The sequence below is a fragment of the Lampetra planeri genome, chromosome 49, assembly GCF_965212315.1.
Source record: "Lampetra planeri chromosome 49, kcLamPlan1.2.h2, whole genome shotgun sequence".
In the NCBI taxonomy this organism is placed as follows: domain Eukaryota; kingdom Metazoa; phylum Chordata; class Hyperoartia; order Petromyzontiformes; family Petromyzontidae; genus Lampetra; species Lampetra planeri.
Genome location: NC_136155.1, coordinates 4552945 through 5691222, shown reverse-complemented (window position 1 = coordinate 5691222; position 1138278 = coordinate 4552945). Strand labels below are relative to the sequence as shown.

The following is a 1138278-nucleotide window of genomic DNA, read 5'->3' as shown; positions in this document are numbered from 1 at the left end:
GAGAGTGCGTGGAGGGGAGTAGAGTGAGGTGAGAGGGGCGAGGTGGGAGAGTGCGTGGAGGGGAGTAGAGTGAGGTGAGAGGGGCGAGGCAGGAGAGTGCGTGGAGGGGAGTAGAGTGAGATGAGCGGGGAGAGGTAGGAGAGTGCGTGGAGGGGAGTAGAGTGAGGTGAGAGGGGCGAGGTGGGAGAGTGCGTGGAGGGGAGTAGAGTGAGGTGAGAGGGGCGAGGCAGGAGAGTGCGTGGAGGGGAGTAGAGTGAGATGAGCGGGGAGAGGTAGGAGAGTGCGTGGAGGGGAGTAGAGTGAGATGAGCGGGGAGAGGTAGGAGAGTGCGTGGAGGGGAGTAGAGTGAGGTGAGAGGGGCGAGGTAGGAGAGTGCGTGGAAGGGAGTAGAGTGAGATGAGAGGGGAGAGGCAGGAGAGTGCGTGGAGGGGAGTAGAGTGAGATGAGAGGGGAGAGGTAGGAGAGTGCGTGGAGGGGAGTAGAGTGAGATGAGCGGGGAGAGGTAGGAGAGTGCGTGGAGGGGAGTAGAGTGAGATGAGAGGGGAGAGGTAGGAGAGTGCGTGGAGGGGAGTAGAGTGAGGTGAGAGGGGCGAGGTGGGAGAGTGCGTGGAGGGGAGTAGAGTGAGGGGAGTGGAGCGAGACGAGAGGGTGGAGGATGTTGAAGGCGGACGAAGCGTGCGATGTTGACATCGGTGTGTGACCTGGATTGGGAGCCAGCTGGAGGGACCGGAGTCGTATTAGGGGAAGACATATAGCAGCAGCAGCAGCTATGGGGGCAGCCTGCAGGGCTGAGAGTTGCCCGTGGTCGAGCGAGTGTGTGATCAAGGCACCGACGATGCCGAGTTGCACACGACGCTGTGCTACGTGGGTGCAATGCAGAGGTTAACGTAAAGGCGCAGCCGTGCAACTACTTTGCTTGCACCGCTGTTGGCGGTAAGGGCCTCTACTAGAAATAAAAAAAACAGTTCCAGGGAACCCCTCGAGAGGACATTTGGCCTACTCTTCCATTCTGGCCCGACGTCTGGGAAGAGTTGGAAGCACAACGCACCATTGGTTGGTTCGACCGTTGCGATCGGGGGAGGCGGGAGGGGGGATAGAATCGAACCATGCGACCTCCGGTGACCGATGAGCTCCCCCCGCCGTGACGGCACCCCAGGCAGGCGCTATTGGCATTGGCGTCACCGTCTCAACGTGAAAATCGCCGTGTGTGCGTTTCACTCAATAACCTCTGTGCCGCAAGAACAACTAAAAAAGGTACGGCTGATGGATGTCGGAGGTGACGATTGAGAATGTAAGGCAACGTGGGGCCGTCAGGCGTGCGTTCAGAGGCAGCTGGGATGTGCGAGGTGTTTCGCGGATGAAGGCGAGGGGTCGTGCGGAGTTGAGATATTTGGGAAGAGAACTGGGGCCCCGGGATCAATGACGGAGATGCTTTTCGTGTTTTTTTTTTTTACGAGCCAGGTCTCCCTCCAACAGAGAGGCGTCTTTGTCCCAACGACTTCTTGCGTTGTCTCAGAACAAGGGGATTGCAATCTATCCGCGGGACGCTTTTTTTTGCCAGGACAATATTGAGATGGGTGACGTATGGTCAAACAACTGCACATGCCCGACGTGGGGAGGCATTCAGCCGTTACAAAACGGCCCATTGCTATCGTCCGCATGGAGGTCGTTCTCGGAAAGGATTGAGGAGTGACCGGATTGTCAGTCGGCTGAGTTTGTCACACGCACACAGTTCGGGCGAGTTGGATGCTGCGCAAATGCAGAATAGATCCCCTGTGCAGCGGTTGCGTGCATCCTGTGGAGGTGGGGGGTGGGGTGGATGAGGACCCGCAACAGATTGCTAATTGCATCGTAATTCGCTTGCGCAGGTCCCCGTTTCCACCGGGAGTTGATGCTCATGACAGAGGGAGAGGAATATTCATCGGCTCGCCACTCCATGCGAACTTCTCGCCTCCGCGCGCGTCCTCCGCCAACGAAAAGTCACTCCGCGCGCCGCGCGATGCAAACTGCCAAGCGATGTTGGAAGGCCGGGACTAATTTTGGACCACTCCGATTTTCTGTCAAGTGACTTATTTTTATTCTCTCGCTCTCTCTCCGCACGTGTCACGTGTCTCGTAACACCTTGCCGTATTATTCTTTGTCGCAGTCGGAGAAAAGGCTTATTAATTCGGACGCGTGAAACGCTTTGTCGGGCGCGTGCGCGCGCACGTGCAGATGCCGGTGTGCGCGAGTGCGAGTGCCGCTAAAAGTATCCTCGAGTCAGTTTTTAAATAGACTCGGTGGGCTGCGGGAGGGGCGGGGAGGGGGAGCGTGTTTTTTTTTAAGAATGGATACCAGAGGTCGCAACCGGGTACCCGATACCCGTACCTTACCCGATACCCGGCTACCAGTACCCGGCCGGGTACAGGTACCCGTTTGCGACGCTGGTGCGGCCGGGTACGGGTAGGGCGTGAGTCAACGATGAGTAACCATTTGTCATTCATGTAGGGTAGGGTAGGGTACGGGTAGCGTACGGGTACCCATACCCGGCCGGGTACGGGTACGGGTACCAGTTTGTGACCCTGGTGCGGCCGTGTACGGGTACGGGTAAGGAATCAAAACCCGTTTGCGACCTCTGATGGATACTGAACAAAGGTTGAACAACCCACCTTGTCCTACGTTCTCGATGGCCGTACTTTTTGTTGTTGTTGTTGTTGCGGTGTAGAGGTCATTGAGTGAAACGTACGTACGGCGAAATCAACATCGGGACGGTGATGCCCATGTCGCCACGGCGGTGTGACGGTCAGCGGGCATGGGACTTGCATTGTACTTTCCACCTTTTCCCAGACGTCGGGCCAACATGAAAGAGTAGGCCAAACGTCCTCTCGATGGGGTTCTCTGGAACTGTTTTATTTATTTATTTATAGTGGAGGTCCTTCCCGACAGCAGTGGTGCAAGCAAAGTCATTGCATGTCACTTTCATACTCACAGGCCCTTCGGATTACACCCGTTGGGTTGCACTCCCTCGTCGAGGAGGCCGCTCTTCTTCGCCTTTTCTACAGTTACATGCTTATTTTTCACGTGAACATCATGCTAATCTATCACATTAACATCATGCTAATCTCTCACATTAACATCATGCTAATCTCTCACATCAACATCATGCCAATTTCTCACATTAACATCATGCTAATCTCTCACATTAACATCATGCCAATTTCTCACATTAACATCATGCTAATTTCTCACATTAACATCATGCTAATTTTTCACGTGAACATCATGCTAATTTCTCACATTAACATTATGCTAATTTCTCACATTGACATCATGCTAATCTCTCACATTAACATCATGCTAATTTCTCACGTGAACATCATGCTAATCTCTCACATTAACATCATGCTAATCTCTCACATTAACATCATGCTAATTTCTCACATTAACATCATGCTAATCTCTCACATTAACATAGCCACTTCCGTGCCCTCTAATTTCTCACACTTACATCATGCTAATCCCTCACATGAACATAGCCACTTCCGTGCCCTCTAGTTTCTCACATGAACATCATGCTAATCCCTCACATTAACATAGCCATTTCCGTGCCCTCTAATCTCTCACTTTAACATCACGCTAATCCCTCACATTAACATAGCCACTTCCGTGCCCTCTAATTTCTCACATTAACATCGTGCTAATCTCTCACATTAACATAGCCACTTCCGTGCCCTCGTCAAGGAGGCCGCTCTCCTATCTTACAGTTACATAATAATCTCTCACATTAACATCACTAGCCCCGGCCACTTCTTTATAACCCCTGAGCTACACCCATTTCAAACCTTTTAAAACAGTCTGCCTCAGCAGCAGACCATGCTTTCTCACCTGATGATGGACGCTTGTGTTACGCCCGAAACGTCGTGATTTATTTTATTTTATACCTACGTGACATTACCAAAAGAACCAAAGAGTATGGATTCCTGCAGTCACGAAAGCTTCAAATCAAGAAAGCAATTGCATGGCTGGGCCTTTACCTCAACCACTTATTGTACCCACACAGCACATACCACATTATTTTGTGCAACTGTGAACCGTCAACTGACTCACGCGTGATGCTCTTATGAAGAAGGACACTTTCCCACACGTCAGCGCTGACTCGGTGAGTATTTTAGCTCAGCATCATCATCATCATCACCTTTGTTCCACCGGGTAAACACAAGGGTGGCCTGTGTCAAAACAATGCTTAGTTTGACACCTATTGTCATTGTGCCACGTGCATTATTCAACCCAGTCATTCCGACAAAGAGAAAAACAATCGGATGCTTACTCAGCTTGGTTTTCACGGTGTGGCTTTGGCTCGGACCGGCAAAATTCCCGGAGGAAAACCACTCGTACCGCGACCGTTTTACGCTCAGCACGGCTCGGATGTGTCAATGGAAGAAGGGTCGCGAATTTCTTAAAGGGTTCTCATCTCGTAAAAGTCTACGAATCACTCAATGAACTGTGAATGACTCTTGAAATATTATCACGCAGCATAATACATCTAACGTTGAAGAGACACAGAGAGAGAGAGAGAGGGCATCTTTAGTGTTGCAAATCCCCCTATCAATTTCTAATTATTTTAACATTGAATCTCCACCCACGTGTGCGGCCGCGACAAGATCCGCCGAGCGCCCAGAGCGATCCATTGAGCTGCGGCATTTTAACGAACGCGTGCCAGGTGCGTCCCGCAGAGTGTGTCCTTAATGCACGGTCCCTGCGTCTGGATTAGCAGTCGCCGTCCAAACAATGATCCGACACGTTCGTAGCGGCACAACACGACGTCCAAATTTTGGGAGGGGGCAGCGCTGTCTGCTCGGCGAGACAGATCTGGGAATTGGTGACCACCGTGCACAACCGGGTGCTATAGGCTGCGGGGCGACACGGCGAGCGGCAGAGGGCTTTGCAGCAACATGATTTGTTCACGGGGGCTTCCATGCTGCCACGTCTGCTTCCTTATGTGTTCCCCAGCCCGCACTGACTGGCATGCTGAAGTTACGGTCAAATGACCCCCCCCATGACCTACACGCTGTTTGTGTCTACATTGTTTTTCTTCCCCCGCACCTACGATCAGCACAGTTGGCTACGTACGGTGCGAAGGAAGTTCAGCATGCACACAGACATACAGTGTGGCCTTCCTTCGGTCGTGGAGCCTCAGCCAGCAGTTGGTTGAGAATGAGGAGGGCGGGGAAGTGGGATCCGTGGTCAGGTAATGAAATCAGGTCGCGGGGTTCATAGTGCAGTGCGCTAACCACTTCGCCACCGCAGCGGATACAAAATCGCTGCACGAGCGAGAGGCACTGCCGTCAGCCATGGTCAATCCACTGCTGGATGGAGGCCTCCCAGAGCCACCGCGAATCCTGCGATGTTGACACATCTATCTGGCACCTGCACACGAACTGATTTAATCGCTCCATCTCCTCGGTGGATATCCTCTCCGGAAGCTTGAAAGGTACATTTTCATATCCAGCAATTATTTTCGTCGGGATCTGACGGACGGTATCACGCATTAAATCCCCGCATGGCATCGTTACACTATGCTGCGTGTAATGTCGCCCGTAATTCGCATGCATAAATCGGCGTCACAAACACAAATCTAAACGAAGCCCGAGGACAGACTTGACCATAACCTGGAGCATCGCCTTTAACCTATGACGACGACGGTTAAAGCCTCACGAGACACACACCGGGAGTGACCCTCCACTAATGCAGATTTTAGTGCATGATACAGATGCATTCATCGCAAATAATTGCTCTAAATCAGCCAAATTCACCACCACTGCATGCATAGGCTGCGTGCCTATATATATAGCGCAATCAAGGAAGCCTTACAAGGGACAGTTTCACACATGCATAGGCAATGTATTGGTGCATTAGGGCATGATCCCTTGTGCCCTGTACGTGCAGTTCCAACGAGGGCAGATTGGAATAATAGCACAGAGACATGGGTCTGTCTCCGTGTAATGGCGTAAGTATTCAGGGCTTTGCAAGCCGGGGTCATTGTGTATGTGTATGTATGTATATGTATGTATGTAGAATTTCTTTCGCACCGTACGTACGTGCGGGGGAAGGACAACAAACTAAGCACCAAAAGCAGTTCTAAAGGAATGAGTTTTCAACCTAGATTTAAAAGTGCACAGCTCCACTGGCTTACAAATATCGGAAGGAAGAGCGTTCCAGACGGCCGCAGAAGCGCATCTGAAAGCGCGCGATGCGGTGACCATCTTTGTTCGATGGACAGCGAAATGCTGCAACGAGGATCACCGGCGTTCGCACGATGGTTTATGCTCCTTGGCAAGATCAGCAAGGTATTGTTGTTAATTTGTAGCAGGATGTTTGTGTGTAATGAACATATTCAGTGTACTGCAACGTTGTGCATCCGGATACTCATCGTACGTGTGTTGTCATTCATGCCTTACATTTTCATTGCTCATGCGGTGAAACACCAAACTCTTCATAACCGCGACACCCATTATCTGTGGCCTGTAATTGATCTGTGCGACTTACTTTATTTTACCTGTGTGATTTTTCTTTTGTTTGCGGATAAGAGGATAAGAGTCCCGCGGCTAATGAATCCCCGTATCCCCTTTTTGTGTTGCGCATGGCTGAACGTCACACAGCAAAATTGAGCCAGGCCCTTCCGCCTGCAGTGGTGTGAGCAAGAAATTGCAGGGCTGCGCCTTTACCTCTATTATTCCCTAACCACTCCCCCAGCCCCCCCCCCCCCCCCCCCCGCATCAATGCGGGAAAAGAGGAGATTCAGTCGAGGCTTTTCATTCAGTCTCGAGACTTGGCAAGGGTTCTCAGGTATAGAGTGAAATATAAATTCGCAGCCCTGTGATTGCTTGCTCACTACAACGCTGGCCGAAGTGCCTCCACTCGAGGAAGCTGTAGACTTCCCCTGCTAGAGGGTACGGTGGGCTGCTCGTCCACACTGGTCAGGCACAGTGGGAGAGATTGGAGTATCCCACGGTTGACCCCGCCAGAGGCGACCTGCCGATTGCCTAACTGTGACGTCAACCCCATTCACGCATTCACACTGCCGGGTGGCAAGAGGCGTAGGGAGATTTAATAAGTTCGCACCGTCATCTTCAACCCGTTGCAAAGGACAGCGAGCTAACCACCACGCTTGTTTACCCGCCGTGTGCCAGTACACGTGAAAACAATGGGCATGTGAACACGTCACATGGAGGCATAATTGAGCTGTCTCCAGCTCTGACATGGAGGCATATCTCTCAAAGGGAGCAGTCACTTCAAGGGGAGATGTCAATGATTTAAAAGTGGTGTGAGCTGGGACACCGCAAAGGTGGCTTGTTCGCCCATCATTGAATAATTGCCGCAGAGCAATTAACCGAGCACTCGGCTTACCCCGCACATGTTTTTTCGTTTCATCAATGCAGGGTTCGTCTCGATTATGAACTGAGCGAATATGTTTAACAGTTAGGGGCACTGTCGTAAACAAAATGGCATTTTAATGACCCAGGCAATTATGGCCAAAAATAGAAATGGTGACTGTGTTCTAATTCTGTCGATTTGCTCTTTTCGCCATCATTAAGATTAACGCGGGGTTTTTTTTGGTGGGAATTGTTATTAATGTATGAATTTTAAAATTGAGATTTAATGTTTTAAATATTTTTTTTGTTTAAACTCAAAAAGCCAACACACGTCTGAATAGTTGTTTCCTGCCTGGGTCCCAGAAAATGGTCGCAAAAACGATTATGGCAGCTGATGAGCGCGAACCATGGATTCGTTTCCCACTCAACGTTTGCCGAAAACACCGCTAGATTGGCGCGGAGTAGGAATTATTGGCATGAGAGACGCCTATCCATAATAATCCTATATAGTTGTATACTATTGGTCCATCCTCCGAACAGGCGTAGAGGGATGCAGCGAGGATAATATGAGGCGAGATGGATGTGGCGTGCCAGCGTAATTTGCGGAACAGAATTTCGGACCTTCCCCGATTAAATTAAGCACTGGCTTAACCCAAATAGTGCTGCCGAGTGTAGGATTCATATTCTTGGTTCTTTCGGTAAAGTCACGTAGAAGGGAAACAATAAAATAATAAAAATGTAAAACAATACAATTCTCACGACGTTTCGACTGCAACACAAGCAATCATCATCAGGTGTGAAATCCACGGCAAGAAAATGTGAAAAAAGTGGCGGTTTTTTTCCTAACTTCAGCACCACGGACAGCGATTTGGCAGTTGTTCAGATGGACGAGTCCATCTATGTTCGGAACAGAGGAGGGGGGAGAGGAAGAGAATGGAATCATTATAATTCTTATCGTGCGCTCATCTCGCCGAGCCAGGCAGCAGCAGCAGCTTCATCAGCAGCGCGGAAGGATGGCCCAGAGACCATCGTTGTGTCCGGTTCAGGGGCCACTCATCAGCAGGAAGCGCGGCACGGCCCGTCGCTGGGTTATCGTCACGTTATGGCCACGTTGGCCGCAGGGTGGTGGTGGTTGGCGATGGCACACGGACGGACCCTGCGCCGGTACAAAACCTATTGGGCATGCACTCTTACCTAAACTAAACATCATGTTTTTGTTGTATCAGGTAAGGCCCACTAAGCTACTGTATGTAGCTATTTTACTGGTAGGAACCTCCTGGTTACACCAGCATCCAAAAATGGGAGGGGTGGGGCTGGGTGGAGAGGGGAGGGTGGGGAGGGGACGGTGGGGAGGGGCTGGGTGGGGAGGGTGGGGCTGGGTGGGGGGTTGGAGGGGTGGGGCTGGGTGGGGAGGGTGGGGCTGGGTGGGGGGTGGGAGGGGTGGGGCTGGGTGGGGAGGGGCTGGTCACCCCGTAGTGCGCTTATGAAACTCAACGTTTAACCTACTCATGCTGGCTTGTGCCCGCCCTCACAGTCGGGCATATTTGCGGAATACACCACGCCGCCATTGACCCTGGCCATTGACCGAGCAACCCAACGTTCCTATCAGCTCCCTCCGCAGGAATGTGTTTTCAAAAGCGACCCGGCCACAAATGATAGCTCAACTAAGTGGCTTATCACGTGGAAGTGTATCGCAGCCAAATAGTCTACGCGCACGTTTATAAATGTGGAGGGACAAATCGGAGGACCCGGAGAAACATCCATGCGACCACGGGGAGAGAACTCCAAATGTACAGGCGTCAGGGTCGGGATCGAACCCACGACCTCCTCCATACATCTCGCCGCCGCGCGATGTTATCTCGTCGATGCATGGTAGTTCGATGGCAGGAAGACGGTGGCGATGAGGAAGTGGTTCCTAATGTCTTGGTGGGTGGAACATTCCTCACGCCACTGTGATACCATCGACGAGTCCCGAGATGTAGCATTTACGGGTTTTACATGGGCAGAGTTCTGAGTGATGGCGAAAAACCGCGGATAAGTGCTGGGTTGTCCGATATGGTTTGCACGTGATGGATTACAGTAATTGCCAAGTGTGCTTTATGTTCTGTAATATTTTCTTTTCCACGTGCGCCTACAACCGCCGCGCGGCCGCGTTACACGCCCTTTCGTTTTCCTGAATTATTTCGGCGTACGTGGGGCCCAGATGGGGTTTTAAACTCCGAGAATTTCGCCGGCCTGCGGGCGCCTTCTTCTAACTCCTGCGGAGCGCTTCTCAACGCTTCATGCCTCATCCCCACTGACGTTCCTTTCTTCCACCCCACCACCCGCCAACTAGTGCAGATACTACTGACTCTATTGTGTGTATGGTGTGTAGGCATTGATGCCGACAAAATAAATGTCTTCATATATACGTTGGGGGGAGTCGACAATTTTTGGAACCCTGTTAGATCAACTTCTTTACCCCAACATCCTGGGGGGAGGGGGGTGGGGGGGGGATCCACGTTCTATAACTTTTTGATTCAGGCCTTCTGAAAGGCCCTCATAATTTAGTTGAAGGACAAACGGACAAACAAAACACCGTGCTTTTATAATAATAGAATGTACAACCGAGGGAGACGGGGTGGTCCAGCGACCGGGGGTGTTGGGTATATTTGAAGTGCATGTACAGTAATTATTTTGTGTCATTCCACTGCTGGATGAGGGCCTCCTCAATCTGTGGGGATCAGATGGAGGGCAATTTGATCATACTTCACCACACTGGTCAGCCTGGGTTGGTTAAGGTGGGGGAGCATAGGGGATGGAGTGCAGTACAGTACAATGATGCGTTTAACACGTAGGCTTTCGCGACCAATATAATTCATAATCAACGTTTTTTGGGTTTAGATCGCGTTATTTATAAATGTGTCGTAACCCTCCACCACCCGACACGGCCAATCAGTAAAAAAGTGTCACGTTGACAAAAGACAAATAGTTCACTGCTTTAGCCCACCGGTGTGTTGAAGCGTGAAACCACAACATTTACAATTTGAGTACGACGTTTCGCCCGATGATGCTGGATGCAATTACCAGCGAAACGTCGTACTCAAATTGTAAATGCTGTGGTTTCACGCTTCAACACACCGGTGGGCTAAAGCAGTGAACTATTTGTCTTTTGTCAACGTGACACTTTTTTACTGAGTGGCCGTGTCGGGTGGTGGAGGGTTACGACACATTTATAAATAACGCGATTTAAACCCAAAAAACGTTGATTATGATGATGATGCGTGTTGCTGTGGTGACATCTGCTACCCAGCCCATCACAAAGCTGTTTCATGGATGGCGGTCACCCATCCAAGGCCTCTCCAGGCTCAGGCCTGCTCCGTTTCTGCGAGCTGGATGAGATCAGCTCCATTGCGGGTGAGCTGGCCACAGGAAGTGTTTACTGTGGTGCAGTAATTTATGTGAGTGTAGAGGTAATCAAAGTGAAAATGGATGAATGCATGAAGAGAAATTTCGATTTAAAGCTTTCGTGACTGCAGGGATTCATCTTCTTGGTTCTTTCGGTAAAGTCACGTAGAAGGGAAGTAATAAAATAATAAAAATAAAACATAATTATTTTATTATGTTTTATAAAACATAATTATTTTATTATGTTTTATTTTTATTATTTTATTACTTCCCTTCTACGTGACTTTACCGAAAGAACCAAGAAGATGCATTAAGAGAATCAGGGGTTAAAGGATTCGCTGGATAGTGTAGTTGGGGTTATTGTATTGGCTAGTATGTTTATGGTTAGATCTATGATAAGGATCTAATTGGCAAGTATAGATAGTGTTATGGGTAGAGCTATGGTTAGGCTCTGATTGGATTGCAGGTTTATGAGTAGAGCTATGATTAAACTCTGATTGACTAATGCGGTTCGGGTTAGGGGTAGGGTTATGATGAGGCTCGTATTGGCTCGTGTGGCGAGTGATAGGGACGTGATGGGGGTCTTATTGGCTCGTCTGGTGTGGATTATTGGTAGAGCTATTATAATTATCAAACGAGTATGACAAGTGTTAGGGTTAGATCAATGATTCAGTTTTCATTTGTTAGTAGGTGTATGACTATAGCCACGATTAGGCTCTGATTGCCTGGTGTGGTACATCACTTAATAGTGTTGCCCATGCCCTTAGTACCAATCACAAACTTTTCTCAAGTGACCCACTCTTCCACTTTCGTTTGTTTTCACGAGGAATGAAATAAATAGCGTTTGTGAATGGCTAAAGCAAACTGTTGCGTGTGTGTGTGTGTGTGGTTTATTTGCCCATGATTACACTTGAACGCGTAAAGAACAAAGTATGTAACACACACGGCACAGCAGTCGCACGAGCAGCTTCGACTACATCGGTGGAGCCAGCAGCTCCCAATATCGCGGATCGAGGTTGCGCTGAGAGATTCGTCCCCGCCATGGGAATGTGGAATTTTTCCGCCACTGGCCGAGGGCTGTACCACCTCAACGTCCGAGCAGCAAATCCCTTTAGCCTCGACAAAACGACACGACGGGAGAGGGGAGGGAGGGATAATGCCATGGATCGATTAAGCAACTCCATCTCGATTCGTCAAACTCACCGTTAAAGGAAAGAAGAACAAAAAGGAAATAACACTGGGGCAAGTGTATGTCAAAATCCATAAAGAAGGCACCCCGCTACGACCCATCGTGTCGACGATAAACTCTCCGACGTACAAACTAGCCCGTTTTCTATCAGATACTCTGCTCCCCTTCACAGGCAAGACCTCTTCGGCAGTACTCAACTCAACCCAATTAGTCTCTATGGTTAAGGACATGGTGCTATCTTCTGATGACATCCTCGTCAGCTTTGATGTAGTATCTTTGTTTACCAAAGTCCCAGTACCGGACACCCTAACAATAATTGAGGACTTAGTCCAACATGGATTGAATTCTGATGTACCTGCGCTGGTTAGGCATTGCCTCACCAACACCTATTTTACCTGGAATGGCACCTTCTACAAACAGAATGAGGGTACCCCAATGGACTCCCCCTTGTCACCAGTTATAGCCAACATGTTCATGGAAAAGTTTGAATCAGACGCCATCCAGACATCCACCCTGCGTCCTTCCCTGTGGAAGAGATATGTGGATGACACTTTCGTCATCTGGCCACATGGCCTCCCAGCATTGAACCACTTCTTGGACCACATCAATTCTAGACACCCATCTATCAGATTCACCATGGAAGTGGAGAAAGACGGTAAACTACCATTCTTGGATATTCTGTTTAAGAGGAGGCTTGACGGATCCTTGGGACATTCTGTCTACAGGAAAGCCACCCACACAAATTCCTACTTGAAACCGGATTCCCACCACCACCCATCTCAAAAGAATTCTCTCATCAAAACGCTATACCACAGAGCCCATGGCATTTCTGACCAACACCACCTGACTGATGAATTAAGACATGTACATCGGGCCCTCAGGATGAACGGATACTCTGACCGCACTATCCGCCAAGCTGTCTCTCCCACCACACAGAAACAACCACATGAAACTCTGACCAAAACTATCACGTTACCATACATAGCAGGCGTGACCAAAAAGATCTCCAAAATTCTAAACAAACATAAGATCCAAGTCCGATTCAGTACAGTGCATAAAATCCGTGATCTGATTCCATCTGTGAAGGATGTCGTTCCTGACTTACAGTATCCTGGAGTCTACAAATTGAGTTGCATTTGTGGTGATTGCTACATTGGAGAAACAAAACGTCATGTTGCTGATCGTGTCCGCGAGCACAAGTCAGATCTGAAACACGGCAGAACTGATTCTTCGGCCGTTGCCGATCATTGCTACAACTCGGCGGGCTCTCATGAAATTGTCTTTTCCGAGACCAAGGTTCTCTGCAAACCTCCGGGCTACCATCAAAGGTTTGTACACGAAGCCATACAAATATACAAACACAGACATAATTTCAACCGTGATGATGGGTACAAACTCAGTAATCACTGGAAAGATGTTATTAACCACGCAAAAAAGACTTAATTACACTTTTTGGACCATCTTATCTGACAGGCACTATTTTAATTTACTTCACCGAGTGTTAACATCCACAGTGTTTAACAGTAATCTCTTCATTGTTCTTTGATCACCGCTCGCCACGTTTCCATTCATTGTGTTGAGCACTACGTGATTTCTTTGATCACCGCTCCTCCTCCCTCCCGATACGTTTCCATTCATTGGCTACCACAGCCTGATAAGCTCTCCCCCCCCTCTCCACCTCCCTTCAACTTGCTTATAAGGGATTACATCTTGAATCATTGCTTCACTTGATGCAGCTAATTCGGCTGTGACGGTCCCACCTGATGACGGAGACTTGTGTTGCCTCCGAAACGTCGTGAATTTTATTTTGTTTTGTTTTATTTTACTTTCATTAATTTTAATGTTTTTACCTACGTGACTTTACCGAAAAAACCTGAGAATAAGTGTATGTCAGTTGGAAGGGCTGTGACACGCGGAAGCGACTAATGATGGAACGCGAGCCAAGGGAGAGAGAGAGCCACACTGAGAGTGGGAGAAAGGAGCCGGGGGCGTGGGTGACGGAGAAATTAGAGGCGGGGGATAATGCGCGCATTTTTAATCTGCAAGCGATCACGAGACATCGGGCAGCGTCTTCATGCTGCGTGTGTTTGACATTGATGATGCTGATTATTATAATTAATGAGCCTGCTCGGTTCTTGTTAAATCAATTTGTGGCACGAGAATAGACACGTACAGGCCGTTTTTTGTCAATCCACTGCTGGATGAGGGCCTCCACTATCTGTGCTGATCCGATGGGGTTGGGTGGGGATGTTATTTGGCCATAATTCACCACGCTGCTCAGCGTGGGTTGGTTAAGGTGGGGAGCATAGATACTAAGCTAACACTAGACTACGTTTATTTTACCAGGTAAGGCCCACTTAGCTACATAGGTATTTTTTTCAGAAGCGACCTCGTCACAAATTATAGATCAACGAAGCTGCTTATCCTCATGTATAAATTTATAGGAGACAATTACTCAATACACACGTCGATTCTAAATGTGGAGGGGGGAATCCACAAGGACCCGGAGAAAAATGCATGTGACCACGGAGAGAGAGAGACACCGCAAACTCCAAATATACAGCAGGCGTCAGGGTCGGGATCGAACCCACGAGCTCCTGCATACCAGGCGAGGTAGTTAAGATATCCTAGCCACCGTGATGCTGATGATGAGAGAGAGACACACCAACTCCAAAGATACAGCAGGCGTCAGGATCGGGATTGAACCCACGTGCTCCTGCATACCGGGCGAGGCAGTTGGGTTAGATCGCGTAAATATATAAATGTGCCGTTACAACCCGCCACCACCCGACACAGCCAACTAGTAAGGTTTGTCACGTAAACAGAACGTGGCCAATTCGTCACGAGTACAGCACACCGGTGTTTTGGAGAGCAAAGCCACAACATTTACAATCTGAGTACGACGTTTCGCCAGTAATTACAACTAGCTTCATCAGGCGGACAGCCACGTTTGTGGAGAAATCCTCCTCCTGTTTCGTTCCTTAAATAGAGGCGTAGATGTGATGACGTCACTTGTGAGCCCTTCACGTGCGAGGGGGGGGATTAATCAATGCATATGAATGACAATGGGTTTCCATTGCCGGTTGAGTTATTCATATGGTAATCAACGTACATTATGCATGCACATGAGACATGCACATTGGGTACCTCCTGTCGTTTGTGTGTACTAAAATAGCAGTATCTGTTATTGTATGCGCACAGGTAATCCCCATTCAAGTGTGGTGATCTGTATAGGTATGCATTTAAACAATGTATTATTTTATTATTCGCTTCCAAGCAGCACTAAGTCTGTCGATGTCCAAACGGTTATAATTTCTCTCAATTTTGATGGATTCTCTAATTTGTCTTGGCCAGTAGTAGCTAGTTTTGCACAGAACTTCAACATTATCAAAATCAATTGAGTGTCATTGTTGGCACGCGTGTTCTGCAACAGTTGTAATTGGGAGTATTTAATATTCCTTTGGTGTTCTTTTCGTCTCGTGCTAATCATTCGTCCTCTCTGCCCAGCATATGAATGTGTCGTTAAACCCAGCCACCACCCGACACAGCCGATTAGTAAGGTTTGTCACGTGAACAAAACGTGTCAGTTAGCGACGACTTCAGCACACTGATGTAAACCCACAACATTTACAATTGAGTACGACGTTTCGCTGGTGATTACAACCAGCTTCTTCAGGCGATGTGCTGAAGTAATAGCTAATTGGCTCGTGTTGTTTACGAGACAAACCTAAATAATTGGCTGTTTCGGGTGGTGGCGGGGTTTAACGACACATTTATATGTACGCGATCAAACCCAAAACGCTTTAGTATGAATAACATTGGACGCTAAAGCCTACGTTTTAAATTTTATTCAAATTATCATCATAATATAAATACTGTGTAACAATTTATTTTTTTGGTCCCTGGGTAGTAAGTGTTATTTTCTAATTGCGTATGCCTCAAAAGTACAGAAAATGGCTATTATTCCCCACAAACTTTGCTTTTGTGACCAGGACAGAGATATTTTTAAATGTACCTATTTTCAATGAGAAATCCAGATAGATTCAGTAAGCTTGGAGTAACTTCTAGAACTTTCCAGTAAAATAAATAGTATAAATACAGGGGCCTTAAGCCCACCAGTTCAGTTTAGTTCCAGCTGCCTGAGTGAATACAAATCTGCATTTACCTGAGAGGGCATCAAGAGGCTGCAAAGGCATCCGGCAGACGCATTTTGCGATGTCTGCGGCCAATTTATCAAGACAAGAATGAAAAAGTACTCTGTGGAAGCATCTGCTAAGATGTGTGAGGCCGACAAGGCATATTTCGGCATGCCTGTCGGGGATCAAGACAAACCCTGGAGACCTCATTTCACCTGTGAGCAATGCAACAAAAACTCTGGAACGTAAGATGGACAATTGTGGCTCGGAATTTTATGTTATAAAATTTGTTAAAAAATGTTTAATTGTAAAATAATTTTAAAATGTTTTACAACTTTCAATGTTATTGAAAAAATATATATAATATATGAAAAATGTTGCGAGAATCTCTTACTCATTAGTCATGGGTGAAATAAATGTATTTTTGTAGTATTTGACAGAGGAGAAAAGAGAGCCATGAAGCTCACTATCCCAATAATTTGTCGGGAACCCACTGACCACTCAAGCAACTGCTACTTCTGCGTGGTGGACCCTTCCAAACGTCGGACTGGCAAGAATGCACCTGCCATCACGTGTCCGGACCTTCCTTCATTCATCACCCCGGTGCCACACTGCCATGAGCTCCCATACCCACTCCTCCGGAGAGAGAGCAGTCGTCTTTAGAAGCGAGCAGCAAGTCAGAGAGCGAGGAAGACGTTGTAGATCCAAATGACAATTTCAGAGGTGGAGCTGAGGAGAGAAACTCATACTACCCCAACCAAAAATACCTCAACGACTTGATCAGAGATCTTGGTCTCACAAGTCCAATACCGAGCTTTTGACATCTAGGCTCAGGCAGTGGAACTTGTTGGATAAAAGTGCGCAAGTTGCAGATCATAGGAAGCGTCACCAACCTTTTTGCAGCTTCTTCACCCGTCAAGATGGGCTCTGCTTCTGCCACAATGTGACCAGTCTGTTCGATGCTATCGGAATCGCCTGTAACCAGAATGAGTGGCGCCTCTTCATTGACAGCTCATCCAGGAGCCTCAAAGCCGTGCTGCTCCATAATGGTAACAAGTACCCGTCTCTTCCCCTGGCTCACTCGGTGCACCTCAAAGAGGATTACAACAGCATCAAGACCTTGCTGGACGCCTTGAAGTATGATGAGTACGGCTGGGAGGTCATCGGAGAATTCTAAATGGTGTTATTCTGATGGGTCTCCAAGGCGGTTTTACCAAGTTACCCTGCTATCTACGGCTTTGGACAGTAGGGACACCAAGGCGCACTACCACAGGCGGGACTGGCCACAGCGGACCGAGTTCTCTGTGGAGAGGAAAAACGTCAAGTGGGAGCCACTGGTGGACCCCCGGGAAGGTGCTGATGCCACCACTGCACATCAAATTGGGCCTCATGAAACAATTTGTCAGAGCTGTAGATAAGGAGTCGGCATCCTTTAAGTACCTTCAAGACTTCTTCCCTAAGTTGTCTGAGGCAAAGGTCAAAGCCGGTGTCTTCGTCGGACCACAGAGAAAGCGCCTTGGGACAGCTTTGTCACAAGGGTTCAGAGCTTCCTGGACAATCACAGGGTCGAGAACTATGTGGAGCTGGTTGAGACTCTGGTGAAGAACTACGGCACAATGGGCTGTAGGATGTCCCTCAAAGTCCATATCCTTGATGCTCATCTTGATAGATTCAAGCAGAACATGGGAGCGTACTCGGAGGAGCAAGGCAAGCGCTTCCACCAGGATATACTGGACTTTGAATGCCGCTACCAAGGACAGCATAACGAGAACATGATGGGAGACTACATTTAGGGGCTTATTTGTGAAAGTGATTTACAGTATAATCGTAAATGTAAAAAAACTACTCATTTCTAAATATTTTGTAGTCATTTTGTATTACTTTACTATGAATACATGTACATTTTTATTCATTTGTAGTTTTTTTCTACTTTATGTGAACAAAATGACACAAATTCACACGTTTTCTAATAAAAAAAATAGTACATTTCTAAATATCACTGTCCTGGTCACAAAAGCAAAGTTTGTGGGGAACAATAGATATTTTCTATACTTTTTAGGCATAAGCAATTACAAAATAACACTCACTACCCAGGGACAAAAATTGTGTTACATAGTGTGTAGTGGATTTACTCAGGAGGATGCCGCTGCATTGCGATGCGAATACCAATTCCAATGCTCAGTGACGTGTGGCAGGACACCGGAGTGTCAGGAGAAAGCCCACCACGCGCACAAAGAAGGCACGACACTCAAAGCTCCGCACAGATGGATTCATCAATTGTCTTTTTGCACCACCTGGACACCTCGCAGTATTCACAGGCAGTCACCCATCCAGCTGCTAACCGGGCGCACGCAGGGCTCAGCTTGCGAGATGCGACGCGCATACGTAGAGCGATTCGATCGGATGACTGTTGATTGTTTTGGATTAGACACGTGGTTGCAGAGCACAATTAGACACTCTGACCCTTTGTCAATTTAATTGAGTCATAGTCACGCATCTTACTAATCCGAAGAGCACCCTGACCACCAGAACAGGTGTGATACACAGGTCCATACTGTATTGTAAGTTGAATATATTGTTAACCCAGCTCATATATACACACACACGAAGGGTGACACATTTATGGATACCCCACTGATCTCCAATGACCCTCGTTGTGGCCTTTGCAACAGGTGATTGAATGCTGTGTTGTAAAAGCGATGGACTCCGTATCTTACGGAGGAACAGCGAAGGGCGTATTGCACGATGCATCAGCAGAGCATTACAAGATTTTATAGGGTGTTGATATTGGTGGAAGGCGCGTGGAGACATTGAATTAACATGCAGTTTTCTCCAAATGTATTTTTAGTTGCGTATCTATAAATGTATCACTGCATACACGTCGTGCTTTTCGCAGTCGGGGCTGAAACCACGTCTTCTTCCGTATGTGGCTGATGTAGACGCAAAGCGACAACTACAATTTCACATTCAGGTGGTCAAGTCAGATAACTGTATTAGGAGCAGTGTTTTGCGCTGCGATGTCTCCTTAGAATTTGTGGATCGGGGGCATTGCATCGTTGTTATGTTGTGCTACGGTCTTTTCTGGATGACCACAGTCGCACACTCCTGGAGAGTTTGTTTTAATGTTCCACGCGTGCGTCGGGAAGGTTTCCCCGCATTTGCAAATGGTTTGTGCGGTGAATGCGGGCTTGGGGTTGGACCACGGCCTTCACGAATGCCGCGACGGCCGCGTAGAAGTACGTAGAGCAGTCTCCTTGTTATAATAATAGGGGTTTTCCCCTTTTTTTCTGGAAACAAAACTGAAACCTTTTTAGAAGGATTCATGTCTGCATTAACCACAATACCTGCAGTCAAATGCAAACAAAAACACACTATGATAATATATGCATTACACTGGTCAACAAAAAAAAAAATTCTGGCCTGGACTTTTGCAGCTGTTTTAGACTAATTTGAGGGTGCTGATTCCAAATCTGACCTTAGATTTGCTCTATCACATCTCATTTTTATGCTATCGGCATACCCCATTTTCATTGATTTTACCCGAAATTAACTCTGTCACTTATGATTGCAAGTTGTTGCGAGTCAGTGATTGCTTTAGTGTTAAAATATGGTGCTGTAATTTTAGGATAGTGTGTTTATAATATCATTTTATGTAGATATCCACATTTATTTAATATTTTTCTCCTGCAGTTTTTATTGAAAATGCAATATTTGATATCTCAAACTGATGCCAGATTTGGAATCAGCACCCCAAAATTACTTTAAAACCGTTGGAATACCTTATGCCAGAAACAGTGTGTTGACCAGTGTTATCCTTGAAACTGATTGGTGCACACCAAGGGATTGCTTTCTTTCAAGGATAATGCATATATTATCATGGTGTGTTTTTTATTTGCATTTGACTGCAGGTATTGTGGTTAATGCAGACATGAATCCTTGTAAAAAGGTTACAGTTTTGTTTCCAGAAAAAAGGGGAAAACCCTATTATTATATTTTGGTACTGGCAAAGGAGGTCCAATGATGTACAGTCTCTTTTTTGTTTGTGACTTTTAGTTGAACGTGTATCGCAGCGTTAATTCAATTGTTGTTAGTCGTTTCAGTCTTCCAACACGTGGCATTTTAGTGTAAATCTACTTTGGTCCGTGGGTTTCATTTAGTCGTGAATAAAATTAACAACGCCGTTTATATATTTTTTTTGGTTTCACAGTTGTGTGATGTGAACTGTTTCTGTGCCGGTGTTTAAGAATTTATTCTGCAAATTTTTAATGACCTCACGAAAGCCAGGGGACCGACGGCCTCCATTAAAATACCCGACGGGTTGTCTCGGCTGGACCGAGATTACGAATAGAATATTTAAACCGCTGATTAAATTAGCACTCGGTTTTATTGGGTCATTTTACGACGCGAATTCACACTCACGCGGACGTTAAGGCGGTCGAATATGAAAGTTTATACAGCCTTTGATTGAGCATAGCTGATGGTGATGATGATGATGGGAAACAAAACGTAATGGCTCTCAATGTGCCCGATCTCAGAAGCTAAGTGGATTTGAGCCTGGATGAGTGTATTCTTAGGTTTTTTCGGTTCCACCTGAAGACGGAAGCTTGTGTTGCCTCCGAAACGTCGTGATTTTAATTTTACTTTTATTTTACTTTTATTAATTTTATGTTTTTCCATTCTGCGTGACTTTACCGAAAAAACCTAAGAATATGAATCCTTGCAGTCACGAAAGCTTCAAATCTAGAACCTGGATGAGTGCTTTGGATGGGTGACCACCACGTTTTATAAAACACGCTGCTGCGACGCTACGTAGGAAAGGAACGGCGCGACAACATCCATTGTTGTACTGCACTTGCATGCTCCCACGTAGTGGTTCTTAACCTTTACTGCACGTATAATGTATAAAAAATACATCGGTATGAAACAAAGTAGTTGTACTTATGTGCCCATGCTTGCTTTGTGTTTCGTTGATTTGCCTTCTAAAAAAATCCGTCCGTGTCTCGCACCCCCAGAAAGGGAATCTCGCACACCCCAGGGGGGGGGGGTGCAGCCCGCGTGAAGAAGAACCATTGCTCCCACGTCTGCGTTCTGGTCTGGCTTTCACAAACACCCACGGACCAGCAATGTGTGATAGTATTGTCACATAAGTGCCACTATCTGCAACAGTGTGGGGTAGGGGGGCATCCAGCAGTGGATAAACAAGAGCCTGCACATGTACAGCCAAGTCGGATACGTACGCACAAATAAACAACAACACAGTTGGCGAAGTGTGCTGAGAATAATGTAGCTGTAGCTGCTGGAACATAAGTTTTCCGAATGGCGTGAGTAGCAGATTTCTTTTTTACTCGTTTCAAGTTTAATTGTTGCGTGTTCTCTGGTCAACGTTTAGAATCAGAATATTCATTTAGACTGGAGGAAGCCGATGAGGTTTGAAGTTCATTTTCACAAATGTACAATTTATCCAGCAGAAGAACTGACTTGGAAGAATACGTTGAGAACGTCACCTTCAGAATGTTCCATATACAGTGCAGTGCTTGGTTGGGAATTATTTGTGATTTTATAGATAAATAACATTATTCTTCCAAGTCAGATGCACTGCCTTTTGGCGTCCTCTGGTCTTCTGGTCAAACACCGTTTTGAGACGAGGCTCAAAAGAAAGCTGTCTCTGGTGTCGACCAATCAGTTTCAAAGACAATGCATATATTTTCTTGGTTCTTTCGGTAAAGTCACGCAGAATGGAAATACTAAAATAATAAAAATAAAACATAATAAAATAATTCTCACGACGTTTCGGCCACAACCCAAGCAGCCGTCCTCAGGTGGAGAACAGGTCTGTCGAGAAGACAGAGTCTGTTTTATTTTTATTATTTTATTATTTTCATTCTACGTGACTTTACCGAAAGAACCAAGAAGATGAATCCCTGCAGTCACGAAAGCTTTAAATCGAAATTTAATGCATATATTATCAGAGTATGTTTTTCTTTGCATTCTGACCACAAGTGTTGTGGTTAATGCAGACATGATTCCTCGTAAAAGGTTTCAGCTTGGTGTTGTAACATCTTAACACAGCTGTTTTGTTGCCAGAAAAAAGAAGAAAACCTATTCTCAACATTTAACCTACAGGGTATGTGGGATGAAATGTAAATATTTTGAACCTCTTTCGCACCGTACGTAGCCAACTGTGCTAATCGGGAGGTGCGGGCGGGCAGGACAACAAACTAAACGCGAGGCTGAGTTTTCAATTTAGAGAAACACAGCCGTGGTGTGGTTGTTAGTTCGATCTCCCGGTGCGTCAATAAAAAAAAGTGGGAAATTATCTTTAATCGCTCCCGCATCTGTCCCAGCCAGCAGTATAAATGGGTACACCACAGCCGCTGTGTGTTCCGCGACGTTTGGCCTGCGTGCGAGAGTAGGCCGAAGCACCCTCCCAAACGAGGGATCTTTAGAACTCTTTGTCGAGGCTCTTCCGCCAGGACTGACGTGAGCAAGCGATTGCAGGGCTGTGCCTTCAACATTTGCTCGGCACGGGGAGGAAATGAAATCTGGAATTGGCTGTTGGGCTGATCCATTGAAGACAATTTACGCTGCCCTTCGTATATTTACAGACATCTGCATCATCAAAGAGGGTCACCACCACCACCACAGTCAACGGGAGGAGGTAAGTCCATTGTAGGTAAGCAGTCTAACAGGCAGGCGGGCAATTCATTGTAACACGTAGGCTTTCGCCACCATTATTATCTAAAATAAAGTGGTTTCCCGGTTAGATCGCTTAAATATAAATGTGTCGTTAAACCTGCTAACACCCGACACAGTCGATGAGTAAAGTTTGTCACGTAAACAAACAAGTGCCAATTAGCTACTGCTTCAGCACCCCACGTGTGTGTTGGTTGAGCAAACCCCACAACATTTAGATTTCGAGTACTCGAATTCATGGCTACAGGAAACGTTTTCTTGCGCATCGACTTTCATTTTACAGCCTGCAATTGAAGTGTTGGGTGCCCCTTGAAATTGGCATGGGAGACGGGTGGTGGTGGTGGTTGTTGTTGTTTCGATGTAAAGCTTTCGTGACTGCAGGGATTCATCTTCTTGGTTCTTTCGGTAAAGTCACGTAGAATGGAAATAATAAATTAATTCAGGCGCTGTCTTTCTGACAGACCTGTTCTTCACCTGAGGACGGCTGCTTGCGTTGTGGCCGGAACGTCGTGAGAATTATCTTATAATGTTTTATTTTTATTATTTTATTATTTCCATTCTACGTGACTTTACCGAAAGAACCAAGAAGTTGTTGTTGTTTAGCTGCGCTGTGCTGACCCTGTGCGTGTGCAAACGGTTCATGAAAGGTTTCGTTGTGTTTACTGGCAGAGTGGTCTATAAATGATAAGGCCTACTCTTTGGCTCTTTCGGTAAAGTCACGTAGGTATGACTTTAAAACTAAAAATGTATTTTATACTTACGAGACTTTACCGAAAGAACCAAAGAGTATGGATTCCTGCAGTCACGAAAGTTCTAAGTCAAGATCAAAATGTTACAGCCCTGAAATTGCTTATTAATTCAACTGACTGCTGTATAGATGGGAGGGGGGTAGTATCATCTGGAGGGAGTTCCAGAGAGCTTTAGGCCTTCTCTTCCAATGCCGGCCAGATGGTGTGAAAGAGGTGAGAATATCTCCACTTTACCCCACCACACAGGACCTGCTGTACCCACCCATCTGTATAATCGCTGCGATGACGCACTACCAGAAGGACGTGGGGCCACACTTTTATTTTTTAAAACACGTAGGATTTCGCGAGCAATATTAATCAAGAATGATAATGCAGTCGGTGAATTTTATTTCCAATATTTTTTGTCCGTCATTCTCTGTCGCTTTTTATCCCGATTGTGCCACTGCAGAGCAGCGTAAACCTTCCGTGTTGGAGAATGCTGCCATGGAAAGTGGCTCTCACAGAGCTACCCCCTTAGATTCCCTCCATCAAGTGACCTCTGGTTCTCCACAGTAGTGGGCAGCATTTTCCCTCCCACGCAGGCATTTGAGAGGAGCCGTGTTCATCGCATGACCAGTCAAAACCGGCGTTTCAATTCTCGGGAGCTTAACGGTGGCCTCGTGTAGTCCTCCGTGACCCGGCGCTGAGAACCATCAACTCACTGCACTTGAAAACCTGAATTCAACCCCCACCCGCCCTCGGCGCCCGAACGTGGTGTAGACGGAGGAGTTAATCGCTGCTTTGCGGGACTTCTACTGACGATGACTTAAATTGGCACGTGGTTGGTATTTTGTTCTGAAGATTTGTGGTTACGTGCACTTCCTCCCCTCAATCCATTTCCACCCTTTTAAAGAACCTCTACGTCCCCCCCCCTCCTGCTGGCAGTCCCTGCGTGAGATGGGCAGTGAGCCCCGGGCCTTCTCCCCTTTACAGAACCCGGGATGACCGAGTTCTGTCTTCGGTCCGCTAAATTTCTGCTCTCCCTTCCCTGATGACGGTTCGTGATTCATTTTTTAATTTTTTTTATCGAGCTCTTGTCAGATAAAAAATAAAAACAGCTCTGACCTACGAGCCGCTTGGCCACGTTCACAGGAGGTGAATTTGCTTAAGCATAGAGAAAGCGGAACCTCGATAAAAGCCCTCGCCAGTGCATAAATTACTCCATAATGCAAGCTTGTGTGGATGAAAATAAAAAAATAAATCCTGCACGTGCATAAATACATATTTACTATGTTTTAATTTATTTAACCGGGGCATCCTTAATAAGGGGAGTATTCAGTTGCCATGAACAACCAGAGTAAATTGACAGCTCACTGAGTGTGCTATACACACACACATGTAATTAATGTGTTTTTGCTGCTGCTGCTGCTGATTATAATTGTGCAGATGAATTGCAGCAAGCCGGAATGATTTCCTTCCCGTGGAACACAAAAAATATATAACGGACGGAAAACAGTGTGGTGAGCGATGCACTGAAATTTTGTTGTGGAAATTATGTTGCATTAATAATAATATGAATACTAATTAATTACCCAGGAAAGACTCATTGAGTCTCAACATTATTTTGAGGAGGGTCCCTGGCCCGTTAGCATGTTTGATCAAATACCATGAATGTGTTTTATATACATACACACAGTTGCTGAGCACACATGCTCAAATGCATAACAGCGTCCGACAGCCAGCAACAAACGACACTATCGCTGTTGTAATAGGTAAGCGTTGATGCATTTTTTGGCCAACGCTCTTGGTTTGATGTGAGAGGAGGGGAAATCGGACGAGTAGCCGGATAAAACATGCCGCCATGAAGGGGTGGCGACTCCACGCCCGCCGTGACTTGGTAGCATCTCGCAGTCGCTACAGCACCTGGCAAGCGCATTGACAGTCATCCTCCCCCGGCACCTCCGATTAACACGGTTGGCTTCGTACGGTGCGAAATAAGATCAACATACATCCTCCTTAGGCGCAGATTTCTAATGAGTAACTCACGAGTCCATGTTAGGGGCTGATAGGCAATGCGCAGGCCTGCAATTGCCTGCTCACGGGACCGCTGGCAGAAGGGCCTCGGCTATAGGGAGTTTTGGAGAGTGACCCTTTAGAGCCGGGGTCCCCAACCCCAGGGCCACGGACTGGTACCGGTCCGTGGCCTGTTAGGAATCGGGCCGCACAGCAGGAGGTGAGCGGTGGGTCCGCGCGTGGGCCGCCCATTATTTTATTATTTACTTATTGCCCGCACTGCGCACTTGTCTCAGTCACAGTGTTGGTCAGCCCACAAGCTGCTAACCCCTAGTAGCCAGAATGAGTAAAAAAAACAAACGTCGCTGGAGAGCTTCTTTGAGAAGGGGGAAAGACACAATGATGACCCCCCCCCTCCTCCTCCTGGTCCGTGAAAAAAATGTCTTCCACGAAACCAATCCCTGGTGCCAAAAAGGTTGGGGACCGCTTTTTGAGAGAATCCTTTGGCCCAATATTCCACGCTGACCAGATGTGCTTGACACAAGTGAACCATTTACACTATGAGATCTCTTTTACCAGTGGCAAAATATAGTAGTAGGTTTTTACCCTTTTAAACTGGTACACAACTGACACCTTTATTCAAGGTTTGAGTTGTATGCCTTCTGGTGTCATCTGGTCCAACACCAATGGGGACTAGGCTCTAAAGAAAGCCGTCTCGGGTGTGGACCAATCAACTTCAAGGACAGTGCATATTATTATTATCATTATCAGAGTTGCTTCTTTTTGTTTGCTTTTTTGACTACTTGTGTTGTGGTTATTGCAAACATGATGCCTTGAATAAAGGTGTCAGTTTTGTACCAGTTTAAAAAGGTAAAAACCTACTACCACACGTGAACCACACAATACGTTGCTGATCGCGTCATAAACCGTCACACGGGGCCACCCCCGGTCAGCATCGCAGAAGCTTTGGGCTCAGCCATCGAACGAAGCCGGTCACTGCATCGCGTGCTGTCGGACGCGCTTCTGCGGCCGTCTGGAAAACGCTCTCCCGATATTCGGATGCCACTGGAGCTGCGCATTTTTTAAAATTCAGATTGAAAGCTCATTAATTTTTCAGAACTGCTTTTTTGCGTCACCTCCGATGAGCACGATTGGCTACGTACGGTGCAAAAGAAGTTCAACATGCATACATATATGTTGTGGAAGAGAGGGATGGGAGTAACCCGCTCTTCGTGTCACCACACGCGCCCGATCGACGATCTGTTTGCACCCCTTGAGTAGACCGCCGGGTGGACGGGAATCGTAAGGGTGTGGGAGTGGGGGCGTTAATAAACTTATTCCATTGTTTCAACGGCCTCGCCAGGGAGATGGATGCAATCGAACCTGTGACATGTGGATTTAGAGTCTATCGTGCAGTGGGCGAATCACAGCGGCATAGAATAACAATGCATTCATGAACGATGGATTTTAAGCAGGAAAGCCTTCTTAATTTTGATGCTCATTTTTCAGTAGTGTCTTGCTATATTGGAATGCTTGGTCGGTTCTATTAATGAGATATTGTCCGCAAAATCCCCATTTTACAATAAGTACATCTGTGGGGGCGGAAAAATAGTTCCAATAGCTCATTGGATTCCTCCCAGTAAATAGAAATATTCTGAATCTGGTTTTGATAAATGCAGGCAAGCGATGATGTGATAATAAAAGCAACGCATTTTTTTCATTCTGTTTGTTTTGTTTAAACATCCCAGTTGTGATCCAGTCCATACTTGCAGATGTGCATCAGTGACTTCGCCGCTGCACGGCGTGCGCTGATTCTCGTCCGTGTAGAATGTTTAATGCTCAAGGTCGCCCGTGATGGCTGGGGCAAAGCCATACGCTGTCTCGTAACGGAACTCAAACTGTGACTGATTACACGGACAGCTATCAAGCTCTTAGCGGTTTGGTTAATAACCGTAAATGATACGGAGATGCCCTTTAATTTGCCGCGTGGCATCCGCATCTCGGCGCGACCAGCGATTCGGAATGAGGCAAATGGATGTTGGTTATTGTCAAGATTTCCTCCTTTGGTGGAGGAAGTCGCCCACTGCAGAGGTATAATTTCCCGTGCGAGTTTTTCGCAATTATTTTGATGCAATAATCATTGTGCGCAGATGGGCAAAAGGGTTATTGCACACCTTACTGAGCACGTGCCCATTCTTTTTTTTTGCTTAACAAACGTGGGCTCGTCTCGTCTGGCAATGCGGGATTTTTTTTTACTTGCTTTCATGATTACAGTAATTAGCGGTGCGCCTGCATTGCCGGAGCGGTGGGTGAGTGGATGAGTGGATGGCACGGACTGAATGCGTAGGGCCCCCGCTTCAATCGGAAAACAAGATAAGTCTTCAAAGGAGGCTCTGCACTTATCTCCCTCCCTTTCTTAGAGTTCTCGCTCATCCCACACTCGTAGAAACAAAGCACTTAACTTTTATTTAGTTTTTTGTTTTACGCACACGTAATTATTTTTCCCCTCCCCGTGATTTATGAAAGAGCTCAACCAGTGCGGGCATGTTGAGACCATACACTGTGCATGTAAACGTGTGTGTGTGTAGTTTGGTAGGTCACCAGTTCATTTCCCAGTGCTCGCTCACCCATGCACTTAAAATAATTGGGTATCGACTGTCCTTCTGCTCACCACTCTATGGTGAATGATGTGAGCCAGGGTAAGCCCCCCCGCACCTCCCCGTCACCTGCTCGGGCCAAGAGATTCATCTTCTCGTCCAACAAGCCACGGCGGCAGGCGTGAGCGTCACCCCACAGACTTTCGGGTTAAGGCAACGGGCCAGATGGTGTCGCTGTTGTGGGATTGTGAAACGGTTGAGAGCCATCCCCACCCTTTGTTTAGAAGCTGCCCCGGGTGGAAGTGGTAACAGCTTAGACCGCTGTGCTGTCACGTGGGAGGTGAGGGCTCGTCACTCTGCGTGGCTCAGTTCGCGTAACGCTTTGACGCGGAATGCGATGCAGGCATTTCTCCATGAACGCTGGCTGTGTTTATTGAATTGTTTACCGAATGGGGTGCGCATCTACCCGTAAACAGAATGCACGCCCTTCCCCCCCCCCCCCCCCCAGAAATGTCCGTCGTCTGTTGTTGTGGGTTTTTTTTAGCACGATAAATTGGTAACCTTTTTTAAACAGAATTGCTTCGTTTATTTTTCTACGCAGCAACTTGCAGTCGTTATTTTTTTTTGCTGGATCGCGCCGTGGTGTCATGGTGAGCCCACTTGGGCTTGCAATGCAGAGGTGGGCAGTTTCGATTGCATGCACAGTATGTTGAACTTCTTTCGCACCGCACGTAACCAACCCTGCTAATCGATTCGTTCTCCAAGCGTGGCGGTTGTAACAATGTTGGAAGTTTCCTAGCACCGTCCCACTCGCCTGTCTCCTCCACCCAGCAGTATAAATCGGTTCACCACAGCAGTGACACGTGCAGGCAATTGCAGGGCTGCACCTTTAGACTTTAAACTTTACACTTTAAGTTAACGGCGCCATTGGAGGTAAAAAAATAAATCTCTGCAGCCTAATAGTGTGTGTGTGTGTGTATACTGCTCTAGTGATGGAAATATGCTGGTAAATATATATTATATGCGAGGAAACAGCCTGGTTTCTGTATCAAAGCTCGGCACAGGCAATGCTTTTATGTTGAGAGCAGGACTCTATAACAACTACTACTTGCCTGTACCACCTCAGAGTGGCAAATGCTAGCAATTATTTTTCAAGAGCATTTCATTTGCCAATTGCGAATGTGCATGGTAGCAATTGCAGCATTGTAGCAGCTTCGTGATAAAATCGGGTGGTTTCATAGACATCGCCACGGTAAAACGAAACATCTGCAGAATATGAAGATGAATATAAATTGCGTGTGAACTTTAACGTCACGCACCTGGGGGGGGGGGGGGGGGTGGTCAGACATTTGTGACGATGTGTGACGAGGGGGGTTGGGAATGTGACGTCACATCAAAATGCGCAACTTTTAATAAATATAGACAACACGTTCTACTTAATGAAATAGACTTTTTAATAAATGTTTTCTCATACAACAGCGGCACATTAAATACGCACTACAATGACAATAGTTTAAAGCGATTTGAAGCACGTTTTTTTTTTATTTTATTTGGGGGTGGGGAGCAGAGCTTTGTGACGTCATATTTGGGAGGGGGTCTGACTTTTTGTGACGCCGCGTGACGAAGGGGGCGGGGGGGTCAAAAATCGTCAAAAATCGCGTGACGTCATTTATGGACGGCCCCTAATGAGGTTGAGGTGCCAAAGCTTGTGGGTGCGTGTGGGTGTGGGCTGGATAAGACAAAACAAAACTTCAAATCTACAACGGATAAGACAACTTCGGGCAGAAGCTCGGCACGGTGAAAGTCGACGGAGAAACGCTCTAGCTCCTCAATGGACACATCCCCACGCCACATATCTCGTCGTCATGCTAAAGAAGAGATTACGTTTGGTGGACATTGCGAAGCCATTGCAACTTCAAACGCCTGGATCGCTGGCAATTGAATCTGGGGAGAGGGGAGGAGGGGGTTAAAAATATCTGTAAAAAAAATATGTTTTTTTTACTGTTCAAAATATTGGCACATTGCATCCCACGCGTCTGTCGCTTAGGTATTTATACAGCGGCGCGTTTGAAGGCAAAGTATAAACACTTCAAAAGCACGCGAGGTGTACATGCAGAAAAAAAAATCAATTCTGAGCTAATATTTGTTTTTGGATAAGTAGTGCATGCATGCAAGTCTAATTAGTATGATTTGAATCCGCTCTCGAAGATAATACGAACACTGTATTTTCATAAAGTTTTTCTTAATATTGTATTTCTATTTAAAGCTTTCGTGACTGCAGGGATTCATAAACTTGGTTCTTTCGGTAAAGTCACGTAGAAGGGACATAATAAAATAATAAAAATAAAACAATCAAATTATCACGACGTTTCGATTGCAACACAAGCAATCATCATCAGGTGTGAAAACCACAACAAGAAAAATTGATGATTTTATTATGTTTTATTTTTATTATTTCATTATTTCCCTTCTACGTGACTTTTCCGAAAGCACCAAGAATATTGTATTTCTAATTACTTTTGGTACCGAGTCTTAAGCTTTTTTTCCCAGCAGGGTCCTGTTATTTTCACGGTTTGCCTACGTACGGTGTGAAAGAAGTTCTACGTACATAAAACGTTTTAAGAATGTGTTCTTTACATGGGGGAGGAAACCGGAGCACGTGGACAAACAGTTACACTCGTTATTGCATTTCCGAGGACAAATCGTTTCCTTTGTAACATTTCTGCAGAATGTTCATCGATAAGCACCCAATTACGCAACAACCGCGTAGAGCCCTCGACCTTGAATACACACTCGTAACAATTCACGCCGTACTTGTGCATCGTGTGTGTGTGTATAGCCCTCCGATTATCACGGTTGGCTACGTGCGGTGCGAAAGAAGTTCAACAATGCACGCACAGTCGAAAGCTCATCATCAACTCGTGTGTCGGTTCACCCATCTGGCTGCGTAATTGAACAAACGCCGTTGCCCAAACGGCGGCCGGCGATAGAATCATTCTCCGTGTTTCGAAAAGGATAAATAAAAGCGACGGCATACGGAGAGAATGAAACGGTTACGAGACTTTTGACTTTTAAACAACTTTTATTGCCGCCAGCAGCAAAAGCACTACAGGCGATTTCGATATGAAATACACAAAGTCACCAGCAAACAAATGAAAATTAACACTACAAATCCACGCGCTGTGGCGCTAAAAACACTGCGCACAACACGAAAGAAAAGTCACGTGGTGGTTGTGGTGGTCATCGCGCACGCCACGGTGACGAGCGAGCGCTTCAGAAGGTGAACACGAGGGTGCCGTCCACGCTGGTACAGAGAGGGGCTTGTCTGGCTCCCCAGCGTTCGAAGAAGACGCGCACATCACCGACATGTGTGTGGTACGCGTGCTCCAGCCGAAGCCGCGCCTTGAGCAGGCCCCTGAACACTGGAAGCACAGAGCAGCCGTCAGTGTCACCTTCCAGCATCCTTTTTCTCGTTCTGCACACCGCCATCTACGAGAGAGAGAGAGAGAACGATCGGCTCGCTTTGCGTGGTGCCGTCACGCGGGGGATGTCTCCTCCTTTAGAATGAGCAGCCCCCTCCGTCAGGCGGCAAAGTGAGCGACAATCGCTCTCCGATCATTTCCACCCTCCCACCCCTACAACCCCACCCGAGGGAGGATGTGATGGCTGCTGACGGGAGTCGCCACCACCACCACTACTCCCCACCCGCTCCCCCCCTTCTCGGAGACCGGCGAGCAGAAAACCAACAGCTCCATTTGATGACGAGTCGAGTGAGACGCCGCACGTGCCGGACAGCTGACGGGAGCGACGCTGGCAGCTGACGCGGTGGTACGATGGTTCGTGGTGGGGTGGCGGGCGGATGGTGGGCCACTGGGAAAGTCTGAGGGGGTGGGGGGGGTATGGGAGGGGAGCTAGGCAGGGGAGATTGAGGTTCTTGGGTGTGCAGTAGTGAAGCTGGTGGTAGTCGGGTTACTGCCTTACTAATTGGCTGTGTCGGGTGGTGGCGGGTTTAACGACACATTTGCATATTTACGCGATCTAACCCCCCCAAAAAAACCTGTTATGGAGGGTTACCACGTGTCCGCTTTTTTTAAAAGCGATCGTCTTCTTGTTCAGGTGTCTGTCGTGGCGGTCAGTAAGCCTCCCCGTGATATTAAAGAGTGATTTGTCTTTCGTGTGATTTAACGCAACCCAGTGTTTTCATTTCAGCTGGAAAAGTCTGAAATACTGTTCTGGGAAATGTTGAACTTCCTGTTGTGTTCACCGCCCCCCCCCCCCCTCACAAGCTCTACAAGTTACGCATATATGAATATGTGGATATATGAATCGGCAAACTCTAGTGGTAGTGCCTTGCGCCAAAAAATCCAGCCGAGCGGCGTTCCGTAAAAAAAAAACATCGAGTGAGAACACGAAGCTCTGAATGCGCCACTCAAGACAACCCATTTGCACGAAGTTCCTTCCCCTCTTCTGCCAGAGTTGAGATATTCCACTTCCCACGATGTGTCCTCGTGATATTTCTTTATTTCCACACCCTCCAGAGGTGGCAACCTTTAAGTGGAGGCGGGCGGGCGTGGGGGGGGGACGGCGGTTGATGGATTTGGTGACGGCGTCTGTAAACCTCGGAGGCAAATGCCGCACGCTCTTCTCTCGCCGCATTCCTCGCACGATGTGCGCACCCGGCTCCCGACTCTGACGAATTGAGGAGTTGCAGGCGCTTGCTTAGGCTCGCAGTGGTGTTTTTTTCTATCCGAGGAGGCGAGGGGGGGGGGCTACACCGCACGTGGCTGTCTGTGTGGTGTTTGCGTGTATGGACTTCTTTCCCACCGTACTAATCGGAGGACAACGAACTAAACGCAAAAAGCAGTTCTAAAGAAATGAGTTTTCAATCTATATGAGTATGTGGGGTTTTCTGTGAGTCTATCGGTCTCTGTGTGACTCTGTGGGTGTCTCTGAGCCTGTGGATCTCTATGTATTTACGTTGAAATAATTTCACAGCGTACCTAGCCAACCGTGCACGGGGAAGGACGGCATGTGTGCATGCTGCGATCCCGCACTGCGGGAGGCGGCGGGTGAGTGTTGCTGGATCGTCGCAACAAATGTTCGGCGTCGAGGATGATGATGAGGAGGAGGAGCCGTACCCAAGCTCGACAGGAGAAGGTGGTCCAGCAAATTGCGTGGCTTACACGTGTACGGGATGGTGTTGCCACCCCGCCTGGGCGTGCGCGTTTTCTCCGGGCACTCCGGTTTTCCTCCCCACATGTAAACCACTCCATGAAATGTCTGAAAGCATCTTAATATACAGAGGCTTGCAAAGCTTGGGCAATCGTCGGCGGCGGCTCGGCGCATGGCTTGCTGCCTTCTCGCTCGTCCGTGGTTCCTCCTCGCACCTCCGAGGTAATTCTCTCGAATTGCAGAGGTGAGTGAAGTAAAACTCACAATGGTATTCATCAGTGTGCCGAGCAGTGCATCGGCACACCCCTTGGTTTCCGGATATTAGGTTCGTGACATTGTTCCGTTCTTTGAGTCCATGGCTTCAGATCTCCCTGGTTTGACGCTTGTGTAGAATTCATATTAGTAAATACGTTCGATTTTGTAGCGCACCCCAAAAACGTTGCGCAGAGAGTCGCTCGAACAATTTCGAGGCACGGAATCAACGGTGCAAATCTCGCCGGATCCTCACACTTTTGCATGCCCATCGGTGTAAGTGGCAGCGTCGATGAGCAATGTGTCTCCATGTAGCTGTCTCTCCATGTTTAAACAAAAAAATAGCAGTATTAAATCATACCTAATGGGACTCTTTTTTTTGTTTGTGCCAGTATCAAGATGATGGAAAAAAAGGCCTTACTCTTTTCTGGCAAGCATACAGGCAGTACGCCTTTTGGCGTCATCTGGTCCAACACCAATGGAGACTGGGCTCTAAGAAAAGCTGTCTCGGGTGTGGACCAATCAACTTCAAGGACAGTGGATATCATTATCAGAGTTGTTTCTTTTTGTTTGCATTTAGACTGCTTGTGTTGTGGTTATTGCAAACATGATCCCTTATATAAAGGTGTCAGTTTTTGTACCAGTTGAAAGGGTAAAAACCTATTACTATATTTTGCCACTGGTAAAGGAGATGTCTCATAGTGTAAATGCTTAACCCGAGCTCTCAATACTTTGATAGTGCACTGTTTTTGAGTTGTACGCCTTTTAGCGTCATCTGGTCCAACACCAATGGAGACTAGGCTCTAAGAAAGCGGTCTCGGGTGTGAACCAATCAACTTCAAGGACAGTGCATATCATTATCATTATCAGAGTTGTTTCTTTTTGTTTGCATTTTGACTGCTTGTGTTGTAGTTATTGCAAGCATGATGCCTTGTATAAAGGTGTCAGTTTTTGTAAAAGTTGAAAGGGTAAAAACCTATTACTATATTTTGCCACTGGTAAAGGAGATGTCTCATAGCATACAGGCAGTGTTAAGATGTTCAAACACAAAATAGACACCCTTATTTACAAGACCTCAAATCTGCATTAACCACACATGCAAACAAACATGCTTTGATAATAATGAATGTATTGTACCTTGCATCTGACTGGCCTACTCCTTGTAATAGGTGTCTATTTAGTGTTTGAACATCTTAACACGTCCTGTTATCTTGCAGGAAGCGTTAAAGCCTATTATTTTGTTTTCATCGGGATTGATTCACAATGGATTTTTTTGTTGGGTCAGTTAGCGTAAATACAAATAAAATCAATCGTGATTCATAATATTGCTCGCGAAATCCTACGTGTTTAAAAAAAATTCAAGTTTGGCCCCACGTCCTTCTGGTAGTGGGTAATCGCAGCGATTATATAGATGGGTGGGTACAGAAGGTCCTGTGTGGTGGGGTAACGTGGAGATATTCTCACCTCTTTTACACCATCTGGCCGGCATTGGAAGAGAAGGCCTAAAGCTCTCTGGAACTCCCTCCAGATGATACCACCCCCCTCCCATCTATACAGCAGTCAGTTGAATTAATAAGCAATTTCAGGGCTGTAACATTTTGATCTTGACTTATAACTTTCGTGACTGCAGGAATTCATACTCTTTGGTTCTTTGAGTAAAGTCACGCAGATAGGAAAAATAATAACAATAAAATAATAAAAATAAAGTGAATAAAAAATAATACAAATATCACGACGTTTCGATCGCAACACAAGCAATCGTTATTATTTGTTCTATCTACGTGACTTTACCGACAGAACCATAGAATACCTTTTGATATTTTACAATTCACCGCGATATGCTTCAGGAGAGGTCCTGAATGTACTCAGCCTCCTTCGAACTGAAGTGGCCGACGCTGACAGGCGAGTCCGCTCTGAGTGTTTCGCGTCGATTCTTATTCATCTCGCCGGCCAAAACTCGTTCATATATTTATTTATTTCCAACGGTGGGCGGGGCACCGCGCTGGGGTGGCCCTCGGTGTCAAAGGTGAGGCCCCCCCCCCGCCCCCCCCCCAAGCCCCCCCCCCCCCGCGCGCGCCTCGGAATCTCGTGACTCACCGTTTCAAACAATAAAAATTCCCCCACAGCCTCGCACCGTGGACGTGGGGAGCTATCTGAGCATGTGTCATCGTGATGACGAATTGCGATCCCCGATTTTCTTGATAACAATTATGATAATAATATCACGATGTGTGGGTGGGTGGGTGGTGGGGGAGCGGTGATGTGGCTGTTTAGCGCACTGCGCTACGAACCCGCCGACTCGAGATCGATTCCTGCTCATGGCCAAGGACACCAGCAGCGATTATTTGAACCGGTCATGGGCCTCGTGTTGGTCGACTCGGCCTCAAATGAGAACCTGGTGTGGTGTATAAACATCGCCACTGGGGAGACAAAGGCGGCTGGGTGTGGTGTTGGCCACCCACCCTCTCGTGTGCCGTGACTCACTAACAGCACTTGCCCTAACAGTCTAAGAAAGGCTACATGGGCAATTTTTGTATTTATGTCAAGGGTGGCCCAAAATTCAGGACACACAGGGTTGTTATATTTATTTTAACAACTGTTCAAACTGACTTGCATTGACATGAATGTATACACGAATTATCTTTGAAAATGAATATCGGACTTTAAAAATGTAATAAATTACAGGAGCAATCTGTGAATATTCATCACTAACGTATTGTTTCAGTTCATTCATGGTTCCTCGTCGAGTTTTATAAACTACGTATTTGAGGTGACCCCACCGCAAGAAGAATAAAAATAGATATACTGATAATATATAAAATATAAATGTAAATAATAAGAAACATTTTAAATACTGGTGTTTGAATACGCGAAATAAATCCGTGTCCTGACTTTTTTGGCCACCCCATATTCAGCATAATTCATGCAAGAGATGTTAACGACCTCGCCTGGTAAACAGGTCGTGGGTTCGGACCCGATCCTGACGCTTATATAAACATTTGGAGTTTGCGTGTCTCTCTTCCCCCACGATCGCATAGATTTTTCTCAGGGTCCGCCGGTGGGTTTTCCCTCCACATTTATAACCGACACGCGTTCAGAGTATTTGGCTGCTATGAATGTCCACGTGATGACACACCACTTCGTTGAGCTATCATTTGCGGCCAGGTCGCTTCTGAAAAAGACGCTACAAAGCTCAGTGGACCATACCGGCTAAAATAAATAAATAAAAAGTGGGGGAAAAAATGCATTTCAAAACGCCGTAGGATTTGTAACGTGCACACATTTCGCATGGAGGTGTGAGAATGAATAAACATTTCCACACTTGAAACGCGGCCCCTCTGCACAGCATCGCTCGCTCTCTGAAGCGAGGGAACACCTCGGAGACGAGAGGAGGAACCGCAGACGAGCGAGAAAGGCAGCCGGTGCCAAATGTCGCCGCACTCAAGCCCCGCGGTCCTCTATGTATCAAGGTGTTATCGTATTTGTGTCCTATTAGCCAATTTGTGGCTTTTAAATGTGGCAGGAAACCGGAGCGCCCGGAAAAAACCGATGCGTTCGAGGGGGACAAAACGCAATCCGATGCAAATGTAACAGGTGGAGTCCACGTTTACTGTGCCGCCGTCTCCTGGCAAGGGAGGATCACGGTTCGGCGAATCACACAACATCTGTTGGTGTGTGGGTCACACCGATGTTGTGTGATCCAGACAGATGTTGTGTGGGTCACACCGATGTTGTGTGATCCAGACAGATGTTGTGTGGGTCACACCGATGTTGTGTGATCCAGACAGATGTTGTGTGGGTCACACCGATGTTGTGTGATCCAGACAGATGTTGTGTGATCTAGACAGATGTTGTGTTGATCCACACAACATCTGTGTGGATCACACCACATCTGTGTGTGGATCACACAACATCTGTGTGGATCACACAACATTTGTGTGATCCACACAACATCTGTGTGATTCACACACCATCTGTGTGATCCCCACAACATCTGTGTGATTCACACAACATCTGTGTCGTTCATACAACATCTGTGTGATCCACACAACATCTGTGTGATCCACACAACATCGGTGTCGTTCATACAACATCTGTGTGATCCCCACAACATCTGTGTGGATCACACAACATCTGTGTGATCCACACACTATCTGTGTGATCCCCACAACATCTGTGTGGATCACACAACATCTGTGTGGATCACACAACATCTGTGTGATCCACACAACATATGTGTGATCCACACAACATCTGTGTGATCCACACACCATCTGTGTGATGCCCACAACATCTGTGTAGATCACTCATCTGTGTGTGATCCACACAACATCTGTGTGATCCACACAACATATGTGTGATTCACACAACATCTGTGTGATCCACACAATATCTGTGTGTGATCCACACAACATCTGTGTGTGATCCACACAACATCTGTGTGATCCACACAACATCTGTGTCGTTCACACAACATCTGTGTGATTCACACAACATCTGTGTGATCCCCACAACATCTGTGTGATCCACACAACATTTGTGTCGTTCACACAACATCTGTGTGATCCACACAACATCTGTGTCGTTCACACAACATCTGTGTGATCCACACAACATCTGTGTCGTTCACACAACATCTGTGTGATCCACACAACATCTTTGTGATCCACACACCATCTGTGTGATCCACACAACGTCTGTGTGATCCCCACAACATCTGTGTGGATCACACAACATCTGTGTGATCCCCACAATATCTGTGTGATCCACACAACATCTGTGTGATCCACACAACATCAGTGTGATTCACACAACATCTGTGTGGATCACACAACATATGTGTGACCCACCAACCCTTGCCTCCCCAACTGCTGGATTTACAGGCACGCGTAGCCACCAGGCGCTCGGCAGTCCCACTGCGGTGGGTTTATGGGCCGTCCATAAATGACGTCACGCACCTAGGGGAGGGGGGGTCAGACATTTGTGACGATGTGTGACGAGGGGGGGGGGGGTGAAAAATGTGACGTCACGTCAAAATTCGCAACTTTAAATAAAAATAGACAACACGTTTTACTTCATTAAATTTACTTTTTAATAAATGTGTTCTCCTATAACATCAGAGTGCAGCGCCACATTAAATACGCACTACAATGACAATAGTTGTAAGCGATTTGAAGCATGTTTTTGGGGGGGTGGGCAGAGCTTTCTGACGTCATGTTTGAGGGGGGGTCTGACTTTTTGTGACGCCGTGCGACGAAGGTGGGGGGGGGGTTAAAAATCGTCCAAAACCGCGTGACGTCCCTTACGCGATTGAGCCGTCTCGCTCTCTCACGCGTCTTTTCGAGTTGTACAAAGCGTGTGCTGCTGCTGCTGTTATTATTTGCGCAGTGCTGTTGTTTTAAAACAACCCCCCCCCCAAAAAAAAAAAACCTAACAAATTTCCCTCTCCGTTTCAAGAGCGATTAGACCCTGCTTAGGATAGCGCCACGACCATTACGCCAACACATAACGCATTCCGCAACCCCTCGGGGGAACCGACGGGTGACTTGCCGAAAGTGTGCGCCGTCCCTTTTTGAAGCATGGAGCGCTCTCGTTGTGCCCACGGTGCACGGGGGCCGCGGACTTAATGAGTTTCTCGCGGCAAATAATTGTGTGTGCGCGCGCCTTAATGAACAAACAGACAATGTCCAAGGGAATTCCAATTCTCTCCCCCCCCCCCCACTGGGGATGCTCCCACATTTCCTGGTGGTTTAGTTACAAAAAATGTATGTTATTTACAATTGTGTTTTCGCAACTGCTCCCGTGCAGTGTCTTATATTTTATTTATTTATTTTGGCATTCCTGAAAATAAAAGTGTCCTTGATGTCCATTTTCATTTACCGTGCAATAGCTTGTATAATTTAACGCGATTTCTCATCTGTGGAACGCAACCATGCCCCCCCCCCCTTACTCACCATATGTTTCCCAATTCTGTGTTCAACGGAGTGATTCAAGCCTCCTTTCATGATCGCCCGCACGCATTATAGATTTTGAACGTACGTATTCCTGTCCCATTAATTACCTCCTCGTGCCTTGTTCATGCGTTTTTTTAAATCTCTCTCTCCTTTTTTGTTGGCATACTTCAATGGATCCCTTTTTGTGTGCCCGTATCCGTTCCTCACAAGCCGACGGCACGGCTTTATGTATTTTGTTGTTGCTGTTGTTGATCAATGCTCCCGCGAGAATTAAATTCCTCGGCGATGTGATTCGCGACTCGTTCCTTACCTGCATATCGCAACGCCCCCCCCTCTCCCCCACCTCTCCCCCTGCATGCATCTCGAACATTGCGTTTGCGCAGCGGATTCGTTTGTAGATCGAATAAAACAACAACCGATGAAACGAAAGTGTGCACGGACGATATGTGCACGTTTTTTTTATTACTTCTATTTAAATTTCGATTTAAAGCTTTCGTGACTGCAGGGATTCATCTTCTTGGTTCTTTCGGTAAAGTCACGTAGAATGGAAATAATAAAATGATAAAAATAAAACAATCAAATAATTCTCACGACGTTTCGGCCACAACGCAAGCAGCCGTCCTCAGACCTGTTCTTCACCTGAGGATGGCTGCTTGCGTTGTGGCCGAAACGTCGTGAGAATTATTTTATTATGTTTTATTTTTATTATTTTATTATTTCCATTCTACGTGACTTTACCGAAAGAACCAAGAAGATACTTCTATTTACTCTTTCTTTGACGCATCCCGGTCCAACGTCGCCCGATACGCACCGTGTAGCAACAGCGGAAAAAGTGTCCACGGAACCGCGCAGATAGAACCACGGCGACGAAAAGGCAGGAGTGTGACGAGTGAGTGAAATAAGATGACATTTCATGCGAGCGGAAAAACATCGCAGGCCCCCGCCCCATCCCTCGTCCGCTCCCTGATGGAAATAAATGCGCGTAGCGCGCGCTTCCGTCGTAATGAATGCAAAATATGTACAAAATGAAACTATTACATGCTTACTTTGCCTCTAATCTTCCGTCCCATCTGTTCGCCCGTACGTGGGGCAGTTTTTGTTTAATACAAATACGTTTTTGGAGGTCATTGTCGAAGAAGGCCCGTTTGCGTGTCACCTCCTCTTCGGCTCACTTCGAGTGATATAATTTATGTTGTTGTTGTTGTTGTTATTGTTGCAATGTGCCTCTCTTTTTTTAATAACCCGTGTCGGATGTGTACAATAGATCTCGTTTAAGACTGGCCTGTAAAAAAAAAACACGCAACTAGAGGTCACCTACGTGAAGGATTTGATGGGTTGCTGTGCTCCACCTTTAAATAATAATAATTTCATCACAACGTGGCGGGCAAATTTCGATTTAAAGCTTTCGTGACCGCAGGGATTCATCTTCTTGGTTCTTTCGGTAAAGTCACGTAGAAGGGAAGTAATAAAATAATAAAAATAAAACATAATAAAATAATTCTCACGACGTTTCGGCCACAAAATGCAAGCAGCCGGCGGGTAATGCTATCACGTGGTTGGGTTTTTTTCTCTCGCGATGGTGTTTAACTGGCTCCTTATCGTGATCTTTATCGGGTGCTCTTCTGCCCAATGTCCGACGTTTCGCCGGCACCTTCTTTTTATCTTGTTTCATTGCTCTTCCTGAAGAAGATCCCCTCACCCTACCCCCACCTCCTCGTACCCCAGCATGTGGAGCGAAACGTCGGACATCGTGCCGAACAACACGTGACACAACCCAAAAACACGTTGGAGAACAAAGGGAAACACATCTTCGGTGGTTGAGAATCTCTACTGAATCTGTTTTAAAGTGTTGACTTGATGATGATAATAATTATTTACACCCCTTTGTCAATATGCTGATGGGTGAAGGTCTTGCTAGAATCAGAATCTTTATTTCGACTGGAGGAATCCGATGAGCTATTAAGCTATTTTTCACAAATGTCCAATGTGCGTTTGTCATCACGGATCGCTGCACCGTACGTCATCATGCTGACCTGTGCAGGTTGGTGAAAGTGGGGGGAGCAGAGTAGGGGGGGGGGGGATAAAATTGATAACTTTCCTGAAGAAGCTACCAGCACATGGAATGAAACGTCGGGGTATCGTGCCGAGCAACATACGTCACAACCCACGTGCAAAATCCATACAGCACGATCGTTTAGACCTTCGTCGTTTGCTAGTGTATTTGCTATCGTCACAAACTTGGTGTAATGTGAGGATATATCCGGGTTGCTTATGGATCACACCTCGTTACGATGATTGGCTCTGCCGGTCCTGGCCCATAGCCAATGGGGGGAAGTCTAGGACGTAATGGCAAGGTGACATCTGTAAGTAGAGGATTGGATCTGCTGGCTTTTAGCCACAGCCAATGGGGGACGAGTCAGGGGTGCGGTCATGGTAACGTACGATGGAGTCTAGAAGATTCCATAGAGGTTAACCAGGATTGGTGGAAAGGTACCACGTGACTCGGGTATTAAAAGGCGTGGAGACGGACAACACGTGGTCAGATCTGGAACGAACGGAGGGTGAGGCCACGCTGGAGCGGGGTCCAGGCTGCCATGTGGCCGCGCGTGTCTCTCTCTCGCCCTCTCACGCTGTCTGTCAGCAGCGTCAAGGAGTAAGATAGGAGTGTTGTGAACGAAAGACAAATAACGACCGGATTCCAGAAGTCGCTTCGACGACCTTTTATTACATTAGCATACAGCCACAGTGGTGACGCTATACATATACCCTTGGTGTGGTATGTCTTGGGATATGTCGCATCACGCTCATGAACAATTCCATCTTCAAAGTTGGAGGTACAAATTGAAAACGTGAGTCTGTTGCGCGATACGGGCTCTGCTGCAGTGTGCATGGAATCCAGAAGAAGTAGACACGACTTATTTCTACATTGTGCTTCATATATACAGTGTGAGACAACACAGAGACACACACAACATAGACACGCAGAGAACACAACATAGACACACATAGTCTCTGTGTGTCTATGTTGTGTGTCTCTCCCTGTGTGTCTCTGTGTTGTCTGTGTGTCTCCGTGTCTGTGTTTTATCTCTCTCTCAAATTTAGTTCTACCTGATGACGATTGCTTGTGTTGCAATCGAAACGTCGTATTCTATTATTTAATTTATTTTCTTCCTACGTGACTTTACCGAAATAACCAAAGAGTAATTCACGCAGTCACGAAAGCTTTAAATCAAGTTTATATACAGTGTCTATATAACATGGCAGGGGGAAATTGCCTGGTCATGCAATGATGCTTTCTACTATTTCAAGTCTTCACAGGAGTGCTGAAACGATGTTCCATCATCAGCCATGGTCGATCCACTGCTGGATAAAATCATCCAGCAGTGACATCTTTCGCACGAGCCTGTGATGCAACAATCCACCTAGCACTTGTAAGCACGCTGAATCGATCACTCCATCTACTCGGTGGGCGTCCATTCGGGTGCGTTCCTATCCCTTGGCTACCACTGCGTTGCTATTCGTCACCATCGGGCCTTTCATTCCTTCTCGCCATGACGTGTCCTGTACGAGCCCGCTTATACTGGTAGGAACCTCCTGGTTACACCAGCCCACAGGGGATTATTGTGTCCGTCCGTCCGTCGTGCAGAGAGGGGCTGGGTGGGGAGGGAGGGGCTGGGTGGGAAGGGGAGGGTGGGGAGGGGCTGGGTGGGGAGGGGCTGGGTGGGGAGGGTGGGGCTGGGTGGGGGGTGGGAGGGGTGGGGCTGGGTGGGGAGGGGCTGGTTACCCCGTGGTGCCCTTATAAAACTCAACGTTTAACCTACTCACGCCGGCTTGTACCCGCCCTCACAGTCGGGCATATTTGCGGAATACACCACGCCGCCGTTGACCCTGGCCATTGACCGAGCAACCCAACGTTCCTACCAGCTCCCTCCGCAGGAATGTGTTTTTGCCAAACAGTTCAAATGGTGCCGTTTTTTTAAACCTGCGTGTGTTCTCTAATCCACGCTTTCCTCGTTCCGTCTCTCTCAAGAGGTTTTCCAAACGTGCTCCTTTTGGATATGTTTCGCAATGTTGATTTTGCTCTAACTTATTTGTTGCACGAATGACCATGAACCGTGGAGTATGACATGGATGGACATTGGTTAATTGTCTACAGAAAGTTCACCAAACATTTGAAGTTATCTGTCAGCGGGATACAACTATAAATAACTTCAGAGAATGTATATCTAGGGAAGCGATTGCAGACGGACCAGGATAAAAAAAAATCATCTAAAAAAATGAGCTTGGCGTGTTCTTGAAAACTTAAGTTTAATAATGAAATCCAGCCATAACATACGCAAGCGTGGGAGTTTCTCCTGCTACTCCCTGTCTCGTCCCACGTGAAAGCAAAAACGCTCCTCAATAGAATTGGACAAATCTCCCACATGCTGCAGCAGCAGCAGCAGCGCCCTCCTCCAAAGAGATTCTGTGACGCTTTCGTCGACAGAGTCACGGAGTATTACAGAACTTTATTATGCCTGGACGCAGCCAGCCGAGGTGTGGTGATGTTTCGCACACTAGACTTGCAATCAAGAGATCGTCGGATGGAATCATTCTCCCGGCATGGCAGTTTAAACAATAGTACAAATCTTGAATTGAGGCTTTCGTGACAGCAGGAATTCATACTCTTTGGTTCTTTCGGTAAAGTCACATAGATCGAAAATAAAAACAATAGATCACGACGTTTCGATCGCAACAACAAGCGATCGTCTTCAGGTGAAAAAAACCAGACTGCTGTGGACGAGGCATTAGTGCAAGTTTCACCCCCCTCCCTTCCCTGTCCGCAGCGCAATGTGAATATATGAATACAGTATGTTCACCACACTGAGTCGATTGGCAGGCCGCGTGTGGTGGGGTAAAGTCGGATTAAAGTCTACCTTTTCAAAGACTTTAAAAAACACAAGTAGGCCCGAATTCCACGGAGACATCCTTGTCGCGGCCCTCCTGCCAGCAGGGACACGAAGGAATTTCAGGGAAGCACCTTAACCTCGTTCAACCACTAACCAATATACCTACGCGTGTGTACATTTTGCAATTACACGTGCAGTGTTGTGTCTGTTAGAGAGAGTAAGAACATTGGTATTTGGCCAAACATCCTCCAATGCTGAAAATGTACCTCCCGAAATGACTCAACTGGGGGGGTGAGCAACTTTGGGCCCTCCTGAAAAAGAGCCATGAAACTCGTCGAGGCTGAATAAAGGAATAGAATAAGACCCAGGAAAGCCTTCCATCTCAGCCCTATGGGACACTGTGTGTAGGGTTCAACAGTGCCCGCATAGACCTGGACATTGGGATGCAGCGTCAGAATGGATTGTGTGTTCCACCAAATTAATATTTACCTCACTCATATATTTATGACCGTCCCTAAAGATACAGAATATGAGGTTGTTGTGTGTGTGTGTGTGCTCTCCGTCCGCCTCGCATGGGTGGTTTGGGGGCCATGGAGAATATCCTGTAGCAGGATATATTGTCCAGTCTCCATTTTCTATCCACGGGAGCCCATGCAATATTTATTAAAATCCGGAGATATTTATGGCGGCTGGATCCATGGTGATGCACACACATCGCATTTACCGGGCAAAGTCCAGCGTGGTCAGCAGCTTCCATCGCAGGAGACATTTTTTAAGCCACTCGGGCAAAAGGGGAAAACAATTCCTCCCAGGTCAACGATATTGTTGACGTTTTAGTGAGATTAATTAGTGGCCTTTGAAGTCCAAGCGTGAACATTAATGGGCCCCTCCCCTCGATGTTGTCTCCATAATGCAACGGGGATATTTGGCGTTTGTAGAATTTGAGAGCGGTGTGAAATTGCCACTCGTGCCTGCAGTGCCGGATTAAGCTAGTGCGGAGCCTGGAGCAAATGCTATAAAGGGGCCCTAACTAAAAAAACACGTAAATATTAAACCACAATTTTTTTAGCTTGCATCGCAAAGTAATTGTACGGGTAAATTGTTTTTATTTGCTATACAGCCAGCAGAAAATACGACAAATCGCTAACCTTAAACACCCAGTCGTTCAAAAAAGCTGAAGGCATTATAGTACTCCAGTAATAAAGCAAGTGCAGAATCACTGAACCGGAATTGATAGCTTGAAAGCATTTAGCGCGGGGCCCTTGAAAGTGCGGGGCCCGTAGAATACGTTGCTACTTGTGCTACTGAGATAATCCGGCACTGCGTGCCTCCATCGCATCGGCCGCTGACCGTGCTGTGAGTGCCGACAGTGAGTGCGGAGATGCAGTTCGATTCGTTCGATCGTCCCCGTCGCGGGCAGAGTTAGAAGCGGGTTGCGGAAGCTTGTCACCCCCCCACCACCCCCTGCCCCACCACTCGCTATTGTCGACACAAGAGAATGCAGCGTACGAAAAATAAACGTGACACTTTGGGGCCGTCCATAAATGACGCACCTAGGGGGGGGGGGGTCAGACATTTGTGACGATGTGTGATGAGGTGGGGGGGTTGAGAAATGTGACGTCACATCAAAATGCGCACATTTAAATAAATATAGAATTGTTATAACAACACTAATTGTTATAACGACACTCCTACAACATCGGAGTGCAGCGCCACATTAAATACGCACTACAATGACAAAAGTTTAAAGCGATTTGAAGCATGTTTTATTTTCAAAATGGAAATATGGTTTGGGGGGGGGGGCAGAGCTTTGTGACGTCATATTTGAGGGGGGGGGGGCTGACTTTTTGTGACGCCGTGTGACGAGGGGTAGGGAGGACAAAAATCGTCCAAAACCGCGTGACGTCATTTATGGACGGCCCCTTTGTACGCCACATGCGATGAGGTTGAAGCGGAGGTAACACTCCTCACCTCCTTCACGTGAAAGAGTAGGCCAAGGTCTATTCGGGGTGGGGGGGGGGGCAATTCCCTTGCTGCACCTTTACCCTTTGATGACGATTAACAGGCTTCCGTTGACTCCAATAATGCAACGGAATAATCATTGTTGAAACAACGAGTGGGGCCGTGAAATTGTCGAATATCTCGTCAAAAAAAGCGTTGTGCGTTGTATATGGCACGGCATGTTTTATTTAACGCCGTTCCATTTAGCGATCCATTTTAACTCCCATCTCACCACTTCGGCCGTCACTCGTCACTGATGCCCGTGCCGTGGCCGGGAAATTAAACCGGGGTCACAGAGTTCACAGCACAGGGCACCACCCATTGTATCACACCCCCCCCTCCCCCCCCGATGCATTACGTCTAGGGCAGGGGTCGGCAACCTACGGCTCCGGAGCCGCATGCGGCTCTTTACGGGCTGCTTCTTGACGATATGTACGTATGTACATAGATGCATTGCGGCTCTTGAAATACTGAATTTTGTACCGAATTGAAAAGAAATGGCTCTTCTTGTTGTTTTGGTTGCCGACCCCTGGTCTAGGGAAAGTTGTAGCCCTGCAATTTATTGCTCACACCAATGCTGGCGGAGGTATTTTAAACTACTCTGCCATGCTGGCAAGAGGTCTTGGAAGAGGTGACTGTGCCCACACTTGACCCCACCACACCCAGGCCTACCTGCTTTGTCAACTAACTGCGGAATACCAATTTTGCTCGTGACAAACTGAGCTGAACTTTCTCCTCGGAGCCTTGCGTGCGACTGGCCGTAGCTGTGTAGGCGTCCAGTTTGCACTTAGTCACATATTCACTTTAAGATGTTTTTTGTTCATGTTTTTGTTTTTTGTTTGTTGCGGTTGCACCCGATTCAAGAGCCGAATGGCTCACAGGGCTATACCTAATAAATGAACTTGAACTTGAGATTGACAGAAGAGTGCGAGTGTGCATGTGGGACCGCCACTGGGATTATGATCTCACTGTATTATAATTATGATCCCACGGGGTTATAATCCCAGCCTGGGTGTGGACTCTTTCTCTCGCTCTCTCTCTGGGTTTCCCCCGGAAGGAAGAGACGCGACCTGACATGAGCAAAGCCTTTTTGCGGAAGTGGGACGATGGAGCATTTTCTCCGCAAGTCGTGCCAGAGATATCGGGGATGATTTCCCAAATGTCAATTAAGGCATTAGCGCCAGTCTCTCTGTTAAACGGGGTCACGATAACCCTTGTATCGTCGATCCAATGTGAGTGAAATTTGTAATCCATGGTTATGTTTCCATTATGGACCTGCCCTAAGAAAATCTGGCAAAGTGATCGAAAGGGGTGTTCCAAAACACTTGTCGATACATATCCGAAAGGTAACGGAGTAAGCCTTTTCGGCCGATGCGATGACATCACGCGGGCGATGCGTGCGAGCCCTCGATCGCTTCACCGCGTGGCGCGTCGCCTCTCGCGGTGTCGTCACAACTCACGCTCCCGATTACGTCACTACGGGTGACGTCATCGCCGTAGCCAATTAAAAACTCTCCGTAGGGCGGGAGGCAAACGCGGTGCTGGAAAGGGTTACAAAGAATGCATCGCGTGTGCGTGATTATTGTTATTACGAGGCTTTTTGCCCGTCCAAGGATGGGCGTATTGCAGTAAATCTGAAACTTTCAAGCGAAAAGCAGACCGTGACGTGATATATGCATTGCATCAATTCGTGTGCAATTTGTAAGGCCGTGGGGACACAGACATATTGTTCATCATGGCGTCCTTTTTACTTCTAGGGGCCGTCCATAAATGACGTCACGCGATTTGGGACGATTTTTGACCCCCCCCCCCCGTCGTCACACGGCGTTACAAAAAGTCAGACCCACCTCAAATATGACGTCACAAAGCTCTGCCCCCCCCCACCCAAAAAATATAAAACATGCTTCAAATCGCTTTAAACTATTCTCATTGTAGTGAGTATTTATTGTGGCGCTGCACTCTGATGCTGTAGGAGAAAACATTTATAAAAAAAAGTATATTTAATTAAGTAGAACGTGTTGTCTATATTTATTTAAAGTTGCGCATTTTGATGTGACGTCACATTTCTTAACCCCCCCCCCCCCGTCACACATCGTCACAAATGTCTTACCCCCCCCTAGGTGCGTGACGTCATTTATGGACGACACCCTATGTCTCAACAGCATTACGGAGATCACGTGACGTGAGGGTTCTGCCTTTGTAGTGAGGGTTGTAAGTTGACGTTGAGAAGGGGGGAGGAGGCGCCTCGCCCCCCCATGTGGAGTGACGTCAGCCGCTAATTAATATTAATAGCGGAAGTTGTCCATTTACAGGACGTCACCTCTTCATGATTATTAATGAGGGGGGCTGTTCGATGTGGAGTGACGTCACCTGTTCATGATTATTAATGAGGGGCGGGTCCACGTGGAGTGACGTCACGCGCGTTACACACAGACATTCTTGTGTAAATTTGGCAGTACATTTTCATCCTCGTTTGTTGGCACGGCGTTGCTACTGCCACGGGAAGCGATGACTGTGTGTAACTTATCCACCTTGTTGAGCTGCTATCCCCCCACCCTTCCCCCATCCATGATCGTGAGGTGCCTTATAAACTACACAAATGATGAGCGTTGCCCCAGCGGAGCATAACAATCAACGCCGTCATTGCCCCCCCCCCATCTCACTCGCGTAACGACCCAGTAAAAGCTCGTAAACTCTGCCGAAATTCGACGAGATACGAGGCGCGGCGTGCGATGTCCAGGACAAGGGCATTTCCCCACCCTCCTCGCTCCCCGATGTCTCCATTGGGATGTCACTGTTGATGAATATTTATGCGCGCGGAATAAAAACCGTGGGGGGAGCGCATGGAGCAATGGTTAGGGGACCTGCGCTGTGAGTTAAACTCTTAGGGCCAAGTGCTGTCCGTGAGTCGCTAATGAAAAAATGGAATGGCACATTAGGATGAGGAGGAGGTGGTGGCGGAGGTGGTGTTGTCAGGAACATGCAGAGCGTGCCTTTGTCTCCCCAATTCTGATGCATTGGGACGCGGCACTCGTTAGATGGTTAAGTCAATTTAGCGGAAACCCAGAAGACGTTCTGTTACTTTCTACTGACATTAACCATGCGCACAATGACCTTAACAGGCTGTTGGGGCAAGGGCTGTTAGCGAGCATCTATGAAGGCCGGTAGAGGGTGCGTGGCCAGCATCACGCCCGGCCGCATTTGTCTCCCCAATGGCGACGTGTACACACTGCACCAGGTACCCATTTGAGGCCGAGTCGACCTAGGTGAGGCCCAGGACCGGTTCAGATAATCGTCACTGGCGTTGGCCGTGAGCGGGAATCGAACTTGGGTGGTGCAGTGCGCTAACCGCGACACTACCGCTCCCAACGTTCCGTGGACACAGACAAAGATCCCCCATATAGCCTGTAACAGACTGTAGGGGCAAGTGCACTGCACACACACAGAGAGACGAGTCGTGGAGGCGGGACATTTCACTTTTGGCAGCGGTGCAAATTGCCAAAGTGGGCGAGTGAAACCGAGTTAAAGGGAATGAGGAGGAGGACCCCGAGCAGAAACAGAACTCCTTTGGCGCATTAGGGGCCGTCCATAAATGACGTCAAGCAATTTTGGACGATTTTGACCCCCCCCCCCCCTCGTCACACGGCGTCACAAAAAGTCAGAATCCCCCCCCCCAAAAAAAAAAACCATGCTTCAAATCGCTTTAAACTATTGTCATCGTATTAAACAGTCTATTTAATTAAGTAGAACGTGTCGTCTATATTTATTTAAAGTTGCGCACTTTGATGTGACGTAACATTTATTAACCCCCCCCCCTCGTCACACATCGTCACAAATGTCTGACCCTCCCCCCCCCCCCCTCTAGGTACGTGACGTCATTTATGGACGGCCCCTTATTTGAAACCCGCACGCTGTGTGACTTGGACGTGACGTTCTGGGGCAGTGCCCCCCCTCCCTCCCTTGCGCCCCCCTTTGTCTCCCTGGAGCTGCTGTTTACACAACTTCACCGGGTACTCATTTGAGGCCGAGTCAACCTAGGGGAGGCCCAGGACCGGTTGAGATCATCGTCACTTGTGTTGGGCACTACCGACACAAAGACAAAGATCCCCCTATAGCTTTCACAGTCTGTTGGGGCAAGTGCTGTTAGCGAGTACACACACACAGACAAAGATCCCCCTATAGCTTTCACAGCCTGTTGGGGCAAGTGCTGTTAGCGAGTACACACACACAGACAAAGATCCCCCTATAGCTTTCACAGTCTGTTGGGGCAAGTGCTATTAGGCAATACATACACACAGACAAAGACAAATATCCCTCTATAGCTTTCACAGTCTGTTGGGGCAAGTGCTGTTAGCGAGTACACACAGACAAAGATCCCCCTATAGCTTTCACAGCCTGTTGGGGCAAGTGCTATTAGGGAGTACATACACACAGACAAAGACAAAGATCCCTCTATAGCGTTCACAGCCTGTTGGGGCAAGTGCTGTTAGGGAGTACATACACACAGACAAAGACAAAGATCTCCCTATAGCTTTTACAGCCTGTTGGGGCAAGTGCTGTTAGCGAGTACACACACACAAAGACAAAGATCCCCCTATAGCTTTTACAGCCACTTGGGGCAAGTGCTGTTAGGAAGTACACACACACAAACTAAGACATAATTCCCCGTATAGCCTGTAACATGCTGTTGGGGCAAGTGCTGCTTGCGAGTGTACCTATCACACACAGACACGCGCACACACACCCCTACACACACACACTCGAATGCACACGTGTGCACACACCGATACACAAGCGCACACTATCTCACCAGAAAAAAAAAATCACAATTTCACCCCTCCAACTTCAAAGCTGCTCATGCCGATGCCATCTCGCCGCGTGGTGTGAATGAACTCGCTGGAGCCACTCAGTCTCCGGAAGATAAAAAGCCGCTGTGGTGGCGTTTCTCTCTCCCTATCCCCTGCTCAACTTCTCTCTCTCTCTCACTCACCCGAAGGCCATACGCCGTGAGTGGCGTAGATCTGGGGAGATCTGTCCGATGTCCCGCTGTGCCTCGTGCGGCAAGGTCAGGATCGGAATCAGAATATGTATCGATGCTGGAGGAATCCGATGAGCTCTAAGGCTCTTTTACACAGATGTCCAGTCGGGGCGGGTAAGAATGTTACAACAACAAACGGGACAAAGGCACGACGGCAGTGCAAAGTACAAGAAAGGTAAACAAATCACTCAAACACACACAAATACAACTAAACCATCACCACCTTAGCAGGCAAAAAACTCACTGAGGTATGAACTTATTTTTAAGAAGCGACCAGGTCACAAATGATTGCGCGACAAAGTTGCTAACCATTTGGACATTTATAGCAGCAAAATAATCTCCATGCATGTCTTGATTTCAAGCTTTCGTGACTGCAGGAATCCTTACTCTAAATATGGCAAAGTAAAAACCGTGTTCCTTTATTTGACACAGACGACCCCCTGCATTCCACGCCCCACGTGAAACATGCATTGAGTCTTTCGGTAAAGTCGCGTAGTTAGAAATAAAATAGTTGTATGTGTTAAAAATAATTGTATTTTATTTCATTTCTAACTACGTGACTTTACCGAAAGACTCAATGCATGTTTCACGTGGGGCGCGGAATGCGGGGGTCGTTTGTGTCAAAAAAAGGAACACCGTTTTTACTTGGCCTTATTTAGCCATGCTGAAATGTATTGATATAGAAGGATACAGCATCTAAAGTGGATCCTAAGAGTGACCAGCATAGCAGTAAAAAAAAAGTTGCACGAAATTAATCTCCCCATACCGATTCATAACACGCTCATTGTAACCTGCCTAAGTTACGTGTCGACCGTTCTAAAAAACAGATAGACCTGTAAAGTTTGCCATTGAGATATGAAGTCCATATCTCGTCTTTTCAAATTGTCGTGTTTGTTTCGTCGTGCAATTGAGCCGTAATATTGAGCGCGGTCGCTACATCCTATCTCGCGTTGCGTCCTCGGACATCAAGAGGAATTTAAAAAGCGGAGAGGCTTTTACAACAGAAAAGTTTTGGGTTCTCAAATCCCTGGTGGGGAGAAATAAAAAATTGACACGTTTTAACTTTCTGCGAACAGAGAAATTCCAAAACTGGAGTTGTGTTAAAAGTTTGCAATGACTCTCGCAGGGCTCGTGAACGGTGTGCAGGACGATGTCTTCTTTCCCTTCTTGTGAATTAGCTCCCAAATCTCCGAATCAGAATCTCTATTTAGACCGAAGAAATCCGAAGAGTTATGAAGCTTTTTTTAAATCTTAACAGATGTCCCCCAACAGGGGCGGGTCAGAGAAGCGACGACAAGAAACAACACAACACACACGATAGAAGCGCAAAGTATATCGGCGGTCTAATCCCTTCCCCATGACGCGATGTTTACCTGCCATTCCTGCGAACTCGACCGACAGAGTGGCGTAGCGTTGATCATCGTTCCTCACAGCAAGGAGGACCAGGGTTCGTATCCTGACCCGAGCGCCTCCTCTAAGCGGAGGTTGTCATCTCTCCAACCGGATCTCTCTCTCTCTAGCTCAGGGTGGCACTCCCTACAGACCCTTGCCCGCAACTACAGGTAAGTGCACACGGTGGTGTGTGCTATGTATTTCCGACGCTACACTCGTAAGCATAAAAAAGACAAAATTTTCTACAATGAGAAAAAAATATGTATAAACTACAGTATATCGAAAGTAAAAAAAATAGTTAACAAAAACTTAACCAAATTGTGGCCTGCTAGTTGGTGATATCACCATAGCGACCCGCGAGGAGCAAGCACGTGGGCATGGCGAGGCACCGACGCGCGCACGTGTGGCCCCGCGTCCTGCAACACCTTGTGAGCTCGCACTTAGAAGATTGCAATTTCGCCGGCAGGGAGCAGATCCCCCGCTCTACCACCGCCACCACCCCGTCGCCGAATCTGTGCGCAAAGCGGCGATGTTTTTTGCTGGAGACTGTTTGTCATGCCTTAATTGAAAGAGCGTGTTTACTGTAATCCTGATTTATCGATTCATCTGGAAATTAAACTCCCCTACGCCCCGTAAACATTATCATTACGCAGCCCCTTCCCACAATGCAATGGGTGGTAGGTAACGGTCGTGGGAGTTGAGCTGGCGATAAATAATGAAACATTTTTATTTTTTTGCGGAAACTTGGGATGTACATTTATTTTCGTTTCCTTACAAAATATAAAACCCGAGTGAGCGTTGTTGCGAGTGGAAGTGGAGCTGTTATCACCCTCTGCTGTGAACCAGGCAATCTGAATTTTATTTCCAGCTACGGATAACATCAGTGGCGAGCGGTGTCTGAACCGTCCTGGGCCTCCCCAAGGTCCACTCGGCGTTGAGTGGGTACCTTGTGTTGTGTGTTAACGTCAGTACCGAGGCGACAACACTCTCATTTGTGTGCTGTAACGGCTATTTTAAAATCATAATAAAGGTAGAAGGGAAGTAATAAAATAATAAAAATAAAATAAAACATAATAAAATGAAACAATTCTCACGACGTTTCGGCCACAACGCAAGCAGCCGTCCTCAGGTGAAGAATGAGACACTTCAAGCTAGGAACTTACATATAAGCTGGGTTGGGGGTGGTAGAAGAGCGCCTTAACAAAAAGAATGTGCATATCAAGATGAGTTTAGCATATACATGGGAAATGCGCAGGGGGCGGGGGGGCTTCAAAGTCATACCATGCCCACGCACTATGCAGGATCAAGAGCACCAAGGGGGGTGCAGGGATTAGCATTAACAAAGGAAAGGAATGCCAATGATATGTAGCTGCAGTAACTAAACAACACCGTAGAAAACTAAGGTATAAACTACATACAAAGACTAAAATATCTTCCTGCATAGTTCGTGGGCATAATATGACTTTGAAGCCCCCCCCGCCCCCTGCGCATTTCCCATGTATATGCTAAACTCATCTTGATATGCACATTCTTTTTGTTAAGGCGCTCTTCTACCACCCCCAACCCAGCTTATATGTAAGTTCCTAGCTTGAAGTGTCTCATTCTTCACCTGAGGACGGCTGCTTGCGTTGTGGCCGAAACGTCGTGAGAATTGTTTCATTTTATTATGTTTTATTTTATTTTTATTATTTGATTACTTCCCTTCTACGTGACTTTACCGAAAAAACCAAGAAGATGAATCCCTGCAGTCACGAAAGCTTTAAATCGAAACATAATAAAGGTCTTTGGGTTGGATCTCGTAAATATAAATGTGTCGAAACCCTCCACCACCCGACACAGCCAATTAGTAATGGATTTGTCACGTAAACAACGCACCAATTAGTTACTACTTCAGCCCACCGGTGTGTTGGAGAGTAAATCCACAACATTTACAATTTGAGTAGTACGACGTTTCGCTGGTAATTACATCCAGCATCATCGGGCGATTTGCCAGAATAGTGTTGGGAGTGGAAGTGTAGCGCCTGATCATACTGGATGTAATTACCAGCGAAACGTCGTACTCAAATTGTAAATGTTGTGGATTTCAAGTTTATTTATTAGGTATAGCCCCCTGTGAGTCATTCGGCTCTTGAATCGAGTGCAACCGCATTAAAAAATGAACAAGAAAACATCTTAAAGTGAATATGTGACTAAGTGCAAACAGAAAATGCAGGGGAAAAAACAGCGAAAATTCCAGAAAAAAGCACCGTACACCAACGCTGTGTGCAAAAATACCAGTGGGATGGAAGTCAAACAACAACAACCACAAGACAACTTAGATTAAAGCCATCATTCCAACGCCGTATTACAACAAATAAACATTGCCAAACCAAAAAACTTTTCGAAATCACCAAAATAAAGCCATAAAAGCAATGTAACAGTGATCATAGGAACTGTGACCGAATTTTCAAAATAAACGACATAAACAACATGTACCACCAAACCCTGCAGCCATAGCTGGCTGCATGAGTCACTCCACAACATCAGGAGCATCAGTCGGAGTATCAAATTTTTCAATGCACCTTTAAGATCAGCACACTAAATCAAAACACAGATCATACTTTGCAGCGGTCATCCGGAGCGAAACATTTTATTTTATTTTAGGCCACTGAATAGCAGTGGCAGCTAGGGGTGGACAACTCTAGAGCATTCTAGATTTTACTGGAGCGGTTACACCTGATGACGGAGGCATGTGTTGCTTCCGAAACGTCGTGATTTAATTTATTTTAATTTTTTACCTACGTGACTTTACCGAAAAAAACAAAGAGTATGTATCCTCTAGAGCAGTTTTATTCACCAACACACCGGTGGGTTGAAATAGTAATTAACTGGCGCGTTGTTTACGTGACAACCCCTTACTAATTGGCTGTCAGGCGGTGAAGGGTTTCGACACATTTATACTTACGCGATCTAACCCAAACATATTTTTTTAAGAATAATATTGGTCGCGAAAGCCTGCGCGTTAAACTGCAATTTTAAAACGTTGCTTTTTGTAAATGTCCAACATTATATTCTGATTGTGCTATCACGTCACCTTCAATTAAGTAAACATTGAGTGCAGAACCAATTTCATGCTGTTGGTTTTATTTGCAGTCATTGGCGACTGGACTGAAACCGTCGCAACACCTGAACATCGGGTTTAATCACAGACTGGTTTCTATTCCTGGGGGGTCTGTGGTGCCAACTCTGCGCTCTGATCTTTGAGTCACCCAGACACCTCCGTGATATCCTTAATCGGCGCTCATTAACAGCACTTGCTCCAAGTGGTGGCACATAACACGGTATAATTTGAATTCACTGATTTTGTTTTGGGTTATATATGTACATGGCTGAAATAGCTTTCAGCCACCTTCACACATTTAAGGACAATTTATGTCATGGGAATAGTGAAAAATCTAAGTAGTAGCCTTGCGATTAAAGCCATTAGCAGATTTCATCATGGACTGTGAAGTGAATTATTTATTCTGCAAATGAAAACAAACGGTTTTGCGATTAATTTAGGCGAAAAGCAACGTGATTAGGGATTAATGTGTGGATATCACGAGAGAGGGATGCAGACATCGCCGGCTAAACCCGAGCTTGCCCCGCAGTAATTGAAGCAACGGGCACGTTTCTCAAATCCATCCGCAGCTGGATAGATGGATGCACCACATTTAGTCGATTGGAAGGTCACGCTTTGGGGTGAAGTGTGGGTAACTCTCACCTCTTCCCATGACGTGTGGCAACCATGGAAGAGTAGGCCGACATACCTCCGGAGAAGGGGGTTTTCTCGAGTTCTCTCCTTCACTGGGGGAAGATGTTAACTACCCCACCTGGTATACAGGAGGTCGTGGGTTCTATCCCGACCCAGACGCCTGCTGTATATTTGGAGTTTGCGTGTCTCTCTCTCATCATCATCACGGTGGCTAGGAGATGTTAACTACCTCGCCTGGTATACAGGAGGTCGTGGGTTTTATCCCGACCCTGACGCCTTCTGTATATTTGGAGTTTGCGTGTCTCTCTCTCATCATCATCACGGTGGCTAGGAGATGTTAACTACCTCGCCTGGTATACAGGCGGTCGTGGGTTCTATCCCGACCCAGACGCCTGCTGTATATTTGGAGTTTGCGTGTCTCTCTCTCATCATCATCACGGTGGCTAGGAGATGTTAACTACCCCACCTGGTATACAGGAGGTCGTGGGTTCTATCCCGACCCAGACGCCTGCTGTATATTTGGAGGTTGCGTGTCTCTCTCTCATCATCATCACGGTGGCTAGGAGATGTTAACTACCTCGCCTGGTATACAGGCGGTCGTGGGTTCTATCCCGACCCAGACGCCTGCTGTATATTTGGAGTTTGCGTGTCTCTCTCTCATCATCATCACGGTGGCTAGGAGATGTTAACTACCCCAACTGGTATACAGGAGGTCGTGGGTTCTATCCCGACCCAGACGCCTGCTGTATATTTGGAGGTTGCGTGTCTCTCTTTCATCATCATCACGGTGGCTAGGAGATGTTAACTACCTCGCCTGGTATACAGGAGGTCGTGGGCTCGATCCCGACCCTGACGCCTGCTGTATATTTGGAGTTTGCGTGTCTCTCTTTCATCATCATCACGGTGGCTAGGAGATGTTAACTACCCCACCTGGTATACAGGAGGTCGTGGGCTCGATCCCGACCCTGACGCCTGCTGTATATTTGGAGTTTGCGTGTCTCTCTCTCTCATCATCATCACGGTGCCTAGGAGATGTTAACTACCTCGCCTGGTATACAGGAGGTCGTGGGTTCGATCCCGACCCTGACGCCTGCTGTATATTTGGAGTTTGCGTGTCTCTCTCTCTCATAATCATCACGGTGGCTAGGAGATGTTAACTACCTCGCCTGGTATACAGGAGGTCGTGGGTTCTATCCCGACCCTGACGCCTTCTGCTCTATATTTGGAGTTTGCGTGTCTCTCTAAGTAACCGCGTGGATATCTTTTTTTCTCCGAGTCCTCCGGGGTTTTCCCCTCCACATTTAGAATCATGCGTGTCGAGAAGATTTGGCTCCAGCTATAGATGTCCACGTGATAAGCTACTTCGTTGAGCTATCATTTGTCACAATGTCGCTTCTGAAAAAGAAATGTACAGCTCAGCGGGCCTTACCTGGTAAAATAAAAATAGCTTAGTTTTCGTTTCAGCAGTGGCGTTGAACAAGAGCATTGCAGGACCGCACCATTTACATTTACACTCGCTGCGAGATCACCGGCCACTTTCTGCTGGCTTCCAAAAGGTGATCAGAATTCAATGAACGTTTCAAACTGCACCTGTGTGCATCTTCCCCGAGCTCCGGTGGATAGGGAAGAGAGAGGGAGAAAAAAAATGGAGGCGCAAAAAAAAAATCATCGGAGTGGTTCAGCCTCGAGGAGGAGCAGGTCAGGGCGTGAAGGGTGCGGGGGAAATGGCAAGCATAACGCCAGGTCAGCATTCATTATAGCGCGGCTGTCAAAAGGCATGTCAAACTTTATCAGCGGACCCACCGAGCGAGAAATGAAGACACGAAGCATCTCGCGGGCGTAGAAATTAATGCAAAGCAGCAGCAGCAGCAAAAAAACGGGAGCTTCGCTGATAACCACCGAGGTATTAACCGCGGAAATTTGCCGAGTCGAGCGCAATTGGGGGGGGGGGCGGGAGGGGTTGGTGGTAAATGCGCGTGTGCGTGTGTGTAGCGGTGTTGGTGGCCTGCACTTTGTGTTATCGCCACACAAGCTCAGTTGCCGGACTCGTCTGTTATAATTGCTCACCGGGTCGTGAAGCAATTAGGGACGAAAGAAACATCCAGTTTTGTCCTTGAAGGCATTTGTTTCGGATCGCTCCACTGCTTTGAGAGCACGCGTGCGTGCGACGAAGCGGTCTTCCTCCAGCGGAATTAAAAGTAAATAAATGTTTGATACATTTTCGTAAATCCTCGTTCTACATGCCCCGCATTTATTTCTTTTCTTTTCTGCGAATTTAGAATCGGTGGGGCCTCGTGCATCGAGTGAAATCACCACCTGTATGCAGCGTGAAATTGATAGATTGGTTTATTAATGTGATTGACAGTTTAACTTAATAAAAACATTTCATTACGCCTATGTTGTGCAAATGAGTCGCAGGCCTTTTGTTGAAATGCTAACCCGTGCAGTCCACGTAACATATGCTCCCTTAACCGTAATCCCCAGGCATGGCCTATGCGCATGGGCCATTTATTTAATTGGTTGCAGAGGAAAAAAAATATTGACCGGTCTATTTAATTGGACACATTGGGAAATCTGCCCAACAATTTGTTTAATTCTTTATTTATACACACACCATACAATGCAGGTGAGTGATGCATTGCTATAAGCTTTTCCGTATTGCAGTTATTATTATTATCAATAACTGAAAATCCGTCATGTCGTGTCCGATGACCTCAATATTACCACGGTAAGTTTATTTCGGATGAGGCTTCCTTGCCTCGGCAAAAACATTTCGCCAAAGCTCTAGCGCAGAACTAAGCTTCTCATCAATCTTTTTTTGTCAATTGGCCGAGTTTTCCAGGAGAGACACCGATGTCTGGGCTCATCTTGTATAACAGCTGCACGTGCCAATTAGGTTTGGCCAGTCACACCTGCTACTGCTGCTGTAGCCCATCTCGCAGTGTGTCAGTAGAGCAAATGGAATACACTCACGAAGCCGTGGTGCAAATCGTCGGCCGCATTCGTCGCCAATTCGATTCGATCGCCCGAAGCGGCAGTTTCTTGAATCACCACCGCCTCTCTTCACCCAGCTGCGTGACCGAGTTCGCCAGTTGGTTGATCAGTAGGGCAAAGTGTGGGTACTGCCCCATTTTCTTCCGAGATGCTGTGGCGAGCATGGAAGAGTAGGCGAAAATACCCTCTGGCTGAGGCTCTCGACAACTCCCCGTAGTTATGAAACCCCTAACGCGAGGTAGTGTGGGATATCATGGGACCTCCTTTGCCAGTACCAAAATATACTAATAGGGTTTTTCCCCTTTTTTCTGGCAACAAAACTGACACCTTTTGCAAGGAATCATGCTTACATTAACCACAATACTTGCAGTCAAATGCAAACAACAACAAAATTCTCTGATAATGTATGCATTGTCTTTGAAACTGATTGGTCCACACCAGAGACAGCTTTCTTTAGAGCCTAGTCTCATATGGTGTTCGACCAGATGACCCCAAAAGGCGTGTGGGATAGTCGAGCAATTGGTGTGGCCGCATTTTCACCTCGTTGTGTTAACAACGGCCGTACGGGGAAACGCGATTTTGGGGACTGTGCCATTTAATTTCTCCGCGCCGATAAAAGGTCAGCGGCGTTCCTGCTAATGTCGGGCCGCGTGATTTAAGGAACTCGTTTCTCATAGCCCCTTTGCCAGCTCGAGTGAAAAGTTTTGGGAGCTGCCGTGTTTTGTCTTGACATTGCACAGAAAACACAAACGCGCGTGCGCACACACGCACGTTTAAATGTGACGCTCACTGCACGGGTTTCCACGGTTGCGCCGTACATTACCCCGTGATGTTGTCTTCTTCGGGGGATGTGTACCCCGTTGTTGCTCGGCACGATGTCCGACGTTTTGCTCCACGTGACGGGAGAGTCTTCTTCCAGGAAGCTTGTTTCTGCCGCGCGAAACGTCGGACATCGTGCCAAGCAACTCGCGCCATCGCCAAAAAAACACTTCTGAAAATGCCGTTTATGTCGAAGTGCGCGTGCTCGCTTGTTAAGGCTGTATTTTTTATGTTTCTCCATGCTTTTTTTTGACCAGTCGGAATCTGGGTGCGGTTGCGATGAAACGATGAGATGCGGAGTGCATGCCGATGTTCTTTTCTTCTTGGTTCTTTCGGTAAAGTCACGTAGAAGGGAAATAATAAAATAATGAAAAGAAAACATCATAAAATAATTCTCACGACGTTTCGGCCACAACGCAAGCAGCCGTCCTCAGACGCTGTCTCCCCGATAGACCTGGTCTTCACCTGAGGACGGCTGCTTGCGTTGTGGCCGAAACGTCGTGAGAATTATTTTATTATGTTTTATTTTTATTATTTTATTATTTCCCTTCTACGATACTTTAAGGAAAGAACCAAGAAGATGAATCTCTGCAGTCACGAAAGCTTCACATCGAAATGCATGCCGATGCTTTATTATTTTACCGTCGTGGGAGGAAGGTGTGAGTGTGTAAGACGTTGCGTTGTTGGTTACGGATATAAAACAAAATATTCTCTTGCATCTACAAAATTCTGAAAATTCAAGCAACGAAGAGAGTTGCCTTACGAAACTTTTTGCTCTTAACGCCACAAAACTTTTTATATTTGTGTGTGTGTCTGACCGAGTGGAAAAGTCAGTCGTGTAAAAAAAAAACGACTATACGCGATATACAACACCAAATGCATTATTTATGACAGTCGACTTCAATGTGATCTCTTTCATAACGACATTGGCAATTAGCAAGCATCCCAGACAGAGGGCCTGAGCCCAGAAACTGATCACTTGTAATGTCCATTAACCTAATAAGGACACTCTGTAATTGCAAACTATTCCACGAGGAATCGCAGTCATTCTTTTATCTTTGCTCGAATGGCAAGATTCCCTTGAAACTAACGACCGGGTTCTGTTTGATGATGCCCAGAATCTAAGAGATGTGATGCTAATTCAGTTGCTAAAAGGCACACAGATTAAGTGGTTGTCCTGTTTTGTTCTTTATTCCCCCCCCCCACCCTTTGACATTTTAACCGTGCGTGAGCACTCCATGGGGGTAGGGATGTTGCAACGAGTTTATTTTAAATTATTTAAAACAATTATCATTTATTTTAAACAATACTAAAATCAGGCGTGGATTCTGATTTTCTGAACTTTTATTTTTATATTTCAAACTGATCCAAAAGCCGGTAATGTCACTGACACGAGGTCACGTCCTTACGTTTTTCCCGTCAAAAATTCTGTCACGTGACGTCGATATTGTTAGCAGTGTAGACACGTGAATACCAAACATGACGTGAGCAACCATTTGCTCGTGCCTCTGCTGGCGGAAAAAACCTCCGCTCGAGAATAGTTCTAGAGAGCATTTGGTCTACTCTGCCACGTTCATCAGACGTCGTGTCGGAAGAGGTGGGAGTGCCCACGCTTTACCCCACCACGCACAACCTGGAGTGTACCCATATAACACATTCCTGCGGAGGGAGCTGGTAGGAACGTTGGGTTGCTCGGTCAATGGCCAGGGTCAACGGCGGCGTGGTGTATTCCGCAAACATGGCCGACTGCGAGGGCGGGCACAAGCCGGCCTGAGTAGGTTAAACGTGAGTTTTATAAGGGCACCACCGGGTGACCAGCCCCTCCCCACCCAGCCCCACCCCTCCCTACCCAGCCCCTCCCCACCCTCCCCACCCAGCCCCTCCCCACCTTCCTCTCTCCACCCAGCCCCACCCCTCTCATTTTTGGATGCACGACGGACGGACGGACACAATAATCCCCTGTGGGCTGGTGGAACCAGGTGGCTCCTACCAGTATAATCCAGATTGAACCGGCGACCTTTGCAATGGAAATCCAGTGTGCTGCCCATTAAAACCACTGTGACGGCATCCTTATCAATGGAATGAAAATGTTTCAAAAATTTCTAAAATAAATATTTAAATTTGTTGAAAAAAAAATTATACTAAAAAAATCCCAGAATTCAATATGTTAAAATCCGAAACCCATTCCTACTACATCGCTGTGTCAAAGTCTTGACGTTGAATAACTTAAACATGAGACACACTAGACGGGCGTTAAAAAAAACGTTTCATAACCAGGTCGGAACTGACTGAGACAATGTATCCCTCTTTGCGAGAGTCATCTGGGACTATAACCTTGTGATTTTCACGGAGTATCTGGAATCGCTTTGCCCTGGTGGAGCGTAATAGAAATATTTAGGGTCAATTTCCACTTCAGCACATGAAAGGCATTGTCATTTTCGCCTAGAAAAAAAAGATACATCTGCAACAGGTCACCATGCCAGATTATCAACAGGTGGCACTCGATTAAAAAAGAGAAGCTTCCTGCAAGAGGCACACTGAACAACGCGACTCTTGATGATGCTGCTGGGCAAGCTGGCGCACTGCGCCATAAATCCGTTTGGGCCACGTTCAATTTCCACTCTGAAGCCAGTGATGCTAGTTCAGTTGAATGATATCCAAACTGGCCCTGGCCTTTGCACTGACCTCTCCACCAAGTTCGCACTCACTCACTTCACCAGCGTGGTGAAGTGTGGTGCTTGTTATTTTTTTATGAAGGTGTGAGTGGTGGTGCAGTGGTTAGTGCAGTGTTACGAGTTTGATTCCTGGCTTTGGCTGACATCAGCGGTGAATGTACATCTGGACGTCTCGGTTGCAAGTCCAGCATGCTCGCCATTACATCTTGGTAGCATCCCGAGCGCATGGTTAGAAAAAAAAATATATACAGCAGCATAATTGTTTCAATGACTGCTGATGAGACACTTTATATTGAAACCGGCCCAGAGTTTGCTGATGCAGTATTTGAATCAATGCTGCTGCAATGAGGCGTACCCAGAAGGCCGTGCGGCTGATAGGTTGTGTAATAATACTTCACATTTTTCTCGCGTGGAGAGACGCGTTGTCTGCTTATTTACATTCCTCCACAAATACGCTCATGATTATTTAGTGTCGACGACTTTGCATCGATTCCGTGTGCACCGCGCCTCGCGCACAGACAGCAGCCACTGGAGAGGCTGCTGCACTCACCACGCGAGAATCCATAACGCAAAACAAATAGCTCCACGAATCGTATCTCATCGTCAACCGAATCGTGCCAACTCATCAAATCCCGCGCGCTTGCGGGCACAACCGTGTGGGAATGTCTGCCGTAGCAATGAGCCGTTGAGCTTCCTCGCAGGCGTTCAATTGGCATTCTGCGCTTTTTTGCGACCTCGAATATTGGCGGTGGTGGCGGCGGCAGTTTGGGCCATCTCGCGCGCACTTCAGACGAGGGGGCCCGCTGACCTATCCGAGGTGGAATGCGCATGCCGAGAGTGTGTGTGTGTATATGTGTGTGTGTGGGGAGCGTAGGTGCTCGCTAACAGTACCTGGTGCGGTGTGTAAACATTGCCACTAGGGAGACAAAGGCGGTTGGGCGTGGTGCTGGCCACCCAACCCCCTCGTGTACCGTTCTGGCCTTCATAGGTGCTCGCTAACAGCACTTGCCCCTACAGTCTGTTAAGGCTATACGGGGGATCTTTGTGCTCGTGTATGTATGTGTGTGTGGAGCGATAGTGTAGCGGTTAGCGCGCTGCGCTATGAACCCGGCGACACGGGTTCGATTCCCGCTCAGTGCCAACATCAGTGACGATTATCTAAACCGGTCCCGGGCCTCCCCTAGGTCGACTCAGCCTCAAATGAGTATCTGTGCGGTGTGTAAACATTGCCACTAGGGAGACAAAGGCGGTCGGGCGTGGTGCTGGCCACCCACCCCCTCGTGTACCGTTCCGGCCTTCATAGGTGCTCGCTAACAGCACTTGCCCCTATAGTCTGTTAAGGCTATACAGGGGATATTTGTCTTTGTGCTCGCTAACAGCACTTGCCCCTACAGTCTGTTAAGGCTATACGGAGGATCTTTGTCTATGTGCGCATCGCACGTGTGCAAAATCCCACCGAGGTTTGTTTTTAATTTAGTTTGGTAAACACGCAACTTGTAATTGCTCCAAAACCATTATAATTAGATCAAACAGAGGGGTTTTTGGGGGGGGGGGGCGGGGGCAGATTCTTTTGGATTTTAAATGGATATGTGCAGAGTGTATACTTCGTTTTTTTATTTTCGGGGCTGAGATGACATTTTTTTTGCATTTAAAGAAATGTCTTATTCAATCCTTATTCACAAACGCCTTATTTTTATATTTTACGTCTCGCTAATAAGGGGTACACATGGGAAATTATATATATATACACGTGTTTGTCAATAATCGCAAAAGCATGTGCTTATGTGCCAGATGCCCATTGAATGATTGTTATTACCTACAAAGGCAGGAAATGCACCCAAGAGGTTGACCACTGCGCAGAATAAATCATGAGAGCGGTTCTTCGTGTGCTGGAGAGAGAAGGCGGTTGGCATCGCAGGGTCAGTGAAGAATGGTGCTAGCATGAAACACTTTCATCCAGCGGTGGATGGATGATGGATGATGATGTTGATGAGCTAAAACGGAACATTACGACAACCGTTTCTTTATGCCACTGCTGACAGAAGGGCATTCACGAGAGGAAGTTCAACCCCTCTACAGGGTATTTGGCCTACTCTTCCCACGCCTTGCAAACCTCTTGGAAACAAGGCGAGATTGCCCACAATTCAACCCACTACTTGCGAACTGTGTAAACATCGCCACTGTGGAGACAAAGGCGGTCGGGCGTGGTGCTGGCCACCCATCTCCTCGTGTACCGTTCCGGCCTTCATAGGTGCTCGCTAACAGCACTTGCCCCTACAGTCTGTTAAGGCTATATGGCTATATGGCTGCAGAGTTTGGTAGTACATGTTGTTGACGTCGTTTATTGTGAAAATTCGGTCGCAGTTCCTATGACCACTGTTTCATTGCTTTTATGGCTTTATTTTGGTGATTTTCGAAAAGTTTTTTGGTTTGGCCATGTTTGTTTGTTGTAGTACAGAGTTAGACTGATGGCCTTAATCTAAGTTGTCTTGTGGTTGTTGTTGTTTGACTTGCATCCCACTGGGATATTTGCACAGGGTTGAGTACGGTGATTTTTTTCTGCAATATTTTGTTGTCTTTTCTTGGATTTTCTGTTTGCACATAGTCACTTTAAGATGTTTTCTTGTTCATGTTTTTGTTTTTTGTTTGTTGCGGTTGCACCCGATTCAAGAGCCGAATGGCTCACAGGACTATACCTAATAAATGAACTTTGAACTCGCCGATCGACTCGCTGTAGTGAACCCGCCTGGGCGGACAGAGGCAGGAGAGATTCAAGAAAAGCTGCAACCAAGTTTCAACTGCTGTGCCGGGAGATGGAGTTGAATCGGTGATCGTTGGATTGCAAGTCCAGTGCGCTCAACACGACGCACCATTGTCGTTGATGATGATGCCAAAACACATGTCTGTTCATCCTAAAAAAAAGATATAAAACTATTCCTAATGAAATTACTCACAAGGCCAGTTTACTTGCTTCATACAAACCTCCCAGTGCTTCATAAAGCGCAGTATTAAACACCCAGCTTACACAAAATGTGTCTGGTAATGAGTTAGGAGTTAATTAAGTACTAATTTTGCAACCACGGGAGCAGCCTTTAATTGCGCATCAAACTTGACACGGGGAAAATTTCAACCTCGCGGAAAATTTGCATTCCGATGTGGTCTTGCCACCGGAATGGGCTCTCATTTAAGTGGCTTTGAATTTGCACGCATAAAAAAAACAATAATTGTCTTGCATTTAGATAATAGCGTGTGCAGTTTAGATTTAAATATTTAAATGAAATTTCCATGGAGATGAAATGTAAAAAAAGAAAAAAACGAACGTGCAATTTTTTTTCTTTCTGGCACTTAAGACAATTGCAAAGAAATTACAATTTAAGAATGCCATAATCATAATTATAATCATGAACCATTTTAGCTCCCAAGAGTATTCTCTTTTTTAAACAGATAATTATCATACAGAGTATCAACATTTCCAGTCACATCTCCCTTCAGAATTATCGAAGAAGCATATCGACCAAATTTAGGATTTCCTGGCATATGCAGTGCCACCAAGACCCATAATCATATTCATCCCAATCCACATTTACAATATTACCTCGTGCCTTGACCTCTGCCCTCCTAGCAGTGACATCAGCCCTAACCCCGCGAAACCTCATGCCCTCATCGGGGACCTCATCCAATGACCTGCACCAGCATGCCCTTGCCTGTGCACCTTTTCGCAGATTAATCATTACATCCTGGTGTGTTCCATTCGTCCAAGAATCGGTGACTAGAATAACAAGAGCAGACATCTATTTTGTCGAATTTGGTAATAAAAAAAACGCAACATGTCAAGTGCCGCAATGCATAAATAATGTTATTAAGCTGTCCTTAAAGAGCCGTATGCAGCACCGGGACAACAGATTGCACACCCCTGCCCATGGTAAACTGGACATCCATGGTAAAATGGACTTCCATGGTAAACTGTACTTCCATGGTAAACTGGACATCCATGGTAAAATGGACTTCCATGGTAAACTGGACTTCCATGGTAAAATTGACTTCCATGGTAAAAATGGACTTCCATGATAAAACGGACTTCCATGGTAAAATGGACTTCCATGGTCAAATCGACTTCCATGGTAAAATGGACTTTCATGGTAAAAATGGACTTCCATGGTAAAATGGACTTCCATGGTAAAATGGATTTCCATGGTCAAATCGACTTCCATGGTAAACTCGACTTCCATGGTCAAATCGACTTCCATGGTAAAATGGACTTCCACGGTAAAATGAAGCATATCGACCAAATTTCGGATTTCCTGGCATATGCAGTGCCACCAAGACCCATAATCATATTCATCCCAATCCACATTTACAATATTACCTCGTGCCTTGACCTCTGCCCCCCTAGCAGTGACATCAGCCCCAACCCGGCGAAACCTCATGCCCTCATCGGGGACCTCATCCAATGACCTGCACCAGCATGCCCTTGCCTGTGCACCTTTTCGCAGATTAATCATTACATCCTGGTGTGTTCTATTCGTCCAAGTGCCGCAATGCATATGTACCGGGCGTATGTGACGCAGGAGAAGTTGATGGAGGCAACACGTATTTATTACAATTAAATTCAGTACAGCAGAGTAACGACTCTAACACTCGAAGAGGTATCGGCCTCTTCACTATTAGAGGAAGTGTTCCCCAGATAACGCTCCCCGTTAACTCCCTACTTCCCTCTATCCCAGACCTTCCCCAAATGTAGGCTAGCTAGCCTGGCCCAGCTTCGGTGCAGGTTCTGACCCTCAGCCACACGAGTCTGACCCTTACCCACTGGCTCGCCCTGCTCGGCTGTTACAAGAACAGCGAGTCAGGGTAGTTCCAAGTCTAGCAAGCTGGCCTTCAGTCTTCACTGGCTCTTCATCTTGATCTGTACCCAACGACTGCCATGAGCTCTCTCGCTCTCCGCCTTATATACCAACATGCCCTCGAGGGGCGGGGCTGTGTGGGATCCCAGCCTCCCCTCCACACAGCCCCCCAGGGTGGTAACCGTTTGCGGACGTGGATGTAGACACCCCAGTGTAACTGCCCGTTTCTCCCCATTATGTAACACCTCAACACATACATAACGTTATTAAGCTGTCCTTAAAGAGCCGTATGCAACTCCGGAACCGCAGATTGCACATCCCTGCCCATGGAAAACTGTTCTTCCATGGTAAACTGAACTTCCATGGTCAAATGGACTTCCATGGTAAACTCGACTTCCATGGTAAAATGGACTTCCATGGTAAACTCGACTTCCATGGTAAAATGGACTTCCATGGTAAACTCGACTTACATGGTAAAATGGACTTCCATGGTAAAACGGACTTCCATGGTAAAATGGATTTCCATGGTAATCTCGACTTCCATGGTAAAATGGACTTCCATGGTTAAATGGATTTCCATGGTAAACTCGACTTCCATGGTAAAATGGACTTCCATGGTAAAATGGACTTCCATGGTAAAAATTCACTCCCATGATAAACTGGACTTCCATGACTTCAGTGGTCAAAATTTCCTCCCATAGATTAGTCTTTGTGGAATCGCCGCTGCTGTGCACGCTGCTAATTATTTACTCTAAACGTTCACGTGCCCATGATGTTCAGTTGAAACTACACGGAGCTGACACTGCTGGATGAAGGTACCGTGACGCCGTCCACTTATCACACTTCACCACGCTGGTGAGTGCGGGTTGGTCAAGGCAGCGAGCATAGACGTCGGAGAAAATAAGTGCAGTACAATAATGCATTGTGCTGAACTGCCAAAGCCGATATTTTTACTCGCGGGAGTAGAACCCTGCCAAGCTCAGCGCTGCGACCTCTGAGTCACCAAGCATTTTAGAGTGAGGACCACGTTCGTAAAATCATTAAGACAAAGATCCCCCGTATAGCCTTAACAGACTACGAGGGCAAGCGCTGTTAGCGAGTATCAGCTAAGAAAGCCGGCACGGCACACGAAAGGGTTCGGTGACCAGCACCACGCCCGGCCGCCTTTGTCTCACAACGCTCCATGTACAGTACTAATTTATGGCTGAGTCGACCTAGAGGAGGCCCAGGACCGGGTCACATAATAGTCGTGTAAAAGCATCACACACACACACATATCCGTGTGCACACAGAAGGGTCCACACCCCCCCCTCTCCTTTACCTGAGCTCGGGGTCCCTTGCGGACAATGTTGGTGAAACCGGTAAATTTTTGTCCCGGTCGTAAAAACCCCCCACAATCCCTGCTGCCCTGCAATTCTCTTTTTTGCGCTCCAGCACAGAGCAAAGGCGGAGAGAAAGATGGGTCGGCCGACTTGCCTATTCAATCTTCCCGCACAATGCTGCCTCGTTCAATCTGGCTGGCCTATTAATTACTTTCACTCTTTATTCCCTACATGCGCCGTAAATAGCAAGGTGTGCCTTTCACGCGCTGGTCCGGGGCTCGCGGATCTTAAGAAATGCTTTCCGAAGGGTTTATTACAAGGACAAAGAGAGTCGTGAGCGCGTACAGCGAGCGCCGTTGCGAGCTTGTTATTGAGACTCGCCCACGGGTCGTGTGCTCCAACGTGCGATCTGCTTTGTCGTCAAGTGCCGCTCACGCGGCAAACTCTGCGTTATTAACCAAAGCGTGTGATCTTACTTCGCGTTTGCACACTTAACGAAGCGAGGAGACTTTGCATCGCCACATTGTGTGCGGTTTAATTGCCACCGCGGCTTACGATGGTTGTTTATTCGAGTTTTTTTTTGCGTGTTTATTTTGTCTTGTGGGAAACTCGACTTCCATGTAAACTCGACTTTCATGGTAAAATGGACTGCCATGGTCAAATGGACTTTCATGGTAAAAATTGACTGCCATGGTTCAAATTGACTTCCATGGTAAAATGGACTTCCATTGTAAAATGGACTGCCATTGTCAAATGGACTTCCATGGTAAAAATGGACTGCCATGGTTCAAATGGACTTCCATGGTAAAAATGGACTGCCATGGTTCAAATGGACTTCCATGGTAAAAATGGACTTCGATGGTAAAATGGACTTCCATGGTTAACTCGATCCAGAGGTCAATAGTCTCGATTCTCACTCCCCTGGTATAATCGTCTTCATCGCCGCAGTTAGTCAATCGGGCAGGTCGCGAGTGACGGGGTCAATTGTGGGTAATACCGCCTCTTCCAAGCCTCTGGTCAGTGTTGTAGTGTAGGCCGAACGCAATCGAGAAGGGCCATCTCAAACTTCCTCGAGTGGAAGGCCCCTACACCAACGGTGGTGTGAGCGGTGCAATTTCAGGCCTGCTCCATTTAACTTTACACTAGTGTAATGCGGGCGTAAGCGACCTTCCGGATGTGACGTCACGGGGGGTGGAGTCATGTGACGTGGGGGGAAGGTTCGGGGCTTTAAGCGGGTAAACCGGAAGGGGAAGTCAGTCGGGGTATGAGCGGAAAAGAGTGAGGCCACGCGGGCAAGTGTGGAGAGGGGGGGCGCCGACGGCCATCGGGAGCCAACCCCGAAGATAAGAGGAAGCTGCGGAGTGGTGTGCAGCTGCAGAGGAGACAGCCAGGAGGGCTGCGTGTTAGAGGCAGCGGTGTGGCTGCCAGGAGGAGCTGCGGAGAGAGAGAGAGAGGGGGCTGCTTGTTAGAGGCAGCGGTGTGGCTGCCAGGAGGAGCTGCGGAGAGAGAGAGAGAGAGCAAGAAGCTGTCAGAGCTGCGGAGGGAGAAGAGCAGCAGCGAGTACAGCCAAGGGGGGCTGTGTGAGAGAAACAGCAGCGGAGCTGCTGTTGTGGATCGGGCCGACATTGGGGTCAGCACCGTGGAGAAGCTACAGAGTAAAGACAGCCGTGTGGGTGTACAGCACGAACCGAATAATAAAGGACACTGAGCCAGACATCGTGGTCCAGTCGTTTATTACACTGGTGTCGGAAGTGCAACGGCATGTCGAAACAAGTGAGGAAGAAAGTTAATCCGGCGCCTGCATCGGCTTCTTCGTCCGACGACGACGAACTCCCTCCAACCACGGATCCTGTTGGGGTGGTGGAGGAGAGCCCGGCTGAGGCGACCACGGGAACGGGAGTGGAGGATGTTGGAGCGGTGGCGGGTCCGTCGACATCATCAGACGCGGATCAACGATGGCAAGCGATGGCGGTACAACTGGAGGCACTTAAGGACGTCCTGGCGCATCTATGCCATCTCGTCGCGCCAGGGACGATGGATGATGCAAGTGGTGCTCCGCGGGCCGCCACGTTGCCTGTCCTGCCGCCGCCATTGCCCACGCGGCAAGAGGCCGCCATTTTGCGCGCTCCGTGGCGCCAAACCGCCATCTTGGCCACGCCGCGGGCCGACGCCATTTTGAATTTGCCATCGCAACCACCACCATTGGAAGACGGCGGGAAGAGGAGTCGGAGTCGCCACCTTACAACGGTTAAAGAATTTTCCGTCGGTGGGGACTGGAGCGCGTTCGCCTGCCGCTTCTTGGCGGCGGTACGCACAGCAAGATGGACCGATGCGGAGGCCTTGGAGGTGTTGCCGACTCTCCTGGACGACGAATCTGTCCGATTCTTCCGTTCCATAACGACCGATAAGAAGGCAACTTTACGTGGTGTTTTTCAAGAAATGGCCGATGCTTATGAGCCACCAGATGATGCGCATCGGCGATTCGCTCAACGACAACGAGCACCAGAGGAGTCGCCCGTGGCGTTCAGGGGTGCGGTGCTGGAGCTGGCCATGGCAGCTTATCCTGAGACGCCACAGGACCTGCTCGAGCCTCTCATATTAGGGAAAATGTTGGAGCTGTCTCGGGATCTAGGGATCCCCATGCCTGTGTGTGGGCATGAGAAGCTAACTTCCCGGACGGCTGCTAAGTGTCTCGATGTGCAATTCAACCTCCGTCGCTGGAAACAAGTGACGGCGTGGACGGGGGGGCCCGTCAAAGAAGGGGATGCGCTGGGGTGGAACCCTGCGCAGGCCGTCTATGTTCCGGATGACCGGGGCCCTCAACAACTGACGGCCGCCTCCGCTCCATGGACGGGACGCGGCGGGCCGAGACCGCGCGCGGTGCTACCAGAACGGGGCCATCAGGAGGCGAGGCCTGCGCTTCGGCGCAACGAGGCCGAATGTTTCCGCTGCGGGCGTAGGGGCCACTACGCCAGAGACTGCTGGGCCCGCTTCCCGGCTCCGCCGCAGCAGGAGGCCTCGGCACCGGTCAAGTCGGCTAAAGATCCTCCGAAACAGGCATGTCGGCACGCACCAGACACTCGGCAAGGCTTTCCACCTCACCCACCACCTGTGTTGCGCGATCCTATTGTTGTTGTTAAAGAAAGGCCATCGACGGGGCCTTGTCATTCAGTTACGCAGTGGCGCAAATTGGCACGGAGAGTTGTCGCGGCCGCTACGGGTTCGTCCACTGTACCGGGGTCCATACAAGGTGTGGACGTGCGCATTTTGGTCGACTCGGGGGCGTCTGCGACTATTATATCGGATGTCATTTTCCATCTGTTGGGCATTCCGTCGGGGGCTGTGCGTCCGGTTTATGGGTCGTGCGTCGCTGCGAACGGGGGTAGCATGGGTATCGTGGGTCAGGTGGATGCTAAGATATCTATTGGGGATGTGTCGGCCTCGGGTGTTGTGTTGATATCGAGATCTTTGGCGGTTCCTTGTTTGTTAGGCACCGATTTTTTGGCTAAGATGCCCATTTTGATCAAAATCAATGAGAATTGTATTGAACTGCCGGGGGGCCGTCAAATCTCGTTTCTGCCGTCGCCCTGGGGGCGACCTGCTTCGGCCGTACAAGTGCAGGCGCTGTCCGTCGCATCTGTGGACATCCCACCTGGTACACAGATGCTTATACCCTTGCGGTATCGGAAGCCCCTGCCTGATCGGCTAGGAGCAGTAGGGGTCTTGTTGTCACCGTCCGCCACGATAACAACCGGGTTGGCGTTAGTGGGGGCACAGACCATCGTCCGGCCGGATCAATTACCGTTTTTACAGGTGCTTAATGCGGGGGGAGAAAACGTCCGTGTCCCGGCCGGTACGGTTGTGGCACATGCCACTACGGCGTTTGCGACCCATGATTGTCCACATAGCCGGGGAGTTGTTGCTGGGGTTTCCGAGCCAAGGAGTTCGGATGATCGTTGGGTTGCTCATTTATGTGACGAAAATTCTTCCCTGTCCATGGAGCAACGTGGTGCGCTGCGTAAATTGTTGTTGGCATATTCCGATGTGTTCAGCTCCGATGATTTGGATTTGGGCCGCACTTCCTTGCTTTACCATCACATTGAGACGGGCGATGCTGCCCCTATTCGATTAAATTCGCATCGGATGAGTCCTGCGGAGCGAGGACACGTACGGGGGGCAGTGGAAGACATGTTGGCTGCGGACATTATATCGCCATCTAACAGCCCATGGGGCGCTCCAGTCGTCTTGGTTAAGAAGAAGGATGGCAAATTGCGATTTTGTGTTGATTTCCGCAAATTGAATAAGATATCGGTGGCAGATGCGTACCCCCTGCCGCGTATGGATGACTCCCTCGACGCATTGTCGGGGGCTAAGTTCTTTTCCACACTGGACCTCTCTTCGGGATTTTGGCAGCTTCCCCTTGACGAGTCCTCACGGGAGAAAACCGCATTCCGTACGCCGCAGGGGTTATTTCAATTCAACTGTCTCCCGATGGGATTGAATGCGGCCCCTGCTACATTTCAAAGATTGATGGAGCTCGTTTTGACGGGGTTGCAGTGGGAGACATGTCTTATATATTTGGACGATATCATTGTCTTCAGCCGCACATTCGATGAACATTTGACGCGGCTGGAGACAGTGTTCACGAGGATGCGTTCTGCCAAATTGAAATTCAAACCAAAGAAATGTCACCTACTGCAACGGTCCGTCCGCTATTTGGGGCACATTGTGAGCGCTGAGGGAGTGTCCACGGATCCGGAAAAGACGGCGTGCGTCCGGGATTGGCCGACTCCGGCCACCGTGGGGGATGTTCGGCGGTTTTTGGGATTTGCCTCGTATTACCGAAGATTCGTGCCGGGTTTTGCGACGATTGCGAGGCCTTTGCATCTCCTTACGGGTAAAGGACGGAAGTTTGTTTGGGGACAGCCGGAGGAGGCGGCCTTTCGGAGTCTGCGTGATCTATTGGCCACGGCCCCAACATTGGATTATCCCGATTTCGATCACCCATTCATTCTTGATACGGACGCGAGTGACACAGGTATTGGGGCGGTGTTATCACAGTCTAAAGGGGGTGTAGAGCGTGTCGTGGCGTATGGTAGCCGAGTCTTGTCTCCTGCGGAAACCCGCTACTGTGTCACTCGCAGAGAACTATTGGCGGTTGTTTTTTTCCTACGGCAATTTCGACCATACCTCTACGGTCGTTCTTTTATTGTGCGTACGGATCATGCGGCCTTGCAATATGCCCTTAAAATTGACCAGCCATCCGGACAGTTGGCACGTTGGTTGGACACGCTACAGGAATTTTCCTTCCAAATTCAACTTCGGAAGGGAGTGCGCCATGCGAACGCTGACGCACTTTCCAGATTACCGCGGCGCGCCCCTTGTAAATGTGAGTCGGGGACGCATAGGTGTTCGCCGATTCCAAACCCCCCTCAGCCGCTCACGTTGGCCGTCGAGAAGTCGGACACTCCGATGGAACCGGGACCGGCTGACGGGGTTTTGAATCTGCCGCGGTCTGTCTGGATCCGGGAACAGATGATGGATGAGTCATTGGTGTCCTTGCGGAAGCGGTCTGCTAAGGACAATGGGAGTCCGAGTACGGCTGTGGGGCCGCAAACCGCTCTCCGAGATGGTCTGCTTATGTGGCGGGAGGGGTTCCAGGAACGTTGGCGCCTGGTGGTACCAACGTCCTTGCGGTTCGAGTTGATTAGAACCCTCCATTGTGACACTCTCTTACATTTAGGGGTGCAGAAGACCTTGTTGACGTTGCAACGTCATTATTTTTGGCACGGCATGGCGACAGATGTCGTAGGGCACGTGCGCGCGTGCCCTGCGTGTGCACAACGTAAGCCGCCGAAACATCCTTACGTGCCGCCTCTCCAGTCGATTCAGGTGTCTCGAGTCAATGAATTGGTGGCACTGGACATATTGGGACCTTTTCCATCATCGGCGAGGGGTAATAAATATTTGCTGGTAGGGGTTGAGTACCTCTCCCGTTGGCCGATGGCCTGGCCGTTGCCCGATCAGTCGGCCGCGGCCATTACCGACGCCTTTTTGTTTGGGTATATTATGGATAAGGGGGCGCCTGAGAGACTCCTCACGGACCAGGGCAGGAATTTCTCTTCTAAATTATTGGCGGAAGTGTGCGCGGGCCTTGGGACTAAGAAAGTACGGACATCCCCATACCATCCGCAGACGGATGGTATGGTTGAACGGCTGAACAGGACATTGTCTGCCATGCTTTGCCATACCGTGAGTGAACAACAATCAGATTGGGATCTGCACATCCCCGGGGTGCTTTCGGCGTACAGGATGACGCCTCATGCGGCTACAGGATATTCGCCGTTTTACCTTATGTATGGTCGGGAAAACGTGCCGCCGGTGGATGTGCAATTGGGAACTGGGGTGAAGGGACCTCGGAAACCACTTCCTGAATACATTCAGGACACGGTTCGCCGAGTCACGGAGGCGCGGGAGAATGCCCGCGTGGCTACGGCCAAAGCCCAGGCCCGGAACGAGCGATATGCGCGACGGTCTGAGGGGGAGTGCCCTTGGAAGGTTGGGGACCTAGCCTGGCTTCATTGTCCACAGGTACGTCCGGGGACCTCGCCGAAATTGCACAAACCCTGGCATGGTCCCGTACGCCTCATTGCGGTTCCCAACCCACAGTCAGCACGCGTCCAGATTGGGTCTCGTCGCTGGGTTGTGCATACGTCGCGCTTGAAACCATATGTTGCTCCCTTACATGATGCGTCATCCCCCAATGTTGCCTTGCCGGGGTCTGTTGCTGCTGACTCTCCCCTGCCTGCGTCCATTGATCTTGCTAGAGAGCCTGTCGTACCTGTTCCAGACAGGCCGGCCGTGACATTGCGGGGGACGAGGGGCCCTGCTCGGAGGACGCCTGCCAGGTCTGCGGGACCTTCGAGCCCTGCAGCCCTTCCGACCCAGCTGCGGGCACGGTCACAGGACAAGCCCAAGACTAACTCTTTAGAGACACGGGACGGCGGTGGACTTCCAGCTGCGACAGGGGGATTACCCCCTGTCGTTCCTCGACTTTCATCGCGTTCCCGTTCTGCGAGTGGGCCGCCGACCGTCCGGGACGGGCCGGCGACCCGCACACGTTCCAAATCGCTTACGTTTCGTTGATTGTTGTTGTCTTGTTATTTTTTTCTTACAGTTGTATTTATTGCATGCTTTTTGTACGTTCGTTGATGTTAATTGCGTTGTTGTTGTTGTTCTTGCTGTTACATTGTATGCTTAGTGTCCTTTAGGGGGGGAAGCTCGGTTCGCCGCATTACGATTTGCTATTGGTCAGCCGAGGTCGGCTGGGATTTTTCTACGGGGGAGGGTGGTGTAATGCGGGCGTAAGCGACCTTCCGGATGTGACGTCACGGGGGGTGGAGTCATGTGACGTGGGGGGAAGGTTCGGGGCTTTAAGCGGGTAAACCGGAAGGGGAAGTCAGTCGGGGTATGAGCGGAAAAGAGTGAGGCCACGCGGGCAAGTGTGGAGAGGGGGGGCGCCGACGGCCATCGGGAGCCAACCCCGAAGATAAGAGGAAGCTGCGGAGTGGTGTGCAGCTGCAGAGGAGACAGCCAGGAGGGCTGCGTGTTAGAGGCAGCGGTGTGGCTGCCAGGAGGAGCTGCGGAGAGAGAGAGAGAGGGGGCTGCTTGTTAGAGGCAGCGGTGTGGCTGCCAGGAGGAGCTGCGGAGAGAGAGAGAGAGAGCAAGAAGCTGTCAGAGCTGCGGAGGGAGAAGAGCAGCAGCGAGTACAGCCAAGGGGGGCTGTGTGAGAGAAACAGCAGCGGAGCTGCTGTTGTGGATCGGGCCGACATTGGGGTCAGCACCGTGGAGAAGCTACAGAGTAAAGACAGCCGTGTGGGTGTACAGCACGAACCGAATAATAAAGGACACTGAGCCAGACATCGTGGTCCAGTCGTTTATTACACTAGCATGAGTGCTTTGTTTGGAACGTTGGCATTTATAGTTTTGAGGAAATACATGTTATATTTAAAGCTTACTTTTACAGCATCCAATAAAGTTGTTGTCTATAATCCAGTCCAGTAAATAACCAGACACACACGCGAAACAAGTGCCCTCCATAAAGCCGATAACAGACTTCAGGGGCTACTGCCATTATCAAGCACCTATTAATACCATGCCCGGCTGCTTTCGTCTTCACGGTGCTCATGTATTTCATATCTACCACACCCGGTACTCGTTTAAAAGCTGAGTCGATCCAGGAGATGCAGGTACCCGTTCAGATGACTTGCCACTCAAATTAGCCATAGCGACGAATCAAACCTGGATCCGTTTAACACGTAGGCTTTCGCGACCAATATTATTCATAATCAACATTTTTGGGTTTAGATCGCGTTATTTATAAATGTGTCGTAACCCTCCACCACCCGACACGGCCAATCAGTAAAATTTCTGGCGAATTGCCCGATGATGCTGGATGCAATTACCTGCGAAACGTCGTACTCAAAAATTGAAAATGTTGTGGTTTCACGCTTCAACACACCGGTGGGCTAAAGCAGTGAACTATTTGTCTTTTGTCAACGTGACACTTTTTTACTGATTGGCCGTGTCGGGTGGTGGAGGGTTACGACACATTTATAAATAACGCGATCTAAACCCAAAAATGTTGATTATGAACAAACCTGGATCGTCTGCTTTAGGGTGCAGTATATTGCACCACCTGTACACACATATACATGATTCAAATAAGCAATCTACTTAATATCATTGGGACCAAAATGCAAATATTTTTTTAATATTATCTACTCATTCTTGGGCTCATTATATGCAGCGCATTTAGTTTATTGCATCATCAAATAAAAGACAAATAAAGCGATACAAAATAACATTTTCATCATCTGATGGGATACTGTTTTGATTTAGTTTTTGCTGCTCTGGGTTGTGCTTATCTGAGAGCTGAGACCCAGCATTGAAGCGGTGAAGTTGTTCTTCAGAAGTAAGCATCAGTCTGTCGCCACGTTAAAATACGATTCGTGGCAAAGTTCAGCTCCATTGGTGGTCCTCAACGTATTGATGTACATTCCACGTTGCTATGCCAGGGTTGATTCCATCAAAAACATTGCTTTTCACAAAACAAGTCTTTCTTTAGTCCACCTTTTGGGAATGATGGGCTGAACTGATCTCCCCAACTAGAATCAAAGTCAACTACTGTTTTATAGTGAATCTAGTACTCTTGCCACAATGCCACCAGACAGACAAATGTGAGTGCAATTTAAGCATAGCCTCGATTTACCGTATTGTTATAAGTGTTATTGCAGCTTCATTCGGCAATGCATTTCACTTGTATTTACACCCTCTTGAGAATAAAACATATATATATGCTATCAGCTCTCTGCTATTCTAATTTGCAGTTGTGCAAGCAAGGGTACATCTATCGTGAATTACAATACATCTGCCATTCAGTGGTAAAGTCTGAAAGAAACAGAGGGAGGCCCGATTCACCAAAAGATGTTTACTGCAGTGGCACTTGCATGGCTTACAGAATTATTAACTTTCTTGCTCAAATACGCTTGCATATGTTAAAGCATTTGTAAGTATAGACTCGGATCTGTGTCTCCACGTGTGATATTTTATATGTTTAATCCATTAGCCCATTGGTTTTCCAGACCAATAATATCAAAGCAGCATTTAAGTAATCAAACTCTGGACTGGCTTTGACCTTCTGGCTCTTATCACCTGTCATGCAATGTGATACATCAGTACACGCACAGCGGTGTTCACTAGCCTTCCATTTTGCTGCGAAGGTGCAGAAATATTAACGTATACCTTTAATTATCATTATCGCATCGAAGCGTGCATGAAACAACGTTCACACTGTGAGGGAGAGAATAAAAGTCAACGTATAGAAAAGCATTATATTGTTGTTGTTTTTTTTTACGTGCATTTGAAGAATGGGTCTTAAACCGCCAATGACTAAATAGGCCCTCTGAGGTTTTCCGGCCACGAGTGATGCATTGCGCGATGGGGAATTCACTACTCCGCAAATGAATGAGGCCTCGCTCGCAAGATGGCCGGTCCCTGTGCTTATTTTTTTGTCGTTTTAAGCGCGCGGTTTTTTTTTAATTTCGAGAAGATTTTTTTCTTTTGTTCCACGCGAGTTCGCGGGCCAAGCGCGAGCCGCGGGGGGGGGGGGGAGCGAATGAGACGGATAATAAGGTCACCGTTCATCACGTCTCATCGGAAAGCGCTGTGTTTTAATTTTCATTGAAAATTACAAGTGTTCCCGACGTGAAAATCAATGGACGTACAGAAAGAGGCCCTCCGAGCCATGACTTCTGGGGTCACGTGAATGCCCCCTGTGAGGGTTGTTGCCGTGTTTGGATGGATATTTTATTTTGCTGGCCAGCGATCGCGTTCACTTCATCATTCCCGCCTCTCCACTCTGACGTAGCGGAGTGATCCGAGCAAGACGAATGTGCTCCCATACACTGCATACGCAGCTGTAGTTAGTACTGTTATTACTATTGTTACTATTATGATTGTTTATCCGGGAAAGCCTCATTGACACTCATAACTATATTTCTGGAGGGTCTTGCCAAGTTTTTTGCAGTAGGGGGCAATTGAGTAATTGACAGATACATTTTCAGCGGTGGGATGGTTTGGCCAATGCCAGCCACATTGGTTTTTTTTTAGCTATGAGAGGGAACCAGTGAATTCGGAGGAAACCCATGCAGAACAGGTGGAAGGACATCCGCCGTGGCTGACCATTGCTATAACGCTGTGGGCTCTCATGATATTGTTTTTTCCGAGACCAAGGTGCTCTCCAAACCTTCTGGCGACCATCAAAGGTTTGTTCATGAAGCCATCCAGATATATAAACATATACATAGCTTCAACCGGGAAGATGGATACATATTGAGCAATCATTGGAAGGATGTTATTAACCAGGTAAAACCATAACTGCTGTTGGCCTGCCTTCATATCCACATCTCCAGTTACCTAACCCTCGCACTCCCAGCCCCGCCCACTTCCCCACCCCGGCATTTTTTGCCGTGCTTGTGTCTAACTTGTAGCCTCCACTCCCCCTACCGCACACCCCCACCCTCCCTGTCTCTCCTCCCTGGCTCCCCCCCCCCTTCTCTTGCCTATATGGCCTCTTGTTGCAGCAGCCCCTTTTGCCCACTTCAGCAATTGTTTCTTGCTGCGGTTGTCCCACCTGATGACGGACGCTTGCGCAACGTCGTGATTTAATTTATTTTATACCTACGTGACTTTACCGAAAGAACCAAAGACTATAGGACGTACAAACTGCACACAGAAAATCCACTGAGTTGGGATTCTTGCATAGGCCCTTCTTCCTGCGAGACATACGTTTAACCACTGGCACCTCAAGGTTTTGCTTACCCAATGACGTTGGTACTCAATACGGTTGTAATAACCCATTAATCGTCAGTCTGAACAAGATTATATCACGAAGATCACCATCCATGGTCAATCTACCGCTGGACGAAGGCCTCCACAAGTCGTCAGCATCTTTCATGAAAAATAAGCTGGCTCGGGCAGGACACATCACCACTCGAACGTATGATTGCCAGTGGTCTAGAGAAAGTATGATGTGGGAGCCAAGGAATGCATAACATTCCAGAGGCCGTGCGCTGAGGAGATGGAGCAATTACATCGGTCCGTGTGGAGGCGCTCGGTGGATTACACTATGTAACATTTTTTGTTCTTGGGTAGTAAGTGTTATTTCGTAATTGCTTATGCCTAAAAAGTATTGAAAACGGCTATTATTCCCCACAAACTTTGCTTTTGTAACCAGGACAATGATATTTAGAAATGTACATATTTTCAATGAGAAAACGGGCGAATTTGTGTCTTTTCGTTCACATGAAGTCAGAAAAAAAACAACATATGAATCAAAATGAACATATATTTATACTAAAGTAATACATAAATGACTACAAAAGATTTAGAAGTGAGTAGTTTTTTCGAGATTTACAATTATACTTTAAATCACTTTCACGAATCAGCCCCCAAATGTAGTCTCCCATCATGTTCTCGTTATACTGTCCTTGGTAGCGGCGTTCAAAGTTAGAAAATAACACTTACAACCCAGGAACAATAAATAAATACATATTTGCTCCACAGTGTTATCACAACACCGGATCGTGACAGATGGCAGTGGCTTGGGGAAGCCCTCACCCAGCAGTGGATTGCCCACGGCTCGCGCTCATGATGATGGGAACAAACGTGTTGAGAGAATTAACGACTGAACGAGGATAAAAATGCCTAACGATATCATCAGAGGCGATTACATGACTATGCCAGTAGATAAGGGGGAGCAGCGATTGGGAGGGTGATCAGAAAGTTCGTTGCTGGAGAGAGGATCTGAAAGAGATCAGAATCTATATCAGAGATCGCAACACCACCACCAACAACAACACCACCAACAACACCAACAACACCACCAACACCACCAACAACACCAACACCACCACCAACACCACCACCAACACCACCACCACCATCAACACCACCACCAACAACACCACCACCAACAACACCAACAACACCAACACCACCACCAACACCAACACGACCACCACCACCTACACCATGAAAATAATGAACTTTTTTTTCGTCAAAAGGTACTTCAGCTACAGCTGCCATGATGACATTAAGGCTCTCAAGCCGCCGAATACCGAAGGCAATTCGAATTGCCTTCGGTATTCGGTGGCTTTGGAAATAGGCGGCGGCGTACGATGAAATTGAGCGACTTTTAAACGAGCTGAACAAAAAAAAAGGACCCAGGCTGCGTCATCGTAAATGGGAGCATCAGTGCGGAAGAAGCTCGAAATGAGCGGTGGTGAGAGGACGAGTGGCGAGTTTGGCATTGGAGTGAAGAATGAGAGAAACGAGGCTTTGTTCGATTGCCCAGCCATGAAGGACATCAAGATAATGAAAACAAACCTTTTTTCGAATAGGAAGGAATCTCTGAAATGCGTGTGTGAGAAGCCCATATAATTCAATTATAAATGATATTGACTTTGAGTCTAATGGACAAACCTCACATTGTTGAAGACATCTGTCCAACTGATTCAACGCAGGAAGCGATCATTTGGCGTAGATAATTACAGGGGGAAAAACCAGAGGATTTGTTGAAGTAAAAAAAAATCTGGGTCAGGATGTAGCCGATTTCAGATCAACCCTTTAAGCAACGATTTCGAACGCATGGAGCAGAATTATTATTCAATGGATGTTTTAATAATGAATCGACTGACAGAGCAAAGGTTAAAGATTGTTTTGGTTATGCTGCATCACCAGTTGGGGTGCACAAGCACAAATAACAAAAGCAAAACTCGGCACATTCCTCGGTAGCACCGTGGCCTTAAAAACAGACAAGACAAATACAATTAGCTATGGTTCAGACGATGGTCCCATTGCATCGCACATGAAACGATTGCCAAAACTGTCACCGATTATGTACGTTTCCTTTTTAAGACCACAACATTATTGAATTGATGGTAATGGTTATTCCATTGAATGTGGTGGGGGGGAAGCTAAAAAACAAGTTGAGAAAATGATCTGACACCACAAAAAAGGGAGAAATTTGAAAAGAAAAGCGAGATGTGAAGCCGAGGACTGAACACATAACACGGCAAAACGATTATTAAAGAATTAAAAAGGCATCGTAGCAAGCAATGAGTGAATGAAAGCAGCAAAATTGAAAGTTGATGATTGGTGATGAACAAATGGTTAAGCTTTTGAGGAAAGATGGAATACTCTTTTATTTATTTATTTATAATTTAGTCATTACACTTGTTTACCCAGGAAAGCCTCACTTGAGTGTCGAGTTTTTTTTCAGCCGGGTCCTGCCAAGTCTTTTTTTGCGCAGTAGCCGCGGGAATGATTTGCCCTGTACGAATCCCAGTTGTGTAAATTTTGCGGACAAGTTTTCAAACGTGCCAAATGTGGGCCATGACGCTGGCACGCAGAGGCCCACCCCTTGCAAATGGCATCACGGGATCTTCAACATCCGCTGTGATTGAGGCAGCGTTTCTTTTTTTGACGGTTACTACACCCAAATAACAATTCGTGATAGAGATACACAAAAACAAAACATTCGAGGAGGATAAATTTTGATTTAAAGCTTTCGTGACTGCAGGGATTCATATTCTTGGTTCTTTCGGTAAAGTCACGTAGAAGGGAAATAATACAATAATATAAATATAAAACAATAAACATTCTCACGACGTTTCGACTGCAACACCAGCAATCATCATCAGGTGTGAAATCCACATGAGGCTATTCACATATACTAACACAGAGACAATTTCAACCTAGCAGATGGATTCTGGCTTAGCAATCATTGGAAGGATTTGATAAACCATTTCGGGTCTTAATTGATTGTGTTCACGCTTACGGTGACTTTCAGACCGCATTCCATTTTCTGCTCCCACCTCCTCTTTTTCGAACATAGATGGACTCGTCCATCTGGCCAACTGCCAAATCGCTGTCTATGGTGCTGACGTCAGAAAAAACCGCCACTTAAAAAAAAAATTCTGTGGATTTCACACCTGATGATGATTGCTTGTGTTGCAGTCGAAACGTCGTAATAATTGTTATTGTTTTATATTTATATTATTTTATTATTTCCCTTCTACGTGACTTTACCGAAAGAACCAAGAATATTAGAGGAGGAATATTCTGACGATCTGTGTCGTCAAAAATAGATAGTTTTTCCTCGCTTCATGCACATTCAGTTTGTATGATTTTGCTTATAAGCGGCAAACCTATTCCCCAAATTTTGCTATTTGCGATTTGAATTCACTCGTATGCGGCTACGTGGCCGGACGTGGAAAACATGTTGTGTACTGTATGCGAGTATACTCAGCAGGCTTTCTCGTGCAGTTTCGTTGCATGCACCCATTTTGTTGGAATGCATCTCCTACCGCATAATGCGACGGAAACGTGTATCTCAGGGCTCAAAACATATTTTCCGATGAAGAAGAGAAACCAATCTTGATTTGAAGCTTTCGTGACTGCAGGAATCCATACTCTTTGGTTCTGTCGGTAAAGTCACGTAGGTATAAAAATAATAGATCACGACGTTTCGATCTCAACGCAAGCAATCGTCATCAGGTGGGACAACCACAGCAAGAAACAACTGCTGAAGTAGGCGAAGAGATCTGCCGTGGGGTGGAGAGAGAAGGGTGGGGGGGAAGAAAGCGACATCTCTTCAGAAAGTTGAGACCCCGATCAGGTGAGCCGTCTTGTCTCGTAGTCTGTTAAAAGCTCTAATAGTTGCGTGGAAACCCTCCCCATAGAGGCAGTTGAACAATGGCTCGCTTGAAGAAGCAAAGACTGCCCCACGCGGCATGAGAATAAGAAAACTCCTGGACAAGATGGCATTACTGTGAAAATCATCAAAGAAGTAGAGATACATTTACGAAGCGTTCACACAGAAATGAGACACCTCGATTGTGGAATGATGGCTCCAATCATTCTTCTATTCAAAAAGGGCGAATCTACTGATATAAATAATTGCAGAGCCATTATCGCGTGAAGAATGGGGGCCACTTCCCGAAACGTTGCCTATTATATACTTGTATTGCGTTTAAGGCCACAGTGTTATTGACGAATGTGAGCTTTCATTTTCCAGCGGCTCTGTTATTCCACGCGTGTATAAATCGTGCACGAAGGTCATTGGGGGACGGGATAATGAAAGATTTTGAGGCCAAACGGTCACATGAGCAAGCTCGCTTTAGGGATACCATCGCCCAAATAAACACTGTCAATATGATTCTGGTCCAGGATTAATGAATATCAAATGCCATTGTGCTGAGCCTTCATAGGACAATGAAAAGGGCATTCGACTCTGTGAAAAAAATCGATTCAAGCATTCACAATTTCACAACCCATGACCCAAATTAAATAAATGTGTAGAAATATGAAGATAATTTTTTTTTTACGAATATGGTTTGAAAAAAAAACCCCATCTACGTTTGAGATTGCACGAGGAAAGAAATAAAATATAACAAGATGAATCGAACAAGGAGACACGCTCTCACAACATTTATTCACGGTGAATTTAGATTGTTTTTAGAGTAAAACTCGAGTTGACAAATAAAGGCGTAACCACGAAGGGAGCAACTATGAAACGTCTCTAGTTAGTTGATAACATGTTCATGATAACAAGTCGTGGAAATGAACTGCAAAAAATTATTGAAGAACTTAATCAACAAAAAGAGTGGCTGTGCAGTTGGGCTCGAGCAAATACGAGGAAACCAAAAGTTAGCTGAAGATATCCGTTGGAAGGATACAACTCGAAGACACACTGCACATCTGTGAAAAAGAGCTTCATAGCTCATCGGATTCCTCCGGTATAAATAAAGATTCTGATTCTGAAGGCGAACTGGGAGCAATATTGACACGTACGCTTTCGCGACCACTATTATTCATCATAAAGGTTTTTTTGGGGGGTTATATCGCGTAAGTATACATGTGATGACGTCACCTTGCTCTATTTAAAACCGGAAGCAGGTAGATCTCTTCACAATTATAGCAAAATTGCCCGATGATGCTGGATGTAGCTAACAGCAAAACGTCCTACTCAAATTGTAAATGTTGTGGTGGGGTGAAGTAGCAACTAATTGGTACGTTTTATTTACGTGACAAACTTTACTAATTGGCCGTGTCGGGTGGTGGCGGGTTAACGACACATTTACGCTGACGCGATCAAACCCAAAACACCGTTATCATGGGAGCAAGATTAGCAAGCAAATACGTGGACCAGACGAGGTTGGAGTGATTGTGAAAGAACGCAACTTAACACGATGAAAAGCGACATAAGCAGTTGTCCCCGTCGAAGACGCCTTAACACACGCCGAAAGAGCGCACGACGAAGCATTGCCGAGGCGCACACTTGAGAGTCCACCGAGAGACAGAAAAAATTAACCCGTAAAAACAAAGTTTTTCACTATAAATCCTTTATATGCGTGGCGGCTAAAGTCATCTTGTCCTCTGGCTTGAGATGGCTGCCACCTATGGGTCAGATGATTGCCTGCCACCATTAAGCAATTGGTAATTAAATATAATTTATTTTTTCCTAAAAAGTGTACAATTTTGGAAAAAAAATTTCACGAAAATAAATTGTCACGCAAAACGAGTCTGTGTGCAAAATGTCAGCTCGATTGGATCACGGGAAATGGGTTTAAAAACGACCGAAAGATTTGCACGGTCGTAAGCGCGCAAGCAAGCAAGCAAGTGAACTTAATATAAATGATTTTAAAAAGGGGAACGCCTCGATCGGAGAGCGTCCTCCGGTTTTAGAGGCGTCGTGTTGACCGGTGAGAAAAAGCGAATGGACTTGGCCAAGACGCGTCACTAGAAGGGACGATGGCCCCGCGGGGTCGAGGTTGGCAACGGAGTTGCAGCTAAAGGAGAACGGGGGGGGGGGGGGTGCACGTGCTAGAGAGGACGTCGGACATGAAGGTGGAGTGATGAGATTAGCTCGTGCACCACTGGGGCTAGATTTGAATGTTGCGTTTCGTAACCATGCTCATTTGAGCAGATTGACACGGTGATTGTTTAAACTTCAGAGCTACAGTGTCACCTTTTTAATGCGGCGATTTAACAGGAGATTGCGCTTTCACTGCTTTCTCCCGTTGTCTGGAATTCCATCCCTGAATTCCATCCCTATGACCATCCACAAGACTGAGAACCTTGCCCTATCCAAGTTCAGGCTCTAGACTTTCTCCTCTACTGCTTATGACTGGTCGCTCCCGATGAAGTCTTCTCCATGAACACATTTCCCGTTTTTTTTGTTCTACACCAGAGATGCAATCCCAATAATTACGCAACGCGTTGGACCAACATCGGCACACGGTTCAAAACATTGGACCGCCGTTGGCCCAGCGTCCCACCGTTTACTGCGATGGCATTTCAGCCTGCAAACCTGTCACTGCTGAGCAAAGGGCCTCTCCCATCTGCTTCAATTTTTTCCTTGGTTCACGTGTTTCCTGTTCCAGGAGTGGCGGCTTCGTACGTGCAGCGTACTCGTTGCATGAGCGCCACGGTGGGGAGATGTTAACTACCTCGCCTGCTATACAGAAAGTCGTGGGTTCGATCTTGACGCTTGCATATTTGTAGTTTGCGTGTTCTCCCCGCGGTCGCGTGGATTTTTCTCCAGGCCCTCCGGGTTTTCCCTGCACATTTAGAAACATGGTGCGTTTAGAGAGTATTTGGCTGATATAAAATTCCACATGATAAGCCACTTTGAGCGATTGTTTGTGACCCAGGTCTCTTCAGAGAAAAATCTAAATGTCTCAGTGGGCCTTACCTGGTAAAATAAAAACATATATAGTGTATTGTTTAATTTAGCATTATATTATTCCTAATAATAAAGGTTTTTGGGTTAGATCGCGTAAGTAGAAATGTGTCGTAACCCTCCACCACGTAAACAACGCGCTAAGTAGTTGCTCCTTCAGCCCACTGGTGTGTTGGAGAGCAATGCAACACCACACATGTGGCCTGAAGTAGTAACTAATTTTCGCGTTGTTCACGTGACAAACCTTACCGGCTGTTTCCGGTGGTGTAGGCTCACGACACATTTACACGATCTAACCCGCAAAAACACCTTTATTGCGAACAATATTGGTCACTATAGCCTACTGCGTGATGAACTCAGCATTATATCGCACGGCGAAAACCAACGCTCCCGGCCCACGGCAGGGCAAACAATCGTTACCCGTGACCGGTTCGTCCGATGAACGGGCACCATCGCGGTTCGGCGCAAAGCGCTCGCCTTCAATCTGCGCGAGGAGGACGAGAAATCGTCGCCTTGCGCTCCAGCTGACAGGCTGGGCCACTGGACTCGTCGGTGGCTCATCTTGCCTCCGTGCGGCAAAGGTGAATAACCCGGCGCAGAGGGGGCTCACACTGCTTGGGCTCCACACTCTCCCCACACCGCCACCGTCACCCCTGCCGTCCTCTCCGTGACAGCCAGCCATCCACTCGGGCGGGCGGGCAGGCAGGCGGGCGGGGGGTGGGAATTGCTTGCGTGAGTGATTATTTCCAGGGTCCTTGTTTGGTGACGGCAAAGCGGGGCGCCCATAAATCCCAGGCAGCCATCCGGCACCCACTCAAAGTCAAGGTGTTCACATCAGCTGCCTAAATAAACCCAGCACCAGCTCTCCCGAGTGCTCGTAAAAAAAAGACAAAGATAAAGGGTCCCCCCACACAACCACCCTCTCTCTCCCCTCCCTCCCTCCCTCATCCGTGTGCAGCCTGCACAGTCTGTTGGGGGCAAGTGTTGCCGGCGAGGATCGGTGGTGGCCGAAACGGTGCACGAGGTGGTGGCATGGCCAGGCACCACGCTTGGCCGCCTCTTTGTCTCCCACGCGCTGGTGTTTACACACCGCACCAGCAGGTATTCGTTTAAGGCTGAGTTAACCTAGGGGAGGTACAGCACTTGGTTTGAGGCAATCCCCGCTGATGTCAGATTTGGCTGGGAATCTGGCCCTGGTGTCCGGGTTTCCGTACGCAGTGCGCCAACTGCTGTACCACCATTCCAACCACAACAACAACAACAGCTTCGATTTGCCACGAACTGAACGATGTGACATGACCAGAGTACTTGTGCCAGGCTAGGTCCACTTTAATGCCTTGTGAAGTGTGGAAGGCTCTCTACTGGCAGGAGGTCACGGGACAGTATCAGGTGCCATGGGTTGACTGACTAAGATGACTGGCAGACGCACCACCTTCGCCCCCTACTGCGCAAACTTGCCTCATTTTATACGCCCGGCGCTCCGCTCGTTGTTGTGAGCGTCGCTCCTTCTGCCCTCCGTTGTTGCTGCAGGGCGACTGCCTCCAACTGCCCAGCAGCGTCCTTCACGAGCCTCCTCCACAGAGGCTGACCTTGACACCGCCGGTACCGGTCATCGGCAAGTCCACATCGTTCCAGATCCTCCCATAAGGCAGCAACGCATCCCTCCTGAGTAGCGCACCGTGCACGCTTTCCCGTCAGACTGCCGTCACGCTGTGTTGCAGTGGTGTAAAACATCTGCAGTGTGGCCAGCGTCGCTTGCACAGCTGATGTAAATATAATTAAGATGCGCAGCGCACACTTTCTAAGGCCCAACAGACGCTGTCTCCACCCATATGCGCAAGCAACTCCCCTCCTATTCATGCAAGTTAATTCAATTAACCCTTGCTAACCCCGACAATAAATAGGCATGCCACAGGGAGCAGGATCATTATTATTATTCTACTCATAAGGAGCTTTAAAGTATAATCCATTTGGGTAAAGTTAGTGGAACAAATCAGCTGTGTGCGAAGTCGTATACTGTATCTGCATGTCTCCGAGTTAAATTAATTGGACAAAGTAAACACAGTGCTGTGTTCTGTTTATGTTACGGTTATTTTCATCTCCTTTGATATTGTAGCTGTTTGATTACGCCCGCGCGCGCGCGCGTGTGTGTGTGTGCTTGCTTATCATTTTTGATCCATTTCAATGCCGGCTTGGCGTCAATTTTAATTTGTTTTTCGGATGCATTTGCGGCAATAACTCGCCCAGCTCCTCTCGCCCATCTACTCCCGCCGCCCTTGAGTCTACATCCACGGGATGGCTTCGCTTGTCTTTAGTTTTCGTTGTTAAAAGGGGGTTTTCTTCTGAAAGATATCCCGCGACTTGACTTCAATAACGAACGGCGCCCATAAAAGATCCCTCCTTACGGCGTCTTAGCCTTTTGTGCTCCGTTTATCTCCTTCTCATTTCCGTCCACATCTTATCTTTTTACCTTTATATATAGAATTTTTTTTAGATTGAGAGCGCTCATTGATTTCTCAAGTCATGATCTCCCGTCGTCACATTCGCTCTCTCCCCCTCGCCGTATCCCCTTGCCCATCATTTGATGCCTATTTGCCGGGGTTGGCATTCCCCTCGGAGGTGAAAAATCGAATTAGGACAGTGGCTAACTCGATCATCTCAACCTCGGGCGGAATGGGTTGGGCAGCCGTAACCGAATTATCACCAAGAAGTGATGCAAAGTCATTATATGCATATATATACAGTCGCAAACTCGATTTAAATAGAAGTGCGGTACAAGTCAAGCCCATCCAAGTAACAACCCTCTTTGCACCTCCGATTAGCACGGTTGGTTACATACGGTGCTAAAGAAGTTCATCATACATTCATACACCCTCTCTGTGTGGCTCTTGCACTTGCCACGGGGCTTCTTAAGTGTTTTGTTTGCTTTGGAGAGAGGTGCGTTGGGAGGGCTGATGCCGAAAGCCCATCAATGATAGGTGTAGGGTACATGACGTGCCCCAACATGTGCAGCCCATGTGTATGCCCAGCCCTTCCTAGCGTATGACCCAGCCCTTCCTAGCGTATGACCCAGCCCTTCCTAGCGTATGACCCAGCCCTTCCTAGCGTATCACCCAGCCCTTCCTCGCGTACGGCCCAGCCCTTCCTAGCGTATGACCCAGCCCTTCCTAGCGTATGACCCAGCCCTTCCTAGCGTACGGCCAGCCCTTCCTAGTGTATGACCCAGCCCTTCCTAGTGTATGACCCAGCCCTTCCTAGTGTATGACCCAGCCCTTCCTAGCGTATGGCCCAGCCCTTCCTAGCGTATGGCCCAGCCCTTCCTCGCTAGCTCGCTCGCCTGCCCGCACGATGTCCACCGGTGCGCACGCGCGCGTGGGGATGAACGAGGAGGCGCAAATATGTGCGCCCCTTCCCCCCCGCCCCCGTTCATATTTTATTAACATTTGCTTCGTCACCCTCCATCAAGTGTCCTCTTGAGTGTAAAACCAAAATAAACGTGCAGCTCTGAAATTGCCTGCTAGCACCACTACTGCTTGTAAAGGGGCCAGCACTAGAGGGAGCTGAAGAGAGCCTCTCTGGAGGGTGTTTGGCCTGCTATTCCACTCTGGCCAGACGTAACGAAATAGGTGATAGTACCCACACTTTTACCCCACTACCACGTGACCTAACTGTGGCGCACTCATTGTATACTGCGGCTAGGCACTGCGGATTCCACTTCCATCTGGCCTTAATCTAAGTTGTCTTGTGGTTGTTGTTGTTTGACTTGCATCCCACTGGGATGTTTGCACACAGTGTTGGTGTACGGTGCTTTTTCTGCAATATTTTGCTGTCTTTTCTTAGATTTTCTGTTTGCACATAGTCACTTTGAGATGTTTTCTTGTTCATGTTTTAGTTTTTTTGTTTGTTGCGGTTGCACCCGATTCAAGAGCCGAATGGCTCACAGGGCTATACCTAATAAATGAAAACTTGAAAAACTTGAATCTGGGACCACGTGCCCATAGTAGCCCAAATACCTGCGGATCCGTAATTAGACTCCTCGGCCACCTCAAGAGCCACCACCAAACCTGATGGACGTCATCCTCGAACCCCGAGGGACTGCCGATGACGACGACGACTGGTGGATATAATTTCAGGGGTGAGGGGTTTAAGAAACATGCTCTTTGCTTCGACTGCCCCACCAGGAGATTGAGAAACACCGAGTGCCTCTGGATTGCAAGTCCAATGTGCCAACCCCGTGACACCGCTGTAGAGAACCCCTTGAGTAGAAGTCATTGCAACAACAACAACAAAAACAGTTTGGATATAGACGCGCGAAACGTGGAATGGTTGTGCTATCAAGCCGATGTCCCTGGGCTGTTTTTTTTTACCGTGCGAGAAACAGCAAGATTCCTGTTAGCAAATAAATATATTTTTAAAAAAAAGGCAATCTTGCCGTCCTGCAATTGGGCCAATAAAATAACAACACTACTTTGTGTGTTTTTAATTTTGTTTTGGCTCGCGAAAACTCTGCGCTCCGCAGTGTTCAAGTTAAAGCCATGAACTTCGGGCTTTTGTTCGTATTCCTGGAGCAGGTTGTGGTTGTGGTGGTGGAGGCGGTGGCTCTAAAACCCGCAAATGGCCAGACTGCGAACAAATGGGCCGTCGGTGATCCGGTGATGTCTACATACAACCTTTGGCTGCCCTCACTGCATGCTCCTTCCGTAGTAATTCGTCTTGCCTATGGTTTAGTGAATAGCAACTTGAGGATCAATATCCAACTTTGAAAGGCACGCGACTGCTTCGGGTGATGCCGAATGAATTGCAGCTGGTGCCGACGCCTCCGTTGAATTTGCAAACTTGGCAGTGGTCGTTCTCAACGTGCTCTGTATGTGTGTACGCGTGTTGAACGTCTTTCGCATTGTACGTCACCAACGTGCTGATCGGAGGTGCGGGGGAAGGACAACAAACTAAACACAAAAAATCAGTTCAAAATAAATTAGTTTTCAATCCAGCTTTAAAAGTGCTTAGCTCCAGTGGCTTCCTAATATCGGAAGGAAGGGCGTTCCAGATGGCCACAGAAGCACATCGGAAAGCGTGATGCAGTGTGTGAGTACACGGGTCTCTGCGTAATGGGTCTATGGGGTTCTGTACTATTATATGGGTCTCTAATGTACGTTGAACTTCTTTCGCACTGTTCCTAGCCAACCGTGTTAATCGGAGGTGTGGAGTAAGGGCAATAAACTAAACACAAAAAGCAGTTCTAACGAAATTAATTTTAATTCTAGACTTAACAGTGCATAGCTCCAGTGGCTTCCTCATATCGGACGGAACAGCGTTCCAGACGGCCGCGGAAAGCGCGCATCTCAAAGCTCGCGATGCAGTGAGACCATCTTTGTTCGATGGCTCGCCAAAAAGCTGCCTTTACGAGGGCCTCCACCGTCACAAATTCGAGACATCCTTCGATTCGCCACTCACGTCTGACGCGATGGGTCACGTGCAATGGCGGAGCCAGTAGTTTTTAGGAAAGGGGGGCAACCCCTCCAGCAATGAAAAATGATAGGAGTTGTTAGTAAGTAAGGACTTGTTCCTTGTTTTTTTTTCGACGCGTGTGCGGCGATGGCACAGCCATCAATCGAGGGTCGAATTCGAACCGTGTGTGATCGGCATCGCGCTCGCTGAAGGTGTTTGCCTTCAGGGATGTCGTGGACTGTATACGCAACTGCGCACAATTCTGAGTCACTTATAACTGCTTTTCCGTTACTTATTGCCAATTATGGATTCAGACTATTGTCATATTATCTCATAAAGTCCCTGGCACGTAATAATATGCTACACAGTGGCAGTGGGGATCGTAAAAAGACGATTTATTACTAATAAACCCCAATGATCCGATCGAAATTAGGGATTTCGATCGAATCATAGGGAAGGGGGGGGGCACGTGCCACCTCCACCCCCCCCCCCGTTTGGGTCATGTTGCTCCGCCGTTTTGGGGGAAAAAGGTCCTGCACGAGGTGGTTTCGTGGTAATTAAAATGGATATTGCAAGGGCCAGACTGTGCACTGAAGTAATCTTGCATCAAGCTCATAGGACAGCTCACTCGATCACGTGGAAGGCTGTGTTGGTCTTTTGCTTCAGTCACGTTTGTACCTGCTGGGGAAATTAATTTAAGTGGAATATTGCCTGGATATCATCTAGGTCAGGGGTCGGCAACCAAAATAACAAGAAGAGCCATTTCTTTCCAATTCGGTACAAAATTCAGTATTTCAAGAGCCGCAATGCATCTGAGTACATACTGTACATACGTACATATCGTCAAGAAGCAGCCCGCAAAGAGCCGCATGCGGCTCCGGAGCCGTAGGTTGCCGACCCCTGATCTAGGTGGTTCTGGGCTTAACTAACTCGTGCTAAGTTCTCACCAGGTTTTTTTGTTTAGATTTTTTTAAATTGACTGGTTGAAAATGCATGATTAAAATATGTCCACGTAAGATCCGAAAATTGTCAGTTCTATCTGATGCTAATTTGGCACTGGTCCCATATGACAGCAGTGAGTCAATTCGCAGCTGATGACATTTCTTTGATTTGGTGATTGACATAGTACAAGTTGTGGCTTTTACCGAATGCCCGGATTGCACCCGACCTCGACATATCTCAAGCTAAACTGGGGTTGAGTCTGTGTAGTGCTTTGATGAGCGACCACCACGCGTAGCAGGTGCTGTGGACTTTGGGGCTTACAGCGTGGGCAGTAGAGGGCAGTTTCGCAAAATTCACTCCCAGTAATCCACTCTCACCAGAGGCAATTGTCATATAACTCCGACAACCTACGCATGGACTGACACAAGTGTTGTCCATCTATATGATTAGTTAATGAATGACAATGGTTCTTATGCATTGTGAACCTGTAACTGTATTGTCAATATTGGGCAGCAATTGAGAACAAATCATTATTTTCAGATGTTTTAAATTGCATATCCCAACATTACAAGATATGAATACACCACAGACACCTATAATAGCAAAATGCTTTAAAACTTCTATCACCTCCACGGTAACACCGGGAAAAAACTCAAATTTATGCCAAACCTCTCTCGATGATTTATGTTAATGGTTTATTGCATCTTAAATGGTTACATGCAATGGCCATTAATAGCAGGAAAGCCTGCCATGCAGTGCCGAGGTTAGGGGTTTAGAACTGGGCGGACGATGATTTATGAAAAATGCAGGGACTTGCAAAAATGCCTGTTTCAGCAGCGCAATCTGGGATTCTAGATTTGAAGCTTATATAAATAATAAAATTATAGAACTAATAATAGAAATTAAATAATAAATCACGACGTTTCGGGCGCAACACAAGCGTCCGTCATCAGGTGGGACAACCACAGCAAGAAACAAATTCTGAAGTGGGCAAAAGAGCTGCTGTAACAAGGGGCTATATAGGTGTAATAAAGAACTCGGACGCTTCTCTCTGACTCCGTGTCCTTTATTTGGGTTCTCAGCTTTTCCCTCACGGCACTCCCCTAGAGACCCTCTGCTTGCAGCCCCAGGCTGCTGTCACTATTGCAGCCTCCTTCCTCTCCTTGCAGACCCGCTGCTGAACTCTGTGGGCAGCTCTCGCTGCCGAACTCCCCTTGCAGACCCGCTGCTGTTTGCAGCCTCCTCGCTGCTCCGGGGTCGGTCACCGTTGGCCGACGGTGCCGAACCTCGTTCTCTGCGTATGTGGCGATCTCGCCACTCACCCCTTCTCCGCCCTGCGTGGCCTCACTCTTTCCCAGTCTCCAATCACTCCCCCTCCTCTTCCGGTTTCTCCCCTTATAGACCTGAGCGTCTGCCATTTCGTCGAACACACCTCGCAGTGTTTTCTTCTTCGAGGCCTTTATAGAGCGAAAGAATCTAACCGACTCGTCATCGAGAAGGGTCGGCAGAACTTCTAATGCCTCCGCGTCAGTCCACCTCACCGAGCGCACCGCCGCCAAAAATCTGCAGGCGAATGCACTCCAATCGCCCCCGATGGAGAATTCTTTGACAGTTGTTAAGTGACGACTGCGACTTCTTGGCGCGCTCTCTTCAGCCGATGACTCTTCTGGTGGCATGTTCAACATGGCGTCGCAATGTGGTGTAGACAAGATGGTGGCGTTTCGCCGCGGAGGGCGCATATTGGCGGCTTCCCGCCTTTCTTCGCCAGCCACGCCCAAGATGGCATCTTCGTGCCGCGTGGCTGATGGCGTTGACAGCGAAGGCAAAGCGGAGTCCTGCGGCCCACCAACGTCTCCTCCCGACGCCGTCTTCGACGTGACGAGATCGCACAACTGCGCCACCACGTTTTTCAGCGCCTCGAGTTGCTCCGCCATCTGACTCCATCTGAAATCCGCGTCCTTCGGTGCAGAAGGGTCCGCCGACGCGGCGACATCTTGGACCCCCGGACCCGCACTTGTCCCAGCACGCATCTCCTCCTCCATCGGAGTCAGGTCCACCGCTGGAGGAAGGTCGTCGTCATCGGAAGATGAAGCAGATGCTGGAGACGGAACATTCTTTTTCCTCAGTTGTTTTGCCATGCCGTTACACTTCCGACACCAGTGTAATAAAGAACTCGGACGCTTCTCTCTGACTCCGTGTCCTTTATTTGGGTTCTCAGCTTTTCCCTCATGGCACTCCCCTAGAGACCCTCTGCTTGCAGCCCCAGGCTGCTGTCACTATTACAGCCTTCTTCCTCTCCTTGCAGACCCGCTGCTGAACTCTGTAGGCAGCTCTTGCTGCCGAACTCCCCTTGCAGACCCGCTGCTGTTTGCAGCCTCCTCGCTGCTCCGGGGTCGGTCACCATTGGCCGACGGTGCCGAACCTCGTTCTCTGCGTATGTGGCGATCTCGCCACTCACCCCTTCTCCGCCCTGCGTGGCCTCACTCTTTCGCAGTCTCCAATCACTCCCCCTCCTCTTCCGGTTTCTCCCCTTATAGACCTGAACCCTCTCCCCCATGTGACGTAACTCCTCCCCTCATGACGTCACTTCCGGAAGGTCGTTTACGCCCGCATTACACCACCCTCCCCCGTAGAGAAAATCCAGCCGACCTCGGCTGAACAACAACTCCAACAAGTAATGCGAGTGAAAAAGACCGAATACGTTAAAGGACACGAAGCATACAACAACAATACAGAACAAGAACACAACACAAAAGTTAACGAAATGTGAGGGATTTCGAGCGAGTGCGGGTCGCCGGGCCGTCCCGGACGTCGGCGGCCCTCCCGCCGAGCGGGAACGTGGCAGGGTTTTGAGAGCGACAGGATAAAGTTCGTCTGTCGCTATTGGAGGCCTGCCACCGTCCCGGTCCCGTATTCCTGACGGCCCAGCGTCAGAGGTGTCCCGCAATCGCGTCCGCGGCGGGGTAGGAAGGGCTGCAGGTCTCGGAGATTCCGCAGCCGTGGTAGGCACCCCCCCGAGCGGAGCCTCCTCCCTCCTGCGGCGTCACGGCCGGCTTGTCTGTAAAGGGTACGACAGGCGCTCTTGCAAGGTCAGCAGGCACAGGCAAGGGCGAGTCGGCAGCAACAAACCCCGGCAAGGCAACCTCAGGAAATGACACATCAGGTCGAGGGGCCACGTATGGTTTCAACCGAGATGTGTGTATGAACCAACGCCGAGATCCAACCCGAACACGCGCCGACTGTGGGTTGGGAACCTCGATGAGGCGAACCGGCCCTTGCCATGGTTTATGTAATTTAGGAGAGGTACCTGGCCGCACCTGTGGGCAATGGAGCCAGGCCAGGTCCCCCGTTTTCCAGGGGCACTCCCCCATTGAACGTCGAGCACACCGCTCGTTCCGGGCCTGGGCTTTGGCCGTAGCCATGCGGGCCCCTTCCCGCACCTCAGTGACACGGCGAACGTTGTCCTGAATATAATCAGGAAGAGGCTTAGCAGGTCCCCTCGCTCCGGTTCCCAACTGCACATTAATTGGCGGCACGTTTTCACGACCGTACATAAGAAAAAACGGCGAATATCCAGTAGCCGCGTGCGGCGTCATCCGATACGCCGAAAGCACCTCAGGGATATGCAAATCCCAATCTGATTGTTTTTCACTGACCGTGTGACACAGCATGGCGGACAGGGTCCGATTTAGCCATTCAACCATACCATCCGTTTGTGGGTGGTAGGGGGATGTCCGTATCTTCTTAGTTCCGAGAGCCGCACACACTTCCCCCAGCAATTTTGGAGAGAAATTTCGGCCCTGATCCGTGAGAAGCCTCTCCGGCGCCCCCTTGTCCATAACGTACCCAAATAGAAAGGCGTCTGTAATGGACGCCGCTGGCTGGTCGGGCAAGGGCCAAGCCATTGGCCAGCGGGAGAGGTACTCCACGCCTACTAGCAAATACTTATTTCCCCTAGCGGATGGCGGAAAGGGTCCAAAAATATCTAACACCACCAATTCATTAACTCAAGATACCTGAATAGATTGTATCGGCGGCACATATGGATGTTTAGGTGGCTTCCGGCGGGCACAATCGGGACACGCGCGAACGTGACCGATGACATCTGTCGTCATGCCGTGCCAATAGTAATCTCGCAGCAGCGTCAATAGGGTCTTCTGCACCCCCAGATGTAAAAGTGTGTCGCAATGCAGAGTCCTAATCAATTCGTACCGCAATGATGCCGGTACAACAAGACGCCAGCGTTCCTGTATCCCTTCCCTCCACATCAGCAATCCATCACGGAGAGCGGTTTCCGGCACACCCCCCGCACCGAGTCTCCCACTTGCCTTCACAGGTCGCTTACGTAACGTCACCAAGGAATCGTCCAACATTTGTTCCCGAATCCACACAGACCTCGGGAGACGCAAAATCCCATCAGCCGGTCCCCCATCAACCGGTCCCGGCTCAAGCGGAGCTTCAGGCACTTCAACTGCCAGCGCGACAGGCTGAGGGGGGTGCTGAATCGGTCCACACCTATGCGTCCCCGACGCACACGTGCAAGGGGATCGCTGCGGCAACCTGGAAAGCGCGTCCGCATTAGCGTGACGCACACCCTTCCGATGGTGAATTTGGAAGGAAAATTCTTGCAGCGTGTCCAACCACCGCGCCAACTGGCCAGATGGTTGGTCCATCTTAAGAGCATACTGCAAGGCCGCATGATCCGTGCGAACAATAAACGACCGACCGTACAGATACGGTCGAAATTGGCGGAGAAAAAAAACAATAGCCAAAAGTTCCCTGCGAGTGACGCAGTAGCGGGTTTCAGCGGGAGACAAAACCCGACTACCATATGCCACCACGCGTTCCACACCACCTTTTGACTGAGACAACACCGCCCCAATGCCAGTGTCACTCGCATCCGTATCCAGAATGAAGGGATGTTCAAAATCCGGATAATCCAACGTCGGTGCTGTAGCCAATAGATCGCGCAGGCTTCGAAACGCCGCCTCCTCTGGCGGTCCCCAAGCAAATTTGTGTCCTTTTCCCGTAAGGAGATGCAAAGGCCTCGCGATCGTAGCAAAATTTGGAACAAACCTCCGATAATATGAGGCGAACCCCAAAAACCGACGCACATCCCCCACCGTGGCCGGGGTTGGCCAGTCACGGACGCACGCTGTTTTTTCCGGATCCGTGGCCACCCCGTCCGCACTAACAATGTGCCCCAAGTATCGTACGGAGTGTTGTAGTAGGTGACATTTTTTTGCCTTGAATTTCAAATTAGCAGAACGCATCCTGGTGAATACAGCCTCCAACCGCAGTAAATGCTCGTCAAATGTGCGGCTGAAGACGATAATATCGTCTAAATATATCAGACATGTCTCCCACTGCAACCCCGTTAATACCAACTCCATCAACCTCTGAAAGTGGCAGGGGCCGCATTCAACCCCATCGGAAGACAGTTGAATTGGAATAACCCCTGCGGCGTACGGAAAGCAGTCTTCTCCCATGAAGACTCGTCAAGGGGAAGCTGCCAAAAGCCCGAAGAGAGATCTAGCGTTGAAAAGAACTTCGCCCCCGACAAGGCATCGAGAGAATCGTCCATACGCGGCAGGGGGTACGCATCAGCTACCGATACTTTATTTAATTTACGAAAATCTACACAAAATCGCAATTTGCCGTCCTTCTTCTTAACCAAAACAACAGGCGCGCCCCATGGGCTGTTATCCACTGCCCCTCGAACATGCTCAGCCGGACTCATCCGATGCGAGTTTAACCGAATAGGGGCAGCGTCCCCTGTGTCGATATGATGATAAAGCAACGAGGTGCGTCCCAAGTCCAAATCGTCAGAGCTAAACACATCAGAATAACTCGATAATAATTTACGAATCGCACAACGTTGTTCGCCGGAAAGGGCAGAATTCTCCCCACACAATTCAGCGATCCAGCGATCATCTGCAGCTCCAGGGTGTGAAACACCTCCAACAACACCCCGGCTGGACAGATCATCATGAGCCGTAAACGCCGTAGTGGCATGTGCCACAACGGTACCGGCCGGCACACACACGCTTTCGGTACTCGCATTAAGCACCTGCAAAAACGGCTGCTGATCTGGCCGGACAATAGTTTGCGCCCCAACCAGCGCCGAACCGCCTGTAATAGTGGCGGACGGCGACAACAAAACCCCAATAGCTCCTTGCCGACCAGGCACCGGCTTCCGACAGATACTTCGGACAACACCTGCACCTGGGCGACAGGAGCAGGTCGCCCCCAGGGCGATGGTAGAAATGCAATTTTACGGCCCTCCGGTAATTCAATGCAGCTTTCATTGATTCGAATTAGAATGGGCATTTTGGCCAGAAAATCAGTTCCCAACAAACAAGAAACCGCAAGGGACCTCGAAATTAACACAATTCCCGAGGCCGACACTCCCCCGATAGATATGTTAGCGTCCACCTGGCCCACAATGCCCATGCTACCCCCGTTCGCAGCGACGCAGGAAGCGTAAGCCGGACTCACGTCCCCTGGTGGGATGTTCAAAAGATGGAATATTACATCCGAAATAATGGTCGCGGACGCACCGGAATCCACCAAAATACGTACGTCCACCCCTTGGATTAACCCAGGTACAGTGGACGAACCGGTAGCGGCCGCAACAACCCGCCGAGCCAACTTGCGCCACTGTGTTACCGAGCGACAAGGCGCAGTCAATGGCCTCCCGTAATGAACAACACCCGGATCGCATGACAACGGTGATGAGTGAGGTGTCAAGCCTTGCCGGGTGTCTGGTGCGCACCGACTTGCCTGTGCTGGAGAATCCTTCCTTGGAGCGTCCGCTATCGAGGCCTCCTGCTGGGGCGGACCAGGAACGCGGGCCCAGCAGTCCCTGGCATAATGGCCCTTACGCCCACAGCGGAAACAATCGATGTCGTTGCGGCGCGCGGCGGGCACCCCGTCCCGACGCGGCCGTATCGGCGGCGCAGCCCGCGGCCCCGGCCCACCGCGGGCCGGCCACGGAGCAGAGGCGGCTGACAGCTCCTGCGGGCTGCTCTCGTCAGGCACGTACACTGCCTTCTTGGGGTCCCACCCCAAGGCTCCCCCCTCGACGATGGGCCCACCCGTCCACGCCGTAACTTGTTTCCAGCGGCGAAGGCTAAACTGAGCGTCCAGACATTTAGCTGCAGCCCGGGATGTGAGCTTCTCATGACCACACACCGGCATAGGAATGCCGAGATCCCGGGACAACTCCAGCATCTTCCCCAGGATGAGAGGTTCCAGAAGGTCAGGCTCCGTGCCGGGTAAGCGGCCATAGCCAGCTCCAGCACCGCGCCCCTATATGCAACCGGTGACTCCTCGGGTGCTCGTTGTCGTTGAACAAACCGGCGATGGGCATCATCCGGCGGCTCGTAAGCGTCTGCCATTTCGTCGAACACACCTCGCAGTGTTTTCTTCTTCGAGGCCTTTATAGAGCGAAAGAATCTAACCGACTCGTCATCGAGAAGGGTCGGCAGAACTTCTAATGCCTCCGCGTCAGTCCACCTCGCCGAGCGCACCGCCGCCAAAAATCTGCAGGCGAACGCACTCCAATCGCCCCCGATGGAGAATTCTTTGACAGTTGTTAAGTGACGACTGCGACTTCTTGGCGCGCTCTCTTCAGCCGATGACTCTTCTGGTGGCATGTTCAACATGGCGTCGCAACGTGGTGTAGACAAGATGGCGGCGTTTCGCCGCGGAGGGCGCAAAATGGCGGCTTCCCGCCTTTCTTCGCCAGCCACGCCCAAGATGGCGTCTTCGTGCTGCGTGGCTGATGGCGTTGACAGCGAAGGCAAAGCGGAGTCCTGCGGCCCACCAACGTCTCCTCCCGACGCCGTCTTCGGCGTGACGAGATCGCACAACTGCGCCACCACGTTTTTCAGTGCCTCGAGTTGCTCCGCCATCTGACTCCATCTGAAATCCGCGTCCTTCGGTGCAGAAGGGTCCGCCGACGCGGCGACATCTTGGACCCCCGGACCCGCACTTGTCCCAGCACGCATCTCCTCCTCCTCCTCCATCGGAGTCAGGTCCACCACTGGAGGAAGGTCGTCGTCGTCGAAAGATGAAGCAGATGCTGGAGACGGAACATTATTTTTCCTCAGTTGTTTTGCCATGCCGTTACACTTCCGACACCAGTGTAATAAAGAACTCGGACGCTTCTCTCTGACTCCGTGTCCTTTATTTGGGTTCTCAGCTTTTCCCTCACGGCACTCCCCTAGAGACCCTCTGCTTGCAGCCCCAGGCTGCTGTCACTATTGCAGCCTCCTTCCTCTCCTTGCAGACCCGCTGCTGAACTCTGTGGGCAGCTCTCGCTGCCGAACTCCCCTTGCAGACCCGCTGCTGTTTGCAGCCTCCTCGCTGCTCCGGGGTCGGTCACCATTGGCCGACGGTGCCGAACTCGTTCTCTGCGTATGTGGCGATCTCGCCACTCACCCCTTCTCCGCCCTGCGTGGCCTCACTCTTTCCCAGTCTCCAATCACTCCCCCTCCTCTTCCGGTTTCTCCCCTTATAGACCTGAACCCTCTCCCCCACGTGACGTAACTCCTCCCCTCATGACGTCACATCCGGAAGGTCGTTTACGCCCGCATTACATAGGTAAGAGACGGGGGAGGAGCCAGGGAGGAGAGATAGAGGAGGGGGGGGGGGAAGTGGGCAGGGCTGGGAGTGGGAGGAGGAAGACACTGGAGATGCGGATATGAAGGGGGCTTTTGGCTGAGTTTAGGGGGGGGGCTGAGTTTAAGGGGGTTTTGGCTGAGTTTAGGGGGGCACTCTGGGATGTTGTCGCAGTGTAACGTTTCGCGGTGGAACAGTTAGCGGTGGAACACCTTACAGTGAGCAAAATGTCTGTTTCAGAAACGCTATCCGGGGTGCTGCCGCGGTGTAAGGGTCAGCACGCTGGACTTAACGATTTCGAGGTCATCGGCTCGTGTCTGTACTTCGAGCATCTTTCGCACCCTGTGTATCCAACCGTGCTAATCGGAGGTGGGGGAGGGCAGCAAACTACGGGTCTCTGTGTGAGTCAATGGGCCACTGTGTGACTACTGTATGTATGTCGGTATGCTGAACTTCGTTCACACCGTACGTTGCCGACGGTGCTATTCGGAGCACTTGTTTGATAGTGAGGACATCCTCGAGATGGCCTTTGTATGTCTTGAACCATTTTTTGAGTTTTTTTTTTAAAATAATCATTAGACGTGGTTAATCTACTGCTGGATGAATAATGAACCTAAGAGTGTGATTTGTAATGCGAACAATATTTTGCACACATCATAAATAACCGGAGCCAAGCTTCGAGTTACTTGACATCCAGGCAAAAGACGGGAGGCCTTTAAGAAAGAGCTGGAGCTTTGTAAGTGTCTCTGAAAAGCCCGTGTACGTATGCATGTATGTTGAACTTCTTTCACACCCTATGTTGCCAACCGTGTTAATCGGAGGTGCCGGGGAACGCCAACAAACTAAATACAAAAAAATAAGTTCTAGAGAAATGGGTTTTAAATCTAGATTTACAAGTGCACAGCTCCAGTGGCTTCCTAATATCTGAAGGCAGAGCGTTCCAGACGGCCGCAGAAAGCGCCGCGCGATGCGGTGACCGTGTTTGTTCGATGGCGAGCCAAAAGCCGCTGCGAGAACGACCGGAGTTTGCGCGATGGTTTACGCTCCTTGCCGAGACCAGCAAGGTACCGTGTGGTTCATTTGTGGCGAGCACTTAATGAGTGTGAAAAGTTCCATCGGACCATCAGCTGTCGTATAAATGGGCACGTGTGGTGGGGTCAAAGGTGAGCATTCCCTCACCTTCTGAGACGTCTGGGTCAGCACTGGAAGGGCTCTTTAGAGGTCAATCTTCACTGGAGGCCCTTCCACCAACAGACGCGTCAGCGAGCAGTTTCGGGGGCTGCACATTTAACGCCCTAATGCTACGCGGCGGCAATTGTTGACAGCGCTGGTCAATGTGGTGCATACGCTGCACACTTAAATTCCGCGCGTTTAGCGATGTGAATTGAAAGATGAATTAACCTAATTTAGCACGCTCCACCTATGTGGGCCTCGCAGTCTGAAAAGTGAAGGCTTCATTGCAGACGCTGCCGTTCTGCCAACTCACTGCAATTAACAAGGACGCATACGTTGGGGGGATGGGGGGGAGGTGGGTCGTTGTGCCATAATGCAATTTTATTTTATTTCATTATATTTATTTTTTTCTCTCCACGGGCAATTAATATCGATCGGTTACACGCAAGGCCATTTCAAATTCTCGAAATGGGTTTGAATTCCCCGTGTGCCCGCGAGCGCTGGATGGTAACGGAACGCGGAGGTAAATGACCTACAGGGCGGATATATACACCGCGTCCCCCTGTCGCACCCCCCCCCCCGTCCTCTCTAACTAAATACACTAGTGCATGAATAGAGATAGACGAAAATCCCCTCTTTAGCCTTGATTGCTGTTTGAGGAAAGGGCCGTTTGCAAAATTGCACTTTGGGGTTCCTTCGCACTGTGCGGGTTCGCTTTGTGCGATTTCTTGCTGCGTATATGCGGCTAACCTTTCTACTCCCCCTCCCCCCACAATTCGCTCTGCGTGGTTTCAATTCACTCTAATGCGCGGCTATGCGGTCGGACGTGGAACAACACTGCGTGGGCTACTCGGCACGCAGCTGCCTCGTGCACTGCGCTGTGGGTTCGGTGGCCTGTGCGGTCCATGCTACGCGATTTTGCTTTGTTGGCCCCTTTTGTTTCTTTGGAATGCATCTACCGCTACAGATCGTCTTCGTCTCACTATGGCCGAGCCGATTTAGAGGAGGGACAGGTCAAGTTCGGATACGTAATGCCCTTAGTCTTGTTACCGTGACGAGGTATTAAGCACGGGTCAAATGGATTTCAGGATACAAAGACAAAGATTCCTCCATATAGCCTTAACAGACTGTTGGGGCAAATGCTGTTAGCGAGCACCTATGAAGGCCGACACGGCACACGAGGGGGAGATTGGTCAGCACCACGCCCGCCGTCTTTGTCTCTCCATTGGCGAGAGACAGAGGCACCAGGCACAAAACTCATTTGAGGCTGCGTCGACCTAAGGGGAGGCCCAGAACCGGTTCAGATAATAATTTGCTCGTGCTGGCCCTGAGCAGGTGTCGAACTCGGGTGGCCAGGTTGGTAAACAAGCGCGCGCATGCAATAAAACATAGCCAGGAATTGGCCCATCCCGTGGATTGGACAGGACTGCACCACGGGACTAATGTGTAGAAATCCACATCTCATACATCAGCACGTGATCTGAGGGAGCCCCCCCCACCCCCCATCGTTGGCTCGTTATTTATTTATTTACTTACGGGGGCTTTAAATCATCGTGGCAATTGTTACACGCGCCGCAAATGAAACGCGTGCACAAAGTTGGAAGTGTGAGAGAGACGGGGCGGGGGTGGGGGGGGGCAAGAACCCACCGCGCATTGTAAAAGCGAATTCATTTTTTTTTTCTTGAAAGCCAACGTACGGAAAGCTTTTGAGCTGACCTTCCGAGTTCTAAAGAGGGCTGTGCATTACTCCTGCTGAGATTGAACTCTGACATTTAACCGTGTAAGGCATCCAAAATCCATTACACAAAGGTCTCCAGTTTCGGCCGGTGGCATTGAACCTTGTCGCTCGTCGGGTTTTTTTTTTCCACTTTTTTTTTCCGCCTTGTTCATTTAACGCTCGATTTTTTCTCTCTCTTTTGTTGTTGTGTTTTGTGTCTGTGGTTTCTCTCCCACCCCTCCCCTCCCTCCCCTATCTCCCCCTCCCTCCCTCCCCTCCCCCCTCTCCCCGAGGTTGAAGGGGTTCAGGAGTTTGACAAAATCCCCTTCCCAAATGTACACAGCCCTCGGGCGTCTATCGATAACCTCTTGTGCGCTTGAGCAGCCAAGGCGACGTTGCGCGTCATACATGCGGCGAACTTCTTTCGCGCCGTACGTAGCCGGCCGTGCTAATCGGAGTCGCTATCGTCGGAGCAGTTGTTTGACAGCGAGGGCATCTGTAGATGACATCTGCACGTCATAGACCATTTTATTTTGCAGGTTTTTCCATCGTCATTAGACATACATGGCCAATCTACTGCTGGACGAAATCATTAAACCGAGAATGCGATTAGAGACGCGGACGGATATTTTTGTTCACGCGCATCACGAATGACCGCGACTCGGAGGCACGCAGCCACGCTCAGTGTTGCGTGAAAGCCTGAACAGAGGCGGGGGATGTCCGTACGCATGTTGACCTTTCGCACCGCGCGTAGCCTACCGTGCCAAACGGAGGTGCGTCGTTGCCACGTCTCCGACGATCCGCTCCCCTCGGCCCGCGTGCACCTTGTTGTCTGTCAGCGGCGCCGTTTGGCAAGGGCCGCAGGTGGCCGCATCAACGGAGGAAGGGCCCGCGCAGACATACAGACACACAGACAGACACACAGACAGCCATTCAGAGAGTCAAACAGACAGACACATAGAGAGAGACACAGACACACAGACAGCCATTCAGACAGACAAACAGACAGACACATAGACAGACATACAGACACACAGACAGCCATTCAGAGAGACAAACAGACAGACACATAGAGAGACACACAGACACACATAGAAACACACAGACACAGACACTCATACAGCCATTCAGACAGACATACAGACAAACAGACAGACACATAGAGAGACACACAGACAGGTATACAGACATACATACAGACAGACATATAGAGAGACACACAGACAGGCATACAGACACATAGACAGACACACAGACAGACATACAGAGAGCCATTCAGACAGACATAGAGACACACAGACACATATAAAGACACACAGACAGGCATACAGACATACATACATACAGACAGACATATAGAGAGACACATAGAGAGACACACAGACAGACATACACACATACAGACATACATACAGCCAGACATATAGAGAGACACACAGACAGACACATAGAGAGACACACAGACAGAGATACAGACAGACACACAGACATACATATAGACAGACAAACAAACACACAGACATACATATAGACAGACAAACAAAAACACAGACAGACACAGAGAGACACACACACCAGCAGACAGACACATAAAGAGACACACAGACAGAGACACAAATGCTTGCACGGGGCGTGTGCAGTCAGTGCAGTACTTCGATATTCGAGTACCTTTACCTCACCATCATCCATCCACTGCTGGTTGAAGGCCTCCCATGCCGGCCCCACTTCTCGCTGGTCCTCCGATACCAATCTCCTTCTCTTTACAGCTTAGCGACTGCTCTCTTTATTTCTTCTCTGCGGTGGTCAACCTCTTTCGGTGCATTCTCTCCTTTGTAGCTAAAGCACAATAATTCATTGGACATCTGGTGCATGAGCGTGTGTGTGTCTTTTGTTGTTGTTGTTGTGATTATTGACAAACACCCAGCGGCATCAATGGATACTGCGCCGTTACACGAACGGCCGTGGCGCTCTCGAGCTCCGTCTAGTGGAGGCCCTTCCACCAGCAGTGGCATGAGCAAGCAATTGCAGGGCTGCGCTTTGATAATTTGAACTACCCGTACATTTGGAAGTGTCTTGTATTATTTATATATATTTTTTATGTAGAAAACGTTCAAGCTTTAACATATGCGTGCGTGTTACAACGTGAACATGCCGCCCTTAACGCGCACGATCTCGTCACATCTCGGAGGCTCAGCGGCGTTGAACGCGGACAGCGCTCGGGATGGGCGACGTCCACCGTCCATGGAAGTCAGGCGCGGTCGGCTTTGTGGGCGACAGAGGGCCGTGCAGAGATGTGTCTGCAGCGAAATACAACGTGCACTGAACCCAGCATGGTGAGGTATGGTCAGATATGTATATGTACTAGCTTTACTACCCGGCTTCGCCCGGGACTTGGATTCACCACGCCCGGCCGCCTTTGTCTCCCCAGTGGCGATGTTCACACAGCGCACCAGTTACTCGTTTGAGGCTGAGTCGACCTAGGAGAGGCCCAGGACCGGTTCAAATAATCGTCACCGGTGGTAGGCGGTGAGCGGGTTCGCCGGGTTCGTAGCGCGGCGCGCTACTCGATACACTACAATGCGTTACGCTTCCACATGCGCGGGTCACGTGACAGATTTGACGTCACAGCTCACTTGCCGTGCAAAAAATATGCATTCTTGAGCCCCCCCCCCCCAAAAAAAAAATTCTAAAGTGTATTTTTATAATGTTTGCATGGTGTACAATCTGGAAAGTACCCACATGACAAATTTCAAGTTTGTTGCATGTCGGGAAGTACGCTAAACATTTTGAACAGACACACATATTCACAACTTTGCCTTTTATATATATGGAGATGTCTCTTGTGGGCACACAGGGTGCGGACCGGGGGGGGGGGGCTCGTACAGCAGTGGATTGACAAAAGACGTCCTGAGTGCACACGCAGGAACCTATATTCACAGGTTGCATGTCGACAAAGACCTGATGATGCAGCCGGTGATAAGAAGGACACGGTCACTGACAGCAGGACATATTTGAAAGTGTGTTCTTTGGAAAAATGTAAGGAACCGAAAAGCGAGGAAGCCCTAACGGAGAGTGGCTCGATAATCGACGAGATTGGAGCCAGAACAATGTGGCGCTACGTGGGCATGTTGGCACAAGGCAGAGGAGAGTGGAAATAAATGACCAAAGGCGCAGTGGACGCTTACCACACGGATCGTGTGGTGATGACGACGGTGATGTGAACGGTAAGAGAAGCTAAAGGTGCAGCTCTGCAATTGCCTTCTCGTTCGTTCGTGGAATTGCAAAATCGTACCACCGGCTGAGCGTTCAAATCAAATACGGACTCCCAAAGACGCTTCGCGGCACAAACGGGAAATACAAAAAAGCAGCAGCAACGGAAATCGTGGACGCGAATACAAAGATGACGGCGAAACCCACGCTCGCGCAGGCGTCTTGCCGCGTGCGCTATTAAGTGTGTTTTGTTCAGCAGGGCATTACGCTGATAAACAGAAGAAAAAAAAAAATTTTTAGACGTTTGACCGATCGTTCTAAATTGGTCATAAGTTTTTTTGTCAGTCTACCACGCTGGCTTCGTGTGAGAGATTGGGACCGTGCTCTGGGATGTCACTTTAGTGCACCCACTGCCCATGCTGACGTGGCGGGGAAGCTAAATACGTTGAACTTCTTTCACACCGTACGTAGCCACTCATCGGAGGTGCGGAAATGGCTGGCTCAGAGCTAGACATTTGTACCATACGTAATTGTATATTCTTATGTTGTGATAACTTTGAGATTTTTTGTTTCCATAACATTTATTGATTTGTTTATTTTTTCTTATTTTTGTTTTACCGTTTAACTTACTTTAATTGCTATGAATAGGATTCAGCGCCTAATGTGATTATGCATTTAATCATTGTAAAACGTTGTGAGATGCAATTACCCTGAATGATGTTGTGTAGAACTGAAATTATTATGCGTGCTACTTTATTATATTTTAATAATGCATTGTTGTGTTTGTAAATTCGAAGTGTAAATTACGTCCTGTTGCCATCTTATCAGAGAACCCCATTCGGAAACGAGATGTGCATCTCAAAGTTTGAACACCAGTTCAGTGAGGAAAAATAGAAACGAAACGAATTCCAAGCATGAAGTCCGATTCACAGATTTTATTAAAGGCCAGTCCAGTCCCATCACCACCATCTGGTTGCTCAACCACAACACTCGCACCAACCACCTTGACACCGCAAACCACCAAGTCTAGTTGAAGCGTGACGATACCGTGAGTTTTTACTTTTAAGATACATGTGACTCTACTCATACGTAATTATTCACACGCCTATTTGACAAATGGTCATCGGAAATAATTTTTTTAATTCTCATAAGTACCCACGGTGTAAACTCCTTATTATCCTCGCAATTTGTATGACCTCTCTATGTGCTACGATACCGTGAGCATAACTTTCTGATACCTGTAATTATTAATACGTAATTATTCAGACAACTATTTGACAAACGTTGATTGGAATTTTTTTATTTTTTTATTCTCATAATTCCCCACGGTGTAAACTCTTTACTATGCTCGCAATTTTCCTGGCCTCTCTATGTGCTATGAAGTTGGGCCAGAACCCGAAATGTCACGTGTACATTTTAGTTTTCTTCCTTAGAAAGCCAAAGATTTCTTGTCGAAAACGTCAATAAATGTTCCATTAGCTTCCGACCAAAATTAGAGAGGCGTTCTCCGGCTTGGGTTTTTCACGCGCCCTGCTGTGTCGCCCTGCGATGTCTTTTTCGGGTGTTGCCGCGCGTCGTTTAGCACGTCTGATGATTTCGCTCCACGCCTTCCAGTTCCCGGAGAAGCTCCCGGCGTGCGTGGAGCGACACGTCAGGACGTAGTGCCAGACGACACGCGGCATGACCTGAAAACGACATCGGGGAGAGCTCTTAAGAGAGAGGCATGAAGGGGAGGTGTCCGTCAGACACCCTTGAAGATTGTGGTGCATTCACCAAATTACCAGCGCCTTACGGCTCCGAGACTAGAAGTCACTGCTACAATCTTGTCCCTTGAGGACATATTTTCGAGCACAATAGCAATAAATGGGCGCTCGCTCGGGTTGTTAAGCCTGGCCTCTCATCCTCTTAACGTGCAAAACACTGCACGCCACATTTCACAAGAGTAAAACATTTTTCTTTTTTGCACGGCGTATTTGGAGTCTGTAGAGGGGAAAATATGCTCTGGATCAAATTCAGAGTCTGTAGACTACACTGCAAGCTCCACACATAGTAGTAATACTCTTTGGGTATTTCGGTAAAGTCACGTAGGTAGAAAAATAAAATAAACAATAATATTTCTCGACGTTTCGATCGCAACACAAGCGATCTTCCTCAGGCGGAAAAAAATTAGAATAATGATGATATCAATAAATAATGAAATGTATTTCCCCAGGATAGATTAAATTGAGCTTCAAGAGGGTCCTGCTCTGGGATGTTTGGCCAATGTCATTAATACGTGTTCGGCTACGTGTGGGAAGACACTGGCGTACAGTACCTGGAGAAAGCCTTACCATGTGGCACAGAAACTTCACAACTAATTTATTTTTATTTTTACCAGACAAAGCCCACTGAGCTAAGTAGCTCTTTTTTCAGAAGCGACCTGGCCACAAATGACGGCTCAACGAAAGTGGCTTATCGCGTGGACATTCATATCAGCAGACAAGCAACTCTAAAGATCCCATCGCTGTGCTGTCATCTTCTGGTACCACCTCGCGTCCCACGTCTACAGCACCTGGTTAGTCTTCGACGGGCAGTCTGCCGTCCAAGAACTAACCAGACTCAACCTTGCTGAGCTACTGAGATTTGCTGCGTTTCAGGATGATGTGGTTGTAGGCGGCCCTCTCGTAAATGTAAAACTCGTTTCGCTTTTTAACTTTTAATTTTGAACAAAAAATTGCAAAAAACTTGCACAAATTAAGTTAGTAAATGGGACGGACGCGACCCTGCACTTACTTTCTCACGTCGCTCCTGGCAGTAGAGTCTCCACCTGCATCTCTACAGAGTCCCTGTAGAATATATATATGTTTGGCCTGCTCTTCAACATCAGCCAGACATTTTGCAAGAGTCCCGGAGGACCCACACTTCACCCATCACACGTGACCTGCTGATCGACTAACTGTGGTGTTGTTATGCATTTAAAGCTTTCGTGACTGCAGGGATTCATCTTCTTGGTTCTTTCGGTAAAGTCACGTAGAAGGGAAATAATAAATAATAAAAATAAAACATAATAAAATATTCTATTATTTTATATTATTATGTTTTATGTTTATTCTTTTATTATTTCATAATAAAATATTCTATTATTTTATATTATTATGTTTTATTATTATTTTATTATTTCCCTTCTTCGTGACTTTACCGAAAGAACCAAGAAGATGTGGTGTTGTTATGCATTTACACTGCCGGGGCGGATAGAGGTGGCAGGGGAGGATTTTAGAAAGCTGCCTTAGTCGTTGCAACTGCCACACCGGGAGATCGAACCGAACTGGCGACCTCTGGATCACAACTTCGGTTGCGTTGACCGTTACACCAACCATGGCAGCAACATCCCAAGTAAAGCTACCGCTTGAGTTAGTGCCTAACAGAGCTTGAGCACGTGGACTTAGTGACCGATTGCATCATGTATGCTGAACTTTTTTCGCACCGTACGTAGACACCCACGCTAATCGGAGGTGCGGGGGAAGGATGACAAACAGCGAGGATCGTCTCAGTGTGGAATACTTCGATGATTCTCTGCTCGTGCGTTCTGGATGTGGGTTACGTTACAGGGACGAGACATACCCTGGATCAATAGTGGTACATTTTGTGGTTTTAAAGGTGATTTTTCATTTAATCTTTTTAATTCTACTTCTTCTTCATAAAACCGAGCCAAAGTCTGTCGCTGACTTGAAACCTGTTTCTGAAAACATGCGCTTTTAATTATACTTTTTTAAAGAAATACATTTTGAATGGTGAAACTCACCAGTGGCTAAACCAAAAATGTGATTTGCGCATGAATAATTAAAGGTAATGAAATATTAAGCGTGGTTCATTCAGGTGCCATCAATTCGCAGCACTTGCTGGGTACAGCTTGTCTGTGCCGATGCCACGCGTCTCATTGCATTCATGTTTAGCTGGGAATTTCATATATATTCACGTGCATTATCACCCTTTGTGTATGAGGTTATCCAGCAACGCACGCCTACGGGACAGGAGAAGATAACGCAATTTCTGTCAATGAGCACTTTTAATTTTTGCTCTGTGATGCATCTGTCTGTCTGTGATGTGCTGCAACAACTTGAAGCAAGCCAGGCATAAAAAAAGGACATCCTAATTGCTCCTGGTAATCTCTGTGGTGCATCGCGTTATTTGCCAAGTGATGGGCAAAAGCACCACATCGCCCCGTGAGTTTGTGTCCCGTTGGGGCTCATTTTTGTTTCAAACCGCAGGCTTGCTCAGCACAAAGACAAAGATCCCACAAAATATAGCCTTTAACGGATCGTTTAGGGCAAGTGCCGTTCACGAGCGCCTATTAAGATCGGTCACGGCACACGATGGGGTGGGTGTGGCCAAGGCCGTACCCGGCCGTATTTGTTTCCCCAGTGGGAATGTTTACGCACCCACACCAGGATACCCGTTTGAGGCTGAGTCGACCTACGGGATTCCCGGCACCCGTTTAAACATTTGCCTCTCTGACTACGCTGGAGTCGTGGTCGCTAACCCGCCGCTCCCCTCGCGCAGGACACACACAAAAGACAAAGATCCCCCATATAGCCTTTACCAGACTGTTGGGGCAAGTGCTGTTAGCGAGCACCAATGGAGGGCAGAACGGCACACAACGGGGGGTGGGGGGACAGCAACCACAGTGGTCGATGTTTTGCACACCGCGCCAGAAACTCAATTGAGGCCGAGTCGACCTAGGGGAGGCCCAGGACCGGTTCAGATAATCGTCACCGATGTTGGCCCGTGAGCGGGAATCGAACTCAGGGTTCGCACCGGATTTGTAGCGCAGCGGCCACAAGCGAGGCACCACTGCTCCCCACACACGCACGAACACTGACACACACAGAAACCCACACACACACGCGAACACTTACACACACACACGGTAACCCACGCGCAGAAAACACACCGTGGACACACGGGAATATGGTCACTAATAGCCCAAACCTGCATACATCAGCAGACGCGTTCTGCAAACACGTCCTTCGTGAAGAATGTCCCTGTGCATGTGATTCACGGATTTTAAACCAATTAAAATGCATTAATACTGAGTAAGTACGCAGCTGTATACACAGACGGACATCGGAGGTGAACGCGTGCGTGTTTCTGAAGCATTACGTCGTGGCCATCTAAATGCTCCAATTTATTTACTCTTTGAGGATTCGGCTGTGGTGGAGCGGTGTGCACGCTGGACTTGAAACACGGAGGATTCTGGTTACATTCGATCTCCAGGAGCGGCAGTTGAAACGATGTGCAAAGTGCGTTCAATGCCTCCTTGCCTCCATCCACACAGCAGTGTGCGTGGGTACACAACAGTTCGTCGATCAGCAAGACGCATGTGGTGGGTTAAAGTGTGGGTTACTCTCACCGCCTCCAATGGCCAGTGTGGAAAAGTAGACCAATTACACTCTCATGAGGCTGCATTGAGCTCTTTCTGGTGGGTAATGTCACGTTGTCACTTTGCCACGTTCAGCTCTTCAACTAAGCCACGTTATAATTATTTTGTGTTTAATGTATTAGAGAATTTGTGCCCAACTAGGTTTCAAGTTTCAAGTTTTCAAGTTTCATTTATTAGGTAAAGCCCTGTGAGCCATTCGGCTCTTGAATCGGGTGCAACCGCAACAAACAAAAAAACAAAAACATGAACAAGAAAACATCTTAAAGTGACTATGTGCAAACAGAAAATCCAAGAAAAGACAGCAAAATATTCCAGAAAAAGCACCGTACACCAACACTGTGTAGGACCCATCACCATAAAAAGAAATCATCCTTGCCTGTAAGATCTTTAGTTCCCCAGCATTGACGCAGGCGAGCCTGACTCTGCTCATGGGACGATATATGTCAAAACCAGTCCAGAGGTTGCTTATCTTGAACGAAATGCTGCTGGGATCATGCACTCCCTACGGCTGATAGCTTGTGTCAAAAAAATATTTTTATTATTTTCACGTGGAAAGAGAGACACATTGTCTGCTTATGTATTTTGTGGTTTATAATCGGTGATGGTGGATAGTGCAAAGAAGGACACCTGTTAAAACAAAGTAAAGGTGCAGCCTTGCTGTTGTTTGTTAAACACCACTGCTGGTGGAAGGGCCTCCACTAGAGGGAGCTCTAGATCAGTGCTACTCACAAATTTTCGGACGGGGAGGTGGGGGGTGGCCCTTTCGCCCATAAGACATCATCAGTGTCAGGGCCCCCACAAACGCATTGTCGGGTGGCCGCATGTCAGAGGCCCGCAACCAAAGGCTACTAGGGGCCTGACAGTGGCTCGCGATCCTTGCATTGAAGAACACTGCTTACTATCGTCACTCAACAGGGTTTACTATTGCATATTTATTCTATATTTCTTGCACATGACGACGTTGACCAATTTGTCTTATAGCCCCGCCCACCACCCCCACGTTCCATTCCCTGGTTACCACATTCAGATAAGCCCCTCCCCCCTTAACTTGTATTTAAGGGCTGGTCTTTTGTATTTTTCCTCACTTGATGCAGTAATTTTATCTGTGACGGTCCCACCTGATGACGGAGACTTGTGTTGCCTCTGAAACGTCGTGATTTATTATTTTATTTTATTTCCATTATTACTTTTATTAACTTTTAATTTTAATTTTTTACCTACGTGGCTTTACCGAAAAAAACCTAAGAGTATGAATTTACTATTGCATGTTGGGCAGCCGTCTTGGAAGAGGCTGGCATGGCCACGCACTTTGTCTCACTGCACGCGACCTTACCCATCGACGAACCCTGATGGGTGGATAGAGATGGCATATGGCGAGGGGTGTTAACGGATTAACCTGCAAACTCTGGATTTGCACGACACCGGCTTGCTTCACTTAACCACGACACTTCGGCAGCATTCCAAAACAATGTAATTTGTAACACATGCTAAAATGTTACGGTGTATGAATGCAAAGCGTTCACTATCATTGGAATAAGGTAGGAGGCAGTGCAGCAAGTAGGTTCAATTCATATTTTCTTTCTCCCCTGGAAATCTGATTTGCACCGATTTCTGGATACGTCGTGTTTATCCAGAAAAGCCTCGACCGTCACGTTCAGTACGGTCTCACACTTAGGATGTTTTGCCATTTCCAATGCAGAGTGGCATATGTAAGAATATTAAACAAAAGCCCAGTTTTAGCAAATCGTTCCAACACAAATGAAGGCTTTTGCTGCGTAAAAAACACGACGACGCTGTCCAAAAAAACGAACAGCTGAATAAGTAACGCGACATTATGCTGTGAAGAGAATTGGGAAAAAAGTATGTTACAAACAGTGAAGCTGTATTATTAATAGCCGATGGTATTTTAATTACCGTCACATTATTGTGGAGGGTAATTATTGGAGCCCGAGGCACATCGGAGGCCCCAGAGCCGGGCTTTCTCTAGCAGCTGTGGAACTGGCTGAGACCCAACCTCCAACTTGTGTGCCACGCAAAAAGAAAAAGATTAATGATTATTTTTCAGAAAAGTAATTGTCCATTAAATTACATTACGCATGTTTTGAATTGTTTGGTATCGTATTTTTGTCTGCTATTTTTTCAGGCTTATATTTCAAAGTCCAATTTAAATATCAGCGCGGTATTTCTAATAAAAAAAAAAATAGTTTACTGTGTGAATGTTATAACTTCACTGGCGAGTTGTGTGAATCGCTACAGGCTCGGCGTTTACATGGTGAGGTGCCACCCCTAAGTTCAGTTTCAGTTTAGTTTTCTTGAACCAGGTGAGATCTCAAAGGGAATGGTGCAGGTGCCATGACTCGACTTCGATACGATGTAAAGTCCACGATATCCGTATCGTCCCTTTTGCAAAATACAGCTATTTCGTGATTATCCATAGCCCATTGTGTTTTTTTCCACAAACAGTTTCTTTCCCGACGAAACAGTTACATAATTACATGTGCAATCTTCTTAGTTCTTTCAGTAAAGTCGCGTAGAAGGTAAATAATAAAATAATAAAATAAAACATTATAAAATAATTCTCACGACGTTTCGGCCACAACGCAAGCAGCCATCCTCAGGTGAAGACCAGGTGTGTCGGGAAGACAGCGTCTGAATGAAACACCCCAGGCTTGGAGCGTATATTTAAGCTGGGTTGGAAGGGGAAGAGCGCCTTGACAAAACAATTTGCATATCAAGAAGAATTTAGCATATTTATGGGAAATGCAGATATGGGATTAGTACTACTTGTGAAATGCGTAGGAGGTGGGCGGGGGGTTTCAAAGTCATACATGTGCAATGTTTAAACGTTGTAAATAAATAGCTGTTATGAAATTAATTTGTTCCCGTGCACTGCAAACATTTATTTCGGAGTAACTGATGGCATAGCAATTCAAATTGTATATTCTGTGGGTTTACTCTCTAATCTACCGGTGTGCGGAACTAGTAACGATTTTTAATCTATTGTTTACATGACAAACCGTACTAATTGGCTGTGTCGGGTTTCAGGACACGTTTATATTTACGCGATCTAACCCAAAAAACTATATGATGAGCAATTCTATGATGCCATAATTTTCGTTAATTACGTGTCATGGTTTTTTATTTTAAAAATATAAATGTTGTAACTGACGTCAAGTATTTGCGTTGCACGGATTGTGACGTCGCGATTATTGGCCGGCTTACCCGAAGGCTGTTTGGTAACGTTACGTAAATCATCGCGCAGTGCGATTTGACAAAGTGCAGCATCGCGAATTTTTATTTTTTATTTTGCATGCAACTCGAGCTTAGCTGTGACCGCTACTCTCGCTCGCGAGGGTCTCGCATCATCCGGGACGCGTTGTCCCATTGTAAATAATACACGAGCGAGAGCATTGTTTGGATTCTAAGTGGATTTAAGCAAAGCCCTGAATAATACAATTAGAAAATAATGGCACGAAGAGGTGGACTCGATGGAATTTAAGATGCCAGACATGGCCAGTTTCGCTCAAGGGCTGTTAAGCATTGGCAACATTTCTCTGCCAAGTAATTTTGGAAACTTATTCTTGGGGGCCAAGTCCCAATTTGTTTTGATTAGCAGAAGAACAACAGATTGCACGGGAATGTAGTGTGTTGCATTTTTAATGATTTGAGGTCGCATTAATATGTATGCGTCTATTAAAAGATGCATTTCTCGAAATATCTCTCTTTTGATCAATAACACCCCCCCCCATCTCCGCCCCCTTGCAAATGCGTAATTAAATTAATGAAGTATCTTTATCCGTTCGTTCGTTTCTCAATCCGCTTCTCCTGGTGAGGATCGCAGCGGCAGCGTGTAGAGTAGTGGCGGTCCAGACCTCCCTTTCCCTGGCGACAGACTCCAGCACTACACTACTATACACTACACTATACACTACTATACACTACATTATACACTACTATACACTACACTATACACTACCACACACTACACTATACACTACTATACACTACACTATACACTACCATACACGACACTATACACTACTATACACTATTATACACTACACTATACACTACACTATACATTACTATACACTACACTATACACTACTATACACTACACTAATACACTACACTATAAACTACACTATACACTACACCATACACTATTATACACTACACTATACACTACTACACTATACACTACTATACACTACACTATACACTACTATACACGACAACACTATACATACACTACGATACACTGCACTACACACTACTATACATGACTACACTATACACTACTATACAGTACTATACACTACTACACTATATACTACATTATACACCGCTATGCGCTATACACTACTACACTACTATACACTACACTATACACTACTATACACAGACTTTAGCACTTCCTGGGAAATTTCCAGGCGTTCCCAGGCCAGCCGAGTGGCATCGTCCCACCGCAAAATACACCCGTCCTAGCAAAAAATATAGTATGTTAAATTTTAACTTGCATAGTAAAGTAATTGTATTTTTTCTTTTTCTATACAGCCAGATAATACGACAAATCGCTAACCTTAAACACCAAGTCGTTCATAAAAGTTGAAGGTAGTATAGTACTATAGTAATAGAGCAAGTGCATAATCACTGAACCGGAATTGATAGCTTGAAAGCATTTAGCGCGGGGCCCTTGAAAGTGCGGGGCCCGTAGCTACTACATATATGTAGCTACTTGTGCTACTAGGATAATCCGGCATTCCCTGCTGGTTACGTGAATGTTTGTTTATTCTAACATTTAATCCATTCAGGCATTTGAACTGGAGTTGCAACTCAAGGTTTATATGCGATTTGGGTTGAAACTATAATCATCACAATTGTAATGCTGCAGTGGTCTCACAGTTTGCAGACGAGATTTGCAGTCTAGAAGTCATCGGTTAGATGCCCCCAGCAGTTGAAGTATTGGGCAAGTTTGCTAAAGTCCCCCCCAACGTGTGTCCACTCAGCAGTATTAATGGGAACGCCACAATCGGTCGATCGGCAGGTCGCAAATGGTGGGGTAAAGTGTGATGATTCCCACCTCTGCCCAAGACGTCTGGACAATGGGGGAGAGTAGACCAAAATCACTCCCTAGAGGGGCATTCTGGAGCTCCCCCTAGTGGAGGCCCTTCCACGAGTGGTGGCGTTAACAAGCAATTGCAGGGCTGCACCTTTACCATTGCCATCTCAACTATCATAATGTTAAACTGGCTTGGTTGTTTGACTGAACTTTCTCAAACTCCCGCAAAAGTTATATTTCTTATTTCCTTTTATCATCACTACACATAACTCTTGACGGGTCTGGGTTCGATGCTAAATTAGTTTGTATTGACTCTTCTATCTTCACGCACATTTGTTACCGGATATGAATTCGGAACCTGTCATCTCCATGCGGCTGTCGAGACGAAACGCATTTTTCTGCTCCGATGCCACATCCCCACGTTGTGTTGGCACAATAGATTGTGATATGATATGGAAAAACCCATAACGCATTCATCACTAACACCGCGGCCTTTAAATGCAAGATATATAATAAGTAAGTACATTTTTAAATCACGAGTGTGAAATCTTCATGTATCATGAGCTCTCTTTAACAGTTCTGTCTCTCACGTTCTATTGAACTGGCTCAATGTCTGTAAAGAATCTGGAACATCCAGCGACAGTAAGTTCCAGGCCTCTGGACCGGTGAGTCAGTGAGTGGGTGGATGAATAGGTGAGTGAGTGGGTGGATGAGTTCAAGTTCAAGTTCATTTATTAGGTATGGCCCTGTGAGCCATTCGGCTATTGAATCGGGTGCAACCGCAACAAACAAAAAACAAAACATGAACAAGAAAACATCTTATAGTGACAATGTGCAAACAGAAAATCCAAGAAAAGACAGCAAAATATTGCAGAAAAATCACCGTACACCAACACTGTGTGCAAATATCCCAGTAGGTGAGTGAGTGGGTGGTTGAGTAGGTGAGTGAGTGGGTGGATGAGTAGGTGAGTGAATTAGTGGTTGAGTAGGTGAGTGAGTGAGTGGTTGAGTGGGAGAGTGAGTGGGTAGGTGAGTTCCAAGCCGGTGGACAGCTGAGTCGGTAAGTGGGTGTATGAGTAGGTGAGTGAGTGGGTGGTTGAGTAGGTGAGTGAGTGGTTGAGTAGGTGACTGAGTGGGTAGGTGAGTTCCAAGCCGGTGGACAGCTGAATCGGTAAGTGGGTGTATGAGTAGGTGAGTGAGTGGGTGGTTGAGTAGGTGAGTGAGTGGTTGAGTAGGTGACTGAGTGGGTAGGTGAGTTCCAAGTCGGTGGACAGCTGAGTCGGTAAGTGGGTGAATGAGTGGGTGAGTGAGTGGGTGGTTGAGTAGGTGAGTGAGTGAGTGAGTGGTTGAGTAGGTGACTGAGTGGGTAGGTGAGTTCCAAGCCGGTGAACAGCTGAGTCGGTAAGTGGGTGAATGAGTGGGTGAGTGAGTGGGTGGTTGAGTAGGTGAGTGAGTGGTTGAGTAGGTGACTGAGTGGGTAGGTGAGTTCCAAGTCGGTGGACAGCTAAGTCGGTAAGTGGGTGAATGAGTGGGTGAGTGAGTGGGTGGTTGAGTAGGTGAGTGAGTGAGTGGTTGAGTAGGTGACTGAGTGGGTAGGTGAGTTCCAAGCCGGTGGACAGCTGAATCGGTAAGTGGGTGTATGAGTAGGTGAGTGAGTGGGTGGTTGAGTAGGTGAGTGAGTGGTTGAGTAGTTGACTGAGTGGGTAGGTGAGTTCCAAGTCGGTGGACAGCTGAGTCGGTAAGTGGGTGAATGAGTGGGTGAGTGAGTGGGTGGTTGAGTAGGTGAGTGAGTGAGTGAGTGGTTGAGTAGGTGAGTGAGTGGGTAGGTGAGTTCCAAGCCGGTGGACAGTTGAGTCGGTAAGTGGGTGTATGAGTAGGTGAGTGAGTGGGTGGTTGAGTAGGTGAGTGAGTGGTTGAGTAGGTGACTGAGTAGGTAGGTGAGTTCCAAGTCGGTGGACAGCTAAGTCGGTAAGTGGGTGAATGAGTGGGTGAGTGAGTGGGTGGTTGAGTAGGTGAGTGAGTGAGTGAGTGGTTGAGTAGGTGACTGAGTGGGTAGGTGAGTTCCAAGCCGGTGGACAGCTGAATCGGTAAGTGGGTGTATGAGTAGGTGAGTGAGTGGGTGGTTGAGTAGGTGAGTGAGTGGTTGAGTAGGTGACTGAGTGGGTAGGTGAGTTCCAAGTCGGTGGACAGCTGAGTCGGTAAGTGGGTGAATGAGTGGGTGAGTGAGTGGGTGGTTGAGTAGGTGAGTGAGTGAGTGAGTGGTTGAGTAGGTGAGTGAGTGGGTAGGTGAGTTCCAAGCCGGTGGACAGCTGAGTCGGTAAGTGGGTGAATGAGTGGGTGAGTGAGTGGGTGGTTGAGTAGGTGAGTGAGTGGTTGAGTAGGTGACTGAGTGGGTAGGTGAGTTCCAAGTCGGTGGACAGCTGAGTCGGTAAGTGGGTGTTTGAGTAGGTGAGAAGGTGAGTGAGCAGGTAGGTGAGTTCCAGGCCGGTGGACCGCTGACAGCAAAGCTCTGAGGTCCAAATCTCGTTGTCTGAGTGTGCGCGGAATGATCAGGTCACAAGCCTGAGCTGATCATTCAGCACACATATTTATTTTTGTTTATGTCCTATGAAAAAGGGCCATTGCCGGAAAACATCGCCGAAAATATTCAACATTATTTAAGGCCACTGGTGTAGCTGACAAATGTGTTGGGTTATTTTCTTAATTGCGTTTGTGCACCACTGTCAACGCAGCAGCAGCACCTGATACATTGGTTAATCAGTTGAACACGTAGCATAGGCTTTCGCGACCAATATTATTCTTAATGGAGGATTTTTTGGGTTAGATTGCGTAAGTATAAATGTGTCGTTAAACCCGCCACCGCTAGATACAGCCAAATATTAAGGTTTGTCATTTAAACAAAACATCCTGCGCTCGTAACGAACTGACAAATTTTATTTACGTGACAAACCTTAGAACTTGACTGTGGCGGGTTTAACGACACATTTATATTTACGCGATCTCACCCCAAAAAAAAAAAAACTCAATTTTATCTAAATTGGTTATGGTTAATGATGGTGTGCTTTAAAGGTGGTTGAGTCTGCGTGTCGATGAGACGTTCCCTTTGTATGAGAACTCTGCACGGATGTTCTCTTGGGCGCGTTCTCTCCTTCAGCTGCCACTCTACCACCACCGCCGCGCACCATCCGTGTCTCGATGTGTCTTGCTCAAGCCCACTTGACGTTTAACGCGTCAAAAGTATGTCTCCCCCTGGCCTATGTTCTTTCATCCACTTGTTCATCTTTCTGACGCTCTGAAATCATTCCAAGGTCACGTGTGCTTCTTCATGCGCTTTTCAGCTTTTACACTTTTTTTAGGGGCAACGTGGATATTTCCCATCCGTATTTTTTGTTATCGCATTCTGCGTACGAAATAATCCTATAACATCGCGTGAGTAAAATGTGTGGACAATTCCCTTTCCCGGAAAGGCTCCCAGCGCATCCCGTCACATTTGTCAGTCTACCTGAGTGTTTGATTGACACTCGTGTGGGAATTGACGTTTTGATTATGGGTCTGTCTTGGCAAGTCGCATGTTCAGAATTTCACTGCTGTCAATTGGAGTAGAGTATTTGCAGCGGTCGTGCTATATGTATGTTGAACTTCTTTCGCACCGTACGTAACCAACCGTGCTAATGCAGAGGTGCAGAGGAAGGACAACAAACTCGACACAACAAGCAGTTTCAAAGAAATGAGTTTCCAAACTCGATTTGGAGGCGCAAAGCTCCAGTGGCTTCCTAATATCGGAAGGAAGAGCGTTCCAGGCGGCCGAAGAGACCCATCCGATTGGCAGATGTACTTGTTTTTTGATGGAAAGCGCACAGCCTGGGCATATGCGTCACGTGTTCCTCTTGTCACCTTACTGTAGTACACCAATACATTTTGACTTAACACTTTCGTGACTGCAGGAATTCATATTCTTTGGTTCTTTCGGTAAAGTCACGTAGGTAGAAAAATAAATAAAATACAAATAAAAACTACGACTCGATCACAACACAAGGGATCTGAATTACTTTACCGAAGAAAACCAAAGAATACTACACCGTTACAATCAGCTGATTGCGCCACACTCACAAATAAATACTGGCGAAGGATACACAGGACAGGGATGGTCGTGACAGGCATTGGCCGTTGCCTTGCCGAAGACTTATCTCACGAATGTCGGTTTAACCACGTAATAAATGGCACTTTGCATAATGCACACCTGCGGCACGGGCAAAATAAATCCGGATTGTTGATAAGCAACTCAATTTAATTATCGCCTCGTATGGAAGGAGGGGTGGGCAGGCAAGCGAACGGCTGATGAGTGCGGCGTTTCTGAGCTTTCACGGAGCTCTGCTGGAGTCGTGCTGCTAGAAGCTGGGCATTTTAAGCCTGGTAGGAACCCACTGGTTCCACCAGCCCGCAGGGGATTATTGTGTCCGTCCGTCCATCGTGCAGGGAGGGGCTGGGTGGGGAGAGAGGGGCTGGGTGAGGAGGGGAGGGTGGGGAGGGGCTGGTTGGGGAGGGTGGGGCTGGGTGAGGAGGGGCTGGGTGGGGAGGGGCTGGGTGGGGACGGTGGGGAGGGGCTGGGTGGGGAGGGTGGGGCTGGGTGTGGGGTGGGAGGGGTGGGGCTGGGTGGGGACGGGCTGGTCACCCCGTGGTGCCCTTATGCAACTCAACGTTTAACCTACTCACGCCGGCTTGTGCCCGCCCTCACAGTCGGGCATATATGCGAAATACACCACGCTGCCGTTGACCCTGGCCATTGACCGAGCAACCCAACGTTCCTACCAGCTCCCTCCGCAGGAATGTGTTAAGCCTGGTAGATGTCACCCCCCCCAACCCACCCGCCCACCCATCTCTACCACCTCCACTCCTCACTAGCGATTTGATGAATTGTTAAGAATCGGGTGCTGTGATTTTATTTGATGATCGACTTGACACTCGCAGCAAGTGATTCACAATTGATTGTTTGCGTGAGCACGCCACACATTACTTGCCCAGTTGTATACCTAGCAGAGGTGTGGACTCGAGTCATGTGACTTGGACTCGAGTCAGACTCGAGTCATGAATTTGATGACTTGCGACTCGACTTGGACTTGCATAACAATGACTTTGTCCCACCTATGAGATGTGGACTCGAGTCATGTGACTTGGACTCGAGTCAGACTCGAGTCATGAATTTGATGACTTGCGACTCGACTTGGAGTTGCATAACAATGACTTTGTCCCACCTCTGATACCTAGTGTGGGCAAAGTGACACGTTCACAGTTACATTTTGCCCCCAACTGTATTCACACGAGTCCGTGCTACATCTTGGAGTCCATCGGCTGGAGTGGCTGGGAAAGTGAATGGGGCTGGCTGCAGTGCTGGATTAAGCTAGTGCAAGGCCTGCAGCATATCTTAACACATTCCTGCGGAGGGAGCTGGTAGGAACGTTGGGTTGCTCGGTCAATGGCCAGGGTCAATGGCGGCGTGGTGTATTCCGCAAATATGGCCGACTGTGAGGGCGGGCACAAGCCGGCGCGAGTAGGTTAAACGTTGAGTTTCATAAGGGCACCACGGGGTGACCAGCCCCTCCCCACCCAGCCCCACCCCTCCCTCAGCCGCACCCTCCCCACCCTCCCCACCCTCCCCTCTCCACTCAGCCCCACCCCTCCCATTTTTGTATGCACGACGGACGGACAAAATAATCCCCTGTGGGCTGGTGTAAACAGGAGGTTCCCAACAGTATAAAGGGGCCCTAAATTAAAAAAATACATCAATATTAAAACACGTTTTTTTACTTGCATAGTAAAGTTATTGCATTGTTTCAATTGCTATACAGCCAGATAATACGACAAATCGCTAACCTTAAACACCCAGTCGTTCATAAAAGTTGAAGGCGGTATAGTACTGTAGTAATAGAGCAAGTGCAGAGTAACTGAACCGGAATTGATAGCTTGAACGCATTTAGCGCGGGGCCCTTGAAAGTGCGGGGCCCGTAGCATGTGCAGCTACGAGGCTAATCCGGCACTGGGTGGCTGTGCGGCTGATGAGTTGGTGGGTGGGTGTAACTGGGTCCGTCAATGCAGCTGCACTGGAGCTGCGCCGCGAAGTGGCTGGTCATTGGGCCTGCTATGATTTAGCCACCCCACCAGCGAGTTTGACGATGATTTTTATGTTTTTAATGTTAAGTTCACTATTTCAATTTAATAAAAAAAAACATTCGGTCCCATTTCTACCGTCCCGTTAAATATTGTTTCTCATTTGATTACGTCTCCTTCGGACGGGTTTCCACCGTTAACCTAAGTGGAATATTTGCATGTAATTTGCATAGCTAAATGCGTTGTTTATTAGCGCAGGCAGCATTCTATGTGTGTGTCTCGTGAGTGTGAATATAAATTTTAATTTATGAATCGATACATTGTTACATGCCTGCTGGAGTTATAGTGCTGTGGTGTTGACTGTCTGGTTTCTAATTTAAATCCGGTTAATTTCAGTCTAACCTGGCATAGGAATTCTAGATTTGAAGCTTTCGTGACTGCAAGGATTCATATTCTTAAGTTTTTTTTTTCGGTAAAGTCACGTAGGTAAAACATAAAAATTAATAAAAGTAAAATAAAATAAACTACACTTATTTGACCAATCTTATTTGACAGACAACTATTACAGGTTTACCATGTTTTTCCTTTTCACACTATTGTTAGGTAGGCCAGGTTGAGTCACAAACCGTACCTCTCCATAACAAAGGCTCACCCTCTTAAGCCTCACCTTACCATATGAATAAAGAGTGTGCTGCACTTGCCCCTTCCCCCCTCTCCAACCATTATATAAACGGAGTGGTAGCTCTTGTAATCTCTCATTTACTTGATACAGCTGTCGTGGCTGTGACGGTTCCACCTGAAGACGGAGGCTTGTGTTGCCTCCGAAACGTCGTGATTTTTATTTTATTTTACTTTGATTAATTTTAATGTTTTACCTACGTGACTTTACCGAAAAAAAACCTAAGAATATGGCATAGGAATGTGGTTTTTTCAACACTGGTTCAGGACCACCAATTAAAATGAGCATCTCTGCCAAATGGGTACAGTGTATGAGCAGCGATACACTTGTGGATTTGACTTTTACCACGATCTAAATTGCAAACGGATATATCAGTCGAGGCACATGGAGCTTAATTACAACGGCTTTTATACGGTGTTTAATTAAACATGTCTGGTTAATCGTCAGTTATTTCCACGATCAATTAATTACCACTCTCTTTGGCCTCGAGTAAAAGTGGCAGATACAGAAAACGCTTCCCTAATCCCAGGTGTTTATACATTTTTTATGAATAATTTACATTCCTTTGTCAAGTCACTGCTGAATGAAGAAGGCCTTGCCATGCTAAGTTGGTCATGGGGGATTGTTTGACCATACTTCACCACGCTGCTCAGTGTAGGTTGGTACAGGGATTGGGGGTCCCAGAACCAGTTCAGATGTTACCAGCCAGTGGGGTGAGCTGCGAGGTCCGGATTCGAACTCGGGTCTGCTGTGTCCGGAGCACAGATCGCTGACTGCTGTGGCCACCGCTACATTGTGCCCATCATTGTTGACGTTAATTTGTGACCCAGAGGCAATTTATATTGCGCCGATCACTCCACCACCATATCGGGTGGGGAAAACATTTCAAAGCTGCTGAATGCATATGGCTGTTGTTACCTTGCATTTATTTATGAATGGGCTGACACAATCACACTAGTTGACAATGAGTCTCATGCGCAGCAGCTCAAGACTTGTGATGTCTGACGGCAATATCATTGAATCAATAATGAAGCAACCACTGGCAGATCATTTAAACATGAATGTCGCTCAAGGTCCCTCCTCCAGAAAGGAATTGAGCCACATTGATGATTTACGCGTGTCAGATTGTTGAATGTTTTATTTTCAGAGATGCAGCGTATACAATAAAAGACTGACAATTGCATTGTAATAGCAATGCTTTGTTGTTGATAAACACGAGGGCAGGGCTCGGCGCTCGAATTAACAACAAGAAGAACCAATTTTTTCGAATTCGGTAAATTAAAAAAAACTTCAATATTTCAAGAACCGCAATGCACTGTGGTGGTGAACACGTGACGGGCGAGTCCCTCAATAAATAACGTCACGAGGCCGGTCCTTGAAGATCGGCATGCCGCTCCAGAGGCGCGGGTTTTGCCGACCCATACACTCGGGTGTCTCCAATGGCGGAGCCAGGATTTTCAGGTAGGGGGGGGGGCAACCCCTCCAGCAATGAGAAATGATAGAGGAGTTGTTAGTAAGTGAGGACTTGTCCCTTGCTTTTGATTCGACGCGTGTGCGGCGATGGCGCAGCCATCGATCGAGGGTCGAATTCGAACCGCGTTGTGTGATCGGCATCGCGCTCGCTGAAGGTGTTTGCCTTCAGGGATGTCGTGGACTGTATACGCAACTGCGCACAATTTTGTGAGTCACTTATAACTGCTTTGCCGTTAGTTATTGCCAATTATCGACTCGGACTATTGTCTTATCATCTCATAGAGTCCCTGGCACATAATAATATGCTACACAGTGGCAGTGGGGGTCGCAAAATGCCGATTTATTACTAACTTGCTTTACTACCCAGCCGCCTTTGTCCCCCCAGTGGCGATGTTCACACACCACACCAATTACTCATTTGAGGCCGAGCCGACCTATGGGAGGCCCAGGACCGGTTCAGATAATCGTCACCGGTGGCGGCCGTGAGCGAGTCCATAGGTACACATACACGCGCTTGCTGCACACACACACAACTTTCAGGGTGCGTACGGCAGTAAACGACTGAAATAATAAACCAACACTGTGCGAAGAACGCCTGAGACCTGCAACACATTTGTATTTCACTTTACCCGCGGAGGGTTGGGGTGCGTGACATGAGCAGGCACACTGCGTTACGCTTCCGCATACGGGTCACATGACAGATGTGACGTCACAGCTCACTTGCCGTGCAAAATATATGCATTATTGCGGCCTCCCCCCACACACAAAAAATACAAAAGTCTATTTTTATCATTTTTGTATGGTGTAGTCTGGAAAGTACCCACATGGCAAATTTCAAGTTTGTTGCATCTCGAGAAGTACGCTCAACAGACACACATATTCACAAATTTATCTTTTATATATAGATTCCCTTTTATATATATATAAATAAACCCCAAAAACCCCAATGATCCGATCGAAATTAGGGATTTCGATCGAATCATAGGGGGGGCACGTGCCACCTCCCCCCCCCCCACTGGCTCCGCCAGTGGGTGTCTCGGAGCGCTTTACATTGGCGTCTCACCTCAACACAATTTCAAAGGGCACCCCCAGTAGCAGCCATCCCTGTGGGTGCAAGATGCCTCATCGCCTGGCCTGCAAATGGACATGAGTCTTCCACCATGCATGATCGGCATTGTGTAATTATATACAACACAAAAATGCAAGCAGTGGCGAGATGTTAACTACCTCGCCTGGTATACAGGAGGGTCGTGGGTTTGATCCCCACCGTAATGCCTGCTGTATATTTGGAGTTTGCCTGACTCTCTCCCTGTGGTCGTATGGATTTTTCTCTGGGTCCTCCGGCACATTTAGAAATGACACGCGTTCGGAGTGATTGACCGCTGTAAATGTCCACGTGATTACCCACTTCATTGGGCTATCATTTGTGATAGCCAGATCGCTTCTGAAAAAGAGCTATATAGCTCAGTGAGGCTATATGAAATAAAAAAGTTTAATAGTTTATTAATATTAACGTGCGCTTTTATCTCTGAAAAGAATGGGGATTAAAACACATTTAGAACTTTCAGTAACGATAATTTTCCGCCAAAACGGGATTCAGTCGGCAATTAATCACAGAATGTTTGTTTAGGCTGGAGCCTTGAAGCGCCCTTTTTATGATTTTATTTAACTCACTCTGTCTGTTGTTGTCGTTGTTGTATCCTCAAATATTTTAACTCAATTTTAACCCACTTCCCAATGTGGTATCGACTGCAAACTTGGTAAACTTATGTCATACTGATGACAATACTATATTCTATCATAAAAAATAAAATAACATTTTACCATAATTTTTATGTTATGTTTCGGCTTGGGTCTAATTGTCCACGCTCAACTGACGTTGGCTGTAATTGGCCACGGTCCCTTACGTTATGGCATGCTTCGGGACCACTTCATGGAGTCATGGAGTTCTGCCATTACTCGTACGGTACATTTCATTAAAGCGTGTTTTTAATAAATGTTACTTATTTTTCTATTTGGCTGATATAAGCGATGAAGAACGTGGCAGGGAGTGGTACCCATCTTGGACACGCTGAGAGAACGGGTTGACTCAAGTGGTTCAGGGAATATGTCTCGTTATGGTTCGGGGCGAGGGGATCGTGTTGCCCATCTCAGTCGAGTTGAAAGAAAGTTGATTACAGGCCACGCGCATAGGGGCCGTTCATAAATGACGTCACGCGCCTAGGGGGGGGGGGGTCAGACATTTGTGACGATGTGTGACGAGCGGTGGGGGGGTTTGAGAAATGTGACGTCACATCAAAATGCGCAACTTTAAATAAATATAGACAAAACGTTCTACTTAATTAAATAGACTTTTTAATCAATGTTTTTTCTTACAACATCAGAGTGCAGCGCCACATTAAATACGCACTACAACGACAATAGTTTAAAGAGATTTGAAGCATGTTTTTTTTGGGGGGGCGGGGCAGAGCTTTGTGACGTCATATTTGCGGGGGGGTCTGACTTTTGGTGACGTCGTGTGACAAAGGGGGGGGGGGCAAAAGTCCTCTAAAATCGCGTGACGTCATTTATGGACGACCCCATATCCACCACAGCTCGGCATAGGTAACTGATGTCACGCCTCACCAGTGTCCGAAACGTGCCGGTGTGTACGTACGTACGTTTGTACGTTTAACTTCTTTCGCACCGTACGTAGCCAACCGCGCGAATCGGATTACCGTGGACGAGCGTGTGGCCGGACCAGGACACGTCGTAAGAAGAGAGGACGACCACATCGGGGAGCAAAGGAAGGACACGCACGCGGAAGCACCCGAGGCAAGGCCTTGAGAAAAGGTGGTTCTAAGAGGTGGGCCGGGCTAGGAAGGAATGTGGAGTGGACGTGGAGCTGAGGGTCCGGGGGACCGGAAAAAAGTGGAGAACGATCGAGTCGGGTGGAAGGCAGCCCCTCCCCACGTGACAAAAAAAAATCAGGAAAAAAGAGTAACGGATAATGTACAACACCAACAACGCATCTCTTTTGTTCTTTAATGGCGCAGTGTGTTCATGGCAATGGCCAGAGCGGTGGGGTTTTTTGTTGTTGCACATTATTTGTGCTTATCGCCAGAGCAGCACACGCACGAGGCAGCACACCGATATGCCGTGCGCACCGCCCACCCCACCCACTCCTTTTCCCCGCACCTCCAAACGCAGCACGCGCCGGTTAACAATTGTGTCGCGAAATTTCGATTTAAAGCTTTTCGTGACTGCAGGAATTCATCTTATTGGTTCTTTCGGTAAAGTCACGTAGAAGGGAAATAATAAGATAATACAAATAAAACATAATAAAATACAATTGTCAGTGAGAATACAATTCTCAGTGAAAATAAAACATAATAAAATACCATTCTCAGTGAGAATTGTATTTTATTATGTTGTAATTTTATTATTTCCCTTCTACGTGACTTTACCGAAAGAACCAAGAAGATGAATTGTGTCGCGTTCTTCGAGGTGGGTGTCTCCAATCACTCTCGCTCCGTGTGCTACCCGGGCTCCGTTGCCATATCTGACACGGGCAGACAGTGCAGATGTCCTCGTCATCATCTCTCCGCCTCCTCCTCCTGCCTCCTCGTTAATATTTAAAATCGTGTTTACATTTAATTGCGAACAAAGTAATTGGCAAGTCGCGATTTACACGCATTCGTGACTGCAAACGCTGCATTTCTCCCCCCCCTTATGAAATGGAAGCACATTTCTTCAGACGCGTGTCTGTGTTTAAATATTGGGGGGGGGGGGGCGGAGCGGTGGCGCAGTGGTTAGCCCGCTGCGCTCTGAACTCGCCGATCCGAGTTCGATTCCCGCTCACGACCACCAACCCCTACGACAATTATCGGAACCTGTCATGGGCCTCCCCTGGGTCGACTCAGCCTTAAAATGCGTACCTGGTGTAATGTGGTAACGCGAGCATTGGGGAGACAAAGACGACCGTGCTTTGTGCTGGCAACACACCCCGTCTTCCATAGGTGCTCGCGAACAACACTCGCCTTTTGACGTCATCTGGTCCAACACCATGTGAGACTAGGCTCTAAGGAAAGCTGTCTCGGGTGTGGACCAATCAACTTCAAGGACAGTGCATACATTATCAGAGTTATGTTTTTTGTTTGCATTATGACTGCAGGTATTGTGGTCTATGCAAACATGACTCCTCGTAAAAAAGGTGTCAGTTTTGTTGCCAGATTAAAGGGTAAAAAAACAATTATCATATTTTTTACTGGCAAATGAGGTACCAATGGTGTAAATGCTTACCCCGAGCTCTCATACTCTGATGGTGCATTGTCTTTGAGTTGTGCGCCTTTTGGCGTCATCTGGTCCAACACCATGTGAGACTAGGCTCTAAGGAAAGCTGTCTCGGGTGTGGACCAATCAACTTCAAGGACAGTGCATACATTATCAGAGTTATGTTTTTGGTTTGAATTATGACTGCAGGTATTGTGGTCTATGCAAACATGACTCCTCGTAAAAAAGGTGTCAGTTTTGTTGCCAGATAGAAGGGTAAAAAACAAATTATCATATTTTTTACTGGCAAATGAGGTACCAATGTTGTAAATGCTTACCCCGAGCTCTCATACTCTGATGGTGCATTGTCTTTGAGTTGTGCGCCTTTTGGCGTCATCTGGTCCAACACCATGTGAGACTAGGCTCTGAGAAAAGCTGTCTTGGGTGTAGACCAATCAACTTCAAGGACAGTGCATACATTATCAGAGTTATGTTTTTGTTTGCATTATGACTGCAGGTATTGTGGTCTATGCAAACATGACTCCTTGTTAAAAAAAGGTATCAGTTTTGTTGCCAGATAAAAGGGTGAAAAAACAATTATCACTTGCCCCAAGAGTCTGTTAAAGGCGACACGGGGGAATCGTCGTCTCCGTTGCAGATACCGCCTGTGTGCATCTATACACGTTTTAAACCGGGAATGAAAAGGTGGAAAACACGTGACATTAATGGCACAATTTATATCGGCGTCCAGCGGTGTCAGGGCCGCCACTTCCCCGGTGTAGACGGGGGTAGGGGTGGGGAGGGGAGAGAAAAGGTGACTTCAATCCATCCTTATTACCACGCGTGCCCCACAAACGTCTGGCCAAGTTAAGCAGCGCGCCCAACCCGTGCCACCGTGATGAACGCCCGCGGCCTTGGGGCGCTGGCAGCGAGGTGATTTACGCTCGGCTCAAAGGGAAGCCGTGCCTCCTGTGAGAAAACCAGCGACCGATTGGTTCAACTGACACTCGACCTCTGAATGAGAGGAAACAAAACTAATTCAAGACATTCGCCAATGACACCGTGGCATAAAAAAAAAATACATAAATATACAATAGGCGACGTTTTAGGTAATGACCCTTGACCATCGTACACAAATGAGAAAGGGTCGTAGCCAAAACATTTATGTTTTTTTTAAGGCCACAGTGTTATTGACAAATGTGTTGTTTCGATTTAAAGCTTTCGTGACTGCAGGGATGCATCTTCTTGGTTCTTTTGGTAAAGTCACATAGAAGGGAAGTAATAAAATAATACAAATAAAACATAATAAAATAATTCTCACGACGTTTCGGCCACAACGCAAGCAGCCGTCCTCAGGTGAAGAACAGGTCTGTCGGGGAGACAGCGTCTGAATGAAACAGACCTGTTCTTCACCTGAGGACGGCTGCTTGCGTTGTGTCCGAAACGTCGTGAGAATTATTTTATTATGTTTTATTTTTATTATTTTATTACTTCCCTTCTACGTGACTACCGAAAGAACCAAGAAAATGTGTTGTTGTTGTTGTTAGTTGTGGTTGTGCACCGCTTCGAAGTCAACACCGCGAACGCAGTGGCAGCGGCGTCACCAGAGAGTTCCTCTCGATCAGGATCCGTGTATTTGGCGGGGGGATGATGCAGGTGTCATCTTTTGATGGAACTGCTTTCGCTGGGGCGGGGCACGACCTTTCGTCTTCAACGTGGGCCCGCAAGGAGATTAAACGATTCAACAATTCAGCCTCATTTCGGCCACTTAAAAAAAAACATGTATTTTACCAAGACGGAAGAGGTGGTTTCTGCGTGTGTGTGTGTGTGGGGTAAAGAAGCTTGAGAGAGGTGGGGTTATTTTTGCCGCTGGTGCGCGCGATGATATTTTGCTGTCTTTTCTTGGATTTTCTGTTTGCACTCAGTCACATATTCACTTTAAGATGTTTTTTTGTTCATGTTTTTGTTTTTTGTTTGTTGCGGTTGCACCCGATTCAAGAGCCGAATGGCTCACAGGGCTATACCTAATAATTGAAACTTGAAAACTTGAGTTATTTTTTTTCTTCCCGTGTCGTTTTTAAAAGTCGGACGCAGCCGTTGTGGTCGATGCGGCAATGTGACGAGAGCTGGGGATTAAAGCAACGAGTGAAGGAACAGACGTTGACGATGTCAGGAAATGTCTCTTGACAAGAAATGCATTAACTGCATCGCCGCACGATATGCATCACCCATCTGAACGCATTTTAATGGAATGGCTCGAATGTGCGTACCAACCCGGCCGGGTGTTTGAAAAGTCAACGTCGTTAATGGGAAAAAGAACGTCATGTGCCATCCTTTTATCCGCCCACTGCTAGATCACTAAATTGAAATTGGTGCTTGTTCACCAGATGTCGTTGGGAAGCACACTCCATGTAATGTTAAGGCCCCTTGCTAATGCAGTACCATTTGTTTAACAAGCACTGATGAAACTGAGAAGTTTGAAACCGGTCCAGAGTTTGCTTGTTGAAACCAATGCTGTGTGATAATATATTGGGCTAGAAAGCCAATGGGCTTGTGTTTTTTTTGTTCATTATCTTTGTGGAAACAAAAACAATAAAGTTCGGCTCGTGTTTTTATTAACCAATACTGCTGCACGGAAATGCATAATGAGTTTGTGTACTTCATTTCTAATGTGGTTGGTTATCTCATTAATGTCTCATTTATGTTGTTTAAAAATAAATTTCTCATTTGTAAAAAATGTGTTCACGCCATTAGTCTAAATACAACATTACCATGAACTTTACATACAATTTGCATGCATTGAGAAATAATGACACATTATTCTACGCATGTATCCCGAGTGGTGGCGTTTATAAATATTAATCAATGACTCAATGCATCGTTACACCCCTAAAAATATGTATTTTGCATAGAAGACAAACACTGGACACAGACCATCATTATCAATCTTGACCAATCCACTGCTGGATGAAGACGTCCACCAAGCCATCGCCATCTGGCACACGGAGCGATCCATTTCAGCCCCTGCAAACATTATGAAGCGACAACGAGTCGAGATTTTGTTTTGTATTGTCGTTGTAAATGTTTTATTCCCTCATTAGCATTCCTCTGAAGAACGCCTCCGCCGGGGAGTAAATATGCAGCTCCGCAAACGGATGTCTCGCAGACTCCCCCCCCCCCCCCTTATCGGTTAGTGTCCATGTCTCGCAACGACAACGGGCGCTCGCTTAGGCCACAGGAGTGTTGATTTATTGCGCTTTGGCGAGGCAAGTCCTACTTGGGCACTCGGGGAGGGAAGGGGGGGGGCACCTGCGTGTGAAATGCTGAGACGCTGGACTTTTGTTTATGCCCCCCAGACCCAACGGTCCTCTGCTGACTCCGTGGAAAGCAAAAATGCCGCCAAGGCTGGGGTGATGCATTGCAGGGCGCGATGCGATTTTGGACTTTTGTTTGGAGCCTCGAGAAAACAAGCCGCTTTCTCGGAATGCCGGGAAAAAAATTGAATGGGACCGCCATGGGCGTACTGCGGGGACGGGGAAACGGAGGCGTTGATATATTTAAAGATGTTGTGCAAGTTTAAAACTACTTTCACGGTTTCGGGGAGACCTTGCCGTGCCACGTCGGTTTAGCGCGCTGGACTTTGCAATCCAGAGGTCGCTGGCGAGTGCGTGTTGTGGTGTGGTGGTCTTAAGTGTGGGTATGCTCTCCATCTCTTCCAAGACGTTTTGCCAGCAGGGAGGAGTAGGCCACATACCTCCTTAAAAGAGCCCCTCCTCCTAGGCAGAAGACCCCTCTCAGCAGCAGTGGCAAGACCAAGCAGTTTTTTCAACTCAGGATTTCAAATCCAGCGCTCTAAGCATCGCAAGCGAGGCAGCGTTCCATAATGAATGAAATTAATAATGAATTCATCGCTCTTGATTATTAATTGAATAATGCATTCGGTCTTAAGTTGCTGAGAAACGGGCTAATAGCCATAGGGGAGGTCCAGGGGGCACTGCCCATCACCGTGTCCCCCCTCTTACTTGCCTTGCCCTCTCCCGCCCCACCGGGATCTAATTAAGCAGGCGCCCTGGTTAATTAGATGGCCCATTCCTTCCCTCTCAGCCGGCTTTGGAGCTGTCACGTAAAATCATTGCGTTGGGGGGCACCTCGAGGTCGCAGACCAAGGAGAAGGGGAAACTCAAAAGTCGGATGATGGGAGGCTTCCTAGGGGCAACGCGTGGGAGTGGGGTGACCCCTGTCAAGTGTCGACTGTGCAGCAGCAGAAGCAGCAACAACGACAGTTGCCTTATCTGGCAGAAGGAAAGGAAAATCAATTGATGGTACCTTTGTGATGGCATTGATTATGCGTGTCGAATTTCTTTCGCACCGTACGTAGCCAGACGTGCTAATCGCAGGTGCAGGGACAGGACAACGAAACCGGCATTTGACCTCGTGACTTTCATTGTCATTTAAAATTTTGACTTTAAACTTTCGTGACTGCAGGAATTCACATTCTTTGGTTCTGTCGGTAAAGTCACGTAGATAGAAACAAAATTTAAGAAAACCAAAAAACTCGCGACGTTTCGATCGCAACACAGGTGTTCGTCATCAGGTGAGAGAGAGAAAACTACTGAGACAAGGTCTTATATAGGCCTGAGATGGGTGGGTACAGCCTCAAGGTAAGAGGGCGAGGCTAGAGATGGTCTGCCTGAGGCTGTGTAAGTGTATATTGAATGGTGAGATAGCGTGTCAATGCACCAGCTTAGAATGCCGCAGCATCGGTGACTGAGCGAAGAGGACATCCAGCCCGTCGATACAAAGACATCCAACGCAACTCAGAGAGTCAGCTAAAATCGCAGGAGGGATGGAAACATCACAGCAGGTTAAGACTTTACCTGGTTAATCACGTCCTTCCAATGATTACTCAATTTGTACCCACCTTCTCGGTTGAAGTTGTGTCTGTGTTTATATATCTGGATGGATTCATGAACAAATCTCTGATGATAGCCGGTAGGTTTGCAGAGTACCTTCGTCTTGGAAAAATCAATGTCGTGTGAGCCCACAGCGTTGAAACAATGATCAGCCACGGCAGAGGAATTGGTCCTACCGTGCTCCAGATCTGCTTTGTCTTCACGAACACGGTCCGCGACATGCCGTTTCGAGAGACGTGTCCTGTCTCTCTTCATTTCAACTTCCTGGATCGAAATTATAGCAGGTGGGGAGGGGGGGCGGCGAGGGGGTTGGGGGGGGTGAGCAGGGGTTCATGAAGGGGGGGGGGCACTGCCCCATAGTGTCACGATCGTCACGTCCAAGTCACACAGCGTGCGGGTTTCAAATAATGCGTCAGCGGAGTTCTGTTTCTGCTCTGGGTCCTCCTCCTCATTCCCTTCAGCTCGGTCTCACTCGCCCACTTTGGCAATTTGCACCGCTGCCAAAAGTGAAATGTCCCGCCTCCACAACTCGTTTGTATGTGTGTGCAGTGTGTGTCCACACACACTGCACTTGCCCCTATTGTCTGTTACAGGCTATACGGGGGGTCTTTGTATTTGTGTCCACGTAACGTTGGGAGCGGTAGTGTCGCGGTTAGCTCACTGCGCTACGAACCCGACGCCACCCAAGTTCAATTCCCGCTCACGGCCAACGCCAGTGACGATTCTCTGAACCGGTCCTGAGCCTCCCCTAGGTCGACTCAGCCTCAAATGAGTACCTGGTGCGGTGTGTACACGTCGCCACTGGAAAGACAAAGGAGGTCGGGTGTAGTGCTGGCCACTCACTCCCTCGTGTGCCGTGCCGGCCTTCATAGGTGCTCGCTAACAGCACTTGCCCCGACAGTCTGTTAAGGCTCCACGGGGGATCTTCGTCTTTGCTTGTCCGCGGAACACGAAGATGACACCGAGCCAAGGCACTTTGAGACTCCGTGACACACACACAAAAAATGCAGACTTGCGCAACACCAACAATGCGACAAAGCAAGAATAATTGGACGCAATCGTTTATCGCCAGCAGCTAAAATGCAACGAATGGCCTTGTGAGTGTGCCTCAACATTTCGCGGCGTGGGAGTATATCTCAACAAACCCCCCCCCCCCACCCTAAACTCACGGCGCAATCATTCACAATGAACGTTTAAGCGGCGTCTGATGGACTATTTGCGTGACTCCTCGCGGCGAATGAGCTGTCTCATCCGCCGCATCTGTAACGGAACGTATCGTAACGTGGATTGCATTCCACCGCCGTTAATTATTAATTTGTTAAGCGTCTCGGCGGTGATTGCGAGACGTGGGGAAATATATTCGCGGTTTGTCGCGTCGTGTTTCATTATTGGACGCGTCATTTGGGTGAGTCGAAAACGTTGACGCGTCTCGGGAAAAGCCGTCGTCGCTCCGTCTCTTTCCTAAGACGTCCTCTTGGGGCAAGTTCCCTCACTTTGTTTGCTCTGACCACTGGTCACCGGCTCCCTCCTAGCGCCGTATCCATCAAGGTGACGACACTAACCTTCGGTGCGTTCTCCAATTCCACGTCTTTCTCTCTCTCTCTTTTTGTTGTTACGATCAGAGGAAACAAGAAGATGCTCGGTGTAGTCGGCACTTTGCTTCGTTCATCATTTAGTTTTTTTATGCTTTGCTTCATGTAAACCCCCTTCACCCCCTTTTTAAATGAAATATTTCACAATAGATTTCACGCTTTCCTCTCCTTACCCCTTCCATCTCTCTCTACCCCCTCTCTCTACCCACCCCCCCCCCTTTCTCTCTACCCCCTCTCTCCCTACTCAATGTCTATGTTCCCCCTATGTTTTCTATGTAATATTTGTAAAAAAAAAAATACCCTCTCTCTGGGTGCCCTGTCGTTCCGAGCGTGCGCTTTTGGTTCGTGCACATTTCAGCTTTTAATCCATTCCCTTTGTCACTCGACACGTCCCTGTGCCATATGCATCGTCAAACAATGTAAGCCAATTTTAGTTGCATAACGTCATTTGCATTTCCCACGCCCTCCTCTAACTTGTGTATGTTTGCGACAAATCCATAGATCGATTGTGTTTGCAACGGAGTGTGTGTGTGTGTCAGCATGTGACAAATTTCGAAAATGTCCATGCGTCTTCCTTGGATTGACTTTTCCTTAAATATGTTCGTGGTGCAGTGCGTAAACATCGGCACTGGGGAGACACAGGCGGCCGGGCGTGGTGCTTGCCACACCACCTTCTCGTCTGCCACGTTAGCCTTAATTGGTGATCGCAAACAAGCCTTGCCTCACAGTCTGCTGAAGGCTCTATGGGGGATTCTAGATTTGAAGCTTTCGTGACTGTAAGGATTCATATTCTTAGGTTTTTTCAGTAAAGTCACGTAGGTAAAAAAATGTAAATTAATAAAAGTAAAATAAAACAAAATAAAAATAAAAAATCACGACGTTGCTTCCGAAACGTCGTGATTTTTTATTTTGTTTTATTTTACTTTTATTAATTTTTTTTTACCTACGTGACTTTACCGAAAAAATCTATGGGGGATTTTTGTGTCAGCCACGAGACGATTCGGACCACACGACATTTCCCGTTTGGTTAATAGGGGTGTAGTAAGACATTAGGCGATGACGCTGGGATGATATGGAAAAGGTTTGCCTTTTTCGGTGGCACACAAACGTATGCAGCAGCATCACAGCACCAGGCACACCGCTTTTGACAACTTCATTGTTACAGCTGCCACTGTCACGACTGATCTGTCTCGGAAAAAAAAAAAAGACACGTCCGTCAATAGCACTTGTGGCCTTAAAAGTAAATTAATATAATACGTGACGTTTCAGGCAATGTCCCTTCTTAGATAGGGCATGAATAGAGAGGCCAGATCTGTCAACCTCGCTGGCCTCTCAATTTTCGTGCTATGCAAAAGGGTCCCAAAACGTCGCCCACTGTACACGTGTTTCCTGTAAACGCTGACACAGTATTGTTATTGACGAATGTGTCAAGTTGTTGATGTTATTATATTTGCTTGTGCAGCACTGCCAATCCAAGCAGCAGGAGCAGCAGCATCGCCACCAATGCATTTGTCCCGGAGGCTCCAAAACATCCAACGGTCTGCAGGGCGATGTAGCACAAGTTGCTGCTGCACACAGGTGCATTCGAAATCGTCATTATACTTCACGTGTCAACAATGATCGCTAATTGGAAGCGCACAGCGACGATGATGATGATGATGATTAAGGGATGCATCTGCGTTCACTAATGTGTGCCAGCTCACTGTGGCGCTCAGACTCGATGAGTGTATCTCCGGAAGGCAACGAGGTTTATTAAAAAATAAAAATTACCGTTGAGGAAAATGCGCGTCGTATTCATAACATCTCCAGCATGCAAGCAAACAAACAAAGCGAAACGAAACAAACGGGACTTCCGCGGCAATCCGTCGTATCATGCATCTCGTTTAGACACACGATTACTGGCGGTGGGGGGCGGTGGGGGGGGGGGGGAAGAATTACGGAGTCAAAAAACGGAGGCACGCGCAAAGAAGCTTGGAGAGAAGCACGCTTGCGGTTACGTGCATAGACATGAATAGGAACACGTGGATGAGAGAAGGCGCGCAGGGTCGTCACTTCATTACAGCTGTTGAGGAACGCTGTGTTTTGTCGCCGGAAAGGAGGGCAGCCGATGGTACCGGAATAATGACCGAGTGACAGACAGGGAATACAATTGGGTCTTCGAGGATGTGCACCAAAGGTACGAAGCAAAATGTAAATCTGTTTCACTTGCAGTGGGGCCAGGTGGATTACTACGTGGCGGGATCGTGAGAGGTGGCGGCAGCTTGGGAGGCCTTCGATGAGCAGTGGATCGAGCATGGCTGATGACGATGAATAGAAAGGAACGTTAATTCCAATACCGCAGCTATCAGAGTGCAAACTCAACCTGGGAGCGGTTATCGTTTAAACTAATTTGCATATTCGGAAATTAAACGCTGGAGCTTTATATCATCCGGCACTATGTCACGGAGCTTGCGGTGCAAGGACAACAGACTATGAAGAAGAAAAACGCAGTTCTAAAGAAATTAGTTTTCAATCCAGATGTTAAAGTGCATAGCTCCAGCGGCTTCCTAATATTGAAAGGGAGAACGTTCCAGAGGGCCGCGGAAGCCCAGCGCAAAGCACGCGATGTAGTGACCGTCTCATCATTGGAACCTCATTTGCCAGTAGAAAAATATGATAATTGTTTTTTTAACCTTTTATCTGGCAACAAAACTGACACCGTTTTTACAAGGAGTCATGTTTGCATTGACCACAATACCTGCAGTCGGAATGCAAACAAAAAACACAACTCTGATAATGTATGCACTGTCCTTGAAGTTGATTGGTCCACACCCGAGACAGCGTTCTTTAGAGCCTAGTCACATATGGTGTTGGACCAGATGACGCCAATAGGCCTTTTAGCGTCATCTGTAAAAAAAATTAACCCTTAAAAACAAAGTTTTTCACTATAAATCCTTTATATGCGTGGCATCGGGGCGGCTAGAGTCCTCTCGTCCTCTGGCTTGAGATGGCTGCCACCTATGGGTCAAATGATTGTCTGGCAGCATTAAACAATTGGTAATTAAATATTTACATTTTTTTCCCTAAGCAGTGTAAAATTTTGGAAAATATTTTTCACGAAAATGCATTGTCACGCACAACGAGTCTGTGTGCAAAATGTCAGCTCGATTGGATCAATGGAAGTGGGTTAAAAAACGACCGAAAGATTTGCACGGTCCTAAGCAAGCAAGTGAACTTAATATAAAGGATTTAAAAAAGGTGTCAGTTTTGTTGCCAGATAAAAGGGTAAAAATACAATTAGTGACCGTCTTTGTTTGATGGCTAGCCAAAGGCCGCTGCGAGGATCAACAAACACAAGATCCAGGTCTGATTTAACGCAGTACGTAAAATTCGTGATCTGATCCCATCTGTGAAGGACAAGATTCCTGACATGCAATATCACGGCGTCTACAAACTAAGCTGTATCTGTGGTAGCAGTTATATTTGTGGAAACGAAGCAACATGTCTCGGACCATGTTCGTGAGCATGAGGCAGATTTGAAACACGGTAGGACCAATACTTCTGCCGTGGCTGATCATTACACGAAATTGATTTCTCTAAGACGATGGTACTTTACAAGCCGATTGGTTATCAACAAAGATTGTTCATGAAGCCTTCCATATATACAGACACAGACACAATTTCAACTGAGAGGAAGGTTATAGACTCAGCAATCATTGGAAAGATGTCATCAACCACTTTGGGTCATGACTTGATTTGTGTTTTCTTGTCAACCTCCACCATCAGCAGTGTGGGTATGTGGAGCGAGGTGCAATGATTGCCTGGCGGCCCTTTGATTGGTGTAGACCCGCTGCGTTGGCGTTGTTTTTTCTCCTACATTTACATTAGCTGCCCCGCCCATGCTGCTGACACACTTGGGCTACGCCCATCTCTAAACCTTTATAAACAGTTTGCCTTTAGAGGCTAACCCCCCTTTTCCTGATGACGACCGCTTGTGTTGCAATCGAAACATCGTGGTTTTTGTTTGTTATTTGTATTTTATTACTGAAAGAACCAGAATAAGTCTACATTATACTGGTAGGAACCTCCTGGTTACACCAGCCCACAGGGGATTATTGTGTCCGTCCGTCCGTCGTGCAGGGAGGGGCTGGGTGGGGAGGGAGGGGCTGGGTGGGGAGGGAGGGGCTGGGTGGAGAGGGGAGGGTGGGGAGGGGCTGGGTGGGGAGGCTGGGGCTGGGTGGGGAGGGTGGGGAGGGGCTAGGTGGGGAGGGTGGGGAGGGGCTGGGTGGGGAGGGAGGGTGGGGAGGGGCTGGGTGGGGAAGGTGGGGCTGGGTGGGGGATTGGAGGGGTGGGGTTGAGTGGGGAGGGGCTGGTCACCCCGTGGTGCCCTTATAAAACTCAACGTTTCACCTACTCACGCCGGCTTGTGCCCGCACTCACAGTCGGCCATATTTGCGGAATACACCACGCCGCCGTTGACCCTGGCCATTGACCGAGCAACCCAACGTTCCTACCATAACCATTGTTACAGTCTACATTATAGACTGCCAGTAAACTCACCGAGGTTAAGAACCAGGCTACAGTCTACATAAGTGTGTTTTTTATTAACTTTATTTATATTATTATTCTATCTATGTGACTTTACCGAAAGAACCAAAGAATATCGGGTAGCACTGCTCATTGGGCAGTGTACCAACCACTACATCGCCGCTCCAGCCCAGCAAAATTAAGGAAAACGTCATTCCGCGAGAGGCTTGATGGTTGGGAATCATTTTACCCACAAGGCTTGCTCATCCCATAAAAAAAAAAACTTCGATTTTATTTTTTTTTACCGGGTAAAGCCCACTGAATTATATAGCTCTATTTCAGAAGCGACCTGGCCACAAATTATGGCTCAACGAAATGGCTTATCGTGTCGAAATTTACAGCAGCTAAATACTCAGAACGCACGTCGATTCTAAATGTGGAGGGAAATAGCTGTAAGACCCGAAGAAAAATCCGCGCGACCACGTGGAGAGAGACGCGGAAACTCCAAATATACAGACGTCACGGGTCGGGATCGAACCCACGACCTCCTGCATACCAACATCATCATCGTCATTAGGCGTGATCTATCCCACAGGCTGGCAGAGGTCGCAAACGGGTTTTGATTCTTTACCCGTACCCGGCCGCACCAGGGTCGCAAACGGGTACCCGTACCCGGCCGTACCCGGGTATCGGGTACCTGATTGCGACCTCTAGGATGAAGCCATGTTGCAGGCGCGGGTGGGTTGATTCTAGGAACTTGAATTGTGAGAAGAGACAAGACGTTGGGAAATGAGTGACAAACGGTTACTCACCGGTGACTCACGGCCTACCCGTACCCGTACCCGGCCGCACCAGGGTCGCAAACGGGTACCCGTACCCGGCTGGGTACAGGTACCCGGGTATCGGGTAGGGTACGGGTATCGGGTACCCGGTTGCGACCTCTGCAGGCTGGACGAAGAGGGCACGGCTCACCAAGTCGTCGCTGTCTCTCGGCGTCTTGCGATACGGCCACGTGTCGAGCTGCGGTGGCGTGGGCCGATTTCACCACTTCGCCTGTCACGGTGGCCACGTTCAATTTCCATGGTGGCGTCAGTGTTCGTGGTTGTCAGCCGTGGTTCTATCCACTGCTGGATGAAGGCCTCGAAAGGGCTGTAAGCACGGGTCTTGCGATGTAATGACGCGTCTGGTTCCTACGCGCCAGCGAATCCCATTGCTCCATCTCCGCAGAGGACGTGACACTGCTACTCGTGTTGTTCGTTTCGATCACCGGCCATCATCGCTTCCGATGACGTGTCCTGCCCAAAGCCCACTTATACTTTTCCTAACAGTCGATAATATGTCCTCAGCCTGGGTGCATTCTCTACATTCTCTACATTATCTTACTGTCTCCCAGTGTAATTCGAAGCGTGATTCTTTGCATACTTTTTTACTGTGTTTAAGTGAATTTCGCATTCATCTTTATGCGCATTGTTAGGTTGTTTTTTTACGTTATCGAGTTCAAACATTCCATACGAAATCGAACAATCGCAATTTACCAGGCAAGGTGCACTTGGCTCTTAGCTCTTTTCAGAGGCAACACGGCCACAGATGACAGCTCATCGAAGTGGCTTAGAACAGGTATCACCAAGGTCTGGGATGGAACCCAGGGCTTAGAACAGGCGTCACCAAGGTCTGGGATGGAACCCAGGGCTTAGAACAGGCGTCACCAAGGTCTGGGATGGAACCCAGGGCTTAGAACAGGCGTCACCAAGGTCTGGGATGGAACCCAGGGCTTAGAACAGGCGTCACCAAGGTCTGGGATGGAACCCAGGACCTCCTGCGTGTCAGGGGAGGAAGATGACATCTTCTCTCCACCGCAGCATCGCCCCATACACATTTAACCTATCGTTTGCCTCTATACTTAATTTTGATCCCGGGCCGCCTTCAATAAACGCCCTAGGCATACACGAATGTACGGTACCCACATCTTGTTAATCGGAATGTATTTCAGCCTGGGAACCCCACCTCAAAGCTCCCTGGTGTGAAGTTTATCTATTTTTTTTTTGCTGGTGTCATTGCACGGTGTGCTGAGGCTTGAAACACTACATTTCTAAAGGGTATCAGCAGGGAGAAATTGAAAATCATCTATTCACCCTTAACTTGGCCACATATTGATTCGCACAAGCGTGTTTACAGCGCATGTCTATCTACGGCTTAAGCTGGTCGGGTGGCTCCGTTTTTTTTTACTGATTCGGAATCTGAAGTTTCTGAATTCAAAAATTTCCCCATGGGGGTTTCTGAGCAGTTCTGGGCCATTCCCATTGGGTCCCCTCCCACTCCTCTTCCACCTCCCTCCTCCTCCTTATTCCTCCACCCCTCCCTTTCACCTCTCTTTGTGGCCACAGGGAGTGCAGTCGCCGACTCGTATCCACTCAAATCTCTCTGGGCGCTCTGTGTATTCGATGAAGAAAGGCCATTGCCAAAAAAAACACATTGCCTTTTTCACGAACAAAAAAAATGCCTTTCAAGGCCGCAGTGTTATTGACGGATATGTGATTGTTGTTGTTTGTTTGTTGTTTGTTCTTGTGCACCACTGCCAATGAAGTATCACCAAAACAACGTGGTGTAATGTTTTTCACGCGTGTGTGTGTATATATATCTGCGTTATTTTGTGAGTTCATGCGGCCTCTTTGCCTTAGTCCATTGAGACGTGTGAGCATCTCCTTCACCGATACGGGTGGGGTAAAGTATGGGGGTACTATTCTTAGGTTTTTTCGGTAAAGTCACATACGTAAAAAAAATTAAATGAATACAAGTAAAATAAAATAAAAATAAAAAATCGTTTCGGAGGCAACACAAGCTTCCGTCTTCAGGTGGAACCGTCACAGCCCAACAGCTGTATCAAGTAAGTTAATTTTAATTTTTTTTACCTACGTGACTTTACCGATAAAACCTAAGAATATGAATCCTTGCAGTCACGAAAGCTTCAAATCTAGAATGATGGGGGTACTGCCCCCACATTTTTCAAGACGTATGACCGGCGTTGAAAAGTATTCCACCAAGCGCCCTGTTTGCAGGGCACCTCTAGAGCTCCCTCCAATGCAGATTGCAGGGCTGCACCTTTGCCTTGTTCATAGTCACTCCCACGGTTGATAGAGAGAAGGAAGAAAAACCAGTTCACATTCAGTGGGAAGTCAACGACAGCGGTCGTCCTGCGAGGATAGACTGGACCCTTTGCCTTACGAATGCGCTTTGCTTTAAAAAAAAAAATATCAGTCTTTATTGAGCAGGTTTAGATCATTAAATCCGGCGAACTTGCAGCTATTGAACCTGCTACGGCTGGAATAAGACGCATGGGGCTCGAACCAGGATCTCGGCGGTGCTAGCTCAGTTCCCCTGTGGCATGAAAATGTATCGACACTTTTTGAATCACGGCACACCGTAGAGAATCCCTTTTGCTGTTAACGTCCACCGCAAACAACCATGAATCCCGCTAGGAGCTGTGCTTTCATTGCGTCTAATCCTGGTTTGTTTGCAAACTGCAGTGTTGGCCTGCCCTTATCCACCAGGGCTTTTGCTCCCGGCCGATATGCAGATGCCCAAGATTCGCGGCGGTTTTGGTATTTCCAGCCACTGCAATTATTTTATTTGCTGCCAGCCACTACGGAAAAGCATCAGCACATACACAGCTCCGTGTGAACATCTAAGGGAGCAAGTAAATAAATAAGTAAAGCACAAAACCAGGGTCCTACCAAATGGCATTCCATCTGCAGGGAGGACAGGGGGAATACTTGATGAATTAGCTGACCTTCAGGCAGGACATTGTGGGCCCAGCTGTGTGAATGTCAGAACAGGACATGCGCCACTTTGCAAGTTTTATTGCAGTCAAAAAAGGTGATTTGCTGGCACATGTTGTGGCGCACAGTCCAGGCCGATCTGTCCCCAGAGCTGCTAGGGAGTGGCTGGTATTTTATAGGTGCCTTCCGTGTAACGTGCGCCCATGCCTGTGGTACACGCGGCGAAAATCCCTTCATCCAAGCACCGATTTCCCAATACTCGTAGTATATGGGCACCACGGTGGCGATGTTAACTACCTCGTCTGGTGTACAGGAGGTCGTGGGTTCGATCCCGGCCCTGACGCCTGCTGCTGTATATTTGGAGTTTACGCGTTCTCTCCCGTGGTTGTGTGGATTTTCTCCAGGTCCTCTGGTTTTTCCCTCCACATTTTTATAAACATGCGTTAAGGAGTATTTGGCTGCTGTGAATTTTCACACGATGATAAGCCATTTCGTTGAACTGATATTTGTGGCCAGGTCGCTTCTGAAAAAATAAATAGATAGCTCAATGGGGCTTACCTGGTAAAAAATAAAAAAACAATCGAGAAAAAATTATAATAGTATGAAAAAATCTTGTGGGCAAATGTTTTCCCAACCATCAAGCCACTTCCGGAATGACGTTTTCCTTCATCCTACTGGGTTGGAGAGGTGCTGCAGTGTTTGTTACACTGCACTATGAACCCTGATAACCGAGTTCAATCCTCGCATTGGATTTTGGTTAGGCATCGAAGAAAGACGGTCACCTGGTAAAATAAAAAAAGTTCATCTTATAAAAAAATATATATACCTCTGTATTTACGCAAGCAATACCCTGTTTAGGCATCAAAATTATCTACGGGCTATCGACTGGATCGTCGTTACCGTGTAGGTTTTGAGCGTTGCACTGAGATTTTTTTTTTTGCAACCGCGTGTTTTTCGTTGCGGAGTCCAACGTTCCACTCCGCGCGCAGGGGGCCTCTTCAGGTGCCGAATATTCAGTTATTTATCCGGTGCAGTTCAGCACGCCGAAGAAGCCACCCCCACAGCATGTGGAGCGAAACGTTGGACATCGTACAAACAACGGTGCGGTACAGCACAACCGCGAAGAGAAAAAAAAAATCCTACGCAGTCGTATTTATTGTTGAGTGTATGTGGGAGACTTGGAAGGGGATTTGTTCTCAATACAATTTCGCCGTAATACTTTAGTGCAGTACAAATATATGTATGGATCACCGTTGCAACATTTACGAACAAACAGAAATCTCTCTCTTGTGACGACCGCAGAGTGGTGAGACGGTGCTTTGGAAAATCGCAAATGAGCCTTGTGCCCCGTGGTCATTTGAGGTCTCTGTATGGGGCAAATGCACCTCGTAATGGCAGCACGATGCCTGCGCGATATAGCTTCATATTTATGTCGGAGTGAAACAGCATTTCCTTGGAAGCCCCATGTGGCTACATAGCTTTGTGTGTATAGGTAGCGCACGAAAAAAAACGTGAAGGCAAAAGCACAGCCGTGCAAATTCCTTGCTCTCACGCCGGCGCTTGTGGAAGGTAGCTCTGTAGAGCGACTCTAGAGGGTATTTGGCCTACTCTTCCACCCTTGTCAGATGTCTTGGATGAGGTCGGGGTGCCAACACTTTCCCCCACAGTAGGCAACTCGCCGACTTTCTGATTTATGCGTTTATTTGGATGAGTGGACGGATGTTTAGGTGGATATAATGAAAATTACGCCATTTATTTGTACTGCCACGCAGGGAGATCGAAATAGACATTTGGATTGTAAGTAGTGTGCAAACCGTTACAACACAGCAGTATGTAGTATGCAGCAAATTCAATCAATTTCGCAGACTAGAATATGATTATTAAATGAAAAATTATCTGAAAAAAAATTCTGCCAAGTGTGTTATTGGCATCGTGTGATGGCATGTAGAAATACATTTCCATTGGGAACTCCTGCGGTGTGTAGTGCGTTTGCCCTGTGTTTGAGGATTTCCACATATGTCATCACAGGACTATGTCTGAACTCACTACTGTAAAACAGGCCTTTTCATCCAAACTACGAGCCCACCTTTTATACGCCTTCCCTGGCAGCGTTCATCGCACGTCGGCCAAACTGAAATTTAAAATTCTCACCGCTGGAATAAGACAAATTACGTGACAAATCAAATTTAATATGACGGACGAATGTAATGCTAGTCATCCAGCCCCTCCAATAAATATGACTTTGATGGACATGTTATAGAGTGAACTGTGGTTGCTCGGATAGACAAGTGTTGGGTGCAACCCGCCAATGATGTCAGGGGTTCATGGATCAGTTCCTGAAGTCATCACAATGCCAAGTGTGTGGCCTTACCCAAGTGCACAGTCTGCTTAAGCATGAAAGGTTATAGCATTCACAGGGGTGGGCCATTGCATATCAAGCCCAAACAACGCAAACACCAATTTTGAAATGCCTACGGGGTGAAGATGAAGGTGCAGCAGTGACTTGCTCACTCCATATATTTTGTGGAAAGGCCTCCCACTCGAGGTAGCTTCTAGAAGGCCTCAGTAAAGGGTATTTATTTGTCAAGTAATCTCAATTAATTTTTCAGTAGAATGTGGCACAAATCTGCCACCCAAAGCGCCATGAAATCATTAAACGTAAAAAAAATTCTATAGATTTTAAACATAAATGAAAGCAACTTGTGGCTGTGAGTTAGTTGCATTGGTGAGAGTACCAGAACATTACCCCACCACGTGCAACCTTCTGGTCGACGAAACCACGGAGTCTCCGTTTTGTAATGCTGTTGCGAATAACTGCTGAAGAGTTTCACGAAGCTGGCCCATTGCTACTTCATCCGGCAGTTCACCAGCATCGGCTTGAGCAAGCGTGACCCTACTGATGGAACACTGTGCATCGAAAACTCGTCCAGATTATGCTTTGCATGAAACTAATACTGCTGAAATTATGCACTGCCAGAAGGCCTCGTGGCTTTGCAGTTGATGGGAAGTGTAAAACATATATTCATTCATATTTACGTGGAGAGACACATTTTTCAATGAGATATATTTTCTGCTTATTTGTGTTGTCAAATCATTTCAACCGCAATACAGGGACACCAAACCGGCGATCCGCTTGGATTGGATTGTAATTCCACTTTTGCGAACCGTCACGCCGCAGCAACTACGGTGGTTGTCGAACAACTTGTTTCGTGTAAAACTTCAATGAACCAGATGGCCCTTAACAACTATGAGATAATCTAGCTTTGAAGTTTTCGTGACTGCAGGGATACATACTCTTTGGTTATTTCGGTAAAGTCACGTAGAAGGGAAATAATAAAATAATAAAAATAAATTACATAATAAAATACAATTCTGACGACGTTTCGGCCACAATGCGTAGTTGTGGCCGAAATACGTTGTGGCCGAAACGTCGTGAGAATTGTTTTTTATTATGTTTGTGGGTTCGATATTGGCCAGCGCCTGTATCTCTGGAGTTTGCATGTTCTCCCCGCAGTCGCGTGGATTTCTCTCCTTGTCTTCCGTTTTTTTCCCTCCACATTGAGAATCAACACGCGTTTAGAGTCTTTGGCCGCGATACATTTCGACATGATGATAAGCCAGTTCGTTGAGCTATCATTTGTGGCCAGGTTGCTTCTTGAAAAAAGAAAGCTGTAGAGCTCAGTGGGCCTTACCTAATAAAATAATAATAATATATATCCAGTGCTGTGTGACAACTTTAAGAGGGTTTATCATCTTTGTTCTGCCACTAGAGGCACAGTATAAAAATGGGATTACATTTTGTTAACATGCGTAAAAAACACGAGTAAATAATTAAAGGTACCTTAAGTTGAATTGCTCGCTGAGGACGAGGAGCGTACGAGCGATTTGTAGACCCCACCACCTTGCATCAGCGGCACGCGTGCTCCTAGCTCAAGCGGGCCCGTTGGTGGCGGTCGTTGTTGTACCTCGAAGAAGTGACAAGGATTGTGAATAAGCGACACATTCAGAGCGCCTACGTGTTTTTTCTTTTCGCCTGGAGAATAAAACCAATAGTAAAACGTGCCCCCTTCCCCAACCCCCCCCCCCCCCCTCACGGCCTGGTCTGGCAGAATGGGGCTGGCACCCTTGGTGAAACGTGAAGTCTGTAATGTGTGAGATTTCACCCAGTCCCTCTCCTCCATCCACCCCCACCCCCTTCCCCAGCATTACACGAGGAATATTAAATATTACAGGTGAATCGCTCTCTCTCTCTCTCTCTGCCAGAATCGCTGCTTATTAATTTATGGCGTGGTTTTCACATTTCTGCAGCTGTGTGTTGTTTTTCGGAGCCTATCGTAAGTCTCTCTCTCTCTCTCCCCGTGCATCAGTCGTTTGTCAGATCTAAGTGTGTCGCGCGTTTGCAAGTAATCTGCCGGCGATGCTTAGCGATCATCTGACACTTTCTTTCATCCCCAAACGCCCCTCTCCCCACCCTCGCTGCTTTTTTTTCTCCATAGCTTGACATATTTCGAACACTTCACAATGACAGTGGTGTTTCCAAAATGTACGTTGGCTCTCCGCTGTGTGTCTTCGGGGTTGTGCCGCGCGGTGTCCGGCATGATATATGCGTGATGTTATCGCTCCACTTCTTGGGAATTTATTCAGGATTCTCAATTGAATTGAGAGTGTTCCTGAATTTGAGCCGCACTTTCAATTGCGTTCTTGAAGAAGCTTCTTCAAATCTTTACCACCGCGTAGGTTTTGCGATTGCGCCAAACAACTCTCCGATGTATGCACGTTTGCATGTTGAAGTTATTTTGCTCGTCATGGCGTCCGACGTTTCGTTGCACCATGCTGGGAGCTTCTTCAGGAAACATTTTTTTTCTAGAATGGGTTCTACCGTGTAGGTTTTTCGCGCTTGTGGCGTGTTGCCTTGCGATGTGTTGTCGGGACGTACCGCGCGTCGTTTAGCACATCTGGCGATTCCGCTCCACGTTTTTCAGCTCCTGCAGAAGCTCCCAGCACGTGGAAAGGAACGTCGGCCACCATGGCACAACCGTGAAAAAATCCTACGCAGTGCAAAATATTTTTCGATTTAAAGCTTTCGTGACTACAGGGATTCATATTCTTGGTTCTTTTGGTAAAGTCACGTAGAAGGGAAATAAAAAAATAAAATAAATGTTTTAATAAAAATATAACATTATGTTGAATTTTTATTATTTTATTATTTCCCTTCTACGTGACTTTACCGAAAGAACCAAGACTATAGTGCAAAAGATGTGCGTTTATTTTACGGGTTGAGTCTTCCACGGTATAAACTTATTTCCGGCAGATGTTGGCACTGTTATAGTGCAGGCTTCTCGGGGTTAGCGATTGGCGGACCGAGAATTTGTCCCACCTTAGCGGATTAACTTATCACGCGAGGTGCGCACCTATAAATGTGTGAGTGTGCACATTAATATTTTAATTTCGGGTCACAGATGTTGTGCGCGGTTAATTTAGCCACTATAAATCGGATGAATTAAACTCCACCTATTTAATTACCAAAGTTAATTAGGAGCCCGAGTTTCTAGGGTGCTATTTCCTTGGCAAAGATGAAGAGAGGATACTAAATTAACTTGAACCAGATGTAGTGGTAATTGTGTATAATTTAGGATAATAAAACGGATTGAAATTAAACAAAACAAATTCACGTTGCACATAAACGCACTGTTGTTCATATTTACTTAATAAAACAGGGTAATGTAATACTGATACTTCTAAAACTTAAATTCGTAATGCCCTTTATTCAGGAAATCTGACTCTTCTCACAAGGGTTCTGCTGCATTTGATTGTTTGGCCCATTCCATTCATCCGTGTTCGGTTTCATGTGCGAGAGAAGCGGTGAACTGAGGCATAGAAGCGAGTAACACTCGAAGCTCCACACGGATAGATTCAAGGATCCATTGCTAAATTGTAATATCCTTGTCACCCCGAAGGCCAAGCTGACGACACCTTGTGTTCGCAGGCAGCCTCCCATCCAATTACTATCCAGGCTCAACTGAGCTTAGCCTAAGAGATCTCGAGAACCCGGGAACATTGCCAGTGATTTGGTTGCAAGTCACCCGGTGCCGCGTCGTGGCTCGGCAAACACGAGATATACAAACACAGAGGGCTTCCACCGGAACGGCGAATCGGATTCTTCTTTGTCAGCGTGCGCCGCGTCATTTTTTATTACACGCTTTCATTTAACTCACTCTGTCTGTCGTTGTTGTCGTTGTCGTTGTTGTATCCTCAAATCTTGTAACTCAATTTGAACCCACTTCCCAATGTGGTATCGACCGCAAACTTGGTATACTTATGTCATACTGATGACAATACTATATTCTATCATTTAAAATAAAATAACATTTGTACCATCATTTTTATGTTATGTTTCGGCTTGGGTCTAATTGTCCACGCTCAACTGACGTTGGCTGTAATTGGCCACGCTCCCTTACGTTCTGGCAAGCTTCGGGGCCACTTCCTGGAGTCGTGGAGTTCTGCCATTACTAGTACATATAATAAAAGCGTGTTTAAAAAAAATGTTTTTTTCAATATTGCTTATTTTGCAAATTCGCGTCCCGGTAAAATTGTTGCGGGGGAGGGGAGGGGGCGGGGCAGATTTGCACAAATGCCCCTGAGGAAGGAGGCCAATGGGGAGAGGCAGGAAAGGGGATGGATCAGGAAAGCTCTTGGATTTTAGTTTTTGAACGAACTCGCTCATAGGGGGGAGAACTGCACGAAAAAGTAAAAACGACGACAAATAAATGAGCTCGTAATATCACCGAAATGCTATTTGTATATTTAACTCGCGGTAATAAGGACGTTAAGCGAACAATTTATAACAAGCCATTTAGGTTCCATTGAATCCAAAATAAAGGAAATAATCCACCATTAGTGGTGCTTTTAAACGGACGCAGTTTTAATTTAGGGAAATCCCAAGGGCTTGGTTTCCCATGAAATGCAATCGCCCTAAAATGGACAGTTTTAAAGGGGGGCGAGGGAGGGCTTTTTCACTCTTTTAATGAGCAACGATTTAACAACGCAACCTTCAGTAGGAATGCCCGAAGCCTTTACCGATCGGCCAGTGGGCACTCTGCCGCAGCCATCGCCGTGAGTAGATACCCATGCACCATCGCCGTGAGTAGATACCCATGGCTGTGACGCTCCCACCTGATGACGGAGACTAGTGTTGCCTCCGAAACGTCGTGATTTTTATTTTATTTTTATTAATTTTAATTTCATTTTTTACCTACGTGACTTTACCGAAAGAACTAAGAGTATAGATACCCATGCCCGCCTTTCGTTGATTCGCTCTCAGCTTCATCCCTCCTCCTCCATCAATGCGTGCCTTGCTGCAAGTCGGTCCACTCACCGAGAGAGGCACTACGAACCACAGACGAGCGGAAAAGGCAAGCAAAGGGCAGCCAAGCGGTGAGCCGATGCCAAATTCTACCCCTCCCCCCACACACACCCGCCTCCCCCCTCCCCGCATCGCCCCTCCCTCCCCCGTCCAAGCTCTGTGGTCCTCTATGCATGTGGCAGGGAAACCACGCGTGTGAGAGGACAACACTTTTTCTCATGCAGAAGGGGCAGGTGGGAGTCCACATTTGTGGTACCGCCTTCTCTTAGCAAGCCAGGGTACAGCGCCTCAATGCCCGCAGGGAGGGGGCCTCACAACAATTGTGTGGTCCACCAACCCCTGTGCTGGATTACCGGCCATGTGCATAGCCACCACCATCCTCAGATTCTCTCCCATCTGCTCCCCAAAAGCTTGCTCAGCTCTGCCTTTAATTTCCCCAGATCACGGACGGGGGAAAACAGCAGAATGGGTTCTTTTTTTTGTGCACTAACCCTCATATTTATGAATTCTGCTGGCTCTGTTGTGTCGCTATAGAGCGTCAATAAAAAATAAAAATATAAAAATTTGCAAATTGGCACCGGACTCCGGAGCGCGTGGCAATATTCTGCAAAGCAGCCGCGTGTGTGCACGTGCATGTGTTTGTGCGTGTGCACGTGCATGTGCGTGTGTGTGTGTGCATGTGCGCGTGTGTGCATGTGCGTGTGTGCATGTGCGCGTGTGTGCGTGCGCGTGTGTGCATGTGCGTCTGTGCATGTGTGTGTGTGCATGTGTGCGTGTGTGCATGTGTGTGTGTGTGTGCGGTCGGGCGTGGTGCTGGCTACCCACCCCCCTCGTGTGCCGTGCCGGCCTTCATAGGTGCCCGTTAACAGCACTTGTCCCAAAAGTATGTTAGGCTATTTGGGGATCTTTGTCTTTGTGTGCGTACGTACGCACGTGCGCGCGCGCGAGAGAATTCAGTGCCGGTGTGAATTCCCACCCCCAGGGAAGGAAAGCACGACCCGCGTCTGTAACGATGCGAGCGATACGCTGCGCTTGGGGATTGCGCATCTTGGCGAACGAGTAATGAATAGGCGACTGCATAAGTACGCGGATAGCGACGGTGGTTTCAGCTGGAACGCGCGAGCACGAGGAGTCAACGTGGATTTCCCCAAAAAACAAATGTGCGAATCTTCTTGGTTCTTTCGGTAAAGTCACGTAGAAGGGAAGTAATAAAATAATAAAAATGAAACATAATAAAATAATAATATAATAATGTTTTATTTTTATTATTTTATTACTTCCCTTCTACGTGACTTTACCGAAAGAGCCAAGAAGATGAATCCCTGCAGTCACGAAAGCTTTAAATCGAAATTTATATGTGCAAATGTCTCGTCGCGATTTAAAAACGTAATTTTTTTTATGTGGTCACACCGGTGGATGTTGGAGATCGCTTGCCCATGTTGTTGTTGTTGTTGTCAGGCGACTGTGGGGCTCACTGAGCCGTTGATGGATGACCCAGTGGGGGGGGGGACACATGGGACCAGTCGTGCGCCTGCGTCATCGTCGTCGTCAACTGACGACCGCGCGACGTTGGACACCCGGGAACGCCAAAGATGACGTTGCAGTGTGGCACCCGCAGCTGTGGGTGCTCGTGCCCTGCTGAGGAGCGGGCAAAACTGTCGGGGGCATCTCAGGAAGGGCCTCCAACAAGAATTTGACAGAAAACAGAACTATTGCAACTTTGTCCCTGTTCGAATTTTATCGAGTAACCAAAAGTAACTCCAACAGTTGCATAACCATCTCGTTCATGTTATCTTTGACTATAGATTACTTTACCTCCCTCCACTCCCTCCTCCACTGGCTTCCCTCCATCACCAGCAGGGCCAGCTCCAACATCTCCTGCCTCCACTCCCTCCTCCACTCGCTTCCCTCCATCACCAGCAGTGCCGGCTACAAGATCTCCTTCCTCCACTCCCTCCTCCACTGGCTAACCACCATCACCAGCAGGGCCAGCAACAAGATCTCCTGCCTCCACTCCCTCCTCCACTGGCTAACCACCATCACCAGCAGTGCCGGCTACAAGATCTCCTGCCTCCACTCCCTCCTCCACTGGCTTCCCACCATCACCAGCAGGGCCAGCAACAAGATATCCTGCCTCCACTCCCTCCTCCACTGGCTAACCACCATCACCAGCAGTGCCGGCTACAAGATCTCCTTCCTCCACTCCCTCCTCCACTGGCTAACCACCATCACCAGCAGTGCCGGCTACAAGATCTCCTGCTGCCTGTGCCACTGCGCCTCTACCTTCACTTTTCCACTGCACCTCTCTCCGCTGCTGTCACGCTACACTAAAGCTCACGCTGGAACTCTCAGCAGCACGACTCACAACCTCCTCTCTACACAGAGGACCGAAAAACCACCACAGACAGGCATCGTTTCTCCGTAGCAACACCCACACATCTGGAACAGAGCCATCATCGTCCCGCTGCTACTGCACTTTTGCAGCAGCAGCAGCAGCAGCATTCAATTGACACCGACTTCTAAGTGACACTTAAAGGCCCCAACCTACTCTCTCGCCTGGCTTTCCAGAGATGCTGATCTTGGCTCCACATTTCAGAGTCACGGTCTTTTATGTCTGTGGGATATTGTGCGCATCTTTCAACTGGGGAAGGCTTCCGTCTCGATCAGCATTTTGATGTCCGTGAGATTGAGGTTTTCCTCTTCCCCAAGCACCTCCCAGTGTTCCCTCCATCACCGTCCCCTGCAGCCGATCACCATTCACTCCGTGGTCACGTATTCATGGTATTTTTGTTTCCTGTACTTGATCTCAACTTCCTAGTCTCGGTTCTTTGTCTGTGCCTATTTTATCCAGGGTTTTCTTATTCATTTCACGTTCATAACACATTTCAATAATTCTCCTGAAGGCTTTCAATTTCGAGGGCATTGTTTACGATTTGTCCTCCTTGTTCAAAGTCCGTATTCACATTTGCTCATCAACTATTGAATATAACTTCACTGTTAATTAAGATGTCTGTAATTTGACATGCTTATTCAATTATGTAAATGCGTAATATTTCACCACTATTATTATAATATAATCTCGATGGCGAGATGTTAACTACCTCGCCTGATATACAGGATGTCGTGGGTTTGATCCCGATCCTGACCCTGTTCTATTGCATGTTTTCCCTGCGGTTGTGTGGATTTTTCTCCGGGTGCTCTGGTTTTTCCCTCCACATTTAGAATCAACACGCGTTTCGAGCATTTGGCTGCTCTAAATGCCCACGAGATAAGCCAATTATTTGAGCTATGATTTGTGGCCGGGTGGCTTCTGAATAAGAGATATATAGCTCAGCGGGACCTTACCTGGTAAAATAATAATATCGATATTTGGTTTTATAGTATGAGCAAACCATGTGGGCAAAATGTTTCTCAACCATCAAGTCACTTGTGGAATAACGCTTTCCTTCATTCTACTGGGTTGGAGTGGCGGTGAAGTGTTTGATACACTGCGCTATAAACCCTGATACCTGAGTTCGATATCCAGCTGTGACGACCAAGTTAAATCTGAAACTTCATGGGTCGCCCCCCATCCCCCTACACCAACCCGCACCAATCTGTGTGGTGAAGCATGGTCAAACAACCCTCATGGCAAACATGGTGTTGGGAGTCCATCAGTATTGGCTCGGCAAAGGGCTCTACAGTACATTGCAATTATTTAACCGACTGGTTTCATTGTAACTGTGTTGAACTTAGCCAACGCCATGAGCGAACCATAAGGAAGAGCCACGCGAGTTGCAACGCATGGTGGTGGCAAGAGTGGTCACAGCTGAAGCTTTGGAGGATCAAAGGGTGTTGACCGCCGTCTGCCGTGACGTGCAACGCCGCGGGTGACGCCGGTGCCGAGCCGAACGTGAGCGAGGGGGGATTTGAGAGCGGCTGAAAGGCTCCCCCTAGATATTACGACAAATATACGATGGGACCGATATCGCATCCATATGCAAAAGGCGTCTCGGAGACACGCCGTGGTCGTGACGACAATATGTAATGAGGGTGGAGTAAGAATCGTAGGTACACACCCGAATGCGCTGCGTGTGTGCGTGTGTGTGCATAATAGACAAATGTGGAATACGGTCCTGGGCCACATTAATCCCGATGTGCCATGACTAATTTAATAGGCACTCACTATCAGCGCTTGCCCCAATAGTCTCTGCAGCTAAGCAGGGTCTTTTGTCATTGTGCTGTCTTGCGTTGGAGACACTGCACTCTTGCACATTGTTCGGGAGGGCCATTCCAATCATGAGAGCGACAGACGCTTTTAGGGAAAGCAATGTGCACGGCGCATTTCACGCAAATGGGGTTATAGCATTGGACGGAGAATCTCACGATGAGAAATGTTCAATTATATTTCTCTGTAATTGTTTTAACCACAAGTCCACCCTGGCCTGGATGTGCTCTCGGCAGAGTGTCCATGAGGATCTCTCGCAGAGCAGTGGCCATCCCTTCGTGCATTCGAGAATGGCCCACGGAAGCGGACATCACAGAGGTACCTCTGAGGTCTCTTTCTTCAAGTGGCTTCCGATCGACGGCAGTGCGATAACATTTCTCGCCCACCCCAATACGTAGAGTCACGCTTCTCACGTGACGGCCAACTCAGTGTTTGAATTACCAGAGTTGGAATTTATCCAAATTCAGAACCGAATTAAATGTCATGGCTTTAATTTTGGAGTCAGTGGTGACACGTGATGATAAAAATTATATATAACATAGGCACCATTTTGTTATTAATTTGTAAATGCTCTTGCACAGTAGGTTTGTGCTGCGGAACGCTAAATAACCCATTTATCCTGCTGGTGGTGGCTGTGCACGCTTGCAGTTCAGAACTGTAGAGGTAAGGGCTGGTGGATCGTACAAATGTTCCAAAACTCCCGTCCCGTGGGTGTTGAGGAGCCTGGTTTTGCCAGGCAAATGCAGTCAGGGAAATGTGGACTCCATCTGCTCCGTCTGTATGGAATCGAGTGTTTCCCCCTTCCATGCATTTGTTGTCTCCGGGTGCTGCAGTTTCCTCCCACATGTAAACGCCGATTGGTCGATAGTATCTTCATATAAAGAGAATCACAGAGCTTCGGTAATTGTTGGCACCAGCTCATCGTTTGGTTGCCTTTCTGTTTGTCTGTGGTTCCCCGTGCCTCTGAGCGGACTCTCTCCCTACGAGAGTGAGTGGATACTGTCTTGATTTGAAGCTTTCGTGACTGCAGGAATCCACACTCTCTGGTTATTTCGGTAAAGACGCGGAGATTGAAAAAATAACAAAAGAAAACACGACGTCTTGGGCACAATACAAGCGTCCGTCTTCAGGTGATTTCTGACCCGAAGACAAATTTCTCACCTGAAGACGGACGTTTGTGTTGCGACCGAAACGTCGTGTTTTCTTTGTTTTATCTACGTGACTTTACCGAAAGAACCAGAGCGTTTGAGTGAATACTGTTCGTCACATTACAAGTTGAAATTATTATTTCCATTTCTATTTCATAATTGTAATTCCACAGCTGTGGGATCACAAACCGTACCGTGTTCTAACTGAGATGTAAATATTCCCCAGATGTGCATTACAGACGGGTGATTCCCATCCTAATGATTCCTATATTGTAATCTAGACGTCATTGTTAGAATCGAATGCGATTCCGAGAGATGTGGCTGCGGGGGTGCGGGGAGGGGGTGTGATACATTGCACATAATCAATAACCGATAGAAATGATGGTTCGGATTCAACTCCTTTGGTTCCAACCGGCCAGAGTTTGTTTTGCGTGTGCACGTGTGTGTGTGTGTATATATCGCAAGAGTGTCCAAGAATAGACACGGAGAGAGCAGGGCAGATTGACGAAGGCTAGGGTTTTAATGTACCTGGCCACACATAAATATATCGGTGGCAACAAATATAATGGAAATGCGCTCCGTGGGAGAAGACATAAACATTGTCCATGTGCGTGGATGCGTTCCAATGAGCATATATCATGCCGTCTTTATTTTAAGATGTTTACAGTCGCACACATGTAACATGTGGCTTGCGCTCTTGCGTTCGTGTAACTATGGAGGTAAATAACAGTGAAATGAAGTGAAACAATTATTCCGTTTCCTTCCACGGCATAAATTTAAATAAGCAATTCAACGATCAGCATGGAAATATGACATCGGTTTGCATGCTATGGGGATGTTTGCAGTTTTTAAGTTTCCCAAAACAAAGACATTGGGCATTAGAAACACAGCGGGTGTCACTTGTCGAATTACCATGGGAATAAATAGCACAAACATTCTAGATTTTCACAAACATGATGATTTCTACATTTAACGATTATACCCCACCCCAAACACACACACAATTACAAATCATCACAATTGTTCCTAAGACAACAACAAAACACCGCAACGTCTACAGAACCCAATAATCAACCTTATTTCAAAGTGACTAGTTACCAAACACGGCGATGAACGCTCGCGGTAAGTTCGGAGCTTCCTGTCACGGAATTGAAAGTGGGAATGATCAATTGAAAGAAAAAGTTCAATCCCTGCGGTTGGCCAAATCTTGAGCGCTATCGATTGCCGCTGCTCGCAGTCCGGGTATTAGCCGCGGTAAGCAAGAATTGCCCGCAGCACTATCCCCGGCACGCGATAAATACCGCACGCCTCGCGCCTTTCTGCAGTGCTTGTGATTATGTCGCCCAAACCTCCTGCTCACGTCCCTCTACCCTCCCTCCCCGCGCCTTTTTCTCCGGAGAAGAGTCGATGAGCGAGCGGCCTGCTCTACGAAGCTGGCTACGGGCCCGCGCAGTCACTTGTTGACCGCGTGCCATCGCTCCACTGCCGTGGGAAAACCGTTCGGCTGTAATTGAAGAGGCCCTCTACCTTCTCTCTCTCTGTCTCTGTCTCGCTCGCTCTCTCCCCTCGCTTCAGTTCTATATTTGCGGACGATGACCATGGGGCTCGGGATAGGTTTGATGCGTTATGATGGTGGTGGTGGGGGGTGGTCCCCCTTTGTTGATTCGCTACGCCACCCCTCCATCGTGACTTCACATTTTCCTTCTACGACCTCGTCCTTCCCATTCCCTTCTCTCTAACCCCCTCTTGAGCTTTCCGTTTGGGACGTGGTGGGGTGTGGATAGGGCTGTTTTGTCACAAGCTCGCCTACCCACCCCGTTGGCTGTCTACTTCGACCCTGTTCTGTTGTTGAAAAGCTTAAATCATTATTATTGGTATTGTTTAAGGTTTAATGGGGCTGTTCATACTTTTTTGGAGATCCCATCCTTGCATTTTCAATTTCTGCACTTGACTAATTTTTGCCACCACCCATGCGTTGTTATTTAACTTTCATCTGCTACGAGAAAGAGCCATTTCCCAAAAGTTTCGTCCCTTATATAGATGTATATTTTTCCCTCCTCTTAGGGCATTTCCATTGACGAATGTGTTCCCGGTGATGCGTCACAACTTATTTTTGCTTTGCCATCTTGGGTTTTTGTCAGTCCCGGCTTTTGAATGTTGATGTCGCAATTGTACAGCAAAGTTAAAATGAAAACGGAAGAAAACACGTTTTAATTCTGCCTCATATCTGCCAGTACTACACACAGGGCTCCTTTAACATCTCAGACTCTTCGATCTGGAGTCTCCCTGCAGTTTGATACAATTTGCTTGTGTATCACGTTCTTCACGCATAGCAAACGAGAGCGCTTTTACAATTCACACACAAAAAAAAGATCTCTGGCATTAATAATACAAACCCAGTTGGCCTTGCAGTACGACACAAAGGATAAGCTAAATGCAAACAAATGTGAGTTTTTTTTATTCAGCCTAAAATATTCGACTTAGTCTACATTCCTAACGCGACTTGGAAACGGAGTTGCAAGGGCGGAGGGGAAGCATAACAATTATGCCCCCCCCCCCCGACCTTCCCTTCCCTATTTTAATTCCCCCGCGTTAATCCGGCGCTCACGATGCCAACGCAACCGGAGCGCGACTTTGAGGCCTCGTTGTTTGTGCCGCATTGGCACGTGGTGGTGGTGGTGGTGGTGGCGGTGGTGGTGGTGGCGGTGGTGGTGGTGGCGGTGGTGGCGGTGGTGGTGGTATAGGCGGTGGTGGTGGTGGTGGCGGTGGTGGCGGTGGTTTAGGCGGTGGTGGTGGTGGCGGTGGTGGCGGTGGCGGTGGTGGCGGTGGTTTAGGCGGTGGTGGTGGTGGCGGTGGTGGCGGTGGTGGCGGTGGTGGTGGTTTAGGCGGTGGTGGTGGTGGCGGTGGTGGCGGTGGTGGTGGTTTAGGCGGTGGTGGTGGTGGTGGCGGCGGTGGCGGTGGTGGCGGTGGTGTTAGCGGTGGTGGCGGTGGTGGCGGTGTGGGGGTAGCGCGCGGCTCGAACCCGGCATGGCTGGTAAATAGCGGCACGAGGCTACTGAGCCCGGCCGAGAGGGCGTGGTGACGTGTGGTAGCCACCACCGCATCCACAGTCCCCGCTGCATTGACAAGATCCGATTGGATTTGGGGGTGTCGTCCTTCCCCCTCGCACCTCCGACGAACACGGTTGGCTTACGCACGGTGGCGAAAGAGGTTCAACATGCGTAGATCGGGCGATCAATTAAGGGCGCAGTTTGTACTCCCTCGCATCGTATTGTTTGTTTACAGAAAAAATACGGATCGTGCTTTTTATCCGCTGCAACGTGCCCTCGCATTCACATCTTAAAAAAAAAATCCCGATTGCGATACCAGCATCACGTCATGAGATAAAGCGTCTGTTCGGATCTCCCGCTGCGCAGTGCAAACCTTTTGGCGTTGAGAACGGCCCACGCAAGCGGATACTGCCAGAGCCTCCCTGTTGAGATGCCTTCTACCGTGCGGACCACACAGTCGCGGGCAGAACCTTCACACTCGCTGTGCATATGAGAGTAATATTCGTCGAACGAAGGTCAAACCAATCCAGAATTTGTACTTCTCAGAGAGTGAATTCAGCCAAATAAAGTATAGAACAGTATTTTATTTGACGGTGTTTTTGTGTGCATGCATGCAGTCTTTGCTGTGCCGGCTGAGACCATCAAGCTCACTTACACACGTGGGAACCCAGATCGATCGTAGGAACCCGAAAACCTGCTTCGGAACCTAGAAATCCCAGCGGTGCCCGATCAGCGCTCTGACCTCTGAGCCACCTTTGCCACCTTTCGGCTCGCATTGACAACCCACGCCCACCATCCCTAGGAGTGGAGAGACTGACCCCGGTGACCTCTTGCGTTGGCTCGCCATCGCGTAAAGAAGGCCTGGCAGTAAATTTGCAAGTGTGGGATGTTCGGTGTCCCGGACAATTTAACCGACACTCGCGCTAAATAATGAACCACCCTCGGCAGCAACCTGATAAAACAAAGTGCTGCTGAAATTAACACCCCTTGCTTGCACGGCGAAGCGCAGTGTTGCCACGAAGCACAATCTTAATATGAAAATAGTCCAGCCAATTATTTTAAAAATGTTCAAAGATTACTTTGTGGTGAGGTCGTTGCTGTTGTTGTGATCAAATTGTTGCGATAGCTGCATTTAAGTACCTTTACATTTTTAAGGGCGCATATACATTTCAGTGAACATTGAGCGCGCAAATGATATATATGTAATAAACCTCTTGGAGACGGCTTGTGGAATCGGTCCTTTTATTTCACTTCTTCAGTTCACAAACACTCCCCGTCGCTGGCAGGCAACGGGAAGCGGGCAGACAACCCACAAGAGATGCACCGCCACGTGGCACCCGGAGCCCCGCTCGCGCGTGACCCCTCTCTCTCTTCGTTCTGTGTCTAACCACGTGTCTGACCACGTGTCTCTGATCTCTCCCCTTATTTAACGCCTGGGTCACGTGGTATACTCCAGCCAATCCTTAATAGCCTGCGCCGAATGTCCCAGATTCCCCATCAACTCCCGGGACCACGCCCCTTACTTGTCTTCCCATTGGCTGAGGCCAAGACCAGCAGAACCAATCACCCTAGCTGACATCCCGTGATCACGCCGAGGCCATGCTCCCAGGCTTTCCCCCCATTGGCTGTAAAGCGGGACCGGCAGAGCCGATCACCACATGAGCCGGACATAGGCTCTAATTACTTATACAAGGCAAAGGTGCAGCCCTCGCAATGGCTTCCTCCTGTGACTGCTGGCAGACGGAGCTCCACTGGAGAGAGCCCCCTCCAGAGGGGTATTCTGTGGACTCTTTCATACTTCACCGAAACAGGTACTCACCCTTTACCCCACCACACGCAACTTTTTTCCAATGATTGGACATCTTTCCAATGATTGCTGAGTCTATAACATTCCTCTCGGTTGAAAGTGCGTCTGTGTCTGTAAATATGGATTGCTTCATGAACGAATCTTTGTTGATAGCCAGTAGGCTTGCAAAGTACCATCGTCTTAGAGAAATAAATTTCGTGTGAGCCAGCAACATTAAAATAATGATCAGCCACGGCAGAAGTATTGGTCCTACCGTGTTTCAACTCTGCCTTATGCTCACGAACATGGTCCGAGATATGTCGCTTAGTTTCCCCAATGTAACTGCTGCTGTAGATACAGCTTAGTTTGTAGACGCCGGGATATTGCATGTCAGGAATCTTGCCCTTCACAGATGGGATCAGATCACAAATTGTATGTACTGTGTTAAATCACACCTGGATCTAGTGTTTGTTCATGATTTGGGAAATCGTTTTGGTTACCCCTGCTATGTATGGCAGGGTGATGGTTTTGATTAGATCCTCAGATGGCGCCTTCCTCATGGTTGGGGTGATGGCTTTACAGATTGTGTAGTCAGAATATCCATTCGCCTTGAGAGCTTGGTGTATGTGTTTGAGTTCACTGGTCAGGTGTTCATGGTCGGAGATACATTGAGCTCTATGGTGTAGCGTTTTGATGAGGGAATTCTTCTGGGATGGATGATGGTGGCAATCAGGTTTTAGGTAGGCGTCAGTATGGGTTACTTTCCCGGAGACAGAATGGCTCATTGAGCCATCTAGTCTATTTTTGATTAGGACCTCCAAGAAGGTAGCTTGCCATCCTTTTCTACCTCCATGGTGAATTTGATGGCTGGGTGAATGGAATTGATGTGGTTGAGGAATTGGTTTAGAGCCGGTCGGCCATGTTGCCAGATGGCAAATGTGTCATCCACGTAGCTCTTCCACAAGGACGGGCATTGAGTGGATGCCTGGATGGCGTCCATCTCAAAATTTTCCATGAAAATGTTGGCTACAACCAGAGATAAGCAAGAACCCATTGTGGCGTCTTCAGTTTGTACATCAGGATTCAATTCTTGTTGGACCAAATCTTCAATGACTGAAATGGTATCGGGCACAGGAACTTTGGTGAACAAAGAAACTACATCGAAACTCATAATCAGTGAGATGTCTTTAATTGACGATACCAGGTGAGCTGAGTTAAGTACAGAATAGGTGGTCTTACCAGTGAATGGCTGTAAGGTCTCAGACAGATATCGGGCCAGTTTGTAGGTGGGTGAGCCAATGGTGGAGACGATGGGACGAAGGGGTGTACCTTCTTTATGGATTTTTGGTAAGCCATATAATCTGGGTGGTTTAGCAGGAGAAGGTTTTAAGGAAAACCGTTTGTTCTGTTAAATTAATGAAGCTGAATCAGTGATGTTACCGTTCGTTTTTTTAACGAGCCTGTGGGATCTCCTTTAATGGTTGTGTAGTTACCATCATTAAGTAGGTCCTGCATTTTGTTGTTGTATACGGGTTTGTCCATGATGACCGTGGCATAGCCCTTGTCGCCGATAGGATGACGATATCATCCCTCTTTTTCAATTGAGATCACTGAAAACGCTCATCCTTACTGATGTTGCTGACTGGTATCTTAGCGCTTTTGAGGGTTGCAGCGATTTCAGATCTTGTCACGTCTGCAGCGATGTGTCCCAAACATTTAAGAGCTGCGAAGTTTAACCTTTTAGCTAAAACCGACTTTAGACCATCGGAAATTTGGCTATTACTCAGATTAATAACAACCTTGTCAATGTCTAACTTTTTAACGTGTGGGTCTGGTTCCTTCTTGGAAAGGAGGTTGAACTGACTAATAGCCCAAGAATAATCCGCGCCAGGTGGGTCGCGGCGTTTATGTGCGCGGTGGGACGGAGTCGCCAAAAATAAATAAATAAATTACAATTTTGACTTCCGTTTATTCGGGACACTAGGGTCCTGCCATAAGGTTCATTTTTACATATATACTTTATCTATTTTTCGTATTTTTTTAAAGTGATCTGCTTAACTTTCCTATACTTTGCACCCCAATTGTTTATTTTTTTTGCATTGTTTGTTATTGTAACTTGCTGACCCACCCCAGCTGGGAGACATCTGTGAGAAAACAGCTTTATAGCTCATCGGATTCCTCCCCCAGTCTAAATAAAAATTCTGGAAGCCAATTCGAGTGTCGTCTGCGGTTCATAACGCGATGCGGCATCGCACAACAATGTGCCCGCAGGCGTGTTGACAATTTTTCTTGTTGGTTGCGTCTTGAAGGAAACAGCCGGGGCTTCTGCGTGCAGATGGTGTTTTCACGCTTCATATTCTTCTCCGCGGAGATGATGGCGAGACCATCTGCACACCGAGAGCACTCCGCGTAGCTTCGGGGTCCGCCAAACTAACCGCAGAGACGGGGCGGGATGAGCCCATCATCATTTTCCGCAGATCGCTCCGTGGTGGCGTCAATCCTGGGCCACGAAATAAAAACGCCGGGCAGACTTCAGGTCACAGTTGTGGCCCCGGGCGCTGGGCCTAAGCAAAGCAAGCCAAAGGTATAGTGGCCCAAGTGGGTCAAGGGGGTCCACAGATTCGTGCCAAATTTGGATGCAGTCGTTAATTGTTCGCTCGAATTATTCAAATCCGACACTCTCCGTAAAGGCTGGGAAAACTGATTGCACCAGGAGGAAGTGTGCAGGCTGGTGTGAGCACACCTTTTGCGTGTCGTACAATGTCAGGTTAAATTTAAATCCTAATAAGTGTAAAATAATTGGCAATGGTGGAGCCAAGCCGCCTCTCTCTTCTCTCGTCTCACTACATCTCACCGTGTCTAGATATAGATGTCTCTTCTAACATCTCATGAGGATTTTATGAATTGAAAAAGGCTGGCCCTCCAGAAGTAGTTTCTGCTTCGGGCCCCAAATTGGGTTCATGCCAGCCCTATCTATAGTGTTCATAATGAGGGCAAGTTGTCCTCTCTATAATCGTCAACATTAATTACACTTCGTATTGTGACACTGTTAAGGGATACATAGAACTGCATTCTAATTGATTCACTTAACCGTGCAGATTTAATGAATTCGCCTCATAGGCGAGTGTTCACAATTTTTGTATCATTAATAATCTCCAATGCTCTAACCTTGCGTCCATGAGGGCAAGGTTCTTTTACACTCGCGGGATTAATAATCTCTGCCCAAGCAGTGCTGAAATCTTGTGGAGTTTGCATGTTCTCCCCGTGGCCACTTGTATTTATCTCCGGGTCCGCCGGTTTTTTTTACCCCACATTTAGAATCAACGTGCATTTTAGCAATGCATTCCGTACGGGAGCATAATTTAACAACGAAGCCACACCTCTCATTTGATCGACATGCACTCTCTTTGCGCCAACATCATCACGTGTTGCTCACAGCTCGGGAGCAGAGGTCCGATGTAACGTCAGCGATCATGTGATGTCACCACGTGCACCGTGTGCGCCACGGTGGTGAGATGTTAACTACCTCGCCTGGTGTACAGGAGGTCGTGGGTTCGATCCCGACCCTGAAGCCTGCTGTATATTTGGAGTTTGCGGTGTCTCTCTCTCTCATCATCATCACGGTGGCTAGGAGATGTTAACTACCTCGCCTGGTGTACAGGAGGTCGTGGGTTCGATCCCGACCCTGAAGCCTGCTGTATATTTGGAGTTTGCGGTGTCTCTCTCTCTCATCATCATCACGGTGGCTAGGAGATGTTAACTACCTCGCCTGGTGTACAGGAGGTCGTGGGTTCGATCCCGACCCTGAAGCCTGCTGTATATTTGGAGTTTGCGGTGTCTCTCTCTCTCATCATCATCACGGTGGCTAGGAGATGTTAACTACCTCGCCTGGTATACAGGAGGTCGTGGGTTCGATCGCAAGCCTGACACCTGCTGTATACTTGGAGTCTGCAGGTCTCTCTCCCCATGGTCGCGACGATTTGTCTCTGGGTCCTCCAGTTTTTCCCTCCACCTATTAGACTCAATATGCGTTTAGAGTATTTGACTGCTATAAATGTCCACGTGATATAAGCCACTTCGTTGAGCTATAATCTGTGGCCAGGTCCCTTCTGAATTTTTTTTAACTAGATACAGCTCAGTAGGGGCTTACCTGGTACAAATAAAAAAAATTGTTTGCAGTCTTGCATTGAAATGTTCCCCAATCTCCCAGTGGATATGGGGAGCTTGTTCTTCAAAGGAGAAGGAGAGTGGCAAGCTGGTGAGTGGGGGGAGGGGGATGCTGAAGAATGCTGCAGAATGCAGATGCAAAAATGTTGCTGACAAGAAACACTGCGTGGGTGGAGGCTGGCGAAAATGGGCCCCGCTGGAGCATGGCAGCAGACGGCGCAGCCGAAGGGGTTAACGCCGGCTCGGGGTTTCATTTCGGCATCTTGCAAATCGCGATCTGTGTACACAATGCGGATGCCGTGCATAATACAGAAAAGTCGGTGAAATGGTTCGAATGCGGCTACGTGTGTCGTCGGCGCTGCGTGGAAACCGGCATCGTTATTCATTGAAGAGAGTGCTTTTGGCCAGTAAAGTAAAATATGTATTATCACGTTTGGACTCCTGATTAGTGTAGCACATGGCACCAATTATCATCTGTCGCTAAATGCGTCCGCCATTCCGGCTATCGCAGAGAAATGCGAATGCGAGCTCAACGTGACATCTTTGGATATTGTTTGTAAATGAGAGCACAAAGGCGCGATCATCAAACACTCGCACAGACGCAAGGCAGAGGGAGGTGGTGGTGGTGGTGGCGGTGGTGCTCGCGTGGAATTACACTGAGAGACGGAAATAGAAACCCACGGATTAGAGAATCCGAATCTTAATTTAGACTGCAGGATGAATACCATGAGCTATGAAGCTATTTTTCTGTTTTTAAACAACCAGATATCCAGTATGGGCGGGTATGCTAAAAGCTTTATTTTTAACAGTTCGGTGAACATATTGTTGGTTCTTTCGGGAAAAGTCACGTAGAAGGGAAATAATAAAATAATAAAAATTTTAATTTTAATTCTCACGACGTTTCGATTGCAACACAAGCAATCATCATCAGGTGTGAAAACCACAGCAATTTTTTTTTAGAAAAAAGTGGCGTTTTTTTCTTAACGTTTTCAGTTCAGGAACAGTCGGTGGACTTGGGCAGGACACGTCATCACTAGAAGGGATGACTGCCGATGGGAAATACTGTGTACGTATGTTGTACGTATGTTGTAAGTATCTTTAAACAAATTGGCATGTTTTGTTTACGTGGAAAACCTTACTAATTGGCTGTGTCGGGTGGTGGCGGGTTTAACGACACATTTATGTTTGCGCAGTCTAACCCAACAACCTCTGTTGTGGAGGTTGTAAGTATGAATGTTGAACTTCTTTCGCACCGTACGTAGCCAAACGTGCCAGTCGGAGTGGTGCAGCGAAGGAGTCGCAGCCAAGATATGGAACGCGTCTGAGAGGACCTCTACAAGGGAGACGGGAGCAGTGAATGGGGCTCGCGTGTGCAGGTGCCGTGTGGATTCCTACGTCGCGTCACGACAAAATGGCGAATGTCTCGTGGGAGGCCTTCATCCAGCGGTAGATTGATCGTCGGTCGTGATAATGGCTGAACTGCTTCGAGGTGCGAGTGTGAGATATCGTCTCGAGTTCAGTGCCATGTAAAAAATGCTAAATAATAGTTGTTGTTATTATTTGAGAAACGTGAGTTAGCATGAGGTCTATTTATGCGGCGCTCTCATGCGGACAGTCAACATGGATGGTGGCAACATCGCAATGGGCTCTAATCAGTGAAGTCTACTTCCTGCCATCCGTCGTGCCTGTCCTTGAGAGAAGAGAGGTGACTCTTTGGAAAACTCTTTGGTTCTTTCGGTAAAGTCACGTAGGTGAAAAAAATAAAAAAAATCACTTTTTATTAATTTGTATCTTTATTTTTTAATTTTTTCACCTACGTGACTTTACCGATAGAACCAAAGATTATGGATCCTTGCAGTCACGAAAACTTCAAATCTAGAATGACTCTTTGGCAACTTCCATTCTCCCCTCCCCCTCTGCTGTACGTGTGTCGTATAAAGAAGGAAAATATTCATCCAACATCTTGAGCAACGTGTTTTGGCAGACGTCCATTCGAGCACAAAAATAAAAGAATCGGGGCATTTATTTATTTCATTGTCAATCCTACAAAGGGGCCCAGTTTGTTATGCTGTAGGTAAGGCATTTAGCAATTCACACCATCCCGTTGTGATTGAATCAATTGTTACGATTCAAATTCGTGAATTGTCTCGTTTGACATTGTGGCTAATGTAGGGGCGGCCTCTTATGGCTGCAGGGATTGCACGAAAAGCCATTGCACGATTCGGTGTGATCATCAAGAACGTAAAGGGTTGATATTAAATTGCTGAATGAATTAATTATTGCAACTCCACTGTAGGTCCATATATGTAATTATTTACTTGCATTATAAATGTTTATGAATGGGTCCCAACCACTGGAATGTGGAGTTTTGACCAACACTTACTTGGGCATTGGACGCTTTGGAATTTTATTTAAATTGTCATGGTGGTGAGGAGTGGTGGTGCAGTGGTTCACACACCGTGTTGTGGTCCCAGCGACTTAAATTGTTTCCAGCCACGTATAACATCAGTAGCCTGTGGCATCTGAACCTATTCTGGGTTTCCTCTCCGTGACTCTAAAAAACAGCGTGCCATGTTGTGGTGCGTAAACATCAGTAACAAAAAATTCAACGGCAGCCAGACTGAATGTTGGCCAATACAGCCACTCGTTTACCATTCAGCGATATCAGCTTTAAACGCTGCTCGGAATCAGTCGTTGCTCCTACAAGTTCGTAAGATTAAAAGTGACAATGTCTTTTGTCATTTTTACGATTGGTCCAATTGAACCAGGTTTCTGCTGAGAGCAACTCAAGACAATGACTTTACCGAAAGACCCCAAGAATATGAATTCCTGCAGTCACAAAAACCTTTAAGTCAAAATTCAATGGAAGACACTCATTCACTCACCCGCATCGTCGCCGTTGAGTGGACGAAACGGATCTGAGGAATAACCTCCCGGTCGTTGTTATCAGGTTGTACCGCGCGTTGTTCGGCACCACGTCCGACGTTTCGACCCGCGTGCTGAGAGCTTCTTCAGGAACTGAACCGAGCAGCCGTCTGCTTCCGGCGCTGATGGATGCTGACGCCAATTGGCCAATTGGGCTCAATGGTTTGACGTTGGCCGGCTGACGTTGCTTTGCTTCGTCTGGGAGGGAACTAGATAACTTGTAAGTAAGCATCATCAAGGCAGCTGTGGACGAAGCTGAACGTCTATAACGGTGCCGAAACAAGACACAGCACGGCTCGTAAAGACATCGCAGAGCTGTGCAGCACAAACGCGCAAAATACCCCACGCAGTGAAGAAGACTATACCATTGTATAGAAACTAAACATATATAAAAAATATACTGGTAGGAACCTCCTGGTTACACCAGCCCACAGGGGATTATTGTGTCCGTCCGTCGTGCAGGGAGGAGCTGGGTGGGGAGGGAGGGGCTGGGTGGGGAGGGGAGGGTGGGGCTGGGTGGGAGGTGGGAGGGGTGGGGCTGGGTGGGGAGGGGCTGGTCACCCCGTGGTGCCCTTATAAAACTCAACGTTTAACCTAATCACGCTGGCTTGTGCCTGCCCTCACAGTCGGGCATATTTGCAGAATACACCACGCCGCCGTTGACCCTGGCCATTGACCGAGCAACCCAACGTTCCTACCAGCTCCCTCCGCAGGAATGTGTTATATCACTAACACCAGGGAAAACCCACTGAGCTATGTAGCTCTTTTTTCAGAAGGGACCCTGCCACAAATGATAGTTCAACAAAGTGGCTTATCACGTGGAAACGTACAGCAGACAAATACTCTAAAGGTACGTTTTGTAAATGTGGAGGGGAAAAAAACTCGGGACCCGGACAAATATCCACACGGTCACAGGGAGAACCTGCAAATTCTAAATATCCAGCAGACGTCAGGGTCGGGATTGAACCCACGACCTCCTGTATACCAGGCGAGGTAGTTAACATCTCACCACCGTGTTGTATACCTAGCTACCATGGTGTAGATTTTACGTACATATAGGAATAATAACAAAACCATAGCTCTTTTTCCCCCCAGCTCTAACTTAGTGAAAGTATTGCACATTTCAAGCTCAATTAAAATCTCACCGCTTTGCCAAGCTGTGACGGAAGTTGTGTGGGATTAATGTGGAGCAGACACCACACGGCCTCCCAGTGGGGGAACGCTGCGATGCTGACACAAGGAGACAATTCCCCATTACAGTCACACACGCGTCTGATTAAAACTTTTGCTGCCCCATGAGCATGTGGCATCAGCCGGCAAAGGTGGCTCATAAATGTCACTTTCACGGTGTGCCTGTTATTACTATTGATATAGAAAGAAAAAAATAACGCCCGTGTGCAGTTAACCGTGCGCAAGCGGAACAATTCTGTTCTTTTGATTAAATAATTACACTGTGCAACGCAATTTTTGTCCCTGGGTAGTAAGTGTTATGTTTTAATTGCTTATGCCTAAAAAGTTAAGAAAATGACTATTATTCCCCACAAACTTTGCTTCTGTGACCAGGACTTTATGTGTAGGAAAGACACAAATGCACACGTTTTCTCATTGAAAATAGGCCAATTTAAAATATCACTGTCCTGGTCACAAAAGCAAAGTTTGTGGGGAATAATATCCATTTTCTGTACTTTTAGGGTATAAGCAATTAGGAAATAACACTTACTAACCAAGGACAAACATTTTTTTGTTACAAAGTGTAATCATCTGCAGTTGTCTCTCTGCTTCTGTTTTTGATCTTCCACGAAGCTCATGGTCCACCCTAAATCGCACCCACACAAACCATGGCAAATGCGGATACCTGAAGCACAAAAGAAAAATACATCTAGAAAAAAAAACCTCTCCAGGAGTTTGCGACTGTGGTCATCCAGAACAGACCGCACACAACGCTTAACGACGCAATGCCCCCATCCACAAATACGAAGGGTAGACGTCACAGCGACACGCGCACTCCGCTGGCTCCTGACGTGGTCGTCTGGCTTGACCACGTCAATGTGAAATTGTCTATTGTTGCTCTCCATCTACATCAGCAGCCGTACGAAAGAAGAGGAAGAAGAAGGGGAAGAATTTTAATTGAATGATTATCATCTGCCGTTGTCAATACACTTCTGGATGAGCCCCATCGCTGACTGTTTATGCGATTCTAGATTTGAAGCTTTCGTGATTGCAAGGATTCATGTTCTTAGGTTTTTTCAGTAAAGTCACGTAGGTAAAAAATTTCAATTAATATAAGTAAAATAAAAATAAAAGAAAAATCACGACGTTTCGGAGGCAACACAAGCTTCCGTCTTCAGGTGGAACCGTCACAGCACGATAGCTGTATCAAGTAAGAGAAATTCCAAGAAAACAGTCCTTGTATATATACTGGTTGAGGGTGGGAGGAGCCAAGGTAGGCCCTGAAAGCTTGTGTTGCCTCCGAAACGTCGTGATTTTAGTTTTATTTTTATTTTACTTTAATTAATTTACATTTTTTGCCTACGTGACTTTACCGAAAAAACCTAAGAATATGTTTATGCGATGTCGCAATCCACATGCTGCTTGTGGATGATCTGATAGCATCGCTACATATCCGCTTTGGTCGCCATTCCATCGCCAGTCTTGTCCATCAGCCATCATCACGACGGGACATCTATGAAAACTTCTGGACATCTGTGGAAAAAAACTTGATAGCTCATTGTCCCCCAGTATAAATACATATTCTGATTCTGCTTCAATGTGCCCTGCCCAAGTGAACGTATTTTTCCTTCACTGTTACATTTTTGTTTATTATGAAGCCACTGGAGCAATTCACGTTTCAATCTAAAATTCGAAACCAATTTATTTCGAATAGCTGTTTGTGTTTAGTTTGTTATCCTTTCCCACGCACCCCCCAGTCTAGCACTGTTGGCTACATCACGATGTCTGCCTCTGTCATTTGATCTGCAGTGAACGTTGTTCCCCTTGCTGTCTCAGGCGTGCATCTGATCTCTCCACGCATCTCTGATCACCCGTCAGCCTTTCCTCCTTTCTCCTCGTGTCTGTGTCTCCGATCTTGCAGTCATACGGCAATCCGCAATGGTTGAGGGATAAAAACGTGCCCGTCGACCAAAGGAACTCCAGCATGATCTTCTCTTCGTTTCGTGATGTTCATCGCACACATTGTAAACCCCGTCACAGAATTGATAATGACGTTATTCAAATGTGGTCCCTTATTATTGTGTACATGCATCGTGGCAGTTTGTTTAGAAACAAAAAACATACCTTAATGTCATGCATTTTTAATTGGCTGCAAGAGCACTCCGTGTAATACAGCGTCTATATAAAAAAAATCTGCCAATGCTATATTTCCTGTGACTCGTTAATCGATGTCATATCGTACTGCTTTGGTTGTACAATACGTTCTTAGACCGATCGTGATGAAATCAGCTAATATTGGGAAAAAAAATACTTCAAAGTACAAGCTTTGCTCGGCAGTTGAATACTCCCGCAAATTCTATTCTACCCGTTGTTGCTAATTATCTAACGGTGAACCCACGGTGTGTTTCGCTTTTAAGGAACAGTGTTGCATTGACGTGGAAAGTGCTCTGGGCGCGTCCACTTGTGTTTTTTGTTTTAAGAGAATTCCACCCATGGATTAGCATTCTTGCTTTGATAATCCTTTTAACACGAGGAGCACGTGCCGTGATTTAACGGGAATAATGGATGATGTATGTGGGCCTGTTCGGCTGTTATGCTACCAGGCGTGGTGGCGTTTCAGAATAGCTGATTGCAGAGGTTCACAGTTCAAGCCTTGTGGCCGTCCTGGTTAATCCTTTCGAGTGGTCTAACAATTGTTAGATATTTTTTACGAAAAAAAATCCGTAGCATGTCGGTTATCTCAGCCAATATTGTGGTTCGTAAATGATTTTTGGCTTGGGCTACATAATGATCTGACCATGTTTGTTCCATTAACACCCTCTACCACCCAACATAGCCAAACAATTTAAATTGATTAAATTAGCTTTCTCAAACTTTGATTTTCTTGCTCTAAACCATTGTCTCTCCTCCGGCCACTGTGGTCCGGAATTCCACACTGCTCCCTCCCTGTCCCCTCGTTTGCCCGCCTCCCCAGTCCTCTCTCTGCCCAGGGCCCTCCCTCCTCTCTCTATTTAAGGCCTCGGCATATATTCCTTGTCCTTCTGTTTGCCTTTGTGTGTGTGTCTCTCTGTAGTGGGGAGTGGTAGTGTAGCGGTTAGCGCGCTGCGCCATAAACCCGGCGACACGGGTTCGATTCCCGCTCACGGCCAACACCAGTGACGATTATCTGAACCGGTCCCAGGCCCTCCCCTAGGTCGACCCAGCCTAAAACGAGTACCCGGTGCGGTGTGTAAACATTGCCACTAGGGAGACAAAGGCGGTTGGGCGTGGTGCTGGCCACCCACCCCCTCGTGTGCCGTTCTGGCCTTCATAGGTGCTCGCTAACAGCACTTGCCCCTACAGTCTGTTAAGGCTATAATGGGGGATCTTTGTCTCTCTGCATGTGTGTCTGCCGATGCTGTTTCCGTGTCTGTGTTTTATCATTCATTCTTACCTGATGATGGTTGCTTGTGTTGCAATCGAAACGTCGCATTCTATTATTATTATATTCTATTTTCTACGTGACTTTACCGAAATAACCAAAGAGTAACTCCTGCAGTCACGAAAGCTTCGAATCTAGTTTACAGCCAAACAAGTTTAACACGTAGGCTTTCGCGAGCAATATCATCCATAATGTCCACGTGTTTCAGTGTTCAGTGTTCAACAACGCGCTAATTTTCGATTTAAAGCTTTCGTGACTGCAGGGATTCATCGTCTTGGTTCTTTCGGTAAAGTCACGTAGAAGGAAAATAATAAAATAATAAAAATAAAACATAATAAAATAATTCTCACGACGTTTCGGCCACAACGCAAGCAGCCATCTTCAGGTGGAGAACAGGTCTGTCAAGTAGACAGAGTCTGTCGTGAGAATTATTTTATTATGTTTTCTTTTTATTATTTTATTATTTTCCTGCTACGTGACTTTACCAAAAGAACCAAGACGATGAACGCGCTAATTATTATTTTTTTCAGTTCGTTCCGGTAAGTTGAAAAACATTTCTCACAACCAAATGTGGCAATTCAATTAATCAAATCTACTATAATTAAGATATTTGACTTGGATAATCCCTTGAGGTTGTCAATTGACACACACATAGTAACACCTAACGACGTGTATACAAACGCTTGAAATCGATAAATTATACATCGATTAAACAGACGTGGAGAACACTTCCAGTCGGACGCTTCGCCATGGAATTGGAGCTTAAAAATCAATCGTCTCGTGTGTATGCAGGTGCTGGATGGATTGTGGCAGAGTGTGAGAGAGCTGGTGACGGCATGGAGCGCCACGGTGGTGAGATGTTAACTGCCTCGCCTGGTATGCAGGGGGTTCCTGGGTTTGATCCTGACCCTGATGCCTGTTTTATATTTAGAATTTGAAGTGTCTCTATCCCCGTGGTCGCGTGGATGTTTCTCCGGGTCCTCCGGTTTTTATCCCTCCACATTTAGAACAATTTGTTTAAAGTCTTTGGCTGCTGTAAACTTCCACGTGAAAAAGCCACTTTGTTGAGCTATCATTTGTGGCCAGGTCGCTTCCGAAAAATGGCTATGCGTCTCAGTGGGCCTTTATCTGGTAAAATAAACATTTAGTTGAGCAAATAATTTTTGTATGTATGTTGAATTTCTTTCGCACCGTAACGTTGCCAACGTGCTAGAGGCCCTCATCCAGCAGTGGATAGATCATGGTCGACGACGCATGGCGACGAACGTGGCACCGACAGTGCAACCAGAGAATAGGACCGCAACGGTGGTGGTGATTGTGACGACGATTGAAAACGAATGGGGTGGTGGCATGTGGCGGCAAGCGTGAAACCCTTAACACCGGGTGCCTGACAATTGCTCGGCGCTAGAGACTCAGCAGTACTCTGTGAATGTTGACAGCGCTACCACTGATTAAGTAACAGCAGCTTCACAGAAGCGTTTGGAGTGATGGCAAGGCGGTTAGTTTTCATTTTGTATTTTTTTTTTGCTATCCCCTTTTGTCTATCATTTCTCTCCTATTTTCGCACAACAAACACGGTCGTCTCCAATTAAATGTGGTGCCAGACGAGGATTATAGATCAGGCTGCTCATAATGGGTCTTCTGTGTCATATATATTGTCAAGAGCCTGGTTAATGAGAACAGATTGTCTGCTTCGCTGATGCTGCAGAATCACTGGCGAAATGCAGGGGCATCATTCACACCAGGGACATTGACTACAGTTGGCCACGCAATAACAATCGAACGGGAACACTAAACATTTAAAATATCGTGCCGAATTTTTTTTCTGCAAAAAATATATTACTTAAAGAGCAGTGGGAGTTGGCTAAATAACCCAGTGGCCTGGAGTCCAGGGGTGCTTTCAGTGGGCAGAATGCTCTGCCGTGGCACTACGAGATATAAGTTAGCCCCTCTTGGACGTTGTGTGTTCGGAGAGGGCTTTTTTAAAATAGCGGAGAAAACTGCACAGCTCCTGTCACGATGTGCTCTGGGCTAACAGCTCATTCAATAGGAATGTGCCCCCAGAGTCTTTTCGAGCGCTCCGCCCATTGAACGTACCGGAAAGGGAGTACAATACTTTTCAGGTTATTATTTCCCACGCGCGACAAATTCACGAGCCTGTAATTACAAGTTTGGGCCACATTGTCCCAATTTTCCAAGCAAATTAGGCACCCCCTATGATTCAATCGATGCTAAAAGCATAACTTGGAAAACAAAACAGTAAACATTCCCTCTGGAGCGTACGACCTGCTGAGATGTATGGTTCAGATACATCGATCGTGAGCTACAAAAGGCGCAACCCGAAAAGTGTTAAAAGTATGGGGAATTGCTTCCTTGCAAGTCGACTTCTAAACAGGAACGCGTGGAATAAGACGACGTATGCAGGATAAATATATAATTGTGCTTGGTTTATATTCTTGGTTCTTTCGGTAATGTCACGTAGAAGGGAAAAATAAAAATAAAACAATACAATTCTCACGACGCTACTATTCCAACACAAGAAATCATCATCAGGTGTGAAGACCACAGCAAGAAAATTTGAAAAAAGTGGCGGTTTTTTCTTAACATCAGCACCACGGACAGCAACTGGCGGTTGATCGGACGGACAAGTCCATATATGCTCGGAACGGAGGCGGGGGGAGAGAAAAAGAATGGAATGCGGTTTGAAAGTCACCGTAAGCGTGAACACAATCAATTAAGACCCGAAATGGTTTGTCACATCCTTCCAATGATTGCTAAGCCAGAATCCATCTTCTCGGTTGAAATTGTCTTTGTGTTTGTATATGTGCTGTGGTTTTCACACCTGATGATGATTGCTTGTGTTGCAATCGAAACGTAGTGAGAATTTAATTGTTTTATTCTATTTCATTATTTCCCTTCTACGTGACTTTACCGAAAGAACCAAGAATATGAATCCCTGCAGTCACGAACGCTTTAAATAGGAAATGTGCTTGGTTTGTTGTCCTTCCCCCACACCTTGATTAGCACGGTCGGCTACGTATAGTGTGAAAGAAGTTCAACATATGGACATTGAAACCGTTAACAATTTAAGCAGCCTTGGGCAGGACAGACACATCGCTAAAAGAGATTTAGAGCCGATGGTCAAGAATAATAGAAGAGTGGCAGCCAAGGCATGGAACGCAGTCCAGGACACGGCAGAACAATGATGAATGATCCGCGGGCGCGGGGTTGCAGTAGAGCGGGCGGCAGTGGATGGCAAAATATGCTGACGAAGTTAAATAATTTCCACAACAGTGCGAACAAACACCAAACAACCAGACGCGTCGCGCCTGCTAAGAATGTGCGGCGAGCGCTCACGCGTGGCGATTTGTCAATAGACTCTGGCTGAGACCTCTCATCCGTGGCTAATACTTAAGCGTTATCTCGTCAATGAGTGAACACGGTGAGGATGTGGAGTGCCAAATCGATACGCCCGTGGAATTTTTTTTCGGTTTCGCCACTAATTTGGCCACGTTTTTTTTTGGGGGGGGGGGCGAGGGGGCAGGCGGGCAGGTGGGGGGTAAGAAAGTCCCGACACGCTTTGGTGAAGGATTGTCCGGCAGCTTCGAGAGTCGAGGCACTCGGTAATTTAAGGAAAGGATTTCCAATCTCACTTCGCAGTGGAACTGCTGGTGGGATTGGGTTGGGGGGGGGGGTCGGTAATAACGGTGAGTTGCGCAATTACCGAGAGAGATATTGATGAATGCGGTACTGCCACGGTGTGATGCTGAGCACACCGCATGCCGGAATACGGGCAGTTTCATTACATCTCCGTGAGCGGCAGTCCAAACAACGGTGCAATCTCTCCACCCCCACTCTGCCTCTGTGCAACCAGCCGAATGAATGGGCACCACCACCATCACAAACGCAGTTAGTCGGAAGGCAGGTTACGCGTGGTGGGGTAAAGTGTGAGTATTCCCACCTCTTGCAAGATCGGCGTGGAAGTGTAGGCCACGTGCTCTCTGTAGGGCCTCTCTAGAGCTAGCTCGAGTGGAGGACCCTTCTGTCGGCAGTGATGTGAACAAGCAATTGCAGGGCTGCACCTTTACCTGTATTATGATACGTAAACGTCGAACTGGTTGTTTTTTTGTCGATTTGAAGTTTTCGTGACTGCAAGGATTCATACTCTTTGTTTTTATTTGGTTCATGCCAAGGGACACCGAGCACGTGAGTCGTCAATGCGTTTTATATTTTGCCGATGAGAGCTTGCTGATTAAGCTGGCACGGTGCTATGAATCCAGTCACCCAAGTTCCATTTTCAACCAACATTGAGATGGCAGAGTGATGTATGAACCCATCCTGAGCCTACCCCCCCGCCCACCTCCCCCCGCCTTCAGAAGCCCACACTGACCAGCATGGTGAAGTATGGTCAAACAACCTTCGTGACCAACATGGCACGGGGAAGGCCTTTATCCAGCGGTGGATTGAGATGGGGCCATAATTGTATATATATATTAAAAATAAATAACAATACGCTCTTTGGTTATTTCGGTAAAGTCACGTAGATAGAAAAATAACTAATAGATCACGACTTTTCGATCGCAACACAAGCAATCGTCTTCAGGTGAACCAATACAACAGGCGGGCTGCTGAGGCAAGAAGGAATGTAGCGAGAGAGTTACAGCAACCAAAGGTTATATAGGTTTGAGATGGGCACAACCCAAGGGTAAGTGGGCTGGGCTAGAGATGGAATTTGCAAGTAAATGTAAGATCGCAGAGCCAGGCATACCTCGGCTAATCCGAAGACGTTTGCTTGTGTTGCGATCGAAACGTCGTGATCTATTTGTTATTTTTCTACCCACGTGACTTTACCGAAAGAACCAAAGAGTATGAATTCCTGCAGTCACGAAAGCTTAAAATCAAGATTAAATAACAATATGTGTATAGATGCAGGTAGATTGAAATGGTGCCGTGCAAGGAAGATATCCCCCCCCCCCGCTGATTTACAATGACCCACTCTTTCTTTATTTTGAGCAGCTGATTGGATCCCGTGGAAGCGATGGTCCCCAAAGCCTACAGAGAGTATTGAGATAAACAAAATTAAACAAAAAAGCAGTTGCGAAGAGATATATGCAAGAAAATTGGATCAAAATTGAAAAATTATATTGTTTTAATGACGACGAGAATTAGAAGTATGCTGTGTTATGTGTGCAGGTCTGGGATTTAAAAGTGCTTATGGATGGACAATGAGTGAAATAAATATATTACGGGTAGTAGCAGGGTACACAATAAGAAAATTAACGATAATAATTAGAAAAAAGCTAATTTAGATGTCTCGGACATGTAATGGGACAATTTGAGACTGAATATAATTGTTGGAAGGGGAAAATTATGGAGACAAAAAGCCAGGGCAGACGGGCGAATAACGTTACATAAGCAACTGAAACAATGATATGCATCTGGGAGAGAGAGCATATCGTGCAAAGTTCTTGAGCAACATCATTGACAGAGTTACACGGGAGCACGAGATCGCCAACATGTTTGAGAAAGGACATGGTGGCATCATTGGAACCTCATTTGCCAGTAGCAAAATATGATAATTGGTTTTTTACCCTTTTATCTGGCAACAAAACTGACACCTTTTTTTACAAGGAGTCATGTTTGCATTGACCACAATACCTGCAGTCGGATGAGACTAGGCTCTAAGAAAAGCTGTCTCGGGTGTGGACCAATCAATTTCAATGACAGTGCATTCATTATCAGAGTTGTGTTTTTGTTTGCATTCCGACTGCAGGTATTGTGGTCAATGCAAACATGACTCCTTGTAAAAAAAAAGTGTCAGTTTTGTTGCCAGATAAAAGGGTAAACAACCAATTTGACATGGTGGCATGTTGAGAGAGACAGTGACATTGGTAGGAGATGCGTAGAAACTCTGAAAATAAAACGTACTTTTATCTATATTTTCTCTCTCCTTTTTTAGTGGTGTATCCATAAATGGATCGAGCTGCATAATAAGCATCTATTCCCAACATCGGGCTGAGTTTGGGTGTGCGTGCGTGCGAGCGACTTATGCATCGCCTCTGCAGCACACTCACTGCCGTCCGGAAAATGGTTTTAGCCATCGCATCTGGTGATGTTGACAAAAATGAACAAGATTGTGCGTCGACCGAACTTGAATGTGTGTGCGCAAGTGAGAGCATGAAAGAAAGCCTCACTGAGTCGAGAGATTCATGTTTTCAGAAGCATCCTGCTGATCAGTGCTGGATTAAGCTAGTGCGGGGCCTGTAGCATATGTTATAAAGGGGGCCCCAAAATAATAAAAACACAAATATTAAAACACAAATGTTTAACTTGCATAGTAAAGTAACTGTATTTTTTCATTTGCTATACAGCTAGATAATACGACATTATCGCCAACCTTAAACACCCAGTCGTTCATAAAAGTTGAAGGCGGTATGGTACTATAGTAATAGAGCAAGTGCAGAATCACTGAACCGAAATTGATATCTTGAAAGCATTTAGCGCGGGGCCCTTGAAAGTGCGGGGCCCGTAGCTACTACACATGTAGCAACTGTTGCTACTGGGATAATCCCGCACTGCGGCTGATCCCAACACTGACGCCTGTATATTTGGAGTTGGCATGCCTTGCATGCTTCTCTCTCTCTTCCTGTGGTCACGTGGATTTTTTCTCCGGGTCCTCCGGTTTTTCCCTCCACGTTTAGAATCAACACCCGTTTCGAGTATTTGGCCGCTATGCATTTGCACAAAGGCCACTTCATGTTCTTGGTTCTTTCGGTAAAGTCACGTGACTTTACCGAAAGAACCAAGAAGATTAATCCCTGCAGTCACGAAAGCTTTAAATCGAAAAAGGCCACTTCGTTGAGTTATCATTTGTGGGCAAGTCTCTTCTGAAAAAGAGCCGTATAGCTCAGTGGGCCTTACCTGGTAAAATAAAACGTTAAGGTTTCGATTAAACACTGGTATGATTGACCAATGCTAATTAATGGGGGTTCGGCTCTCCGATGTGGTTTTCGGGATGCTACCGCGTGTTGTTCGGCACGATGTCGGACGTTTCGCTCCACGTTCTGGAAACTCCTTAAGCTCTTTTCTTTTTTAGGAACCGGATGCTCGCAGCACGTGGCGCCAAACGTGGGACGTCGGTGCCGACCGGCTGGCGGTACACCCAGGGAAACGCACCTGGGCGCTCTACGGCCACACCCGCGAATGTGCGCAGTGCTTCACGACTTCGTGCGAGAAGAATCCGGAGTGCACGGACACATTTCTGGCCGCGCCCACAACACCTGGAAAGCACTGGTGGGTCACCACCCAAACCAAGTGCTAACCGGGCTCAGTATTGCCTAATTCTAGATTTGAAGCTTTCGTGACTGCAAGGATTCATACTGTTAGGTTTTTTCGGTAAAGTCACGTAGGTAAAAAATACAATTAAAATCAAAAGTTAATAAAAGTAATAATGGAAATAAAAAATAAAAAGTAATAATGGAAAAACTTTAATTTTATTTTTTACCTACGTGACTTTACCGAAAAAAACCTAACAGTATCAGTATTGCCTGCTTCGCTTCTGAGAATGTGACAGTTTTTGTCGGCAAAGTTCGGGGTGGATGTTTGTCGTTAGCGAGAGAACCGCCTTTTCGTAAACGTGATCGTGAGATCGAACGAAAAATCCGACTCGGTGTAAATCGCAAATATAAATAAATAATCGTGTAAATACAATTAAAAAACGCGAGTTACGGAACCCGAGCACTCACAAACACGACGGCAATAGAAATACCTTTTAATAAATGTGTAATCCAACATTTAAAACTCTTGTCATTACATTTTGACTTTCACAGTTATAAATTAAGCATAGAGTGGGCTGCGTGGGTTCAACTTCGCTGTTAGCTGTGCGAATCCTTCAAAACCGTCATCCCAGTCTTCAACAAAATGAAAAATAAACCAACCTCCCCACCCTCCCCCCCCCCAGAAATAACGAAACACTTAAAATTTACAACGATGATTAATTCCGAAAGATTTGTTAAGTCCATATTTAACTTCAATTGTCGACTTGGTCTTGCCTTGTTCACAGAGTCGGTGAATTCACAAGAGTCCACGGCGCGTCTTTGATTATAAAATGTCGTCACCACGTCTTGCACTGGGTCAAAGTTAAACCCAAAATCCCTCCCCTCACCCTGCTGCCTCTGCCCATCATCCATCGTGCTCATGCAAGGCGCATCTCCTGGGTCGCAACTCGAGACAAACACAACCCCATGACAGGTCCCACTCTGGCAATAACGTAAAGGCAGGGGACACCTTCGTGCATTGTTTTTCTCCAACGACAATGAAAATAAAAAAAATAAAAAAAAAAGAAGATCCCCCTATCCACCGCTCGCATGGACAACAGTTTCGCTTTTGTCTACAAGAGCGCATTACTTAACTTCACCCGCGCATTTGATCGCTGAAAATTAAGACATTTTTGAATCCGTATTTCGCTTCCATCGATATTCTAACGCTTGGTCGAATCATCGTTGATGTTACATATATATATATATTTTTTTCCCGTCATCAAAAAACTCGCGCGGAACTAAATGTACGGTCGTTTCAGCCTCCGTTTTGGCTCCATTCAATAAATACAACTTACATTACCATGGACACAAGCAGCGATTGCACTTAGGAGCCACCTCGACCAATCGCGATCATACCCTCAACATTTGCCGATAAAAGGCATTTGCTGTCTCAAATGGTATGGCAACATCTAATAGATTTACAAACGAATGTGATGTTTCTTTCTGGTGCTGTTGATAAGTGTGCATGTTCGTTTGTGCGCGCTAGCGTGGTATGGGGCGGTACTGAAGCGGTTGGTGCACTGTGCCATGAAGACGATTATATGAACCAATCCTGGGCCTCCCCTAGGTTGACTTGGCCTCAAATAAGTACCTGGTGCGATTTATAAAACATCGCCATTGGGGAGACAAAGGCGGTTGGGTATGGTTGGGGGCCACCCGCCCCTTGCTGTGCCGTGCCGGCCTTCATAGGTGCTCACTAACAGCACTTGCCCCAACAATCTGTTAAGGCTATACGGGGGATCTCTGTCTTTGTGCGCAAGTGTGTTTGCGTGCGTGTTCACGAGAGTCGGCCAAAAAGTTCTGAGAACAAGATCATTTGAACAATCCACTTTTGTTTGGGTCATCGTTTAAGGCCCTATCACCGATGTAACTACCGTACGTCAATATCAATATTAATGTACAGCCCTTTGACAATCGAACCCTGAATGAAGACTTTCCCCTACGTCTGTGCATGTCACGAGGGGGGGGTTTGACCATAGCTCAACGGCAATGTCTCCGGGCAGTGCACGTTGGTGTGAGCGAGGGGAGAATACACGTGGTCACGTACGAGTGCAGCACAACAATTGGATTTCGCTGCGATGCCGTCTGCAGCCCTCAAATCAGAGCCCCGTGCGCTTGCGTTGGCCGCATTATCAAGCACCGTCCAGACAAAATCATGCTTCGTTGTCGAGATCTGATGTTTAATTTGACCAGAGGTAATAATAATTGATTGTTATAATTAGTATTCTTGATCATCTTGATTATTAACCATTAACGTGTTTTCCAGATTAAGACGCATTTTATTTTCGCCCCCACCTCTGTGCTACAGCAAAAGTTGGGGTTGCATCTTTTCATTTTGGTCGGGGTACGTGGGTGTGTGTGTGTGTGTGCGTGGGTGTGTGTGTGTGCGTGGGTGGGTGTGTGCGTGGGTGTGTGTGTGTGTGTGCGTGGGTGTGTGTGTGTGCGTGGGTGTGTGTGTGTGGGTGTGTGTGCGTGTGTGTGTGTGTGCGTGGGTGTGTGTATGTGTGTGTGCGTGGGTGTGTGTGCGTGGGTGTGTGTGTGCGTGGGTGTGCGTGGGTGTGTGTGTGCATGGGTGTGTGTGTGGGTGGGTGTGTGTGCGTGTGTGTGTGTGCGTGGGTGTGTGTATGTGTGTGTGCGTGGGTGTGTGTGCGTGGGTGTGTGTGTGCGTGTGCGTGGGTGTGTGTGCGCGTGGGTGTGTGTGTGCGCATGGGTGTGTGTGTGTGTGCGTGTGACCACATCTAACAAAGCCAGCCGGGCGTGGTGCTGGCCACCCACCCCCTCGTGCGCTGTGCCAGCCTTCATAGGTGCTCGCTAACAGCAGTTGCTCTCAAGGTCAGTTACAGGCTATACGGGGGATCTTTGTCTTTTTGTCCTTGAACAGATCTCTAGGAGCCTAATGAAATACCAGCAAAAAGTTTTGGGTGCGTTTTACTCTGCTGGGCGTCTTATAATCTGGATAACACGATTTTTTGTGTGTGAATGTTAAAACAAATTTCAATGAAAATCATTAGGGGTGCATTTCTGGGTGATCTGCTCGTGGAACATGAACACGATGTATATGCAATATCTTGTTCTCAAAAACGTTTCCGACGGCGCTTCAAAACGCATTCACGTCGTGTGTTTTGATCCGCGCGCGAGCGCATATTTGCATCGTTCGACTTTTATAGACAGATATACATATATGTTCATTTCTTTATCCTCATCTTCTAATTTCTTCTCTTTCATTCCTCCTCTCTCTCTCTCTCGCTCGCTCGTTCTCTCTCTCTCGCTCGTTCTCTCTTAAAATTCCCTCGTCGACGGAAACGAAAACTCGCCGCGACGGACGACTACGTGCAGAGCTTTGTCCTTTCCGTCTCGGGCATGAGCAGCACCGCCGAATCGAACGCGTCCAGCGCCTGGTTGAGCCGCGCCACCTCCGTGCCGTTGAGACGCACGCGGTGGCGCAGGAGGCACCCGAAGAGGTCGTAGGGCGGGTGGCGCGTCGCCGGCGCCAGCCAGTTCACGCGAGCCCGCAGCTCGGACAGCGCCAGCATCTGCTGCTGGTGCTGCTGCTGCTGCTGGGTTTGGGCGGTGGTGGCGGCGGTGCCGGGGCCTCCCTGCGCCTGCACCTGGGCGGAGCGCAGCACAGTGGAGCGCAGCAGCTCCGCGTTGAAGGGCAGCCGGTAGCCGAACACTTGCACCGACGTGATCTTCATGAAGCCGCGGCGTGGCGGCGGCGGCGGCGGGTGGCGGCTGGGACTTGGCCGGAGGGTCGGACGTGTCGGCCGATTCGCTGCTCTCCGTACGGTTGTTGGTCAGGAGCGCACCTGACTTTGGGTTGCAAAGACGGGAGGGAGTGGAGGGGTGGGGGAGTGAGGGGAGGGAGGGAGTGGAGGGGTGGGGCAGGGAGGGAGTGGAGGGAGGGGAGGGAGCGGAGGGAGTAAAGGGAGGAAGTGGAGGGAGTGGAGGGAGGGAGTGGAGGGGAGGGAGGGGAGGGAGGGGAGGGAGGGGAGGGAGGGGAGGGAGGGGAGGGAGGGAGTGGATGGAGGGAGGGAGTGGAAGGAGAGAGTGGAGGGAGGGAGTGGAGGGAGGGAGGGAAGTTTGTGAGACGTTTTACGGTGACTATGGTGACGACCCCAGTTCAATTCCCACGCACGGCCAACGTCACCAGTGGCGATTTTCTGAACCGGTCCTGCGCCTCCCCTAGATCAACTCAGCCTCAAGTGAGTACCTGGTGTAAACATTGCCACCAGTGAGACAAACGTGGCCGAGCGTGGTGCTGGCCAACCACCCCCCCCCCTCCGTGTGCCGTGCTGTCCTTTATAGATGCTAGCTGACGGCACTTGCTCCAAAAGTCTGTTGCAAGGGAGATTTTGGTTATCTTTGGTATATTGATTGTTCCGGATGCAGTTGCAATAAACCATCGCCATAGGCCACGTTGTGTGACAGTAAATATATTGGTTGGCACGAGTAAGTCCGTGGGGGTGGGGAGCATGGGAACGAGAGAAGAGGGAAATCATTTGTGCAGTTTTTACAATGTTTGTAATGAGCAGGTAAGTAGAACGAGTTTTGTTGAAGCGGACGGAGTGGGGTCAGATGGCATGGGGTGAGCTTGGGCCATGGAGCCAACAAGGGGAGATGGCACTCCACAACACGGCACAGCAAAACAAACTCGTCTTCTGAAATGCCACGCGTCGTCCCGCTGCCGTGCAACGCTGCCGCTGCTGTTCCTGCTGGTCCCGTTTCCATCTGCTGCTCATGACGAACGCACGTACGTTGAACTTCTTTCGCGCCGTGCGTAGCCAAGCAGCGCTATTTGGAGGTCCGGCGAAGGACAACAAGATGTGGGGAAGGATGCTGTTTACACTGTGGCTGCTATTTTCCAGCTGATGTTGCTACTCTCTTTTTTTATGATCAGTGGAAACAAGAAGATGCTCGGTGTAGTCGGCACTTTGCTTCGTTCATTTCGTAATTTTTTTTCTTTTATAACTTTGCTTCATGTAACCCCTTACTTCTCGCTCACTCTCTCGCTCGCTCTCTCGCTCACTCTCTCGCTCACTCGCTCGCTCACTCTCTCGCTCGCTTTCTCTCGCTCTCTCGCTCACTCTCTCGCTCACTCTCTCGCTCACTCTCTCGCTCGCTTTCTCTCGCTCTCTCGCTCACTCTCTCGCTCACTCTCTCGCTCGCTCTCTCGCTCGCTCTCTCGCTCGCTCTCTCGCTCGCTCTCTCGCTCGCTCTCTCGCTCACTCTCTCGTTCACTCTCTCGCTCACTCTCTCGCTCGCTCTCTCGCTCACTCTCTCGTTCACTCTCTCGCTCACTCTCTCGCTCGCTCTCTCGCTCGCTCTCTCGCTCACTCTCTCGTTCACTCTCTCGCTCGCTTTCTCGCTCTCTCGCTCGCTCGCTCTCTTTCTCGCTCTCTCGCTCGCTCGCTCGCTCTCTCGCTCGCTCGCTCACTCTCTCGCTCACTCCTTCGCTCGCTCTCTCGCTCACTCTCTCGCTCACTCTCTCGCTCGCTCTCTCGCTCACTCTCTCGCTCACTCTCTCGCTCGCTCTCTCGCTCACTCTCTCGCTCACTCTCTCGTTCTGCACGCAGCCCTTCTCTCTCTGACGCTCCGTCGTGACCCTTTCCCATTCCGATGACGTACGTGTACTAAAATAAAATAACTTCATCGCCAGGGCTTCAGATCAGAAGATCCACCGAGGCTCCCACGAGGTCAGTTTGGCACCGGCTATCGTAGAGTGCGATCACGTCGCTACACTTCTCCGCGGTGAGTACAATGTCTTAAAAACAAACGGCGATAACGCCTCTCAAAATAAAATGAACGCTGAGCCGCTTACGCGTTCCGAGCTTCAGCGGTGAACGTGACACCCACCCTGCAGCTTGGAGACGTTTCAGAGCGGGAATGGGCGACCTGGTCTGGTCCCTCTATCCCATCTGATCTCGCTCCCCATCCCACCACCGCACAACGCGAACCCTTCGCACTACGTAACACAATGCAACGATGAGTGTTATTTATAGTTTAATTTTGAGTTGAGCGAGGACCCTTGTCCTTGCCTGTGGCATTGTGGCGGTTCGCCAGCGCTTGATTCCGACAGGCCCGGCTCAGCCGATGAGACGCTGTGTGCCGGAACTGGTCCTAATTTTGCCTGCGCTCAATCAGCAGCAGTGCTGCTGAAATCATGGACTCCGATGGGTCGTGCAAGAAATGTTTTTATTTTACGACGGATGGATGTATGAAGGGGACAAATTGGCAGCTTATCCGCTTTCATACTTCAGAGTTATTTAACCATAGCCTGGAAAGGACAGCCGAGGTGGCTTCTCCCTTGCCTTCCTCAGCAATGTTTTTAGATGACACCAACACCAGATGCGGTGTATTGCCATCCCCAGGACGCCTGTTTGCACCACTGCTGCTGTTTATGCTGCTGCTGCTGATATATTTTTTGGTATTAATGATGCTTCCGCTGCTGATGCTGCGTTGCAGTTTCTAAAACCAACGCTGATTCCGTTGGCGCTGCCCATGCTGTTATTAATGCCGCTCGCGCGCCATTGTCCTGCATGCCCAATTGTGGCAAGGAACACTCGTGCACAAACAATATAACAATTACATTGCGCATAGGCCTCGGTCAATCCACTGCTGGCATGAGTGCCTGCCTATGCAGTGTCGCTCACGGCCGATGTTTGACCATACCTCACCGCGCTTACCAGAGCAGGTTGGTGAAGAGCGGTGGGGCCCAGGACCGGTTCAGATGTGACTCTCCCTCAAAACGGTAATATTTCCTGTCTAGTGTGATGATTCATGGGATCTAAAACATTTTGAAAGTTGCGAATGCTTCGTGGAAAGGTAGAAATCTGTGCTGAGCGCCATCGGTGAGTCGTGATGAACACGTGATGAACACGCGCAATGACGAGCACGTGTATGGAAGTAGTGGTCAAGTATAGGGAGGAGATCCCCTTCAAATACCATGTTCCAGATCGCTACTCCTACGTGAAAAGGGGGACAGTGAGCCCAATCGCCCTCCCCTTACCCCGTGGGTACCTAGCATCGGGCTTGTCGTCCACAGAATATCTGTAGCCCTTTTCCCTATCGCTCGTGCTTGTTCAATAAAAATAAAATACATACAAAAAATTAGTAGAGTTTTTCAAGTAATCCAATAAAAATTTAAACGTCAAAGGGAATCGCTAATAAAATGAGCTTCGCGCTATTGGTGCTCACCTCCTGTTTACAGCCCTGCAAAGCCAGTGGTGGAAATGTCACATTGCTGTGGTGAGCGTGGGTTTCGCCATAGCACAAGTACTGTTGACCTCCACAACGTTACATTCCGATGAGGTGCGTCGAGCCGTAGACACCATCCGAACGGGATCGGAAGAACGCCTAACGATATACACGTATGTACACAAACGTCATCGGAATGGAAAAAGCTTGATTTAAAGCTTTCGTGACTGCAGGAATTCGTACTCTTTGGGTCTTTCGGTAAAGCCACGTATATAGAAAAATAATAGATCACGACGTTTCGATCGCAACACAGGCAATCGTCTTCAGGTGATTGCCTGTGTTGCGATCGAAACGTCGTGATCTATTCATTTTCTATCTACGTGACTTTACCGAAAGACCCAAAGAGAGTGGAAAAAGCGTTGACCAGGGCGGCCGCGGGGTGCTCTAAACCGCGAACCTCTACAACAAGCGGCGACCGCGCCACCGATCGTCCGCGTCGCCGGCATGGAACGAGCTCCGCTCTACCATCGGCGCCAGCTCAGACTGCCCCGGGGGCGCGCACGCGACCACTGTCCCCCTTACCTTCAGGCCTCCCCTGCTGCGCATGTAAATGTGCACCGTCTCGAAGAAGGACTTGTAGCGGTTGCCCAGGCTCAGCGTCCAGTTGTGGCACTGCACGACGGTGCCCGGTGGCGGGAAGGTACCGGCGGCGCCCGAGCCCGTCGCTGGCCCGGCCTCCGGGTGCCGCACCTTCTCCCATCCCGGGTAGCCGTCCCTCCCGGCCGGCAGCTGCCAGCTCTCCGAGTGGCTGCCGCCGAAGGGGTTCACCGAGACGGTGAGCAGCGGCTCCCCGCGCGCCGCGCTGCCGCCCGTTCCGTTTGCTCCGCCGCCGCCCCCGCCGCCGCTGTTGCCGCCTCCGCCCGAACGGCTGGCGCCCGTCTTCGCGTGGCAGACGTGCAGGCTGATACCCAGCAGCATGTGCAGCGAGGTGGGGCGGTGGCGGTTGCTGCGCAGGCTGATGAGCATGCGGCGGCGGTAGAGCGGGTCGAACCACGAGTCGAGGTGCAGCTCGTTGCTCACGAAGGCGGCGTCCGGGACGACGAGGCGGTGGTCTCGTTTCTGCAGGAGGTACTTGAGCTCCAAGTCCTGCGGAGGTGCGTCGGAGAGTGTCGGTGAGGGTTTAACATCACGCGAACTCCGGTCATTCTCGCAGCAGCAGCGGCCGTTGGCTCGGACATCGAACAGTGACGGTCACCGCATCGCGCGGCACTTTCTGATGCGCTTCTGCGGCCGTCTAGAATGCTCTTCCTTCTGATATTGGGAGGGTAAAAGAACTATGCAATTTTAAGTCATCTATATTGAGAACTTATTTCTTTAGAACTGCTTGTTCTAGTTTGTTTTCCTTCCCCCGCACCTTCGATTAGCACGGTTGGCTATGTATGGTGCAAAGAAGTTCAACATACATATATGGGTTGTTTTAGAGGGTTCTAAATGGGTGCAGCATGGGCTGGAGAAGAGATGGACTGATGTGGTACAGGAGGATGTGGAGCTGAGTGGACTTGCCGATGACTGGTACCAGCGGTGTCAAGATCATCCTCTATGGAGGAGGCTCATGAAGGACGCTACTGGGCAGTTGGAGGCAGTCGCGCTCCAACAAAAGCGGATGGCAGAGGAGCGATGCTCACAACAGCGAGCGGAGCACCGGGTGCCATGACCTCCTGTCAGCGAGCCTTTTAACACTTCACGTGGCCTTGGAGTGCACATGGTCTGGCACAAGCGCTGCGGTGACGTAACTCCCACCTAGTGGGAATGGTGGATGCTGTTGTTGGGTGGAGTAATTGGTGGCTGGCCTGAGACCATCAATTCACTCTCTCCAGTTGAGGACTCGGTTTAATCACGGGCGGAGGAAAGGCAGTCTCAAATTACACTAATAGCTGATTTACATAAACTTCACAGCATTATAAAGTTGCACTTGACTTGTCCGTCAAAAACGAGTTCATTAATACTCTTTGGTTAATTCGGTAAAGCACGAAACAGCTGCAGTCACAAAAACTTCAAATCTCGATTGAGTTCATTAATATTGATGTATGGAACCTGTGGAACAATTGTTTTACCAGTGGAAGCATCATTGTGATTATTACTGTGGCGATAATACGACAAGCCTGATGGGTCGGTGGGAGGCAGAGCGGTTCAAAATCAGTAGTTTGCAAGTTCAAATCCTATTTGGGGGTTAACTCATCCCATCATTCTGCCGGGGTCAAAAAATGAGTACCGCCAGGCAGGGAAGTCAACAGTGGTCGTCCTATGGGTAGATCCATCCACACCATAGCAATGTAGAATTTCCACCACTGGGCTGCGAGGAGAGATGAAGGACCATTAATGGGATTGAGCACAGGGAGAAGGAGGGACAGAGAGAGAAGAGAGAAGATTGAGAACGAATAGGACGAGAGGTGGAGACATGGAAGGAGATGAGAGAGGTGAGATGATGAGTTGGGGCAGGGCTTTGGAGGAAATCTAAAGACGAGTGTCAGGCATTTGCAATGACAGCGGTGCATACTCTTAGTTTTTTCGGTGAAGTCACGTCGGTAAAAAAAGAAATTAAAATTAATAAAAATGAAAGGATAAAAATCACGACGTTTCGGAGGCAACACAAGCTTCCGTCTTCAGGTGAAACCGTCACAGCAAAATATTTGTATGGTTTCACCTGAAGACGGAAGCTTGTGTTGCCTCCGAAACGTCGTGATTTTTATCCTTTTATTTTTATTAATTTTTATTTCATTTTTTACCTACGTGACTTCACCGAAAAAACTAAGAGTGTGAATCCTTGCAGTCACGAAAGCTTCAAGGTAGCGGTGCAGTCAACGAGAAGCCAGCGGAGTCGAAGGAGCAGGAGAGGCGAAGTGTGAGAATTAAAGAGGAGGAGGGGGGGGCGGTGGGGCCCATTGACCGACTCTCCCACGCCATTCGTGGGGAGAGCGGCACACGCTTCAAAACCAGCAAGCGCCACCATCCCGCCGCGATCTACCTGGTTGTGCCGCTGGGTTGGACGGCAAGGTGTGGGCGTCTGGGTGAGTGGTTGGACCAAACCAAAAAAAAAGTGACAACCATATTGCAGCCTCCGCCTTGGGGATGCTGTATACGGTTGGAGAGGCTCATCCCCCCATCCAACACACCCCCAACAGTCCCCAGGAATTTGAGAACTCGAGTGTGATTAATTACCCACACGATGCGCCAGTGCCTGCTATTTAAATTTAGGTCAACGTGTCCCCGCTCCCGGAGGCGACTGTGGATTCATTATTAGTGGGATGCGGTGGGTTTGGGGGGTGGGGGGTTTTGTCCGAAAGCTACGTTCCAAAGCGCAAATAAAATCACGTTGAAAAATGTTTTTTTTATCTACGAACATATTGGCTTCCTTAGTCTGCGAGCTCAGGTCAGATATTTCACTTTTCGGTACCACCTGAGGTAGCATAACCTTCGTGGTCCCAATTGCCCTATGTGTCCAATGACGGTGAATTATGCGAAAGCATTTAAAACGAGCGGGCCCAGCAAGTAATTAACTGTTATCTATCTATATAAAAGGGAAATTTGTGAATATGTGTGTCTGTTCGAAATGTTTAGCGTACTTCCCAACATGCAACAAACTTGAAATTTGTCATGTGAGTAGCTTGCAGACTGTACACAATGCAAAACATATAAAAATAGACTTTTGTATTTTTTGGGGGGGGGGCGGGGGCGCAATAATGATTATTTTGCACGGCAAGTGAGCGTTGACGTCACATCTGTGATGTCACCCGCACGCGGCAGCGTCATGCAGTGTGCCTGCTGACGTCACGCATCCCCCCCCCACCCTCCGCGTAGGCTGTGTATTCAAATCCAAGACAACAATCCAAGTCTCGGGTGAAGCCGGGTCGTAAAGCTAGTTAGCCATATACGTACATCGGTACGACTAAAGTTGTTTTTGCCAACTAAAATAGCACCAATTTCTGCTCTGACCTATGGGCTACACGGATGCCCGACGTTACCCACCAGCCACCCGTTCAGGTAGTTCTCTGCGGCGAGTAAAACGATGCCTTTAAAAACAACGGCGCTATGCCACTTGCTCCTTGCGAGACTCGGCGGTGAACGGGACCCCCACCCTGCATACGTGCAGCGTCCGAGAGGGTGCTACTGGTTAAGGTCCCACCACCCTCGTGGCAATGGGGCCCTGTCAATGCCGACCAAGGATATTAACAAATGCATACCCCCTGTGTACGATAGATAGAGAATCATGAAATACTCAATTAAAAATAAATGTATGTGCTCGTGATTCAAACGTCAAAATGCATGTCTAAGAAAAGACGATTTATTGTGAATTCAAATGTTACACCAACACTGAGGCTATTGTTTTTTTTTTATTTTACCAGGTAAGGCCCACTGAGCTGTATAGCTCGTGTTCAGAAGCGACCTGGCCACAAATGATAGCTCAACGAAGTGTCTTACCACGTGGACATCTATAGCAGCCACATACTCTAAACGGATGTCTCTAAATGTGGAGGGAAAAACCTGAGGAGCCGGAGAAAAATCCACATGACCACGGGGAGAACGTGCAGACTCCAAATACACAGGCGTCAGGGTCGGGATCGAACCCACAACCTCCTGTATACCAGGCGAGGGAGATAACATCTCACCACCGAGATGTTAACTCAGGGTAATACAATAAATGAGATGGAACAATACACAGATTCCACATGCGAGTCGGTACCATTGAGACAAAAAAAATAACAATTTGCTTATTGAAACATTTATCCAAAATCGTGTCAATTCATCAAATTGTATAAAGTACAAGAGGCAATAACTTAATGGGATTGTATTCCACTCTTAATCAATGACCCACGATTCCACGAGATCAAACATTGATTTTGTTGCAACATATTTTTCCATTAATTCTGTTTTGACTCACTGCCTTACAATAATCATAACGAGATTACCGTACTTAGGAAAGAAGGGCATAGCAAATGTAACTGATTATACCCTCGACTGTCATCTGAGAGCCATTAAAAGGGAAGCACCCCTTTCCTATCAAGAGACGCGTTTGCCTCGGGGGAGAAATGATCGGTTGGGCTCGTAGGAGTGACACACACATATATATGCATGTGCAAGGCGTGAAGACTTGAGTTGAGCAGCTTCAACACAAAGCCATCCATGCGTTCACCATTCTGTGCCGCACGTTCACAGCGGGGCCGTTTGATGACACACCACCTGCAGGCATCAGGCCTCTTATTCTGATGCAACAATTTTGTCAAATTAAATCGCCATCATCCCATTGATGTGCGTGACGCATTGATACTGTAGGGGTGCGGGGGTGGCGTTCCTTGGGGGGGAGGGAGTGGAATTCCCTTGGGGGGGGGTGGAATTCCCTTGGGGGGTGTGGGGTTCCCTTCCACAGACTAAAGGCCAGAAGCATGTTGATGACCCACGTTTGTTTGCGGGGAGATGTAAAATGCACAAGAAGTGTGATGGTGGTGTTGCTGGCTCTTTGAGGGACCCCCCCCACTCCACCACATTTCGATATATAAACTCCTCGTGAGAGAAGAGATCTTGACAAGCGAAAGGGACATAGCGAGAAGACAGAATAAGAGAGATAGCAGGCGAGGCAGACGTGCAGTGAAATTGACAGATACGTAGTCAAGAGACTAATACAGATGATGCAAGATACAGAAAAATAGGGATCAGGAGGGATTATCCTTTGAATGTTATTTATTCATTTTTCTAAATCTCGATAATAATTACACAGCAGCTAATTTTTCGCTCGCCCCTATTTCTTTCCATTCATAAATCCTGGGCTCCCTTGAGCTATTGGGCGCTCTTAAGAACGACTGCTCGGTTTGCTGTTGCCTAGCGCCAATCTGCGCGCGCCTGGCAAAGCACTTCCTCGGAATGAAACCACGTCGACAGAAACTGAAGTACGTACGTCAGATTCTGACGTACGTATGTCAGTTTCTCTTCCGATTCCGTTCCGATGATGGACACGTACGTCAACGCCGATGACGTACGCGTCCACCGTCAAAGCTAAAACCGGGAGGAAAAGCCAACGTGTTACACCGGGAGAAAAAAAAAAAACTACAATTAAATAACTTTGTCGGTACCGAGGCTCCCACGAGGCCATGCGGGAGGGCGTGTGCCACGGTTTGGCCGCCAGCTATCGTAGAGCGGCGGTCGTGTCGCTACATTGTCTCTGCTTTGAGGACAATGTCTTTAAAAACAGCGGCGCTATGCCTCTCCCAATAAACCTAACGCCGGGCCGCTTGCGCATTCCGATATTCAACGGTGAACTGGACACCGCACCCAGCAGCTTGCAGACGTCTCTGGAAGGGTTAAAAACACACACACACAAGCGTGGGCGTGGAACGAGCTGCCTTGCGCAGATGGCGCTCGGCATTTTGCCCTCGGGCTGCAGAATCCTAGTCGCATCCCTTCAACCATCTGCGCGGCAAATGACATTTACACAGATCCTACGTTGCCCCTAATCCGCCCGTGAACACTGGTTCATCGTCCGGATTATTTGGGGGGGGGGGGGGTGAAAGAAACAACAACAACAACAACGATCGACCAAGCACCTGCTAATGAACGCAACCCGCCCCCCCCCCCCCCCCCGCTGTTGGTGGGGTGGGACGCTCCTAGCTCCTAATCAAACCCGACACACGTCAGCTGTGGACAGGTGCGTTCACACTGAATAGGACGTTGGTGGGGGGAGCACTTGTTGGAAGCGCGCAGACGTGGCCGCGGCTAAGGATCCACGAGCAATGTAGGCCGTTAGGGGGATGACGTCCGCGGAAGGGAGATCAAGCGGAGCCGCCGATATCCTGGGCTCGAGGCTACGGTATCCGCTAGATGTGTTGCAATGCACCCTTGTTGTACTCTGTTCGATGGCTGACACGTGCATTAAACAGCTATCGATGTTGGGGCGCCTCAGTGCCGAGGCGTTCTCTCCCTGGTCTCATATGCAGGAGAGTCGTGGGTTCGATCCCCGTGGTGGTCGTGTGGAGTTATCTCGGGGTCTCTCCGGTTTTTGCCCTCCACATTTAGAATCAACATGCGTTTAGAGTAAAACGGCCGCGACACATTTCCACACGATTAAAAGCCACTTCGTTGAGCTATCATTTGTGATCGCCAGTCAGGCCGCTTCTGAAAAAGAGCTACACAGCTCAGCGGGGCCTAACCTGGTTGGTAGAAAAAAAAAAGTTCATAACATAAACATTACGCACGTAAACAAAAAAGTGATTCGTGTTTACGAATGTGCCGTCGCACCTGCAGGTCGAGGTCCGACTCGAAGTCGATGAACAGCTCCGTCTCGTCCGGCCGCGCCGCCTGAGGCCTACACGTCCCGTCGGGCGCCAGCGTGTAGCCGGCGCCGCACCCGCCGCACCGCGTCGCGTTGCCGCGGTCACACGACGTGCAGCGAGTGCCGGGTCCCGTCCGGCACGGAAGCGGACGCTGGCACACGGCGGGGCCCGGCGAGCCGGCGGGACACACGCACACGCCGGACTCCTCAGAGAAACGGCCGCCACTTCCGCCGGAGCTGCCGGAGCCGCCGCCGGAGCCGCCGCTGGTGCCGCCGCTGGCTCCATGGCCCGAGCAGTAGAGGAGAGATTGGACTCGCTCCAGCCACACGGACAGCGGCCTGCCAGGCAGGGTAAGGGGCGGGTGAGAGTTGAATGCCTCGATGTGGTGTCTCAGGTGTGAAGCTGCTAAACGGGTCCTTTCACCCGCGCCTCCGAGTAGCACCGTTGGCTACGTACGGTACGAAATAAGTTCGACGTGGGTACGTAAAACACCAAACCGTTTTTATTTCACCAGCTAAGGCCCACTGAGCTAAGCAGCTCTTTTCCAGAAGCGACCTGGCCACAAATCAAAGTTGCTTATCACGTGGGAATTTATAGCAGTCAAACACTCTAAACCAGGGGCGGTTTCTTCATTAGGGCGATTGGGCGACGCACCACCAATGTCATTCAACCACAGAGTCACGCTAGCCGTCTCTGTGCCTCTGGATATAGTCCAATCAGCGTCATGTCACGTTCTGTGGAGTACCGCCTCTTTTTGGGTGATTTCACTCCGGCTGAGAATCGCCCCGAGTGGCCCCATAGACTTACATTCAAAGATATTTTTTTTCGAACGGGGGGCGCTGCAATGCATTCTCTATGGCTTCCGGGAGGGCTCGCACTAACGTGCTTACGTCATCATACGTAAGCACGTTTCATCCAACAATATAATTTGTCGCCACCTAGTGGAATCTTTAATAAAATAAACTTGAGTGGATTGTATATTAATAGTGAGTATAGAAACAAACAAGATGTATTGTAAGAGTCACTTTATTTTTAATTAATATTAAAGAAGTGAAGTTGCCTTTACATGCTTAAGCTGTTAATTTATCCATTGCATGGGTGGACCTTATCCTTATCAATCATCCAGACATTTGCCCCCCCTGAGAGATTTTGCAGGAGCCGCCACTGCTCTAAACGCTATGTTGAATCTAAATGTGGAGAAAAAAACCACGCGACCACGGGGAGGACATGAAAACTCGAAACATACAGCAGGCGTCAGGGTCAGGATCGAACCCACGACCTCCTGTATACCAGGCGAGGTAGTTAACATCTCGCCAATGTGGTGCACACAGTGCACGTGCGCGTGATGACATTACATGACCGGTGACGTTACCTTGGTCCTCTGCTCCTGAGAGGCGTGGCTCTCATTTGATTGACATGTTTTCGTAATGCTTGTGTATCTTTAGTTTCATTCATTTAAGATTGCTCGCCAATTTGTTTAAATACGCGAAGGCTCCTGACGAAGCAAAAAAGAAACAGGTGCTCTCTAGCACTGAAAAAAATAATTACTCGAAATAAAAATACACATTGGCTCTGTAACAACGTGATTAACTAACGTTCTTTGAAATATAACAATGAGCATACAATTTGGTATTACCATTCAGGTTAATTACAGTAGTGAATACAATTTAGCATGCCGTTTAGTTAGTCCTAACATTGCATTCTAAGTACATCACACACTTAAAACCAATTTAGAATTATTCAGGCTAAGAGCACATTATTGTTTTATTATCTGGAAGGTTTTATCCGGTGGGGTGACTCGGTGGCAGAGCGAGCGAATTGCAATTGGAAGGTTGGGAGTTCAAATCCTGGTTGGTGGGGGTTGACTTAGCCCATCATCCCTCAATGGTCGATAAAATAAATATAATTTTCCGTGGTAGTTAACAGTGGTTGTCCCTAAGTATAGACTCTACCCCACCATAGCAATGTGGAATTTCCACCACTTGCTCAGGGCTGTATATAGGAGATGAAAATTGTCGCAGTGCTCACTTGAACAGGAAACATTCTTTGACTCTGTTTGACCTCAAAGGATTTTCTGCACTGGATTTTCCTGTCCACCTGTTTTTCACAAATAATGATCGCGCCCCACCAGTGTGATATAATGCAGCCTATAATTTGATCCCAGTTACGCAGTTTGTCTGGCAGAACAAAAAAAAGCTAAATTCGCAAACGTAAGATTCCGAGGTCAAATTCCGGTCGGAGTTCGACTCACGAGACCATCATTCTCTCCAGGATCGATAAAATAATTACAACTTTGAAAAAAAGTCGACAACGACCATAGCCGTCCGATCGCGTTTGCAGCCTGTAGTACTGTGTGTCGTTTGACACGTTGTCCGACGTTTCGCTCCACGTGCCGGGAGCTTCTCGGGGAACCGACTCGGGGGAAGCTCCGAGCACGGGGCAGCGAAATGTCGAGCGAGTTCCCGGGCAGAAACGTTAACCGTCACCGACCTCTCGGCCGGCATCTGCACGGTGGGGTTGCTGTCGCAGGTGCGGCTCAGCGAGTAAATCCGTCGCGCCGTGCGCTCCGCCCTGGCGCGGACGCCGGCCGCGTAGACACGGACGCGGCCGTACTGCAGCTGCAGGTCCCGCTCCGACGCCCACAGTTGGTAGAGCTCGGAGCGCGAGAGGAAGCGGCCCGAAGGGAGGCGGCGCACAAACGCCCGGAACTCCTCTGCGAGACAGCAAGAGAGGGAGGGGAGGGAGGGAGGGGGGGAGGGAGGGAGGGAGGGAGGGGGGGAGGGAGGGGGGGGAGGGAGGGAGGGAGGGGAGGGAGGGGAGGGGGAGAGGGGAGGAAGGGAGGGAGGGGAGGGGAGGGGGGGAGGGAGGGAGGGAGGGAGGGAGGGGAGGGAGGGAGGGGGGGGAGGGAGGGAGGGGGGGGAGGGAGGGGGGGAGGGAGGGAGGGGGGGGAGGGAGGGAGGGGGGGAGGGAGGGGGAGGAGAGAGGGAGGGAGGGGAGGGAGGGAGGGAGGGGAGGGAGGGGGGGAGGGAGGGAGGGGGGGGAGGGAGGGGGGGAGGGAGGGGGGGAGGGAGGGAGGGGGGGGAGGGGGGGGAGGAGAGAGGGAGGGAGGGGAGGGAGGGAGGGAGGGAGGGAGGGAGGGGAGGGGGGAGGGAGGGGAGGGAGTGGTGGAAAGAGGCTTTGATTAGGTTTTAATTACAATTAAGTTACGCGTTGATGGATTCTGTCCAATTACTAGAAATGTTTTTTAATTGGGGCGTTCCTGTGAAAACAATGTGTAAATCACGGGGCGCGATGCCAGGGAGTGGCCGTTATAAGAGGTCTCGTTTATATTTTTTAAAAAGCATCCGTCATTCAGAAATCTTTCAGAATCAGATGAGACACTCAGGAGGGGCGGGCCAGAAAGTTACAACAACAAACAGTACAAAAAAATGCAACAAACAATGCAATGTATTTCAAAATAAAATCAATATTGATTAGCATAGGGTAAAAGCACAGGTTGCAGGCTTCCAATAGCGTGCTCACACCACCACGACTGTTGGAAGAGCCCCTACTCGCGGCAACTCAAGAGAGACCTCCCCCGCCCCCCTGGAGTGTATTTTGCCTACTCCTCCACCAACTGCAGCTGCAGACAAACTTAAGAGAGGTGAGAGGGGCCGAGGGCCACACTTTACCCCACCGCATGTGAACTGCCGATCGACTAAACTGTGGCGCACCGATTTAGAAGGCTTGGATTTTAACAAACGTGCACCATCGTTTTTGTTGCCACGCCGGGAGATCGAATCGAACCGGCGTCCTCGGGATTTCCAACTCCGGCGCGCTTCACCATCACCCGACGGCATCACCCGGCGAAGCACAGAACGCGGCAATAACGTGGTAATGGCAGACAGAGAGGTTGATGGGGGCTTAATATGATTCGGGGGATCCGAAAGCCACACATCTTGGCGCGTGTCGTTAATTGAAAGACACCGCTGAGTGATGGGCTCATTTCTCTTCTGACACTCGAGCCAAACTGAAGAGAACATTTTTGGGGAGCCGTACTTGCCATTTGAATTAGGTTACTATTTGGCGGAGGTCAGTAAAAGTCCCCTGTATGAGAGAGGGGGGGGGGGAGCAGATATTAAAAAAAACTCAATTACCACTGCCATCAGTCCTCAATGTAATTCTGGGCACGTAAATATTTAGCAGGCCGTTTCAAAGGCTGTCGCGCAGACTCGGCAAGTGAATTTGAGGATGTGGCAAAACTGCGATGGTTCGTTCATCTCCGTTCACTGTTACTTAGACGGCTAGCAGTGGTGCACGTTCCTTGCACTGGCAGCAGGGCTCATCAAATGCCACTAAGTACTCTCTCCTGGAGCCCGAGACCTCTCAATCACGTGACTGCTCTTCATTATTCGCCTTAATTATTTTTGAAAGGGGAAGTGACACATTAACCAAATGTTTCGCTCGCCAGCTATGGCAAATTATGGCAGGCGTTACTCGAGAGGAAATTCTTCTTGCGGTAGACCACAGAGGCCATTAAAGTGTGGGTGCCAGGCTCAGAGGATCTAAAGGCGCCTTCGGAAGCATGGAAAATTAAATCTTATTGCCCCGCCACCCACAACCCCGCCCATCGGTTCCTGAGACTCCTCGCCAATCTGCCGCCGCTGCAGCCGCTGCATGATTTGGCGCCGGCGTGTAACTCCTGCAACTCGGGCCACTCAGAGACATTATTACATTTATTAGCAACGAGACACCTGGGCAATTTCCACGGGCATCGCGGGGATACACGGACACGTTGGTGAGTTATTGGACACTACCAATTTCCTAACGGCATCTTGACCCCTCCAAAGAACGGAGGGGAAAGACGGGCTCGGGAAATGTGCCCGAGTTAATTTCATTTAAAGCTGCACAGTCTCGAAGATTGAATGACCGACCGGGCGCTGAATGGCCATGCGTGATAATGCCATTGATATTCCGCGGCGGCGGCGCTCTGCAAGGCAAACATCGAAGCGTCAGTGGGAAAGGATAAGTCACAAGTGCGGCACTTTCCGCAAATGCAATTTGCTTTCATTGCCGCCCACTCTTTTTCGTCTCAGAGCGTTGATTAATCATCTGAATTGTTCTACATGGGAAAAAAATAAATAGAATGAATAACGGTAACACTCGGTGCGAGCGTGCGTGCTCGCGCGCCGCAAGATCGCGATGGAATGAATTTTGACATCACGGTAAATATGCAACAAAATAAAACGTGTATTTTTTGTTTGTTTTACTTGGCCGTTTAAGAAAACGTGATTCTTGAGCTAACAGTACTGCTACAAACGTTGAATTATTGCCAGGAACAAGGAAATCGTACGACAAAATAATCGCTGAGGCCTTGGTTTCCCATAAGTCTCGTGAAACGGGGCAACACAATTAATTAACTCTTTCCAGAGGACATCGATTCTACCTCCCGGCGTGGCAGCTGAAACAGGTCAAAGGTTATTGAAGCCCTTTCACCCAGTCAACCCAGCAGCGTAAATGGGTTCAACCCGGACAGTCGGTCGGCAGGTCGCATGTGACGTCTGGCTTGTGTGGACACGTAGGCCAATTACCCTCTGAAGGGGCTCTCTCGAACTCCCTTCTGCCAGCAGTGGCATGAGGATGCAATTGAAGGGCTGGTTATACAGGAGGTCAAGGGTTCAATCCCAATCCTGTATATTTGGAGTTTGCATGTTCTCCCTGTGATCATGTGGATTTTTTTCTGGGTCCTCCAGATTTTCTCTCCATATTTAGAAACATGCGTTTGGAATATTTGGTTGCTATAAATGTCCACATGATAAGCCACTTCGTTGAGTTTGTGGCCATGTCACTACTGAAAAAGAGCTATATAGCTCAGTAGGCCTTACCTGGAAAAATAAAAAAATGTTGCATAGTTTCACAATTTACCGTTATCATAACTGTTCAAACGAAGGCGATTTGAAGTAATACAGAGTCATATTAAGTTTACAAACCAAAATGCATAGTGAATGAATGTGCAGCCCTTGGTCAATGCACTATTGGACGAATGCTTCCACACGCTGTGTCAGTTGTAGGGATGTCTGATCATGCTTCACCAGGCTGGTCAGTGCGAGTTGGTGAAGTTGGTGAAACCAGTAATGGTTAAAATATCGCGAGACACTGATTTTAGCCACGATCAGGAATTGCATTTCAGGTCGTCAGGTTCACGGTGCAGCGTGCTAACCACTGTGCCACTGCTCCATGCCGGCACAGTTTATTGAATACAAATGATCAGAATACAAATAATTTATTTATTGAGAGAAGAATGGAACGAGGCAACAATATGGACAACTGGGCCTTTGAGATAGAGGCTGTATGTCAAACTCGGGTAATATATTTGCTCAAAGAGATTTACACAGGGATATCTCGCTTTCTGTCCCGTATATATATGAGGAAGCTGTATTGGTGTTTGAAATAAAAAATGAAAAATATCAATATCAACTGGCTCTTATCACAGCGGTTGTTTATTTGGCACTGATAAAAAAAAAATGGTCCACATAAAAAATGTGCGTCTCATCTCTTGCATATCCAACGGCTTTATATTTTCACTCAATATGGTTTTTTTGGTCAATGTATCAATTCTTTTTTTAACCGTGCATAACGATCTTGGCGATGAATCACTTGGAGATGCTAATCATTCAATATTGAAGAAGAAGAAGAACCCACGCCAAATGTGCATTTTTTTTTTTACTCGTATCTTGATCTCGATATTGCATTTACTTGCCGTTCAGGGTTCCGCCAAAGAATTGTGGCCAGCGGCCCTCTAGGCAGGCGGGGCCTGTGATGACTCAGACATTTCACTGCCACGAATGTCAACGGCTCCGTTTTCACCAACTCCGACCGCCACTGCACCTCATTGCATTTTTCATTACGAGTTTAATCGCCTCTTATATTGGCCGTGCGGGTGGCGCCGCAATTGGCTCACGCTGCAGACTCTTCATTCCGAGGGTTGCCAGTTAAAATCTCGCGTCGGAGGTTTTGGCCCGGCCCTATCATCTCTTCAAGGGTCAGGAAAACTTGTGTCGCTTTGTGGAACGTTAACGTTGGAGAGGTTTTTTTTCTAGTAATAGGTTTTTACCCTTCCAACTGGGACAAAAACTGACACCTTTATACAAGGGATCATGTTTACAATAACCACAACACAAGCAGTCAAAATGCAAAAAAAAAGAAACAACTATGATAATGATATGTATAAAGGTGTCAGTTTTTGTAGCAGTTGGAAGGGTAAAAACCTATTACTATATTTTGCCACTGGTAAAGGAGGTCTCATAGTGTAAAGGTTTTTTTCTGTCATAAGACAATTTTTTTGCACTGTGCCCAATGGTCTTTTGAGCATTAGACACCACTTTCATTCAATGGATTTAAAGCAAAATATGTATGTGTGTGTGTGTTTATATATACTGTAATACGGGGAGTGGTGGTGTAGCGGTTGGAGCGCTGAGCTACGAACCCGACGACCTGAGTTCGATTCCTGCTCATGGCCAACACCAGTGACGATTATCTGAACCGATCTTGGGCCTCCCCTAGGTCAAATTCAGCCTCAACTGAGTATCTGGTGCAATGTGTAAACATCGTGTAAACATCGCCACTGGGGAGACAAAGGTGGGTGTGGTGCTGGCCATCCACCCCCTCGTGTGCCGTGCCGGCCTTCATAGGTGCTCATTAACAGCACTTGCCCCAACAGTCTTTTAAAGGTTATACCGGGGATCTTTGTTTTAAATACAGTAATGTATTTATTGTGTTAATAGATGCTCCCATGGTGTAACGGTCAGAGCGCTGGCACGACAGTTGAAACATCTATCAAGTCAAAACGTTGTTTCTTTAAAGGCACATTTTTTAAAACAAGGGGCCGGTAATACATGATCATTCTTCAATATTAGTGTAAAACCATTGAATTGCAATAATAATTAGGTGAACCTTCAACCACGCATTTGGTTACAAATGTGTTCACCACAGTTAGTCGATTGGTCGTATCACGTTCGGTGGGCTAAAGTGTGGATACTCTCACCTCTTCCAAGATGTCTGACAAGCATGAAAAAGTCTTCGGTAGTGGAGGCCATTATACCAGCAGTGGCCCGAACAAGCAATTGAGGTGCTGTACCTTTCCCATACATTACATATTTTTGGTTAAATATATACTGGTATCCCTAAGCGATGGGTAAAACTTCTAATGAAGGCTTAGCCTCACCTTAGAAATACAATGCGATACCATAAAGCGCGTCCATACATTTTCAAAATTATTCCTTCAGCTGCGTTGCGTGCAATTCAAACGGAACTGCTTCCGTGAGCCCTGCACAGCATCGCACCCAACATACCAAACGCTACAGCCATCACATCGCCAATATGCAGTAAAATGAAATTGCTGCTGCTTTGCCCACTTCATTTGCTGAAATCTCCCAGGGTGGCCACGGGGACCGGCAGATGTTTTTTTTTTGTCGGTCATTTGATCAAATTGCCAATAGTTCTTAGTTCCATTGGGATCCCGTGAGAATTCTTAGTTCTGGCCCTTTCCGTGAAAGTTTATTGAACCCAGCGGGGACTTAGCACATTGTCCCGCAACGTTGTCCCTTTTTTTTTTGCTGAAATTATGATTAAGTCGCCTCCTGCGCGGTGGTTAGCGAAACAGACAACGGGGTAAACGTTGCGGTGGCCGAGAGCGGGCAAGCAGTTCAATAGCTAGGTTAGAAACTGGTCTCCCGCAAACAAAAGAAAAAAAGCTTAATTTCACCATTGAAAAAGAAAATACATTTCAGACGCAATACTGTACATTCAATTGGCACCGCTCAATGAGCGACAGATGAACAAGGTGTCCCTTTTTATTTTTGAGATCCAATTCACTGCGGGCACACAAGACGGTGTGGCAGGACCCGGCTGCCAATTTCACCCGTTTGCTCCGAGGGCTCCTTGGAGCTGATGAGAGCCTGGTAGAGTAACAATGCCGCAATTTTTCGCGATCGGTTTGCGCGTCGGTTTGACCTGGCTGCGCTTGGGACATGGTCAACGCTCACTAGGCGCTCAAAGTAGTCGTTGGTGAGGTCATTTCACGCCACCCGCCGCTGGCATTCAATTCTGTCGCTGGTAAGTGCCCGTCGTCGCGTCCTGAGAATTGACACGAAGGTAATTTACCACGGATGTCACGATGTGATGCTGTCCTTTTTTTTTTTACGGACAGAATGTAAATAAGGCTCACATGTTTTAAGTGCTTATTCAGAGCGGGGCACAAGAGAGTGGAGGGATAAAGTGTGTGCGATGGGTAGTTTACAGGCGACATTTTACGATGTTTTGGCTCAAAAATACTGCGGAATTCTAAAATGCGTCGTCATCAACAGCCATTATCCATGCACTGCTGGATGAATGATTTCCCACTCAACTGCAATTCTGCATCGTGTGGCAATAGATGATGTCCACTTGCAATGCGCAACACAGAAATTGCTTGCTCTCGAAGAGACAACTACTCACGAGGCACAAATAATCACAGACATCGCCTCCGCAATGAGCGGTGAATGCTCAGATTCTGAATCTTTATTTAGACTCTATGTATGTTGAACTTCTTTTGCACCGTACGAAGCCAACCGTGCTAATCGGATGTGCGGGGAAGGACCACAAACTAAACACAAAAAGCAGTTTGAAACACATGAATTTTCAATCTAGATTTAAAAGGGCATAGCTCCAGTGGCTTCCTAAGGAAGAGCGTTCCAGACGGCCGCAGTAGCGCATCTGAAAGCACTCGATGCGGTGACCATCTTTGTTCGATGGCAAGCCAAAAGCTGTCACGTGATGGTTTATGCTCCTTGAGAAATCTGATGACCTACGAAGCTCTTTATCACAGATGTCCAGGAGCTATCCCCCCCCCCCCACACCCCCCCCACGCCCCACGCCCCCACACGCCACACCTCTACGCCCCACACCCCCACACCGCGTGCCCTGCACCTCTGTGCATGCCCCACACGCCCACACCCCTACAACCCCGTGCCCCACACCCCCACACCCCGCGCCCCACACCCCACACCCAACACCCCCGCACCGCCTCGCCCCCAGCACCCACCAGAGTTCTCGAACGCCTCGTAGGCCGCCGACCACTTCTGGCGAAGGCGTCGCAGGGTGTCTCGCAGGGCGCGCACGTCGGCCTCGGGGCAGTTGCACTCTGGGAAGGCGGCGTGGCAGCGGCACGAGCAGGCGGCGCCGCGGCACTCGAACCAGCCCTGCCCGTCGCACAGCACGTGGCCCAGCGCCGCGCGCACGAAGCGCTCGCGCAGGTAGGCCGGCAGGATGCTCTGCATGCCTGCGCGGGGCGGTGGGCGGTGGGGTCAACGTCGGTGGCGTTTTGGCAGTCGCTTCGGAAACAATAAATTAGTTAATGCCTCGGTGGGCTTTGCCTGTGCGGGATGGGGACGGTTTGGTTTTTAATCGTGTGTTTTTTGGGTGATTTGTTCGCATTTGCTGTGCTTTGGGGCTCCTGTCGTGTTTTTGTATTGATTGTTGTAACGTTCTTACCCGCCCCGAACGGACATCTGTGAAAAAGAGCTTTAGAGCTCGTCGGATTCCTCCAGTATGAGTAAATTTTCTGATTCTGATTTTGGGTGGTTCAACCGTTGTGCGTGTACGTGCGCATGTTGGACTTCTTTCGCACCATACGTAGCCAACCGTGCTAATCGGAGGTGCGAGTTAAAGCCCTGCTCTGGGTGACACCTGAAAAATGCATAGATTGTCCACAGTGCGATGGAAAGGGCACTGCATGACACAGACGCATGATTCGGTGTTTGTTCACTGGCTGATTGCATCGCGGTCGGCTTGCCCAGATGAAATGTGGCCCCAAAATGAAATAATAACAATTTGTATTCATAAAGGTGGAAAACAGTTAACAACAACCACGTGAAGAAGAAGTGAGAAAGACGTTTGAGAATAACTAAAGAGAGAAAAACATTTTAACCAGATACGCTTTCAGTCTAAATATGGGTGCAGCATCGAAATATCTTGCTCGTGCCACTGCTGGCAGAAGGGCCCCCTTCTTCAAGAGGGAGCTCTCGGGAGCCTCTCTAGAACGGCCGTTCTCAACCCATGGGTTGCGGGCCCCTGACTTTCAGGCTGCGGCATGGACACGGTGCAGGGCGAATATTGACTGTTGCGCGGGGAGACATGGGCGCCGCTTTGCGGCGGTAAACGCACGAATGCAAGGCAACTCGCCAATAGCGATTTTTTTTTAAGCACCATGATCCCATCTTGACGTATGATATCGTTTCGTACGGTATCGTGAAAATTGATATCCCGGCCACCTTCCCCCCACCCCACTTAGTGTTGGGCGAAGTGGAGGAAGAGGGGGCGGCCGTAGAGGTGTCGTTATTTATTATTCATCGAACGCCTTTGGAAACGGCGCGGTTCAATTTTGCCACGATCAGCTGCTTTATAATGAGGTCCCGTTCGATGGTTAGCGCCGCTGAGTTACAGCCCTGCCATGTGGTGCTGTGCACGGGATGCTTGCCTCCCGTGAGCCACGGGCAGAGAGTTTCCCCACTTGAATCTCAGACGTTGCCAATTTGCTCGTTCTGCCCAGTGTGGGCCTTCCCAAAAGGGGTGGCCAGGTACAAGACATTATGCAGAAATGTTCTCCCTTTAGACAAAATCCGAGCCACATTGCTTGATATTTTGGCCGTCTCTCCCACAACGTGCAATTTATGAGATGCCGGTTGCTGCAAATGTCGCATTTTGAGATCTATTAAAACTATAACTTTCATTTTATTTTACCAGATAAGGCCCACTGAGCTATATAGCTCTTTTTCTAAAGCGACCTGGTCACAAATGACAGCTCAATGAAGTGGCTTTTCACGTGGAAATACATAGTAGCCAAATGCTCTAAAAGCACGTTTCTAAATGCGGAGGGGAAAACCAAAGGATGCGGAGAAAAAATCCACGCGACCACAGGTAGATCATGCGTCAGGGTCGGAATCAAACTCCTGTATACAAGGCAAAGTAGTTAACACCTCGCCACCATGGCATCAGATCAGTATTGAGGTGATGCCCTGCCAGTTTCTGCTCACGCCACTCTTGGCAGAAGGGCCTCCACTAGCTACAGCCATTGGTTGGCCTACTCTTTCACACTGGCCAGACATTGTGGATGAGGTGGGGGTGCCCACCCTTTATCCCTACCACAGACGACCTGCCAATTCGACTGACTGTGTTGCGCCCCGTTTATACTGCGGCTGGTTGCACAGAGACAGCCAGAAGCATTTATAAGAAGCTTACGCTATTGCCTCAACCGCCGCGGTGAAAGATCGAATGAAACCGACGACCTATGAATTGCAAGTCGAGTGCGTGTTCGCCAGTACACCACGTCATCATGAGATCAATAGAACGTCCGTAATTTCATAAATGCAGCGAGTACGTGTGAAAAACAACGAATGAGTGGTTTTGAATTTTCAATCCGTCATTTCGAAGAGTGGCGGCAGTGTCAGCGTCAAGACTGTTTTGGTTAATGTGCCTGTCAAAGCCATTACGATGGCACAATTCATGGCAAAAGCTGGCAGTAAAACAAATAGGATACAAAAAAAAAGAAGAAACCAATTGAGCGATAAATATTTAATGATGTCTAAAACGGTCCACTCCTCAACTTCCTGCCGTAATGATGGCTTAATTTTTTTCTTTTGCGTTAGCAGATGTGCCGAATCACCCTGGGGAAGGTGCTTATACATGCAGGACAAGTGCTGTGCTGACGTGCAAAAGACACTGGCTTTATCAGCATTGTGCACAGAATTTCCGTTTTTTTAATTCTATTTATTGCATTTTATTGTATTATTTAGTGTATTTCGCCACAGCTCTTAAAGAGACTTCACCACTGCTGCTGCTGCCACCGCCAGACAAGCAGCTCGCGAAAAGCCCGCCCACGCGACCGCACACGCCTGCGCTGGGTGCATTAACCTATTCAGGTTTCACGGAGCACTCCTGTAGGTGTCATAAATATGCCAGATTAAGTAAATTAATGACTGGGAGTTGTGAAAACTCAATCAGCTGGATCGGAAACACACGTGGCCCGGGCCGTGCAAATGTGCTCTGGCCGAGCCCGAGAGTACTAAAGTCTTTAAAGTATGTTATTTATCTACATTTTAAAAGTATAGCGGGTTTTCAATGAAGCAGCTGGTCACTGGTGAAGGTCGTGAATGAGAGTGTCTGTTCGCAGCCACATATATTGTATCGTTATATATTTTTGTTTAAATCCAGAGGTCTTTGGTTTCGATTCGACCTCGCGGGCGGCAGTTTAAGTAATGGGGCGAGTTTCTTAATTCCTACCCCTCTCGCCTCTTTCCGGCCAGCAGTCGAAAGAGATGCACCGCAGTTAGACCATCGACAGGCCCCGTGTCGGTGGAGTAAAGGGTGGTTAACTCCCACCTCCTTCAAGACGCCTGGCCAGCGTGAAAGAGTAGGCCAAGTAACTCACTAGAGACTCTCTCGTGGAGGGCCCTTTCACCAGCGGCGGGGGTGGAAAAGCAAAAGCAGGACAGCATCGCGACCTCTTCAATGAAAATAAAAAAAATTCAATCTTGGCTTTCCGCGTAATTTTAAACTTAGAAATATCCGGACAGTTAGGCAGTAAATGAGCTGGATTTTTGTAAAATATATATTCCCGTTCCGAATTCACGTAAGGGATTTGTGGATTGCCCTCACCGTAATGACTATTCTGGCAAAACAATCTGTTTTGGGGGGGGGGGGTTGGGCAGCAATTTATTCCAAATGCTCTGAAGGCCCTCCGGAATTGCGAACAATAATGGAATGAGAGCAAGTGAGCAAGCGAGGGTTTGGAAGCAATACACCTTGAGATAGGAACACGGGACAGCGGATATTTTGCTCAGCAGACCTTCACGAGGGTTATACGATAACATAAATAATAGCGGCGCAATGTAACCGCAATCTTTACTCCCTAATAATAGTGGTGCTTTGTGCCAGGAAAGCAGATTTGTTAGCTTTGTGTAAAAACTAGCTTTTGCTACATATATCGGTTCAGGGATGCAACGTTTGCGCCTTGTGCCAATAGCTTAACGCGATGGCTTTTGCCAATAACGTGCGGCCACACGGCAGCAAGCCTGAAGCCTGACCACACTGATGAGACCCGTGAAGGTCAAAACCAGCCCAGAGTTCGCCTGCTTAAATACAACGCTGCTGCGGAAACACTTTGTCCAAAACGCCGATGGACTGGATTTTGTTTTATGTGGAGAAGCAGACTTTTTCGTGTCTGGTAATCAAGTCTTCGTAAACCGACTGAGTGCTGTACGTCCGCACATATACATGCATACATACATGCATGCATAAAAAGTAAAGTTTCTACACCGCTATTATCCAGCAGGATTTGTCTAGGCGAGCAAACAGAGTCTCATCAACAGAGCCAGGCTTGTTAAACAAATGCTGCTGGCTTGCTGGATGTTATCGGATATGCAAGAGCTCTCCATCCAATTGTTGGGGCTATGTTCAACACAACAATACAAACATATCGTGGGTTTGTTTATTTATAGTTGTTTCCAGATTCATGGTTTAACAACAGGCACAAACGTAACATGATTCCTGGATGGAGCACTCACCTAGCAGCTGTAACTTGTTCTCCGGCGTCTGGATGAGAACCGAACTGACCAGGTCCAGGTTTTCGTAGGAACTGCATCCGAGGGGACCCTTCCTCGTCTCAATCACCTGCGGGCAGAGCAGCGGCGGTCAAAGTCAATCCACCCCTCCCCAAACCCCGTCTTTACTACCGCTTTCCATCAAAGTCAACGACAGGAACACAACGTGAACCACATACATCCGTACGCTGGCCCCACATTACAAGATCCCTTCCCTGCTGCGGGCTGTTTGGTCAGCTCGGCGGTCATCAAAGCTTCCACCGGGGAGGTAAAAAGCCCCAGTGGTCAGTGTCCTCATTAGGTCTGAGCCAGGGGGTCTGCAACAAAATTACGCAAGGGGAGCCAATTTTGTTTTCCAATCCGGTAAAAAAAACACACAAAAAAAAAACCTAAGCATTTAAAAAGCCGCAAATGCACGTGAATAGGAGATGGCGGTCCTTAACGAAGAGGGCAATGTGGACAACAGCTGGAGGTGTAATGAGTTGAGAGAAGGTCCTTGATGAATAACGCCACGAAGCAGTGCTGATCGGAGCCGCGTGTTGCCGAGGCCCGGTCTGAGCAGTTGTCATCGGGGTCAGCGGTTGAAGTCTGGCAGTCAGTGGAGCAGCCGTGGCACTATGCATTAGCCGACCTTGGCACGAGATGTTGCCCCAGTTTAGCGCAAGGGTACCCGGATTCGTGGAAACTATAGGGGTGCGCCAGCTAATAATAAACCCATCAAGACAGTTGACATCAATAGCAAATGTATATCTCTTGATTTGAAGCTTTCGTGACTGCAGGAATCGATACTCTTTTGTTATTTCGGTAAAGTCACGTGGGTAGAAAAATAAAATAAAAAATAATATCACTTATATTTTATATATATTTTATTTACAAATAAATTTTTTCTACCTACGTGAACCAAAGAGTATGGATTCCTGCAGTCACGAAAGCTTCAAATCAAGACCTCTATCTTTTGATCCACATTTCCCTAACCTTCCTATATTTGTATCTCTGCCTATTGCTCCTCTATCATCGAGGAGCTTCTGCATTGAAAGGGGTTGCAAGGTGCCGAACAAAAAGGTCTGCTTTGGGCCCCGAACGAGCCAGCACCAACTAACTTACTAACTTTATTTATTTTATTTTCCCAGGCAAGGTGCACTGAGCTACATAGCTCTTTTTTGCAGGAAGCAACATGGCCATCTCAAATGATATCTCAACGAAGTGGCTCATTATCGCGTTCACATTTATAGCAGTCAAATATTCTAAACGCCTGTTTCTAAATGTGGAGGGAAACAACGGAAGACCCAGAGAAAAATCCGCTCGACCACGGAGAGAACATGCAAACCTCCAAACATACAAGCGCTGGGGTCAGGATCCAACCCACGACCTCCTGTATACCAAGCAAGGTAGTTATCTCGCCATGGCAATCAGTGATGTCAGTGAGCAATGCTCTGGGACATTACCATTGCCAATAAATTGTGTTATGAAGTGGATGTCACACACCCTAATGGCTTTGTTCGAAAGACAAAGGCTGTTAGTATGCACGTCAATACCCTCTGGTACAAGAGAACCTTCAGCCAGCGTTGGCATGAGCGAGCAATTGCAGGGCTACGCCGTTACCTATTTTACCTTTAACTTAGCGGGAGGGTTTTGAAACGGGTCAGCCCAAGCCTGGGAATTGGTATTTAAGAGCCCTCTTTTCTCACCGGTGAACATTACTCGATTTCATTTGTCTGATGGGGCCCAGCTGGGCATTGTGGTGAATTCGAACGGGGCCAATTTCAAATCTGTTTCTCCCCACGTGCCCGTGGCGAAACTGAAGAGCCTCGCTCTGACCGTTGCGGGGACATGATGGGGGTGTGGGGGGGGGGGACGCTTTCAAAGCGTAACCCCTCCAGTTGTCACCGCCGCCGCCGCTGCTGCTGCGTTTTGAGCCACGGGAGGCAGCAGAAAAAAAACACCGCGGGAGCTTCGCGTGTGATACCGCACCGGTATCGGCGCGCGAGCGACGAACAGCGAAACGCTCCGCACGTTTAGCCCAAAAACACAGCCCTCAAAAGGAAACGAAGCAACGCGGTCGTGAAAGTGTAGTTTCGTTACGCGCACAATCGTGATACGCCTTGTGATTCCTCGTGGGGCGTGCTGGCACACCGCTACGGTTACCAGCAGATGTTCGGGGTTCATCCTCGAGTCCCAGACAGTGTTGCGACAGAGTAAAAACAGTGTGATTCCAAATAGCTTGCTGTATGCAAGTATGTATGTTGAACTTCTTTCGCACCGTACATAGCCAACTGTGCTAATCGGAGATGCGGGGGGGGGGGTAAGAACAACAAACCAAATACAAAAATCACTTCTAAAAAAATTATATTTCATTTATATCAGCGTGCATTCGTGATGGGCAAGCAAGAGAGACTTGCTTGCTTACGCCACTGCTGCCAGAAGGGCCTCCTCTTCAGGGTATTTTGGCCTCGTCTTCCACTCCACGGAAGAGGTGGGATTACCCACAGTTTACCCCACCCACCCACCCACTCACCGCACGAGACTTGCCGATCGGCTGCCTCTGGCGGTACCCATTTATACCTCTGGCCGGACGGAGGCGGTTTAGGGTATTTACGAAAATTGCCGATTTTTTCTACTGTCACGCGGGGAGGCGGAGTCAAACCGGTGGCCTCTGGATTACAAGTCCAGCGCGCTAACCAATGCAACCGTGGCTGCATCTCGACGTGCCGTAGAAGCTGCACACAAGCGAAAAGCAATGCCCCACAGACGAAAGCCATTACCGCATTACGAAGCCTCTCTTTGACGAAAAAAAATGTCCGTAATAATGTGTGCTTGGGAAGCAATATATTCCCTTAATTGAGAAACTGGTCTGTAGTGCGTGCCACTGCGGAGCGTGCCACGACACCTTTTTAATTAAATACGGAAGCTTAACCCTTCCGCTGATGGCATTATCATCATCGTCATCATCTTCCAGCACTTGCATGATGGTCATGAACTTTTCAAAGAGGGCGATCAACGATCGTGTATATTTTGTGTCTGCATTTGTTTGTGTTTGTCTATTCGTCGAAATAGCTATTTTAGAAGGAAAAAAAGAGGTCTGTGGGAAGCTATTCGTTGCGCTTTTAGGTGCGCGTGCGCGCACACGAGAGCGCGCGTGTGCGCAACCGCGCTAGCGAAACTGTGGGCGACATGGTTAGCGCTCCCTGCAGCGGTTTCTTGAGTGTACTTTGCCAGACTGCGAGAAGATTAATAACAGGGCCAATACACTAGGAGAGGAAAAAAAAATCTAATCAAATAAAAATTAACGGCAGGACATAAATTAAGAGGGTATCATAAAATGGTGGTAATTTCATATGTTGTGCTCAAAATGCACAATTATTGGTCAGCTGGGGAAAGTAATATCATATTTATCAATGCAAATGTTCAGCATTTCATATTCTCGATGGCAAATTAATCCTTCCAAATGGGCAGACTGCTTACTGCAAAAACGTCAAGTACCGAACGATATGTGAACATTCTCTCGGAAACCTTACATCGGGCAAATGTATTGGACCTCTTTAATGCGTAACTGTGTTTATATATACACGTTATAGCCGAGCGATAGCACGTTTTGTCGCTTGTTGCAGAAGTTGGTGGTTTTTTGAGCCCGGCAGCCAACTCTAGGTAAATACTTGGGGGGCGTTTTCACCGTAAAATACTCCGCGCTGTCTGCTTAAGCAGTGGCCGTTAGAGATCCCGTGATGTCGTTCTAAGCCATTAGAACCCAGGCGCCACAGGGTCCCAATTTTCCCCAACGTGAAAGTTTAACTGCTAATCAAATTGATTTGGTAAAAAAATTACAAAGCAACATTGGCAGGCTGTACTCACCTGTGAAACATGCGACTAGGCGTACACGTGTTTGCTTATTTATTTCACTAGTTATATATTTTTTCGATTTAAAGCTTTCGTGACTGCAGGGTTCTTTTGGTAAAGTCACGTAGAAGAGAAATAATAAAATAATATAAATAAAACATAATAAAATACAATTCTCACGACGTTTCGGCCACAATGCAAGCAGCCGTCCTCAGGTGAAGAACAGGGCTGTCGGAAAGACAGCGTCCGACAGCCCTGTCCTTCGGACGCTTTGCCGAAAGAACCAGGAAGATAGTTATTTTTGTGCAACAATGACATGAAAGATGATTTGGTGTTACGTATAATATAGTTTCGTGTCTAACTACAACCCATACGTAACTGAGAGGAGTTCGATCCCGACACTGACGCCTGTATATTTGGAGTTTGCACGTTCTCCCCGTGTTCGCATGGAATTTTTTCTCCGGGTTATCCGGTTTTGACCTCCACATTTAGAACATGAGTTTCGACCATTTAGATTATTTTGCTACTATAAATGGCCATAATGGTGAGCCACTTTGTTGAGCTATCATATGTAGCCAGGTCGCTTTTGAACAATAAGTTCATACCTCAGTGGGCTTTGTCTGGTAGGATGGAGATGGTTTAATGTTTTATTGGTGTGTGTTTGGGTGATTTGTTTACCTTTCTTGTACTTTGCACGACTTCCATGCGTTTGTACAGTTTGTTGTTGTAACATTCTTACCCACCCCGACTGAAAATCTGTGAAAAAGAGCTTTATAGCTCATCGGATTCCTTCAGTATAAATAAATATTCTTGATTCCAGACGAACACATGGCAGCTCACCAGGATCGATGTAAACGAGCCTGACTCTGCTGACGTGACACCGAACATCAAAACCGTTCAATCATTTTGTTTGTGCTGAACCAAACGCTGCTAAGATTATGTACTCCCAGAAGGCGGTGTGGCTGATGGGACGTGTAGCCATACTTCTATGGATGAATTTCACTCCTCATCTTCCCCACGACGATGCTCATGATTATCTCGCAAAAGCAATCGACTCCGCGATAACTTTGCGCTATGAGAATGGCGGCGATACTGAGTGTCCGAACATTTGACGACTGATTATAAAATTCCCGGTTTTTGTTGTTGTTGTTGTTGTAAACTCCCGCGTAAGTTAAGCCGGAGTATTTACTGCAAATGACGCAGTGGAGGAAGAACGGTAGCTACAGAAGGTTAACGGTAATTGAATTTGATATTGATCGATCGACTTTATTTCACCAGGTGAGAATAAATTGAGACCAGGAGTCTCTTTAGCAAAGGGTGGCCGGGGTCAAAGACGCGATGACAACACCGGCGGCGGCACGCACGCGGAGTTCTGATCCTAAACACACAGAGCTGAGGGATCTACGGCGAGAAGTTTCCGATTGCCTTCCTTCAGTAGACACCGAGGATTGTCAGAGCAAACAAAGGATGAACAAGTCGTGCCAGACACAAACCGTGGTATGTGAAGACGAATGTTCAGTGCGAATACGCGCAATTTTTTTTTTAAGATCACATTGTTAAAATTAACTTTGTATTTTTCTTATATAAAATTTTGATTTGTGGACGCTTGCTGCTGTGTCTGTCTGCTGGCCGAGTGACCCTTGAAGAAGAGTCGTATAGCTCCATGGGTTATTCACGAGGGCAATTAACTTCCGATTCTGATGTCGCGTGCGTCAGGATGCCACCGGTGCATCGCGAGCCCGGTTGGCGCACCGGGCTCGCGATGCACAGTTCGCTGGTTTTAAATTCCCCCTCCACCCCCTGTGGTCCACCTCGCAGTGTCAATAGAATACCGCGGTCGGTTGCGTTGTGGCGGGGCGAAGTGCGGGTAGCACCCACCTCTTCCAAGACGTCTGGCCAGCGTGGAAGAGTAGGCCAATATACCTTTGAGTGGATGCTTTTCCGCTAGCAGTGGCGCAAGCAAGAAAATGCAGAGCTGCAACTTTACTATAAAAACATTTTTTACCAGCAAATTACGAGCGCAACACTTTCCAAAATAGGGTGCAAATTTCGATCAGGAGAAGATAGAGATGCGACAAGACACAATCGCGCTCAATCTTGCCGAGTAGATCATATTCGGTGTCGTAAAATAATGGACGTTAACTGCGGAGCGGACGCCGGATTATCCGAAGTCACACAGCATCACGGGTGACAGCCCTCGGTGGGAGGGTCGCTCATTCTCCTCTGCTGCCTCCATAGCCTGAAACTTTCATCCTCCAGCCCTCCGTGCTGTCTGCTCCCTGCCCCTGTTCAAGTCCCATTCTGTGGAGGCATTCCTCTTTATAACTCAGCAAATGATTGACTGCCTTTACGTATATAGAAAAATAATAATAATAAAAAAGTGAATAAAAAATGAATAAACATAAAATAAAAAATAATAAACCAAACACTTTAATGTAGACTGTAGCCTGGTTCTTAATCGGAGCGAGTGTACTGGCAGCCAATAGTGTAGACTGTAGCAATGGTTATTAAGCTGGGTGAGTGTACTGGCAGTCTATAATGTAGATTGTAGCCTGATTCTTGACCTCGGTGAGCATACTGGCAGTCTATAATGTAGACTGTAGCCTTGTTTTTTAAGCTTGGTGAGCGTATTTGCATTCTATAATGTAGACTGTAGCAATGGTTCTTAACCTGAGTGAGCGTACTGGCAGTCTATAATGTAGACTTATTATTGGTTCTTTCGGTAAAAAAAATACAATAAAAAAGATACAAAGGTGTCACTGATCCTTCTCTTCACTATTCCACATGGACCTGCATGGTCAAACAACTTTCACTACCAGTGCAGATTGGGGGGAGGTATTCATCCAGCAGTGAGAATCCAAGAGACCGGGATGGATGGTCTCTTGCAAATGAGACCATCCTAGTGTCTTCAGTTCTTACCTGGTGAAACAAGTATCTGTGAAACTTCAATCGCCTGCTGGATTGACAAAGAGCCATAAATAAATAAATGCCATTATTGTTCCTGTCCCAGCATTTTGAGATGCACTCAAATTTCGACACAATATGAATCCAAACTGTGATGTATTATCTAAATCGGGTGTGAACTCGCGGTATCATATAGAGGAAATCTTAGGCTCATCTTAAATTTCAAGGGTAAATGTTCACTAAAGGTTTATGATTAATGCTCCGGTGAATCAGCAGAAGCCTCAGGATCATTAAAATGCCACAGAATATGGAACAACATATCATTAGGATTTAAAGTGTAGATCATTTATTCCGGAAGACTTTGAGATTTGTATGCCACATGTTCAGTTCTTGGCAACTCAGGTCCAATGTTAATCCAAAGGATTTACACTTGGGAAAAAATACAGCTAAATTTATCGCTTTGGCACATTCCTGTCGGCAACAGCGATTATTAAACAGCTCATTAAAAGTTAATACACACGGCATTGACTGCATGAAATTGAGTGCAAATGCCAGTGTGTGCGAACGCTGGGTTGGATCAATCCGTGAATTTCTGTCGGATTGTTGACGCAACGCAATTGATTTCACTTGCACGGTAAATATTAATACCGAGAACGTGCATCGTCTGCAATTCGTAGCGTGCCCGTCTCACTGTTGCCACACGGAATGAATTTGATCACGTGCCATAATTTAAAGGGAAAGTGGTAATTTGGCCGCCTTTATTAGGCCATTTGTTTTTCTTACAGGACATTTAGCACTTTACAAGTTTGTAAACTTTTATTGCCCCGCGTGTCATTACCATTCACGCGGGAATTATGGGAAGACAACGTGGAATGTGTGCATATTATTCCCACTGGAGATGCTCAACAATCTTGGCCCGGGTTAATGTTCTTGGAGACGCGATGGGATACCCCGCCCCCCCCCCCCCCCCTCTAATTATTTAGAGCGGGGAAATTGCGCAAATTGGAATATTGAGCCGACAGACCACTTGTGCATATCAAGCAATGCAGAGACTCGCAGCGACATGGATTTTCTCGCTGTCGATGGGCAATCAACGGCGCATCTGCTTTTTGTCGGAGTACTGTTACTTTTGATAAATTGACGGGGGTTATTATCGGGAACAAATGCCACATTTATAAGATGACTTCATTGCTCAGGGGGAATGACAGCACGGGGGAGATTAAGTTAGGGCGGTGGAGGGGGGGGTGTGTGTCTTGCTCAGACTGCACTGGGCTAAAATATCTGTGAAAGCCTATGTCCGAATTGGCAATGCTCTCCAGACAAGGATGAAGAACGACGTCAAGGGTCAAAATACGGAACGAAAATGCCAACGATGAAAACAATCGCCATTGAATTGCCACCCTTGACACGGAAGGATCTGCACGTTTTGAAAATGTGCCCATTTGTGAAGATTTTATAAGAATAACACATTTAGCTATCATGGAAGAGTAGGCCAAAAACTCTCCATCCGGGCTCTCCAGAGCTCCCTCTAGTGTTAAACACTTCTGCCAGCAGTGGCACGCGCAGGCAATTGCAGGGCTACACCTCTACCCTTTTAAAAATAATTATAAAATAACACTGGATCATAGTCTGTAAATGACCATAAAACCAACCACAACAGAACAATCAGTGCATGCCAGTTTTGTTGAGCTGGTGGCATGAATAAGGACGAGAGCTTTTGTGCACGCAACAACACATCTTTGTGCGTGCGTTGTACAATCTAAACAACGATGCAAAGGAATAAAATCGCCAGCATCACAATCATTATCATCATCAGTGCCCAGCCAGAGGGCACATAGGCTGCTTTTCAATGCGTGCAACCCGCTTCTGCCAGACACTTTGTTCCGGTGGCTTCCTCTCGGCGCCCTCTCCCTGGAGAGACGACCGGCGCTTGCTCGTGACCTAAACGTGCAGCCCTGGCGCGAGCCATATGGGCTGAGGCGATGCCACCGACCCAAACCCGCATTTTGCGTGAGACGTAAGTAAGCGGACAGGCGACTGGGCCTTTGCGACCGTCAAGCCCATCTGCCCGTCGGCTTGCCAGCGGATGAAAGGAACGCTTGGTGTATTCGCGGCCGTGCGACTTAATGGGCAGGGGCGTTCTTCCTGCCCATCCCTCGGCAGCCTCCGCTTTCCATTAGGCGCGTGAACGCTGCTCCGTGCCGCCCTGCGCCAACGGCTCTCCGCACGATAAGCAAAAATCTGTTCGCGTCAGGCTGCCCGTTTTCCTCGGAGCCCAACAAAAGCCAAAGTTAACTATGTCGCAGTGCTTTGCGCGATGTACATTTTGTTCACCTTCTACTCGTACATTCACGTTCGCTTGCACGCGCACGGATTCTGGCATGGCGCGATGGTTTGAGCACTCGAGTCGCGACACAGAGGTCGCCGGCGCGATGGATCCTTCCGACGCGGCAGTTTGAAACAATGGTCCAGGTTTTTCGAGTCCCCCCGCCTATATCCGTGTGCCCACCGTTACCAGTGGCTTCACCGCGGTTCGTCGTTCGGCACGGCAGGTCGCGTGCCATGGGGGTAGCCCCACCGCTTGCAGAATGTTTCGCCAGCGTGGATGGGTAGGACAAAACCCTCTTGTGGGGCTCTCTAGAGCTTTCTTGAGTAGGGGTCCCTTCTGCCAGCAGAACACGCGATTGTTGGGCTGGAGATTTACAAATTAATTTGCTTGGACGGGCTGCCCACATTGTTACATGTTGATCATGTTAGAGTGATGCGCAGCCGTCTCAAGAGATACAGCAGCATTAATTATATTGTAAAATGCTTTGTTTATCCAGGAAAGTCCCGTGAGGACTGGAAAATTATTTTAAAAAAATAAGAAGACTCCTGCTTATAATTTCATGGGCATTTTTGTAATACGTATTTTTGTATGTACACATATACGATCTGGGATGAATCTGTAGAGCCTGGAGAAAAGCCAAGTGTACAAGCGGATAACCACTTATCTACTGGCACATCAGAGCTGAGCTAGCAACGAGGCCCTCAAATAGGGTGGTTTTCCACTGGCCAGAACCAAAACGTGAAACCTTGGCCTCGTGAGCAAGCAAGGCCAGGGTTAGTCATCCTCGCAGCAGGGGCTGTTGGCTAGGGGAGCTGCGGTGGAGAGATGTTAACTACCTCGCCTGGTATGCAGGAGGTCGTGCGTTCCATCCCGACCCTGACGCCTGTATATTTAGAGTTTGCATGTTCTCCCCGTGGTCGTGTGGATTTTTCTCCGGATCCTCCGGTTTTTCCCTCCACATTTCGAATTGATTTAGCTGCTATAAATTTTCACGTGATAATCCATTTTGTTGAGCGATCGTTTGTGGCCAGGTCGCTTCTGAAAAATAGCTGTATAGCTCTGTGGGCCTAACCTGGCAAAAAGTAGAACAAAGACAGTCACTGCGACGTTTGCTTTCAGATGCGCTTCTGTGGCCGTCTGGAACGCTCTTCCTTCCGATGTTGGGAAGCCGCTGGAGCCATGCACTTTTAAATCATCATTAAGATTGACAAACTCGTTTCTTTAGAACTGCTTCTTGTGTTTAGTTTGTGGTCCTTTCCCCGCACCTCCGATTAGCACGGTTGGCTATGTGCAGTGCAAAAGAAATTCAATAAGGTGCCACTCAGTTGTACCGTGGGAAAGAGGTAATAATACCTCCACTCCACCCAACCTACTCTGGTCGTTAAAGAGGGGCTCCACTGTACGTATGCTGAACTTTTTTCGCACCGTACCGTAGACAGCCATAGTAACCGAAGTTTGTACCCGCACGCCGTTTGGCGCAACGTCAAATATTCTGGGTGACTTGAAGAAGCTCGGCGGCAGGTGGAGCGAAACGTCACAACACCGGCAGCCGAAACCAACACTCGTCGCGACCCACAAACACAGCGGACAGCTTCAAGCAAAGGATGTTTGAGAACGTGGGCTAGCAAGCACTGGGCTGATGCGTTTGTGTACATGGGATTATAGCTTTCTCTCTATATGTATATATATATTTACCGTGTCCTTCCTCAAAGATGATGGCAATCATCGCCTTCCATTTAGCTCTGTCCATGATATTATTCACGAAAACTATTTTTTTTATTTTACCAAGTAAAGCCCACTGAGCTATACAGCTCTTTTTCAGAAGCGATCTGACCACAAATGATATCTCAACGAAGTGGCTTATCACGTGGAAATTTATAGCAGCCAAATACTCTAAACGCATGCTTCTAAATGTGAAAAACTGGAGGATCATGAGAAAAATCCACGCGACCACGGGGAGAGACATGCAGACTCCATTGATACAGGCGTCGAGGTCGGGATTCAACCAACGACCTCCTGTAAACCAGGCGAGGTAGTTAACATCTCGCGCCCCAGTTGCATCCAACCGTTCAAGTTGCCTCGGTAACTTAACTCACTGTCAGCATCTTGTACTTAAAATGTTTGTTGTCTCACCGAAGCATCATTGACATGCTAATCTCTCACAATACAATAGCCACTTCGGCAGCCTCAGGGAGACCATCTCTAGCCCTGAACTCTTACCCTGAGGCTGTACCCACCCATCTTAGGCCTATATAAGACCTTGTTTCAGTAGCTTTCTCTCTCTCACCTGTAGAAGATTACCTGTGTTGCGATCGAAACATTTTGATCTATTATTTTTCTATCTACGTGACTTTACCGAAAGACCCAAAGAGTATTATCACACTAGCTTACTCATCAGCGTGCACACGTTCTCACTCCATTGTGATGCAGATGCATATGATAATAACGATAATAAATTATGATTTGAGTGATATTGGTTGAAAGCCCTACCACACCATGTCAACCATGAATGTGTGGATTGGTGAATATTACAGGAAATACAGGCACAAACACTGTATTACAGCCAGTAGCACTAGCTATTTATGGAAACATCTACACGGGCTTTCGAAAATATGAAAAGGCACTGCTGCCATATACTGCCCCTGAAAAGGTATTTTAATGGCACGAAAAATATCCCGAAGCAATATGATGCCAATTTGCTCGTTAAATTCCTTGAGATTATAGCCAGATGAGAGGTCATTGAGACTATACGTCTCTCTGTCAAGGCAGACCTGGGATACGCACATACATACAAGGAAAAACATCAATTGCTCTACAACAACATTAAGTGCAAGATATCAGAAATACACCTTTAAAAACATCAAGGTATTTCACAGACGATGGGACAAAAAACACGAAATACAAAGCAACTATGCGCTGTTTGTAGACCGGATGAGGATAACGAAACGATAACAAGAATTTGCACTCCCATTTTCTAAGAAATGTATCCAATTTGTTACCAAAAGACCAGCTGTTAGGCAACACATGCATTGAGATGATTTACATTATTTTGGTGCAATAAATGTCCAAATGACGGGCCACTTTGTTGAGCTATCATTTGTGGCCAGGTCGTTTCTGAAAAATAAGTGAACACCTCAGTGGGCTTTGCCTGGTAGGATGGGGGTAGTTTAGTTTAATTTGTTTGAGTTTGTGTGATTTCATTACCTTCCTCGTACTTTGCACTACTATAATGTTTTTGTACTGCTTGTTGCAACGTTCTTACCCCGTCCCCCCACTAGACATCTGTGAAAAAGAACGTTGTAGCTCATCGGATTCCTCCTGGATAAATACATAATTCAAATTCTGATTCTGAATACACATGGGGGCATAGAGGATGCGGAGGGAGGGATGAATGGAGCGATAGAGGAAGGGAGCAGAAAGGGTTGCAATGTCAGAGATGAGCTCCTGATGAACGGTAACAGACAAAGCAATTTTTGGGGGCCCCAAGTGAGCCAGCTTGTTTGAGGCTTCCCGATGGCCCATGAGCAACGCATGCCATCAGCGTTACACGCACGCCGCCTTTCCCCAACTCCATCAAGCACTCCGCTCGTATTACCACAACTGTAATCGCAGGGACGGGATAGCAGAACACTCTAATGTAATGCAATCGCAATTCAACACAATTGGGAATTATAAAGTGCCCGAATACAACATTATCACAATGTCAAAGGAAATGACAAGGGTGGAAATGCTACTTGTCATTCTGCACTCCACGCAGCACTTTCTGCCGGCACGGATAAAAGGGGTTACCGGTAAGACTAGGGGAGGTTTATAAGCAGGTAAGGAGGTTTATGAGAAGGTTGGGGATGCTGCCACGGTTGCAGTGGCAAAGCCGCTGGACTTGCGATCCAGAGGTCACCGGTTAGTTTCGACCTCCCTCAACGCGGCAGTTCAAACGATGGTGGGAAGACTGCAGACATCGCAGCTGTCGCGGTTTTAACCTGAAGACGGGCGCTTGTGTTGCGTTCGAAACGTGATTTATTTTATTTTCTTGGATCTTTCGGCAAAATCACGTAGAAGGGAAATAATAAAATAATAAAAATGAAACGTAATAAAATTCTCACGACGTTTCGGCCACAACGCAAGCAGCCGTCCTCAACTGAAGAACAGAGCTGTCGAATAGACAGCGTCCTAATGAACACCGCTAAGCTTGGCAGAGCGCCTTGACAAAGGAGTTTACATATCATAGAGCGCCTTGACAAAGGAGTTTACATATCATAGAGCGCCTTGACAAAGGAGTTTACATATCATAAAGCGCCTTGACAAAGGAGTTTACATATCATAGAGCGCCTTGACAAAGGAGTTTACATATCATAAAGCGCCTTGACAAAGGAGTTTACATATCATAGAGCGCCTTGACAAAGGAGTTTACATATCATAAAGCGCCTTGACAAAGGAGTTTACATATCATAGAGCGCCTTGACAAAGGAGTTTACATATCATAGAGCGCCTTGACAAAGGAGTTTACATATCATAGAGCGCCTTGACAAAGGAGTTTACATATCATAAAGCGCCTTGACAAAGGAGTTTACATATCATAGAGCGCCTTGACAAAGGAGTTTACATATCATAAAGCGCCTTGACAAAGGAGTTTACATATCATAGAGCGCCTTGACAAAGGAGTTTACATATCATAAAGCGCCTTGACAAAGGAGTTTACATATCATAGAGCGCCTTGACAAAGGAGTTTACATATCATAAAGCGCCTTGACAAAGGAGTTTACATATCATAGAGCGCCTTGACAAAGGAGTTTACATATCATAGAGCGCCTTGACAAAGGAGTTTACATATCATAGAGCGCCTTGACAAAGGAGTTTACATATCATAGAGCGCCTTGACAAAGGAGTTTACATATCATAGAGCGCCTTGACAAAGGAGTTTACATATCATAGAGCGCCTTGACAAAGGAGTTTACATATCATAGAGCGCCTTGACAAAGGAGTTTACATATCATAGAGCGCCTTGACAAAGGAGTTTACATATCATAGAGCGCCTTGACAAAGGAGTTTACATATCATAGAGCGCCTTGACAAAGGAGTTTACATATCATAGAGCGCCTTGACAAAGGAGTTTACATATCATAGAGCGCCTTGACAAAGGAGTTTACATATCATATGTAAACTCCTTTGTCAAGGCTCTCTGCTCCTCCCAGCCAGCTTAAAATACGCTGCCAAGCTTAGCGGTGTTCATTAGAACGCTGCCTTTCCAACAGCCCTGTTCTTCACCTGAGGACGGCTGCTTGTTGTGGCCGAAACGTCGTGAGAATTGTATTGTTTTATTTTTATTATCTTATCATTTCCCTCCTACGTGACTTTACCGAAAGATCCAAGAATATGAATCCAAGCAGTCACGAAAGCTTTAAATCGATATTTTATTTATTTTCTACCCACGTGACTTTACCGAAAGAACCAAAGAGTATGGATTCCCACTTCTGCGTCTGTCCTGTCCACCCAGAAGTAGACATGAGCATGAAACAGTCTGACTAGTTGGTCGTGTGTGGTGGGGTTAAAATTGTGCATTCTCCCACCTGTTGACAGATGTCTCGTTAGTTTGGAACTTGGAAGACAAGGCCAACTAAATATCCTCTAGGGAGGGGGACTCTGTAAGGGATCCCTACAGTGTGTGAAGGCCCTTCCCACCAGCAGTGACACCAGCACATAATTGCAGGGCTGCGCCCCTATCCTTTGTCTGGAAAAGCTCATCAAGTGAAAACGGTAATGCAATATGATGAAATTCATTAAGAGGCTGCGTTGGCAGTGCATGGGAATGAATATCAACCCCAACCCTCTTCATTCATCGTCAACGCTGCTGAACAACGGGAGAAACGCAACGATAGCCCGACGTGTTGGGCAACAGCCCTTCTTCAGGAAGGCCACTGATGGTAGGGGACGCCGACTGGCGCACGGTTTCCCGGGGTTGTGCCGCGTCTGGTCGGGCACGACGACTGACGTTACGCACCCCCGCCTCCTGCTGCGCGGGAGCTGCTTTGGAAAGTGAATTATCCCGTAAATGAAGCTCCCCAGCGGCGCGTGGAGTGAAACGTTGGACATCGTGCCGAACGACGACCCGAGAGCGCATCGGCGAGCACGGCGGTGAAAGGCGACGCGGCGGCTGAGATGATGCTTCACGGCGGCTGCCTGGGAAACTTTGAGGTTGACAAATGGACAGTTTGTTACTCATTATCTGTTAATGGAAAAACTGATCATTTATCAACTTGTAATTTTTCAAGGCGCCGCAGTGTAAAGATTTGTCCTCAGAGATTTCCGTTGTGAATTTAAGGGCATTTTGATGATGATGATGATAAAGTGTGCTCCCCATATACATGCTCATCTATCTCTCTGCCTTCTCCCCTCTCTGCTCTAAATAATGACCTTTTGCGAGCAGCTTGAGTTTCATACATATTTCTCAGTTATAAGGCAATATATAATGGAGCTGGCGAAACATCCCGAATGTAGAGACACAGAGCTTGGAAAATGGTTAGCGCTGGTTCTGGCCGTTGGACAGCAAGCTCACTATATTTCACAATTCGGTGCGACGTTTCACTTGGTAGCTACAACCGGTATCATTTAAGGCCCAGCACTGAAGGATATTTTCACAATTTTGGCTACTGCTTGATAATGGTGGTTGTTACAAGCAGCGAAACGTCGAACCCATGTAAATGTTGTGAAATTACTCTCCAACACACTCGTGGTGCTGCCGAAGCAGTAGTGAATTGGTGTGTTTTTTCACGTGCCAACAACATTAATTGGCTGTGTCGGGTGGAGGAGAGTGGACAGCACAAATCTTATTGATGCTATCCGACCCAAAAATCAATGACGAATCATTAAATTGGTCGTGAAAGCCTTCTATGTATTAAACAGCAATGCTGTCAATTCCATTGGAAAACGTTTCACGGAGCACCTACGTAATGGGTAACGGGTATTTATTTACATCTGCAATCGTTACGTTCGTCATTTCATCACGGGAAATGAAACATTAAAAGTGAGATAGATAAATCAACATCAAAATGTAACATCATTTCTTTTGAACGGAAACCAAATGAAACTTTTTTTTTTAAGTGAGCCGCGATAATCACGATGCGGCGGTGACGGCGACATTTCTCAACAACAACAGCAAAAAACGGACGGTGCCACCCTCGTGGACCTAACCACGCAGCTCTCATCGGTGGCGTCGCGCCCTCGTCTCTCGCGCGTGGCGTCCGGCTTTCCCGAGCAGCACGGCCACGCACGCAGCCCCCCACCCCCCGGCCCTCCGGCGCTCCCAGCCACCACCGCCGCCGCCACCGCCGCCGCGTTCGACTCACGTTGATGTGCCCCGTGGAGATCTGCATCTCGTGCAGGCGGCGGACCGTGGTATCGCGGTCGATGAAGTAGGCGGCCGTGAGCTGGTGCAGCAGCTCCTGCGTCTGTGTCGCGTTCTCCACCTGCTTGTCCACCTTCCCCCGGTCCACGTACACGGTCAGCGCCTCCTCCCCTGCGCCATGCCGACAGCGCCGAGGTTAGCTCTCCCGCCCGCCCGCTCACTCGCCCGCCCGCTCACTCGCCCGTCCGCCCATCCGCCCGCCCACTCACTCAATAGCGCTTGTTCAAAGCCCATCATCACAAATGTTGTACGGTACTGCCCTACAAAGGGACAAATAATGGGTACAAATGTAAAACATAGGTTGAATGGGAAAAATGTGTAGCCTTTTAGTATCGCTTTGCCGCTGATGTCAGCCATGCCAAGGAATCGAACTCAGCGATGAGATGAGCTCTTGCACAGGAGCAAGATGCATTGTGGGATCATTGTGCGACCCCAGAAAAAGTGCACACGAGGGGTTGCACTCCTCACTGGCATCTCCTGGTCGTCTCACGACCCAAGCCTACAACACCTGGCAAGTCCTGGTGGTGGTCACCCACACACGTGGTAAACTATCTTAATGCGCTTAGTTTCGGATATCTGACAAAGTCGTTTAATGTACATTTGACCCGACAAAACCTGAAAAATCCAACACCTGCCCTCGCAAAAGCCTCTTTTGCCACTTTTGCAAACCGGTTTGATGTAATGACATTTGGGAAAAATCCGAAAACGCTAACACATCGAAACAATGCTTCATTTTCATTTCTGATTTAGACAAAAAAATAATATGCTTATTTATCATTATTACCACAAAATAAGAATATCGTCACTCGACTATTGGAAGGAGGCTTCCTTCCCCATGCTGTGTCAGTAATGGGAGCTTGTTTGACCACACTTCACCAGACTGGTCAGTTGAGTTGGATAACTGTGGTCGCGGGATAAACCAGGTCCAATTCAAGCACCACTTGCCACTGTGGCGGGATTCAAATTACCTCGCCTTGTTTACAGGAGGTTGTGGGTTCGATCCTTTCAGTTTTCATTTTCATGTATTTGGTATAGCCCTGTGAGCCATTCGGCTCTTGAATCGGATGCAACCGCAACAAACAAAAAACAAAAACATGAACAAGAAAACATCTTCAAGTGACTACGTAACTATGCGCAAACAGAAAAATCCAAGAAAAAACGCCGATATATCTGGAATTTGCATGTTCTCCCCGTGGCCGCGTGGATTCTTCTTCGAGGGACCTCCAGTTTTTCCCTCCACATAATCAAGATGTTTGCTGGAGTATTTGGCTACTCATACATTTGCAAATGATAAGCCACTTCGTTGAGCTATCACGTGTGGCCAGGTCGCTTCTGAGAATTATATAGCTCAGTGGGCCTTGCCTGGTAAGGTAAAAAATTGTTTTAGTTTCATGTTAGCCATGTGCCGGTATCAAACCCAAGTCAGCACATTTCATAACACGGTGAAACTATCCACTACCCCACCTCTTCCCGTGCAGACAACATGTAATGCAAAATACACTTCCCAAAGCTGCAATCCACCTAAAGTGTGGCAGATGAGAGCCAAATCTTGAAATTTAAAAACACGATTAAAGCCTCGGCAGTGTCTTCACAGCGGCAATCGCTTTGGCCGTACAATTCATTTGCTGAGCAAAACACCGAAAAGCCTCATGACCCAGATAGAAAAGTATATAACAGCGGATTGGCTTCTCTGAATGCAAACAATGGAACGGGGGAGCACTTATTGGTGCGCCGTCTGAGACATCACACTCGGAAAATATGTGCCCGTAGCCTGTATTTATTGTACGCTCACAATTTTCCGAAGCACACACTGCTCTGTTGAAATCTTTTTTTTATCATTTCCCATCGAGATGCACGCAGCAGCTGACGTCAGGAGCCAACCGTGGCGTCGACTCTGCCCGCCACCTTGATGGTGACAGCCAAGCCAAAGGGGGCAGTGCTGCCCACTGATTAATAACACTGGTCAACACACATTTTCTGGCATAAGGTATTCCAACGGTTTCAATGTAATTTTGGGGTGCTGATTCCAAATCTGGCATCAGTTTTTGTCTATCACATCAGGTTTTTGAGATATCATATATTGCATTTTCAATAAAAACTGCAGAAGAAAAATATTTCATAAATGTGGATATCTACATAAAATGATATTATAAACACACTATCCTAAAAATACAGCACCATATTTTAACACTAAAGCAGTCACTGACTCGCAATAACTTGCAATCATAAGTGACAGAGTTAATTTCGGGTAAAATCAATGAAAACGGGGTATGCTGATAGCATAAAAATGAGATGTGATAGGGCAAATCTGAGATGAGATTTGGAATCAGCACCCCGAAATTAGTCCAAAACAGCTGCAAAATCCAGGCCAGAAAAAAAAGTTTTTTTTGTTGACCAGTGTAATTCAATGTTACAAAAATTATCGTTTAATTTTTGTCCCTGGGTAGTACGTGTTATTTTTTAATTGATTATGTCTCAAAAGTAGAGAAAATGGTTATTATTCCCCACAAACTTTGCTTCTGTGACCAGGACACAAAAGCAAAGTTAATAATCCACTCCATTAATAACACTGTGTGACACATTTATTTATATTTTGTCCCTGGGTAGTAAGTATTATTTCCTAATTGGTTATGCCTCAAAAGTAGAGAAAATGGCTATTATTCCCCACAAACTTTGCTTTTGTGACCAGGAGATTGATATTTTGAAATTGACCTATTTTCAATGAGAAAACGTGGTGTGCATTTGCGTCTTTCGTTCACGTAAAGTCCTGGTCACAAAAGCAAAGTTTGTGGGGAATAATAGCCATTTTCTATACTTTTTACGTATAAGCAATAAAAAAAATAACACTTAGTACCCGGGAACAAAAATTGTGTTACATAGTGTATAATTATATAATTCAAGATTTGAAGTTTTCGTGACTGCAAGGATCCATACTCTTCGGTTCTTTCGGTAAAGTCACGTAGGTAAAAAAAAAAGATACGAATATAAATAAAGAATAAAAATAACTAAATTAAATCACGACGTTTCGGGAGCAACACAAGCGTCCGTCATCAGGTGGGGACAACCACAGCGAAAACAGTTGCTGAAGTATGCCAAAGAGATGACTCTGACAAGGGATTATAGAGCTGATGGGGTGGGGGGGGAAAGAGAGGTCAGGGTGAGGGTGAGTGCTCTGCAAGCCGTCTGGATACCACCAAAGATTTGTCCATGAAGCCATCCAGATATACAAACATAGGCGTAATTTCAACCGAGAAGATGGATTCAAATTGAGCAATCATTGGAAGGATGTTATTAACCAAGTTAAACATTAGCTACCTTATAGTTTATATTCATATCCACATCTCCAGTCTTTTACTCCCAGCCCTGCTCACTCCCATAACTTGGAAATTTGCCATGCAGTGTTTCAAGCCTGCAGAGTTCTCTCCCCCCCCAACCAACGTGTCACAGCAGTAGGTCGAGCTTTAGGATCAGCCTTTCCGCCAGAGGTCGCAAACGGGTTTTGATTCCTTACCTGTACCCGTACCCGGCCGCACCAGGGTCGCAAACGGGTACCCGTACCCAGCAGGGTACGGGTAGCCGGGTATCGGGTAGGGTACGGGTATCGGGTACCCGGTTGCGACCTCTGGTCTGGCGCAGAGGTCGCAAACGGGTTTTGATACCTTACCCGTACCCGGCCGCACCAGGGTCGCAAATGGGTACCCATACCCGGCCGGGTACGGGTACTCGTTCCCTACCCGTACCCTACCCGAAATGAGTGACAAACGGTTACTCACCAGTGACTCACGGCCTACCCCTACCCGGCCGCACCAGGGTTGCAAACGGGTACCCGTACCCGGCCGGGTACGGGTAGCCGGGTATCGGGTAGGGTACGGGTATCGGGTACCCGGTTGTGACCTCTGCTTTCCGCTCCTCTCTAGCCCACGCCCTGCCCCCACACTCACCCTGTCCTCTCCCCACCTCAGCTCTATGATCCCTTGTCAGAGTCATCTCTTTGGCATACTTCAGCAACTGTTTTCGCTGTGGTTGTCCCCACCTGATGACGGGCACTTGTGTTGCGCCCGAAACGTCGTGATTTAATTTAGTTATTTCTATTTTATTCTTTATTTTTATTCGTATTTTTATTTTATTTTCACCTACGTGACTTTACCGAAAGAACCAAAGAGTCATTATATAATTATCAATGAGCAATCGCTTTACCAGTGCCAGGCCAGAAATTTAAGCAGAAGTTAAAACGGACCAAAAGCTTCGGGGGGCCCCGAGTTGTGTGTACGTTGAACGTCTTTCACGGCCGTACGTAGCCAACCATGCAAATCGGACTTGTGCGGGTAAGAAGTACAACAAACAAAACACACAAAAAGAAAGTTCCTACCCTGGATCATTTCCTCCCATTACATCCCGTTCCCCACTGCTATTCACGTGTAACTCAGCGCTCCGGAACACTTGTTTACATCACGGTGAGATTGTTTACACCACTGTGAACTTGTTTACACCACGGTGAGATTGTTTACATCACGGTGAGATTGTTTACATCACGGGCGCGTTGCTAACGCAGGGTGTTGTTGTTGTCGTCGTTGTTGCCATTGTCGTCACGCATGCAGGGATCGACGGGTGAACGGAATATCAACTCAAATTGTTGTTATTCTTTGGTTCTTTTGGTAAATTCACGTAGATAGAAGAAATAATAAAAATAAAAACCACAAATAAAAACCACGACGTTTCGATCGCAACACAAGCGATCGAAACGTCGTGGTTTTTATTTTTTATTATTGATTTGAAGCTTTCGTGACTGCAGGAATCCATACTCTCTGGTTCTTTCGGTAAAGTCACGTAGGTAGAAAAAAAAAAAGGAAACACGACGTTTCGGTCGCAACACAATCGTCCGTCTTCAGGTGAGAAAATGATCTGCTGTTGTGGCTTTATATAGGCACGGGAGGGGGAAAGGGTGGGGAGGAGTTGTTGTCGAGTCGTGGCTGCAGGAGTTAACGGGGGAGAGGGGGGGAGAGTTTGTGGCCTGCAGGGACGAGTGAGGCTGGAGAAATTAGCATGTCAATGAGCTTGAATTAGTAACCGGTCACTACAACGACACGGGTGGGTGAGTGAAAATCACAGCAGTTAAACCTTGACGTGGTTTATCACGTCCTTCCAATGATTGCTCAATCTGAATCCATCTTCTCGATTAAAGTTTTGTCTGTGTTTGTATATCTGGATGGCTTCATAAACACATCTCTGATGGTAGGGTTTGCAGAGCACTTTGGTCTCGGAAAAAGCAATGTCACGTGTGCCCACAGCGTTGAAACAGTGATCCGCCAATGCCGAGGTGTTGGTTCTGCCCTGTTTCAAATCCGCTTTGTGTTCGCGAACCCGGTCTGAGACATGTCGCTTCGTTTCACCAATGTAACTGCTGCCGCAGACACAAGTCAGCTGATGCTGGCACACACAATGGCCTGCGTTTGCGAATTGCATCACGGGATCTTTAACGTCCGCTGTGTATCAGCAGGCGTATGCTTTTGCATTAAGGCAGTCCCCCTCCTTAACCTCCTTCCATTCCTCTCTTAAGGCTCACCTCTTCTCTATTGCCCATTCTCCTCCTCTTCCCTCCCCTCACCCCTCCACTCCTTCGCATCCCTACCCTACCCTTTCGTGATCCTTATGTACCCCTCTATCACCATCATTCATTCCTAAATCCTTGTCGCATTGCCCCTGCCATCTAATTCATCCCATTCCGTCACCGTTTTGTAAGCTTTATCAAGCGCTTTGGAGTGAATGCGGTTAACATAAACATACATTACATTAGATTACACCGAGGTATAACCGGGGTGGCCGTTAATTTCGAACCGTGAATCTCTGCAACAAGCACTCCCGCTGCGCCATGCCACCGCCCCTAAGTAAGCTCATTAACGTGGACAGGCCAACTGCTGCAGTAACGTGCCATCTTCATGTTGTCTGCATCTCCCATCTCATCTCGACGCACATCTACATGCCTTAGCTCCGTCTTCTGCCGGCAAAACCACTGCAGGCAAAACCACTGCAGGTGATCCATAATTTCAGCTTCAGAAGCGGCGGGGTTTTACCGCCACGGATTTTAATGGCCGGTTGGTTGGCCCGAAATAATCGTGGGCCTGGGTGGCGTTTTTGCTGGGAGCGCTTGACTCACGATGGGAAGGATCCGGAAGTTAAAACTCTGATTGGCTGTCGCCTCGCCCAACCAATTCCCCCTCCCCAGCCCAAGGTCGGCTACAAAGAGTTCCGGTTGAACACGTACTAGTTAGGGCTTTCGCGACCAATATTGTTCATAATCAAAGTTTTTGTTGGGTTAGATCGGGTAAATATAGATGTGTCATGAACACAATTCTGCCCAAATCGCCTGATGATGCTTGGTTGTAGTCATCAGCGAAACGTCGTACACAAATTGTAAATGGTGTGGACCTACAGTACTTTCCAACACACCGGGTGTGCTGAAGTAATAACGAATTGTTACGTTTTTTTGTTTTCACGTGGCAAACCTTACTAAATAGCTGTGTGGCATGGTGGTGGGGTGGGTTAACGACACATTTATATTTACGCCATCAAACCCCCCCCCCCCCAAAAAAAAAAAACGTCTATTAGGAAAGGGAGCCACTTTGGAGAGATTGTGATTGTTCTCAAGATAGACTGGTCACCGCCATGAGAATGTGGAATTTCAATCACTGGCTTCGAAGCACCAATGAGAGACAAGTGCCAGCAGATTGCACACTTCTGCTTTTGAATGAGAGCATGTGTACAATTTGGCCGATCGACTGTTTCCACAACGCACTTGTCCCAATAACAAAACGAATCCTGAGAAAACACACCACCCTCTCGTGTGCACGGGTCCTTGCCGGCTACTCTGGTCTCCTCCCGCACAAAGCCAAACACTCATTAATGTAATTGGCCAAACATCCCAATATAGGACCTTTTCAGAAAAAAAAAGTCTTAAATCCGAGTGAGACCTTCATGGGTAATCCGGTACCAATGCTCCTATCGGGCATGACCCTAAAACAAATGAGAGAGCTATGCAGCGCAGCGCAACCACCATAACCTGCTCAAGTAGATAATAATTGCCGCTGGTATTTATGATTTCAAATCAATGATTGTATGCATTTTCTCGGTTGCGAAATATACATTTGGGATTGAGGCATCAATTCAAATTATCAACGTACGCTCTAATGGAACTCTGTGAGAGAAATGATGTCATTGAATTTATTTTTTAAAAAAAGGTAACCAAATAAATCGATAAACACTGTACGTACACTTGGCTCCGCAAATGCACTTGGTATTGGCAGGCCTCACCACAGAGGTAGGATGGGATAATGGCAGGGACCCACACTCACAATGGCAAAGCCCTGTCCGTTTTTCGAGAAGAAGTGATTTATAATGACACGTTGTCTGACGTTGGACTACAGTCATCACAAAATACAAACCGGGAGTTTCAGCATTCATGGACAAAAAACGGATGCAACAAATACGAGATAATATTCAGATATGAATGATGTGAACACGAAAAAACGAGTGAATCTAACATAACATTTCAAGTTAATCTCTCCCATCGCTATCTTTGCTGCCCCCCCCCCCGACACATCCCACTACTTCCCTGTCTCTTGACTACATCTCTCTAATTTCATGACGTAGCAGGCTCATCTTTGTCTCTCGTTTCTAATCTCACTACATCTCTCTCCCTTGACGACATCTCAGATTTCACTCCACTTCTGTCTCATCCGCATCTCTCTTCTCTCATCTCAAATTTAGTTTCCTCTCTCTCATCTTTACACTTCTCCATCAAGTTGTCAGTGTCCCTTTTACCATTTCAATTCGGGGATTATAAATTGAAAGTGGGGGGGGGGGGGGGGTAGCCACAGAAAATTATTTCTGCGTCTGGCCCCCACAGGACAGCAGAGACCACTGGTCGCTACAGTTTGATTCACGTTTGTTTCTTTTTTTTTGTGTTCGATGAGCATCACAGATTTCTAACAGGAACTCGACATCTTATGGGACTTCACACTCGGGGTCAAGTGCTTGCTACTGCCACCGTCACTGCAAAGTTTTCATTGTTTTCCAATCACGAGCGGTGAGCAATGACCCGATTAGCATTCATACAAACATCGCTCGGGTAAATACGGATAGACAGACCGAGGGGGTGTTTATCCGAATGGGAATTATTCACGTGGAAAATTGTGCTTTTTATCAGTCCGTAAACGCAAGGGGTATAACGATGCATCAATCTGCCGATTAACATCGATTTGTACGTCGAGCGGTGGTACAGCGGTTAGCGTGTTGCACTACGAACCCCGGCCGCCTGGGTTTGATATGGAATCTCACTGGTCCTGGGCGCCCCCCCACCCCCCCACCCTCTATCACCAACCTGCACTGACCAGTGTGATGAATTATGGTCAAACTATTTCAATGACCAACGCAGGATGGGAGGCCTCCATCCGGTATTTTATTGACTGATGGCTGTAAATATTTTTTTTTTATATATAGAAGCAATAGCAATGATAATAATACTACAGATGTAAAACAGTTAGGGTGGGAGAAAACACGTGACCCGAGACCTTCCTCTTAAACGGACAACACAGTGAGGTGAGATGTAAAAATCCCCTTCTGCACGTACGTACGTTGAACCTCTTTCGCACCGCACGTAGCCAATCGTGCCAATCGGAGGTGCGGGGGGAAAGACCTCTTGAGCAAACACACCTCACGGCCACTTCCTCTCTTGCTGGCAAATCCCTGCCGGCTGTTAAACAATTGACATGGCCGAGCCGTAGGTGCGTTTTCCACTCGTCGCGGGAGGGTTCACAGTTCGAAGCCGGCAGGCCGTCCCGATCAATACCGCAACAATACTGCGTGCCGTCTGTTTCGCAGTGGATGTCAAAGATCCAGTGACGTCAATCGCAAGGAGGAGGCCATTGTGTGCCGGCGTCATGGTTCATATTTTGCCCAATTTTTTTTTTATTTCCCCGCAGATGACTCAGTTAGGATTATACATGGCAATCCTCGGCCCCCAACTGCGAAAACCTGGCATGACCACCAGCCACCCCATCCCCCTTAGCGAAAAATATTCACGGGCAGTTTATATAAGACCACTCTTCAAGTCTCATCGTCACTACCGTCTGGCTTTTGGACTGCCGCTGGGTCTCTGATCTCTGGGTTGCCACTCCAGTCAATGTCTCAGTCGCGGTAACATTCCCTCCTCCATCCTGCCCACATGTCCAATCCATCACGACGTCTTCTTATTCCTGATGAAATATGCAGCAATTCTCCTGCCTTGCTCTGTTGTGAACTTCCAAGTTGCTTACCCTCTCCAACCATGACATTCTTATCTCAGCTGACAGACGTAACTGATATATTGCATGCCCGTGACCCTTCTCTTTGGAGGCGAGCATTGGTGGACGACACAGAGATGAGTGAAACCCCCAAACCAGCTGGGCTGTGAGGTGACACCAAGAGTAAAGGTGCAGTCCTGCAATTGCTTTGCCCACGCCACTGCTGGTTGAAGGGCCTCCACTAGAGGGAGCTTTAGAGAGCCACTCCAGTCTTCCATCCTGGCCAGATATCTTGGATGAGGTGAAGGTACCTGAACTTAATCGCACCACACGTGACTTGCCAATCACCGAAATGTGGTGGCCCCATTTAAACCGCTGGGTGGACAGAGTCAGGTTGAAATAATGAAGTTGCACCACCATTGCACCTGCCACGCCAGGAGACAGAACCGGCAACTTTTGGATTGCAAGCCCAGCGTGCAAACTATCACCACAAGGTAGCATCCCCATGGCTATAATAAGTTGATTTAATTAATCTGCGTTGAGCTTTCAGTGCCATCGCCTCGTACCTGTGGGTTTCTCTCAGCACTTTGCATTACTCCCACGAGACAAATGCTCATTCATAAAAAAAATAATGCGGGTGTCCATTGCAGTCTTTAAATTCAGTGAGGCTTTCCTAGGCACATTCTCCTCATCATCAAAGTGCATGGTCAATCCACTGCTGGATGAAGGCTTCCCATAGCCGCCGCCACCTTTTACGATCCTGCGATGTAACGGTCCACGTAGCGCCCGCACACAACCAGATTTCGTCGCTCCATCTCGTCAGCGTACGTCCGGCCGGTCGCAATCATTATTTTAGAAAATTATCGATAGAACAAAACCAGAGGGGGTGGTGGACCCATGACCACATTCACATATTTTACTATCTCTGTCCAGAGCCAATGCTCAGATGACCTAGATGGGACCCAGGCCAAATCGACTTCAATGGGCACAATTCACGTGTTGGCAGAGGGCCAATTAAACCTGGCAGAGGCAGATGGCCATTAGTCCTGCCAGGCTTGAAGGAGGTTGCATTTCAAAAACACACACAAACAGCTCTTATCTCGTGGCGTATACCTGCCTGTGCTGCCTGCCCTGGGCAGAGCGAGCTGAGATTGAAGCTTCGTTAATGAGAGGACCCATACACACGGTGGCCCAAAAGTCAGGACACATAGGGTTATTTAATGTATTTTAACAGTGGCATGAAAAAATAATCATTATTGTTCATTCTCTAAGTTCATATTATATCGCTTATCATTTTTTTCTATTTTTCCATCTTCCTTTTCAGACGACGTTTAAAAGTGCCAATGCAATTGGCTGAAGACGAACGAGTGCAATTGTTTTTTTTATGGATCAGAACCAGAATCTTTATCCGTACCGGTGGAAATCCGATGCTAACGACGGCAGTGCTAAAGACGGTGAAGGAGGCAGTGATTGCGGTTGAAATGTAAAGCAAGGGGCGGGGGGGGGGGGTGGGAGAGCGAATGGGAAGGAGATGGATGAGCGGGAGTGGGAAGAACGCACTCGTACTGAGGGTGGTGGGTGTGATGAGAAATGGGAGGTGACGAGCTTGTAAGGAGGGTGGGGGGGTGGGGGGGAGTGCGGTGAGGTTAGAAGATTGACGTCGAGGTGCGATCGGCGGATGCGTCGAGCTCACGCCGCGAAGGGAAAAGTTGGGCCAGATGAGCACCTCCGACTAGCAGCTCTGATGAGCACGGTTGGCTACGTATGGTGCGAAAAAAGTTCAATATGCATTCTCACATATACCAATGCCCCGGCGCTCAAAACTGATCTGGAACTTTGCCCTTTGATACCGAGAAGGGGGGGGGGGGGCGGTGAAGCCGTTACCTCCGAGCGTGGCGGAGAGCAGGACGTGCGTGCCGTAGCGCCGGATGAGCCCGTCGGTGAGCTGCTGCGCCGACGGCCGGCGGCCGAGCCGGCGCAGCGTCTGCAGGAACTCTGGGGCGAGGCCCACGTTGGCGCCCAGACCCTCCTGCCGGCCGATCGCCACGTTGTTCACCCTCCATCGCGCAAACTCCCTGCATGTGACGGACGCGCACGCACAAACGCATGTGGGTCACCGTACTCAGCTGTTAACGACTGATTTTTGTGGTTATTTTTTTGTAAATCCCCCGTGCCCCCTCTGTCCAGCCAGCGGTATAAAAAGGTACCACCACCGGCAGTCGATCGGAAAGTCGAAATGCCATAACGCCTTTCCTCTGTGGGGCACTGTTTTTTGCTTGTGTGCAGCATCTACGGTACGTCGAGATGCAGCCACGGTTGCATTGGTTAGCGCGCTGGACTTGCAATCCAGAGGCCGCCGGTTCGATTTCGCCTCCACGCGTGACAGTCGAAACAATCGGCAATTTTCGTAAATACACCAAACCTCCTCCATCCGGCCAGAGGTATAAATGGGTACCGCCAGAGGCAGTCGATCGGCAAGTCTTGTGCGGTGAGTGGGTGGGTGGGGTAAACTGTGGGTAATCCCACCTCTTCCGTGGAGTGGAAGATGAGGCCAAAATACCCTGAAAAGGAGGCCAACAAAGCTTCCTTAGTGGAGGCCCGTCTGGCAGCAGTGGCGTTAGCAAGCAAGTCTGGGCACTTGTTATCGCACACTCTTGTGAGTCCGGTCCATCACAAATTCGTGTTGATCTCAATTGAAACTCATTTCTTCTAAACTGAAAACTAATTTCTTTTGAATTGCTTTTTTGTGTTTGGTTTGTTGTCCTTCACCCCACCTCCGATAAGCATCGTTGGCTACGTACGGTGTGAAATAAATTCAACATACATACGGGATCTGCACGTACAGCAGAGATCCACGATATGGCCTGCTGCAGGTATGGCCACGTGTGCATACACGAATACAAAGACTCTGGCCGCAAGTACTGTTGGCGAGCACCTATGAATGCCAGCATAGCACACGAGGGGGTGGGTGGCCAGCACCACCTCCGGCTGCCTTTGTCTCCCCGGTACTGATGTTTAACATATCACACTGGGTACTCGCTTAAAATGACAAAATATTGAGAAAGCAACCTACAACATATTAACTTTGAATATTTCGTAAAAATGTGCTTTTTTTATTGTATTGATACAATCTGGCATACATGCAAATACGTTTTAGGTTCATGATTTTTTGCTCACAGAGATAATGGTCCCGTTTAGCCAGTTGCCCATCTATCTTGCGAGGGAGATCAGTGGCACAAGGACACAGCATCAGTAACAACATCAACAAAAAATAAAGACAAAAAACGTTAATATTGCAGAGCACAAGTACAGGATCCTTAGGGAATAGTGCACAAGTAACAAACGAGGTCTTTGAATATACATACAAATAAAGTCCACAAAATATATAAAATTAAACGGATATTAGGAAGCCACTGGAGCTCTACACTTCTAAATCGAGATTGGAAACTCATTTCTTTTTAGTTTAGTTTGTTCTCCTTCCACCGCACCTCCGATCAGCACGGTTGGCTAAGTACAGTGCGAAAGAAGTTCATCGTACGCACAGTTACATACGTTACCAATCGACCAAAGTCAGATGCCCTTTTATAGGCACTCCATTAATGACTGCAGTTCTCATGGCCGTCGCAGGGAGAGAGACGTGAATCCGAATGGGCAATCACTTCCCACACACCACCAACTGCACTTTGTTGATCAAAATAAAAAAATCCATGCACACTCTATTCCACTCTTTTAAGCCTCAAGGGAATCTTGGATTTTTTTTTTCTCTCTCTCTTCGTCTTTGACCACCCCGTTACCCTCTTTTGCTAATAGCGGGTCTGGCAATTTCAATCTCAGCGGAGAATCCCACGCTGCGCCGGAATGACATTTACCATTGACAGGCCTGTCTGTATAAACCCTCCAAGTGGAATTGATGGATTTGTCCTCCCCCAATTAGTGCCGGTCCACTAAGGGCCGGATTAAAACCGTCCAAACTCATTTCCCTTGTGTCCCCAACAGCTGTCAGCGAAAGGACACCTACGTCCCATTAGACCGAACGGGAGTTGAACCCGGGTACAAAAGGTTGAGGAGGCTAAGGCCACAAAAACGGATTGCATCTCCCCGCGTCTGTTCATTTTTAATTTACTGTAGCCGCAGGCCCCTGGCCGCGGGATGGGTCGGCGGTGGAATATCCACGGGCTCGTGCGAGAGGAGGCGGTGATCTCGGCTGCGAGTGCTCGATACAAGGCAGCCGCTCGCGACGGCTTGGGACGTTCCTCCAGTTGCTCGCGTGATCTTCGATAAGTTGCATTCAATCCGAATTGTAGGAATCCGAACCGTGATTCTGCCGCGACTTGGTCAACTCGCAGCGACACGCGGGTCTTAATACACCGGTTGTGAAGACATTTGTTTCTTCATTTTCTTAAACAAATTCACGTTATCTGTAGTAGTAGTGGTATTTATGGTGCTTGCATCTTAACTAACACTTGTATTCTGCTGGATGCGTCGCACCAATCGCTTCCCCCTGCCACAACTTTGTGGCGCTGGCTGCGTGGCACGCTCTCCGCTGTTTTGCTTTTGCGTAAGATGATATTTTTTTTTATTGCGATTTTGTAGAATCTACAATTTTTCGTGATTTAAAAATGCGCAAACAGAGTTCAAGAGTGACCATGTGGTGTACACCTTAACCTCGTAGATGATGCGTGGATGACGGCGATCGCGATTCAGTTTAATATACAGTATACAAGATCCCCAACCGATTAAATGAGTACATCCTTGAGAGCGAAACTTAAAATCAGACCATTGCTGTGCGGCTCTGCGCCGTGTTTCCATGCGGTACACCGTGTCGTTCGGCACGGTGTCCGACGTTTCTCTCCGCGTGCTAGGAGCTTCTGCAGTGACTTAATTATCCACGTGCTGGGAGCTTCTCCAACTGAAGCAACTCATCGTAGGTCGCACCTCCGATTAGCACGGGTTGACTACGTACGGTGCGAAAGAAGTTCAACATGATACAGGCGGGAGACACATCCCAAGGCGTGCTACACGGCTGCCTCGTTATGCCACGCGCATTTCTGCCTTCTCTCAAATTAGCCGGTAGATATATGTACGTGTATATATTGTTGTGAACGTGTGGCTGAATTGATTCAGTTCCTAATGAAGCTCGAAGCACGTGGGGCTAAACGTCGGACATCGTGGCGAGCAACACGCGGTAGCAACCCGGAAACACAGATGCGAGAGCGAGGCATGAAATCACACCGCACACGCGACCACAAACGGAGTTTACCTACACTCACGGAGAAAAACCCACACGACCACGGGGAGAGAGACACACAAACTCCAAACGTACAGGCACCGTCAGGGTCGGGATTGAACCCAAGACCTCCTGCACACCAGGCGGGGTAGTTATCATCTCGCCAGCGTGAGCGCTTTTGTCGGAAGCGCGCTGGCGCTTAGCTAAACCCTTCCGGCGTGCGAGGACTCGTGTCGATAAGAGAGCGGAGGCCCACCCCCCCCCCCCCCTCCACATCTCCGGGAGCTTACGGCCGTTAGCGTCACGCGTGGATCGCACGCCCTTGAGACAACGGAACGCTGGGAAAGCGAATGTTACATCCCCGCGAGAGGAAAATAACGGAGTGGGGCCCTTCCCCCTAGGGGATCCGGAGCCACTACTCCATGACACCTGCATGGCCCCTGAAACAATAATGACGATGGCTTTATCGCACGAGATAAAAAAAAAATGTAAACGTAAATGCTTTCATAAATTATGAAAAGCAAAAAAAAAAATTGGTCATAACTTTGACCCCAACGCTAATGACTTTAAAAATGGGGGTCGAGCAGCTAATTAGTGTTTAATTGCATGGCTCATACCTCTAACGGTAATGGATTCTCTGCTTGCCTTGGCAATTGAGCCTATCTGTAATTGCATTAAAAGTTAAAAACACACCTCTCCTATTCAATGTGCGACGATTTACTTGTAAGTGAATTGCCCTTCGATGGCTTTTGATGCTAGATTGCTGACGTTAATTTAATCAATGTTTTTTTTTTAAACACCCTCACCCCCACCTCTTCCCTCCAGATATAAGTTAATGGTATTGGGAAAATTTAAAAAATTAACACGATGCCATCCTTGATGTCAACTTAAAGAGCACCTTTAAAACAATCTGTATTATTCTACCCATATTAATGCGCTTAAAAAAATAACTTCATTTTCTTGTATGCTAAGAAGCGGGAAACATTATAAAAGCATTCGACGTTGAAGATGTGACACACTGAGGCGCGTGCAACGCCACAATACTAATAGTCGGGGCAGCAAGTGTGTTTAAGGCCTTTTTAAACGTAAGTGCATGAGATAATTACATTTTTGCAGTGTGCTTTGACGTACCGAAATTAATTGCTTGTCTGTGTATATTGAGCCAAACAGCCATGCATTAGTTATGTGTCTGCACAGCTAATGCCATCAAAGTGCACCCCTTGATTATAGAAGGAGAAGCATTTTCTCCAGAGCACGACCGTGGAATGGCAGTGCTGTTTTTTTGTTCTCTCTCGTCGCCTCCTTCCAATGTTAAACACGACACTCTGACATTAATGTACAATGTCGTACGTGTAAAAACTTATCAATGTTGTGAAATGCTAATGTTATTATCGAAGGCACTTAACCGAGCAAAAGGGGAGGGTTTTATCAATTTGCGGTGACGCAATGTGTGTGGGAGCGGGTCGTGTGGTGGTTATGTATGTGCGTTGAAGTTCTTTCGCACCGTACGTAGCCAATCGTTTTAAATAAATGAGTTTAGATGGATGTATGTATGCTGTGCTACAAACCCAGCGACCCGAGTTCAATTCCCGCTCGCGGCCAACACCAGTGACGATTATCTGAACCGGTACTGGGCCTCCCTTAGGTCGACTCAGCCTCAAATGAGTACCCGGTGCGGTGTGTAGTAAACATCGTCACTCAGGCGTGGTGCTGGCAACCAACCCCCTCGTGTGACGTGCCGGCATTCATAGGTGCTACTCCGCTAACAGAACTTGCCCCAACAGTCTGCAAAGGCTGTATGAGGAACCTTTGTATGTGAGTATCCTACGAGCCTTGAGCGCTGTGCATCTCCATCGCGGGTGCTCAGCAAGCAATGAGAAAATCCACATTGCCTATGACGGGGGCACCAGTCTTGCATATAAAACTGTTAGAACGTTTGGTGATCGCGCAATTCTTATTGTGCAAGGCTATCTCACGAATGCAGGGTGCTATGTTTCCCAGACTGTCGTAGCCTGCAGTAGTTACACGGTACGTGACGATGTAGCTACATTGAGCTTTGCAAAAATTTGGTAATTTTTCAAACTGGGAAAATTTGGATCTTGGCACTTTTGTAATAACATCACGGAGGATATTTGACTTCTACCGTGAAGCAGACAGCGCGTTTGCGTTTTTTTCTTTCTCATTTTATTCATACATCCGCAGTATAAGATATTGGCCGTCTACAAGGTTAACTTACTGCCACGACAAAACGGTACTAGCTTTACTGACCCTGCAGGAGAGAAGGATGGGGTAAGTCGACCCAGCGGGCCAACATGTGAACCCTCAGCCTTCACATTGGCGAGCCGGGCAATGTACGTTCGCGCCTTGAACTTCTTTGGCACCATACAGTCGCCAACCGCGCAAATCCGGACTCGCTCGTTCTGGGGAGCGTGTAAATGCGACGCTGGTGTGAGCACCCTCCCACGGGTGAGGAGCAAGGGGGGTTTTGGGCGGTGATTGCAGTTGCCAGCAAGCTGCGGCCTTGAGCTCGCGATGAAACTCTAAATCGTGCCTCGCACGAAAACATCGATTCGTGTCTCTCGTCGTTTGACGCAAGCAAAAAAAAAAATCTGCCTGCAGAAAAAAAATCATCTTTCTCCAGCCCTAATCCCCGACGAATCGATCGAAGCTTGCATTTTTTTTGCTGAATATCTCCGCGACGGAATTGAATTCTTTACCGCCCACACCGGTTTTTTGTTGTGCGTGTGTTTTCCTCGCCGAAGCCGTGGCTGGCCTACCCAGGCGCAAGATGGTAAACGACGCATTTGCGGTGGCGGCGCAACGTGAACGCGGCGGAAATTCGCCTGCAACAAAGCAGCGCCGTTTAGTTTTAACTCGGCTCACTCCTAAGTTGTTTTGCTTTTCCTTGACGATGAACGCCAGCATTCCAAAACGGCGTCCATTGCCTTCAAAATATTGAATGGGGCAAAAGCAGGCGTACGTGTTTATTTATCTATCTATCTAAATGGGACTATTTTGATGTTGATTTTCATTGCAAGTTCAGGGCGAATAATGCCTTTACTCATGAAATGAAACTTCAGAGAAGGCTTCGATCCATAAAGCAATGAGACGATAACATTATGAATAGTTTGGAGAAAAATAAAACCTTCAAAATATCAATGATGAACCAAATATTACATAAAGCAGCGGCTTCCAAACACCCGTCTTATCTTGCTCTTTACAGCATTGTCAAGCTTGCAAATATGCGCACTTAAAGATATCTTTATAACACTAGCCGCTTTGAAAAACACCACCTATCTGGACCGCCACATGCCATCCAAACCTCCCCCCCCCTTTGAGAAGACCAATTCGGATGATTTCATTGCAGAGAGACGCACCTCTGTGGCCGTGTTAACTCGTTAACGTCCCCACAGCAAACGGTGAAGAAATGTTCAAATTTCGCGTCAACAGCAGAGTGCTGATCGAGACGTCGCATCAGCCTGGGAGTTGTTCGGAAGACGTGCGCCGTCTGTGCGGCGTGACAATATTGGCTCTGCAATTCGCACAAGGGCCCAGGCATTTTGAGAATGAATGGAGTTTGGGGGGGGGGGGAGGAATTCCAAGAAAATCCGATGACCGATAACTTTTCAAGCACGTCAGTAGCACCGAAGCCGACGTCCGATTGCTCTTTTGACACGTTATAGACGTTCTGGGTAACGGAACGTACGCATGTTCATGACATCATCCAGGATATTAGAATAAATAAGTGCGCTTTGGCAGAAAGCATCCCTAAACAAAAAAAAAACTACGGACTATTATTATCACAGACTGGTGGGAGATTGATGGGGATGCCTTCAACAAGCAAACATGGCTGACGATGATTACGATGCCAGAAGTCGGCTTTCTTTGGGCGAATCTGGGTCCACGGTAGCTGGTATCCGATGGATCGGGCACCGTGATGGCGCAGTTCAGGTTTGCAACGAAGGGTGGTCGCATGGCACCGTACGCTTAACGGTGCTGTATTGCACCGCGTGGCTGAACGGCCAAGATCTTTCGGTTGTATTTTAGTGTCTCTGTACGTCATCTCGCGTTTTGTCTTGTCCACACGCAATCGTGATCAACGTACACGCAGAATTCAACACGTATGGCTCAGAGCGCGAAAAGACGGGAGAGAAGTTAAGTGCTCATGGGCCAGTGTGCATTCCTCACATATTAATGACAGATTAAGTGTTTCACGATGAAGAACAGTGGCACAGTGCTTGGCACACTCCGCTGTGAACCCGGTGACCCGAGTTAGAATCCTGGCTATGGATAACATCGGTGGCCAGGGATATCTGAACTCGCCAGCGGCATCTCGATCAATTGGTCAATCGCCGTCCTTCATTCAACTGGGTGGAAGCCAATTTAAATAATCTATTTTGCAAAGGAGATCTTACAACTTTAATTAGGCCAACGTGTGTGTGTCGTTTATTATTATTATTTTTTTTACCGAGCACGTGGCCTCTGCGACACCTTGCATCTGACATTCAATAATTTACGAATGACCCTACGGACGCTGTCTTAATGTCTTGATATTCATCAGATAGCACGCTTCCAGCAATCCCCTGAAACATAAACACGCGGGACGCAGTGGCGGAAGCACGGGTCAATGCACCAAGCTATGAACCCGGCATCCGACGGTGATGAGATGTTATCTTCCTTGCCTGGTATGAGAGGAGGTTGGTGGTTCGATCCCGACTCCGATGCCTGTTCTATATTTGGAGTTTGAATGTTCTCCCTGTGGTAGGGTGGATTTTTTTTCTCCGGGTCCTCCGGGTTTTCCCTCCACATTTAGAGACATGCATTGAGATTATGAGATTACTTCGGTGCTATAAATCTCCAAATGGTGGGCCACTTTGTTTGTTGAGCTATCATTTGTGACCAGATCGCCTCTGAAAAATAAGTTAATACCTCAGTGGGCTTTAAATGTGTATGGGTGGTTTGTTGACCTTTCATGAACTTTGCACTACCATCATGTTTTCCTGCTTGTTGTTGTAACGTCCATACCCGCCCTTACTGGACATCTGTGAAAACGAGCTTCATAGCTCATCGGATTCCTCCAGTATGAATAAATATTCTGATTCTGATCCCGACTTCAATTTCCGTCCATAATTGATGTCACCATTGGCGAGCAACGTCTGAAAACCGGTTCCCCCACCTTGCGCTTTCACCAAACCCCAACTAACAAGCGTGGTGAAGTATGGTCATACAAGCCCCCGTGACCGACGGGGCCGTAGGGAGGCCTTCATCCAGCAGCGGATTGACAAAGAGCCACACACGAACACGTTCACTTCGAAAAAGAAGAAAAACTAGGCACCGTGTGCCCAAGTCACGTGCCGCTATTCATTACGCGGCAAATAACTTGCAGAGATTACGCTGCAAAAGTTGAAAGTCTCAAAACCTTGCAATTACATTTTGTGGAAATTTAATAGTGAAATGTTGCCCCTCAAATTCAGCTGCGCCCTTATCGGCGTAAGTGCAAGTCTTAGTTGGCGATACGTGTCGCTTCCAGCCCCTACCCCCCATCACCATCCCTCCATGCGTCCCGTGCCTTGCCAAGATCTGCACGCTGGTGGCGCGAGGTCACGGCATTGACCCCTTGAATGTAAAACAATGATAATAATAATAATAAGAAACAACAACCATCATTCACAGCGGTACATCAAGGCACAGCCAGATTAAGACCTCCTGCTCCCCCCATAGCCGTGGCGGTCTGTCATGGGGCACCCGCGTTGGCTAGGAGATGTTAACTACCTCGCCCGGTGTACAGGAGGTCGTGGGTTCGATCCTGACCCTGACGCCTGCTGTATATTTAGAGTTTGCATGTTCTCCCCGTGGCCGCATGGATTTTTTCTCTGGGTCCTCTGGTTTTTCCCTCCACATTAAGAAACAAGCGCTTAAGAGTATTTGCCTCCCGTGAATTTCCACACGATAAGCCACTTCGTTGCGCTATCATTCGTGGGGCCAAGTCGCGTCCATCGTCGAAGCCCCGGGATGCCGCGTTGCCCACCTGTGTATGCGGTAGCGGGTGGTGAAACCCTGGCGGTAGCAGTCGCTGAAGTAGGAATATTCCGGAGCGTGGTGGAACGGCCCTCTCTCGGCCAGGAGCCATGACAGAGGCTCTGTGCCGCCACCTCTCAACTGCTGCTGCTGCTGCTGCTGTTGCGACACCTGCTGCAGCTGCTTTGGCTGCTGCTGCTGCTGTTGCTGCTGAGAAAGGGAATGCAAAATTCTGGAGGCTGGGCCAGGTCCGATGGCCTGCGAGGGCAAGGCCAGCCAGGGCTCAGCGATCCAGGGCCCCAGCAGCAGCCAGCAGAGGAGGTCAAACGGACGCCGGCGCATCCTTCCCGACGGCGACCGCGCGCCTTCATTCTCGCACCATCGTCCCTGCACGCGTCACGACAACAACGACGACTACGATGACGACGACGGTGACGACGACAGACTACGTTAGTAACGCGCCCGTGACGTAAACAAGCGTACCGGAGCGCGTAATTACATGCAAAGAACAGTAGGGAACGGGAGAGAACTATGAAGGGTAGGAACTGCTTTTTGTGTTTAGTTTGTTGTCCTTCCCCCGCACCTCCGATTATCACGGTTGGCTACATAGGGTGCTAAATAAGTTCAACATACATACATATATAAGTAAGGAATACACTCATCCATTCGCTCACCCACTCAGTCACCCACTGACGCACTCACCCACTCACCCACCCACCCACATTCTCACTCATCCAACAACAACAGCTTAAATTTACGATGCACTCGTGACATGCCGAACATCTCAGAGAGCAAATAATGTCTTGAAGAGGAACGGGAGAGTTGAACAAGGAAAACAGAGAACGGAAGCTATTACAATTATTTGTATTTTAGCAGGTAAGGCCCACTGAGCTATACTCTTTGGTTCTTTCGGTAAAGTCACGTAGGTAGAAATGAAATAAAATAAATCACGACGTTTCGAACGCAAGCTTTCGTCTTCAGGCGAGACAGTGAGATGCCCTTGATTAGAGTAACCAAGTGAGCTGAGTTAAGTACTGCTGAGGTAGCCTTGCGCGTGAATGGATGCAAGGTCTCAGACAGAAATCGGGCCAGTTTGTAGGCAGGTTGAGTTGATGGTGGAAACGATGGGCCGAAGTGGAGTCCCTTCTTTATGGATTTTTGGAAGACCATAGAATCTGGGTGGTCTAGCAGCTGAAGGTTTTCGGGAGAAAGAGTCGAACTAGTGATAATATTGTTGGTTTTTGTAGCCAGGCGATTGGCAGGATCTTTGTTTATTTGAGCTATATAGCTGTTTTTCAGTAGCGACCTGGCCACAAAAGAAAGCTCAACGAAATGGCTTATCATCACGTGGAAATGTATAGCGGCCAAATACTCTAAATGCACTTTTCTAAATGTGGAGAGAAAAACCGGATGACCCAGAGAAAAAAAATCCACGCGACCGCGGGGAGAGACACACGCAAACTACAAAATATACAGCAGGCTTCAGGGTCGGGATCGATCCCACGACCTCCTGCACATCAAGCAAAGGAGGTAACATCTCGTGATGAAGGGGGCGGGGAGCACGGCTTTTAGTTTTTTGGGAGAGACTTGAAAGCACATAGAAAGAGGGGGGGGGGGCGACTGGGTGGGAGTCATCCATGAGGCTAAAACAGCAGACACCGCCGGTCGACCAGTGGATCTTGGGAGCAAGGACAAGTCCATAGCACATGGTTCGGTGCAACATTCGGAGAATACTGTAACATTATTTTCTGAAAAAATATATTTTTTTGGGGCCTATGGAATATTCAACAAAGGCACAACCATCTCATTTCCTGTGCAGTTGTGCAGAGTCCCAGGGTCACTGGCAGGTGAGAATAGCAAAATGGGTTCTCAAATAAATATATAAGAAGAACAGGCAAAGCCGTTCCCTTCAGCAACGTGCAGCAACCTAAATCTCGGCGACGGGAAAGGCGATGGGAATCTGTGACTCAAGATTGCATTTTTTGCGCGATTGTTGCTGCTTATATCTTTGTTAACTCAAGCATAAAGTTCCCTGTTTCACCGCAGTCACGTGAAGCCGCCACGGCGCAATGGTCAGCCACACCGGGCCTGCGATCCAGAGGTCGCCCGGTTCGATTCAATCTCCCAAAAGGCGCGGCAGTTTCCTAACTCCCACCACCTCGGTCGACCCAGCAGCGTGAATGGATGCAGCGCGGTCGGTCAGTCGGTCGGTCGGCCGCGTGCGGAGGGCTAAAGTGTGGGTAACTCCCACCTCTTCCCAGCGTGGAAGAGTAGGCCAATAACAAAAAACAAATCTCCTCTAGAGAGGGCACCTCTGTAGGGGATCCCTACAGTGCGACGGCCCCTTTCCGCCGCAGTTGCGTGAAACGAGCAATTGCAGGGCTGCACCTTTCACCGCAATTGCTGTTCGTTTCCCTTTTGGCAAAGATGTGAGCGTCCAAATCTCCGCAACGGAAAAAGAGATGGGAATGCGACCTGAGATTGCATTTTCGCGCGACCGCTGCTGCTCATTTCTTCCAACGATCACCTTCAAGGATAAAGTCCCCCCGTGTTGGTCACCACTTTGAGTTCTGCAGCGGTCGCGTGTTGCTTGTGTTTTAGCCACCGTCTTATCCTGGCTCCAAGTCGAGACCAGGTCAACTCCGCGTGTAAATTTATCTGATTGGAATGAGCCGAGTCAATCGGCTCGTGTGTTCTTTTAAGGAGCGGGTTTAAAAAAATAAAAAATCCACAGTATTACAAGATTCAAAATGTTATCGATTGGTTCCAGATACCGTACGACCATGTCATTAATCGCACAACGTTTTGATGAATGCGTCTTTTAATTTTAGAACATTTTATACCTTCTGTGCTCATGAAAAAAAAATGACTTGAATATTTTACTTGAGTATCTTATACCGCATTTACAATGCCTGAAATGTAATACAGTGCTCTGGCGGTGCAATATTAGTTGCTTGCGTCTGTTAATTTTGTAACGCTTTCTCCAGATATGATGCATTGCTGTGAGTGGAGTGGTGACGCACCATCGTGTAAGCACAGCGACCTAAGTTCGATTTCCAGCCCAGGCTAACACCAGTTGCGAGTCATATCTAGAAATAACGACGGACCAGCATGGCGAAGTATGGTCAAACAATCCCCACGACCAACACGGTGTGCGTAGGTAGGCCTGCATCCAGCAGCGGAACAAGAAATACATTTTGACAAATGCGCGTGACTAATCCAAAGGCGCCCGAACTTTTGTCGTCGTTGTTATTACAGGCTCACAATACCCAAAACCCCAAGCAGGCAGTGACAAAAACAGTGCCACTGAAAGCGGAAATAGATTATCATTATTATTGAGCAAAGTCGCAAGAACTTGGGAGAAGAGACGATGGGAGGGAATTTCAACGTTGAGCGGCGCGAGGGAAGAAGCGGAGAGAGAGGGGGGAGCAGTGCGGTGGTCGAACACCGTGCGGATGACATGATCACGGTAGAACACTTTGACTCTCAGTAAGGTAACAGTCAACAAGTGAAGCACGCATGCTGAACTTCTTTCGCGCCGTACGTAGCCAACCGTGCTCATCGAAGGTGCTGGTAGCTACACCACCCCAATGTCTGCCAACCAAGCCATAGCAGGGCCATGCTAACGGTCGTTGTTGCAGAATACCACAATGAGGATGCATCGACTGTCTACGCTCGTGTGTGTGTGGATCACGTGTGTGCGGATCACGTGTGTCTGTGTGTGTGGATCACGTGTGTGTCTGTGTGTGGACCACGTGTGTGTGTGTGGATCACGTGCGTTGAGAAGTCATGTACCGTGCTACGAACCCGGCGGCCCAAGTTCAATTCCCTGCCACGGCTACCATCGGTGCCCTTCTTCTGTCGTCCGGCTGATGTAGATGCAGAGCATCAACCACAAATTCACATTCCGGTGGTCAAGCCGGACAACCGTGTCAAGAGCAGTGGATGTGTATCGCCTTTGTGTTTGTGGATCGGGCATTGCGTCGTTACACGTGGTACGGTCTGCTCTGGATGCCCACAGTAGCACACTTGAGAGTTTTTAATTTCCAATTTGTGCATCACGTATAGCATCGGTGGTGATTATTGGAAACATGTCCTGGGCTTCCCCGAGGTCGAAACATCCTAAAATGAATAGCTGGTGTGGTGTGTAAGCATCTGCAGTGGTGGGACAATGATCGCCGGGCATGGTTTATTTATGTTCGTCGAACTTCTTTCGCACCGTACGTAGCCAACTGTGCTAATCGGTGGTGCTTGGCCACCACGCCCCGTTCCGCACCTGCGGGTACGGTGGTTGCACGCAGTGCGGATGACACGAAACATTCAACGGCGCACAGACTGACTGTGGGCAACAGCCCCCTAAACTGCGTCGCACGAGTGAGGAACGCTCCTGTGATTGCGAGAGGGATGGGCAGCGCGCAGCAGGGTAGCAGCGCGTCTCCCACGACGGGTGTGGCCGCTCGCAGTAATTGAGGAATGATTGCTTGCGATTGTTTTCAAAATTGTCCGTCAGTCTTCTTACGCGCTCTGCGTTCTTGCATTTATCGGCACACCAATCTTTTTTCAGTTTGTTGCCCTTCACCCCCCCCCCACCGCACTCTCCGATTAGCACGGCTGGTTAGGTGCGGTGCGAAAGAAGTTCAACGTCGGCACGTTCATCTCGCCCTCCCCGCCCCAAAATCGACAATGCCCATTTGAATGTTAACCACCGGCAGCATACAAGCACATCATTACCTCCACTCCAATGTGCAATGAGTGTGGATGACAGTGTTCTCCCCCCATGTCCTCTTAGTAAAACGGTACACATCACGTGCGTGGCTAGAGTATCCCCGGATTATTATGAAGAGCAGCCCTGCTTCATAATGCAATGAAACGTCGCGCTGTGCGCTGGCGGTCAAACGAAACAAAAGTCGCGAACGAGATTCATTGCTAAGCGCAACCTGTCATCCAAAATATCATTGCTTCCTACGTCATTTTGAAACCTCTGAAAAGATGTTAACTCCCTCGCCTGGTATACAGGAGGTCGTGGGATTTTTTCCGACCCTGACTCCTGCTGTATATTTGTAGTTTCCAGTTTCTCCCCCGTGGTCGCGTGGATTTCTCTCCAGGCACTCAGGTTTTTCCCGTCCCCATTTAGAAATATGCGTTCATATTAATTGGCTGCTGCTAAACATTTCCACGTGACAAGCCACTTCGTTGAGCTATCCTTCTTGGGTAGGTCACTTCTGAAAATTAAATTTTTGAAGTCTTCCAAAAATAATAGCAAGGGTTTTATTTTATACTCCCCCCACTCCTCCTCCCTGCCACCCCCCCCCCCCCCAAAGGGTAGTGTATAGTTAAACGCGGCAAGATATATCCATCTTGAAAATGTGGGAAAATTGGCTTTGTCTCATTAACATTTCGAGAGTAATATAACTGCGATGCACCTCAATTACACCGCGTAAATATTTCATTGGCACAACTTTATTACGACAGCGATAAAACATTCATGTGGAACAAAACGTCGTACAAACTAGGGGAGTAACGATGCATCAATTAACATCAATTAATGAGCTTGTGGTGCAGTGCACTGAAGGAGGACTGCTGCTGAAAACCTATCATTATATTAGGAAGCCACTGGAGCTATGCACGAGATTGGAAACTCATTTATTTAGAACTGCTTTTTGTGTTTAGTTTCTTCTACTTCTCCCCGCACCTCCGATGAGCATGGTAGGCTACGTTTCTGCGTGAAATAAGTTCAACATGCAAACATACATGATGGTTGGCACGCTGGACCTGTGATTCATAGGTGGCCGGGTTCGATCTCCAGGCACGCACGGCAGTCGAAACAATGTCCACGAGTTAATTCGAGATTTGAAGTTAGTCCACTACAGTAATGTTGCTGTGGCTGTTCCACCTGATGACGGAAGCCTGTGTTGCCTCCGAAACGTCTTCCATTTCCATCCACGTGACTTTACCGAAAGAACTAAAAGAGTAAATACTCTTTAGTCACGTAGGTAATAAATAAATAAAAAACAAATGATAGAAATAATAGAAATAATAATAGAAATAAAATAAAAAATCACTAATATTTTATTTCTATTATTATTTATATTATTATGCATCAATATTATTATTTATTTATTACCTTAGTGACTTTACCGAAAAAACCTAGGAGTAAGAATCCTTGCAGAGTAAATGTCCACGAGTCTCACATTTCAACCCACCTACAAATGGCCACAACCACAGTGAGCTGCCCGGTAGATCGTATGTGGTGGGGTAAAGAGTGGGTACCATCACCTCCTCCAAGCTGTCTGGGCAGCGTGCAAGAGTAGGTCTCAACACTCCCTCGAGTTGAGGCCCTTCAACCAGCAATGACGTCGAACAAGAAATTGCAGGGCTGCGCCTTCAGCCCCTTACACTACAACTGCACCTTCACAGGCATTGAGTCGTGTATGCTGTGTCAGAATGGATGTTTTGACAATTTATATATTTTGTATATAATGGGTTCGCGTGACCCCCTGCAGTCAATTGGAAGGTGGTTGCAGTTTCTGAAAGGAATTGCTGAAAAAAATATGCCGTGCAACAGCATGGGCACCCGCTACAAGTATACACGCATGTTTAATGAGCAGTAGACTCTTAAAACCATCTTCACAAAATGTACTTCAATCCCCACTGATTACACGCCCGCAAAAAAAGATGGCAAGCCGAGAAAGCTATAGAATCAACCGATTCGAACGGCTCGAAGCGCGCGTGCAACACCCGAAGCGAATTCAGAACCCTAACAAACATATTTACGGCCAGTGTTTACGCAATCAATTCCCTGCGTCCGAGGTGTGCATTACCAGAGCGCGGAGACGAGACAGCGGCACCTAATGAATGCTGAATTAGCAGGTGGTAGGACGACGGCGTTGCGGCGTGTGTCTGGCATCGAAATTAGCCTCGGCGCTCATCGCTGTGGCGGTCAGGCTAAGGTGCCCTTTTTTTCGGGGGGGGGGTGGATCGCGACGTTTGGAAAATCCCGTGATTGTGTTTTTCTTCTGAGCAACAGCTAAATGTCAATTAGCTCCCTTTGGGCCAGATGTTGCTTATCTGTGAGCAACAGAGATAGCGCCTGTGACCTCGAATTGCGAGTCCCTTGTTAGTATGTATCTATAGTACGCCGCGATTGCACGCTTATTTATTTATTCGTGGAATTGCCTCGAAATCCCATCGTTTGAAAATGAGATCCAAAGGCGCTGCATTAGCATCCGTTGCACGGGGCTTAATTTGCAATGCATTGCTTATGGGTACCAATTGGTTGTTCAGGCTGCTGATGAAGTACTCAGCCCCTCTAGGTGGTAAGTTGGCCTACTCTTCCACGCTGGCCGGACATCTCGGAAGAGATGGGAGTACCCACGCTTGACCCCACCACACGCGCCCTGCCAATTGACGAACCGTAAAATGCTTGCGGACACAGTAAAAAAAAAAATTTGTTCAGAAATTGAATTATTTTCATTTTTGTGCTACGCATTGCGTGGCCAAATTAAGCTGAGCTGCATTACTTGTGACCTTTTCAGTTTTTAGCCATTTTATAAATGCTGATTTTTTTTACCATTTTACAAAAACGATAGGTCGTTCAAGGGGGAAGCCATGTCGAGTAAGGTCAGCAAAGTTGGAGCTCTCTGTGAGATGTTTTTTTTATAATAAAGCAAACAATAAAGTATTGGCTAATGTTTATGGGTGGCCGTAAATGTATCATCCATTTTTTTTCTATGAATACAGACGTCAGTTTGAACTAGGTTGATAAAGCTACTCGCAGCCTCACACACTTGATTGTGTAAAGATTGTATCGAATGTGTCTCATCCCTCTAATCCCCCACGTGGCCCCCCATGGCATTACCAAAAAACAACGTCGTATAGAGGTTCAAGAAAGTCCCAGGTGTTCGACACAATTTCAGCTGTGGTCGTTTCGAAAGTGCTCCTGAAGATCACTCAAGATATCCAGTAAAAAAGAAAGAAAGCGAATAACAAAAATCTTTCCTGCATTTCAGTCACACGGTCTATTTACAATTCTACCATAAGTCATGTACGGGCCTTTGTTAATCCAATGCTGGATAAAGGCCTCCCCAGGCCATCACCTTCACTCATGATTCCTCAATACAGCAATGCACCTCGCCTCCCATTCCTTGGATGCCACTCCGCGTTGTTATTCCTGAACGGCCAACGTCTAATTGTTGCACTTTTGATGAATTCATTTTTTTACGAAATAAATGGAGAAAACCCTGAAGAGCGCACAAAGAAGCGCAGAGAGGTGGCACGCGACACTTGCACCGAGAGACGGGAACAAGGAACGCAAGTCAGAGACGCCGCGTTGACGGTTCCACTTGGGCAGGACACGTTGCTAGAGGAGGCCCGTCGAGGATGATGGCAGAGTGTCAGCCAAAAGACGCAACGAAAAACACGTGCCCGACAGGACGTCCACTGCGGAGATGGAGCGGCGAAATCGGCCCGCGTGCAGGAGCGAGAGGTGGACTATGGCTGCGTCGCGAAACCGTGGGAACGTTTGCAACGGATTTGGATAGGCCCTTCATCCAGGAGTGGTTAGATTACGTCCGCTATTTCTAACTGTGAGATGTCTTGTCGGACACGTGGAGTATTTTTGGAGTGCCCGTGAGTGTTAAAGTTGCCTCTGTGAGCTGCAGCGCTGCTCGTTATTTTCGCAGCTATGGGTATCTGTGAATGTGATAATTACCGAGTGCCGCATCGCACTATAACACTAACTTTAACAGTGGTTTTCATCTCCAACTCAGTGTCTCCGAAATGAAAACAAGTGGGTCTTATATTTTAACATGGAAATAGTGAAATCACTACGCAAGCAAAGTAATACATTGGGCAAACACCCGTAATTTTCCCAAAAAATAGTGTTGTACATTTTATGACTATCCTTACAACCAGAAGATGTTAATTATGGTTAACCATTTCTCAATACATTAAATAATAATAATGCCGATTTATTCGTACAGGTAAGCACCAATGAGTCTCAAGACTTGTTGAGCAGCAGGAGGGTTCTGCACTGCGATGTTTGGCCAGTTTTCACGAGTGAGCGTTTGGCATGTGGCAAGAAACCAGAACGCCGGGAGAAAAGACACACACACAAGTGAAGAGGTGACAGATTTGATAATTCGATTGTTGTACTGCTATCTCCTGACCTTTCATCAGCCATTTGTTAAGTAATAACTTGGGAAATTGTGGATAAATGTAGCATGACATTTTTTCGTGGGCGTGAAATAATACATTTCAGGAATTTGTCAATCCACTGCTCTGAAGAAGACCTCAAATTTCGATTTAAAGCTTTCGTGACTGCAGGGATTCATATTCTTTGTTCTTTCGGTAAAGTCACATAGAAGGGAAATAATAAAATAATAAAAATAAAACATGATATAATAAAATTCTCACGACGTTCCGGCCACTGCGCAAGCAACCGTCCTCAGGTGAAGAAACAGCTGTCAGAAAGACAGCGTCTTAATTTTATTATATTATCTTTAATTTGTATTATTTTATTATTTCCCTTCTTCGTGCGGGTTGATCAAAAGGGGTAAGGAGGATCCCAAGGCTGGATTAGATATTATCCGCCACCCGTACGAGCCATGGCCAGGGAGTTGAGTGCGACCTCATAACGAGTACACACAAATTGTGGGCCACAAATGAATAACGACACCTCGCTGATCTCGTCATGGATTGTAAACCATCGTCACGCGAACTCCGGTCATCACCTCACAGCAGCGGTGGCTTTTGGCTCGCCATCGAACGAAGACGGTGGTCACCGCATCGCGCGACGCTTTCAGATGCGCTTCTGCGGCCGTCTGGAACGCTCTTCCTTGCGATATTAGGAAGCCACTGGAGCGATGCACTTTGAAATCATCTCGATTGAAAACGAATTTCTTCACAACTGATTTTTGTGTTTAGTTTGTTGTCCTTCCTCCACGACGCAGATGAGCATGGTTGTCTATGTACGGTGCGAAAGAAGTTCAACAAACATGCATGCATCTCTGGTGAACCGGTTCATGACACAGTGTGCTCCATATCCAGTGTGGTTATATAATAATATTGTGCTTCACATGACTTTTAAATGGGTATATTTTCTGCTCGGCGAGGACACATTAATATTTGAACACTTAATTTATTTTCTATTAATGAAAAAAAATCAATGCTATATTCAATTTGAGAAAATCAATTGGGATCACTCTAATTGTATCGCGTGTTCATAAAATTGAGAGAGTTAGTGTCAGTGCTGATGCTGCATCTATTGTAGGCGCTGTCACCTTACATTTCAGTTTCTCAAGCTCACAGTTTCTCTGCAGTAGAGCTTTAAATATGATTAAATGCTTAATTTATACTTTGGAATGCCCTTAGGATAAACCTCCGAGTGTATTTCAAAACTAATTTCCCGCTGAATTATTTGCATGCTTTGGCGGTGATTCTGTCACTGCCTTGCTAACTTGATGTCACCAGCTGCTGTCCATTCACCAAACGCGTACTGTTCGGCACACTATTCCCTGGTATTCAATAAATATCCATTGCTTCACGATTCGCAGATGGCAGTGAGGCAGGAATCGCTGAGCTGTCACTGCGGTTGTCTCCGTTAAATGATTTATTTTCACCACTTTCCGAAAGATAAACCTGAAATTGATAAAGATGCATTTATTTGTATTTGCTTATCCCTGTTGCACTTTTGGCTGTCGAGTTGTAAGCACGAACAAAGGTGAAAACATCTCTGGATAAATTACTATTGTTGTGACAATGATGAAAAAACATGGAAAAAAAATTGCCTAAAACATCCTGACATTTAATTGATACCGCAGCCGCGTAACGTGGTCGAGCAAAGGCAAATTAAAATAATAATTATATTAAGATGGAAAATAAAGAGGCTGTGAAATAAAGAGGCTGTTAGGTAATCTGAGAATTATCTACAATTATTATAATTATTGTAATGAAATACAAAGGAGGCCGGGCATTCGGTAACAAGGGCGAGTTAATGCACAGCTCATCATTACTATGAGCGGAACCGATTTCTTGAGGCCACCGCAACTTGGATTGCCACGAGGCGGAAGAACTATTCATACCAGCGACACCTTTGGTCTATCCACTGCTGGATGAAGGCCCCCCAAAGCCACCGGGCATCGCTGGCAGTCCTGCGATGCAACGATGTGTCTCGGTCCTGCACTCCAGCCGAATCTCATGGTTCAATCTCTGCAGCGGAAGTTCTCCGGGTTGCGTTTCCCTACCCTGGCCGCCACCCCATTGTCAATCTCGACACATTGGCCATTGTCCCCTATCGAGACATTTCATACCCACGTCATTTATAACCCCCCCCCCCCCTCGTAACTTGCGCATTGCTCTCTCATCAACGCCCTCCTCTTCCTATCTCCTGTGGCGCTTCCAAAGAACGCACCTCGCCGCATCGCGCAATTTTCGGCATTTCTTCATCATTGTGGTGCGTGATTTTGATCCAGATGTGGCACACGTAAACGAACACCCGGATAAATCGAGAATGGTGAGAGATTATTTGATATTTAAAAAGAACAATTCGCGAATCTTACCCAGCCAGCCATGAAGAAAATCATCTCCCTTTCAAACGAAATCTACGAACAATACGGCGAAATTAACCTCGCCAATTGCGCTTTGTGAAGAACAACTTGAGGTAATGTGGTCCCATAAACTACGGCTGTGCATTCCTCGTACGAGCCATTGCATCAAGCAGCCGCCGAGAGAAAGCATCTGCATTCGTGTCGTTAGGGTTAGCGGTTCAATTTGGCTTCAAAACGCCTCCATAATGAGGGTTATAATCGTCTGAGCCTGCAAACGCATTACAATGACATTTTTTTCTCCCTCCAATTAAAAAGACACAACGGTGGTACAGGCCGGTACATCCCGTTTAAAAATCAAACGCACCACCACCACCACCACCGTCGCCTCTCCGGCTATCTCGCTCCAATCACGGTGACATTTATTTTTCGCTCAAAGCGCCACACGTGACAAAGCGGCGCCGTTCCCGAAAAAGCAACCCCGCTTCGAATCGACCGCCCGCCCCCACGGATAATTTCGCGTGGCCGTCCACCGGAGTTGACGACGTGTCTGCCGGGGGGGGGGGGTCGCATCGGTTGTGCCGCCCCGAGTCTGTATGTACGTTGGACTTCTTTGGCACCGTACGTAGCCAATGGTGCTAATCGGAGGTGCGGGGGGAAGAACAGAGCTGAACACAAAAATCAGTTCCGAAGAATGAAATGCGGCAGCCGTTTCTTCCTCCCTGTTTTTTTAACCAAGTAAAGCCTCCAACTGAGCTATTGGCGTGATGATCCAAATGGCTTATGTCATCATCGTCATCGTCATCATCATCACACGTAGCAATGTATTGCAGCAGCCAAATCATCTAACGCATGTTTTCTAAATGTGGAGGGGTGGGTAAACCCAGAGAAAAATTAACGCGACTCCCATGGGAGGCAGGCGATGAAGGGAACACGCAGGCTCCATTAATAGAGCAGGCATCGGCAGGGTCTGGGAACAAACCCACGACTTCCTGCATACCAGGCGAGGGAGATGACATCTCGTCGCCACGACGGCAAAAGCTCCTTTAGCGAATCTCTTCCCCGAACGTTTTGAGTCATTTCGACAATGCAAGCTATTTGGCCGACAAGTCGGGCAACCGTGTCAGTGGCACCGGTGGCATGAGTGCCGTGTCAGTGGCACCAGTGGCATGAGTGCCGTGTCAGTGGCACCGGAGTGTGGACCGATGGGGGGAGCTGTGCTCAGAGAGGGCAAACCACGCTTTCATGTTTATTATGGCGGGATGGTTTACGCACGCTTTTTGCTCACAGTTCATTCTCTTAACAGTTTACCATTCACTTCAGAACACGCCAGGCTTACAAGGCCCGCGCGGCTCGCTCGATGGGTAGGGCAGGGCCCGGTTCTCTTGACGGGTAGGGCAGGGCCCAGTTCGCTTGACGGGTAGGACAGGGCCTGGTTCACTTGATGGGTAGGGCAGGGCCCGGTTCGCTTGACGGGTAGGACAGGGCCCGGTTCACTTGATGGGTAGGGCAGGGCCCGGTTCACTTGACGGGTAGGACAGGGCCTGGTTCACTTGACGGGTAGGACAGGGCCTGGTTCACTTGATGGGTAGGACAGGGCCCAGTTCACTTGACAGGTAGGGCAGGGCCTGGTTCACTTGACGGGTAGGACAGGGCCTGGTTCACTTGATGGGTAGGACAGGGCCCGGTTCGCTTGACGGGTAGGGCAGGGCCTGGTTCACTTGATGGGTAGGGCAGGGCCCGGTTCGCTTGACGGGCAGGACAGGGCCCGGTTCGCTTGATGGGTAGGGCAGGGCCTGGTTCACTTGATGGGTAGGGCAGGGCCTGGTTCACTTGATGGGTAGGACAGGGCCTGGTTCACTTGATGGATAGGACAGGGCCCGGTTTACTTGACGGGTAGGGCAGGGCCTGGTTCACTTTATGGGTAGGGCAGGGCCTGGTTCACTTGACGGGTAGGACAGGGCCCGGTTCGCTTGACGGGTAGGGCAGGGCCTGGTTCACTTGATGGGTAGGGCAGGGCCTGGTTCACTTGATGGGTAGGGCAGGGCCTGGTTCACTTGATGGGTAGGACAGGGCCTGGTTCACTTGATGGGTAGGGCAGGGCCCGGTTCGCTTGACGGGTAGGGCAGGGCCCGGTTCGCTTAACGGGTAGGGCAGGGCCCAGTTCTCTTGACGGGTAGGGCAGGGCCCGGCTCGCTTGATGGGTAGGGCAGGGCCTGGTTCACTTGACGGGTAGGGCAGGGCCCAGTTCACTCGACGGGTAGGGCAGGGCCCAGTTCACTCAACGGGTAGGGCAGGGCCCGGTTCGCTTGACGGGTAGGGCAGGGCCCGGTTCGCTTGACGGGTAGGGCAGGGCCCGGTTTGCTCGACGGGTAGGGCAGGGCCCGGTTCGCTCGACGGGTAGGACAGGGCCCGGTTTGCTTGACGGGTAGGGCAGGGCCCGGTTCGCTCGACGGGTAGGGCAGGGCCCGGTTCGCTCGACAGGTAGGTCAGGGCCCGGTTCGCTTGACGGGTAGGGCAGGGCCCGTTTCGCTCGACGGATAGGGCAGGGCTCGGTTCGCTCGACGGGTAGGGCAGGGCCCAGTTCACTCGACGGGTAGGGCAGGGCCCGGTTCGCTCGACGGGTAGGGCAGGGCCCGGTTCGCTCGACGGGTAGGACAGGGCCCGGTTCGCTTGACGGGTAGGACAGGGCCCGGCTCGCTTGGCGGGTAGGGCAGGGCCCAGTTCGCTCGACGGGTAGGGCAGGGCCCGGTTTGCTTGACTGGTAGGGCAGGGCCCAGTTAGCTCAACTGGTAGGTTAGGGCCTGGCTCGGTCGATGACACCGCTATCGAGGCTACGTGAAAACGGAGCCACTGCCACCAATGGGAAGGGCTCTCGCACAGTATAAATGTTACATTTCATTCTGGCGTTCCAGCTGACTGCGTCAGATTTGCAAGTGATTGATGACCACATGGCAGACTCCACTCCCGTTGGTGGAACGGAATGTACGTGGAACTTCTTTCGCACCGTACGTAGCCAACCGTGCTCAACGGAGAGGCGCGTGACCATTTTTGCACCGCACTGGCAAGTTGTGGTGCTGGGGAAGACTGAGGTTGGGAGAGGTTGCGAGTCGCCAGTGTGTATGAGTGGTGCCCTCCCCAGCGGTAGTACAGCGGTTAGCGCGCTGTGCTACGAACCCAGCGACCCAGTTCGGTCCCCGCTCACGGCCACCAACACCACCAGCGACGTTTATGTGAACCGGTCCTGGGTCTTTCCGAGGTCGACTCAGCCTCAAATGAGTACCTGGTGCAGTGTGTAAACATCGCCACAAAGGAGACGGAGGCGGCCGGGCGTGGTACGAACCACCCACACCCTCGTGTGCTGTGTCGGCCTTCATAGGTACTCGCTAACAGCACTTACCCCAACAGCCAGCCCTCCCCAGTTGTCTCAGTCAATCAACCCACAGCACGGGGTCTGTCCGGGTGACCTCCCGTCAGCGAGCCTTCTGCACTCCACGGCGATAGCCTCGGCGGCCTGGCATAAGCGCGCGGTGGTAATGCCACCGCCACTTAGTGGCGAATGGTGGCTGTCGTTGTTGTTGTTATTGGTGGTGCCCTCCCCCCATGCACAATGTGTATCTCATTCTAAACTCAACCCAAGCAAGTGCAGGGCCCTGACAGTTATGGGTCGTATGTCCACTGGATGTTTGCTGAGCCCAGCCAGGACCAAACCACAATGCTCTGGCCTCACAAGATGCTTGAATCTTGCCCGGAGCCAAGCTGTGCCAGGGGCGGAGTTAATCGTTTTTTTTATCATAGGTTGCGTGCAATGTCAGCAAATGCGGATTGGGTCCTGCAGTGGAAAAAAACAACCTGACTGCTTCCTTTGTCGCACTGGGCTGTCTCGGCACGGAAACGGGTCTGTTGTACAGTGCAAAAGATCTATAAGCGACCACGATGAGCATATTCATATCTCCAGGTGCCCCATGCGTAGTACAGTTTGTTGCAGAGCAGGTCCAAGCATCCATTACGCCAGCGATGAGGTCCCCACACTGCCCAGCTTCAGGTCTCTCCCGCTGCTCGTCACAATAATTGAGTTGAATCGCGTAAATATAAATATGCCATTAAACTCACCACGAATCTGGCTGTCGCCTGATGATGCGAGTTGTAATTACTGGCGAAACGTCGTACTCAGATTGTAAATGCTGTGGCTTGGCTCTCCAACACACCGGTGTGCTGTACTAGTGACGAATTGGCACGTTCTGTTTACGTGACAAACTGTGTCAGGTGGTGGCGGGTTTAACAACAGATTTATATATTTACGCGATCTGACCTATATTACGGAGCACAGCATAGTTGTACCGGATATAAGGGTCAATACGGCTCTTTAATTGAGCAAGGTAGTGTGGCGGTTGAATGCAGCACGGCTTGGATGAAACAGTCGGCCTTGCTAGACCGGGTCCTCGACGTGCGAGGAGGAATCAATGGGAGGAGTTCACGGATACAGTAAAACCACGGCAGCGGTGACAGAAGAGTGATAAGGAGGCGACTGACCGCCAGTTGGCGTGTGGCCAGAGTGAACGGCGAGTGCTGGATCATCGACGAGCCTCACTGCCTTTACGTCGAATCCTATCAAGCGCGGCCTACGACTGGACGAAAATTCCAGCGAGAGCGCGTTGTGGGATGCTGTTGGCATGAAAGACGCCGTATAAGATGCAAGTATTATGATTACTATCTACCTGGAGGTGGAGGGGTGGGTTCGCTGAGAGCCCCCCAGGCAGGCAGCTGCGTGAGCTTCTAGCCCCCAGCATCATTGTTGCTGGAGAATAGAGGGAGCCGGCTGACACTGGACAGTTAAAATGTGAATGATTGTGTGTGTATGTATGTTGAACTTCGTTTGCACCATACTTAGCGAACCACGCTAATCGGGGGGGGGGGGGGGGCGGGGGGGGAAGGACAACAAACTAAACACGAAAATAAGTTCTCAAGAAATAAGTTTTTTCAATCTGGTTTTCAAAGTGCATAACTCCAGTGGCTTCCGAATATCGGAAGGTAATGGCGCAGCCATGCAACTGCTTTTGCTCACGTCACTCCTGACAGAAGGCCCTCCCCGCTAGAGTGCGCTCTTATGAGACCCCCTCCAAATGATATCTGGGCCTAATCTTCCAAGCTGGGCAGACATCTCCCACACTTTACTGCACCACGCACGAGCTGCCGAGCAATTGCATTCATGCTTGTGCACATCTATACCGCTGTGTGAACAGGGATGGAGGCATTTGATCGAACCTGCGACCTCTGCAGCCATGCTAACCTCCGATGAGCGTAGTTGTATGTACGTGCGTTGTTGCTAATCGGAGGTGATAACCAGTTGGCTACGTACGGTGCGAAAGAAGTTCAACATACATACACACAAGTCGAGTGGCCACTAACCACGAGAGCATGGCAGCATCCACACACTGCCCAGTGGCCATTACCGGTCACTAAATATTATCTTGGTTCAATCTTGATTAATTTCAACCGAGAAGATGGATGCAAAATTTAGCAATCTTTGGAAGGACGTTGATCAACCAGGTAAAGTGTTTACTGTTGTGTTAGCCGACTCTCTGAGTTGCATTACAATTCAAAAATTTGTTAAGTTTTATGTCTAAGCTTCCTTGTCACATTCTTGGTTCTTTCGGTAAAGTCACGTAGAAGGGAAATAATAAAATAAGATAAATATAAACAATAAAAAATTCTCACGACGTTTCGACTGCAACACAAGCAATCATCATCAGGTGTGAAATCTACAGCAAGAACATTTGAATAAATAGCTGTGGGGGTTGTCTTTTTTCAAATTTTCTTGCTGTCGAATTCACACCTGATGATGATTGCTTGTGTTGCAGTCGAAACGTCGTATTATTTCCCTTCTACGTGACTTTACCGAAAGAACCAAGAATATGAATCCCTGCAGTCACGAAAGCTTTAAATCAAAACTTCCTTGTTACATTTATTTTCTCTCTCTCACCCAACCCTTCTTTGAATTGTATCCCCACCCTCTCGCCCCTTTACGGCCTCCCCCCCTCCCCCTCGATATAATGCCTCGTCACAGAGGCAAGTTTCTCTCTTTCACCTGAGGACGATCGCTTGTTGTTGCGATCGAAACGTGGTGACCTAATATGTATTTATTTTCCTATCTATGTGACTTTACCGAAAGAACCTAAGGGTATTATCTTGGTTGTGGAGCTAGTATGTCCTGTTCACGTTCATGGGCAAGGAACTACTCTGTAGCTAAAGACAATACCACGGATATTTCAGTTCTGCAGATTTTCGAACGCGAACACAATTCTCTCAAAAGCAAACGGGCAGACAACGTGGAGTTCCACTAAGTATAATTGCAACGGCTTCCCCAAGGCCATTCTTCAACAAGCATAGATGTTTTTAATCAAATTCCGTTTTCTGTATCGATGTTTGGTGGTTGAGTGGTTTGCTTGTTTATTTGCTTAGGCAATGTCTGCCAGCGAGAAACCTTTCATGTGTCAATCCAAAACGTCTCCTGTCAACTTCGTGTCTTCAGCTAGACTACGTCGCCTCTCCGTCTGCCCAAAGTGATTTTAAGTTAAAGCATTTCTCTACGTGCCTCTTTGCACACTCTGTGCACTTTGTTACATTGCCTTTACGAATGTCCACGTTTCGTGCGCATTTGTATTTTTCGCAAACCGAGGCCTATATTGAAAACAAGAATTAAAACATCGCACACAAAAATGTCATGGCACCAAATTCTCTCGGCCAGATCTATGGCAAGACAGGATTTCAGTGTCGATGACATGGGCAGTGAGTTTTTTCGATCAATTCGTGCAACGTTTTGTCTGGGCCCCTTACCAATTAGGCGGTGACCTGTCCACTCAAACGCAGAGTCGGTGGCGATGAGCGTAGCTCAGTTGAAACACAGCCGCGGTTTAGGAAATTGCCAGCATGGGATATGCATTGCGGGGGATACAAAACCTCAACATCGCGTGCACATACCTACGTCGGAAGTGCGTGAAGAGTTTCCATCAGATAGGTTGATATGTCGTGCATGTTTGTCTGAATGTGTTTTAACCCATAATCAGTCGACCCGTGGCACCTGGGTCTGCCCCGTGACCTCCTGCCAGCGGGCGTTCGACACTTCACGTGGCTTCAAGGTGCACATGGCCTGGCACAAGCGTCGTGGTGACGTCACCGTCACTTAGTGGCGAATGGCGGTTGTTGTTGTTGTTACCCATATAGACAGGTTGATGGAGTCAATGATGCCTAAAGTTCAGCTGCGTCGCTTGAATAAGTAACTGTGGGGTTGTTCTTGCTTCTACGCCAATAGCACACGTGGGAACTAACCTAATGCAAGTGTTTTGGGCGCAACGTGAAACACACTTTTAAATATGTTGATGGTAATCGTGACAACTGTAATGGTGTTAGGTTGCCGATGGGACTATGTTTCCAGCAGAGGGCAGTACAGCAGAAGCTGTTGTTATACCGTACTATGCCACCCGGTCATTGAACCAGGATCTCAACTTGATGTTAAATTATAACATGTCGTGATTGAGCGTTCGCTGAGACGGAAGTTCGGATGCTAGAGAACCATGACTGGTATACGTGATGGGCGATAGGAGATTCAGAAGAGTTTAAAGTCTGCTCTTAAGAGCGCTGGTTGTCATGGCAGAAACCAGATTGGACAGGCAGGCTCTTCTCGACCATGTTGTTGTTGTTGTTTTCCTCGCACTTTCTGTCTATAGGTGTTGTTGTGTCGCTACTCTTCGCGGCCAACGTGGGGTCTAACGAGATGATGGGCCCAGCCTGGCCACCAATGACTGCGTGAACATTCCCATCGCAGGAAATGTTGTTTTTCCACGTAATCCGGTGGACAAGTCCTACTCTTAGAAATTAAAAGAGCGTTTGGCTTACCTGTCAACCCCTTATCAGTGTCTACCTTATTACAGGCCAATTCAGACCTTATTGGTCACCACGTGCCCTTATAAACCTCAACGTTCATCATACAAAGTCCAATCACAAGGGAGAAACACAAACAACGAGGCCCGTATTGAAACGACCATACGCCGTACGGACCTGGAAACTCAATTTCCCTGTATAAGCATACGGGGTAAACCGTATGGGTTGACAGGTATGAGTTGGACTACTCAAGCGACAAACAATCTCACAGCAGTGTGTGTGGGACAGCGTGCCCTCCACCCCCCCCCCCCCCCATAATGTGCAAACTATAAGGAAAAAAAAAGTGCCACCTGCATGATTTATTTGGACGAAGCCCTGTCAAAAAATTACATCAATCTCTTCCACGCCCTTTCTCTATCACTTGGGGCAGCACTGCTTTGCGAGATTCGTAAATTGATTCTTCCTCTAATTGCACAACACCGATCGCGCTCTTGCAATAATTGGGAGAGGGGGGTGGGGGGGGAGAAAAGACCAAAAAAACGTTTCGCAAAAAAACGTTTAGTACGGCCTGTTCACTGATTGATGGCACGTGGACTTGCTCTAAATTTGGCAAATATATTGAGAGGCACAGCTGGTCATCATTGCCTTTGCCGATGGGCAATGAGTAACCTTTAGGCTAATCGCCGAACGCAAGATTGAGGATTTCTGCCTGTTGGAGCGGGCGAAGGGATACCTGGGTATCGTTCGCTGCGCACACACTTTCTCAGCGGTGAGAGTGGAAATATCATCTTGAATGAAATATGCACTTCTAATGAGAAGCATATTATGCTGTGTTGGAGCCAGCTGGGGTAATTACTGATTGAGGGGACCGGGCGTATGGAAAAACTTGCGTCAAGCGGATCCTATTTGCATCGCGTCTGGGCAATTGCATGCATGGGCAAGTGATAATGACAGTCATTCATTCTCATCATCGCTATGCCAATTGTAGCCTCGTGGCAGTCTGGCTAAGGAGGTCCACTCGACCATACGTCGTTTGAGCATCCGCGTGCTCGCGGAGAGAAATGTTGTCATTACTGTTTTCGAATTATTAAGAATGTACACTTATTTTTAATATTGTAGTCAATTTGAAATAAATAACAAGATTATTGCAAAATATAATTTTTTTGTTATTAATTCCACGATTAAATAGTGACTCGATATAACCAAGACTGAATGTCGTGGTGTTTTTAAAATCATTGCGGATTTGACCGTTTTCAATAACTTGCATCATTATGATGAATTGCACAGTTCGTGAGTGGCAAAATTAACACCCGAGGTTTGGGTTGGCAGAGGCCAGGATTTTTCATCGAGGAGAAGGCGAAGGGAGGAAAAATGGAGTTCTGGCCACTGATTGCAATCATTGCCACTGAGGCTCCCTTCATTCCGAGCCCCAAGGGGCTGGTCTTGGTCATTTCCTTCCCGTTAACACTTTGCCGGGAACAGTTTGGAAGCTCGCCCATTGCGCAGATCCCTCACGGCCAATCGCTTTTGGGCGCCGTTGAAGTTGCGGCGAATGTGGCACAGTGCACGATAGACAGATGACCTTTGGCACCAGGGTTATGGCCCCAAAGTAAGAGACTTGGAAGTCTCTTTTTCAGGTGAGATCTAATTAGTGGGGGCGACTTTTAACTGAAAGTAATAATTAATTAATACGTGTTGAACTTCTTTCGCACCGTATGTAGCAAACCGTTCTTATCGGAGGTATACAGCTCTTTTTCAGAAGTGACCTGGCCACAACTGATAGCTCAACGAAGTGGCTTATCACGTGGAAATTGACAGCAGCCAAATACTCTAAATGCACGTTGATTTTTAATTTGGAGGCAAATACTGGAGGACCCGGATAAAATTACACGCAACCACGGCAAGAACGTGCAAACTCTAAATATACAGGCGTCAGGTGCGGGATTGAACACACGACCTCCTGTATACCAGGCGAGAGAGTAAACATCTCGCCACCGTGGCACCCGTACGTTGTTCAAGGAAAGATTTTCCATGAAAGTCAAGAAGAAAATGCAAAAAAATCTAATAAAACGATACAGGAGCAGCAGCTAACGAACTAAATACATGAGTAAACAAAAACAGATTCTAAACGTAAACTAACACACGGAAAATGTTCAGTAAATGTGAGAAAATGCAATAAATTACGAATCGAATAAATACATGCAATTTAGAAATGAAATCCAGAAAGCACTTAAAAAAGAAAGATAATTTAAATTTAAATGAGGTAGCAATTTAAGTTTCAGTTGTTATTGCAAAACGAATGGTACATTAAAATCATGTGCATTCATTTCACCCGAGTAGCTTCATTGTCAGACCTTTCTTTCCTATAGTGTGTAGTTATTTTAACTCATATCTACCTCGAAACACAGGCTGATGTCCCACTTTTGGTTAAACGTGCTGTGAGGTTCCTTTCGGCAGGTGGAGCGAAACGTCAGACATCGTGTTGAACAACATGCAGTACAACGCAAGAACGCATCGGAGAACTGCATATCTGTCACCGCAGGGGTTTCCACTGAAATTCCTCCTGAGCAGCCATATACTGCAGATTTTACAAGGCATTTGACTCACTACAGGCATTTTAACTGTCATACGACAAACACGTTTGGCTACGTACGGTGAAAATGAAGTTACACATACATCCAATCTCGTAACAGAGTGTGGGAAAGTGCGCCCCCTCGCGATTAAAGTGGCACTTGCAGGACCTTTCGGATGAAGTCCTGTTAGTTAAAATCTCTTCCGTGTCCTTTTTCTACCACACAGGGCAGCACTTCTCTGCTAGAATTCCAAATAGATTGTTAGTCTTAAAACACAACACCAATATCGCTATTGCAACGGACAGACATTTGGAGCGGGGCGGCGGCAGGGTGGAAGAGCAAAACATATATTTCGCAAAAGTTTATTACGGTCTGTTCGCCAATGGACGGCATGCGGATTTCAATGAATTTGGCAACTATATTGGACCCTTTGACCGGCCTTCACAAAATGGTGAGCCTGGCTGGATGGCAGGAGGAGAGAGGAACTGGAGATGGCACTAACAGCACAACCACAAAAAACACACAGCTAGCATAATGCCAAATCTTGACACTCATGCACTCCCATCTCGCATTTGCAGGTTCATTCTGACGAATTGCTTGCTTCTTTGATACTGTGAGACACATTGGGCTTCCTATGCTAATGGCAGTGCAGGTCAGGAATTCGATAAACAAGCTTTAAATAATTGCTTGCAGTCGCAAGCAATTCCTCAACTAATCTTGCTTCAGATTTTAAACTGGGCAAACGTGCAATGTTACCAAAGTACTGAAGCACACTCAAGCAAGTTGAACGCTGATAACGGATATTACTATTTCTGGTATTTCTCAGCAGACAATTATTTAGTCATACATTCTAATCTCTTTCACGTAAATGTGTATTAAAAATATTTTTGCAATGCATCATGCATTTACCCTTCACACGGTGTACTTGTATTTGCATTGCATATCAAACATCGCTATCATTTCCAAAATATAGCAATGCAGCAGTAATAAATGCTAACTCCTATCTTGCTTCAACGGCGGACGCGTGCGAAGAGTTAATGAGCAACGGTGAAGCGTTGTTGGGTGCAGACACCGCTATAATTAATGTGTAGGGCTGTACAATTGCGTGAAGCTAACGGACAAACCCTGTACGCCTCTTACCATTAACATTTTCACATCCTACCCTAGCTCACGTTGCCTTCCAGCACATTTTTTATTTTCCGCGCAGATGACACAAGGGTAGGCTGCGTCAAGAAAAAGGTTAATCGCTTGCAAAGCTGCAATTTCTTTGCACCGACGTGATTAATTTTCAGAGTGTTTGTAAATGCAGCGCCCTTATCAATTACTTCATATGCAATTGTCAACTTTGATTCACCGTCAGTTTAATTTTTTGTTAAATGCCAGTAATAATTAGTTTTGTGTATTTATTGTCGTGATATACTTTTTTAAAGAAATTTATTCCAGAGAAAAACGTAATAAAATGGGATTAAGGTTATCGTGACATTTGCTTTTTAATGTATGCATTGACCTTTTGTGCTGCCTTACCTGCCACCCCTTTTTGCCCATCCGCCCACCCAACCCGCACCGTCGCCACCGCCAGGTTCGCCCCACCCGACAACAGCAGTGACTCCTAAACTACTAAACTATTTCTATTTTTTTTACTTTGATAGTGCATTGTCTTTGAGCTGTACGCCTTTTGGCGTCCTCTGGTCGAGCACCAATTGGGTCGAGGCTCAAAAGAAAGCCGTCCCTTGGTGTGGACCAATCAGTTTCAAGGACAATGCATATATTATCATAGTGTTTTTTTTTGTTTCCATTTGACTGCAGGTATTGTGGTTAATGCAGACATGAATCCTTGTGAAAAGGTTTCAGTTTTGTTGCCAGAAAAAAGGGGAAAACCCTATTATTATTATTATATATTTTTTTTGTATACAAGGGAAGGCCCACTGAGCTATGTAGCTCTTTGCAGAAGCGACCTGGGCCACAATTGATCGCTCAACGAAGTCGCTGAACATCATGTGGACATTTACAGCAGCCAAATACTCTAAATGCACGTTGATTTTAAACGTGGAGGCAAACACCGGAAAACCCGGAGAAAAGTCCACGTAACCACGAGGAGAACACACAAACTCCAAATACACAGGCGTCAGGGTTGGGATCGAACCCACGACCTCATGCATACCAGGCGAGGGAGTTAACATCTCGGCAGGATCTGTTTGCGAGCGTGGTGCAGGCCTGTGACAGACCGCTGAGGTTGCATAAAAAAACATAAATCTGACAAAGCATCCCCATTTATCCCGCGTTTAATAACATCCTGCGCCATTTGTTATCGCGTTTGTCCGAGTGCAGGGCTGCCAAATTTATAAAGCGTTTAGAAAATAAATAATGGGTACCAACCCCCCCACAACTCCTGAAAAAAGAAACCCACATTGGATAACATAAAACACAGCACGACAGTAACAATGAATAAATCATACCCCCCTGTCCAAGCGGTCGTTCAAAGTAGGTGCATACACCCGGCAATTAGGAATAATTCCAATGCTGCTTTTGAGCGTTTCGAGGAAACCAGCAAAGCCGCAGCAACAATTTCACCGCGCGCAAAGCCGCAGATCCCACTGGGTCTACCCCGTATCTACATTCGGGATGATATCCAAAAATCAAATCCCAGCAGGCCGAGCGGGTGGTTTTTGTGCGATCAGGGACAGCGGTGGCCAAGGGGAGAGGCGTGTGATTGACTGTAGGTGGCCTGTACGGAGGTGCGGGTGGAGGATGGATGAGTTCTTTTGGGGTTGGGAATCGGTGGTGGAGCGGTTAGCGAGCCACGCTACGAACCCGGCGACCCGAGTTTGATTCCCGGTCGTGGCCAACGCCAGTGACGATTATTTGAACCGGTCATGGGCCTCCACTTTGTCGACTCAGCCTCTTATGAGCACCTGGAGTGGTGTGTAAACATCGTCACTGGTGACAAAGGCATGGTGCTGGCCACCCACCCCAGCATGTGCCGTGCAGGCCTTCATAGGTGCTCGCTAACAGCACTTGCCCCAACGGTCTGTTAAGACTACACGGGGGATCTTTGTCTTTTTTGTCTTTGTATGCTGGAATTGGTAATGGAGGCAAGTCTATCCTCGCATTGTATTAAAAACATGATAAATGTTACGTGTATAATTACAATAATCTAATTGTAAATTCTACTGCGTAGGTTATCGCGGTTGTGCCGTGTTGCTCTCAGATATGTTCACGGGTTGTACCGCATGCTGAACACACGTGCGGTACAACCCGAAAACACAAACATCTACTGATAAATAGGGGATAAATATAGTGTGTGTTTCCTGGATTTGGCTAAGTATAAATGCATGCGTGTGAAAGAATGTTCTGCAACTCGTCAAATCGTCTGCTGGACGAAGGCCTTCGCACACTGTGTCGGTCAATGGAGTTGTTTGACCATACTTCACCGCCTGGGTCTGTGCGGGTTGGTGAAAAGTGTTCGCCAGGAGGAGTACAGATAACACTTCCCATTGATGTTAGCCACTTTATTTTAGCCACTGCACTACCGCTCCCTCTGAAATATTTACGTAAAATGCTGTGTGTGTGGACATGTATGTATACATCCTGCGTGCGTGTACCGTCGATACCATGTTATCCTGTCTGTGTATAATGTGACAGGTGGATCATTTATGGTGGAGTAAAGTGTGCGTAACAACAGCTTCCTCCAATTCGCCTGTTCAACGTGCAAGAGGGTTAGGATGAAAGTGTCCCCCTAAACCTCACTTGTTATCAGCAGACCCAGAGATTCAATAGTATAAGCAACTGACACACCTTTGCCTGCACGGGGCAAGTCCTTCATGTCTGCGTGCGAGGCTATGCAATGCGTGCATTGCAGCTATGACCCCCTTTTTCACATTCGGCAAAAGTGGATGAAACCACACTCAACAATATTGCAGCCTTCTGCTTGGGGAGCTGACCCAACGATGGATTGGTCAATCAGCCTGGGAAAGCACACGTGTGTTGCGTGTGTACGTGTGTTTAGTGGGGAGGCGGGAGTGTAGCGTTAGCGCACCGCGCTACGAACCCGGCGGTCCCTGGTTCGATGCCCGCTCACGGCCAAAATCAGTGACCATTAACTGAACCGGTCCTGGGCCTCCCCTAGGTCGACTCAGCCTCAAATGAGTACCAGATACGGTGCGGAAACATCACCACTGGGAAGACAAAGGCGGCCGGGCGTGGTGCTGGCCACCCACCCCCTAGTGTGCTGTGCCCGCTAACAGCACTTGCTCCTCCGGTCTGCTAAGGCTACACGGGGGATCTTTGTCTGTGTGTATGGTGACCCAGCGGGGAGTGGTGGTGACGTGATTAGGGCACTGCGCTATAAGCCCGGCAATCCGAGTTCGATTCCCGCTGGTGACCCAACAGCAGCGGTGTTCGCGTCTGGACTGGTCCTCGGCCTCCCCTAGGTCGACTCGGCCTCAAATGTGTACCGAGTGTCGAAATATCATGACCTGGTAAACAAATGTTGCTGGCCACACCACCTCCTTTGCGCATCGCACCGTGCTTGAACAGGCGTTCGCTAGCGGCACTTACCCCAACAGCCCGTGTCGGCTATACGGGAGATCTTTGTCTGGCGCGGTCACCCACCCGCCCTGGTCTATGCACCACCCCCCAGTTTCGTCTTCTCGGCACCTTCACCACCCCTGCCCAAAGTGCCTGTCAGTTCGCAGCCTCGGGGTTTGTGCGTTGCGTGCGGATGCGTGCGAGTGTGCATGTTGCGCGGGGAGCGGTGGTGGAGCGGTTAGCGCGCTGCGCTACGAACCCGCCGGCCCGAATTCGATTCCCGCTCACGAACAACGCCAGTGACGATTATCCGAAGCGGTCCTGGGCCTCCCTGAGGTCGGACTCAGCCTCGAATGAGTTCCTGGTGCGGTATGTAAGCATCGCCACTGGGAAGACAAAGACGGCAGGGCGTGGTGCAGGTCACCCAACCCCTCGTGTGCCGTTCTGGCCTTCATAGGTGCTCGCTAATAGCACTTGCCCCAACAGTCTGCTATGCCTATACGGGGATCTTTGTCTTTGTGTGTACGTGTGTGTGTGTGTACGTGTGTGTGTACGTGTGCGTGTGTACGTGTGTGTGAAGATGTGTGCATGTACGTGTGTGTATGTGTGTGTGTGTACGTGTGTGTGCGTGTACGTGTGTGTGTGTGTACGTGTGTGTATGTGTGCGTGCGTTCGTGCGCAGGCAGCCCAATCGCCACTCCATGTTGACAAGCCAGACCAGCCCTCTGACTGCGACCGCTGCAACTTCTGTTTGGGACAAATTGCTTTCAGGATTGCACCGGGGTCAGTTCACGACCCGCAGAGTAACCCTGTGTATTTACCCCACTTGTTTCATTATTTTCTTACTGCCGTAGCTCGTTCTTTCCACCGCCCCCCCCCCTCTCCTCCCCCCCTTGTTACTTATCGCCCTGGTGGCACCGCGGCGTGAAATGTTGCAGAGCCGCTGCATCTGGTGTCCCCGTCTTTGCGCTCTCACGGAGCCCGATTAGAGCGAACGACGCCCGTCGATTCCATCGAGGTCCATCACGGCGATTTGCACTCCCGACGCCGGCTCGCCCACGGGTTTTTGGATCGTGCCGGGAGCAGGCGTCCGACGTTTCGCTCCACGTGCCGGGAGATTCGTTTCGGGCAATTGTCCAAATTCAGAACTGTGCTACGCCGAGGGAGCCGCGCGGAGCAGCCACGAACAGCCATGCTGTAGACATCCGCACAATTACGCTGCATGTGCTCTCACGAAGTCTAGTTCGATGTGTTATGATTACAGTATAACACGGAAGCCTAATTAAATGTACATGAAATCTGAAATGTTAAATTATACTTGTCAACCCGTGTGTTAATCGACTGCTGGATCGCGGCCCTCCCAATGCCATGCTGGCCACGTACGGTCGGGTAACTCCCAGGTGTGGTTTAGGAAAGGGGTCACCAATGATAAAATGTATACATCACTCTCAACTGATTTTATCCGTATCCCGGAGTTAAGCTTAGCTCGCCGGGTTCATCGCGCAGTGTGCTACTGCACAAATTATCATCATCATCATCATCTTCACCCACGTTCATTACACTGTTGGGATGAAGGCCTCCTCCCTACGAGATGCGATGCTCCAACCAGCACCTGCACATTAACTTCACAAATACCGTGACGCGGGTAAACAGCTGTCGTGTGCAAAGTGTATATGATAACGGCAATAATGGTAGTAATCGTGTTAATGCCATTTATGAATACAGGAAAGTCTCACTGCGACTAAAGTCTACTTTTCAGGAGGGCTCTGTTGAGATATTTAACTTACATTGTGCATTGTATACTCCGACGGTACTAAAGTGCTACACACATCCATGGACTGTGTCTGAAGAGTAAAGTGTTGCGTACGACAATAGAAAAACAGGGGCGGTGTAGGTGTCAGGGTTATCGCGCAGTGCACTATGAGTGTAGCAACCCGAGTTTGTTTCCCAGCCAGGGCTAACATCAGTAATTTCCCAGTCTTGCACACGGTATATGATGCCGACTGTACAGTAGTACCCAACAGTATAGCATACTGCACATGTGAAATAGGTTTGCCGCGGCTTAATTAAAATGTCCTTCTATTATAGACACATTAACGCCATCACGATTGTACCCAAATTCACAGCTTCTTGGTGATAACACTCGCTCCCGCCCACTGAATCTAAAAGCGAGTCTGTCAACATTTGGGTTATTAACACACATCGCAAGCGTGAGAATTCTACACCGGCACCTCATTTGGCAATTTTTTTTTAAACGTCAAAAGTAATTTCCTGCTCAAATGAGCATGAGGCGGTGGTCATCTCCCGTCGGCAGTCCTGAGCCAGTCGTGGACATTCCACACATCTATGGCGAGGGTGAATCTCTCCACAGGACAACCGCTGTTTTATCGACCCCGCAGGGATGATGGGCCGAGTCAACCCCCCAAGCAAGGTTCGAACTCACAACCTTCTGATCGCGAGCCGCTCGCACGGATCGCTGAGCCAACATGTAAATAGTGAGCGGGTCAAATTGACATTTTGAAGGTATCAAGGTGATCCTTAAGTGAACCAAAGCCACGGAATTTAATGGGTGGTTGGAAATAAGGATTTGGTTGGTGAGTGAATGGTGTATGTATGTGGGCGGGGGGGGGGCGGATGTTAATAATTTAGGTTATAAATTGCGTGCTCAGATATTCGTTATAAGGTCAAACGGGCAATATAAAGCGTGGAAAAGAGCACTTACTAAAGCCTACCGTGACACCCCTGATGGATCGTTGATAGGTAGAGGGGCGACAGACTGACGGCTGAGGCTACACCCCGAACCTGATGGTTCTCTGCACCCTAAACCCGACACGTTGGGGAATAGAGGGCCCCTCAATTGCGGCCACTTGATGATTTGCAGTCGAGGAGCTGCGATTGAAAGTCCTCCACGTGTGCTGCTGCTGCGCACAGTCGCGGTGGCGAGACCGAGGCGGCTTGAGGATGGACGCAGGATTTAGGGTGAGAGCCACGGCACGGAGCAGGGGGGACCGGTCCAATCGGATTGCCAGGGTATTGGAGTGTGGAGTGTGGAACGGCTTGTGTGTGTGTGTGCTTGCGCGTGGGTGAGTGTGTGTGTGTGGGGAGCGGTGGTGTAGCGGTTAGCGCGCTGCGCTATGAACCTGGAGGTGCTCGCTAACAGCACTTGCCCCTACAGTCTGTTAAGGCTATATGGGGGATCTGTGTCTTTGTGAGTGAGTGAGTGGGTGTGTGGATGGAAAGGTGTACGTGTGTCGAGGTGCTGGCCACCCGCCCCCTCGTGTGCCATGCCGGCACTTGCATTGACAGTCCCCTAAGGCCATACAATGGATCGTTATCTTTACCTTGTTGTTGTGTGTCATGCGCCACGCCGGCCTTCATAGGTGCTGCTCGCTAAGAGCTACACACGAAGCTCTGGGCCAAGAAGACCCACAGCTTCCTATGGAGCGATAGGCCAGGTAGCTTCCACACAGCGTTACTCAGCCGATGAAAAGATAATACCACTCAACTGATTTCTGCTGTCAAACTTGGAACTAGTCTAAGCACCACACGCGAACGTGTCCCCTCTCCACAACTGCCCCATCACTTGTGGGGAGTTGAAGGGGTGAAGTGGTTTGACGACACAAAAATACCCGGGCAAGTGCTACACAAACACACGTGCACATACACACTGACGTCTTCTCTTTGCCCATATGGGGGGGGGGGGTAAACGGTCCAGGGCTATTGTGGCACAGCAGGATGTGGAGTTGATTCGACTTTCCGATGATTGGTATCAAGATATCTGCCTGTGGTGGAGGAGGCTGCTCGGCAATTGGAGGCAGTCGCCCTCCAACGTCGACGGAGGGGGGAGGAGCGACGCTCACAACAACGAGCGCCGGGCGGCTAAAACGCAGCAGTTTGGCAGCACAGGTGGTGCATCTGCCACTCCAGTCATCTAAGTCAATGCATAACACCTGGTTCTGTCCCTTGACCTCCTGCCAGTGGTCCTTCAATACTTCACGTGGCCTCAAGGTGCACCGAGCCTGGCACAAGCCCCACGGTGACATCACCGTGAATTAATGAATGTTGTTGTTGCATAATTGTGTGTGTGTGTGCGTCGGTGGAGCAGTGGTGTAGCAGTTGATGCACTGAGTTCGATCCAGGCCAAGACCAAGATCAGTGTTAATTATCTGAATCCGTCCTGATCCTCTCCTAGATCGACTCAACCTCAAACGAGTGCCGAAGACGGTGCATAAATATCTGCACTGGGGAGACAAAGGTGGCCGGTCATAGTACAGCAGTGGCCTCACACCACTGTCTCGTGCATGAGTCAAAAACATTCTGGCCTTCAGAGCAAAAGAGGAATAGCATAGGCAACGTTTCGGGCGACGGGTCTTCTTCATAGCACATCGAGAGGTCAGAGAGGTGGAGTGAACAATCGTGTGAGTCTGCACTCTAAACACCTGGTTACAGAAAACAAGAGAAACCGTTTTAAGAATGTTTAGAGATTTGCCTGTGTGGGTGTGTCGGTGTGTGGGTGTGTTGGTGTGTGTGTTGGTGGGTCATGTAGCCCGCATGCCCAGCCACCGCATGCCTAAACAGCTTTTGTTCGGCCGGATCGAGGGGGCTAAACGGGCGCGGCACGGGCTAGAGAAGAGATGGAGTGATGTGGTACAGGAGGACGTGGAGCTGAGTGGACTTGCGATGACTGGTACCAGCGGTGTCAAGATCGGCCTCTGTGGAGGAGGCTCGTGAATGACGCTACTGGGCAGTTGGAGGCAGTCGCCCTCCAACAACAACGGAGGGCGGAGGAGCGACGCTCACAACAACGAGCGGAGCGCCGGGTGGCTAAAGCACAGCAAGTTGGTACAGTAGGGGGCACAGGTGGTGCATCAGCCAGTCATCTCGGTCATCTCGGTCAGTCGACCAGTGGCACCTGGGTCTGCCCCGTGACCTCCTGCCGGCGGGCGTTCGACACTTCACGTGGCCTCAAGGTGCACATGGCCTGGCACAAGCGTCGTGGTGACGTCACCGCCACTTAGTGGCGAATGGCGGTTGTTGTTGTTGTGTTGGTGTGTGGGTGTGTGGGTGTGTGGGTGGGTGTGCGGGTGTGTGGGTGGGTGTGTGGGTAGGTGTGCGGGTGTGTGGGTGGGTGTGTGGGTGTGTGGGTGGGTGCTGCGGGTGTGTGTGTGGGTGTGTGGGTGGGTGTGTGGGTGGGTGTGGGTGGGTGTGCGGGTGTGTGTGTGGGTGTATGGGTGGGTGTGCGGGTGTGTGTGTGGGTGGGTGTGTCGGTGTGTGGGTGGGTGTGTGTGTGGGTGTGTGGGTGGGTGGGTGTGTGTGTCGGGGTGTGCGTGGGTGGGTGTGCGGGTATGTGGGTGAATGTGTGGATGTGTGGGTGTGTCAGTGTGCGGGTGGGTTTGTGGTGGGTGTGCTCGGAGCAATCCGAAGACGGTGACGTGGTTAACAAAGTACAACTCGGGGCTGGGAGGCAGACGAGAACACTGACACGTGTGGCACGGATAGCCCAAGGGGACCTAAGTCACACGCTGGCTGTAAACCCCGATGCAACGATGACCCCAGTGCGTGCCTTTGGAATGCCGGGGGGGGTGGGGGATGGGGGTCTTAGAAGAGGATTAACGTGAAGTGATCAGCGAGCGCCTAGCGGCAGCCCAAACAACTCCCTTAGGTGATGGCCATGAAATGTGGCATAGCAAGCAGCTCGGGCGTTTAAATCGGTTCCACACCTGAGCCGTCATTTGAGCAAACCACATTTGCCGAGCGCATCTTTGAAGAGCAGGATCTGTCTGTCTCTCTTGCTACCCGAGTCTTTAGAGTGTGTATTAATCAGCTGATTTGGTATTTCTGCTGCAGCTCCTTTTTGCGTTGTCAGTGGTGCATGAAGACCAATTGACAAAGAACTGAACGCAATTACATCGCTGCCTTACAAATTAAAGAAAATAAACATGCAGGCGGCGATATTTAGGGCAATGACAATTCTTAATTGCACCTATGAGTGAGAACCATTTATGTGCGATAAAGACGGGCAATTACAAGAACCGGCGCATTTTATATATATATTTTTTCATTTCATGACAATGACACGAACGAACGTGCCGAGTCGTATTTATGTATTAGTCAGTGCGATCGCACGGTCGAGCGGTAGCCCATTCGCCGCTCGTTCCAGAGGTTGGTGGTTCGAAAACCAGCGGCCGCCCTGATTAACACTGAGGGTGCGTTCAACGTTAATAAAATAAATAAATGACTACGCGCCACTTGCGTCACAGAGGACATTAAACACCACGTGGTGTCATTCGCAATGCTTTGCCGCTGTGTGCCGGTGTCATTGTCAACGTTTTTTTAAATATTATTCCGCAAATTACTGTAATCATTTTGAATATGCTGCACGGTGCATATGAATCATGCGCCTCCCCCCCCACTACCGCAATGATAACAATATCGTTGTGATAAAATAGGGAGCCCGATTGCGCAACTGCCCCGCAACCAGTTGCAGAAACGTCCAAGTGCCGGTATAGTCGCGCAACTGATCGCTCGGGCGTAGACCGAGCGATCAGTTGCGGGACTTTGGCCAACGCACACTCCAATTTGTGTAAAGTCTGCTCTGTGTAAATGTCCTCACGAAAGCCCCATTTTACGTCAGTCTACTGCTGGATGAGCACCTCCAAGCCACGCATGTGCTTCAGTGCGTGTTGGTGAAAGCCAGGGGAGCATAGCCATCGGAGCATAGTACAGTACAACAATGCATTGTGTTGCACTGCCCCCTGCTGGCCAACTCGTAGCATCGCAGCAGCAGAATCCTACAACAACTTTGCTATGCATGGCTGTCTCCCATCTCAGCAGCACAGCAGGTTCAACCCAATTAGCTTATAACACACTGCCTTAATCAAAATATATGTCATGGGTGACATTTCAGGAAATGGTTCGTCTTCATGCCACATCTTTTGGCGAATGTATCGAGTTGTTATTTATATGCATTCCTTAATCCCCCCCCCAGCCCCCCTTCGCACGTGAAGGGCTCACAAGTGACGTCATCACATCTACGGCTCTATTTAACTAACGAAACAGGAGGAGGATTTCTCCACAAACCTGGCTGTCCGCCTGATGATGCTGGTTGTAATTACTGGCGAAACGTCGTACTCAGGTTGTAAATGTTGTGGATTTGCTTTCCAACACACCGGTGTTGCTGTACTGGTAACGAATTGGCACGTTCTGTTCACGTGACAACCCTTACTAATTGGCTGTGTTGGGTGGTGGCGGGTTTAACGACACATTTATATATTTACGCGATCTAACCCTATAAAACTGCATTGTGGGTGATATTGGTCGCAAAAGCCGACAGCGTGTTAAAACGTATCGAGTTGCGTGTGTTAACTTTAGGAATTTGGCAAGTTTAGTTACATGGAGGCTGGCACGTAATGGCCTACCTCTTGGTAAGTAGGCAATGTCCGCACTGAAGCAGACTAGAGGTAAGATACACCAAGGCAGTAAAATATAATCTGAGCGGTCCCTGGATTCGAAACCGCCGAAGCTCTTTTTAACAAGCAGCAAACAGCGTTAGACGCATGGCCCCGTGCAATCGTCCCCGAGTGTGACGCTGCAGTTCATGGAGAGCAATGACCAGTACCGTAACTCAACTGTTGTATGCATTGTATCTCAAGGGAATGGGGAACGCGTCAATGTGGGGGGGGGGGGTCAGCCACGGGAGAGGCGGAGCGAAGGAATCGGATCGCTGGGTGAATTATTACATCGCAATCATCAGAAGAATCAATCAGAATATTCATTCGTAGTGGAGAAATCCGATGAGCTATGAAGCTCTTCTTCCTAGAGACGTCTACTAGAATGGTGAGATGCGGCGGTGGCGACGGCTTGGGAAGACCTCCATCCAGCAGTAGATTGGCCATGGCTGCTGCTGATGAAGATGCGCATCTTAACCTTTCGTGACAAATCTAATATCCTATCGACGTGGTTCTCGTTCAATATCTGCGTCTCTGTGCCCTTGGTCTCTGACACTTGGAGGTGTCTCGTGCCCCGCGTGCTCACGCGATTGTGAAATCCAGCAATTATAACCGACGGTGCAATAATCGCATGCAGAAATATAAAATTAATAATTCACAACCCCTTTGTCAACCCAACGCCGCGTGAAGGCCTCCTTCACGCTGCGTCGGTCGTACTGCCTGTTCGAGCATACTTCACCACGCTGGTCTATATGGATCGGTGAAAGATGTGGGGGGGGTAGGTGGTTGTAACTTGATCAGGGGGTTGAGAGGCAACATCGGCGAACTGATGTTAGCCGTGGCTGGGAATTGAACTCGGCTCACTGGGTTTTCATAGTGCAGTGCACGCGAACCACTGCGCCACCGCTCCAAACAACAACGCCTTTTTTCTTCTTGGTTATTTCGGTAAAGTCACGTAGAATGGAAATAATAAAATAATAAAAATGAAACATAATAAAATAATTTTCACGACGTTTCGGCCACAACGCAAGTAGCCGTCCTCAGGTGGAGAACAGATCTGTCGAGGAGACAGAGTCTGAATGACAAGCCCCAGGCTTTGAGTGACTATTTAAGCTGGGTTGGAGGGGCGAAGAGCGCCTTGACAAAATAATTTGCATATCAAGAGGAATTTAGCATATTTTGGGAAATGCAGATATGCGATTAGTACTACTTGTGAAATGCGTAGGAGGTTTGGCGGGGGGTTTAAAGTCATTATGCCCGTGCATTATGCAGGATTAGCAGCATCAAAGGGAGGGGATAGGGGTAGCATTAATAAAGGGAAGGAGTGTTAATAGTATGTAGCTGCAGTAACTAAACCACCACGTAAACAACTAAAGTATAAATTACATAGTATCATCAGTATACTAAATATACTCTACAATAACAACGCCTTTGCCGCTTGCTCCAAGCGAGATGCCTCGTGCACAGTTCCTCCTTGTTATTCTTAGGTTTTTTCGGTAAAGGCGCATGATTCATATGCACCGTGCAGCATATTCAAAATGATTACAGTAATTTGCGGAATAATCTTAAAAAAAAAATTAAATTAATAAAAGTAAAATAAAAAAAAGCTTGTGTTGCCTCCGAAACGTCGTGATTTTTATTATATTTTTTATTTTACTTTTATTAATTTAAATGTTTTACCTACGTGACTTTACCGACAAAACCTACGAATATGAATACTTGCATTCACGAAAGCTTCAAATCTAGAATTCCTCCTTGTTGTCGTCTCTTCTTGTCGACGAGAGGCGGCGCATCGCGTGGCGGTGAGCGCTGTCCACGCGAGCACTCCCCCCCCCCCCCCCCACGGCGTTTCACTTACACTGTGCAGAAGGCAACGCGTGTGCACGTGTGTGCGCATATTATATGAGAGATGTATGCAAAGCGATAATTCGCGAAGGCGGTGGCGCATTTGGTGAGCGCATCCGGGCTGCGATTCCAAAGAACACAGGATGAGATGTTACTATCCTTTGTGCAAGTACTTCCAAGAGTTCATGAACAGTCAGCCTGGTGAAATTTGGGGAGCGCATCGTCAGTAGTGAACCTTTGGTTCCTAGGGTGTTTCGGCCTTTCATACTATACACCCTCCCCAAAGGCGGCCAGCGACAGGGTGATCAATCCTACGCTTGCGTCCCATTCCCAATTAGTCATAGGAGTTGCCTTGTTGTTGATAGCCAACATCCGAGTATAATTCTTGGCCACGGCTACTCACATCGGTGGCGATCGATATCTAAAGCGGTACTGGCCAACAGCAACCTCCTCCTCCTCCCCAATGCCATTTAGTGGTGAAGTATGGTCAAACAACAACTCCCCTCCACGACCGATACGATGTGGCGGGGGGAGAGGTGGGGGGCAAGGGTGGGGGAGCGGCTTCACGCAAGGGTTATACAGTATTTATCAAGGACTGTCAGACCCGAATGATCAACGTAGTTTCAAGTGTTATCAAAGAGCCCACAGTAAATTGCCTATCGGGCTGTAAATAGACCGGCAGCTATCAGGCGGCGAACTGCAAACACGGCCCCAACTTGCTCGGTGGATGCTCACTGTGGTGTGCGCATACACAGTACGTGATTTACTAAATATTAAATTAGACTTGCCGCACTAACTACGAAACGTGCTGAGCCTTCTCCGTCAGGTGATTACCGTGACCGACAGAGAGGTCCGTGTGTGTAAGTGTCCGCGTGTTTCGTCAAGGCGGAGTCGACCTAGAGGAGACCCATGACCGGTTCGCATATTCACCGCTGATGTAAGCCGTGGTTGGGTGTCGAACTGAGGTGGCCTAGGCAGTGTGGAGACAAAGAGAGCCCTGCGTGGTGCTAGTCACACACCACACCGTCGTGTTTATTGCTGGCATCAGTAGGCGCTCGTTAGGAGCATTTGCCCGAACAATTTATACGGCGCGAGTGGGATCTCTGTTCCGTGTTTAATTCTGGGGAGCGGTGGCGCAATGGTTTGCGTACTGCGCTACGAACTCGGCTGTGTGCATGGTCCGTGATATCGGAAGAGTTTCTGAACCACTCATTGGTCGACTCAGCCTAAAACGACTCCTGTGCCTGGTACGGTCTACACTACAACTATCAGCGCCGAGAAGACAAAGGCGACTCAGTCGTGTGCCGTAATCGCCTTGGTAGGTGCTCGCAAACAACACAACACCCTGCCCCAACGCTTTATATATAGGATATACGCGTGGCACACATACATGCATGTATACACAGAGAGGAGCGGTCACACAGTGGTAAGCGCACTGCGCTATGAACCTGGATGCTTTCAAATCGGCCCCGGCGGCTAATATCAGTAGCCCTTGGCACTCCCCCGCCCCACCATCCGTTTCACCCAACCCGCACTCACCACTGTGGTGAAATATGATGAAGCAACCACCGCTAGCGACACGGCGTGGGGAGAGGCCTTCATCCAGCAGTGGATAGGGAAAAGGGGGTTTAGGAAATGAGTCTCCCTGTTAGTCATCTGTATTATGCCATTGAGGGAGTCGAGAGTAAGTTCTGTCACCGATTAATGGGTTGCGTTAATTAGGCATTTCAACATAACTAAAAAAAACAAGCATTCTACGCAGACATGAATATTATCTCATTGTACATCCTGACATGTTTAAATATCACCGCCAAATGTAACATAATACATAAGACTCACTGGGTCTTATGACTTTTTTTTTCAGGAGGGTTCTGCTCCTACATTGGGATGGTTTGGTCAATTACATGTACGAGCGTTCGGGCTCGCCGCGTGAGAGGAAATCCGCGTAACCCGGAGAAAACCTCACGCATACCAGGAGGACTGCTGTGGTGCCGTCCCAAATCTCTACCACCAACCCTCGCTGAACAAAGGGCCGAATCGCAGAAGCTCCGTCTGCAATTAAACCCCTGGGTAACCTCTAATAACCAAAGTACCGCATAGGGCTGTAAAAAAACGTGTCTTTGGAATGCACGGGGGAAGGCAACGGCCATAAGGTGGTAAGGTTCTGTAAGCAGTCAATTGTTATCAGCGATCACGAGATAGCGACAGGGTCCATCAGGTAGAGAGGCGCGGGACGGGAGGGCGAGGGCGTGATATGGAGGTGAACAGCCGTAGAGAAGTGGCGGATTTGTGGGGTGTGGGTGGTGGTAGTGGTTGGTAGCCGGGTCGTACCATAAATCACACAGTACAAGCAGTTCAGGGGGTGGCGTGGTGGCGCAGTGGTTAGCGCAGTGCGCTTTCAAACCCGCTGACCCCGGTTCAATTCCCCTGGCACGGGTGACATCAGTCATTGGTGAGTGGTATCTGGACCGGGTCATGGATCCACCACATCTCTGACCAACACTAGCGTAGTTCAATAACCCCCAAGACCCGTAATATCGTTCGAAGGGGAAGGGGGTGTCCTTCATCCAGCAGTGGATAGAGAAAGGGTCTGTACAAGTACAAACCAATAGAGACGTACACACAATGAGAAGGGTTTCTGTAGGGTGGGGATGAATGATGTGTGAAAAACAATCACGTTTGCCCCACGCCTTAAAGGCCAAAGTGAATGCAATTTAGTGCGCGTATCTGTGCGTAAAAGGTACGGCCGATGTGTACGTTGGCTTTCCGTTCACAATGTGTTCATTATTCGCGGCGTTATAGTGAGCGCCTATCCGCGCGCCCACGACGTCCCTATCATTGCGTGAATACAAAACCTGAAAGCGGTCGCCCATGTGGAGGGGTGTCATAGGCTCTGGGGGGGTGGGGGGGGCAACGGACGGATGGAGCGATGGGACGATGTTACGCATGCACGGGAAGGGTTTGTTAGCCGATGGTTGTGTGGTGCGTATCTGTGTGAAGGTGATCGGTATGCGAATTAGCGAGTTGATGGGAAGGCGAAGGGTGGCGAAAAATCCGCAGCCTCTCGCACAAAAAAATGTATCCACGAACCTCCATCCTCCTTACGCGTCCCCCGTCGCAGCACATGATATGACCCACGAAGATTACCCAACGCTGGTGTGTGAACATCGGCTGTACGACACATGGCTCTGTCGCTCGCCACCCACACTCACTTACCCACACACAACGTAGCCCTCCCCCCAACCCCTCTCTGATCTCCCTGCAGTGGCACGAACCACTGTCATATCTTGTGGCACCGCAAAGTCGTGATTTCCATAGGCGGCTCTCAGTGTGCACACGCACACACACATAAAGATCCCCCGTGTAGCCTGAACAGACTGTAGGGGCAAGTGCTGTTAGCGAACACCTATGAAGGCCGTCACGGCACACGAGGGGGTGGGTGGCCAACACCACGCCCGGCCGCCTTTGTCTCCCTAGTGACGATGTTTACACATCGCACCAGGTACTCATTTGAGGCTGAGTCGACCTAGGGGAGGCCCGGGACCGGTTCAGATAATCGTCACTGGGTGTTGGCCGTGAGCGGGAATCGAACTCGGCTCGTTGGGTTCATAGCGCAGCGCGCTAACCGCTACACTACCGCTCCCCAACACACACACACGCACACACGGACGCACACACATCCCCCCGTACAGCCTTCACAGACTGTTAGGGCAAGTGCTGATAGAGAACCACATTAAAGCAAGTACAGGGCACGAGTGGACGGGGGAATTGGTGTGGATAGCACCATGCCCGTCCGCCTTTGTCTCCCCCGTGCTGAAGTGCACACATCGCAACAAGACACGCACCGTCACCACAGACTGGGCCGTCTCGTATACCACCAGAGCCACATTGTTCGCTATAAATCACTCGAGCAGAGCGCTCACTACCCGTGCAACCAAGCCCAACATCGTATGCGTGCTACATACATACACGTGTAGGTATACGTGCCTACTTACCTACCCTACCTGCGATCACTACCTGGATACGACGCACACCTGGGCATATGTCCCAATTAAACCGAGGGCGTCACTGCTGAGACACGAGTGCACGTGTATCCCATTGCAAGGGAGACCAGAGGAAATAGCCCCCCACACTACTACTACTTGCACCGCGGTGCGAAGGTTTTTCGCAACATTCAACGCCACGCGTGCTTCGTGCCACATCCCGTTCGGTTCCTGCGATCGGGGTAGCTGATTGTGTGGAGGGAATGGGTCGAACGAACGATTGGCAACGTTGGGTTAAATCTGACAATCGTGGACACATAACTCCCATGGAATGAATGAATACATTTAACAAAAACAATTTAGCGTGGAGTGTTAATAAAAGGCATCCAAACACCAAGCTTGTCCTCCCAACCCCTCGGCTCCCCAAACATTTCCCTTCCCCAAAAGATTGCACGCGTGGAAATTCGCAGCGCCAGCCACTTACTTATTGCGCTCCGATCGCGCTCCTCTGTCCGCTTCTCGCTTGTCCGCGTATTTCACTCAGGGCGCATTCTCCCTCTCTTCCTCCTCTGTCTCGTGGCGGATTGTGGAGGCAGTCGCCGGCGTTATTGTGAAGGATTCAAACGGAACGAGAAGCCGTCGAGAGAGAGAGAGAGAGGCTGAAGGGGCCGGGCGAGAGAGTGGCGAGCGAGCGAGCGAGCGTAGCGGAGTGACTGGGCGAGCGAGACGCCGCTAGCGAGAGCCCTCTTCTGACTCCTCGGGCGGGTTAGATGTGTCCTCGAGAAAACGCTTGCGGGCAGCACGGCCACGAATCTGTGCGCTCCTCCTCTTCCTCCACCACCAACACCAACCCAGCAAATAAACGCGCCGCTGGCAAATAATTAACTCCCGCACATGAAGTCTGACGTTTCGCGGCTTCCCCTCTCCGGACGAAAACTCCGTCGTCTGGTCAAAGAGCCCACGCGTGGTGCTTCCTCTTCTTCGGCGTCCACGACCTCCTCCTCCTCCGTCGCTTGTAGCCAAGACTCGACCGGTGTCGCTCCCGGGTCCCCAGAGATATGGGGCATCGACTCGGCGTGTAGATTACGTTGGCTTTTACCCCTCCACCTCTCTCTCTCTCCTGTTGTCTCTTTATCTCAAATCTTCGTGGTGGGGGGGGGGGTCACACAACGTAGTGGCCGCCACCTACGAGGAAGCCCTCACTTGGCTCGATGGTCCGCCGCGGTGTGCACGTTGCGATGAAATGTGCAGTCTCTCCCGCAGACGGGGGGAGGACGCACGGGGAGAGAGCGAGAGAGAGAGAGCGCACGAGAGAGAGAGAGAGCGAGAGAGCGTGAAGGTGTTGGAGTGGGGTGGGGATAAAGGACGAGGATGGGGTGGTGGTGCTGATGGGGTGGTGGTGGTGGAGGAGGAGGAGGAGGAGCAGGCAGATACGACTGATGGGGTAATTAATTCACCAATTACGCCGGTTTGCGAGATGTACCTGCCTAAAAGAGGTGTCCCATTGTAGCAACCAAACCTACAAAAATACAATTATGTCAAAGAAATGCAATAATACCACCACTCCCAACTATGCATCGTCGTAAGACATCTTCAACACTTCACCTCCTCCAAAACACAAAAAGCAATCCCCTTTTCCATTCCGCGTTCGTCCTCCGTACAGCCTCCTGCCCCCTTCTCGCCGACTTGCAATCACCACTGCCGTACGAGCCGCGCCACTGCGAGCGAATGGGAGAGGCGAGGAAGCGTCGCTTTAAGAGCGCTCCCTCATTCCCCACTCCCTCTCTCTCTCCTCCCTTACCCCTCTCTGTGTGTGCTCTCCTCTCTCTCCCTTGCCCCCCCCCCCTGTGTGTGCGCGTGTGCGCTCTCCTCTCTCTCTCCACCACGCTCCTCTATAGCAGAACAACACCCCCCCCAAACACCCTCCTCCTCCTCTGCTCACACCTCCCCCTCCCGCCCGCCTCCATCACCTCCGCTCTGTGCGCACTATTCCTCCCTCTCCCCTTCATCGCTACTGCTGCTGCTGCCGCCGCTGCTGTAGCCTCATCTGGCACGGCTGGGCAGCTATAATGGCCGCAAAGCCGCGGCTCCTGTCCGTGCCGTTCCCATTCGTGTTCTCATCATCGGCAGCTGCTCCATCATCGTCGCTCGCGCTCATCCTCCTCATCCTCCTGCACCCCGCGTTGTCATCTGCGTCCGTGGCGCACTCCGGCTGTCGGACACACACGGTGACCGTGTCCACGCTGCCGGTTTTGCGTGAGAGCGAAGTGGCCTTTCACGGTCTCTCCTCGAGCTCGTCCTCGTCTGCCGCCGAGTCCAAGCTGCTGTTGTCCATCAGGCACGACCTCCCCGGAGAACTGGCCATCGCGGACGACCTGGAGAACACTGAGCTGCCTTACTTCGTGCTCGGTACGTGAGTTGTTATCTTCTTCGTCTGTCTGTGTGTGTGAGTGAGTGAGAGACGCATGTTTGGCAGGTAGCTTCCACCAGTGTCCCCCCCCCCTCCCCACATCCTTGTCTCACCACTCACGGTCGCTCAACCTCGCCACTTGTACCGCGAGGGTGGCCCAGGAGATGGCGCTCCGGGCATGGATCGTTGCAATCCATCTGTGCGGCGCGCGCGACGCGCTCTTGGAAGACGCGCACCTCGGCTCAACGCAAGCCGTGCTTGCTCTGCCCAAAGTCAACGTCGCTTCTCCTGTGGCTACGAGAGGGCCAGGAGGTGGTGCTACCCCCAGTGGATTATTGAATGCATCTGTGCGGAGTTTTGTGCGTTTGAGCCAGTTTCCTTCGACGTCAAAATTAATCGGCCAAACATCTCGATTCGTAGCAAGGACCCCTCCCCTAAGATGAGTCCTGAGACTCAAGCTTACCCGTGTAAAGAAACATCGTTGTATTTGTGACATTGCCATGATGAATACCATTGCTTTATATTGCGCTGCCTGCACTACGTGAACGACACACACTGCTGCACTTACCAACAGGGAATTATTAATACAGACGAACATCGCACTGTATTTATATGGATGCATTATATTGCTGCCCCCATTGTTTCGAGATCGGAGCCGACTAAGCGCGCCTAATCCATTGCTCTGTAATCAAAGTCGACGCTATAAGTCGAGAGCTACCCTCGTGTATGATTACAATAGTGTGTGCATTGGACAGTCCTGCCAGATGTATTCGTGTCAACGGCATTACGCGTGATATCCCCTATTGAGCATGTGCACACGCCGATGAATAACAGCGCGTTTGCAATACACAACGTTTGATAATATGTACCCCAAAGCGTTTATTATGGCAAATCCTACAGTCCATTATATTGCATACTGTCTACGTGCATTGCAAACGTTGTTAGCAGCAGCAGCCTTAGAAGCCGACCATATAGGGCCTTGTAGGCCACACGACAACAGTACTGGTGGATGCACGCACAGCATCAACAATAGACATCCTCAACGTCATCATCATCATCATCCCCATTGTTCTGCTGTGCAAGAAGGCCGCCTCTGTCATTTGACGATGCGCTCCTTTAAACGTGCGTTCTCTGATTGCCAACGTGTCGTTTGATTGAATCGCTTGCGCATAAGCCGAGATTTTGTATGTGTATATACCTATATGCGTATACTGTACAGTACTGCACATGTGCATTAGCCTGTTGGGTTTTTTTCAATTACAGTAGGCTGTTTTATTATTATGATTTGGAGTATTATGTTTTTAGTTTGTTCGCCCACTGATAATAATCTGGGCAAGCAATGAACAATCCTCAGAGCCAATGTGCTGATAATTGCATTTCTGTTGCTGTGTTTTCAATATCTGTGTGTAATTATACGTGTAGGGTTGTGTGCCGTGTTACAGGACTGCATGTGTGTGTAAATACATATATTGTACGGGTATACACAATGCAATATAATTGGTGTGGCTATGTGTACAGTACTGCGCATTCAATATATTTCTGTACAGTAAGAATAACAACGAAGGACAGGTTCGTTGAGCCTCATGATGGTCCTTGCATTGGATAATTTGGCCAACTAATTGGATAAGTAACTCAATAATAAAGTAATATAACCGTGTATTGCGCATAATGTGTCGTCGGCCGTTGGCCTTCTGCATACATTCAGCAGCATTGCCACGATGCAAGGAAACTCTGGACCGGTTTTGACATGCATTGTTCTCATCAGCAAAGTCAAGCTTGCCTGAATGATGCATGTTTACACGTAATGCTAATGCCCTATACAGTATACATATGCAAGTGTATGTTTACAGGGAATCCTCTACTTACGAACGAGTTCGTTTCCAGAGGCCTGTTCGTAAGTCGATTTTTGTTCGTAAGTCCAACTTGACTCCTGTTTATTCCAAAGATGTTTTACGTCATGTGTACTAAATACTCAAACTTGTATAATCTCCTGTAGATGCCACTGGTTCTTCTTAATACCACCCTCAACACTTTCACCGCTATTGCGCTTCTGAGACACGATGGGGGTTGCTCGTAAGTAGAGGAGGCTCTGTACATAACATTGGCACTGGGCAAACATCCCAATGGAGGACCCTCATGAAAACGAGTCTTGAGACTCAACTTGGGTGGAAGGCTGCAGCGATTGCCAATATATTATAGTACAGCAATGGATTCTTGACTCCATCTGTGCGTGTTACTTCCTCATTCGCACGAGTCTTTTCCAAGTACGACGTCGTTTGGTTTCCTCCGGCAAGCCAAACGTTCATCAGTGGAATTCGACGATTCTCGTCAAGGAATATTGAGACTCGGTGAGGCTCGCTCTCCTGGGTGAATATTCAGCATGATTATTTCTACGTTTATGCTTGCGTATGCGTTTCCATGGGTAAGCAGATTTTCGTTGAGCAAATGAAGCAGCATCATATTGTAGCCCCCCCCCCCCACTTGGTCGTCCGATGGATGTCAACCTATGTCGTATACAACACAGAGCCTGCCTCCCTCTTGACAACACACCCAAAGAGGTGACACTAATGGGAAAATGCCCTCCCCACTTGTAAACACTGGGCCGTGAGAATCTGGAGCGATGCTAATGGCATGCGTTTAAAAAAAAAATCTTAAGGTCACACGCATCAAGCTCATCGTCGTCCGCGTCATTGCCGGGGCTCGCACTGTGTAATGTGTCTGCCGAATTAAGTACCTCTGATGTCACGTGCCGGGGCCGTGCCATGCCGAACCAGCCCGGGTGTGGTTTTATATTTTTTTCCACCGCAGAAGCCGAGCCGAGCCGAGCCGTGCCGCTGACATCACACCCAACGGGGCGAGTCGAGACGCGCGTAGATGACGTGGGAGCGACGATCTCTCAGTGTTGCTGACTTGACGGTGTCACGGCAGCGTTAAAATCGGTTGACCCCGGACACTTGGCCCTGCTAGGTTCCCGAGGTAGATGCAGATGTCGGGATTGCATATCACGGTTTGGTTCTGGCTCGGCTTGGCAAATACCCGGTGGAAAAACGACTCAGATGTGCGAGTGGAGAAAGGATTGAAATGCTATTTGTGGTGGTGATGATAAAACTGAGGGCAGATATTCGAGGTTGGGTGTCAACTTTGCTGCAATTAACAGAAGGAAGAGACACTGAGGTACAATAAAGGCTGCCACAGCAGATCTATCAGCCCCCTACCCTGCAGACTGGGGGAGGGGGTGGGGATGAAACTTTGGCCACCAACTCGGGGCATGTGGCTCAGCGGTAGAGCACACAGCTCGCAATCAGAAAGTTGCTAGTTCACATCACAACAGGGGGATTGACTCAGCCCATCATTCTGTTGGGGTCGATAAATTATGTACCGCTTTGTGGGGCAGTCAACAGTGGTTGTCCTATGGAGTGACTCTCCCCCAATGTAGGAATGTGGAATTTCCGCAACTGGCCCAGGGCTATAAACGAGAGATGAGTATCACATCATTGCCAATTTGAGCAGGAAATAACTGACGTTTGTGACTTAAGAGTGTAGTTGTCGATTCATCAATTAATTTCGTTTCTTAAGCGCACATGTGTAAGATTCACATTTTTTATTTCTTGTATGTTGTATCTAATGGATTATTTTGCTATTGAAGCCACTTGTGGCCACTGCATGTTAAACATGTGAAAAATATTATCAATACTGTCACGTCTAATTTCGTGAATCGTGATATATTTGTTAGTTTTTTTTCCAGCCAGCCATACATTTTTAAATGAATTACCGTGACAGAATTGTGGCATAATCGTGGCTGACGATGATTACTGTAGCTTACTGGTTAAGTTAAACAAAGCGTCACTCAGTTGGCAGACATTGTAATTGAGTTGGAAAGACACTTGAGAGTTTTTCACATCAGTAACGTGGATTTATTTTCCGATACTAGCAACGATTCTTGTGCTCATAAACTATCAGTGCATATCAGTGAATGAGTACTACAAATTACTAAAACTATTAAATACAAATATTTTACCAGTTTAAGGCCCCACTGAGCTATTTTCTCTTTTCAGAAGCAATCTGGCCACAAATGATAGCTCAACGAAGTGGCTTATCATCATGTGGAAGTTTATAGCAGCCGAATACGCTAAACGCTTGTTTCTAAATGTGGAGGGGAAAAGCAGAGGACCCAGAAAAAAATCCACGCGACCACGGGGGAAAACACGCAAACTCCAAATATACAGCAGCAGGCGTCAGGGTCGGGATCGAACCCACGACCTCCTGTATACCAGGCGAGGTAGTTAACATCACTTTTCCTAATAGCCTGTTAAGGCTTAGGGGGCTTTTTGTCTTTTTTATTTGTATATTGTAATCACCAGCTTTGACATGGACCAGAATCGAGCACCCTCACAAAGGAGCAAAGCTGAATTTGTACAAAGAAGCGTGGAGACATTTTTATTAATAACACCAAGAGACAGAAAGACGAGCACATGGTTTATGAAAGAAAACACACAGAGAGATAATATTGATTGTTAAAGTAAGTGAGCTTGATAGACGGGTTGGCGGACAATGAAAACAACGGTTGATCAGGATCAGAATCTGTATTTATCCTGGAGAAATCTGATGAGCAATGAAGCTCTTTTTCACAGATGTCCACTCGGGGCAGGTCTCTCCACACCACCACCGTCTCTTGCGGTTGTCCTGCGATGATAAGAGTCCATCTCACTCCCACAGCCTTTCATCTCCGCGGTGGTCACGTTTCATGTTTAACTTTATTTTTTTTTTAATCCAGAAAAGATACCAGGATGGTCTCATTCATCCAAGTTGTGTATAGGTAATGGCCGCTGCTGGTGACAGTTTCAATAATTTTTAGAGTGCTTAACCCAGCTTATAAAAGAGGCAGTTTCCATTTGTGTCTACTGTATTGTGTATATTCTGTCAGCATTTTCCCAACAACTTGCCATGGCTAAAAGTGGAACCTTTATAATTTTATAAGCACTTGTGCTAATAGCACTTGTTAACAACAGTTTGTCAAGGGTAAAAGGATGCTCTTTGGCTTCGCTTTTATTTTCATGCAATTAATCTATTTACGTCGTTATGTTCTCGTGCTCACATAATTTGCCACAGCAGTCGCCTAAATGAAGTGTCTGTTTATTAAAATGTGTTGTTATTTACATGTGGAGTACCCATCATGCAGTGGCGTCGATGGGGGTGCTGCCGTGTGGTGAAGGTCAGCGTACTGGACGAGCAATTCAGAGGTCGCTGGTTCGATTCGATCTCCCGGACGCGGAACTTAAAACGGTGGCGCAAGTTCCTACAATTATTTCGCCGACACCTCTGTCCACCCAGCAGCATAGATGGGTACAACGCAGTCGATCAGAAGGTCGCGTTTGGCGAGTTCAAGTGTGGGTCTTCTCACCAAGTGTGTGCAGTGTAACAGCGTAGTCCAAGTACTTGGGTTAGATCGCGTGAATAGAAATGTGTCGTTAAACCCGCTACCACCCAACACAGCCAATTAGTAAGGTTTGTCACGTAAACAAAACATGCCAATTAGTTGGTATTCTTTGATTCTTTCGGTAAAGTCACGTAGATATAAAAACATAATAAAAATGTTTTTAGTATTATTTTTTCTATCTTATGTGACTTTACTGAAAGAAGCAAATCATATGAATTCCTGCAGTCACGAAAGTTTTAAGTCAAAATTTGATTAGTTACTAGTTCAGCAACACCGGCGTGTTGGAGAGTATACCAGCAACATTTACAATTCGAGGACGACGTTTCGCCGGTAATTACAACAAGCATCATCAGGCGACAGCCAATTCGAGGACGACGTTTCCGTGACAAGCCTTACTAATTGGCCGTGTCGGGTGGTGGCAGATTTAACGACGCATTTATATTCATGCGTTCTAACCCCCCCCCCCTCCCAAAAAAAAAAAACCTCATGGATATTGGACGCAAAAGCCTCCTACGACGATGTGTTAAAACCAGAGGGGTTCTCGCTTTAGTGATGGCCAGCAATGAGCAAGCTAATTGCAGGGCTGTGCCTTTACCTTTTACTGTGATTCTTACACGCCATGAATGGCAGAGTGCAGCACAGTTACAGTCTATTCAAAAGAAGACGGCAGTCGCTGCCAACACTTTTCATCCACGCCGATCTTCCCCCCCCCCCCCTTTCCGAACGTGTAATTGCGTGTGCCTGTGTGCGCGTGCGTGGCCACGGCAGACACGCAGAGGCATTAAACGACTACATTCTCACTGCCCGCCCACGCATCCAAAATGATTTTTGGCATGGCCCGGTGCATTGCAGCAGTATTTATGACGCCTGGGTTTTTTTTTTATTATGGCTCTGCGCCTGATTCATGCCATGTCCCTGAGTCTCTCCACATCGACTCCGCTCAACACGACGATTCCCAAAGCGACTCAGTCTTAACGCTGTAATGTGGTGTAATTTAACTGACGAATGGCAAGCGAATGAAATGGTAAAATATATATATATCTAAAATATTGCACGTTACGGCTAGACCTACTGAGAGTTGATGATGTACGATTTTATGTTTTTGGGCCCATCCAACGCTGCATAAACTGTATTTCACGTCGATTCCCAAAAATGCAAGCTGAGTAATGGTGCCGTAGTCAGACGTTGGAGAATCGAATCCGGAATCGGTGCCACCGTTCTCTCACCGACCAATTACCCTGGGATCACGCGAGGCGGGGGATGAGTGGAAGAGACCCCGGCAACATCCTTCACCCATCATCATCATCCGGTGGATCGCACATTGGTAAGCAGTCATTTCTGATAGTTGGAACAAAAGTCAATATTCGCCTGCCAAACACGGAGAAGCGTGGCACTCTGCATCATCGCCGCGTTTTTTTTCTTCCGTTGCTGACAATTACAACGAGGGTATCGATTGGAATTGGCATGAAAGAAAGAAAAAGACGGATGCTTGCATAATTTCTGATCGCGCTTTTGGAGGCGATGCTGAGCGAGGCATGCAGATGGCAGATGATGAAGAAGACTCTGCCCTGCACCTCACCACCTCACGTGGGCTAATTAATGACGAGGCTTGTAAATGCTAGTCTGTCGATTCTAATAGTTAATACTTGAGTACATTTTTTTCCCAAATCCCTTTTTTTAAATCCTTTATATTAAGTTCACTTGCTTGCTTGCTTGCGCGCTTACGACCGTGCAAATCTTTCGGTCGTTTTTTAACCCACTTCCCGTGATCCAATCGAGCTGATATATTTTTCCTAAACACAGAAAATTAAAAAAAAACAACAAAAATGTACAATATAAACAATCATACAACAACTGAAAACCTTATAATCCTTATATACGACTTTCCTTATATTTAATTTAAAATACCAATGTGATAAAAATGAAACTCTTACTCAAGAAAAACATAAATGAATAATAAAATAAAACCGATGCCACGCATATAAAGGATTTATAGTGAAAAACTTGGTTTTTACGTGTTAATTTTTTAAATATATAAATTCACATTTGGGGATGTAATGCACTTGCTGTCCACCTTCTGGCAAGAGGAACCTCTTGCGATACTCTTTCTTTGCCCACATCGGGCCCATCTGGGATGCTGCCATGGTTAGCTCACTGGGAATTGCAATCCAAAGGTCACTGGGTCGAATTCGAGCGAACGGCACGCGGCAGTGGAAATAATGGCAACGCTTCTTGAAATCCCCGTCCGCATCTGTCCACCCAGCAGTACGGATGGGCGACAACCGTGGTCTCTGTAAGTCAGTGGACAGGTCGCGTGTGGCTGTGCAAAGCTTGGGTTACTCCCGGACCTCTTCCAAAACGCACCTCGCCAGGTTTTGGAAGAGCAGGCCAAAAAATACCCCCGAGGAACTCCGCCTTCTCGAACTCCCCTTCTGTCGGCAGCGGTGTAGGCAAGCAATTGTAGGACTGCACCTTCGCCACTTCAAGGCCCCGTCCAATATGATTGCATTATTAACTGGGAAGTGTCGAGCGAGGCCAAGCGAGCGAGCGATACGTGTTGACTGACTGGCAATTCGTGGTTCAATTCTGTCACGTGCGCTGTTTGCCGGAGCAGTAACAACCTCATTTATTGACAAGCGCAAGCAGTTTGAACGAAGCTGGGTTGCTGCGGGAGTCTTAAGAGCGCCACGTGCAGTGGAAAGTGATGCGGTCTCAGCCCTGCCGACAATGGGCAGAAGACGTTGCTTATTGTCTCGCATGGATGAATGACACTCGGGGCGGTTCAATTGCTACTCTTTGGTTATTTCGGTAAAGTCACGTATAAAGATAAAATAATACATTAAATACTAGCATACGACGTTTCGATTGCAACACAAGCAATCATCATCAGGTGTAAATGAAATAGAAACACAAATCTAGTATACTTAGAAATGTAATGTAATACAACAGAGAGTCGGATAACATAACAGTCAACACCCTACCTGGTTGATTACGTTCTTCCTGAGAATGCTAAATTTGAGAGAGAGATAAAACACAGAACCAGAGACATATAGACAGACATACAAGCAGACAAATTAAGTTTGGTTCAATTGCTTATTATCGGAGCCCCGCGGTGCACGGGATGTTAACTACCTCGCCTGGTATACAAGAAGTCGCGGGTTTGATCCCGACCCTGACACCTGTATATATTTGGGGTTTGTGTGTTCTCCGAGTGTTTGCGTGGATTATTCTCCGTTTTTCTCCCCCTCCACATTTCGAATCAACATCACGCGTTTCGGGCATTTTGCTGCTATAAATGTCCACGCGTTAAGCCACTTCCGTGAAGATATAATTTGTGATTGCCAGGTCGCTTCTGAAACAAAAAAGCTATGTTGCTCAGTGGACCTTACCTTGTAAAAGTAAAAGCAAATATTGTTGAAGTAGTTTAGATTCCCGTAAACATAATAGATGATGTCGTGCGGTTTTGCGAGTCGCATGCTTAGCCACAGCAGCAGCAGCAGCGACAGCTGCAGCCGTTTCCGTGATAATGGGACCATTTCCTATTTTGTGGGATTTACACCGTTCGTTGATTAAAAAAGTGAATTGGTGTCAAAGGCGCATTATAGGGTTGCGAAGCCTGCACATCTTGGGTCTCGTGGTCTGCGTCCCGAGTTGCCCCCGGGGTCGAAATGGTTTTCGTTCGCAGTGAGTTCAATGTTCTCAGCTCGGTAAATAATAATTGCACAATGCACCCCCGCCGCTGTCCACCACCCCCGCCACACTTTCCCATCATAAATAGTTGTTTGCATTTGATTCAGATATACACAGTGCATCGTGTACAAAGGTAAAGAGGTTAAGGTGCAGCCCCGCAGTAGCTTGCTCACGCCACTGTCGCTGGAAGGGCCCCCACAAGAGGGAGTTCTAAAGTGCCTCTCTAAAGGGTATTTGGCCTACGCTGAGCAGACGCATTGGAAGAGGTGGGGGTGTAACCAACACTTTGTCGCACCACACACGACTTGCCAATTGACTGTGGTGTACCCATCACGCAAACTCCGGTCAACTCGCAGCGGCGGCTTTTTCACTGACCATCGCACCGCGCGCTTTCAGATGCCCTTCTGCGGCCGTCTGGAACGCTCTTCCTTCCGATATAAAGAAGCCACCGGAGCTATGCACTTTCAAATCATCTAAAATGAAAACTCATTTCTCTAGAATGCTTTTTGTGGTTAGTTTGTTGTCTTTCCCCCGCACCTCCGATTTAGCACGGTTGGCTTCGTACGGTGCGAAAGAAGTTCAACATACATACTTGCCACCGATCTTACCCGCGTGCGGAAATCGAATTCGGGTCGCTGGGTTCATAGCGCAGTGCGCTCATCGATTGTGCCAACAGCTCCACCACCCGTCCCCCCACCCCCAGTTTTTTTACTACGCACAATTCCTGTGTCTACCACCTGTACGGGGGGAGTGGTGGTGGGGAGGGGGGGGGCTCTTCATCGCCGTAGGTAGAATCTCCGGGATAGGTTTCACGTTTCACACCCGCTCTGCTCAATTTCCGTGCGGCACAATGATGCTGCTGCTGTCAGCGCGGCGTTTCATTAGCGGAGCTAAGTTTGGAGCCACTGTTGGTGGCACAAAATATCAAATAATTATGCCAAGAATAAAAATGATAATTAGTATTTTCAGCTCCCTACCACGTTGAGAAAGGTGCGTCGATTTGCGGTTGTGGTTGTTTGATGGCCTGATTTCCCCGATGTGGATTAATGCCGCGTCGGTATGCGTCCGCATTTTTCAGTTGCTGTGTGGAAACAGTGGAAGGAAGCGGTCAGTCATAGACACCCCTCCAATTTACACAGACATCCATCGAGATCCAATGACTCGCACAGAGATCCATAGAGATCCATGAGAGGAGAGCAACAGATTTTACGGACACAATAGACTCAACACAAAGAACAAAGGACCCACATAGAGACCAAAACAGACTCGCAAAGAGATTCATAGTGGGATACTTATTGTTTGATAGCCTGATTTTTTTTATTGCGGATTAAAATAGCCGGTTTACAAGTGACCACATGTCAAGCCGATGTACAGGGGGAGAAAAAGGGGGGGGGCATTTTAGTTGTTTTTAAATGAAAGAAGCAGTCGGTCATAGAGACCACGCAGATTTACGTAGAAGTCCATCGACTCACACAGAGGTGAACAGGAGACTCACGCAAAGACGCCCTGAGACCTGCATAGACGCCCATTGGCTCACACTCGGATACGTGCGCCCTTTTCCAAAGTCAAAAGATGCCACGTGGCAGTTGCTTTGAAGAAAATGTTTTACCTTGAGGTATTACTAAAAAGGCTGAAAGAGCTTTAAACGCCGCGGATCGTGCTTGTCTCGAGCATTCTACTTAGAAGCTTCACGAACGAGCTCGGAAGAAGAAAAAAAAATCAATTACCCTTTGCGCGGTTTAATTGGTGAGATACATGTTAGCGCTGATGGTTCATCTATCCTGCCGCCTTTCACAGCCGCGGTATCAATTACACCGTGGATCATTATTGACTTGATGATGGCATGGGCCCCTCCCCTCAAGTTGCGCGGATGAGGAACTACGAACTTTGATCGGGTGGTCGCGTTGCTTACGCAAAGCGTAGCCGATTTGCCCCCGGATTCTGGCACGATGTGATTGTGATAACGATGGTGACCGATGCTCAAGGATAATGATGTAGCGGCCGCCGTGCAATTGGCGCGCGTCTAAAGAAGTGTTCACTGATTTGGTGGAGCGGTGAAATGAGTCCGTGTTGCAAGGAGCTAGAGACGTGGGCTGTTGCGTCACGGGGTCTTGAGGTGTGGCGGCTTAGGGAAACCTTCATCCAGCAGTGGATTGAGATTAGCTTCTAGCGATGTACCAGTGAGCGGCTGTAACTGAACGTCTTATTTGAGCACCGTTTCTCTCGTTCAAAATATGAGCGTGCTTTTATTTCCGGGTTTCATCATCCTCACTGCCAGGCGTGATCGATCCACTGCTGGATTGAAGGCCTCCACAAGCGGACGTCATCTCTCGCTACCCTGCGGTGCAATAATCCCCCCCCCCCGCCATCCTGCACACGAACCGATTCCATCACTCCATCTACCTGCAGGACGTGCTCTCAGATGCGTTCCATGCCTTGGCAGCTGCCCCATCGTTATTCTTGACCATCAGCCATCACCGCTTCTCGTGGGGTAACCCTGCCTAAGCCTACATTACTTACTTCCCATCGCGGTTTGAAGGATGCCATTAACCTGCATGTGTTATTCAATCCGTGTTGTTCACTTTTCTGTCCGCCAATGTAAATCCGTGCATGGCCGCGTGCATTTCGCGACATTATTCATATGTTTACGTTTTGTCGTTTTTATATGTACACAGTGTTGCTCTTCATCGCAGGAGCACTGGACAATTTATTTTTCTCATTTCCCTTTAAATGACAACACCCAGGTAGCTTCGTGGTTTTATACTCGCGAACGCAGGTGTGGGCAAGGTTACTGGTCTATTTGATCGCTCGGCTGGAGTCGGTTAACTGCCGTGCAAGGTGCAGCGGCGAGGAAAAGAGTCCGGTTTTAAAGCAAGATGGACAGCTGCCTCCTGTGGTGTCACACGGCAGCCCTTTCGGGAGATGTGTGTTTCACGCAAAACACGAGAGCCTTTTGAAAGCCACTCAGACTCTGGTTTCCAGAAGAAGTGCATTGCAGTCCCCTCGTCTGAGGTCACCGTCTAAATAAATTACCGGCCGACCGGCAGCATTGATACAGAGATAGGCCATTGTACACCAGCTTCGCCGTTGTGAGGACTCATCAATTGAGCATCAGTGCTCACCGCTGCCGAGTCTGCTCATGGGAACCATCCGCGTGGAGTCTCCACTTCCACACGATGTTGCTATGGGTTCAGCGCAATGCCAAAATTAGACTTTAACAAGCCGTGATGCACTGTATTGTTTCTACAATACATACATTTTAATTATATATTTATGAAACCTGAAATGTCAATTGGTTGTCCCCGATCTTTCCTTTTTGTGTCACCGTTGCTAAGCACAGGCCCAAATTCCCAAAACGCTTAACTCACCCGGAAAACAAAACAGATTATCTTGCAGGTGTAATGGACAAGAGTGACTTGAGCAAGGTTATTATTGTAAGAGCTTGGGTGGGTTGGGGGAAAGAGATGATGGGAAGGCATTCAAAAGTGGAGCAGCGTGAGAGAAGCAGCAGAAAGAGAAGTGATGTGACCCGAAGTGCGGTGAGTGAGCGGGCGCGTGAGCGAGTGAGTGAATAGGCGAGAGAGTGAATGAATAGGCGAGCGAGTGTGAATGGGTGAGGGGGGGTGTTCATGGAGGAGGCTCGTGAGGGACGCTGCTGGGCAGTTGGAAGCAGTCGTCCCCCAACAATGTGTGCAGGTTGGCACAGCCATCACGGTCAAACCATGGCACCTGGGTCTGCCCCGTGACCTCCTGCCAGCGGGCCTTCGATGGCTTCACGTGGCCTCGACGTGCACCTAGCCTGGCGCGGGTGCCGCTGTGACGTCGCGCCACTTATTGGCGAACAGCGGGTGTTGTTGATGTTGTTGGGGGGGGGGTCGGTGAGTGGGAATGGGTGAGTTAGTGAGTGAGTGGGTTAAGTGGCTGGGTGAGTGTGTCGCCGTGGCCTTGCAGTGTGGTGGATGAGACGAAAACAGTCGAAGTGTCTGAAAGAACGAATCCTCAACACAGGTGGATTTGCCTTCAGACAATTTAGTCACGTGATATTATTAATACAGCAGAAGCCTGATATAAGCACACCGAACGTTAAGCATAGTCCTGATATAAGCAATACATGTTTACAGTTCACTGGTGGGGGGAGGCAAAGGGCAACTTCTGATACAAGGACACGACTTCTGATATAAGCACAGCCGGCCTTGCTCTCAATGAGCGTGCTTATATCCAGATTATATTGCAATATATGCCGAAGGAAAGCAAAAATCGCGAAAAAATGTGCTCAGGCTCATCCGGATCTCAGAAGCTAAGCAAGGTTGATGACTGGTCGAGTACATGGATGGAAGACTCCTTGGGAATAGCAGGGGTTTGTATCGCTCAGTGGCCAGAAGATGTGAATAGAGGAATGGATTTGAAAAAAAAAGTATTGTGGTAAGCACACAAGCCCTGGTACAACCCGCTGATGGTTTCTAGGGAGGGGTGACAGGGAAACCGAAAACATGCGGAGGAGAGGAATGGATTCTTGAATCTCCGTGTTATGAGGCTTTTAGTGTTATCCAATCAGATGCCTGGACTTTTTTCCACACTCAGCCAAACACTCATGAATGGAATTGGCCAAATGTCCCAATGCAGGATCCTTCTCAAAGACAAACATCGAGACCCAGTGAGGCTTCCCATGATGTCACTCTGCTATAATGACAGTACTACCTACAGAATAGTGTTGCCAAATGCATACTTGTTTAATTGAAAGCATTAACATCTTGTCGTTATGAAACGTGTATTTACCACCATTCACTTAAGAAGCCAAATGCTTACGAAGATAATTGCCCAAACGTCCTAATGTGTCAGAACCCTCTTGAAAATGAGTCTTAGAGTCGAAGTGAGACTTGGATGGCAGGCTGTCTGGCAATACCATGTGTTACAGGCTCATGCCGAGAGGCTGCCTGAAAGTGTCAGTGCAGCAGCGCATTACCACCCTCACATGCACGGCTGCCCTCCTTTCCTCCCACTTACCGGAGCCCCTCCGAGATGGAAGTATATCATTCTCGCAAAGGGAAATTAAGACTCAGCGAAGCTCTGCTGGGTAAATAATTTCCGTATTTATCTGTACGTTTCATCTCGCGAACACACACACGCACGTATGCATACGCGCACACACCAGAATCGGCGAGACCTTCCTGGATGACGGCAAGGGACGTTGGACGCGCGTCAAACGCGGGCAGCCGCGTTTTCACCTGCAGGTGGTCGCCAGCTGCCACGTGATGTATCGAGTCGCAATACGGGGGTGAGAGAATTCCCCAGAAAGCCGTGGATCATTTCGTTTTATTGCCCCCCTCTCCCCCCACCCCCGACGCTCCCCACGCCCCCCCCCCACGCCTCTCGCCAGCGGTGCTACCAGGGAATGCGAAGGCCGAGAGGAGCGGGCGAGGTGAGATGGCGACCACTGCCTCCGTAAAAATTCTTGACCCCCAGCTGCCCCCTTCGCACGCCCCCGGTGGAATTTTGTTGGTTGCGGTGTTCGTGCCCCACGTCCCAGAGCACCTCCGCCAGCTGCGCGCTTTGTAGCGGTCGGACGCGAAGTGTGCTGACGGGCGGGCTGGCGGGCGTGTGGGCGGCAGAGTTGAGTAATCCATCTGTAGAACCAGGTAAGGGTGGTCTTGTCAACGGAGAACTTGAGAACTTGCGCTGAGAAAAGACTCGTGGCAATGCGGACAAAGTTGTGAAATTACACAACGCCCACCGAAGAATTATTAGGAACCGTGGCGTCGGATGAAATAACATTTACGGAAAACTATTTTAAAATATATATATATCTCGGATGTCGCAAACGTTTAATTTGAAACAAAGTAAAGAAATGTTTAAAATTTTTAAAGAAGAAAATGCCATCGGAGGTCATTTGGATGCTGCCACAGTGGTGTAATCATTAGCGCACGAGACTTCCAGGTCACCAGTTAAATTCCATCTACCGTTGCGACAGTTGTGCTCGTTTATTAAATTCCCCCACCACTGTCCACCCGGCAGTATAAATGGTTACATCGCAGTTGTACGTGTGTATGTTGAGCCTTTTTTTTTTGCAATGTACGTATCCAACCGTTCTAATCGGAGGTGCGGGGGAAGGACAACAAACTAAGCACAAAAAGCATTTCAAAAGAAATTAGTTTTCCATCTTGATTTAAAAGTACAGAACACCAGTGGCCTCCGAATGTCGGAAGAGCGTTCCAGACGGCCGCAGAAGCGCACCTGCAAGCGCGCGATGAAGTGACCGTCTTTGTTGAAAGACAGTCGCTCATTGGGTCGGCCGAGTGTGCAATGGAGCAAAGTGTGTGTACTCCAACCTCTTCAAAGACATTTGGCCAGGGTGGAAAAGTCGTCCCAACACGGACCAGAGCAGTGGTTGTTAACCTTTACAGCAGCCTTGCACACTCCTTTGGTTCTTGAACCATACAACTTTTTTTTTGTTTAACACATAGGGCTTTCGCGACCAATATTATTCATAATCAACGTTTTTGGGTTTAGATCGCGTTATTTATAAATGTGTCGTAACCCTCCACCACCCGACACGGCCAATCAGTAAAAAAGTGTCACGTTGACAAAAGAAAAACAGAGCTAAAGCAGTGAACTATTTGTCTTTTGTCAACGTGGCACTTTTTTACTGATTGGCCGTGTCGGGTGGTGGAGGGTTACGACACATTTATGAATAACGCGATCTAAACCCAAAAACGTTGATTATGAACTTTTTTATAATGTTAATGAATATAAAGGTTTGATGAAACAAGTAGTTGTACTTATGTGCCCGTGCTTAATTTGTATTTCAATTATTTACCTTCTAAAAAAATCTGGCATGTCTCGTACCCCCAGAAAGGGCATCTCGCACTCCCAGGGGGTGCAGTGGGCACCCCAGGTTAAGACCCACTGCTCTAGATGGCCTCTGTTGATCTCCCTTCAGACGAAACCCTTCCATCAGCAGTGACGTGTGCCAATGCAATTGCAGGGCTGCACCTTTACCTTTTAGGAGTCGATTCTCAGAAGCGATGACGTAAACATTGTCCAAACTTGATTGGGAGCTTTCGTGACTGCAGGAATTACTTTTGGGTTCTTTCGGTAAAGTCACGTAGAAAGAAAACAAATTAAATAATAGAATACGACGTTGTGTGCAAAGTTGAGTCCGTGAGCCCTTTCTATAAACTGCGGGAGGAAAAAGCGAAATGAGACGCAAGTGCAATTTTGTTCCATGGGAATGGAGCGTCGCTGTGGACAGAACAGGGTGGCAGGAGACACGATTACTGGTGTGCTGGGGGGGGGGCTAGGATACGTTGTGCTCTCGCGTGAGTGTCGTCAAGAGACTGAAAAACATTTGTATTTAGAGCAGAGTTCTGATTATACATTCCTTCACCCGCAATGCTGCACGGCAACGTGTAATGAGGTGTGCAACGCGTAATGAGTTGTGCGGGTGAGTTTTAGTTAAAGATTTCAACAAGCCGAGCCTGGCGGCACATTGTCGTCTGGGCGGTCGTTGCATGTCGATGACGTTCCTGTAGCACCAGGGAGCGAACTTTGGAGAAACTCCACACCTCATCAACATCATTATCATCATCCTAACGTCTCTGTATGCATGCATGTTGACCTTACGTCTGCATGCATGCAGAACTTCTTTCGCATTGTAGCCAACAGTGCTAATCGGAGGTGCCAGGGTGTGCCGTAATTGTAGCGGGCCACACCAGACGCCCACGCGAACCACATCTGGCCCACAGGCCACCGGGGGACGACCCACTGCTTTAAGAAAGGTGCATACGTGGGCGATCAGTTTGGACGACTCGCTTTCTTGCAACTGAAATCGCTGTCTCGGCAGCCACTCGACCGGTTGCTCAGAGTAGAGACAAAACTCGACTTTCGGTGAAATCTGCTCGGCGATTTGTAGCGACTCGTTCCATCGCGTGCCGTACATTTGCTAGCGCGTGATTGGTCGTTACAATCGTGAATGTACATATACACATTTCGATTTAAAGCTTTCGTGACTGCAGGGATTCATCTTCTTGGTTCTTTCGGTAAAGTCACGTAGAAGGGAAATAATAAAATAATACAAATAAAACATAATAAAATATTTAAAATATTTTATTTTATTACGTTTTATTTTTATTATTTTATTACTTCCCTTCTACGTGACTTTACCGAAAGAACCAAGAAGATACATATACACAGTTATACACGCTGTCGTAATTCATAACATACATACTAGGTATAACATATTTGCACAGTATGCGTGCCGTCGTAATTTCCTGTTGAAGAGATGCGGTAGAGTCACGAGGATTTCACCAAGAATGACGACGGCAATGGTGATCATAAGAGAATGCGTTTTAATTGCTCGTTTTGCCTTTCGAGACCACTGTGGGTAATTTGCGAGGCCGCCGCTGCCACCCTCGTTTGAAAGAAGTCACAGCGGCAAAAAAGGCGAGTCACTGCAATTACCGGGAAGAAAAAAAAACACGCATACACTTCTATGATCATTTCATGACAATTATAATTTATTTGTCCAGGAGAGCCACCCTGAAGTCTTCGGACTCTTTTTCAGTAGGGTCCTGCCACCGAGTTTATTTTATATTTTAAGATGTTTTCAGCCACTTTATGATGAGCGTTTAGTACACAAGTGGGGAGGAGACCGGAGCACCCGGAGAAAACCCACGGGCTAGGGGACACCGCTCTACCCCCCCCGTACAGATGGAAACAGATGGCAATTAGTCCACGCACTGCACTGCCTTCTCATAGCGAACCAGGAGAATGGCACCTCCTCCACACCCACAGGAAGGGAGTTTCACAACACTTGTGCGGTGATCTACCAACCCTCGCTGCCTCCACAGCAGTGACGTGCGGTGAGGTCAATGGCTGGTGAGGCACTGGCTAGTGTCAGAGCCAGATTCACACATCGAGGGGGGCGTGGCCTCACTGAGGGGGCGTGTTAGACACGTCCCCCTCAGTGAGGCAGATGTGATAGCTGCCTCCCCTGGTGCTTTTTAATAGCAGTTTCATGAGACCAGCGAGCCTAAATATCATTATACACATACGTGAAATAAGTTACCTGGAGTATGGAAGGCGAGGACATTAAATGAAGGGGTCTACAAGCATTACATTGGTGACATACCGAGATAGTAACAGGCACATGCTTATTGCCCGCGCTCCATCCAGTTACGGAGGGGTTGCGCAATCAGAGGGGAGGCTGAGCTCGTCGCTGCCTCACCTCTCGTCTCTTCCTGTATTTGCAGCGGAGCTCCGCATATTTGGCGATTTTTACTACAAAAATGATTGGAATCGTACAGAAATGGCATTTATAACACAGATCAGTAGAAACATCTTCATATTTATTAGATTTTTTTTCCTTCACTTTTCGTAACAGCTATTTTCATTGGAGCATGACAGGTGAGGCTCTGCCTCCCCTGCCTCCCTTGACCGCACGTCCCTGCTCCACAGCGCTGAATTACAGGCAGCCACGTGCAGCAAACTAAAAAACTCAACTAGTTTTTATTTTACCAGGCAAGGCCCACCGAGCTATGGCCCACCGAGCTATGACGCTCTTTTTCAGAAGCGACCTGGCCACGAATGATAACTCAACTGGTTGCTCGGATGTGGACAAAGCGGCTGCGGGCGATTTGGCTGCGCCAGCGACCACCCCGAGTGTGGTGGTGCCAACTTCGACCGCCGACTTTCAAACCGAGTCATTATGTATCCCGCCCTCTCCCCCCACTGGCGGTCTTGCCGTCCATGGCAGGCAGCCCAGTCTCTTTTCATTCACGTGTAGTGTACCAATTCACAAACGCTAGTAGGAGGTACTCTCTTTTATTCCGGCCTTCACAGCCTTTAGAGGATAACCACCTAACGGGTCAGGACAGCCACCACGCTGCCAGATCCACAGCTTGAAGAGGGTGAAGATCCCGACGACAGCAGCACGACAAGTTCCACTCCAGTTTACAGCAGCCCCGATTGTAATTCGGAGCTCGCCTTTTATTCTGCCCAGCGTTGCCAGGCTCCGCCCTCAGCCCCGCACCCCTCTGGATCCCCCAGAAGGCTCCGTGCCTTGTCCACAGGTCCAACTGGTAGAACGGGCTGCTACCCCTAATTCCATTGTCTACCAATCTCCCAGCGGCACGCGCCCCAGTGACTCATTTCACGTCACTACACGCGCACGGACAGCTATTGGTTGGTTGACTGGACGGTACGGGAATCGAGGGGGGTGGGGGAGGGGTAAACATTGCATCCGTCTGTTAATTTGCACACTTGGAAAAGCTGGACTGTGATGAGGTCACGAGGACCCGAGTTAATAACCACCGTCACGCTCGATGATGCATTTATAATGAGGTCAACATAATCACGGTCTGCTTCAAAGAAACAAACTAAAACTAATAAATTTTTGTTATTTTACCAGGTAAGACACACTGACCTATTTCGCTCCTTTTCAGAAGTGACCTGGCCACAAATGATAGCTCAACGAAGTGGCTTATCACGTGGGAATGTCTCGCAGCCAAATACTCTAAACGCACGTTTCAAAATGTGGAGGGGCAAACAAGTATAACCCATAAAAACAAAGTTTTTCACTATAAATCCTTTATATACGTGGCGGCTAGAGTCCTCTCGTCCTCTGGCTTGAGATGGCTGCCACCTATGGGTCAGAAGATTGTCTGGCAGCATTAAACAATTGGTAATTAAATATTTTTTTTTTCCATAAACAGTGTAAAATTTTGGACATTTTTTTTTCACGAAAATGCATTGTCACGCACAACGAGTCTGTGTGCAAAATGTCAGCTCGATTGGATCACGGGAAGTGGGTTAAAAAACGACCGAAAGATTTGCACGGTCCTAAGCAAGCAAGCGAACTTAATATAAAGGATTTAAAAAACAGAGAACCTGGAGAAAAAATCCATGCGACCATCACGGGGAGAACTTTCAAACTCCAAATATACAGGCGTCGGGGTTGGGATCGAATCCACAATCTCCTGTGTACACAAACAGATGGTGTACTTCGTATTGCTACACGTACACGGCAGGAAGATAATCAGGGTATAGATGGATAATTCCGCGTGCGTCGCTTGTTACGGTAATGGGTGGATCGCTTAAGCATTCGCTAATTGAAATAACAAATCAAACGATTACTCGTATGAAATAAGTGAGACAATTGAAGAGATCGGTGACATTAAATGTGGTCAAACTCCCCATCTGATTTGACGTGCGAGTGCTAGGATTACATCCTGTTATCTGGTTATCCGCAGACATGATCCATCCACTGGTGGGTGAAGGCATCGTCCGCAAGCCGTCACCATTTTCCATTGACTCTCGATGCAACTAGATTTGAAGTTTTCGTGACTGCAAGGATCCATACTCTTTGGTTCTTTCGCTAAAGTCACGCAGGTATAAAATGAATTAAATCACGACGTTTCTGGCGCAACATAATTGTTTCTTGCTGTGGTTGTCCCCACCTGATGAAGGACGCTTGCGTTGCGCCTGAACCGTCGTGATTTTATTTATTTTATCCCTACGTGACTTTATCGAAAGAACCAAAGGGTATGTTTCGATTCAAAGCTTTCGTGACTGCATGGATTTATATTCTTGGTTCTTTCGATAAAGTCACGTAGAAGGGAAATAATAAAAATAAAATATAATAAGATATCAATTCTCACGACGTTTCGGCCACAACGCAAGCAGCCATCCTCAGGTGAAGAACAGGGCTGTCAGAAAGACAGCGTCCTCATTAGGACGCTGTCTTTCATTAAGCCGCTGTCTTCCCGACAGCCCTGTTCTTCACCTGAGGACGGCTGCTTGCGTTGTGGTCGAAACGTCGTGAGAATTTAATCTTATTGTTTTATTTTTATTACTTCATTATTTTTTCCCTTCTACGTGACTTTACCGAAAGAACCAATCATTCAAAGGGTATGTCTCGATGCAACGTTTGCCGTCCGCGCAGTGAGCTGGATTCACCGCTTCTGTCTCCAGGAGCGTTGCCGGCCTTTTGGCTGCCATTCCGTTCCTTGGCCTCAGCCGTCATCCCTGACGAGTGGCGTGCCCCTCCAAAAACCCTCGCGCTTTCCTTGAGAGTCGAAAGATTGTGCAGAGAACACCCAGGAGTTGTGCGCGTTTGGAATCTCGCGCCTTTGTTTAGTAGCGTGCCTCTGGATTGCAAGGCGAGTGTTGGGAACCGTCGCACCCCACGGCAGCCTCGCGCGCGCACTGATATGTCAGCTTATAGACTGGAGGACATTCAGCGTAAACATTAAGTGGCGAAGTGTATTGAGATAAGGGGCCTTCCATTAATGACGTCACGCACCTAGGGGGGGGGGGGTCAGACATTTGTGACGATGTGTGACAAGGGGGGGGGGGGGGTTTGAGAAATGTGACACATAAAAATGCGCAACTTTAAATAAGTATAGACAACACGTTCTACTTAATTAAATAGACTTTTTGATAAATGTTCTCTCCTACAACATCAGAGTGCAGCGCCACATTAAATACTCACTACAATGACAATAGCTTAAAGCGATTTGAAGCATATTTTATTTTTTTTGGGGGGTAGGGGGGGGCAGAGCTTTGTGACGTCATATTTGAGGGGGGGGTCTGACTTTTTGTGACGCCGTGTGACAATGGGGGGGGGGGGGTCAAAAATCGTCAAAAATCGCGTGACGTCATTACGGACGGCCCCTAATGAAAAAAAATATCAATGTCGATATAAACTATATTGTCAATCATCATCATTTCTTGATCTCATTATGTACGAAAAAAAGAATGATCCGGCCAATATAATAAAGGTGATGAAGTTAGTTGACACCCCCCCGCCTCCCCAAGATAACCATGTCTCTAATCCATGACCTTAACACGCAATAAAATTCCCGCCACTTCTCCAAGCACCGCCATTTAATATGAAAATTCCCCTCCCGTTACGAAAAGTGAAAGCCATTTAAATGTAGATAGCTCCTTTTGTAGCACGGCTGCATTTTTAAATATGTGCCTCTCTAAAAGTAGATACAATTATGGAAATGGCGTGGGGCATAAAAAGAAAAAAAAGATAAATGAATGAAATAAAGTTGCAAAAAGCACCGTCATTGCCTAACCTGTATTGGAGTAATGACAGCTGCTGAAACATCCACTAAGCCATGGATGAGTGGCCCGACCAAAACCAATTACGTGTATTCGTCATGCTGTGGGGTAAGGGAAACCCGGAGAGAGAGAGAGTCTGTCTAAATGTCGGCAAGTCAAACGCAAGTTGGGAAGCGTATGAGTAGATTTTTTTTTAGGTAATGTAAGATAAATCTGCCATTTTCACGTTGCGATAAAGTTAATGTGATGTTGTTTTGTTATATTTTGCAACAGCAATGATTCGGTATACGCGTTGCACGCATTATTTATTTATTATTACTATTATTATTTCGCCTCCCATTGTATGTGTTAAGTTAACCCCCCCCCCCCCTCCGACAAAATATACACAAATACGACAACAACAAAAAATAAACGGTGCGTGGAAGGCAGATTGCATTGTGAAGAAAAGTGTTTGCGTGCATTTCACATGCACGACTGATGTTGCTGCACCCCAGTGCATTTTAATGACAAAGCCACACACACAAACAGCACAGGAGTGTGTTAAACGAGCTTACATTTGTAGTGGGTTCTAATCAGGCGCACACCAAGACTGGTGGCAACACGTTTGATTCTCTAACACAGCCAACGCTTTTCAAAGTTCCAAGGTTAACTATGCACATTGCGAGCGACTGTGTACATTACAGGTTAACTACGTAAGGTGGTGGCCACCGTTCCTCACCACCTAACCACGTGAACGGAATCCCTATACGGTTGAATCAGAACAGCCTACACGCCGTCGTGTCGTCGCGTAAGGAGACCGAAGAAGACGACTTCTTTCCCGGGTTGAACAGCCACGCTCCCTCTCGGGGGTCGGCTTATATCTCCGCCCCTGGTCACGCCCCCTTCTCGATCCTTCGCGGAGAGTCTGGGTCCACATCACGTGGCCCGCTCATCCCCTTCTGGTGGCACACGTGCCCCCTTGTCCGGTCACGTGCTCTCGCGGGTTCACCCAGACTGTCATGTCCCCCGACCCGACCTCCGTGACATCTTTCCTCTTGTGAGCCCTTGTGTATAGTACAACCACTGTCGCCATAGAACGGCCCATTTACTGTGGTCACCGATGGTCAGTCACCTCCTTATCACTCTTCTCTCACTGCTACAGCTACTACCACTAGCATATTTTGATTTAAAGCTTTCGTGACTGCAGGGATTCATCTTCTTGGTTCTTTCGGTAAAGTCACGTAGAATGGAAATAATAAAATAATAATGATTCGGTATATTATTATATTATATTGTTTTATATTATATTATTATATTATTTTATTATGTTTTATTTTTCTTTATTTTATTATTTCCATTATACCACTAGCATGTTTACTTTTCCCACAGACGGTGTTCGTTGATGTGTCCATTCACATCGTGGACTGTTTCGTATCAACCACACTGTGTTCACCCACCGCCGCACTGCAGGTTACTCACCCACTGACTCACGCACGCACGCACTCACTCACCCACTCACTCACAAGCTCATTCACCCATCCGCTGATGCACTCACCTATTCACACACGCACACACTCACCCGCTCATGCACTCACCCACTCACGCTCACACTCGCCTACTCATTCACTCAACCACTCACACACTCACCCACGCATACACCCACTCACCACACTGCAGGTCACTCAACCAACTCATTCATGCACGCACACACTCACCCACTCACAAGCTCATTCACTCATCCGCTGATTCACTCACCCATTCACACACGCACACATTCACCCGCTCACCTACTCACTCACACACTCATCCACCCACTCGCCACACTGTAGGTCTCCACACTTCTATTTTCACTTCTTTCCTTGCACTACCGCACTTTGCAATTCCCCCCCGTCCTCGTTTTTTCTTGTCGCCAAGTTCTTTTAAATAACCTCGCTCAGTTCAAGACGTGTGCTTAAGATTATCCATTACACCTTCAGGAGTGCTTCTTGTTCCTGGCTGCTTGGCATTTTGCAACCCTGTTGTATGTGTGCTCAACAACCCCAATTTAAGAAAAAAAACATTCACGAGTGTGTATATTTTTTTTGTTTCTACTTTGAACCCGTCCGTCCTAAACTTGAAAGTCGCGAGGCTGGAAGAGCCTCCCCTTAATTAGAGGCTTTGCCAAACAATTTCATGGGAATGCCACTCCCCGGCAAAAGCGGTTTGGTATTTTGTTGTGGGATTTCGACGGTGATGAAGTGGGGTGCCCGGCGGATCACTGTAGATTTCGTCAAGAGCTAATACGTCTGGATTTGGTTACACAGTGTCACGGAGATTGCGTTGCCGGCTGAGACGTTCTCACCCGCAATTAGGCAGTTACCCATTTCACGCCGATACTGTGAATTTGGCTATTGTGCAGGAGACAGGTGGATTACCAACACACCGCAGATGGTAACGGTTTGGGGTAGGCCTTCATCCAGCAGTGGATTGACCTTGGCTAATGGTGATGATTGAGGTTGCTGTCGTGTAATGAATGGTAAGCTCTGGAGAGCACCTTACACTTTTCCCCCACAATACTTGACCTGCGGGTTAATTAACCGTGGTTTGCGCCCATTTATGTTAATAGTTAGACAGATAGACTGAACAATTTTTTGTTTTTACCAGGTAAGGCCCACTAAGCTTCATCGCTCTTTTTCAGAATCGACCTGGCCACAAATGATAGCTCAACGAAGTGGCTTATCATGCGGGAATTTATAGCAACCAAATACTCATAACGCTTGTTGCTATATGTGGAGGGGAAAACCAGAGGACCTGGAGAAAAATCCACGCGATCACAGGGAAAACATTCAGACTCCATTTATACAGGCGTCAAGGTCGGGATCGAACAGGCGTCAAGGTCGGGATCGAACAGACGACCTCCTGTACACTAGGCAAGGTAGGTAACATCCCTCCACCACGGCGCCATGCGATGCAGGAGGAATTAAACCATTTGCCCGAATGTTTCAACTGGGATTAAACCGGTTACCTTTGGCAGGTTCCGGTGGGCTACCCGTTGCACCGTTGTGCGAGAGCAGCCCTCACCCCTTGCGTGTACGCGGTAAAAGTAATTGGGCCGCTGCCTGGGAATATACCGAAGGCGCGTGTCATGTGCGAGCGCGTCAGCTGGGGACACTTTGTGACGCATTCTGGAACCCGGCTCATCCTCCGCATCCCTTGGGTCGCCCCCGCAAGACGCACGTAAGCCGGCTAGGATCAACAACGGTGGCGGCAGCGGCAATCTTATCCCCCTCCCTCTGCGATCTCCATGGAGATTCCGTGAGAGTGCCGTGTCAGCAGGTTTCAAAATGGCAGAGGCAGTTCACTTCATCGATGAATTTCTCACCAGTTGCTGGTAGACTGCATGTCGGTGACGCGTGACTACGAGGAGGCAGAGCCCACAGCGAGAGGCATACTGCACAGTGCCGAATTATCCTAGGAGCAAAAGTATCACGTGCTACGGGCCCAGCACTTTCAAGGGCCCCGCGCTAAATGCTTTCAAGCTCTCCATTCCGGTTAATTTATTCTGCGCTTGCTCTATTACTATAGTACTATACCGCCTTCAACTTTTATGAACGACTGAGAGTTTAAGGTTAGCGATTTGTCGTATTATCTGGCTGTATAGCAAGTAAAACAAATACTATGCAAGTAAAAAAATTGTGTTTTAATATTTGTGTGTTTTTTTTTTAGGGCCCCTTCATAGCATATGCTACAGGCCCCACACTAGCTTATTCCGGCTCTGGATGTTGTTGCGTCAGCATCCCGGCTGAAACAAAGCCCTGCTCAGCTGATGCACATCTACCGGCATTCTAATTTCACGAATGCTGATGTGAGAGGATTAATAGTACGCGCAATACGGGATTTATACATGGCAAAAGGCACGATTGTGACCACAGGCTTGGATCATCCCAGCATGCCTTGCATGTCACATGACATCATTATCATCAGTCTTGGTCAATCTACTGCTGGATTAAGGCCTCCCCATGCTCCCACCATCTCTCACAATCCGGCGAAATTATAACACCCACCTAGCGCCCACACTGGTGCCGACCGATCGCCACACTGCGCGTGGAACGCACACACGGCCTTCTTGTTTTAACCCACCAGCTCTGGTCAAACTTTGCGGCCCATGTTACATTAGGCGGCAGGAAGAAAACGAGTCAACAGTATATCGTTAGCGAGCAAGTTTTGTTGTGTTGAATCGCGCAAATGTAAATGTGCCGTGCACCCACCTCCACCTGGATACGGCCAATTAGTTCGGTTTTTCACGTGAACAAAACGTGCCAATTTGTTTCCGCTACAGCACACCGGTGTGCGTTAAAGGGCACCGTGTGACGACCCGTGCTAATTGGCCATGTCAGGTGGAGGTGAGTGTACGACACATTCACATTCACGCGATCCAACCCAACAAAACTTTTGCCATGAAATAATATTCCTCGCGAAGAGCGCACGTGTTCAACTGATCGTCGGTTTCATCCGTAGCCTCGTGCATGCTGCTGCCTTGTGCCCGCATCGCTGCACGTGGCCCAGCCCACTGCCATCGCCCCGGGAATGCATTTTTTTTTGCATGGCCTAAGGGGTGGCAATAAACTAATTCTAACGCTTTCCGTAAACGATGACAAACTCATCGGACGGGAAATGGAGACGTGCAAATTGGCTCACGGAGTGCTTTGTGGGATCGTTTGAGGCGAGGTATTTTTAACGCTTTCCAAGTGCTCGGGGCGAAAGCACGCGGGCATCGGCTCTCCCTGTCCGTACGTCCGTCTGTCTGTCTGCCGCGATGGCTCTCTTCCTAAAGGTGATCCACTGTGAAAGGAATACAATACGCAATCGTTCACATTTAATACGAAACTCCTTCCGACGTCAAACGCACGCTTGAAAGCCTTACGGAATGCAAGCATACGCAACGCCTGTCCTATTATTGCGGTAGACGTGAATTTTATCCCTTTACATCCAAAACGAAGCTTGCTAAAAATATGCCCTAGCAGGTCGAGTGGGAATGGTGTTAACTCTGAAGAAGAAAAAAAAGTGTCCGTGTTATATGTCTGTAGCAGCACGATTTGACTCGAAGTGGGGCTGGAACCTTAATAACGAGGGGGCTCGCGGGAATATCAGAGGCTCAGGCTGTCCCCCTCCACCCACTGACACGACGGGGCCGTGATCCACCAACCCCTGCCTTCAGAATGCTGCGGTACAGCCGTGAGCCACCAAAGTTCCCCCTCGCCTTAACATGCCTTTGGGGCAAGTGCTGTTCGCGAGTAGCAGCTATGAAGGCCGGCACAGCACACGTGGGGGGGGCGTTGGTCATCACCACAGCTGCCGGTCGCCTTTGTCTCCCTCGTGGCGATGTTTACACATCGCACCGGGTACTCATTTGAGGCCGAGTCGACATCGGGGAGGCACGGGACTGGTTCAGATAATCATCGCTGGTGTTGGTGGCCGTGAGCGGGAATGTAACTGGGGTGGCCGGGTTCTGTGGCGCAGCGCGCCAACCGCTGCACCACCGCTCCCCACACGTGAGCGGTGGTGAGTTCACACCACGCGCACGTACACGCGCACGTACACACGCACGTGCACGTACACACGCATGCGGCAGTATTTGACGTCTGCGCTCGGACGGAGAGTGAGGGCGCGAGTCAGGCTTGTGAGATGGTCCGCCATCACGTGTGATTAGGAGCAATGACTGAATGATTAAGACCCTCCTCTTTAATTCAGTTCACGTGAAATGTGTGACAGGCTGTCAGGAATGCTTTGCAAACGCAGGACTGACATTTGGCTGTGATACGCACTCCCTTCGGATCGTCTTTCAAAGTTATACTTACACACTCCATTAGATTGGTGAGTGACATTCTCACAGAATTACATGTAAGGTTCTTACATTTCTCTGTGTGTGGTTTTTAGGTTTTGTTGGACTACAAAAGTGAAGGTTATATGTAATGTATATTATGGAGAGGTTTCCGATTTATTTTTTTCTGTTTCAGAATTTTTCTGGCCCTATTTTATTTTCGTATTTCCAGATTGACGTTCGTAAATTTCAGCAAACTTTCACCCGTTTACGCAGTACATTTATTCCCCTTTCACATTCACAAATGTTAAGAATCCTATGAACACTTCCTCGGCAGTGTTTTTTTTTTGCATGAGACCCCAGTTACCGGCTGCAATTTGGCATCGTGTGCCTACATCAAATAACAAGCTCAGCGCCTGACTTGCCTTGTCCTCTTCCCAGTGGTTCCTCCCCATGCCTCTGAGTCGTTGTCCTCTTTCTTCGAGAGTGAGCGAATACAGGGACTCCTCTACTTACGAACTAGTTAGGTTCTAGAGGTCTGTTCATCAGTCGATTTGATCATAAGTCCGATTTTGCTCCTGTCGATTCCAAACGTGTTCTACAGCGTGAACTCTAAATCACGGGGAGTGGCTTTAAAAGTTGTATAATCTGTAGATGTAGATGCCACTTGTTTTTCAAGTTCTGCAGATGTAGATGCCACCACCGCCATCTATTGCGCGGCGGTTGTTTGTATCTCTGAAAGTTTGTAAGTCGAATGTTCGTAAGTAAAGGAGTCCCTGTACGTTGCGCGTTTGTAGCCGGTCCGCCCTGTTCTCTCTCCTCCCGTCATTAATCATTTTGAGGGGGGCGGGGGGGGGAAGATCGGATAAATAGACAATAACAACGATAACAATAATACATTTTATTAAATTTTATTATTTTTTATTTTTATTTAATTTTCTATGTACGTGACTTTACATAAATAACCAAGAATAACAGTAATAAAGTTCGGAGACGATGAGTAGACTCCAGGTTGTGTTTTGTCCTCCGAAGAAGTTGGCGACTCGACAACTACTGAACACCAGGGGGGTTTGTGAAACGGCAGAACATTTTTCAGGAGTTCACTTCAGAAGGGCAATTATGTATCTGCGGCTGAATTCCTCGGTCCAAATTCCGCCAAAATCTAAACTGGCGAGGGTGTGTTTCGTACTCTGTGCACGGGGGGCTCTGGGTCCAATCCCACATCACCATTTCCCTTCTCTTATAATCATAAGAAACTCACCTGGCGCTGCGTAGCAACTAGCAGAGTGCACAATTATACGTGCGATTAATCACAGGCGGAGCTCACACCGGCTACACGCTACAAGTTGCAATTATTATTGCAGAGAAAAAAAACTTGTGACATCAAAGCCTCGACACGTCTCGCGCTCATCTCAACACACGTGCCACACGTGTTAGCCGCTCTGCTGAAATTGCACTCTGTCCAACATCCTGGTATGATGTGCATTCGGTGATGCGCAAGCGGAGGTCGTAGACATCTCCGGTTCTTTTGTCGCGCGCGCAAGCCGGTGCGCAAACGCACGCACGACCTGCAATGCGACCCCACAATAATAAAACACACAGTGGGGTCATGTCAGGTGAATGCAGGGGGCCACACAATTGTTCCACTTCATTCAACCCGACACACAAACGTCTCTTATGACCAGGGCCTAATTGCTTGCTCAAATATATTCTGGAACGCCACCGCATTGGCTTGGAGTAAAAGGGATTATCGGCGGCGTAAGGCACTACCACTGGAGTACACATTATCCTACACGTAACAATCCTATATTATTGTGTCCAATAATCTTTAAAGCAAAATAAGTACCACAAGGACAAACTGAGGTGACACGGTCGAAATAAAGCACCACTTGTGACCACCGATCATTTTCTGCACGAGTCCAGGGTCTTCAGAAATCAGCGGGGTGTCTGTAAACGAATTAGCCTGTATTACAGTGTCCTTCAGGTGCATTATTCCCAACCGAGATGGTGACTTGCGTCAGATTATGAAAACAAAGACACCACCCACCCAGGTGCTTTCTGGCAAAATGCCTCCGTTGTGCAAGTGGCGGTCCACCCATGGGACTCACCGCGCGTCACCCCACTGAACCAGCGCCTCCGCGTTCATGGCTCAAACCCTCGTTACCAGTGGAAGTAAGGTCCACCCACAGACTGGCAACTGTCTGCAATCACTTTATCTTATCCTTCCTGGCATTGTCCCCACCCATGTGGAATCTGCCTTTCCTGCTCCCTCCTCCTCCACTCATTGGGCGCCACCAGTGCCAGATTATCCTAAGAGGAGAAAGTAGCTACATATGCTACGGACCCCAAACTTTCAAGGGCCCCGCGCTAAATGCTTTCAAGCTATCAATTTCGGTTTACTGATTCTGCACTTGCTCTGTTACACCATAGACGGCTTTTTCTGGTGTGGACCAATCAGTTTCAAGGACAATGCATAGATTATCAGTGTGTTTTTTTTTTTCATTTTGACCACGAGTATTGTGGTTAATGCACACATGATTCCTTGTAAAAAGGTTTCAGTTTTGTTGCCAGAAAAAAGGGGAAAAACCCTATTATTATTATTATTATTATTTTCTCGCCACCAATCTCACAGCAGCATGGCAGTTGACGCAATGGGTAACTTTTGTTAACTCCCCTCCGTCCACCCCCGCCTATGTCCAACCAGCAGTATACATGGAGACGCCACAGTGAGTGGATCAGCTGGTCGCGTGCGATGGGGCAGAGCGTGGGTACAAAACAAATCATTATAAGACAACAACAAAAAGTAGACAAAAATACAATTTGGGCAGATTGAGCAGCCTTACTTGTTTACCGCACGCAGTTCACCTGAGACAAAGCAACCCCAAACAGATTAGACGTCACTTTGAAACCGCCGAACCATCTACGGGGGCAAAGAACAGGAGTGAGTGGAGATTTCCCATTAGCAGAGCTAGGAGGTGCACCCAACAATGCGGGAAAAGTGGCCTGCAAATTGGCATCTGCAAAGAGCCCTTGCAATATCTCAATTCCAAACCGCTCCCACCTACGAACCCCCCCCCCGCACCTGCTTTCGAAATTGAGGCTTTGCGGTAACAAAGCCTGCACTCTGCCGCTGCCAATTGAGAGTTGCTTCATTTACGGCCGTTCAAGTTGCTGCCTCGGCGAGCGTGTACGTCTATAGCAGGCTCATTAAAACTAACAACTCTCTGTCTTTTTTTAAAATTCCTGACGCTGAGAGGAAAGAAAGATATCAACGCTTTGGCTGACGGGCCTTGTGTTCTGTACACGCTGTGCAAGAGTCGGCGTGTGTTCTCCATGCTACGCCGTGCGCGTACAAGCACTCGTCTTCTGCTTACAGACCGGAGCGAAGGTGGAAAGTCCACATTACTATGGCGGGGGTGGGTCTGTCGGTAGGGAACGACCGTTGACTTCCCTGGAGGAATGAAGGGAGGAGTGTCCTCGTGACAATTATTTCAAGACCGATTTCAAACCTCCTTGATTCCCTTGAAGAATTCAAGATTTCAGACGGACACATTCTCAGACATGCACGTTTGAGATAAGTCGGCGATACATATTTAGCGCATGCTACCGAGCTGCCACTTTTGGTGAATTTTTCCCCAAAAAATAAATGGCAGTTAAATTTAACGTCAAAACACTTTAATTAGCCTTAACATCACGTGTCACCGCGATGCCCTTCTGCAGCCTCGCCAAGGGGACCCACACAGTGGCAGCTGTCCTCGCGTGTCACGAGGTTAGAAGGCAACGACGGCCTGCCAACGGGCATTGTTCTGCCAGTCGGGAGCGATGTTGCCGCGTGGTTTTTCCCAACGAAGTAACTTTGTGCAAATTCATCTTCTTGGTTCTTTTGGTAAAGTCACGTAGAAGGGAAATAATAAAATAATAGAAATGAAACGTAATAAAAATAAAACATGATCAAATATGTTTTATTTTATTATTTCCCTTCTACGTGACTTTACCGAAAAAAACCAAGAAGATGAATCCCTGCAGTCACGAAAGAAGATTTAAATCGAAATTTGTGCAAATTGTTGTTGCTGCAGCGATCGTGAATATCGCCTGTACCACTCCAGCAACACGGTGCTTCTAATGCACTTGCGTATTGTCTCCGCGTGTACGTGTGACTTCATTAATTCTTAATGTCTGCCGATTCACCCGCTCGCACTGATGTTGCCCTGTCATGCTGTGCATCCGCACGAGTTCTTAACTGTGTGAAGCACAATATAAATAACTGCTGACAGTGATGTCTGAGATTTGAACTTGCAGCCATCCCATCGCGGAGCCACGTGCTGTATCCGTTCCACCACACCGGCTGCATATACGTACGTGCACCAGCATTAATATGCCGTGAAGGCAAACGGGTTAAGTTTCAGCCCCGCAATGTCGTGCTCACTCCCAAGCTGGCAGAAAGGCCTCCAGTAGAGGGAGCTACAGAGCGTCCCTCTTGAGAGTAATTGGCCTACTCCTTTTGCACACTGGTCTGATGCACTGGAAAATGTGGAAGCACCCACGCTGTACACCACCGCACCCGACCTCCCGATCGACTTGCTGTGGTGGACAGAGGCCGATGGGGGAGGGGGGGGCAGAGAGGCGGCGGGGGGGGAGATTTAAGAAACTTGCCAACGTAGTTTCACCTGCCGTGCAGGGGAGATGGTGTCGAACCCGCGACCTCTGGGTTGCGAGTGCTGCTGGCCGCTCACAAACAAAGCAGCGAATTCCGTAACACGTGTGTGTGTGTCATCTGTGATTATTAAAGACATCGTTTGGAAAAAGTGCGTACGTACAAATTAAAGACTGGCAGTGAAATACTGGGGGGCTGGGGGGTGGCGTGGAGGGAAGGGGGTGGTGGAGCAGTTGGCACAAATGATGAGCACCCTGCGCTGTGAACCCAGCGACCCGAAATTCCATTGCCAGCCGTGGTTAACATCGATGGCTAGCATGTACAGTATGTATGTTGAACTTCTTTTGTACCCTACGTAGCCAACCGGAGGTGTGGCAGGGGGGGGGGGCGGACAACACGAAACAGTTCTAGAGTAATGAGTTAGCCTTCCTGAATCACGGGGAGGGGGCGAGTGCAAAAGTGTGGCTATCAGGATGAGAATTTTCATATATCCTGGTGGAATCCGATGAGCTATGAAGCTCTCTTTTATTTTTTTATTTTTTTTACAGATGTTCAGTAACGACGGCGGGTCAGCAAGTTACAACAATAAACAGTACATCCCGGAGTAAGATAGAGAAAGGTTAAGTCACAAAGACATACATATATATATAGAGAACATAGACGTACAAATTGTAATCCTACATTATGACAGCTCACGTGTTTGCTCTTTGCCGTTGCGGATGAGTTTGAGCATCTGCCTTGTCCAAAAAGTAATTTTCATTAAGTGCGATGTAAATTAATGCGACGTTTGTATGTTTAACCCTGAGCCTCGTTCATCAGGCATAATCACGAGAAAGTAAGCTTTGTTTTAATTTCATTCGAACGTGTTCCAATTTGGGAAGCCACAGTTGGGAGGGAACACATTTTGCATTTGCCATCATCGTGATCATTAGTCGTGATCAATCCACTGCTTAATGAAGGCTGCCACCATCTCTCACGATCCTGTGATGCAGCAATCCACCTCGCTCGCACCTGTACATGAGCTGCGTGTGTAACGCACACAGCATTGTAGTAGATCCATAGTTTTATATCCATTGTTTTAGACCAATTGTTTTAGATCCATTGTTTCAAATTCATTGATTTAAAGCCATTGTTTTAGATCACTGAGATTTCAGACGTGTGCGGCCGTGTTATTTTAGGCAGCAGTTGGACGATGCGACTGCATACAGTTTCATTCTTGTTAGAAATCATCAGTGCAGTTGAGCCATCGTTTCCCGCTTGCTGCCTTCCGCCTGAGGTACTCCACGTGGATAACACCCTCCCTGACCACTGTGGGGACAGCTTGGCACTTCCCCGGGGGCGATAATGGCCACGTTCAAACGCGCGTTGTAAATAATGACAAACCCATCAAGTCGCCACGCACTCACGGTCATCTTGTATTTATTCTAGGAAATGTTCTGAAAACTACAGGAGCCCAGGGAACTTTGCTTAGTTGGCCAAATTTGGCCAATTTCATCGATTTCCTGCTGGTAGTGTCCCAGGTTATCATTTTGCATTAGCAAAGCTGGGATTCGTCAGCGCACCGGTGTAATCGATATATGGATTAATGCATAAAATATGGCACCAACTTTCGCGGGATATTGAATGGGCCAGGCTCTTTGGCAGAACACATTCCAAAGGGTGTGATTAATCCAGACTAATATTTTTTTCCAATTAAATGTGTTTATTGATCGGCATCGCTCTCTCATCTATTCCATAATGGCTCTTTTGAACGTAAAAATGTTTCAGTGTCCTGTTTTGGAATGCGTACACGAGTGCTGTGGCTCAGAGGTGGAGGAGTGGTGACACAGTGGTTAGCGCCCTTTACTCGATGCCCAGCGGACTTGATTTCAGTTCCCAAAATTCACCAACCTGTCCATCAGGCAGTATAAGTGACGCAACACAGTTAGTGAATTTGCCAAGTTGGGTGTGGTGGGGTAAAGTGTGAGTGCCACGTCGAGGAGGTTTGACCAGTGTGGAAGAGTAGGCCAAATAACCTTCAGAGAGGCTCTCTTCAGTTGCTTCTGTTTAAGGCCCTTCCACGAGCAATGGCGTGAACGAGAAATTGACCAACCATCCCAATATAGGACCGCAGAACTTGGGAAATTGTTGGCCAAAGTCCTGGCTGCCTTCCCAGTTCTCCGTGGCTTCCCTCGACTCTGAATCATGCCGTCTGCGAGAGTGAACAAATTATAAATCATACTTAAATTATAAATAGTTCAGGCTAAACCTTTACATGTAAATCAAGGCAGACTCACGCGGTGGGTAAGACGCACGAGAGCATTAAATTAAACACACTGATGCATTTTGACCCGGGAGATGATAATGTACACAAATGCAACTCCGCTAATTCCCGGCTCTCGGTACAGATCACCAGCAAATGCAATTAAGCGCACGGTGAGCAAACGATTTCCCCTCTCGTCCTTGGCACGGAGCAATTCTTCGCCTGCGACACTCTAGCCCACCGCACATTGCAGCACTGACCAGCTGCCTCTCTAGGATTAATGGCGAAACCAGTATGGATTTTTAATCCAGCGTAGCCTCTTCCATACTCTGACCCCCCGCCCCCCCGCCATCCCGGGCGCGAAATTAATTGCTTCGAGCTCCGACGAAATGTTATAATTTACTCCCTGGCAATTTGGCGCAAGCAGATTTTGCGCTAATGGATTGACGTCGCGTTGAGAGTTGTTGTTTGTTAAGCTTGGATGCCCAGCATTGTGAATCACCCAGGATTCACCCTGACCTCGTCGCATCCCGGAAGCGAAGTGGGGCTTAAGCCTGGACATTGCTTGGATGGGCGACCATCCAGCTCGTCAGGTCGCAATAGGCACCTGTAGGGGCTATGTGCTGCTGCAAGGCAGAAGGCACTGCAGCAAAATCCATCGTTGTACTGCAGTCCTACGCTCCCATGTCTGTTTTCCCCACCTTTTGCCTGACCATGCTGACTGCCATGGTGAAGGTTAATCACATACACCTCCCATGACCTGCACGGCGTAAGGAGGCCCTCATCCAGCAGTGGATTGGCATAGTTCTGTACATGTATTATGCTGATGTGATAAGCTCACCTATGTGCCTGGCCACCTGTTGTTCAGTGTGATGTTTCGCTTCTTTAGGAGCAGAATAATCCGCGTACAAAGTGTGAGACAATTAAGATGAAACGTAAGCGACAGGACAACAAGGGAGTGTGTAAAATCGTCACCCCACTAAATAGTAATGCCCAAGTCTTGATTCTTCATGCCGTTTAGGCTGCAGCACGCACGCACGGCCCATGTGATACAGTAACCATTACGAGCGCAGACCACTTGGCTGATGTCTCCCAACAACGTGTGGTGGACGGTGCCTGCCGTTCTCCACTTAAACAAAGAGGAAAGCGCCGGCCACCGACGGACAGCCCAGCCAGCGATTGATCGTCGCTTTGGGGGGAACCTCATTTTCCGTTGGGACCCTGCGGTTTCGTGTTTTCCCGCGATGCGCCGGCGGCGCTGCCTGTTTATTCTCGTGCCAGAGTTGCTTTTAAACCTCAGGTTTACCGTGTACGTGATAACCACCCGCCCATGTCCACCCCTCGCCCGCCACCCCCCCAATAAATATTCGCGTTGGACATTCACGCTGTTAATGGCCAAGCCGCCGCATCGCATTATTGAGCGACTGTCCTCTGGCGTCCGCAACTTCTGGGACTTTCTAAACGGGCTACTTGCGAACGCCTCCCCCCCCCCGCCATTCACCAGGCTTTTTACCGCAGCAGACGTACAGTGCCAAAGAAGTTCACCATACGTACGTACATACGGACGAGCGAACGAACGAGCGTTGTAGAGGCAATTTTGCATTTGTGTGGCGGAGATGCCCGGCGTTTCCCCGTAGCCTATCAAACGTCCGCGACGCTCGCGGCTCACCCGGAGCGATGGAGTGCGAGCGCCGTGAACACGCCGAAACATACGACTAAACCATCTGGCACCACAGCCACGGCTTATTGTTTGAGCCCACATTAGAACTGGAATTAGATGTCAAGCGTTGCGTAAAAAAAAGAAAATCAACCAAAGGGCATGCAATTATTTAATGGTTTTCAGACGTTTTCCCAGGAGCAGTTCCAGCCTCTCGCTTGGTTATTCCAATGGGATGTAATGGTCTGCTAATGACAGTTCACGATGGTGTTATAATAGTAGAACATTTATTATATCGCTCGTTGCTTTTCAGGATGAACGTTTCCAGAAACATTGCAGGTCGTGTGATGTGTTTGACCAACATTGCATGGCATTTTAGTAGTTTTTTTTACTTCACTACAATCCTGGAAACGTCAGTTTGAATTCTTGGTCATGCCCAACTTTTTGCAATTGGCATTGGATTTATTTGTGAAGGTGCCAGACACGCCCACCAGTATTCTATGGTTCTTTCGGTAAAGTCACATCGATAAAAATAATAATGTTTTGTTAAAAAATAAAGTGATTAAAAATATCACGATATTTCGATCGCAACACAAGCGGTCATCATCAGGAACAGGGAGGTTTGCCCCACCAGTGTAAGTTAAAGCCATCTGTGTGGATATTTCATTATGCTCTCTGGTTCTTTCGGTAAAGTTACGTAGGTATAAAATAAAAAATAAAAAATAAAATGTATTTTATACCCACGTGACTTTACCGAAAGAACCAGAGAGGATTGATTCCTGCAGTCACGAAAGCTTCAAATCGAGATTGATCTTTGAGTATGTTGGCCCCTCTAATGTGTGGGCTACCTCCGAACGCTCCACCAGTGTCCTCCCCCAAGAGCCAAACACCGACAGATGGGATTGGCCAAACATCCCGATGCAGAGTCCTCCTGAACGTGCAATCCGCGAGGATCGCCGAATGAACGAAGGGCATTACTATCGCACGGCGAGGTGCTCACAGGACCTCTCCTCGACTGACTCGGGTGCGAATGATCACTCTCGTGCACTTCCTGTCGCCGCGTGTGCCATGCTGGCCTTGGTAGGTGCCTGCGATTGCACCTCTGATTAGCGTGGTTGACTATGTACGTTGCGAAAGAAGTTCAACATACATCAGCACTTTCTTCAACATTGTTTTAGGCTACGTTGAGGCTCTTTGGTCGCCTTTGTCTTTGAACAAAACAATTACTTGGCACGGCTTGGCACACGGATAACAATGTATTCGTTTGATTACACTTCCCTCATGAGGACACTGCATTCTCCCACTTCACATCAAACACGCAACGCTACTAATCATTTTTCGTTCCTCCCCTAAGACTCATCTTTTGTCAGTAGCGTGTCCCTCTCCTCCTTCCTGTCCTCATCCTTAAAACCTTAGCCATCCTTCCCCTTTCTTACCTCACCCCTCCCTTTCGCTATCACCACCCTTCCTAGTCATCCCTTCCCCTCCCCAACACTCGAATCCCATCCCTTTTCCCCATCGGCCAAATACCCGCGTATAGCGCTTTGACAGAAGCGACGTATAAAATCCTCGGTAACATTCTGTAACCAAACTTAAAAGCAAAACGCATGCAACGTATGACCAATCTCACGTTCAGCTCCAAATATAAATCCTCCAATAGCGATTTTATGAAATAATTAATTACTCTTTTCATCCACAGAAGCCACACTGAGTTCAGATCCTCTCTTCTTTGGAGGGTTCTGCATTGGGACGTCTGGCCAATATCAATGGGAGGAAACCCGGAGAATCCGGAGAGAACGCACGCAGAACAGGGGGAGAACGTACACACTCCGTGCAGAAGATGTTTCAAGGTTGCACTACGTGTTGTTCAGCAGGATGTCCGACGTTTCACTGCACGTGGTGTGAGCTTTCTTCAGAAGGAAAGAAGAAGCTCCCAATGTCTCACGGGAGCAGTGATATTAACGAGCCATCGAAGGACTGCACCTCTACTTGTTAATATATATACACACACATATATATAAAATATAACGCCTGTGTCTTGTGACTGTTTCAATGGGTGGCCTGTCCAGTTTGTAGAGGGCTGAAGCACCAGGGCTTGTGGTTTATCACTCTCATATGGGACGCCACAGTGGTGAGATGTTGGCTACCTCGCATCAGATGCCGTGGGTTCGATCCCAACCCTGATGACTGTATATTCGGAGTTTGCATGTTCTCCCCGTGGTCGTGTGGATTTTTCTACAGGTCCTCCGGGTTTTTTCCTTCACATTTAGAAACGTGCGTTTTAGAGTATTTTGGCCGCTATAAATGTCCGCGCGATAAGCCACTTTCGTTGAGCTATCATTTGTGGCCATGTCGCTTCTGAAAAAGAGCTACAGTGAGGGAAAAAAGTATTTGATCCCCTGCTGATTTTGTACGTTTGCCCACTGACAAAGAAATGATCAGTCTATAATTTTAATGGTAGGTTAATTTGAACAGTGAGAGACAGAATAACAACAACAAAATCCAGAAAAACGCATGTCAAAAATGTTATAAATTGATTTGCATTTTAATGAGGGAAATAAGTATTTGACACCTCTGCAAAACATGACTTAGTACTTGGTGGCAAAACCCTTGTTGGCAATCACAGAGGTCAGACGTTTCTTGTAGATGGCCACCAGGTTTGCACATATCTCAGGAGGGATTTTGTCCCACTCCTCTTTGCAGATCTTCTCCAAGTCATTCAGGTTTCGAGGCTGACGTTTGGCAACTCGAACCTTCAGCTCCCTCCACAGATTTTCTATGGGATTAAGGTCTGGAGACTGGCTAGGCCACTCCAGGACCTTAATGTGCTTCTTCATGAGCCACTCCTTTGTTGCCTTGGCCGTGTGTTTTGGGTCATTGTCATGCTGGAATACCCATCCACGACCCATTTTCAATGCCCTGGCTGAGGGAAGGAGGTTCTCACCCAATATTTGATGGTACATGGCCCTGTCCATCGTCCCTTTGATGCGGTGAAGTTGTCCTGTCCCCTTAGCAGAAAAACATCCCCAAAGCATAATGTTTCCACCTCCATGTTTGACGGTGGGGATGGTGTTCTTGGGGTCAAAGGCAGCATTCCTCCTCCTCCAAACACGCGAGTTGAGTTGATGCCAAAGAGCTCCATTTTGGTCTCATCTGACCACAACACTTTCACCCAGTTGTCCTCTGAATCATTCAGATGTTTATTGGCAAACTTCAGACGGGCGTGTATATGTGCTTTTTTGAGCAGGGGGACCTTGCGGGCGCTGCATGATTTCAGTCCTTCGCGGCGTAGTGTGTTGCCAACTGTTTTTATGGTCACTATGGTCCCAGCTGCCTTGAGATCATTGACAACATCCTCCCGTGTAGTTCTGGGCTGATTCCTCACCGTTCTCATGATCATTGAAACTCCACGAGGTGAGATCTTGCATGGAGCCCCAGGCCGAGGGAGATTGACAGTTCTTTTGTGTTTCTTCCATTTGCGAATAATCGCACCAACTGTTGTCACCTTCACACCAAGCTGCTTGGCGATGGTCTTGTAGCCCATTCCAGCCTTGTGTAGGTCTACAATCTTGTCCCTGACATCCTTGGAGAGCTCTTTGGTCTTGGCCAGGGTGGAGAGTTTGGAATCTGATTGATTGATTGCTTCTGTGAACAGGTGTCTTTTATACAGGTAACAAGCTGAGATTAGGAGCACTCTCCTTTAAGAGTGTGCTCCTAATCTCAGCTCGTTACCTGTATAAAAGACACCTAGGAGCCAGAAATCTTTCTGATTGAGAAGGGGTCAAATACTTATTTCCCTCATTAAAATGCAAATTAATTTATAAAAAATTTGACATGCGTTTTTCTGGATTTTTGTTGTTGTTATTCTGTCTCTCACTGTTCAAATAAACCTAACATTAAAATCATAGACTGATCATTTCTTTGTCAGTGGGCAAAAGTACAAAATCAGCAGGGGATCAAATACTTTTTTTTCCCTCACTGTACGTAGCTCAGTGGGTCTTGCCTGGTAAAATAATAACGGTTTAAAATTGTTGGTTTATATCTGGGACTGTGGGTCGCTAATCTCCCTTTGGTTTGTGGTGAGAAAACAAGCCTTGAGGACATTGACCCATGGCTTCGTGGCCCGAACACGAAGATCGAACGCCATTCCACAATCGGGTGCAGTAATGGAAATACGCAGCGTAATAATCGCCTCCAGAATTCGCCATGGTTTGAGAATCGAACGCCAAACTAATTAGCAAACATTTCATTTGTATTCACAATTTCAAAGAGAGAGAGAGGAAAAAAGAGGAAAACTTTTGTCAATTTTTTTATGTCTCACCCAGCAGTAATGGTATAATGCTGGGAGAGCATTATACCATTACTGTACTTTAAGGGCATAAGATGTATTAAAAACGACAGAAGCTCATTGCAATGGCTGGGTGACTTACGCGATAACCAGGCACCCGTTGAACAGGATCATGGGTCAGTGCATTATGAACATTGATCTGCAAATAGGCAATTTAAATGCAGAGTTTTTGAATTGTGGCTTTTTTTTAACAGCCCCCCTCCCTCTCCTCGTGCAATGTTTGGAATTAGCCCGATTTACCGTCACATCACGACACCTATAAGTGCTTTCGTTTTACATGCCTGTGAACATTCGCGGGATTAATAGGGCTCCTATTTTACTGAAACGCATGACGTAGGTATATTGGTAAACTGAGACAGCTTAACAGCTTGCGCTTCATCAGACACATTTTTTTTTGCGGCGCAGTTTTTTGTGCTCTTGCTAAAAAAAAAATTCAGCCTCATCACAATTTTAGTGCCCGCCACCCCCGTCACCAACCCCCCCCCTCCCCCTCCTGAAATGAGTTGAGTAAGGAATCCGATGCTTCTTGGGAGAAAAAAAAATCCGTCGAAACTGGCCAATGTGGCATCACTTATTTAAACAACTTGGCAAAGAATTCGTTCCACACTTCAAACGGTTATTGTTAGTCGCAGCAGAGCGAGACTTTGTCGCGCCAATGTTTGTTATTGTCAAATGCATTTTGCCTCCGGAAATGTATTCTCCGGGCTCGACTGCAGCGTAGGAGCACCAGAAATTACCACGAAGTGCAACTTGATCACGTTTTTTTAATATATATAAATTATAATCGATCGACTCGCAGAGCTATCCGACAACTCATCATTTACGCAGGTGTCTGTCGGCGCGGTCCATCCTTGGCATTTCAATAAAGCGGCATGTGAATGGTTGCCAATTGAGATCATCACTTCCGGGACGGAGCGGTGGCGCAGCAGTTAGCGCATTGGGCTGTGAAGTCTCCATTCCTCGGACATGGTTAACATCAGCGGTATGTTTGGAGCTGGTCCTGGGGTCCCTCCCTTACAAAGAGGGACTGCGGGGGGATATGTGGTGGGCGATGGAGGTCAGTGCAGAAAAAATTGCCTTTGTCCTCTACTTGCCACAGTTTCACCAGCCCCCGTACACCGACCAGAGTGGTGAAGTATGGTCGAATAACCTCCAGCCACCCGCGTGGCGTGGGAAGGCCGTTATCCAGAAAGGGACCAATAAAGAGCTGCGCGTGTTTGTGTACGAGCTGTTGGCCAAATTCAAAGTGTTCACTAAAAACGGGTACATTTTCGCGTTAAATTGGCATAACATTGTTGGAAAGCATTATGGGTAAAAGCATATATAGGCAGAACTTCGATTTGTGCTTCCAAAAATAAACAAAAATCATTTGATCCATCAGCCTGTTGACTTTCTATACCACGCTAATCCCACAGTGCGTGGTTTAAAGCAAGCAAACTCTGGACCGGTTGTGACTTTTCTGGGTCTCGTCAGCAGAACCGATCTTGCTAAACAACTGCTGCTGGGTTGCTGGATGTTGTTGGCAAGAGCACTGCATCACAGCAAAAGTGCCTGTGTTGATTGCGTAACTTTAAATTCAGGGTGGGGGGTGGGGTGGCTTTTGTTGGTATCATGAGGAGTGGGCCACGTACGCGAATGATAGATTTGACAGGATATTGAGGTGGAAAACCCGGCCGAGACAGTAACGGATGACTTACTTCTCTGCTGCTGGCTGGAGCTTGAATTTGTTTGACCCTTTTGACGCGAAGGTCACGCACGCGCTTGATTGTGCATGTCAGCAAGTCAAACGTGTCGGTGTCTCCGTGCTGTCTCGACTGTCCCGGGGGTTGCTCTTGACTCAGTGTCTCTTGGCGGCCCTGAGCCAGAAGGGTGGAAATTCGACATTATTATGGCGAGGAAATCCAGTCTGCGCTCAGACAACCACTGTTTAATTCCCACAATCTGGTAGTTGATTTATTGGTCCGAGTGTGCTGATGGGTTGAATACAGGATACCCAGCGTGATATAATACTGTACTATAAAATGTACATGTGTATAACTATACCGAGCGATCCAATAATACATTCCCCATCACTAAAATAATAGGGAAAACATTTGTAGAGGAAACATAATTTTGTTTCAAAGTGTACCCCACCAATGCTTCGCTGAGCCTCAACACTTTGTTTCAGGAGGGTCCTGCATTGGGATGTTTGGCCAAATTCCATTATTGAGTGTTCGGCTGCTGGTCGGGGGGGGATAGCAGAGGACCTGGAGGAAACCCACCACTCATCACGAGGGGGGCGACGGTTGGCACTGGCTTCAGCTGGCCACATCTCTCAGCCCCATCCTACAGCACCTGGCAAGCCTTTGCAATTACCCACCGCAGTGCTAACCAGGTTCTACCCTGCCCACCTTATGATATTTGATGAGATCGGTCTCACTCAGGGTGCTTTGTTTGTTTGTTGGCAGATGTTGCCTAATATACGCACATAAAAATAAATAAATCTGCTAGAACAAAATCGTGAAAAACATCCCCGATTATCTATTATCGTACCATCTGGCAGCTGCTCAGAAAATACAAAAAAACCCTGATGATATTCAGTTTGAATTTGAAGACTTAATTTCTTTGCCCAGAAAAAAAGCGCACAAGACAAACGCTTGAAACATCCAGCCCACTCTGCGATCAACTGCAACCGCAGAAGATGGAGGGAACAAAAAAGCAACGCTGAGCACAAACGCCAGACTAAATCATTATCGGTATTCAAAAAGTGAAAATCCTTGTGGCCAGAGGTGTGTGGATAAGGCGGAGAGAGGCGGTGGATGAAGAGCCATTGGGCAATTGAGTTCTTTATTTCAAACGTTATCTGACATTTACTGCTATTTAAACTAAACTATTTTTTTTTAGTAGGTAAGGCCCACTGAGCTATATAGCTCTTATTCAGAAGCGACCTGGCTATCACAGATGATGGCTCAACGCAGTGGCTTATCACGTGGAAATGTATAGCACCCAAATACATTTTTAACATGAAGGGATAAACCGCAGGACCCGGAGAAAAATCCACACGACAGCGGGGAGAACACGCGAACTCCACATACACACAGCCGTCAGGGTCGAGATCGAACCCACGACCTTCTACACAGCATGCGAGGCAGATAACATATCTCCTAGCCACCGCCGTGGCGAGGTAATTCCCTCGGTCCAATGGCGTAGCCAGGATTTTCAGGTAGGGGTGGAAACCCCTCCAGCAATGAAAAATGATAGAGGAGTTGTTAGTAAGTAAGGACTTGTCCCTTGCTTTTTATTCGACGCGTGTGCGGCGATGGCGCAGCCATCGATCGAGGGTCGAATTCGAACCGTGTGTGATCGGCATCGAGCTCGCTGAAGGTGTTTGCCTTCAGGGAAGTCGTGTATTGTATACGCAACTGCGCACATTTCTGTAAGTCACTTATAACTGCTTTGCCGTTACGTATCGCCAATTATGGACTCAGACTATTGTCCTATCATCTCATAGAGTCCCTGGCACATAATAATATGCTACACAGTGGCAGTGGGGGTCGCAAAATGCCGATTTATTACTAATATACCCCAATGATCCGATCGAAATTCGGGATTTCGATCGGATCATTGGGGAGGGGGGGATGAGCACGTGCCACCCCACCCCCCTCGGTCAGTTTCATTGCTCGTGACCTTCGCGTGCGGTAATTAGCTTAAGTGGGCGTGCGCTAATGGTTTGGCGGTGGGAATAGGAGGGAAGGGGGCCTCTTTCAGCTTCTCCGCGGCAGACCATTTTGGTGTGACCTACATCGCCGGAGCCTTGCAGGGTACGGGCGTAGCGCCACGCTTGGCGGCGCCGCCCCCCCCCCGTAACGAGGTATGGATTGCGGCTCCGCTGAGTTATTTGTGCTTCTGCCCAACGTCGGAAACGCAACTGCGCTGGAACCGGCATAGAGACACTCTGGCAGCGGCGTGTCCGGGATTGATGAATGCTGCTTCTGTGACTGTGCGTATGTTTTTTGCGGCACTACCCGCGCGTGAGTTGTTTATTTTCATCTTCTTGGTTCTTTCGGTAAAGTCACGTAGAATGGAAATAACAAAATAATAATAATAAAACATAATAATAATAAAATATTATTTTATAATGTTTTATTATTTTTATTTTATTATTTCCAATAATAAAATATTATTTTATATATATTTAGTTTAATAGTAAAATATTATTTTATTATGTTTTATTTTTTTATTTCCATTCTACGTGACATTACCGAAAGAACCAAGAAGATGAATCCCTGCAGTCACGAAAGCTTTACATCGAAATTAGTTTATTTTCGTTCGCCTTTGTGCAGCTCTCCGATGTGTTTCAGGGTTGTTCGACGGGTTGTCCGGCGTGATGTCTGACGTTTCGCTCCTCCTCCCATCTTCCTTCTTCTTTCGTTTGAAAAGCAAAGCCCTCCCCCACCCCTAAAAAATGTTCGGAATTTTTTTTCAGTTACACAATCATCCAGAGATACAGTGTCACACAACAATATTTTTGTTCTAAATAGAAACAATTTAATGTTTGGCCTTCATATAGAAATTGTCATGAATGGTTCAGGGTCATGGATTAATCAAAGTAAAATGTGTGTATGTGTGTTATTTGTGATATAAGTGTTCCACTTGTGCTAGCAGTACCACATTGTGAGACACGTCACATTGCTATTCATGAGACATCGCCCGTTACGAACTTGGCCCAGTGAAGAAGATATCAAAGAACTACTTCTGATATACCTTCAAGTGACTTCGTATAGACCCTTCAGACACTGTTTTAGAGATGCTCTTTGAATGGACATTTACTTTTTTCATCTTCAACTCAATTTACACTTGAGAATGCAGTTTAATCGTGAGTGAATGATTGGATATGAACCCAGGATTTTGCCAGAGCTGGCTCAGTGCTCCGGATTGGCTTTGGCATTTTGCACCAACCAGCCACCTCAAGAATCCATTATATTTTGGCATGAGGCTCTCTGTACAATCTATAATGGTTGGAGGTTTTCATGAACCCCAAATCACAAGCTTTGAATCGCGACGCTTCACGGAATTTCAAGGAGGGGCCGAATGATCACGTGTAATATAATCATTTTATTCTGTGTACCTCTGCATTATTGTCAGAATCAGGCTGGTGTACGGCAATTAAACAAAAAAATTGGTGAAGCTGCTGCTGCTGCATTGGCAGCGATGCACGAGCAGAATTAATTTTAATTTTATTTTTTACCTACGTGACTTTACCGAAAAAACCTAAGAGTATGAATACTTGCAGTCACGAAAGCTTCAAATCTAGAATTACTTCAGTGGCTTCTTAATATCGCAAGCAAGAGCATTCCAGACGGCCGCAGAAGCGCATCTGAAAGCGCCGCACGATGCGCTGACCGTCTCTGTTCGACGGTTAGCCAAAAATGAAAATTAATAAAAGTAAAATAAAAATAAAATAAAAATCACGACGTTTCGGAGGCAACACAAGCTTCCGTCTTCAGGTGGAACCGTCACAGCATGCTTGCTGTATTTTTTTTTACCTACGTGACTTTACCGAAAAAACCTAAGAATATGAATACTTGCAGTCACGAAAGCTTCATATCTATCTAGGGTTAGCCAAAAGCCACTGCCGCTGCGAGGGTGACCGGAGTGCGGGTGGCGGTTTACTTTCCTTGACGAGATCGGCGAGGCTTTGCGGTTCATTTGTGGCTAGCCACTTTGTGCGTGTAACGAGTGCGACCTCGTAACGTATCAATCTTAATTTTGGAGCTTTCGTGACTGCAGGAATTATTCTTTGGTTCTTTCGGTTAAGTCACGTCTAAAGATAAAATAAGAAATTAAATAATAGCATATTACGACGTTTCGATTGCAACACAAGCAATCATCATCAGGCATAAAAGAAATAGCAACAAAAATCTAACTAGAAAACTATAGACAGACATACAAGCAGACAGACATCACAAGGACACACAGAGAGAGGACACATATCGGCACAAAGAGAGAGGTCGTCTCTGTGACGGTGCCTTAAATATAGAGAGGGGGGGCGGGGGCGGAGAGAGGGAGGGGGCAGAGAAAAAAATAGCATATCAATGAGTGGACGGCAACGTGATGCTGCTGCAAGTAAGATGACGACGCGGCACGGCACGCAAGCTTGAAAATCGTAACGTATCTCGTTCGGCAACCGGACATCTGTTGTGCCGACGGGTAGCGGGACAGCGCGAACAAGTCACGCATGACAGGGGCGGCCACGTGACGAAAAACTGTCGTCCTGATCTCAGGACAATAGGGAATGGCGCTACTCCGGTCAGAAATTTCATAGCCACTGACCGAATAGTCACGCAAATGCCCGCTTCCGTATTTTCCGGACTACTTCTGAAGTTGTCCACTATACTCACTCATCAGCATCGACGCGAGCGCATGAATAAAATGTTGCCGAACAACTCCCCGCCACAGGGAGCACGACGTGTCCCTTTCAAGACGATGGTCTCTTTGTGTTCCACGGGTTTCATTGTGAGCCCCTGTGTTTTCGTCACGTGAGCGTATGCATGTTTCGAATCGTGGACCACATCGCAGCGCCACGTGCCCGATCGATCGTTCGCTGGCAGCGGTTCAGGTATTCACCAGGCTTCTCCTGAGACCTGGCCACTGGCAAGCTTCATCATGAACTCACACGCTGCTAATGAACCCTCCTCTGCCCCCTGCCATACATAAGAAGAAGTCGACTATCCTCACTTATTTTTGCAAGGTAATGTATGTTCAAAGTTGTACGTGTGCTGAAATTCTTTTGCGCCGTACGTAGCCAAACGTCCTCATCGGAGTTGCGGGGAAGGACAACAAAATAATGAGGGTAAGCAATTAGAAAACAGTTTCAAAGTAATCCCATGTCACTGATGACTACTTTGAGCTGCGCGTTATGCCTGCAGAGTCGAAAGTAACTGACAACCAGAGATAAAAGTGCTGAAATGCTGAAATGTAATATTTACCCAACAATATTCTACAAAAAGCATTTCGAGCAAAAAAAAAATGATTGCGTTTACGTGAAAGAAAAAAATAAATAGATTGACGGCCGTTTTGTCAATCCACTGCTCGATTTTATTTTATTTGGAAAGGGCCCAACCACCCTGTGTCGGTGATGGCAGGGGGGGTTGAGACCATACTTCACCAAGCGGGTAGATGCCAGCTGGTGTAGGTGGGGTGGGGGCAGGACAAGTTCAGAGAATCACTCTCCGTAGATGTTAGCTATTGCCAAAAATCGAGCAGAGGTTGCTTGCTTCACAGCGCAGTGCGTAACTGGCCAAGCGGTTTTGATGAAAGGTTTGTCGCATGGAACAAGAATAAAACAACGACAATTCTTTTCCGACATTTGCGGTGTGCTCACATTTTCGAAATTCCCTTTGAAACATGGGTTGTGTGTTGATATCTGGCAAGTTGCGTAGTTTGACGCCTTTCCTGATTGCGGTGCGCCTGTGCTTTTCATGACGTCTTCTCCTCTGCCGCTCAGAAGAAGCTTCAAGTTCATTTTGTTTCACCAGCCAACAATATTTGAATTTGACAATTTCAGACCCTGACGCCAGCACACACAGCGGCCTACTCTTGCGCATGACGTCAGGGGACCTTTCACGCCCCCTCTGCAGCAGACGGCGCGTGGTATAATTATCACGGTTATTGCACACCGCGGAAATCAGGGGTGGGGGCTGGATTCTAGCTGTGGTCCTCTGCAACAAGTGGCGAACGCGCTACCGCTGGGCCGTGCCATTGGAAAGCGGTCTCTGCAGCTTATTCTGCTGCTGCTGCTGCCAAAGTTTCTGTGGATGTGTCAGTTTCGTTCGGTTAAACGAGCTCGGTCGGCTTCCCGGAAAGTTTGACCACGACAGCGTCGCGGGCGCTCTGCTGCGACGCGCGTTCAACAGAACGCGCTTCGCGTTCCGCATTCGTGGGATTGGGGAGATTCGTTTTGATCATTGCCGAGTCCACCTTTACCCACCACTCATGGCCCTTGTGAGCTCGTTGGCCACGTCTCTCCGCAGCAGTTCCCGTTCGTCCGTCCATTAATTCATCCATCCATCCGTTCACCCTTTGGTTCACCCACCCGTTCATCCATCCGTCCATCCACCTATTCATTCGTTCAGTCATCCGTCCATTCATCCATCCGTTCATCTGTCCGTTCATCTGTCCATTCATCTGTCCTTTCATCCGTCTGTTCATCCGTCCATTCATCCGTCCGTTCATCCATCCGTTAATCCGTCCGTGCGTTATTTCAATCATCTATCTGTTCATCTGTCCGTTCATCTGTGCTTTCACCCATCCGTTCACCCGTCCATGCATCCATCCATTCATTTGTTCATTCATTTGGGGGGCAGGGCCACCGACGTCTTCACACCCACGAGTGGCCGAATCCTGCTCGACAAAGCTGGCACCGCTGCCACTGCCGAGTAAGCGTTTACCCGCCCAGGGCTGTCCTGCCCGTGTCTGAGTTTTCTCACGGGGATTTGAGTCGGGCAGAATGTCGGGCAGCCCTCCGACCTTACCTGCCCCGGCACGCGGGTCTGCCTCGCCCGCAGCCTTGCCCTTCTTATCTCGCGGCGAGACAGGTGTCTGATTGATGCTCGGCGATGATGGTGATAGCGATGATTGCAAAAGTGTGGGGTAGCTCGTGACTTCCGCTCGGCTGGCTGGCACACAACGGGGCAGTGTCGGAGAGCTGCGTTGAAGGTCACCGGAAAAAAAACTGCATCGGGATGCCTTGCTTGACGCTACATTTCTCGGTGTAGTGGAACTCCTGTTATAAACGATGAAGGTGGGTAGTGATATGGGCGGATCTCTGTTTTCATCCGTGGAAGGAGGTCCTGCTATCCGTGATGCATTTGCGGATAATGGGAGAGATTTAGCCCTTCTAAGAGACGATTGTTTTTCGTTCACAAACACGGATAATAGGATTAATTTGTCACGTTACTACAGTTATCCCGCACCTCCGATTTGCACGGTTGGCTACATACGGTGCGAAAGAAGTTCGACATACAGACATACATCCATGAAAATTTGCAGATAATAGTATGGATTATGTGCTGCTGGAGGCCACTTTTAGGTGATTTGTCCACAGATAAATGCGAGTAGAGGACAAATTGCCGGGAAAACTCATATGTGATATATTGACGCATAATAGGGGGATGCACTGGTTGATCGGGGGCAGCAGTTAATAGGAGCATTCCGGATTTTTTGATTAAATCTGAAAAATATGAAAATCGGGCCCGAGATAAAAAATGTAATGGGTATGATATTTTTTGTTTGTTTAAAATTAATAGTAAATTATAATGTTAACCTATTAGCATTTCTCACCAAAAATACAGTCGCGTGACCTTTATTTCACAACACATGGTGCCACTTTTTTGTTTACATTGTTAAATTAATTTTTTTAACATCACATCAAAGTTATTGTTTAATTGCTTAAAAATTAATTGGCGCGAATATTAATATTACAATTGTGAACACGACTGCAGTGCATAGCCTGTTTCATTACCTTCTTCGTTAAGCATGTTGCAATTCATCAGTTAAAACCGATTCTTACACCCATGATAAGGGCTTCACGTTGTGCACAGCAAGAATCGATTCCTCACGTTTCATGCAAATGACATGCAAACGGTACGCTAAAAAAAAACTGATTGCCCATGGCACACCCACGGGAAGGGTGAGTAGAGTCAAGGATGCAATGGATGGAAGTTCAAGTTAAAGTTAATTTATTAGGTATAGCCCTGTGAGCCATTCGGCTCTTGAATCGAGTGCAACCGCAACAAAAAAAACATTAACAGGAAAACATCATAAAGTGAACATAGAAAGGAATGAGAAAGGGTTTGGGATGTCGGAACGGAAGTCCCCGAGACGGACAGAGAGGAGGGATGAACGACGGAGGAACGCTGGGGCAGGAAGCGAGGGAGGAGAAGAAATGAGCCAGGCCAAGATGTTCGGGTAGGGGATGAGAGGGTGACGATGACCATGATGGGGAGGGAGGGAAGAGAGGGAGCGAGCAGGAGTGAGCTGCAACGGAGCAGCGTCTGTTTTCACAGTGGGTTGGTAGAGGGGCCAGGGATTCGGAAAGAGGGTTTGCCACACAGAAGTCACGTGATTTACAGGAGGCCTGAGCCCCATTTAGATCGAGAGACGTTTCAGTTGGGCTATTGGAGGGAAGCGAGCTTGTACAAAGGGGGCAGAACGAACGAGACATTAATCACGAGAAGAAACAATGTATTAATTCTCGTATCAAATCGTAACTCTAAATCGTGGCAATTCGTTGCATTGAATAATTCCGTCGCTGTCGTTCCAACGTGGCGCGTTGACAGAACGTTCACGGAGATGTACTTGGCATGAACTGTGCTGACGAAAAAAATTAAAAAATAAGTTTAAATATCTCTTTGAAAAAAGAAAAAGTCTCAATGTGCCCTCTGTTTTTTTTTCTCCCGCCCTGCATTTGCCCTCGGTGCACGGTAATACACATGATGACTCATTATCGTATCAATGATTAATAATGCATCCTCGGCTGCGGCGCGTCGAGCAGCGATGCGCGCGTGTTGGTCTCATAGAGGTGCCTTTCTCTTTGAATTGCAAATGCGCTTTTCAAAAATAGCCGGTGACGATGCGTTGTGTGCGACACAGTTCGGAAGGTAGGATGCGATCGCAGTCGTAGGAGTCGTGGTAATGGCTGCGTTAATAGACACTAATCCATTAGCCAAGTGGCAGTTAATTTGTCTCTGAGTAGGATATGAACGGTTTGCACAAAATCGCGTGTACTGACACCAGGCAGAAAAAGAAACGCAACTATTTTATTTACTATTTGTATTTTACCAGGTAAGGCCCACTGAGACCTGGCCACAAATGATTGCTTAACGAAGTAGCTTATCAGCATGTGGAAATTTATCGCAAGCCAAATAATCCAAACGCACGTTGATTCTAAATGCGGAGGGAAAAACCGGAGGATCCGGAGAAAAATCTACGTGACCACGGGGAGAGAGAGAGAGACCACAAAATCACAGGTATCAGGGTCAGCATCGAACCCACGACCTATTTACCAGGTGAGGCAGTTAATATCTCGCCACCGCGGCGCAACAAGTCCGTCGGGAATACATGTGGCCTTAAAATGTTGGAGGGGGGGTGGGGAGGAAAAAGTTAAAAGGGGACATTGTGGCCAATGGCACATCTCAGTAGCGCATAACTGGATAGGCCAGAGAGATTGAGTGATTAATATTTGGAGACTCCACGATACATCATGGGGCCCTGGTTGACATTTAATTTTAAAGAATCTTTCCAGATGACCGGTCTTCAATTGGCATGTGAACTATTTGCCAATTCGTAGATATACTGAGTTCAAGTAAAATAATAATAATCTGAAATGTGTTTCCGAAACCGATTCACTTTAAAAGTAAAAGTCATCAGAGGTTGCCCACACTTCACACAAGTCGGGTGGGTACGCGTCGGAGCCTTTGCTTATTAATCTGGGTGTGATTGCGCGAGCATGTGATCCAGCACCCTAGAGCCAAGAGTTGGTGAATTATGCAGAATATGTAAACCTCTCAAACCCATTGGGCTGCGCGGGGGTGACCAGCCGGGTGGGTTTGAGGGGTTAGCACGCACAGTTGGCTTCGTACGGTGCAGAAGAAGTTCAGCGTGCATACATGCATGCATGCAGATGGTTTCCTGGACCCAGCTGTGCCGACTTTGTGAGGGTTATCCTCAGCTGTGCATCGTGGGTGTCCTCCAGGGAATCCGGTTGCTTTGTGCTGCACTGGGTATTCTTTGCGCTCGCCCGGCACAGTTCTGCGATGTTGTTAGTTCGTGTCGCACGCGTGGTGGTTCAGCGCGACAGCGTCTCGCCTTGTTGCGGAAAGAGCTCGGAGGAGTTTTTTTGTAGGACCTGGATTTTCTTCGTCCGCGTAAAATACCTTTTTTTCCGTTAAATAGAAAAATTCACCGAGCAACGCCCATTGCGGGATCCTTTCCCCCAGGAAGGACTTGAGACTCAAGTGAGGTTTTTTCCCCTCTTTCTTGGATTAAATAAATAAATGGCACCGTTATAATCAGGTGTGAGCCCTTTGAGATCACGCACCTCTTTCGACGGAAAACACAACATAGCACACGTGTTAAACGAATATTGTTGATTGAGCAAGATCGCGCGTCAGATGCATACACTGCAACGTAAGCAACTTATTACTCTTTTAAAATCGTCATTGGTGATTTCAGTTCGCTTATTCTGAGTTTCCATGCGCTGCTGTGGTGTAGCCGGTTCGCAACGCTGGGCTTGCAATCAGGAGGTCGCCGGTTTGATTCTATCCCCACCCCGGGGAAGCAGTTGAAACAATGGGAACAGTTCCTTAAATTCCTCCCCCTCTTTGTATCCACCCAGCGGTGTGAATTGTGTGCAATCGTCGATTGGCAGGTCACATGTGGTGGGGTAAAGTGTGGGGGTTACTCCCACCTCTTCCAAGAAATGTGGAAGATTAGACCAAAATAGCCCTTGAGAGAGAGAGAGAGTCTCTCTCGAGCTTCCCCCTAGCAGAGGCCTTTCCGCCAGCGGTAGTGTGAGCGAGACATTGCGGAGGGTGGCTGCACCTTTGCCTTGTCCACGACAACGATGACGGAGTGGCGGAGGCCACGGAAACCCACCCTGCGCGTTGTCAACGGCGGCAGGGTAGAGACGACTGGCAGAAGAACGCCTGGCACCAGCATTCAAGGTCACCCTTCGGCAAAGACAATGACGATGATGGATGCTCATGAACGGCAGAAACGGTATTAATATCTCCCTGCGGGGAGAACCTAAAAATGGTAACAGCAACAGGTGTGTTTGGGCTTCCTCGTGGCAGAGGAAATAAATGTGGTACTAAATTGCATCGACGGGTGGGTGGGGAGGGGTTTGGGCGCGGGCGCGGGCGCGTAGAGAGGCGGAGATCGGGGGGTATGGGCGCAAAGTGAACGTGGCTCAAGACAATCATACGCAGAGGAAGAGAGGAGGCAGCGTGCGTGACGGTGAAAGCTTCTCCAAGTCTCTTAATGGAGCGGCCGTTAAGCGGGCTCGTTCGCACGGCTGTGCCTCTCGGTGTTTGTGCCGCGAACACACTCGTTTCATGCCCTTCTCTTTTACGTGGCCGCGTTGTTCCACGAGCAATACGTTACGTCTTTTTTTTTTCGCCGTATGTGCGCGGATCGGGCACCAGGTAAGATTAGGTAGACGAAGCTCAACGGGCTGTGACGTGAACAAAAATAATTGCATTACGGCCGTGGTTTTATTTTTTGGTGGAAAAAAAAAATGCCGTAATTTTATCCAGTGATGTTGTCGACGCCCTGCCATGTCATTGAGATGTCATTGACATGAAGCTATCGTTCAGAATTCCCACAGAGCGGTATGTTTGTACGTATGTTGAACTTCCTTTGCACCGTACGTAGCCAACCGTGCTAATTGGAGGCGCGGGGAAAGGACAACAAATTGAACACAAAGATCAGTTCTAAATAAATTAGTTTTCAGTCCAGATTGGAAATACATAGTTCTAGTGGCTTCCTAATATCCGAAAGGAAGAGTGTTCCAGACGGCCACAGAAGCACATCTGAAAGCATGCGATGCATTGTGTGAGTCCATGGGTTTCTGTGTGACGAATCTATGGGTGTCTGTGTGATTCTATTGGTCTCTTTGTATGTATGTATGTTGAACTGCTTTTACACTGCACGGAGCCAACCGTGTTATTTGGAGGTGCCCTTGAAAGAACAACAAACTAAACACAAAACAGCGGTTCTAAAGAAGTGAGTTTTCAATCTTGATCATTTACAAGTGCGTAGCTTCAGCGGCTTCCTAATATCGGAAGGAAGAGCGTTCCAGACGGCAGTGAGCCCGTCTAGTGGAGAACAGACCACAGAAGCAAATGTCACAGAACCACTTCTTGAAAATCCCCTCAAGTGAACACGGCTTCCACACTAAGGGTGTCCTTTCCTGCACATCTTACGAAACTGTCAAACCAGGTGTATGAATTCTCACCGTGGGAATTGTGTCACGTTAAGTGAAAAAATAAGTTTAACATCAACGTGTTTTTGTGCACAGTTATTGGTGACAAGACTGAGTCCATCTGCTCGCTATACAACTCTTTAATCTGCTCTGGATAAAAACTCTGAGTCGAAATCAGGCTCTCAGTTGTACCAGATTATTACTCTGACCCCTCAGCCATCTGGCCACATTTCATGTCTGTGGTTTTATTTTATGTTTTCATAAACACAAGCGAAAGTGATTTGCTGCTCAAATTAGCATTGAGGCATTGATGCTCATTTCCCGTTTGCAGCCCTGAGGCAGTGGTGGAAATTCCACACTCTTATGGCGGGGCAAGGATATCCATAGGACAACCACCGTTTAGAGGAGGAGAGGGTGGGGGGAGATTGGGCTCGCTGCCCCTACTGAGTGGGGACTGCGAGCGGAGTGTGTGTACCTTCATGTGGGAAGGAGAAGATGAGGGAATAACTTAAGAAAGGGAGTAGAGGGAGTGGTGGGAGGACGGGGGGAGTAGTCGGGAGGGGGGCAATGGTAAAAGGAAAGGGAAGAGCACTTTGCAAGGAATAACTGAACACGCGCTTTGGTGAACTTATCAACCTGTCATAGTCCCGGCGTGTGCGTCCGTGTTTATTTTGACGTGTTCAGCGCTTGAATTTTCTTTGGCTCCGGGGTTCACTTTTTGCGCTGGCGATGTTTCGCTTCCTCCGCTGCGCCGAGAGCGGCAGCCGTTTGTAAAAAGGAGGGAGCCGCTCGAAAATCAATCGTCCACCGTGCCCCTCGGCCAAGTCAAATGGACATTTCATGTCCGCGTGGACCAAATGTGTTCCTTTTCGAATCTCGCGGAATGGCAAAGCGATGCGAACGTTTCAGAATGACATCACGCAGGGCATTTCACAGGGGGGAAAAAAAAAAGGGGGAAAAAAACGTATCATTTTATTGCCAATTGCATTGCCCCATAGCTTCCATAGCCTTCGTGAAGTAGATCATCAGCAACGCATTGCGGTGAGCACTTCCACCGATGTGAAGCAAGGGGGGACGAGGGTTCGTGGCTGCGCTTGGTTTTCGTGGTTCCTGTTTTGTGTGCGATGGCTGCGTGCAAACAATCTCGACGACGACATTCATCTTGAGAAACATCATGATGTACTTCTATATTTGAAGCTTTCGTGACTGCAAGGATTCATACTCTTAGGATTTTTCTGTAAAGTCACGTGGGTAAAAATACATAATATTTAAGAGCTTGTTTCTTGGAATATTGCCTCACTTGATACAGTAAATTTAGCTGTGACGGTCCCACCTGATGACGGAGACTTGTGTTGCCTCCGAAACGTCGTGATTTATTATTTTATTTCTTTTATCATTTCTATTATTTTTTATTTTTTATTTTTACCTACGTGACTTTACCGAAAAAACCTAAGAGTATCATAATGTACTGTTTTTGTTTGGTTCATGATGCGTCAAAATGATTGAACCTTGGAAATCCCTCGAGATGTCTTGTTTGCAATGGAGTCCAAAGTTGGTTTGAAAGTCTCTTGTTCCGCCCGACAGGCAGCTGCCTGCACCTTCACTGCCTCGTGTGTGGTCAGACGAACATCCGTTTGAATCTTTCGGCCAACACCCTTGTTTCGATTGGACCCCTGAATATGACCAAGCACGTACCTTGCACAATTTCAGAGCACTTTTAAAAGTCTTTGCTCAAATGAGCATTGAGGCGGTGCCAACCTCTTGCCTACAGTCCTGAGCCAGTGGTGGGAATTCCACCTTCCTATGGCGGAGGCAAGATCATCCGTGGGATAACCACTGTTAACTTCCTCACAAAATCGTAGCTATTTTATCCACCCCGGAGAGATACTGGGTTGAGTCGACCTTCCCGTTGCGAGCCGCTCGCTCCACCGCCGAGCCACCGTTCACTTTACCCACAATACTGTTCAATAACACCGGTGAGTTGGAGAGTAAAGCCACAACATTTACAATTTGAGTTCGACGACGTTTCGCTGGTGATTACAACCAGCTTCATCAGGTGATGTGCCAGAATTGTGAAAAAGTATTTCGATCTTATATAGAGCAAAGGAAATTGGCTCGTTTTGTTTACGTGACAAACTTTACAAATTGGCTGTGTCGGATGGTGGCGGGTTCACGACACATTAAAATTTCCGCGAACTATCCTAAAAAAAAAACGTTATTATGGACAATATTGGTCTCGCAAACTTACTACGTATTAAAATCGAACACCGTTCGACTCCCCCTCTCTTTCCTGCTCCCAACCACTCCTCCTCCCCTCCCTCTCCCTCTCACACCTCTCCCCGTCTCCAGAGATCATGGGCCCTGCCGAGGAGCTTCCCGCCGTCCACTGGCGCCAGCGGTGGCTGGAGAACGGCACGCTGCACTTCCGCGTGCTGCGTGACAGCGTGGCGCTGCGCTCCCCCGTCGCGGTGCCCACCCTGCGGCCCAACTCACAGCAGCTCGACGAGCAGCTGCACATGCTGCACGTCTCCGTCATGGTGAGCTTTGGCGCGAGGGCCGCGCCTCAGAGGTCGCAACCGGGTACCCGATACCCGTACCCTACCCGATAACCCGGCTACCCGTACCCGGCCGGGTACGGGTAGCCGTGAGTCACTGGTGAGTAACCGTTTGTCACTCATTTCGGGTAGGGTACGGCTACCTGTACCCGGCCGGGTACGGGTACCCATTTGCGACCCTGGTGTGGCCGGGTACGGGTACGGGTAAGGAATCAAAACCCGTTTGCGACCTCTGCCGCGCCTCCCCCGCCCCGCTTGTGCGCGTGTCCGTCACCCTGAACCCGTGCTCACCACGGGCAGAGAGCCCTGGCCATCGTCCGTGCCCTGAGAGTATCCACACGCCCCTCCCCCACTCCCCTGACCCCACCTACAACACCCCCACCCATCCAGTTGTGTTCCGATTTTGCTCAGGCCGGGTCCACGCCTGAGCAGTCAGTTGCACAGTTCGGTTGCATGCGACCTGATCGCTTTGGCTGGGCCCACGCTCGAGCGACTGATTTGCTCTACTCAGTTGCATGCAACTGGATCGATTAGGCTGGGTCCACGTCAGGGAATGTTGCTAGTCACTCCCTCTTGAGTCATCCTCATCATCATCGTCATCACCGTGCCTCCTATGCAGTGCAATAGGCAAAACGGTGCACCACAATTAGTCGATACGGTTATCGCATGCGGTGGGGTAAAGTGTAGCTAGCACCACCTCTTCCAATATCTCTAGCCAGCGTAGCAAGAGCAGGCCAAGATACCACATAGATGTTCTTTCCTGAGCCTCCTGTAGTGGAGGCCCTTCCGCCAGCAGTGCAGCGAGCAAGCGGATGCAGGGCTGCACCTTTACCTTTTTTATCTTCCACCGCTGGCCCTGCCGTGTTCCACTTTTGCAAGTGCTAAGCATGGGCAGCCCGGGAACCTGCCCTTCCTTCTCGCGGCAAGTAGCAATGAGGGTGGCAAGCGCTGGTCTAATGTTGCGTAGAACGTTTGTGGAGTCTCTTTAAGGAAGGCAGGCAGGCCGAACATCAGGATAGATTGTGCCCTTCACAGGCAGAAGTGATGCGTGTCGTGTTGCCGTGTCTTGCCGCGCCGATGCCTGGGGGCGGTGGGGGGGGGGGAACAGCGATGAATTTCAAGTCAGGGAAACCCGGGACACCGACGGGGTCATTTTGCCTCTGACCTCTAAACCATACCCGAGTTTTTGTGTCGACACAGGAGGCAGCCTTGAAGTGTTCCAACCCTGCGGCGATGATGAGAATGCTCGACGCCTCCGCGAGGCAGTGTTTTCTTGTACTTCTTCTAACTTGTAGCCATGTAACGAATCGCCGCGATGGGTGGGAGAGGTGGCGCAGGGGTTAGCACGCCGCACTGTGAGCCTGCCGATGTGACTTTGATTCCCGGCCGCGGTGGCGGGATGTTAACTCCCTCGCCCGGTTGGCAGGAGGTCGTGGGTTCGATCCCCGCCCTGATGTCTGTATATTTGGAGTTTGCATGTTCTCCCCGTGGTCGTGGGGATTTTTTTTCTGCAGCCTTCGGTTTCTCCCTCCACATTGAGAAACGTGCGTTTAGAGTATTTGGCTGCTAAAAATTTCCACGCGATAAGCCGCTTCGTTGGGCAATCATTTGTGGCCAGGTCGCTTCTAAAAAAGAGCTATGTAGCTCAGTGGGCCTTACCTGGTTGAATACAAAATTTTGTTTTGTTTAAGAGTTCCACAGGGTACCATTGTCACCTTCACCAACTGTCCATATACCAGCATGGTGAAGTATGGTCAAACGCCTTTAGGACAGCCTTGAATAAGATTCGCGTCGAAATTAGGTACACGTGGGGTGGAGCGCTTGCACCTGTAGTCTGCGCCGGTGAGTTAAATTCCAAGCGCTGGCTGAAATCAATGGCAGGCGCTATCGGAACTAGTTCTGGGCCAACCCACACTGACCAGCGTGGTGAAGTATGGTCAAACAGCCCACGTGACTGACACGGCGTGGTGAGTCCTTTATCTGACAGTGGATTGGAAAAGGTCTCTAGATGATTAATCATTAGACGTCATTTATAAGGATTACGAATCACCTACCCCCGGGTGATTAGATGAATCATCCTTATTATTTTGATTCTTCTTGTCTTTTAATACGTTCTCATTTATTTGCCCGACATGTCTTATAATGTACACGAGTCATGAACACTTCGTATGTATGTTGAACTTCTTTCGCACCGCACGTAGCCAACCGTGCTCGACACGCACACGCTCGGTCCATTTTGTCGATTGAAGCCAGAGTTTTGCCAGGTGCCTGCGAGAGTTGGCGTGGCCTGCTCTGTCCGGTTTCACAGTTTCACAACCACCACGCCTCCACCAGCTGACATGACGGCGCACCGCTTGTTGAGCGCGAAGCCAAACAGACATGACATGGTCACGGAGTCAATCTGCGTGCGTGTGTGTGTATGTGTTGACATTCGTTTGCGCCGTACGTAGCCAACCGTGCTAATCGAAGGTGTGGCGGAAGGGACATCAAACCAGACGCAAAAAGCCGTTCTAAAGAAATGAGTTTTCAATCCAGAATTAAAAGTGCGTAGCTCCGGCGGCATCCTAACATCGGAACGCAAGAGCGTTCCCGACGGCCGCAGAAAAGCGTCTGAAAGTGCGCGGTGCGGTGACCGTCTCTGTTCGATGGCCAGCCGGAATTTGACAGCATCTTGTCTGCTTGCGGGCGCACGTGCGCGCGGTAGCACTTGTTAGCGGTCCACGCAACTGGAATAACGTTCGCAATCAGGACGAGGCTCTATATTTTGTCTGCGTTTTCCGCAATGATGAGGCAGCACTGATTTTGCGATGGTTGGGCGGCGGTGGGGGGGGGCGTCCCTCTTCGTCAGATGGCTCTCCCTTCTCTCTCGCTCGAGTAATGCAAACTCGTGGGAAAACTGTCAGACATTCAAATTAACCACTCAGCTGTGGATTTGAAATTCCACTTTGCTGGCCCTTGCTCGGAGCAAACAGACTGCATCCCTTTCAGACCACAAGGGCGGTCTAAGCCGGTTTAACTCTGATAAGTGGCCAAGTGGGCTTAGTGCGTACCAACACCGAGTCAGTTTGCGTGGGGTCAGTGGCTTGTCAATTTATTTCTTACAGGGTTGCTAAAGTGCCCGTTAATTGTAAAGAAGAGGAAGGCTCGATTTCATTTTCAGCAGCGGGTGGTTGCCACTCGTATTCCAAGCATCGGAGAGGGGATCGCCTCCCCGCCGTCCCCGTCTCCTTTTCCCGAGCTCGTAGAAACGCGTTGAGTCGTTGCTGTGACGAGCTTTGGTGGTGCTGTTTGTCGCTCGCCGTTTTTTGGGGCCTTTGAGCCCTACCGTGCTCAGCAACTGTGGTGTAAACAAACGAACAAAAATCAATGCCACGTTTGAAAAAATCCATGCCAGTCCTATGCAGCACTGGCACTGGTCCATTGGGGGCATTCATTCCCTCCCCCCCTAAATTCAATTTATAAACTCCTAGGGAGATGACAGATGCGATATATAGACAAGAGATACAGCCAGATAATATAACTGTTTATATGTACCTATATATGTATGTGTATAGGAGGGATGTTTTTTTGGAATTTAACATTCATGATTTTCAGACTTTCAAGGAAAATGTTTGATGTACTTTCAGGTTATCCGATCATTGTACATCACCTTATACATCTGTGCATCATCGGTCACACAGATCTTGTCTTCACAAGTGATGTCACTCGTGGCCACGTTACACAATCTTTGGCTGTAAAATCAGCGGAAGGGATGTTGTGATATTCGTGATGTCACTTCCCGTTTTATGCTTGACTAAGTATTGTGCTTTTTTATCCAGGAAAGTCTCACTGAGTCTCACGACTATTTGTCGGAAGAGGCCTGACCAGTTTTCCGTAGTCGAGGGGGGGGGAAGGAGGGGGATAATTGCGATGGGTAATCCCCACAGGGGGCACCACGGTGGCTAGGAGATGTTAACCTTCTCACCTGGTCGACAGGAAGTCATGGGTTTGATCCCGACCCTGATGCCTGCTGTATATTTGGAGTTTGTATGTGTCTTTTCCGCGTGGTCGCGTGGCTTTTTCTCCGGGTCCTCCGGCTTTTCCCCTCCACATTCAGAGTCAACATGTTGCGATACATTTCCACGTGATAAGCCACTTTGTTGAGCTATCATTTGTGGGCAGGTCGCTTCTGGTTAAAAATAGTTACATAGCTCAGTGGGCCTTATCTGGCAAAATACAAAAAAATTGTTTAGTTTTTAGTTTATGGTAAATTGCGGTGTAATGTTTCTCATTTTAACCATAACGCCGGCACACAATGGCCTACTCTTGCAAAAGACATGACGGGATCTTTAAGTGTCCACTGTGAAAGCAAACGGCGTTTGGCATTTTTTGCGGCCAATACACCCACAGAGTGGCCGCTGGATTCCAAACCACGAACCTCCGCGACGAGCAAACGAACTAATTCTCGCCGGGCCGCGTCACCGCGCATTTGAATGAACTTTTATCTCTCCCGATTGTCAATAGGAACCTCGGTGGCCGACACCACGCCGTGCCAAGCGCGCAGCCTCTCTTCTCGGTCACACGGCAGTCTGCGAAACAGCTGTGCTCGCAAGTTGTTTTTTTACTGGGCACTTGCAACAATTGCACTTACAGTCTGAATGCGGGTGGGCTGTTTGGCTTGGCCAAACGTTGCACCTTTGTAGGGCATGCGCAACTGGCCAGCTGCACACCCACAAGGTCCCGTTGTTCTTTTGAACTTTTAGCGGGCGGGCACCTGCGTGACGACCGTGTTTGTGCTTGCGAGTGTGATAATGTGAGAGCGCGCGCGCGCGTGTGTGTGTGCGTGTCAAGCGGGAGCGGTAGTGCAATGGTTAACGCGTGCTGCACTATGGACCCCCCCCCCCCCGGCGACCCGAGTTCTATCCTGTTCACGGCCAGCGCCATTATCTGAAATGGTCCTGGGCCTCCCCTAGGTCGACTCAGCCTCAAATACATACCTGTTAGCATGTGTAGATATCACCACTGGGGAGACGAAGGCGGTCGGTCGTGCCGGCCTTCATGAGTGGACACGAGCAGCACTCTTTGTTGTCCTTCCCCTGCACCCTCCCATATGGCACGCTTGGCTACGTACGGTGCGAAAGAAGTTCAACATACACACACACACACACGTGCTTGCCCCAACAGTCTTGTCAAGGCTATACCGGGGATCTTTGCCTTTGCGTGTGTCGAGCGGTGGCGCAGTGATTCACGCACTGTGAACCCAGCGACCCGAGTTCTATTCCCGCTCACGGCCACCAATGCCACTGACGATTATTATGAACTGATCCTGAGCCTCCTCTAGGTCGACTCAGCCTCAAATGAGTTCTTAGTACTGTGTGTGTGGAGAGACAAAGGGTCGGGCGTGGTCCTGGCCACCCACCCCCCTCGTGTGTCATGCCTTTGCCTTGTATGTCACGTGGAGGAGTGGTGGCGCAGCGGTGAGCGCACTGATCTACGGATTAGCCCGGCAAACCTGAGGTCAGCTCTCGGTCAGGGCTAATCAACAGGGACGAGTTATATCTGAACCAGTCCGGGCCCTCCCCTATGTCGGCTCAGCCTTAAATGAGCATAGTGTGTAGACGTTAGAACTGGGGAGACGAAGCAGGCCAGGTGTGGTGCTGGCTCATCGTGCTCCGTGTTTGCGTCAATAGTTGCTCGCAAACTAAACTTTCTGCAGCACTAAATTTCGATTTTAAGCTTTCGTGACTGCAGGGATTCATCTTCTTGGTTCTTTCGGTAAAGTCACGTAGAAGGGAAGTAATAAAATAATAAAAATAAAACATAATATTTTTATTATTTTATTACTTCCCTTCTACGTGACTTTACCGAAAGAACCAAGAAGAGGTTTCTGCAGCACTGTACAGAGGCTCTTTGTGTGCTCCAACTCTTTTTACTTGTGTGCATTTTTAGACCAATTTGTGTTCACACATAGGGCCGAATGAATGCACTTTGACGAAGGTGAGAAATATTCGCTGGTGCGCTTCGTGAAATGCCCTTTTCAAATCTGTCTCACTTTAGCAATTTTGCAGGTAAAAAAATATCCAGTGTCCTTAAAAAAAAAAACTGTCAGGTGTATTTAATCAACGTGAAATGGCTCTGCGCCAAGACACGGTTTGCAAAGATCACAATTAAATATTGTAGGCACACCGCTGTATTTATTTATGAAATGCATGCCTGGCACTGCATCATGCGTGTGCTATGTCACAATGTCATCACGATCATCATTAGCCGTGACCTACCAATTCGCCATATATCTCTGTAACATCACAGATAAATTAAGTTTGATCAGGTCCTACCACAATTTATCACGACTATAAATGCCCAGACATCCTCATGAATGCAAGTCAGCTGATCTCATAAGCGACCATCTTGTCATGCCTGCTCCTGTTCCTTGGATGGTGACATGGACCCATAAAAAACTGGATATGAGCACACAGCGCATATAAGCACAGTTCTGATATGAGCAACACATGGTCACATTACTCTGGCGTGGGGGGAAGGCAAGGAAGTTAATGGTTCTGTCCAGCAGGCCGCCCTGATTAATACTGCAGGCGTAATAACTATGATGACACTTGGCGCCATCCCCATGACATTGGACATTAAATATGCTCTGACATAATTCGCAATATTAGGCCATTGTGAGCTACTGTTAGGGTCCAAATTTGCCAAATTCGATCATTACACCGCAAATGACTCAATTGTGATTATAGATAGCATTCATTGGCCTTCACCCACTGGCAGACCTATGCTCCACGTCCCAGATCACTCTTGCGAACGACACTCATCCTGATCTCTTGAGTGAGTACTCACCAGGAAGTTAAATCTTCCCTCCTTTAGTTCCCACTCCGTCGCCAGTCTCGGCCATCGGCTTTCGTCTTCATTTCGTCATCTTGCGAGGACCCGCGTCATGGCTCTGTGTGACATCACCTCGTTGCGTGGCTTGAAACTCGTTATTAATAGAGGCGCAGCCCTGAAATTTCTCGACAATGTACCGCGGCGCCGAGTTGTTAACTCCCTCGCATAGTATGCACGAGTTCATGGGTTCGATACCGAACCTGACACCTGTATATTTGGAGTTTGCGTCTCTTTCTCTTTCTGTCTCCCCCCGTGGTCGCGTGGATTTTCTTCCGTGTCCTCTGGTTTTTCCCCTCCATATTTAGAAACGTGCGTTTCGAGTATTTGGCTGCAATAAATTTCCACGTGATAAGCCACTTCGTTGAGCTATCATTTGTGGCCAGGTCGCTTCTGAAAAAGGGATGTATAGCTCAGTGGGCCTTACCCGGATAAAATAATAATGCCACCACTCGTTGCATCCATTGTTGAAGGGCATCCCATCAATCAAAATTCGTATGCTCATCACCAGTTACATTCCTCCAAGGACAAATGCATGTTGGAAATCGAACAAAGATATATCCCTGAATAATCTGGGTTTTGGCTGTCAGAATTGAGTACATTTTAATCCAGTATGGTCTTAGATAACTTTAATTCACCCTGTAAGTTAATGATCGCGTGCCACTCCAGATGAGTAACAGGATTGATAATACAACTGCCATTGTGTCAGTTACAACACTTACAATGCAAACGTTTAAGCTGGGAGCTTGAGAGTTTATTTTATTATTATTATTTGAAAGGGGAATGTCCTTGGGTGGCCATTTCACAAAATGGTAAATATATAAAAAATGCATGAATGGAAAAGTGCTGCTAATAATCTAAGACAGGAATAAAAACCAATGTACTCCGTGATTGTTTGTGTGGGCTTCTTTAGAAATTATTTATATATTTTTTTACGAGAAGAATACCACACCTAAAATATGTGTTTGTTCCTTGAATGCCCTCTTGAGCAATTATCCACATTCTCTGTGTGCTCGCACACTGTGGACATGGCTTTGAGTGTACAAATATACATTTGCGTCTCTTCCCATTCACTGCGAAGGACAGCAACCCATAGCACCTGTATCGTAGAGCAACCTTTCTCTCTTTACGTAATATGTGCTGTCCTTCAAAGCGGAGGACAGCTTGTTATTCCGCCACCGTGCTGCGATGGTTCGCAGCACTAATCCCAGAGCTCGCCGGTTCGATTCGATCTCCGCGTTGCGGCAGTTGAAACAATGGTGCAGGTTTCCTAAATTTCAACCAGGGCCAACATCGCCGCCTCCTCCCCAAACGCCACCTCCATCCACACCAGTGGTTTAAGCGTGGGTGCACCTCCTGTTAGCACGGTTGGCTACGTACGTTGCGAAAGAAGAATTTCAACGTACACGCACACGTACATGGGTGCACCACAGTCGGTCAATAGGCAGGCCGCGTGTGGTGGGGTAAAAGCGTGGGTATTCACACTTATTTTGAGATTTGCTGGCCAGCGCGAAAGAGCAGATCAAGAAATCCCCCCTCCCAAGGGAGTCCCTCTAGAGCCCCCTCTAGCGGATTGCCATCTGCCAGCAGTGGCACGAACCGGGCAATTGCAGGGCTGCACCTCAACCTTCAGCTTGCCTATCATGAGCGTTGCTGTGGTGGGCTGCTGGCTGGGACGGCACTAATCCAGAATTAGAATCAGGATATGTATTGATAATGGAGGAATCCGATAAGCTATAAAGCTCTTTTTCACAGATGTCCAGTCAGGGCAGGTAAGAACGTTACAACAAACACAATCTAAAAAAAACATGATAGTCATACAATGTACAAGAAATGTAAACAAATCACTCAAACACAAACAAATTAAACTCACTCTAAACTCAACCATCCCCATCCAAGCAGGCAAAGCCCACTGAGGTATGAACTTATTTTTCAGAAGCGAACTGGCCACAAATGATAGCTCAACAAAGTGGCCAATCATTTGGACATTTATAGCAGCAAAGTAATCAATAATCCCAAGGCGTGTTTTTATATTAATTTCAGTGGCAGTGGCTCGGTGGTGATGCGACTTATCAAAAGCGAATTTCAGGAGCGCCGCACCTTATTTATCAGAGCTCCAACGTCGGCGGTGCGCGTTTATCGGGCGTCTGGGTGTGAATACGACGAGGGTGGAGAGAGGGACAACAGGCGGTTCTTTACCGGGTGCCGTGGCGACACGTAGCACTTAGTATGCTCACGGTGCGGTCGCGATTTAAACGTTCTCAAAGCGAAACGTTAGAGCAACCTCCCTACTCCGAACGCTTTTGTGCGCTTGCAGTGAACGATCGGTTCGTCCTCGGTGGCCTGTTAAGGTTGTGTGACAATTGGCCGCGTGGGCGTTCGCGGTCGTGCTGCTGCTGCTGCTGCGCGGCGCTACGGTTTGTTGCCCGGGGGTTTGTGCCGCGTGTGTTGTTCGTCATTCATGTCCGACGTTTCGCCACCGCGCCGTTGGGAGAGATTCCCGTGGCCCATTTATCCTCGCGCTTTTAAGGGGCCGCTGCACTTTCCCGCGTGGCCTGCTAGTGGCGATGTGTCCGTCACGTGTCAGTCAACCTGATATACACCTACGTTTATTATCCTCACTGAAATTTAGGCAAAAAAATAATTGTGATTGGGCTGACAATATCGGCCCTTTACAAGCTGAGCTTTTGGTTGTTGTCACAGGTGGCTAAAACCCAAATTCACTCCCAGGAGGTCGGCAATGTTGGCTCAGTTGCTTGGACTCCAGAGCCACTCAGCCACATGCCTGATGACTGGCCTCATCGCTGAGGGGGGGATGAGTCACTTAGTTTAATGGAGGCCATTCTCTCTGGCGCAGTTGTCCTCCAAAAGCCCCTTTTCAAACATTCCCACATTGAGCCTCATTTGTGGTGAAGACAAAAATCATAAACTATGCTCAGATTGAAAACCCTGGCAATCCATTAGCTTTGTTGAATTCCACAAAGCCCTTCTTTGTTGAAGAAAACTTGGGAAAACATTTGCTTGAGGTTGACAATGCGCGATAGGTTACCGATTCGCCACACTTTACATTCCAAGTGGCAGAGCTTTGTACAGGTAAAGTAACCACAGACCCCCACCCCGTGCCCCCTTTTAGGAGTGACTCATGCTCTACTCTGTGCATTCTTATTTTTTAAACTCCTTGATTTGTTGTTGATGAGTGGAATATGCCTCGTCTTCCCACAATACAATGTGGCAGCCACATTTTTTTACGTTACTTTTAATTAAAAAAATCGTTTGATTCTTGAAGGATTGTTTTTTTGTTACTCAGTCGCTAAGGTTATGCAATTATTCACGTGACGATTTACGAAACTGGTTATCTGGAAACAGTTTTAAAATATTATTCATATAAGGCCCGAATGGTGTCAAGTGCAGTCTCAATCTCTTATTGTTCACACTCTGTCAGTACCCTCCCTATGTGTGTGCTATCAAGAAGGGCCCTTTGCCCAACACGTTGCCAATTATATACGGTAACACCCCGATTTACATCAGGGATGCGTTCTTGAAAGGTGCTACGACGAATATCGGAACGACGTAAATCAAAGCGATTTACCAGGGCAGTAGCTGGAGGCGACAGATAACAGAAAGGGCAGACGATGATGCCGTTGGCGACGTGTGGAGTTGAGGCGACGCAAATCAGGGCGCGGTATTGATAAAGTGACGACGTATTTGCGAAACGACTTAAAAGCGGGAGACGTAAATCGGGGTATTGCTGTATATTGATTTCCTTTTCATTCCACCGTGTTATTGACCAATGGGTTGAGTCAATATAACACGTAGGATTTCATAACGATTGTTGTTCACTATGAAGTTGTTGTTTTGTCGGTGGAGGTAGATTCACCACCAATTACATTTGTACGATCTAACCCACGAATCTCTTGATTTTATTTTCGTCCACAATTAGCTCAGTCGGTTGTGGCGCACACCGCTGCAACGTGGCGCAGCGCATCCGTCCGTTGTGTCTTCGGGGTTGTGAGCGCGGGTTTGTGCGGCGTGATGTCCGATGTGTCGCTGCGCGTGCTGGGGGCTTCTTTAAAACACGTCAGGGGCGTGAAAACGTCCAGACATCGGTGGCAAGCAACGTGAGCGGCGCAACCGGATAACAACATCAAAGAGTGAGTCTGCAAAGCCGCGAAAACCTACGGTGTGTCATAAATATTTGGCACGTGTTGAAATATCAGCACGGCGGAGACAAAAGTGGCCGGGTGCATTGCTGGCCACATGACCCAACTGGTATGTGCCAGGCTGAATTGGCACTCCCTAGCGGCATTTTCCTCAACAGTCGATAAGGCTATGCGGAGGAGTCTTTGCCTTTGTGTGCACGCCTGTGCAAGTGTTTGCTCTCCTGGGAATCGGGTTTTGATCTTGTGGTATAAATCCAGCATTCCAGACGAGAAGAAAATAGCAAAGAAGAACTTGGTAATAATGTGGCAGACCACGATATCAAATGGATGTTTTCCTTCACCATTTCTGTCACTGTATGTATGTTAAACTCCTTTCACCACCTTGCATTCCCAACTGTGCTAATTGGAGGTGCAGAGGAAGTACAACAAACTAAACACAATAGCCGCTCCCAAAGTTTTCAATATAGATTTAAAAGTGCATAGCTTCAGTGGCTTCCTAATATCGGACGGAATAGCATTCCAGACAGCGGCAGAAGGCATCTGAAAGTACGTGATGCGGTGACCGTCTTTGTTCGATGCCTAGACAAAATCTGCTCCTGCGAGGATAACCGGAATTATTCGCGTGATGGCTTATGCTCCTTGACGAGATTAGTGGGTTTTTTGTGGTTCAATTGTCGCAAGCACTTTGCGTGTAATGCATTGTATAATGCCACCTGGTCCGCTGTGCCGTGGTCTCTGGAGGTTTGCCATGATATTCTGAATTCCTCTGCTCCTCTCTGCGGCAAATGCACACCAGAGGTAAAAGTTGAGGTGCAGCCCTGCAATTGCTTGCTCACGACATTGTTAGCGGAATGTCCTCCACGAGAGTGGGCTCGGGAAAGCATATTGTGCCTACGCCTGCCAAATAAACTAAACACATTTTTTAATTTTACCAGGTAAGGCCCACTGAGCTTTGCGGCTCTTTTTGCAGAAGCTACCTGGCCGCAAATGATCGGGTGGAAATTTAAAGCAGCCAAATATTCTAAACGCACACTGATTATAAATCTGGAGGGGAAAGAACTGGAGGACCCGGAGAAAAATCCACGCGACCACGGGGAGAGCATACAAACTCCAAATATACAGCAGGCGTAAGGGTCGGGATCAAACCCATGCACTCCTGCATACCAGGCGAGGTAGTTAACACTGCGGTACCTTCGGAGAGGTGAGGAGTACCCACACGTCACTCCACAATCTGCCGTTGACACTGCTGGGTGGACAGAGGTGGGTGGTCTTTTTAAGGAACTTGCTCCATTGTGTCAACTGCAGCGCCGAAAGTGCATTGTGATGTCTGTTCCACCAAGGTGGCATAGAATTGCACAGCTACAGAGCCTCTCAGTGACGGTAATGTCACCAGAGTGCTTGTGGCAGGCTGAGTGCACTTTGAGGCAACGTGCAGCGTGAAAGGCTCTCTGCTGGCAGGAGATCACGGGGCAGACCGAGGTTTTGCCGGTTAACTGAGTGAGATGACTGGCAAATGCACCACCTGTGCTTCCCACTGTACCAACTTTCACATGCACAAAACAAAGATCCCCCGAATAGCCTGTAACACCTATGAAGGCTGGCACGGTACACGAGGGGGCAGGTGGGCCAGCACCACGCCTGGCCACCTTTGTCTCCCTAGTGACAATGTTTACACACCACACCAGGTACTCATTTTAAGACTGAGTCGACCTAGGGGAGGCCCAGGTCCGGTTCAGATAATCGTCACTGGTGTTGGCCATGAGCGGGAATCGAACCCGGGTCGCCAGTTTCGTAGCGCAGCGCGCTAAGCGCTCCACCACCGCTCCCCACACACACACAAACACATAAGCATGCATTGACAAATATTCCCCATGTCGTTTTTAAAGTGCTTTTGGGGAGCACCTATAAAGGCCGCCATGGAGCACAAGGAGGTTGCTTGGCCAGCACCACACCCACACAGCCGCCTTTGTCTCACCAATGCCGATGTTTTTTTTTTCATCTCCGCGCTTCCTACGAGTTTTGAGGTTGAGCCGGCCCACGGCAGGTGCTGGAATGGTTCAGCGGTCACTCGGGTTCTGAAGGTGACCGTGGCCGAGAATCAAACTCGGGTCCGCCGGGTTGCTGTCCAGCTCGGTGCGCCGACCACCGCTCCACCACTCACGCCGACGCGCGGTCTTTGCAAACGACAAGCGGCCGCCACTCAGGCAATAAGTGGCCGTGACATTCGTACCGGTGGTGCTCGAGCCCGGCTACAGACGGATTTTTATCCAAAACAACAAGAACAACAATGCCACTGCAAAGGCAGCCGTGCGTGTAAACCATTACGAGAAGGAGGAAATAACACGAGGATTGAGAAAGTAATAAAAAAACTAAATAATTGTAGTGACATGAACATATAATGTTTGCGACCAAATAGGAGGCTAGTGGGAGGTGGTGGTGGGGGGGGTAGTTTTCCACGAGTGTATGGATTGAAGCCTTTTGTTAGCGGTAGTAGAATTTCACAAACGAAAATATTTTAATAGATAAATCGAAAGTGCGATGTACTATTTAGAAGGTCAGCTTTTTGACTTTGCAACAACAACAACAGGAAGGGGGAATAGCGGTGCCTGAATGGCAGTGATTGCCCGTGGCCTACTCATCAAGGCAGAACCAGCACGTGGGAGACAATGACTCGCAGCTCTACAAACACGTGGGGCCTCCTCTTACCTGCACTTATCATGACCCTTGAGACGGCTCCCAAGGGCAAGCCCAGAGTGTTTTGTATAAATTTCCATGGCTTATTGTCCTCGATTTATTTATTATGTCCACGTGTCTCTCTCTCTCTCTCCCCCAGCACCACAACCCAGTTCCACTCATTAATGTAGACTACTTGTTAAGTCTTGGCATCACCATGCTTTCATTATGGTTATTATTGTTATCATCAACACCCGTGGTCAATCCGCTACTGAATGAAGGCCTCCCGAAGCCGCCATCATTTACCCGCGATCCTAGAGTGAAAAAATTCACCCAGTGCCTGCACAGGAGCTGGTTTCATTGCTCCATCTCCTCACTGGGCGTCCTCTCTTGAAACCTTTTAGGGCGCCACCTTGGCAAGATGTTAACTACCCCTCCTGGTATACGGGAGGTCGTGGGTTCGATCCCGACCCTGACGCCTGCTGTATATTTTTGGAGTTTGCATGTCCTCTCTCTCTCTCCACGAACTCACGTGGATTATTCTCTGGGTCCTCCGGTTTTCCCTCCACATTTAGAAACATGCGTTTAGAGTATTTGGCCGCTGTACATTTCCACATGATAAGCCACTTTGTTGAGCTGTCGTTTGTGGCCATGTCGCTTCTGAAAAAGCACTGTGGAGCTCAGTGGGCCCTTACCTGGTAAAATAAAAAAAATACTTTCCTAATAGTTTTAGTTTTTTTCAATTTCCTGGCTGGCACTCCCGTCAATATTCTTGACCCATCATCCATCGTCCCAGACATTGTCTGTTCTCGCGACGCGGCAATCCAAACTACGGTGGCAGTTTCTCAAACCCCCTCCCGCTTTCGCCACTCGTCAGCGATACGTTCCAGAGATGCTCGGAAATAGAAACTTTTGCGGATAGTGATATTGGCCTTATGAAAGCCATCTTTTGAATTAAGTACCTTAAATAGAGGTTTAAATAACCTTTTAAATACATGTAAGTTATCATAGCACGCAAAATAAAATGTGGTTGTGATCAACATAAAGTATTAAATAATAGTTTATAAAGGAACTTACCTTAAATGACGATGACGCTGGGCATTATCAATTTATCTCATCACTTTTTCACGTCATATTCTCTCTCATCAATTTGTCTCTGGTAATTTTTCTCTCTCTCGATGCAGTCCAAAGAGAGAGAGAATGCGTTGCAGATGCGAATGGCGGATAGCGGAATAACGAGGGAATGCCGTACGAGACACCACTGTTTAGTTCGTTCGCGGGCCACGAAGGGTGGAGTGAAGTGTGGATACTCTCACCTCTTGCAAGACGTCTTTCCAGCCCTTCCACCAGCAATTAGTGTGAGCAAGCAATTACCGGGGTGCACCTCTTTCCTTCAACGTAAAAGTTTCAACCTTCGTACGCGAGGGTGATATTTACCTAAAAAAAACGAGGTCTGCCTGAAAGAATTCGCGTGATGCTGACAGGCGATCGGGGTGATGAAAGCGAAATAAAACAAAGTGGGAGCGACCGAGTTGACAGGATATTTAGAAGAAGAAGAAGAAGAAAAAAAAGCCATTGCTTGCGACGCAGCTCCGGACGAGGGCGGGGGACATAAGTCACGCTGAAAAATGAAATCACGTTGCGATCTGCGATGAGCTCCATTTCATTCTCGTGGCAAGCCCCGCTCGGTGGTCTATCTCTTCATCTTACCCGGAGCGGTTGAATCCCCCCGCGCATCACCCGCCGCTGCTCGGTGTGGGGTGGGGGGTGGGAGGGGGTGGTGGACGTGAACGTGGCTACCTCTCTCCCCATTTGTTGCGGTGAGCAGAAGTGACAGCCGTGACGGATCCTCCATTGGCGTTTTCGTGGTTACATCATCGCGAGCGAGCGAGCTCGGCAAATCCTCCTCCTCCGTGTCTAGACGCTCGCGCGCTCGTTTGCGATGTGTGTGTGTGTCTTATCTGAACCGGTCCTGGGCCTCTCCTAGGTCGACTCAGCCTCAAATTAGTACCTGCTGCGGTGTGGTCACCCACACCCCCCACCCTCTTGCGTACCGTGCCGACCTACCTAACAGCACTTGCCCCAACAGTTTGTTAAGCCTATGCTGGGGATCTTTGGCTTTGTTCTTAAATGTTGAGCCGATCTAGGCCCAGGACCAGTTCGGATAATCGTCACTGGTGGTGGCCGTGAACGGGTTCGTAGCACAGCGCGGTAACCGCTCCATTAGGTCTACTCAGCCTCAAATGAGTACCTGGTGCGGTGTAGAAACATCGCCACTGGGGAGACAAAGGCGGCTGAGCGTGGTGCTGGCCACCCGCCCCCATCGTGTGCCGTTCCAGCTTTCATCGGTGCTCGCTAACAGCACTTGCCCCGACGGTCTGTTTTGTCTTTGTTTTGAAACGCAAAGCGCACCTAGCCTGGCACATCCACGGAGGTGACGTCACTTCCACTTGGTGGCGAATGATGTTTTGGAGCGGTGGCGCCGTGCTTGTCTAGCCGTGCTAAGAACACGGCAGGTTTGCTCAGCCGTGAGTGAGTACCTGGGGCAGTGTGTGAAACATCAGCATGGGTGGAAAACAAAGACCACCGCCGGGTAACAGTGCCCGTCAAATCGATGCCTGTCTTCAACGAGGTGATCGCGAAGAGCCCTTGCCCCAGCAACCCTGGATAGCCTCGACACAAGGAAGTCGGTTGTCTTTGTCTTTGTGAGGTGTGTATGTGTGCACAGCTGTAACCCTAACCACACGCATGGCTTGGGATTGGTGTAATCTCTTCTCCCCCTTCTGCCTCGGGGGGGTCTGGGCGGTGTTGAAGTGCAGTGTTTCCAAAAGATTGTTGGGTCCACTCTGTTATTATGTTAAAGCCTTTCATTTTAATGCCAAAAAAAAAGGTTAGTCAGGAAGATTTGGGTTCGTTTTTTGCCACCTGCTCTTTTATGATTTAGCGTGCATCAGGCCCTACCAGACTTTGTCAACCCTGCGAAATAGTATAAATCAATGATTTAGTTCGAACTTTTCAGGTTACTTTTTTTCAGGGGTGGCTTTAAATCCAGATTTATTTTCTCCTCCACCACCCCCCGCCCCCGCCAGAGTTTTGTAATCTCTGTCGCAGACGCATATGCTCCACTGTGTTTTATTTTACGCTTTAATACCGGTTACTCGACGGGTGCAAAGTCATCCGTTAATTCCCCTGGCAAGGGAGTCAGCGATCTGGTTTTTCTTTTCCCATTTTAATGCGGCCTCTGTGATGTATTGCCCCTCGCGTATCCAGACCTTTTTCACTCCGCCCCTCAAGCTCGCCGACGCTTCACCCAAAATTTATGACGACCAGAAATTTCTTGTCTGGTTGTCGGCGATAAATTAGCGCCCCGTGGAATTTCTTGCAATTATCTTAGACCCGATTCAATCCCTCTCCTCTCCTCCCCCGTGCGTGCGGGCGTGCGTGCGGGCGTGCGAGCGGCCGTGCCAGCATTCGTTAAGTCTCTTCCCGCGGTGGCCTGGTTGCCTGGTGGGTGATCGTTGGGCCTGGTCCGTGATGGACGACTGGAAATTCCGTCGACAATTAAAGCGGCCCCCTCGTCGCTTCGATCGTGGCAGGGCTCTCGACCTTTTGCGCGCCGGCGACTGAACCACGACCGAATGAGAGGAAAGTTGGACGGGCGGGAAATAGGAATTTATTTTTGAATCCACTCAGCTCCCTTCATCCAAGTGAGTGTGGGACAGTGCTCACCGCTGCTCACCTTCCTTCTGCACATAGCCCCTTGTGCCGTTCCTATGGCGAGGGTAAGTCACTCCTTATGTTTCTGTCCATGTGATCTTTTTTTTGGGGGGGGGGGGGCGGTGGAGCATTTGGGCTTGTGCGCAACAGCTGTGATGAAAATTTACAATAATTATTATATAGACGCTTCATATTGGCCATGGATTGCATAAGGAAGTTCGTCGCTTGAACCACAGATAACATCACTGGTGTCTGAATTTTATTGTCGGAAACCCCATTCACCGAATCACACTGATCCGCAGTGGTGAAGTATGGTCAAACAGTCCCCCACCATTGGCATGGCATGAGACGGCCTTCATCCAGGAGTCAATTGATGAAGGGTCATGCATTATAAATTGTTGTTATGATTTGACACAATTCAGCATGTACCTTAACTGTGCGTGTATATTATATAATGAAATTAAAAGTGTGTCATGCCTCGAAATAACTTCGCAATGCTCCTTGTCAATTCATGATATCTCAAAGATATATTTTGGTTCATTAAAAATAACAACCTGAAACCACTGCATATTGCACGTGTCTGAATTATCAGCAAACAAGGCAGACCGTTTAAACGCTTCACTGTTTCGCAGTAGGTATTAATGAGGAATTCATTTTTATTTTATTTTTGCAGGTGCCTTTATGGCTTCTCTGTCCCAAACCAAGGCATAGTCACCACATTGATGTTTACCTCTGTAATCAATTATTAAGCAATGACACACATGACACATTTTAGACATCATCCTTTTCCTCTGCAATGCAAGAGACAAACCTCAATCCGGGTACGAAACCAGCACAGCTGGTTGACTCTGCCACTTCACCCAGATATAATGTAAAGCCAATAGCTACATTTTCAGCCGAAGAGCGATTGTTTGTTTCGTGCTGCATCTCTAATGGCTCATTCCGAGCTGGCTTCTATCCCTTAAAGTCCCAATTTGCTACACATCAGAGGACCCTTTGTGAATCGCCACCTTCAAAGCATTGACTGTACCGAGACATTCATTGTGCACGTAGCACTGATGTTGGTGAGGCCATCTCATTAAGAGACGGCTTTCTGGTATTTTGCTTCGTTCTGCATTGATGATGATGATGATGATAATGAGAATGATTGCACGAATGACCGTGATCTATTCCCAGAAAGTCTCATTCGAGTCCTTGTGTCAGGAGGGTCCTGCTACTTGTGGATGTTTGGTCCGTCACACTAATGAGTGCTTGCCTTGTGAGAGTACACTGGAGAATGTGGAGAAAACCCATGCATACGAGGGGGTAACACTGGCTACTCACACGTCGACATCTACATGCACCTCGTGCCCTCTTTTAGCCCCGCCCCCCCCCCCTCCTGATACGTTCCATTCATTGGCTACCACATTCTGATAAGCCCCCCCCCCCTCTCCTCCCCCTTAACTTGTAATTAAGAGCTTGCATCTTGAATCCCTGACTCACTTGATGCAGCAAATCTGGCTGTGACGGTCCCACCTGATGACGGAGACTTGTGTTGCCTCCGAAACGTCGTGTAGAAATTTCATTTTTTACCTACGTGACTTTACCGAAAGAACTAAGAGTATGAATCCTTGCAGTCACGAAAGCTTCAAATCTAGAATTAACACTGAAAAGTTTCACGCAGGATAGATTCAAGGATCCATTTCTCTCCCGCCATCTCCTATCCACCAATATGCTACTTGCTTTTTCCAGGCAGCCTTCCATCCATTTAATAGCCAGGCTCAACCCTCCTTAACGTCTGAGGTCGGACAAGATCAGGCACATTCATTGTGATTTTGTCAAAGCAAAATTCTAACATGAACCACTACCTTACTGACAATCGGCTGGTACCTTACAGACTTCAATTTAAAAGTTGGTGATTCCATTCTCCTTTGGATGTCGGAGAGCCCGGTGAGATGTATAATCTTTCTTGAAAGTGACACCTGGAGAGCCGTTGGGAAATTTGTTACTTTTTTTTTCATGTCCAATTTAGTTGCGGAGTATTTCTTTCTTTCCTCCCCCTCCCCCCATTACAGAATTTGGGCCACAACTTTGGCCACGAGGTGGCCTGTCAAGCCGGGCAGAGTTAATGAATGGACTGCCTATTGTTTAATCCAGGGGTCGGGAACCTTTTTGATTGGGAGAGCCATAAAAGGCAAATATTTCTAAATATATTTCATTGAGAGCCATATAGTATTTTTAACGTATAATAAATTAAATATGTCTTACTTTTAATGCGACTTCTGGTGCTGCATGGTTTTGCTGATGGCCTTGTAGTCTGGTTCATACGTGGTGAGGTTGAGCTTCATGCAGGCGTGACCCGTGACATTTATCTTCAAAACTAATGTCTGTGTACTTTAAAATGACACAGTATTATTAAGCAATATCACAAGTATTTAAAAATCAGTTCCAAACTGATATTTTTTTATTTTTTCAACTCAAAATTGTCTGGGAGCCATATGCCGTCACTGGAAGAGCCATATATGGCTCGCGAGCCATAGGTTCCCGACCGCTGGTTTAATCCGTGACTCTGTTTTCACTCGAGAGAGACCTTGACTAGCAACGACGGACGCCCCACGTGGCCACAGATAACGACAACGGCTGGGTGGCACATCACATTTATAATAACATCTCTTTCAGGTGCTGTCCCTGTGTCGCTGGTGTTTGTGCGTACGGTATGTGGGGAGCGGTCGTGTAGTGGTGAATGCGCTGCGCTATGAACCCGGCGATCCGAGTTCGATTCCCGCTCACGATCAATAAGAGTGGATAATATTTGAATGGATCCTGGGACTTCCCTAGGTTGTCTCAGCCTCAAAAAATTAGTACCTGGTGCGATGTGTAAGCATCGCCACTGGGGAGACACAGACGGCCAGGCGTGGTGCTGGCCACCCACCCCCTCGTGTGCCAAGCTGGCCTTCATAGGTGCTCGCTAGCAGCACTTGCCCCTACAGTCTGTTACAGGCTACACGGGGTTGGGGGGTGAGCTTTGGATTAAAAATTTCAATTCCGTGTTAAATTTATTCAACAACATAGAGTAAGTAACACGAAGAACTGCGGTCCATAATTCCGACAGAGAACGGGTAATTAAGTATGTAAGTCTGAACGCTTTTTATTGTGCCCTCTTTGCGTAACCATGGTAGTCTCCAGCTGTGAAATGATGAGTTTCGTGTAGGTGGGAGGGAGAGAAAAGGATGAAAAGATGGCAAGAGGCAGTGACGGTGGAGAAAATTAAAAGGATGATCGACGAGCAAAACAGCGAGAGAGGACGTCTTACGGGAAGTCAGATCAGGAGAAAACGAACAGAAAGATATCGATGCAATGCGTTGACCATCCATGGCATGTGGCCCCTATGGATTTTTTGAATTTTAAGTACAATTTCAGATCTGTTCTAAGGATTAAAAAAAAATGTATATGAAGGAATAATTTTACGTGCCTCTGTACTCACAAATCCCGTGCCCCCACCCCCTCTCCGCACTTTGTGATGGTGTAACGCCACATTTGACGGGAAAAGCAAGTTCGTGGTGTAACTTTAAGTGACATCATTGCCTGCGACATCAGGTTTTTTTGAACAAATACATTTTTTGGGGGGATGCTTGATACATCCAAAACGTATCCGATGCAGGCCTTATGTTTGGATTATCTGGGATTCATGTGAAAATGGGGAGCATGTTCCTAATATGAGGTCATTGTCATTCGGAGCTAGCTTTGCTCACTTCTTCAGAAGCTCATAGAATCTCGAAGTCCCCAGGCATAGTGAGTTGCTTTTATTTATGCAGCACTAATCGTCACGCCATGTCCTCTTGTTCTGTTACACTTACAAACCGTACCACTCGCTTTGCCAGAATTGTTATCTGAATGAACACCTTTGTGGATATCAAAAACCGTACCAATATCTTGAAGATTGCTTGGTGTGTTTATTGCTATCAGTATTGTTAAGATGGTAGTCGTCTCACCATTCAGAGTCCTTTGAGCAATATTACCTTGAAAATACCATTACTTCTGAACCCCTGACATCCTTGGTTTGAATATGGGTAGCCGCCTATGATTAAAATGAGTTCTAAAGTGGAGTGAATTTATGGATTTTGCCTGGTCACTAATTTAATGAATGCTAAATTAAATTTCTAAACATTAGAAATGTCAGTTTGGCTGCCATATGATAACTTTTGTTGTGGCATTTAAAAAGTTCAGTGCCCCGAGTTTAGATAAATGGGTAATTAAAGGGATTTCAGTAGTAGCTCTGAGATATCTTCTTCTGTGGCCTGTTCTCTAAGATAGGGTGCTACATTGCTCAGCTAGACTTCTGTGCGGCCACTTGGTCAGAATCTGAATATGTATTTAACCTGGAGGAATCCGTTGAACTATGAAGGTTTTTTCGCAGATGTCCAGTCGTCCCAATACGTCAAAGCTCAAAGGACAATTGGAATAACATTGGGGGGAAATTGCACGATACATATACGTAAATTGTACGAAAAAACATGTTATGTATGCTTTTTAACAACAGAACAGGACCAAAGTAGACAGCCGATGGATGATTCGTGAGCGACAAAGCAGCCTTGTCCCCCGGCTGTGATCTAGGTAAACAAAATGCAAGCTAAAGGAGGGTGAAGAGAGCGAGAGAGAGTAGGAAGGACAGGAGGTGATAGAAGAAAGGGAAAAGATGGGAGACGGGGTGACAGGCTGAGTTCACGTCAGCAGACAGATAGCGAATGAACAAAGATGAAATGTAGATATTCATACACAGCGACAGCTATTCCCGTACAAAACAATAAACAAAATATGTACAAATATATTCCCAGGTTATTTGGGGCAATAGCAACTGCGCTTGCAAACAACAAGCTGCTCCGGCAAAGCGATCCAACACTCATGGGGCTGTGAAGCCAGCTCCACACATCACACACGTGCCCCAATATTGGACTTGGCAACAGACGTGGCCGGGAGACACGGGCTGGACTGCTACCAGCTACTGTGCCTTAATAAGCAAACGCCGTGGGGTATATGGACTCCCTTCTCTATACTCTTAGTTCTTTCGGTAAAGTCACGTAGGTAAAAAAATGAAATTAAAATTAATAAAAACAAAAAAATAAAATCACGACGTTTCGGAGGCAACACAAGCCTCCGTCTTCAGGTGAAACGGTCACAGCAAAATATCTGTATCAAGTGAGTGATATTTTGCTGTGACCGTTTCACCTGAAGAAGGAGGCTTGTGTTGCCTCCGAAACGTTGTGATTTTATTGTTGTATTTTTATTAAATTTGATTAATTTGTTTTACCTACGTGACTTTACCGATAGAACTAAGAGTACGAATCCTTGCAGTCACGAAAGCTTCAAATCTAGAATTAATACTCCCTTCTCTCTTTATTTTTTATTTCATTCGTTCATTTTTGTGTGCGCGCGTGCGTGCGTGCGTCTATGCGCGCGCCACGAGACGGATGGGCCCATTTAGACCGCCGTTCCCGCGATTGCTGCAGGGAGAGTGCGATGCGAATGCAGCCAACATGGCAAGACAGATTGCGCCCACCGTCAGATCTGGGGAGAGACGGAGCCAGCAAATCGGCAGACGGGCGCCCGTGCCTTGTGACAAAAATATAACTTTTAATTTCTTCCCCCCCCACCCCGCCACCGCCCTTTGCTGACATTGGCTGATTTTTTTGTCTCCAGACTTTTTTTTTTTTGCGGGTTGGACCACGGTGTTGTTCGGCGCGATGTCCCACTTTGCGCTGCACTTGCCAGGAGAGAAACGTCGAGACCTCAGGCCTCACTGAATCCCAAGGGCCTTCATGAGGAGGGCCCTGAAATATTCTGTTTGGTCCGGGCCGGATTACCCCATCGGATGATAAGGCCCTAGGCCCTCATAGTTTGTAGGCCCTCCTTTAGGCCCTGCATTCGATGACACCATTCATGACTTTGCCACAGCTAAAGCAAGGAAATCAGTGTCGTGAGTGATTTATTTTTCATGCATTTACCTTGAATCGAATACATTTGATCATTTTCCATTGGTAGATACATACATATATTTGACTACCTATTATCATATTTTGGTACTGGCAAAGGAGGTCCCATTATTTGATTGCCTTGTTTTGGCAATACGTAATGTATACTCAGGCCCGTCCCTCCTATTAGCCTGAGGCCCATACATAGCCTCAATACGGCGCTGTATTTGGCAACATCCATTTATTGGTGGCGTGTGGAAGAAAACTAAGTTGCGGAAATTTCAATACTGCCATCTGCTAGCCTCCTCACAGCGCAAGTTGGTATTCACAAGCAGTCTCCCATCCTAGTACGAACCATGCTCAATCATGCTTCGTTCCTGAACTCTGGTGGGATTAGGTTCTTTCAGAGTCAATTGACCACAGTCAATACAGCCAAAATCAATGACTTCTCTGATTAAGCTCTCCGTAGTATTGTCGGGTTTTGCCGCGAGGGTAATCCGGCGTTTCGCTCGTCGTTCCCGAAGCTCCTAAACACGTGCGGCGGGAACGTCGTTTCCAAACGACAGGCGGGCGGGCGGGCGGGTGGCCACATGAGCCTGGAAGAAATAAACGCGTCGGGAGAGCCGTAACGGCACAAGCGCGAAAACCCACGCGAGTTTCGGCCCGGCAAAGGGCTAACGCGATGTCGAGTCTGCAAAGCGCGATCGTTTGGTGGCCGGATCGGTGAAAAGCGCGTGGCCTGTTGTGTGCACGCGGCAAAAGAACGAGTTGGTGCTCGTTTGTCACTCGGGCTCTGCCCGATGTCAGGATTCGTTAGGGATGCGGGGAAGAAGAGATTGGTCCGCCGCCCTCCAACGTGCTCTTCGGATCGGAGCCACGCGTTCCGTTTGGTCGCGACGCCTCCAGCCGCCCGCCAGAAGCCGTTCGCTTCCCCCGTCCGGAAGCTCTCGACCGAGCTCACGGAGCGAAACGTCGGACGTCCGCGGCCATTGCCTTGCATACGCACGGTCGTGCGCCGCTTGTCGCAAGAGCTCCGAGTGGAAATGTGGCTTTTGTCTCGTGGATTTATTCCGGTAGCACACTTCAGAGTGTGTATCCACAATTCAGGTTTTAATTTTTTTTGCGGTTATATGGCGTAGATATATAAATGTGTCGTTATACCCGCCACCACCCGACGCAGCCAACTAGTAAGGTTTGTCACGTGAACAGAACGTGGCCAATTCGTCACTAGTAGAGCACACCGGTTGTGTGTTGGAGAGTAAATCCACAACATTTATCGTGGATAATATTGGTCGCGAAGGCCCACGTGTTAATCAGAATATGCGATTAGGGAAATAATGAAGAACAAAAATTAACGACAGATGCTCCTAAGTGACCGCGAGTTTAATATCGAAGCAGCTCTTGGCAGGTCAACGTCTGTCACCCGACTGCCAAGAAGAGCAACACAAGACACAATTTTACCACGAAGGTTTTGGCGGTCGCGCCGCGCCATCGATCTTCGGCACAAAGTTCCGGTCGCGCCTCGTGTGGTTTGACCGGCACAATGTCCGACGTTTCGTGCTGATTGCGACCTCCTTGTTGCGCCCTAAATTCTTCGCGCTGTGTCCGTTGCTGCATATCGACAGAGACGGGGGAAAAAGCGACGGGCGGGTGGTCAGTTAAAATAATATAAAAATATAACTCTTCTTGGTTCTTTCGGTAAAGTCACGTAGAAGGGAAATAATAAAATAATAAAAATAACTATTATTTTATAATGTTTCATATTATTTATTTATTATTTTATTATTTCCCTTCTACGTGACTTTACCGAAAGAACCAAGAAGATGAATCCCTGCAGTCACGAAAGCTTTAAATCGAAATAAAATATAACTCCTTCGCAGAGCCCACAGCACTCTGTTGCCGAACCACAAAGTCCCTGCCGACGCCCTGCAGACACTGAAACATCGGCGTGAGAGCATCGTTCCGACATATATCCCACTGCGATGAGACGCAATGCGTTTACTATCAGTGCCGGCAACAATAAAGCAGCAGCAGCAGCGACAACGACAGCAGCAGCTGCATTTGAGCGATCGGTTCCCCAGGGTTATGGGGTTTCTTGTTATTGGCACAAAAGCAAACACAAGCAGCACATCGCATTACCTTGAGTAGGCTGCGTTGGGACAACGTTTAATTGAATTGTGAACCCGAACAATATAGTTATGAACGTATTTTAATTCATATATATATTTTTGACTCGGATCTTTTGTTCGTGTTTTCTATTGGAGAGGCCCTCAAATGTGCTGTTTTCTACTTCATATCGAACGGATGATTGCTTTTGAGTGCGACATTCATTTTAATTATGTGTAACTATCCGATGTGTTTTCGGGTTGTAAGCGAGTGGTGTTCGGCGTGACATCTGATCCTTTGCTCCGGGTACTGCGAGCTTCTTCTGGAACTGAAATCATACATACAATATTAAGCTAACTATTATTCTGGAACTGATATCATTGAGCTAACAATTATTATAGAACTGATATACGTAGATTAAGATTATTCTGGAACTGACATCATATTCAGCTAAACATTATGCTAGAACTGATATCATACATATAAACGAACACTTGTTCTGGAACTGATATCATACATATTAAGCAAAAATTATTGTAGAACTGATATGCATATATTAAACTGATGATTCTTCTGGAACTGATATCTTATTAAGCTAAAACATATTTTAACTGATATCATACATATTGAGCTAACGATTAATTATTCGAGAACAGATACCATACATACGAAGCTAACAATTATGATATAACTGATATACATATTAGGCTAACAATTATTCTAAAACTGATATCATGCATATTAAACTAACAATTATTATATAACTGATATCATCCATGTTTAAAGGAGTTTCAGCCCAGGTACGTTTTGAACTTTTACTACGCCTACAGCACACATCTTGCCACCTTTGTCTCCTCAGTAATCACGTTTGCGCACTGCACCAGGTACCCCTTAAAGGCTGAGTCAACCTAGGGGTTTATGAAACCGGTCCAGCACCAGTTGGCTATGGGCGGGAATTGAACTCGGGTCGAACTCGTAGCGCAGCGCACTATCCACTGAGCTCCCTCTTCGCACATTATTGATACAACGTACAGACCAAGACTAAGATCCACTCCGTACAACTTAAAGAGGGGTGTCGGAGCAGTCGCTGTTAGCAAGATACTGCAGACATACATAAACACAAAACCAAACAAAGACAAAGATCCCCCGTATAGCCTTAGCAGACTGTTGGGGCAAGTGCTGTTCGCGAGTAGCCCCCATGAAGGCCGCATGGCGCACAAAAGGGTGGGTGGCCTGCACCGTGCCCGGCCACCTTCGTCTCCCCAGTGGCGATGTTTACACATCGCACCAGGTTCTCCGTTGGAGGCTGAGCGAACATAGCAGTGGCCCAGGACCGGTTCGGGTAATTGTCACTGGCGTTGGCCGTGAGCGGCAATCGAACTCACGGTCGCCGGATTCGTAGCGGGGCGAGCGCTAACCGCTACACTACCGCCACACGCACACACACACGTGCGTACGTACGGTGACACACATACACCCTCATGCATAATACAAACGTATATATCAAACACTGACCGTGCTCTTTACTCTGCAGCTTGTGGTGGGTGGAGCAGCTGCGGGTGATAATGGATGGAGACAGCACAATGCAGCGGATAGATGGCCTTGTAAATGGTGCCAGGCAGACAATATAACGAGAGCACGAATAAAGTTATTCGACACACGGGAGCATTGCGGTTTTTTTTTAGCTCCACAGAGCAATTTCAAGTCCGCAGGCAAATCACTTAATGCGCACGCATCCCAATTCTTGGCTCGGGTACAAAATTGGCATTTTCATTTTGCGACCGAACAAACCAAGCGAAGTGAAGCAACACAAAAAAGAAATCTGGCCTTGACCAACTTTGGTGTGGGACGACCCCGTGTGCTTTGTGCGGCATCGACGTGAGTGATGCGGCCAGCGTGGTCCGATCCTATCTCCGTTTAATTCACGAGTTCGTTTTTACGCTTCGCTCGTGCACGCCGGGCCTTGCATCTCTGGCAAAGTTGATTAGAGCCTAATGGCAGGTGATTGCGTTGGTTTGCTATAGGGAAAGAAATCAATGAGAAGGGGGTAGATGTGTGTGTGTGTGTGGGGTGGGTGGGTGGGTGGGTGGGGGGGATGTTTTGGTGGTGTGAACTGTGAATTAAGGTGGGTGGGCGAGTGTTTTGAGATCAGGATGCTGGGATTGCTGGGGTTGGGGGGCTGCAGTTGGAGGTTTGATTGTATTGATGCCAGGCCTCTTGTCATGTTGAGCAATCGGTGAACTGAGCGCTTCAGTTGCTATTTCCCATGTTCCAGTCCGCGCCGCGTCAGTTTTTGCAATGATTATTTGTTCTCGTGGCGAAGGCGCTTGCTTTGTTGCTCCGAGTTCCGTTTGCTTCGGAGATGTTTCGAACGTTTGTAATTGTGGTGACCCAGGTCACTATTGCAAAACAAGACTCTCGCCTGGTCTCTTTTGGGTTCCCTCCCGCCTGGTTTAAACATTCTAACAACAAAATTGAAACCTGAAACTTCATCAGAGGGATTATCTTAAATTGGCTGGACTCCTGCCGAGCTTTTAACTGTGAGCAAATATTTATCTGAGATTCTCGGTGCAGGAAAAATATATTGTCCATCCACTCTTAATCAAATGCGGTTATGTGCAGGAGATATCAATGTTCTTGACTGATGGCTGCACTAAATCATATCTAAAAATTGTAATTAAAGCTGTCATTGATTTGGCTATATTGACCATGGCCAAATTACTCTGAAAGCACTCGATTTCATCAGAGCTCAGAAACTAAGCAGGGCTGAGAATGGTTAGTAGTTGGATGGGGGATTGCTGGAGGATACTGGCTGGGCTATGAGATGGACAGAAGGCAATTTTCTTGTACGCATGGCTTCTCTGCACTGGATTTCTCCCACGTGATATTCATCTGTAGATTTGGTCAAACATCATAATTCAGGACCAGCCTGAAAAGGTCTTGAGGCTCAGGATTTCATAGTAAACAAAAGGCATTGTTATTCAATTCCAAGGGAATGTTGGTACAATGGTTAGCACGCTGTTCTATTAACTTAGTGACCTGGTTTTCGATACCCGGCCAAAGCTAATGTCATTGGCAAATGATACCTGAACCAGCCCCTGCGAGGTATCCTTTCCTGAACACTCAAATGACGGTGACAGTGAAGTATGGTCAAACAACCCCCACGATGGACGCAGCGTAGGGAGGCATTCATCCAGCTTTGAGATACTTCAATATGAAAGGCGATTTATAAAATCGAGGTTATTATTATTATTAGGAGCAGTTCAATGACGAATATCGGTGGTGTGTTTCATTCATGCCATTATTAATATCACCAGTATCTCCGGGCCCTCACAACTCAACATTGCTAGAGCGCCAGAGGCCAGAACGTAGAACACAACCCCAGCGCATTTCCACCGCAGGTAAAACGGAGCATTTTCTTGCAGCCGAAGTAAGCAAAGTGTGCGTCGAATGAGACGGAGGCGGGGGGGGGGGGAGTCACGCGGTGAAGGTTCCGGGACTGAGCACCGCATAGATGGCGTTGTCCTCCTGCAGGGGCCCCATCTCTCTAACGGCGCAGCAGTGCTTCGCTTTGTTCGCCGGGAACCTTGGAGCGAAAATGAGAACAAATTGGAAAAAGACGAGCAAAACAAAAGGTGTTTTTTTTTTACTTTACTACCAGGGATGGATTTCACCCACGGCAGCGCCGACTTTGTAGGCGGGCACAGAGTCGGTGGTTTGTCACTGGGTCGAGAATGAGCCCTGATAATGGACACCCTCCCTGCCAACCCCCCCCCCCCCGTACGTGGCCACAAAGACGGTCACCGCGTCGTGCACTTTCGGATACACTTATGTGACCGTCTGGAACGCTCTTCCGATATCAGGAAACCACTCGAGATATTAACTTTTAGATCTAGATTGAAATGCTAATTTCTTTGAAACTGCTTTTTGTGTTTAGATTGTTGTCCTTCCCCCGCACATCCGATTAGCACGGTTGGCTACCTATGATCCGAAAGATGTTCAACATGCATGAAGACCAAAATGGAAGGGTAAATAGAAGTAAGGGGGGACAGAACACCAGGCAGATAGATGCAGGTCAAGGAGGAAGACAATCGAGATTGACATGGTGCGATAATACTGGTTAGACACCGAGAAGGAAACAGGAGTCAGGCAAGACAGAAGACTAGGTGGATAGGTGCAGTGGTAAAACAGAACTTTTGTATAATAATAGGGGTTGAGATTGAGCAAAGCAGTTGTTCTGACTGAAGAGAGGGAACCACGGTGGAAATTAGTTCTACGCCATCATCGCTAATGAGCTGACGGATTGGACAGATGATGATGATGATGATGACAATTGGTTATACACATCTCATTCGGTAAATACATTTTATCACCTTAACCCTTTCTTATTACGAGACGCCCCCAAGTTGCAGGGTGGGTGTCCCATTCACCACTGAATCTCGGAACGAGCAAGCGGTTAGCGTTCATTTTATGTTTTTAAAGACATTGTTACTCACCGTAGAGAACCGTAGCGACACAACCGCACTCTACGATAGCTGGCGCCAAACTGTGCCATGCACCATCCCGCATGGCCTTGTGTTTTATTTTAGTTTTCTTTTTTTTTTTCTTTCGGCTTTTCCTCTGATTCCATTCCAATGACGTACGCGTACACACGTACGTCACCGTACGTGCACGTCATCGGATTGGGAAAGGATTATAAAGGCCAATGGCCCGGGCATCAGAACGTGTCGCTCGCACTGCGTGTCCAGCGTGGCACACGTGTCACGCGTCGCCAGATCTGACACCGCCTGAGAGTGCGACTCCGTTTGGCGGTGGAGCCATCCAGCCGACTGATCGCGGTTTAGCCTGAGCAGCGTTTACTAGTGCAAAAAAAATTATATATATATAAAATGCCACGTTCAAGTTCCTGGATGAGTTTATATTGTGTTTTATTCCCCCTCTCTCCCACCTGCCCCTCCGGCTGTGACTTTAATACAAATTTTGAGCCGCATGATTTTATTTCCATATATATATGGAATAAGTAAGACGTGGAGATTTGCGGGGAGCACATGGGTTTGTAGAAACACAAACACACGCGCGTGTGTGTGTGTGTGCGCAAACTCTTGCAAGAGTCTCCAGGAGAACATTATTGCCTCCTTCTGCCATGTACGTATCACAAGTTGCAGTTAGCTAAGCAGTGAATAAATTCTGCAATAACCAGGTACAGGTAGAGGTGCATCCCTGCAATTTCTTGCCCATGCCACCGCTGGCAGACGGATCTCTGTGAGAGAGTACTGTACAGGGTCCCTCTAGTGGGTGATTTTGGCCTACTCTTTTCTGCTGGCCAGGCATCTTGGAAGAGTGCCCACACTTAACCCCACCACAGACACCGTTGATTAAACTGCTTCACTGGGACATTGAATCGAACCGATGACCTCTGGATTGTAACTCCAGTGTCATAACCATTGCACCACGGCAGCATCCAAGAATTCCATTATATAAACTAGATTTTTTTTTTAAACATCCCCACCCCCCCCCCATTTAGCTTCAGAGACTGGCAGCGCAGTGCTGTTAGGGAGCAACTATTAAACTAATTACAGTGCATAATGCGGTGCTATGTTGTGGCCGGCCACCTTTGTCGTGCGCTCGTTTCAGCCTGGGTCGAATTAGAGGGGGCCCTGGCAAGGTTTTTAGTTGCCAGTTGGCGCTCACGTAGCCATGTAATTGTAGTTGTTGACCAGCCAGCCGGCCGGTGGCCTCAATTGGAAGGTGTTAGAACACCGCCACCCCAGCACCACATCTTTTTAATATATATAAACAAACAAAACTAATACATTTTGATTTTACAAGGTAAGACCCAACTGAGCTATATAGCTCATTTACAGAAGCGACCTGGCTATCACAAATCGTAGTGCAACAAAGTGGCGTATCGCATGGGAATTTATAGCAGGCCAAATACTCGAAAAGCATTTTTCTGAAAGCCAAGGGGAAAAACCGGAAGACCTGGAGAAAACTCCACGCAACCACAAGGACAACATGCAAGCTCCAAATGTGCAGGCGTCAGGGTTGGGATCGAACCCAGGACCAGGCGAGGTAGTTAACATATCGCCACCGTTTCGCCGATGCCCGTGCAACATTAACCGCGCGCAACTTTCAATCGTCGTCGTTTGGAGTTCTTGCATCGTTCAGGGAGACAAACAAGATGCCAGCGTAGATTCCTCGACTTACGAACATTCGACTTACGAACTTTCAGAGATACGAACAAACATGTCCGTATGTCCGGTTGCCTGTTCTGACCGAGAGAGTTGTAGGTTCAACCGCCGCGTAATAGACGGCGGTGGTTGTTCGGTGTCGTTACCCAACATTCTCAGGATTTCTGCCTGGGCTGCAGTCATTGTCCGTTGTTTTGTCGTCACTGTGCGGTTCGCTACGACATTCTTTGTGCTTTTCACGAATATAATCAACCCCCACCGTGTCTCAGAAGCATAAGAGTGGTGAAAGTGTTGGCATTCCACTTGTGAATGAGTGGAATGTACATCGACAGGAGATTATACAACTTTTACAGCCATTCCCCGTGTTTAGTGTACATGCCGTATCAGCGTGTTTGGAATCCACGGGAGGAAAGTTGGACTTATGAACAAATCGACTTACGAACAGACCTCTAGAACCTAACTCGTTCGTATGTGGAGGAGTCCCTGTCGAGCAACAAAGCAAATATGAATCTGAGCCGTAAAACAACAGTGCCACGTGGGAAATTGAAGACACCGCATTGTGCCCCATGCGTGTGGTCACGCGTGTAATCACGCATCGGTTATTTAATGAGAATCGATTTCCACGCTCGCCGTGTGTACACACGCAGGCCCCTGTTTTGTGAATGCACTGCTGGACGAGGACCTCCCGATAACCCCTGCGGGGTCATGGGGGACCCCTGACCACACGTCACCCCGTTGGTCTGCCGGGGGTGGCGTAGGCAAAGAGCGTACATGCGGGAGCATAGAAGTGCAGAGCAGCAATTGATTTTGCTTCACTGCTTCTGCAGCCCACCGCGTGGCCCCGGCAGCCCCATGCCCACCAGTTTGCGCGTTGGTGGCCTCCCATGCAACTGCTATCCAGGCTCAAACTCCTGCTTAGCTTGTGAGGTTTGATGAGACCGGGAAGGTTTCCGGGCCACGTGATCAAAGCACGCTCACCGTAGACGCATCGAATCGGAGTGTGTGGGAATGGATCTTTTTTTGTTTGTTAATGCTTTATACAAATTATTATTGCGTTTTTATTGCTTCATCTCAACCCGGATTGAATTTCTTTTTTGTAACTATTTGAGAACTCAAGCGACAAGGACAGTCTCATTTACAAGAGTTACCTGAACCACTGAATAAGACCAGAGGCTACTCGGACTACAAATCGCTTTGTCGAGATATACCCGGCTTTCCAAAAGGAAAATTCATGTCGAGTGTGCAATGAGGTGAGACTCATCACTGCCATCTCCTGACCGTTTCGCATCCTAATGCCAGAAACATCTGGCAAGCCCTGGTAGTCTCCCACGCACGATATCCGAGTACCATACCGAACAGGCTGAAAAAAAGCCTGCTTAGCTTTCAAGATCTGATGAGACAGGACGCATTCCTGCTTATTTAGCCCATTGGCAATACCTTCGCTTTCGCCAATGCACACGTCCACTGAGTCACACGCCAGCCTAAATACATGCACAGGGCTAACACGGTAGACCACGCGGGTGAAGTGGCCCTTGCTTGGCAGTTGGATGTTGACCCCACGCCCCGCTGGAGATTGCCCGACTGGAGCAGGGGCGGCTGGAGCGTAGGTCTTTGCGCAGTGGGGCTGATGTCCCATTAACATTCTGGCAGCGCGGCAGTTTTTATTTTTTGTTGTTGCCACAAGTGCCGTGACCTGCATCACCTTTTTATTATGGACCGCGGCTGACGGCGTATAATCGAGGCGCGGTTATTTATTTTGAATATGGTTTATAATAATCGGAATGGGCCATCTGAAGGTTGTAATGCAAGTCACGATCTTTTGCGACGGGGGAGGGAGAAAAAACGCACGAGACTGCAGGGTTAAGTCCGCAGCGCATACAGTGCATGTGTAGATGCCGTATCCATTTACTTGATTGATGTTTACCGCCTTTAGATAATGTAAAGTAAGTATATGTAGAGTTTTAAACGTGCATGCCCTGCTGCATTCACATGTAAAAAATATATACTTTGGGGGGGAAAATAAATTTTTTTCTTCGAAACCGCATTATCTGCGAGACATTTAAATTCACAATCGGTATTTTAACGACTGCAAATCATTCCTGTGGTTGCGGAGGGAATTGAGGCAGTCGCATGATTTAACGTCGTTCGGTTGTGAAAAGCTGCGTTTACAAAATAATAAATACTCCGACGAACAGTGAAAGAATCTTCCACGAATTTCCTGGGAACTATTTTGTTGTTGACGAATATTGATGTTTTTTACGATCCCTTCAATGGTGGGACATTTTTTGTTGTTCCACGAAAATAATAACGCACGTTTCGTTGGGCGCGTGCAGGTGCAATGGTTGTTAGCAACGTCAGACTCGCAATCTAAACGGTCTCCCGGTTGTATCTCTAGGCACTCACTTGAAAACAATGGTGCTCATTTAAGGCTGAGTCGACCTAAGGGAGGCCCGGGGACTGGTTCAGATATCACGCTCACGGTTTGCCAGCCGTGGCCGAGGAATTAAACTCGGGGTCACTGTACAAACTGTGCCACTCGGAGTAAGCCTTATGCAGGAGCAAACACATTATTTGGTGGAGGCGGTGGTGGTGATGCTGCTAATGCTGCGTTGGCAGTTGTTTACAAGCGACACTGAAGGCATTCGCCAACGACACAGTGACCTTACAAGGAACACTATATAGTAGGCGCCATTTTGGAAAATGGGCCTTCATCACAGCACATAGAGCAGCCAGCGAGATTGACTCGTAAGGGGTTGGAGACTGCGCTTCACACCACGTGGTCGCATGATGATAATTGAATTGTCCTAATGTCACGTAGAAGGAAAATAATAACGCACGTTTTGTTGGGCGCATGCAGGTGCAATGGTTGCTAGCAACGTCAGACTCGCAATCCAAAGGGTCTCCCGGTTGGATATCTCGGCACTCACTTGAAAACAATGGTGCTCATTTAAGGCTGAGTCGTGACTTTACCGAAAGAACCAAGAAGATGAATACCTGCAGTCACGAAAGCTTTAAATCGAAATTTGTCCTAATGTGTTTTGACGACCACTTTTAAAATTGGCGATAGTTACCTATTAGTCGCTGCCGAGTAACAGTGAAAACTTTCAAGTAACAAAAAACTGTCGCAAAATTAACGAATTTATCGTCAAAGTAAACGGATAGTAAGATGCCGGTCTCCAACCCTTTTCCACTGTACCTCTCAGGCTTCTCTGTTTTATCGCGATAAAGGACTGTTGCCCGAAACGTCTTCTAATATGTATTCCCCCCCCGAATGTGTTCAGTTTGTTCTACACATACAGAACAGTGGTAGATTACTTGTAACACGTATAGTCGGCTAACAGCAAGAGCATCATATATAGAAAGCGGACGTTTCTTTCAAGCATCTGTTTGAAAGAAGGACCACTGTCCATGAAACATTATCTAAAAGAGGCCATTTTCCAAGACATTAACAGAAAAAAAGCCACATTAACCCTTTTTTCCCCCCCTCTAAGTTGAAGCAGCGTTAATAAACAAGGGCGGAAGGCAATTAAGGGTCGTCCTCTTCCATCGCGTGAGTTGAGCATCGTGTAATACGATGCTTAAACCACCTCGAACTGGATTTTTTTCCCTTCTAATTCTCTCCGGTCGGCTCGAGTCTGGCCTTGGATACTAAAAATGCCACCACGTTGATTCACGTCCGGTGGATGAGTGGCTTCTGGGGAAATGTGGTCGAGGCTGCCTTCAGTGGCCCCCAGGCCGCTGGCCTTGCATTACGCGCGGCGTAAACGGACTTCGTGAGTCAGCTCCGCATTTCCCAGGATAGTCCCGCGGGGATGAATGCCAATTCTGATCATAATGGGTAAACCGCAGATGTGTGGGTGGGTGTGTGTGTCTATGTATGCTGAACTTCTTTTGCACCGCACGTAGCCAACCGTGCTAATTGGAGGTGCGGGGGAAGGACAACAAACTAAATGCAAAAAGCAGTTCTATGGAAATTAGTTTTCAATCTAAATTTAAAAGTGCATAGCTCCAGTGAATTCCTGATATTGGAAGGAAGAGCGTTCCAGACGGCCGCAGAAGCGCATCTGAAAGCGCACGATGCGGTGACCATCTTTGTTCAATGGCTAGCCAGATGTAGTGATAATCAAGTTCACTGGAAACATACTCCGCTGGTAATGGCAACAATTGTTTTGATAATCTGAAGAAATGCAGAATCTTCATTGAAACAAAATTGGCATCACCTACGTCATTTACATCTTCAACGTCATCAACGTCTTTAAGATCATCATCGTCAATAACAATGATTTTCAACCCATTGGTCAATCCACTGCTATTGGGTGTTGGTCATAGCCGTTGTTTGACCATACTTCACCATGTTGGTAGGTGGAAGTTGGTTAAATAATGGAGGTGGGGGGGCACCAGTGCAGAGAGTACTTGCCACAGAAATGAGCTGTAACTGGGAATTAAATTGCGTGCATTGGGAACATAGGCTCTAATGAAATGTTAGTCGTCGTAAATATATTAATTCAGTTTTTAACATATGGTGCTCGTTAAGGTCAACAGAAGTGGGCTAGCAAACACACCTTTTGCTCTCTTATGAAAATATATCAAATAAAAAGTGGATATGGTTATAAGCACATCCATATATAAGCAACATATTGCATACATCCCACTGACGGCGGGGGGAGGAGGGCAGGGGCGAGAAGGGAATTTCTAATACAAGGACACTGCAGCGGCAGTACATTCACTGCTTGTTGCAGAGGATCATGGTTCGAATGTAGCAGCCGCCCTGGTTAACACTGCGGTGTGTGACGACCGTGACAACACTGAGCGCCGTCTGCTTCACAGTGGACGTTGACGATGCCCCTGACGTCATTCGCAAGGCCGGAGTCCAAATTTGCCAAACGACACGAGTTATGCAATTGGGATTATACGCATACAACCCATCACCCCACGCATCCCCCCTTACTGGCAGACCAATGCACCAGGTTACTCTTGCAAGTAATACTATCCTGGTTTATCGAGTCCTTTCCTGGTCAAACAAAATCAACTTGAATCTTGAGATATGAGCGCAGCTGGCCTTGTGCCCCTCTGGGCATGTGTCTATATCAGCCTTCGACCAAACTCTTTATCTTCCTGCAAATAATGCCTTCTCGTTTTCAGCGAGACTTGTTCTGTTGCCAGCGCTCATATTCTCATCAACCCGCCCCCCGGAGTTACATCGTTCGCTCGAGGCACACTTCGGCACCACCCCAGCCGAAACGGCGGGGATCAGCGGGCAGGGTTCACAATCCGAACTGCACAAAGCACACGCGCGGAGCGTTGCGAACAAACAAGGGAGAGAAATGCATGGATGGGAAAAAGAGGCTCGCTGCTGAGAAAATGTGTCAAGAAGAGCCATCTGCTCTCTTCGGTGGACATTCGAGGTCCCGCGACAGCATCTGAAAAAAGAGTCGGCCACGTGCTTCGGCGTCATGGTCCAAAATTGCCAAATTTCTTATACATTCCATCGGTCAATCAGTGTTTATTTGTGACACGGAAAGTCCCATTTCGCTTGTTGCTCAGCTGGTTTTCAAGGGAGATCTGTGGTGCATCAGCACAGAACAAGACCAACAACATCAAAGCGATAGGTACAGCAGAGCAGGCAACAACAGAACTTGCTCGCGAATTGGTAACAGCGACAAAATAACACATTGCAACATCGCTCACCTACTGGCAGCCTAAAGCCCACTCGGTGGCTGGTGCTGCACTCAATTTGAGCCGCAATGAGACCAGCTGCCACGGGGTGGGTCCCTGCTGCTTCGAGATGCACCGCATGTGATGATGATGACGACGACGATGATGATGATGACGATGATGGCGGTGATGTAGGGATGCAGCGCACATTCATGGAAGGAATGAGCACAACAAACGAGTTTTATATTTCTTCGCCTTGACATTTTCGAGCATGTGACCGGTGGGAGTTGGGCCACTGGAATCATGTGAGATAGATTACAGCTGTGCAGGGCTGTACAGACATCGGTGCTGACATGCGGGAGCCTGCAATGTGCAGTGGAAAATATTAATATTTGCTGTTCATCGTAATAGGTTGCGTTGCAAAAAAGGCAATGCAGTTCTGTATACTAGACAGTGCAGCATGAGTGAGTTGATGATATTTATTTCTGCGTCGAACAGGCCCCCATAGTTCGGATGGAGTGCTTTTGGCAATAGTGGCTGCTAACTCAACAGCTTTTGTTTAACAAGCCTGACTGCTGATGAGACCCCGAAGGTCAACACCAGTCCAGAGTATCCATGCTTAAAACGAAAACCGCCACACAATAACGGGTTTGAAAAGCCAACAGGCTGATTGCCTAAACATTTATTTTCAGCAAATTTGGAGGCACAGAATGGACTTTAACCCACAATGATCCACATCAGTTGCTTGCCTTGTCATATGATGTTGCATGTGACATTTTTTTCTTAACATCCCCCCACATTGCTGGAGGATAATTGTGCATCTGCTAATCTACAATAATCACGCGTAGCCTTTCGCAATCCTACCGCTGGCTGAATTGACTGTTGTCATAAAAAAAAATGTTGTTTGACCACAATACGTGTCTCGACCTGAATGTCCAGCCATGATAATCTCATGCTCTCCTCTCTTGCTACCTGACCTCTATCTTGCATTTTAATTTTCACCGATCGTGGAGTCATCATTCCCCCCCCCGCCGGCACGTCAAATTATAATCACCGTTCTCCTCCCCAAGCAAAACCTCGGTACGTAATTAATAATTGACCTGACTTTATCTGGGAGAGCCTGAACATGTGGCAAGAATCTATTCCTCGGGATTGAATCTTGAGAGTGGATGAAGTCATGAGATTCCCCCCCCACCACCCTCTCCCACCCCAGTCTCCATATATGAGCTATAACACCCAGTCGTGTGCATATACAGGTCACAACACCGACGTGCTGTCTTGCTGTCTCCAGGCCACATCGCAGGCTTAGAGAGTTCAAAGCACCCAGAGGTCCCTCTATAATTATATGGTTTGCCACTCCATTGGTCAATCTCAACCACCGACTATCATCGCTTTCGGTGTTTTGCCCAAGCTGTCTAACTTTCCTTGACAGTCGCGATATCTTTCTCTCTCTCTCTCGAAGCGTGATTCCGGGGACCACGTGCACAACGTGCTTCCTTGTGCATTTCTCAGCTTACTTACCTGACATGCTGTATAAATCCAAATCACATCGCATTTCCTCTATAACGAAGGCGCCTCCTTTGGAATAAACACTTCCATTCAATGCATACAAATCCCTTCCCCCGGGACGCCGCTCTGGTACGAAGGTCAGCAGGCAGGGCGCGCGGTCCAGAGGTTGCCGGTTCGAGCTTGCCCGGTGCGGCAGTCAAACCAAGGGTCAAATTTCTCACGTCACCACCCGGGCCCTCCCACCCCTGTAAATCCAGCCGTACGGATGGGTACGCCGCAGTCAGAGCCAACGGGCGTGCGGCGTGTGTTGTGGTCAACTGTGGGCGACCCCGTCAATCCCAAGGCCGTCTGTCCCTCGTGGAAGAGTCGGCCCGAGCACCTCGTCGAATGGGGGCCTCCTAGAACCGCCTCTAGTCGAGTCCCCTTCTGTCAGCAGGGCCAGCGGTGGCGTGGGCAGCATGCAGGTCACGCGCGTCTGTGCCTGCCGTGCCTGCTGAGCTGGCTTCACCTGCTGCTACTGCTGTGCCTGCTGCTGTTGCTGCAGTTGCTGCGTCTGCTGCACCTGCTGCTACTACTGCACCTGCTGTGCATGCTGCTACTGGTGTGCCTACTGTATCTACTGCTACTGCTCTGCCTGATGTAACTGCTGCTGCTGCGCATGCTGCTAATGCTGCCCCTGCTGCTACTGCTGTGCCTGCTGCTGTTGCTGCAGTTGCTGCGTCTGCTACACCTGCTGCGCTGCTGCTACTACTGCACCTGCTGCTACTACTGCACCTGTTGTGCATGCTGCTACTGGTGTGCCTACTGTGCCTGCTGTACCTACTGCTACTGCTCTGCCTGATGTAACTGCTGCTGCTGCGATTGCTGCTAATGCTGCACCTGCTGCTACTGCTATGCCTGCTGCTACTGCTGTGCCTGCTGCTAATGCTACGAATGCTATAGCTGCTGCGCTGCCACTACTGCTGTGCCTACTGCACCTACTGCTACTGCTCTGCCTGATGTAACTGCTGCTGCTGTGTGTGCTGCTAATGCTGCACCTACTGCTACTGCTCTGCCTGATGTAACTGCTGCTGCTGCGCATGCTGCTAATGCTGCACCTGCTGCTACTGCTCTGCCTGCTGCTACTGCTGTGCCTGCTGCTACTGCTTCGAATGCTATAGCTGTTGCGCTGCTGCTACTGCTGTGCCTGCTGCGCCTGCTGCTACTGCTGCTACTGCTTTGCCTGCTTAGACTGCTGCTGCGCTTGCTGTTAATGCTGCACATGCTGCTTCTGATATGCCTGCTGCTACTGCTGCTACTGCTGCGCCTGCTGCTACTGCTGCTACTGCTTTGCCTGCTTAGACTGCTGCTTCGCTTGCTGTTAATGCTGCACATGCTGCTTCTGCTATGCCTGCTGCTACTGCTGCTACTGCTGCGCCTGCTGCTACTGCTGCTACTGCTTTGCCTGCTTAGACTGCTGCTTCGCTTGCTGTTAATGCTGCACATGCTGCTTCTGCTATGCCTGCTGCTACTGCTGCTGCTGCCGCGCCTGCTGCTACTGCTGTGCCCGCTGTACCTGCAGCTGTGCCCGGCAGCTGGCGGTGCTTGCGGTGGGTGCGCTTCACGCGCAAGGGCACGTCGAGGACCGTCGCCGTGGATGGCCCCGCGTGTGACCGGCGCCGCGAGTGTGAAATGTATTTTAAAACATCAGTGCGAAATATTTCCCCCCCCACCCACCCACCCACCTTCCCAAAAGGGAATATTGTATGAAGCGACATGATTTATTCATGCCCCCTTTTTTTTTTTTTCTCCCAAATGTAATCGGGTCGGTCACCAGGAGATTACTGGTGTAGCCGCGGGCTCGGTAGCTTGAATTCGCAATGAAAGAAGCCCTACGGTTGAGCCATCACCAAATTGACGCTCCCGTAGAATACCTTAAAAGTTCCTGCTGTTATATATATAAATATATCTGTACGTGTGTAATTCAAAGAGATGCTGCTGTCGTTGTAATGGGAAGCACAAGGGAACTTGCAATCCAGAGGTCACCAGTTCGATTAGATTCCCGGCACGGCATTTGAATGATGGACAAATGTGGTAAATCCCCAGCCTCTGTCCACCCAGCAGTAATAGCGGGGAAAACCACATTTTGTAGATCGGCAGGTCGCGCGTGGTGGGGTGAAGTGTGGGCACTGGCACCTCTTCCAGGAAGCCCGACCAAGACGGAAGAATAGGCCGAATACCCTGTAGAGGTGCTCTCTAGGCCTCTGTCTAGGCAGAGGCCATTCCGCCAGCAGTAGCATGACCAGGAATTTGCAGGGCTGCACCTTTACCTTGTTTTACGTAATTAATACATTTGGATTCGTAATGCGCCCTTGAACGTATCTCACAGCGCCGTGTGTGCGAAGGAGGGAAATAAGCAAGAAGCAATCTAGGAGAGGAAGACTAATGAGACAAGATGGAGAGCTGGTGAGTTAAAGCCTTTTTAAACATGTTAGGGTCTTCAGCTGGGAGTTAAAATTCCCAAACGACTAGAAATTCCTAACCTACAAGGGCAGGGAATTCCAGAGTCTGGGTGCCATACAAACAAAAGTCCGGTCATCCCAGGTTCAAAGCCTGCACTGAGTATGCCGAGTACATATATAAGTGAGACGTCAACTTGTGCCCCTGCTGATGTGAATGTGAGACAATTATTGTGTTTCTGAGCCAGTGATGAAACTTCGACATTCCTACGGGGTAAGACATTTGCCCCATGGCACAAACACTGTAGACATCTCAATTCAGTGATAGCCATTGTATCTTTCCCAGAGGGCGTGATGGGCCCGAACTCCTGACCTTTGGACCGTGAATGAGGCCCTCTTGTCACAGCACCACCCTGCAAGCGTGCATTGCACATGCACAGGCAGCGCGCGTGCTTAAGCACGTTTCTTTGGCGGATAAGAGGAGTTCACTTGCAAGTCCATGCTATTAGCTGCAATTAAACAAAACAAGTATCATGAATAGGTGAAGTAAATTCGCAGCTAACGTCATGGATAATAACATCCCTGATATTCGTCATCCACAGTGATCAAGAGGAGTTCCACTGCTCGTATTTTGGGTTCTAAAAATTAATTTCACCAGTCTCGCGGGATTTTACATTTTTTTGAAGTCATCAGTTTTTTTTTTGCCTTCATGGCGATGATGACATTTCCTGTGATCACATCACTTCCTGTTGACCTAACCTCTTTCTGATTCGCCACGGTTGTGCATACTTTCCGGGGGTTTTTAGGGGAGACTGGTAAAACAGCAAGTGGATGAACCTCAGATCATGGGAGGTCAAGGCCCTGGGTGCTGGGATCTTGAAACGTACTGAGATCTTCCCCATCGCTTCAGACCGTTCCTTCGAGCCACTTGCGGAAGGTAGCAACGGGTCACGCTGTTCGAGTGGTTGCAAGATTTTCACGGGATTTTTTTTCTTCTCTCTCCATGAAATTGTAAATGATCACCTCAAAAGTGCTTTCATGCTGCGAAAGGGCAGGCATTTAAAATGTACATTTTCTAAGTATTGACTTGACATGCGGCACAGGTGTGTGGTTTTTTTTGTAGTTGGTGGTGTGATGATGTGGTCACTATATTATTTAAACATTGATTAGGTTATCATACTTTGAAAGCTTGAAATGTAAGCCCTAAAGAGTACATTTATTTTTTTACACTTTTAGTCTCCATATGATATCGTTTTTTTTATACATACATAAATTCTACATTTACCATGGCAGGGATATCGTTCTGCAGTTTCATATTCATGTCCACAAGGATTTCCAATTTTTTTTGGAACATTATGCATGCATTTCTTAAAACAAAAAAGAGCTAAGGTTGGCTTTAAATGTATACAACTGCTCCTGAGAACACATCACAAGAACATTGATGTTAGAGGTGTTACAACGATGGACAATATATGTAGCTTTGTGGGGTTTTGGGCCTTTATATATTTAGAGGAACTGTTGGTACTTAGTGCTCCCATTTTGGTACATTAAGGTCATGAATTGCTCGACGTTTGGCAGTATTCTAGTAGTCCTTTGAAATCAGGAGGGGAAAGGACCTTGGGACCTTGCGTTTTTTATTGCTTCTTTGCCTCTGGAACTCCATCACAAGTGAGATCAGGAATGCTGGCGCCATCAAAACTTTTAAATCCATTTTATAAACAATTATTTTTTTGCATTAGCTTGCACTGGATTGATTGACCTCTGGGATTTATTTATTGTCAGAGATTCTACTGCGATTCATTCTGACCTGTGCTGCATACAGGGGTCAAATGCGCCGCATTGTGCTGTATTCGTACGGCGATTGTCCGTGTTTAATGTGTTCACCATCATGGGATCTCGTGCTGTTGCTTGGACAAAGTGAGTTGGATGGAAAGAAAAGTAAGTTCTGGAGCAGGTACTGCAGGGGAGATGTACGATTATAACAATCTAGACAAGGCAGAGATGTGGATTGGGCACAATCACGGGCACAATCACAGAGGGGAATGCTAATGATAGTGATTTCAACTTGTAACACGCCGCACAGAAATGCGCTCGCTCTCAAAGGCGACTCGGAGGCGCAAGGAACCACAGACAGAAGGCAGCCAGGCAGTGAGCTGGTGCAAAAATCCCCCACCCCCTCCCTACCTCACCAAGATCTGCGGTCCTCTATGTAGCAAGGGGGTTATCGGCCACAAATAATGAGCGTTTTAACATGGGGGAAGAAACCGAAGCGACGGGAGAGAAGCCACGTGTGTAATGGGGGGGGGGACACTCAATCCTATACAGGTTGAGTCAACGATTTCTGTACCGCCTTCTCCCGGAGAGCCAGGGTACGGCACCACCACCTGCTTGCCCACAGTAAGGGAATTCTGTAACTTTCGTGCCATCCACCAACCAACTCTCATTGCCTCCCCCACAGTGCTGGATTACAGGTGTGTTCCACATTGCTGGATTACAGGTGTGATTCACAGTGCTGGATTACAGGTGTGATTCACCGGTGCTCATAAGCCTGATTAAGGACGTTTTGAAAGGAACTATGCTGGGGATGATGGCCAAGCGGCAGACGAGAAAGATGCTGCTTGATGTCTGAAGGAAGTGGGGCGTGGGGTGCAAGGATGTTGAGGGGACAGGGAAACGGAGAGGGGAGCTCTTAGGTTGGGCAGAATGGAGGGAGTTTGAGTTATGGACCAGTCATAGGGTAGTGTCTGAAAGATAGAGTATATTACACTTTCTCTGAAGTCACACACACATGCATAACGTATTGTGATCATTTCAACATGATCAGTGCAGTGCAGTGTGACATTGGCACTTAGCTGCTGAACGTTCTGCCATACGCAAGGATGGAATACTGCAGGGTGAAATGCTCGACGCACTGAAATCAAGAGCAACAATTCTCAACAACACTGCTTCTTTCAAGGAAAACAATTAACAATCAAAAAGTTAATTACTCCATCTCTCTGGCCTCTCCACGTCGTCGGTACAAAGAAGGGCCATCTCTCAAAATATCACCTCTAATTACAGAACAAAAATGTATTTCAAGGCATTGCGTTTTGTTATTTCGGCTTGTGCACACTTCCAATGCACTATCACGACAATGTTTGTTCCCTGTCCTACAGATTATCTTTTTTCACCGCATAAGCAGAGGAACGTGGGAATAACATTGCCTTATTTTACATTTTCCCATATCTAACATTTAATCTGGCTCGTGCTCTGAAACAACAGCATTGCACAGAGCTTTTCACAGTATAGTAAATTCCTTGCGTCACTGCACTCGTACCGGAGAGATTATTCTGTCGGCCTCATGAATATACAGCACTTGGTTAAAAACAAAAAAGCATCGCGCAAATGGTATTTGTTGCCTTTTTAATTCGCTCTCAAAGTGCATGTACTGAGTCCATCGGGAATGAAAAATGTTGTAGGTCATTAAGCCCAAGAATCTGGTCATGATAAGAGCGGGACCCGACCTCTAGCGCAGCCCATCTGTCCAGTCTAGTCAATAGAATGGCTCAAAATAATAATAATAATAATGATGAGGATGAGGGGGGGAAAAAATAAACCAAGAGACTGATTAAGCTTGCTGAACACGTGGTGCTTCTTACAAATTAGCCTCGCCAGCAACTCGTGGTGGGGGTTTTATTTCTCCCACCTCCTGCGTAGAGGGGCCTAGGTGCAGAGTAATTGCCTGGGACGCAGAAGGTTGCTTTTTTCAATTTGCGGCGTTTCGGAGGCTGTGGGGACCTTCGGTCGAGGGGTGCAAAGCACGCTGGGGGAAGTTGTGTTAATGAGTCCCCGTCATTACCTCCACCGCTATATGTGGATACCTCCACCGCCCTCCGTGTATGTGCATCCCCTACCTGAGCACCCCCCTCCACCCAATATCACAGCATTTTAATTTGAAGGCCATGGAATTAGCTTGCATCCAAGGTATAAACGGCATCAGAGTATTCAGCCACAGTGTGGATAACTAATGTGTTCATGTTCTTTGGTTCTTTCGGTTGCGTAGATAGAAAAAGAAGAAAAATTAAGTGAAAAAAAAATGATATAAATTAAATAATAAAAACTAACGTGTTTACTGAGAAAAAATGTTATCCGTAGAAATGCCGATCATCGGCCATCGTTGATCCTCTGCCGGGTGAAGGTATTCGCTTGCTATCACCATTCCTCCGATAAAACATGGTTGGCTATGTACGGTGCGAAAGAAGTTCATCTTAAATTTTTACTTAAAACTTTTGTGGCTGCAGGAATTCATATTCTTTGGTTCTTTTGGTAAAGTCCCATAGATCAAAAAAAAACACGACGTTTCGATCGCAACACAAGCGATCGAAACGTCGTGGTTTATTTATTTATATCTACGTGACTTTACCGAAAGAAGCTAAGAATATGAAGTTCCTCTTACATACATACATAGACATCCATTCCCACGTGATGCCACGGTCCATCTCACTCCTGCACACGAGCTGATATCACTGCCCAATTACATACATTGGTGGCCATCATCGCGTGTGCATTCTCTCCCTTACCAAACCACCCACCCCCCCATCCGCCGGCCCGCTGATGCCATCAGCTCTTTTGGTACCATTGTTCGACAAGACTATATCTGAGCGCGGAGGTCCGGTTCTTTGTTTGCTAATGATGTGCTTCTCGCTCGAGAGCCAATCTGAGCAATTGAGGTCAAAATCCCGGCTTTCTTTTTTTTCCCTCGAATAAATTGGCACACCTGCCTGAACGCGAAGCGTCACGCCGCAAATTATTTTCTGTTGGCCGAGTTTGAGTTGCACGACAATAACCCCGCAGTCAGGCTGCTCGGCCGGCAGAACAAGCGGCTTGCAACCAGAAAGGAGCGAGCGCAAATCCCGATTGGGTGTTCTTAAAACTAAAACGAAACGATTTTTCATTTGTTTTTCCTTTGTCAAGGCGCTCTTCCCCCTCCAACCCAGCGTAAATATACGCTGCCAAGCCTGGTGGTGTTCATTCAGACGCTGTCTTTCTGACAGAGCTGTTCTTCACCTGAGGACGGCTGCTTGCGTTGTGGCCGAAACGTCGTGAGAATTATTTTATTATGTTATATTTTTATTATTTTATTATTTCCATTCTACGTGACTTTACCGAAAGAGCCAAGAAAATGTTTCATTTGACCAGTTAAGGCCCACCGAACTAGCTCTTTTTTTTCAGAAGCGACCTGGCTATTAAAAATGGTAGCTCAAGGAAGTGGCTTATCACGTGGACATTTATAGCAGCAGGCAAATGCTCTGAAAGCACGTTGATTGTAAATTGTGGAGGTAAAAAAACCCTCCGCATTCAGAATCAGCATGCGTTTTGAGTATTTGGCTGCTATAAGGTCCCACGTGATGATAAGCAAAAAACTCTCAATTGTGATGGCCATGTAGCTTCTGAAAAAGAGCTACAACTAAGTGGCCCTTACCTGGTAAAAAAAACAAAAACCTTGCAACAACTGATAGATGCCACACATCCGTTTATTCATTCATTCATTCTAGTCTCCGTCGTGCGGGCTTGAAGAAGCCCTGGCTCCGGGACGGGTGAGGGAATTATCGGCAATGCGACAAAAAGAAGCACATTCTGTGTTCAGGAGGCGGGGATGGATAATTGATTAAACGAATGAATGAATAATGCTGCTCAAGATGAAAGCCACTGGCATTTTTTAATATCTGCCATTTGGCACCTTGTTAAAACAAAATTGGAGCCCCTCTTTTCATTCAGACCGCAGAGCGGAAGCAGACAAGTGTCGTGTTAGGGACTTAATAAAGGTTTGAGACCGAAGACTCCTACTATTTACTAGGTCAGGCTCATGATGATAATTATTACTCTTGTTATTTGCAGCTAACGCTTTGGCAAACCACGGCTCGGTGAATGCCTCTCCCAAGCTGTGTCCTTCATAGATTCTGTTTGACCATACTTCACCATTCTGGATGGCGAAGTGGTGAGGGGACTTGCACAGATATCACTCGCCACTGGTGTTAGCCATGGTCGGAAATCCAACTCTGCTCAACGGGCCCACAGCACGGAGTGCTAACCACTGCACCACCACCCCCCAATTTGCATTTCTCTCAATAACTTGAAAGCGAAGCAGATTATCATACTCGCCACTTAAAGTCCAAAACTTTATTTTTAAAAATAAGATAAATAAGCCAACAAATTCCGTCGGTTTCTGACACAGTGTGACTTTGAGGTCTGGTTTTACTGCGGCACAGCAGGCTGGCATGTTTACCATAAACACAGCATGTGTCCCATAACTCCTACAGGCATATCGCTTATCAGGCGACACAATAAGCAAAACACGACTGTCTCAACACGTGTGTATAAAGTGTCCGTGCATATATTTACAAAGCATCTTCTGAGGTGGAGCTGAGATGCAACTGTGCTGGGGTTGCCAGTCTGGGATTTGGCATCTGCATTGGATTGATTTGTACCGATATATAGCGGCGGTATTGTGTTGTTGTGTTGAAATTAATTCACGGTGGACTGCACACATTTGATAGTAGACCGAGTGCCGACTGCGAAATATGTCCCGGATTTGATCACAGCGTGGAAAATTTGGAAACCCTACTCAGGAGTGAGATGGCCTAGCAAGACCGTGAGGGGTGCGAATGGCATGGGGAGAGAGGGGATGGGTGGGGGGGTGCTTCATCCAACAATGGATAGAAAATGACCGATGGTGATAGAGTGTTATTGTTTCCAATCGAGATGGTCAGGTGACGGAGGGGTTAGTGGTGCGTAGTAGCACCTCCCCTCCACTTATCCCTGTCATCTGCCTGACTCTGGGAACATTGGTCATCAAGATCACCGTCCCTTCGCGTGTGCCGCCCGTCCGTTGTGTTCTTTAAAAAAAACTATTTTAAGTTACGGTTGCTGAGCACAAGCCCAGAGGACCCAAAACTCCAAGCGTTGGCGTCTTTCCCCCGCACCGCCGATTGTCACGGTTGGCTACGTACGGTGCGATACAAGTTCAACGTGCACGCGTACTCCAAAAGGCACTGTAAGTTGTAAGCGATATGAGTCGATGCATTTCTTGGCTTGAGCAGTGTTGTACGAACTGAGGGAATGAGGTTACGAGAGAGAAGTTCAAAGGTCGAACGGCGTGAGTGAAAATGCAGAGAGGCCTCAGGATCTCTCACCAAGTGAGTCTCCTGGCCTTTTGTGGGCAGCTTTTCCCAGGTGTCCAAAGAATTGTAATTTATGTCTTTGTATGCATTCATTCTAGATTTGAAGTTTTCGTGACTGCAAGCATCCATACTCTTTGGTTCTGTCGGTAAAGTCACATGGGTGAAAAAAAATAAAAAATAAAAATCAAGAATAAAATAGAAATAACTAAATTAAATCACGACGTTTCGGAAGCAACACAAGCTTCCGTCATCAGGTGGGACAACCACAGCAAAAAAAAAAAATTACTGTGGTTGTTCCACCTGATGACGGAAGCTTGTGTTGCTTCCGAAATGTCGTGATTTAATTTAGTTATTTCTATCTTTGTATGCAATCACAGAGTTCCTTTCTCACAGCCAGTCTCACAGCCAGGGTTTCAAACCAACATGATACACAGGATGGCCCAGAATGCAGGATAAACGGGGTTATTATGTTTTATTTTCGCAAACCACAAAGGGCTATTTAATTGATTTTAACAAATGTTCAAGCTGGCTTACATTAACAATGAATGCGTGCGTACATTCTCTTTTGAAATGAAATGAGGACGTTTTTTTTTTCATATTACAAAGTAATAATCTGCGAACATTCAACAATTATGCTTCTGTCTCATTTGATTCAGGGTTCTTCTTTGTAGAGTTTTGTAAACGACAGATGCGAGGTGACCCCCACAGGTAAAACTACAATAGATACTATTAACGATGACAGATACAATGCTAACTTAAAGACTAAGCTATTAAAATGTTTTAACGCCAGTGTTCTAAAAAATGAAATAACCCTTTGTGTCCAGACTAATTGGACCAATCAGTGTTAAATCGAAAAGCTTTTTTGTTTTCTTCCTGCATTTAATCGTTATGCACACAAACACATAATGTGCAAATTGTGGTATGATAACAAATTAAAAGTAACGTAATTCGAAATTTAACAATTCAACGCGTAGGCTCTCGCGACCAATGTCATTCATGATAACGTTTTTTGGGTTAGATCGCGTAAATGTAAATATGTCGTGAACCCACCTCCACCCGACACATCCAATTAGTAAGGTCTGCGTACAAAACGTACCAATTGTTTGCTCTCTTACGCATGCCGGTGTGGTGAAGTAGGAAGACCACCACCACCACCATCATGATCAGCACCACCACCACGACCATCATCACCACCACCACCAAAAGTGTTGCTGCTTTGCGATCATTGGCGACAGGCATGCATAGTTCCGACAAATAGCGACAATGTGCCATACCTTGTAGGCCCTTGTGTGTACGTGTATGTGTTGAACTTCCTTCGTACCGTACGTAGCCAACCGTGCTAATCGGAGGTGCGGGGGTGGGACAACGAACGAATTTGGTTAGCTCCTTCTCGCATCAGTTTACAGAGACCCTGGTCGTATTGTAAGTCATCTGGCTGCCGTATTCATGACACCCTGCAGTCGGTTATTCACTTTCAATGATAGGTATTCAATTTATGTTGAGTATATGTGCCTGCGTCTCAGGGTGCCGTACTCAAATTAACTTGAGTTGTGTCTCAAGACAGGGTAAGTATGTAGATGTGTGCACAAAACACTTTATTAATTTGCAAGAGGCTTGTCATTACCTGGCAAGCGTTCACTTCGTGATGCAGCCGGCTTCTTTGAAGTTCAAATAATTAAAATGTAAGCTCGCTGCGAGTACAACCACGATTGGGCTCTGGGCATACATGACAGTGTTTGTCTGAACAGGGGAGTGTAAGGAACATTTTGGCCTAGGATGGCAATGACTTCCAACTTGTCTGAGCAAAAACTCGGAAAAATATTTTTTTTAAGGAGTGGAAAACCTGTCACGCTTTATCCCTCGTTCGGTTTGATAGACCCCATTCAGATTTGTTATTGGAATTCCGCGTCAGTTTACATTAACTTCATAAAAAAATACGTAAAGATTGAACACACGCACATTTGCGACGTAATCCTATCGAAGCCATTCAAGCATCTATCTGTATCTTTGTTGCAAAATAATTTGTTTACAAAGGTATGACGTTTAGAATATCTGAAAAAAAAACATCTTGCTTGTCGGTAGCAAATAAATGACATTAAACGGTGGCAACGGTGCAAAACCTTTAACTTTCCGGCTCATGCCAAAGGTGGCAGAAGGGCCTCCTCTATCGAGAGCTCTCGAGTAAGTTGGACGGCTCTTCCACGCCAGCAAGATGCCCAACACAATACTCCGCCACGCATGACCTGACGATGAACAAACTGCTGGGTCTACAGAGATGGGGGGGGGGTGGCAATGGAATAAAAAAATTGCTCTCTGTTTCAACTGCTGCGCCGAGAGGTCGAACCAAGTGACCTTTGCGTTGCAAGTCCAGCGTGCCAACCATTAAACCGCGGCTAGCCATCCCCAGTAAATACTGTGAATAAAAATATGAAAAATAGCACATCGCTGGGGTTCAACGTGCAATTGAATTTAATGGTTGTGAGGACGTGGTGGATTAATGGGCCACCTTTCGTCGCTAGCTATTCTGAAGATCACGGTGCAAAGCTAATCGGCGCCATTCACCTGAGCGTCTCGTACGGTAATCTCATTGAAGGGGGGCAGGGGGGCGGGGGGGGTAGGAGGGGTGGTGGGGGGCACCCCCCCCACGACTTAGCCATGTGGCGGGATAAACGCAGGCGACACCGTTTCTCCCCCCCCCGCCCTTAATCAGGCGCAGCTGTGCATAAATCTCCGCGTTGGAACGGAGCATAAATCATTATGGGTGTCAGCCCCCCCCCCCCCGTCACATTTCGGCATTCACTCCGCCAAGGAGTGATGAATGTTGCTTTTGGTGTTCAAGGTGCCACCCCGCACAGCGAGGGCGTTGTCGGTCGGCCGCCCGGCTGAGGCGCGACCGGCGCTCGCGAACCACGTAGATTTTAACTCGGAGTGGCGGCGCGTTCGGTTTGAACGGAGCTTTGCCGTTCGCGCGCAATTGCATCTCTCGCACGCTCGCCGACGAACCGCAGGCAAGCGGGAAGGCAGTGAGCGCCTGCGAACAATTGCCCGCGTTCTGCAGTCGCTTCATATGTTAAGATATTTATACAGGCAATTCGTGTTTACACGTGGGAGGAAACCGGAGCACCTGGCGAAAACCCACTCATGCGAGGGGGCAACGCTATATCCCGTAGAGAAGGAACAGATGATGTTGGTCCGCACTTCGACATGCCGCGTATTCCTGGCGAGCCGGGCTACGTGGCACCTGCCCGACTGCCCACGGGGAAGGGAGTTTTGGCAAACATCTGCGTGCGGATCCACTGACCCTCAAAGCTGCTGACTCCAAAGTGCTGGATTGCAGGCGGCCACCACTGCCCAGCTGGCTTGGGGCCCACCGTGATGTATTTAGGCAGCCGCTTTGATGGAGATGTTCTTGGAAGGGGGCGAGGAATGAAAAATATTCCGGTGTCGTCATCGTTAAGGTGCACCCATCGTTATTAGGAGAGTGTAATGTTCAGCTAACATTTCAGGGGTGTGGCTAACTGAAAATAATTAGGGGGTTGGATTTGAGCGATGGCCTCTGCTGGAGAAGAGAACACGCGAAGTGTGAAAGGAAGCAGCATCGGCGTTTGAGTCTTAGAGGCAGATTTTATCACCACGTGGCGACGAGAAAGGACTGACACTTGGACAGATAGTTTGCGCGTGCATGCTCTTTCATTATCATTCCTGTTCTAAATGTTCGTGTTTTCCTCAGATTTTTACAGGGAATTGATTTTGCGAGACGCAATTTGTTTTACGTGTGACGGGATTAAAACTTTGTTTGATAACTTTGTGCTTCTTTTTGACTCAAATCACGTGATAGTTTCAGCTTTTAAACAAAATCCATTTTGAAATTGAATATATTTCGCCTGCGATACCTCGCAACGCAAAAAAAAACGACGCGCCCGCTGCTAATCTAGACACGGTGGAAATTGTATGCTTTTTAAATACACGTATATAAATATTTGTATTAATATTTCCTCGAGTCAGTGAGGGACGAGATTGCGTATTGACTGAGCGTGCACATTCCACGTAATTGCAATCGCCTATTGAATTCCCACACTTGAAGATGCAATGAAGACGTCACCTCCGCAGCAACAACAACACGATACGGCCGAGCCCGCCTCAAGATTATTATTTCGGCGTTGCACCAATCAATAGTCTGTTGCGTTCGCTTGGCAAAGTCCTCCTCCAGCGGCGTGCCAAAGCGAAGGGAAATGAAAACGCCCGCTCGAAACGGCGGCGTTGTCGATCCAACGGCAAACGTCGCCAAGATCCCCGCGAGCGGACCATTGTCTGCCCACCCCCTCCACCACCCCACCACTCGGTGATCCGTGCCCAGCACAGGGAAGACGGCTTTTAAGTTTCGGTGAGGCGTGACGGTATTATGATCACACTACGCGCGAGCTGGTGAGCTCCGGGGCGGGCGGGCGTGCGTGCGTGCGTGCCCACGATAGTCCGGTCCCGCGAGGAGCTTTCTGAAGGTGCGTTCCCGCGCTCGCCTCGTCGGCCACCCGCGGGGATTTGCACCGACCTGCTGCCGTGCCGAACCGAGAGCCGTGACTATCACGACGGCCCACTCTTGCGCACAACGTCTCTACCCTCTTGCAACTGTCTTGTGGCGCGCGAATCTCGGGTTTGCTCAGACGCCTGCTTCCCAGCGTGTGAATCTCAGATATCACCCTCGGTCTTGTACGCTTTGCCGTTGGTTTTCCTTGCAGAGGGCTTTTTGACTTCTTTGCTTCAATGTCTGCGCTCCCCACGTACGTCGACTCACACTGAGCAACGTGGTGAGCGGTGAAGTCAATTAACACAGACGGCCTGGATGGTGTCGGGTGACCTTCACCCAGCAGTGGATGTACAAAAGGGAAGTGTTTCTATTTGTTTAGCCCATGCTGGAAAGGATCATTATGAATAACCACTGCACATTTCAATTTCAGGAGAGACTGAGAAGATACCAGGCAGGCATCGTCAATCAGTCAGTTTATTCTATTTTAGTTCCAGGCTTGGAAAAAGGAATGGGAAAATTAAAATCCAGCCGTGAAATTTGCTCGATTGATATATCACTCTTTGGGGGGGGTGATGGCCCATGGACGAGACTGGTGACGGAGTGATAGCCGAAGGAGAGAAGGCATCTGGAAGGAAAACCACTCCGGAGATGGAGCGATGATCTCGTCGCATGCGCAGGACTAAGATGGATCGCAGCGTTATTGGATTGTGAGGGATGCCAAAAGTGTTGGGAAGCCATCATACAGCACTGGATTGACAATGACTATTAATTAGAAGCACATTTTTTGTTCCCAGAATAAATATGTTTTCACATATGCATACATGTCCATGTTGTTACGGATGGGTGTTCTTTGGAATTGCTTTGAGTTTCAATACGAAAATAATGCACACACACGTTAATTATTTTATGCATATTTGGGTTTATTTCTGACTAAGATCGCAATTCTACATGCTGCTTGTTGTGCTGAAAGTGGTACATTTTATATATATAATATTATTTAAAACTTTATTATTTGTTTATTGACGAATTGTCATGAATGGCTCATTAATTATTTCTGTGAATGGAGTCTCTCCTGTGGGACAGAGAAGGTGGATCGATTCCCGTGCTCCTAATGTTGCACTCCCTGCTAAATCTGGAAATTCGTTAAGAGCCCTTTCCGTACATTTCCTTGCGTTTTCATGGTCTTATTTCACTTTCAAAGACACAATCGAATGGATCCTGCCATGATTTCACTAACAATTTGAAGAGAGATTCTGGCTAACTTTACTCTATTTTTAACTGCATGGCTGTAAGTTCATAAGACGAAATAATCTCTAGCGTGAAATTAGAGAATGTAAGTAATGCAATAAATAAGCGGATTAGACTCATCCTTTCTATATCTCTCCGCCCATGTAAAAACGAAATTAATCATGACTTTTATTTCTTTCCGAACGGTGTCGGGAGAGTTGGCTTTTGGTGACTTTCAGGTCAGACTACTTGCGCTGGTAGCTCAGGGATGGTGGGTTTGAAACGTGAATTTCAGCCGCCAATGATTTATTTCAGTTTCCAAGCAGAGTAATTTGATGTTTATTCAAAGAATGGACGACATGTTTGACTGCTTTAGTCAACTAGACGCTGAAAACAATAACTGTATTAAAGCCACGGACTCTTAAGACTTGATTAAAATTCCACAGGTTGTCGTCAACGAGTGTAAGAAGAAGGCATTATGCTTAGGGTGGCTTACAAGGCAGAGAGCTTAGCCTGGACAGCTAAGCACCTGGGTTTCAATCCAGGCAACGACCTGTGGTTAAGTCACGTGGCGAATTGATGGCCTCAGCCAGATCACCAATGACTGCACACGAAAAAACAACATCACTCTATATTTTTTTTCTACGCTCAATGTGCGCCATATTGCAGCTTTGCGAAAGAATATATTTTAAAAAAAATCATGTTTGACTGTTACGTGATGAACATTTACCTCGTATGCAGAGCCCGTGGGAAAGTACTGCCCTCTTCCGTGAGGACCAGAGGCTACTTGGTGGTATCTCAGAGGTGTCGAGTCCGTGGGCCAGAGCAGAAATTGTTACCACTCAAGGTAACAAAATGTAGTCGGACCCATTGATTCATAATTGCTAATACGAGTGAATTAAATCTTGGTTTGAAGCTTTCGTGACTGCAGGAATCCGTACTCTTTGGTTCTTTCGGTAAAGTCACGTAGGTAGAAAAATAAAATAAAAATAATATATCACGATCGAAACGTCGTGATATATTATTTATATTTTGTTTTATTTTTCTACCTACGTGACTTTACCGAAAGAACCAAAGAGTACGAGTGAATTACTTGATAACCCACCCGTTTAAAATGGTCATCACGCAATTCACTGTTTTTGGCGACATTGAGAAATTGGAACCGGTAATGTTATGATGCGACCTCAGGTGGAAGTGACAAGTGAAATATCTGCTCTGGACCCATGGACTATCAGTGCGTAGCTCTCTTACTCTTAGTTCTTTCGGTAAAGTAATGTAGGTAAAAAATGAAATTAAAATTAATAAAAATAAAATAAAAATCACGACGTTTCGGAGGCAACACAAGTCTCCGTCATCAGGTGGGACCGTCACAGCCAGGTTTGCTACATCACTTGATGCAGAAAATCTGGCTGTGACGTTCCCACCTTGCCTCCGAAACGTCGTGATTTGTATTTTATTTTTTATTAATTTAAATTTCATTTTTTACCTACGTGACTTCACCGAAAGAACTAAGTGTATGAATCCTTGCAGTCAACTCTAGAATGAGTAGCTCTCTGACATCTGCTTCACTTCCGTGGGTAATTCTGCAACGCGGTCGCCTAGCACCGCTCCGCGAGAGGTCCGACGGCTCCTTCATCTGACGGCGCAACAACAACAACAAAAATCGCGATGTATCCGTGTAAAAATTACGATGACAAAAAAAATCTTCCTTAGACGAACGCCGTTAACGAATCGCACGACCCGCCCTCCGCCCGTGTCCGCCGTGCGTTCCAGGGCGGTCTCATCGCGCTGTTGCTGCTGCTCCTGCTGCTCACGCTCGCCCTGTACACACGCCGCGGCGGCGGCGGCGGCTCCTCGGGATGCTGCCGTGCCCAGCGCCACCGCCCGCCGATGCCGCCGCAGAAGAGCGCAAGCGCCGAGGCGGGCGACGAGATCCACTACATCCCGTCCGTGCTGCTGGGCGCTCACGGTCTCGACTCGCGTCGCTCCAACGCCCGCCTCCTGCAGGACTCGCACGCCGACGGTGATCGTCTGTCTCGTTTGACATGTTTCTTCTCGTTACATTTGACCGACGCATTTGCTGAGCTCAGGCCCAAATGGGGAAAGGAAAACAAAAGTCACGTGGCGAGGATGCACGCCGAACTTCTTTCGCACCGCGCGTAGCCGACCGTGCTAATCGGAGGTGCATTAATAAACAGGCAGTGGCAGGTTCAAAGGTCGGGGGGAAAGGGATGTGGTGGGATCGATCGTCTCCCCCCCCACCAACTCCAGCCCCGCCACGATACAAAATTCGTATTGTATCGATGTACCACCAGGTGCGCTGAAGTTCGTTTTGTTTAAACGGGTGAGAACTCTGGCGACCACGAGGATCGGTCTCAGTTGTAGGAGAGGCCCCGGGAATATGTTTTTTTTTTATCTCAGTACAGCACCTTCTGACCTCCGGCTGAAAGGCATTTTCGAAGTGTAAATCATTATTACGAATGATTAGCCTGCCTTTAGGGGGTGATGATTGCTACGTGTAATCCCAATTGAGTAATTTGCAGTGTAATTGAACAATTTGGCAAATTTGAACCTTGACATCAGCGCACGATGGCCTCCTCTTGCGAGAGATCTTTGTCGTCCACTGTGACACAGACGGTGCGTGTTGCTGTGGTTTATACGCGCAGTCATAATGGGGGCGGCCTGCTGGAGTCGAACCGGGAACGTCAATTGAGCAAGGTTCTGAGATCTCTGGGAAAAGAGACGATGGGAGGGAATTCCAAAGTGGAGCAGTGCAAGGTCGAAGCCAAGAAGAGAAGTGGTATAATAGAGTCTCAACATGGCTGGAGGAATCAATGATATCATGATGATGCCAATGATACTGATGGTGATGATGGGGACTGGTAGTATAGCGGTTTGACGCTGCGCTACGAACCCAGCCACCCGGGTTCAGTTCACGTTCACGGCCAACACCAGTGCCAACTATATCTGAACCAGTCCTGGGACTCCCCTAGGTCGCCTTAGCCTCAAATGATTTCCCCGGTGCAGTGTGTAAACATTGCCACTGGGAAGACAAAGGTGGTCGGGCGTCATGCTTTCCACCCACCCACTCGTGTATCATTCCGGCCTTAATGGGGTGCTCGCTAACAGCACTTGCCCCAAAAGTCTGTTAAAGGCTATACGGGGTATTTTTCGGTGGTGGTGATGATTATGATGGTGCAAATGATGATGGCTCTTCACAGATATCCTGTAAAGTTCTCCAATATGTCGGGTTATTTCACTGTACGTTGTTTGGCACAGTGTCTGACACCCCCCCCCCCCCCCCGCCATGGTCTGGAAGCTTCTTCGGGAATTGATATGAGCAGCTCGATTTCATCTCCCGATAATATAGCGCTCATAGCAGCAGGTGGAGCGAAACGTCGGACAACGTGCCGAGCAGCAAACAGTATAACCCGGAAACACGTGGGGGGGAGCACTTAAAAGCTACAAGGCGAAGGCTAATCCCGTTATGTACTTTACCTCGGTTACCAATGTAGGTTGTGTCTCTTCTGCCATCGGCAGTTCCAGAAAGAAAATGCATTCAACTCCCGGCTTGGATGCACAACGCCACGATCGCCATACCATGCCAAATTTCGAAAAGTCAAAACAAATGGTTTTTAATTCGAGCTTTAACGAAACGTAAACGAAAAACTTTCCCGTGAGATTAAAGGGTTCTCCGCTCTGATAACAGAAAGGTACGACGCGCGTGCGATGAGCGACTTAGTGGCTCCTATTTAATATTGCCACGAGCAATATCATATTTTGCTCTTGCTGCTGCTGCCGCTGCTACAAAGTGCTCTGATACAATTCAGGGGAAATGATAAAGATATTGATCCACCTGCGGGTCGTGACAGCAGGGTTATAAGACCGCTGCGCGAAAGTAATAAACACGGCAAACAACGCATACCCCACCCCGCGTACGATCACAAACTTTACCCGCGCGTTCTTCAGCAGCGCTTCAGCCATTGACCCAAACGCCACGGGGCAATTTGTTATTTGACACGTCAATATTCTGTTAGAATATGTAATATCATCTTTAATCCAGGACAGAGGTTATTTCCCTTGGGATTTCACCGAACCGGCGTTTTAAACGCGTTGCTTCCCCGGGACGGAGGCTGAGTCTAATCCGTGTCCCCAAAACCCGTTCGCCACGACGGTCGAACTTTCACATGAGCTGCATTCACGGGGGCCAGCCTCAAACAGTTTTGTTGGCTCGCAGCTGCGATTGGAGAAACACTCGACACTTTACCGCGCTGGTCAATGTGGATCAGCGAAGGCGGGGAGCGTTAGAGGGCAAACACCGAAGTGCACGGTGCAGCGGTGGATATTGATGAAGTCCTCTGCTGCCCACCGTCACATCCCTATCTCAGATAAAATACAGAACAGGCGAAGATGAAAATATTTTAAAAAAATATCCCCTCAGATGTGTATCGGTGTACAGCGTGATGACGCGGCCTAGCGGGGGCTCGGTTTTCTAATCGACTGTTGGAGAGGTTCACCGTTCTGATCCAAACGGCCTCCCTGGTTAATGCTGCGGGGGTGCACCCACCGATCCCCCCCCCCCCCCCCGATTGCAAAAACGTTGCGGGGACCCTCCTGAGCAATGAGACTCGTTGAGGCTTTCCTGGATAATAATATTAATAGAAAATGCATGCATTTCGGCATTTGTCACCTCACCATTCACTTTCCGAAATCTGCGCTAAAGATCCGCAGTATGGGTTGTATAACGAGAGAGATTTTTTTTTCTCGGCTAGAGGAAGTTGTTTGTTCGACGACGTCGACGGAAAAACTATGGATAACAGCGCCGAACACATTCCCTCGTAAATAACTTTCATATTTACCCCTCACCCCCCCCCCCACCACCACACCCCCCATGTCCCCTCCCCATCACAGCGGACGGGACACCGGTGCGCGAGACGCCGATCCTGGACGACTTTGACTTCGAGAACGGCGTGGGCGTGAGCGGCACCGTGCAGCGCATGAACCACCGGGGCGGCGGTGGCGGCGACGACGATTACGGGAGTCAGGTGACGCGCACGCTCGAGAGCCTGGGCCGCGTCGACGAGGACTGCCACGGGCACTGCGACGTGAGCCCAGGTGCGTCTGCCACGCGCTCCCGCCAAACGCTCTCTCTCTCCCTTTCTCCCACCCAGAGCTCTCTTGACCCCACACCTACCAGACATCCCCCCCCCTTCCCCTCCCCCGGCACCTCCGATTGGCACGGTTGGCGACGTACGGTGCGGGAGACATTCAACGTACGTGCGTACGTCTGTAAAAAAGAGCTCTGTAGCTCATCGGATCTTGTGCAGGATAAGTGAAGGATTCTGATGCGGTGGTTCGGCTCCTCTTCGGCCGGCGGATTTTGTCGCGTCGGTGCGGGCGGCGGCTGACAAGTCCACCTCGCGATTTTCCACGCGAAGCGGTGTGCGTGCAACAGCCGGCTTGCTTTCACGCGTGCACCGCCTTGGCTGTCCTGTTCCCGTTCTTGACAACACGCCGTAAGTGTTTTTTGACGTCGTACAAACGTACAGCCATGCGAGCGTCGGATTTGTAAAGTGTTTCTCGTTGTGCACGTCGTTGTGTGTTTGCTTCCTGTGCGGGAGATTTCCGCGCGGACGTTCTGACCCCGTGATATGATGGCCATAGAGCAATCGGAATGAAACTGGTAATACAAAAAAGAAAACGGAAATATTTCGCGCAAACAAAACTTGCGTTTGTTGGTCACTCCGTGCATTGGTGCCGGAAACATAAAAATGTTCCACACATTTGTTCGAACACATCAATAGTGCCTTTCTAACCCTCTTTCACACACACGCTCCGATGTTCCCTTGCACCTTGCATCTCGCGAAATTCGTACACGGGGCCACCTTTTCACTTGCACGTGCGCGGGCGTCCTTATGAGACGTCGGCAATGCGGCGTGGATTTTTTTTGTTATCGAGGCCACCTAATTTTGTCGCCGCCAGCAAATCTGCGGGAGATCCGGGTCCACGCAGCAGCGAGTGATTGTCCGGCAGAGTTGGTGCCGCGATTGCTCGCGGTAGCAGCCAGGGGTCCTCTTTTTTTGGGGGGTTTTGGCGAGCCTGCGAAATCAATAGTGTATTTCACCAGCGTCAGGTTGGCAAGAGACGTGACAGCAGTGCTCGCAGAGCGTTAACGGGACGAGCCACGTTAACGCCGCGGCGAGGAGGCGAGGCAACCTCCCCCCAGGGTCGCTGTGCGTCCACACACAACGCGGATCGATGCCGTCCTGCTCGCGTCTCTGTCCGGCCCACGTGGGGTCACCCCCCCACTTCTGCTCCACCCACCCCCCTCCCACAACCGCGGCTCCCTTGGACGGTTCCTTCTTCCTTTTTGTAGGCGGCCGCGCAATAAATATCTGAAACGGCATCATGGGGCAATCAACAGACGCAAACTCGCGATATAGATTAAAATCAATCCAGCGGCATCTGGCGGGGTGAGGGCGGTTCATGGTGATACTCTGCCGATCTCGGTGCTCGACGCTTGGCCGGTTGGGAGATGGTTATCTGGAACGTTGTGGGTCCAGCTCTTCCGAAGCTTTTGTTTTGCTATTTTTTAAATATTTTTCTTCTTCTTACCGCCGCCCGCCCGCCCGCCCGCCCCCTGCTGTGTCTTGGCAAGCAAGGGAAGCTCGCAATTCCCTCTTGTCGGGAGCGGTTTGTCAGAAGCTATTACTACGGCAGGGTGCTGCGGTCGCCGTGCATGGGAGCTCACCACGATTCCTCCCCGCCCACACATTTCGGCATTGGTTAAAGCGGCACGCGCAAATTTCTTCCCCCCTGCTCCCCCCTGCTCCCCCCTGGTTCCCCCTGGTTCCCCCCCCCAACTGCCCCCCCCCCACATGACAGCCACCTGATTCCCTTTCACAAAAACCCCTCACGCCTTTAATGCAAGACTTAATTTATCAAACGAGCCACACTGGAGAGGGAGAAATGAAATTGCTCGTATGAATGATCTCTCACTGCTGCTCGTGAATTGTTAAACACGCCACGCGATGCCGCCTGCCCTACCAAATTCTAAATTGACTCAACCTGTGCTCTGTAGAATTGGCGTGGAGATTCTGAATTATTATCACTTTTATTCCCTTCCCAAATCCAAATAGCCGCTCTTATTTTAATAAATGGGAGCGTTTTAAACGCGTGCCGTTTTCCCAGGCGCTAATGTGCTCTTTGTCAATCCACTGCTCGCCACCGATGTTTGCAGTGGCCAGGAATCTAACTCAGGTCACTGAGTTCATAGCTTAGTGTTCTAACCGCTGTGTTCTAACCACTACTCCCCCTCATCGTTTTGACAGCAATTGTTTACAACTATTTCCAATCCACTCGTGGATGAAGGCCTCCCAACTCTGTCAGTCGTGGTGATTGACTATACTTCACCAAAACTGGTCATTGCAGGTTGGTGGAATGGGAGGGGGCCCTCGAACCGGCTCAGACATCGGTGACTACCGATGTTAATCATGACGGGGAATCAAACTCAGATTTTCCACGTTCATAGCACGGTGCACGAGCCGCTGCTGAATTGTTAATGTTTGCTTTTAGAGCAGATGGAGCATTTTTTGCAATGTACTTTATTGCTGAGCATGTAAAGTGAATGATGGTGGGTGCACTAACTGCTCGACTGAGTGAGAAAGCAATAACTCCTAATACAATATATATATAAAAAAGGAAATGACAGTATTCATATACAGAATATATACTTGCAATCCGAAGGTCGCCAGGTCGTTTTCCCTGCACGGCATGTCCATCCACGTTCGATTGGCAGGTCGCGTTTTTGTGTGGTCAGGTGTGGGTACTTCCACTCCTTACACGACGTATGTCCAGCATGGAAGAGTAGGCCAAATATCCCCTCGACGGTCTCTCTCGTGCTGCCTCCAGCAACGTCCCTTCCGGCAGCAGAGGCGTGAGTGAAGCACTTGCAGGGCTGTAACTTCATATGTGTACAGTCCTCTGTATGCGTATAAATCCCTACCACAAGAATGAGTACATGGGGCTGCCATCTGGGCACGTTTGCAAATCGCAATCGAGGTAAAGAATTGGGGTGTATTTTTTATTTATTTTATTTTATGGTTGCATTTTCTCTTTCAATGCTAAACTGCATTTATTTCTCTTGTTTTTTTTTTTTTACAAATCATTATTCTGCACCGCTTTATTCACACTATAAACCGCTCCATTCCTCGTTTTTTGTGTGTGTGTGTGTGTGAAAGAACAAATATTTACTTTAAAGCAGAACGGTCTGCTGCCTTGGCCGAGCAGAGAGAGTTTGGTAAGCGATTCATTATTCCATTAAGGATTCATGCGCAACTGTCGGAAGCAGGCGAGTGTTACGACTGTAGTATTTTAAGCCCCTGCAATGCTCTTTAGAGCTCATCCCTTCTGAAATCTAAACACAACCGGTCGCTGTTTTAATCAAAAAATGGAGAGAAAAAATCCAAGAAATACAACCATGACGAGCAAATGATGTCCAGAAAAAAAAAATGGAAGTGCCACTGCACATGGTTTATGGATGGCAATATCAGTTTTATTGTCCCGTTTATGAGAAAGCTACCTCTTAGACGGTCTTGTCTTATGGCCATTTTTATGTCTCGGCGTTTCTCTCTTAACTTCCTTTAGCCTGTGTCGCAGCACGCTCACCCATCAATACATAAACTCTTCTCCACTCTCTCTCTCTCTCTCACACATAATGGCACAATAGCCGGTGAGACGGGCCGTGAAATTCCCAGCATGCACGGTGCGTGGTGCCCCACCCCCCCCCCCCCCCCGGTAAAACAAAAACGCGTTCGCCGGTCGTCGTGGAAATTAAGCGATGATAAAAATCACGATGGGGGCACGCGTCGTTTTTATCCGTCGTTAAATCCACCGCAGGCAATGGGAGCCAGCTTCGGCCCAGGCCCGGCTCGTGGTGTTTTCTCTCCGTTGTGTGCAACGGGGGAGGGGGGGGGCAGACCTTTCCACTCAAGGTCACGCCAAGGGTGACCTACTCTCTCTCTTGCTGCCCCAAATAAATACTAAATAAGTGTGCATTGCTATACGGAGATAACTCCCTCAGCACCACCGTCCACCCAGTCTCTGTCTTTTATTTTCTACTTCTCCTTGGAATATTTATTCCCAGTTGTCAAGGTTATTTTTTAAAAACGTAATACTCCGTTTGTATCGTTTTCTCTCTCTCTGCACTTCATTGCACTTTGTTTTGCCTCTGCAGTGAGGGTGTTAGAGCCTTGCCCTGATGTTGCTGTGTTGTTTCCAGTTGCAGTATAAACCATCGCAAGTGATATTTCCGCTTCGTTTACAATGTCGATCCGAGTGGAGTAAAGATATAATTTCACTTGAGGGATTTCAAGCAGCTGGCTCACTGAGCTTTCACCGAGATGCGTCTCTCCATCCTCCAAGTCTTCCGACGAAGGCACAACGGCGGCGAAACTCCTCGGATCTGCGGTACCTTTTACCCACCAACTGCCAATATAATTTTCGGGATGTAAAAAAATCCGCGCAACATGCCCCGGTTCAGACGTTGGCATCGGCCGTACGGGCTTCTCCGAGCAGGAGCACGTCAACCATGTGGAGTTCGAGGAAACGTCCCAGGAAGTCGCGCTTGGTGCCTTGATAGGCCCCTCTACATTTAGACGGCACAGACGTAGTGACGGCCCCACACTGCGGTTAGTTTGGCCCTGAAAAGGACCTTTGGTTTTGCAATCCCGATCAGGAGGCTCCTTCTTTCGGGCGTTTGACAGCCGGGTTTGATGACATTAGTTTGTGATCAGCATGTAACAGTGGAGACAATTCGCCGCTGATGTTCGCCTCAGCCGGGGAATCAAGCGCAGATGAAGTCTCAACTTCTCACGTTCATCATCTTGCACCAGGTGAGCACTCAAGAGTCCAGGGACAGTCTCATTTACAAGAGTGGCCTGGGGCATTAGTCTGCCAGTAGGGAGGTGGCGGCGATGATTGCTATGTTTCATCCCGATTGAGCAATTTGTGGTGTAACTCCCCACCTTGGCAACCTTGGACCCTGACGCCTGCACACGATGGCCTACTCGCGCGAATGACGTCAAGAGACCTTTAGCGTCCGCTGCGAGTAAAGCAAACGGTGCATAGTCGTATTATTCCTACTACGGTAATTACACACTGCAGTATGAATCAGGCCCGGCGGCTGGACTTGAAGCCTCCGTAGCTTGCGGTCGAAAGCACTGCGGCTAGGCCATGCCACCACGCACAACGCAGGGTTAATTGTACAGTGTGCTGTCCGCAGTGCCACCGCTGCACCCCATGTATGTCCCGTTCGTGACCGTGTAAGTGTTCGTAATGCGTACAGAGTCTGACTCACAGTGCACCAGTTGTGTTGCTTGAATGCAACTGACGGAAAGCGATGATTTTTTTGACGGCATTTTTGCCAAACTTTTTCCTGTGTAGAGTTTGACCTGCTATACATTTCAAAACAAAAAGCAGAACTTATTGGAAAAAAAACCCTCCGTCTCCCCCATGACAATTTTCGTTCTGCTAAGATTGTGAAACAGCAGCTGCTGTGCAATTTATTATACATCCATTGTGTAAACTTATGCGCATTAAATATTCCACGGTGGTCTCGTTTGCAGCCTGCACTGAGTTCCAGAATCTTCTTCCTTGGTTTCACTGTTTTCAGGACTCACAGACAGGTTTCCCTGTTTAAAAAAAAATTAACCCGTCGGCTGTAAACCTTCAAGCACTGGCTTCAGGTGACTTGCGGAGCACAGGTCATAGGTCGCAGAACGCCAAGGGGCCAGCAATCAACAGCGAATTAATAATAGTTAATGCAGATTTGAAGTCTTCGTGACTGCAGGGATCCATACTCTTTGTTTTTTTCGGTAAAGTCACGTAGGTATAAAATATAAAATAAATTAAATCACGACGTTTCGGGCGCAACACAAGCGTCCGTCATCAGGTGGGACAACCACAGCAAGAAACACTGCAGCAGTGTACCGAAAGAACCAAAGAACCAAAGAGTATGAATAGTTAATGCGTTTCTTAAATTGAGCGAGGTCATTATAAGATGTTGGGGAAAGGAGAGCCGTTGTGAGGGACTTCCAAACATCGAAGAGTGCGAGGGAAGAATCAGAGAGAGAAGTGTGTTGACCTGCAGTGTGGTGGTTCAAGAGAGTATGGCTGGGGATAAACACACTGATAATGGCCAATACGAGTTATCTTGCATCTGATATCGTGGTGGAGTCCCAGTGGAAAGATGTTAACTACCTCGCCTGGTATTCAGGATGGTCCGTGGGTTCAATCCCGACCCTGGCGTCTATATACTTGGAGTTTGCGTGTCTCTCTCCCCATGGTCGCGTGGATTTTTCTCCGGGTCTTCTGATTTTTCCCTCCACATTTAGAATCGACATCAGGCGTTTAGAGTATTTGGCTGGTGCTATACATGTCGACATGATGATAAGCAACTTCATTGAGCTATCATTTGTGTCCAGGTTGCTTCTGACAAAGACATATAGATAGATTGATAGATAGCTCAGTGGGTCTTACGTGGTAAAACAAGATGCAATTGTTGAGTATGAATAGTTTATACGGTCCTCAAACATTGGTGGAACAATCTATGAGTGATAATAGCGATTGAAGAGTGATATGGAGGTGACTGGATGCCAGTGAGCGAGTGGCTGTGGAGTGAAGTGCCTTGTGCTGGATCATCAATCGCCCCGACTGTTTTACATTTAATTCTGTCTGGTGCAGTGAAGGTTGGAACTGGGCACTCTACTTGCCAGATACGACATCAGCAGGATTCCAACTTTGTCTGAACTTGAGCTGTGTATGGTCGTCATAATTGTTCATGGTGGAAGATGGAGTTGTCGCGCTAAAAATTAAGTCGAGTTTCTTAAATGTCTCCTGCAGGTTCGTAGCACAGCCATTCCATGATGGCATTGACGCTGTCTTTGGTACGGTATATCAACCACGGACGGCATTGTGCATAGGATGGTTACTGTGTACCCATGGAGGATTCATCGTTGTACGAGTTTTGGCTGTCGAGTTAAAAGCTGAATGTTGGGCAAGCTTCTCTGAGTAAATCAATAGCAGCGTGCTGGCTAACGATGGCGATTTCAAAACCATTGCAATTCAGCCATCGATGAATATGTGTCTCTCGTGAGCAGTCGCTTCCAGACAACCACTCCGTTTGCCCACTCTCCAGGGGAGGTAAAGAAATCGTCGATTTGTTGTTGTGCAGTTGAAATCACTCCGCTGCCTTTGCTTTGGCAAGCTGTAAAATGGCAAACGAGCATCTGAATAAACCGATAGTGCTATCGTGATTTACCCAGTTACATGGGACTTCCTTGCCAAGCTTCGACAACTACGTTAGCGACACATGCATTCTCGAATGTGTCTTTGCTCTTCTTCCCAGTTGTATCCCTCTTGATCGTTTAGCAGGAGGGATGGAACGATGAAATCGGCTCGTTCGCAGGAGTTAGATGTTGCCGGTGTATTGCAAGACCGCGAGAGGTGGCGACGGCTTGCGGAGGCCTTCATCCAGCAGTGGATGAATCACGGCTGATGACGACGACGACGATGCTGATGCCATTGGGGGAGGCGGGCGGGGCGGGGACTTCCTCTTCAGGAGTTTAACGACCCTCTTCATCAACCCCACTCCACCCCCCGCCGCTCTCGCCCCACCGTCCATCAGGCCGGGACGAGACGGTGGAGTCGCTGGTGATGAAGTTCAAGGAGAGCTTCCGCGCCAACGCCCCCGTGGAGCTCAACCGGCTGCAGCAGGTGCCTACGCCGTGCGGCTCCGACAACCGGCGCAAGCGGCGGCGCCGCAGCCGCAGTCGAGGTGAGAAGCCGAGGGCGGCGGCGGAGGCGACGCCGGGCAAGCACATGGGGCCAGCTGAGAGGCCACTAAGCAAAGATCTACTAGCATAACAAGTGGCTCTAGAGGCCCGAGACTTCACGTTTACTTCGTGCCTAAGCCAACACGTGTGTACGTACGTACGTACGTGTGTTGAACTTATTTTGCACCGTACGTTGCCAACGGTGCTAATCGGAGGTGCGGGGGGAAGGACCGACAACCCAATCACAAAAAGCAGTCCTACGGAAATGAGTTTTCAAAAGCAGGTGACACAGCAGGTGTTTCCCCGTCGATGGCCGATGCACCGATCTTTGCCGTGTAACAGCTCAGCACCTCGTAACAACTCGCGTAGATTCAAGTTTGGCCGGTGATGCGGCTTTGCCAGCCACGGCGAGTTTACGTGCAGATGTAGCAAGCATTTCCTACACAAGGGGGCCTGGATTCATGAAATTGTAGTAATAATAATAGGGATCGTTTACAATATCAGCTCAAATTGAGAGAGTAATAAACGTCTCACAAATGTTTTTTTCAAAAACTCAACATCTTCGTTGATATTGCCCCAAAGAGGAAAAATACATGCAGGAGTACTTTAATCCGTGGCCCTATTACCCACAACTCTGTTATCCGTGGCAGCTGTAGGGTCCATGAAGACTCCCAATTATCCACTTCCTTATTTCTTCATATTATCCATGGTGATCCATAATGTTACCCATAATGCATGGCAACACGTCTTCCTAACGTACGGAGTTTTTTGCGCATGATAGGAGATGTATGGCAAGTGACTTCTATTACCGACAGGGTTGCCTGCAAATCTTTCCCAATTAATGAGAGGAGTAAAATTGCCGATAACCCCGCAAATAACATGATCCCCCAAAGAACTCACCCACAACACCGCACATGAGAGAGTAGTTGTGTAATAGGTGACGTTTCAGGCAATGGTCCATCTCTGCAGCAAAGAAACATTTTTCCTCTTTCGGGCAGTGTTTTTGACGAAAGTGTTGCCTTTTTTTTTGTAATTGTGATCGTGCACTACTGCCAATGCAGCATACATTAATTTTGGTCTAATGAACGTAAAAAAAATTCCATTAAAGCGAACAAGCGAATTAATCTCTCATCTCTATCTTGTCGGGAACTCTCTTCTCATCATCTCACGACATCCGTCTGGCGTGCCACATCTCTCACGACACGACATCTCCGTCTCATCTGCATTCTCTCCTCTCATTATTCCACCGCTACTTTTTGTCCACATTCGTTCATCTCGGCTTGTCTATATCTCTTCCGCCATTGTTATAGGAGTTTCATTTTTTATTGAAAAGGTGTCGGGGGTGGGGGGGGGTTGGCGGGGTAGGGGACCAAAAATAACTTCTGCTTTGGGTCCTCAGTGGGCCAGTAGCCACACTGTTTGCCAAAGTGACGGAGCGCTGCGGTGCGGTGCAAATATTATTAACAAGTGCTAGAGGATCAATTAACACACTGGACCTCTCAGTGTAGTGTAATGGATGTAACACACACACGCACACTGAGGCTCACAAAATCTATGCCGCAAAATCCCTTCTCTCCCGGCGGGATTTGCTCAGCGAGCGGTGCACAGCAATACTTTCCCACACATTTAAACGATCGAATGGAACTAATGGAAATTACAATAATGCCGCTTTTGTGGCGAGGTGGCCACGTGGCCGGGCGGTAGTGCGCTTGCCGTTTGTTGAAGATGTCGTAGGTGGGTGCAGCAGTGGCGGAATATTAACAACCTCGCCTGGCATACAGGAGGTCGTGGGTTCGATCCTGACCCTGATGCTTGTATATATGGAGTTTGCATGTTCTCCCCGTGGTCGCGTGGATTTTTCTCCAGGGGGTGCTCTGGTTTTTCCCTCCACATTTAGAATCAACGTGCATTTAGAGTATTTGGGTGATATACATTTCAACATAAAGTCACTTCGTTGAGCTATCATCTTTGGCCAGGTCGCTTCTGAAAAACATCTGGAAAGCTCAGTGGGCCTTGCTTGGTAAAATAAAAAGAAAGTTCAGTTTAGTTTTAATTTGCGATTCGAGCCCAGCAAACGACCCTGGTTAATACTGCGGGTGAATTCACCGTTAACCGTGGATATGCTCTGCATGCTTCGCAGTTGACATGAAGGATCCCCTTGACGTTATTCGTAAAGGAGTAGACACGTGCTCGGGGGTCATGTTCCACCTTTTCCTCATTTGAAATGTACTTACAAGTCACCTGGTTGTGTATGGTCATAACAAATAATGAAAACAATTCTGTGATACTAAGTTAACAGTCGTGGACAAATAACAAATAAGTGGGTACAGCCACATAGCAGCATCCCCCCAACTCTGAAACTACTGCAGAACCACTAAAATGTGCGCGCTGTAAGAGTGGCGCAAATACCAAATATAGAATTGATTGTGATGATGTGCTGGGTGGTGTGGATGGTGGTGGTGGTGGCTCGTGAAGGACGCTGCTACTGGGCAGTTGGAGGCATTCACCCTCCAATAACAACAACTGAGGGCTGAGGAGCGACGCTCACTACAACGAAGAGAGCGCGGGTGACTAAAATGCAACGAGTTGGCACATGAGGGGGTACAGCTGGTGGTGCATCTACTGGTCATCTCAGTCAGCCAGCCCGTTGCACCTGGGTCTGTACCGTGACCTCCTGTAAGTGAGCATTTGACACTTCACGTGGCCTCATCGTGCACCTGGCATTGCACAGGCGCACTGTTAACTTCACTGTTACTGAGTGGTGAATGGTGCGGTATTGGTATTGGTGGTGGGCGTCTGATATCGTGCTTAGACGAAGTCGATGGGGCCTTTGGCTTGGCCAAGGTGGGCAGTTAGGGCCTTCAGTCTATGGCGAGAGTAGAGCGGCAATGCTGGTGGTACTGGCCGTTCAGGGAGCCTGGGGAAAAAAGAAAAACGTGAGTGCATTACAAACATGACATGATGGAGGTGCTACATTACTTATTTATATCACGATTGTGTAAAATAAATGTTTTCGTTAATAATAACAATTGACCGATTGCAATTGGAGTTATATTTGGGAGTGCTATTGGTGTCGCCTAATGTGTTTATTTTTTTTTTTACAAATCCTGGCCCACCGTTGAGCTACTTGGGGCATGAAGATTTTTCTCAGTTTTCTTACCTTCGGCGTCACCGCTGCAGAGACAAGCGTGAGATCGAGATTGACGGATGGACCCTGCCTGCTTTGTCTTAAATATGTGGAGGGAAAACGTGCATTCTGACCCATGGAAAGAAAGAGAGAGAGAGAGGAGAGAGGCAATACAACAATAATGGTTGGCACTTTGGTTTGCTGAACGTTTAAAGAATGTCAGCCGTTGCCGTGTGAATGACGGGGATTCAGTCAAAATGCAGGCGGAAATGCCCCCGAGTCATCATGCTCAGTGGCATCCTTTACATACACTTGTTTGGATAAAGGTTACGACCTCTGCGCCTGAGTGTTTGTTTGCCCGTTTCAAGTTGAAGACGGGACGCGTGTAAAGGCCTCGGATTCCTTCTCGAGACAATTCGCCGGACTAACTCCAGCCTGTTCTCAAATGGCACACCATAATAGGCAGCATTTTCTTCAATATTCCATGAATGCTTTATCCTTATGGGACTTGACATTTCGATAGAAAAAAAAGCAATGTTTGTCTTTCGGGGTAATTGCCACAGGTACTATGCTATTTCAAGCTTGCTCTATCAGCAGCGAACGGCCATGCGGCAGACAGAGAATGCATGTTTTTTTTTGTTGACGCCCAAAACACCCAGGCAAATTGGTATATGGGACCAGTCGACCATATCAATGCAAGGAAACGGTTTATTTTGTATCTCAAATGCATTTAACCTTGAGGTCTTTCCTCCCACGGAATTTCAAATCCCAAGAAGCCAGGGCACTTGCACGCCTGTTCAAAGATTGATGCTTTGACAAGGGAGCCATTTGTGTCAATTAAAACAGCCATCATTCATGCAATAATATATAATACACCATAGCATTAAACTTGGATGACCCGCCTAGATTAATACACACGTTTTTTTCTGCTTTACGCTACCAATTATTATATATGTGCGACAAGATTAAGTTTGAGTGTGGGGTTTTTTTCCCCCTTCATTTTACTGAAAGTAATCTGCTGACATTTGATTCACCAGTTAATTAGAAACGAATCACTCTCGCAATTATGTGGGTGTTGACTTGGAAAGAGACCAACATTTTTTCCCGGACATTCCTTAAGAGAATTATCATCGCTGAACTATTACGTTACGATGTGTTTTCGTTTTTATTTTGAAGAGCCAATGTTAAATTGGTGGGTTGAATACATTTAAAAGTAGATGTTATGCCACGCATTCCATTGTAGGGCAATTTGTAGTATCCAGCAGTCGTATTTTTATGCAAATGTGGCTTGCAGTAAACGCATATTTATTGGCGATATGAAGGGTACAAGCCCAGGGGTATTGCACAGATGTGTGCAATGTGATTTTTTTTTACAAAATAACCGTTGTCATCGCCCCCCCCCCCCCCCAACTTAATCGTGATTGTGCGTTATCAGTGTTACGTCGTCATGAGATGACTTCTCCATTCGGTTCTCTCAAAGCAGAGTAGGTCAACCCCTTTGTGCTAGAGAATGGCCCACGTGGCCCCGCCACAGACACAGAGAGAGAGAGCAGTCGCGTGACAGTCAGACCGATGTTTTTCATTAACAAGATCTGCAATTTCACCAAATTAAGAACAAAAATTAACGTGATGGCTTGCTTTTTTTTTTGCTTTGCTGTCATTGGTGACCGGGCTGACACCATCGAATCACTCTGCTTGATAATCTGGTTTAATCACGGGCGGTTTGCCTGGATTTGAACCCAGGTTTCAAGCCGTGTTGGCTCAGCACTATTGAACCCGGATTCACCTGACCACCTTGTGCTAATGTGTTTAGTGAGTGGCTGCAAAACGCATTTTTCTACCGAGACAACTGCAGGTGTGTGTGGGAGTGATTATAATTATTTGTTAACTTACTTTTGTTGCCATTGTTGTTTTGTATATATGTTAAAAACATATTTATACCCATGAATACCACTTCTCTTGAGGGGGTGATAAATAATCCATACATTTGTGTAAAAAAACACGAATACATGAAATTTAATAAAACGGTGCCTTCAGTCAATGTTTACCCTTCCAATGGATCATAAGTTTACAGGGCCCTGTAACTAGGCCGCGTTGTCACGGCGACCAGGCACTGCCAGATTTTCCTCACATAACGCCGATTCTCGTGAAACGCACGCTTTATTTCCTACCTTCCAATCGGGATGGAGAACGAAGTCGACTTTTGCGAAGTTAGGAGTTTTTTTTATTGATGTAATTGTTATTGCCTGTTCCTGGTAAAACATTGCCACGGGCTGCGGTGCTGCTGCCGCCAGAACGATATTGAGCCGCTCATGTTGCCGAGATTGGGTCTTTTTGTTTTGTTGCAATTTGCAGTAGGCGATGTTGCCTTGTTTTCCCCACATCCAACTGCCTGTACGGTTCACCCACGGCCCTATGGACATGGCAGAACGGAAATCGATTTACCTATACCCCCCTTTATCCGCTCTCTCTACTATCCGTAACCCCCTCTATCGTTCATGTATGTATGTTGAACTTCTTTCGCGCCGTACGTAGCCAATCGTGCTAATCGGCGGTAGCGGGGGAAGGACAACAAACTAAACACAAGCAGCTTGTGTTGATGTATTTATTCTTCTTATTATTATGACCATCGGTGCTTATCTGCGATAAAAAGAAAAGCCACGCCCATAAGTAAAGCTGCCACCTCTGAGTTACAAAATACTGGGACGTATTCCCAAAAAGAAGAATATCTCACAATCCCGAAATATGGAAAAAAAACTACAGGTCGTGAGTGTTGCATTATCACACAACTGACAAAAAAACGGATTTGGGCCTAGAAATCTCCCAGGACGGCTCCCTCCTCAAGAAAGAAGATGGTGGTGGGGAAATGAGGAAAGCCGGAAATGCAACCCAGAAACGGTCTCCCTGTAGCGTTAAATGCATCCTATTATCCCCACGTATACCACAGATGATAGGAGTTACATGCAGTGTGCAGCGAACCCTTCCTGTTATCTGTGCCTAACTGCGGAATAAGAAGTCAGCGGATGTGGCCGCCCAAGAGCACTGAACTCCCCCTATTATTCTTGTCCTGTGAAGAAGGGCCATCTATAAACCTGCGTTTTAGAGGCTGCTATAAATTTCCACATTTATAAATATCCTTTGTGATGGCTAAGGTTGCTTCTGATTAAAAAAATAGCTATATAGCTCAGTGGGCTTTACCTGGTAAAATAAAAACTGTTCAGTTTTAGTTGAGTTTCATTGCCCGAAGCATTACCCATTGTATCATTTTCCTTTTAAGGCCACAGTGTAACATACGAATGTGCTGATTTTGTTTTCTATCAAAGTGGAATAGCCACGCACATAGTAGCAGTCATTTTCACGGAAACAAGGATCGGGCAATAGCATCCCCCCCTCCCCCTCCACGCCCTCCCACATCACCTCGGAGAAGTTTCAATGAATTCGCCTGTGCATGTGTGTGCGTCAGTGTGGGCCATGGGTCATCTGGTTTGTGTTGAAGAGCCAAACCCCTGCATACGTGTGTGAGTGTGTTTATATATATAATGTGTGTATATATATAAATGCACAATGTGGAATTGACAAACATGTGCTCTGCTCATCTGTGCTATGATGTGTGAATGTGCACGTTTGTTCTCTACGTGGGGAGCGGTAGTGTAACGGTTAGCGCGCTGCACTACGAAACCTGGCCACCCAGGTTCAATTCCGGCTTACGGCCAACACCAGTGACGATTATATGAACCGGTCCTGGGCCTCCCCTAGGTCGACTTAGCCGCAAGTGAGCACCTGGTGCAGTGTGCAAATATTGCCACGAGGGTGACAAAGGCGGCCGGGTGTGGTACTGGCCACCTCACCTCCTCGTGTGCCGTGCCAGCCTTCACAGGTGCTCGCAAACAGCACTTGCTCACAGTCTGCTAAGACTATACAGGTGATCTCTGTCAGTGTGGGCCCATGGGTCATATTGTTTGTGTTGAAGAGCCAAACCCCTGCATATGTGTGTGTATATATACTCTGTGTATATATATATAAATGCACAATGTGGAATTGACAAACATTTGCTCTGCACATCTGTGCTATGATGTGGGAATGTGCACGTTTGTGCTCTACGTGCATGGCCCTAGGACTGTTGTGCAGCCCAAGTGCTTCGTCTCTTAACCCTCTCATGTTCCGAGACATCTGCAAGTGGCAGGGTGGGTGTCCCGTTCACCGCTGAATCTCAGAGCGTGCAAGCGGCTCAGCATAAATTTTATTTAGAGAAGCATATCCCCGTTTTTTTTAAAAGGCATTGCACTGACCACAGAGAACCGTAGCGGCACGACCGCCACTCTACGATGTGCCAAACTGTCACGTGCCCTCCCCGCATGGCCTTATGGGAACCTCGGTACCGATAAAGTTATTTTATTTTTTCTTCCGAAGAAAAACTGAGTTTCGGGGAGCATTCCATTTCGAGTCACTCCCATATCAGTATCATGGGGAAGCTTGTAAGTAGCAAATTAAAGCACAACACTGATTTAGTTTTATTTCACGCTGAAGCCATCTTCAGCAATATTGTTTTTTTTTACATTTGAGACACATCAGTGCACAAGTTAATACACAAGAAGATTTCCCCACGTTGATCGAAATTACCTGGTTTGTGTTTGTGTGGTATTCCATGCATTCATTGCCAGGATCGAACCTGCTTAGCTTTGGCACATTTATGGTGATAGTGATAAGGTTTTATGTGTGATCTCCACTGATGCACCCTTTTAGAAGGCATGCACAGTATGAAATAGTGATGGAAAGGTGAATGAATTCGTTGATTGATTAATGCATATGCTTCTCATCACAATACGCACATATAATCCCATATTTAAAAAAATCAGTTGCTTGATGAAATTTCATAGCCCTGTGCCAATATACTTCTGGACGTGTCCTCCCTACACAGTGTAGGTCATGGGGGATTTTTTTACCATACTTCCCCATGCTGGCCAATGTGGGTTGGTGTAGAGGGAGCCCAGTACCGGATCTGATGTAAGCCGTGGCCACGGATTTAACTCAGGTGGCCGGGTTTATTGCCCGGCACACGAACCACTGCACCGCTGCTCCCCCCTTGATTCGGAGATGTTGCAAGTAATGAGTTCACATGACCCCTTCAATCACTAGAGGGGTTCAAACCCACCACCCCAATGGTATAAAATAATTGATTTTTGTATTTGAATTGTGCTACCAAATTGTGACAATTTGCCAAATTGCCACTTGTGGTCTAGGGGTTTGGTGGGTGGGTGAATAATTTATCTCAACCAGGCTTCCACCTGCTGAGCTGTGGCGATCTGGAGCTGATCTCCGGCTGCTTGTGTGACATCCGGTGACTCTCCACAATGCCGCTTTGGAAGACGCGGACCCTTCAGAGTGCTGAGCTGTGTGGCTATGACCCAGAATGAATTGTGCGGCACGCATAATGGTCTATATTCTACTGCAGTCACCCACCCACCGGCCCACCTCACCGACCCATCAGGAACTATTTTGAATTCACTTGCTTCTGCAATAAATGGTAACGACCCCCTTCACCATTCCACTTGCAATAGCCTGCATCATTTATTGGCAAACTACAGTATATCTTTGCTGCCGGATTTTATTTTAGTGTTCCTGTTGTCTGGCACTGTGACAGAATGTGCCCTTCACCTTGAGTCCACAAAACTACGACGGCATGAACACGCCAGCGCTTATTTATTCATGTGCGTGTTTATTTCTGGGAATGGGCACGGGGCAGAGTTAACTTTGTTGCGGTGTGCAGCAAAAAAAAAAGAAACACACACAATGTGACTGGTATTGACCAAACATCCCACAATGCTGAAAGAGTAGCTGCGAATGACTCAATTGGGGATCACATACACATGCAGCAACACAGAAACATTTGCCCACTGCTTCGAAAAAGCTGGCAGGACCTCTCCTGAAAATGAGCCTTGAGACTCGGCGTGGCTTTTCCTGATTGAACGTGCACAATGTAAAGTCACGGGTGTGGCGCCGTGGTGGCGAGATGTTAACTACCTCTCCTGGTATGCAGGGGGTCGTGCGTTCGATCCTGACCCCGACGCCTGTATATTCGGAGTTTGCATGTTCTCCCCGTGGTCGCATGGATTGTTTTCTCCGGGTCCACCGGTTTGTTCGTCCACATTTAGAATGAACACGCGTTCAGAGTATTATTTTAGCTGCTATAAATGTCCACGTGATAAGCCACTTCGTTGAGCTATCATTTGTGGCCAGGTCGCTTCTGAGAAAGAGCTATACAGCTCAGTGGGTCTTACCTGGTAAAATAAAAACAAAAGTAGAGTGGTAACATACAAAAATATAATTGTGACATAGTATAGTCGTGGTATAATATAGTAGTAGTGTAATAGTATATACAACTGCATTGTGTTGGTGTAGTCGGTGCAGCGCACTCTTTGCTCTGAAAAAGCTAAGCACCTGTCCCCCGGTGGAGGGTTGCACAGTGGCCGCTCATTACGCCAATCCTCCTGCAAACAGGCGCTGTGCACCGTTGCGTGGCAAAGCTTTAAGAAGAAGCCTTTGCCGTGTGTCTTTGTGTGTGGGCGAGTGTGTCTGTGTTGCGGGGGCGGTGGTGTAGCAGTTAGCGCGCCGCACTATGAACCCGGCGACCCGAGTTTGATTCCCCGCTCACGGCCAACATCGGTGACGAATATCTGAACTGGTCCTTCGACTAGGTCGACTCGGCCTCAAATGAGTATCTGGTGCGGTGTGTAAACATCGCCATTAGGGAGACAAAGGTGGGCAGGCGTGGTGCTGGCCACTCACCCCCTCGTGTGCCGTGCCGGTCTTCATAGGTTCTCGCTTACTGCACTTGCTGCTACAGTCTATTAAGGTTACATGGGGGATCTTTGTCTTTGGGGAGCGGTGGCACAGTGGCTAGCGCACTGCGATGTGAACTCGGTGACCCGAGTTCAATTCCCGCTCACGACCAATAACATTTGAGATTATTTGAACTGATCATGGGCCTCCCCTAGGTCGACTCAATTGAGTATGTGGTGCGGTGTGTGAACATTCACCACTGGGGTGACAAAGGCAACCAGGCAAGGTTTGGCCACCGACCCCTTCATGTGCCGTGCCTGCATTTATAGATGCCCGCTAACATCACTTGCCTCAACAGTCTGTTAAGGTTATACGGGGGATCTTTGTCTGTCTTGGGTGGTGTTAAAGTTGTCCACGCTTCATGCTGTGGATTCAGCAACCTGAGATGATTTATCGACCTCAATTTGAGACCTGGTGATTTGAGATTGATCAAGTTAGGTGACAGGTGGTGTCTAAAAATGCATCCACTCGGTTAAATCAGCCTTAAATGACGAGCTAGCAGGCTGTGTATCAGTACCGGGGAGTCAAAGATGGCCAAGTATGGTTCTGGCCCCATCGCTCCCTCGCGCGCCGTGCTCGCTTTCATAGGTGCTCGCTAACAGCACTTGCCCCAACAGTCTGCCTGGCTCTACAGGGGATCATAGTCTTTGTCTTTGTGCATGCGCGCGCGCGTGTGTGTGTGAATGCGTGCGTGCGTGAAGGAGGCACCAGTCTTTCACGTGGTGGGGAGGACTCCGGGACAGATGCGGATGACGAGACGCAGCTGGCGTTTTATACTGAGCAGCACCGCGGACGCAGGAAAAGCCGAGGTTGCCCCAATATTTTTTTTGGTTTCTGGTGTCGTTTGAGATGAGCTGTTTTGTCTTTTCATCGTCGAATGAAAAAGTTTTTTCTGCGATTTTTTAAACATTTTTTTCGCGGTTTGCGCTGGTTTATTTTGCGCGTGGTGGCGGGGGGGGCGATTGTAGCCACGCGTTTCTATCGGCACGATGTCCGACGTTTCGCTGCTTCCACCAAAGGCGAGGTAAACTCAACAGCGCATTGGAGAGCTAAATGAAATCTTTATTTCCATCCTCAGTCGGGCAGAAGGCAAATCTTTTTTTCTTTTTTTTTTACATTTCACAGAAACCTTTCCCACGGTTGTTCGGCACGGTGAGTTATTACTGCAGTAATGTGTTGGAGCTGGCTACATTCTCTTAATGCTATAATATGGCCATTTCTTTTGGTAGTCATTAAGTAATGCGGTATTATTTTAACTTCTTTGTAATTCAATTTACATTCTGAAGCTCTGTGTAATGCATTTCATTGAAGCGGTTTCTTTCTTTGGAAATGGTTTTGTATATTTTTTATGAAGACCCTTGGTTTTTTTTATTTTTGCCATTGAAAAGCAACAGACCGTTGCTTGTGAACAGAAAACACTTTAATCGGTGCATATATCAGCCACGAAGCACGGATCAGAAGCATGAACTGACATAACCTGAAAATTGTTACAAAGAAGTACATGGTGGTGGATCCTTGGAATTACACGAATAAACTGGAACACGTGGATCAGGATGATAGGGGAGAGTGTGTGAGAGAGAGTGCAGTAGAACCCCTCTTAACGACCACCCCTGTTAACGACTAATCGCTTAATGAAGAGCGTCCATAGAGCCCAATGTGCAGTGTATAGTGTAGTGTATAGTAGTGTAGTGTATAGTAGTGTAGTGTATAGTAGTGTATAGTCGTGTAGTGTATCGTGTAGTGTATAGTCGTGTAGTGTATAGTGTAGTATATAGTAGTGTAGTGTATAGTGTGGTGTATAGTTTAGTGTATAGTAGTGTAGTGTATAGTAGTGTAGTGTATAGCGTAGTGTATAGTGTAGTGCATAGTGTAGTGTATAGTGTAGTGTATCGTGTAGTGTATAGTGTAGTGTATAGTAGTGTGGTGTATAGTAGAACCCCTCTTAACGACCACCCCTGTTAGCGACTAATCGCTTAACGAAGGGCTTCCATAGAGCCCAATGTGCAGTGTATAGTCGTGTAGTGTATCGTGTAGTGTATAGTAGTGTATAGTAGTGTAGTGTATAGTAGTGTAGTGTATAGTAGTGTAGTGTATAGTGTAGTGTATAGTAGTGTAGTGTATAGTAGTGTAGTGTATCGTGTAGTGTTTAGTAGTGTAGTGTATAGTAGTGTATCATGTAGTGTAGTAGTGTAGTGTATTATGTAGTGTATAGTAGTGTATAGTAGAACCCCTCTTAATGTTAACGACTAATCGCTTAACGAAGGGTTTCCTTAGAGCCCAATGTTTTCGCTTACCGACCATTCCCCCCATTGAAGACGGTGCTGTTGTAGGTACAGTAACTATGAATGTATGTTTTGATTAACCATGTTTCTTTTAATATTATGTGTTTATAATCTTGTTAGTATCTTTAAGTATTTATATCCATTTTTTTATACTATAAAGTACGTTTTTTTGTGGTGAAAAAGGCAAACTTTCGATGCTACTGGAACGAATTTAGCCTTTAACGTGCATTTCCTACACTCGCTCGCTTAATGAGCAAAAGCACTTATCAACCGGTTTCGTGGAACCAATCACCGTCGTTAAGAGGGACTCTCCTGTAGCAGTATGTCGGAGATGACGCATTGCCTGTTTAGAAAAGTGGGCATGGGCAGAACACATCAGATGGGACGAGCCCGGCTATGGAACGGTATCCAAATGTGGGAATGTACCTGGGGCAACGGCGGTACACAGAGATGGAGTGATGGGATCGGTTCCTGCGCAGCAGCGAGCAAGCAAAATGGATCGTGGCTGATGACGATCGTGACGATGAAGCAACGAAATATGGATCGAATTTCTCCGCAGAGTCGTGTGAACTCGATGTTTTGTTTAGCATATTCGTCTCATTATATATGACTTCTTACCTAACGTATTTTCGCTCGTGGTTTTAGCTAATTTATTACGTGGTGTAATTGGAAACTCGTGCTTCTGCAATTAAATGTGGTACTTCTTGACAAATCTTAACATAGTCTATTGTTTCTTGTAGCAATTCTCTACTCTCGACTTACTCGTGGTTTCATACGATTATTTTGTCTCTTTATTTAAAACAATAATCATTCAACTTTAAGAGAATAGCCTCCCCAAGCCAAAATTAATCACTGCCAGCGCGATAAACTTTAAAGCATTCCTCCTTCTGTAACAATTGAATGTAGTTGCACGTGACATCTAAAATATCCTCACGTGCATTGTGCACGTTGAGCAAACATTGCTTTCAGAGAACGTGTGCGTCGCATTCATGCGGCACGAGACTTTTACGAAATCATGAAAAAGTACGACTTCGAAACCTCCCCATTGTCGCTAGCGTCTCCACGGCCTCCACACCTTTCCGCTGCGCTCACGCTGAAGCCCAGGCACCGAATCGTTTGAGCTGCAGCAGGAGCCTGGCGATTGAGCGGTGAATGAGCTTGGGTAGGAGCGCATCGCCGGACGGCGATGATGGCCGATGGGCAAGCAATGTTCGAGAGCCCGGACGGAGATAGAGCGACGAAATCGCTTCACGTGCGGAAGCCGGGTGGTAGGCGGGGCGAGACCGAGGCGGATTGGCAAGGCGTGGGGTTGCCTCCATCCAGCAGTTGATAAGACAATGTCCCCACGATGACGATGATGGTGACGGTCGTGGTTGCGCTGCCAGCTGTAAGAGTCTCAGTCCCCAGTGGGGGGAACTTGTGGCTTTGGAAGATCCAGGCATGAAACACCCCACTGCACCATTAACCATCACAATTGAAAATAAATGCACTTGAGGCGGCAGTAACAAGACATGATTCAGTTCTGTGAAATGAACAATTAGGGTGGGTTTTTTTTCTTTATTTATGAGAACGCTGTTATTTTGCCGTAAGTGTAATGGCTGGAAGTCCAGAAGTCACCGGTTTCATTCGATCGCTTGGGACGGCAGTCGAAACTATGACGGTGCGAGTATATTAAATCTGCCCCCCCCCCCCCCCCGCTTCTGCTCTCTCAGCAATGTAATGCAGTTACACAGCATGGAAGAGTAGGCCAAAAGTACCCTCTCTCTCGAAGCTCTCTCCAGTGGAGGCCATCGCACAATTGCGGGGCTGAACATTTTCCTTTCATTTTTATTAAAATGTTACAAAAACACGCATGGGGAGGGATATTGCTGCCACCTCTGCTGGCAGAAAGATCCTCTCAGACCACGTTACACAACCCCTGCTGTCAAGGGACCAGCTTGCAGGCACGATGGATTCGGTCTCTAGGTTACAATGCCTCTCCTCCTCCCTAAGGGGGGCGGTGGGGGGGTGGCCGCATCCGGTGGGCACACGGCATCTGTACGCCAGCCTCAATTAAATCAGAATTGAATAAAAGTAGAAGTAATAATTTCCCCAACTCCCCCGCCGCGTACTTCCCCATGATCCCCCTCCTCCCCGATAACCCCCCCCCCGCCCGTCTCTCGCCTCCGTTCCCCCCTCCGCTCTCAGGCTCTCCCCGGAGTCCCGTTGGCAAGACGACGCTGGCCCTGCTGAGCGTGACGACGTGCGCCGTGGCCATGGTGTGCGGCGTGCACCTCGCCTGCCCGCTCACCGTGCGCGTCACGCTGCACGTCCCCGAGCAGTTCGTGGCCGACGGTACGATCGCCCGCGACGCGTGCGTGCGTACGTGCGTGCGTGCGCTGCACCGCACATGGACCGACACTTCCTCCCCAATCGTGACATCCCCAACCCTCCCCGAGCTGTCGCCATCTCTGACGCTCGTGCGATGTGACAATTTCGCGTAGCGCCTGCTGATCTTTTTTTTTCTTGACTAAACACGCAGCTGCTGAGCACAGGCATCGAAAGGGCCAACACCCCCGAGTTGGCCAGCAACAAACAGCACTGTCAGGGTTGAGGCAGGTGAGAGTGAACGCGTTTCTCGAATTGAGCGAGGCTATGTAAGAGCTCCAAGGTTGAACAGGGTGGGGGAAGAAGCGGACCCGAGAAGCAATTTGACCCACGGTGTGGTTGTTGAACACAGTGTAGATGATGTAGATTAGACACCGGTGGACGAATCATAGGGTGAGGTTCACGGGAACTATAACCATGGCCGGAGCGATAGAGGAGCGATGGTGACTAAAATAGGTACCGTTTTGTTTATCTGTGACATAACCGGCTCTAACCACAATCCGCGTGTTGGCTCAGATTCACGAACAGACTGTAATTGTCACTCCACACGCTCATTTAGACTCAACAATAGCGATTCAATTTCGATTTAAAGCTTTCGTGACTGCAGGGATTCATCTTCTTATTTTATTATTTCCAAGAAGATGAATAGCGATTAACACAACAAACTAAGATTGCTCTCACTCAGCGTAGCAACTGCGTGCGCACGGCTCTGAATCGTCGAATTTAAACGTTGCAGCTCCAGACGTTTTGAGTGAGGTCACCACCTCCGAGGACGTTTGGTGGGAACCCAAACTTCCGCGGCTGTCGCCTAATGAAACCGTCCAGCAAACGTGGTTCACTAACGCGGCCGCGGGCTGCTCGTCGCACGGCGACGACGCACCCATGCTCTCCCTCCGGCTGTCCAACTTCGATTGTCGAGCTCGGTCGGCCAATTAAGGCGATTTCACAACGTCGGTCGCGACTGTGGAAATTGAGGCTGAGCACTCGAAGGGGGAGTCGCCAGACAACGGAGCCATCAGGTGACCTGTGTATGTGTCTGTACGTTGAAAGAAGGTCAACGTACATACATACATGGGGAGCGGTTGTGCAGCGGTTAGCACACTGCACCACGAGCACGAGTTTGATTCCCGCTCATGGTCGGCAACAGTGATGATTATCTGAACCGGTCCTGGGCCTCGGCTAGGTCGACTCAGCCTCAAATTAGTACCTGGTGCGGTGTGTGAACATCGCCACTCGGGAGACAAAGACGACCCAGCGTGGTGCTGGCCACCCACCCCCTCGCTAACCACACTTGCCCCAACAGTTTGTTAAGGCTATACGGGGAATTTTTGTCTTTTGTCTTCTTTCGCACCGTGCATAGACAACCGTGCTCATCGGAGGTGATGTCTCTTCCAAAGGAATGCCGACCTCGCCGTTCAAGATATAATTTTTCTTTGATAATAAGCTGTTCCCGCCCCCGCCCTCCCAACCACCCACCCTCCCTCTTCTTGCTCCAAACGCTGACCCGACCCACGCAGACCAGACGGAGTGGCATTGCAGACTTACCATGCTCAGGCACGCTCGCGTATCCACGCGCGCGTGCGACAAGCACACCCGCGTTCAATTTGCGCACGTGCCCAGGTGGACCAGGTGACAAATGCGCCACGGCGTGAGCCTTTGTAGGGGTTCGGGGCCATTGTTTGGATTAAAAAAAAGGAATCAAAAAGTTGGTCTGGCGAAAGCCACCATCGGTGAAAATAACCGGAAGCAGAAAATAAACCACGAGGAACGTGCGCGTGTGTTGGGCGGCCGGGTGTAAATGGGCGCCGATGTATTTGTGTGCAAATGTGATGTCTGCTCTGCATGCGAGATGTGTTAATGGAACACAGGATGATGTACGAGTTTCCGTGTTGTTTAATCCGCGTGCTACTTCTTCATAGCGTGTTGACTGCGTGGCCTAGGTGAGGTGTCATTAGGTCGCCCAGTGCTCTAAATATTTGGGGCTAGAATTGTGATTTTTTTTTCGCAATGAAAAATATGAAAAGTTACATGCAGGCTCATGCTTGCTCCCTGATTTTTCATTACGATGTCTGGTGAAGTCAATACCCTAATGTATTACATAGTTTATACACAACGACAGCGCTGGAAAGTAAAGGCGACGTTTGTTTTAGGCAACTTTTTCATATGCGCTTCTCAAAAAAACCAATATTCTTTGGTTCTTTCGGTAAAATCACGTAGATAGAAAAAAAATAATTAAAATAAAGTGAAAAAAAAACTCTTTACTGTTTGTTGGGCATGCAACGGATCGGGGGTAGAGATGCTGCCGTTGTGCACTGCCTAGCGCACTGGGACTTGCAGCACAGAGGTCGCCAGTTCGATTCGATTTCCCCACGTTCGCAGCAGAGACACTGGGAAACATCTTCTTGGTTCTTTCGGTAAAGTCACGTAGAATGGAAATAATAAAATAATAAAAATAAAACATCATAAAATAATTCTCACGACGTTTCGGCCACAACGCAAGCAGCCGTCCTCAGGTGAAGAACAGGTCTGTCGAGAAGACAGAGTCTGAATGACACACCCCAGGCTTGGAGCATCTATTTAAGCTGGGATGGAGGGGGAAGAGCGCCTTGACAAAATAATTTGCATATCAAGAGGAATTTTAGCATATTTATGGGAAATGCAGATATGCGATTAGTACTAATTGTGAAATGCGTAGGAGTTTAAACCCCCCGCCAAACCTACGCATTATTTCCATTCTACGTGACTTTACCGAAAGAACCAAGAAGATGAATCCCTGCAGTCACGAAAACACTGGGAAACGTTTTCGAAACCCTCCACCTGCGTCGGTCCGAGCAGTTCAAATGGCTTCGCCACAGTCGATCGATCGGCCGGCTCCGTGTGCGGTGGGGTAAAGTGGGGGTATGCTCCCACCTCTTCCAAGATGCCTGTGCAGCGTGGAAGAGGTCCAGGAGGCCCCCGCTAAGCGGAAGCCCTTCCGCCAGTCGTGTTCGTGAGCAAGCGCCTCTGCAGGCAGGGTGCCCTTTTCAACTTCCGCCCGTGCAATGGACATTGCGTGTCTTACTTTCACGGCCCCAAATGATCTCGCGCACCACACTCCCTTCACGAATTGCTTTGCCCCCTACGTTCCATCGAGAGCTCCTTTGCTCTCCGAGGTCAAAGGCTCCGCTCTATGGGGCAACGCTGTATCAGTCCAATTTATTATTATTATTGTTATTACCTTGCCGGGGATGCAAGGTGATTTTAATAATAAGTATGACCTTGCCGATGAGCAAGGGTGGCGATGTATGGTGCGAAAGAAGTTCGGCATACACACGTACGTACAAACCCTTCGTCGCCAACTACACTCACCGCGGCTAGCATGGGCGGCATTTTCAGAGAGTTGCGATGTGGGGCACCGCAGTGGCGAGATGTTAACTACCTCGCCTTGTATACGGGAGGTCGTGGTTTAGATCCCGACCCTGACGCCTGCTGTATATTTGGAGTTTGCTTGTTCTACCCGTGGTCACGTAGACTTTTCTCCAGGTCCTCCGGTTTTTCCCTCCACATTTAGAAACATACGTTTAGAGTACGTGGCTGCTGTATATTTCCACGTGATAAGCCACTTCGTTGAGCAATCACCTGTGGCCAGGTCGCTTCTGAAAAAGAGTGATATAGCTCGGTGGGGCTTTACCTGCTCAATAGAAAATGTTTGTTTGTGATGGACCCAGGACACACTGGCGGGACTGTGTCGCTCGGCTGGCCTGGGAACGCCTGGAAATTCCCCAGGAAGAGCTAGAGTCTGTGTATAGTAGTGTACAGGGTAGTGTATAGTAGTTTATAGTGTAGTGTATAGTAGTGTATGGTGTAGTGTATACTAGTGTATACTAGTGTTTAGTGTAGTGTATAGTAGTTTATAGTGTAGTGTATACTAGTGTATAGTGTAGTGTATACTAGTGTATAGTAGTGTATAGTGTAGTGTATAGTAGTGTATAGTGTAGTAGTGTATAGTGTAGTGTATAGTAGTGTCTAGTGTAGTGTATTGTAGTGTATAGTGTCGTAGTGTATAGTGTAGTGTATAGTAGTGTATAGTGTAGTGTATAGTGTAGTGTATAGTGTAGTGTATAGTAGTGTAGTGCTGGAGTCTGTCACCAGGGAAAGGGAGATCTGGAGCGCCCTACTCAACATGCTGCCACCGCGACCCTCACCAGGACGATCAGATCGACAAGCAAACGAACGAATAACAGCAACAGCAACGAATGCCAGAAACAAAACACCGACCGCTCCCTGTCCTCTGTCTGCCGTGGCGCAGGCAGCGTGTTCGTGCTGTCTGAGGGCGCCCACCTGGATGTGTCGGACTGGCTCAACCCGGCCAAGGTGGTGCTGTACCGGCAGGGCGCCAACGAGTCGATCCCGTGGGTGCGCGACCCCTGCGCCGAGCGGACCCTCAGCCCCTGCGAGCACCTCTGTGACCCCGAAACCGGTGAGCGGAGTCGCGTTCCCCAGAGGTGTGGACTCGAGTCATGTGACTTGGACTCGAGTCAGACTCGAGTCATGAATTTGATGACTTGCGACTCGACTTGGACTTGCATAACAATGACTTTGTCCCACCTCTGGCGTTCCCATTCGTCGAGGAATCTCTCGGTCGGTCGTGTTCCCATCCGCCGTGATTGATTTGCCCGGTTGTTTCTCGTAGTCGTTTTAATTTGTTGGGGGTTGGTTGTGCTATTTTTTTTCTTTCTCTCCCTCTCTCTCCTCTGTTATCATCATGGTTACGGAGCACAGGCCCATTGGCCCAACATGCCAAGTAGCCAGCAACAAACAACACTAGTGATGGTTTAATAGATGTATGCATTTTTATTTTCTATTTAAAGTTTTCGTGACTGCAGGGATTCATATTATTGGTTCTTTAGGTAAAGTCACGTAGAAGGAAAATAATAAAATAATAAAAATACAACGTTATGTTTTAAAAATAAAACATTATATGTTTTTAAAATAAAACATATTATGTTTTATTTTTAATATTTTATAATTACCCTTCTACGTGACTTTACCGAAATAACCAAGAAGATGTATGAAAGTGTTGAATGAATCGGGCAATCTATGAATGTTTGTTGAACTTCCGTCGCACCGTATGTAGCCAGCCGTGCTAATCGGAGGTGTAGGGGAAGCAAGACAAACTAAACACAAAAAGCAGTTGTAAAGAAGTGAAGTCATTATTATTATGAAGCAACTTGGGAAAAAGAGACAATTGGAGAAGAAGAATCAGGGGGAGGAATGCTGCGACCTGCACTGTGGAGGTTGGAAGCAGCATGGGATGAGACGAAAAACAATCGGTCTGCTCCATAACATGGGTGTAGTGGTCGTAGTGAAGCTCATTAGAATGGTAACCATGAGAGTTGAAATACTTTAAATTTAAAGCTTTTGTGACTGCAGGGATTAATCTTCTTGGTTCTTTCGGTAAAGTCACGTAGAAGGGAAATAATAAAATGACGGTTCCACCTGAAGACGAAAGCTTGTGTTGCCTCCGAAACGTCGTGAAAATTATTTTATTATCTTTTATTTTTATTATTTTATTATTTCCCTTCTACGCGACTTTACCGAAAGAACCAAGAAGTTGAAATACTGTTGTGACACGGAAGTGACTGACCGCGTGTGAGCAAGTTGATGCACAGAACCATAACGAGATGCAAGTAACGGCATTTGGAAGCTCTTTTGTTTTTTTCCCACGTAAAATGTTCGGTTTCAGTAAAAGGCGGCTGTAGGAACGTATTAATTTATATTAGAGAGGTGGTCGCATATATTCAAATCCTCTTTGGAGGATTGACTCAGTCCAAACACAGTGTGCGGGGAAACGTGAGATTTCACAGTGTGCAAACATCAGCCATATGCCTCGTCGTAGGCCCTGCAGTGATAAGCTGTAATATGACAGGGAGTAGGGGGGTGGGTTTTGTCTGACATATGAATTGCTTTGAAAACTTTGTTGGAAATAAATAATGTGGAATGACCGAGTCTGTGACAGCAGAAATGAGAGTCTGAGGGAATATTTTATTCTTTTACAGCTGTGTTCAGGTCTGAATTGTAACAATTGGGCAATGTGGAGAAGGGTGAGGTCCACCACCTCTGCACCGCTGTGAATGCCGATGACCTCAAGTCATAGGGCATTGAGCAGGGGCCAAAACAGCTGACCCCAAATCACACGGCCCATCAATGTGGTTCTTCTCGACAATATCGGTGGTCATGGTGTCAGTGGGTTGGAAAATAGTTTGGTGAGTGTACGGTCAGTACAATACTCATGATCAAGTACAAATTCTATGATACGGTGAAGCAGCTTCAGCAAATAGACAAATTAAATGTTGGCATATGTCTAGGAGAATGTGGAATTACAGGCGGCATCCGGCCATGGGAATGTGGAATTTCCACCATTGGTTTGTGGCTGTCGGTAGAGATGAGCGTCTTACTCTGACTGACTGCAGGAGGGAGACAATTTGAGTTTGAAAATTGACTCGCGTGTGAACGGCCCTCTTAAATAGATGCTGATTTTCTCAGGTGGCGTGATAGAAGCATTGATGATTATGGCACTTAATTGTTGGAAGTTAAAACCAATTTTGATAATTTTCTCAAAGCTCAACTAGTAAACATGTGAGGAATGAGCGCCTTCCGCACATTTCTATAAAACATTTAACTCGCTCACAAATGAACGTCAATTTGTTGATCTTACTGTTTCACAGACTTTTAATTACTTAAAATATCGATAAGCCTATATTCTTAATAAAAAGAAAAATAATAAATAGAAAATAATGAAAGCAAAAAACCATGTCGTTTCGATCGCAACACAAGCGGAGAGAAAAATGGGGGCATGCCTCCAAATGCAACTGCTTTTCAGGGCTATCAAAGTGCATGGGTGGGGCAGCCAGCGCAAATGTAGGCGACCAATGGGGGGAGGGAGGGGTCAGAGACAGGGGGAGGGGTCAGAGACAGGGGGAGAATGAAGAGGGGGGGTAGAGATAGGGGGAGAGAGAGCGGGGGCACAAGTCGTGCTTTAGACAATGGAGTGCGTTAGACAATGGGGGGGGGGAGGGGTCAGAGACAGGGAGAGAGAGAAGGGGGTAGAGATAGAGGTGGAGCTAAAGGCGAGGGCGCAGTCCAAGTGTGTTAGACAATGGGGGGAGGAAGAGGGCAGATACAGGGGGAGAGAAAGGGGTAGGGTAGAGACTTTACCGAAAGAACCAAAAGTATGAATTCCTACAGTCACGAAAGTTTTAAGTACTGATAGGCCTTTGATTATAATTAACACATGCAGTACAAAAAAAAGTTGTATTCCTGACAGTTGGAAAAGTTAAGACAATTCCTAATTCGTGCGACAGCAGGGTACGTGTACTTGGTCATGTAAGTACTGCTGCATGCATATATGAATGTTTAAATAAATGCATCCAGTATGTGCATTCATATATGAATGTATGTATGTGTTTATTTATATATTCATAATGGATACCGCATTTTGCCAAGCTGCTGTAGCCGAATGGCCTCTTCCCCATGTCAGCCTTGAGGGCTGGTTGACCCTACTGCACCTCGTGGGTCTGTGCGGGTTCACGAAGGGCGAGGGGCCCAGGACTGGTGCAGATACAACTACCCAAAGTGATGTCGCCTGTAGCCGGGATTCGAACGTAGACCTCCAAATTAACAGCGCAGTGCGTCAAACGTGATGCAATTTTTTTACTGTGTAATCGGCATAACTAGCCTTGGTCAATCCACTGCTGGATGTAGATCCTTCCCCGAGCCGCCACCATCTGTCGCAATCTTGTGACATAAAACCATTGGGTTCAATCGCTCCATCCGCTCAGTGGGCGTCCGTTCGCTCCGGACGCATTTTCTGTTCCCTGGCTGCCACTCTTCAGATCATCGGACTTACAGCTATGAGTCCTTCACAAGGCCCGCTCACTTTTATTCCCATCTCATCTTAATGATGATATACATCAGCGCCTTTACCAAGGCGCTTTGCAGCAATTGTAACATTGTACATAGCATGATAACAACATGAAATGAATAATTGGGTGATTGGAAGTGGTGGTGTAGTTTTGATGCAGTAAAACAAGAGGGATTCGCAGTCTTAATGACGCCATTAAATGGATATTAGTCTTGTAATCCTCGCGATTCAATGCAATTTCGAGCACGCTTCCTCGTGTTGAACTCTTTATACGCGCTGCCTTGTCGATCGTTCATTCGTCAAGAATGTCACCGTGGAAAGGAACGAACAAGAGTGATTGCATCGGGATTTGCCACGTCTACCATCACGCTTTCATCAAGGTGTGTGTAGATGTGTGCACGCGTCTCACCCCTTGCTTACACATCAAGATGAAGGCGGCGTGCGTGTGGTTAGTCTCTCCCGCGCCAGGTGTGTCCCATTGAAGTAATTGAAGGCGTATTATTTACTGCAGTGTTTCTTAATCTGCCACACCTGCATTAGGGTCAACGGAGATCTTCACGCTTGTACATGTACGTATGTATGTTGATGTATGTACTGTATGGACCGGTCCTGGGCTTTCCCTAGGTCGACTCAGCCTCAAATGAGGACCTAGTGCGATGTGTAAACATCGTCACTGGGGAGACAAAGGCGGACGGGAGTGGTGCTGGCCACCCACCCCTTCCTGTGCCATGCCGGCCTTCATAGGTGCTCGCTAACAGCACTTGTTAAGGATATATGGGGGATCTCTGTATTTTTTTTTGATGTATGTTGAACTTCTTTCGCGCCGTACGTAGCCAACCGTGGCTAATCGGAGGTGCGGGGGAAGGACAACAAACTAAACACACAAAGTTGTTCTAAACAAATGGGTTTTCAATCTAAATTTAAAAGTGCTTAGCTCCAGTGGCTTCCTGATATCGGAACGGGTAGATATAACCAGAGACCTCGCCAGTTGAATCCAGAGTGCTAACCATTAACACCGCCATAGAAGCATCCCGTTCGGTAGATTACAGCTCAAAATGAATCAGCTGACACCCATACGGAAAAGCGCATGTGACTAATTCAGAATAATAACAAAACATGTTTTGCTCAACATAACACGAAAAAATTCGTGCATCGAAATGTATCTTTTTTGAAAGTTCTAAATATCACGTGAAAATTATAGAATTAATCCGGCAGTGGATTGACTCTAGCTGGTGACGACAGGAAAATTATTTGAAAATGTAACCTTCAGCATACTGCATACAAGCAGTAGGGAATTGACAGAACACATGGCAGCAGTGTGCGAGATAAACGATACAAAGGAAACACAACAAACAAGACAAGCAATCATTTCTGGTGGTCGGGCACAGTGCTGGTAGTCATGCTTAGGGGCCGTCCATAAATGACGTCACCCACCTGGAGGGGGGGGGGGGTCAGACATTTGTGACTATGCGTGACGAGGGGGGGGGGGTGAGAAATGTGACGTCACATCAAAATGCGCAACTTTAAATACATATAGACACCACGTTGTACTTAACTAAATAGACTTTTTTAATAAATGTGTTCTCCTACAACATCAGAGTGCAGCGCCACATTAAATACGCACTACAATGACAATAGTTTAAAGCGATTTGAAACATGTTTTATTTTTTAAATGGAAATATGGTTTTGGGGGGGGGGGGGGGGCAGAGCTTTATGACGTCATATTTGAGGGAGGGTCTGACTTTTTGTCACGCCGTGTGACGAGGGGGGGGGGGTGTCAAAAATCGTCTAAAATCGCGTGACGTCATTTATGGACGGCCCCTTATCCCTCATGCGCCATGTGAGCTGAATGAATAGGCCCTCGCTAACATTGCTCGCCCCGAACAGTCTACGAGGCTACACGGAGTGGTAATCTTCATAACGTTTTTTTTTATTACCATTCATTAGCATTTTTGTGAGGGGGTTTACACATCCGGTCAAAAAAATTACAGAACGCCCTACATTCCTACAACGTTACACCCTTGCAGAGTGCCAGCATCATCATCGGGCCAGCATAATTCGATTAATAAGCAGTAAACGTTGCTCGCTCATTCCATTAATTACTTTGGCCTCAACCGGGGCTGGCCCTCTGTGAAATTCACTTTGACCAGATGGGCAGGGCGACACGCTCCCCATTAAATGAATCTCTCGCTTCAGCTTGAGCATGAGCCACAGAGAGAGAGAGAGAGTGGGAGTGGGGGCAGAGACATACAACAACAACAAAACCTCCACCAGCATGCAGATAAATAAATAAGTGAATACATAAAAAGCATCGTGACCCTTTGTTCCTGCCAAAGGACTTTGGAGCAGGGGTCCAGATGGCATTGATGAAGGGTGAAAAATAAAAACACGTCTTTCTTCTCTTCCATCCTTTGCTACCCTTCCGTCATTCTTTTTGATCATTCGCCCGCAGCAAAGCCCCGCACGGTTTGTCCACACGCCGCGCTGCCGCGTCTTAATAATGCCGCAGCTCGCGTAAGCCCCTTGGCGAGTGATGCCCCTTGCTGTAGACTCCTTCCTGGCTCGATGAATTTCTCTTTCCACCCTCTTAAACTGAGCCTAACTATCTTCTTGGTTCTTTCGGTAAAGTCACGTAGAAGGGAAGTAATAAAATAATAAAAATAAAACATAATTAAAATAATTCTCACGACGTTTCGGCCACGACGCAAGCAGCCGTCCTCAGACACTGTCTCCCCGACAGACCTGGTCTTCACCTGAGGACGGCTGCTCGCGTTGTGGCCGAAACGTCGTGAGAATTATTTTATTATGTTTTATTTTTATTATTTTATTACTTCCCTTCTACGTGACTTTACCGAAAGAACCAAGAAGAAGAATCCCTGCAGTCACGAAAGCTTTAAATCGAAATTTGAGCGTAACTATTTTTTTGTTATTATAACCAGGTAAGGCCCACTGAGCTATTTAGCTCTCTTTTCTTTTAAGAAGCGACCTGGCCACAGATGATAGCCTAAGCGAAGTGGTTTACCACGTGCGAATTTGAAACAGCCAAATATATTCGAAACGCACGTCCATTCTCAACGTGAAGGGGAAAAAGCTGCAGGACTCGGAGAAAAATCCACGCGACCAAGGGGAGAGAGAGAGACACACACACACGAACTCCAAATATACAGGCGTCCGGTTCGGGATCGAACCCACGACCTCCTATATACCATGCGAGGTAGTTAACATCTCACCACCGCGGTGCCCTGTGATGCAAGATCCTAAACCGGCAATCTCCGCCGGAGATGGCATCGCGTGCACGACAGCCGGATGGCCGTATGGCGGAGCCTTCGACGCACGATCGCCGCTTCCTCTTCCTCCTCTACCACCTCCTCATTATCTTCTACCACCTCCTCCTTATCTTCTATCACCTCCTCTTCCTCTATCACTTCTACTTCCTCCTCTATCACCTCCTCTTCCCTCTCTATACTCCGACCCCCCCCCCCCTCTCTCCCCGACGAATTTAAAGCACAGGCTGTTTAAAAAAAGTTTTTTAATGAGAGAAAAAGCCGGGGCGAGCGGCAAGCGCCACGCGCCCGTGCCAGTGATTATATCAACTTTGATGTATCTGGCCAGAGCCCAGGCTGGTGGTTGAATATCAGAGCGCTTATGAAGATAAGTGGGGGGAAAACAAGCGACGTGGAGGAAAACTAATGAGCGCATTACAGCGGGCAGTGCGGTCTCGAACGTCTATCTTTTCGAATCGCTCCGGTCAAATTAGGTGGCGATGGACAGTAGGGAACCTCGTAAGAGAACAACAAAAAATGTTTCAAAACATTATGCTGGCAGGGTCATTGATGTATGAGAAGCTGCCCCCGCCACCAAAGGTAAAGCAAGTGAATGATGAATAGAGATTGGTAAAAAAACAAAAAAACAAAGGGCAGCACGGGGGGGAACGCGCAAATTCGATAAGATATTTCCGCCTTGAGACTCTCGCAACACGCCCGTGCGTGGGCGGCACGTACATGGATCACGCGTTGACGGGCGCACACTTTTGAACGTTGACCGGAACAAGCATCTCCCGGTAACTGCCCGTGCGGAAATGCGGATCGGCGGCCACAAACGTAAACCAAGCGGGGCGCGATGGTTTACAGCCGGAGTGTTCATGTACGCGCCCCTTGCCACCCGTGGAAATGCTCAATGCGGTTGTGTTCGCTGCCGATTAGTTCCCAAGGGTGGCTGGTCGGGTGAGAAGCCGGCGGGAGGAGGGTTATGACTTTGAACAACACGGAGCAGTGCTCCTACCCAAGGTCTAATGAGCTTGACCATATATGTATGTACGTTGAACTTCTTTCGCGTCCAGGGCCAATACCGTCTGTGCTAGTGTGTGTAAATGTGTGCAAGAGTGTGCTTGTACATGTACTTATGTATGTTGCATTTCTTTCGCACCGTAGGTAGTCAACAGCGCTAATTGGAGGTGCGGGGGAAAGACAACAAATGAAACACACGAAGCAATTAGTAAGGTTCGTCATGTAAAAAAAAACATGTCAATGTGTTACTAGTTAAGCACACTAGTGTGTTGAAGGGTAAACCCACAACATTTAAAATTCGAGTACTTCGTTTCGCCGGTATTTACAACCAGCCTCATCAGGCGACAGCCAGAGTTTACTCTCCAACACACCGGGTGCTGAACTGGTAACGAATTGGCACGTTTTGTTCACGTGACAAACCTTACTAATTGGCTGTGTCGGGCAGTGGCGGATTTAACGACACACTTATATCTTCTTGGTTCTTTCGGTAAAGTCACGTAGAAGGGAAATAATAAAATAATAAAAATAAAGCATAATTAAATAATAATAAATAATTGTATTATTATTACTTTTATTATTTTAATCTAAAATTATTTTATTATGTTTAATTTTTATTATTTTATTATTTCCCTTCTACGTGACTTTACCGAAAGAACCAAGAAGATGAATCCCTGCAGTCACGAAAGCTTTAAATCGACACACTTTATATTTACGTGATCTAACCCAAGCAAAAAAAAACGATATTATAGATAATATTGGTCGCAAAAGCCCCACTACTACTCCGTGTTAAACAAAGGTCCCCATCACTCGTGGCTTTGCAAGTCGGCAAATTTGACGTCTGTATCCTACGTCCTCTGGTCCTTGGCAGCCCTCGGTTTTCGTTCGACAACCGCGACAACAAACCCGCAGTGTGCAGAGGAAAAAAAAACACGTGTGGGATTTTCACATTTTGCAAACATCAGCCATAAGCGGCTGCATCTTTGGCCCCGCAGTGATTAGCTGTAATGTGACAGGGAGTGGGGTGGGTTGTCTGTGGGTCTGTGATATGCATGGCTCGGAATGAGATAAGACTTTTTTTTCTTCCAACAAAGTAATTGCTGCTCTTCCATCACGAGTGGCTCAAACTCACTGATGAATTGGAAAATTATTATCTCTGCTAAGACAGGGCCCTATGACTTTGCTGTGGACGTGCATACTTATTTCTCAGCTTAATTAACTTAAAATGTGATTGGAACTGACAACGTAAAGATTAAAAACTAATTTTTGTGGGATTATAGCGGAGCAGAAAAGCCATTAAGGGTTGGGGGAAGAGTAACATTTCAGTCTGGTATCTTGTTCTTGACAGACATTGCGCATTCGCACGTGTTAGCTTGTAAAAGGATATCAACAGCCTTTCGGATGTATTTTTCTCTGTACGGATAAAAAAAACCGATAGGAGAATGTCTTACACACTCGCGTTTCTCTGCGCGTTATCACGAGCGGGAAAGAATCCGTATTCGATCGACGAATCGACGCACCGCGTCACACCTTTAATCATTCGGTCGCCAAAACATTGATTGCAGTGGCTTGTTCTCAAATCATTTTGACGCCGTACCATCGCTCCGCATCGCACGCGTGGCTTTTGAAAAGCCACTGGGCCATGCACGATGGGGGGTGAGATGGGGTGGCGTGGTTTTGGGGGGGGAGGTGGTCACCACACCGCCCCCTGCCCCGTCTGTGTTTGGTGTCTGGTGTTGGGGGTCACCAGTGGCATATTCCAAGGTTGATGGAATAAAGAGGCACACGGTGAAGAGCACAAAGGGCACGGCTGAAGGGCAGGCCGGGACGAGAATGTTCAACGTGTATATTAACCCGGCAGCGGTGGGTACCGCGTGACTCCTGGTCAGGATTTTCAGAGGGGGCATATCGGGCCTGTGTAATGCGTGGCCACCCACAGAGGCATCCCGTGGGTAATTTTGCGATAATGAGCCATAGGCAAGACAGACAGAGGTCGCCCAAATTAAAATTTTGCGGGGCAAAAGGGGAACACTTAATGCTTTGCATGTAATATATGTTAATAGCGTTTATATACATTTACACATGAAAAGCCACTTCATTGAGCTATCATGTGTGGCCAAGTCGCTTCTGCAAAATAAGCTAATAGCTCATTGGGCTTAAACGGGTAAGAAAAAAATCGTTTCGTTTTATTTGTATATATATTTTTTGTAATTTGTTTACCTTTCCTATATGCACTCCTATTGTGTTTTGTATTGTCTGTTGTTGTAACGTCCTGACCTGCCCTTACTGGATAACTTTTGAAAAGAGCTTTACAGCTCATGGGATTCATCCTGAATAAACACATTCTGATTCTGACATATATGTAACTTGTTTTAGGGTGTAAACACACACTCTTTTTTCCAGCCCATCATTCATCTGTGGTCGATAAAATCGGTACTAATTTGTGGGGAAGGTGACGGTGGTTGCCCTATGGATAGATTCGCTTCTACCGTAGGAAAGTGGAATCTTCACCACTGGCTAAGGGCAGGACACGGGAGGTGAGTACTAACATCATCATCATGAAATCACTTTGACTTTGCTTTTTACTTTTCTGCTTTACCAGCATGAGCAAGTCTGCTTTTGAGAGACATTGTAATAGGACAGCAGTGATTATTTTTCTTACAAAAAAGCATATTCCGTCTGTAACAAGTGTTTAACAGTGTAATAAGTTGTCTATTTTCTTTGCAAGTATTGCATCTTGGTTTGAACATAATGTTTTCCATTGCTTAGAAATAACAATGTGAAAAAAATACAAAACATGCCTTCCGGTCTCACGTAAAAAAAACGATAATTCTCCTTCCATCTCAGAGATAGCCAGAATCTCAGAATCTGACAAAGGAATGCTTCAACAAAGGCAAACAATGGAAGGGAGCCGAATCACTTTAAATTGAAGGCCTTGGCATTTGCTTCTATCCAAGATTCAAAGAGCATCAGAATGTTCTGGCACAGTGCGGAGAACTAACAGCTTTCATTGAGAAAAATATGTAGCCTTTGAAAAAAAACGGTTATTTCATTTTCTTTAGCAAGTTTTCTAAATGCAATAAATAATTACTTGTTGAAACTAAAATGTCCATATATTTGGGTTGTATGTATCCTTAGTATTGTTGTTGTTTTTTATTTATTAAATGCTCGTAATAATAAAATTACAATTAGTTTGTTTTTGTCAATAAATTGTTGGATGAAGGCCTTCCCATGTCATATTGTTGATTGAGCAGACTTGACCACATTGGTCAGTGGAGCATCTCTAGAGATGGAACATCTCATTTGCAAGGTTGTCCATAATATCGCTCACCAGTGATGTTAGCTGTGAATAGAAATCCCACTCAGGTCTCTTTCATTTATATCGCTCGCCAACAACTATGCCAATGCTCTAAACGGGTTTATTTTCAGCATCATCATTATTATTAGTAAATGTTTGTACAAAGCCCAATCAACATTTTAAATCAATGAGTGTTATTTGTCAGATCATTTAATGTAGGTAGAGACTTTAATTAATTAACCTTTTTGTTTATTTGTCTGATCTTTAATAAATGTGGTGACTATCATCAGATCTCAGAAGCTAAGCGGAGTTGAGCCTGGACAGCTCCTGGATGGGTGATCACCATGCATTCCAGGTGTTTTAGGCTGTGAGGATACGTGGTAGCCAGCCTAGGGCAGTGCAACAACAACCACAAAAAGTTTCCATGCTCCCATGGTCAAATAACCACAACAACCCACACAGTTTGCAGAAAGGCCCTCATTCAATAGTGGATTGGCATACAGCTTACGTGCACCGTAAATGTGATGTGGTTTCCATCCAAGGCATATTACAAGACTGCAGTGTGTCGGGTATGATGTTTCCCAAATTAAATTTGTGAATTTGAAACGTGCCAAAATTCTGGCTGGTCGTGTCGAATGTGGCACCCAATGGTGTTACTTTTCATTCCTTTTTTTTGTCAAGAGATTGGAATGTAACAAGCCCATCGCAGGAGGGCATCGCATTTTTTAAAACCTAATTTGTTTTCTTATTTTGTTCTTTATGAAAAATAATGTATGCTGGTAGGCAGAAGACAAAGCTCAAGCCTCGACACGCCATGTAATTGCAAAGGTGGAATATCATTTTGTGTTTGTTTATAAAGTAGAATATAGTTTATTTATGTGTGCTTGAGCACACGTAATGTGACCTGGGTTTGTATCATCCTCCGCTTATTGTCACAAACATTTGGCGTGGAGGCATATAAACCCCTTGGGTTGAGTTGTGTTTAATGTCAAACCCAATTATTATCACGATTTTGTTTCTCTTCTTGCTACCCCAGGAGTCCATTAAGCTGTCCTTGCTGCATCTGAACACTCAGTCACAATGATGTGCATCGGAATCACGCCCCACAGTATTTCAGAATTTATATTGTGGCAGGATGCGGGCCGAACAAATGTGATCTTTTCTCTACAAACAAAATGAACAGGGCCAATTTAAAAATAAATAAATTATTGACATTTGTTTGTCTTTGTTCAAAGTAAATGCAGACTGTGTTTTTTTTTGTTTTTTTGCTCTCGCGCTGCTGTTAGATGTATGCTGGCCGACGATGCTGCCGTCTCACTTGATTGCACACCTTAAAACGATTTAAGGTCGGGAAAAAAAAATAACAAGCAGTGCACGTTTCGCCTTCTGGAAGAAAAAAAATAATAACCACATGATGGAATAGTAACATCAAACGGTTAAAGGTGCAGCCCTGCAATTACGCAACCACACCACTGCTGGTAGAAGGGCCTCTACTCGAAGGATTTATTGAGAACCCCATCTTGACGTGGCCAGATTTGAGTGGGTCTATACTTCCACGGTGGCCAGATTTGAGTGGGTCTATGCTTCCACGGTGGCCAGATTTGAGTGGGTCTATGCTTCCACGGTGGCCAGATTTGAGTGGGTCTATACTTCCACGGTGGCCAGATTTGAGTGGGTCTATACTTCCACGGTGGCCAGATTTGAGTGGGTCTATGCTTCCACGGTGGTCAGATTTGAGTGGGTCTATGCTTCCACGGTGGCCAGATTTGAGTGGGTCTATACTTCCACGGTGGCCAGATTTGAGTGGGTCTATGCTTCCACGGTGGTCAGATTTGAGTGGGTCTATACTTCCACGGTGGTCAGATTTGAGTGGGTCTATACTTCCACGGTGGCCAGATTTGAGTGGGTCTATACTTCCACGGTGGCCAGATTTGAGTGGGTCTATACTTCCACGGTGGCCAGATTTGAGTGGGTCTATGCTTCCACGGTGGCCAGATTTGACTGGGTCTATACTTCCACGGTGGCCAGATTTGAGTGGGTCTATGCTTCCACGGTGGTCAGATTTGAGTGGGTCTATACTTCCACGGTGGCCAGATTTGAGTGGGTCTATGCTTCCACGGTGGTCAGATTTGAGTGGGTCTATACTTCCACGGTGGCCAGATTTGAGTGGGTCTATACTTCCACGGTGGTCAGATTTGAGTGGGTCTATACTTCCACGGTGGTCAGATTTGAGTGGGTCTATACTTCCACGGTGGCCAGATTTGAGTGGGTCTATGCTTCCACGGTGGTCAGATTTGAGTGGGTCTATGCTTCCACGGTGGCCAGATTTGACTGGGTCTATACTTCCACGATGGCCACATCCTTGCTAATTGGAGGTGCAGGAGAAGGACAACGAACTAAACACATAGAGCAGTTCTACAGAAATTCGTTTTTATTCGAGATTATTTCAAAATGCATATATCAGTTGGAAGAGCGCTCCAGACGACCGCTAAAGTACATCTGAAAGCGCGTGATGCGGTGACCGTCTTTGTTCGATGGTTGCCCAAAAACAGCCGCGAGGATGATTGGAGTTTGCATGATGGTTTATGCGTGGACAGAGGCAGGAATATTTAAGAAACCCGCCCAATGGTTCCACCGCCTTGCCGCAGGATGGAACCAAACCGGCAACCTCTGTATTGCAAGTCCAGTGTGCTCACCGTTATATCTGCGGCAGCATCACGCATCACGATATTATAATGCTCTTTATACATTACACCGCAGCGGCGCTTCATATCTGTTTGAGCGAGGAGATCCAGACCTTTTGACTTGAGACTTAAAAGAGATCCATTACGTTTTGCAGATTCATAGATACCGGCATCCTCAGATGTAAATGTCAGCGTTATGCATGGAAATATAGAGCCCGGCCTTATGGAAATGCAAGATATCCCTTCCTCTTGTTGCTTGAAACCTTACCGCTCCGAGCGTCCATGCTAAGAGACGAGCGGTCACGCACACTTACCCCACCGCCTCCCTCCGTCCGTCCCCTCGTGCCACTCTGAAAATGCCACTCATGCCAGCCGGGGTGAGCGTAAGGTGGCGAAGGAGTGACAGTTTGCACGGTCAGTTCTCCGCATGGCGAATTAAGCCATGGGAGAGTTCGCCTCGGGCTGGTATCTCACTCATTTCCGTTGCTCATTTCATGCAAACCATTTGAATTGAGACTTTTTTTTTCATTTACGATGGCCTGGGTCAATACATCTCTGTGGAAGTCCGAACGTGTGGCTGTAATGATGCCTTCCTTGTTAATTGATGAAGTAAAGGGAATCACCGCTGGCTGTACAATACCGAATTGTCGAAATTGCAGTGCGTACAGGCTGCTGAGGAATGGCAACACCCTGGCTTTATGAGCCCAATATTCAATTGTAGGATAGCATTGTGGGGTGGACCGGTATGGTGGTTTAGCGCAGTGTGCTCTGAACCTGGCGGCCCTGAGTTTGATTCCTTGTCACTGTCTGAGGCAGATGTCCTAGGACATCTGCAAGTCTTCCCGGGAAATAAAAAGTCCCTTCTTTTTTTGGTCAGTTGTACCAAAACGCACCACTCAAGACGATGTGTTAACATCTCCTTCTCTCCTCTTCTGGTGTTGTGAGATGTGTCCTGGTTATTGTTGTACTCCAGAAGTGGCAACTGTAGTTACCCCCCCCCGCCCATCCCCCCCAACAACTCTATGTAATGTATATTTAACTTTTTTTGCACCGCACGTAGCCAACCTTGCTCATCATTGGTGCCGGGAAAGGAGACAGCGTGGGGAGGCTTTGATCCAGCGATGGGCAGACAACAAAGCAGCCAGCATGGGACCTTCTTTGGCAGTATCAAAGTCTGAACAAAAATAAGAAAAGGTTTTTACCCTTTCTGGGAATAAAACAGGGCGTGTTAAGATGTTCAAACACCGAATAGAAACCTTTTGCGAGGAGTCATGTCTGCATGAACTACACGTAGTTGTTGGAAGAACATGCAAACAAAAACATGCTTGGATCGCCTTTTGTGTCAGACCAGAGGACGCCGAAAGCCGAACAGTGTCGCCTTTTGGCGTTCTCTGCTCTGACACTGGTGAGACTTTGGCCCTAAAGAAGGCTGTCTCTGGTGGAGACCAATCAGTTTCATAGGACAACGCCAGATATGATTGCTTGCATGTTAACCACAAGTACGTGTGGTTAATGCAGACAGGATTCCTTGCAAAAGGCTTCTATTTGGTGTTTGAATATCTTAACACTCCCTACTCTTAGGTTTTTTCGGTAAAGTCACGTAGGTAAAAAAAAAATAATAAAAGTAAAATAATTTTAATTTTATTTTTTACCTACGTGACTTTACCGAAAAAATCTAAGAGTATGAATCCTTGCAGTCACGAAAGCTTCAAATCTAGAATTAACACCCCCTGTTTTATTGCCAGAAAATGGGTAAAACCTATTTTAGTTTTTTGTTCGTAACAAAGGGGCCGCCCGTACAATAGTTTAGCGTTCAGCGGGTGCACTGTCCGTGCGTAGTGCATGCACGGACCCGTCCTGGATATTGTCCCGCCGGGGATTGCAAACGAACGTGTGGTTGGAAGTGGCCTTGCAAAAAAAAAAGGTTTAACTACAACATCGCTGCACATCAACATGCCATGTTTATTTCGCCTCGGAGAATAGACAAGCGCGAGGCAATAAGCGCGCGCCGACATTACACAGGCCCTAAATAATGCAGCTAAATTCTAAGATTCCATTCCCGCGCACGCGGACGTAGTTGCACTCGCTTAAAATACTTCACATCTCATTCTCCGTTAAAAACCTTTTTTCTCGTCCACTGACGCTCGTGCTTATTGTTGTTTTGCTTGATTCGGTTTGTTTTTTCGTTGTCTTCACGGAATCAACCAATTGGCAACGTGGCGCACCAATAATAAGCGAAGTGCTGCGTGCGGTGGCACAACGGACGGTTCACACGCCGCAGTTTGCAACGCAGAGGTCTCGCCCGTTGGATCTTCCGGCGCACGGGCAGTTGAAACGATGGTGGGCAAGATTCCTAAATCCCCCTCCCGCCATCACTGCCTCTGTCCCAGAGGTCGCGGGTACCCGATACCTGTACCCTACCCGATACCCGGCCGGGTACGGGTATGGGTACCCGTTTGCGACCTCAACCCACCCGCGCCTGCAACATGGCTTCATCCCAGAGGTCGCAATCGGGTAACCGATACCCATACCCTACCCGTACCTGGCCGGGTACGGGTAGGGTACGGGTACGGCCGGGTATGGATACAGGTACCCGTTTGTGACCCTGGTGCGGCCGGGTACGGGTAAGGAATCAAAACCCGTTTGCGACCTCTGCTCTGTCCATCCAGCTGTGGTTTAGATGCTGCGTGCACCACAGCTCGTCGCCATAGGGAGGTCACGTGCGGTGGGCCAAAGTGTGGGTGCTCCCCCACCTCTTACGTAGACGTTTGCCTAGCGTGGAAGAGTAGGCCTAATTGCCCTCCAGAGTGGCTCTGCGGAGCTCCCTCGAGTTCGGGAGGCCTTCATATACACGTAGCTATCCCCTGTATATGCTAAGGCTATAGCCAAGGTCATTTCAACATAGCTGCCTCATAAATATTTGCTATCCAAGGTCATATAAACATAGCTGCCTCATATATATATTGGCTTTCCAAGGTCATTTAAACATAGCTGCCCCATATATATATTGTCCATTCACGGTTATTGAAACACATCTGCCTTCTGTATATGCTAGGCTATAGCCAATGCTAAACATGCAGGCAATTAGGCAGCTACCCTGCCCCAATTACTTGAACGTCACTCCGATCCCACGATTCCGTTCGCAATCGACAGTGGGGATGGAATCGCGATGAGGATCGGAATTATGAGAATCACCACAGTTCTACGATGCTCATTAAAATCCAGGATCTCGGCTATGACGGCTCTTATTGCTCCGAGCCCTGGGCTATCTGGCCACCTCCCTGAGTGAATGTAAATTTGTGTAAATTGCACCGGCGCTTTCTTAATCATCGCCATCATGGGCGGTTTTTTTTCCTTTTTTTTTATTTTCGGGAACCCTTTCAAAGCTGAAACATTCAGTTCCTATTTTCCTTCCGGCTTTTAATATTTTTATTGACACATTTTTTTTTTTAAATGTGAGCAGATGGCAAAACCGATATACGTGTAAGACCAATCGTAATACACGGGTCGTTAATTGTTAGCGAAACGCTGCGAATATTTGCGTACATTTGAGAAATTGTGTATTCAAGGCAGTAAAACCCATCGAGTCCACGACGTTCTGCTGTAAAGAGCGCACGAGGCAGAAAAATGTTTCGCAAGTGGCATCCTTTAATATATATATCTGGGTAAAACAGGTGCATTTTGAGAGCACATCAGCCTAGATTGCGGTCTTTGGCAGCTTCGCGGTAATGCTGTCCTCTGTGTCATTGCTTGCCGAGTGAGGGGGACCCTATCCACCGGCGCAGCGCGCACTGCTCGATGTGTTTGCATTCTGTGGTGGATGGGAATATTGCTGTGGCTTGATTGAACCGTGCCTCCCCGAAGGCATTGCAGAGGGGAACGACGCTGTTCCTATCCAAAAGCTGTAATCAGGACACCTGCGAGTTCATGAATAATTTTTCCAAAATGACGTTTTCCGGCCCATTCTTTGCCGAAATGTCACCGCTATGGGGGGAGGCAAGTGCCGCTGAGAATTGTACAGCTGCTCGTTGTGAAGATGCAATAAAAAAAAATCACAGCGCTGGTAGCGATGCGTGTGTGTTTAGGGGAAGCGATTTCACGGGACGTGGCAATTGTTGCACTTACCTCCGAGCTACGCTGCCGCGTGTGCTGTTTGCTTTATAATGGGAACCTTGCCGTCGGGTGCCTTAAACGGCAACTCAAGTCAAGAAATGTACATAAACGCACTTCGCGTATTGAAATGTCCGTAGCGTTAAAATGGAGGGAAACGTAACGGCTTCTGGCGCCGCTTGTCACCGAAGATAAAAAAAAAAACGAACAAAGTGACACGTATTATGAATACAGTTGGCGATAATAGTAATGGAAATCATAATACGCAAATATCGCGCAGTCATTTTCAATCCACTGCTAGATGGAGGGCAATCCATCGGTTTGTTCGTTAATAAATATTCGTGACGTGACAAAAATTGGGCGATTAAAGGGCGTTCAGAGAGGTGTGGTAGAATACATTAAAGAGAGAAAGGACCGTCTTAAGGTTCTGACAAATGGTCGACATTGATGAGCACAGTGGGTGAGAGAGGAGGGAGTGAAGTCCGTGCTCTGTTGGCCGTGGTGTTTGTATGACCACACTTTCTTCACCAGGCTGGCCATTGTAGCTAGATGCAGGGCAGATGGAGCGTTCACGGGACTGGTTGAGATATCACTCAGCGCTGATATTAGACGTGGCCAGGAAAAAAAGTTACTGAACTATATGAACGAAACAATTTTTTATTTTACCAGGTAAAACCCACTGAGCAATATCGCTCTCTTTCACTTGCAACCTGGTCACAAATGATAGCTCAATGAAGTGGCTTATCGTGTGGAAGTTTATAGCACATTTTTCTAAATGTTGGAGAGAAAAACCCAGAGGGACCTGGAGAAAAATCCACGCCACAATGGGAAGAACATGCAAACTCCAACCACGGGGAGAACCGGGAAACTCCAATATATACCTGGCGATGCAGTTAACATCTCCTAGCCACCACGGTGCCCGGTAAGCTCGCCGAGTTTACAGTGGAGTGCGCTAACCTCTGCGCCAACGATCTACCCTGTGCTTCTTTAATCTCCGCTAAATTAATTTCCCACCCGTCTCCAATTCCACATCCCTTTGGCAGGAGGAAGCCTATCCATGGGACAAACACTGTTGATTTCCTAGAAAGCAGAACATGTTTTGTCTTCCCAGGGAGAATTATGGGCTGAGTTTTCTGCACCGTACGTGTGTTGAACTTCTTTCGCACCGTACATAGCCTACCGTGCTAATCTGGGGTGATGTCTGATCGAGAGTTTCTGAATCATTGTCCCCAGCCGCAGGTCACCAGGATTCGCAGCACATTGTGCTAACCACTGCGCCACTGCTTACCCTGCAGCCTATACTCTTTGAGTATTACACTGGGACATTTAGAGTGCAATTCAGCGTTTTGCACTCTCATTTTTATTATATGTGCGACGATGTAAGGGCTCATAACAACATAAATGATTCCATATTTTCAAATTTGTTTCTCCACGTAAAAAAAACATTCTTTACACAGTCCATTGGTTGCGTGGCCTCATGGGAAAGCATCTTCGTAGCAGCATTGGTTCCATGCAAGGAAACTCTGGACCAGTGTCAACATTCAGCGTCTCATCAGCAAAGGCAGGCTCACTTGAACCAACTGCTGGTGAACTGCCAGCTGTTCATAGGTCAGGCCACTTTCTGTAAGAAATTGGTCCTAGTTCGATGTGAATCTATATACATAGTTAGAATAAAATGCATAACGGAACATAATCCTGACTTGAAGCTTTCGTGACTGCAGGAATTCATATTCTCTAGCCCCCGCCCACTTTCCCTTGGGCTAAACCCATCTCAAACCTACGTAACATCACTAACACAGCCACCGTTGCTCCTTGTCCTCGAGTCGGCGGTGTCCCTCGTTTTTTTAACGAGCTGGATGTCCCACTCGCACAGCCACCGTTGCGGTGGTTCGATTACATTGACATGCTAATCTCTCCCAATGCAATGGCCACCTCCACAGCTGCGGCGTCGTGGAGGTAGCCCAGCTCTCCGATCTCACATTTCCATGCAAATTCCATCTCTAGCCCCACCCACATACCCTTGGGCTAAACCCATCTCAAACATATGTAACATCCTGCTTCAACAGCTCTCCTGCTATATATATATATTTCACCTGATGACGATTGCTTGTGTTGCGATCGAAACATCGTGGTATTGTTATTATTTTTCTATCTACGTGGCTTTACCGAAAGAATAGAACATAATCCTTAAGCGTCCTGATGGAGAATATAAATAACAAAGTAAAGGATGTGTCCTACTCTATGGTTCTTTCGGTAAAGTCACGTAGATAGAAAAAAGTTAGAATGATAAAATAATAAAAATAAAGTGAATAAAAATAATTAAAATATCATGACGTTTCGATCGCAACACAAGCAATCGTCGTCAGAGGGTGTCCTATCCATGTTTGTCTCTCCACATGTAAAATAAAGGTATTTTGGCAAGACCTAATAAGGGTTAATAATTGACTGCACAGAACATTTCCATTGTGGCATGGCGTTGCAGCCAGAGGGTTACATTTGCTTGCTTTTGTTTGTACGTGTGTTGAACTTCTTTCGCACAGTACGTAGCCCGCCCGCGCAAATCGGAGGTGCGGTTTACTTCCTACCCAGGAAAGCCTCCACTGAGTCTCACGGCTTTTTCAGGAGAGTCCTGCCAAGCTATCGCAGCAGGGGGCGATGTTGCTGCTATGTGTGATCCCAATTGAGCCGTTTTCAAGCATCTTTTGTTTGTAAGTATTGGGATGTATGGCCAATACCAGTTACAATGTTTTGTTTTCTCTTAGCTATGGGAGTAAATTTGAGAACTTGGAGGCAACCCTTGCATAACAGGGGGGAGAAGATACAAACCGCACAACGGAAAAGTGGCCGCCACTCATCGGGAATCTAACCCAGGCCCTGTGTTGCTACGAGGCACAAATGTAACCACTGCCACCGCCCTGCATGAACTAATGCAGCGCGCGTGCATGCCCCAAAACCATCTGTCACGGCGTTTTTGCACACAGCGCTAAACAGTGGACGTGTGCAAAGGCCCTTAGTTGGCTGGGCACCTATTTCATAATAAAATGCTACCTGCCCTAGGTGGCAATTCATCACCTGGCTCCAGCAGGGCTCACGAGTGAAATTAGTTGCCCTGAAGGACCATGGCAAGGACTTACTGAATAAGCCGACCGTAAAATAATCTGACTCTGTGTACGAGGAATAATGGGCTACGCCGCTGGAAAATGCCGCCGTGTTGACGCAGTCGCCTTCATTTGCAGCACTGCCCCCCTCCACTCGGCTTCTCAGGTCCGTGCGGATATTCCACTGCTAGAGAGAGGTCAGGGGTTGTGTCACGGTGACCCGCCGTGCGGGCAGAGTGGGGTTGCAAGAGGGGGTCGGGTGTTAGGCAAGCGATCGGCGCTGATGCCGCTGCCGCCGCAAATAAAATCGGCGGAATTCTCCGCACCGCGTAAGTCAGTGGGAGGTCCTGTAGCTGCTGCCTTTAATATCGGCGTAAAAAAAGTCTATTAATATTGATGTACAATAGTGGCCTTTTATGAATATGCATGTGCTGCCCTATGTGTGGTGAATCGGTTAGTTGCATTCTGCCTGAAGATGTGTTATTACGTGTTGATAATGCGGCATACGGACAGGATTTTGCATATTTTGCATAATTTTTGTTTCATGTCCGTAGGGCTGTTTTTCAGGAGTTGGCACCGTTTTGTTCACAGAATAACAAAGGATCCCCCCCCCCCGCGCCTTATAGCCATGCATTGTCCTGTTAGTAAGCACCTATGAAAGTCGCTACCGCCACACGTGTGGCCATAGCCATGCCCGGCCACATTTGTATCCCCAGTGCCAATGTTTACACAATGTGGCCAGCCCAAAACTGGTTCAGACATTCACTCATGTTGGCTGTGAATGGGAATTAATCGGTGCGCGAATCCACGAGGTGACTACTGCTCTCCATGCCCGTAGAAAACAAACACACAGTGGAAATGTGAAGCAGCAAAAACAAAGAGAGACGGGGATATTGTTATCTTTCGTGGAATGACTGTGCAATATCTGCAGTTAGATTACATTTTTTTGTTAAACTGATTCTGTTGAACATAAGAGTTGTGTATTGAGACGGGTTTGACCTCTCCGATTGGCACGGTTGGCTACGTATGGCGCGAAAGAAGTTCAACATACATAATCAAATTACAATTGGAAAGTTCATGCAGTGTTAATGTATGTATGTTAAACTTCTTTGGCATCGTACGTAGCCAATTGCAAAGATTTGTGGCAGATTTACACATACAGGTTTATACAGATTCGGTTTTGTGCGATTTTGCGCTGCATATGCGGCTAACCTATTTCTATTTTGATTTAAAGCTTTCATGACTGCAGGGATTCATATTCTTGGTTCTTTCGGTAAAGTCACGTAGAAGGGAAATAATAAATATAAAACAATAAAAATTATCACGACGTTTCCACAGCAAGTTTTTTTTTTTTGCTGTGGATTTCACACCTGATGATGATTGCTTGTGTTGCAGTCGAAAGGTCGTAATAATTTTTATTGTTTTATATTTATATTATTTTATTATTTCCCTTCTTCGTGACTTTACCGAAAGAACCAAGAATATGAACCTATTTCTACCCAAATTCGATATATTACGCGGTTTTAATTAAACTCACATGCGGCTATGCGATTGGATGTGGGACAACACCGTTTGGCTGCTGTGTGCGCTACATGGCAGGGCAGCTGTCTCGTGCGGTTTTCGCTTCATGCGCCCCCTTTGTAAATCCTTTATATTAAGTTCACTTGCTTGCTTGCTTGCACGCTTACGACCGTGCAAATCTTTCGGTCGTTTTTTAACCCACTTCCCGTGATCCAATCGAGCTGATATTTTGCACACAGACTCGTTGTGCGTGACAATTTATTTTCGTGAAATTTTTTTTCCATAACTTTACACTTTTTAGGAATTTTTTTTTAATTATATTTAATTACCAATTGCTTAATGGTGGCAGGCAATCATCTGACCCATAGGTGGCAGCCATCTCAAGCCAGAGGACGAGAGGACTCTAGCCGCCACGCATATAAAGGATTTATAGTGAAAAACTTTGTTTTTACGGGTTAATTTTTTTCAGGATGAATCTACCACGCAACGAGAAGGATGTGTGCAAGCAAATTTATAGCTGGAAAAATTACCAACGCCATTTACTGTGCACCGGAGGTTGGACCCTGCGCACAGCAGTTAGAATTCCTTATTGGACATCGAATCGGCTCATCATTCTTCGTGGGTATATAAACTTATTACCACTTTCTGGGACGTCAGCAGCGGTTATCCTAAGGATAGCCTTGTTCCTGCCACAGTAATGTAGAATTCCCACCACTGGCTTAAGACTCTCTATCAAGTGTAGCTGCGATTAATGCAGCTTTGGGGTAGAGTAGTGGCGCAGCGGTTTGCGCATTGCACTATGAACTTGGCAACCTGAGTTCAATTTCCGGCCATTGCGAGCATCTGTGACGAGAGATATCTGTACGGGTACTGGGTGTCCTCCCCTTCAGCAACCTGCATTGACCAGCGTGGTGAAGTATGGCCAACCAACCCCTGGATTGGAGAAGCTTTCATCCAGTTGTGGATTGGCAAAGTGCTAATTATGCGGATAAAAATTACTTAAAATAAATCTTTAACCAATTTACAATTGATTCACGAGATTCATTATAGATAGATAAGTAATTTTTAATCATATATATGGTCACATGAATTACTGCTTTCTTATGAGATATGATTTATGAGCGCTCTGTTCCTCACTTAAAAAATATCCATAATACAATTTGTTCTGACTACATTTAATTTAATTAATCTTTAATTAAACCTTCAATACATTTGAGAGATGGGTATCAGCTTGGTGGGACTTTATCCAGCAGAGTTTTGACCATGGCTGATAACGATGACCTTCATATATCGTCACTTAACGTTCATATTTAATCAAGCCACTATCATTGAAGTGTTTCCGATGTATTTCCTCATTAAATTGCATTTCAAGTGGCAAGGGTCTCCCAAGACCGTATCAAAGGAAAAGGTGCATCCCCACAATCCCTTGTTCAACACCCCTGATGGCAGAAGGGCATCCAGTAGAGGGAGGTCTTCAGCAGTGTATTTCACTAGTTTTCAAAGGGGGGACACTTTCACCGACAAGGCATCGGTGTGAGGGCCACCATAGATTCGACACCATTGGGATTGACAGCACGGTGATAGGGTGTTTTCACATTCGTGTATTGTCAGTGGCCGCATGTCAGGGGCCCGCACTGAAGGTCACCAGGGGCCCGCCAGTAGCCCGCGGGCCTTGCAATGAAGAACACTGCTCTAGAGAGACCTTACAGAGGGTGTTTGGCCTACTCTTTCACGGAGCCCAGACATGGTGGTAGAGGTGAGCATGCCCACACTTTACCCCACCACACGCGACATGTCAATAAGCTGACCGACCGAGTTATAGCCATTCACACTGCTCGGTGGGCGGAGGTGCTGGACCGTTCAATAAACATGCCCCACTAGGTTTTATTTTTTAACTGCCGCGCCGAGAGATGGAATCGAAAACCAGCGGCTTCATCTGTCCAGCGCACTCGCCGTGACAACCGCTGTGGCAGAACCGCGACACGCATGAGGTCTGCGAAGCGGTGTAAGTGAGCCTCTGCATGCCTGCCTGGGGTGCTGGTAATCGCCCGTAATTTGGCCGCTCGCTCGCCGAATGCAACGCAATTGTGAGCCGTGGCACTCCGGCGGTCCCCGCCGCGTTTACCGCTGACCGCCGCACCGATCGCCTCGGCTCTTTGTCACCTGACTGTGCGTCTCGTGCGATATGCAAATGAGAACCTCACCCCCCCCCCGCCGTTGGCCCCTCGATGCGTCGCGGCGACAGCAAATGCCTTCACCTGGATTGCACAGTTTAATAAAGGAATGAATGATTGATTAGGTGAGAAGGGTGGAGACCTGCGTCGTGGTAGTTACCTTCGAGGATAAAGCGTTTGAGTGAATGCGCACATCGAATCGCACGTGTGCAGGAATCAGCACTTTTGTTTTGTGGTCAATCCGCCGCTGAATTGAAGGCATCCCCACTGCGCTTTGTCGGTCACGGGGGTCGTTTGGCCGCACCAATTCGTCACGCCGGTCAGTGCAGGTCGGCGAAGGGCAACCCAGGAGTGTTTGGGATATCGCTTCCCATTCACGTTAGGCACAGCCAGGGATTGAACTCAGGGGTGGTTGAGTTTGTCGTGCAGAGCGCCAACCACTGTGCCACTGCTCCACCCAATTAAATAATAACAGCAACAACGGTTATAAAGTTATTAACCAGGTGCAAATGAATCTGGAAATCCAGCGAGACTTCCTTGGGTAAACAAATACGTTATTATATTATGTGTCTCTGTGTTTGCAGCTGTTGTTGTTTTTTGTATTCATGGACAACTGCGCTACTGCTCTACCTCCCTTCAGCAACAGTGCTGGATTAAGCTAGTGCGTGGCCTGTAGCATATGTTATGTAGGGGCCCTAAATAAAATAAAAACACTTAAATATTAAAACACTAATTTGTAACTTGCATCGTAAAGTAATTGTATATTTTTTATTTGCAATACAGCCAAATAATACGACATATCGCTAACCTTAAATACCCAGTCGTTCATAAAAGTTGAAGGCAGTATAGTACTATAGTAATAGAGCAAGTGCAGAATCACTGAACCGGAATTGATAGCTTGAAAGCATTTAGCGTGGGGCCCTTGAAAGTGCGGGGTCTGTATCATTATGTAGCTACTTGTGCTACTACGATATAATCCGGCGCTGCTCAGCAGTAATGGTATAACACTTAATAGGACGAAACATTGCACTGCCACCAACAACAATAAAGGGTAATGCAAAACAACAACAACAACAACAACAACAAAAAGCCGATGACGCCTCTGACAACTTGAGAGATTGCAGCTTGTTTTCATAACTAAATGTCATTGCAAAGTCACAAATGTGCAGGCGGGGGAGGACAGGGGAGGTGAAAAAGGTGTTCGTTTTTTGCGATGTGTCACGCTCACGATTCACGCTAATGCGTTTTGTCCGTGCGGTGGGGGCAGCGGTCATGGGGGGAGGGGGGGGGCAAGCCTATTAATTCAAGATGTGGATGAAAGGCCATTTTAATTGAGGAGGAGAGCCCTGTAGTCTGGCCCGGTGCGCAACTGCAGAGAAAGACAGAGAACAATGCAGGCAGGTAAGGATGGCGTTGGATGATTCTCTTGTCACTCTTGAGGATTTTCAGTTTGCGCCGCTGTATTTTTGCCCGATTCGGTGTAAATGTGGAGGGAAAAAGCGGAGGGCCCGGAAAAAAAATTCACGATACCACAGGGAGAGCATGCAAATATACCGGCGTCAGGGTCAGGATTGAACCCACGACGTCCTGCATACCAGGCAAGGGAGTTAATATCTCGCCACCGTGGCGGCCCCATATTGAATGCAAAGAAAAGTTAGTCGGCTTCGCTGGAAGAGATGACGGACGATGATCAAGAATAATAATGAAGTGACAGCCATGGAATGGATCGTGTCCGAAAGAGCGTACGTACACCAAGTAGATGGGGCAATGAACTTAATTCACGTACAGGTAGGCAGCAGGCGTATCATTGAATTGCAGGATCATCAGCCACGGATTGACCTTTGCTGATGATGATGATGCTAATATCTATATACCCACATGACTGAAATGTAAAATATGAAACAAATTATTTGATGATGATGATGCTGCGCTGGCAATGGTGCACGAGCACAAATAAAATAAAACCTCATTACATTCTTGCATTAAAATTTTAAACTGTGGGCTTAAAGGAAATATATGTAAAAATAATATAGGCAACCTTAAAGGTGATGGCCCTTCTTCATAGCACATACATGATCTCTGTGCTATGCCGAAGGACCATGGCCCGAAACGTTGTATATTACATACATATCCTTATAAAGTGAATAAGTTATTTTTTTTACAATTAGTAAAACAAAATAAAAATGCAAAAGTTAGTAGTTTACCCGCTATGGGAGAAACTACATCCATAAAAAAGACAAGACCCCCCCGTATAGCCTTAACAGACTGTTGGGGCTATTAGTGAGTACCTATAAATGTCGGAACGGCACACAACAGGATGGGGGCCAGCACCACGCCTGACGTCCTTTGTTTCCCTAGTGGTGATGTTTTACACACCGCACCAGGTACTCATTTAAGGCTGAGTGGACCTAGGAGAGGCCCGGAATCGGTACAGATAATTGTCACTGGCGTTGGCCGTGAGCGGGAATCGAACTCGGGTCGCCGGGTTCATAGCGCGTTACGCTAACCGCAACACCACCGCTCCCCCCACACACACACACTGTGTACAGATCAGGCGTCTGGTCAGAATGCTAAATGGGCCGAGCGAGCACACGTGCGAGTTCCCGGATGATCATCAATCCCAAACCAATTTGTAACGCGCGCGCGCGCTCACTACCAGAGACGGCGAAGGTGTCAGCATGCCACCGCTCCGCATAAATCTGTCGCAGCATCGCGACGTATCTGCGCAGCACCTCATTAGAGAATTTCGTATTCAGAAGAATTCTAGCTGGAAGTTCCAAGCGAGTGGTTTTTGGGGGCACAGGGGCATGGGGCCGAGGGGCGGGGCAGGGGACAATTTGTACCTTTTGGTGAAATAGGTGGGAATGTGTATCCGGCTACGAGCCGTGGCATACGTGGTCGGGGGGGGGGGGGTTCGGAAATATGGCCATGAACAGCAGAAGACGATACAAATCTCGATTTAAAGCTTTCGTGACTGCAGGGATTCATCTTCTTGGTTCTTTCGGTAAAGTCACGTAGAACGGAAATAATAAAATATATTATTTAATATAATATTATTCTTATTATTTTATTATTTTCATTCTACGTGACTTTACCGAAAGAACCAAGAAGACGATACAAATCTTTGAGTGAGAAATAATTTGTGGGATTGGCGGCATGGACACGCCGCTGGATGGGACCGTGTGCGATGGTCAAGAATGAGTGACCAGGTCACGGCCAGGCTGTGGAGGGCGAAGCAATACAGGTGCTTGCTGCGTCGCGAGTACCGTGATGGTGATGGCTTGGGGAGGCCATCATCACCCAGGAGTGGATAGATCGTGGCTGGTGATGATGATGATTAGGTGAGGATGTTGGTTGGCCATTTGCTTCGGTGGCAAAATAATTGGTCGGTTGGGTGTTTGGTTATTTGTTTGATCGGAGGGCTAGAGAAAAAAATGATTCAATTTTGTCTCGGGGGTGTTATATGACCACGGCTACAAGAACAACGGTGGTGTTTGAACGACGCGTGGAATTTCAGGGTGTGGCCACGTGGTGTTGCTGGGCGCCGTGCCCACTGCAAGTTGTGAATTCTCGACTTCCCCCTCCCTCCCCTCGGCTATCCCTGCGGGGATGGAAAAATTGGCCGACGCTTTTGTGATTTGACAGCCACGGACGCTTCACTATTCTTTTTTGTTCCACCCACCTTCCCCCGCCCCCCCATTTGATTTTACTCTTAATTTTCAATTGGCAATGCATCCGGCAAATTGTGGCGTTCTTCATGGAATTCACTTCCCCCCCTCCCCCCGTCCAGCGCAGGCCACAGGAATTATAATAGCTCCGTGCGAGCATGCTGTTCAAGAGTGTCGCGTCACGAGCGCTTGCGCAGGTGCCTGAAAATCGCCCGATTTAAGGCCCTCATTTCTGCCGCATCTCACCAAGATTCTGATGGGGGGGGGGGGGGCACCGTTGACAGCTTAAATGTTAGCTTTTTAAAAGCATGCGTGAACAACAACGGCAACAACAACAAACAATAGTTGTGTTGCATTCCTTGAGTGGAACGACGGCTGTTTCCTTCTCTCCGTGTGCGTGCCACTCTGCAGATGCATGAGCGTAAGCGTGATGTCAGGAGAGAGCACGTATTATATTTATATTTTTTGACACGTCAAATCCTGTCGTTGAGCGGCGCTAGAAAAGTGAACGAGACCGCTAACGCGTACACAGCTGCAACCGCTGCTTCGGTTTAATCACGCTCTTGCATTCCCTTCTCGAACAAAACGTTGTTGCGATCGTTCACGATGTGCCTTGGCGCCTGCTAAATTATATCTCTACGCCTGCAACACCTGCCCTCTGAAACAGCGCCTCGTTATATTTTTCGCCCGACTTCAACGGGCGCCGATTGCGCACCCTACGCGGCGAAAACTAAGGCAACAAAAACTTTTCGTACGAAAAAATATTTAGCCGTCCGCTTTTTTGCCACCGTGAGCCAGGGGCGTGCAATCCTCACGGAGTTACTTATGCATTCCCTGCGGCTACTTCTCGTGAACCCAGGAGGATACGCGGGTGACAGAGATCAGGCGATGAATGCAGCCAACCACAGCATGGAACCAATAAAAGATTTTGTGCATCTTGAAGAGAGAGAGAGAGAAGGGGCACTGACCCTGAAGCAGCGCTTTTTTGCCACAACGTGAATCGCCAAGGCTGGTGCCGGTCACGTAACTTGTTTCATAAATGCGCACTCCATTAGAGGTCACTCTGCGAAAGTGCTTGCGAGTATGATGAATAAAGAAAATGCGTAACTGGAAAGGGGAATGCATAGGCGGTGGGTGGGTGGGTGGGGTGGTAACGTTTCAAATCTTGTAAATGAAATAGGTGCGCATTTCTGGCAATCCGAGACCATTGCTTTCTCAGCGCACGATTACCCCATCACTGCTATCGTCGTCGAGATTAATAGGCTGCTGCCAGCGTTGCAATGTTTGTTGCATGTTTAATTAACTCAGACGATAAAGCTCTGCTGCGGAAAGAGATATTGAGGTCACCGCAAAGGTTCCAGCACTCACGCTTGACTTACTCTGAGCCTTCTCTGCTGACATATAGTTGCAAAGATCGTGTTCGAAAACGCATCAAGACAGGAAACACTGTGTCTTGATTTTGTTTTAACAAAGGATTAGTCGTACCCCCCCCTCCCCCATCATATTTTGGTGCGAAAATTTGTACAGGAAGACATTTTTATTAAATATGCAGTGCGTTTCATTTAAATTTTGACGGCACATGTGCATTGTAAATGTTCTCATATTTCCTTGCAGTCAGCACAGTCAACATTTTTTTTATTTTGCTAATGTTTACATTCCTAGAATCCCCGAAGGGTGCGGATTTCAATAGATGGCATGATTGCAAAATTTGATGTCCTAATGCAATTTGAGATTCGATCGGTTGCAACGCAATATTCGGTTTAATCAACAATCATGAATAAAGCGACCGACCTGTCAATGTCCCATACGGAATAAAAAATAATCATCCAAACAAGACGCAAAAGTATTGGTTTGAAAGCGAGCTCCTCAGTGTTACAGAATTATTTCTCAGCATAATTCTGAATTATTTCTCAGCATAAATCTGTATTTTATTAAACATGTACGCCACAAAACACCCTTGTAATATTTTTCTATTTTTGTTCATCGTATCATTACGCTGAATTTGTATTGCTGTGGTGTTCGGTAGGCTAGTAACGGTGGTTTTTTATTGGTGGAATGACTGCTTCTGCGAAAAAGCAACACGTTCCTGAAATTTAACTGGAGGTGGTGCACGTTTGTAGTTGATGGATCCGTGAGATGTTGTGGTCGTTTGATGTTCGAAAGGTGTTCATGATACCGTGGAAAACATTCGCAAAAAATATATACAAGTCAACAGGATTAATTTGCGGAATGCTTGGAATTATTTTCTGTATTTTCCCCCTACCCTCAATGCACAATTATAAAGAACATCTTATAAAAACATTTGCATGCTACTTGCCAATGGTTAAGAAAGAGGGCACTTTTCCTGTAACATCTGGTCACTAAGTGCTATTTATTTGGCAAGACTGATTCTGCCGATGAGCCCCCAAAGGATGGAAACTGACCGGCAAATTACATATTGAATGAAATCTAGATTTGAAGCTTTCGTGACTGCAAGGATTCATATTCTTAGGTTTTTTCGGTAAAGTCACGTAGGTAAAAAATTTAAATTAATAAAAGTAAAATAAAATAAAAATCACGACGTTTCGGAGGCAACACAAGCTTCCGTCTTTAGGTGGAACCGTCACAGCCACGACAGCTGTATCACGTAAATGAGAGATTACAAGAGCTACCACTCCGTATATATAATGGTTGAAGAGGGGAAGGGTCAAGTACGGCACACTTTTTATTAATATGGTAAGGTGAGGCTTAAGACTAAGAATAGACTGCATAACAAAAGACTGAGCCTTTGTTATGGAGAGGTGCGGTTTGTGACTACGCCTAGCCTACATAACAAAAAAACCTAAGAATATGTTGAATTAAAATTACGTGATTTTTAACATAAGTCTGGGGAGGTCAGTCGATTGTTAAAATAAAATATGATTCTTCAACAAATATTTTTCCTGCGGGTCACAAAATAAAATTGGTGTGCGCTGACGGGCCGCGTGACATCGTACATCGTGATGTCACGCGGTGACGCAATAACGTTGCGCGTATGCGACCACCGATCCGTTTTCTCTCATCTCGAGGCTTCTTCTCGTCTTTCCCTTGTTTATCTTGCTTTGATCTCTCACCGATTGCTGCATCTGGTCTACGGCTCTCGCTCGCGCCTCTTGTTCGTGTAGCTTTCATCTTTCCAATCGGCATTTGTTTACGTCTTCCAGCGTGGCCTTTCGCAGCTGTGCCGCAGCGTAGCCCTACGAAGCGTTGCCCATCGGCGTTCCTGCGTCGTGTTCAATCGTTTCGCTGCCCCGAACTCATTCCGGTTGCCGATGAACCTCCCGGCACGTGGTGGTAAGCGCCAGGCGTCACGTCGAACAACGCGAGGCACAGAACCATTTTTTTTATTTAATATAAAGTGAGGCATATTTTTTTCGCGGTGAGCTCACTCATAAGGGGCCTTCGTTGGCCAGATGTGTCACATCGGCCACCGACTGCAGAACTCGGAGATGTATTTTGTACGGATATGTACGTTCTTTTGCACCGCACGTAGCCAACCGTGCTAATCGGAGGCGCGAAATGTGGTCACGCAGAACTGACGGTGATTGATTTCATTAAGAAGCAAAGGTTCCTGCTGAGTTCATTTTCGAACACGTGGGAGCTTAGGGGCACGTCGCTTTCCTTGTTTGGCCGTAGAACTCTACACAGCCACGTTCTCTTGTCCTCCATTGCACTGCCAGGGGCCACAATTGCTCCCTACGCTCAATTCTTCACCAAGTCACCTTGTCCGTGCATTTGTGTGGAAGCCGCGCGGCGCGGCTACTGTGGCTTTCGCGAACTGCAATACAGTTGCAGAGCTTTAGCCCATCCCCCCGCCCCTTTTTCCAGCCGGTCTGCACGACAGCAAACGCGCACTTGTGATGGCTTTGACATTGCATCTGGATGAACCTTTCATTGATATGTAAAACCTCACTGTAAACCTGATGTCTGATTCACTTTGTAGTTATTATATCTGTGACAAAATATTTGCTCGTCTCGTTTTGTGCTGTAAAAATGTGCCACGTGATTTTTTGTGAAAAATGTTTTCCGTTACAATTTGAAAAATAGCAACAACAGTTGACTACAGTTTTGTTCATCCACTGCTAGATAGCGGCTTCCACACACCGGAATCGGTCATGGGGCTTGTGTGTCCATACGTCACCACACTGACCAGTGTGCACTGGTTTATGGCAAAAGCCAACCCATGTTAACCGTGGCCAGGAATCGAACTCGGGTCGCCGGGTTCATAGCGGAGCGCACCTACCACTGCACCACCGCTTCGCTTGTTGTATAATTAGCCCTTTAAAGTGTTTTCTTTCAATGCAGGTGTAGATATTGCGCTTATTAATACGGTTATTCATCATTATGGGGTGTTTTTTTTCTTCTCTCGCTCTCTCCAATTTTGACATTTTTAATGATCTCTTTCAATTTTAATGCGCACGTATTGTTAGCGTGCCTGCTGCGATTATTGGCACGCTTTTACGATCTACTGCTTCTCCGCACGCTTGTATCATCCTGGCCCCTATTGCCAAGCATATTGTGTCTCGATGACGTCTCGCCTGGTTCAGACTAAAGGAATTCATTGATGTTTAAAGAATGTCCATATGGGCGCATCCTACTGCGCGCGTATTACAACAGCCCATTAATATCCACTTTGCTCTCGGAAGCGAGAGCACAACGTTCGAAGGCTGCTGCAGTTGATTTTTTTTTATTGGTTGCTGAGTACATGGCCAGAAACCCTAAATGTCAAGCGGCCAGCAATGAACGGCCCTGATGAAGTTGCGTTCGGCCGCGGTTAACGCACTTATCGAATTGGGCGAGGTTGCGAGAGATGACGTCAGAGAATTCCTGCGATCCCCCGTGTAGCCTTCACTGACAGTCGGGGCAAGTGCTGTTAGCGAGCACCTACGAATGTCGGCACGGCACATGAGCGGGTGGGTGGCCAACACCACGCCCGGCCGCCTTTGTCTCCCCATTGGCGATGTTTACACACTGCTCCAGGTACTCATTTGAGGCTAAGTCGACCTTGGGGAGGCCCAGGACCGGTTCAGATAATGGTTACTGTTGTTGGCCGCGAGCGCAAATCGAACTCGGGTCGCCGGGTTCGTAGAGTATCGCGCTAACCGCAACACCACCGCTCCCCACTCCTGTCACTCCCTCACCTGCGTAAACTTTTCTATCGCTACTACCGTGGACTTCACTCATTGATCACCTCCGCACCCACGTTGAGGACGCGGTCTGCCAGACTGGCCGTTTCATCTCACCCGCACTGGGTTCAACAACCACACTCCCGATTCGCAACGACGCGCTTGCTCACTCGCCCACCCACTCGCTCACTCGACCACTCAATCATCCACTCATCCACCCAATCGCTCACCCACTCACTCACCAACTCACTCAGCTACTCACTCGCCGCAATGCGGATCAAAACGCCTCTGTCTGCTTCTTCCCTCGCATTCCTCCGCTTTGGAATTCCCTACAAGCTGCTCTTTCCCCCAGTTCTATTAACCTTTCTCAAATCATGACACGCTAACTCTTATCTGTTACGACTGTTAATTGTGCTGTTTCTTTCTGGCCGCTGGGCGTTCTGTGCCTTTGTGACACAATGCAAACTCTAAATTCATTTAAGGTGTTCCTGGCCCATAGATCCCTGGCATCACCCACAGATGTGTGTGTTGTTTCTCTTGTTTTAATTAGCATAACCTAAAAGTGATTATTCACGGATTTTACGACCACATTTAAATAATTGTACACATCAAGTTGCTGCAGAATCACAGATTCTGTGTTTTGAGCCAATTGCCCTGAAGCAAAATTAAAGTGAGGATTATCTTTTGAGTAAGTATCGTATTAAATTAAATGTGAAACTTTAAATTAGAGCGCTATGGAGGAGTGGTGACGCAGTGGTGAACTCACTGCGCTATGAACCCTGCGACCTGAGTGAGATTCCCGGTCGCAGCCGATGTAAGTGGCACGCGATGTCTAACCGAGTGCTGGGCCCCTCTCTTCCCCAACGAGCACTGACCAGCGTGGTGAAGTATGGTAAAGCACAATCAACTAATGACCATGCCATGGGGGGTAGGGGTGGCGTGGGACTTCAGCAGAGAATTAGAAACATCTGCAAGGTATTCACGTTGGGAAAAATACTTACTTTTATATTGTAGGCTGACAATGGCTTGGGTAGGACACATCCCTACAAGGGCAGTCGAGGCTTGACACCGGTGGTTGAGACTAACAATGGAGTGGCAGCTAGCGGAGGGACCACGTCCAACCCTCCGCCGAGGAGATGGACCGATAATTCATCCATCTGGCACCGACACACACTTGCAGGTGCCAGACGGATTGTTTCGTCACAGGATTGTGAGATATGGTGATGAGCTTTGAGAGGACTTCATCCAGCAATGGACAGAGCATGGCTGATGATGATGATGATAGTGTGGCTTCATCGACGCTCAAACCACGTGTCTGTGCACGCTCACGCACGTTGCTTTCTTCTCCACAAGTGCTGTCGTGAGCTGGGTTTTATTCTCATATTCGTGGTGCTCTGTCAGGTATTACCTGGGTTACGGCATGAGGATCAGACCTGAATAGTAAACGCAAGTTTTCGTCAGAAATCAATCTCGCCGTTTTAATTGTCGACGTGAGATGAAGCGATGTTCAAAAGAGTGCCACACGGAATGTTAGGGGCCTAGAAAGGGCTGGGCACTGCAGTGTCGAGGCGTTTGTTTTGCCAATTTAACACCATCGTACGGGCTCAATGTATGCGACAGCGCATCTTTCGCGATGTTCTCATGAATGCGTGATGGGATATTTTTTTTTCGTATCAAAGAAGACCCGAATTTTTGTAACCCTCTGTACGCTCTGGGGAAACGGTGCCTTAACTCTCTCTGAACGGACACGCACTACACCGCGTGTTCGGCAGTTTACGGGATGCACTTTTGTACCCGTGTATTTTAAATTAAGAGTTGGGAATTGTTCAGTCCGTGTCTATCTGTGCGTATAAATTCAACTAAATCAATCAAGTTATAATACTAGATTCATGTAATATTGTTGACACCAGGCACGAGTTTGAGGTGCATCTTACTTCCCAGAGGATCTTGCAATCGGGAGAATATAGTATTGGCTTTGTCAATTTTCTTTTTATTCGACAATGTTTAATTCACGTCGTTTTGTCATATTATTCTAAGTAATTTTGACTTCCTCTTGGCCAACATTGGCACATCATCCCCCCGTCCGATTAACTTGTATCCCCAATTGTAATTTGCGTTGCATGAATGATTCGTATAAAATGGGATTGTATCAATTTGTATGAAATATTTTTTTGGGAGATGAGGGTAGTCGGGAGGGTTAGAGTGGGCAGTGTGAGGTGACCCTGGCGACTGATTTATAGCACGAGGAGTGAATATTCAGAGGTTACAAATTTTCTTTTTTTCTTCCGAGCAATCTCGTCGAGGGAGAAAAATGAATTATGCGCATTTCTGTTATATAACGCGCCTCTCTCTCCGCTCCTCAATGCAATCCATCCTTGGCTTTTCGCCTTGAGTCTCGGGCTCTGTTATGCAAGACGCAATAGCCTCTCGCCGTAATGTATGACTTGTTGCGCCGCGTGGCGGTCACGTGATACCGTGTGCAAATTCGCCTTCAGCGGGGAACAAGCGGAGAGGCAAAAGCAAAAATTTAAGGAAATGTAGCTGCACCACATGTTGGCTGCGTTCGTGAGCTGATGGTAGTTTCCCCTCTGCCTTGATGTCGTGCAACTCCGATAGCTTCCAACGATCTTTTGTCCAACCAGGAAAGGGAGCCCATCGAGTTTCGTTATCTCCTTCGCAAGAAAACTGTCAAATAGTCGCATTTTTGTAACGTGTTTATACGTGTAACGTGAGGGTTGGATTTCACATTTTCAGTTGGATTTTCGTGGGGGTTTTTTCAGGATAATTTTGGGATTTTTTTTTTGGGGGGGGGGGGGGGGTGGGGATTTTTCGAGCGTTTACATCAGGTGATAAATGCGACGCGCCTTCGTGCGAAGAGTGAAGCCAACCGACGCAACTTGGGGTGAAGAGCACAGAGGTGTCGGTGACGTCATCGCCTTGACGTCAGCCTTTCAGATCAATCCAAAACAAAGCAAAAATTTACATCTTCCAAAATTTTTATTCATATTAAAATCGGGAACATATCCTCAAATGAAGATATTTTCTGAGAGTTACGCTTTGCTGTTTTAAGACTTTTGTGAAGTTATGGGGAAAATCAATCTAGGTTTTAGGTTTTGTAATATAAAAGAAAATCAGTGCCAAAATACGAGTCAAAAATGGTACCAATTATATTTATGAGCCCTTTTTTAACTTCTCTAATTACATATAGAATTGTTTTCATTTCAAATACACCAACCCAGGTTTTAGAATAACGTACAAATCAGAGTGAAGACGTTTGAATTTTCCTGTTCAGTACAGCAAAACCTGCATGGAATAACCTTCAACATTTTCCTAAGCCAACAGAGTGACTTGGGTGTGCCTAAGAGGAAAGTTTTTAATCAGTGCATAGAGCCTGCCTAAGGATGATCATAAATATGGACACTGACAAATAAAATTAAACAATAGCGGAAAATTACATGGAGAATTACGTGTTTTTTTTAGATGCATGCTGGCAGTTACACCGAGATGCAGAGAGAGCAACTCAAGGGTCTCATAACAAATACAAATTGGAACCTTTTATTGACTGTCAAATAACAAAAAGGACTTGGACCAAGAAGGAATGACGGCCGACGCACGAGGCTGGTGATGGAATAGCAGCCATAGCAGAGACAAAAAAGACCTTAGAGATGGAACATTGAAATGGGCGCACGTGCGGGAGCGAGATGGAATGTGACATCGGGTGAATCATGATGGATGGCGTCATCACGACGAGGCCTTCATCCAGCAGTGAATAGATCATTGCCGAAGATGACGTTATTGATGCCACGGTGGGATGGCTTGATGTTTAAGGGCTCAGCGCCCTTCATGAGTCTCAATTGATTTCTTGAAGGAGCTTTTAATATAACAGCGCACGCCTTCTGTCCCTGACTTCACAAATATCAAGGGTACTTGGAGCACTGGCTGCCGCCCATTATAATAAAGGCGCGACGCACAGAAGCCACCGTCGTACATTCTACACCTGCTCCTTGACAGATCCTCCGGTTAGATTTTCTGCACGTTTTTAATTTTCTTGATTTAATCCTCGCCGCGTGCAGTTAATAGAATTACATTTCGAGCCTCGGAATAGATTTGGGTAAGCGATTGCATTCTCCGTGATTGCGAGCCACTTTTTTTTGGAATCGAAATGATGCATTGTGTTTCATTATTAATGTTTGAGATAGCAGAAGCCGTTCCGGTTATTTTATTTGCTTCTCCCCCCGCCTCTGACCGCGCACTATTCCCTCCCCACCTCTCTCACCACCCTGACAGCTCTTACCCCACCAACCCCCCCCCCCACACTTTTTTTTTGCTAGCTACGAATCAACTGCAAGCGACTTGCCAAAAACGAAATGTTCGCGTGAAGGTGATAATGTCACAAAGCGGATTATTGCTGTGCCGCACCATCGCGGCTGGTTAAGCCCGAATCGGATTGCGCTGCGAGCGGAAGCCAGCGGTGGGGTTCGGAGAGGCAGGAGGCGTTCGTACGTCACGGTGGCTCGGTAGATGTCGACTACCTCGCCTGGTGTACAGGAGGTGGTTGGGTTCGATCCCGACCCTTGACGCCTGCTGCTCTATATTTAGAGTTTGCATGTCTCTTTCTCCGTGGCCACATGGGTTTTTTTCGGGGTCCTCCGGCTTTTTTGCTCGACATTCAGAGTCAACAACATTCTTTTAGAGAACAGCACTCACACTATGAGACCTCCTTTACCAGTGGCAACTCTGATGATGATAATAACAACTCTGATGATGATAATAATATGCACTGGACAGTGCATATTATTATCATCATCAGAGTTGCTTCTTTTAGTTTGCATTTTGACTACTTGTGTTGTGGTTATTGCAAACATGATGCCTTGTATAAAGGTGTCAGTTTTGTACCAGTTTAAAGGGTAAAAACCTACTACTATAGAACAGCACTCGTTTAGAGTATGTGGCTATAAGTGTCCACGTGATAAGCCACTTCGTTGAGATATTATTTTTGGCCAGGTCCCTTATGAAAAAAAATCTATATATCTCAGTGGGCCTTACCTGGTAAAATAATTTTAAAAAATGGCTTTATAGTTTAGTTGAAGTCATACAAAAAAATTGTTTTAATTTTTGTAGTTTAATAGACAGGACTGCAGCACAACGCTTGAGTTTGACCTTGTTTAAAAATGGAGGCAGCGTGCAACAACCCAAGGGGTGGGTGGGGGAGGGCGATGCACAGCACAGCCAATGTGAAAGAAACTTTAAACGAAAGTATAAACTTTAAACCGGGTTACACGTCGCGTCTGGACATCTTAAAACAACAACAAGAAAAAACGCGATTATCAAGATACCTTACCGAACTCCCATGGGGAACCTAAACTTTTCTGGAAAGCGATAAAAGCCCTTGAAAGTTAAAAATCGAGGACAGCGGTCCACCGCCTAAGCTTTCGTTCAATGGTTACCTGCAATTGGGATGCAACCGAAATCTTTAACTCCCGCCACGTGTCTGCAGGGCCACATCTTCCGCGAAACTTTCACCCCCTTCCGAAGTTCCAATTCCTCGTCTCCCCATGGGCCCCACCAATTGCTCCCTCCACGTTGAAATTGTACACCAGCCTCTGACGTCGTTGACGTGCTCACCGCATTGAACAACAACAACAACAAAATCTCACGCTCAGATGGCGCTGATGATCTCCCTGCCTTTGCCCTTTGATGTGTGGCAAACCTCATTGCTGAACCCACATCCCATATTCTTAACCTCTCCGTCCAGCAATCGACACTGCCTGAGCTATGCAAAACTGCTTTTGTGCCCCCCTCTTCGCAAAGGAGGAGTTGCCACTGCTGACCCAAATAACTACCGCTAGATTTTCCATCTTATCCCCCCCATCTTCGAAAAGCTACTAAAAATACAAATTACTGATTTCATCGAAGAGAATAACCTGCTCCACCCCAAACAATCAGGCTTTAGGGAAAAGTTCAGTGCAACTTGGGCGGTGCTAGACACGCCTGATGTCTATCTTCAGCCTCTTCCTTGACCTATCGAAAGTATTTGATCCAGGATATCGCGACATCTTATTCCGGAGCCAACTGAACTGCTGAACGTGTCCGATCCTACAATGAACTCGTTCCAGAACGACCACTCATTCCCCTCCTAGCAGGACACGTCTGTAAGCTACCTTTTCCTCAACAGGAACCCCCTGTCAATTTAATACATTGGCTTTCGCAACCTATACAGATAGTCCCCGAGTTACGATGGTCCGACTTACGATATTTCGATCTTACGATCGCGATATAGCGATATAGCGATACGATACCTTCAATGCCTGTTAAAAGTTTTTTTTTTTATAGCAGATAGGATTGTTTCCTGAAAAAAACTTTCTATTAAATTACAGTTCATATAGGTAGGCTAAGAATTTTCCTCGTTTTTTTTTACATTTTACGGTGCAATACAGTATTGTAATTAATAAATACATACAGTGTATAGTTTATCCAGTACTGTACTGTAAATTGCTATTTTGCTAAATTATCACCATTCTTTAAGACTCCTGGGTAAGCTAGGCCATCTTCGACTTACGCTATTTTTGACTTACGATGGGATCGTCGTAACGCATCTCCATCGTAAATAGAGGACTACCTGTATTATTCAAACCTTACTGGCTGTGTCGGGTGGTGGAGGGTTACGACACATACTCACGCGATCTAACCCAAAAACATTGAAATGGAACCCCCCTATCAATAAAGGTGTCCCTTGGGGCTTCATCAATTGTCCGCTCCCCTTCTCTCTTCATGTCGATAACCTAGGAGACTCACTGATCCACGCCATCCCTAAACGTGTTCGCTGATAACGCCGCCGTGATGGTGTCTGGCAAATCCTAGGATGTTCTGTGTGCTGAGCCGCAGCGAGGCTTTGACTTACTCCAAATGGACATTAGTTATCTCAAACTTGTTCTTAATGACAGCAAACACCAAACTCCGTGGCATTCTCTGTGAAGCCGCCAATTGATCCCCTCGTTAATCAACTATCAACAACCTGAAAGCATCAACAAGTTTAAATACGTAGGCGTCACTCTCGATCACAAGCGATCTGTTGCTGTGCATATCGATCATATTTGTAATTAGACAAAATGAAGACGCAAATTGGCTTCCTCTACAGAAACGAACGTTGCATCCCGCCCCGACTCTCGATGTTTCGACTCTTTAGAGAGTTGGCATGGGTTGTGCTGTCCCAGTCCGGTTCCATTTCCGCACTCCTCTATGCCCCCCGCAGTACCCATCATCACTGTGAACGTTAGTTATGCTCCCATGAGCTCCCCCCCACCACCACCCCAACCTACATAGGCAAAGGCATGGAGGCCATCTTCATCCTCAAAGTGTTGCTAAATAAGTCTGCTGCTAAATATCTTCCAGTTATGTTTTTACCCCCACAGGTAAATCCCCAAATTCTTCAAAGCTCCTCCAACTTGTTCCTGATAAAATTCAACCCCCCCCCCCGCACCCCCCCCCCCCCCCCGCAACCCCCCCCCCCCCCCCCCCCGTCAACCCCATATGAGAAGCAAACTCTGTTTAAATTCCCTCCGTGTGGCCGCCCCTAATCTCTGCAATAACTGAGCGAAAATGTTGGATAAAAACCTTAACCATCCTTGTCCGGCTTTAAATCACTTTTAGACCTCAGATTTCCCTTCAAGTGGGCGTGCAATTGATTGTTCTGCTTTGCGGACTGTAAGTTATAAATGCTTGTTTTTGTATGTGATGCGTACTATTGGCCTTGTTGCATTTTCCGTGGCTGTTTATACCGTGTTGATGTACGGACCCTGCCGCTCGAAACTTGACCCTGGAGCAGTTGTGTTTAGATTATTTTGTTGACCTTTATTTTGCTGCAGTGTGGCCTGGTTTTTGCAGTGTAACCAGGCCCCCATCGACAATGAACATTTATTGCCCCTTGGGTTTTCGAAAACCAGAATACAACCTAAATGGCAAATGAGATGAGTGAAGATGCAATCTGGGTTTCTCTCTCACACCATTCTGCTCCTGTCAATAGAATTAAGCCAAGTATTGAAATAGATTGGGAGCCATTTGAGGAATGGTTGCAATGCCCATTGCTTAATGGTATAATTTTTTGTACTTATCTTTTTTTTTACTTCATTCTACGAATTTTCCAAACAGCCATGGCAATCTTTTTGAGCAAGTAGAAGAGAACGCCAAAGGGATTTTAGAAGTAAGGAAACGAGAAAGGATCACCAATGCTGTTCTTAAAGCCACATAAATCGAGCGCTAATGGGCAGAACGCATCACAGCTTGTGAGAGACCAGAGACAAATCAACTCGGGGAGTGGAGACCGAGAGAAGGGAGGAGACAGAGAGGGAGAGAGAGACGGGGGAATGGACGACAACAGCGCTGAGACGACATCACAGAGTTCGGAGATCACGAATGGACAGGAGCCACTGGGGAAAGGGAGAAATGTAAGCAAATAGGGGAGGCCTTTGCCAAGCCGTGGGAAGCTTAGGCCAAACAACAACAACATCATTTAGTGAGATAGCTGAGCCATCAACATAAGGGGACTTAGCCCATCCAGGCTCACCCCCCCCGTGCCCCCTGCTCCTCACCGTCACTCCCCTCTCGACACCCCTCGATGCCGAGTATCAGGTCTAATGGTGCTCGGGAAAGTGTCTGTTGATGTACACCACTGGCGGGACGATACGGGGCATTGCGTTTAAGAGGCACATCACTCTAATGTGCGTTCAAAGTTAAAATCAATACTTCGTTAACTGACCTGCGGAGGCGATTGGCGATTTGGGTGATAGGATGGGACGCGGGCCTGTTGAGGCTTTTTCTCTGTATTTTGTTGGCCGTGCCATTGGAGGGACGGTATTTTTGGACAATGGATAAAACATGGCCTGAGTGGTTTAATGGCATTGGCTTTTGCTTTACAGATGACATAAAAAGAAGCGACTTCAAGTTGAACACCTACAATTTAAGAGGGGGCTGGATGCAACGGCCAAGGCAACTGCATCTGATATTGACGATGCCCCTGCGCGCATCTTTTTTTTCGTTAAAAGTTACTTTCGTAAAGCGTGCGTGTGTCTTAAAAACATTTTTACGAGGTTACTTTGTCACGGTGGAATTAATTATTCGGAGATTTGATGACTTAACACGATTCGACTCAAGGAACTGTTATATTTTTAAACACGTGGCGGCGAGTTGTAGCACCACCCGTGGCAGATGTTGAACACGCGCCATTCATTGCACGCATTTGAAGCATAGCAATCCATATGAATTGATCGGTCAGTGCATCGTTCTGCCGCCTATAATCCGAACGTGAGTTGAACACGTCATATCGACTGTTGAGAAAAATAAATGGGCTTGGGGAAGACGTATCGCTAGAAAGGACGATGGCTGGTGATCGAGACTAGCAATGGAGCTTCAACCGACTATTAGCAATATTTAAACATTTTTTTTTTTTTACCAGGTAAGGCCCACTGAGCTATGTAGCTCTTTTTCAGAAGCGACCTGGCCACAAATGATAGCTCACGTGGACATTAATCACAAAAAAAAATTCTTAAGCGCATGTTTGTAAATGTAGAGAGGAAAAAATTAACCTGATGACTCGGAGAAAAACCCACACGACCACGGGGAGACCATGCAAACTTCAAATATACAGCAGGCGTCATAGTCGGGATCAAACCCACGACCTCCTGTACACCAGGCGAGGGAGTTAACATCTTGCCGCCGCGGTGCCCCAAAGGAGGGAATCACGCTCAAGAGGGCGTTCACCGCGGAGAAGACGAGGAAGGGTCGTCTTGTGTGCCACAGGAGCTGGATTGCTTCATCGCGAGGCCGCGTGCGCTGGCAATGGCTTGTGGATGGCGACGTCCTAACATCCAGCAGCGGATAGTTCACAGCTGGCGATGATGACAGTGGTGATGGAGTGCGTGCATGTGCGTGTGTGCGCACGCGCATGCTCGCGCTCATAATGCTGCCTTTCTATCCCAGTACTTGTTTGTTTTCGTTTTGCCGGAGAAGAAGATACGAACAAAAATAAACGACGTGTGTGTAACAGCCAAGCTCTGGATTTCAGATCACACAAATATATACAAGCAAGAGGCTGGAGGCCGAATAACCGTCGTGGAGGCATCTACTGGCTGTGCACGTACAGATGCTCAAGAGAGAGAGAGGTCGGGGAGGGGGGGTCTACATCCACAAGGAAGGGATGGCTCTCACCAAGTGTGACCATGGAAACGTTGAGCCATTTAATTTTTTGTTCGATGTTTTTTTTCGTAGGAGTCTGGTACAGAGCACAAACCGCGATGTTGGGGGAGAGCGGTAGAGAAACCTCGCGGACGTAAGTCCCGAACGCCGAGAAAGGAGGGATGATTGGGCTCGCTACCCAATCTTCGCTGCCCAATTATGCCCATTATTTGTATTTGGTCCGAGATCCTTGAGTCCCTCTTCCTGTGTCTCGGTGTAATTGGGTACCGCGAGCCGGAGTGCATGTAGAACCATTTCATTTTCACAACAATAACAAAAATATTCCAGGAAGGGAAATGCATGCTTTTATTTCATAGATGGCTTTCTGGTCTTCCATATTTCATTCTTTTAGGAGCAAGTTAATTTGCTTGGGGGGAGCGGTAGCGTGTAGCGGTTAGCGCCACGCTGCACTACGAACCCGGCAGCCCGAGTTCGATTCCCGCTCACGGCCGACACCTGTGCCGATTATCTTAACTGGTCCTGGGTCTCCCCTAGGTGGACTCAGCCTCAAATGAGGGGGAAAAAAAGCGGCCTGCTGTGGTGTTGGCCTCCCACCGCCTCATGTGCCGTGCTGGCCTTCATAGGTGCTCACTAACAGCACACGTGCCCTAGCAGTCTGTCCAAGGCTATAAAGGGCCACATACCAAAATCTTAATATGGCTGAGAACCACGAGGCACTGAGTTGGTCACGTGGGGTGGTCACCTGGGGCGTTCACGAGGTCGGTTCGCTCACGTTAGGTGACTGGATGTTTTAATTCAGGAAATCTGCGTGAGCGCCCTGCGAGTACTCGTCCCTGACACCCCTACCAGGGACGAGTGCTCTGGGCCACTCGCACTTCCGCAGATATTTTTGTTCCTGTTTCAAAGAATGTTTTGTCGAAAAGTGTGAAAGTCAGCAGCGTCTGAACTCGGTCCCTGACTTGATCATCTTGCCCCAACCTATACCTGGCTCCCCACCTTTAGTCTTCTCTCTCTTTCTCCACTATTTTATTTCTATTCCCTCCTCTTTCCCGAACATAGATGGACTCGTCCATCTGAACAACTGCCAAAGCGCTGTCCGTGGCGCTGACGTTAAGAAAAAAAACGCCACTTTCTTCAAATTTTCTTGCTGTGGTTTTCACACCTGATGATGATTGCTTGTGTTGCAGTCGAAACGTCGTGATAATTTTATTGTTTTATATTTTTATTATTTTATTGTTTCCCTTCTACGTGACTTTACCGAAAGAACCAATAATATAATTAGGATCGTATTTAGATGCGCCCCTTTGTACGGGTCAGGCTGGTCACTTGCACCCTGCCAATATCTTGGTTGTTGTTGGGCTACATACCAAAATCTCTATCGAGCCGCACTCAACTTGTGGTGCTAGGGCCCAGCACAGAACCCCAAAAGTAAATATCAATGGCACCCACATTCGCGACTCTCTGCCCGCTTAAGATGCCACGGAGTGCCTTCGTTGTCGCAATCCTATTTCGTTGCATAGCATTGTCAACAGTTTTGCGAGTCGCATTCCGCCCGCAAAGTCGTCGCTAATGCGTGCAAACGAATGCCCACACTGAGCAAAGCTCCCACCCCACCGTCCCACCTCTGTCCTGACCACCCATCAGCCCAACAGCCCGCGAAAGGTTGCAGGGGAGGGGGATGTACATGTTTCGCTCGCACGCAAGCACGCCGTCACGCTCAGGAGACTCGGCTGCGAGGCAAAACGAAAAGCCGGAAATAATCGCAAAAAATCCTCGCCCGCCCGCTCTGGCAGGCAACCGCTTCTCATGAGAACAGGACTGATTTACATGAAGGTAAATTAGTTTGGAGCTCATTTTAGGCTTATTAAATAGTACGTTAATACGTATCTCGCTTTTTGGCGGTCCCATGAGAAATACGGGCCGATAGTCAGGTGCTGAATGCTCAAAAATGCCTCTAATTGCATGTCTTTGCACTCGTTACGGGAGGGGAATGCATATCCTTAGTTTTGCCTCGCCACCCATTCCTGGGTCAACACAAAGTTGCCACATCTTGGTGGGTCCCACTGGAATAGAAAAGAAGGAGCTCTAAAGTCTCGTTATGAATACGAGGAAGCTAAAGATGTACATTTGCTTTTTTGCAAAATAAAATTTAAAGAATCCCGCCACCCCCTCCTCCCGATTTCATCAAGATTATGCAGTCAGCGTTGCATCACGAGAAAATGCATCCTTGCGGATCTCTCGCAGAGCAGCGCAATCTTTCATATTCTTAGGTTTTTTCGGTAAAGTCACGTAGGTAAAAAATAAAAATTAATAAGAGTAAGATAAATATAAAATAAAATAATGAATTGTAATTTTTTTACCTACGTGACTTTACCGAAAAAACCTAAGAATATGAATCCTTGCAGTCACGAAAGCTTCAAATCTAGAAGCAATCTTTCATGTTGGAGAATGGCCCACAGAAGCGGATGTCACGGAGATACCTCTGAGCACCCTACAGGTGACCTCTGGTCAAACGCAGTAAGGGGGCAGCACTTTTCCACCCGCTCTTGACCGGCGTGCGGGTAATGTCCATCGCACGCCGGTCAAACCGACATTTTAAGCCTCGCAGCTTGAATGTGGCCAAATTAAGCGCAGTCTTTGGTGACCAACGCATTTTTGTAATCTTTATGAAGACCGGAGGAATCCGATGAGCTGTGAAGTTCTTCACAGGTGTCCAGCATGGGCGGGTCACACTGAGACCATCAACTGATTACACTTGATCACCTGTTTTACCACAAGCATGCGTGTTTAATTCATACTTAATGCCTTGTAATAGGTGTCTATCTAGTATTTACAAATGTTAACACCTGTGTTATTGCCAGAGAGGGTACAGCCTTTTTTGCTTTTTTTAAATCATCGTAATACTGGAAAAAAGGGTCCTGTAGATTAAAAAAACTGCTTAACCCGAGCTAGCGTCTGCATCGTCTGTGTGCCGCTCACCTTTTGGCGCTCTCTGGTCCAGCACTCATGAAACACGATCATGAAGATACAAATAAGTTTCGAGGACAATGCATAGATTATCAGGGCATATCTGTACGCATGTTTCACCATGACCATGTGTGTGTGGTTAATGCAGACATTGTGCTCTGTAATAGGTGTGTCTATTTGGTGTTTGAACATCTTAACACTTACCCGTATTGTTGCCAGAAAGGGTGAAGCCTGCTAATTTACTTATACTTGAGGACCTGGATTAAGCACATGTGGCTGACATCCTGGATTCGAACCCAGGCTTCAAGCGGTGCCGGCTGAGCTCTCTGACCTCTGAGCTCTACCTCCCCCCTCCCCCCCCCCCGGATGTATTTTTTTGTTGGGCGAAGCGTGCGCATTGCATGGTGGCCAAAATGTATTTTGCCTGCGAGCGCGTAGCTCATCGTGCTTGACTCTGGGCTTTATGCATTTCGCTCGTCGCCACATGACTGTTGGTTGGCACGAGAGGCTGAGAGAATTAATCAGGATCGCTGTTGTTATCCAAATTGAAACATGAGGAATGACGATAAAGCCACTGACTGCACCGTGCATACCGCCGATACGGAGTCAATTTTTACCCGTTAAATGAAGTAGACGCGTGTTTTTAATTGAATTTTAATTATCTACATTAAATCATCCAAATTACCGTGCTCCATGATATGTAAAAACAACTTGAAATCCAGTCCATTAAGGGGAGTTTTCACTGTGTGTGTTGGTTTTATGTAAAAAAATAAAATCCCATCACCATTGCACATTGGTAAGTGATGCTGCTGCTGATGCATTGGCAGTCGTGCACGAGCAATACGCATTTTTCAATTAACACGGTCGTAAAATACATTTAATAAAAAAACGGGACATTTTATATAATGACGCATCTCCATTTTTATAATATGCTGTAAAGAAGAGCAATTGTCCAAACGTTGCCTACTATATATATATGTTAAGGCCACAGTGTTATTGACCAATATTTTGAGTTCCAATCATATTGCAGCATATTATTTTGTCATTTATTGAAGATTGTGTTGGGATTGTCCATCCCCATACAACTTTGCATGTGCCCTGATCATCTCTTAGAATCTTGGAAGCTAAGCAGGCATTTAGCTTGGTTAGTATTGGAAAAACAGGTGTTCTAGGCTCGAGGTGGCAAGGAAATTGCAGTAAAGTATTTGATTCTTGAATTCGTCCGTGTGGAGCTTTGAGCGTTATCTTCTCTGATTTCATCCGGCGTGAAGGCAAACACTCGTCAATGTAATGTAATTGGCCACGCATCCCAATGCAGGATCCTCCTGGGAACGATCCTTAACATTCAGGGAGGCGGTACTGGTTACATGAAGAGCATTGCTGTTATTATCGGTTGAAGTTGATTTTTCACACCAACATCACGTATGTGTTGTCCGTTTGAATATTTTAAACAAAAATCCTACCAATTATATGGAGCATTCTCGCCGTGACCAACCATGCATGCTCAATCAATAGCCATCTCGAAGAATCACTAAATAAAAATTCTGAACACAAATAAGCAATTTGCATGTTATCTGGCTTATCCTTTCACACTGCACAATTTATGCCTGTTACCTACCTCTGTCAGGAATACGTGAGTTTGTTTGTACCCTGCAATTAACCAGGAGATGAAATGCACCCATTGGGATGCATGATACGTTGCCTCTTGGAAGGGTGACCTGGGTCATGTTTTTTTTAAATGTTCTCTACTTTATTAACAGGTTTTTTGTATTCTTGAGTGAGTGTGTCGGAGGGTAGGTGTGTGAGCGAGTGTATAGGTGGGTGGGTGGGTAGGTCGATGAGTGTGTGAGTTATTGGATGAGTTGGTGGTTGAATTACCAACACAGGGATAAGAAGCACAACAACAATAACAACCATTGTTCACCACTAAATGGCGGTGACGTCACCACGGCAGTTGTGCCATGCTAGGTGCACTTTGCGGTCACGTAAAGTGTCGAAGGCCCACTGGCAGGAGGTCATGGGACAGACCCAGGTGCCATGGGTTGACTGACTGAGATGACTGGCAGATGCACCAATTGTGCTCTGTACTGCACCAACTTTATGCGTTTTAGCCACCGGGCACTCCGACCGTTGTTGAGAGCATCGCTCCCATGCCCTCCAACGTTGTTGGAGTGTGATTGCCTCCAACGTCAAAGACAAAGATCCCCCGTATAGCCTTAACAGACTGTTTTGGCAAGTGCTGTTCGCGAGCACCTATAAAGATCGGCACGACACACGAGGGGCGGATCGCCAGAACCACGCATGGCAGCCTTTGTCTCCCTAGTGGCGATGTTTACACATTCTTTTGTTCTTTCGGTAAAGTGACGTAGATATAAAAATAATAATGAAAATAAAGTTAATAAAAATAAATAAAAATAATACTGTAGCCTGGTTCTTAATCGGAGTGAGTGTACTGGCAGTCTATAATGTAGACCGTAGCCTGGTTATTAAGTTTGGTGAGTGTACTGGCAGTCTATAATGTAGACTTTAGCAATGGTTAAATTGAGTGAGTGTATTGGCAGTCTATAATGTAGACTGTAGCCTGGTTATTAAGTTTGGTGAGTGTACTGGCAGTCTATAATGTAGACTGTAACAATGGTTAAACTGGGTGAGTGTACTGGCAGTCTATAATGTAGACTGTAGCCTGGAAAAAAAAGCCACGACTGCACCAGGTACTCATTTGAGGCCGAGTCGACCTAGGGGAGACCCAGGACCAGTTCAGATAACAGTCACTGGTGTTGACCGTGAGCGGAAATGGAACCCGGGTCGCCGGGTTCGTAGAGTAGCGCACTCACCGCTGCGCCACCGCTCCCCTCCAGTATCACACACGCATGAACACGGGAGAACAGAATGTGACATTCCACGAATGGGCAGTTGAAGGTCTTGCGCAGTTCCAACGGCGCGAATACCAAATGCGCGTATTTATTCATAAGTATACTTATTGACAAGTGAGACAACCTCGCAGTTGAAGCTGTAAAATCGTCCAAACACATCGACGCGCGCGCGGTGTATTTTTGGCGATGTTTATCAACAGTTTAAGAGGGAGCTCTCGCGCATTTAGGTTGAGTGTCATTAGTGTGGCACTCGCAATGAAGCTCGGCGCGCGGAGTTTGACCGCGTGGCATTCACACGAGCATGTCTCCCTGACCACAAAGGGGTGGGCAAATCATCTCCCTCTGCATGGCAGTTCCTAATTGGTTTGGCGCACGATGCCCCGGGTCAAATAAAACAAAACACACAAACATTACTTCGTCGCGATTGCACAAACCATTGCACGAACCATTGCCCACACCTTGAAGGTGTCTGAGACGTCTGAAATCGTGGCGGCGCCGCTGTTAATCTTGACCAAAATGAGTTTGCAACACAAAAAAAACGCGCGCGCCCGTGCCTTTGTGAACTCTGAAATGGACGGAAAGTCACGCGTGTCTTGTCCCATTAATGTACGGCTGCCCTCAAGTCTTCCACAGTCACTTTGGAGGTCTTTCCCTGTGCCCTTTTGGCCATAGGGTGGTTACTTTCGGTAAACTCAGCTGTGCTTGAGCAAACGTCGCCTTTTACGGCACGCAAATACTAGGATTTATTCCCAGTATACTGCCACCTGAGTTTCTGTCTTTTATTATTGCAGATACATTCACAGGCCTCAACAAAGTTACATTGACACTTAAGTGAGCTCACACATTTTAGATAATAATGGACACATATATATGCGTGGTTCACCGATGTGTTTTCCGGTTGTACCACGTGTTGCCTGGCTTGATGTTCAACTCTTCGCTCCACGTAGCTAAAAGCTTGTTCAGGAGTGAAGCAGAGGGTAGGTGGGCGAGCGTGTGAGTGGGTAGGAGGGCGATTGAGTGAGTGGGCGAGGGAGTGAGTGAGTCATTAGGTGGGCGAGTGAGTGGGTAGGTGGGTGAGGGAATGAGTGGATGAGTGAGTCGATGGGTGGGTGGTTCTGTGAGTGAGTTTGTAGGTGGGTGAGTGGATAGGTTGGTGGGTGAGTGGGTGGATGGGTAGGTGGGTGAGTGAATCGGTGGGAAGGGAGTGAGTGGATGAGAGAGTGCGTATGTGCGTGGGTGGTTCCGTGAGTGAGTTTGTAGGTGGGCGAGTGGATATTTTGGTGGTTGAGTGGGTGGGTGGTTGAGTCAGTTTCTAAATAAGCTCCCAGCATGCGGAGTGAAACATCATAGAACATTCTGAACAACGTGGGGTACAACTCAAAAACACATCAGAGACCTGTACAGCACAACCGCGGATACCTAAGTGGTAGTAGTAGTCATGATAATAATAATAATAAGAGTCAAATATACGAATTATGAAAGATATACTGAGTTTTTTTACAAAAAACTTGAAATGAAAAATTGTACTTGCAAATCCTCCACATCTGGGGCGGTGCCTGTCAAGGAAGCCTCGAGCCGCTCACCTGATGGAAGGAAGAAGAAAAGAATCCAGGCGAATCATGTTTTATCTTGTGAAATAATATATATAAATAAAGAGGAGAAACTGTCCCCTGAACTTAATAGCCTGGCATAATGAGCCATAGCCCTGCCATCCGTCAGAACTCACACCTCTGGACAGTTATGGATGGGACCTCAACCCTTTTTGGCCAGGCCTCTCAGAGACCGCTTTCGTTATCACACCAAACACGGAGAGGGAATCTCCCCGCCGCAAATGGACCGGCCGTTATTTTATCGTCGGTGGTGACAAGAGGTCAGCTTGCCGGACTGTTTCCGCACGCACTTTTTGGTTTAGATACATTTCCCCCCCCTACTCCATACGCTCGTTTTGTTAATGCTATCCAACAATGGATGAAAGTGTTATCAGGCACTAGCTTTGTCGGTCTGCGCCATCTGTCTGCAACCTGAGGGCAGGATGACGCGTTAATAATGATCTGACGTAAACCAGACGTCAGCACGAAGTTACGTTGCTGTTAGCGACTCGCCCGATAGAAAACAGGTCAAATAGGTCAATGATTTTTGCTCATAACACGGCGATAAAAACTCAAAATCAGCCCTAAATGGGACGAAACCGTTCAGCCTTTTCGGCCAAGTCGACGATGTCACACGTCACGCGCCTTACGACTGCATCTCATCGCGCAGCTCGGAGGGCAGCGTTGGTATCGCTAATTGACCCTTTCCCGTTTCGAGACGTCTGCAAGTTGCAGGGTTGGGGGGGGGGTCCCATTCATCTCTGAATCTCGGAATGCGCGCACGCGGATCGTAGTTAATTTGACGTTGAGAGGCGTAGCGCCGATGACGCGCACGTCCTGCACGTACGTCGTCGGCAACGGGAGAGGGTTAAACGCTTCGGAGGGTACAACGCGTGCTCGAGAGCGTTGCAGGATCCACGCGTGTGCACGAGTCTTCAAACTTGTTTATTCCACGGTCGGCTGGTGAAGTCAGTGTGGTTGCGTCGTTCCAAGCAGCGTTCCGAATCGCCCACCGCTCTTTCGCGTGGCGGTGGGCCACGCACCGCGACCCCGTGCGTTGGCAACTTGCGTGGAATTAGCAGTTGTTACGTGATTGTAATAATCATATTTGTACGTGTATGAAAACGAAACAAAAACTATTGCAGCTGGATTATAGACTAAGCAAGCTGTTGTGGATGTACATTAGCAATTCATTTGTTCTGTTTTTTTGTGGAGCTCCTGGATTGCCCACTTTAACATTACGCGTCCACTAGCACATTTGCTTTTAATGGCCTAATAACGGGCATGGCGGCTTGTTTGAGCGTGCGCAGCGCCAAGGGACGAGACGCAGGGGCTTCGAATGTGGCTTGGGTGCCTTCGATATCAGTTGACCATTGGGGAGGGGGCAGGGTTAGGGCACCTACACTACGGATGTGACAATTCATCCGTTCGTTGGTTTATCATTATTCACGCTGCTAGAGGCGACAACCATTCGCCTGTAGTGTAAAAACATTTTTCAAGATGAGGAGGAGTCGGTTACTTGAATCGAATTGTGACCCTGAGTTTGCGACAGATCACCGCACCGCCGGGTGGAGAGCGGCGAATGGCGTTCGTCAGCGGCGGTCAGGCGAATGGTTAACAACAAACGTACAACGACAAAAAAACAACGGTGCAGCGCTTTCGCTGAGCGTGCACTATCAGCGTACTGCGATGATGATGTCTGCTCGCAGTGCCCGGAGGAGACCCTTCACAGCACCTCGTGGGTTGTGTGCCGATGCTCTGGCCCTTTACGAACTCCCAACGACAAACAAAACCTAACAAAACCCGTCAGAGCCGATTGGGCTCAGTCCTCACGAAGGACTTATTGCGGTAAAACACGTGTGCTCAATTTGATGGGCGCTTCACGAGTGGCCTTTTTGCCGTGGCAGCAATGTCATTACCCCGGCACGCCTGGCGCGTTGGTGACTTGCCAATCGCGGCGTCGTCATTTTATTTATTCGTGCGTCACTGTGAATGCGACGTTACGGCTCTTTTGGAGTGCACCGCGGCGTTGCTGATGCGCGAAGAAGAGGTGATTGCCGAATCTGCGTGCGTTGGCGGATTTTTTTTTTGTCGCCGTCGAATTCCCAACAACTGTAACACATTGCTTTGGTTTTTACTGCCTGTCTTGTAAACGATTGTCCCTCCAAAATACTAAAAAATTAACCCGTAAAAACAAAGTTTTTCACTATAAATCCTTTATATGCGTGGCATCGGTTTTATTGTATTATTCAATTCTGTTTTTCTTGAGTAAGAGTTTCATTTTTATCACATTGGTATTTTAAATTAAATATGAAAAAAAAAATCTTAAAAAGTGGAAAATTTTGGAAAAACATTTTCACGAAAAAAAATTGTCACGCACAACGAGTCTGTGTGCAAAATGTCAGCTCGATTGGATCACGGGAAGTGGGTTAAAAAACGACCGAAAGATTTGCACGGTCGTAAGCGCGCAAGCAAGCAAGCAAGTGAACTTAATATAAAGGATTTAAAAAAAAAAACGAAGGAGCTCATCTCCGATGGCTTGGGTCGTTTCTCAAGATACACTTACTGCCTTTAAGCTAATCGACACATTGCCTCTAGTTTGGCTGTTGGAGCCTCAAACATTTACAGCGAATCCGGAGAATTGTAAAAATGGACGGCTGTGACTAAAGTAAATCTTCGGTGGCCGACAGTTATTATTACTGAACTTGTAATACGGAGTTCGCTGGATCTTAAATGCCACCAGCCTCTGTCCAGCCAGCAGTATAGATGGGATATAAACACAGCTAATAGTACGGAGGCAAAGTGTGGGCACACCCACCTCTTCCACCTAAGACATCCGGCCTCTAAAGGGGCACTCTTTCTCTCTCTCGTGGAAGACCTTCTGCCAGCAGTGGCATTAGAAGGCAATTGCAGGGCTGCGCCGTCATCTTGGTCTATTCACTACCAGCACAGATTCACTCTTGTGTTTCCGTACGTAAAGATATCAGTTGTAGGGAGACAACTGGAGAACACATCACGGAATCTCAAGGCAGTTATTGATCACAGACTGGAATCAAAAAGTTAAAATAGAGAGGCGAGCAATTGCAGGGCTGCACCTTTACCTTTCGATCCGACCAAATACAAAAGCATATCTGTGTGGGAGAAAGCCAAAAAGTAGACATCTAAATCCGACTATATACACATTTTCTCTGGCCTTTCTGCATATTACATGTGGAAACTCATTTCATATTCCAGCAATGACCATATTCTTTTTTGACCTTATACTTATGGCTCCAAGAGTCGGGTGTTGTGTTTTGTGTGAGCAGGGAGATGACTTGTGGTCTGCAGGGGAAGAGGCAGAATAATAAATTTGGTTCGTTGAAAGAAAAAAAAGTGCAATAGAAAATATTCAGATTTAATAATTAAGTTTCAAAAAAATGTCCGCTTGAGGGCTGAATGTCATTTTTAGTAGAACGACCAGAAGTTGGTTTCTTTTTCAAACAGTTTATGAACCTGTAGTCCCCGTTTAAATAGGATTGGCCACGGCTCGTGATAACATTAACTCTCTTGCAAATCTGTTCCACATTCATCTGCAAGATGCATTTCACTTAACCGAGGTCACGCTCGAGTCGTTTTATGGAAAGTCAATAATTACCAATGCCAAACGTGAATAGTTGTGGCCCCACCGATTTCACAGTCATTTTAACAGTCAAAGTGAGGACATTTATAATCACAATTGAAGGTCAAGCCACCTCGCTGACGTTCTTGTGTCATGTTGTGTGACCTTCAGCTGACCTAGACACCGGTTTTAAGTGGTAGTTGAACAACAGGTTGACCTGACGTGTGGCAGTGCGATTAGGCAGTTTACAATGGATATGAGGGTGGTCAAATGATTGTCAGTTCTGGATGTTAAACATTCTACCTCTCGGTGCTATCTAACGGCCACAGCCATGTCTGCCGTCGTCTTCCATGAATATAGAACACATGGCCTGAAATACCCAGTCGAGGCCTGGTCCAAACATGCACTCTTGTGCATTTCTCTGGCATCTGCTAAATATCTATTGTCCTCTTGAGGCGATTTTTGCCTATTCATCCAAACTGTCCAGGTGTATTGGAAGAGCTGGGAATACCCACAATTTAACCCACCACATGCCACCGGCCGATCGACTAATTCTCGTGAACCCATTTATACTGCTGCGTGACCAGAGGCGAGGGGGGAGCGGGTGTTAAGAAAATGTCAACGTTCCATAAACTGCCGTGCTGGAAGGTGGAATTGAACCAATGACCTCTGGATTGCAAGTGCAGTATGCTAACCATTATACCCAGGCAGCATCCACATTTTTGTATGGATGGATGTAAATATGCATACTCTGCCCATAACTGACACTGTATACATATACATAACCCGTCGAATTCCCCAAGGTTGTCTTCCTCCTGACAATACTTGCTACACCCCGAGACTGTAAGCTTCGCATGCATATAAAGTTACATGTAAATTACTGACCGTATTTTTTCTCGGGTTTCTGCGATTGTGATTTTCCAAGGTGCGATGTCACGTTTCACAACACAATGATTATGCTGATATTAAAGGAGGCTTACCGGCTATAATAACTTAGCAAGCAGCGGAGTCAAAAGTCAAAGTGTTCATTTCCCATATACAGTCCTGCAGAGCCAGTGATGGAAATTCCACATTCCTATGTTGGGGAAAAACGTTGCCATAGGACAATGACTATTGACTTTCCCACACAAAGCGATATTAATTTTATCGACCGCAAGAGATATTCATATTTTCGACCCCTAAACCAAGGTTTGAACTTGCAAACTTTGATTGTGAGCCGTTTGCTTTGCTGCTCAGCCACATCGCTGGTTATTCTGATATCAGTTTCTCACAACTTTGTAAATTTTATTTATTGCGGTGTCCTCCTGCTTTGCTGTGTTTCTGGTACAAATAAAGTTCACTAGAACGTTTTTAAACGGCATGCAGTTCGCTTGACATTAGACTATCATGCCCTCTAATGTTTGCAACCTTACAATCAATAACGCACATGCTGTTAGTCGCGTGATAATATAATTGATAATTCATTGAACGATGAAGATAATTACGTTGTATAACCCCCACGCAAATGAATTGCTCACAATAACATTTCACAGAGCACGTATTCAATCGACGGTAGCTATTTCTGTCGAAGTATAATTGTTCGGCAAATTCATAAACATTTCGACCTGGACGTTTTGAAGCGAAGATAAAATGACCGACGGCATATAACGAAATGGCAGTATTTTTGCAAAACGGACGACACGATTAGCACGGATCTCACGCTGTGCGATTTATTCGCTGGATCGTCGTATAGCTGCATCCCGAGTCTTTTCCCCATTGTCGCCCCCTTCTCCACCTGAACTCTGATCCCATCTGTCCACCGCAGGAGACTGCAGCTGCCGGGATGGCTACCTGCCTGACCCTGTCTACAGCCACCTTTGCGTGCGCAAGCAGTGGGAACTAAACCAAGGGTGAGTCTCCCGCGACACGTGACACAAACTGCCCGCACCACCACCACCGCCGCCACCACAAGATAAGAGCTGCGATGATTCGCCAAGTCAAAATATATATTCTTGGTTCTTTCGGTAAAGTCACGTAGAAGGGAAACAATAAAATAATAAAATATAAAACAATAAAATTCTCACGACATTTCGATTTATTGTTTTATATTTTATTATTGTATTGTTTCCCTTCTACGTGACTTTACCGAAAGAACCAAGAATATGAATCCCTGCAGTCACGAAAGCTTTAAATCAAAAGTCAAAATATGCGTGTGCAATATTTTCGGAGGGGGTGAGAGCTTGCGTAGAAAGCAACATATACAAAATACGATTGTAGCATTATTACTCATTCTCTCTAGCGATGAACATTCGTTTACATCTTGTTTAACATTCACTGAGCCATGCACCCCCCCCTCCTTCCGCTGACTTTTCTCGGCCCTGCTTTTTGTGTTCAGTTTGTTGTCCTTCCCCCGCATCTCGGATTAGCACGGTTGGTTACGTACGGTGCAAAATAAGTTCAACATACATCAAGTTCAACATGATCAGTCAGCTGCCGGACGATGTCTTCCTACGCTGCAACAATCGCAACAATGTTCCATCTAGTGTCTGTGTACGTATGTTGAACTTCTTTCGCACCGTATGTAGCCAACCGTGCTAATTGGAGATGCGGGGAAGAACAAGAAACTAAACCCAAAAAGCAGTTCTAGAGAAATTAGTTTTCAATTTAGATATTATTCAAACGGACGTGGGGGGCCGAGAAAAGTCAGCAGAAAGACGGGGTGGGTGGGGGGGGGGTGCATGGCTCAGTGAATGTTAAACAAGATTTAGACTGAATGTTCCTTCCCTTTATTAATTCTAACCTTACTCCCTCCCTTTGATACTGCTAATCCTGCATAATGCATGGGCATAATGACTTTAAACCCCTCGCCAAACCTCCTACGCATTTCACAAGTAGTACTAATCGCATATCTGCATTTCCCATAAATATGCTAAATTCCTCTTGATATGCAAATTATTTTGTCAAGACACTCTTCGCCCCTCCATCCCAGCATAAATAGTCGATCCAAGCCTGGGGCGTGCCATTCAGACTCTGCCTTCTCGACAGACCTGTTCTCCACCTGAAGACGGCTGCTTGCGTTGTGGCCGAAACGTCGTGAGAATTATTTTATTATGTTTTATTTTTATTATTTTATTATTTTCCTTCTACGTGACTTTACCGAAAGAACCAAGAAGATGAACGCTACAATCGTAGTTGGTATATCCTGCTATCTACTCAAGCTCTCACCCGCTCTGAAAATATTGCACACACTTATTTTGACTTGGCAAATAACCACAGCTCTTATCTTGTTCTTGGTTCTTTCGGTAAAGTCACGTAGAATGGAAATAATAAAATAATAAAAATAAAACGTAATAAAATAATTCTCACGACGTTTCGGCCACAACGCAAGCAGCCGTCCTCAGGTGGAGAGCAGGTCTGTCGAGTAGACAGAGTCTATTTTATTATTTCCATTCTACGTGACTTTACCGAAAGAACCAAGAAGATGAATCCCTGCAGTCACGAAAGCTTTAAATCGAAATTTAGCTCTTATCTTGTACATAACTTAAGTCGGTGTCCATTCCCGAGTCTCGCTCGTGTACTGTACTAAACAACATGCTTACAGTCTCAAGCTTTTGTGCACCGCGATAATCCAAACTTATGTTCATGCCTGTATGATGATATTATTATTGCAGCACGTGTGACCTTTTCAAAATGTTTTGATGTCGATGTTTTTATTTTATTTTTATTAGGAATAATATTCAAAGCGTTGTGTGGCTTCATTTAAACCGCTTATGTAGAGGCATTGTCATTTTTTTTCATCGTGAAGTTTTAATCCTAGGAGACACATGGCACATGTCAAAAAATATATAATATTAATAATTAAAAGATAGAATACATTTTCATCCACTGTTGCACTGGCTGTGACCTTTCGTAGAAAGCCTTCCACTGCTTGTGCAGTGACACCCGTGCCAGCATGGTACATAGAGTTTACCCTTGACTGGTTTGAATGAACATCCACACTTAAATCTTTCCTGTCCGTTTGCATACTCTGCGAGATAGGAGGCCATCCTCAGGCAAGCACAATGGAAGCAAATTGTCTGATAAATTGCATTGTTGATGCATCAATTACTAGGGTTCATGTTCTACAAAATTCCATTCTGGTTTATATCCTCAAATTGTGTTGACAAGTGCTATCACCGTTTGAATGAAATCCAATTTTTATCTCCATCCATTATGTATATGGAGTCTGTTCATTTGAAAATTAAATGGAAGGGGTTTTTCTGAGGTATTTTAATACAAATTCCGCACCCCCTATTTGCTCAGAAATGAGAAATGAATTTAACATCTTAATGAACTCTAGTTGGCTAAAAGGTTCAATTTAATCAGGGAAAAATACGCCGTTTAAAACAGTATTTACACTCTATCTTCCAGCACAATTGACACTTATGCACAACATTAAGATAATTCCTTGGCAGTAGGGCACACGAAAAATAAAATCTCACTACACTCATCATTGACCCGAACTAATGACATGCAACTATTGCACAGACTGATGTTTCAGGTATCTGCCCTTCCTTCTTTGAATACATTTATAGTCTTACAAAACAGCGGTAACGATGTAAGCGCTGAATTTTATTTCCAATTTGATTCATGCATTTAAGATGCTGCCATATCTTTCTGAAACGGTGAGAGCACTGGGCTTGCGATCCAGAAGGTCGCCGGTTCGATTTAATATCCTGGCAGCGGCAGTTGAAACGATGGGGCGAGTTTCCTGAATTCCTGCCTGCCGATGTCCACCAAAAGCGGTATAAATGGGTACAACCATGATTAATTGATTGGTGGGGTAAAGTGTGGGTTTCTCCCACCGGATCTGAAGACGTCTTTGCCAGCGTGGTAGAAGTTGGCCAACAGACCCTCTGGAGGGGCTCTTGCGAACTCCTTCTCTTGTGGAAGCCAATTCTGCCAACATTGGCATCAGCAAGGCATTGCAGGACTGTTCCTTTACGCACTCTTTTCATGTACTCACGACCAGCGCACATATTTACGGTGGTATTTATTCGTGGAAATATTGATGATTTCTATCGGAGGGACGCAAATGGAAAATGCAGCAGAGGACGGTAACTCATGGCCGGGAGCGGGATCAACAATCTGAAATGAAGATGACGACGAGAGCAAGGCGGAGTGTAAAGTATAATCTAATAACGGAAATCAACGTACGCCAATGTGGCCGAAGAGGAGAGTTATCAATCAGTGCACACTACCTGCTGTGACCTATGGATCGGAAACGTGAACTGTGACAAAGTAAATTGAGCAACATCTGAAAAGCCATTAGGCACGCCAGAGGTTCATGCCTGAGAAGTACACTGAGACACGGAGAGGAAACACATACATCGGCGAGCCACGAGTTAGAAATACCGTGTTGACTGTTAAAGAAAAAAAAAAGTACGGAGGCTTTGGTGGGACACATCAGCAAAAAATGGACGATGGCCGGTGGTCGAGACTGGTGACAGAGTTGCAGCCGAAGTAAGGGAAGACACGCAAGGGCGCATCCACCGGGGAGACGGAGCAATGAAATGGGCTCGTGTGCAAGGGGGCGATACGGAGAGAGACGGCCACGGCTGAGGGAGCCCTTCGTCCAGCAGTGAATGGATAATGGCTAATGACGATGACGAGAGAGCACAGTTGGCTAAGAGCGGTGGGAGAAAAGTTCAAGACACGTACATACATCACGACAGTATCAAACTAACATGGATGTTCAGCCCGTATTTTAAATACATTTTCAGATAAATTGGATTGCGTAATCTTTTCTCAAGAGCATCTAGCCACGGGTTCGACACGAACATTCCGATGCAGATCTGGCGCCGCGCAGGTTTTTTCACAGAAGTATGCACACCCTGCTGTCCATATGCTGCCTATCAAGCAATTGCTTCTTGCGATAAAATTCAAACCCACAGCTGGGGTCTTGTGCTGATCGGGTGTTTACTGCAGTGGGCCCCCCAGTTGTAGAACTCTCTACTGTTGCCCCCCCCCCCCCCAGTTGTGAAACTCTCTCCTGGTGCACCCCAGTTGTGAAACTCTCTCCTGGTGCCCCCCCCAGGTTGTGGTACTCCCTGCGTGCCGAGATGAGGCTCTCCCTCTCTTTAAACAAGTTTTTTTTTCTCCCGAATTCGTTTTATTCTTATCTTCGGGTATCTTATTTTGCCACCCAGTAATTTTTGTTTATTTTTGTTTACCCTTCTCATTTTCATGCACGGCACCTTGAGACGTGTGTGAAACGTGCCTTATAAGTGCACGTTATTATTTTTACAGTGAAAAGCGAAGTGACAGCCATTTTGGTACCCTGTCAAGCAGCCTGACGTTGGTTACTATGAAAGTGGCTCGTGCATTTTTTCTGCATCGCATTTGCTGTATTTGTATGCAATGTGTATATATTATCTGCGACAATATTTCACAAGACACACAGTGGCGCATACCATAACGCATATTACCGTATTTTCCCGCATGTAGCCCGCATACGCATATACCCCGCAAAAATTGCGTTTTGTGTAAAAAAAAATCAGATAGCCCACACCTCCATATAAACCGCATGCATTCATATCTTTAACTTCGTTACCGCACGCAGCTTAATTCCATCATATTAATACAAAGTTTACATTTGTAATACATTCCACCATCAATTGTTAACAGTAAAATCAAAAGTAAATATCCAATAACTAAGTAACACATAACTGGTAGATAAGTAAGTAAGCGTACTGTTAGGCTTACCAGCATTCGACCTCATCATATTACAGACCGGTAGTTACCCTTGTACAGTTTGAGCACTGGTAGATTGCGCACTGCGCAGACAATAGCGGCACCACGGTAACGCCATTGCCTCCTGGCAACAAAGCCATTGGAATTTTTCGATTTAAAGCTTTCGTGACTGCAGGGATTCATCTTCTTGGTTCTTTCGGTAAAGTCACGTAGAAGGGAAGTAATAAAATAATAAAAATAAAACATAATAAAATAATTCTCACGACGTTTCGGCCACAACGCAAGCAGTCGTCCTCAGGTGACAGCGTCTGAATTCAACCAGGTCTGTCGCCTCGACAGACCTGGTTTTCACCTGAGGACGGCTGCTTGCGTTGTGGCCGAAACGTCGTGAGAATTATTTTATTATGTTTTATTTGTATTATTTTATTACTTCCCTTCTACGTGACTTTACCAAAAGAACCAAGAAGATAAAGCCATTGGAAGTTTGATACAAAGCTCATGGTCGCGACTGTATCGTGCTCAGCCAATAGCAGCGGCCTAAGGGACTCGGCAATTATGATTCCGCGTCTGGTAGACGCTTGTTAAGGCCCTTCCCACTGTGCAATCCAGAGCCAAGGCTGGAACTTGCGCACCCCCCTACAGCCACTGAAAGTATTACGGTAAACGAAGCGCGCCCACTTCAAACATTGTCGTTTCATTGTACAACCAATTGGAATCATTTAACATGTGATAACATGCGCAATTTTATTGTGAGTGGTTTATTCAGCAGTGCTTTAGTCAAAGGTAAGTGTTGCATAGTGGATAGTCCTACCATGAAAAAATTCAACGGTGTTATGACATGTCACACGTGTAAAATATTTTTGGGATCGCCCGCACCTCCATACACCCCGCAGGGTCTTGTTTTGTTTGTTAAAAGTAGTCTACCCCGCGGGTTATATGCGGGGAAATACGGTACAGCGTAATACGTTACAGAATAACAGCAATTATTTTTTTTAAAATATTAGAAGCCATTTTACAGAAGCTTTGACCTTGGCATACAGCTCGCTCATATACATTTTTATTTAGTTTTATATATATATATAAAATAGAGCTCAGCTGCCAGAGTGATTGCAATTGGGTAAGCGTTCATTTGCAAATCATAGGTCACACGCCATTGTGATGCACAGGACTGAGTCCTTGACATTTGGCTCAGTTGATTTTAAACTAAAGTCATATTTTGTGAATCACTTTTGTGCAGACGAAATGTTACTGCGTGATTAGGCAGTGCCGCCGCGCCTCATATTACCTTCACAGATTTCCGTTTAACTCTTGCGTCTGCAGATGATTTTATTTGTTTGGCCTGAATATTAATGGTGCAAGCGCGCAGCCTTGCGCTAGTTTTTGTTTTTTTGCGTAAATGTCACGTGGCGCGTGTGTAAACTGACTCCGTGAATTAAAATGACATCGGTTGAAAACCCTGCGCCAAGGTTTACGCCGCCACGCAGGTACACCTTTTGTACGAGTCCATAAAGAAAAATATTATACTGGCGGTAGAAACACCGTAAGATCTTGTCTCGGCCTACAGGGTTATCAAAAAAGATTTGGAAAAAAAATGTAGACACAGGCTATAGAGATGGGAAATGTAATGTGCCTTTGACAGTTTTATTCAGATCAATTAAAAGCTCCTTTGTTATAAACGCCGTCTTTTATTTTTAGCACGCAATAGCAATAGCCCCAATTTATCACTTTCAATTTCAAAAGTGAAAGATGTGGGTTCCCAAGGTTGAAATGCGTTGCCAAAGGCCGTTATTAAGCTGCTTTATGGTGCCTGGAAGCCAGATGTAAGAAACACTTAAGTTTGAGAGCTCTTTCCATACACAGCGGCAATGTCCACTGCCCCACCCTGAACGCCAGACGTCCCTGTTCATATCCTCATATGGGCCAGAATAGGTCACAGTGGCTCTGCCTGTCCATTCACAGTGTTAGAATACGTGCTAAATAGGTAAAAGGTGCAGCCCTGCATTTAGATTATGCTCACATTATTGAGCATAATGTATGAACGACAATCGATCGGTTTAACACGTTTAACACGTAGGCTTTCGCGAACAATATTCATAATAAAGGTTTTTTGGGTTAGATCGCGTAAGTATAAATGTGCCGTAACCCTCCACCGCCCGACACAGCCAGTAAGGTTTGTCACGTAATCAACGCGCCAATGAGTTTACTACTTCAGCCCACCGGTGTGTTGGAGAGTAAATCCACAACATTTACTATGTGATCAGCAGGCAGCGTGTAGTGGAGTCAAATGTGGATACTCCCGCATTTTCCGAGACATCTGGTCAGCGTGGAAGAGTAGGCCAAACGCCCTCTAGAGGGTGGAGGCCCTTTTCCCTGCAGTGGCGTGAGTGGGCATTTTCAGGGCTGCACCTTCACCTTTTATTTGTGGCTGTTGTTCGTTAACATGTTAATAAGTTCGAATAGCACTGCTCTAAAATCTCCACGATACCCAGATGGTAAAAGGTGCCCCTTTATCGACCACGTGACAATACAAAGGATCGTAACTCAAATCAAACATTTAAAATTCCCTGCGAATATGTGACCAGACTACAGCAAAACCACAACAACAACGAATAATGCCAACTGCAGAATTCCCAGCACAATGAACAAGTGTTCATATGGCTGGTATTTAAATAAATAAATGCCCACGTGGCTTGCGGAATATTGTTAATTCTAGTCATTCTAAGTCACCGCTGGTCACAGAAATCCCACCAGGAATTTAATTTGCATCGGCTGGTGGTGGTGGGGGGTGTGAGCGAGCCATTTTTTGAATTCTGAATTCACGGTACACACTGGCGCTATGCAGACCACCGTGTACGGAGCCTCGCACCTTTGTACGAAATAAAAGGGCGAAGACAGAAGTGGAAAATGCATATGAATTTTTGGCCGATTATAATTGTATGGATTTTTTTTTTTTACGTGCCAGAGCCCCCAAATAAGATTATGGTGATTTATTCCTGTGGCATCGGTGGAATAATGATAAAATGAGACGCAGGGAAAAAAAAAAAAGTCCCACACCTTGGCTGTCTCTGGGCATTTAGGAATGCGTGCAAATATGGAAGCCATTTGTCACTTGGATGACTGCATGTGAGGTATGCAAAGGATCCCTTTTTGAATTAACCCCTTAGTTGAACTACCTTCGTAAATCATTATCATAATCATCAAATCAAAAGTGATTTCTTGCGCATAATTATCATCGAGTTAGGGCGTATCTATTATGCGTACAGCCCTGAGCCGTTGGTGGGAATTCCTCGTTCCTATGATGGGGGTGAGTTTATCCGGAGGGAGAAACACTGTTGGTGGCCCCCACAAAGTGGTTGATTGTTTTATCGACCCCAGAGGCATGATGGGCTGAGTCAACTGCCAACCAGGATTTGAACTCACGACCTTTTGACTGAGAGCCGCTCGCTCTACCGCACCCGAGCAAGTTTAAGGCCTATCCAACCAACAGCGAAGTGAACAAGAAATTAAAGAGCTGCACTTTTACCTTGCTATTTGCATATGCTATGATGTGTTTTATGAATATACTTGTGGGCCATAGGGCAATGAAGGTTGCATCGAAATTTTTTTTAAATACTCTGTTCTGCTCAGGCCGACCAATGTTATGGAGGTAATGTTCTTAAAGCAGGGATGAAATTATAATTTGACGAGGCAGCTTTGCATTGGTTTTTCCTGAAGCAGTTTTGTATTTTGCAGCCGTGGTAATACAGCTTGAAGCACAATCTAATTATTATGTAAATTCTGCTTTCTTTTGTAACAAAAATAATGCTAAAATACACGCAGGGCAATGCGCAGTTCCTTGTGGCCTGTTTGCGTCCGTTGGTTTGTCTGCATGCCCTGTTCACTCTGCTTGCGTAAAGCCCACGTGTTTAGACTGTCTCCACGTCCTTTGCTTATGCTGCCGTGCGTCTAGAAGTCTCCGCCACAGTCTTCCCCCCTTACAAGAAGTAGCCCAGGGTGTGTGTGTGCGTGTGTGCCAGATCCGTCACCATGTCAAGTGGGATTCGTGCCATCCTCGACAGCTCCCTGTTGTTTTTTTATTTTAGTTTTTTTCTATCCACAAATTCATTCCAAGTGTGCTGTCGGCATCGAATTACGAGATGAAGCCCGCTATTCGGAAATTGTCACGGAGTGGCACATCACCCCGCCCCCCCTGGCGCGTTAGAGAATGGCCTGCGGAAGTAGACTTCAAGGAAATTGTTCTGAGATCTCTTACGTGACATTTTTTATCCACGTCCTAAGGGATATTTTTCATTCTCAAGAGTGGGATTTTTTTTTGTCAATATTACGTGAAGACTCAAAGTTCATGCAGTGGCTTTTTTGAGATGTAATTGGTGATCGGACTGAGGCCATCAACCCGCTACACTTGAAAATATGGTTGCCACTTCTAATAAAAAAAGTATAATTACGAAGAGTATCTCACAATGTCATAAGAGGTGGGAACTATATGTAAATCTGAATATTTATTTAGAATCAGAATATTTATTTAGATGATGAGGAATCCGATGAGCTATTAAGCACAGACGCCCAGTAGTTTCACAGATGTCCAGGAGTATGCACATGAATTGTCTTGAGTGGTAAATCATTAATGTCCTCCGAAGACTTTGCAGATTTCCCATGACAGCCACCTCAAAATGAGCATGGCCCTAGGAAAACCAGCACAGGTGGGCAACTCGACTTGAGAACCCAGTTGAATCATGGGTGGCTGAAATCCAGATCTAAAGCCGTCACACTCAGCAGTGGCAGCTCAATTATCTGACCCATGCGCCATGCAGCCACAGGCCTCTGTGTTCTAATCTTATAAGTACGTGCGGCTGTGTGGCTCAGCGGAATAACACTCCCGCCCCTGCAGGTGCAACGGGACCGCGCGGTTTGAGAATTCCAATATTTGGCACGGGGGCGAGCAAAAAGATGCACACTTGCCTGCGTGAGCCAGGAGGGCAGCTCACATGCAGAGAGTATTCTCAGCGTCTCGTCCCAGAGTCAAAAAGATGCACACCAATGCATCGGCTGCAAGGAGCAGGTTGTTTTTACTCGCTCCGTTCGCACGGAACTTTAACGGAGAACAAAATCAACAGCTCCTGGCCCGTGACAAATATTCCTGTCTGGTCCAGTGGAGGGTGCTGCTGTCTGAGTGCTGGAATGCAAAGCGATGTAGAGATGTAAATTTTCGCAATTGGATACGATATCAAGTGTCACGACGGGACGATTATCGCGATATCAGTATGTTAACAGCTTTGCAACTGTGCTGCGCGTTTCCGTCGTGTTGTTTTTGTGCCTTTGCTGCAATGTCCAGCGCAGGCAAAGATTGATTCGAAGTTCTGCAGCTGCAATTCGGTCGATACCAAGGAAGCATGCAACGTTTGGCCAACGTTGTTGGCATGCGGTTGGCACTGTTAGATCCAACGCTCGCCCAGCGTCCCCACCCCCCCCCCAACGACGTTCCATGTTTACTGGGTGCAAGCCTGCCATAAGTCTGTCTCATCATTACTATAGACAACCCTTATGATGCACGATGAGGTACACACACATCCGCTACGTAGTTTTATGAACCAAAAAGCAATTTTGCCGTAATATAACTGTCGCTCTGTCAATTGATGTGATTTCATTCGTGTATATATGTATATTTTACAAATCGCTCATTTAAAGGAGAACATCTCCTGATTTACATCTTTGACCTTTTATTTTAACGCAAACACTCGCGACCATCCGCGCATTTGCGTGGGGTACACGGCCGTGGTGGAGGGTGGGTGGGGGAGGCATGGTGGCGTCACCTGGCTCATTCGGGCTGTGGAATTCAGTCGTTGTCATCGCAGAGATGTGCACGGTGACGTCGCCACCGGGGCACTTGCCCGCGCGTGCGCCAGTCAGCCGGCCAGTGAGCAAAACTTTTTTGTTATTATAATATCGCGCGGCTTGTGTTGTGCGAATGTGGTGGTCACACACCCAACAAGGCCACGGGATCGGTTGTAGGCTCAACTTCAAATTTAAATGTTAAAGTTAAACCATGACTTCTCTTGGGCAACTCAACAATACTCAGAAGATGTAATATTTCATTAAAAAAAATAATGAAATGAACAACAACAATCATCATTTCAACTTGTTCTTTCAACACAGTATTCACTCGCGAAGAGAGCCTCCAACTCAACGGTGCGAGGAGGAGCCACAAACGACCACGTGGTGCGATTTGGACCGGCGATATGATTACCGTTCACCCAGTACGGCATATCGCGAAATATCCATGTCACGGCAACTCTGGATGATGCTAAATGTCCACGCGGTGTCTTGTTGCCGTGCTGTATGTTGGGATAATGCACAGTATACTAGTCGAGCGTTTTAAGGCAGCTGAACTTGAGCATGAAAAGGAACGTAGCAATGTGTCTCGGGAAGAAAGTTTCTAATCGGCGCGTACAACCTGCTCTGGCATATGGTTCATAAAAAGAAAAACAACGGTCGTTAACAAATGGGTAGAAACCTCAAAAAGGTGTGCAAAGAGGCGTGGAGAGATGCATGGCTCGTAATTTAATTGAGGAGGCAGGGAGAGGAACACGTGGATTAGAGGACGCACCCGGGTTAAATGACATAATTCAAGCTGTCATGTTAAAGCGAGTGGGCTTGGGCAGGACGTGCCATCACGGGAGGGAAGGCGGCCGATTGGTCGAGACGGTTGACGGAGTGGCAGCCGAGGGATGGAACGTTTCACCCGGGAGAGAGAGAGAGGGGGAGTGTGCGTTGACCGATGAGATGCAGCGAGGACATCGTCAGCTCATGTGCAAGGTGCTGCGTGGTGATTTTGTTGCCGTATAGCGAGCGGTGGCGATGGCGACCTCACGTCACTCGATGCAAGAATACATCTCCATTGGGTCCTGTTCATCCGTGAAATCCTTATTGGCAAAGCTGCGCTATACTTAGCTAATTCATTAACCCCATTGTCAAACCCAAGAAACCTCAGACGTCTATCTAATTGCCTTTTAACTATCACAAGAACAAGAATAGGAAAAGGTGACAGAGACTTTACCTTTGCAGCAACGACGTTTTGGAAGGACCTTCTTTCCTCCCTAACCATGGTAAATCTTCCTTCAAAAAATGCCCCAAAGCAGAAGATTTATGCTGGATACAACTTAGTTTGCAAATCTGATTTGTAACTTTCATCGTTACCCGTGTATCGGTATTTCTATCTTAATGTGCAATGTTGTAGAGGGACTGTGTGTTGTTTTCTTGGTGTGGCCTGGGACTGTTTTTGTTGTTGTTTTGTTGACTTACCCAAGCTTGGGAATTGGTGTACTTATGCCATTTGAACTTATACACTTTATTTATTTTATGCATTTATTTTTAGCGATTGGCTTGCTTTTCCTACACTTTGCACTCCCATCGTGTCTTGCGTCATTTGTCATTAGCAACTTGCTAACCCGCCCCTACTGGACATCTGTAGGGGAAAAAAGAGCTTCATAGCTCATCGGATTTATCCAGGATAAATAAATATTCTGATTCTGGATTGGGGAGGCCTTCATCTAGCAGTGACTTGACCGTGGCTGCTGCTGCTGTTGATATGTTGTAAAGTTGCACCCAACACTATGGCTTGGCACACACAGAGGTGTGATCTTCGCTGCAGGCCCCTGCCGTGGTGTTAATAACTGAAAATAGCGGTGTAAAAAAAAAACACCACAACAACAACAACGACGAGTATTAGCAAGACCCACGCTGTTGTGGCACAGTATTTAGTGCTGCTTGCCTATGTGGACTTGTGCTGGGTGCATATGGCCTGTCCGGCATTTGTGTGAATGCTCGGGTTAAAGTGTGGGCCGATGTTGCGACGTCTTAATAATGGTCCGCATTTACTACCCAAGGATATTAATAAAAGCAAAAAAAAATGAAAGAATCGGAGCACCGTATAATTAGCTAAAAAACTGAATAAAAGCCACACAAATTCCAGTCAATAAGGCGATGATTAGATCAGCGTTGATATATCGTAGGGATCTTACTCAGATAAAGCAATTGGTGATAAAAGTGTTCAATAAACAGGAGGAGACAAGGCAGAGGAACGATTACTAATGAAGGCATTAAGAAGCAATTAGGGGCCGCAGATTCTGTTTCAAGGATGAAAACAAAATTAAGATTAAATAAAATCCAACAGTGTGACGAAAATGTGGACTCGTGAAAAAAACCGTTGCTGTTTAGATGTTTTAAATTGGACAAATGTATGAAGGCTAAACGATTTGGATTTTAATTTTTTTTCGATTTAAAGCTTTCGTGACTGCAGGGATTCATCTTCTTGGTTCTTTCGGTAAAGTCACGTAGAATGGAAACAATAAAAAATTATAAAATAAAACATAATAAAATAATTCTCACGACGTTTCGGCCACAACGCAAGCAGCCGTCATCAGGTGAAGACCAGGTCTGTCGGGGAGACCAGGTCTGTCGGGGGAGACAGCATCATTTCCCCCGACAGACCTGGTCTTCACCTGATGACGGCTGCTTGCGTTGTGGCCGAAACGTCGTGAGAATTATTTCATTATGTTTTATTTTATTATTTTTTCTTGTTTCCATTCTACGTGACTTTACCGAAAGAACCAAGAAGATTGGGATTTTTATGCAGTAAATGGTCGGGGTGGAATGGTGGATCGGTGTTTGCAACATTGCATTCATGAATCCAGTGGATTCCCGGCTGACATCAGTGACGAATGATATCTGAACCGGTTCTGCTTCCCCCCCACCACCCTACCCCCTTAATTAAGTTGCACTGACCAACTTGGTGAAGTATGGTCAAATAAGATCCACTTCCAACACGGCGCGGGGAAGCCTTCATCCGGCAGTGGATTTATATAAGGCTGTAAAGTAAAGTAAACCTCTTGAGTTATAATTCACAAAGGATTGGTTGTTTGCTCATTGCAGTTAATCACCAGCAATGCACCTTATCTGATTTGATCCGAGAGGCTAAGCAGATTTCGAGCCTGGTTAGAGCTTGACTCAGTGACCCGCAGCGCTTCTCAGGTGTTGGAGGCCCAGAGTTGGCAGTGGCTGATCCGAATCGGAATTTTTAATTTCTACTGGAGGAATCCGATGAGCTATGAAGCAGAGGTCGCAAACGGGTTTTGATTCCTTACCCGTACCCGTACCCGGCCGCACCAGGGTCGCAAACGAGTACCCGTACCCGGCCGTACCCGTACCCTACCCGTACCCGGCCGGGTAACGGGTAGGGTACGGGTATCGGGTACCTGATTGCGACCTCTGGGATGAAGCCATGTCGCAGGCGCGGGTGGGTTGATTCTAGGAACTTAAATTGTGAGAAGAGACAAGACGTTGGGAAATGAGCAGAGGTGGGACAAAGTCATTGTTATGCAAGTCCAAGTCGAGTCGCAAGTCATCAAATTCATGACTCGAGTCTGACTCGAGTCCAAGTCACATGACTCGAGTCCACATCTCATAGGTGGGACAAAGTCATTGTTATGCAAGTCCAAGTCGAGTCGCAAGTCATCAAATTCATGACTCGAGTCTGACTCGAGTCCAAGTCACATGACTCGAGTCCACACCTCTGGAAATGAGTGACAAACGGTTACTCACCAGTGACTCACGGCCTACCCGTACCCGTACCCGGCCGCACCAGGGTCGCAAACGGGTACCCGTACCCGTACCCGGCCGGGTACGGGTAGCCGGGTATCGGGTATGGTACGGGTTTCGGGTACCCGGTTGCGACCTCTGCTACGAAGCTCTTTTTGCACAGATGTCCACAGATGGCCAAGAGAGTGTCAGTGCCTGGGACGCGTGTGAGATGACTCTGGCTCCTCCGGTTCCCCCCCCCCCCCCCCCCACGTACTACGCGCTCGTCAGCAGTATTTCCCAACTAGAAAATGTAAAGATGCAGCCCTGCAATTACTTGCTCATGGCATTGCTGGCAGAAGGGGGCCTTCGCTCGAGGCGGAGCTCTGGACAGCTTATTTAGGGGGTATTTAGCCCACTCTTACATGTTGCACTGAAGCCTTGGGAGAGGTGTGAGTAATCACATTGGCCACATTTCCCTGTTGAATATCAATCCCGAAATCCAGTCTCGAGACTCGGTGAGGTTTTACTGGATATATAATCGTCATCTTGCAAGTTCTGAAATCGGGTCAGCAGTTATTTTTGGAGGAAATTAGTCAACGTATACAAGCTCTGTTGATAATTTCCCATTCACACGGATTCTAAAGATGCATCAATGATTCTCATCATTAATAAAAGCTGATGCTACAATAAAGATAGCTGAACTAGCGTATCGATCGTGTTCCTTTAGGCAACACAGTCCAACAATGATACATAATTTAGTTTGGTTGCTTGTTAAAATAACTTCTTGCTATAAAGTGCTTACACTACACTTTGCATTCCGTTCCGTGTTCGTAACATCTACGTCCTATTCTTTTGTAATTAGTTTCTCTCTCTCTCTCGTTCTGTTTAACTTTTGTTTGCTTTTATTTTCCTGCGTGGCGATATAAACGGCTGCAGGGCCCGCGTCACTTCCACTTAGCGTGTTCCTTGCGAGCGTTGTCATCTTCTGAGTTCTGCAACGAGATCACAGTAATCAGGCCCCAGCTTGCGGAAGGTAACGTTGGAACGGCTAACGGGGGAGGGGGGGGTGACGACGCCAAGGAACATCAGCGACACAACAGCGGAATGTTCCGCAGCGTATCGCTATCCCTCTTCGCACCTCCGGTGGGTATTTGGCCTACTCTTCCACGCTGGCCATAATGTCTCGGAAGAGGTGGGAGTCCCCACGCTTTACCCCACCACATTCCACCTGCCGATTGTCCATTAACACACATTTCTACTTGCCGAGCGAACAACACGGAGATCAAATCGATACGGCGACTTCTGTATCGCAAGGCCAGTGTGCTAAACGTTACACCACGGGCAGGATAATATTTTTATTTTTTAAAGTACTTATAATAACTATCAATACTTCTTGTAAGCAGTATTGTTATTCTTATTACACTATGTAACACAATTTTTGTTCCTGGGTAGTAAGTGTTATTTCGTAATTTCTCATGCCTAAAAAGTTTAGAAAATGGCTATTATTCCCCACAAACTTTGCTTTTGTGACCAGGACAGTGATATTTTGAAATTTACCGATTTTCAATGAGAAAACGGGCGAATTTGTGTCTTTTCGTTCACATGAAGTCAGAAAAAATCAACATATGAATCAAAATTAACATGTATTTATAGTAGAGTGATACAAAAATTACGACAAAAGATTTAGAGGTGAGTAGTTTTTCGAGATTTACAATTATACTATAAATCACTTTCGCGAAACAGCCCCCAAATGTAGTCTCCCATCATGTGTTCGTTATACTGTCCTTGGTAGCGGCGTTCAAAGTCCAGTTTATCCTGGTAGAAGGGCTCGCCTTGCTCCTCCGAGTACGCTCCCATGTTCTCATTGAATTTATCAAGATGAGCATCAAGGATTGGGACTTTGAGGGACATCCTACAGCCCATTGTGCCGTAATTCTTCACCAGAGTCTCAACCAGGTCCACATAGTTTTCGACTTTGTGATTGCCCAGGAAGCCACAAACCACTGCGACAAAGCTGTCCCAAGCCGCTTTCTCCTTACTAGTGAGCTTCTTGGGGAATTCATTGCACTCCAGGATCTTCTTTATCTGTGGTCCGACAAAGACACCGGCTTTGACCTTTGCCTCAGACAACTTAGGGAAGAAGTCTTGAAGGTACTTGAAGGCTGCCGACTCCTTATCTACAGCTCTGACAAATTGTTTCATAACGCCCAATTTGATGTGCGGTGGTGGCATCAGCACCTTCCAGGGGTCCACCAGTGGCTCCCACATGACATTGTTCTTCCCCACAGAGTACTCGGTCCGCTGTGGCCAGTCCCGCCTGTACCATCCTACAAAATGCATTTATTTCACCCATGACTAATGTGTAAGAGATTCTCGCAACATTTTTCATATATGATATATTTTTTCAAATATATCATATTGTAAAACATTTAAAAATTAAAAACTTTTACAAATTAAATGTTTTTAACAAATTTTACAACGTAAAATTCAAAGCAATAATTGTCCATCTTACCTTCCAGAGTTTTTGTTGCATTGCTCGCAGGTGAAATGAGGTGCCCAGGGTTTGTCTTGATCCCCGACAGGCATGCCGAAATATACATTGTAGGCCTCACACATCTTAGCAGATGCTTCCACAGAGTACCTTTTCACTCTTGTCTTCATAAATTAGCCGCAGACATCGCAGAATTCGTCTGCCGGATGTTTGCAGCCTCTTGATGCCCTCTCAGGTAAATGCAGATTTGTATCCACTCAGGCAGCTGGAACTAAACTGAACTGGTGGGCTTAAGGACGCTGTATTTCAAATCCTATTTATATTACTGGAAAGTTCTAGAATGTTCTAGAAGTTACTCCAAGTTTACTCAGCACTGAATCTATCTGGAATGTTCTGGAAAATAGGTACATTTCAAAATATCACTGTCCTGGTCACAAAATAAAAGTTTATCGGGAATAATAGACAGTTTCTGTACTTTTGAGGCATAAGCAATTAGGATATAACACTGTCCAGGAACAAAACAAATAGTTACATTTATTGTTGTAGATTGAAAACTCAATTCTTAAAAACTTTTTTGCGTTCAGTTTGTTGTTCTTCCCCGCACCTCCGATGAGCACGGTTGACTACGTATTGCGCGAAAGAATTTCAACATGCATACATACATACATGCGTTGTTAATAATAATACTAAAAACCTTTGGTCGATGCACTTCCTGTTGAAGGCCTCCCCATGCCATGTCAGTCACGGGGTGCTGTTTGACCATACTTCACCACAATGGTCAATGCAAGTTTGGTGAATGGGGTACCTAGAACCGGTTCAGATATCATTTGCCACTGATGTTAGTTGTGGCCGGGAATTCAATTCAGGTCGCTGAGTTTGTAGTGTGGTTACGCTAACCGCTTTTTTCCACCTCCGCACACGCAATTCTACACGGCATCGCAAAGCCAGGGATCTGGTGGTGAAAATGAATCATGAAAACCCGGCGAGACTTTTTCTGGCAAGCAAAATAAATTATTACGTATCTCTGTGTTTGCAGTTTTATTCACGGACAACAAGTTTAATGAAATACACACCAATCTTGACAGTTGATAAGAAAATAATGCAAGCGTCAGAGATATGCTGTGTTTTTTTTTTTAAGTTGCAGGGGCACCACTGCTTCCTAGAGATTTTTGTTTTATCTGGCGGCATTATTTACTTCAAGCCCTGCCAAGTCACCCGCTTGCCTCTTCTCCCCACGCACCTCCCTACCTCCCCGATTCTTGCTTGGAACATTTCGCGCCCCTCCCTCTGTAGCTCCACGCTGCATTAACAGATACCTATCATCAACCACCCAGTAGCTGTTGTGGGGAAGGGCGGCGGTTTGAACATCACGCTGCTGGTTGCGGAGATAGTTGTAGCCATCGCGCCTGTGATTAATGTGCTTGTCACGGCCAATAGGACCCCTCACAACATTACACGGACGCTGCAATTTCATCTTGGCCGGTGTGGCCCATGCGTTGTGCGTTTCCAGCCACCCGGCTAAAGGAATGACAGATATACCGTTCCACGGGCTGTTTATCCGGCCCACGCAATAGGTGCGAGCGTTGTTATTTACCCACTCCGTTTGTTTGTTCGTTTATGCGTGCATGCAAACTTCTTAAAATCGTTGCCAATTATCGCCACTGCAGCGGTTTTTATTTCGCCCTCCTCCTCTTCCTGGGATATTGTATAGAGGAGGACTCCCATTAACCGCTGCGATATTGCCCGTGACTTGAAATATCCTGTTGCCCGAGACTCCATTTTTCCTATCATCTGCAGTTATCTGTAGATTTCCCCCAACATACCTTAAGGACGGCATCCTATTATCCGCAACCATCTTGCGAGTAAGAAGAGTTTATGGGCGGAAATGTAGAGGATAATGCGCGATTATCCACTATTTCTTCCCACGGTTAAGTGGAATAAATTTGCGGATGTCCCTGGCGGGTGACAGGGTCTGCGATCCTGGTTCTCCGCATCACCATGGATAAAAGGAGCTCTCCTGGATTTAATTTTTTTTTTTTCACATTTTCACTTAAGTTTAATGTCTGAATTTCGGAATTTGAAATGGAAATACTTCTCTTCGTTTTTTTAATATTCTCAACAAACTATTACGGAGCCGTATTTCACGTTGGAAATGCGTAATGAAAATCCCTGCTGTAAAGAGAAAAAAAATGTAAACACGATCGGGGGATAAGAAAAGTGCTCAGCATAAATGAGAAATATAATCGCTAAATAATCTGTAAAGCTTTTGCAATTGCTGGCATAGCCCTGTCTCGATTTAAAAGCCTTTATGTGTGTGATTGGTTTTTAGTTAAGGTGAGGAATGTCAAGTTTAGTGGGCATACCGACAGCTCATAGATTACTTTTCTTGTCATGCACGGTTCACCCATCATTTTTGCACCTTTCCTGCAAGACCCTTCCCCAAACGACTTTGGGCACACATCTTACCAAGGATCACTTTGCCAATTCTGCCTACGTGCTAATGTAATGCTCATAACCTGTCCTCAAATCATCTAACCTTAATTGCTTTCCTACATCTTTATTACATCAGCTGGTACCCATAATTCCCTATGCACCCACTTGGCAGTAAAACAAGTTTATGGTGACAATTAAATGTCATATTTTCTCCACTGCTGATGTATTATACATACACAGTAATTGAAGCTGGCAGTGTGTGTGTGTGTGGGTGCACAATATTCGACTTTTCTCGATACTTATCATATAATGGAGCCATTTCAGTGGTTCTCCTTTTCTGTACAATGCAATTGCCTAAAGGCCGAGCGTTTAGCGAAATGCTTTCTCTGAAGGGAGCCTGCGATGCAAGTCGTTTGCCAGGCGTAACTCCGGCCGCATCCGAGTGAGTGAAACGCCAAAAAAGCATTCGACCACTGCCTCTCACTCGTGCGTAACCTCCGCGCATTTTAAAACGATTCCAGCTCACAATGTGCCTTCCCCCTGGGAGCAGGAAGAAAGTAATGAAATAAGAAAAACGGAATTGTTATCCGTGAACAATTGCGCGCAAACGTGCGCTGGTTTGCGCGCACTTATGTCCGTCGTCAGACCCATAGACCTGCACGTATGCCCATAGACCCACATAGAGACCCATAAACTCACATAACATTTACATATATGCATACAGCACGCTGCCTGTGACTAATTGAACGTAAGCGTGCGTGATCTCATCACCTTTCAGATGCTAAGCTGTTTGTAGCCTGGCTAGCACTCGGATGAGGGAGACAGTCGATGAATGCAAGGTGATTTTGGCTTGGAATGTGAGGTGTCTCAAATGAGATAGGATCGCAAAGGATTCTCAGTTCTCTCAGTGTGGAACTTTGAATGACTCCCCCTCGTATGAGTAAAGTTCTCTCCAGAAACTATGACTGTCCGCGACGAGCCAAACACTCATCAATGAAATTGGCCAAACTTTCCGATGCAGCACGCTCCTTCAACGTAGTCTTGAAACTCAGCGAGCCTTTCCTGGCTAACTGCAGGAAATAATTGCCTTGGAGTGTGCACAACACTCTCGCAATCGCCGGACCAATGGGAGCCACAAAACGTCAATCGTTCCTCGTGGAAAGTTACCTGTGATGGATTGATTGCTGCCATTGTCAATGAGCAGGCAGTGTGCCTCCTCCTTCTTGTGGACAACTGTGAAAAAGAGGGTCATACATAGCTCAAAGGATTCCTTCAGTATATATTGTGTATGTCGGTCGTCTTTCGAACCGTACTTAGCCAGCCGCGCTAATAGGAGGTGCGGTAAATAATATGATTATTCTGATTCTGGACCGGACCAAAACTCGCCCGAGGGGATGCCCCCGCTCAAACCCGGTGCTTGCGGAGCCCCGGCTAGTGGCGATGGATCGTGACACCTGCGGGAACATTCGACGAAAACAGCCCCATTGATGGCTGAGCGATCACCACTGCAGTACTACCACTGCTGCCACCCACCCAAGCAGTTCACTGATTTGTTCAGAATTGGGGCCCACGATTCAAGTGCAAAATTTTAATATTCTTCTTTCGTATGGCTGATGTAGATGCCGAGCAACAACTGCAATTTCACATGCAGGTGGTCAAGCCAGACAACCGTGTCAGGAACAGTGGAGAGTATCGCTGTGATGTCTCCTTCGTATTTGTGGATGGGGCATTGCATTGTTTGACGTTATACGGTCTATTCTGGGTGACCACAGCCGCACACTGGAGAGTTTTTAATGTTCCACTTGTGCATCAGGTGTTCCATGATTTGTGCAGCGGATGCGATTTAACGTTGACCATGAGTCAAATAATTTGCCATATTTTTGTTTTCAAAGTCTCGTCTGTTTTGCTTCTAATTTTCTACTGCTGCCGCCCTTCCCAGCAATTCACTGAGCTGTCAAGATGTGGAGCCCACGATTCAACTCAAGATTCGAATAATGTCACGTCTCTCGTTTTCAACTTCTTGTCAGTATTACTTCAAATTGTCTCCGTCTTGTGGACAACTTCGTTCGCCCCGTTCGCACACGGCCAGAACGTTCATTTGCGCGCAAAACAGTTGATCGATTCTCGCACGTAGCTAATTCGACGCGTGTGTATATTCTACCTAAGCATGACAATCGAGTGCAATTGGTTGAATCTATAAATGCGTCTAGGGGAGGTGCGGGCGATGGTGGCGGTGGGGAAGGGGGAGGGGGGTTTACATCGGCGTAGGCCGTGCATTGTGGGATCGAACGCCCTGATGTGTGCGCTGCGGCGCTATTGATGCCGCGTGTCCTTCACGTCGGAAAGGGCCCCCGTGGGAAGAGGCGAGAGACAACTTTGCCGCAGATGGCAACGGTGCTTCGAATTGCACGCGATGGAAGGCGATGAAAGTTGTAACGATTTCTGACGATGGGAATTTCAAATATTAATTCGTGAATTGGTTTTGCTAAGTGAGGGATTTTTAGCATCATTCGGTGTTCTTGTGTGTATGTGGGGGGAGCGGTAGTGTAGCGGTTAGCGCTCTGCGCTACGAACCTGGTGATCCGGGTTGGATTGCCACTCACGGCCAACACCGGTGAACCGTTTCTGGGCCTCTACTAGATAGGCTCAGCCTCAAATGAGTACCTGGTGAGATGTGTAAACATCACCACTGGGGATGCAAAGGCAGCTGAGCGTGATGTTGGCCACTCACCCCCTCGTGTACCGTGCCGGCCTTAATAGGTGCTCGCTAACAGTCTGTTGAGGCTATACGGCGCGGGGGGGGGGGTCTTTGTGTTGCTTTATCGTTTCTGTTTGGTAACCACTCGAAGCTACTTTGTGATGCTTCTGGCGTAAAAAGTCCAGTGTCACCACATTTTATGGACTTCCTTCCCACCCCCGTATTTTATTGCAAAAGTTGGGGTGCGTCTTATCATCCAGAAGATGTGTGTGTGTGAGAATATATTTGTATAGCTTTATGGACACTGGCAACAAATTAGTGACTGAGCGATGTGATATCCAACAGTGTTTTAGAAAGGCCAGCAAGCTGAAATTTGGCACAAATACATTTTAAAGAGTATGCTTGTAACTTGGAACGATTTGAAATGTCAAATAAAAAAAAATTTGTTTCGTCAAATGAGAACCCGTAGGTTGATTAGTTTCACTCATAGGGCAAGGTCATTCAAAGGTTAAATCTACATCACAATCAGCCAGTTCGTTCGTTTCTCAGTCCGCTTGTCCTGGTGATGGTCACGGCAGCAGCGTGTTGCGTAGTGGCGGTCCACACCTCCCAATCCCTGGCGACGGCTCCAGCACTACTACACTCTACACTACACTATACACTACTATACACTACTACACTCTACACTACACTATACACTACTACACTCTACACTACACTATACACTACTATACACTACTACACTCTACACTACACTATACACTACTACACACTACACTACACTATACACTACTATACACTACTACACACTACACTATACACTACTACACACTACACTACACTATACACTACTATACACTACTACACTCTACACTACACTATACACTACTACACTCTACACTACACTATACACTACTATACACTACTACACTCTACACTACACTATACACTACTACACACTACACTACACTATACACTACTATACACTACTACACTCTACACTACACTATACACTACTACACACTACACTACACTATACACTACTATACACTACTACACTCTACACTACACTATACACTACTACACTCTACACTACACTATACACTACACTATACACAGGGAACTTGCTCGCAGTCAAGCCGCTTACTCTCACAACCAGTTCTGCCGTTTCAGGGTCTGCTTGGAAGCATTCATCGGTCAACTTTCAGGGCCATGTATATATATGATTTTTTTTTAATTATTACACGAAGAATTATGATCATTTCGTGAGAATGGGCTGGAATGTAAGGATAGGGAAGGGCGTGACACAGGAGAGCCGCAGTGTTCTAGAAGCGGTGGGAAAACAGAGGATCCATGCTGCACCGTACCAATAACAGGCCAGCGAGGAGTGTCCGTACGAGACCGAGGGCCCTATCCTTGATGGCGTTGCGCCATCAGTGTTGAACTTGGCCAGAACGTCAGTGGAATCTATCATTTGCCCCGCATCACAACACATCAATCTGTCTGTCCTTTGGATACTGTTTCTAGCATCTGATATATCTCTTGACACTTTGTCACTTTTCTTTTTGAAAAATGTGTCCATACAGTAATTGCCTGTTTGGAGAGGGTGATTTTTTTTGCCATTGAGCTCTGTCTTTGTCGTGACAGTAAGGGGTCTCTTTACCATCCCCAGGGGGTTTTTTTGTTGTTTACTTTTTGCTCTTTCCCCACTTATATTCCAATTCGCGCCGTTCATGTCACCATGCGAAATGGCTCAATTTCCGTGAAGAAGTCCCATAGCCAGATGTGCATCTCACCCTGTGTCGGAGAATGGTCCCACGAGATGATGTCACAGAACTTCTTCTGAAGCACTTTCAATAGCTCATTATCCACACATAGGGGGTCCACATGTTTCACGTGCCCCGTAAGGTTCATCACATGGACCAAACATTTTTCGGAATAAGTAAACTTAAGTTAAGCACCAAACTTAAGGATAGTTTAGTTTGTGTGTGTGTACAAAATCAGAGATTACTGTGCTGAGATCATCAAAGTATTACAATTGAGAAGCTAGTTTAATCACGGTTGGCTAAGTGGATTCGTAAAGAGGATTTGAAATTATTGGTGCTATTTGAGTGCTTGTACCCTGAACCACCCAACGGTCTCACTCATTGTTTGACATCTGATAAGAACTCAGCCTAGTATTTGTCAAACAGAAGAAGATGGAATCCTCTGTGTGACTCCCAACGAGCCCCTACTTACACACCTTCTTCTTGGGAAATATATAAGGCAAAAGGTGGGCGGCAAGAGAAAGAAAAAGACAGACCTGGGGTGGGTGGGTGGGTAGGCCGGGGGTGGGGGGAGTGATGTCTAGGAGCGGACCAAGATCGGCTCAGTGAGTATCATGAGAGCTTGTGTCAAGCGCAAGTACTGCAACACGTTGACCTTTGACCTCCGAACCCCGGAGCTTGCATAGACGGACGGATTGATGGAAATGTAATTATGCATCCCCGGGACCACGTGTTGCAATGTCCGAGCAGGCATGGACATACTTCAGCAAAAAACAAATCAAACAAAGATTGATTGCGATCGTTAAAAAAATTCGATGGAGTGCATTGCACACACCGCAAAACCTACTCGGATGCACCGCATCTTGCAGGCGCGAACAAGGCCGCAGAGGATGTGACACGGGACTCGACTGTCAGCTAAATCCATGCTCCATCGTCCAACTGAGGCCTGAACAGCCCCCGTGTGGATCTCTCCGAGGTGTCAAACGTTGACCCGTCACCGTCGTGGCAAACGGCACGGATATTGAACTGTCAGGAATATGGCCCGGCGCTCGAATGGTTATGTGCGAGGGAATCGATAGCCGGGATCCTGTGTCAGAACACTGCCCGTGGTGGTGAAGAGAGGAGCTGAGTGATAGAAACTTACCGCTGCAGATCACAAACATTGAGAAACACTGCTGTGCTTAGCAGCTGCACGGCTGTGTACTCCAGCATGAATTTTACCAAATGACTTCCGCACTGGCAGACTAAAGTATATGGCCACTGTAATACACTGATACATATGGTGGCTTAGTCTTTCCGTACATCCTGTTATCTAGCACACTCTACCCCCATCAGGTCCGTGTTGGCAGCGTATCTGTCTAGTTCGTCATACAAATGAACTCCGCAAGCGGTGTGCTGCGTGTAAGCGCTGACGCCGTTTGTGAGTGCTGACGCCCTGTGTAAGCACTGACCCGGTATGGAAGCCCCGACGTCGTGTGTAAGCGTATTCTGTGCAAGGGATCTGGCGACGTTTGTACAGAGACCTGTATTTAAATGTTGCAATAAACACATTTTTTTTACAATTTGTGAATTAAATTGATTAATTTGAAAAACCGGCCCAGCTTAAATGTCACCCATTAAATAACCCTCATAATGAAATAGCAAGTAAACATTGTTTTTTTTGCCTAGAACATTTTAAATCAAACTTAATTAAATTTTTCAACTTTTTGGCCGCTTTTATTATTATCATCTGATTTTGTAACGTAATAACTCTTTTGTCTAATGTTCGTGTCTGTCGGGTTGTATTCAGAGGATTGGCGTATATGGAACAAGCTTCTTGGGCAAACTAAATCAGAACATCTGTCTCCAAGTTGTGGGTTAGTGGGTTCGAATCCAATGTAGGTGATATTTGGCCTACTCTTCCATGCTGGCCAGCCACCTTGGAAGAGTTGAGGACCCACACACTTTCTCCCACCACACATGGACTCCCATTTGGAGTGCACATCGTAAATCTTCCTTCAACCAATATCCTGAAGCAAAAGATTAGTGCTGGATTCAACTGCATTCGCAAACGTGATTTGTAACTTTCATCCTCACCCGTGTATCGATATTTCAATTTTAACGTTTCATTTTACTAAGGGACTATTTTGGTGTTGTTGTCTTGGTGTGGTTTGGGACTGTTCTTGCTGTTGTTTTGCTGCCTTACCCATTGGTGTACTTATGCAATATCAACTTATACACTTTATCTCCGTTACGTATTTATTTTTCGAGATTTGCTTACCTCTCCGAAACTTTGCACGCCTATCGTTGCTTGTGTTGTTTATTGTTGCTGTAAATGTATGACCCGTCACTACTGGACATCTGTGAAAAAAGAGCTTCACGGCTTATCGGATTTCTCCATGATAAATAGAGATTCCGATTCTGTTTAAACTGCTGGGTGGATGACAGCGGGGGTGGGCAGGGGGGGGTGAGGCGGGGGGGCGGGTGTCTTTACAAAAAACTAAAATGCTCACGGTTTCAACTCCCTGTGGCAGAAGATCGAACCTGCTGCCTCTGTTCCATTGTCCTAACCCCCGCACCAGGCCAGCATCCCCATGTGCAATACAAAACGTTATCAAATAAGCCTGCCTGAGCTGACTGGGCGGCTCGGAGATCAGATCACTGAGCCAGCAACGCCGAGGCCCTGGCTTTCGAATCTGGGTCGAAGCCACCCACGATTAAACTCGCCTCTCGAATGTAGCAGGTTGATTGGTCTCGCCCTGTACGCCGCCGATGGCAGCGCACGTAACAACAACGCCCTTGCTGGAACCCGATTGTAGTTCGCGTGCGAGAGCAGTGTTCGCCAGCACGGACGCTGGCACGTATTTACGGACACCAGTTTCTGTACATGGCTAATGAAAGTGGGTTGCGTAAAATCTCGGTTATTGCACACTTTATTTTTAATGGTTAATTTCAAGATGTTGGTTTCATCTTCTTGGTTTTTTCAGTAAAGTCACGTAGAAGGAAAATAATAAAATAATAAAAATAAAACATAATAAAACAAGTCTCACGACAGAGTCTACTTGACAGACCTGTTCTCCACCTGAGGACGGCTGCTTGCGTTGTGGCCGAAACGTCGTGAGAATTATTTTATTATGTTTTATTTTTATTATTTTCCTTCTACGTGACTTTACCGAAAGAACCAAGAAGATGAATCCCTGCAGTCACGAAAGCTTTAAATCGAAATGTTGGTTTCAAATCACATTTTACCAAACCAGATGGCATCAATAAGGAAATATATTAGGCTGTGGGCCCATGGGATATTTGATGTGTCTGTGTTGAGCTGTAAGGCCACACCTGTGCACAAAAAGGTTCGTGACAATAATTACGTCAGTGCTTGGCGAGAAGAAAGACCCACTATGGCCTGAAAAACCCACACGTTTCAACCGAAAACGCAGAGACGAGAACGGCAGGTACACGGCACTTTTGTACATAGTGCTAGAAACCATCAACAGTTCCTGAAGGGCATGCTGACAATGTAACGCTGAATTGGCTACAAACTGAGAGGGGTTGATACCAGGACAGGATTTAGCTGTCCAAATAAATCCCGCTCACACACGTTGGTTCCTGAAGTGTCCTACTACTGCATTAGCTGGTATTGGGAATCAGATTATTTTATGTGTATATATAATTTAACGTTTTGTATATATATATGAAGCAGTGTAAATAATACATTGTTTTTGGTCATATGTGTTTGTAAACACCACTGGCCAGTGAAACAAATGTTATTTGTGTGTGTGTATCTAATAGAATATAGACAATCATGACTGACTAAGTGACAGATGTGACATCTAGTGATGTTTCATAAGGGCTATGAATCTGAGTGAATTTTAATTATCTACATTCTATTGGTGTTCTACAAGGGCTAGACAACTGAAATTGGGTGCAACTGTAATTGATTGGATATAGATATATAAACATCTACAGACTTAATTTTTCTAATTTGGGCGCAAAATATTACAGCCCAGATTCAGGGCCAATGGGTGATGTTAAAAGCATAATTGTATTTTCGATATTGAGAGACCGATTTGTGAAGACGCATCACCTGATTGTCTGTGTTGTTACCGGTTACCGTACATGAACGCCCAGCAATCTATGGGTGTCCAAGCCAAAGGCCTGAACAGTAACAGTAATCTTGATTTGAAGCTTTCGTGACTGCAGGAATCCATACTCTTTGGTTCTTTCGGTAAAGTCACGTAGGTATAAAATAAATATATCACGACGTTTCGGGCGCAACACAAGCGTCCGTCTTTCCCACCTGATGACGGACGCTTGTGTTGCGCCCGAAACGTCGTGATTTATTTTATTTTATACCTACGTGATTTTACCGAAAAAAACAAAGTATAGTAATAGTAATGCCAAATCTGTAATTATCATGCCCAATGTTTGCGCGGGAAAGCCAAGGCTGAGTCTCAGTACTTTTGTCTGACGTGTGTTACACGTCGCTATGTTTGACAGTAACACTCCCGAGTGATGCAGGTCATTCTTGAAAAATGAGACTGCTGGTCTCTTAAAGTTGTTGCGAGGTTAAGCAAATAATCTTCAAACTCGGCTGATCCTTCCCTTGCTTTGGGATATTACACTGCAGCAGCATGAGAGTTCAGTACAGAAGTCAGGCAAGGGTGGGCTGAGGTTGGGAGGTTTGGCCAAATATAGGGCCACGCAGTAACACGCCCACAACTGCAATGCGGACAAATAAGCGTATAGACATCTGGAACCCAGGTAATTAAAGTTTGTTGAGCTCAGTGTGCGGTGTCTGTCTGTTTGAACAACACACAGAGACCCGGTGTAGTCCCTCTATCGAATGATGCACGCCGGCCCTGTCTTAGCTGCTCAAATACAGACAGATCACATGTATTAGGTTTCATAAATGCGAGTCCTATGTATTATGATTATTATTAGCGATCGCAAGGTGCAGCTGAAAACGCCCGAAGAGTGTTCGTAGCAGCAGAGTTTCCGTTGTGGCAAGGGGAGAGCATTGTGTACTGAAATCGGATCAACCAACTTTTAGAATAATTCACAAGACCTGTCAGGCAATCATTTACATTTAGTATGTGTGCTGTAATGGGGTATATAAGTGGCTATTCATCACTATTTTTATGAATGTTAATATGTTTTTGACTGCTTACTAAAAGACCCACGTCTGCACTTGCCAATAATCTACCAACCCGCCCAGTGGTTGCGGTCAGAGCCTGGTTGTGAGTGTGCGCGTTGTAAACACGGGCCATTAATTTATGACTTATCACCAACGTATTGATGCCCTTTAAAATTCGGTCTGTAAAAGCCCCTTAATATTGCATTCCGGACCAAATGGTAACTTTATTATCTCGGTCAATGAAAAGCAATGCCGTGGAAATATTGTGTTTGTCCTTTGCATTTGGCGGCCGTCATCGCAGACACCTCGGGACGCATTTAAATAACGCGTGAAAAGTTCACCTCCGCAGTTCATTTCAAAATATCAAGATTAATTTGATTCGCAATATGCCTCGGCAAGTGTTTTCACCGTGATTTCTATGCACAGCCACGCACCTGGCATTTTGCTACTGAATGACTCGGTGTCTCTGCTCGTGAATCCGGCGCTCTGCCCCGGCGCGGTGTTTGCGCGCCGCGAATTTTTTTTTTAATGCCGCAGCAGAAAAAAAATTCAGCCTCCGTGGCATTTGCGTCGGAGCTGCTTTGCGGGGTAAAGACACAGCCCTGGAATTGTTTTGCTCATGCTGCTGCTGGCGGAAGCGGCCTCCACTTCGACGAAGCTCCCGGGAAAGCACCTCGAGAGGGCATTCGTTTTGCTCACTCTTCCTCGTTGGCCGGACACCTCGCGAGGGCCTCCGATACACGGGATGATTGATGATGTGATGGGCCCACGCGAAGCCGCGTACAGAAGCATTGCCGGAGACATTTTCACTTGCAGTTGAAAACCAGCACGTGCGCTGAGAGGAGACTAGGGGAGCCTTGCCACCACTCGCCACTACGCTCACCACCACACGGCATACACCAAACTCACGACAACCCACATACACCACGCTCACCACCACACCCTACTCCACACTCACCGCAGGGAGTGTGCTTCTCGACTAACTGTGGTGTACCAGATGGGGGGGGGGGGTCGGGGGTGATTTAAGAACCTGTGCTCCGTAATTTCAACTGCCGTGCCTTGAGATGGAACCGGCGGCCTCCGAGTTGCAAGTACGGTGTGCTATCCCATTACCCCGCGTCAGTACAGGCTTTCTAAATGCACTGGTGTTTTGTGTGTGTGTGCCAATATTCGCAGCGTTGGCAAGATTGCTTTTGAAAAGTAATATATAAGCAGGCCCCTTACAACCTGGGTAATATAATGTCTAATCTATGACAAAAAATGAGAAACTACGCTCAGCTTGCAGTTTGTAACTTTAATAAAAATATACTTTACGTCTTCAATGTAAACAAACTGGATTTAACTATTTTTCAGTCGGTTTGACAGTTAGTGCGCTTTGAGTCTTATTTTTCTGTAGATATTCACACAATGGTTCATTCTGATTGGAAGGAGCCAGGCACCTATGGTGTTGATGATTACAATCCTACAACCTATAGAATTTCAGAATAAAAATTAATCTTGCCAGCTTCATCGACCATAATAGAGTTTTTTTTTGGGTTATATTGTGAAAATATAAATGTGTCGTTAAACCCGCTACCACCCGACACAGCCAATTAGTAAGGGTTGTCGTGTAAACAAAACATGCCAAAACATGCCACGTCACAAACCTTACTAATTGGCTGTCGGGTGGTAGCAGGTTTAACGGCACATTTATATTTCCGCGATATAACCAAAAAAAAACCTATTTGATGGATAATATTGTGTTAAACCTGCTTCGTTTGGTGGTACATGAAGGACCGCCTTATGGCTGTGCCCAAGTAAAAAAAAATACATGCAAGTAATTGGGGAGACCTGTAGACATTTACTTAGAAATAACCTAACCTAATCAATGACATAATTAACCTTTGTTGGAAACAAAGTTAGTGTTTTATTAAAGATCACTTCCCAATGAGGTCAAAGGGGATGTTCAAAGGTCATAGCGCCGAGACGCATTTTCTTTGATGGTTTCGACCTGGTCATCACTGACTGCACAATAATTCTCATGAAATTATTCTGAAAAAAATGCCTGCACTTAATTTGGATAAATTCCAGCTCTGAGGATTAACACATTCCTGTGGAGGCAGCTGGTAGGAACGTTGGGTTGCTCGGTCAATGGCCAGGGTCAACGGCGGCGTGGTGTATTCCGCAAATATGCCCGACTGTGAGGGCGGGCACAAGCCGGCGTGAGTAGGTTAAACGTTGAGTTTTATAAGGGCACCACGGGGTGACCAGCCCCTCCACACCTAGCCCCACCCCTCCCACCCCCCTCCCAGCCCCACCCTCCCCACCCAGTCCCTCCCCACCCTCCCCTCCCCACCCAGCCCCTCCCCACCCTCCCCAGGCAGCCCCTCCCCACCCTCCCCTCTCCACCCAGCCCCACCCCTCCCATTTTTGGATGCACGACGGACGGACGGACACAATAATCCCCTGTGGGCTGGTGGAACCAGGTGGTTCCCACCAGTAAAATTGTTAGTTGGTCATGCGACGAGCATTTGCTGTCCGTAGCAGGCAGGTGATGAAGTGCTGCCCCCTAGCCTGCGGAACAGAGAACACTGGACGTGATCTCAGAACAATCTCTGTGACGTACATATTAACTACTGAGAAGGCGCACAGTTGTCGTTCACTTTTCGAAAGGCAGGCGGGCGGGCCGTAAGCCGGTACCAAACAATTCTCCTAAACTCTGCGTAACTCTCTATATCAAGCTATTTTCAACCAATTACCGAGTCAGTTTAACGCGTAGGCTTTTGCGAGCAAAATCATCCATGGCATAGGATTTTTTGGGTTAGATCGCGTAAATATATAAATGTGTCATTAAACCCGCCACCTAGTTGTAATTACTGGTGAAACGTCATACTCAGTTTTTAAGTGTTGTGGGTTTGCTCTCCAACACTGTGCTAGTAACGAATTGGGTGGTGGCGGGTTTAATGACACATTCATATATTTACGCGATATATCCCAAAAAAAACTATGCTATGGACAATTATTGAGTATTTGTATGAGTGGTCGGAAACAGGAGCACTCAGAGAAAAAAACCCACGCATGCAAGGGGGCAACACTCTATCCCATACAGTTTGAATAGATGTAGATTAGTGCACACTTTCTGTAGCGCATTCTGGCAATCCTTGGCGTGGCACCTCGACGCCCACGGAAAGGGGATTTCGTACGGTCCTCACCTCCACAGTGATGGATTGCAGGCGTATTTTGCCACTGCCCGTGGAATACGCGCTTTTCATCGGTTGCACAGGTCTTGTGCGAGATGCGAGTCGATTCTAGTTCTCCCCAAAATGACGCTGACCGCACAATCGGGATACGATTTGTGAAAAAAAAAAAAGTCAACGCAAAACGTCAAATATATTTATCACTTCCCAAAAGTTCGGGGCTGAGTGTAGGGAGGGATTGTAAAAGTTTAGTTCACAGTGTTTTTCAGGCACCAGTACGGTGCAATTAAAGTTGGTTACGAAGGCATACAGGGATGCCGCCATGGTGTAGTGGTTAGCACTAGATTTGTAATCCAGGGGTCACCGGTTACATCCCCATTGGTGCAAGCTTCTTAAGTACCCCCTGCCTTTGTCTTCACAGCAGCGTAACAGGATTACACAGCTAGATTTGAAGCTTTCGTGACTGCAAGGATTCATACTCTTAGTTCTTTCGGTAAAGTCACGTAGGTAAAAAATGAAATTAAAATTAATAAATAATAAATAAAATATCACGACGTTTCGGAGGCAACACAAGTCTCCGTCATCAGGTGGGACTGTCACATCCACACTCACTTGATGCAGCAAATCTGGCTGTGACGGTCGCACCTGATGACGGAGACTTGTGTTGCCTCCGAAACGTCGTGATTTTTTTTTTAATTAATTTTAATTTCATTTTTTACCTACGTGACTTTACCGAAAGAACTAAGAGTATAGGTTTACACAGCAGTTGGTCGATCGGCAGGTTGCGTGCGGTGGGGTGAAGTGTGGCTACTGCGGTCGCTGCCAACACCTTTGACCAAGGTGGAAGAGGAGGCCCGAAATACCTCTCTATAGATCTTCCTCTCGCAGTGTCCCTTCCACCATGAGTGGCATTCACAAGCAATCGCACGGCTGCACCTTTGGCTGTGGATAGAGACGCTCATGGGACATCTCACCACGGTGGCTGCGAGATGTTAACTACCTCGTCTGGTGTATCAGGAGGTCGTGGGTTCGATCCCAACCCTGACGCTTGTATATTTGGAATTTGCATGTTCTCCCCGTGGTCGTGTGGATTTTTTATACGGTTTTTCCCCTCCACATCTAGAATCAACGTGCATTTAGAGTAAGCCACTTTCTTGTGAGGTATCATTTGTGGCCAGGTCGCTTCCGAATAAGAGCTATATAGCTCAGTGGGCCTTACCTGGTGAAATAGAAATAGTTCAGTTTGGTTTACCTGTCAAGGGAAGGCAAAAAAAAACCCACCAATGTTGATTCATCGAGCCCGGCGCGCCAGATGTGCCGCAGATGAACATCGCATGAAAGTGTCACGAAACGAGATCACACCCTGGGCGGCGGCATGTGTGCGTTCCGATGACATTATCTCCCCTGCCATAAGCCGAGCTGCACCGCAAGAGAAGTGTTGCGCTGGGCGTCGACAATTCATTTTGACGTCCTTCGTAATCCTTGCGAGAGAGAGAGAGAGCATCATTTTTAATACAAGTCATTAAATGCGTCGCCATATTTCATGCAAGAACAAACTCGGCTGCCTATTTTTAACTTGCCCGTTTAAATGAGTTCCCAGGGACGCGTGCGGGGTGACTGAGAGCGATTCAATTGTTTCCCCTCCTACCTGTGCCGTTCCTCTCTCTGCCCAGGCCCTGGCCGTACACCACGTTCGAGAGCGGTTACGACCTTCTGAACGGAAAACAGCCGACAGACAAAATCTTCAGGTATGTAACCCGTGCCTGCAAGGTGATGGCTTGAAATACATTATTATTATTATTATATAACGGTGAAAGGAAACGGTCACGGTCGAGGTCAAACAGTCAAAATTATTTGCTGCTGGAATGGACATCGACGTGGAGTGCTCAGCTCCTGTTGGCACCCCTGGACCCGGAGTGGAAATTCCACATCCTTACTGCAGGGGTGAGTCTATCGTAGGACGACACACACTGTTGACCTCTCCGCAAAGTAGTACTCCTTTTATCACCCCTCTTGAGGGGTGACGTGCTGAGCCACCGGCCAGTTGGGTTTTTTCGCTCGCGCCGCTGTTGGCGGAAGAGCCTCCACTAGAAACAGCGACAGCCCCTCTACGCAGTATTTGTTTGGCCTACTCTTCCACGTTGGCCAGGCGACTTCGATGAGGTGGGAGTGCATCCACGCTTTACCCCAACACACGTGACCTGCCGATAGACTAACTGTGCTGAACACGATCATTGTTTTTTTACCCTTCTATCTGGCAACAAAACTGACACCTTTTTTACAAGGAGTCATGTTTGCATAGACCACAATACCTGCAGCCATAATGCAAACAAAAAACATAACTGATAATATATGCACTGTCCTTGAAGTTAATTGGTCCACACCCGAGACAGATTTCCTTAGAGCCTAGTCTCACATGGGTTGGACCAGATGACGCCAAAAGGCGCACAACTTCAAGGACAGTGCATATATTATCAGAGTTATGTTTTTTGTTTGCATTATGTCTGCAGGTATTGTGGTCTATGCAAACATAACTCCTTGTAAAAAAGGTGTCAGTTTTGTTGCCAGATAGAAGGGTAAAAAACCAATTATCATATGTTTTACTGGCAAATGAGGTTCCAATGGTGTGCTGAACACATTCATACTGCTGGCTGGACAGAGGTGGATGGTTTGTGATTTAAGTAACTTGTTAATTGTTTCAACTGATGTGCCAGTAGTTTAACCCAGTGTGCTCTGCGTTGCAAGGCTTGTGTGCTAACCATTACGCTGGCAGTATCCCCCTGTTTTTAATAACACTATCAACTGAAACTGCTCACATATAATGTATATACTTTTCTTTCGATGAAAGAGGCAGTTAAATCATTTGTTTGGCCCCTATTCAAAAGAAAAAAAATATATTGCCACTAATTTTCTTGTGTTGGCATTCATTTTATCTTCAAAAAATTTCTACAACTTTAGGCCGAGTATTTTTTTTTTCAGCCTTTGGAATTTAATACAGTCCACCAATAATGAGATGATTAAAATTCATGATCTGTAAATTGTTATCGCAATGTCTATTATAAGTTCAGACCATTTTTTTTAACACCACTTTGGGGGGAAAGGATTCTCTTTCACGCTAAAATTGCAAATTAACAACTCGGAGTTTCATGTCTCCATCCCTGCCTGAATCACTCAGCAACCTCCACAACTGCCTATGCAGCTGGCCGCTGGTGCGCCTTGAAGTGTGTGTAAAGCTGTAACACTAAAAATTGTTTTTTTACCAGGTAAGGCCCCACTGAGTAATATAGCTCTCTTTCAGAAGCGACCTTGCTATCACAAATGATAGCTCAACGAAGTGGCTTATCATATAGCAGCCAAATTTCTCTACAGCAGTGGTTCTGCCCCGGGACTACCGGTGAGCGGTCCGCGATGGTCCGCCAGGTGGTCCGCGAGGCTGTGATGCAAAACGCAGCTTGATCCGGACAATAATGACAACGATTATACCTCTTGTTTCAGGCATTAATTCATATTTTAACATGATGTTTAATTAAAAAAATTAAGTTGGGTAAACTACCCTGGCCATAAGATTTAAATGCGCCCCCCCCCCCCGCCCTAAAAGAAAATGTATAGTCGTGTTAAAATAATATTTTGATGTTCCAGTAATATGAATCATGTTGTATTAGGGGTATTTAGAGAGAAGTGATTGCGTTTCGTCACCAGGGGTGGTAGGGCAGGTTGGTCAGCGAAAATGTTTTCATCGGCTGAGTGGTCCGAGGGCGAAAAGAAGAGAAAGAAAAACCGCTCTGATGCCGATTCTAAATTATCTGGGGGAAACCGGAGGACCCAGAGAAAAATCCACGCGACCACGGGGAGAACATGCAAACTCTTAGTTCTTTCGGTAAAGTCACGTAGGTAAAAAATGAAATTAAAATTAATAAAAAAAACAATAAAATCACGACGTTTCGAAGGCAACACAAGCTTCCATCTTCAGGTGAAACTGTCACAGCAAAAAATCTGTATCAGCAACACTTCCCACTTGATACAGATTTTTTTGCTGTGACAGTTTCACCTGAAGACGTAAGCTTGTGTTGCCTCCGAAACGTCGTGATTTTATTGTTTTTATTTACCGAAAGAACTAAGAGTATGAATCCTTGCAGTCACGAAAGCTTCAAATCTAGAAAGAACATGCAAACTCCAAATATACCGGCGTCAGGGTCGTGGTTCGAACCCACGACCTCCCGCACACCAGGCGACGGAGGTGACATCTCACTGCCGCGGCATGTGCGGACAGGTTCACATACGGCATGGGCCAAGGGTTGTGGCTGCCCTTCAGCAAGACGTTCGTCGTTCCTCCCGTCGAGCTGGACATCAGCCCACTGGCCAGCTGCCGCACGGACCTCTCCATCACGGAGGAGACAGCCGAAGTCCGGTAGGTCCCCCCCTCCTCCTCCCTCTCCCCCTTTCCCGTGCAGCCAACCCATGAAATGTTTGCGGGTGAAATATTTTGGCACGCGAGGGGAAAAGCGAAGACAACGATGCATTGGACGTGTTGTTTCGTGACGCTGCATTGGCAGTGGTGCACGAGCACTGATAATAAAATACTCAACACAGCCATCAGCAACACTTCCCAAAATGTAACATCACCTGACAACGACTATTACTACTATGAGAGAGAAGTTTATTTGCGCGTCTGTCATTCCGCATAATCGTTATGCGTCTACGCTCCGACCATCGCCAGGTGATCTGCGTTATGCCCTTGAGCCCTGTTATCAAACCAGGTGTGGGTTAATCCCGGTGTGTGTTGAGGAGCGGTGGCGCAGTGGTTAGCACGCTGGGCTACAGACCCGGCGACTCGAGTTCGATTTCCGCTCACGGCACAACACCAGCGACGATTATCTGAAGAGGTCCTGGGCCTTCCCTACTTCGCCTCAAATGAGTACCTCTTGCGGTGTGTAAACATCACCACGAGGAAGACAAAGGTGACCGGGCGTGGTGCTGGCCGCCCACTTCCTCGTCGTAGGTCATGCCGGCCTTCATAGGTGCTCGCAAACAGCACCTGCCCAAACTGTCTGTTCAGGCTATACGATCTTTGGCTTTGTGTTGAGAATGTATTTCTCTAATCCCACCAACTTCGAGGTTAAGTGGGATTGGTGGATCATGCAGAGATGACGCCTACGTGAGACCCACACACGCAGCGCAGGCATTATATTTCCATTAGAAGTTTGTACGGCTGCCCTTGCTCGTGTGTTTTGTCCCCAAGTACTCAAATTTCTAGTTTATCTTATTTATATATGTTTTAAAAGAAAGACATATATATATATAGCCCTTAAAATAATCTCCAGAAAAAAGGGTCCTCCTGAAAATGTCGTTCGAGGCATCCTTCTGCAACAAATGTGGACTTGCTCGCAGTTAAATGACAATTGCCGTGTGAAGTGAAATGATCATCGCCCTCCGTTGTCGTAGACAGTCTGGGGTGGGGGGGGGGATTTTGAGCCCTAGAAAGTAGCAATAACAACAGTGCGCATCCACGCAGGCAAAATAGTTTCCCCATAGCCACACGGCCACGAACTCCGAGTGCATGTGCTACCGGCCGGTGCAACGTTTCGTGTTTCAAACAGCCCGCAAAAGCCCGCGGCGTCATATACGCTTTACCATCGCGGCCTGGCATGGAAGGTAACAGTTGGTGGCCCTGCAATTTGCCTCCTCACGCCACTTGCTGGCGGAAGGGCCTCCACTCGAGGGAGCTCTGGAGAGCCCTTGGAGTACTGCACTTCTATGCTCCCCATGTCGATGTTTCCCACCTTACAGCGACCCAAGCGGATCGGCAGAGCGAAGTGTAGTGAAGTAACCCCCCCCTCCCCCAGGGTGCAAACTTTGAGGGGGGTGGCCGATATCCAGCAGCGGATTAATTAAAGGGGCAGTGCATTGGCATCTTGTGGGAAAAGCCAAGGTGGGCTTCACGGAATCCTTGCGGTGGATGCCTCACATGCCACCCATGGCCATGCACAGCAGACAACCATCTGACACACAGCGCAGACCTCCCACCATTTCCGTCGTGAATGTAAAGTGTGCCAACTGTGGCCTGGGGACATTTAGTAAACCACTGCAATCTGCGCTCCTCGCAAAACTACACGAATACATTCTCCTGAAGCCCTCTTGTGGCTAGCAGACCTCGACATTGGCATTTAGCTCCTGAACATATTGCCACACGTAAGAATAAATGATAAGCTTTTTTTTTTTTTAAAGTGAAGTTGTTAGCAATGTGTTTTTTTTAAGGCAATGTTATACTGCTTGTGCCCGTGCACTATCGCCAAATTATTATTTTTTGCGTGGGACTGCTTCATCTCGAGTGGTGCATCGTCACACGACTGACACAAGCATGGGACGCTGAACATCTCGGGAAGACTCAGAGATGTCCCGGCAGCAAGGGGGACTATCCTGGAAGAAAAACAGGACACAAAGTGGCAACTCTGTCTGGAAAAACGTAGAAATAGCCCAAGAGAGATAACGGATTTGAGCACATGCAAGTTCCTCATTAGCAAAACGAATGTAGCCTCCGAGTAAGTTTGCACATTAATTTCAACGCGCATTGTTTACTGAAATTCTTAATTAAGTGGAGAACTGCTCCGAGCTGCAGAGATTTTTTTGTTGCACTCTTCATGGGAAAAGAAAGCAAGGCAGAAACAGCGCGCGTGAAATTAATTTTGGCAATTAATGTATTTCTTTATTGGCGAATTGATTTGATGTGAATCTTACCGTGGCTGCTGATTTTAAGCTGAGTTAACCTCAGGGGAGGTTGGGGGGGGGAAGCTTCCCCCCACCCCCACTCCCCCTTAACTGTCTGGGTTGAGGAAAATTGTGGTCTGAGTGCATTGTGCATTTGTTGATGGGTCATTGAAGTGGAAACAAGGGTGAGAGTGAAGGAGGCTTACCGACGCAAATAACTTCGCAAGCAGCGGAGTCAAAAGTCAAAGTGATTTGCTGCTCAAACGAGCATTGAGGCATTGGCGCCAATCTCCCATCCACAGCCCTGCAGAGGCGCAACGGCAGAAATTGAACACTCCTATTGCGGCAGCGAGTCTACCCAACGGGACTACCACCGTTGACTTCCCCACAAAGTGTTGCTCATTTTATTGATCCCAGAGGGACAAATGGGTTGAGTTAACCTCCCACCATGCTGCGTCCCAACCAGGATTTGAAATCGTAACATACCCGATGGCGAGCCCGCTCGCTCCATCGCTGAGCCACCTGTCCTGGTTTGGGCAGAGGAGCGCGCAGTTTGAATTCTCCCTCAATCAAGAGATATTGCAACCCAATGGATTCTCGACTGCTTAAATATAAAGAGTATAAAAGGAACAGAAAAAGGCTGCATCACGACCCAAATTGATCGCATACAATATACATGGTCCCAAACCAATAAGATCCAGCTTGTGTATGAGCTGCTTTGAGCTTATTGGAGCTGTCCCTTACCGAAGTTTTTTTAATATAAATAAAATGAAAGTCATCAAGTATCGCATGATGTTGTAAATCGAAGCCGTGCGGTGTTCCGCGTGTTTTCTGGATGCTTATTTGTTGATTTCTCTCTCGCACCAGCTTACATCGCAGTGTCGAATTTTATTTTAGAAATGGCTCCATGGCTCAGCGGTCGAGTGAGCGGCTCCTAATGGAAAGGTTGTGAGTTAAAATTCTGTTGGGGGGGGGGGGGGGTTTAGCCCATCATCCTTCCGTGGGTTGATAAAATATCTACCATGTTGCAGGGAAGTCAAGATTGAATTTCGATTTAAAGCTTTCGTGACTGCAGGGATTCATCTTCTTGGTTCTTTCGGTCAAGTCACGTAGAATTGAAATAATAAAATAATAAAAATAAAACATAATGAAATAATTATCACGACGTTTCGGCCACAACGCAAGTAGCCGTCCTCAGGTGGAGTACAGGTCTGTCGAGATTGGTTTTTCAAATGCATTGATTTTCCCCCACTGTAGAAATATGGAATTTCTACCACTGCCTCAGGGCTGTATACAGGAGATGTGCACCGATGCCTCAATGCTCATTTGAGAAAAGCAACACTGTCACTTTTTATATTTGTGCATTGGGCAGAGTAAGTGATTTAGTCATCTTGCTACACACAACCTTTGTAGGTGGTGAAGGACTTTGTTCATTTATAATTTATAATACATGCACATACATTTCCTCAATTTGCATCTCACTTCCGCATTAATCAGAATCAACAGAAATCATAATTGTGCAGCTCGTTGATGTGTGTAATACATTGTGCGTTTTATTTTTTATTTTATTTTTATACATGCTCTTCTGACTTTTTCTTTTCAATTAGACGGCAATGTCCTGGCCCCCCTTTTCACGGACAGACTTTGTCTCATCACTGGTACACATCGCCTTAACAAAGCCACGGTCTCATCACGAATACATGTTTACCTTCGTGTCTTTATTTTCTTATTATCGAATAACTCTGTTTTTCCTGAGGTTTCTGTTACATAGTTTTTTTTTTCTGGCATGTTTTCCACCAATTTAATGATCAGTTGTGTTTCTTATACGTGTGTGGGAGGAAAGCGGAGCGCACAGAGAAAACCCACGGCCTCGCGTCAGGGTGGTAACACTCTCTACCCCCATACAGATGGAAACTAATGGCGATTAATCCACTTTTGCTGGACTGCCTTCTCCTGGCAAGCCAGAGTATGGCACCTCGGCACGCACGGGAAGGGTATCTCACCACATGTGTACGCTGATCTACCAACCCTTGCCTCCACAGTGCTGGATTACGGACGCGCGGATGCACAACCGCTCAGCTATGTATTAAGTGCATTGAATGTAATGATTACGAGAAAGACCTTCCCTTGTCCTCTGCAGACTGACTGCATGGCCTGTCACTACAAAGCACTGGGGCTTAGTGCTATGAACCTACATGCGGATTTTGAGCTTTTGTCGCCCTATAATTCCCCCCTGTGTTTGTGTGTGTAGTAATGGCCATGAAATCAATACCTTCTGGTGAAAGAATTGATACCCAAATAAATAAGAATGATTTACAACTTTAGTCTCGCTTTACACATGGGTCAGCATTTTGCTCGCATGATTCTGGCAAAAAAAAAGAGTTTTTTCAGCTCATTTAGCAATTTTTTCTTGTGCACCACACAGCATTCCTTTACAAATGAGACAACAATTCAGAATAACGAATGCACGGTGGCTTCATCTACCCCTTGCCAAGTGAACTCACGAAGCATGCACTGATTTGTCAATTAAAATCAATCGCGATGCTCAAAATCGTTTGCAGCTTTAATGCAGACTGTCCTTGGTCAATCTGCTACAGGGCGAAGGCCTGTCTACGCTCTGTCAGTCAGCAATGTTGTTTGATCATACTTCACCGTGCTGTGTCAATGATAATGGTTGAATTCGGCACCCAGGATAGGTTCAGACATTACTCAGAGTTGATGTTAGCCATTGGTCCGACTTGATCTTAAGTTTCTGGATTAAAGGTGCAATGTGTTGACCACTGCCCTGCTCACGCTCACCATACGTTTGCAGTGTCAACGATTCAGAGACAGTTTCTCGGAGGCACTTTCTTTATTAACAACTTTCACGGTCTCGTCCGCACACTCTCCGCAGTAGCTCAGCCTCGCCCGTACACAACACTAGCCATCTAACACTGACGGCGCTGACCGAGATAGCCAACTACTCTCCTTCGTAGCGCAGTGTCTAGCAGAGACGTTGAGGGATGACGGCGACGAGACGACAGCGACGACGAGATGAGTCCACACCCAGAACCGGCAGCCTCGGGCCCCCTGCTCTCGGCTCCTTTTATGCTCCCAGCGCGGCCTGGCTCCGCCCTGACCGCGCCTCCCTTCTCGAACCCGCCAGCAGGTTCCAGGGGCCTCCAGATGAGGTCCTCCATGACCCTTGCCCTAGTTCCTCCGCACTGCCAACACCACGTGATCACGCTCACGGCGTCTGTACTGCCTGTCCACCACAGTTGCCGCCGCTGTCCACCAGCCGGCGCTATTACACTACACGTGCATATCATTACTTTGAGTAAGAATCTGTTCTTTCATATTTTCATCAAATATTGTGCGAATGTCACCTTTAGGCGAATGGAACAAATGAATCAGGCGGTTTTACAGAGGCTATGAAAAAAACTATCGAAAAATCCTCGTGGTGACAATTTTAACATTAAAAAACTCGCCGTTTGCGACGTAACTACGTTGTAACTGAGGGTTGAGTGGATGGCGCGGTGGTTACTGCACCGTGACAATGACCAGGAGACCTGTCTTTGATTCGTTTCCTGACCCCCAGCTGAGATCAGTGGCGAGCAATATCTGAACCGGTTCTCACCCCCCTCCTTCGCCCTCCCTCCCGTACTCTGCCCCCCTCGTTCAGCAGACTTAACTGAGCCAGCTGAGTCAAGTATGGTCAAACAACCCACGCCACTAACATGGCGTGCTAGGAGGGGTTGGGGGGGGGGGACTTCCTATTTGCAAATGGCAGTGGATTTTCAAGGGGCTGCAAATGATATATACATTTTTATTTGAAGCTTTCGTGACTGCAGGTATCCATACTCTTTGGTTCTTTCGGTAAAGTCACGTAGGTGTAAAATAAAATTAATCACAACGTTTCGGGCGCAACACAAGCTTCCATCATCAGGTGGGAAGTTTATGTTGCACCCGAAACGTCGTGATTTATTTTATTTTACACCTACGTGACTTTACCGAAAGAACCAAAGAGTATATGTTTTTCTATAATAGAATTGCATCCCTTAGACTTTATTTATTTTTTCATTAAATTAGTTTCTCAATTGTGAGTCATTTTCAAGCAAGCGAGACCGTGTGAGAAACATCAATTGTTTGCATCAGACACCTCGCTATATATTTAATTCATTTGTTATTCTTTTGCAGCACCTTTTCCCTCATGAGCCTTAAAGTACCTCGCATTACAGGGCTGTTAAACATGTTTTTAAATGCGTGAGCCTACACATAAATAAATATATACGGCGACGATGATGATGATGATGCATTTTTATAGCGGCGCACACGGTACTTGTAATGGAAAGCTAATCTTTCGTAAAATGGCCGAGGTGTTTGCAACTGAACACGGTTCACCGGGTAAACTGAAAATGTTGTCAATTGTGTCCGAAGCGTGCATTGTGTACACGTGTGAGGAGGCACTTTGGAGGTGAAATTGAGGGGGCATGGTACGGCTTCTGGGCAAACTTCTGTGGACGAATACTTGAGTGTGGTCAAGGCACCGATGTAGCTCTGTAAACTTGAATCTAAAATGCATTACAAATGCGAAACTTCAGCGTTCTGTCCCAATGAATTTGCATTTGGATTGGAGACGTTTTATGTATTTTTTGTATTACATTTCTGTTACACTGTCCCACGGTTTTAACCTTTTCCTCATGTCAATTTGCCTCGCATTATCATTCCGTCCGAGAGGCATTCCCACGAAATCTCACAAATCCTTTAGTCATGAATATGTAACTACAAATCTCTCCAAAATGCGTCAAACCACATACAGATTGGCATCTCGGTATGCTGAGCGCTTACAAATATTTCCATTGGCTTATTTCAAAATGCATTCATCGTGTGTGGCTTGGTGACTTCGGGGCTGAAAGACGGTGCTGGCACCACCTGAGGACCTGGATTCAAATCGTTTATCTCCAGCCACCCGTGATGGACGTGTCAGGCAATTATCGAAGATGGACTTTGTAAAAAAAAATCTAATTAAATAAGGAAATAAGCGAGAGCAGGAGGGGGAGTGCTTTTGAGTTGTATTATGAGAAGCTCAAAGCTAGTGTTCCTCGTGAAAAATAGTTTAAATCAATGTAAAACTGTATGTGTGCATCTTCTTGGTTCTTTCGGTAAAGTCACGTAGAATGGAAATAATAAAATAATAAAAATTAAACAATACAATTATTTTCACGACGTTTCGGCCACAATGCAAGCAGCCGTCCTCAGGTGAAGAACAGGTCTGTCGAGGAGACAGAGTCTGAATGACACACTCCAGGCTTGGAGCGTCTATTTAGTGTGTGTCATTCAGACTCTGGAGTGTGTCATTCAGACTCTGTCTCCTCGACAGACCTGTTCTTCACCTGAGGACGGCTGCTTGCGTTGTGGCCGAAACGTCGTGAGAATTATTTTATAATGTTTTATTTTTATTATTTTATTATTTCCATTCTACGTGACTTTACCGAAAGAACCAAGAAGATGAATCACTGCAGTCACGAAAGCTTTAAATCGAAATGTATCTGTGTATATATATATAACCTGCTGTGATGTGGGAAAATGACAGCCCAAATAGAGCAAAAGATGAAAAGTACGCAATGAAGCACAGGATGATGCGTGCTTGGTGTTACTCTTGCGAGACAGCAAGAAGAAACCTGCTGATCACAGAACAATTACAAATTAGAGACATCGTATTCCCCGTTCATAGACGTAAATTGACGTTTGCATTGCACATCATGAGCATTTGCAAGTCACAAAGCAAGAGGAATATTCAGTGAACACCATTCACCATATCCTTGCGTCATAGATGGCGAATGACTTGCCACTTAGGCGAGTACATTGCACACACACAGTAAAAACAAACATAGGGTAATATATGCAAACAGTTTCCAGTATTCCCTCATTATTCACGAACTTGCTATCCACGATTTTTGCTATCCACGATTTTTGCTATCTGCTATTTGCATCTGGAACTCTACACATCTGTATAGAGAGAGAGAGAGATAGGAGTGATGAGCGATACAATGATGAAAGAGAATGTGATGAGAGATAAAGTAATGTGAGAATGCGATGAGATCAAATTCTGAGAGATAAAGTGATGAGATAAAGCGACATATTTACTTATCATATTTCATATTTATTTTTATTTACCATTTTTGGGGGGTTATAATAATTTCCACGCACGTAGAAACTTATTTATTTATATAAGGTAATTCAATTCCGAAGGCTAATATCATCCGCGAAATCTTCTATTCATGAGCATCTCCGGAACGTATCTCTCGCGAACGACTAGGGAACACCGCAGACGAATATGAAGGCCAATGACTCGTAGAGTTGTAAATGTTGTGGCTTTACTCACCGACACACCGGTGTGCTGCACTAGCCACGAATTGGCATGTTTTTTTTTACGCGACAAACCGTACTTATTGGCTGTGTCGGGTGGCGGCGAGTTTAACGACACATTTATATTTACACGATCTAAGCCAAAACAAACCTTTTTCTATGGATAACATTGGTCGCGAAAGCCTACGTTTCGATTTCAAGCTTTCGTGACTGCAGGGATTCATCTTCTTGGTTCTTTCGGTAAAGTCACGTAGAAGGGAAGTAATAAAATAATAAAAATAAAACATAATAAAATAATTCTCACTATTATGTTTTATTTTTATTATTTTATTACTTCCCTTCTACGTGACTTTACCGAAAGAACCAAGAAGAAAGCCTACGTGTTAAACTGACTCGCAGAAGCCGGGCATGCGTGAAGTACATTCCATGCCCAAATTGCCACACGCGCAGTGAAAGTCGGCAGACAGCGCGTGATCTCACACGATGGCGTGGCAATGCACACCTGCACGAAGGTGATATGCAATAGGGGCAACGGCAGAGAAGGCCTTTTGTACCTGGTTGTCGCTTGAGTCATTCCAAAGCATTTTTTTTACTGTCAAATGACTGCGTATCAATTTATTCACAGCCCCCCCTCGGTTAAAGACTGCAAGGCAGGCCCGAGAGAATGGTTATATTAGAAGTCTGATTAAATACCTCTGCAGAATACATTTGGGTTCATGGCCAGGCAGTCAGTTATCTTCATGAGAAATGTACGGCCCATTTTACTACTACTACCCTTGTTCAGCGCTAGAAGACTGATTAAGAAATCTGTGCTTCTTGACTGGATATAATTTTTGGTTATCTCGCCCATGCATGTTTAAAATTTTAATTTGAAATTTAATTTGATCGTCATTGTTTTCTTTTTTGATAAACTGCGGTTTCCCAAACAGCCAATTATTCATGGACAAAAAAATTACGACTACAGAATAATCAGAATTTGTTTTAACCGTCTCCAGGTACAGCTTATTTCCTTAAGTATGAAGTGAATAAATGTTCCACGCTAATATTTTTACTGTTGGACGAGTATCATTAATTCATAGAATTAAAATGTATCAAGGCAGTAAAAATGTTTTATATGCCAAAGCAAATTAAAAAATGCGATTCAATCTTTTGCGATATAATTCTATAATTATCTTGTTTATTCGACTTGTGTGGTACTTTTTTTTTGTTGATAATTGATTGTCATGAATAACTAAAATCAATCCAGGGGCAATTTAATTTCTTCCCATCTCATTTATTACAGTGGCTACTCAGGGCTGAAGATAAGAATTGTTTATTTAATAACATTATTTTCATTCTGTTATTTTGACAGCACGATGGGGAAAAAACGGCCTCGGTGTTGTGACTCTTCCTGTCTTCCTTTAAGATAATTTAATGCTTAAAATCCACTCATTTTGACTCTTTCATAGGCAATTTAAAGCCAGTGGAAGATTATTAAAAAACATATATTCTTTTTTCCAGTATATTTGAAATATGCTTGCAAGGGGTAATGACACAACATGTGCAATTCAAGTCACTTTCAAGTTCCGTGTATTGTTACAATGGGCACGTTTATTCAAATCCATCCCTCCTCTGTCCACCCGGCAGTACCTATCGGAGTACAACACTGTTAGCAGTCAACCGGCAGGTCACCTACGCTGGGGTAAAGCATGCGCAAGCCCCCCGCCTCTTCCAAGATGTATGTCCAGCATGGGAGACCAGGCCAGCAATGCTCGAGGGTTGCGGCCTGCAGTGCCCCTTCCATCAAAGTCCTTCCGTCAGCAGTGTCATGAGCGGTTGCAAGGGCCTGCACCTTCACCATGACCTTCATGAATTGCATTTGGGGAGTTGACGGGCCATCGTCGCTGCAGAGGTGTTACTGGTAGGAACGAAGTGAACCAGCCTACAATAGATTATATCGTCCGTCCGTCCGATGTCCGATTAGGTCAGGGGTCGGCAACCTACGGCTCCGGAGCCGCATGCGGCTCTTTACGGGTTGCTTCTTGACGATATGTACGTGAGTAGTATGTACTCAGATGCATTGCGGCTCTTGAAATACTGAATTTTGTACCGAATTGGAAAGAAATGGCTCTTCTTGTTATTTTGGTTGCCGACCCCTGGATTAGGTGTAGCAACATCGCCCCCTACTGCAAACACTTGGCAGGACCCTACAAAAACCTTTAGACTCAGTGAGGCTTTCCTGGCTAAACAAGTGTAACATTCCCTTATAATTCCCTGAGATAGCTTTTAATTAAAACATTTAAATGAATGAGGCTTTCCTGGCTAAACAAGTGTAACATTCCCTTATAATTCCCTGAGATAGTTTTTAATTTAAACATTTAAATTAAAAATTAACTCACAGCGGCCTAAAGCCTACAGCTAGGCCTAAAGCCTAGAACTAGGCCTCAAACTCTCCCTTCGTATCGTACCCCGCCATTTCATTTTATTATAGCCATTCATTTGTTCGTTCCTACCAGCCCACCCCGCAGGGACCTGTTTTCGGGTTGCTTTATGATATCGAAGTTGGTCTGACTCCCATACTCCCCCGGACAAGAACCGCCCTGGCAGACGACAATTGCATACCATCAGAGAGCTCCGTCCAAACTTTGAGTGACTTTCATCTCGCTCACTCTTTTTCTCTCTCTCTCTCTCATTCTATGGTGATCGCGAGAGTGAGCGCTGATGTTGCTCTTGGCACTGCGGACTGTCAGATAAACCCGCGAAGCATCGATCACCTGCGCTGCGCTCTCCTCCTAAATAGTTCCGGCTAACCCTGGTCGCTCCGCCACATAATGGTTATGCAAAAACGTTCCGCGGAGCGTGCCGGATTAATCAGCTGGAAGTTCGCGTTTGCCATTGGGTTAAAAAAGGTAGCCCCCACCTAAGGGGGTCAGTGGGTTGTTTTTTGTTGTTTGTTGTTGCAGTGTAAGCAGTAAAGATTTATTGTTATTTAGTTTTAATCCACAAATGGCAATGGTGCTATTTGCATGCACGTACCGTCATTATCATAATGCCACCTGCACCGGCAATCTGTGGATTAGCATATCCGTACGAACCTAAAGCTCTTGCGCCGCGTGCGCGCGCGCATACGTTAAAATAAATTGACTTTCCTTGTTTACATCAGTCTGCCAGAAGCGTATCACTTTTACGTTATCTGACACACAGTAGCCGTCCAGCTAGGCATACATTATTAACTGCGCCGCGAGTACACATCCGTGCCATATCCCGGAAATAAATCTTCAATGTGCGGGAGGGGAATAGGGAGAGGGGGGGGAATAGTTTTTTTTTATTTTCCCATGAGCAGCGATCCTTCTTGTTGATTGACAGACGCCTGTTCGCGCGACTTGCGTGCAAAGCGCTCGAGGTTCGCCGTTTCTGTGGCTTTTTTTTTGTTGCCGCGAGACCAAAACGAAGCTCTCCGCCTACACGTGGACGCAGGTCAAACTTTTAATTGGCTTCAGGGCGTTAAGGAGCTTGCAAGAGTGTGCAGCTAACGGACGCGCGCATCGCGAAACGCACGAAACGTGGACACGAGAGGCCACGCTTTTCTTGCCACAAACATGTCAGGGAATTTGCAATTAACGAAACTCGAGCTCGGAGCGGTAACTAAATTTAGGTGAGGCTTGATGTTGTTGTTGGCAGCCTCCCACCCCCCTAGAACATAATGCAACACTTTAATGCGCTGGGGGACGTAAATAATCAAGTTTGATATTTAGGCTTGTTGAATGTTGGAGGCGCTGAGCGGTGGTTATTTTCGATTTTATTGGCTGACAGCTTGAGTTGCTGGACAATTACCAGCGGGCTGCCATGTGCGCGTGATTAATTGGGCCGCATGCAGCACCTGACAGGACATCAGACCCCGTCAGTTGAACGAGGGTTTACACCTTGGCCTCCACCGCTCGCAATTAGTAAGACAGGACGCAAAGCATTTCAATTCTTTAATGCCCTCCCCTCCCCCCTGCACCGTCCCAAAATAAATGCAGCCACTTAAAATGGAAAACTGCCCAGGTGGCTCAGTGGTCGAGCGAGCGAGCGAGCGGGCGGGCTCGCAATCGCAAAGGTTGCGAGTTCAAATCGTGGTTGGGGGTGTTGACCTGTCACATCATGCTGCCGGGGTAGATAAAATAGGTTCCACCTGATGGGGATGTCAACAGTGGTCGTCCTGTGGATAGACTCGCCCCGTCCATAGGAATAAGGAGTACGCACCACTGGTTCAGGGCTGCAAACAGGAGATGAGCACTGATGCAATGTTTGTGTGCGCGAAAACATCACTTGACTTCTTATTTCCGAATGAAAATGTGTTTATTCCTCTCCTTCGACCTTCCCCCGTCTATTTATTTTTCTCGCCGCGATTGTGACAAGCATTGTGATTAAGGCTCGGTGCAGACACAGCCGTCTGAAGTGCCGTGGAAGAAACAGTTATTAGTGTGATGAGTCCCCATTTCTTCTTCTGCAGAACTGAATGTCTTCTAATTATAGGTCATGAAATGTGTGTGGAGGGTGGGGGGGCTTGGATGAGGAGGCAGGAGAGGCTACGAATCGTTGTGTAAACAGATTTAGCCCGTCACATTGATTTACTACAAGCGGAGCACTGTGATTATATGGAACATAGGAGGCCAGCACAATCACACCAAAGCACGGTTCCTAACAGGATGGAAAATTTCACGAGGCACATTTTTGTTAAAGATCACTGACTTTTATCATATTTAACAATAAGAAATGTGCACGTTTGCTCCGAAGTGGTTTGTCAGTCTGAAAATGCCTAATGGCACTGCATTGTAGGGCCTTGGAATGATAAGTGGTCATGAAAATAATGCAATGCAAAAATGCGGCTTCAAATAACTTTATACATAAAAACAATAGGTCAATAAATACAAAAAATAGCAGGCATTTATTTATTACTTTCGCTCATTGAGAGGAAATAAATCATCTAGAATGTTTGGCCAACTAGTCTTCATATGCCTAAATTAGTTAGACACGTGATATTCAGGACATGATGTCACGTGTAATGATGTCTCGTTTGTAATTGATTCATTAATTTAAATAACAATTCACTTGAGGCCTTGTGCCCCACACCAAGCCTGCCTCAGCTGGTTCCACTGCCCAGTTCCTCACGCCTCCCCAGGCAAAGGAATATCCAAGGGACCGTTTTAGGCTCAAGTCACATAGCGTCATCACCATCCTTACCATCAGACCTGGCATGTGAAGTATAATAAAAGGAATAATAGTTATCTATTTTTATACAGCAACTTTTGTCGTCAGATCACAAAGCACTATTCATGTGAAAATGTTACCACTCCTAACAAAACAAGAGCAACCTGGGACAACCATGATATAAAGAAAAAGTCCTCTCACAAGACAAAATTATGATAAACAGATTGCACCAAGACATTGGTCGAGTGCTCCAAGAGCGAAGGGTATAGAAAAGCGATTTCGGTCGTCACTTAAAATCATCGACAGTGTCCCGAGTCACGGATATGGCTGGTGAGGGCATTCAGCAGATGGAGAGCCACGCTACGGAAGGCTCGGTCACCAGTGGGGTAGTGGCTACATTATCAGCTCAGGGGGTGCAGTTGGGCCCCGATATTTGGTTTGTCTGGCACGGTCGCACCGAGGCTATGATGAATCGCGCCTCCTCTTGCCCAATCACATCGTTAAGCATTTGCATAAACAAATTGAAACCGCGTTTTAAATTAGTTGTTGTTCGTTTACACTGTTGTTGAAAACATATCTCATGGTGGATGTCAAAGGGGGCCCCAACTCGGAGCTTAGGCCACCAGGGGGGACGGGAGGGGTAAGGAACCTCCTGCCTGCCCCGCACTCGTTACGCTACTTGCCGGTCGCCCTAGGAGCAGAGTCTTGTGCTCGTGATTATTTAGCGAAGACCGGGATCCGTGGACCACAGATTTCGATATGGAACATAAGGATGCAATAGGTCCTGAAGGCAAGGTGGGTGCAAGGCCCTTCAGCACTTCATTGGTTAGCCACAAAATTGATTCTGAGCTGCACCAGGAGCCAATGTAGTGATGCCAGAACAGCTGCGATGTTTTTGGGTAAAGCGGCTCTGGATAAAATGCGGGCCGCTGCGTTCTGAACACTTTGCAGCCTCTTGAGAACCCTTGCGAGCAGCCTGCCTGACGAGAGGGCATTACAAAAATCAACCCGAGAGAAGACGAACGCTTGAACCAACTTCTCTGCATCAGAGGCAGACAAGTATGATCACACGCGGGCGGCAATAGTTTGAAGATTAAAAAAAAGTATATCATAGCAATGGGCCAAGATTCCGATGGAATTAGTGATGAGGTTTTTTTCGCTGAGTGTCGGTCGTAGTTTTGATAAATGTCCCCGGTCGTATGTAGGGTAAGTCCTTAATAGCTGCACAACTGTATAAGAACCCTTCAATTACATAAGAGTTATTTTGACCTGACCCCATTCTTCCCCACTTTAGACAAACAGATGGACGGATGGATGGACAGGCAGAGAGATAGCTATTGTATAAATGCCTTCAAATATAGTTGAAAAACATTAAAAAAAACATTACGTGACGTTAACGTGTGCCTGGTGTGCTCTCTATCCTCCACATTATGACATTTCGTCAGTGTTTGTTGTGTGGGGACTTCTAAAAGGGGCTCTCTTTAGCTCCCTTTTTATTGGAGGCCCTTCCGCCAACAGTGGTATGAGCAAGAAATTGCAGGGCTGTACTTTTGCTCTTGTGTTGGACGGGAAGAGAGATGCATTTAACACGCAGGAGAGATATTTCCCAGTGTTCTACATCGGTGCCTACAATAGATAAGCGCAAACGTCAGCCAGTGGCCTCTCAGTGCCAATTTTGTTTTGAATTATTCACCCAGAGCCCAAATGAATATCGTCAAGATTTTGCTTGTGTACCCTCGAGGTTTTAATGTTGTTGTTGTTTTTTAGTAGCGTCAGCAATGAAGGTGATATCCTGGATTGTCATTCAAAGACAGTCTAAAAGATGAACAATTTTTTTTTTACAATATACTTATTTATTTGGCTCCTTTCCATTTTATCTGCTTTCTATCTTATTTAATGGTTAAAACTAAAGTTTAGCCCTTGTGGTCCTAATTACAGCCGATAAAATATGTAGGATTAAAACGTTACTGTTAATAGTACCTTTTACATTGACAAACAGATCCAGTGGCTTTGTAAATGCTTTGAACAAAACACCCTCATTGAACCTGAACTCTTCAGATCTCGGAAGCTAAGCTGGATATTTAAGCCTGGTTAATGCTTGTGTGGGAGACTACCTGGGAATGTCAGGTTTTATAGACGTAAGTCTCCAAGGTTGCCAGATGGACGTGCAAAAATGTATTCTTGAATTCACCCACGCGAAGTTTTGAGTGTTACCCATTGGTATGTGTTGGTTGTCTCTGGGTACTCTGCTTTCTGCCTACATGCAAAACAAACACTCGTTAGCGTAATTGGGCAAACGTCCCAATGTCAGGGCCCTCTTGAAGAAGAGTATTTACGCTCACTGAGGCTTTCCTGGGCAAATAAGTTTCAATTCGTGACAATGCCCATCACTGGCAAGCAACAGCAGAACCAGCCTTGGGTCTCTCCTAGATTGTCGCGCCGCGGTGGCGAGATGTTAACTACCTCGCCTGGTGTACAGGAGGTCCTGGGTTTTATCCCGACCCTGACGTCTGCTGTATATTTGGAGTTTGCATGTTCTCCCCGTAGTCGTGTGGATGGGTGGGAAAGTAATAGAGGTTTTTTGGGTTAGATCACGTAAATATATGTGCGTCGTTAAATCTCGCCACCACCCGGCACGGCCAACTCGTAAGGGTTGTCACGTAAACAGAACGTGCCAATTCGTCACTAGTACAGCACACCGGTGTGTTGGAGAGCCAAGCCACAACATTTACAATCTGAGTACAACGTTTCGCCAGTCATTACAACTAGCTTCATCAGTCGGGTTTTAACAACACATATTTACGCGATCTAACCCAAAAAAATATTTATTATGGATGATATTGGTCGCGAAAGCCTACGTGTTAAACTGGGTGGGAAAGTGTTGCCCCTCTATTATGGACAAGAGGTCACTTGAAGATATTTCAGATGCAGTTCTGTGACGGCTGCTTCAACGGACCGTTCTCAAACACAGGGATAGTGCGCCAGTCTACGAGAGCTCCAAATTGATTTTCTCCATTTCGTATCGCAATGCCCGATACCGTGTCATTAGCCATGGTCAATCCACTCCTGGATGAAGGGCTCCCCAAGCCTCCGCCACCTCTGATAATCCTGGGATGTAATAATCCACCAGGCACATGCATGTGGACGTCCCCTTTGACGTGTTACGTTCCACGGCTGCCACTCCGTTATTATCCCTTGACCGTCGTCCATTATCCCTGCAAGCCATGACGTGTCCTGGCTAAGTCCACTGACTTTAAAAACTCAGTAGTTTCACCGACACTGAAACATTGTTAGTAAGCATCTGACGACCGTTGCTCCTAGGGGAAAATAAGAAGGATAAACCCAGACATTGCCCCTTATGTTACTTTTATTTCTTGTTTGGTTATATTACTCGACCCCGTTCATCTGCTGCTCCCAATCGCTGCCTCTACTGTAGTGGGGGGGCAGTGAGCGCAAGTGCCTCCAGACACGCCCCCCCCCATTTGAGGGTGTATTGGTCCGGGTTCGACCACGTGTCCGTCAGTTTAACACGTAGGCTTTCGCGACCAATATTGTTCATAATCAACGATTTTTGGGTTTAGATCGCGTTATTTATAAATGTGTCGTAACCCTCCACCACCCGACACGGCCAATCAGTAAAAAAAAGTGTCACGTTGACAAAAGACAAATAGTTCACTGCTTTAGCCCACCGGTGTGTTGAAGCGTGAAACCACAACATTTACAATTTGAGTACGACGTTTCGCTGGTAATTGCATCCAGCATCATCGGGCAATTCGCCAGAACACACCGGTGGGCTAAAGCAGTGAACTATTTGTCTTTTGTCAACGTGACACTTTTTTTTTACTGATTGGCCGTGTCGGGTGGTGGAGGGTTACGACACATTTATAAATAACGCGATCTAAACCCAAAAATCGTTGATTATGAACACGTGTCCGTCGTTTGCGTCTCCCTCTGTGATGTCCGTGTTCTGGGTTCTTGAATAATAACACATAATTACAAAAAAAGCTATCGTTTCAATAATGTCATTAAAATGTGCAACCGGGATAACGCTGCGAATAACGACTTTAGAAAAATAAATGTCTCTTTTTTTACGGTTACAGAGATGCCAGGGCCATGTGGAAAGTGTGGTACATGCCTTGTCAAGCTCCGACTGGTTAATTAACACGGATCGATGAGCGTTTGCCTCGACTCACCTCGCTTGAGTCCCGTTGTCCCAAGCCATTGTCCAAGGTGGAGTGAATTTGTTGTGAATAAAAAAAAAGGATAGATGCCTCATGCATGGTTGATAAAACTACTGCTGGTGCGTGCATGTGAGACAATTAAACTTTAAAATGCAATAAAAGAGAGAACAAAGGGAGACTGAAGCGGGTAGTTAATTAATGTTGAATGAAAAGTGAAGCAATTACGGAAATTGATTTGCTTAAATTGCGAATATACGTTCTGGTTGAGCTGCGTGGCGCAGAATGATTTTTGAATTGCAGGCATGCTTCATGTGGAAATATTGCGGCATATTACAGCGGAATGAGAATGACGGAGAGGGCTCGCCGCTCATGAGAAGCCCGATAAGAACCGGCGCCTCTGTGAATGTCTTAACATCGGTTTCTCAGTGCGTGGAACAAATGTGTCAATGATAGGGGCCGTGACATGGCACCAGCGGTAGTGCATTCGCCGCCGGCTCCAAAGGTTCGTGGTTCAAAACCAGCAGGCGCTGCGGAATGTTATCTTCCTCGCCTGGTACACAGGAGTTCGTGGGTTCGATCCCGGACCCTGACGGTCAGTGGTGGCTCGTGTCATTTCTACTAGTTAGGGGCTGTTGTGAGTGACCTCTGGAAATATGGTGTTCTATTTAAGAAAAACCTCGTCATCTTATTGGCCTTCCCGTGAAAGTCATATAACTGTCTTATCTAACAACGGTAGGCTTTTATTAACAATACGAAACAAAACAACAAAGCACTCAAATGCTGTCCCCATGACCCTCAAAGTCCACACCACACAACCACTTTCATCCCGTTCAAATGGAATCTTGAGGAGTGACTTCACAGTGTTCGTTGCTAATTCTTCGTTTGCTGCTCCTGCTTCCATCGCTATTGCTGTTTCCTCCTAGAGCGTGTAGGCCCTGTGACCTCGCGTTGTGACGTGATCATCGCAGCCATGGCCGCCTTTTTCACCGCCCTGAATGGGTCTCAAACGTCGTGGCTACAATGTGAAGTTAATAGCAACGAATGACTGGAAATGTCTCACTCGGACCCCTTCACAGCCGCCCCGAGACCTCCCCGAGGCACAAATCAGACATTGGTGTTGCAGCAGTTTCTAATGTGAGCAACTTAAAACGTTACTTTCATGAGGCAATTCACGTTAAAAGAATCATCGTATTTATTTTCTTTGAAAACACAACAAAACAATCTTGATTTGAAGCTTTCGTGACTGCAGGAATCCATACTCTTTGGTTCTTTCGGTAAAGTCACGTAGTTAAAATAAAATAAAACAAATCACGACATTTCGATCGCAACACAAGCGGTCGTCATCAGGAAAAAAATAACCAAAGAGTACGTCAAAACAATTGATAGAAAAGTGCTTTTTAAGAGAAACATCATTCCTCACCTTCCAGCGGCTTGGTGGGGCAGCGCCCCAACGCCCCTAGTGGACGAACCGCGCCTGCTTCAAAAATATATTAACACTTTCATGGCACTATCGTTTTTAATGAAAAAAATAACGGATAATACACTGTAACCTGATAACAAATGTATGTTAGTAGCATCAAAAAGTCTCCACTTTTTCGCCATCATTGTCAACACACGCCTGGAATCTTCTCCAGGTGGTCTCCAGAGCCCAGAGGCACATTTCTCGTGGTGTTGTTGCAAATTCTCAGAAGTGTTAACATTTTTTTGAAGCACGCTGTATAAATTCACGCGTGTGATGACGATATCAGCCACTTCCCATGAGCTATCGTGTGTGGCCTAGTCACCTCTGAAAAATATCCAATAGCTCAGTGGGCTTTACCTGGTGAAACAGGTTTTAGTTTTAGGCTGCCCTGGTTAATACCATACAATGTGCGACGTCTGCTGCACCATGGATGTTAAACCTCCCGTGACGTCATTCGAAATGAGTAGCAGTCGCGTGCCACGTACGACAGCAGCATCGCCCCCAGCTGTGAGACTCGCGCGCATCGTATCTGTGAAACACAGCGCCTGGATCATAACCTTACGCGATATGATCGGCGCGGACATACCATTTGTACTAAATTATTACTACTCTCATCAATGCAACAGGTGATCAGGTTAAATACTGACGCGGGGATGTAACTGTAATAAAAGACTCGGACGCTTCTCTCTGTCCTGTGTCCTTTATTTGGGTTCGATCTCTTTTCCCTCACGGCACTCCCCTATCTACTCTCTGCTCTGCAGCCCCAGGCTGCTGTCGCTCACGTAGCCCAACTCCCTCCTAGCACACCCGCTGCTGTCTCGTCGCGCAGACCCCTGCTGCCCAACTCCTCCCTTGCAGACCCGCTGCTCTCTGCAGCCTCCTCGCTGCTCCTGCTGCCCGGGGGTCGGTCACCGTTGGCCGACGGTGCCGATCCTCGTGGCCCGGGTGTGTGGCGATCTCGCCACTCTCTCTCTCTCTCACCCTTCGCCCTGCGTGGCCTCACACTTTCCCAGTCTCCGATCACTCCCCACTGCTTCCGGTTACCCCCCTTATAGACCTCTACCCTCTCCCCCACGTGACGTAACTCCTCCCCCCATGACGTCACTTCCGGAAGGTCGTTTACGCCCGCATTACATAACTATACAAAAAAACGCCACGCTGCGTGAAACTGCTTGGTGTAATGGTGTTGTCAGTAGTGGTGGTGGTGGTGACGTGGGTGTTATTGGTAACGTCGGTGGATTGGTGTTAATAGCCACTGTCTCTGTGGTGGTGCTAGTGTCGTAAACGTGCTGGTGATGTGGGTGGTGTGGTGATAATGGTAGTGGTGATGGTGGTGGCCAAAAACGAGTACCTGGTGTGGTGTGTAAACATCGCCACTGGGGAGACAAAGGTGGCCAGGCGTGGTGCTGGCCACCCATCCCCTCTTGTGCTGTTCCAGCCTGAATAGGTGCTCGCTAACAGAACTTCCCCCAACAGTCTGTTAAAGGCTTCGTGAGGGTTCTTCAGTGGCCACGATATGGCTGATGATGATCGTGGTGATGGTGGTATAATAATGATGATGGAGGTGCTGATGGTTGAGACATTTTGATGGCACACTGCTCCTTTGTGCCACGCAAACAAGGCCTCTGTGGGATGATATTTGACATCATTCGTACTTGACAAATGCAATGACGAAGCTGCCAAAATTCTGTTAAGCATTCCCTCCTTACGTTAATCTGCGTATCTAAGTTCGCAAAGTGACAACGTAACTGGCTGAGACTTGGAGCCTTTTGTCCTTCCCATGTGCTCAGGAGTTGATACGTGCCCTTTTGTGTCACAACGCATGTACTGAATGGTGGAAATAGATAACGATGCAAGAAAAGCCGGTCTCATTCATTGTGTAGTGCAGCCCTCAGAGGCCAAATAGCCCCCCGCCCTCCAAACTCCTCTGCCACCAACTCCCGACATTCTGATTCCCATCAGGACATGACGTCAAATTTAATATTTATCTCAAATTCTCCAGGGGCCTCGGGCAGAGCCATGGCAAGGAGTGTCTCTTTCCTGAGCCTCTGTATACAAACACAAAGGAAACTGAATGGCTCCTAGCCGCAGTACATGGCCATGAAAATTATCCGAAAACCTCAATGGACGTGCCAGTGCCTTGTTTCATTTATTACAATCAATGATTTCCCGGTGTATACACGTGCAGTCCACATGTGGTCGATCGGTTGGTTACGTGTTTTTGGGGCTAAAGCGTGGGCAATCCCTCTTTCTCCGGCGTGGAAGAAGAGGCCAAGTACCCTCTGCCAGAGGGGGGCCCTCCAGATCTCCCACTAGTGGAGGCCCTTTTGTCAGCAGTGGCGTGAGCAAAACAAGTGCAAGGCTGCACCTGGATACTGACCGTATTAATATCATCACAGCTGCATCGGATTGTGTGATTATATAATGTTTGTTTATGTTGTATGTCATTGGTTCATTTAACTCCGGCAAGCCACCGTCGCTGCTACATCCTTAAATTGAGTCATGTTCCAGAATCATGATTATGCATTGAAATGTGAGAGGGGTGAGAAGTATGTATATATATATCCACCAGGCGTGTAACAATGCGTGAATGCAGCTATTAAAATTAATTCCAATGCTCGCAATGCATGCATAGAATCGTGCGTGCCAAAATTTATTATTTACGGTTTGTGCAAAATATTTCCAACGGTGTGCCGCCGTCTGCCGCATAGGATGAGAAGCCCGCGGCGTTGTTTGAAATGGAATAGATTGTGTGTGTGGGTGTTGGCGTCGTGGTCAAAAATTAGCAATTTCGAAAAAAACGTATATTCACAAATATCTTAATTAGCAACCTCGCCTCTACTGGCGAGACACTACCGGCATGTGAAACATAACACCTTTGTGATCGCTTTTTGTGCTCTAAGATTAGTGTAAATATTAACAGGACAAATATATGTTAAGGTTAGTGGAATGAACAAAAGTGTTCAGTTGGTGCTCACGGTATTAAAAAAAATATTATGTGGGTAATGGAAGAGTGTCCTGGATAGTATGAGGACCATTGATACGATTTTAAGTTTTGAAATTGTTATTTTAATGATTATTTTCAATAGTACTGTTTATCTGTTGTTTGTCTCTTAACTGTGATTCTTACAAATGTTATTGTTAGCTGTAATGTTCCGTGAGAAATACGTAGTCTCTGGTCTCCAATTGCCTGGGTAAAAAAAAAGTGGAGCTGATTTTTGTTCCAATCCTGGCCAGCTGACTCAAAAACTTACTCACTAAATGAGACAGAAAATAACAATCAGAAAATAACCAGAAAACAATATGAACGAGGGAGTAAAAAAATAATGCAAAAAAATTGCTGATTTACGATTTGACACAATAGCCCCAACTCGAGATCATTCATTGCATCCCTGGGGGCAGGGTGGGAAGGAGGTATGGCTTGCCCGGAATTGCTACTTGCGTAATACCCAGAACATCTCAGTACATTGACTAGATGCTGGGCTAGCAATCTTTCACAATCTCTGGAAAATGCCCTTTGAAAAATGCCAGCTCTCAGCGGAACAACCTCACCGGTATGGCAAAACCATTTAACACTATGTTTACGTTCGGAATTTATCTTCAAAAACGTTATGGATAAAGAACGCTACCCGTCTACAGTAAATTGGTATTGCCATAATGATCTGTATGTTCCACTCGTGCAATCAGTCACTGCCGCTAATGTAAGTCACAGGGCGAGAGGGAAAGTAGCATGTTTGCCTTTGATACCAAGGTTCCCTGGCCTGAATCCCAGCACTTGATAAAATGCCTGCCTCGACTCTTTACAAGATCGCTCCGTTGCGTTATACAGTAATGCAAATGGAAAATGAACCATTTGCATTACGTGATGCATCTGCTGTATGTGCTGTATGTACATGCGCTTGCGGTTCCTGCTACTCTGCGTGGCTGAGAGATACGCGCTACGATCGAGTCTGCGCTTCGGTCGACATGTGCATTAAAACAAAAAAAATTGGTTCATTGAAAAATAATAACAGGTTTTTAATACTGTCACCGAGAGGAAATGATGGTATCGACGTTTCGGCCGATCGGCCTTCTTGAGAAAATGTTGAGGTTTGCAGAGAGAGAGAGAGAGACGCTCCAGCACCAAGGGGTTCCTCAACAATGGATTGCCACAAGGCGCAATACTCACGCCAGCGATCTTAAATGTCTATACGAGCGATGAAGGGGGAGGCTTATTACATTGCAGGATCATGAGAAGTGGTGGTAGGAAGGCCTTCATCCAGCAGTGGATTCATAATGGCTGATGATGAGGATGTTGACAAAGAGAGAGAGGGTTAAGTCGTCTTGGCAGAAAAAGTTTGGTAGTTGGGTGATGTTAGATTGTGGGTTCACTGAGGTGCAATACAACATAGTAATGAATAAAACTGCAGACTTAAAAATGAAAGAAAAACATTTATAAAGTGACGTTTCGAGCAATGGCCCTTTTTCTTAGCACATAGCAAAGGCTCGTCATTGTTTACGGATTGTTTTAATGCATTGTGGAAGCCGCTATTCAGATTGTCTGATTGAGGTGTACTGAGTATTCTCACTGTGTGGACATCCCATAGATGCTGTCAAGCTTTTTTACCCAACGTCCCATAATGTAATCGATACTGCTTCAGAAAAAAAACACATATATACAGGGTGATTCATTTATAGATAACTCATTCATTTCAAATGACCCTCTCTCACAGGTGATTTAGATATTATTGTCAAAGTGATGTTGGACAAAAGTGTATATCGGGAGAGTGTTAAAATATTTCAGAAATTCCTTTGAGATTGGTGGGAGAGAGAGACGCTCTGGATCGAAACGGACTTTTATCTGCAGCTTATTTGAGTGGGGGGTATCTATAAATGGATCGCCCCTTTTAATAATGACGCCAAAATAAGATCGACGCTCTGTTTGTTGGAGGACGTGGTCATACTGGGGCAGCGTTATTGCCGAAGGGGTTACATCTGTGTTGTCAGTTGCGTTATATGTGCAAGTGTGCACCACTGCCCAAACGCGGTTTCCCAACAGAAACGTCTCGAATGAAAACGAGGCTTTTTGTAATTGAAACATAAACAAAACACATGAAATAATTAATGTAAGGAGCGGTGGCGCAGCGGTTAAGCCCACTGAGCTACAATCCTGGGGACCTGGGTTCGATTCCTGCTCACGGCCAACACCAGTGACGATTATCTGAACTGGTCCTGGGCTTCCCCTAGGTCGACTCGGCCTCAAATGGGTACCTGGTGCGGTGTGTAAACATCGCCACTAGGGAGACAAAGGCGGCCAGTCGTGGTGCTGGTCTGCCGTGCAGGCCTTCATCGTCGCTCGCTAACAGCACTTGCCCCTACAGTCTGTTAAGGCTACACAGGGGATCTTTGTCTTTGAAGCGGTGCGCTAAAAAGCTGGCAACACGAGTACCTGGTGCAATGTGTGAACATCGCCACTGCCACTGGGGGCATGAAGGCGGCCGAGCGTGGTTTGTTTGGCCACACCACCCCATCGTACGCCGTGCCGGTCCCAACAGCGCTCGCCCCAACAGTCTGCTAGTGGCTAGACGGGGGATCTTTGTTGTGTACGTGTGCGCGCACGTGTCTGTGTTCGTGCGCGCTGTGCTCTTCACTCAAGGTCGTTGCTCACGGCCTCGTGAGGTCACCATGCTTCAGCCACGACCGCAGAGCTTTTGAAAACTGCAGGGCATCTTACCTCTGGCCATTGTTAACCCACTCCCTAACCCACGACCCTCTCGTGGAGGCAGTCCGCGCAAAGCTGCGTCCGTAGCGGTTTTCGTCTTGTGTGTGAGCAATTGTGTTTGTCACACATAAGCGGCTTTCCCGTTCACGACACTGATCCACGGGCGTGGAAATTACACGTTTGGACGGCAGGGTTGAGTATGGCCAGTGGACATCCAATGCTGACTTGCCGCAAAATGGTGCCAGTTTTGTTGACTCCAGATTGATGATGGGCTGCCTTGATTACGATATGATTTGGTATATTTTTTTTTTAAGATGTAGTGGAACTGAAGTCGTATAACCACTATGTCGTCAGTTATCGCTGGGATGTGTTTTGGAAAGCACTTCACTGGGTCGAAGACATTTATTTCGAGTCGATTGCACTTTTATTCAATTAAAAATAACCACGTCGTTTCAATAGTTTGCAGAACGGATGATGTGTTTTTATCGTAGGCCCTGTACCGTGCGGTACATTTTACGTCAATATCGTGGCAACCGCGGCTCTAACCAATGTGCCGCTCAGCCAGAATCACACGTCAACAATTATTAATTCTTATTGCTACGAAACACACCTTGAAAACTTGCTCTGAATGTGGATGCGAATTCAGGATACGTGTGATAACCAATTTTGAGATTATATCTGGCTGGCTTTTGTATGTTTGTGTATATATATACGTGTGTGTGTGTGGATGGGCGTGGGGAGCGGTAGTGCAACGGTTAGCGGCTCTGTGCTACGAACCCGCGACCCGAGTTTGATTTCCGCTCACAGCCAACACCGGTGACGATTATCTCAACCGGTAGTTTAACATCACCACGAGCGAGACAAAGGCGGCCGGGTGTGGTGTTGACCTCGTGTGCCGTGCTGGCTTCCATAGCACTTGCCCCAGCAGTCTATTAAGGATATACGGGGGATCTTTGTCTTTCTTGATTTTAAGCTTTCGGGACTGCAGGAATCCATACTCTTTGGTTCTTTCGGTAAAGTCACGTAGGATGAGCGACTATGCTGGTCTCCTGAGTCGTTACCTGGTTGAACAAAAACATCTTAAAGCTTGAACATTCATGGGTAAATGATAATAATAATAAGTATTTGTTTGTGTGTGTGTGCGAATCGGTGCCCTGACAGCCTGTCAGGCTGAAAGTATGAGCTATCATTACGTATGTGTGTGTGTGAAAAATACTACCCGAGATCCACTGCAAATATACAAAAAAATCGATGCCAGCTGGATAAGGATTACACTTTATTGACGTATCTCTTGTTTCAAAAAATATTGCGTGCAAACCTACGGCTCGAATAATATTTGCTCGGTTGTTCGGTTCGTAGCATATCTGGCGTTGCTCTTTATGAAATCGATTTCAACTTCTGCTGCCACCTAATTCAAAATACTCATATGCGCAGGGGCTGGGGCGGGGGGGTAGAGGGCACGTGGTGGTCGCACCGGGCCCAAGGACGACGCATCTCTCAGAAGCACCACAACACGTTCATATTATGACGTTAATACCGACGGCTCGGGCACAAACGCTTTGGCCCCCAAGCAAACGGCCGCTCAGTTTTAAGCGGTGGACCTGGCGGCGTTGCGGGGGGCTGCTTTCGAGGCGCGGGGGGGTCTTTACGCACACACTCGGGACATTTCCGTCGCGACCGCTCCCCGGGCTGTACTTCGTATTTTTGTCAGCGACTCACGCGGTCACGTTTTTACTTTTAAACTATATATATATCTGCCGACGCTGCCGTACCATCGGTCATGTGCGAGTGACACACTTTGATGTATGTGTTCTAAGTGACAGCGCGTCAAACCGAGCCGTGACAAGAAAGGATTGGAATCTCTCGCCCTGCTATTATGCGCGGGTGCCTTCTTTCTTTGATTTCATTATTTATTAATCTAAACCAGAAAGCGCCAAGGTCTGCTGGTCAGATGTGTGGCAATGGGGAGAGAGGCTGCTCTATTCATCCTACGGCTCCAGATGTCATAAATCCTTTCATTCGTCTTGACTCACCTGACACTCGTAGATTACACAATAAAGCATCTCTTTCTCTCTCCGATTTTTTTAAATCCCCCCCCAGCCCCATCCTGTCCTTTCGCCTGGCGTACAATTCTGGCGCATTTTCTGCACGCGCATTTTCTCCGCACGCGTTTTAGTGGACACCAATTAAGATACCTTCGGCAAGGAATCCTGTGTAATGATCACCTTCGGATTTCTAAAAAGCACTCTGTCCTGCTTATTGTCCGCCCCTTTGTTGTTTCATCCTTTTGTCGAATACACCCACAATAATTTCCCCATTCAAAATCGTCGTCGCATTTTACCGGTGACTCCCAGCGACGGTTATTTGACTTCGTTTCGCGATCTTGCTCTTCGTGACTTTTGCTTCGCTCGCGTTCATCTTGAGTCCAACTTGATCGCCCTCTTCACGCCAGTCTTCAACTGGATGTCGTGGAGACCACGCTGTTGGCAAATCTGACGTGGCTAATGCTTCTGCCTCTGTTTGCGTCCGTGCCTTTGTTTGCGTGGTCCAATTTTTTTGGGAGAAAATATCTTTTGCCGGAGAGTGAAATATGTGCATGGAGAAGAAAGTTTTCTAGCAGTGCGTGGTAACCCGCGTGGACATTGATCAGTGCGCACAGCACATCTAGCAGCAGCAGCACACTAACACGCAGCGCGCAGACATACAGAGCACTTGTGTACAGCAAGCTGATAACTTCCATTACCATAATTGTCGTTATACTTTCATCAGTCTAAAAATATTCTGCCCGAGTCGACTTATGCAACATGGAATTTCTTATTCTAACGATGATTTATGTTGGTGCGACATTTAAAATGTCTCGTTCGGTGCAATTGTTTTGCTCCGATTTCTATTTGATTCATTGCTCGTTTTGCTTTTGTAGCTTTGGTTTGCTGTGCTACTCTTGAAAATGACTTTTTTATTCTATTCTTTTGAGTTATCTCGCCTGATTGAACAAAATCTGCTTTAATCTCGAGCTCACTAGCCCTGCCACTCGACCCTTTCGCTCACCGTTGCAAATGAGACTCAGCCTGGTCCCTCGAGATCTCGCCTGGTTAGAGCTGACAAGTACACAAGCAAAGAGTGGGGAAGGCGACATGCTGGAAATGGCACCGAGAAAGAGCATTGGGTGGACACAAACACAAATCAAGAGGCATTTAACATTTATATTGATTTGACAAAAGTGGGCTTGGGCAAGTCACTCTGGCTGGAAGGTTTGATGACCTCTGGACGAGGCTGGTGACTGAGTGGCAACCAGAGTAGAGGGGAGTACCTGACCGAGCGGACGTCTGGCGCAGAGGTGGAGCACTGATATTAGTTCACGCGCGCGAGTGAGATCGACCGTGACATCGCCGCGGGGACCGTGAGTGATGCCGCCCGCATTGTGGGGAAAACTTCATCCAGAAGCAGGGAGACGATGGCTCGTGATGATGATAATGACGATTGCGACGATGATTAAATCAGGAAGAGAGCCACGGATGCGAGCTCACGTTCTGCCAAAAGTGTGTGCCCTTTACTGGAAGGACGTTGAGTACAGAATGGGATTTTATAATGATATATGGGGTTTTATACGCCCGCTGAGGGCTACAAAAGGAAAGGAAAAAAACACCAAAAGGCTTTGACACTGCTCACATTATGGGGAAAAGGTGCACACGCCCATAGACATGCATACATACAAACACAACGTGGATTGTGAATCGGCTCAAGCTTGGTGTGTGCTTGCTTACCCAAAAAATAATTTGGTGGCCGGGTAAATTATAGCAAGCGCGGCTGCGTCTAAAATCCGCTGGAGCTGAACCACGGAGAGCATGCTGACACCGTGTGTAATTACTTGAGATTTATGCGTGCGCTGTTCTGTGTGACATTATTACGGCAAGTCGCAGCCTTCATGCGGGAATGCCGGCGTAACCATCAACAGCGTCCGATGCACACATCTCCTTCGCAAATGCAGAATTTAAAGACACAAGCCACGGTGCGACTGTGGCCTTGCAACCCAAACTATGGACCGTATCGTAAACCACTATAGTCTGCACTCCCTCAATGGAGGAGGAATAGCAAAACTACAGGAAGATCTCCTGAAGCCCTCTCGTCGTGGCTCGCACACCACTAGAACAAGGATAGCAGGCCAGACGATATTATTATTTTTCATGGATGCATCAATTTCAACACGTGCCCAGAATTGTGCGCTTCATGCAAAGAAGCTGCCCAGTCTGAGTGTCCCTGCTGCGCCATGCCATTGTGAATGCAAAATTAACTTGCGGATTTTGCGGCAGCGTTAAGAAAAATGAGTGTGGCCTCCCCGCTCACACGAACGTTGGCCTCGATACCAGTCGTGGCAAATTCAACACTCTTATGGCAAGAGGTCATTTCATCCGTATTAAAAAAAAATCCCTCATTTTAGACCAGGTAAGAGGAGGCCTAAGTGGTGGAGCGGTGGCAAAGTGGCTGGCGCGCTGCACTGTCAACCCGCCGATCGAGATGTTCGATTTCCGACCACGACGAACATCAGTGACCGCACACCTCCTCGTCAGTCGTTGGGGGTTTCATGATCATACCAACACCGCGCTGGTCAGTGGCAGGTTGTTGAAGGGTCGGGGGCGTCCAGGACCCGTACGGATATCATGCGCCACTGATGCTAGCCACGTCCAGAAGGAATCAAACTCGCGGGCACTGGATTCACTGCGTGTTGCGTACAGCACTACGCCGCCGCTCCACCCTCTGCAAAAGCTGCCGTCTGGACGCTCGCATTACAAAGCATAAATAAGCTTGACGAAAGGAGGGAGCATAGCTAAGGAGATGAGCTTCGACATGTACGACGAGAGGTACGGTCAAATCTCTCCTAAATCCTCTCGGTCAGTGCCGCCGTTCTTAATCCCGCCAGGCAGCAGGGCACTGCATCACCTACTGCACTTAATGGCAGAATACTGGGAATCCCCTCTAATCTTGAATTCTACAGCACCTGCCCTAATATCATGTGAAGGGCTATGTGTTAATTTGCGGAGATTAGGCAGTCAGTATCCTGATACTTAAATGGACGTGCTTTGCTGCTTCTATCACTGTTTCATATATATTTAATGAAAAAAACAATTATCGTATTTGGGTATTATTATTAAGTGCGGGTTCTCCTACCCCTTTCTAGCCCGTGTGAAAGGGTAGGCCAAAATATTCCTTCAGAGGGTCTACCGAAAGCTCCCTTCCGTGGAGACCATCCTGACAGAAGTTGCTTGAGCATTGCACGATAAGCACTGAAGAGCATCACGCAGGGCAGGATTGATGTCTGGAGCGATCTACGTAATCCTCGTGATTGTAGACATGCTCCCTAAAGGTAGATGCGGTAATACGACGCGCTCCAAAATCTCGGTGCGATCTGGTGAGATGTTGCCCCTTTGTCATTTGGCTTTGGGACATTTTTTCTCCAATTCTCTTTTTTTTTGTATATAGAATCGGCTTTCTTGTCTGGCAGGGCCAGCATCCAAAGTCCAAGAGGTGTTCCCGCAGGTGCAGTGTATCGGCTACTCCCGATGCAAGTGTGCGATTTGCGAGCCACTTTAAGAATATCTCACTTCCCGTCTAACGTCGAGGCCCGGATTATGGATTAAAGGTCTTGACGGCAGTCTGAAATTTTTAAGTACGCGAAATAATCTCTGTCGGGCCGACGCGCTGAATGTGTTAGATAGCGTCTGCGACACAACGGGGCCATTGTCAGCGGCAAGTATTTTCTCCAGGCTTGGTTATTCCTGTCCTCTTTTCGCTTGTTGCAGAGAAAAGTAGCAGCACCTCAGCAATTCTGTTGGAAGGAGATAAGTTTCGGCATTCATAACATCAGAGCGCCATCTCCCCCCTCCCCTACCCCCAATACATGCTCAATACCTGATAACCAGTAGCCCACTAAACTTGATGTATGAGGTTACGTACGTGGTGGTGAAGCTACATGATGTCCGTAAAACGTGAGCCGCATTAACTTTGAATGTAAAATCACCTCCACTCAACACATTGTAGACGAAAATAAAATGCAAAGAAGAAAAAATCATCTTTAAATAAAAGCCATGACAAAGTAGTGAGGGTTGCATTCCCACCTAAACACACTGAGGCTCGTGGTTGACATTTGCAAAATGTCTTGTTTCAATCTACGTCTATGCTTCTTGGTTCTTTCGGTAAAGTCACGTAGAAGGGAAGTAATAAAATAATAAAAATAAAACATAATAAAATAATTCTCACGACGTTTCGGCCACAACGCAAGCAGCCGTCCTCAGGTGAAACCAGGTCTGTCGAGGCGACAGCGTCTACGTGACTTTACCGAAAGAACCAAGAAGATGAATCCCTGCAGTCACGAAAGCTTTAAATCGAAATTTACGCCTATGTTCTCGTGTATATGGCTTCCTGCCTTTGCCAATCCGCACTGGCCGGCGTGATGAAGTTTAGAAATGTGATTGAATTCAAAGGTGTTGTTTTTGGTGGATGAACCGAATTTAAATTGGCGTAGCGGTGGCGCAGTGGTTAACGCACTGCGCTGTGCACCAAGTCACATGAGTTCAATTCCCGGCCATGGCTAACATCATGGAGGAACGACATCTCAACCGATCTTGGCTGTCCCCTTTAACCCCCACTGATCAGGGTGGTGCAGCGTGGTCAGTCGACCTAATGACCCGATTGGCATTGGAATGCTCTTATCTAGCAGTAGATATACGACAATACGTACGTTTATAAAGGGTCATCAATATTATTTTCTTCCCTTTAAATTACGCATGGTCGAAAGTTAATAAGTACAACGGTTAGATGTCTTTATCTTTGGGGAAAGAATACGAATTTTCTTTCAAAATTTGTATTCCAATTGTGCTTTCGACGTCACTGTCAGGAGACATCGCGTCCGTTTGGGATAACAGAACCTGGGCATGGCACTGTGTCACTGAACGACCCACAGTGGGACATTTCGTAGCACTGTGCCCGAAATGTGAATAGAGCTTTTGTCACTCATCAGATTCTCTCCTGTGTAAATCAATATTGAGATTCTGAACTGAATATATTAAACTTGTTTATGCACACTCCAGTGGGCACATCTTCCCATCCTCCCTGCGACAGAAGAGGTGTCTCTCACGTGCCATTGAGAGCAGAACTTTTACCACATCAAGTGAAACATTTACATTTTACGTGATGTTTCTGTGGTACACGTGGGAACCCGGTGGTTTGATCACGGGCATCTATAACCCAGACTTGAGCCCAAGATCCCGGCAGTGCTGGTTCATTGCTCTGACCTCTGAGCCATCTGGCAACCTCAGACAACTGAAATGTGAAATTGCTCTTCCCTGGGTCTGTGCCGTAGTTTCAAAATCGTTCAAGCAATTGGCATAAATTATCTCTTGTTACCTGAATCCATCGAGGGCTGGTTAGAGGCTCCGTGGTGGCTCGAGTTGGCAAAGGCGCAATTTCAAGCAGATCTTGCGAGGTTTTTAAGACGGTGTAGCTTTCTCGAATAGGGGAACCATTCAGTGTGTACTACTGCGTATGCCTTCGTGGCAGAGGTCGCAATCGGGTACCCGATATCCGTACCCTACCCGATACCCGGCTACCCGTACCCGGCCGGGTACGGGTACGGGTACCCATTTGCGACCCTGGTGCGGCCGGGTGCGGGTACGGGTAAGGAATCAAAACCCGTTTGCGACCTCTGCTTCGTGGTCATGCTGCTGCTGCAGCTGCAGCACGGCTCTCCGGTGCCTTCGTGGGTTGTACCGCGCGTCGTTTGCGGCGCGAAGGCCGACGTTTCGCTCCGCGTGTTGGGAGCCTCTTCGCTTTTTTCCGCCAAAACTCCGACGCGAGGCACAGACGTCGGGAGACGCGGCAGGCTCCCAGCGCCTGGAGCGAAATGTTGTCGGGTGTCCCGCCGAACAGCGCGCGGCACTGCACGACCGCCGACCACCGCATCTTGTGGAAATCCTTTGAGCGATTTCACAAATGCGTCTCATTTTAATCGAATCGGCGGCGAGATCCCAGCAAGTTCATGAACATAATTGGCACGTGCATATATAGAGAGCTCTACCACTGAGTTTTTTTGAACCGGCAAAAGTGCATTGCGTGAAGGGAAGATTCGGATAGATTTATTCTGGTGCATAATCCCGGGTAGATCTATATAAAGCCTCATCTCACGTGCAGTGAGTGCAACAACAAAAAAACAACAGGGCAGAGGGCATCCGTGCCATGTGCCTCTATGGATCTTTAAAGAATCCGACTGACACCCATTAGGGGGATCTCTAGAGGAAAGGTTAGTATATAATAATTGAACTCGGGCAATTAGGGACTTTCCGATTGGAAACCGACATTGTGTGTCAAACAGGTAGTGCAATACAGCTCAGGGTAGTAATTGCATGCATTTAATGAATCCTTTATGGCATGGAATATCCTGTAAATTATTGCAAAAGGGTCGCATATAAGGCACATCAACGTTTCGTCAAAATTCCTCCCTTTTTTGCAATAAATGCAGCCTGCGCGCGATATTTATTTATTTAAACAATGCTTACTAGCAACTCAAATAATACATCACTATTGGGTCATAAACTTTGCACATTCGCAACATCGGTTCCACAGTGTGACCCATCACAGCCCGAGTCCATCCTGGTCCGTCGCATGCAGCGCGCAGTGGTGGCAGCAGCAGCTTCGTGCTACGAACGCCGGCAAAACCTGAGTTCGACTCCCAGCCAGGGTTAATGTCGGTGGCGAGTGATTTTCTGGACAGGTCTTGGGAGCCTCCCCATTCGCCGACCTTCGGTACGGCCGAGCGAACCTCCGTGCCTGACGCGGCATGAGAAGCCCGTCTTCCAGCAGTGGAGTGACAAGGCGCTGTGGGTTCTCACTGTGTTAAATGAACAGCATTGAGTGGTCAATCGACGACTCACACTAAGATGACAGATGTGAAGCCATTGGTTCACTCCTCTTCCTCTATTCCCTTGGACTTTCTGGAACACTGTGATGTCACCGCTCCCTTCGCAGTTATTGCACTCGCAGTGCGAGTGCAATAAGATATCTCTCCACTTATCTCCGTCTACGGCTGAGGACAGCTTCCATCCCGCTCCCCATGTTTGATATTTGACATCCGGCCAGAGCGCGGTATTCCTCGTTCCCCAACCACTTTCGAGCATTCCCCTCATCGATCTTACGTTTCACCCCATTAACCCCCACAACTCTCCGCCTCCCCCCCCCCCCCCCCTTACGCAGGGAGGAGGCGATGCGCTCGACGCATTTCGAGTCCCTCGAGGACCTGCTGGACTCGTTCGGCCCGGTCCGCGACTGCTCGCGGGACAACGGTGGCTGCACGCGGAACTTCCACTGCGTGTCTGAGCGTCGCATCGACTCGTCGGGCTGCGTGGTAAGGAACTGCATCTACCCCCCCCCCCCTCTCTCACCCGCCACCCCCTACTCCTCGCACCAACTATCCTGATGTTGTCTAAATGGGTAACAGGTACAGCCCTGCAATCGTTTGCTCTCTCCACTGTTGGAGAGCCGCTTTTTTCAACGCTCGCCCGATGCTTTGGAAGAGGTAGGAGGGGTGGTGGGGCGAGCGTTGAGCAGTGGCACAGGGCACTGCGCTATGAACACAGCGATCGGAATTGCAGTTCCCGACCAAGACGAACGTTCGTGACGAATGATGTCTAAATGATATCGCAAAACACCGGTCATCCTCGCAGCGGCTTTTGGCTAGCCATCGAACAAAGACGGTCGCTGCATCGCGCGATTTCAGATGCGCTTCTGCGGCCGTCTGGAACGCTCTTCTTTCCTATATTAGTTCAACATACATACTGGCCACCTCCCCTGAGTGACAGAGACTCGCCGCATTGCACAATATGTGATGTGAAATTCCACGCTTTTCAATTCTTGCGGAAGGCACCCCACCACAGAGAGCTGCAGGGAACCCCTCCGAAGGGTATTCCACTTTGCCGAGTCGTCTCGGAGGAGGTGGCAGTACCCGCACATTACCCCCACAGTGCACGCGACCTGCCGATGGACAGACTACGATACACACACTCATACTGCTGGCTTTTCAGTGACAAGGGGGCATGGTTAGAAAAAAAAAAAAACTCGTTCATTGCTGTCAAGGATAATATGGCCACAATTTTTTAACTTTTTTATGCTGGCGGTCTGAAGCAAGGCTTTGTGAATGATACACACAGCATGGTGATGCCGTGTGACATCCAGCGCATATGGTGAAAATTGCACCCTTTGCTGCCTAAAAAATTCACCTGTTACGCCATTATTATCGTTATTTGTTTCAAGCCTGCGCTCACTTGTCTGTCCAGCGAGTAACAACCGGTTCACCCTACCCATTTGCCACGATAGCCAACGGGACGAATGTTCTCGCCACTGCACTTAGAATTACCCGCCAACTCCTCCTCCCTATTCACCGTATCCATTAAGACCATTACTGCACTTTCTTTCGAGAAGGTGATTCACATCTGACCACAAAAATGTCACAAAAAAGGGATCTTGCACTGAGCCCTTGATATTTTCCTGAACGCGAGTGTGTGCGTCCGACCTCTCGAGGTGATACATCTCATTATAACGCCAAATCCCCCACACCCGCCTCCCCCCCCCCCCGTACGTTTTTTAATGAAGCATAATGTGAGCACTTATCACGGCAGCTTGGGGTGCTAGGCCTTGCGAAGCCGTGGAGGCTCGAGAGGGCCTCAGAGACGCTCGGAGCGACGGTGGCTCCAGTCTCACAGTTCTGTCTGCTCCTCTGTGCAATTTGGAGCCCGTTCACCATTTAAACTCTCGCTATCCTGGAAATGCAGAGGTGTGTGAAGTTTCATTATCGTGCGCCGAGGGACGCTTTATATATTTGTCACTATGCCTCCTTCCGTTGGCTGCGAATTGCTTTGCATGCGGCTGTGCTCTCTGCGCGTCTCTGCGCGTGCGCGCGTGTGCGCGTTCGGTCGTTTTTGTTATTTGTTGTCGGCAACAACTCGGAAAAGCGAAATCATTCGTGTGCACCTCCCGTAATACGAAAAACGACGGCGGCGCAGTGCACATGGCCGACGATTTAAGACAATAACAACAACAAGAACCGACGAACGTACGTTGGTAAAAACACAAATGCATAATGTAACTGGTATCGGCCAAACACCCCCAATACCGGAGAGAGAATAAAATGTACTTGTAAATTACTCAATTGGGATTGCAAACAGCAGCAGCAGCAACAGCAACAGCAGCAACGTGACTTCCAATTTGGCAGGAGACGCTCCTGAAAAAGAGTCTTCATGAAACTGTCATGCTTTATTGGGTAAACTCGTGTAATAATAATACTCATAACGAACATTTATGTATTCAATGACCAGGCAACATCTTCTCATTAATTTCTTTAGAACTGCCTTTTGTGTTTAGTCTCATCCTCCTTTCCTCGCACCTCCGAGTCACGCGGTTGGCTGCATACTGTGCGGACGAAGTTCAACATGCATACACATATATGATGATGATGATGATGAGAAATATAATTATTTAATGTATTAGCACTTTTTTGATATCGAGTTCAGGGAGATGCGGAGTGAATTTGAGAGATGTTTTATGGGGGGAATTAGGAGGAGCGAACGGCTGTTCACCCAATGTTCGCTCACTGAAAAGTCGTTCGCCACATTTCACACTGTGGAGTGTCGTTGAGCCTTCCGCTAAGCGGCAGGGTGGCACAGTGGTAGCATTTGTGCCTCCCGAATTGGGTGCCTGCCTTCCTCTGTGGAGTTTGTACGTTCTCCCCCCCCCCCCCCCCCCAGCTTTTTGCACGTGGTTTCCTTGGGAAAATGTGAAATGTCACTATTTTTTGGACAAATATCCAAATTCTGAAAATACCTTCTGAAAACTTGGCAATATCTGAAAAAGATTTTTGAGACTCAATGAGGCCGTCACGGATAGAACACGCATATTCATAGCGATGCAAAGCATTGGCCCCATGAGGTATCTGCAGATGTTGTGATGCAGTTCACCACCAACCAACTCTTGCCGAGATATTTCCGAAGCCAGGAAGTGTTCGACCGTTGGGTCAGATAAAGTGTGTGGAGCTATGAAAAGTTATTAAATGCTACACAAACCTGGCAGAAGAAGGGGAGGGGATGGGGAGAAATTATCAGCAAAAGTGGCATAAATGAACAGAATGAAATGGTGAAGTTAAATGCGCGCACTTGTTTTTCATTGTTCATTTAATTAAATAAAAAATTTCAGTGAGCTCATAGCTCATGTTACATTACCTCTCTCGCGCTCTCCTAAATGTGTGGAGCCACTTGAACAATTTATAACCTTAGATCGTCAGTTTATATATTAATTAAACGCGTTCTGCGCCCGCATTGCCATTCCCCTCTAGGGGAAATCACCTAAACTTACCGAGATAATGCAGAGAATTACGCGCATGCAAAATTCATTCAGCGCACGGAGTGATTGCTTTAGGGCCACGGTGAACACTTGTACGACTTTTCATAATGAAATCTCGTTAGTCCGCAATGCCACACGAGCTCGGAGAAATCATCTTTGGGAGAAAGTTTAATGAAAGGTGCTGCCCACCACTCATAATGTTTATGAAGTGAATTTTAAGATAAAGGTTTGGCTTAATACAATTTTCGAATAATTTATTCTGGGTTGGTCATTCGTTGTTAAAATTATTGTCAGGCTCGTTTTTTATGTCTTGCTTATTTTAAAATTTGCTTTGGCTGTCTTCTTGAGAGGTAGAGATTATTTTGTGTGTGTGTCATGTATTTTTTTCATAATCTTTTCACTGTTCACAGCTGTCAAAACTTACTTTCAAGTAATCCATTATAGCTGCTCTGTATTTATAATGCATGCCAACAGGACATACTTTGTAGGAAGGCATTTCTGTTGCAGTTTCAAACTTTGCAAATGACATGCCTCTGCAGCGTTCGGTTTAACATTTCATTTTAACTTTTTTTTTGTTCACGGCAGTTCAAAAGTAATTAATTATTTTGGGCCACTGGCAAGGAATGTGGTGTATTTTTTTTCGAACGGTCAAGTACATTTTTTTAATAAAATGAACGCTTAACATATGCTCACGAAGTCGTTTTGTTAATCCGTTAGAACGCCACGTATCCGACCGTCACATCTCCACCCTGACCAGTGCAGTTTTTGCGCAGGCAGTAAATGGTCATTTTCTCTCGATGTTCACACGTGTCAACTCTTCATATATCCACCCATCTCAGTGTCGAGCAAGTCAGACATGCGATTTTGTACCGTGCTTTGACAAATCACCAACTGATCGTATTTTTTGTTAAACGACAATATGTAAAAGTGAACAATATTTTTTTTACGGAATATTTTCTGGAAATGTTTCCCCTTCTCAGTTTTTCACTCATATAACAATACACATATACATGCAATCTGTAACAAACGTGCATGTTTCAGAGGTAGTGTAGTACAATATGCGACCAGATTTTGATTCTCTGCCACGGCTACCACACCTCCGATGGGCACGTTTGCATGTGTACGGTGCGCGAAAGAAGTTGAACATAAATTTCGATTTAAAGCTTTCGTGACTGCAGGGATTCATCTTCTTGGTTCTTTCGGTAAAGTCACGTAGAAGGGAAATAATAAAATAATAACAATAAAACATAATAAAATAATAAAAATAAAATAAAATTATAAAAATAAAACAATATAAAATTATAAAAATAAAACAATAAAATTTCGATTTAAAGCTTTCGTGACTGCAGGGATTCATCTTCTTGGTTCTTTCGGTAAAGTCACGTAGAAGGGAAATAATAAAATAATAACAATAAAACATAATAAAATTATTCTCACGACGTTTCGAATTCAGACGCTGTCTTTCCGACAGACCAGTTCAACATAAATTTCGATTTAAAGCTTTCGTGACTGCAGGGATTCATCTTCTTGGTTCTTTCGGTAAAGTCACGTAGAAGGGAAATAATAAAATAATAACAATAAAACATAATAAAATAATTCTCACGACGTTTCGAATTCAGACGCTGTCTTTCCGACAGACCTGTTCTTCACCTAAGGACGGCTGCTTGCGTTGTGGCCGAAACGTCGTGAGAATTATTTTATTATGTTTTATTGTTATTATTTTATTATTTCACTTCTACGTGACTTTACCGAAAGAACCAAGAAGAAGTTCACCATACATACATACGTAGATTCTCTGGATTATAAGACACACATTTCCCAACCTTTTATGTAATGTATGGGGGGCATCTTACTTTGCGGAGAGTATCATCAACTGGTGAATAGGGTGTATCAGTTGTGAGTGGTATCCAAACCAATCCCGCCAACATTTCACCTCTGCCAACCTGCGCTGACAATAATAGCGAAGTATGATCAACCAAACCGCTTTCACTGACAGATTGTGGAGGAAGCCTTCGTTAGGTGGTCTATTGTATTTACGTGTAAGCATGTTGATCTTCTTTCGCACCGTACGTAGCCAACCGTGTTAATCTTATTGACAGAAGGCTGTTAAATGTGTCCTCTTCATTATTCCTGTCGACAAATACGAGAACACAAAACTACCAAAAATATCAAAACGTGACAAAAAAAAAAGATAGCACGTGTCAGTCTCCCCGAGGCGGATTAAACCGGACCACTGATAAAGTTGTACTGTCAATGTTAACCAGTTTCCAATATTTCATTGTCACCAATTGATTAGCGCCATCTCTTCCGTCCAAACTTTATTGCTGAGAGATTGGTTTTCTTTGAAGCCTGGATGGGAAAGGTGACCTTTAAGTGAATTTGTCATCCGACGCTCATTATCGCACATCTCTCTCAACCCCCCCCACCACATTCGTTTGCTTTTCTCATGGCCAAGAAGGTTGTCTCCAAAAGCCGACCATGAAAGAGCTTAAGAAAGTTTCTTTGTTTACAGCAAGCCTACACTGCTTCCATTTACACCAGCACGTGTCAAAGACACCAGGGGCAGAGGCAAACACACATTCACGTCTAAATACCCCCTTTATATATAGACCATTCCCGAGGTAAAGTCTTGTGTGTGTGTGTGTGAGGGGAGCTGTAAGCGGTTAGCGCTACGAACCCGGCGAACCGGGTTCGATTCCCGCTCACGGCCAACACCAGTGACGATTATCTGAACCGGTCCTGGGCCTCCCCTAGGTCGACTCAGCCTCAAATTAGTACCTGGTGTGATGTGTAAACATCGCCACCTACCCCTTTGTGTGCCGTGCCGGCCTTTATTGGTGCTCGCTAACAGCACTTGCCCCGACAGTCTGTTAAGGCTACACGGGGGATCTTTGTCTTTGTTCTTCGTTGCTCCCGTCAGGTTTCACGGTGTCACATTGGGAGAGACCTCTTGGAAGGTCTGGCGGGTGCCCGTCGCTCCACGTCGAAGTTGAAAACTGTTTTGCAAGTGTGAATTACTTCATTCGCCATGTTGTGCTGCACGCACGGTGTCCGAAAATGGATATGCCAAAAATAACTTTGAATAGTCGTAGTGTTATTTCATATGAATACGCGGAATAGACTTATAAGTGTAAGGTTATTTAATGTTGTATGGTGTTGATTAGATATTCTATAATAATCAATAAACTTCTACGTTTCGTCCGTCATTCACTATAATGAATTAAAATCGGCATTCAAACTCTAAAGAAACATTTTACAACAGCCGCAGGGATGGATGACGATAGAACAGCATCGACAATACGATGTTTAAGTTGCTCAAGGTCCCTTGGTTTGCTCGTGTAAAACTTCACTTAAAAATCAGCCAGAGATAACAATCTAACGGTGTCAAGTCGGGTGCATGGACGGACTTGTCATATCAGAAAATTGGGTTTCTCCTGAAACAGAAAGAAAGTAGCAATCGATATCCACAACAAAGTAAAACTTATACGTCTAATGCATATGTTCATCTAAAAGTTATGTCAGTATCTCGAATAAAAAGAAAACGTATTTTTTGTTCCTTCTACGTGACTTTACCGATATAACCAATAATATGAATCCCTGCAGTCACGAAAGCTTTAAATCAAAAAAGAAAACGATTAAAGATTTTCGCATATTCATATTCAGACACCCGGTATATACAACATGATGTATTTGCTGCACATCATTTCCCTCCAATATATCACGAGAAAAGTGATTCACACCAAAGTGTAATTATTCGTTGGATTAACTGCATTAAGTGAAAATAAGCGGGCAGTGATGCGGTGGTTGATGCCCCGCACCGTGAACCCAGTGTCATGAGTTTGATGCCCAACCACGGCTAACATCTCAGTGTCGAGCGATATCTGAAGAGGTCTTGGCTCCCCACCTTTACGAACTCACAGTGACCAGCGTGGTGAAGTATGGACAAACAAACGTCACGAACAAGACGGTGTGGGGAGATCCTCAACCCAGCGTGGAATTGACAAAGAACTATAATGTATTGTTATTTTCATTACAATGGCATCAAAATTATAAGGCAATGTTAAATAAAGTGATGCAAGCAGATATGCTTTATTGTCATAACCTAGCACCTATCTTGCCATCAATCTGGAAAATACTTTTACTTTGCAAATGGGTTTTGTAATTGTATAACTTATTTTAATTTTCAGTGCCTGAATTATTGATTACTCTTCCGCAACATCGATAATTACAGCCATATATCTGGTCGCCGTGGGCCATTCACTGTGGTCAGTTGAAACACTAAGGAATTAAATTTACGCAGGGAAATAAAAAATAAATTAAACTCAACATGATCAACACTTGGGCAGATGAGCTTCATTAAGAGTTGGAAAAAGTAGGATCATCATCATGCAATCCTTCCAGTCACTGATTATCCCACCACATTAAAGGGTTAACTTTTAATAAGGTAAAAATTGCTCCCTCTGCTGAGACTGTGGTCTATAATTTAGGCGCTGCATTTTCATTATTCCCTGCCCAAGTGTGTTTTATGTGAGACTGTGCGAGTGTGTGTGTGTGATGGTGTGTGTGTTGTGTCGGTGGAACAGTGATGAGCGCACTGCGCTGCGCACTGCGCTATGAACCCGGCGACCCGAGTTGGATTCCCGCTCACGGCCAACCCCAGTGATGACTATCTGAACCGGTCCTGGGCCTCCCCTGGGTCGACTCAGCCTCAAATGAGTACCTAGTGCGGTGTCTAAAAATCGCCACTGGGGAGACAAAGGCGGCCGGGCGTGGTGTTCGCCACCCACCCCCTCGTGTGCCGTGCCGGCCTTTATAGGTGTTCGCTAACAGCACTTGCCCCTACAGTCTGTTCAGGCTACACGGGGGATCTTTGTGTGTGTCGGTGGTGCAATGGTTAGCGCACTCGCTATGAACCTGGTGACCCGTGTTCAATGCCTTCTCACGACCAATAACATTGATGAATATTCCAACCGGTCCTGGGCCTCCCCTAGGTTGACTCGGCCTGAAGCGAACACCTGGTGCGTTGTGTAAACATCGGCCATGGGTAGACAAAGGCAGCCGGGCTTGGTGATGCCCCTCCCATTCCCCGTGTGTGCCGTGCAAGCCTTCATAGGTGCCCGCTAACAGCACTTGCCCCTACAACCTGTTGAAGGCTATACAGGGGATCTTTATATGTCGTGTGTCGGGATGTGATGATGCAGTGGATACCCCCACTGCGCTCGTGGGTAAACATGAGTGGCGACTATCTGAACCGGTTTTGGGCTCCCTTTAGGTTGACTCTGCCTTCAAATATGTGCCTGGTATTACGTGTAAACGTCAGTGCTGGGTCTGATTAACGGTGCCCTGCCTGGTGCACCGTTAATCCCTGCAATGCCCTACTCACACTGCCGCTGGCAGGAAGGTCTCCGCGAGAGGGAGCTCTCGACAAACCCCTCTTAAGAGAATGATTTGGCCCGTTCTCGCATGCCGACCAAACGACTTGGCAGAGGTGAGGGTAGCCACACATTTACCCCACTGCTGGGTAGAAGGAAGTGGAGAGGTGGCTGGGAGGGGGGGGGAATTTAAGATTTCTACTCTCGCTATCGGCTCTTGCCAAAACAATCTGAATGGCTGAACGGGGGGTGGCGGGGGGTTGTCTTTGGCTTGTGTGTGTGTGCACGCATCCTTTTCTCTCTATATCCAATTAAGTATGCAAAGGCATTTTGCACATTTCTCTTCACATCGAGCCCAACTGTTTTAAAAGGGGTGGGGGGGAGGGGGTGTGCCAACTGGGCAGCAGATAAATGCGATTGCAGCTCCGTTAAACATTAAGGGTGTGCATGGCTCTTTAATCAGAGCTACGCGGACCACTTTGATGGTTTACAATAATTGTGCAGTCCAGTGCAAGTACGTGCGATAAGGCCCCATTTGCATATTTTAATGTATGTTATATGAGAATGAAAAGGGGTTTCGCCATATATATATGAGATTATTTTTAAAAAATCGCTTAATGGAATTTTCCACTTAGAGAGAATCCATGCATTGAGCATTTCACGATGTGTAACGGTGTTTATATGCCAGTGTAAACCTCACCCGCGCGTCCTCCTGTTAGCGAGATATGGCAGATTGCAACCGATAAAAGTAGGAGAGTCGGTGGTACTGGGCTAAATCGTCAGGAACGGTGAGATAAAAAAAGGTGGAAAACATGAAGTGGCGAACATTAGCACGTTCATGGCATTATCAAAGTGTTCTGGAAAAGTATCCGGCTTGACTCCTAACGAGACACCAAATGTCGAAACCGGTTTGGAGTTTGCTTGTGTTGAATCAACTCTGCTGCTGAAATGACGTACTCCCAGAAGGCCGTGCACGCTGAGAGACGGCTTTTTGAAGGAGGCATCTTGTCGGCTTTTTGTAATTTTGTTGAGAAAAGTCAGCGAGAAAGGATGATGGCCGACGGTCAAGAATAGTGACGGAGACCCAGCGAGGCAATGAAATGCGCCCGAGAGTGCGTTCGCCGAGGAGAAGGAGCGATGAAAAAATATATATCAATAGCATCCATTGATGTGCGGGAGTGAGATGGATTGTGGCATCATACGGCCATGAGGAAAGGAGACAGCATCAACACATCTTTTCTACAGAAGTGGATAGACCTTGGCCGCTACTGCTGCTGGTGGCAATGATGATGATGCTAAAAACATAGTTATATTCATTAGCATTCGAAATAAACTAGAACTAAAAAAGTTTTATTTTACCAGATAATGCCCACTGAGCCATTATAGCTCTTTTTTCAGAAGCGACCTGGCCACATATGATAGCTCAACGAATTTGGCTTATCATGTGGAAATGTATTGCAGCCGAATACTCTAAATGCATGTGTCAAAATGTGGAGGGAAAAAATGAATTATATCCAGCCAACATGCCTGAGTGGTAGAGCGAGGGGTTCACAATCGAAAGGTTTCAAGTTCAAGTCCTGGCGAGGGGGGTTACCTCGACCCACGATCCTTCCACGGTCAATAACAATGATTAGCAGGAATGTGGAATTTCGACCACGGGCTCAGGGCTGCAAACAGGATATGAGGATGGACTCAATGCTCATTTGAGCAAGAACTCACTTTGACTTTGATAAATATTTTACAGTTTATACAGCCGTCGGCTGCTGTCCATCAGTAGCCGACAGCTGTGGCCCAATTCCAATAAAATGTACTTTTTATTTTATTTCAGTGGGATTTCCAGTGGCTCCGTGCAACGACGAAGCACAAATTATAGCATCATTGCTTAATGGGTACCGCCTGCTGTCTTTAGGCTAATTGAAAAGGGCCACGATTTAAGACCCTCCCGTTTAGCACAGTGAGGAATTGTAGACAGAACTGATTCCTTAGCGCAGTAACTAGCCAAGAGTAGGTTCCTATGCGGGGTGTAATTCACTTGGGGTTGTCCGTCACAGGATATAGAAGGCAATCGGAATGTCAATGTCGGTATTATATATTAATATTATTTATACCCTCGGTACACTGGAATGCACAGACACGTGCCCCAGCATATAGAACGCTAATATGAAGGACAGCCTACCGAGGGATATAATTTAATATTGAATTTAAAACACCGTCAACTCCAAGGCAGGGCGGTTAAGTCAGCAGGATGTAATCAAGCGTGGTCCCCTGAAACACATTACGTTGTTGTTCATTGTTGTGTTCGCGATGCAATGCGGCTCGTTGTTTGTTTGCGAGAAGCCCTATGCAGTCCCGTTTGTTGATATGACGAGATGTTAACTACCTCGCCTGGTACACAGGAGGTCGTGGGCTTGATCCCAACCCTGACGCCTCCATATCTCGAGTTTGCACGTTCTCTCTCCGTGGTCGCGTGGATTTTTCTCCGGGTAACTCTGGTTTTGTCCCTCCACATTTAGAAACGTGTTTTGAGAGTTTTTGTCTGACATTAAATGTCCACGTGATAAGCCACTTGGTTGAGCTATCATTTGTGGTCAGGTCGCTTCTGAAAAAGAGCTATACCTGGTAAAATAAAAAAATAATAGTTTAATATTTTTGTTATTATAATACTGCATTGTCCTGGCATTGTATACATTATGAGGGAAGCTACAATGGTATCGCCATCAGCTGTGATCAATCCACTGCTGGATGTTCTCCCAAGAGCCATCACCGTGTCTCATGATTCTGGCACGTAATAATCCACTCTAGCGCTTGCACACAAGCTGATCTATTCCTCTCATTGTTAGACTTCCACAGCGTAGTGTGTAGTAGTAATAATAATAATAAAACAAAGTTCCATTTCATCCTTTGAAAGGGAATGAAATAACACAACATTGATCAATCAGTGTGCTGCAGGCTTTTCCAGACCAATGTTTTCCAGCCGATTTTATTTAGGGAGGCGATCTCTGAACCAGTTTCGACACATCTGAGTCTCATCAATTTTCTCTTCGATTCTCTGAGCCAAAAAAACTGGCTCAGAGTTGGTCTTCTTAGACAAACAGTGCAGGCAAATATTGGTCCAGAAGGTACAAATGCCTGCGGACTGTGTAATATATTATTAAGCAAAAAAAAGACCCATCACAATCCACGATGAAAGTGCGTGATTTATTATTTGCGATGTAATATCTACGTTTACGCATGCACTTTTTTTTATTTTGGCAATGGAACAAGAGCTAAAGAGTACACAGAGAAGCATGAAGAGATGTATACTTCGAAATCGTATAAATATATAGATATAAGGGAACGCAAGATATTAGGCAACGAATAAAAAAAAAACATTTTATTGACCGTTAGGAAAAGTGAGTGGAATTAGACAGGGCCCATCGTGGCCAGAAGGGATGCTGGCTGATGGACGAGACTGATGGTGGAATGGCAGTCAAAGGATTGAACAGGGGGGTGGTCGACCTGTAAGAAACCAAGAAATAGCCGGTGAGTTCTGCTAAAAGCCAAGTGTATATACAATATTATACAATACAACGTGTCGTACAAACTTGCATTCATTCTTCTTTGCCACCGTGCTGGCACGTTCTACGTTATGCCCCTTCGATAGAGACGCATGCGGTGGATTAAACAGCCACCGCATGCGGCTCGGGAGACGCCAGTTGGACATCGCTGGGATAGAACCATGCCTGAGTGGATGCCATCGGAGCACATGGAGCAATGGATTCGGTTGACGTGCAGGAGTGAGATGTGTCGTGACATCGCATTACAGTGAGGAGCTGAGTAAATAAACATTTGCAGATGATGATGATGATGACGACAATTATGAATTCCTATATTTGCAACTGCTGAGAAATGCCAGTTCCAATCAGACATTGCCAGGGGGAGGCTATGATTTGAATTCAGGTGCATGACCCTTTTCGGCTTGGAAGTGAGCACACATCTTATGATAACAACTCAAGACACCCATCAATAACGCTGTGGACTTATGAGATAATAATGTTTTTGGGCACTGGTCCTTCTTCACGTGTCTTAGGAGTCTTCCTACCCTCGGACACCTCTCTCGCGTAACGTTGGACGGCGCAAGCTCACACGATCGTACAAAAAAGACCCATACTCGTTGGTTTTTTCGGTAAAGTCACGTAGGTAACGTAAGTGGGGACACTACGTTGTCCCCACCTGAAGAAGGATGCTTGTGTTGCGCCCGAAACGTCGTGATTTAATTTAGTTTTCATTTACTTTATTTTTTACCGATGTGACTTTAGCAAAAAAAACAAAGAGTATGAATCCTTGCAGTCACGAAAGCTTCAAATCTAGAAGAAAAAAAAGACTCACTTCGTCAATGTTACATTTGTGTATTTCCGACGAAGGTCACCCAGTGCCATGACATACGATGAAAAAAAAAATAAAGTTTCAATTGTTTCGGATTAATTTTTTATCTTTGACACCTCAGCTTGCCAATTTACACCTACAAATTGCTATATTAAACCTCTACTGTTAGTGTGCAGAACGTTTAGCACAGTGCTACATTACACTCCTGGCTCCAGTGTACTCCTTTTTGCAGTCACCTCTGTCGTGATTGTATGTATGTTTGTCGAATGTCTTTTTTCACCGGACGTAGCCACCCATGCTAACCGGAGGTGCGGGGGAAGGACAAAAAACTAAACGCAAAAAGCAGTTATCATAAAATGGGGTTTTCAAGTGCATGAGTAGTGCATCTTTGTTCGGACATAGGGCTGTGGTAAGTATAAATTTGGATAATTGTGTCAATAACTGATGAACCAGATGCACCGATGATGGTTCCTTTGCCGGTAAATAAACGACTGTGGGACACTGCGATTAGTGCAAAGTTGATCTTGGTAAATAACGAGTGTTGACAGAACGTGAGTATCCGTACAAATTAATTACAACACACGAAAATAAAATTGTTATTGTGTGCGTTTTCTTTAAAGCCCCTAAGCGCAATGGCGAAGAGTAAATCTGATTTGCAGGTCATTTAATTGCCATTTCAATTGCTGGCTGCTTTTAATGGAATATCATTTCCGTGTCAGATTCCTTGTAAAGCATTTCTTGCATTGATTCCTATTCCCATTCGTCTTCGTGTGGCCATATTAAAGCGAGGCCTATAACAATTATTGGTCTCCAGTGGGCTGAGCGGAGTTATCAAATGACTTCAACTGGACACAGTGTGATTAAATAACCCAGTGGAATCAAATCTGAACTGCTTGCATATTCATGGTCCACCAGGCCAGAGTGTGGGTCACGTAGGGCACTGTCTCAATGTCCCAGATATCCAATTTGTGACACTTTTTTAGCTGGGACATCATTAGGGCACCACGGTGGTGAGATGTTAACTACCTTGTCTGGTGTACAGGAGGTCGTGGCTTTGATCCCGACCCTGACGTCTGTATATGTGGAGTTTGCGCGTTCTCCCTGCGATTGCGTGGATTTTTCTCCGGGTTCTCCGGTTTTTCCCACCACAGTTCACAGTTCTCAATATGCGTTCAGATAATAAAGCCACTTAGTTGAGCCATCATTTGTGGCGAGGTCGCTTCTGAAAAAGAGCTACACAGCTTGGTAGGCCTTACCTGGGAAAAATAAAAATAGTACAGTTGTATTATATATATTAAAAAAATTCACAGCGGCAAAATTAATGTCCAGTTCACGCTCACACATCTATTTATATTCTGCGGGACCGCGGTGTTACGGGAACATTTTCCCGATGATGATTCACACGCCCGCGCCACCACCCCTCTTCCTCCCTGACAATTCGATGTATTGTCCCAAGTCGTGATCGTAATTCAAGCCGAGAATTGTTGCCTCCTCTGCATTGTTTGTCGCTCTTATTTATGCCATAATTGTGCTGCCTCGTCCGTTCTATCAGCATGAAGGAATGCAATTTGGCTGCTGCCATGGTGCAGCGGTTGGCACAATAGGCGTGCAATCCAGAGGTCACCTCTTCAATTCCCCCCCGACGTGGAAGTCGAAATAATGAGAACGTTTGTTAATATCCACCGCGCCTCTGTCCACCCAGCAGTAGATATGGATGCACCACAGTCGATCGACAGGTCCCATGTAGGTGGGGTAAAGTGTGGGTGGTCCCAACCACTTCCCGTGATGACATCCGTCCGGCCTGGAAGGATAGGCCAAAAATGCCCTCTGGAGGAGATTTCTCGTCGTCATCATCACGATCCATGGGCAGGTAGCCCGTGGGTGTGCACTGCACAAGTTCATCATTCGTTTCCACGTCTAGAAATCTAGAAATCCTTCCACCATCAGTGGTATGAGCAAGCAATTGCAGGGCTTAACACGTAGGCTTTCGCGACCAATATTATTCATAATATAGGTTTTTGGGTTAGATCTTGTTATTTATAAATGATGTTGATTCTCTCTTCAACACACCGGTGGGCTAAAAAAGTGAATGATTTTGTCCTTTTGTAAACGTGACACATTTTTTACTGTTTGGCCATGTCGGGTGGTGGAGGGTTACGACACATTGATAAATAACGTGATCTAACCCAAAAACCTATATTATGAATTGCAGGGCTGCACATTTACCGTTTCCCTAACCAACACAAGTGGTGGGCACAGTGGTGTGTGTGTGTGTGTGCGGATTGCTGGCAAGCCGAGTTCGATTCCTGGCCCGTGGCTAACAGTGGCGAGTGAAATCCGGCAAGGGAGGCCCGGGTCAAACGGGTGACAATAGCGATGCCAGTGCAGGTGACACCGAAACACGCGGAGCCGTGAGATCCGCAAGGGAGGCTTAATCGCACGTCGGAAATAGATGCAGGTTCGCGAAAAAAAGCAATCGCTAAAAAAAAAAAATAGTCATGCCAAAACAAGTCAAGGTAAACAAAAGGCAGAGATGACATTTGCGCGAGCAATTACGAACATAATGCTTTCGAAAGCAGGGTGCAAAATTAGATCACGTGAGATGGATGTATGACTGTGTTAGTTACCTACACTGTACCTAACCGTATATCATCAGCCAATCAATGTAATGCAATGAGTCTATGGGCAGAAAAAGACCCAGCGTCTGAAATCCTTTGATGTACAATGAAATCAGAAGCCTGTGTGTGTTGAATCCAGCCTGTGCGCTATGCGTGTAACAATGCATCGATGTAGCAATTGAAATCTGTTATGATGCTCATGATACGCGCATTGATTCTTGTTCCTTAAATCGGTTATTCACAATCATGCAAAGTATATGCTGATTGATACCAACGTTTTGCAGCCCTTTGTGAGTCCATTGCTGCATGAAGGTCCCTCGAAATTGTGTTCGCAGTGGAGGTTAGTGTCGTGGTTAGTGCGCTGTACTACGAACCCGGCGACCCGAGTTCGATTCCTGCTCACGGCCAACACCGGCGAGGATTTCCTGAAACGGTCCTGGGCCTCCCCTCGGTCGACTTAGCCTCATCGCTGGGGAGACAAAGGCGGTGGGGCATAATGCTGGCCACCCACGCCCCTGTGTACCATGCCGGCCTTATTAGGTGCTTGCTAACAGCACTTGCCCCAACAGTCCGCTCAGGCTATAGGATGAATCTTTGTCTTTGGGGTCAGTCAGTATGGGTTGGTGAAAGGGCATGCCGGGACTGGTTCAGATATCTCTCGCCGCTGGCGTTAGCCATCGCCGGGAGTGCAACTCAGCTTTGATGATTTCGTTTTGCAGTGAGCTCACACTGTGCCCACCGCAGCACCCCACTGAAATACGTACACGTATATTTATTTGCGTCACTGCACTCACCGCATCGACACATTACTAAACATATCCCATCACGAACGCGCCGCCTTCCAGGTCCAAACGACCCCCGTGCATCATCTCGTTCCGCGATGAATCAATCTGAAAGCTAAATAAGACCGAGTCGACAAAAGTTTACTCGTGCCGCGTGTTTGCGTGAATAAACGCGTCACCAACGCAAGCAGCCGCCGGGTTTACAGCGATCGTTTAGAACGGGGCTTCCCGCCCGACGACGAAATTCGTGGAACGTAATGAAAAGCGCCGCCGTCGCTGCCGCCACGGCGTTCCGAGTCGAACGAAAGGGGGTCTGTGCCCAGACGCGGAGACGGGGAACGTGGCGAAGGATGGTGTCGGCAGACAACATAAATCCCGCAGATTGTTCCCGTGTAGCCGCGTTTGAGCTGAATTAATGAAGCAGAGATTCATGCGACGTTAGCTGGATCTTCGCTGAATAAAGGACGATCGGCTTCTGAGCATGTGCTTGCGTGCACCGCTCATTGTGCTTGCGCCGGTTATATTAGTTCAATATTTATTTATTGTGGGGTTTCTTTTTCCCTCCACGCGTGGCCCAATAGTAACGTGCCACATTTCAAAGCAGGGTCTGACAGGGGTGTGTTTTATCACACGTTCCGTTAGAGGTAATAGTGGTGCACATCACAAGAGAGCCACCAGCCTTGGCACATTCCTAATGGAGTGGATTTCAGATGACTCATTGTGGTTTTGCAACTGGCGTGTCCTCTCCGCCTCTCTCTCTCTCTCTCTCCAGGTGTCTCTTTGACCCGTGAACAAAGCAAAATAATTTGTTTCCCTTGCTGGTAAAGAAAAAGAAAAGTAATGTACACGTATTTCGATCAACAAAGAAGGTACGAACTGGTGGCACCGCATGGACAAATCATATTGAATGGACATGCCAGAGTGGAAGTGAAAATAATTGTCATCGGGAGGCGGCGGAAATGAAGCAGCGGGTAAGAAAATAGCTTGACAACACGGCATTTGTGAAGCTTGTAAAACATGCAGTGGGAATGAGGATGCGCTTGATGTGTAGCGTAACTTTGATACGAATAGTGAACGATAGTAATGCGCAGCCCGTTATCATTACGCTGCCAGAGGAAGGCCGCGTCAGTCATGAGAGCCGTTTGACCATACTTCACCATTCTACTTCGTGTGGATTGGTGAAGTTGGATGGGGGAAAACCGGCACTGGTTCTGATATTGATTTCTGGCGGTGCCTGAAATCGGCAACGATGCTGATGTTAATTGTGGCCGTGAATCGAATTTGTGTGACAGGTTGATAGCGCAATGTGCTAACCGCCGCGCTGCTACTCAACCCTCCTTATGACATATGTACATACTGTTTAATAAACATTGTATAATTTAACATTCCCGAATGCCCCATAACCTCCAATAATTCCCTAGCTGCGTGTCAAGACCTTTACATGATCTCTTGACCTAAGCAGACCTATACATGCCCTCTGTAGTTATTACACGTGCAACGATGCACGGTGTCATCTCGTGTAGGAATCAGTTGCTTTCAAACCATACGAGAGATAATGTCACGTGGCCACTACAGCCACTCGAGGCACGGAACGGAATGTCGAACAAATGTTTTTTTTTATCAGATAGCAACTTCTGAACCATGACAATTCATTGTAAGATGAGAGCAGCAAATCATGAGATGAAACGCCTCGTGCTGTTCAATCCCTTTGCTCCAAGTAATATTCCGACAACTTTGTTTTTTAACAGCGCCAAGAAGTTTACATCATCTTTTGACCCGATCGGAATCTTCCCTTGCCCTCCCCAGTTCCTGTAAGGGCATCTCAAGGAACGGCTGCATCGTATCAGTGAGAGCTGTCGTAAGGTGTTGAACACCGTGCCATATGACCACGAGTTTGCCGCCTCTGAAGTGCAAAAAAAACCCGGAACACGTCATCATAATGAGAATATCTCACGATACCAGATGACGGCAGAGCCACGTATCACTGCATACAATAGGTATTGTATTAAAGCGTGTGTACATATTATGATTAAAGCGCTAAAAGGAACGGAACCAAATTGGTCGTCACATTTATTGTCTCCCTATCAACCTCAGCATGTATGCATGTCCGCGTGTTGAACTTCTTCCACGCCGTACATAGCCAACCGCGCTAATCAGGCAGACAGTGGCATTGAGGTCTGTTAATAGTGGCTCCAGCTGTTCATTCCAAGGCTCAAGCTCAGGAAGAAAAGAGAGGAGGCTGTTTTGTGTGTTCGGGCCTCCTCGACTGTGCCCATCGCGTCCGAGGTTTTGCTCACAGTGGCTACTTTTAAATCAGAGGCTTCATGCCTATTGCGATGATTTCGCCTTCTGATCATCCATACAGTGGTCAACAACACTCTCCGAACGTAGACATTGGAACGCCAATTCCGGCGCCTAGCCCTTCCGAATTTATTCCGGCATCAAACAATTATTTCCCCGCTTTATTCATTTGTCGTTCTTGTTTATTTATTATTAAATGAGTGGGCAAAAATGCGGTGTTCTCAGTGGGCGAGTGTTTATACAACATTTGTTGTCTTTGTGAACGCTTGTTTTTTTCATCCTAACGCGTGTGACGCGGCATTGCACCGCGCGAAACAGCGGCGCACTCTATAAACGAAGATTATTGTTGTAATTGCGTAACTGAAAAAGCGGTCCTTTTAATGCCCTGGATAGACTTACAGATCTCCCAGGGCAGCTACTTCAAGAAGAGAACGGTCCTGGGAAAACCAGGACAGGTGGCAACTTTAATTCTACCGGCCAGGTGGTTCAGCTGTAGAGCGAGCGGCTTGCGATCGGAAGGTTTTGAGTTCAAATCCTGGTTGGGGGTTGACTCAGCCAGTCATCCCTCCGGGTTCGATAAAATTAATACCACTTCAGTGGGGGAAGTCACCCTTCCCCCTCCAACCCAGCTTAAATATACGCTGCCAAGCTTGGGGTGCTCATTCAGACGCTGTCTTTCCGACAGACCTGTTCTTCACCTGAGGACGGCTGCTTGCGTTGTGGCCGAAACGTCGTGAGAATTGTATTTTATTATGTTTTATTTTTATCATTTTATTGTTTCCCTTTCTACGTGACTTTACCGAAAGAACCAAGAAGATGAAGTCACCAGTTTTGTCTTACGGAGAGAGTCACCCACAACATTGGAAGAGGGGAATTGGCACCGTTGACTGGGAGCGTAAAACAGGGGGTGAGCCCCACTGCAATGCGCAATTGAGCCGGAAACCACTTTGACTTAACTTTTTTTGACGTCCCCAAAATAGGACGCAAGTCCCCTGCGATGGGGCAGATGCCCGGTGTCATTTGTGATCTCCATCGTGACTGCCGTGGCCCGCAACATGTTGGATAGGCAGGTGGACAACTACTTAACATATGGGCAAATGAGCGATGCGTTGACGTCCGACGTACGACAGCAGGGGAAGGCAAGGTTCACATCACTGAATTTCCCCGGAGTAGTCGTAGTATCTCCCCTCCTCCTCTCTCGCCCTCCAAACTTCAAATTACAAATGTAAAAAAACTTTCATGGTAAATGTCACAATTGGCCGACGAACCAGCGCTCCAGCTCGAGTCTCACCACTTCAAACCACTTGTGCCATCATCGCTCAACCTTTGACCTCACCGTGTGCTCCTCTGCTCGTAGTAGAGAGAGAGAGAAAGACGATCGTACAGATTGCCAAGAGGGATCGTTGGTACCAAACGCGGGTGGCAAACGCTTCCAGAATCCACCATGGGCAGAACGCAGACCGTATACCGTATATGTCATGTGTCTTAGACACACGCACAAACACACTTCATATATATTTGCATATTCTGTGGGTGTTTATATCACATTACGAAGTTTTTTTTCTTTCCAAAACCACCTTCTTTATCAAACGTATATCGTTACCTTCTTAAATACGTTTTTTTTCCATAAATAGCAACCACAGATATATTGCTATCGGAAATATATGTAATCTAGAAATAAACTACTTCAATGAAATAATTGTTCACATATGCCATCTATGGTGTTACTGATAGGCCATGTGCAGGCCGATGGACCACAACTGTCTATTGAAAGACCTACAATCTGTCCTCCAACGCCCACAGTATGCGGCATAAGCTTAGCTAGGCACCTTGCCTGTAATCGGTTCCACTGGGTTTCGTCGCCTATAAATACAGCAGCAGCAGCAATTTCCAGGGCATCCGCATACTTGTCCTGCGAAGATAAGGGAGTGCATTACAAATACAGCCAAGCGACTTTCCTTCGGCACATCTCATCCGATCTTGTTGAGCCGTTATATCTCCGTCTGTGTCTGTGGTTCTTTTTATATATATAAACTCCACCTAGGATTTTAGTTTTATAGATATGCCAGAAATCCACCTAAGTTTATTCAACTTTCGAGCCAAAACTGATTAAAACAGCACCGTCACGGTCGATGATGTCTAAAGTAAATGTGCCAGTGCGTCTGTGTGTTGTAAGGATGGGATTCATTGAGTTTGTTTCCAATTCATTTTTTTTTTACACATTGATCCTGACACTGCGTGCAAAGCGGAGAATCGTTCGTCGGCAATGTTTTACAATTCATGCGAAGCGTATGGGAATTTAATTGCACTTTGGGGTTTATTTAGCTAACACCAAGGAGAGTAAAACACAGAAACAATGCAAATAAGATGGGGGGTGAGGGGCATATCCAAACAACAACAACAACAGTCTTCTTGAATCGTATCGTCGCTCTTTTACAATATCGCAGAAGAATCTCTGGCAGGGGTAAATCCCAACAAGCCTTATATTCAATGTGGCTACAGTAATTACATTTGAGACATCTGGAAGTGGGTTTTTTTTTTGGGGGGGGGGAGGCGTCAAATGTAATTAAGGAGTTCAGTTGGCCTGCGACTGATTTAGATATTAATGTTCATCTGGCTGCCACTGGGAATGGGTGTAAAGAAGTTCATATTCGCTTTCATCCACGGTGCGGTGAGTTTAATGGGCTGCATGGTCTTTTCTGCCTCTGTGGCTTTCTGTGTTTCCATGACGTTCATCTCCCATGCGACGCTAAGTCTGGGTATTACCAGAGTAATGAATTTTTCTGCCCATGTTGCGTGTGTTTGTGTGTGCTCGTGTGTGTACACAAACGCTGCTGTGTGTGTGTGTTTGGATGTGCGTGGTTGGTGCTATTGCGGGGAGCGGTAGTGCAGCTGTTAGCGCGCTGCGCTATGAACCCGGCGTGGTTCTGGCCACTCACCCCCTCTTGTGCTGTGCCAGCCTTCATAGGTGCTTGCTAGCAGCACTTGCCCCAATAGTCTGTTAAGGCTATACGGGGGATCTGTCTTGGTTTGTGCTGGCCACCCACCCCCACCCCGTCGTACTCTCTGCTGGCCTCCGTAGGTGCTCGCTCACAGCATTTGGCCCACAAGTGTGTAACAGGCTACACTGGGCGTCTTTGTTGGTGAGCGGGGAGTGGTGGCGCAGTCGTTACCGGATTACACTAAGAACCCCTCTCACAAACAATAACCGTGAATGATATCTGAACCAGTCCTGGGCCTCCCCTAGGTCGACTCGGCCTCAGCTGAGTACCTTGTGCTGTGTGTAAACATCAGCAATGGGGATATATTGTTCCGGCCACACCACTCCCTCTTAGGTGAGCCATGCTTCGTAGGCGCCTACTTAAAGCACCACGCGAGAGCTTTGTCTTTTTTTGTGGGTGATTGGTCAGCGCACTGTGCTACAATGCCAGCCTCCCAGCTTTGTGTCCTGACCACGCACAGCACCCGTGGTATTTGTTATCTGAAATTGGCGCGGGTTTCCGTTAGGTCAACTGGGCCCGAAGTGAGTAAGTACACGGTGTGGCGTGCAAATAACAGCTGGTGCAGCTTTCATCACTCAACCTGCTAACGTGATGTGGTGGCCTCAGAAGGTGCCAAGCGCTAAACACACACTGGTGAGGTGCTATGCAGGACACCCGCGCGAATGACCTACACAATGCCAGTCGTGCTAACTTTTCAAACATCGCGTGATAGATGCAAAGTTAGATGACGGTAGAGGTGTTTGTCTCACGTCTCTCTCGTACGGCCACGAACAAAGTTGTGACATTTAGAGAGAGAAAAAAAACACGTGGAATACTTTTTCTCTCTCTCTCAATGGCCTATTAAAAATAAGTATGAGAAATGTCGGCTCTAAGTGATTTTAAGCATGCAATTGCTTTGTCTGAGATTTGAAGAATATCAGACATATCCAGCTACCCACCCACTCGCTCATCCACCCACCCACCCACATGCCTTCACATTTTTACTCGGGGCAGTGCAAAGCTGCGTGGTGCAAGGCATGGCCAAGTCTGGAGGGAAAGTCGCTCACAGGAGCAAGAGTCTTCGATTTCCCACGTGTGCATCAGGTACATAGTGTGAGCAATGGCATTTGCACATTAGGTACCCACAGCTTCTGTTGCTTGTGTGGATCTGGTGAAGCACAGTCCGTTGTATCTCTTGAAGGTCGAATATGGGGCATTGGTGGTGGTGGTGGTGGCATCACTGATGAGGTGTGTTAGTTGCTTGAAGCTCAAAAATCGGTCCATGTTGCTTCCAATGATTACTCGCAAAGTATCGTATTTTGCCGGTATATTTCGTTTGATTTTCTGCTCACGATTTCTATTGAAGACCCCACGTAATGAAACATACCTGCTGAAATGTGTTTTACAGTTATTACAGAATGGGGGGGGGGGGAGGAGGTAATTGATGGACATTAATGTTTGCAGGATTCACAGCAATAGTCCAAACTAATAGAACATCTGTGTTGTTCTCAGCTAATAAACGAACAGGTATAAACTACTCAATAGTTGTTGTAAACACGGGGCAAATTTTCACGGTCAATTTTCTAAGCAAACCAATATTATTTTATGTATTTTTTTGGTTCAGGAGACCCCTGGGAAACATTACATTGCAAGTAAATAAAGGAAAACAATATCGCAGTAATAATTTGCTGCTATTTGCTCTAAAGGGTACATTTTAATTTTACAAAGCACAATATTAATTTGTGGCCAACGGAAACTCCGCGCTATTTAAATCGGTGCAATATAATTCAAATTTTATTTTGCTCAAAGGTGAGACGTTGCCGTTCCAAGTAATGAAACAAACAGCGGCATTGAGACGTCGGAGGTTTTAATTGATCGGAGAAATAAATCAATTTTAATTTAATTTAAAAAGATCCCGCAGACGGCCTGGTAATCACGTCACGCGCCCGGGCGCAGAGCGAGGGAACGCGTAGTGTTTACAAGTTTGTTTGTACATCGGCTCACGCTGATCTCTAGTAATTATCATCACGAGCCAGTGGGTAACTCAAGGATAGTGACTACCTGCTGACACACAAAAGCCCGGCTCGAGCTCGACGGGCCCAGCTTGCCAGGGAGCACTGAGCAACAGACGGTGAACGTGATTAATTCAAAATTAAAGCCCTCCTACATAGGATAAAGAATGCCATTTGGAAGCCAAGCACCCCCTACACAGAAGGACATTACCACCATATGCGCCGCTTGCCATTTTCGCCGGCCTTGCATTTATCATACTTGCTTTTCTCTTCCGCAAATGTTATCCTGACTGTGCCGTCGGCGTCACGTCAGGAGTCGAGGAATACGCTCGGAACTCTTGCGGAGCACTGGAAACTCCATTCCCGGTATTAGATAATGGCATGTGGGAGATGGTATCACAGAACTTTTGCCGAGATCCCTTCAAGTGGTCGGGTATCCACACTCGAGTGACAGTGTCTCACCTTACCTGCTGGAAAACTTTAAAAACGATTCTACTTAAACTATTTTTTTTTTTTTACCAGGTAAGGCCCACTGAACTATATCGCTCATTTTTTCAGAAGCGGCCTGGCCACAAATGATAGCTCAACGAAGCGGCTTATCACGTGGAAATGTATAGCAGCCAAACACTCTAAATGCATGTTTCTAAATTTGGAGAGAAACTGGAGGACCCGAAGTCAAATCCACACGACCGAGGGGAGAATATGCAAACTCCAGATATACAGGCGTCAGGATTGGGATCGAACCCACAACCTCCTCCATACCAGGCGAGGTAGTTAACATCTCACCACCGTGGCACCACAGAGTAACGTTCAGCACATAAAGCAATATTTTTTTTTATTCTCCCAGAACTAGAATTTGGCTAAATGAATCGCAAAAACCAAATTTAGCATGATAGGGGGTTTGCACGCTCCCATTTATTGGCTGGGTTGAGAACATCAGCTGACTGCGCTTGAAACCCCAGTTTAATCTCAGGAAAGCGGGAAAGTAAACCAGGCAGTGAGCCGCTGTCAAATTCCCCTAAGCTCTGCGATCCTCTATATATATTAAGGAGTTATGGGCCAATTAATACACGTTTATATGTGGGAGAAAATCGGAGCACCCGGAGGAAATAAATACATCAGTGGTGAGTAATGGTCATAAAAAAAAAACTTATTGTTGGCTATTACGCTCTTCAATTGGCAGCCTTGGGTGGGAAACAACAGACTTAGCCCACCGACTAAATTCTTTTTGGACGGGGATATGAATACCAACTGGTTTAACTCCTAAGGAAAAGTCGTATTCATTACAGTATAATAATCAATATTCTATCCCTTCAGCTATAGCTACTCCAAACCGTTCAACCCATCACCCTGGTCTCATATCCCTTCAGCTACAGCTACTCCAAACCGTTCAACCCATCACCATTGTATCCTATCCCTTCAGCTACAGCTGCTCCACACGGTTCAACCCTTCACCCTGGTCTGATATCCCTTCAGCTACAGCTACTCTAAACCGTTCAACCCATCACCATTGTATCCTATCCCTTCAGCTACAGCTGCTCCACACGGTTCAACCCATCACCCTGGTCTCATATCCCTTCAGCTACAGCTACTCTAAACCGTTCAACCCATCACCATTGTATCCTATCCCTTCAGCTACAGCTGCTTCACACAGTTCAACCCTTCACCCTGGTCTCATATCCCTTCAGCTACAGCTACTCTAAACCGTTCAACCCATCACCATTGTATCCTATCCCTTCAGCTACAGCTGCTCCACACAGTTCAACCCTTCACCCTGGTCTCATATCCCTTCAGCTACAGCTACTCTAAACCGTTCAACCCATCACCATTGTATCCTATCCCTTCAGCTACAGCTGCTCCACACAGTTCAACCCATCACCTTGGTGTCCTATCCCTTCAGCTACAGCTCCCCTAACGCAGATGCCGCCGCCGCAGTCGCTGCTATTTTCCGAGTAAACATCTGTGGCACTGCCCCAGCCTTGCTCCTTGGTCCCGTTTCCCATTCCATCATGCTCCTCGCTCCCTTTTGCGATGCTGTTTAGCGCACCCAATGTGTGAGTGTGATAACCACTAGACAATGTGGCGTCGTCCTCCCCCGCCCCTCCCACCCCCCCCCCCCTCTGTGCCTGCTCGCTCTAATTCTCTTCTAAACCTCTCGGCGTAGTCCAATCGTCGTGTTCACGCGAAACGCAGAAAGTTTGTTTCGGCGAATGCTTTAACACGCGACGTGCCCCGCAGAGCGCCAGAAGGTGCACGAGACGAACGGTGACACGTGCGTGTGCGTCGATGTTCTTGCGAGTGGACGTCAGCGCACGTAGCCACGGATCCGTGTGAAGGCCTCCTCCTCCAGCACCACATTCACACAACGGGGCTGGCGTGTAGTCCGCCCCATTGAGGTTCAGAATCCGATGAGCTTCGAAGCTCTTTTCACAGATGTCCAGTAGGGGCGGGTAAGAACGTTACGACAACAAAGAGGACAAAGACACGATAGTAGTGCAAAGTACGAGAAAGGTAAAGATCACTCAAACACATAAAAATACAACTAAACCATCCCCATCCTAGCAGGCAAAGCCCACTGATGTGTTAACTTATTTTGAAGAAGACACAAATGATAGCCCGACAAAGTGGCCCACCATTTGGAAATTTATGGCACCAAAATAATCCAATAATCTCAGTGCAAAGTTTATAATGTGGAGACAAAAACCCGAGGAACTGGAGAAAAAATCCACTGGTGGCCTTGGGAGGTCGAAGCCAGGCAGACTTTAGACTTGGAACATTTCTAGACCTTGATGGGCTTTATTGTATCGAAAGAATAAAAAAATCCCTTGCACACAACACATCACGGAACAGAACAAAGAGTTTAGTCTGCGATATTAGTTCGTTGTTTATTTTTTGTGCAGTGGCAGTGGTGGCGGTTTTATGAATGTGTGGTGCAAACTAATTAACTTTACTCCGTGTGCTTTTGAACAGAATAGTTCAATCGTGCGGAGCAGCATTAATTTTAAAAGTAGACTTTGCAATTGGCGGGGGATCGCTCTCTCCCGAAGTTATGGCAGCGCATGTCCCCGGGCTGAGATACTCGAGTGCAGTTGTGACCTTTCGATAAATCCAGGGACGTCTGCTGGGGAGCAGTTTTCCTTCGCAGCGAAAAATGTCTGCCGTCAATCAAGAAAACAAATAAACGTTGACGCCCGTGCGTCACATCGCGTGTGCGAGAGATTTACGCCAATTACACACTCGCGTCGCATTTAAGCCAACGGCGAGCGGAGACGTCCTCGCGAAACAAAGTGACGAGATGGCGCACACGGTTGGTACAAACGAGACGCAAGAGATCGGACCGGGACCGTTCGTCGACTCGTGCGTGCTTTTTAACCGACGATTGCGAAAGCACAACATGGTTTGCATGCACCGGATGCACACCGTACCGTGGCGCGACCGCGTGGATTTTTTGCGCTTGTGCCGTAGACCTCTCGGTTGTGTTTCTGAGCTGTACCAAGCGTGGTTCGACACGATGTCCGACGTTTTGTCCCTATGTGCTGGAGGCTTTTTTTGGAACAAAATTCAGCGGCACACTATCCAATGCCGTCTCATCATTCCAACCTGTAATCCGACGTACAATTTTCGCTCGCTCGCGAAGAGAGAGATCGACTCGGAGGGCGCGAGGAAGTCTCGTAGACGAGTGTGAGAGGCAGCAGCCAGGCGGTGAGCCGGTGCCAATGATTTGCCCAAGGTCTGCAGTCCTAGATATGAATGCGTCATCAGCAAATTAATATCGTAAGTGTTTATACGTGTGGAAGGAAACCGGAGCACTTGGTGAAAACCCACGCATTCGACGGGGGCAACACTCTATCACACAAAGGTGAAACGGGCGGAGTCCATTTTCGCTGTACTGCCTTCTGGCAAGGCAGGGTATGTATTGTATGTATGTTGAACTTCTTCCACACCGTACGTAGCCAACGGTGCTGATCCACCAACCCTTGCCTTCATAGCGCTAGATTACAGGCATGCACAACCAGACAAACATATAATATAGGAAGGAAATGTAGGTTCTCTGAGTTCTGCATTAATTCCGAGTTGAGCCTGCAGAGGACTTGGATGGGCGTATGCATGTTCCCCGCCTTCACCAACGTGCACCGACCAGCGTGGTGAAGTATGGTCAAATAACCGCCACGACCAGCGTGGTGCTGTGAGGCCCCTTATCCAGCAGTGGATTGGCACAAGGGCTATACGTGACCAATATGCTCTGTCCTATACTGAAGGAATCCTATTAACTATAAAGCAATTCTTTTCACAGATGTTCACTTTTCCAACGTATGCTCAGTGAGGGCGTTCACCGAATGTGTTGATGCCACCCGAAATGCCATGGAGAGCCGAGGTGGTGGAGTGTTTGATAACCCAGGCAGGTGCTTTGTTTTATTGGGGTTCATGGCAAGGCCCCACCTCTTTGTGCCACACCACAGGTTCAGCAGCAGTCTCCAACTCCATCATCTGCTGCTTTCTAGTCCCGCAGAAGTTGACTGATGCATATAAGATTTAGGTATTTTGCTGGGAAAACTTGTACCCAATGTCGAGCCCAAGAGAATGAAACGGGTGCCAAATAGGATTGCATTTCCAAACTGCATGGATAATACGAATGCGTAAAAAAACACGGTGTTTACAAAGTGATTATTAGTCTTGAATCAATGGACAAACATGTACATTTTGAACCAAAGTGTTCACACGAAATCGATGCTCGTCTGAGATGATACCTCTGCAGACACCTTTTTCAGCAACTCCACCCCACCCCAAACCCCTACCCTTTTGCATGCCCCCCCCCCGTCCAAAACATTTGCCATTTGAGGATTTGGCTGAGAAATTGTTGCCACATGCCAAACCATTTGTCCTTGGGAAGGCATTGTAAAAGCCAGCCCACACGTGCACTCTCAGCAAGGCAATAAATATTTTATGATGCACTAGTGTACGTGATGGTGTGCGAGTGGCTGCCTTGAATGCATTTGTATGCATTTGCCAGTATTTTTTTTTCTCCAGCCCCCCCCACCGTGCCCCCCTCAGCGCCGCCCCCCTTCCTCGGAGCCCCCCCCATCCCAACCCCCAAAATGTTTCGTAGTTGTTCAGTGGCGCTTGACATTCCAGCTGTGCGCTTTGCCAATAAGAATGTGGGCAATGTATTATTTAAGTGATTATAAATATGGCCCTTTCGGAAAATTGTCTGTGAGTGGCTTTAATTTTCAACGCGGCGTTAATTCAGGTGGCTACGAACCCCGTTTGCTGACAATGTCAAATCAATGTCAGTTGTTTTTTCTTCCCCTGTCCACGTCGTTTGGGTGTTTTTGTGGCACATGAATAATTCAGGTAATTCAATTAAATTTTATAAACCGTTATATATGTTTGGGTGCTGCTGATGCTGCTGCGGCCGCCGCCACGGTGGTGGTTGTGGCAGAATGGTTAGTACACTCATCTTCCGGACGGACACGCGATCACTCAGTCTCCCGGCGTGGCAGTCAATACAATGGGCGAGTGTGACACATCCCCCCGTAACCCCTGTCCACCCAGCAGTATAAACGTTTACGCCACAGTTCGTCAATCGACAGGCCCGTGTGGGCGGTGGTGAAGTGTGGACGCGTCTGCCTTTTTCGAAGATGACAGTCCATTGTAGAATAATAGGCCACTTGCCTTCAAGATAAGTGTTCTCTCGAGATCTATAGGGAAGCCCTTTTCTCCAGCAGTGGCATGAGCAAGCAACTGCAACAGCTGCACCTTTACCTTTTCACATACGCTCGCCGTCATTAATCATAACCGTGCATAATTATCCCCGCACCTCCAATTAGCATGGTTGGCTACGTACGGTGCGAAAGAAGTTCTACATACATACAGGGCTTCACTCTTGCTCCCATACCCTGATGTCAACCAAATGTAAAAAGAAGATCCTGGAGTGCAATCATTCCCCAAGAAGCTCACTAGTAAGGAGAAAGCGGCTTGGGACAGCTTTGTCGCAGTGGTTCGTGGCTTCCTGGGCAATCACAAGGTCGAAAACTATGTAGAGCTGGTTGAGACTCTGGTGAAGAACTACGGCACAATGGGCTGTAGGATGTCCCTCAAAGTCCGAATCCTTGATGCTCATCTTGATAAATTCAAGGAGAACATGGGAACGTACTCGGAGGAGCAAGGCGAGCCCTTCTACCAGGATATACTGGACTTTGAACGCCGCTACCAAGGACAGTATAACGAGAACATGATGGGAGACTACATTTGGGGGCTGATTCGTGAAAGTGATTTACAGTATAATTGTAAATCTCGAAAAACTACTCACTTCTAAATCTTTTGTAGTCATTTTTGTATCACTTTACTATAAATACATGTTACTTTTGACTTCATGTGAACGAAAAGACACAAATTCACCCGTTTTCTCATTGAAAATAAGTATATTTAAAATATCACTGTCCTGGTCACAAACGCAAAGTTTGTGGGGAATGATCGCCATTTTCTCTACTTTTTAGGCATAAGCAATTACGAAATAACACTTACTACCTAGGAACAAAAATTGTGTTACATAGTGTTATTTTCTTTAGTGCCTTTCTAGGAATGTCATTTAAATATATAAAACCAGAGCTTCATATATTTTATACACCCGCTTATACCTCGGATATTGTGAGTGTAATAATTGGATGGTCAATTCTTAGTTCTTCTATTCACTGCATCTACACTGACCACAACCTCGTGTGAACGTCTGTTTGTGCAGTGGCCCACCGCATATTTGCTTGTTACAAACTGTCTGCATAAGTAATGCATTTGGTTATTTAGGTAAAGTCACGTAGGTAGAAGAATAAAATAAAATAAAACAAAAATAATTTTTCACGACGTTTCGATCGCAACACAAGCGGTCGTCCTCGCTTGTGTTGCGATCGAAACGTCGTGATGTATTATTTTATGTTTTATTTTATTTTTCTACCTACGTGACTTTACCGAAAGAACCAAAGAGTATGGATTCCTGCAGTCACGAAAGCTTCAAATCGAGATTTAATGCATTTGGAACAAATAGATATTAATCATGAAAACACAAGCAATGCAATTGACATGACAAAGGTTTTGTCGTTTAACAAATCGCCCGAAATGTGGCCCCATCTCACCACGTCTGGGAAGCTAAGCAAGAATTGGGCCACGTGGTGGGTGGTGGAGGGCAATGCGACATAACCACTTATTGTCCTGTACTTCTACGCTCCCGGGTCTATCGCTCCGCGCCTTCACCAACTCGCGCTAACCAGGGTGAGGCCCTCATCCAGCAGTGGATTGACAAAGCGGCTAGACGTGTGCACACGTGGTAGAGCGTGTGCGTACATTTAAATGCTGTCTGTTTGATCAGCATTGTTGCGCGCGTGTGTGTGTATACGTATATTTGTTCTTACTCGCTATGCTTTGCGAGCTGTAACTGTGTTAGTTACAGCTCATAAGCTTTTGCAAAGCGAATAAAAGAATACAACAGGTGCAGTAGTCTTCCCTTTGCTGTGGCTGTCAAGGTTTTAGTGTTCATTTATTACCCGTTATCATTTTCCATTGTCAGCATTGTTTATCAACGTAAATTGTTCCACATTTATCCCTGAGAATTGCTTCGCTTCCTTCAGTGACCCATTTTAGTGAAGAAAATGTCGACGCAGTTGCAGAGACACAGATCCCCCGAATAGCCTTCAATAGACTGTTGAGGCAAGTGCTGTTTGCGAGTAGAAACCTACGAATGCCGGCACGGTACATGAGGGAGTGGGTGGCCATCACCACGCTCGGTCGCCTTTGTCTCCCCAGTGGTGATGTTAACCCACCGTACCAGTCACTCATTTGCAGCCGAGTGGACTTAGGGGAAGCCCGGGACCGGTTCAGATAACCGTCACTGGTGTTGGCCGTGAAGTGGGAATCGAACTCGTGTCGTCGAGTTCGTAGTGCCGTGCGCTAACCCCTGCACGACCGCTTCCCACTGCAGTTGCACACGCATGTCCACAAACGTACCCAGGACTGCACGTGACCAATGGCTCAGAGTTAGAGATGAATCTGGTATTGGGCCTCATCCACTTTCTATTGCCTTTGTAGAAGAAGAAGAAGACGATGACGAATTATTTACTTACCCAAGAAACCCACACTGAGTCTAAAGGGGATCCTCTATTTGGATGGTGTATTGAATTGTGCGTGTTTAGCTACAGGAGGAAACCCATGCAGGGTAGGGCGAGAACAGAAGAACTCCACGAAGAGAGGCACGCAAGTCAGGGATCGAACCCATGTTTCTTCTTTCTGCGAGGCACAAACGCTACCATAAAAAAAGTACCGCTGATAAGTGAGTTATAAGAATATCCATCTCCACTTGCGCTCAACCCCCTATCTAAGCCTCCAGATGCAAGCATGATTAAGTCTGGGTGTTGCAAAAACAAAACGCATCAACAAAAATTTCAGTTTTTTTTTCTTCTTCAAATTAATGGTACGCGTAAAACTATACGGCACGTTGCATGTCACCGAAAAATAATTTGCCGTGTCAGTTTAAAGCGCGCAAGCCCAACCAACCCTGGAGAATTTGCACAGCTTGCGAAATCCGAAATGTTGTGGCGTCTGGAACCCAACAGGAAGCCCTCCTAGGCAGTCCTAATTTGTTCTGAATTCAAGTTGGTGCTATTTGCTGAGCATTAAAGCAATAAAAGGCAATTAGTGTCGGTAAACGGGTCTGCGGAACTCGAGGGTACTGACGGACTTTTGTTAATTAATCGGGTTTGCTTTCCTACATTGGTGTTTGCGTGGCCGATGCTGTGTTTTTTTTTTGGCCAGAGGTAATTGTGGCCCTGCAGCCAACCGCGTCTGATGCGTGTGTAATAACAGCCATAGAGGGTTCACGTGGGGATTGGCTTGCCGGTCCTGCTTGTAGCCAATAAGGGTTGAGATAGGGACCATGGCCCATGCGTCATCACGACAGGTCATCAGGAGTGATTGGCCTAGCCATTCGGGGCCCCAGCCAATGGGGAGCCGGATGAGGGGCGTGGTCCCGGGATTGACAGGGAACCATCGAGAATGGTCAAAGCTGTCCATGTACGATTGGCTGGGGGAACCACGTGACGAAGGTGTTAAGAGCGAGGGGGAGGGGAACGATCGGGAGCAGACTGGAGCAGGAGGAGAGCAGGGTCACGCGCGGACGGGGGCTGGGATTGCCACGTGCGCGGTGGGGACTTAGTGCGTGGTCTGTCCTCTCTCCGTTGTCTGCCAGCAACGGAGAGTGAGTGAGCAAGGTGTATTGTGGAGTGGAAATAAAAGGACCGATTCCGAATACCGTCTCTGGAAGGAATATTACACGTGTTTGACGTCCTTTGTTTCTTTTTGAGTCTCATTGCTCACCCGTTAATTTCTCGCAGGTGACTTTGCTTTTTTTTCTGTGCCACACGCACGAAACAAAACTGCAGAAATTGAATAACGGGGCTTGGGTTTGAGTTATTTTGATAATTTTGACTGGCGATGATAAGCGAATGTAAGAATCGCTCCCAACCTGCCCCACTACCTCCCCCCCCCCCATCCATTTTGTAGCGCCTTTGTTGAAAAGACGATTTGGCCGAAGACCTATTGCCGTGCATTAAAGCAATTAGGGAGTTGATTGTTGCAGCCGGCGGTGACCCAAGGCAAGATCGTCAATCAGTTATCATTAGAGGCGCCGTCAAGCCTCGCGTATCATCATACGATGCCGCCCGCGTCCCGACTTCAAGAGACAGATTCGGAATGCGCAGTTTGGGCTGCTTTTGATGAACGTGCGTGTGACAGGGCATCCTCCGCCGCAGCATCCCTCCTGCTCGCTTGCCGTTGAATGCCTCCTTAAAATTGGCTGCGGTCATTCGGGCGCAGGTGAGGCCATAAGACGCCGCAACAACAACAACAGCAGCAGCAGCAAATCCAGAAACGCGGCCAAAGGAAGCGTGGACTCTCACGACACCAACTTGCTGTGGTTGTCTCGTGCCGGAGTTGATGGTTTCTTGTACGCCGCCTGGAACTTTGACTCTGCTCATTTCCATCGCCGCCCCCCCCCCCCCAGTGTCCCTCCACCTCCACTCAGCAAAGTACCCGGTAATTCGCAGCAATTCTGAGACAGAATTTTGACTTTAAACTTTCGTGGATGCAGGAACTCAAATTCTTCGGTTCTTTCGGTAAAGTCACATAGATAGAAAATAATAAAATAAAATTTTCTACAAAAAATTACGTATTTTTATTATTACTTTTATTTCATTATTTTCTACGTACGTCACTTTACCGAAAGAACCAAAGAATATGAATTCTGAGACTGGTTGATGAATTAAGAGCCACGCGATTAGCGACATTCGGGTTCGGTTGCTTGCGCATCTCTTCGGCGTTTTGTTTCAGTTTTCAAATGGCTCGGGGGAGCAAGGGAGACGCATCGACTCTCGCACTGCGGCAATGAACCCGGCGACCTGAGTTTAATTCCCAGCCATGGCTAACGTCGACTGTGAGCAGGGCACATGGGGCCCGAGGGCTGTTTTGGTCTTTTTTTGAAGTGGTAGCTGCTGTGATTTTTTTTGTCAGTGGTATAATGATACAAAACCACTCGAGACAATTCAGGTGTGTGTGTGTATATATATAGCTCGTCCAGTTTCGTGAGATATTATTCTGCTCGTTATAACTTCCTAGTGGTGGGCGAGTATTCAAACCAGTCTGCTCACCAACCCGCACTGAACATCATTGTGAAGCGTGGTCACATAAAACCCCCATGAGTCGTACTGCATAGATGGGAAGGTATTCCTCCAGTAATAGCTTGACAGAAGGGAATACATTATTATCATCATTATTATAATAAATCGGTTGTCTGCTGCCAAACTTGAGACAGCTCCCCTCCCCCACCCAGATTAGATATTGGGTTGGGCTTTTCTCTTTTCTGTCTTCTTCGCTTTTCTTCTGCGAGTTGACATCGATGGAACTGTCAAAACAATCCCTCCTATTGGGGGCCTTTTGTGCCAGATTGAATGCCGTGTATCTGCCACAAGGTCACTCGGTAACAGTAACTCGCAGTTTCTACGGCTTCTCATGAAACTTCGGTGCTTTTGAGCTCTAGGCCATTTTCACGGCAATAGTTTAATCTCGGCGTTGTGGTAGTTTGAAGAAGCTTTTCAAAGGCATTGCCTGCATTTTTTTAGCCGGCCTCTAATCCAATGCTGTGGAGGCAGCGAGGGTCGGTGGATCACACAAAGATGTTGTGAAATTCCCTTCCCCGTGGACACCGAGGCAGGTGCCATACAGACTCCACTTGTTCCATCTGGACGGGATAGAGTGTTGTCACCTCGCACACTGTAGATTTCTTTTCTGGGTGCTCCAAATTTACCTTACGCACGTATAAACAATCGTCAATTGGCCAATAACACCTCGATATATTTCGATTTAAAGCTTTCGTGACGGCAGGGATTCATCTTCTTGGTTCTTTCGGTAAAGTCACGTAGAATGAAAATAAAAAATACGTTTTCTTTTTATTCGAGATACTGACATAACTTTTAGATGAACATATGCATTAGACTTATAAGTTTTACTTTGTTGTGGATATCGATTGCTACTTTCTTTCTGTTTCATGAGAAACCCAATTTTCTGGTAATAATAAAATAATACAAATAAAACATAATAAAATAATTCTCAGTGAGAACCAAGAAGATTAACACCTCGATGTGTAAGGAAACGCAGAGCTTGGGGGTGGAATCTAATTCCAGCTCGTCCGTGGTTCCTCCTCCTCGCACCTCTGAGTCGTCCTCTTCACGAGAGCGAGCGAATATCGGTCGCGGTGGCGCGATACAAGTTGACTTTATCACACTGGTCAACACACTTTTTCTGGCATGAGGTATTCCAACGGTCTTAAGGTGCTGATTCCAAATCTGGCATCAGTTTTTGTCTATCACATCAGGTTTTTGAGATATCAAATATTGCATTTTCAATAAAAACTGCAGAAGAAAAATATTAAATAAATGTAGATATCTACATAAAATGATATTATAAACACACTATCCTAAAAATACAGCACCATATTTTAACACTTAAGCAGTCACTGACTCGCAACAACTTGCAATCATAAGTGACAGAGTTAATTTCAGGTAAAATCAATGAAAATGGGGTATGCCGATAGCATAAAATGAGATGTGATAGAGCAAATCTGACATCAGATTTGGAATCAGCACCCTGAAATTAGTCTAAAACAGCTGCAAAAGTCCAGGCCAGAAAAAAATGTTTTGTTTTTGTTGACCAGTGTTATCATTGTTATTTATCTTAGGATTGCCCAAGCTTTGTTTGGAATTCAAGTCACTTTTCAAGGGCAATACCACATTATAAGATGCACTCCCCCCCTCCACCCACCCTGTAGTTTATAGTGAAAGTTGGCAGTGTGTCTCATAATCAGGACACATTACATTGTCTTCCGGGAGACGTGTTAAAATCTAGTTTATTTTAGAATCGTTTCCCTCCACACAGGTTCTCCGTAGCAATGCGCTACCACCCAGAGGGCAGAGTCGACAGTGCCTGCCATTCAGAATCATCTTCCACAAGACATCTCCCAATTTTAAAGTAGTGCCTCCTTACTCATCTTCCGCGGGTTTTTTTTTATTTTCATGAAACCCCCTTCTTTTTAGGTTATCAAAATGAGGTTTTGGGGTGAATGTTCCTTTCTGCAGCGTTTTATAATCTGGAAACTCGCAAACATATTTTAAGAACTCCCCTTCTTTTAACTTTCATTTGGCGTTAATTTCACCGGGGGAGCAGCAGCGCACTGCTGTGCACTCAGCTACCCGAGTTCAATTCCCTACACCCCCCCCCCATCTGCCTACGCCACCGTGCGCCACCGTGCACTAAACCAGCGTTCTGAAGTATCGACAAATCACCTGCACAGCATGCGGAAGCCTTCATACAGCAGTGAATTGACATGGGGGCTTGCACATGATTATTGCATTATTAATTATTCATTTAAGTCGGATTGACACCCTTGCATTAACTCTTTTCAGTCCCTCTATGACCCGGTTTTATTTTACACGTGTGCTTAAAATATAAGCTACTGATGTAGCAGACTTTTTTTTACGTGGGATATATATTTTGAAAAATGTTATGCTAGAATAAACATGACTTATTGACTCAAATATGTTTTACCGAAATATAAATATATCATCAAAATACCCCCACATAAAAAGAAATCAATACATTTCCAAAAAATACGAGAAAAAGCAATAAAGAAATATCTGGTGGCCCTCTGGCTCAAAAGGAATTTACCAATAAATTGGAAAGGGTTGCAGAATGGACAGATCTGTGTCCAAGAATGTGTTGATCATAAAATAGATCAGAAACTTTATTTAAATAATACTAACGGGGTGGGGTGGTCGATAGTTGTGCCACTGCATTAACCCAGTCCGTGCGTGTCGTTTGAGACTTGCGTGTCTTGGTTTAAGTCCTAGCAATTGTAAAAAATATATATTACCCCGGCCTTTGACCGTATGCGAGAACACACATGACATGCAATTGATTTTATAGTGTCGTCATGGCGACTGGTAACTGTGCCAAAAAAGACAAATTCTGAATTTGTATTTGTGCACCAGCTTTTGTCTTAAAGTGTCAGGGTTTCCTCGCCACGACACGAACACTGCCCCCCCCCTCCCCAACAGACAAAGAGCGCCCTCTGTGAAAATTCTGATAACATGGCTTTTTTGATACGCTACATGAAGAGGGCTTGGATTCCGCTTTGCTGCACATGTGCTCAAATTAATTTCGACGGTGACCGGAGGTAAGGGGGAAATGCTGGTGGATTTTTTGGGATATGCACAGAGAGGCTGTGCGCTTACTTTTACGCATCTTTTTCGTGTTGGTTGAAACTTAAGGTCGTTGAAGAGTCTCGAATTCTGGAAACGTCCAATCATCATCAGTTTATCATCACCAGTTTATTTCAGTTTATTTTTAAGTAACCTGTGAGCTAAGAAGCCGTTGAATCAGGTGTCATCAACAAAAGCATTCGATAAAATCTTACGTGTACGATTCGACGCGAGTTTTCGTGTGGCTTAATAACCAATATTCACGGCCCGGGATTTCATTCCACCTGCCTAAAAACTCAATTTCACGCACCTAAAAATTCCCCGTATGTCGCCATCGTCCCCCCCACTCCCCCCTCGACTAAATTCGGCCAATACACGTTGTTTCATGGGCATCTCTCGTTCACCTTCGCTGTAAACTTAGGAATAAAATCCACGGCATCAATAAAATCTGTTCTAAGCCCCATACCAAACCACCAACCCCTCACGTTCTCCGTTGTGAACCAGAGCCCTCACCTCTCTCTCTCGTGCAGCTTTCAACGCCCTCAACCTCGGATCTCCTCATGTGTAGCCTGCTTCCCCCTCCCCAATATGGTCCCTGTATACGCCCTCTTATTGTCGATAGAAAAATAAACTCTGCAACGGCATAAACTCGACCAATAAGCAGGAAACTCGAGCAAACGTAACGGGACAGACGCGGCGGATTTGTAATGTTTACCGTTGTTGATGTACAACGGCGTTTTGACAAATAAGCGTTTAAAAAAAGTATCCTAATGAATAAATAGACCTTCGTGGCACATACGTTTCCCCTGAACAAGGGCCAATGCCTGTCGTTATTAACGAGCGTGTTGAGTTGTTTCTGTTCATTGTACTCGTGCACCACTGCCAAGCAGCACCACCAGTATGCAGCAGCAGCAGTCGCAGCAGCAGCAGCAGCAGCCGCAGCAGCAGTAGCAGCAGCCACAGCAGCAGCAGCAGCCACAGCAACAGTAGCAGCCGCAGCAGCAGCCGCAGCTGCAGCATCGCCTAATAATGTTTCTATGATCCGATGAACTTGTCACATGCAGATTGGGGAGCGCGTCTGGCCAAACAGGGTCCACGCGTTGCTGTCGATGCACAGATCGCGAGGTCGAAACATCGCAACATCGGTGATTGCCGCTTAAAAAAAAAAGTGTAATGAAAGAAAACGCGTGATTTTTTTTTCATTCTATTACATTTTGTGTGTGTGTGTGAAGTGAATGCATTGCACAGAGCGCGCAAAATGGTTCTCTATTGTAAACAGTGGCTCATTTAGGGGTGGATGTGAAATATTACACGAGGATAGTGAGGGTTTGGGCTGTTTATGTTCTATTTATTTTCGTGGTGCGCTTATTTAAAACGAAAACAACAGCAACAAAAAACGTCTCCTATGGGCCAGTAGATAAATTTCCTGATGAGGTTTGGTGATGATGCTGCGCGAGTGTGTGGGGTAACAGTCCCACAGGGACAAGGTGAAAGATTAAATGGTGCGCACGCGCTTTTGACATGCGTGCGAGAAAGCCGTTGAAACGGATTCGTAACGCGAATAATGGTGTAGCGTAAACTGGATGTTGCCGTCACATTGTGCAAAACAATACGTGAATAGTACGTGTAAATAATGTCCCTAATGTGTCATCATATATCAAGATATGCTAACATCGTTTAGAATAAAAAAAACTGAAATAGATTTTTAAAACACTTACAACCTCAAGTCGAAAGCACAAATGCATTAGTTAGGGCGCTGCGGTATGCGAGATGTAAACTCCATCGCCTGGTACGCAAGAGGTCGTGGGTTCGATCCCAACCTTGATGATGCCTGTAAACATGGAGTTTGCATGTTCTCCCCATGGTAGCGTGGATTTTCCTATGGTTTTTCCCTCCATTTAGAAATGTGCGATTCGAGTATTTGGCTGCTATAAATTCCCATATGATGATAATCCACTTAATTGAGCTTTTGTGGCCAAGGTAAAATAAAAATATTAAAACGTCCGTTGGCCTGTCGATCCATGTCTGGCTGTAACAGGGGGGCGTAAACATGATCCAGTAAACTCTGAAACTTTCGTGTAAAGTTGTGTAGCTATTATGGACCTGCCCTATGGAAAATTGCTCAAATCGATGAAAGCGTTGCACAAAACTTGGAGACCAAAACCAGTGGTAAATTTACTACTTGCGAATACAGAAATGTTTATTACCCTGACGTCACGCATGATGTTTCATGCGGCTTATAAATGCCATCCGAGAACAAACGCTTGTTGGAAAGCGTTACCGAATCCATGCATATGCGTGATTTTTATACCTATTGAATGCATGTAAATAGTAACACTTAAACTATGACTTTTACTGTAGGTTTAAATAACCTGGATACCATGGTTGTCGATGATGAAACACTTAAACAATGCCGGAATCACCTGAGTTTGTGACCCAATTTCGATACCCGCTCACAGCCGACAACAGCGGCAAATATCCGAACCGTTACTGGGCCTCCGCAAGGTCGATATCGCCTCAAATTAGTTATTGGTCAAGTGTGTAAATATCAGCACTGGGGAGACAAAGACGGATGGGCGTGGTGTTGGCCATCCACTCCGTGATGTGCCCTACCGGCATTCATCGGTGTTCGCTAACAGAGCTTAGACCAACAGTCTTTTCAATGCTATGCAGAGGATCCTTGGTCTTTGTACTTGATTGGGGAGAGGTCGTGTAGTGGTTAACGTGTTTAAGACACTGTACTGCAAACCTGGCAAGCCCGACTTTGATTCTCAGCCACGGTTAACAATCGCTGGAAATTATCTGAACCGATTGCAATGTCTCCGATGGGAAGACTCTGCCTTCAGTGCCTACCTTGTGCAGCGTGCAAGCATCAATTGGGGTAACACGCATCGGCAATGATCGCCCCCTACTGGCAGACTAACGCCCGTTTGCAGGCCAGGTGCCGAGCCTCCCTGTGTCCACAGAGACAGCTGCCACTGGGAGTTCCATATTTTTCGGTAAACTCACGTAGGTAAAAAAATGAAAATGAATAAAAGTACATGGCAGAGGCCTCGGTCCCGTTAGCAGCAGTTGCACTTTAACAACTCTGGCACCCCCCCCCCCTCTCAGCCAGTCTACATAACAAAGGCTCAGTCCTTTGTTATGTAGACAAGCCGTAGTTTCAGCTGCACCAACCTTACCATAATAATGAAAAGGGGGCCTGTCCTGGCTCCTTCCCCCCTCAACCAGTATATATACGGGGTAGTATTTCTTGGAATTTCTCATTTACTTGATACAGCAAGTGTGCTGTGACGGTTTCACCTGAAGACGGAAGCTTGTGTTGCCTCCGAAACGTCGTGATTTTTATTTTATTTTTATTTTATTTTACTTTTATTAATTTTAATTTTTTTACCTACGTGACTTTACCGAAAAAACCCAAGAATATGAATCCTTGCAGTCACGAAAGCTTCAAATCTAGAACTGGGAGATCCCTTTCAAACGTGTTGAGGTGAGATGTCGTGGAGAGCAATCTGAGAGGCTCCGGCATGTCGGGCACTATATCGAAAACAATGCCATTGCCATTCTTCCCATTATTAGCACTGGGAGACAAAGGTGGCCCAGGATAGTGCTGACATGAAACCACGCCCGCATGCACTGTGCCCCCCTTCGTAGCCGCGAGCTGAACGGAACTTGCCCCAACAACCTGTATAGGCTACACGGGGATTTTCAGTCTCAGTTTTTGGTTGCACACGTGCATGAGTTCATGTTTTGCATTGAAATTTCAGTGTCGTGCGCATGCATTTATAAGCAGCGTGTTTTTTACACTCTCCAATGCTTAAAAAATAAGGCGTCCTCCCCTGAGCCCCCGCTGAATCTGAATTATCCCCCCACCCCCCCACCCCCGACAAGGCGTTAAGGTTGGAACCATTCCGGGCGGGAGGCGTTCACCTCCGAGTGCCGTGAGTTTGATCGCATCGGCGGAATTGGCTATTGACGTTAATCCACCACACAAATCCACCCCTGAATTTGTGACATTGGGCTCTTGAGTTCGTCCAATAGGGGCTTAAAATGGACCTAATAAGCAACAGGGGCCACGGCAGCTGGAGCGCAGACAAATTGGCAAGGGTTGCAATAGCCGCGTTGGATTGCCACAAGATGCGTTTGACAAATACCCGTGTGTGTGTGTGTGGTTTTTTTTCTTCCATTTATTTACACGGTGATTGTAAAGTCTCTCACTGGTTATAAGGTAATGTATTTTCATGACGGATAACGTTACAAATGTAAAATACACCTTAAATTGTAGGGTAACTGAATAGGTTTTTATATATATTAAAAACTGAGATTGATTTGACCACCTATCACCTTGGATGCCACTGTGGTGTAATGGTCGGCACGCTGGGGCTTTCCGTCAAGAGGATACCCGGTCTAATGTCCTGGCGTGGCGCTTTAAGCAATGGACAAGTGAAATCCCTCCCCTGTCCACCCAGCGGTATATTCGTGATGCACCACAGGTCATCGATCGGCAGGTCCGCGTGCGGTGGGGTAAATTGTGGGTCCTCCCACCTTTTCCAGGATGTCTGAGCAGTGTGGATGAGGATGTCAAATACCCGTCTAGAGCGGGGCTCTAGAGTGGTGCTCTCGAAAGAATGGGCCTTCCGACAGCAGCGGTGTGAGCAAGCACTTGCGGGGCTGCGCTTTCTACCTAAGCAGTGTCCACTGCGGACAAGGCTGACGTTCGCTCACAATTGCTGCAGTGAGGGGGAAGTGGTTGCATGCTAGTTGGTTTGTAAGCGTAATGTCGCAGTTCCTCCTTCCACGACTCAATGCGTTCAGGTGGTTTCGAGGTTAAAATTAGATTCACGGATTTATTCTTTTCGCGGTGGAAGTTAGCTGCACCACAGATTTGCTGAACTTGGTGAGGAGTTCCCCCTGGTAAACCCGTTTCAAATTTCACGGGAGAATGTATGAACCTACGGTGAAAAGACAAACGTGTGTACGTGTCAACAGCGGTAAATGATGGGCGTACAAAAATAAGGCTGTGACGATACAGCTGTCGGGCTGTGACGGTTCCACCTGAAGACGGAAGCTTGTGTTGCTTCCGAAACGTCGTGATTTTTATTTTATTTTACTTTTATTAATTTAGATTTTTTTACCTACGTGACTTTACCGAAAAACCATAAAATATCTGTTGAATGTTGCATTTGTTTTTTTTCCTATGGCTTTCTGAGGCCCCACTTAAAAATATATTTTTACCCCCCCCCAAAAAAAGAAACCCCTCAAAAGCACAGCGTGCGGTGGAAATGGATGGAAAACATGGGAAGCGGCAGTGCGTCGGTAACTGCTCGCAATCACGCACTCAGCAAGCACCGCAAGGCACAAAAGGGTCCACGCGGAGCGACAGTCCTTTTCATCCCTGGCACCAACGAGTGGACGCGATCCCGCTGTGACCGACGCCGTGCAGAGTAGCCTCCTCGGCGGAGATGTGGTTGCGGCGTCCAATCCGAAGAAAATCTCGGCAGAAAAACATTCTCCTTTCTTCGCGTCAATTGCGCCTCCGGTTAGCACGGTTGGCTACGTGCGGCGCGAAAGAAGTTCGACGCACGTGCAACAACAAATCGTGTATTTTATTTTATTTTTTCAGCCCATCGGCCAGACCAATATTATCAAGCAGTATGTTTTTTAGGTGAGAACGCTGAACTGGTGTCAACTCTTCTGGGTCGCATGAACAGAGTCACTGCATTGGCAGTGCTGGACAAAGCACAAATAACACAATACTCAAGAGCATTCTTCAAAACACTCACGCGCATTCTTCAGGAATGCTGCTATCAAAGGAAAAAAAACGTAATGGTCGACATTCTATGAAATTATTTTTTGTAGAAAGGCCAATTTGTACAGCAGATTTCCATACAAGGGCCGTTTCATGTGCTGTAAAGAATGGCCAGTGCCTAGGTCGTGACCTATTATAAAAAAAAATGCTCCTTTTAAGACCACACATTGTTATTGACGAATGTGTTGAGTTTTCAGTTTTATTTTTTAACAAATGTTGTTTGATTACAAGACGTTATTGGCAAGAGCACTGCAATTAAATAATGAAGGCTAGTATTATCATGGGGTTTTTTTATTCTCTTTGAAAATTACTCACAGCTGCAGTCTGACTACATCATAAATGTCGATAAATCAGTCATATGTATCTGCATTGGTTTTATGTGAATGTTTGTTGAACTTCGTTTGCACCGTGCGTAGCCAGCCATGGCAATCGGAGGTGTGCGGATGTTCAGTGCACATGGAAGTCGTGTTATTTTAATTTTGTGGATTTTTTGTTTCTCTTGAGTTTTTGGTTTCAGTGTTGGTAATGTTGATGTTTTTGATTTAAATATGAAATCATCATCATCAGGCATGATCAATCCACTGCTGGACGCAGGCCTCCCCAAGCCAGTTACCACTTCTCATGATCAAATATTCCACAGTGGGGAAGAAATACGAATTGAAATCGCTTGACATTTTCTGATCAAAATCTGAATCAGAAAATGCCTGGCAATTAAGTATGGAAATTTGCTTTGCGTCGAATTGTAGATAAACTCATGACTCCGCTTATAAGCAGGCAACATGCAGATATGGGGATGAATTTTGCCACCACATTCACAATACAGCACTTCTATTATACAAGGATATAATAGATGATTTAAATATTTCATGTGAAGAAAAGGGCATCGTCTAAGGATTGATTCGTGAACATGGACGATGAGGAGAGCTGTTTCCTTGCACCTCCGATAATCACAGTTGGCTCCGTATGGTGGGAAAGAAATTCAACATACAGATATACATTCATGCGTTAATAAGGGCAGGAACAACGTGCATTCCTCTATAATACTCTTTCTACAGTGAACATACCGTAAATGGTGTCCGGTGAAGTGAAGGACAGTACCGATGGGCCAGAAATGCAAAGCGTAAAATTAAGACAACGTGATTTTGCTGAGATTTCCCCATTCATGCGGCACGCTAACAGTGTCACCAATAAACCTTTGATCCGCAAGGTAGAAAGTGGGTGATTTAAATGTCTGCCCTTCTTGGAAAAACCTCACGTCTGCTCGGTGAAACGTATAAAAGCAGATTGCCATTTGGCCAAGCCATTCTTTGTTCAGTCACCACCTTTCATTATTAAGTGTGCCCACGTTTAACCCCTTCAATTGGTTTGATTTAATTTCATCACTTCCCCCTCTGTATGACCATGAGGTCTGGCATGGCTGCTTTCTTTGCAGCGCCTGAGACACTGACAGCATCATCGGATAAATGTGATGCCACAGACAACCAGTTAAATACAGATGCTTGTGCTGTATAGCGTTTCGATGTGTTTTTGGGTTGTGCCACCAGTTGCTAGAAGTTATTATCAGTACACTCTTTGTTCCAGAAAGCCTCACTGAGTCTCCAGACTCACCTGCCAAGTTGTTTTAAAGTAGGGCAGCGATGTTGTTCTGTGTAATCCCAATTGAGGAATATTGCAGGTGATTGTTTTCAGCATTAGGATGTTTTGTCCAATACCAGCTACGTTTTTTTGGTATTATTGGGAGGGAACCCAGAGCACCCGAAGGAAACCCATGCAGAGCAGGTGGAGAACATGGAAACTCCACGTCGAAAGGTCCCCGAGTTGGGAATCCAACTCAGGCCCTCCTTGCCGTGAGGCACAAGTATTACCACTGCACCGCCACCCTGCTGTGTGATGATGCCTGAGGATTTACTCCATGCGCTGGGGAGATATCTTTGGGGACTATAAATATTCCGCATGTGGAGTGAAACGATGGACTTGACGCTGAACACCACGCGGTAACAGACAGCAACACACGCAGATATATATTTCATTCATCCCAGTTGAGTTCCCACTGACACTTCTATACAAATGGGGCACGATATCTAAGAAAATAGTCCTGACATCGAAACCAATATTGAACGACCATTGAAAAGCAATTCCCAATAAAAGTGTAATTAGCAATGCATGGTTATTCAGTAAGACTCATAACTGGTGAGTAGCGTTTAGCTAAACATACACATTCATAGTGTCCGAAACTTTTTTCAAATAATTAGCTATCTGGTGCATCATGTCAACCATTATCCAATGCACTCGAGTTGGAATTTAACTGAGTAATGTGTGGCTTTTACAAAAGAACACTCAGGCCACAGTATTTACTTACCTATGTACGTGGAGGTACAATCATACTGCTATTGCTTTAATGAAAAACGATGTTGCGTCATTTCATGTTTAACTGAAAACAAAAGCAGCACAATGATGAGCAGTTCGCCAAATTTCACCGACAATATTTTCAACTTTCCAAAACCAAAGTTTCCTTATTCGGAGAGTGTGACCTGACCTGGAGAGTGAGCAAAGTTATTTATTGGAGTTTGTGTTTGCTAGCTACAGACGAGTGGCTTCGTTCTATCTTACAAATCAACATGCTGTGGGTGTAACGGTCGGCACACCGGAGTTGCAACTTCGGAGCTTGCTGGACCGATTCAATCTCCCGGCGCTGCATTCATAATGAACCTCATGGCGGGACCCCGCGGTCCCGAATAAACGGAAGTCAAAATCGTTATGAATTTATTTCATTTTTGGCGACTCCGTCCCACCGCGCACATAAACGCCGCGACCCACCTGGCGCGGATCATTCTGTTGTCGTGTCGTCAAAGCGCAACGGCGAGGACGAATGCGCAGAAGAAACAAAACTTTGATTAGCGCATTGTGTGGAGCTCGTCGAGAGGAATAGATCGCCGTATCGTTCGCCTTCAACAGACACAAAATGACGTTGCAACGCAGTTTATGCGAGAGCCGGGGGCTTATGGGACCCCGGGGTCCCGCCATGAGGTTCATTTGAAGCAACGGTGACTCATCGGAGGAGCGAGCAACTCGCAAGTTCGAAATCCTGGTTGGAAGTTCACTCAGCTCATCATCCCTTCAGGGTCGATAAAATAAAGGTATCACTTTGTGTGGGAAAGTCACCAGTGGAATGCATAACTTCCCCCGCTGGCTCCGAGGAGATGAACACCGGCTCAATGCCCATGTGAGCAGGAAATCACTTTCACTTTGAGAGCGGTGTCAACCAGCCACTTGTATGTATGTGTGTATGTTGAACTTCTTTCGCGCCGTACATCGCCCACCGTGCTAATCGTAGGTGCTAAAAACTGGCGAATTGCCCGATGATGCTGGATGCAATTACCAGCGAAACGTTGTACTCAAAAATTGCAAATGTTGTGGTTTCACGCTTCAACACACTGGTGGGCTAAAGTAGTGAACTATTTGTCTTTTGTCAACGTGAAACTTTTTTGCTGATTGGCCGTGTCGGGTGGTGGAGGGTTACGGCACATTTATAAATAACGCGATCTAACCCAAAAACGTTGATTATGAATAATATTGGTCGCGAAAGCCTACGTGTTAAACTGCTAAAAACCATGAGTAGAAAATTTAATGAACATATCCACTCTCGCAGCACCTAGCCTCCTGGCCGTTGAGAAACACAAATTCGCCGGTTTCACTACGTGCCATTCCATTGGCCTCGCCCGTCCTCCCCTTAAACTCCTTACATTTTGTCCACAATCCACTCATTCACTTGTTCCATTCGCTGGCTAAATTAGATTTAAAACGACAGTGATTTGTGATATTGCTAAAGTAATACGGTCCGTGCGTACGGTCGGCCGGCGGGGGTTGACGGAGGGGCAGGAGGTCCGTGTAGGTATCGGTCGTCCAAATTAGTAAGGGGGTCGGGGGGTGGGGGGTATTAGTAATGGGGGGGGGGGGGCTAGCGGCATGGTTTCTATATTGTCCTTCCCCCTACCCACAGTCGTTTATCTCGGGCGGCCGTGATCGCTTCGACATCAGCTCGTTTGTGCACCCGCCGCTGCCTCGCTGGGTGGCTGCGAACGCGCGCGGATTATTACCATTAGCGCCTGCGTCGAGGTGGCATTGCCGTGCAGGCCGTAGGAGGGAAGGGGAGGGGGTTAGTGTTTAAACCTTCCCCCCCCCCCAAAAAAAAACGACCAAAACCCCCATCTTAAGTAAACGCCATTGCCGTCATGCACGCGATGACGTCCCTTCTTACTCAACCGGCATATTGTGCTAAGTCACATCTTTTCTTAACCCGAGCGTATTTATTCCGCGTGTCAAACCGCGGCGGTGTCGAATGTATTTGGGCGGTTTTTATTTTATTTTTTTTATTCGGCGCGTGAACCGTTCCGCGCTGCTGGGAGAAATTCTCGCTTCTCAGCTTTGGGGGAATTGCATTTTTTTTTTAATGCGTTCCGCTTTTATCCCGAAATGGCTCCGGATATGCGCCGCATTTCACGTTGCTGGTGCAGAATCCAACGTCACCTTTACGGCTTGTGGGTCTCTGAACTTCATCAGCGTGAGGCATTGCTTTGGGAATTCATCCCGAAGCCTCCAACGGAGTCCTTGGCACCATTGAGCATACTAATGTGACGTGTTATTGCACGTTTGAAAGTTCTCAAATCCACAGTTGTGACTGCAATTAGGATAAATTTGATTTCACTTTTTCTACCGGAATATTTATTCTCCAAGCCCATTCTTAATCGCGGTATATCACGATGTAAAATACGAATTGGGCGTAAATGGTACACTATTGACTCTGCCATACGCAGGCTATAGTGACGTAAATAAAATACGTTAGTAGCAATGTAGTTTGATCCATTTATAGATACGCCACTAAAACAAGTGAGAAATGACGGATACATTTTTTTTTCAAAGCGTCTACATGTCTCCCACCAATCTGAATCCACTTATTAACATAGATGGTGCAATTCTTTTGCCAACTTTCAGTGACGCTTAAGCCGTGGTCATTGATTTTGTTTTTCAGTTTTGTTAGAATTGGTGTGGCATCTATGAATGGATCGCCCTGTTACACGGCTAAGAGCGGTGCTGGCACAGTGGTTAGCACACTGCATTATGAACCCGGCAACCCCGAGTTCAATTCACGACCACGGTCAACATCCGTGGCGAGTGATATCTGAACTGATCCTGAGTGCCCCAGCTCCTGTTTCACCCATTCCACGCTGATCGGCGTGGTCAACTATGGTCAACATCCCCCATAACTACGCTGCTATTGCATTTTGCCCGGTGAAGCTCACTGAGCGTATTCGCCCTTTTTCAGAGGCGACTTGGCCGCACGTGATGATAGCTTGTCGAAGTGGCTGAGATCATCATCATCATTATCATCACACGTGGGAATCTGTAGCAGCAGCCAAATAATCTAAACGCACGCTTCTGAATGGAGAGGGGTGCGGGGGGGGGCGGCGACACTGGAGGACCCGGAGAAAAACTTAAGCGACAATGGAGAAATATGCAAACTCCGAATATGTAACAGGCATCATTAGGGTCACGATCAGATTCAAAACCTACTGCAGAGCATGCGAGGGAGATAAATAATGTGTCGCCACCCTGACTTGGTGTTGGAGGCCATCATCCAAAAGGAGCTTCGCAATAGGCTTTCAATTATTGTGACTATTTGTATTTATTCCCATAAATAGAAGCGGCATTATTTATCCATAATTGTAATGGCAGGAGAGGGGGAAAGGGGGCAAATTGAGAGGGCAATGAGCCTCCATTAACACGCGCGGCATGTTAAAAATGCAAGCGAATAAAATCATATTCCGACCGCGTGCCACCTAATTAGGGCAGCGAACGGCGGGCCGTGTGCATTGCCATGCTCGAGAGTTGACGGCGGCGACAGATCAGCTCTATTACGGTGGATTATCATTCCATAACAGCGGCTCCTTGAAATTCCCCGTGCTCGTTCACTTGAGTCGTGAGAGCATCGTGCTCCCATCCCCGTCGACTCCCCGCCCCCCCCCCCTAGGAATGGCAGGCGAGCCCAGGATCGGCGATCGGCCACGTCGAGGTTGCCAGCGCAATGCATGGAATGCGTTTAGAGCACAACGCTTGGGCGATATGGCACGCTGAGAATTATAATCGGCAGCGCTAAGTGAACAGTAAAAAAAAATCGTTACAGTTACTCAAACACCACCGCACACACCCACCCTTCCACATGCAGGGATGCTTTTCCTCGTGGCTGTTGTTGATGGAGAGCAACCTGTGGATCCGGAGCCGCGTGCGGCTCTTCACGAACCGCTGCGTGATGTAATGTTAAAAAAGAAACTAAAGACGGGGATCCCCCCGTATAGCCTTCACAAACTGTCGGGGCAAGTGCTGTTAGCGGAACGGCACACGAGGGGGTTGGGCGGCCAACACCGTGCCCGGCCGCTTTTGCAATACATGTTGCGTATGTACCTATTCACGTGTATTGCAGTTGTTGCAATGTTGAGTTTTGTACCGAATGAAAAACATAATAATGGCTCTTCTTGTTATACTGGCTGCCGACCAGTGATGTAGAGCAATAGCTATGATTTTACATTGAGGTGGTTGAGCCGGATAATTGCGTCGGGAGAAGCGGAGTGGTTCGTCACTGTGCGATGACGCCTCGTGTCTTGTACGTACATTGCACTTCTTTCGCACCACACGTAGCCAACCGCGCTAATCAGAGGTGCGGGGGAAGGACGACAAATCAAACACAGAAAGCAGTACTCAAGAAATGGGTTTTCAATCGAGATGATTTAAAGGTGCATAGCTCCAGTGGCTTCCTAATATCGCAAGGAAGAGCGTTCCAGACGGCCGCAGAAGCGCATCTGAAAGTGCGCGCTGCAGCAGCGACCGTTTTTGTTCGATCTTTAGCCAACAGCCACTGCCAGGAAGGCCGGAGTTCGCGTGATGGTTATACTCCTTGACGAGATCAGCGAGGTGTTTGTTGCCTCGTTCATTCTTTGGTTCTTTTGGTAAAGTGACGTATAAAGATAAAATAATAAATTAAAGTAAATACTAGCATATGACGTTTCGATTGCAACACAAGCAATCATCATCAGGTATAAATTAAATAGAAACACAAATCTAGTACACTTAGAAATGTAATGTAATACAACAGAGAGTCGGATAACATAACAGTCAACACCCTACCTGGTTGATTACGTTCTTCCTCAGAATGCTAAATTTGAGAGAGAGATTAAACACAGAACCAGAAACATATAGACAGACATATAAGCAGACAGATATCACAGAGATACATAGAGAGAGAGCAAACATAGGCACAAAGAGAAACTACGCCTCTGTGTCGAGGCCTTAAATAGAGAGAGGGGGGCGGGGAGAGAGGGAGGGGTTAGAGAAATTAGCATATTTGTGAATCGGACATTGAGTCATGGTATGTCCTATAGTCTGTTCTGGGTGACCACAGTTGTACACCATAGAGTTCAAGGACAGTGCATACATTATCAGAGTTATGTATTTTGTTTGTATTATGACTGCAGGTATTGTGGTCTATGCAAACATGACCCCTTGTAAAAAGGTGTCAGTTTTGTTGCCAGATAGAAGGGTAAAAAACCAATTATCATATTTTTACTGGCAAATGAGGTTCCCATAGTGTAGATGCTTGCCCCGAGCTTTTACGTTTTCCTTTTGTGCATCGAGTATCCGCATGGTTTGTGTGGTTGCGGTTTAAGTTTCCAGAATCAGAATCTTTGTTTAGATTGGAGGAATCCGACGAGCTATGAAGCTCTTTTTCACGGATCTCTAGTAAGAGAGAGGTGACCTGCGGTGTGGTGAGTGGCTGGGTGAGGTTGCCCATGAGCTGTAATGGTTCACACACGACACTTGCAATCCAAAGGTTGACAGGTTCGATTCAATATCCCCAGCGTGCCAGTTTAAGTAATGGGCGAGTGTCAAAAATCTGCCTGCCTCTGTCCACCCAGCAGTCTAAATATGTCCGTCACGGTTTGTCGATCAGCAGGTTTGCATGTGGCGGGGTTAAAAAAAAGTGAAGTGTCGTCAAACGAGAGCCCCCTTGTGCGGCGCGACAAAAGCGGGGGAGGCAATTCATCCAGCAGTCGATCGACAAAAAGGGCCGTACGTGTACCACGCGCACATCGGTTTGCGACAACGGGTCAGAAAACATCACGGGAGATAATTTCCAACAATTTCCACCGGAGCTCGCCGCCAATCCGTTTGCTGTCAGTCGCTTCAAACGTTTGCGCGGTGTAGGCCTGACCTCGGGGATCCGCTCTCACGGTCTCATCACCACCGTCTGACCCCCAGGTCCTCCCCCTTGGTGGCTGACCTCTGCCTCGGTAACCAGCCCCCCCCTTCCCAAGCCCACCCCACCTGTCTTCTCCCCGCAGCGAATGTGGCCGCACACATTGCGAACGTTCTAGGCTCCCAAGAGTAAATACTATATTTGGAAGCTGTTACTTCTTGCCCCGACGTTTCTCGTACGCTGGAATAATATTGCGGTCCCTTTTTTTACGTAAAAAAAGGCTGGTCAGTCGGCTTTGATTGGAAGTTGGACTTGTTGCTTAGTCACTATGAGAGTAGGTTTTTTATTTATTTAACTACAACCTGTGTACCATACTGAAATATTAAGTGTATCATTTTTTCTTGGTTCTTTCGGTAAAGTCACGTAGAAGGGAAACAATAAAATCATAACAAAATAAAACATAAAACAATAAAATTATCACGACGTTCGACTGCAACACAAGCAATCGTCATCAGGTGTGAAAACCACAGCAATATAAAAAAAAAAATTTGCTGTGGTTGCAGTCGAAACGTCGTGATAATTGTATTGTTTTTATATTTTTTTTTATTGTTTCCCTACGTGACTTTACCGAAAGAACCAAAAATATGAATCCCTGCAGTCACGAAAGCTTTAAATCCAAAGTGTATCATTGTTAAAATAGCCTGTTGTGGTTTTAAGGATTTTTTGTTTGCACGAAAAATAACTATAACCCTTGCCGTATTTCGTGCGTGCTGATTGAACCTGTGGCAATTACTTTAGTATCACGATTCAGTGTTGTGATTCGATTGGTGAGAAGAGCACTCTTCACTAGCTCGACGGAACCACATGAAGCCATACATTACACAAATCCAACCTTATTGTGAAGTCCAAAAAAATAGATTTTCATTCATGAATTTACGAATTGTAATATCTAATGTTCGCCGTATCGCTGTGTTTTACTACCCACATCTCGTTTTGAAAGCAGAGAGTTAGGCTCAGCAGTCTCTCACCTGGAGTTAACATCCCGCTGTGGTGGCGGGTTGTTAACTACCTCGCCTGGTTTACAGGAGGTCGTGAGTTCGATCCCGACCTTGATGACTGCTGTATATTTGGAGTTTGCGTGTTCTCCCCGTGGTCCGGTTTTTACTTCCACGTTTAGAAACATACGTTTAGAGTATTTAGCTGCTGTACATATTTCCACATGATGCTATCATTTATGGCCAGATCGCTTCTGAAAAAGCAATATGGCTGTGGGCCTTACCTGGTAAAATAAAGTTACAAAAAGTAATAGTTAAAGGACTTTACTGTGCATCCATTAGCAATCTGTACGCAAATGCTTCTTTTCATTTACAAAACCGAACAGCAGTCACACAGCAGGTTTTGCATGTCGAGATGATGGCACTCTTTTTGCACATCTTTTGCACAAATGAAACAGTGCTTGACTTTAGTTTGCTTTAATTACATACAGTAGACTCTCGATTATCAGCGCTAATGACGGGGAGGACGGCCGCGGATAATTAAAAATCTCGGATTATCCAAAAATATCCATTTTCCGCGGATCTCTTATTCCAAAAACTACTAATATAGGTGTACATTATGTTGAAATCGCACAGTTTCGAAAATTAAAACTCCCGGAATAAACGATCGGATAAATGAGTAAAAATGAAGCACAACTGACGATTTTGATTGTTACTATTTCTATTGAGAACGAATACTAACTATCGACCGATTGATGTGCTTGCTCAGCGATAACACTTTCCTGCTCCCATGCAGAAATTCGGCCCACCAAGTGGATAGCAGCAGAGTCACGCCAATCAACATCAATCAAACTCCGAACACTGTTGTAAAGATATGCAACTACTGTACTGTAGTGGCAACCACGTGGATTTTGGATTAACCGGAGCACATATTTGTTTGGTTTAAGCACGTGGCGTCTAATAAACATTTCCAAAAATAACAATGTGTAACTGTTTTTATATTATTAATTTGGACTTAAGGGAAAATCAATGAGTTATTAATTAAAGTCAAATCTCAGGTGCACGTTTAATCCGCAAATCGGATAAAGCGCACGCGGATAATTGAGAGTCTACTGTGTAATCATTATGGTTACAATGAAGCCAATGATCTATGGAGTTCAATTCCCACCCACGGTTAACATCAGTGACGAGTGATACTGGTAGGAACCTCCTGGCTCCACCAGCCCACAGTGGATTATTGTGTCCGTCCGTCTGTCGTGAATCAAAAAATGGGAGAGGTGGGGCTGGGTGGAGAGGGGAGGGTGGGGAGGGGCTGGGTAGGGAGGGAGGGGCTGGGTGGGGAGGGGAGGGTGGGGAGGGTGGGGCTGGGTGGGGAGGGAGGGTGGGGAGGGGCTGGGTGGGGAGGGTAGGGAGGGGCTGGGTGGGGAGGGGCTGGGTGGGGAGGGTGGGGCTGGGTAACGGGTGGGAGGGGTGGGGCTGGGTGGGGAGAGACTGTTCACCCCCTGGTGCCCTTATAAAACTCAACGTTTAACCTACTCACGCCGGCTTGTGCCCGCCCTCACAGTCGGGCATATTTGCGGAATACACCACGCCGCTGTTGACCCTAGCCATTGACCGAGCAACCCAACGTTCCTACCAGCTCCCTCCGCAGGAATGTGTTATCTGAACCGGTCATGGGCCTCCCCCCCTCTCCCATCATGGTGAAGTATGGTTAAAAAATCCTCATTGCCAGCTTAGCGTGGGGTAGGCCTACAACCAGCAGTTGATTGACCAAAGGGCTCCAAGTGAAATGTTACAAGTAGCAACATACCGTGAAACATTGTAGGGTTTGTGGGCAAACATGCATAGCCTAGTTTGAAAGAGTGGCTGGCACCACAAAGCACTTTATTTGCAAAGATGAGCAAGTTTCCATTACTATAATTACTAATGAGGCTTAACACATAAGTCCTATACCAACTCAATTAAAGGCAACTCTGAATGCCACACATGCCTGCACAGAATAACCACTTAGGCCAATTAAGGGATAATGTGGCTTCTCGGTTATATTTTTGTAATGTTTAATTAATGAACTTGGATGCAGTTTTTTTATTTATGCTTGCTATCTAATGCTTGCAGTTTCGGGGGGGGGGGGAATGTTTAATTACTTAACCATATTCCTTGCGTGAGTGATTTAGAACTATATTGAACCGGTCGGAGTAAAATCAATACCATGAGCTCTCTGCTTTAACCCGTCCTTGCAAAGTACACGTGTTATGGTTGCAAGTGCAACAGTTTAGCTGCGGTGGTTTTGGTTGGTTGGTTTTGCCCTCTCCTTTTCATCGCGAGTTACCGCTTGACTTGCATGGCACGGCAAAAGGGCAACAAATTCTCCCCCAGAAACCCATTACCGCATTTTGCTTTTTTTCTCATCAGTCCGCTGGGACCAAATTTGCAGGCTTTAGCCGCTTCTGGGAGCAAGGTTTTATCCGCACGCACACTCGTGCGCCCGTGGATTGTGCTGTTAGCCTTCCTTGGTATGGGAGTTGGTGGGCGGACGGGTAGCCGAGTGAGTGGCTATGTGTAATTGTCGATGCATGACAACAACAACAACAACAAAAATCCCCATAAATCAGTCTACGAAGAGAAAAAAAAGAGAAACATCCTTGCGGATGTATACCGGTGCTTGCCCGTCACTGGCGTTATGCGCTATAATTTCATATTTTATCACTTCGTGGTTTATCGATCTGCCTGGTTGTACGCCGCAAATAGGCCTCACTCTGGAAAGCTGGAATGATATGCCCCTTTGTGATGTTTACCTGGGAGACCAAATACTCCACATTCTTGCCGAGCTGCCATTCACGAGGTGCAAACATTTAGCAAAGGCAAACAGATGGAAGGCCCTCCTGCCTGCCAGCAGCCATCCAGTCTCTGGAGGTATTTGGGGGTTTTATCTCCCTGTGTGGCAATTTAAACAATGGGCAAGGTTCATTACAATACCCCCGCCGCCCTCACCTCTGTCGTCCCAGCAGTGATGCCACCCATGGGCAAAGGTGTTGGTACACCTACCTCCTATGTCCTCTAATCGGATTGGGGAGGCCACCATCCAGCAGTGGATTGGCTATGGCCGATGGCGATGATGTCCTCTCTACCCTGTGAGCGGCGTTACAGTGCCCGTCGTATTATTCGACGTGAGTTGGAGGTGTTTAACTGAGTTTCTCGAATTAAAATCCCATTACACCATCAGTGTCATGACCGAATTCCTCTCTTTGACGAAGTCTCAAAATAATAATGCTGTATACATTCCCCGTGCGGGATTGCAAACACCTTTAAATGAGATGTGTGCATCTCGCCGGGCATTGCCACGATGAGTGGCTTTACAGGAAAAAATAGATTACGTTTGCGCCAACACTCTGTGGTCTACACGTTTCGCCAAAGCCGGGGAGCAGCTGCTTACGCGTGATTTGCCATGTCCGCGCCTAGAGCCTCGCAGCAACACTCGCAACTCATTCACCCGGACCAGCAGCTTTTTTAGGGCTAGCAGATGGACGCAGGCTTCTGTCCTGGACTGGTTTCACGTGATAAGGGTCTCCTGGCACTCTCTGCATGGAGACCATTGTGTGTCGGTGCCAAATGGATGAACTGCTCACCAAAATGTTTTTTTATAGAAATCACTTCGCGTATCGTTTTTTCACTTTAAAAGTTCCCGTGCTCAAAATGAGAATGAGTTGCCATGGTTGTAAACGGTCGACACGCTGGACTTGCGATCCAGAGGTCGCCGCTCCTATTCGATATTACGGTACGCGACGTTTGAAACAATGGTGCGGCTTTCATTGAAGCATTGGGAACTCTGTCCGCCCAGTGGTGTAAATGGTTTAACTGCAGTCAGTTGATCGGCAGGTCACGTGCGGTGGGGTAAAGTGGTCGGTGGAGGGGGGGGGGCACTCTCATCTCTTTCAAGAACTCTGGCCAGCTTGGAAGAGGAGGCCAAATTACCATCTAGAGGGGTTCGCTATGGTGGGGCCTTTTCATTGAACAGTGGCATGAGTAAGAAATTGCCTAATTGTGGTGGGATAAAGTGCCAGATAAAACCAAAGAGTCCAGAGGCCACCACTGGACATGAACTACGAATGTTTGGAATAAAATAATTCATTAACGGGATTATAACCTCTTCATATACAGAGGATCCTAGAGCTTGGGCAATTATTGGTAGCGCCGGCTGATTACCTGGCGCTGTCTTCCTCCTCGTGCCTACGAGTGATTCTCTCTCTCTGAGAGCGAGCGAGTACGTTACAAGTTGAAATCATTGTTATAGAATTATTATGATTATTGTTATTAATATTTGGGGAGGCCTTTCTCCCAGCAGTGTGAAGTTACTGGCCGGCAACAACAAATTGCAAGGATTTCTGCTGACAATAATTACTTGTGTTAAATATTACATTTTAATTGCAGGCTTGCGTTGTTGTTCATGCTATACTGGAGTCGTAAGTGTTGGCATCTTTCTGACCAGACTTGAACTAATAGACAATGTTGCGTGGAATGTTGCTCACAGTGTAATCTTCAATACCTTGGTGTGTAATTAACTGCTTGTTTGATTTACAGCCCAATCACACACTGATAACATATTATGCATCGCACATAAGAGGCAAAACAAATGTAATTGCAGACAAAGGAGCATTTGGAATAATTTGGGACGGCTGATATCTTTTTCCCATGCCTTTTGTAGGCCCTGTTGTATGGCTATTAAATAGGGGTCATGGTATTATCACTGTCTATGTTGTTAACTCTCTGAATAACAACAACTTTCACGTATTCATTGAGTCATTTTAGAAAAAGATGTGTATTGATAAAATCAGAATCAGTTTCTGGTTTAGTTTTATTTTTGTGTGTTTGGGTGATTTATTTGCCTTGTGCTTTGTACTCCTATCGTGTTTTTGTGCTGTTTGTTGTCGTAACGTTCTTAACCGCCGCTACTAGACATCTGTGAAAAAGAGCTTTGCAGCTCATCAGATGCCTCCAGTATAAATACATCAGAATCAGAATATTAATTTCAACTGGATGGAATCCGATGAGCTATAAAGCTCTTTCACACAGATGTCCAAAAGAGTGAACAAGGTATGCAAGTGGTACATCCCGGTACACATGACAATGTTGGTCCTACGTTGGCATGTGTGTAATAAAGGACTCTCTCACGTGACCCTGACTCCTCCTCCTCCTCCGCACGTGACCCTGACTCCGCCCACACTCACGTGACCCTGTCCTTGCTCGCATTACATGTGTTTGGAACCGTTGAGCCAATGAGAACGCTGGCTCAGTGTCCCATATTTCCTGGGACGTTATATTGACGTAAATGTACACCGTAGGAACACGGGACATGGTGGCCTTGGAGAGGAACTCGTCCAGCAGTGGATTGATCATGGCTAATTATGATGACGAATGATCATCATGCTGTCATGTAATATGAACATGTGTTATTCAAAAGGAATATTTAGTTACGGGACCACCTACAATTATTTGACAATGTAATTAAAATTACAAATGTCGTAGACGTGAAGATAACATTGTGCACTTAAATAATTACACATAGGGGTGCAGTGGCGAGCTGTGAATCTGATCACTCGAGGTTTATTTCTCAGTCAGGGTTAGCTTCAGTGGTGACCGACGTCCAAACCCGGTTCCTTGGGCGCTCCTTTCACCAACCCACCAGCATGGCGAAGTAATGTGTGTTGACTTTTTTTCTCAACGTACGTAGCCAACCGTGCTAATTCGAAGAATGATTAGACACTCCTCCCTCCACCCCTCTCTCATCACTGACATGAAATGCAGGGGCATTAATCCGGCAGTGCATTGACAAAGGGCTGAAATTTAATACCAATTAATACAACTCATTGCGTTATTGTGGGTTTTTATTGCACTTATAACAAGGGTCATAACACCGCCGTGTTTTGTGCTCTTTAAACATAATTTTTTTCCCCAAACAACAATGATTGTTCTCGAATCAACAGAGCCCTTTTTTAATTTATATTTTCGCGTGTTCTGTCATTCACAGCAGCGGATAGTGAAGAGTAAAGGATGACAACACAGAGCAAACATGAAGCAGCCACAACATCTTTATTTGTATCATAACCATAGACATCACATGCAATAATAGGCTTATTGCATTAGCAAACAAGAACACATGCAGACATAACAATATCCAACACGCAGTGTCATAATTACATGTTCAACCATGGATATACCAAATACCCCTGCCCAGTGAACAGTCCCAACGCCGGAGGGAGTGGAAATGAAACATTATATTCGTTTAATCTAAGGGGGGAAGTAATTGGCTCACGGAAAGGCCCCCCAAGTGCATTTGTAGCTCCTAATTCCCAACCCCCCGCCACGATTGAAGCGCCCAGATGTTTCCCGAGCCGCCGTTTCATGCATTTGTCAAAGCTAAAATATTACTTCCCCCTCCATTCTCGCCACGTGGGAAGTCACTCTGTAGCATAAGAAATCTGATTGAGCAACTCCTGTTAATTCAGTCCAGCGGCACTTCGGCCGTGTCGATTGCCAGACGACTGGCCAGTGATGAGGAGTCGGCTAGAATTGTAGAGATGCTCTATTAGAGCTACCTCTAGTGTATGTACATGTGCATGCTTTTTGTTTTTAAATCCTTTATATTAAGTTCGCTTGCGTGCTTGCTTGCTTGCGTGCTTGCTTGCTTACGACCGTGCAAATCTTTCGGTCGTTTTTTAACCCACTTCCCGTGATCCAATCGAGCTGACATTTTCCACACAGACTCGTTGTGCGAGACAATTAATGTTCGTGAAAAAAAAATTCCTAAATTTTACACTGTTTAGGGAAAACAAATTAAATATTTAATTACCAATTGCTTAATACTGGCAGACAATCATCTCAAGCCAGAGGACGAGAAGACTCCAGCCGCCACGCATATAAAGGATTTATAGTGAAAAACTTCGTTTTTACGGGTTTACTTATTTTCGGTAAAGTCACGTAGGTAAAAAATTAAATAAATCACGACGTTTCGGGCGCAACACAAGTGTCCGTCATCAGGTGGGATGACGGACGCTGGAAATGTCGTGATTTATTTTATTTTATACCTACGTGACTTTACCGAAAGAACCAAGAATATGAATCCCTGCAGACACGAAAGCTTCAACTCAAGAATGCATGTGCATGTTTAACTTCTTTTGTACCGTATGTAGCCAACCGTGCTAATCGGAGGGCCCATCCGCCAGCAGTGGCCTGACCAAGCAATTGCGGGGCTGCACCTCTGCCTTGAACATCGTGTTACCTTTTAGTAGATATAGGGCGGGACATGGAAGATAAACGGCGTTCTTTTGATAGGTGACGAAAATCGGAGGTGTGGAAATGCGTACGTGGTTACGTAATGCATCGCAATATTTGAAACGTATTCTGTTCGAAGTGTGTGGTGAATAGGCTGCCTCCTGCAATGAAATACTGCAGTAATTGCCAATGTGCAACGTATGAAAAACACAAAGCACGTTTAAATAGGATTCAAATATCTTTTCTCTTCATTATAATAACCGTTCGCTGCTTAAAATGGTCCAAGGATGCATGCCTTTTCAATCGTCCTCCTACCACTTTGACTTGCATGCATTATAATGTGGTATCTAAAGCATAACTTAAAAGGTAAATTTGCAGAACTGCAATTTCCCACTCATGTCACTAAGGGTGCGAAGGCCCTCCGCCTGCATCATCTTCTGAGGCCATCCTCCGACACACAGTGGTGCACTACTCACTGTGGGAGTTACAAACGACATGATATCAATAGCACGTTTGGAATCTAACCGCCAACGTACGTAGCCAAGTGCGCAAATCGGAGGTGCGGGTGGGAATCACAATAAAAGCAAGTTAAGTTGAATTCTTCCTAAGATGAACATCGAGGAGATGCCCCCCTCCTATCCCATTTACAGCCCTGAAACCAGTGGTGGAAATTCCACTTTCCTATGACGAGGATGAGTATCCCCATAGGTCAGCTAATTATTGCATTTCCCACAAAATGGTGCGCATTTAATTCACCGAAACTCTAACCAGGATTTGAACTCTCGCAACATTCCGTTTGCGAGATGCTCATTCTACCGCTCAGCACGCTGGTCGGTTGTCCTTTTTATTATTGCAAGGTATTTAAATATATTTAAAGCATTAAACAGCTACCAGAAATCAGTAGTTGTTGAAACATGTGTAGTGGCGTATATTGAGCCACTGCGGCGTTTAGCGCCAGCTACTGAGAAAAGTGTGGAACTGTGCGTTGTTGAGTCTCTCTCTGGCACCAGAGTATGTAGGACATGGAAGGGGTCCCTAGGGGGCATGGTTCTCCTAACAGTCAGACGGAGGGCAAGTGAGGACGTGACAGTCTGGGTGAACCCGAGAGGGCACGTGACTAGGTGAGGGTAGCGAGGGGGGCCAACGGGTGGCGAGAGGGACATGTGACATGTGGTCCAGAGCCTTCTCTAAGGATCCAGAAGGGGGCGTGTCCGAGGGCTGAGCCAGGCCACGCTCAGAGGCGTAAAGGGGAGGTCCCGAGAGCCGATTCGGGCTGTCTTCATGAATCAGCCCGCGGTGCTACGTCTCCTTGCTCTTCGGTGTTCGGTCGTCACGTCTGGCATCGTGAGTCAGGCAGTACGTTACTGACCTGACTCAGATGATTAGTTAATCCGTTGGGGTCTGAGGTAACCGTGGTAGTTACCACCTATGTCGTTATCCCGTATATGTTGGGGTGTAATAATAAATGTGTTGCCTCCGAGTTCAAGTGTGTGCCTCCGTGGAAACGACTACGCATGCATTCTTAGCAACGATGTTATGGCAATTGCAAACTGGACACATACTTCAACATTAATCTTAATTTTTCATAGACCAAACTATGATTGATGTCAGCGCATGTCTTGCAAAAAAAGAAACCTAATATTGGCTGACTTTCCACCCTTTCGCTGGTTATTCACATTCTAGGACTCTTGCAAAAAAAAAACTGCCATTCCATAATGTCAGCCCTTATTTATGCAGAATCGTTTTGCTGTCAAGTGCAGGGAAAAATTAAACCAGTATAAAATGTCGGATCAATGTTATCAGCAGTGTGTGGTATTTATGTGCATGCGTAGATTTTGAAGCCCGCCAGTCCTGAATCCCATTGCATCAGCGTGGCAGGCACATCGGTCAAGGACCTTATATCTGTTCTATTGATGAATGCCAAGTCGAAGTCTCGTCTGAAAGGAGCCTCACAGTAATTTATCCCCGGAATTGTTAAAAGTGTAGGGTTTTATTGTTTTTAACGACTGCTCAATGCAAAACTTATAAGAAATAAGGCGACAACCTTTAGGCACAAAAGAGAGAGAGAATAAAAACTGTCAGCGAGATGAGAATAAAACGGAAGTTAAATATATTTTCATTCGGACAACTATTTATCTGTGCTATTAAAAAATCTGGCTGGTTTTTTTTTTGGGGGGGGGGGGGGCGATGATGGGGGGGGGGGGGCAGTGGGGGGGATGATGGGGGGGGGCAGTGGGGGGGGGTACGTCAAACGCCGATGCTTGACGCGCGGTGACAACGAGTGCAACGGAAATAAATGCGCGCAATTATCGGAAGCCGTCTGGCGTTTGGCGTCTAGGCATTCCTCCTGTCCTGCTTCGGCAAGTTGTCCGGTCCCAACGCTCACGCCCCCGCAACCTCCTCCCCTGCCCCGCTCTGCCACCAGTGTCCTCGGGGCCTGCGGCCCATGAAGGATGGGTCTGGCTGCTACGACTACAGGCTTGGCGTCGACTGCTCGGACGGGATGAATGGGGGCTGCGAGCAGCTCTGCCTGCAGCAGACGGTGCCGCTGCCCGACGAGACGTCCTCGTTCAACATCCTCATGTTCTGCAGGTGCCCCGGCTTGGCGTGCACACGAGGACGCACACGCACGCACGCACACGGTGGGCGGCACGAGGCGTAGTAAGCAAACAAAGCCAACGGGGGTGTAAGGACGCCAGGTGGCTCAAGGGACCTCCGGATAAATGGGACCAAATGCCAGCTTGAATTGAGATTCTAAGAAACCCAAAGATGAGGATCACTGTTCCGTAGATTGTGTACAGCTCTCTTCTCACCACATATGGTGCAGCGATCTTTAGTTTGGTGGTGGTCGGCGATGCGGCAATCGACTCATCTCGACGAGCTGTGCACGATGCACTATTCAAAGTTGATTTTTTGCGATAACGGATCTTTTTTATGATGATGTTTGGCGTTTCGACATCGCAGAGTAGCACTGATTTTGGATTGATTGGCACCCCAATCGCAGAGTTAAGTAACACCCCTGGAAAAAATAGTGTCCCAGAAATAAACGATTTAATTGCCTCGGCCATTTTGTATTCTTTGGTACCCCGGGGTACCGCCATAAGGATCATATATTCATCTTGTCTACAGCTCTGATTTCATCACATTTCCATCGAATCTGTATCTTTATTCTCTCATCTCACTATGTCTCTGACTTTTTGCCTTGAGCTCTTCTGTCAAAAGTCAAAGGGAGTTTATCCATTGAAAGAGAGGGGCCCACCTCTAAATAGTTTCTGCTTAGGGCCCCCAATATCGGCCAGGACGGCCACTGCACGCTCACTAAGGTGTGCAACCTCTTCCTCGTCACCATCGTCACCATCATCTTTCATCATTATCTTTCACTACCCTCCTCGAACAAAGACGGTCACTGCATCGCACGCTTTCAGATGCGCTTCTGTGGCCATCTGGAATGCTCTTCTTTCCGATATTAGGAAACCACTGAAGCTAAGCACTTTTAAATCCAGATTGAAAACTCATTTCATTAGAACTGATTTTTGTGTTTAGTTCGTTGTCCTTCCCCCGCACCTCCGATTAGCACGGTTGGTTACGTACGGTGCAAAAGAAGTTCAACATGTACATACATCATCCCGTTTTCATTACAATGCCACTTTGGAACATCATGATGATGAAAATGATGATGAATTACTTCGGTAACATTGTAAATGCCACTTTCCAAGAGTGGTCATGCATAGGGTGTCAGACGTGTGTGCGGGTTGTAGCCGTGTGCTGCTTGCTAGGATGTCAGACGTTTCGCTCCACGTGCCGGGGGCCTCTTGAGGTAATCGGAGCAAAACGTCGGACATCGTGCCGAGCAAAACACGCGGTGCATCCCGAGAACGAGTCAGAGAGAGCCGCCGATCCCACGAACAAACCTTGCGTAGCGTTTGCACAATATGCCAATCTCGGCCCACGTTTTAATGAATAAATAATGGACACCGTCCAACGCTCATATTCCGCATCTCGTATTAACGCTGCAAATCGACCCGTGGGGCTAACCAACCTTGCCAACACGCCAACGAGGCAACAGTCATCCTGGCCGTCGTTTTACTTTCCGTGTTTTTCTGTACATATGTAATTTTTTTTGCACTAAACAAGAGACCTTTACAAATCACGAGCGATAGGGAAAAGTGACACAGTTTTTTTTTGTTTTTCCCCCACGGACATCAAGCCCGAGGCCAGGTGTCCACCGGGGTAAGGGAAAGGGGGAGGGATAGCGATCGGGAATGTGGTATTTTTAGGGAGTGGGGATGAAATGTGAATTAATGTTTTTTAAAACTTCAAGCAAGTCGACAGCACCGAAGAGTTGGCGAAACCGCTCTCCACGACCAAGGTTAAGGCGGCTGCACCCTGCGGTGTGCTGATTACGGCCCTTTCGTGACGCCATTCCAGGAAGCGTCGGCCTCAATTAGCCCCCAATTACATGCCACTCCCGCCTACTAATGGGCCCCAGCCGGAGTAATGGCACCTTGCCTGCCCAGACAGGCATTGTGCCCTGCTTGGCCGCCCGTTTCAAGCCCGTAAAAAAAAATACACACTTGATTGAAGTTTAAAATTCTTCCCCACCGCGCTTTGAGGGCCCACCAATTACGGACGGCAAACAGTTTTTCGGGAATTAAGTTCGGCAGACTAAATACCGTTTATTAGGCCGTCCGCATGCGATTTCGTTTTAATGATCTGTTTTAAGCGCCACCGAGGCAACATTTTTTTTATCCTCGCAATTATGAGCTTGCTTACTCCAGGTAAAAGTGCGGTACTTTGCGTACTTGAGAAATGGCTGCGCGAGGAAATTGGATGAATATGCAAACGTTTTATTTACTTAGGCTAATTAAGTGTGTGTAACATCGACGCGATATTGTGCTACTCTCTAGTTAAGAATGCGTGGCGGAAGCTCCGCAAGGATTTTGCTACTCGGGGCCTCCATTATTTTTTCACGCGGTACCCCGCGTGAGTTTGTGTGCACGCGCGCATGTGCACACACCTGCACGTTTATATTTTCCACTATGTTTGCTGAGCACAGGTTGTACAATTTGCCCAGAGCGCCCAACTGCCAGCGACAATCTAGCATTGTTTAAGTCGTAATCGATGGGCTCATACGTTTCCTGAATTCGAGCGAGGTTGCACAAACTCTTGGGGAAAAGCGACATTGGCAGGGATTTCCGATTGCAGCAGTACCAGGGGCAGGAATCGATGAGTAATTTTCATGGAAAGAGTAACCATGACAATACCGGTTTCTGTTAGGCTGGCTTGGAGAAGGTTTTGTCGGTATAAGGCACCACCACTACATTACAAGATACTCCTCTGTAATCCTATATTATTGGACATGTGCGCCAAAATAATTGGATACGTGGTGTGCCAAGCTGTGGTAGTAGCAGTAGAAGAGTGACGATGAGGCAATGAGCTGACCACGAATGAGCGTGTGTGGATGCTTTTGGAGACCAATTGTGCTCCCACCCCTCCCAAATCCGTTGGATATTGAGCTTTGCACCGTCTGTCTGATTTGTAAACAGGACAATGCTATTATTTCTGTGTTTAGCATCAAAGTTATCATGCGGTACTCCATCCCTCTCGGTGATGAATGGGCTTACATGACAAAGCAGCTCCACACAAAACGGGTAATACATCAAAACCCCGTTACCACCTCCAGCCTTCTACGCTCGTTGCAGCATGCGTGGATTTTGCATTCTTTTTTTGTTCACGCGATAACCTGCTTTTGTTTCCGGCCTGTGCCAAAATGTTGGTCTTGTTTTTTGGGGGTTTAGTTTGGACAAGTTTACAGCTCTCCTCCCATTGCAAGAAAATCTCCCGTGGAATTAACAACAATAAGAACAACAACAACAATAAACACAGTGGATAGCGAGACGGTTAAGCGCCCAGCCAGACAACTGGAAGTTGTTAAATCTTTCCTGTAGGCATATCAGTAGGGGAGTGTTCGTTAGGTAATGAATGTGTGTGCATGTTTATAGTTCTTTTTACAGGCGTTTTCTCGTGACATGGCTCATTTCCACCGGGCATTCCCACCGCGAGCGTGCGTTGGTATTTGTGCGCCTGCTACGAAATTGCCGATCGCCAACGGGTTTCCGCGGGTCTCGTCGCGCGTTGCTCAGTGTGGCGTCCGGCGTCCGACGGTTCGCTCGCGGACCTCGGTTCAGTTCACGGAGAAAACTCTCCGAACGGACGGCGAAATGGTGGACGCAGTGGCCGAGTAACACGCCACCTGGAGCCGTAGAGGCACCGCCGTGAAAGCCCCAAGCTGCAGAAACCAAGACGCACCCTCTCCCACTTCATTTTGATCTTTTTGCTCGCCTTGGGCAGGTGAAAATAGCAGAGTTTTAGTTACACGTTAAAATGTGCTTGAAAAAACACATATGTATTTTATGTTTTATCGTATGTAATAAACGATACAATTTAGGGTTAACAATTGAACTATACCGTTTGTTTGCGTTAGTGTTTTGCGCTCGTAAACCCCATTCCAATAAACCACCTGCTGTAAAAAAGATAGTTCTCAAAGCAAGCTGAGCTTGCCTCTATAATTGTATTGCATAAAATCTCACCGAGTGCCTTCCCGCTGATGAGCCCCAGAAGAGCGAAACCAGCCTTGATGTCGTTTGCTTCATAAGTCTGGGAGGCCAGTCGACCGATATACTAAAATATGTTTGCTTTTACGAAGCAAAACGCAATTGAACCAATGGTGACAGCAGTGGCACGAGCAAGCGATTGTAAGAGGAGGGCGTTTGGCCAGCGTTAGAGTCTGGTGCAGCTCCCACGATTTGTTGGTGAAGGTTGCGCCGAGAACGGGTTCACACATCACTCACCGTTAAACGATAAAGTAGTTTTAGTTTTACCCTACTGAGCTGTATAGCGAGCTGGCTTATCACGTGGACATTTATTGTAGCCAAATATAGTAATAGGTTTTTACCCTTTTATCCGGCACCAAAACTGACACCTTTATACAAGGGATCATGTTTGCAATAACCACAACACAAGCAGTCAAAATGCAAACAAAAAGAGACAACTCTGATAATGATATGCACTGTCCTTGAAATTTATTGGTCCACACCCGAGACGGATTTTCTTAGAGCCTAGTCTCCACTGGTGTTGGACCAGATGACGTCAAAAGGCGTACAACTCAAAAACAGCGCAAAGGAGGTCTCATAATGTAGCCAAATACTCTAAGCGCATGTTTCTAAATGTGGAGGGGGGAAACCGGATTACTGGGAAAAATCCACGCGACAACGGGGAGAAAATGCAAACTCCAGGGTTGGGATCGAACCCAGAACCACTTGCATACCAGGTGAGGGAGTTAAACCTCGCCACGTGGCATCCACCATTAATATTTTCCATGTCCAGGGATGAAACTCAGGTTGCCGGATTCACAGTGCTGACCGCTATACCACCAATCCATGCAACGGTATTAAGTCGGCCAAACCTCCTTCCGTCAGCGGTGGCATGAGCCAGCAATTGCAGGGCTGCACCTTTACCAGATTTTTTAAAATACAGAGCAGTCGTTATTTCTTTTATTTCCAATCAAATGATCTGTGCAACTAATGAATTGTTGCTGTGCAATTTACTTGCATGTGCTGAATGTGAGAAAACAATCATAATGTATGTGATAAATAGCACATTCTTGTAAACAAATCCACGTGAAATTTCCTGGCACTGCACTGTGTGGAGGTATTCAATAACAGTCGGTGAAAGGGCTGCTTTGTAGACATGCTGATCACAGCGGTGTGTGCCCCTGACTTTTAAGTTGAGCTAAATGCTAGATACCTGTTAAAGTACTTTGAAACACAACAACATATTTTGCACCCTGCAATGCATTTCATTGTGTTGGTGAAATTGTAATAATTGGGAAATTGTCTTCTGTGTAAAATGCACGAGATTGTAAATGTTGTGGCCTTTATCTTCAGTGAAGAAGATCGCCACATTCTGTGAAAGAATTCTATGCGATAAAACAAACTTAACCAAATATATTTTTCTCCCAAGAAGTCAAAGTGGTGCTACATACAAATTCACGTTTTGTCAGTCATCGTCTCTTGTGAACAGGCCTCAGTCAATGGTGGAATGTGGCTGGTAGGGTTGCCACCTCCGATCTATAAAAAAAATCCTGAGACACTTCATGGGAATACGATCATCTGCATCGACATCGAGAAGATTAGTGCTAGACACCAATGTCTGAAGAGGTGACATGTTATGCAACTGATAAATGTTGGGACTTTTAAGGTCTCTGAGATAGACTGGCTGATGTCTCAGGACAAACAGCTACCTCAACAAGAGGGCGATACTGGGGAAACCAGGACAGGTGGCAGCCTTACTAGTCCCAGGGAAAAGTCCATGCGTAGCACAATCACTGTTGACTTACTACAAATTGGAAATACTTTTATACGCCACAGGATGTTGAAGCGCTGAGTTTGCCTTGCAACCCCAATTAGGATTTGAACTCCCTAACCTTTTGGATTTGTGAGGGCCATGCTCTAAACTCTCTGTCACATGGCCAGATGCCGAGTTATCCATTGGGAAAGTTTAAATGGACATGATTTCACTTTCCCCGTCGTCTCTTATATGGTAGCAATCAAAATCATACTGGGGCATTACTAAGTGCAGTCCAGCCGAGTGTTATTCTCGGAATGATAAATAAGTTCACTAAGGTCAGTCGGCATTCGTTGACCGTGGAACCACTTTGTCTCTCGTGGCTCGACACCATGTGCTGCTAAAGTGTCTTATCACCACATGTAAACTCACATGTGTCCATCTACGTCTATTCGAGACCCAAACATTGCACCTCCTGGCTTTGACACCGGTGCTCTAACCATCAGCCGCATCAGGACATCGACAGGACGATGTGCACATCTCCATCATACACGTGAGGTTAAAGACAAGCCACAAGAGCGCGATTCTGGACATGAAAATGAATGAAAAATTAAAGACAGCCCACAGTGCGATTCTGGTCATCGGTAAACTCCTCTTGCAGAGACAGAACGAGGAACATGTGTATTTTATTTGCACGTATCACACACAAAGTGCTTGACACACAAAGTGCTTGACACAAATTACCCATAATACCTTGCTCATCTTGTCAAGGGGCATAAACCATCACACAAATTACGGTCGTCCTCACCGCGGCTTGTGGCTGGCCCTCGAACAAAGACGGTCACCTCGCCGCGCGCTTTCATACGCGCTCCGATATTATGAAGCCACTGGAGCTATGCACTTTTAAATGCAGATTGTGAAACGAATTTCTTTAGAACTGCTTCTTGTGTTTAGTTTGTTGTTCTTTAATCTTGATTTGAAGCTTTCGTGTCTGCAGGAATCCATACTCTTTGGTTCTTTCAGTAAAGTCACGTAGATAGAAAAATTAAATTAAAATAACAAAAACATTTTCTTGTTCTTCCCCCGCACCTCCGATTAACGCGGTTGGCTACGTCCGGTGCGAAAGAAGTGCAACCTTCATAGATAACATACACAGGTCCAAAGACACAATTCAAACCACTAAGAAGTATATGGGCTTCGGCAGGACTATTTTCTGGAAGGGGTGATTGCTGTCGGTCAAGAAGAATAATGGGAATGGCAGCCAAGGGATGAAATGAATCAGAGAGTACCTCTATCGCGGAGATGGAGCCATGGAATGAGCTCGTGCGCAGGTGCTTAGGTAGATAATGACATCGCAGGAACATGAAGGATGGAGGTGGCTTTGGGAGCCTTTCATCCAGGATTGGATTGATCATGGCTGGTGATCACTTTTGTAACTTTTTAACCATCCCCTGTTGGACATCTGTGAAACATAACTTCATAGCTCATTGGATTTTTCCAGGATGAATAGAGATTTGGATTTGGATCAAGGGAGCAAAACTTTTTGCTCAGAAGATTCAATTTAAAGGGCGAGTCATCTGCATTTTTTGGGAAGTTCAAAATGTTTACTTAGCCTTCTGAGTACTTGGATGTGACTTCGTTGTAAACACGCTGAATAATGCCCCGTGCGTTGCCTCTCGGGGTTCCTATTTATTTTCGCGACATGCTACGAAATGTCCGGCCACTTTCCAACAACAACAGTGGCTTTTCTACGAACACGTGTCCACAGGCACTTTAACAGATTGAAGGCAATTGACATTGGCAACAGCCTTGAATAAAACAGACATCACAGCGTTTGGAAAAGGGGGGTAGAGACATCCCGTTCCCCAGTACCTGACAGGCAGAGTTGTGTTCTGCTCTTGCAGAATTTATGTACCAAGCAGGGTGCCCAAAGCCACGGCTTTGAGTCACAGTTTTCAGAACCTTTTACTGACGCACGGTTCCCCAATTTGCGGTGTTTGCCATTGTATATGCGGCAGCAGATAAAGACGCTTCGATCTCCACGCTTCCATCTGTGGGTGCAATTTGGCTTTTTGCCATTTGGTTATTTACTTATTCAGGTTCTGCGATGAGTGATCCGCTGGGTTGGCACATTGACTCCGAGTTGCGTGGCATTCGTTTGACAAGTTCATATCCCCCCCGCCTCCAATTTGAGATTCCCTTTGCACTGTCGCCTGTACAGACACCTCTGCCGCCGAGCGAGCTCGGCTCGCTTGACATTGATTTGATTGAGCTCGGAGTTGCAGAGCGCGTGCCTCTAACCCGGCGCTTTGGACTCAAGGGTCGGTAAAAAATTGCGCGTGTTTCTTCAAAACTTCCCGAACCTCGCCAGGCTCGCGAGAGGTGGTGGTTTCCAGAAAGGACGGTACGGAAAGAGATCACGCGGGTTTTTGGAGCCTGCGGGCGCGGTCCCTCTGGGCCGTTGTCCCGTCGTAGGTGTGGACTTTCTTCGCGCGTTCTGGTCTTCCCTCCGTGTGCTCTGCTCTTCCCTCCCCACGTAGTTCTCGCCTCTCGTTAGCAAGGAATTAACCAAACTTTCGAGTGCGGGGGGTGAAGGGGTAAAAAGTAAAGATGCAGCCGTGAGTTATTTTGCTCGTGCCACTGCTGCCCAAAAGAGCCTTCCCTTGAGAAGGCGTTTTTTTTTAAATGTATTCTTCCATGCTGGACAGTTTCCACACTGCACACTCTGCTCCACCACACGTGACCTACCAATGAAATCGCTATGGGGTGATCATTCCTTTTGCAAAACCAAACTTTGATCCCAATCCGACACTGGTCATTTCACTGGGTATCTCCGTTCCGCTGTGCTTTGCGGTCGTAGCCCTGGAACAAAGATGTAGTTCCCAACAATTGTTGATCGTGCCTTGTTCCGCTCGCACTGACCTCAAGCCCAACTTTGCAGCCTCTTGTTAATTTGGGTCAGATCGCGTAAATATATAAAAGCGTGGTTAAACCGGCCACCATCCGACGCAGCCAACTAGTAAGGGTTGTCACGTAAACAGAACGTGTCAATTTGTCACTAGTACAGCACACCGGTGTGTTGGAAAGCTAAGTTGTACTAGTAACGAATTGGCACGTTCTGTTTACGTGACAAACCTTACTAATTGGCTGTGTCAGGTTGTGGTGGGTTTAACGACACTTTATATATTTACGCGATCTAACCCCCAAAAAAAAACTGTATTATGGATGTTATGGGTCGCGAAAGCCTACAGCGTGTTAAACTCTTGTTAATTTTTTGCGAATTCTCAATGGTTGTCATGGAGACTGTCGGGGATCAGCACATCCGACACGACTAATGCTTTATCTCGAAGCACCTTCTGCCTCCTGCTCTTCAAGAGCACCCGATGGAACAAAAACAAATACAAATAAACCCTCTTCGACTTGAGAGCGGCTATCGGTAGAAAATAAAAGCTTCCATCAAACTTCACCTTTCCCCTCGACTGTCTCCGCTCGGCCGCCTTTCAACCCGGCTCACTCCCCATGACGTCTTGGATTAAACAAAAATCGCCAGAATCAACGGCACCTACCTCATTGCTTGGAAATGTGTTCGCAAACCGACAAATTTCAAACATCCAAGTGCATTCCTTCGCCCACCGGGGTCTCGCAAGCAAGCTTCTGATGTGCCCATCCGGTTAGCACGGTTTGCCTACGTACTGTGCGAAAGAACTTCAAGTTCAGCCTTCTGGCAAGTGTGCTGCGAGCGTTCCCTGCCCCTTGTCCATAGTTCTGCGTCCTTTCTCGCCGCGGCATAATCACATAGCCGCTTCTAAATTTGTACTTTTATTTTTTTGCCGAGTTTCATATCCCATCGTGTGCGTGCGTCTCTCATGCTGTTTGTGTCTAGAGCGGTTAGCGCGCTTCGTGATGAACCCGACGGCCCGGGTATCTTTTCCCACTCCTGGGCCTCCTCTGGGTCGACTCAGCTTCAAATAAGGACCTGGTGCGGTGTGTAAATGTCACCATTGGGGAGAAAAAAGCGGCCGGGCGTGGTGCTGGCAACAAACCACCTCGTGTGCCGTGCCAGCTTTCATAGGTGCTCGCTAACAGCACTTGCCTCAACAGTCTGTTAAGACTACACGGGGGATCTTTGTTTTTGATGTTCGTCCTGCTTAAAGAGATTTCCCATTCTGCTTTGTATATTTGGCTTTGTTTTTTAACAAATCAGCCATCCATTAAAGAAGGGCACATTGTAAGCAAAACATTCGTCTTTTTTTCAATCTTCAACTTTTGTTTATTCCAATTAATCGCACTGTTTCAAACTATATTGAAAAAATATTTAGCAAATTATTTGATGCTACTGTCGCCGCTTTGGCAGTAGTGCCCAAGCACAATTAACAAAACTCATTAATCAAAAACGTTGCCGTAAATTACGAAAATAAAATATTGGGCGACGTTTTGAGCAGTGGCCCTTTCATGTAGCACAAATATATGGAGGGCCGGATAAATATTTCGGGCATGTCACTGGTTCAACACGCAGATGCCAAAATATAAATGTCACTTGTTTTTTTGTCCTTCCCCCACACCTCTTGATTTGCGCGGTTGGCTATGTACTGTGCGAAAGAAGTTCAACATACATACATTAACACTGCAAAATAACATCGTCGACAATAATGATGATGACGATGACGATGTAGATTATTCTACTGCTGATATTCTGCCACCGATGATGAAGCAGATGATACGAATAGCGATTCAAATATATCTGCTCGCTGTTTCTGCCGCTGTCACTGCTTATGATGATGATGATGACAATGACATCCGAACATGAGAAGCGTGGCTATCAAGAGGAGGGGTCCCTTTTGGTCAATCCTCCTCACTCTGTTGTGAGTAGCAGGTCGATACTAGAATCTCATCGCTTTGCTTCTCGAAGAGTCGCCGTGAGTCGGCTTCCACCACACGCGTGCTGTGTGGGCCTCCCAGTTGCAGACTCCCGCCGCTCTCTGCTTATGAAACGCGGTCGCCTCCTCCTGAACTTCCTCACCCACATGGCTTCCACTCCCATGGCCTTCTTCTGGTCCCCTCTCCTCTGTGTTGAGCTGTAAGTAGCAGCAGGAGCAGCGGTAGAGGTAGTGGTGGCCTGTATCAACTTGGTCGATGGTCTTTATGATTTTGTACACCTGGATTTGAGACCCGATGATGATCATCACGATCACGATGACGACGACTGCTATACCAACGATGACGAAGACCGGGCGTGCGTGTGTCCGCTGCTGCCACCCCCCCCCCCCCCCCTCTACGCAGCTGCGTGGAGGAGTACCGCCTGGGTCTGGACGGGCGCTCGTGCATCCTGACGTCGGAGCCATGCCCCGACGCGCCCGACTGCCCGTCGGACGTGCGCCCCAACCCCAACGAGACGCTCTTCGCCGAGATGCTCCACGGCCACGAGAACTCGTCCGGGAGCCTCGGAGTCGGCAGCCACGGCGGCGACGAGAATCGCACGGATCACCTCGGCAACGGCACCCGCTCGAGCGACATCACCAGGGGACTGATCTTCCGCATGACCTTCCGGTGAGCGTAAACTCGGGGGGGGGGGTTGGGGGCTGGGTGCGCGAGTGGTGTGGGCGATCGTGTTGGCATGTGACAAGAGAGTGTGAGTGTTTGTGTGAGAGAGTGTGTGTGTGTGTGGGGAGCGGTGGGGAAGCGGTTAGCGCGCTGCGCTGCGAACCTGGCGACCCGAGATCGATTCCCGCTCACGGCCAACACCTGTGACGATTATCTGAACCGGTCCTGGGCCTCCCCTCGGTCGACTCAGCCTTAAATGAGTACCTGGTGCGGTGTTTAGTAAACATTGCCACTGGGGAGACAAAGACGGCCTTGCGTGGTTGTGGCCACCCACCCCCCCGTGTGCCGTGCCGGCCTTCATAGGTGCTCGATAACAGCACTTGCCCCTACAGTCTGTTCGTGCTACGCTGGGGGGGGGGGGGGGGGGGGCTTTGTGCTGTATCTGTCGACTCTGCCTCAAATTGAGTCTCGTGTGTAAACATCGCGACGCGAGAGACAAAGGCAGTTGTTGGGCATGGTGCTGGCTGCCCACCTACTTGTGTACCATGCTGGCCTACATAGGTGCTCGCTAACAAAACTTGCCCCAAAAGTCTGTTAAAGGCTCTACGCGGTGGGGGGGGGGGGGGTCTTTGTGTCGGCGATGCAGTGGCTAGCACGTTGCCCTATGAACGTGGCGATCTGACTTCAAATCCCGGGTATAGCTAGCATCAGTGGTGAGTAATATCTGGACCAGGTTCTAAGCCTCCCCGAGATCAGCATGACTCTTTAATGGTGAAGTGTGTAAATGTGCAAATGCAGCCGAATGTGGTGTTGTCCACAGCACACTCTCATATGTCATGAAGGCCCTAATAAGATCTCACTCAAAGCACTTGACCCAAACAGTCAGTTAAATAAGCCTATGAGGAGTGTGGGGGATATGTTTTCCTATGTGTGAGCATGTGTGTGTGTAATGTTTATCTGCCAGTCATTTAAATTCAGTCAGGACATTGAGTCTGTCCCGGGACCACCTACAGAGAGGCTCCGACGCTTCACGTGGCCCCAAGGTGCACCTAGCCTGGCACCAGTACCCTCTTGACGACATTGTCACTTAGTGGCGTGTGGCAGTTTGTTGGTGTTGTTTTTGTGTCGGAAGCTGTGTGGCAGCAGTTCATTAACGCCACTTGTCCCAACAGTCCACAAGGCGAAGCAGTGAATCTGTGTACGTCTGTGCAATATATCAGTGTTGGCATGTGTGAGTCCAGCTGTTTGGGGGGATATTCACACGTGTGGAAGGACACCGCTTATGAAAGAGCCGGACAATCGCCTTCATAGCCATCCTATAACTGAGATGCGTGTTCAGTCTATCCATCAACTATTTACAAAGCACATATATATAAAAGTGTACATGCGGTGTAAGTATGAAGCGTGATATGATAGATAGGCTTTTGTATCTATCTTAGCTCAAAAAAGCGTGAACTGATGCATCATTGGAATCGCATTGGGAGGACAGAAATAGGAACGTGGATTGGAGAACATTCGCCGGTCAATAATTCAAACTGTAAACAAAAGTCAGCTGGCTTGGGCAGGACATGTTGGTGACCAAAGGTCAAAAATAATGGCAGCCAAGGAATGGACACGTGTGTTGGATGGACGACGAGAGGAATATTAACAGCGTGTTGTTCGGAAATATGGAACGAACCGGAAAGAGGGGAAAACCTAACAGAGTAATGGCTTGGCGACGACATAAGAGATCGGTGCGAGAAAGATGCGGCACAAGACAAAGGAAAGTGGAAACAAATGACTAAATGTGCAGTGGACAACCTCTGGGCTATTTGCCCATGGACCATGAGGATGATGATGATGAAGAAGAAATGGAATGTATCCGAGAGGATGTCCGCTGACAGAGACGGTGCGGTGAAATCTGCTTGTGTGCGAGTCCTCGGAGGGTGACTACATCGCAGGTTTGTGGGTTGGCGATGGCTTGGGGAAGCCTTCATCCAGCAGTGGATCAATAAAAGCTGATGATGATGGGATTTGTAGGCCAGGATGATCCATGCAACGAGTTGAAAGGCGAACTCACCTATTAGGAAGCAATTTAATATATATATTTTTGTAAAGACTTCAAAAACACATTTATTTATTTCATTCTTTCATAGGCACATTCAGCCCGTGAAATATAAATGTCCCATAATGCGTCATTAAAGGGGCGTTAAAATTCCGCTATTGCGAGTTTCCCCTCGATTGGAACGCCCTCGCGCGCCTGCTGCCGCCTCTGAGATTGCCGCAATCCGAGGCAATTGTTGTTTCGGTATGTTGTTTTGTTGTTGTTGCACAGCCATCGTCTCTCCGCGCACCCCCCACGCAGAGGGGGGGGGGCTCCAATGAGATAGACACGGGCCTGCGGAACAGCCCGATAACGCAATTTTTTTTTTAATTGTCTTGCTAAGCTGGGGTGGGGTGGGTGCGCGGACTGCGTTAAGATGCCGACACGTGCTTTGAGACGATGAAACTTCGAACAAAAATATCTCCCCCTCCGACTGGATAACGACGGGCTGTGCCTCGTGATTATCCAACACGGGCGCTGGTGGCGGAGACCTCGGCGTATAAAATCGGCACCAAATTCACTTGACGCCCTCGTTACTTGGGGGAGGAGAGAGAGCGAGAGAGAGAGAGAGCGATCGTAATTTTTAGCGGAGGCTTTTTGTCGCAGCGCGTGCAGATTTAACGTCGCGGAGATCTCAACCGCGAGCAGAAGCTGATTGCGCGCGTATCCCATAATCCTCTCTGGCTGTCTTTCTCTGTACATTGTAATGTCTCCCTCTGATGTAAATGCTGCTTTTTGTGCTTGATTTACGCCGTCTAATAACAATGCTCTGGGAGAGAAAAAAAATCTGTCGGAGTGTGTGATTCAACTGACAGAAAATTAAATCCACATTTCACTGAGCAAGGTCACCGTGGGCTCCCTTGGAGTCTGGTATGGGGGGGGGGACTGCAATTCACCCCGAGATGTTTGGCTTTTTCCTCCAAGGCCTCGGACTGGATACAGAGATATATATAAAACATTGCCTCGTGCGTGCATTAGACGGGTGTGAATTTGCCCCTTGCACTGGGACGTACAATATTAAAACTACCTTTACTGCATTCAAATAGTGCATACTTGCAGTGATCGTTATTGGCTGGAATATGACGGAATGACAATTCTGGAACTGCATGGTACATTTCCACCACTCGTGCGTTTATTCGACCAATGATTGTTGTATTTCTTCCGTCGTTTTTGCATAGAACTAGCATCCATTTTAACTTAATGGGTCCTTGCCAAAGATACATCTTGCATTTCACCAAAAACTACTTTCAGAAAGCCTTACTCTGCTGATGAGATAATGTGTGTGTCAAACTCACTCCAGAGCTGTCTCGTGTTGAACCAATGCCGTTGAACAAATGTGTGGCCGATGGGAGGTGTAAAGAGGAATTTATTTTATTTCTTGTTCACAGACAGACATTGAGTTAGTTTGTAATCTGCACTATCCATAACAACCCTCAATGGGTTTTTATTTGATGCATTTGTATAAGAAATTTATTTTATGTGCTACGAAACGTTGCCATTTAGACACTTATTCTAAAACCACAGTCTTTTTGACGGATATGTTGTTGTTGTGTTACAGTGAATACGTAATGCGGCGGTGCCATAATGCATGAGCCCTGGATCAGTGCTGGGATGGGCGACCACCATGCTTAGAACAAGTTATTGCGTGCCGCTGTCAGCAGGCGGAAGTGCGGCAAGAAACCAAACGTTGCACCCCGAACAAATCCTCCCAACGTCTTTGCCGACAGCCTTTACCAACCCGCACACTGAGCGAGTCTGGTCAAATAATGCCCATGACCGGCATGGCACGGGGAAAGGCCTCAATCCAGCAGTGGAACGACGGAGGGCGCTGCACGCGGACATACCATCGTGGCCCGTACGGTCGACACAAGGCGGTGAAATTGCTCGCACGGCCGAGGGAAATGTCGCAGCTCAAGTACGAGACGTGCGTTGGGAATTGTAAGATTGCTCTTTTTTGCGCGTACCCTCTGTGCGAGTATGGCTTTAATAAATCAATCAGCCTTAGCTTTGGCGGGCATTATAATAGCGATATTTTATTTCCGATGGGAAATGGCTTTGGAAGATGGAAAGTCTTGAAATTTGCAGCCGATGGGGGTAATTTTGCATGAGAATCAAACGTTGTGCTCGAAATCCAACTCGGAAGGGGCTGATTTCACGTCGGTGGCAATGCTGTTCTTTGTTTGAGCGGTAGCATTCGCACCAAAGAAGCCACGAACCGTGTAGTTTCACAACTCACAGTTAAAAATAAAAGGGGGAAAGTAATGATTTGGGTGCGATATAGAGATCGGTTTCGCATTTTCTTGCCGTTCGAGGGACCGTCGGGCGGCTTTACCATCCAGTTTGGCCGATCGCGTTAGAGGGCGCCGCGGTGGCGAGACGTGATCTTCCTCGCCTGATATGCAGCAGGTTGTGGGTGCGATCCCGACCCAGACGCCTGTACATTTGGAGTCTGCGTGTAGTCCCCGCGGTTTGCGTGGATTTTTCTCCGGGTCCTCCGGTTTTTCCCCTCCACATTTAGAAACGTGCGTTGAGAGTATTTTGGCTGCGATACATTTCCACGTGATAAGCCACTCCGTTGAGTTATCGTTTTGTGGCGATGTCGCTCCTATACAGCTTCGTGGGTCTTACCTGGAAAAATAAAAAAAAGTTTATTTTAGAGTAATATTGATCACAGGCAGTCTTCGATCTTAATGACAATGTACGGTTGTGCATTGTAGGACAACCTGGCACCCACTTTTATCTCGGTGTGATGCTTTTCAAAAGGGAAGGTTAATCCGTGTTGAAAACTAAGTAAGAGGCAAAGGTGCAGCCCTGCAATCGGTTGCTCATTTCCCTATTGGTGGATGGGCGTTCACGAAAGGGAGCTCCATCTCTGTGGTCGTTACCGGCTACTTTGACTGATATTCCATCACCATTTCTGTCCGTCAGCTGTCATTTTTAAAATCCTTTATATTAAGTTCGCTTGCTTGCTTGCTTGCATGCTTGCGTGCTTGCTTGCTTGCTTACGACCGTGCAAATCTTTCGGTCGTTTTTTAACCCACTTCCCGTGATCCAATCGAGCTGACATTTTCCACACAGACTCGTTGTGCGTGACAATTAATTTTCGTGAAAAAAAAAATTCAAAAATTTTACACTGTTTAGGGAAATTTTTTTAAATATTTAATTACCAATTGCTTAATGCTGGCAGACAATCATCTGACCCATAGGTGGCAGTCATCTCAAGCCAGAGGACGAGAGGACTCTAGCCGCCACGCATATAAAGGATTTAGAGTGAAAAACTTTGTTTTTACGGGTTAATTTATTCTAAGCCATCTTGTGTCCTTTCCAAGCCCAATTACTTTGTTTAACAGTTACAAACATGCCTCTGCTTTGCATGTGGTCCTTGATCCTTGGTTTCCTGTTTCTGTCTCTCGAGTTTAATTTCAAGCGTTCATCTCTCTATGCTTCTTTGCCCACTTTCTGGGTCATACAAATCTTGTCACCTCCGATTAGCATGGTCGGCTATGTATGGTGCGAAATAATTTAAAAGTACATGCATACATACATATCGTGCCTGTTCCATAGCATGTGATAGGCACTGACTGAAAAGTTTCCTCTGCGGAAATATCAGCGTTTCCCTTCATTATATAAACAACAATTATCCAAAAGCGCGACATCCAGCATTCGTTTGACCTTTTCAAAATTTGAATTCAGATGATATCCTAATCAAATGAATGTTTCTATGTATTTCAATCGTGCTGTGTTTTCTCGTTGTGTCCCTCTAACCATTGTTTTATTTTATGTTAACGTCTTACAAGGCACGATATTATAACATACACACGATGTGTACATTTCTAAATTGCGAATAAAAGCGTGACGCATTTGAGCCTAAGCTAAAAAAAACGACTTTACTCATTAGCTATGAGCTAAATGATGAGTATTTTAAACCATCGATTAGAGTGTAATGTATGTTCTGTTTGAAATATATTTAATCTTATTGTGATTTAATAAGCAACATATATTTTTCATCTTTTTGTGCTTATGCAAAACTAATTGTGATTTCTCGTATAATAAAAAAATATTTGAATATTTAAAAATATAAAGGTACAGCCCTGCATTTTTTTGCTTGCATCACTTAGTGGAAGTGTCTCCACTGGAGAAAGCTCGTAGAGAGTACCTTTCGAGGATGATTTGGCCTACTTTTCCACGCTGGCCAGAAGTTTTATAATAGGTTGGTATACCCGCACTTTACCCCACCACACGTGTGCTGTTGATCCACTCGTGGTGTACCCAGTGATACTCCCGATCAAACAACGACGAGGGCGATTCCAGAAATGTGATCATTGTTTCATCTACAAACCTCTGAATTGCAAGTCCAGTGTGCTAACAATTACACCATTGCAGCATTTCCTACAGAAACTAAATTAATACATTTCTTTTTTTTTTATCAGATGTATGTTTTAATAGCAATAAAATTGATGTAAACGAATGCGTTTGGATTTAGCCAGGCTTACTTTTACATGTGCTGGACGTTATAAGTGTTATCCCCCATTCGCGGCGTGATTTAGGGGGCTGCCTCGCAAGCCATCTCTACCAGGCGTGAAACATGAATGTTGCTGCTACTGTCTGTCGCTCACACACACACATTAGCATTCAGGGAGCACGCCTTATTTCATGCCCCTCTTGTTTTCTCACGGGGCTGTGGTTATTTTATAGACGTGGGATTATTTTGTTGCCACATCAGTATTATTAATTGTGCCCCCACAGCGTGAAGCACCTGGGTTCGATACCTGTGTGGAACTTCTATTTTCTCTCCTTGTTTTTTTTTTCCGCGTGGGTTTCCTCCCATAGCTAAAACTACAATCTAATTGTGGTTAGCCAAACAGCCCCGTGCAGGAAGCCTGCTGAAACAGACATCCTCAGATTTTGGCGTGGCTATACTGGGTAAACAAGTCATTCATATTATTTATAGCGCTTACAGCCCATTTATATATTTTTTGGGGTTAGTTTTATTTTTTATTTGAAACCTTTCTTTTCCTCTTTCTCAATTATACACCAACCTCAATGCTACCATTCGCGTACACGTTTAGGCGGGGTTTTGCCAATTGCTAGGGGCTTATCATTGGTCTGATGGCCCAGCGTAGGGCCAATTTCTTTTGTGGACATCAGCAGTGTTGTTTGTATGCTCTTTGAAATGTAATGCAGCAGAGGGGATGCTTTTTATCTCCCTGCACCCAGAGCGCATGCGCAAACAATTAACCTGCCCGGTTACCACGACAACCTCGACTTACAGGCTGACCTTCATGGGGGGTTGTAGGCCTCAGATATGATTATTATCAGACGTTCTGAAATAAAGTGATGTTACAAAAAAAGAAAGTGGTTAAAGGCGCGGTACTGTAATTATATAGTTTAATGCCGTTGGTGGAGGAAAGGCCTCCAAGGATTCTGTTCTATTTTTCTATTTTTTTTTACCAGGTAAGGTCCATTTAGATATTTAGCTGCTTTTTCAGAAGCACCATCGCTACAAATGATTGGTCAATGTAGTGGCTTATCACGTGGAAATCTATAGCAGCCAAACACTCAGAGAAAAATCCACACTACCACCGGGAGAACTTGCAAACTCCAAATATCCAAAAAGCCGTCAGGGTCGGGATCAAACCCACGACCTCTTGCATACCAGGCGAGGGAGTTAACATCTCACGACCGCGGCGTTCACTTTTAGCCTACTCTTCCAATTAGGCCAGATACCTTCGAAGAAGTGGGAGTACCGACACTTCACGCCATCACGTGCGATATGCTGATCGGCTAACTGTGGTGAACCCATTTAGACGAGGGGGGGGGGGTTAATGAACCTTGCCCATCGTCTCAACTGCCGCACCTGGAGATCAAACCGACGACCTCCAGATTGACAATTTGGTCTGCAAACCATTACACTCCGGTAGAATCCTGGTATTTAAATTGTTATTATTACTTATTATCAGAGGTGGGACAAAGTCATTGTTATGCAAGTCCAAGTCGAGTCGCAAGTCATCAAATTCATGACTCGAGTCTGACTCGAGTCCAAGTCACATGACTCGAGTCCACACCTCTGCTTATTATTATATTCTTGGTTCTTTCGGTAAAGTCATGTAGAAGGGAAATAATAAAAATTTAAAACAATACATATTCTCACGACGTTTCGACTGCAACACAAGCAATCATCATCAGGTGTGAAATCCACAGTATTACGTGAACAATGGATTTCACACCTGATGATGATTGCTTGTGTTGCAGTCGAAACGTCGTGAGAATTTTTATTGTTTTATATTTTTATTATTTTATTATTTCCCTTCTACGTGACTTTACCGAAAGAACCAAGAATATGAATCCCTGCAGTCACAAAAGCTTTAAATCAAAATTTACTTATTATTAGTTACAATGTGCTTTCATCTGTGAAATAACATGCTAAACCGAAATTGCCTGTGCACGCTTTTTTAAAAATTAACAAGAACAAGTCCCTTTTCTTGTTCTTGATAGTTCTGCCCATCGGAAGACACAATAAAAGCAGTTTATAATTTGTTTTATTTATTTTGTGTAATTCTGGTGAAACAAACACACTATGCACATACGCCAACAAACGCCCAATGTACAAGAACCGTATCCTCCAGATTATAAAAGCACCGCCACCCGGCTAAGCCACCAAACAGTTTCATTAGTTCGGCTCCTGCGTGGACTGTGTCGTATATTCCCACCGACCAACGCGATTTCCGTAGTTGCGTCAATTCCGTCGTAAAGGCAGAGAGACACTCGGCTGCGACAGAATGATGCGCGGCGGAGGTTTCGAAAAAAACCAACGCGTCCGATTAAACTAGCTCTGCGATGGGTGTTGGTCTGTCCGCTGGGTGTTTTGTTGAGCGTGGCGTTCCGGCGTTCCTCCCCACGTGCTGGGAGCTTCTTCGGGAACTGAATTAAGCAGCTCACGAGCACCGCGCGGCACGACCCGAAAAACACGTCGAGGCAGCTGTACAGCACAATCGCGAAAACCTACGCAAGTGGTTACCGGTACACTATTTTGTTGCTCGAAGTCCAGATGATGTAGTTATATGCTGAATCCATGTAAGTGGTTCTAAAGAGCCCAGGAAAGCAAATTTGTACATATCTAGTGGCACAACAAATCTCCCGCAGCCTTGTGTTTATTAATTTACGGGATTTTCCTTTTTTTTTTACTTTCTTCAGCATCCAGCGTGGGGCATAACTTTTTAATGTGCGTATTTGAGTTTGCGTTCATGCACTAGCATCACAGGAATGAATAAATTATAGAACTAAGCTCTACTCGGCTGTTGGCGTTACCAGACATACAGCGCTGCATCCCATGATAGAAATACTTAAAGGTTGCTGGGAAAGGCAGAGCAGCTATTACATGTAAATTATTTTCATGAATGTAACAAAGAAAAAATAATCTGGGGCAATCCACACTTTCTTCGTATGCTTTGCTCAACGCCTGATGGTTTAAACATGAATTTGAGGCCGATTGGAGCTGCACTTTGGCCAACCAGCCAACACGCCCCTCTGTGACTTGTCCCGATATTCGGAGATAATATTCATTTGGAATTTGTGAGCACCATAAAATCTCCGCTTAATGAGTCCAGATGTCAAATGTAAACACGCAGCCCTGCCATTGCACGGTTTATGTCACTGCTCATGGAAGGTCCTCCGCTGTAAGGAGCAATATTGCTTTGCATTTTTGTTTTCAAAATGAATTGAGTGCAGAGATGAGATATGGGCACTCAATGTACTGCTACAGCGTGATACTGCATCTAAGCTGGACCCAAAGAGTGACCAACGTAGAAGTAGGAAAATGGTTGCACATCGAAGAAGAACCTGATGATGCAGGCAGTGATGAGAAGGAAACTGGCACTAGAACAACAACAGGAACATTAAAAGTGTGTTGTTTGGAGAAATGGAAGGAACCGGGAAGAGAGGAAGACCTAACAGAGAATGGCTTGATGACGACGACGATGAGGACGACATCAGAGATTGTTGCCAGAAAGATGCGGCCACGACTTGAGCACATGGGCACAAGACGGAGAGGACAGTGGAAAAACAAATGACGAAATGTGCAGTGGACACCTGCTGGGGGCTATGTGCTCATGGATCGTGATGATGATGATGTTGAGTTAAGATCATTGAGATTAATTGTTACAATTTGGCGAATTTTGACTGTGACGCCAGCACACATGGCCCTCTCTTTTTCGAATACACCGCGGGATATTTCACGTCCACTGCGAAGCAGACGGCACGTACGTACGTATGTTGAGCTTATTTCGCCCCGTACGTAGCCTGCCGTGCTAATCGGAGCTGTGGGAGAAGGGCAACAAACTAAATGCAAAAAAGCTGTTTCTAAAGAAATGGCTATTCAATCTAGATGATTTAAAAGCGCATCGCTCCAGTGGCTTCCGAATATCGGAAGGGAGAGCATTCCAGATGGCCGCAGATGCGCATCTGAAATCGTGTGATGCAGTGACCGTCTTTGTTCGGTCGCTTGCCAAAATGCGCTGCGAAGATGACCGGAATTCGCGTGATGGTTTTTGCTCCTTGACTAGATGAGTAAGGTAGGCACGAGAGCGTCGAGCGGTGTTCGGGGAGAGAGAGCGGGCAGGGCGAGAGAATAACCGCGCGGTCTTCACGGTGCACGTGGGATGCCGTGCTGATGGGACGCCAGCCAACCCCACCGCTGGCACTCTTTTGAGGTGCCGCGGTCATGTGACCGCTTCTGAGAGAGGCCGGCAATGAGGAACGTCAGCTGTTTTCTCGTGTCTATGGTTAGTGCGGGTCATGAAGGTGCCGGTATGAGTGGCAGCCAATGGAAGGAACGCATCTGCAAGGATGCCCACCAGGGATTGGTGGTGAGGTAATCGGCTCTTCCGTGGGCACTTAGTTCTATTGTTGTTGCATTGCAGGATCATAGGAGCTGGAGGTGGCTTTGGGAGGCCTTCATCCAGAAGTGGATTAATCGTGGCTGATGATTATGATGAGAGAATTCCACTATCATTTGGTCCGTGTTCATAGCTGACTTGGTTGATTTGTAGGCCCACATTGTTGTATAATACTAGCTTTTAGGAATCTTGATCATTTGTAAAATGCATCACAGATATGACAGAGTAGCCGGTTCTTATTTAGAAGATCGTTATTGTATGGCTTGGCCACGTTGTGTCCTATTCACGTGTATTATTTCTATTTCCATGTTACCAGAATATGGGCTTGAAACAGTCAAATAGTCAAAGTGATTCTTAGCTCAAATATTTAGAGCCTTGACCGATTGCTGGAAATCCAATGTCCCTATGCTGGGGATGAGTATCCATAAGACGACCACTGTTGGCTTCCCCACAAAGTGGTCGTCATTTCATAGAACCCAGACAGATGGGGTGAGTCATCCCCCAACCATGAGTTGAACTCTCAACCCTCCAATTGCGAGGCGCTCGCTCTACCGCTGAGCCCCTTGGCTGGAAACCTAATCCATTGGCAAAAAAAAAACATTGGTGAATCATCCCTTTTTCATATTTTCTATGTATATTTTATTTAAAAAATATAAAGCAAGAATACATGTAAAAGATTAGACCTTTCATGATTTTCAAAGGTTGCGCCAAAAGTGGTTATCCCAAGCTCAATATAAGATTTAATACATGAACATTATAAACCATTTTGAAGCAAAGCTTTAATTTCTTGCACAAAGATTATTGCTATCAAACCGTTTTTAAGCCTTTCCAGCATTCCAAGGTCATTTCTGTGATTGATTGCGTTTTATAGCACCCACGGAGTGCATTGTCCTATCCTGTGCATTAAATGAACATCTATTCCAATTGGCTGTAATTGTATTTGTTTGCAACTGGGATCTTGCACTGCTCATGTATTCTGGCAACACGCTGTGCTTGTGATGTAACTGTGGTTTAAAAAAAATGTATAACGACCAGGCGATCAGCGTGCATATCCACGAGAATTACACTCGCCGAAGGTGAATGGGTGGTTCGGAGGTCATCGGCGCAGAGTTGAGGTCCTGGTTTAGAATCCAGACAGCTGCCTGTGATTAACCAAGTCCTTGAGTCTACTGAGTTTGATGGTCTGGGGATGGTCCCCAATAACAGCAAAAACAAACTAAATTCCATCACTGAATTTGGCTTGAATTTAGCTCTGATAATAAAAAAGATAGGTTTGATGAACGTGACGTTTTTTTTACGTAGAGTGGGTAGGAAAGTCCTCCCGTCTTACTCTGTGTGAACCAGAGGTCACTTGAAGGGATCCGAGGAAGCTCTGTGATATCCACTTCCGTGGGCTCCTCTCCTCCACTGCTTTGCGAGGGATCCGAATGTATACTTTATTTCTCGGGATGTGACGTCGATAGCACTCATTGGGTAAAATTGACGGTAACATTTTAATTTTGAAAAAAATATCATACTTTTATAGCGGCTATTTTTTTCTTCTTCTACCGTGTCAAAAAAAAGAGGGTTTGGAATGGCAGAGCAGTGATTAACGCAATGAGCTATGAGCCTGGCGACCTGCGCTTGAATACCGCCCACCGCTAACACCAGTGGCGAGGGAGATCTGAATCGAACCTGGACCACCCTTTGAAGGATGGTCAAACAGCCCCCATGACCAACACATTCATAAAGCAAGTAGATTGTCAATGTCCTGTAATGATGGCCTTCATTCAGATGAAGCTGTCATGATTTGTTTAGCGACCTTGCACATAGTTACACTGGTCACCGTTTATATTTGAGGTAGTAACGGGGCCCAGCGGCCTTTGCGTTCACCGCTAGTTGCAGAGGTTCGTGGTTAGACCCCATGCGGCTGCCTCGGTTATTACTGACTGTGTACGGTGTAATAACCATAAAATGTGCGCCTTCTGCTTCACTGGGGACATTATTGGTCCCGTGACATCATTCAAAAATGAGTAGGCCGTTGTGTGCTGGTGTCATGGTTCAAATATTTGACAAATTTCAAAAATAAAATGAATGCCAATAACCCAACAGGGATTACACGAAGCAATAAACACCTTTTACTGGCAGACTAATGCCGGAATGTAGGCCAGGTGCTAAATCACCGTGTGCCCACGGGGGCCGCTGCCACTGGGGGTGCCCGACGAATTGTGTTGATATGTAACGATGCAAGTCACTTGTCACGTGTTAAGCTCCCTGAGAAAGCAACTGCCGTAAAACACGCCGTATCAACAAATGTGCCGTTATCATCCTCGTTATTAAAAAAAATGTAGGTAATGGAATAGAAGATGCGAAGATAATATTCGCCCACGTATACTGACGTACATTCTTTTACCCGCAAGACTGTAATTCAAAAAACGCTGCTTCAAAACCGCTTGTGTACACGATTGAACCGTTGATAAATCCCCAGGTTAAAAGTGTCCCGGGCGCCTCTCAATATCGCGCAGGACAACCGCGTGGCGGCAGTGCGATTCGAGCGCCGGTCAGCCAATTGCCTCGGTGGATTTTTGGCCGGATCTGCCGGGATATTTATTTGTGCAGACTTTGCAAAGATTGCAGCAGCTGTGGCTGAGCCACGACAGCTGCGAGTGTGCAGATGGGGCCAAAGTCATTCATATCGCCACTGCAATCCCCCCCCTGTGTTGGTGTCCTTCTTTATGTTTGCTGGCTCAGAGGGCGGGCGGACATAGCCGTATAGAAAGCACTCGGATCCACACACACACACATACACAAAGACAAAGATCCGCCCGTATAGCCTATAACAAACTGTTGGGGCAAGCGCTGTTAGCGAGCACCTATGAAGACCAGCACGGCATACGAAGGGGGTGTGTGGCCAGCACCACGGCCGGCCGCCTCAGTGGTGATGTTTAAACACTGCACCAGATACTAATTTGAAGCTGAGTAGACCTAGGGGAGGCCCAAGACCGGATCAGATAATCGTCACAAGGGACATATACAGACAGAATCTGTGTCGCTCACCCCAACTTGGCCCCAAACTGCACAGCCAGGAGCTGTCCAAATCTCAGCGGTGCTAAACTGTTACAAACATCATTATCGCTGTTTAATTGTTGCATTAATAAAAATAAAATATATATTAAAAAAATACACCATGATCAGGCAGTTTCCAATGCTAATAAATCTATACTGCAGAAATTAATGAAGTTATCAAAATTGCATTTGTTTTTATTATCACACAAAGTAAACATTTAGTACATATCCATTTCCCATAGATAATGCATTTTTCGAAATTAACAGTTGCATGAGTTTTGTTCATATGATGCTCTATCCACAGCATTCCAAGTGGGAATATTTATTGCACGTTTGTGTTCGTAATAAGTGAGTAAGGTGATTGAAGCGGTGGCAATGCACTATGAACCTGGCGACCTGAGTTCAATTCCCATCCCTCACTAACATCACTGGCGACGAGTGATAACTGAATCGGTTCTGGGTGGCCATCTCCCTGCCCCCTCTGCTCGCCCCCACCACTTCCTTCAACCAACCAGCGTGGTGAAGTATGGTCAAACAACCCCCATGGCACAGCATCGAGGCGCCTTCATCGAGCAATGGTTTGACAAAGGAGCTGAAGATTGCGATTTTTTTTTTTGACAGTCGGTTTGGTACAGAAACCTGCATTATATTTACTGAATGAGGGTAAAAGGAAGATTTGTCGACCTGTTGTTGCACAGAACAGGCGTACATTCTTGCTGAGAGGCAGAAGTGAGAACTTAGATGTAAACAATGTGTACCTATATTCTTGGTTCTTTCGGTAAAGTCACGTAGAAGGGAAACAATGAAATAATAAAAATAATATGTATATAAAACAATAACATTCTCACGACGTTTCGACTGCAACACAAGCAATCATCATCAGGTGTGAAAAACACGGGGACATATATGCTGTGAAATTTTCTTGCTGTGTTTTTCACACCTGATGATGATTGATTGTGTTGCAGTCGAAACGTCGTGAGAATTTTATTGTTATATATATATTTTTTTTATTGTTTCCCTTCTAAGTGACTTTACCGAAAGAACCAAGAATATTAATCCCTGAGAGTCACGAAAGCTTTCAATCAAAATGTGTACCGGATTTTCTGAGATGGGCTATGACAGCCTATTGAGATTTGCTTTGCAAAAGCATAAGATTTCCGTTCTTAACCATTGCAGTTCAGTCTTGCCATCCTGATACGTTATTGGGGAAGTTAGGGTTCAGTATTGTGTTGCTGCACAAGAAAGTTTTAATTTTTACGATCGGTAAACATTCGCAGTACAAACAACAGAGCAGAGAAACACATCCAAGTAACTTTTCTTTGGCACAATGAGCAAACAAATGTGCTGTTCGTCGGCCATCTAAAATACGACAAATGCTGTGTGAATGTGTAATTGGAAACATTTTGCACAATCATACCAATATTTTAATTCACAGTAATTTCATACAGATGTCTGTTGAAAACTCCATTAAGGAAGGCATAGTTTGTACCAGTAATGGGCTCCTCCATTGGCATTAGCGTTACACTCTATGGGAAGCAATTTATTTGATTTGCTGGTGATGTCATTCATATATTACGTAAGTGATTTTTAGCACGGGACTTGAAGCAATTTAGAATTTAAGCTGAGCCTGGCCTGTGAGTGAAACCAATGGGCGCTCTTGGCCATAATTCTTCAGAGCCCAAATTTAAACCCGTTGTTGACTGAACTTTTTTCATTATAAAAGTGGACCGAATTACACATTTTCCAAATTGAAGCCTTTCTAAAACACTAGGATGTATATTACTGTCAGTCTTGTCTCTGTTGGTCATCTTGTCAAATGGCACATCAGGGGCTCAAACCTGACCTTCTGCACATTTCAGGTCATCGAACACCGGCTTCAGTTCTGCCTCTTGTATGTATGTGTAGTGTCAACGATTCAGAGACAGAGTTTCTAGGAGGCACTTTCTTCATTAACAACTTTCACGGTCTCGTCCGCACACTCTCCACAGTAGCTCAGCCTCGCCTGTATGCAACACTAGCCGTCTAACACTGACGGCGCTGACCGAGATAGCCAACTACTCTCCTTCGTAGCGCAATGTCTAGCGGAGACGTTTAGCGACGACGGCGACGAGACGACAGCGACGACGAGACGAGTCCACTCCCAGAACCGGCAGCCTCGAGCTCCCCGCTCTCGGCTCCTTTTATGCTCCCAGCGCGGCCTGGCTCCGCCCTGACCGCGCCTCCCTTCTCGAACCCGCTAGCAGGTTCCAGGGGCCTCCAGATGGGGTCCTCCGTGACCCTCACCGGCGTGTGTACTATCTGTCCACCACACTACATATGCATCTTGAATTTCTTTCACACCATACGTAGCCAACCGTGCCAATCGGAGGTGCGGGAAACCTGGCCTCTTTCTCAACAACCGTGTCTTCCGAAACCTCCGAATTAGCATGGTTGGCTTTCGTACGGTGCCAAAGAAATTCAACACGCATGCACACATACAGCTCGCTCTCACCTGTGAGAGAGAGTGCCCAATGCACAGCTCATCGCCTTCATTTGCTCATTCACATTCGGTTACCCCGACTTCTCAAGCTGCTCTCGCGTTTCCACAATCACGTGCGGTCACGATCTCGCTCGCCCATCCGTGCACGCTACGGTCGCAGTCATTTCCTGGCGAATGCTGAAATGCTTCATCTAATATCGCCGAATCCGGGAGCCAGGGAAAGTACACAGCGCATGGCAGGGTCGCCCACTGTGTACTTACAGTGGGGGGTTTTCATAGGCGGTGGTCTGGAGCACCGTAGATTGCCAGTGTGTGTCCGCGTGTCCAAGCCCGAGCGAAATGGGGGACCCAATTCTGTTGTGGTTGCAACTGACCTCTGCTATTTTTTTATTCACATTCGCTCACGACACGAAATGGATAAAATGTTAGAGGCAGTCATTTTCTTCGGCAAAGAACATCGCTGCACCATTTGCACGTTTTGCCAGTCGCTATTTCTACGCAATTAGTGAGCAGCGTTTCGGTCACTGATAGGAAATGGCCGGGGTTGTGGCGGGGGGTGGGGGGCGGTAGTTGGGGGTTAAATCATGACGCTTTCAGAAATCGCAGCCCAAGCGTGACTCTCCTCAAAGTCAACGATAACATGAGGCTCAAATTCATTTTGCTGCCGCTCTCCAAAAGAACGTTTTTCCTTTTTTTTCTTATTATTTTTATTTCAAGCATCAAAATAAAATAGAGGCTTTGGTTGCCAAAAGTTACCCTATAAAGCAGCATTTATCGAAATAATTAACTGGGGATATGTGTGCGTGTGCATTGCGGCAGTTAGAGCGCTGCGCTACAAAGCTGGTGATCCGAGTTTGATGCGAACACCAGTGACGATCATTTAAACCCGTCCTGGGTTTCCCCTAGGTTGACTCAGCCTCAAATGACTTTTGTACCTCGTGCGTTGTGTAAACATCGCCACTGGGGAGACAAAGGCGGTCGGGCGTGGTGCTGGCGACCCACAACCCCTTGTGCCGTGCTGGCCTTCAAAGGTGCTCGCGAACAGCACTTGCCCCAAAAGTCTGTTACGGATTTACGGCTCATTTGTCTTTGGTCATTGTGACTACCATTGACAGCGTTCTAAATATGAAAAAAAATTAAATCTTCATGGGGAGCTGTAAACTCGCTACTTGCTGTTCTTCCCCGACTTGTGGAAGCCCTTACATTTAAAGCTGTTTCCTAAGCCACTTAATGCAGGCCTGATTTATTCCTTGAGCTCATAAAAAATTATGGTAATCCAAAAGAAAAATGCTGGCCAGAGAAGAAAATTGCCTGAATGTGAAATCATTATTTAAAGAAAATGAAATGAAGATAAGTTTGAAGTAAAGGCTCACTTTTCTATTGAAGATTGTAAGAGAAAATATACATGAAAGACTGAGGATTTATTTACCCAAACGTTATTTTAATATTGTACAAAATCCATTTAAGTAAAACATTCAATATAGCTATAGAGAGGTTACTTTCCAAAGCCGCATTGATCGTACTCTACATGTTTTACCCACTACAATTGATCAGAGTGGTGAATTATGGTCAATTAACCCCCATTACTGCAAAGCATGGGTAGGACTTCATCCAGAAGTATACTGAAAAAGGGCTGTAACTTAATTCAAATTTTCATGACTTACAATAAGTTAAATGACTAAAGCCACATTGTTATACGTGTAACCAGCAGTCTACAAGTCACTTGGATATGCTCCCACCTCACCTTCACTCCCCACCCATGTGCTACATTGCTGCATCGGAACTTCACGATGATGCTAACGACGATAACTAAAGCAACATGATAACTAAAAGTAACACTTCCATTGGCTGACGTGTCTTCAGGGTGTACCGTGTGCCTCGCAAATGACTGTCCGACGTTTCGCTCCATGCGCTGGGAGCTTTTTGAGGAATATTCAGGAATTATCTTTCCTCGAGAAGCTTCCCCAGCACGTGGAATGAAAAACGCCATGGTGAACAATCGCACGGCGCAACCCGAAAACACAGCCGTGCAGCACAACAGCGCAAAAAACTATGCAGTAGTAGCATGGAAAGGCTCGCATAGGACACAACATTTTTCTAATAATACCAATTAATCGCAGAGATTTTTATATTTGTTGTCATTGCCACATCGGAGCGTACATTATACCCGACTACACTTGGCTGGGAGTTGAACATTTAATTATGCCTCAGCTGTTTGGTGGAAAAGGGGGCTTGCTAGTGAGACCCCCCTCAGGATTTGTGTCTGGCTCCGATGTCATCAGTTGGCCCTTGCACTTGAGAATTGAACTAGCCCGGGCTTGTCTGGGAAGGCCTCTCCCATGGGCTTAGCTTCACATGAACGTTCCTTTCCCTTACCCTTTCATGTTACCCTCCTGTCTGCCTAGATCACAGCTGGAGGACGCTACAATTATACAAATGCACACCGGTTCACTGGGCAAATGTTTTTTCGGGTTCTGTTTGCTTCCGGAGAGTGGTGTTGTAAAACATACATAAATTATGTATGAAGCAAATTTTCATTGATACGTAATATAGAAATAAAATGAAGATGTAAGGAAGACCTCGGTGATGGAATGAACAATAATGGAAATATTTGAGAAATGGAGACTTCTATGGTCGAGTTTATGGATACGTTCGGGATATAAAACGTCACATTTTTGTACTTTTAAGAACAATTTTTGATATCTTTTTTCGGATCTTCAAATCATTAAAATTTCGTACGAATGTAGGAGAAATAGTGGTGCAACATGACACCACTTTTGGTGGGAAAAGTGCCGAATTGATATCATATTTAGTAAAGTCACTTCTTGTTTTTCGGGTCAGTCTGAAACCACACATTCGGAATGTCTTGACATTCTGAATTTAGGCCTGACTTTCAGATGAATCCACATCCCTATGATTGGCACAAGACAAGAATGCCACCAAATCCTGCACAAGCAATGGCAACACACTTTTGGGCCACTTCTCCGCCTTTCAAGCTACTTGAACCAATTCTTAAAATGATGGGGTTTTTTTAAAGAAATCACGTTTTTTTTTCTTCACATATGAGCGTAATGATCACGGAGGGTGTAAGAGAGGAAACATGATTGATCGATGGAGTGGAGTTCAGTTTAAATGTGCAATTGTATTGAGGGACTGGATTGTTGTTGTCTTGTTGTGGTCTGGGATTGTTTTTGTTGTTGTTTTGCTGCCTTGCCAAAGCTTGGTAATTGGTGTACTTATGCAATTTGAACTTATACACTTTTTCTATGTTACGTTTTTATTTTTTGCGATTTGCTTTTCTTTCCCATACTTTGCACTGCGATTGTGTTGTTGTTATTTTAAACCTTCTGACGTGCCACCTTACTGGACATCTGTGAGAATAAGAAGAAGAAAAAAAGCTTCATAGCTCATCGGATTTCTCCAGGATAAATCAAGATCCTGATTCGGAAGGGGGTAGCACTTAGAACGGAGAGGAAGGTGTCCGTAAGCATCGGCAGCAGATGGGATGTGATAATGACGATGGCCACGAGTGGAAGACTCCCATCGCTACTGCCATTGCCGGAAGTTTCTTGACCCAGAGGCCTGTGTACGGGGCGGCTGGATGGGAAATAATAGGAATGTGGCAGACTGAGCTTCCGCTCATTTACCAAAGCTGCAATTATATTCTCTTAACATCCACATTCTCTTGTGGGTGGAATGATTCATTTATAAATATTATGGATTCATGATAAGTGCATTTAATCGCTTAAAAGATGTCATGTTTTTTTATTAATTCGCGTGTGTTATATGTTCATGGATTCGCTGCAATGCTGCAGCCACTGGAGGTGCTGCCGTTCATTGGAATAATTGATTCCGTAATTACATTGAGACTGAATCTTGACAAATGCAATCAATCGTCTGGGGAAGGGGAATCGTTCTAGCCCTGTTAGCGCTGTGATGCCACTCTCCGGTTCAATTTCTCCACCCACTTAGGTCCGCCTTTCCAATGTCTGCCCCGAGCTGTCTCCAAGGGCCACGCTACACTCAGGAAATTTTCGGGCAATCGTTGATAGCGGTCTTCTACTGGCGACAGGTTGCCGCACCCTTTTCGCCCGTAATTTTTTTGTTAATAACAAATAAATATCCGATGTGCTTTTTTTTCGATCGCCCAGCTTGTTGAAAGTAAGTTTCCGAAGTTCCTCTCCGAAAACGTCGGACATTCTGCCGGACGACGCACGCGGTACGACCTGAAAACGCGTCGGTTAGAGCCGTATACGGCGCAACTGCGAAAGCATACGCGGTGAAAAGGAGTGGCTCAAACGTGGACGAAGGTGATTGCTGCTGCCCCTGATGCTCAACGTTTGGCCGGCCATCGAACAAAGACGGGTCACCACACCGCGTGCTTTCAGACGCGCTTCTGCAGCCATCTTGAACCGCTCTTCCTTCTGGCATTAGGAAGCCACTGGAACTGTGCACTTTTAAAGAATCGAGATGGAAAACTCATTTCTTGAGAACTGTTTTTTGTGTTTCGTTTGTTGTCCTTTACCCGCACCTCCGATAAGCACGGTTGGCTATGTACGGTGCAAGAGAAGGTGTGCGAGGCGAGGTTTGTCACTTTCAGAGTAAAGCTTCCCAACTCATAATAGAGTCTTTTTGGGTTAGATCGTGTAAATATATAAATGTGTCGTTAAACCCGCCACCACCCGACACAGCCAACTAGTAAGGTTTGTCAAGTAAACAGAACGTGCCAATTCGTCACTAGTACAGTACACCGGTGTGTTGGAGAGCAAAGCAACAACATTTACAATCTGAATACGACGTTTCGCAAATGATTACAACTAGCCTGCTGAAGCTAGTTGTAATTACGTATTTTAAAGCTCACATTTGGTGAAACGTTGTGCTCAGATTGTAAATGTTGTGGCTTTGCTCTCCAACACACCGTTGTGCTGTACTAGTAACGAATTGGCCACGTTCTCTTTACGTGAGAACCCTTACTAGTTGGCTGTGTCGGGTGGTAGCGGGTTTCAACGACACATTTATATATTTACACGATCTAACCCAAAAAAACCTGTATTGTGGATGACATTGGTCGCGAAAGCCTACATGTTAAACATACATAAATTAAATAACAGAGGTGACGTGAATCAATTCTCACAATTTCTATCAGTCGCGTGAAACAATGCTGACTCTTGAGTTGGTGGCCTGTGAGCGTTATGCGCTTAGTGCGGTGATAGCACGTGACTTGCAACCCAGCGGTGGTGGCAATTGCCCGCGCTTAGCTGCGTGTAATCCAGCACTGTGGAGGTAGTGATGATCGGTGGATCGCACGCGAATATTGTGGTTACTCCCTTCCCGTGGGCATTGATGAGGTACTATAGCCTGGCTCGCCAGGAGAATGCGGTATAGCAAAGGGCAGACGGATTTCATTCGTCCAATCTGCATGGTATAGAGCGTTGCCTCTTCGCGCCTAACGGGTTTTCTCCAGGTGCTCTGGTTCTTCTCAAATGTCAACGCGGACTCATTGTCTGCACATATCGTCGTGTAATAATACTAATAGTTCAATTTGTAACGCGCGCAAATTTGCAGACGTAGTGGCCGCAACTCAGAGACGCGGAGCCGAGCTCAGAGTCGCTCGAAAGCATGATTGTAGAGGTGAGTTTTTAAGTCTCTCTTGAAGGAGGCGATTGAGGTGATGCTGCGAATGTGCAGAGGGATATCGTTCCAGACTGTTGGGGCTGCCACCGATAAGCGGCGCATAGACGTGACCATCCTGGATCTTGGTATCAAGAGGAGGTCGTGAGTTGCGCTGCGCAGGCATCTGCCGTGTGCTGAGCTGCAAGTTGTCAATAATGAAGAAAGGTACGGCGGGCAGGCGGATATGAAGGCATTGTGGCAGAGGCAGGCGGTCTTGTAAGTGACCCTACTGGCGAATATATGCAGCTCCAAGTCTGCGGCTTGTGCAGCATTCTGAGATGCTGTACGCATGGATGATGCTGTATAAAATCACATTGTTATTGCGCAAGGCACGATGGTAGAACACATCTAGGCGGTGTTTGCTTTGTTGCGAAGGTGTTCACTTCTGGGTACCTTTGTAAAGAAACGTACATAATCTGTGATTCCGGATGATGCGCTGTCCTCCTAAGAATCGACATTTTGGGCATTTTCGGTCATTACATATTAAAGTCATTTTATATGCATTTTAAAGTACCGTTTTTTTCAAAATTGCATTTCAGTTTCACAGATTTGTGTATTTCCACATTCAGTATACACACACGCGGGATGACGCCATGGTGTAATGGTCAATGCACAGGACTTGCAATCCAGAGGTCGCCGGACTGATTCGATCTTCCGGCGCTTGAATCCTCCCCCAATGCCTCTGGCCAGCCCAGCAGGAGCACAGATCGGTACAACCACAGTCGAATGACAGGTTGCATGTGGTGTGGGTCAAATGTGGGTACTCCCGCTCCTTCTAAGATCACAGCACGGCATGGGAGAGTAGGCCAAATACCATCTAGAGCTCCCTCTATGGGAGGGCTTTCCACCAGCAGTGGCTTGAACGAGAAATTGCAGGGCTGAACCTTTGACACGTACATGTACACACACATGCACATGGACGCACATTTGAGCTTTAAAATACGTGTATAAAATGTATAAAAGAACGTGACACTTTTTACTTCTATATTTTGCACACACAAACGCATATTTCCATAATATATTGCGACTTATATACACAAACGCACACAAATAAAAATGCAAGCTTACTATAATTCACAACCGCTGTCCCTCTTAGCTTGCAGACGCACAGTAATTCAGTGGAGATATGTGTCAGCTTATTTTTTCAATTTAAAAAATCAGCATAAATCAGTATTTATTGCTCCAAGTTGTTTTAGTGGTTGCATTTTAATTGCAATGAAAAGCCATTGCTCGTTTTCTAGTGGGGGGGGGGGGGGAAGAATTATACGAAACGCATCGTAATATTCGGCGCAAAGAAAGTAAATTCCTGAGATTAATTTCTCGTCTCGCCTCTGTGCGGCTGGGATGTGTGCTCGGGCTCAAGAAAACAAACGTGATCTTTCCAGCCGCTCGTAAGCCTTGCTGACTTTCAATTTGTGGCATTTCAATCCGTCTCCTGCAAGTCGTTGTTGGCTGCAAGTCCCAGATGGAATTGGAGGTCTATTTTCTTCCTTAACCTTTTTGTTTATGACCAGCCAATGGCCCGCGGAGGCACGGGCAAGCATCTCTTTTGCAAATGGGGGTGCGGGGACAGAGGGGGGGGGGGGGCGGAGTGGGTCCGACAAGCATTGTGGACATTCAAAATTCAGCGCCGCCTGCAGATTTAAGAAAATACGCTCGGTCAACGGACCACCGGTTCGTCTGCCGAAGTCACGGCTCTGCGATGTCCCAGGCTACGATGGGGAACCGTTGAACGTGCACGTCCAAGTACCCGTCGCGCAGCCTCGCCGTGCGTGCTCTTATTTGTTCGTGCACTCACTTTGACCGGACATGCCATTGCAGTCATCGAAGGCAGGAGCTGTCGTGGGTGCGATGTTTGAGCATGATGTTGGGCACGCTGGGGTCCAGAGATCACCCGGTTGGATTTCGTTCCCCGGAGTGGCAGTCGAAACACTGGTGCCAAGTTTATTCAATGTCCCCCCCACCACCCACTCCACACCACCTCTGTCCGCCCAGCAGTATAAATGGGCTCACTACAGTTAAGTCGATCGCCAAGTTGCTTGTGGTTGGGGGTAAAGTGAGGGTACACCCCGTATCCCCCCCCCCTACACACGTCTCGTCAATGTGGAAGAGTAGACCAAGGACCTTCTCGGGTTCGTTTCAGTGGAGGCCCTTCTGCCATCATTAGAATGAGCAAGAAATTTGCAGGGCTGCACCTTTACCATAATTATTATTTAATTAAATGCATAAAATTGCCTCTCTCCTCCCTCCACCAAAACATTTAGCAATTTCTCTTTGAGCATCGAGTATAGCTAATGGACTGTATGCTGACTCTGAGATGTGGTGAATTGTCTCGGTTACTCGAGCATTAAGCTATTACATTAAATAGGCCACTGTAGACATTCGTTTAAAGCCCGCTCTCTCCGATGCAGAAGCTGTATTACACTTTCCCCATGTGCACATAAAATAAAAAATTAAAAAAATCCCTAATAAATGACTGCTGAGTTAGAGTGATCCTGCAAAGCTCAGCTGCAGACTCCTTTCCACCCAAAGGACTTCGCGCATCCACACACGCACGCACACGAACACACGCTCGTACGCATTTGCAGGTGCACCAGCCGGCCTCTGGAGAGAAATCCTGCCATCTGTTTCGTGTGATTCTCCGTGGCATCGAGCGAGACCAACTGCAGTCTTTGTTCTGCTTGCCTGCCTTCCTTAACCCGTTCGCATTTGGCCCAGACGTCACTTCCATGCCTCACTGCCTGCCTGTGTGTAAAAAAGAAATAATCCCTTGCACAATTAAGGATGAAAATAAAGTGGAAAACATCACTGTTATTCCTGCTATTTAGACAATTTTTTGTCCTTTTAGGTGTTTATATGTGTTTAAATAGTTTTATTTTTCGGTAAGTTTATCAACTGGACCCTATCAGTGAATGAATGTTTGTTAAACTTATTTCGCATCACACGTAGCCAACCAAGCTAATCAAAGTTGCAGAGGCTTTACGCTAAGTTGTGTGTCTATGTAGTGGGGAGTTATGGTGGTGTTGTAGTTAGCACAGTGACCCAATCAGTTGAATTCCCAGCCACGGCTAACCTCTGCTTCCGAGTGATATATCAGCCGGTACATTGACTCTCCTAGGTCTACTCAGCCTTAATTGAGTGTGCAATGTAAACATAAGCATTGGGGAGATAAAGGCAGTCGGGCATGGTATTGGCTATACCGACCCTCTCATGCACCATCCTGGCCTTAATAGGTGCTGTCTAACAGCACGTGGCTATTTATTTGTGCGCATGCGTGGTGGCTGCATAATATACGCGATGATTCAATTAATCAAATTATTTGGTAATTCCACTATTGCAGCGATGTGCAAGCACAAATAACAAAACAATACTCAACTCGTTTGTCAATAACACTGCCTGAAAAGGAATAGTATCCAATTCGGCAATGGTTTGAGTAATGGTCCTTCTTCATAGAACACAGAGAGGGCAGAGAGGTAGTGCACATGAGTTAAACTCTTATCCAGCTGAAGAAGGGCCATTGTCAAAACATTTCACCAATGATATAATTTTCTTTTTAAGGCCACAGTGTTATGAAGGAATGTATTGAGTTTTTGCCTCTACTACTATGACAGAAGCCCTTGCTGAGTTAAGTTGGCGAGCCAACAAAAAAGGTTGCTCTCATTTTTCCACGACGTGGAAAGACAAAGATCCCCATATAGCCTTTAACAGACTGTTGGGGCAAGTGCCGTTGGTGAGCACCTATGAAAGCTGGCATGGCGCACGAGAGGATGGGTGGCTAAAACCACGCCCAGCCGCCTTTGTCTCCCCAGTGGCGATGTTTACACACTGCACTAAATACTCATTTGAGGCTGAGTCGACCTAGGGGAGGCCCAGAACTGGTTGAGATAATCACTGGTGGTGGCCTTGAGCAGGTGTCGAATTCGGTCCACCGGGTTCGTAGCGCAGTGCGCTAACCACTGCGCCACCGCTCTCCATAATAATATCCACACAGACTGACACTTAATGGTGATGATGTCCCCACTGCATCCGTGCCACGACGCTTAACACCTCGTGAACCCCTGCGCATTTAATTTCAGGACGTGTTAAAATGTGCAAGCATTATTTCTTTTACGTGTGTTTATAAATACCCGGTGTAATATTTACGAGTGCCGCCAAATGTTTGCGAATTTCTCACGTGCAAATAATTCACACATTTGTTGTTTTCATTATTTTATTCCTGCTAAAAGAAGTTAATTAGCTCTGATGCGAGCGGTAGTCGTGTCTATTGAATATACGTTGTATCCCACGAGGTTATTAGAGCGCAAACATGGTGCATTAATTTTTTTTACCTTTCGTTGGCAATTATTTATTTTAGTTCTGCACCTGCAGATTTGAAATGTTTTGACTCCCCCTGTATATTTGTACAGATTGTACACCCATATTGTGCTTCAAACACATGTACTTGCACAGCATCATCATATCTATATAATAAGCCACATCTTTACTGTGCCATGTGTGTGTGTGCAATGTGGCTCAGAGGTGAGTCAGTACCGCTGATGATCCTGGGTTTGAATCCAGGTATCAGACTGATTGTTAAAATTAAACAACATTTTCGGTGCTGCTGCGTTGGCAGTGGTGCACAGGCACACATAACAAAAACCAACCCAACATGCTTTCCACTAAGGCTGGCAAATGTGAAGCCTCTCCTCCTTTGTGCTGGTAAGAAGGGTCATTGCCCAACACGTCACTTTATTAATATATTATTATTATTTGGGTTTTTTCGGTAAAGTCAGTTAGATAAAAAAAAATTGTAAAATGAAAACAAATAAAGTCAATTAAAATGAAAAAAAAACATTTATTTGTTTTCATTTTAATTTATTATATTTTTTACCTACGTGACTTTACCGAAAAAACCAAAGAGTATGGATCCTTGCAGTCACGAAAACTACAAATCTAGAATTGCATTATTATTGTTATATATAAATGATGTTTGAAGGTCACGGTGTTATTGACGAACGCGAGTCGTTCCGTTAAGTTGCGTTGGACGGGAATTTTTTTTTGCGGAGCACGTGACATATACGTCCAACTCAAATTTGCAGGGCTTTCTCGGGCCACCCTTTTATTGCGTGCCTCCTTTATGGAGATCATCGCCGATGGGTTTAAAGAAGAAAATGAACGGGGGAGGGAAACAAATGCTTGTATCGTTTTTCTAATCATCATGGCCATTTGAAGGTCCAGAGAGTTGCAGGATGAAAGCTGTATTAATTGACCTTCTAGCTAATCTGTTATTTTGCTGCTTCTAAGCTCGTTATTTTCAGCGGCAGAAGTAAGATTATGGTTGGCCTTTTGTTGCATATTTAATCATTTAACTGGTGTATTGCAGCACTGCCTTGTCGAGGGGGTTGGGGAACGGAAACCTTAATAACTGAATAAATAGATGTTCTGGGAAATGAATACATATGTATGGACACAATTTGAAATATAATGACACTAAATAATTATTAGCATTTACCTATTGTCAGACAAGCCGATAAAATCCACATCTCTCTAATGTCCTTTGTTACCCGACAGTAATGGAATATAGACTTAACGGTTTAGTTTAAATAAAGCCTGCAAATAGATGCAGAAACAAGCAGTTTAATGAATGTTCAGTGCTTAAATATTTATTTAAAGTAATCATATCTGTTAAGTGAAAATGTAATTTTAATCGCTAACTCAATCAGCTTAATAATCGGCTGCATAGGCTTCGGGGTAGCGGTGACCTTTGTGTAATAATGCAAATACAAAGCTCATTAAAAGCCATATGTTTACATAAACACGCTGATAATTCCAATGTGGGCACAGCAATTCAAGCACTGACACCAAATATACTACCGTATTCCCAAGATTATGATGCACTCCCCCCCCCCACCCCCATGTGTCTTTTTAAACCAAAAGTTTTGGGTGTGTATTAAAATCAGGTGAGTGTGTGTGTGTTATTGTGTATGTGGGGAGCGGTAATGTAGCGGTTAGCACGCAGCGCTATGAAGCTGGAGACACAGGTTTGATTCCCGTTCACGGCCAGCACCGGTGACGATTATCTGAACCCGGTCCTGGGCCTCCCCTAGGTCGACTCAGCCTCAAATGAGTACCTGGTACGATGTGTAAATATCGCGGCAGGAGAGACAAAGGCGGCCGGGCATGGTTTTGGCCACCCACCCCCTCGTGTGCCGTGCCAGCCTTCATAGGTGCTCGCTAACAGCACTTGCCCGAACAGCGTGTAGGCTCTACCGGGGGATCTTCGTCTTTGTGGCCAGAGCACCGGCCTTCATATGTTCTACTCGTTAACAGCACTTGCCCTGGAAATGTGAGCAGGCTATACGGGGGATTCTAGATTTGAAGCTTTCGTGACTGCAAGGATTCATATTCTTAGGTTTTTTCGGTAAAGTCATGTAGGTAAAAAATTTTAATTAATAAAAGTAAAATAAAAATCACGACGTCGTGATTTTTTTATTTATTTTACTTTTATTAATTTAATTTTTTTTCCTACGTGACTTTACCGAAATAACCTAAGAATATACGGGGGATCTTTGTCTTTGCTGCCATGTTTGTGGGGAACGGTAGTGTACCGGGTAAGCGCACCGCTCTACGAACCCCGCGACCTAGAGTTTGATTCCCACTCACGGCCAACATCAGTAATGAATATCTGAACCGGTCCTGGGTCTCCCCGAGGTCGACTCAACCTAAAAATAAGTACCCTGTGCGTGGTGTAAATATCGCTACTGCAGAGACGAAAGGTGGTAAGCTTGTGGTGCTGACAATCCACCCTCCTTGTGTGCCAGATCGGCTTCACAGGCTCCACTCGCCAACAGCACTTGCCCCAAAAGTCTGTTTAGGCTATGTGGGGCATCTGCGTCTTTGTGATCATTATTTGTAGACGTTTATCGACCCTGGGCAAGGTTTTGCATAATTTCAGCCGGAACAGTGCGGACCGCCGCTCCGGGATTTATTTGGGCACGCCCACATCCGTCGTTGCCTCGTACATGTAGTCCATACAATTGTTTGGTTCTTCAATAAACCTGTTCATATGATGAATGCAATATGGGGGTACAATAATAATAATAAAGGATTGTTGTGGATAGGGGGTTACCTTGTACTCGTGCGGTAGTGGATTATGCCAATAATCCCTCACCCCCCCGTTACGCTAAAAGCAGCCTCACATCGTTCTTTAAGATATCGAGCAAAAAGTTAAATCCCGGTCTTACTTTCCGAAAGGAGCACCGTACAATTCGGTGATTACAGTAGACGGTTCTGTAGCGTTCATGCAAATTAACTGTTGTGTTGTTTTTTATAGTTGTTGTTGTATTGCTATGACTACTGCTACCATCGCTGTCGCAGCAAGCCTCCTCTTTGCCCTCAGGCACGACACAATGTGGTGTCTTGGTTGGTGTTGAGGGCGAACGGGCGGTGGGGTGGGTTAGCCGTGTGCGAGGCGAGGTTTGTCACTTTCAGGGTAAAGCTTCCCAACTCATATAGCGGCTTTTTGGGTTAGATCGCGTAAATGTATAAATGTGTCGTTAAACCCACCACCACCCGACACGGCCAACTAGTAAGGGTTGTCACGTCAACAGAACGTGGCCAATTCGTCACTAGTACAGCACACATTTACATGTTGTGGCTTGGATCTCCAAACACACCAGTGATGCTGTACTAGTGACGAATTGGGCACGTTCTGTTTACGTGACGACCCTTACTAGTTGGCTGTGTCGGGTGGTGGCGGGTTTTAACGACACATTTATACATTTACGCGCTCTAACCCAAAACATAACTATATTATGCATGATATTGGTCGCGAAAGCCTACCACGTGTTAAGCGTCCCAACTCGTTTATTTAACACTGACGTTGCCGTCGAGACTCGCAGGAAGAGTGGACACATTTGTTTTTTTTTGCTGGTTTCAAAACAACAGCGCAATGATAAAGGGCTCCGTTTATACCTTAAAATGAACGCCTCTCCTGGGAGCATGGCCTGATGTGATGTCCAACAGCTGAACAGCAATTAGACTTTTGCGACGCTGGCAGTGTTCGACGGAATGCGATTACCAACTGATAACGAAGGCTAATAAACTGATTAATGGCCATTGCGTACTCTCGGTTTCATACAAAGATTTAACGATTCACCCAGTAAAATAGGTGCTGACCCTCGCAACACATGCAGTGAATTGCCCGTCTAAGAATATATTTTTTCTCATTCGTTTTTTTTAAGATCCGCTACGGTAGATTCCCGCACCTAAGATTAGCACGGTTGCCTACATACGGTGCGAGGGAAATTCAACATTCATGCATTGCAGAGCTGTAATGACTTTGTTACCCCCGTGATTCGATGAATCCTCACCGTTTAGGGTCATGATTCAATGCAAGCCAAGCTGGGACAATTCGTCGATTAAGTCAATCAGTCGAATACAAATGCAATCGACTTAAAAGGTAATCGACTTTGTCGATTGACTCATTCATGCCCGTTTAAAATTGGCGGTCGAAACGAGCCTAGTGATGCCGATTAAATCACTAGGCTCTGCCCATCACCTCCCGTCCAGCGGCACACGTGGGAACAGAGGTGAGACTTTTTTCAGCTCTTTTCACGTCTTTTGATTATCGAGTAATATAATATTATATGGAGAGTAATCAATTACGTAAATAATTGGTTAGTCCAGCTCTATATTCCAGAATATTTACTTTTTGAAGAATGGTAAGTGATCGCAGTCACAACTCATGGCTAAAGAGGATCAAGCGACCCCAATGTACACAATGCAATAATAAAAATGCAATTTGTAACGCATGCAATCATTTGCAGGCACAAATGACCATGACCCTGAGGCGCAAAGCCAAACTCAGTGTCGCTGGAAAGCCAGGCGAGTGTCTCTTAGAAGTCAGTGTAAATTGAATGCTGCTGCGAATGTGCAGCAGCGGTCCTCCGTGTAGAGAGGAAGAGGAGGTTGTAAGTCACGCTTCGGAGAGTTTTCCTGTGAGCAGCAGAGAGAGGTGCGGTGGATGACTGAAAGTAGAGGCGCAGTGGCACAGGCAGCAGTTGATCTTGTAGCCGGCCCTGCTGGTGATGGTGGGAAGCGAGTGGAGGAGGGAGTGGAGGCAGGAGATGATGTAGCTGCCCTGCTGGTGATGGTGGTTAGCCAGTGGAGGAGGGAGTGGAGGCAGGAGATCTTGTTGCTGGCCCTGCTGGTGATGGTGGTTAGCCAGTGGAGGAGGGAGTGGAGGCAGGAGATCTTGTAGCTGGTTCTGCTGGTGATGGTGGGAAGCCAGTGGAGGAGGGAGTGGAGGCAGGAGATCTTGTAGCTGGTCCTGCTGGTGATGGTGGGAAGCGAGTGGGGGAGGGAGTGGAGGCAGGAGATCTTGTAGCTGCCCTGCTGGTGATAGTTTGAAGCCAGTGGAGGAGGGAGTGGAGGCAGGAGATAAGGGGATCTATAGCCGAGGGTGACTTGAGCGAGATGGTTCGGCAACTGTTGGAGTTTCTTTTGAGATTACTGTTGGTGTAAATTGTCAAAACGGACGGTGGAGTCCAGAGTGACACCCGTGGTAATATTTACCAGCTCGTTGTCTATCCACTGTCCCCACCCCCACCGCTGTCCCCTTTCCTTTCAGGGAGAACAACTTCATGAAGGATTTCCCGCAGCTTGCCGATGGACTCGAGGTGATGCCTTTGCCGCCCGACCAGCAGTGCCAGGCTCACCTGTCTGACCCCAGCCCTGCCCTGCAACAGCTTAATGGTAATGCCATTACACGTGCTAAATTGACTCACCAACTCTTAATTATATAGTCATTGTAATGAATACGGTGGCCTAGCGTGGGTGGCATGGGGTCCAGGTGCATGGAATGAAATGGGGGCAGCCTCTGTGCTGATCATTGCCCCCCCCTCCTGCGTTTCCCCGTGCCTTGCCCCCCCTCCGCCATATGGAGCCCAGTGCGTTGCATTGCCCGCAAACTCGATAGCTACTCAATACCATGGGAACCTCATTTGCCAGTAAAAAATATGATAATTGTTTTTTTACTCTTCTATCTGGCAACAAAACTGACACAAAAAAAAGGTGTCAGTTTTGTTGCCAGATAGAAGGGTAAAAAAACAATTATCAGCTACTAAATAGTTAAGACCGAACGTCATCAGTCGCTTTATCAGTTGTATGCCTTTAGCCATGAATGACTAGAGCAGCGGTTTCTTCTCTTGCCGTGACACACAAGTAAAGTAGACGTACAGTAATTAGGGCAGTTACATTTATTTTGGTCAAATTATATTTGAGCCCGAGGAATGCATCGTGGGGCGCATTCTGCTTTGCCCTCGTAAGAACAAAATGTGCCAGCAACATTTTAAAATGTAACCTTCAATATAAGTTAGTTTATTTAGTCACATTAAGTTTTGTTTTATAGTTTTGTCTGTTACTCAATAGCTACTATTAGGTATGCCAATGAAAAAAAACTGTCAATCAGAATTTTTTTTCACAAAAAAATTATCATTGGGCTCCATTGTGTAAAGTGGCGTCTCTAACCATTATCATTCACCGTGTCTCTGCGGCCTCTCTATATTGTATGTGCTGCGGAGAGGGGCCCTTGTCTCAGACATCCTCTGTTGTACATTTGTCCTTTGAAAGCCACATTGTTAGTGACGAATGGGTTGAGTTTTTTCGGTTAAAGTACAAGTTAGAGCAACGGGGGGAGAAAAGGAGAAAAAAACCGCAAAGTTGGTGACAACTCGCATCAGAGAGTTTGAAACAATCGCTCAACTCAACAACTCAAATATGAAAGCATGCTGGTTAAACACCTCCCCAGCACCGGGGCCTGACTGCTCGTGTCAGAGCAATGAGTCAATCGGAAATGAGTTCTACTTCCGCGCGTTAATACCGGCAAGAGTGAGCGATCGGTGGCCAGAGAGCACTCGACGCTCAATAAGAACAGCATGGCCCGGGAGGCTGTTTAGAAGCTATAACTATTGGTCGAACACAATACCGCCAGATTGAATGCGAGGAACACCCACTCACAGTACACAACATTAAGCTTCCCATATCAATATCTCAATATCACCTTTCTGCTTACCCATAAGTCTCCTTGTCAATTCAAGGTTCCATAAATTAACCCTACCCTTCACCTCCACCCCCCCTTCACCCCCCCCCTTACCCCCCACCTCACCCCCTTCCGATTGAAATCAGCTCAGCAGCCAAGTAAGTATAAATCAAGTGGCAGGAAAAATCAGACATTAAAGGGATAGTCAATTATATAATTGCTTGAATATTAACATTGCCTCTCTGACTAATAGGGTCGGAATAATTTGGGGTATCTAATAGACAATTCTTATAATTATCCACCAAAAGTCTCCCACTGAATAATAGGTAATAATGTCTATTGCTAATGATACTGCAAGGCCATTCATTATCCCAGGAAATCCGGACCAAGTCTCAGTACTCTCTTTCATGAGCGTTCTGCATTGGGTTGTTTGGCCATTTTTGTTAAATTTATGAATGGTTTGGCTTCACGTGGGAAAAATCCACACTGCCTGAAGAAAACCCACCATGCATGTCATAGGAGACACTGAACCCTGTAAACGCCTGAGCACATCGCAGCTGTATGCCCAAAACAGCTAGCAAGCCCTGGTGGCCACCAGCCATCCAAATACTTACCCAGGTTAAAAGCTGCTTTGCTTCTGAGGTCTGACGAGATGTGGTACACGTAATGTGGCACCTGGCTTGGTATTTACACGTGTCATTTGGACAAGAGTTTGGACCTGGTATGCCCCTGGATGGCTGGCGCGTTGCCCCACTCGGAAATATCCCCTAAAACATCAGACTGTTGGCATTACATATTTTTTTCCCACCGATTTTATTCCAGTTGTGCTATCGATGTCATATCACGAGTAGAAGAAAAATCCATTCAGCTCTCCCACAGGGCAGTGCATTATTTTGTGTTAGAGAGCAGCCCATGGAAGTGGACATCACAGAGCTACCGTTGAGATTCCTTAAAGTGACCACTCGTCCACATGGTATAGGTCGGCACTTTCCCACCGACCCTGGATGTGAGAGTAATGGTTGTTGTATGGTGGTCAGAATTATATTTTAATTCTGAGATCTGGAATTTATCAAATTGAGTGCAGTACTAAATTTAATGTGATGATTGGGTTTTTTTTATGCAGTCGATTGTGTTTGCGATGACATGTAGGCTTTCGCGACTAATATTTTTCATAATTGAGTCGTTTTGGGTTCGATCGTATAAATATAAATGTTGTTAAACCAGCCACGACCCGACACAGCCAATTAGTAAGGTTTTTGACGTACAAAAAAAGTGCCAATTTGTTGCTAGTTCAGCATACCAGTGTGTTGGAGAGCAAAGCTACAACATTTACAATCTGAGTAGAACGTTTCACCAAATGTGTGCTTTAAAATACGTAATTACAACTAGCTTCAGCAGGCTAGTTGTAATAATTGGCGAAACGTCGTATTGGCACTGTCCATAGCCAACCGTGCTAATCGGAGGTGCGGGTTAAGGAAAACAAATGAAACACAAAAACCAGTTATCAAGAAATTAGTTTTCCATCTCGATTCTTTAAAAGTGCATAGCTCCAGTGGCTTCCTAATCCCAGAAGGAAGAGCGGTTCAAGATGGCCGCAAGAAGCGCGTCTGAAAGCGCACGATGCAGTGACCCATCGTTGTTCGATGGTCGGCCAAACGTTGAGCATCAGGGGCAGCAGCAGTAAAGCCACAACATTTACAATTCGATTTACGTGACGTTTCACCGGTAATTACAACTAGCATCATCAGGCGACAGACAGAGTTGTCGTCATACTCAAAATGTAAATGTTGTTATGGGTTTACTCTCCAAACGCACCGTTATGCTGAACTAGTAACGAATTGGCACGTTTTGTTTACTTAGAAAAACCCTACGAATTCGCTGTGTCGGGTGGTGGCAGGTTTAACGACGCATTTATATTTACGCGATCTAACCCAACAAAACGTCCGTGGTGGATCACTGCACTTGAGAACGCGGTTTAATTACAGCGGCCTTTCCTGGATCCGAGCGCAGGATCTGAGCACTGCCAGCTCTCTGTGCCCTCAACCTCTGAGCCACCCGGTCACCTCAAAGCAACTGACAATTCGACAGGGGTACATACTCTTAGGTTTTTTCGGTAAAGACACGTAGGTAAAAATAAATAATACAAGTTTAAATAATAGAAATACTAATAGAAATAAAATTTCTATTATTTTTACTTTTATTATTTATTTTTACCTACGTGACTTTACCGAAAAAACCTAAGAGTATGAATCCTTGCAGTCACGAAAGCTTCAAATCTAGAATTCAACAGGGGGGCCACCACGTACGATACTGCAATCTTGCAGCACCTCTGACCAACGTTTTGTAGGTCAGACTAAAAATAGTCAGTACCGTACTCATCGATTCCTGCGTGTTTCAGTTTGGTGAACATGCTTTCAGCAATTGGTCTTTAATTTTTTTTATAGCAACAAACAGTGTCAGATTTTAATTGATATAGAAGTGTGAACTTTTTTTTGTTGTTTTACACTGAATGTTTTCCGGCCATGAACGAAGTACTTTTAAATGAAGAAAGTTCTTAAGTGGCATTGTACAACCCCAGGGCTTAACTCCTCGCACACTACAATTAAGCACGTCCAATACGAAAGCTTAACTCCTTGCACGCTATTTTAATGCATGTCCAAAGCTCTTTGTTGGGCATGGGTCACTGCGTAGAAATTATCTCATGCGTCGGACCCTCCTCTAAGGTGGGGGATATCTACGTGCCAAACACCAGCAAGACTTTGGCGCTTGCTCAACCCCACAAGAGGGAGCTCTAAACACAGGAGCCCTCTAAATGACATTTGACCGTCTCCTTCCACACTCACTCAGATGTCTTGGAAATGGTGGGGATATCCACGTTTTATCCTACCACGCGCGGCCTGCCGATCAACTTACCGTGGTGAAGCAATATTCTTGGTTCTTTCGGTAAAGTCACGCAGAAAGGAAATAATAAAATAATGAAAATAAAAGATAATAAGATAAAATTCTCACGACGTTTCGGCCACAACGCAAGTAGCCGTCCTCAGGTGAATAATAGGGCTGTCGGGAAGGCAGCGTCCTAATGAACACTGCTAAGCTTGGCAGTGTATATTTGGGCTGGGTCGGAGGACGAGAGAGCCTTGACAAAGGAGTTTACATATCAGAGGAATTTAGCATATTGAAATACTAGCATAATGTGACTTTGAGACCCCCCACCACCTACACATTCCACAAGTAGTGACTAATCCCATATCTGCATTTGTCATCAATATGCTAAATTACTCTGTTATGTAAACTCCTTTGTCAAGGCTCTCTCCTCCTCCGATCCAGCTTAAAAATACATTGCCAGGCTTAGCAGTGTTCATTAGGACGCTGTCTTCCCAACAGCCCTGTTCTTCACCTGAGGACGGCTGCTTGCGTTGTGCCCGAAACGTCGTGAGAATTTTATCGTATTATGTTTTCTTTTTATTATTTTATAATTTCCCTTCTACGTGACTTTACTGAAAGAACCAAGAATATGAATCCATGCAGTCACGAAAGCTTTAAATCGAAATTGTGGTGAACCCATTTAGACTGCTGGGTGGACAGAGGTAGATTTTATGAACCTTGCCCATTGTCTCAACTGCCGTGCCAGAAGATCAAACCGACGACCTCCAGATTGCAAATTCAGTGTTCCAACCATTGCACCACGGCATTGTCCCCACACTGAAATTTAGCTGTTATTAATAGCACAAAAGTCTGATCTCTGCTGCAGATTTTATATTCTTCATTCTTGCCGCGCCGATGCAATTACCTTGCAGATTGACATTGTTTTGTTGACTGTTAGGCTGCACTCTCGTCCACAATACATTTTCATTGAAATTCCCGACCACATGAAGTGTGCACTAACATTAGCCTTTTTTCGTCCCGTGGGCCAATTTGAATTCACGGTTGTCTGTTAATGACTCTGCATGAACCACAGCAATTGTGGGTTGTCACTGCAAGGTTACGGTGGGATTACGGCTCATTGAGTGTCTTTTAATACTCCTCTGCGTTTGCACAAGCGTGGGCTCACACACTCTCGCACACAACTGTGCATTCATGCCAAGTAGTCTTGCCACGGACAGGGCGCTGCTATGATACACAAGTGCAACAAAAGGGCCGCGGTGATCGGTATGGACAGCTTTGCAAAATATTGTCGCATTGCGATTATTGTTGCTCGTTAAATTGAACAAAAAAAATTGCAGACAAAATATTATTAAATAATATAAATCAACGCGTTACATGTTAAATGCATAGCCATTATCCATCACATTAGTGATTGTGTTTTTCAAGTGAATGATGGCATGACGATTATACGACACCGTCATTTTCATAATTCATGTTGTTATTTGATTCTTGCATAACCAACAGAGTGTGCTTTATAAGCATCACATGATACCGTAATGATTAGAACGATTATTGGCAGACCTATGATGAGTCATCTGCAGATGAAGATCGTTTAAGTGATCTTTATTTGCATTTGGCAGTTCAGCAAATCACGTACAACATTGCAATACAATGGCAAAATTTCATAATAAAGTTATGAGAAACTGACATTGAGATGACCGTCATATCGTGAAATTAGAGATCGTATCTTATTGAGAAAAAAACATGCCAACCCTAGTAGCTATAGTAAACACAATCCCGTAAACCTCTCTTGTACTTCCAGAAACCCAGTTCGGAGACCTCAGATCCCAGATTTCGATATCAATACTGTACTTCTGAATGTGTGTTGGACTTCTTTCGCACCCCACATAGCCAACCATGCTAATTGGGGGTGCAGATGGAGCGTCGGGAGTTTATGTATTGTCGCCGGGGGGGAGGGGAAATGAGCATGGGATATTTTAAGGGGGATTTCTTTTTCCATATTAATATGATGCTCGCTTCTGAATAGAGACTGCCAATGTGACAGCTAAGCTAACTTGCACAGCCTTTCATTGTAAAAATCCCAGAAGGCGGCCAGATAAGATTCACGGATGAGCGAGAGAGAGATGCCTGCTTTGCATATTGAATTGAAGGTGCTAAATAACTCGCGTTTTGGAAAGAAAGGGGTGAATTGAGCGATCCGTCACCTTTACGGAATGAGTTAACCTACTCAGACATCAGGTTTAAAATTGCAACTGACAGAAATTTATCTTTAACGAGGTTGTATTAGGGAATCGTGAGAAAGGGGAGATGGGAGAGGAGAATAGGAGAACAGAGAACAGAAGAATGGCGTGGAATTGCAGGTAAACAAGCCTAAATCACCGAGGCCATCTCCTGCCCGGTATAGTTTAGCGCTTGGACGCGGCCAACGTGAGGTGTGGATTTCAATGTTTAACAAGTGGTGAGGTGTGGTGGTGGTGGTGGGGGGAGCAGGTGTTAGGAACGGGTGTTGGTGCAACACACGGAGAGGGATTTGTGCAGATCTTGGCAGCAATAAACAGTCCACAGGCACCGCCCTCGCGTTTCTCGGCGGGTCGCGCGCACACATGCTGCTGGGACACAGCGACGCTGCACACCTTATACAGAATATTGAGGGGTTTTCTTTTTTTTGGGATGGGGGGAGGGGGTCTAGATTTGCGTAAGTATAAATGTGCCGTTGAACCCACCGCCACCCGACACGGCCAATTAGTGAGGTTGGTCACGTCAACGAAACGAAGGCAAATAATAACGACGTCGGCACACCGTTGGTATTGGAGAGTAAAGCCACAACTCTTTGGTTCTTTCGGTAAAGTCACGTAGGTATAAAATAAATTAAATCACGACGTTTCGGGCGCAACACAAGCGTCCGTCATCAGGTGGGACAACCACAGCAAGAAATTGCCCTAACCCTAACCACAGCATGATATTGCCCTAACCCCAGCAAGAAATTGCCCTCACCCCAGCAAGAAATTGCCCTCACCCTAACCCTAACCCCAGCAAGAAATTGCCCTAAACCTAACCCTAACCCCAGCAAGAAATTGCCCTAACCCTAACCCTAACCACAGCATGATATTGTCCTAACCCTAACCCTAACCACAGCAAGAAATTGCCCTCACCCTAACTCTAACCCCAGCAATAAATTGCTATGGTTGTCCCACCTGATGACGGATGCTTGTGTTGCTCCCGAAACGTCATGATTTATTTTATTTTATACCTACGTCACTTTACCGAAAGAACCAAAGAGTATGGATCCCTGCAGTCACGAAAACTTCAAATCTGCATTAAAGCCATAACATTTACAATTTGACTACGACGTTTCGCCGGTGATTACAGCCAGCTTCATCAAGGCGATCTTGCCGGGGATTGTGAAGGAGTCTTCCTTCTCCTGGTCTCCTGATAGAAAGTCTACCCGTTAAACTGACTGTAAACCGTACAGCCTGGCGCTACCTTCTCTCCGAATGGAGAAACATTGGCTTTCTCCAAAGTAAAAAAAGACACGAGACATTGCGTGTTTTGCACGCAAACTGCACACCATGTGACGACACTGCCGTCGTGTATCGCTTGGCAGCCACTCAACGCCTGACCCCAGGGGGTCGCCGGTTCAACTCAATCTCTGACGACGCGGCAGTTGAAGCAATCGGGGGGGGGGGCGGGGGGGGAGAAAAAATGACTTTCTAAAACCCATCCTCACCGCCTTGGTGTGTACCGTGCAGTACAAATTACAAATGGGTGCGCTGCAAGCTTTAGTCGATGGGCAGGGCACGTGCGGTGGGGTAAACTTGTGGGTATTTACACCTGTGGTCTTATCTGCTAATTCGGCACCTTACCAACGAGTGTAGTTAAAGATGATCGCACTCTCAGGATGGTCTTTGGACAATAAAACTCTTTAACAATAATAATGATGAAGATCGCGAACAGCCACAAAGCACCGCCTCACTGTCCAAAACGGCGGAGAGAGTAATGTTTAACACTTGATTTGAAGCTTTCGTGACTGCAGGAATCCATGCTCTTTTGTTCTTTCGGTAAAGTCACGTGGGTATAAAATAAAATAAAGCACGACGTTTCGGGCGCAACACAAGCGTCCATCATCAGGTGGGAAAGCTACGCCCTTGAGCTACACCCATTTCAAACTTTTAAAAGCAGTCTGCCTCAGCAGCAGACCATGCTTTCCCACCTGATGATGGACGCTTGTGTTGCGCCCGAAACGTCGTGGTTTATTTTGTTTTATACCTACGTGACTTTACCGAAAGAACCAAAGAGTCATGTTTAACACGTAGGCTAATATCATCCATAATGCAGGGTTTTTTTGGGTTAGATCACGTAAATTTATAAATGAGTTGTTAAAACCCACCACCACCACCCGACACAGCCAACTAGTAAGTAGAGGAGTCCCTGTACGACCTTTAGGGGTCAAATGGAATTATTATTATTATTACGACCCAGGAAAATCGCACTGAATCTCATGAACTCGCTTTCAGGAGGGTCCTGCCAGTAGGTGGGAGGTGATTGTGATGTACAATCCCCAGTCGAGTACGCTAAGCGTCGCTGAGCGCGTTTTTCGCACAACGCGTTGTTCGGTGTCGCGTAGTTTTTCTACAAAGGGACAATTTTTGGCACATTATGGAACGCGCACCTTCACGGGGTAGCCTTCTGGGCGATCGGAGACGACCTACCTCCTTAAACTGCAAATGTACAGCCCTGCATTTGCTTGCTGCTCTAGAGAAAAGCTTTAAATCGAGAGGGCCTTCAAATGGCGTTTGGCCTACTCTTCCACTCTGGCCAAGATGTCTTGGAGGAGGTGGGAGAACAAGTACTTTATCCGACGACAACCGACCTGCCGATCCACTAACTGGGGTTTACTTGACCTATTTTTTACTTCTGTGTACACAGAGGTGGGAGGATTCAACATCGTTGCCCCATTGTTTCAACTGATGATCCAGCCATCTCTAGGTGGGAAGTCCAGTGTGCTAACCATTACATCATGGCATCATCCTTAAGAGTTTTAAAATGAATGCCAAGTGAAATTAATTGTACTTTTTAATTGTCCATCGAACGCTTTATTTTTCGTACACTCACAAAGATAATACTGACAGGTCTGTTGCATTAAGCTGAGATGTTTACATTGTTGGCGTTTGTAATTGGAGAAAATTAAACACTAACAATTAGCAGTTTAATTCATAATGGCAGTGTGTTGGATTGTGTTACAAGCTGTCACGACGTGAAGATTAGAAGAGCGCGTCGTGGATATCAAGTGAACAATAAAGATCTGCGTGTTTTGGGAGACTATTACAAAACTGTCTTTAACAACGTTGATGGTGTAATTAAGTCTGAAAAGAGATATGCACAAATACAGTTCATTTCAGGCCGATTATCTTATTTATAGTAACTTACAGCCATGTGTCAATCGGTGCTGTGTCTGTCAAGGGGAATTTTATTGTTAGGAATTCACCGAAACTATGCACTTTCAAATTTAGATTTGAACCTCATTTCTTTGCAACTGCTTTTGGCGTTTGTCGTCCATCCCCCTCACCTCCAATTAGCACGGTTGGCTACGTACGGTGCGACAGAAGTTCTACATACATGCATTATCTAATGCCTGTGGAGAGCGGTGGGGCAATGGTTATCAACCTGTGCTTTGAAACTGGCCACATGAGTTCCATCCTTGGTCTCGACTGCCATCGGTGGCGAGTGCTCTCTGAACTGATCCTGGGCCACAACCCACACTGTCCGGCGTGGTGAAGTATGGTTAAACAAACCCGATGGCTGATCCGTCGTGTGGGGTAAGCCTTCATGCACCGGTGGGTTTGACGCTTTCTTTCGAGACTAATTTTGATCAGTTACGGAATGTTCCGGGAAAAAAAAAAACCAAGAGGACAGCGAGAGATGTATTGGCGAGAGCACACGACGACGGTGATGCTCGCGTTAAGCGAGAGCGTTCGTTGTGATTTGCAAATGCCGTGCAAAGCCACCGCGACCTAACGTCGGGCTTGCCCACGTCGGTTCGGAGACGATCGTCGAGTATTGCAAATTGACGACATGTTCCCTCGGGCGCGTTTCTTTGCGTCGCGCATTTCACGGAGCATTGCCGCCACCGGCGGCTCTCCCGGCAGGAGCGCGCGGTCGCGACGGACGCGGCGGTGGCTCGCTTTTGTGCGGTTTCGGCAAACTGGAATGAAATCATCTTTTTTGTTTGGGGGAACATCGCTCTCTGCCGTGAACAGTGCCTCGCTTAAGTACCTCCCCCCGACCCACCGACACAAACTACCGTGTGGCGCGCAGCTGCAACGAAAAATGTTCACACCTTGATGCAGCTAATTCGGCTGTGACGGTCCCACCTGATGACGGAGACTTGTGTTGCCTCCGAAACGTCGTGAATTTTATTTTGTTTTGTTTTATTTTACTTTCATTAATTTTAATGTTTTTACCTACGTGACTTTACCGAAAAAACCTGAGAATATAATGTTCACACCGACCAAGTGGCATAAACGCTTTACGTTTTCTCCCCCCACAGATTGCCAGCGCTCGTGCATAGGGCTTCACGCAAACCGGCTCGCAGATCGATGTCCGATGGCTCTCGTGTGATGCCTCCTGTCTGAGTAAAAAAAAAGTCACTTGGCACATTGATCCGACGTCAGTGCTCTGGCGTGCACGTCGATTCCCATGTGCTTGCCGATGACCAAATTGACCGAAACGGGGCCATAACCCGAGCGTCCGCAAGGTCTTCATTCTCCTCGGCAGTTGACCAATAAGCACCGTTGCTGCTTCACGTATTTATGGCTGCGCCTTGCCGAACTAAAAATTGTATCGCGCAGAAAATTGCGGTGCGTGCATGGGCCAAAAAGTGTATTCCTAATGGCACCACACAAAGTCCAACTGCTGGATTTTACGAGCATTTATAGACTCTGGCTTCATGTGGACAAACTGCGTGCTTCCAACTGTAGCAACTCTAATGCATGTGTATTTAATGTGTTAATAGGTTGAATGATGTTACTAGGCTTTGTATGCTCTCTAAACCACGTGTTCCTCTCCGAATGTAATTCCCTGCATGCACTTTTTCACATTTCCTTGATCACATTTCCGTTTTTGTTCTTTCTTCCCTCCACTACAACTATTGACCACGTTGTTTCTCGACCATACCGCAGGATTACATATCTCTTCTTTAGGCCCCCATTGGTTTGTTGTTTTTTTCATTCTCAACGTCGGCTTTCCAGAAGCACTCCACTCTGCTCTCATCCGCCTTTTCATTTCATCTTTGATATTGCTTCTTCAATAACTGCCTCAGGAACACATTCTTCAGTGTGTTTTTCCAATTATATCTCTCCAACAGATGTCTCCCAATTTGTTGCGCATGACCTTCGTTTTGCTCACATATATACGTATTTTAAATGCCACGTAAAAAAAAAATAGTTGCCGATTACGGCAGGGAACATTCTTCTGACCGCATACAAACTTTGTAGCCCCGGCTCATCGGACTCCTGAGGCCCTTTGCGAATGCAGTGTTCGAGGAAGCGTGTCGACGCACAGAGGGTCACCCTTTAGTTCTATTGCATGATCACACGCACGCCGTGGTATCGAATCGCAATACCTTGCTGGACCACAACACCTTGGTTATCTCGTTCTCGTCAAGGAAGCATAAAGCGTCACGCAAGCTACGGTCATGCTCGCAGCAGCGGCTTTTTGGCTGGCCATTGAGCAAAGACGGTCAGATGCGCTTCTGCGGCCGTCTGGAACGCTCTTCCGATATTAGGAAGCCACTGGAGCTGTGCCCTTTTAAATCTAGATTGAAAACTGCTTTTTTGTGTTTTAGTTTGTTGTCCTTCACCCGCGCCTTTGATTAAAACGGTTGGCTACGTACGGTGCAAGAGGTCAACGTACGTTAACCACCACCCGACACAGCCAACTAGTAAGGTTTGTCACGTAAACAGAACGTGCCAATTCGTTACTCGTACAGCACACCGGTGTGTTGGAGAGCCAAGCCACAGCATTTACAATCTGAGTACGACGGTGCGAAAGAAGTTAAACACACACACACCCGCACACTCGTCTGCTACGTGTGATACGAAGGCTCACCCTGCACTATGCGAACCCAACGCTCGGAGTGGGGGGTGGGGGGAAATAGCGGCAACCAACTCGGTCTCAACCCTCTTCATGCGCTCGTAGGTGGCAGTGAAAATGCACACTACTTGCACGTACAGAAATTGAACTTCTTTAGCACCGCACGTAGCCAACCGTGCTAATCGGAGGCATGGTGACGGCGCCGGCCAGCGCGGGGCGAGCGAGCGGGAAAGGGAAGAGGGCGACCGGGTTGAGAGTAGGGCTGAACGATTAATCGATTTCAAATCGCAATGTCAGAAAAATCGCAATTAGATATTTTCCCCAAATCGTTCAGCCCTAGTTGGGAGGGCGGTGAGCAGGCGATAATCAGGTCACGTGGTACTCGGCTAACCGCGTCCGTCCGTCCGTCCGTCTGTCCGTCCCGTCCCATCCATCTGTCCGTACGTTCGTCCGTCCATCGACGCAGCTCCTCTTGGGGTTCCGCGAAAGGAAATGTCGCTCCCATTCCGGAGGAGTGAAGCGCTCGCTGACATTCATGGCAACAGTCGCTGCGTGTTAATCAATGCAGGGCTCTTCAGCTGTGGCACGCCATGCATTTGCAGCGTATCGAGAATTGTTTATACGTATGTGTGTGTCTGCACAAAGACAAAGATTGCCCATAGGGCCTGCACAGGCTGTTCGGGCAAGTGCTGTTGCCGAGCACTTACGGCATCCAGAATGATGCACGATGGTGGTGTGGCCAACACCACGCCCGGCTCATTCTGTGTTGATGTGCTATGCACTGCGCCTTTTAAGGCTGAGTCAACTTAGGGGAGCATCAGGGCACAGTTGAGATTTTTTCCACTGATGTCATGGTTTTGGAATCAAGCTCAGGTGTTTGGGCTCATAGGGGCGGTGCGTTAACCGCTCTGCCACCACTCTGCGCTATTTATTCTCATTCACACTCGCACAGGAAGGAATAGCGGCGCAGCGCGCCACAAACCTGGCCACCCGAGTTAGAGTCCCAGCCACGGCTAGCTTCAGTGGCGAGTGGTATTAGAACCAGTCCCCGGGTAACAATCCACTGCTAGATGAAAGCCACCAATCCGCACTCACCGGCGAATTCAACTGTGCACCGTTAACAATCCCCCACGACAAATCAAAGGCGTTGGGTAGGCCTTCGTCGAGCATCGGATTAAGCCCCGTTGCATCACAGTGCATTTCACACACACTGTAGCCTTCTTAATATCCGATGATTCGTCTCGAAGTGGTTTAGTATCGCCTGGAGGCAAGTTCTGGCTCGGAAGTCTCTGTGCAAATAAAGCGCCGCGCCGCTTGTCTTCCTGAGCCGCCAACCACATAACAGAGCCGAGACGTTTCCACTTTCATATGTCCCGGGCACGGTGTCCTGGGTCTTGTATGTCGATATCAAGTGCTCTGGTGTCTGGTGTTATGGAGTGACAAAGTGTCCCTCCAGGCAGGCATCTTTATTACGGAACAAACTCGGTTTCCGCTCCAAAGCCGGTTTTGTCGTTATTTTATTTTGCAACGCCGAGTACAGGACTAAGTAGGCGAGCCAAAGAGGGTCCGCCTTAGCTTCCGTTCAACAACGTCTGCCGGTGTTGTTCCCCTGCTGCTCATAATCTGACCGGCGTGGTGATGTATGGTCAAACAACCCCCACATCCAAGATGATGCGGTCACGCTGGCGAGATGTTAACTACTTTGCCTGATATACAGGACGTGGGTTCGATCCCGTCCCTGAAGCCTGCTGTATATTTGGAGTTTGCGTGTTCTCCCCATGGACGCATGGATTTTTCTCCGGGTCCTTCCACATTTATAAACATGCGTTAAAGAGTATTTGGCTGCTGTGAATTTCCACATGATGATCGGCCACTTCATTGAGCTATCATTTGTGGCCAGGTCACTTCTGAAAAAGAGTCACATAGCTCAGTGGGCTTTGCCTGGTAAAATAAAAAGAATAATTAAAAAAAATAGCGAGACATAGTACGGTGCTATGTGTGCCAGTGCTAGGTGGATTATTACATCGCGGAATTGTGAAATAAACTGGTGGCTTGGAGAGGCCTTCATCCAGCAGTAGATTGAACATAGCTGATGATGATGTTCAGATTTTTTAATACTGTAGTGGCCCACCCACTTTGCAATTAAATCATTGTTTAAATCTCCATCGACATCCCCGATTAGCACAGTTGACGATGTATGGTGTGCAAAAAATTCAACATATGTACTGTCAAAATGTACTTCAAAGATGTATCTCCTTTATAGCTGTTGTCTATGCAATTAAATACTCTCCGAGTGCCTCGTGTGTATATATATACTCACAATATCCATATCTGTCTCATTTATTAATGGTCCGATCCGTTTGGAGATTGTTGAGATCTCTTTTTTTCTTCCTCCGCATTTCAGCGACGGTGCTGTAGGGAGGCATAAATCGTCTCAGCGACTAAGCAGAGCTTCTTAATATTTATTGTCTCTCTGTGGTATTCACTGCCTCGCACTGGGCGAGTGCCACTTAATGAGGTCTCTAACAATGCCAAAAGAACTCCTGTGACATTATGCAGCCTTGACGGATGGCGCTATTTACTTCAAAGCTTCCACTTTCTTTATTATTGGCATTGACCGTACACGGTGGGCCAGTGTTTTAATCTTTTATCGTATTAATAATAATCTCTTGCGCTACACTGTATGATTTGAGAATATTCCGCAGCGATTGTTCATTTCTACACTTTAAACAGATCTTTTTGAGAGCCAAATCAGTTCATAATTAGCGGTGCCTGCCATTCAATTCAATTTTTAAAGGGTAAAAATGTGGCATATATGGCAGCGGCAGCAAGTCTGAAGCATCGCTTGTTCTTCCCGTGATCTTTTATCAACGGCGTCTTTGATCCCGTTGTGCATAATAAAGCAGACAAATTATATTATTTTTTCCTTGGGACCGATAAAGGGCTGAAACTAACACCAATTATTGCAGTTTGTCAAGTCGTCCTTTTCTGCTAGTTTCATAATGGTTCCCTTTCTTGCATCCTTAAGGGTGTTGCTCAGAGTCCCATGTGAGATCAAATAATCCGAGTCAATCTTTTAACCCTTTCCCGCTTCGAGACGGCTGCAAGTTGCAGGGTGTGGAGTCCCGTTCACCTCTGAATCTCGGAACGTGCAAGCGGTTAGTGTTAATTTGATTTAGAGAGGCGTAATAGCACCGTTGTTTTCAAATATATTATACTCACTGCAGAGAACTGTAGTGACACGACCGCACTTCTATGACCGTTAACCCCAAACTGTGCCACACGCCCTCCCACGTGGCCTTGTGGCAGCCTCGGTACCGGTTGCTTGTTTTTTATTTTTGTTACTTATTTTTTCTTCCGGTTTCTTTTTTGAGTACGAACATGTACGTCATCGGAACGGATTCGTAAGGAAAACTGAACAAAAAAGGGGTTAAGAAGGAGCGGTGGCGCGCGCGCGTGCCGTGGTGGGCCAGCGTCGTGAAGCCGGCCAAGTGAGCTCCATCCACGTTCAGCGGTCGACCGACGCCGTCGGTGGCGAGCGATGTCTTGATCTGGCAACTGGGCCAACCCCGGCACGCCGTCGCCAATCCTCGCTCGCCAACGTTAGCCAAGTATGGCAAAACAATCCCCGTATCTGACACGGTGTCGGGATGCCTTCATCCAGCAGTCGATTGATGGAGCTATAAATGAACCAGTAAATAAGCAGTTGGTGTACTTGTTTATCTTTGCAAACGTGTATTGTTTTGGAAATTCAATGTTTGCTAAAAGTTTTTGTAAGAGAGGCATCTTGTCTTACTAACAAAAGTCTCAGTGGTTCCCCACTCGTTTGAATGAGTCAACAACAGTGAATTGAAAAAGAGATGATGATGATGATTATATGATATTTAACTACGAGAAATGTTTTCTTCACCACCTGCTTGTAGACAAAATGGTCACAAGAAATATGTAACGAACGCAATTTTCATTATGTAACACGGTGTAAGAAAAAGTGCAGTCACCAACTCTTATTATCCACTCTACCTCTCGGGCATCTATATTTATGCGTGATGAAGAAGGTCCGTTATTTGAGTCGTCAGCTTTTATATCTATTATTTTCTTTAAGGCCACTGTTATTGATGCGATTGTGCAATAATGTGGTCTTTGCAAGCTGCTTTGCTCTTCAGTTCGGTGGAGGCAATATCCCAAGTCTTCCCCTGTGAATGCATTCACGTTGATGCTCATTTCTGGCATTGATTCAATGTCTCTTAAAGTTGGACAATTTGGATGTTGCATGGTGGCGGTTGGGCGGTGAATAATTTACCTTTGCTCTGCAGGATTTGGTGATGTATTTGTCCATCCTTGCCGTAACAGGGTCACATTTTTCAATTATCCTGCAGTCACGAAAGCTTGTTTCGATTGAAACGTCGTGATCTATTATTTTTCTACCTATGTGACTTTACCGAAAGAACCAAAGAGTATGGATTCCGGCAGTCACGAAAGCTTCAAATCAAGATTATCCTGCAAGAATTTGTTTTTCTGAACGACTGTTCATGTGCCTTCTTTGCTCACGCCTTTTTCGGCCCCTTATACTTGGTTTTCAGTCAAGTTTATTTTTCCAAAGCTTTAGATTTTTTAACGCTCCTAATATCTGTAGTTGAATGCCAATTTTGTTTTCCAAATTACCAACTTCAGTGGAAGAATTTAGGAAGTGTTGTTTTGGCTGTATGTGGTCATCGATTGCAGTCCAAAGAAAGCCGCAGAACTATAATAATAATCCGAAATTATAACGTGCAAAGTATTCACTCGCTTTCGGAAGAGACAGGACGGCGCAAGGAACGAGAGACAAGTAGAAAGGCAGCCATTTGGTGAGCCAGCACCAACAATTGCTTAAGCTCTGCGATCCTTCAGATGTTCAGGTGTTATCATCCATTTAATGAGTGTGTACATCTTCTGGGTTCTTTCGGTAAAGTTACGTAGAAGGGAAATAATAAAATAATAAAAAATAAAACATAATAAAATACAATTCTCACGACGTTTCGTGACTTTACCGAAAGAACCAAGAAGATGAATGCTTTCAGTCATGAAAGCTTTAAATCGAAATAGTGTGTACATGTGCGAGGAAATCAGAGCACCCGGATATAACCCAAGCATAATTCACTCTTCCAATTATTGTTTTTTACTGTTCCAAAAGCCATTCCGTCATCTGTTTGTAAACGTGAATGCAGCTCAGAATGTTGTGAATCAACCGTATGAGAAAATAAATGTCCAACATATTTTGAGACGTTTCTTTGGCTGAAATCACGCAATTTTAAAGCGGTCAAAGCCAATCTTTGTTTTTTGTTGTTGCTTTTAATCATTCATGCATGAGAGAGTTATTTGAAATCGGTGCTTGACTCGAGGTTTTTTTTTGGTGACCGAGTTTGTGGCGTTTGCGTAACAGTGACGCCCGCCGACATTGTTCCCGCAGGCCACGTGAACTACAGCGTGGTGACGGGCTACCCCATCGAGCAACACTGGACCCTGCGCAGCAATTTGAAGAGAGTGACTCTCAGCACACGCACCCTCTCCCCGGGTAAGCCACCGACCCTCGGCGCGAGTAAAAAATCTACATCACGAATATTCTCTGCTGCATTCCCAATAGCGGCCGAAGGGTTTAAGTAAATCGTTGGTGTTGAATAATTCCCCGTCAAATATATATTTTTTTATGGCCAGGCTACGCAATGTTCCGACTAAAAATGTGCGTTGTTAAGAACCCTCCATCAACCGACAAAGTCAAACAAATGAATTATTCAAGTGTTCCAACATTTAGCGCGTTCTATTTTGTTAGCTCAGAGGTAGGTTTAAGAACAATTCTCACGACAAAATGTTCGTTGTAATATACCTCCACCATAGGAATGACTATATTACCACCTTCTCGTGCTCTTCCGAGTGAATACTTTTATTAGCTTTAATAGCACGATATTTTGTAGGAAAGGGGTAAAGATAAAAGTGCAGACCTGCAATTGCTTGCTCACACCGCTGCTGGCAGAAGGGCCTTGACTGGAGGGATGTCTTGGAGATCCCGTCTACAGAAGATTTTAAACTAAATTTAACTAGCAACTAAACTAATTTAATTTCACCAGGTTAGGCCCACTGAGCTCTACAGCTCTTTTTCAGAAGCAACCTGGCCACAAATGATTGCTCAACAAAGTGGCTTATCACGTCGAAATTTATAGCATCCCCCGCGACTATATAATTCCTCGTCACAACCATCTCTTAGACACACTTAAGCGGTTGTGCTTTCACTACGTTGTCCCCACCTGAAGAAGGACGCTTGTGTTGCGCCCGAAACGTCGTGATTTAATTTAGTTGTTTTCATTTTTTTTTTTACCTACGTGACTTTACCGAAAAAACCAAAGAGTATGAATCCTTGCGGTCACGAAAGCTTCAAATCTAGAACTCCTGAATGCATGTTTCTCAAATGCGGCGGGAAAAACCGGAGGACCCAGAGAAAAATCCACACGAACATGGGGAGAGAGAGACACGCAAACTCAAAATGTACAGGCGTCAGGGTCGGAGTCGATCCCACGACCTCCGGCATACCAGGCGATTGACTTAGGATGAGCTTACTCACAGTTCACCCCACCTGCCAAGCCTCTTGACTGTGGTGTACCCATCTATCTTACTGGGTGGGTAGAAGTGGAGGGATTTCATGAACTTGCCCATTGCGCCAGGGCATGGAGTCGAATCGCTAACCTCTGGACTGCAAGCCCGTTGTGCCGAGCGTTACAATTGCTGTGGCAGCATCCCCGTGGCAGGCATGGAAGGGCTTATTTGGTGTTTGTTTAAAAGAGCCCGAAGGTTTTCGGGCAAAAGTTATAACGTCTCAGGTGGCATTTAAAGATGATTTAACTTCTTTATTTTGTGTGCGTAGTTGCGTGTGCATTGCTCACTGCTGCTCGGAATTAGCATAACCGTGGCGGGAAGGCAATGTACAAATCTGCCGGATCATTGAAACGACTTACATGGGAACGGATCGGTGCTGTGTTATTACTTGTCAAATCATGGCAATAAATTGACGTGTGCTGAAAATATTTCCTTACGTTTTGCGGTCAAAATAAGCTCTGCGATGCATTTGCATGTGCACTGCCTGGGATCAGCTATATTTGGACAACGCAGATGCAGATTTACTGACAGGTATAATCTGTATCAGATTCTCCCCCCTCCCCTTCCACTCCAAAATTAACCCTTTCCCATTCAGAGAGATCTGCAAGTTTCAGGGTTTGTTGCCGTTCACCGCTCAATCTCGAAACGCACAAGCTGTTAGCCTTAATTTTATTGAGAGAAGCATTGCGCCGTTGTTTTTAAAGACATCGTTTCTCACCGCCAAGAACCGTAGCGACATGGATTCTATGATGGCTGGCGCCGAGCTGTACCACACGGCCCTCCCGCATGGCCTTGCTGGAGCCTCGGTACTGATACAGTTATTTTATTTCAGTTTTTGCTTCTGGTTTCGTTCTGAACGTATACGTACATTATCGGAATGGAATTGGAAGAAAAACTGACGATATACATGTACGTCATCAGAATGGGAAAGGGTTAATTGCCCAAACATTTTCTGTTTCCTGAGATAGGCTCTTCCATCATCGTCGTCATTAGCCATGGTCAATCTACTGGTGGATGAAGGCTTCTCAAAACTATCACCATTTATCACGTTGCCGCGGCCGATTCATTCTACCCCCCTATATATTAAAGAATTTTGCAGATACAAGGGGATACTGCCATGGTGTGATGTGTACACACTGGACTTGCAAAACAGAGGCCGCTGGTTCGATCTCCCGGCGTGGCAGTTAAGACAATGGACGATTACTTTAAATGCCCCCTGCCTCTGTCCATTCAGCGGTATGAATGAGCGCACGACAAGTTTCGTCGATCGGCGGGACGTGTTTTGATGGGGTAAAGCGTGAGTGCTCCCTTCTCTTCCAAAATGTCTGGCCAGCGTGGTAGAGTAGGCCAAACGCCCTCTAGAGAGGCTCTGTACATCTCCCTTTAGCGAAGGCACTTCCACCAACAGTGTCTTGAGTAAGCGATTGCAGTGCTGCACCTTTACCTGTTTGCAATTACAACTAAAACAATTTACGATGAAGGCCATTCAGCAAATTGAAAAAAGTCGCTCAGAAGGTAACCATGGTTGAAGTTGCTTTATACTTGGATGAGGCGACACCAGCGCTTGCCATGTGTTGCAGGCATAAGGCGAGTGGATGAAGTGGCCAGGAGATATCAGTGCTAATTTTGAAACCCTCATACTCATGGGCTTTCACTTGATTCTCCTCCAGTTTCCTCCCCAACATAAATCAAAACACTCATTAATGTTATTGGCAAAACATCTGAATGCAGAAACTCTCTGGAAAAAAAGAGCCTTGGGACTTGGTGAGGTTTTCCTGATTAAATAATTGGCATTATCACGATCGCAATTATGATAATTACAGAAATAAAATTGTAAAAAAAAATACTATTGGTGCATCTTGTCATTCTGAGAATATTGTGTAATGGAAGGCTCTCTGACCAAAGCAGCCACAGCATTATCGCTGCTCAGATTGCCCACTGCCTCGGATGTAGGACCACTCCCAACACGAACCAGAATCTGAACACCGCCCGAATGAAAATGGAGCATTCTCAAATGAGGTGTAAAATAAAACACCGACGGAGACCTCCGTGGTGCAGCATTAAGCAAAGCTCTCCTAGACCTGCGGTAAAAGTACTGAGGCTTTGAGGCGGTTTCCATCGCCGCCTTTTTTGTTGACGTAATATTAGGATTGCATTTGCTAAAAATATGCACACTCGCGTATGAGTGTGCAATTTTGTTGCTGCAAAAAAAATTCCCGCGTGACAAAATTGTTCATCCATAATAGAGTTTTTTTTTTGGGGTTAGGTTTTTTTGGGTTAGATGGCGTAAATATGGATGACATTGGCCGCGAAAGCCTACGTGTTAAAATTGATCTTGGTGCCTATCACCACCTGGGGTGCCTTGCTGTGAGGTGAAGATTCTTTTCCAAGGATTTGTCGGGCAAAGGAAACATTCGCAATGCTTTTTTTTGCCCATTGCAACACGCAGGCCGATGCGATTTGATCACCTCCATCTTTCCGCGAATGTTGTTGCCGTCGTGTTATGGCTAGCACACTGAACCTGTCGTCCAGAGATCGCTGGATCCATCCGTTGAGACAATGGGGAAAACTTGTTGAAATCCCCCCCCCCCCTTGCCTCTGTCTGCACAACAGTACAAATATGTGCAACCAAAGCCGATCAGCAGGTAACATACGGGTTGATCCCACCTCTTCCAAGACGCCTGCCCAGTGTCAAAGAGTAGACCAAAGCACCGCCAGGAGGGGCTCTCTCCAGAAATATCTTCCTCAATTTGAGGTTCCGCCAGCAAGCGGCATGAGCGGACAATTGCAGGGCTGCACCTAAACCTAAACCTCCAAGCGTCTCGCTCTGCGACTTCCGCTCAAACACTGCATTTATACCAATGTGACATCAGCTCATTTCATTAGGGGGGGGGGTGCGGTGGGGTGGGAAGGGAAGGGGAGAAACTGTGGCCAGCGCGCGACAGGCTGCATTTTAATAGCAAATATGCGTCAAGTAAAGAGGCATGTGTGGCCACTGCGGCTGTCTCTCCACCAGGGGATTGTATAACACGATCGTGCAGCAACTGCTCCTTCCTTTTTTTTCCTTCCAGAAATCTTTCCGGGCCCCCTGTTTTTCGCGTGGTCACGAAATGGAAATAATTGCAATACACAAACTGGGAGACAGATTGCGGTTAACATTCAATGACATTCATGCATTCGAGATCTTAACGAAGGGACCCTCGCCTTAGGGAAAACACAAATAAAAGGTCAGACTAAATCACAGGTGCGCCCACCCCTTCCGAGACGTCTTGTCAGCATGGCAGCTCAGCGGTGGAGCGAGCGGCTCGTGGTCGGGAAGGTTGCGAGTTCAAACCCGGTTTGGAGGTTTAATCAGCCCCATCATCCTCCGGGGTCAATGAAAAGAGTTAGCACTTTGCGAGGAAGTCAACGGCGGGTTGTCCTATGGGGAGACTGACACCCTTCCCCCCCTTCCCCCGCTGTAAGGGTATTGGAATTCATATCGCTGGCTCACGGCTGTAAACAGGAGACGAGAACTGACTCAATGCAGATTTGAGCCGGAAAATTCACTCTTGACGCTTGAATTTACCGACGCGCAAATGAAATCAACGTCGGCATTTTTGTTTGTATTTCGTGTTTCCATTGTATTTCCCCGTGGAGTATATGCCCGTGATTTATATTTCATGTAAAGTTCTATACGCACATGGCAACCCTGGGAGCTTTTCTCAAATCCCCCCCCCCCGACACCTTTCTGTTCAGCCAGCAGTGTAAATGAGTGCATCACAGTCCGTCGATTGGCAGGTGCGGTAGAGTGAAGCGTGAGGGATTCCTCTTCCCAGATGTCTGGTCAGGGTGAAAGAAAAGGCCAACATATACGCTCTAGAAGGGGCCGTTCTAGAACTCCCTCTAGTGGAGGGCCTGACTGCCAGCGATGGCACGAGCAGGAATTTGCAGGTATTGCGCCTTCGCCTTTCTACTATAAACACAAACAGATTTTCGCTGTTTTGCATCTATTAACTTGTCACGGGCAATTAATTGTGCAAGTTTTATCCACGCGTTCCATCGATTGTGTTTGTTTCCGATGGGAGACGTGCCTGTGGGGTAACAAACCCAGGTGTGTGTGTATGTGTGTACCTATATCAACGAGCAGGATACTGGCCAGATGCCACGTTCTGCAAAATCGTGTAATTAATTGGCCGTTACATTTTTTTTTCCAATTATTCTGAAGATTGCGGAAACTTCAGACAGCACACGCGGCGAAACCTTGCCTGTAATATTGCACTGTTGCTTTGGCATTGTGCAAGATTTGCCCATGGGTTAGTATGGTGTGAGATCGGTCATGTTTTACTTTTTTTTTATGAAAGCCTGACTTGTAAATTATTCTGTCCTAGACAGATGGTGCTCACGGCATTCTCTTGTTTTGCTTCTAAAATATGTAGGAGTACACGCTGACCTGTGACCCACTCCATAGTTGTACCTTAGGGCGTCTGTCTCCATGCCGCTGAGAGGTCTTCCTCATCACAGATGTTTGGGAGAGCTCGGACATTGTATTATCTACGTAATCAATTACTCTTTCGATTGTCGATTCGATTACCCAACTAATCGGATAACACGTGCAAATAGTTGTAAACGAAAAAAATATCGATTTAAAGCTTTCGTGACTGCAGGGATTCATCTTCTTGGATCCTTCGGTAAAGTCACGTAGAAGGGAAGTAATAAAATAATAAAAATAAAACATAATAAAATAATATTTTAAAATAATATTTTATTACGTTTAATAAAATAATACAAATAAAACATAATAACATAATATTTTAAAATAATATTTTATTATGTTTTATTTGTATCATTTTATTACTTCCCTTCTACGTGACTTTACCGAAAGAACCAAGAAGAAAAAAATATCAACGCTGTTCTCACGTGTGCCGCTGGACGGGAGGTGACAAACAGGGCTTTGTGACGTTATCGGCAACATCAGCCTCATCGTACTGAAAGTAGCTTCTAAGAGGGTGTTCCTGTCTTCAGGAGGCAGGGTGTGGCGTGGTGGGGGGGGGGGGTTAAGAGTGCTGAGTCATGGACCACGAAGAAATAGTTGATGACAATGTTCAGTCAATTAATTTAATTAATTTAATTAATTGACGAAACGTCTCGGCCGTAATGTTTGAGAGAAAGAGAAATTTGTCTTGATTTGTTTAGGGGCAAAACAACAGCAGAGCTTATTTTTGGCATAAATTACTCGATTACATGTTACGGTCGATTGAATTGGTAAACATTTTCATAGGTCCAAATTCAAGAACTGTAAACTAAGGGGACAATTTCAATTAACAATGTTTGGCAGCTGGTCTCTGACATATTTCTCTTGGTTTAACACAATAAAACGCTTGTGCCTATGTTATCCTGAACTCTGTTTATTAAGTTCGAGTTTTTCATCGCAAAAAAACACTGATTAAGATTCATGATTATGACGTACATAGTATTTGTGCCCTCGCTTGCAACTGGTTTCCCCTGGCGCTCATAATTTCATCTTTTTTTTACATTCCCAACTGTTGGCGCCTTTGAAAGAATGCATATTCTTCCAGTGAGCAGATGTATTGCGCTAATGGTGAACATACTTTTTTCCTTTCATTACATGCAGAATTAATTTGTTGTCACCATAAGCCAAGTAGAACTGGCAAGTATTCTGGTCTGCGTGCTTTCCAGTTATTTCTAGTGTCAACAGCGGTGAATTTTTTACGACAGAAAATAAGGTTGCCAACTTTTCCACAACCCCAGAAATGTGTCTGTCAGCCTAGGTTTATCAGAACTGTGCAGTATACTGGAAACAAGTTAAACACAATACCACTGTATCTAGGTACGAATCGATTCCTGCGAAAGATGCCATTTTCTGGGCTGTTTGGATCAAACCCAGACAGGTGGTGACCCTATACTGCAGCCTCACGGAGACTTGATTGACACTGAGCCTTTATTTGTGGATTTTTTTCTGGTTTGTGTCAAGTCAAAGGTCACAGTTCCTCTTTGCCGAAATCAGTAGAATTAATTTTTCATTGGTAATCCTTGAACATTTGTGGATATTATTCCTTTAAATGGCAGGGGAGAAGTCTATCCATATGACAACGATCGCTGCGGACCTCCCACCTAGAATTCTCACCTTATATACCCAGAAGGAATGATGAGCCGAGCTAATCCCCAACTGGGATTTGAACCACTGCTCTAAACGCGAGAGCACGCTGTCGAATGTCTGCGTGTGTATGTATGTAATAGCGAGTAACACGTAACAAAAGGCGCAACACATTCGTCAATAACACTGTGGCCTTAAAAGGAAACGTGTATAATAGGCAACGAAGCAGATATGCTATGACGAGACGTCAGAGAATATATACTTTGTTTGCGAAGGCCACGGCCTTTTTGACGAATGTGCTGAAGTTTGTGCAAAAAAAAAAACTTCGTGCAAAAAGTAGCAATGCATCTAATGTGTTGTTTATTTGCAATGCTTATGTTCAACGTAATTTGTTCACGTGATCCCTGCAGCCAATAGAAGCCGAGGTTTCACTGCAATGACATAAGTAAGAAAAATTAGTTTGGTTTCTGAGCAAGATTTCGATTGGCAGGTGTGTTACATGTGTGTCGATCGAGCCTCACGCTTATTGCGCTCAAAGATACACGCCCGAGTCATGCGCATGATAAACGATGCATTTTGATTGCAGGAAATGTATCCGCTAATGGTATATTCTGGCCAATGCAGCGAACAAAACCCTACAAACGGGACGGAAGAATATGAGGGCCGGATACAAATGAGGTGGTGAATTGAGACAAAAAAAATATTTACTCTTGACTCAAAGCGGAAACCCAAATCATGACATTATGAAATCGCTGAGGTGGAAAGAGGCTGTGGGGTGGGAGGGTGGGTGGTGGATTGTTCCTTTGCCCTGTAAAATTGCCACAATATAGCGACACTAGCGTGCGAAACGCGGTCCACGATAATCGCGCCGTCCATCCTGCTAAATATTTTCGCGCGTTGATATTTTCACAAAGTCGATGCAATAAAAGTACAAAACACGACACATTAATACTTACGCGATCTAACCCAAAAAACCCTTATTGTGAATAATATTGCGTCGCGAAAGCCTACTACGTGTTTAAACGTTTGCGAAGTTAGTCGCAGCGACGCTGCGATGAATTTCCACGTCGTGAAAAAAAATGACCCTTGCATCGTTTGCGACACCAGCTCGCCGGCTAAGACGTCCTTTCCCGCACCGCAGGCTTCGTCAAGGCCATCGGAGCCCTGAGTCCCGAGAGCTCGCGGGACGAGTTCCTCGCTTTGGCCGCCGACTTCGGAAGCCGCTTCATGACCGAGGCGCTGTACGGATCCGAGCGACACTGCACCATGCGCTTCCCGAGCAAGCGCCTACAGCGACAGATGTGGATGCAGTACCAGAGGCTCAGCAAAGGTGGGAGCTATAGCGGTTCTCCAGCGAGCTTGTCTCTCACCCCGAGTGTCCCGTCCATCCGGGCGATGTTATTATTATTTTCATTATTTTTTGGCTCGCCATCGAACGAAGACGGTCACTGCGCCGTGCTGTTTCACGTGCGCTTCTGCGGCCGTCTGGAGCGCTCTTCCGATATTAGGAAGCTATGCACTTTTACATCTGGATTGCATTTTTTTTTTCTTTAGAACTGCTTTCTGTGCTTAGTTGTTGTCTTTCCCCGGGCACCCCCGATTAGCACGGTTGACTATGTACGGTGCAAAAGAAGTTGAACGTACTTACATACATTCACGTCTGCCTGTGCATCTGTTTATATTATTGTTGTTATGCTTCATTTCCTGCTTCATCAAGTCATTAAATGATTGGTAGTGGTTTCTTATTCTTTGGTTCTTTTGGTAAAGTCAACGTAGATAGAAATAATAATAATAAAGTTAATAAAGTGAAAAAAATTATATTATTTTTCCGAGAGAACATTGGGAACTTGAGAAATCGTCCGGCTCATGGGGCGAAACCATGCCGGACGTCGTGCCCAACAGTGCGTGGGATGCGACGCGAAAGCGCGCCGAAGAGCCGTCACAGTACCTTCACAACCAAAAGCTACACAGCAGTGAAAAGAGGCCAAATCGTAGGGGAAGAGAACGCTTCGAACACTCACGTGGAAATGTGCTAAAAGCGCACGCTTTCCCAAGTGCAAAAAAAACCATCGGGAGACGTTGATGGTTTTTTGTACAAAGGCCGTTGTGCTTTTTACACATTCTTGCGTGTCGTTTCAACTAAGAGCAGATAAAAATGAACACGTTTCTTGGATCGATTGAGATTGCAAGAACTTGGCAAGAGAGACGATGGCAGAGGGTTCCAAAGCCAGAAACTATGAGCACCAGTGATGGTACACCATGCGTAAACAATATATATGCATAATGACTTGGCAAACCAGATGATGGAAGTTTGCAAAGTCGAACAATTGTAGGAAGAGCAATGTTGTGCCGTACAATTTTAAATGGACTCAACCCTTTCGTCAATAGCACTGCCTTGCACAGAACAAGTATGACATAGGGAACGTTTTAGGCGATATCCCTTCAGCAGAGCACACAGAGAGGCATCTCTCTGTGCTGTTCACCATCTCTGCCATTGGCCATCTCTGCTACGAAGCAGGACCATTGTCCAAAATGTTGCACAATCAATAATTTTAGATGTTTAAGGCCACATCATGATTGACGAATGTTAGTTTTTGTTTTGTTAGTTGTGCTTGTGCACCACTGTCAGTGCAGTACCACCAAATAATTTGCTGTTGCAATTTGATTGTGAACAAAAAGTATGGATGAGATGGAAACAGTCTGACGGTGGAAAGAGTCCCCGAAACGGGTGGAGGCAGAGAGGCGTGGAGCTCATAAGAACAGTGAACATGCTAAGTAGTGGTGAAGAGTAATAAGGAATCCATCTCCTTGGTTCTTTCGGTAAAGTCACGTAGAAGGGAAATAATAAAAGAATAAAAATAAAACATAATAAAATAAAATTCTCACGACGTTTCGGCCACAACACAAGCAGCCATCCTCAGGTGAGAGAAAAAAGAAACGTCGTGAGAATTTTATTATATTATGTTTAATTTTAATTATTTTAATAGTTCCCTTCTACGTGATTTTACCGAAAGAACCAAGAAGATAAATCGAAAAGTAACAAGGAAGCAGCTTAACGGCAGTGAGAGAGAGACTGGAGTCATTCGGTAAGCACAGGAGTCTAAATCAGCTCAACCGATTGATGTTGAAATTCATCAAGCAGAGTCCAGTCGGAGCGAGGAGTTTCACACGAGGCGGGACAAATATATTCCAGGCTTGGATGATTTGCAACATTAAGTAATAACAATTTCCAGCAACATCGGTTGTTTTAATTGTCTCACTTTGCTCGTGGGCCTGGGTAAGGCTAACACCAAGTCCAAGATCATCTCGTTTTGATCGGTGCTTATTTGCGTGTATCTGCACTTCTATGTGTCCTCGTGTTTTTGAGTTATTTAATTGTTGTGCAAATGAATTGCATCGTGCTAATTGGACACTTTGTGGTGAATTAGAAGACAGAGTGGCTAATAACTTATTTTCTTTTAAAGAAGTGATATTTTAATAATGAGTTGATATGTTTACAAACATCAAGATTTTAAATAATTACATTTAAAATAACTTCATTTTTGTTGTTTTGCAATTAAGAACTCCGCATGGGATCCTTTATTTTATTTTAAGGCAAGTGTGAGCAATGATGAATTTTTTCCCATCCCCAGCATGACCAATCGTCGTCTGAAACACAGAGTTGTGAGGATTGGAAGCGTAATCTCTGCACCGCACGAGAGATCCAGCATTTGAAATTACCAGTGCTGCTCATTAACATGATCCCCGTTCTTGCCGCCAAACTCAGAAATGAATAACTGGGAAAATGTGGGCCGGGATACTACAACAACGATAATTAATTATTAGCACGGTTGGCTATGTACTGTGCAAAAGAAGTTCAACATACATTAGTTTAACACGTAGGCTTTTCGCGACTGATATCCATAACAGAGCTTTGTGCACATCTCTGGCTGTCGCCTGATGATGCTGGTTGTTGTTGTAATTACCGGCGAAACGTCGTGGTACTCGAATAGTAAATGTTGTGGGTTTACTCTCCAACACATCGGTGTGCTGAACTGGTAACGAATTGGCACGTTTTGTTTACGTGACAAACCTCGCTAATTGGCTGTGTCGGGTTTAACGACGGCGGGTTTAACGACACATTTGTATTTCCGCCATCTATCCCAAAAAACTCTATCATGTTTACATACGTTAGCACACAGTAATCATTGCTCCTGGGAGAAAACAAGAATGACAAACTTGGACATCGCGTTCATGTTATTTTATTTCTGGTTTTTGTTTGGTTACATTGTTCCTCCACCCCCACCTTCCGTAACAAAATAACAAAATTCAACAAGGGGCGGCACAGCCCAGCGGTAGAGCCTTTGCCGTTTTTGGCAGTCACCCTCATTATTACTGCAGGAGTAATGATCAACAATGGCATTACTACCCACCGATCGAGAGCCCCCCCCCCCCCCCCCCCCCGACTTCATTCGCAAGAGGAGGCCTTATTGTGCGCTGGCCTTCATGGTCCAGATTTGTAAAAATTTGAAAATGACACTGAAAATTTACTCACTTGAGATTATGCATGGCAATCATCGCCCTACAGGCAGACTAACACGCCAGGTCAAATGAGACTGTCCTGCTCGCTTGAGTTACTGCCTGGTTAAATAAACTTGAAACTTCGTCACTTTAACGATAAACGGTAAATGTTACAGCCCAGCTATTTGTGGCTCGCGTCACTGCCTGTGGATGGGCCTCCACTGGGGGGAGCTGTAGAGATTTATACTCTTGCAAGACCTGGGGGGTAAGCCACACGTTACCCCCTCCTACACGTGTGTGGCCTGCCGATCGACTGGTGGTCTGGGCCGTCCATAGGTTGGAGGGTGCGGGGGACCGGGGAAATTCACACAGTGAGGGCCCCCCCAACGCCTTCAAACTAAACCGGACGTATCACGTCTGACATTGTGATGTTGAATCGCGGGCCCCCCTACCCCCCCCCCCCCAAAGAGCGGGGCCCGGGGCAGTCGCCCCAATTCACCGTGCACACCACCACCACCAGACGGCTCTGGTGGTGGTGGTGTACCCATTTTAACGGCTGCATGGACACAGGTGATGCATGTTGAAGGAACTTAAACCGTTGGTTCGGCTGCCACGCCAGGAGATGGAATCGAATGGGTGACCTCTGGGTTGTAAAGTCCACTGTGATTGCAAGTCCATCATGGCTTAACATTTAAGAACCGTATCATAACTGTAGATACAAATTCGGTACATTTCCACAAGGTGTCAGTGTTTCACCATCTCACCGCAAATAGCCTGCAACTCTTGGGTTTTTATTGTTCCCCCCCTCTCTCTCTCTCGCTTCCTTGTTTTTATTCCGATTGTGTTATTGGCATTTAGCGAGATAAGTTTACAATAGGAACTACTATCGGCGCATCCATCGTTCTGTGTCAAGAGTACGGCCCCCGCAAGTTTACGTTACAAGATTCCTTCCGAAGTCGCTACAAGAAGCCTCTTTATCCACACTCGAGGCACACATTTTCATATTATTTTAAATCAAATATTAAAAGTCTCAAATTAAGTAAAACAACTCATTTTAAATCGTGGGCTGTGTGTGTATGTGTGTTTTCATTGGTGAGACGGCGTGAATGAGACCATAAACTCAGGACACTTAAAGAACCAGTTTCATGGTTTAAGAAAGCCCACGTGTTCAAAATTAAGAGAACCAGGTTTTAATGACGGGCGACTGTAACCAACATTTGGCTGGGTTTGTTCGTGGAATCCCAATTCAGGTGAGAGCCCACAGGCGTTTTGTCTCGCTCCAAATTTCAAGCTCTGATGGTACCCACTGGTTTTGCACGGTTTGGTTTTTCGTGCGTCTAATAAGCGGCTGTGAACAGGAGGGGGCAGTATTGCACTTTGATTGAAATCACAAATGCCAAAGCGGGCCATGAGAGAGAACGTTAATGTTTCACAGTTCATAGCAGCATGTTTTTTTTTATAGCAAGCATGTATGCATTGTCAATTTAAAGTCATGTATTGTTACTTACGCACATTTACCATTGAAATGATGGGAGGAAAAAACATTTGGCCGCTAAAACATTTTTAAACGGCTGCATTCTTACTTGACAAGAACTTACAATAATGTTCAAGAAAGAAATTACATTAAAATCGCTGCATATGGCGTGTGTGTACGCATGTAGTAAAAATATGTAGCTATTTTAAATGCAGCCCTATTACACGCAACTTATTTTATCCTAATTTTTTCCCTTATAATATATATATTTTTTCACGACTAGAAGGAATTATATTCTATTCTTGCGTATGATGGCAACATGTCCGGGAGCTAAATTCCAATGCCGAGGGTCTGCTAGGCACGACGAGAGGGCTTCGGGAAAGTGTTCGTGTAGATTTTATGTGCCTCCTCCGTCGAAGGGTCACGGACGACAGTGGCTTACTCTCTGGCCCATAGGACGAATAACCGATAGGTGGAAGCATTGCCATCCTGTTATCCAGACTCGTCTACGTTGAGGTTTCCCCATCAGTGGTCTTCCCAAAAGGCGAAATCATCTCATTATCCGCATTTTTAAGATAATTGGCGTGAATCAAAATAAGTGGCACCCAATCATCCATTTATCCGTGTTTACCCACGGGTAATCAAAAGTACAGATATCGAGAGGTATTCGAGCTCCCCCGATGTATTTTCGTGTCGTACCACGTGTTGTTCGGAATGATGTCCAACGTTTTACTCCACATGCCAGGGGCTTCTTTGGGATCTTCACCTCCCGTCGAAGCTCCCAGCGCATGGGGCAAGACGTCACGGTGCAAGCCGAAAACACACCGCATGGCGCTACACAACCACGGCCGCCAAAAACCCATGCGATAAACATCAGGAGTTGTTTCTACAGATGGGCACGTGGAATAGGACCCCGTGTTGATGCGGATAAGAGGAATATTGTAACGTCGTAAATATAATCCTGCAAGGACAAGGGTAGTAAATCAGAAATGAATGTTCCTCAGATTAATTGTAAACTAACGCAGCTCGTTAACGAGTCTGGCAAAGTAGCGACAGAGTTTATATTCAATTTGCACACACACTCAGTCTAAACATTGAACATCGTAAAAACCGTTATATTAAAAAAAGAACATTAAACAGTTAACTTTATACATTCAACAATGGATTAACAATGAACAATAATATAGTACTGTATATTGTACTGGCATGAGGCTGTCACTTTGTGCCACACGTGTACTGCACGTGCACCCCAATTCGGCGGTGTGACGAATAGTCTCGAATCATGGTCACGATTCGATAAAAAAAACTATTCTTATTGTCAACATAGTGGCCACTGCAGCAGCCTCCACAGTGGTGTATGGAAGGGTTTCCATCGGCTCCCATTGAATACGTGTAGGAATTGAAGAGCATTAGTAGTCCTTGCAAAGGCAATTGCATGCATATGTCAAGAGCTAAGAATTCAATATTAATCCCATAAATGGATGCATCGATACACTCTCCCTCTCTACACGAGCACTAATCCACACCCCTGGGTATTCACACGCTTTGAGTGCATGGGCTGTAAGAAAGAAAGAAACGTGCGTTTTCATAAGTAAATGGACGAAAAAAATGTGCATGTATTATGAATATATTTATCAGTAATTTCAATGAGGCCAGCAAAAGAACAGTCAATGCATCTTTACATTTGCATACTTTATAGATATACGTAGCCCAGAATACTTGCTGACCTGGACAATGTATACGTTTAGAGTCCGTATAAATATAACACGTAGACTCACAAGTGACGTCATCATATCTATCCCTCCATTTAAGGAAGGAAACAGGAGGATTTCTCCACAAATCTGTCTGTCCGCCTGATGATCCTAGTTGTAATTACTGGCGAAACGTCGTATTCAGATTGTAAATGTTGTGGCTTGGCTCTCCAACACACAACCGGTGTGCTGTGCTAGTAACGAATTGTCATGTTCTGTTTACGTGACAAACCTTACCAATAGGCTGTGTCGGGTGGTGGCGGATTTAACGACACATTTATATTTACGCGATCTAACCCGACACAAATATATTATGGCTGTATAATATAGAATTATTGTTTTATATTATTGTATGCATATATAAAATAACTTGCAGCCCTTTGTCAATCCACTGTTGGATGAAGGCCTTCCCATATCGTGTTGGTCATGGGGGTTTATTTAACCATACTTCACCACACCGGTGCAGTGCTGCTTGGTGATGGTGGGTGGTGGAGGTCAGAGCAAAGGCTAGAACTGGTTCAAATATCACTCAACGCTGCGATAGCCACGGCTAGGAATCAAACCCAGGGGGCACACCAGCTTCAGTGTGCAGTGAGCTAACTGCTTCACACGTACTCTTAGGTTTTTTCGGTAAAGTCACATAGATCAAAATAAATAATAGAAATAATAATAGAAATAAAATAATAAATCACGACGTTTCGGAGGCAACACAAGTCTCCGTCATCAGGTGGGACCGTCACAGCTAGATTTACTGTATCAAGTGAGGCAAAATTCCAAGAGACAAGTTCTTAAATACAAGTTAAGGGGGAGGGGGGGGAGGGGCTTATCTGAATGTGGTAGCCAATGAATGGAACGTGTTGGGGGGGTGGGCGGGGCTAAAAGAGAACAATAGGTGCACATGTAGTTGTAGGTGTTGAATTTCGATTTAAAGCTTTCGTGACTGCAGGGATTCATCTTCTTGGTTCTTTCGGTAAAGTCACGTAGAAGGGAAGTAATAAAATAATACTTCCCTTCTACGTGACTTTACCGAAAGAACCAAGAAGTTGTAGGTGTTGGTTGACAATAGGTGCACATGTTGTTATTTTACCCGGTGTTGGTTGACAATCCAAATACAAAAGGAGAGTACTGTTAAACGCTGGGGATGTCAACACTCGGTAAAGTAGAATAGTACCTGTCAAATAAGATGGTCCAAATATGTGTTGTTAAATCTTTTTTACACGTGTGTGTGTGGGGGTTGATGTAAACGTATTCCATATTTTTAATATTTAAAGCTTTCGTGACTGCAGGGACTCGTATTCTTGGTTCTTTCGGTAAAGTCACGTAGAAGGGAAATAATAAAATAATACGAATATAAAACAATACAATTATCACGACGTTTCGACTGCAACACAAGCAATCATCAGGTGTGAAATCCACAGCAAGAAAATTTGAAAAAAGTGGCGGTTTTTTTTCTTAACGAAGAAAAAAAACGCCACTGAGAATTTTGTTGTTTTATATTTTTATTATTTTATTATTTCCCTTCTACGTGCCTTTACCGAAAGAACCAAGAATATATATAATCCATATTGTGTTGTTTTAATCAAATTAATCTCACACATTCACACTTTTATATATTCGTACCCTTGGTTTGTTGGCTTTTTCGCTAAAGAGTTACGCTGATGTTTGGGCAAAAGATTTCTGTTGCAAAGCCCTGTCAGTGGGTAACTAACAGCAGTAGTAGCGCAAGCCTATTGGGGGCCCTATGCAATGTATCAACTCCATTTTCATGTCATGAACTCTCCTTAAATGACAATTAGAAGGTTGACAATTATGTGACAGAAGAGATGTGGCTCACAGATGGAGTGAGTTAAGATGTAGACACCAGGTACAGAGATGTGGAGGTGAACGGTGTTGGGGATGCCGAGAGACGTTGATTGAAGACAGAGCCGGTGTAGGTGACAGGAGCGATGTGGCTATCAGATGGAGTGAGTTAAGATGTAGACACCAGGTACAGAGATGTGGAGGTGAACGATGTTGGGGATGCCGAGAGACGATGATTGAAAACATAGCCGGTGTAGATGATGGGAGAGATGTGGCTTGCAGATCGAGTGAGATAAGATGTCGAAACCAGGTAAAGAGATGTGGAGGTGAACGAGAGATGTTTAGTGAGATGTAGTGATACAAGACTGTGTGATGAAACAAATATGGATTTACTCAGGAGATCTTTGATGCATGCCTATTCCTCCCCCAACTTAAATCACCAGGCCCTTCTTAGCTGCTTGGATCGCCAAGCTTTTGCTTATTCTGCGTTTCGAAGGAGTTAATTTACAGCTGTTTATTATTACGAGACATTCACAATGCACTGGCTAATGTGCACGTATTAATATTTCATTCGTGATTGTTGTGTTTGTGCTCTGATTAAATTTACATTAGACCTGAGTGTAATCTTGGCAGACTATCCAATCTGGTCATCATGCACAGAGAGCAGGCACTTGGAGTTACACAAATATTGTGTTGTTGAAGGTTTTTTGTTGTTGATTATTAAAAAATAAAGTCGGATGCTTCTGATGATCACGGTGAGTTCGTGAGGGTCGCATGTGTGACCGTGAGATGGCATAGGCTATTGATGCTGGGTACGAAGAAATTGGCTCAAAGCTCCCGACTAAACTTCACAAATGTGGTATACTGTGCTGTGCCACCAGCCCTCGTGTAGATGTACTTCCCATGACCATCAAACCGTAATTAATGGGTTGTCCTTATAACCTTCTCCGACAAATGTAGCCATTTAAATAAATTACGGCGCTGCACCTCCGCAACTGGATTTAGTTTTTCCTCTGCCTAGATATAAAGTGCATTTGCACACGTTATACATTCACTCTTTTAATTTGTTTCCGTGCATATTAAGCATCCGTGTCGATGGGCCTTCTGTGTTCTCATCGATAGTTGTAACATCTGGCAACTTTAACCACAAAAATCTAAATCCCCCGCCTCTACCGCGGACCGATCACCGTTTCATTACCGACGTTAAGCGCTGCGGCGCGACACCGCGGGTTTAACGGTGCCATTGATTCATCGATTGGGCCAGGCGGTGGTGACCGAACGCATTGCCTCCTTGTAGTCGAGCCCTGTGGAGGGCGAGCGTCAGTGGATCTCGACAAACGATGGCGAAATTCCCTTTTCCCGCGGGCGCCGAGGATTGGAGCCGCGTACCCCCCCCCCCCCAGCTTGCCAGGAGATGGAAATGCGGCAAAAAATGTGGGCTCCAACCTGTTCCATCTGTGTGGCGTCGAGTGCTGCCCCCTTGGCATGTGTGGGGTTTCTCCACATGCTTGTAAACACCCCATTGATGTCTTGAAGCACGATTGTTGATGAAAAGTGTTTCACACTATGAGACCTCCTTTACCAGTGGCAAAATATAGTGATGGGTTTTTACCCTTTCAACTGGTACAAAAACTGACAACTTTATACAAGGCATCATGTTTGCAATAGCCACAAGCAGTCAAAATGCAAACAAAAATGTACGCCTTTTGGCGTCATCTGGTCCAACACCAATGGAGACTAGGCTCTAAGAAAAGCTGTCTCGGGTGTGGACCAATCAACTTCAAGGACAGTGCATATCATTTTCATTATCAGAGTTGTTTCTTTTTTTTGCATTTTGACTGCTTGTGTCGTGGTTATTGCAGACATGATGCCTTATATAAAGGTGTCAGTTTTTGTACCAGTTAAAAGGGTAAAAACCTATCACTATAAAAGTGTTTCGTTGCTGATGTCAAACGCACTGATTATACCGTAGGTGTAAAGAAAGCATTGATTGATTGATTTAAAGTAGGATGCATACGTAATGTAAGCATTGATTATGTTGTACTCGTATACACTGATTTTAATTAGTTCGAGCGTAGAATATTAAAATATGATTACGATGATACAGTTAATGCACTCATCTCCAACGACACTTGTTCCACTAAGTTACAGATTGAAGATCGCCTCGAAATTATAAAACGCTCTGCCATCGTAATAATTCCTGAAAGTAGCCAAAAGCTCGATCCAGTTACATTATAAATCACAACGGTCCGACTTTGAAATAGTGCCTGCATTCCATCACAACTCCTTCTTTGTCCAAGTGGCAGCACCACTGCCTCTTGCCTGATACAGGGCTCGACTTTCCTGAGTCAGCCAAAGTGGGCACACGTTCGGCGCAGGGAATCAGCTAAATGAGGTGAGGTCTTTACCTGTAACGTAAGTCTACACCTGAGTGATTGGTTTGCGCAACTTGGTTGCATGCAACTGAATCATTTGTATGCGGACGTCTCTGAAATCAGTTGCGGGAAGTTTCTCGAACCAGGGTGGCTTTGAGTAGGGACAGACTCCACCTTCCAACAATGAATCTGCTCGGCGATTTTTAGCAACGTATTCCATCACTGTGTGACGCATTTGCTTGGTCGTTTCAATCCCGATTTTGGTCTGTTGGGGTTGGAACTAACCAGGGAAGGGGTGGGGCTCTGCTGTAAGGGGTGTGGCCAGACACGCACATGTTGAGCAACTTCTGGCTCAGATGTGGACAAAGCAGTTGCAGCCGATTACGTTCCGGAGGGCACATGGGGCAACACAGCATCACCAGTTTCCAGTTTTCGGCCAAGCTGAGCCAAGTCTTCCCATGCTCTTCCAATTGCATTTCAATCCTTCATACCCAATAGTTATCCAAGTGTACATGCATTAGCTGTTTTTTTTTGCACTGTCAGACATGTTTGGCACGTTTAAGTGCAATATGGATTATATCAAGATTATAATTACAATATAGGAATTTATGCATTTCTCTCTTTTTGCTCTTTATTCTTTCCGTTGTATCTTTACATTTCGGTGCATTGCCTGCCTGACGATTAATTCTGTTCTCATCCACATTTGATGCAGTTGTCCTAACCAACTTAATCTTCTAGCTTTATTTAATCCAATATTACCAGCCACTCGGTCAACAGAATATGTACAATACGAGCTTTGCATTGCTCAACAACCATAAGGATTTTCATTTGTCTTCCACGCGACCGTGGGGAGAACATGCAAACTCTAAATATGCAACAGGCGTCAGTGTGGGGATCGAACCCACGACCTCCTGTATACCAGGGGAGGTAATTAACATCTGGCCACCGTGACGCCACCGTGGAAGTAAATGTTGACAATGGGAAATTCTGCGGCAATCATCGCCACTGACAAATGCCGGCGACAATTGCCCTAAAATTGCCCCAGTTGATTGGCTCGTCTATTGTAATGCACTGGTGGTTGCTTGAAGGCAGCTGAGACAAAGACAAAGTTCACCTGTGTAGCCTTAAACAGACTGTTGGGGCAAGTTCTGTAAGCGAGCACCGATGAAGGCCGGCACGGCACACGAGGAAGTGGGTGGCCAGCACCATGCCCGGCCACCTCTTGTCTCCTAAGTGGCGGTGTTTACACAACCAATTGGGTACTCATTTGAGAGCCGAGTCAATCCAGGGGGATGCCTAGGACCAGTTGAGATAATTTTCACTCGTGTTGGTGGTCGTGAGCGGATTTGAAGTCGGGTGGCCCGGGGGTTCGTAGCGTAGTTCGCTAACCGCTGCACCACCGCCCCCCACACGCATCTGAGAACCACACACACACACGTTGCCATGTGTGGCAGCCCCCTTGATTAATTCCTCACCCATTGAGCTCGTTTCAAGTAAAGATAACACTGGTCAACACACTTTTTCTGGCGTAAGGTATTCCAACGGTTTTAAGGTAATGCTGGGGTGCTGATTCCAGTTTTTGTCTATCACATCAGGTTTTTGAGATATCAAATATTGCATTTTCAATAAAAACTGCAGAAGAAAAATATTAAATAAATGTGGATATCTACATAAAATGATATTATAAACACGCTATCCTAAAAATACAGCACCATATTTTAACACTAAACCAGTCACTGACTCGCAACAACTTGTAATCATAAGTGACAGAGTTTATTTCGGGTAAAATCAATGAAAATTGGGTATGCCGATAGCATAAAAATGAGATGTGATAGAGCAAATCTGAGATCAGATTTGGAATCAGCACCCTGAAATTAGTCTAAAACAGCTGCAAAAGTCCAGGCCAGAATTTTTTTTTGGTTGACCAGTGTAAATCTCTCTCGTGCCAAACGAAGCCTTGAGAAGAATAAACGTCTTCTTCCATGGGTCTCTCTTTAACTCCAAACAGCAGGGGGTGGGGGGATAGGGGAGCCACTTTATTTTTAAATCCTTTATATTAAGTTCGCTTGCTTGCTTGCATGCTTGCTTGCTTGCGTGCTTGCTTGCTTGCTTACGACCGTGCAAATCTTTCGGTCGTTTTTTAACCCACTTCCCGTGATCCAATCGAGCTGACATTTTCCACACAGACTCGTTGTGCGAGACAATTAATGTTCCTGAAAAAAATTCCCAAAATTTTACACTGTTTAGGGAAAACAAATTAAATATTTAATTACCAATTGCTTAATACTGGCAGACAATCATCTGACCCATAGGTGGCAGCCATCTCAAGCCAGAGGACGAGAAGACTCTAGCCGCCACGCATATAAATGATTTATAGTGGAAAACTTGTTTTTACGGGTTTCCTTGTTTTGTGTCATTTTTGCGCGCGAACGCGATACGCCGCAATATCCCGGGCCAGAAAAGCGCGTAGTTTAGCCTCGTCAAAACTAACTTCCCCACAGGGTGGGCTTGTGCACCTCGCGCCGAGCGATCAACATTAATTTGAACGCGTGCAGGAGTTGAGCACTTTCTCAATGCTCCAGTTGCTTCTCAGTCGCTGGAAAGCTCTTTAAAAACGAATCCATTGTCAATTTAACAAATCGCGTGAATTACCCATTGCCTGCGTTTCACTTCACAGTTTGGTTCACATCTTTGATGAGCCCTGCTGCGCCCCAGCACCTTGAGCTACTTTGTAGATCTACCATCCATGTCTTTCGTAATGTGGGCAATTCTTCCGGTCATCTCTGAATCAACATGTTGATTAGTGCTCTGTGATTAGTGCACTGTGTCGTGGCCGATTTCAGTAGATCTGTAGGCATCTAGGGGCATGCACTGGCAAATACTAAAAGTGTGGCGTTTTTTTGAGTTGCATCGCTGTGACGAATTTCTTTAGCTTCTGACGTGATGCCTGTAGTGCGGTCAGAATTACATAGGAATGAGCACAAATTTTGCAATGGAAACTCTTATCCTGAGCATCATAATTGGATTTTTGTGGGTTTTTTGCACTTCGTTTGACTAAACTGTCGCTTCGAGCATCGGCAAATGAACCTCATGGTGGGACCCCGGGGTCCCGCCATGATTTCGCGTGAAATGTCACCAATCGTTGGTAGACGATTCGACCACTTAAATTCAGTACTCTGATAGCCCATCTGTATTCGAAGAAAATAAAAAAAGACATTGACGCGTCGAGAATCGACGGATGCACCAAGACCCATCGGCACAATTCAAGGGTCACGGTGATTTTCTGCTCAAAAGAGCATTGAGAGGCAGTGCTCATCTCCCGGTTCTTTTGCAGTTAGGAGGCATTGATGTAAATTCCACATTCTAATGGCGGGGAAAAGACTGTCCGTTGGACAACCGCTGTTGACTGCCCCCACAAAGTAGTACTAATTTTAACGATCCCAGGAGAGATGATGGGCTGAGTCAACACACCACAAAGCTAAGCTTTGAACAGTGTGAGCTTCGCGTTCGACTGCGGAGACGCAAACCGTGGGAGAGAAATGAGAACGAGAGGGCGAACAAGGGGAAGAGACACTCTGTACGTCGAACTTCTTTCGCACCGTACGCGGACCACCCGCGCTCACAGGAGGCGCGGCCGAAGGACAACGAGCCGAACGCATCAACAAAGCAGCCCCGAAAGCAATGGCACGGAGTTGGACGCTTCCCGGACTGAGCGACGCGTGGCAGAACGACGCAATTTTCTCGATTGGACGCCGCTATCGGCGTTCACCGCGCGGGGCCGAGCGATGGAGGGGCCCCGGGGCCCCTCGGCGCGCCCGGAGACCGCAGCGCTGCCGAGGCGGGCGGTGGCTTTTTTTTGTTGTTTATCGACGCTGACTTTGACTTTTTTTTTGTTTTCAGGGAGATGATGTCATCCTCGGCGCGCGCCGCGCGGCATCAATCTCGGGGAGAGAAGCTGGGGGGAGGGAGTGGTGGCAGGGAGGGGAGGGGAAGGAGTGGATGGAGGGAGGGAGAGAGTGGAGTGGAGGAGGGAGTGGATGCAGAGAGGGAGTGGATGGAGAGAGGGAGGGAGGGAGTGGATGGAGGGAGAGATGGAGTGGATGGAGGGAGTGGAGGGAGGGAGCTGGAGTGGAGGGAGTGGATGGAGGGAGAGAGGGGAAGGAGTGGATTGAGGGAGAGAGAGGGAGTGGATGGAGGGAGTGGAGGAGGGAGATAGAGGAAGGGAGTGGAGGGAGTGAGTGGATGGAGGGAGTGGACAGAGTGGAGTAAGGGAGAGAAAGAGGGAGTGAAAGAGGGAGGCAAAGAAGGGGAAGGAGTGGAGGGAGGAAGAGAAGACGCCAGACCGAGAGGGTCGCATGGGGTGAGGTGTGCGAGCGAGGCGGGGTGCGCGGCGTGGCTGTCGGGCTTTGGCGTGGGGAGGGGGGACGCGACCGGGGGCCACTGCGTCCAAGACGGTAAATCCTCACAGATGCCGCCCAGCGCAGGTGACATTAGCCGAAAGGCGCGGGGAGAAGCGGCAGTGCCGTCCGCCGACGGCTAAACTGCCATTGATTTGTCGCACGCCGTCGTCTCTCATTGTCGCGCACGCCCGTGATGAGTGAGGGGGGTTAAAGGTGCAGGCCTTGCAAGTGCGTCCCTGCGTCACTGCTCGAGGCAGCTAACCGCACCTCGCGATTGGCAGGGTTGGCTCTACGTGCGGTGCGAAAGAAGCTCAACATGCAAAACGTAGAGCTCCAGAGAACTCTTCCTGGAGGGTTTCTGTGGCCTGGTCTTTGCCATTGATATGCCGAGACTCCGTTGCATGCTTGGGCACTAACGGCACACTCTCGGTCGAAGAGTTTAGAGTGCCCACGTTTTACCCATTACCACACGCAACCTGCCAGTCGATTAACTGTCGTTACGGCGGGTGGACAGAGGAAATAAAATTGTCACCATTTCAACTGCCACGCTAGGAGATGGACTCGAACTGGGGAGCCTCTGAGTTGCAAGTCCTGTGGGCTGGCCATTACGTCAGGGAGAAGGGGACATTGTGTTGCTTTGTCTACAATCCCAAATGTTTTGTCACGTGTCTAAACTGAAGTAGCTTTTGACACTCTGGTACAAATCTCCCTTTATGTCCCCGCGTGTCTTCACAGCTCTCTTCCATCTGTACCATTTTGTAGGAAGCAAAATTGTATTCAATGCAGTGACAATTTGGATTTACATTCTGTCGAAGTGCAAATGCATCTCAGGACTAAAAATATTTAAACTAAACTATTTTTGTAATTTTACCAGGTAAGGAACACCGATATATATAGCAAAAAATAATTCTCAGAAGAGATCGGGCCACAAGTGATAGCTCAACGAAGTGGATTTTCATCCAGGAGAAAAATCCACGCGACCACGGGGACAACATACAAACTCCAAATATACAGCAGGCATCGTCAGGTTCGGAATCGAACCCATGACCTCCTGTATATCTGTCACAGCAGTCAACATCTCGCCACCATGGCGACCGTACAGAAACAGTGGACGTATTTATTTGATAGAAAAGCGTCAGTCAGACATACGTAAGCAAAGGTCAATTCGAAGAGATGGGATTGTGATTGGCCTTCGAGAGGGACACGGAGTCGACAACACGGATGTTTGGGAGGCAAGGGAGTTCGAGAATATCGGGGCGGTCGAAGAGATGAACGACCTTCCACGATGGAGGTTGAATGGGGTATTCCATACAAAGCTGTGGTTGCTGGAGCAGAGAGAGAGTGTGCAGAGGGAGAGTAGAGTGAGATAAGAGGAGATTGGTAGGAACGTGTGTGGAGGGCAGAGGTAGGAGAGTGCAGGATGGGAATTGGAGTGACATAAGACGGGACAGGTAGCAGATTGAGCAGAGTGGAGTAGAGTGAGATGAGATAACGAATAAGGAAGGGCCTTGTATGTTGGTCTTGGCTGCAGATGCGTTGGGTCGGTGTGAATGACTGAGATGAGCGTTTCCCAGCGGGCCAACGCCAGACGTTAATCAAATTTCTCGTTTCGGAATTAAAACATTCGTGCAGAGCTTGTATATTTGCCCTTGTAATATAACACGGCCGGATTGACGTTTCGGCGTTCCTGGTTTCGGTGGGGGGGGGGGGCACACCTGCACGTCGCGGGGTGATGTAACCGTGTCATTTAGTGTGATGCGGGTGTAAAGTTTCACATCTGTTGTGCTCCCAACAGGATGTGAAATCCATGTTGTTATCTAGTGGTGGGCCCTTTACAAAGGAGCTACGTCCTGTAACCGACACTAGTCGGAACACCGGGGGAAGGGGGATACAGGGGGGGGGAGAAAAATATATTAAAAGCAAAAGACAATATAAGAACATCGCATTGATATTTAATCCCCTGTTGGCGTTACGTCATCGATATTACATTGATTCAAGGAGCCGCAATGTTTAGCCGTGCACTGCTTTTGCGGGTGCAGAGGTCGCGGGTTCAGTTCCATCTGCTGGTGCGGCAGTCGGAAGAACGGGGCATGTTTCTTAATCCCCCCACCGCGAACTTCTCCGCTCTGCCGCCACCACCTCTGCCCACCCTTTGGTGTCAATGGTTGTTTGTATGTACGTTGAACTTCTTTCGCACTGCACGTAGCCTACCGTGCTCATCGGAGGTGCGGCTGAGGGACAGCAAACGAAACACGAAAAGGCAGTTCTAAAGAAATTCGTTTTCAACCGAGATTATTTAAAAGTGCAAAGCTCCAGTGGCTTCTCAATATCGGAAGGAAGAGTGTTCCAGACGGCCTCTGAAAGCGTCGCGATGCGGTGACCGTCTTTGTTTGATGGTCAGCCAAAAGCCGCTGCGAGGTCGACCGGAGTTTGCATGATGGTTTATACTCCGTGAAGAAATCGGCAAGGTACCGTGGTTCTTCTGTGGCAAACACTTTGTGTACAATGAGTGCGACCTCATAATGTATTCATTCGGCAACCGGAACCCAATGCAGCTCAACGATCACAATGGGCGCACTGCAGGTAAGTCGATTGGCAGATCATATGTGGTGGGGTAAAGTGTGGGTACGCCTGCCTCCTCCAACGCGTCTGGGTCGATGTAGAAGAGTAGGCCAAATACCCAACTAGAGTTCACTTTTAGCGGAGGCCCCTTTTCCGCAGGCAGCAGCAAGTTCAAGCAATTGTAAGTCCTCATGCACTTTTACCATCCAGTATACGGTGACGTCAGCGACCAACTGATGATATCAGTGACCGATCACCGATCAGAACGACGTGTGGCACGGGCTTTTCTCTCCGTCTTTGACTCTTGAGTGAAGCCCGCATCGACAATAATGCAGTCCCTGGTGGTGGGCCAAGCGACACCAAAGCCACCTTGTAAATAACATTCACTGCCAGGTAATAACATTCCTTTCCTGGGTGCCAGCCTTTAATGACATTACCGCCCATCACGAGGACAGGCCAGGTATTATGTATTGCCTTGTGTTGCTCCGAGACAGGATGAGCGAAGCGCCTCACATTTAACGGCAGGAGCCGTTGGTTTTATTAAGTGCCTAGTTCATCAGTCTTTGCCCAGGACAGTTGCGATGGATGGGAGCGCTCCACCATCCTGATTAATTGCACATGCCATCATCTCTTGCCCCTGAAATGTAACTTTCCCTCTCACGGCCCCCACCACCGCACAACTTGTGCAAGGCGGTGTGTGAGAGAGTGTGTCGATGTCTCATCGTGTGTGAGTCTGCATAAAAGTGTGTGCATGAGTTTGTATGTAATTGTGCTGCGAACCCAGCGACCTGAGTTCAATTGCCGCTCATGGCCAACACCAGTGACGGTGATCTGAAACAGGCCTGGGCCTCCGCTAGTTTGACTCAGCCTTAAATGAGAATCTCGTGCGATATGTAAACATCGCCACTCATGAGACAAAGCCAGCTGGGCGTGGTGCTGGCCACCCACCACCTCGTGTGCCATGCCAGCCTTCATAGTTACTTGCTAGCAGCACCTGCCCCAAAAGTCGATTCAGGCTATATGACAGATCATTGTCTTTATCTTGTATATGTATGTGTGTATGAATGTATCTGCATGTGTGTACACGCTCATCTGTATATATGTGTGTGCGTGTACAAGTCTGTTCGTGCGCGCACAATAAATGTCTCCTAAATATTCGCCGCCAACTTTTGCCTGAAAAGTTTGACATGCCAACTTGTTTTATGGCCATGATATTTGCGGGAGAAGCTTTGACATCGCTGTATTATTATTTATTGCGATCTATAATTGCGGCGTGTCTTCATACGGGCTTGGGGGGGGACTGTGGGATTATAATTATATTTTAGAATTATTTCATGATTTTTTGAGTTTGACGTCGGCCCAGTTTTTTTTCTCTCTCCACATACAATTTTTTTGTCCACTGCAGCCTGTGCCCGTGCCATTTGGCTCGTCGCATAAATACAGCTGCATGGAACTGTAATGGGACCGCGTGCAACGTACCGCTCGCTCGCAAATGTTTACACAACATCAAAAGAGGGAGCCTTTATCTGCACGCCATGCTTAATTCACGTGTGATTCCCACACCGTTTTCATTCGTCAAGCTGCGGATAGCCAAAAGGAGCGGCCGTCGCTGCGAGCACCGCACGCGTCCGTGAGTTGAGTCCCGTCTCCCTTGAAAAGCGACGTACGCGAGGCCCCGAGTTTGTCATCTAAAGCATCGTTACGTGCCCACCTTGTTTCATTAAAAAGTAAAGTGACGTACGCCACTACCGCTCGCCCCCACCACCTGTCCCTCCATCAGCTGATGCAGCCATCCATCAGTTGACGGGCCCGCCCTGCCGTTCGCTGTGCCACCCACGAGGTGGTCGCTCGTTTTCATGACACTGCGTTTATTTTCGCCACGAATCGTATCCGCGGCGTGCTCGTGTGTGACGCTCGTGACGGCTTCTTTGCGGGCGTTTCGTTGGTTCGAGTCGTGGCGGCCTGCTGCCCTGGTTAATGCCACGTGGTGCGGTAACCAAGAATTTTGTGCGCGCCGTTTGCATCGCAGTGAGCGTTAAAGATCAAAAAAAGAGTCTGGCCACGTGTGCCGGCATCGCGATCCAAGTTTGGCACGCGATTTACAAGATGTTGTTAAACTACACTACAAGTATGCACTCTGTCACACATTTGTGATAGTCCTACGTTGTTGTTTTTTTGCGGTTGTGGCTGTACAGCTCTCTGGTATGTTTTCATACTGTACTGCGTGGTATTCCGATGTGCCGCTTCGTGCGCTGGATGGGACACCGTGACGAACAACACGCGGTCCAAACCCGAAAACTAAACACTCCCAGAGAGCCGTAACAGGCACAACCCACACACATATCCGCAGGAGCAATGGCTGGCGAAGCGGCGTGTACTTGAGCCACCTCCTGCAACGCCACGCCCGTCTTTTCAGAATGCGGCACGTGTTGTTCCGAATGACGTCCGACGTTTCGCCCTCCCCACCGCCCCCCATCCCGTTGAGGCCATTATCGTCATTGTATGCATGCGTGTTGAACTTATTTCGCGCCGTACGTAGCAATTTGTGCTAATCGGAAGGGCAACAAACAAAACACAAAAAGCAGTTCTAAAGAAATCCATTTTCAATCTCGGATGATTTAAAAGGGCATAACTGCATTGACTTCCTAATATGGGAAGGAAGAGCGTTCCAGACGGCCGCAGAAGCGCATCTGAAAGCGCGCGGCACGGTGACCATCTTTGTTTGACGGCCAGCCAAAAAGCCACCGCCGCTGCGAGGCGGTCCGGAGTCCGCGTGACGTTTTACGCTCCTTGCCAAGATCAGCAAAGGTTATTGCTCCATTTGTGGAAAGAATTCGATTGAATCTCCGTTTTTTCTTTCGCCCCCCCACCCCTCCTGCCGGGGCCGGAAGTGATGCACGAGTCCGGTGGCGAGACGCACCGGGGCCGCGACCCCAAATATACGTCGTTCGCGGCGTACATCTCCGGGCTGGCCGGCGGTGGTGCCGGGGATGGCGCGGGCATCCCGGGGCTGGAGATGAGCTGCTGGGAGAAGGGCGGCTGCCCGCCGTCGTGTAGCCTCTGCGCCGAGCATGGCCAGCCGCACGCCACTGGACCCACGCCCGTGCTCCTCGAGGCCGCGAGGACGTCGTCCGTCTGCGAACTCCTCCACGACAATCGCACGCGGGAGGTGAGAGACGCGCCGGGCGGGAGGAGGGGTGAGGAGGGGTGAGGATGAGGTGGTGGTGGAGGGAACTGCTGTCTGTAGCAGTAAGGACTGGTAACGGCGGGATCTTCGTTGGGAATAAACAGTTCGTGATGAAGATTAAGATGTTATCGTGGGCAAAGCCGCTGATGCCACCACACCTCACCAATGCGTTCGACCATCTGCCAATTATTATTCTTTTTTTACCAGGTCAGGCCCACTGAGCTATATATCCCTTTTTTTCAGAAGCGACCTATCCACAAGTAATAACTCAACGAAGTGGCTTATCACGTGGAAATGTATAGCAGCCAAATGCTCTAAACGCATGTCGATTCTAAATGTGGAGGGAGAAATCAGAGGACCCGGAGAAAAATCCACGCGACCACGGGGAGAATGTGCAAGCATTAAATTTACAACAAGCGTCGTCAGGGTCGGGACCGAATCCACAATCTCCTGTATATCGGGTGAGGTAGTTAACATCTCGGCACCGTGGCGCCCACGATGGCGAGCCAAATCACACTGCAGCGAGCTGGACAGAGGCAGGGGGGATTTATGAAACGTGTTCTGTTGTTTCAATTGTCGCGCCGTGAGATCGTAACGAACCGTGAACCTCTGGGTTGTAGGTTCAGTGCGTTGACCGCTGCACCACGAAAGTGTCCTTAAATCATTAATAATGAACCTTATGGCAGGACCCCGGGGTCCCGAATAAACGGAAGTCAAATATAAATTAATTAATTAATTTGGGCGACTCCATCCAACCGCGCACCTGGCGCGAATCATTCTTCTGTCGTGTCGTCCAAGCGCAGCGAGCACGAATGCGTAGTCATAAACACAACTTTGAAACTTTGATGAGCGCTTCGTGTAGAGCTCGTCGAGAGGAATAAATTCCTGTATCGTTCGCCTTCAACAGACATACAATGACGTCGCAGCGCAGTTTATGCGAGAGCCGGGGGCTTATGGGACCCCGGGGTCCCACCATAAGGCTCAGTTGCCATCTCTGAGTAGAAAGTTAGTCCGCCTGATATTCCAACCCTCACCGTATGAGCCACGTTCATCATGATTGCTCTTAGGGTAAAATAAAATCCACTATCACCTGCTTGTGCGTAGTAGTTTTATGCCCCACATGTGCTCTGCTTTAAAGTCATGCGCAAAACAAGACAATCGCCATTTTAATGGATTATTGCAAATGCAGATGTGCGTCACTTTCGATTGCAGCACCGTGTAAACACGTCTCCTCCTCCTCCTCCAAATTACAATTGGGAAATGTTCTGCGCCATTGAGAGACCACAGCCCATGTTATACAATCCAAAGAGACATTATTAGCTGCTGGATTTTGGCCACATGTTTTCGTGGCAGGCATTGAGTTGAAGCAGTTGTGACTACAAACGTCAAAGTGTTCCTTAAACTGTCCAGCAGTGGAGCAGTGCTCACGTCCATTAGTAGGCGCAGAACCAATGGAAATAATTGTATTTATACGGCGGAATTCATGCTAATTGCATCCCACGACGCTGTACGTTAAATATATATTAAAAATTAAATGAGTCGTAGTAAATATGATTGTGCCATTTAACAATGATACACATTAGTTACCCAGGCAAGCCTCACCGAATCTCAAGACTCGTATTTAAGAGGGACATTTTGGCTGGGGGGCTATGATGGGTTTAGAAGTTGACCAATGTGCGTGTTAGTTATTCCATCCTCAGTGCTCCTCCCTTTCTTTTTAACATTGCCCCCCTCCCTTCCCCTCTTCCCACTACCACCCTGCTCGTGGTGCCTTCTCGGTGGGGCGGCGAGCCCACGTTCCCCACTGCTTTAAACCCAGATGCATAAAATTCGGAGCTGAGATCCGCGGATTTTCTGTACCCACCGCCCCTCCCCCCCAACGCCTCACGGCACGGTTTGTGCTCTGCACTGGGCTCCTATTGCAATGCAACAACAATAATAATGTAAAAAGAGGGACATTTATTTGGCCAAATGTATTCGAGGGAGGTTTGGCCTCACGTGGAAAGCGCCTTAGAGGGGGTTTAAATGGAGAGAGCACGTACATTTTTACGCGATCTAACCCAAAAACCTCTTTTATGGATACTATTGGTCGCGAATGCCGACGTGTTAAACTACACAGAGAGAGGGCTTGCTGACCAGCCAAGCTATCGTGTGAGCATCCCAGTGGTGAGTGGCTCACCAATTGTGGGGGGACCCCAGTGATAACTATTTGAAATTATTTTGGCGCTCCCCATTTCGAGACGACGAGAGCCACATTGGCAAGAGACCTAGATGGAATGAGATAAGAGACTTTTTGCAAAAAAATTAAAGAGAGAAGCGGCCCAGATAGAGCAGAATAATTGGCGTTTTTCATGTTAATTTGCTTGTTGTGATTTGCAATTGATTTTCTGGTTTGGCCAGATAATGATCTGGCCAAATTTTTGGTGTGTAATTCTCCACCACTCGATGTATAGCCTCAGATTAAACCGTCACATGTACAGGCGTTCATTAACGCGCTATCATTGTCTGAGCTCAGCGGTAATTTGAACAGCAATTCTCACAAACGAAAGTGTTTATTAGGATTTTAATCTGAGACTGGGACCCCCCCCCCACCCCATGAGCTGCTTGGGGCCCTAAACTTCTGCTTGTGTTACGTATACCTAGCGCCGCCACTGTTCGAATAAACCATAAACTATTAAATGTAAACTATTTTTTACATTTTATTTTACCAGGTAAGGCCCACTAAGCTATATCGCTTTTTTTCACAAGCGACCTGGCCACCAATGATAGGTCAACAAAGTGGCTAATCATCGTGTGGACATTTATATCAGCCAGATACTATGAACGCGATGTTGATGCTAAATGTTGAGGGAAAAACCGGAGGGCACGGAGAAAAATCCACCCGACCACGGGGAGAGAGACAAGCGATCTTCAAATATACAGGCAACAGGATTGGAATCGAACCCACGACCGCCTGTCCACCAGGCGAGGTAGCTCACATCTAGCCACCGTGAGTGGTGAGCTTGTGGAGAGCTTCAACGCAACCGTGTGCTCTCACTCGTTAACAACGTGACCCAGAGACAGGGCATTGAGAGCAGGAGGAGAGCAAAAAATATATATATCAGAGTTCTAGATTTGAAGCTTTCGTGACTGCAAGGATTCATATTCTTAAGTTTTTTCAGTAAAGTCACGTAGGAACATTTTTTTAATTAATAAAAGTAAAATAAAATTAAAATAAAAATCACGACGTTTCGGAGGCAACACAAGCCTCCGTCTTCAGGTGGAACCGTCACAGGTGGAACCGTCACAGCACGATAGAGATTGCTGGGAGCAGCTGGTGGCCAGTGCAGCTGTCAGTGTAGCGACCACGATTCTCGGATGATATTTTTCCCGAGCCGTCGCTGTTCATCATCTTGTGCGAAAAGCAATGCCCGCATGTGCTGCTGCATGAGCTGCCCCAATTAAGCCGACAACCATCGTAGTAGATCATTGTTGGGTAAAAATAGGCGTCCGTACGAGAGTAAATTAGGAGTGCAATTTAAATGTCCATTAGCTATTTTGTTTAAGAAACACTTTTGGAACAATTGGAAGATTTACATACGCATTTTCAAGAGTTTACTAAATTTCAAGAGTTCATAAACACTTTCCAAATTTTTGCTGCGTTGACTTATTTACGGTGGCCAGCACCACGCCTAGCCAGTGCTAATCTTTACACACCACACTAAGCACTCATTTGAGGCTAGGTCAACCTAGGAGATGCCCAGGACCGGTTAAAACATTCGCCACTGTTTTTGGTCATAAGCAGGGATTGAACCCAGGTCACCAGGTTAGTAGCAGAGTGCGCTATCCACTGCACAATATGTATATAGACATATATATATACACACACATACTCAAAAGCCATAATTTCTTAGCACATCCTTCATTATATTATCAGCCTCTTCATCCGAACATTTTGCAAGAACCCTCTTCAAAGCATTCCAATTCAAGTGTCAGGTGATACCGCTGGCATTCTTTCTTCAAGTTCCTGCAGAAGCACCGAACAGCGCCGCGACGCCACCTCGGAGAACCACGCAGCAGTACAGCTGCAAAGACCTCCCCGGCGTTCATTGACAAAAAGAATCGGCTGCATAACCCCGGAGCGATGTAGGCCGTAACTCAGCAAAGAGAACCGGTTGAGAGGGGTGTGAGAGCGTGCCGTGCCCCTCCGCCAGTACTGCCCTCTGAGTCAACGTTCGCCGCCTTTAAAACCAAACTATTCTTCGTTTCACCAGGTAAGGCCCGCTGAGCTACGTAGCTCTCTTTCAGACGCGGACTGGTCACTAATGACAGCTCACAACGAAGTGGCACATCGTCGCGTGGAAATGTAATGCAGCCAAATACACAAAACGCACGTTGATTCTAAGTATGGAGGGAAATACCAGAGCACCTGGAGAAAAATCCACGTGACCATTGGGAGAGAGACATGAAAACTCAAAATATACAGGCATTGTCATGGTCGGGATTGAACCCACGACCTCCTGCATACCAGGCAAGGTAGTTAACATCTCCGAGACACCATGATGATGATGAGAGAAATATGTAGCAGGCGTTAGGGTCGGGATCCAAACCACGACCTCCTGTATACCAGGCGAGGTAGTTAACATCTCCAGCCACCGTGATGATGATGATGAGAGAGAGAGACATGCAAACTCCAAATATACAGCAGGCGTCAGGGTCGGGATCCAACCCACGACCTCCTGTATACCAGGCGAGGTAGTTAACATCTCCTAGCCAGTGAGGCGCCCTTCCACAGCGACCCCTGTACCGCCTGCCCCTGCTACAGGTGCGGCCGGCACAGGCCGAGGCTGCCGCATTACGGGTGGCAGGGGGGACGACGTTATCGAGTTAGCGCCCTGTCCTCTCCTCCAGGAGAGAGGGGTCACCCCCCGCGAGCTCGCCCGCCCGCCCGCCCGCGGCGGCGGCCTCGGATGATCCCGCACCCTCGACGCGAAGCGGGGTGGGGGGTGAACCGACGCGGTGGCCGAGTCGGAGCCTCGCGCGCCCGCAAAATCCATCGGCATTGATCCGCGCCGCACATTAGAGGCCGCTCCGAAGAGGCCTCCCTGCGAGCAAAAGCTGCATCCCTCTTCGTCGAGATTCTCCCGAGGAGGTAATTGAATTGCGCGCTTGTTCTGCGCATGCGCTTTTGCCGTTTCGGGTTTCAACCGACGGAGCGTGAATGTTTGTTTTTCCTTGTGGGCAGCCGCTCTCTGAATGGGACGTGATGGACGTACGTATGTTGAACAATCTCTCGCACCGTACTTAGCCAGCCGTGCTAACCGGAGGTGCGGTGGGGGGGGGACAACCAACTAAACACACAACAAATGATGAGGCAGAGAGATCCAGTGGGTTAGTGGCACCGCACTCCTGAGCCACTGACCCGTGTTTATTTCTCCGCTGTGGCTGACATCAGTTGCCAGTGATATCTGTGGGCTGGGTCCTGGTCCTTCCTCTTTACCAACCCACACTGGTCGTCCTATTCCTTAGGTTAATGTCTCTTGCACCGGTCGTCCTATGGAGAGACTGGCCGCTACGACGATGACGTGGAATTTCCACACCAGCTAAAAATGTGCTTGAAAATGTATATTTATTTACGAATAAAAATGCTAAATTGCAGTCATATGTTTGAAAGTGAATATACGAACAATACACAAGTGGCTAATTTAAGAAATTGTTCTTGCATTTTTTAAAATCAATTCCGATTTAATTGAAATATGGCGGCGCCCACATTTGTCCGGCCTCTCATTACGTGCGAAAAGGGCATGCAATCTGCCCCTGGGCAGCGCGTTCCCGCCGGCAGAGCGGTGACGGACTCTTAACCCGTGGGGGCAGACGACCCTCCCCGCAAGGCTCGGTCCTCCGATTGAACCCGCGTGGGGACACGGACGGAGAGACTTAAACGGGCTGATGGCGTGGGGTGGCGCGTCGTGGGGTGGCGGATAACGACGGCGCTTGCTGTTGTTGCCGTTCGCGTGCAGGCGTGCCGCACGGCCATGCAGAGTGCTGCCTGGTGCTCGGGGCGCGGCGAGGTCGTGGGGAACTGGTGCCGCTGTGACCCCGATGCCTTCGACCACCAGGGCCTCCCCGACTGCGCCCCCCTGCCACGGCCCACGTATGTGCCCCCCTCCCTCCCGCCTGCCTTCCCTCCTGCCTGCCTTCCATCCCCCTCCATCCTCCCTCCCTCCCCCATCCATCCCCCCTCCCTCCCCCCCTCCCTCCCCCCTCCCTCCCCCCCTCCCTTTCCCCTCTCTCCCCCCCTCCCTACCCCCTCCCTCCCTCCCCCCTCCCTCCCCCCCTCCGTCCCTCCCACCTGCCTTCCCTCCACCTCCCTCCCCTCCCCCCCTCCCTCCCACATGCCTTCCCTCCCCCCCCTCCCTCCCGCCCGCCTTTTCTCCCCCTCCCTCCCTCCCTCCCCCCTCCCTCCCCTCCCCCCTCCCTACCCCCTCCCTCCCCTCTCCCTCCCTCCCCCCCTCTGTCCCTTCCACCTACCTTCCCTCCACCTCCCTCCCCTCCCCCCTCCCTCCCACCTGTCTTCCCTACTCTCCCCTCCCTCCCCCCCTCCCTCCCGCCCGCCTTTTCTCCCCCTCCCTCCCCTCTCCCTCCCTCCCACGCACCCCCCGGCCGCCCCCCCGACTCCTGCACACGACGCTCAGACAGCAAGATCCACCACACCTCATTGTATTAACAACAACAATAATAAGTCTTATTTGTATGTAAGTTGAACTTCTTTCGCACTGTGCGTAGCCAACAATGCTAATCACTGGTGAGGGGGAAATATGACAAACTAAAAATAAAAAATAAATAAATGAGTTTTCAATTTTCACCAAATAACTACTCCAATGACCTTTACAATGAGCACATGCATTGTACGTCATTCTACAGTAAGCAAATATTCAATCCCTTTGTTCGATAACTGTCTTAAAAGGAAAAAACTATATGTAACTTGTAAAGTTTCTGGAAATATCCCTTCTTCGTAGCACATTAATGCTGCGACAGCTATGAAGAAGGGGCATTGGGGGTGTGAATGATGAGTGCGTTGAGTTGTTTGTGAATCGTGCTTGTGCACCGCCACCAATGCAGCAGCATCACCAAATCAAACTCAAATATTCATCACTCAGAACCGTTTACCATGCATCTCACGGTCGGCTACGTACGGTGCAAAAGAACACAAGCATCATAAGCCTCACAGTACAACTGTACATCATATACAATCGTACCGCACCCAAATTTGTGTCAATGAAGCATCCAATTGTTTATCACGCCATCCTCTACCCATAATCTTCCAGTAAGCCTGTACACCACACATTATCGCATAACATGAAAAGAAAAAATGTGAATCGCCCAACCGCATGGCTGCATTTTAAAAGTGGCTGCGAGTCGTGCAGAGTTGTTCTTTGATGGAGTCTTCACTTCAGACTCGTCAGCCGCTGTCGCCTTAACGTTGCACATCAGTCTTCGATCGGTAGTTTGGACTCAGGGTCGTTTCGCCCGATGAGTTATTTCACTAAAATTTAGAAAAAGACGAAAAAAATTCGCTTGTTACCTCAGTGGCATCATCCCGGCTCCACGCTAAGTACAGACTCGGAGCTGAGATGATACTACTGAGGTAGTAAACTAGGATTAAGCTGAGACTATACTGAAATCATCCCTGTCTCCGAGTCAGTACTTAGTGCGAAGCCAGGATCATATATATATATCGATTTAAAGCTTTCGTGACGACAGGGATTCATCTTCTTGGTTCTTTCGGTAAAGTCACGTAGAAGGGAAATAATAAAATAATAAAAATAAAACATCAACAAATTATTCTCACGACGTTTCGGCCATAACGCAAGCAGCCGTCCTCAGGTGAAGAACAGGTCTGTCGGAAAGACAGCAAAAAATAATTCTCACGACGTTTCGGCCACAATGTTTTATTTTTATTATTTTATTATTTCCCTTCTACGTGACTTTACTGAAAGAACCAAGAAAATCAGGATCATACGATTTGGTAAAACCAGAATCAACGTAACACTTCACCAAAATCCCAGCTCCATTTGGCGGCGTAATCTCGTCACGAATTCCGCCAACCGAACTTGTCGCCGCGGACGATGGCGCTGGCTGACCTACGGGCGACGGGGGGTGGCTGACGGCTCAGGCTGCGGCTCTCGCCGGCGCTGGAGCCCACCAGCACGCTGGTGGCACTCGAGTGGGAGGACCTGGAGCCGCCGGTGGGCGCCCGCATCGTCGACTTCGAGCTGCAGTACGAGACGGTGGCCGAGCCGGGCGTCCGCGGCGCCGAGATGCACTGGGGTGAGGGCCCGCCGCCGCTTGCCACGCCATGGTCGCGGTTTTATTGTGCTCCCAGGAACGGGCGACTTAAATTAAAATTCACCCCTTCTCATCCCCCCCCCTCCCGTCCTCCTCCTCCCAATGAATCAATCAATATTGGTTCCTAAGGGATAGTGAATTTTGCCACTTGTTGCAGAGGTTTGTGGTTGGAGGATAACTCAAAGTTCCGAGTCAGTTGTACGCGGCCACCTTGTATTTATACGCGTTTTATATGTATTTATATATATATACTAGCAGAAGTACCCGGCGTTGCCCGGGTGAAAAATATATTTCTTAATAACCTTACATATATACACAGATGGGCTGCTACCCCTGCCCCCCCCCCCAGCCACGATCTCCTCGGCTGCTGTGCAGTAATATCTACGGCCTATAGTGGTAGCATCTAGCAAATGTATAGTAGTAATCACTGCACGCATCGGGGTGGGGGGACATCACGCAGTGAAGAATTTACCTGAGCGTTTAGTGTATTTTTAAAGCATTTTTAACGCAAAATAAAATGTTCCCCTCACTACCAACTATTATTCTTTTATCAACGTGACACTTTTTTACTGATTGGCCGTGTCGGGTGGTGGAGGGTTACAACACATTAATAAAAAAGGCGATCTAAACCCAATAACGTTGTTTATGAATAATGGTCGCGAAAGCCTACGTGTTACAAATTGACTCACTTTACTTAATAACCAGGCTACAGTCTACATTATAGACTGCCAGTACACCCACCCAGCTTAATAACCAGGCTACAGTCTGCATTATAGACTGCCAGTACACCCACCCAGCTTAATGACTATTTGTACAGTCAACATTTAAAGAATCGATTCTTGGCGCGTCGGGTTTAAAAGTAATTACACAGTTGTTTTTTCATTGGTATGTAATGTTTGAAAGTTTTCAGAAGATTTTAAATGTATTTTCCCCCCGGGCAACGCTGGGTATATCGAGTTTATACCACAAAGTCGTCGCTTGACACGGGTGGGGTGTCGAGGCCTAGTACCGTGCAGAGCCTCCGGCCTCGCCTAGATTGCCCACCCGGCTGAGGCTGGGTACTGGGGCCGTTACCCCCCCCCCCCCGCGCTACAATAATACTGTCTAATCGCTATAATTTTATTATCTACCGACTCTATAATAGTAATTGCACACATTGGGGTGGGGGGGAGTGAAGAGGACGTGAAACTTTGATGAATTTACCTCAGAGTTGCGTGTTAATGCGTGCGCATATTTTTAACGGGAATTAAAAATGGCGTCCACCCCGCAGCGAATGCGTCGCTACCCGTTGCCAGGAGCAACCACCGTGTTTCGCGCCGGTCGTCCAATGAAAGTGCGTATGGTCCGGCGACACACAGACAGACAGACAGATTTGCGATTTTATATATATAGATATATCGCGCCCCGAGTAATGCATTCTCTCGTTGCGAGACGATGGTCAGAGCTGTGAATTATGGTGGCCTGAGATGCACCGGGGTGAGGGCCTGCCACCTGCCATGGTGCCATGCCGTAGTCGTGATTTTATTGTCCTCCCAGAAACGAGCGACCAGAATGAATATTCACCCATTCCCTCCCCACCGCCTCCCCCCCCGCCTATAAATCAACAATTGTGAATATCGATTCCCAAGGGATAGTGAATTTTGCCACTTGTTGGAGAGGTTCGAAGCTCGAGGACAATTCAATGTTCTGAGATAGGCGTACGTGGCCAGCTTGTATTTATCCGTATTTTTATATGTTATTTACATATCGCACCCTGTTAAGAGTCATGGTGCGAGTCGGTGGACAGGGCTGCGCATGCGTCTGACGGAGATGCACTGTGGTGAGTGTCGGTGTCGTGTAAAGTTTGTTCCCCCCGAATCGGATGAATGTCATGAATCTCCATCCATCCATTTCCCACCGAGAATGTTGTAGGTTTGTGGTTTAAGGGCCAATCAGATTGTAGAGTCATTTGACAGATCCTCTTAAGTTGGTGTGCACAGCGACCGTGCTATACACAGTATATAATTTCGTCCATAACATGAATGATTCTTATCCTGTAAAGGAGCCGTGCTGGAATCATTGGTCAGAGCTGTTACTCTGGGGGGGTGAGTGGTCACGTAATGTTTATTTTCCCCCAGTAACAAACAAACATTAGTTTTCCCATCGGAACCAATTTTCACAAATATCAGTTCCTAAGGCGAACTAACAGGTACACATTCATCTGGCATATCGGTTACCCTGCTGAATATTTGTACCCACCCCCACTCCCATGATTTTTGTCTACAGACACTACTATGGTACAAAAGCATAACAATGCAAAAGGTTGGAAATTCTTATCAGGGTGCTCTATCTCATGGTGATGGGCGCGCTACCAAATTCCACTCGTGAATAACAATAATCTTCGTCGTGTGCCACCTGTTCATCTATTCACTGTGGAACCTTGACGGCCATCTGTCAAGTTCAGTTTTTCCATCCTCATCCAGCACCGCCACTACTTCAGAAAAATGCTTTTTATTGTCTGCACGTAAAACCTTTCCCGTTCTGAGACGTCTGCAAGTTGCAGAATATTGGTCCCTCGGGACGTGCAAGCGGCTCAGCATTTATTTTATTTAGAGAGGCGTAACGCCGTTGTTTTTAAAAGCCATTGTACTCACCGCAGAGAACTGTAGCGACACGACCGCCACTCTACGAGAGCTAGCGGAAAACTGTGCCCACACGCCCTCCCGCATGGCCTTGTGGGAGCCTCGGTACCGACAAAGTTATTTTAGCTTTTCTTCAAGTTTCCTCATCACCGATGACGTACGTGTACATCATCGGAACGGAATCGGAAGATGCGTATGTCATCGGAACGGGGAAATGTTAAGTGTGCACGTGCACAGAGGAGGTCACGGTTCAGCCCAGCCAATTGCTGTCTTGCCCCACTGCTGGCGAAAGTGCCTCCCGTAGAGGGAGCTCGAGATGATATTTGGTCGACTCTTTCACGCCGACCAATCATGTTGAAAGTGGTGGGAGTGCTAAGACAAAGGTTCCCCTTATAGCCTGAACAGGTTTTTGGCGCAAGTGCTGTTAGCGAGTACTTTACCAAACCACACCACACGCGACTGGCCAATAGACAAACTGTGCACATGTGCAGACGCATCGCAGTTATTCGACCGGTGCAAACGAAACGCTTCTGTTGTACACTGTTGCCCATCGTCGAAATATAAGTCGCACGGAACCTTTCGCGTTACAAAGGGTCCGCCACACTCTGCGCCATGCTCTGTCACGACAACGTATGTGACTTTGCCAACGTTACTCAGCCGCCTCTGCCCTTAATCTTGGCACGCACTTGGTGTTGCACATTTGGCTTCGGCCTCGCGCCAGATATGGTGATCCAATTTCAAAATTAATATTGATCGACGAAATTAAATGGAATGCCTCTCATCCGCATCTTACGTCAACCCAATACCAAATCCATAACAGAAGCCAAATGAAATTGTAAATCGTTTTGCCCGTGATGGATTTCTGTAAAGAGGCGAATGTTCAAAATATATTTGTATAATTTTTTTTCTTTCAGCTCTGTGTTTATCATTGTACCGCTACTTTGGATGACATCTCATTCTCTAAGTCCCCGTTTTAATCAGGGCCCTGGCTATGTTTCTGGATCTCATCTATGCACAAATATCAAAGCTGAGATCCTGAAACCAGCAAACTATTATTCTTTAGTCGTGGCACCTGGATTCTGTGTCTAAGTACATATTCTATATTTCCCTGATTCCGATTTAAAGCTTTCGTGACTGCAGGGATTCATCTTCTTGGTTCTTTCGGTAAAGTCACGTAGAATGGAAACTATAAAAAAAAATACATAAAACATAATTATTTTATTACGTTTTATTTTATTATTTTTATTGTTGCCATTATAAAACATAATAAAAATTATTTTATTATGTTTTATTTTATTATTTTATTGTTTCCATTCTACGTGACTTTACCGAAAGAACCAAGAAGATATTTCCCTGATGTTTAGCTAATGGTAACAGGAAGGGCAACCTTATTTTTCTACGTATATTTTGTGTCATTATTTTCTAAAATGTATCCTTGATTGTGCTGCTTACGGCACCGTGTCTTGGGATGAAGTCTCCTATCCTGATCTCTCCTTCAGACCAGTGCTTCCCTTCACATTAGAGAATAGTTCATGGAAGCAGATATCTCTGAGGTCAATACAAGTGACCTCCGCTTGACACAGTCGAGGGCGCAGCACGTTATCCCACCCGCTTTGCCACCTGACGGTAATGGCGTTCGTCTCGTCACGGACAAAGTAGTATTTTAAATGGTCAGAGTTGGACCCAAATTAAATGTAACTAGAATTTTGGCGGCCTAAGGCCACCTTATTCTAGCTCCTGCAGAGGGCTTCTCAGCACTTCTCAACCGTCACCCCCCACTGATGTCCTCTTACCCCCCCCGCCCCGATGTGTGCAGATACTACTGACTATATTGTATGTAGGGTGTGTAGGACAATATGCCTCCAAAATATTTCTTTTTGGGGGAGTGGAGAGTGAAAAGCCCTGTTGGATAACCTTTTTACCCCCACATCTGGGGGGGGGGGGTCCACTTTCTATAACTTTTTGATTCAGGCCCTCTGAAAGGCTCTTAAGATTTTGTTGACGGACAAACGGACAAACGGAACGCCGGGCTTTCATAATCGATGGTTTAGTTGTGCCCTCATCGGGGACCAGCCTGAGACCATCACTTGAGAACCCACTTCATTCACAGGCAGCTGACCTGGTATGAACTCAGGGCCTCTGCAATGCCAGCTCAGCACTCTGACCAAAAAAGGAAAAAAAATGTGTTTAAATGTATTGGAAGATATGCTTCATTAAAAAAAACGAGAGGACACATCTATACTCTTTGGTTCTTTCGGTAAAGTTAGGTAGGTATATAATAAAATAAATCACGACGTTTCGATCGCTACACAAGCGACCGCCATCAGGTGGAACAGATACAGCGGGAAGTTATCCTGCTGTATCTGAGAGTTCGAAAGAACCCAAAGAGTATGGATTCCTGCAGTCGAGAAAAGCTTCAAATCAAGATAGGACACATCTAATTCATTAATTATTTCAACCTTCGGTGTTAACAGAAGCTCAACTCAGCTCTCATATAGGCTGAGCTTCTGTTAAGACCTGATTATGCCGGCTGTAATCTCCATTGAAACGTCTTTTAAAATTATCAACATTCCTATTTGCTGAAAACCCAAATCGATTGGCATATTTGCCGAGGTGACAATTTATTATGATTGGCTCTGTCGGACTGGCAGAGGTGTTTGTCTGGAAACTTCCATTATACCCACACGACCTCAACCAAAAGTAACTAATTGTGAATAATAGCATTGGCATCTTGAGATGCCACGATTTATCCCACTCCCGCACACTTGCACTGATCTCTGGTTCTCATCTGCTCTGGCGCATTCTACCATTCCGTCACCAGTCTCTCATCCCGTCGGCCGTCATCCCTTCTCGCAATGTGTCCTGCCCATTCGCTTATCTCACCAATCAAAATTGTGTCGCATATGATTTTACATTCCAGGGTCGAAATTTGCTAAATTGTATAATCGCGCTCAATTGGGAATATGCTGTGCATTCATTGTCCCCCCTTCTAGCAGGCTAATGTCCCAGGTCACTCTTGCAAGTGACTCATCATGGTCTCTTTTTCATCTCACCTGGTGGGACAAAATATATTTAAAACTTGAGCTTAAAACTATATGATGTGGCAGCTCGCTCGCACAAAGAGTGGAGCAGAATTTTCACAAATTGGTTGTTTAGATTCTCTTGAATGGGGTGGCAGCGGACGTGTGCATTTTACCCTTGCTCTGTTACCCGCATAAACTCCGTTGAATTGTTGAATTGTTATTTTACTTGATTTTAACAGAAGTAATGAAATGAGTTCAAGTTGCAGTGTTCAACGTCAACTGTATTTGACTGCCAAATGGGTCAGCGAACCGATTGAACGGTTTGTATGAAAACATTTAGTTCTATTTCTGGGCTACCAGCTGAAGTTTTCACATGTTAAAGTCGCCCGGGGTGGATTTGTGAGATGCCTGCCAGAGAGAGCAAAGTGTTTTTTTTTTAATGTAGAATACGGACAGAGCAGACATTTCAATCATCAAAGTAGCCAAGCCACAATGAGCACCTTGACGAAATGCCATGCATAACAGAGTAGAGTTATTGCCAATTATGTTAGAGGATGTATTTTAATGCATTAATGCTTATTGAAATTACATTTTTGGACTTTATAGAAAATGAAAATACATGCATGGAAATACTACTTTGAAGGCAATTCTTTTTTTAGTGGAGGTTTTATATGGATTAATGGAGAACGTTTCCCAACTATAAAATACGAGCGCTAAATATAAGTGCAGCCCTGCAATTGCTTGATCATGCCACTGCAGGGCCTCCTCTTAAGAGATTTTCTAGAGAGTCTGTCTGGAGGATATTTGGCCTACTCATCCACGCTGGCAAGAATTTTGAAAAAGTGGGAGTACTCACAACAAACTCCACCACACGTCACCTGCCGATGGACTGACTGTGGTGTGCCGATTTGTACTCCTGGGTGGGCAGATGTAGGGAGGTTTTAAGAAACTTGCCCCATAGTTTCAACTGCTCCGTGTAGTTTACGCACTTACATCCATGTCATTTCGGTAATGTCACGTAGGTGAAAAAAAATAAAAAACAACAAAACATTTTATTGTTATTTTTTGTTTTCACCCACGTGACTTTACCGAAAAAACCAAAGAGTATGGATCTTTGCAGTCACGAAAACTTCAAATCTAGAATCCATGTCATTGTATATGAGATTAATAAATAATATATATATACCACAAATATAACAATCGGGCTTGAGAACTCAATTTTAGAAATTCAAAATTTTTACATTTATTTTAGATGTATCTAAAAAAAGGTCACTTCACAGCAAATTATGTCACATTCAGTGTTTATTTCAGCAAAGGTGGTGGTCACGTGACATCGGGTGACCTCGCCCTTGTTGGCACAAACACACGCTAAATTGTCACAAAATGATCTAATAAATCGGCAAATCTCAACAACAAAAAATCCAAATTTGTCTTAAAAAATGTAATTTCATTGCAAATATTTACATCCAAAACATATTCCTTCAAGATCAAAGGTCAGAGCCATCAATGCCATCACGACGTGCAGCAACCTGCAAGAACTGCCAAAATAAGTCTCCTAACCATCATCTGCCCTTAAATCATCCTTTCCCTATGGTCGTCAGACTCATGTAGACCACTCCTGGGCATGTGTCGGTGACCGTCCACATATTCTTTAGGTGGGATGCAATCTGCTTGTTTCTCCAAACTGCACACTCACTCACTCAGCCCCTTAGGGGGATCACAGTCGGACGCTAACAGTGTCCTGTACTGGCCACTGCTGATACCATGTATAAACCCTGCCAAATGATTAACGCCTGCTAATGTGAGTGTTAAGTCCGCTCAGAAGTGGGAAAGATATATTTGCAACAGTTGCTATCTTTTGTACACGTGAGATTGACCTCAACTTTAGATCCAAAGAATTGGCGGTATTTTTGTTGTTATACATGCAAGCTCTCTAAGATGGCTAAGGAAGGTGTACGAGTGTTAATTCTTTGGATAGATGGTTGAATGAGTATAATCGAGTGAAGGATCAAAAATAATGTATGTTGAACTTCTTTCACGCCATACATAACCAACCGTGATAATCGGAGATGCAAAATAATGTTGCCACAACACTTGGAAACTTTGCCTGCTGATAACTGATTAGAGTTGATCTCAACTAGGAAAGACCACATTTACAACTTTTAATGCCTTCGTAATCCTCTCAGTAATTATGTTTGTTATCAGCATCATCAGCCATGGTCACTCTACTGCTGGATGATAATCTCTCGCGATCCTGTCTTGTAATAATTTACCGAGTGCCTGAAAATAATCTAATTTCATTGCTCCCTCTCCCCGGTTAGACGTCCTCCCAGACCAGTTCCATTCCTTGGCTGTCGCTCTTTTTACTCTGTTATTATTCTCCGTTGTCGGCTGTCATCCTTTGTTGTGTCGTGTCCTGCCCCAAGCGCACTTACTTTTCTTTCACTGAGCTGAGCCGATGTTAACAGTGGTCACGATATAATTCACCTGTTCATATGTTTGTTGTTATCTGAATTAATGTTATGTTTGATAGAAATCAAGCTGACAGAGGCCATATAGATTGTCAGTGGGAAAGCTACTTCTTGTGTCCACAAATGAGTCTAGGTATCTTAGGCCCGGTGTTCAAGAAAATCGACCCAGGTGGCTCAACAACAGAGCGAGTGGCTCGCAGATCGGAAGGTTGCAAGCTTAAATCCTGGTTCGAGAGTTGACGCGGGACCCATCATACCTCCGGGGGGCTAAATAACGTGTACCACTTTGTGGAGCAGTCAGCGGTGGTTGTGACCAACGCTGATACTCGTCCTCGCCGTATGAATGTGGGGATTTCCACCACCAGGTTCGGGATCGTAAACAGAAGAGCAATCGCTTCAAATGCTCATCTGAGCTGGAAATCACTTTTGACTTTGGTGTTCAAAACTCAGGGCTCCACCCGACTGTTTGAATCAACCGAACGTGGCCAGCATGTCTGCTCCGGGCAGGGTCTCACACTCACCTGGACCACCCATGCTTTTAGATTGACGTAACCAGCACCGGCCATGCCCATATGGGTTTCATCTTAACAGGGCTATTTATTGTGTATTCATGGGGCACATATCAACCACCTCTCCCACCCGCTCCCCCACCCTAACGTCTACATTATTGCGAACACATATTGGGACAGTTTCAATTGTGGGGGGGGGGGGGGGCGGGGTGGAATTAAGGAAAAGCTGTGAAGTTATCCTGTCAAAGTGTGACTTCTTTTTTCCTTGCTCAGTGAAATAAAATAAGTAAAAAAACATTTGTTTACGGAATTAATTGAGCCAAGGTGTATATTTTACATATTTGTTTTTTTTTACACGGATATAAAAAAAAATATAAATGAGAAACCAGAGTATTGTTTTTGATTTGTTATTGCTAGGATACAAATGCCATCATTGATCGCAGGTGTTATTTAGTGATATGGCATATTTAAGTGAAAGCAGAAAGAGCAATATGTTACCAAACAAAGGCGCGCCTTTGTCCGGGAGCTTTGGGTTTTGTTTTAACATTGCCATACTATTATATTATGTTCAGAGGGAAGGTTGCTGTGGATGGACATATTCAAATTAAATCCATGCTGTGCCCCTGTGGTCCAAGCCCTCATTCTGACTGCCCTCCCCCTCTCCATCCACCCGCAACGTCTTGACACCCGAGCTCAACGCAGAGATGAGAAACATCGAATTGCGCACATTCAAGTTTCAAGTTCAAGTTCATTTATTAGGTATAGCCCTGTGAGCCAATCGGCTCTTAAATCGGGTGCAACCGCAACAAACAAAAAACAAAAACATGAACAAAAAACATCTTAAAGTGACTATGTGACTAAGTGCAAACAGAAAATCCAAGAAAAGACAGCAAAATATTGCAGAAAAAAACACCGTACACCAACGGGTGCCAGCAGTCTCGTGATCCAGAGGCCGGCCGCCGGTTCGATTTTCACCTCGTGGCGGTGGCAGTTGAAACGATGGGGAGAACGCCTTAAGTTCCCGCGGCCTCTGTCCACCCAGCAGTGACAACGGTTGCACTGCAGTTGATCGGCAGGTCGCTCTGTGGTCGAGTAAAAACCTGGGTGCTCCCGCAGCTGTCGAGACAATTCGCCAGCATGGAAGAGTAGGCCAAAATCAACCTTCAAGTGCATGACCCTCACATTTGTGTTTTCCGTTTAGGTTAAGCCATGTTCAAGCTGAGCCGTGCAGCCAATCTGGACGACTGGTCTGTCCGGCAAGCTGTCCGCTGATTAGCCAGTAGGAAGGAAACAAGAGGATGGATTCCATCTAGATTTGAAGTTTTCGTGACTGCAGGGATCCATACTCTTTGGTTCTTTCGGTAAAGTCGCGTAGATATAAAACAAAATAAATTAAATCACGACGTTTCGTGCGCAACGCAAGCGTCCGTCATCAGGTTGTTACAGGCAGCCCTTTTGCCCGCCTCAGCAGTTGTTTCGTGCTGTGGTTGTCCCACCTGATCACGGACGCTTGTGTTGCGCCCGAAACGTCGTGATTTCATTTATTTAGTTTTATATCTACGTGACTTTACCGAAAGAACCAAAGAGTAAGGATGGATTCCAATTTGTTCAACAAACGTTGAAAGTTGCTGTAAGGCAGCGGGGAGGGGTGCGCGATAATATAACCTATGCATGGCTATTGTGCTGTCCCATATGTCACCACTTATTCGATGTGCGTACATCACGGACATGACACGCTGCACAACCGCTGTCTCTTGCCAGGTTGCAGTGGTTGTTCCCCTTCTCACGGCTCCACTCCCCGGACACGTGCTGCGTGCCAGGCCCGGTTGGCCTACCACGATTTGGGATTGACCCCTCGGTTGACTGGTGGCAGCTTCAGAATGAGGCCTTCTCCTCGCGATCGCGATGTGAATTCACCAGCTCGAGTGCCATGCGCGCGTCTGCTCAGCTTCAAGAGTGTGGGATGCGGGCTGTGCAAAGACCACCTCGTTGGCTGGGATACGTCCACTCGGAATCGTTGCTTAGTGGTGCCGACGTTTTTACGACAGGAATTGGTCATGAGCACACACGTGTCCGGCCAGCTTCTTCACCTTACTGAGCATGAGACTTTGTCCATCCTTGCAGAGTCGCTATTTTTTGGCCTGGCATGACAGACCGATGTGCATCGATGAGCTACGACTCGTCCACGAATGCGCTGAATTCGAACGGTTGCTGTTCGAATGCAGCACGGGTGGGCCCTCCCGGGAGCGGGCCCTCCCACCCACCCTCCCAGTGGCTCAGCGGTAAGTGAAGGTTCTCAGCGGAGGAGCCAGTCGCGAAGAGTCGCCCGAATGGCGAGCCGCCCGCTGATTGGCCAGTAGTTTTCAGATTGAAAAAGGTGGGTGAATTCAAATGCATTCAAAGTTTGCTGGAAAGGGATCGAGGTGGGGCAGGGGCGATATATCATGGAATTGTGGCCTGTTGCAAGGGGCTATTGAATCAAGCTCCCCTATGCGTAGTCTGTGTGCCTAATAAACTCACCCGTGGACGGCACTATACACACGTGCGCTGGGTACTCATTTTTTTGCGTTCCCAGGGGCCTCGCCGACTCCTGGCATGGCCTTGATGCCCACAGTCGTGCGCAGTCATTTGCTTTGTCATCGGTGGGCGCCACTTGTAATATCGGTCGTAGACAGCAGGGAGAGCTGGAGCACCTATTGAGCACATCTTGTGGCCAACACAGCACAGTTGGGGGGGGGGGGTGATGTGTTTCATAACATGCGTGTGGACATCTCCTGTGTCACTCCACTGCTGGATGATGGCCTCCCCGCGTCGTGTGTGGGTCGGCAAAGTTATTCCACAATAACTTTGACGGGTGGCTTCACCCCCTGTCGCCTGCTGCCGGGGTTTGGTTTTTGACATGTGGCTGTGCTGTATTCACTCCAGTAGCTGAATGAATCAGTCGTTTCGTGGAAAGTTTATTGACGGCGAGCTAATTTTACAAAGTCTAAAAAAAACACTTGGAATCTGTCACTGTTGCCTTTCAGTAGAGAAGAGGCGGAGAGAAAGTCCCTGTCACTTTCAAATAAACCGTGGGTCACGCGGCAAAATGAAGGATACACACGCAGACGACACATGTTACTAAATATATCGCGTACGCTTAAGTGGTATTAAGTGAGTGTTATTAATCAAAATGAAAAACCAAGGGGCTTTTCCAAACCAATCAGACGTGCTGTACCAAACTATTATCGTTTATCTTTTGAAAGTGTGATTGATTGGTCCATAAAGTGTACATGATCATGATTACTCTTGCAGCTGTATTCTTGCCGTCTATCAATGAACAAAGGGCCTTGGAGGATGAGAGGGGGGTGGCGTCTTCGGAATATCCTTTAAGGGAATTGCAGAGGAGATAATGAATGTTTTATATATTTATTTTTAAAAGATTACTTACAAGAAATAATTCAGTCGTGTTCGTCCATTGAAACAATTACGGCTTTTATTTACGAGAATAAAACCCCGAGTGCATCATGCGGCGGCATTTACCATTTAAAATTGCATTATGTACGAGCCGGAATTTGGGGCATGGCGTTGAAAGCAGTGCCGGATGATTTTAGTAGCACAAGTAGCTACATATATAGTAGCTACACGTGTAGTAGTAGTAGCTACTACACGTGTAGTAGCTACATATGTAGTAGCTACGGGCCCCGCAATTTCAAGGGCCCCGTGCTAAAGGCTTTCAAGCTATAAATTCCGGTTCAGTGATTCTGCACTTGCTCTATTACTATAGTACTATACCGCCTTCAACTTTTATGAACGACTGGTTGTTTAAGGTTAGCGATTTGTCGTATTATCTGGCTGTATAGCAAGTGAAAAAATGCAATTAACTTTACTGTGCAAGTTCAAAAATTGTGTTTTTAATATTTGTGTTATTTTTTAAATTTGGGGCACCTTTATAACATATGCTACAGGCCCCGCTCTAGCTTAATCCGCCACTGGTTGGAAGATGTCGGAAAGAAATATACAATGTGAAGGGACCTTGTGCTTTTGTTTTTGCTCCCCATAAGTATAGTTTTCTTACACTGATAATAATTATAATGACTATGCAAATATTTACCGAGGAAAAGCCTTGCAAAGTCTCAAGACGCCTTTATTTTCAGGTGGGTCCTTGCGTTACTGAGTTCGTTCGGCCAATTCTATTAATCACACTTTGGCTACGTATGGGGAGGAAGCCAGAGTTCAAAGATAAAAGCCGCCGTGTATAATCGAGGACCTGTATACATGGTATATACAAACAATCGAGCACTTTGTCATCTCAAGTCAAGCGCACACGTTTTGTTAATTGTGCTCTCAAAAAAGGGGGCTTACGTTCACCTGCTATTGAGCACTGTTGCCAAAGGCGTCTGGGTCTTGACTGTCTTTATTGAACGCACTTGGTTCGTTGCGTCTGCAAGGGCCAGTTGTTTTCCACCATCATTGGGTCATCAGTAGTTTTATGCGTGTGCTTTTATTCTATTATTCTGGGGGTGAGGTAGAGTGGCGTGGTGCCAGATGCTGTTAAAGGGAAGCACGTGCGATAAAAGACCTGCATGTCATGTTGTCTGCCCGTGCCAGTCCCAATCTTGCAACAATAAAGGCACTGAAAAGCAGAATTTTTTTAAAAATAAATCTTTCGCATGCGTGGGCAACGTGAGCAGATTTACCCCTTCAACGTCTGCTGTATTGTTATATCATCACAGTAGAGGCCCCCCCCAGAACTGACGTTATGTAAAGCGCAGTGGCTGGGTGGCTTACGGTGATGTAAGTGGGGGGTGTAACGAATTCCATATGCCCAAACCTGGACTTTTCAATCCAGAAGTGTCTATATTCACTTCTGGATGGTACCACCTAAGTTAAGGTAGCAAGAATTTCCGAGTACTAATTTATTTATATCGTAAATAAGAGCTAATGATGCGATGAATCCCACTCATTCGAAGTGGTTATCACATAATTCACTGTTTTTGGGCCGCATAATTATACTGGAGCCACTAATGCAATGCCTGACCAGCTGGTACCAACAAGTGAAACATCTGGTCTGGGCTCATGGACTAAAACAAACGTACACGTTTCTCAAATCCCTGTGCCCCTATCCACCCAGCAGTGAAAATGGGTACGGCACGTGTCACACGTGGTAGAACAAAGTGTGGGTAACTCCCAGCTCTTCCGAGACTTCTGGCCTAAGTGGAAGAGGGGGCCAAATATCCACATCCCCGGCAATTGAATGACTCATCGTGATTGAGCGCTGCAGTTTTATTAATTAATTAATAAAATTTTGATTTAAAGCTTTCGTGACTGCAGGGATTCATATTATTGCTTCTTTCGGTAAAGTCACGTAGAAGGGAAATAATAAAATAATAAAAATATTAAACAATAAAATTCTGGATTTCACACCTCATGATGATTGATTGTGTTGCAGTCGAAACGTCGTGAGAATTTTATTGTTTTAGATATTTTTTATTTTATTATTTCCCTTCTACGTGACTTTACCGAAAGAACCAAGAACAATAATGATTTGTTTGTTGTCTCACATGTACCATCTCATTTGTGTCGCTTCCTGTTTATTTGTTTCCTTGTCTCAGTCCATTATCCCGTTGATAACGCAAGTATATCGCTTGCACATTTCACCGAGACGTAAATAAGAACGCGCTGGTCGCAGAACAAGTGGGAATTGGAGACATCGGCTTAAGTGAGACAAGTTTGTGGGGCTTGGGCTTGACATAATGCTCCAAGGGATGATGGTCGGTGGATGGGACTGGTGATGGAATGACAATCAATGGAGGGAGCTCGTCATATCGTATGCTCACTGTGGAGATGGAGCGACGATCAGCTCACGAGATTGTGTGGGACGGCGATGATATGGGAACACCATCATCCAGCAGTGGGTAGATCTTGAAAGGTTTTGTGATAGGCACCTTCTAAGTGCAGATTATTATTATCATGAGGATTATCTTATTCGGCGTTCAAGAACTAAACGACACTGATGGATGATTATATTTTTAAACTGTATTTGCCTTGAATTGTAAATGTAACTTGTTCATCAATTATGCATATGTTTATTATTTTAATCTTTAATGGACAAGTTCCATTAAGGGTGCACTGAGTGCGATTACATCGTTACTTTCGATGTCTCTGTGCGTGTAGACTTCTCTGGATGTCGGTGCCAAACTGAAACGGGGGTCATCAATGTTAGGAGGATTGGACTGAAAACCTCAAAGAGCTTTACAGTCGGCCCACATCCTGAGTTGAACACCCCGGCAATTTTCCTACTGAATCGTGGTTCTGTTGAGAAAGTTCGGTTTGATTCGCTTCACAGATGTCCTACTGGCCACAAACGTCCTACTTGATATCTGTGGCCAGGTCGCTCCCGACTGGACATTTGTGAAAAAGAGCTTGATAGCTCATCGGATTCCTCCAGTATAAACAAATAGTCTGATTCTGATTCTCTCACGGCCAATAATTTACTTATTTTCCTTATGTGTCCAGGAAAGCCCACACATAATCGTATAACTATTTTTTAGGATGGTCCTGCCACATTGGGTTTGTTATTTTAAGATATTTTTTGCCAATTGATGATTGTTTACACAAGTGGGAGGAAGCCTGAGTGCCCGGAGAAAACACACACACACACGCACGCGCGAGAGGGGGGACAACACTCAATGCTCTTACATATGGATACACATGGCAATTAGGTTGTGTGTTGGAGAGCCAAGCCACAACATTTACAATCTGAGCACGACGTTTCTCCAGTCATGAAGCTAGTTGTAATTACTGGCGAAACGTCATACTCAGATTGTAAATGTTGTGGCTTGGCTCTCCAACACACCGGCGTGCTGTACTAGTGACGAATTGTCACGTTCTGTTTACTTGACAACCCTTACTAGTTGGCTGTGTCGGGTGGTGGCGGGTTTTAACGACACATTTATTTACGTGATCTAACCCCAAAAACCTCTATAATGGATTTAGAGACATGCTTTTAGAGAATTTGTCCGCTATACATTTCCAAATGATAAGCTAATTCATTGAGTATTAATTTGTGGCCAGGTCGCTTCTGAAAAAGAGCTATATAGCTTAGTGGGTCTTACCTGGTCAAATAAAAATAGTTGATAGTTTGGTTTATAAGATCCGGAGTTTATTTTAAGGCATACCTTTTACGTTCTCGCGTCACGTCAAATGTGTCATGGCTGTTCGCGACCGACATTTATACGTACAGAAGTTAAACGCTCGGCATATTGCAATGTTCTCTACACCAGTCTTCAGTGGCATTGTCGTTACGTCACCCTGGCATTACCGTGACAAATGGCACAATCTCACCCAAGCGCAAACTTGCGATGCGTTCGTTTTTTTGTTACCTTACTCTTAATTACATTTCGTCAAAACATTCAGTGCTTCGCAGTCACTCGGTAAAAATATTCTCCGGCGATAAAACTGCCGCCTTAATCTATGATTAGCATCTGTTCTTTCAGGCTTAATCGGAGGAAAATTCTAGGAAATGAAGAACAAAGTACAGTAACTGAACTTTTCAATTCCAACTAAAAGTTGAAAGCCTTTATGCATTAGCTCTATCTGTCTGTCTGTGTAATGGGGAGGGGGGCGAGGGGGGCACTATTTCATTTGTAAACATGATCGAATACGAGCCACACTTTGGTAGAATGCTGTGCTGATGTTAGGGCAGTGCCCTGTTCAAAATTGGCCTAATTGATGAAACCGTCGCACAAAAAGCAAAATGGACCATTTGCGAGCGTGCTAATTAATTTGTCCCCGATAGCTCCTTGATTAACGGCCCATACCGTTGGACCAGTGGTTCTTAACCTTTACTGCAGCCTTGCAGCCCTTTAGTTCTCAAATTGTAAAAAAATAATGTACAATGTTGATAAATGCATAGGGTTTGATGAAACAAAGTAAGTGCCTAATTTGTCTTTTGAAGATTTACCTTTTATAAACGTCTGGGCATGTCTCGCACCCCCAGAAAGGGCATCTGGCTCCCCCAGGGGGTTCTTGCACCCCGGGTTAAGAACCACCGCTTTACGCTATTCGTTCCTACAGTCTGGTTCGTGCTGCATTTTGGTTGTGTAGTTGAATATTGTTTCTCTGCTAATTATTACACAATTGGGTAAAAAAAAAACACGTAGTAACTGTCATCCTCTACTGAGAGACTTAGCAGGACCCTGATGAAAAATAAGCTGAGGCTCTCCGGAGTAAACAAAAGTTATCGAATTGAATTATACACTTCCAAAGACAAACACATGTTGCAAAGCATTACATAATCCACGCATATCCACGTTTTTTTTCCGAACTTAAATTTTATTTTGTTTTGTTTACGTTGCAGAGAACTACCTGAGCTTCACCGAGGACCTTCTCTCAGGGTCCATGTCGCCCTGCGTTGTGATTGGTCGCAACGTGAAATCAGGCCCCCTCCCCGGCGTCTTCACGCTCATCTTTCAGTGCCTGCGTCCCGACACACTTCACAAGTGAGTTCCGCGGGAGACGCTACTTCCGTGCGCTCCTGTGTGCATCCCACCTAGTTCGTGTCCCCCGCCCCCCCCCCCCCCCCCGAGATAATTCGGTGTAAAACGTGTGCACCGAATTTAATCGTAAATGTTTAAGCGAGGTCAGTTTATTGTTTCGCCAGATTAGAACCTGAGGCGCCAGGATGAGTCTCGTTTTCGAGAGTAAACTTGGGGCATTAGTCTGCCACTTGGGGGCAATGATTGCTATGTTTTATCCCAATTGAGCAATTTGCGGTGTGATTTTTGAATTTTGAAAACACATTCACCCTGAGGCCCGGCCTTTTCCTGCGTGCTACACAAGGGGATCTTTAACGTTGTATCATTGTGGTTGTTTCCGCTAGGCCACGTCACCCCTCAATTTGAGTATCCATGGTTAAACCACCAGTGGTGGAAATTCCACATTTCTGTGGCAGGATAAGTCTATCAAACAACTTTTTTTGTAATAGTAATAGGTTTTTACCCTTTCAACTGGTACAAAAACTGACACCTTTATACAACGCATCATGTTTGCAATAACCACAACACAAGCAGTCAAAATGCAAACAAAAAGAAACAACTCTGATAATGATAATGATATGCACTGTCCTTGAAGTTGATTGGTCCACACCCGAGACAGCTTTTCTTAGAGCCTAGTCTCCATTGGTGTGGATCAACTTCAAGGACAGTGCATATCATTATCATTATCAGAGTTGTTTATTTTTGTTTGCATTTTGACTGCTTGTGTTGTGGTTATTGCAAACATGATGCCTTGTATAAAGGTGTCAGTTTTTCTACCAGTTGAAAGGGTAAAAACCTATTACTATATTTTGCCACTGGTAAAGGAGATGTCTCATAGTGTAAACAACTTTTTTTGGTTGAGTTTCTTCAAAACGGTACTCATTTTATAATCTGCGAGGGAATTCGATTCCCCGTCATGGCCAACATTAGTGATGAATATTTGAACCGGTCTTGGGCCTCCCCTAGGTTAACCCAGCCTTAAATAATTACCCGATGAAGTGTGTAAACATCCGCATTGGGGAGACAAAGTCGGCGAGGCGTGTTGCTAGCCACCCACCCCCTCGTGTGCCATGTCAACCTTCACATGTGCCTGCTCACAACAAAAGTCTGATAAAGCCTATTTGGGGGCTCTTTGATTTTTTTGTATTTAGATACAAAACACTACTTTGCATTCTATTTAAGGAGGGATTCATTAAAAACATGATCAATCGTGTCCCATTGATGCCAATTATATTAATTACAATTTGCCTTGGTGCCCAATTGTTGAATTCCATCAGAACTGCTGCCACAATTATAAGTGTATTTTATTTTGTGCGCAACTGTGTGAATCACAACGCCACTGAAATTACCCTCGTGCAATTCTTTTCACATGTCTAATTAGTTGGAAGACTTTACCGAGAGAAGATTACCGAATGCATTTTTGTGTAACTTTATTTACTCACAGAGGTGCGTTGGACCCTGATTCACGAAACGCATTTATTTCGTCGTAGAATTCTTGGCAATAATAATTATGTTGCCGACGTTCGACAGCTTTGTCTTCGCCGTAGGGCGTAAACGTAAGAAATATTAATTTGCACTTACGCGCACGATTAAACGCACGCATCTTGAGTGAATGAGACAAATTTAATTAACGTCATGCACTCGAACTGAAAACACTACGTTAGGCGCTCTCCGTGAGGCTTCACAAGTCTGGCAACCAAGGGAGATTGAAGACCTGTACGTAAAAATGTTGAACTTCTTTCGCATCGTACGTAGCCAGCCGTGCTAGGTGCGGAAAGCAGATTGTGGGAGATTCTTAAGGCACGTTTTGGGAAGTCGCGCGTCGACCGCGCAGCAGCCGCGACATCTGGGGTAGAGAGCGTCGGTGAGGTGCGGCGGCGTCAACGGCCGCGGCCCGTGGTGACGTCGCGACCGTGATCTCGATCGTCACGTCGCCTCTCAGGTTCACCCTGCGCGCCGTGGACAGCACGGGACGCCGCTCGGAGCCGTCCTCGCTCGTGATGCGCATGCCCTGCGAGGTGGTGGATGACAACAAGGCTGAAGGTACAGCCCCTCCCCCCCTCACCCCACCCTTCCCCAAATTAGTAGTGCCACTGTTTTACACGTTTGGGGTGGGATTATGGGTGGGGGGGGCTAACGTACTCTGTCGAGGAGTCAAGACTGGTTGAAGTCGCGCTTATTCAACGTTAAGCGCGTGGTCCAAAAACTAATTAAACTTGCTCATTTTTATTCTACCAGGTAAGGCCCAATGAGCTGTGTAGTTCTTTTTTCAGAAGCGACCTGGCCACAGGTGATAGCTCAACAAAGTGGCATATTACGTGTACATTTATAGCAGCCAAAAATACTCTGAATGTAGAGGGGAAAACCAGAGGACCCGCAGAAAATTCCACTCGACCACGGGGGAGAACATGCAAATTACAAATATATACAGCAGGCTTCAGGGTCGGGATCGAACCCACGACCTCCTGTATACCAGGCGAGGTAGTTAACATCTCCTAGCCACCGTGATGATGATGAGAGAGAGAGAGAGACACGCAAACTCCAAATATACAGCAGGGGTCAGGGTCGGGATCGAACCCACGACATCCTGTGGACCAGGCGAGGTAGTTAACATCTCGCCAAGAGTTAGAGCGCCCGACTCGCCCGCCCTCGCCCGTAGACGTGGCGGACCGCGTGCACACGCTCTACAACGGCTACACGAGCGGCAAGGAGCAGCTGTCGGCCTACCAGCTACTCATGGAGGTGACGCCCTCTGCCCTGCACCGCGTGCAGCGCCACTACAACAAGCACTACGGCAAGTTCGGAGACTTCGCCTGGCGCACCGAGGACGAGCTGGGACCCCGGTAAGGGCGGTGGCGGCGGCGGTGGTGGCCGATCGTGGTGTGTAGATCTAGCATGGTGGTGACAGCGAGAGGTTGGTTGTATCAGCCATTCTATGCAGCCCCTGTAAACCCTCCCTTCCCATGTGACGCGCTCACTACCATCGTATCAGCCACTTTGGCCGGGTTGCCATTGAAAAGAGCTTCTTAGCTTAATGGGTGTTGCCTGAAATACACCAAAGGTTTGAGCATACTGCACCATGCTGGTCAGTACGGGTTAGTGAGAGAAAGGGGCATTGGACGTGTGACTAGATGAGATATTACTTGCTATTGAATCGTAGCAGTGGCCGGAAACTCGAACTCAAGTCTCTGGGTTCAAAGTGGAATGCACTCACCACTGCACCACTTCTTCACACCCCAGACATGATTTTCTTTTTAAAAGGCAGTGGACGCTACCTTTAATTTACCATCGTTGGAAACACAGTTATGCTCAGAGCTGCTCTCTGGCCATTATTTACCAGTTATGGGTAATGCCGTTCCACATAACAATGCACTGGGAAATAAAATTTTCCCAAAATATGAATGTTTCTGCTCTGAAATATTTTTGGCCTCGGTTAGAGTTCTCAAAACCTATTACGAAGCCCCAGGGTGAAAGAGCATTTCTCCGCTGATGGTATCTGACCCTTTAATGGCAAAAAAAAAGTTGGGTAAAATATTTTTGAAACGCCATTAAGCCTTCACTGTTGCGATTACATATTTTAATAAATGTGATGTATTACATATTAAATAACCATTATATAACTTACTGACTGCCTGGAAATAACTGGCAACTCCCTCTGTTGGTGTTTCCCAAACCTTCGAGGGAATCCGTGCAGTTGCTCACATGCAGGGCTTGAGTGTTACAGCTGAGGTCTTTGTGCCACAGAATTTTTCGAATTTCCACTAATCGGCAATTGTGCCAGATCCGATTGAAGTAACATTGGGGCCATATTTTAGAATTTTGGTTCAAGTAAAATTTTCAACGTTATACCCTGCTAGCTGTATTTATATATCCGTGTATTATTGTTCAAAGTTGAACGAACATCTTAAAGGAATGCTTTGGCAGTGGTGCACAAGCATTGCTCAATAAATGGCAATTATTAATCCTGTAAAGCCTCACTGAGTCTCAAAGCTCTTCAGGAGGGTCCTGCTGTGAGATGCTTGGCCAGTTTATAAATCGAGCCGAGAGGAAACTAGGGCAACCAGAGACAACCCAAACATAAGAGGATGTATTTTTTTTTCGGGTCTTAATTGATTGTGTTTTGAGTTAATTGCATCCCCAGCGTTTGGCAGTACTGCTACTGTTGCTTTTGTAACACATTAGGAATGGATCACTCTTTTAATTATATCAAGGCTAGAACAAGTCTAGAACATTTATATAACGATCAAAAACAACCTTTGGGTCCTTTACCTGTAAAATGCAACAGCACTTGTGTTACAAACAGCATTTCTCCCGAGTCGCCATTAACCATGTGACTGGTATATCCGCGCGATCATTCAATAACCCTGCCAGCCCCCTACAGGCCCGACTCAGTCATCACATGCTGCTGTACACACATGCATTGATGCACTGCACAGCACATCGGGACTTTCACAGAACCACACTCTACTCCCTTGCTGCACAAGAATATAATTAAAAGAGTGATCCATTCCTAATGTGCCACACTTTGTTGTCTTTCATTGGCTTTACTGTACTGGCATTATCTTTTCTGCACTTCTCCAACGTCTGCTACTCGGTGGCAGCCCCAACAGTCTGGAACGCTATCCCTCTGCACATTCGCAGCATCACCTCAATCGCCTCCTTCAAGAGACACTTAAAAAACTCACCTCTACAATCACGCTTTCGAGCGACTCTGAGCTCGGCTCCGCGTCTCTGAGTTGCGGCCATTACGTCCGCAAATTTGCGCGCGTTATAAATTGAACTATTATTATTATTGTTGCTTTCGTGTCTTTCATTGGCTTTGCTGCAGTGGCATTGGTTTTCTGCACCTTTCTAGCCCCGCCCACTTTCCCCCCCCCCGTCCAGTAGCAATCCACGCAACGCTACCCTTCCCCCAACTCCCCCCCCTCCCTTGCTCCTCCCCCCTCTCTAACTTATATAACCCCTTACCACAGCATCTCTCCCACTTCAGCAAAAATTATCTTGCTGTAGTTTTCACACCTGATAATGATTGCTTGTCGTGCAATTGGAACGTCGTGAGAATTAAAATGTTTTATTATGTTTTATTTTTATTATTTTATTATTTCCCTTCTACATGACTTTACCGAAAGAACCAAGAATACAAAAAAGAGGATGGTTTAACATTCCGCACGGCCATCTCCTGCCCTCCTTTCCGCTGCTCACCAGGCCAGCAGCCCTGGTGGTCACTGGCAAGTGTTTATCAGGCTCAAAACTGCTTAGCTTCCGAGACCTCCAGAAAGTCTGCACGTTTGCTGTGGTAGCTGCGCTGTGCAAAGTAGCAATTGTGTCCGGCTATTTCACAACACGCGTTCCCCCTTTGCATGTAACTCATGTTGCTGTCATCAACATTACACCCATTAGCCCCGTTCCTATTGCACGTTAACTCCTCAGCAAATGACATGGCTCTTAAAGATCCATTATGTTCAGACATTGGGGCCTGTGGCATATGGTTTTCAATTACGAGCAGGATCTCCAAATTGCCCACACTTTGACGTCACCGCAGCCCCTTGATCATCGAGTGTGACAATCATCTCTGCCTCTCTCACCCATTATCCTCAACGCTCCACAAGTCTCGAAACGTGACATTCCGGTTTCGTTCGGTCAGCCCGCAGGTTTCTGTGTGTGCACGCGCGCGCGTGTGCGCCCACTTCAAAACGCGACGCTCTCCTTTGTCGCGTCCTCAAAAGCCGTGTGCGTCACGTCCACCACCTGCATTGTGACACTCTCCTGTTTGCCCCCCGAGTAAATTTTAATTTTTTAATTGACCGCTGACGTTTTTCCTATTGTGCTCGAAGCAATTATTGTGCAACGTGCATCGATGTATCGACGGTGAGACCGGTGTCGGAGTTGATGATGACGAAATCACCCCCGAGTTGCGTGTGACGTCGTCGCATCCCAGAGGCCAAGCAGGATAACTGCTGGTCAATAATATAGATTTTTTTGGGGGTTAGATCGCGTAAAGCGCGTAAATGTTTACGCGTAAATCGCGTAAACAATCTAACCCAAAAAACCTATATTATGGATGATATTGGCCGCGAAAGTCTACGTGCTAAACGTCACTACTGCTGGTGTTAGGGCTTGGACGGGGAGACCAACTGGGAATGACCCAGGTTACTGCTGTAAGCGTGGGGCTGGAAGCGGTGGCCAGGAAATTGTTGCGCTGAGCGTCACCCCCTCGTACGTGCGGTGGGGGTTTTCTCCCGGCTCTCCGGTTTTATCCCACAGGCCAAACGCGTATTAATGTAATTTGCCAAGCTTCCCCAATGCAAAGGACCCTTGTACCCAATTGATGGTTTCCTTTGTAAATTACTGATACGATTATTCCGAATTATTACGAATCAACCACACTTCTACTCTAAGATAATTACAACTGCATCTGTTTGTGTTCAGCCGTTTGTGTCTCCAATAATTTTGAGACGAGATCTTAAATTTCTTGACTTTTTTATTGATTGAATAATCACTCGGTTGTCTCGGCACTCACAAACCAGGGCCAGAAAGATGTATCTATCAAACTTATTTAGAAAGATTGAATAGCTATCATGCAGTAAGTAACAACACACAAATCAGAATGTGAATCACGCAATAAGAGATGATCTCGCCAAGGCTAAAACAAATCTTCTAAGTTATATATAGTTGATTGTCTTTATATATAATTATTGTGAGTATTAATGCACACTTTTTTCACTAGAGAGACACAGTATCATCAATTTCTATACTTTGTATTTAAAAAACTGAAATTATCAAAAGCATGAATGAAGAATAAAAACGACTTTAGTGAGATCGGCCAAAGAAGATGAGAACGTACAGATCAGAAAGGGAGTCATGCAAGCGGATTCCCTCTCACAATGGCTTAAGCACACACGTGTGCAAAGTGAAATATAACCTTGATTTTCACATACGAGACGTTGTATATTTTTTGCTCGGTCGTACAAAGCACGCAATTTTTTTGGACGGTAAATTTTTGAGAAGCATTTCAAAGCTCGGGCAGACGGCTGCCCTGCTACAGCAGTTACGGGGCGAGCCGGTGTCCTTGGTGGGGGGGAAAATCCCGTAAATTTGCTCCAAATCTCCCATGACGGAATTGCCTCTTGCGTGCGCGACACGAGCATGGGAAATGAAAAGGGGATGCACCTCCCCCCCCCACTCCCTCTTGAAAGTGCCGACAACTTGGTTCCCACGTCACTTGCGTCGCCGGTTCCGTCGAGGCACGGGGATCCGAGTGGAGGTCACTCTTGTGCCACTCGTGGCATTTCACCCCCCCCCCCACCCCCGCAACGGAGAATCAATGGTGCACGGAGCGTGTGCCGACGAAAGCGCGGTGCACCCACACGCGCACGCACGCACAGGCACGCACGTACGCCCCCACGCGCACGTGATTCCGTGGGTTGAACAATGGGTCCCACGCCAGAAAGCGCAAGTGGTGGTGAACCTTCAAACAATGCGCACGCAATTTTTTTTTGGAGTAACGATTATCATTTTTTTGCTACACTGCGTATTGCCATTGCGTCACGCGTGGCCCTGTCATTTTGTCATCAAAGGTAGCCAATCTTGTTCTTAGGTTTTTTCGGTAAAGTCACGTAGGTAAAACATCAAAATTAATTAGGTTGTGGAATGGTTGCACCGCGGTTAGTGCCCTGCAATATGAACACGCCGGACCTGGGTTCAAATCCACTGTTAATATCAAATGCGAGCGATATCTGAACTGGTACCGCCCTCGCTAGACACTTACTAGCGTGGTGAAGTGTGGTCAAACAAACCCCATGATCAAAAGGCATTGGGAGAGGCCTTCATCCAGCATTGTATTGACAGAGGGGCTGATTGTTCAGTGAGTGCGTAATCTCCGAGCCATGTGGTGCGTAATCGCCGTAGAGCTCTGCTGGACTTAGTCAGTGGACAGTCATTATTTTGTTGTCCTTCCCCCGCGTCTCCGATTTGCACGGTTGGCTACGCACGGCGTGAAAGAAGTTCAATATGCGTACGTACGTCAACGATACGCGGCACCGTTTGTACGGTGCCACAGCTGCGGTGTGGGTCATCGCGAAGACCTCAATGTCGGAAGATGGCTCCACAGGTAAATCACAAATCAGAATCGTATCCGTCCTGGAGAAATCCGATGAGCTACAAAGCTCTATTTTCGCAGATGAGACCTTGCCCTGTCCAGAACCTGTTCAGTAGGGCCCAGGCTGATGGCAGTTGAATAGAGTTGAATAGAGCTGTGGGAAGATTCGCGATAAGGAACTGATGTTTCTGCCGATGTTGCCCCACCATTCCTGCCGCCAGCTGCTCTCTGCCAAGCAAAAGCGCTGTAAAAAAAATTATTTAATTTTTTTTTTTGCTACATTTCTCCGTGTGTGCGTGCTTGCTAATGATTGTGCAGCTTGGATGAAGCCTGTGCTTGGTGGTTCCCCGCTGCATTAGAAGCACTTCTCAACTTGCCTCATTCATGTTTTACGTCTCTTTCACTTTCTTAAGTCATCGAGTGATTTCAATTTGGAACCCTTGGCGGATGAGCACGGAATCCTCTTGCGTCAGAGCGTTGACTTTGACAATGATGTCACACGCGGATATTTGCGAAGTCCCTTTAACACAAGCCCTCGTTCTCTGCCGGTTGATGCACCTTTTCACGTGCCCTGCGCGTCACGTGGCAATGTCCACACCGAACGTTTTAATCTCGAATTAAATTTAACAACGATTTGTTGTTGTTGTTGTAAACTGAAAAGTTGCGCCCAAAGGAGAGAGAGATAGAGAGAGGATGCACGCTTTTAATTTTAAATTGAGAGATGGAAAAGAGCACGTGCCTTAGAGAATGCAGGCAGGCAAAAGAAACCTCGAACGCTGCTAAGAAAAGTAAGTGGGCTTGGGAAGGACCCGCCGCAAGAAGAGATGATGGCAACATCCGAAAGGACGTGCACCGAGAAAGGTGGAGCAATGAAATCGGCTCCTGTGCAGGCGTGAGGTAGAATGTTAAATATCGTGGGATCGTGAGGAATGGCGGTGAATTGAGTGGAGGCCTTCACCCAGCAGGGAATTGACCAAGGCGGATGATGGTTGTGGTGATTTTTGTTGCAATAACTAGGCTGAGGCAATCAACTCCGTTGCACTTGAGAACCCAGTTTATGCGCAGAGAAGATGAGAGAGAGAAAACGCTGGTGTGGTTCGGTCATGTTGAGAGACTACAGGAAAATTACATGGGTCAGAAGGTGCAAGTGATGCAAGGGGAAGGAAAGAGATCAAGAGGAAGGCAGAAGAAAAAAATGGTGTGGGGGCGATGTGGTGCGATGGGACATGTTGGCCCGAGGAGCGGAAAGCGAGATGGCGCAGGACAGGGCGGCGTGGAGATGGTTGGCAAGGACAGCGGAAACGCCCACGTGAGTGAGACAAACGCGTGGAAGAAGAAGGAGAGGCTGGAAGTCAGCATTACAGCTTAGGACGTCAGCGGCTCTGGCTGAGTGACTCCTGACACAGCCTTAGCCCCCTGACTCGCCCCAACCATCGTCAGCCGCGGTCATCCTTGGGCAGTCTGCTCTCACCAATAATCTCAGCTTCACAAGCACACGCGCGCTTGATCATAACGTCCTTCGCGATGTTTCCGTGCTTACGAGTGCGTGCCCAATGCAATTTATTACTCAGCACCCAGTGACCCAAAACCGGCCACGGTTTTACCCCATACTGGCACGCTGCCAATACAAATTCCGTGAAATGATATTGCGCAAATTAGTGTTTGTGAACTGTGTTAACGGACACTAATTTCGAAACGTTAAATTGAACAAAAGCTGAAGAGCGTGCCAATGAGTATCGGGGGGAGGGGAGGCGCATGCATGGAACTTGACTGTGAAACAGACAGAGGAGCAAAATGAATCAGGTGCTCGCTACTCTGTCGGGACACCTTATTGGTGGTTGAAAAGTAAGTTGGGCGTTGGGCAGGACACGTCGCTAGAGGAAGGGATGGAAACCGCCGGTGCTCAGGATCAACAAAGAATTGGCACGGGGATCACGGCCATTCGTCAGGCATGATGTCCGGCGTTTCGCTGCACGAGCCGGGAGCCTCTTCAAGGAAGTGAATTGGTTCGAACCCGGTGACCCGAGTTGAACAACGGTGGCGATTCTCTTCAGCTATTCGTGGGCCTCCCCTAAGTTGGCTTGGCCTGAAATAAATACTTGCTAGGGTTGGGTAAACATCAGCATTGGGGAGACAAAGGCGACCGGGAATGGTGTTGGCCACACCACCTTTTTTATTATTGATAATATTATTGTTCTCTTTTAGCCCCGCCCACCCCCCCTCAACACGTTCCATTCATTGGCTACCACATTCAGATGAGCCCCTCCCCCCCTCCCCCCTTAACTTGTATTTAAGAGCTTGTCTCTTGGAATTTTGCCTCATTTGATACAGTAAATTTTAGCTGTGACGGTCCCACCTGATGACGGAGACTTGTGTTGCCTCCGAAACGTCGTGATTTATCATTTTATTATTATTTCTATTATTTTCATTATTTAATTTATTTTTATTTATTTTTACCTACGTGACTTTACCGAAAAAACCTAAGAGTGTGAATCCTTGCAGTCACGAAAGCTTCAAATCTAGAATTGAAAATATTATTATGTATAATATTATTTTTTATAATATTAGTAATAATATTTTTTTTCGAGGTTTTTTCGGTAAAGTCACGTAGGTAAAACATTAAAAGTAATGAAAGTAAAATAAAAACAAAACAAAAATAAAAATAAAATTCACGACGTTTCGGAGGCAACACAAGTCTCCGTCATCAGGTGGGACCGTCACAGCCAGATTAGCTGCATCAAGTGAAGCAATGATTCAAAATGTAATCCCTTATAAGCAAGTTGAAGGGGGGGAGGAGAGGGGGGGGGAGTTCATCAGAATGTGGTAGCCAATGAATGGAACGTATCGGGAGGGAGGGGGGTGGGAGGGGGAGGGAGCCAACAAAACATTTGGCGACGGCTTGGACGCGGCTGCTGCGCACGCCAACACAATGGGCAGAAAGGGGGGAGGGGAGGTCTGATACACATGATAGAACAAAGGAACGAAAATGCCCATGTTTATACCAATGCAGGCTGAAAAATGAAGAGAGTACTGTTAAAAATAACTGGGGATGTTAACACTCGGTGAAGTAAATTAAAATAGTGCCTGTCAGATAAGATGGTCCAAAAAGTGTAATTAAGTCTTTTTTGCGTGGTTAATAACATCTTTCCAGTGATTACTGAGTTTGTACCCATCATCACGGTTGAAATTATGTCTGTGTTTGTATATTTGTATGGCTTCGTGTACAAACCTTTGATGGTAGCCAGGAGGCTTGCAGAGAACCTTGGTCTCGGAAAAGACAATATCATGAGAGCCCGCCGAGTTGTAGCAATGATCGGCAACGGCCGAAGAATCAGTTCTGCCGTGTTTCAGATCTGACTTGTGCTCGCGGACACGATCAGCAACATGACGTTTTGTTTCTCCAATGTAGCAATCACCACAAATGCAACTCAATTTGTAGACTCCAGGATACTGTAAGTCAGGAACGACATCCTTCACAGATGGAATCAGATCACGGATTTTATGCACTGTGCTGAATCGGACTTGGATCTTATGTTTGTTTAGAATTTTGGAGATCTTTTTGGTCACGCCTGCTATGTATGGTAACGTGATAGTTTTGGTCGGAGTTTCATGTGGTTGTTTCTGTGTGGTGGGAGAGACAGCTTGGCGGATAGTACGGTCAGAGTATCCGTTCATCCTGAGGGCCCGATGTACATGTCTTAATTCATCAGTCAGGTGGTGTTGGTCAGAAATGCCATGGGCTCTGTGGTATAGCGTTTTGATGAGAGAATTCTTTTGAGATGGGTGGTGGTGGGAATCAGGTTTCAGGTAGGAATCTGTGTGGGTGGCTTTCCTGTAGACAGAATGTCCCAAGGATCCGTCAAGCCTCCTCTTAAACAGAATATCCAAGAATGGTAGTTTACCGTCTTTCTCCACTTCCATGGTGAATCTGATAGATGGGTGTCTAGAATTGATGTGGTCCAAGAAGTGGTTCAATGCTGGGAGGCCATGTGGCCAGATGACGAAAGTGTCATCCACATATCTCTTCCACAGGGAAGGACGCAGGGTGGATGTCTGGATGGCGTCTGATTCAAACTTTTCCATGAAAATGTTGGCTATAACTGGTGACAAGGGGGAGCCCATAGGGGTACCCTCATTCTGTTTGTAGAAGGTGCCATTCCAGGTAAAATAGGTGTTGGTGAGGCAATGCCTAACCAGAGCAGGTACATCAGAATTCAATCCCTGTTGGACTAAGTCCTCAATTAATGTTAGGGTGTCCGGTACTGGGACTTTGGTAAACAGAGATACTACATCAAAGCTGACGAGAATGTCATCAGGAGATAGTACCATGTCCTTAACCATAGAGACTAATTGGGTTGAGTTGAGTACTGCCGAAGAGGTCTTGCCTGTGAAGGGGAGCAGAGTATCTGATAGAAAACGGGCTAGTTTGTACGTCGGAGAGTTTATCGTCGACACGATGGGTCGTAGCGGGGTGCCTTCTTTATGGATTTTAGGAAGACCATAGAGTCTGGGAGGTCTTGCCGCCGATGGTTTTAGAGAGGGACGTTTGCTTGGTTCGATTAGGGAAGTCGAACTCATGATGATACTGTTGGTTTTTGTCGTTAGGCTTTTAGTGGGATCGTTTTTAATTTTGGAGTAACTCCCATCATTAAGAAGGTCCAGGATTTTGTTGTTGTATGAATCTTTATCCATGATGACCGTGGCATTGCCCTTGTCTGCCGAGAGGATGACTATATCATCTCTCTTTTTTAAATTCGCGAGTTCAGAGCGTTCGTTTTTGCTGATGTTACTAGTGGGTTTCTTAGCATTCTTGAGAATAGTAGCTATTTCAGCTCTTGCTACATCAGCATGGATGTGTCCTATGCCTCTGAGGGCTACATCAATCTGAGAAATCATATCCTCTACTGGTATATATTTAGGGGTGACGGCGAAATTTAGTCCTTTGGCCAGTACCGTTTTTAGATTGTCAGAGATTGGAATGTTACTCTGCCCATTGTGTTGGCGTGCGCAGCAGCCGCGTCCAAGCCGTCGCCAAATGTTTTGTTGGCTCCCTCCCCCTCCCACCCCCCTCCCTCCCGATACGTTCCATTCATTGGCTACCACATTCTGATGAACTCCCCCCCCCTCTCCTCCCCCCCTTCAACTTGCTTATAAGGGATTACATTTTGAATCATTGCTTCACTTGATGCAGCTAATCTGGCTGTGACGGTCCCACCTGATGACGGAGACTTGTGTTGCCTCCGAAACGTCGTGAATTTTATTTTTGTTTTGTTTTTATTTTACTTTCATTACTTTTAATGTTTTACCTACGTGACTTTACCGAAAAAACCTGAGAATATGAATCATTGCAGTCACGAAAGCTTCAAATCTAGAATTTTTTTTCGAGTTAAAGCTTTCGTGACTGCAGGGATTCATGTTATTGGTTCTTTCGGTAAAGTCACGTAGAAGGGAAATAATAAAATAACAATAAAACAATAAAATTCTCACGACGTTTCGATTGCAACACAAGCAATCATCATCAGGTGTGAAAACCACAGCAAGAAAATGTAATAGTTTTTTTATATTTTATTATTTCCCTTCTACGTGAAAGAACCAAGAGTAATAATATTATTTACTACGCAACAACAGGTACAGGGGAGCGCAGACGCGGGGTGCACGGTGTCCGAGCATGAACACGTTTAGCAATAGAGGCCCTGAATGACGATCGAGGGAACAACAACAGAGAAGCGATGAAATGAAAGTGGAAGAGAGGGAAAGCTGGAAGAACAGAGTGCTGATAACAGTAAAGAGGGAAAAGTAAAGTGACAAGTGGAAAATACGCAGATGGGTCAGGGGACTCAAATCCCAAGCGAGTCAACTAAAGGAGACCAAACTTTCCTGCGAGCGATAAGGGAACCGCGCGTCAGCACCACAAAATGTACTCCTTGAGTTTTAATCATCATCATCAGTCTTGAATAATCCACTGCTAGATGAAAGCCTCCGGAAGCCTCCGCCACCTCTCACTATCCTGCAATGCAACAATCCGTCCAGCTTTAAATTTCGATTTAAAGCTTTCGTGACTGCAGGGATTCATCTTCTTGGTTCTTTCGGTAAAGTCACGTAGAATGGAAATAATAAAATAATAAAAAATAAAACATAATAAAATAATTCTCACGACGTTTCGGCCACAACGCAAGCAGCCGTCCTCAGGTGGAGAACAGGTCTGTCTCCTCGACAGAAAGAACCAAGAAGATGAATCCGTCCAGCGCCGTGCCTTAATCGGTGCTCGCTAACAACACCGTACGCGAGATGCCTGTATCTCCGTTCGTGTCGTCAGTCTGTTGGTGTGCGCGTCTCTCTGCGATCCACCCCCCCCCCCCCCCCCCCCACAGGAAGGCCAGCCTGATCCTGCGGCGCCTCGGGGAGGTGAGCGCACGCTGCGCCGCGCTGCTCACCGAGCCGTCCATCTACATGCACACGGTGTCCATCCCGTACTTGGTGTGCCGCGGTCTGGGGGGACCCCCGCCCTGGGGATTCCTGCGACCCTCCGACCTGCCGCGCGTCTGCGAAGAGCGCTGGCTCAGCGTGCTGCGAAACTTCTTCCCGGAAAACGCCGAGGGCTAAAAAAATATATAACAGATCCAAGAGTAGGCCCCTAACCCGCGGTAGGGCAGCGAGGCCCCCAGGTGCCCTCGTTCGTTCCCGAATTTTGAGGGTGAATTATGCCTGCCATTTGTTTCATATATATATGTAACCTGTTGTCCCCCCCCCCATGTCCTTTTGAAATTCCCCACTGCATTCTGGTTTCTTTAATGACGATTAAAAAAAAAAGTTTACAAAAAAAATTCAACAGTACCCAGACAAGCTTAGCGCAGAGACAATGATGGCGGTGGGCACCGAGCGGTCCCTGTTGGTTGAACCCAGTGGTTCTTAACCTGGGGTGCACGCTGCACCCCCTGGGGGTACGAAATGCCCTTTCTGGGGGTAGCGAGGCATGGCCAGACTTTGTTTAGAAGGTAAATCATCGAAAACACAAATTAAGTATGGGCACGTGAGTACAACCACTTTGTTTCATCAAACCCCTATGTATTTATGACCATTATACTTTTTATTTTTTAATGATTGAAAACCAAAGGGGTGCAGGGGTGCAGTCAAGGTTAAGAACCGCTGGTTCAATCAGCCAGCGGCTCCGCAGCGGTGAACACTTGTGTCCGGCGGCGTAGCTTTTGTACGCTCTTGTGGCCGTGCAGATCTCCGGCGTGGTTTTTCGCGGCCGTGCCGCTGCGCGTTGTTCGGCACGGAGCCCTGACGTTTCGCTTGCGCCTGCTTGGGAACTTCTTCCGGAAGGGTGCATCGGTTCAGTTCCGAACTCTCTGAATTAGCTCTTCGGTCCTTGAAGGTGAAGTTCCTAGCGCGTGGAGCAAAGCGTCGGACTTGGCGCCAGGCAACGCGCGGTACGAGTGGTAATTAACTTACCTTGTGGCGTCAGGTCGAGTACGACCTCTGGTGACATCTACGACCATACTCTGCCCTCCACACCTTGCTGCTTCTCGTAGCTGGGTTAGTGTAAGGCCGGCGGTGTTCTTGATGTCGTCCATCCACCTTCTCTGAGGTTGGCATACAGATCCGAGATGTCAGTGAACTCAGATGGACAGGAATGGGGTATTTTCTTGGTTCTTTCGGTAAAGTCACGTAGAAGGGAAATAAAACATAATAAAATATTTTATTATGTTTTATTTTTATTATTTTATTATCTCCCTTCTACGTGACTTTACCGAAAGAACCAAGAAGATGAATCCCTGCAGTCACGAAAGCTTTAAATCGAAAAAAAAGAAATGGGGCACTTTAATTCAAATCACTGTAAGATTCTATACTCGGGCTACGAATCGTACAAGAAGAATGGAGTGATTGCAAAGAGGGGATTTAACTGCTGCGCCTGAATAAACATGCTTGGTGGTCGCCGTGTGACCTATGGAAATCTGTGATGACCAGAGCCTCCGATTTAAACACTGGTGTTCTATGTTATTTTTGTTGTCGTGTTTATTTTAAATCACCGCACTCCTTTTTCTAGCGTATGCCAAGTCGGTGTAAATTATACGTCCGGGTTTAAGTTTGTGTGCCATGTGGTAGCTTCAGGGAGGAGCGGGCCTCGTCAAAAGACTTCCCATTGAGGCTTTGGTTAGGAACCTCGGCAGAAATCCGTGGCGTTCGCCAGCGGTCACCAGTGGACCCCGCTTCATCCGATTGTCTCGCGCGGCGATCCCAGATTGGTTTCCGGGATCTCAGTCGAGTTCGTGGAGGGTCGAACAAGGTCTTGGTTTAACGAGAGGTTTATCGGACGACGAAGAAGAAGTGTAGTTGTGAGAAAAGTGAATTTCATTTGCATACACTTCCCCCCGCATTTTAAAATGTTACATCAGGCAACGCTTTGTCTGGTATTATTTCTCGAGCGTTGAAGAGTAGGCCAAAACACCCTTTAGAGGGTCTCTATAGAGCTCCCTTTAGTGGCTGTCCTTCCTCTAGCTGTGATGTGGTCAAGGCATTGTAGGGCTGCACCTTTTTCCTTCTACTTCAAGTGAGGCTTGCTTCACACTGTGGGTCTGTCTTCCCACAGTCCCTTGCAGCTCAGATACTTGTTTCTGAGCTGCAAGGGACTGTTGCATGCAATTAGTTTGGCTTATCAAACTTGCTTTTGTTTAACAACAAAAGAAAGAAGAATGTAGATACATTTTCATTGAAATTTTTGGTTTGTTCACTGGACTGCCGTACATTCTGTGTCCTCGTGGTGGTTTTCTTTATGTCTGCATTGCCTCCATGCTTGTGTGCCGGCTGGCGTGTTTGGTAGATGCGCTCGTGATGTGGAGAACGCTAAGTGCCGTGGTGAGTGCATTGCATGGCAAACTTGGGTGACCCGCGTTCGATTCCCGGCTAGAACTCACACCTGTGAAACATATCTCAAGCAGTCCAGGGTCTTACCATGAGGTCAACTCAACTTGAATTGAGTATCTGCCGGGGTATGTGAAAATTTTCACTGGGGAGACAAAGGTGGCTGGGCGCTGTACTTGCCACACCACTCCCTCGCACGCTGTGCCGGCCTTGCATTTATGTTGAACTTCTTTCGCACCATACATCGCCAACCGAGCTATTCGGAGGTGCGGGGGAAGGATAACAAATCTAAACACATAAAGCAGTTCTAGAGAAATGTTTTTTAAGTCTAGATTAAAAACAAAGTGCATAGCTCCAGTAGCTTCCTAATACCGGAAGGAAGAGAGTTCCAGACGGCCACAGAAGCGCACCTGAAAGCGCGCGATGCATTAACTGTTTTTGTCCGACGGTTAGCCAAAAGCCACTGCGAGGATGACCGGAGTTTATCGTCATGGTAAATAGCTGCTCGCAAACAACTATCACCCCAAATGCTACACGGGGAATCTTTGTCTCTCTGTTGGTGGGATGCAATTTGACCACCCTTGTGGTTTACCCGGATTTGCTCATCATGCCATCGCTCATGATGACATCACGGCCCACAGGATGGGCAACTACCCCGAGACATCGCAATGTCAAAGCAACGTTTGCCTGAGAGAGAGGCTGAGTTGTCGCAGTGTTGACTTGTTACGTCTATTTATGGAAACGGCTCCTGACAAGTCGCTATCAAATATTCCCAGCTCAGTCTAGCCATGCACCACCACTTCCCGACGTCGTTCTTGGCCAGATGGGTTTGGCAGTGTGACGTGTTGTTGAATACGAATAGAAATTGAGTTGATCGCAAGAAGATTAGCGATGATGATGATAGCCTCCAATCCTTTGTCAATCCGCTTCAAGATGAATGTATCTCAAAGCCTGTGTCGGTCATGGGTGTTGTTTGACTATACTTCACCATGCTGGTCATTGTGTGTTTGTGAAGGTGGTGGGGGGAGGGGAGGATTCAGCGTGCCGCGGTGGTGAGATGTTAATTACCTCTCCCTGGCATACAGGAAGTCATGGGTTCGATCCCGATTTTGTATTTGGCTGCGATACATTTCAACATGATAAGCCACTTCGTTGAGCTATCGTTTGTGGCCAGGTCGCTTTTGAAAAAGAGCTATAGAGCTCAGTTGACCTTACCTGGTAAAAAAAAAAGAATAATTTAAAATTGTAGGGCAAAGACAGCCACCGATTTTATTCTTGACCAGGAATTGAACTTAAGTTACACGATTCATAGTTCAGCACCACTAACCGCTGTGCCACTGCTCCAGAGCCATTATGTTATTTAATTTATCCAGATCTAAAAATTCCAGGCCCCGTGGTCCTTTCCTAAATAACTCCTCGACAATCGCACAATTCTCCTCTCTCATGCTCCACTGGTCGAGCGTTTCATGCTCACTGATCAACAGTTGCGTGCAGTTTACACTCTCGTGATTTTTCGGGTTGATCGAGCGTATCGGTTGAGAGTTGCACATGGACCATTTTGAGTGCCGTCGTTATTGTAAAATGTGAATCTCTCATGGCCGTGAGTAAAGGATATTGTGATCGGTGCCACTTGCTGTCCAAGGCCATCGGGGGACACAGGGAACCGTTAAAATACGTCGAGTAATATGTTCCTTCGTTTTACGTATTGCCGAAAATTTCAGTTGGTGCTAATTTTTGCATTGGTAAAAAGTAAAAAAAGACAAAATTATAAAAAACAAAATATATATATATACCGAGGGCTTCAGAACTGTAGTAATTATTGGTACCGGCTTACCGCCTGGCTTATGCGTCTCAGCTTATCTGCTGTTGGATGCACATTGCGTGAAGGACTACGCTATATAAATCTAAACACTATTATTGCCTGCATTTAATTCCATTCGGTTGCCATAAACGGCTGTGTTTTCAGCAAGAACTGAGATGGTTAATATTTTCTGCATTTGTAATAATGACTGTGTTTATCCGAGCCAATTGTTCGGAAAAGAAAAACAATCCCCCGCGTGTCTGCGAATATCTTGGGGCGAAGGTGCCGCACCACCTTGTCTGACTCCCCTTCTCGCGTGTATGTCGTTACTGTGTCCACCCAATCATTTTTTGTAAGCGGTTCAACATTTTTTATTTTACTTGGGAGTCAGTTTCCTATGAGCTTTCGCTGACTTCATCGCAGCTATCTGAATCGAATGTTTTCTTCATTTTTAATGAAGGCTCGGCGTAATAGGATATGATGTTAGTATATACCATAATCCAATTAATAGTGTGTATGTGGTCAATGGTTAAACGTGGCTTGCCTGTGGATTTTGCCCCCTAAATCTCCCGTATGATCCTTGTGAAGAATGTATATACATGTGGAGAAGAGACTAATGGCTCTGTAATTCTTGAATTCTTTTTTTCATCTTTTTAATACAATACAATGAGTCGTCATTCTGTAATTGAGGGCTTTAACGTCTGTGTAAATATACATTAAATAGCTTTCATTAATTTGATGATCTTCACAGTCATACCATCTGGCCCAGGAGCTTTCGTGAAGTGAGGGGGTAGTGTTTTGTTCACACTCGCACATAGATATTACTCGACAACCATGATAATGTTTGGTGTCAGATAAAAACTTCACAATTTAAACTGTGCTCACTAAAACTGTCATTTGGGATGGCTGTGACAATCTGTGTTAACTCAATAATTCCCAAAACAAGGCCCACCCACTGGTGAATTGTTATGCATTAGTCGTGTTGCTGTGATGTGACCGTGTGTCAAGTGGGAGTTTGATTTTATTTAAGCTATTCCACCGGGCTCAGCAAAGCTCCGATGCTATTAATGAATGCGGAACTGCATCAATGGTTTACGTGCGGTTTTACTTTGTCTCTTTGGAAAACGTGGCTGGCTGTCTGTGAACAACTGCATCTAACGTCCTACCTAGTGCGTGGTTAAATTGTCAATATAAATAAATGCATTGTATTTGGATTTAGCAAAGCCACCCGGCTGCCTATGTATTTGTATTCAAATGGAATGTTTAATAACAATATCGTTTAATATTCGTAAGAAGTAGCCGCATCACAATCAAGAATTTATGATCGATTTTTTTTCTAATTTTGTATTTGGTGACTTTTTTTGTAACGTACGTTCGGTGTTTTACTCTTTACAAACCTTGCCGTTATTCTGCTGGTGGTCATTGCCCATGACTTGTGCATGATGTCTTGTTTGCTTTTGCAAAGTTCATTGGGAAATAAATGCCTTTGTGGTGTTCCACGTAATGGTTCTGTTTTGCGTGATTTCCACGCGTCTCATTGTGGCAGTTTTTTCGCATGCCGTGTTGTAACTGGTGACGCCTAATTTAGCCCACAAAATGCCCCTCGAATGAAGAAGTGTGTGGTGATCAAAATAACAAAACATCTTTGGGTTCAGGGAGAGGGAAATCATTTGTTGTTATGGCACCCTTTTCCATTGGCACATCTGAGCCACGCCAGCGTAGGGCTCTCACAGCATGGACAGTGTTTCACCGGTCATTTGCTGTGCTGAGCCGTGACCAAACAGTGACACGGCTGGCCTCAGAAAAAAACATCGCAATCTACCTTGGGGCCAAGGAGGGCCAAAGGGACAGGTCGAAGTTGATGCATTCATTGCGTGTGACTTCAGTCGGTAACACTGTGAGGAAGACGGCACACCGCGTGGCATCTACCCGCGCGTCTCGACTCGCGCGTTCGTCCATTGCACCTGCGAATTCAGCAAGCACGGCTCGTTCTTTTGCGGTGGAAAGAAAAGAAAAACAATCTGGCGCCTCCTGAATCGTACCAGGACTGCCTCGGCACGGCACGGCTCCGGCACCACGACTCGGTGAACATGGCACAAAAGGTCTAAACGTGTACCCTAAGAGACAGGGATTCTCTTCCGCTAAAATTCCGCGGACCTCTCTGCCCGAATGTTTATCGCCACGCCGCTTGCAAGCGATGCAAAAATGCATCCGCGTCAGTTTAACACGTAGGCTTTCGCGTCCAATATCCATAATAGCAGGGTTTTTTTGGGGTTAGATCACGTAAATATATAAATGTGTCGTTAAAATCCGCCACCACCCGACACAGCTAACTAGTAAGGGTTGTCACGTAAACAGAACGTGCCAATTCGTCACTAGTACAGCACTAGTGTATAGTGTAGTGTATAGTGTATAATACTAGTACAGCACACCGGTGTGTTGGAGAGCCAAGCCACAACATGTAAATGCGTGCTGTACTGGCGACGAATTGGCATGTTTTGTTTTACGTGACAACCCTTACTAATTGGCTGTGTCGGGTGGTGGCGGGTTTTAACGACACATATTTACGCGATCTAACCCCCCAAAAAACCCCTCTATTATGGATGAATCCACGTGCATGCCGCGTGCCTTTCAAGATGCGACATCGAGCCCGTGGTTAACACAAAAAAAACCCTCACCACGAGCCCTGCTCCCACTCACCTTCGCAGCCGTGGCCGAGTTAGCACGTGACCGTCTTTGGCGTTAGGGTCCGACGGCGCGTCCAGGAACACGCTGGTCTCCGGCGAGTAACTCCGCGGTGAGTGCACCGTCATCTGTTCCCCGTTGCACTTGGTCCCCATGGATCTGTTGTTATTTTGCAGCCACCAGCTGGAAATGATGGAACTGGCAAAAGGTGTGTGTGGTTTCTTTTTGAGCCGCTCGTGAGTGCCTCTTTGTGATGATGTGTCTGCCTCCGAACGCGTCTGTTGTAGCCACATTTACTATAATTTAATCCATGAAGAGATTCTGTGACAAATTTAGGTGTTTTGGCAGTGAAAAACCTTTCAAAGGGGCATTTTTTCAATCTCACAATCCCCCACTCTCTGTGTCGATCACCCAGGTCGTTTTTTTATCTTTGGATAAATATATCTGCTGAGTTCATTGTTTACAGATGTGCACAAAGTGGACTTTTCACGTGCTGAGCCAAGTCATTTTTTTATTGTTGTGAAGGGTTCGACACGGTTGACCACTTATTGTGCGCGAAAGAAGTTCAACATACGCACATCCAGAGAGGTGATTGCAGTGCGGTCCGTGGTTTCTTGGACCATCCCTCCAGACGTCGGTGTGGTGACGTTATGACTTTATATGATGATTGGGCTTGCAAACAATTATCGACCGAAATTCCTCAAATTCGCATCGACTGCTTGCGGTCCTAAGCCAGTGGTGGAAGTTCCTCATTCCAGTGGCGGGGGCACGAGTCGATCCACGTGACATCACCTGCCGGCTTTCCCACAAAGTGGTACTTCTATTGATCGACCCTGGAAGGATGATTGGCCGAGTCGACCGAATCAACCAGGGTTTGAAACCCACAACTTTCTGATTACGAGTCGCTTGCTCGACCGTGCTGGCTGGAGACATGTTTAAACAATAATGCTGCGTAATGTTTTAAAAACGTAATTCTACTGTCAATATTTAGAAACGAAATTGGCCAAGCCAACCTATGTCACAGAAATGTGATTTCACGTAATATTGAGACATATACGTGTGCAGTCGTTTTGATGTCTCCTGCAAATGTGATTTGGTTCTACTGATGGGACCTCCCTTGCCAGTATAAAAATGGCAATAAAACAGAAGCTTAACAAAAAAATATGCTCTGGTAGTATGTGCATTGTCTTTGAAACGGATTGGTCCACACCAGAGACAGCTTTCATGAGAGCCCAGTCTCAAACGGTGTTAGACCAGAGGACGCCAAACACCTAACAATGTCCCAATAGTGGCATTGTCTTTGTGCTGGTCGCCTTTTGGCGTTGTCCTCTGGTCGAATACTGTTTGAGACGAGGCTCTCATGAAAGCTGTCTCTGGTGTGGAACAATTAGTTTCAAAGACAATGCACATACTACCAGAGCATGTTTCTTAAGTTTGCATGTTCACTACAAGTATATGTGCTTAATGTAGACATGATTCCTTGCAAAAGGTTTCTGTTCGGTGTTTTAACATCTTAGCACAACTGTTTTATTGGCAGAAAGGGTAAAACCTACTCTTATGGCTCTACTGATTTTGTATTCTTTGCCGTTGTGGTATTCATCTTCTTGGTTGTTTCGGTAAAGTCATGTAGAAGGGAAATAAAAAAATAATAAAAATGAAAATAATACAATATTTTATTATGTTTTATTTTGATTATTTTATTATTTCCCTTGTACGTGACTTTACCCAAAGAACCAAGAAGATGAATCCCTGCAGTCACGAAAGCTTTAAATCGAAATTCGTTGTGGTATTGTTTGACCCACTTTCATTTTTTTGGTGACAAAGGTCAAAGTCTGGTTAATGAGATTGGTGAAGTTAAACGGAGCAAAAGTATACACAAAAATGCACTTTGTCGCTTTCGGACACAGGACATCAAATGTTTTTGTTTGTAACATTAAGTAACATTTTGTATCTCATCATTAGACCTCCTTTGCCAGTACCAAAATATAATAATAGGGTTTTTCCTCTTTTTCTATTTTGGTACTGGCAAAGGAGGTCTAATGATGTAGATGCTTACCCCGAGCCCTCATTACTTTGATAGTGAATTGTCTTTGAGCTGTATGCCTTTTGGCGTCATCTGGTCGAGCACCAATTGAGACGAGGCTCAAAAGAAAGCTGTCTCTGGTGTGGACCAATCAGTTTCAAGGACAATGCATATATTATCAGTGTGTTTTTTGTTTGCATTTTGACTGCAAGTATTGTTGTTAATGCAGACATTAATCCTTGTACGAAGGTTTCAGTTTTGTTGCCAGAAAAAAAGGGGAAAACCCCATTTATTATAACATTTTGTATTAGTTCAGCTTGCTGGCAAAAAGATTAAATTGCATTATTCACGAAACAATAATTTAATATGAATGAGCACACTTTTTGAATCGTGCATAAAAAAAATAATCTTACGGTAACAATGCTGAACAGTAATTGTGCAATTATGTGATAGCCAAAGAATGGAACGTGTCCGAGTGCACGGGCACAGAGGAGATGGAGCGATGGAATTAGGTACGAGGCATATTTATTGTTGCATCACAGGATAGTGATAGATCTTGGCAGCTTGGAGAAACGTTCATCCAGCAGTGGATTAACCAATACTGATGATGTCAGCTAAGTAGACGATACCCCACCCCCCGTGTTTAAAGCGAAGGTGTGACACCTGCTGGGTCACGATTGGTTGGCCACAGATTAGATTGAAAATGAATGGCAGCGATTACATTCCATTAGCCATGTCTGACATGATGAGCTCCTGGAAAAATCTGAACAAGCTCTTAACTTTGATTAATTTGCAGTTCCCTGAGGTGGCTGGGTGGATTGTGAAGGGGGGGTGGGGGCTCTTATTATTTCGAAGCATTGAGCCGCCACTACCGAGAGCCTGGGTTACAATCTGGGTCTTTCGCCACCCGTAACTAAACCCAGGTTTCCCAAGCGTGGTGCAATGGTCAGCGATACTGGACCACACCAACAGTCAGTCGATAAGCAGGCTGCATGTGGTGGGATGAAGTGTGGTTACTCCCACGTCTTTCAAGTAGTCTGACCAGTGTGAAAGAGTATAGACAAGAATTCATTCTAGATTTGAAGTTTTACTGGTAGCAACCTCCTGGTTACACCTGCCCACAGGGGATTATTTTGTCCGTCCGTCGTGCAGGGAGGGGCTGAGTGGGGAGGGAGGGGCTGGGGGCGGAGGGTGGGGCTTGGTGGGGAGGGGAGGGTAGGGAGGGTGGGGAGGGGCTGGGTGGGGAGGGTGGGGCTGGCTGGGGGTGGGAGGGGTGGGGCTGGGTGGGGAGGGACTGCTCACCCCGTGGTGCCCTTAATAGTTCCTTCGGAGTGGGCAGGTAGGAACTTGGTTGGACAGCGCGGCGTTCAGGGGGTGGGGGGTGGGCAGTTGGATGAGTGGGCGTGTTTACCCTTCCCCCCCCACCCTCCCCGACATCGTTAACCAATCGCGGCGTAGCTCGGTGTTCGGTGGGGAGGTGCATGGGTGGGAGGAATTATGCATGACAGACAAATAATCCCTGGTGGGCAGTGTGGAACCTGTTGTTCCTACCTGTATACCACTCTAGGTAACTAAGACTCACACACACATACACTCACTCTCACACTCTCTGACTCACATACACTCACTCCCACACTCTCAGACTCACACACACATACACTCACTCTCACACTCTCAGACTCACACACACTCACTCTCAGACTCACAACAACAACAACAACCGCCATTCGCCACTAAGTGGCGGTGACGTCACCACGACGCTTGTGCCAGGCCTCAGACTCACATACACTCACACACACTCAGCGCGGCGTTGGGGGGGGGTGCAGTTGGATGAGTGGGCGTGTTTACCCTTCCCCCCACCCTCCCCGACATCGTCAACCAATCACGGCGTTGCTCGGTGTTCGGTGGGGAGGGGATTGCATGAGTGGGCGTGTTTACACCCCACCTCTACCAATGGCGGCCCGCTCGGTGTTTGGGGGGGGGGAGTTGGATGATTAGGCGTGTTTACCTTCCCTCCACCCTCCCCGACATCCTCAACCAATCGTGGCCCTGCTCGGCGGTCGGTGGGGGGGGGCATGGGTGGGCTACATTCCGATGCACGACAGACAAATAATCCCTGGTGGGCAGTGTGGAACCTGTTGTTCCTACCTGTATCAACGTTTAACCTACTCACGCCGGCTTGTGCCCGCCCTCACAGTCGGGCATATTTGCAGAATACACCACGCCGCCGTTGACCCTGACCATTGACCGAGCAACCCAACGTTACTACCAGCTCCCTCCACAGGAATGTGTTCGTGACTGCAAGAATCCATACTCTTTGGTTCTTTCGATAAAGTCACGTAGGTGAAAAAGTAAAAAAAATATTTATTTTCTATTTTCGGTAAAGTCACGTAGGCGAATTTTTTTCTTTATTTTTCACCTACGTGACATTACCGAAAGAACCAAAGTTTATAGACAATACTTCCCTGCATGAGCAGCTCTGGAGTTCCCTCTCGTGGAGGCCCTTCTGCCGGCGGTGACGTGAGCAGGGCATTGCAAGGGCTGCACCTTTACCTTTTGTAGCGAGTTGTGTGGTCTTAGGTCAGCAATGGCTGGACGAAAACGTGGCGTCACGTTAAATTCGTTGTTTGTTTTACATCCGTTGCGAAGTGTTTAAAAGTGTGACCCTGGGGGTGGATAAAGGGGACCATTGAAGTGTCTTCAGAAGTAGTTCTGATACATCTTCTTCCGTGGGCCACTCTCTACCACAGGCCGCGGGTGCTCCATGATCATTATCGGAATGTATTTTGCGATGCTGCTTCGTTGGCAGTGGTGCCACAAGCCCGATTAATACTAATTAAAAAAAGCAACGACACACATTCGACAATAGCTTAAAAGAAGGAATATACAAGAGGCGATGTGTCCAGGAGTAGCTCTCCTTAATGACTCTTCAAGCACAACGTTTTCCACTCGACCATTTATTTGGTAGTTCATAGATACGCAACAAACACAAACGTACAACGCGTGTAATTCTAGTTTACCCTTTTGAGGATACTTTAGTTAAATAACTATTTCATCGCTTTGTTCTCAGTAATGAAAATACAATGATTGATATAAATTATACGATGACTCCACGGACCCACAGTAACATACCTCCAAAGTAATCAAAACGTTTGAAATTGCATTGATTTAAAAGCCACACCAAACAGCGAGCCCCGAGTGACCGCATTCACAGGAAATATCAAGCCAATGCCACTAAAATGTAAAATATAATGTAACATCATTGTCAATGACGTGAACACTTGATGACAAGAAATTGAGAGTGAGTGCTTCTTAGTACTGGGCATCTGTGAAAAAAAGAGCTTCATTGCTCATCGTATTTCATGGAGAATATATCAAGAGTCTGATTCTGACAGTAACACGGTAAAACAGGCGGCGGGAAACTTGACGGAGCACTCTTTGTGTAGCTATTTGAGAAAATCCGTCGACGGAAAGAAATGATAATGGACGCAAGCACATGCTTTTGAAAAGAAAGGGTACGACGGAAAATCCCAGCATGCTTTGAATCTCAAGATGACATCATCTCTCCTGAAAATCATCCACAAACAGCTGCTGGTGGCCCACCAACTCAATGGCGCTAAAAATGTGGCATTTAATTTTACGTGCCAGCAGAACAAGGAAATTATATACCGGTCTCCCCTGTTATGAGGACTCATCGGGATAGTATAGCCATCAGAGGTTTAAATTAATCACCCGTTGATTCATGAATTGATATAAATTCTTAAGCTCGTGATACTTTTCTTGATTATTGCGAATAAGAATCGATGGTTTTCAGTGTGTGTGTGTCACACACAGGCAACGATTTCACGTTCTCCCTGCAGCCACTCGATGCCGATACATTCACGGCAATGCTCAACAATAACATTATAGATTCCAATCGTGGCAATTTGTCGAATCGTCGGGGTTGCGGAGAATCATTGCTCCGACAACGATCACCATCGCCTTTCCACTGCCAATTATATTTAAGGAATTGACACTGTGCAAACACTTTTTTGAACACGCCAAAAAAACACAATCGTAAATAATACTTTTATATTTGTGTGCTAGGCAGGGCCATTGCCTAAGACGTCACGCATGATATGCTTATTTTTAAATTTTGAGGCCACAGCGTTGACGATGTGTTTTCGTTGATTGTGCTCGCGCACCGCTGCCAATGCAGCAGCAACAGCGTCACCAGATTTTTTTTTCTACACTGTGGTTATTACTTTTGCAGAACATAGATTATTAAAAGTCCAAGCCATCAGCTCGTTTGAGTCGGCAGCTAGCATATGCTGCAGACCGTATACGAGAAATGGCGATGTCATCTTGACAAGCAAAGCATGCTGTGACTTCGTGCTGTGCTTTTGGCGTCTAAACCACCTGTTTTTCCGCCAAATCGAGAATGATATTTGCACCACGAAGAACGACGCGCGCAAATATGTCCTGTGAGCGGAACCCACAGACTGAACACGGAGTGATGGAACCTCATTCAGCAGCGATCGTAACTTACATAATTTACTTACAGTAAGACTCATAAATAAGACAATGCCGACGATGGAGAAACAACAACAACAACGACAACAGACAATGAAAACGGACACGCAACTTTTCTTCATGTTCAAATAAATAATACCACCGTACGCAACTTTTGTTTTCCGACTGAAAAGTTGTAAATAAATTCTGCACGTTTAAATATTATATATATTTTTTGTATACTATTTGCGCAAAGTAGGTAGTAAACGAGACGATGGTGTTTTAGCAGCCATGTGACGAACGGGTGCGACAGTTACAGCTCGAAGGAGATACGGAAGCAGCAGCAGCAGCATTTGTAAATGGGTGTGGTTGTCTTACCGAACAATAGCAGTGTTTGACACACCGGTGGGCATGTGAGTGGTGATGGTGGTAAAGTTAGTGGGCAACGTTGGTGCGACGGTTAGCGAACTACGCTACGGACCCCACTACCCGAGTTTGATTCACGGCCAACACCAGGGACGATCATCTGAACCCGTCCTGAGCCTCGCCTAGGTCGACTCAGTCTCAAACGAATACAAAGGTGGCCAGGGCGTGGTGCTGGCCACCTTGTGTGTCGTGCCGGCCTTCATAGAGTGCTCGCTAACAGCACTTGCCACAACAACAGTCTGTTACAGACTGTTGTGGTGGGAAAGTTATATAATTCTGTGCCGTGCCCTCGCTCGCTCCGATTTACGAGCGAGCGGGAATAAACTGACCAAAAAAATGCTGGCACAACCTCACTTATAGATAACACCATGCAGCCGTATGAAAGGAGTTCGTACCAAAGTGACAAGCCGTAAGCTTTGCTTAGAAGTAAGGAAAGGTTTCATCGCACAGATGTGTTATTAAATGATGGCACTGGCTTAGACTAATGGACTCTGCTTGTGGTTGTTAGCTGTGTGGCTAAAGGTGCAGCCCTGCAATTGCTTGCACGCGGCACTGCTGGCAGAAGGGCCCTCTCGCTTGAAAGAACTCTAAATAGCCCCCTCTCAGAGGGTGTTTTTAGTGCCACTCTTCCATGTAGGCCAGGTTTGGAGTACCCACACTTTAGCCCACCACACAACAACCTGACGATCGGCAAAACTGTAGTTGCACCCGTTTGTACCGCGGGCTGGACAGAGACGAGGGGTATTTAATAAACTTGCCCCGTTGTGTCTACGGCCGCACACGGGGCATGGAATGAATCGAACCGGCGAACCTCTGGAGTGCAAGTCCAGTGTAACATTATTCACATCTCGATGTAGTTTACATATAAGTGAAGTAGGATCAATACTTACGACTCGTGAATTGACTATACACGTTTCAGAAAGAGTGGAATATACTGTTCGGTGGGTAAAGACTAAGAAATCAGGACTTCATCTGACTGGAATCTTTCATAAGAGTTGGCAAAAATAATGATTCCTTTGCTTCCACGGAACATAAACGGCCTCTCTTTAGTTTTGTGTGTGCGTGTAACGCCATGCACAACCGCGTGTGCATTTGACGGCTCCGTTTCCAGTTCAGCAGTTCAAACGTATTATTAGACCGCAAATTCTTCAAGATTTTAGACCAAGTCGGAGGAGCCTTCCTCGCCGCAAAGCTTCACGAAACGTCATTTAATCGATCGAAATATTATAAACGCACGCGCGTTCATTCGCCTGTCCACGCTAATTTAGACAGCCGTGCAGGTCGGTGTGTCCGTCCATCCGTCCGTGCGCGAGTGCGCGCGAGTGTACACGAGTGTGCCCGAGTGTGCCGGAGTTTTGCGTGAGAATTCCGTGGGGTTTTGCGGGTGTGCAGTGGCAGTGCTGGCCCATTTGGGGGCAGCCACAGTGTGTGTGGCGGTTCGCACGCTGTGCTACGAAACCGGCGACCCAAGTTCAATTTCCGCTCACGGCTACCAACACAGGTCTTGGGCCTCCCCTAGGTCGACTCAGCCTCAAATGAGTACCTCGTGCGGTGTGTAAAAGCATTGCCACTGGGGAGACAAAGACGGCCTGGCGTGGTGCTGGCCAACCACCCCCTTGTGTGACGTGCCATTCTTAATAGGTGCTCGCTAACGGCACTTGCCCCAAACATATATTGAGGCTATACTGGGGCTCTTTGTCTTTGTATCCAACTTATAGAATGCAGATGCATGTAATGTTTTCCATATTAGTGGTGAACGTCCACTGCATTTCAGGTCATCACCTTGCAAAGAAATAAATTTCGTATGTACGGAGGTATTTTTGAAACTTTTTTTTTGTTTTTTGGCCGGCGAAAAGAGCACAGCTGCACCCGTGCTGCTGATGACTCAAAGAAGGTTTGAAACCCCACGTAAAATGATTCGTCTGTTGAGAATGCACACGCATGTGCGCGCGTGCCGATGCTTTCGCGTATATGTCGTGGTATGCGTAAGGAAACTTGTAGCAGTTGACGGGATATCGACACAAACTCATCTAAACCACGGTTAAAAGGATTTCTTTGTGTGTGCATGCACGTGTGTGTGTGTCGAGCGGTGGTGTAGCGGTTAGCGCGCTGCGCTATGAACCCGGCCACCTGGGTTCAATTCCCGTTCACGGCCAACACCAGTGGCGATTATCTGAACCGGTCCTAGGCCTCTCCTAGGTCGACTCAGTCTCAAATGAGTACCTGGCGCGGTGTGTAAACATCGTCACTGGGGAGACAAAGGCGGTCGAGCGTGGTGCTGGCCACCCACCCCCTCGTGTGCCGTTCCAGCCTTCATAGGTACTCGCTAACAGCACTTGCCCCTGCAGTCTGGTAAGGCTATACGGGGGATCTTTTTCTTTGTGTAACCAGAGTCGGTGGTGGCCACTGCTTTTGACGCCCAGTGGGCATGTCACGGTGCCAACGAGGTGAAAAGCTCATGCCCTTCTCGGTCAACTTTTCTCTCGTGATCAAAGCCATAGATATTACTCCGCTGTGTGGCCTCCGGCCATACGTTGTTGGGTAGTCATGGCAATCCGGCTGGACTGTGTTACTTGTTTCCTTTAGTTTACACGTTTCTTCAATGCATCACTTTCTTGCAGTGAACTGTCAATTGCCTGCGATGGTACGTGAAACCCCAAGTTAGTCTGTGCTCATGGCGTACCCAGCGGTTTGTGAATTTTCCATAATGTGAGTAATAATTTAATAATCGTTTTCAGCGCCTAAGTCAATTCACCGCTGGACGGTCTACGCAAAGCTGCGTCGTCTTTTTGGGGGTTGTTTGACCATACTTCACCACGCTGGTCAGTCGAGGGGGGGGGGTCATCGCTCGACCACTGATGTCTCAGCCATGGCCCGGACCGCAATTGCATTTGGGTGCATTTGGGGTCGCGAGGTTCATCGCGGAGTGCACCAAATCGCTGTGCCACTACTTCCCCACCACCAACACCCATCCATGTAATTTATTTCAAAACTATTAATAACACCTTCTGCCAATGAGTCCCACGACTGCTTTTCGAGAGGTTCCTACGTTCAGTATACTTCACCACGCTGGTCAGTGCGGATTTGCTGAACCAGGGTGATATCACTCACCACAGATGTTAGCCCTCGCTGGGAATTTAACTCGGTCCTTCTGGGTTCACAGCATTGGGCATTAATCACTGCGCTCATGCTTGCACCCTGGGTTTTCCATAAGGGACGATTTATAATAAATCAGTTTCAGACATTGTACATTTAATATACCATAGGTATTATTTTCAAAGTACACACTTCTTTGGTGAGTTAATACGTTTGGCGGGTGCCCTTTGCCAAAATAGTTTTAGACGATAAAACGCGAATGTAATAAGTGATCTTTTTTTTATGCCTCTCTTGTTATTTTGCATCTACAACCTTGATAGAATTTTTGGAGTTCCGATTAGTCGTAAACAAAAAACCACACATTTTCCACTCGTGCCCTGTCCCCTCCCATCACGGTTCAGTGCAGCACACCACAGCGCCTTACGTTAAATGCTGCACTTTTAACCCCCACAACATGTCAGGTAAAAGGTGGCAGCCCTGCAATTACTCGCTCACACCGCCGCCGGCGGAAGGGCCTCCGCTTGAGGGGAGTCGCTTGAGAGCCCCTCGAGGGTGCTTGGCCTACTCTTCCACACTGTCCGGACGTATTTTAAGAGCGCGAGAGCAGCCACACTTTACCCCACGGCACGTGACCTCCCTATCGACTCGCTGTGCTGTACCCCATCTCTACTGCCGGGTCGACAGAGGTGAGGAGGGAGAGGGGGAAGCTATACATCTTGCCGAAGATCTAACGTAACGTAACATAAATTAACATGTAAAATTAAAAACCGCGTCGTTTAAATAGTTCAACGTACGTATCGTTATAGCAGTAACACGCTCTTGCTTGCATGCATTTTCACTGGGTGACAACAGTGCAAAATCAGAAAGTGGAGGAAATTCAGAGGTCAGTAAAGTAGTTTCCAAAATGCCTTCGTGGTGCTCGGCGATGAGTTTGCAAACCCAATGAGCTATCGTAACTTAATTTTCTCGATGTTTAACGTCCCAACAACAAGAGCTCCACATACCCGCCGAGGGCTGGATCGCCCCTTGGAGCAAACGAGCGATAAAAACTTCAGTCGGTTTATCCTTCGCGCGCACCCGACTAAAACGACGTTTCGTACTCTCCACTGTTGGCGACTGATACCCGGGCGGAAGTAATTGTAATTAAGTGAGCGCTCATCTTCGTCACCTCTGTGTTTTTGTTGGGGTTCTTGAATTAATTTAATAAAAGAGGACCGATTAATAAGGTTTGGAATGCGACAGATTGTTCGAGAGAATCTCTCGACACGTTCATTGGCCTCGCTCGTTCGTCGCGTTTTGATATTCCGTCATGGGTCATCTTTTTTCACTTGCTCACTCATTACCGCCGCCGTGAGTGAATCGAAAACTCTTCCGAGAGCCGATGATTGCCACGCTGCAGCAACTTTGAGCTCGCTCCGCAATGCGTTGCTCCAGTGCCAAATTGGTAGCTGCGTGTAGAATGGCAGCAGCAATCGGAGGGGTTCTAATGCTACTTTTAATTTGCCGGCTACAGTAACTCGCCTTGCCAGGAATTCGTAAAAACGCCCTCAACTTAGACAAGTGCACAACGCGTACGCATGTACACGCGCGCACACACACACACACTGCGGACGAAGAAATTAGCTATTTCCTCTCGTGGTATGCGCAACAAGAAGCGCGTTTTGCAAACGCGGCGGACACTGATCGGCTGCAGCCGGGCCTTACAATGAAGGCGCCGAGTTTGTGTCGAAACATCTTTGTTGAGCATGACCGTCAATTTTTAAGGTTGTTTTTAGTTTTTTTTTTATGACACCATTAATGTTACTTGAATTGTTATCGCTTCCTGCGGAATATCCCGTGTCATTTCGCGGCGGGTTTTTTTGTTGTACGTTGGCGACCTCTAAAGATGCGGTGGCAAGCGGAGGTCTCCTATCCGATGCCGGTTCTCCCTCGTCTCCGGATCCCGGCAAGCGCACTCGCCTTGGAAGTCACATGGCTGTCCGAATGGGATCACCTGCAGGGCCAAGTGAAACAAAAACGCAACAGTTAGATTTGATTGCCACATTTACAGGTCACCCACCTCCCCCCCCCCCATAATTTTACATTCGAAGTAAAGTCAGGGTCGAACGATGGTCCAGGGACTCGCTGATTCAGACCAGTCACCACTCTACTCACTGGCGGTCGGGTCACCGCCAATGCCAGTCTGCTGTCGCTACTGCCACGGTTGCTGCTCCAATGAACTCGGTTTACTCCTCAACTCATGTTGAGGATTCGGTCTACCAGACTGACCGTTTCACATCGATTCATCTGCACCGTGTTTGGCCACCAATACTGCAGATCACAACACGACTCTGCTTTGCAACGCGCGACGTTGGAATTCCCTCCCGTCGTCTGTTGTTCCAAGATCTTACAATCTTTCTCAACTCCAGGAACGTATTCGCTGCTTGGTGTTCTGCGCGTCTTTGGGCCTGTGCTCAGCAACTGAGATAAACAAAGAAAATGCTGGGGTTCCCTTTACCAATAATAGGAAAGATGACCAATTATTGCATAATCAACAAAAGTCATCGCGATTTCCTGCTTGGATGGGATTCCTCTTCTTGTTTCTAGCTCTAAACTAGTGGTGGTAATTCCATATACCTACGACAAGGATCAGACTTTTAATCGGACAAGCACTCTTGCAATATTTTCTAACATTAGCAGAAAGCTGCTTTTGGCCGTATAATTTTACACAGCCACAAACGAGCTTTTTAAAATATTCCGCAGAAGGTGAATCTCATATTTACTGAACACTTGAAACTCCTCTCTCATGGTTTATAATCTCACGGGCGCTTAAATATCTGTTTGAGTACAACTTGAAAAATCGTCGGTTGTTCCCAAAATCCGAATCGGATGGAAAGCACCCGGCGAAGGTTTTTACAGCTTGTCTCTACCACACAGCTCCCACGCTGCTCGCAAAAAACAGTCGCTCCCCCCCTCCCGGCTTCTCACAGCAAACATCGAAGACTAACAGAATATGGTGCTAAGAATAATCCAGGGGCAATTCCTCAGCTGCCTATTTCTGGAACTCTTGCGATAGGGAGGGATGTTGCTACCGTGGCGTAATGGTTAGCACGCCGGACTTGTAATTTGGAGCTCGCTGGCTTGATTCCATCTTTCAGCACGGTGGTTGAAGCAATGGCAGCAAGTTTCTTAAGTCACCCCAAACGCCCCCCCCCCACCCCTCACCGCCTCTAGTCCACAGGGCAGTGCAAATGGGTACTCCAGTTAGTCGATCGGCGGGTTGTGAGGGGTAAAGTGTGGGTTACACCCGCCTCCAATGGCACGTGGCTAGCGCTAAAAAGAGACGTCGACCAAAAAAAAACCTATTAAGATTTCGACGCTGTGGGCGGTCCTTCGGCGGCCAGCAGCGGCGTGAGCAAGCGATTGCACGGCTGCGCCTTGTGAACTGGAGCAAAGAGGGGCGGCGTTATGGCATTGGGCCGAGAAAACGTTTTCGTTTGGCCACTCTCTCGTCCGGGCACTCCGCAGCCCCATGAATTGGCCCTTTTCATTCAACCTCGGCCGTCGTCGCTGCCACAAAGAGAAGGTATGAGCGATGTATTTTTTTCTGCTGCTGCTGGATACCGTCCACCCCCCCCGCTCCCCCCCCCCCCCCCCGCTAATGCGCCCCGAAGTACGTCTGCTGCATCCATGTGGAATGTCACAACGGGGCGATCGGAGCAGGCCCCCCCCCCCCCCCCAATGTATTTTTTTGTTACGCCCGGCTCCGCGAGGCACATCCCCCAACGTGGTCAAAGGGAGCGCATCGCGACGGGCGAGCTTGTCGCTTGCTGGCACATTCCAAAAAGCTACGAGATATCCGATGAATAAAATATATCGATTACCCCCTGCCGAATGTCGGCTCGAGCATGCGCCTAATCGGATAATACTAAAATAGCTGTGGGGGGGGGGGGGGGGACAGGCGTTATTCTCCACGTGTGCCGCTGGACGGGAGGCGATAGGCGGGGTCTCCGTGACCCCATCGGCATCATCAGCCGTGTCAGGCTTGTAAGGGGGTTTCCTGCCTTCGGAGAGGCAGGATGTGGGGGGGGCAACATTTAAAAAGGGGTCCTAGTATTCAGCTAAAGTAAAGTGAGTCAATGAGAATTTCGAAATGGGCTCAGCTCTACTTTAAATTACTGTGATAAAAAAAAGAACTGCTCCACCATTTAAATAGACATGCTACCCTGGTGGCAGAGATCCTGGGTGGTTCTAATCGAGGCTTTGGCGGTCTATGATGATTCCAGGTTCTCAAGTGTCGTGAGTTGATGGTCTCAGACTGGTCACAGATGACTGCACAAAAAACATCGTAATAATAAACGTACTTTTTTCATTTAATTTACATGCGTTCCAGCTCTAAGAATTTGTATATATGTATAATACCGGTTGCATGCCGTGCAACAAGCATTTATCTGTAACAGGGCTAGGAGGAAAGTGTATGGATAAAATAGTCACTTGAATGGATCTCAAATATACTTCTGTAACATCTAGTTCTGTGGGTCACTTACTACCATGAGGTGATGCAATGCTCTGCAAGAATGGCAAACAAGCACTTTGTCTCATCACATGAAACTGACGTAACAATTGTAATACAATGGGGATGGGGGGAAAAGACACAAACAATTGAATGTACATGATGCATTGCCCGTTTTAAGAGATGTATTGTACCTTTAATCTGCTAATGTGCAAGTACAACATATTTTTTTCCCCCAAAACATCGAAAAAATTATTTATAATAGATGTCTAGGTCAGATCACCACGTAAGTACAATGCCAATGTGTGTCGTACACCACCCTCCACCTGACACAACCAAGCAGATAAATCAAGCCGTCAATTAAAAATAAACTCGCCAATTGTATCAATGCCTCAGCACACTGGCGTTGTGTGTCTGAGATAAATCCCACAACATTTGATAATTTGAAATCAAGTGACCTGGTGATTTTTTTTTCATCACGATGGACGTTGATCGGTCAACGTTAACTGTACCTGTGTGCGAACTGGTAGGTGCAGAGGGTTGGAGTGCAAATCCTGGTGTAGAAAATTGCACACATCAGTCACTTTCCAAGGCTGTATATGACAGACAAGTAGGCACGTGACAACGCACTGAACCATTTAATTAAAATCGAATTTCTTATGATCACGTCATACATACACATGTTTCAAGACGTATGTGTGTACGAATTTACGATTTACCATTCTTCAAAATCACACCACTGCTAACGATTAATTATTTACCTTTGGGTCCAGCCACGTAATGATTGTGTCGTTTACAGGACCCTCCACCACCCGACAAGGCCAACCAAATTAATTTGTCACGAACTTACAAGCGTTTAACAAGGCGCCGATTATAATAGTTTCAGCTCACAGCGGTTGAAGTTGAAGAACGGTTTTCAAAATCCAGTTTATCCGATTGATACTACAATAATTGCATCAAATTGCTAACTTTGGTTAGATACTATGGTTAGATTGTAGATACTAAATGCGTCTAATTGCTACCTTTGAATGCGAGAATTGTTAACTTGTTGCCACGACCAACCCTCCAGCAAAACGCCACTCCTGCTTTTCCATGTTTGAACACATGGCGGTTATAGCTACGAGAAATGTGCACGTGGTTTCGCAAGGAGCCTACAATAAGAGCCTCAGTTCTGCCAAGGTGTGGGAATTGCACTGGAGGTGAGTGATACGTGCCATGGAATATTCCGCAAGTGGAAAGAACAGCACGTGCTTTCAAAGGCTGTCTGGTTGAGCCTTTGTGTGGCCTCCTTGACAACGATTATTTTCTCGTAACTCTTAACAACAAAAAAGTCCGGCTGCCTGCGTTGGGTTTTTTTCGTGGCCCTCCGGCGTGTTTATTTCGGGTCGCGCCCCGTTAACAACATTTTCGGCGTGATGTCCGACGTTTAGCTTGTGCGTGTCCCGGTGGGGCACGTGACGAGAAACGTCGGACATCGCGCAGAGCGACAGGCGCTGCAATCTGAAAACACGCCGGAGAGCCGTGAAGTTGCGGTTATTAAATGCAGGGATGTAGAATGTATCATAATTGTTGAATGGTTGGTGAGCCGTTGATGCCAAAGAAATGTTAATTCACCGAGTGATAATAAAATAAGACATCTTGGTATCTACGTGACTTTACCGAAAGACCCAAAGAATATGGTTTCAGGTTACGTGAATGCGATTGAAATTGTATTCATGATTTTAATATTGCACGGTATAATTACAACAAAAAATGACTGAACATGAAATACAGCGGAGTATGAAAGCGATCGATGAAGACACAAACAACTGTACAATTTAACTTTTGAATGATATAATTGCCATGGGAACAAGGTATAGGGCGGATACGTGACAAGGTAAGAAGATATGTGAACTTCAAAAGAAAGATTACAGTTACACCGTGCCAAAACATATTGCACTGCGTGTGTGGATGGTTAATTGATTTCGGGGCAGACGTGCGACATTCTGCTTTATACAATAATGTCCGTGTGCAGTGCTACTAGCAGAGGTGTAAGAATGTACTTGCGGGACATTTAAACGAATGGTCTCAATTCGAAGTCGGATTTGGTTCGAGAATCAATAGTCAGAAGAGAAAAAAACTACTTTTTATCTAATGTAGCGGTCACTCGTGACCTGTAGAGGTCACATTAACCCATTAAAAACAACACGGAAATACAAAACAAAAAACATTACCGTGAGCTTGTGAATCAATATGTATCGATGAATCGACGTGCAATTATGCCTCACGGCGTGCGTTTCGTTTACAAGCTAAATTTGAGACAACCACCTTTTAGCGTTAATTGTTTGTGGTTGCGCCATTCAAATCAGATCAACACGTGTCGATTCTTTGTACGTGGATAGCACGCAACGGTAAGGTAAGCAAGACGCATACCTTTTGCCCATGAACACAACAACACATTGTGGGGGGGGGGGGGGTCAAAATCAACTTGAAAAAAAAGTTAATCCCATGCTCACCGTTAAACTTACACGAATGCAGCCTTGCCAATGAATTCGCTTTTTTTTCCGCCACCCCCCCCCCCTCCTCCTACACCCCCCCCCCCCCGCGCCGAATCGCGCCTCGTGCCTTACACGCGTCGCTTGTTGGCGCACGGCGGCGCACAGCCGTTACCTGTGAATGTGTTGTAATGTTTTGGAAAATCACCTCGGCCAAGACCGGGAGCTGCGCTTAAAAAAATGCCGTTGCTGTTTTTTTTGCTGCCGCGTGAGTCAGTCAGGAGCGGCGCGGCCCACAATACGCACTTGTGTTCGACCCAACACCGCCATCCCAGCAGCCACCTACCCGTGGATGTCACGGGAGTCTGGGCAGCCCCCAAAATGTTTTCGCATGGGCTAAGAGACAACCCCCAAAATGTTTAGATATGTCTAAGCAACACCCACCTTTCCCCCAACCCCCCAATTTTTTTTTTTTTAGAACATGGCTATGAGAGACAATCAGAAAATGTTTGTACGTGGCTGCAAATCGAACGAGGGTAAAACTTCGATTGGATATGCGCATTGTGCCGTGGTGTTTGCGATGGAGAGTTGTAAATGTTCGCGAGACAGGTGTGGTTATGCATGCACAGCGTGCTATATTAACGCAGCTGACGAATTGGACAAGCGGAACTCGACCCCGCAATCAACCCCCATCACCCCACATAAGCAGTTTGGAACCCCATTAGGCCAAATTAGGGTTGATGGCCCGTAATTTATCTAGCAGTCATCTGAAACGGACTCTTCTGCCGACAATTGCTCTAATGGAGTATTGACATCCATCGAAACATAGGCGTGTGCAGTTTTTTTTGTATATTTACAGTGCAAGCTATTTCATCTGCGGTGTCCGTGTGCCTGCGTGTGCGAAATGACGTGGTGCATGGGGCATCAGCGCGACGTGTTAGTGCACCGCGCTTCCAAAACCCGGCGGCCTGCGTTTAATTCCGCTACGTGGCTAACACCAGCGGTCGTTATCTGAACCGGCCCCTGGGCCTCCCCTAGCTTGACTCCGTTTTGAGTGAGTACCTGCCGCGATGTGTAATCATTAGCAAGGAGGAGACAAAGACGGCCGGGCCTCGTGCTTGCAACGCACCTCCGTCGCACGTGCCGTTCCGGCCTTTATAGGTGCTTCACGAACAGCACTTGCCCCAAAGGGCCTGCGTAGGCTCTATCGGGGAACTTTGTCTTCGCGAGATGACATATCAGTTAGTGCACCGTGTTATGATCTCGGTGACCCTCGTTCGATTCCTGGCCATGCTTGCTACAGTAACTGCCAATTATCTGAGCTTGGCAGGTTGATCCAACACACAATGAGTCGCTGGTCTGATGAGGTCAATGCCAGCACTGGCAATGACCACAATGCTTGGTGTGCTTGCCAGCCAAAACCCCCCCAAAAAACAGAACAGTGCCATAGTTTTTGAACAAAACTTGCTCCGAGTCTCGACGTCACTATGGCTAAAGGGGAGAAAATTGTGATTGTGTTTTTTTTTTTTATGGAGTATATAGGCCACTAAATGTTACGTCTGTCCATGTGTGGCCGTCTATCCAACAATACCACTCGTCAAGTTCAAATCAAACCACTGAGGGCGTTTGGTATTTGCGCCGTTCTTAGAGCGCGAGGCGATCGGTAAGGAACGAGCAACTTGCATGGACGGGTAGAGTCGGCTGCCAGTGGGGGCGATGTTGCCTTGTGGTTTTGCTCAATTAAGTAACACGAAGGCAATTTTCTCATCCGGCAAGTACACTAAAACAAACTTAACAGCATCCCAATACCAAGTCATAAATGGGCGTACCTTTGTGGATAGAGCTGGCACTGCAATACCTTTCAAAATATTTTCTGAACAAATGTAATAATGTTAAGTGGTGTATCAGTGCGATAAGCACTGATACACCCCCCACCCTGCCAGAGGTTAGATGTTGAATGTATGCAAATCATGGCTACAATTCGATTCAAGAAATCAATTTTTTTATGTGAACATCAAGGTAAGATAAATGGTAGCAACTTCTCGTGGCTAGTGTGAATCCATTACTTACCACGCACATCCGTTGACCCACTGCTAGATGAGGGATTTTCCCCTGCTATCACCATACGAGTGACATATTTGCGTGTTATGAGTGCAGTGCTGATGCAGTGGTTCATACACTGTAGTATGATCCATTTTGACCTGGGTTCAATTCTAAGCTGCGGTGCTTGTTCAACCCAGCCTCAATTGAGCACCTGGTGTAGTGTACACTCATCAGTGCCACACGACCGCTTTGGCAGCCTTAACAGGTGCTCACCAACAGCACCAGTCCCAAACCAAAAGGCTACGTGGTTCAACGGTGGATTCTGTATTTGCGTGTTTTCACGGATGCACATGCATTATCGGTTGTGTGCGACCAATATTATCCACAACAGAGGTTTTTGGGTTAGTTCCTTGTCGAAACAGGAGGAGGATTTCTCCACAACTTTGGCTGTCCGCCTGATGATGCTGGTTGAATTGTAAATGTTGTAGATTTACTCTCTGACACACGGCAGTGCTGTACTAATAAGAAATTGGCATGTTTTGTTTACATGACAAACCTTACTAATTGATTCTAGATTTGAAGCTTTCGTGACTGCAAGGATTCATATTCCTAGGTTTTTTCGGTAAAGTCACGTAGGTATTTTTATTTTACTTTTATTAATTTAAAATGTTTACCTTATTAATTGACTTTGTCGGGTGGTGGCGTGTTTAAAGACACATTTCTATTTATGCATGCTAACCCAAAAAACCTCTATTACGCAATTATTTTTTACCTGTGTGTGTGTGTGTGTTTGGCAGAATGGTATTTACCTCTTTGGCATTGGCAGTAGAGGCACAGCAGTCTCCGCGATCGTACTGGCAGTAGGCCCTGTTATTATGAGGATCACACCAGCCATCCCCTTTAAAGGTATCCTGAAAATATAATGAGCGAATGCATCAGAAACGACGCAACTTCACGCTTATTCTTTCATATGGCAGCATGAAATTGCACAGGCAAATCTTTTTCATTATTATTATCTCGTGCATATGTTGAACGTCATACATTTGGTGAGACTTCTGGTTTAAACACTAATATGCTATAGGTTAGAGCGAGTCAATGTATTCACCTTTATTGTGGTTACTGGACCAGTACCAGAAGCTACAGTTGAACACCTTGTAAAATGATCTAAAAACTACAGTAGTACGGCTTCAAATTCAGGGCAGACTTCAGGATAAGTGAAGAACAATAACAGAATTTACTTGTTGCATGCCGACTTGGCCAATTAGAAACAAAATGTTTTTTGCTTATATTTTCATCCCATGTATGGATGTTGAACTCGCACCGTATGTATCCAACCACGATTATCAGAAGTGCGGGGGAAGGACAACAAACTAAACACAAAAAAACTGCTCTGAAAAAATGAGTTTTCAATGTAGATGATTTAAAAGGGCACAGCTCCAGTGGGCTTCCTAATATCGGAAGGAAGAGCGTTCCAGACGGCCGCAGAAGCACATCTGAAAGTGCGCGATGCAGTGACAGTCTTTGTTCGATGGTCAGCTAACTGCTCAAATGGGAACAGCTAATGAAATGTTAAATCTTAAATAGTCTATGAAATACAGCGGCTGGATAAGGGCCTCCCAACACAGTGCGGGCGAAGGGGATAATCCAACCATACTTCGCCACAATGGTCAGTGCAGTTTGGCGAAGGCGGTGGGAGTTGGAGGGGTGGGCCGCGTAGATAAGGACGGTGGAACGTAGAAGTGAAATACTAGCAACGGAATTTGCTGCGCCACATTTTGACACGTCCAGTTAAATGTCCTTTATTTCGTCAAGTTCATAATGAGCATCTAAAACAAGGCCACGCATCGATTCGCCCTTTAAATTGCACTGAATTAGGCACGGCTCCTGAAGAGCCTCGATCGTGCTAGCTTGGGTGACCGCCGTGCTTATAAGACGTGTGCAATAGGTATCGCAGTCAGCAGAGGACAGTGCAGCAAAATTAATTGCTATTCTGCTGCTCCCTTCACCTTCACTAACTCGGACTGACCAGCACTATGATGTATGGGGCCTCCTCGACTTACGAACATTCTACTTAGGAACTTTAAAATATACCAACAAACATGTCCGTATGTCCAGTTGCCTGTTTGGATCCAGAGTCGTAAGTTCAACCGCCGCGCGTAATAGACGGCGGTGGTTCTCCGTTGTCGTCACCGAGCCTTCCCTGCTGTGCGGTTCACTACGACGTTTTCCGTGCATTCCACGAACATTATCAACCCCCATCGTGTCTCAGAAGCGTAAGAGCGGTGAAAGTGATGAAGGTGGTAGTAAAAAGAACCAGTGGCATCTACATCTACATGAGATTATACAACTTTGAAAGCCATTCCCCGTGTTCACAGTACATGCCGTGCATGTTTGGAATCCACGGGAGAAAAGTTGGGACTTACGAACCTAACTCGTTCGTAAGTAGAGGAGTCTCTGCTTAGAGAACATAACCCCCCCGGCGGCTAGCCAGGCATGGGGGAGCCCCACCCCCCTTCACCCAACAGCGCATTGGCAATAACAGAGGCGGTTACGTGAAGACCACTTGGAAAAGCGCAACCACTACACGTCAAATCGTTTGAACTCGCAACCCCTAAGTGCCCAGTCGAGGGGCTCGCGCAAAAACAACAACAACAAACACGACCGGGCAAGGGAGCGCGTACAACTCGGGAGAGAAGAGAGAGGGGGGGGGGGGGTGGTGGGTGAGGGGCACGGAAGGATGAGCCCCCCCTTTTCAATCGTAATCTCAGCGCGGGGGGGGGGGGCTAAATCGCCGTCAGATGAAAGAGCCCGGCCACTCGGGGACAGCACGGTTGAGTTTTGGCAACGAAATGAAATATTAAGGGGGGAACAATTGGTCCCAACTGAAGGCCCCCTCGCTGAAGCTCGAGAGAGGCACGCATGATTTTCGGTCATAGCGTCAGCGATCTGGAACCAGATCCGTCGCCCCGATTGTCTTTTGACATTAAAAGCACGCAAACTCGTGGCCCTGTCAGGCAATGTTCGGCCGTTCTGCTACGCGTCGGTGTGCTGCAGCACACTGATGCGTAGCATCATCACGTTGTGCGTGACATTTCACCATTCCGAATGGGGGTTCAACAAGCGCGGTGAGCTCATTTTTATGGGCGAGCTGCGTTCGTGATTTTTAAGAGCAACATTTTACTACCTCGGCTCACATGTGGAACACTACATACAAAATATGGCAAGTCTTGAGCACAGCTTTCTCGTCAACAGTAGTAACTATAAATCATCAATATATCGTGATGGAAATGTAACGTTACGAAAATATAAGGGAAAGGTGGCGGCGGTGGTGGCGGCGGTGGTGGTGGCGGTGCAGCGGTTAGCGTACTGCAACTCTGAACACGATGACACAAATCCGATTCCTGGCCACGGTCAACATCCACTGACCAACAGCGTGGACAGATGAACACCAGAGTGCTCTGACATTATTTGGCACGCGCGTAGGGCGATCGGATATGCACAAACAATTTCTACACGAGTGTGCAATGGAAGAACACGTGCAGAAGGCTGTAATGAATACGGTTTTCATTCAAAGGTACCAATTGAAAATGCTCAACTCCCTCGTGTTGTGATACAAATCTCACGGTAAACACTGGCTCCCTCGCGCCCAGTGACGGACTGCGAAGTGCGTTGCTGTGCAGGCTTCAAGCGTCTAGGGGAGCGTGTTTTATGTTTTCCACCGGGAGAGTTTTTTTCTCCCCTTGACTTCGTATTTGGTTTGGTGACCTTTCGCCCCCCCCCCACCACCCCCAGCGCGAAGACGCACACACTTTCGGCAAATAACAGTGTGTAGCAAAAAATGTTTTTTGTTTCTCGGTAGTAAAACTTTGCTTTTGTGAGCATGACACAAAAGCAAAGTTAGTAATCCACTCCATTGATAACACTGTGTAACGCATTTAATGTTTGTTTTGTTCCTGGGACGTGTTATTTCCTAATTGCTTATGCCTCAAAAGAACAGAAAATTACTTTTATTCCCCACAAACTTTGCTTTTGTGACCAGGACAGTGATATTTTGAAATTGACCTACTTTTAATGAGAAAACGTGTGCATTTGTGCCATTCCTTCACGTAAAATCCTGGTCACAAAAGCAAATTTTGTGGGGAACAATAGCCATTTTCTATACCTTTGAGGCATAATCAATTAAAAAATGACTACCCAGGAACAAAAATCGTGTTGCATAGTGTCATTATCACGCCTGCCGCCGGCGTGAACTTCATCACGAGCCCGCGACGCTCCTTCGCGAAGGAGTCCTCGTAAACGTTGTGAAAAACAGGGCGAACTGCAGTGAGGTTTGTGTTTGTTGTTGTTGTGTGTGTCGCTTTGCTTAGAGCGCGACCAGCCCTACGTTCCGGTCCGTCAGTGTGTGCCGGACGGCCGTGAGCAACGATTGTGCGTCGTGGTTTCCACCACCCCCCCCACACATCCCCCTCGAGTTAACGAGACTTGCGCGAGGAGGTTCACCGGGCCCTGCGATCTTGTCGTCGTGCGTGTCGCCATCTCCCAGGAGGTAGCGCTGTCAATTCCCGCTCGCACATTTGCCGGCGACTTTGTATTTTTTTTTCTCCGGGCGGTGGTAGAGAGGGGACGGGGGGGAGGGGGGTTAGGAGAGCAATGTTTTATTTCAACAATATAATTGCCTCTTAACATTTTTGAAGAGTTGGTCACACGATACGTCGTTGGCTTTCGCTCGCAACTTTCCAGGTTTCATGAATGTGCTCAATACAACTTCGGCTTCGCTATTTTAAAGCGGTCGCGTTCGGCCGTTCGCTGCAGGTGTTCGATGTCGAGCTCCGGAGGGTTGAGCGCACTTAGTTTTGTCCCCCAGCCCACCTGGGGAAAGCAGAAAACACTCCCCCAGATTTGGTGGTGGTGGTAGTGATGGGGCCATTCAACTCCAGGTGGGCAAAAACCAACTTTGCTCAGATGAACCAGCTGTTCCGTCTGCCTGTGTCGTTCTTCATAAGTTTTGGGATGCTTACATCCTTGATTGATTACTCATATATGTGAAATGGCTTTCGCGTGTGTATTTTGGAGCATAACGTGAGTTCCTTTCCGCAGGGATTGTTCTGTTACCTCTGGTTAACAGGTAACATTTTTGGTTGCGTGCTCTCCGTTCCGATGATCAGAGCCTTCTCTGGAAGCTCTCAGTCAACATCTGCTCAATAGGTCACTCCTTCTCCTCTGTTGCCCGTGAAATTTGGAACTCCCTGCCCCTTATCTAGCTCTGTGCTCAGCACTTTTATATTCTCTTATACCCATGACTGATCGCTCTATGTAAAACAAAATGTAGAGCAGATGTACTCATATATCTCCGTCTGTTTTCGATGGTCCCAAGTGACATCCTACTTTTTGTGCAGCGTTTTGACATTCGGCCGCATTTTCGCACGGCGTAAATCCAAGTCACAGTGTGCATATGTACACCGGTGTAAAACATCGTACTTGACGTGGCTCATTGTCCCTTTTGATTTCAAGCTATAAAAGATTGTCTCGAAATCTTCGATCAACCCTAAGTGTTGATAGTTTCAGGCTCGCGTTGGCAGGCCCCACTCCGTCTTCTGTCAGTTGAGATGTGGAGTCTGTGTGGAACTTCCTGAACATTTACGCCAATGGCCAAATCACGTGCAGTGTTGCCCCCATCTCTTCGGGTGTCAGAAAGAATTTGAGCCATGGCCGGAGCTTGTGTGAGACCACCAGCATGTCCAGGTCGTCATGGGCAGCTCTGGAGCCACGTGTTGGGCAGCAGAGTTCAGGCGGCAATGCTTCCACGTGTCCGCTCCCTTGCCCTTTTACCGACCCATACCGAGCAATGTGGTGCGGTATGGTCAGGCGACATCCGCTAGCTTGCACGACAACAGGGGTAGGCCCTCATCCGGCAGTGGATTGACAAATGGCTCAAGAGGACATCGGAGCTCTAGCTGCGGTTGAACGCAGGCCGCAACTAACGCACTCACGAATTGATGAGTCCTCCTGGAACTTTATCCAGTACGTGTAGTCTACTGGGAGGGGAGGGGGATGCCCTGCTCCAAGTTCGCAGGTGTTGTCACGACTCACGGCGGCTCGGCATTGTACTTCAACAGCACGCCGTGAGAATGCTGCTGCGAAGTTGAAATGGGAAGCAAAAGGGTAAAGGCGGAGCCCTGCAATTGCTTTGCTCACGCCACTGCTGGCAGAAGGGGGCCATCGCTCGGACCCTCTTAGAGGGTAATGTTTTGCCTACTCTTCCATGCCAGCCAGACGTCTTGGACGAGGTGGGAATGCCCGGAATTTCCCCCTCCAAACGCGACCTGCTGATGGACTTAACCGTGGTGTCACCCATTATCATGCTGCTGGGTGGACAGAGACGAGAGGGGGGTGGGTGTTGGATGGTGGGAGTATTGAACAAACTTGCAGCGTTATTTCAAACTGCAGCGTCGGGAGAATGTAATCAAAGCAGCGACCGCGCTGGATTGCAAGTCCAGCATTGTAGCCATTGCACCACATCGATTTAAGTTGTACTCTTTTTTGTTTAAAAAGATGTGTGTGTACTCCCACAGTATTCCGCCGGAGAAGTTGGCAGGTGTGTAAAATGGGCTGCTCCCTGGCATGTCAGCCCCACAGTTGCACGTGTAATAAATGTTGGCCGCATCATCGCTCACAGCTGTACTGTAGCTTTCATCTCGGGTCAACGTGACTTGCTGGAGTTGATCCTATTAACCAATAGCGGCGCGCCTGGCGCAGACACACGCATTATACGCGGCGCGTGCATATTTAAATTGCAGAACGTCTCGCAGCAGCATTAAAAGCCTGTTTATGGGGCTTTGTGCGATGCCCTGATGGGTAACGCAGATAGATTTCTAACTGCCGCTGAGCCACTGAGAGCCACTGTAACCAGCTCTGTGTGTGTAAGTGCTTTTCTGCTATCCGCATCTTTAAACCCAGGCTGCGTGTGTACAACTCATAGAGGCAGATGTTCAAAGTGCGGGCCTGCGATTTCTTGCACACACCGCTCCGCTTGAAATAAGACCCCTATGAGAGCCCCTTTAGAGGGCACGTGGCCTACTCTTCCACGTTTCCTGTGACCGCCCAAGTCGTTGCATAATAGCATTGGCAAGTGTAACCTTTACGAAACTTCTATCAGTGGGGCCGTTCATGAGAGTCGTCTGATCACTGGCATGTGGGACCATAGAAGAACGGTACAACAATGCATTTTGCTGCCCTGCCCTCTGTTGCGATGACGTAGCCCCGTAGCCTCTAACATATTTCGTAGCGTGACAGTCGAACCATCCGAGCACTCCAGGCTCAGCTACGATTCGCTTCCAAGATCTGACAAGGTCGGGTGCATTCTGGGTGATTTGTTGTATGCTGGCACCAATGTAAAAGCATGCTGTTATCTGACTTGATTTGGAGCTTTCGTGACTGCAGGAATTACTCTTTGGTTCTTTCGGTGAAGTCACGTAGAAAGAAAAAAATCTAAATGTAATAATAGCATACGACGTTTCGATTGCAACACAAGCAATCATCATCAGGTACAAATGAAAGAGAAAACAAAGCTAGTAAACTTAGAAATATAATGCAATACAACACAGAGAGTCGGCTAACATAACAGTCAACACCCTACCTGGCTGATTACGTTCTTCCAAAGATTGCTAAATTTGAGAGAGAGAGACAAAACAAAGACACGAAGACACATAGACAGACACATAAGCATGTGTGTGCCTATGTGTGTGTCTCTCTCTGTGTGTCTCTGTGTTATCTGTTTGGGGCAGTGGTCCGCAGCTTAAGCAATTCAGAATTGATTGCATTGAATTTGCCACATCTGGCACTTATCTTCTGTAAAGCAGAGTGTGTGTGTGTGTGCGTGTGCCTTTTGTCTTTGTGCATAAGCGGTGAGCGGTGGCGCAGCGGTTGATGCACCAAGTTTTAGTCCCATGGCTGACGTCAGCGGCGAGTAGCATCAGTATTGGTACATGTGCAGCCCATTGTCAAGCCACTCCTCAATGAGGTCCTCCATGCAACCTCCAATTAGCACGGTTGGCTACGTACGGTGCAAAAACAAGTTCAACGTGCGTCCACGCAACCACGTAAAATCCCAGGCCGCGGGTCGACTCAGCCCATCAGTCATCCGCGACCGATTAAAATAAGTACCACTTTGTGAGCACGTCAGCAGTGGTTGTCCCACAGAAAAGACTCGACTCTGCCATAGGAATGTGGAATGTCCACCACTGACTCAGAGCTGTAAACAAGAGACGAGCACCAATGCCTGCCTCGATGTCCGTTTGAGGAGCAAATCACCTTTTGAACTTTTTCGAGTGCTGTTTGTTGGTGGCAACACATGGCTCTTTGTGCCTTTGAGCCCTGGTGCTCAGCAAGCCAACCCATGGCTCACGTGCACGTGCTAACAGGGCCCAGTCTCCACAACACCACGTCTCTCACTAAGCAAGCATTTTGCCTTCAACCAAAAGCTCTTGCAAATGTTTTGAGAGCGGAGTCACGTTGACTTGCATCCACCAGGGGCACTACAATTCAGAGAATTGTTAGAAGAAGAAGAAGAACACAAACTTGACTTAAAGCTTTCATGGCTACAGGAATTCATATTTTTTTGGGTCTTTCGGTAAAGTCACGTAGGTAGGTTGAAAGAAAATAACAAAAAACGACGACGTTTCGATCGCAACACAAGCGGTCGTCTTCAGTATTGTGATTGAAACATCGTAGTTTTTTGTTATTCTATTTTAACCTATCTACGTGACTTTACCGAAAGACCCAAGAATAAGAAAAAAACCTAAAAATGATTAATTACTCAATGGGAATGCTGCTAGTAATCTCGAAAATTCACCAATGTACCGGGGGAGTACATCTTTCCACCCCTAGAATGAACCACGCAGCACAGCAAGCAGCTGAAGAATGCGCGCACTCCGTTCTGGCTCTGTGAAAAATCTTCCTTAGGTCTGATGCGGTGTAGGGATATTCATTTGCACAGCAGCTCTAGGGCATTTGGCCTTTGATTTCTTTAATTTGTCTCAGCGGCTTAGTGTCATGTTGTTGCGTACCCTTTAGCGTGACAGGTTAATTACACGAGTGGGGAAGAAGTAAAAAAAACATTCTAGGAAAACTTGTCTACTGGGCAATCCGTCGAGTGTAACTCCGTAGCTGATTTTTCAAAATGCTTCTGCAGAGTGGACCCATCACGTGGCTGTTAACCGGGGTTGCAGTGACATCTCTTGTACGATGCGATCATCGTCAGCCATGCCCAATCCACAGCTAGATTGGAGGCCTTTCCGAGCCACCGCAACCTCGCAATCCCCGGACGTAACAACCCACAGCGCACTCGCACGTCTGACTGATTCCACCAATCCCTCATTATTCTTGACCATCCCACACAAGCCCACTTAACCCTTCTTGACAGAATGATATCATTAAATTAAACTTGCGTATGCTCTCTATTCCACCGCGTTCCCTCTTTCCATCTCTCAATGTAATTCCAGACGATATACGTTTCCACTAAATGACGATAATCATGACATCCACGATATGGCTATCACTCATTCCCCATTCATTCAATCCAGTAGTCATCATTTACTGTCATCAATTTCGCTTTCACCATCTTCACGCATCGCAGATTCGCCCGTTGATTCCTCTAATCTATTTAATTCACCTTATCTGCGCCATTACATTCACACAAAGGCCGTAGCTATGGAGTCAACATTGGGGGGGACCAAATCTTACAGGGGGTCTGAGGGTCCCCCCCCCCCCAGAAAAAAAATCTAAATTTGAAAACTAATTTCCTGCCATTTCCTGCCTAAAATAAAAAACATTCACTAACACACAGGATGGATTTTTTTTACAATAATGTCTAATAGTGTATTGTATTACATTGCTTTCTTTTTTACCTATTTTTGTTTCATTGTATGTAATGGCAGAGATTAGAGCTTAATAAAGTACAACCATAACCACAATTAATATAAACAGAAATCTATTTTATAGCAATATATTGGGGGGGACATTTTGAGCATATTTGAATATGGGGGGGGGGGATGTGCCCCCCCAATATATTATAATTACAGTCTTGATTCACACACGTTGTACCGTTCTTAATTCTCTGTAAAGCACCTTGGACCTTGGTTAAAGCGCAATATAAATCCCGTTAAGATAACATATCGGATTCCCCTACCACCGTAGCTGTTTGTAAATGCGCTTTTCAATTGTTTTTGTGTTTTTGCTGTACTGCCATTAAGGCCCCACCGCCTTTCTCTTGCCTGGCTTTCGACACTGATCTTGGCTCCACTGCCTGATGGTTGCGGTCAACTGCCCGTGAAATTTCGATTTAAAGCTTTCGTGACTGCAGGGATTCATCTTCTTGGTTCTTTCGGTAAAGTCACGTAGAAGGGAAGTAATACAGTAATAAAAATAAAACATAATGAAATAATTCTCACGACGTTTCGGCCACAACGCAAGCAGCCGTCCTCAGGTGAATTTCCAATAAATATGCTAAATTCCTCTTGATATGCAAATTAGTTTGTCAAGGCGCTCTTCTTCCCCTCTCCAACCCAGCTTAAATATACGCTCCAAGCTTGGTGGTGTTTCATTCTTCACCTGAGGACGGCTGCTTGCGTTGTGGCCGAAACGTCGTGAGAACTATTTTATTATGTTTTAATTTTATTATTTTATTACTTCCCTTCTACGTGACTTTACCGAAAGAACCAAGAAGATGCCCGTAAAATATTATCGTGCGTGCTGTTTGTAACATTGTCATTATTTTATGAAGATTAACTTAAAAGTTCTTCAGCTGCAGTTCACTTCACGTAAGCCCGCCGTGAAGGCGTTTTAAGGATCACAACTTTACAACCCATAACACTTAGAATGCACGTGTATTCCGTTACACGCGGTAAATAAAAACATCGTATTGTTACCTGCGGTAAACGATGAGGTCATATAATGGCTGTGTCGTAAATTACTCTGCAAAACATGTTGGGCGAAAAAAAATTCGCGCAAAGCACTCATTTAATGGGAAGATAAAAATAAAATCATTTAGAATCGTAATTATTGAGCTTTAGAGAATACAAAGTGATTTTATTTCGCAATTAAAATTTATTTCGCAATAAAATCATTTTAAAAGAACTGTATACGAGCCACGGTAATCACGATATAACGATATTGTGGCACGTCTTTGGCAAGCCGAGCACAACATTAACTTTCAGACGTAGAGCGTCACCGGCGGAGAATGACGACACGCTGCCAATCGAGCGCATTCAGATCAAGTGACTTGCTCCACAGCGCCCGGCTTTTGGCAATAAAAAGTTTATTCTTCACTTTTTTTTTCTTTCGGTTTTCACCTCGGAGCGATCTCACAGCCGCCGTGCCGCCGTAGGCTGGGATAATGGCGATCGCGCGCTCAGTTCACGTGCGGTCCCCGTTGATGCGATGTCAGGGTGTTCTTAATTCAATATATGCGGCTGTAACTCTAACGGGTTACAGGGTAATTTGCTGCTCAAACACATAACTCACTGGGCCGTGCCCAGGGAGCCGCAAATTTGATTTTCATTATTTTACCCAAAGCTGAAGTTGCAGTTGAAGGCCCTCATTTCAGCAAGGCTGCATTACATCTCGCCATGGTTAATTACTATATCACGCTGCACGTGACGATTTTGGCTGTTCTCTAAGCAACGTTACAGTGCCCGGGCATTGCGTAAGGATTGCAGAGACGCGCTCTGCGAAAGTTGCTCTCGGAACTCTCAACAAAGACGCTAACGGTTCGTTGCGTTTCACTTGCGAGGGTGAGAGACAACGTTGCTGGGGGCTGGCTCGCCACCTTATGAGGTACAAAAAAAACGGGACACATCGTGGGAAGGAGGAGATGGTAAACTGCAAAGTAATGAACTGCAATGTGGTGTGATATTACGCAACTGACAAAAACTGGGACTTTTGGAGAGTGTGCCCTAGCATGCCTCTCTTTCGTCCTCTGCCTAGTGGCTCAAACTCCCTCCATTCGGCCCAATATTAAGCGTTCTTTATATTAATTCGCCATGAGTCATTAGTGAAAGGCACCTTACAAATACATCTAAATTATTATCATCATCATCAACGTCAATTCTACGCGTCTTCAGGTTGTCAAAATGTTACTTTTTCTTGCCTATTTGCCTCGTTCCCTTACAAGGCCACCAATTCCATGCCATTTAAGGATTTGCCAACTATTTAGGTTTTCCCAGGATTGACCCTTTTTTAGGAGGTAGTTGCTGTCCTGGGCAAACTGTAAGTCTTCCCGGGACATTAGAAGTCCCCGCTTTTTTGTCGGTTTGTGGAATAATGCACCACTCAAGACGATGCACTGGCAATCAAGTTCTCCCGTCTGAGACTTAAATACTTTCATCAATTCGGCTGGCAAGGCCCCGTTGAGATCAGTGGCTTCGTCACAAACACCGCCGGCAGCTGGAGGCGGTCGTAGTACGTGGCAGGGTGGGAATGCGCAAACTCGCAAGACCAAAAAGCAAAAAAATCTTTTACGCAGAAATTCAAGCCAAAAGTTACCGCGCAAAAGAATGAACACTAAAATTGATGCAAAGGATGAACACTAAAACAGTGCCTGCATACAAATCAAAAACGGTGTCAACAAAATCCCGTCACAGATGTTCACGAACTTACGTACAACGTCAGACGTAACGGAGCTTAGTTACAGCATTCCCAATGATGGCACAGGCGATCCTGCAGCGTGGCCTTCACACACATGGCTACAGAAGGTCAATTTGGAATATTAAGATTGATTATGAGGACACTCCAGAGGGTGGGGGCCGTGCAAGAGAACGCCCTGGAACTAGACTCCATCTAGGAATGATCACCGGCCAGAGGTCTCTTGGGTTTCTTGGATTCTTTAATGGATGGAGAACGTCACCTGAATGCTGAGCTGGTTTTACGAACATTGCAGGTGAATTTTGCCGAGTGAAGATCTCTGCGTAACTCCAGTGAGGCTCGACTAGTTTGGGATTAAAGCTCACAGCGATGAGTTCTTTGGCAAATCTGCCAGCCGTATGATGAAGGGGATTTTGTTTACTCTTGTGATATTGTTAGGTAGTCTTCTTCCCAATATATGTCCTGGTTCTTGTGCAGCTCAGAGGTTGCAACCGTAATGCTACCCCATCTAAGCTTAGCACGAGGAGAGATTTAAAAAAGAAAATCTGAACCGTTCGGTGATGATGGTTGAGGCTTGGAGTTGTGGTATAACCGTAAGTACTGAGGCTCATCATCATCATGAGCAGCAGCAGCAGCAGCAGCACAAAGAACAGAATTGTAATCTTTATTTGGGCCGAAGGAATCCGAACCTCACCTCGCAAGACTTGATGCAATTCATGGTCGATGGGTCTGGGTACCACTTTTTCACGGCTGTGCAGATGATGTGCTGCAATAAAAGAAGGGGGTCGTCGGGGGCGGGGCGGGGGGCGAAAGTGGGGCGGGGTGAGAAAAATGTTTGTCAATGCAGAGCGGCGACTTCGCTTGGGGTTGGAGAGTTCACTGGGGTCACGTGCCAAGTGTCCCGCACGGTCGCCCCGCATAAGGCGCGGGGGTGGGGGGTGGGGTGGGGGGGGTTGAGGTGGGTGGGGTGGGTGGGGTGGGTGGGGTGGGGTGGGGTGGGTGGGGTGAGGTGGGTGAGGTGGGGTGGGTGTTGTGGGGGGGTGAGGTGGGTGGGGTGGGTGGGGTGGGGCAAGCGACCGTTTAGCATTTGAGAAGCAGCCCCCCCACCCCCCCCGACGGACGGTCGAGGACGGACAGGACGAGAGACGTGGGTTAAATTTGTCGATGATCTAATCCGCGAACCGCCTTAAATATTCATGAGGCGAGATGAGGGATTGCAGGGGCCCTCGTCTTCCGTGGCGGGTTATCTCATTTGGCCGACGGCACTCCGCCATCCCCCAAGGACACCACCTGAATCATCCATCAACGTCTTGGGCTGAATGCGCTCACGGCAGCGGGCGCCCCGCCAAATGGCGCTGAGGCCCCCTCCCCTGCCTCGACCCACCCGGCACCGCCACCCCCCCCAACCCCCACCCAACCCCCCCCCACCACTCGTGCTCTCTGTAATGCGCGCCCTAATGAATGTTCCCGGGCCGTGCCCTCTGCCCCGACGCCGCATTGGAACTAAAAAAAAACAGGGAGTGGACCGAGAAAGCAAACGGACAGACAAGGAGTGCGGGAGTGAGCATCTTCCTTCATTCGTTTAGGCAATGCATCTCTCCCCTCCCCCACTTCTTGTATAGTGTAGTGTATAGCAATGTATAATGTAGTATGTATGTTGAACTTCTTTCGCACCGTACGTAGCCAACCGTGCTAATCGGAGGTGCCGGGGAAGGACAACAAACTAAACACGAAAAGCCAGTTCTAAAAAAAAATGTTTCAATCTAGATTTAAAAGTGCATAGCTCCAGTGGCTTCCTAATATCGGAAGGAAGAGCGTTCCAGACGGACGCAAAATCGCATCCGAAGGCACGCGATGCGGTAACCATCTTTGTTCGATGGCTAGCCAAGAGCTGATGTGAGGATGACCAGAGTTTGTGTGAGAATGGAACTCCCTCCCCAGGCAACTCTGCCTGGTCCCCTATCTCGCTCTCGCATGTTTTCAAATCTCACCTCGTAAACACCCTCTTCAACTCCCTGCCTTGTGCATCCCCCTGAATTGTGCTCGCCTTTCTCTCCTTCCCTCGCTCGGTCACATCCTGACCTGTCGCGGGAAGTTTTGTCTTCCGAGACATTTGTTCCCATATGGGCGCATCGCTAATGCGACTTGTTGTTGGTGGGTGTCCCGTGACTTAAATCCCATGGAACGATTTGAATACGAGGGCGAAACGAAACGACGCGATGACCTTGGATGTTTAACCCGACTCCCAAAAAAATATACAGCAGCACGTTCTTTCAATCGCCTAGGTTTTTTTTGGCGACTGGCATCTTGCTCTGATGATTAAAACAAGATCGCTAAATCAATTTTTTTGCCGAACCCAGACTAAGCGTTAAGAACAGGTTCCTCTTAAAAACGGGACAATTGGGATTTCCCGTCCATCATTTAGTTGCCGATAAAATGTCCACTTACGCTCTGAGTAGATCAATCCTTAAAGGTTTACGGCGCATTTTGAGCGTCCGATGGTCATCGCGCGGTGTACTGTCCGCTGTGAGTTCAGTGTTGAGACAGGTAAAGGATTTCCATCGAATATCATGCACCTACATTTGTTCTTATCAAACACATAATTCCGTCATGGCACAGTGATACCACTACCACAGAGGCACAACCAATTATTCGAGGATATTATTCGGGGTGTGCTGGGTTGACAATTTTATTTTTGAGGCCGAGATGACTCTCCCTGCAGATTCACGTCAAGGAAAGCCAGGTCTCCTTTAGTATCGTGCTCCCTAATCGTAAACCCAACATCTCGGTTCCCTCCCATCACTCCCCCTCTTTATGCCCCTATCATGCCCAAAACACAGAGCAAACTTGCACCTGTGCCTAGCTCTCTTTTGCTGGCACCACTTGCTCCCACATTTTTGCGCTGTTTTTGGTTTGTACGCCTTTTGGCGTCCTCTGGTTTAACACCGTTTGAGACGAGGCTCAAAAGAAAGCTGTCTCTGGTGTGGACCAATCAGTTTCGAGGACAATGCAGATATTATCAGAGCATGTTTTTTGTTTGCATTATGACCACAAGCATTGTGGTTAATGCAGACATGATTCCTTGTAAAAGGTTTCAGTTTGGTGTTTTAAAATCTTAACACCTGTTTTGTTGCCAGAAAAAATGGGAAAAACCTATATTTGTGTTTGTTGTTGTTGTTGTTATTCGCTTACCAGCGTCACTTACCGCCTTTCTTAGTCGTGCAATACTTCCTTTAAGGACCCTGCGCTCGTTCTCGATAATTTCGACGTGTTTGCCTTTTGTTTTCGTTGTTGCTGTGCTCATGCAAGCACCCAGGAAAATCTCCCTTTGTAGAATAGGCGAGCAACTGACCTGAACGGGATCGTCCGTGTAAACCAATTAAATCAACTCAAACTCAAGCCAGAAGCTTAAACCATAGCTCCAGTCTAACTCCTAACCTTGTACCTTAAAACCTCGATCCTTAACCTGAACCCATAGGCGGCGTTTGACTTCTATATTTCGGGGAAGGTGAGCAGGGTTTTGCATTGTTCCGCACATTAGGAATCGGGGGTGCATATCATTAATTATTTTTTTTTTTATCTTAATTGTAAACTGCTGAAAATAATTCAACCAAGGTGTCCGGTTTGGGCGAGGTATTGGCCGCACGCCCGTGCCCCTCAAACAAACGCCACCCCCATGCCCAACCTCTAAACCTTTAACCCGTAATCCTTTAACCCTACACGCCAAATAAGGAAGTAGCCTCCCTTCAATACATCGTCAAGCAATTGCTGAAGAGGCGGGCATTGGAAAGGACCGCTTGTGGTTAAGCAGAACCTGCGGGACGTCTGCGATCAAATACAATTCTGCTTTGTGATTGCAAACAAAAATCTGCTTGACAGTCTTGCCAGAGTCTCGGGTCTTTCTTTTTTCTCTCTCTCTCTCACGCATTTTCAGGAATGGGGATCGGTTTCTAGTTCGTTTCAATATGACTACTCGGCCCAGATCGATCATGAATCTGATTCCAAACAAGTTCAAATATGATAATTGTTTTTTTACCCTTCTATCTGGCAACAAAACTGACACCAATTATCATATGTTTTATTGGCAAATGAGGTTCCAATGGTGTAAATGCTTACCCCGAGCTCTCATACTCTGATGGTGCAGTCTTTGGGTTGTGTGCCTTTTGGCGTCATCTGGTCCAACCCATGTGAGACTAGGCTCTAAGGAAAGCTGTCTCGGGTGTGGACCAATCAACTTCAAGGACAGTGCATACATTATCAGAGTTATGTTTTTTGTGTGCATTATGACTGCAGGTATTGTGGTCTATGCAAACATGACTCCTTGTAAAGAAGGTGTCAATTTTGTTGCCAGATAGAAGGGTAAAAGAAACAATTATATTTTTTACTGGCAAATGTGGTTCCAAGTTCAAATCTAATCCATGATTCCACAGTATATATCAGGATTGGTCGCTTTGCTTTGATCCAGCACAGTTTGGATGAGATAATAATTATAGTGAACGCATGGGTCAAACCATACGTGGCATTGAGAGTGTGTGAACCAATTACAGGATTGAGAAAAATGTAGATGCATCGATTGTTAATAATCATGATGTCGACGGTGATAATGATGGCGATTTAGAATGTGACATTTTTGTGTAAATGTGACATTACACCTCATGAAAAAATTAACAAGCATGAAGACAGAACAAATAAGACATTAAAAATCAAACAACAAGGAATGATGGTTGAAGCGACACATGATTACAAATCATGACAGAGTGCATCATTGCGTGTCTATGTTCTTTAGTTAGTGTGAAGAAATTGGAGTTACAGTGATCTGTATGGCAGGAAATGATTAAGTCACGTTTGCTATTCCATAACCAACGACGGGTAACCAAACCTTCTTCTTGGTTCTTTCGGTAAAGTCACGTAGAAGGGAAATAATGAAATAATAAAAATAAAACATAATAAAATAATTCTCACGACGTTTCGGCCACAACGCAAGCAGCCGTCCTCAGGTGAAGAACAGGTCTGTCGCAAAGACAGCGTCTGAATGATTCAGACGCTGACTTTCCGACAGACTTGTTCGTCACCTGAGGACGGCTGCTTGCATTGTGGCCGAAACGTCGTGAGAATTATTCTATTATGTTTTATTTTTATTATTTTATTACTTCCCTTCTACGTGACTTTACCGAAAGAACCAAGAAGATGAATCCTTGCAGTCACGAAAGCTTTAAATCGAAGGGTAACCAAACCGTTAATTAACTTTTTCTCATTCACAATCAAAATTACGACATTAATGTTTAGGGTTTAAAAACAAATATATATACAGTCAGCGTCATTAAATTGTATCTTTGTCCCCACACAATTCTGCTCAAACACCGCGCTGCGTGTGCCGAACTGGAACGCGCGTGGTTTTGGTGTCGCACTTCCCGGCGGACTTGAAACTTTTCGGCGTGCGCGAGAGGCTAAAGCTCGGGCGCGATCACCTGGCCGCGCCGCTGCCATTGTCGAGACGTCATGTCACCTGGATTCGAGGCACGCTGACCCAGTAGGGAAGCTTCTCCGCCGACGTGTTCACGGGAAGCACCACGGGGTCGTGCATCGGTTTGTTGCAGCTCGGGTTGCACTGAGCACCTGGCAGATAGACAAGGACGTGAAGTATGTTTATATGCTGAGGTTTTTTCGGTAAAGTCACGTAGGTGAAAAATTAAAATTTAAATTAATAAAAGTAAAATAAATATAAAATAAAAATCACGACGTTTCGGAGGCAACACAAGCTTCCGTCTTCAGGTGGAACCGCCACAGCACGATTGCTGTATCAATGTGAGAGAAATTCCAAGAAAACAGTCCTTGTATATATCCTGGTTGAGGGTGGGAGGAGCCAAGGTAGGCCCTGGATATTATTATTGTGAGGTTCGGTGCGGCTTAAGCACGCTGTAAGGAATGAGCCTTTGTTGTGTAAACTAGTTGCGGATGATGTAAAGGTGCGTGTAAGAATATGAATCCTTGCAGTCACGAAAGCTTCAAATCTAGAATTAATACGGACGTGAAGGTCGCGCGAGCCCTTGCTAACGCACCACCGCTGGCGGAAGGGCCTCGACTGGGCGCAGCTCCAAAGAGGCCCTCTAGGTCGACGGTTCCTCCTGCCCGTGACCCGCTCACCACGATGGTGGTCCGCAAGGCGGTCGGCAAGTGGTCTGCAGAACTGTTTCAGATTTTAAGGTGTTTTGTTTTTTTACACTCCCCGCACTGAATAAACCTTTTGCATCAGTTGATAAAAATTAACAGTTTTCAAGGCCTTGTTATAGTTTCTGGTCGATTAAAAGGGAATCGTTTTTCTGGCCTTGGTATATTTTTGGTCGATAAAAAGGGAACAGTTTTCATGGCCTTGTTATAGTTTTTGGTCGATAAAAAGTCAATCGTTTGTATGGCCTTGTTTTAGTTTTTGGTCGATAAACAGGGAATAGTTTTCATGGCCTTGTTATATTTTTCATGGGTCGACAGTCGCCCGTGTGTCTATAAAGGTTGGGAACCACCACTCGCATTTTGGCCTACCCTCCAATGCTGGCCAGGCGTCTTGGAAGAGGTGGGAATGCCCACACTCTACCAACTTAATGTGGTGAACACATTTATACTATAGAGTGGACAGAGGCTGTAAATAAGGACGGGGGGTGGGTGGTTGCGGGAGCCAGGAAACCTGCACCATTGTGTGCAGATGGCAGGTGTGAACTCCAATCGCTGGATCGTCAAACTCACTGAGCCCCTCCCTGTTCAGACCCCCCCATCCCCCCCGCATTTTGATCGCAAGGTATGGCGAATCACCCCTTGTTCGTGTCCCACATGGTAACATACCTATTTTGTGGCCCTGGTCGCACATGAAGAGGACTGTGCCACTTGACTCGGGAGGAGAGCATTCCCCGTTGAGGTTTGGGCACTGGCGGAGTTGTCCCTTCCAAACGCCGTTTTTTGTGCACCGCTGGGAGCTGGAACTCTGGCACGGCCACGCGCAGGAGAGACGGGTATCGTTTAAATTCATCGTTCTTTACTTGACGAGGCGAGATGCGGTCGATATTTAACGTTGAACTTGTTTCGCAACGTACGTAGTCGATCGTGCTAACCGGAGGTGCTTCTTCATCAGCAGTTCTGAACAGCACTCGCCAATAATGTTGGCAATGGCTTGGATTAAAACTCAACGTTATGAATTAGTTGTGGACTGACAGCAGAACTTATAATATTTAAAAACGTAAAAGCAACTACTGCCAGTTACACGATGATGACATAATATAATTCTTCAAAGCACTAACTTAATTGGTGATTAGCTATTTATTTATAAACTAAAAAAATTTAGTTTGTTATTTGAGAAACGTTTGGTCAAGGAATAAAATATTTGCATGAAAAATTAAATAGTTGCAACAATCACGTCGAACCAATATTTTGCAAAATGCAGGACACAATTAATGTGGGCCTTTGTATCGTATCGAAAATTATTGGGTGATTGTACAGCTTTGGAAGTAGTGCACAATAACAAAATAACCCCCAAAAAAACACACATTCGTCAATAACACTGAGGCATTAAAAGTAAAAAAATATTTAATAGGCAATATTTAAAGCAAATGCCTTTCTTCATCAAAGCACACAGATATCGAATTATATTTATCAAATGATATGTCATAATATTGCCATATCGCGGCAACCCTAAAGTGGACCGTCTCATTAATGGGGGCACGGTGGATGGGGGGGTGGGGGGTGGGGGTCTCACCGCCTTGTCCTTTCCCTTGCAGGTGATGGAGCAGCGGCTGCCAGCCTCGAACCCCCGTGTGCATTGGTAGAGTCCGTGGAGAATGGTTGGCGGAGGCTTGCAGAGCACCGGGACGCAGCCTCCCTCCTCCCACCGGCCATCCTCCGTGCAGCGCACCTGAAAGTTCTTCCTGTGGGCATCGTGAACGCACACGCGGGCATGTCAGGGGGCACGTGGGGTGGGCGCTGGCATGATCGTTGACGAATTCAGGGGTTCATCTTCTTGGTGCTTTCGGTAAAGTCACGTAGAATGTAAATAATAAAATAATAAAAATAAAGCATAATAAAATAAAAACAATTATTTTATTATTTCCCTTCTACGTGACTTTACCGAAAGAACCAAGAAGATGAATCCCTGCAGTCACGAAAGCTTTAAATCGAAATTTGCATTCACTTTATTTATTATTATTTTTCTGTCTACATGACTTTACAGAAAGAACCAAAGAATATGAATCCCTGCAGTCACGAAAGCTTTAAATCGAAAAAGAGTTCAGGGGTATTTCGTGGGTTTGAGTGCTACCGTTTTCACGTGAGCGACGTTCATAGTTATTTATTTATGGTGACTTGCTTACCTTTTTTGTACTTTGGGGCCATCCATAAATGACGTCACGCGATTTTTGACGATTTTTGACCCCCCCCCCCATCGTCACACGGCGTCACAAATGTCTGACCCCCCCCCCCCCACCAAAAAAAAACATGCTTCAAATCGCTTTAAACTATTGTCATTGTAGTGCGAATTTAATATGGCGCTGCACTCTGATGTTGGAGGAGAAAACATTTATTAAAAAAGTCTATTTAATTAAGTAGAACGTATTGTATTTTATTATATTTTATTTTTATTATTGTATTATTTCCCTTCTACGTGACTTTACCGAAAGAACCAGGAAGATGAATCCCTGCAGTCACGAAAGCTTTAAATCGAAATTTAGGTAGAACGTGTCGTCTATATTTATTTAAAGTTGCGCATTTTGATGTGACGTCACATTTCTCAACCCCCCCCCCCCCCCCCCATCGTCACACATCGTCACAAATGTCTGACCCCCCCCACCCCCCCATAGGTGCGTGATGTCATTTATGGACGGCCCCTTTGCACTCCTATTGTTTTTTTTGTATAGTTTGTTGTCACTTTCTAACCTGCCCCTACTGGACATCTGTAAAAAAAAGAGCTTCATAGCTCATCGGATTTTTCCTGGATGAATGAAGATTTTGAATCTCATTCATTTTTTATTTGTTTAACCAGGCGGTGAGAACTCAAGAGACCAGGATAGGGCCTCATATGCAAGAGTGACCTGGCTGATACAAATAACAAAAGCAATAAAATAAAGTACAGCCACATCGGGGGGTGTTTCATCATGACTTCTTGACTGTTCAGTATACGATACCACCTACTGGCAGTGCTTCGATGTATTCACACAATTCTGAGTGACCATTCAATTCAAGAATGTGTCCTCTATCTGCGTCCCGCTTGTGTGTTCCTTGCTATCGTTTTTCTCACTTGCACCGTCGCTCACATTCGTGTTCTACTATCTCTACCTTCTATCATCTCGCTTTATCCACTTTCATTTTCATGTCATTTGCATCTGTAAGTGTACAGCCCTGCCTCAAAAATATATATTTTTTCCAGGTGAGGCCCACTGAGTCAAGTAGCTCATTTTCATAAGCGACCTGGCTATCACAAACGATTATTTTCACGATAAGGTTAGGTTTTTTAACGCGAACTCCACAGGTTTATTGTAATTGTGTCAGCGCAAATATGCACGTTCAACTTCTCTCTCAATCGTACGCAGCCATACGTGCTAACCGGAGGTGCCGGGGGAAGGACAGCACAAAAATCAGTTCGAAAGAAATGAATTTTCAATGAGAAACAAATATATAGCCATCTACGAGTGAATACGGTGCAGGACATGGAGCTATTGCTGTCATTCTTTGTGAATACGGAAGCATCTGTCATGGGCCGACAAACACGACGACCCGCACCATCAAATCTGTGTCAGATCAGCTTGTTTAAAGTGTTTTTTTCCGTATTGCGATCAATACATCACTTTATCTGCAAAAGCAGTTAATCGATCGCCCTATCAATTAATCTATCAATCTAACAGCGAAAGGAAGTGGTGGGGGGTGGGAGGGGGGCGAGCGAGCGAGCGATCAAATCACGGCACACAAAAGCCGGATTAATTAGCTGAAATATGCAGAACGATTTCCGTCCACTGACTTGACCCCACGGGCTAAGCCGTCTGCTGCAAGCCCACCTCGACCTCACCCTCCCCCCCCGAACGGCAGCTTCAGCAATGCCGCCACGCGTGACCGCATCGCGGCTCTGTTTGTCGGTGACATCATCGCCGAGAGAGGAGAGAGAGAGAGAAGCAACACAATTTGACGCGCCGTTTGAATCGAACTCCCTAACCCGATCAGCCACTTACGCTCAAAAAGCTTAGCATCGACACCGCTCGCCAGGTTAGGCTGATGCCCCCACGATATGGATCACGGAAAAACCTGAGCCCAGCCCAAACTCCGAGAACTATCCCCCCCGCCCTTCCATTTCTCTAATTGCCTTTTTGGTCACTGATTATTTCTCAGAGACTATGATTAAATATTTCTTCGGTTAGGGATTGTGTGTTTTTTTTTTAATGTGTGGCTGTATAGCTTCTGTAAAATATTTACGCTCCGATAACAGTAGGATAGATATTACAAAAATAATGCTTCATGGCGCTTTGTGAATCTACTGCTGGATGATGACCACCTCCCCTCCCCCACCCAACACCGTATCATTACTTCAGCATGCTGATCAGTGCGGGTGAAACAGGGGCCTACGACCCGATTCAGAGGTGTCACTCACGAACCAATGTTAACAACAAAATTAATAAAACATATAATTCGCTTAATCTACTGCCGGATGAAAGCCTACCCAACTCCCGTGTCGGTCATGGGTATTGTTTGACCACACTTAATTACGCTGATCAGTACGGATTCGTCAAGGGGAGAGAGACCCAGAGCCGATCCGGATATCGCTCGCCACTGATGTCGAGCCGTGGGCAGGAATATAACTCAGGTTGTCGGGTTCAGAGTGAAGTGTGCTAACCACCACTCCACCAGGCAACGGTATAGAATACTCACATTTAAATAGTTGGTTCTTTCGGTAAAGTCACGTAGAAGGGAAATAATAAAATAATAAAAATAAAACATAATAAAATAATTCTCACAACGTTTCGGCCACAACGCAAGCAGCCGTCCTCAGGTGAGGAACAGGTCTGTCGGGAAGACAGCGTCTGAATGATTCAGCCGCTGTCTTTCTGAATGATTCAGACGCTGTCTTTCCGACAGACCTGTTCTTCACATGAGGACGGCTGCTTGCGTTGTGGCCGAAACGTCGTGAGAATTATTTTATTATGTTTTATTTTTATTATTTCCCTTCTACGTTACTTTACCGAAAGAACCAAGAAGATGAATCCCTGCAGTCACGAAAGCTTTAAATCGAAATTTAAATAGTTGTTCATGGAAAATTTGTTTTGTTGTGGCTAAATATTTTATCTGCGGAAATATTCCATTGGGTGGTTTCAAGACGTGTCTGCAAAACAAAACGAAAACCGTGTGCCCAATTCGCGCATGGATTTTCCTTAACGCGCTTTTCATGAATAAAAACAATAACAACCACAGATCAATGTTTTTAAGAATGCAATTTTGCCAATTACACGCCCTGTAAGCATGTCAAAACCGAGCGCTACATTGGTCGAGACAATAACCCATTGAAAAATTATAACTGCTAACGTGGCACGCGGTGGCCTTTGGGAAGTTTAATTATGGGTCCCGTGTCAGGAAAAAAAAATGAAGCCGTTGTAACTTTCAATAATTAACGCGCAGGGCGGCGGGACGTGTGCTTGGCTCAGTCCCACGCATCTCGGGCAAAACACCGCCAGGTCTGCAAACACCGATGGGTTTGTAGCCACGGGGTGGCAGGGAGTGAAATGGTGCCGTGGTTTAACGGGCAGCACACCGGACTTCTGATCCAGAGGTCGCCGGTTCGATTCGCTCTCTCTCCCTCGTGGTGCAAAGGTTATTAAATCCCCGCGTCCTCGTTTGATCCTCTCCTATGGTACCTCTATGAAGTCTGTCAACCCATCCTTGTCGCCTTCTTCGATTCATTTCGCCACGAGGATGTTTTCATTCACCGACTCTTCCACACAAAGCGCTTCATCTCATCACCTACGGTCTCTACTCTTCAAGGGAGATGTTGTACGTATATATGTTGACATTATCTTGCACCGTACGTAGCCAATCGTGCTAATCGCGAGGCGCGTTGGAAGGACAACAAACTAACCACAAAAAGCAGTTCTAAAGAAGTAAATTATCAAGCTAAATGATTTAAAATTGCATCGCTCCAGTGGCGTCCTGATATTGGAAGGAAGAGCATTCCAGACGGCCGCAGAAGCACATTTGAAAGCACCGCGGGATGCGGTGACGGCCTTTGTTCGATGGCCAGCCACAAGAGCTGCTGCGAGGATGACTGGAGTTTGTGCGATGGTGGTGTAATGGTCAGCACCCTGGACTTGCAATACAGCAGTCGCAGGTTCGATTTCATCTTCTGGTGTGGCAGTTTAATTATTGGGGAAAGTTTTTTTTTCTTTAATCCACCTCCCCACTGCCCTCTGTCCACCCAGCAGGATAAATGCGTACAGCTGCGGTTAGTCGATCAACAGGGTCACAGGTGGTGGGAAGAAGTGTGGGTACTCCTACCTCTCTCAAGACATCTCGCCAGCGTGGAAGAAAAGGCCAAACACCTTCTCAAAGGGGCTGTCCAGTGTGGACCCTTCCGCTAGCAGTGATGCGAGCAAGCAATTGCAGGGCTGTGCCTTTGCCTTCGCAGTCACAATTATTATTTACAGGCGAGGGAGTGACTGGAGATAATGTGAATTATGCATTTGCAGGCTATTTCCCTGTTGCTCACTACCTACTGTGAAGTTGTCATTTAAAGACCTACTGACGTTGTTCACGAGACGTGGCTCTCATTCGCTGCATGCCATCCCAAAATTACGGAAAAATATTTGCATCTCCCCAGACAAATAACACCGATGGTCAGAGTGCGTCACGCGTGGTTGTTTTTTTTTGTGTTTGTTTATTTGTTTGTTTCCCAGGCTCTGAAACAAACGAGGTGAGAAGTGGTCGTGCGAGGCATCGGACATCTAAGCAACAACTTCGGACGCCCAAGCAGCCGAAGGGGCCCCAGGTTCTTGAAAATCGATATTGCGTCACATAGCTCAAATTCCAGAACCTAAGAAATGAGTTTCCAGTCTCAATTTAAAAGTACCTATCGCCAGTGGCTTCCTGGCATCGGTAAGAAGAGCGTTCCAGACGGCCGCAGAAGCGCATCTAAAAGCGTCGCGATGCGGTAACCGACGTCTTTGTCCGATTGGCGGGTCGAGTTTTGTAAACTCCATGGATGTATCTTGTGTGTATGTTCCTATGTGCATGTGCGTCTCTTAGCAAATGATCATTCACCTGGAATGTGCCCATGGACAACACACAAATACATTGACAACATAAAACATGGATTTAATCCCTCATCTCTGTCTGACCTCCTGGTCTCTTCTTGGATCTGTCCCTTGTCCACAGCTCTCTCTCATATCACCACATTTCTGTCTCGTCCGTATCTTTCATCCCTTTGCACCTCTATCCGTTGTCCACATTTATCCCATCTGGCTAATGTCTCGTTCACTACGAGTGCTTTCTGACTGGTGACTCTGAGAGCACATGCCTTGAAATGCATGGTCTAATTGTGTCGCTCGATCATCACTGTAACCCTGCTAGGCTGGCCTGGAGTGGAAACTAACAGAGGAAGGCACTACCATCAAGGTACGAGCCACCGCCTGTCCGCATCACCCTACATTGCAACCGATATTCCAAATAATCCTACGAAAGGGTTTAAAAGAAAAAGAAATACGTGAACAGCACAGGCAGCGACGGCTGTGGCGTGCCAGAGCAATTGGCGGAAAAGTGTTCCGGAGTGGTCCGCATTATGAAAATTAATCGCGGCCAACATCAACAATCAACCACGTGATATGCGCTTCCCCCGCGCTCAAACAAGCCGTGCAGCAGAGCGACGTCCCGCACGTGGCCGGTGGCTCCAACTTGCGCCGGTGTGTCGGTATCGGCGCGTACCGACCCCCCCCCGCGTCCCCCACCGCGCCACCACCACTTGCCTCTTGCCCTTTCCGCCGGCGATGCGGTATCCGGGCCGGCAGCGGAACTTGCAGACGGAGTCGAGCTTGTGGGTGCCGTTGGCGCACTGCGACGTGCGCAGCTCGGCGTTCGGCAGCGCCGGCGGCGGCAGGCACACCAGCTCGCACGACGCCTCCGGGTGCGACCACATGCCGTCCGCCAGACACGCCACCGCCGTGTTGGTGCCTGCGCGCGGGCGCGGAACGACATAACACGGATGAAGGCCCCAAGACCCCACATACCGTCGTCATCTCTCGTGGTTTTACGATGCAGCGGTCCGTCTGAGCTCCCGCGCACGGGGTCAATCCCGTCGCTCCGTCTCAAACCGCGTGTTCCGAGCGCAATCAAGCATCGGGGCAAACTTTGGCACACGGTTGGAAACATCAGGACCAACGTTGGGCCAACGTTGACACGTGGTGCGAGCTGTTGGATGGACCAACGTATTCGCATTCATCGGCAAGCCAAGATGGTCGCTGCATCGCGCGCTTTCAGACGCGCTTCTGCGGCCGTCTGTAACGCTCCTCCGATATCAGAAAGCCGCTGGAGCAGTGCATTTTTAACTCATCTATCGTGAAAACGAATTTCTTTGCAACTGTTTTTTGTGTTAAGTTTGTTGTCCTTCACCCGCACCTTCGATTCGCACCGTTAGCTACGTACAATGCGAAATATGTTCAACATTCACACATTAGGGCGTCAAAGTCTGCGACCCAGATCATGCAGAGTGGTGCACCCTCCCCCTACCCCCCACTGCACTCCTCAATAGGAAACCTGCACAATCACTTGTTCGCAAAAACTGGCAGAGCCAGTGGGGGGTGGGGTGGCACGTGCCCCCCCACATCGTTTCGAAACAGACTCTGAGCCAGCCGCTCGCCGCGTGGCACATTTGCCATCTGCCTTCTCTAACCTACACTGACCACGGTGGTGAAGTATGGCGCCCCCCATCCATTGGGGAATTGTTAAAAGGGGCTGGTTATTGGAGGGGGGGGGTGGAGGTTGGGGGAGGGGCGGCAGGAGGGAACAGAACTGGCAGTGAGCAGCAGTCGTAGCCAATAACCAAATCGTCCGCAATGCCCCGGGTCTCATCAGATCTCCGAAGCTAAAGGTGGTTGAACCTGAGACGTGAATCGAAACGGGGGGGGGGGGGGGTGGTGGCACAGAGGGCCCATCGCAGCCTCACCCTTCTGCTGGGCGGGTGGGCGGCACTGGAAGGAGCAGGACTGTCCACGCGCGGTGCCCCGGGGGCACGAGAACGCGGCGTGCGGGACGAGCGAGGGGTGCGGGTGGCCGCAGTCGACGGGACGGCAGAGAACCTCCCTGCTCCAGCGCTCCGAGGCGCACGCCAGGGTCACGGACTCTGCCGGGCTCGCCTGTCGTGCGCGGTGGGGGCGGGCAGAGGAGGCGGGGGGGTGGGGGGCAGAGGAGGCGGGGGACCGGTCATAGCGTTAGTTTCACCGTGTAGGTTTTGGCGGTCGCGTGCCACGTGGCTCTGCGGCGTGTTCGCCGTTTGGCGGAGCCCACGTTGCGCTGCAGGTGTCGAGAGAAATTCAATTAAATTCCAGAATACGATGAAGAAGCTCTCCGAAGCCCGTGGAGTGAAGCGTCAGCAGGGCAATGCATGCCGAGGGCGGTGATTGAGCGCTGACCGGGATCAAAATTGCGAAAGAGAGGTGGACGACAAGGGGTGATGTTGCAGTGCTTTTTGAAAACTGAACTTGATGACATGAATCATGAATGTTGAGGTTTTTCTCCCTTCACATTTTAATTGCGCTCGTGCAACTACTTGCCATTGGAAGCAGCAGCATCACCACATATATTGCATCAACAGCGGCGGTTGCAGCTGGCCTCTAGGAAGTTATGAGCCTTTGCTGAGCAAACCATCACGGAGTTATGAAACCAGAAGTTCCACGGTTTTGATTTTCCATGAGGACTCATTGTCCACCCTAAACCGCATCCACACAAGCCATGGCAAATGGCTGATGCACAAATGGATAATAAATAAAAAAAAAAACTCTCCAGGAGTGGGCGACTGTGGTCATCCAGAACAGACCGCACACAACGCTTAACGACGCAATGCCCCGATCCACAAATACGAAGGGTAGACGTCACAGCGACACGCGCACTCCGCTGGCTCCTGACGTGGTCGTCTGGCTTGACCACGTCAATGTGAAATTGTCATTGTTGTTCTCCATCTACATTAGCAGCGGTACGAAAGAAGAAGAATCATAAACATGGAAATTGATGATGAGAAAAAATAACAAAGTTGCATCGCAAAGGCAAGATAATTACACAGAGGGATATACAGTGGAACACATGTATCCGAGAAGTTGCCTCTGTTAAGCGAACATTACGTACAAAAAGCACAATGGTCCAATAATTATTAGGACTGACTCAGCCAGTCATTTGGCAGTGGATGTTTAATGATGTACCGAGTTGCATGCAATGTTGTGTCAGAACCCAAGAGAAAATGCTTTTAAACAAAAAAGGGTTTTCAGCTCGACCCGTTATCTTGACTGCAGCGATACGAGCTTTCCAGGAACATCTCCTGAATGTGCCGTCCTCTGCAAAGGTCATTCCGTCGGCAGACTCACGTTTGCGCGGAGAAACCTAAAACACCATCAGCGTAATTGTCCATCGTGCAGCGTGGTCATTACGGATACGCTAAAGTGTGCAGCGTTGTTTTGCATAGAATAAAGTGGATGAAATGCATGCACACATTTCATTTGATTCCTTTAAAATAGTCCGCTTGGTTGACGTTATCACTTCGTTTTGTTTCAAATATCGGCGCAAAAATCTCAAGCTCCCGCTAATTGTAGTGAAAGTGGCTCAATTTTCTTTTACAGCACCATTATAATTACGTGTATGTCAGGACCAAAGTTAAAGATTCCGTATCGTGTGCCACTTGCCCAGAAACTGTCACCTATTCTTGCGTGTGCTGTGCATGGTGGCGCTTGCTGCAAAGGCAACAAAAGCGCTGCAGCAGTGAAATGTTTAAAGTGATGATGTCATTTTTCCACAAATAGCCATCTCATTCGCGAGAATGGATGGATTTTTTTTTTGCTTCTCAAATCCATGAGAGCAGATTGGCGTTGGAGGGGGGGGGGGCAATTGGGAAGCAGACAGAGAGATAGAGAGAGGGAGGGAGAGAGAGTGGAAGGCAGGGAGGAAAGGAGGGAGACCGAGAGAGAGGGAGCGAATGACAAGCTTGCATGCTGTGTATTCCTGATAGCTAAATTACTTTCAAGTCTGGTCTATCTGACATTTTTACATTTTCATCTTTTTTAACTAAATTGCTCATGCAGGTACACTCACTGTGAATCAGCCTTATTGATGAGACATCATGCGCCGTGTCTGCTCGCGGTCCTGACGCAAATCAATGCGTGCGTGCGTGTGCGCTTCTGCGTGTGCGTGTGCGCTTCTGCGTGTGTGCTTCTGCGTGTGCGCTTCTGCGTGTGCGTGTGCGCTTCTGCGTGTGCGTGTGCGCTTCTGCGTGTGCGCTTCTGCGTGTGCGTGTGCGCTTCTGCGTGTGCGCTTCTGCGTGTGCGCTTCTGCGTGTGCGTGTGCGCTTCTGCGTGTGCGCGGGATAACGTTATTGTCGTTTTTGCAAATGTAAAACAAAAATTACTTTGGTTTCGCAGGAGACGGAACATGATACGGGCGTAGGTGGGGGGGGGGAGGATGGGACCGAAAGTCCCTTGCAAACCTTGCAGAATGAGTACCGCAGTCTTAACAATAGGCATCCATGATCCCAATCAGCTAATCGTAAACGCTGGCATACTACTAATGCTTTGGGCAGTGGTTTTCATTTGCATATGTTTAGGCTGTGATTTAATTGAAATGCGTTACATTCTCTTACGAAATTTCCACTGCTCCCCCATTGCATTCCCTGCTCCCATAAATCTTCCTTTCACACACTCATTGACAGGTACCTGCATATATTTACTCAGGCAAAATTAGGGTCTTAATTTATTTTATTATTATTTCCGGAATGAACAAATGTTGTATGTATGTTGAACTTCTTTCGCACCGTATGTAGCCAACCGTGCTAATTGGAGGCGTGTGGAACAGACAAGAAGCTAAACAACACAGAAAGTGCTTCTAAATAAATTCGTTTTCAATTTTAGCTTGTGACATGACCCCAATTGGAATACGATTCTGGATAATTGTATGACATTGTATAATGTAACATGGTAGAAGTGCATATGAAGATGCCACATAGAGAGGGTGGCAGGCATAGCAATAGAGGAAAGTTCTGAAGTTGGATTGAACCATAATCTGAATCAGAATATTTATATTCTTAGGTTTTTTCGGTAAAGTCACGGAGGTAAAACATTAAAATTAATAAAAGTAAAATAAAATAAAAATCACGACGTTTCGGAGGCAACACAAGCTTCTGTCTTCTGGTGGAACCGTCACAGCCACGACTGCTGTATCAAGTAAATGAGAGATTGCAGGAGCTACCACTCCGTATATATAATGGTTGGAAGCTTGTGTCGTGATTTTTATTTTATTTTACTTTTATTAATTTTAATGTTTTACCTACGTGACTTTACCGAAACAACCTAAGAATATGAATCCTTGCAGTCACGAAAGCTTCAAATCCAGAATATTTATGTATACTGGAGGAATCCAATGAGTTGTAAAGTTAGTTTATCACAGTAGGGACACGGGGTAAGAACGTTACAACAACAAACAACACAACAAGCACGATAGGAGTGCAAAGTATATGAAAGGTTATCAAATCACTTTCAATACAAATAAAGCGTGAAAATTGACAGCAGCAAAATCATATGAAGGTCTCAGCGTTGTGGATTCCCACGCGAAGGAAATTCCAGACCAGTGGGTGCAGTGGCAGAGAAAGTGTCATCTCAAAACCAAAATAAATTAGCGTATTTTCCTCAAACAAATCATGCTCAGTGAAAGGTTGCATGAGCTCCAGGAGCAGCCTTGAAAGAATTAGATGGTAATCTGAAAAAAATTGTATGGTAATCTGAAAATAATTGTATGATAATCTGGAAAGAATTGTATGATAATCTGAAAATAATTGTATGATAATCTGAAAAAAAATGTATGATAATCTGAAAAGAATTGTATGATAATCTGAAAATAACTGTATGGTAATCTTAAAAGTACACAACTGGAAAAATGCATCTGCCTATGTGCAACTAGGAGAGTTGTTGGCAATCCAACAGAAACAAAATGTTAAAATAAAGAGGTGGAAGAGCTCATGTTGGAGGGCTTTGAAAAAAGTGAGTTTGGTCATGAAAAGTAAAATAACAATATAGTCCACCGAAAGAAGTGCGTGTTTAATGCGTGCGTACTGCCTGTTTCACAGACACGGTCTTTAACGACAAAACACAGCACGAAAAGTGAATGGTGCCCAAAGAAGAAGTGCGGAATTACACTGGGAGAACATGTGCAGGACAATGCCGTCGTTAAAAGTGTAAGAAAAAAATTTAGGTTTGACTTGTGCAGGACATGTTGCAAGAAGGCACGATGGCAGATGGTCAAGAATAATAACGGAGTGAAAGCCAAGGAATTTAATACGCCGGAGAGAGCGTCCACTTAGGAGATGGCGCAAATTGAAATCGGCTCGTGCGGGCAGGAAAATAACGGCGTCTTGGCGGAGGCCTTCATCCAGCAGTGGATTGACCACGGCGGACGGCGACGACGACGAGCCTGCACCGCGCGCGTACCTTGCTGATGTTGGTCTCCTTCTCCCCGCGCGCGTACAGCTGGAAGCCGCGGTTGCAGGTGACGGAGCAGCGCTGGCTTCCTGGCGTCATCCCCTGCCGCCACGTCACGCCGGAGCCGCGGGCCTCAGGCTCCTCGGCACCTTCGGCCCACGCAGTCTGCGCGCCGCCGTCACGTCCACCCAGGGCCTCTTCAGCGTCGCCGGTGCAGACCACGGCGCCGTTCTCCACGTGCGGCCGCGCGCAAGGTGACTCCGGCATCTCGCAGCTGCAACACAAGGTATAGAGGTCAAGGTGTAACCTTCACACACTGTTGGGGCAAGTGCAGTTACTGAGCAGTTACGATGAAGGCTGGTGCGGTATAGGCGTGGGGGTGGTGTGGGCAGCAACCACCCTCCCTGTTTTTCTGCTTGCACACTGCACCAGGTAATTATTGAAGGCTAAGTCAACCTAGGGGAGGCCCGGGACAGGTCCAGACAATTGACGCTGATGTGAGCCGTGGCCAGGAATCTAACTCGGGGGGTTTAAGGGTTTCTTGGCGCAGTGTGGGCGCGTAGCTCGGCTATTTTGTTGCATTCCCATGACTTCTTATAAAGTCTTGCGAGTCTACGCTCATTATTTTCATAAGTATGTTGTGTTCCGAACAGCAGTACAAATATCACGTAGTTCCTTCTACGAGCTGTAAAGTGCTTTCCGATATTTGTTTTGTAATCCTTAAAACTATAAGATTACACGTGCAGATGGAGATGGTTAAGGATGAAAACGAGTAAAATCTAAATGTAAAACAACATACACATTGATATTGCCAAATAAGCCCTGCATGTGTCTAAACATGTCAAAGCTTGTAAGCTAAGCAGGGTTGTTTCAGCCTGGTGGTCTCGGCTTTGGCTCTGCGAGATCGCCAGGAGATGTTTGCATTAATTCTAGATTTGAAGCTTTCGTGACTGCAATGATTCATATTCTTAGGTTTTTTCGGTAAAGTCACGTAGGTAAAAACATTAAAAAGTAAAATAAAATAAAAATAAAAATCACGACGCTTCGGAGGCAACACAAGCTTCCGTCTTCAGGTGGTACCGTCACAGCCACGACAGCTGTATCAAGTAAATGAGAGATTTCAGGAGCTACCACTCCGTTTATATAAACGCAGTGGTAACTCCTGCAATCTCTCATATATAAACGCAGTGGTAACTCCTGCAATCTCTCATTTACTTGATACAGCTGTCGTGGCTGTGACGGTACCACCTGAAGACGGAAGCTTGTGTTGCCTCCGAAACGTCGTGATTTTTATTTTTATTTTATTTTACTTTTTAATGTTTTTACCTACGTGACTTTACCGAAAAAACCTAAGAATAAGATGTTTGCATGGCAAGATATTCCTGAATTCATCTGTGCGGAGTTGTTATTTTAATGTAATACTCCATGTCAGAAATCAGTCATCCTTGATGTGGCTGTTGAGTGTCCTGTGGGCTGACTCACCCCCACCACAGGAATGTGGAATTTCCACCAATGGCTCAGGGCTGTCAACAGGACATAACTGCTTCTACTATGCTCGTTTGAGCAAGAAACCGTTGTGACTTCTTATTTACGATTCGAATTAGCCTGCAAAACGTCAGTTTTCATTAAAGTCTATAATGGCACGGAAGCTGGTGTTATTTTATTTGTGTTTTTCCACAATATTTCTTCAAGTGATTCATATTAAGAACTCTCTCCCGACATCACGGTGCACAAACGCGTACACTCGCACAGCACGTCCGGTTGAATTTGAATCAGCACTCTGCACGTCATGGTGGGATGCGTTCAACAATCATCAGGCGTGTGTCATGTGCGACGACTTAATTTGTAGTTTATTGCCTAGTGCGGAGAGGCGTATGTATGTATGTTGAACTTCTTTCGCACCGTACCCAGCCAACCGTGATAATCGGAGGTGCGGGAGAGGGACAACAAACCAAACACAAACAGCAGTTCTAAAGAAATTAGTTATCAATCTCAATTTCAAAGTGCCTATCGCCAGTGGCTTCTTGATATCAGAAGGAAGAGCGTTCCAGACGGCCGCAGAAGCGCATCTGAAAGCGTCGCGATGCGGTGACCGAAGTCTTTGTCCAATTGGTGGGTCGAGTTTTGGAAACTTTATCGATGTATCTTGTGTGTATGTTCATGCGTGCATATGCGGCTCTTAGCAAATGACCGTTCACCCAAAACGTCCCCAACCTCATCCGATCTTGGAAGCTACGGCAGGTTGAGCCCTAATTATGCTTGGACAGGTGAATACCATGCACACACAGGTCTTATAGGCTGCTAAGTTTTCAGCATAGGTCAGTTCAGTAAAATCCAGCGTTGCGCTGTTCTTCTAAGCTCCCACTTCTTCTATTCGTATTTCCTTCACGAACCCAGTGTGAGGAAGTGTGGTCATATAACCCCCACACACCCAGGCGGCATGGGAAGGCCCTCATCCAGCAGTGGATTTACACATGGCCGTACAGGTGCGTGTAGAGGAGTGGCTCGCTGGCTTAGGGATACTGAGCCAACACTGCTGCCCCCCCCCCATGATAGAATGGGGTTCTCAAGAATTAGTGAGTCCATGGTCTCAGCCTGGTTACCGATGACTGCACAACAACAACAACAAAAATCGGGCTACATTCGATGTTTTGATTAATTTCGCTAAAATTCCAACTCGCAAAAAGTAACCATTTCGTTTGACTGTCACATGACAAACGGAATTTCCGCCGCAGAGTGATGCCCTGCCCCGTGAAAGTCCCCAAATGGTCATTACTTTATCGAATAATGTGTTTTTTTTAGGATACTTCACGCTTTCGCGATCTAAAGCACCTTGCTTCAAATTACAAACCCCAGCCATTGACATTTCACTGCTGCAGTCGAGCCAAGGGGGGACCCCCCCCCCCCTGCCCAATGGCAGCTTTGCCTTTGCCGCACAAGGTGAACACAGGACCGCCCCGCAAAACGGATGCGTCTGCCAGTAGGTGGCAATGTTGCCGTGTAGTTTCATCGAAATTTAGTTACGGTAATTTACGTTTAAGCACGAGCTCATGAACTCTGTGAGGGTCCGCACGTCAACGAGTTGATGACATTAACAGGTTACCGAGTTAACATTTACAGATGTACATGCCGGGTTGGTGCAAGGGTGGCGCAGTGGTTACGCTCGCGCATCACAGCAAGAAGGGCCTGAGTTCGATTCCCGATTCGGGTGCCTTTCTCAGTGGGATTTGTGCGTTCTCTCCCCCGTGTTCTGTGCCGGCTTCCTGCGGGTTTCCCTCCAGAGCTAAAAAAACATCACGCACTCTAACTACCATTGAACAAACATCACAACGCTGAAAATTAAGACCGCAAATCACTCAATGACTTAGTTTGTTGCCCTTCACACCGCGCCTCCAATTAGCCGAATAAACGAAATGCATGTTCATGAAAGTGGAGGGCAAAACTGGAGGGTCCGGAGAGAATTCTACGCAACCACGAGGTTGGATTCCGAACCCACGACCTCCCGTGTACCCGGAGGTCGCGGCTTTGAGGAGTTCTGATTTGCACGGTTGGCCACGTACGGTGCAGAAGAAGTCCAACGTGCACGCATACATACACTGAGCAAGAGCGCTCTTAACTGTGAAAGACTAGCGTGACCCTCTTGAAAAAGAGTTTCGAGACTCAGCGAGGATTTTCTGGGTAAACAAGCGAAGTGATACAAACAAAGAAATCAAACATGCCGATAAGCAGATCGATCGACAATTTTGCACACGCATGCACACGCATGCACACACACACCCAGACGCGTCAACACGCGTGGACACACGTTCACACCAAGGCCGTAGCCATGGAGTCAACAATGGGGGGGACCAAATCTTCTAGGGGGTCTGGGCCCCCCACCCCCCAGAAAAAAATCTAAATAAAAAAACAAATTTCCTGCCTAAAATATTTAAGAATTCACTAACACATAGGAAGGACGTTATTTATTTATAACGATAATGTCTAATAATGTATTGTATTACATTGCTCTGTTTTGTCTTTTTACCTTTTATTGTTTTCGTTGTATGTAATGGCAGAAATTAGGGATTAATAAAGTACAACCATAACCACAATCATATAAACAGAAATCTATTTATAGCAATATATTGGGGGGGGACATTTTGAGAATATTTTAATATTGGGGGGGGGGGGATGTGTCCCCCCCAATATATATTATAATTACGGCCTTGATTCACACACACGAACCTTTCAAAGCACGCAGCTCGCTGAACAATAATTGACATTTGTAAGGCGCATTTCATCCGTAGATTTCAATGCGCCCGTGTATGCAAAGCAGTAAATGAACAGAACCTGTAGGGTAAATGGGAAGAACTAAATGGTATGCAAAGGGCTGTTTACAGAGCTGAGTTTTCAAGACAGACTTCAAACATAACCTAACGACTCTAATTGTCTTATTAGCAAAGGAAAAGCGTTCCACACCTCGAGAGGCACACTGTGGCAAAAAAAACCCAAACACCCCAGCAAAATACTCTTAGTTCTTTTGGTAATGTCACGTAGGTAAAAAATGAAATTAAAATTAATAAAAATAAAATACCTACGTGACTTTACCGAAAGAACTAAGAGTATGAATCCTTGCAGTCACGAAAGCTTCAAATCTACCCCAGCAAAAGATCCTTGACCTCGGAGTCCTTAGAAGAAGGTGATCTAAAGACCGCAGGGACCTCGTTGGGCAATATCTGTCGCCCTCCCCCTGCGCCTCCGATGGGCATGTTTGTCTAGGTACGGTGCCAAACGAAGTCCGACGCACGTACAGTATGCGCGTACATACGTAGAGCTAACGTGAAATCGGTTCCTGCAAAACATCGCCGGGGCTAACCCATTGATGGAGCGGCCGTCGCCAATTTGACGACCGAGCGAAACCCCCGTGGGGGGGGTGGAAGGAAAACAACCAAAGCAACGACGACGATGACGCCAGCGACCTTTTTGATCCGCGCAGCTCCTCCTCCTCGCAGTGCGGGCGACCCCCCTGACTGGCTGATCGCAGCGCCACCCCAGAGATGGCGACCTCCGGTGACCCCATGCTGACCTGCACACCCCGAGTCAGGACCTGGGGTGCCGGGGGGTCAGGCGAGGTCACCGGAATCACCAAGGGGTTGAAGCTGCAGCTGACGGGGTAGCTCCCTGGAACACAAAAGCGGGGAGGGCGGGGGGACACAGAGGGAGAGAGAGAGACACACTCTGATTTGGCTTCGCCCTTGTGAGATCAGAATCTTTATTGGACTGGAGGACTCCAATGAGCTATGGAGCTCTTTTTCACAGATGTCCAGTGTAAATATATCTATACTCTTTGGTTCTTACGTGACTTTACCGAAAGAACCAAAGAGTGTGGATTCCTGCAGTCACGAAAGCTTCAAATCTAGAGTAAATATATCTATTTGATTGACTTCTCCAAAAGGTCCCACCCCACATTACCTGCAAGAACTAATACATTTATATATTCCATCAAAGTGCTTAAGATATTCTGATCTTCAACTGCTCAGCACTCCCAGGCCTCTTAGGTTGCGCTCCTTTTGGTGATCGGGCTTTTGTTAGCGTGGCACCCAAGCGATGGACTGCCTTGCCACTTGAAATCAGGCCATCGGAGTCGGTAGAGATATTTCAGTCTGCTTTGAAAACCCATCTCTCTCAGGCGGCCTTCCCTCTTCGGTTTGGTCAATTGCCCTGGCTCCGTTGATGTTTCCTGCTTTCCACGCATGGCGCATTGGAATCCTTAGATGGATCGTGCAGTATGCATTTCGAATTATTATTCGACAACATCCCACCCATGTCGCGGACGTGGTCTATCAGAATGACTGCTTCATCTCATCCGTACGGTGTTCGACCAAACACACACTTCTCTGTCCACGGAACGCTTCTGATTTTGCGTCTCCTGAATGTGAAGTTGCATCTACATCAGCCATAGGAAAGAAGAAGAGGAAAAAGACAAATACGGAGAGAGAAAAAAACCCACCTACGGTGAACTCCACACAGCCGCTTTGACTGTCCACTGCTGGATGAAGGCCTAGCCACATTGTTTAAGTCACGGGTGTGGAGTGGAATATGGCAGGCTTCGCACTGCCTACTCTGTTAAGTGACAAACCATGACTAATGCCATCTATCAACGGTCTCCTGCTCTCCAGTGCAACATACGAAGCCATGGGCGGCGTTTGATGTTCTCTGTTCATATTTTGTTTGTTGCGGTTGCACCCGACTCAAGAGCCGCATGGCTCACAGGGCTATACCTAATACATGAAGCTTGGAGCTTGTCCATATTCGCCTTGCAGGCTGCGGGGCGCTGATGGAGCGGAACTCTCGGGACTGGTTCGGGTATCACTCACCGCTGACGTTATAGTCGTGGCCGGGAATCAAACGCAGGTCAGCGGGGGTTCATAGCACAGTGCGCTCACCACGATGTACTCTATGTCAGCGTTGATGTTTTTGGCCAGGCGTTGCTCCTCACAGAGCATTGATGATTCATCCCCCACAACCCCATGCCAATGCATGAATAGCATTGGTTTTGGTTCTTGATTATTTCGCGTTGTTTAACGTTTATTTTTTCCATCTCGTCCTTACGGCTTTTTTTTTGGGAAGGCTTTTTTTTCTCCGTTTCTTCCCATTAACCTCACTTGCAACAGCGGTGCATTATTTTCGCGTTCGTCTATCGCATGCGTGACTAAATGCGCGCATGTTGGGAGGGCATGAGAATTGAATTAATTCCACCCGACGTTGCACGCGCGCCAATTCGCTCGCAAAGTCTTCAGCGAACTCACAGGACCCTCTGAAATACGAGTCGACATGTGGTCTGAGCAATAGCCCCTTAACACCAGTTGAATTCAATGAATTTTGCCAGAAAGGTACGCACAGGAACAAAATGCATTGCATCTCCCGTTAAAAGCAGCTCTGTTCATTGTCATTAATACCGTGTAATGCAATATAGTTAATTGGACCAACTTTCTGGCATTGCAACACCTCACAGCGCTTAGACTATTGATCTTGAGCCTAATAACGATTTTATCAGCCCGTTGCATGAAATAAAAATTAAATAACAATAATAGAAAAAAAATGTGACCTCCCCCACTCCGCTACCCATTCTCCCACCCCGTGACTTCCACTGCCAACAATTGCCAGCGAAGTGAAATCTCAACGAAGCTAAAGCAGCCGTGGTGGCTGCCTCTGGGGTGGCCCGTGATGTCGACCCAATTGTCGTCTGCCAACCACTTTCCGCTACGCGTCCATCATGTCCCCGCGTCCGCGGTTCAACCTCTGACCTCTAGTCCATTACTGTAAAAAATAAAATAAAAAACATCAACCCGCTCCCCTTTCCTTTGTGTTTGCTTGTTGCCCTGTACCAACCGTGGGGAAGCTCTCCCTTACTGAGGGTTGAGCGGGACTATGAGAGGGCTTTTGGTCGGCCACATTTCTGACACAAAAAAGACAACGATCCCCCCGTACAGCTTTCACAAGCCGTTGGGACAAGTGCTGTTAGCGAGTAGCACCTATGAAGGCCCGGCCCCATTTGACTCCCCAGTGGTGACGTTTACACACACCGCACTCATTTGGCTGAGTCGACCTAAGGGAGGCCCAGGGCCGGTTCATATTATCGCCACCGGTGGTGGCCGTGAACGGGAATCGAACCCGGGTCGCCAGGTTCGCAGCGCAGTGCGCTAACCACTACAATACAAAAGACAAACACACACACCTTCGGGTTGTCCTGAAAAAATAATTACATCTCACTTTTTACCACACTAATTCGATGTCTGTGCCCGCTCTCCTCTCACTCGCACGTCGATGTGGAGATCGCAATTCCGTAGCAGACGCTCGGCCAAGATCAGGGCAGGACTAAGGTTACGAAGGGCCTAAGGCGAATAGGAAGGAAGGGGGCCTAAGTATTAGAAAATGTAAAATACAATGGTGAAGTCATCAAACATTTATTTACCGTTGTAAAAGTAACGCATTTATTTAAATCAAGACACAGGTTGCGTGGGGAATTTGAGATACGTGGCCATTGTTTAAACCGCAGCACCTGGGAGATGAAATCGAACCGGCGACCCCTGGAAATTAAGTCCAGTGTGCTCACCACTACATCACGGCAGCAGCCTCATAATGACAAGAACACTTTTGCTTGTCGCTGGCCGATTAAATTGGGAAAAAATTGAATAACACATATATATTGCTAGCCTGCATCAGCAGCTTGCCTCCTACCTTATATCACCTCTTGTTGCAGCAGCTCTTTCTCCTTCGTCAGCAGGTCTGCTGTTGTGTTGGTCTCACCTGATGACGGTTGCTTGTGTTGCGATCGAAACGCCGTGATCTATTATTTTTCTACCTACGTGACTTTACCGAAAGAACCAAAGAGTATGGATTCCTGCAGTCACGAAAGCTACAAATCAGGATATATATACCGTTATGCAAATCTATATGTAACTATATGTAAATATCAAAACTCACCTAGGGAGTAACTCGTGCCATCGTCTTCGATGAGTGACACGTGCACGTATTTCTGGCTCCGGTTGGCCAGGGATCTGCCGATGCCATCGGCAGAAAAGTAAATCACCACCGCCGTGGCGATCCGAGGGTCGGGGAAGTGCACCTGCGGCAACAGACCACACAGTCGTCAGCTTCCTGAAGACAATGGTAATACCCATCCATCCTTTGCCAATCCAGCGCTGGTTAGTGTGGCTTAAGTAAATATAATTTAGTTTTTATAAAAAAAAACTATTAAAATATTAGTATGTTACCACGTAAGGCCCACTGAGCTGTACAGCTCTTTTATCAGAAGCGACCTGGCCACAAACGGTAGCTCAACGAAGTGGTTTTAACACGTGGACATTTATAGCGGCCAACTACTCCAAACGCACGCTTCTAAATGCGGAGGGAAAAACCACAGGACCCAGGAGAAAAATCCACGCGAGTACGGGGAGAACACGCAAACTCCAAATATACAGGCGTCAGGTGGGGTCGGGGTCGAACCCGCGACCTCCTGCATGCCAGGCGAGGGAGTTAACATCTCACCACCGCGACACGTGGAGCGTTCAATGCCCCACGCCGACCCAACGGCGCGGCTCCGAAACCTGACGAAGTGAGACGAAGAGCGGTCGTGGCGGCCCGGCGCTCGCTCACCCATATCCAGTAGGGGTTGTCAGAGGGGTACGTGTCGGGGTCGGCGGCCTGCAAGCACGGGAACCACGCGTAGCTTGACATGTCCTCCGGCAGCACCACGAACTTGCTCCGGCAGCCCTGGGTGGCGGCGGGGAGGGTGGAGAGGTCGCGGCCGTAGGAGGTGCGAGCGCAGCAGGGTAAGAGAATCAGAATCGGAATCTGCATGTCGACTTGGAGGCAGGAATCCGATGGGCTATGACGTTCTTATTCACAGAATCATCAGAATCGTTGTTTATCCTGAAAAAATCCGATGAACTATGAATCTCTCTTTTGTTTAATGTCCAGTAGGGGCTGGTCAGGAAGTTACAACAAGAATACAAAAACGGATAAAAGTGCAAAGTGTAGGAAAGGTAACCAAGTCCAGAGAGGACTGTTTATAGCATGACAGTACAACCAACAGTTTCATTATCGGAGCTGCAATTGAAACCAAATAAAGCGAAAAACCAATTTATTTCCACGCACTTGAGAACCCGGTATAACCACGGGTGGCAGAAAACCTGGGTTCGAACCCAGGCTCCCAGCAGTCCTTGCTCAGTCTATCTGATCCCTGAGCTACCCAGCCACATCCTCATTGCTCTCTGTCTCTCTCTCGCTGTTCAGTGGTGGTGGGAGGAGGGGCGCAGCCACATCAGATTTACACTCCAGGCCACGGGAGCCCTGCGTGAGACTGCCCTTTTCACCAGGGTGCCTTTCATTTTCCGTAGAGGCAGTGGGGGGGGGGGGGGGTGCACGCTGCAGAAGGGATTGGCAATTTGCTGATGGAGAACGGTTAGTCAAAACATCAGTTATCTTGCGGAAGGAAGTTCGCGAAGATTGAGTCTGGCTGTCGAAGCTCGAGAAGCGAATTATGCACGTGTTGAAGCGGTGCTCTGTTCATTTGCGCTCCAATGTCATTATGTTATCGTATAGAACTCGCATCTCCACGTGTTGCTCCCTCGCGTGGTGCGTAAGAGGGGAAGAAATGGCAGAGAACGGCTTGAGGACATCACAAGAGATCGGTGCCAGACAGATGTGGCCACGACGACGTTTGAGCATATTGACACAAGACAGAGACGAAAGTGGAAACAAATGAAGAAATGTGCAGTGGGCACCTACGAGCTACCTGCCCATGGGTCGTGATGATGATGATGGTTATTGATAGGCAATCCTGTAATCCGATTTGTCGCAAGGGCTGTGCTAGGTGTTAATCTTATTCTCTGTGATTATCTGAGAGTTTTGCTGCAGTTGTCCGAGCAGCAGAGCATGGAAGAAAAAAGAAACACATAATGAGATAAATGTGCTGCCAGGTTTCTTGTCCGCGAGGGCGAATCCTGGCGCGCGGCGGCGTCACAAGTTGAAATGACCAAATCGCGAGTGGCCAAAAACTCGGTATTTTAACCCTCAACTCAGTTTTCTGACAAGGTATTTAACTCGCCAATCTGTGTCACCTCTTGTATTGGGGGGAGGGGGGGGGCTTTAACGCTCTCACAAGGCACCAGGGAACAACTGGAATTCTGTTCAGGCAAATTAAATGCCTCATTGAGCAGCTTTTACTACCACTGTGCCGTTAAGCATCCCTTGACGAGTTGCTTGTTTTGTTTTATTGGGTGCTCCCCTAATACGTTTGAGAGGATGTGCACTAATGCCCATTGCGGTGTGTGCTTTCACAACTCTCCCATGTTTGACGTTTCGCTGCTGAGCATGCGGTGCGAAATATCGGTTGTCGAGCAAATCAGAATCATAATCTGCATATTTATTTATATTGGAGCAAGCCGATGAGCTATAAAGCTCTTTTTCACAGATGTACTAGTAGGTGTGGGTAAAAACAACAACATGATAGTATTGCAAAGTCCAAGAAAGGTAAACAAATCACCCAAACGCATACAAATTAAACTAAACCCTCCCCATTCTACCAGGCAAAGCCCACTGAGGTATTAACTTATTTTTTCAGAAGCGACCTGGCCACAAGTGGTCGCTCCACAAAGTGGCCCGTCATTTGGGCATTGATAGCACCAAAATATATCTAAATCATCTCAATGCGTGTTTCTAACCCGAATAGGCTGCGCTCGTCCTTGTAGACAGAGTTGCTCGGCTCCGTCCGCTCACGTGGCGAGATGTTATCTGCTTCAGCCTGGTGTACAGCACTTCGTGGGTTCGATCCCGACTCATTGAAACCAATCGGCCGAACCTAATCCCTAATCCCCAATTCGCCTCGGCGAACATCCCCACGTGACACGGGCCGCCGTGCGGGAGGCGGCCCCCACGCCGTTCCGGCTCGCCGCGCCGCACTCCTGCGGACCTGCCCTCGGCTCCGAGGTTGGCAGATCAAAAAAAACACAAGCGAGTGTGACGCACGGCGGCTCGAGTCCCGGGGGCTGTTCAGAACGCAACGGAGTGCCATTCTGCCCGCGTCTCCTGGCCAAGACACCAACCCCCCTTGCCCCCCCCCCCCCCCCCCACAGGTAGACAACACCTTTCTCCTGTCGGACCGTTGGCATGCCCCTTCTTCGGCCGTCTGCGACAGTGGGTTTGCCATCTGCGGCGATCGCACCTTTGATTATCCCGCCGTAATTGTTTGTCATCAGCAGCAGCACATCGTGCTGTGATCTACCCACAACTGGATGTTGGTGTCTCGGTCTCGGGACAGAATGCCATGTGGTGGCCGCTTCATTCATGAGTGGGGGGAAAAAATAGGACCATTGTTGGGGGCCTCTATTGTGTGAGGCCTCCCACCACCTCTCTGGGCTGCCCTGATCACAATCCATACAACTCCTGCACATGAGCTGATTTCGTAGCTACATCTCTACAGTAGGCGTACTCTTGGACAGGCGAGGATTTCTTTATGTGACCATATTTCACCGCGTTGGTCAGAGCAGGTTGGTAAAGGTGGGGAAGGCAGGACTGGTTCTAAATATCACTCGCCACTGATGTTATCAGCACCCCACATTGACAACGCTGCCTCCAAAAAAGCACCCACCTATATATATATTTTAATTGAAGATTAAATACTGATCATCTTTGTCGGCAATGGCAGGTGATTGAAGAGTGCCGTGCCGGCACATTTTAAGCTCATGTAAACTGGCTACCAAGTTAAATGACCTCTCTCGCTCTGCATCTGTGTGTGTGTGTGCCAAGTGCCACTTCAAGTAAACACAAGTGCGCTGTTGTGCCTCTCAAGGGGGCAGTTCTTGGCACGTCGTGGCTCGCGGATTACTTGAAAGGAATGTGTCCCTTAACCGCACGCTAGCGACGATGCCTAAAGTCATTGGTAACATCTCTCTCTTTGGAGACCGTCTGCATTGGCATTTGATGCAGTGGTTGTTGTTGTTGTTGACATACATTTCGTGAAATTTCAGAATGATGTGAAATAGAATATGATAATGATAATAATATACAGGCCTTTGTCAATCCCCTGTTAGATGAAGGCCTCCCCCTAGGGCCGTGTCAGTAATGGGGGCTATTTGACCATACTTCACCACATTGGTGGGTGAAGGAGTGCGGCACAGAACCAGGTTTTCGTATCACTCGCTGCTGATATTAGCTGTGGCCCGGAATCAAACAGCGTCCTAACCACTGCGCCACTGCTCCACCTGAAAACAGTATCGCTGGAGATTAAAAGAAAAGAGTTTGCTAATAGCTAATTTAATTGTTTCTTTAATTGTTCATGAATGGTTGCGAGAAATGCCCCATTTTGGATTATAATCATTGACCAGCTCAACTATGGTCTGGATGAAAACTTATTTTAATGGATTGTGATAATCCCATTAGATTTTCTACAACCAAATTTTGCCGAAACGCATCCTGCCTTATCGGACGTCAGAAACTAAGCAGCGTTGAGCCTGGGCGTAGTAAGTGGAAAGGTGACAAGACGGCATGCCAGGTGCTGTTGCCAAGAGGCTTCGAGGTGGCCAAGAAGTTGCAGTGCTGAGTGTTACCCACCCCGCATGAAGCCAAAGACTTAATAATGGTTTTGCCAAACGTCCCAATGTAGCAGGACTCACCGGAACAACAGTCCTGGGGATTCAGCGAGTTCATCAAGGGCAAGTGACTTATAAATAAAAACGTATTCACCGAGTCCTGAATTCCACAATGTAAAGGACATGTACATGTTCATCCTGTTCGCAAGTAGGATACCCTTCATGGAAGAACCTATTCAATTGTATCCATGTTACCGATTTTACAGGCAGATATTAACGCGAATGAATCGCGCTCATTCCAATCGGGAAGCAGAATCGAAAAACTCCACGGATGAGGTTCCACGTTTGCAACTTTGACCTCCGACCCTCTTGACCCTCGGCAGCCGTGCACGATCACAGCGATGATGCACGCGTATCGTCCTTTTAGAGAGGCGCTCGCAAACTCTTCGCTTGTAGGCCTAGTGCTTCTCGCTCGCGACGCTCCTTCACAACTAACGCGTTTTCGCCTCCCTCGCGCGCCAAAAGTTTTGACGCCAACATTTAAACCTGCAATTCGGCGCGTGATGCCACGCTAATAAATAAAAGTGAGTCTTCAAGAAGCTCTAATCCCCGCCGAGTCTATCCATGTCAGAAAGCGCTCGGCGAATAAGGATATTGTTAAATAAATTAATCTGGTTTAAAACCTCTTTACGAGCCCTTAATCCCATCCACCATCGCTTCCTAATCCAGGTTATATGAACCGCACATTAGGCTGGGTTTTGATCCAGTTAGAGGGCTCAGTCTGGATTAAGGCACACGTTTTATGCGGTCAAGCTCCCGGGATTAGAGAACTTGCCCAATATCTGTTGGGATTTGTATCTGTCGGTTATATACCTGTCTGAGATGCTGCTCTTGAATAAACACACCAAACACCTGCATCGACAGCACTTGTGTCAACCCTCTGCTGGATGAGGGCCTCGCTAAGGCCGTGTCAGTCCTGGGGGGCTGTTTGACCATACTTCACCTCGCTGACCTGATGTACGTAAAGTGTAATTGTGGCATGTGTTTTTTTTATATGTAACAAATAAAACACAAGCCTACACTGTACTGTTCATTCCATTTGTTGAATTTCATTGTTTTTAGGACGTTTTTGCCGGCGTTGTTGATACAATTAATGTAAACATTAAAATGTTGCATGAGACACGTGTGTAAAATTGATTACATCAAATGGTCTGCACGCATTATTATTGAGCGATACTGTACTGCATTGGCAGTGGTGCACAAGTCTCTATTGCACACATTGGGCAGAATAAAGAATTAACGGAGCAGTACAAACAAGGTGGTGGTAAAACTAAGGCAATAATTTCGTGATTCTTGGGTCGCATTGGAAGCTTGAATCGTGACGATTCACTCCATTGCTGGAGGGAGGCATTGAAGGGGCAGATGATTAAATTTCGATTTAAAGCTTTCGTGACTGCAGGGATTCATCTTCTTGGTTCTTTCGGTAAAGTCACGTAGAAGGGAAATAATAAAATAATATAATAATAATAAAATATTGTTTTATGTTTTATTTTTATTATTTTATTATTTCCCTTCTACGTGACTTTACCGAAAGAACCAAGAAGATGAGGGCAGAGGATTGTTTCGGGGGTGACGGGGTGAGGGGAGTGAATTATCACCAGCATTGTGTAAAACAAAGTTCAACGGAACCTCAACACGGTCATGCAATTTCAACCCGCCGCTAAGATAAAGACCCCCCCCCCCTATAGCCTCAACAGACTGTTGGGGCAAGTGCTGTTAGCGAGCACCTATGAAGCCCGGCACGGCACACGAGGGGTGGGTGACCGGCATCACGCCCGGCCGCCTTTGTCTCCCAAGTGGCGACGTTTACACACCGCACCAAATACTCATTTGAGGCTGAGCCGACCGAGGGGATGCCCAGGACCGGTTCAGATAATCGTCACCGATGTTTGCCGCGAGCGGGAATCGAACTCGGGTCACCGAGTGCATTGCGCCGCGCGCTAACCGCTGCACTCACGCTCCGGCTACACGCACGCGCGCACGTGATCCATCCATTATCATTAGCACACTTCCAATTACACGGTGGATTTATTTAGCATTCCTTTGTGCCATTGATGTCAAGGCGGGGCAGGAGGGAGGGAGAAAGTGAGCTCACGTGCTTGTGTTTAAACGGCAGCGAGGAAATCAGTTTTATCCGCAGATTTCTAACCCTCTGCGGTGCATTTCCCCGTGTGCGAGTATGAAATGTAATTATGATGAGGTCAGTTTTTTTATTGCATGTTTATTCCAAGGCAGTGATGTAACCGCCGGTGGGATTTCAGATCGCGGTGGGCCCTCTGACTCAGACCGTTGTAAAACGTTGCGTCCATGGTAGCAGCAGCAGCAGTAGTTAGGAGTGATCTTTCGTCGCCAAACGGCTGGCAAGCTGTGAGTTTCATGAGTACTCGTTGGTGAAAGGGCAAGTTGTCTGTGGATGACTTTAAAGCGCCCTGCCTCCAATGTGCAACCCGGCTAAAGGGAATGTGTCTTTAAATGCATTGATGTGTGACGAGCGGACATATCATGTGAATGTCAGCGGCGTTTCACTGAGCATCGAGTACGTGTGAATATAGGAATTATGTTGTTGCCAATTCACACCCAAGCAATTTTGAAGAAATGTCACGATCCAGTACAATAGCCTGATTATTCATTTGGCTCATTTTTTAACGTCTATTTCACTGCGTATTGTTCCTTGGTTGTTTGTTATCTGTCTCGCACGTACAGCTGTGTGGATTCCATTGATCTAAATTCAACGCCTGTGTACAGTTCCATATAATTTGCATAACTGACCCAATAAGTAAACAAACTGCTATTTTATGGGGACCTCATTTGCCAGTAAAAATATGATAATTGGTTCTTTACCCTTCTATCTGGCAACAAAACTGACACCTTTTTACAAGGAGTCATGTTTGCATAGACCGCAATACCTGCAGTCATAAATACAAACAAAAGACATAACTCCGATAATGTGCACTGTCCTTGAAGTTGATTGGTCCACACCCGAGACAGCTTTCCTTAGAGCCTAGTCTCACATGGGTTGGACCAGAAGACGCCAAAAGGCGCACAACTCAAAGACAATGCACCATCAGAGTATGAGAGCTCGGGGCAAACATCTACACTATGGGGACCTCATTTGCCAGTAAAAATATGATAATTGGTTCTTTACCCTTCTATCTGGCAACAAAACTGACACCTTTTTACAAGGAGTCATGTTTGCATAGACCGCAATACCTGCAGTCATAAATACAAACAAAAGACATAACTCCGATAATGTAGGCTCTAAGGAAAGCTGTCTCGGGTGTGGACCAATCAACTTCAAGGACAGTGCACATTATCGGAGTTATGTCTTTTGTTTGTATTTATGACTGCAGGTATTGCGGTCTATGCAAACATGACTCCTTGTAAAAAGGTGTCAGTTTTGTTGCCAGATAGAAGGGTAAAGAACCAATTATCATATTTTTACTGGCAAATGAGGTCCCCATAGTGTAGATGTTTGCCCCGAGCTCTCATACTCTGATGGTGCATTGTCTTTGAGTTGTGCGCCTTTTGGCGTCTTCTGGTCCAACCCATGTGAGACTAGGCTCTAAGGAAAGCTGTCTCGGGTGTGGACCAATCAACTTCAAGGACAGTGCACATTATCGGAGTTATGTCTTTTGTTTGTATTTATGACTGCAGGTATTGCGGTCTATGCAAACATGACTCCTTGTAAAAAGGTGTCAGTTTTGTTGCCAGATAGAAGGGTAAAGAACCATAATTGGTTCTTTACCCTTCTATCTGGCAACAAAACTGACACCTTTTTACAAGGAGTCATGTTTGCATAGACCGCAATACCTGCAGTGCAGTGTAAAAAGGTGTCAGTTTTGTTGCCAGATAGAAGGGTAAAGAACCAATTATCATATTTTTACTGGCAAATGAGGTTCCCATAGGGTAAAGAACCAATTATCATATTTTTACTGGCAAATGAGGTCCCCATAGTGTAGATGTTTGCCCCGAGCTCTCATACTCTGATGGTGCATTGTCTTTGAGTTGTGCGCCTTTTGGCGTCTTCTGGTCCAACCCATGTGAGACTAGGCTCTAAGGAAAGCTGTCTCGGGTGTGGACCAATCAACTTCAAGGACAGTGCACATTATCGGAGTTATGTCTTTTGTTTGTATTTATGACTGCAGGTATTGCGGTCTATGCAAACATGACTCCTTGTAAAAAGGTGTCAGTTTTGTTGCCAGATAGAAGGGTAAAGAACCAATTATCATATTTTTACTGGCAAATGAGGTCCCCATAGTGTAGATGTTTGCCCCGAGCTCTCATACTCTGATGGTGCATTGTCTTTGAGTTGTGCGCCTTTTGGCGTCTTCTGGTCCAACCCATGTGAGACTAGGCTCTAAGGAAAGCTGTCTCGGGTGTGGACCAATCAACTTCAAGGACAGTGCACATTATCGGAGTTATGTCTTTTGTTTGTATTTATGACTGCAGGTATTGCGGTCTATGCAAACATGACTCCTTGTAAAAAGGTGTCAGTGTTGTTGCCAGATAGAAGGGTAAAGAACCAATTATCATATTTTTACTGGCAAATGAGGTCCCCATAGTGTAGATGTTTGCCCCGAGCTCTCATACTCTGATGGTGCATTGTCTTTGAGTTGTGCGCCTTTTGGCGTCTTCTGGTCCAACCCATGTGAGACTAGGCTCTAAGGAAAGCTGTCTCGGGTGTGGACCAATCAACTTCAAGGACAGTGCACATTATCGGAGTTATGTCTTTTGTTTGTATTTATGACTGCAGGTATTGCGGTCTATGCAAACATGACTCCTTGTAAAAAGGTGTCAGTTTTGTTGCCAGATAGAAGGGTAAAGAACCAATTATCAACTGCTATTTTGTTCTACGCAAAACCATTTAATACCTAACAAAAAATTGTCATCAATCATCGCAATAGTATCTTTAATAGAGGTTTGATTTTTGGGTTAGATTGCGTACGTATAAATGTGTTGTTAAACCCGCCACCACCCGAGATTTGTTACGTAAACCTCTATTATGGATAACATTGGTCGCGAAAGCCTACGTGTTAAACATCACAATATTGTTTGACTGACACAAAGATCCCCCGTTATAGTCTAGGGACTATTTGGGCAAGTGCTGTTAGCGAGCACCTATAAAGGCCGGCACAGCACGCGAGGAGCTGGGGTGGCCATCATAACGCCCGGCCGCCTTTGTCTCCCCAATGGCGATCTTTTTACACACTGCACCAGGTACTCCACCTAGGGGGGGGTGGGGGGGCGGATAATTGTCGCTGGTGTTGATCGTGAGTGGGAATGGAACTCGGGTCGCCGGGTTCACAGCACAGCGCACTAACCGTTGCACTACCACTCCCCACTGACACACACAACAAAGTCAAAGATCCCCGTATAGCCTTAACAGACCGTAGGGGCAAGTGCTATCAGCGAGCATCTATGAAGGCAGCAACATCACACGAGGGTGTGGGTGGCCAGCACCACGCTCGACTGCCTCTGTCTCCCCAGTGGCGATGATTACACACCGCACCAGGTATTAATTTGAGGCCGAGTCGCCCTGGGGGAGGCCCGGGACCGGTTCAGATAATCGTCACCGGTGTTGGCCCTGAGCGGGAATCGAACCTGGGTCGCCGGGTTCGTAGCGCAGCGGCGCAAACCGCCACGCACGCAAGCACACTCACACGCGCGCCGAGCAGCAACAACAACCACGGCGCAATGCTGTGTAGGGTGGCTCTGACGACGACGGAGAGAGAGGATGGCCGAATCAACCACGGGCAATGCCACCCAGGAAGCAAAGAGGCGGCCAAGCCACCCAGGCTGACTCCTCTATGGAAAGGGGGCGACGGTTTAGAGGGCTTGGGATTAACTGCCGTTGGGGCCAGTGCCCAGTAGAGGACCTCTGATTAATGTGATAAAGGTCACTGGAGGTTGTGGATGGGGGCGGGGCAGGGAGGATTTGCCCACACGGAATGCTTTGCACAAATGCAGAGTAAATCAATAGGAAGCTTCGCTTTTCACATTTAACCTATGGTGGTGGTGGGGGGAGGTTCTCTCTCCTACCAGCAGTGCCTGAACAGCAAAAGTAAAAACAAGTGTGAAATGTATTATATGTTGAACTTGATTTGCCCCATACGTAGCCAACCGTGCTAATCGGAGGTGCTAATCGGAGCAGTTGTTTGATAGCGAGGAAATCTGTAGATGGCCTTTGTGTGTCATAGATCTTTTTTTTTATTTACGAGACATGGTTAATCAACGAGTGGATGAATAATAAAACTAAGAGTGCGATTTGTAACGCAAACAATATTTTACACACGTCATAAATGACCGAGACTCAAGACGCACGGAAGCCAAGCTCAGTGTTACTTGAAAGCCAGGCGAAAGAGGGTAAGCCTTTAAGAAAGAGCTGGAGCCTTTTAAGTGTCTCTTGAACGCCCGTGTACGTAAGAACGTACGTTGAACCTCGTTCGCACCGTGCGTAGTCAACCGCGCGAACCGGAGTTGCGGAAATCTGACGCTTTCCAACGGAGGTTGTCAGCGCCGATGCGCAATTGGGAAACATTTCTTAAATCCCACAAAGCCCTCGCAGCCGCCTCTGTCCACCCAGCAGCAGCAGAATAAATGGGTTCCGCTGTAGTCAGTCGATCGGCAGGTTGCGTGCGGGTTACTCCCACCTCTTCCAAGACGTCTGGCCAACGTGGGAGAGAAGGCCGACATGCCCTCTGAATGGGTTCTGTAGAATTTGCCCACTAGTGGAGGCCGTTTATGTTTTTTTTTTCCGGTAGCGGTTTGAGAAAGCAATTGCAACGTAAAAAATATATTCCTAGATGCTCAATGTTTTACGAGTGCAGGCTCAACGTGAAGTGATGAATTATTACCGAAGTGATGTCAACGGATGTACCATTCAAATGTCTCCTGCTTCATGATTTTCTTTCCACATGACTGCTCTTTTTTCGTACAATTTTTTCGTACTATATTTGTAAAACATATACATCATTATTATTAACATATCCCTTCCAAGACGCAGAGAACCAATGTGGCAGAGGAGTAGAAATCTCTCTCTGAGAACTTCCTCGAGAGGAGGCCCGTTGTTCAGCGGTGGCCTGAGCGGAGCAATTTCAGGAATGCCCCTTTACCTCCACATCACCCCACCCCCCCCACCCCCCAAACCTCCACCGTCTCGCCCTTCCGAACGCCAGCCCTGCACTGCACGCAGAGATCTTTGTTCCTTGAGCTCGCGCAGAGCATCTCCCTTGCTTCCCAAAGCCGTGCCGAGGACTGGGGTGCAATCCCCCGCCCCCCACTCCACCCGCCCCCCCCCCCCTCGTAGATTTATGGGCTCCGTGGTGACCGTTTTAGTTAATTGACTTGGCCTGCTCCTCCTTCCTCTTCTTCTTAGCCCTCGGCTGGGGAAAGCCGGGCCGGGGGGGGGGGGACAATGAAACGAGCGTCGCCGCTCATTCCGACCGACGAGAAATCGGACGTAAAGGGCGCGACAACAACAACAACAACAATAAAAACAACAACAACAATACACTCCAGCGCACCTGGAAGGGTCCCCCCCCTACACCCTCCCCGGCGTTTGGCATAACACAGATCACCAAAAACTCAACGCGTTTATCAACAGAAGTGCATTCAAAGGAAACACTTAATGTGACGTTTTGAGCAATAGCCCTTCTGCACAGTACATCTATGTGTGCAACATGTCACCCGATGAATGTGTTGGTTTTTGTTGTTATTGTTGCGTGCGCTTGTGCACCGCTGCAAACGCAACATCGCCAAATAATTAGTTGTTTTAAAAAAAATCCGTGACGTTTTATCCCCGCTGTTTGCGAGTACCCGCCCTCAAATCATCGACTCGCACCCCGGACCTGCGCGCGTTCTCCTCTCGCGACGGCGTTTTTTTTTTCTCTCTCATCGCCCACGGAAAGCGCCCGAATCGGACCCGTTGTGTGCCCGCCGACACCACCACCACCAAAGACAAAGATCCCCCATATAGCCTTAACAGACTGTAGGGGCAAGTGCTGTTAGCGAGCACCTATGAAGGCCAGAACGGTACACGAGGGGGTGGGTGGCCAGCACCACGCCCGACCGCCTTTGTCTCCCCAGTGGCGATGTTTACACACCGCACCAGGTACTCATTTCAGGCTGAGTCGACCTAGGGGAGGCCCGGGACCGGTTCAAATAATCGACACTGGTGTCAGCCGTGAGCGAGAATCGAACCCGGGTCGCCAGGTTCGTAACGCAGCGCGCTAACTGCTGCACCACCGCTCCCCACACACACACACGCACACACCGGGTCAAGGCACGGTCACGTGCACACGAGAACCGGGAATTCGAGTGGCTTCGAGCCCCGCTCCTTCAAAGCCAAGCCGATCGCTGGGGTCGTATTTTTTTTGTCATCTCCCTTCCTCCACCTTCGCACACCCCCCCCCTCCCCAAAAGAAAAAAAAACGCAAGCCGCAAGTGACACGCGCCATCCTATGACGCACGACTGCAAAAGCATCTCGGGAAATTCTCATTCGCCCCCTTTAGGGGCGATCGAAAGCCACAGGTACGTTGCAGCGTGGCCAGGTCAAGTGCACGTGGCGCTCTCTGCCCTTCAGCCAATGGGCAGGCCGCAATTATATCACTTTGTGCGTCAATCGTTTTTTTTAGTTTTGCCCACTAATCTGGATGAGTGCGTGTCGTGAAAACACCCAGCCACTCACCCTCAACCACCGTCCCCCTACTTCCCGAGCCAATGTTGCCCGCTGCACATGCAGTGCTTGCGTTTGAACAGACAATTGAGTGGATACATTTAAAAAAAATACGTATTTAATCTGCTGCAGTTGCTCAAGATGTGTCTATGCTGTTGTGGGCGTGAAGGTGTACCTGGCAGGGAGAGGGGTGGAGTACCAACCCTCAGAAATAGACACTGTGCCTACTGCCACGTGTGTCTTGTAGATGTTGTGCTTCAACAGCTATATGGAGAGTTTTTTAAACGATTTGTTTACACTGCAGGTAAAAAGCATAGTTTTGATAGTTTTGGCAGAAAAGTAGAGATATCATCATAATTGTCCACCACTACCACCATCATTATCATCATCCACCACCACTATCGTCCTTAACATCGTCACCTTATCACCCTCCACCACCATCAATATTCATTAACCATCACCCATCATCGTCGAATCCCAATCGCCCATCACCAGCTTTATTCTCACCCACAAACCACCACCTATCCTCGCACATCATCCAAACTCACACCTCCTGGTCGTTGACGAATCCCTCACACTTCCACGAAAATCAAACGAATCTGCAATCCACCCTGCGGTAACCTCACCAACTCATTCACTCACAAAGCAAAGCCTCATCGCAGCGTTCTTCATTGCAAGGCCCGTGGGCCACTGGCGGTCTCTGTTGGCCTTCAGTGCGACCCCTGACGTCTGGTCCCCTACAATAATACACAACACGCCAATGGTGTTGTCTTGCAGGCAATTGTGGCGGCCCTCGCACCTGAAGTTTTATTGGCGAAAGAGCACCCCCACTCTCCCCGCTCTCCCCCGGTGAAAATTCGTGAAAACCACTGCCCTTGACTTAAAGCTTTCACGGCTGCAGGAATTCATATTCTTTGGGTCTTTCGGTAAAGTCACGTAGATAGGTTCAAAAAAAATAACAAAAAACTACGACGTTTCGCAGCACACGGACCGCTCGTGTTGCGATCGAAACGTCGTGGTTTTTTGTTATTTTCTTTGAACCTATTTACGTGACTTTACCGAAGGACCCAAAGAATATGAGGACCACTGCCCTATTGGGTTACCGTCACTGCCCGAAGCAAAAGACGACCGCTTACCTTCGACAGGGCCGGAGGGCCCACGAGGACGCTGGCCGGGCAGTGGAGGCTGTCCTGGTGGGAGGCCGTGGCCTGGGATGCCCACTGATCCACGTGACCCGGAGGCGTGAATATGCCACAGTCCAGCCCGCTGCCCTCCTTCTCGAATTCTTCGCAGAGCCCGTCGCCGGCGTACGCGTAGCACACGTTCGGCGAGCCTGGTGGGAAACACGGCACGGTCTGGGCTTACTGATGTCACTCTTGCCCCGGTGGCCTCTTTCCGTGTGCTGCGAAGAACAGACTTTGCCCGAAACATTGCCGACTACACCATCTTCCTCTTCCTTCCGATGTGAGGAAGCCACTGGGAGCCATGCACTTTTGAAATCTCGATTGAAAACTCATTTCTTTAGAACTGCTTTTTGTGTTAAGTTTGTTGTCCTTCCCCATGCACCTCCGATTAGCATGGTTGGCTACGTACGTTGCGAAAGAAGTTCAACATACATACATACAAGGCCACACAGTTGTTGATATTGACAATGAACGTTTAGAGTTGTGTTTGTTAGTTGTGTTGGTGGACCACTGCCAATGCAACAGCGGAAGCATTACCAGGCAATGGTGTGCCACGCGTTGTTTTTTTTCAGGCTGTTCCGCGCGTCGTCTGGCACGATGGTGCAGCGTGTGCAGGGAGCATCAATGAGCGTGAACAGAAGCTCCCAACATGTGTCCCGCGAAACGTCGGACATCGTGCCGAACGACACACGCGGTACAGCCCGAAAACGCATCGGAAGGTTTCACAGCAATACGGCCGCTAAAACCTCGCAGTAGCAAGGCACAGTTTCAATTCACAACAGGCTTGTTTGGATGAGAATTTAGAGGCAATGTTTTTTCTTTTTTTACGTATCAATTTTTCCCACAAAATGTTTGTTCCAACTGTCCTACCGGTATCGTATCGTGAGACGAAGTGGACATTCAGAACGCGTCACGCAGAGCCCCTGCAAGTGGATTTCACAGAACTAGTTCTGAAATGCGTCAGAGTGATCTTTTTTTATTTTCCAAATGCAAAGATGTACACGTTCTCCACACGCTTTGCATCAGATACACGTTTGTTGCACGCTAATGGAAGGCTATCACGAAGGCGCTTTACGTTTTACAGACGGGTTTAGCCTGCTGATAGGAGACGCTGCTGCCACGTGGTTTCCCCAAGTTAAGTAAAGCTAATTGAGAATGCCAATGAATACGATGGGTTTTTGTTCAGTCATTGGTGACCGCGCTGAGACCATCAGCTCACTATTCTTGATCACCTTGTTTCATCATGGGCGACTGAAACCCACATTTCTATTCGGGGATCTTAGCGATGACAGCTCATTGCTCAGAGCTCGGAGCTACCCGGCAACCTGCGAATTATTTTCAAGTTAGTGGGGCAACTAGCCTGGAGGATCCACGCAGTCTAGCCAAGGGTAACTAATGAAGGCCCATAATCAACGTTTTAGCGTTTAGATCGCGTTATTTATAAATGTGTCGTAACCCTCCACCACCCGACACGGCCAATCAGTAAAAAAGTGTCACGTTGACAAAATACAAATAGTTCACTGTTTTAGCCCACCGGTGTGTTGAAGCGTGAAACCACAACATTTACAATTTGAGTAGTACGACGTTTCGCTGGTAATTGCATCCAGCATCATCGGGCAATTCGCCAGAATGGTGAGGCTCTCCTCTGTCTCCCGTTCTTATATAGAGCAGCAGCAGGGTGACGTCATCATTAACTCATTAACTCAGACACATTTATAAATAACGCGATCTAAACCCAAAAACGTTGATTATGAATAATATTGGTCGCGAAAGCCTACGTGTTAATGAAGGCCCGTTAATTTATTGAAACGTAATTCAAAGCTTGTTCCCTGTGTTCCATTATCTCCCCTGCAAATGCATCAGAATCTGAATCTTTATATATCGTGGAGAAATCCGATGAGCTGTGAATCTCTTTTCCACAGATGTCCAATGAGACTTTATCAGGACAAACAAAAGTGAATAACCGGCTCAAATGAGCATCGAAGCACCGTTGCAAATCTCCTGTATACAGCCCTGTACAACAAGTGGTGAAACATTCCACATTCCTATGCCTGGCGCAAATCTCTCTTATCAAAGGGCCACTGTAGACTTGTGGTCAGTACACACACTTCACCTGCACTTGAACTCTCAACTTTGCGATTGCGAGCTCCTCGCTCTAGCTCTGAGCCTCATGGCTGATAAAGTGCCCAGCTCGGAAAGTCCACGTGAAAGCCCACGCTATTAGAAGGAGAGCACACCAGCACTGTGAGATCATTAGTATCGACAGTCTAAATTCTCAACTCTTTTAATGCCTCTCATGATTGGGAAAAGGAAAAAAGAAACATCGGTTTGTTTATGTACGTAGCCAACCGTGCTAATCGGAGGTGCAGTTGTCTCGCCACTGCCACAGGAGCGTGGAACTTTCTGCCACTGGGTCAGGGCTGCATACAGAAGATGAGCACATATGCCTTGGTGTTGACTTGAAGCTTTCGTGACTGCAGGAATTCATATTCTTTGCGTCTTTCGGTAAAGTCACGTAGAACAAAATTTTTACAAAAATGACGACGTGTCGATCGCAACACAAGCAATGACGATTGCAATGACGATTGCTTGTGTTGCGATTGAAACTTCGTCGTTTTTGTTAATTTTTTGTTCTACGTGACTTTACCGAAAGACCCAAAGACTATGCCTTGGTGCTCGATTTGAGTCAGGAAATCACTTCGTTGTGGGTTTACTCACCAACACACCTGTGTGCCGAAGTAGTAACGAATTGCCACGTTTTTTTAACGTGACAAAGCTTACTAATTGGCTGCGTCGGCTGGTGGCGCATTTAACGACACATTCATATTTACGCGATCTAACCCGAACAAAAAAAACTTTACTGTGGATATCCCGTCGGCGAAAGGCTAACTTGTTAAAATCACTTCGACCGTTGACTCGAAAAAACAACAACAACTACAGTTCGTAAATTAAATTCCTGTTATGCATCTACGTACACGCATTCCCTAAATTACTTGCAAATAATGCTTAATGGTGCCCATTGTTATTCGTGGAAATGTTAGACGTAACAGAGACGCGTGCATTGTGCGCCCCTCACGCAGGCAGCTGGCGACACAATGGGGCGACGATGAGAACGGTTCCCCTGGGGGGGGGGGGGGCAAACGAGGGGGAGTGTGAAGAAGAAGGAGAAAAACTCCCCCCGCGCCCCCCCACCCCCCCCCCCCTACACACAAACCCATCGGTCCTTTTCCGAACGAGCGAATGACCTTTTGCACTCCCCATAGAAAATGTTCTCCCGAAAATGCGTGAGCAGCTGCGAGAAAGTGAATCCGTCGTAAACGCCGTTTTGATAGGGACGGGATAGTGGTGGTGGTGGAGGTGGTGGAGGTAGGAGAGCGGTGGTTTGTTATCCATGGGACATTTCAACAAAACTCTTGCTACATATTCGACTCTGTTTTCGGAAATGTAGTCCGCTCGGTGCGAATCTGTAAAAAAAAAAATTGAAGTTGTCCCCGCCTTGGGAGTTCCTCCGCAGCAAGACGCGTCGGTGTCAACACAACGGGACGGCTGGAGGAGGAGCTGAGGGCAAGTAAGCAGTACCCCCACCCCCCTCCCCCAGACATGCACGCAGGGCTCACCGTTACACAGGTAAAGGGACAACCCTGCAGTTCCTTGGGCATGCTGCTTGCTGGCAGAAAGGCCTCCACTAGAAGGAGCTCAAATAGAGTCCCGCTCGAGGCTATTTTCTGCATTTAGCATTTTGGCCTTCTCGTCCACGCTGGCAAGACGTCTTCGAATAGGTGGGAGTAACCCACACTTTACCCCACCGCACACGGCCTGCTGATCGATATCAATGCAGTGAACCCATTGATAGCACTGGGTGGGCAGAGGCGGCGGGAGGGGGCAGATAAGAAACTTGCATCACCGTTTCAACTACCGCGCCAGCAGATAGAATTTAACCTGCGATCTCCAGATTGCAAGTTCAGTGTGCTGCTAACCACAACAGCGTCTACACGCACGGTTAAAGAATTTGTTTTAGCTCCACGCTAAGCTAGACCACACAATCACTTAAGAAGCTATCGTCTTACATCAGCACAGAAATACTCAAGTGAAGATACGAAAAGAGCAGGTTAATAACGTTCCCTTTCAAGGTTTCCCCCCTGATCACCATGGTCTTGGGGCACGCAGATTACGGGGCACGGCTACCGGGTACAGGATGTCTCTTTCGCGGGCCAAAAAAATCGGCTCAAGCAGCCCTTTGTTTTTGAGTGACGCCGAAAATGGGCGCTTTCATTCAACCACCGCGGGCAGCGGAGAACTGTTGGGAGGACCGCTGTGGTCCGGTAATTCGATTTGTCCGCTTGTGCCACGCGCGGGCACGCAATCGAGCGTTTCGAAAACCCCGCGGACCTACCCTTGGCTGTGATGTTCCACAGTCGCGTATCATCATAGGAAATGAAACGCAGGATCGGTAACGCGTGACAGCCACGGCGGGTAGATTGTTTCGCGCACGCTGGAACCTGCGATCCGGAAGCCGACGGTTCGATTCGAACCACCTGGCGCGGTAGCTTAAAGAATGAAACGGTGAATGTCCTGCCGCTATACACGCAGTGGTATTCGTGGGCACGCTCCAATTAGTCGATCTGTGGAGTGAAGTGTGGGCACTCCCACCGCTTCCAAGATGTGTGGCCAGTGTGTAAGAGGAAGCCAACATACTCTCGCGAGAGGGGTGGGGGGTCCTCTGTTGGAGTTGTGGAGTACCTTCGGCCAGCAGTGTCGTGAGCGAGCGACTGCATTCCAGGAGTGCGCCTTTACCTTTTGTTGTTGTTGTCGTGCAAAGCCGTACAAATACACACGCGTGTGCACACCGAGCAAGCGCACACACGCGCGCGCAAAAAAACGGGGGCAAACTAAAAAGACGGGAGAGAGAGAGAAAAGAATGCTGTGCAGACGGATCCAGTGGCAGTGGCGTTTCAGTAACCGTAACCCACGGACGTTAGGTGATTGATTTTTTTTATCTGCCGCTTACATAATAGGATATCGGCTGTCCCACGTCTGGATGCCAGTCCAGTGAGTGTAGAAGTGCCATGGTTGAAATGCCAACCTGCTCCTGTATCCGTCCCGGGGGCTGTTACAACCTCCTTTTGAGCGGAGACTCTTAACAATGCAGTGGCTCTTACAATGCATTCTTTGCAATTAAATGATTCAGTTACTTGCTTACCATTGCTTTAAAGTTAGATTTTGAAAAATACAGAAATGTTCATCGCCATTATCATCCACATCACCATCAGTGCATCTTTATAAAGTATTAACTATTTTGGTAAAACAGCATGATTCTGTTGCGTGTTGTTTTGCTATAAAATTCCCCTATTTTATTTCAATTGTGGTGACTGATGGCACGCGTAATCAGGCCGAGAAATTTCCTTCTGGAACCCTTGCACTGTGTGCAGCACACCAGCCCGTATCAGTGAATGGTCCCCGGAAGATAATATCACTGAACTACTTTGGAAGTCACTGTAATAACAACACCCCTCTTTATCCACTCCTCGGGGAAAAATTGTATATGCCCCTGAAAACAGCGTTTGTGGCATGTAAATCAAAGCCAAATCATGTTTAAATTCACTGAACTAAAATTGTAACAAAATTACGTGATAACACTGGCCAGAAATTTAATTCAGTGCCAGCACTCCACCCAGAAATCGATCGTAATCGACGATTCCATGCACTGTTATGCACCCCTGGGAAATAAATCATTAAATCACATTGGAATGTAATATTTAGACATCTGTCTCTGGGCCTGCCCCCAATATGAAATAACTTTCCATTGCATACATCATCGAGAAATCTATTTTGAATTGTATTTTTCAATTCAACGTGTCAAGCGTGTGGTGTAGGGTTTACTTGACGTAACTTAAGCGTTGGCATTCATCAAAGCCAGAATAATAAAGGCAACTGTGCCATATTAATGTTGACTCAAGCACAACACGTCATCCCTGTTATGCGGTTGCCGTTGTTGAGCTAATATATACACAATTATCCCTTAAATGAACGGCACTTTACAACAACAAAAAAGGAAGTGATTGCTTTTTTGTTGTCCTCATTTGGTCCTGTTTGACATAGAGAAAGACACGTGTCCTGAGCGGTTGACCAAAGGCATCACCATTAGGAGCATTGCGTCCACGCATTAGTGAGCTTCCGTGATCTGCAGCAATTATTTCGCGAGCCCTTCGGCGCTATTCCCATTGTCTACGTTCAGGTCGTACTGAGTAACTTGGTTGAGTCACGGGGTGGGGTGGGGCGGGCGGTGAAAGGGGTGAGGGGTGGCGACAGGGGATGGCTTAAAACGTCTAGGTCGGAGACACTGAGCCAACACGAGATCTCGAGTTTGAATTGCAGGGCTGGGCTGTCATCCAAAAGTAGGGGAAGGTGCGGCCATGCAATTGGCTGCTCGTGCCACTGCCAGCGTAAGGGGCCCTCTGCTCGAACAAACGATTTGGCTTACCCTTCCACGTTGGCCAGACGTGTTGTAGGAGGTGGGCGCCCACCCACGCGCTATCCTTGACGCACACAACCTGGCCATCGACTAACTGGGCCCGCTCATGTAGGATTTTTTTTGTTTTTAATGGGTTCTAGATTTGAAGCTTTCGTGACTGCAAGGATTCATATTCTTAGGTTTTTTTCTGTAAAGTGACGTAGGTAAAACATTAAAATTAATAAAAGTAAAATGGGTATAACCTGCTTTTTCCCATCATGCAGTTATACTTTCACTTTAGCATTTTAATTCCAAGCAGTTTATGTACAATATTTTGACTGTACGTGTATAATGATTCCAAACGTTGACTCATACAAAACCACGCGCAGTCTACGTCAATTCAAATTTATTCAATTGTCAATGTTCTTAAAGTTTCCAAGTTATCGCAGTGTCCCATAGTGTAATGGGTGAGCTCCAACTACAAGCCACTCAATCTCGCCACTCTGAAGAAGAGGCATCACCTCACAACCCTAATCGACTATACTGTTAAAGGTCCTGTTATCAGGCAGTGTCAGCAACAAATATAGTGAGTGCTGCATTTTTATTTTATCTACACTTTGTAAATAAACAAGTGCCTTATAATAGACGTGGGTAAGAGCAAACGTCTTGAAATGGGAGTATGAAATATAACTCAACACATTCATCAATAACACCGCCTTAAACGGAAAATAACGTTTATATTAGTCTCCTTTTGTTGGGTTGTTCCGTGATGTGTGCGCAACATCATGGGAGTACTGTGTTTAATGCCCTCGTGACTTGAGTCCTACATCAAAATGTGGATGATGCACCATCATCGTCAGGCAAAATGAATCCACTGCTCCTGTAAACGGATGACGTCGGCATTGTGTGAAGTGGCTCATTCACGAATTACGTCATGTGTATCTGGTGCTCTAACTGTGCATAAAATACGTGCATCAGAATCAAAATATTTTCTGAATCAAAATATTTATTAATACCGGAAGAATCCGATGAACTATAAAGCTCTTTTTCACGGATGTCCAGCAGTCTTAGCATTCGCTAATAAAACAAATCAACCTGCCGAACACAGGCACCCCCAAACCTCTACCAACTATCGCCATCCTGCGATGTAATAGTTCACCTGGCACCTGCACACGAACTCATGTCATCCGCTCCATCTCCCTGGTGGACGTTCCCACTCTCTTGACACGTTACGTTGCTCCGCTGTTACCCCTGAAAATCGGCCATCGTAAAGCCCTCTCACGAAATCGTCCTCTGCCTAAGCACGCTAAACTTTAAAACCAAACAGTTTGAATGATGCTTTTGACCTGTGTACTCCCTCTCATCTAAGCGTCCATCATTCCGTCTGTCAAATGCAGGACTACCACGCGTGCATCTCTCCACGCTCGGATAATGCACAGGCTTTAACGTGATGCTTATATAAGGCTTGCGATAAGTGAAGACGCGAAGGCGCTGGTGCCCTGGGTATCTACGTGTAGACAGAATCTGCTGAAGGTGGGGAAAAGTGTGGTCGTCATAGCTGGGGTGGAGCACTCGGCACCTACTACACTGCACTGTTGTTGTTGTTTGACTTGCATCCCACTGGGATTTTTGCACACAGCGTTGGTGTACAGTGTTTTTTTTCTGCAATATTTTGCTGTCTTTTCTTGGATTTTCTGTTTGCACTTAGTTACATATTCACTTTAAGATGTTTTTTGTTCATGTTTTTGTTTTTTGTTTGTTGCGGTTGCACCCGATTCAAGAGCCGAATGGCTCACAGGGCTCTATACCTAATAAATGAACTTGAACTTGATGGACGCAAAGCCGTCTGGGTGAACACCGAGCCAGGCACTCGCGCATTCACTTTTCTCACGCGCCTTAATATCATTCTTCGGTTGTGACTGCCACGGTGACTTTATCCCCGTGGATTTCCCCCGCTTGATTCCTCCCACACATGTCGAGGACTCGGTCCAGCAGACTGTTTCGTCTCAATAAAAATCGTGGGTTCAACCGCACCTGCGTTTCGCGATGCAACTCCATCCGCTTCATCTCTGTGCACTGCTCCACTTTTCAATTCCCTCCCATCGTCTATTTTTCCAAGTTATTATTATAATTACGACTTGGCTTTAAACAATGAACGCACAAACTCTTTTATGTCACGTCAGCCAGGTGGCTCAGTGGTAGAGCGAGCAGCTCGTAATACGAAGATTGCAATTTCAACTCCTGGCTAGATATTGTCAGCCCATCATCATTTTGGGGCCGATAAAATACCTACCGCTTTGTGAGGAAGTAAAGATTGGGTTGTTCCCTGTATAGACTTGCCCCCGCCGTAGTAATGTGGAATGCCCACTCACTGGCTCCAGGGCTTTAAGTGAGAGATGAGCACCGCTGTCCTCAAATCTCGTTTGAGGGGCAAATCACTTTGACCTTTTCGAGTGCCGTTTTGTTGCTGACCCCAACTGCCAAATTTGGGCTGGACCTGGTGCCCAGCAGTGATTAAAAAAACCCACATAGCTCACGTGCGAGCGCCTTACGTATGAACTCACAGAGCCCAGTCCCCCGTGACACCACGTCTCTCTCAACTCAGCACTTGCTTTTAACCAAGACTCTTGCAAATGTTTTATTCACTCCGTGAGTGTCTTCTGTGCGTGGGCTTTTTACGCGCGCGCCTAAATCACGCCGAGTAAAGGGTACTTAGATATACAAATTACATCATCTCCGCCGTCGCTTTAAACGAGGGTGTCAGGCATTTGCGCGCACAAAGATCACCTAAGTTGTTTGCATTCCCCTTAAAATAATTGGGCGGCTTTCCATTTTGTTAATTAAACCCTGGGCACACTGCGACAATACACCACACGCACGGCGCACCCTTGCATTGCACTCAGTGTGATAGATTTTTTTTTCTAATATATATTTCTGGAAGAAAATAAAAAAAAACACGCGTGCGTTATATACATAGCTGTCGGTTATTAAGTGGTGTTATTGTGCGGATGGGGGTGGGGGTGAGAAGAGGTGTTCTATAGATACATGAGGAAGAGACATGGAGAGATACAGAGAGACACACACACGTGGAGAGATAGAGAGACGTGGAGTGAGAGGTGAGAGTGAAGTCAACACGGAGAGATGCGGACATTGAGAAGTACAGAAAGAGACAACGCGAGGAGAGAGACATTGAAATGAACAGAAACAAGACATGGAGTGAGACAGATTCAAGGAGAGAGAGAGAGCAAAATCTAGAGACAGTGGAATACAGACACAGTGACATGCCTGTAGATACGCAGAGCGAGCGAGTGGAGATAAAGAGCAGGATATGAAATAGAATTAATTACCGCAGATGTAAAGGGAAAACAAAAAATGGCAAGGCAAAAAAAACAGACGCAGAGGCACACACACACACAGAGAGAGAGAGAGACTGAGAGAAACGAAGCGAGAAAAATGTTGGTGACGGGAGTGGTTGCCCTGTGTAAGTGGGGCACCATGCACTCGTGCCCACGTGGTGCACGCATAAGGGCATCGCTGCTGGCTGTCTGCGAGGGAGTCGAATGGGTTATTGTTGCATGCGAGAGTGGCAGACTGCCCTCTATTATTCAGAGCCAGGGCCCAAGCAGGCGTTCGCATGGGGAACGCGTCTTGAAAACCTTACGTCATTGCTATCTACGGCTCCCGAGCGCAAGTAAATGAAAGGGATCGTTTATTGTTGCGAGCGGCGGTGTGGGCAGAGGAAGGAAATTACATTTGAGAAAATGATAAATGAAATCGCTCATTTTTTTTGTTGTTGGCTAATTTATTTATTGATTGACTAGATCCTTTAATAACCTGTGTAGCTAGCTGTTACTTCAGTTTGTGATGGTGCAGAATAAAGATAGACAATTACGATAGGCAACCTTTGTTTCTATATATATATATATTTTAAGCCCTTGGTCAAGTCACTGCAAGATGGCATTGCTCATGGGGGTTGTTTGACCACGCTTCACCAAGAGAGCCTGCCACTGATGTTGGTCACCATTGGGAGTCGAACTCAGGTGCTAGCCACTGCTTTACCATTCCCTCACACTCTATGTCCCTGAACTTTATGATTGGATAAGCGTATCCGAGAATAACATAATTGACAGTCCATAGTCAATCCACTGCTGGATGACGGCCTCTTAGACCTTGAAGACTCATTGCGAACGTTGATAATTGTTTTTTTACCCTTTTATCTGGCAACAAAACTGACACCTTTTTTTGTGTCAGTTTTGTTGCCATATAAAAGGGTAAAAAAAACAATATCATATTTTTTACTGGCAAATGAGGTTCCAATGGTGTAATTGCAAACGTTATTCGTTGATTCTTGCGTAAGTAGTTTGTTTTTGTCAAGGAATGAAATGTGTATTTAAAGTAAAACCAGCGTCGATGATCACGATCGTGCGTGCGATCGCCCTGGACCATAACATCGCACGACACGTTGCGGTATCACGACGAGGCGGTCAGCTGCATGCAGCTCGGGTCTTTGAGCCATCACAGTAGGATGGGCTAATTGACGGTGGCTTCTTCGGCCGCGTGCTTTGTATGACAACCATCATTTTGTTGTTGTTAAACTGTCGCATTCAGTCTTGCAACGCAACAACGCAAGAAAGTGGCGGTGAACCGGTGCTAGCATGTATTCCGAACGTCAATGACACCCTTGTTGCCAGTATTAAGATCATACCGATCGTGAGAAATGTACGCATTGCAGACGCTGCCTGTCTCTCCAGTCGACAGGGCTAACAAGGTACGACGAGGGGAACTTTTAAACAGGAGCACGTCCTCGACTGTTGCAAACTCGATGGACGCATTTGCGTCGCTCGGTTGCAGTGGGTCGACGATCCGAGGATGCTGTTGAGATGTCGATAGCGCAGGAAATACAAGCTAAAGCACTTCAGGGAGCGCGCGCATACGGAACTTGGAACAGATTGTAAATGACTCGAATGCAATTGTTTTGTTGGTTTGTTTCATAATAACTTTGGCTATTTTGTCATTTTTGTTCCACAACTGTGCTCGTCGGCGTTACGTCACGAGATCAAAGCATCGGTTTGCAGCTCTGTCGGGCGTAATGCTTCATCTGTTAGAGAATGGCCTGCTGAAGGATGATATCACAGAACTAACTAAACATTTTATTTTATTTTACCAGGTAAGACCCACCGAGCTTTGTTTTGTCCAGAAGCGACCTGGCCACAAGTGACAGCTCAACGGAGTGGCATGTCACGTGGGCATTTATAGCAGCGAAATACTCTAAACGCGTGACGCTGATTCTAAACGTAGAGGGGCGAAAGCGGAGGGGCCCTGGAGAAACTGCTTCTGAGATCACTTCACGGCGCCTCTTTAATCCACAAATCATGCGGCAAACTTGCCCCACAAATGCCCTTACTACACACAGAGCAGTGTCCGCTCCTCAATGTGGAAGTCAATCTGATGTAATTGTTTATTTGCGCATCTGGAATTCAGCCATATTAAGTAAAAAATAAATGTATTCAACGGGAGCGGGGTTTTTTTATTTGATGGGTGTTAATGCCATCAACTTGCTACACTTAAGGACTCGGCTTCATCATCGGCGGCTTGAATCCAGATGCAAACCCAGGATGTCGGCAGTGCCGACTCATTGCTGCCATCTCTAAACCACCCAGCCGCATCTTCAACTTCGCCGTGTATGCCAGCTGTGCCAAATAATGTCAAAGTATTAGCCATGAAAGTCTCGCTCAGTCTGAAGACTCCTTATTTCAGAAGGATCCTGCATTGCGATGTTTGACCAATGTCATGAATTGAGTTTGGACGGAAATCAAAAGTGCCTAGAGAAAAGTCAGACACACGGAGGGGGGAGGAGGTAAACACTCTACATTCCCATATCCTGGTCACCTCGCAGGCACACACACAGGTACAACACCGAGCAAATCCCTGGTGCTCACGTATCTAAGCACCGAACCACGATGCAACCCCGCTTCAGACTGTGAGATTTGATCATATCGGCTGCGATTTTGGGGCAATTTGCCAAATCGGTGCGTAACCATCTTGGGGCATCTCCCGTGTGAGAATCCGCGCACGGAACGAACGACGTCCGTGGCCGCAGTGCTCTATGGGTAATCCTCATCCAACCCCCTCCCCCCCACCTTGGCCGCTGATATTTAGACATCAACTCGTCCAGTTGTGGAGGAGGTGACCTCGTGAGCGCACAGAGTTCATTTGTACGAAGAAGGAAGGGTCGGGCAATGACGTATTCTATGTAGATTGAGTGTGCCCCCCCCCATTGTGATCGCAGCTTGCACACACAGTCGAAGCATTATTCTACCCCCCCCCCCATGCCCCCCCCCCCCCCCCCATTATTTATTGGTCCCTTTTCCGTTTTCCAACTCAATTCTGATCAAGGACCACATTCACATTTTTCCCCAGCCACTCTCTCTGATTACATTTCTGGGGAGTGCACGGGTTTCGCGCACGTACACACGCGTGCGGGCACATGCACACACACACGCACGTACACACACGTACACACACGTGCGTGCGTGTCTATACCAATACCCGCCATTCGCAACTAAGTGACGGTGACATCACCACAGTCGCCTGTGCCAGGCCAGGTGTGTGCACGCATGCATGTACGCATGCACACGCGTGCACGCATATGCACGCACTCACATGCGTGCACGGGTATGCACACGAAGAAGCATACACTAACGTGCCAATGTACGCGCGCACGTGCATAAACGCGCACGCGCATACGCGTGCACAAACGCACGCGTGCGCACAGATGCATGGTCACACGCAAATGCACACCTACGCATACGTGTACCAAAACAAATAAAAAAACAAAGATCACCCATATAGCCTTAACAGACTGTAGGGGCAAGTGCTGTTAGCGAGCACCTATGAAGGCCGGAATGGCACGCGAGGGGGTGGGTGACCAGCACCACGCCCGACCGCCTTTGTCGCCCCAGTGGCGATGTTTACACACCACACCGGGTGCTCATTTGAGGCTGAGTCGACCTAGGGGAGGCCCAGGACCGGTTCAGATAATCGTCACCGGTGTTGACCGTGAGCGGGAATCAAACCCGGGTCGCCAAGTTCATAGCGCAGCGCGCTAACCGCTACACCACCGCTCCCCAAATCCGTGTACCATGCACATACCCACCCCCGCCCATCCCCTACGAATAAAGGCAACGATCCCACATGTAGTCTTAGCGGATTCTTGGGGCGCGTGTTGTTAGTGAGCACCTTTGACGGCCAACACGGCACACGAGGCGCTGGGTGGCAACCACCAACAGAAATGTTAGCCGCCAAAGAAATACGTGAAAAAATTGGACGCAAAATCAAAGCTTTGATTCTCAGGTGGCTGTGTTCTTTTTCTGCTGGAAAGATAACACCGTTGCGAATACCTCGAGCAAGTTTCATGCTTGTATCACAATTTAAAAGATTGCTGTAAAAAAAAAATCACTTATCTGCTCCACTATGCGAGCGCCAAGGCCATCATGAGCGGAGCACCTGGCAAGCTGATGCAATAGACGAACCCACGCAATGTAATCTACTCAGACAGCTAATGCGAGGGCAGGTCCAAAATATTCCCTCCCTCTAGCGCCCGATTGGTGTGGCGTAGATGCTTGCGGTGACAGATACATATCACATGTGTGTCTAAGTCATAGACCTCGCGTGGCCACGAGAAACGTAGGCAATGTAGATATTGTTTGCACCCTTGGGCAATGTGAGTCACCCGCCGACATCGCTTGCTTTGGTAACACAACTGTTCGGCCACGCATGCAGCCATCGACTGCTCCACCCATTCCGCGGCACTGATGGTCATGCATGTACACGTTGAACTTCTTTCGCGCCATACATAGCGAAGGACAACAAACTAGACGCACTAAAAGCATTTCTAAAGAAATTAGCTTTCAACCGAGACTTAAAAATGCATCGCTCCAGCGGCTTCCATGGGTCGTATCAAACGAAACCCGCGGCCCGCTTTCCAGGCGGTGGGCCTGAGGTTACCCACCCCTGCCGTCGAGCAAACACCAGACCAGCACCCCCGCGGTCACGTACCCACGCAGTTGAAGTCCTTCTCCAGGCGACAGAACGCAGAGCAGCCGTCGCCGTCACGGACCCCGCCATCGTCGCATTCCTCTCCGTCGGACCTGAGTAGGGAGAGTGCGATGCCCGGTGTTCCCGTGAAAATCACCACCACAAGACACGATAGCTCATGCCTCTGGAACCCCGCAGTCGCCAGAGTCCGCGGCGTCGGTGATTGTTTCCCGATGATCGGATGATGTTAGACGGCGTAGATTAGAATACCAAATTAGAATGCCAAAACAGAGGTGACGGAGCTCACCTGTCCACCGTTCCGTCACCGCAGAAGGCCGCGCCGTGCCGATGAACGAGCGGAGGTGAAAACTCGGAGAAGCCCGAACCGGAGAGAACGCGAACCTGGTAGGCGTAGACAGCTCCCTCCTCCACGTCCCTAGCGCAACATTCACGGTGACACCTCCGATTAGCACGGCTGGCTGCGTACGGTGCGAAATAAGTCCAACAATCGTGCGGTATGAATACAGCTTCTGATTCTGACATACACTCAGTGTGCAAGGGGTAATTATTGTACTGTAATTCACGTTATTTTTTATTTTTTAATATGGTAAAACCCTGTACGTTTTCAAATCAGCATAGCCAGCCATTGACTCCACAAATATATCCACGATCACTTTACACGATTGTCGTTGTGGTTTTTCAGTATCACCTTGTGGGGGAGTCAACAGTGGTTGCCCAATGGAATAAGTCTTCCCCCACCATAGGAATGTGGAATTTCCACCACTGGCTCAGAACTGTAAACGGGATATGAGCACAGCCGCAATGCTCCTTTGAGCAGTTAATCACTTTGACTTTCATATTTTTTCGTGGGGGGGATCGTAAATTATCTCGCGTCTGCCTCCCTCTCTTCTCTCATCCCTCACTCTATCGGTGACCCCACTCACACACTCTGCTCCAGCGATCCAACCTCTGAAGTGCAGGAGGTCATTCCTTCTCCTCTGCTGTCCTTAGGGGCCTGGGACCTCCCTCTGCTGCCCCTGGTATCATTCAATTGCTGACACTGAGGTAGAATTTGCGACCTCCTTTATATAAAATCGATTTTTGTGTTTAGTTTAGTGTGTTGTTCTTCCCCCGCGCCTCCGATTAGCAAGGTCGGCTACGTACGGTGCGAAAGATGTACAAAATCCTCAGACGTAACGTGGGAAGATGAAAGCGATCTCAAAATAGCAGGAGGGGGAAGAGCTGCATGTATATGCATTGCCTTGAGTGGTGTAATCATTACTCCGCTGGTAAAAGCAGGGAACTTTAACGTGTCGGCCGAAAACCTACGCATATTGCAGGACAGTTACTCTCAAGAGAGGCAATCCTTGAACAAACCGGGGCAGGTGGCAATGCGAGTTTGTGTGGAGGTGGCTGGCGTTACAGCCATTCTGGGCTCAAAGCCAGGAATAGAACACGGGTTTATTCCTGCAACTCTACTGCAGAAACCACTCCTGCCTGCCACACCGCCCCAACCTCCGAGGATAACGAACCGCTCGAAACTATTGTATGGCCACTCTTCTATCGCTACGACCACGCTTATTTCCGGTTAACGGACGAAATACGTTACGAGGTCGCGCTTGTTACACACAAAGGGGCTTGCCACAAATGAACCACAACTCCTCACCGATCTCATCAAGGAGCGTAAACCGCCACGGCTGTTGGCTAACCGTCGAACAGAGACGTCACCGCATCGTGGGCTTTCAGATGCGCTTCTTCGGCTGTCTGGAATGCGCTTCCCTCCGATATCAGGAATCCACTGGAGCTATGCGCTTTTAAATCATCTAGATTGAAAACTTATTTCTATAGAACTGCCTTTTGTGTTTAGTTTGTTGTACTTTCCCCTGCAGCTCCTAATTAGCACGGTTGGCTACGTGCGGTGCGAAAGAAGTTCAACTTACATACGTATTGTTCCCGTGAACCTCACTCATTGATTCTTCCACAAATGTTGAGGAATTAGTCTACCAGACACTGACTGTTTCATCTCGGCCATACTGTGTTCAACGTCCACACTGCCGGTCACACCAGCGCACTCACCCACTCACTCACCGCGCTCAATCGCTCCCCTTTAGGAATTCTCTCCCATCGTCTCTTTTTCCCCATGTTCTTGATAAATAACCTTACGTTCAAGAAACGTATCAGCTCATATGCATTACACCTTCATCCAATACAGCTGAGCTGGTTGTTGCTTGGGCCATGGCGATTTGTGCGTCTTTAGGCCTGTGTTCAGCAACTGTAATAAAAAAAAAACTGGGCGCATTCAGGGTGATTTGGTGTTTTTTTTTTCTTCCAAACGGCTACGGTCAACAACAGGGAAAGCCTTGAAGCTAATGCTGCTGCTCCTTCTGCTGCTGATGTAGGTGTCTTTCGAGAGCGTGCCCTGGGTCAAAACCATGCCTCATCCCTACGTCAAAAGCGGGCCTGGTGTGAGGGGCCATCCATTTAGTACGTGCGCATGGAGGGGGAGGGGGGGGTTAACCCAAATGCGTTGCTTGCGTATGGGGAGTCTACTGACAATGTACGCATAGGAAACGGGGGGTGGGGGGTGGTGAAGCCTCGATAATAATTTGTCTACATTGGCCTTCAAATGAGCCACAGTTCAGTTTCTTCAGCTGTCAGACAACAAGTCCTGCCGGGAGAAGTGGGACTGTGGGAGAGGTGTCACTCGTGTGCCACCGTGCCCCTGAGTGCAGCTAGCACGCAGCTCAGCAAAATAAGTGGCCAAGGTATGCAACTTAATTATTTAATGCAGTGGGCGTTGGACTATCTGTTTGATTAAATACGTTAATATTATTCATCCTTGATCGTTTCTGCGTGGATTAAATATCGGCCGTTCTATAGGGTTCGGGGGGGGTGCGTCAGGCATACGTACGCAGGTGGGGGGGGGGGGGTGTAAAAAGTCCGCGTGCGTACAGGGAGGGGGGGAGGGGTCAAGTTTTTACAAATTTTTGCTTACGTACTCAATGGATGGCCCCTAATGGGTGATCAGAGTGGCTTTGGGACCTTGCTCTTGAGTCACTTCGCTGAGTGGCCGGGGCTCAATTGAAACTCGCAACACCGTCCTCGTAAAGTGGCTTCGATGGTTTCCAGTAAGGGCTCATTGTTCAATGTGAAATGCCCTACAAACGGTCGAGGTGCAGCCGTTTCGACTGCTCAGCTCACACCGCTGCCGGAGAAAGGGGCCTCTACTTGAGGGAGCTCCAGAGACACCCTCTACCACAGGGTAAATAAATATTCTGTTTTTGGCTACTGCCATTCCATGCTGACCAGACGTCTGGGAAGTGTGTGGCAGTGCCCACAGTTGATCGCACCACACCGTGACCTGCTCATCGACTGACTGCGGCTGCAACCCATTTATGTAGCCGAATGGACAGAGGCAGAGATATTTAAGAAACTTTTGTGCCATTGATTAAACCGCCCCACCAAGGGGCATTAAATCGAAGTGGTGTCCTATGGGTCGCGAGTCCAGTATGCTCACCGTTACACCACGGCAGATAATGCTCGTAATTGTGACGTTATTTAGTTCTGGCACTTTTTGTTGTTGTATTGCCCCGTGCCTGTTACGCGGACGTGTTTTATGACCTCCGTTAGGCTAGTTTGTGCCTGTTTCACGTTCTGCTCTGGAGCAATGTGGTTCTCAAGACACACATTATTTTTTTTATTACTAATATACTTTGGATTGTGCTCCCAAGGCTATGTTTTATTGGCGAGGGCCTTGTCGTGACAGCAATTTGTTTTGTAATTGGAAATTGTTTTGCGTGAGTAATATGGGATTTTTAGATTTGAGGACATAGTTTGTTCCTGTGGCCTTTACATATTTAATCTGCTGCGATTTAGATTAGAGTTTATTGTCGGAACAATCGTTCAATATTTGTGACGCACTCTTAGAAGCTTGAGTGGACATTGATGATGTTGATGATGAAGACTATTATGATGATGACGATAATGATGATTATATATAATTAAAAGCTCTTAGTGACGTTTCTCACAAATCAAAGTCAGACGCGAAAATGATTTACTGCTCGGATGTGTGGTGAGTTGATGCGCATCTTCCGTTTACAGCCCTGAACCAGCGGTGTATATTTCACATTATCATGGTGGGGGCATGTCTATCCATTTAATGTAACTTAACTTATCAATCCCGGGTGGATAATGTAATTGGCTGATTCAACGGCCTATCAGGATTTCTAAAACCACATTGTATTGCACGAACTCGCATAGAATTCCACTCACATGGAGACCCATAGACTCACATGGAGACTTACATGGATACTCATAGACTCACATGGAGACTAATAGACTCACACGGAGACTCATAGACTCACACGGATACCTATAGACACACATGGAAACTCACACGGAGACTCATAGACTCACATGGAGACTCATAGACTAACATGGAGACTCACATGCAGAATCATAGACTCACACAGATACCTATAGACACACATGGAAACTCACATGGAGACTCATAGACTCACATGCAGAATCATAGACTAACATGGAGACTCATAGACTAAGATGGAGACTCATAGACTCACATGCAGAATCATAGACTCACACATATACCTATAGACACACATGGAAACTCACATGGAGACTCATAGACTCACATGGAGACTCATAGACTAACATGGAGACTCATAGACTAACATGGAGACTCATAGGCTAACATGGAGACTCATAGACTCACATGGAGACTCATAGACTAACATGGAGACTCATAGACTCATATGGAGACTCATAGACTCACATGGAGACTCATAGACTCACATGGAGACTCATAGACTCACATGCAGTCTTAACGACACATATATGGTGAGATCACGACATGGCCTAACCTAAAATAAAATTACAAATCATCGTAGAATTTGTACATATATTCATATATCGACTCACCCGTCCGTCCGTCCATTCATTCATGCCCCCCCCCCCCCCCCACAGTAAGGGCGTTGGCCTCCACTCACCTGTCCACAAACTCGCGGCGCAGGTCCGAGACCATCGACGGCCACCGCCCCCTGAACGGCGGCTCGCGCGCCACCTCGTACCGCAGCGGGCGGCACCGGCGGCACAGCTCGCTCCGGGGCCCCGAGCTCAGCGCCGCCGCGTCCACCTCCAGCTTCTCGTCGAACGTGTGCAGCCTCAGCCCGGCGATCGCGGGCTCCTCGGCGCCGCCAACGGCCATCGGCGGCACGCGAACCGTGAGCGGGACGTCGCAGGACACCTTGTGCGGCCCCAGCGAGACGGCGGTGCCGTTGGCGAGCAGCAGCACGAGGTCGTGGACGGTGTGGCCGCTGCGCGCGCTCACGTAGGTTACCCAGAGCGTGACGGAGGTGGCGGGGGTCGGGCGGCAGAAGGAGAGCTTGAGGGCGCAGCCGCTGGGCGGCAAGGGGCACGGCACGGACAAGGTGCCCCCCGGGACGCTCAGCTCGGGGCTCCAGGTGCGCAGGCTCGCGTCGCAGGGCGTCTCCACGTCGGGCGGGCCTGCTCGCGGGACGCACGAGGTCGTGCGCGCGTTAACCCTACCCGCACGCCAGCCGCCGTCGCTGCCGTCATCATTGTCAGTGATGCTAGTGGCCGTCAGTATGCGGCTGTGGTGAAGAATTCGCGGCTCAGCGGTGGAAGGAAGCGGCTGGCGGCAGCAATGTTGCGAGTTCAAATCCTGGCAGTGGATTGACTCGAAGCCATCATTCCTCTCGGGTCGATAAAATATGTACCGCAGACGAAATGAGTGGGGAATCTAATAGTGGTTGTCCCGTGGATAGACCCGCCCCCGCCATAGGAACGTGTAATTTCCACACCAGCTCAGGGGTTGTGAATAGGAGATGAGCATCGCAGGAAATCCCTGCGAGTTGTTCTATTCATCAATCATTTATCATCGTAATCTTGGCTCAGAGGACCCAACAATGCAACGTGACCGTGACTCCTATCAGTTGTGTGTGTTGCTGTCAACGTCTTTAGCCCATTAGCTTATCATGCATAATGATAACAATGATGCCATCTGACCACATCGCAGGTTAAAAGTAATATTTTCACGTCATTTAATTTAATAACAACCTCCGAGTAAATTCAAAGCGCCATTGAGATTAAGATTTACCAACCGTTAATACTGTAGACTCAGACATATTTTTTATATAATGGTTTAACACCGTTTTGGCTAGCCTATGTTTTGTTTGGCATTTTCATCACTTTTCATGTCTCGGTAGGTTTTTTTTTGCTGTTGTTTCAAATGAACTCTGCCTCGCACCCCGCTCTCAATACGCTGGCCATTACAGTGTTATTCACTCTTGAAGGTGGCAGCAATCCATTTAATCCAGTTACTTCCCCTTGGACGGTACTGTTGCACAGAGCCAAGACAACGTTGCCCTACTTGTTGAGCTGTATCCTTTACTTAATGTGCGCTGTCGAGTTCATGAAATACGCAGGCAAGCGAGAGCGGTGCTTTTGCAGAAATGTACTTTAATAAAAATGAGAAACGAGGTTTTTGCGTTCGATCGCGTAAATATAAATGTGTCGTTTAATCCGCCACAACATTGTGGGTTTACTCTCCAACACACAGATGTGCTGTACTAGTAACGAATTGGCCACGTTCTGTTTACGTGACAATCCTTACTAATTTGCTGTGTCGGGTGGTAGCTGGTTAAACGACATTAAAATGTACGTGATCTAACCAAAAAAACTATTTCATGGATAATATTGGTCGCGAAAACCGAAGTGTTACACTGCATATCGCACGCGATTATAGTCCTGTGTACGATGGTAATATGATCAGGAGCTAAATGTCAATATCGAGTTATGCTCGCCATGACGAGAGGGCTTCAGGAGAGAGTTTGTGTAGTTTTGCTGTTCCTCCTCTGTTGGCTTGCTATTTGGGTCCATAGTTTGCTTGCATGGCCACAATTGCACAACTGTGGCTTGTCTTTAATTCAACATTCATGGGAGATGGTAGCCTCCTCATGGTGGTTTCGTCTGTTGTGTGTTTCCACGTTGTCTCAAACGCAACTAATACCGTCATCTTGCCGAAATGGCCATCGTCAATTTTAATCCAGATATTGCATGCAAAGACTACGGATAAGAAACACGGATGCTGACAAATAAAATGGAACAAAGGTTGAAAAGTACACAAAGAGGCACTGAGAGAGAGAGAGAAGCACGCTGGTAATTTGACAAACGGAGGAGCAGATGGAACTAAAACGCAAATTGGAGACGTCAAATGAAGAACACGTAGGCTTTCGCAACCAATGTTATTCATAATCAACGTTTTTGGGTTTAGATCGCGTTATTTATAAATGTGTCGTAACCCTCCACCACCCGACACGGCCAATCAGTAAAAATGTGTCTTTTGTCAACGTGACACATTTTTACTGATTGGCCGTGTCGGGTGGTGGAGGGTTACGACACATTTATAAATAACGCGATCTAAACCCAAAAACGTTGATTATGTCAAATGAAGAGTAAGTGAGCCGAGGGCAGGACGCTGTGCCGGGGGGGAGGGGGTGATAACGGATGGACGAGGCAGGTGACAGAATGGCAGACAAAGGAGGGAACACGACCGCCATGGAGATGGAGCGATGAGACCAGCTCAAGCGCAGGCGCAAGATGGATTGTGGCGTCGTAGGACCGTGAGCGGTGGCAACGGCGTGGGGAGGCCTTCATCCAGCAGTGGAGAAAACATGACTGTTTATGATGATGATGATGACTCTGCTTAAACACATATATTGAATTCCACACGTCTGCAAAGGTCGTTTAAATGACTCTTACATACGTATAAATACGTAAGCGGATCGTGTAATTTACACATAAGCGTATTGACGAAACATTACCTTGTTACGGTTTGACAATAATAAGAATATGTTTCAGCCCTCTGTGGAGTTATTACTGGATGAAGGCCTCCTCCCATGCCGTGTGGAGATTGTTTTCCCTTTCCAACTTTAAAATACATCTGGGCGTGAACAAACGTCGGCAGTTTTATCCGTGTAGCTTTCAATGCTTCAGACTTATATATCCCCTCCATAAACGTAACGGATTTATTTCGTTTCATATCGTGCAAATAATTTATACGTGCGCACCACTTTCCGCCTTATTGAGCGATCCTCTCCAATAAAAGAAGATCATTCACCGCTCTCCGACCCACGATTTTTTTTTAAATGCCTCATTCCATTAAAGCAGAGCAACTTACTCCGCGCGGCGCGCGGATATTTTGTTTACAAATGAGCCGGCGTCTCGCGCCAAGCCCCATGAGAAATGAGCGACGTTGTCCTCTGCCGTTGAGACAAAGGGCCGTGACCTCTGACCTTTTGCCCTGCGGAGTTCACACATCCCCCCATCCCGCCCCACCCCATCTACAGCTCACCATTCGATGGCAGCAGACGGAGCCTGCTCGTGGCCCCTTTGCACTCCGCCACTGCACGTTTGTTTCTCAAATGATCCTTCTTCATCAAATGAATACAATTTAAATGTTTAGGAGTCTAAGTGATGCCCTGCTCAAATGAGCACTGATGGTGGTGCTCATTTTCTGAGCGTGTGGTGGACATTTCACGTTCATATGGAGAGGGCGAGTCTAGCCATATTGCAACCACCGTTGATCTCCTCGCAAAGTTGTAGCTATTTTATCGACCCCGTGGGGGGATGATGTGCTAAATAAACCCCCAACCACCATTTGATCTCAACAACCTTCCAATTGCAAATCGCTTTATCGCTCCATACAAATTAACGGTCATCGGTAAAAAATATAGGGGGATGGGGGGGAAGGGGGAGGAGGCGCGGAGGGTGGCTAAAGCGAGTCGAAGCAGACTGCGCGTATATCTTTTTTTGCTGATACACCCGCAGTATTATCCGGGGCCGTCGCTGGGTTCGAAAACGCGAACCTCTGCAACGGCCAACTAGACGTGGAACATTGGGCCCACGCCGACGCCGCGTGTGTCGTCGGGGCGAGGGGAGGGGGCGATGCTCGCAAGAATGCGCGCGGTGTGTCCACCTTCGGCCTGCCGCGGGCTCCAGTGCCCCGAGGGGTCGCAGGGTCGCGGCGACGAGGCGTTGCACGCGTACTGCACCAGCTCGCCGTCCTCCCCGCACTCCTCGCACGGAACACCTGGCTCCCTGGGGCCCACACGGCAAGGGGACTCAGCACAGGGCGGGGAAAAGCCGCACACCGCCGAGCCGTGCGGCGGGTGACGACCGCGGGAGATGCGAGTGGGAGCGGGATTTGTTTTCGAGGCGGCGCACGGTGTCACGGGTTGAGAGGTTCTGTGAACCTGTAGTCGAGTGCGAGCGTTTCGCTTGAACAACAAAGAAAAAAAAATGCGTTGATGTGGAATGGAATGCGTCCCGAGAGAAGGACGTCCTCCTCCTCCTCCTGGAGCGAGGAAGTCAGTTTATATCCAGGTTTTCAGTAAATGTATTAAATGTGAAATTTACCCCCCCACTGCCCCCCCCCCCCCCCCCCGTTGCTTGCCTTTCAAAAACCTGTCCACTGATGGGGGGCATCCAGCGCAGGCTGAGGAAGTCGGGGCCCTGTTGGTGAACCCGCGGCGCCAGCGGCACGGGCGTGGGACCAGCCTCCTCCCTCCAAGTCTCGTACACCATGTCCAGGTAGCAGTGCATGCGCGCCACCTGGTTCGGCGTGAACGAGCTGGTGCAGTCGTCGTCTGCCCGGCGCATCAAGACGGGCGGGTGGGGGGAGTTGGGGAGTTCGGGTCGGATTTTAGAGGCGGTGGTGTGTAGTGCAGCAGCCAGTGCAGCGCTACGAACTTGGTGACTCGAGTTTCATTCCCGCTCACGACCACCAACACCGGTGATGATTATATGAAGCGGTACCTGGGCATCCCCTAGGTCGACTCGGACTCAAATGAGTACCTGGTGCGGTGCGTATAAACATCGCCACTGGGGAGACAAAGGCGGCTGGGCGTGGTGCTGGGCACCCACCCCCTCGTGTGCGATTCTGGCCTTCATAGGTGCTCGCTAACAGCACTTGCCCCGACAGTCTGTTAAGGCTATACGGGGGATCTTTGTTGAACGAGGTGGTTAGCTCGCTGGAGTTGCGGTCCAGAGGTTGCCTATTCAATCTCAAAGCATATCAGGAATTAAAAACCATTCGTCTCTGACGAACCACGACGAGGTCATGAGATATCACCGACATAACACGTGGGGGATCACGTAAATGTATCAGATAATAAATATCGCAGAATGCAAGCATTTCCGCCACGGTGTAATGGTTAGCGCACTAGACTTGTGATCCAAATGGACCTGGTGTGGGAGTTGAATCACTGGCCAAGTATCTTAAATCTCCGAATTGCCATCACGTTCATGTCTCTTAAATTTTGGGCTGCATCTAGTAATTCATTTCATTTGATCTCATTGCTACATCGCACAGGCGTGAGAGGTGGACCCGCAGATTGGGGAGGTCCATCATCCAGCAGTGGATTGACCAAGCCTGACAATGTTGATAATAATTTGATCCTGTATTTAATTTGTATGCAGTGTTTTCGACCCCGTTAGGGGGTGGTGGGCTCGGGTCTTTCTTAAAAAATTGCATGAAAAATAAAGGTCGTGATTCATTTGTTTATTTACGGTGCAATTTTTGGAATGCATTGGCAGTTGGACCTCTGTCAACGCTTCCCCCCATCAGACAGGAATCCATGCAGCTGCCAGAGATCCCAACTCCCGTGTATCAGTACAATTACAATTGCGACCACATTACGATTGTATGTGCATCTAGAAAGTTCAAGATTAAATTTGCCACCTCCTAAATCCAAAGGCACAAACCGCCACCACCCTACAGAAATTGTCCAAAACGGTCACCTTTGCATAATAATGTAAAGCTACCCTATCCTGATGGAACTTCACAAAAAACGTGAACGATAATAGACACGTACAAACGTAGCCCAGATTCCAAAGTATTTTTTTAAATGTCTACTTATGAAAAAAATTACACTATGTTACCCTTTATATTTGCCAGCATTAGAAGTGCCTGCTTTGAGCCAAGAAAGAATCCTCATTGGGGGGAGAAAAAAACACTATTGCTGAAGAGAAGTGAAAGTAATACCATAAAAAAATCATCATCATCATCATCAGCAGCCGTGGGCAATCCACTGCTGGATGCAGGGGTCCCTAAGCCATCGCCATCTCACGATCCTGCAATGTAAAAATCCACCCAGCGCCCGCACACGGGCTGATTGGCTAATTTCACCGCTCCATCTCCTTAGGAGACGTGCTCTCAGACCCCATTCCATTCGCCATGCAGTATACGCTCAGTCTCGAATGACCGAGAATGATTCGGAGGCATGAGGAACCACAGACGAGCGGGAAAGGCGGCCACGCAATGAGCCAGTGCCAAGTTTATCATCAAGCTATGCGATCCTCTCTTTATTGAGTTTATACCGGGCCAATTGATGGGTGTTTATACGTGTGGGAGGAAGCCGGAGCACGTGGCGAAAGCCCCACACGTGCGAGCGGGCCAAGGTGGAACGGGTGAGGTCCACATTTTGGTGTTCCCGCCTTTTCCTGGCAAGCCAGGGTAGGGGCATCCCCGGTCGCAACGGCATTCGTTGCGACGACCACCGGACCCGCGATCACAGCTTGCAACAGCCACCTCCGGCCCAGCTGCGCCGAGCACGCGGTCGCGCGACGCACCGGCGTAGCTCATGTAGTTGTGGAAGGGGGCGTCGTAGAAGCGCCTCGCTCCGCACATGTCCTTGCTGTCGACCTCGGCGTCCCCGCAGCCCTTGTGGCGCGGCACAGGCGCCGTGTCCTCGCAGAGGTCGCCGGTCTCGAACGACGGCTCCACCTCGAGGCACGGGTCCCCGCAGTGCTCCACCTCCGACACGCCGCGGAAGACGTGGTACAGGCCGAGCGCGTGGCCGATCTCGTGGATCATGGTGTGCGTGTGGCCCGGCTTGCCGTAGTACGTCGGGTTGAGCGCCATGCCGCCTGCCGCGGGAAGGAGGGAGGGAGGCAGGGAGGGAGGGAGGTGCTCGTCGATGATGACGGAAAGTGTGAATCTTGTCGACTGTCCCCCCCGGACCTCTAAATTATTCTATGGGTCAGGGTTAAGGGTCAATATGAACTAAACTAAACTATTTTAATTTTAGCGAGTAACGCCCACTGAGCTATACAGCTCTTTCTCAGAAGGGACCTGAGCCACAAATGATAGTTCAACGAAGTGGCTTATCACGCGGAAATGTATATACTACAAAATGCATGTTTCTAAATGTGTTGGGAAAAACCGGAGGACCCGGATAAAAATCCACGCAATCACGGGGAGAAAATGTAAACTCCAAATATACAACAGGTGTCAGAGTCGGTATCGAACCCACAACCGCTTGTATACCAGGCGAGGTAGTTAACACTGTGGGGGTGTCACGGAGGCGAGACATTAAGTAGATAAATGGACCATCTCGGATCTCTTATCTAGGCCCAATTTTCATATTTTTCCAGATTGATGCGACATCCCTACCGCATACCAGCAGAAATGTCGCATTCCCCCGACTGCTTTTCTTCCTACACCTTCTGCAGAGTGAAATCTGCACCTCCCACCCCTCCCACCCAGCCACCGCATGCACCCCACCGCTCACTTGCTCACTGCTCACCCAGGTGCGTGAGAGCGTCCTTCTCCCAGGGCCACATGGCGACCCCCGCCAGCACGTCGCCCAGCGACGTGGGGAAGTAGACGTTGAGGTGCGTCGCTCCGTCCAGCCTCAGGGTCTCCTTGAGGTCTTGCACGCTGAGGTAAGCCCTGCGAATCGGCGAGCCACCGAGATCAGCATACGAAGCACTTTATAATTTTTGTTGTGTCTTAGATTGAAAACTCATTTCTTTAGGACTGCTTTTTGTGTTTTGTTTGTCCTTCCCCGCCCGCTCGCCGGCAACTCTGATTAGCACGGTTGGCTACGTACGGTGCGAAAGAAGTTCAACGTACTGTACATCCACTGTTGCATGCTTTAACAGCAACAAGGTGAATCAAAGTCTGAATATGTATTCATTCTGGAGGAATCCGATGAGCTATGAAGCTCTTTTTTTTACAGACCTCGTCACGGCTGTAGCCAATGCTCTCCGCCCCCTGCAAGATCGAGCATCTGCTGGACACATTGTGTTTAATATTTTGTTCGAGAGTCAATCAATCATAGGAGCCGTCCATAAATGACGTCACGCACCTGGGGGGAGTGGGGGTCAGAGATTTGTGACGATGTGTGGCGAGGGGGGGTTTGAGAAATGTGACATCACGTAAAAATACGCAACTTTAATGAAATATAGACAACACGTTCTACTTAATTAAATAGACTTTTTAAAATAAATGTTTTCTCCTACAACATCAGAGTGCAGCACCACATTAAATACGCACTACAATGTCAATAGTTTAAAGCGATTTGAAGTACTTTTTATTTTTTAAAAAGAAATATGGTTTTGGGGGGGGTGGGGGAGGCAGAGCTTTGTGACGTCATATTTGAGGGGGGGTCTGACTTTTTGTGACGCCGTGTGACGAGGGGGGGGGGGTCAAAAATCGTCCAAAATCGCGTGACGTCATTTATGGATGGTCCCCTATGCAGAGGAATCAAGGTTGGTTGCCCTTTGTATCCCGGACCTGAACAGAGGCGGGGATTCAACAGCATGAGCGGCTGAGGGAAGGGAGAAGAATAAGGCAACCTCTCACTGAGCGAAGGTTGGACTGGAGGCTTCCACGGACAGCAAGGCTATAATGTTTGCGATTTGTCATCGTAATGATCATCACAATCACATTTTAAACAGTACCTTTCCCATACAATCGTAGAATTGTGCTTTAATTGAGCAAGAGAACGGGTGAAGAGAATGACCCAACAACAGGCAGATCAGAAATATTTTCCTGTGGGGTGAGAATTGGTCTTTCACTGAAACTAAGCAGGCTAACATTGCTTATTGGCGAATCACCTGGCGATGCTGCTGCTGTTTTGCCAGTTGCACCCAGGCAGGAATAAAACAAACTAAACACATTTACCAATAACACTGCCTTAGAAAAAGGAAACATGTATTGGAAATATTCCAAGCAATGGCCCTTCCACGTAGCACACACAACACGAAGAGATATTTCCCAAACCGTCAGCGATTACGCATATAGATTTGCTTTTAAGGCCGTGTTATTGACGAATATGTTTTTTTTTCTTCCTTTTTTTGTTTATCATCTAATAATAGAAGAAAATACACACCTAACGGACGCATCCTGCAAATCCTCCTCGCATGGCTTTCGTTAGACGGTGATAAATATTCGTGAAGGTGGATTTCTGTTCTCATTACAAAAAGCCGTACCGTGTTCTATTATCCACCATTTGGGGGGGCAAGCATTTCAATTAAATCTTGACATTTTATTTTCCTGCACCGTTAAATCAAACAACCCATTTACCTCGGTCGCCGGCAAACTTGATTTGGTTTAATTCTGAGCAGCGTGGCAATAAAACGTCTATTTTTAACACGTCGGACAAATACGGTCAATGTTGTTTAGCGGCAAAGCGCGTAAATAAACCCAAATAAAAATTCGTCAACAAATGTTACGTTCACGAGTCCGCTCGGAACAAGTCATCGGCCTGCTAATTTATTTTAACGCCCAATATAATGCTCAGTGTGTTGGTTGTCAATGTTTCTTTTTTTTGCGAGCTGGAAAAATGTAGGAAGCAATTTGGAAAAATTGTAAAGCCAAAAAAATGTACGGTACTCGTTCACATCGCAGGCGGCGTGTAATTTTATTTTTGAACACTAAAAAAAAGTATAAACATTAGACGTGTCCCTCGAGTTAAAATAGCGCATTACTAAAATGACGCAACCTCAACCCCGCATCTGCAGTGTGGCAAACGGTCTAATCGCCTTCCCCTAAATAGTAGTCTGGGAGGTTAAACACATCACATTGTAAAGTAAAGTAATTACAGAGCCTGTGATATCAAACATCGTGCATTCGCATCTTTCATCATGCGTCCCACCCCTCCACCCCTTGCTGCCTCGTGGTCTCATCGCACCCGGTGCTTAAGGGGCGCCGGGGGAGAAGTCGATGCCGCGCGCTGTCTGGGATTAATAGGGCGCAGCGGCGATCTTAAGCAACGCGCGGGGGCACGGAGCGACGCGTCCTCCATTACGTTGGCCGACACTATTTCAGCCCTCCTGGAGACCTCACCCCTCCCCACCCCCCGAGCGACGATCCCCCGTCTCACGCTTATCAGGACGGGGACCCCCAACGGTGCCCGTGAATCAATGCAGCTCATGCTTACTTTGCGTTATGTATAAAATTATATCGCGTCGAACTTGGACCCATATCTGAAAGAGAGGGCCCTTGCCTATAACATCTGGCAGTTCCCCCCCAACATTGATTCAAGCAAGCCTGACTCTGCCGATGAGACACACCGTGTGTTGAAACCGGTCCAGAGTTTTCTCGTATTGAAGCAATGCCGCTGAAGCTATGCACTCCGAGAAAAGACGTGGGCGCCAATGGGTTGCGAAAAGGTCAACTTTCATTTCATTGCACCGGTGAGACAGACACACAAAAGGAAAAACAGCGGCGATGCGGCCACTCGGGAAGGAAGAGGAGAGAAAAAGGAGCGCTTGAAAGGACAGAGATGAGAATGCTGAGATGGATGTTGGGAATATCTCAGAGCAGGGCTGAATTTCTCACTCGGAACGCTGCAAAGCTGACTAGGCACTACCACAAGAGAACAAAGGTATGCCTATCCATAATCACCTCAAATACTAAGCACACGATGTTTGTTTGCCCCTCGCCTTTAAAAACAAGGTCACGATACACGGTTGAAGCAGGACAACCGGATCGCTCGCTCACAGATAAATATTGTGACTCTCGAAACACGCGGTACATGCATGTAATTCTAGTAACTCTTTATTTTATTTTAGAAACTAAATTCACCCTGAACTTTGTTTATTGTGATGGCAACTCGGACGCACGTGTCCTGAGACGTTGATCGAGCTTGTATTGAGGTCCATACAGCGACCGTGCACCTTCGGGAAAACTTTTTTAGGCCAACAGCTACGGCCGACCCATCGCAATAACAGCAAGCGGCATCATTGAGTGAATGCCTCCTTTCGGCCGGGGGGATGGGGGTGGCGGTGGATTAACTTTTGAGAGCTGAGGCCAATTTCAAAAGCAATGGCCGCGAGTGGACTAATTGCGCGGGATGTGCTCAATGAGAACCTTTTTGCAACGCGGCGGCTGCCACGTTAGTGAACAGGAACACTCGCCGCGGATCGCAAACCTCGAAAGCAACGCAGACGTTCAGTCGCGGGTGCAGAACAAGCGTGTGCCGTGCCTTGTCGCAGCTGCCGTGATGTCTGCGTTTTTGTTTTCTTGATTTCGTCGCTTACTGGGATGACGGCAACTCCTTAGCGATTTTGTCAATCCACTTTGGGCGGGCGCGTTTTCTCACCACCTCCTCGCGAGACGTCAGGCCGCCATCATCGTCAAGGAAGAGGAAGGCCCTTGCGTCAGCGGTGGCGTGAGCAAGACATTGCGGTGCTGCCCCTTTGCACTCATAGCTGTCAATCCACCGCTGGATGAAAGCCTCATACACGTGCTGTATTGGTTATAGGGGGGGGGGGAAGGTTTATTATAGATTTGAAGTTTAATTTTATTTTATTTTTATAGTTAATTTTCATTTTTTCACCTACGTGACTTTACCGAAAGAACCAAAGAATATGGGGAAGGTTGTTTGACCATACTTCACCACGCCAATTGTGTGGGTACAACCAACTCTTCCACGGCATCCAGCCAGTGTGAGCTAGTGGGACAAATTCCCTTTGGAGTGGGGGCGGGAGGGGGGGATTGGGCTCTCAGAGAGAGGTGTGAACAAGCAATTGCAGGGCTGCACCTTTGCCTTTAAAAAAATGACAAGTTCCCGGTAAAAGGCACGAACATTCATAATAAGGGACGGGGGGAGGGGGGGAACAGAAATTCCGTGGACAACCGAACTCTTGACTCGGTGCTCCTGGCTCTGTGAAGGCCATGTGGTTGGACTCGCTTACCCCACTTCGTGTAGAGACTGTGAGCGGTGGGAACGTAGAGGGGATTTTTTTGTTACATTGTGAAGGTAAGGCAAAGGGAGGAGGAAGAAAAGTAAAAGGAGTGTGGGGGGGGGGACAACTTTACTTTTAAAAATAAAATCTTGCAGTATAACAAACGCATGGCCAGTGGTGAGATCTTATCTGCTTCGCCTGGTATACAGGATCGCATGAGTTCGATCCTGACACTGACGGCTGAATATTTGAAGTTTGCCCGTGGTCGCGTGGACTTTTGCTCCGGGTCCTTAGGTTTTTCCCTCCACATTTCGAGTGAACGCGCGTTCATGTTATTTGGCTGCCGTAAATTTTCAACGTGATGATGCCGCTTCGTTAGGCTATCACGTGTGGCCAGGTCGCCTCTGAAAAAGAGCCACATAGCTCAGTGGGCTTTACTTGGTAATATAAAAAATTGTTTCGTAATAATATATATAGGATACGGTCATCGCACCGATTACATTCCATCGCGGGACCCCCGCCGACAACGAGCGCAGGTGACACGGCCAGGGAGGTTCGCGTCCCAGTCACGTGGCCGGCCCGCCCACCGTGACGAAGCCTCACTCAGTGCAGTGCCACGGGGTCAACAAGTCTAAGGAGGTCACGGCTCCCATGGACCGGCGAGACAAGGGCGTTTTTTGGCGGTACCAACTGGAATGGTAAATGACTACCGGTAGCAACCGGGGGCAGCGTCTGACCTGGGGAGTGTCCACCAATTGGCAGTGACCACCGCGGGTAGTGTTTATCAAGGGCAAGTACGCATGTATGTTGTACGTATGTTGGACTTTTTTCGCACCGTACATAGCAAACCGTGGAAGTGTCACAACGGGCAGAAAAGCTTAGAAAATAAATGTTCTATATGTTTTATAAACAAGCTTCATATTTAGTTTTCATATTCCATAGATGTTTCATTTTATGTTTTGAGTTTTATTTTATTTTCTAAACTATGTTCAACATCAAACATACTAGGGTACCCTTCTTGGACTTTTTTTTCACGCAAAGCTACTGCGGGGAACTTGTTATCACACTTTAGCAAAAGCTTTTGCTACCTGCTGTGGTACAAACTGGCCATATTTGGACCATTGGCTCAAGGTAATTGACTGCAAAACATTTCCACGTGATAAGCCACTTCATTGAGCGATCATTTGTGGCCAGATCACTCCTCAAAAAGAGCTCTATAGCTCAGCGGGCCTTACCCGGTCAAATAAAAAATATTTTTTCTCAGACGATTCACAGGATGGGCCGGCACACACAAAACAAATATTCGCGAGGGTGGTTCAAAGGTCAGAGGGGTGAACTAGCACCACCGAGGTGCTGACTTTGAACGCAGGCATCCAGCCGCCTGTAATTAAACCAGGTTCCCAAGGGACCCGCCGACTCACATGAGACACCCACAAAAAAAAATAACAAACAAAAAAACCCACAATGCACCTGTGCGGCGAGTCGGGGTCGAAGCACGTCTGCGCAACGTCGGTGATGGCCGGGTCGCAGCAGTCCCCGTTGTCGTAGCGGTAATTTTCGGTGTTGCACTCGGGGTTGCAGCGCCCGTTGGAGGCGCCCCAGCGGCAGGCGGGTGGCCGCTGCGTGAGGCACTCGCCGCCGTCGTAGCCCGTGAGCGTGTGGTTGCACTCGACTTCGCACGCCCCGTTGCCGATCTTGCTCGCCTCACAGTTCGCCAGCACGACCCGCCGCCGCAGCCACGAGTCGGCCACGTCCTTGACCGTCAGCTCCCAGGTGATGTTGTAGGGCTGGAACGCGGCATTCAGCTCCTGCGGCGGTGTGGAGGAGGGGGGGGGGAGGTGCGAGAGGTGTGCGATGAGATTTGGGGTGGAATTCATGGATTGTTTGTCCGTAGATAAAAAATAACGGATTTCAGATCAAGATAAAAACGTAGCTCCCGACCGTGCCTCCATATATAAATTAAACAAGTACACTGTTCTGAATCTACGGACGTATTGGCTATCCAGACCAACATATTCGAGGGAAAATCTGTTTGAATAAGCAGTGCCTGGGCCGGTTTGCACCACCTCCTGGGGCTCACCACTTATGGAGTGGGTCTCGGTGGGCTTGGCATGGCACGGTTAGCATCGACCCTGGTGCAAGGAATGAAATGGGCCTCGCCTCTTCATTGCCAAACACCCGGGCTCCTCCGGCCTGTGGCCTGTTGTGCAGTTGCACCGCCTGCACGCCCGGTGGCAATGCCACTGTCAGCGGCAGCAGCATCGCAGGTTGCTAAGGAAAGTGTATCTTTGACCTTGATTGACCTGCGCTGTACCTGCCTGTGACCGAATAACCCTAAATGCGCGTGGTCTCGCCATGCCTGAGATGCTAAGGAGAGGCGAGCTTGGATATTACTTGGTTGGGTGACCACTCACCGGGGCTTGCCAGGTGTTGTAGGCATTTGGCTGCGAGATGGGATATGCGGAAACTCGCCCCGTTGTTTCAATTGACACATCGGAAGATGCAATCGAACCTGCGACCTCTGGATTGCAAGTCCGGCGTGTTGACCATTACATGTGACGAGTAGAAAACGTAGGCAATGTAGGTATTGTTTGCACCCTTGGGCAATGCGAGTGACCAGCCAACATTGCTTGCTTTGTTAACACAACTGTTCGGCCACACATACAGCCATCGCCTGCTTCACCCATTCCACGGCACTAATGGCCATGCATGTACACGTTGAACTTCTTTCGCACCGTACGTCGCCAACCGTGCTAATCGGAAGTGACGAGATGAAGCGCTTTGTATGGAAGAGTCGGCGAAGGAAAACGAACGTTTGCGCGGCCAAATGAAGCAAGGAAGGCGACAAGGATAGCTTGACAGACTTGATTAGACGGTCCGCAGGAGAGGATGGCGGAGGCAACAAGAGGTGACTGGGTGGCTTGGGAGTCGGATACCAGGTCAAAACCACTGAGTTGGCGTTGCTGAGATTTCAGATTTGAATCTGGATTTCAGCCACGTGTCATTTGACCTGGTTTTCAATTGCAACGAGTTTATGTACAACTGCTCGGGCTTTTTCCTGGTTGTGTTGTACGGCTCTCTGATGTGTTTTCGGGTTGTCACCGCTATGTGTTGCTCGTCACGATGTCAGACCTTGCGCTCCACGATTAGCGAGGTTGGCTACGTACGGTGCGAAAGAAGTTCAACGTACATACGTACGTTTGATGGCGAGTTTAAACCCATGTATGATTAGGTGGCAACTTAATGATGAGATATGACAATGAAGAAAGGGCAGTCGGGCATTCACACAGCTTTCTATTAGATACATTTTTTCGAGGTTTCAATGCTTTTTTCTGATGGAGCAGCACAGATTGTGGAGACGTTAACTCTATTCCGTGGTGATGCAATGATGCATGTGGTGGGAATAAACGTTATAAACCTCCTTTGTGTATGTATGTGGAACTCTTTTGCACCCTACGTAGCTAAGCGTGCTCATCCGAAGGACAACAAACTAAACATCAAACGCGATTTTAAAGGAATGAGTTTTCAATCTAGATTTAAAAGTGCATAGCTTCGAGTAGCTTCCTAATTAGCAGCCTCTGCAATACTCATTAGGAAGCCACTGTGTATCTGTAAACACAAACAAACGAGCAGAATCTATTATCAACAAGCTACGGTTTCAGTCGAGAGAGAGAGATATTTATCCCAGAAAAAAACACTGATTATATCTTGTTCATAGCACCCGAGTGGCACGCGGCGACCCTTGACATTCGCGATGCCGCAATCGCAGGGCTAACGCCGTCCCAGTAATAGTCTACGGGGTGAGGCACGGGGCTTAATCCGTTTATTTTTGGTTTCTTTCCAACGCACGCGACCGACTTGCAATGTCAACCATTGCGACATGTAACGCTGTGGCCCCTGATGGAGCAACGTCGCATCGTTAATACGGGCCGGTTGTGTCCTTTGTAAATCCGAAGGTGCGCCGCTTGATTGTGAAATCGCCGCGCAAATTAGCGTGGCCGAAATGGGCATTGGCACATTGGAAGTTATTCGGGCGCTGTTGCTGCATGACCAACGAAGGTCACATCTTTTTGATCTAAGTTTTCCGTCACGTCGCTCGAGAGTACAATTTTAAAATGATGAAAACGTCAACGTGCGATGCTCCTGAGTTGTTTACAACCCTAAGTTGTTTACAGACCTGAGTTGGTTGCAGACCTGAGCCAGCGGTGGAAACTCTGCAACAGGGGTGAGTCAATTTCGCAGAACAACCACTGTTGACATCCCCACGGAACTTTATTTAAACCACCTTGCAGGGATGATGTTCTGCATCGACCTCCTGACGGAGAATCGAATTTGAAACCTCTCGTTCTGCTCCTAGCAAAGTGGTGTCGGTGGTTTAACACGTCCTACCGCTCGCCAATCACCACATCACCACCGCATCACCACCACCACCACCACCGCCTCGCCAAAGCCTCACCCACCCGGTGCTGCAGCTGAATCTGCTCCTCCGTCACCGTGGGATTCGACCGGTCATCCTCGTGCACGTTGATCACCCTGTAGCGCACCACCTTGCCGCGCCGCAGCCACCAGTGCCGGTTGTAGCTGCCGATCACCCCCACGTCGTCGCACACCGTCTGCCCGCACGTGGGCGCGAAGAGCACCGGCCCGTCGCTCGGGGTCACGCCGGGGTCGTCGGCCTCCTCCCGCCGCGGGAAGCGGCCGTCCTTCGCCACTGGCTTCCAGCGCTGGCGCAGCTCCTCCACGACGCTCTCGCCCACCACCAGTCCCGGCGGGTCTGCCCCGCACAGGCTGAGCGGGACGCCGGCGCGGATCTCGCCGTGCGTCCGGGCGACGCTCCACAGGCGCGGCGCGGCCACGTGACCGCGGTAGCCGCCCAGGGGGTCCGAGCCGTGGCCGCCGAGGATGAGCGCCTTGCAGCCGACGGCGCGGGGCGAGAAGAGTGGCCCCCGCTGCGCCAGGCCGCGCGCCACCCGGGCGCCGTCGACGTACAGCGACATGGCCCGCCCGTCGTACGTGGCGGCCACGTGCGTCCAGACGGCGGGCTCGTAGCGCGTGCGGGCGAACACCGTGGAGGATGTGCGGGCGCGGTCGGTGCGGAGGCTGAAGAAGATGCGAGAGGGGCCGACGCCGCCGCCGCTGTCAGCGTGGGACTCGTCCCACGGGGCCAGGCCGAGGGCCCAGCCCTTGTCGGTGGACACGTACGAACACTCGTCAAACATCCCTACAAAACACCGTCGCTTACGGTCACCATCATCGTCGTCAGCAGCTGCAGCAGAAGTAGCAATGATCAACAGCATTGCAACAATGTTAAGCTGCCCGTTTGCGAATTCTATTTTGACATACTGTATCCAATTTTTTGTTCTGAATCAAGAGCAGAGACGTTAAAAACTCGGGTGCACAGACTTCAAGTGACCGGCACATCCGAGGCATGATTGTAGTTATACCCAGCTGTGATCGAGGGAGCAAGAGAGAGGGCACAGGATAGCGGAGAAGGAGGAGAGAGAGAAAGCGTAGCAGGTAGAAAAAACACGGAGTTGCTTGAAAATTCTTTGCAAGACTCACAACCTACACGCTGGTCCAACTGTTTTCCGGATTTACGTTTGAATGTATAAGCCAGTCCACCAGCTTATTGGTGTTCTGAACCGATATTATCCCAACAGCGTTCGTTTAAGTCAGCAAAACACTGGACTGGCTCTGCACGTTCTGGGTATCGTCAGCAGGGTCAGGCCTCTTATACAAGTGACCATGACTTTGGATCAGTGTTTATGTAAAAAATATTACAGTGTTAATGTTGATGACAATGACGACGATGATAGTGACAATGACGTTAGGACTGGGGAATGTGAAGATGATGATGATGACATCAAGGACGGTGGCAATGACAGGGACGGTGATGAAACAGGAGTTAAGAAAAGTTGTTGCAACTGTGTGCCATTAATTTATTTGCTTACGTTAAAGCCACTCTCTCCACGATGAACTTTCGAAGCGACACGTCAACAGCGGATTGATGTGTGTCTCCGTGCTTCGAGCTGCCAAACACCCGGCAATGTTTATCTCCCAGGGGCAACTTCTTTGCTCAGAATATTATGCTTGTTCCATCTCATATCTGGACGGACCCGTCAACGGCGTCACTTTGTGACATTTGAAACTTTCTTTTAAATTGGATTTCCGAACAATGCAATTTTAACAAAAGGTTAGAATATTCGCTTCAATCAGATACGACGTTCACAGCGAACTAAAGTCATTTTGTAGATGGGGATGGCAAAGTTGTCACTTCGTGACTCTGAAAAAGAGAGACGTTTTGCTGAAGGTACGAGGATAAATAATATTCTGTCTTGCAACTTTCTCGTGCCAGCCTGGAAGCATACTGCCACGCACGTACGATGGGATGTGTGCGTCTCAAGCAGATGCTTTTTTTTGTAAGTGTTACCAACTTTTATATTCATGTGGGTGGTTAGCGCTACGCTGCGCTACGAACCCGACGATCTGAGCTCGAATCCCACTCACGGCCAACACGAGTGACGATTATTAAAACCGTGCCGGGGCCTCCCCGAGGTTGACTCAGCCTCAAATGAGTACCCGGTGCGATGTGTAAAACAATTCCACTTGGGAAGGCAAAGGCGGCTGGACGTGGTGCTGGCCACCCACCCCCTCGAGTGCCGTGGTGACCTTCATAAGTGCTCGCTAACACGACTTTCCTAAGAAGTCTGGTATGGATTGTTGGGGTATGTTCATCTTGTTTCCTTGTGTAGGGCCCCAAACGGGGTGCGGAGTGGTGGTGCAGTGGTTAGCGCACCATACTCGTGCGCTCATTCATTTGCTCGCTTACTCACTCATTCACTCACCTTCTCACTCACTCGATCCCTCACCCACCCATTAACTAGACCTCTCACTCACATACTCGCTCATCTTCTCACTCACCTGCACGCTCACTATATCTGATTATACTGGTAGGAACCTCCTGGTTACACCAGCCCACAGGGGATTATTGTGTCCGTCCATCCGTCGTGCAGGGAGGGGCTGGGTGGGGAGGGAGGTGCTGGGAGGGGAGGGTGGGGCTGGGTGGGGAGGGGAGGGTGGGGAGGGGCTGGGTAGGGAAGGTGGGGAGGGGCTGGGTGGGGTGGGTGGGGCTGGGTCGGGGGTGGGAGGGGTGGGGCTGGGTGGGGAGGGGCTGGTCACCCCGTGATGCCCTTATGAAAGTTAACGTTTAACCTACTCACGCCGGCTTGTGCCCGCCCTCACAGTCGGGCATATTTGCGGAATACACCACGCCGCCGTTGACCCTGGCCATTGACCGAGCAACCCAACGTTCCTACCAGCTCCCTCCGCAGGAATGTGTTTATTGTTTTACTCAATGCTGAGTTAAAACTTGAGTTTTTGCAGGCAATACATTGATCGGTATTTGTTTATGGGTTAGGCCACGTGGTGGTAGTTTTATTCCAACATTCTGAGCACTATTCCTCCGCCACCCGACAACATTGTCACGTTTCCAAATATAGTATTTCATCAACTTCTGAAGCGATCAGTAGCACCAAAGGAATCAAAACTTTAGTTGCACCAATTCATTAATACGGCTAATAAGAGCGCGGACTACCTGACAACCCTACTAATTTCAAATTATTATCAGCTAATTCACTTGTTGGCCATACAACCACAATGGGGCCTCTATAGTGAAAGCACCTCAGGTGGTTCTCACAAGAGAAATGTCCCATCGTCACGGACCACCACCTTTGAAACTCCGCCCAGAGTTACACCAGCCACGCTTCCACCGTCAAATATTTTGAGTCAAATAAAACAACACAACCCTCGTGCCGTATTGATTGGCGAATTGTTTTTCGTAATTGTCAGAGTTTTTTTTATTGTGAAATTCCCTGTGACGCTCTGCGTAAAGTGCGTTGCACGCAAGCAAATTGCATCGCATTGCATCCATTGCATCCGTACTGTTGTTCAACCAGCACGCTGTGGGTCGCGACCACTTTCCCCCCTTTAATCGCGAAGCTTTCCTCGTCTTCGCTGCTCCACTTCAGAATTCCCTCCCGTCCCGTCGACTTCTCTTTCGCAAGTTCTCACAAAAACCTCGCTCGGTTCAGGAGACGTACAAACCAGACCTTCCTTTCATCCGGAGCTGTCAGTGGGGGGGGGGGGGGGGTAGGGGAGGGGGGCACTGCGCTCCACAAACAAAAAATATTTCTACAAAAAATTAAGCCCTGGTCTCAACTCTTATCTATTACCCATTCAACGGTGCCGTTCATCGCTGGCCTCTCGGCATTTTGAGCCTTTTGCGGCTGTGCTTGGTAAGCGTAATTCATTAATATATTGATATCCAAAAATGTGAATAAAAGTGTATGGTTTCCCGCACTGCGCTCTGACACTTGCTCACTCGCTCGCTCACTCGCTGCACTGGTTTGCACCGAGCAGCCCGTTAGCAGGGTGATTGATACTGCAGACGCGGTGCGATGCAGCGTTCCTTGTGAGCATTCCACCACCGTTGGCGTCACGCGCCCGCGTGCGCTCGAACGATCGTTACGCCACCACCCCCACCTCCTCTCAACTCCTCTTTGCAGACAGCAGGGAGAAGGCGGGGAGATATGGGGTAAAGTGGGCTTTGGGGAATAGGCGTAATTTCCCTGCGTTACGTAAGAGATTTACCTAAAGCTAAAAGACATGTGCTTTAAAATAGAGATTTTTTTTTACGGCTGTTTTACTGCACTGGGCAACGTTGGTTTAAGTTATGTAATCCCAGAACGGCATTTGTGTCTGTGTGTGTGTGAGCACGTGTGAATGTGTGTGTGTGTGGCTGGATGTGGTACCAGCTACACTAATGCTTTCCGCTTGAGCTGTGAAAATGAGTAGATTAAATAGATTAACACGTTCAAATTATAATAAAATACTGTGCTGTGATGTGATATGGAGGCTTTCATGCCCAATGTTATGATTTATAATTGGTTTATTTTGGGTTAGATCGTGGAGGTACAAAGTCAATAGTTGTAATTATAGCCCTCCAGCACCTGACAGAGCCCGAACAAAATAAGGTTGTTAAACATAGTAAACATTTTGCTGGCTTTTCAACATTCCAATTTGCCAAAAAAACAAATCAATTGACAATCTGATTTGATTGTTCATTTTGGGTGGTTGGAGGGTTACAACCTAAAAATGGACATTGTACCGACACGATCCACAACATTATAACGCGCATTAAGTATTTATTTAATCACGCTTTGAATCTATTACATCACAGCCAATCGTGCCGATGACGTCACCAAGTCCCGCCCATCACGTTCCGTCCAGCGGCACATTTGGGATTAGACGCGAGAATCTTTCACCAACAGCCATCCGATTCGTCGAGCAATCACGCCGATCATTGGTAGGCTCACCGATTACTTAAATAATCCGATTTCCCAGCTCTTACTTGCAGCCGATGTCTGGACACACCAAATTGGCCCACGACGGGTGCTTTTGATCAAGACCTACCCCGACGGTACACAACCAGGATTTGTACTACCCGGTAAACGTTGCCAACGTTGAGCAAACGTTGGAACGTGATTAAAACCGTTTTGCCCCAACATGTTAACTGGGGAGGGCTGCATTTGTCGTATTGTGTTCACGAGGCGGCCGGGCGCGGTGCTGGCCACCCATCCCCATCGCGTGCCACAGTGTCGGTCTTCATCGGTGCTGCTCGCAAACAGCACAAGCCCCAACAGTCTGGTCAGGTCTATGCGGAGCATCTTCGTCTTTCGTCGTTATTTTTCCGGGTGACTTTTCGGGAGCGGTGGCGTAGTGGTTAGCGCGCTGCGCTACGAACCCGGCGACCCGAGTTCGATTCCCGCTCACGGCCAACACCGGTAACAATTATCTGAACCTGGTCATGGGCCTCCCCTAGATCGACTCAACCTTAAATGGCAGGGCGTGGTGTTGGCCACCCACCCCCTCGTGTGCAGTGCCGGCCTTCATAGGTACTAGCTAAGAGCACTTGCCCCCACAGTCTCTTACAGGCGATATGGGGGGATCTTTGCCTTTGAGTCAATATGGATACTTAAGTTAGAAATTCATATATAGACACGGACAGTATCTGTTTCCTTGTTTATTTTTTTCTCACTTACCGCCGGTTGCGTTTTTGTGCGTTCGCGTACACACGTGGCGCACGATAGGGGCGATGTGCGAAACCGCATCATCAATCATCAAACACCATCAATAATGACGTTCATCACGGGCCGTCATCACTCACAGCCCTTTGACACCGTAAATCATTACGTCTAACTCGATGCGAGAGTAACCTGCGATGACCTGAGTCTGTGTCTTAATTTTTTTCCCAACCCGCGCTGGCACCGTTGGTTTGGAGGCATTGAGGGTTGCCACCTTCTCCCCACTCACACGCGGCTGTGATAGGGCACGGCTCGGACGTGCAGCTGTCTTCTGTGGCACGCGATTTTAATCAAAGGGCAAACGCTGCGCCACAGCCGGGTCACTGGGAAGCCGCGATCGCGTCGGGATGACGGAATCGATCCCTTGAGCGAATATTGACTGCCGGACGTCGATATGAGTGGCTTCTGCTACTGGGGGGGGGGGGAGGTGCTGTAGATTAGATGCCAGGTTACGTTTTTTTCTTTCTTTCTTGAAATCGAGAGGAATTCTTCCGTGCTCGTGGCGGTCAGCGGCACTGGACTCGCGTGCCAGAGGTCGCCGGTTCGCTTTTATTTCCCAACACGGCAGTTGAAACGATGGTGGCAAGTTTCTTACATCCCTCCACTCCTACCACCACCCCTACCACGACCATCACGCCACCACTGCCTCTGTCCGGCCAGCTTCATGAGCGGGTGAACCCGCAGTTAGTCGATTGGCAAGTCGCAAGCTTGCGGTGGGGTTGTGTGTGGGTAGTCCCACCTCCTGCTAAGCAGAGTTGAGTCTGGATAATGCTCGGATGGGCAAACCACCTTGCACAAGATCGGCGTCGTGGGCTGCGGGGATACTTTGCGGGCAGCGATTAACAGCTTAGAAAAATCCATAGCCGCCGTTGTATTCCTCTGCTCCGATGTCTACGCAACCCGCTATGTCGCCAACCTGCGCTGACCAGCATGATGAAATGTATAGCAGCCAAATATTCTGAACGCGTGATGTTGGTTCTAAATGTGAAGGGAAAAACCAGAGAACCCGGAGAAAAATCCACGCAACCACGGGGGAGAACACGCAAACTTCAAATATACAGCAGGCGTCAGGGTCGGCATTGAACCCACGACATCCTGCATACCGGGCGAGGGAGTTAACATCTATGCCACGGTGACGAGAACTTAACTCCCTTTCAGTGGGCTTCGAGGAGATGCCATACCCTGGCTAGCCAAGAGAGGGCATTACAGCAAGTGGACTAATCGCCATATGTTTCCATCTGTACGGGGGTAGAGTGTTGCCTCCTAGCACTGGGGTTGTAGGTTTTCTCCGGGCGCACCAGTTTCCTCCCCACCCGTGTACTAAGATGTTTGCAGCCATGAATTGACTGAACACATCTTAAAATGAAATAAAAATCCACCACCGCACACGACCCTGCTAAAAAGGAGTCTGTAGACTCTCGTGGGTAAATAAAGAATCAGTAAATTAGTGAGGATTGACAACACGGGGTGTATAGTTACACCACACTGTTGGGGGAAGCAGTGTGAGAGTGGTTAGCGTACTGCCGCTATGAACCCGGCCCACCTAAGTTTGAATCCCGGTCATGTCCAAATTATAACTGAACAAGATCCGGGCCACCCACCCTAATCACCTTCACTGCTGACCGGCATGGTGAAGTATGGTCAAACAACCTCCATGACTAACAAGGCATGGTGGACGCCTTCATCCAGCAGTAGATTGGCAAAAAGGGCCCTGAATTGCTGCTCTTGAGAGCGTCACACATTACTACACCTGAACGATGTGAGATTTATAATTATTACCACCATCAAAAGCAGCGATGCAGAGTGCAGGGGCGTTCAATTAGCGAGCTTGTTCTCATCAGTGTCAAGTTGCTCTCATCAAGACACAGCTCTCAAACTTTAATATTTCACGAAGGTTGATAAATAAACGATGAGCGGCTTGGGTGACTCTGAGACGCATAATGTACTCGTCCCCCCCCGCCCCCCCCCACCAACCTCCGAGTCCATTCCTTGCCCGGTTTGAGTCCTTAACCTTCGTGAAAGCATCACGGAGTTGCGCCAAGCGACTCATGGGACGGCAGAGGTCGCAACCGGGTACCCGATACTCGTACCCTACCCGATACCCGGCCGGGTACGGGTACGGGTACCCGTTTGCGACCTTGGTGCGGCCGGGTACGGGTACGGGTAGGCCGTGAGTCACCGGTGAGTCACCGTTTGTCACTCATTTTCCAACGTCTTGTCTCTTCTCACAATTCAAGTTCCTAGAATCAACCCACCCGCGCCTGCAACATGGCTTCATCCCAGAGGTCGCAATCAGGTTCCCGATACCCGTACCCTACCCGATACCCGGCCGGGTACAGGTAGGGTACGGGTACAGCCGGGTACGGGTACCCGTTTGCGACCCTGGTGCGGCCGAGTACGGGTACGGGTAAATAATCAAAACCCGTTTGCGACCTCTGTGGGACGGTACACCGATTCCTACCGTGTACAAGTCCGCGGTTGCGCATGCGGGAAGTTCGTGCAAAACTGCATCTCACAAACGCCGAGGGAGCACAGGCACGGGCCGAAAGGCGGTGGGAATGGCTCCTGCCTTCCAACAATTGCCCAAAGCACCGCTATCCTGGATGCGTTATGATTTCATCGGGCCAATTAATGAGCGCTCGTACATACCGGAGGAAGCCGGAGCACCCAGAGGAGGTCCACGGGCACGATGTGCTGTTCTCGAGTTGTTTCGGCATGATGCCCCCCCCCCCCCACCCACGTGGAGCTTCTTCAGTTCTTTAAGAAGCTCGCAGCACGGATATCCCCCCCCCCCCCCCCATCCCCATCTCTCGTGTTTTGTACTGGGCTCTTGATTAATTTAATAAAGAAGCAGCTCCCAGCACATGGAGCGAAACGTCGGACATCGTGGCGGGCAACAGACAGCACAAGCAGACACATCACAGAGCTACCCTCTGCTTAGTATATGTGCATGTTCAGAGATGTCAAGGCCTTTGCACGGTAACGAGTTTTCATTACTAACAAAACAGTGTTCAACCCTTTGGTCAGTCCGCTGATGAATGAAGGCCTCTCCACACCGTGCCAGTTGTGGGGGTTATTTGACCATACTTCACCACGCTGAACTGGAGTCCAGATGTCACTCCCCATTAATATTAGCCTTTTCCCGGAATCTAACTCAGGTGGCCAGCTTTGAAGCGTAGTGTGCTAACCACACGCCCTTATAATTGTTAGAAATGTTTCACACGGTGTGATTTCCATCGTTGCGTTGACACATTCGAATGTCCTTTCTGTTCTGCCGTAATGGACCCCACCCGGTCATACATACAGGTCGTCTATCTAAGACTCGCAAACTCAATCTCTATTGATCATCAACACTTCCGTGGCTATGATATTGATACCTTTGGGGAGCATAAGATAAAACCCTGTTACCTGTTACTCTTTGGGATTAAGGTGGCGGATAGGGCCAGAGTTTTGCTTTGAAAAAAAAAATGCACATGGGAGGTGGTCTGGTGGTTCAGAGCTTGCACCGCTGATATATTGGGTTCAAATCCAGATTTCAGCCACCTGCGATTGGTTCTCAATTTAAGTAAAACTCTGGTCTCGGCCGAGTCACCAACCGCTCGCATATGCAAACGTAGACGCGTTCGGAGGACGTGGAGACTTTTAGCAAACTTTGGTGCGGTTACACAAAGTTTTGAAGGTGCAGTGAGTTGATGGGCTCAAAGCAGTCACCGACGACTGCACGAAAAAAAATGATCACGATTTCACGTTTCTAATTTGTCAGCTCTTAAAATTTAACAAATCCGTTTGATGCTCGTGCAACAAACAATTTCATAGCAGTGTGTGTGTGTGTGGGAAAGTGTGTAAAGGATAACAACAACAATAACAACAACAAAAGGTACCATTTGCATGCTTTGTATGCAGCTGTTCTAATTGACAGTCGTCGCATTTATTTCTGAGAGAATTCCGAATGGATTCGTCTGCTCGTGATACGATGCTGACAGCAGCATAATTGGAATAATGTTGGAGGGGAAAGAAATAAAAAAAGTCAAACAGCACCCCATGTCTCATCGCAAGTAAAGGGTTTGTGCTCAGTAGCAGTGGTAACGGCCAGCACGTGTATCGATTCAGGTCCATTTGCGCCGGTGAAAAAAAATATATACGGCGCTATTGATTGCGCGGAATAAATTAACTACTCGATTAGCGATGTCATGTTATGCCGTGTGCAAGAACAAAAAAAAAGCCTTTAAAGTTACGGTCAAGAGGCCTTTGCGGATGTCACCGTGACATCTCTTGTATGATGCTCTCCCGACTGCAGCACAGTGTTCTTCTGGTCGTACCTTTAAATTATTATTTCTCCCCCCCCCCCCAACCTCTTGGGAGTGGGTGGGTGGATGGATGAGTGGAGAGGTGAGGGCAAGGAACCGTGGTAGAGCGGAAGGAAGAGCAACGTGACAGCAGGAGGTCCCGGACCAAGAAACCAGGGAGCCAACAGCAACGACACAGGGACGCAATTACCCACGTACGACAACACACCGATGGTAAAGTCACGTAGAAGGGAAATAATAAAATAAAAAAAACATAATGAAATAATTCTCACGACGTTTCGGGTGAAGAACAGGTCTGTCGGAAAGACAGCTGCTTGCGTTGAGGCCGAAACGTCGTGAGAATTATTTTATTATGTTTTATTTTTATTATTTTATTATTTCCCTTCTACGTGACTTTACCGAAAGAACCAAGAAGATGAATCCCTGCGGTCACGAAAGCTTGAAATCGAAACACACCGATGGTTTGAGATGTCAGCCAATCGGTTAAGTTTGCGGTGTGCATGCAAAGTGAGATGATTGCGAAGCATCGCAAAATGTGATGTTGACGAAGTTTGGAAACCAAAACAGCGAAATTGCCTCCATGGTACGTGGGCCCCCCTCTATGAGCAAATAAACCGGGTAAACAATCAAGCCCTCTTATTTATATCCAGAAAAAACATCACCGAGTCTCAAGACGAGCCAAGGTATGGCATCTCAAGGAGACTTTTCTGCATCGGGATTGTTGAGATCAATTCCATTACTAAGAGTTTGGCTCCATGCGGGAGGCAACCGGAGTACTATGCCCACGGGGAAGGGGCACACACTAAAATCTCCACACGGACTCAACAATTCATCACCCTACCGGAATCTCCTGGCCGCCTCAGCAATGCATTGTCGTTACCACGCATCTCCTGGGCTCCTCACCGCCTAAGCCTAACAATATCCAGTATTCGTTGGGCAGTCTCTCTGCTACGTACTTCCGAGATCTGACGAGACCGTCCGCATAATACTACGCTCGCGAATGAATGCGCTGTGGTTCGTGGGCGGTGAATGCACCAAGACACAAATCCACCGTAAAATGTTACATTCTCAACACGTATGGGTCTGAGCTTTTTACGCTGAGCATGATAGAATTATTAGTACAGTTCTTCATAAATGCAATTGCTTCCTCTCCTACCTCCCCTCCCTCCCTCCATCGAGCCTAGTGTGTGTGTGTGCTTGGCAGGCTGACCTGCCAAGAGATTTCAAAAGGATGGCTGAACGCCAGTTAAAGGTATCCTGGCAAGAGCCTTGTCTGAAGGTGCTCCTGGCTTGCGAGCTGCTCTCCCCCCACCCCCCTCCGTAGATGCCACGTAAAAGCGCGGTCGTTACATCTCATCTCAAATAAAACCCAAACGGCGAGTGCCCAGCTCCTTTTACACGTGGCCATAAGCGGTGACTCGAGGCCAGTGTGTAACAAACATCGTTTGGGAATTCCTCTTTGTGCGGTTTTTGTTGTTGCCAATACGTTACAAGACTCTGGACCGGAGATTCTCAAATTCCAGAGGCCGCTTGCATGAAAGCGGTGACTTAGTGGAATGTTTACTCTCTCTGTGTACTGTGTCATGTGAACAGACAGATGAACTTGACGAAATATACAGGGGAGAGTCCACGGGATGCAGCCATAGTGTTAATGGCTAGCACACCGAGGTTTGCAATCCATGTGAGCCACGGCGGGAATTTGGTAGCCAACTAAGGAACCTCCAAAGATAGGAAAAAATCTTAGAAGTGGCAATTAGTTTAATGGCTAACAAGGGTGTATGATTTGATTACCCACTCATTCCAAGTGGTTTGACATCTTTCACTGTTGTTGGCCACATAAAGACATTGGAACCACTGAAGCTCCGCCACAACAGGGGGTACCAACAGGTGAACTGTCTGCTTTGGGCTCACGACTACAGCAATGGTGCAAGTTTCTTAAATACCTGCGCCGCTATCCAAGCGGCAGTATAAATAAGAAACGGAAGTTGATCGGTCCGCAGGTCACGTGAGGTGGATTAAAGTGTGGGGCCCTCTCACCTCTGTCGAGAGCTCTCCGTAGCGCAGGAAGAGTAGGCCAAAGGTGCCCTCGAGAGGATCTCCCTCGAGCGAGGCCCTCCCACAAACGGTGGTGGCGTGAGCAATCAATCCCCCCGACCAAGACAAGACATTGAATGCCGAATTGTGAATAGGAAGCGAATTGTGCAACTTTCAGCTCGAGAGGTCAAACGGGTTCTCGTGGTCACGACGATGCGTGTTGTGATAGAAACAAATAACGACGCGGTTTTGTGCAACTTGCCACGAACTCTCTCCTCTCTCTCTCTCTCGCCCCTCCCGTGACTATTGGGTGCGCTGCCTCCGCTTGTTCTTTGTTTCGGTTCAACGCAAAACACAGTGGACGGCACGGGGGGAGGTGCGCGCTTGGGAGTCTATCGCTTGATCTGCTTGGGAGTCTATCGCTTGCCCTGCTTGGGATTATATCGCTTGGCCTGCATGACGGTGGTTTCATCTGCGCAGCTCCCCGTAAGGCCGCGTCGTGCACACGACTGTTGAACGTGCGCGAGTGCGCGGACGGCGTTCCGGATGAACCGCTCGTTTCGCTCGGTCCCCATCCCGTGACACACCTCTAGAGTTCTCCCCGAGTGCCGGTTCTCTGCCGGGCGCAACATCTCGCGAGGGAGGCGGCCGCACAGTTTCCCCCGTCGAAACTCACAACTCGACTTGCGAGAGAAACCTGCCCGATTCAGCACCAAGGCTACTGAGAGAGAGAGGAGGCACAGGAAGTACAGCCCCCTGGAATCGCTTGCTCACGCTGCTGCTGGTGGAAGCCCCTGCAACTGGTGGGAGCTTTGGATAGCATCTCTAAAGGGGTATTTGGTCTACTTTTCCACACTGAGATTCGGAGTACCCACTCGTTACCCCACCGCACACGCGAGTTGCCGATTGACTAACTGCGGACTGGGGGGGGGAGAGTAGTCTGGGCCGCAGATAGACACGCGTGTGTTCTCCACACATCCCCAGCGTGATGTCTCCCATCAAATTGACCGTGAATAAATAAGGGAAATAGCATTGCCTTCCCTTCCAGGAAAAAACAAAACCCTTTACATCTTAGTGCGGTACTGTATGTGACGTTGCAGCCATTGGATGTCTCCTGGATAGGCGCCACCTCTGCCATGAAAAATGACCATTGCCCGAACCGTTGGCAGTCAGGGTGGAGGTATGGAGTGTGCAAAACAAACCTCCAACCCTCTGCGTTCTGCTCTCCTCGTAGTAGCAATGTTAATTTCACATGTGCTGTTGTACGCGAGCACCTATTAAGGCCGGCAGGGCGCACGAAAGAGCAATTTAAGGTTGAGTCGACCTAAGGGAGGACCATTGCCAGTCGGCTTCACGTATTAAGGTTACGTATAGCTGAGAGGTCATGTACGCATGTTGACAGCTGTCTGCCATTATTGTCTTGTTGCAATCCACTCGCTTGTACTGGGGTGTTCTCCTGGGTGCTCAGATTTCTGCCTGAAAGGCAAATTTTGTTTTTTTAATCGCCAAATATCTCACTGCAGGACCCTCCTAAAAAGACAGGATTCTTGAGACTCATTCAAAGCTATCCTGTGTATTCAAACGTGAATTATATAGATGGGGCATCTACGCACTGTGCTTTATTCCATACTGTAACTTTAACCGTTTTCGGTTATGATTAGCACTAAATGAAAACGTCTGACCTCCGTTTCCCCCCTCTGTGCCGCTGGACGGGAGGTCACGGCCGGGACTTGGTGACGTCATAGGGGGGGGTTCCCCTTATGGTGGCAGGATGTGTTGGCGACCGCTGTAGTAATTGGCCAACGAAGCAGTAATCGATTCTTATTTCTCGTCGCTCGATCGACTTAATCGACCAAATGTCGCAGTCCTTCCGTGAACTATCCTCTTGCCTCGCCGTCCGCGCCTTCATTATCGTCATGACGCGGCTAGAACGCAGCTATGGGGCCGTCCATAAATGACGTCACGCGATTTTGGACGATTTTTTAGCCCCCCCCCCCCTCGTCACACGGCGTCACAAAAAGTCAGACCCCACCCCTCAAATATGACGTCACAAAGCTCTGCCCCCCCCCCCCAAAAAAAACATATTTCCATTTTCAAAATAAAACATGCTTTAAATCGCTTTAAACTATTGTCATTGTAGTGCGTATTTAATGTGGCGCTGCACTCTGATGTTGTAGGAGTGTTGTTATAACAATTAGTGTTGTTATAACAATTCTATATGCGCATTTTGATGTGACGTCATATTTCTCAAACCCCCCTCCCCCCTCGTCACACATCGTCACAAATGTCTGACCCCGCCCCCCACCCCAGGTGCGTGACGTCATTTATGGACGGCCTCTATAACGAGCCCTCTCGGCGACCACGGCTCGCTCCTTTTGCCGCGTCCCCACGACCACGTTCAAGCAGGCGGCGGTTGGTGGTTGGTGGCGCGCGCGACCCGTGCCTAGAGTGTGTTCGGAGTATTGCCAATGCGCACGCGGCCATGGCAAGCAAAGTGGGGATGGGGAGTTTGGGGCGGGCGGGCGGGCGGGGCGGTGGTTGGGAGGAGAGTCGTCTAACCTCTTCCCCGCACACGCCAAAGCCTCCCTCCCCCCCACCCCCCCCTACTGTGAGTTCTGTAATCACTTAGAACCGCGTGCACCTCTTCCCGCAAGACGCATGCCTCTCGGCTTTCGCCGAGCAGTGACTGGCCCGTGGGCCGCGCCAACAAAGCAAGACCCTTTGAAGTGCCACTGTTGCAGGCAAATTGGATGACCGCGACGTGAGCGATAGTGCGCGCAGCAGCAGCAGCGGCGGCGGCGCGTTATTTATTGCGGACAGTCCAAATGCGCCCACGACTCATTCGCTATGGAGTGCGTGTCCACGTGTGTGTTCGTGTGTGGGGGGCGGTAGCGTAGCGTTACTAACCCGGCGACCCGGGTTCGATTCCCGCTCACGTCCAACACCAGTGTGACGATTATCTGAACCGGTCCTGAGCCTCCTCTTGGTCGACTCAGCCTCAAATGAATACCTGGTGCGGCGTGTATACATCGCCACTGGGGAGACAAAGGCGGTCGGGCGTGGTGCTGGCCACCCAACCCCTCGTGTACCGTTCCGGCCTTAAAAGGTGTTCGCTAAAAGCACTTGCCCCAACTATCTGTTAAGGCTACACGGGGGATCTTTGTTGGTAAATAGAGCGGTAATGTAGTGGCTAGCACGCTGCGCTACGAACCCGGCGACACGGGTTCAATTCGAGCTCACGGCCAACACAAGCGACGATTGAATCGTTCGTCGCTGGGAAGACAAAGGCGGCCGAGCGTGATGCACGCCGCCCACCCCCTCGTGGCATATGCAATACGGAGACCACGGGCGGATGGGTTTGGGTGTTCGCCCCATCGCACCCGTCGCCCACGCTATGCGGACCTTAATAGGCGCCTGGTCCATCCAACAGTCTATCACAGACTGTTTGTGGTGCCATCCGTCTCTCCTCTGTACGTTCAGGGTGAGCCGTGGCGCAGCGATTTGCGCACTGCGCTTCTCTCGTTAGATTCCCCCGGGTACGGCTAACACGTGTGGTGCGCGTGTCTGAACCTGCCCTGGACTTCCCCTAGGTCGACTCGGCCATGAATGAGAACACCACCCCAACTCGTGGGCCGTGCCGGTCTCAATAGCTTCTCGTTATCAGCGATTGATCCGAACGTCAAAGAGTGCGCACTGGAGGTTCTTTGCTTTTAAGTTTTTTTTGCTAAGCGTGATTCTTTGCTCGTTCGCAACCACTCTGCTTACAAACCGAGCACGCGATGTCACGGCAAAAGGGGGCGCTTTCAATGCACCCGCTTGTCTTCTTGAGTGGCCAAAAACAGAAACTCGAGAAAGTCAAATGAAACAATAAAAAGGTCATCTGTCGCGGGTGAGCTTCCCGTTCCAAAGTTTGACAGCTGTTCGTGTCCAGAGAGGACACTGTGTAACCACGGCTGTCGTGTCCGTTCGACTTTGGACAGGCACTGGCCAAGACGAGCCGAACGCCTCTGCATCAGATCTCTGAAATTTGGATAGGGAGGGTCGTTTTGACACCCAAATGGGCATGGGAACACACACACACGTATACGTGCGCGTGGATACGTGTGAATGCACACACACGCACATACGCATCCACGCGCATGTGCACGAGTTCACACTCACACGTTGTACGCACCCTCAACACACACACATGCAGAGACAAAGATCCCTTATATAGCCTTAACAGAATGTTGGGGCAAGTGCTGTTAGCGAGTAGCACCTATGAAGCCCAATATGGTACACGAGAGAGTGGGTGGCCACCATCACGCCCGGTCGCCTTTGTCTCTCGAGTGGCGATGTTTCCACACCGCCCCTGGTACTCATTTAAGGCTGAGTCGACCACGTGGAGGGCCATGACCGTTTCAACTCGGGTCGCCGCTGGGTTCGTAGCGCAGCGCGCCAACCGCTACACTACCGCTCCCCCTTTCGGCGTACGCACGCACGCACGCACTCACTCACACGTGCGCGCTTGCAATGACGTTCACGAAGGCGCGCACGAGCGCCCCAACGCCTCTCTGCTCGAACGAACCGTAAGCACACCGTCGCTGATTCGCAAGTGCGGAAAGGCGCGGCAGATTTTAAAACGAGTCGAAGCAATGAAAGAGCCACTGGCATTGACAAGAAGAAGAAAACGCCGCGGGCGAGGAGAATCCATGAATTGGAACCCGGCCGCGTTGAACCAGAGCGAAAGCGAGTGTCTACTTGATCTTCGTTTTCCGGCTCAGGGATTATTTGACGCACGGCACGAGCACTACGCTACAGGGTACGCCCGTCAGTAACGATGCTACGTGAGCGTGCTCTACATCAGTTTGATGTAGGCTACATGCACATCGCTGTCAAACGCAAGCGTAGTATGATGAGGACAAAAATACCGAGAGATGAACGATTGTTACGTGATCATGTAGTCTTGCCCGTCCAACAAAAGTCAACATTTGTTCTCCTATAGACCCGTCATAGGAATATGGAATTTCGACCATCGCCTCCATGCCCGAGCACCGCATCAATGCTCATTCGAGCAGGAAATCACTTTAACGTGACGTATGATTTGCGTAGCCTGTGTGTACGCGGTTTCACCTGCGGAAGGAAGAGCCCTGCCGATGTTAACGATGGCCATTTGTTGGGGAATGGTGTACCGTTGGTCTCCGTGTGCCACGCCATGCACGCGGAGTAAGAGGAAAATGCGTATTTACAATCGGGAGGGAGCGTTCACCTGCAGTGGAGTCGCAAGTTTCGTTTTCGTGCGAGACCTGCCGTTAAAAAGGCAAACGATACTCTTATCTCATCCGACGTCTTTCTGTTTTGCATGTAGGGTCCTGTGTCATGCATCGTGTTCAAGGTCGGTTTAGGTTTACTGCTCGAGCAAGCGTGGAGAGACGCCGGTCTTCCGTGCAGAGCCATGAGCCGTGGTGGTGATTGGATGAATAGGACGAACAACTTCTCAACACCCCATTAATGGGTACCAATTGTATCGACCCAATAGAGTTGTGTGACTTTTTCAGCACGTCCACACGCTTTCACAATCATCGCCCGCTCAGTCTTCTATTGGAAGTCCAGAACAATTTTTGCAAAGTCCACGTTGCTCTGACGGGGATCAGTATGCCCATATAATAAGCTATGCCAACTTCTCCCAATTTACAAAACGATGATAGTTTCGATGAACTCCCGAGGTATGATTGATTAAATAGCCCACCTTGACCGAGAATTGCTCCCAGCGCGCTCAAGGCCATGAGCTCACTCAGTAGGGCCACCGACTCGGCTCTGACAACACCGCGGTGGTTTCGGTCGATCTTATTGCGTACGCTTTGCTGTGTTGAATCACGACGTTTTCATTTGTCTGTTTGTTATTTCTCCCCCCCCCCCCCCGAACTTGTGCCGTCGACGTCATCTCGCAGCGAGCGGTGTCATCATCCCGTCGTGTCATGCAACGGCCCGCGGAAGCAAACATCGCAGAACAACAGTCTGAGAGCCATACTCTTTGGTTCTTTCGGTAAAGTCACGTTGGTAGAAAATTAATCGATCACGACGTTTCGATCGCAACACAAGCGACCGTCTTCAGGTGAGAGGAAAACGGTCGCTTGGGTTGCGATCGAAACGTCGTGATCGATGAATATTCTACCTACGTGACTTTACCGAAATAAGTAAAGAGTATGGATTCCTGCAGTCACAAAAGCTTCAAATAAAGTCTGAGATCCATTCAAGTGACCTCTTATCTACCATAGAGAGGAACCCTTAAATGTATTTTTCCGAATTCTCAGAGCTGGCATGTTTTTTATGTACCAAATTAATTAAAAATCCTTGACAGTACTCGATGCGATTGGTGAACCCGGAATGACACCCACGTCTCTGAGCACAGATACCTCGTTGTATTAGACACCGTTGAAACAAACGAAGGTCAGAAATAATCATGGAGCGGCAACCGATAGATGGAACGCATCCGTGCGGACACCGTTGGAGGAGACGGAGCGATGACGTCAGCTCACGAGCTGGATTTTCTCGTCGCAGGATCGTGAGAGTTGTCAAACTTTCGGGGAATGCTTTAATCGAGCAGTGGATTAATCATGGCTGATGATGACAACGATGAGAAATTGCATTCAACTTCGAGGGCTGCTGATGAGCTCCATGTGTGCGACACCTTGCAGGCGGTTCTCGTTAAACGTAAGAGCGGATGCCCAGTCAGTTGTTGGACTTATGAAGAAGAAAAAACGCACCTCGTGGGTGTTCGCTGTTGTGCTGCATGGCTCTCCGGTGATGTTCGACGTTTCGCTCCACGTGCCGGGAGCTTCGTCGGCTCACTGAATTGAGCAGCGCTGTACAAAATCTTTTCGACGCGATATGTAATCGCGGGGCCAAAACGTTGGCTATTTGCGTTCAGTTCTTAAATAGGTTCCGATGGCGAGGAACGAAACGTCGGACATCATGCCGAACAACACGCAGTAAAACCGGTAAACATCGTAGGGAAGAAAAAAAATGAGTGTATTTATTTTACGTTGAGGCAATACATTTACCGTATTCTTTGGATTAGAATACTCACTTTTTAATCCCTAAATTTTAAAGCGATAGTTTGCGGGGTGATGGGGGGGGGGCGTCTTATAAACCGGTAGCTATGTGTCTGCGTGTCTTTGTGGTGTGTGTGCGTGCGTGACCACATTTGTACAACTTTGACCAACACCTTAATTTCCGGCGCGATCTCAAACCAACTCGGCAGCGGCGTCTTGCGCATCGTGAAGAGCACCGGTGAGTGGATCGAAGTCTCTTACCTGCGATTATTGCCGGCGAGTGCTGCCCCCCCTCGGGCCGAATCCACATCTCGACGGTGAAAGCAGCTTGCGTCCGCAAGAGCAGCGGCGTGCCGCCCTTGAGTTTCAGCTGCTCCCTCTGCCCGCTGAAGTAGAGCGTCTTGACTCCCACCCGGGTAGCGCCGTCACCGCCTCTGCCCGCGGGGAGCACAGTGGGGCCGCGCCTGGGATAGCGGCTGTAGCGGCCGTAACGATTTGCGGTGCGTGCCGGGGTCACGGCGACGAGGAGGCAGACGAAGAGCGTCATTCCCTCGGCTGTGCGCATGGCCACTGCCTGGGTTCGTTTTGTGGTGTTGTTGTTGATGCCCGTTTCCTTTTGAAGAGAGACGCTGGCAACTTCCACCACCACCACCACCACCACCTACCCCTGGTTAGTTTAGCGAGGAAGGAACCAACGAAATGTACTTGATGGTTGAATTCAGAAGGATTAATAATAATAATAATACGAAGTGTCAATTTAACTATAAAGTGTCGTGCGTAATGATCAGTCCTGTAACACAGGTCTGACGGCTATTGCGCTAACCCAGTCATACTGAGCGAGCCTTTGATGTATCTCTGCACTTTGCACATAAGTTAGCGGACGAGATTGTGCCAGTCGCGCGCACTGTCTCAATCTTCTCGCGTGTGAATCTTCTCTCGTCCTCTCGTGTCTGTGTCTTCTTGTCGTTCCAACCCTCTACGCGCTACTCTCTGCCTTGCTTCTCTCCGCCCGCTTCATTCAATCTTGCTTTTCCCTTTTCACTCTTTCTGCAAGCCTCCCTCCCTCCCTTATCCTCCTCCTCCTCCTCTCTCTCTGTCTTTCTTTGCCTCACTACTGTCCGTCAGCGGAGACCACCCTCCCATCTCGCCCCGAAGGGCTTTTATAACCCAGGGCTAATCAATCACGCGTGAGGCACCGTTCCCTTTACTCACGTCTGCCCCGCCTCCACGTGTTTGGCCTGAAACGCACGCAGTTGCAAAGCGCGCAGAGACGCAACATCGTCGCACCTACCACACACAGGGAACACACACACACACATACAGACATACACAGACACAGACACATACACACAGACATACACACACACACAGACACACACACACACATACAGACATACACACATACACACAGACACACACACATACACACACACAGACACACACATACAGACATACACACATACACACACACAGACATACACACACACAGACACACACACACATACAGACATACACACATACACACATACACACAGACACACAGACACACACACACAGACATACACACAGATACACACACACATACAGACATACACAAACACAGACACACACACAGACACACATACAGACACAGACACACACAGACACACACACATACACACATACAGACACACACACAGACACACACACATACAAACACACACACAGACACACACACACATACACAGACACACACACATACAGACATACGCACACACACACACATACAGACATACACACACACACATACAGACATACACACACACATACACACACATACACACACACACATACACTCACATACACACATACAGACACACACACATACACACATACAGACATACGCACACACACATACACACACACACATACAGACATACACACACACATACAGACATACACACACACATACACACACACACACAGACACACACATACACATACATACAAACATACACACACACAAACACATACACAGGCAACACAGACACACACACGCGCGTGAACGCCCACGTGCTTAGCGTCGAAGAAGACGCGCGCGCGCTCATGCAGATGAGTGAAAGACGCAGAGCGCACTTCTTTGATGGTCAAAGACAACGATTATCTCATCGACTTGGGGCAAGTGCTGTTAGCGAGCACATATATGAAGACCAACGTGGGTGGTCACAGTTTCAGTTGCAGTTCATTTATTAGGTAGAGCCCTGTGAGCCATTCGGCTCTTGAATCGGGTGCAACCGCAACAAACAAAAACGTGAACAAGAAACATCTTAAAGTGACTACGCGCAAACAGAAACATCCAGGAACAAACAGCAAAGTCTTCCAGAAAAAGGACCGTACATCAATGCTGTGTACAAAACAATAACAACCATGAGACAATTTAGATTAAAGTCATCAGTCTAACTCTGTACTACAACAAACAAATATGGCTAAACCAAAACGTTTTCGAAATCACCAATATAAAGCGATAAAAACAATGTAACAGTGATCATAGGAACTGTGATTCAGCACCACGCCCTGCCGCCTTTCTCTCCCCCGGTGCTGATGATTCACGTATAGCACCGTGCATGCACTCATTTAGTGCTGAGTCAACCTAGGAGAGGCCCGGGACCGGTTCAGACATTCGGTTTCACGGGTGATTATGCTGTGAGCGGGAATCGAACTTGGACCCCCGGGTTCGTGATGCAGTGCGCTAACCACTACACTACCGCCCCCCACTTCTCTGTAACGCACGCACGCGTATACACAGGAGTGGATGCAAAGACAAAGACGCCCCCCCCCCCCGTGTAGCCTTAACAGACTGTTGGGGCAAGTGCTGTTAGCGAGCACCTGTAAAGGCACGCACGGCACACGAGGGAATGGATGGCCAGCACCACGCCCGACCGCCTTTGTCTCCCTCTAACCGCTACACCACCGCTTCCCGTGGACAGACCACACGTACAGACGCGCACAATAACAACAGCAGCAGCAGCAGTCGTTCGCCACTCAGAGATGGGGAAGTCACCGCGGCGCTTGTGCCAGGCTACGTGCGCTGGCAGGAGGTCACAACGCAGATCCAGGTGTTATGGCTTAACTAACACACACGCGAATGCCCACACACATATATATAAAGACAAAGACCACCAGTATAGGCTGCACAGACTCACGGTGCAAGTGTTGTTAGCGCGGCGCCTACAAACTCACACATGCATGCACAGACACACACACACCTCAACAGACTCGACCACAGACGAACCTGTCCGTTCTGGCACGTGTCTGGCATTATGCACGCTTCACATTACGATCTCTCTCTCTGTCCTTTTCCTTACCAGACCCATTGGTCTACCGCTTTCATGTTGACTTTGTCACCACGCGTACAAAGGTAAAGATCCCCCTTATAGCCTTGAACTAATTCTAAATTTGAAGCTTTCGTGACTGCAAGGATTCATACTCTTAGTTCTTTCGGTAAAGTCACGTAGGTAAAAAATGAAATTAAAATTAATAAAAAATAAAATAATAAAATCATTATCAAATAAAAAAAATTTCATTAATTTTAATTTCATTTTTTACCTACGTGACTTTACCGAAAGAACTAAGAGCTTGAACTCATTGTTGTGGCAAGTGCTGTTAGCGAGCACCTACGAAGGCCGGCACGGTACATGAGAGGGCAGGTGGCCAGCACCACGCCCGACCGCCTTTGTCCCCGCCTGTTGCGATGTTTCCACACCGCACCAGGTACTCATTTGAGGCTGAGTCGACGTTGGGGAGGCCCAGGACGGGTTCCGATATAATCTTCTCTGTCGTTGGCCACGAGCATGAAAATCGAATTCGGGTCGCCCTGGTTCGTAAGCGATGCGCGCTAACGACTGCGCCACCGCTCCTCGTACACACACACACGTACACACACACGTACACACACACAAGCGCACGCGTGTTGCGTGCATTGGCCCCCTTCGTTTGCGTGACTCGCGCCGAGGTTATGAGTTGTGGTGTTGAGCAATTAGCAAACCGACTGAGCGCACGTCATAGCCAACACACACACGATGATGTCGAGTTCCGCGCTTACGCATGCGGGATAACTTCAAGAGGCGATGTTCAGTAGCAACTTACTCCAGGGAGCAGCGGCTCTCAACTTTTTAGGGGAGGGGATGGGGGAGTGGGGGTGGGGGGGTTGTGAGGGCGTAGCCTGCAGCGTGGATACCGTGCAGGGAGGCAATTCCAACGTGAGCAGAGAAACGTCAGAGTCACGTTGCGACGACACGACGTGAAATAAATGACCGTGCCTCACCAAACGTTCGTCATTCAAAAGCACAAGACGAACACCTCCTTGACTAGAGGTGCGGGCATGTGATCTATCTGGTTATTGTAGCCGTAGTAAACGGGAGAGGAGGGGGGTGCACAGGAACCAGTGATCTTGATTGGGTGGGGGGGGCATACCAAAAAGATTGAGAACAATTGCTCAAGTGTCCTGGATTTTATTTGATGTAATAATGACTGTCATTATGACGTCCATTGGTAATGAACAATGAGTGAACTCAAGGAAATTGCATGGGACGAACTTAACGAGGGAGGCTTGCAGAGTTGCACTCGGGATAAATAACCGGCAAAAGCCGAGCGCCCGTCTACGTCAACCTCCCTACGCAGTTGCAGACATCTGTTTGTAGGGTCGCAGCAGCAGTACGCAGCAGAGACTGTGTACCTGTGATGGCTATTGGCGTGCGGACCTAAATGGTTTTCATCTTTTGGTTATTCCAAATCAGCCACACCTTCCGTTCCATATATGCCACGTGAAAGTATTCGTATTTTTTGTTGAAGTGTATAGGTCCATTGCTCTTTTGCGGACTTGCATTGAAAAGCGGCGTCTGTTAAAACATTTTTGGGACCAATGTCACTGTTCTGAGGCTCGTCAGCATTGACGAAGAGCTTCTTAGCTCAATGGATCTTATCCGAAATAAAGTAACTGCCTGAGCAAAGTCAGGGGTATTAAACAGACACGGCTGGTTTAATCGTCATAATCAGCAATAGGCATGGCCTATCCCAGGGGTCGGCAACCAAAATAACAAGAAGAGCCATTTCTTTCCAATTCGGTACAAAATTCAGTATTTCAAGAGCCGCAATGCATCTGAGTACATACTGTACTCACGTACATATCGTCAAGAAGCAGCCCGTAAAGAGCCGCATGCGGCTCCGGAGCCGTAGGTTGCCGACCCATGGCCTATCCACTGCTTGGATGAAGGCTTCTCTACTGCTCGCCGGTCATTGGGGGGGGGGGGGGGGCTTTCACTTCATCTCGCCACGCTCGTCGTTGAGATTTGTTAAAGGAGTCCTAAAACCGGTTCAGTTATCCCTCGTCGCTATTGTTAGCCGTGGCCGGTTATTGAAATTGGGTGGCTAGGTTCAGAGCACAGTGTGTAAAGCCGAGGGACACATAAGTAAAAAAAAAATACTATTGAAGAACAACAATGCCATTTATTTACACAGCAGAGCATCACTGAGTCTCAATACTTCCACCCCCCCCAGAAATATATTCGGCTAATTCCACGAAATAGTGCTTGGCTTCGTGTGGAAGGAAACTTAAGAAGTGCTTGGCGAAACCCGCCACGTGCACCGGAGTTTACCGCAGCAGCACTGCCATCTCCTGACCGCCCCCTGCAGCCCCACACCTGTAACACCTGGCCGAGCCGTGGTCACACAGCACGTGGCATGTCACGGCAAGTCACCGCCAGTGGCATCACGTGGTGCAACTGCACCGGGGGCCCAAGCACCAGGTTACGAAAGAGCAGAGGTAAAAGCTAGACATGGGGGCCCCCCGTTTAAGATCGATTTAGATATATTTTGGTGCTATAAATGTCCAAATAATGGGTCGCTTTGTTGAGCTAACATTTGTGGCCAGGCCGCTTCTGAAAAATAAGTGAACACCTCAGTGGGCTTTGCCTGGTAGGATGGGGGTGGTTTAGTGTTGTATCATGGCTTTATTTTGGTGATTTCGAAAAGTGTATTGGTTTAGCCATGTTTGTTTGTTGTAGTACATAGTTAGACTGATGGCCTTAATCTAAGTTGTCTTGTGGTTGTTGTTGGTTGTTTGACTTGCATCCCACTGGGATTTTTGCACACAGCGTTGGTGTACGGTGTTTTTTCTGCAATATTTAGCTGTCTTATCTTGTATTTTATGTTTGCACTCAGTCACATATTCACTTTAAGATGTTTTTTTGTTCATGTTTTTGTTTTTTGTTTGTTGCGGTTGCACTCGATTCAAGAGCCGAATGGCTCACAGGGCTATGCCTAAATAAATGAACTTGAACTTGATCTGTGTGCGTTTGGGTGATTTCATTACCTTCCTTGTACTTTGCGCTACTGTAATGTTTTTGTACTGCTTGTTGCAACGTTCTTACCCCGTCCCCCCACTGGACATCTGAGAAAAAGAGCTTCATAGCTCATCGGATTCTCTCAAGTATACATCATTTTTCAAATTCTGATTCGTTCCTTGCACCAGGACCCATGCCAAGAGCCTTCCCAAGGGCACGGTTGACGCCGCTGCAACCGGGTGACCGAACAGGCTCCACCCCCTCTCGTCGCTTCCGAGATCCGGCGAGATGTTGGCACATTCCAAGGTGTCCGATTGAGTCGAGAGTTCCTCTGTGACAGACAAAAACCAAAATCAGCGTCGCGTTCGTCACTGCCGCTGTGGTGAGCGGTCCGGGTGGGGTGTGGGGTGGGGGTGGGGGGGCTCGGAGGAGTGGGAGGGATGAGACAAAGGCGTCATATATATGTTTGAATCCCTGCCTCCTGGATCGATGCTAAACGGATCGGTGGTCCCGGGCCACGATTGAAACGCAAAGTCCGCCGGGTGGACACTCGCGACGCGTCCCGCGTCCCTTCCCCCTTTGTGGAAATAATTCTATTAAAATCTCGAGCGAGTTAGTGAGTAAAGCAGAACCGTCAGCGTCATATCGCACACACAGGACAAACACGTCATGCGTCTCCATTTAGCCACTGGCTTCCAGGAGAAATCGATCATCGTAATCTTTTTTTGTTTCTCTCTCTCTGTGTCTCTCTCTGTGTGTGTGCCCCCCACCATCGACAAATGTTGAACAAAGCCCCTATCGGAGATAGACGTCGTTCCTTTTGTGCGTGCACGTTTTTTGTTTTTCGTTTCCAATCCTTGCTGCTTTGCTCACTCGCCCTTTTTCAATAGCGCGGCGACAAATGTAAGGCGATCCAAAAAAAATGTGCCATTGTTTTGCGAACACGTACATTTTTTGGGGAAATGCGTCGACCCATATGGACGACAAACGCGAGCGAGACGGGTCGTGTGTGTTTGCCAACAGCACTTGCCCCGACAGTCTGTTTAAGGCTACACGGGGGATCTTTACCGTTGTACCTACGCGCGCTCTTGCCAGAGTGGCATCGGTTTTCACAATGAAAAAAAATTGTAATCGCGCACGGCTTAACCATCTGTGATATTAGAGGCGCGTAGTAACTAAAGGAAAAGGTGGAGCCCCCTACAATTGCTTGCTCATGCCACTGCTGGTGCAGTGTCCTCCACGAGAGGAAGCTCTACAGGGCACCTCTAAAGTGTGTGTGCGTATTTTGGCGTATTCGTCCATCCTGGGCCAGACGTACTGAAAAAACTACACTTTGCCCTACGGCACGTGATCTGCCGATCGATTCGTGATCGTGAACCCGCTTATTACTGCAGGGTGGACAGAAGCGATTTAAGAAACTTGCCACGAATGCTTCAACTGCCGCGCCGGGGAGGTGGAATCGAACCAGCGACCTGTGAACTCCAAATCCAGTGTGCAAACCGCATTAAATATGAGCCTTTAAACTCAAATGTTCGGCCTTATGCGGCAGTGGCAGACAACGCTGCAGATGTAATTGGGAAGAGGATGTTACGATGGGTGGGGACACTCGTGTATGATGGGAGAGAGAGCAGGCAACCACACTGACCCGCCCGGTGAATTATGGTCGAACAAACCCAATGACGACGCGACACGGCCGCACGGGGAGGCATTCAGTCAGTAGCAGATTGACATAGGGCCGTAAATTACGTTTCAACTTCCTGTGGATATAGTTATGCTACGGTACAACGTAAATACATCAGTCAGTGGGAAACCAACGATGCATCTCCTTTTATGAATGTATTCCTTTCCGTTTGTACTCCTTTTATGAATGTATTCCTTTCCGTTTGTTAGACAGGTGTTTTGCAGATTATGATGACCGCGGTGACATTTTACAGGCCGTTTTGAAACGTTGGGGTTTTAAACGTGCCAAATATATATATGACGGTCAGTCTCAGTCAGATGCGGTGTATATCTGAATCCAAAGTTAAGCAAAACCTTCGCTTTGGCTTCCGATAAACACCGCTTCAGCGTATAATCTACGGGCATTGCCACTTTTATTTTTATTTTACAATGAAACAGAACACATTCGTCAACAACACTGCCTTTAAAAAAACATATATCATCGGCGACGTTTTGGGCAATGGCCCTTCTGATTTTAAGGCAATGTTGTTGACGAGTGTGTTGATTTTGGGCGAGTTTGTGTGTTGTTGTTTTTATTTTTTTATTTGTAGATAAGGACGAATTTCAGATTTAAACATTTCGGATTTCAGATTTTTAAAGGCCAGCTGAATATGTATTTTTTTAGCATTTTTAAACAATGTACATTCTGCAATGACTTAACGCGTCTTTGCGCGACAAACCCCAAAGCAACACGACGACCCAAGTGGCACGTGGTGTCTCTTTTGACAACAAAAGCACGGAAGTGACGTACTGTGAGTGTAATGAAAGTGACGTCATGTCACGTGATGTCATGGCTTCGGATGAAAATTTGGTGTCCAGGCCCAATTTTCGGATATTTGTTTCATGTTAATCCGAAGGTCTGGAAGCACATCCCCAATGTATGAATACTGGATACTTTTTACGCCTGTGACTGAGACCACATTACCCAGAATACATCTCTTCAAATATCAGACGCTAAGCAACATTGAGTCTGGACAAGTGCTTGGATGTGTGACGAAATCATCACGAAGTAACGCGATCGATCTCAACGGATCTTAGAAGCTAAGTTGGGAGTTGAGACTCGTTAGTGCTCGGATGGGTTGACCACCGGAGCTGTGAGGTTGCCAGTTAAGATGGTAGTGCCACCTCCTCGTACGTATGGGTTTTCACCGTATACGTCCTTTCCTCCCACAAAACTGAACACTCACTTGAACTAAAGACAATTGACTGCCATGCATGGTTTGTTGCCAAGGGGTGGCTGTAGCGTGAAGTGCAAAACAATAAATGTATGCACTCTGGTGCTATGCCTTCACTGACCAGTCAGCTTGGTGAGGTGTGGTCCAATAAGCCCCACGACCCACCTGGGCACGGGCGGGCAGGCCCTCATGCAGAATCAGTGGCAAAAAGAGCCGTACATTTTACACACATTTAACATCAAATTTAACAAAAACGTGTGTATCTTTACATGATCATCAAACCAATTATTATAATCTGATCGTGATCATAGAATTACCAGATGATGACGATAATCATCATCATCCTAGAGCATTGCAAAATCAATGATTGATGGCTTCTTGAGTCGCCTTGCACAGATTAATATGAGTCACTTTAAGTCTGACTTCACACGTGTCAGGCACATTTGATTGATCACATTAAGTAATTGTCGACCTGTCACTGTCAGCAAATCTGTAACTTGCATCCTTTTCCATTAGTTTGCTGTAGTTTTTTTCCTCTAATGCTGTGGCGTAAGGTTTATCACACTACGCTTGTTCGTCCGGAAGCATGAATGGACAGTCTGTTGGAATATCACGTTTGGTGGGGTAAAGTGTGGGTACTCGCCACCAATTTGCAAGGCTGCACCTTTTTTATTCTGAGGATCACGCTGCTGTTACCATCCTAGATTCTCGCCCAGATCCGGAAGAACACCGGCGATCAGAGTAGAACAACGCGGATGTCCACAATAAACACCTCACTCGAGACCCAAGCATCGCATCTCCTGGCTTTGACATTCCTCCTGGATGACACTGCCAGAACCATCAACCGCATCAGAACATCAACAGGCCACTCTGCACATCTTCGTGAATGGAACATTAAAGACAAGCCACAGTAGTGTTGTGGTTGTGGCTATGCAACCCACGCTATGGACCATGTAGTAAATCACTGTAGTCTAGACTCATTCAACGGAGTTGAGCAAAACTACACGAATGCTCTCCTGAAGCCCGATCGTTGCTAGCAGACCTCGACGTTGGCATTTTGCTGCTGAGGACACAGCTAAACGCAAGAATAAAATTATAGTCCCAATGAATAATTTGCCAATATGAACATTGGGATACATTGGTGGTGGAAGGGGTCAAAACCAAAATGAAAGTCAAGCCCAAAGTTCACATGCAAATGTTTCAGGAAAGTTTTCATGTCAACGTTTGTATCTTTTAAATTTAATGCACAAGTGTCTATTTGGCAGAGCGCAGGCTTCTGCATATGTTCGCTACCACGACAGGATGGTTTATTGAGAGCTTGGGGCGATTGCTTTTGTTGGAGTGGCTTTAACGGTATTGTATCATGGAATACAGAAACAAAGACAATAGCATGGTGTCTAAGAGTTGGAATATGCGATAATTCAAGTAACCACTTATCGCTTAGATTATCGGTTAAATTGTCGATTATCGATTGGAGTAATTGGCTCACGTGACAATTACGTTATATTACAACATTAGCAGAATATAAACCCCTGATGAAGAATGGTCTGCGGAAGATGATATTGCAGAACAACATCTGAACACTTGAATTGTCTCTAATCCACACCATTTGATGACTTTTCTCACGTGTCAACTGCGCATACAACATCATTGTTGTAATTTCTCAGGGTGTGCACTCTACCCATACACATGAACACAGTTTCACTTGGCTTGATTGTCATTTATATATCCTGGAAAAGCCTCACTGACTCTCAAAATAATTTGGCCAATTCCATCAAATGGGCGCCGCAGTGGCGAGATGTTGACTACCTCGTCTGGTATACAGGAGGTCTTGGGTTCGATTCCAACAGTGACGCCTGCTGTATATTTTGAGTTTGCATGTTCTCCCCGCGGTCACATAAGCCACTTCGTTGAGCTATAATTTGTGGCCAGGTCGCTTCTGAAAAAGAGCAATATAGCTGGTAAATAAAAACAGTGGTTTCTGTTGTTTTTCGTTTAAATGAGTGTTCAGCTTTGCGGGAAGAAATTCGAGTACGTACCCGGAGGCATGTGGCAATCTCACAGCTCCAGTGACCAACCCATCCAAGCACGAGCTCGTCTCAACCCCAACTTAGCTTCGACGATCTGTCGAGATTTATCGCATTACTTCGTGATGATTTTGTCACTTTAAAGTTGTTAAGCGGGGAGGGGGGGAGGCTATAGCTACATCGGTATCATGTTCATCGCATTGCCATGTACGTTGAAACCCAAGTGTTTCCCCGTGGCTCGTACGCTTCACCCAAGCTCACGTGGACCGCCCCGGTTAACGTGACCCAACTCCGTGTAAACTGCACGTGATGTGACAACCACGCGTTCTCCGTGGCCTCAATCGGGTTTGTGACTTCAGCCTGGGCCGATTGTCAGTGCGGGACCGGTGCCTTCATCAGGCAGAAATTGCTCCGAGCAGTTGCGTCACTTGCGTGGTGCGGGGGGTACGGATCGCACCGGGTGACACCATCAGAGGGGGGTTACACCAAAATGAATGTCTATAAAAAAAAATGTTGTGCAGTGTTTCAGCATGAATCTTGATTTAAAGCTTTCGTGACTGCAGGAATTCATATTCTTTGGGTCTTTCGGTAAAGTCACGTAGATAGGTTCAAAGAAAATATCCAAAAATAAGAAAAAACTACGACGTTTTGATCGCAACACAAGCGTTCGTCACCAGGAAGAACGATTGTGTTGCGATCGAAACGTCGTAGTTTTTTGTTATTTTTTGTTATTTTCGTTAAACCTATTTACGTGACTTTACCGAAAGACCCAAAGAATATGTTTCAGCATAAATATATATATATTTTAAATATCCCTGTAGTTAGTTATAACAGCATAAATTCGTTTTTGTTGTCATAACTAAGCCCAGCTTAGATGTGCTGTATCAATATACCTGCAAGGCTAAAACTCTATGCTAATATACTTTTTTAACTTTCGAAAGCGCTCCGGTCAGAGCCGTCATTGTTACCCAACTACAGTGACGCTTCGTGTCACGTGGTTTCGTCTGCACGCGCTACATGCACGCGCCGTTGAGTTCGCTGCTGCTCGTGTTTTTATAGTCGCTGGTTTTGTCAAATTTTCTTGTGTTTTAGCGACAATATTGTGGTAATTAGTATTTGTGAATCTATATCAATAACTTATTTGAGAATTAAGTAGTAATTAAAGGAAATATTGTAATTTAAAGGTGTCATTTTCATTTTGCTAGTTGTTTACGTCACTACTATTGCCATTACATTCAGTGATATACGGGAAATCCGATTTTACGAATAACATTCGTACAAAAAACATTACTAAGAGTTCTCTATGGTCTGGTACGGGCAGAGGTCCATGAGGGGTGACACCATGAGTTACCGCACTGGGTAGCACCAACTCGAGTGACGCAGCTGGCTCCGAGCCTCCTTGATTCACTCCCCTCGTGCATCTGCCCCAGCCATAATTCATCTCTGTGCAGTATTCTTCTTTAATATTATTATTATTACTACTACAGTCCTGTACTTGCTTCTACAATGTTATTCAAGTTGTGCTATCGTCGTCCACGTACGCAGCCTTTTAAACGTAGAATTCGGAACTCTCACGGACAAACGTCCATGCGCTAATCCGCGTGTTCCTCTCCCTGTTTCTCTCTGCATTGCCAAAAGGGTTGCGCGCACACGCGCGCCTCTATCTCCACGTCGTTGTGCTCACTTGGTCAGCGTGTGCTCAATTGGAAGCCCTACGAAATACTGGAAGCCCTACACTAGCAACAATTTTAAGAAGTAAAAATAATCGTTTGTTGCATTAAATGTTTAGAATGATTGTCTTAATGTGCGTATATGGGGCGGTGGGTCATGTAGCCCGCATGCCCCAGCCACCGCATGCCTCAGACAGCTTCTGTTTGGCCGCATAGAGGGGGCTAAACGGGCACGACATGGGCTAGGGAAGACGTGGATTGATGCGGTACGGGCGGATGTGGGGTTGAGTGGACTTATCGAAGACTGGGCAGAGGAGCGATGCTCACAACAACGAGCGGAGCGCAGGGCGGATAAAATACAGCAAGTTAGCACTGTAGGGTGTACAGCTGGTTCATCGGCCAGTCATGTCATTCAGCCAACCCATGGCCCCTCGGTCTGGCCGGTGACCTCTTTGCCAGCGGGCTATCGACACTTCACGTGGCCTTAAAGTGCACTGGGCCTGGCACAAGCGCCGTGGTGACGTCCCTGCCACCCTGTGGCGAATGGCGGTTGTAGTGGTCAGCGCATTGTATACAAAACTCCAGACCTCTCGACTAGCCACGCGATGTCGTTCCGCAATTACCAATTCACTCTCCATGCAAATACGAATGAACTCATCCCACGCTGCACGCACACAATCGTTGTTAAGCACGCTCCACGTGAGGCTGTAATCAATTAACGCTGTCAGCGTCACCTGGAACACGTGCAGACACGCACACGTGGAACACGCGCATACGCCCACTGAGATCTTACTCTGAATGTGAACGGGATCTATGGGAGCATTCATTGAATAGCGCGTCACGTGGGACGTTTCTAACAATCATGTGGCGGTGCAGCGTGTAACTAGTTAATTGGGATTAGAATGGAGAGTAAATTGGTGACCGTGGAAACAAATAACGCGTGGTAGCGGTGGGCTCTCAGGACTGGAGTTTGGGAAACCCTTCTGTAGGAGGCACTGCGTAATGAACCCAGCGGACCCAGGTTCGGTTCCCGCGTACAGCCAACCTGGGCAGAGACTATCTGAACCGGTCCTGGGCCTCCCCGAGGTTGACTCGGCCTTAAATGAGTTCCCGGTGCGTCTGTAAACAACGGCGTGGTTCAAGCCACTCGTCCACCCACCCGCCCAGGTGACGTTGCGGCTTCATGGGTGCTCGCTAACAGCGCTTGTCACAACCGTCTGTTAAAGTACTCTTAGTTTATTTTTTCCACGTCGACGTCTACGCGCACCTCTTTTAGCCCCGCCCCCCTCCCAATACGTTCCATTTATTGGCTACTACATTCTGATAAGCTCCCCCCCCCCTCCCCCTTAACTTGTATTTAAGAACTTGCATCTTGGAATCACTGCCTCACTTGATACAGCAAATCTGGCTGTGACGGTCCCACCTGATGACGGAGACTTGTGTTGCCTCCGAAACGTCGTGATGTATTATTATTTTATTTTTTATTAATTTTAATTCCAATTTTTTCCCTACGTGACTTTACCAAAAAAAAACTAAGAGTATGAATCCTTGCAGTCACGACAGCTTCAAATTTAGAATCGTCTGTTAAAGGCTATACGGGGGGGGATATTTGTGGGGTTTTCTTTTTAGTCGAGAGCAGGTATGGGATGAAAGCCCACACAGTCCGCAACCTTTGAGTCAATGGCTGCCCGAGTAAGCAGGTGAGCAGCGCGGTGTTGATGGTTGAGAGGAGAGATCTGTGACGTGACGAACGAGGAGATTGTTGAGGTGGCTGGTGAGTTACAGGTTACTGTTCCGATTTAAGTATCGGCAGCAATGTACGCGATTCACGGTGCGGTGACGCGCACCTAAGGAGTGCAACGATGCTCCGGACAATATATAGTCTCAAGGTCGTCTTCGTTATTACCAGCCATGATCAATCTACTGCTGCCATCTTCCACGTGGGCCCGCTGCATCTCAGCGGTGAACGTTCTCGACTTTCGGCTGATCGTCCGTGTTTAAATATCTTACATGATGCATTGATACAGCGTCTTAAGCAAGGCGCTGTACGGTGAACTAACTATGGTACAAGGATGCTGGGCGAGATGAAACGAGATGAGTAGATGGGATGTGTGTGTAAAATATGGTGGTGGTGGTGACGATACGTGGAATCAAGGAAGATGGAAATTAGATGAGTGGATTGATGCTGGGTGGCCATGGGGAGTTGGGAGGTGGGGGGACACGGAAGGCGGAATTCGTGCGAGGTGGTGAAGACGATAAGGGGAGGAGGAATGGTGGGGACCAAAGAGAACGAGTGGGGTTGAAGAGAGGAGCGGAAGTTAGCGAGAGAGGGTGGTTGTTTGTCGTGCAAGGGCAGTTGATTCGAGTGCAGATGGGCTCGGAGCGAGAATGAGCGACACTGAGACTGTGGGCACTTTAAAGGTGTGAATGATGCCGTTGACCTGGGCATGTTCTCGAATCCTCGTCTCTGGCTTTAAGTGCAATTCCATCTTGCTCGCCGTATTTTTCGAACGGTCAATTTATGATGGATCGAACTTTTCGTTCTCCTGTGCAAAATGAGCGATCTTCGTCTTTCGCCTTATATGTACGTATTATGCACGGGGACTCATCTACTTACGAACGAGTTAGGTTCCAGAGGTCCGTTAGTAAGTAAATAAGTCCAACTTTACTCCTGTCGATTCCAAACATGTTGTACGGCATGTACACTAAACACAGGGAATGGCTGTAAAAGTTGTATAATCTCCTGGTAGATGTAGATGCCACAGGTTCTTCACGTTCTGCAGATGTAGATGCCACAGGTTCTTCACGTTCTGCAGATGTAGATGCCACTGGTTATTCATGTTCTGCAGATGTAGATGCCACTGGTTATTCATGTTCTGCAGATGTAGATGCCACTGGTTCTTCATATACTGCAGATGTAGATGCCACTGGTTCTTCACGTTCTGCAGATGTAGATGCCACTGGTTCTTCATGTTCTGCAGATGTAGATGCCACTGGTTCTTCACGTTCTGCAGATGTAGATGCCACTGGTTCTTCATGTTCTGCAGATGTAGATGCCACTGGTTTTTCACGTTCCGCAGATGTAGATGCCACTGGTTCTTCATGTTCTGCAAATGTAGATGCCACTGGTTTTTCACATTCTGCAGATGTAGATGCCACTGGTTCTTCATGTTCTGCAGATGCCACCACCGCCATTTATTGCGCGGCAGTTGAACTTACGACTCTCGGTCCGAACAGGCAACTGGACATAAGGACAGGTTTGTTCGAATCTCTGAAAGTTCGTAAGTCGAATGTCCGTAAGTATTTGAGTCCCTGTACAGTACAGTAGTTGCAATAGCTTTTCCCTACCCCTGCAGCCACTTGAGGCTGCTACATTCACCACTGATAAAAAAAAATATTAATGCTTAAAGCTGAAGCGTGAATACACCTTAAATCGAATACACAATGCTACCTTCAATAGTAAAATATAGCAGCAATCCCAGAGTAGTTTGCATCGTCAGGGCGCCATCGCCAATTTTACTTGGATTGGTTCTTCAGCGTTGTTATTTTGGCTTTAATATGTTGCACTATTGAATCGCAGTGTTAAGTTCCATTCCCCAGGCTAGAAATGAAACTCGCTACGACCAAAAACACTTAGAGAAGGCGGCCCTGATCGCTTCGTGGCTCGGAAGCTGTAAGGAATTCATATGCTTGGGTCTTTCGGTAAAAGTCACGTAGATAGGTTCAAAGAAAATAACAAAAAAATAACAAAAACAACTACGATGTTTCGATCGCAACACAAGCGGTCGTCTTCAGCTTTAAGTAAAGATTTAAGCTCCAAGTATTTTGTTTAAACCGATTAATTATTGGATGGGATATTGTCTGGGAATACTAGATGCTGTAGGTGGGCTCTTGCCTGCAAGGCAGCCAGGAAAGTTTACGCTCCAGCAATGGATTATTCAATCCATCTGTGCGGCGATTCGCGTGTCACCGCCTTGTATTATGTGCATGGTGGGGGTTTTCATCTCCAGAGGGACACCGTTAACTTACGACGACGGTACTACATTTGCCGACTGTATCACGTACGCTATGGTATAACACCGTTGATGTAATCGCATGCGATGCCCAAGTCAATAATCTAACAATGCGGCTAAAGAAGAAGAGGAAAAAAAAATCCGTGGTTATCAAATCCCGTGGTTCGCGCAGGGTGCGGCCGGCATGGATACTGTGCAGGACAACAGTTGAACGCGAGCGTGGAATGTCAGCGCCACGTTACGGCGATTAATAAACGCACGAGCACACAACATGCCTAACGAGATTCATGAGTGGGACGGGAGCGTTTTGGGAGAGGGGGGGGTGCTGGGGGGAGTGGGGTGGGCCTGTGGGGGGGGGGGGGCGATGGGACCGTTCAGTGGTCTAGATTGTGAATGGGACCGCCAAACGGAATAAACAATATTTGGAACCACACTGCCGCCTTTAATCCACCTTGAGACTCGTTGGCGAAGCCACGGCACAAATGAGATGGGGCCGCTTGAATAATTGATGTCGGCTTTCTTGCGCCGCCGTGCAAGGACCCAACGCTCATCCTAAGTGATGTTGCCGATTCTTGTCTGGGAAAGTGGTTGGTGGGGGTGGGGGGACATCTTTGGTGAGGGTTGGTGGTGGGAGGAGGAGTGGTGGTGGTGAGGTTGCGGGGGGGGGGGTAGGAGCGCGGTGTAAGTCTGCAGTTCATGCAGGGACGAGGAGCGAGAGAGAGCGCAACAAGATTAATCCGCGACCGTCGGACAAGAAATCGAGTTTGGGAAAACCCCTAATTTATATGAGAGGTGCCCGGTATAAATCAGAGGGGGGGGAGTGTGTGGGGGTCTCTCCCCCCCACCCCACATTCCAGTCCTGCAGACGCACCAGCGTGCAACGTTACCCTCTTTACCAGATGTCCAAATGAAGGCCCGTTACACGCCGCACGCGTCTGATGATTGCTTAACACGCCCCACGTGGACCTGGAGAGCATCAGATTCAAATTAAGATAGAGATCATCTGTGTGCTGTGCTGTGGTGTATGTCACACGTGCTGCGGAGTGCTGATTAAAATCTAGACTTGTGCGTCCCACGAGGACTTGGTGGGGATGAATATTAAGACATCTTGTATGCGTCCACGTGATGAATAGTGTTGCTTGAAAATGAAGACTTGTTGGGACTGTATGTGTGTCCCATGTGGTGGAGAAATTGCTGCTGACAATCGAAACGTGTAATGTGTTCCACTGAAATGAAATGGAGATCTCTAGTGTGTGTGTGTAATAACAGCCACAGAGGGTTCACGTGGGGATTGGCTTGCCGGTCCTGCTTGTAGCCAATAAGGGTTGAGATAGGGACCATGGCCCATGCGTCATCATGACAGGCCATCAGGGGGATGGCTTAGCCATTCGGGGCCCCAGCTAATGGGGAGCCGGATGAGGGGCGTGGTCCCGGGATTGACAGGGAACCATCGAGAATGGTCGGAGCTGTCCATGGATGATTGGCTGGGGGAACCACGTGACGAAGGTGTTAAGAGCGAGGGGGAGGAGAACGATCGCGAGCAGACTGGAGCAGAAGGAGAGCAGGGTCACGCGCGGACGGGGCCGGGGGTTGCCACGTGCGCGGCGGGGACTTAGTGGGTGGTCTGTCCTCTCTCCGTTGTCTGCCAGCAACGGAGAGTGAGTGAGCAAGGTGTATCGTGAAGTGAAAATAAAAAGGACCGATTCCGAAGCCGTCTCCTGAAGGATTATTACACGTGTATCATAGTGGGGAGCGGTGGTGAAGGGTTCAGCGTGCTGTGCTACGAACCCGGCGACCCGAGTTAGATTTCCGCGCACGGCCAGCACCAGTGGCTAGTATCTGAACAGTTCCTGGTTCTTTCGTAGGTCGTCTCGGCCTCAAATGAGTACCTGGTACGGTGTGTAAACATTGTCACTGGGGAGACAAAGGCGGCCGGGCGTGGTGCTGGCCACCCACCCCCTCGTGTGGCGTACCGACTTCCATAGGTGCTCGCTAGCAGCACTTGACCCAACAGTCTGTTCAGGCTATACGGAGGATATTTATCATAGGTCAAGGCCTATGATACCATCAACAGGCCAGGACTCTGGATTATTATTTGTGCTTTTGGAGTTCCTGACCCTCTGCTCACAATCATTAAGCAACTTTGTGATGGTGGACAGGCCTGAGTAAAGTGGAGTTGACATGAGTTGGAGATATTTTCTTTTCACCTTGGTGTCACGGGGATGACATCTGGCCTCTCCACGATGTAACATTTTCTTTGACAATGTAGTTCTACAACTTTTGCGTGGCTGAATTGGAGGAACGTCTATCTGGTACAACAGATACAATGGGAGGCTGATCGTTGCCCAGGTGCAATCTGCGCGGGGTCTGTAGCACACGTTATAAAGGGGCCCTAAATTACAAATAAAACACAAATATTAAAACGCATTTTTTTACTTGCCTAGTAAAGTAATTGTATCTTTTCATTTGCTATACAGCCAGAAAATACGACAAATCGCTAACCTTAAACACTCAGTCGTTCATAAAAGTTGAAGGTGGTATAGTACTATAGTAATAGAGCAAGTGCAGAATCACTGAACCGGAATTGATAGCTTGAAAGCATTTAGCGTGGAGCCCTTGAAAGTGGGGGGCCCGTAACGTATGTAGCTACTTGTGCTACGAGGATAATCCGGCACTGGATGGCTCCCGATTGGTCACAAATGTTATGTATGCTGCTCACTCTGAGAAGTTGGAGACGCAACTGCTGAAACTAGAGCATGCTACTAAGAGATGGGGGCCTTCCCATCAGCCCCACAAACAAAGCACCTGCCTGGATATTTTGCCATCAAAGACTCCTCCACTGGATGTGCAGTTGTGGAGAGAGTGGAAGAGTTCCCATAGCTGGGCAGTGTGCGTATGACCACTTCGGGGGTTGGCAGCGGAGGTCTCGCTCCGAATCAGCCCCAGCAGTATTCTCTTTTCATCAGCTGCATAACGCTGTGTGCAAGCTGTCTGGCCTATCACTCCATATGCAGCTCTGGGTCTTCTCACCCACAGTTATGCCCTCCTTTGTCTGTTTGCGAAACGTGGAGCCCTTTAAAGAAACATCTGTGCTGGATTTATAAATTCAGGTTGGCTGTCCCCTCCGACCCGTCCTGGGTTTAACTAGACTGAATTGTGTGAGGAGCTCGCAGATCCTTGAAAGGTCTGGACACAGTCCCGTCGGTGAGTTATTCTTGCATGTGAGCCTGCGTTGGCTGGGTCATGTAGCCTGCATGCGCAGGCAGCCACTGCATGTCCAAACAGCTTCTCTTTGGTCAGAGAGAGTGGGTTAAACGGGCATGGGATAGGCTGAAGAGGAGTTGGACTGATGCAATATAGAAGGATGTGGAGCTGAGTGGACTTGGTGATCACTGGTACCAGCGGTGTTAAGAGTGCTCTCTGTGGAGGAGGCTCGTGAAGGACGCTGCTTGGCATTTTCTTTTAAAATTAATTCAGGATTTTTTGTTATATTATAGGTTCCTCCTTTAGCATACATACAATTAATTTAACTCGTTCGTCTTAGTTTTTTTTTTTAAATGTCCTCAGAAAAGAAAGAAAAATTAATATTAATGAAGCTAATATATAATATTAACTTAAAGATCAAGCAATTAAAATGTGTTGATGCCAGTCAGGATAGATAATTATATCCTGCCTTTTGGACCACCCTGTACGTTGGCCATTCCAATGAATGGAAATGCCAATATAAATTGCCAATTTCAATGAAAGTTAGACTATTAAATGCACATGTAATTCCCCTCCAACTCGAGCGTTTGGGATTGATCTGGAACATCGGCCACAAATAAAATGCAAATCCATCTATAACGTTGGCCGCTTAGCGAAATTTCACTCATTGTCCATCGGGAATGTTATTGAACGGTATGTGGAGATTCCCTCTTGTAATCCTAGCAAGATGTGGAGGGCTGTTTGTGAAGATTGAGCGGGTTGATGTGTGTTTGTAAGCGAGAGTCGGAGAAGGTGGCCCATGATGTAGATCCCGACCATTGTGCCAACGCGATTTCAATCTTAATGGTTAAGTAAGCTCTCGAAGGCATTGGCATTGGTGAGTGCACTAAACGGCCAATATATATTCAATTTCCGCATGGGATGATAATAAGATGAACCAATATCATTATGGTCGAGACGAATGATAGTGGCAGCAGTGCCGGATTATCCTAGTAGCAAAAGTAGCTACATAAGCTAATGGCACCGGCACTTTCAAGGGCCACGCGCTAAATTCTTTCAAGCTATCAATTCCGGTTCAGTGATTCTGCACTTGCTCTATTACGATAGTACTATACCTCCTTCAACTTTTATGAACGACTGGGTGTTTAAGGTTAGCAATTTGTTGTATTATCTGGCCGTATAGCAAATGAAAAAATACAATTTACTATGCAAGCACTCGCTTAATCCGGCACTGAGTGGCAGCCAAATGCGGGAAGACACCCAAGAGAGCGACCCCCTTGGTGATATGGGAGCAACAAAATCGGCCCGTAGGCAGGTGCCAAGTGGAATGTGCCACACAATAATGAGAGGCGGCAGCAGCTTTGGGCAGCCTTCATCCAGCAGTGGATTGACAAAACCGGCTGTACATGCACCTTACTAAGGGTTTCGCTTGGCAACGAAGTGTATGGATTCCAAAATGATCACTTGTTTTAGCCATGAACACGGTATGAAGTGGTATCGGTAATGTCGCTGGCTGGCGATGAAGCTTCGAATTGAGCGCTTGGAATTGCAACGATTTTTCGGATAAAAACGCAGTGTGCGCAGGGAGTGGGAGGTGAGAAGGGAAAGAGTCCTTAACCAGCTTATGCACACAGTGGCTGGCACCTTGCGTTAATTGTTCTGACACTGAAATGCTGGAAATCGTTAAAAGTCTGTTAACGATGAGTGAGATTGGTCGCATATGGCTGTGAGTGAGCAAAACATTTTTTTTCAATTGAAGCCCAATTGGTTGTTATTGCTCATTTTACTTTATTATTTCTTTTCTGACATCATTTACGAAATAGAAAATTGAATAATGAACGTTTTAAATCAAGTATATTAGCCACAAACAATTGTCCGGAGTAATTGATGGCACGGTCATTATATGACGTTATAATTTTTGTTCTTCATTCGATTACGGTATTTAGTTATTTTATAGTCTTAACTTAATCATGTGTGTGTCTTGTTTGCCATGATGTCATAGTAACGGTTAGAGAGACTCAGGCCAAGGCTTAAATTGAGTGCATGCAGTTTTGAATATCTTTGAAGTGAATCTTTATTTGTCAGCAGCAAAAAAAACAATCCAATAAAAAGTGAAATACAATTACCAAATTACGGGGAAACTGACATCGCGATTATCGTCACGTTGCGAAATCTGGCGCCGTATCATGGACCATTTATATTGTCGCAACCCACTTGCGTACGAGGTCTCGGGTGTGCAAAGTGCAGCATGCAAAGCCAGCACAAGGTCACGTTTCAGTTCCTACTCGGCGGGTCATAAGGATGAATCCGGCCCTAACGTCGCAACAACAACAAAACGACGTTTATTTAATGTCACCAACTTAATTTTTTCTACTTACCTAAGAGACTTTTTGACTTTTAAACAACTTTTATTGCCGCCAGCAGCAAAAGCACTGGAGGCAATTTCAATATGAAACACACAAAGTCACCAGCAAACAAAAGAAAACAAACGTTACAAATCCACGCGCTGTGGCGCTGAAAGCACCGCGCACAATACAAAAGAAAAGCCACGTGGTGGTGATGGTCATCGTGCACGCCACGGTGACGAGCGAGCGCTTCAGAAGGTGAACACGAGGGTGCCGTCCACGCTGGTGCAGAGGGCCTTTCCGGCTCCACAGCGTTCGAAGAAGACGTGCACATCACCGACATGTGTGTGGTACGCGTGCTCTAGCCGGAGCCGCGCCTTAAGCAGGCCTCTGAACACTGGAAGCACAGAGCAGCCGTCAGTGTCACCCTCCAGCATCTTTTTTCTCGTTCTGTACACCGCCATCTTCGCTTGCGCGCAGGCGAAGTTGGCGAGGTCATGGCGCTTGTTAGCCAGGTAAGGCACCACCCCATATACGAAGCTGCTGTTGTAGAAGGGTACCCCCAGTTTCCTGAAGATGTCCCCCAAAAGGCGGAACATTGGTTTGAGCCGCTGGCAGTGTAAGTATTGGTGGGGCAGATCGAGAGACCAAGCTTGAAATTGCTTATTACACACCCAAACGCGATTGGGGGGGGGGCATCCGATCGGCTTCAGAAACTATTTGGGGCAAGTTATGTTAGCGAGAACCTATTAAGGCTTGAATGACGAACGAAAGCAATGGGGATGTCAGCACCACGCATTGCGACCGCCTTTGTCTCACTGATAATGATGCACGCGCTGCACACAGTACTCAAGGCCGAATCAACCTAGGATAGGCTTGGATAATACGTGCTCCATACGTTGACTCTGGCAAGAAATTGAAGCTGGCTCGATGGAATTGCGAGGCAGTGCATGAAACCATACATCACCACTGTTGGTTGTATTTAACTAATTCATGCTAATTGATTACAGTCTTTCTATTGGAGCCATTTGTTCTGCCAAATAAATAGATTTTTTTTTATCCCAAATGGCTTTTAAAAATTCGGCAATATTGGTGTTTAACAGAGCTCGTTTGTGCAATAAAAAAAACGAATCTGTGGACACTAGTTTTAGCATATAAAAAAAACAAGTTTGGAAAAAGAAATGCGCGCACAGGTTCTGTAATGCTTTCCAACACGCGTTTGTCTTCGGAAGTATCCAATTTGCGGTACGACAGATGGTAGGCAATTGTCAGGGGCAAAACGGGCGTTTCACATTTGTAAAATGGTAAAAAACTATTTGGTCTGGTTTGTGTTTCCCAAGTTTTGCCCCCCCCCCTTTTTTAATGAATGCTCTCCGTTTTGTAGGAAGGCCATGATAGCAAAACGACTCCATATCAAAGTATTGTGCACATCAGATCGCCTTGGCAAGAGTTGGTGTGACCCCCGCGTTTCAGACCGAGAATGCGTTACCGCTTTCGACCTTGGTGTGGAAGCGTTGCTAGTGTCGTAAATTTTGCCGCACAATTACAAGACGAACTTGCAGGGAAATGCAATCTCAACAATGATGACGAAACTTCATTCAACATTTGTGGGATTATTATAGCGAGGCAGCTGGGCTAGACAATGTTACACTTAATAGACGTTGCAAAATAGTGCTGTAAAAACATTTATTCCAGGAAATGCCACGGCTCTTCCATTGCCGGCTGGGCACGTGTGGCGATGGATCCTTGACCCGCCAGGTCACCAAATCATCCCTGAGATGTCGACGCATCAACTCGGGCGGGCGCGCTGGGCACTTGTTTGCCAAAGCGAGCGGGAGAGATTCCTGAACGTTGCGCGAGGGCGGGGTCCATGGAGATGTTGATAACGAAGTCGTAATATTGACGCAATTGGGCCCCTGCTGTTGTGAACGTTAAAATAGCGGAGACTTAAAACACTAAAGTTGCGGAATGTTGTCTCTTTTGATTGATGGACGCTCGTGGCCTTAGCGGCGGCTATTTTGGTTACTTTTGCAAAACCCTGGTGGTTTTTGTCTTTGTTCTGTGGCTGGAGGATGGAGGGGGATGCAGGGTCGGCATCACTGGACCATTAGTTCTGCCCCTTTAACCGTTGATCTCCAATAAATCAGTGTAGCACAGGGTATTTACAATGGGATAAACACTGCAAGTCAATCATCATGATAATCATTACTATCCACTTGTAGATGAAGGCCTCCCCGTGCCGTCACCGTTCTTCTCAGGGTTCCGCGATGACACAGTCCGCGTAACGTGTGCTCCATCTCAATGTCGGGTTGTTTCGTTGCGTCCGGGCGTCTTGTCCATCGGCCCTCGTCGTCCGTGTGCGGCTGATGTTGGTTAAGAGCAGCAACTAACTCTTTGCGTGCGGTAGATGAATCGTAATTGCGTCAGGAGTAGCAGAGGTGTACCGCTGTGAACTGAGTCGTGATGTGTTCCATGGGCTGTTGTCATGCAGTCGCAGACCGGAGACATTTTTTTATTATCCACAATTTTTCATGAAGTGTAGCTCTCCATGGTTTGTGAGCGGATGCGGTGTCGGCTAGTGGCCCAGACGTTTCGAAGCCAGGGATCTTCTGTCGTTTTTTCGCGATGTCACCGTTATCACCTTGTGAAATGTGCTGTCCAACCCTCGTTTCTGAACTCAAATATGAAGTCTGTAAATTAACAGTTTTTGTCCCTCCCTGTGTATTCGTGTATGATGTTTGTGTGAAAGTCAAGGTGTAGGATGTGTGTGACCGCGAACACCTGTGTTTATGCAAGTGTGAACCCTGTGTATTTGTAAGGAACCGGTCAAACCTTATCACCCAACATGTGCAAGATCTTAAAATATCACAGAATTTAAGCAGGGTTGAATCTGGTTCATATTCGGATGTATGTTTAACACGTAGGCTTTCGCGACCAATATCATCCATAATAGGAGTTTTATTTTTATTTTGGGTTAGATCGCGTAAATATATAAATGTGTCGTTAAAACCCGTCACCACCCAACACACCGATGTGCTGTACTACTAACTAAACGACAAACTAAACACAAAGCACTGCTAAATTAATGAGTTTTCAACCTCGATTTAAAAGTGCATAGCTCCAGTGGCTCTCTAATATCGGATGGGTGACCGCCAGGGCTTGCCAGGTGTTGCAGGCTTGTGGCTGTCGGGTAGGGCCAGGACATGGCCGTTCTGAGTCTCATTTTCTGATGTGTGATGGATGTTCTCAGTTTTACGTATAAAAACCAAACGCTCATTTAATCCTTATAGGCAAACATCCGGATGTAGCAGGACCCTTCTGCGCAAACACCTTGAGATTTTTAAAATAATAAATAAGTGACACTCGTGTTATCGTCCTAACTTTCCTGATTAAACGCTGCTAAAACCGCCTTAGTCTGGTCGCACTATGCAGTCTATGGATCCATGCTGCTGAAATGAATGCACTGCCAGTAAGGCTGTGCGGCTGATGTGCCGTGTACACAACACTTTTATATTTAGTGGGGAGATGTATATAGGTGACGTAGACGCATTTAATATCTGCGTGTTCAATTTGGTACTGTCATTGTACATTGGTTATGCTAAACTGTGAGCGTTGTCAACGACTTGGAAGGCCGTCGTCCAGCAGCGGATCGATCACAGATTATGCTGCTGGTGGCGTTTGAACATACACACAAAGACAAAGATCCCCCGTATCGACTTAACAGACTGTTGGGGCAAGTGCTATTAGCGAGGAGTAACCTTTGAATGCCAACACGGCACACGAGGGGGGTAGGGGTGTGGGGTGGCGGTGATTTTACACCTTATCAGGCAACTCATTTTTTAGGCTGAGTCGACCTAGGGGGGAGGCCCAGGACCGGTTGAGATAATCGTCACTGGCGTTGGTCGTGAGCGGGAATCGAACTCGGGTCGCCGGGTTCGCGGCTCCGCTAACGCTCCCCTACACACGAGGACATCGGCCAACACTGACAACCTCGGTCCCGTTGAACACCATGTGCTATCGCCTGGTCGGAACTGTTGATATTTTCATGTAGCGTGCGCGCCATCTGGTGTTATTCAATTCTATTTGTACGTGGTCAGCGGGCACGACGGCCTATGCAAAAACTGCACTGCACACGAAATACACGTTTCAAAGGGATCCATCCAAAACGTGTGGTTGAATCGAAGGGATAATAAATACGGTGCACATTTATACGGTCTTAAAAAAATGTTGAATTGGCCTCCCTTATCGCACAGGGCAGCCCCAGTAATCATTATTTTATCTTGAAACATAATCTTTCTATTTTAAGGCTTAGTTTACGTTGAGTTTACACTTAGCTCAGGGGTTGAAGGTTAAGAGACAATTGCCTCACAGGACCTGTTTTTGGACCAATTCTCACTTTTCACCTGTGTGTGTGCGTGCGCGCGTGTGTGTCCATAGATTAATCGAGCGTTTTAATTATGGGAATTTCTATTGGGTGCGTGCTGCATTATTTCAATTAAGAGCTGAGATGATGAGTCGATCGAGTCAAATCGGCTAAAATAATTCAATCCACTATACTTTATACTCGTTGGTTCTTTTGGTAAAGTCATGTAGGTATTGTTATACCTACCTGGATTCCTGCAGTCACGAAAGCTTCAAATCAAGATTGAACCACTATACTTTGCGGTCGATTTCACCACCACAAAAGTCGCGTCCAACGCAACTCGGCTCTTGGTTGATATCGCCATTCAAGCCTTGCGGGCAGCAGGGCCGTATCATCCAATTGGCCCACAGTATAGGAGACACTGTGCCGAGGGTCCACGAAAAAAGATGTGACCGCATTTGATTGTGTGATAAAAAAAATACAACCAAGATATCGTCTTGAATAAATATATTTAGATAGGTACAGTGAATATTCAGAGGCATAGTCATGTCAATCCGAATCGTTTTCCATAAGGTGACATAAATTAACACCGGAGGTTAACTTTTGGAGATTTTTTTCCATTGCAATATTAGCAACAACATCTTCAAAGGGTGTTTTTCGAACAATCTCATTCTCTATTTGAGAGGAGTGCAAGAGAAGACAAGGCGGCGTTGTTGACCTATGGTTGATTGGAGACAGTTTTAATTTTAAAAAAATCTGCTTTAGCGAGTGACAGGGGCAGTAGTTGGTAACCACGTGGCAGCAGCAGTGCCAACTATAGAGATTCATCACGGAAGACCTCCGAAACAGAAGTGTCTAGGGCAAGGCCGTAATTCTAATATATATTGGGGGGGGGGGGGCATAATGGGGGAGGGGGCACATCCCCCCCAATATACACATCCCCCTAATATTCAAATATGCTCAAAATGTCCCCCCCCAAAAAATATATTGCTATAAAATAGATTTCTGTTTATATTATTCTGGTTATGGTTGTACTTTATTAATCCCTAATCTCTGCCATTACATACAATGAAACAATAAAAGGTAAAAAAGAAAAAAAACAGAGCAATGTAATACAATTCACTATTAGACACTTGTAAAAAAAAAAGTCCATCCCATGTATTAGTGAATTTTTTAATATTTTAGGCAGGAAATTCGTTTTCAAATTTGATTTTTTTTTCTGGGGGGGACCCCCACACCCCCTGAAAGATTTGGTCCCCCCTAATGTTGATTCCATGGCTATGGCCTTGGTCTAGGGCCTCCAAGAACCTTAATCCGGCCCTGCCTTGCCCATCACCTCCAGTACAGCGGCACACGCTAGAACAGAGGTTGGGCTTTTATTTGCCGACTTTGTCCACGTTGTCCGCGGTGGGTTGAGCAATCAAATCGGCAGACAGGAGAGTAATCGATTTACTGCACTGAATAATCTGATCCGCCTGGCTCGAGATTTCCATGACTTGAGCACAGATCTGGAACGCTCTTCCTTCTGATGTGAGAGCCACTGGAGCTATGCACGTTTAAATTCGCATTGAAAACTCTATTCTTCAGAATTGCTTTTGTTTCGATTTAAAGCTTTCGTGACTGCAGGGATTCATCTTCTTGGTTCTTTCGGTAAGTCATGTAGAAGGGAAATAATAAAATAATAAATAATAAAACAAAATAAAATAATTCTCACGACGTTTCGGCCACAACGCAGGCAGCCGTCCTCAGGTGAAGAACAGGTCTGTCGGAAAGACAGGAAATTCGTTTTAAAATTTAGATTTTTTTTTCTGGGGAGGACCCCCACACCCCCTGAAAGACGCTGTCTTTCCGACAGACCTGTATTTCCGACAGACCTGTTCTTCACCTGAGGACGGCTGCTTGTGTTGTGGCCGAAACGTCGTGAGAATTATTTTATTAAGTTTAATATTTATTATTTTATTATTTCCCTTCTACGTGACTTTACTGAAAGAACCAAGAAGATTAATTGCTTTTGTGTTTTAGTTTATTGTCCTTCCCCCGCGCCTCCAATTAGAACGGTTGACGACGTACGGTGCGAAAGAAGTCCAACGTAGTTTTATGATCGTCTTGCTCGCTTGCACATTCCCCACGCTACCACCAGGTGTCCCACTGCAACCTGTTTTCCCGTGTTTGGAATACGTCGCTTTGTCTACGAATGGCAAACAGCTCTTCGCTAATCCATTGGCTGGATGAAAGCCTTTCCCGTGCCACGCGGCTTGTACTTCTTGTCTAATTTGATCCACTAAAGCAATCCACTAAAAAGCTACCAGATTCGCGTTCGGATGTGAATGTCGTTCCGATGCGGAGCTGATTAGATTGTAGCAGCATTGTCGTGCAATATGCAGATGGAGATTTGTTCAATTATTCGACGGGACTTCAATTCCAGCACAATTATCAATTACGCAACGTCCTTAAGATTCAAGGACTTGTACGCACCTAGAGAGCAAAAGTCAACTTTGTCAAGGGAGAACAGAGTCTAAGAGCATTGGGTAATATGGTAATAAATCACGCAATTATGTTACGCTCTGAAAACAACACAGACGCACGCTGAGCAGTAATAAAGTCATTTACTCAGGAACGCCAGTCTCAAGACTGTGGCCAGTTCGATGTTTAATTGGTGTTTCATACTCTCAGGATTCTTCGGTAAAGTCACGTAGGTAAAAAATAAAATTAATAGAAGTAATAATAGAAATAAAATAATGAATAAAATAAATAATAATACATTCTGTTATTTCTATTATTACTTCTATTAATTTTATTTTTAGATTAATTTTTTTACCTACGTGACTTTACCGACAAAACCTAAGAGTATGCATCCTTGCAGTCACGAAAGCTTCACATCTAGAATTAATTGGTGTTTGGCTTAATGTGAGAAGGTTACTGGAGTACCCGGAGAAAACCCACCACTCCTACTTGAGAATAACATTCAAAGTTCATGAACACTGATGACAACTTAGCAGCTCTGTGGGGTTTGTACGTTTTGGCAAAATACCAACAACCCCCGGTCCCCCAACCACTTGCCTTTAAAGTGTTGGTTCACAGATGTGCACAATCACTCCGTGCGTACGGTAAAATACATGAGTCGATTCGTGGATTGAATCGCGACTCCCTCAGCCGCTTTAATTTCTAAAGGATCAGATCATACGATTGAATTTTTTTTATTTAGAATCCATGTTTAGAATCGGATCAGAATTTATTTTAATGAGATCGGGTTCTGATTTTTAGAATCATGTCTGCAGATTCCCGAACCGATTCCGATTTAATTCCTCCAAACATCTGGTCGATCCAATTTCCAATAGCAAGCGTAGGCAAACCCCACGTCGTTCATTGTTCCCCTTGTGCATAGTAATAAAGGTTTTTGGGTTATATCGCGTAAGTATAAATGTGTCGTAACCCTCCACCACCCGACACAGCCAGTAAGGTATGTCACGTAAACAAAACGCGCCAATTAGTTACTTCACCCCACCGGCGTATTGGAGAGTAAATCCACAACATTTACAATTTGAGTACGCCGTTTCGCTGGTAATTACATCCAGGATCATCGGGCGATTTGCCAGAATAGTAAAGCAATCCACCTGCTTCCGGTATTAAAAACAGGATGGCCAAACAGCATCATGCAATAAGGTGGGACGCTGCCCTGGTGCAATGGTCAAGAGTGATCTTGCAATCCAGAGGTCGTAAGTTCAATCTCCAGGAAAGGCGATTTGAAACAATGAGTGAGTTTCTGTCCACCCAAGCGCTATACGTGGGTACACCACAATTGATTAGTCGGCAGGTCAAGTGTGGTGGAATGAAGTGTGGGTACTCCCATCTCTTCCAGGATGTGTGGTCAGCGTGGAAGAGGCGGCCAACATATTATCTAGAGGGTCCCCCTCCTCATAGTGGAGGTTCTTCTGCCAGCAGTGGCAATGACAAGCAATCGCAGGGCTGCACCTTTGGCCAGATTGCACCTGTCACGTAAGAGACTGGGATATAGGTTGGTCATTGGTGTACCAAGACTATCTTTTGTGAGGACGTGGCTTCAAGTTCTGGCCCAAGATGACTCACCGTTCACTCGCATCATGTATTTATATCCAGGTGAGAGTCCACGGAGACCAAAAGTCTCCCTTTTGAAGTATAGAAAAACATGCAATTTAATTCCCAAATGTGATCGCCCATCCGAGCACTATCCAGGCTCAACCCTTGCTTGCCTTTTGAGATCCGATGAGATCGGGTGTACTGCAGGTGATTTTGCTCTATGAACTAGATTGTGTAATTTCTATCATGAGATAAAAAAAAAATCGTTAATGGGTTAAACTGCCCCATGCTAGTTTAACACGTAGGCTATCACGACCAATATTATTCATAATAAAGGTTTTTGGGTTAGATCGCGTAAGTATAAATGTGTCGTAACCCTCCACTACCCAACACAGCCATTATGGTTTGTCACGTAAACAACGCACCAATTAGTTTACTACTTCAACCCACCGGTGTGTTGTAAATCCACAACATTTACAATTTGAATACGTTTCCCTGGTAATTACAACCAGCATCATCGGGCGATTTGCCTGAATCGTGAAGCCATCCACCTGCTTCCGGTATTTAAATAGAGTGGGATGATGTCATCACTGAACCCATCAGCTGCAGAGATCAGAGGCAGAGAAGAAGGGGTTATTGTAATTGTATAATATATTAGTAATCAGTGCATTAGTATGCGTTTCCTCTATAAGGAATTGTAGTATTAAGATTTATTACTTAATAATACGCTTCCAGACCCTCCCCCACCTCCTCCGCCTCTGATTTATGCACCTGATGGGTTCAGTGATGACGTCATACTGCTGCTCTATTTAGACCGGAAGCAGGTGGATGGCTTCTCTATTCTGGCAAATTGCCCGATGATGCTGGATGTAATTACCAGGGAAACGTCGTATTCAAATGGTAAATGTTGTGGATTTACTTTCCAACACACCGGTGGGCTGAATTAACTAATTGGCGCGTTGTTTACGTGACAAACCTTAATGGCTGTGTCGGGTGGTGGAGGGTTACGACACATACTTACGCAATCTAACTAAAAAAACTGTATCATGCCCCATGCTACTTTTAAAGCATTGGAGGGGGAGACTGGCTCTCCAATGTGTTCTCGGGTTGTAGCTCAAAGTTGTTTGGCATTATGTCTGACGTTCAACTCCACTTCAAGACTGGCTCCTTCAACCAGTCTTGAATCGTCAAGAGTTTTGCATGTAATCGTTCGTTGTGCCAGTCTATTACTCGGCTTATGTTACAACGGCAAGAAAATTCCGACTTTTGTCATATTGTGCAGTCAACTGGATTTATAACAACAACTTCTCTGACCCTTTCCAAAATGTCTCCATCAACATTTGACAAGGCTCCCGTTACTGAGGGGGTCCCTAAAGGACCCTGTGCTTGGCCCCTGTCTCGTTTTCTCTGAACATCAACAGTCTTGGAATCTCTAATATCCACTCTTTACTTTTTTGCTAATGACACAGCCCTGATGGACTTCAGATATTTCACAGAAGAGTTGCAACGGCATCTACAACAGTACTTCGGTAGTCTTCAGCTTCAAACCTAATGCACTAAAACTGCTCAACGTAGCAAAAAAAGTCAAAAGTTACGTAATTTAACAGCTATCTATAACCTGTCTCACCACCTATGCACATTGCGGCTCTAGACAACTTTAAATAGCTAGGGGCTCTCCTGGACTCAACTGCCTTTCAACACTCGCATTGATCACGTGGATAATATTATGTAACAAAAAAACTAATCACCGCATGACTATGGTTAGTATCACCATCACGGTTAGCGTAACCGTCACGGTTCGTGTCACCGTCACGGTTAGCGTCACCGCCACGGTTAGCGTCACCATCCTGCCCATATTTAATCACTGCGACATATCCCGCCAAACTTTTGAATGTACTCCAAAACATCTCGTGCCATTATACCACTCCACCCTCGGTTTTGACCTTTACGCCCCCCCTACAGAACTCCTCATTGCAAACCTATCCCGGCCTGGATATCCGCAGAGAACATAACTGGGCCGCCTTCATCCTAATTGTCCACTTAAATAAATCTATCTATTACCTAAAGGACCACTTCGTTCCTCGAACTCCCTCTTGTAGCCTCAGAAGTGTCTCCTCCTTCCTACTACAAATGCCATTTGTTCAACCTTTGTTGAAAAAAAAAGTTATTCTGCATTTTTCGATTTAAAGATTTCGTGATTGCAGGGATTCATCTTCTTGGTTCTTTCGGTAAAGTCACATAGAAGGGAAATAATAAAATAATACAAACAAAACATAATAAAATACAATTCTCACGACGTTTCGGCCACAACGCAGGACGGTTGCTTGCGTTGTGGCTGAAACGTCGTGAGAATTTAATTTTACTATGTTTGAATTTTATTATTTTATTATTTCCCTTCTACGTGACTTTACCGAAAGAACCAAGAAATACCCTCACGGCTCGTCTTCAACTTGGTTCCTTCCCTTTGCTTCCTCTGTCCCAAACACGTGTCCCTATTACCTTACTTGGACCTGGACCTAACCTTCTAGCACCCCTTGCTCTTACCTTGTTTGCACTGTCGTTTGTCCATAATTAGTCTAAATATATAGAGCTTAACTTGCACATGAACCGGATTTTTTTCCATGCAGCTTCTTAAGTTCTTATTAGGTTTGCACTTTTTGTAATTTGCGCGTCTTTTTTATTTGGACCTTTACTGTCGTTAAATTACTCGTTTTGTTACTCGTGCAATGTTCCTTAAATACCCTGTACTGATTCCCTGCAATATTAACGTTTTTCGTCTGTTGCCGCTGCTGTGATCACGCACTCCAGAATCTCCCTGCCAAAACAGCCAGGAAAGTGGCTAAATGGGACCATCCGTCTAACAAATCAAATAAACTGAACCGTGCTGGGAGCCTTTTCCAGAACTGAATAGCGCGCGTGCTTGTGTGCGCGTGTGTGTACGTTGAACTTCTTTCGCACCGCACGTAGCCAACCGTGCTAATCGAAGGGGCGGCGAGAAGGGCAAAAAACGGAACGCGCAAAAAGAATAGTCTCAGCTCGGAGCGATCTTCGGTGCAACCGTGAAAACTGAGACGGCGATATGGGGTCACGCTGACCTTTTCTTTAAAAAAATATCTTGGTAGTGAAAAATGAGCAATGTAAGCCAGTGGAAGGGGGCTCTGTGAACCGCATATGACGGTATTTCTATCATAATTTAACACGTCAATGAAAGTAACGTGCTTTTCAGAAACAACTTGAACCAACAAAATAAAGGTTGGGCTTTTTTATCATCAAAGCTGCTGAACACTGGGCCAAAGGTCTATAATTGCAAGCATCGAGAGAAACACAAAACACTCGTGATAATGCAGCAGATAAGAACGTGATGTTTCTTAAATTGAGCAATGTTATTGCGACCTTTGCCTTTGACAAAATCACCTGGAATGCGCCCGGATATCAGAAGATAAGCAGTGGTTAGGCCTGGATGGTTCTTACACGGGCATCTGCATAACAGGCGTTTTTTATAGACCGATGTTGGGCGACAATGTCAGCGGTCATTCCATGCGCCCACAAACGCTTGCCGCCTTCGCCAAGCCACACTGGGCAACGAGCTGGCCCTCCAAGACGCTGTACGGAAGAGCGGTTGGGAATTCGGCAGTTAGTTTTTGTTTGTTTTCAATTACCCTGTGAGCCAAGATGCTCTTAAATCGCCTTTTTCGTCAACGGCGAAACAGCACCGCGTCTCCGACATGCGCAACGAGTCACGGTAAAAAAATAAATGAATAATGAACGGTAATAAGTAAGCGAAACCAAAAAAATTATAAAACGATAATAATTCAAACGTATTCAAGCGCATTCCATCACAAGATCCCAATGCACAATGGATGGAAATTGGGAAACAAAAACAGAACCAGGGGGGCAACCAACCAAACTAAAGAGGGCAGGCCACTTTTGTGAGACGGGTTTTCAAAGCAGATCTTTATATATCTACCGACTCCGATGGCCTGATTTCAAGTGGCAGGTCGTCCCATAGCGTGGGTGCCACGCTAATAAAAGCCCGATCACCGAAAGAGCGCAACCAAGACCCAGGAGTGCTGAGCAGCTGAATATCAGAAGATCTTGAGAACCTTGATGGAATATACTAATTTAATAGTTCCTGCAAGTATTGTGGGGGGGGGGGGGTGAGCCCTTTGAAAGCCTTATGGGTTACTAACTGTATGTTAAAATCCACTCGGAATTTGACCGGTAGCCAATGAAGAGATAAGAGGACATTGGTGCTCAGGGAAGATAGCAAAATCATAATCGCAATATCAGTGGTGCAATACGAAGAAAACAAGAAGTCGTTTTTTGGGGCCCTGCGGAGGCTGACGGTTGAACACGGCACGGGTGCGCAAGGAGTTGCTCTCGATGAATGAGTCATTGATGGGCCGAGGGGAGTGGCGAGGAATCAAGTTCACGGGAGCGATGGCCCTGGAAGTCGTGATAAACGAGTGATAAGGAAGCGATTGAACAACCGTGCGTGTCAAAATACAACGGACGTACTGTAAATTAATAGATGGTTCAGTCGGGTTTTTTAGTTAAAAAGTCCAGCATTAGTCTTTTTTTGGCAAAATTGATCTGGGTGTTGGTAATATAATATAATACGAATTGTCTTTGTCAAATGGCTCAATGTTCCATGCATGTAAAGGCGGTCTTATTTTTCAAATTGAGACGTTATTTTAATTGGCTCCCTATGAATCCCTGAAGAAAGGGTGTGCTCTGATGTTGAACAGATTTTCAGACTGAGAAATTTGGCAAAGTCACCGTTATGGAATTGTCACTCCGTCACATTTTCACTCGATGACCAGCATCGAGCCACACCTTGCGATCACTCTTGTATTCCCAATACCGTGGCTATATTGTTTCCAAGAACGTCGCTCGTAGATTTATCTTCACGTGTTGCAGACTCGGTCAACCAGACAGACTGTTTCGTATCACGCACGCCGTGTTCAACCACCACCACACTGCGGGTCGCAAGAACACCGTCACTCACCCACTCATTCACAAACGCACTCACTCACTCACACTCGTACACCAAACCGCTCACCCACCCATCCACTCGCCCACTCACCGCACTGCAGGTCACAATATTTCTCGTTCAGCTTTCCCTCGTACTGCTGGACATTGCAATTCCTTCCCTTCGTATTCTCAATCTTACAACAACTTTGCTTAATTTTATGGCCCTTACGTATTGTGACTTCAATAGTGCAGTCACTGGCTTCCTGGAATTTTTTGGCCTCGACAATCCTGGCTTTCAGAAGAAGACGAACAGACCGTGAAGATCGCCGCACGTCTCATGTCCATGTGTATCGGCACTCAAAGCAAAGGTTGTGCACGGCATGTTGGGGGCCGTCCATAAATGACGTCACGCACCTGGGGGGGGGCGGGGTCAGACATTTGTGACGATGTGTGACGAGGGGGGGGGGTTGAAAAATGTGACGTCACATCAAATGCGCAGCTTTAAATAAATACAGATAACACGTTCTACTTAATTAAATATACTTTTAAATAAATGTTTTCGCCTACAACATCAGAGTGCAGCGCCACATTAAATACGCACTACAATGACAATAGTTTAAAGCGATTTGAAGCATGTTAAAATATTTTGGGGGGCAGGGGGCAAAGCATTGTGACGCCATATTTGAGGGGGGGTCTGACATTTTGTGACGCCGTGTGACTAAGGGGGGGGGGAGGGGGGGCAAAAAACGTCAAAAATTGAGTGACGTCATTTATGGACGGCCCCTTGTCTGTAATTCGCATTACAATATGGATGGTTGCATTTCAGATAAATACAATGCCAGTGAACACACGTTGGCCTTTCAATGTCTCTAGCTATGGCGTGGGTCCAAATGCATAGGTGACTTTGTCAAATGTCAATTTAGGCAAATCATAGGCTAAACTCTCCCATATAATCCGGAGGTCACTGGTTAGATTCAATCTCCCGGGGAATGTGTCTTGAATCCACCAGCCACTGTCCACCCAACGCTATAAATTGAAGGTTGCATGGTGGTGTGGTATAGTAGTGGCTACCTCCGACCTCTTCTAAGACATTTCGTCACCATGGAAGATTTGTCAAAAATACCTTTTCAGACCGTTTCGACCTTCTTCCAGTGGAGGTCCTTTCAACGAGCAGTGACACAAGCATACCGTTGCAGGGCTGCCCCATTACCTATTTACCTTTTCGCAACGGTATCATTCGCCAACGGAACAGAGTAGCAGTTTACCAAGAGGGAGTAGTTTTTTAGGCGTTAAGCCGTATTTCTAATATCAAGACTAACAACAACACTTATAATAAACCCCGTTGACGATCTTAGCTGAGGATCAATGTCATAGTTTACAGGACACGTGTAAAAGCAAGTCGGGAGATAAAAATACAACTTCAATGAAGGGACAATTGAGGGGGCCTCCGAACGATGGGCCGAATGGCCCAGATTAGCAAACTCGGAGGGTTGATATCACTCTGGGGAAAAATGTTCCGTTTAGCCTATGTATCGTGTATATTTTATTTCTGGCCGCATTCTGCTTGCGCATGAATATCTTCTAAGGTCCTCGCCGAAAGGAGCAGGGGGGAGCTGATCACTTTTGTGCCTTGCGCACATAAACAACTGTTCAGCATGCATGCAGATACTTTGTTTGGATGCAGCACAACATACTAAGGAGAAAAACGTGTTTGGCTCATCAATAGGTCTGCGCGACTCAATGGTGGCTCCAGTTCCTCGCTGGGCAGCGTTCAAAACCATTCCATGAGGACCCCGAGAAAAGGAGCAATTCTGCCGAAAGACAGATGGCCCCCCCTTCCCCCCTCCCACCAACATCTCCCAACATCGCCACTAAACTGGAATATTCTGCCTTGGTACATTTCTGGACGGACGTAAGAAAAACCAGCACATTGATTAATACAAACAAAATGAGATAATATATGTTTTAATCATGCTTGCGAACTGTTTTAAGCGCACTTTTGAAATCTCTGGAAGGACTTTCAAGCTTGCTTGTTAATTCACTCACTGAAGAATCCGAGGTCAAAGGGGGTGGAAGTTGAACTGACCGGCACGTCCAGGATGATTGGAGTTGTTGGCAGAGGCGGTGTTGTTGATGCATATGGAGGTGTGTGTCCATTTTCTCAAGAGGTCGTGCGTGTGCAGACGATGTGGCACTTTGAGAGGCCGTGTGTTTAATGCCTCTTGGTGGTCGTGGGTAGATCAGACAATTTGAAACCGCTTGTTCTGATGCAGCAACAACAGGTATGATATTATGGTAGGAACGAGGGCCACTGCCACCAACATTTTTCTCAAAGGACAAATTAATACAGTTTGTATCATCCTCATCAGCCGTGATCAATCCACTGCTGGATGAAGGCCTCGCCACAGCCACCTTGTATTTATTTCGTGCTAAAAATTGTGCCATCTGCTGCAAAATGGACATTGAAGTTAGTCAGTCACTCGGTCCGTATTTTTTCGGGGTGGTTCCATTGGCGACCCGGCCAAAGTGGTTTGATAAAAAGGGCCACAAGCGCCTTTACGTGGGAAGTGAGGTTTTACAGGGGGCTGCCTCGAAGAAAAGCAGAGACATTTTGTAAACATGACTAACGAATAATAAATGTAACAAATGATAAACCAGAACTCATGCACAATGAAACCCAGAATTAATGTTTATGCTCAAGGTCATGTTGTGCCAGTGTCACAGCCAAATGACGAAATGGCCACCAATGGAGTTATGATAGTGGTAAGCATGGTAGTTCATTGCACAAAATGCGAACATTTTAAGTGCATCTCATAAGTCATGGAGCGAGCTCCGATCGGGCCCTGTGGTTTCGGTTCCAAGTTTTAGCCACCCATGATTTAACATTCATTGAGCGCAGAGAGTTGTGAGTTTTCCGAACGGATTATTAGTCGCTATTCATAACAATTATAGCAATTTTTAAGTGTTCCCACGGGCCGGTGTTCGTTCACTCTTGAAGAGAGAAGAAGGAATCGGAGGTACGAGTGAGGAATCGCGAACAAGCGGGCAAGGCAGTGAGCCAGTGACAACTCCCACCCCCAAGCTAAACTAAAACGAAACTATTTTTTTTAATTAGTAGGTAAGGCCCACTAATAGGCGTGTTGTTTACGTGACGACCCTTACCGGCTGTGTCGAGTGGTAGAGCGTTACGACACATTTATACTTGTGCGATCTAACCCAAAAACCTTTATTATGAATAATATCGGTCGCGAAAGTCTAAGTGTTAGACTATTTAACTTTTTTTCTGAAGGTGTTATCGACCAGATAATGGATGCTCATAAATGTGGGAGGAAACCCGAAGCATACTCAGGCATGGGTGGAAGTACTCGCTTCTGCCATGGATACTGTTCCCATGAAATGTTTTGGATCGTCACACGATTCGTTCCATGCTCTAACTGTCTGGGAACCACCGCGTAGAACAAGGCAGAGAACACAAGCCACACCACACAAAGGCACCCAAGTCGGCAATCGAATCCAGGCCCCTGATTGCTGTGAGGGCACGTGTGTCACCACTGCGTTGGCATTAAATGCAAGCCTCGTGGTTCTGATGACGCACCAAGTGGCTTTGCCAGGACACGTCAATGCCAGTTGCTTTCGCTTTGTGGGTTGTAAATAGTTTACACTTGGTTAACGGTGTGGGGGTAACGGTTGGAACATGTTAGCCCGAGGTAATTTTCTTTTGTTTTGTGTGCCAGATGGCTATTATTAACACCCCTCCCCACCTCCCAGTTTTGCATGTTTGATTTTTCTGATTCTTATCGCTCGTTTGGGGGTTTTGGTGGCTCGCCACGTTTTCCCAGAGTTCCCGTACACAAGTTGGCTTGTTCTCTGCGTGAGCCACACATCCCACAGGTCTTGTCTGGACAAATCATATAATATTCATGTGCTCGCCGGGAGATGTATGGTCACAATAAATTGTGCATACAAATAAAACATCTCAACCAAATTGTAATCGTCATCGTTCATCCTCGCTCCCCTCGTCAAGCTATGGATGCTCGTTCATTTCAAATCATTTCTGAGCATTAATGCAAATGTGATTGTAAACTGCTCTTGTGAATATTTAACTATCTTGTCAGGTGATTGTAATTTTCGAACTTGCTGAGGCCATAAACGTGCAGATTAAAATATTTTTGCTCGGCTCACGGTTGTTCTGCACAGTGGCTCACTCCCGCCATAGGAATATGGAATGTCCAATACTTGGTTGTTAATAATAGCTGTGACCACTGCCGATGATGCCCATTTGAGAGGTAAACTACTTTTTAAAAATCTTTATCTGTGCTCTCAAATACGTTTTCATTTCACCCTCTGTGCATGGGATATGTAGGATTGTGATGAAAAAATATTGGCAAATAGGCTTCTTCCTTGTCTTAAAGAGCCAATCATAACAGGAATCTCAGCATGTTGTGCCTATTAAGATCACATCACCATTGCATATATTCTGCACAGTCGAAGGCTCAACATTTTCAAGAGTGTGGCCTTTGTTAAACTGTAGGCATCAGAAGAAACGACAAGATGAATGTGTATTGCTTTAATCATCATCGCGGCTAATCGGTAGAGTATGTAAGCATAAACATTTATTTTGGAAACGCCGCCATCTTAACTGTTTTGCTGGCGGGTTTCACAAGGCTGTAGAATATGAACGTTAACGGGAAAGTCATCTTATCCCTCTGTTGCTGGCCCTGACTTATCCACGTGTCACCTCCCTGCCATGTAGGCACCGCCCATGTCAACATCACATCTGAGTAAACGTGGAATGTTGGGCCAATATTGGGCCAATGTTGGCCCAAAGTTGGGCCAACGACATGCCAATATTAGTCCAATGGTGCTGGACCAACGGTGGCATTGGTCCAACGTTGCACGTTTACTGGGATGGCGCTGGCTGTAGAGGAGAGGCCGCGGTGACCCACCTTAGGCGTCCCAGCCATTGACCTGCAACATAGGAGGCCGGCATGCCAGAGTGAATCACCCTACCGCCAGCCGTCTGGCGTGTCTGGCGTGAGACGCGCACACGTGCTGAAAAGGAGGCGGTGGAAAATCGAAGAGCACAAAAGGGCCTTTTATTCACGGCGATGGCTCATACTGGCCTCCCGTCATAACTCTGTGCCACACGTGTGTGTGTTTCAAGCTTGATGGCGACTTCCATGGTAATTGCGGAGCTTGTGAGGGAAGGAGCCCTCTGTTGCTGGATTTTCTTTTTTTCAAATTGTTATAATTTCTTTGCCCCGTTCCTTTGCAATTGTTCCATTGGTGTTATGCCATGAGATACAAAAATCCATTGGAAACCTTCCGACAGGCTTTCGGGCCTCGCCACGTGCCCATTCGGCACCGTGTCCCGACGTTTCGCTCCATGTGGCTGGGGAGTTTGTTCACGGACGTGAGGAATTGAATGAAGCTCCCAGCACGCGTATACACAAGTGGCTTGCCGAGTCTCGAGATTTTTTTTTCTTCTGGAGGTGGTTTCGCAACCGGAACTTCGTGAGTTCTTCGATGCGTTTTCAGGTTGTGCCGCGTGGCTTCGTCGTTTGGCGTGATCGCCAACGTTTCTCGCACACGCCGGAGAATTCGGCAGCCTCCTTTCTTCCTCGGTTTTCGTTGAAAGTGAGCTGCTCAATTCGGTCCGGCGAAGGAACCCTCCGAGCATATGTCGAGCGAAAACATCGGACATCATACCGAACAACACTCTAGTGAAACCCAAAAACGCGTCGGTGAAATGTACAGCAAAAACCGCGAACCCCTACACGGTAACAAAAACTCCACTGGGGAGGTCTTGCAGTGTGCCCCGTGTGTGTCCGAGAACGGCTTTGGGAAAAAAAACTGAGCCGGCTTCTGTAAGTCTCCCACATGGCAGAGGAAAATAAGTTACTTATTAGTAGCCGGTACAGCAAGTCCAGCGACACACATTAGAACCAGGTGTTTGATAAAGGCATGTCCCAATCGAATGCGGTGAGTTGAAAACTATCGGGCGTATCACCGACTTCCCAATACAACACGCGTGTTCTGGTGACACGATGGGACTCTCCATTTAGCCCCGATGCCGTGGAGTGGCTTGCAGAATTAAAGGTGAATTCTGAGCGCGTTTGGCGACTGTATGCAAATGCCTTTTCGATAAAATCATACCGATCTGGTCCGTTTTCAGAAAGTCGGCAGGATTGAGCCTTGCTACTACTTGGATGGACGTACAGCATGCACAACAGGCGTTGAAGACTGGTGCTATGTGGTTGGCCAGCAGAGGTCTGTGCAGAAAAAAGCTGCACCTCTGATGCTCAGTATTTCTGCCCCCCCCCCCCCGCACTATAACAAGACAAAGCCAGCCGCACCATCCCAAAACAATGATGATATTGCCTGAAAACCAGTGCTACTAAACTGACAAAGCATTGAGGATTGTAATAACCCTTCAATTTATATACTAAATTTATTTATTTACTAAATAACCCTTCCATTTATTTACTATGTTATTACAGATTTTAGAAGCATGCCGAGTCAGACTCTGCCAGATGACCTTCGATCCATCCCATCTCACGAAACGTAAAAAAAAAACATTACAAAGCTTCATTGTTTCGTGTGGCCTTTCGGCAATTGGACCGAAAGTCACCAGCACCTATACGGTCACAGCACCACCACAGGTCTCGGGCCTTGTGCCATCGTCTCTAAACTATGGCGCTGGACAAATAAATGTGCTTATTATTTAATATCCAACTGTTTGTCACATGTCCAGCATGAATCACATTGTGCAGCTGTGGTCAATTTAATGTTTTTTTTGTTTTAAGTGGAGCACTCTTTTTTTAATCTCTCCGTTCGTTTCGCCGTTAACCTCCAACGTCAACCAAGGCGCCGAGGAGTATGCGGGCGTCATGAGAATCCGTACCGCATTGGTCGTAGCTGTCCGTTATGAAACGGAGGGCCTCCTTGCGTCCCCACGGTACCAAGCAAGGACTTTGATTTTTGTTTTGCAATCGCGCCTTTGGTGCCCACTCGCGGGCGGCTGGTTGCCAAGTCGGAAACATATTAATGTCAAGCACGTGGGTCAATTTTAAGCGATCACCGCTCTGCCTTTTGTCGGCGAATGCACACTCTCCCGGGTTGCTCGTCCGCTTCACGCACCAACGGGCACTCGCCCGAGAGACCCCTGATTGTGAAAGCACGGCATGTGAAGCCACCCGGGGTCTGACAACACATAAGCAGAACTGGAACGTGCTTGGTGAATGACACATGCAGCTCTTTACTGGCAATGGACTTACAAGTTTTAAAGGACCAAAACCGTACAAGGGACTTTTACTCTCAATTGCGGCCCTGCAAATTTTTTTGGGAGGGGGTACTTTTTTGCCTGTTATAAATGCATGTATTATTAAGAGCACATTTTGTGAGAATATTTAAAAGAAAACAAGACAAATGGGGCAAAAACTGCCGAGTTGGAAAAACGCTGCGTAGCTCCGCTCCCCCCCCCCCCGATGTCCGTATTGTACGCAGGAGAGCATTGGAGGCTAAGCGGGCGACGCGGATCAAATACACATGTTTGGTTTCAAGTAGGATTTCATCGTGGGTGGTTCGCGCGTGGGGACGGGGGTGGTTTAAAGAAAATAACGACCGTCGTGAATGGCCCATTGCATTTTCTGCTATATGAATGTATCAATAAAATTAGTAAAACAATGTTGCGTCCGTCAGAACTGCAGGAATGTAATTAAGCGTTTCATCTGGCATGTAGTCGAAGAAATGAAAATGGGAGGAATATTTGGTCATCGTGTCGGCCAAGATATTGTGCATGTGAAATGAGCGACTACCGCGAAACATCGTGTAGAGGGTACTTCTTCTTTATTACTCACACTGGCACGACACAGGCCAATACTTATTCCGTCTAACATGGAGTACAACACTCGATATTAACGTCTCTACTGGCTACACACAGCCGATCACTCGGTACGATCCCATCGCCCTCACTCGGCTACGCCGCTGGCTGTCGGTGTGACGATGACGGCGATGGAAACCCCGCAGGAGATCTTCCACGTGGCCGGACGACGAAGAGAGATGTTGGCGAGCAGCGACGCAACCAGGACCCAAGACCCCACATGAGCCCCGAGCCCCGGGTCCACTCCCCCTTATATCCCCCCAGGCGTGGCTAGGCCCCGCCTCCGGCCACGCCCTCTCGTGGAATCTTCGAGCAGGTTCCCGGAGTATCTCGGCGAACCCCACCTTTTACCTTTGCCCCAGATACACCTCCATCTCTGATTGGTTTTTACTTAACCGTGCCCGTAACCCGTGATTCCCCTTCCAGGCCAGCAGGTGTCACACTGTCATTACTTTTATGACAACTGACCTCTGGTCCACAAGCCGGGACTTCTGGTCACTTGTGTGACCTGTGTGATCTCTTGTCTACACTTCTGGACTAGTGGTCACACGGTGGAGGGCAACAATTACCCCCACCTACCTGGCCACGTGGGAGCAATGTTCGTCGCGTATTTTCATATTTCGTAGAACTGGAATGTAGCCAAATGAAGTGCATAACCAAATTTAATGTGGTGGGTTTAATTTTTTTGTTCTCGTACAGTCATTGGTGGACTGGGCTGACATCAACTCGGTACGCTTGAAACACCAGTTAAATCACAGGCGAGCGACCAGGGAGTCGAACCTAGGGTCTCGGCTGTGCCAGCTCAGTGCTGACCTTTTAAATGCACACCTGACCACCTCCTCCAATTACACAGCTTATCTAACAACAGGGTGACATCTTCTCGAGACATTTGTACTCTTCATGAATTTGATTAGCTCGCTGCTTTGCTTTGACCAATGCTTCGTGTATTAAGGTGGGGGGGGGGGGGGTGACATTGCCAGCAGAAGAGTCTTCCAAAGAGAAAGAGGGCACTGGAAAATCGTTGCTTTCACAAAGGGTAACTATTAAGAATCAAAGCCACACATGTTGGCTCTCGTTTGGCTCGGAGCGTCGGAGACCCTGTTCGGCTCGTGATGAAAGCTAATTGCGCTGCGTTGCTTGCCAAACAATGGGCAGGAGCTTAAGACAAGGGCCACGCATGTCACACTGGAGGTTATCACAGTCCTATACATGTTGTGTTCAATGTATTTTGGCACGATTGTTGCATTGTGTGTGGAGCGTGAGTGTGTTACTGTACAACGCGCGTTGACTATATTGTCCCCTACCTCCGATTAGCATGGTTGGTTAAGTACGGTGCGAAAGAAGTTCTACATACACATATACATATTGTGTGTGTGTATTTGTAGGTTATCTTAGTGACACAGATAAGGGCTCTATTTTTTTTGTTGTTACGAATTAATCTGCATTCATCGTATAACTCAACTGAAGCAGCATCTTGGTGTGAGGCCTGTATCCTGCAGTCGGTTAAATGATGGCTGCTAATGATACTGGCGAATCTTTCGGTGTCTGCATGCATTGAGCTTAGTATGCGTGCACCTTTCCCCCTGCTCCTGTGCGCAGAAGCATAGCGGTTAGCGCACTGCGCTACGAACCCAGCGACCCCGAGTTCGATTCCCGCTCATGGCCAACACCGGTGACGATTATCCGAACCGGTTCTGGGCCTCCCCTAGGTCGACTCAGCCTCAAATTAGTACCTGTTGCGGTGTGTAAACATCGTTACTGGGGAGACAAAGGCGACTGGGCGTGGTGCTGGTCACCCACCCCCTTGTGTGCCGTGCCGGCCTTCATAGGTACTCGCTAACAGCACTTGCTCCAACAGTCTGTTAAGGCTACACGGGGGATATTTGTCTTTGTTATTTTGCGCACTTCTCAGCGTTTTGCTTTGTTGTTGTTGTTGTCGTCCGCGTTTCCGACTCCTAATGACACCGAGACGACATCAAGAGGAAAGCAAATTGATTGCAGAATGTAACGCAAATTCTAACACGCGTCGCATTTACCGATGGCAACTCAGAGTACTTGGGCGTGACGCAAGGGATGGTGGCTGGTGGTCGAGACTAACCACATAATCAGTCAAGGGAGGAAATCAGGTGGAGGGGTTAGGTAGGTTGTTGCTTCCCAAGACTGACAGAGATGAAGGCTTGAGGAGGCCTTCATCCAGCAGCGGAAAGATCATGGTTGATGATGATGTTGTTTTATGCAGAGTGAAATTCCTCTTAACCGTGGCAATGCAGGGGCACCGTTAGATAATTTTGTTTTGTCCACATTACCTTACAGCCCATTTGTCAATCCACTGCTGCTGGTAGAAGACCTTCCCATGCCGCGTTTGTCATGGGGGCGGTTGTGCAACTATACCGCACGCTGGCCAGTGCGGGTTGAAGGCAATGGTGGCACAGGCGGGTTTTTTTACAATATGGTTTAATTGTCTTTTTATATTAAACCCGATCATCTGAGATTGTGAGAAATCCGGTTTAATTGGTTCTAATCACAGTCGGGTTTTTTACAATCGGGTTTAATTGTCTTTTTATATTAAACCCGATCATCTGAGATTGTGAGAAATCCGGTTTAATTGGTTCTAATCACAGTCGGGTTTTTTACAATCGGGTTTAATTGTCTTTTTATATTAAACCCGATCATCTGAGATTGGGAGAAATCCGGTTTAATTGGTTCTAATTGCAGAACCGCACTTCTCAACGATGGGCTTCATCCATTCCAAGCGAAGGAACTCACTGGCGCCCACGATTGTGGAGGAGAAGCTCGTGTTCATCAAGACCAACCTGCCCGCCGCATTCTACGACTACCCCGTGCCCGACGGCCCCGAGTACGATAGCAGCACCGACGAGGAAGCAGCCTAAGCCTTGGATCAGAGTTTCGTATTCATTAAAGCAGGTTTTAATTCCCCGAAATCGGGTTTAATTGTATTAAAGATAAAACCCGATGCCTGCCGCTGGAAAAATCGGGTTTTTTCCACCCATGGGTGGAGGGGAGGTGGGGGTGGGGGAGAGAGATCAAAAAACCGGTTCAAATATCACTCGCCGGCGATGTTACCCATGGCCATGAATCAAATCCACGTCACTGGGTTCATGGCGCGGTGTGCTAGCCGCGGCACCACCACGCCCAGTTTTTATCCACATTAAACTGGCAATAATTATATTCTTAGGTTTTTTCGGTAAAGTCACGTAGGTGAAAAAAATTAAAATTAATAAAAGTCAAATAAAAATAAAATAAAAATCACGACGTTTCGGAGGCAACACAAGCTTCCGTTGCCTCCGAAACTTCGTAATTTTTATTTATTTTTTTTATTTAACTTTTATTAATTTTTATGTTTTACCTACGTGACTTTACCGAAAAAAACCCTAAAAATATGAATCCTTGCAGTCACGAAAGCTTCTAATCTAGAATTGGCAATAATTACCTGTGGTCTGAGCGGCTATCTCCAGATAAGACGAAAACGATGGATTTGATCCCAACTTTCAGATGACGCCTCTATCTGGATAATAGTTTTGGTCTATGGATTTTGGGGGCCACGGATAATAGGGAGGGTGGATACGAGAGATGTTATTTAAAGGTATGTGTGTATGTAAGAATCTACAATTCATACTTGTTTCGGGAGCAATGGACTGGGGTGTTTCCTAGGTGGCCTCTTCCTAAGACGAGTACCCAACGTTGTGTGTAAGGAAGACAAAGGTGGCTGCGCAAGATGTTAGCTAAGCCCCCCCCCGCCTTGTGTGCCATGCCAACGTGCATAGATGCTTGATAACAGCACTCGTCCCAAAAAAAATATTGGAGGCTACATGGACATATCAGAAGTATTTTATGTAAATAAAGCAAGTCTACAGTTGGAATATAAAATGTAATGCGTGTGTGCATAAAGTAGTGCGGTTTGTTTACATATCGCGAGCTGTCGGCTTTCATATACGTCCGCTGTAATTTTCACATTAATATTACGACGTAAATTTGTGGTTATTTCCCTCGTCGCTCTTCTGGCCAGAAAACACACATTCTGAAATGTAATATCGTAGTGCTGTGTTGAGCTGAACTGTGTAGGTTACTATTATAGACTCATCCAGTCAATATCAAGTGATGTTTAACTTATGTTCTATGTAATGCACCAGTGTACTGAAAATAACCACTTAATTTGCGTCGCATATGTGGCCTACCCTTGTGCACGCTTTCAAAATATTTTCTGGTGATGGAGCAGGAAATTTGCAATTAATTTAGAGACTATGTTCACTCTCGCAAAGGGATAATAACCCGACTCTAAGTTATCACGTAAACATAATTAAAAAATGACAGTGTAATTTCTCCAAATCGTGTTCATCTAGAGTTATTAAAATTAGAAAAATGTGTATATATATGGATATATCAGTAACCAGAAATTATGCTGCCATCGTGTGATAGTTAGCACACTGGGCTTGCTAGCCTAAGGACATTGTTTTTTGTTTCAATATCCCAGCGTGGCAGACGAAACAATGGTGGCAAGTTTTCTTAAATCCATCGGTACACCACAGTTCGTTGATTGACAGGTCACGTGCGTCGGGAACAAGTGTGGATGCTCCAAGATGTTTGGCCGGTGTGGAAGAGTAGGCCGAATACCCTCCAGAAGGGGTACTCTGGAATTCCCTCGACGAAGCCGTTCTGCGAGCAGTGGCGTTAGCAAGGAACTGCAGGGCTTCACCTTTGCCTTTTATGAGTAGCCAGTGGGCGAAATGTTGCCAATTTGACGTGCGTCTCTCCATGGGAGCGAGTGAAGTATGTACATTATTTATATACTGAGTGTTTTTGAATGATTGTACCATGTGCCCCTTAATAGGTGCTCTAATATAACTTGCCCTGACAACCTCTGTAAAGTATATGGGGGGAGGTGGAAGGGAGGGGGGGGGTCTTTGTCTTCATGATGGTTTTTATCGTGGTGACGCTACCTTCCCAGCAGACCTGGATTCAATTTGCGTCCTCCGGTAACATCAGTGGCCAGTGGTTATTTTACGTAATCTCTAACTGAAGTGGTGTGTGAGCATTGCTGTTGGACAGCCAAAGGCGGCATGGTATGGTGTTGGCCCAACCACCTGGAGCTTTGTTGGTCACAATCGGTGCCAAGGTAAGCTACGGCAACCTCGCAGTTTTGTTTTAGAGCCTTGACAACAAGGGCTGCTCTTAAAAAAACTTCTCGACTTGGGAATCCCCCCCCCCCTCCTCCCGTCGCGCTCCTTCCCACGTTCTTGCAAACCTTTTCTCAATTTGAGAAGGGTATTCACTCCGTATCTCTTATTGCACCTTCGGTAAGTGACGTTAGTTTGCCAACCACTTTGCGCCTGTGGCGTACGGGGCCTTTTGGGCCTGTGCTCGGCAAAGCGTGACTTGGAAAAAAAGGCATACTCTCAAAAAGATTCGCAGTGAAAATAAAGTACTGCGTTTCACAATTAATTTTTTTGTTTATAATTTTTGCAGCTATGGGTACGAGAATAGGCTTTTTCCCTTTTTCTGGCAACAAAAAAACCTTTTACAAGGAATCATCTCTGCATTAACCACACTACTTGTGGTCAGAATGCAAACTAAAAAAATACTCGGATAATATATACATTCTCTTTGAAACTATTTTGTCCACAACAGAGACAGATTTCTTTTGAGGCTCATCTCAAACGGTGTTAGACCAGAGGACGCCAAAAGGCGCACAGCACTTTTGGCATACATTATCAGAGTATGTTTTTTTTAGCATTCTGACCGCAAGTATTGTGGTTAATGCAGACATGATTCCTTGTAAAATGTTTTTTTGTTGCCAAAAAAAGGGGGGAAAAAAACTATTCTCATATTTTGGTACTGGCAAAGGAGGTCCCGTGATGCAGCTATGGGCAATGAAGTGACAAAGCTGCATTAATGATGATGGAAAAATCTCTGGAACTGGCACGAGAATACCCACACGTTTTATGACGTTACATTTGTGGCGTTGACCTAAGAGCCAGCACAAAAATTGTCTCCAGCATTGGCGAAAGCTCTGCTCGGGGGGTCCGTCTCAATGCGTGGCAGAAACACGGACCAACATGGCCCAGACCCCGCACATCGTCGTATATCCACACGTGTCAATAATGAGCTAAATCAAATTTAAATACGAAGGGACGTGTGTGTGTATATATAAAGTAAAATCGCTTTGAGCAAAAACATGCTGTAGGAGAAAAAAAAACGACGATTGTACAGGATTAACTGTTGGCTGCGCAGGCACTTTATTGCTGCCTACAGCAACAATGAAGTGAACGGTGTTTTGGCTGCAAAATAAAGAAAGCACATGCGTCGCATGTGTGCACTAAATTCTCGAATTTTAGGCGTACGAAGTTCCCCCCTCCGGCCAAAGTTAGTAAAAATAACAATGACGCTTTAGGGTTACTACGCCTTTGTTTTTTGGCGAGCAATGAAATTGGTGCTCCCAATATGAAAGGAGCGGGGAAGGGGGGGGGGCGAAGAGGGAGGGGGGGAATTCTCAAACATGTGTTTTCAGATCCGCAGCGGCCGTTTCTATAGACGTTTCTAGATTTTTTTTTCTGTAATTCGCTATGAGTAAAAAGTAAACATTGTACACGAGCTGCCATTTTTTTTTAGTTTAAACGGCGTTCATTACTGCAATCCGATCGGTCATTGGAGATTTACGGAGAGGTGTCGTCCTGAGCAACGTTAACGCACGAAACACCAGCGGGAGATTTCCAGGCCTACAAAGTTGCCCCGCGGTGCTGTTTGTTGCTTGGAATATTTTTGGCGTCCGAAAGATCTCGGAGCTTTAATGATATCCATAAGCGCAATGCAGCGCGCGATTTTGTTACGCAAAGGATAAATGAGAGAGGGTGATGATGCGGCTGTGGTGTGACGAGGCCAGCACGCTGGACTTAAAATCCAGAGGTCGCCTATTCGATCTCCTGGTGCGGCAGTTAAAATAATGAGGCAAATTTATTTTTAATAATTCACGCCCACCACCACACCCCCCCCCCCCCAATCTCTGTCCACCCATCAACCATAGTTCGTAGATCGGCAGGTCGTTTGTGGTGGGGTAAAGTGTGGGTGACCTGCACTTCCTACAAGATGTCTCTCCAGTGTGGAAGAGTAGGCAAAATACAATCTGGACCGTCTAGTACTGCCTTTAGTGGAGATCCCTTCCACCAGCAGGTTTGTAAGAAATACTTTGCAGTGCTGCATCTTTACCTTAATGTAAGAACTTCGTTCTCGTTAGTGATTTCATGACCAATAACACTGGTCAACACACTTTTTTCTGGCATAAGGTATTCCAACGGGTGCTGATTCCATATCTGGCATCAGTATTTGTCTATCACATCAGGTTTTTGAGATACCAAATATTGAATTTTCTATAAAAACTGCAGAAAAAAATATTAAATAAATGTGGATATCTACAAAAAATAATATTATAAACACACTATCCTAAAAATACAGCACCATATTTTAACACTAAAGCAGTCACTGACTAGCAACAACTTGCAATCATAAGTGACAGAGTTAATTTCGGGTAAAATCAATGAAAACGGGGTATGCCGATAGCATAAAAATGAGATGTGATAGAGCAAATCTGAGATCAGATTTGGAATCAGCACCCTGAAATTAGTCTAAAATAGCTGCAAAAGTCCAGGCCAGAATTTTTTTTGTTGGCCAGTGTAATTGGTGTAAATGTATTTCATACCCCACGTGTTATATAGTTAGCTGCAAAAGTCCAGGCCAGAAAAAAATGTTTTTTTTTGTTGACCAGAGTAATTATTATCCTCAGTGGCGCATATTTAAATAAAAATGAAGAACACATTTGCCTGAGTCAGCTTCTTTTTGAGCTGCCTTGATTAGGCAATGGCTTTGGGAGTTTTTTTTTATTGTGAAGTGCCCTGGGATGCTCTTGCGTGAATAGTGCCGTATAAAAGTAAATTGAATTGTAGAACTGTGATTTTTCATGCAATATTGCTTTTTTTGTGTTTTTTTATTTTTTTACCAGGGCCCACAGTTTTACTTTTAACGTTTGGCAACCCAGCTGCATGTTGTTTGAACGAGCCTGAATGCTGATGAGGCCCTGAAGATCAAAATAATTCCGGAATTTTTTTTCTTGTTTAAACTAATGCTGCCGCATAATATAAGGAAAGCCGATGTACTAAAACACATTCTACTTTAATGGTCCGTGTATATGCTTACCCACAAATTTCCACGAGAAAAAAACGTTTTCGCATAATATACAGGGTGAGCATTTATAGTTAACGCCACAAATTTCAAGGGACCAAATTATTTTCTACGCTTGGAAACTGCGACATTGATGGCTGTGTATCTCTCACAGAGGAAAGTGAGCTTTAAGAGATTCACAAAGTAGTTTAATGTATTGCAGACGTGTAGATGGAGGCTTTGAAATCAAATGTTTCATCAAATTTCTTCCTCATAATAATAATAAATCGATTGTCAATAACTCTGCCTTAAAAGGAAACGTTTATAACAGGTAACGTTTTGGAGAAAATCAAGTGCTGCAAAGAAGAACAATTTGCCTGCAACGTCACCTCTTACGTAAATGTATTATTGACGAATGTGAGTTTTTTTCATTGTTTGTGCCTGTGCACCAACTGCCAATGCAGCAAACAATTGCCATCGAATATTTTAGTAGAATTTAACACGTATTCTTTTCGTGGGGTATCTATAAGCGGATCACCCATTTATAATGCACAAGCAGAGTCGCTATACTAGAATGAGGATCTAAAATAAAAATAAAAGTTACACAACCAAACAAAAATCGATAATTGGTTTTTTACCCTTCTATCTGGCAACAAAACTGACACCTTTTTACAAGGGGTCATGTTTGCATAGACCGCAATACCTGCAGTCTTAATACAAACAAAATAACATAACTCTGATAATGTATGCACTGTCCTTGAAGTTGATCTATATCATATTTTTACTGGCAAATGAGGTTCCCATAGTGTAGATGCTTACCCCGAGCTCTCATACTCTGATGGTGCATTGTCTTTGAGTTGTGCGCCTTTTGGCGTCATCTGGTCCAACACCATGTGAGACTAGGCTCTAAGGAAAGCTGTCTCGGGTGTGGACCAATCAACTTCAAGGACAGTGCACACATTATCAGAGTTATGTTCTTTTGTTTGTATTATGACTGCAGGTATTGCGGTCTATGCAAACATGACCCCTTGTAAAAAGGTGTCAGTTTTGTTGCCAGATAGAAGGGTAAAAAACCAATTATCATATTTTTACTGGCAAATGAGGTTCCCATAGCAAACAAAAATCATCTGTTCTTGAGGGGACAGCCGCTGCTGCTCTCTTGCCATTGGGGTCACATCTTCTCGGTTCTTTCGGTAAAGTCACGTAGAAGGGAAATAATAAGGACGGCTGCTTGCGTTGTAGCCGAAATGTCGTGAGAATTATTTTATGATGTTTTATTTTTATTATTTTATTATTTCTCTTCTACGTGACTTTACCGAAAGAACCAAGAAGATGAATCCCTGCAGTCACGAAAGCTTTAAATCGAAATGTATTTTATTATGTTTTATTTTTATTATTTTTTTATTTTCATTCTACGTGACTTTACCGAAAGAACCGAGAAGATGAATCCCTGCAGTCACGAAAGCTTTAAATCGAAATGTATTTTATTATGTTTTATTTTTATTATTTTATTATTTCCCTTCTACGTGACTTTACCGAAAGAATCGAGAAGATGAATCCCTGCAGTCACGAAAGCTTTAAATCGAAATGTATTTTATTATGTTTCATTTTTATTATTTTATTATTTCCCTTTTACGTGACTTTACCGAAAGAACCAAGAAGATGAATCCCTGCAGTCACGAAAGCTTTAAATCGAAGTGTATTTTATTATGTTTTATTTTTATTATTTTATTATTTCCATTCTACGTGACTTTACCGAAATAACCAAGAAGATGAATCCCTGCAGTCACGAAAGCTTTAAATCGAAATGATTTTATTATGTTTCATTTTTATTATTTTATTATTTCCCTTCTACGTGACTTTACCGAAAGAACCAAGAAGATGAATCCCTGCAGTCACGAAAGCTTTAAATCGAAATGTATTTTATTATGTTTTATTTTATTATTTTATTATTTCCCTTTTACGTGACTTTACCGAAAGAACCAAGAAGATGAATCCCTGCAGTCACGAAAGCTTTAAATCGAAATGTATTTTATTATGTTTTATTTTAATTATTTTATTATTTCCCTTCTACGTGACTTTACCGAAAGAACCGAGAAGATGAATCCCTGCAGTCACGAAAGCTTTAAATCGAAATGTATTTTATTATGTTTTATTTTTATTATTTTATTATTTCCCTCCTACGTGACTTTACCGAAAGAACCGAGAAGATGAATCCCTGCAGTCACGAAAGCTTTAAATCGAAATGTATTTTATTATGTTTTATTTTTATTATTTTATTATTTCCATTCTACGTGACTTTACCGAAAGAACCAGGAAGATGAATCCCTGCAGTCACGAAAGCTTTAAATCGAAATTTATTTTATTATGTTTTATTTTTATTATTTTATTATTTCCCTTCTACGTGACTTTACCGAAAGAACCAAGAAGATGAATCCCTGCAGTCACGAAAGCTTTAAATCGAAATTGGGGTCACGGTTGATGGATCCAAGCCCCACTAATGCTTGTTCATTCTGCCTCTCATGGCACACAGTTGGTGCGAGTAACCCCCGAAATATATGTATGAAACAAACAAAAAAAACGACGCCGGCATGTTAAGGGCTGCAAAAACACCTCGATCGGGAGAGAAACGCGACGCGCATAACTTCTCGGGCTAACGAGCGGCACAATGCGTTCATCACCACGTGTGGACGACCTTTTCTACCCGGCCCTTAGACGGCAAACGCTTTGAAGCGTTGCCTTTAGTTGGCAGCGTTTAACGCGGGGGCACCGTTTTAGTCGACAAGTCGGGCCCATGTGCCGCCGGGCGTTCATTTAGTCGAGTTGGCTTTTTCCAGCGCTTTTGCCCCGTCCCCACTCCGCGCGTTATACTTGCAGCTGCCGATTCTTTTGGCGGGTGTCAATGGAAGCAATTGAAAATATTCACCCTGGGGCACATTATATTTGTATTTTGTGTTTTATTGGAGGTGAGCCGTAATGTTGTCCACTTCGGTGACCCAAGGCTGTCTCGCCGAAGCCGCCAATGAAGTCTGACCCAACACAGAAGATCCCTGGCTTTCGATCTCCCAAGAAGCTCACGGTCCACCCTAAATCGCATCCGCACAAACCATGGCAGATGCGGATACCTGATGCACAAATGGAAAATGTTTAAAACTCTCCAGTACACGCTTTGGGATCCTTGGATGAAATGCGCCTCGTGAATGTGAATAGTTTTTTTTACGTAAAATGATGCAATTCCCGATCCACAAATACGAAGGCGACATCACAGCGATACATTGCGGCGCTCCTGACGCGGTCATTTGGTTTGACCACCTCAACGTGAAATTGTAGTCGTCGTTCTGCATCTACATCAGCCATACGAAGTCCAATTTAACAGTCGCTCAATGGAATCTTCACACTTTCTCTGACTGCTGCCCTCATCATTTGGAAAGTCCTTCCCATCAACCCCGCCGCACCCCAGCCATCCGGCCTGTTGACACCTTGACCCTTTTCACATCCAGTCCCGATCTTTCTCGTCTCATCTGCATATGGATGTCTCTTTCTTTCTACAAAATAAATAATTATTCTTCCACAGGATGTCCATGTCCCACTGTTCTGTACGGCATATCTTGGGACCATGGAATCGAGATGCTCAAGGCAATGTGTGACCGCATGCCCTGCTACTCGTTACGGTATGTTAAGTTCTCGTTTTGGGGGAAATGAGTGCAGATGTTACATGAATTGTGCCACAGCGAAGATATGCAGCAGCTTCCCATTGTGAACGAGACTTTTGTCTCGATGCCTTCTGATCATGAATAGATGAAGGCCTCGGCGTGCCACGTGTGAGTCATGGGGTAAGGGGAGTTTATGTTTTTAATCATGCTTAACCAAGCTGGTCATGACTCGTTCTGGATCACTCGCAATCGACATTAGCCACGACCAGGAATGGAACTTGGGCCGCCAGGTTCATAGCACTGGTCAGTGTGGGTTGGTGAAGGAAAAAAGCATAGACGTTGTGACATAGTACAGTACAATGGACAGCGTAGTTCTTTTCTTGTGCATGGCAAATGTGTTCAAGAGTTAAGTGCCAATTTCGAGGTCTGTTAGCCACGAGAGGGCTTCGGGAAAGAGTTGGAATTGCTGGCCACGAGAGGGCCTGCCGTTGATGTTCTCACGCGGTTGATAGGTTACACCAAGTGTTGTCGAAAGAATGTCGCAGCTTCGGCGCGATGTTCACGCTTAGGAATCGCCGTTTATCTTGTTTATTTTGGACGTCCGCGTTGTTCCGCCAATGTTTTGCGAGCATCGTTATGGATCTGGGAGAGATTCTCGGATGGTGGCAGCGGCGCGATCCTGGAAGGAGGGAATCGGGACTTGAGTCTGTGGCCGTGAACATTGCTGATGTCTTGGCTGATGATTTTTTTTGTCGTTGGCTAGAACGTGCAAACTCCCTTGCAGTTTGCAATGTCTCTGATTTTATTTGGTGGTGGAATGTTCTCTAGAATAGGGAGCCAGGGGGTTTGGTGTCAGTCTCGGTGTTCTGGTTATGATGCGGATTGCATTATTAAATTATGCATCGAGCAATTTCACGTACGAGCTCCCAGACCAGGCTAGAGCACAGTGGCACTGCCAATAAATATATCAACAGTTCGTAGCACATTGACTGAGGTGCCCCAGGCTGCTCCTATACATTTCTGTAACGGGGCGATTCTTTATTTGGTCTTTTCAGAGATCTGTTTTATTTGGGGCTTGAAGGTCAGGCGTCTGTCCATGATAACCCAAACAACCTTTACGTCCATAATAACCCCTAGTTATTGTGGGGTGTCGACATAGCGCACTCAGTTACTGCAGAAAGACACATCCAGTGGTGGCATTTGTTGCACGATTGTTCGGGTAGAAAGCGCTTGTGGTTTTGTAGGGATTTGGTCGGAGTCTCCAGCGACCGGGAGTCATCCGGTAGCCTTCACGTGGCAGCCCACCTGGTTACTCATTTTTGTGTAACCCTAAACAACGAACACCGTCATCGCGGCGAAACATCAATTTGAATCCAAAGACGTTGTAGTAAAATACACGTGACATCTGAATCCAGACAACGTTGTAGTATCATACAAACACACACACGCATGCAAACCGTCGTCAGACGCAACAACCAAGGCTATCTCGGTAATATCGATTGCTTCAAAGTGCTGTGTTTTGCTTCTCACTTTGGCGTCAAACGAACTCATTTCCTACTGATGGGCCACAACGAGCATGGAGCGGAAACTCGCCTCGCCGAGACACGTCAGGGTTCCAGTCCGTTTATTCCACCTCCGTGACGCGCACCCAGCTCCCTCCTTCACCCACCGCTCTCTCCTCTCGTCGCTCCTCCGACGTGTGCTCTCTTACCCCCGCGCGCGCAGTCCCCTCTCTCATTCCTTTCTCCTTCTCCGATTCATCCCTGTCGCCCCATTCCTCAACCGCCGGTCGCATATCGCCACCGTCTCGGATTCGCGTGGCCTCATCTCTGCACCGCAGATCACAGATCGTCACTCTGCGCAGGTTACTCCCGGTCAAGTCGAGTCGGTGCAGGGATTGATGTGAGCGAGTAGGCGGTTGGGAATGCTGATGATGTGTGGATCGCTATGGCCGCCCGTCACATGTGCATTGGCGGCATGGCACAGCACACGGCAATTTGTCTTGTCGGCGATGTCCACTTCCTAAAGCAAAGATGTAACCATTTGCGAGGTTAAAGCGGTGGCAGGAACAGATGCGCCGACGAGTTCTAGCTGTGCACGACGGGCACGTGTTTGACACGTGTTTCATAGTAAATAATCTCGTTATAGCCCTATGAAGGAAACCGAGACATGTGTTCGGCGTTCTCTGAATGTAATCTGCCTGCAGCAACTCGCAAGCAGAGCATCGCCTCCACACCATTTAGTGTCGTGTTACATTGCATACCGTAGAGCCTTTTAAAATTAAACGGCAGTAAATTACATATTTCAGGGGTGCCGAATCACTCTGTTCTCCTCACCCCAATTTTTGCTATTTCTTCGCTATTTTATTAGATTTTACCAGGCAAGGCCCCCACTAAGCTCTGTAGCTCTTTTTCATAAGCAAGCTGGACACAAACGATAGGTCAACGAAGTGGCTTATCATGTGGAAATGTATAGCGGCCAAATGATCTGAACGCACGTTTATAATTGTGGAAGAAAAAAATCGGAGGACCCGGAGAAGTAAAAAATCCACGCGACCACGGGGAGAAAACACAAATTCCAAATATATCGGCGTCAGGGTCGGGATTAAACCCATGACCTCTTGTGTGCCAGGCGAGATAGTTAACATTTTACCACTGCAGTGAGATCACCCCACCCCTTCCTAACGGCACACGTGTACTACTCATCAATATGTTGTATGATTTTGAATGGGGCTCCTATATGTTACACACCTGGCTATTATCAACGGTACATTGGATAAGCAGTATCAGATGCAATGGCATCTTTAACTATTGGGTCAAAGGTAAAACAAGATATAATTTCGAAATCATTCCCATGAACTGCATTATCATAATCCTTCAAATGACTCTTCATGCATTGATATATAATCTTGATTTGAAGCTTTCGTGACTGCAGGAATCCATACTCATTGGTTCTTTCGGTAAAGTCGCGTAGTTAGAAATAAAATCAAACAAATCACGACGTTTCGATCGCAACACAAGCGGTCGTCATCAAGCAAAGGATGACGACCACTTATAATGCGATCGAAACGTCGTGATTTGTTTCATTTCGTTTCATTTATAACTACGTGACTTTACCGACAGAACCAAAGAGCATTGACATCTACTTTACAATATCCACTTCCCTGCAATTGTCACACAAAGGGCTCTACTGCTGAGAGATCCGGATAAATACCTCTCCCCGTGACACTGGGGCCTAGAGCACAATTCGAATAGCATTGGTGATCAATTGGAAAGTTCATTTCTGGATGACTGGACCCCAAACCTACCATATGGCAATCAACAGCACAGACCACGGGAAGATGCGGCTAGCTAATGCACAGTTGGAAAACAAGACTCTCTCTGTGTGCGACTGTGAACTACAAACTCAAAATGGTGGCCTTCGATTTGCCCCAAATATGAATTTAAAGGCAGGGGTGGGTGGATTATTGAGTGGGTGTATCTGCATTTCACCAACTGTCAGTCAAAGCAATTGCATGGTGAAATCAGTTTGAACAACATTTCCACAAATTTCTCTTCATTGACTGTGCAACAAAAAAAAATCACTGTTGACCTCATAGTAATTTGATCAGTCCCATAGGGGTGATCGGCTGAGGCGATGATAGCCAATATCAGGATTTGAACTCTTTATGTCGCAATTTAGAGGTCTGCCACTCTGCCAAGCCACATCCCATCCAGCAATTCACATGGCGAAGTAAAAACGAGAGATTGTCTATGTCGGAAATGATCTGACCCGACCGATCGGGCTCTCTGACCACAGTGGGGTTCACGATAATGGTTCGTGAAAATTCCACTTTCTCCAGAATCCTAAGCACACAACGGCAAAAGGGCAGAGGGAACAAAAGAAGGGTTGTTGCCGTAAAAAAAAAGATGTTGTTAGGAGTTGCCGGAATAGGCAAGTCACATTTTCCAGTGGCTCTCTAAGATGATGTGTGTCTGCCAGAGGGTCCCGTTGTAGCTGTGCATTGCGCATGCAATGGGCTCATGGGGGACAACCCTGTGGCCAAAAGCTTCAGGCAAGTGCGACTGCCAAACAACCAAAAAATACTGAGTACATAAATTCAATAAGACTGACTTTCAGGACAAAATTCTGTATTGTAAGACAAATTTAGATGTTTTATGTGCAATACTCTTAGGTTTTTTTCGGTAAAGTCACGTTGGCAAAAAATAAATAAGTAATAAAATACATAATAAAAATAATAGAAATAATAATAGAAATAAAATAATAAATCACGACGTTTCGGAGGCAACACAAGTCTCCGTCATCAGGTGGGACCGTCTTGTGTTGCCTCCGAAACGTCGTGATTTATTATTTTATTTCTATTATTATTCATATTATTTTTATTATTTTCTATTTATTTATTTATTTTCCCCGACGTGACTTTACCGAAAAAACCTAGGAGTATGAATCCTGGCAGTCACGAAAGCTTCAAATCTAGAATTATGTGCAATAGTTTGATTTAATTTGTGACTCCATTGCTCAACCACAGATCTCCCAGCTGTAATTAAATGGTTTCTTTCGTCGAGGTGTGCGTCTCTCTCTCTGTGGTGGTGCCTACCTTTGTGAGGAGTGGTGGCGCAGTGATTAGCGCGCTGCGTTACGAACCCAGCGACCCGAGTTAGATACCCACTCATAGCTACCCAACAACACCAGTGACGATCGTCTGAATCAGCCCTGGGCCTCCCCTAGGTGTCGACTCGACCTCGTGTGCCATAGGTGCCGGCTAACAAGACTCTCTCCCAACAGTCTGGTACGGCTTTACGAGAGATGTTCTCTGCCTCTTCCATCTCATCTCATGTTACTCCCCTCCACGTACTCTCTTGCCTCTCCCCTCTGATCTCACTCGATTGGTCTCTACACACTCTCTGCTCCAGCAACCGAGGAGTTCTGTTGAAGCCCCTTGCAAACCTTAATTCTGTAGGAGGTCGTTCTTTCTCATCTGCTGACATCATTATCTGGAACTCTCTTCACCTAGACACCCGTGCTCTCGAATTTCTGCTCCTGTTCAAGAAGTTAGGGCTCCAGACCTCCCTCTTATCCTCCTGCTTCTGACCAACGTTGTCTTCCTCGATTTAAATAAACAAACAAGCCAAATTTCCGAAGGATCACCATGCCCCCCCCCACCCCGCTGTTCCTTACAACGGCATCTTTAGAATGCTGGTTGCATCGAGACGCTGCGTAAGTCCAACTTGCATTGTTTCGCGGTCGTGTTCATCTCGCGGGCATCGTGCGATGTGCCCTGCTACGCGACGGACCTTGTGAAAGGGGGACCTCCGTCGAAGCGCATTCACTGACATCGTGTTGATATGTGGATGGGAAAAAATAAAGCTCCGCTGAAAAAGACATTATACTCTCAGACAGCCAAAATTGCGTCGGGCACACGTGTATAACGCACCAGCGCTGCAGCTGGGCAGGCTCGCTGGCGTCGGTAGTAGCGGAGCTGCAGTTTTGTGGGGTAGTTCTCTACAATTCTAGATTTGAAGCTTTCGTGACTGCAAGGATTCATATTCTTAGGTTTTTTCGGTAAAGTCACGTAGGTAAAACATTAAAATTAATAAAAGTAAAATAAAATAAAAATCACGACGTTTCGGAGGCAACACAAGCTTCCGTCTTCAGGTGGAACCGTCACAGCCACGACAGCTGTATCAAGTAAATGAGAGATTACAAGAGCTACCACTCCGTATATATTTTTTAGATTTTTTTTTACCTACGTGACTTTACCGAAAAAACCTAAGAATATAGTTCTCTACAAACCAAAACACAACGAAAAAACCCCCCAACCACCCAAGGCTTCTGGAAAAAGTAAGAAACAAGCATTTCTCCACAGTTAACGGTACGTCCTGCAGATGCTCACGTACATTCGGACCGTAATCTTGCGTAAATTACCGGTGGCACGTTGAAGTTAAATAAGACTTGCACGACGATACCAGTCCTTAGCCAACTTCTCCACCCCACTACTCCCCCACGCCTCTCCACCCCACCGCCGAATACCCGGTGTCAGAATACCACCAAATACACTGGTAGCCTTCTTGCCACTGTTAGGGGACGAGTAGATGTGTGCCTTGCCACCAAGTCCATAGCACGAGCTTGGGCAACCCTTCCATTCAGTAAGTACATGTATAAATGTGCAACTCTTATCACCTAGGTTATTACCTGCGGAGGGCCGAAGAGGACTTTTGGGTGAGGTTTATGGTGAACGGTATGCGTGTACATTGAACTTCTTTGGCACAATACGTAGCCAGCCAAACGGAGGTTCAGGTTGCTAATCGGAGGTGCCGGTAACCATTGTAGACGCTGACACGTGGGTCAACGTCTACAATGGTTACCGTTGACACGTGGGTCAACGTCTACCAATATATTTGCATTTTTCTGTGGTTAGGCCACGCATATTATCATTGCCAAATTTGTGTTGTGAAAGAAACTCCCTCCAACCCAACCCAAGGGCCAAAAGGAATTATATAAGTTGTCGAGTGTCCAACCGTTTTACGACGCGCTAATTCTGATCGTTACAGCTCTTAACTGTCACCACCAAATGTGCCGACTAAGTACGACGTTGCGTTTTGACATTGCATAAAAGTGCCTTTTGGCGTCATCTGCTCCAACACCATGTGAGACTAGGCTCTAAGAAAAGCTGTCTCGGGTGTGGACCAATCAATTTCAAGGACAGTGCAAACATTATCAGTTGTGTTTTTTGTTTGCATTCCGACCGCAATGCAAACATGACTCCTTGTAAAAAAGGTGTCAGTTTTGTTGCCAGATAAAAGGGTAAAAAAACAATTATCAAGATCTTGGAGGTCAGAGTAATAAAAAAACAATCCACTTCACCTGACCCTGCTTCTGAAAAAAAGGTATTTCCTTGGTATTCAGAAACGGATACATCAGAAGCTTGGTTGGCTACGTACAGTGTGAATGAAGTTCTACGTACACACGTCTTACGATACAGAAAGAAGAGACACCTGCATGTTTATGCCTTCTCTTGAGTGACGTAGTAATATTAATTCACAGCTGACGAAAAGCGGGACCGTGAACTTTCTTAGGAAGATTTACGAATTTGCCCAATTCCTGTAACAAGTTGATGTTTCTGGGGGGAAAAATAGGACTGGCGGAGAAGCTAGCTACCTCTCGGAGGCAGCTTAACAGGCTCACGCTTAACGTGATGGAGCGATTTTAAATCGCCTCCTGTGCCAGTGCTAGATGGATTGTAATATCGCAAGACCAGGACATATGGCGAATGTTGGGGCAGCGAAGTGGGGGGGAAGGCCTTCATCAGACAATTGATAGATCACGGCCAATGCTAATTATTATAATTTGTGAATAATGCGTCCTTGGGATAAATGCATCATTCCATGGTGTGGGTGTTTTTTAGGACCAATCATCGAGACGTGCGCAGTGACTGTGTGTGGATTGTGTTTTTATTACACGCTTTATATTAACTCACTCTGTTGTTGTTGTTGTTGTCGTTGTATCCTCAAATATTTTAACTCAATTTTAACCCACTACCCAATGTGGTATCGACTGCAAACTTGGTATACTTATGTCATACTGATTACAATACTATATTCTATCATTACATGTTTTAAATATATATTTTTAAACATTATTTTTTATATGTTATGTTTCGGCTTGGGTCTAATTGTCCACGCTCAACTGACGTTGGCTTTAAATCACCACGGTCCCTTTCGTTATGGCAAGCTTCGGGGCCACTTCCTGGAGTCGTGGAGTTCTTCCATTACCATTACGGTACATTTCATTAAAGCGTGTTTTAAAAAAAGTTTTTTTTAATATTACTTATTTTAGGACCAATCATCAAGACGTGCGCAGTGACTACAAGTATGTGGATTGTGTTGTTTTAGGACCAAGACCGACGATGGCGATGGACCCTGGCACCCAGCCCCCTTTAACGCAGCTGCGGTGCGGTGCTACTTGCTGCACATGCCGTGGGTGGCTGTCTCTTTCCATTCTGCACTCCCTGGAGGGGCTTTCCAAGCTGACTATGGCCGACTCGTAGCCCCGCCGGCTAGCTTCGCACCATTTCACTGCGTTTTTGTGCTTTAAAACCGTTTTGCTGTACATGTTTTGGTAATGCACGCGGTTGTCTTTGAGGTGCGTGGTCTTTCATTTAGAAATTGGCAGCGGCTTGTCAATCCACTGCATCGCTCGCTTTCAGATGCGCTTCTGCGGCCGTCTGGAACGCTCTTCCTTCCGATATGAGGAAGCCACTGGAGCTATGCGCTTCTAAATCATCTAGATTGAACACTAATTTCCCTAGAACTGCTTTTTGTCTTCAGTTCTTCCCCCGCACGTCCAATTATCACGGTTGTCTACATACGGCGTGAAAAAAAGTTCTACATACATAGTGCTGGATGCAGGCCTCCCCTTACCATTGACGGTCTTGGCTGTTGTTTGACACAAACTTCACCCCCGGTGGTCTCGGTGTGGGTTGGTTCGGTGAAGGGGTGGGTGGGTGGGAGGCTAGGACTGGTTCAGGTCTCACCTGTCGCTGATGTCAGCCGAGGCCGTGAATCAAACTCTGTGCACTCACCACTGCGCCACCACTACAACGCATATTGCGTCTAGTCAGTTTGTATCGGGCCTGTGGCCAACTCCTGCTGAATGTGCCTGATCTCATCGGGTCTCAAAAGCCAAGCAGGTTTGCGGCTGGACAGTGCTTTTGATCGTCAAAGAAGAAGAAATGCTTTTTCTAGATTTGAGGTTTTTCGTGACTGCAAGGATTCATACTCTTTGTTTTTTTCGGTAAAGTCACGTGGGTAAAAAATTCAATTAATTAAATCACAACGAAATTACTGTATCACTTGATACAGTAATTTTTTTGCTGTGACGGTTCCACCTGAAGACGGAAGCTTGTGTTGCCTCCTAAACGTCGTGATTTAATTTTTTTTACTTACGTGACTTTACCGAAAAAACCAAAGAGTAAGAAATGCTTTTGATGAGCAACCGCCACACCTCCGATTAGCACGGTTGGCTACGTACGGCGCGAAAGAAGTTCAACGTGCATACACACAACGCAGCGTGAAACAGGCTGCTGCGCGGCAGAAATATCAGCAGAGGACTGCGTGGCAAAAATTCCCCGTGATACTTTACTATGCTGCTCCACCATGTTCGCCAACCTGTACTGCCCAGCCTGGTGGATTATGGCCAAATAGCCCCCAAGACCTGCATCAGGGCCGGCCCGAGGCATAAGCGAACTAAGCGGCTGCTTGGGGCCCCCTGGCCACCAGGGGGCCATTTGTGTCAATAATCTTCTAGCACAGATGAGTCTGCGTGGTGGGAGGGGGGCCCCCAAATCAAATTCTGCTTAGGGCCCCCAAGAGGCTCGGGCCGGCACTGACCTGCATGGCGTGGAGAGGTTCTCATCCAGCAGTGGATTGGCAAAAAGGACTGCACTTGAAACATGTCGCTTTTGTTTTTGTGGGCTTCTCTTCTCCCGGAGAGAAATGCGACGGACGTACGGACAGTTCGGTTCGGTTCGCCCGGTTGTGGTGCCGCGCGAGGATTTCTGTCCAAGCGGAGACGATAAAATGAACGCGAGTGAGCGAACGCGCAGCTGCTCCTGTTGCTGCAGGAGGAGGAGTACGAAACGCAAACGTCTTCTCTGCCAGGACAACAGCACATGCTACCCTATTTTATTTTACGCTTCCAAAGTTCGGGGGGCGGCGGGGCGGGGGGGCGTGGTGGAAGCCAGCTTTAATGTCGAGGTTGGGCTGAAAACAGACGAGCGAGGAAACGGTCGGGTGGTCTCGCGCCCACGCTTGTGCAAAAAATGTGATCGCGCCGTGCAGAGGAAGCGCCGCCAAATAAGAAACAAGTCGAGTCCAACTGAGGCAGCGTTCGGACTCGACGTTGCGTCGATTTCAACGTTGTTCAGTTAAGCACGTGGGCTTTCGCGACCAATGTCATCCACAATACAGGTTTTTTTGGGGGTTATATCGCGTAAAAATGTAAATGTGTCATTAATGTGTATCGGTGGTGGCGGGTTTAACGACACATATGTTTACGCAAACTAACCCAAAAAAGCCTGTATTATGGATCGATGTTGTTCGTTTGCAGGGGTTTATTAAGAGCTCTGAAATTGGACAGTCGGCCTCCTGTGGCCGGTTGAATATAATCCCTGTAGTGAAATTTATCCCGAAGTCACCCTGATTTACATTGCAAACTTAGGGAAACTATCGCTGGAGTTATTCCATGGTAACCGGCCGCCAGTATTTCGGGGACTTGCGTTTAAGCTACAGAGTTTTGCTGGCTCGAATATGACCTCAGCTGCCTAATCACATTATTGATTTATTTCAGTCTAATTATGTATCCACTAGGGGCGGGGGTGGAGCCTGCTTTCTGTTTAAACAATCCCCCATTTGAAGGAAAGGCATGGCCTGGACATTATGCAACAGTGAATTGACAAAGTGATGTCCATATACTGTACCCAGGAAAGACTCACTGAGCCTCAAGACACACACTTGCAAGAGGGTTCTGCATTGGGTTACGTATTTGGCCAACATCATTAACACATGTTTGGCATGTAGGAGGAAACTCCAGAGGACCTGGAGATAACCCCATACATAGAGGGGCAACGCTGATCATTGCCATCTTCTGGTCATTGTGCAGCCCCATAATAATCACCTGGCAAGCTTAGTGGTTACCCGCACAAGTACAAATGCCAGGCTCGGTACCTGCTTAGCTTCGTAGAACTGGCAATATTGGGCTCGCTTAAGGTGCTTTGGTCTTTAATGCGAACATTAACAAGTCTGCTGATTTACGCAAATGTTTAAAAGCCCCCGCAATATGGGCCATCGCGTGGTCAATTATTGTCACGCTTGCAACCTTCTTTGAGATCGATAATTATCAAGATACATAGTGTTCAACGTGCACACCTGGTTTTAATTATAATTAAATGTGTCTTTTTGTTAAAGGGAGGCTTGTATAACAAGGCAATATAATAAGTTACTTGGTCTTAAACCATTGTAAAGCGATATGTACGGTCGTAATATTAAACATTACATTTAAACCATGTGACTGTGAAACTTCAACAGCAGTATAATTTTACACGCTAACGTTTAACATTTCGGGTAACATACAAAATTTTGCAGCGACATTGGAAGACATTTTCCGAATATTGTATTTGGAGAAACAAAGGCATCCGGTATGAAATGGAGAAATAATTATCCACCACGGGTTTGTTGAGGAACATGGCCATTATAACGTCCAGTGGGAATGAGCTGCAGGAAATGTGAATGGGATTTCACAAAGAGGGCAGAAAAGTTCGGCTCGGGATACATTTTAGAACAACAAAGGTCACGCGTGACAAGTTCCCGAAACAATCGGGAGATATCCGTCAGATGGCCACAACTGGAAAACGCACTGTGTGTGTGTCTGGACCAGTGGCGGCTCCTGCAAAATCTCTCAGGGGGGGCAAATGTCTGGATGATTGATAAGGATAAGGTCCACCCGTGCAATAGATAAATTAACAGCTTAAGCATGTAAAGGCAACTTCACTTCTTTAATATTAATGAAAAATAAAGTGACTCTTACAATACATCTTGTTTGTTTCTATACTCACTATTAATATACAATCCACTCAAGTTTCTTTTATTAAAGATTCCACTAGGTATAGCGACAAATTATATTGTTGGATGAAACGTGCTTACGTATGATGACGTAAGCACGTTAGTGCGAGCCCTCCCGGAAGCCATAGAGAATGCATTGCAGCGCCCCCGTTCGAAAAAAAACATCTTTGAATGTAAGTCTATGGGGCCACTCGGGGCGATTCTCAGCCGGAGTGAAATCGCCCAAAAAGAGGCAGTACCCCACAGAACGTGACATGACGCTGATTGGACTATATCCAGAGGCACAGTGACGGCTAGCGTGACTCTGTGGTTGAATGACATTGGTGGTGCGTCGCCCAATCGCCCTAATGAAGAAACCGCCCCTGGTCTGGACACATCTTAGCAGTGTGTGTACCTAGGATATCTATTGTTGGCCGAATTTGGATCAAAAAGATTGAACAAAGAAGTGGACTAGAGCAGGTTGCAAAGTGCTTTTTGGGAAAATACAGTTGCTCGTCAAATGCAACGTATCAATGTGCCTAAAGAAGACTAAGTTGATCAGTGCATGGCTATGATGTATGGACCGGATACACGAACATTGACAAAAAAGATCTGGATAAAAATCGGAAAGGTTTCATCAAGAAGCATGGAGAGACGCGTGCTTGGCATTGCGCAGAGAGGCGGGCGGGGTGGGCAAGCGCGTGGAGTAGAGAACGGTACGCAAGTTAAGGACATCATATTGACTTTTAAGAAGAGTGAGTTGCCCTGGGCAGGACACATCACGAGAAGAGACGACGGCCAGCGGTTGAGAGTAACTACAGAGTGGCATCACAACGGAGAGGACGCCCACCGCTGAGATGGAGCGATTTTAAATCGTTTCGTGTGCCGGTGCTAGATAGATTATAATATCGCAAGACCAGGACATATGGCGGAATGCTTGGGGCAGTGGGGTGGGGGGGAGGCCTTTATCAGACAATGGATAGATGACGGCCGACGCTAATTACACTGGTCAACACACTTTTTCTGGAATAAGGTATTCCAACGGGTTTAAGGTAATTTTGGGGTGCTGATTCCAAACCTGGCATCAGTTTTTGTCTATCACATCAGATTATTGAGATATCAATATTGAATTTTCAATATAAACTGCAGAAGAAAAATATTAAATAAATGTGGATATCTACATTAAATGAATCTTAATTTAGGAGCTTTCGTGACTGCAGGAATTATTCTTTGGTTTTTTTTCGGTTAAGTCACGTCTAAAAATAAAATAATAAATTAAAATAACATATTACGACGTCGTAATATGTTATTTTAATTTATTATTTTATTTTTAGACGTGACTTAACCGAAAAAAAACCAAAGAATACATTAAATGATATTAAAAACACACTATCCTACAAATACAGCACAATATTTTAACTCTAAAGCAGTCACTGACTCGCAACAATTTGCAATCATAAGTGAAATCAATGAAATGGGGTATGCCGATAGCATAAAAATGAGATGTTATAGAGCAAATCTGAGATCAGATTTGGAATCAGCACCCTGAAATTAGTCTAAAACAGCTGCAAAAGTCCAGGCCAGAAAAAAACGGTTTTTTTTTGTTGACCAGTGTTATTATCGTTTGTGAATAATGCATCCTTGGGATCAATGCATCATTCCATGGTGTGGGTGTTTTTTTTAGGAGCAATCATCAAGACGTGTGCAGTAACTATAAGTGTGTGGATTTTTTTTTTGTAGCGAACATCATTTTTTGGGTTTTTACATGTACAGTATTTATTTCAACTGGTAGCTATGTCCGTGTCGCATGAACGTGGGACTACAATCCATTACAAAGCCATGTTTGCCAGTTGTTCACCAAGGGAATTGAAAATCCATTGGTGTAAATGTACACGAGGAATGTAATTGCACATAATGAGCATTTGATATCGCTGTTCAATTTCTGTAACACAATCCCCCAGCATTACTGGATTTAAACAAAAAGCTAAAAAAAAAATAGCTTTAACTTATGCTATATTTTTTTTCATTTCTCATTTCCTTAGAGTTCCCCTGAAGGAGTCTGAGGTTAATTAACGGGGTCATTTAGACATTCTTTCAAGAAGGCCATGCAACAACCTGTAGCTATGGTAACGCAATGCCAATATTTTAATTCCAGCAGCTGCTCGCTCCATGAGACGAATGACAAACATCCACAGCTTAAAGGCCGACGACCCCAGGAAAATATCTCGTGCATCGAATAAAATGCCTCCGAGCACGTCACCTTGAACGCGCTGAGATATCGCGCAGCTCTCCGACGCGTTGTTCGGCGCCGTGTCTCGACGTTTCGCGGCACGTGCCGGGGAGCTTCTTCAGGAAATGGATTTCTGAAGAAGCTCCCAACAGAAGTTGCCCTCGTCGCAGATCCACAGGCTTGGGCATGCGCCTCCTAAACTTTGACACCGCGCTAATGAAGGGTGTATGAAACCTCAACAGTCGTCCATTGATCCCGAGCCATCGTTTGCTTTCCCACAGAACCCAACTCTCTCTTTTTGCAGGACCTCGTGCGTCCATCTGCGCAACATCACCCGTGTCTGCCAATTCCTTGCCCCAGCTGCCACTGGGATCCATGCTTTCATCGCATTCCGACCCGAACTATTAAAACGCCCTCCTCAATTTCCTCCCCCAAATTCTCATCCCGGCTGCAAATGAGCCGGAATTCTCACCAGCAGCCTTACACGAGACGACATAAACCCCTCACTCAAATTCCTCGGCTGGCTCCCAATGTCATCCCAGATCAATTTCAAGATCGCACTCGCTCGCTGTCTTCAAGATCCTCCAAATACTTTTTTTTGCTTGCTTTCGGTCCACCTCCTTTCTTAGTTTGCCTCCGCCCATGGCCAAAGATTTATTTAACTTTTGTGACGTACAGTGCTTTGAGTACTTTGTAGAAAGGCACTTTTAAAAGTAATGTATTGTTGATAGTTTCTATTACACCCCCCCACCCCCCTTTCATCTCACTTCATCACTCTCCACATAATCTCCACTCTCGAAATCAAAGTCAACCTTAGCTCAGTGGAAGGACACTCATTTTCCGTTGCTGTCCCTATCATATGGAACTTCCTTCCCACCCCTCCTCCTCCATCGCACCCAGCAATCCATGCTGTCCAATCCCTGCCATATTTAAGTCCAGGCCCCAGACCTTTCCTCTTCCTCTTCTCCTCTGAATTTGACCCGACTGCCTCTTTCCATGAAATCAAAGTGTCCACCATTCTGTACGACATTTCCAGTTGCAGTCAGATTTAGCCTCTGTGCGATCGCACACAGCTGGTCGGTGGAGACTTTTATTGGATTAAATGCTCCAACGCTCTTTCAGTGTCGGTCGTGATTAGTCACTTTGCCAATTTGTGACTAGACGGGGCTTTGTTGCGAGCACTGCACCAGAAAAAAAATCCCAGCTTCTTGAGTATTACCAGCTGATTGTTGGGCTGAGCGGCAATGTCACTCATAGTTTCCACAACGCGCTGTGATGGATGAGGTGCCAGGTTTTTAATTTTCCCCCATCAAACTTTGCTCTCGGTAGCGGCGCAAAGGTGCGTGAATTGGATACCGTACACACGCGGAGGCGTGGCTTTATTTTTAAATGACTGGCACAATTGGGCCCTTGCCAAGAACTACCACAGTAAAAGCGTCGTACAGGTACGTGTGTGTGTGCGCGCGCGTTTTCGTCTTACTCGGGAGCGGTTGTGCAGCGGTTAGCACACTGCGCTACGAACACGGCAACCCGAGTTTGATTTACACTCCATAAATGAGTCCTTACTGCTGTATGTAAACATCGTCACTGCAGAGACAAAGGCAGCCGGGAGTGTTGTTGACCTCCCATCCCCTCGTCCACAGTGCCGGCCTGCATAGGTGCTCGCTAGCAGCAATGCCAAGGGCTATTTGGCGGTTGCGGTTGGGGAGTCATCGTCTGTGGGGATGGAGAAAAGTTGTGTTTTTATAAGTATGTGAAAATGCATGGGGTTGTTTGTTGGTGTGCAGCAGATGCTGTGCGTTGGTCACAAATTAATTGATCACTGATGGTCCCTTGATGATCGGACGAAAGCCCACTGATATAAGGGAGTGACATAAAGACTTGGACGCCATGTGGGTCACAGGTCAGAGCACTGAGCTGGCAATGCTGACATTTGGAAATCAAATCCTGTGATTTAAACCAGGTTCTCAAGTGTAGCGAGTTTATGATCTCAGCCTGGTCACCAATGACTGCACACACACACACACACAAACCACATCACATTGAATTAACTTTGCCACTTAACTCGGTTAAAGTCAAATTCTGAGAAAAATATATAAATTAGTTTGGATGCCATATAATGAATATTTCTCTCTTGTAGGGCATGTAGGAGAGTACCCGGGTGGATACGGCCAAATGTGAATGGATTTTAGCAGCGTGTCTCTGATTTCCCCTTCTGCGGGACATTTTCCAATGCACAAGATAATGCACTGCTTAAGAGGCCTCTTGACGGGGACATCAGAAGTAGTTCTGTGACGTCAACTTCCCGAGCCGTTGTCTGGCACGTCGCGACAGTTGCCAGAATGGGCAGCTCCTCTCTTGACAAGACGTCGCTGGAACAATCTGGAATAAAATCTAGGGGGGGGGGGGGGTTGGAAATATATTTTTTTGGGATATACCACGATATTTAACCGTACAAAATATTATTTTATTTTATTATGTTTTATTTTTATTATTTTATTACTTCCCTTCTACGTGACTTTACCGAAAGAACCAAGAACCAAGAAGACGTACATAACCCGTGATGCAGAATTATTGATATGAAATCTCTTTGTGAATCATGTTCATTATTGGGGTCTATAGGCTCTCTGGAATCGATTGCATTGAACAGGCAGAGCGTGGCTTAATGGTTGTTAGTTTTTCCGAGCCAGCATCCTTCTATCTGCTCTAAAGAGACGAGGACAAGAACATAACATACACCAGAATAATGGGCAGTGTTTAATGAGTATGTTACATGAAGTGTATACAGTATATATAAAGCACTGGAGTGATTTTTGCCATGTTGCCCTGTTTGCGCACTTGACTTTGTGATCTTGAGGTTGCCGTTTCAATTCTTATCTCCCGGTGGTGCAGTACTTGAAACGATGGTGGCAGGTTTCTTAAATCCCCCCGCCTCTGTCCACCCAGCATGATAATGAGGTTCAGCACAGCTATTTTATGAGCAGGTCGAATAGCTGTGGTGTGGCGCCACATTGGCGAGACGTTAACTCCCTCGCCTGGTGTACAGGAGGTCGTGGGTTCGATCCTGACCCCTGTATATTTGGGGTTTGCGTGTCTTTCTCCCCGTGATAGTGTGGCTTTTTCTCCGTGTCCTCCGATCGTTCCCCTCCACATTTAGAAACACGCGTTTAGAGTAATTTGGCTGCTTTCCATTTCCACATGATGATACGCCACTTTGTTGAGCTCTCATTTGCGGCCAGGTCGCTTCTGAAAAGGAGCCTTACCTGGTAAAATACGAATAATTAGTTAACAGTTTTCAGTTAAGTTCATGTGGTGGCAAACAATTGTGGGTCCTCCCACCTTTCTCAAGACTCGACAGCACGCTCCAGTGGAGGCCCTTCTACCTTCAGTGGTGTTGGCAAGCGTTTGCAGGGCTGCACCTTTACGTTTTACCTTCTTTTGTATAAATTACCACTGGAAGCGCGCCTCTCAGTTCACCCTTGGCGCACTGTGGGAGTGCCCTGAGGTCAAACATATGGGGACAATTGAATTGGCATTTCCATTCCCAATGGTACATCAGCAACGAAACCCCCTGCAATGAACAGATACAATTGTCAAAATTGTAAATGTATTATGACAAGCCGCGGTGGATACGTTTTGGTGAATTGAATGGAAACCGGTGTGAGTAAGTCAGGGGAGCGTGGCGAATGTCCACAGAGTTTGAGAGATGCGGTTTGTAGCTTGAGGGCTCGTTTTCGAATGCGTCAGCAGGCTGATTTTCTCGTCTGCGTAAAATATCTGGATGAAATCAATGGCCGTGTGACTCGACGCCAAACCCCGTTGGCGTATGGGGTGACGTACGCATAGGAGTCTTAGTGGTGGAGGATTTCATGGTGATACAAAGGCTTCTTCTTCTCAGAAATCCCATAATTTGACGGTTAAGTAACTTATTTTGTGATTCCGTGTTGGCGGCGGTGCACTAACGCAACTAACAAAATAACTCGACACTCTCGCCAATAGCACTGCCTTAGAGGGGAAAGTACACTGGACGTTTTGAGCAATGGCCCTTCTTCACGGCACCGCCGGTCATCCTCGCGGTGGCTTTTGGCTCGCCATCGAACAAAGACGGTCCACTGCATCGGGCACTTTCAGATGCGCTTCTGCTGCTGCTCTGGAACGCTCTACCGATATTAGGAAGCCACCGGAGCAATGCACTTTTAAATCATCTAGATGGAGAACTTATTTTTTTTTAAATTGATTTTTGTGTTTGGTTTGTCCTTCACCCGCATCTGCGAGTCACGCGGTTCGCTACATACGGTGCGAAAGAAGTTCAACATACAGCATTCATTGGTACTATTCCAACGTTTGCTGCCACGCAATAACAACACCCTGGGGCTTGCGATCAAGATGTCTGTATAATGTGGAAGAGGAGGCCAAATACCCTCTAGAGGGGCTGTCTAGACCTGCCTCTAGTGGAGGCCCTTCCACCAGTGGTGACATGAGAAAGCTATTTCAGGGCTATGTATGCACATGTTTGTCTAAAGCTGTTAGAAAAGAGCAGCAATCGCAGAATACTTTGCAATTTACCGATGAAATCATTATTCTCGTGCACAAATTGCACACAGCCTTGTGATAGCGCGCAGCTCAGACGATAACACAAGGCCACATACGTACAACTCAAAAGATTGAATTGCAACTGCATGTTGTTCAGTCACGGGCCGGGAATTCGGTTCGAGAAGGAGCTTGGGGTGCCTGTTTGCAATGACATCTGAACACGTTTTGAAACCTTGTGAAGGCATGCTGGCCGAGTTCGACGGGCTAGTCTGTGGGATCGCCAAAACCCATCCGAGTCCAGGAATGCCAGAGTGATGTGAGTGCGGTCAGATGACATCATTCGCGTGCATGTTCCGCCAGAGGTGGGACAAAGTCATTGTTATGCAAGTCCAAGTCGAGTCGCAAGTCATCAAATTCATGACTCGAGTCTGACTCGAGTCCAAGTCACATGACTCGAGTCCACATCTCATAGGTGGGACAAAGTTATTGTTATGCAAGTCCAAGTCGAGTCGCAAGTCATCAAATTCATGACTCGAGTCTGACTCGAGTCCAAGTCACATGACTCGAGTCCACACCTCTGTGTTCCGCACTCGCCCTGTTATAGCAACCGCCTTGAAAGCGCCAATATTTTACCGAGGAGAGCGACTGCTACATACGGTTAAGGCACAAAGTACCAATTCAGTTGTTCGCCTCTGCCCACCAAGTGCTGGTGGTGGTGGGGGAAAGTGTTGGTAATCCTGCCCCCTTTCAAGACGTTTTGCCAGAATGGAAGAGTAGGCCAAATGCCCTCTCGCGGAGCCGAGGTCCCTCTCGTGAAGGCCCTTCTGCCAGTGGTGGCGTGAGCAATGCTTTTGCAGGGCTGCACCTTTATCTTTTATTCTGTAGATCGTTTCATCACGCTGGCTTGTGTGTGTTAGCTCTTGTCTGTTGCAACTTTAGAGATGTCTTGTCACTTGGAATTGTGCCTTTAGGACCCATGATCTATCGTATTGGCTGGGGCAATCAAGGGTACAAGAAGCCAGTTGAAGGTGGAAAATTAAGGAAGGCTAAAAGCAGCTTGAACAATCGGGTGCAACTGGCAGACACGAATTCGAGTCTGTGAGCAAATATCATGGACAGCTCAAGGGAAGGATGGCCACGATTGCCGACGTGTTTGAGAAAGGGCGCGGCTCGTGAGAGGGTGAGGGCGAGAGTGACTAGAACTTCCAAAGAAATTAAAATGAAACCTCTGGCTATTAAGTCAACCAGTCTGAATTTATATGGAGAGAGCGTGGATCACCACTTCGTTTGGGGGGTGGGGTGGAGGGACGTCTGGAAAAAAAATATCGCGGCGGTCGTAAGGACCGATGACTGAACACTTTTTGTGTATCACTGGAACCCCCTAGTCGACCCCCAGACACCCAGACTGCCTGTGCCATCACACATCTCTCTCGCCACCCATCCGCCGCAACGATGTAACCTTCCCATTTCACCAGGACCTCAAGAACGTCCCCAGTTATCGCTTGAAGTCACGCCAAGCCCTTGTGGACCCATGCGCTTAACCTGAGACAATGCGAATTCAACCCCGATGAAGCCTGGGAAGCTGAATGGAGTTCAAAAGAACTCTCTAACGAACACCTTGTGAAGGACCCAACGCAGAAGATCCCTAATTTTGATCTTCCACGCAAGCTCATATTCAACCCAAAAACCGCATCCACTGCACAGACCATGACAGATGCAGATAGCCTATACACAAATGGAAAAATTAAATAAAAACTCTCCAGTGCGCGACTGTGGTCATCCATAGCAGAACTTCCAACATATAACGATGCAATGACCCGATCCACCAAGACGGAGGACATCACAGCGATACAACACAACTCCCCCGCTCCTCAAGCGGCCGTCTGGCGTGACCGCCTGAATGTGAAATAGTAGTCATTGTCTGCATGAACGTAGAACTTCCTTACTCTTCGGTTCTTTCGGAAAAGTCACGTAGATAGAAGATTATTAATAGATGACAACGTTTCGATCGCAACACTAACGATCGTCTTCACCTCACCTGAAGACGGTCACTTGTGTTGCGATCGAACCGTCGTGATCTATTAATAATCTTCTATCTACGTGACTTTACCACTTGAACCAAAGAGTATGGATTCATTGCAGTCACGAAAGCTTCAAATCAACATTGTAGAACTTCCTTCGCACCGTACGTAGCCAACCGTGCCACTCGGTGGTTACAGTCGCCCCGCGCCGACATCGACCATGCGAAAGGAAGATGGACCAAAGCCGACTTGTGAGTTCCACAGGGAGGGGCTAGAGCACGCGTGCTCGCCCGCTCGCCCACTCGGTCGCCCGCTCGCCCACTCGGTCGCTCGCTCGCTCCGTCGCGAGACCGGACGAGTCGCCAAGTTCTCCGGTCGGTGTTGGGAAACGTCCCGGCGGGCAGACCGGCGGCAAATCGAAGATCGGCGCTCCAGGAATACAATTCACAACGGCTGGTGGTGGCGCCGTCGTAGCAGCGGGGGAGAGTGTCGCGGGCACTGGCATCGTCCTCTTCGGCCGATGTGGGGGGTTGTTTATCCCGCTTTATTTTGAAAGGCGAGATGCCGAGTGTTGTGCGCGTTTTATTGTTTTTTTGCGCGGCCGAATGGAGAAGGCTGTCCAAAGAAAGCGGTCTATGTCCCGCGCGGTTTCCTGCTGCTCAGAAATGTATCACATTGACACTGACAACTCAGTCAGTATTTCACATGCAGAGTGTGTTAGTTGCCGTGCGAGTTAGTGATTCATTTGTATGATGATGATGATAGCAATGCAGTGGCCTAATGACGTACGGCTTAAGTTGTCACTGAACATTTTGCAGGTTCCGATCGACTTGGAGGAGGCGCGTGATTGCTAGCAAGAGGCCACAACCGTGAGAAAGTTATACTGGATGTGCTGTGCCGGTTGTGGATATATTTTCCAGGTCATTGCCCCGATGGACTGTGCTGTATTAAGCCCTCCGTTTGACCAACTGACAGTGCTTCTTTTCAGTTTCTTTTTTTCTATTTAAAACAAATCAGGAAAACTTGCCAAATCTCACGCAGAAGCATAAGTGTGGGAGAATGGAAGAGCACGTCATATCACGAATTATCTCGACTGCGTTGCCCCACCGGTCTATAGTCTATAACACCTTGTTATGCAAGCAATGGGCCAGACGCGACCTCTACTTCGCTTCCGAGGCGTGATGAGCTCTGGTGGATTACGGGCGAGATGGTCACAGGCGTTTGACCATCTCTCGTGCGGGTTAGTTTGCTTTGCCGACAAAAACGAGATGCCGTCAACTTTACTATCCATAGTGACCGAGCCTTCTGCCCCATCTCCCCACTTTTCGCTGGTCAAGTCCGGTACATTTTGGTTCGTTATGTAATAACCACAGAAACACAACCTCCTACTTCGTGATAATTCTTTATCAGCGATAGCCACCACTCACAAAAACAAGAAAAGAGAACCGGCCGACTACCTAAGCGAGAGGAGGTGTGTGTGTGTGTGAACGCCTAACCCAAGATGTCCTTTCAAACCACAACGATTCATCGCGGCAGCTTTCCTTTTTTCATCTATAATTAAACTGCTTGCTACGTAAAACCGCTGCTTACCCTCTTCCCTCCTTCCTCTTCCCTCCTAATCCCCCACTCCATTTCTGTTCTCTACCCCCTCCTGCATCACCAACCAATCAACCCTCCACGGGTACCCACGCCTTCACAATCACCCACCTGTTCCAGGCAAGACAATAGCAGTCACCAATTCGACCACTAAAGTTGTGTGCGATACCCGCTAATGCTCTGAAAAACCACCAAGTGTGAATACCCTTTACTTGATAACTACTTTTTGTGTTTTAGTTTGTTTTCCTTTCCCCACATCTCTGATGAACGCGGTTGGCTACGTAGAGCGCGAAAGAAGTTCAACGTACTTCTGAGCGTGCACCCTGCCGCAATTTCGACAACTCGGGAACAATGGAGAGCATTCGCGAGAAAGCCATCTCTCCATCCTCCTCGGAAAACTCCATGCAGCGTTGTACTTAACTCTGCCTTGTTGCAAACATATACATAATCATATAAAAGGCTCACATGTTTCAGACAATGGCCCTTCTTTAGGGCAGAAAGAGTATAAAAGGATTCGCAAAGATAAAAGAGAGAGAGCATATTTTTTAAAATGCTTTTCATTTCACAGGCGCATTTGAGTTTCGAGAGGAAGCTTATTTCGAGTTTAAAAAAAAGGGGCCGCATTGGGTGTCGTCTGTACAAGTGTAATAAACGACTGGACCACGATGTCTGGCTCAGTGTCCTTTATTCGGTTCGTGCTGTACACCCACACGGCTGTCTTTACTCTGTAGCTTCTCCACGGTGCTGACTCCAATGTCGGCCCGATCCACAACAGCAGCTCCGCTGCTGTTTCTCTCACACAGCCCCCCTTGGCTGTACTCGCTGCAACTCTTCTCCCTCCGCAGCTCTGACAGCTTCTTGCTCTCTCTCTCTCTCTCCGCAGCTCCTCCTGGCAGCCACACCGCTGCCTCTAACAAGCAGCCCCCTCTCTCTCTCTCTCCGCAGCTCCTCCTGGCAGCCACACCGCTGCCTCTAACACGCAGCCCTCCTGGCTGTCTCCTCTGCAGCTGCACACCACTCCGCAGCCTCCTCTTATCTTCGGGGTTGGCTCCCGATGGCCGTCGGCGCCCCCCCTCTCCACACTCGCCCGCGTGGCCTCACTCTTTTCCGCTCACACCCCGACTGCCTTCCCCTTCCGGTTTACCCGCTTAAGGCCCCGAACCTTCCCCCCACGTCACATGACTCCACCCCCCGTGACGTCACATCCGGAAGGTCGCTTACGCCCGCATTACACCACCCTCCCCCGTAGAAAAATCCCAGCCGACCTCGGCTGACCACTAGCAAATCGTAATGCGGCGAACCGAGCTTCCCCCCCTAAAGGACACTAAGCATACAATGTAACAGCAAGAACAACAACAACAACGCAATTAACATCAACGAACGTACAAAAAGCATGCAATAAATACAACTGTAAGAAAAAAATAACAAGACAACAACAATCAACGAAACGTAAGCGATTTGGAACGTGTGCGGGTCGCCGGCCCGTCCCGGACGGTCGGCGGCCCACCCGCAGAACGGGAACGCGATGAAAGTCGAGGAACGACAGGGGGTAATCCCCCTGTCGCAGCTGGAAGTCCACCGCCGTCCCGTGTCTCTAAAGAGTTAGTCTTGGGCTTGTCCTGTGACCGTGCCCGCAGCTGGGTCGGAAGGGCTGCAGGGCTCGAAGGTCCCGCAGACCTGGCAGGCGTCCTCCGAGCAGGGCCCCTCGTCCCCCGCAATGTCACGGCCGGCCTGTCTGGAACAGGTACGACAGACGCTCTAGCAGAATCAATGGACGCAGGCAGGGGAGAGTCAGCAGCAACAGACCCCGGCAAGGCAACATTGGGGGATGACGCATCATGTAAGGGAGCAACATATGGTTTCAAGCGCGACGTATGCACAACCCAGCGACGAGACCCAATCTGGACGCGTGCTGACTGTGGGTTGGGAACCGCAATGAGGCGTACGGGACCATGCCAGGGTTTGTGCAATTTCGGCGAGGTCCCCGGACGTACCTGTGGACAATGAAGCCAGGCTAGGTCCCCAACCTTCCAAGGGCACTCCCCCTCAGACCGTCGCGCATATCGCTCGTTCCGGGCCTGGGCTTTGGCCGTAGCCACGCGGGCATTCTCCCGTGCCTCCGTGACTCGGCGAACCGTGTCCTGAATGTATTCAGGAAGTGGTTTCCGAGGTCCCTTCACCCCAGTTCCCAATTGCACATCCACCGGCGGCACGTTTTCCCGACCATACATAAGGTAAAACGGCGAATATCCTGTAGCCGCATGAGGCGTCATCCTGTACGCCGAAAGCACCCCGGGGATGTGCAGATCCCAATCTGATTGTTGTTCACTCACGGTATGGCAAAGCATGGCAGACAATGTCCTGTTCAGCCGTTCAACCATACCATCCGTCTGCGGATGGTATGGGGATGTCCGTACTTTCTTAGTCCCAAGGCCCGCGCACACTTCCGCCAATAATTTAGAAGAGAAATTCCTGCCCTGGTCCGTGAGGAGTCTCTCAGGCGCCCCCTTATCCATAATATACCCAAACAAAAAGGCGTCGGTAATGGCCGCGGCCGACTGATCGGGCAACGGCCAGGCCATCGGCCAACGGGAGAGGTACTCAACCCCTACCAGCAAATATTTATTACCCCTCGCCGATGGTGGAAAAGGTCCCAATATGTCCAGTGCCACCAATTCATTGACTCGAGACACCTGAATCGACTGGAGAGGCGGCACGTAAGGATGTTTCGGCGGCTTACGTTGTGCACACGCAGGGCACGCGCGCACGTGCCCTACGACATCTGTCGCCATGCCGTGCCAAAAATAATGACGTTGCAACGTCAACAAGGTCTTCTGCACCCCTAAATGTAAGAGAGTGTCACAATGGAGGGTTCTAATCAACTCGAACCGCAAGGACGTTGGTACCACCAGGCGCCAACGTTCCTGGAACCCCTTCCGCCACATAAGCAGACCATCTCGGAGAGCGGTTTGCGGCCCCACAGCCGTACTCGGACTCCCATTGTCCTTAGCAGACCGCTTCCGCAAGGACACCAATGACTCATCCATCATCTGTTCCCGGATCCAGACAGACCGCGGCAGATTCAAAACCCCGTCAGCCGGTCCCGGTTCCATCGGAGTGTCCGACATCTCGACGGCCAACGTGAGCGGCTGAGGGGGGTTTGGAATCGGCGAACACCTATGTGTCCCCGACTCACATTTACAAGGGGCGCGCCGCGGTAATCTGGAAAGTGCGTCAGCGTTCGCATGGCGCACTCCCTTCCGATGTTGAATTTGGAAGGAAAATTCCTGTAGCGTGTCCAACCAACGTGCCAACTGTCCGGATGGCTGGTCAATTTTAAGGGCATATTGCAAGGCCGCATGATCCGTACGCACAATAAAAGAACGATCGTAGAGGTATGGTCGAAATTGCCGTAGGAAAAAAACAACCGCCAATAGTTCTCTGCGAGTGACACAGTAGCGGGTTTCCGCAGGAGACAAGACTCGGCTACCATACGCCACGACACGCTCTACACCCCCTTTAGACTGTGATAACACCGCCCCAATACCTGTGTCACTCGCGTCCGTATCAAGAATGAATGGGTGATCGAAATCGGGATAATCCAATGTTGGGGCCGTGGCCAATAGATCACGCAGACTCCGAAAGGCCGCCTCCTCCGGCTGTCCCCAAACAAACTTCCGTCCTTTACCCGTAAGGAGATGCAAAGGCCTCGCAATCGTCGCAAAACCCGGCACGAATCTTCGGTAATACGAGGCAAATCCCAAAAACCGCCGAACATCCCCCACGGTGGCCGGAGTCGGCCAATCCCGGACGCACGCCGTCTTTTCCGGATCCGTGGACACTCCCTCAGCGCTCACAATGTGCCCCAAATAGCGGACGGACCGTTGCAGTAGGTGACATTTCTTTGGTTTGAATTTCAATTTGGCAGAACGCATCCTCGTGAACACTGTCTCCAGCCGCGTCAAATGTTCATCGAATGTGCGGCTGAAGACAATGATATCGTCCAAATATATAAGACATGTCTCCCACTGCAACCCCGTCAAAACGAGCTCCATCAATCTTTGAAATGTAGCAGGGGCCGCATTCAATCCCATCGGGAGACAGTTGAATTGAAATAACCCCTGCGGCGTACGGAATGCGGTTTTCTCCCGTGAGGACTCGTCAAGGGGAAGCTGCCAAAATCCCGAAGAGAGGTCCAGTGTGGAAAAGAACTTAGCCCCCGACAATGCGTCGAGGGAGTCATCCATACGCGGCAGGGGGTACGCATCTGCCACCGATATCTTATTCAATTTGCGGAAATCAACACAAAATCGCAATTTGCCATCCTTCTTCTTAACCAAGACGACTGGAGCGCCCCATGGGCTGTTAGATGGCGATATAATGTCCGCAGCCAACATGTCTTCCACTGCCCCCCGTACGTGTTCTCGCTCCGCAGGACTCATCCGATGCGAATTTAATCGAATAGGGGCAGCATCGCCCGTCTCAATGTGATGGTAAAGCAAGGAAGTGCGGCCCAAATCCAAATCATCGGAGCTGAACACATCGGAATATGTCAACAACAATTTACGCAGCGCACCACGTTGCTCCATGGACAGGGAAGAATTTTCGTCACATAAATGAGCAACCCAACGATCATCCGAACTCCTTGGCTCGGAAACCCCAGCAACAACTCCCCGGCTATGTGGACAATCATGGGTCGCAAACGCCGTAGTGGCATGTGCCACAACCGTACCGGCCGGGACACGGACGTTTTCTCCCCCCGCATTAAGCACCTGTAAAAACGGTAATTGATCCGGCCGGACGATGGTCTGTGCCCCCACTAACGCCAACCCGGTTGTTATCGTGGCGGACGGTGACAACAAGACCCCTACTGCTCCTAGCCGATCAGGCAGGGGCTTCCGATACCGCAAGGGTATAAGCATCTGTGTACCAGGTGGGATGTCCACAGATGCGACGGACAGCGCCTGCACTTGTACGGCCGAAGCAGGTCGCCCCCAGGGCGACGGCAGAAACGAGATTTGACGGCCCCCCGGCAGTTCAATACAATTCTCATTGATTTTGATCAAAATGGGCATCTTAGCCAAAAAATCGGTGCCTAACAAACAAGGAACCGCCAAAGATCTCGATATCAACACAACACCCGAGGCCGACACATCCCCAATAGATATCTTAGCATCCACCTGACCCACGATACCCATGCTACCCCCGTTCGCAGCGACGCACGACCCATAAACCGGACGCACAGCCCCCGACGGAATGCCCAACAGATGGAAAATGACATCCGATATAATAGTCGCAGACGCCCCCGAGTCGACCAAAATGCGCACGTCCACACCTTGTATGGACCCCGGTACAGTGGACGAACCCGTAGCGGCCGCGACAACTCTCCGTGCCAATTTGCGCCACTGCGTAACTGAATGACAAGGCCCCGTCGATGGCCTTTCTTTAACAACAACAATAGGATCGCGCAACACAGGTGGTGGGTGAGGTGGAAAGCCTTGCCGAGTGTCTGGTGCGTGCCGACATGCCTGTTTCGGAGGATCTTTAGCCGACTTGACCGGTGCCGAGGCCTCCTGCTGCGGCGGAGCCGGGAAGCGGGCCCAGCAGTCTCTGGCGTAGTGGCCCCTACGCCCGCAGCGGAAACATTCGGCCTCGTTGCGCCGAAGCGCAGGCCTCGCCTCCTGACGGCCCCGTTCTGGTAGCACCGCGCGCGGTCTCGGGCCGCCGCGTCCCGTCCATGGAGCGGAGGCGGCCGTCAGTTGTTGAGGGCCCCGGTCATCCGGAACATAGACGGCCTGCGCAGGGTTCCACCCCAGCGCATCCCCTTCTTTGACGGGCCCCCCCGTCCACGCCGTCACTTGTTTCCAGCGACGGAGGTTGAATTGCGCATCGAGACACTTAGCAGCCGTTCGGGAAGTTAGCTTCTCATGCCCACACACAGGCATGGGGATCCCTAGATCCCGAGACAGCTCCAACATTTTCCCTAATATGAGAGGCTCGAGCAGGTCCTGTGGCGTCTCAGGATAAGCTGCCATGGCCAGCTCCAGCACCGCACCCCTGAACGCCACGGGCGACTCCTCTGGTGCTCGTTGTCGTTGAGAGAATCGCCGATGCGCATCATCTGGTGGCTCATAAGCATCGGCCATTTCTTGAAAAACACCACATAAAGTTGCCTTCTTATCGGTCGTTATGGAACGGAAGAATCGGACAGATTCGTCGTCCAGGAGAGTCGGCAACACCTCCAAAGCCTCCGCATCGGTCCATCTTGCTGTGCGTACCGCCGCCAAGAAGCGGCAGGCGAACGCGCTCCAGTCCCCACCGACGGAAAATTCTTTAACCGTTGTAAGGTGGCGACTCCGACTCCTCTTCCCGCCGTCTTCCAATGGTGGTGGTTGTGATGGCAAATTCAAAATGGCGTCGGCCCGCGGCGTGGCCAAGATGGCGGTTTGGCGCCACGGAGCGCGCAAAATGGCGGCCTCTTGCCGCGTGGGCAATGGCGGCGGCAGGACAGGCAACGTGGCGGCCCGCGGAGCACCACTTGCATCATCCATCGTCCCTGGCGCGACGAGATGGCATAGATGCGCCAGGACGTCCTTAAGTGCCTCCAGTTGTACCGCCATCGCTTGCCATCGTTGATCCGCGTCTGATGATGTCGACGGACCCGCCACCGCGCCAACATCCTCCACTCCCGTTCCCGTGGTCGCCTCAGCCGGGCTCTCCTCCACCACCCCAACAGGATCCGTGGTTGGAGGGAGTTCGTCGTCGTCGGACGAAGAAGCCGATGCAGGCGCCGGATTAACTTTCTTCCTCACTTGTTTCGACATGCCGTTGCACTTCCGACACCAGTGTAATAAACGACTGGACCACGATGTCTGGCTCAGTGTCCTTTATTCGGTTCGTGCTGTACACCCACACGGCTGTCTTTACTCTGTAGCTTCTCCACGGTGCTGACTCCAATGTCGGCCCGATCCACAACAGCAGCTCCGCTGCTGTTTCTCTCACACAGCCCCCCTTGGCTGTACTCGCTGCAACTCTTCTCCCTCCGCAGCTCTGACAGCTTCTTGCTCTCTCTCTCTCTCTCCGCAGCTCCTCCTGGCAGCCACACCGCTGCCTCTAACAAGCAGCCCCCTCTCTCTCTCTCTCCGCAGCTCCTCCTGGCAGCCACACCGCTGCCTCTAACACGCAGCCCTCCTGGCTGTCTCCTCTGCAGCTGCACACCACTCCGCAGCCTCCTCTTATCTTCGGGGTTGGCTCCCGATGGCCGTCGGCGCCCCCCCTCTCCACACTCGCCCGCGTGGCCTCACTCTTTTCCGCTCACACCCCGACTGCCTTCCCCTTCCGGTTTACCCGCTTAAGGCCCCGAACCTTCCCCCCACGTCACATGACTCCACCCCCCGTGACGTCACATCCGGAAGGTCGCTTACGCCCGCATTACACAAGCACTGATATTTGTTTATTCTTATTAACAATCAGTAATCGTTCTACTTCCTTCTCTGAGGGAGGGTCATAGCCCAAAGTGTTAGTTAATCTACCCCTCTTGCTTCCGTTGTGCAGGATCCCACTGATAAAAAAAGGTAAGTCTCTCAATGGACCTCATTACATTACAGCTATAATAACTCTACCACGCTGGTCAGATGTTTGGGAGATGATGGGCATACCCAGACTTTATCCGACCACAAGCCATCTACCAACTGTGGTGAACACATCTACTCTTCTGGGTGGGGAGTGGGGGTGGATTCAAACTCGCACCGTTGGTTCAGCTGCCGTGCCGGGAAATCGAATCGAACGGGCGCCCTCTGGATTGCAAGTGCAGCGAGCCGACCGGCTGACCGTTTACACCGCGGCCGCGAGTGGTAACTACAGATGTAGAGACAGATAGGGGATTGGTGGCCGCGAGTGGTAACTACAGATGTAGAGACAGATAGGGGATTGGTGGCCGCGAGTGGTAACTACAGATGTAGAGACAGATAGGGGACTGGTGGCCGCGAGTGGTAACAACAAAGTGGGAATAACCAGGCCAGGGAACGGACAGGGGAACGATCTGGGATCTTCAGAGAACCTTGCGAGAGAGTTCGAGAAGAAGGGCGTGGCCAGGGGCGTGGCCAGGGGCGGAGGCATGGGCCACGCTGGGGGGGGGACAAGCAGGGTTCGAGGCTGCCGTTGGTATCTAGGTCGACGTTGTCATCGCTGTCGTTATGTCCTCAAATCGTCTCTGTGTCGTCGAGTCGACGCTGTGAAGATATCGTGTTATTAATAAAGAAACCCTCTGCAGTTCGTGTCTCCGAAGTTATTGCGCATGTAACAGCGCTAGTCGCAAGATGCGGACCTACATATGGCTGCCAGAACAGTTATGGCATTTGCCGCGTTTTTTTCCCAGTTAATTGTCCTGGAAAATAAATGTTGCTCACGTGCTACGACAGGCTGCAAACAAGAAAGCCCCTGTTCTTGCAAGCGTTTTTGACCGCGCGTGGTTAGGAATGAAGAAGCCTTGCGAAATGATACCCGATAGAGTTCAGCTTCACAAACGGGCTCGGCTGAAATTCACCGCAGTCACAGCAGCAATCCACTTCCACAGTACTCATTGCCATCTGTTGTAGGTAATGCTGCACGTGTTATTTGCAATCGCTCGCTAATTTTCATTATCCGAAAGGAATTGCCGTGGGCAGTCAAAATCAAGGGCAGGTTTGGGACAAATTTCACTAATTGCCATCCCACTTTAAACAAATGTGACCTTCTGTATCCGAGTTTTCTTATCCGACCTCTCTCCCACCTGGATCATACTTACCAGAGTTCACCTCGTGCCGAGCAACACGCAGCGCAGTTTTAAAACACATCGGAGATGTACAGAGCAAAGACAATGACCTCCCGTATAGCCTTTTCAAACAGGCTGTTGGAGCAAGTGCTGTTAGCGAGCAGCACCTATGAGGACCGGCACCACGCCTGTGACCGCCTTCGTCTAACCACCACGCCGCCACTGCTCAGCAAACACAAACAAAGATCCCCCGCATAGCCTTAACATTTTGGTTGGGACAAGAGGAGCAGTTTCACCTTCCTGAGCCTCGTTGTCAACGTGTGAGCCTGTTGGGGAAAATGCCTGCCGATTTACCCCTGATGTGTTACACACTCCTTGCAGTTCGGATTTCCGTATTGTTGGGGAATTCCTTTGCCTCGGGTAGGCACACCTGCAAGACAATTGCATCGCTTTTGAAAGTGTGCCCGGCGCACGACGGGGAAATCTCGCGGCGACGCGGCCGCCCCCACGCTCGCGAACGGCCACCTCGAGTGGGGGCATGTGCACTCCACGCCGACCCTTGATTGATCGCGGTCGTTAGGCCGAGCTGCTATACAATCAGGTCTCGGTTGTTTTAGTGCGCGCGTGAGTGCGTGCGTGTCCGTGCTGCTGCTTCCTACGGTGCAAGCCACACTGCTGGGAAGGAGAGTTGGTAAAGTTTGCCACAGATGCGTGCGCCGGTGGGTCTCATGCCCCCCATTCGTAATGGGATATACGTGCGCCTGGAAAAAACCCGTGCTGCGTTTCCGCGGCCGTCTAGAAGCCGTGCCGTGCTGGCTTGAGCCGAAAATGCACAGGTTTTCCAGGCGCGCGTATATCCCATTACGAGTGGGGGCATGAGACCCAACGGCAAACGTTACCACTCCCCTGGGTTGAGTGCCCCAACCCCATCATCTCTCCAAAGCTTTTCAATGGCGGGAGGCGCAGGCTGCAGCACGGATACCGTGCAGGATAAATTTCAAATGCAACACGAGGAATTTTGGCGAAAGATCGCGGCGAAATAAATGCCTCGCAAACGCCGTTGTTGGCCTGGAGCACGTGGATCTGTGATCTCCCTGTGTATTGCAGCCTTGGTGACCGCGGGTGTACGAGAACTGGGGGGGGGGGGGGGCGCTACGGCCTCCACCCCCCTGCGGTGCCCCCCCCCCCTTCCCTTTCCCTCCTGTCGCTTCAGAGCAGCGGCCGTCATTGTTGATATTCACGACGTTTCGGGCGCAACATCAGCGTCCGTCATCAGGTGGGAAAGCATGGTCGGCTGCTGAGACAGACTGTTTTAAAAGGTTTGAAATGGGTGTAACGGAAGAGGTGTTTCATGTTGAACACTGTTCAGCATATGCGTGGTTCACTTTGCACCGTCCCAGACTTCGTGGGCTACGTGGTGGGAAGCAATGGGCAGCGCGGCAAGATACGGTTGTTGTATTGTACTTCTATGCTGCCTGCCTTTACCATTCCACACTGATGAGTGTGACGTATGGCGAAATAACCCCCCCCCCACAACCCCCTGGACCCGCAGTATGGGATTAGCAAAAGAGGCGGTACATGTACATTCCAAACTGAAGTCATATTTTGTCTTTTTTTTTACTGGATTATTAAAATATAAATACTGCCCCGAAGTTGACGTAAGTGTGAGAGACAGCCGCGCCCATGCACATCTCTTTTCCACGTTTTCGAAATTGAAAACGCATTTCTTTTTAGAACTGCGGCTTGTTGTCATCATTCCCCCGCACCTCCGATTGGCACGGTTGGCTACGTACGGTGCAGAAAAAGTTCTACACGTTAACCCCATTAGGGCCTAGACGATGGCTGCAACCTGTCCAGGTTTTTCCAGGAAAGTCCGCTTTGTTTTCAGATTCTAGCTTGTCCTGAAAATGTGTAAGTTCACAGGAACGTTAAAAAATCATTGGCACGGAAAGTTCTCCCCTCTTCAGACGAATACTGTCAGATATTCGTCTAACAACTGTTTTCCAGGGCTGCCCGATTGAAAGCGTGCAGCTCCCAATTACAATGAGCTACGCCGCCTGGTTCCAGCTCCTGCTCAGTCGTGTCAGGCTACTGCGGGGGGGGGGGGGGGGGTGAGGGGCGGGGGGTAACACAGGCCGGGGCAGAGCTAGAACACTTTGGGAAACACCGCATGCATTTATCTTTCAGCTGGTCGGTAGGTGCCACAGCCTCACTGAAATGGTGGGATATTTGCACCCGGAACACGAGGGATTAGGGGCTGCGTTTGGTGCCATCATGATGTGTGCGTGCTTTATAAATGCTTTAAAGGGAGGGGGGGCAGCTGGTGGAGAGATGCGCCGCATTGTGAATCTGTCAACACTGTCGCGTGAGTTTGCGAGGGGGATGATTGGATGATCAAATGCTTGGAGACGCCGACGCGTCGTGAGATTTATTTTGTTTTGGCCCTCGCAGAGGGGCTCGCCGTAGCGATTGAGACCATTACACTGCCATGACTTCATCTCCCCCCGCGATCATTTGACTCGGAGCGCTCATTAGCGTCGCCTCCTCCGCTCTACGGGAGGCATTTATTAAACACAACACGAGGCGCGCTTCAGCATTGCCAGCGCCCCTTACAGAGTTGAAAAAATTCGCGTTCCTCGATTTTTAAATCCTTTATGTTAAGTTCGCTTGCTTGCTTGCTTGCGTGCTTGCTTGCTTACGACCGTGTAAATAATTCGGTCGTTTTTTAACCCACTTCCCGTGATCCAATCGAGTTGACATTTTCCACACAGACTCGTTGTGCGTGACAATTAATGTTCGTGAAAAAATTGTTCCAAAATTTTACACTTTATAGGACAAAAATATTATATTTAATTACCAATTGCTTAATGGTGCAATGCAATCATCTGACCCATAGGTGGCAGCCATCTCAAGCCAGAGGACGAGAGGACTCTAGCCGCCACGCATATAAAGGATTTATAGTGAAAAACTTTGTTTTTACGGGTTTACTTGTTCCCCGTTTTCGCAGCGAGCTGCGGCTGCCGCACTATTGACGCCGCGGCAGCGCCGCTGCGTTTGCTTGTTCCGTCTCGCCGCATGCCGTCGCTCGTTTCTGTTATCGTTATCGTTGCACCGCGTTGCATTTGGAAGCGGATTAAAAGGCAAAACTAAAAAAAAAACGGCCTGCTTGTTTGGGCCACGGAAGAATGGAGCGCGGGAGGGATTGAGATCGCAGCACTCAGACACGGCTGTTTTGCTTGGCAATTCATCTCTTTCATCCCAGGCATCTGCACGCGTCTTCAACAAAACATTTAAGTCCTAAAATGTCCCCACTTATCCATCGCTGGAGGGAGAGTGAAAAAGAGCAGAAATTTAAATGTCTTGACTTTCCACAACAATGATTGAGGAATGAGCCAAGAGGAATGTTTTCATTGTTTCTGGGGAAATAAAAATACCTCTTCAGCAAAAAAAATATAACTAGTGGGTGAAGAGGTCCCACAGTGGTTCGCGGATTGTGATGTGAACGCAGCAACCTGAATTTGATTCCTCATCACAGCATTCGGGGCGAGTGAGATTTCAACGAGTCCTGGGTCTGCCCTGTTTCTAATCGGCCTCAAATTACACCTAGTGTACCTGGCGTGATGTGTAACCATCAGCAACTTAGAAGACAAAAGGTGGCCCAGGTATTGTGCCTGTTTGAGATTGCCCTACGATGCTGAGGTCCAGCTGCTCACCAGTTCAAAGGAATCAACTTGGCAACTGCACCTTGGCATGCGACCCCAACCGCCGACTTCGCAAGGAAAAACGGGAACCACAGCTCGACCGTTTTCAAAGCAACCCACGTTGTTCCCCTGGAATCCAGCGCGGTAGACCGAACGCCCCAGCGATGTACGAGTTCGCAATCTTGCAATGTTACCGACCGCGTAGAACTCCGAGTTGGCTGAAACGCGCGGCGCGCGGTGAGGCTATGCAAGTCACCCTCCCGAAGTCAGAGTGATTCTAAACAGTGCGATCTAAAGTTGAACCATCGAAAGGCGCTGTACCCCCCCTCCCCCCAAGGGGATATTTGTCTTGAACTTGCATTGCTCGCTTTGTCTCTACTCTGGGACGTGTACAAACGCACTTGGAAATTTCCTTGATTCGTAACGTACTGCGCTGGGCACAAAAAACAACAACTCTCCGTGGGTCCGAGTTCCCCCGTGCGATTGATGTATTGTTTGTTCTCTGGCTCGGAGCTTTTCTCATTTACCGTAAGTGCAATCGGAGCACTTGCTCCCACTTCGCACAAATTCACCGCTAGCATTCGCCTCGGGGATGCTGCAGTTGCCGAAAGTTCGGCCTCCCCATCCTATGTCCCTCGAGCAGATGTCTATTTTTTTTTTACGAAGTGTGGGAAAAGGATCCCGGTAGAGTTTTGTGTCCAGAGCTTTAAACAAAACAAACGGCGTCTTGAAATCGTGCAACGTGGTCACATTTCTGAAGGGGGCTCTCGCACGTTTTGGGTGTTTGTCCAAATTTATTTACGAGCCCTGGAAAGTCGCTTGATGTATTCATCGGGAGGCTACATCCTTGGGAACAGGCGTGACCTTTCGATCCCTTTCTCAACTGATTTCACAATAAGATAGAGACTAGATTCAGATTATTGGAACCTTATTTGCCAGTAACAAAATATGATGATTGGTTTTTTACCCTTTTATCTGGCAACACAACTGACACCTTTTTTTTACAAGGAGTCATGTTTGCATTGACCACAATACCTGCAGTCGGAATGCAGGCAAAAAACATTACTCTGATAATGTATGCACTGTCCTTGAAATTGATTGGTCCACACGCGAGACAGCTTTCTTTAGAGCCTAGTCTCACATGGTGTTGGACCAGATGACGCCTTTTGGCGAGTGTGTAAAGTGTAAAAAAACAATTATTAGATTCAGATTATTACTTTTTTCAATTTATTTGACTGAAATGTTTAACCTGCTAAAAAAAACCTTCAGCTCAAACATCCCGTTTGCAAGGAAGTCAGGTGACACGTATACATAGCAAACACGCATTTAGACATGCCCAGCATGTGTTTCAATCTAATAATATGTATGCAATTTCAAATACAAATATACTACGTCAAGCACAGGGACAAGACGGCCAAGGCTCTGTCTAAGGACATCACACAACAGTCATCCACATTCACAATTTATACACGTGTGTTTATTTTATTAAACCAGGTGAACTTAAGGGACCAGGAGATTATCATGTGCAAGATTGACCTTGGGCACTCATATGCCAAAAGGAGGGCGATGATTGCTGCTGCTGCCTGTGTGTGTGTATATAATCCCAATGGGGGGGTAACCTGCCATCTTTGCACTTTTTTGGCAAGTTTGGACTGACGCCGGTCCACGACGCCGGATCACAATTTGCCTTATTTTGTTAACGGCGTCTGGGGATTGTTGAATTCCGCCACGAAGCAGACGGCGCATAGTGCAGTTAGACTCTCGATTATCCGCGCACAGGTTTATTAACCGCGCACCCGAGATTTTAACGTAAGTTAATGTCCCGTTTATATTCCCTTCAGCCCAAGATAATAATCTAAAAAAACAGTTATACATTGTTATTCTTGCAAATGTGCATTACAAGTCACGTGCTTAAACGGAACAAATATGTTGCTCCGGTTGATCCGAAATCCACGTGATCGCCTCTACAGTACAGTAGTTACATATCTTTGTAACAATGGGCGGAGTTTGATTGATTTTTATTGGTGTGGCTCTGCTGCTATCCACTTAGTGGACGGAGTGTTCTGGACTTTTGTAATAAAAACAAAATAAATAAATACACTATTTACCTAAAAAAATTATTTGGTTCATTAACAAACTAGATTTTTATAACTTAAACATAATTGGCATAGAGATCTGCGGAAAATGGATATATTTGGATTATACGCGATTATGAATAACCCGCGCCCGTCCTCCCCGTCACTGGCGCGCATTATCTGGAGTCTGCTGTAGTAGTATTGTGGTTGTCATACACCGCAGTATTAACCAGGGCAGTCAGTAGAAGCGAACCCTTAAGCTCTTGCAAGAAGCTATGCACACGCCACTGCTAGGCTAGGCTATGTCGCTGCCCCAATATTGATGCAAGACAACCCCTTTGTAACCGTCTGAGCGGTAACCACGGGGCTCAGCCCTGCCTCGATTTCCGAGATCTGGTGATCGGATGCGTTCAAGATAATCTGGCTCGAATTCGTAATTCATGCGAAGAGTTGCGGTGCAGGCCACAAAGAAAGAAAGATAGAGGGAGTTGGGTGGGAGGGGGGGCAATGAACTGCATTGCTCTGCGAGAGTTCTGAACGGACTCTTCATTCCGCGACACAAGGGCGGCGACAGCGCAATATCAATCAAACTTTGTGTGGGGGGGGGGGGAGACAAGCATTACAAATATTCGACTCAAAAACTCTCAGATGGTCCGCGGGGGACATATCCTCTTTTGACCACAGTTACGCTGGCCCACATCTGTGGAACAAAAACAGGGCCCGGCCATGAGATTTTACTTTTTTGATTCGATCAAAGAACCAGCTGCTGTGGGGTCCATTGGATTGTGGGTCGCGTTTGTTATTCGTCTCCGCGTGCCGCCGCCATTTGTGTCCGGTGCCAGCGTTGAGGCCACCGGGCGGGTTTATTTGCGAATTTCAAGCCGAGCGTGGTTTTTTGCTGCTTGTTTAACCCTCCCCCCGCCCTCCCCCCCCCAAAAAAAGACGCTCGTTTTATTGAACGCCGTACGAGTCCAAAGCAGCAACAAAGAGAGACGTAAAGGGATGAAAAATTCGACGGACGACGCAGACGTTTCCCATGTTCTAGCGTGTCACCCTCCAATGGAATGTTTTGGCGCTTTCGTTTTTACTCATAGCGACAAAACGCGAGCCGCCGGTACAACGCGCCGATCGACATCGGAAGGGGAACAGAGCAACTCAGCGAAGGGACGTGAAGATTCATGGACGGGGGAGGGAGAAGTCGCCGCGCTTCTTAACTGAGAACGCTTTTGGGCTTGCACGTGTTGACTGCTCGTTGTCACGACGTTGCACGGCGGTTGTAGCTCTGCTTGAAATATTGCCGCAAAATAGACACACATATATATAGAACACTTTTTGTTGTTGTCGTACAAGCACTTTTGTGACAAAGTCGTGGAAGTTGGCTTGAAAAAACTGGTTGTTGTAGGCAGAAGTGGGATACGTTTTGGGCAGATAAGCAAAAGCAGCAAAATTCATAGCTATACTATACTTCTATGCTCCCAGGTCTGTCCTCCCCGCCCTTCAATCCGCATTGCCCAGTACGATGAAGTGCGCTCTTCAGCAGCGCTATCTCTCTTAAAATACTGTCTATATTTTTTGCGTAATATTTTCTTTAGTTTTTCATGTAAGCACATTGATGCCAAAATACTCTATTGAGTATGTTTTCAGCAAAAAAGGAACACTGTGTTATGTTTTTCTTTAACCCCTTCACACAACAATGCAATTTCTTTGGCCGTTCCTTTTGAGTCGGTGTTGCCCGTCGTCTCACCATTTCAATGCTGATGCCAACACGTGATCGACAGCTTCAGACCCCATCACGGTGGCTGCACGAGGCCTGACCAGTTCTGACGCCCCTATCACGAAGCTCAAACTCAGGAGGGATGATGCACACACCACAGGACTTCTGCTGATGGCTTTTCAATTATCCTTATCCCAGAGCTTTTCACTCCATCCGTCCCGTAGCCCAGACCAGCTGGATATTTCTCATGTGCACCTGTAGAAACTCTCTCTGTGGTTTGTTTTCCCTCTGCAGCTCCCTTGTGTGAGCTGAGCGCGAGGAAAGCGATAGAGAGGCACCACTCCTGTTGGGATGGTGGCAAAGGGAGGTCATCCACACGATGGAAGTTGGAGGTGTCCTCCTACTAGGGAGCGCTATCCCCGTGGCTATTGAGATTACAGATGTGCAATAGATTACAGATGCACAATTTAGCCATTGTATGCTAACGTACTCATATCTACTTTTGGAGTCGCGATTTCAGAATCGGTTATTTTTACTGCCGATAATTGACTATTTCATCGCCTTTTGTATATACTCTCTGTCTTTGCAGTACTGTCTAGTTTGTACTGTCTGCTTAAAAAGTCCCTTTTGTCTAATTTGCAACATTTGTCTTTAATCTGTCCGTCTCGTTTATTCTCTGACTCGCTTCTTATTTCACCCATCAAACTCACGGGTAAACGTTTGCAAGTAATCACCATACAATTAGCATTAATCATAAGTAATAATTTCCGACATGCATGCTTCATTGCACATATTGAACCGATTTGAATCTACGAAACAAGCGATCAATATATATCTCTAATATTTTTTATTTAAGGCTTTCGTGACTGCAGGGATTCGTATTCTTGGTTCTTTCGGTAAAGTCACGTAGAAGGGAAACAATAAAATAATAAAAATATAAAACAATACAATTTTCACGACGTTTCCCTTCTACGTGACTTTACCGAAAGAACCAAGAATATCTCTGATATTGTTAGACGCGCACTTTCCAATGTTTACTTTCTCCTCCCTTGCAACGGGACCCCCAGGAATCAAAAGAGTCGACTTGGCAGAATTGTTTCTAAACTAACGCCCCCCCCCCCCTTCGAGTCAAAGAGAGCCACCCTTTAATTAACTTCAACAACAAACACGTATATGGGTAAACAAACAAAAAAATGGGCACGCACGCACGGATGCTTAAACAACAAAACATAAACACAACAATAATAACAAATTGCCGGTTGCGTAGTCATAGTTTCCAAATGTGATCCGCTTGAAACGGTTTGTGATTAACGACCCCGTGACTACGAGTGAGACTGATCATGACTCGGCTTCGACCGGCCGATTTATTGATGGATTATTCACTCCGAACGTAGTCGCGCGAAAGGAAATGAATAAGCTCTCGTCAAGTGGCTTTTTATTTAACACGCCGCCCCTGTTTACCCAGCAACGGGTCTCAACACACAAGGGCCCCACACTTGACTACATAATTGCTCTTGCTGAAACATTTTTCCTTCACCAAAAAAAACAGCTGCTGCTGTACTGCCAATTTCTTTTTTTTTACAGCTTCCAAAAAAATTGCGTGTGGTTGTTTCATTTAAATAGATGATCGGTTTGGTTTACCGGGTAGAAACTAATTGCGGATTTTAAACGACGGCCCATGTTGCTGTCATTATTGATTCAAATTTATTTCTGATCATGAGCAGAAAATGTATTTGACAGGCATCAATGACCGTCTCAGTTATATTTTTAAAAAATCATTCTGCGAATTCCCGGTTGAAATATTCTGGCTGCGATTATTATAAATTGCAACGTATAATTTGCACGATCAATTAATGCCACGGTTGGGGGGGGGGGGGGTAATTGCGAAATTAAAATAAAACCGCGATAATTGAACCATTCATTCAAATAAAAAAAAACCCGATTAAGTGCGCTTATACACAACAACAGCGATGATGATGATCCAGCACTTGCTGATTCACCTCCAGCAACTAACTAACCGGCGGTCAGTCACCCCCTTATCACTCTTCCATCGCCGCTAGAATGGTTACGGTTTCCACGAACGTCGCTTGTTGATCCCTCCATCCATGCTGAGGACTCGGTCTGCTACACTCGCCGTTTGCATCCCATCCACACTATTCAACCACCACACTGCTAGCCACGACAACTCTCGCCCACTCGCTCTCCCACTCGCTCACCCACTCGCCCATCGCACCGAATATCAAAGCACTCTTACTGCTTCTCCTTTTTCAGTCTTCACTCGCACTGCTCGACTTTGGAATTCCATCGCATAGACCCCCCCCCCGCCGCCCCCCCAAGTCTCCGTATTTACAACTTGGCACACCAAGAAACACTGACTCTTGTCTATCACACCTTCAAGAGTGCTGGTCGCTTTGGCGTATTGTTCATTGTTGGTGCCTGTGCTCAGCAACCGTGCTTAAAGAAAAAAAGAGCAAAAACACGGCCATCCATAAAAATCAAATGGGCACTTCGTTGAGAGCGGACAGTTTGAATGAAGGCGATGTGAAGTTTGGCCAGAACGCAGTCCGGAACTCCGCAATCATCCGCACGCTTATAAACTAACAACATTATTTTTTTACCTACCGGGAAAGGCCCACTGAGCTATATACCTATTTTTCAGAAACGACCTGGCCACAAATGATAGCCCAACGAAGTGGCTTTTCACGTGCAAATGTACAGCAGCCAAACACTCTAAACGCAAGTTGCTCAATGTGGAAGGAAAAACAGGAAGACCCGGAGGAAAATCCACACGACCACGGGGAGAACATGCAAACTCCAACTATACAGGCGTACGGATCAGGATCGAACCCCCCAGAAACTTCTGGAAACGAGGTAGTTAGCATCTCGCCACCACGGCGCCTGCTGCGTCCCGTCAATCTGGAGGCCAGGGCAGGGCAGCCGTCGCCTCGCGAGCACCGCCCGACCGCTGACTGCCGAGCCGAGCCGAAGTTGTTGCCAAGTGTGGCCAGGCAACGGACCCAAGCGAGGCCCAAGACGCATCTGCTTCTTGTTTTGAGCGACCTCGTTCGCTAGTTCTCGCTCTGTGGGCTCGCTGGCTCGCTCGCTCACTCGCTCTCCGCCGTCGAGGGGATTAGAGACTCTCGTCTCCTGAGACCGGGCGTGTGCTCTCCACTCGAACGGCATTGCACCGCGCGTGTGGTATGGGGGAGTTTGCTTGGTGGTTGAGTACATCAGCCGGGAATCTTGCAGTGGGGGGGGGGGTGGTGCGCGCACGTTTGCCGAGCGAAATAAAAACCGTGTCGCGTTCGGCGTGGTGTCCGACATTTTTTTTCCAGCTCCTGACGCATTGCCCACGTGGTCACCTGGTGTCACCCCGCCGCACGCCGTCTCGCGTCCACGCAACTCGCCACGCTCCCACGCCTCGCTCGGCTTCTGAGATGTTGATGAGCTTCACGTACATTGAAACGGTCGTTTGGAAAAAAAATAAACGTAAGCTGATACGTGATTATAATAGCACTCGGACTTGTGTTTAGCTCCGCGCTGCGTGCTGATGTCGCTTCGGCATCATGTCTGACGTTTCTCCGCGCGTGCCGGAGGTTTCTACCTTCGGAAAGCGAGAACAGAGCTCCAAATCCTACGCGGCGAACATTCCCAACGCTAACGGACGTGAAGCGTTGTTGGGGGGGGGGGTACGGCGGGGTGTGGATTTTCAGCGCGATAAATCGTCCGCACTTACATTATGCTTCGGGCGACGTCTCTGTGAAATGTCACGGTTCGGTCCCCTGGAGACTTGACATCAACCTGCTCGTCAACCTCCCCACTATCGCTGGCTCAACAAGCTCGTGGGTTGTTATCGTGACATCATTTGTGTTTTTTTACTTTCCTCGCTCGCGCCTCCCTTTCAGGGAAACCCACACTTTTCTGCGCAGTGAATGTCGTCCCGTGCCGGAATCGACCCCGAGCTCGTTAAAAAAACTAAATGGTACGGATGTGCCTGGTTTGCATAATTGGCGTGTGTTTATTGTATTACTCTCCAACACACGGTGTTTACGTGACAAACCTTACTGGCTGTGTCGGGTGGTGGAGGGTTACGACACATTGATACTTACGCGATCTCACCCGAAAATACTTTATTGTGAATAATATTGGTCGCGAAAGCCTACGTGTTAAACTGGCGAATTTTTGTTTGCAGCACACGCGCACAAAGGCAGGGGACAGCCTCATTAAATGTACATCCTCCTCCTGTTATAGTTACTCAATTGGAATGGCAATGCTGGACCGATGATAAACCCGGCCTAAATGTGCCCGATCTCATTGAATCTTGTAAGATAATCAGACGTGAGCCCTGGTTAGCACTTCAATATGAGACTGCCCTTGGAATATCAGTTGTTGTTGCTGGCTTTTGTTTACGAAGTGGCTCAGGAGATTGCAGTATAGCAATGGAAATTCTTAATTCCTCTTATGCGGAGATTCGAGGTTTTATTCCCTTTGGATGCGTGGGTTTTCTCAAACTGCTCCAACCTCTGACGCTCGTAAATGGCGTTGGCCGAACATAACATCCCAATTCATCACCCTGCTTAAAAAATAGTCCTGAGATACGCTGAGGCTTTCCTATGCAAAAGGGGCATTATTATTGAACACTGCCTCATGCTTTCCCACTTGATGACGGACGCTTGTGTTGCGCCCGAAACGTCGTGATTTATTTTATTTTATACCTACGTGACTTTACCGAAAGAACCAAAGAGTATGGATTCCTGCAGTCACGAAAACTTCAAATCAAGACTGCCTTTATACCACATTGCCAATGGCAGTTACGGTATGCTTTTACGTTTAGGAGTGTTTGGTAACACGTTTTCTGCCCCACACTAGTACATAGTTCCCGGAGGTATAAATCAAGCATTAATAGGAATTTCACTTGATTTAGCCGGACACAGTGAAAAACTATAATCGGCTACGATGCAATTCAAGGCCTTGTGTTGGCTTGTGCACTAGCATTAACCCCAATGGGGATGTCAGAGGTGATGCCAATTCTGTTTTTCACTATCCTGCTTTGGAATATGTGCTGTGATCACGTTTCGTGACATTGTTTAGAAATGAGATGGTAATATAACGCAGCAGTGTCGTTTGTGTTTGTGGTTTTTGAATGTACTGTGGGCCTTGGCTTTCGTACATCTTATACTTAGGCCAACTGCAGGCATGGCACCTCTTTAGCAGCTCCACTTCCGGATAAAGGACACTGCATGTGCTGTCAGTCTTGGGGGGGGGGGGGGCGTTATTCGACCATTTTTCACCACGCTCGTCAATACGGGTTGGTTAAGTGGGATGGGTGTTACCCGCCATCGGGTCAGATTGTTACTCACCACTGATGTTTGCCCTGAATGAAACTCAAGTCGCCAAGTTCAAGTGCAGTGGGCTAACCACCACTTCACCAAATTTGCTAGGGCATCTGTGATCACGACCCAATTGCATTGCCTGTATTTATGTACGTTTACCTTCTTTCACACCGTACGTAGCTAACCAAGCTAATCGGAGGTGCATATGTATAACAACAACCGCCATCCGCCACTAAGTGGCGGTGATGGCACTGCGGTTCTTGTGCCAAGTTATGTGCACTTGAAGGTCACGTGAAGTGTAGATTGCCCGCTGCCAGGAGGTTACAGGACACACCCAGGTGCCATGGGTTGACTAACTGAGATGACTGGTAGATGCACCACCTGTGCCCCCAATTGTGCCAACTTGCGTATTTTTACGCCACCTGCCGCTCCACTCGTTGTGTCGCTCCTCCGCCCTCCGTTGTTGTTGGAGGGCGACTGCCTACAACTGCCCATTCGCGTCCTTCACGAGCCTCCTCCACAGAGGCCGATCTTGACACCACTGGTAACAGTCATTGGAAAGTCCACTCAGCTCCATATCCTCTCGGTTCACATCGTTCCATCTCTTCTTTAGCCCGTGCCGCGCTCATTTAGCCCCTCTAACTGGCCAAACAAATGCATGTGGTTTGGCATGTGAGCTACATGACCCAGCCAACGCAGCCTTGCCTCCAGATCTTTCAAGGATTTTGGAGCTACTAATATAATCCAGCCTGGTTAAACCCAGGATAGATTGTAGGCAGGACAGCCTGAATGTTTCTAACTGGCAAAGATGTTCCATTAGGGAGGTCCACGTTTCGCAAGCATAGAGAAGAGAGAGCATGATTGTGGCTGAAAAAACCCGAAGCTTCATATGGAGTGACAGACGAGGTCGCTTCCACACAGTGTTACGCAGCCAATGAAAAGATAATGCTGCTGGACTGATTCGGAGTGAGACCTCTGCTGTCAACCAGGGCTGGTCATAAGCACGCTCCCCAGGTTCAGAAACCTCTCCACAACTGCCCCGCCAATGTGGAGTTGAGCGGAAGGAGTGTTTGACACCAAACACCCAGGCAAGTGCTTACTTTTGGAGGGGCTAATAGTAAGGCCCAACCTCTTAGTAGCCACGCTCCAGGTCAAGCGGCAGCGTCTCCAACTCCTCCTCTGAGTAAGCAGCAATCACCAGATCATCAGCTTACGTAACATGGTTGACCAATAGGGAGCCATCCCTCGACCGCGCCCTCGCATCGATCAGCCTCCCATTGTATGTGTACCAGATGAGTATTCCTCCGGTACAGCCACGGAAGGCTTTCTAGAACTACGTGGTTGAAAAATATGTTAAATAATGTAGGCGCCAGAGGACATCCCTGTCGCACGTACATACGTTCTTCAGGTAGAATTACCAGTGAAGATCCCTCGGCAATTGCACATGCCTTCCCACCGATTCTACATCTCCCAAAGTTGTTTTTGTTAATTCCTCATCAGCCACGGCTAATCCACTGCTGGATGAAGCCCCTCCCCTCACGGTCCTGCAATCTACAAATCCGTCTTAGCACGTGCACATGAACTGATTTCGTTGCTCCATCTCCTCTGTAGACGTATTCTCGGAAACGTTCCATTTTTTTGCAATTTAAATAGTCTTAGTAACAAATATACCGAACTTGTGTGGCATTTGTCTATTCCTCTAAGACGAACGTAACAAGAATTGCGCCGAAGTGAATGGTTTGACATGAATACTATAACAAGTGAATCGTGTATTGAAGCACTTTAAAATAACACAACCAGAATTGTTTTTCTTCGATGTAGCGTTATTAAATATGCAGAGCCCGGGGATGTCATATTAATCTGATTTGACGGCATTTGTTGCAGTTACCATGATATGAGTTTTTGGCTGGACAATTTTTGGTCTCAAAAAAATATTTCTTCCGTTTTTTTTGAGTGGCCGTTACGAGGAGGAGATGTTTTCAGAGGATTTTTGAAAAAACAACGGATCTACGAGTACTGGGGCAGCTGCCACGGTGGAATGGCTTAGCAGCCAGTACATTGGACTTGGGATACAGAGGTCTTTCGGTTAGCATGGTTGGCTGCATACGGTGTGAAAGAAGTTCAACATAATACAATGATCAAGTACATTACAGTTAGATGAACACAGGTTACATGTGGTGAGTAGATTGAGTGTTACCTATAACTTCCAATAAGCCTGACCAGTTTGGAAGAGTATGCCAATACTGGAAACCCTCTCGGGGGCATCTCTAGAGCTCTCTCTCTCGTGAAGTCCCTTCCACCAGCAGTCGCGTGAGCCAGCAATTGCTCGGCAAGTATTGAGGGCCCATAGTTCCAGGGCATTCTACACGTGTGTCCTGAAATATATGTAGAAGCTCTCTGCCTTAAGTCGAATTTCTGTCAGACATTACAGGCAAATAATGAAGTGTAAAGTGTGATGGTATGAGTTAATGTGTTAGGCGGGTTTCCTGTCCGCGTTGTCTGCCAACAACATCTACTCTGACATAAAAGACAAACACGTTCCCCACTCTTTTTTTGCAAAAATGTGTTCGGCCGATTGTTGTCTTTCCCATTATTTTGTGACGCTACCCGATGACTTTGTTGCCCCTAAACACCTAGAGCTGTTGCAGCGAACTTATTGTGAGCCAGCCACATCTTCTCGGTTTGTTTAACTTGGCCTCCTGGGTGCCACATTTTACTCCTTATTCGTTTAACTTTTGCCCCACGGTCAGAGATGTGCGTATGTGATGAATCGTTGTTCAAACACACGACCGCACATTGAGAATGGGCAAGGATTGTATGCAATGGTGTCTCGATTTATTATTATTTTTACACAAAATTAATTCAAATAGACTTCGAAAATATATTTTCAGCAAGTCTGGAATGCTGCCACGGTGCAATGGACAGAGCACACTGGACTTGCAACTCGGAGCTCGCCGATTCGGTCTCCCGGCCACAGTGGTTGAAGCAATCATGCGAGTTTTTCTCAAATCCCCTCCAGAAGTGTAAACATGTGCACCCTGTGGTGGAGTAAAGTTTGGGTATTCCCACCTCTTCCAAGACATTTGTCCAGCATGAGTAGGCCGTATTCCCTCGAGAGAGACTTTCTAGAGATTCCCCCAAGTGGGAGGCGCTTCCACTAGCGGTGGCACGAGCAAGGAATTTCATGGCTGCACCTTTACCTATTCATATTTGCCCGTGACTAATCATCTGGAAAGTGCCCTATGTCTTCAGATCTTGGGAGTATTGCTCTGTGCAGCCTATGCGATATTCATTGGATATAGACCACCATGAATGATGCTCTGCTGTAGGCTGCTGCGAGGGCTATTCTGGTGGGCACCATAGGATTGTGCGGCAGAATAAATTGCCGTACAGTACTGCTTGGCTATCTCTTCTATGTTACACGCCTCCACTAGTCTGCATCCACCAGCATGGGGAAGTATCTTCGAATAGCCCCACAGCCTGGGGCAGCCAAGGGAGCACCAAATGAGTCCAAGGACAGCCTTTGGGGGGTGGGGGCTGAAGCCCTTCACAAAGTCCAAGCGTGTTCATGGGTGAGCCGAGACCCATTTTACCAAACAAGTCCCCAAGGGGGCAGGTCAGGTGGCTAATGGGGTGCTGGCGTTTGACCCACACCACCAAATGTCCCTTTTGGGCCTCCCAATGTGTTCTTCTACGTGGTACTGTGTACATGCAATCACCGTTACGATGGCCCACACTACTGCCCCCTTACGAGAGAAGCTGGAGCCGGGCCTCTTTGGGGGCCTGCGTGGGTGGGGGGGGGCGCTGGGATCCTTAACTCGAGTTGAGAATGCTTTGCTTGAGAATGCTGCAGGGTTTTTCAACCAACATCTGCACGCATACTGCGCACTATAAGCGTCAGTGCAGACCCCTCGGGAGAGCCCCGTGTTTATGTGAACGATGCCAGATGCACCGGCTGTCTTTATTTATTCATTCATTTATCACTCCTCTACATTACTTCTCCAGCGCGAGCAGCTGCTCGGGTCCAATGGCCTGTTTTCACTCGGCCAGCATCCGTGGCGGCGGCGGTGGTGGTGTTGACGTGGGCGGTGGGTCTCACCGCACGATTGATCATCGTGACAATTACACGAACACGACATGGCTCGATGACAAACGCAAATAAATCATCGGAGGTGTCGAACACGGCTTGTTAGACGTACAGCGACACTCGGTCTCGCTGTGGTAACAGGGCGAAAAATTAACCCGTAAAAACAAAGTTTTTCACTATAAATCATTTATATGCGTGTTCAATGGGCCACAACCCAGCCCACATTGGTCTTTGAAACGGGCGGCTAGAATCCTCTCGTCCTCTGGCTTGAGATGGCTGCCACCTATGGGTCAGATGATTGCCTGCCACCATTAAGCAATTGGTAATTAAATAAATAAGAATTACCTAAAAAGTGTAAAATTTTGGAAAAAAAATTTCACGAAAAAAATTGTCACGCACAACGAGTCTGTGTGCAAAATGTCAGCTCGATTGGATCACGGGAAGTGGGTTAAAAAACGACCGAAAGATTTGCACGGTCGTAAGCGCGCAAGCAAGCAAGCAAGTGAACTTAATATAAAGGATTTAAAAACGACCGAAAGATTTGCACGGTCGTAAGCGCGCAAGCAAGCAAGCAAGTGAACTTAATATAAAGGATTTAAAAATGATCGTGCCGCGTTTAATTTTTGGGGGCGTGGTAGGGCAGCGTTCCTCGCCGTGAAGTGTCCAATCTCCACACACACAAGGAGCCACCTCCCGACGTTTCTCATCTACGGGGGGGGGGGAGGGGGTGGAGCCCACCTGGGCAGAACTTTATTAGTAGGGTTACTCGCGGGACGGGACGAGAAGGGTATCAATGGGACTTTTCACATGGGGCCGTGGCCTGGTTCTCATTCTACTGGCAAACTCTCTTTCCCGCACTCACACTCCACTAAAGTCATGAACTCGTACTCCAACATCTTCCACCACTTTTTCCAGTAGAAACTCCCCACACACACACACCTTTCCAGATGTTTACAAAATCTCCTCCATGCACCTGCCCCCTTCCGTCAGCTCCAAACTAGGTTAACCTCACTCAACCAGACCACAACAATGGGATGGAACTATTTCATGGCAGTGGTTAGAACCAAGCAAACTTGAGTGCGATTCCCAGCCACGGTTGACATCAGTGGCAAGTGATGACTGAATCCATAGTGACACCGCCTCCACCTCTCCCCAAAACCACCAGACCTGCACCAACAGGCACTGACCAGCATGGTGAAGCATGGTGATAAAAACGTCAAGAAAGAATGGTGTGGGGATGCCTCCATCTATCACCTTCCAGCAGTGGGTTAACAAAGGGCTGGAGATTTGTATAATTTTATATTATGACGTTGATTAAAATATATTTTTCATATATTTATACTTGTATTGCATGGATATGTTTACATTTCAGGGCATTTGACGTAGTTATTTGGCTAACTTGGCATATCGCACCCAACGCTCAACGCATTCGTCGGTAAGACTGTGGCCTTAAAATGAAAGGTATATAAAATAGGTGACGTTCCGGCCACTATCCCTTTTTCATAGCACACAGATGGATAAGGGTTGCCTGAAATGTCACCTATTATTATTTTTTACATTGAAAGCAGCACAGTAGTATTATTATCGACGAATGTCACTTTGATAATTGTTTTTTTTACCCTTCCACCTGTCAACAAAACTGACACCTTTATTCACAAGGAGTCATGTTTGCATAGACCACAATACCTGCAGTCATAATGCAAACAAAAAACATAACTCTGATAATGTGCACTGTCCTTGAAGTTGATTGATCCACACCCGAGACAGCTTTCCTTAGAGCCTAGTCTCACATGGGTTGGACCAGATGACGCCAAAAGGCGCATCTGTCTCGGGTGTGGACCAATCAACTTCAAGGACAGTGCACATTTTCAGAGTTATGTTTTTTTGTTTGCATTATGACTGCAGGTATTGTGGTCTATGCAAACATGACTCCTTGTGAAAAAAGGTGTCAGTTTGTTGCCAGATGGAAGGGTAAAAAAAACCAATTATCATATTTTTTACTGGCAAATGAGGTTCCAATGGTGAATGTCACTTTTTTATTGTTATTTGTGCTTGTGCACCACTGCCAACGCAGGGACTTCACTATAATAATTTGAAATTTGTTGGACAATTCTACCTCTCATCAACGTTACCATACGCACAATAACCTGGCGTGTGATACGTGCCCCGTTTTTAAATCGTGCGATGGATTAGGCATGGGCAGAGTTTGCGGGGGATGGGAGGGGGGGCACTTTGGGGGGGGGCACAGGGGGGGGCAATGCCGCACCCAAACTGGCCACCTTTATTACTTCACTTTCAGTAGTATGCAATTAAGATTACAAAAATTAAGTAATTATACACACCCGCGATTCCTCGTGTAAGGGACAAAGCCAAATTTCTGCCGCCCCACCTCCAAATATAGAAGTGAAACTCCGCCTTTGGGATGAAGAATGTACCATTGGCGAGGGGACTATTTAGGGGGCAGTAGGGGAGCTCTCAAAGTGAATTAATGCCCTCAAGTGTCTCAGCGAGCTTGTTCCCACCCAACGTCTGCACCCCCCCCCCCACCCCCCGTGACAGTTCTGTACATTGTGGCCTCTGCCCCATTTTTTTTAAAGCTGTGTAAACAAATATAGAAAATACGCTGGATGGGGGAAATATGGCGGTGCTTTGCAAACTGCATCTCCAATAAGTTGTAAAATAGTGGTTAGAAAACCAGCTTTTTTTCAATTTTATTTGAAGTTTTATCGTGGTTTGTCACATCGATTGCACTCAGGTGACTTTTGAAATTATGTTAGCGATTTTCATTTGCAGCAGCAACAATCGCTATCCACTTTGGTGCAGTTTGTAGGTCAATTGCGCTATGATCGTGCCGACCTGGGTATAATTCCTGGCCACGGCTAACACCAGTGGATCGGTGGCAATTGATATCTGAACCAGTTCTGACCCCCCTCCCCGACTCCTTCACCAACCCACACTGGCTAGTGTGGTGAAGTATGGTTAAAACAAACCCCGCAATCGAGAAAAGCATGGGGATACAGTGTATTCAAACAGGGATGACAATTGGTTACGAAATTATATTCATACGTGGGATGTAATGTCAATCCAGAAATGTATCTCCAAGCTTTGTTCAAAAAGGCCAAGCCAATAATGGTTTTCATTTGCCTCTTAAAATCCAGACAGATTAAATAATGTCCTGTTCTTACAAAACACATTATCATCTCCCACCATCTTCAGCAATGCTTCCCTGCTGTGTCCCTTGTACACTGAACGGATTAAGCACGTTCAAATTATGCAATTTCCTGAGAGTTTTGCCCAGTCCACCCACTTAAAATGTGATGTCTTCAAATGCTTCGTCCGAATTGGCTTGCGGTGGATTTTTATGGTGCACGTGGCATTGCCTAAAGCAGCCACTCTTGTAGTTTAAGTGTTTATTTTCCCCCACTTCAAATGTGAGCAGCTAAGTGTTCATCAATGTAATCGTCTTTCCTGGTAAATTGTGACCACATTGTAGACAATTAGAGATATTTTTGTTTTTTTAAACAGGCATCTGCTGGGGTCACTGACCACCTAAAAGAGATGCAGAGAGGACCCCTCAAAGAAAGATCATTATATTTCACTGCACAGAGTTACTGGGGATTATAGACACTCCAGAAAGGTTGTTAAAATATTAGGTAGGTGGGTAGATATTCTAGCGTGGAAGTTGGAGCAATGGTGCAAGTTTCTTAACATTTTCTCACAAACTGTCTATCCAGCAGTATTCATGGATAGAACGCAGGTTCCGTGTCGTGGAAATAGCTGTGGGTGACCCCCCCCCTTCCCCACCTCTCACGAGACATCTGTTCAGCGTGGAAGAGTAGACCAAAACACCCTTAAGGAGGAGGGGGGGGGAGCCGCTCTCTCCTACTCTGTGTAGTGGAGGAGACTTCTGCCAGCAGTGGTATGAGCAAACATTTTCAGGGCTTGCACCTTGATGGGTTTTTTTTCAGGTGGATAGATTTGGTCTTGGATTTAGGGTCGAGCCATGGTGCATTATGTCCTTGGAAACGCAGTGCACCACAGACACATGGCACCATAATGTGAGCACGTTTATAGAGTAGATGTCGTTTTAAGTGTTCTTACGTGATGGGTTTTTGCACGGTTGCATTTTTTTTTTCAACACACACATTAAACAAATATGTATCCTACAAATACGTCATGTATCCCTAAGCAGTTGACAAAAACGTATAATTTTAGAGTTAGGATGGGCATTTACTTGAGCAATTTCTTCGTCGAGGCTTCTGACCACGAGGAACCCAGGCAGCTGTGGTGGTGATCGTGAGCCGCGTGTGACCAACAACCCTGGAAATCTTGAATCGCCGAGAGCACGAGTGATTTAACGAGCGACGTTTCGGGATAGAAAGCATGGAGAGAGGGAGGGCCCTTTGTGAATCCGGGCCGTGGGCACAGCATGCCAGCAGATCTGCTCTCCTTTGTACCTCTGCGTGGTACACCAGTTGACAGTGCGGGCCATTCATTATGTATTTCGTCGGGTTTACGGTTCGAAAACGCGAGCTCCGTCTCGTTAGCCGTGTCCAAACGTCCCCATGAATGAAACGTCGAAGCTGAAAGTGAAAAAGTGGTGATGTCTTTTCAATGGGGGTGGGGGAGGGGGCAGAGAGAGAGTGACGTGCAGCCCAACTGAGCGGTTTGCCCTCAAACGGCATCGAAACGTGTTCGTTTTTCAATACGATATGAGAAGAATTCTAGATTTGAAGCTTTCGTGACTGCAAGGATTCATACTCTTAGTTTTTTCGGTAAAGTCACGTAGGTAAAAAATGAAATTAAAATTAATAATTTATTTTTATTATTTTCTTTTTATTAATTTTAATTTCATTTTTTACCTACGTGACTTTACCGAAAAAACTAAGGATATGAGAAGAATCAAAGAAGAGGGAAACGTCCATAATAGAGGTTTTTTTTGGGTTAGATCGCGTAAATATATTAATGTGTCGTTGAAACCCGCCACCACCCGACATAGCCAACTAGTAAGTTTTGTCACGTAAACAGAACGTGCCAATTCGTCACTAGTGCAGCACACCGGTTGTGTGTTGGAGAGCCAAGCCACAACGTACTTGAGAGGTCGTCCCACCGCGGAGACGGAGCGATTAAAGCCGTTGCTTGTGCTGGTGGCTACACAGGATCGTGAGAGCTGGTGACGACTTTGGCGGGGGAGTGCCTTCATCTAGCAGTGGACGGATCATGGCCGATGATGATGATGATGATAATGATTATAAACTGTTGGGCAGGTTTTCAATTCACATTGCGGTGAGGAAAATGTTATTCGTTGAAATAAAAGTTTTTTTTATGGGTAGGATGGGTAGAAATGTACAAAACTTAGCAGCGCAAAAAATAAGTTTATATGTTTGAGTAATAAATAGCACACGTTTATAACGCGAGTGGGGATGAGTTTTCGTTCGCAATAGGCCGCGCTCGAAGACTTTCATCCAATTCCAGACGGTTATAATCTTAATAAAACTGTTAAAATGACGCGTAAATCGGAGCACGCGGCTGCAGTGACGCCAGTCGCAGTTGTTAAACGAAAATCTTTATTCTGGAAAGAAAAAAACACTTGTACGATCTACGTTGCGGTTCAAACAATCAAGAGTTTAGTTTGCTTCCCTCTTTAATGGCAACCCAGGATTATCAATCTGTTATTACGATCGTCGCATGGAAATGTAAGCTGTCAAACATGAAATTGCCCGTTACTTTTATCGTAACAAGCTGCAACCATCTTTAAATAACAAACACAATGTACATATGGCACGAATCATTGGTGAAATGTAAATCCGTATTGTTTTATAAAAAAACATATATATTCGCGTGAATTATGGTACGTCGCAAATTCATTGAATTCCCTTAAAAGGATAAATTAATGGCAACAAATAACGAATGCATGTTTGCCAGTAGAACTGCGACGTTCAGCTAATTAAGACATCTGTTGCTCTGCTGCTAATTGTCTTCATTCCACTCACTGGTGGTCGGTCACCTCCCTGTCACTCTTCTGTTGCTAGTACCACGGTTGCCGTTCCCATGGACTTCACATCGATGGAAGGGGTGATAGCCAGTGCGTAAAAGTGGTGACAATCGCAGCCAATTGAGGGAACGCCATCCTGATGGGGCCTGGCAGCCGTGGAGATTGAGCAGTGAGGTTGTGGAGCGAGATGGATTATGGGTGGCGTTCATCGAGCAGTGGATGGAACATGGCTGACGGCGAAACGTAACAATGCCTGGGCGAAACGACTAATCTTTGTGCTGAAAACACTTTGTTGGCGAGGGAAGCGGAACTCGCTGGGCTAGAAAGACGCAAGCGGATTGAGCCGGTGACTTTCGTTAAACTTGAGCGCATTGAATTTCGATTTAACGTCGTGAGAATTATTTAATTATGTTTAAATTTGTATTATTTTATTATTCCATTCTACGTGACTTTACCGAAAGAACCAAGAAGAAGAAGTTGAACGCATTGCATTCGTTGAAATACCACGGCAGGCGGAAATGGGTGCAAGAGAGATTGACTGTGCCTTCTCATAGCACAGTTTTGCACTCGAGGGTCCGTTTAATCCCAGCCAAGGTTTTTTACGGCAATTTGATTTAATATTCGCGATTTATTCTGCGTCACGAACCCACACGTTGAGCTGACCGTGACATCAGCGGTGTCTCGTTTCACTCCAGCGCAACGCGCTCTTAAACCCCCCCCCTCACTCCCGCTACTCCCCCCTTTTTTTCAGCGGTCGACAAAACTTGAATTTCCGCGGCGCCCTGCCTGCATCCGCTTCTGTCCCTCGGAGCGGGAGGGAGCAAAGTGGATCGCACTCGCGTGCACCATCGGGTGCAACACTCACGCCTGTCCGTCCGTCGCCGAACCTCTCTGCTCCTGCCGGAGAAGATCGCTGACCGTGGACTCGGAACCCCACCACCCACCGCCACCCACCCCCCCCCCAACCCCACACACCGGGTCGCGACAAACGTGAGTCCAGAAAACTGTTCAATGCCACGGATGAGGGGCCGTTGCCCGAAACGTTGCCCAGTGTGTGTTTGTAATCTTTTTTTTTTGCTCATTTTTGTAAGCCACTGTTATGAACGAATGTGTTGCGTTTTTGTGATTCGCGCTTGTGCAGTGATGGACAGCGGAGATTTCATAATTGTGTCGTTCTGCGGCAGACGAACCTTCGACGAACTAAAAACAAAACACAACGCACTTTTGTATGGTTCCCATCCTGCTGTAAATACATAAATACCTTCGTACATTTATTTGACTTGAAAGTCGCTGTTCCTCCGCTCCTTCTCATTTGATGGCTTTATCTGCCTGGACATGACATGTTTCTACACCCCCCCCCCCCGCCGTTCTTGCTCGAGGTCGGCGCACGTCCCTCACCTATTATTGGGCGTCATAAATGTCTGTGTTTATCCAGGAATAACCTGACCTGAGCGGGAGCCTATATTCTGCGCTGTCCGCACAAGCACCCCATGTAGGGACATCGCCTGACGTAACCCTAGAAGAGTCACTCGCCGGGGGCGTGTGGTGTGGGGACACCGGGGTCGTGACCTTAGCGTGCCTCTCCCCGTGGGTTGCGGATGCTTATCCAGCAGTTGAACGCGGTCATTTGGCTGTAGCCGGTGGCGAGATGTTAACTGCCTCGCCTGGTATGCAGGAGGTCGTGGGTTCGATTCTCGACACTGACGCCTGCTGTATATTTGGAGTTTGCGAGTCTCTCTCTCATCATCATCACGGTGGCTAGGAGATGTTAACTACCTCGCCTGGTATGCAGGAGGTCGTGGGTTCGATTCCGACCCTGACGCCTGCTGCTGCTGCATATTTGGAGTTTGGATGTTCTTCCTCGTGGTCGTGTGGCTCTTGCTCCGGGTCCTCCCGTTTTTTTTTGCGCTCCACAATTAGAAACGCACGTTCAGATCATTTGGCCCGACATAAATGTCCACTTGATAAGCCGCTTCGTTGAGCTATCATTTGTGTCCAGGTCGCTTCTGAAAAAGAGCGACAGAGCTTAGTGGGCCTTAACTGGTAAAATAAAATAAAAAGTAGTTTAGTTTAGTTTTAATAGCCGTGTGGCACCTGACGTCATGTTTAGACCTCGTGTGTCAGCCGTTGCAAAACGTGGGTTCAATTATTTCCCGACAATTTTACAAATGGGTGTAATACATACAATTCAGACTTAATGGTTGTTTGTTAATCCACCCCTGGATGAAGGTCAGCACCATGCCTTGTCTGTCATGGGGGTTGTTTGATCGTTTCCGTGTGCTGCTGGCCACTGTGGGTCAGTTCAGATGTCCCTCGCCACTGATGTTAACCGTGACTGGCAATTGAACTCGGGACGCCGTGAGTACTGACAACCCTGCCACTCCTGCCACATTACAACTGGCTAGGGTGACATATTTGTGAAGTTGCAATGCACAAGATGCTGCCTGCAGAATGAACTCAACCGTGGCTGCATTTTTTCGACCTGTTTCGACACTCGTTAATTGCCTGAAAGAGTAAACTCTTTGGTTCTTTCGGTAAAGTCACGTAGGTATAAAATAAAATAAATAAAATCACGACGTTTCGATTGCAACACAAGCAATCATCATCAGCTGGGAAAACCACAGCAATTTTTTTTTTGCTGAAGACTTCAAATCTAGATTGCCTGAAAGAGTATTTATATCTTGAAAATCACAGAGCTTGGGCAATTGTTGGCACCAGCTCACCTCCTTGGCTGCTGCATTTCTGCTTGTCTGTAGTTCCTTGCTCCTCTGCGTCGCATCGTCACTCTGCGAGATTGAGGGACAACTGCGTGCGTTACAAGTTGATTTTACATCTTTGGTTCTTTCGGTAAAGTCACGTAGGTAGAAAAAATAATAAATCACGACGTTTCGATCGCAACACAAGCAATCGCCTCTCTCTCTCTCCCACCTGAAGACGATTGGATTCCTGCAGTCACGAAAGCTTCAAATCAATTTGACATTATGTTCTTGGTTCTTTCGGTAAAGTCACGTAGAAGGGAAATAATAAAAATAGAAGGGAATTAATAAAATAATAAAAAATATTTTTTCATATTTTATTATTTCCCTTCTACGTGACTTTACCGAAAGAACCAAGAAAATGAATCTCTGCAGTCACTAAAGCTTTAAATAAAAATTCAATTTGACATAATTTATTTTCTCATTATTATTATTATTTACTTCAGCGTCGGCTTCAATGTTGACGAGACGCGTATTACTTTACGTGATTTTCTTGTTCCCCGCCGTGATAGCAGGTGCAGGCAGAGTGTCCCACGCTTGTTGTATTGAGTGTGGTTACTTTGACTCCTCTCCCCAGCAGCTTGAACCCAAATTGGCACGAAACCAAATGAAACTCAACGCTAAGGTGTAACTGGCAAAGCAAGCGTTGGATTGGCTATGCCCAGGAAACATGGAACTTTGGGCCGTGGTTTTAACCGCATGCCAAAGTTGGCCCAAAGTTACATGTGGACTGGGTGTAACCCACTTTAGGGAAGAGAAGCGATGTCATTCTGAATGTGCGGAAAATGTTTTTTGGAGGCGGCAGTGTTTTCTGCATCGCTGTGTTGCTAGGAGAGTTGTTTGACCCAAACTTAGCAGCCTGAAATTTCAGTTGTTGAAATTTCAGCACAGGTATCCAAAACGGACGCTCGGAATGTCGCGGCAAGAGAGCATGAGCAGTGCGGAAGTCCGGAAGAGAACTTGAGCGGCGAGTGCGGTCATTGTCGTGCCAAAGAAGCTGTGCAGGATGGCGGAGGGCCGTTTTGCCGAGACGCAGGCATTGAAGTTAGTTTCCACGAATCCCGCGACCAAAGCAGATGTTGGGACACGTCGCGGAGGTCGTATGTCAACTGCTGTTGGCTAGGTGGTGTGGTCGCATCAACGGCTCCGGCCAAGATGTCATCTTGATCCTGCATCTCTGCTGAGTGGAACGCGCGTTATGATCACGTGCAATTTGATCGCCAAAAGGGGGTGTCCAAGTGAGGTGGGATGTCCCATGAAATAACTTTGATGGAGTATTTTATTCTGCTTTGAGTGACATCCTTTTTGGGTGATCCGTGAGGTCTGATACATAACGGCATAGAACCCCCCCGCCTCGCCTCGAGCTTATCGGTCATTGGGACAAGTGGAGTTAGGTCTGTCGTGCAAACGCACGGGAGTGATGGGGTCTTTGCCCTGGTTGTTATGACTCTTTTGCAAGGTTATGGCTATCATCGCATCTTCTTGGTATGTGCTCATCAGGTGCAGCAAAAACGGACAGGGCTAAAGTATGCTGCCACGTGTGTGTCCATTGTTGACCTATCGCACCATCTCTTGAGATTAGCCCCAGAATTGAAAGGAAACTCCCTCGCCATTACGACCCCTTGTCTTGGCCATTTAAAAAAAGAAAAATCGATGCGGCCACGTGGCTCGCAGATGTCATTGCGATCAGCTGGTACAGCCGATAACCTGAATTCCAATCCAGGCAGCCGCCTGCTGCTGAACCAGGTTCTCAAGTCTAGCGAGTTGATATTCTCAGCCTGCCAAGAAACATGGACTGCACAACAACAACAACCAAAACATTTCCAGTAAATTTGGTTGTGCCCTTCATTTGGCTAAATTCCAACTCTGAGAAAGAAAAAAAATCGGTTCTGACGGACATTATTCTAATGTGGCAGAGCGGATGGGCAAGTGCTGCCCTCTTCCGTGTGGACCACTGGTCACTGGAAGGGATCTCAGATGTAGCTCCGTGATGTCTGCTTCAATAGGCCGTTTTTTTTTTCACGGAAGGGTTTGCATTTATCTGCGAGATTTCTAAATGGATTTTTCTTGTCCGCATGACAAGATGCTGATAGCGGCGATCAAAATAAAATATCATGCTTTGGTCCCGTGCGTGACTTTTGTGACTTCGCCCGAGGACGCATTACTCGCTGCCATAATGTGGGACGATTGACGTTTGTTGTTTTAAAGATCACCCGTTGTCGTGACACGAACCAAATAAGCTTTGAAACGGTAACGGTTTGCGTGACAAAGGTTCGATCCTATCTGTCCAGCATTTTTACTTCCGATGCTGTGCGTAATGTAATTTCTGCCAATAACCCAATTCACAGCGAATGCAGACCCATCTCTGAGGCCAAGCAGGTGTGAGCCTGGAAAGTACTTGTAAGGGTGAGCACCGTGCATAAAAGAGGAAGTGTTGTGGGCTGCTGCTGAGATACAGGGCACTGCAGCAAAATCTATTGTTGTGCTGCAAGACGCTCCCATATTTTTCTATTTACGTGGCTTTACCAAAAGATCCAAAGAATACGCTCCCACATCTTTGCCTCTGGCTGCCGTCAACAGCCCGCACTGACGGGCATGGTAAAGTATAGTCATGTAAGCCCCGTGACCCCCTGAACAGTGTGTGGGAGGTTCCATTCATCAGTGAACTGAAAAAACGGCTGTACAGGCACATGTAAGTTTTTTTAGCACGGCTTGCGTCGCCGAAAGGGAAGATGCGTGTAATTTCATCAGTCAGCTGCCTAAGTGGCGTAAATCACATGACGTCTTCTTCTATATTTGAAGTAGACGTCATGTGATTTTCTTTCTTCAGATAGGGCAGGTTTACAGGGCTTGGTCGCGTTTCAAAAAAAATATAGACACTCGTAAAACTTTGCTTTTGAGAAGCGTCGTTTCGTCAAATGGGGCTGTGTTGGGTTTTACAGTCGATAATGTTTGGCCGAATATCCATAAACCTATTGCTTGAAGTGTTACGAGCGATTTGAAGCTGTGTAACGCTAGAAACCGTGTCTAAAAGAAAAAAGACGCGTAAGGCATTGGCTCTTTCTTCCTTACGACAACTGCCGTGGCGGTAAACTTGGGTGATAGATTCGTGGAAGAATTTTATCATTGGGAACCCTGTTTTTTTTTCTCTCAGTAAAGAGAACTACATTTCCCGTGCTGCTTGCGTGCCATTCGTACGAGGAAACCCTTTTGATGCAATCAAATCTTGTCGACTGCAAATCCATCAAAGACTTAAAACCGCAAGTGTTTTTTTTCCATCATCATCATCATTTTGAAACCAAAATTCGACGAACTGGACAAATTATGACTTTATCTTTCTGTCATTGGCATAAGATCTCTTTACTTCTCTGATGACTAAAGGGCACCGCGTTAATTTGAAGAATAAAATCCATATGATTGACAATGCCGCCATTTAATTACTAGCTGAAATCTGGATTATATGACCAATAATTGAGTCCTAAACAAAAGGGCACTGTTAATTGAAACAATAAAAAATACACATAAAACCCATGTTATTGTCAATACACCCATCATTTTAACATTAATTAATCTCCTTGCCAAGAGCGTTCTGCCACTTTGGGGCTGACGTGTGTTTCAGACTGCCAGCGTGTTATTGGCAATGCCCCCACCACTTTATTACTAATTATGTATCGTCGCCTCGGGCTGGCTGTCTGGCCATGATTGGAATTTGGGTTATTCTTCCAATAATTACGAATATTGTAGAAGCGCCTATCCCTATTCTGTGGGGCCATATGTCTGCTTGGAGGGTAGACGGATGGTTTGTGGAGTGGTGCTCAGGATGGGGGAGGGGGCTCAGGGGAGTGGCTATTGTGAATAAATGTACATGGGCCTCTCCACGCCATGCAAGTCTTGGGCAGTTGTTTTGTCATACTCCGACACCCTGATCAGTGTGAGTTGGTGAAGCCTGGGAGCATTGACGTGGGGACATGGAAGAGCAGTACAAACAAGAGATGTTCTTTTTTATGAACTGTCCTCTGCTGCTCAACCACGTGGCCCCGCTTGGGTAACGGGTGCAATAGGTCCTCATTATACCAGTGTAAAATAATACTGTTTGCATTTGCCCTAAATCTCACCCTCGTTACACACTCCGTGTGGTATTTCTCAGTTAAGACTGTAATGGCCTGTAAAAACTACAGATGTGTTTAACCGATAAGTGAATTGTCGTTGCATAGCAATGTGAAGACGTATAATAGCTGTGTAAAAAAAAAATCTAGCTGGAAAGTGCAGCCAGGGACCTCTGGAATGGGGCCACCCCTCCCCACTTTGCCTTACAGAAAGGAAAATGATTTCTAAAAAAATATTTGCGTTTTTTTTCTCAGCACGTCACTGCGCTGTTAGCGCGTCGAACTTTGGCTCCCCGACGCGATTTGAGTATTTTTAAATGTTTGTTGGGCGAAACCTCACCCTCCGCCCCCAAACCCACCCCCAAGATGACCCCTAATTCAGAGCAGAGCTGAGCAACTGTCAGGGTTGCATCGCGGCAGTGTCGGGTCACAGGTGCGCACCGGCTGAGACATCAACAAGGCGAATGAAGCCACGCGGCTCGGTGAACAGCGACGCTGCCGAGCGACGGAGTCTTGAAGCTAAGCGGCGCGCACGTGCCAGGGTTGGATGGTCGAGGCCGCTCACAGACTTGCGCGAGCGATTTGTCACGGCGAGCTTGGCAGCGAGTCGATGGAAGAACAGGGTGCGGGAATTGACTCGGATAGTTCGACAGATACATGCCCCTTTGATAGCCTTTGATGAAATACTTGAGCGGATATATATATTTTTTTATCCCTGGCCAAGTTGGTTTGAATGTATCAAGATATTTGTTGTTGTCTGCCTGCAACTTTCCCACTGTTGGGAAAAAAAGAACTCTGCCATGTTGATCCTGTCCAGCAGCGACTCTCTGAACACTGTAATTGCATATCTTCTGCTGTTGACGGTGTTTACGATATATATCTTTAATTCGATTTGAAATGTTTGGTGTTTTTTTGCTGTTGGTGGTTGGTCGTGACAGACGGCAAAGTGCCCACTTTTGACATTTATTCCAGCCGAGACGGAAAATGTAGTGAATTTGTTCATCTTATTGCACAAATACAAAATATGAATGATGATCCTCATAACAATAATAATGTAGAGCGATTCGTCAATCTGCTGTTGGAAGACAACTTCACCATGCTGATCAATACGGGTTGTTAAAGCGGAGAGTTTCAGGACCGGTTCAGATGTCACTTGTCACTGATTTTTCACTGACTGGGACTCAAACTCAGGTTTGCCGAGATCACAGCACCGTGCACTGACCAAAGCACCACCAACTCCAGTGAAAATGAAATCAATAAATAGTTATTGTCATAGCTGCTAAATTGTAACGGCTTTTTTAAATGGCGATGAGATTCATATTACTTTTCCATCCACTTTCAATATTTCATATATTTTATTTTTTATTACGGATTTTTTTTTAAGTCAGATTGCTGCTTTGGAAAAAAAAAATTCTCGTCGCGTGTTTTAAGTCACGCTATAAATCTCAAAGAGCAATTCTGGCAACCCAACCGCATGTTTCTATTGCCCTCGTACGCTTTTTTTAAATCCTTTATATTAAGTTCACTTGCTTGCTTGCTTGCGCGCTTACGACCGTGCAAATCTTTCGGTCGTTTTTTAACCCACTTCCCGTGATCCAATCGAGCTGACATTTTGCACACAGACTCGTTGGGCGTGGCAATAAATTTTCGTGAAATTTATTTTTCCAAATTTTTACACTTTTTAGGAGAAAAGAAAATTATATTTAATTACCAATTGCTTAATGGTGGCAGGCAATCATCTGACCCATAGGTGGCAGCCATCTCAAGCCAGAGGACGAGAGGACTCTAGCCGCCACGCATATAAAGGATTTATAGTGAAAAACTTAGTTTTACGGGTTAATTTTTTTACCTTTGTGATTTTGACAATGCAGAATGGAGGCATGGTGAATATTTTAATATTTCCAGGGGCAATTAGAGCTCCCCACCTTTACACAAACACCTTAAACAAGTGTGCCTTAATAGTGCGTTAAAACATTTCTAAACAAATTAAGAGGCAATTATGAATTGATGAGTCTCAAAATGCAATTTCAGGAGGCTCTTTGCGTTGGAATTATTGACCGAGTTCCATGAATGTGTGTTTGGCTTCATGTGGGAGAAAACCCACCACAAGTCCCTACCTCGCAGCCCAATGCCCACAACACCAGGTCGGCTCAAGAGTTACCCATCCAGGTCCTAACTAGGCTCAAGTATGCTTAGCTTAATGTAATCAGGAAAACTCGGGGCCAGTTGCAACTTAAAAATTCTCAACGGTGGAGTGTGGTCTGTTTAAAACATGGTCAGGTTTCGTATCATTTGTATCGCATACATACATCGTTTATTCACACGCTCTCACTCAAGTGAGTCACATGATTTAAAAACGTAGGGGGGGAAAGGTGGTAAAGACTGCAACGCATTGCCAAAGGGTGGATTGCCGATACTCAGGAATATATATTTTAACATAATTCCTAAGCTCGGTATTCTATGTGTCCAAATACCAATATCCGGCAAAGTCAATTGCTTCGACCTCCTTGCCATGACACAAAAAAGTTGCCCCGATAAATCCTCACTCGCCTGGACTAAATAACAATTACGCTCGGAGATAACCGGCAGCTCCGTTAGTTTAGGGGTCCATTTAATGAATGAGTAAAGCCAGATTGACTTAAGCCTCTTGGACCTTCCTTGGGCTTGCACGCAAGGCAATGAGCCAATATGCCGCGCAAAACTCCCACCTGTACGTGTGTCCTTGGCTCGCGCTGAGAGACGCGCCCAGGGCCAGCGCAAGCGATTTTCCAGCACGGCGTGTGTACGCACGTGGAAAAATGTTCCCGGACAATATTCTTGGCTTGGGAAATCGCGTACATGTTACTTTTCTTGCGGCTGGTCTACTACTCAAACTCCAGTCCTCGCCTGGCCCCCCCACGCTGCTCAGCTGTCCAGCGCATCATCCGCTGGCCGTTTTATTTGCATGCACAAGTTGCACGTGTGTGTGTGTTGATGGCTGAGTCAAGTAGCCTCCATGCCCAGACACCACATGCCTAAGCAGCTTTTGTTCGGCCGGATAGAGGGGGCTAAAAGGGCGTGGGCACGGGGTAGAGAAAAGATGGAGTGATGTGGTACAAGATGAAGTGGAGCTGAGTGGACTTGCCGATGACTGGTACCAGCGGTGTCAAGATCGGCCTCTGTGGAGGATGCTCGTGAAGGACGCTACTGGGCAGTTGGAGGCATTCGCCCTCCAGCAACAACGGGGGTTAGAGGATGGGTTGATCACAATAATAAGCGGAGCGCCAGGCGGCTAGAACACAGAAAATTGGCACAGTAGGCGGCATAGGTAGTGGATCGGCCAGTCATCTCAGACAGTGAACCCTTGACACCCCGGTCTGTCCCGTGACCTCCTGCAAGCGGGCGTTTGACACTTCACGTGGTCTTAAAGTGCACTTAGGCTGGCACAAGCGCCGTGGTTACGTCACCACCACTTAGTGGCGAATGGCAGTTGCTGTTATTGATGTACTCAATTCAAGAGAATTTTTGAGTAGATGATAATAGGGCAATGTCAATGGTGATGTCACCACAAGTCGCCATCTCTTCCTTTCGTTTTGCCAGATCGCTCGGCCGTTACACAGCGGCCTTATCCTTTTACGGACCGTTCTTAACATTTTTTCTGATCACCATCATTCACATCGAGGACTTCAGTTGACAATTTTCTGCCCTAAACCAGTGTTGTAAATTCCACATCTCAATTCCGATGGGCGAAGCCAAAAGCCGCAACCGTTTTATATGTTCTTCGAATTGTACTGATTTTATCCATCTTGGAAAATGTAAGCGGTTGAGTTGACCCTGACCCAAATTCTAACCGGCAATGTTCGCATCATGATTCCTTTATTTGAACCACCGTGCAGCCTGGTCAGTTGTGTGATGTATACGTGCATAATGATAAACAATGAGTAACATTTTGGTATTTACACCGTTCTTAGAGCACAGAGCAATTAAATCAGTGGCCGATTCAAGAGTGAAGTGATGGGGCCAATGCACGCCCCCCCACCTTGAGAGGCTGAACACTGTAATTTAATTGATGCTTACCAGGAAAAATACCTTTTCTCAGATGGGCGCGCCGTATTATGCCAAGTCGGGGGCGGTGTTGCCACGTGTTTCTTTTTTTTCTACCCAATTATAGTCATTTTGTCAAAGTTTGAAGGCCACGTGTTATCAGGCAGTTCAGTCGCAATAACTTAAGACGCGACCGTAGGGGTGTGGCACAAGTCCACGTAGCGTAACTCCCAGGCCACACCCGTGGCAGTGCCCCCCCCCCTCAACTCCCTCCCAACCCCGACCCCCTTCCACCACCATCCCGAGGAACTCTTTAATTCCGCTGCACACAAATGGGTTGTGCGCCGCCAACGCCAGACCAGAACGGGGTTGGACATTTCAAAAGTGGTCACATTCAACTCCCGGAAAGTTAAAGCTACCATTGGCTAATATCCAAAGGGAGTAATCACCGTTGGGTCTGAGTGAAGCATGCGGAGAGGTTCTTGACTCCGTTGGTCAAAAGCTGCTCTGTACTGCTCCAGCTCCTGCCAATTGTATCAATTGTTGACCCAGGAGGGTATCGATGAAGAGTTTCGGAGGTTTTTTTTTTTTGCGAGGGGACGGGTGGAAGATTCTGCGTCATTGGTATATTTGGCCAATATCATTAAAAGGGGCGTTTGGCTTCGCGGAGGTGTCGAACCGGAGAACCCAAAGTAAAAGCCACTGCATGCACGAGGTGGTAACACGCACGCCCATTCCATTGCCCCTTCGCATTGCCGCACCTAAAACATCGGGCAAGCCCTGGTGGTCATCTGTCCACGAACTACAGTGAATCCTGCTTTGCCCGTGATATTTTAATGATTATGATAAGGGTGCATCTCGGGTGATCCTCAGCCATCAGCGTTTCATATTTCATAAAGGGGGTATGTGGAGACCTAGTTAAGACCATCATCATTGCTTGCTGCAAATTATCTCTCATATGGCCAATTAATTCATAAATGTTCAAGCACTTCAATAATTAACATGGGAATAGACCAGCGGAGTACATGCGCTGCCACTTACAGTATGGTCTCCCAGTGATCACAGCAGGACACTGTGTACATATATAACTAGTGTGTGTGTACATGCACATTGAAGAGATTATTATAATGTGTTTGCAATTTTGAACACTTAACTTTCACAATGCAATTGGCAGATGACCAGATTGCCCTGAATGTGCCTGATCTCGCTGGATCTCCAAAAGCTAAGCAGGCTTTGAGCCCGCCTCATAGTTGGATGGGTCACCAGAATGGCTTGCCAGGTCTCACAGGCATAGATGCATAGATGCCTGTGAGAGGTGGCCAGGAGATGGCAGTGCCGAATGTCACCACCTCATGCATAATGGATTTCTCCTGGTTCTCTGGTTTCATCCCACAAAGCCAAACTCTCAATATTGACGTTAACCAAACATTACATTGCAAGAAAAGAAAAACGGCCCAGAGATTCCGTGAGGCTTTCCTGGAGGAGAATTAAGGCCATTGGTGTTGGTGAGTGCTTAGCACCTGGATAGGGCAAAGGTTCAAGTTCAGCCCTCACTCTGACGTTCAAGTGAGGCTCCCCAGCCCTAGATTTAATTTGGATGTTTGGCACCGTTACAAAAATTATTGGAATAATAATAATTTGGTCTTCCATTGCGAATTAAAATATGCCGTAAACATGCTCTAATGCTGCACGTGTGTGTGTTAAATGTGTGCAGCTGGTGCAAAAAACTCCATGGACAAATTCTAAATAAATTGCAAAATATTCTGTTCTGGGGTGGGGAGGGGAAATTTTTTAATTTAAAAACCGTACCACGCTAACCATTGATTTATCGACAGATGTTGACCACGTGTGCACCATCAGTAGTGCTCGCAAAACTTGTACGATGGAAAGCCATACATTAGCAGGTATTGAAAGAATTCCCTCCCAAAACTACAAGTTTGTTTCTTTTTGAGATGGTGGCAACGATCTAACACCTGGAACGCAGACAAAAAACCTTCACACGAGTGGTTGGTTGTAACTGCATGGTGGAGGCATCGGTTGACGGCTAGATTTCAATATTTTTCAAACATCCGTCGTCATGCGAATCCTCATGTATTTAAAGATGTTTTTTATCATAATGCCATTTGTAAGACGCACAATATTTTACGGACATCAATTACCGTACAACAATAGGTTTTACCTATTCAAGGATTCCTGTCTGCATTAACCAGTTTCAAAGACAATGCATATAATATCAGAGCATGCTTTTTGTTTGCATGCTCACCACTTGTACGTGTGGCTAATGCAGACAGTATTAATTGAATACATATTCTGTTTGGTGTTTTAACACCTTGATACCTGGTTAATTGCCTGAATGGGTTAAACCTATTGTTATATTTTAATAATGGCAAGAAAGTGCCCATATTATAAATGACCGCAACTCTGAGACGCCGGGAGCCAAGGTCGGTGGAGCTGGAGAGCCAGGAGAGGATGGTGGGGGCCTTTTAAGTGTCTCTTAAACACCGCCGCCGCCGCTGCTGTTTATGTGAAGCCATCACGAACACCCACTGCAGTCCAAACAGCCGTGCCACGATTGCCTGGCAGAGAGCGGCTGGCGGCAGGAATGGAGGACCAAAATCATCACCAACACCAGTTCCTTATCGAGGATCCTACAGGTCTATTCACCTCGCTTCACCCTGCCACGCAGTCTGTGTGGGCCTTCAAAGCTGTTTCTGGTGTGGACCAATCAGTTTCAAAGACAAGGCATATATTATCAGAGCATTTTTTGTGTGCATGTGGTTAACGCAGACAGGAGTCATTGAATAAGGATTATATTTGGTGTTTTAACATCTTGACACCTGTTTAATTAGAAGAAATGGTAAAACCTATTGTTATATTATAGTGTGGACCTTGCTAAACAGGTTGTCGACAGGGTGATGTCTCTCTATGCAGCCAAGATCCACCCTCTGGGGTCTTCATGACAACCCACGCTGCAGCTGTGGTTTCGTACAAACAGTGTCACGTGTTGTTGTTGCTGACTGTCCACCGATTACGTTCTACACGTGGCCACCAAGGACGCGGACCCATGGCACGGCGATTACGCACTCGCTGAATGAAAAATAAATGTGAAGTGGGATGGCGGATCCATCATCATCATGACCATCATCATTACACCGCTGGTCGTGTATTCACAAGTGTTTTTTTTAATCTCCATTAGTCCACTTTTAACTCGAGAATGCCTTCCTGTTTACGCGGCCGTATGGGTTTCATACTCGATAAAAAAAATCATGTTTTTCCAGAGTTGACATTGCAATGTTTTATTTCCCCCCATTTAATAAAAAAATACCACGATTCATAATTAGTTCATTTTGGGTTAGATTGTGTAGGTATAATGTAACATTTTGATCTGCATTTGTACTAATAATAATACCGTTTGTTTACTCAGCTGAGCCTCGCTTAGTCTCAGGAACTCTTTCTTTAAGAAGGGTCCTGATTTCGGATAGTTGGCCAATGTCACGAATGAGTAACCCGCAATAATCGTTGACGAGTGTTTGGCTTTATGTGATAGGAAACCAAAAATGCCCACACCTACGAAGAGACAACGCGAACGTGGTCCTCAGTAGAGCTCTTGGAACTGCTCTGCCGTACCGCCCTCTCCTGGCCACCTTTGCCGTCAAGTTCGTTTGCGAGTTTTAGAAAATCTCTGCACGATCCACCGACCCATGCGACTGAAAGCCCTGGATCACAGCCGCTTTCCGCCACACCCGGATTGTATTGCAAAGGGAATAACAAAAATGAAATGAACAACATGGGCATGTTTAACCTTAGAGAAACTGTTGGCTTAGAACAACACCGCAAAGGTTTCGCTTGTTAAAAAGCAATCGACGTTCAGAAGGTTCCCACAGCTCTTCATACATTACACCGTGCATCGGCTCATCATCCCCAGGGGTCGATAACATGAGAACCACTTCTGTGTGTCGAAAGACTGCAGCGGTTGACCCCATGGGAGCGAGTGGCGAGTGACCCCCCCCCCCGCCATAGGAATGTAGAATTTCCGCGTCGGATATCAAGAACACCCGGCGTTAATTTGAACTTGGAGCCGTTGAGACTTTTTGCCATATGTAATGATGCTGTGTGTGGGTGTGTGAGTGGGTGGGTGGGGGTCGTGTGTGTGTAAATGCGTGTTTATAAAAAGCATTTGTCCGTGCGTGCGTGTGCGTCCGTGCGTGCGTGTGCCCATGACTCCAACTTTTCAGAGGAACGTTTTCAATGTGCCTCCTCCTCATTGCAGTTTGACATTTCCCCCCCGCCTCCCCCAAACGCTGCGTCTCCGCTGCTATTGTCATTTACACAACCACATGCACACCGAAGGGGGGTGGTGGGACCCCCACTGCACACACTGCAATAAAACATATGTTTGGCATCGAGAGTCAGCGAGGCATCTCGGGTCGAGTGTGACATTTGCGCGTTTTGCGTGCGCGCGGGCGATAATGCGTGCAACATAAATTTGTTCCTGAGACCGCGTGGAGGTTTAGATGGGGGGAATGGGGGGGGGGCGGTGCCCCCCCCTCCACCCCTTCCCCCCCTCCCTCCCCCCAAGCAGTTTCCATCCTCGAACATCTGCCGCCAGAACTGAGAGCCACTCACCCTTTCATTTATCAGCAAGTTCTTCGTCATTTATCGAGAGCCGCAACTTTTTCCGATGGCTAGAGAGTGTTATGATGGTGATGTATTTGGCGGTGAACGGTGTTGCTTGTAGGGCTGAATCTTGCCTGTTCAGGGAATAGCGTGCTCATCTTGATAGATTTATATATCTCTCTTTATTTTCTAAGTTGCATTCCATTTGTGCTATCGGTGTCGTGTCAGGGGATGAGGGAAGTTTCGTTTTGGAGCAGTGCAAACACCCCCTGTGTTAACACGTGGTCTGCGGAAGCAGATATCACAGAACCACTTCTCAATTGACTTCAAAAGGCCTCTTTAATGCGCTCCTGGGCAATATCCACAAAGACCCCGCAACGGTTATTTGTTGGATTTTAATCGAGCTGAACATGATTCGTGAATAGTTTCTTTTTGGGTAAGATCGTGTAGGTATAACGTCAGTTTTTCGTTATGACTCTCCGCCACGTGCCAGAGTCAATCAAATAACAATTTTGACAATTTTCAATCTGGTTTTGGCAACATCAAGTAAAAGTGATTCCCCGCTGAGATGAACAATTGAGGCGGTGCTCATCCCCGTTTACAGCCCAGGGACAGTGGTGGAAATTCCTCATTCCTATGGCGGGGACGAATCCATCTAAAGCAGTGGCTCTTAACCTGGAGGTGCACGCATCCCCTGGGAGTGCGTGATGCCCTGCCTGGGGTACGAGACAATGGCCAATTTTTTTTAGAAGGTAAATGATCGAAACATAAATTAAGCACGGGCACATACGTACAACTACTTTGTTTCATCAAACCCTATGTATTTATTAACATTATACATGCATTAACATTCCCATGTTTTAACGATTGAGACCCAAACGGGTGCAAGGCTGCAGATAAAGGGTTTAAGAACCACTTATCTAGAGGATGACCACTATTATTCTCCACAAAAGTGGTACTGATTTTATACAACCGCCACACGGATGATGGGCTGAGTCAAACCCGCCCCCCGTAACCAGAATGCGAGCCGCTTGTCGAGACACCTGGCTGGGTAACTGATGATGCTGCTGCTGCTGCTGCAAAAAATCTGCAGCAAATTGTTCTGCGTGCACACAATGCTAGCCCGGGACAAACGCAACGCGCCTGTGTGTGTGTGGGTCGGCTCCGAACGCGGTCGCCAAGTGGAATTGAAACAGACATAAATAAACTCGAACTATCGGGTGCAGGCAGGAGGCAACTATGAGTGAACTGTTGCGGAAAGCTTGCTATTTGCTCTGTACACGTGCCAAGCTCTGCGTGTGTATTTCGAGTGTCCTCAAATGCGCGTGGGCATGCTTGGGAAAGTGTGTGTGTGTGAACGGTCGTGTGGCGGTTAGCGCGTTTCGCTACAAAGCCGGCGACCCGAGTTCGATTCCTGCTCACGACCTACACCGTGACGATTATTTGAACCGGTAGTGAGCCTCCCTTAGGTCGACTCAGCATCAAATGAGCAACCGCTGCGCTGTGTAAACATCGCCACTCGGGAGACAAAGGTGGTTGGGCGTGGTGCTGGCCACCCACCCCCTCGTGTGCCGTGCTGGCCTTCATAGGTGCTCGCTAACAGCACTTGCCGCAACAGTCTGTTCAGGCTATAAGGGGGATCTTTGTTGTTTGTCTTTGCGTACAAGTGCACCTGGCCTGGCACCGGCGCCGTGGTGACGTCACCGTCACTTAGTAGCGAATGGCGGCTTTAGGCGCCTGTGCACGGGGTGTATGTACTGCAATACATTTTCTCAGATGGCTCTTTGAAAAAAGAAGCGGCACATTTTTGTGTTTTCCAGTTGAGGCGACTCGGGTTTTCAGACGTTGGCTTGGGCACGAGAGAATTGCTTCATGTTGTGTAACAAGTGAACATAAGACACGTGCGAACTAAGTAATAACTTCACCAATCATAACCGTAAACCCCAGGCACAATGCTTTCATAATCAGCGCGAAAAGCTTGGCTTTCTCAAATTTAATTTTAACCCCAATGTTGACTTAAAATAACCTCGTTATGCTTTCCCATGTTCTAACAGTACCGCGGGCAGAGTATTAACTCTTGTGCATGCTTTTTGCGGGCGTGTGCGGTGGGAGCATTAGGTATAAGCCAACTAAGCAAAATCTAAGGGCCTCAAAGACTTCAAGCGACCCGAATTAATGATTTAAAAAAATTAAGGATAAACCAAATCGAACTCGTATGCTTCAAAAAATATCTACCAAAGCTCATAATTATCATATGATTATTACATGCATTTTAATCGCTGTCAGTCTTTTGTGTGTGTGTGTGTATTTCAAGCGATTACTATGGTTGTAAAAAAAAATAAACTCAACACAATTGTCAATAACATTGTGGCCTTAAAAAATTGGGGGGAGGAGAATTGGGGGGAAATATCTGACGTTTCGGTCAATGACCCTTCTTTACAATGCATGAAGTAACATCAAATCATTTGTTCAATACCGAATGAAAGCCTTCGCATGCCCCGTCGGCCATGTGGAGCTTTTGTTTGACCACGCTTCTCACCACACGAGTCAGTGCGGGTCAGATCTCACTTGCTGCCGACGTTAGCCGTGAATCGGGAGGCGACCCCTGATAGCCAAGTTCATAGTGAGGTGCGACTGTTACGTCAGTTATGCGGCGTGTCCATCATAGAGCGGATGTCATGTGATGTACCCACAAATCATTTCTGCTTAGGTCCCACCGGTGGACTCGTACCAGCGCTGCGTGTGTGTCTATGTTTAGGTGAAAAAAAAACTTGCAAGCTTTTACTCGTGCTTTTATGAAAAAAAAAGGGGGTGTTCACGAGCAGAATGGGACTTAGGATTTTATGGGATATTTTTCTTCTTGAAAATTTACGAGGACATTTTTTTTATGTTGTTGCCTTCCTGACCGCCGCCATTGGTGAAACTCGCCAATTTATAAATGCGCGCGTCTTGACCTCTTTCTTTCAAACGAGCACCCATTAAATGCAACCCATTACAATTAAAGCATTCACGAACAAAACATCTCTAATTGTTTAATCGTTTGCGGCCACCGCAGATTTGTTGCATGTGTTGGAGATATCGGCCGTGCTCACTCATTCAATAATTTTATTCAGCAGTCTCCAGTGTCTTCTTGGTTCTTTCGGGAAAGTCACGTAGAATTGAAATAATAAAATAATAAAAATAAAACATATTAAAATAATTCTCTGAATTCATTCAGACTCTGTCTCCTCGACAGACCTGTTCTCCACCTGAGGACGGCTGCTTGCGTCGTGAGAATTGTATTTTATTATGTTTTATTTTTATTATTTTATTATTTCAATTCTACGTGACTTTACCGAAAGAACCAAGAAGATGAATCCCTGCAGTCACGAAAGCTTCAAATCGAAATTTAGTCTCCATTGTCTCTGCAATATTCTCTGGATTATAAGACCCCCCCACACCGCACCTCCCTTGTATTTTAAAGCAAAAGTTCGCGGTGCCTCCTACAATGCCGAGAACATATTTTTGGCAAAATCTGCACTGGTTTATATCGTCCCGGTCTCATCAGCGGTCAAGCTTCACTGCCGGTTTGGCAGCACTCCTTCTTACACAACAGTGCCCTGTTAGCAAATATATATTTTATTAAATACATCTCTTTATACGAGCCATTGTGAAGCATTTCTAGGTTACAAAATGAATAAGCCTACAACTGTTCTTAAATTTCCCCGAATACAAAAAAAATATGTTCAGCCGATCGCTACAGTGGTCTGGTATGGGTGACATCCATCAGCAATGGGGGGACAAAGGCAGTCAGAGATGGGCATGGTGATGCCCCCTAGTACGCCTGCAATTTCCGTGCAAGCCTCAAAAGCTTCTCTCTAACAGCACTTGGACTAACAATTCATACTTTTGTCCTTGTACACATGTACAATCAATTGTGATGCTACGTCCCCTATTCAAGTTTAAACTCCACGCGCTCAAGAATGAGGAGAGGTCGTGAAGGGCACAAGCCCTTGTCGGCAATTCCTCCTCGAGAAGAATTAAGCGATCATCTCTGAAGAACCAATTCTCAATGCCTTCGCCTCTGCTCTGGCCTCAACAGCTATTGCCTGGTGGCCTCAAAGGCCTCCCATCGTAACACGCACGTCACCGGGCCTCCCCGCGGGCTCTCCGATCTTAATAGCTCCGATAGGCAACAGGCGTCGTATCTGTCTGTTGGAAAGAATTATGCACTTTTGGCTGTCACTCAATGTAATGAATGGCCTTTGTTTTGGTGGTGCGGGGGGGGGTAACGGAAGGGGGGGCGGTGGATTTCACTGGTAAAGGTTGGCGCGCTGTATGTGGTGATGGAAAATGGGGGGGGGGGCACTCTTGTACTTGGTCCAAATGTTACAGTTAATGCTGAAGGGTCGCAGTCATTTTTTATGTTGATTATATTTTGTAAATGCTGCCGCGGTGTAATGGTCATCCCACCGGGCATTCAGACCGGATGTCGCCGCTTTCGATCTCCCAGCACGGCAAAGCGTAAACAATGGTGCAAGTGTCTTTAAATCACACCAGCACCCCCTCCCCCACCTTCCCAAAACCTCTATCCCTCCAGCAGTATTCATGGGTACAACCACAGTTAAGTCAATCAGCTGGTCACGTGTGGTGGGGCCAAGTGTGGGTATTTTCGCCTCTTCCAAGACGATTTGTCTGGTGTGCAAGAGTAGGCCAAAATACCTTCTTAGATCTAATAGTTGAGGTCCTTCCGCCAGCAGTATGCCTAGCGAGCAATTGCAGGGCTGCATATTTTTACTTTTCCAAACTTTTAATGGTCTTTGAAACGCGATGTACTGTGCTTATTTATATACCCAAGAATGTCTTGCCGAGTCATCACCTTTCTGCAAACCCGCGCTGCACACTAGATTAATAGGGTAGATACACACACTTTGGGGCAATATGTATTTACATTATAGCGCTTGCAGGAGAAGCGGTGATTTATTTGACCAGAGTTGCGTGCGTGCGACGGGTCTCGTTATTGCTGCTTTGGGATTTCTGAGGAAGCCATACATTGTTTTTCCCGTATGGTCCCGAGTGGTGAGATTGCACCCCCCCCACCACCCACCCTCCCCCCACTGTGTGTCACTGACCCAATGCCACCGCCATGAACATGCTTTAACATCGTGTGGCAGTTTCCTGTCGTTGCAACGCTATACGTGATGTTACCCTTCCCACGGTTTGGTTGAGTTTTCTGCGGCTCGCAACGAAATATGAACATTTGTTATTGGTATTATTTACAGCTTAGTTTTTTTCTCACTTGGGCTCAAAGGCTTCGTCCACATTTCAATGTTTTTAATGGTCGATTTAGTGCATCGTTGTTTGCAGGGTGCAAATGTGATTTCTGGCACATCTGAATTTGCAACATAGCTGCGTGGGGCATGGTAAACTTTATAATTTTCATGATTGCCAAGGGAGAAATTAAGTAGACCTATCCAGCAAATTTACTGTGAAAGGCGTAAAAATGATCTCATCGATAATCAGCAGAGACGCAGATGGCGTTCAAAACACTTACCTCGTAAGACGTCGAGCAAGTGCTATTATTTACACAAAATTTCATGTTCAATATTAAAGTGATTTAACTTAATTTCATTGATTAAGCACGCAAATTTTGGTTCGTGAATTTACTGATAAGGACAAAATCATACACAGTTTTCTTGCACTACGAATACACATATGTCAATGTAAAAAAAGCATTTGAACAATTAAAATTCAATTACAGATCTGGATTTCAGCCACCAGCAACGATTATGTCGTGTTATCATCAAGACTTTGGAGAATTCATGGTCCCAGCTCAATCAATAATGACTGCATAAAAATATCATCACATTACAATTGGCCTTTCACTTACATTGGAGGAATTCCAGCTCCGAGGATAAAAAAAATATTGGTATCGTGGCCACGCGATAAAATGTCTCCACTGGAGGACAATGTGTGAAAAAGTTTAGTGCCACGAATGTGGATAAGAGATCAGTCGAATAGTCGTGGGTTCGATCTCGACCCTGACGCCTGCTGTATATTTGGAGTATGCATCTTCTCCCCGCAGTCGCGTGGATTTTTCTCTGGGTCCTCCAGTTTCCCCAGTTCCCCCCCCCCCCCCCACATTTAGAATCAACATCATGTGTTTCAAATATTTTTGCTGCTTTACATTTCCACATGATAAGCCACTTCGTTAAGCTATCATATGTGATGGGCAGGTCGCTTCTGAAAAAAAAAGCTTCATAGCTCAGTGTGCCTTACCTGGTAAAATAAATGGAAAATATAACCGAAGTGGTTCTGCAATATCTCCCTACCCAGGGCGGAGGCGTTGGCCCTCCTGAACGCGCGGTGACGCAGCGCTTCGCGACGGTTCCAAACGTCCGCGCGGTGTGGCGCCGACAGCGCGAGTAGAATAAAAACTTGGAGACGGACAAAAAAAACACGCTCGTTTGTTTCAGTGTGTGCTTCCATTTGATTATGGAGAAAACATGATCCGTTTAAGAGGACCCGCTGGACTCGAATAAGAGCAGCGACTCACACGGGGAGGGGGCGGCAGTGGGGGGGGAGAGAGCAAATGGGCCTTTGGTCATATAACATGGGTCTTTGGTAATATGAACAAAGACTCGTGTTTGAAGCCCCACCGATAAGTTGTTAACGGTTTGCATGGCAACCCAAAAAAAAACATTAATCCAGCTGTCTTTACGCTTCACCACATATGTGCATCGCCAAAAAACCCAACAATTTATAGAAAGCCAACACCATGATATCATGGTTGTGTGGTTGTGTGCGAGGATAATCACCTTGCTTGCCTCTACGAGCGTGGACTCCGTTGTTGTTGCCGTCTCGTTTTGAGATTTTTTTTTCATTTTAATGTGCCGGGTCGCTCGGAGGTCAAGAGCGCAGAGCCGGCACCACTGAGGGCACGGGTTTGATCCGGGTTAAAATCCTGCTGTGATTAAACCGCGTTTTCACAAGTGTGGCGGGTTCGTGGTCTTGGCCCAGTAACCAATATTTGCACGCACACAAAAATTTAGTTTTTTAAAACTTTATCTACCTAAATCCAAGCTCTTCAATTAAATATGATGGTGTACCGTCACGTGCTGCTTTTTGTGTTTAGTTCCTTGCCCTTCCCACCGCATCTCCGATGAGTACAGTTGGCTACGTACGGTGTGAAATAAGTTCTGCGTGCATACATACACATGACGGATCCCAGAGGAGAGGGTTCTGGGAAAGTGTGCCTGCCCAACCGTGCAATGGGTGATGGAGGCATTTTCAGGTGTCCTGTCAAATTTCTTCTTCTGTGGTAATTCTCTGTCGCACACTGCTCTGTGAGATTCCAAGTCGATCCTTTGTCTTGTGATTTGACACTGGTAGCATGATTGGAATAAATTGTGTGGGGAAGGGGGAGGGGGAGAAGACGACGAAAGTTGAAAAAAACTGTGTTTTCGGATGCACCGCTATGTGTTGTTCAGCACGATGTCCGACGTTTCGCTTACATGTGCCGGGCGCTTCTTCAGTTCAGCTCTGTTCAGCAAGAGGGGGTGTCCCCTTACAATCAGTTCAATTCTTGGAGAAGCTCCCAGCAGCAGCAGCACGTGGAACGAAACGTCGGACACCGTTCCGAACCACACGCGGTGCAACACGAACGCGCGAGAGCCGCATACAACACAACCACGAAAAACTTCCGCGGGGGCGGAAAAGCAGCGTGCGATAATCATTAAGGAATTGGGTTTGATCATCATCATTAATGAGTTGGGTTTGATCATCATCATTAATGAATTGGGCTTGATAATCATCATTAACGAATTGGGCTTGATCATCATCATTAACGAATTGGGCTTGATCATCATCATTAACAAATTGGGCTTGATCATCAACATTAACGAATTGGGCTTGATCATCATCATTAACGAATTGGGCTTGATCATCATCATTAACGAATTGGGCTTGATAATCATCATTAACGAATTGGGCTTGATCATCATCATTAACGAATTGGGCTTGATCATCATCATTAACAAATTGGGCTTCATCATCATCATTAACGAATTGGGCTTGATCATCATCATTAACGAATTGGGCTTGATCATCATCATTAACGAATTGGGCTTGATCATCATCATTAACGAATTGGGCTTGATCATCATCATTAACAAATTGGGCTTGATCATCAACATTAACGAATTGGGCTTGATCATCATCATTAACGAATTGGGCTTGATCATCATCATTAACGAATTGGGCTTGATAATCATCATTAACGAATTGGGCTTGATCATCATCATTAACGAATTGGGCTTGATCATCATCATTAACAAATTGGGCTTCATCATCATCATTAACGAATTGGGCTTGATCATCATCATTAACGAATTGGGCTTGATCATCATCATTAACGAATTAGGCTTGATCATCATCATTAACGAATTGGGCTTGATCATCATCATTAACGAATTGGGTTTGATCATCAACATTAACGAATTGGGCTTGATCATCATCATTAACGAATTGGGCTTGATCATCATGATTAACGAATTGGGCTTGATCATCATCAATAACGAATTGGGCTTGATCATCATCATTAACGAATTGGGCTTGATCATCATCATTAACGAATTGGGCTTAATCATCATCATTAACGAATTGGGCTTGATCATCATCATTAACGAATTGGGCTTGATCATCATCATTAACAAATTGGGCTTGATCATCATCATTAACGAATTGGGTTTGATCATCAACATTAACGAATTGGGCTTGATCATCATCATTAACGAATTGGGCTTGATCATCATCATTAACGAATTGGGTTTGATCATCATGATTAACGAATTGGGCTTGATCATCATCATTAACGAATTGGGCTTGATCATCATCATTAACGAATTGGGCTTGATCATCATCATTAACGAATTCGGCTTTCTCCACCTCTGCCTCGCCTCCACGGCAACAGCAGCAGATGGCTGACGCTCGGTCACCCGCCCGGTGAAATGTTTTCCCCGGGCGCGCGGGCACACCATGTCGTGTTGTGTAATTGCTGTGATTTTTACGCACATTCGTGTACCGACCGTTGAGATTGAAGCCAAATTTTAAAAAAACGTGGTTGAGGTCTAAGCTACGACGCAGTCAATTTTGTATTTATAGATATTTTTGTCTTTTCTGTGTATATGTACACAATCCACTCTTGATTATCTGAGGGTAATCGTGGGGGAGGGATTGTCCAGATTTAAAAAGAGTCACGGATAATGCAAAACACATGTTGTTGAGGCGATGGAACATGATTTTCCTATACGTAGTAAAATAAAGGTAAATATGTAGAATTTGCTTAGTTTTCATTGTTTCGCGATCCGCTATAGTCAGAGTGATTTCTGGCACAAATGAGCGCTGAGCCAGCGGTGGAAATTCCACGTTCCTATGGCAGGGGCCATAGGAAAGTTGACCTTTCTGACGTGTTTAATGGCTGACAATTCTTTGCGTTCACGTGGGGGGGGGGGGGCACTGGGTCACTGACTCTCGACGAGTGAGGCACAGCGAATAAATCAACGAGCGCGGGTTTAAAAGGTGCGGATTTAGCGCCGTTAATCTGCCCATGGACTGTCCAGCATTGTCTGCACGTCCATAAATTGGCGCACACTTACATGCAACTGCAGTCTTCCGTTATTTAATGAATGTACGTACTTTCTTAAATCATGAACAAAGACGCATTGTTGCTGGCCCATCCAGCGGCGACGATATTGGCTGCCAACCGGGATAGCCGCGCGCATCTTGGCACTGGCGCTGTGAGCGGATTGAGCCGGCGGTGACCCCGTGGAGATGGGGCGCTGGGTAGGTGGGTGGGTGAGTGAGTGATTTATTGAGTGGGTGGGTGGATGATTGTTTTGGTGTGTGGGTGAGCGATGGGGTGAGTGATTGGATGAATGGTTGAGTTGGTGGGTGTGTTGTAGACGTGGTAGGTGAGTGAACGTATGAGTGAGTGGATGAGTGGGTGGTTAAGTAGGTGCGTGGATGGATTGGTGATTGGACCAATGGGTGGGAAGGTAGGTTGGCTACGTATGGTGCGAAATAAGGTCTACATACACGCGTAGTTGACCTAGTAAGCCTGTGAGATTGTGATCAGGCAGTTAAGTAATTCAATGAGTGAGTACATAGATGAATGGATGGTTGTGTGGGTCGTGTTTAAATGAGTGAGTGAATGATTGAGTAGGCGGTTGAGTTAAGAGACGACGTGGCTAGTGAGCTATTGATTGAGTGGGTGGTTGAGTGAAACTGCGGGATGATGTTCCACACTGGCTTTCCCTTGTGCAAAAAATAGAATAGCCCTTTATTCTCAAGTGATGGGCTTGACTTTTGGCGTATGAATTATTTCAGATCGGATACTTTTCTACCAGTGAATCAAGTCCTCAATCTATCACAATGTGTATATTTAATTATAAACGTGCCCACATTTCGACGAAATGTCAGAGTGGGGTTTCCCCGCTTAAATGGTTGCAGGGCCGTGTGAGTCCCCTCTCTGTAACCCTTGGCTGGTAGTGGAATTGCCACGTAAATATTTGTGGGGGTTGGGAGGGGTATGCGACGTCTGGTCAAATAACCCACCCACGTGACCAACACGACATGGAGAAGGACCTCATCCAGTTGTGGACGGATTAAAGGGGGCCCTGCATCTACATGGTTAGCTCAAATTGTCCCGCTTGTAAAATCACGCCAACGCAGGCTATACCCCTTCCATCCAACGGTACCTTCAGCCAATAATTAATTAGGCTAATCAGTGGCATTGCTTTGGAATGATCATGGTAGCGTTCAGACATGAAGGGCTTGTGGTCAGGGCAGGATGTTTTGACTAATTGGGGCCTCTCAAAGGCAGCCAAGGACTTGGTCCAGTGGCTGCGTTCTCTGTGACATGTCCCCGTTGTGTCCATGCCAATCGTTCTCTCTTTAGGCAGCCCTGCCGGCTGGCCTATTTAACACAGGCCTATATACATATAAGGCCCGCTGAGCTGTATAGCTTTGTTTCGGAAACGACTTGGCCACGTATGATAGCTCAACAAAGCGGTCTATCACGTGGACATTTCTCGCAGCCAAACACTCTAAACGCGCGTTTGGGGCCGTCCATAAATGACGTCACGCACCTGGGGGGGGGTCAGACATTTATGACGATGTGTGACGAGGAGGGGGGAGGTTGAGAAACGTGACGTCACATCAAAATGCGCAACTTTAAATAAATATAGACAACACGTTCTACTTAATTAAATAGACTTTTAATAAGCGTTTTCTCCTACAACATTAGAGTACAGCGCCACATTAAATACGCACGACAATAACAATAGTTTAAAGCGATTTCATGCATGTTTTATTTGGGAGGGGGCAGATCTTTGTGGCGTCATATTTGAGGGGGGGTCTGACTTTTTGTGACGCCGTGTGACGATGGGGGGCGGGGGGGTCAAAAATCGTCCAAAATCGCGTGACGTCATTTATGGACGGCCCGTTTCTAAATGTTGAGGTGAAAAGGCGGAGGAGGACCCGGGTAAGAATCCACACGACCTTGGTGAGAACACGCAAACTCCAAGTAAACAGGCGTGAGGGTCGGGATCGAACCCACGACCTTCCTGCATACCGAGGCGAGGTTCGTCAATGTCGCGCCACGTTAGGCAAACAAAAATGGCGCCGGGTATGACGTGTGTGCGCGAGACGGACGTCGAGGTGGTCAACCGCGAGTCTGACTGCCATGGGAGGAGGGGGAGGGGCGGCCGAAATGCAGATGTTAGGATACTTATCAGGGGCAGATTTTGGAGGTTGCTGCGAGTCTACTGCGCAACAGTTGTTGGGATCAGGCCAAGGACGCAAAGCTTTGACGAGGTGCAGTGGCATCGACGACTTTGGCCATGATCTTGATCATATATGAGGCAAAGGTCCCCCGTATAGCCTTGGCAGACTGTTGGGGCAAGTGCGGGGAGCACCTATGGAGGCCGGCACGGCACACGTGGTGGTGGGTGGCCAGCACCATGCTCGGCCGCCTTTGTCTCCCCAGGAGGGCGGAGTCTGCAGATCTTACCGACCTCGAGCGGGCGTACGGATGAATGAACTCGTGAATATAAAAACAAGATATGTAACGCTTCACGAATTTGCGTTAGCCAAAATGAAATAAACTGCGCACCCATGACGATTAGCGGCGTGTGTTTCACTCCAGGCTGGACCACGTCAAACCCCTGACACGAAGCTTTGGCTTGAGCCGCGCGGGGTTTTCAGGTTGTGCCGCTCTTCGTTGTCCTGTATGACGTCCGACGTTTCGCTCCACGTGCCGAGAGCTTCCTCAGCAAACTGCTGGAGAAGCTCCCAGCGCACGTGGATTGTATGTGGCTGCTTGCCGTTTACTCCCACGTGAAGTCCAAATGCTCCTGAATAGATATTCTTTGGGTCTTTCGGTAAAGCCACGTAGATAGAAAAATTAATTTTAAAAATATCACGACGTTTCGATCGCAACACAAGCAATCGTCATCAGGTGAAAAATATAGTGGGAGAGCTGCTGAGGCAGGAAAAAGTATATGATAGAGTTGGCCATAAAACTCGATGCAGGTACCCCTCCTGATAATGAGTCTTGAGAACTCGGCGAGGCTGCCATGGGTAAATAAAGGGCGTTGTTAATATTATTATTTTGTTCGGTAATCTACAACATCTTTGGTCCCTCTTTCCATTACCACCACATTTGACCAACTTCCAAAATCTCCTGAGACAACTTAACGCCTCTTGGAAAAACTGATTTGGTTTCCGTGACAACCCTTACTAATTGACTGTGTCGGGGTGATGGCGGGTTTAACGACGCCTTTATATTAATGCGGTCTAACCCCCAAAAAACTCTATTATTTACTATTATAAAGAGCCAAGAATGTCCGTGTGCAACGCTTGTGACGTCACTCCACGTCGACCAGCCCCCTTCATTAATAATCATGAACAAGTTGCGTCCTCCACATGGACCCCCCCCCCTCATTAATAATCATGAGCGGGTGACGTCACTCCACATGGCGGGGCGAGGCGCCTCCTCCCCCCTCCTCGGCGTCAACTTGCAACCCTCACTACAAAGGCAGAACCCTCACGTCACGCGATCTCCGTAACGCTGTTGAGACATCAAAGTAAAAAGGACGTCATGATGAACAAGGGATTATATAACCTTTAAATGAAATAGGTCTGTGTCAATGCGCCCTTACAAATTGCACACAAATTGATGCAATGAATATATCACGTCGCAGTCTGCTTTTTGCTTGCAAGTTTCAGATTTACTGCAATACACCCGTCCTTGGACGGGCAAAAGGCTACTGGATAATAGTGGTCGTGAAAGCCTGCCCCGTGTTAAACTGATGTTCACTCTTGATGAGGTTAAACGGCTGTGGTGTATCGTTTTCAGACGTGATTTTGGGTTGTACCACGCGTTGTTCAATATTATCTCCAACATTTCACTCAGCGTGTTGCCTGGGAGATTCCTTCTTAAAGAGCTCCTAGCAGACGGAGAGAGATGTCAAACATCACACGTGGCACAACCCGGAAACACATCGGAGAGCTAAACCGATTTTCACTTTAAACCTTTTATCTCCTTGTTATTTATGGATGATTTCACTGGTTATTCTGTCACCGACCACCTTCCAAAACAGCCGTTTTGCCCATTGCCAAAACAATGCTCGTTGTTGAAGGTCTCCTTCGACATGGGGAGGTCTACCGAGAGACTCGTATATGTCTTGTCTACAGGGGGGTGGGGTGCAGGCATTGTTGACATCGTGCCAGCTGTACTGAGAGTTTGATATTTTACGGACTTGCATTGGGAATTAAGCCAACATACCAGGATTAGCACCCGCGCTATTTGCATAGGCACCTAATAACCACAGCGATATCCTTTGCTTTGAACATAATTGTGAAAATTGAGAGGGAAATTAATCTCACGACCACGTGCTTATGTTGTTAATCATTGGCAATTAATGCCCATGGTTTACGCAGAAAATCCACACCGAGTCACGCAATTCTTCTTCGGTCTAGTTTTTGTATTTGGATGTTTGGCTAATTCTATGAAACGAGAGTATGTCTTCGTATGGGAGGAGACCAGAATATCGAGGGAGGGGGATGGCAGGGGAGGAAACCATCGCCCCTACAAAGGCAGAAGCCCTGTAATAGATAACTTCAAACAGACGGTGCTGCGCTGCACTATACTCGTGTCTCTTGACCACCTCGAAGTCTAGGCTCACGTTCCCAGGTCGCCTCCTGTCCAAGTACTAGCCAGGAAGAACTCACATGTGTACTTCGTGAGATATGACGAGACAAGGTGCATTCTGGGTGATACATTTTCTACGGCGTAGTTTTTTGTTGTCGCTATTGCGCGCTGTGTTGCTCTCCATTCGGTTTTATTTTATCACACCACGCGGTGTTCGGCACGATGTGGGACATTTCAGGTACAGCCCCAGAAAATGCATCCTTGGGCAAGGATAGTCTCTGTCATTCGACATCCCTCGCACGATTTAATTCGCTGCCTCTACTCCACCATCCGGCAATAGCGCTGCATTGTGCTGTACGTATTCTGAATGATAAAAAACATCATAAATATATGCAGCGTGCGTATGTATGTTGAACTTCTTTCGCACCGTACGTAGCCAAGCGTGCTAAAAATAAACTAAAACATGTTATGTTACTAGGGCAGGCCCACTGAAATAACTCTTTCAGAAGAGACCTGACTATCACAAAAAATAGCTCAGCGAAGTGGCTTCTCACGGGGAAATGTATAGCAGCCAAATATTCGAAACGGTTGCTGATTCTAAGTGTGGAGGGGGAAAAACACGACGAGGAGAACAGGCAAACTCCAAATATACATGTGTCAGGGATAGAATCGAGCCCACAACCTCCTGTATACCAGGTAAGGAATTTAAAATATCGCCAACCATGCTAATCGGACCTGCGGGCATATGTACAATATAATAATGTTGGCATCGTAGCGTGGCTTGATCACTGTGCCTCAGTGCATCGTTTGTGCAATCCAATAAGGTGTGGGTTTCGATTTAAAGCTTTCGTGACTGCAGTGATTCATCTTCTTGGTTCTTTCGGAAAAGTCGCGTAGAAGGGAAATAATAAAATAATAAAAATAAATACAATTCTCACGACGTTTCGGCCACAACGCAAGCAGCCGTCCTCAGGTGAAGAACAGGTCTGTCGGAAAGACAGACCTGTCGTGAGAATTGTATTTTATTATGTTTTATTTTATTATTTACTTATTTCCCTTCTACGTGACTTTACCGAAAGAACCAAGCAGAAGGTGTGGGTTGTCTTCTGAGCCAGTTTGGTCCAGAATTGCAAGGCCTTGCACGAAAAAAGTGACTCATCAGCTCTGTTGAGATGAATAAATGTACGTCGCAGCGTTGTGCATTCTCTGGCTTTCCTTGAATGATGAGCATTGGTCCGTAACGGGGGGGGGGGAGGAAATTTTAAACATATGGAAATAAAATTGTGCAGATGGGTGTGTGCGCGTGTTTGTGTGGGTGCAAAGGGAGAGCCTTTTTTATTATTCACGTTTTGGAATTCAGAAACTTTGTTCATCTTCATTATGCTCGTATTTATTGTATTATTGTGTTTTAATATAATGACAGCTGGGGATGCACTTTAATCACTTTTATGTTTGTATGACTTGTGCCTAGTTGCATTCTTTCTCAGTCTTTATCTACGTAGAAGATTGTCTCTTCTAGCTGTCGTACCTCTGTTTTTTTACGTATAAACTTAATTGTTGTGTTTTTTTCACCGGGAGAGTTGAGGTCTCAATGGGTCCTCACCTGTAAAAATATATACGTAGACAGATTCGATGAACAGATTAGTGTTAGCTTGATTAATATTGACTGTCATACATTTGGGTTTATATAGCATTCTTCTTCCGTTTATCTCTGCCCATGACATTTATTGAAGAACTTTGCATTCGACTCTCCCAGTTGCATCCAGTTGTTCAAGTTGCTTACGTAACTTCATTTGTTGTTTCCCGGCACCTCGTACCTTTAATTTTCCCAGTGGAAACGTGATGATCAGTCTCTTCTTTTCTCATTACATGTCCAATACATTCTTACTTGCCTTTCTCTAATTGTTCCTATACAACGTATTTTTGTGTCTGCTATCCATCATACATTTGTCACTCACCTTGTCAGTCCGTGAAAAATGTTTACATGCTTTGTTAAAAGCCACATTTTCTGTTGCTTCTAGTTTGCTTTTAATGGTATGTGTATTTGTCCAGCTTTCACATCCACACAGGAAAACGGACTTGCCTGCATATGTAACACTGCAGTGTTCAAACTCATGTTGGCACTAATAATTCAATTTATTATATTTAAATATAGGACCCATGTTCATAAATATATTGTTTGTATTGTTTATAACGTTCAAAAAAACGCCACTTTTTTCAAAAAAAATATTGTTGTGGTTTTCACACCTGATGATGATTGCTTGTGTTGCAATCGAAACGTCGTGAGAATTGTATTATTGAATTTTTATTATTTTATTATTTTCCTTCTACGTGACTTGACCGAAAGAACCAATAATATATTGCTTGTTTCTGTTTATCTCTAGAAATAACCTCCCATCCACTGTGCAGCATTAAGACGTGCCATAATGTTAACACAGATAAGCCAACAGCAAATTGTTTTCTGACTGTGCTGTCAGGCATCAGGTCATGAGAAAAACAATCCAGAGCAGTGCATTCATTCGTGTTAAATAACGGCCCACGCAAGCAGATATCACAGAACTACCTCTGAGATTCTGTCACGTGACCTCGAGTCCGCAATGTGTGGGGCAGCACTTCCCCACTCACTCGTCATACGAGAGCAACGTTTCGTCACGAGGGGGTCAATCCAATGTGTTCGATTTCTCAGAGCTGCAATTTATACAACTCTACCTGCAGAATTAGAATTTAATGGAATTATTTTGTTGTGCAGTTCTTGATTGGTACTTCGGCCGAGACCAATCAACTCACTTCACTTGAGGACCCGGTGTATTCGCAGGCAGCTGCTTGTATTCAAACCGAGGACCTTCAGCTTCGCCATCTCAGCACTCGAAGCTCTGAGCCAAAAACAAATGAACATGAAAAGAGTGAAAATCAACACCACACAAATGCTGGTCTAAGTTGAACCGAGTGACGTGAATGTATTCATCATAATCTTCTGCACCAGTGGTCAATCCCCTTCTGGATGAAGGCCTCCCCAAGGCACTGCCACATCTCGCAATCCTGCTCTGTAATATTCCACCCAGCATCCTGCACACAAATTAAATGCATTGCTCCATCTCCTCCGCTCACGAACTTTGGGACCCGTTGAATTACTTTGGCTGCTACTTCGTAGGCTATCAACCCTTCATAGCAATGCATCCTGCCCAACGAAGCCCACGTACTTCACTTTATATTTTTGAATTATGCCTTGAACCTGCATTGGTTCTCTCATCCGTATGAAATTCCAAGCATGCCTCTCGCTATGCTTCCTAGCACATATAATTTGTTTAATGACCACGTTTCTGAACCCATATGTCACGAGCGTTGACGTAGAAATAGAATGGGTGTGGTGAAGTTGTGGGTGGAAGTATTGATATATAGAGCAATTAAAGTGTGTATGCACACTTTTCTCAAATAAATACATGAGCACGTATGTTACATCTTAGCGTTAAGCGCAGAACATCCATCGCATTAACGTTCCCAAGAGGACTAGTATATGCACCCGCGTTCATTTAATCTCAGTTCAAGCTCTGGATTTACTTTAAGGGGGCACAATGTATCCCCCCTCTCTGAAAAGTACAGAGCAATATAAAATCCACTCGTTTCCTTTGGTTCTTGGTAAGTGCCATCAACAGTATCCATGTGCATGTTAGAGGAATCTTTATTGGTCGCTTTTTCCCCAACCGATCTTGTAAAAATGTAAAGGTGCAATAAAACATTTTTACGTATTGTGCCATTTTTTTCTGGTAGAGTAATGGCCATCGTTAAATAACCACTTGGGATACGAGAGTACAGATGGACACGTCGCTTCTACCCAGAGATAAGGGTGGAACAGTGGCATTCCTGCTCAGCACTGTGCTGTGCTCCGAACCCGACGGGACCTGAGTTCGATTCCCAGCCACGGCTCGCATCAGTGGTGGGTGAAATCTGAACCGGTCCTGGGCCCTTATTCGCCAATCTGCACTGACCCCAACGTGGTAAAGTACTGGTCAAACCATCCTACCTCACTGACAAATAGACCACGGGGAGACCTTCACCCCAGCAATGGCTTGAAAAAGCAAAGCAAAATAAATTATGATTATTAATGAGAAGTGCCCTCTGCCCCAAATCTTGCTAGTGGATGGACCACCATTCACAAAAAGGTTTTCATGAGTTTTGCAAGGCAACGTGGTGGAAATTATAGGGCAGAGGAGCAGAGTCCATTGTTGTACTGCACTTTTTCTATGCCACCCCCACATTCATACTCTGCACCGTACGACTATTGCTAAACCATTTTTATACCAGGCAAGGCCCACTGAGCTATTAGCTCTTTTTCAGAAGCGACCTGGCCAAAAATGATAGCTCAGCAAAGTGGCTCCTCATGTGTAAATGTATAGCAGCCAAATACTCTAAACGCATGTTGATGCTAAATCTGGAGGGAAAAACTGGAGGACCCAGAGAAAAATCCACGCAATAATGGGAATAACATACAAACTTCAAATATACAGGCATCAGGGTCGGGATCGAACCCACGATCTTCCTACATGCCAGGCAAGGGAGTTGCCATCTCGCCACCAACGAACAGCCCTCCTGACCATCAGGGAGTGGAAGGACCTTTATCCAGTGATGGCTACAAATATGCCAGGAGATTATCCATTATTACTGCACATATAATGCACTCAAGCTGATAAATGTTGTACTGCTTAATGTTCTCTCGCCCGCTGCGTTTGATTAAGCAAAGGATTTCACAGGCTTTGCGACAATTATTGTTTCAAATGTTGGCACGACACGATGAAATACAATACCGGCAAGATAAGCAGAGGGCCGCTATAAAAACACCATACATTTCCGTGAGAGAGAGGTTTTTTTTTGCTGGTGATGAAGCATGATTCTGGATAGGAGCATGCTGGCTCACAAAGTCTGTTGTCCCGTTTCTTATAATGAAGCTTGTGGGACGCAAGTTGTGATAAGATACGATATTATAACAAACATATTTGCTCGTACGTTGCCTGCCGGCCACGGGCCGCCACTCAGCACCCGTTCTGACCCGGGCTGACATGGAAAATGGTACGATATAGGTGTGTCGCTGAACATGTGTGTATGGAGAGAGAGATAGAGAAATAGCGGTCGTGCAGTGATTTGCATGCTGTGCTCCGAGCCCAAAGACATGTCTTTGGTCCCCTGCCGCAGCGAATATCGGTGGTGAGTGGGATCGGAACTTCACCAATGACTTACCCAGGGCGACTCGCCTTTAAATGAGTATCTTGTGGTGCTGCGTTTAAACATTAGCACTGGGAAGGGTGGAGACGAAAGCGACTGGCTGTGTGTGATGCCGGTCACACCAATCCCTCGTGTGATGCGTGAACCTTCCCTTCATAGGCCATCGCTCACAGCACTCTTTAAAGACTCCGTGTGGAGGGGGTTCTCTCAGAGGTCGCAACCGGGTACCCGATACCCGTACCCTACCTGATACCCGGCTACCCGTACCCGGCCGGGTACGGGTACCCGTTTGCGACCCTGGTGCAGCCGGGTACGGGTACGGGTAGACCGTGAGTCACCGGTGAGTAACCGTTTGTCACTCATTTCCCACGTCTTGTCTCTTCTCACAATTCAAATTCCTAGACTCAACCCACCCGCGCCTGCAACATGGCTTCATCCCAGAGGTTGCAATCAGGTACCTGATACCCGTACCCTACCCGTACCCAGCCGGGTACGGGTACGGCCGGTTACGGGTACCCGTTTGCGACCCTGGTGCAGCCGGGTACGGGTAGACCGTGAGTCACCGGTGAGTAACCGTTTGTCACTCATTTCCCAACGTCGTGTCTCTTCTCACAATTCAAGTTCCTAGAATCAATCCACCCGCGCCTGCAACATGGCTTCATCCCAGAGGTCACAATCAGGTACCCGATACCCGTACCCTACCCGTACCCGGCCGGGTACGGGTACGGCCGGGTATGGGTAGGGTACGGGTACGGCCGGGTACGGGTACGGGTACCCGTTTGCGACCCTGGTGCGGCCGGGTACGGGTAAGGAATCAAAACCCGTTTGCGACCTCTGGTTCTCTGTGGCTTTGCGTGTTCGAGTGAACGCAAGTGCCATGTTAAACCGACGGGTTGCATTTCTTTGGTCCGTGCGCACACTGTGGGAACTATTGTTCCCTCGTTCCCTCTTGGGATGTTTTTTTCTGTTAATGAAAACCAATACTCGAAGATCCCTTGGGCAGCACGTGAGTCCCAGCTTGAGTCGGCGGTATCTGGTTTTTTTGTCATGGCTCCAGCATGTGGGCGTTTCGGGTCGAATTACTGCCAGAGGCTGAGATAAATTAACAAATAATGAAATAGACTTTTGAACGAACATCATACGCAATGTTTTGGCCTCATCATGGTGTATAGTGGGCACATTATATTCCAGCCATCATCATCGGCGTCACCTGCATGAGTCATGGCCTATCCACTCAAACAATCGATCAATCGTTATTTCACGTGCCAATATCACCCTTGATAAAGTAGGCATCAGTGCACATTACAACGGACTTGGAACGGTACAGGGGGTGGAGAGGGGGGGGGTTGTTTGACCATACTTCATCACATGGATCCGGTGTGGGTTGGTGGTGAAATGGGGGGTTGGTGCCAGTACCGGTTCGGATATCACTCACCAACTGATGTTAGTCGTGGCTTGGAATCGAATTCAGTGCAATGCGCCAACCAATTCGCCCCAAAAATGCACAGCACCAAAAAATGTCCGGAAAAGTGTCTGAAAGCTACATCATGGGACCTCCTTTGCCAGTACCAAAATATACTAATAGGGGTTTTCTCCTTTTTTCTGGCAACAAAACTGATACCTTTTGCAAGGAATCATGCTTACATTAACCACAATACTTGCAGTCAAATGTTTTTGTTTGCATTTGACTGCAAGTATTGTGGTTAATGTAAGCATGATTCCTTGCAAAAGGTATCAGTTTTGTTGCCAGAAAAAAGGAGAAAACCCCTATTAGTATAGTGTCTCAAAGCCTTAGACACACACCTGCAACGTTCGCATTATAAATAAACGTTTTATTCAGCCATGTTCGTTCCTAAATAAACGTTAACTAGTTGCAAAGGAATGTTCTATACTTAAACGGCAGCGATTTAATGTTCACAGTACTAAGTTAGGGCCTTAGCTTCGTGTGACGAACTATTTTGAGGCGCTTACTAATTCAGGAGGGTTGGTCCCCTCAATATGAAATGTCAACCGCCTTAAGATCCACATAGCTGAAAACTTGTGAACAAGTCCTGAAATTAGATTGTGCTCTGAGAACTAGAAAGGCATCCACTTTCAAAGCGTGTATCTCCCCTCTCCAGAGATCCAAAGGCACTGTGTGTGTGTGTGTTGTAATATTGGGTAAACATTATTAAAAATTTAGCAATATTCTTTTATTGCAATATTATGTTCCATATTTGATTTCGGAGTACATAGAGCAGTGACACAATGGTTTGTGCATTCTGCTACAAACCCAGCTAGCGGCCATGGCTAACACAAGTGGCTAGTGATAGGCTCTGTCCACACCCCCCTTCATCAACACACACCGACCAGCATTGTGAAGTATGGTCAAACAACTCTCATGACTGACATAGAAAGACCTTCATCCACCCACCCATCCACCTCTGTATATTCAAAATGCATATGATTTCTCTTCTTGATTCTTTCGGTAAAGTCACGTAGAAGGGAAATAATAAAATAAAATAAATTAAACATAATAAAATAATTCTCACGACGTTTCGGCCACAACGCAAGCAGCCGTCCTCAGGTGAAGAACAGGTCTGTCGAGAAGACAGCGTCTGAATGAAACACCCCAGGCTTGGAGCGTATATTTAAGCCTTTTTTTTATATTTTTATTGATAATACCCGAGACTCAGAGTCAGACAGAGGCACGTTTATGATTCTCAGGTTTGGTTGAAATGCCTCCTGAGGCTCATAAACTCGCTCTTAAGCACACAATAGCCGTGGGAAACAACTTCGTGTTGAAACAACAACTTGCGAAATAACAAAAAAAAGATAAATTCAGCTTGTGCTTATGGAATAAATTAGATCTTGTAAATAACGAAGTGTTGTTGAGCGTATTGCATGTTTTAATAGGATGTTTGATTAAAATGGGATGGTTGCGACATAGGGCGAGCGAAAAGTTTCAACTTTTCTTCCGAGCGTGCGATTGTTAAGAAGAAACCCGGCAGGGGAATGAGAGCAGTATTTTACAATTTTTGTTGCGTCTTTGCCTTGCCAAGTTTTTTTCAATTTCAGCAGAACCATAATTCTTCGTAAAATAACGGCACTACACAGCAGGGCACCGCTGATAATTACCAATATTATAATTTACTTGGACAAATGTAAAGTAAATATTATTGTACTTTTAGCCATTCGTGGTCCATTTATGCAGCAGACGTAAAACTAAGGAGAGAGACATTATTTAAATTGCAGCGTAAGGTCAGTTATGGGTCGGTGAAGCCAGGGCCCAGGGTCTGCCCAGGTATTGCTCGCCACTGATGTTAACCATTGCTGCGGGAATCAAGCTCAGGTCATGGGGTTCAGAATGTAGTGCGAGAACCACCGTGCAAACCGCTTCACTCTCAGCACGGCGAAGTATGGTCGAACAACGCCCATGACCGACATTGGCATTGATGCGTTAGTTTTCATTGGCAAGTTCGTTGTCCGAAGGCACTCCAACCTGCTCGCTCACGCCTGTTTGCACCCTCACCTTCATCCCACCTTGGGCCCACCTTGATCACACATTGATACCCCATTGATCCCACCTTGATCCAACATCGAACCCATATTGATCCCACATTGATCCCCCATTGGTCCCACCTTGATCCCACATTGGTTCAACCTTGATCCCACATTGATCCCATCTTGGGTCCACTTTGATCCCAACTTGTTGTCACCTTGATCCTACATTGGTCCCACCTTGATCCCACCTTGATCCCACATTGATCCCACCTTGATCCCACCTTGATCCCACATTGGTTCAACCTTGATCCCACATTGATCCCACCTTGATCCCACCATGATTCAACATTGATTCCACCTTGATCCCACGTTGATCCCAACTTGTTCCCACCTTGGTCCCACCTGGAACCCACCTTCATTCCATCTTGAACCCATCGTGAACCCACCTTGATCCCATCTTCAATAACTATCTAAGGTATAAACTGTTCTGTTAGACATCTCCAATTTGCCAACTTTGCAGCAGTCTGCATTAAAGTCTCCTTACATTTTCCGTCTATTCCAAATGGGTCGTTGTGACGATGTCATCAGAAAATATCCAATGAACGATGCTTTCCCCAACCCGTTAAGTTCGTGCCTTTTTGTCTTTCTCCGGTCCTTATTTTCAGAAAGCGTTCTGCTCGTATTTATCTTAAGCCCCGCGCGTATACAGGCTTTGCTTATCTCCACGCAATTTCAGCTGCTCCACATTCGGGACGGCTGGCTTCCCCGGAGGACTGTCTAAAATAAAAGCAGGCAAAGTCCGAGCGGTTTCCTGCTCAAAACGAGCGTCGAGAGGGCAACCCGTCTCCTGTTTATGGCCTTGAATCCACCGGGGGAAGTTTCTTTATGGCTATAGCAGAGGGGTGTGTACATCAGGATGCCCGCTGTTGACGTCCCAGCGGAGTGGCACTGCATTTATTAACCCGGCAGAGATGATGAACCGAGCCACACCCTCGACTTAGGATTTGAACCTGCAACGTTTTTAAACTTAGGGCAGTGAAATAACTTTACTGCCATGCCGGATGACTGCTGAGCGGCACTTGGCAGGAATGTAACACGCACCGTTCCCCCCCCAAGATTCAGTACATTGTCACAAATTCCCAGTTTTTGATGCAATTCATGAATCTTATTTTACTGGTAGGAACCCACTGTTCCACCAGCCCACAGGGGATTATTGTGTCCGTCTGTCCGTCGTGCATCCTAAAATGGGAGGGGTCGGGCTGGGTGGAGAGGGGAGGGTGGGGTGGGGAGGGTGGGGAGGGGCTGGGTGGGGAGGGGAGGGTGGGGAGGGGCTGGGTGGGGAGGGTGGGGAGGGGCTGGTTGGGGGGTGGGACTGGGTGGGGAGGGGCTGGTCACCCCGTGGTGCCCTTATAAAACTCAATGTTTAACCTACTCACGCCGGCTTCTGCCCGCCCTCACAATCGGCCATATTTCCGGAATACACCACGCCGCCGTTGACCCTGGCCATTGACCGAGCAACCCAATGTTCCTACCAGCTCCCTCCGCAGGAATGTGTTTATTGTCCTTCTTACTATTTCGTCTGTATTGTTTCTCCTTGCCTTTCTTTCCCGTCCCATTTAGTAACACCCGTAACATCCAGCACTGCCATATCTTGGCCACCGCCAAACCTGACATCTGCAAACACCGGGGCAAACGCTGTTCGGTTTCCACATCCCACGTACTAAAGCAACCAGGCTGAACCCCCTGCTTGGCTTACACGATCTGATCGCATCGGGTAGCAACAATTATGTTGATTTTTTTTTGTTGTATCCGAGGCAAAAAAAATCGTTTTCGAGGTCTGGTCGGACCGGGCATTCCAAGAGCCTTTACTCATGACACCGAGCGGCGAGCGATCGCAACTCCGATATCTGGTGTCCCCCGCATTGATGGTCGGCCGTGTGTCCCTCGGCAGACGAGAGGAACAACAAACACCGCCTTCCTGCGGCTCTTGCAAGTCTCTCTCTCTCGCGTCTGTGCGCGAGCGACGCTCGTAGAGGAGGGGGCCAGGCGGGTACGAGAACAAAAGGAGTGGCGGAGGAAATTATACGCACGTGTGGAATCGGTTGAAATCACAAAACTGCGAGCCGTTGTCCCCCCTCCACCCTCCCTTCCTTAAGAAGTTCTGTTAAAATCCAACTGATTCGCTAATTAACCGCAGCAGGAGAGAGAGAGAGAAGCTCGAGGAAAGGTCGGCAACAGCTGACGATGCAGACAATAACAGTGGAATACAGGACGCCGTACAGGGAGGGTTGGCTTACAAATTGTATAGGCTTGAGACAATCGGTTAAAGACATCAGGTGGGAAGGGGTGGGGGTGGGGGGGAAGCTCTGGGCCTGGACTGACGTGAATAGTGGCAGGCAGTCGAGAGCATGGGATGCCTGAGGGAAGGGAGCTCGAATACTAACAGAGCCAGCAGAGGCAAATACGTCTCAAGGTTCCTTATACCAATGGTATAATGGCTAATACGGTGAGCGAACATTTGGCCTCGCGTGGGAGGAAAGCGGAGAGTCGCGGAGAAAGCCCTAGCCCACACCTCACAACCTCCCTCACCTTACGACACCTGGGCAAGCCCTAGTGGTGGTCATAAAACCCGAGCACAAGCCAGACACGATCCTGATTTTCTTCCGAGATCCAAGAAGATCTGGCAACATCTAGAGTGGCTGGCGTGCCTGGGCAGATCGTGGGCAGTTCTGTGTTTGCTTTGCAAGGATCTCGTATTCCACTGCTGATGCACTTTTGCCATGGTAAGCAATTAAGTCGTGAGATATTTTGGGTTGCGTGAAGCAGGCTGGGTGGTGCTTCGTCGCTGGCATGCCATGCGCTCGCTCAAGCGACCTCGAGAGTCCGACGAAGAGAAGATGCCCACGTGGTCGAGCGTGCGTCCTCTCAGGCAGAGAACCCTCAAGTTTTGACTCGCGATTAAACACGGCGTATCGATCACAGGCTCAGCCCTGCTTGGCTTCCGAGGACTCGCTCAGTCTGCCATCCTGCATTTTATACGGTGCGCCACGCTTCAACGAAGGCATCTCAGAGCGCTCCACGTGAAGTAAAATTTGCACGAACGCCTCGCATGCATCAAATATGAATACAGCAAACCCATCCCTCTCGCGGATTCAGCCATCGCGGCTTCGCGCCGAATTTGGCGAGGTTCAGTTCGCCGAGCGTGCCTCTGTGGCTCGGCCATTCGCGGTTGGTTGACCGCGAGGTTCCTGCATCACATCGTAACTGCACTGCTCGCGATGATGATGCTGCTGCTGCTGCCGCAGAGGAGGAGGAGGAGGGACACACGCGCCGTCTCGTCTCCATCTTGTGTCCCAAGCGGCCCGAACCGCGAACGAAACCCCGGTTTTCCCGTTGGTGCCTTTTGAGTTTGCGGATCGCGGATTTGACAATTGCGGCTATTTTCAAGAAAAGTAACCCCCACGCGGTGGGCAAGGGGTTGCTGTGTATTAAATACAAAACATTTGGTTTCAAAGAACTCAATGAAATAACAAAACAAGGTGCCCCAGGTAGGATTGTTCATAGTTTTATATTCTGCACCCGATCTGACGTGAGCAGATGCATTCTGGGTCATTTGCTTCTCGGTGGCTTCGGTGGCCCGGTAATGGGCAGCAGAGGACAGCAGCATCATCTGCTGTACTGTACTGCTATGGTGCCACGTTTGTGCTCCCTACCTTCATCAACCCGCGCTGAGCTGCGTGGTGAAGTATGATTAAATAACCCCCCGCCCCCATGACCATCATAGTGTGGGGAGGACCTCATACAGCAGTGGATTGACAAAGGGGTTGTTGCGTATTCATAAAAATAAAATAAAGAAATTAATGTGAAAAATACGTATTTTACAGTCTGTTGGCAGTGGTGTACGAGCACAAATGTAATGAATTTATGAAACAAATGAGAATAGGTTTTATCCTTTCTGGCAATACAACGGGTGTTAAAATGTTCAAACACCAAATATAAACCTTTTGCAAGGAATCAAGTCATGTTTTATTGCCAAAAAGGGTAAAATATATTTTTATTTTTTCATACTTTGATACTGGGGGAAAAGGTCCCATAAGTAATTTGCGTTGTCACTAACACTGCCTTACAATAGAAAAGTATAGAATTTGTTGATATTTTCGATTATGACCATGCAAAGCAAAAAGAGAAAATGCAGAGAGACTGATACCACGAGGTTATATTGCGAGGCCTTGACAAGACTGGGAAACTTCATCAATAAAGCAACGAGATAAAAATCCGTTTGATAAATTGTCAGCCCTTTAACAATATTGAGGGACAAAGTTGATTGGCTCAGATCAGTTATTCGTCTGCTATCCTTATTAAAGCTATTGCGTATCACCTCGAGGTGTTTTCTGATTTTCCACCGTAACCGTGCTTGCTATATCACTGTTACGGCGTATTGAAATGTGCATCTCCAAAAGTCGAATGTGTGCTTTCCACAACACAACCACGTGCCACAAGAACTCCTCGTTTAACATAGCCTCCATACTCTTTATTTTTGTGTTTTATAGCTATGAACATAATTGTTGGTGTATCTCCTAACCAATGCCATTAAGATTAGCTTCTAACGACAAGTTAATCAGATTTATATCATGAATTAAGCTAACGGAACACGATACCACTATTAATTACTTTTGCTGGGAAAGCTGTTTTTAAATTTAAAGTCCACATTCGTGGCTTTCCACAGCCACCCTTCCCCCTAGATTTGACACATTCTAAGGGTGAGATAGTATGATGAATGACATTATAGGACAATTGAAGTAAATAGAATGAGAGGGAACCCCAAGAATCGGAATGTCCAAGGAGATGAAGAAAGGATCGAGGGCTATTTCACATTTACGATGTGTCTAATTGGCTCACACAACAACGAGGAGCTGGCTGAACTCATCAAAGAGCATAAACCATCACGAAAACTCCAGTCCTCCTAGCAGTGGCTTTGGCTAATCATCAAACAAAGACGGTAATTGCATTGCGCGCTTTCAGATGCGATTCTGTAGCCATCTGGAACGCTCTCTCTTGTGATATTAAAAGCCATTGGAGCTCGGCACTTTTAATTCTAGATTGAAAACTCATTTCTTTACAACTGCTTTTCGTGCTTAGTGTGTTGTATTTCCCCCGCACCTCCGATCAACATGGTTGGCTACGTACGGTGCGAAAGAAGCTCAACATACATGCAATGCTAGTGCTTGCAACGAGATCGAGCTAGTCCGTGAGAGTCAATAGAATCCCGTGCCAATCCTTGGCCCATGGTTCAATTGGCAGAAGCCAGAGTACAGACGTGTTCTCTGCATATCACGTTTCTGTGGGGAGTACAGTACTCTTCAAATGATTCACTTCGTATTTTTTTCCGTTATCATTATTATTCTTTCATGTCGTCCGTGGGGTCGATATTTTTTCATCAACAGTTCAGGTCTCAAGAAAATGCCTCAATTGGCAAGAGGGCAACTATTAACAAAGTCCAGAAATACGAGCACGCGAGCGGATGGAGGGAGGGGCAACTTACGAATAAAAAAATAACTAAAATGTACTTCTTAACGTCCGAGGAAACGGTGATCTACTCGCCAGCAAAGTTGTTGGTCACGCTGCCAAGGCTTTTGGGGGTCCGAACCGTCGTCTGCAGTGGCCAGCAAATTGCAAAGCACCAAGTGTTCCCTTGCCAGAGCGAATCCTCTTGTACTTTAATCATGAACAGTATAAGCGCCGCCGGGGCATGGCAGGCTTACGATGCATCTCGCTACATTAGGAACATGATAATCGCAGATTTGAAGCTTTCGTGACTGCAAGGATTCATATTCTTAGGTTGTTTCGGTAAAGTCACGCAGGTAAAATTTTTTAATTTAAATTACTTGATACAGCAAGCGTACTGTGACGGTTCCACCTGAAGACGGAAGCTTGTGTTGCCTCCGAAACGTCGTGATTTTTATTATTTAATTTTAATTTAATTTTACTTTAATTAATTTTAGTTTTTTTACCTACGTGACCTTACCAAAAAAACCTAAGAATATGATAATCGCATTGTCCTTTTTGTAATGTGGCGTTATATCATGATTATCGTGGCTCGTATATTGAAAAAAAAACAATTTATTTTCTGACTTAATAGTGCTGTGAAAAATAACAAAAGCGCAAACGATTAAATCGATCAATAAATCATTGTAATCCATTGCAGTAGTGCTTTGCAAATAGTTTTACGGAGAAATTGAAGGTGCGGTCGATTGAAGACATCGTCAGAGCTGCCTTAAACCATGATTTAAAAGTAGCCGATGAGTGAAAGAGTGAATTAATGAGTGAATGATTTGCTAAACTTCACCCGATGCAACACGTCAGGTGTGTATACTGGGTGCATGGCTTCAACGATTGAACTCGGTTCTTTAATTAATGATACACACCCATGGCACCGTGCGTGTATGATTTCTTTTATGTATTTTGACTGTTACATTTCGACTAAATGAAACAACAAAACATTTACATACCAAATATTCAATTGAAGGATAGAAAAAGTACGAACGACATTGTGAAAATGAGATGAAACACAGTCTCTTTCATTGATTCATTCCGCAGATTCATGCCAGTTTATCAAATCACTTCTTTGAGTGTGGGAATCAATTGTGACATTCCTACAAACACGATGCTTGAAACATCCGAAACAATGCGTGTATTGAATATGCACTGGCGCCAAAATCTGTGCATGAATACCATCGCTGAGCACTGCCGGATCTTTATAGTTCTTCTCTGCTCACTGATTCTGGGGCGCTGCAGTGGCTAGGAGATGTTAACTACCTCGCCTGGTATACAGGAGGTCGTGGGTTCAATCCTCGACCCTGACGCCTGCTCTCGATTCGGAATTTGAACGTTCGTGTAGATTTTTCTTCGGGTCCTCCGGTTTTTATCCTCCACATTTAGAAGCAACATCCATTTCGAGTATTTGGATGTTATAAATGTCCACGTGATAAGCTACATCATTTGTGGCCAGGTCGCTTCTGAAAAGAGCTACATAGCTCAGTCGGCCTTGCCTGGTACGATAAAAAAATGTAAACTTTAGTTTTAGTTTAGTTTAAATTCCCGGCTATGGTTAACATCGGCGGCGAATAATATATGACTCCCACTGACAGTTGTCCTGTGCTTTAGTCCAGAATATCACGAAACATTTATTGATATCGCATTGAGTGATTGTTGTGTTATTGCGCAACTGCAAGTCTTCGCTTGCAAGACTTCCCCGGGAAAGGCTTGCAGATTTCTCAGGATGACAGCGACTTACTTCAAAGAAAGGACGATCCTAGGAAAACCGGGAGAAGTGGCAACCCTAAGGCAAAACAATCCTCATCATCCGAGTTTCCGATGAGAGCGGACACATTGCGGGCGATTTGGTGATGTGCAAGCCGTTGTACGCTCAAATGTCCCACACAGGCAGCGACGGACGACTTCCTTTCTCGCGGTGAGAGAAGAGGAGGGGACGGTGCGAGTGATTTTCGGTTGAGGAAAGCACGTGGTCGCATCGGTCTGCGCAACACATGCACAACCGCGAGTACTGTGCCCCCAACTTTTGAATTATTACGGTTCTCAATCTTGCCAGATCTTGTAGCGGTTGCCATGTTGTTAAAATCAGTTATGGGTTTCAAAGTATATATATATAATTTGCTCTTTCAGTCCAAGCTTGTATTGTTTTTTAATCAGCGACAACATTTACAAGGCGCAATTTGAATTCCATGACAAGCAGGTAGTGGTTGCAAGGCTTGCTCCGTAAGTCTCGCCCGTGATGCGAGTTTCGCTTGCGGGGCCAAATGTTTCGTTCGCCAGTCGGCAGATGAAGGCCATCGGAAGGCATATGGGAATCATTAGAGGGAGAGAGCCCTTTGCCGTGTGAGTCTACAATAATTATCACGATCGAAAGAAGCCCATGTCACATTCCTCGCTCTCTCTATCTCCGCGCGCTAATGCGTTTGTGTACAGAACATGGCACCTTTAACCTTTACAAATCATCGGCCCGTTTGATTTATGGCATTTATGCATGGATGTTGAACTTCTTTCGCATCGTACGTAGCCAGCCGTGCTAATCGGAGCTGCGGAGGAAAGATAACCAACTAACACACAAAAAGCAGTTCTAAACAAATATGATTTTCTAATCTAGATGATGACTCAAAAGTGCAGAGCTCCGGCACTGCCTGTTACATCAGGCAAGCGAGTAGCATTTATTAAATGGGCCACACCCTGTTGATGGGACTCAAGGAAATCAGGTGGAACATGATAAAAAAAACACATATGCCACTGAAAAGCATTTGGGCCAGAAGGCTGATAGGCTGAGTGACGATTATAACATAATATTATTTTATGCTTTTATATTAAAACACTTCTAATTAGTTTTGTTGTTGTATTGTATGAAAAAGAAATCCTTTACAATCTACTTGTATTTTGCTGATATATAGGCTGTACATTGTTAACTACATTAATCACCGAAATAGTCTATCTCGTGACGAAAAAAATTACTTTTTAGGGTTTGCTTCCGGCGATAATTCGTCTTAACAGCGGAGAGCAAAGAGGAGGAGGGGGGCTTGAGGTTGTGAAATACACTTTGGGGAAAAAGTAAAAAAATGTGGTGCCAATGCGGTCCTTTCAATAAATAGAGAATTCGAGAAACATTCTCTTTGTTCAGAGTGGGGGTGGGGAGGCGAGGGGTCAAAAGGGAGTATAAAATGTGAAATGTTGTTGAGAAAAAAAAAGTCAAAGCTTCAGGCTATTTGTTAATGTCAAAATGTGGCCCACTTTATATATATATTTGAAATATAAAAACAATCGCTGATAAATGCAGTTGCTTCACACAATCACCATGCGCACGAAGTAAAGTTTTTTGTTGTTGCCATGAACATCAATGCAATGGATTAATGCCCCAATAAGTTTTGCTTCGTAAGTATGTGTAAAAAAAAAATTGTGCTTTTAAGATCATAGACTGTTGATCAAACCTTTTTCTCTGCGATCCTGTCTACACTGGCTGACTTTGGAATTGATATGGGTGGGGCAGGGTGAGGGCTATTCTTTTTGAAATACATATTTTTCAGAATATATAACTAAATTTTTTTAACCTAGGCTAAGTGTGAGTTTACAGGCTTTGACGGTGACTGAACCCAAACGTGACAACGTACTTTTGTTTTGGGTTCATTTTGTAAGTGTGAGATGCAAAAGCTGATAGAAAACAGGCAAAGCCAGATACTATTACACCACATAATGTGTGAAACTATATTGTTTTAAAGTAAATATATGACACAAGTCCACCAGCATTCATGCACTAATGCTCGCCATCCTTACTGTGCAACATCTGCCTCTCATAAACTTTATGGAGGGGACACCATCCACGTGTAAAACATTTGAGAGTAAAATAGCTTTGCATTTTTTTGTAAAAAAAAAAAAACATTTGTTGCACTCTGAACAGTTGAGCAAAATGCATGCCTTATGCCGCATTATTCACAGTGAACCTCAGGCAACGTACATTCGTCAGCGAGAATGATAAAATGCCACATCTGGATTTATTTTTTTGAGATTCACACAAACCGTGACCCATGAACACGAGTCGTTGTTTTATCACAGTTGTTTTTTTTGGGGGGGGTTCGACGTGTTTGCAATATTCCTACATGCCACATGCAATATAAACAATCGCCGTCATCAGCAGTAACAACAATATACATTCATTTGTAAGATGCCTTCCACTAATCAGAGGTGGGACAAAGTCATTGTTATGCAAGTCCAAGTCGAGTCGCAAGTCATCAAATTCATGACTCGAGTCTGACTCGAGTCCAAGTCACATGACTCGAGTCCACATCTCATAGGTGGGACAAAGTCATTGTTATGCAAGTCCAAGTCGAGTCGCAAGTCATCAAATTCATGACTCGAGTCTGACTCGAGTCCAAGTCACATGACTCGAGTCCACATCTCATAGGTGGGACAAAGTCATTGTTATGCAAGTCCAAGTCGAGTCGCAAGTCATCAAATTCATGACTCGAGTCTGACTCGAGTCCAAGTCACATGACTCGAGTCCACATCTCATAGGTGGGACAAAGTCATTGTTATGCAAGTCCAAGTCGAGTCGCAAGTCATCAAATTCATGACTCGAGTCTGACTCGAGTCCAAGTCACATGACTCGAGTCCACATCTCATAGGTGGGACAAAGTCATTGTTATGCAAGTCCAAGTCGAGTCGCAAGTCATCAAATTCATGACTCGAGTCTGACTCGAGTCCAAGTCACATGACTCGAGTCCACACCTCTGCCACTAATGTCTCAAGGCGCCAATGATCATTGCTGATTGAGCCTGCCCCAAACGGTCGCCACCTCAAACTACTTTGCGATGCAACAATCCACTGAGTACCTTGTACGCGAGCTGATTTATTTCCTCCACCTTCTTTAAAATACTTCCTCTTGCATGCCACTTCCTTGGCTGGCTGCCAGTCTGTCATGCTACACCTCCGCATAGCGCGGTTGGCTGCGTACGGTGCGAAAGAAGTTCAACGGGCGCACGCACATTCATTATTCTTGGCGACGATCGGCTGTCATCCCGTTTAGCGACGCGCTGAAAGGAACAACAAGCAACTGCAGGAATCGTGTCATTTTATTTTCTTTGAAGCTGCACATCATTGGTGCCACAGTGTACGTACGGACGTCCACGTGTTGAACAATTATTATTTTTTAAACCAAGCAGATGCCCCAAAGAGTCATGTGCGTCTTGTTTCGGGAAATAAGTCATCAAGGTGGCATGCACAGTGCAGTTCCAGGTGATGGGACCAACGTGCGAAAGAGGCAGAGCCCTGAGCCTGGGAAGAATTCCTTATTGGTTTTTGGCGTGCTGTTGTCCTCTGTGGCGTACATCGGTACAACACGAGTTTAACGCAAAGCAGACGCAACAGCTCTGGTTGTGCTATAATGTTATGCTGCCCTGAAGACCGCTTGCTTGGCATGTTATCACTTCCTGGGCTTTTTCCAACTGCCCTTTCCCAAGATGGATGATGTCTCTCTGAAAATAATAAATATATTGCAATACCACGCGTGTTGGACAAGCATAACCATTTTTGGGATAAAAAAAAATTCCCCAACTGAAATTCAAATTGTGCTGGTCGTGGCACGTCCGCTTGGCGAAGGTATTTCTAAGTTAGAGTTCTCGTAGCTGTAAGTGTACCACCGTGTGTCACAGAAAAGCCCTGTTATATAACATTGCTAGAACCAAGTAGGTATAAAATAAATCCGTGATTTAATCAATCAATCAATAAATCAGTGATTTATTTTATAACTACGTGATTTTACCGACAGAACCATAGAGTATGGATTCCTGCAGTCACGAAAGCTTCAAATCAAGATTGCTAGAACCATACCTGCTAATTATACCGATTTTAAGTGGTAGGTTGCTGATTGCATACCGATTTTCAAAGCTAATCAGGCTGCTTTAAGAATATATATATATTTCTACATTTATTTTAATGAGATGTTTAACTTTGAAAATCAGCATGGGGTTTATTGGTTTAAACATCTGCAACCCGCCAATTAAATCGGTAGGCTTTGGCAAGCATATTGCTTAAATATCCCTTTGAACAGGGATTTTCATCCTAAACTAGGGACACATCCTTGGATACGCAGTGTGTAGAGTGTATGTCAGTTGTCAATCAAACCGAATATTTTAAATCCCCAAAGTTGGAACGATTCGAATGAAGTGAAATGAAGTCAATTTAAGACGTTTGCTTTGTGCGGTCATCAGCAACTGGACTGAGACCCATCATGAACTCGCTGCCCCTGAGAACCCAGTAAAATTGTGAGTGATCGACTCCCAGAAGAGAAACCCAGGCAGCTCTAAAGTGCTGACTAAAGTGCTCTAATTCCATGAGTCAACCGGGTCACTTCAATAACAGTTTTATAATAGTGGTTAGAAAGACAAAAAAAAACTGTTGCTTTTGTTAACTTACATTTTAAGGTTTGTCACGGTTTGTCACAACGAATACACTCGTGTGAATTTTGAAATACTTTTGGTCTATGATAGCAATTGGCGCAGGTTCACTTTGGCATAGTTTAACAGCAAACTGTGCTGTGATCCCGACGTCTTGAATTCTATTGGTATCTTAGCTGGGTACCCTCCCTTTACCAACCTTGCACTGGCCAATGTGATGAATCGTGATCGTGTAGTGCTCATGACCGATACAGCATGATGAGTCCTTCATCCAGCAGTGGATTGGCAAATGGCTGAACATTATTGTTATTATTATGAAACAAATATAAAGAAAACTGTCCAGTTGGGTGGCGAAATGGTTAGAACCCTCAACTCACAGTCCAGAAGCTTGGTTAAATTCCAGTTTGAGATTGGCTCCAGCCTATCATTCATTAAGGGTCGATAAAAATGAGTATCACTTGAGGATTTTAGGAGAAGGATTTGCGTTTATAGGGGGCTTACATACCTCAGCATCTCACATCTCACACCAACAACAATTCCGATGCCCTCTTGCGGTCTAACCAAGGGATGACCCCTCCAGTGGCAGGTCTCCGTGTCGTGTGTATGTAGAACCCGGCCTGCAAATGGGCATTCATCCGGCAGTAGAGAACATCGACAGAGGTTATCCGTTGGAGAGACCGCCTCTGCCATGGGAATGTGGATTGTTCATTCGGGAAGGGAGACAAACTTGCCACTTGACTTTTTGATTTTGAAAAAAATAAAGTATTCCCTGATCAGTTCTCCATTAAGTTTCTAATTGAACGTATTATGCCATCGATACTTTTTCAGCACAAGCCTTGGCTCGTAACACAAACAACTGACTGTCAGTCTCATAACTCCGCATCAAATATTGACTTTTCTGCTCGCTATGCCAATAGCTACAACATGATTCCCCTGCTGATGAACAAATTAACATTTAATCGAAACCTGATTAATTACTTGAAACCTGATCAATTACCACCGACATTATCATCCCTATTAGCCACCTACTTCACACAGCAATTCCCACGCCACATTAAATTACGTGTTTTTTTGTCTTAATTTCATCAACTCTGCCACCTTTGGTGGCGCTGTTTCAACACAAGCAAATGTATAACACAGTAAATGCATCATTTGGCGCTACAGCACGTGCGTGGGCCAGTGGTCTTGTGGCCTCAAGTGGTCCTGTGGGCCACTTGAGGCCCCTGGTGGCCTTTAGTGCGGCCCCTGGCGTGCGCCACCCCCACCCCCCCCCCCCCCCCGACAATTAACAAATGCGAAAGCAACCCTTGCAGGTGGTGTTTGCCCTCCTCACACTGATGATATATTCTAGATTTGAAGCTTTCGAGACTGCAAGGATTCATATTCTTAGATTTTTTTGGTAAAGTCACGTAGGTAAAAAAATAAAATTAATGAAAGTAAAATAAAAATAAAATAAAAATCACGACGTTTCGGAGGCAACACAAGCCTCCGTCTTCAGGTGGAACCGTCACAGCACGATAGCTGTATCTCACTTGATACAGCTATTACTTGATACAGCTATCGTGCTGTGACGGTTCCACCTGAAGACGGAGGCTTGTGTTGCCTCCGAAACGTCGTGATTTTTATTTAATTTTTATTTTACTTTTTTTAATTTTAATTTTTTACCTACGTGACTTTACCGATAAAACCTAAGAATACTGATGATATATTTATATAGAATGCCGACGCATCGTTTAGGAGGAGGTGGTCATAATCTGTTTATTTATTTGTATTCTGGGAGTGAAAATGCCGGGTACACCCCCCCCCCCCACGTGATTAACGCTGAATTCAAGCTGTGGCAGCTTTCCTTGGCTCAGTCATCGCTGGGACGTGGCAGTGTCCCCATTGATGGATATGGCAGGGTGCGACTCGGGAGGAAATCAAGTTCAACTTTATTTTGTAGAGCCGGGTTTGTTGGGACTCAAGCGAGCAGGAATGGGAGTACCATTTGCAAAAAAAGTGAACCTGGGTCGCCAAAATGACAAGCGATGAAATAAAATCCAACAAATGAAACAAACAAGAAGTCGCAGCGAATCAAACAAAATTGAAGTCAGAGAAAAAGCAATCAAAGAAAATCGGAGCAAAATCCATCACGTAGCAGGACAAAAAATCGAAAATATTCAACGAACATAAATCAATATGGAGAGGTTGGGGAGTAACCACTACAATGAATTAATTCAGAACAGATGCGCGCGTGCTTGCCTGCATGCATGCCTGAAACTCATACTTACATACGCATGTTGAACTTCTTTCGCACCGTGCACAGACAACCGTGCTAATCGGAGGAGCGGGAAAGGACAACAAGACAAAAAGCAATTCTAAAGAAACGAGCTTTCAATCTAGACGTCGATTTAAAAGTGCACAGCTCCAGTGGCTTCCTAATATCGGAAGGAAGAGCGTTCCAGACGGCCGCGGAAACGCATCCGACGGTGCGCGATGCGGCGACCTTCTATGTTCCACGCGACAGCCTAGAGCCGTCGAGGATGACCGGAGCTCGCGTGATGGTTTACGCTCCTTGGCGAGATCAGCGGCGAGGTAAGTGCATGCGTTGTGATCTACGGTCACACTTGTGAAGATTGCTGGGAGGCAGGGGGGTGGGGGGGGGGTGAGCCGGTTTATTGGGTTGCATGTCGCACGCACACCCAGCATGATTTGCCTGGCCGGTGTGGCGACTCCCGCGGGGCAGTAAGGTCATTGCGGAACAGCTGGGTTTAATAAAGGAATAATGAATTGAGGGAGAGATCTCCGCCTATATAAGGGGCGGGGGAGTAAGTTGAACCAGTGATCAAGGAGCCTCGTGAAGGAGGGGGGGGGCCTTGGGCGCGGCTGGGTAGCGCCCTCTGCTATTTTTTTTACCTGTTTTAGGACAACCTTGTACATCACTTTAAATAAAGAACAATTCCATTGATACCGAGCCTGCTGCCGACGCCCCAATGAACCCTTGAGTCTCACCGCGTTAACATAGCAGCATCCGTGTCTCTCAACATTCAGCCGTTGCAAACATCGTCCCGTCGGCCCTCTATCGCGGAGCGATGTTCACGCCGCTGGGGAGGAGTTGTGTGCGAGGAGCAGATGCACCGATGAAGCTTCTCGTGCCAACGAATCCCCACCGTGTTGTTTTCGTGACTTTTTGGGGCAATTCACGTGCGTGGGATGGGCCCTGCACGTGCGCGTGAGTGTGCTGACGCGTGTGAAAATGTATACGATACGGCGCGCGCGCATGCACACGTCATCGTTAGAATAAGAATAATCGTAATCAGCAGCAGCAGCAGCAACTTTGGGGGGGTTTTTTCCACGCGACTGGAATTGCTTTTGCCGGCATCAATGCTGTGGATGCGGGTTTTTTTTCTTCTACCCCGTGACCTTAAAAACTGTTACATTTAATTGTATATGCCCCTTGCTGCATTGTGCAGCCCCCTTGGCTGAGTTTGTGGCCATTAAACGAGGTCGTTAAACGTGCACGTGATGCTGGCCCCGGTTGGAACAATATAAACATCCAGTCTCATTATCATCATCATCAGCCATCATCGATCTACTGCTGAGTTGAATTCTTGCCCAACCCAGAAATCCAACCAGCAACTGCACGCGAGCTGATCTCATCGCTACGTCTCCATCTGTGGACGTAGTATTTGACGTGGCCTGCCCAAGTATACGTACAGTCGTACAATCAGTAACCTACGTGTGTTCTATAACCCACACATTCCTTTCGTTCTATCTTCTGGGTGCAATCCCAAGCACGCATCCCTTCCCAACGTGGCTTTGCAAGCCAAGCCTCAGAGCTTGACGTTCACTCTTCTTTATCAGTGTCTGTATTTCCGATTCACTCGGCACAGCAGGTGATACAAATATTCAGCTTAAGCCAGGCATGTCCAAAGTCCGGCCCGCGGGCCAATAACGGCCCGCGGTCAGATTTCATACGGCCCGCAGCTTCGGTCTTATAATGTGTTATTTATGGCTCGCTAGCTCTGTCAGAATAAATACATCATAAAACTCATGGAAATTAAGGTATTCTATACAGTTTGTTCAATGTTATCTGACTGAATGAAAGGCAGAATTGCGTTTTTAGAGTTATTCACGTCTGCCTGAGTGGCTTATATTTGGTTACATTGTCATTTGAAAAATAAAGGTAATTGTGACAATGAAAATCGTTTTATAGCAGTGTGTATTCCAGAGGTGTGGACTCGAGTCATGTGACTTGGACTCGAGTCAGACTCGAGTCATGAATTTGATGACTTGCGACTCGACTTGGACTTGCATAACAATGACTTTGTCCCACCTATGAGATGTGGACTCGAGTCATGTGACTTGGACTCGAGTCAGACTCGAGTCATGAATTTGATGACTTGCGACTCGACTTGGACTTGCATAACAATGACTTTGTCCCACCTCTGGTGTATTCCCACGTAACCTTTGTGGTTAAAACAATGTCAGAAGGATCTATTGGCCCCCGGGCATCTTCACTTCATCAAATGTGGCCCTCTTTGCAAAAAGTTTGGACAACCCCTGGCTTAAGTCGACCCATTGGCCACGTTACTCGTCATGATGATGTCAATTCCAGCTTCCCAAACCTGCGTCGATCTGTGGTCGAATATCTCGGTCTCCACGTCTAAATGAAGAGTTAGGCCTCCTGTATCCGCTATGTGTCTAACATGGGACTGAAGGAGTGACAGAATAAAAACACACCGTGAAAACCCTTACTGAGGATTTAATAAACAAAACACTGCGATTGACGCATGGCATCCGCTGAAATAACACGTTTGGTAATGTGTACCAAGAGCTGCTGCGTCATCTCACTCCCTATCCATATTCGCTGCTGTTTGTTTTAATTAATGAAATACGGATTCGTTTCCACCACTTTTACTCATTTCAATTGTGCTGCTGCCCGGTCGTCTTTCCGATATTAGGACGCCACTGGCAGCTATGCACTTTTAAATTTCGATTGGAAAACGAATTGCTTGAGAACTGCTTTTTGTCTTTGGTTTGTTGTCCTTCCCCCCCCCGCACCTCCAATTATCACGTATTGCGCGAAATAAGTTCTACACACATACATTACTTAAATGGGTACACCACCGTTTAGTCGATCGGCAGGTCCCACGTGGTGGCGTGAAGTGTGCGTACTCCCAGATTCTTGGTTCTTTTGGTAAAGTCACGTGGAATTTGCCACTACCATCATCAGCCACGATCAATCCACTGCTGAATGAACGCCTCAACTCCCAGGTGAAGAACAGGTCTGTCGGGAAGACAGCGTCATTCATTCAGACGCTGTCTTCCCGACAAACCTGTTCTTCACCTGAGGACGGCTGCTTGCGTTGTTGCCGAAACGTCGTGAGAATAATTTTATTATGTTTTATTTTTATTATTTTATTATTTCCCTTCTACGTGACTTTACCGAAAGAACCAAGAAGATGAATCCCTGCAGTCACGAAAGCTTTAAATCGAAATTTATACTCCCAGATTGTTCAAGACGGCTGGTCAGCGTGAGAGAATCGAGCTTGAGCAGAGCAAATTTGCAGCGCTGCACCGTTTCATTCTCTGTACATATCAATATAATGTCGTGGGCTCTCAATGCGTTTTAGTTCGTTGAAATGTTGCCGAATGAAATTCACGGGAGGTATCTAATTTTCCCATGCGGTTTTGAGTGTTTGGCGTGGAGTTTTAGATCTATCAGATTTACTCATTTGAAAGAAAAGCTGCTTTGTTTAATTATACATATTGATGAAAAGTCACTCAGTAAGGCTCTCGAGAAACCCAAGTGCCTTGCTGTTGGATTTGAGAGCAGCTGAAATAAATTAGTGAATTCAATTACTTTGAATTGCTCCAGGCACGTAATTACCAATAATACCAGTAAAGTATATAGCGATTACATTTTACTGCCTGACGTTCGTGCTAAATAAATAACAAAAATTAAACATTGGACACAACAATTCACCCCACATCCCCCTTGTAGCGATATAAAGAATTGTGCCACGTCACGTAACTTGGAGCGGTGGCACAGTGGTTAGCACACCGTGCCACGAACCCCATGGCCTGAGGTCGATTCCCAGCCATGGCCAACATAAGTTGGTGAGTCACAGCTGGACAAACCTTGGCCCGACCCTTCACCCAACCCTCACTGACCCAGCATGATGAAGTATGGTCAAAATCCCCCATGACTGACTTGGCTTAGGGAGGACTTCATCCATTGGTCCATTGAGATTGAGAAAACTGTTTAAGTTATTATTATTATTTTACATGGTTTGTAATAGCCTCGCCTCAATGATTGATGTATTGTGAATCGATACATCAGTACATCGTCACATTTCAGTTTATCCAGCGATGGTACCACTCTTGTTCAGAGTGCTCTTTTCTACATTTATTTACACCGTACAAGCATACTCTTTGGTCTGCAGCTAAGTAAGGGAAAGTTCAGTGTTATAAATTTCAGATGGATAAGCCGCCGTGGTTGAATGAGTCAGGCTTAGACGAGGCCTCACTGCCATGTTAATGCAACTCTTGAGTCAATAATTCCCAACACATTTTTTTCAAAGTTTGTTTGGCACTATTAGTAAGTTGGAGATATATTGTTAAAATGAAGCAAATAACTGAACAAAAAATGCTGCCTCGAAGTATGGAATTACCCGTTTGAGTCAAATGACCTGGTGTTAAGGCATGGGATTTTCTCATGTCTGCCAAATGGTGACACCAGTGGAGTCAACGCAGCGGATTTTGGCTCAGCCATCGAAACAAAGATGGTCGCTGCGTGTTCAAAGGCGCTTCTGCGGCTACTTGGAACGCTCATCCTTCCAATATTAGGAAGCCCACTGGAGCTATGCACTTTTAAATAATCTAGATTGAAAGCTCACTTCTTTAGAACTGCTTTTTGTCTTTAGTTTGTTGTCCTTCCCCCGCACCTCCGATTGGCGCGGTTCGCTCCGTGCGGTGCAAAAGAAGTTCAACGTACATGCGTACAACGCGCCCATGAGCACGTACACCAAGTGAGATGTACTGGAATCAGCTTGTGTGCAGATAAATTAGAGATCTATAGGTGGACTGTTGCTTAGCAGGCAGGAACGCGGGAGTTGAGGCGTTCATTAAGCAGTGGATAGATCGTGGCTGATGACGGTAGTGGCAAATTGTGGCCGCGTGGCATCCTTTGAAATTTTGGTCCGCCCGGTTTTTTGGTTGCTCACGCAACAATTTACAGCCGTATGTCAATCCACTGTTGTGTTGATTGTGGGGTTGTTGACCATACTTCACCACCCTTACCATTTCACATATCACTTGCCACTGACGGTAGCTGTGGTAGGCAATCAGACGTATTTACAGAGTTATTTGCCCAGTGATCTACTGACCACTTTGCAACCACTCCCAGCTTATTACTTGCTTGTAGATTCCAAAATAAAATTGGCATTAACTGCTATTGGCATTTACTGCAAGGCCATAAATATTAAAGTAGTAGCATTTCATTTTGGATTCATATGTAGTCAAAATGTAACCACAGTTAAAATCTGTAGACCACTATAATATAGTATTTACGTATGAATAAGATTATGTAACACATATTTTTTGGTTCTTTCGGTAAAGTCACGTAGTTAGAAATAAAATAAAATTAAACAAATTTCGATTGAAAGCTTTCGTGAATGCAGGGATTCATCTTCTTGGTTCTTTCGGTAAAGTCACGCAGAATGGAAATAATAAAATAATAAAATAAAACATAATAAAATAATTCTCACGACGTTTCGGTCACAACGCAAGCAGCCGTCCTCAGGTGAAGACCAGGTCTGTCGGGAAGACAGCGTCTGAATGTCTCCCCGACAGACCTGGTCTTCACATGAGGACGTCTGCTTGCGTTGTGGCCGAAACGTCGTGAGAATTATTTTATTATGTTTTATTTTATTATTTTAATATTTCCATTCTACGTGACTTTACCGAAATAACCAAGAAGAAAAATTAAACAAATCACGACGTTCCGATCGCAACACAAGCGATCGTCATCAGGCTTGTGTTGCGATCGAAACTTCGTGATTTGTTTTATTTTATTTCTACCTACGTGACTTTACCGAAAGAACCAAAGAGTATGGATTCCTGCAGTCACGAAAGCTTCAAATCAAGACTAGGTAACATAATTTTTGTTCCTGGGTAGTAAGTGTTATTTCGTAATTGCTTATGCCTGAAAATATAGAAAAAGGCGATTATTCCCCACAAACTTTGAGTTTGTGACCAGGACAGTTATATTTTAAATGTACCTATTTTCAATGTGAAAACGGGCGAATGTGTGTCTTTTCGTTCTCGTAAAGTCAGAAAAAACAACATATGAATCAAAATTAACATGTATTTATACTAAAGTAATAAAAACATTACTACAAAAGATTTTGAAGTAAGTAGTTTTTTGAGATTTACTATTATACCTTTAAATCATTTTCACGAATCAGCCCCCCAATGTAGTCTCCCATCATGTTCTCGTTATACTGCCCTTGGTAGCGGCGTTCAAAGTCCAGTATATCCTGGTAGAAGGGCTCGCCTTGCTCCTCCGAGTACGCTCCCATGTTCTCATTGAATTTATCAAGATGAGCATCAAGGATTCGGACTTTGAGGGACATCCTACAGCCCATTGTGCCGTAGTTCTTCACCAGAGTCTCAACCAGCTCTACATAGTTTTCGACCTTGTGATTGCCCAGGAAGCCACGAACCACTGCGACAAAGCTGTCCCAAGCCGCTTTCTCCTTACTAGTGAGCTTCTTGGGAAATTCATTGCACTCCAGGATCTTCTTTATCTGTGGTCCGATGAAAACACCGGCTTTGACCTTTGCCTCAGACAGCTTAGGGAAGAAGTCTTGAAGGTACTTGAAGGCTGCCAACTCCTTATCTGCAGCTTTGACAAATTATTCATAAAGCCAAATTTGATGTGCAGTGGTGGCATCAGCACCTTCTGGGGGTCCACCAGTGGCTACCACTTGACGTTCTTCCCCCGCAAAGAGAACACGGTCTGCTGTGGCCATTCCCACCTGTGGTAGTGCGCCTTGGTGTCCCTGCTGTCCCAAAGGCAAATATATCAGGGAAACTTGGTAAAACCGCCTTGGAGAGGCATCAAAAATGCCACCATTTTGAAGTATCCGATGACCTCCCAGCCGTACTCTTCATACTTCAAGGCGTCCAGCAAGGTCTTGATGCTGTTGTAATCCTCTTTGAGGTTCACCGAGTGAGCCAGGGGAAGAAACGGGTACTTGTTACCATTATGGAGCAGCACGGCTTTGAGGCTCCTGGATGAGCTGTTAATAAAGAGGCGCCACTCATTCTGGTTACAGGCGATTCCGATTGCCACGAACAGACTGGTCACATTGTGGCAGAAGCAGAGCCCGTCTTGACGGGTGAAGAAACTGCAAAAAGGTTGGTGACGCTTCCTCTGATCTGCGACTTTCACACTTTCATTCAACAAGTTCCACTGCTTGAGCCTGGACGTCGAAAGCTCGGCATTGGACTTGGTGAGACCAAGATCTCTGATCAAGTCGTAGAGGTCTTTTTGGTTGGGGTAATATGGGTTTCTCTCCTCAGCTCCACCTCTGAAATTGTCATCTGGATCTACAACGTCTTCCTCACTCTCTGACTTGCTGCTCTCTTCTAAAGATGGCTGCTCTTTCTCCGGAGGAGTTGGTACGGGGAGCTCATGGCAGTGTGGCACCGGGGCGATGGATGATGGAAGGTCCGGATACGTGATAGCAGGTGCATTCTTGCCAGTCCGACGTTTGGAAGGGTCCACCATGCAGAAGTAGCAGTTGTTTGAGTGGTCAGTGGGTTCCCGCCAAATTCTTGGGATAGCGAATTTCATGGCTCTCTTTTTTCCTCTGTCAAATCCTACAAAAATACATTTATTTCACCCATGACTAATGAGTAAGAGATTCTCGCAACATTTTTCATATATGATATATATTTTTTAAATAACATAAAATTCCGAGCAACATCTTACCTTCCAGAGTTTTTTTGCATTGCTCGCAAGTGAAATGAGGTGCCCAGGGTTTGTCTTGATCCCCGACAGGCATGCCAAAATATGCCTTGTAGGCCTCACACATCTTAGCAGATGCTTCCACAGAGTACTTTTTCGCTCGTCTTGATAAATTGGCCGCAGACATAGCAGAATGCGTCTGCCGGATGCTTGCATCCTCTTGATGCCTTCTCAGATAAATGCAGAGATGTATCCACGAAGGCAGCCGGAACTAAACTGAACTGGTGGGCTTAAGGCCCCTGTATTTATAATACTATTTATATTACTGGAAAGTTCTAGAATGTTCTAGAAGTTACTCCAACTTTACTCAGCACTGGATCTATCTGGAATGTTCTGGAAAATAGGTACATTTCAAAATATCACTGTCCTGTACACAAAAGCAAAGTTTATGGGGAATAATAGCCATTTTCTGTACTTTTGAGGCATAAACAATTAGGAAATAACACTTACTACCCAGAAACAAAAAACAATTGTTACACAGTGTTATTAAGTGTGACACTTTTTTGTTACTAACACAAAATGACTTCATTAAAAGTGGTTAAATGTGACTGCAGGACTACTGGTTAAATGTTGCAATTAACTGAGAAAAATATTTAATTCACAGAATCCATTTGTGAATGAAATTGGTTACCACTTCATTGTGTCAGATCGCCACGTGATTTGTGTTATGCACCATCGTCCACTTCACAGCCATAGAAACAAAGTAACCACGTGACCAAACGCGACAGTTGAATAATAATTGCTTCGGCAGACTGCGAACAACGTTACGAACCATCATGTTGGTAGCGCAAAGTCTGCGCGTTAAACATTGGTAACGCAATGCAATTAAATTACACAAGACAATACAATTTTGATTTTTTGTAACGTCTAAATGCGACCCGTTGTACACCAACAGTGGGAGTATGTTTATTTTATAGGAAAGCATCAGTCATAGGCAGAGGATAACGGCAAGATCTTGAGGCTGGACTTAAACGGCGGGGGCGAGGTTGGAGTCGACGGCGCAGAATGCGATAAAATGCGGAATTATACAGCGGCTAAGTGTGACAGCATCCCAAGTACAAAAACAACGTGTGAATATTAATTTTATAGAGAGGTCGTAGGTAGGGTTGGTTCTGAAGGCTGCCATTGGAACTGGCGCAGGAAGTCAACAGCACAGAATGCTGTGCAGTGCAATTTGTATTTAACTGGCGGCCCAATGCGACCGCGTCTTAAGATCATGTCTAGGAACTGTGGATTCGCCTCACAAGCGTTGCTTTCTTGCAACGCGTTCAATTTCAAGACGGTCCTTTCCATTCCCATCATAGTTTTTGCGGCGCCCCGCAATTCGCATACTTGGCCACGCTCGACCACCAATCACGAAAGCCCCTCACATGAGGACGCTTTGCTCACAAAGGTCAACAGGTCAGCTAAATGTTGGTTCTACACCGATCGCGATGGCAAAATCTAAAATAATGATTTTCTCAAAACTTAAAACAGCTGCCAGCCTCCTCTGCCCCCCCCCCCCGCCGCCCCCACCCCGCGCGCTCAAAATTTCACAACGCGAGAGCGTTCATCCCCCGTGAAGATGACCGATGCCAGCTTCCATTGCTCATAACTTAGGCCTATGTCCAAATGAACGTGAAGCTTGCTGGCTGCGGAACAGCGATGTGGGAGGGGGGGGGGGCTGGCTTGGAGGCGGTGGGGCTGCAGAGGCACGCGCAGTGCGAGGAGGGTTGAGGGACTGGCAGCGCCTGAGCCAGCTGCGTGCGCACACACGGGACCACGCGCTTCTACACAGGCAGTTCGAGCATCGCCGTTGAGACAGCGCACGGCGTTTTGACGGGTAAGGGCTTTGACTTTGATTTGCCTCCGTGTTTTCTTTGAAAATGTCTGCTCTTGCGTACGCTCCGACTTACCTGCACTGGGCGAATGCCGCGCGGTGATTGGATATCGCGTTCACGTCCTGCGCGCTGCGTATGACTTTAAAATGGAAAGTCAGAATGTGTGATTTTTACAATCGAATGCATTTGTGGATGTGCAATATATCGCGGATAAATGCGATCGGATTTTGAGACGTTGGACAGAAATAGTGGGCATATTTATTGTGTACAGAGAGGCGGTGGATTACGGGCAGAGGAAAAACGAATGGAGCAGAGAGTGCGTGGAGGAAAGTTGACCGATATGAGAAGGGTGGAGGTAGGCAGGCGTTGGTCCACACAGGATCTTGATGATATTGGATTGGAAGCCAAAAAGACGAGTTTGAGTGTTGTGGCGATGTGGTCTTGAATACGGGTGTCTGAGAGGGAGTCCTAGCAGAGGCAGTTTGAGTCATCTGGAGTTTGAAGGAGACGGAAATGGGGACGGTGTGGACGAGAGAGGTGCGTAAAAAGTAGCGCGCAGCTATTCAGAATTTAGAATTTTAAATATATACATCTGGGAGCGTGTATTTTTAACACATTGCCACTCAAAATTCAGGTGTGTTATTTTCACGGTCACGCCTCCCGGTTGTATTCATTTGCCGCTAACTGGAAGCCGCTGGGAGTTTAAAGACAATTCCTCAATATTTACTGTTTGCTCGACAGAGTTGGAAAAGACATTACAGTCGATGCACACAGAGTCACAGTGGAGGTGCATTGACACAGGGAAGAGGAGGGCGGGGACGCTGAATTATTTGTGAATATGAACAGAGTATAATGAGATTTTTTAGCTGTTGGGTTTTACACCAAAGGTAATCATCGATTGGGAGGAGTGAGTGATCCCAGATAACCGAAACTTAATATGTTCAATTTGGATGAGCGGCACCCTTAATAAGCAACGTTATTTAATTTATTTTCAAGAACAACGTGACCCAACAGCGCCTTTGCTGCAATCGTTGTCCCGTAGATGGATAAACGCATGGGGCAGGGTGTCCTGGACAGTCCACGACATGAGTTTGAAACTTTATAAATGAGAATAAAACACTCGAATTAGGCACTCCGACATAGTATTCTGGGCAATGTCCCCCTGCACTGACGTCACGTTAAAATGTGTGCCAGTGATGTCACAGCTGCCATGGTCACGTGGGGTGCGTGAGATGCACCCAAAGTTTACGGTGCGACAGCACAAATTGACGGTCACAAGTTTTGTTTTGAGAATCGATTTTTTTTGTTATGTTAAAAAAAACGACTGGACACAATAGTCAATAACACTGCATTGAAAGAGGAAACAATATGTAAAATTATTTTTAAATATACGTATTTGTTGTCGGCATTTCCGTTAAAACATTTGTTTTTGATGTGTGCGAACGCAGCAGCATCACAAGATAACTTTGTGAACACAGCAGTAAATGTGGCTGCGATAACACGAACCCATTTAATGCAAGTTTAAGTTAAGTTTGACACGCGAATCGGGGAAACAAAAACAACAGACTTTTATTATATCGTGAACGTGTTGAGTTTGGTGCAGTATGAGATTAATATTAGATGTGAGTCGATTAATCCACGCATTCACCTACCCCAGTAGCCGAGGAACTTGTCTAAAGCATATTATTGCCTGCAAAAATTGCCTGCATTGCTTATTCCATTGTGTGTTGTGAATGCTTGCCGTCCCAAATGTGGTTTTGCAGTGGCGCTTTAATAAGGAAACTAGGATATTATTGCCCACAATATTATTGCCCGCAATAGTATTGCCAGCAGAAATCGCAGGCAGAAAAGCGCCACTGCAAAAACCCATTTGGGATGGCAAGCATTTACAACACACATTTGACTGTAGTGTCATTGTAATCATCCGTGTCGAACTGATCTTTCAGAAATATCATATGACCTGAACAAAGCTGGGTGTGTCTTCCTCTTACAGGCGTCTTGTTCTTGATGTGTAAAAATAATAATAATTACTGATACAGTTGGATGCGTCGCTTCACGTCACTTCTCTGAGATTGGCAGTGTCACGCAAGTAACAAAATACACTACAAACGTTCGCCAATGACCTTGTGCTATGAAGAAAGGCAATTGCCAAACCGTAACCTTTTATACCATAATTATTTTGTTCCCCGTTTGAAAACACGGTGTTATCGACGAATGCGTTGAGTATGTTTACGTAAAAAAAAAAATGTAATCATTATCGATAAAAAATGTATTCTTAGGTTCACGATCCGTGGAACGAATCGCGTGTGTGTGAGGATAGCCATACCTGTCAACCCATACGGTTTACCCCGTATTCTTGTACAGGGACATTGAGTTTTCAGGTCCATACGGCGTACAGACATTTCAATACGGGCAAAACAAAATCGATTTGTTTGTGTTTCTCCCTTGTGATGGGACTGTGTAGGATGAACTTTGAAATGTATAAGGGGCACGGGGTGACCAATAAGGTCTGAATTGGTCTGTAATAAGGTAGGGCGCTGATAAGGTGTCCACAGGTATGGGATAGATTGTGCACGCGTGCGTGTATGTTGAACTTATTCTGCATCGCACGAAGCCAACCGCGCTAATCGGCGGTGCGGGGGGCAAGGACAAATCACTCAGCGCGTGTGCTGTCGAGTGATGTGTTTAGTGTGACCACAGCGGCCACTCAGAGGTGCTACCGTTCATGTAAACATTCGAAATTAATCGCAACCTCGAAACGTGACAATTCGTCACATTGCGAGCGCTAAACATTGTTACACGACTCCCGCAAAAGATAGTAACGTCACGTAGGGTAAAAAGTTATTGAGATATAAAACGTAGGTTTATCTAGGGTTCTAGAGGCTGTGACTTCATCGCAATAAAAAAAAGTATTACATTCCTACGTACACAATACATTACATTACGTGTAAAGAATGACAATCCCGCATTCTACAGGGCGTGTGTGCAAAAGAAAACGCTTTTTGAGCTATGGCATGAAGCCATCGTTGGGGTTGACATGTGGAAGGTCACCCATTCACGCTAATTGTATTCGTCACTCACCGCTAAAGTACTCGTGACGATTTTAGGGGAGGCAAATTGACCGGTGGATCACGGACAATGTTTGTACGTGTGATGTAAGGCCTTCGGCGAGTTTCATGCGCGATGCGAGACGTCCGATAATTGCGCAGTGCCTTTGAGTGCATCGTTGGATTCATTCCTGGCCATGAGAAGACACTTATGGTTTACGTCAGAGGAAACCGATGGGGGTTTTGTTTTTTTTTCGTGATTTTTTTTGTCTTGCCTTTCTCACCAGCTTCATCCCAATTGTTGGGGAACGGTTGTCATAACATGAGCCCACAGAAAGGCCGTGCGGACCTTTCGCAGAGTTGCGCAACACCCCGTTGTGTTTCTAGAATACGGCCAATTTTGAGAGGAGTAGCGCAGAACTCCTTCTGGGATGCCATCACGTGAGCAGCCTCTGGGCCACGCACCTATGGGGCATCACTTTCCTCCCTGTCCTGTTGCAGTGTAATGTCTGTCACGTGACGGTGAAACCGATATTTTTACTTCCCAAGAGTTGGAAATTAGCCACATTAAGGGTATGGCCAAATTAAATATGATAGGGATGATCTCGGTCATTGGGTGGCTGGGCGGAACGTGATTTATATGTTTATTTATTTATGTATTTGCTTTGGATGAGCGCTTTAGGAGTATTAATGGACATTGGAACAGTGCCGGTGTCACAGTTTATTTTGTCATTTGCTGGTGATGGCAGAACCCACCGGCGTGCAGCGTGATCGATGTATTTCTGGGATGCAGTCACAGCGCATGTTTCAATATGTAAAGAGACTGCTCATGATTCTGACATCGGTGTAAGCGCGATTTTTGTTGAGGAGACAATTCAACAGATGTCGCTGGTCCTAGGGTTGGCCCCACTAGATGACACATGTTGGCTTTCGCCCTTGCACAACTGCACAGACTGGTGAGATTTATTGAAGAATATACACGCGTTATGGTGACTAGCACATTAATCAAGGCGCACGCCCTTTAAAATGCAACACACATGGTTTTTGCAGCCAATATTATTATGAATCATAATATATCGTTGGTTCGGGCAAATTTGTGTAAAAAACAAAACTCCACCGCGCAACACGGCCAAACAAATGTAATTGTCACGTGGTGTACACACGTTTAACACGCGTCAGCTCTCCGGAATTTGGACAATTCTGTCGATTAACTAAAACAAACTTGCTTGTGAGAATTGCTCTTTAACTTGACCAACGAGTTTTAAACCGTTACAATCGGCGCATTGTTTAAACCAGGGGTCGGCAACCTACGGCTCCGGAGCCGCATGCGGCTCTTTACGGGCTGCTTCTTGACGATATGTACGTATGTACAGTATGTACTCAGATGCATTGCGGCTCTTGAAATACTGAATTTTGTACCGAATTGGAAAGAAATGGCTCTTCTTGTTATTTTGGTTGCCGACCCCTGGTTTAAACGCTCAGATGCTGCGACAAATTCATATCTGGCTGGGTCGGACGGTGGGACTGTCTCTCAGCACAAATCCGAGCGGATCGTCACGTGGCGGCCGAAACAATAATCAATCTTTCGATTTAAAACTTTCGTGACTGCAGAGATTCATCTTCTTGGTTCTTTCGGTAAAGTCACATAGAAGGGACATAATAAAATAATAATAAAATAAAGCATAATAAAATAAATAATATTATAATAATATATTAATTTATTTTATATATATATATATTTTTATTATTATTTCCCTTCTACGTGACTTTACCGAAAGAACCAAGAAAATTATCAATCTATTATGAATCGACCTTTAAAATGTTTCCCAAACAAACAGAGGGGGAGGGGGGAGCTCAGGTCCTAGCGGCACGAGTGCTCCGTTTGTTCGCTTGCTTAATTAAAGTGGCAACTTTCCTGGGCTTGTACGCTTTGTCAGAAGAAGACGCTCCCAGTGAGCCGCTCGTCTGACCCCGCTGCGTTGGGAACTGCACTGCCCAGTGGCGGAGGGGGGTGTGGGGGGGGGGAACGAGAGCTGCGTTAAAAACAGCCGTGGAGAAGCGCCCCCCCCCCAGCCCACCCGCTGTGCTTCTGGTGGTCTCGCCTGCGCCGCCAGGAATAGGATCACTTGCCAGGCGGGTGAATGATTGCCACCGGTGGCAAAGTGTTGCCGGTGAATAAATCAGCTTGGATAAATGTGCAGGAGCAATAACTTCCTTTTAGGAGTTAACGTGGGGTGGTCTTTTTCCTCCCTTGCTATTTGACCCCCCCCCCTCACTCTACCTCCTCCCCCATCAACTCTCAGCGCTCAAGCAACTCACCGGGCATGCGATACGCAGATTAGAGGGTGCTCTAAAGGTTATTTAGCCTACTCTTCCATGCCGGTCAGATGTCTTGCAAGAGGCTGTGATAACCTTTTGTTGTTGTGCGTGGGTAATTTTAGTTTTGTTGGCAAACTCTTCAAATGTTTATAAATGTTTTTATTTTGCTGGGTGGTCGTAATGTTTTCGTTCGCTTGGTATGTACGTGTGTGTGTGTTGGGCTTCTTTTCGAGCCGTGCGTAGCCAACCATGTTGCATGGGATTTGGTCCTCATATATTTAATCAATGCGCAGCGTTGTGGGATGCTGTTGGCATGAATGGCGTGAAATACAATGAAAGTATCATTATTATTAGAGGTCTAAGCACCCACACTTTACCCCATGACACTTGACATGCCAATTAATTAACGAACTAAGGTGCAGCTCTTTAAACTGCCTGGTAGTGAGATCGGGAGATATATATTTTTAAAAATACGTGCCACATTGCTTAAACTGCCGTGCGAGGAGATCGAATTGCACTGCCGAACCGCTGGATCGTAAGTTGCGGTGGTGTTGCCGACCGTGACGCCAAAGCAGCGTCCAAATTCGAAAAAAACTGTCTTCGTGTAAAGGTGAAACAACAGCAAAAAAAATCTGAAAAGAAAATTATATTGGAAATAACTAATAGGGCATGATGTCATGCCTAAACATTATATATAAAGGCATTTAAACATGAACAGAGAAGAAATTTGGGATTAAATCCAATCCACCCCCCCCCCCAGACACACACATAAAAGTTTGTTTGGCTAATCTGTCTCTATGCAGATGGGAGAGGCCACGCCAGCGTGCGCATTAAGCGGGCGTTGCGTTACGGAAAATATTACTGAACGAGTGCTCGAAGGAATGTAAACCTCACACTGATGGGCAGGCGGGCGGGCGGGCGGGCTGGCGGGCTGGCGGGCTGGCGGGCGTATGGGCAAGAGCATTGATCCCACAAAACATGACATCACCCTGAAGACGCCCATAATTTCCTTGGAACCCTCGGTAGCTAAGGATAGTTGTTTGTGCGGGTGACTGCCTATGCCTGGCGGTGCTGTTCGGCATTTTGTCGACCCGCTCGCACTGATGAGAGATCCCCGGGGGGCGGGGCGGGGCGGGGGGGGGTCGACGCAGGTTGGTGATGACGAGGAGCATAGCTGTGGGGGACCACAGAAATGCGTGACGGATTTCACTGGTCAACACACTTTTTCTGGCATAAGGTATTCCAACGATTTTAAGGTAATTTTTGCGGTGCTGATTCCAAATCTGGCATCAGTTTTTGTCTATCACATCAGGTTTTTGAGATATCAAATATTGCATTTTCAATAAAAACTGCGGAAGAAAAATATTAAATAAATGTGGATATCTACATAAAATGATATTATAAACACACTATCCTAAAAATACAGCACCTTATTTTAACACTCAAGCAGTCACTGACTCGCAACAACTTGCAATCATAAGTGACAGAGTTAATTTCGGGTAAAATCAATGAAAATGGGGTATGCCGATAGCATAAAAATGATGTGATAGAGCAAATCTGAGATCAGATTTGGAATCAGCACCCTGAAATTAGTCTAAAACAGCTGCAAAAGTCCAGGCCAGAATTTTTTTTTGTTGACCAGTGTTTTCCTGCACTATGTGGCCTATAACACCTGTTATGCATGTCGGCCATGAAAGCAAGGTCCAGTTTGAACCAACCGTTTCGCTTCTGAGAATTATCTGTTTTAATTAATATTATTATTGAAGTCTACTTTATGACTGAATATCTTTGGTGTGCCTGTGTGTTGAATCTGTCTGTGCGGTATGCATGCCAGGGGTTTACCCCTGGTACTCCATTCCCTCACCAATTCGAATTGGCCAAGCAACCCCAATGCGATACTCTTGTGGAAAAAAAACATTGAGATTCTGCGAGGCTTTTCCGAGTCAATAAATTGCATTATTTAACGACTGCTGTTCACCTGTTAGCAGATCACTTGCAGCGCATCGTTAGCATCGTTGTACCCACATGGCGAGATGTTAACTACCTTGCCTGGTATACAGGAGGTCGTGGGTTCAATCCACAGACCCTGACGCCTGCTGTATATTTGGAGTTTGAATGTCTCTCCCCATGGACGTGTGGACTTTTCTCCAGGGCTTCCGATTTTTCCCTCCACATTTAGAATAAACATGCGTTTAGAGTGTTTGGCTGCTATAAATTGGCACGTGACAAGCCACTTCGTTGTGAGCTATCATTTGTGGCCAGGTGGCTTCTAAACGAGAGCGATATAGCTCAGTGGGCCTTATTCGGTAAAAAAAGTTTAGTTTAACATAATCGCATAATGATTTTCACGAATTATAATTAATCGGTTCTCACTCGATGCATCGCGAGCACAATAATCGATTTCAATCGACAGATCACTGTGATATTGGTGCCGAGTACGACGTGGGGGGGGAGGGGGAGAACGTGCGTATCACGGAGGGACCAGAGTGACAAGGATTTATTGCCGTTCATTTAACGTATTCAACAAACTATTCGAAGCACCTTGAAGTGAAAGCAGTAACTTTGCACGTGCATGCCACGTGGGATCTCGCAATGCGGTGGTTGGTTTTCCAGCAAGTGTGTGTGCGCGCGCGTGGTGCTCGCTCACAGCAGTTGCCCGAACAGTCTGTGAAGGTCATATGGGGGATCTTTGTTTCGTGAGTGCGTGGGAACTGTGGATAAAATACGTACAGATGTACAACTCAAAAGAGAGCGTTCCACCCCGTGTTGTTCATTTCAGCAGTAGTACATTTTAAGCGGAGTGTGTACACTCCGTGTGATTTCTCAGCTCTCGCGCTGAATGTCATAACGTGGTGGGAACGTGGCATAAGAGCAAACATCATTTTATATTTGTTTGTGTTGGAGACACAAATGCGTCTGTTGTATTTATCGTGGCACCTGAAATGCTACCATCTGAGATCGCGCGAATATTTTTCCCAGTTTTATTCCATTTGCGCTTTTGCCATTATTGCATGAGACATCGTGTCCCATTTTAAACTCTCGCTGAGCGACACACCACCCTGTACGTCTCGCACCACGGACCACATGGTAACACCAACTACCGCAGCCCGCTTTGATAAGTCACTGTCAACCAGGCCGTCCACTGGCTCACTCACTCGCCTCGACATGAATGTATCAACGCCACTCACTGCGGCAGAAGAACCCTGAGTGTTAGGGAATGGCTATCCGAAGCAGAGGCCACCACATCTGAGATCTCTTCATGAGAGATTTGCTATCCATCTTCCCGCACTCCCGACTCTCGAGCAAATTGTCACATGGTAGCCAATTTGTATTAGTTTCATCTCAGAGCTGAATTTAACGTGATGGTCATTGGTGAGTGGGCTAAGATGATCAACTCGCAACACTTCAAAACCCAGTTTATTCATGGATGGCCGAAGGCTGGAATTGGTCCTAAGCTTTCAGTAGTGGCGGCTTGAAGACTGGTCCCAGAGGCACCAGTATCATGTTAAACATTTATATAATATGCTGGTGTTATTTTGTTGTTGTCATAGCTTAGCCCTGAAATGTGACAGCATTGGAATCACGTGGTTTTTATTATTGGAATTGTTACAAAGTTATTTGAGAATGCGGGGAAACTCAGCAATGTATTCGCGACAAGTGTCTCACTGGCATTTGTGTGTGGCAGGTAAAAAAAAAATCTATACACTGCCATAGTTTCAAAACCAATTTAATATCATTTGAATATAACAGACATTTGTTTTCCAGAGGATGCTGGTTTGGTCTCCCAGCACAGCAGTAATGGTACCACTTTCTTAACCCCCCCCTCCCCCCCACCTCTATTCACTGAGCAGGAAAAATATATGCACCCCAGTTTGTCTATTGGCAGATTACGTGTGGTGGGGTAAAGTGCAGGTAGTCCCACCAATTCCAAGGTGTATGACCAGTATGGAAGGCCAAATACCTTCGAGATCATCTCTCTAGAGCTCCCGCTGGTGGAAGCCCTATTTCCAGCAGCGCTCAGAGCAAGCAATTGCAGGGCTGCACTTTTCCCCATCATTTTCGAGATTTCGAAAATCTAGAAAAGTGGCCCGGCTAGAGGGCACCTCGAACTTTTTGTGGACTAAACGCAAGAGCGGCATTCATAGCAATTTTGTTGATGTCAATTCTTTCGCAGGCTCGGTACGATTCTTCTTCATTTCGACACATCAGATAAGAAGAACCGCACGAGACTCCAGTGCAAGTCCTCGCCAGGCTTACCGTCACCACCGCACCTCCTCACCCGCCCCCCCTCCATCCGCCGTCGAGCGACCAGCTCGGCCGGCGCCATGGCCCTCCTTCCAAAGACTCCATCGCCGCTGCTGCCCGCCATCGTTTTGCTGGCACTTGTAGCCAGCGCGTCGGCCGCCAGCCTGACGGTGGAGACGCACCGGCACGAGCCGGGCAGCGTCGGCGCCGCCCCACACGACTTGCCGCACCGCAACCTGACGTTGGGCGGCGGCTCGGACGAGCAGCAGCTGCAGCCCATAGTCTTCCACCACGTGTACAACATCAATGTCCCGCCAGGATCGCTGTGTGCCGTCGATCTGGACGCGGGCCCCCCCGACGGCGCCGGCTTCGACTCCAGGTCTGTGGTCGGCAGCGGTAGCGGCGACGGCGACATCGGCGGCGGCGAGTCAGACCTGGGCACCTTCACGCAGAAGACGCACGAGACGGGCGGCCAGGTGGTGTTCACGCACCGCATCAGCATCCCCAAGCGGGCGTGCGGGTGCAGCACGGAGGGGCTTCCCGACCTGCGGGAGCTCGTGCGGCGCGTGGAGCTCATGGAGCAGGAGATCTCATCGCTGCGCCAGCAGTGCTCCTCTGCCGCGTGCTGCGGAGCAGCGCCCGGAGCCGTAGGTCCGTCATGCGTTGTCCAATTCCAATGGGGCAGATAAACAATACAGTTAAAATCTCGCGGTGGCGAGATGTTAACTACCCCGCCTGGTATACACGAGGTCGCGGGTTCCATCTTGACCCTCACGCCTGTATACATGAAGTTTGCATGTCTCTCTCCCTGTGGTCGCATGCATTTTTTCTCTGGGTCCTCCGGTTTTTCCCCTCCACGTTTTCAAATCAATATGCCTGTAGAGTATTTGGCTGCTATAAAGTTTCCACATACGACAAGGCCGCTTCATTGAGCTATCATTTGTGGCCAGGTCGCTTATGAAAAAGAGCGACATAGCTCAGTGAGCCTTACCTGGCAAAATAAAAAATGGTTGAGTTTATAGTTTTTAAAGTTCAATTAGACGACCTCCCCCCACCACCGCTACACGACTACGTGGACTGCCCTGGGATTCGTTGGCACCCCCTGGATGCTTTGTCACCATGTGCCTGGCATCATCGCCCCCCCCCCATCCTATTTCACCTTCACGAAAAAGTTATGAAAGTAACCGGAGAAATGTTCGCCAAAACACATTCATGTAAATTTGAAACCGCAGGGCTGGAATGTGGTTTAAAGCCTGTGAAAAGGGAAAACAAACTTAAACATATACTCCTTTCGGCAAAGGGTGACTCTACATTTTGTTGCCTTCATAATTAGCATTGTCTAGAACGTGACGAAACAATCTAATGTATATTAGTATTTTTTGTAAACTAGTAGTTTTTTTTACTTTTTTAGCCTGCTTTATTCAACATTAGCGCCACGTAGTTTCCACTCAAATTCTTGGCTACTTAGGCCAATGAATGCCACACTCAAGTAAATGTTCATAGAGTTTTAGGTTTTAAAATGTCTGCACGAAACCTTTGACCAAATGTTTGTGATTTCAGTTACTCATGAAAGGGATAATTGCGTGACATTTTGCCTTTTTTCCTGCAAATATATATCACAAGTTCCATGACCCTTTTCCACAGTGAGCAGCAGAAGGTCATTTTACCAAAACATTCGCCAACTGCCGTATATTTTTTAACTGTTATAAAACAGCATCCATTGCAACGGCGACGAGTTGCATAGTTTGCTTCTACACCAACCCCTACGCAGTCTCCGACTCTCCGTTCACTTGACCCAACATCCACCGGCGGCGCCCACCCTCTTTCGCAGGTGGCACAGACATCGCGTCGCCCTGCAACGGGCACGGCACCTTCAGCACCGAGTCGTGCGGCTGCGTCTGCGACAAGGGCTGGACGGGCAAGACGTGCTCCCAGCCGGCGTGCCCCAGCGACTGCGGCGGGCGCGGCACCTGCGTGGACGGCGTCTGCGACTGCGAGGAGGGCTTCGGCGGTCCCGACTGCGGGCAGGCCACCTGCCTCAACGACTGCAGCAACCGCGGCGTGTGCGTCAACGGCGTCTGCGTCTGCGAGCGGGGCTTCGTGGGCGCCGACTGCTCCCAGCCGGGCTGCCCCAACGACTGCAACGGCAGGGGCCGCTGCGTCGACGGCAAGTGCTTGTGCGCCCGGGGCTTTTCGGGAGAGGACTGCCGCGAGTCGCGGTGCCCCAACAACTGCAACAACCGCGGCCGCTGCGTCAACGGACGGTGCGTCTGCCAGAAGGGGTATGGCGGCGAGGACTGCGGCGAGGGGGGAGCGTGTGCCAACGACTGCAGCGACCGCGGGAAGTGCGTGGCCGGGAGGTGCGTGTGCGAGCCGGGGTTCACCGGCCCCGAGTGCAGTGTGCTCAGCTGCCCCAACGACTGCAACGGACACGGCTTCTGCGACAACGGCATCTGCGTCTGCGACAAAGGCTTCGTCGGGGAGGACTGCAGCACGCGTGAGCTCCGCGAGACTGCCCCCCCCCCCCCCGCTTTTGTGTTTGTGCATCGGCGTTTGCGTTGCCGTGCCATTGAGATGGGGTCCCCCCCCCCAATCACTGTTTTGGGTGTCATGATGCACGTCGTCAATTGTGCTGTAGAGATGAAGTTGAGAAATATTCGATGTGCCACGTGGTACCTCTGCGCTAGCAATGAGTTCTAACTGCTGAGATCCTGGGTTTGACATGGGTCTCATCCACCCGTGTAGCGAGTTGTTATTTTGATTAAAAATGTCAGTTTTACTGCCGTGAGACAAATATTTATCCTGCAAGGCACGTGGGAAAGTGCAGCCTCTCTCTTGTAGATGAAAGTGGTCACTTGAGGGAATCTCATAAATAGTTCTATAACATCTCCTTATATGGGCCGTTCTCCGTCACGTGACATCGCAGTGCTTAGCGAGAGTTCCAAATGGATTATTTGTCTTTTAAGCCTTTTATGTCATTCAGTTATGGTGCTAACGCATTGTCAGCATTGCTACTCGATTCTCACAACTGTAATGACTTCCTGTAAATACTGTGATATGAGCAACATATTAGTTGATACTACGTAATATATATTACATGCCCTCTGGCGAATAGCCTACATTGCATGTGATCTCGTTAGGTCGCAGAAGCTTAGCAGGTTTTGCGCCTGAAATGGCGTCTACCATGCATATAGTAGGTTGTCATATGGCAGTGGGGCTATTGGTTGGGGAGTAGAATCCATTGTTGTACTATACTTCTTGGCTTCCGCATCTAGGCTCTCAGCCTTCACCAACCCCCAATGATCGGCGTCATGAAGCATGGTCAAACAATCCTCTTAACCCTCGTAATGCAAAGATGGCCCTCATCCAGCAGTGGATTGACAAAAGGGCTGTACGTATACACAGTACATGTAGTAAAATAAAATATCACATGAACGTAACGCTGCATAAATAATATATTTTTTATAAGTATGCATAGCCTACAACCTAAAGAAATGTGCAAGCTTTTTTAATAATTTACAACTGATTAACAATTCATGCCATGTCAGTTAGATGGGTTGTTTGACTATACTTCACCATGATAGTCAAAGCACAGTGGTGAACAGTTCAGATATAGCCGTGGCTGAGCATCGAACTTGCCTTGCGGGTTTCATGGCACAGAGTGCAAACCGCTGCACCACCGTTCCACCCCATGCGACCATATTATTATCAACGTTCATTTACCAAGAAAAGCCTCACCGAATCTTAAGGCTCCTCTTTCAGAAGGTCCCTGCTAAGTTTAATATCATGTGTATCAGTCTATCAGTCTATCATGTGTATCAGACCTCCCCTCCCCCTCTCTGTCCATTGTGTTGGCGTGTGCAGCAGCAACCGCGTCCAAGCCGCCGTTCAATTTTTTGCCCCCCCCCCCCTCCCGATGGGTTGTACTAACATTCTGATGAGCTCCCCCCCCCCTCTCCTCCCCCCTTCAACTTGCTTATAAGGGATTACATCTTGAATCATTGCCTCACTTGATGCAGCTAATTCGGCTGTGACGGTCCCACCTGATGACGGAGACTTGTGTTGCCTCCGAAACGTCGTGATTCTTTGTTTTATTTAATTTTATTTTCATTAATTTTGATGTTTTACCTACGTGACTTTACCGAAAAAACCCTAAGAATACTGTTCTGAGTACTTCACCGCCGGTTTCACAAAAAGTGGACCGAGACGCTGCTGGCACGCAGTGGCCTTTTGTTTTCCTTTTTCAAGAATAGTCACGCAGACGGCGCGCATTTTTGTTTTACGATTCAATACGCCCGCAGTATTAATCAGGGTCGGCCAAGTGGCTCAGACCGCGGAGTTCCGCAACGAGAGACAAATCGCACGACTGCCCCCCCCCCCACCGACCTTGTGGAGATTAAATGTCAGCGTTTGTGTCTTTCCGTTTTCAGCTTTCATCGGCCCCAAAGAAATGTCCTTCAATTACATCACGGAGTCTTCAGTGCAGGTGGGGTGGGCAGCTCTACCCTTCCCCGTCGAGAGCTGGGAGATCACGTTCACGTCCGAGGTGAGTCGAACGGCGAGCAAGGGTGCCAACGTTTCGGCTGACAAAGGTTGCCTCAAGAAGTGCTGCGTTGGTGTCCGTGGCTGCGTGCTGGATACACAAGCCCTCTGTTGTGTTGTCGTTTGCGCCGGTATGCTCGTTGGGCACGACGTCCGACGTTTCACCCAGCGTGCTGGAGGCATCTTGAGGAACCGCAGAAGCTGCCCAGCACGCGGAACGAAAGGAGCTTGCCGAACAACAAGCAGTGCAACCCACGCACACCGACGATTTAGCACGCTTGCCTACGTACTTTAGTGGAGTATCTATCAGTGGATTATCATCAGCTATTGTGAATCCACTGCTGGATGATGATGTGGAGCAACAGCGTGTGTGTGTGGAAGCAGGGGGAATCATCGGATCGCGTCGGGCTTTCCACCAGTTACTTTGTAATCACCACCCTCTTAAGCCCAATTGTCTGTCCAGTTGGCTACTATGCCAACCATTGCAATGATAGCTCATTCGGAAAAGCACATACAAGGAGAATTCCATCACGTGTATAAAAACTTACAAGTAAAATAAAGATTTAGTCTAGCGGCCTATTGCCTTTCGCGACCAATATTGTTTGAGCGAGTGAACTCTGGAGCGGTTTCGATCTTCTTTGCCTCATCTGCAGTCAGGCTTGCGAAACACATGCTGCAGGGATACCGAATGTTCTATTTAAAGAGCGCCCTTGGCATAAGCTTTTTAATATACAGTAGTTTTTTTTTAAGCGGTAACATAACGGAGTGATTTAGGTGGCAGGTTGTGTGCAAGGGCTGAGGAATGAATGACCCCAATAGAGGGTTACTTGGGTGTCACGGAAGGGCTACAGGGGAGGGTCGGGAAGAAATGGAGGGGAAAGGGGACGAAGAGGGAATGGGCGATGAAGAAGAGGCGGTGAGGGTTTCAGAGAGGAACAAAAGGAGGTTCAGGAGCGGGGACTACTCCATCTCAACCATGGGGCCGTGTTTAACGCAAACAAATATATATTGCACAGATTTGAAGCTTTCGTGACTGCAAGGATTCATACTCTTAGTTTTTTCGGTAAAGTCACGTAGGTAAAAAATGAAATTAAAATTAATAAAAAATATATATATTTTTAAATTTACTTTTATTAAAAATTAATTTTTACATTTATTTTTATTAATTTTAATTTCATTTTTTACCTACGTGACTTTACCGAAAAAACTAAGAGTATATATTGCACACACAACTCATCACGCATTGCCGTGGCGCGTCACGGCTGAACGCGCACGCTTTCCCCCGTCGCGTTGCTAACTTAGCGACGCGCTCCTAATGGTGATTTCAGGACAGCCCAGACGGACTGCTGTCGACGCTGAGCAGCACCGAGACGAGCCACACGCAGACGGGTCTGAAGCCTGGCGTCAAGTACGACGTCTCCCTGGTGGCCATCAAGGACAACAAGAAGAGTCAACTCACCACGTCTTTCTTCAGCACCCGTAAGCGCACCTGGAGGTGTTGCTCTCGTTGTGCTTTAACGTTTTGCGCCGCGTGTTGTAAGACCCGGATGCCCCATGTTTTGTTCCCATGGGCTGGGATTTTTTATTTTCAGTGGGCAGTGGCCGAAAAACGCAGGTTCAGATCCAGGATTTTTTAGGAAGTTGTTTTCGTCGCCGCAAGCTCCCCGAGCATGTTGGATCGACACGTGGGACGTCGTGCCGAACAAACATGAGTTACAGATTATTTAAAATATTTGGTTGCTAGAAATTTCCACGTGAAAAGCCACTTTGTAGAGCTTCAATTTGTGGCCAGGTCGCTTGTGAAAAAGAGCGACATAGCTAAGTCAGCTTTACCTGGTAAAAAAACAATTTTAGTTTAGTCTTGAGCCCATCTATGGCTCATGAAGAGTAAGGACATAGACGCAGGTTCTGAATACCGCTTCTGATACAGAACTAGGCTGCTGTCGGGCCAGTTAAGGCAGATTCCCATGGGTGGTGAAAACAACGCGTTAAAATACATGTCCCCCCCTCCCCCCCCAGTGATCGACAGCCCCAAGGATCTCAAGGTGGATGACGTGAAGGACACCACGGCGCAGCTGTCCTGGACCTCTCCGTCCGCCTTGGTGGACGGCCTCGTGCTCACCTACGGCCCGACCAGACCAGGCGCTCGCAAGACGGAGGTGCCGCTGCAGCCCACGGTGACGGAGCACGCGCTGCAGGGCCTGCGCCCGGGCGTGCATTACATCGTCATCCTGCACTCCGTTCGCGGCCCCCAGATGAGCGACAAGCAGATCCAGAGCTTCGTCACCGGTGAGTGGCGGTCGGGACGCTGCGCTCGCGTTGAACAGTTGTTGATGTGCTCGGTTTGTGCCACTTGTTGTTGAGCGGGGTTGTGCATCGTTTTTGTTTTGCTCCCATGTGCTGGGGAGCTTCTTCGGGAACTGAAGAATGCAGTGCCTGAAACGGTGCATTTCTCTCTTTCTTTTTGTTGCAATTAATTTTACGGAGATTTGCGTGCCGATGACGCAGCCTAAAATATGTACGTATGTACGTAGAACTTCTTTCGCACCGTGCCTAGCTAACCGTGCTGACCGGAAGTACGGGCAATATAATAAGGAAAAGAACATTCGTCTGGGTTTGTGGGTCTTGAATGTCAATGGCCTGCTGTGAAGTTTGGTCTAAAACAATGGCCAGTTAACAGAGATTCTTGCAATCGAGCTAGACTTTCGGTGAAATAAATTAACGAGTGAATGTACGATAGGTTTGTCGTCAGGTAATGTGGATACCATTATATTGTTTGGGGGGCGGTGGGGGGATAATCTCTGTCCCTATAAAGAGGTTTGGTTGTCAACTGTGCAGCAGCTCTGCTCTGACAGAAGGATCAGATGTTGAGTTGTGGTAGCATCGGCACAACTGACCATGATACTTCTTGATATTTATTTTTGCCTTGCAAACGTTTTGTTACTATAGCGTGCAGTATACTCGTTCTTAAATAGTTTACCTAGCAAGTGTTGCCAAGTCTGAGAGAGAGCTAACCGAATTCAGTTGAGTGTACATTTGTCTGACGTACAATGCAGTGCAGGGAAGGCCAAAATGTGGTAGCATGTGTGTTCTTAAACCGTCAAATGCATGGTAAGATGCCCAATCACAATGTTGTGGTGACCACTCATCCATAAAAGCCCACACTGTACCGATGCAGTACGACACACAACCCTATTGCCTGTGGCCACCTGTCCCACTCTCCACATCTGAACACACAAATTATGGTTGATGGGAGTTTGTGACTGCCCACTCAGCAAAAGTGGACATAATATCATCAACCGCGGTGGCTCGGAAACGGTATTTGTGGGCACACTGCACCGTGTCAGTTTGCACCTACAGCAATTAATACAAAGCGAAGGAGACGAATAAGAGATCGAGCTTGCATGAAACTTACGTGATGAAATGGTGTTTCGCTGAGTGTGCATTCAACGGAGGATGATTTCATAGCAAAAAACGACCTTTGTATGGATGGAATGGCCATTTGTTGAAACATTATTAATGTTTAATTGTTTTTTTTTTTAATGAAAATACTGACGCTCATCTCTAAACTTGTCCTATTTCACCAAAGGGTACCAAACAACCGATTTGGATACGAAAGAATATCTCCCAGAGAGGCCGCCGGAGTCGGTGATAATTCCCACTGCAAGTCCAGTTGATTCGCTGAAAGAGCTGCAGATTTACGACGTCAAGCCGCACAGCATGACGGTCTCGTGGGCGACCATGCCCGACATCTACAACCACTTTGTCGTGCAATACAAACCGTACGGAAGCACCGAACTGCCCTCGGAATATTCCGTGCGCGGTAATGTGACAACCATTGCCCTCAAAGAGCTCCGCCAAAACACCGAGTATGAGATCTCTCTTGTGGCGTCGAGGGGACGGAAGGTTTACAAGCCCCTGAAGGCCCGGGTGACCACAGGTAGGAATCGCCTTGCTGGAATTTTCCATCCCATCTGCAAATTTGTACTAACGCCATTTCCATTTGCTTCACAGGAAACATTCCAAGGGTTAACGCTTGCATATATATATACAATACCTTGACATCTTTTTCCATTCCTTTTCAGGGAATATTAACTGAAAAAAACATCCATCGCTGCACCATCTCTCTGCTTTCATGACTTGCGTGGCAGTATATCTTTGCTGGAGGTATCAGCAGTATTTGCTTGCAGATAAGCTTCACGTTTTCCATAACCACTTTCGGTAATTCATTCCTATCGCACACACCTTTGCACCATTAATACAATTGTCTTCAAAATTATTGTCAAAAAAACTTCGTACGAATATAAAACAGTGGCATGGCTACACATTAACATCACCAAAAATATGTTACGGCGAGACATAATTTATTTTTAACATGTTTTGTACATTTTGTTGTAAAATCGTATTTGTCAAGTATTATTTAATTTAAACGTGAAAAGTGAATGCGTGGTAAGTCAATGTTCTATAAGTGATGAAAACTAACCGTTCAATGTTTTTGGTAGAAAAAGAATTGAAACCCATTGCTGAGACCACAACAGAGTCACCCGTTGATAAGGAACTCTATACCACTGGGATGTGGATGGCAAGAGAAGTTTCAGTGATATCAATACTTGGGGTTCCAACTGATTCAGCAGTTGAATTGCACATAACTGACATCACATCTGAGAGCATGAAGGTGTCGTGGGTGGTAGATCCAAAAGTCTTTGAGCGCTTCATTGTGCAATACAAGCCAGCTGACAGTTCTGAGAAACCACTCGAAAAAACATTACCTGGCAAAGTTTCTACAGTTGATCTCACAGACTTGAGCGATGATACTGAATATATCATTAAGCTCATTGGTTTCAGACGAGGAAAGCCCTCCAAGCCACTGGTGGCTCAAGTTAAAACAGGTACATCTTCATATGTTTTAATATATTTTCTTCTTTACCTAAACAATCCAGACATTTTGAAAAAGTAAGTCTTATCCTGACAATTACTTTTATTTACTTTGCAGAGCCTGAACCAAAATCAACTCCTTTACCCACGGCAGTCATCGATGAGGCCATTACACCAACCGTTGTTGAGTTGCCTAGAAGTACCACACACGAACCTTCAAAGGAGGTGTCAATAACTTCTGAGTCTGGGGTTCCAACTGATTCTGCCAATGAACTTGTGATATCTGACATCACGTCTGAGAGCATGAAGGTGTCGTGGGTGGTAGATCCAAATGTCTTTGAGCGCTTTGTTGTTCAATACAAGCCTGCTGACAGTTCTGAGAAACCACTCGAAAAAACATTGCCTGGCAAAGTTTCTACAGTTGATCTTACAGACTTGAGCGATGATACTGAATATATCATTAAGCTCATTGGTTTCAGACGAGGAAAGCCCTCCAAGCCACTGGTGGCTCAAGTTTTGACAGGTACATTGTTAAAATATCTTAACATGTTTGTTACCTTGCTACAATATACCATACAATTGGATTGTAACGGAGAGAGTAACATTTAAAATTGTTTTCATTTACTTTGCAGAGGCCAAATACATATCAACTCCTCCACCTGCAGTTGTTGATGAATCTGCAACACCGACAGTAGTTGGGTTACTTGACGCTACCACACGTCCACACCAAAAGGAAGTTTCAGTACAGTCACCATATGGGTCGCCTACAGATTCAGCCGATGAATTGCATATAACAGATATTACCCCATACAGCATGAAGGTTTCGTGGGTCGTAGATCCAAAGCTCTTTGAGCGGTTCATCGTGCGCTACAAGCCCGCCGACAGTTCTGAGACGCCACTCGAAAAAACATTGCCTGGCGAAGTTTCCACAATTGACCTGACAGACTTGACGGAAGATACCACGTATACTGTTGAGCTGATCGGTTACAGACGAGGAAAGCCTTCTAAGCCACTGGTGGCACAAGTTAGAACAGGTAATTTTTCAACATTTTTTATCTATGTACTGTCCATGAACAGTTCACTTATTAAATCTTGACTTAAAGCTTTCGTGACTGCAGGAATTCATATTCTTTGGGTATTTCAGTAAAGTCACGTGGATAGGTTCAAAGAAAATAACAAAAAACTACGACGTTTCGATCACAACACAAGTGGCCGTCATCTTGTGTTGCGATCGAAACGTCGTAGTTTTATGTTATTTCCTTTCAACCTATCTGCGTGACTTTACCGAAAGACCCAAAGAATGGTTAACTTATTCTCAGTGTCATATTAAAAATAATACGTTAAAAGTGTAACACTCTTTTACCCTTGCATACCTTACAGGGACAGATCTCTTACCTGAAGTAACGACTATTGGCACAACAGTCACTGCTCAACTTCTTGATACGACCACTCAGCTGGCCGTGCACGAAATGTTTGTGCCGTCACCCTTTGGAGCGCCAACTGACGCAGCCGAGGAGATGCGCATTACGGATATTGCCTGCGATAGCATGAGAGTGTCATGGGTAGTAGATCCTCGAGTGTTTACTCGTTTCATTGTGCGATACAATCCCGCTGACCTTCGTGAGAAGCCCGTCGACAAATCGTTGCCTGGACATGCAACTACGGTTGAACTCACGGATCTAAGAGAAAACACAGAATACGTAGTTGCACTTCTCGGCTTCAGACGAGGAAAGCTATCTAACCCACTTACAGCGAAGGTCACAACAGGTATCTAAATATATCTATATTTCGCATCTATTTGCCATTGTTGCTTATTTTAAAAAGTATGTAGCTTTATACACAAAGTAGCTGCGTTCTGTGTCGATGTATCATATTACTGCGGATGTACTGGGTTCACTCATTCCCTACTCTGCCCCCCCACATCTCATGTCAGAATCAGAATATTTATTTATACTGGAGGAATCCGATGAGCCATGAAGCTCTTTTCATTGCCACCACCAGGAAGACATCTCTTCAGCTCATTTCATGTTTCTCCCTTTCTATCTAGATCAACAATTCCCACCCCAGCCCTCTCCCCCACGCATGTTAAACAAACAAAGGCCAGACATGATACATGACAATAGATACTCATGATGCTAGACATTGTCCAGAGTACCCAGGGAATATCACAATACCGTTATGCAAATCTACACCTCTCACAAGTTCTGTGTGAGACCTTTATAATATCACTACACAATAATGTAAATACCATACATCCCCATATTCTGTTGTTACACAGCTAATACACTACGTTTACAATGTACACATTCTAATGCCACATGAACCATGTGCCAGTTACGAAACGCACATGCTACTTTGTGCTGCAAACCTTCACTATTCACTAAACAATCTCTTTGACATTCAGTGCACAAACCTCATACTAAAATTACGTGACTTTCACTCAAGCTACACAAGTTATTCTAACACGACACTAATTCAGAATCAGAATCTTTATACTGCAGGAATCGGACGAGCTATAAAGCTCTTTTTCACAGATATCCAGTAGGGGCAGGTTCAGGAAGTTACAGCAACAAACATTACAAAACACGATAGGAGTGCATTGTATAGAAAATGTAAGAAAATTACTAAAAACAATTATTATTATTTTTACCAGGTAAAGCCCACTGAGCTATTAGCTTCTTTGTCAGAAGCGACCTGGCCACAAATGATAGCTCACCGAAGTGGCTTATGACGTGGAAATATTATAGCCGCCAAATAATCTAAATAAACAAAGAGAATGTTTTTAAATTATAATTCGTGAACACATCCAAGGGCTGAGTCTCTTGGCCATGTCTTAATTTCGCCTCACCCTCCCCCGCCTTCTCCTCATTACACCATCATTAACATCCTACTCGGTAAGTCTCGTCCAGCTGTTCCACTTTGGCCACCGATACACCACCAATACCAGGCCATTCGACCACTCAGTGATGGTGACGTCATCACGGCACTTGAGCCAGGCCAGGTGCCCTCTCCCGTCAAATTCCAGCAAACGGTTGGCGGTTCCGTCCCAAGACGCCGCTTTCGGCATCATCCACCATCCCGCATGCCACGTGTCTCTACGCCATGTTTGACACCTCACGCCAATCCCATCATTGTCGGCATCGTCACAGTCAATGTTATCACCTCCGTGAGCCCACAATCACGGTGTCATACTGCCTCCCTGTCCTTACCACTGTATATATGTAGTTTTGTTTTATTTCCTACAGAGTGCAAACAAAAGGTGATTACATTGCCTCCAAAGGTTTTACCGGAAGAAGTATCTGGCACAACGGGTTTATACGAGTTGCCCGCTTCCATCACGCAGCTACGTCCAAGTGTAGTTTCCATCGAGTCAACCGAAGGCGTTCCCGTTGTTTCGGCTAATGAGTTGCACATAACGGAAATTGCACCCAATAGCGTCAAGGTCTCGTGGGTGGTTGATCCGAACGTATTTGACCATTTCATTGTGCAGTACACGCCTACTGCCAGTACTGAGAAACCATTGGAGAAAAGATTACCCGGTCAAGTCTCCATGGTAGATCTGCTAGACTTGACTGAAAATACAGAATACACCATTAAGTTGATCGGTTACAGGCGGAAAACGCCCTCCAAACCTTTGATGGCGCTGGTGACAACAGGTATTTGTTTTATTACTTTTACAATGCTAAAGATAAACAACACAAATTTACAGGAATATAATTCTGATGACATCATTGTATGCATTAACTAATCAACATGACTTATCTTTTGCAGACATAAAAGTGGTGACGTTAATGCCAGATGTGTTAATCGAGCAAATACCAGGCACAACAGCTGTATACATATTATCTGAGACCACCAAATATGTCCCTCCAAAAGAAGTTTCAGTTCGGTCAGAATACGGAGCTCCCACTGATTCAGCCGATGAATTACACATAACGGAAATCACATCAGACAGTATGAAAGTATCTTGGGTGGTAAATACAGAAACATTCGACCACTTCATTGTACAATTCAAACCCAGTGACAGTCTGGAAAAGCCATTCGATAAAACGATACCTGGTCAAGTTTTTACGGTAGATCTGGTGGACCTCAATGAAGATACAGAATATGTCATTATACTCCTCGGATCTAGAGGTGGGAAATTATCAAGGCCACTTGTGGCTCAAGCTAAAACAGGTATTTGTTACATCACTTGTTCTTTTAAAGAGCTTGTCGTATATGAAATGTATGAATACAATTGACATTATCTCAATCCAGTAGAGGAATACTATGCATGTGTCATTTTCATTCTTGGTTTAAATAAGTCTCAACTGTGTCGGCATGATAGAATTGTAATATGAATTATAGACAAGGTATAATTCATACAACCAAACAGATTAGACGTAATTTCCTCGAAATTGTATTGAATCTGGACACGAAATTTGCATGTGCCAAGTGCACCTCGTGTATTGCTTTTGTGAAGGATGTGATCCCTGACATGCAATACCCCGGTGTCTACAAACTAAGCTGTGTATGCGGCAGCAGTTACATTGGGGAAACTTAGCGACATGTTTCGGACCTTGTTCGTGAACACAAGGCAGATCTGAAACATGGTAGGACCAATACCTCAGCCGTGGCTGATCATTGTTATAATGCTATGGGCACACACAAAATAGATTTTTCCTAGACGAAGGTACTCTGCAAACCCACTGGCTTTCAGCAAAGATTGGTTCATGAAGCCATCCAGATATATAAACACAAACACAATTTCGACCGAGAAGAAGATAAATACAAACTGAGCAATCATTGGAAGGACGTTATTAACCAGTTTAAGTCAGAACTGGCCGTGATGTTTCCATCCTCCCTGCCGATGTTAGCAGTTATTTTCGACTCGCTGAGTTACATTACCGGGTTAAATGTCTTTACATTAACAGGCTAAATGTCTCACTAACACAGCCACCGTTGCTCGCTTTCCTCGATGTGGCGGTAGTTTTCGTTTTTTCTTACATTGACATGCAAATACTGTATCTCACAATACAATGGCCACCTCCACAGCTTTGTCGTCGTGGAGGTAGCTCAGCTCTCCCATCTTACATTTACATGCAAATTTCATCTCTAGCCCCGCCCACTTCGCGTATGACCCTTGGGTTACACCTATCTCAAACCTTCATAACATCCTGCCTCGGCAGCTCTCCCACTATATTTTTTCACCTGATGAAGATTGCTTGTGTTGCGATCGAAACGTCGTGATATTTTTTATTTTGTATCATTATTTTTCCATCGACGTGGCTTTACCGAAAGACCCAAAGAATAATACTTTTGATTTAAAGCTTTCGTGACTGCAGGTATTCATATTCTTGGTTCTTTCGGTGAAGTCACATAGAAGGGAAATAATAAAATAATAAAAAATATAAAACAATTAAATTCCCACGACGTTTCGACTGCAACACAATCAATCATCATCAGGTGTGAAATCCACAGCAATAATTTTTTTGCAAAAATTTTAATTTTTTTTCAAATGTTTCTTGCTGCGGATTTCTTGTGTTGCAGTCGAAACGTCATGATAATTTTATCGTTATATAGTTTAATTATTTTATTACTTCCCTTCTACGTGACTTTACCGAAAGAACCAAGAATAATAATACCTTTGTTGTTAATGAAACTAATTGGATGTGCAATACAGTTGTTGCCTTCGCAAAATAAAATGCAGAATTTATCCTCGCATCCATACTGCATAACATTATTGAGTTGAAGAAATGTATATAAAAACCCTACATTTAAATAGTCGCATTAATAAATAATTCAGGATGTGTTCGTAACATTATCCATGAAGTTACACGACAACACTTGATAAAAGTTACGTATGTTTCCTGCGTTCATAATGGCATGCGTCATTCATCAACCCTTGAGAGCATTTTCTGATTCATAATATATGTCTTGAAGAGGCCTACCTGGACCAAGTCCCTACACCGTAATTAATGGACCTTAACAATTTTCTCGGGTTATACCATGAAGCTAATTGGTTACATGATGTAAAAAACCATTGACGCCACTGATGGAACAGTTTAAAACGTGGGCATGTGAAACACGTAAATGTATTTTAAAGGAACATGTATTAAACAATACATGTGTAAATATGTTTAATTTATTTAAGACACTTAGCAGACACCATATATGACCGTCAATAGCTTATCGTGTGAAAAGTTAATTGTTTACAACAAAAGTTTAAGTTTACTTGTACGATACAAACCGATGCACAGTTCTGCGAAAAGATGCAAAGACATGATCTGGCCAAGTGCATACAGCCATAAAGACTTTATTAGTAAAAAGAACATCCAAATCGAGAGTAAATCAAATTGAAACAGGGATCATGTTTTATTTCATAATGCTTCATTTAACTTTGAAATATAACAATGTCTTAATGATCTAAATATAACAATGTAATATTGATGTTTTGTTAAGAAAAAAACAAAGGTTCAACCGGCATTTTTTGTTGTTTACACCAGCAGGAGGTATTGCTGACGTTTCAACAACCAAATTAATTGAGACGACGACGCGTTTACCTGCGAGAGACATTTTGGTGGAATCGCAGAGTGGAGTTCCCACCGATTCGGCCGATGAATTGCGCATAACTGAAATCACGTCTGAGAGCATGAAGGTGTCGTGGGTGGTAGATCCAAAAGTCTTCGAGCGCTTTGTTGTGCAATGCAAGCCCATTGACAGCCCTGAGAAACCATTAGAAAAAACATTGCCTGGACACATTTCTACAGTTGATTTTACAGGCCTGATCGATGACACTGAATATATCATTAAGCTAATTGGTTACAGGCGAGGAAAGCCTTCCAAGCCCCTGGTGGCTCAAGTTAAGACAGGTACATTTTCGTATTTTCAATTTCTTTTCTTCATTACTTAAACATTCCGCACGTTTTGAAAGAGTATGTGGTATGCTTACAATTACTTTCATTTACTTCTCAGAGCCCAAACCAAGATCAACTCCTTTACCCACGGCAGTCATCGATGAGGCCATTACACCAACCGTTGTTGAGTTGCCTAGAAGTACCACACACGAACCTCCAAAGGAGGTTTCTGTGACATCTGTGTCTGGGGTTCCAAGTGATTCTGCCAATGAACTTGTGATATCTGACATCACGTCTGAGAGCATGAAGGTGTCGTGGGTGGTAGATCCAAATGTCTTTGAGCGCTTTGTTGTGCAATACAAGCCTGCTGACAGTTCTGAGAAACCACTCGAAAAAACATTGCCTGGCAAAGTTTCTACAGTTGATCTTACAGACTTGAGCGATGATACTGAATATATCATTAAGCTCATTGGTTTCAGACGAGGAAAGCCCTCCAAGCCACTGGTGGCTCAAGTTAAAACAGGTACATCTTCATACGTATTAATATATTTTCTTCTTTACCTAAATAATCCAGACATTTTGAAAAAGTAAGTCTTATCCTGACAATTACTTTCATTTACTTTGCAGAGCCTGAACCAAAATCAACTCCTTTACCCACGGCAGTCATCGATGAGGCCATTACACCAACCGTTGTTGAGTTGCCTAGAAGTACCACACACGAACCTTCAAAGGAGGTTTCTGTGACATCTGTGTCTGGGGTTCCTACTGATTCCGCCAATGAACTTGTGATATCTGACATCACGTCTGAGAGCATGAAGGTGTCGTGGGTGGTAGATCCAAAAGTCTTCGAGCGCTTTGTTGTGCAATGCAAGCCCATTGACAGCCCTGAGAAACCATTAGAAAAAACATTGCCTGGACACATTTCTACAGTTGATTTTACAGGCCTGATCGATGACACTGAATATATCATTAAGCTAATTGGTTACAGGCGAGGAAAGCCTTCCAAGCCCCTGGTGGCTCAAGTTAAGACAGGTACAATTTCGTATTTTCAATTTATTTTCTTCATTACTTAAACATTCCGTACGTTTTGAAAGAGTATGTGGTATGCTTACAATTACTTTCATTTACTTCTCAGAGCCCAAACCAAGATCAACTCCTTTACCCACGGCAGTCATCGATGAGGCCATTACACCAACCGTTGTTGAGTTGCCTAGAAGTACCACACACGAACCTTCAAAGGAGGTGTCAATAACTTCTGAGTCTGGGGTTCCAACTGATTCTGCCAATGAACTTGTGATATCTGACATCACGTCTGAGAGCATGAAGGTGTCGTGGGTGGTAGATCCAAAAGTCTTCGAGCGCTTTGTTGTGCAATGCAAGCCCATTGACAGCCCTGAGAAACCATTAGAAAAAACATTGCCTGGACACATTTCTACAGTTGATTTTACAGGCCTGATCGATGACACTGAATATATCATTAAGCTAATTGGTTACAGGCGAGGAAAGCCTTCCAAGCCCCTGGTGGCTCAAGTTAAGACAGGTACATTTTCGTATTTTCAATTTCTTTTCTTCATTACTTAAACATTCCGCACGTTTTGAAAGAGTATGTGGTATGCTTACAATTACTTTCATTTACTTCTCAGAGCCCAAACCAAGATCAACTCCTTTACCCACGGCAGTCATCGATGAGGCCATTACACCAACCGTTGTTGAGTTGCCTAGAAGTACCACACACGAACCTCCAAAGGAGGTTTCTGTGACATCTGTGTCTGGGGTTCCAAGTGATTCTGCCAATGAACTTGTGATATCTGACATCACGTCTGAGAGCATGAAGGTGTCGTGGGTGGTAGATCCAAATGTCTTTGAGCGCTTTGTTGTGCAATACAAGCCTGCTGACAGTTCTGAGAAACCACTCGAAAAAACATTGCCTGGCAAAGTTTCTACAGTTGATCTTACAGACTTGAGCGATGATACTGAATATATCATTAAGCTCATTGGTTTCAGACGAGGAAAGCCCTCCAAGCCACTGGTGGCTCAAGTTAAAACAGGTACATCTTCATACGTATTAATATATTTTCTTCTTTACCTAAATAATCCAGACATTTTGAAAAAGTAAGTCTTATCCTGACAATTACTTTCATTTACTTTGCAGAGCCTGAACCAAAATCAACTCCTTTACCCACGGCAGTCATCGATGAGGCCATTACACCAACCGTTGTTGAGTTGCCTAGAAGTACCACACACGAACCTTCAAAGGAGGTTTCTGTGACATCTGTGTCTGGGGTTCCTACTGATTCCGCCAATGAACTTGTGATATCTGACATCACGTCTGAGAGCATGAAGGTGTCGTGGGTGGTAGATCCAAAAGTCTTCGAGCGCTTTGTTGTGCAATGCAAGCCCATTGACAGCCCTGAGAAACCATTAGAAAAAACATTGCCTGGACACATTTCTACAGTTGATTTTACAGGCCTGATCGATGACACTGAATATATCATTAAGCTAATTGGTTACAGGCGAGGAAAGCCTTCCAAGCCCCTGGTGGCTCAAGTTAAGACAGGTACAATTTCGTATTTTCAATTTCTTTTCTTCATTACTTAAACATTCCGTACGTTTTGAAAGAGTATGTGGTATGCTTACAATTACTTTCATTTACTTCTCAGAGCCCAAACCAAGATCAACTCCTTTACCCACGGCAGTCATCGATGAGGCCATTACACCAACCGTTGTTGAGTTGCCTAGAAGTACCACACACGAACCTTCAAAGGAGGTGTCAATAACTTCTGAGTCTGGGGTTCCAACTGATTCTGCCAATGAACTTGTGATATCTGACATTACGTCTGAGAGCATGAAGGTGTCGTGGGTGGTAGATCCAAATGTCTTTGAGCGCTTTGTTGTTCAATACAAGCCTGCTGACAGTTCTGAGAAACCACTCGAAAAAACATTGCCTGGCAAAGTTTCTACAGTTGATCTTACAGACTTGAGCGATGATACTGAATATATCATTAAGCTCATTGGTTTCAGACGAGGAAAGCCCTCCAAGCCACTGGTGGCTCAAGTTAAAACAGGTACATCTTCATATGCTTTAATATATTTTCTTCATTACCTAAACAATCCAGACATTTTGAAAAAGTAAGTCTTATCCTGACAATTACTTTAATTTACTTTGCAGAGCCTGAACCAAAATCAACTCCTTTACCCACGGCAGTCATCGATGAGGCCATTACACCAACCGTTGTTGAGTTGCCTAGAAGTACCACACACGAACCTTCAAAGGAGGTTTCTGTGACATCTGTGTCTGGGGTTCCTACTGATTCCGCCAATGAACTTGTGATATCTGACATCACGTCTGAGAGCATGAAGGTGTCGTGGGTGGTAGATCCAAAAGTCTTCGAGCGCTTTGTTGTGCAATGCAAGCCCATTGACAGCCCTGAGAAACCATTAGAAAAAACATTGCCTGGACACATTTCTACAGTTGATTTTACAGGCCTGATCGATGACACTGAATATATCATTAAGCTAATTGGTTACAGGCGAGGAAAGCCTTCCAAGCCCCTGGTGGCTCAAGTTAAGACAGGTACATTTTCGTATTTTCAATTTCTTTTCTTCATTACTTAAACATTCCGCACGTTTTGAAAGAGTATGTGGTATGCTTACAATTACTTTCATTTACTTCTCAGAGCCCAAACCAAAATCAACTCCTTTACCCACGGCAGTCATCGATGAGGCCATTACACCAACCGTTGTTGAGTTGCCTAGAAGTACCACACACGAACCTTCAAAGGAGGTGTCAATAACTTCTGAGTCTGGGGTTCCAACTGATTCTGCCAATGAACTTGTGATATCTGACATTACATCTGAGAGCATGAAGGTGTCGTGGGTGGTAGATCCAAAAGTCTTTGAGCGCTTTGTTGTTCAATACAAGCCTGCTGACAGTTCTGAGAAACCACTCGAAAAAACATTGCCTGGCAAAGTTTCTACAGTTGATCTTACAGACTTGAGCGATGATACTGAATATATCATTAAGCTCATTGGTTTCAGACGAGGAAAGCCCTCCAAGCCACTGGTGGCTCAAGTTAAAACAGGTACATCTTCATATGCTTTAATATATTTTCTTCATTACCTAAACAATCCAGACATTTTGAAAAAGTAAGTCTTATCCTGACAATTACTTTCATTTACTTTGCAGAGCCTGAACCAAAATCAACTCCTTTACCCACGGCAGTCATCGATGAGGCCATTACACCAACCGTTGTTGAGTTGCCTAGAAGTACCACACACGAACCTTCAAAGGAGGTTTCTGTGACATCTGTGTCTGGGGTTCCTACTGATTCCGCCAATGAACTTGTGATATCTGACATCACGTCTGAGAGCATGAAGGTGTCGTGGGTGGTAGATCCAAAAGTCTTCGAGCGCTTTGTTGTGCAATGCAAGCCCATTGACAGCCCTGAGAAACCATTAGAAAAAACATTGCCTGGACACATTTCTACAGTTGATTTTACAGGCCTGATCGATGACACTGAATATATCATTAAGCTAATTGGTTACAGGCGAGGAAAGCCTTCCAAGCCCCTGGTGGCTCAAGTTAAGACAGGTACATTTTCGTATTTTCAATTTCTTTTCTTCATTACTTAAACATTCCGCACGTTTTGAAAGAGTATGTGGTATGCTTACAATTACTTTCATTTACTTCTCAGAGCCCAAACCAAAATCAACTCCTTTACCCACGGCAGTCATCGATGAGGCCATTACACCAACCGTTGTTGAGTTGCCTAGAAGTACCACACACGAACCTTCAAAGGAGGTGTCAATAACTTCTGAGTCTGGGGTTCCAACTGATTCTGCCAATGAACTTGTGATATCTGACATTACATCTGAGAGCATGAAGGTGTCGTGGGTGGTAGATCCAAAAGTCTTTGAGCGCTTTGTTGTTCAATACAAGCCTGCTGACAGTTCTGAGAAACCACTCGAAAAAACATTGCCTGGCAAAGTTTCTACAGTTGATCTTACAGACTTGAGCGATGATACTGAATATATCATTAAGCTCATTGGTTTCAGACGAGGAAAGCCCTCCAAGCCACTGGTGGCTCAAGTTAAAACAGGTACATCTTCATACGTATTAATATATTTTCTTCTTTACCTAAATAATCCAGACATTTTGAAAAAGTAAGTCTCATCCTGACAATTACTTTCATTTACTTTGCAGAGCCTGAACCAAAATCAACTCCTTTACCCACGGCAGTCATCGATGAGGCCATTACACCAACCGTTGTTGAGTTGCCTGGAACTACCACACACGAACCTTCAAAGGAGGTTTCTGTGACATCTGTGTCTGGGGTTCCTACTGATTCCGCCAATGAACTTGTGATATCTGACATCACGTCTGAGAGCATGAAGGTGTCGTGGGTGGTAGATCCAAAAGTCTTCGAGCGCTTTGTTGTGCAATGCAAGCCCATTGACAGCCCTGAGAAACCATTAGAAAAAACATTGCCTGGACACATTTCTACAGTTGATTTTACAGGCCTGATCGATGACACTGAATATATCATTAAGCTAATTGGTTACAGGCGAGGAAAGCCTTCCAAGCCCCTGGTGGCTCAAGTTAAGACAGGTACAATTTCGTATTTTCAATTTCTTTTCTTCATTACTTAAACATTCCGTACGTTTTGAAAGAGTATGTGGTATGCTTACAATTACTTTCATTTACTTCTCAGAGCCCAAACCAAGATCAACTCCTTTACCCACGGCAGTCATCGATGAGGCCATTACACCAACCGTTGTTGAGTTGCCTAGAAGTACCACACACGAACCTTCAAAGGAGGTGTCAATAACTTCTGAGTCTGGGGTTCCAACTGATTCTGCCAATGAACTTGTGATATCTGACATCACATCTGAGAGCATGAAGGTGTCGTGGGTGGTAGATCAAAATGTCTTTGAGCGCTTTGTTGTTCAATACAAGCCTGCTGACAGTTCTGAGAAACCACTCGAAAAAACATTGCCTGGCAAAGTTTCTACAGTTGATCTTACAGACTTGAGCGATGATACTGAATATATCATTAAGCTCATTGGTTTCAGACGAGGAAAGCCCTCCAAGCCACTGGTGGCTCAAGTTAAAACAGGTACATCTTCATTTGTTTTAATATATTTTCATCATTACCTAAACAATCCAGACATTTTGAAAAAGAAATAATTATCCTGACAATTACTTTCATTTACTTTGCAGAGCCTGAACCAAAATCAACTCCTTTACCAACGGCATTCATCGATGAGGCCATTACACCAACCGTTGTTGAGTTGCCTAGAAGTACCACACACGAACCTTCAAAGGAGGTGTCAATAACTTCTGAGTCTGGGGTTCCAACTGATTCTGCCAATGAACTTGTCATATCTGACATCACATCTGAGAGCATGAAGGTGTCGTGGGTGGTAGATCCAAAAGTCTTCGAGCGCTTTGTTGTGCAATGCAAGCCCATTGACAGCCCTGAGAAACCATTAGAAAAAACATTGCCTGGACACATTTCTACAGTTGATTTTACAGGCCTGATCGATGACACTGAATATATCATTAAGCTAATTGGTTACAAGCGAGGAAAGCCTTCCAAGCCCCTGGTGGCTCAAGTTAAGACAGGTACATTTTCGTATTTTCAATTTCTTTTCTTCATTACTTAAACATTCCGCACGTTTTGAAAGAGTATGTGGTATGCTTACAATTACTTTCATTTACTTCTCAGAGCCCAAACCAAGATCAACTCCTTTACCCACGGCAGTCATCGATGAGGCCATTACACCAACCGTTGTTGAGTTGCCTAGAAGTACCACACACGAACCTTCAAAGGAGGTGTCAATAACTTCTGAGTCTGGGGTTCCAACTGATTCTGCCAATGAACTTGTGATATCTGACATCACATCTGAGAGCATGAAGGTGTCGTGGGTGGTAGATCCAAAAGTCTTTGAGCGCTTTGTTGTTCAATACAAGCCTGCTGACAGTTCTGAGAAACCACTCGAAAAAACATTGCCTGGCAAAGTTTCTACAGTTGATCTTACAGACTTGAGCGATGATACTGAATATATCATTAAGCTCATTGGTTTCAGACGAGGAAAGCCCTCCAAGCCACTGGTGGCTCAAGTTAAAACAGGTACATCTTCATACGTATTAATATATTTTCTTCTTTACCTAAATAATCCAGAAATTTTGAAAAAGTAAGTCTTATCCTGACAATTACTTCCATTTACTTTGCAGAGCCTGAACCAAAATCAACTCCTTTACCAACGGCCGTCATCGATGAGGCCATTACACCAACCGTTGTTGAGTTGCCTAGAAGTACCACACACGAACCTTCAAAGGAGGTTTCTGTGACATCTGTGTCTGGGGTTCCTACTGATTCCGCCAATGAACTTGTGATATCTGACATCACGTCTGAGAGCATGAAGGTGTCGTGGGTGGTAGATCCAAAAGTCTTTGAGCGCTTTGTTGTTCAATACAAGCCTGCTGACAGTTCTGAGAAACCACTCGAAAAAACATTGCCTGGCAAAGTTTCTACAGTTGATCTTACAGACTTGAGCGATGATACTGAATATATCATTAAGCTCATTGGTTTCAGACGAGGAAAGCCCTCCAAGCCACTGGTGGCTCAAGTTAAAACGGGTACATCTTCATTTGTTTTAATATATTTTCATCATTACCTAAACAATCCAGACATTTTGAAAAAGAAATAATTATCCTGACAATTACTTTCATTTACTTTGCAGAGCCTGAACCAAAATCAACTCCGTTACCAACGGCATTCATCGATGAGGCCATTGCACCAACCGTTGTTGAGTTGCCTAGAAGTACCACACACGAACCTTCAAAGGAGGTGTCAATAACTTCTGAGTCTGGGGTTCCAACTGATTCTGCCAATGAACTTGTGATATCTGACATTACATCTGAGAGCATGAAGGTGTCGTGGGTGGTAGATCCAAATGTCTTTGAGCGCTTTGTTGTTCAATACAAGCCTTCTGACAGTTCTGAGAAACCACTCGAAAAAACATTGCCTGGCAAAGTTTCTACAGTTGATCTTACAGACTTGAGCGATGATACTGAATATTTCATTAAGCTCATTGGTTTCAGGCGAGGAAAGCCCTCCAAGCCACTGGTGGCTCAAGTTAAAACAGGTACATCTTCATACGTATTAATATATTTTCTTCTTTACCTAAATAATCCAGACATTTTGAAAAAGTAAGTCTTAACCTGACAATTACTTTCATTTACTTTGCAGAGCATGAACCAAAATCAACTCCTTTACCCACGGCAGTCATCGATGAGGCCATTACACCAACCGTTGTTGAGTTGCCTAGAAGTACCACACACGAACCTTCAAAGGAGGTTTCTGTGACATCTGTGTCTGGGGTTCCTACTGATTCCGCCAATGAACTTGTGATATCTGACATCACGTCTGAGAGCATGAAGGTGTCGTGGGTGGTAGATCCAAATGTCTTTGAGCGCTTTGTTGTGCAATACAAGCCTGCTGACAGTTCTGAGAAACCACTCGAAAAAACATTGCCTGGCAAAGTTTCTACAGTTGATCTTACAGACTTGAGCGATGATACTGAATATATCATTAAGCTCATTGGTTTCAGACGAGGAAAGCCCTCCAAGCCACTGGTGGCTCAAGTTAAAACAGGTACATCTTCATTTGTTTTAATATATTTTCATCATTACCTAAACAATCCAGACATTTTGAAAAAGAAATAATTATCCTGACAATTACTTTCATTTACTTTGCAGAGCCTGAACCAAAATCAACTCCTTTACCAACGGCATTCATCGATGAGGCCATTACACCAACCGTTGTTGAGTTGCCTAGAAGTACCACACACGAACCTTCAAAGGAGGTGTCAATAACTTCTGAGTCTGGGGTTCCAACTGATTCTGCCAATGAACTTGTGATATCTGACATTACGTCTGAGAGCATGAAGGTGTCGTGGGTGGTAGATCCAAAAGTCTTTGAGCGCTTTGTTGTTCAATACAAGCCTGCTGACAGTTCTGAGAAACCACTCGAAAAAACATTGCCTGGCAAAGTTTCTACAGTTGATCTTACAGACTTGAGCGATGATACTGAATATTTCATTAAGCTCATTGGTTTCAGACGAGGAAAGCCCTCCAAGTCACTGGTGGCTCAAGTTAAAACAGGTACATCTTCATACGTATTAATATATTTTCTTCTTTACCTAAATAATCCAGACATTTTGAAAAAGTAAGTCTTATCCTGACAATTACTTTCATTTACTTTGCAGAGCCTGAACCAAAATCAACTCCTTTACCAACAGCATTCATCGATGAGGCCATTACACCAACCGTTGTTGAGTTGCCTAGAAGTACCACACACGAACCTTCAAAGGAGGTTTCTGTGACATCTGTGTCTGGGGTTCCTACTGATTCCGCCAATGAACTTGTGATATCTGACATCACGTCTGAGAGCATGAAGGTGTCGTGGGTGGTAGATCCAAATGTCTTTGAGCGCTTTGTTGTGCAATACAAGCCTGCTGACAGTTCTGAGAAACCACTCGAAAAAACATTGCCTGGCAAAGTTTCTACAGTTGATCTTACAGACTTGAGCGATGATACTGAATATATCATTAAGCTCATTGGTTTCAGACGAGGAAAGCCCTCCAAGCCACTGGTGGCTCAAGTTAAAACAGGTACATCTTCATATGCTTTAATATATTTTCTTCATTACCTAAACAATCCAGACATTTTGAAAAAGTAAGTCTTATCCTGACAATTACTTTCATTTACTTTGCAGAGCCTGAACCAAAATCAACTCCTTTACCCACGGCAGTCATCGATGAGGCCATTACACCAACCGTTGTTGAGTTGCCTAGAAGTACCACACACGAACCTTCAAAGGAGGTTTCTGTGACATCTGTGTCTGGGGTTCCTACTGATTCCGCCAATGAACTTGTGATATCTGACATCACGTCTGAGAGCATGAAGGTGTCGTGGGTGGTAGATCCAAAAGTCTTCGAGCGCTTTGTTGTGCAATGCAAGCCCATTGACAGCCCTGAGAAACCATTAGAAAAAACATTGCCTGGACACATTTCTACAGTTGATTTTACAGGCCTGATCGATGACACTGAATATATCATTAAGCTAATTGGTTACAGGCGAGGAAAGCCTTCCAAGCCCCTGGTGGCTCAAGTTAAGACAGGTACATTTTCGTATTTTCAATTTCTTTTCTTCATTACTTAAACATTCCGCACGTTTTGAAAGAGTATGTGGTATGCTTACAATTACTTTCATTTACTTCTCAGAGCCCAAACCAAAATCAACTCCTTTACCCACGGCAGTCATCGATGAGGCCATTACACCAACCGTTGTTGAGTTGCCTAGAAGTACCACACACGAACCTTCAAAGGAGGTGTCAATAACTTCTGAGTCTGGGGTTCCAACTGATTCTGCCAATGAACTTGTGATATCTGACATTACATCTGAGAGCATGAAGGTGTCGTGGGTGGTAGATCCAAAAGTCTTTGAGCGCTTTGTTGTTCAATACAAGCCTGCTGACAGTTCTGAGAAACCACTCGAAAAAACATTGCCTGGCAAAGTTTCTACAGTTGATCTTACAGACTTGAGCGATGATACTGAATATATCATTAAGCTCATTGGTTTCAGACGAGGAAAGCCCTCCAAGCCACTGGTGGCTCAAGTTAAAACAGGTACATCTTCATACGTATTAATATATTTTCTTCTTTACCTAAATAATCCAGACATTTTGAAAAAGTAAGTCTCATCCTGACAATTACTTTCATTTACTTTGCAGAGCCTGAACCAAAATCAACTCCTTTACCCACGGCAGTCATCGATGAGGCCATTACACCAACCGTTGTTGAGTTGCCTGGAACTACCACACACGAACCTTCAAAGGAGGTTTCTGTGACATCTGTGTCTGGGGTTCCTACTGATTCCGCCAATGAACTTGTGATATCTGACATCACGTCTGAGAGCATGAAGGTGTCGTGGGTGGTAGATCCAAAAGTCTTCGAGCGCTTTGTTGTGCAATGCAAGCCCATTGACAGCCCTGAGAAACCATTAGAAAAAACATTGCCTGGACACATTTCTACAGTTGATTTTACAGGCCTGATCGATGACACTGAATATATCATTAAGCTAATTGGTTACAGGCGAGGAAAGCCTTCCAAGCCCCTGGTGGCTCAAGTTAAGACAGGTACAATTTCGTATTTTCAATTTCTTTTCTTCATTACTTAAACATTCCGTACGTTTTGAAAGAGTATGTGGTATGCTTACAATTACTTTCATTTACTTCTCAGAGCCCAAACCAAGATCAACTCCTTTACCCACGGCAGTCATCGATGAGGCCATTACACCAACCGTTGTTGAGTTGCCTAGAAGTACCACACACGAACCTTCAAAGGAGGTGTCAATAACTTCTGAGTCTGGGGTTCCAACTGATTCTGCCAATGAACTTGTGATATCTGACATCACATCTGAGAGCATGAAGGTGTCGTGGGTGGTAGATCCAAAAGTCTTTGAGCGCTTTGTTGTTCAATACAAGCCTGCTGACAGTTCTGAGAAACCACTCGAAAAAACATTGCCTGGCAAAGTTTCTACAGTTGATCTTACAGACTTGAGCGATGATACTGAATATATCATTAAGCTCATTGGTTTCAGACGAGGAAAGCCCTCCAAGCCACTGGTGGCTCAAGTTAAAACAGGTACATCTTCATACGTATTAATATATTTTCTTCTTTACCTAAATAATCCAGACATTTTGAAAAAGTAAGTCTTATCCTGACAATTACTTCCATTTACTTTGCAGAGCCTGAACCAAAATCAACTCCTTTACCAACGGCCGTCATCGATGAGGCCATTACACCAACCGTTGTTGAGTTGCCTAGAAGTACCACACACGAACCTTCAAAGGAGGTTTCTGTGACATCTGTGTCTGGGGTTCCTACTGATTCCGCCAATGAACTTGTGATATCTGACATCACGTCTGAGAGCATGAAGGTGTCGTGGGTGGTAGATCCAAAAGTCTTTGAGCGCTTTGTTGTTCAATACAAGCCTGCTGACAGTTCTGAGAAACCACTCGAAAAAACATTGCCTGGCAAAGTTTCTACAGTTGATCTTACAGACTTGAGCGATGATACTGAATATATCATTAAGCTCATTGGTTTCAGACGAGGAAAGCCCTCCAAGCCACTGGTGGCTCAAGTTAAAACGGGTACATCTTCATTTGTTTTAATATATTTTCATCATTACCTAAACAATCCAGACATTTTGAAAAAGAAATAATTATCCTGACAATTACTTTCATTTACTTTGCAGAGCCTGAACCAAAATCAACTCCGTTACCAACGGCATTCATCGATGAGGCCATTACACCAACCGTTGTTGAGTTGCCTAGAAGTACCACACACGAACCTTCAAAGGAGGTGTCAATAACTTCTGAGTCTGGGGTTCCAACTGATTCTGCCAATGAACTTGTGATATCTGACATTACATCTGAGAGCATGAAGGTGTCGTGGGTGGTAGATCCAAATGTCTTTGAGCGCTTTGTTGTTCAATACAAGCCTTCTGACAGTTCTGAGAAACCACTCGAAAAAACATTGCCTGGCAAAGTTTCTACAGTTGATCTTACAGACTTGAGCGATGATACTGAATATTTCATTAAGCTCATTGGTTTCAGGCGAGGAAAGCCCTCCAAGCCACTGGTGGCTCAAGTTAAAACAGGTACATCTTCATACGTATTAATATATTTTCTTCTTTACCTAAATAATCCAGACATTTTGAAAAAGTAAGTCTTAACCTGACAATTACTTTCATTTACTTTGCAGAGCATGAACCAAAATCAACTCCTTTACCCACGGCAGTCATCGATGAGGCCATTACACCAACCGTTGTTGAGTTGCCTAGAAGTACCACACACGAACCTTCAAAGGAGGTTTCTGTGACATCTGTGTCTGGGGTTCCTACTGATTCCGCCAATGAACTTGTGATATCTGACATCACGTCTGAGAGCATGAAGGTGTCGTGGGTGGTAGATCCAAATGTCTTTGAGCGCTTTGTTGTGCAATACAAGCCTGCTGACAGTTCTGAGAAACCACTCGAAAAAACATTACCTGGCAAAGTTTCTACAGTTGATCTTACAGACTTGAGCGATGATACTGAATATATCATTAAGCTCATTGGTTTCAGACGAGGAAAGCCCTCCAAGCCACTGGTGGCTCAAGTTAAAACAGGTACATCTTCATTTGTTTTAATATATTTTCATCATTACCTAAACAATCCAGACATTTTGAAAAAGAAATAATTATCCTGACAATTACTTTCATTTACTTTGCAGAGCCTGAACCAAAATCAACTCCTTTACCAACGGCATTCATCGATGAGGCCATTACACCAACCGTTGTTGAGTTGCCTAGAAGTACCACACACGAACCTTCAAAGGAGGTGTCAATAACTTCTGAGTCTGGGGTTCCAACTGATTCTGCCAATGAACTTGTGATATCTGACATTACGTCTGAGAGCATGAAGGTGTCGTGGGTGGTAGATCCAAAAGTCTTTGAGCGCTTTGTTGTTCAATACAAGCCTGCTGACAGTTCTGAGAAACCACTCGAAAAAACATTGCCTGGCAAAGTTTCTACAGTTGATCTTACAGACTTGAGCGATGATACTGAATATATCATTAAGCTCATTGGTTTCAGACGAGGAAAGCCCTCCAAGCCACTGGTGGCTCAAGTTAAAACAGGTACATCTTCATACGTTTTAATATATTTTCTTCTTTACCTAAACAATCCAGACATTTTGAAAAAGTAAGTCTTATCCTGACAATAACTTTAATTTACTTTGCAGAGCCTGAACCAAAATCAACTCCTTTACCCACGGCAGTCATCGATGAGGCCATTACACCAACCGTTGTTGAGTTGCCTAGAAGTACCACACACGAACCTTCAAAGGAGGTTTCTGTGACATCTGTGTCTGGGGTTCCTACTGATTCCGCCAATGAACTTGTGATATCTGACATCACGTCTGAGAGCATGAAGGTGTCGTGGGTGGTAGATCCAAAAGTCTTCGAGCGCTTTGTTGTGCAATGCAAGCCCATTGACAGCCCTGAGAAACCATTAGAAAAAACATTGCCTGGACACATTTCTACAGTTGATTTTACAGGCCTGATCGATGACACTGAATATATCATTAAGCTAATTGGTTACAGGCGAGGAAAGCCTTCCAAGCCCCTGGTGGCTCAAGTTAAGACAGGTACATTTTCGTATTTTCAATTTCTTTTCTTCATTACTTAAACATTCCGCACGTTTTGAAAGAGTATGTGGTATGCTTACAATTACTTTCATTTACTTCTCAGAGCCCAAACCAAGATCAACTCCTTTACCCACGGCAGTCATCGATGAGGCCATTACACCAACCGTTGTTGAGTTGCCTAGAAGCACCACACACGAACCTTCAAAGGAGGTGTCAATAACTTCTGAGTCTGGGGTTCCAACTGATTCTGCCAATGAACTTGTGATATCTGACATCACGTCTGAGAGCATGAAGGTGTCGTGGGTGGTAGATCCAAATGTCTTTGAGCACTTTGTTGTTCAATACAAGCCTGCTGACAGTTCTGAGAAACCACTCGAAAAAACATTGCCTGGCAAAGTTTCTACAGTTGATCTTACAGACTTGAGCGATGATACTGAATATATCATTAAGCTCATTGGTTTCAGACGAGGAAAGCCCTCCAAGCCACTGGTGGCTCAAGTTAAAACAGGTACATCTTCATATGCTTTAATATATTTTCATCATTACCTGAACAATCCAGACATTTATAAAAAGTAAGTCTTATCCTGACAATTACTTTCATTTACTTTGCAGAGCCTGAACCAAAATCAACTCCTTTACCCACGGCAGTCATCGATGAGGCCATTACACCAACCGTTGTTGAGTTGCCTAGAAGTACCACACACGAACCTTCAAAGGAGGTTTCTGTGACATCTGTGTCTGGGGTTCCTACTGATTCCGCCAATGAACTTGTGATATCTGACATCACGTCTGAGAGCATGAAGGTGTCGTGGGTGGTAGATCCAAATGTCTTTGAGCGCTTTGTTGTGCAATACAAGCCTGCTGACAGTTCTGAGAAACCACTCGAAAAAACATTACCTGGCAAAGTTTCTACAGTTGATCTTACAGACTTGAGCGATGATACTGAATATATCATTAAGCTCATTGGTTTCAGACGAGGAAAGCCCTCCAAGCCACTGGTGGCTCAAGTTAAAACAGGTACATCTTCATTTGTTTTAATATATTTTCATCATTACCTAAACAATCCAGACATTTTGAAAAAGAAATAATTATCCTGACAATTACTTTCATTTACTTTGCAGAGCCTGAACCAAAATCAACTCCTTTACCCACGGCATTCATCGATGAGGCCATTACACCAACCGTTGTTGAGTTGCCTAGAAGTACCACACACGAACCTTCAAAGGAGGTTTCTGTGACATCTGTGTCTGGGGTTCCTACTGATTCCGCCAATGAACTTGTGATATCTGACATCACGTCTGAGAGCATGAAGGTGTCGTGGGTGGTAGATCCAAAAGTCTTCGAGCGCTTTGTTGTGCAATGCAAGCCCATTGACAGCCCTGAGAAACCATTAGAAAAAACATTGCCTGGACACATTTCTACAGTTGATTTTACAGGCCTGATCGATGACACTGAATATATCATTAAGCTAATTGGTTACAGGCGAGGAAAGCCTTCCAAGCCCCTGGTGGCTCAAGTTAAGACAGGTACAATTTCGTATTTTCAATTTCTTTTCTTCATTACTTAAACATTCCGCACGTTTTGAAAGAGTATGTGGTATGCTTACAATTACTTTCATTTACTTCTCAGAGCCCAAACCAAGATCAACTCCTTTACCCACGGCAGTCATCGATGAGGCCATTACACCAACCGTTGTTGAGTTGCCTAGAAGTACCACACACGAACCTTCAAAGGAGGTGTCAATAACTTCTGAGTCTGGGGTTCCAACTGATTCTGCCAATGAGCTTGTGATATCTGACATCACATCTGAGAGCATGAAGGTGTCGTGGGTGGTAGATCCAAATGTCTTTGAGCGCTTTGTTGTTCAATACAAGCCTGCTGACAGTTCTGAGAAACCACTCGAAAAAACATTGCCTGGCAAAGTTTCTACAGTTGATCTTACAGACTTGAGCGATGATACTGAATATATCATTAAGCTCATTGGTTTCAGACGAGGAAAGCCCTCCAAGCCACTGGTGGCTCAAGTTAAAACAGGTACATCTTCATTTGTTTTAACATATTTTCTTCATTACCTAAACAATCCAGACATTTAGAAAAAGTAAGTCTTATCCTGACAATTACTTTCATTTACTTTGCAGAGCCTGAACCAAAATCAACTCCTTTACCAACAGCATTCATCGATGAGGCCATTACACCAACCGTTGTTGAGTTGCCTAGAAGTACCACACACGAACCTTCAAAGGAGGTGTCAATAACTTCTGAGTCTGGGGTTCCAACTGATTCTGCCAATGAACTTGTGATATCTGACATTACGTCTGAGAGCATGAAGGTGTCGTGGGTGGTAGATCCAAATGTCTTTGAGCGCTTTGTTGTTCAATACAAGCCTGCTGACAGTTCTGAGAAACCACTCGAAAAAACATTGCCTGGCAAAGTTTCTACAGTTGATCTTACAGACTTGAGCGATGATACTGAATATATCATTAAGCTCATTGGTTTCAGACGAGGAAAGCCCTCCAAGCCACTGGTGGCTCAAGTTAAAACAGGTACATCTTCATACGTATTAATATATTTTCTTCTTTACCTAAATAATCCAGACATTTTGAAAAGTAAGTCTTATCCTGACAATTACTTTCATTTACTTTGCAGAGCCTGAACCAAAATCAACTCCTTTACCCACGGCATTCATCGATGAGGCCATTACACCAACCGTTGTTGAGTTGCCTAGAAGTACCACACACGAACCTTCAAAGGAGGTTTCTGTGACATCTGTGTCTGGGGTTCCTACTGATTCCGCCAATGAACTTGTGATATCTGACATCACGTCTGAGAGCATGAAGGTGTCGTGGGTGGTAGATCCAAAAGTCTTCGAGCGCTTTGTTGTGCAATGCAAGCCCATTGACAGCCCTGAGAAACCATTAGAAAAAACATTGCCTGGACACATTTCTACAGTTGATTTTACAGGCCTGATCGATGACACTGAATATATCATTAAGCTAATTGGTTACAGGCGAGGAAAGCCTTCCAAGCCCCTGGTGGCTCAAGTTAAGACAGGTACATTTTCGTATTTTCAATTTCTTTTCTTCATTACTTAAACATTCCGCACGTTTTGAAAGAGTATGTGGTATGCTTACAATTACTTTCATTTACTTCTCAGAGCCCAAACCAAGATCAACTCCTTTACCCACGGCAGTCATCGATGAGGCCATTACACCAACCGTTGTTGAGTTGCCTAGAAGTACCACACACGAACCTTCAAAGGAGGTGTCAATAACTTCTGAGTCTGGGGTTCCAACTGATTCTGCCAATGAACTTGTGATATCTGACATCACATCTGAGAGCATGAAGGTGTCGTGGGTGGTAGATCCAAAAGTCTTTGAGCGCTTTGTTGTTCAATACAAGCCTGCTGACAGTTCTGAGAAACCACTCGAAAAAACATTGCCTGGCAAAGTTTCTACAGTTGATCTTACAGACTTGAGCGATGATACTGAATATATCATTAAGCTCATTGGTTTCAGACGAGGAAAGCCCTCCAAGCCACTGGTGGCTCAAGTTAAAACAGGTACATCTTCATATGCTTTAATATATTTTCATCATTACCTAAACAATCCAGACATTTAGAAAAAGTAAGTCTTATCCTGACAATTACTTTCATTTACTTTGCAGAGCATGAAGCGAAATCAACTCCTTTACCAACGGCAGTCATCGATGAGGCCATTACACCAACCGTTTTTGAGTTCCCTGGAACTACCACACACGAACCTTCAAAGGAGGTTTCGGTAACATCTGTGTCTGGGGTTCCAACTGATTCTGCCAATGAACTTGTGATATCTGACATCACGTCTCGGAGCATGAAGGTGTCGTGGGTGGTAGATCCAAAAGTCTTTGAGCGCTTTGTTGTTCAATACAAGCCTGCTGACAGTTCTGAGAAACCACTCGAAAAAACATTGCCTGGCAAAGTTTCTACAGTTGATCTTACAGACTTGAGCGATGACACTGAATATATCATTAAGCTCATTGGTTTCAGACGAGGAAAGCCTTCCAAGCCACTGGTTGCTCAAGTTATGACAGGTACATCTTCACGTATTTCAACCTTGTTAAGTGAACCTATTACATATTTTTTAAGAACATGCAATATTTGCAATCTTTTTAAATTACCTCCTGGAGCTAACCGTTGTTGAGTCACCTCGGTCTGCCTGTGATAAATTATTGTTTTACTGAAGTAGCTTACGTCTATATTTAATCTTTAAATTTAATCCATTTTATCAACGTACACCACTTTTAGTTGATTTTGTTACAATCCACCTACAAGCATAAAAGGTTTTAACAGACATGAAAACGGTTAACATCTTGTTCGCATGTGGCCAGGTATTGTAAGTTTAACTTATTTTATATTTCAGGTTTTTCATTTAATTTTTGTATGTATTTTCACGGAACGATTCAAAATAATTATTTGTTATATTTCTTCGCAGGTAAAATATTACTCACAACGACAGAGGCAGATCAAATTGCAGAGACACCGACCATCGCTGAATCAACTGATTCGACCACGCATCTGTTTCCAGAGGAAATGTCTGTGACTTCAGCACCTGCCATTCAATTTGATTCTTTATATAAGCTAATCATATCTGATGTTGCACCCGATAGGCTCAGAGTTTCATGGGTGGTTCATCCAAGTGTTTTTGATTATTTCCTCATAAAAGTTGAGTCCCTGAATAATTCGACAACACCATATGAACACATCTTTCCTGGACATATTACGACAATTTACCTCACAGATCTGAGAGAAAACACGGAGTATATCATTCAGTTCTCCGGATCCAGAAATGGAATTTTTTCGAAACCAATAAAAGCAAGGGTTATTACAGGTAATAGACAATGGCACAATGCAATATATTGAACATTTATTTTGTGACAATTATATAACATTTATGTTCATATTCCAGTGCTGTATTGTGCATATGATTTAATTAAGTTTGTTTTGCAGCTTTAGGGATATCTACAGAACTGCTTGTCAAAACATCAGAAATACCAAGTGTCATTGAAGTACCTGAAAGCACGACACGTGCTCTTCCAATAGGCATTTCAGTTACCTCAGAGTCTGGGGTTCCAATTGATTCTGCCAATGAACTTCTCATAACCGACATCACACCTGACAGCATGAAAGTGTCATGGGTGGTCGATCCAAACGTCTTTGACCGCTTTCTTGTGAGATACAAGCCCACTGACAGCTCTGAACCCCCATTAGAAATGTTTCTTGCTGGCCATATCACCTCAATAGATATTTCAGGGTTGACTGAAAACACTGAATACGAAGTCACTCTCTTAGGTTCAAGACTGAAGAAATACTCAAAGCCACTGAAAACAAAGGTTATAACAGGTGATCTTTATTCCTGTACTTTAAATGTATCTTAGGTATTCTTTTCTGGAACAAAACACCAATTCCATTCACGTGCTCCAAAGCTGTATTCTCTTGTTACCAAATATAAATAGATATATGCATTTTTACACACGTCTTAACACCGTTGGGTGACAAATAGCACGTGTAATTGCATTCGTCGTAAGAAAGTAATTTTTCTCATGCAGTTGTTTCTAAATTGTAATTTCAGTCTTAAATGCAGATAACCTACTAAATTATCTAACCATGTAATATTTGTCTCTACTCGCACATCGTTAACTATTTTACCCCGTTTGAAATGCCTATACTATTATTTTTTTATCAATAAGCTTGCAATGTTATTATAATGGTAGAATATACATACAACATTCTGGAATTAATTTTTTGTTTTGCAGAGCACAAATTGTTGGCAACTGTAACCACCACAGTGTTAGATAAAGGAACAAAAACTCCAACCATCATTGAAACAAGTGGAACTACTATTCACCTACCATCAAGGAATATATCAGTGGCATCAGTGTCTGGGGTTCCAATTGATTCTGCCGATGAACTTGTCATATCTGACATCACGCCCATAAGCTTTAAAGTGTCATGGGTGGTAGACCCTGCAATCTTTGATCATTTTGTTTTGGAAGTTCAATCCATGGATATTTATCTGAAACCATTTAAAGAAATCTTTCCTGGAGATGTCATATCTGTGGAGTTGACAGGCTTAAGAGGAAACACAGAGTATGTTGTTATTCTCATTGGCTCGAGAAAAGGAATATTATCAAAACCACTAGAAGTTAAAGTTACCACAGGTAAATTATTTCGTCTTAAAATTATGAGTGCATTCATATTTTCAAATTTCATGACGAAAAATGTCTTCACTAAACATATAAAATATGAGTATTTTAATCTATTTTCAGATCTGCAAACGGCGATAGCCTCTGAAAAAACATTTGAAGATACACAAAAACCAACTGTCGCTTATGAAATGTCTAGTTCTACAATGCAACTGCCACCAATGAAAATTTCGGTCACATCCGTTTTTGGAGTCCCAATTGATTCTGCCGATGAATTAATTATATATGACATCACATCCTACAGCATTAAAGTGTTATGGGTGGTAGATCCAACATTTTTTGACTATTTCCTTGTGCAATGCAAGCCGGCTGAGGAGACTAAAAGAACATTAGAAAAGATGGTGCCTGGTAATGAATCTACAGTTGAATTCATGAACTTGGAAGACAACACTCAATATATTTTACAACTTATTGGTTCCAAAGGAGGAAATGTTTCTAACCCATTAATTGCTACATTTATCACAGGTACTATGTTTTCCCACAAACATTTCCCATTACTTGAATCTAACATTTACATTGTCTGTTATGTTACCATTGACAATTGCAAAATGTATGAACTTCAAATCAATATCTGTTTGAAAATAATTGTTCTTAAGTAAATTCAAAGGTAACTAAAATAATTTGTACGCTAATATGCAAAATAATCAAAGGATATATTTTATGCTGCTATTCTAACATGACCATTTTTAGAAGAGCGGCAAATTTTCACAGCATTTCCAAAAAATGAAACTTTAATTTGGAAATGTTTTTTCTTATCAGAATACTTTCGTTATATCTATATTAGTGGTTATATTATATTACAGTTCCTTAAATGAAAATGACGTAATTAAAGTTATTTTAATCACTGAAACTATAAATGCTTAATTTCAGATTTGAAGTTTTCGTGACTGCAAGGATTCATACTCTCAGGTTTTTTTTCGGTAAAGTCACGTAGGTAAAAAGTTATAATAAAATAAAATAATAATAAATGAAAATAACTAAATTAAATCACGACGTTTCGGAGGCAACACAAGTCTCCGTCTTCAGGTGGGACCGTCACAGCCAAATTTACTGTATCAAGTGAAGAGAAATCCAAGAGACAAGATCTTATATACTGTCCTGGTTAAGGGGAGGGGGGAGGAGCTTATCTACATGTGGCAGTTGGGGACTGGGAGGGTGGAAGTGGGCGGGGCTAGAAGGGAAGGTACAGCTGATACACCTCCACAAGAATTACGGCCGATGTTGGCTACGAAAACCAAAAATAGCAGCACTGTTCAACGCTGGGGATGTCAACAATTCGGTGAAATAGACTAGTAGCTGTCAAAAAGATTGTACACATATGCGTAGTTAAATCTTTTTTACATGGTTAATAACATCTTTCCAATGATTGCTCAATTTGTACCCATCATCACGGTTGAAGTTATGTCTATGTTTGTATATCTGTAACGCTTCATGAACAAACCTTTGATGGTCGCCAGAAGGTTTGCAGAGCGCCTTGGTCTCGGAAAAGACAATATCACGAGAGCCCACAGCATTGTAACAATGATCAGCAACGGCGAAAGAATCAGTTTTGCCGTGTTTCAGATCTGACTTGTGCTCGCGGACACGACCAGAGACATGACGTTTCGTTTCCCCAATGTAACAATCACCACAGATGCATCTCAGTTTATAGACTCCAGGGTACTGCAAGTCAGGAATGACATCTTTCACAGATGGGATTAGCTCACGATATTGTCTTTTCCGAGACCAAGGTGCTCTGAAAACCTTCTGGCTACCATCAAAGGTTTGTTCATGAAGCCATCCAGATACACAAACATAGACATAACTTTAACCGTGATGATGGGTACAAATTGAGCAATCATTGGAAAGATGTTATTAACCATGTAAAAAAGATTTAACTACGCATATTTGTACAATCTTTTTTGACAGGTACTATTCTGCTTTACCGAGTGTTGACATCCCCAGCGTTGAACAGTGCTGCTATTTTTGGTTTTGGTAGCCAACATCGGCCATAATTCTTGCGGAGGTGTATCAGCTGTACCTTCCCTTCTAGCCCCGCCCACTTCCCCCCCACCCTCCCAGTCCCCAACTGCCACATTTAGATAAGCTCCTCCCCCCTCCCCTTAACCAGTATTTAAGATCGTGTCTCTTGGATTTCTCTTCACTTGATACAGTAAATTTGGCTGTGACGGTCCCACCTGAAGACGAAGACTTGTGTTACCTCCGAAACGTCGTGATTTAATTTAGTTATTTTCATTTATTATTATTTTATAATTATTTTTTACCTACTTGACTGTACCGGAAAAAACCTTAGAGTATAGTGCTTAATTTGTTTACGTATTTACTTTGTTCACAGATTCGAAAATCGTAACACCCACAAAATTGCATGAGAAAACCTGTGAAGAAACTGGTACAACCACTGAATTGCCTCAAAAAAAAATTGTGGTGACATCAGTATCTGGGGTTCCAATTGATTCTGCAGATGAGCTGATCATATCTGACATCACGCCCGATAGCTTTAAAGTTTCATGGGTAGTAGACCCTGAAGTCTTTGATGAGTTTATTTTGGAAGTTGAATCTCCAGACTCTACAATTATTCCTCTAAAGGAAACTGTTCCAAGACTTGTTAAATCCGTTGTGCTTACAGCTTTGAAAGAAAACACAGATTATGTTGTGAGACTTATTGGCTCCACGAAAGGAAAGTTATCTAAGCCACTGACAGCTAAAGTGACCACAGGTACTGTACTGTTATCGCTCTCTGGTTTGATTGACTGAATGTGTTGTGCTCGTGGGGGGATTCTGTTCAATAGCACATTTGAAACTCAAACTCTATTTTTTTAATCTTAATTTTGGAGCTTTCGTGACTGCAGGAATTATTCTTTGGTTCTTTCGGTTAAGTCACGTCTGAAAATTTATTATTTTATTTTCAGACGTGACTTAACCGAAAGAACCAAAGAATCTATTTTTTTAATGAATTACTTTCACTCTATTCAAAGATTCGAATATCATTATAACTGTAACACCTACAAAATTGTATGATGAAACATCGAGCTTTAAATATGAAGTAGCTGGTACAACCACTCAAGTGCCTACAAAGGAGGTATTGGTGACATCAGTGTCTGGAGTTCCAACTGATTCTGCCGATGAACTTGTAATTTCTGACATCACTACTGATAGAATGAAAGTGTCATGGGTGGTAGATCCAAAAGCATTTCACCGCTTCATTGTGCAATACAAGCCCACTGACAGTCCTGAAAACCCATTGGAGAAAACTTTACCTGGTCATCTATCAACAGTTGATCTTACAGAATTGACTGAAAATACAGAATACACCATCATGTTGGTTGGCTCTAGGTGGAAAAAGCCCTCTAAACCACTGGTTGCTCAGGTTATGACAGGTACATTTACACAATAATTTACACTGAATTAAGAAAACATTGTACTGAAAACACATTTTATATTCATACATAATCAGGTTCTATTAGGAGACGCTCGCGTTTATTTTCTAACCATTAATTTCCAATGTTTCTTTTCCAGAGTGCAAAATTGTCCCAACTACTGTGCCTGAACTATTTGTTGAAGGAACAGGAACACCAACACTTGTTGAAACACCATTACCGACCACACGCGTTCCTCCAAAGGAGGTTTCAGTGACATCAGTGTCTGGAGTTCCAACTGATTCTGCAGATGAACTGGTCATATCTGACATCACGCCCGATAGCTTTAAAGTTTCATGGGTAGTAGACCCTGAAGTCTTTGATGAGTTTATTTTGGAAGTTGAATCTCCAGACTCTACAATTATTCCTCTAAAGGAAACTGTTCCTGGAGATATTACATCCGTTGACCTCACAGATTTGAAAGAAAATACGGAATATGTTGTGAGGCTTATTGGCTCCAGGAAAGGAAAGTTGTCCAGGCCCCTGACAGCTAAAGTTACCACAGGTACTGTACTGTTATCTCTCAGTGGCTTGATTTGCTGAATGTTTAGTGCTCACTACGGGTTCTGTTCAATAGCACATTTGAAACTCAAGCTCCATATTTTTACTAATTAATTTCACCTCATTTACAGATTCCAAAATCATTTCAACAGTAACGCCTATAAAATTATATGACGAAACATCGAGCTTTCCACATGAAGTAGCTGGCACAACCACTCAAGTGCCTACAAAGGAGGTCTTGGTGACATCAGTGTCTGGAGTTCCAACTGATTCTGCCGATGAACTTGCCATTTCTGACATCACTACTGATAGCATGAAAGTGTCATGGGTGGTCGATCCAAAAGTCTTTGACCGCTTCATTGTGCAATACAAGCCCACTGACAGCCCTGAAAAAGCATTGGAGAAAACTTTACCTGGTCATCTATCAACAGTAGATCTTACAGAATTGACTGAAAATACGGAATACACAGTCAAATTGATTGGCTACAAAAAGAAAAAGCCCTCTAAGCCACTGGTTGCTCAGGTTACGACAGGTACATTTACACAATCTTTTACACTGAATTATGCAAACATTGTACTGAAAACACATTTTTTTTCAAACATAATCAGGTTCTATTAGGAGACGCTCGGGTTTATTTTCTAACCATTTCCAATGTTTCTTTTCCAGAGTCCAAAATTGCATCAACTATTGTTCCCACACTATTTGTTGAAGGAACAGGAACACCAACACTTGTTGAAACACCATTACCGACCACACGCGTTCCTCCAAAGGAGGTTTCAGTGACGTCAGTTTCTGGAGTTCCAACTGATTCTGCAGATGAACTGGTCATATCTGACATCACGCCCGATAGCTTTAAAGTTTCATGGGTAGTAGACCCTGAAGTCTTTGATAAGTTTATTTTGGAAGTTGAATCTCCAGACTCTACAATTATTCCTCTAAAGGAAACTGTTCCTGGAGATATTACATCCGTTGACCTCACAGATTTGAAAGAAAATACGGAATATGTTGTCAGGCTTATTGGCTCCAGAAAAGGAAAGTTGTCCAGGCCCCTGACAGCTAAAGTTACCACAGGTACTGTACTGTTATCTCTCAGTGGCTTGATTGGCTGAATGTGTTGTGCTCACGACGGGTTCTGTTCAATAGCACATTTGAAACTCAAGCTCCATTATTTTACTAATTAATTTCACCTCATTTACAGATTACAAAATCATTTCAACTGTAACGCCTACAAAATTGTATGATAAAACATCGAGCTTGCCATATGAAGAAGGCGGCACAACCACTCAAGTGCCTACAAAGGAGGTCTTGGTGACATCAGTGTCTGGAGTTCCAACTGATTCTGCCGATGAACTTGCCATTTCTGACATCACTACTGATAGCATGAAAGTGTCATGGGTGGTCGATCCAAAAGTCTTTGACCGCTTCATTGTGCAATACAAGCCCACTGACAGCCCTGAAAAAGCATTGGAGAAAACTTTACCTGGTCATCTATCAACAGTAGATCTTACAGAATTGACTGAAAATACGGAATACACAGTCAAATTGATTGGCTACAGAAAGAAAAAGCCCTCTAAGCCACTGGTTGCCCAGGTTACGACAGGTACATTTACACAATCTTTTACACTGAATTATGCAAACATTGTATTGATTACACATTTTCTTTTCATACATAATCAGGTTCTATTAGGAGATGCTCACGTTTGTTTTCTAACCATTAATTTCCAATGTTTCTTTTCCAGAGTCCAAAATTGTACCAACTATTGTTCCCACACTATTTGTTGAAGGAACAGGAACACCAACAATTGTTGAAACACCATTACCGACCACACGCTTACCTCCAAAGGAGGTTTCAGTGACGTCAGTGTCTGGAGTTCCAACTGATTCTGCAGATGAACTGGTCATATCTGACATCACGCCCGATAGCTTTAAAGTTTCATGGGTAGTAGACCCTGACGTCTTTGATAAGTTTATTTTGGAAGTTGAATCTCCAGACTCTACAATTATTCCTCTAAAGGAAACTGTTCCTGGAGATATTACATCCGTTGACCTCACAGATTTGAAAGAAAATACGGAATATGTTGTCAGGCTTATTGGCTCCAGAAAAGGAAAGTTGTCCAGGCCCCTGACAGCTAAAGTTACCACAGGTACTGTACTGTTATCTCTCAGTGGCTTGATTGGCTGAATGTGTTGTGCTCACGACGGGTTCTGTTCAATAGCACATTTGAAACTCAAGCTCCATTATTTTACTAATTAATTTCACCTCATTTACAGATTACAAAATCATTTCAACTGTAACGCCTACAAGATTATATGACGAAACATCGAGCTTTCCACATGAAGTAGCTGGCACAACCACTCAAGTGCCTACAAAGGAGGTCTTGGTGACATCAGTGTCTGGAGTTCCAACTGATTCTGCCGATGAACTTGCCATTTCTGACATCACTACTGATAGCATGAAAGTGTCATGGGTGGTCGATCCAAAAGCCTTTGACCGCTTCATTGTGCAATACAAGCCCACTGACAGCCCTGAAAAAACATTGGAGAAAACTTTACCTGGTCATCTATCAACAGTAGATCTTACAGAATTGACTGAAAATACGGAATACACAGTCAAATTGATTGGCTACAAAAAGAAAAAGCCCTCTAAGCCACTGGTTGCTCAGGTTACAACAGGTACATTTACACAATCTTTTACACTGAATTATGCAAACATTGTACTGAAAACACATTTTTTTTCAAACATAATCAGGTTCTATTAGGAGACGCTCGGGTTTATTTTCTAACCATTTCCAATGTTTCTTTTCCAGAGTCCAAAATTGCATCAACTATTGTTCCCACACTATTTGTTGAAGGAACAGGAACACCAACACTTGTTGAAACACCATTACCGACCACACGCTTACCTCCAAAGGAGGTTTCAGTTACATCAGTATCTGGAGTTCCAACTGATTCTGCAGATGAACTGGTCATATCTGACATCACGCCCGATAGCTTTAAAGTTTCATGGGTAGTAGACCCTGAAGTCTTTGATGAGTTTATTTTGGAAGTTGAATCTCCAGACTCTACAATTATTCCTCTAAAGGAAACTGTTCCTGGAGATATTACATCCGTTGACCTCACAGATTTGAAAGAAAATACGGAATATGTTGTCAGGCTTATTGGCTCCAGAAAAGGAAAGTTGTCCAGGCCCCTGACAGCTAAAGTTACCACAGGTACTGTACTGTTATCTCTCAGTGGCTTGATTGGCTGAATGTGTTGTGCTCACGACGGGTTCTGTTCAATAGCACATTTGAAACTCAAGCTCCATTTTTTTACTAATTAATTTCACCTCATTTACAGATTCCAAAATCATTTCAACTGTAACGCCTACAAGATTATATGACGAAACATCGAGCTTTCCACATGAAGTAGCTGGCACAACCACTCAAGTGCCTACAAAGGAGGTCTTGGTGACATCAGTGTCTGGAGTTCCAACTGATTCTGCCGATGAACTTGCCATTTCTGACATCACTACTGATAGCATGAAAGTGTCATGGGTGGTCGATCCAAAAGTCTTTGACCGCTTCATTGTGCAATACAAGCCCACTGACAGCCCTGAAAAAGCATTGGAGAAAACTTTACCTGGTCATCTATCAACAGTAGATCTTACAGAATTGACTGAAAATACGGAATACACAGTCAAATTGATTGGCTACAGAAAGAAAAAGCCCTCTAAGCCACTGGTTGCTCAGGTTACGACAGGTACATTTACACAATCTTTTACACTGAATTATGCAAACATTGTATTGATTACACATTTTGCTTTCATACATAATCAGGTTCTACTAGAAGATGCTTGCGTTTGTTTTCTAACCATTAATTTCCAATGTTTCTTTTCCAGAGTCCAAAATTGTACCAACTATTGTTCCCACACTATTTGTTGAAGGAACAGGAACACCAACACTTGTTGAAACACCATTACCGACCACACGCGTTCCTCCAAAGGAGGTTTCAGTGACATCAGTGTCTGGAGTTCCAACTGATTCTGCAGATGAACTGGTCATTTCTGACATCACGCCCGATAGCTTTAAAGTTTCATGGGTAGTAGACCCTGAAGTCTTTGATAAGTTTATTTTGGAAGTTGAATCTCCAGACTCTACAATTATTCCTCTAAAGGAAACTGTTCCTGGAGATATTACATCCGTTGACCTCACAGATTTGAAAGAAAATACGGAATATGTTGTCAGGCTTATTGGCTCCAGAAAAGGAAAGTTGTCCAGGCCCCTGACAGCTAAAGTTACCACAGGTACTGTACTGTTATCTCTCAGTGGCTTGATTGGCTGAATGTGTTGTGCTCACGACGGGTTCTGTTCAATAGCACATTTGAAACTCAAGCTCCGTTATTTTACTAATTAATTTCACCTCATTTACAGATTCCAAAATCATTTCAACTGTAACGCCTACAAGATTATATGACGAAACATCGAGCTTTCCACATGAAGTAGCTGGCACAACCACTCAAGTGCCTACAAAGGAGGTCTTGGTGACATCAGTGTCTGGAGTTCCAACTGATTCTGCCGATGAACTTGCCATTTCTGACATCACTACTGATAGCATGAAAGTGTCATGGGTGGTCGATCCAAAAGTCTTTGACCGCTTCATTGTGCAATACAAGCCCACTGACAGCCCTGAAAAAGCATTGGAGAAAACTTTACCTGGTCATCTATCAACAGTAGATCTTACAGAATTGACTGAAAATACGGAATACACAGTCAAATTGATTGGCTACAAAAAGAAAAAGCCCTCTAAGCCACTGGTTGCTCAGGTTACGACAGGTACATTTACACAATCTTTTACACTGAATTATGCAAACATTGTACTGAAAACACATTTTTTTTCAAACATAATCAGGTTCTATTAGGAGACGCTCGGGTTTATTTTCTAACCATTTCCAATGTTTCTTTTCCAGAGTCCAAAATTGCATCAACTATTGTTCCCACACTATTTGTTGAAGGAACAGGAACACCAACAATTGTTGAAACACCATTACCGACCACACGCGTTCCTCCAAAGGAGGTTTCAGTGACATCAGTTTCTGGAGTTCCAACTGATTCTGCAGATGAACTGGTCATATCTGACATCACGCCCGATAGCTTTAAAGTTTCATGGGTAGTAGACCCTGAAGTCTTTGATAAGTTTATTTTGGAAGTTGAATCTCCAGACTCTACAATTATTCCTCTAAAGGAAACTGTTCCTGGAGATATTACATCCGTTGACCTCACAGATTTGAAAGAAAATACGGAATATGTTGTCAGGCTTATTGGCTCCAGAAAAGGAAAGTTGTCCAGGCCCCTGACAGCTAAAGTTACCACAGGTACTGTACTGTTATCTCCCAGTGGCTTGATTGGCTGAATGTGTTGTGCTCAAAACGGGTTCTGTTCAATAGCACATTTCAAACTCAAGCTCCATTATTTTACTAATTAATTTCACCTCATTTACAGATTCCAAAATCATTTCAACTGTAACGCCTACAAGATTATATGACGAAACATCGAGCTTTCCACATGAAGTAGCTGGCACAACCACTCAAGTGCCTACAAAGGAGGTCTTGGTGACATCAGTGTCTGGAGTTCCAACTGATTCTGCCGATGAACTTGCCATTTCTGACATCACTACTGATAGCATGAAAGTGTCATGGGTGGTCGATCCAAAAGTCTTTGACCGCTTCATTGTGCAATACAAGCCCACTGACAGCCCTGAAAAAGCATTGGAGAAAACTTTACCTGGTCATCTATCAACAGTAGATCTTACAGAATTGACTGAAAATACGGAATACACAGTCAAATTGATTGGCTACAGAAAGAAAAAGCCCTCTAAGCCACTGGTTGCTCAGGTTACGACAGGTACATTTACACAATCTTTTACACTGAATTATGCAAACATTGTATTGATTACACATTTTCTTTTCATACATAAGCAGGTTCTATTAGGAGATGCTCACGTTTGTTTTCTAACCATTAATTTCCAATGTTTCTTTTCCAGAGTCCAAAATTGTACCAACTATTGTTCCCACACTATTTGTTGAAGGAACAGGAACACCAACAATTGTTGAAACACCATTACCGACCACACGCTTACCTCCAAAGGAGGTTTCAGTGACGTCAGTGTCTGGAGTTCCAACTGATTCTGCAGATGAACTGGTCATATCTGACATCACGCCCGATAGCTTTAAAGTTTCATGGGTAGTAGACCCTGACGTCTTTGATAAGTTTATTTTGGAAGTTGAATCTCCAGACTCTACAATTATTCCTCTAAAGGAAACTGTTCCTGGAGATATTACATCCGTTGACCTCACAGATTTGAAAGAAAATACGGAATATGTTGTCAGGCTTATTGGCTCCAGAAAAGGAAAGTTGTCCAGGCCCCTGACAGCTAAAGTTACCACAGGTACTGTACTGTTATCTCTCAGTGGCTTGATTGGCTGAATGTGTTGTGCTCACGACGGGTTCTGTTCAATAGCACATTTGAAACTCAAGCTCCATTATTTTACTAATTAATTTCACCTCATTTACAGATTCCAAAATCATTTCAACTGTAACGCCTACAAGATTATATGACGAAACATCGAGCTTTCCACATGAAGTAGCTGGCACAACCACTCAAGTGCCTACAAAGGAGGTCTTGGTGACATCAGTGTCTGGAGTTCCAACTGATTCTGCCGATGAACTTGCCATTTCTGACATCACTACTGATAGCATGAAAGTGTCATGGGTGGTCGATCCAAAAGCATTTCACCGCTTCATTGTGCAATACAAGCCCACTGACAGTCCTGAAAACCCATTGGAGAAAACTTTACCTGGTCATCTATCAACAGTTGATCTTACAGAATTGACTGAAAATACGGAATACACAGTCAAATTGATTGGCTACAAAAAGAAAAAGCCCTCTAAGCCACTGGTTGCTCAGGTTACGACAGGTACATTTACACAATCTTTTACACTGAATTATGCAAACATTGTACTGAAAACACATTTTTTTTCAAACATAATCAGGTTCTATTAGGAGATGCTCGCGTTTGTTTTCTAACCATTAATTTCCAATGTTTCTTTTCCAGAGTCCAAAATTGCATCAACTATTGTTCCCACACTATTTGTTGAAGGAACAGGAACACCAACACTTGTTGGAACACCATTACCGACCACACGCGTTCCTCCAAAGGAGGTTTCAGTGACGTCAGTGTCTGGAGTTCCAACTGATTCTGCAGATGAACTGGTCATATCTGACATCACGCCCGATAGCTTTAAAGTTTCATGGGTAGTAGACCCTGAAGTCTTTGATAAGTTTATTTTGGAAGTTGAATCTCCAGACTCTACAATTATTCCTCTAAAGGAAACTGTTCCTGGAGATATTACATCCGTTGACCTCACAGATTTGAAAGAAAATACGGAATATGTTGTCAGGCTTATTGCCTCCAGAAAAGGAAAGTTGTCCAGGCCCCTGACAGCTAAAGTTACCACAGGTACTGTACTGTTATCTCTCAGTGGCTTGATTGGCTGAATGTGTTGTGCTCACGACGGGTTCTGTTCAATAGCACATTTGAAACTCAAGCTCCGTTATTTTACTAATTAATTTCACCTCATTTACAGATTCCAAAATCATTTCAACTGTAACGCCTACAAGATTATATGACGAAACATCGAGCTTTCCACATGAAGTAGCTGGCACAACCACTCAAGTGCCTACAAAGGAGGTCTTGGTGACATCAGTGTCTGGAGTTCCAACTGATTCTGCCGATGAACTTGCCATTTCTGACATCACTACTGATAGCATGAAAGTGTCATGGGTGGTCGATCCAAAAGTCTTTGACCGCTTCATTGTGCAATACAAGCCCACTGACAGCCCTGAAAAAGCATTGGAGAAAACTTTACCTGGTCATCTATCAACAGTAGATCTTACAGAATTGACTGAAAATACGGAATACACAGTCAAATTGATTGGCTACAGAAAGAAAAAGCCCTCTAAGCCACTGGTTGCTCAGGTTACGACAGGTACATTTACACAATCTTTTACACTGAATTATGCAAACATTGTACTGAAAACACATTTTTTTTCAAACATAATCAGGTTCTATTAGGAGACGCTCGCGTTTATTTTCTAACCATTTCCAATGTTTCTTTTCCAGAGTCCAAAATTGCATCAACTATTGTTCCCACACTATTTGTTGAAGGAACAGGAACACCAACAATTGTTGAAACACCATTACCGACCACACGCGTTCCTCCAAAGGAGGTTTCAGTGACATCAGTTTCTGGAGTTCCAACTGATTCTGCAGATGAACTGGTCATATCTGACATCACGCCCGATAGCTTTAAAGTTTCATGGGTAGTAGACCCTGAAGTCTTTGATGAGTTTATTTTGGAAGTTGAATCTCCAGACTCTACAATTATTCCTCTAAAGGAAACTGTTCCTGGAGATATTACATCCGTTGACCTCACAGATTTGAAAGAAAATACGGAATATGTTGTCAGGCTTATTGGCTCCAGAAAAGGAAAGTTGTCCAGGCCCCTGACAGCTAAAGTTACCACAGGTACTGTACTGTTATCTCTCAGTGGCTTGATTGGCTGAATGTGTTGTGCTCACGACGGGTTCTGTTCAATAGCACATTTGAAACTCAAGCTCCATTTTTTTACTAATTAATTTCACCTCATTTACAGATTCCAAAATCATTTCAACTGTAACGCCTACAAGATTATATGACGAAACATCGAGCTTTCCACATGAAGTAGCTGGCACAACCACTCAAGTGCCTACAAAGGAGGTCTTGGTGACATCAGTGTCTGGAGTTCCAACTGATTCTGCCGATGAACTTGCCATTTCTGACATCACTACTGATAGCATGAAAGTGTCATGGGTGGTCGATCCAAAAGTCTTTGACCGCTTCATTGTGCAATACAAGCCCACTGACAGCCCTGAAAAAACATTGGAGAAAACTTTACCTGGTCATCTATCAACAGTAGATCTTACAGAATTGACTGAAAATACGGAATACACAGTCAAATTGATTGGCTACAAAAAGAAAAAGCCCTCTAAGCCACTGGTTGCTCAGGTTACGACAGGTACATTTACACAATCTTTTACACTGAATTATGCAAACATTGTACTGAAAACACATTTTTTTTCAAACATAATCAGGTTCTATTAGGAGACGCTCGGGTTTATTTTCTAACCATTTCCAATGTTTCTTTTCCAGAGTCCAAAATTGCATCAACTATTGTTCCCACACTATTTGTTGAAGGAACAGGAACACCAACACTTGTTGAAACACCATTACCGACCACACGCGTTCCTCCAAAGGAGGTTTCAGTGACATCAGTTTCTGGAGTTCCAACTGATTCTGCAGATGAACTGGTCATATCTGACATCACGCCCGATAGCTTTAAAGTTTCATGGGTAGTAGACCCTGACGTCTTTGATAAGTTTATTTTGGAAGTTGAATCTCCAGACTCTACAATTATTCCTCTAAAGGAAACTGTTCCTGGAGATATTACATCCGTTGACCTCACAGATTTGAAAGAAAATACGGAATATCTTGTAAGGCTTATTGCCTCCAGAAAAGGAAAGTTGTCCAGGCCCCTGAGAGCTAAAGTTACCACAGGTACTGTACTGTTATCTCTCAGTGGCTTGATTGGCTGAATGTGTTGTGCTCACGACGGGTTCTGTTCAATAGCACATTTGAAACTCAAGCTCCATTATTTTACTAATTAATTTCACCTCATTTACAGATTCCAAAATCATTTCAACTGTAACGCCTACAAGATTATATGACGAAACATCGAGCTTTCCACATGAAGTAGCTGGCACAACCACTCAAGTGCCTACAAAGGAGGTCTTGGTGACATCAGTGTCTGGAGTTCCAACTGATTCTGCCGATGAACTTGCCATTTCTGACATCACTACTGATAGCATGAAAGTGTCATGGGTGGTCGATCCAAAAGTCTTTGACCGCTTCATTGTGCAATACAAGCCCACTGACAGCCCTGAAAAAGCATTGGAGAAAACTTTACCTGGTCATCTATCAACAGTAGATCTTACAGAATTGACTGAAAATACGGAATACACAGTCAAATTGATTGGCTACAGAAAGAAAAAGCCCTCTAAGCCACTGGTTGCTCAGGTTACGACAGGTACATTTACACAATCTTTTACACTGAATTATGCAAACATTGTATTGATTACACATTTTCTTTTCATACATAATCAGGTTCTATTAGGAGATGCTCACGTTTGTTTTCTAACCATTAATTTCCAATGTTTCTTTTCCAGAGTCCAAAATTGCATCAACTATTGTTCCCACACTATTTGTTGAAGGAACAGGAACACCAACAATTGTTGAAACACCATTACCGACCACACGCGTTCCTCCAAAGGAGGTTTCAGTGACATCAGTTTCTGGAGTTCCAACTGATTCTGCAGATGAACTGGTCATATCTGACATCACGCCCGATAGCTTTAAAGTTTCATGGGTAGTAGACCCTGAAGTCTTTGATAAGTTTATTTTGGAAGTTGAATCTCCAGACTCTACAATTATTCCTCTAAAGGAAACTGTTCCTGGAGATATTACATCCGTTGACCTCACAGATTTGAAAGAAAATACGGAATATGTTGTCAGGCTTATTGGCTCCAGAAAAGGAAAGTTGTCCAGGCCCCTGACAGCTAAAGTTACCACAGGTACTGTACTGTTATCTCTCAGTGGCTTGATTGGCTGAATGTGTTGTGCTCACGACGGGTTCTGTTCAATAGCACATTTGAAACTCAAGCTCCATTATTTTACTAATTAATTTCACCTCATTTACAGATTCCAAAATCATTTCAACTGTAACGCCTACAAGATTATATGACGAAACATCGAGCTTTCCACATGAAGTAGCTGGCACAACCACTCAAGTGCCTACAAAGGAGGTCTTGGTGACATCAGTGTCTGGAGTTCCAACTGATTCTGCCGATGAACTTGCCATTTCTGACATCACTACTGATAGCATGAAAGTGTCATGGGTGGTCGATCCAAAAGTCTTTGACCGCTTCATTGTGCAATACAAGCCCACTGACAGCCCTGAAAAAGCATTGGAGAAAACTTTACCTGGTCATCTATCAACAGTAGATCTTACAGAATTGACTGAAAATACGGAATACACAGTCAAATTGATTGGCTACAGAAAGAAAAAGCCCTCTAAGCCACTGGTTGCCCAGGTTACGACAGGTACATTTACACAATCTTTTACACTGAATTATGCAAACATTGTATTGATTACACATTTTCTTTTCATACATAATCAGGTTCTATTAGGAGATGCTCACGTTTGTTTTCTAACCATTAATTTCCAATGTTTCTTTTCCAGAGTCCAAAATTGCATCAACTATTGTTCCCACACTATTTGTTGAAGGAACAGGAACACCAACACTTGTTGAAACACCATTACCGACCACACGCGTTCCTCCAAAGGAGGTTTTAGTGACATCAGTTTTTGGAGTTCCAACTGATTCTGCAGATGAACTGGTCATATCTGACATCACGCCCGATAGCTTTAAAGTTTCATGGGTAGTAGACCCTGAAGTCTTTGATAAGTTTATTTTGGAAGTTGAATCTCCAGACTCTACAATTATTCCTCTAAAGGAAACTGTTCCTGGAGATATTACATCCGTTGACCTCACAGATTTGAAAGAAAATACGGAATATGTTGTAAGGCTTATTGGCTCCAGAAAAGGAAAGTTGTCCAGGCCCCTGACAGCTAAAGTTACCACAGGTACTGTACTGTTATCTCTCAGTGGCTTGATTGGTTGAATGTGTTGTGCTCACGACGGGTTCTGTTCAATAGCACATTTGAAACTCAAGCTCCATTATTTTACTAATTAATTTCACCTCATTTACAGATTCCAAAATCATTTCAACTGTAACGCCTACAAGATTATATGACGAAACATCGAGCTTTCCACATGAAGTAGCTGGCACAACCACTCAAGTGCCTACAAAGGAGGTCTTGGTGACATCAGTGTCTGGAGTTCCAACTGATTCTGCCGATGAACTTGCCATTTCTGACATCACTACTGATAGCATGAAAGTGTCATGGGTGGTCGATCCAAAAGTCTTTGACCGCTTCATTGTGCAATACAAGCCCACTGACAGCCCTGAAAAAGCATTGGAGAAAACTTTACCTGGTCATCTATCAACAGTTGATCTTACAGAATTGACTGAAAATACAGAATACACCATCATGTTGATTGGCTCTAGATGGAAAAAGTCCTCTAAGCCACTGGTTGCTCAGGTTAAGACAGGTACATTTACACAATCTTTTAAACTGAATTAAGCAAACATTGTACTGAAAACACTTTTTTTTTTCAAACATAATCAGGTTCTATTAGGATACGCTCGTGTTTATTTTCTAACCATTTCCAATGTTTCTTTTCCAGAGTCCAAAATTGCATCAACTATTGTTCCCACACTATTTGTTGAAGGAACAGGAACACCAACACTTGTTGAAACACCATTACCGACCACACGCGTTCCTCCAAAGGAGGTTTCAGTGACATCAGTTTCTGGAGTTCCAACTGATTCTGCAGATGAACTGGTCATATCTGACATCACGCCCGATAGCTTTAAAGTTTCATGGGTAGTAGACCCTGAAGTCTTTGATGAGTTTATTTTGGAAGTTGAATCTCCAGACTCTACAATTATTCCTCTAAAGGAAACTGTTCCTGGAGATATTACATCCGTTGACCTCACAGATTTGAAAGAAAATACGGAATATGGTGTCAGGCTTATTGGCTCCAGAAAAGGAAAGTTGTCCAGGCCCCTGACAGCTAAAGTTACCACAGGTACTGTACTGTTATCTCTCAGTGGCTTGATTGGCTGAATGTGTTGTGCTCACGACGGGTTCTGTTCAATAGCACATTTGAAACTCAAGCTCCATTATTTTACTAATTAATTTCACCTCATTTACAGATTCCAAAATCATTTCAACTGTAACGCCTACAAGATTATATGACGAAACATCGAGCTTTCCACATGAAGTAGCTGGCACAACCACTCAAGTGCCTACAAAGGAGGTCTTGGTGACATCAGTGTCTGGAGTTCCAACTGATTCTGCCGATGAACTTGCCATTTCTGACATCACTACTGATAGCATGAAAGTGTCATGGGTGGTCGATCCAAAAGTCTTTGACCGCTTCATTGTGCAATACAAGCCCACTGACAGCCCTGAAAAAGCATTGGAGAAAACTTTACCTGGTCATCTATCAACAGTAGATCTTACAGAATTGACTGAAAATACGGAATACACAGTCAAATTGATTGGCTACAGAAAGAAAAAGCCCTCTAAGCCACTGGTTGCTCAGGTTACGACAGGTACATTTACACAATCTTTTACACTGAATTATGCAAACATTGTACTGAAAACACATTTTTTTTCAAACATAATCAGGTTCTATTAGGAGACGCTCGCGTTTATTTTCTAACCATTTCCAATGTTTCTTTTCCAGAGTCCAAAATTGCATCAACTATTGTTCCCACACTATTTGTTGAAGGAACAGGAACACCAACACTTGTTGAAACACCATTACCGACCACACGCGTTCCTCCAAAGGAGGTTTTAGTGACATCAGTTTTTGGAGTTCCAACTGATTCTGCAGATGAACTGGTCATATCTGACATCACGCCCGATAGCTTTAAAGTTTCATGGGTAGTAGACCCTGAAGTCTTTGATAAGTTTATTTTGGAAGTTGAATCTCCAGACTCTACAATTATTCCTCTAAAGGAAACTGTTCCTGGAGATATTACATCCGTTGACCTCACAGATTTGAAAGAAAATACGGAATATGTTGTAAGGCTTATTGGCTCCAGAAAAGGAAAGTTGTCCAGGCCCCTGACAGCTAAAGTTACCACAGGTACTGTACTGTTATCTCTCAGTGGCTTGATTGGCTGAATGTGTTGTGCTCACGACGGGTTCTGTTCAATAGCACATTTGAAACTCAAGCTCCATTATTTTACTAATTAATTTCACCTCATTTACAGATTACAAAATCATTTCAACTGTAACGCCTACAAAATTGTATGATAAAACATCGAGCTTGCCATATGAAGAAGGCGGCACAACCACTCAAGTGCCTACAAAGGAGGTCTTGGTGACATCAGTGTCTGGAGTTCCAACTGATTCTGCCGATGAACTTGCCATTTCTGACATCACTACTGATAGCATGAAAGTGTCATGGGTGGTCGATCCAAAAGTCTTTGACCGCTTCATTGTGCAATACAAGCCCACTGACAGCCCTGAAAAAGCATTGGAGAAAACTTTACCTGGTCATCTATCAACAGTAGATCTTACAGAATTGACTGAAAATACGGAATACACAGTCAAATTGATTGGCTACAGAAAGAAAAAGCCCTCTAAGCCACTGGTTGCTCAGGTTACGACAGGTACATTTACACAATTTTTTACACTGAATTATGCAAACATTGTATTGATTACACATTTTCTTTTCATACATAATCAGGTTCTATTAGGAGATGCTCACGTTTGTTTTCTAACCATTAATTTCCAATGTTTCTTTTCCAGAGTCCAAAATTGCATCAACTATTGTTCCCACACTATTTGTTGAAGGAACAGGAACACCAACAATTGTTGAAACACCATTACCGACCACACGCGTTCCTCCAAAGGAGGTTTCAGTAACATCAGTTTCTGGAGTTCCAACTGATTCTGCAGATGAACTGGTCATATCTGACATCACGCCCAATAGCTTTAAAGTTTCATGGGTAGTAGACCCTGAAGTCTTTGATGAGTTTATTTTGGAAGTTGAATCTCCAGACTCTACAATTATTCCTCTAAAGGAAACTGTTCCTGGAGATATTACATCCGTTGACCTCACAGATTTGAAAGAAAATACGGAATATGTTGTAAGGCTTATTGCCTCCAGAAAAGGAAAGTTGTCCAGGCCCCTGACAGCTAAAGTTACCACAGGTACTGTACTGTTATCTCTCAGTGGCTTGATTGGCTGAATGTGTTGTGCTCACGACGGGTTCTGTTCAATAGCACATTTGAATCTCAAGCTCCATTATTTTACTAATTAATTTCACCTCATTTACAGATTCCAAAATCATTTCAACTGTAAAGCCTACAAGATTATATGACGAAACATCGAGCTTTCCACATGAAGTAGCTGGCACAACCACTCAAGTGCCTACAAAGGAGGTCTTGGTGACATCAGTGTCTGGAGTTCCAACTGATTCTGCCGATGAACTTGTCATTTCTGACATCACTACTGATAGCATGAAAGTGTCATGGGTGGTCGATCCAAAAGTCTTTGACCGCTTCATTGTGCAATACAAGCCCACTGACAGCCCTGAAAAAGCATTGGAGAAAACTTTACCTGGTCATCTATCAACAGTAGATCTTACAGAATTGACTGAAAATACGGAATACACAGTCAAATTGATTGGCTACAGAAAGAAAAAGCCCTCTAAGCCACTGGTTGCTCAGGTTACGACAGGTACATTTACACAATCTTTTACACTGAATTATGCAAACATTGTACTGAAAACACATTTTTTTTCAAACATAATCAGGTTCTATTAGGAGACGCTCGCGTTTATTTTCTAACCATTTCCAATGTTTCTTTTCCAGAGTCCAAAATTGCATCAACTATTGTTCCCACACTATTTGTTGAAGGAACAGGAACACCAACACTTGTTGAAACACCATTACCGACCACACGCGTTCCTCCAAAGGAGGTTTCAGTGACATCAGTTTCTGGAGTTCCAACTGATTCTGCAGATGAACTGGTCATATCTGACATCACGCCCGATAGCTTTAAAGTTTCATGGGTAGTAGACCCTGAAGTCTTTGATGAGTTTATTTTGGAAGTTGAATCTCCAGACTCTACAATTATTCCTCTAAAGGAAACTGTTCCTGGAGATATTACATCCGTTGACCTCACAGATTTGAAAGAAAATACGGAATATGTTGTCAGGCTTATTGGCTCCAGAAAAGGAAAGTTGTCCAGGCCCCTGACAGCTAAAGTTACCACAGGTACTGTACTGTTATCTCTCAGTGGCTTGATTGGCTGAATGTGTTGTGCTCACGACGGGTTCTGTTCAATAGCACATTTGAAACTCAAGCTCCATTATTTTACTAATTAATTTCACCTCATTTACAGATTCCAAAATCATTTCAACTGTAACGCCTACAAGATTATATGACGAAACATCGAGCTTTCCACATGAAGTAGCTGGCACAACCACTCAAGTGCCTACAAAGGAGGTCTTGGTGACATCAGTGTCTGGAGTTCCAACTGATTCTGCCGATGAACTTGCCATTTCTGACATCACTACTGATAGCATGAAAGTGTCATGGGTGGTCGATCCAAAAGTCTTTGACCGCTTCATTGTGCAATACAAGCCCACTGACAGCCCTGAAAAAGCATTGGAGAAAACTTTACCTGGTCATCTATCAACAGTAGATCTTACAGAATTGACTGAAAATACGGAATACACAGTCAAATTGATTGGCTACAAAAAGAAAAAGCCCTCTAAGCCACTGGTTGCTCAGGTTACGACAGGTACATTTACACAATCTTTTACACTGAATTATGCAAACATTGTACTGAAAACACATTTTTTTTCAAACATAATCAGGTTCTATTAGGAGATGCTCGCGTTTGTTTTCTAACCATTAATTTCCAATGTTTCTTTTCCAGAGTCCAAAATTGCATCAACTATTGTTCCCACACTATTTGTTGAAGGAACAGGAACACCAACACTTGTTGGAACACCATTACCGACCACACGCGTTCCTCCAAAGGAGGTTTCAGTGACGTCAGTGTCTGGAGTTCCAACTGATTCTGCAGAAGAACTGGTCATATCTGACATCACGCCCGATAGCTTTAAAGTTTCATGGGTAGTAGACCCTGAAGTCTTTGATAAGTTTATTTTGGAAGTTGAATCTCCAGACTCTACAATTATTCCTCTAAAGGAAACTGTTCCTGGAGATATTACATCCGTTGACCTCACAGATTTGAAAGAAAATACGGAATATCTTGTAAGGCTTATTGCCTCCAGAAAAGGAAAGTTGTCCAGGCCCCTGACAGCTAAAGTTACCACAGGTACTGTACTGTTATCTCTCAGTGGCTTGATTGGCTGAATGTGTTGTGCTCACGACGGGTTCTGTTCAATAGCACATTTGAAACTCAAGCTCAGTTATTTTACTAATTAATTTCACCTCATTTACAGATTCCAAAATCATTTCAACTGTAACGCCTACAAGATTATATGACGAAACATCGAGCTTTCCACATGAAGTAGCTGGCACAACCACTCAAGTGCCTACAAAGGAGGTCTTGGTGACATCAGTGTCTGGAGTTCCAACTGATTCTGCCGATGAACTTGCCATTTCTGACATCACTACTGATAGCATGAAAGTGTCATGGGTGGTCGATCCAAAAGTCTTTGACCGCTTCATTGTGCAATACAAGCCCACTGACAGCCCTGAAAAAGCATTGGAGAAAACTTTACCTGGTCATCTATCAACAGTAGATCTTACAGAATTGACTGAAAATACGGAATACACAGTCAAATTGATTGGCTACAGAAAGAAAAAGCCCTCTAAGCCACTGGTTGCTCAGGTTACGACAGGTACATTTACACAATCTTTTACACTGAATTATGCAAACATTGTATTGATTACACATTTTCTTTTCATACATAATCAGGTTCTATTAGGAGATGCTCACGTTTGTTTTCTAACCATTAATTTCCAATGTTTCTTTTCCAGAGTCCAAAATTGCATCAACTATTGTTCCCACACTATTTGTTGAAGGAACAGGAACACCAACAATTGTTGAAACACCATTACCGACCACACGCGTTCCTCCAAAGGAGGTTTCAGTGACATCAGTTTCTGGAGTTCCAACTGATTCTGCAGATGAACTGGTCATATCTGACATCACGCCCGATAGCTTTAAAGTTTCATGGGTAGTAGACCCTGAAGTCTTTGATGAGTTTATTTTGGAAGTTGAATCTCCAGACTCTACAATTATTCCTCTAAAGGAAACTGTTCCTGGAGATATTACATCCGTTGACCTCACAGATTTGAAAGAAAATACGGAATATGTTGTGAGGCTTATTGGCTCCAGGAAAGGAAAGTTGTCCAGGCCCCTGACAGCTAAAGTTACCACAGGTACTGTACTGTTATCTCTCAGTGGCTTGATTTGCTGAATGTTTAGTGCTCACTACGGGTTCTGTTCAATAGCACATTTGAAACTCAAGCTCCATATTTTTACTAATTAATTTCACCTCATTTACAGATTCCAAAATCATTTCAACAGTAACGCCTATAAAATTATATGACGAAACATCGAGCTTTCCACATGAAGTAGCTGGCACAACCACTCAAGTGCCTACAAAGCAGGTCTTGGTGACATCAGTGTCTGGAGTTCCAACTGATTCTGCCGATGAACTTGCCATTTCTGACATCACTACTGATAGCATGAAAGTGTCATGGGTGGTCGATCCAAAAGTCTTTGACCGCTTCATTGTGCAATACAAGCCCACTGACAGCCCTGAAAAAGCATTGGAGAAAACTTTACCTGGTCATCTATCAACAGTAGATCTTACAGAATTGACTGAAAATACGGAATACACAGTCAAATTGATTGGCTACAAAAAGAAAAAGCCCTCTAAGCCACTGGTTGCTCAGGTTACGACAGGTACATTTACACAATCTTTTACACTGAATTATGCAAACATTGTACTGAAAACACATTTTTTTTCAAACATAATCAGGTTCTATTAGGAGACGTTCGCATATATTTTCTAACCATTTCCAATGTTTCTTTTCCAGAGTCCAAAATTGCATCAACTATTGTTCCCACACTATTTGTTGAAGGAACAGGAACACCAACACTTGTTGAAACACCATTACCGACCACACGCGTTCCTCCAAAGGAGGTTTCAGTGACATCAGTTTCTGGAGTTCCAACTGATTCTGCAGATGAACTGGTCATATCTGACATCACGCCCGATAGCTTTAAAGTTTCATGGGTAGTAGACCCTGAAGTATTTGATGAGTTTATTTTGGAAGTTGAATCTCCAGACTCTACAATTATTCCTCTAAAGGAAACTGTTCCTGGAGATATTACATCCGTTGACCTCACAGATTTGAAAGAAAATACGGAATATGTTGTCAGGCTTATTGGCTCCAGAAAAGGAAAGTTGTCCAGGCCCCTGACAGCTAAAGTTACCACAGGTACTGTACTGTTATCTCTCAGTGGCTTGATTGGCTGAATGGGTTGTGCTCATGACGGGTTCTGTTCAATAGCACATTTGAAACTCAAGCTCCACTTTTTTTACTAATTAATTTCACCTCATTTACAGATTCCAAAATCATTTCAACTGTAACGCCTACAAAATTGTATGATGAAACATCGAGCTTGCCATATGAAGAAGGCGGCACAACCACTCAAGTGCCTACAAAGGAGGTCTTGGTGACATCAGTGTCTGGAGTTCCAACTGATTCTGCAGAAGAACTTGTCATTTCTGACATCACTACAGATAGCATGAAAGTGTCATGGGTGGTAGATCCAAAAGTCTTTGACCGCTTCATTGTGCAATGCAAGCACATTGACAGCCCTGAGAAACCATTAGAAAAAACATTGCCCGGACACATTTCTACAGTTGATTTTACAGGCCTGATCGATGACACTGAATATATTATTAAGCTCATTGGTTACAGGCGAGGAAAGCCTTCCAAGCCACTGGTTGCTCAAATTAAGACAGGTACATCTTCGTATTTTCAATAACTTTTCTTCATTACTTAAACATTCCACACGTTTTGAAAGAGTATGTGGTATGCTTACAATTACTCTCATTTACTTTTCAGAGCCCAAACCAAAATCAACTCCGTTACCCACGGCAGTCATCGATGAGGCCATTACACCAACCGTTGTTGAGTTGCCTGGAACTACCACACACGAACCTTCAAAGGAGGTTTCTGTGACATCTGTGTCTGGGGTTCCAACTGATTCCGCTGATGAACTTGTGATATCTGACATCACGTCTGAGAGCATGAAGGTGTCGTGGGTGGTAGATCCAAAAGTCTTTGACCGCTTCATTGTGCAATACAAGCCCACTGACAGCCCTGAAAAAGCATTGGAGAAAACTTTACCTGGTCATCTATCAACAGTTGATCTTACAGAATTGACTGAAAACACAGAATACACCATCAAATTGATTGGCTACAGAAAGAAAAAGCCATCTATGCCACTGGATGCTCAGGTTACGACAGGTACATTTACACAATCTTTTACACTGAATTAAGCAAACATTGTATTGATTACACATTTTCTTTTCATATATTATCAGGTTCTATTGGGAGATGCTCACGTTTGCTTTCTAACCATTAATTTCCAATGTTTCTTTTCCAGAGTCCAAAATTGTACCAACTATTGTTCCCACACTATTTGTTGAAGGAACAGGGACACCAACAATTGTTGAAACACCTTTATCTACCACTCGCTTACCTCCAAAGGAGGTTTCAGTGACGTCAGTGTCTGGAGTTCCAACTGATTCTGCAGATGAACTTGTCATATCTGACATCACGTCTCGGAGCATGAAGGTGTCGTGGGTGGTAGATCCAAAAGTCTTTGACCGCTTCATTGTGCAATACAAGCCCACTGACAGCCCTGAAAAAGCATTGGAGAAAACTTTACCTGGTCATCTATCAACAGTTGATCTTACAGAATTGACTGAAAACACAGAATATACCATCAAATTGATTGGCTACAGAAAGAAAAAGCCATCTAAGCCACTGGTTGCTCAGGTTATGACAGGTACTTTTACACAATCTTTTACACTGAATTAAGCAAACATTGTATTGAATACACATTTTGTTTTCAAACATAATCAGGTTCCATTAGGAGATGCTCGCGTTTGTTTTCTAACCATTAATTTCCAATGTTTCTTTTCCAGAGTCCAAAATTGTACCAACTATTGTTCCCACACTATTTGTTGAAGGAACAGGGACACCAACAATTGTTGAAACACCATTATCTACCACACGCTTACCTCCAAAGGAGGTTTCAGTGACGTCAGTGTCTGGAGTTCCAACTGATTCTGCAGATGAACTTGTCATATCTGACATCACGTCTCGGAGCATGAAGGTGTCGTGGGTGGTAGATCCAACAGTCTTTGAGCGCTTTGTTGTGCAATACAAGCCTGCTGACAGTTCTGAGAAACCACTCGAAAAAACATTGCCTGGCAAAGTTTCTACGGTTGATCTTACAGACTTGAGCCATGACACTGAATATATAATTAAGCTCATTGGTTTCAGGCATGGAAAGCCTTCCAAGCCACTGGTGTCTCAAGTTAAAACAGGTACATATTCATATATTTTAATATATTTTCTTTATTACCTAAACAGTCTACACATTTTTAAAGTGTTTGTCTTATCCTTACAATTTATATCATTTACGTTGCAGAGCCTGAACCAAAATCAACTCCTTTACCCACGACAGTCATCGATGAGGCCATTACACCAACCGTTGTTGAGTTGCCTGGAACTACCACACACGAACCTCCAAAGGAGGTTTCTGTGACATCTGTGTCTGGGGTTCCAACTGATTCCGCAAATGAACTTGTCATAACTGACATCACGTCTGAGAGCATGAAGGTGTCGTGGGTGGTAGATCCAAAAGTCTTTGAGCGATTCATTGTGCAATGCAAGCACATTGACAGCCCTGAGAAACCATTAGAAAAAACATTGCCCGGACACATTTCTACAGTTGATTTTACAGGCCTGATCGACGACACTGATTATATTATTAAGCTCATTGGTTACAGGCGAGGAAAGCCTTCTAAGCCACTGGTTGCTCAAGTTAAGACAGGTACATCTTCATATGTTTTAATCTTTTCTCAATGAACTAAACATTCCTCACATTTTGAAAGAGTATGTGGTATGCTTACAATTACTTTCATTTACTTTGCAGAGCCCAAACCAAAATCAACTCCGTTACCCACGGCAGTCATCGATGAGGCCATTACACCAACCGTTGTTGAGTTGCCTGGAACTACCACACACGAACCTCCAAAGGAGGTTTCTGTGACATCTGTGTCTGGGGTTCCAACTGATTCCGCTGATGAACTTTTGATATCTGACATCACTACTGATAGCATGAAACTATCATGGGTGGTAGATCCAAAAGTCTTTGACCGCTTCATTGTGCAATACAAGCCCACTGACAGCCCTGAAAAAGCATTGGAGAAAACTTTACCTGGTCATCTATCAACAGTTGATCTTACAGAATTGACTGAAAATACAGAATACACAGTCAAATTGATTGGTTACAGAAAGAAAAAGCCCTCTAAGCCACTGGTTGCTCAGGTTACGACAGGTACATTTACACAATCTTTTACACTGAATTAAGCAAACATTGTATTGATTACAGATTTTCTTTTTATACATAATCAAGTTCTAATAGGAGATGCTCGCGTTGGTTTTCTAACCATTAATTTCCAATGTTTCTTTTCCAGAGTCCAAAATTGCATCAACTATTGTTCCCACACTATTTGTTGAAGGAACAGGAACACCAACAATTGTTGAAACACCATTACCAACCACACGCTTTCCTCCAAAGGAGGTTTCAGTTACATCAGTATCTGGAGTTCCAACTGATTCTGCAGATGAACTGGTCATTTCTGACATCACGCCCGATAGCTTTAAAGTTTCATGGATAGTAGACCCTGAAATCTTTGATGAGTTCATTTTGGAAGTTGAATCTCCAGACTCTACAATTATTCCTCTAAAGGAAACTGTTCCTGGAGATATTACATCCGTTGACCTCACAGATTTGAAAGAAAATACGGAATATGTTGTAAGGCTTATTGGCTCCAGAAAAGGAAAGTTGTCCAGGCCCCTGACAGCTAAAGTTACCACAGGTACTGTACTGTTATCTCTCAGTGGCTTGATTGGCTGAATGGGTTGTGCTCATGACGGGTTCTGTTCAATAGCACATTTGAAACTCAAGCTCCACTTTTTTTACTAATTAATTTCACCTCATTTACAGATTCCAAAATCATTTCAACTGTAACGCCTACAAAATTGTATGATGAAACATCGAGCTTGCCATATGAAGAAGGCGGCACAACCACTCAAGTGCCTACAAAGGAGGTCTTGGTGACATCAGTGTCTGGAGTTCCAACTGATTCTGCAGAAGAACTTGTCATTTCTGACATCACTACAGATAGCATGAAAGTGTCATGGGTGGTCGATCCAAAAGTCTTTGACCGCTTCATTGTGCAATACAAGCCCACTGACAGCCCTGAAAAAGCATTGGAGAAAACTTTACCTGGTCATCTATCAACAGTAGATCTTACAGAATTGACTGAAAATACGGAATACACAGTCAAATTGATTGGCTACAAAAAGAAAAAGCCCTCTAAGCCACTGGTTGCTCAGGTTACGACAGGTACATTTACACAATCTTTTACACTGAATTATGCAAACATTGTATTGATTACACATTTTCTTTTCATACATAATCAGGTTCTATTAGGAGATGCTCACGTTTGTTTTCTAACCATTAATTTCCAATGTTTCTTTTCCAGAGTCCAAAATTGCATCAACTATTGTTCCCACACTATTTGTTGAAGGAACAGGAACACCAACAATTGTTGAAACACCATTACCGACCACACGCGTTCCTCCAAAGGAGGTTTCAGTGACATCAGTTTCTGGAGTTCCAACTGATTCTGCAGATGAACTGGTCATATCTGACATCACGCCCGATAGCTTTAAAGTTTCATGGGTAGTAGACCCTGACGTCTTTGATAAGTTTATTTTGGAAGTTGAATCTCCAGACTCTACAATTATTCCTCTAAAGGAAACTGTTCCTGGAGATATTACATCCGTTGACCTCACAGATTTGAAAGAAAATACGGAATATCTTGTAAGGCTTATTGCCTCCAGAAAAGGAAAGTTGTCCAGGCCCCTGAGAGCTAAAGTTACCACAGGTACTGTACTGTTATCTCTCAGTGGCTTGATTGGCTGAATGTGTTGTGCTCACGACGGGTTCTGTTCAATAGCACATTTGAAACTCAAGCTCCATTATTTTACTAATTAATTTCACCTCATTTACAGATTCCAAAATCATTTCAACTGTAACGCCTACAAGATTATATGACGAAACATCGAGCTTTCCACATGAAGTAGCTGGCACAACCACTCAAGTGCCTACAAAGGAGGTCTTGGTGACATCAGTGTCTGGAGTTCCAACTGATTCTGCCGATGAACTTGCCATTTCTGACATCACTACTGATAGCATGAAAGTGTCATGGGTGGTCGATCCAAAAGTCTTTGACCGCTTCATTGTGCAATACAAGCCCACTGACAGCCCTGAAAAAGCATTGGAGAAAACTTTACCTGGTCATCTATCAACAGTAGATCTTACAGAATTGACTGAAAATACGGAATACACAGTCAAATTGATTGGCTACAGAAAGAAAAAGCCCTCTAAGCCACTGGTTGCTCAGGTTACGACAGGTACATTTACACAATCTTTTACACTGAATTATGCAAACATTGTACTGAAATTATTATTTGTTTCTTTCGGTTAAGTCACGTCTAAAGATAAAATAATAATAAATTAAATAATAGAATACGACGTTTCGATTGCAACACAAGCAATCATCATCAGGTATAATGAAATAGCGACATAAAATCTAACCAGAAAACTATAGACAGACATATTAGCAGACAGATATCACCAAGATACATAGCGAGAGCAACACAGGTAACAGAGAGGGGTGATCGTCTCTGTGTGGTGGCCTTAAATAGACAGAGGGGGGGGCGGAGGCAGAGAGAGGGAGGAGGGTTAGAGAAAAAAATTAGCATATCAATGAGTGGTCAACAGACGTGGTGCTGCGAATGCGATGGCACGGCAAGCAAGCCTGAAAATCAGGAGAAGGACACACTCAAATTAAATAACCTAGTAAAATATCGAAATGTAATGTAATACAACACAGAGGGTCGGTCAACACACAATTAACGCATAGCCTGGTTGATTACGTATTTCAAAGATTGCTAAGTTAGAATTTAAGTGTGAACAATCTAAAGAGAGGACACAGGCAGAGAAAACAAGTCGCCAGAGAGAGAGAAAAAAGATAAGCTTAAAACTTCCCCGTAGAAGTGGTTCAATCTTAATTTTAGAACTTTCGTGACTGCAGGAATTATTATTTGTTTCTTTCGGTTAAGTCACGTCTAAAGATAAAATAATAATAAATTAAATTAAATAATAGAATACGACGTTTCGATTGCAACACAAGCAATCATCATCAGGTATAATGAAATAGCGACATAAAATCTAACCAGAAAACTATAGACAGACATATTAGCAGACAGATATCACCAAGATACATAGCGAGAGCAACACAGGTAACAGAGAGGGGTGATCGTCTCTGTGTGGTGGCCTTAAATAGACAGAGGGGGGGGCGGAGGCAGAGAGAGGGAGGAGGGTTAGAGAAAAAAATTAGCATATCAATGAGTGGTCAACAGACGTGGTGCTGCGAATGCGATGGCACGGCAAGCAAGCCTGAAAATCAGGAGAAGGACACACTAAAATTAAATA

The 1138278-nt window shown here is 46.7% G+C and overlaps 5 protein-coding genes and 1 long non-coding RNA gene across 6 annotated transcripts; 4 read left to right on the top strand and 2 right to left on the bottom strand.

Annotated features, from left to right (window-relative positions):
• Nucleotides 1–183373: 183373 nt before the first annotated feature.
• Nucleotides 183374–290559, bottom strand: LOC144733953 (BMP/retinoic acid-inducible neural-specific protein 1-like). Its single transcript, XM_078615984.1, is given in 11 exon segments — nt 183374–186660; nt 186662–186744; nt 190711–191274; nt 197416–197788; nt 199941–200163; nt 207511–207747; nt 212030–212135; nt 228476–228645; nt 239697–239887; nt 249068–249444; nt 289342–290559. Coding segments are annotated over 10 exon segments (2679 nt in total). The 5' UTR covers nt 249400–249444; nt 289342–290559; the 3' UTR covers nt 183374–186260.
• Nucleotides 290560–290859: 300 nt separating this feature from the next.
• ASTN2 (astrotactin 2) lies at nt 290860–760412 on the top strand. The gene is made up of 24 exons (XM_078616120.1): nt 290860–291266; nt 348452–348639; nt 404610–404859; nt 407748–407951; nt 415522–415671; nt 426338–426445; nt 430106–430252; nt 434574–434744; nt 491191–491275; nt 525024–525098; nt 527621–527758; nt 562163–562313; nt 624271–624437; nt 635472–635738; nt 667517–667641; nt 685350–685454; nt 693766–693954; nt 714378–714655; nt 720673–720806; nt 722829–722983; nt 739967–740108; nt 742087–742187; nt 742804–742987; nt 754614–760412. The coding sequence occupies exons 1-24, from the start codon at nt 290927–290929 to the stop codon at nt 754843–754845; spliced, it is 4086 nt and encodes a 1361-aa protein (XP_078472246.1). The 5' UTR covers nt 290860–290926; the 3' UTR covers nt 754846–760412.
• A 6166-nt stretch (nt 760413–766578) lies between these two features.
• LOC144733944 (pappalysin-1-like) lies at nt 766579–892013 on the bottom strand. Its single transcript, XM_078615973.1, has 24 exons — nt 891228–892013; nt 871910–872670; nt 868920–869257; nt 863060–863205; nt 862104–862400; nt 859927–860119; nt 859450–859571; nt 855440–855956; nt 850741–850869; nt 850455–850546; nt 835898–836094; nt 822092–822208; nt 821420–821561; nt 817912–818113; nt 812963–813227; nt 808447–808636; nt 807247–807455; nt 801019–801183; nt 800112–800250; nt 798784–798893; nt 793972–794043; nt 781448–781549; nt 776634–776675; nt 766579–773622 (listed from the first exon to the last, which is right to left on the bottom strand). Exons 1-24 carry the CDS (start codon nt 891529–891531, stop codon nt 773509–773511), a joined length of 4965 nt encoding a protein of 1654 aa, XP_078472099.1. The 5' UTR covers nt 891532–892013; the 3' UTR covers nt 766579–773508.
• Nucleotides 892014–1072046: 180033 nt separating this feature from the next.
• LOC144733986 (tenascin-R-like) lies at nt 1072047–1079360 on the top strand. The gene is made up of 6 exons (XM_078616013.1): nt 1072047–1072617; nt 1073798–1074463; nt 1076397–1076512; nt 1077837–1077987; nt 1078528–1078797; nt 1079347–1079360. Exons 1-6 carry the CDS (start codon nt 1072047–1072049, stop codon nt 1079358–1079360), a joined length of 1788 nt encoding a protein of 595 aa, XP_078472139.1.
• Nucleotides 1079361–1081862: 2502 nt separating this feature from the next.
• Nucleotides 1081863–1088280, top strand: LOC144734065 (tenascin-like). The gene is made up of 5 exons (XM_078616118.1): nt 1081863–1082417; nt 1082764–1083150; nt 1084629–1085039; nt 1085155–1085559; nt 1087869–1088280. Exons 1-5 carry the CDS (start codon nt 1082198–1082200, stop codon nt 1088273–1088275), a joined length of 1830 nt encoding a protein of 609 aa, XP_078472244.1. The 5' UTR covers nt 1081863–1082197; the 3' UTR covers nt 1088276–1088280.
• Nucleotides 1088281–1106353: 18073 nt separating this feature from the next.
• LOC144734066 (uncharacterized) lies at nt 1106354–1111518 on the top strand. Its single transcript, XR_013588470.1, has 5 exons — nt 1106354–1107341; nt 1107461–1107853; nt 1108267–1108671; nt 1108780–1109181; nt 1111052–1111518. It is a non-coding gene; the product is annotated as an uncharacterized LOC144734066 (long non-coding RNA).
• The last annotated feature ends 26760 nt before the right edge of the window (nt 1111519–1138278 follow it).

Excerpts from the sequence above, each read along its gene's own strand:
- ASTN2 (XM_078616120.1), top strand. The coding sequence starts at position 290,927 with ATGGCCGCAAAGCCGCGGCTCCTGTCCGTGCCGTTCCCATTCGTGTTC. Across the intron at positions 291,267-348,451 it reads GCTGCCTTACTTCGTGCTCG|AGATCATGGGCCCTGCCGAG; the intron begins GTACGTGAGTTG and ends CCCCGTCTCCAG. Across the intron at positions 525,099-527,620 it reads CCGACAGACAAAATCTTCAG|GTTCACATACGGCATGGGCC; the intron begins GTATGTAACCCG and ends ATGTGCGGACAG.
- LOC144733944 (XM_078615973.1), bottom strand. The coding sequence starts at position 891,531 with ATGCGCACAGCCGAGGGAATGACGCTCTTCGTCTGCCTCCTCGTCGCC. Across the intron at positions 801,184-807,246 it reads GCGGAAAGGGCAAGAGGCAA|AACTTTCAGGTGCGCTGCAC; the intron begins GTGGTGGTGGCG and ends GCCCACAGGAAG. Across the intron at positions 798,894-800,111 it reads CGACCAGGGCCACAAAATAG|GTGCTCAGTGCAACCCGAGC; the intron begins GTATGTTACCAT and ends TCTATCTGCCAG.
- LOC144733986 (XM_078616013.1), top strand. The coding sequence starts at position 1,072,047 with ATGGCCCTCCTTCCAAAGACTCCATCGCCGCTGCTGCCCGCCATCGTT. Across the intron at positions 1,072,618-1,073,797 it reads AGCAGCGCCCGGAGCCGTAG|GTGGCACAGACATCGCGTCG; the intron begins GTCCGTCATGCG and ends CCTCTTTCGCAG. Across the intron at positions 1,076,513-1,077,836 it reads AGATCACGTTCACGTCCGAG|GACAGCCCAGACGGACTGCT; the intron begins GTGAGTCGAACG and ends TGGTGATTTCAG.
- LOC144734065 (XM_078616118.1), top strand. The coding sequence starts at position 1,082,198 with ATGAAGGTTTCGTGGGTCGTAGATCCAAAGCTCTTTGAGCGGTTCATC. Across the intron at positions 1,082,418-1,082,763 it reads GGTGGCACAAGTTAGAACAG|GGACAGATCTCTTACCTGAA; the intron begins GTAATTTTTCAA and ends CATACCTTACAG. Across the intron at positions 1,085,040-1,085,154 it reads GATGGCGCTGGTGACAACAG|ACATAAAAGTGGTGACGTTA; the intron begins GTATTTGTTTTA and ends TATCTTTTGCAG.